This window comes from Choloepus didactylus, chromosome 18 (genome assembly GCF_015220235.1).
Source record: "Choloepus didactylus isolate mChoDid1 chromosome 18, mChoDid1.pri, whole genome shotgun sequence".
Classification (NCBI taxonomy): Eukaryota; Metazoa; Chordata; class Mammalia; order Pilosa; family Megalonychidae; genus Choloepus; species Choloepus didactylus.
In genome coordinates, this window is record NC_051324.1 from 61,794,572 (window position 1) to 62,910,552 (window position 1,115,981).

The 1,115,981-nt window shown below is 41.0% G+C and overlaps 4 protein-coding genes, 1 long non-coding RNA gene and 4 pseudogenes across 10 annotated transcripts; 5 read left to right on the top strand and 4 right to left on the bottom strand.

Moving 5' to 3' along the window:
- The first annotated feature begins 22,823 nt into the window (after positions 1 to 22,823).
- On the top strand, positions 22,824 to 37,593 carry APOH (apolipoprotein H). The gene is made up of 8 exons (XM_037810109.1): positions 22,824 to 22,960; positions 23,761 to 23,937; positions 25,141 to 25,237; positions 26,375 to 26,451; positions 28,275 to 28,463; positions 30,917 to 31,096; positions 35,949 to 36,146; positions 37,438 to 37,593. Exons 1-8 carry the CDS (start codon positions 22,897 to 22,899, stop codon positions 37,491 to 37,493), a joined length of 1,038 nt encoding a protein of 345 aa, XP_037666037.1. The 5' UTR covers positions 22,824 to 22,896; the 3' UTR covers positions 37,494 to 37,593.
- Positions 30,762 to 39,130, bottom strand: LOC119514375. The gene is made up of 5 exons (XR_005212804.1): positions 39,015 to 39,130; positions 38,116 to 38,207; positions 36,456 to 36,533; positions 31,655 to 31,820; positions 30,762 to 31,290 (listed from the first exon to the last, which is right to left on the bottom strand). It is a non-coding gene; the product is annotated as an uncharacterized LOC119514375 (long non-coding RNA).
- Positions 39,131 to 51,666: 12,536 nt separating this feature from the next.
- On the top strand, positions 51,667 to 612,478 carry CEP112 (centrosomal protein 112). Of its 2 annotated transcripts, XM_037809125.1 has the most exons (27): positions 51,667 to 51,773; positions 59,341 to 59,454; positions 65,604 to 65,794; positions 67,513 to 67,688; positions 100,555 to 100,648; positions 102,443 to 102,520; positions 140,621 to 140,668; positions 140,921 to 140,998; positions 174,493 to 174,579; positions 176,957 to 177,056; positions 180,024 to 180,142; positions 182,251 to 182,394; positions 206,704 to 206,858; positions 207,189 to 207,318; positions 208,151 to 208,243; positions 208,987 to 209,046; positions 221,905 to 221,984; positions 278,093 to 278,228; positions 299,433 to 299,540; positions 336,218 to 336,400; positions 398,563 to 398,793; positions 513,143 to 513,205; positions 519,661 to 519,810; positions 570,393 to 570,482; positions 608,229 to 608,330; positions 611,199 to 611,263; positions 612,038 to 612,478. In XM_037809125.1, exons 2-27 carry the CDS (start codon positions 59,349 to 59,351, stop codon positions 612,039 to 612,041), a joined length of 2,871 nt encoding a protein of 956 aa, XP_037665053.1. In that variant the 5' UTR covers positions 51,667 to 51,773; positions 59,341 to 59,348; the 3' UTR covers positions 612,042 to 612,478. The 2 variants fall into 2 exon arrangements, with proteins under 2 accessions (XP_037665053.1, XP_037665054.1); XM_037809126.1 differs by lacking the exons at positions 67,513 to 67,688; positions 100,555 to 100,648; positions 102,443 to 102,520.
- Positions 261,927 to 262,958, top strand: LOC119513794 (annotated as a pseudogene).
- LOC119513795 lies at positions 308,564 to 309,215 on the bottom strand (annotated as a pseudogene).
- A 58,820-nt stretch (positions 612,479 to 671,298) lies between the features above and the next one.
- On the top strand, positions 671,299 to 700,993 carry AXIN2 (axin 2). Of its 4 annotated transcripts, none has more exons than XM_037809881.1 (11): positions 671,299 to 671,416; positions 674,023 to 674,960; positions 682,841 to 682,981; positions 690,289 to 690,391; positions 692,717 to 692,857; positions 692,985 to 693,490; positions 693,713 to 693,907; positions 694,218 to 694,451; positions 694,963 to 695,058; positions 696,091 to 696,258; positions 699,545 to 700,993. In XM_037809881.1, exons 2-11 carry the CDS (start codon positions 674,146 to 674,148, stop codon positions 699,669 to 699,671), a joined length of 2,526 nt encoding a protein of 841 aa, XP_037665809.1. In that variant the 5' UTR covers positions 671,299 to 671,416; positions 674,023 to 674,145; the 3' UTR covers positions 699,672 to 700,993. The 4 variants fall into 4 exon arrangements, with proteins under 4 accessions (XP_037665809.1, XP_037665807.1, XP_037665810.1 ...); XM_037809879.1 differs by lacking the exon at positions 671,299 to 671,416 and adding an exon at positions 671,868 to 672,057; XM_037809880.1 differs by lacking the exon at positions 671,299 to 671,416 and adding an exon at positions 672,491 to 672,847.
- Positions 700,994 to 895,341: 194,348 nt separating this feature from the next.
- Positions 895,342 to 896,265, bottom strand: LOC119513947 (annotated as a pseudogene).
- Positions 896,266 to 989,053: 92,788 nt separating this feature from the next.
- RGS9 (regulator of G protein signaling 9) lies at positions 989,054 to 1,058,449 on the bottom strand. Of its 2 annotated transcripts, none has more exons than XM_037808658.1 (19): positions 1,058,264 to 1,058,449; positions 1,047,358 to 1,047,454; positions 1,042,863 to 1,042,913; positions 1,041,268 to 1,041,374; positions 1,041,022 to 1,041,073; positions 1,040,713 to 1,040,771; positions 1,038,808 to 1,038,884; positions 1,034,156 to 1,034,237; positions 1,026,372 to 1,026,434; positions 1,018,672 to 1,018,701; positions 1,017,359 to 1,017,420; positions 1,015,474 to 1,015,587; positions 1,012,883 to 1,012,998; positions 1,009,921 to 1,010,008; positions 1,007,972 to 1,008,110; positions 1,004,862 to 1,004,947; positions 1,002,007 to 1,002,124; positions 990,880 to 991,334; positions 989,054 to 989,481 (listed from the first exon to the last, which is right to left on the bottom strand). In XM_037808658.1, exons 1-19 carry the CDS (start codon positions 1,058,318 to 1,058,320, stop codon positions 989,328 to 989,330), a joined length of 2,007 nt encoding a protein of 668 aa, XP_037664586.1. In that variant the 5' UTR covers positions 1,058,321 to 1,058,449; the 3' UTR covers positions 989,054 to 989,327. The 2 variants fall into 2 exon arrangements, with proteins under 2 accessions (XP_037664586.1, XP_037664585.1); XM_037808657.1 differs by having other exon boundaries at positions 1,026,363 to 1,026,434.
- Positions 1,058,450 to 1,075,735: 17,286 nt separating this feature from the next.
- Positions 1,075,736 to 1,076,135, top strand: LOC119514809 (annotated as a pseudogene).
- The last annotated feature ends 39,846 nt before the right edge of the window (positions 1,076,136 to 1,115,981 follow it).

Consider the following 1,115,981-nt stretch of genomic DNA (forward strand, 5'->3'; position numbering starts at 1 on the left):
CCACATCACTCAGTAAAATTTGTGCCCTACACCATGTGCTTTCCCTACTCTGCCATTCCCAATCTGACTTCATGTGGGACTTTGCTTGCTCCTCACTCACTCCCCTTCTCCCCTCCAGCCACCCTGGCCTCTTGCTGGCCTCTTCCTTGGACACGCCTGCCACACTCAACACCCGAGTTTTGCCCTGGATGCTTCCTCAGCCTGAACAAGCCATCCCAGGAAACCTCAGGGCTTACTCCTTTTCTTCTTGCAGGTGTCCACTCTAATGTCACCTCCCCAGAGAAGCCTGCCCTGATTGCCCTGTTTAAAACAGCTCCCTCCTTCCATGACTCATCATTCCTTTTACCCTGCTTATTTTTCCTCAAATACCACTAGACACTTTCTATATCTGTTTATTTATTGATTGATTGATTGATTTTGTCTTTCTTCCCCCACAAGAATGTAAACTTCTTAAGGACAGAGATTTTTGTCTGCTTTGTTCACAGCTGTCCTGACACATAGTTGGCCTAGGTTGTAGAATGAACGAATAAATGGATGAAAGAGACGGAGAGCAGAGGGATGTACAAATGCAGTTTGGTAAAGGCCAGATCATGGAGGGCTCTGTCAACCACAGTGAGGATTTTGCATTTTGTTCTGATTTTAATGGGGAGCCATGGAGTGTCTAAGCAGGAGAGTGGCCTCATCTAATTAATTCTTTTGCATGATCACTTTGGCTGTTTTCTAGAGGACAGATAGTTGGGGAGCAGAAAGACAGGAAGAAAGTCTTGGGGACAAGAAGTGATTGGATGTAAGACTTTTTACGGTGGTAGAGCCACTGATGGATTAGAGTGGGATGTGAGGTGAGAAAAGATCCAGTGATGACTGTGTTTGGTCTGAGCTACTGGATGGTTGGCAGTGACACCACTGACATGAGAAGGCTCAAGTGGGAGCTGATCTGGGGCAGGCTTGTAAATGGGAAAACAGTAATTCTGCTTTGGTCATGTTAAGTATGTGATGCCAAGTGAAAATATCAAGTAAGCAGTTGGATCCGTGAGATCAGAGTTCAGGAGAACAATCTCAAAAATTTGAGAGTCACTAGCACAGAGGTTTCCATTTCTGGCTGTTGCACAGGCTCCAACCCCAGACAGTCTGATTTAATTGTCTGGGGTGGGTCCTGGGAACTGTTTTGTTTGTTTGTTTGCATTTTGTTTTGTTTTGTTTGTTTCCCAAGTGATTCTAATGTGCAGCCTGGCTTGGGATCCACTGCATAAGCATATAGAAGGTATTTAAACTATGGGCCTGGGGTGGTCTGCAGATAGAAACCCAAAGGTTTTCTAGCACTTAGGGGTCAGGAAAAGAGAAAAGAGCCAGGGAGGAGACTGGGAATACGAGCAAAAACTAGGAGAGTGTTGCAGCTCAGAATGGAAGTGAATGTGTTCTAGGAAGGAAACAAAGGCAGGGCCCTCAAATGCTGATTGGAGGTCCGGTGAGATGGGAGGGAGGGAATTGACTATTAAGTTGCAGCATGGCGTACATCATCAGCGTCACTAGTAACCTTGACAGGAGCCGTTTCATTAGGGTGGGGTGAGGCGGGAATGAGAGGGAAGGAAATGGAGATAGCAAGTCTGTCTAGACAATTTTTTGGAGGAGTTTGCAGTAAAGGAAAGAAAAGAAGTAGGGTTATAGGGAGAGGGGGATGTGGGGTTCAGGGAGTGTCTGTTTATTTTATTTGTCTGTTTATTGTGGTAAAATACACAAACATAAATTTTACCATTTTAAGCTGTTTTAAAGTGCACAATTCAGTGGCATTTAGTATATTTGCAATTTTGTGAAACCATCACCAATATCTAGTTCCAGAATATCTTCATCACCCCAAAAGGAAACCCAGGACCCATGAAGCAGTCACTCTCCATTCTCCCACCCAACATCCCCACCCCCCAGCCTCTGGTAACCATTAATCTGGTATCTGCTTTTTATGGCTATACCCACTCTGTCTATTTAATATAAATGGAATCTTATAATATGTGGCCTTTTATATTTGGCCTCTTTCCCTTAGCAAAATGTTTTTAAGGTTCATCCATGTTGTAGCATGTATCAACACTTCATTCCTTTTTATTGTTGAACAATATTCTATTTCATGGAAACCCCAAGTTTTGTTTTCCATTCATCAGTTGATGGACATTTGGGTTGTTTCTACCTTTTGGCTATTGTGAAGAGCGCTGCTATGAATATTCATGTACTAGTTTTGTTTGAACACCTGTTTTCAATTCTTCTGGGTATATACCCAGGAGCAAAATCATTGGGTCATATGGTGGTTCTAAGGAGCCACCAAACTGTTTTCTACAGCAGCTGCACCATTTTATATTCCCATCTGCAATAGAAGAGGGTTTACAGTTTCTCCACATCCTTACCAATGCTTGTTATTTTCCATTTGTTTTGATATTGATCATCTTACTGGGTTGGAAGTGTATCTCACTGTGGTATGGATTTGCACTTCCCTTATAGCTAATGATATTGAGCATCTTTTCAAGTGCTTGTTGGCCATTTGTATATATTCTTTGGAGAAATGTCTATTCTTTCTCTCACTTTTTAATTGGGTTGTTTGTCTTTTTGTTGTCGGGTCATAAGTTGTGGGAAACTAAGTCTTCCCTGTTGCCTGAGGCATATCTAGGGTGGTGGCTTAGAATGCTGAGCCGCAGGCCTGCATAGAATGCCATGCAGGCCCACCCTGTAAAGATGTGTGTCTTGTGACTACCATTGTCTTAAACCTAGATTGTATACACCTGATGTAAACCCAGATTGTATGCACCTGATGTAAATACACCTGATGTAAACATAAGTATCTGGTGGGCTCTCCCCCACCTGAGGACCTTTAGCAAATACACCTGATCTTCTGAAATAAATAGCTGGAGCAAGTCTGCATTGTCGTCCACTTAGCACAAGATGCAGTGGGCCCCCTCCTCCCTTAACTCTTAACTTTGTGTCCGTGTTTCATTCCTGTGTCACCCTTTCAGCAATAAGTTATTTATATATTTACTATATATTCAGTAAACGATTTGAAAATATTTTCTCCCATTCTGTGGGTTGTCTTTTCACTTTCTGTATAGTGCCCTTTGATGGACAAAAGTTTTAATTTTGATGAAGTTCAATTTATCCATTTTTCTTTTGTCAATTATTCTTTTGATATCATATCTTAGAAGACTTTGCCTCCATGATTTCTTCTACGAGTTTTATGGTTTTAGCCCTTATAATTAGGTCTTTGATCCATTTTGAGTTAATTTTTATTTATGATGTGAGTTAAGGGTCAAACTTTTAGGTTTTCTTTTTAAATGATAATTATCTACCTATAAGCATGATCTAGGAGAGAGGGGGAAATTAAAGGTGCAGAAGAAAGAGGAATTTTAGGAGAAATCCTTGACTTGGAAAGAGGAAAAGGGAGCTAGTGCAGGAGTGGGGGAGGAATTGACTTTAGATAGGACCATATGAGGTGATCTCTTCATTCTGGGGACTGGTGGGATAGGGATGTTGGAGACTTGAGGAGAGAGATAAAGAAATGAAATAGTTGCCTTAGAGAGGGAAAGAGTGGATTTACTAGCATGTTGAGTCTGATTGACAGTGCTGAGTCCCCACATGAGATTCATGATCATAAATTTAGGTTGAACATCATGGTTGCCTGCTTGCTCCTAGCATCATTCTACTCAGGTGCATACTCAAGGAAGGAGGATAGTTGGGTTTAGCAGTTTGGGGATTTTTCAGGTGAACATGTGGCAGCAAGAGTGAACCAAATTAGTTAAGTAAATTTCAAAGGAGTGTTTATGAGTGAGATGAGAGATAAGGGACTATGGTGAACAAGAAAAAGAATGGGGCCCAATGAATCATTTTTTATTATTATAGGTAATTCTCCCTCTTCTTTGCAAAGAGAATTCACACACTCAGTTAAACCAGAAGGGTCTAGAACCTTGATGTTACCAATGACAGGATGCTTACCATTTATTTTTCTTTTTTGCATTATAAATAAATTTAATTAAGAGAATACCAAACAACAAAAGAGACATTACCCAACCTCTATGTCTACTTCAATTTGATTTTTAGAATCCCAGTGGCTTTATTCAAAACATGTTTAATAGATTTTGTTGGAGCAGTTTCAGATTGACATAAATCTTCTGAAGAAAGTACAGACTTCCCATTATCCCTACACTCACCCCAGTTTCTCCCCATATTAACATCTTGCATTACTGTAGTACACTTGCTACAGTTGATGAACCAATATTGTTACATTATTATTAACCAAAGTCCATAGATTACATTATTCTTTGTTTTGTACAGTTCTATGAATTTTGACAAGTTCACAGTGACATGAATCACACAGAATAGTTTTGCTGCCCTAAAATTGCCCTGTGCTCTACCTATTCAACTCTCCCCACCTCCTCCTGGGCCCCTAGCAACCACTGATCTCTTTTACTGTCTCTACAGTTTTGTCTTTTCCAGATTATCATATATTTGGAATCATACAGTTTGCAGCTTTTTCATACTGTAATATGCCTTTAAGGTTCTTTCATGTCTTTTCATGGCTTGATAGTTCATTTCTTTTTATCACTGAATAACACTCCATTGTTTGTATGTACCCCAGTGTGTTTATCCATTTACCTATTAAAGAACATTTTGGTTGCTTGAAAATTTTGGCAATTGTGAATAAAGCTGCTATAAACATTTGTGTGCAAGTTTTTTTCTCCCAAGGAAAAATTCAAGTTTATTTTGAAGTTTATGTTTAAATACTTAGAAGGCAAGAATAGAAGCTTTAACTTGATTTTCAAACATTTGTCTACTGTTTATCTCCTTAAGAGATTGCCTTGGGACCCTGTTCCAGTTTGCTAATGCTGCCGGAATGCAAAACACCAGAGATGGATTGGCTTTTATAAAAGGGGGTTTATTTGGTTACACAGTAACAGTCTTAAGGCCATAAAGTGTCCAAGGTAATGCACCAACAATTGGGTACCTTCATTGGAGGATGGCCAATGGTGTCCGGAAAACCTCTGTTAGCTGGGAAGGCACATGACTGGCGTCTGCTCCAGAGTTCTAGTTTCAAAATGGCTTTCTCCTAGGATGTTCCTCTCTAGGCGTAGCTCCTCAAAAATGTCACTCTCAGTTGCTCTAGGGGTGTTTGCTCTCTCTTAGCTTCTCTGGAGCAAGAGTCTGCTTTCAACGGCTGTCTTTAAACTGTCTCTCATCTGCATCTACTCTCTCAGCTTCTGTGCATTCTTTAAAGTGTCCCTCTTGGCTGTGGCAAGCTTGCTCCTTCTGTCTGAGCTTATATAGTGCTCCAGTAAACTAATCAAGGCCCACGCTGAATGGGCAGGGCCACACTTCCATGGAAATTATCCAGTGAAAGATCTTGCCCTCAACTGAGTGATCACATCTTCACGGAAACATCCAATCAAAAGTCTCCAACCCAATCAACACCAATTCGTTTCCTGCCCACACAAGGCAGCATCAAAGATAATGGCATTTGGGGGGACATAATACATCCAGACCAGCACAGACGCTAACTGAAAACTCTCCAATCTCTTCCCTGTTTTCCAAACTTGCTCCTGAGCATGGCAATGAAGGTCAAGGCTTTCCCAAAGCCATGGAGTGAGCAGGATACATCTTTCTGGTATCAGTCTTACTTGACAATCTGGAAAAAAACACAACAACTTATGCTGAAAAAAATACTAATATTTTGTTGGTTAGAATGCAAAATTTGCATGAACTCTTTTGGACGGGAGCAGGCTTTGATTATTTTTGTATCTGTATTTCTGACCCTGCCACACACGTAAAATTGATAGTTGAAGGTCTTGAAGAGAATGGTGTGTGCAGAATGGTTTTTATTTGGAAATAAGTTTTAAACTCATTTGGGTAAATACCTAGGAGCATGATTACGGGCTTGTGTGGTAGCCCTATGTTTAGCTTTATAAGAAATTGTCGAACTCTCTTCCAAAGTATCTGTACCATTTTGCGTTCCCACCAGCAATGAACGGGACTGCTTACCATGTCTTGAAGAAACCCATTCCATTGCCGAAAATCTTTGATTATTAAACATTTATTTGACACGTCGAATCTTTCTTCCCTATAGCCAGTACCCATTGATCCAAGTTCTGTACTCAAGAGCAACTCAAAACAAATTTAGGACGGTTCTTGAAATATTTGGAGAAAGCTCTCTTTTAGTCTTCTCCTCTCTGGGGTAAACATCCATGATTCTATTAATTTTATCCTATTAAGTGACTTTGAAACTCTTCATTGTCTTTCAGATAGATGTGGCTTTTCAGTGTGCTCCTTAAGAAGTGCCAAACTTTGTTCTGACCAGCACAGCGTACAAAGAAATGCTTGTGTCCAGTACTGGAGCTGTCTATGTCCATGAATGCAGTCTATTTAAATTAAATTTCAGCCATGTGGTCACTGGGTCAGGATAAACTTGTGGTCAGTGGAAACATCTGGAACTTCTACAAGTTGGAACTGCCTCATCCTCTACTTAATGAACCTACATGCTGAGATTTACATCGACTTTGTGAAATTTATCCTGTGGTTTCTGGTTGATGTGTTAGCTTTTCTGAGAGCAACTCTGCTGCATTCTCTCAGCTGTGCAACATCTGAAAATTTGCAGAATTATCTTCTTAGTCTTTCTCTAATTTGTTGAAAATATTGAATAGAATAGGACTGGGGACAGAATTCTATAGTTTCCTTCTTGAAAGCCTTTCTAAATCATTAGCTTTTCAAATAATGAATTGAGAAGGTAGAGAAGTATATTCTGATGGTCATAGTCCAAGGAGCCTTAGCTCTGGGATATTGGTAGGAAAACGTAAAGAATTTGGAGCAGGGCAAATAGATGAAGGGGACATGCAATGCTGAAGAAAATTAATAAGAGAACATGTATAAACAAAGGAAATTTGTGAATATCCTTGACAGGTTGTGAGTTGGATTAATTTTGATCTAGGGGACAAGGACAGTCATCTATAAATGTCCTCAATGTCTGTGTGTTTGTTCATATGTCCAGATATTTTAGTGTTTCTTAAACCCATGAGCCTCTTGAGGGGATCGGAATAAATCAACATTGTTTAATGTCCATGCTCACTTCCCCAGATTTAGAACAAAAGCCAAGAGACCTTAATCCTTGGAGACTGCACACTTATCTTGTGCTTTCTTAAAAATAGCAAACTATTCTCTAAGCCCTCCTTTGCTTTCATAGAGTCTAGACCTATCAGATATAATAAAAACCCAAGAGTTTGGTTGTTTAATATTATAGCTACTGAGCAGGACTTTCACATACAGTTTGTACAAGCAGCTGCCAATTCAACTAGTAGTATTATATTCTAGTTTGCATTTCAGCACCTCACTTTGAAGGAGATCAGGGGATAATTTCATGAAATGCTTTGCTAAAATGGGGATGCACATTATAGCTAAAACATTTCTCTTTATTCTCTAACCTAATAATTGTGTCAAAAAATGAATTGGGTTGTTTGTTGTAATGTGTTGGAAGAGAACACATGTTTTCTGGGTCATTTCATATTCATCTAAATGCTCATAAGCCATCTGTTTAACAATTAATACCATTGGGCTGTGGATTTATGTCAAATGTACTGAGGTTTGGCTGTCTGAATCTGTTGTTTTTCCTTTGTGTCTTCTTGTTTATCATTTTTAAATACCTTCTTTCCCTCTAATGTAAAGTGATACAAACATGAAACATAAAATTTGGCAATAGAGAAATATAAAAATCTCTTCAACTCAAATACAGTACTCTAAATAATTTGGTAAATTATCTTCTAGCATTTAAAAGCGATATATCTAATTATAACACTATAATAATCATGCAGTACATATATGTTTTCAAAATAAATTTTGCATGTTATCCAGTTGTCTTCCTTACCATCCTATATTGTAAGGATTGCTGACAGTTTTATTGAGGTCTGTGCCAGTTTGAATATATTATGTCCCCCAAAACGCCATTATCTTTGATGTAATCTTGTGCGGGCAGATGTATCAGTGTTGCTTAGATTGTAATTCTTTGAGTGTTTCCGTGGAGATGTGACCCACCCAACTGTGGGTGATTAATCTGATTGGATAGTGTCCATAGAGGTGTGGCCCCGCCCATTCAGCATAGGCCTTGATAATTATTGCTGTATGTGTACAAATACACGTGCACACAGCCAACACATTTATGTATTTTTAGTAGTTTGCATTTACAAAATTGGGAGTATGCTATATATATATTATTCTATAACTTCTTTTAATAAAAATCACATAAATTAATTTTTATGAAATTAAATACTTTAAAGGCCCAAAAACATTTGAATATAGTATAATTTATTTTACCAATTTCTTCCTTGGACATTTAGAATAGCTGCAATTGTTCACTATCATAATTGTAAGAGCATCTGTCATTAAAAAAAAAATCTGACTCAGAGTTTAGGTCTTTTGATTCATATTGCCAAAGTACTTTCCAATATAATTTCCCTGCATAGCTAATAGATATTATATTCTTTACAGTCTTTGCTAGTATCATTAGTGAGGAAAAAAGCCTCTCATTAATAAGTAAATATTTGCTTCTTTGATTACTGATTGAAAAAAATTTTCACACTTTATTGATCATTCACCCTTAATCTTTTGTAAATTGTCAGTTCATGATTTTTCCCTATAAATTAAATTTGGGTGTTTAACTTTTTCCCTTTTATTTGTAGGTCCTGTTCCTTTGCTTATATTTTCCCAGCTTGTTGTTTGCTTCTAATTTTATTTATGTTGTCATATGGAAGTTTTATATTTTTCTGTAGTCATATCCATGCCAGTTTGAATGTATTATGTCCAAATGCCATTATCTTTGATGTAATCTTGTGTGGACAGACCTATCAGTATTAATTAGATTGTAATTATGCACCCCACCCAACTGTGGGTGATGACTCTGATTGCATAATTTCCATGGAGGTGTTGGCCCACCCATTCAGGGTGGGTCTGAATTAAATTACTGGAGCACTATATAAGCTACAGCCAAGAGGGACACTTTGAAGAATGCACAGAAGCTGAGAGAGTAGCTGCAGATGAGAGACAGTTTGAAGATGGCCGTTGAAATCAGACTCTTGCTCCAGAGAAGCTAAGAGAGGACAAACATCCCAAGAGCAACTAAGTGACATTTTCGAGGAACTGCAGCCTAGAGAGGAAAGTCCTGAGAGAAAGCCATTTTGAAACCAGAACTTTGGAGCAGACGCCAGCCACATGCCTTCCCAGCTAACAGAGGTTTTCCGGACACCATTGGCTATCCTCCAGTGAAGTTACCCTACTCTTGATGCATTACTTTGGACATTTTATGGCCTTAAGACTGTAACTGTGTAACCAAATACACCCCCTTTATAAAAGCCGATCCATTTCTGGTGTTTTGCATCCCAGCAATGTTGGCAAACCAGAACTAGGTCACAATTACAAGTTCATGCAACTTGAGTACATTTTCCTAGGTTTATAGTCCTAAATTCATTTAGAACAGCAGAGTACAATTTTCTTTGCTACATAAGCCAAAAGAAAAATGAAAATTAAAAACTTGGGGCTCTCTCTGTTTCATTTTTCAATGTTATTACTATCTTTAGAGCCTTTACACATTGTAAAGCAGAAACATAAATTGGGCTAATGTTTATGGAAGGCAACTAAGCCTTCCCTTAATAGGTTTGTAGCTTTGTCCATGTAATTCCACATCTGGGACTCTATCCTAAGGAAATAATTTATTCAGTGATTTTGTAAAAGGACGTTAACTCTAGTATTTTTCATAATGGTGAAAAATACCACCTAAATGTCCAAAAGTAGGGAAATTGTTAAAGTACAGAATGTCTACATGTTGGAAGATTAGGGAGTCACCAAGGAAATCATGCTTTCAAAAAGCATAAATAATCATCTGGGAAAGTACTTATGAGATGAAAATAAAACACAAAACTGTGTACTGAATATATTCCCAGTTTTGATTTATATAATATAAATATTACTGAAGAGAAATAACTTTAGATGGTGATAAGATCTTAATTTATTTAATGTTTGTTTTCCAGATTGATTAAAATATTGTTTTTATAATGAGAAAAATAAACATTTAATACCCATATATATAAGAATCATTTTACTCCTGAAGCAAAATCTCTCCTTTATGTTCTGTCCCTCATTCTTTGTTGTGTTTGCATATTTTGGAGTCTGCATCTCATTCTGAACTTAGTTTACTTAATGTCTTAGTTTCCCAGTATCTCAGTATTTGCTAACACAAATACTATGCAATGGGTTGGCTTAAACAACAGAAATTTACTGGTCCCCAGTTTTTAGGCCAGGAGAAGACCAAAATCAAGATCGCAGCATGGCAATGTTTTCTCCCTGAAGACTGTGGCATTCTGGGGCTGGCTACTGGTGATCCTTGGCTCCGTGGCTTTCCATCACATGGTGATGCATATGGCGGCATCTTCTCCTTTTCTCTTCCAGGTTCCTTTGATTTCCAGCTTCCACTCCTCCCTACGGCTTTCTCTCCCTGTGTCTGAATTTCATTCTGTTTATAAAGGACTCTAGTACTCTGGATTAAAGCCCAGTCTGATTCAGTTGGCCACATCTTAACTAAAAATAACATCTTCAAGAGGTCCCCTTTACAATGGGTTCACACTATAGGAATGAGATTAAGATTAAGAACATGTTTTTTTCTGGGGTACATAATTCAACCTACCACACTCAGCTTAGTTCCTGACACTTTGCTGACTTGGTCTGTGCTGCACTTTGAATTTATTCCATGCAATATTCTCCTTCTTCTGTCCCTTTTTTAGATGGTCTTTTTATATCTGAGCTCATCAGAGAGCTTTTTGGAAAGGGATATTTGTTTCCATTTTCTTCCACTCATTTTCTTCCCCCCCATTTTCTTCCACTATCAGCATTTTATTCTTAGGCCCTCATTTTTTTTTTTAAATACAGTTTATTGACATGTATTCACACACTCTACAATCATCCATAGTGTATAATCAGTTATTCACAGTACCATCATAGAGTTGTGCATTCATTACCAGAATCAATTTTTGAACATTTTCCTTATTCCAAAAAAATAAAAATAAAAATAAAAGTAAAAAAAAGAACACCTAAAACATTCCATCCCCCCTGTGCTGGTTTGTATATATTAGGTCCCCCAGAAAAAGCCACATTTTTTAATGCAATCCTGTGGGGGCAGATGTATTAGTGTTGATTAGGTTGGAACCTTCTGATTGAGTGTTTCCATGGAGATGTGACCCGCCTAACTGTGACACCTTTGATTAGGGTGTGACCTCTTGATTGAATGTTTCCATGGAAATGTGGCCCCACCTATTCAGAGTGGGTCTTGATTAGTTCACTGGAGTTCTATAAAAAGAGCCCACAAACAGAATGACCTCAGAGCAACTGAGAGTGACATTTAGAAGAGGAACTGCAGCTAAGATAGGACAAAATACCCCAAGAGCAACATTTTGGAGAATGTTATTTTGAAATGCAACCTGGGAGCAAGCAGATGCCAGCCACATGCCTTCTGGGCTAACAGAGGTTTTCCAGACAGCAATGGCCATCCTTCAGTGAAGCTACCCTATTGTTGATGCCTTACATTGGACACTTTATGGTCTTAAGGCTGTAACTTTGTAACCAAATAAATCCCCTTTATAAAAGCCAATCCATTTCTGGTGTTTTGCAAAACAGCAGCATTAGCAAATCGGAACACCACCCAACCCACCCTATTTTTCATTTAGTTTTTGACCCCATTTTTCTACTCATTTGTCCGTACACTGGATAAAGGAGTGTGAGCCATAAGGTTTTCACAATCACACAGTCACACTGTGTAAGCTACATTGTTATACAATTATCTTCAATTCGACAGTTTCAGGTATTTCCTTCTAGCTATTACAATACACTGAAAACTAAAAAGGTATAGCTATATAGCACATAAAAATGTGCTCCAGAGTGACTTCTCTACTCTATTTGAAATCTTTCAGCCACTGAAACTTTATTTTGTTCATTTCTCTTCCCTCTTTTGGTCAAGAAGATCCTCACAATCCCACGATGCTGGGTAAAGGCTCATCCCCAGGAGTCATGTATGCCCTCATCTTTCTATTTTTGTTTTTTTTGGTTTTTTAATACAATTTTATTGGGATATAATCACATTACATACAATCATTCAAAGTGTACACTCAGTTGTTCATGGTATTGTCATACAGTTGTGTTTTCATCACCACAAGCAAACTTGGAACATTTTCGTTTCTCCAAAAAATAAAATAAAAATTAAAATAACAAAGAACATCCAAAACATCCCATTCCTCTCTTCTCCCCGTTGTTCATTTACTTTTTTTAAATACAGTTTTATTGAGATATATTCACATACCCTACAGTCATCCACAGTATACAATCAATTATTCATAGCACCATCACACAGTTGTGCATTCATCACCAGAATCAATTTTTGAACTTTTCCCTTACTCCAAAATAAAAGCAAAAAAGAACCCCTAACTCTTTCCATCCCCTCCATTCCATCCTATTCATCTAATTTTTGTCCCCATTTTCCAACTTATCTGTCCATGCACTGGATAAAGGGAGTGGGAGCCACAAGGTTTCCACAGCCACACAGTCACACTATGCGATCTCCATAGTTATACAATCGTCTTCAAGAATCAACGTCACTGGGTTGCAGTTTGACAGCTTCAGGTATTTCCCTCTAGTCATTCTAACACACTAAAGACTAAAAAGTGATTTCTATATAGCACATAAGAATACCCTCCAGAGTGACCTCTCGACTCCATTTGAAATCTCTTAGCTACTGGAACCTTAGTTTTTTCATCTCTCTTCCCCCTTTCGGTCAAGAAGATCCTCTCAATCCCACAGTGCTGGGTCCAGGCTCATCTCCAGGAGTCACATCCTGCATTGCCAGGGAGATTTACACCCCTGGGAGTCACATCCCACGTAGGGCGGAGGGCAGTGAGTTCACCTACCGAGTGGGCTTGGGGAGGGGGCCACATCTGAGCAACAAAGAGGCTCTCTGGGTGGGTGGGTGGGGGGACTCTTAGGTACAATTATAAGTGGGCTTAGCCTCTCCCTTGCAGCAACTAGCCTCATGGGGGAAAGCCCCCAGATCAAGGGCTCGGCCAACCAAATTGGCAGTTCTCAATGTTTGCAGGAAAATCAGCAATAGCTCAGGTGGAGAAGTCCAACACATCCACATTTCTCCCCAGCTCCTTGGGGAGGCCCTTATCTTTTAAGCCTCATTGCCTTTTTGAAGCTCTAGGATGAGATCATACTTATCTTTCCTTTGGATTTCTTAATATATATTTTTCTAAACAGTTTATGACACCTGTGAGAAAGATCCAGTGTCATCTTTGTGTTCCAAAATCCCATGTCCTTTGTTATGATTTCTGTCCTCCCATAAGACATGTTCAAGGGCTAACCCCGGTTCCAGGCATGTGACCTTATTTGGAAACAGGGCCTTTGAAGATATGACTATTACAATGAGGCCAAACTGGATTAGGCAGGATCCTAATCCAACATGACTGGTGTCCTTGTAAGGAGAGGAAATTCAGACACAGACAGAGAAGGGGGAAACTGCCATGTGAAGGCAGCAGCAGAGCCTGAAGTGCTGGAGCCGGGATGGCAGGAAAACAATGGGAGCTAGAAGCGGCAGGAAGGAGGCTTCCTGGAGGTTTCAGAGGGAGCACGGCCCTGAGGACACCTTGATCTTGGACTTTTAGCCTCTGGGCTGTGAGACGGTAAATTTCTGTTGTTTGAAGCCACTAAGTCTGTGGAATTTTGTGAAGGTGGCCTTAGAAAACTGACAGCCTTTTTGTCGAACCTTGCCAAAACTTGGGATTTCACGTGAGGCAGGAAAAAGGAGGGTGTTGGGACCAACACTGGGTCTGGACAGACAGCTGAGGACATTGAGCCAGCAGAGAGGCTGATGCCCCAGAGTAACCAGTCAGGATGTCTAGTGATCACTGGGTGTTAGTTGGGTGACTATAAAGGGCATCAAAAATGTCCATCACTTCTTACAACCTCAGCTTCTGATACCAGCTGCAAATACTGCAGTAACTCCATTCAATTCTGACTCTACCCAGTTAGGTCAGACTCCATAGTTTAGGGCAATCACTTCAGGCACCACCCACAAGTTCAGGGGCCCCAGTCACCTGCACTTTTGACCATCTTGTTACAAATTTGGGGTTTTCCACCTCCCACCCTCTGGTTCGATAATTCACTAGAATGACTCTCAGAACTCAGTGAAAGCTCTGTGCTTATGATTATAGGTTTATTATAGTAAAAGGATGCAAATAAAAAGCCAAAAGAAGAGACACATAGGGTAGATCTGGGAGAGTCTCGGGTCTCAAATGCAAGCTTTCCTGTCCTCCCCATGTGGAGTCAGGACGTGTCGCCTCCCAGCAGAGAGACGTATCATCCCCTCATGGTAGCTCGTCCAAGCTTTGAGTGTCCCAAATTTATATGGGGTGTCATTATGTACGGATGACTGATCGAGTCAATGCACATGTGGACAAACTCAATCTCTGGTCCCCTCCTCTCCCAGAGGTCGGGGAGGTGGGCTGATGTGGGCGGACATGAACTCACATGACATGGTTCAAGTCCCAACCCACTAATCACCTGGTTGGTCTTTCTGGTGTGGTCAGTCCCCTACCCTACTGCTGCAGGTGTGACTGATCCCATCCTGTAACTATCAGCTATGGTCCTGGGTCCACCATGAAGATCAAAAGACACTCCTATCATGGGAAACTTCAAAGATTCAGAGACGGCTTCCCTAGGAACTAGGGACAAAGACTGGCCAAGTTTTTCCTTATCCTACAGTAATGTAATGACCCTACTAAGTCCCAGGGAAACATACATAGTGTTTTCTATATGAAGATGAGCTCCTGGAGTGGGGGAGTCCTGTGACAGTGCTGCCCTTGGGGAGTAAGGCAGATAAGCAGTACTTTTACAGAATGCTCATTTCACACCAGTGAACTACATGCCCACTTTTGTGTTTGTGGATTTCCATGCAGGCATATCTTATTTTTTTCCCCAAGGTGGAAATAGTTTTCTGTCTTATCTATTGATAATATTTTAAAAAATCAGCAAAAAAAAAAAAAAAAATAAATAAATAAATCTGACAATAAAAAAAAAAAGAAAAGGGAAGAAAGTAAAATACCCATATTCTACTCATAACTATTGCTAACATTTGCAGTAGGATATGGAAATGCACAATGTCTTTTGTTCTTTTGTGTTTTGTGAGTGCCAATTCACCATCTCATTGAACTCAATTAGAGTATATATGATTTTGTGTAGAAATTTCCAGTACTTTGGTATAAGACATCTGAAGCATTTGTATTAATGATTAAGAAAAAAAAGGTTAATGAGAGCCAAGCTTCATCAAGAACTTGCTTTGCTAGGGTACTTGGCTACATATCTGCATGTATTATAATTTAATCCTGACAATGCCTCTTTGAAGTAGGTTTTATTTATTTTATATTTTATTTTTTGAAGTTCATCATTCTTCAGGATTTGGGGACATGGTTTGGGAAATAAAATCCTTCCTTCCAATACATGCTTTAGGAAAGCAGCACATGTTCTGATTCATTGTGTCAGGTGCATGTGTGGCCGGTTTCATATGGCTCATTTCATATAAATGCTAACACTACAGGAGGTGGGCTTAGATTGGAGAGAGGGAATGGAAGATGAGTTCAGTTTGGGACATAGTGAGGTGCTTCTTCTTCCAATCTCTTTCTTTCCCCGTGCTTCTATGCTGCTGTCAATACTCTTTCCAAAATACACACCTGACCTTGTTCCTCCCCTTCACTGCCTTCAGGAGAGTTCAAAGTCCTAAAGATGGCCAGCAAGGGCCTTGTCATCTAATTCCTATCCCCTCTCCAGCCCCTTATCCCACTGTACTTCACCTGAAATATTCTGCTCCAACAATATTCTACTCTTTGCAGTTGTTGGGATACATCATGCTGTTGCATGCCTCCTCACTTTTGCAACTACCTGAATATCCTCAACCTTACTCTTGCAACCCTACCACATTCCCCCCCCCCCCCCCCCCCCCCCAGAATCACTCAGTGTTCTTTAAGACACAATCCAAACACAATCTCTGTGACATTCCTGCAGATGCATTTAAGGAGAATAAGTACCTTACACTTTCTTCTGTTATATTATCTGTAGCCTTGTATCTCAGTCCTAGTAAACTGTGAACTCCTTCAAGGCAATGGTCAAGTCTTATTTATTTCTGAATTTCTGGTATCGGCCACAGTTCAGAAAGGGCTTAGTAAATGTTTGTAAAAGAATGAACGAATGAATTAACAGAAATGGGGAGATAATTCCCAAGAGATCGGGAGTTGTGTGATGCAGAAAGCATAGAAAGTAGTCTCATTTTGGCAAGAGAAAAAGTGTATGTGGAACCCTATCAGTTGAACTTGATTTAGGTAAACATTGACATGCTGGATCAGTGATCATAACTGTGATCATTATTACCTGGGCACTTTAAAAAATTATCAATATCTGGGCCTTGTCCCCCAGAAATTCTGTTTCGATTTTCCTAGACTAGAGCCCCAGTATTGGTATTAAAAAAAAACAAAACAAAACACTCTGGGATATTCTAATGTGCAATCAAGGTTAAGGATCCTGCTCTAGGTAATGATAGTAATTGTAGTATATAAAGATAGTAGCTTTCTCAAAGTAAATGTTATTTATATGTAGGGGATCCCAGTATCCATACAAGGATGTTTCAGTGCTGACTTTGGCTGACTATACATTTCTGGGCAAACTTAATTACTCCCATTAAGCTCTGTGGCATGTTTTCTTTGCTTTGCTTTGCTTTTTTTTTTTTTTAAATTAAATTCAGTTTTATTGAAATATATTCACATGCCATACAATCATCCATGGCATACAATCAACTGTTCACAGTACCATCATATAGTTGTGCATTCATTACCCCAACCTATCTTGGAACATTTTCCCTATACCAGAAAGAATCAGGATAAGAATAAAAATTTAAAGTAAAAAAGAACACCCAAATCATCCCCTCCACCCTATTTTTCATTTAGTTTTTTGTCCCCATTTTTCTACTCATCCATCCATACACTGGATAAAGGGAGTGCGATCCACAGGGTTTTCACAATCACACTGTCACCCCTTGTAAGCTACATTGTTATACAATCGTCTTCAAGAGTCAAGGCTGCAGGGTTGCAATTTGATAATTTCAGGTATTTACTTCTACCTGTTTCAATATATTAAAACCTAAAAAGTGTTATCTATATAGTGCATAAGAATGTCCACCAGAGTGACCTCTCAACTCCATTTGACATCTCTCAGCCATTGAAACTTTATTTTGTCTCATTTCGCATCCCCCGTTTGGTCAAGAAGATGTTCTCAATCCCATGATGCCGGGTCCAGATTCATCCCCGGGAGTCATATCCTGCGTTGCCAGGGAGATTTACACCCCAGGGAGTCAGGTCCCACGTGGTGGGAGGGCAGTGAGTTCACCTGCTAAGTTGGCTTATCTAGAGAGAGAGGCCACATCTTAGCAACAAAGAGCCACTCAGGGGGAGACTCTTAGGCACAATTATATGCAGGTTTAGTGTGACATGTTTTCTTAACCCCTTTGCAAATGTGTGCATAGTTCTTGATGGATTTTGCTAGTATAGGAGCAAAGGCAGTTGCATTTTTCCACTAGGAGTTGGTGGATATTGGCCAGGATCTCAACCCAGATAGATAACATTCAAAGCAGTTTTTTTTTAAAAAAACATCTAAACTGTTGCTAAATGTTTAACGTTATGGTCAAAGTTTATGCTTGTGAAGTAAATAAGAGAATTTTGGAACATGTGTTGAAATGCCGTTCCAGGATACTAAACCTTGGACTTCCAGTTAAGGTCTCTATAGCCTAATTTACAAATTAGGGTAGTAAAGGATATAAAGTGATTATGAATTTCATGCTCGAGTTTCTATGTTTCTTGTGAAACAAATACAGTCATGCATTCTTCAAACTAAGAAGGATACATAGAAGGATCTATGAATTTCTATTCTTGGTCAATAAAACATACTAAAATTAAACATTAAATTCAAGGGTTAGCTGATCTTTAGCGTTGAGTATAGACTCGAACAATAAAAAACACGTACTCAATTTGCCAAAATTCCTTGGATTTTGTCTTAATGGTTTTTCCATTTGCTCTGCCAAATTCAACCTCAAGAGTAAGTTTAACTGTGTCTTTAGAACCTCATTTAACATTGATTATCAGCCAGCTCCTTGGGTTATTATCATAGGTCAGCTGTTGAAGTCAAGTTGACACTCATGGAGAGGAAGACAGATGAGAGGACAGATTAATATATAGTGCTAAAGTTAAAGAGAGCAATGAATCACCAGCTGGAAGAAGAAAATAATTGCACCATTCCACCTCATCTCACCAAAAGGCTTTTCATTAGATCCATGTGATTTTGAAAGAGTTCTGGGAACATCTTGTGGTTCTCAGACATGTTCAAGTGGTAAAGCACTCAGGACTAATAATAATTCTAATTTACCCATTGCACAGATTGCCATTCATTATCTTCATATTTAATTATACAGACAAGGAAAATTTTTTACTAGCAAAAAAATTATAACCACAAGCACATGTGACTTTCCAAATTGAGTCAAATTGAGTTTGATTGATCATTTGCATCATTTTCCAAAGTTCAGTAGCAGCAAATAGGAGCTGGGTGTCAATGATTCAGGAGAAAAATGTAGGGAGACAAACTTAAAATTGAAAAATTCTATACAGTGCATTGATTTTTAGGAGGTGACTAAAATAAAAGTTGAGGCCTCATATGGTACAATTTAAGAATAGTATCTTCATTAAAAATCCTCTCGAAGAAACCACAAAGAGGGCATGCATCATTTTTGCTGTTTTTATATTTTGAAACAATTTCAAACATACAGAAAATAAAACAAAAGACTCCCATATACCCTTCACCAGCAACCCCCATTTAAGTCTCACCAAATATCCTCTCAGGTTGTTACAGCAAAAGGATTCAGTCCGGATCACCTTGGGCACCCACTTGTCACCTCTCTCTAGTGTCCCTTAGTCCTTCTTTGTCTTTCATCTTTTTGAAGATTACAGGGCAGTCCTTTTGCATAATGTCCTTTATGAAGACATCATGGGTGTGTACAATGTTTCCTCATGGCATGACCCAGACTATTGCATTTTTTGACCAGAATATGGCAGAAATGATACTGTGTTCTTCTCGTGCATCCTATTGGGGGTACATGGTACCAATTTTCCCCATTATTTGCAGTATTTACATTTTTTTTGGTCATTTTATTGTTGTTATTTTTTTTAAACTTTTTATTGTGGTAACATATATACAACTCCAAATTTCCCATTTTAACTACTTTCAAGTATACAATTCAGTGATATGAATTACTTTTGCAACGTTTTGCTACCGTCACCACCATCCATTACCAACACTTTCTCATCACCCCAGACAGAAACTCTGTACCCATTAAGCAATAGCTCCCCATTTCCCACCCACACCTCCGCCCCTGGTAACCAGAATCTACTTTCTGTCTTTATGAATTTGCATGTTCTAGTTATTTCATGTGAGACCACATACTGTTTCTTATTTTGTGTCTGGCTTACTTCACTCAACATGATGTCTTGAAGGTTCATCCATGTTGCCACATGTATCAGAGCTTCATTCATTTTAACAGCTAAATAATATTCCATTGTATGTATATACCACATTTTGTTTATCCATTCATCTGTTGATGGGCACTTGGGTTACTTTCACCTTTTGGCAATTGTGAATAATGCTGTTATGAATGTTGGTGTACAAATATCTGTTTGAGTTCCTATTTGCAATTCTTTTGGGCATATACCTAGAAGTGGTATTGCTGGGTCATATGGTGATTCTACATTCAACTTTTTGAGGAACTGCCAAATTTGGTGGATTAATTTTGATTACTTGATTAAGATGGTGTCTGCTAGAATCTTCCACTATAAATTACTCTTTATTCCTCCTTTGTAATAAAAAAGTCTTCTATCTGGAGATACTTTTAAGACTATATGAACTTGCACCCCCTAGTTTATGCATCATTTGATATTTCTTGCCAGAATTAAATATTATTAAAATGTTGTCAAATTGTGATTTTCTTACTCCAGTATTTCTTCTATATTTATTAGGTGGCATTCTATATTTGTTAAGCTGTTTATTGCTATCAGTGCAGCCTCATTGATTACTATTTTATTCAATAGTTTAAAATCTGTGTTATGGATTGCATTGTGTTTCCCAAAAATGATACATTCAAGGCCTAATCTCTCATCCCATGAATGTGACCCTATTTGGAAATATGATCTTTGAAAGTGTTATTAGTTAAATAAGGCCAAACTGGATTAAGGTGGACTCTAATCCAACAAATTTGGTGTTTTTATAAGAAGAAATTGGACACAGAGATACAGATGGGAGAACCACATGACAACTGAGACAGAGAACCCCTGGGTTGGCAAGACACCACCAAGAAGCCAAGAGAGAGGCATGGAATAGATTCTTCCCTACAGACTTTGAAGCAAGCATGGCCCTCCTAAAACCTTGATTTTGGACTTCTGGATTCCAGAACTGTGAAACAATGCATTTCTTTTAATTTATTTTTTTAAAGACACCTAGTTTGTGGTGTTTGTAATGGCAGCCCTGTAAAACTAAGAAACCTGTTATTATCATTGCTTATTTTGATACTCAAATTGTCCAGATTGACCAGCAAGAGCCCTTTCAAATGGCTTCTGAGTCCTTTGACATCTCTCTGTCATTCTCTGGGCTCTTCCTTTACAACGTGATGTTCCAGGTTCATCTTGTACCTTCCCTGCTCCAGTCCTAGAATCAGACAATTTTTCCAAGGAGCTCCATTTTTTTCAGTGGACGGTAGTGTTTAGAAGCCACAATCTGCCTAGTATGTATGCTCTTTGCTAGTGAGCGTATTGCTGTTCCCGGGACAGAAGGAATTAGATGTATGTACGGGCATACATACATACACACATGCACGCATCTTCACAGATGTATTTATTTCTGTATCTATCTACCTATATGCAAAATTTATCTCCAGTTATCTCCAGTTCCAATCCAACACCACAGGATTCATTTGAGCCTTCCCCCTTTCCATACTGCTACCTCTTGTCTCCATCAGGGAGAAACCTGGCTCCCATTATCCCCAACATTTATTTGTTTGCTTAATTGCTTGTATGTAGACAATTTTGAGATGCTGTGGGACTGCTGTCCTCATGCAGATCTCCATGACTGTCCCATTCAGGCCTCCACCATTACTTTTGGACTGAAACGGAAGGAAGGAAGGAAGGAAGGAAGGAAGGAAGGAAGGAAGGAAAGAAGGAAGGAAGGAAGGAAGGAAATGGTGCATTGTTCTATTGTTTTTAAATTGAGGCATAATTAACATGCAATAAAATGCACAGACTATAGTTGTTCGGTTTGATGGGTTTTGATAATTGTATGCACCCAAGTAACCATTACCTAAAATAATATATAGAATATTTCCATCCCTCCAGAAAGTTCCCTGATACGTGGAACTACATCCACCTACAAACATCATTAGAAAACCCCCTCTCCCCATCACTGATCCTTTCAATGGCTATGGATTTGTAACTGCTGCCAAAAACATTCTCTTCTGAATTCCAACCTTCTCTTTCCAAATTTTCTTTGCCTTATGCCCAGCCTGTTTGGTTTCTTGCTCTTTCTCCATCTCCCTCAGATTTCATTAGGTGGAACAACTTGGCCCTTCTAACTCTGTTAGTTTTCTCTCTTCCCCACCATGGAAGGGACTCCCCACAATGAAAGGGAGCCTGGGAGTGATTCAGGAAATGATAATCCTTCCCCTTAGAAGCGGTGTGTGTGTGTGTAGGTATATAAGACTATTATTTAATCACAAAAACAGAAGGACTGCTATCATGCATTACACTCCTCTTCTGACTACGGAACACAATATTCATCAGAAGCTTTGTTTAAGAACTCCTGCCTGACACCAACACTTCTCAAACTGTTGTGTTTCAAGATTAGAGCAAGTGGTGGATATGAACAGAGGTGCCACGGATGGTGCCCCCTGAACTGTCCCAAGCCATCATTGGAGGTGCCCATTCTCTCCTCCTACTCAACTTTTTTTCTTCTTTGAGTCCCAATTTGTAATTTCATATCAACTTTCCAATCCCTGAAAGAGATTTAGAGATCTGTCAAGACAGCCCTAAGAAATATTAAGAATGGATGAACAGGATGTAACGTTGATTTGACATGAGAGAAACTGAAGATTTAAGGATTATTCTAAGGTCATAACTAGACCTACCAGAAGGATCTTGTTACTAACTGCAGGAAAAAGGAGAATTAGGAGGAAGTCATCATTTTTTGAGGGAAGATGAGCTCAATTTGGGGAGCATTAAAGTTTTAGGTGCCTCAGTGAAGATGCTCTTTAATCATGCATCTGGAAACTGGAACATCATTTCAGAGGTGCAGAGGCTGAGGCCCAGAGAGATTAAGTGACAATGTCTCCAAAGCTGTGGGTGAATCAGGGCTTCTCCCCATTGGAGCACTATCCACTACTTTCCCAAACAAAAGACCGAGAAGGGGACATCTGGACTAGAAACCACCAGAAATCACCAGGACTCTGTCAGAGGCAGGAATCTTCTGGGCCATGAACGTAAACATTATGGAGCTAGAGGAAACCATCTACCCAAGATTTCACAAGAGACTCACAGAATGGAAAGTAAATGATTGAAGAAAGCAAGTCTTGGAGTCCCTTTTGAATCATGATACTTTATCTTCTATTTACAGAGATCAAAGTAAACACAAAACAGTTAATATTTAAGCCCTCTTATATTTATCTCTCTTTTTAGTTGAGGAAAGTCACTTGGGTGCTGCCAGTGTGACTCGTCCACAATGACTTCTCTGGGCCTCATCTTGTTGTCAAGTTTTCTTTGCCATGTTGTTATTGCAGGACGGAGTAAGTACTTTTTGCTTTTGAAAAAAATAGTACATATCCACCCCCCTGGTGTATGCCAGGGATTGTCTTAGTTTGCCAGGGTTGTTGGCTTAACCAACAGACATTTATTGTTTCACCATTCCTGAGGCTAAGCATCTGAAATCAGGGTGTTGGAGGGCCGTGCTTCCTCTGGAATCTGTGGGTTTTGGCAGTGGCCTGCTGGCTTTCCATAACTCAATCTCCGTCTCCATCACATAAGGTCTCTCAGCCTTATGAATTGTGTCCAAATTTCCTCTGCTTATAATGACCCAAGTCATATTGGATTCAGTGCCCACCCTAATCCAGCTTAGCTTCATTTGAACTAATCACATCTTCAAAGATCCTATTTGCAAGTATATTCACATTCACAGGACCAGGGATAGAAATTGAACATGTGTTGTTTGTTTGTTTGTTTGTTTTTTTGGGGGTGTGTGCAATTCGATCCGTATCAGGGATCAATAACTATAACTTTAAATTCCCTTTTGGGTGGATGCTGAGAGATTGGATCGATACCTACTCTCTAATCTTTCCATGCGTGAAGCTCCTCCATAAAAGTCTTAGCCAATGTAAGCCTCATGTATGCCTGTAAATGGAGATAACATAAGGCCTACTTCAAAGGGCAGTTAAAGAGATTAGATGATATATTGTATAAAAAGCATTTGGCACGGAACATGACGTACTTATCAGTAGCATTAAAGATTGATTTTTCATGTGTGTGCTAACTGGAATTTTTAAAATGCAAATATAAATTTTGTAACCAATTGCTTTGCCCTCTTTTTCAGCCTGTCCAAAGCCAGATGATCTACCGTTTGCCGTAGTTGTTCCGTTAAAATCGGTCTATGAGCCAGGAGAGCAGATAGTGTACTCTTGCCTGCCCGGCTATGTGTCCCGAGGAGGCATGAGAAGATTTATTTGCCCTCTCTCCGGGATGTGGCCTCCCAATACTCTGAGGTGTCAGCGTAAGTCTGCATCTCTGGCTTTCTCTCCCCTCATTCTTGGGGGATAACCTACTTCATCTGGACATTGTCTGGGGACATCCTACCTCATCATGCTAAGAGTGAGGTTGCAGAGTGGAGGGGCTGCTAAGAAACAGAGGATCTGGGGGGTTCTCCGTGGGAGAAGGGAGTAAAGATAAGTAGTTTCTGGAGAAGAGGAGATCATAGCATGGAACTAGAGGAGGGTTAAAAACAGAGTCCTGGCTACTGTATGATAAAAGGAGAGGGAAACACTGTAGAAATTAACAGAGAAGTAGAGAAAATGTGCAATTTAAACCGATGCCAAAGAGACATGTTGAAAAAGAAAACTTTGGAAATTGTTACATTTTGGGGCTTTGCCTCAAAATGGAAGTCCTGAAATGAACAAAACTGCATCTAAATTATATATGTATATATATTATGTATTACTTTATTGCAAATGGTTGCTTTTATTTATTCCGCAGACCATGGTCCTTTGATATCATGCTTGCACTATTTATTAGTCAAATATTGGGCAATCAACAAGGTAGAATTTCTGGCCATTATATGTAGTGTTAAGCAGTAAAAATTACTATGTGGATCTATCTGAGTGCTGGTTGTTCTGATTACATGGACATGATCTTTGTCAAAACAATACATGTTCATATAAGTGATTTTGATATGTTTTTTATTTTAAAAGGCTAGATCAAATATTTAACGAAAAACCACTATAACAACATTAGGGACAATTTTTCTTTAAATTAGCCATAATTCTGGAACAGTAACTATTTCATTTTTTTCAAATTATTTTCCACATGTATATTTTTGCATCATTGCAAAGGGTATGTACTATTTTGTATTTTTCTATTTTAATTTAGCATATCATAATAATTGACTATATCTGTATAGTCTCGATAATTCATATTTTATTGGCTGCATATTAGTCCAGCTGCTGATGTACTATGATTAATTAAAACAATCCCCTGATTTTAACATTTAGATTATCCCATTTTTTTTATTAGAGGTAAAAATGTAATAGACATAATAGCACATGTATCATTTGATTCATTCTGAATTATTTTCTTAGAATAGTTACTATTCTAAGAGTTATTGGAGTTATTCGATCGAAGAGAGAAAACTAGTTTATATATTTTTATTTCCATGGAGAAGTCTGTAAATAGAAATTAACCTTTTATCTTTAAATCACAGCCAGAGTATGTCCTTTTGCTGGAATCTTGGAAAATGGAGCCGTACGTTATACAACCTTTGAATATCCTAACACGATCAGCTTTGCTTGTAACACTGGGTAAGGATTTTAGGAAGATGGAAGCTAAAATATACAGCACGTCTGTGCCCTTAAGCTAAACATCAAGACTGGTCCATATTTTATTTCAAGCTTTTAGGTTGGACTGGGTGAACACAAATCAATTTTAGTCCTGCTTTCAATGTAAACCACAGTGTTGCTGAGGGTGGGGTTGGGGGGAGGAGTATAGCAACAAAGATGAATCATCACTGTATCTAATTGTTCTGCTTCTGATTAATTACCTGTCTGAGGAGGTACATTGAAATGACTGAAACTGTATGACGATTTCTTTTAGTCTTTGGACCATATTTGGCATAAGAGTTAAAACACTTTAGAAATAAGACTTGGGCTTTAATTATAAGGCAAACTGTAGACTCTAGAAAGAATTCTATGGCGAAGTTTGGGAGTGCGATGATGATAGCGGAGACATGGTATTCTTAATCCTCACAAAATGCAATACAACACCCCCAGGAAAAAAGCACTTGTAGCCAGTCATATATCTTATTTGCTTTATGAGCAAAGACACCACTCTGACATTGCCAATAGCATACCAGCTGTACATCAGGGCAGATTTTTATGGAGGATCCTTGTTTAGAACTGGAGATTAAGAAATACTGTGTGTGAAAGAGAAATTTAGTTTATTCACATGAAACATCAATTTACTGGTGGGATTGATGACCTTGTAAAACTTGGCTTTGAGAGCAGAATGTTACAGTTTCAATGGAAATAGACTCAGTTGTCTTCATACATTCATGTCAGTAGGCTTCTCAGCAAATGAATGGTCAAGATTACTCAGTTTAATTCACTTTTGTGATCCTGAAAAGGAGATGGCACTTTGATTTCTGGTTCATGTAAGAAGCAGTTAACTTGGCCAGCTGGCTGGAGAGGAGGGATTTGAGGGTTTAGCTTCTACACCCACCAGCTATGAAACGCTCCCATTCTTCAGCGATTCACCTGCAGCATTGGGATGGGTGACTCCATTAGCCCCACACGAGTGTTAAAATCCACAAGGAATACAGCATTCTAAGTTGGGGAAGAAGTCAGTGGTTTTAATATGAAACAATGGTCAGTGGGGAAGACATGTTTAATGCTATCGATGGATTGTTTTACTGCCTGTTGGACTAAATTTTCCTTTTGCAGATTTTATCTGAATGGAACTAGTTCTGTTAAATGCACTGAGGAAGGGAAATGGAGTCAGGCGCTTCCTGTCTGTGCTCGTGAGTCTGTGGGCCCCAGTTATGGAGGAGGGTGAGAAACTTGTCCCAGTTGGCCTCAGACTTCCTGGTTTTAGCATTGAAAGTCCCATATCCCAAGAAACTCTTCAGACCCAGCCAATGAGATGGTTGGTGATGCTATGGGCACTATTCATCATGATACCTCTATCTGCTTATGATCACATCCGGTACATCTCATATCCTCCAGCTGATGGAGCCAGTGATTGCTGGGTTTGTAAATGCCAACACTCCCACAGGGTTTGGGCAGGGTCTTGGAAAAGAATGGTATTGGTCTTTCAGGATCTGACACCATCTGAGTAGGAGAACTTCTGGAAACAGTGGGATGACATACCTTCCTCTCACCCTGGGACCTCATTCACATTCATTTATTCAATAAACATGTATTGAGCACCTACAGTGTGCCAGATCCTATTCTCAGCATTAAGGTTTCAAGATCAAAGGAGACTCAAGTCAGTCTTCAGGGAGAAAGTCAAGTGATGAGGGAGACAAGGAAATCAATCTTCACAGTATGCTGGAACCCATCAAAGGTCTCCCATCCTAGAAGCTCACTGGATTACCTCCAAAAGGCACTGATGGTTTATTCAGGTGATGCTCAGCCAGGCATTTAGAGTTAGCTCTGGCTTTGCCCATAATAGGGAGGAACAAAATTTCTTAGGTTCCCTGAATTGTGACTAACACGAGTCTACGCTTGGATGAGGAAGCCCAGACCTTACAACAATAGTTATGGTTCTTTAATGTTTCAGCCAAGTCTGCCCCAGCAAAAAAAAAAAAAAAAAAAAAAGTAAAAACATAAAGTAATTTCAAATGAATAAAAGTTTAAGAAAAATTGAGCTACTCCCTCCCCCCAAATGATTTTAAGTTTACCTTAAGTCGAGTTTTTCACTCAGCAGTAGGAACCACCATGGTTCCTATTAATAGGATCCCTTTTAAGCAGATTTATATCAAATATGTAAATCCACTTTTTATTTTAAGTTACAGGCAGAAAGTCTTTAGCTTCAGTCTAATCCAAATGAGAGTGTCTCATACTTTAATGCACATACCAATCACCTGGGGATCTCATTAAAATGCAGACTGATTCAGCAGATCTGGGGTGGGGTCTGAGCATCCGCTTTTCTAGCAAGCTCTGAGGTGATGCCCATGCTGCTAGTCCATGGACCACACTTGGGTTGCAGGGATCTAGACAATTCAAGCTAAATTACATTTTGGTCAGCATTATCTCCTGTTATGTTAGCATAATGTTCTCTGAACTTGAAACTCCATATTGGTCAGATCGGAATGACAACCCACTATCATGTTTCCATGTCCCTGAGGTACTTGTTGCATAAGCTCCATCTATACAGAGTCCAAAATTAGGAGGTATTCTATAGGAACCAACAGTTCTACTGAACTAGCAAAGGTTTAGTAGGTCAAAAATAACTTTGCACCAAGTTGCTGTCACTAGCAATTATTGCAGGATGGTCTTTCAGCAATGACCTCCACTGATTATGACTTCCAGAAACATTTTCCAAGGTAACATTTGGATCAAAGGCTTTATGGAAACCTAACCACTGCATTATGGTAAAAAGCAAATGAGCAATGGCAAGATTTACATTTACTTCATTTTTTAGTTTTTTGACTAGCTCAGATATTTGGTTTTTAGATTATATTTTCTTATTTGGCACCCATAATTGGCGGTTTCCCCCCCGGCATTAAATCCAAATTTGCATTTTCTCAAGTTCAACTTTCTCCTTTTTTCTTTCTTTCTGGAAAGAGTATGTTTATAACACAACTATTTTTATAGAGACAGTAATTATTTCTTTCTCCAGCTGTAAAATGCCCACCACCACCTGTACCAAAGTTTGCAAAACTTAGAGTTTATGAGACATCATCTGGAAACAACTCCATCTATCGAGATACAGTAGGCTTTGAATGTTTGCCAAACTATGCAATGTTTGGAAATGATACAGTTACCTGCACAGCACATGGAAATTGGACCGAACTACCAGAATGCAGGGGTAAGTGCAATGAAAAGACAAAATAATTTAGTGTAGACTGTCGGTTCTGAATATTATTGAAAGCTCCACTATGATGAAGCATGTCAAATTACTGCGTCTCAACAAATTTTATTGAGCATCCCACACCCCCACCCCCATGTCTTAGGCTGTGTACTAGGCTCTGAAGATACCAGATGAATGAGAACTGCCTTCCGACCTTAGGGGAATTATGTATAATTCAGTTAACTTCCTGGAGCCACTTAGGAAAGCTTTGAACGTCTTTTTGAACTCGGCCTTGGAGGAGGAGTGGCGAGTGAGGGAAAGTCATGCTGGAGGGGACACAGCAAGTGGAAAGTCAGGGAGGCATCAAAAGACAGGACCTGTCTGTCCATAGACAACTGAATATTTCCATGAGGCTGGTGAAGGGAGGCCTAGATTTAACTGGGGAGTGATAAGCTAGGTCACAGTCAGATTGAGATAAGCCTTTACAATATTTACCTAAATTTAAGAACCATAGAAATGTTGGACTTAAAAAAAAAAGATTATGGAAATTTTCCCTCTTACATCATGAACCTATCATTACTGTCATTGGGATTTTGTCAGCTGCATAACACATGGACAAATTATAGAATTTACTATGTGCACAAGGACTTATACTAAGGACTGTTAGCTACTGTTTTGGCTTATATTAAAGACTTCTATCGAGTGATTCAAAACATAAGTGATTTTCAGCATGTGGGAACTGTGATAAATAACAGCTAGCATCTTTTTGGGTACTCAGCTATGGGCCAGGCACCAATCTCGTGCTACATATGAGTCATCTTACATAATTCTCCCAAGTCCTAAGCAGTAGGTTCTATCTTTTCTTTTTTTCCTTTTAAAAACCCTTCACCTAGATGCATCAACTGTAAAAATATTGTGACATCTGCTCTGTCTCTCTTTCTCTCAATCTTGTTGACAGATACTTTTTCCTGAACCATCTGAAAATAAGTTGTAGACATCATGACACTTAACTCATATATACTTTAGCATAAATGTCCTAAGAACAAAGACAGTCTCAGCTATTATCACTGTACGCAAGACATTCAACATGCTCTTAGTTATTAACAATAATTTAATCAATTAAAATAACACTATTAGAAATAGTATCATGTGACATATATTTCATGTGCAGTTTTTCCAATTGACCCAGCAATATTCTTTACACATGTGTTTTATTTTATCCCGGTTCTAATCTGGAACCACACATTGTATTTAGTTGTCATGTCTCTTTAGTGTCCTTTCATCAGGAATGATCCACTGCCTCTTTTTTTCTCTTTTGTTGACATTTTTGAAGAGTCCAGGCTAGTTATCTTATAGAATGTTCCACAAACTGAATTTAATTGATTAGATTCAAGTTAAATATCTTTGTTAAGAATACCATATAGGTGCCATTGGTAATGGTAAGTTTGATTTCTTGGTCAAGCGGTGTGTGCCAGAGCTCCTCTTGGAAAAGGTGTCTCTTTCTCTTTGGAATTAGCAAGCAAATCGTAGCAACTTGTAGGTGACTCTTTGAGATTATATCTGTTCTGTTCTCCAGCAATTCCCTACCTATTTGTTCTCTAGCAATTGTTTTAGCATCTATTGATGAAATTTGATGGTATCAATTATGACATTGGTGGTTGCAAAGTGGTTACTTTCTAGTGCTATCATTCATTCTATATTTACTAGCAGGTATTCTTCTGCAGAGAAGACCTTTCCCTTCAATCACTATTTTTTTTTTTAGTATTATTATGGACTCATGGACCCCTTTTTTAAATTCAATGAACCAAAACTGAGCCAAGCAGTTTGGATCTGGAATTTGCTCTCTCAATCACATCATTAAACTACTTCCCAAGAACCCTGGATCCCTGCTTCAGCTTTATTTTCTTTTACTAGAGTAAATAGGGATATGAGTTTGGGTTTCTACTGCTAGAGGACCTTAAGGAGACTGGAGAGCAGCACCATTTTTCTCCTACATATTTCTTGCTGACTTCTTGCACATTCTGAAAACAATTATAAGAATTAAGTTTAACATTTTAAAACCAAATAATTGTGTGCTGTGTACATGGGGTGAGTCTTTGTGTTTTAATTTTGAGATCTGTCCATTGTAAAAGACAGACTGTTTTTTTCCCTCCTTTCGAATCTACCATCTTAGATTTCTAGGAGATGAAATTTGCAATAAATAACAACTGGTGATTATCTGAAAGCCCAAAGAACTTGGCAGACTGTCATTAACTTCAAAGTTTTGTTTGTTTTTTAATGTTCAGGGACCCATGAGTATAAGAGAAGGGGGACAGAACTAAGCACTAATGTATCCAGAAATTATATCACAGTAACCTGAATACCTAATGATTCAATGTTGTGATGGAGACTTGAATGTAATGACGATTCCGTAACTGCTGGAAATAACTGTTTATGTATTACTAATATGTCTTATTGAATAAACTTTTTAGAAGTAAAGTGCCCATTCCCATCAAGACCAGAAAATGGATTCGTGAACTATCCTGCAAAACCAGCACTTTATTACAAGGATAAAGCCACATTTGGTTGCCATGATACATACGTACTGGATGGCCTTGAAGAAGTAGAATGTAGCAAACTTGGAAACTGGTCTGCACTGCCAAGTTGTAAAGGTATGGAAACATGGGTGAATTCTTACAACGACTGTGAGTTTATGCAGCAAATCACCTTTACTTGCCATTTTCATGTTCCAGTCATTTTCTCCTTGCGGCTAAGTCTTGCTTCACAGCTACTGGCATGTGAGAGACTTTAGGATTTGCAAGTGCTTCGGGAAACCTCATGTTTAGGACTCTTGCTTGAGATTAAACTGCATGAAATAAACAGATCCATTGTAAACCTTGATGCTATGATGGCAGATCACAATTTTCCATAATTGTTTTTTTAAGTACTCGCCTACAAACATCCTATGTGCTTTGTTCTCATCAAGGCTCTTCTCATTACAAAAACCAACCACACATTTAAAGTAGTTCAAGGGAAAGGGGGCTTATTGTAAAACAAAACAAAACAAAACAAAACAAAACAAAACAAAATGCAACAGGCAATCAGGGGGACTTTGAAGATGAGGACATGAAGTATAAGTGGTCCTCCTGGGAATTTAAATGGAAAGTTTTAAAGGAACTATTGCTTCTCTCTTCACATCTCCGTGGGCCCTTGGGCTCTCTGCTCCTCACCTTTCACGTGCCTTGACCGCACACCAAGACCTCTCAGCCAAAGGACCCATCACCAACTGGCATCTCCTCACCGAAAGGCTTCAGTTCCTTTGGAGTCAGGTGTCCACCTTGAAGCAGATCTAGTCTAGGTACTCTAGCTCTGCTCATGTTGCTACGGGCGGGGCAGCTTAAATAGAAAGGGGAAATTGAGCACAGCAAAATGAGTAGGGTCTTGAGTTGGGGTCCCCAGAAGCAGAGCCTGAGATAGGGATTCCAGTGCAGTTGGCTTATTGAGCAAGCGTCTCCGGAGAAAGAGACTGAGCTAGATGAGAGAGGGTAGGGCACTGGTTCTCAAACTTTATGTGCATCAGAACTACCTGGACAGCTTGTTTAAATACAGATTACTGGGCTCCACCCTCAGAGTTTTTGATTCAGTAAATCTGGGATAGGACCTGAGAGTTTGCATTTCTAACAAGTTCCCAGACGATGCAGATACCGCTGATCCGGGGACTACGTTTTTAGCACAGACATGGTCTCAGCCAGCGACTAGGTTCAGCCTGATCCCACAGGGAGTTCTGGAGCATGAATTTTACCCCAGCGTTGATTCCACCAAGAGGCAAGGGGACCTGCTTGCTCCACTCTGATTCTATGTGGCTTCCATAGGGGAAAAGGCCATTTTAAGCAGCAGCTAATGGTTCCATTGATGAAAAACTACTATTAGCCATGATATTGACATTATTCATTATATACATTCTTGGAGTCTTCCTTTCTTGACCAGTTTGTATCAGGTATACTCATCTACTGGTTCAAATGCTACATTCTTTTTTTTGTTTTTGTTTTTGTTTTTTGCTTTTTACAGCATTAAGATTTTATTCTCCAAAAAAAAAAAAAAAAAAAGGAAAACAAACAAAAAAGACAAAAAAAAAAAAGATTTGTGAGAAATTTCAAATATGTGCAAAAGTGGAAAGCATGTTACAAACTAACATTTCCCAACATCTAACTTCAACAGTTTTCCATGTATTGTCAAACTTGTTTCACTGTATCTCCCAACCCTCTACCTACTATTTTTTCTTTGCATTTTATTTTATTTTTATTTTTATTTTTATTTTTATTTTATTTTATTTTATTTTTATTTTGAAATAAACTCAAAGTTATAGGAACAGTTGCAAAAACAATACTGACCCCATACACAGAATTCCATCATACCCTGACCCCCCTCCCCTGATAGCTCAATCCACCAACTTTAACATGCGGCCACATTGCTATTTCTTTCCCTCCCTATCTATCATCCATCATCTATTGCTCTGTCTTCTGAACATATGAGAGCTAGCTGCACACATCCTTGAACATACAGTATAATTCACATATACACTTCCCATGAACCAGAACATTCTTTTATGCAATCCCGTTAAGCGCAGCTAAGAAGTACAAGGGATTCAACAATGATACAAAGCTTACATTCTATATTTCCTTTTCCTTATGTCTTAACTGTGTCCCTTTGAGCCACCTGTCCTTTATCCTCCAATCCCATCCAAGTTCATCCTTGGCATTCAATTATCATCTATTTAGAATGTCTTTTTTTTTTTTTTTTTTTCAGTTGTGGAAACGTATATACAGCCTAAATCTTCCCATTCCACCCCCTCCGTAGCCCCATTTCTCTTAACCCAAACTCTATTTTTCATCTCTATGGTTATATTCTCTGAAAATTTCTTTGTGTTTACTGTGGGGCTTAAAATTAACCTCTTAAATCCATATCAATCTTGTTTTTCTTTGATACCATCTTCACTTCAATAGGGCACATAAACTATGTTCCTATACTCCTTCATTCCCCCACCTTTATATAGTTGTCTAAAATTACATATTTTACATTGAGTTCAAAACCACTGATTTGTCCTTAGACTTTGTGTATTTTATATCATGTAGGAAGTAAATAGTGGAGTTACAGTTCAAAAATTATTGACTTCTATTTGTATTCCATTGTGGTTGGAGAATGTTCTTTGAGTATATTCTATTTTTTTTTTTTTTAATTACTTGAGGCTTCTTTTATGTCCCAGCTTATGGTCAGTAGAGAAAAATGAGTGTCCTGGTGATTTGGGATGTAAGGTACTATATATGTCTGTTAAAATTCGCTATATCTCTTTCTCCTTTCTTTGTTTCTCTGTTGGTAGGGCTCCCCTTAGAATCTGAAGTAGGGCAGGTCTTTTATTGGCAAAGTCTCTCAGCATTTGTTTGTCTGTGAAAAATTTAAGCTCTCCCTCAGATCTGAAGGAGAGTTTTGCTGGATAAAGTATTCTTGGTTGGAAATTTTTCTCTCTCAGAATTTTAAATATGTCATGCCACTGCGTTCTTGCCTCCATGGTGGCCACTGAGTAATCACAACTTAGTCTTATGCTGTTTCCTTTGTATGTGGTGAATTGCTTTTCTCTTGCTGCTTTCAGAACTTGCTCCTTCTCTTCAGTATTTGAGAGTCTGATCAGAATATGTCTCAGAGTGGGTTTATTTGGATTTATTCTATTTGGAGTTTGCTGGGCATTTATGTTTTGTGCACTTATATTGTGTAGAAGGTTTGGGAAGTTTTCCCCAACAATTTCTTCAAATACTCTTTCTAGACCTTTACCCTTCTCTTCCCCTTCTGGGACACCAACAAGTCTTAAGTTTGGATGTTTTATTTTATCTGTCGTATCCCTGAGATCCCTTTTGATTTTTTCGATTTTTTCCTCCATTCTTTCTTTTGTTCTTTCATTTTCTGTTCTGTGGATTTCTAGGACACTGAGCTGTTGTTCCGCTTCCTCTAGTCTTGTATTGTGAATATCCAGAGTCTTTTTAATTTGGCCAACAGTTTCTTTTATTTCTGTAAGATCTTCTATTTTTTTATTTACTCTTGCAATGTCTTCTTTATGCTCTTCTAGGGTCTTCATTATGTCACTCATATTCTGGGCCATGGTCTTCTTGATGTCCTTTAAATCCTTTGCCATGTTTTCGTTCCTCGATTGTAGTTCTTTGATTAATTGTGCGAGGTACTGTGTTTCTTCCGATACCTTGATTTGTGTGTTTGGAGTTGGATTCTCCATATCGTCCGGTTTTATCATATGCATTAAGATTTTCTGTTGTTTTTGGCCTCTTGGCATTTTTTTGCTTGATAGGTTTCTTTCAAGTTGTAAAAAAAAAAAAAAGGGTATCGATCTAATTTTTCAGAAACACAGTTTGTTGACGTACACTTTAACTAACCAGCAGATGGTGTCTGTGAGTCACCTATACCCCTCAAGTCAGTTCTCAGCCTTGTTCCTGCGGTGTGTGGGAGAATGATTCTTGTGGGGTTCAGTTGGAGAACTCAGTTTGGGTATGTTGCTGGAGCCGTCCACCCTGAATGTGGGGCGCGTGTACGGGTGGCCAGGGAGGAAGGCAGTTTTAATATTCAAATCCCCCAGGTTCCCAGAGATTCAAGGCTGCGCAAGAGTCTAAGCCTTCATTTCATTTCAGCCCCAGCCCCTCTCTCTTGCTGTCTCACAAACCACCAGACTTGGCATAGCGTCCCTGGGTTCTCCGAGCGGGTCCCCCCTCCCAGCCGTGATCCTCCAGGAGCTCAGCCGAGGGAATGCTGTGCTACGTCACCAGTGTGTGCCGCCCCTCAAGGGAAGCCCCGGGCCGCCTGAAGCAAAAATGGCCGAACGGGGCATCTCAACCCCCTCCTCCTTGCACAGTTCCTCCTTCCCAGCTCCAGGACAACTGGTGGGGCTCTGGGCTGTGGGCCCGGCCCTGGGCAGGAGTTTATCCAGCCCTCCAGGGAGCCAGCTGCTAGCTGTGGGGTTTCTTTCAGTTTCCGGCTCTCCCCTCCGTTCCCCCGGCCCCGAGGGTATCTGCAGTGGGCTATCTTCCAGGCTAGACACCGAGAGGCCGGCCCAGCCCCCTCTTGTTGTGTTTTACTGCGTGGTTCCCACTATTGCAGCTGCAGCCGCTCCTGGGTTTTTCCCTTTTTTTTTTAAAAGAGCCAGTTGGTCTCCAAACGCCAAATCCTGGCTTCCCCAGACCGCTACGTGGCTGTGGGTCTTCCAGCCAGCTTACTCACTCATTTCAGAATGCAGACTCCCGGTTTCACCAAGTATATGGCCCCTCTGGAACTAGGAGACCTCGTTCAGCTGGCGCATCGCTGTAACCGGTATTCTGGATCACTTTCTGGTTTTTATCTAGTGTTTTTCACAGAGGTGTTTTATCGCTCTGTCTCACCTAGCTGCCATCTTAGTTTCTCCTCTGCTATATTCTTTTTAAGAAGAATTTATGGAACTCTGAAGTCTTGACTACAAATGTTCTCTTTCAGCATCTTGTAAATTATCTGTTAAAAAAGCCACCGTGCTATACAAAGGAGAGAGAGTAAAACTCCAAGAACAATTTAAGAATGGGATGCTTCATGGTGAAAAAGTTTCTTTCTTCTGCAAAAATAAGGAAAAGAAGTGTAGCTATACAGAGGAGGCCCAGTGTATAGATGGCACCATTGAAATCCCCAAGTGCTTCAAGGGTAAGCCGAATTTTGCAGCTTTCAGCTAGACTACTTGCCCCTCATCACAGTCAACTCCTTTAATATAATGGCGGCCCAAAGGTGGCTATGGGATAGAATAGGAAGAACAGCCAGATGAAGCTGTGAGCTGCATTCAGTACCTGCCTTCATGTGCATACACATCTCCCTTTCCAACTCTTTCCCTTAAAACTCAGGTTTGTATTCAATGAATATTATGGTGAATTATATGCTCTTGTATAATTCCAAATTAACCCTGAATAAAATGTGAGATTCTCACCACCACATGGTCCCCAATTATAAAGAACTCACCTCAAAGTACAAAGCAGTGTGGTAATGGTAATTGGTCTGTAGATCTCCTAACAGTTTGTCCCCTTCCTTCAGCAATCCCTGGAGTTTAAAAAAGTATCTGTTAGAGCAAAGTATTCATTAGAGCAAAATATTTTATGGAAAGATGATATGTTTGTGTGAGATAAAGGAAGTGTTGAACAGGCAGCTTTAGAGCTGCTGAACTTTTAAGGTTTCCAGTTTGGGGTTTAAATATCTTTGTTGTTAGGAAGGAAGAGCCAGTCAGAGGCTGAAGCTATTGTTGGCTCTAGATTTAGAAATGCTCCAAGAATTTTGAGAATCCCATATCTTCAGTGGGGAGAAAACAGAGTTGGGAACAAGGATTTGGCCAGTCAGAGGGAGAGAAGGGAATATTGACTGATTAATTAATAATACCTGCTTTATAGGGTTGGTTTGATTACTAGAAATAATATGCATGACATGGAGTAAATACTCAACCCACGGCAGTTATTATAAACATTGCAATTACAAATAGCTAGAAATGCACTGAATACATTGTTACTGTTCAAAAGACAGCAGAATCCTGGTGAAATGTTAAACATTAAAACTGATAAAGCACAATAAGCCTAGTACAAATCAGTAGGAAAAAATTATCAGTAGAGGATAACGAAAAGAAATCGGAGCTTTGTTGATGCATTTCTTTAGGCTATCCCTTAGAGCCTTCAGACAGACGCAGTGCTGTGAGAGTGTTGGAGAATAAATGAAGGGCTGATACAGTTTTTTTTTTTTCCTCTTAATCTTGGTTGCCAAAATTATATAGAACCTTTTATTTTCTCTCTTGGAAAAGAGTGCCTTTAACATTTGCCTGATGTTTTCTTGTGTCACTTAAACCCCATACAAAATGGTTTCATTCATATACTTTGGTTCTACACATTTGTAAAATGTATTTGATTTGGCTTAGTTAATAAATGTAAGAAATTGTTTGTCTTTTTTCTCCCCCTTACAGAACACAGTTCTTTGGCTTTCTGGAAAACGGATGCATCCGACGTAAAGCCATGCTGAAGTGGTTTTCAGATTCAAAATTAAATATCATACTTGCATCTGCTTATTCAAAGATTCTAATGGAAGTGGAAAAAATAAAGTTGCTGAATTTATGACTTCAGTTATTGCAGTGTTGCTTCTCATGGTAGCTTACTCTTAGTTATGTTACCTGGTTAAGAAACCCAGATATTTAGAGCATCATCATTTCATGGCTGCAAGATGGAAAGTGTAAATAATTATCTGGGGAACCCAGTTTCCCTCCTCCCCAATTCTACTTTTTTCACCAAAAACACCTGCAGTACAGTGATTCTCATAGAACAACCCACAGATACCACATCAGTATCCTCTGGGTGCTTATTAGAAATGCAAAATGCTATGTCTGGCCCAGGATGTCTTGAATCAGAATCTCTGAGGATGGACCAGAAATCCACACCTATGAAAAAATCTCCAGATAATTCTAGTCCATCCCCAAATTTGTGAATCATCACCATAAAGGAGTGAGCACAGGCTCCTAGGCCAATAGAATTGGATTTGAATCTTTGATGTTTGGTTTACATAATGACTAAAAAAACGTTTCCTTTCCCACTAAGATTCCATGATCCATCACTGACACCAATCCTTTGCATATAGTCAACTTCTTTACCTTTTTCTCCTTCTGTAGCACATGCCCACAGAACCCAACCCTGGCTCTTATCTTTTTTTCCTAAGACTGCACCACAGCAGCTGAATGGGTTGCTGAAAAATAAAAAAATTAAAAAAAAACACCTCACAATCATGCCACTAGGTCTCACTTGAGATTCTCAATCACAAGCTCTCAGCTGAGCAAGGAAGCTGTATTTTTTAGTTTGTTTACTCTCCCCTTCTCCAAGGAGGCTGCGTCACACCATGTCGTCTCTTCTCAACCCTTCTCATACCACCTCCCTCTCCCTCCATCTCAGCTAATGCTCCTTATTTCACTAAGAAAATGGAAAATACCCTCCTTTCATCCTCCCCCTACCAAATCCATCATCTGGCCATTATCTGTACTGTGTACTCTGCCTACCCTCTTGTTATAATGATGAACTCTTAAGATCCATCTAAGGACAAACCCCCTTTATGCACTGGACCCCATTTTCTCTCTCCTACTTAAGGATTTTGCTCCTGCAAGTAGTGACCTTTCATTTTTTATTTCTGTCCTTTCTATTGAAGCATTTCTATCAGCATACTATTACACTGTAATATCACCCGTTTAAAACACCTTCTCATTTCCTCACATCTTTTTCCAGCTACTACCCCATCTCTTTTTTCCGTTTTCACAACAATCCATGAAAGGGCTTTTTTATCTTTTCCATCTCCATTATACACTACCCATGCTACTCTTAAAAATCTGTCTTCCCCATACATATTTCTTCACCAATTCTTCATCAGGACCTGACCTGCTTCCATGTTGTGGGGTCAGATTTCTTCCCCAAGAAGCTTCTCTGCTCCTCCCCACTTCTACAGGATACAGGCTGCCTTCCCTCCTAGGCAGTCACTCAAAAACTCCAAATTCCCATTACTTACCCTTAAAAAACAATTTAGCTTTCTCTTCCTTAACCCATTCCTTCAAGTCCTTGTGGGTGGGTGTGTGCTCGGTGTGTGTGTGTGTGCGTGTGTGTGTGTGTGTGTGTGTGTGACTGTTGGAGGCAGGGGTTGAGAGAGTGGGGGGCTTCCCATTTCTAAAAAGCCTTGCTTAGATATATTGCTAAACAAAAGAGCTCTCCACCCCGGATTTCCTCCTTTAGCACAAAGCTTTAGAACCATTGTTTCCTTTAACTTAACCACATATTAATTTTAAAACCAACCTCCCCTCACCCCACCCAACAGCTTTGAAAATCGAAAGAGAGCCAGGAAAAATGTTTAGCATCTCCCCGTGCCCCAGACACAATCAATATGAAGTGCTCTGGAAAAGTGGAGAATATGTTTCTCTCTTTCCCCCTTTTACTGCAAATTCTTTCATAATTAATTTTACTATTTTTAAATTTAAAAATACATAGACAACTTTTGTTATGGAGAACTACCCATTTGATCTTTTTTAAACATTTTTTTGGTGTAATATAACATATATACAGAAAAATGATAACTTTCAAAGTACAATTTAATAAGTAGTTAGAGAGCAAATTTCAAAGAATATTATGGGTTACAGTTCCACAATTTCAGTTATTTCCTTATGGTGAAATATAACATATATACAGAGAAGTGATAACTTTCAAAGTGCAATTTAACAAGTAGCTATAGACAAATTTCAAAGAATGTTATAGGTTACAGTTCAATCATTTCCTTCAGTTATTTCCTTCTAGCTATTCTAATACCCTAGCATCTAAAAGTATTTATATAAAGATTCAGTATTTGTAACCCTTTGTTAAATCCTATCTTGTCTGTTGTTATCCCTTCCTCTCTTTTAATCACTTGATCTTCAGGGATGCATAGACAACTTTTTAAGTTGCTCACTTGCTCTTAGCTTACTTGGAATGGAATCAACAAGGCTGCTTCACACTAAGGTAAGTAATGAAAGTTCTCTTTGGCATCTTGGGTGGGAGGTTATTCAGGGGCTCTCTATTAAGACTGAGCTCCAGGCCTTTAATCGAGGGCTTCTTGATTAAAACTCTCAGGATTAGGCTGTGTTCTCCTTTCACAGTTACCCTCCCTACTCAATCAACTAAACTGTATTAATCCGGAATTTTTGAAGTCCTGTAGCTCAGCTACAGGCCTATACTGGATGAGGGATTGTTTACTTATATCTGTATATTGTTTATGATCTATCCCAGGGGTGAAACCAATACAGCATGGGCACTGACCAACCAGAATGGATGGCAGTACTGAACAGGGGTGAGGGAGGGATGGGAGATGGTGGGAGGGGCGGAGCTGGAAGCCCCTGATACGTCAGGCACTACCCTTTAGATGCTAGACTTTGGGAAAGTCTGTGTTGGGAATTAGGGAAGGAGCTGGTGGCCAGTGGTTGGGCTCAGAATGTTCCGGCAATAGTTATTTACCAACTGGTATGGAGGCTTTTCAATGTTTTAACAACTATAGAGTCTTATGGTGTGCCCTTCCATGTCTGCTTTCAAAAAGGATTTGAGGCAGCTAAACAATGTTGAAGGGACTCATACAACATAAAAGTAAAACACACATACAAAAGAAAACAAAAAATATAACTACACAGATACTGTATTTTTATAAAATCAACTTAGAAAACATTAGGAAGAGAAAGCTGTATCCAGCACCTGGAATGAGTTAATTATTTTATTTGGGCTCTATTTAGCTGTGAGCTTTCACACATTGAATGTATGATTTTAAAGTAATGAAAAGAGCAAATGGAGTCAGATTGTGCCTGGTAATGAATTCTGGCTTTTAGGTCAATCCTTATTAAAAGAAGGGGTATTGGATAACTTACTGAACATCATTAGTTTTGCTTACGCAAAAGATACAGAAAAATTCCATAAATGAATGTTTATGATATCAACATTAGAATTAGAATTCGATCAGTTCATTTTACCAAGGAGTCCTTTTCCTGCCACATTTTTGGTTTTAGGTGAATGATCAAGTATTTGAGAGATTGTATTAGATGTGTTTGATGATCTCAGGAGAAAATAAGAAACTAAAAATTTTAAAAATATATGACAGTAAATTTAAGTGAAATAAGTCACCTAGTAATCAGTAGCTATTTATGCTTCCTTGATGCTTCTTACAGAAGTCATACTGTAAGTGAGTGACAAAGTGCCCAAGCATATATTATTGACTCTGTTGGTAGATAGAAAAATCTACTACTGAGTACAATTGGGCTTTGAACTTGAAACATTAGTGTTCCTTTATCCAGGTTCTTTTTTGAGGTACTGATGCACTATGTTTTCAAAATTTTTCCCCCTTTATCCTGCTTGAAGTATCTAAGATATAGGATAGTCAGTGTGTTATTTATCTGTTGCTGCGTATCCGATAACTCTCTAAATGTACTGACTTAAAACAGTACACATTTATTATACAGTTTCTGTGGGTCAGGAATTTGGAAGAGACTTGGCAGCATGCCTCTGGCTCCAGATCTGTCTGAGTTTGCAGTTAGGTTGTTGGCTGGAGCTGCAAATTCACCTGAAGGCCTGATGAGGGGAGGAATTGTGTCTAAGCTCACCCAGGTGGTTGTTATTGGACTGAGGGCCTCCATTCCTTGTTGGCTCTTTACCAGAGGACGCCTTCAGTTCTCTGCCATTGGGAGACTATATCCTTCAGTCCTCAAGGGAAAATCTGGGTGGCACAGCACAGTATCCATGACAGTAAACCCTTTGCATTGCTTGGATCTACTTCATTTATATTCTGAGAATAGCTCCTCCAGGATTCTGGTAGGCCTCTTGTCCTGGGTGAAACTGAGCAGAGTAAGGTTGGTGGAATGAGCTACAACCCAAGTTGTTGCAGCTGTTGAGACTGCATCTGTTAAGACTGCAGCTGATGGTCATCTTCTCCCCCTGCTACTCTCCATTCTATAGACCACTCTCCCTTGACCGTTTCCTCTGCTGACCTCAGTGGCTTTTTATATATACACACATGTGCATATATATACTTGTATACACACACACACACACATGCACACACACACACAAAGAGAGAATATATACAATCACATCTAAATTTCTAGCTATTTACTTATAACTTATATTAATTCATATTAATGCCTCAAATTCCAATCAGCCTCCCCAGGGTTCATTCTAGTCTTCCTCCTTTCCATATTTCTACCTCTTTTCTCTGACACCTAGTTCCATTATCCATAATTTATTTACTTATTTACTCAATTCCAGAGTACGCAGACAATATTTTCAAAGCTGCTAACCCATACCACTAACCCAAACTTATTAAGTAGAATCCAATATTTATTTACGTTTCTTTCTGTCTTAACTTGAGGGTAAATAGTCAAGATGCTATGTTTAAAAGTTACTTGGGTTAGTTCTTTTTCCACTTCTCCTTAGTGTGGTTATGTTAGTTGTTTGAAAACCAATTTTGTTTATCTGTTTCTATTTCATCTAAAGGTGTTTTTTTTTCCCTCCTCAGTGTTGACTTTTTTTGGTATGTAAAATATTAACATGGATCCCAAAGAAAGAACTCTACAAAAAGGCACACTCAGAAAACCGTCACTCTTCCCTATTCTTTCTGCTCCATTCCCAACCCATTCCCACAATTTTTCCATCCTCAATCACCTCTTGTAGAAAACCGGTCTAGTTTTTTTGCTTGTTTGCTTATACTTCCTGTGCTTCTTTTGGCATGAATGAACAGATATATTTTCTTATTTCTCCTTTGTTATTCAGAAGATAGTATGCTATTTTTGCTAGATACTTTTTGCACTTTGCTTTTTACACTTAGAGATGTATTATGGAAGTCATTCCATATCATTTCATGCAGAGCTTCCACATCCTTTTTTGGAGCTGCATAGCACTCCACTGTGCAGATGTACTGTAGTTTATTCAACCATATTCCCATGTATGACCATTTAGACTGTTCCCAATGTTTTTGCAATTTCAAGCAATGCTGCAATCAATGATCTTATGCACGTCTATTTTTGTACTGTTGAAAGCATATCTTCAGGGTAAATCCTGGAACTGGTATTACTAGGTCAAAAGGTAGATGCACATAGAGTTTTGTTAATCTTGCTAAATTCTCCTCCATAAAAGTGTACTAATTTGCATCCCCAGCAGCAATGTATGAGACTACCTCTTTTCCTTTAATCTCACAATCAAAATGTATAGTCATACCTTCCGATTTTTGCCAATTGCATAGGTGAGAAAAGTATCTTAGAATAGTTTTAACTTGGATCTCTCTTATTATGATGAGTGAGGTAGAACATACTTTAATATATTTAAGCACTGCTTTTATATCTTTTGGTTTTTGTAAATTGTTCATATATAATTTGCCCATTTTTATTGGATTTTTGGACTTATTTCCCTCAATTTTTAAGAGTTCTTTACATATTATGGCTATTGGCCCTTTTCCTGTGATGTTTTCTCCGAATTTGTCAGTTGTAGTTTGAGTTTTTATTGGATTTTTAGTCACGCAGAAGTGTTTTTATTTTCAGGTTGCCAAATTGATCAACAGTTTCTTTCAATGCCTTTGGATTTTGTATCTCAGTTATAAAATCTGTCTTAATATTCAGGTTAAAGAGGAAAAGAGGAATTTACTCATGTGTTTTCCTAATACTTATATGATTTTATTTTATTTTATTTAACATTTAGATCTATGATCTTTTTGGAGATTATACCTGAGATTGGTGTGAGGTAATTTAAATTTTGTCTTTTTTCATATACTTTCATGCTATTACAGCATCATTTATTAAAATACTGATCCTTTCCTCTTGATTTTTAATATTGATTTCTAACTTAATTCTATTGTGGTCAGAGAGCATACTTGGTATTTAAATTTAAATTTTATTGAGATGTTTTATTGCCTTTCTTAGAGAATTTTCAATATGCACTGGAAAAAAATGTATATCCTACCATTGTTGGGTATGATGTTTTATACATATCGCTTGTGTCAACTTGGTTGATAGTATTTTTCAGATCTTTCATATGTTGACTGATTTTCCATCTATCTGTTCTATCAATTACTGAGAAAGGAGTGTGTCAGTCTTCAACTATAATTATAATTGTTCCATTTCTGCTTTCAATTCTGTCAGGTCTTACTTCATCTACTTTGAAGCTCTGTTAATTGGTTTGTACACACTTAAGATGGTTACGTAGAAGTTTGCTTTCTAATTGTTGGGTGGTAGTGTTTGGGAGATTGTTCCTTCCATGGAATAAAATATATCTTTGTAACTTCCATTACTGCTCATTGCATTCTGTGGTGCCACAGAAAATGCCACTAATTTTCTATCCCTGGGGTGTTGTGACAACCTGGTAAGAGCCAAAGTCCTGGATTGGATCCTGACTCATTCTTGCAAATTTATCAACTAATTAGAGCACATTTCCTCATTTTTAAAATGGTAAAATGGTACCTATGTTTCAGGGTATGTTGGGGGAATTAAAGACAAACCCTTATCAAAGTGTCCGAAATAGACAATAAATAGTGAACATTGTGCTCTTTTACTAGTAGCTAGCATTTATTGAGAATTGACTATGTGCCAAACATGTGGTAAGCACTTTATATGGATTATTTCACTAAATCTGACAACAACCATATGAAGTGGAGGCTGATATTATGACATCTCTTCTATCATTATAGACCTCTCTTGTCCAGATTCAGAAGCTTCAATTCCTTCCACCTTTTCTTTTGTGAGGTCATTCACCAGCCTATTTCATTGTTAGAATGGTGTTGATCTTATGTTATAAATTATCCATACATTCAGTGAGGAATTACAGAATATAACAGCTCTACAGTCATTGATATTGGGCAAGGCTTGTAAAAAGTTCAGTTCTCAACAGGAAGGGGAAGTAGACGGAATATTCCACTCTTGGAAAGTCTTTCAGCATAGTGGTCCAGCTTTCATTTCTAATGAAAAAGGTCTATGATCAGACTTTGGGAATCTTTCATACTCAGTTTATCTATAACTCATTTGATTCATTCCTAATCAGGACTGCAAGCAGAACCTCTTAACGCAGCTAATCTCTTAGTCAATAATCCTCGATGATTCTTGCCTCTAGGAATTCATGCCCTTGGGTAGTCTCCTCTCTCTTTGAAAAGGGATGCCCTGTGAAATCAGTAAGTTACTGCCTAAATGATGGAGAATGTTTTCCAAGGCTAGACATTGCATCAAGGAAAGACATTGCATCTTTGGCCTTGCTCTCTCTTGGATCACTAGCCCTGGGGGAAGCCCATGGTCATGTCACCAGAACATTCAAGCAACCCTATGAAGTGGTCCATGTGTTGAGGAAGCTTCCTCCCAATAGCCAGAACCAACTTGCTGGCCAGGTGAGTGAGCACTCTACAGGTGAAGTAGATTCTGTTTTGAGGTAATTTGTTACACAACAATAATTAAGTAATATAAACAGGTCCTTTCCAATTGCTTTTTTGTGATTATAAGAACTAACAAGAACTAACAAGACTTTCCAAGAGACAGAAATTATATTCTCTTATATTTTAAAAAAAAGTTTGTTTTGGGGGAAAGGGTTTTAAAAATGTAGAAAAGCACTATGCATCATTTATCTCACAACCATATCCCTACCACTCAGAATTAAGTTACTAACATTTTAAGATTTATCACTTTAAACTTATATAAGAAATAAAACAAAAGGATTTTTGCTCTATTGTCTTGGTTACTCCCGTGTACAATAAATAGATATGTCATTTGGTAACATCAGGTATTCAGAATGCGAAAGACCCACAAGCCCAGGACTCCTATTCTAAAGCCATAGAACCTCCTCCTGTTCTACCAGCCGGTTCCACAAAGAAGTTCACAGAAATGATCATGTTTGCTGGGAATGGCTTTTTGCATTATTTTGTTCACTGGAAGGCATTTCAAGCTGGTGAATGGGCTTGGACCCCTGAAAAAAAATAATCAGTGTAGACTTTAGAGCATAGGCCTTAATACTGATTCCCCTAATTTAATGATATTTTCACAGAATGAAAAAATTGCTATTTTTGCAATTTGAAGAGGCAATTTATATTAGAGGAGCCCATTGGTGGAAACTGCCCAATTGCAGCCCCTCTATTAAATTATTATGTGGTCCATTTAGCCCCATAAGTAGACTCCCATTTCAAAATGTTATTCTTCTTAAATGCTTAGATCACCAGGTTGCCTGCCATCAAAGTTTAGCTCCACCCTCCTAGCCACGGCGTGCAGGGAACTCCCCTGCTGGCTGATGGTCCAGAAAGTACTACCCCTCCACAGGAAGCCCCACGAGGCGAGATCAAACTACAACCACAAAAGCTGATTATCACACTGTAACTTAGCACGGTTGAGTTTGGTCTTACCATTTTGTGTAATAGCACTTAACTAGCAAGTACAGACCCAAAGAACCCTGTGAGCTGCCTGTGGTCAATGAGGCCTTTTTCCAAGACAAGCAAGTCCCTGGAGATGCTTCCCAACAACCACTATTGATCAGCCCCTAATCCTGCCTATGAGCCCACATAAATCCCTAAATAAAATATTTAAAAAAAGAAAAGAATGTGGAATGTGCATGTGTGTGAGAGTATATCTGTGTGGGTGAGAGAATGTGTGTGTGTGAACATGTTTGTTGCCCATGCGTGTGTATAAATGCATGCCTGGTGTGTGTGCATGTGTATGTGAGTAGGTGTGAGAGTGTGTGGTTTTTGTGTTATATGTGTGTGTGTCTGGATGGTGTGTGTGTGTGTGTGTGTGTGTGTGTAATGTTTCTATACAGCATAACTAGTTCTTTCTGTGCTAATGCTGCCTCCTAGTGGCATCTATTGCTTTTCAAAGTGTTCACAAAACAGTGGGAACAGAAAGAAGACTCGGTTGAAGTCGCTTTGTGTCAAACACTGTGCTAAAAGTTTGCCCTCCTTTAATTCAGTCTTCCCGACCATCTCATAGGGAAGATAAAGAAACTGGAGCCCAGGGAGGTTATGTAACTTTATTTACCTGGTTCACAAAGCTAATAAGCGGCAGAACCAGACGTACAAACATCAGAACGATGATTCTTTTGCCGTTCTTTCACTGCTAGCCAATCTATGCATTTTCATGGTGGCTTCCTGGCAGTAACTGAAGTCTGAGGTTGGAATTTCACAACGAGAGAGGAGTGCGGAAACGGGTTGGTAGGAAAGATTTTTGTACAGGTGAGACGATGAGGTGATCTGGTAGGTGGCTGATAGCTTGCATGGATGCCGGCTAGGGTGAGAGGTATGTTGTGGAAGGGGAGTGAAGAATGGCCAGTTTACTTCTGTTAACAGCCTCTAGCATGGCTTGCCCAAGAAGACAGGATAGCGTGAGTAGCAGAAGCAGGGATGGAATGTTGAATGATGCTTAGTTCTGGCACAAGGAAGGGATCCAGAATCATTGTGGGAAGGCAGTGAGTGACTGTTTTTTAGTAGTGAAGGAAGAAAATATGCCTCACCTTCCACTCTCTACATGCTGCATCTATTTGTGGTATAATTAATACTTCTGTGGTCTGTAAACAGAATGTTCTGAATCATTTCCTATCCAATTTAAGGAATTTGCTGGGTAGAGGATTAGTCTGATATTTATCTCTGTGTTTACATAATGATAATTCTTGGTATTTATAAAATGCTTTCCATCTAGATTGCTAAGAGTCATTCATATTCATGTATTTCATTCTAATGATACAGAGTATCTTAATAATGTAAAATGGTGAACCGCTGACTGAAATTTGATTATTTAGAATATCACCTTTGCATAAGTACTATGTCCAGAGCCATACCTAGTTTTGAAACAATAAATACAAAATCTGGAAAATACGTATATTATGTCAAATTCCAGGAATAAAAGGGCAGAGGACAAAAGAGATAGTTTGAAGAAGAATAAAAAGAAAAAACTAATACAGATATTTTTAAATGTCCTCTTTTCTAATAATAAAAAATGCAAATTAAAAGGAGATGCTGTTTTAGTACATACAATTAGTACAAAGAAACATAATTGTTCATATGAGACAGCCACTGTCATACATTGTTGAGTGGGATTAAAAGTTTGCAAACACTTCTAGAAAGTAATTTGGCGGTACTATAATAAGTCTTAATGCTTTTTTTTATACCCAGAGGAATCTCTTTTATGGAGATTGCTGAAACTTCAGCCAAGATGTATATATCCAAAGTTATCTACTGCAGTATTATTTATAAGAGAAAAAAATGCTAATAACTTACATTTCCAACCACAAGAGAATTATTAGGAAACTTATGTTGCAGCCAAATGATGGAATAGTAAGTAGATGTTAAAAATTGTTCTCCTCTCTCTGTCTTCCCCTCTTTTTCTAAGGCCACCTGTCATATTGGATAAGGGGCCTACCGACGCCAGTATGATCTCATCTTAATTTAAGTAATTACAGTTGCAACTACTCTATTTCCAAATAAGGGCACATTCTGAGGTACTGAGGGTAAAAGCTTTGTGCTGGTTTGAATCTATTATGCCCCCCACAAAAGCCATGTTCTTTAATGTAATCTTGTGGGAGCAGACTTAATAGTCTTTTGATTAGGATGGAACTTTTGATTAGACTGTTTCTATGGAGAAGTGACCCACTGTGCTGGTGTGGATATATTATGTCTCCCACAAAAGATATGTTTTTTTAATCCAGTCTTATGGGATATTTGGATTAGGTTGTTTCCATGGAGATGTGACTCACCCAACTGTGGGTGAAATCTTTTGATTAGATTATTTCCATGGAGATGTGGCCCTGCCCATTCAGGGTGGGTCTTAATTAGATCACCGGAGACCTTCAAGAGTCTCAGGAAGAGAGAGAGAGAAGTGGAGCCAGAGTCAACAGAGATGTTTAGATATGCTTGGAGTTGCGGACAGAAGGACATTTGGAGATGGTAAGCTAAGAGATGAAGCCCAGAGTTTGCCCCAGAGAAGCTAAGAGAGGACCACTAGATGCTTAGAGAGAAATGTCCTGGGAGAAAGAAGCAAGGATGCATAGAACCTGAGAGAGTTGCTGAAACACAACCTGGGACCAGCAGACGCCAGCCCTGTGCCTTCCCAGCTGACAGAGGTGTTCCAGATGCCATCAGCCTTTCTTCAGTGAAGATATCCTGTTGTTGATGCCTTAATTTGGACACTTTTATGGCTGTAGAACTGTAAATTTGTAGCCAAATAAACCCCTTTATAACTGAGGTTCTTTTCTCAGAGAAGTGAACTGATGAGTGAGTCACCTCAAATAGTGCCAACTATGTTGGGGAGTAGTGAAGACCACAAAGGTGGATCTCTGTTTTCCAAAAGTTGACAATATAGTAGGAAGTAAGAAGACAAACAACAAATCATATTTGGAATCAGATTATGCAACCTACTTATAAGGTATATAAATAATGTTATGGGAATAGAGGAGAGAAAGAAAACACTATGGTACCATTACAAAGTCAGGTTATGTATATATTTCATATAGTTATAAGGTATATAAATAATGTTATGGGAATAGAGGAGAGAAAGAAAACACTATGGTACAATTACAAAGTCAAGTTATGTATATATTTCATATATACTTTTCATATATATTTCATATATACATATATATATTTTCATATATACTTTATACATGATCTTTATCTTTGAAAATAAAATAAAAGATTGTGAAATTGAAACATATATCTGAACAACTGCAAATGGTTTAAATGTAAGTAGAACGTTTGTTTCAAAAACAAATAATGAAGTTGATAATGACTGTACAAACAGGATCCTAAAAAATAAATTGTTCTTATTTCCTGTGTGGGAAGTTAGTTATGTTATACTTGTCATGTTGAAAGGGATCTGTTTATTTTCAAAATATAAACTTAAAATTAAGAATTAGTCTACATCACACTAAACAATGTGAACTCAATTGTTCTCTATACAAAAAGGGGGGAAATCTGACCTTCTACTGATTACAAAGATGGCAATAATTCATACATAATTTGAAAAGACCTGAGTTTTGTTGCATATTTTAAATGTGATGATAACATTCTTTAATTTCCTTGCCTAGATAATTATTGTTCATATTTGATTCATATTCTTGTAAGTTTTTTTTTCCTGTGTGTGTGTTGCCCGTGTGCACATGTCTATGGTAGGTACGTAAATGGGTATAAAAGTAGATAAACTATTTTGTAACTTGCTTTCTGTATTTATTAGTAAAGATGTATACTTTTGGTATTGATTTCAGGGAAATGAAGGTATCAAAGAATGCCTTTAGGACATATATAAATTTTATATGTATATAATTTAAATTAAGAAAAGTAAGTTACTGTATCAGTTAGGATTACATTTGGCTTTATAAAAGAGATAACCCAAATAACAGTTGTTTAACCAAAATGGAGGTAGCCTCTTGGTCTCTGCTACAGTTACTAAAATATATAATTTTATAGAGCAAGAGTTTCAAATCTACAGATCATCAGATTTAATCATCACATGATATATCCAAAACAGTGCAAATGATCCGAATTGTGGTTCATTCCTTAGCTACAAATATGTTCAAATAACCGTTTGAAAACAAAACAATCTTAAAAGCATTCTGAACTCTTTCTTTTCCTTAGTTTTCATGATTTATCTCTGAAACAACGAAGAACTGTTGGTGAGTTTACTTCCATTGGGATGGGTCAGAAAAAGCACCTTGAAAAGAATATGACTTGCCTCTGGAAGCTTGAAAGTAACTAGTTACAAATGAACCAATCTTCTCTTTTCTTTATGGAAAATTGAAAAGATGCTTCAAGCTGTGCTTAGATTAGATTTAGCATCACAGTGACCATCCTGTGAAGATACTGAAGAAGGAATCCTGTTGTGAAATTAGATGAAAAACAGCGGTAAACCGAATTTCATTTAAGTCAGTGTTTTTACAATTTAAAATTTGTGTTTGCCTTGTATTTTAAAAAATATTGTTCAGAGAATTCCAGAAATGTAATAGAAGACCAAAGGACACCCACATTGGCAATGCAGACAGTCACTGCCATGGATGAAACTGGCTGGGTGAAAACAATTCCTGGGGGCAGCAAAAATCCATTTTCCTCTTGATGTTGCTATTCTACACAGAATTTTATTTTAGGAGACTAGAGAATTTGGGGTCAGTTTTTTCAAACCTTGAATCGTTTCAAATGAAATGAAATTTAAAAAAAAGATACTGCCCCCCCCCCCCTTAATCCAACCTCACTCACCCCTGGGTTTTCACTTCTTTAGACTCATTCACTTCCCAATATCTGTCCAAATAATAGGCACACCCATCTGTGAACATCCGCTAGCACCCCCATCGTCTTTGCCCTTCACTTGTTCTTTCTTCACAGCCCCTAAAGAGTTCACAAGCACCTCGCTGAGGCGGGTACTCAAGGGGCAGCGTCCAGATAACTAGAGGCTGGGTTATCCTGGAAGTCCGGGTCTCCCAAGCGCCAAGAAGCAGCCCGGCTGGAACAGGGACCGCGAAGCCGCGCGACACACCGGAACGTCGCTATGACAACAGGGCCGCGCGCGCACCCGCGCGCACTACCCGCGGCGGGGAGGGCGGGGAAATGCGAGAGCGGAAGTCCCCTCCCCGGGCCTGCTGCGCGGTGGTAGCCTTTAGCCCGGGCCGTAGCCATGGCAACGCGCCGCGGCTGTGAGGGCGGGGAAATGTGAGCGCGGAAGTCCCCGCCCAGGTCTGCTGGGTGGTGGCAGCGGTAGCCGCAGGCAAGGATTTGAAACCGTTTGGCGGCGGCGGCCGAGTGGAGAAGTTGCTTGTAGCGGCGCGCCAGGTTCTTGTTTTGCCTAATTTCCCTCCCCTGCCCCTACACCCAGGTTCTCGAGTGGAATTTTGCGCTGGGCGGAGGTCGCCCGGCCCGTGCAGGCCCGTTCGGGGAGGGGCCTGGCCCGGCAGGCCCGGGGCTGGTTCTCAAGGCCTGGGGGTCGCGCGCCGGGTTTGGGGGACTCCGCGCGACCCGGACCCCCAGCCCAGGCTCGGCGCGGGTGGCGGGGTTCAACTTGCCCAGTGAAATTCAGTCTGGGGACAGATGAGGAAGGCTCTAAATAAAGTTTGATAAGATGATGGAACTGGTCAACGTGAAATCTGACCAGAGGATTGCTGCTTGGGAGAAGAAATCTGTGCCCTGGACAAGGTAGAAGAGCGCACCCGAGTCAGTCGGCCTTGTAGGCCGCCGGGCAAAGGAAGCGACTTCTAACGGTATCGCTTGAGTTTTCAGATTCCTCCCAGAACAGAATCAGAGTCCTCTGGATTTAGGGGAGAACCGGCATGCTGTTTCGTTTGTAGAAACTGACAACGATAATAACAGTAGTCGGCTTTGGGAAGGGCCCTTTCCGGTTATCACGGCACGGTGGAAGTTACGGAGTTTTAAGAGTTAAAGAGAACAACATGAATAAATAAGAACAGCTTTTATTCTGATCGTTATCCAGCTATTTTTATTATTTGTCCTTAATGTTTAAGGATGATTAAAAATGAGATGGAAAAGGCAAGTGTTAGGGCTCCACAGCACAGTAAGGAGACAGCGGGCAGGCTGCTGCAGTGTGGAGTGCAGGAAAATCTGTGCACGGTGTTCAGGTCCGCTGTCACTTTCTGCTGGACCCCAGGTCACTTCCTTAACCCCGTGAAGACTCAGCTTCCTGCTCTGTGAAATGGCTATGAAAGTTGTACCCATCTCGTGTGGTGATCACAAGGATTGGGTGGGGTGTGGTTTGTAAAGCACCGAGCGTTGTGGTGCCTGCTGCAGTCAGGGAGGGCTCAGTCCGTGCTCTGTCATCTGCCAACACTCCAAAGTTGTAAGCCAGTTACAACATGCACCTGTAAAACCTTCTTATTTACTGAAGGACCTATTCCAAGTTTACTTTAATGACCCACAATGTATTTAAAATATGATTTGATTGAACATAATTAATTTCACACACCTTTTAGGGATACTTTTATTGTGTTTGGCAAGGGTGTGATATGTATGAAGTATATCCTTGTTCAGCAGTTGTGGCTGTTTTTTTTCCCAGGGCTTTTTAATATTTGTGGCTTGCTTATGCTTTGCTGACTCCCATGGCAGCTAAGCCTCTTAAGAAAGTCTTAGCCCATTTTGTAGCTAGCTGCAAAGAAACAGGTTAAAAAAATGATGCTAGTGAGTTTAATGAAAGATATGATCCAAGTAAAGATGAGGGATATAAGCAAAAGTTATTCATTTTACTATTTTTTTTTTTTTAATTTTAGAGTAATTTGTATGACTCATAGGCACACTGTAAGAATTTTAAGCCTAAGCCAAGGATATAGGTTTACTTATTTTTCAATTCTAATAATTTAAATCTGCAACTCTAATAAATAGTAATCCAATTTCTGATTAGCTGGAACTAAATAGATTTAATTTGTGTTTAAGATGTAATTTGTGCAGCAAGAATTTCTTGACAGTTTGAAATGTTAACTTAATTTTTTTCTTGCTTTTGACATTTATTTTATTGGAGAATAAATATGGGATAATGAGAAGCGTATTTTTAGGTTTTACCAGCTATCACTTTGACTTTTCGTCTTGAGTTTTGAAAAAATGCTTATTCCGTTATTGCATGTCATCGTAACATTCAGATTGCCTCTCTACTTTTCAGAATACTTCTTAGTTGGAGACATTGCTGACTTATATGTAAATTGGCCAGTGGTCAACTATAATGGATCTGAGAACTAGAGATTTCAGAATTTTAATCTGAGCTTTGTTTTAATTTCATGACTTGGGCAAATCATTTAAATGTTGAGTTTTAGTTTCCTCTAACATTAAACACTAACATCTACCTGTGTCAAAAGGATTTATTGAGAATTAGTGATTATTAGGAATCATTTGCTTTAGCCCTAGCTGTGGGCGCTCTCAGGCAGGATATATTGTTAAGCCAGGGAGTACACTTCTAGGCCAGAACTGTGCATAAAATTCTGGGTTTCTGAGTTTCCGTTTGTTTGTTCATCCATTTGAATAGTTGCTTTTCAACTTTATAATGGAACAGTCAGCAATGGTATCATATAGACTTTGTTTACCAAGTCTGTAGCTGATGGAATATACATTGTAGAAAAGAAAAACAAAACCAACCAAGCAACCAGTCAACCAAACAAAAAACCTATACCAGCGAGCCAGCCAACCAACAAGCCAAAAGACACATTTAACTAAAATTTATTTTGACCATGTTTTAAATTTGAAAATATGTTTCTTTGACTGTCATACAGAAGGTTGCATGACTGTTTTTGGTAAACGGAATCATGGGCATACAGTATTCCGGAAGAGCTATTTGGTATTCAGAACAGAGGCATTTAAAAAAAAGAACTATTGATAACAAGTGGGACATGAGTCTATTAATTTAGCAGTCAGTTTTTTGGCTTCTAATGTGTTGGTTACATTAGGTAATGTTCTGGGCACCTACTGAGACACGTAAGCCATGGTCCCTACCTTTCAGGAGCATTGCACATGTATTGGAAGAGACAAACGTTAAATAAAGAATGCAGTAAATTGAGTGCTGCTCCTCACATGTGAGCAATGGGCGCTGAGAATGGAGCAATACCAGTTTAGAGTAAGTGGGGCCAGTTTCATCCTTTTGAGCTGTGATTATCTGGCTCCAGGCAGAGGAAGCAGCCTGTGCAAAAGTTTGTGGAGATACTTAAGAGTATGGCAAGTCTGAAGAGTGGTGAGAAGTTCATGGTGGCAAAAGTGAAGTATTCATTAGCTGGTTGGTGTTGTTAGGGTGTGTATGTGTGTGTTGTGGGGGTGGTGGTGGTGAGAGATGGGTACAAAATGCAGAGGCACTTGTATGCCTCACTTGGGGTTTGGACAGTATCCTGTTGCAGTTGGCAGTCAAGAAAGATTTTTTAATAGGGAGTTGTTCCGGTTTGCTAATGCTGCCAGGATGCAAAATACTAGAAATGGATTGGCTTTTATAAAGGGAGGTTTATTTGGTTACACAGTTATAGTCTTAAGGCCATAAAGTATCTGAGGTAATGCATCAACAATTGGGTACCTTCACTGGAGGATGGCCAATGGTGTCTGAAAACCTCTGTTAGCTGGGAAGTCACATAGCTGGCATCTGCTCTGGATGTCTGGTTTCAAAATGGCTTTCTCCCAGGACATTTCTCTCTAGGCCGCAGCTTCTCTTCAAAATGTCATTCTCAGTTGCTCTTGGGGCATTTGTCCTCTCTTAGCTTCTCCTGAGCAAAACTCTGCTTTCAAAGGCTATCTCCAAAATGTCTCTGTAAACTGCAGTTCCTCTCTCAGCTCCTGTGCATTCTTCAAAGTGTCCCTCTTGGCTGTACCAAGCTCACTCCTTCTGTCTGAGCTTATATAGTGCTCCAGTAAACTAATCAAGGCCCATGCTGAATGGGCAGGGCCACACCTCCATGGAAATTATCTAATCAGAGTTATTACCTACTGTTGGGTGGGTCACATCTCCATGGAAACACCCAGTCAAAGAATTACAATCTAATCAACACTAATATGTCTGCCCACACAAGATTGCATCAAAGATAATAGCGTTTTGTGGGGACATAATACATTCAAACTGGCATGGAGTGATATGCTTACCTTTGAAATTAGGAAACTTACTTGGGTACCAGTGAGGAAAATGGACTAATGGAGGGAACATTGGCAGTAGGGAGATAGGTTATGAGACTTATAATAGTCTACGTGAGCAGTGGAAAGGGCTGTATCTGAGATAGTGGCAGTGAGAAAAAAAAATAGACAGAGTTTGAGATATTTCCAAGTATTTGTTGATGCATTAGTTTTGGGAGGGGGTGGTTAGTTATCAATGGAAACAGTTGATAACACTTAAATTTCTAGCTTGGAAGATTAAGTGGATGGTGATACCATTAAGCAAAGTATAGCATAGAGTAGGTTTTGGGAGGAAATGATAAAGAATTTGCTTGTGGACATGTAATTTTAAGTAATAAACAGCACATTAGTGAATAGGTCCAGGAGGCTGTTATAAATATAAGTCTGGAGTTGCAGAGAGGCTGGAATAGGAAATAAAATATAAAAATAGTTGAAGTTTTGGTACTGAATGAGATCACCCAGGGAGAGTCTGGAAAGTCAGAATAAAAGAGGACTAAGGAAGGAGCCCTTGGAGAATCCTAATTTAATTGGGCAGAGGGGGAAGAGCCATTGAGAGTCTCTGAGAGCACTGATCTGAGAGGCAGCAGGGGACCCAGGAGTGCATGAACCGCTGAAGTCAAGGCAGAAGAGTGTCGAGGAGTAGGGAGTTGTAGAAGTAGAAGATGCTGGGGAGATGTCAGATAGGATGCAAACTGAAAATAGCCCTTTGGATTTGGCAAGTAGTAGATCATTAGTGAACTTTGAAAGAAAATTTTTAATAGCATGGTGGAGACGGAAGCCATAATTAACACTGTTGAGGTCTTATTGGAAGTTGATGAAGTGAGGAAAGTCAGAGTGGACTTGGTGAATGGAAGGCTAGAGTGAAGGCTGACATGGGTGAGCGGAGTCAGTGGAGATGAAAAGTTTGGCAGTAGTGAAGAGGTAATTGATAAATGATAGGCAGAAGTATTGAAACTAGAGAGAAGAATTAAGGTAAGGCTGTGCTCTTTAAGAGGTAAGGTAAGTGTACTTTAAGAGGTGGAGTGTTTTGGGGTGTTACCACCTGCCTTATTTTCTTCCATGAAGCAGGAGGTAAGATTTTTTCAGTTGAGAGCGAGGGAAGGGTGGAATGGGTTAAGGGGATTGAAGATGGCTGGTAAAAGTTTTGAAAGCTGGCTTGTGGAATAGGAGATGGTGAAAGACTCCTATGGTTCAGGTAAGATTGGAAGTGATCTAAATTCAAGATGGTGTCGTTTTTCTCCAGCAGGCCCTTAGCTGGGGGACGGAGGGCACCAAGGGATTGGCGGTCTTCCTGAGTATAAGGAAAAGGTCCAGTGGAAGAAGAAGGAAAGAGAAAGGGTTTAAGAGCGTTAAGAGGGTGTGGTCAGGTACAGGGATTTCTTTGGGATATGACAGTGATAAGAATGGGGAGAACAAAGTGTAGTCAGATGGTAGGAGGCTCACAAGAGGCTTCCTTCTAAGGATCCCTGGGCCAGGCTGGGTGGAGAGAGTGAAAAACTACAGAGAAAGAGCCTGGGTAAGAGAGATTGAAAAATCTTGCTCCCCCTGTCCAGATAGTGAGGGCAGTAATGTCTGCCGGTGACCCAGGGTTTCCTTATAGAGACAGTGTAGAGAGAACTTTCTGTGAAGAAGCTATGGATAGAGTGGAGGTATCAAAGGATACTCTGATAAATATTAGAAGTTTGGTTAACAGGGGGTGGCCAGAATGTGGAGAAAGTCAGCTTATGAGGCAAAACAGCTTTCCCCCAAAGATATAATTTGTAAATGCAATAAATGACAAATTGGGTACTACACAAAATTATACGAAGTGTAACGGTAGTCCATATTCCTGCCAAGACATTTTACCACTTACAGGAACATGTAAAGTATGGGTATTTTGTCCACATCTAGGTTTCTGGTTTTTTGAGATTCATCCCTTTTATGTTTACTGTGTTTTCTTGCTAATGGGGAAGAAATATGAGGACTGCTACCTTAAGATTTTTGAGGGGAATTACATTTCTAAAATTTGCATACAGTTAATTCACTTTTTTTGGTATACTTTTCTGTGAGAGTTTATACATGTATAGATTCTTGTAACCTCCCCACAGACAGGATGCAGAACAGGTTAAACACCCAGTTGATTTCCCTGTGCCACTGCTTTGTATTCAGAGCTCCCCCTCTACCCATAACCCCTGCCAACCACTGATTTGTTCTCTGTGCCTGTATTTTTTGCCTTTTCTATAATGCCATATAAATGGACTCCTACAGCATGTATCCTTTTGAGACTGGTTTCTTGACTTGCCATAATTCATTTGAATCTATCCATGTTTTATGTATCAGTAGTTCATTCTTGTCTGTTGCTGAGTATGATCTTATTGTGTGTATATACCATAGATTGCTTATCTATTTCCCATTGATGGATAGTTGGATTGTTTCCAATGTTTAGTGATTAGAAAAAGAAAGTTACTGTAGACATCACAGAGGCTTTTGTGTTAATGTGGATTTTCATTTCACTTGGGTAAATACTGAGGAATGATGTTGCTGGGTCAAATGGCAAATGTAGGTCTAGCTTTGTAAGAAACTGCCAAACTGTTTTCCAGAGAGGCTGCATCATTTTGCATCCCTACCAGCAATGCATGAGAGTTCCTGTTGTTCAGCATCCTCATCACCACTTGGTATAGTTTGCATTTTTAATTTTAGCTGTCATAATAGGTGTATAGTGGTAAATTGTGATTTTAATTTACATTTCTCTAATGTCTAATGATATTGAACATCTTTTCATGTGCCTATATGCTTTCTGTATGTGGTTCTTGGTGAAGAGACTAGTTTTTTTTATTTGGTTGGTTGTTTTCTTATGTTTGAGTTTTGAGGGTTCTTTGTACATTATTGATATAAGTCCTTTATGAGGTATATTATTTGCAAATCTTTTCTCCTAGTCTGTGGCTTATCTTTTCATTCTCTTAACGTGTCTTTTGAAGAGCAAACTTTTTTTATTTTGATGAAGTCCAGTATGCCATTTGTTTTCTTTTATTGACAGTGCTTTTAGTGTCATATCTGATAAATCTTTGCCTAACCCCAGGACATGAAAATTTTTTCCTCTGTTTTCTTATAAGAGTTTTATAGTTTGACATTTTATATTTAGATGTATGTTTCATTTTGAGTTAATTTTTGTATATGGTATGAGGCTTAGGTTGCGTTTCGTTCTTTCTTGTGTGTGTGTGTGTGTGTGTGTGTGTGTGTGTGTGTGTGGATGTCCAGTTGTTAACATCATTATTTCTTGTAAAAACTATTCTTTCTTCATGAATTGTACTTTTGTCAAAAATTAGTTGTCTGTGTTTGTGTTGGTCCATTTCTAGGCTTATTCTGTTCCATTGCTTTTATATGTCTTTTCTTTTACCAATACCATGCTGCCGTGACTACTGCAACTTTCTAGTATATCTTAAAATTGGGTAGTGTGAGTCTTACACCTTTGTTTTTCTTTTTCAAAATTGTTTTGGCTATTCCAGTTCCTTTACCTTTCTGTATAAATTTTAGAATCAGTTTGTCATTATTTTCAAAAAATACTGCTGGGCTTTTGATTGGAATTGCATTAAATCTATAGATCAGTTTGGGGAGAATTAACATTTTTAACTCTAATGAGTTTTAACTGTGATGAGCCCTCCAATCCATCAAAATGGTACGTTTCTCCATTTTTTAAGGCCCTCTTTCATCTCTCTCTCAGTAGTGTTTTGTAGTTTTCAGCATACAGATCCTTAATATTTTAATTTTAAATCTTTTACAGCCTGGATTATGGAAACAGGAAGTGAAGAAGAAAAATGGGAGAAACTGGATGCAGAGTTTGATCATTTTGTGGTAGATATGAAGCCCTTTGTTCTAAAATTACCCCATAGATCAGGTAAGATTATGTTACAAAGTTAGATTCTAAAGATTAATATTTTTCCTTTATACAATTTGTTCGAACCAATGAACAATCAAAATGGAAGGAAAGTAAAATTGCTTTAGTAACAATTTCATCTTAAAGCTGATGTAGGATTGTTTACTTTGAACTGTTCAAGGGTAAATAGAAATTTAGTGACAATGTCCTATAGACAAAAGCTGCAGAAAGATCTTATGAGATCACTTCTCGTATATCATGAATTTATGGCACGGACCTCTATTCTTGGCTTAGTTTCTTCCTGCATCCTTTTTTCTCCCTTCTGTGGAAATCTGCTTCTTCAGGAATCTACTGTCCACCTGCTCACTGACTATTCTGTTTATCAAAACAGAAAATCTATGAGTCCACTACCCTGAATAAAATCAAGTGTACATGAATTTTTGTTGCCATCTCATCTCTAATTCTTGGCTTTTAGGCTCCTATCTCTAATTATGGAATGAGAGTCTTTGTTTCAATTTAAGAGAATTTTGAGGTAATTTAAGCCTTCAAAAGTAACTGGAGAGGATTTTGGAAGCAGGAAGATTCTCCAGGTCACACTAGGCATTAGGCTAGCTTTAAAGGAAAATCTAATTTGGTGGCTTTTGAGTGGGGGGTCTTGGTGTAGGGCCTAGAAACTATGGCTTGTACCCTTTCCAAGGTCCCTATGTCCCTGAGGTGTTTGAGCAGATACTGTATTCAAAGTGAGAAATAGACTCAATGTTAGATTTTTATTCTGGGAGCAGTGCTGGGAGAAAGGAGTGTAGTATATGAATTATGTGTTCCACAGTCACCCATTGTTCAGGGTTTGTGATCGTTCCTAGTCCAGGGTGACCTGGCCTGATCTTCCTTTAAAGCCTCTTTCTCTACCCTCTTGTTCTATGTTGTCAGACTGTAAGCTCTTCTTTCTTCCTCTGCTCCTCTTCAAAATCAGTATTTCATGCCCCATGGCTTATTCAAGATTATTCCAGTTGGTATTTAATGATATTTTTATACCGTATCTTCTGATATTCATTACCTTAGATGGATTAGGTATCTAGAATTGGGTTAATTAATATCTTTGATACATGACAAATTGTCACTGTTGGGTCACCCATGACTCTTTTATTTAACTACTTCATAGTGAAGACTTGAGAACTCACAACAATCAGGACATAGAACATTCATAATAACTTTTGTCTTAAGTAGATGTATTCTACTTTTGATAATGTTTTTCCCTATAGTTTGAAGTTGAGGAATATAGTCTTTTCATTAACCAAGTTGTGCTAAATTCTGGGCTTTAGAATATTATATAGATTTCAGTTGCTGCAGGACGTGGAAAATACATAGGCTGGAAAATTGTATACTTGTTTGTCAGTTTCACTTTTGTATTATTTTGCACAAAATCTGTGTAATATTTCATGAAGGTTGGTCTGTGCTTCTGTAATTTCCAAAGCTAAAAATATAAAAGTTCTTTGGAGGCGTAACTCACATGGCCTATAGTGATATTTGCAAAGTGGTTAAGTCTGGCTCCAGTGATTTTTTGGTAGGTAAAACAATAAATGAATATGACCTTTATAAACTAAGAGATTAAAGCAGATTTATGATTTGTGTTAGTTCTATAATCCCTAAATTGAGTTAAGACTGTTAAACGATTAATGTCAAAATAGTTTTTATGAGACCTAAAAACAATGTTGTATCATGGCAAGGTAATATAATCTATAGATCATTATGTGCACTAAATTGTGCTATATTTTTAAGGTAAACTTTTTTTTTTTAAGTTTTATTTTGAAATAAATTGAGACTTACAGGAACAGTTGCAAAAACGATATAAACCCCATACACAGAACTCCAGCATACCCCAACCCCCTCCCTCGTTACCCTGATCCACCAACTTTAACATCCTGTCACACCACCATTTCTTTCTTTCCCTCCCTCCCTCCCTCCCTATCATCCATCGTCTATTGCTCTGTCTTCTGAACATGTGAGAGCAAGCTGCACACATCCTTGAACAAATGATATAATTCACATATACATTTCTCATGAACAAGAACATTCTTTTATGCAATTCCATTATGCATAGCTAAGAAGTTCAAGAAATTCAACATTGATACAAAGCTTACATTCTGTATTTCCTTTTTTTTTCTTATGTCCCAACTGTGTCCCTTTGAGCCTCCTCTCCTCCATCCTCAGATCCCATCCAGGATCATTCTTGGCATTTAATTGTCATATCTATTTAGACTGTCTTTTTTTTTTTTTTTTTCAATTGTGGAAACATATATATAGCCTAAATCTTCCCATTCCAACCCCTCCCTGGTATTCTATTAGTGGGATTAATCACATTTAGAATGTTGTAGTGCTGTCACCTTCCCCCCACCCATTACTAGAAATTTCCCTTCACCCCAAACAGAAACCCTACACTCATTTCTTAGCTCTCTATTGCCCCTTCCCCCACTTCTTATAACCCATTCTCTGCTTTTCATCTCTATGGTCATATTCTCTGGTACTTTGTGTTTACCGTGGGGCTTAAATTTAACCTCTTAAATCTGTAACAATCTTGTTTTTCTTTGATACCAACTTAACTAAAATAGGACACATAAACTATGTTCCTATGCTCCTCCATTCCCCCACCTTTATGTAGTTCTTGCAAAAATTACATATTTTACATTGAGTCCCAAACTACTGATTTATCATTACAGTTTATTATGTATTTTAGATCCTGTAGGAAGTAAATAGTGGAGTTACAAATCAAAAATACAGTAGTATTGGTATTTATATTTACCATGTGATCTTTGCTGGAAATCTTTATTTCTTCATGTGTTTTCAGTCAGTTGTTTAGTGTCCCTTCCTTTCAGCCTGCACAATTCTCTTTAGCATTTCTTATAGGACTAATCTACTGGTTATGAAGTCCCTCAGCTTTTGATTATCTGGGAATGTTTCCCTTTCCCCCTCATTTTTACCTGCCAGGTCTTTGTGAATTTTCTAAGTCTCTGATGGTTATTGACTTCTATTTGTATTCCATTGTGGTCAGATAATGTGCTTTGAATAAATTCAATTAAAAAAAAATTTATTGAGGCTTGTTTTATGTCCCAGCATATGGTGTATTCTGAAGAAAAATATGTGATCACTAGAGACAAATGTGTGTCCTGGTGATTTGGGATATGATGTTCTGTATATGTCTGTTAAAGTTCTCTCTCTCTCTCTCTCTCCTTTCTTTGTTTCTCTGTTGATAGGGCTTCCTTTAGTATCTGAAGTAGGGCAGGTCTTTTATTAGCAAAATCTCTCAGCATTTGTTTGTCTGTGAAAAATTTAAGCTCTCCCTCAGATTTGAAGGAGAGTTTTGCTGGATAAAGTATTCTTGATTGGAAATTTTTCTCTCTCATAATTTTAAATACGTCATGCCACTGCCTTCTCGCCTCCATGGTGGCCGCTGAGTAGTCACTACTTAGTCTTATGTTGTTTCCTTTGTATGTGGTGAATTGCTTTTCTCTTGCTGCTTTCAGAACTTGCTCCTTCTCTTCAGTATTTGACAGTCTGATCAGAATATGTCTTGGAGGGGTTTATTTGGATTTATTCTATTTGGAGTTTGCTGGGCACTTATGCTTTGTGTATTTATATTGTGTAGAGGGTTTGGGAAGTTCTCCCCAACAATTTCTTTGAATACTCTTTCTAGACCTTTACCCTTCTCTTCCCCTTCTGGGACACCAATGAGTCTTAAATTTGGACGCTTTATTTTATTATAATATTCCTGCGATCCGTTTCGATTTTTTCAAATTTTTCCCCATTCTTTCTTTTGTTCTTTCATTTTCTGGTCTGTGGTCCTCAAGGACGCTGAGTCGTTGTTCAACTTCCTCTAATCTTGTATTATGAGTATCCAGTGTTTTTTTAATTTGGCCAACAGTTTCTTTTATTTCCATAAGATCTTCTATTTTTTTATTTACTCTTGCAATTTCTTCTTTATGCTCTTTTAGGGTCTACTTGATGTCCTTTATATCCAGTGCCATGCTCTTCTTCATGTCCTTTCTACCCTGTGCCATGCTCTCATTGTTTGTCTTTAGTTCTTTGATTAATTGCACCAAGTACTGTGTCTCTTCTGGTCTTTTGATTTGGGTGTTTGGGTTTGGGTTCTCCATATCTTCTGGTTTTATATGTTTTAAGATTTTCTGTTGTTTTTGGGCTCTTAGCATTTGATTTACTTGATAGGGTTCTTTCAGATTATAAAAATACGAATCTCTAATTTGTCAGCTCTCCAGCTTGGTGGTGTACGCTTTCTCTAACTAACCAGCAGATGGCCTCCGCGAGTCACCTATTCTCCTCAAGTCAGTTCTCCCCAGCTTTGTCTTTGTGGTGTGTGGGAATCTGATTCTTGTGGGGTTCAATTGGTGCACTAAGTTTGGGTGTGTTGTTGGTGCTGTCCGTCCTGAATGTGGGGTGTGTGCCTGGGCAGTCAGGGAGGCAGGGCAGCTTTAATAATCAAACCTCTCAGGTGTTCCTGGAAATTCAAGGGTGTTGCAAGAGTGTAAGCCTTCATTTCAGTCTTGCCACAGGTTGTCTCTGTTGCTGCCCCACTAGTCCCTGGCACTGGCGTAGGGTCCCTGGGATTTCCGAGCAGGTCCCCCTTCTCAGCTGTGCTCTTCCAGGACCTCTGCTGAGGGAAGGTTGTGCCACATCACAAGTGCGTGCCGGCCCTCCAGGGAAGCCCTGGGCTGCTGGGCTGTGCAGGGGCATCCCCAGCCAGCTGTAAAGATGGCTGAATGGGGTGTGTTCGCCTCCCCCTTTTCACACAGCTCCGCCTTCCCAGCTCTGGGACAATTAGCTGTGGGTGCACTAAAGGCCACTGTCCACAGCCGATATTGTGTGCGCGCGGTGCCGCGGGAAACACTCCCGGTCACACTGGGACCCTTGGCGCGGCTCTGGGCTATAGCTCCAGCCCTGGGCAGGAGCGTCTCCAGCCCGTCGGGGAGATGGCTGCAAGGGGTGCGGTTTCTTTCTCCTTTTGGCTCCCCTCTGCCCCCCGGCCCTGAGACAATCAGCAGCAGGTGTGGGAAGGGCTATCCTGCACGCCAGACACTGAGGCGTTGGCAACAGCCCGCTCCTGCCATGCTTCACTGCATGGTTCTCACTGTCATATCTGCAGCCACTCCCGGGTTTTTTGTTTGTTTGTTTTTTTTTTAAAAAAGAACTAGTCTGTCTCCAAATGCCAACCCATGGTTTCCCCACACTGCAGCCCGGCTGCCAGACTTTCAGCCGGCTCACTCACTCGTTTCAGAATGCAGACTCCCAGTTGTTCTGGGTCATTTTCTGGCTTTTATCTAGTATTTTTCACAGAGGTGTTTTTTTGCCCTGTCTCACCTAGCCGCCATCGTAGGTTCCTTAAGGTAAACTTTTAAAGGAGTAATTATTTGATGAAATTACATGTAGATAGCACTCAATTATTTTTAGAGATTTAAAAAGAAAACCCTAAGTAAATCAGCTACAAATCCCTGGAAATTGTTTGCTTTAATAAATAAAACATTTGAGATTTCATTTTAGAGTCAGTTTAAAATGATTAAATAAATCAGTGATTGCATTTTATCTATCTAGATTTGTATAATTAGAATTATAGAAAGATTCTTCAATACAGCTAGAATTATTTTAGAGATGCTTTTATAGCAAAATTTTATCCCAGGAATTTACTTGATAGTAATCCAGAGATTTTATTTTGTGAAAATATTTCTTTGCATTTGTCTTGTCCTATCACCAGTTAACTGATAAAGTTAGATTCTAGACCACAGGCCAGCAAATTATCGTCCATGGGTTAAATCCAGTTCCCTGCCTTTTTGTAAATAAAGTTTTATTGGAACACAGCTATGCCCATTTCTTTACATATTGTCTGCCACTTTTTTTGTGCTATAATGGCGATTAAGGGTTGCAATAGAGAAATATGGCTTGCAAAGCCTAAAATATTTACTATCTGACCCTTTTTCAGAAAAAAGTTTGCTGACCCCTCTTCTAGACAAAAGCAGGTGCTGTTAATATTTACTATCTGGCCCTTTTATGGAAGAAGTTTGCTGACCCTTCTTCTAGACAAAATCAGGTGCTCTAATTGGTCTTTGTAATTAAATGTTTTATTTTTCTGAAAAATCAAGTTGCTAATAGTTCTTATGCATTTATAGAACGGCAGAGGTGTGCACTTTGGATTAGAAAACTGTGTGAGCCTTCTGGAACAGGTACAGGAATAATGGGCAGGAAGAATCGGAACCTGTATGCAAAACTGTTATTGCATATGCTCAAGCGAGGAGTGCTCGAAGGCCCTTTTACACATCGACCTGAACCCGGGACACTAAAGACTCTACCTTCATACATGGTAGGTGTCATTGTCCAATATGTATTAGTTTCATTTCTTTAAAAGCGAGTGTCAATTTATTACCCCTTTTGGGAATAGTTATTTGTTAAAGTTTTTTTTTTCTTGATTCTGTTTTTTCCACCTTGAATAGAAACAAGTGTTAGCTTATAAGGGAACTGTCCTTATTGGTGAAGTCATCCCTCAGTATTCTATAATACTTCCGAAAAACTGAAAGTGAATTTTTTTTCATATTGAGCCTTAATTTCCCACTAACTTTTACTGGATTATAATAATATTTTATATATTTCAGTAAATATTAGTTTATAAAACTCTTTCATATACATTATTTCAAAATTCATGGGAGGTTGGACTAGGTGACCTCTAAATTTCCTTTCTGTTCTAATAAAATGACCACAGTAAATTGGGGTTTAGAAGTTATACTTCATTATCAAAATCTGCTGTCTTGTAAAGGCAGTTATTATTATCATCACATAGTTATATAACACATGCTTTTTGACAAATTGTTATTGCCTTGCTCCATATAACCATGAGCTCTGCTTTGGTTTGTCTGATATTTCAATACTTGAGGAACCTGACTGGAGTTCGAGGTATGAGTGGCTGCTGTCAGGATTGTTAGCTGCTGTTATGTTCTTTATGAACTGAAAAATTCTGTGTGATATTTTTCAATTTTTTTTTTGTATTTTGTCTGTTTACTTACAGTGAAATTCAGCCAGTTGGCAGGTGACACACTGGAGGATAAGTCCTGTGGTCCCAGAATGCCAGTATTTTAATACTATTACCAATTGTATATCAAAGTAGAGCCATGCATTTTGCTTTCTGTTAGATTAAAGAATCTGTAGTGTTTGGGATAGTAGTCATTTGACTTGATATTTGATTAGACGTTGCAATGACAGGTCTCATTTAAAAAGAAATTGCTGTGCAAGTCTGATGTGGGAAGGAGGGTTGCATCCCTCCGTAGAGAAGAGCCCCTTGGAGAGTTTTCCTTGAGGACCAAGAGAATTGTTGTAGAAGTGTCCAGTTAGTACACTTTTCTTCAGAAATGTGTCATGAAGTCCAGCTCATTTGAAGAGAATAAACAAACTAATGTCATTCTTCTTAATTACTAGAAGATAGATCGTTTTCTGAAACACATTCAGACGTTAAGAGTGTATTGAATCATGTTTTCCCATTCACACTCAGTTTCTTCAAATCAAGGGAAGGGCTTTATTTTACGAATCATAAGAAGGCTTAGAGATCCATCTTGGGTTTACCAGCTGGTGAATGGCATGGTCAGAACTAACTCTGTTGTCTCACCTTATCAAGGTATTCTTAATATTAATTTCTGATTTGTGTTGATTGTGGTTTCTCTGCCAACTCATTTTTTTTGTGTGTGAAAAGTAGTTAATGATTGCAGAAGGGAAGCACATGATTTAAAAAAACTTTCTGTTTAGTTTTTATTTAGTGCACATAATTATTATCAGATTTATCTGTTGTGTAACTCAGTTGTTTATCAAAATTTTCTTGTAGAGTAGACCATAACTAAAATATGAATTATCAATCCATGTTTTATAGTATTTCATAATTCATTATGCATTAATGATACATTTTTATATTTTTGTATGTATTTTTATTTAAGTTGATCATTTGGAAGGCTATTATCAAACTTGAAACTTGATGGAAATTTTAACTGTTTCTTGTAGTACATTTTGAAAGAATTTTTTCTAATTTTTAAAAATCAGTCCATCTATTTTGATGAACCAAATTCAGCACAAGCAAAAGGATCAAGCCCAGAGGGATTACCAGACTGGGTAATGGGTGAGCTGGTGACAAGTGAACACAAATTAAATGAATCATGGAAACTTTCTTCTGGAGAAGCTAGTACTTTGATGGAATTACCAACTGATGATGTTCACAGGTATGCTATGATAATGGGATTTTGAATGTTTCATCATTTAGCCTGTTCCTGGAACTGGTTCATGCATTCCATTGTTCTTTTTTCTTATGGTAAGCAGTGGGTTTACTTTATATTTTTGTTAAAGTTGAAGGCAATGAATGGATTTTGGGCAGGTAAGTTAACAGTTTTACTTTTCCACTTACTATATATTTAAGATTATTTTATATTTTTAGCCACTTTTATGAATATCTGTTATCCTCATACATATATTCTATTGCTTGGAAAGTAATGCTTGAATATCTTTGAATAACCCGAGACTGTGTTTTCCTTTATGTCAAGCATGAATTAAGGACACTATCAATGATTTCAACAAAATATAACATTCTGCATATCCATCTTGAATCTTAGGCTTGAATTTCTCTCTCTCTCCCCTCATTGAAAAATAGTTGTTTTCATTTAGTAAAATACAGGATGTAAACTTAAACCCCATTAAACTGTACTTTCTTACCAGAGTACTAAGCTTAAATAGGATTTTAAGTGCAAAAAAGTAAACTTCTGAGTTTTTGAACCATACAAAAAGACCATTATTGTTGTCGTATAATTTTTGGCTTTTAGGAGGAATACATTTAAATTTGGGCCTTTATCAAATTTTGGTTTTTACCTCTGGCATTGTCTCCTCCAATGTTAAAATATTTGACACTGTCAAGTAACATGTATCATTCTTCATACTTCACTCCTCACTCTTCTCTTGGAAATTTTGCATTAATGATTTGTATTATATTTTATATAATTTTTTTTTCACTTAGTGTAATCTTTCTTGTCCACTGTAAGTTTTTGGGTTTATTCTTTAATCAGGTATGGTAATATTACTAATGATTTGAAACGTCTCCACAGTTGATATTGTCTGGTTATGTGTTTTTCTGACCTCAGATATTATGGTGGGAAAGAACAGATGAGCACAAAGCAAGAGATCTGGTCCATATGAAATTTTTTTATTAGAAAGGGGAAACAGAAATTCAAATGGAGAGGCAAAAAAGGAAGAGGTGATATAATTAAGAACACATTCATAAGAGTAAAAAGAAATGAATAAATGAGTCCGGAGGAGGTAGTGTTAAATACTTATTTTGCATTCATCGGAGAATTAAAATTAGAAGAGGTATAATTGCTAGCCTTACAATTGTTGTTAGCCTTAGAGGTAGGTAAAAGAAGGTAAAGAGATTATGGTTTGTATACAAAGAAACATATAATTTTTCATTTGGCTGCAAAATCTAGAACATTTGTTGAGTTTCCAAAATACTTGCCAAAATATTTGTTGAATGTCCAACTAAATGCTGGATTCCTTTCAAGGTACAATGAATATGGAAGTTGCAGTATAAAGGTGAACTGTAATACTTTCCTATATCTTGGAACTTAGACGAGAGGTTACAAATTGGTGATCTCCTAGAATGAGTGAACCCTGTGGGTTGATTTGTTTTGTTTCACTTACACAGGGTCTTTAAAGATTTTTGAATGAGTTGTCAAAATTAACTGGAGAATTTCATTTATAATCTAAATTTTCCAGCTTTTCCTAAAAATTGAAAGACCTGGCAATCTTTCCAGAAGACAGCCATAGGTTGGAGCTAAGTGATAGTTGTTTTTTTCCTCTTAGTGTAGTATGCCTTCACTACTTCCTGCTAATTCCTGATACAGAGGTTGAGATCAGTTGCATATAATATTGAGCTTTTTTTTTTTTTAAGTAGAGTTATGAAGAAAGGGGCGTATTTTTTCCATTTCATATATTCTATCAAAAGTGGGAAAAAGAAAGACAAAGAGGGATCATATGATTCAAGAAAGGTAGAAAGACTATGTCTTTGTAAAAGTGAAGAATGTTATTATATCCTGTCAGTGTACTGCTCATTTGTTACCAGTTTCATTCCTGCAAACATTTAATTTTTAACCATTGTTGTAGAAGAATGGACGAGAGAGAGAAGGACAGGGGTAATTTCAATACAGTGGTTATGTGTAGTCATGGAGGTACTTGCAAAGATTGAGGTAGGTGTAAGAGTGGGATTCAAGATAGGAAATAGACTTGACCTCTCCAGGGAGTCCAGGTGAATGGACTTTGTCTTTCCTTGTAACTTGGGATAAAGTTTGAGAAAATTCAGTGAGAGAGTATTCTTTAAATATTACTTAGTATCTTTTCTGGAAAATGCAACTATAGTAAAATCCCCACAATTTTAACAAACAACTTATTTCTCTTTGTTTTTTTCTCTTTGCCATAATTAAGTGACATTTTAATGCAAAAAAATTACTTGAGTATGGGCATCAGTTCTGTTATATTATAACTAATTCATGGGAAAAGCAGGCAATTCTGTGGCCCAGCTCAGTCCTCCTCATTCTTGAGATCTCAGCTGAAAGGTTACCTCTTCAAAGAAACCTTGCTTGATGTCCAAGACCAGTTTAAGTGACCCGGTCATAAACTTATATCCTCATCTTTGTTTCTTTGTTGCACTCATCACAAGTGTAAAGGTTCAGTATCTGTCCCCTGTGCTAGATGGTAAGTTTTGTGAGGGCAGGGACCGTGTATTTCCTCTTCAGCACTGTATTTCCAGTGACTAGCGCTGGGGCAGGAACATGGTAGATGCTCCCTAAGTATTTATATTTGGTGAGTGCATCTATGAATGAATGAATGGGTTGTGTTGGCACTGCCATATATTTAATATGATCTGTGCAAAAACCCTTTGAGACAGGCATATTGTGAGTTTTTTTTTTTTTTTTTAACTTTTAGGAAATGTTGAGGTGAGAATAAATTTTGGAAAATGTTAAGGGACAAGTGGATATTGGCTGTGGAGATGCCTTTCATACACTGTAATGAATTTAAAGACAGTGACAGAGCTGGAAAAGACATATCTTTCTGGTCAAGTGTGTTGGAGTATTACTAAAGCTAAAGTTCAGTTAGAGCTATAAAACAAAACTTTTCAGGCTGTCTCTTTATATGTCTCTCTTAATTTAGTAATTTTAATTTGATTTATTAAGCAATTTTAATTAAAATTTTAATCCATGTGTACATTAATTAACAAATAATTAAAAAAAAAACCTAACATTTATTTTAGCTAAAGCCAACAAAGTTGATTTAAAGCCAAATATATAATGTGTGATATTGGGTCAGATAGGGTAGTGAATCGATGATTCTGTCTTCAGATTTCTTTTCTAAAGCTGCTCCTTTATGCTGAGTGGTCATACTGTGCTAATGAAAAAGTTAGTATCTGCTAACATTGACCTAAAACATCTAATCAGTTCTTCCAGAAATTGTTTTTAAAAGTTTTAAGAGGCTTATAATATTTGACACATGTATGTTTTTATAGTGAATAATTTATTGTTACTTAGAACTGAAGTTTAATGTTGCCTCATAAATTTTACAACCACTTCAACTTGTCCTTTGAAAAACCTCTTTAATCTTAAAAGATTTTTCCCCCTTAGTGTTTCTTTTTTGATCACTTTATAAAATCCTGCTTTACTTAGACCTTTTTGTATGTGAAGTATTTCTAATGGCATTTTAGATTATGCTGTTTGTGTGCTAGCCTTTTTATATTATTAAAGATGCCGAGTCCTTTTGAAGCCTCTTTGTTAGGACTCCCTATTCAGCAGAGATGGCACCTTTCTTTTACCTTTATTCTTCCTGTAGGATGTGGTATGCAGCCTTGTTCCAAACACATGTTAGAAGTATTAGGAGGTTATATTCTACCTGGCATATTATCGTGCTTTCTTTTTTTCCACCAAATACACATTATACACTATTAAAATTAGCATTTCACACCAAAAAGCTTCATCATGTAGCTAGTCTTGTCCTGGTTCTATTCTTTGCTTTCCTTTTTTAAATTTCTTGGTTTAAGCCAAATTATTAGCTGTTTAGTTTTCTAGCTGCTAAAACAAATACCGTACAGTGAGTTGGCTTAAACAACAGGGATTTGTTGGCTCACAGTTTTGAGTCTAGGAGAAGCCCCAAATTGAGGTGTCAGCAAGGCAGTGCTTCTGGCTGCTTCCCGTGGCTTCCTCTCTGTCTGAATTTCATTCTGCTTATAAAGGACTCCAGTAATCCAGATCCCAAACTGATTGAGTTGTGCCACACCCTAACTGAGGTAACATCTTGAAGAGATCTTAGTTACAGTGGGTCAACACCCACCAGGATGTGGACCAAGACCAGGAACAAGTCCAACTGGAGCACACTGTTCAGTCTACCACATTAGCCCTAATTTATATTAGAAAAACCATTGTTCCAAGTTGCATTGCTACTTTGTTAGAGATCTGTTATTGTATTTTTAATGTCAAATATCTGCCTGTTTTCATGATAGTGAAATATTTTGGTTGTATTTGGGTTTGGAGTATGGTTTTATAAAATATTACTAAGGAGACCATAAATTTAGATCTCATCCCTGTATAGTTTGGTTAACTTCATTTAGTTCTGCAATCATGGGCCATATTACCTTCTTGGTTATCCTTCAGATGCTTACCTTTGAGATCTGGCAGAGACCTAATGGTCTTTGTGATAGACAGACTTGAAGGTTATTGCCATGATCCCCCATCTGGGTATGTGTATAATCCCCTCCTGTTGAGTGTGGGCAGGACTTGCTTCTAACCAAAAGAATATGGCAACGGTGATGGATGATTATATTCCATTATGTAAAACTATATCTTGCTAGCAGACTCACTCTAGAGTCTTGCTTTCTTTCCCTTGCTGACTTTGAAGGAGCAAGCTACTGTGAATCCTATGGCCGTTTTGATTGCTGGCGACAAATATGCATGTGGGAAAGCGGATCCTTCTGTAGTTGCACCGCCAGATGAGAACCCAGCTAGGGTCAAAACTGTGATTGCAGCCTGTGGGCCCCTAAGCAGAGGACCCAGCTCAGCTGTGTCTGGATTTCTGACCCACAGAAACTAGGAGATAATATATGTGTGTTGTTTAAAGATGCTAAGTTTGTGTTAATTTGTTACAGAGCAGTAGATGAATAATAGTCTTCATTTTAGAAAATTATGCAATCTATATACAATTCATGCTTGTAAAACTTCAACACAGAATATGTAGAGTAAAAAGTCAAAATCTTTCTCTTCATGTCTTCCTAATCCTGCTTTTCTCATGAGAGGTAATTGCCATCAATGATTTCGTGTGTTTTGTCCTACAAGAGAAACACTAACACCCATACATCTGTAATAAAAAATTATAAATTGGCTTATACTATAGTTGCTGTTCTGCGACTTGCTCTCCTTTTACTGAGCTATGTCTTAAACCTCATGTCTTATAGTCTGTGTAGTATTTTTAGTTGCAGATAATATTTCATACTGTGGCTATATGAATTTATGTAGTCTCTGCTGCCTTCAATTCTTTATTGTATAGACAATGCCTTAGTTAACGTCTTAATATATATTATGTGCTTTCATATTATCATTACACACCTGCATATTACTGATTCCTAGAAGAAGAATTGTTATTTCAAAACCAGGCACATTAACAAATTTAATGGACAAACTGTTGGTTGATTATTAGCTGGTTTAACGTTTTGTGCAGTGGTAAAAAGTTCTATATGTGCTAGTCTGGAAAGATCTCTAAAATCTATAAAGTTAAGAAGAAGTGTTTAACAGAATAGTAGGCTTCCATTTGTGTGTGTGTATGTATGTTTTAAAGAGGATATGTGGATACATATGTTTACATGTGCATGGATTATTTCTGGATGCCACACAAGAAACTGTTTAAAATGGTTACCTTTAGGGAGTGGGACTGGTTTGAAGTAGAAAGTTAAAAACATTTTTTTGTCCATATGTCTGTGTTATTTTTTAATGATCACAAACTTATTTTTTGATAGATATTCTGAGATTGCTTTCCAAAATACCATCCTGTTAAAATGTTTGGGCATATACATTGTTACATATACACATATACATACACTTATATATACACATTGTGATACAGATTAATAAATTTACTTATATAACAGGATGCACAAATTTAAATATATGAATGGAAATTTCCCAATAACTGCTCTAAATACTTGTGGATTCCACTTGTATTTCTAATTTATTAAAAACAGAAACCAAGTGAAGCCAGTCCTACCATTTATGGAGCTCTACTGTATACTAGGCTCTATTCTGGAAATGTTTTATAAATTATCTGATTTAATCCTCTTTACAGTCCCATGAGGACATCATTGCCCTGTTGTATTTATAGATGAGGCCACAGTTTCAGGAAGTTCAAGCAACTTGCCTGGTGATGGATCCAGTATTGGAATCCAGGTCTTTATGATTCCAGGCCCCGTGTTCTTTCTACACATACCATTTAGGCCATGACTACCTTGTGTGGCATATAGGGAAACTTCATTTCTATCTCTTTTTTTTCCCACTTGTGCTGCATCAGCAACTCTGGGCAGCTATGCCTTTGTTCTCAGTGATTTCCAGGTACAGCTGAAATGAGACGGTTTGCCTTTGTTCTAATCCTGTATCTGACACTTGGCAACCATGTGTCCTCAGGCAAGTTAATTAATTTCTCTAAACCTCAGTTTTGTCATTTAAATGGCAGTGGTATTAGTACTCGCCTCAGAGTTGTGACAATGAAGTGAAATAAGGCATGTAGAGTCTTTGACACAGGGCCTGTTAACTGTTAGCTGCTTCTACTCCCCTCATCATTGATAATGTTGACTCTTGTTTCATATTTCATCCAGGGGCTTGCTTGTTGGAATGTTTAACCTCTCTTTTGCTTTTCTAATTGTCTAATCCCCCCTCTGGGTTTTATCGTAAAATCCATTGGCTATTCATTATTTCGGTTACTAAAGATTATTTTGTGTTCCTGAGAATAATAAATTAATGACTGTACAGAAAGTTTCTGATTGTAAGAATAGGCAAAGAATGGTAATAGTAGTTTAAAAGAAGCTTTATAGGTCTATTTAGATAACTCAGCAAGTCCCTTTCTCTAGGATGGAAGGAATACAGAGTGGCTGGCCCCATTGTTTTACATTTTTTCACACCATATATTTGATGCTGCCTAAGTAATAGACTTCAGTTCATGTCATGCCTGTGTGTTGTTTTCATGCTTTATTCCCAAGGCAGTGCAAAGGCAGTACAAAATAGAAATAGAAAAATGTTTTGAAGATTCTTTTTATGTATGCATGTGCATGGACTATTTCTGGATGCCACACAAGACATTTCAGTGAAACACAGTGTTATACCTAATAGCATATCACCAAACTGCAGTTAGTTTCTGGGATAGGGAAAGCAGTTATTATTTTTATTTGAAACTGTGGTTAAAAGTTACAAGTTAGGAGAGGGTAAAGAGGAGTAATGCTGGATCAACCCCAGTGTTTTAAATACTTCTTCACAGTGGAAGAAACACATTATTTTTGCTTATTTTGGAGGAATTTATTGATGAAAAAGAAGGCAGTAGTTAAAATTTCTTTAAATACATTTTTGTAAAGAGTCACCATTCAGATTGCTTGAAAGTTCTAAGAATGTGCAAACAGAATTATTGTATATTATTTTTACAGTATTGGATTTGGCTAACTTAAAGGTGTTCATACCTATAAAAAAAGGACTTGAAGAATAATTATCCTATTTTAAATCATTATAGAGGACTATAGTTTTTGCATCTTTGCTGTAATGAGATTTTTCCATGGGTTATTTGGTACCAGATTTTAGTTTGGAATTAAGAGTCTAATTATAGTCTTGCCCTTACAAAAAAATATGATTTTCTTTACAATGATCTTCTTTATGATGTGGTTTTCCAGGAATGCATTGTGGCAAAAAACTTGGACTCTTGAATGGCCTTTAAAAATGTCTCCCAACATAGTAGTATTTCATTTACTTGTGCAGTTTAATAAAATGGCCAGCAGATGGTGATCAAGTGTAATGAAAATGTCCTTAGAGTTGCGAGTGTTGATCTATGTGAAAACATTTTCCACTTTAAAAATATTGATTTAATTTTTTAGTCTGTATATTCAAACTTTGGCTAAAAGGCTCATCAATAGTGTCTTTATCCTTTGTTAAGCTCCATTTTTGTATATAAATGACACTAGCACTTGAAATAGCCTCTGCTCCTGAACTTATTGGATGGATTTATGGGGGAGACAATCAATACCTTTCTTTCCTAGGTATTTTTTATGTCTGTTGGCATAAGTATGTTTAAGATTACACATAGTAAAATGTCCTTAAATATTATTCCTATGTAAAAAATGCATTCATTTTATTTGAGAATAGCTCTGCTGTTTGGACAAGGACGCATTTCAGAGCAGCACTGTCCAGTATACTTTCTGAAATGATGTAAATGTTCTATAGCTGTGCTGTCCAATACAGTAGCCACTTGTCTATCTGACTATTGAGCACTTTCAGTGTGGCTACTGTAATTAAGGAAATGAATTTAAAATTTTAATTAATATAAATAGCCACATGTGATTAATGGCTACTGTATTTGGCCAAGAAGCTCTAGACCATGGGTCTTCTGCTAGGTCATTGGAATAGCCGACCTTCTAGATGGAGGTCTGCTTGTCTCTTCTCTGTCTAGGTTGGGATGGGAACTAGAGGTTGGGCATTGGCGCATATAGATTGGCTTTGCCACAGGGGACACCTTTCTTATGTACTTACTTGGAATTCATGGGTCTGTTCCCTCTTAGACTATGGTCGTCTGTGGTCAGCATGCAGTTGTTCTGCTGTTGGTCAGTCTCAGGTTTCAGGAGAAGAACAGATGAGTTCTCCTAAACAAAAAAGAAACTTAATCATTTTCATCACTTTTCCTTGGTAGAACAGTTAGTGTAGAATAAATGTGATTAATTTGAAAATTTTAGTATAATGGACACTTGTTAGGTAGATGCTTAACCTTGAGCTCCAGAAATAAGGCTGCTACTTAAATGAAGAGTGAAAACTGCTTCTGAAAGTACTCAATAAAATATAACATAATTTCACACGCTCATAAAACCACTTAGCAACTCAATAATGCCCAGTAGTTAATTTGCTAATTAAATATCATTCTTAGATATTTTCCAAGGCAAGGCCAAGTGGCAACCATTTGTAACTAAGACAGAATAGCTTTGAGAATAATGATTTGGCATTTTTTAAGCTTTTTTTCCCCCCATTAAATTGGAGTTTTGACAAATTTAGTCTTGTTTTTCTTTTTTTATTTTTAATGAGTGAGGCTTTGTAATAGCATCTTTTTATTTCACAACCTTCTTTTACACAGAAATTAATATTGAACAGTTTGCTTGTCTTTTTAATAAACAAAACAAAGATGACAGTGACCTTTAAAGTATATTGTAAAACTTGATTTTAAGGGAATTAAAATACTCTCATAGTGTTTTAGTGTTAAACCATATGTATATAAACATTCTTGATTTAAATATGTGAGTTTTAAGGAAGGTTTTTATTTTTAGTTTTTAAAATCAAATGTGTCATTTTAAAGGCAGTGGGAAAAATATGAAGTGTCAAAATGTTTATGAATCAGTGGTCCTTTTCAGTTTTGTTAAGCCTCTCATTTTTTCATTTAATTTTGTTTTCTTTTTATTCCTAGTAAGGTTCCCTTTGAAATTGTTGTGATTCATAGGAAGTTTTCATTTTTCTTCTTTTCACTTTTATTTTGTATTAATTTGCTGCATTATTAATTCTTGCTATTTATTTTTGTGTTTCATTGACATTTAGCAGTACCCAAAGAAGAGTATTCTGCACCTGCTGCTCAGATGAATGCAAAGATATGAAATCTAAAGTTAGTTTCTCATTTTAGTTTTTAATTATTTGTAATGCAGTAGTTGTGTTACTCTTAAAATGTTTTGCAACTGTGAAATATAGCATATATGAAAATGCATAGTTATAGTTCAGAGAGAAATTATAACATAAACATCTCTATTCTTGCCACCCAGCCAAGAAATAGCATACTACAAAACTCCAGGATACCTTTGGGTGCCTTTCCACTCTCCTGAGAGGAAACTACTATTCTGAATTTTTTGTTACTTATTTCTTTGCTTCTTTTTCTTTTTTGTTTTATTCTTTCAAGACTTGCCTCTTTCACTGAACATAGTTTTCAGATTCATCCATGTTAAGGAATATAGCTGCATTTCCTTCGATGTTCCGTGGTAAAGTTTTAAAGTCAAAGTGTAACATACACACGTCAAGATACACCAATCTTAAGTGTAAAATTTGATGAATTTTTACAAAACGAATACATCTGGATAACCACCTTCCAGATCATGATAGAGAACATCACCAGCTCTCCAGAAACATCTCACTTGCTCCCTCCTAGTCATTTGTCCTTACCCTCAAAAGGTAACCCCTATTCTGTATTAGTTTTCATTGTTTTTAAATTGTAATGTTTACTTTTGTTTCTGGCTTCTCTGCTCAACCTTACGTCTGTGAAATAACATGTTGTTGCATTTAGCAGTGAGTTATTCTTTTTTTTATTACTCTGTGAATATATCACAATTTACATATTCATTCTAATATTGTTTGACAGTTGGGTTGTTTCCATGTTTTTGGATATTGCAAATAAGTCTGTGAACATTGTTTTATATGTCGTTTAGTGCATAAGTACACATTCTGTTGGGTGTTAAATTAGAAGTGTAATTGCAGTATATACTGCTATGGAGTTTTTAAAGTGGATGTACCAGTATACATTTCCAGTAATAGGATATGAAAGTTCCTGTGGCTTCCCATCCTTAGTAATACTTGATTTGTCAGCTTCTTGTAATTTTAGCAATTCTAGTATAGTGGGTTTGTAGTTTTAATTTGCATTTTCCCTCATCGCTAATTATATTGAGCACCTTTTTCTATACTTGTTTGGCCATTTGGATATTCTCTTTCATGAAGTTCCTGTTTAATTCTTTGCCCACTGAAAAAAAAACTGTGTTTTCTCTATTGATTCATTATAATTCTTCGTACATACCTGATACAAGTTCTTTGTTGGAAATATGTATTGTATATATCTTCTCCTGTTCTGTGGTTTGTATTTTCACTTTCATTGGTGTTTTCTATTGAACATTCCTAATTATATTGTAGTTTTGTCAGTCTTCTCCTTTGTTGTTTGTGCCTTTTTATGTCTTATCTTGCCTAATCCAAGAACATAGAGATAGTCTCTTGTGTTACCTTCTTGCAGTTTTATTATTTTACTTTTTTCATTTATGTATTTGGTACATCTGGAATTGATTTTTTTTTTATTATTCATTTTATTGAGATATATTCACATACCACGCAGTCATACAAAACAAATTATACATTTGATTGTTCACAGTACCATTACGTAGTTGTACATTCATTACCAAAATCAATCCCTGACACCCTCATTACCACACACACAAAAATAACCAGAATAATAATTAAAGTGAAAAGGAGCAACTAAAGTGAAAAAGAACACTGGGTGCCCTTGTCTGTCTGTTTGTTTGTTTCCTTCCCCCACCTTTCCACTCATCCATCCACAAACTAGACAAAGGGGAGTGTGATCCCCATGGCCCCCCCAATCCCACTGTCCCCCCTCATAAGCCACATTTTTATACAATTGTCTTCAAGATTCATGGGTTCTGGGTTGTAGTTTGATAGTTTCAGGTACACACCACCAGCTACCCCAATTCATTAGAACCTAAAAAGGGTTGTCTATATTGTGCGTAAGAGTGCCCACCAGAGTGACCTCTTGGCTCCTTTTGGAATCTCTCTGCCACTGAAGCTTATTTCATTTCCTTTCACATCCCCCTTTTGGTCAAGGAGATGTTCTCCATCCCACGATGCCAGGTCTACGTTCCTCCCCGGGAGTCATATTCCACGTTGCTAGGGAGATTCACTCCCCTGGGTGTCTGATCCCACGTAGTGGGGAGGGCAGTGATTTCACCTTTCAAGTTGGCTGAGCTAGAGAGAGGGGGCCACATCTGAGCAACAAAGAGGCATTTGGGAGGAGGCTCTTAGGCACAATTATAGGGAGGCCTAGCCTCTCCTTTGCAGCAACAGTCTTCCCTGGAATTGATTTTTATATATAAAATAAGGTAGGGGTCATGATTCACTTTTTTTTCTCATGTATATCCGTTTGATCTAATATCATTTATTTAAAAGCCATCCTTTTTCTACTGCTGCAGTGGCACCTTTATCCTAAACCAGGCAATCTAATTTGGGTGGATTTGTGTCTGGACTCCAGTCTCCTCCACTGGTCTGTGTATCTGTGTGCTAATACCACATTGTCGTAATTCCTGTAGCTTCAAAATAAATCTTGATTTTCAGTAGTGTAGTGTGGGTCCTCCAGATTTGTTTATCAAGATTACTTTGGCTATTTTTGGTCCTTTGCATTTCCATATAAATTTTTGAATTAGTTTGCCTATTTGTACACACACACACACACACACACACACACACACACACACACCTCTCTTGAGATTTTGATTGAGAAAGCATTGAATCTGTAGATCCATTTGGGAAGAGTTGATATCTTTAGAATATGGAATACCACCGTGAACCCCAGGCAACCACATATCTGCTCTCTGTATTTTCTAGAAATATCATATGATTGGAATCATAAAACGTGTATTCTTAAGTGTCTGCTTCTTTCACTTAGTGTATTGTTTGTGATGTTCATCTATGTTGTTGCATGTCTCAGTAGTTTGTTCCTTTTTATTTCTGAATGGCATTCCATAATGGCATTCCATTATCTATCAGTGGATAAACAAAACAGTTGCATTTTGTTTATCCATTCATCAGATACTGGACTTTTGTATTATTTTCATGTTTTGGTTATTAGAAATAATGCTGCTACAGACATTCATTTGTAAGTTTTTGTTTGGGCATATGTTTTTATATCTCTTGTGTAAATATTTAGGAATGGGTTATGTGGCAAATGTATATTTTAAGAAATTATCAAGCTGTTTTCCAAAGTGGGTATATCTTTTTACATTCCCATTAGCAATATATCAGTGTTCATTTTCTTCATATTTTTGTCAGTTCTTGGTATTGTAAATGTTTTTGATTTTGGCCATTTTAATGGGTATGTAGTGGTATCTTTCAGTTTTAATCTGCATTTCCCTAATGGCTAATGATGCTGAGCATCCTTTTATGTGATTTTGGCCATTTGTATATATTTGGAGAAAGGTCTGTTCAAATAGTTATCTGCTTTCCACATACCTAGTGAGTGGATAACTGCTATAGACATTTCTAAAAAGAAGGATAATGGAAGGCACAAAGCGGTCCATGGCAATTCTGAAATCAAGTTGGGCAAATGTTGGAAGTTCCTTAATTAGGTCTTCTCGTAACCTGGGAATCCTGGGAATAATTCTCCATGGCTCTCATTTCCTCCCACTGGGCTCTTTTTTTTTTGAAGCAATGAGAATTTCTCCCCTGGCCTCTTGATTCTACCTTCTAAGTTATCCTTTTTTTCATGAAAGATATCATGTGTTTGTAGTGAGTATTTTTCTCAGCCTGCTTCCTGCCTGTAGCATATTGGGGGTACAAAACCCTTTTCATTTTGTACGCTCTGTTTCTTTAAGTCCAAGATGGCAGTGATTTTGCTGATACAATTTTATCAAAAACTTGTGACCTTCCTGTGAATCTCATTTGGATTCAAAACCATATCCACTTATCTTTTTGAGCTAAGTCTTTCTCTACCTTGAGCTGCTTCTGAAAAGATTGAGGGCCTCTTCCTAGAGGCCCTGTTGTTTGAGAGCATCTATGAGACACTCCCATAATCTTTTTAAAGAGCTCTTTGTGTGAATTAACCAGTCTTCTAATATACCATCTTTGATCTTACTGAGGTCTTAACAGAAAGTTTTACATTTATACCCTTGGCTTTATCTTTACGTAGTGTCCTGTATTTAAACTTTTCTAGGGTGCCGTTAATTAATTTTAGCATCTTTTACTATTTGGAGAGGCTGAAAAATTGTAAAACCATGAAGTCCTGGTTCCTTTTTCTTGAATTGTCCTTTGTTCAATTTTTAATTCTGCTTTCACATTTTATTGTAAGAAGCAAGAAATACTTTGCTTGGAAATCTCCTAGCTGTATCGCCCGATTCATGAGGTACATTTCCTATTTTCCATGTCACTGAAGGTCATATTGTGGCTTTCTGCAACTATATAGAAAGGATCCCACATTCTCCAGTTTTCACTAATGTTTCTCATTTTGCCTGGAGCCCTTAATGGAAATATCATCCAATTTTTGATTTCTACCAACAGTCTGTTCAAGCCAGTTTTGTTCCTCTCTACTATACTGCTCACGATCTTTCTAGCCTCTGCCCATTGTCTGTTTCCATAGAATGCCACATTTTTAGGTAGCACCCACTTCCATGTACCAAAATCTGTATTTGTTATTTACAGATCACTCCAAATTTTAGCAGCTTACAAAAACAAATATTTATTATCTCACAGTTGTACACCTACAGTCAAAGTATTGGCTGGGTATTTGGGTTGCCTGGAGAATCATATTTATTCTCACTCATTTGGTTAATAGGATTCACTTATTTGTGGGCTGTTGGTCTAGGTCCTTAGTCTTTGTGGGTTGTCATCCAGGAATGCCCTTGGTTTCTTGCTACTCGGGCATCTCCATACAGCAGCTTAAAACCTGGTAGTTGGTTTCTATCAGAGTTAGCAAGAAGAAGAGCAAGGGAAAGCAAGCAAGATGGAAGTCAGATCTCTCTGTAAGCTTACCTTGGAAGTGATATCCCATCCCTTTTTGCCAGATTCTATCTATTAGAAACAAGTCACTTGTTCAAGCCTACTTTTCAGGGGGGTGGGATTATGTGAGGATATGAATAACAGGAGATGGAGATCATTGGGATCCATTTTAGATGTTGTTTAGCTCATACCTAGGGCAAGTACTAAAAATACAATATAAAGACATATAGCTAAAAAGACATATAGTTATAGGAATTGAAATGGAATACTGTGAAATATTAAGGGAACACTAAAGAAGGCAAGAAAGGAGGAGGAGAGGAACAAAGAGTAAATGGGACAAATACAAAACCAATAGTAAAACAGCAGACTAAATAGAACCATATCAATTATTACATTAGACATAAATGGACTCAACACTCCAAAAGGCAGTGATTGCTAGATTGGATTAAAAAAGTACATAAGCATATAAACATATAAGAGATATCCTTTAAATACAAAGACAAAAATAAGTTGAAAGTAAAAGTGTAAAAAGAGATATACTGTGCAGACATTAAGCATGAGAGAGGTGGAATGGCTATATTAAATATCAGATAAAATAGGCTTCAAGATAGGAGAACTATCAAACAGAGTTATTTTGCAGTGATAAAAGGATCATTTCTTAAGGATGATGTAACAATTATTAATTTGTATATAACATAATAGAGTTGCAAAATATAGAAGCAAAAACTAACAGAACTAAAGTGAGAAACAGACAAATCCACAATCATTGTTGCAGATTTTAATACTCCTTTCTTAGGAATTGATAAAACACCTTGAACAAAAAAGTCAGTAGAGATATAGAATATTTGAACAATATTATGAACTATTTCAACCTAATTGACATTTATAAAGCACCTATCTAATAACTGCAGAATACATATTGTTTTCAAGTGTACGTGTTTGCTGGTTTGAAGCTTGTTATGTATCCCAGAAAAGGCCATGTTCTTTTAATCCATTCCTGTGGGGGCAGACCTATTGTGGGTGGGACTTTTTGATTAGGTTTGTTTCAACTGAGATGTGACCCACCCAATTCAAGGTGGGTCGTAATTCTTTACTGAAGTCCTTTATGAGGATAAAAGACAGAAATGGAAAGAACCAGAGCCTGAAAGCAATGAAAGCTGGGAGAGAAAGATCAGCAGATGCTGGCCATGTACCTTTCCATGTGACAGAGGAACCCCAGATGCTATTGACCTTTTTTCAGAGAAGCTTTGACAAACTGAAACAGATTTAGAGAATTTACAGAGAAAAGCCCCAGGGGTTGCTGAGAGAGCCACTGAAACCAGAAGCTGAAAGCAGTGGAACCCAGAAAGAAGGACCAGTAGATGCTGGCCATGTGACATATGATAGAGGAACCCTGGATGCCAAAGTCTTTCTTCAGAGAAGAAAGTTCTGTTGATTCCTTAACTGGGACATTGTCACAGCCTTAGAACTGTAAATTTTTAAGCTAACAAATTCCCTTTGTAGAAGTCAACTCATTTCTGGTATATTGCGTTCCGACTGCTTTCGCAAACCAAAACAACATGGAATGTTTGCCCTTATAGTCATAACTAGGCCATAAAAGAAGTCTCAATCAGTTTCAAACAATTGAAATCACACAGAGTATGTTTTCTGACCGCAATAGAATTGAATAAATCAGCAGTAATAGTACAATCAGAAAATCCCTCAAATGTTATAAATTTAAAACTTTACTTTCAGGTAACACTTTGGTCAAAGAAGAAACCACAAAGGAATTTAGAAGATATTTTGAACCAAATGATAAAGAAAATACAATATATTAAAATTTGTGGAATGCAGCTAAATCAGAGCTTACAGGGAAATTTAGAATTTCTATGCTAATATCAGAAAAGAAGAAAGATCTAAAATCAGCAATCAAAGCCTCTACTTTCAGAAGCTGGAAAAGTAAGAGCCATGTGTACCCAGTGTAAGTAGAATGAAGGAAATAAAATAGAGTGGAAACTAATGAAATAGAAATCAGAAATATCACTAGAGAAAAATTAATGGACCCTAACACTGATTTTTTTAGAAGATAAATAAAATGGATAAATTCTGGTTAGACTGATAAAGTAAAGAAGAAAGAAGTCTCAAATTAGCACTCTCAGGAATGAAAGAGGAGACTTCACTACAGATCCTACATTAATTAAGAAAAAAGAGTATTATAAACTACCTCATACCAGTGACTACATTGATGAAAGGGACAAATTCTTTGAAAGACACAAAATACCAATACTGACCCAAGGAAAAACTGGAATCTTTGTAGCCCTATATCCACTGAAGAAATTCAATGTATAATTCCCATAAAGAAATCTTGAAGCCTAGATGGCTTTCTGGTGAATTCTGTCAGGCTTTTGTGGAAGAAATTATATCAATCCTACCAGATTTTTTTTTTTTCTGAAATAGAAGAGGAGGGAATATTTCCCAACTCATTTTGTTAAGTCAGTATTACTCTCTTTACAAAAGCAGACAAAGACATTATAAGAACAGGAAACTACAAACCAATAATCCCTCACGAACACAGATTCAAAAATTTAATTAGCAGTTTGTATCCAGCAAAAATATAGTATATTATGAATAAGTGGGTTGTTTAGTGTGGGATATGAGGTTGTTTAACATTTGAAAATCAATGTATTTCATCATATAAGTTTAAGAAAGAAGTGTGATCATCTCAATAGATGTAGAAAAAGTGTTGGACAAAATGAAACAACCATGTGTTGAAAACTCTCAAATTAGAAATAGAAGGGAACTTCCTCAGACTGATAAAAATTATATATGAAAAACCAAAGCAATTATAAATAAGAAAAGAAAGTTAGGGAATTCACCTTCCCTGATTTTTAGACTTAATAGAGAGTTGCAATTGTGAAGATAACAGTGTTGGTGAAAGGACAGATATATAGATCTTTGATGGTTATTGACTTCTATTTGCATTCCATTGTGGTCAGAGGATGTGCTTTGAATAATTTCAATCTTTTAAAATTTATTGAGGCTTGTTTTATGCCGCAGAATATGATCTATCTTGGAGAAAGTTCCTTGAGTACTGGAGAAGAATGTATGTCCTGGTATTTTGGGATGTCGTGCTCTATGTATGTCTGTTAAGTCAGTCATTTATCACATTGTTTAGGTTCACAATTTCCTTATTGGTCCTCTGGGTGATCTATCTATAGGAGAGGGTGGTGTATTGAAGTCTCCCACAATTATTGTGGAAACATCTATTGCTTCCCTCAGTTTTGCCAATGTTTGTGTCAGTACATTGGGGCACCTTGATTGGGTGCATAGACATTTATGATTGTTATTTCTTCTTGGTGAATGTCTTTTTTATTAGTATATAGTGTCCTTCTTTGTCTCTTATGACATCCTTGCATTTAAAGTTTATTTTATCTGAAATTAGTATTGCTACCCCTGATTTCTTTTGACCATAGCTTGTATGGAATATTTTTTCCATCCTTTCACTTTCATTCTCTTTGTGTTGCTGGGTCTAAGGTGAGTCTCTTGTAAACAGCATATTGATGGTTCATATTTTTAAATCCATTCTGCCAATCTATATCTTTTTTTTAAATATTCATTTTATTGAGATATAGTCACATACCACTCAGTGATACAAAACAAATTGTCCATTCGATTGTTCACAGTACCATTACATAGTTGTACATTCATCACCGCAATCAATCCCCGACACCCTCATTACCACACACACAAAAATAACCAGAATAATAATTAAAGTGAAAAAGAGCAACTAAAGTAAAAAAGAACACTGGGCGCCCTTGTCTGTTTGTTTGTTTGTTTCCTTCCCCCACCTTTCCACTCATCCATCCACAAACTAGACAAAGGGGAGTGTGATCCCCATGGCTCCCCCAATCCCACTGTCCCCCCTCATAAGCCACATTTTTATACAATTGTCTTCAAGATTCATGGGTTCTGGGTTGTAGTTTGATAGTTTCAGGTACACACCACCAGCTACCCCAATTCATTAGAACCTAAAAAGGGTTGTCCATATTGTGCATAAGAGTGCCCACCCGAGTGACCTCTCGGCTCCTTTTGGAATCTCTCTGCCACTGAAGCTTATTTCATTTCCTTTCACATCCCCCTTTTGGTCAAGAAGATGTTCTCCATCCCACGATGCCGGGTCTACATTCCTCCCCGGGAGTCATATTCCACGTTGCCAGGGAGATTCACTCCCCTGGGTGTCTGATCCCACGTAGCGGGGAGGGCAGTGATTTCACCTTTCAAGTTGGCTTAGCTAGAGAGAGAGGGCCACATCTGAGCAACAAAGAGGCACTTGGGAGGAGGCTCTTAGGCACAATTATAGGGAGGCCTAGCCTCTCCTTTGCAGCAACAGTCTTCCCAAGGGGAAATCCCGTGGTAGAGGGCTCAATCCATCAAACCACCAGTCCCCTATGTCTGTGGGCATGTTAGCAACCATCTAGGTAGGGCAGGCCCATACCCCTGCATTTTCCACCAGCTCCTCAAGGGGGCTCTGCATATGTTTTTCCTTGTTTTTTTTTAAACTTTTTTTTTTTTATCTAAATCAACTGAAAAATAAAAAAATAAAAAAAAAATTAAAAAAAAAAAACACATAAAATAAAAGAACATTTCAAAGAGACCATAACAAGGGAGTAAGAAAAAGGCAACTAACCTAAGATAACTACTTTACTTCCAACATGTTCCTACTCTACCCCAAGAAAGTAACCTAATATAGCAACATTTCTGTGAACTTGTTCCTACTATATCCATCAGAAATTAACAGACCATAGTCATTCCTGGGCATTCCCAGAATGGTACATTTACCCATGATCACTTATCTGTTCTTCTTGGATTATTGTTTCCCCTTCCTTAATTGCTCTCTATTGCTAGTTCCCCTACATTCTACATTATAAACCATTTGTTTTACATTTTTCAAAGTTCACATTAGTGGTAGCATATAATATTTCTCCTTTTGTGCCTGGCTTATTTCACTCAGCATTATGTCTTCAAGGTTCATCCATGTTGTCATATGTTTCACGACATCGCTCCTTCTTACTGCCGCATAGTATTCCATTGTGTGTATATACCACATTTTATTTATCCACTCATCTGTTGAAGGACATTTGGGTTGTTTCCATCTCTTAGCAATTGTGAATAATGTTGCTATGAACATTGGCGTGCAGATATCTGTTCTTGTCACTGCTTTCCGATCTTCTGGGTATATACTGAGAAGTGCAATCGCTGGGTCGAATGGTATCTCTATATCTAGTTTTCTAAGGAACTGCCAGACTGACTTCCAGAGTGGCTGAACCATTATACAGTCCCACCAACAATGAGTAAGAGTTCCAATTTCTCCACATCTCCTCCAGCATTTGTAGTTTCCTGTTTGTTTAATGGCAGCCATTCTAATCGGTATGAGATGGTATCTCATTGTGGTCTTAATTTGCATCTCTCTAATAGCTAGTGAAGCTGAACATTTTTTAATATGTTTCTTGGCCATTTGTATTTCCTCTTCAGAGGACTGTCTTTTCATATCTTTTGCCCATTTTATAATTGGGCTGTCTGTACTATTGTCATTGAGTTGTAGGATTTCTTTATATATGCAAGATATCAGTCTTTTGTCAGATACATGGCTTCCAAAAAATTTTCCCATTGAGTTGGCTGCCTCTTTACCTTTTTGACAAATTCCTTTGAGGTACAGAAACTTCTAAGCTTGAGGAGTTCCCATCTATCTATTTTTTCTTTTGTTGCTTGTGCTTTGGGTGTAAAGTCTAGGAAGTGGCCGCCTAATACAAGGTCTTGAAGATGTTTTCCTACATTATCTTCTAGGAGTTTTATGGTACTTTCTTTTATATTGAGATCTTTCGTTCATTTTGAGTTAATTTTTGTGTAGGGTCTGAGGTAGGGGTCCTCGTTTATTCTTTTGGATATGGATATCCAACTCTCCCAGCCTCATTTGTTGAAAAGACCATTATGACCCAGTTCAGTGACTTTGGGGGCCTTATCAAAGATCAGTCGGCCATAGATCTGGGGGTCTATCTCTGAATTCTCAATTCAATTCCATTGATCTATATGTCTGTCTTTGTGCCAGTACCATGCTGTTTTGACAACTGTGGCTTTATAATAAGCTTCAAAGTCAGGGAGTGTAAGTCCTCCCACTTCGTTTTTCTTTTTTAGAGTGTCTTTAGCAATTTGAGGCATCTTCCCTTTCCAAATAAATTTGATAACTAGCTTTTCCAAGTCTGCAAAGTAGGTTGTTGGAATTTTGATTGGGATTGCATTGAATCTGTAGATGAGTTTGGGTAGAATTGACATCTTAATGACATTTAGTCTTCCTATCCACGAACATGGAGTATTTTTCCATCTTTTAAGGTCCCCTTCTATTTCTTTTAGTAGAGTTACGTAGTTTTCTTTGTATAGGTCTTTTACATCTTTGGTTAAGTTTATTCCTAGGTACTTGATTTTTTTAGTTGCTATTGAAAACGGTATCTTTTTCTTGAGTGTCTCTTCAGTTTGTTCATTTCTGGCATATAGAAACATTACTGACTTATGTGCATTAATCTTGTATCCTGCTACTTTGCTAAATTTGTTTATTAGCTCTAGTAGCTGTATCGTCGATTTCTCAGGGTTTTCCAGATATAAGATCATATCATCTGCAAACAATGACAGTTTTACTTCTTCCTTTCCAATTTGGATGCCTTTTATTTGTTTGTCTTGCCGGATTGCCCTGGCTAGCACTTCCAGCACAATGTTGAATAACAGTGGTGATAGTGGGCATCCTTGTCTTGTTCCTGATCTTAGCGGGAAGGCTTTCAGTCTCTCACCATTGAGTACTATGCTGGCTGTGGGTTTTTCATATATGCTCTTTATCATACTGAGGAAGTTTCCTTCAATTCCTACCTTTTGAAGTGTTTTTATCAAAAAGGGATGTTGGATTTTGTCGAATGATTTTTCGGCATTTATTGAGATGATCATTTGATTTTTCCCTTTTGATTTGTTAATGTGTTGTAATACATTGATTGATTTTCTTATGTTGAACCATCCTTGCATGCCTGGAATGAACCCCACTTGGTCATGGTGTATGATTTTTTTAATGTATCTTTGGATTCGATTTGCAAGTATTTTGTTGAGGATTTTTGCATCTGTATTCATTAGGGAGATTGGCTGGTAGTTTTCCTTTTTTGTAGCATCTTTGCCTGGTTTTGGTATTAGATTGATGTTAGCTTCATAAAATGAGTTAGGTAGTGTTCCATTTTCTTCAAAGTTTTGAAAGAGTTTAAGTAAGATTGGTGTCAATTCTTTTTGGAAAGTTTGGTAGAATTCCCCTGTGAAGCCATCTGGCCCTGGGCATTTATTTGTGGGAAGCTTTTTGATGACTGATTGGATCTCTTCGCTTGTGATTGGTTGGTTGAGGTCTTCTGTTTCTTCTCTGGTCAGTCTAGGTTGTTCATATGTTTCCAGGAAATTGTCCATTTCCTCTACATTATCCAGTTTGTTGCCATATAGTTGTTCATAGTATCCTCTTGTAATTTTTTTAATTTCTTCGGATCTGCAGTTATGTCACCTTTTTCATTCATTATTTTGTTTATATGGGTCTTCTCTCTTTTTGATTTTGTCAGTCCAGCTAGGGCTTGTCAATCTTGTTGATCTTCTCAAAGAACCAACTTTTGGTGATATTTATCCTCTCTATTGTTTTTTTGTTCTCTATGTCATTTATTTCTGCTTTAATCCTTGTTATTTCTTTTCTTCTACTTGGTTTAGGATTGGTTTGCTGTTCATTTTCTAGCTTCTTCAGTTGATCCACTAGTTCTTTGATTTTGGCTCTTTCTTCCTTTTTAATATATGCGTTTAGTGCTATAAATTTCCCCCTCAGTACTGCTTTTGCTGCATCCCATAGGTTTTGGTATGTTGTGTTCTCCTTTTCATTCGTCTCTATATATTTAGCAATTTCTCTTGCTATTTCTTCTTTAACCCACTGATTGTTTAGGAGTGTGTTGTTTAACCTCCAGGTATTTGTGAATTTTCTAAGTCTCTGATGGTTATTGACTTCTAATTGTATTCCATTGTGGTCAGAGAATGTGCTTTGAATAATTTCAATCTTTTTAAATTTATTGAGGCTTGTTTTATGTCCCAGCATATGATCTATTCTGGAGAAAGTTCCGTGAGCACTAGAGAAGTATGTGTATCCTGGTGATTTGGGATGTAATGCTCTATATATGTCTGTTAAATCTAATTCATTTATCAGATTGTTTAGGTTTTCAGTTTCCTTGTTGGTCTTCTGTCTGGTTGATCTATCTATAGCAGAGAGTGATGTATTGAAGTCTCGCACAATTATTGTGGAAGCATCAATTGCTTCCTTTAGTTTTGCCAGTGTTTCTCTCATGTATTTTGTCGCACCTTGATTGGGTGCATAAACATTTATGATTGTTATTTCTTCTTGTTGAATTGCCCCTTTTATTAGTATGTAGTGGCCGCCTTTGCCTCTCAAAACATCCCTGCATTTAAAGTCTGTTTTATCTGAGATTAGTATTGCTACACCTGCTTTCTTTTGGCTGTAGCTTGCATGAAATATTTTTTTCCATCCTTTCACTTTCAATTTCTTTGTGTCCCTGTGTCTAAGATGAGTCTCTTGTATGCAGCATATTGATGGTTCATTTTTTTTGATCCATTCTGTGAATCTGTATCTTTTAATTAGTGAGTTTAATCCGTTTACATTCAGCGTTATAACCGTGAAGGCATTTGTTGAATCAGTTGTCTGTTCCTTTGGTTTATGTTTGTCGTATATATTTTTCCCTCTCTCTATTAATATCGTTTAACATACCCATACCGAATCTCTTTACTACTGAACCTTTCTCCATGTCTCTCTCTCCTTTCTTTGTTTCTCTATCTGTAGGGCTCCCTATAGTATCTCCAGTAGGGCAGATCTCTTGTTAGCAAATTCTCTCAGCATTTGTTTGTCTGTGAAAAATTTAAGCTCTCCCTCAAATTTGAAGGAGAGCTTTGCTGGAGAAAGTATTCTTGGTTGGAAATTTTTCTTACTCAGAATTTTAAATATGTCGTGCCACTGCCTTCTTGCCTCCATGGTGGCTGCTGAGTAGTCACTACTTAGTCTTATGCTGTTTCCTTTGTATGTGGTGAATTGCTTTTGTCTTGCTGCTTTCAGAACTTGCTCCTTCTCTTCCGTATTTGACAGTGTGATCAGAATATGTCTCGGAGTGGGTTTATTTGGATTTATTCTATTTGGAGTTCGCTGGGCATTTATGATTTGTGTATTTATGGTGTTAGAAGATTTGGGAAGTTTTCCCCAACAATTTCTTTGAATACTCTTCCTAGACCTTTACCCTTTTCTTCTCCTTCTGGAATACCAATGAGTCTTATATTTGGACTTTTTATATTATCTATCATATCCCTGAGGTCCGTTTCAATCTTTTTGATTTTTTTCCCCATTCTTTCTTCTGTGCTTTCATTTTCCATTCTGTCATCTTCCAGGTCTTTGATTCATTGTTCATCTTCCTCTAGTCTTGTACTATGGGTATCGAGAATCTTTTTAATTTGGTCAGCAGTTTCTTTAATTTCCATAAGATCATCTATTTTTTTCTTTAGTCTTGCAATGTCTTCTTTATGCTCTTCTAGGGTCTTCTTGATGTCCTTTATATCCTGTTCCATGCTCTTCTTGATGTCCTTTATATCCCGTGCCATGGTCTCGTCGTTCATCTTTAGTTCTTTGGTTAATTGCTCTAGGTACTGTGTCTCTTCTGTTCTTTTGATTTGGGTGTTTGGGCTTGGGTTATCCATATTGTCTGTTTTTTTTCATATGCTTTAAAATTTTCTGTTGTTTTTGGCCTCTTGGCATTTGCTGAACTTGATAGGGTTCTTTTAGGATTTGTAGACCAATTGAAATCCTTACTTCTAATTTGTCATATCTGCAGCTTCGTGGAGTACACTTTCTCTGACTAACCAGCAGGTGGTGTCCACGAGCCACCTGTTCCCCTCAAGGCAGTTCTCCCCTGCTTTGCCTCTGTGGTGAGTCGGGGAGTAAGTCTTGTGGGGTCCATTTGGTGTACCAAGCTTGCGTGTATAGTTGGTGTTGCCTGCCCTGTATAAGGGGCATGTGTCTGGGCTGTCAGGGGTGGGGGCGGCTCTAACTATCAAATCTCCCTGGTGTTCCTGGAGTTTTAAAGCTGCTGCAATAGTCTAATCCTTCAGTTCAGTCCTGCCACAGTTTGTCTCTGCCACTGACCCACAAGTCCTTGGTATTGGTGTGTAGCCCGAGACTTGCGAGTTGGTCCCTCTTCCAGGCCTTGCACCCCCTGGTCCTCTGTTGAAGGATGACTGTGCTATGTCACAGGTGAGTGCCGTCCCCCCAGGGCAGTTCTTAGCTGCCGGTCTGTGTAGGGAGGCTTCCAGTCTGCTGAAATGATGTCTGAATGGGGCTTTGTTAATTCACACTGCTCCACCTTCCCAACTCTGGGAGAACCAGCTGAGGGTGCAGGGAAGGCTAATGTCCGCACCCAAGTTTGTGGTGTGTGCTTGTTATTTGAAGCACTTCTGTCACACTGTGTTGTCTGGGGCAGCTCTGGGCTATGGGGCTGGTGATGGGCAGGAGTGTTTCCTGTGCACCAGGATGATGGCTGTGAGCGGACGCTCCCCTTTCCTTGGAAAGTTGTGGTGTTTAGTGAATTTTCTCAGCCACTGGATGATTGCCTTTTGTCTCAGAGCTCTCTTAGTTCTGCTCTTGTCTTGACCTGCCCAAATTGCAAGTCTTTGAGGCTTTCTGTATTGGGCTTCTTAGAGTAATTGTTTTAGAAAAAGAAAAAAAGATAAAAAAAAAAAAAAAAAGAGCCCTCCTGGCAGATGTAATGGGTTATTGGAATGCTAAGAGGCAAAGCAATTAGGGCTATTAAGGAAAGATCCAGGGGGCAGAGAGATCAGTTTTTCTTCAGGATTTGCAAATGAGCCTCGGCCTGAGCTCTGCCCTTCCCCTTTCTATGTTCACCAGAGCTCCAAAAAGCCTCTGCTTTTATTTTTGAGTTTTTCTTGCTGTTTTTTGCTATGCCTATCTCCTCTGTGCTGAACTGGCTGCTCTCAGATTCTCTGGTGTCTGGTCTCAGTCTATCTATGTTTGGAGTTTCGATCAGTAGAATGAGTTTCCGATAAGAGCTGCCACTGCAGTTCTCCCTTCTCCTTCCCAGCGCTGATGGCCCCTCCTCCCATGGGCCTGGGCCTGGCAGGGAAGGGCGCGGGTCCCCTGGCCACAAAAACTTACAGATTTCACTGATCTCAACAGTTCAATGTGTTCATGAGTGTTATATGAAGTATGCCCAAAGTCAGATTGTTCTGCGGTGTCCAGTCCACACAGTTCCTGGCTTTCTACCTACTTCCCTGGGGGAGTAACTAAAACATACCCAATCTATATCTTTTAATTGGGGAGTTTAATCCATTCACATTCAGTATTATTACTGTGAGGGCAGTTCTTGAGCCAGCCATCTTATTTGATTTTTATTTGTTGGATCTATTTTTTCCCTACCTGTTTATTTCCTTTTAGTTACCCTTACTAATACTCTTCAGTTCTCTGTCCTTCTCCAGGCCTTTCTTGCCTTTCTTTTTCTCAGCCAGTAGAGCCCCCTTTAGTATATCTTGTAGGGCAGGTCTCTTGTTAACAAATTCTCTCAGCATTTGTTTGTGAAAATTTCAAACTCTCCTTCAATTTTGAAGGAGAGCTTTGCTGGATAAAGAATTCTTGGCTGGTAATTTTTCTCTTTCAGAATTTTAATTCTTTCGTCTCACTTCCTTCTTGCCTCTATGGTGCCTGTTGAGTAGTCAGTACGTAGTCTTATGTTGTTTCCCTTGTATGTTGTGAATCACTGCTCCCTTGCTGCTTTCAGAGTTTTCTCCTTCTCTTCAGCATTTGACTTTCTGCTCAGAATATATCTCGGAGTGGATTTATTTGGATTTATTCTATTTGGAATTCATTGGGCATCTTTGATTTGCATATTTTTGTCATTTAGAAGGGTTGGGAAGTTTTCCCCAACAGTGTCTTCGAATATACTTCCAAACCCTTGACTCTTGTCTTCGTCTTCTGGAACACCAGTGTTTCTTAATTTGTGTGCTTCATGTTGTCTGTCATTTCCTTGAGATCCATTTCAAATTTTTCAGTTTTTTTCAGCATTCATTTGTTTGTGCTTTCACAATCCATCATCCTATCCTCGAGTTCACTAATTTGTTCCTCTGCCTTTTCAAATCTGCTGTTATGTGTCTCAAGAATATTTTTATTTTGATCAACAGTATCTTTTATTTCCATAAGATCTGCTATTTTTTTAATTTACTCTTGCAGATTCTTCTTTATGCTCTTTTATGGTCTTCTTCATATCCTTTATATCCTGATCCATGACTTTGATGTTTGTACTTCTTTGATTAATTCCAAGTTCTATGTCTCCTCTGGCTTTTTAATTTGGATGTTTGGGTTATCCATATCTTCTGGTTTCTTCAAATGTTTTATAATTTTCTGTTGTTTTTTGCCTCTTGGCATTTGCTTATCCTGATAGGGTTCTTTAGGAAATGCAGGATTATGTGAACATTTATCTATTGTTTTAGCAGATCTAGAGCTTGGTGAATGTGCTTTCCCTGACCTACCAGCATATGGTGCTCTTGAGCCACCTCTTACCTTCAAGCCAGTTCTCCTCCAACTTAGTCTATGCACTGACAGGGGGTCCAAACCATGTGGAAGTCTAATCAGTGCACTGATTTTCTGTGTGCCCTGGAGATGGCCAGCCCTGTGGGTGGGGGGTGGGCCCTATGCAGTTTGGCAGGGAGTCTGCTCTAGGACACAGTGGTCCCGGCCGTTCCTGGGAATGCGGGTGGAGTACTCTGGTGCTGCAGAGCTGTGCTTCTCACCTTCTAGTTCAAATGCTGCCAGTCCCTTTCTGCTGTATGCCCGCGAGTCCCTGGGTTTGGGGGAGGGCTCCCTGTGGTTCCCTTGCCTCTAGGATGTGCACATCATGGGATTCCATGGAGGAAGAGTGGACACCATCACAAGCCTGCTGAATCCCGAATTCCTTCAAGGAAGCTCTCAGCCACGGGGCTGAGAAGGGTCATGTTCCTAGCCAATTGCAAAAATGGCTGCACGGGGCGTGGAAAGCTGCCTCCTTCCGTGCTCATCTGACTGTTCCAACTGCCAGTCCCTGTCACGGGAGTTCTTGGCCAAGAGCTGAGGGGGGTGCTTGGGGCATCGAAGGCTGTTCCCCTCCACTCTTGCCAGCTGTCTCCAATCGCCGGTTCCTCGGCAGCATTCTGTGCTGAACACTCACTGATCATAAAAGCAGTGTCTTGGCTTCTCCGAGCACACACACACTATGGGTGTAGAAGTCCCTGTGCAGCGGTGGAACCCTGAAAATGCTGTTGTGGAACACTTTCTGTCCTTTATCTAGTGTTTTTCATGGAGACGTATTTTTGTGTCTCTCATAATCCGCCATCTTTAGGTCAGGAACTTTTATTGTTTCTTACTTCTCAAGAGTCATACTCTCTGCTTTCTCTAGTTGTTTCTGGAATTAGAGCCTGGCTCATTTTCAGTTTCCATCCTTTTCATTGCATTGCATTTTTTTCTTAGCCAAAAGTGGTGTTGTAAGTTCATTCTTTGAGGCTTTTCTCTAATGTAGCTTTTTTTAATGCAATTTTATTGAGATATAATCACACACCGTATAGTCCATCCAAAGTATGCAATCAGTGGCTCACACTATCATCATATAGTTGTGCATTCATTGCCACTATCAATTTTAGAACATTTTTGTTACTCCAAAATAAAGGCAAAATAAAAATAAAAAAGAACACTGAAAATGTACCATACCCCTTATCCCCCCCTATTATTTGTATACTTTTTGTCTTTATTTTATTACTCATCTGCCCATACACTGGGTAAAGGGAGTGTCAGTCACAAGGTTTTCACCATTACATGTCTCATAATAAAAGCTATATAGTTATACAGTTGCCATCAAGAATCAAGTCTATTGGATTACAGTTCAACAGATTCAGGTATTTCCTTCTAGCTATTGTAATACACTAGAATTTAAAAAGGAATATCTAAAGAATGCATAAGAATAACCTCCAGAATGAACTCTGAAATCTATTTGAAATTTCTTAGCCACTGAAACTTTATTTTGTTTCATTTCTTTTCCCCCTTTTGGTCAAGAAGGCATTCTCAGTTCCACGATATCAGGGCCAGGCTCATCCCTGGGAATCATGTCCGATGTAGAGGGGGAGGGAAGTGAGTTTATTTGCAGAGTTTGCTGAGAGAGGCCACATCTGAGCACAAAAAGGGTTCTCTGGTGTTGACTCTTAGGCATAGTTATAAGTAGGCTCAGCTTCTTCTTTGTTGGAATAAGTTTCATAAGGGCAAACCCCAAGATTGAGGGCTTGACTTATTAAATTGGGAGTCCCTAATACTTGTGAGAATATCTGATGCAATCTTTATTGGCATTGTCACTGCTATTTCTTTATTTGTTATTTCCCCAGTTTCTGGTTTATTTCCTTCTTCTGGAATTCATATTATTTCTGTTAGAGAATTTGAATGTATTGTCCTTATCTCCTGGATTTTTATTTATTATATTCATCCCTTTTTTTTTTCCTTTGTGCTTTTGGAAAATTTCTTGAGCTGGTTTTCTAATTCACTGTTGTGGTTTTCTGTTACATTTTATCTGCTATTGTCTTCTTCCATTGTGGTCGTAAAGTTTGGCAATCATGTTTTTCATTTGCATGCAGATTTTTGTGATTGCAGATTGCCATTCTCTTTTTATGTTTGAGATGTGCATTTCAGCCACTTTCAGAATACAAATTAGATATATATTTTAGAAGTCTCACTTTTTTTTTTGCCTTGTTTCTTTTGTAAGAGGTTATGTGATTGGTTTTCCTTCAGGTTTTTAAATCTTGTTTTATATCTCATGTCTTATCTCTGTTCATCTTACAGGGGCAAGTCTAAAATTCTCTAGTATGTGAAATCAAGGTAGATGCTGCAAGAATGTTTCTGCTTTCCTGTTGAAATGTTTTAGCATTAGGAAAAAGTGAAACTCCTTAACAGGAGTAAAGAGTCATGTCAGGGAAGTTTACTAATATATTGAGGCCTTCTGTTTTTTGTTTTATATGTTATTTTTGTATCCCTGAAGTTACTTGAGCCACAGTCCCCCTTTTCTAATTGGCACAAGTACTACAATCATGAGTTCACTGTGGTCGTACCTCCTTGTACCAATTGCAGGCTGTCTTTATGAGCACCACAGCTTGCTATTCTGTATGGCAGCAAACACATGCTACCCTTCATAAAGAGGTGTATAGGATTGAGCTTTATGTCCTGTCCTCTGCCTCATTATTCACCCTGACTTGTAGCCCCTTCACCCAGAATTTGAGGCTGTTTGTACCTGCTTAGAGTTCCAGTTAATTGTGTTTCCAGCTGGAGATGATTCCATGACAAGAAATGAAACTTCTGTGCCAAATGACCTATGTTTCTTAGCCCATCCAGATTTTAGCAAGGATACTGACCTCCTTCTTTAGTTGGCTCAGCTGCCTTCACAAAGAGCTGGCTTCAGCATTGCTTCTGCTTTACTTGGCCTGCATTGGATGGAACATGGTTTAGGGGCAACATAATGAATTTAGTTTTGGACATGTTGAATTGGAAGTAGGGTTATTCAATTTGTATTCATAATGGATTTGGTGGCCAAGAGAACAATCTGGGCTGGAGATGTAGATGTGGCAATCAGAGCTTCTCCTTATTTGAAAAACCAGTGGTTTATTGGATCACCCCGGGAAAGCATGTAAAATGAAAGTAAAAGATAGAGGCAGAACCCTTGGATTACACTGTGTATGCGGTGGGCAGAGAAAGAAAAGCTAGTGAAGGTTATTGTTAAGGAGATTTCTGAAGGACAAGATGAGAACTAGTGAAGAGTGGTTCTGTGGGGCCAATGAAAGTGGCATGTTTAAAACACTGTGCCTGATATTTTAGGGAGAACAAGTAGGGTAAGGACAGATGATGGCTCAGTTTGCTCTGGCACTAGGAAATCATTGATGACCTTACTTATAGAGGTTTCAGGATGAGTACAATCTGACTTTGTAGTTGACTGAAATACATATGGCAGGTTAGGACGTGAACCCAATGACTTTTTTGAAACTTTATAGTGAAGGGAAAGAAGTTGATTGGTAACAGAAGGACAGCTACAAGTAAATTAAAAGGGTGTGCTGTTTTATATATGCATCTTGTGTAATAAATAATTAAATATTTCAGGCCTCTTTTTTGTTAGTCTTTTCTATGAGAAGAATTGCTTTTAATATGTAAGGATTTTTCAATTTTTAAGTATAGTGCTTTTTATGATTATTTAATCTGTTCTTACAGAAGAAAGGGGCCACTGCTTAGTATCATATATCAGGTTGCCTCCTCCTAATTACTGAGCTTTAAATGCTTTTATCAGCTTAGGCATATTGGCTGATGAAATTATCCTCAAAATATTACTTTGCCTATTTTTCTTATTTGCTTTTAACTATGTGGCCCTCTGGGATGCTGAGTAGGAGTATAAAAAATCAATAGCTTTTTAAATTTAAAATACACATTTTCATGCATTCTAAATTATTTAATAACTAATCTAAGAATGTAATAGTATCAGAGTTACTGGTCCAAAACATTTTTGTTTTAATCTTGACTTTTTGAAGTAGGGTTCTATCTTTTGGAAATACTTAGTATGGCCACAACTTGTGGAGGAAATCCTGATATGATTTGTGGATGAAAATTGGTGACTTTAATTCATTTCATGTATCTTGAAGTCAGAGTGGCAGCTTTTCAGAGAATAGGTATTCATAGTCATTGAACTTTCGTTGAAGTAGCTTGAATAAAAATATATACAAAGACTCCAGGCTAAAGCAGGATGTTTGAGGATGGTATTTTTTTTAAAAACTGCAAGCAAAAACATTTATTGAGAGCTTGTGATGTGTCAATAGCTTTATAGCCAATATCTTGTTTATTCTCACAATAGCCCTTGGAGGTCAGTGTTATTGTTTGCATTTTATAGATGAAGAAAATGAGGCTGTGAGGCGGAAGTATCTTGTCCAAGGTTACACAGCTTGACTTGAGACTTCAGTGCCAGGCTTGACCAGGCCCTGTTGCCTCTTACCTTGGGGTGACGTATCTCCTGGGTCCACAATGCTCTGACTATGATCGACCTGACTCCATAGGTGCCTGATGAATCTTAGAGTATCAACTTTACACCAAGGTGGTTGTTACTAACAACCTTGGTGGTGATGGGAAAACTAGGTCATTCATTTAACCATCATGTTCATATTAAATACTGTTTTAAAACATTGTGTTCATATTAAAACAAACATATTATGGAGAAGAGCACAGAATTTGCCTGAACTTTGAGATAAAACAAGAGATGTCCGCGAAAGTTTGCATTGATGCTGGATGTATGTATCTAAGCCTCTATACCCTGAGGGATATTAGCTGTTAAAATTATGTTTTTCAAAAAAATTAAAAAATTTTTGTGATACCGTACGTACAAAACAATTGTCCCATTTTCGTCACTTTTGTGTGTACTGTTCAGTAATAGTAATTACATTCACAATGTTGTGCTACCATTAACTCCATCTGTTACCAGACTTTTCCTCACCCCAAAGAGCAACTCTGTACCCATGAAGCAATAATGGAGAATGGTATTTTTATATTTATACTGGAGAAGAGTGGGGTTTTTCGTTGTTCAGATCCATTTTCAAACTTAAACTAGTTTCATACTTATGCTATATTTATCATGTTTTACCCAAATTAGCAATTGTGTACTTTTTAATTGAAGACTTAAAATATATGTGGTTTCTGACATAGTTTCTAATTAATTCACACTTTAAACTACATGCAAGTTTTGTTCTTTTTTACATTTTAAGACTTCATTTTGATGTGGAATGTGAGTCCAACAAAACTTAACTTTTTAGGAACAGTTATCTTCTCTGAGAGTATATGCTTCATTTTCTCTCTCCCTACACTTAGGAAACGGGGAAAGAAGGAGAAAGATTTAAATACATTGTTCCACTTAAAAATATCATATATTTGTGAACAAGTATGTGGCATTTCAATATCATTTTTTATAGTTAAATCTTAAATGAAATAAAATGTGGGAAATATAAATGGCTATTATTTGTGTTTCTTTTCTTTGCTATTGATACAACCTTGTTAATGTAAATAATTCAGTCAATTCATTTACAAAAGGAAAAAACTGGTAATCCTAGATTTGTCTACCCTTGTGTCCTCTGAATCCCCTGAATTCTGATTGTTAATATTTTGGTTTGTTAGTAGGGAACAATACCCTGGAAGGCTTCAAATGAGATCGCAGTCTATGAGTCCAACTTACAGAGAAGGTGGACAAAATATTACCCCAAAGATTTGTGTAAGATCAGATTTTATTTTTGTTTGTTGTTTTAAAGTAATTTCACAAAGTTTAGTTTCTTATTGCCAAAGTTCTGATGATTGATTACAGGTAGTGAATAAAGTTGGAAGATTTTGGTGAGCATCCTGATGTCAAAGAAAGTGGTGTGTTTGGTATATTCCACAGAATTCCTTCTGCTTTTTCAAATGATTCTGAAGCACCATGTCAATCAGTCTGTAGTTTCTTGTGTGCGTTGAAGAATAACTTTGAAAAGCTTTGTTTTTTTAGTTGTTTTCCTTTTCCCTTTTATTCCACGTATACATTAAATATGTGATCATAAAATTCGGAAGCAGTCAGTTTAATTTGTAGTGAAGTGGTTCTGCTGCCTTTCTGATGAAGGGGAGCCATTTATGTCTTGCACTGTGAAGGCCTCTCTTGCATCTGACCGCTTAGACCTGGTTTGAACAAGGTGCTGGTGAGCATTTCTGTTAGCTTTGTAAAAAGAACTTTGCTTGCTCACTACAGCCTTTATTGCCTGATTGACTTGTCTGGTGTTACTTATGACCTTTAGTTATAAAAGAGAGAAAATGTGACACGTGGCTGTTGTAGCACGTACTGCTCTAAGCGTCACTTGTTGCATTTTCCCCATTGGTAGTTTGGTACTTAAAAATAAATAATAAAAAGGCAGCATGTTTTAAATAGTTGTGAATTTATTGTCAGTCATGATATTTACTCAAAATAAAACAAGGCAGGTACATTTTCTTCCTTAAGAAGTTCTTTTTTTCACAAAGAAAAACATACAGAAGCAGAATATCACCAGGAGAAGCAATAATGAATCTTAATATCATATGTAAATAATGAAATCCAACATTTTATTAAATAGAAATTTGGAAACTCAGTAAACTGTGCATAACATTTTAGTGTATTTTTCATCATTTCAGATAATTTTAAATGACTCATAGGTAAATGGGTTTATTTATTAGCAATGAGGTTTTCTTAAAGCATGAAACTAATGTTCCAACAAATGTAGTTTCAAAATAGATTTTTTGGTCTGTAGTATAGTCATTGTTTTACACAGATAAACCTTTCTAAGTTTTTAGAGCTTTCAGATCATTGTCCATTTCTGGTTATAGAGCTTTGGCTGTCCTCAGCTAATGATAGTTTTAATCTGGTTTGATAAATGTTTAATATAATAAATTACATGGGATAAAAAAGGATGGATTTTTTATTTTTTAATAAGTAAAGAATCAGCATAATTGTGTTTTTCATGTTGTAAATCCAAAGCTTTTTTCTCTTTTTATTCAGTGTATGAATGAGAATTTAAGAACAAAGAGCTTCTTGGACATCACCACAAAACTTCCCTGTTAACTGATTTTACTTAGAGTAAATAAAACATCTTTTCAAGTGTCCTTCTCCTTCTCCCTCCTTTAAAGCTCCTGTGGTATACCACAATTAAAACTTTTTGTAAAAGAACTTAAAGACCAGAGTGTGGATTAATTTTTAAAATATTCTTTTGATTTTTTTAAAATTAGTTACTGTGTGAATATATTATAAAGGCATCTCAAAGCCCCAAGCGTCTATAATAAACAGTCATTACTCAGAAATGGGAATTTTAGCTCAGTTGTAACATGATCCTTTCCTCTGAGGGCAATATAGCAGTCCTAAAAAAAGCTCACGAAACTCTCATTACTCCAAATGACATGTTTTGTCCTAATTTCTTTCTTTCTTCCTTTTGCTATTTTTTCTTCCTTTTTTCCATTTCTTCTTCCTCCTTTCCTCCCTTTTCCTTCTCTTTCTCTTGTTTTTGTATTTCAGGAAGTTCATTCGAAAAAATCTGCTATTTCTTTGGATGACAGTGACCTTGAAGCTCGCCTTAATAGTTGGAATCTTGGGGTAAAAAATTATTTGTTTTACATATGTATATAAATGTGGTAAGATCATACTGTATTTGGATAACTTCTGAACTAATTAATTCTATTCAGTGAATATTATTAGACATTAAACATTTAGTACTGTGTTAGCACTGAGAAGGATTCTGAGTAACAGAAGTAGCTTTCCAAAGAAGCAAAAATAGTCCTTGCCCTCGAAATGGTTAAATATCAAATTAAGACATTATATGATGAAATACCAAAATTAATTGTACAGAACATAGAGAATTTGGGGGCAGGGAGGAAAGGGAGGGCTCAGGAGCAAGGTCATCTGGGTTAAAAAAACTCAGGGAGATTTCCTGGATAAGTAGCCATTATGGACAGTAGTTTCCATGTACAAAGGCTAAGGGGCACGAAGGTATTTGAGTAGCTGGAGAGGAGGGTAGATAGGGGTTTAAGGAAGAAATAGGCATGGAGAAGGGAATGGGGAGGTAAGGGAACTGTCATGACTGGATCTTTGGGATTTATGTAGGGGTTGAGTGGGCAGTGTTGTCAGGCTGGGCTCTTAGAGCCTTGAATGCTAAATTGAGGCATTTAACTTTTATATTACGGGCAATAGTGAGCCCTGAAGGTTTCTTATTTTCTTTCCCACATTCTACTTTCTATCTGTGCAGCCTAAATGCTTTGAGGAAATGAAAAATGGTTTAAAACAATGTCGTACTTTTTTATTACAAAAATAATTTATAATTTGAAAATTTGAAGAATACAAAAAATCAGAGGAAGAAAATGTTTCAAAATTTTGACACTTAAAAAGTGTTAACATTTTGTTATATATATATCTTTCTATATGTGTTTGTAAAATTGAATAAAATTTTAACAAAATTGAGATATTACTGATATTGTTTTATAGTGTGTTATTTTAAATTTGTATGCTAACTAGAATTTTTTAAACATTAATTTTACTGGTAATGTTTACTGTTCTCTTGGATCGTATTCCATAATTTATTTTCATAATCTGCTCTTTTTTGGGTATTTAGGTTGCTCTCATTGTTTTGCTAATATGAGTAATACTGTAGTAACATTCCTTACAAGAATCTTTTTACATATATTTAGTAGGTTTCTTAGGTAACATTACAGGCTTGGTACGTTGCCCTCTGGAAGGTTTGTACCAATTTATTCTTCAACCAGCGGTATGTAAGATTGTCCATTTCCGACTTCTTCACTGATATCAGGGATTATTATTTTTGAAAACCCAAAACCTTTCTACTAATAATGGTCTTTAATGAAAGCAGTGCTTTAGGAAAATTGTCTTGGTGGAATTATGAAGGTTATGTTGAATGTGGGTAGAAATGGAAAAAGGGAACCAATTAAAGGATGTTTGTAGGAGACCCCTTGTTAGTGATTTCTGGGAAGATGGAAAAGATAAAAAGGACAAACATTTCCAAGAAAGTAAAGAATGCTTAGTGACTGGAGGCTTGACAGAAGAGCACCTAAAGGTTTGGTTCTGGGAAAGGGTAATGTTGGTAGTTAATAGGCTGTCAGATGGGAGTATTAGGAGTTTAAAAGTTTTATTTTGGACTGGCTGAGTTTGATGAGATGGTTAGATTTATAGGGGAGTTCAAAATTAAAAGCTTCATGAAACTCAGGGGCTGGAGGCATATTTCCTAGAGGTGGTAGCTGTAGGCAGAGGCTGAAGCAGTTGCAGTCTTTCAAGAGTGAGGAGGGCTGGTGAAGAGAGAGGCTTGCGGCGTGGAGCAGCCACAATTAGAAGGTTGGAAAAGTGGGTAGGAAATGAAAGCAATGTGTGGCTCTTGTTCATTTTGGTAGTGTGTTAATGAAAGAGAAGAGAGAAATAACATCGATAATGAGAGGGGAAGAGTAAGTCAAAGGGAAAATATTTTCATGTTTGAAGGCATAGGAGAAGTTTCAAGTGGAGGGAAGTCCTGAGTGAGCCGGGGAAGAGCACAGGCAGTCTCTCAGAAAGGCAAATTCCTTTTGCCAGAGAGCAACATCAAAGGAAAAATAAAATTCTGGAGCTTTCCTTTTAAATTTGCCTTTGCCCTTAGCCATTTGAAACTTCTGATGTACATTTCCTAGCACACAGAGTGCTTTTCACATTATTTAACCGTTAGAGGATTAAACGTTTCATTTGTGTGATAAAGTTAAAATAAAACATCTAAAATATTTTGAGGTAATGGCATAAAACTGGGCCTGCCTGGGTTTGGTTTCACATTTTTATTGTTCAAAGAATGTACTAACAGTGTAAAATATAAAAGTCTTGGACTTTTATATATTTATAATATATATGCACTAATCAGGCTGAATTATATCTCTTGATCACAGTTGCATAATTTGTGTTCAGTGTATTAGAAAGCATAGATTTTGCTTTGATTTTAGTTTTGTATGAGGATGAATCACTGGCCTTTTTTTTTCTTTCTTCCTCTGAATAATTGGTTAATGGCTAGAGTTAGTTTTTAAGATCTGTACTAAGGGTACATTTTTTATATTGCTAGCATGATTATCAACACCTTCATTCTGATGCTTTAGATGTTCTAGAATTGGAATTTTCTAGTTTTTTTTAATACATTTTTTTCCAAATAAGTTCTCCACCCCCCCGCCCCGTCCCCCCAGCAGTTTGTGTGTTTATTCTAGAAATAAATTTATTCTAGGAATAAGTGGAGACTTATTTATAAAACCTAGCAATTAAATTCTCCTCCTGTATTATTATTTTTTCTTAATTTTTAACTTTCTCAACCTTTAGTTTTGAGGAATCTTTCTTGCTTTGTTAATATATTACATACATCTGTATATTTCATGCATTATTTTCTAGACCACAGGCATGGCTTTCTGGATTGTAGTGCTATGGATGCTAGCTATTTTTAACCTAATTTGAGTGATTGCATGGATGGAAGGTTTCAATATTCTGCATTTATTCAATGATTCATGTGTTATAGTGAAAACGTTTTATGTGCACACATTTGAGAAAACTTAAAAAATTATATTTTATTTGTTTCTCCCAAGTTATTTTCTATTTTTATTTTGTTATTAGGTTAATACTTCAGGATCTATGTAGGGAATATGGTAGGGTTTTTTTGTTAACTAGGGATTATTTGTAGCTTCATTTATTTTAAAAATTGCTGCAATTTAAGATTGTAGGAAAAAGTCATGAGTATTTTTATCTTGGTGTCTAAAATATTCTTGTGAATTTTCTTTTGGAAATGAGATACATAATATTAATATACAACAAAACTCATAATCGTGACAAAAATTAAGCAGGTGTTTATTTCCTTTCCCCCATTTTACTGATATATAAATAGATGGGGAAAATTAGTTTGCTGACACAATTAAAAACTTCCATTACATGAAGCTTTTGAATTGTAGCATTATAAATGATGGTCAGTGTTGACTGATGGCTTAAAAGAAAAATGACAATGCATAGACCAATTTGAATCTTTAAAAAAATTATGTTATTGTTATGTGTAATTGAGTTGATACTAGTAAATGTTTATTTTGAGATCTAAATTTTGTTGTCTCTTCTTTTCTCATCTTTTCCTTACATCCTTTTCTCTCTTTTGTTCATTTTTCCCTTTTTCTTTTCTTCTCCTTCTTCATGAGTCCCTATTTTAATTTCATTGAAAGTACTGGGAAGGAAGTTGTATGTTGCATTCATTAGTGAAGTGCTTTGAGATGAGATTAGTTGGGATAATTCTCATTAAATCAGTTGCACTGTTTTATACAGTGCTGTTTTAGGCAATTTCATGTTAGAAATCTGACTATTTTAATACTGTGAGTGATCTGAGAGAGCTGAATATCGTGATATACTTTTTGGCTATAGTTTTCCTCATATGATTAAATGTGTCAAATTCTGTGGATAAGGCAAAGCTTTCTCAATGAAAAAGAGTTATAGAGATGGTTTACATAAAAAATTAATATTTTGATAAGAAAAAACTCTCTGTCCCTCCAATAGAAAAATGTCTGGAAATATATACTCAAATATTAGCTTATAATTTATATGTGGTAGAATATGAAAGACTTGTTTTCTTAATATTTTATGTTTTCTAATTTTTTATATTAATCACTTATATAAAAAGACAAATCAAAGTCATCAAACATTGATAGCATTTTCCCAAAACATGCATTTGGGGAGTAAAACTGTATTCAGAGTTTTGTTTGAGAAGTTTGCAATTATTTCTTTTAAAAGTGGATATAAACTTATGTTTCTGGCCATGTTGGAATAAGTCTTTTATAGCCTCTTTCTCCCACTAGTTACAACTAAAAACTGTGAACAGAATGCAAAAAGCAACCTGAGGATGCTGAAAAATAAGGAAGAGCAGGTGAATTGAGGAGGGAAGTCTAAATTTGAAGAATGATCAATATAGTGGCGGTGGAGAGTTTCCTCCTTCATCTCCCAGCTTGATTCCAGGGGGGCCAAATTGAGGAATTGGGTAGCAAGAGTGGATAGCAGCACTACCAGAGAAGCCTGTCTTTCTGGCCTGATGACTGGGAAAAATGTCTGGGAGAGGGTACAGAGAATCTTTTTCCTTTCCTGGTCCTACCCCTAGGCCAGCCTCAAATGAAAAGCTACACTGCTGCGGTACAATAGTGGCAGTTTGGGCCCACTGGATGGGCCCATCCCAACCAGGAAAAGACATCCCTATTATACAAACAGAGTGGGTGTGGGTGGGGGGTAGGATTCTTGTAATTTTTTTCTTTCTTTTCTTTTGCCACTTTGCCCTGAAGGTTGGCCCAGTCACATGGAACTGTGTGACAGTGCAGGAAACTAGAACTCTAAAGTACTCCATCTTTCTGGCCAGCGGTACTGGGAAATGAGCCCTGGAGCCTGAGAGTGTGGGGGAATTCTGGGAGAGAAAAGAGCAGGAGAAGGGGATCCCTAATTTGGAACATCCAAATACGCATAGCAAAGCTTAGAGAACTGAGCTATGATTTAAACTATTGCCCTAGCCCCAGACCAAACCTTGAGTGATGGGAAGACCCAAATGGCATCGTAAAGGCTTCGAACAGGGAACTGACTTTGGAACCACTGCTCATAGGAGAGACAGAACTTGTGGTCTGATTTAAAGTGAATTTATTACCTGCTAAAACAAACAAACAAACAAACAAACAAACATCAATGGTTTCTAGAGCATCACAACATAATACATTCTCTGCTCATAAGGGAATTAAACTAGAATTCAATAACAGAAATTATGAAGAAAATACACAAATTCTTGGAAATTAAACAAACGTACTTGTAAATGATCCATGGGTGAAAGAGGAAGGGAAATTAGTAAGTATTTTTGAATGAATTAAAATGAAAATAGAACATATCGAAATTTGTGGGATACATGTAAAGCAGGTCTTAGAGATTTACAGCATGCCAAAACTATGTGAGAAAAGAAGAAAAGGGAATTCCATTTTCAAGATGGTCTCATTTGGAATTCTACAGATCTACTCCATTCAGTGAAACAAGCATTAACTGGTGAAAACTACAAAAACACGGTTACTTAAAGTTTCTGAAAATTGTCCTAAGGGCATATAGCAAATGAAGAAACATTTATTCAAGAAAATCTACTAAAAACTCAGTAAGAACAGCAGTCTATGGTCTTGAGTCATGACTAACTCCCAACTTCTTCCCCTCCAGCTCAGCTTCCAGCTAGGTGCCGTTCAGGATAGATGTGGCCAAGAAAATGAGGTTCTCTCTCCCTTAAGCTCCCAGTCAAGAGATTCAGAATCTCATTGGGAGGGGCACACTGCCAGCATTCATCATCCCTTCTGAGTTGAAGAGACTAACTTCCTGGTGAGTGCAGCTGAGGGGCTGGAGATTCCCTTCCTCCATGCAGCTCCCACTCATAGGATGGAGGCCTTCCCCGGGTTTAGGAGACCAAGAATACTGAGGCCTTGATTGCTCTCACCCCAGCTTGCTCCTAGGGCACACTGGGAAAAGCAAGCCATGAGGACCAGAGAGTACTGCCCCTGCATAATGCCCAAAGTAGTGGCTTAAGGATTTAGTACCGGGAGAGAGAGAGTCCATAAGAACAGAGCGATCAGAAGCTCTCCCTACAGAAACTGAGTTTATTTGAAACAGAATGTGGGGAAGTTCAAGCCTAAGGGTGCTCTAGAAAACAGTGGAGATTTTGGAGGTAAGCAGATAAAAAGAGGCTGTTCACTCCTCTTCGTTAAGAGCAATGAGCCATATGCTAGCAGGTTCACCAGAGAGAGTCGGGAAGAGACAGCTAAGAGCTCTTGGCTGGGTCAGAACAATCCTCAAAGACCTGCCTCAAAAACTCCCCCTGCCTGAATTTAATTGGATCATACTGTGGAGCAATTTATGTTCCAAGGCATTGCTGAAAACAGTAGAGCAATCAGCCTGCAATTAGTGGATTCTGAAATCTGGGTATGGTGCCACATTCAACCAACAGCTTAAGAGAGAGATCAGGGAAAGAAGCAATCAAAGGGAGCCATGCTCAAAGCACTGTCATCCCCAGGTCACTGTGTGCATGCTCAAGGCTGCATCCTCTGGGGAGTGGCACCAAAGGCTTCACACTGTGGAGTAAACACACTTCACTAAATTAGTCTGGCCAAGTCACTAAAGAAATGAACAGGCAAACAACAGCATTGGGTGGGGGTGGGGGTAGTGGAATCAGTATCCAGAGTTGCTACTATATATTTCCAAAAATTACCAGTTTTCAGCACAAAAAGATTATAAGACATTCAAAGGGAGAAAAAAATCAGGCAACAGAAACTGCCCGTGAGAGGGGCCAGATGTGAAATTACACAAAACTGCAAAGCAGCTATTAGAAATATGATAAAAAAAGACTAAAGGAAAAAAGGCTTAAAGAAGTAAATGAAGCTATGAAGACAATGTCTAATCAAATATAGAATATCAATAAACAGATAGAAATTATAATAAAGAACCAGAAGGGTATTCTGGAGTTAAAAATGCAGTAAGTGAAGTGAAAAATTCACTGGAAGGGCTCAATAGTCTATTTGAACTGTCAGAAGAAAGAATCCAAGAACTTGAAGAGAGACTGAAAGCGATTATGCAATCTGAAGGACAGAGAAAAAGAATGAAGAGAAATGAACAGTGTCTCAGAGAAATTTGGGATACTGTTAACCACACCAACATATGTGTAATGAGAGTGTAAGAAGGAGAGAAGAGAGAAAGGAGCAGAAAAAGTAAGCAAAGAAATAATGTTTCACAGAAAACTTTAAAAATTTGATCAAAAACATGAATCTATACATCCAAGAATTTCAGTGAGTTCCAAATTAGGATAAACACAAAGGGATCCACACTCAGGCACATCATAGTAAAAATGCTGAAAGACAAAGGCAGAAAAGTCTTGAAAGCAGCAAGAGAGAAAAGAAGAAATCTAAATCATTATTTTAAGCCCCATATAAAGAAATTAGCAAGAGCAGAGCAAGACAATGATAAAGAAGAGCAGTCAGTGAAACTGAAAACAAAAAGGCAATAGAGAAAATCATGAAAGCAAAAGCTTTATCTTTGAACTCTGGTGGATATTCTTATGCACTATATAGATAACACCTCTTAGGTTTTAATGTATTGGAATAGCTAGAAGTAAGTACCTGAAACTACTAAACTCCAACCCAGCAGTCTGGACTCCTGAAGACAATTATATAATAATGTAGATTACAAGGGGTGACAGTGTGATTGTGAAGAGCTTGTGGATCACACCCCCTTTATCTAGTGTATGGATGAGTAGAAAAATGGGGATAAAAAGTAAGGGATAAATGGGGTGGGATGGGGTGGATGGTTTGGGTTTTCTTTTTTCACTTTTATTTTTTATTCTTGTTATGGTTCTTTCTGATGTAAGGAAAATGTTCAGAGATAGATTATGGTGTTGAATGCATAACTATGTGATCATACTGTGGACAGTTGATTGTATACCATGGATGATTGTATGGTGTGTGAATGTATTTCAATAAAACTGAATTTAATAAAAAAAAAAAAAAGAAGAAATACATAACCCAAACAGTCCTATATCTATTAAAGAAATTGAATTTGTAGTTAAAAACCTTCTAACAAATAAAACTTAAGGTCCAGATGGTTTCACTGACAAACTCAATCAAACATTTAAGAAAGAAATAGTGCCAAATCTTCACAATCTCTTCCAGAAGATGGAAGAAGAGGGAACACATTTTATAAAGCCTGTTTTTACCTTGATACCAAAACTAGGGATGAGGAAAATATTTTCTGTTCATGTATCCATATTATCCATAATATATAAAGTATTTGCAAAGCTCAACAATAAGGAAATAATCCAATATAAAGATGAGAAGATACCATAATGAGATATCACTGCCAATCTATTAGAATGGCTAAAACAAACAAACCAAAATCTGACCATGCCAGGTTCTGGTGAGGATCAAGAGCAACTGAAACTCTCACCTCCTGCTGGTGGGGATGCAAAATGTTACAGACACTTTGGAAAACTGTAGTTTTTAAAAATGTTAAACATACATACATTTACCATATGACCCAAATATGTTACCTCTAAATATTTATCCAGGGAAAATGAAAGCCTGTATTTAAAAAAAAAAAAACAGTATTTATAGCAGGCCTTTTTTTTGTTTGTTTGTTTTGTTTTTTTTGCATAGTTGCTCCACACTGCAAACAGCCCAAATGTCCCTCATCTGGAGAATGGATAAACAAACTGTGGTACATCCATATAGTAGACTACTTCCCAGTAATAAAAAGACAACTATCGATTCACTCAGTAAAATGGATGACTTTCAAATGCATTATGCTGAGCGAAGGAATCCAGACTAAAAAGTAAAAAAGCCATGTGCTGTTTGATTGCATTTACATGATATTTTAGAAATGGTGAAACTCTAAGGTTGAGAATAGATCAGTAATTTCTAAGGGGTTAAGGGTTAGGGTAGAATTTGTTAGATGGGTGTAAGGAACACCAGTGATTTTTTTTTTTTTTTTAGGTTTCATGGAACTGTTCTCTATTTGTATTATATTTTGGTGGTTAACACCACTATGCATTTGTCAAAGCTCACTGAAGTATATACTAAAAAAAGTGAGTTTTAATTAAAAAAAATTAGAAGCTGACTATGTTCTGTTACTACCCATGAGGAGCCAGCCACGAGGCAATATATTATCCTTTTTTGTACACTGTTTTATTTATTGTTATAAGGGAAAAGGAAGTAATGTTTTCCTTCTAACCTGGAGTAGGAATATATTTTTTGTTTATAATGTACCGTAAGACATATATTTTTCATTTATAACTGTAGCTTAAGATGAGTGAAATATCTGGAAGCTTAGCAGAGCAATTTCAGTTTCTGAATGTAGAGTTTTTCCTGCCTTAAATTATTATTTTCCTTGAATTACTTTTTTGAAAGAACTAAAAAAATGCTTTGAGATGGGAGAAATTGCTATGTTGATGTTTGATTTCTGAAATGATAGCATGGCAGTTTCGAAAAGTGAAAGGAAATATGGTTAGAGAAGAGAGACCAAGTAAAAGAATGGAATATGAATATGTATTCTTTTCACATACCCATGGGGTATTTATAACTGATCTAATTAGGGCATAAAGAAATTCTCAGTAAATGCCTCCATTTTAATAAAACTAGAAATTGACATCAAAAGAGTGGCTTTCCCTCTTTGTTTTCATCTGAAATTAAAAACAAAATACAAAAACACTTCTGAATAACTGTGTGTAAAAAGAGGTAATTAAAATGGAGTGTGGAATGTTTAGCAATGAACAGTGGTGAACATTGATAGAAAATTTTGTGGTGTGACCAAAGCGATGCTGAGGAAAATGGAGTCTTAAAGAGATTTTAATGAAATAAAAAACCAAACCAAGCCAAAGTAGACAAACAAATGAAACAAACAAAAAACACACCCTATCCCCACCTTCCCAAACCAGTGGAGCTGATCAATGAAACAGAAGCTGGAGTTTTTCAAGGAACAGTAAAATAGAGAACTCTGGGTTGCTATCATGTGATCTAGAAACAAGAGACAGGACAAAAAACAGTGTTAAGAATTGAAAAGAGGTCAGGATAACAGATATGGAAATTTAACAATTATAGGCTAATACTGTATTTGCTGGCCTATGAAATGAATTGGTGTGTAAGGAGCCTTACAATTTTCAAGGAATAGTTGGTAACTACTTTTATCACTCACCTTTCCATTGTCTTCTTGCAACTGCATGAAGTTTTTCTTGGTACTCTGTTCCTTTTGTGAGGAACATGGGAAACCTGGCTGTTCTACCCAATATGGCCTTCCTGAGTGCTAATTTAGTCACTCATCTAGGGACAGCTGTCTTGCTGGTATAGCAGATACTTAAGTAAGTTCAGATGAGATAGCCATCCAAGGTACCCAGCCCAAGTTGCTGATCTACAGAATTATGAGCTCAATAACCTGGTTGAAGTTTTAAGTCATGAAGTTTTCGGGTTGATTTGTTATGTAGCAAAAGCTAACCGATACAGTAGATTCTGCCATGTTGCCAGGGAGATTCATTCCCCTGGGAGTAATGTTGTTGTCGGAGGGAGGTCAATGAATTTATTTGCCAAGTTGGGCTTAGAGAGAGAAAGGCCGCATTTGAGCAATGAAAGAAGTTCCCTGGAGGTGCCTCTTAGGCATAATTACGGCCTCCCATTTACAACCCTAAGTTTCACGAGAGCAAGCCTCAAGTTGAGGGCTTGATTTATTAAGTAGTGGGTTCCCGTTTTCACTTAATGTATATTCTATCCCAAGATAAACAAGCAATTTCTTACATTATCTTTACTTAGTTGTATAATCATCATCACTCTCAGCTTTAAACAATTGTCATAACATAATACATCCCAGAGCTATTATCAGCTGCTTACCAGCTACTAATTATTAAAATACCTAGTATTAATGTAGTGTTTGTAAGATATTCCTATTAAATACAGTCTTTAATATGTAATGGGTAGTTTTTCCATATACCACTCTGCACCAGTGTCATACCTTATAAGAATATCACGCTAACACTTGTTTAGATTTGTGGTGCTACTCTGTGGGTTATATGCCTTTAAACAACCATTTACAGACATGTTTGCCTTCATTGCATCACTGATACTTATAATCCCATTAATGAACCATAGTCACACCTGATCATTCCAATACCATTAAGTTCACCCTCATTATCATATCTGTTCCTATTAGATTATCATTCCCCCTTCACTAGCTTCTGTCTATCTCTAGATTCCCTGTATTCTACATTGTAAGACAGTTATTTTACATTTTTCATGGAGTTCACATTAGTGGTAGTATACTCTCCTTTTGTGTCTGGCTTATTTCACTCAGGATTATGTCTTTAGGATTCATCCATATTGTCATATGTTTCATGATCTCATTCCTTCTTACTGCTGTGTAGTATTCCATGGTGTGTATATACCACATTTTGTTTATCCATTCATCTACTGAAGGACATTTGGATTGTTTCCATCTCTTGGCAATTGTGAATAATGGTGCTATAAATGTCAATGTGCAAATATCTCTTTGTGTCACTGCTTTCAGATCTTCTGGGTATATAGCGAGAAGTGAAATTGCTGGATTGTAGGATAGCTCAATATCTGGTTTTCTGAAGAACTGCCAAATTGTCTTCCAGAGTGGCTGTATCATTATATAGTCCAGTCCCACCAGCAGTGAATAAGAGTTCTGATTTCTCGACATCCTCTCCAGCATTTGTAGTTTCCTGTTTGTTTAATGGCAGCCATTCTTATTGGTGTGAGATGATATCCATTGTGCTCTTGATTTGTCTCTCTCTAATAGATAGTGAAGATGAATATTTTTTCATGTGTTTTTTAGCCATTTGTGTTTTCCTTTTCAGAGAACTGTCTTTTCATATCTTTTGCCCATTTTATAATTGGGCTGTTTGTACTATTGTCATTGAGTTGTAGGATTTCATTATAAATGCAAGATGTCATTCTCTTATCAGATACATGTTTTCCAAATATTTTCTCCCATTGCATTGGCTGCCTCTTCACCTTTTTGACAAATTCCTTTGAGGTACAGAAGCTTTTGATTTTGAGGAGTTCCCATTTATCTATTTTTTTCTTTTCATTGCTTGTGCTTTGGGTGTAAGGTCTAAGAAGTGACCTCCTAATACTAAGTCTTAAAGATATTTCCCTACATTATCTTCTAGGAGTTTTATGGTACTGTCTCTTATACTCAAGTCTTTTATCCTTTTGAGTTAGTTTTTGTTTAGGGTGTGAGGTAGGGGTCCTCTTTCATTCTTTTGGATATGGATATCCATTTCTCTCAGCCCCATTTATTGAAAGGACTGTTCTGTCCCAGTTCATTGGATTTGGGGGCCTTATAAAAAAATCAGTCGACTGTATATCTGGGGGTCTGTTTTCAAATTCTCAATTTGATTCCATTTATCAGTATGTCTGTCTTTGTGCCAATAGAATGGTATTTTGACTACTGTGGCTTCAATGTCAGGAAGTATAAGTCCTCCCACTTTCTTTTTCTTTTTTTAGAATTTTTTAGGAATTTGAAGCCCCTTTCCCTTCCAAATAAATTTGATAACTAGCCTGTCCAAGTTTGCAAAGTAGGTTGTTGGAATTTTGATTGGAATTGCATGGACTCTGTAGATTAGTTTGGGTAGATTGACATCTTAATGATATTTAGCCTTCCTATCCATGGAACACAGACTATCTTTCCCTCTCTTTAGGTCTTTTATTTCTTTTAGTAAGGTTATGTAATTTTCTGGGAAGAGGTCTTTTACATCCTTGGTTAAGTTTATTCCTAGGTACTTGGCTTTTTTAGTTCCTTTTGTGAATGGAATCTTTTTCTTGAGTGTCTCTTCAGTTAAGTCATTTCTAGTGTATAGGAACATTACTGACTTATGTGCATTAATCTTGTGTCCCGCCACTTTGCTGAATTTATTAGGTCAAGGAGCTGTGTCATCGATTTCTCAGGGTTTTCCAAATATGAGATCATGTCACCTACAAATAATGAGCTTTAGTTCTTCCTTTCCAGTTTGTATGCCTTCTATTTCTTTGTCTTGCCGGATTGCTCTGGCTAGAACTTCTAACATCATGTTGAATAATAGTGGTGACAGCTGGCATCCTTGTCTTGTTCCTGATCTTAGAGGGAAGGCTTTCAGTCTCCCACCAGTGACTACTATGCTGCCTGTGGGTTTTTCATATATGCTCTTTATCCTACCAAGGAAGTTTCCTTCAATCCCTATGTTTTGAAGTGTTTTTATCAAAAAAGGATGCTGAATTTTGTTGAATGTTTTTTCAGCATCTATTGAGATGATCATTTGATTTTTCCCTTTTGATTTGTTAATGTGTAGTATTACATTGATTTATTTTCTTATGTTGAACCACCACTGCATGCGTGGGATGAACCCCCCTTGGTCATGTTGTATGATTTTTTTTAATGTGTCTTTGGAGACTTTTTGCATCTATATTCATTAGGGAGATTGGCCTGTAGTTTTCTTTTCTTGTAGCATCTTTATCTGGTTTTGGTATTAGAGTGATGTTGGCTTTGTAAAGTGAGTTAGGTAGTGTTCCATTTTCTTCAAATTTCTTGAAAGAGTTTGAGTAGGAATGGTGTCATTTCTTTTTGGAAAGTTTGGTAATATTTCCCTGTGAAGCCCTCTGGCCCTGAGTTTTATTTGTGGGAAGCTTTTTGATGACCAGTTGGATCTCTACTTGTGATTGGTTTATTGAGGTCTTCTTTTTCTTCTCTGGTCAGTCCAGGCTGTTCATGTGTTTCCAGGAAATTATCCATTTCCTCTAAATTGTCTTGTTTGTTGCCATACAGTTGTTCATAGTATCCTTTTAGGATTTTTACAATTTCTTTGGGATCCACAGTAATATGCCCCCTCTCAATTATTATTTTATTTTGGTCTTCTCTCTTTTTGACTTTGTCAGTCTAGCTAAGGGTTTGTCAGTCTTGTTGATCTTCTCAAAGAACCAACTTTTGGTTTTATTTTTTCTCTATATATTTTTTTTTTGTTCTCCATATCATTTATTTCTGCTTTATTCTTTGTGATTTCTTTTCTTCTACTTGCTTTAGGATTAGTTTGCTGATCATTTGCTATCTTCTTCAGTTGTTCCATTAGTTCTTTGATTTTAGCTCTTTCATCCTTTTTAATGTATGCATTTAGAGCTATAAATTTCCCCCTCAATACTGCCTTCACTGTATCCCATAAGTATTGATATGTTGTGTTCTCTTTTTCATTCATCTCTAGACATTTAGCAGTTTTTCTTGGAATTTCTTTTTTGACCTACTGATTGTTTAGGAGTGTGTTGTTTAACCTCCAGATATTTGCGAAAGTTCTGTATCTTTGATGGTTGTTGACTTCTAGTTGCATTCCATTGTGGTCAGAGAATGTGCTTTTAATAATTTCAATCTTTTAAAATTTATTGAGGTTTGTTTTATGCCCTAGCATATGATCTATCTGGGAGAAAGTTCCATGAGCACTAGAGAAGAATGTATATCCTGGTAATTTGGGATGTCATGCTCTATATTTGTCTGTTAAGTCTAATTTGTTTATCTTATTGTTTAGGTTCGCAGTTTCCTTATTGGTCCACTGTCTGGTTGATCTGTCTGTAGGAAAGTGTGGTATCTTGAAGTCTTTCACAGTTATGGTGGAAACATCTGTTGCTTTCTTCAGTTTTGCCAGTGTTTTTCTTATGTACTTTGCAGCACCTTGACTGGGGACATAAACATTTATGAATGCTATTTCTTCCTGGTGTATTGTCCCTTTTATTAGTATATAGTGTCTTTTTCTGACTCTTGTGATATCCTTGCATTTAAAGTCTATTTGATCTGAAATTAGTATTGCTACTCCTCCTTTCTTTTGGCTATAGCTTCTGTGGAATATTTTTTCCATCCTTTTACTTTCAATCTCTTTGTGTCGCTGGGTCTAAGATGAGTCTCTTGTAAACAGCATATTGATGGTTCATATTTTAAAATCCGTTCTGCCAATCTATATATTTTAATTGGGGAATTTAATCAATTCACATTCAATGTTATTGCTTTGAATGCAGTTCTTGAGCCAGCCATCTTATCCTTTGGTTTTTATTTGTCGGATCTATTTTATCCCCTCTTTATTTCCTTTAAGTTACCTTTACAAATACTATTCAGTTCTCTGCCCTTCTCCAGTCCTCTCTTGCTTGGTTTTTTTTCTCAATGGGTAGTGCTCCCTTTAGTGTATCTTGGAAGGAAGGAATCTTGTTAACAAATTCTCTCAGCATTTGTTTGTGAAAATTTTAAGCTCTCCCTCAATTTTGAAGGAGAGCTTTGCTGGATAAAGAATTCTTGGGTGGCAATTTTTCTCTTTCAGAAATTTAAGTATGTTATGTCACTGCCTTCTTGCCTCCATGGTGCCTAATGAGTAGTCAGTCCTTAGTCTCAGGTTGTTTACCTTGTATGTGATGAATTGCTTCTCCCTTGCTACTTTGAGAAATTTCTCCTTCTCTTTAGCATTTGACAGTCTGCTCAGAATATGTCTCTGCATGGGTTTATTTGGATTTATTCTATTTAGAGTTCATTGGGCATCTTCAGTTTGCACATTCATGTTGTTTAGAAGGGTAGGGAAGTTTTCCCCAAAAGTGTCTTCGAATACTCTTCCTAGCCCTTTACTCTTGTCTTCACCTTCTGGTACACCAATGTTCCTTATATTTGTTCGCTTCATGTTATCCATCATTTCCTTGAAATCCATTTGAAATTTTTCAGTTTTTTTCACCATTCATTCTTTTGTGCTTTCACAATCAATCATTCTATCCTTGAGTTCTCTAATTCGTTCCTCTGTGTCTTCAAATCTGCTGTGTCTCAAGTTTATTTTTAATTTGATAAACAGTATTTTTTATTTCCATAAGATCTGCTATTTTTTAAATTTGCTCTTTCACATTCTTCTTTATGCTCTTTTATGATCTTCTTCATGTCCTTTATATCCTGAGCCATGACTTTGATGTTTGTATGTACTTCTTTGATTAATTGCTCCAAGTTCTATGTCTTCTCTAGCTTTTTAATTTGGACATTTTGGTTGTTTATATCTTCTTGTTTCTTCATATGCTTTATAATTTTTTGTTGTTTTTTGGCCTTTTGGTATTTGCTTATCCTAATAGGGTTCTTTTAGGATATGCAGTATTTTTTGAACATTTATCTATCTTTTGGCAGAGGTACAGCTTGGTGGAATGCACTTTCCCTGAGCTGCCAGCAAATGGCGCTCCTGAGCCGCCTATTACCCTCAAGCCAGTTCTCCCCCAACTTCGTCTATCCACTGGGTGGGTGTCCAAACTATGTGGAAGTCCAAACAGTGCACCAATTTTCTGTGCTCACTGGGGACTGCCAGCCATGTGGGTGGGGGGACGTACCCTGTGTAGTTTGGCAGGAGTCTGCTCCAGGACAGAGTGGTCCTGGACATACCTGGGGCTGCAGGTGGAGTACTGTAGGTGCTGCAGAACTGCATGTTTGAATTTTGGCTCAAATGCTCCACAGTCCATGTCTGCCATGCGCCTTCAAGTCCCTGGGATTAGGGAAGGGCACCTGGCATTTCCATGAGGTGCTCTTGTCTTTAGGCTGTGCACACTGCAGGCTTCTGTGGAGGAAGAGTGGGTGTTGTCACAAGACCACAGAATCCCGAATTCCCTTAAGGAAGCTCTCGGCTGCAGGGCTGTTTAGGGTCATCTCCCCAGCCAACTGCAAAGGTGGTTGCATGGGGCATGGAAAGCTGCCTCCTTCTGTGCTTGTCTGCGTGCTCCAACTGCCAGTCCCTGGCTCAGGGCCTCTTGGCTGAGGGTGTGCAAAGGGTTATCACCCAAGCCAAGTGCTGAGGAGAGTGTCTGGGGTGTGGAAGACTGTTCTCCTCCATGCTCATCAGCCGGCTCCATCCTCCCGTTACCCAGTGGTATTCCAAGCCAAACACTCCACCATTTTAAACACAGTCTGTTGGCTTCTCCAAGTACACACTCACTATGGGTGTGGAAGTCCCTGCCCAGCCCGTGGAACCCTGGAACTGCTGTTCTGGAAAGCGTTGTGACCTTTATTTTCTATTTTTCATGGAGGAGAAGTTTACTTCGCTTCTCCTAGTCCACCACCTTCACAGAGCCTGCCATTTTTGTTTTTAATTAGAAAGTTTTTTTTAACCAATCTTGTGATTGTATAGTGGCATTGCAGTGTATGGTTTTAATATGTTTTCCTGTTGACTAATAAAATTGAATGTTTTTCACAGGTTTATTAACAGTTTAGATAGCCTCTAAGAGTGAAGTGCCTATTTAAGGCTTTGCCCTTTTTTCTGTTGGGTTGTCTGCCTTTTTCTTATTGGTATGCAAGAGCTCTTTAGGTGATTATGAGTTCATTTTTTTTTTTTTTTGTACTTTCGATTGTTTACAGTACCATTACATAGTTGTACATTCATCACCTAAATCAATCCCTGACACCTTCATTAGCACACACACAAAAATAACAAGAATAATAATTAGAGTGAAAAAGAGCAATTGAAGTAAAAAAGAACACTGGGTACCTTTATCTGTTTGTTTGCTTCCCCTACTTTTCTACACATCCATCCATAAACTAGACAAAGTGGAGTTTGGTCCTTATGGCATTCCCAATCCCACTGTCACCCCTCATAAGCTACATTTTTATACAACTGTCTTCGAGATTCATGGGTTCTGGGTTGTAGTTTAATAGTTTCAGGTATCCACCACCAGCTACCCCAATTCTTTAGAACCTAAAAAAGGTTGTCTAAAGTGTGCGTAAGAGTGCCCACCAGAGTGATCTCTCGGCTCGTTTTGGAATCTCTCTGCCACTGAAGCTTATTTCATTTCCTTTCACATCCCCCTTTTGGTCAAGAAGATGTTCTCCATCCCACGATGCCGGGTCTACATTCCTCCCCGGGAGTCATATTCCACGTTGCCAGGGAGATTCACTTCCCTGGGTGTCTGATCCCACGTAGGGGGGAGGGCAGTGATTTCACCTTTCAAGTTGGCTTAGCCAGAGAGAGAGGGCCACATCTGAGCAACAAAGAGGCATTCAGGAGGAGACTCTTAGGCACAAATACAGGGAGGCCTAGCCTCTCCTTTGCAGCAACCGTCTTCCCAAGGGTAAAACTTATGGTAGAGGGCTCAACCCATGAAACCACCAGTCCCCTATGTCTGTGGTCATGTTAGCAACCATGGAGGTGGGGTAGGCGAATACCCCTGCATTCTCCACAGGCTCCTCAAGGGGGCACTACATCTTTTTTTTTTTTTTCCTTGTTTGTCTTTTTTCTTTTTTTTTTTTTTTAACTTTCCCTTCTTTTTTAAATCAACTGTATGAAAAAAAAAGTTAAAAAGAAAACAAACATACAATAAAAGAACATTTCAAAGAGACCATAACAAGGGAGTAAGAAAAAGACAACTAACCTAAGATAACTGCTTAACTTCCAACATGTTCCTACTTTACCCCAAGAAAGTTACATAATATAGCAACATTTCAGTGAACTTGTTCCTGCTACATCCATCAGAAATTAACAGACCATAGTCATTTCTGGGCATCCCCAGAACGTTAAATAGCTTATCGGTTCTTCTTGGATTATTGTTCCCCCTTCCTTAATTGCTCTCTACTGCTAGTTCCCCTACATTCTACATTATAAACCATTTGTTTTACATTTTTCAAAGTTCACATTAGTGGTAGCATATAATATTTCTCTTTTTGTGCCTGGCTTATTTCGCTCAGCATTATGTCTTCAAGGTTCATCCATGTTGTCATATGTTTCACGAGATCGTTCCTTCTTACTGCCGCGTAGTATTCCATCGTGTGTATATACCACATTTTATTTATCCACTCATCTATTGAAGGACATTTGGGTTGTTTCCATCTCTTGGCAATTGTGAATAATGCTGCTATGAACATTGGCGTGCAGATATCTGTTCGTGTCACTGCTTTCCGATCTTCCGGGTATATACCGAGAAGTGCAATCGCTGGATCGAATGGTAGCTCTATATCTAGTTTTCTAAGGAACTGCCAGACTGACTTCCAGAGTGGCTGAACCATTATACAGTCCCACCAACAATGAATAAGAGTTCCAATTTCTCCACATCCCCTCCAGCATTTGTAGTTTCCTGTTTGTTTAATGGCAGCCATTCTAATCGGTGTTAGATGGTATCTCATTGTGGTCTTAATTTGCATCTCTCTAATAGCTAGTGAAGCTGAACATTTTTTCATGTGTTTCTTGGCCATTTGTATTTCCTCTTCAGAGAACTGTCTTTTCATATCTTTTGCCCATTTTATAATTGGGCTGTCTGTACTATTGTCATTGAGTTGTAGGATTTCTTTGTATATGCAAGATATCAGTCTTTTGTCAGATACATGGTTTCCAAAAATTTTTTCCCATTGAGTTGGCTGCCTCTTTACCTTTTTGAGAAATTCCTTTGAGGTGCAGAAACTTCTAAGCTTGAGGAGTTCCCATTTATCTATTTTCTCTTTTGTTGCTTGTGCTTTGGGTGTAAAGTCTAGGAAGTGGCCTCCTAATACAAGGTCTTGAAGATGTTTTCCTACATTATCTTCTAGGAGTTTTATGGTACTTTCTTTTATATTGAGATCTTTGGTCCATTTTGAGTTAATTTTTGTGTAGGGGGTGAGGTAGGGGTCCTCTTTCATTCTTTTGGATATGGATATCCAACTCTCCCAGCCCCATTTGTTGAAAAGACCATTATGACTCAGTTCCGTGACTTTGGGGGCCTTATCAAAGATCAGTCGGCCATAGATCTGAGGGTCTATCTCTGAATTCTCAATTCGATTCCATTGATCTATATGTCTATCTTTGTGCCAGTACCATGCTGTTTTGGCAACTGTGGCTTTATAATAAGCTTCAAAGTCAGGGAGTGTAAGTCCTCCCACTTCGTTTTTCTTTTTTAGAGTGTCTTTAGCAATTCGAGGCATCTTCCCTTTCCAAATAAATTTGATAACTAGCTTTTCCAAGTCTGCAAAGTAGGTTGTTGGAATTTTGATTGGGATTGCATTGAATCTGTAGATGAGTTTGGGTAGAATTGACATCTTAATGACATTTAGCCTTCCTATCCATGAACATGGAATATTTTTCCATCTTTTAAGGTCCCCTTCTATTTCTTTTAGTAGAGTTATGTAGTTTTCTTTGTTTAGGTCTTTTACATCTTTGGTTAAGTTTATTCCTAGGTACTTGATTTTTTTAGTTGCTATTGAAAATGGTATCTTTTTCTTGAGTGTCTCTTCAGTTTGTTCATTTCTAGCATATAGAAACATTACTGACTTATGTGCATTAATCTTGTATCCCGCTACTTTGCTAAATTTGTTTATTAGTTCTAGTAGCTGTATCGTTGATTTCTCAGGGTTTTCTAGATATAAGATCATATCATCTGCAAACAATGACAGTTTTAGTTCTTCTTTTCCAATTTGGATGCCTTTTATTTCTTTGTCTTGCCGGATTGCCCTGGCTAGCACTTCCAGCACAATGTTGAATAACAGTGGTGACAGCGGGCATCCTTGTCTTGTTCCTGATCTTAGAGGGAAGGCTTTCAGTCTCTCACCATTGAGTACTATGCTGGCTGTGGGTTTTTCATATATGCTCTTTATCATGTTGAGGAAGTTTCCTTCAATTCCTACCTTTTGAAGTGTTTTTATCAAAAAGGGATGTTGGATTTTGTCAAATGCTTTTTCAGCATCTATTGAGATGATCAATTGATTTTTCCCTTTCGAGTTTTTAATGTGTTGTAATACATTGATTGTTTTTCTTATGTTGAACCATCCTTGCATGCCTGGAATGAACCCCACTTGGTCATGGTGTATAATTTTTTTAATGTGTCTTTGGATTCGATTTGCAAGTATTTTGTTGAGGATTTTTGCATCTATATTCATTAGGGAGACTGGCCGGTAGTTTTCCTTTTTTGTAGCATCTTTGCCTGGTTTTGGTATTAGATTGATGTTAGCGTCATAAAATGAGTTAGGTAGTGTTCCATTTTTTTCAATGTTTTGAAAGAGTTTGAGTAAGATTGGTGTCAGTTCTTTCTGGAAAGTTTGGTAGAATTCCCCTGTGAAGCCATCTGGCCCTGGGCATTTATTTGTGGGAAGATTTTTGATGACTGATTGGATCTCTTTGCTTGTGATGGGTTGGTTGAGGTCTTCTATTTCTTCTCTGGTCAGTCTAGGTTGTTCATATGTTTCCAGGAAATTGTCCATTTCTTCTACATTATCCAGTTTGTTGCCATACAGTTGTTCATAATATCCTCTTATAATTTTTTTAATTTCTTCAGGATCTGCAGTTATGTCACCTTTTTCATTCATTATTTTGTTTATATGGGTCTTCTCTCTTTTTGATTTTGTCAGTCTAGCTAGGGGCTTGTCAATCTTGTTGATCTTCTCAAAGAACCAACTTTTGGTGATATTTATCCTTTCTATTGTTTTTTTGTTCTCTATGTCATTTATTTCTGCTTTAATCCTTGTTATTTCTTTTCTTGTACTTGGTTTAGGATTGGTTTGCTGTTCATTTTCTAGCTTCTTCAGTTGATCCATTAGTTCTTTGATTTTGGCTCTTTCTTCCTTTTTAATATATGCGTTTAGTGCTATAAATTTCCCCCTTAGCACTGCTTTTGCTGCATCCCATAGGTTTTGGTATGTTGTGTTCTCATTTTCATTTGTCTCTATATATTTAGCAATTTCTCTTGCTATTTCTTCTTTAACCCACTGATTGTTTAGGAGTGTGTTGTTTAACCTCCAGGTATTTGTGAATTTTCTAAGTCTCTGATGGTTATTGACTTCTAATTGTATTCCATTGTGGTCAGAGAATGTGCTTTGAATAATTTCAATCTTTTTAAATTTATTGAGGCTTGTTTTATGTCCCAGCATATGATCTATTCTGGAGAAAGTTCCATGAGCACTAGAAAAGTATGTGTATCCTGGTGATTTGGGATGTAATGTCCTGTAGATGTCTGTTAAATCTAATTCATTTATCAGATTGTTTAGGTTTTCAATTTCCTTATTGGTCTTCTGTCTGATTGATCTATCTATAGGAGAGAGTGATGTGTTGAAGTCTCCCACAATTATTGTGGAAACATCAATTGCTTCCTTTAGTTTTGCCAGTGTTTCTTTCATGTATTTTGTGGCACCTTGATTGGGTGCATAGACATTTACGATTGTTATTTCTTCTTGCTGAATTGCCCCTTTTATTAGTATGTAGTGGCCTTCTTTGTCTCTCAAAACATCCCTGCATTTGAAGTCTATTTTATCTGAGATTAATATTGCTACACCTGCTTTCTTTTGGCTGTAGCTTGCATGAAATATTTTTTTCCATCCTTTCACTTTCAGTTTCTTTGTGTCCCTGTGTCTAAGATGAGTCTCTTGTATGCAACATATTGATGGTTCATTTTTTTTGATCCATTCTGCGAATCTATATCTTTTAATTGGGGAGTTTAATCCATTTACATTCAACGTTAAAACCGTGAAGGCATTTCTTGAATCGGCCATCTTATCCTTTGGATTGTGTTTGCCATATTTTTCCCTCTCTCTATTAATATCCTTTATTGTACCCATACCGAATCTCTTTAGTACTGAACCTTTCTCCAAGTCTCTCTGTCCTGTCTTTGTTTCTCTGTCTGTAGGGCTCCCTTTAGTATCTCCAGTAGGGCAGGTCTCTTGTTAGCAAATTCTCTCAGCATTTCTTTTTCTGTGAAAAATTTAAGCTCTCCCTCAAATTTGAAGGAGAGCTTTGCTGGATAAAGTATTCTTGGCTGGAAATTCCTCTCACTCAGAATTTTAAATATATCGTGCCACTGCCTTCTTGCCTCCATGGTGGCTGCTGAGTAGTCACTACTTAGTCTTATGCTGTTTCCTTTGTATGTGGTGAATTGCTTTTCTCTTGCTGCTTTCAGAACTTGCTCCTTCTCTTCTATGTTTGACAGTGTGATCAGTATATGTCTCGGAGTGGGTTTTTTTGGATTTATTCTATTTGGAGTTCGCTGAGCATTTATGATTTGTGTATTTATGTTGTTTAGAAGATTTGGGAAGTTTTCCCCAACAATTTCTTTGAATACTCTTCCTAGACCTTTACCCTTTTCTTCCCCTTCTGGGACACCAATGAGTCTTATATTCGGACGTTTCATATTATCTATCATATCCCTGAGGTCCATTTCGAGTTTTTCAATTTTTTTCCCCATTCTTTCTTTTATGCTTTCATTTTCCATTCTGTCATCTTCCAGGTCACTGATTCGTTGTTCAACTTCCTCTAGTCTTGTACTATGAGTGTCCAGAATCTTTTTAATTTGGTCAACAGTTTCTTTAATTTCCATAAGATCATCCATTTTTTTATTTAGTCTTGCAATGTCTTCTTTATGCTCTTCTAGGGTCTTCTTGATTTCCTTCATATCCCGTACTATGGTCTCATTGTTCATCTTTAGTTCTTTGAGTAGCTGCTCTAGGTGCTGTGTCTCTTCTGGTCTTTTGATTTGGGTGCTTGGGCTTGGGTTATCCATATCGTCTGGTTTTTTCATATGCTTTATAATTTTCTGTTGTTTTTGGCCTCGTGGCATTTGCTGAACTTGATAGGGTTCTTTTAGGGTTTGTAGACCAGTTGAAGTCCTTATCTCTAATTTATCAGATCTACAGCTTCGTGGAGTACACTTTCTCTAACTAACCAGGAGGTGGCGTCCACGAGCCACCTGTTCTCCACAAGCCAGATCTCCCCTGCTTAGCCTTTTTGGTGAATGGGGGAGTGAGTCTTGTGGGGCCCAATTGGTGTACCAAGCTTGCGTGTGTAGTTGGTGTTGCCTGCCCTGTATGTGGGGCGTGTTTCTGGGCACTCGGGGAGGGGGGGTGGCCCTAACAATCAAATCTCCCTGATGATCCTAGAGTTTTAAAGCTGCTGCAATAGTCTAATCCTTCAGTTCAGTCCTGCCACAGTTTGTCTCTGCCACTGACCCACAAGTCTTTGGTATTGGCGTATGGCTCCTGAGACTTGCAAGTGGGCCCCTCTTCCAGGCTGTGCACCCCGGGTCCTCTGTTGAGGGATGACTGTGCTATGTCACAGGTGGGTGCCGTCCCCCCAGGGCAGTTCTGGGCTGCTGGGCTGTGTAGGGAGGCTCCCAGTCTGCTCAAATGATGGCTGAATGGGGCTTTGTTAATTCACACTGCTCCACCTTCCCAGCTCTGGGACATTCAGCTGAGGTTGCAGGGAAGGCTAATGTCCACGCCCAGTTTTGTGGTGTGTGCCTGTTATTTGAAGCACTTCCGTCACACTGTGTTGTCTGGGGCAGCTCTGGGCTATGGGGCTGGCGATGGGCAGGAGTGTTTCCTGTCCACCAGGATGGTGGCTGTGAGCGGACACCCCCCTTTTCTTGGGAAGTTTTGTTGTTTAGTGAATTTTCTCAGCCACTGGATTATTGCCTTTTGTCTCAGAGCTCTCTTAGTTCTGCTCTTGACTTGACGTGCCCAAATTGCAATTCTTTGAAGCTTTCTGTATTGAGCTTCTTAGAGTAATTGTTTTAGAAAAAGCAAAAAGGATTTAAAAAAAAAAAAAAAAAACAAAAAAAAAAACGGCCCTCCTCAGAGATCTAATGGGTTATTGAAATGCTAATAGACAAAGCAACCAGGGCCATTAAGGAAAGGTGCACAGGGCAGAGAGATCAGCTTTGCTTCGGGATTTGCATATGCGCCTCAAGGCCTGAGCTCCGCCCTTCCCCCCTCTGCGTTCACCAGAACTCCAAAAATCCTCCGCTTTTATTTTGGAGTTTTTCGTGTTGTTTTTTTTCTATGCCTGTCTCCTCTCTGCTGGGCTGGCTGCTCTCAGAGTCTCTGGTGTCTGGTCTCAGTCTATCTATGGTTGGAGTTTGAATCAGTAGAATGAGTTTCCGATAAGAGCAGCCACTGCAATTCTCCCTTCTCCTTCCCGGAGCTGACAGCCCCTCCTCCCCCGGGACTGAGCCTGGCAGGGAGGGGCGCGGGTCCCCTGGCCGCAAAAACTTACAGATTTCGCTGATCTCAGCAGTTCCACGTTTTCATGAGTGTTGTATGAAGTATGCCCAAAGACAGATTGCTCTGTGGTGTCCAGTCCACGCAGTTCCTGGCTTTTTACCTACTTTCCTGGAGGAGTAACTAAAACTTACAGCTCACCAGTCTGCCATCTTGCCCCGCCTCCTTATGAGTTCATTTGGAATATAGTAATGTAAATATTTTCTTCCACTTTGTTGTTCTTATTCTCTTATCAGTGTCTTTTGATGAACAGAAGTTTTAATGAAGTTCATTTTATCATTTTTTCACCCTTTATGGTTAGTGCTCTTTTGTGTCCTGTTTAATAAACCTTTGATTCTCTTTATGTCTTGAAAGTGTTCTCCTATATTTTCTTCTAGAAGCTGTATTGTTTTACCCTTCCCTTTCAGATTTACAGACCATCTGTAGGTGATTTTTCTGTATGTTGTGAGGTAGGGAATTAAAATGTATTTTTTGTTTCTTGTGTATTCTCAGGTATCACTACCATTTGTTGAAAAGACCATTCTTTTCCTTTTGTACCACAATGTCATTTCTCACATAAATTGAGTGAAAGTACACGTCTGTTTCTGTTCTGTTCTTTTGACTTATTTGTTTTTCCTATGCCTGTTGATTGTTGTATCTGTATTTTATTTATGCTCATTAAATGTTTGTTGAAAAGCTGTGAATAAATTGAGTGAGCCTCCATTTGCAGTAATATTTTTGTGGAAACACTTTTCCAAGTTCCAAAATATTGACTTAGAAACATACTTTTGGAGAAAAATCAATTTCATGTTGAGAGATTTGTTAGTTCTCCTGACTGATGCTATGACTTGAAAACATTTATTTTAGTTGTTTTCCTGGTAGTATATTGCTTGATAATGTCCTTCCCTCTAAGACAGCTAAATTACAGATAAAATGCCTTTTTATTTTTCTGGAAACTTAGCACTTCTGTAGTTGATCAACATTAGTCTATAAGGGAGTATTTGCTTATGTCAATTTGACCAAATCCTGAATTTGAAAAAAAAAATGAATAAACAAACAGAATTTTTTTGCAACCAAACAAATGTGCTAAACAAAATAAAACATCAAAAGTCAGTTTTCATCAGAGTGCATTCAGATATCTGTATTCACATCTAGTTTAATTTATTATATATTTTATTATTGTGATTCTATTTGCTGCTTAAATAAGAAATTTTCAGTTTGTGTGATTTATTCTTGTTATTTCAACTTAGTTACTTTTGGCTTTACTTTCTATATAATATTTTGTTTGACTTTCATGTTTTGTGTAAGTCCTTTTTTTATCCTCCATTTTGGACATTGTTTATTGTGGCATTCTTTCTTAAGATATTGTGAGAGAACAAGAAGTTTTCAAAAACAGCATGAAAAAAATAAACGTTAAGACTTTTTACAGATTGCTTCAAATCCATGTTAGTTGTGGATTACAAAATGGGTATAATTAACTTCAAAGCACATCTGGCGGCTGTTAACAAAATCAGAAGAGAGATAGCTTATTTTCTCCAAATGGACTCAAGAACATGCTTTACTATGAATAATTCCCATTATATATTAAAAGTAGTTATGAGACAAACTCAATGTTCAATACACAAATAACAATAGAGGATTGGTAGTTGTTTACAGTGTTGCTGTTTTTAAAAAATTAGAATAGACTTCTATTTTTTTGGTCAACTTGATAAGGGAAATTATGGTAATAGAATGAGTCTTTAACTTCTTTATTTAACAGCTTTTAAAGATTAAGATGATGAAATAGCAGTTACTTCTGTATAGTTATTTTGGAATGCTACATTTTAAGTAGGTAAACCTATATTTTATACCCTATGTATAAATGAAGAGCTGGGTAAAAGTGTCACAGGTGGTTTTCTTGGCCTTTAGGTTTAAAATTTAAGCTTAATTAGAGCTTGAGCATCTTTGAAAATTCTGTTTCCTCATCCTTTAATTTTTTTCCCTTATATTTATACTCTGCTTCTTGAGTTAGTTTTATATATTTTCAGATATGCAAGTGTCTTTGAAGATTTTTATGCTGTTTTCTTTCTTCCAAAAATAGATAATAATTACTTACTTTCATATAAATACTTTCAGACAAAAAATATTTGAGTGAACCTTGCTGCCTATAGAAATATTTTTCAAAAATCTGTGTGTATATAGTACTCTGTTGTTTACTAAAGAATATCCCTCTCTCTCTGGTAATATATTTAAATAGATTTTGTTTTTATATTAACTTAAGGTTTAAAGCAGATGTACCAGTTTATACTCTGACTAGCAGTGCCTCACATCTTGAATTCTTGTATTGCCAGATTTTTAATGTATGCTAATCTGGTGGCTATAAAATTTCCTTTCATTGTCATATTACTTTATATATTTTTTTCATGTTGCCAAAGAGATGGGCTTATTTTCATATTTCTATTGGCCTTTCATATTTCCTCATTGGAGAAGTGTGCCTCAGGTTTTCCCTCAATTTTTCTAACAGTCGTTAGTCTTTTTCTCTTTGATTTGTAAATTTTCTCTTTCTCTTCTCCTTCTGGAACTCCCACTATTTATTTATGTGTTAGTATGCTTAAGGGTGTCACACATTTCTCTGATGCTCAGTTCATTTTTCTTCATCTTTTTTCTCTCTGTTCTTCAGGTTGCATAATCTCTATGTTCTGTCTTCAAGTTTGTGAGTTCTTTCTTCTGCCAATTTAAATCTACTGTTGAGCCCCACTGGGTGGATTTTTAAATTTCAGTTATTGTACTTTTCACTCCAGAATTTCCATTTAGTTCTTTTAAAAATTTCTGTCTCTTTATTGATATTCTCTATCTGATGCAACATTCTCATCATACCTTCCTTTACTTCTTTAATCAAGCTTTCCTTTAGTTCTGTGGGCATGTTTATGAAGGCTACTTTGAACTCTTTTCTGTTATATCAGATATCTGATTGCTCTCACAGGCAGTTTTTTTGCCTGCTCTTTTTTTCTGGTGTCCGGGTCAATCTTTCCTGTTAATTTGCATACCTTGTAATTGTTTATTGGAAAGTGGACATTTAGAAAATATATTACAGCATTTCTGGGTACTGGTCCCCCCTTCCAGGGTTTGTTATTTATTTTTTTTAGTGACTGGTTGGGTTATTTTAATGACATCTATTCTCTCACACTCCAACTCCCTTTCTCCCTTGCCCACCAAACATACAGGTTGAGCCCCTCATGTTGCTCCTCAGGCAGGTGCAGCTTTGGATATGCCCAGAGTCACCCTGGGATGACAGTTGTACTGGTAGCTCTCTCACTCCTTCCCTGACTACACCCAGCTGTTAAATTCCACTAACTGACCACCGATTGCTTTTGTTGTTTACAATGATGCCTTGAAGCGTGTATTCCTCTATAAACAAATCTTATCAAATTGTGGTTCCTTAGAGTAGGTAGTTGCTGACGTTAGTGTTAGTTACTTTTCTGACCTAAGGAGGGCTCCTCCCGGTTGTCTTACTTCCCATGTCTTCTCCTGCCAACTAGCCAGCCTACAGTCTAGGCTGTATGTTCATTAGCTTCAGGAATGTTCTCTCAGTTCCCTTTACCACAACTTCCACTGTTTTTGGTAGTGCTGTTAGGTTTCAACAGTGCTATTAGGTTTCAACTTCTCCATCCTTTGTTGCAGATGAAGTCAGGTCCTTAGGAGCTGTCTTTTTTTATGGTCTGCTTCTTCCCTGAGGCAAAATCTTTGTGCCAGTGCTCTGGAACTGCTGCTGGAGAAAATGACAGGATTCTCTTGAGTGGCACCCACCTCTCCAGTTGCTGAGCTTGGTGGAGGGGGTGGGCAGTAGCCCAAGATTCTCTTGGCTTGCCTGTCCTGGCGTGGAACCCCACCTCAAGAGCAAGGAGAAGGGCTATCGGGATCCTGGTAGTCTCAGCATTCCACATCCAAGATAGAGCTCTGTCCCACCAATTGAGGTTATATGGATTAAGGGGGCCCCTGCCTCTTGACTGTACTTGCCCAGGACTTAGTCTCAGCAGCAGGCAGCTCGGGCAGGATGAGGAATGCTGAAGTCCTTTTCCTCCTGGGAAGAAAGCCTTTGGCTGGGAGGTGGAAGGATGGAGCCATATGCTATGTGGCTATAGCAGTCTGGGGTGGGGGTCTCCCCATTGCTTCACTGGGGTGGGGGAGAGAGGGAGTTGTCTTGGTTCAAATATCACAGACTTGCCTTTCTTACTGAATTTTCATAGAAACCATCTGGGCCTGGTGCTTTCTGTTTTGGATGGTTAATAATTGTTGACTCAGTTTGTTTAATAGATAAAAGCTTATTCAGATTATCTAGTTTCCTTGTGTGAGTTTTGGATGATCCTTTCTTTCAAGGAATTTGCCCACTTTCATCTGAGTTATCAAATTTGTGGCCATAGAGTTGTCCATATTATTCCTTTATTATCCTTTTAATGTCTGTGGGATTAATTTTGATGATCCCTTTTTCATTTGTGTTATTAGTATTTTGTGTCTTCTCTTTTTTTCTTGGTTAGCTTGGCTAGAGGTTATACATTTTATTGGTCTTTTCAAAGATCAGTGATCAAACTGACTTCACATAATTTTTCTCTTATGTTCTCTTGTTTTCAATTTCATAGATTTCTCTTTTAATTTTTATAATTTCTTTTCTTTTGCTTACTTTGGATTTAAGTTGCCCTTATTTTTGTAGTTTCTAAGGTGGAAGCTTAGATTATTGATATATGATAGTTATCAGTTTAGATTTTAAAAGATTATTGAGGAAAACTTTTTTTTTCAATTTTCATTATAAAAATATTAAAATAGGAAAAGAATAGTATGGTGATAACTTCTATACCTACCACCTTTTACATTTTGGAACTTTGTTTTAACTGAACCATTTGAAAGTAAGTTACAGATGTTATAATATTTATTCAAGAAATATTTTACTTCTGCCAGTCCCTTGATTTGAACGTACCTTGATTATCTTTTAGTTAAGAGAAAATGTTTATCCTTTAGTAGATTCCACAGGGTAGATCTTGTAATGCCATATTTTCTGAGTTCTTGCATGTTTGAAATGCTGCTTCATGGCCTTAATTCTTGAAGGGAAGCTAGATTGGATGTAAAATACTTGGTTCACATTTTCTTTCCCTGAGCTTATTGTTCCACTGCTGTCATGCTTTGCATGTTGTATGTTACAGTTAAAAAATGTGATGTCTCCCTTACTTTTTTCACTTGTAAGTATCTTGGTCTATTTGAATGGGAGTCTTCTGTATTTTTTTAAAAAAATTATTCTTAAAAATCAATGTGTTTTTATTGATTTTTATTCATTACATTGAATAGGTATCAGAATTGATGGGTCTGGATCATTTTTCTAAAGTAAACATTGGGAATTTTCAATATGATGATTCTGGTATTCTTTATTTCAGAAAAGTTTTCTAGAATCAGTTTTAGATATTTAGTTGTATTTGATTTTTTTCCCCTTTGTGGGTTCCAGTTACATGTTTATTGAACTCTTGTTATACATGTTTTCTTTATTTATCAATTTCTCTCTGATCCCTTTTTAATAACTTTACTTCTGCTTCGTTTTCTTACTTTTAGTACAGTTTCAGTTCTTGCCTTCTGGGTTCTTGCTGTCACTTTGGTTGTATCTTTTGGTTGTATCTTTGACAACTCTTACTTTGGTCTTCATTTCCTATATGATTTTTGTCTTACACTTCCATTTCTTCCCTGAATTTGGTCAGCTCCTATTTAACATTTTTCTGTTTTTGTTTAATCTGATTTGTTGCATTCTTTATACCTAAGTTATTTAAAAATTGCATTAAATACATGTTGCGATGTGAGATGATTTGAAGTGTCACTTTGGCTAGGTTATGGAGTCCAGTTGTTAGGTCAAGGAAGCACTAGCCTGATTGTTACTGTGAGGGTATTTTCTAGATGGATTTAAATCATTAGTCAGTTGATTGCATCTATGGCTGTTTACATCTACAGTCAACAAAGGAGATTGCTTTCAGTAATGGGAGATGTTTCAACCAGTCAGTTGAAGGCATTAAAGGGAGAACTGAGGATTTCAGCAGTCAGAAAGAAGAATTTCTATCCCTACTTCAGCTACCCAGCTTCTCCCAGAGAATCCATTGAAACCTTCATTGGAGTTCCCGTCTTGTGGCCTGCCCTACAAAATTCAGACTTGTTAATCCCCATGGTCATATATATTCCAGTAATAAATCTCATAATATTTACAACACACATACACACACACATCCTGTCATTTCTGTTTCTCTGAAGAACCTTGACTAATACACTGGGTATTGGGGATTGAATCATGTCTCTGACAAAAAGTATGTTTAAGTTCCAACCTTTGTTCCTGTGGATGTGAACCCATTTGTAAACAGGACCTTTGAAGGTGTTACAAGCTAAGGTGTGCCCAAACTGAATGAGGGTGGGCCTTAATCCAATATGGCTGAAGTCCTTATAAACACAAGAAATTGGACACGGAAAGAGGAAGTCACAGGGAGCAGCCAGAAACTGGAAGTGAATGGAACCTGGAAGAGAAAGGAGAAGACACTGCCATTTGCATTGCAATGTGACAGAAAAGCCAAGGAACCCACAAAATTGCCAGCCAGCAGAAGATACCAACCCTGGGAGGAAGTGTTTTAGTTTTCCAGGCTGTTTAAAGCAACTACTATGAAATATTTTGGCTTGAACGATGGGAATTTAATAGTTTACGGTTTTGAGGCTGAGAAAAAGTCCAAATCAAGGCATCATCAAGGTGATACTTTCTTCCCAACGACTGGCTGCTGGCAATTCTTGGCTCCTCTGCCATGTGGCAAGGCACATGGTGACATCTGCTGTTCTCCCTTGTCTTCCAGGTTTCATTGATTTCAGCTTCTTCTTCCCTGGCTCGCACGCTCTGTCTCTCTCTCTCCCTCCCTCCCTCTATCCCTCTCCTTCCCTCCCTCCTTCTCTGTATTCATTCTGTTTATAAAGGACTCCAGGAATAGGATTAAGTCTTGTCCAGAATGAGATGGGGGAATCACACCTTAATTGAAATAGTCTCATCAAAAGATCGTATTTAAAATGGCTTTATATGCACAGGAATGGATTAGATTTAAGAATATGTTTTTCCAGGGTACATACAGCTTCATACTACTACAGGATGTAAGCCTTCTAGTTTCTGAAACTGTGAGCCAATAAATTCCAGTTGTTAAGCTGACCTGTCGTATAGTATATGCTTAACAGCCGGGAAACTAAAATGCTGTGTTTTGATTTTTTTTATGTCTATTAGTTCCTTTTTTAAAATTGAGATTGTTCACATACCATACAATTATCCAAGGATCCAAAGTGTGCAATCAATTTGCCCATGGTACCATCATACAGTTGTGCATCCATCACCACAATTAATTTTTTTCAATTTTTAGAACGTTTTCATTACTCCAGAAAAGAAATAAAGACAAAAAAAAAAAAAAGGAAACTCAAACCCTTCCATACCCCAAACCACCCCCCCGTTACTGATTCATAGTATTGGTATAGTGCATTTGTTACTGTTGATGAAAGAACGTTAAAATACTACTAACTGTAGTATATAGTTTGCAATAGGTATATATTTTTTCCTATATGCCCCTCTATTATTAACTTCAAATTATAGTGTCATACATTTGTTCTAGTTCATGAGAGAGATTTCTAATATTTGTACAATTAGTCACGGACATTGCCTACCACAAGATTCACTGTTTTATACATTCCCATCTTTTAACCTCCAACGTTCCTTCTGGTGACATATGTGACTCTGAACTTACCCTTTCCACCACATTCACACCATTCAGCACTGTTAGTTATTCTCAAAATGTGCTACCATCACCTCTGTCCATTTCCAAACGTTTTAGTTCACCCTAGTTGAACATTCTGCTCATAATAAGCAACCACTCCCCATTCTTTGTTCTCGTTCTATATCCTGGTAACTTATATTTCATGTGTATGAGTTTACATATTATAATTAGTTCATATCAGTGAGACCCTGCAATATTTGTCCTTATGTGTCTGTCTTATTTCACTCAATATAATGCCCTCAAGTTTTCTTTATCAACCCATTTTTTAAAGACAGTTTTGTTCACATACCATACATTCTGTCCCAAGTAAACAATCGATGGTTCCCTGTATAGTCATGTATTTATGTATTCATCACTATTGCCACTATCTATATAAGGACATCTCCATTTCTTCCACCAAGAAGGAGGAAGAGTCAAAGAAGGTAGAGAAACAAAAGAGAAAGAAAAAAGAAAGAGAGAGAGAAAAAAAAAACATAACAGCTGGGAAGCAACAAAAGGAAAGATAGCATTAACCTAAAGTAGAATGAAGAGTTAGACATCACCAATGCAAAGAGTCCCATACCCTTCCCCCATGCCCCCCCCCCCCCCGCAGTATGCATTTAGCTTTGGTATATTTCCTTTGTTATATTAAAGGAAGCCTAATACAATGTTTCTGTTAATTATAGTCTCTAGTTTGCTTTGATTATATTTTCCCCCATCCCACCCTGCTTTTAACACCTTGCAATATTGACATTCATTTGTTCTACCTCATGTAAAAACAGATTTGTACCTTTTATCACAATTGTCTTGCACCCTAGGTTTCACTGAGTTATACAGTCCCTGTCTCTTATTTTTCGTCTTTCCTTCTGGTGTTCCACATTCTCCTAACCTTCCTCCTTCAACTGTATTCACAGTCATCTTTGTTCAGTGTACTTACATTGCTGTGCTACTATCTCCCCAAATTGTGTTCCAAACCTCTCACTCTCATCTTTTCCTTTCTGTCTGTAGTGTTCCCTTTAGTGTTTCCTGTAGAGCAGCTATCTTGTTCACAAACTCTGTCATTGTCTGTCAGAGAATACTTTAAGCTCCCTCATATTTGAAGGACAGTTTTGCTGGATATAGGATTCTTGGTTGGTGGTTTTAGTCTTTCAGTATTTTAAATATACCCCACTTCCTTCGTGCCTCCATGGTTTCTATTGAGAAATCTGCACATAGTCTTATCAAGCTACCTTTGTATGTGATGGATTGCTTTTCTGTTGCTGCTTTCAGGATTCTCTCTTTATCTTTGACATTTGATAATCTGATTATTAAGTGTCTTGGCGTAGGCCTATTCATATCTATTCCGTTTGGAATATGCTGCACTTCTTGGACCTGTCATTTTATGTCTTTCAAAAGAGATGGGAAATTTTCATTGATTATTTCCTCTGTTATTGCTTCTGCCCCTTTTCCCTTCTCTTCTCCTTCTGGGACACCCATGACACGTACATTCCTGTGTTTCATGTAGTCATTCAGTTCCCGGAGACGTTGTTAGTATTTTTCCATTCTTTTCTCTATCTGTTGTGTGTAGGCTTTCAGGTGTCTTGTTCTCCAGTTTCTGAGTGTTTTCTTCTGCCTTTTGAGATCTGTTGTTGTGTGTCTCATTGTATTTTTCATCTCTTGTGTTGTGCCTTTCATTTCCATAGAGTCTGCCAGTTGTATTTTCGATCTTTGGATTTCTACCTTATGTATGCCTAGTGTTTTCATTATATGCTTCATCTCTTTTGCCATCTCTTCCCTAAACTGAATTGATTTAGCATTAGTTGTTTAAATTCCTATATCTCAGTTGAAGTTTAAGTTTATTCCTTTGACTGGGCCATAGCTTTGTTTTTCTTAGTGTAGGTTGTAGTTTTCTGTTGTTTAGGCTTCTGGTTTCCTTGTTTACCCCAATCAGGTTTTCCTAGACCAGAAGAGGCTGGTCTAGAAGGAGGCAATAGTATCCAGTTTACCTGAGGGTATCTTAGATTGGTACACCCTATGAGGCCTGAAGTCACTGTGCTTTTCTGCCCAGCAGGTGGCACCCATCAACCTGTAGCTCCAGACTGGTGTAAGGAGATATGCCCTGTGGCTGTTTTCCCCCAGGCTCTGGGGTCTGGTTCTGAATGGATGGCAGGTAATAGAGCTTGGCACCAATTCTTTCCTCTTAGGGAAGATACACCCCCTAGGAAGAGGTCATTAGCATTTGGATAGTCTCTTACTGTGCTGTCTCCACCCTTGTCTGGTTCAAAGCACTAGGAACAGAAAATGGCTGAGGCTTTCTCCACTGAGCCGAAAGGGACAGAAAGGCCCCTTCAGGGCCAGTTCGCAGCCACCCTCAGTTTCACCCGTTGGCCAGACACAGCATCTGGTCCTCTGGGCTCCCCCACCCTCCTAGAGAGATCCTCTGGCTCTCCAAGGTCAGTTGTCACCAAAAACCTCTGTCTGCTTCTTGGGGATTCGTAGGTTGTATGGAGCAGTCCACGCTTGATAATTAAAACACCAGTTGTTGCTCAGCTGAGCTATATTTGCTTGCTCAGAGAGTGCTGCCCTGTAGCACTGTGAGGCTTTGCAGTTTGGGCTGTGGGGGGAGGGGGCTCTCGGCTCAGTTCCGCAGTTTTTACTTACAGATATTATGCTGCGATCTCAGGCATTCCTCCCAATTTAGGTTATTGTATGATGAGTGGGCAGTCACATTTGTCCCCCTGAAGTTATTCCAGATTGTTTACTAGTTGTTCCTGGTTGTTTATGAGTTGTTCCAGGGGGACTACCTAGTTTCCACTCTTCTCTATGCTGCCGTCTTCTGGAACTCCTTGTGTATTGATTTTCATATTCTACTTTTTGGTATTGAGATTTTTTTTTTAATGGATGTTGGATTTTTTTTTCCCCCTCTGTTCATGATATTTATTTTAGATTTTCTTGAATAAGCAAAAGCAGGTGATTTCTATGGGAGATGGTAGTTTGGGTAGCTTACTTGATTTCTCAGTTCAAGAAGCCCCTCTTCTGCTATTGTGAGTTTAGTTTCTTTAAAAAATGCTACCTTTTGTTGTCAGTTTGGCTTGTCATCTTCTGATTCTTTGATTCTATCTTGTTTCTTTAGGGCTTTACTCTTCAGCTATTTTTTCTTCCCCCTTATCATCAGCAACTACCTTTCAAGGTGCCTCTTTCTTCTCAATAGTGGTTCCTTCCTAAAACTGTCTTTTCTGTCAGTATTTCCAAGCTCCTTCTTTTCCCTCCCTTGTCCTCAGCACTGATTCAGTAGGTCATGGCCTCCCACTTAAGGTGGCCCATTCTCCTTCTGCAAACTCAATATTTGATGAAATATATATACATATATTCTACTATAAGAACTTTGAGGTACTTCCTTTTTTCCGTGTTGTGACTTTGGTTTGGTTCAAGAGCTTACTCTGCTGATTGGAATCCATATTTGACCACTTATATGTTAATCAAGGTTTTTAGTATTCAATTCTATCTAGTTAAGATGTAGGCATGGATGAGGGTTGGTTTTATTTGCCCTCTTTGTTGATTTATATCAATTTTTGGAGGATGGAGAGAGAAATTAAATCCAGGCAGTTGCCGCTACTTCATGGGAACCAGCCTGTAGGTCAAAGAAAATGATTTTGTAAATTTGCTAAAGAACAGTTTTTCTTCAGATCCTACCTGTTGTTATAAGAGGCTCTCTTTCAAAAACAAACAAAACTTGAGTAAGTTCTATTTTTAACTTCATTGCCCTTACATTCTAATCAATTGTTTTATTTATCTTTGCCTTTATTGTCAAATTGGATGTGAATTATGCGAAATCCATGATTATTAACCATAATAAACACTCTGGGGGCTTTTTTTAAACCTTTTTTTAAAAAAAAAATAAAAAAAAAAAAAACATTTCAAACAAAACCAATGGAATTAGAAAAAGAAATAACCTAAAATAACTACATTGCTTCCAACATGTTCTTGCCATACCCCAAGAAAATTAACAAACCATAGTCTTTCCTGAGCATTATCTGGGGGCTTTTTGAAGATACAAGTAGTATATCAGAAGAGCAGAACCCAATAATATATATTTGAAAGAGTTTATCAGTTTATTCTAATGGTATATTCCAGGCTAATGACTACTAGGTTGTAGTCATGGTTAGTGTTATATTTGTATTCCTGTATACTGTGAGATTATCCATGTAGTAATTTGTGTGTTTATGGTGGTGCTGAGATTTGCTAATCCTGGATTTTTAAGATCAATAATACCTGCTTTAAGAAATTAGACTTTCATGATAGTGATTTTAATTATTGCTTCATTTGTGAATTAAATAATTGTACATAGCAATCAGTGTTATGAATTTATCATATATATAAGTTCAACATATGTTTCATTGAAATGTGACTATGTGTTAGTTATTGTGCTAGATAGCAGGGATACAATGCTGTGAAGATATCCTTGTTTTCATTGTGCTCAAAGACAGATGAGGAGACATAATGGTAAACAATTAAAATACTGTATAAGGGTTATGAGGGAGAGGAGCACAGGATACTTTTGGAGCTTATAGGAGGGTGGGATCAAGTAGTTTCCTTCCTTCCTTCCTTCCTTCCTTCCTTCCTTCCTTCCTTCCGTCCATACATCCATACATCCATACATCCATACATCCCTAAATATTTATTGAGCACTGGTAGATGCCAGGCCCTGTGGTGGATGCTAGGGATGGAGCAGTGAACAAGGCTGTTTCAGAGGGCCAGTCTGGTGGAGAAGATGGATGTTGGGTTATAAGGGGGATATTCACAGTACTCCTGGAGTAGTAGGAACTCACCTAAGTTTCCCAGGGGAGACGATTCCTGGACTGGGTCTTGTGTAGGTTAACCACATAAAGAAGTTAGGAAAATGATTTCACAGGTTTCAAAGACTTATCTATGAGACAATGTAGTGCTTTAGGGGTAAAACAAATTGTTCAGTGTCCTCTGAATTTAGAGTATGGTGGGAATAGATAAGCATGAAAAAGTAGGAGGAACTATGAAGGGATTTTGTATACTAGTTGCTATTGTAGAGATAAGTTCAAGGTTTCATCCACCCAATATGGCTGGGAGTGTAGTGATTAAATTAAAATGAAGGGACTTGAGAGGTAGACAGAACCATGTACAAAGGCAGGGAGGACCTATTCTGGTGAAAGAAGTCATTTAGGGTTCTGGGAGTGAGGGGAGGAGTATTGGATGATGAAGACTGGGCATTTAGGCAGTGAGAAGATCGCAGAGGTGCATTTATAGATGGAAAGGGGTTTATGCTTTGTATTTTATTTGTTAGGGAGCCACTGAAAAAGAACTATACAGTATCATTTCTAAAAGCCAAACTGAATATCAAGATATAAAGAAAATGTTTTCATATACCAGCTAATCATTAAAACTTCAAAATTAATAAGACCTTATTTTGTTTTTAAAATTTCAGATAGAAAATCCTCGGTATCTGAGACAGAAGCCTATCCCTGTTTCTCTGGTAGGTGAAAATTCCATTGGACTTTTTCTAGGGACAAGTATTTTATAATAAAATAACCAGTGGCTTTTTTACAGAAAATAATGTAGGTCCACCCTATGAAGCATAATGTCGTATTAATCTTAGTCACTTGGAACTGAATGAATCACTTTTTCCCTTGATGTTGTTATTATTTTGGTCTTGGCTTCATGCGTTTACAAGTTTACTTTTGGGCTGAGGATAAAACATATTAAATAACTCATACTCATTCAACAGATGACTCCCAAATTCAGCCTAAGGAAATCCAGCAGTCTTCTTGATGATCATTTCCTCACTCGAATGCATGAGAAAGAGGTAGGACTGAGATTTTTCTGATGTATCACATTAACGCAATTTTTATGTTTTTGTGCGGTATGAGTTTTCAGGTTCTAGTTGAAATAATGATGCAGGATAGGCAGAATTTCTTTTTTCTGTTTTTTAATGCCTATCTTCCATTTTGTGTATCCCAATTCCACTCCTGTTAGACGGGTTTTCTGAGAGGCTCTTTTCTGAGCGTCTTATTCTGGGGCGTAGTGGAAGTGGCAGTTTTTAAGAGGCAGTATTTTTGACCTCACTGAATCCCTCCACCTTCCCTTTATTTCAGCTTATTTGTAATGTAGTTTTCTAGTCTCACTATTCTTTCTATTCACAATTCTCATTATTCTTACCTTTTACATAGATCTGCTAAATTAAGCTACACTCTAGTTGACAAATGACATAATATATTGCCTTTCTTTGTCATTTTAAAGATTTATTAAAGAGGCAGTATTGCTTATGGGTTAAAAGCACAGGCCACAGAATCAGATATACCTAGGTTTAAATCCAGATTTTTCTTCTTATTAGCTGTGTGGGAAATGGGCAGAGACCTAATCTCTCTGAGTCTCAGTTTCCTCATCTAAGTTGGCGGATACCTGCTTTGCAGGGTTATTACGAGGATTTTGTAGTCTGAAAGCACCTATATGCTTGACATACAGTAGTCACTGAACAAATATCAATTTGCTTTGTTAAATTACTATTTTTATTTTTGCTTATGACACCATTGAAAAACTTTGGTTATCTGTATGGTGTGTTGTAAGCCCTAATAGGAGTTTTTAAGAATTTTTTAAGAATCTGAAAAACTGTGCTCTTAATTTAGCTTTACTATTGTGTAGTCATAGCCCAGGAGAGTCAGGATTATTAGTTTAGTTTTTGCTTTTTTCTTTTGTTTTTCATGTATTAAGTAAAATCTTTACTCTTTATGATGACAACTCGGGACAGCAGTAAACATACCGACATTACCCACATATGTATTGAAAGAAAAAAAATATTTAAAACTATCATATATTGCATCAGATATTAAGTTTAAAATAGATGTGGCTTTATTTTTTTCCACACCCTTAGGTTTTGTTTTTGTTTTTTTTTTTTTCCTTTTTGGCATACTCTAAAAATATTTGTGGCATTGTTAAGAAGTTGCATGTAAACATCAGCCTACTCCTTATTTTAAAATCTACCTAGTGAACCCTTGGGCAGAAATAACTCTGTACAGTTACCTAGTCATTTCTGACTTTTTCTGATGAAATTTTTTTTGACATATTTTTTTCTCCAACATAAAATATTTTGAAGTATATGCTGAGTTTGCTCTAGTTTCATCTTCCTTTTAAATTAGCATTTCTGATTATAAAATATTTATATTTTTATTGTAGAAATTTTAGAAAATATATTCATGTGTAAAGAAGGAAGTAGAATCACCCTATAAATCAACACATAGAAATAAAAATGCTGGTAAATTACTGTTGTATAGCTTTCAGTCTTTTCTCTATGTATAATATAAACACATGTTTTTTTCTTGGATAATAAAGATGATGTATATATTTCATTGTATATATTGAATATCTCTCATGCTATTAAGTAGTGTTCCTAAGTAACTATTTTAAATGGTTGTATCATATTTCATATTATAGAAGTATCCTCAGTTAATTTAGCTGATCTCTATTATTGAATATTAAGATTGTTTACAGTTTTCATTAATATAAATAATTTTGGGAAGGATATTTTTATATCTTTATGTTTGTATGCATTTCCAAATTTTTTTTGGGGGTAATGAATTATATCTTTTAATGATAAAATTGAAGCAGTGGATTTTTATATGCCTAGTATCACAGACATTTTAACTTCTGGAATAAAAATGAATTCTTGGAAGTGGAAGTCTATTGAAAATTGTATATTATTATCAGGCACAGTAGGGAATTTTTTATGTGCAAAAATGAGAATGAAAATAAAAAAGTCAAAGGTAATCAAGAATCGTTTGAAGCCAGAAGAAAGAACAAGCTAGATTGCCTTTGTAAATGCAAAAATACTAATCATGTTTTTAATTTAGAACAAGTATTTTTCTTTAAAATATTTTCAGCTCCAGAACAAAAAACTTTTGAAATAGAAAATAGCAATCATATTGCTTTATTACTTTTTCTCTCTTTTCCAGAGATACTTTTCAAGCTTGTATTTTTTTCTAAATTTAAATGCTTTGTTATGAAATGCAGAGCTCTCCTTTAGAAGGATAATCTTGTGTCTACTTGCTTAAGTCACTTTTCTTAAACTTTTTTTTTGTGGTCATGGGATGAATGTTTTTCTGTGTTGAAGTTCAGTAAAGCCTTGCATGTCCACACTGAAAAACCCTGATGTGTCTTGTGTACATTCTCATCTAAAAATGCTTTTTTGTTGCTGGGTGGTGTTTTCAAAATGATAAATAGCATTGTTTTAAGTGATTCCACTTTGTTTTTAAGTGGAATATTAAATAGAAAATTGTATATTTAATCTTCATTCTCTTAACCCTTATTCAGTATTCTTTAGAGGTAATGATTGCTAAAAATTCAGGATCTAGCCTCCTTGAAATTTTCAAGGAATTTTTTTTTTTTTATATAAATGAGCTCATAGATCATACTCTGTCTACTGTTTTGCATCCTGCTGATCTTTCGATCATTCTTTTTCATGGTTTCGTGTTTGATTTTATTGCTGTACCGCATTTTATGAATAGCTTCCTAAATATTATAAATAACCTATTTCAGCTGACAAAAGTTAATTTACAACTATTTTGCTGAAAAAACTGTTTCATGAACATCATTGTGAGTATCTTTATGGATTATAAATTTAATGTTATAGGATAAATTCTCGGAACTGAAATTGTTCAGTCACCGAGTTGGACATTTAAATTTTGATTGACATCAACAAATTTCCCTAAAATAAGGTTATGTCTGCGGGCTGCAGCTTGCAAGAGAATGGGGAGTGATGGGTATGGGGTTTCCTTTGGGGGTGATGAAAATATTCTAAAATTAGATTGTGGTGATTGCTGCACAACTCTTTGAGTATATTCAGAACAATTGAATCGTTTTCTTTGAGTGGGTGAATATTATGTTATGCAAATGATATCTCAATAAAACTGTTAAAATTAAAAAAAAAAAATATGTCTGTTTACACTTGTACCATGATGTATGAGAATGTCTGTTTTCCCAGTCTGTCATCAGCACTGGATTATAAACTTTTTTGATTTTTATCTGTGAGATGAAAAATAGAATCTTGTTATATTTACATTTCTTCCATTATAAGTCAGAATGTTCATGCTTTTTGTATGTTTATTGCCTTATTTCTCTTTTGTGAGCTTTCTTATCCTTTTCCATATCTTCATTGAAATGTTTGTCTTCATAGTGATTTCTAAAAGCAATTTATATTATGGAATTCAGGTCTTTATCATATATCTATATATATAAAATATTCATGTATTGTTTAACTTTCATTTTGCAATATTTTCAAACTTGCAGGAAAGTTCGAAAAATAATATAAACCCTATACAGAGAACTCCAACAAATACCAGAACCACCAGTTTTAACAGTTTGCCAAGTTTGCTGTTTGTTTCTTTCTGTCTTTCATCATGTATCTGTATCTGTCACTATCTATCAATATCATCCATTTGTCTATCTATTTTAGGCAGTTTTCTGAACACTTGTGGGTAGGTGGTATGTATCATGCTTAATACTTAATACTGCCATGTATGTTTCCCAAGAACAAGGATATTTCACTTACATAATTGCCTGAAGTGCACTTATCAAGTTCAAGAAATTTGACATTGATACAAAGTTTAGAGCCTGTATTCCAATTATTTCATATATCCCAATAATGTCCTTTTGAGCCTTCTCTCCTCCCTTGTTAGATTCCATCCAGGGTCAAGTATTACATTTAATAGTCATTGTCACTTCAATTGATTTTCCTTTATTTTTTCAATTGTGGGAACATGTATGTTTGCATCTCTACTACTCCCAAGCATTTAGTTCAATGGGATTCGTCACATTCACAATGTTGTGGTATCCATAACACCTTCCATTACCAGAACTTTCCATCACCCCAAATGGAAACCTTATACCCATTATGCATTAACTCCCCATTGCCCCTGTCCCCATCCCTGGCAGTCTGTATTTTACTTTCTGTCTCTGTGAGCTTGCATATTCCCTGATATTTTCTTTATAGTTACCATGGGGCTTAAATTTAACATTCTAAATCTGTAACAATCTTGTTTGCTTTGATACCAGCTTAACTTCAATGGTAAATACAGACTATGTTCAGATACCCTTCCTGCCCCTACCTTTATATAGTTCTTTTCACAAATTACGTGTTTATACATTGAGTCGCAAACCACTGATATATCATTACATTCTATGCATTTGCCTTTTATTATTTGTAGGAAACAAAAAGTGGAGTTACAAACCAAAAATACAATAGTGCTGGCATGTATATTTACCCATGTCATTATGTTTACTGGAGATCTTTATTTCTTCATATTGTTTCAATCTATTGTCTATTGTCCTTTCCTTTTAACTGCAGAACTCTCTTTAGCATCTCCTGTAGGGCAGGTCTAATGATGCACTCCTGCAGCTTCTCTTTATCTGGGAGGTCTTAATCTCTCCCTCATTTCTGAAAGACAGTTTTGCTGAACATAGAATCCTTTGTTGGTGATTTTTTTTGCTTTTAGCACTTTAGGTATGTCTTCCCACTGCCATCTTGCCTCCATGGTTTCTAGTGAAAATTGGCACTAAATTTTATTGCAGCTCCTGTGAATGTGACATGTTGCTTTTCTCTTGATACAGCAGTATATCCAGAATTCTCTATCTTTGGCATTTGACGGTTGATTATAATATAGCACAGTATGGGTTTATTTTCATTTACCCTGTTTGGAGTTCATTGAGCATCTCAGATATATATATTCATATCTTTCATAAATTTGGAAAGTTTTCAGCCATTATTCTTTTGAATATTCTTTGTGCCCCTTTCTTTCTTTTACTTCTGGAATTCCCACAATGCCTATATTGGTACACTTAATAGTGTCTCGCAGGTTTCTCCATAACTTTTCTTCATTCTTCTTTCTGCTTCTCAGATGAATATTTCAGTTGTCTTATCTTCACATCCACTGATTCTTTTGTCTGCCATCTCCATTCTGCTATTGAACTTCTCTAGAGAATTTAAAATTTCTGTTACTGTAGTGCTCAGCTATATTTGGTACCTTTTCATAAAGTTCATTTTTCTATTGAAAAATTCTCTTTGTGTTCATCTTTCATTTTCTGATTTCCTTTAGTTCTTTGTCCATGTTTTCCTTCAACTCTTTGAGCATATTAGAACTGTTTTTTAACTTCTTTGATGGTTTCTAATGCTTTAATCTTTTCCTTTTCTTGGACAATCACTTCCTGTTTCTTTGTGTGTTTTTTAATCTTTTGTTGAAATCTGGACATTTTGATAATTTAATGTATTATTGCTGTAATTTAGATTCTAGGGTGTCTGTTCCTTAAACTTGTGTCCAGCTAGTGTTATGCCAGAACTAAAAAAAAAAAAAGAAAAAAAGAAGGAAAAAAACTGAAAACACCTTTCCCAGTTTCTACAGATTGACCTCTGCATGGGCTCTCCTTCAGAGCTTGTCCAAACAGTGAGTTTAGAGAATAGCTCTAGGCTAAAGCATAGGGAGGCCCTTCTGTGCATGCCCCTTGTTTTGGACAAGTGCTTGTGGCTCTAGGGATTCCCCCCATTACACGGATATGAATGTCCCCTCTTCCCTAGGAAACAGTTTCTTCACAGTCTGGCACTGCACCATGTGTCCTGCTAGCCATTCCTTGTTCCATGCAGCACGACTTGACTGCTCACCCACAGCACTCTGTAGGAGAGCTCTAGAACTGTGCCTTCTATGTACAGGCAAGTTCTGAGACAGCGAGTCCTGCGGGCCACACTAGAAAGATTGGGCCAGGCATACATGCTCCCAGTATGTGCATGGGGGTTACTCTGATCTCTTCACAACTAGGTCAAGGGATCCGCATGGATCACATACCATGGAGCACATCGCATGCCGCACGGAGCACATGCCAGCTCCGCGGCAAGATGGGGATGGGTGCAGGAAGTGCCAGCCAGGGCACCAGCAGATCCTACTGCTTTAAAGTTGCCTTTTTCTTGATTCAGCGCTCACCCTTTTACTGCAGTCCTTTACCTGTTTTTTGGAGCTTTGAGAAAGATATTTCTGCCAGTTCTTGCTGGTTATTCAAAGCTTTTGTATGTGGATGTACCCCTGAAGCATCTTACTCTGCCATCTTGATCAGGGTGGGTCTTAAATGTTTTTTAATGTATAGAAGTTTTCTCTTAAAAAATTGAGTCTAACAATATTTTCTGTATGACTTCTGGCTTTTGTATCATGCTTAGAAAAGCCTTTCTTACTCTAAGATTATGAAAAAATTCACCCATGTTTTAGTCTCTTTTTTAAAAGTCTGTTTTTATTTTATCTCATATCCATTTCAAAGGTTTTTACTATAAGTAGTGATAGTATCAAGGTTAGTCATTTCTTAATTAATGTTAAAAACCAAAATTTTTAGGGGGTTGAAATACTTCTGAGACAATGCAATAAGTTGAGAATAAATTGAGTGATATGAAATTTTGTTCAGATTAGAGAGTTCCTCTATTTCATGAATCATTTACTAAAGTATTTAATTCTGTTGACTATTTAGATTGTACTAAAATATTTAATTAGCTGTTATAAATCAATCGTTATAAAGCATGCCTTCCATTTAAAATTTATAATTGTGTGAATAATAATTTAGATGTTCAATGTGTGATATTTGCAATCTTATTTTATTAAAGTTTAAAAATTATAGTGCTTTTCTTTTTTTGCTAAAAATATACCTATAAATATTTTAAGATGTTCTTTAAAATTGTCAGTTTATTTTGGGCATTGTGGGAGAACATATGTTCAGTGACAGTGATGCTTTATGTTAACATTAGCCTGTTATTCACAAACATACTTGGACTTGTTTGCCTTTGTAATTGCTAGCACATTTCCTCTGATATCCACATCACAGAGCTGTATGACAGTGAGCATCATCAAGCAGTGTTTTTTTTTTTTTGTACTCTTAAAAAGTTTCTGACATGGATTAAGACATTTGGAAAACTGTTGTCACTGAAAATGAAAGAAGAGACAACACAACAAGGAGAGATCAATTTTCAGAGAGAACAGATGGTAGAAATTGCTCTTTTTGTGAAATAGAAAATTTCCTTTGAACTTCACCTCTACCCATATTGGGTGTTCCCACCCATTGCCTAAAAAGGTATGTTGCTTCTTTCTTACATGAAATGCCAGTTAGGCTATTTTTATTTCTGTTCAGCTGCTAGTTAGATGTAGAATTTAAATAAACCCAAGATAAAGAAAATTCATGATCATTGACATAATAAATGAGATAATTGCTATTTTTAAATGTTTCTTATTATGAAATGTAGCATGCCAAAACATGCAATCTCCCAAAATTTAGGAAATAATTATACAAGGAAATACCATTGTAAACACCACTCAGGCAGGAATTAGATCATTGCCAATATCTCAGAAGCCTGCCATCTGACCCTTCCCCATTATAATCTCTTCTGTCTTCCCAATACTTAACTGTGATCTTGATTAAAAAAAAAACAACTTTTCATTTTGAAATAATTTCAAACTTACAGGACAGTTGCAAAGATAATACAGACCATACAGGGAACTCCAAAATATCCCCACTTCCCCACTCCCCCAGATACTCAGATCCACCAATTTTAACATTTTGCGTTTGCATTTTCTTTTTTTTCTCCTTCCCTCCATTCTGTTTTGTGAGCAGGTTGCACATTTCATACTCTGAACAAATAATGCTTGCATGTACATTTCCTTCAAACTAGGAATCTCCTTAAGTATAATTATCAAGTTCAAGAAATCTAACATTGGTATAAAGCCTACATTCTATGATTCAGTTTTTTCTTATATCTCAATAATGTTCTTTTGTGCCTTCTCATCCATTCTTAGATCTCACCCAGTATTATGTAGAGCATTGAATTGTCATAATTTCTTTAGCTGCCCTTGCTTTTTTTTAATTGTGGAAACATATACACAACATAAATCTTACCTTCCCAACTCCTCCTGAGCATAACGTTCAGTGGAATTAATCAGATTTACTATGTTGCAGTATCCTCACCATCATCCATTACCAAAACTTTCCCATCAACCCAAATAGAAAATTTACACTCATTTTTCATTAACTCACCATTGCTCCTGCCCCCAATCCCTGGCAACCTATACTCTACTTTCTGTCTCTATGAGCTTGCATATTCCCTGATGTTTTCTTTATAGTTACCATGGGGCTTAAATTTAACATCCTAAATCTCTAACAATCTCATTTTCTTTGATACCAACTTAACCTCAATAGCTTACATAAAGTACACTCCTATACCCTGCTGCCCTCCTACCTTTATGTAGTTCTTGTCACAGATTACATGTTTATACATTATAAGTCCAAAACCACTGATTTATCATTACATTTTACGCATTTGCCTTTTATTTTCTATAGGAAGTAAAAAGTGAAATACAATGCATCTATATTTACCCATGTCATTATCTTTACTGGAGATCTTTATTTCTTCATGTGGCTTCTGTCTATTGTTTATTGCACTTTCCTTTTACCTGCAGAACTCTCTGTAGCATTTCTTGTGGGGCCAGTCTATTGGTGATGATGTTTTCCAGCTTCTCTTTTTCTGGGAATGTCTCAATCTCATCCTCATTTTTGAAAAACAGTTTTGTTGGATGTATAGTCCTTTGTTGGTGATTTCTTGCTGTTTTTCTTTTTTAACAGTTTTTTTCACAATCCATACAATCCATCCAAAGTGTACAGTCAGTAGCTTTTGGTATAATCACAGAGTTATGGATTCACCACTGCAGTTAATGTGAGAATATTTTTGCTTTTAGTACTTTAAATGTTCCTTCCCACTTCCTTCTTGCTTCCGTGGTCTCTGATGAGAAATTGGCATTTAATCTTACAGAGGCTCCCTTGTGTGTGACACATTGCTTCTCTCTTGTGGCTTCCAGAATTCTTTCTTTATCTTTGGCATTTGACACTTGGACTATAGCATGGCATGGTGTTGTGGTTTGCTATAGCTGCCATTATGCAAAATACCAGAAATGGATTGGCTTTTAAACAGGGGATTTATTAGGTTATAAATTTACAGTTCTAAGTCCATAAAAGTGTCCAAACTAAGGCATCAACAAGAGGATGCCTTCACTGAATAAAGGCTTATGGCATCCGGAACACTTCTGTCAGCTGGGAGGGCACTACTGGTCCTTTGTTCCTGGGCTCTGGTTTTGAAATGGCGTTTTCCAAGATGTCTCTGGGCTTCTGTGTCTCTTAGCTTCTCTCTCTCTCAGCTCCTTTGCATCCTTGCTTGTTCTCCCGGGGCATTTCTCTCTAAGCATCTCGGGGTCCTCTCTTAGCTTCTCTGGGGCAAACTCTGGGCTTCATCTATTAGCTTAACATCTCCAAATGTCATTCTGTCTGCATCTCCAACTGTCTCGGTCTGTGTAAACTAATCAAGACCCACCTTGAATTGACCAGGTCACATCTCCATGGAAATAATCTAATCAAAAGGTCTCATCCACAGTTGGGTGAGTCATATCTCCATGGAAACAACCTAATCAAAGGATCTCACCCGTAATAAGCCTGCCTCCACAAAATTGCATTAAAAACGTAGTCTTTCCTGGGGTGCATAAATGTTTCAAACTGGCATACATGATGTGGGTCTATTTGGGTTTATCCTGTTTGGGTTTCTTTGAGCATCTGGAATGTATATATTCATGTCTTTTGTAAATTTGGAATTTGGGAAGTTTTCAGCCATTATTTCTTTGACTATTCTCTGTGCCCCTTTCTCTTTCTTCTCCTTCTGGGGGTCATGCAATGACTATATTTGTATGCTTGATGGTGTCCCACAGGTTCCTCAGGTTCTTTTCATTTCTCTTCATTCTTTCTTCTTTCTGCTTCTCAGAGTGAATATTTCAGTTGTGTCATCTTAAAGTTCATTGATTCTTTCTTCTGTCTGCTCCAATCTGCTGTTAAATCCCTCTAGGGAATTTTAACTTTCTGTTACTGTGGTCTTCAGCTCTGTTTGGTTCCTTTTTGTAATTTTCATTTTGGTATTGATATTCTCTTTTTGTTCATCTATGATTTTCTGATTTCCTTTGATTCTTTGTCCATGTTTTCTTTAACTGTTTGAGCATATTTAGGATTATTTTTTTGCGTTCTTTTCCTGGAATGTACCTGTTCTGAGCCTCCTCATTGATGGTTTCTATTGTTTTAATCTTTGCCTTTTTCTGGGCCATTATTTCCTGTTTCTTTTTATGTTTTAGGGTCTTTTTTTGAAACCTAGACTTTTCGATAATTTAATGTTTTATTGCTGGAATTTATACTCTAAAGTGTGTTCCTTAAGCTTGTATCCAGCTAATGTTATGTCAGAGCTTTCGCTGAATGTGCAGAACTAACAGAAAAAAAAAAAAAAAGAAAAAAGAAAACAATTTTTCATGTCTTTGCATATTCACCTGTGTGGGTGCTCTCCTTCAGAGCTTAACCATACAATGAGTTTAGAGAATAGCTCGAGGCCAAAGTATAGGGACTTCCCCTGGTCCTTGTGGTGCATGCGATGTGTCTTGGGCTTGAGAATTTGTCTCATTTTGGTCATACACAGGTAACCCCATGAATTCCTCCATTTTGATGGATATGAATCAGTCTTCTTCCCTGGTAAGCAGTTTCCTCACCTTCCTGGGCATTGCACCATATATCCTTTATTCCCTGTACATCCTTCGGCCAGGAATCCCTCTACTGCTTATAATCCCTGGAATATCATATTGTAATCCCTGATTGCTGTCTCAAGCATTCTGTAGTAGAGGTTGTGAGCCACCTTCTTCATGCAGGGCATGTTCTAGAATGGTGAGGCCCTTGGGCCATCACCAGATAGATTTGGCCAGACATACATTTTCCCACTATGTACACGAGAGTTACTTTTCTCTCTCCAGAACTGGGGCATTGAATCTATGGCCAATTCCTTATTGAGTCAGTAAAGGGATCAGGAAGGGGCTAGCCAGGGCGCCAGGAGACCTTTTTGTTTTTATTGCAATTTTATTGAGATATATTCACACACGATATAATCATCCAAAATATATAATCAATGTCTCCCAGTATCATCATATAGTTATGTGCATTCATTGCCACAATCAATTTTAGAACATTTTCATTACTCCAAAATAAAGAAAATAAAAGATAAAAAACACCAAAACATCCCATACATCTTATCCCTCTTATTATTTATATATATTTTTGTCTTATTTTATTACTCATCTGCCCATAGACTGGATAAAGGGAGTGTCAGTCACAAGGTTTTCACAATCACACAGTCCCACCATAAAAGCTATATAGGTAGACAGTCTTCTTCAGGAATCAAACCTACTGGATTACAGTTCAACAGATTCGGGTATTACCTTCTAGCTATTCTAGTACACTAGAAACTTAAAATAAATATCTATAATGCATAAGAATAATCTCCAGATGTAATCTCTTATCCACTGAAACATCATTTTGTTTCATTTCTTTTCCCCCTGTTGGTCAAGAAGGCTTTCTCAAACCCACAATACTGGGACCAGGCTCATCCCTGGGAGTCATGTCTCATGTTCCCAGGGAGACTTATTCCCCAGGGAGTCATGTCCCAAGTAGAGGGGAGGGCAGTGAGTTTACCTGCTGAGTTGGCTGAGAGAGAGCTCCAGGAGATCTTAACCACTTTTAAGTGATGTTTTCCTTGTTTTGGCACTCACTCTATTATTGCAGTTCTTTATTTGTTTTCTGGAGTTTTTTTTAAAATGTTTCTGCCAGGAAACTGCTTACTAGGGAAGAGCACAGATTCATATCCATGAAAATTGGGGAATTCCCGGGGTATGACCATGTGTGTGGCCATGTTCAAAGTTTCTCTGGGGGATGCAGCCTGAAGCTTCTCTTATCCTGATTTGTTGTGAACATTTTCCTCGTTGTTTATTTAAAAATTAATATGCCACCAATGCCTGCATTATTAAAAATAAAATATCTTTATATAACCAGATTTGGACTCCATATAAATAGGACTAAAGTATGTATTCTTTTGTGTTTTGCTTCTTTTGCTGAACAGTTACATTGTTGACATTCATCCATGTGGTGGCATAAAGCTATAGTTGGTTCATTTACATTGCTTTCTTGTAAATGAATCTGCTACAATAACTTACCATTCTGTTGATGAATCTATTTTAATTTTTGGTGTTAGCAACAGAAATCTTATGACCAGTTCTGTACATGTATCCTGGTACACATGTGCAAGAGTTTGTCTAGGTTAGTGGTTTTCTAAGTGTGGTCCATGAATCCTGGGGTCCCCGAAACTCTTTCATGAGGTCTGTAAGGTCAATATTATTTTCATTTTTTACTGTATTAACATTTTTACTAATGGTGCAGAAGCAATGCTGGGTAAAACTACGTGTCAGCATGAGTCACAGCATGAGCACCACGTTGTCCTGGTAGTCATTCTATTTTTCACTCCCACACATATGCAGGAAACAAGTACCAGTTTACTTAAGAGTGCCCTTGATGAAGCCAGCACTACAAAAAGTTGGTTTTATTAAGTCCTGTACCTTTAATACACATCTTTTTGATACATGAATGATTAACTGTAAGTATGCATAATGAACTGCTGCATATCAAAGTACAGTGACTGCCTACAGGAAAAGTATTTCTTTGAGCTAAGAGCTGCAATAACTGCTGTTTTTGTGAGACACCATTTTTGTTGGAAAGAATGATTGACTGACAGACTGTGGTTATTCAGACTTGGATAATTATCAGCAATTTTCTCAAATATGAACAGAATAAACAACTGGCAGTATTTGTTGCTAATGATAAAATTTGACTTTTAATGAAGATGAGTATTTTGGTGAACTTGTTTCAATCATTATGAGCTTAATAGCTTTCCAACACTAAGACTTTTCTGATGAGATTGGTTGGTGGTATTATAAAGAAAAGTGAAATTTCTATGTGACGTAATGAAATTTTCAATATCTGGTAATCTACATAACTCACAGAACTAATATTTTCCACATGAGAAGTGCGTGATGTTTTAAAATCATGCATGGATAAAAGATCCATTCAAAGTACAAGATATGCCAATAAATTTTAATGTGGCAGAGTACAAAAGGTTTTAGATTCCATATTGCAACTAACTTAAAAAAAAAAAACAATAACTATCAGTGGTGAGTATTGGTGTACTAAAGAAGAATATCTACCGTTATCTGAAAAGTCTACTAAAATTTTCCTTCATTTTCCAACTGTGTATTTATGTGAAGTCGGTTTTAAGGAAGAACTAATTTAAGTATTATGCAAATTATTTGGGAGCATAGAGGAGGAAGGACTACTTATTAACTCATATTATGAAGCAGGCAGACTCTTGACACCAAAACCCAAAAGGACAGTATAAAGAAAAAAAAACTAAGTACTAGAAAAACTAAAATTTTAATACCAAAGTTTATGTATCAATACATGAGAAAATACTGTTATTTAATAAGTGATATAGGCACACATCATTTTTCTGGAAGGAAATATAATTGGATCCTTATCACATAACAACAAAAACAAGCAAAAACAAATTCTGCATGGGTCAAAGGCTTAACCTAAAAAAAGCCAAATCAGTAACTCTCAAAACAACAAAAATCTTGCAAAAAAAAAAAAAAACAAAACAAAACAAACAAACAAACAAAAAACCTAGAAATTGGAAGAACTTTCTAACCATTCCAAACCCAGAAACTATAAAAGCAATAATAGAAGTATTTGAGGCAAGTGAAAGTAAAGACTTTGTATGGCAACAATACCATTAACAAGGTCAATAGAAAAATAATAGATTTGGAAAAAATGTTTGGGGCAGACTGAGTGTTAATATGTACAGTATACCAAGAAATCTTACTGATTCACAGGAAGCTGGATCAAGATTATGAAAGAGCATGTCACAGAAGAACAAATTCATGTGGCCCCAAACGTCTCAAATGGGAGTAAGCAGTTGTCAAGAAAATGCAAATTATAGTAGCAATGAGATGTCTATTCTTTTGGTGGAAATGTGAATTCTTGTAACCCTTACTGGAGGGCAAAATATATTAAGAAAAATATATTTGCCCATTAACTCATGAGCCTATCTCCTAGGAATCCATCCCATAGAAACTAAACTCTAGTGTGTAGGATTTATGTATGAGAATGTTTTTCGTCGTGTTGTTTATAGTAGAAAAACACTGCAAACAAAGTGAATGTGTGTTAGGGGAATAGTTAAACAAACTTATTAAGGAATAGTAGGTAGCAATTTAAAAAGATGAATCAAAGCTGTAACAGATGATTTTAGGGGGATTTCCAGAGAGATATTGTTCAGAGAGAATGGCAAAAGATGCAAAAAATTTCTTTTCTTTTTTGTGAAACGTGTTAATAGAAAAATCCTGTGTTTCTAAGAATATAGCAGATTAGAAGAGGGAATTTGTTTAGCTCTCCTCTAACAGTCCAGGGTATGTAGGGAATGCTCTGCTCTGTGAAGTCATCAGGGACCCAGGCTGGGAGGAGGCTGTGCCGTCCTCAGCATATGGCTTCAGTGTCTGGGTCTGAAGTGGCAGTTGCTGCATTTATCTGAGTCTTCATGGTAGGTGCCTTATCTTTTAAGTGTCAACCTTCAGAAAGAGAGAAACAGTGTATGTAGAGACAGCCACTTTATTTTTTAGGATGTTAAGTCAAAAGTTGCCTGCATCATTTGTGCCCCATCAATCCCCTTGGCCATACCCGTGTAACATGGCCACATGTAGCTACTTGTGATGCAGCCATGTTCCCTGCACAAACTTGGTGATGGTGTCAGGGACCTGGTAGTGGGGACTCAAAGAAAAAAGAGGAGAATAGATATTTGGGGACAAAATCCATACTGATGTATGCATATATGTTCATGCATATTTGTATATGATTTTGTGAGCATGGGAAGATAGGGAAACATAGTACGTTGTTAATATGAAATACCCAATGCTGGTGTTGATGTAGGGAGAATGGGAAGAAGGATAGTCCAATAAGAAAGTAAAAGAACACCAAGGAATGCAATGTAGCTAAACAAAATAAACAAACTCAGTATGTAATTTTTTTTATGCTTTTTTGTAAAATTAAGTTTGTGTATGTTGTATCAACACATTTTTAACATTAGGAAAAAGAAAAAAAACCAGCACACACAATGTATGTTTAAATATTCCTTTTCTCCTTAGAGCGATGAGTTCTGAGGAGATTAGAAATTATTGTTTAGGAGAATTCCATACATCTCTAACTCCTGGGGATAAGATAACAAGGGACATTCCTTGCTTTTTGTGCTATATTTATAAATAAGCACAGTGAATAACAATTGGCATTATGTCATATTTCAAATTAATATTTTGAAAGTAGGATATGCTGGAGATATTAATTTGGAAGACTCTTAATCCTAACATGATAAGTAATTCTGATTAGTAACTAAGAGAATTCTCTAGAAAGATGGTTTTAACAATTAAGTATCTTTGTAAGTAGAGTGATGACTATTTTATGAATCACTTCTTTTGAAATTTACTGTGATGATTGTTGAAACTTGGAAAGAAGATGTGACTAAACAAATCTATTCAGTTGATGTTGCTGATTATGCTTGGAAATAGCTGGGCAATACAGATGGTTGACATCAGTAAATGTTCTAGATCTTTTAGGCCTTACAATTTAATTACTACATAGGCATGGTAAATAAAGACATTCAAAAAAGAATTATGTTTCAAAAATATTACAATGGCTACATTTTATACTTAGTTGAAAGCTCGTATACCTTGTAGACCTTTTCTGTACTTGAAAATGTATCTTGCTGTTTTTGTACATTTTGTTCCTTTTGACAAGATTGAGGTAGTCGATCAACATTGAAACTTTTAAAATAACATTTAAGGGAGTGTCTCTGTATTTTAAAATGTGTGGATGGTGCCTCTCTAAATTACTTTAATGCATTTTTTTCCTTACAAAGTCATTAATGATTATTGTGCTATTTTTGTTTGGTGTCCTGCTAAGTTCAATATCAAATGTGTAACACAATTTACACATATAAAACTACCGATAGTAGAAAGTAGCATTTTGAATATGAAATCGGCTCTTCTGTAGGAATGAATGTTGAATAGCTGGCTAAATAGACTGGTGTGTTCCTTAATTCAAAGTTTGTATATATTCAGTTGAGTACAAAGAACAAATGACATTGGTAATTGTCCAAAAATTTAACTAGCTATACAGTTAAGTAGGATATTTTTACTCCCAAGGAAATACGTTCATGCTAAATAAGTGAGCATATTCATCAATTTTATTCATTTGATAGTGATGTCCAACCTCAGAGAAATTCTTTGAAGTAAACATTTTAGAGAAAATGGGGCCCTTTATGTTGTAAATAAATTTTCTTAACCTTTTTCTAAACAATTATAGGATTTTCACAAATTCTCTTAAAAAGTAACTTGTTAGGATGCCTCTAGAAAGAGGAGCCATCCAGTTTTAGTTCCTTTGCCTTAGCAGTAAGCTATCCATAGAATGGCTTGGAGTACATGCATCTTACTCTTGTGCAGCCAGTCTCAATCTCTTGATGGTTCTGTTTCTATTCCTAGATGGCTCTCTATTTTTCTCTTAAGCCCTGGGGTGGTTCAAGTATTGTCTGAGGGAATCGTCTGGTCATGTTGTCCAGGGACTTGGTCATATGAGGGGAAGGTTTCCTCTTGTTCCAGTTTATTCACCATAAAATATTTTTAATGGGGGCAATGGTCTAGAGGGTATTTTGGTTGCAAACTAAACCTCTTTAACATTAGGGGATCGATGAGGAGAACAAGTCACACCATGTCTGATTTTAGTAATGGAATAAGTGAATACTCACTTTTTTAATGTACTGCTTTAAGAAAGACCTCCCTGCTCATACTCCTTAGTGGCTCACACTGCCTTAGCCTGACTTTGAAGACTTGATAATTTAGGCTTAGTTATTCACTTGTTTAAAACTTAAAATTTAGTTTTTACTATAGCTTGTACATGTATGCGTACATATTTATTACAAAGGGAATAAAAGGAGTACAAATGTGACGACAATGATAAATTATTTGATTCGACAAACATTCATGAGGAGTCAGAAGTTACATTTTGGTTCCAGGAGAGGAAGTATAATGCAAATCAATAGTAAGGCAATATAGAATGTGAAGCATTGTGAGGCATATTGAGAAGGAAAAATCACTTTTGTGAGAGGAGCTTGAGGACAACTTCATAGAGGAGGTGGCATTTATGCCAGGGACTGGGTCACCTATGGTATTGCAATAGGCAGAGGAGATAAGGAAGCAGGAAAGCAGAGTGCTTGCTCAGCTGGAGCTTACAGACCACTTGGCCACTGCATAGGGAGAAGCAAAGGAAGCGAGTGTGACAGAGCAGGGAGTGTATGTTATTGCCAAGCCAAGGCATTGGTAGCCACTGGAGTTTGACCAGGAGAATGACATTCACCACTGTGCTTTTGGAAAGTGAGTTGCCAGTAGTGTCTCAGATGAATTAGTGGGTGGAAGTTCGGAGGTGGATATCACCAGTGAAGAGGCTATTTTGACAGTCTAGGTGAGGGTCAATACGGAACTCTACCAGATTGGCAGTAGTGGGGCTAGGATGGAAGCATTGCTTGTTGGGTGGGTAAATGATTGGATGTCGAGGGTGGGGGAAAGAATTGGTATATAGTACAGGCATACCTCATTTTACTGTGCTTTACTTTATTGTACTTTGCAGAAACCGTGTTTTTTTACACATTGAAGATTTGTGGCAACTTTGTGTCAAGCAAGTCTTTGGCACCATTTTTCCAACAGCATGTGCTCATTTCATGTCTCTGTATCACATTTTGGTAATTCTCACAATATTTCAAATGTTTTCATTATTATTACATCTGCTATGGTGATCTTTGATGTTACTGTTGTAATTGTTTTGGGGCACTATGAACCATGCCTATAGAAGACAGCAAACTTAATCGATAAATGTTGTCTGTGTTCTGACTGCTTCACCAACCAGCTGTTTCCAACTCTCTCCCTCTCCTCAGGCCTCCCTCTTCCCCGAGACACAATAATATTGAAATTTGGCCAATTAATAACCTCTAAGTGTTCAATTGGAAGAAAGAGTCATACCTCTCTCACTTTAAATCAAAAGCTAGAAATGATTAAGCTTAGTGAGGAAGCCATGTTGAAAGCTGAGAAAGGCCAAAGACTAGACCTCTTGTGCCAAACAATTAGCCAAGTTGTGAAGAATTCAAAGGAAACATTCTTGAAGGAAATGAAAAGTGCTCCTCCAATGAACATATGACTTATAAAAAAGTGAAACAGCCTTACTGATGATATGGAGAAAGTTTCAGTGGTCTGGATAGAAGATCAAACCAGCGACAACATTCCCTTAAGCCAAAGCCTAATCCAGAGCAAAGTACTAACTCTCTCAGTTCTGTGAAGGCTGAGACAGGTGAGGAAGCTGCAGAAGAAAAGTCTGAAGCTAAGAGAGATTGGTTCATGAAGTTAAGGAAAGAAGCTGTCTCTATAATGTAAAAGTGCAAGGTAAAGCAGCAAGTGCTGATGTAGAAGCTGTAGCAAGTTGATGAAGTTGGCTGTACTGAACAACAGATTTTCAGTATAGATAAAACAGCCTTCTATTGGAAGAAGATGCCATCTCAGATTTTCATAGCTAGAGAGGAGTAGTCAATGCCTGGCTTCAAAGCTTCCAAAGGACAGGCTGACTTCCTCATTAGGGCCTAATGCTACTGGTGATTTGAAGTTGAAGCCAATGCCCGTTTTCTGTTCCATCTGGAACCAAACCCACAATATCTTTGAGGTATGCCTGTAGGTAGTTTTCACTGCTTTTCAAATTAGATATATTAGAGGAATGGACAACTGGAGCTATCTAGGAGGCATTTGGAACCTAGGAAAGATTTGAGGCCTAGAGTTGGGGAATTGTGAATCATCTACATGGGAGGTTAGAGTTATATCTGGAGGACATCACCAAACCCAAAGGTTTATACGTAGTCAAGATTGCTGTGGCCTAAATCTAGAAGAATGCCTACCTTTAGGGTGTGGAAGAAGAACTGGACAATGCATAGGAGACAGAAATATTCCCCAAAGTAGGAGGACAGCCAGAATTTAGTGCAGTGTCACAGAAGTCAAGGAAAGCCAAGGAAACATGGAAGGATGATCATGGGGCAAATTGCTGAGGAGAAAAGGATGAATGTCTGCCCTTAGATTTGGTGATCAAAGGACCTTTGGATGAAAACAAAAATGATGTCTTTGTGACCTTTAAGATTACAGTTTTAATATAAGGTGAATAATAAATTATGAAGAGAAGGGAAAAAGTGGAAGTAGAAAATATGGAATACTTAGTAAAGGAGAAAAAAAGAAGAGAAAAAGAAAAAGAATGATGCTTTGTGGTGAAAACTAGAATATTTAAACATAGATAATTTCCTCCTGGACCTCTTAATTGGGATTTTATAGTATCTGTTGAATAAACATCAGTGAAATAAAATGTGGCTTCAGATAATGAGTCTGAAAAAGGTAGGAGCCCTTAATTAAAAAAAAAAAAATTAAAAGAGGACTTCAGGCCACACAGGTTAAACCACAGTATGTTTTAGAAGCATGTAATGCTTATGGGTTGTGTTATTTTTATTATGGCTGCCCCTCCTCCCTCTCCCCTGTCCCAAGGTAGCATTCCTTATTAAACCTTCAGATTATTTCTGTATTTAGATAGTGCATCTTCTAATTCTAGTTTGAGGTCTGTTTATATATTGAGCTGTTTAAAATAGATGGACCTTATTTTAAAAGCTACTCAACAGCAAGAAGCTTTAATTTATTAGCTGGACCCCAGACTCCTGAGCATGAATCCAGGTTTCATGCCTCCCTGCCTGTGTGACATTGAGAAGGTCCCTCTTCATGCCTTAGTTTCCTGATCTGTAAAGTGGGAATACTGATATCTCCTTCAGAGAGTTGTTATGAGCATTGTGCTGATTTGAATCTGTCATGTACCTCATAAAAGCCATGTTCTTTTAATCCAGTCTTGTGGGGGCAGACCTATTGTGGGTGGGACCTTTTTGATTAGATTATTCCCATGCAGATGTGACACCCCCCCCCCCCTTCAAGGTGGGTCTTAATTAGTTTACTGGCATCTTCTATGAGAGGATAAAAGGCAGAGACATTTTGAAGAGAGCTCAGAGATGCTTAGAGAGAAAATGCCCAGAGACATTTTGGAGGCAGTGGTTGAAACCAGAACCAGGAAATAAGCTGGAGATGAAATCCAGAGTTTGCCTTGGAGAGAGAGAAACCTGAGAGAAACAAGGACCCACAGGAGCTGAGACAGAAGCCCAGAGACATTTTGGAGAAAGCTACTGAATCCAGAAGCTAAACCTGGGAGAGAAGGTTCAGCAGAGCCAGCAGTGTGCATTCCCATGTGACAGAGGAATGCTGGATGCATCGGCCCTTCCTCAGAGAAGGTTTCTATTTCATGATGCCTTAATTTATACATTTTCATGGCCGTAGAACTGTAAATTTGCGAGATAATAAACCTCCATTGTAAAAGCCAATCCATTTCTGGTATTTTGCATTCCAACAACTTTAGCAAACCAGAAACAAGCATTAAATGAAACATTGAACAAAAAGTTGCTGGGAACAGTGCTCTGCATGAAGAATGTAATCAACGAAACATTTGTTTTTGTTTTTCCTCTTCCGCAACCTCTTCGTCTTCCTACTCCTTGCCCGAATGCTGCTGCTGCTACAGCTCCTGCTGCTGCTCCTGCTGCTGTTTCAATGGTAACAACAACTACTGCTGCCACCACTTCCTGCTACTACTTTCTTGTATTGGTTAGAGAGGCTGGATTATATTATGGTTTGTCCTTATTGTAATAGCATCTCTTAATTGTTTAGGTAAGGATTTTTAACTATAAATGGCTGTTATTACCATTTGTTTCTATTTTCCATCTGTACTCCTGACTTGCTCCCTAAGTTTTCATTACTATACACTTCACCCAATTTCCTCTTACCCATTCAAAATTTGTCTTCTGTCCCAATCAAATTCCTGCTAACTAATTTTATAGATAATTTAAATCTTGGGGCTAATGGCTGATAATGGCTTAGTGTGTTAACTTTTTTCTAGTTTTTATGTAGATCTCATGACTTTTTATCATTTTCAAGTTCAAGTTAAGAGTATATAAATGTAATTTATTGCCTGTGATGTTTTCAGCCAATTCATATAGCTATCTATACTAAATTTACTCTCTCCAAACTCAAATTAAGTTTTGTAATTATCCGTTTTTTCTCTCATAGCAAAAAGTCTTCAGTATGTTATGTGGTATATATGTATGCTGATTTGTAATATTCTACACTCATTATTGGTCAGAGATAATTGACAAAAATTAGAAAAGCAGGAGAAAAATGAATCAGGATTTGAAGAACTGGAAATAGGGAAATTTAACTAGTTTATTAAATTGTTTAGAAAAAGGATAAATGAAATATAAATGGAATCATACATTATTTACTCTTTTACATCTGATTTCTTTTTCTTGATATAATCAACTTGCAATTCTTCCATGTTGTAGTGTACACCAGCAGTTTGTTCTTTTATTTTTGTTGCAATAATATTCCATTTTATGAATATTCTGTATTTGTTTTATCCGTTAATCTGTTAATCAGCTTATAGTTTGGTTCCAATTTTGGTTGTTGTGACTAAAGCTACTATGAAAATTAGTGTACCCAGTTTTTTTTCTTGACTTTTTTTTTTCATTTTGTTTGGAGAAGACTCCTAAACTGATTTCCAAGTAGCTGTACCATTTTACTCTCCCATCAGCAATGTATGAGAGTTCAAGTTGCTCCATATTCTCACCAACACTTGATATTGTCAGTTGAAAAAATATTTTAATCATTATTGTAGTATAAAGTGGTATGATTGTAGTTTTAATTTGCATTTCCTGATGATGAATGATATTGAATATCTTTTCATGTGCGTATCAGCCATTTGTGTATCTTTTTATATAAAATGTTAAAGTCTTTTAAAAAAAACTTTAGATCGTCATCTCACTGTTGATTGGTAAGAGTTCCTTATATTCTGGATAAAAGTTATGTTTCATATTCTGGATCAAGTTGAAACTTTGTTGTTAGGTATACATTCATATTTAGGACGTCTTCCTGATGAATTCCTCTTTTTATAATTATGAAATATCCCTCTTCATCATTTAAAATACTCCTTTTCTGGATGTTTTCATGGTACATATTTTTGTATGCTTTAATTTTCAAGGTATTTGTGCCTTTAAAATTTAAAATGTGTCATTTGTAGACAACATGTAGTGGGACCATTTAAAAAATATCCGGTCCAACAATATCTCTTTTAATTGGAGTGTTTAGTCTGTTACCATGTAATATAATTATAGATATGCTTGGGTCTAAATCTACCTTTGTGATACTTGTTTTCATTTTTACTTCTGTTTTTCATTACTCTGTTGCTTCTTTCCTGCCTTATTTTTAGTTGATTATTTTTCTTATTATTCTTTTTTAATTTTTCTACTGCCTTCTTAGCTATACTTCCTTTTACGTTTTTTATTGGTTGTTCTAGGGTTAAAAATATGCATCCTTAACTTACTGAAATCTACTTAATGCCAATATTGTACCTTTTCAAATCACTCTAGACCTTTCCCACTTTCTATTTCCCACTTCACAAATATAATAACAACAGTATAGTTCAATTTAATTCCACCCTCATCTTTTGTATTATTATCATAGTTTCACATACATTATAAACCATACCTTTCAGTGTTGATATTTTTGCTTTAAATAATCAATGTTCTTTTGAGGAAGTTATAAGAAGGTAAAAATGTTTTTTTTATACTTATCCTCTAGTTACTTACTGTTTCCATACTCTTTTTTCCTTCATAATTCTGACTTTGCATTGGGTATAATTTCGTTTCAGACTCAAGAACATCCTTTAGTATTCTTTTTTTTTTTTTTTTTATTAAATTCAGTTTTATTGAAATACATTCACACACCATACAATCGTCCATGATATACAATCCATTGTCCACAGTATGATAACATAGTTATGCTTTCATCACCACAGTCTATCTCTGAACATTTTCCTTACATCAGAAAGAACCAGAACAAGATAAAAAATAAAAGTGAAAAAAAACACCCAAATCATCCCGCCATCCCACCCCATTTGTCCTTTAGTTTTTATCCCCATTCCTCCACTCATCCATACACTAGGTAATGGGGGTGTGATCCACACGGTCTTCACAATCACACTGTCACCCCTTGTAATCCACATTATTATATAATTGTCTTCAGGAGTCCAGACTGCTGGGTTGGAGTTTGGTAGTTTCAGGTATTTACTTCTAGCTATTCCAATACATTAAAGCCTAGGAGGTGTTATCTCTATAGTGCATAAGAATGTCCACCAGAGTGACCTCTCGACTCCATTTGGAATCTCTCAGCCACTGAAACTATTTCGTCTCATTTTGCATCCCCCTTTTGGTCAAGAAGATACTCTCAGTCCCACGATGCCGGGTCCACATTCATCCCCGGGAGTCATTTAGTATTCTTTTTTTTTAAAAATTCGTATTTATTGAGGTATGTTCACATACAATGCAGTCATACAAAACAAAGCGTACATTCAGTTGTTTACAGTACCATTATATAGTTGTGCATTAATCACCAAAGTTAATGTTTGACATTTTCAGTACCATACACACAAAAATAATAAGAATAAAAATTAAAGTGAAAAAGAACAATTAAAGTAAAGAATAATACTGGGTGCCTTTTTTTTTTCTCCCCCCATTTTTCTACTCATCCATCCATAAACTAGACAAAGGGGAGTGTGGTCCTTATGGCTTTCCCAATCACATTGTCACCCCTCATAAGCTACATTTTTATACAATTGTCTTCAAGATTCATGGGTTCTGGGTTGTAGTTTGATAGTTTCAGGTATTTACTGCTAGCTATTCCAATTCACTAGAACCTAAAAAGGGTTGTCTATAGCGTGTGTAAGAGTGCCCACCAGAGTGACCTCTCGGCTCCTTTTGGAATCTGCCACTGAAGTGTATTTCATTTCCTTTCACATCCCCCTTTTGGTCAAGAAGTTCTCCATCTGACGATGCCGGGTCCAGATTCCTCCCTGGGAGTCATATTCCATGTTGCCAGGGGGATTTACTCCCCTGGGTGTCAGATCCCATGTAGAGGGGAGGGCAGTGATTTCACCTGCCAATTTGGCTTAGCTAGAGAGAGAGGGCCACATCTGGTCAACAAAGAGGCATTTGGGAGGAGGCTCTTAGGCACAATTATAGGGAGGCCTAGCCTCTCCTTTGCAGCAACAGTCTTCCCAAGGGCAAGTCCTGTGGTAGAAGGCTCAGCCCATCAAACCACCAGTCCCCTATGTCTGTGAGCACATCAGCAACCATCTAGGTGATGAAGCCCAATACCCCTGCTTTCTCCACTGGCTCCTCAGGGGGCTCTGCATTTTTTTTTATTGTTCTTTTTCTTTTTTTTAATTAACTCTTTTTTTTTTAAATCAACTGTATCAAAAAAAAAAAAATTAAAAAACAACATACAATTAAAAAAAAAAAACATTTCAAACCATAACAAGGAAGTCCAACATTTTCCTACTCTACCCCAAGAAAATAACCTAATATAGCAACATTTCTGTTAACTATTTCCTACCATACCCATCAGAAATTAACAAAGCAAGTCATTCCTGGGCATTCCCAGAACATTAAATTTACCCTGATAGCTTATCTGTTCTTATTTGGTTATCTTTCCCCCTTCATTGATTGCTCTCTATCGCTAGTTCCCCTACAGTCTACGTTATAAACCATTTGTTTTAGGAGTGTGTTGTTTAAACTGAAGGTGTTTGTGAATTTTCTAAGTCTCTGATGGTTATTGACTTCTAACTGTATTCCACTGTGGTCAGAGAATGTGCTTTGAATAATTTCAATTTTTTTTTAAAATTTATTGAGGATTGTTTTATGTCCCAGCATATGGTCTATTCTGGAGAAAGTTCCATGATCACTAGAGAAGTATGTGCATCCTGGTGATTTGGGATGTAATGCTCTATATATGGCTGTTAAATCCAATTCATTTATCAGATTGTTTAGGTTTTCAATTTCGTTATTGGTCTTCTGTCTGGTTGATCTATCTATAGGAGAGAGTGACGTGTTGAAGTCTCCCACAATTATTGTGGAAACATCCATTGCTTCCTTTAGTTTTGCCAGTGTTTGTCTCATGTATTTTGTGGCACAAAGATTGTGTGCATAAACATTTATGTTTGTTATTTCTTCTTGTTGAATTGCCCTTTTTATTAGTATGTAGTGGCCTTCTTTGTCTCTCATAACATCCTTGCATTTAAAGTCTATTTTATCTCAGACTAGTATTGCTACTCCTGCTTTCTTTTGGCTGTATCTTGTATGAAATATTTTTTCCATCCTTTCACTTTCAATTTCTTTGTGTCCCTGTGTCTAAGATGAGTCTCTTGTATGCAACATGTTGATGGTTCATATTTTTTGATCCATTCTGTGAATCTATGTCTTTTCATTGGGGAGTTTAATCCATTTACATTCAATGTTATTACTGTGAAGGCATTTCTTGAATTGGCCATCCTATCCTTTGGTTTATGTTTGTCAGATATATTTTTTCCCTCTCTCTCTTACTGTCCCTCAATGAACCAATATTGAATCTCTTTAGTACTGAACTTTTCTCCATATCTCTCTCTCCTTTCTTTGTTTCTCTGTCGGTAGGGCTCCCTTTAGTATCTGAAGTAGAGCAGGTCTTTTATTGGCAAAATCTCTCAGCGTTTGTTTGTGAACAATTTAAGCTCTCCCTCAAATTTGAAGGAGAGCTTTGCTGGAGAAAGTATTCTTGGTTGGAAATTTTTCTCTCTCAGAATTTTAAATATGTCATGCCACTTGCCTTCTCGCCTCCATGGTGGCCGCTGAGTAGTCACTACTTAGTCTTATGTTGTTTCCTTTGTATGTGGTGAATTCCTTTTCTCTTGCTGCTTTCAGAACTTGCTCCTTCTCTTCAGTATTTGAGAGTCTGATCAGAATATGTCTTGAAGTGGGTTTATTTGGATTTATTCTATTTGGAGTTCGCTGGGCATTTATGCTTTGTGTATTTATATTGTGTATAAGGTTTGGAAAGTTTTCCCCAACAATTTCTTCGAGTACTCTTTCTAGACCTTTACTCTTCTCTTCCGCTTCTGGGACACCAGTGAGTCTTATATTTGGATATTTTATCTGTCATATCCCTGAGGTCCATTTCAATTTTTTTGATTTTTTCCCCATTCTTTCTTTTGTTCTTTCATTTTCCATTCTGTTGCCCTTGAGGTCACTGGTACGTTGTTCAGCTTCCTCTAGTCTTGTACTATGAGTATCCAGAATCTTTTTAATTTGGCCAACAGTTTCTTTTATTTCCATAAGATCATCTGTTTTTTAATTTAGTCTTGCAATTTCTTCTTTATGCTCTTCTAGGGTCTTCTTGATGCCCTTTATATCCATGCTCTTCCTGATGTCCTTTATACCCTGTGCCATGCTCTCATCATTTGTCTTTAGTTCTTTGATTAATCGCTCCAAGTACTGTGTCTTCTCTGATCTTTTGATTTGGGTGTTTGGGTTTGGGTTATCCATATCGTCTGTTTTTTTCCTATGCTTTAAAGTTTTCTGTTGTTTTTGGCCTTTTGGCATTTGCTTAATTTGATACGGTTCTTTTAGGATATGTAGATTTATTCAAACACTTGTCTTTAATTTGTCAGATCTACAGCTTGGTGGTGTACACTTTCTCTAACTAACCAGCAGATGGTGTCTATGAGCCACCTATTTCCCTCAAGTCAGTTCTCCCCAACTTTGTCTTTGTGGTGTGTGGGGAATTGATTCTTGTGGGGTTCAATTGGTGCACCAAGTTTGGGTGTGTTGTTGGTGCTGTCTGCCCTGAATGTGGGTCACGTGTCTGAGCGGTTTGGGAGGGAGGGCAGCTTTAATAATCAATCCTCCCAGGTGTTCCAGGAGATTTAAGGCTGTTCCAAGAGTCTAAACCTTCAGTTCAGTCTTGGCACAGATTGTCTCTGCCGCTGACCCACAAGTCCTTTCAAATGAGTCCCTCTTCCAAGCTGTGCCCTTCTAGGGCCTCTGCAGAGGGAAGGTTGTGGTACATCACAAGTGCATGCTGTCCCTCAAGGGAAGTTCTGGGCCACCGGCTGTGTAAGTGCGTTCCCAGCCTGCTGAAAGGATGGCTGTACAGGGTGTGTTAATTTCCCCCTTTTCGCACAGCTCCGTCTTCCCAGCTCTGGGACAATTAGCTGTTGATGTGTGAAAAGCTATTATCCACGCCCGATATTATGGTGTGTGCACGTGATGCTGGAAACACTTCCTGTCACACTGGGTTTTTTTTGGCGCGGCTCTGGGCTGTGGCTCCACTGCTGGGCACACCGCTGGGAAGATGGCTGCAAGGGGCATGGTTATCTTCCCCTTTTGGCTCACCTCTGCCTTCCTCGCTCCGAGACAATTAGCAGCCGGTGCGTGAAAGGCTGTCTTCCACCCCAGATATTGAGGCATTTGCACAGCCTTTTCCTGACACACTTCACTGTGTGGTTCTTGCTGCCTTATCTGCAGCCACTTTTGGGTTTTTTAAAAAAGAACTAGTCCTCCTCCAAACACCAACCCACAGGTTCCCCATGCCCCAGCATGGCTGCCAGATATTCAGCAGGCTTATTCACTTGTTTCATAACGCAGACTCCCAGTTTCACCAAGTGCAGGGTCCCTGTGGATTTAGCAGACCTTGTGCCGCTGGTGCATCACTGGAACTGGTGTTCTGGGTCATTTTCTGGCTTTTATCTAGTATTTTTCTTGGAGGTATTTTTTTGCCCCATCTCTCCTAGCTGCCATCTTAGGTTCTCCCTTTAGAATTCTTGAAGTGCAATTGTGCTATTGACCTGCTTTGTTAGTTTTCCTTTCATCTGCAATGTTTTTTTTCTTTCAGCTCTTTTAGGATCCTATTCCTTTGTCCTCTTATCTCCATTGTTTCTGATGAGGAGTAAGCAATCATTCCTATTATTGTTCCCCTGTATGTAATGTGTCTTTTCTTCTGGCTCCTTTAAAGAGTTTCTCTTTATCTTTGATTTTCAGCAGTTTTAGTATAATGTACCTGAGGGCAGTTTCCTTTGTATTTATCTGGCTTAGGGCTCACTGAACATGTTGAATCTGTAAGTTTGTATTTTTATTTTTGTTAAATTTGGGAAATAATTTTATCATTTCTTTAACTCCAATTTCTCTTTGATTATGTCTCTATTCCTGAAGCTTTTGCTTGTTTTCTTCAATTCCTCAATCTTCTTTTCTCAATTCTTTGGTTTATATTTTCTATTTCTATTGATCTATGTAATAGAAATACATTAATATTAATAAATATAAATATATTAAATTAATATTTATTGAACTTAATATTTAATAAATATTAAATATCTGTCTATTCTAATTGATCTGTTTCTACTGATATGTCATCAAGTTTATAGGTCCTTTTTCTGCCATCTCCAACCTGCTGTTAAGCCCATGCAGTGAATTTCTTCTTTTCAGTTACTGTAATTTTACATTCTAGAATTTCCATTTGTCTCCTTTTTATAAAAGTTTCCATTTCTCTGCTGAGATTCCATATCTATTCTCTCATTTGAATAAAAATTTCCTTTTTTTTGAATATATTTTTCTTTCCTTATTGAAGATATTTATATTAGCTGCTTTAAAGTCTTGTGTACTGAATAGGGCCATCTTGGGGCCTTATTAATCCTTTTATTTATTTACTTTGTTCTTGCTGTGGACAGCTTTTGTTTTTCATGAGTTTGTCAACTTTTGCATAAAAGACATTGTAAATGATACCTCATACAGACTCTGGATTCTGTTATTTTCCTCTGAAGAAAATTTTTTTTTTTTTTTTGGTTCTTGTAGGCTGTGACTTACTGGTTGATCACCTTTAACTTGGGTATGTGGAACCCAGCATACAAACTCTTTCTCCTCTGAGGATCTTACGAAGCCTTGCTTTTAGGCTTTTTTGGCAACAGGCTTCACTAGAGTAGGCCTAGGATATGACCTTTTCTGTGTTTCAGGTGGACGTCTGGGATTTTCAAAGATTTTTAGGAAGGTCTCTCCATTCTGGCCAGACAGGATGTTCAAGGCCCCCAGCACTGTTTAATCTGTGTTATCTGTTATATTCTCTACCTCGTAGCAGCCATGCTCTGTTGTTTTTTCACTTTTGGTCTCACCTAGTCCTCGCACATCCCATCCCGTGGTCAAGGATTAGCGGAGGATCCTGCTGTGTAGCTTTTACTTTGGTGCCCTGTACTTCAGATGCCAGTGCCTTCAGCTACTCTTAACTGATTTTTGCCACCTCAGCTCGTTGTACCCATGGTCCTCTGCCTGACTCCAGTTGTGCTGTGGCTGGATAATGGTTTCCAGGCAGAGAGCTGAAAGATCGTAGGGCTCAGCCAATGCGTTTCCATTCTCTCAGGGGTTGCAGTATTCCCCCACCCATTATCCATTGCCTGAAAACAGTTAACTTATATCTTTTATTCACTTTTATGGTTAACAGTGAGAGGTTAGTTAGTTTAGTACCATTTTCTCCATCATAGCCTGAAGCAGATCTTCAGGCTTCTTAAATTTACAGGTATTCCAAACCCAGGAAAAGGAAACTTAAAAGTTGTTTGGAATCTGGGTTACTTGGAGATCAAACAAATTAGAAGCGTTAAATTCAGTCTTTCAGTTTATTTATTAAACAATGCTGTTCAATATATTTTACATGTACAATGTATGTGTGTATATATATTACATATGTATGTGTTGTGTTTATATATACATATACAAATACATAACAGGCAGTTCTCATTATTCACACTAGTTATGTTCTATAAAGTTACATGAATATTGAATTAGCAAATACTGAACCACTGCTCCTAGGGACATCCAAGTTTAGGTCCCTACAAGTCTCTGGTCACAACATTTTCACCAAGCCATCAATATATAATCTTGTTTTATGTTTGTTTCTGGTTAAAGATGCCTTATTTAACATATATTGTTGAATCATTAACATTGACCTCATGGCAAGTGGCACTATAACTCATACCTGAATCAAGCTTATCTAACACACATTTTCTCCTAAGCTAGAGCACAGCCTTCTTGCTCTTAGGAACACTAGATAGCACTTCAGCACTATGCTTAGAAGCCATTTTAAACAGTGAAATCACAAACAAAGAAGCACAAGAATGTGACACTAAATGTACCACAAAAAGGATACTTGTTTATAGTATTAGAGCTAAAACAAAAAGGCTTGAGTGTTGCCTTGTTCAACCTCAGTTGGAAACATACATGTCGGGCAACTAAAATTTTTCATCTTTTTGTGCTTGTCTGTAAATGACTGTGAAAGTGCCACATATATTGATTTTGAGGTTACAATTTTTTTTTTTTTTTTAGCAAATATGGAATCTGAATAACAAGGATTGACTGTATATACATATCTAAATATATCTTTACCTTGTATTCTGGTATTATTTTATATATTATGCTAATAAGGTAGTTTTGGTATTCTAATTCTGATGATTCATTAGTTTTGCTTTAGAATACAGGGCAGAAATTTAGAGCTAGTTTCAAGTGAAGAATAACTCCCTTTTCTCTCTCTCTCTCTTTTAAGAATGGCAATAGCAAAACTTTCTTTTTATACTGTGCTCATAGTATCTTGGTGTTCACCTCCTCAGCTAGGTCATCAGATCTTTCATTGGTAATACAGGGTCAAACTGACACCCTGTGTTTCAAAAAAAGTGCAGTGAAAAAGAACACATTATCACTCCATTGGTATTCCTGCCAATATCAGATAAATCTAATCATGTGGAAGTATCAGACAAATCTGAATTGAGGAACATTGAATAACTGGCTGTACTCTTCAAAAATTTCAGGGTAAGGAAACACAAAAGCTGAAGAACTGTTGCAGGTTAAAGGAGATACACTTGTCATGACAGCTAAATGCAATGCATGATCTGGAATGGATCCTGGACTAGGAAAAAATAGCTATGAAAGGTGTTATTGTAATAATTGATAAAACTTGACTGTAGACTGAGTGGTAGATAATATTGTGTTAATATATTTCCTGATCTTGATGACTGTTGCTGTGATTATGAAAGACACTGTACTTGTTCTTAGGAAATGCTCACTGAAGTTTTTAGGGGCAAAGAGGCTTGATGTCGCTAACTTACTCAAATAATTCAGAATAATATGGATATGTATGTGTGTATTTATATATATATAGAATATGATAAAATGTCTTGGGCAAAAAGAAAAGAATTTGTGAATCTGGGTAAAGCGTATATGGGAACTCCTTATGCTATTATTGCAACATTTCTTTAAGTTTAACATCATACCAAGGTAAATAGTTACACAAAAAGAGTTTAGGTACATCTCTTTGGTTGCAAGGAACATAGATCCATCAAGCTACCTAACATAAAAAAGGACACACAGATCCTTTGGTGTTGAAGGGTAAACTGGTGTTACAGAGACCACTGGGGCCTAGAGATACTTCATATCTCAGAGGCTGCGTCATTTCTAGTCTTTGCTGTGTTTGTGTATTTGCTTTGGTTTCCTCCGCATACTGGATTCATTTATGTACTCTTGTTTGCTGCCCCTCCAGAATTTGGGTTTAATCCCCAACTAGCTAACTTGCAGTTTTGGTTCATATTCTGGAGAGAGAAAATCTGAATGATTATTTGCTAGCCAATGGATTGCTTATTCCTTTGTCAGTATTTATTCCTAATATGATTAACCAAGACTGACCGGGTGGGAGGTGGTGGGATGGGATAGAAGGGCATAGTTACATTGTAGGTAGAGCTGACCCTCAGAAGTTGAGGGTATGACAAGTTCTTTAGAAGGTATTATGGAAAGATTAGGCAGTGAATCATTTCTAATTTACCTGGCCAGATTTGTCACCTTGTTTTTTGAGTTGATTCTTTTTTAATAGATTCCCAAAATGCTTCTGTCAAAGATCTTCATGTGAACTTAGATTACCCAGCCCCCTGTATGTTAAAATAAAAAGTAATGTGATTTAGAGGTGTGAGAATGAAAACATTCAGATTTCTTCTTCTTTGCATAGTAAGCAGGTAACGGTCTCCTTTCTTCATTCATACATTTTAAAATCATGAATCTACATTATGTTTAATTGTATTTGTAAAATTTTAAAATTTCATTTTGAAATGTTGGTTTGATCCTGCAAGTTTTCTTGTTAAGTTCAAATTCATTATTTATTTTGCATTTGAAACAAATGTTGAAAATTCTAAAGTGTAATTCAAAAATGTTCAAGAAAAATGTTTTGACAATATATGTCTAATATTTTATAAGAAAAATTTCCTGGAAGTTGTTGTCTAGTAGTTTTTGCACACTTACTTCTTGCCATGCATTGGACTGTGCATGGTCATTGATTATACATTTGAGGTAGGTATAATAACCCTTAATTAGCAGAAGAGGCAAGAGAGGCTCAAAGTGGTAACTTGCCCAAATGCAAACCAGTTAACACATGATACGATTAGAATTAAAATTAGAAATGAGGTCTGTTAGATTCCAGTGTACATATTCTTTTAAACAGTAAGGAATCATGTGGTGAAATATTTTCACATTTGAGGTAATCAGTTTTATGTCATTCTTCTTAAAACCTGTCACATAGTCCTAGGCTTTTAATTTTTTCTGTCATGCATCCATTATTGTCAACAAGTATTGGTTGTGTTCTTGCTGTGTTCACAGTGCTGTTGCATGTGGTGGAGCTTTGAGGAGTATAGATGCTGTCAATGAAAGCTCAAAAGATCATTCATTTGACTTGACGGTTTTGGGGTCTGAGAGTTCAGGGTACAGAACTTGAAAGCCTGTTGAGAAAGATGTGGGTTTATCAATAATTTGCCATATTTATGGGCCTTCATTCATACATACGTTAGTATGTAGGTAAATATTTATGAGTATTTTAAAACAAGCACATAGATGTGAGAAAAGGAAAAAGTGCAAAGTTGGAATAGACTTAAATTAAAAATAATACTCAAAGGCTAAGTTACTATGTAGATTTAAATTTAAAAGCAAAAGGTCACTTTAAAATGACTGTATTTTTGGGGGATAAAGGGGTAAATAATTGATGAATCTATACTTACTATTGTCAGTTTGCCTAACAAGTGAAATTTATTTTGAAGATTTTAATTAGGTTGGAAATTATTGAACGAATGTAACCAACATATTGGTGTATTTAATGTGGTTGCTAGAATCTGTGGCTACAAAATAAAAGTGGACCATTCTATATGTTCTTTTTGATATAGGGAGTTATTTTTATTTAATTTGTGTATTTTTGCCAAAAGGGTGAGTAAATTAATAACACCTTTAAAATATTTTCCTTGAAGTTGGGCATGAAAACAAAAATGATGGAAGCTAAATTTCATGAAGAGAAGCTTAAACTGCAGCAGAAACATGATATGGATGTTCAGAAGGTAGGGAATATCACTTACTCTCTTATTTATATTGAATATTTAAAATATTGTAAGTCTTGGGATCTCTTTATCCGTCCACCCATCCATTTATGTATTGTATGATAGTCTTTGTTAAAAACGGAATTTGCTAAAGTAAAATCTCAGCAAGAGTTGATTCTTAAATATTATTTGCTAAACATACGTGTTTATGTAAAGTCGTACAGTTTACATTGCCTATTAGTTTAACCCTTGTTTTAAGGCTGGCCTTATTATAGTATTTACATACTATCATTACCCTTCATTTGAGTTAAGACATCAGCTGTTAAGACTAGAATTTGTTTTGCCCTAATTTTCTTTGTTCTCCAGTAATTAAAAATTCCTTTTTAACTTTGGAAAGAAGTCTTGCACTTAAATTCTGTTTGGTGTAGAATACATGTGTTCTAATGTTAGTGCTGACAATATAGGCTTCTTTCTTAAGTATCTAATTGGGATTTATACCTGCTAATTTTTCAATCTTCATTTTAAATAAATTTTGTTTTTCTTCTTAACTGGTCCAGCACTGTGATATTTTGAAATCATGGTTATTTTACATGGAATTTCAGTTGCTACTGTGTTTTAGAAATGATTAAAACAATTTAGTGGCGATTATTTTGGATTTTCTTTTTTTAAATACTGAAAGTTGTTCCAAATAGAAATTTAGCATTGCTGTATCAAAACTAAGCCTGTGATTCTGCTTCCCAAATCTGAGTCACAGAAACAGAGGCAGGAAAGTGAGGCCATAGTTTATGCATTGAAACTTTCTTAAAAGGATATTAATATTTAGTCAGCTGCATATTTGGCTCATCTTCTTTCAGAGCAATGAGATGGAAACCAGTATCTGACAAAGGAAACAGATAAAATATTTAATGCTTTTCCTTTTTTTCCTCTCTCCCATTCAAATTTTAAAGGGAAATATTTTTTGCTCTTAATAGAATTGTATTTTAAAGTGTTTAAATAAAACAGTTCCTTATCATAAATATTTTGGAGATACAGTAATTATAATTTATGTATAATTTAATATTTGCCCAAAAAATAGAATCTATTGATATGTAGTCATTCTTAATGTAAACGAATATAAATGGTATATTTGGAAAAATCATGGTAACAGAGTTTGAAGTAGCTCCTTAGTATGTCTGTTACAAAAACCTATCCTAAGAAAAATATTTAATAGTAAAATCCTTTCCAGGAATTTCTCTTTTTAAATAAATTTTGTGAGAAGAAAGGAAGCAATGCAAATAGTTTCAAGTGCCAGGTAAAATATAAATAAAATCCTGGACTTGATGCCAGATTTGGAATGTATGTTCATCAGTTTGTTGAATATATGATATTTTTAAGTGTCAGGAATAGGGAAGAAAAAAAATTACGTGTCTTTTCTATTTGCAGACAGTCTTTTCCATTTCATTTCTTTTTTGGACAGCAGAGTCAAATTAGCCCCTTTTCTTATTTACCAATCAATGCTACAGGTGGGACTAAAACAATGAAAGGTAAAGTAAAATGCTGGTATTAAAAGCACTAAGAAATGTTGGTTAGACATTGATAAACAACTGTTTTTTAGCTGACTTCATGTGTAGGAAATATATCCCAACCGGAAGGAAAGTGGATATTCATACTTCTGCATTAATGTGGTTTTCTTTTTTTCCCTTGGTTAGCACATTTTCCCCTGCTTGCTAGCTTTCCTATATTTTGATGTTTTCTTTAGGTTTGTTGATTGTAGATGTATCTAGAAGTACAAATCATAATACAATTTTATTAAGTGATTAAATTTAAAACATTTTAAATTTAAAAACATTTGATACAGTATGAATTAGTGATGTCAAATATTCATACAATTTTTGACACATTTTAAGCTGGTTTTTCTGATTCGCAATAGCAGAGCTAGAGATCAAGGAACCCTAATATGTGTCATATTCCTGTGAATCTGGGAATTCTTGTTATCATGCATTAAAATGATAGAAGGGCCCTTGTGGGAGGATTCAGGCATATATGCTCACCTGAAAAAAATGTTCTGTTCCAATGCAGTGTGCAGGTGAACTTTACAATCCTAACATGTCAAATTTCTGATGGTTTCTTTCTGCTACTTTCTGACAGTTCAACCTCTCAATTATATTTTTGAGAGTCACTTTATTATTTATAGTCCCCTTAAGAATTGATACATGAAAATTCAAAACATATTTCTTTCAAATTATAGAAAATTTAATAATTTTCTCAGTGTACAACTACAGAATTTTTGTGTCTTTTGGGAACCATTTATGGGATTAGCTGAGGTAGATTTGCAAAAACTGTTGTGCTGTGTTTAAAAATTATGTTTTTTATGTTTAAGACAATAAGGTATACTAAAACATTTTAAATTTATTTGCAGATTTTAGAAAGAAAGAATAATGAAATAGAAGAATTGAAAACGTTATACAAAAAAAAACAAAGTGAAACTGAGGAAACTATTAGAAAGCTTGAAAAGAAAGGTGATGTTGGGTTGTCATATAAACCCTTTAATAACATTTTCATGTTATTTTAGTGGCTATAGAAAGAAAAATTCAATTTCTTATTGTTTATAGTATGAGATAGAAAAGTTTATGTGGGCTTCCATCAATGGAAGAGTTTATGTAGGTTTCATGTATTCAAATCAATGTCTGGAGAAAAACTGTGAGTGTACGTGTGTGTGTGTGTGTGTGTGTGTGTGTGTGTGTTAGTGGTGGGGGTGGGTAGTTATTGTTGGTTTGGTTAAGGAATTGGAAGAATCTGTCATTGTTACTCCCTCTACTTAACTGTCTTCCATTGGGCTAGAACTGTCATGGGTCAGTTGAGGACACTCATGGAATTAGGGCTTATTGGCTTTTACAAAGCAGTAAATGGAAATCAGTCCTCTTTGTCTAGTGTAATTCATTGCGTGAAGTACCTACTTTATGCCTAAAAGTATATGCTAGTATTGTGATTGATGGAAAAACCATTTTAAGGATATTCCCCATTTTACACTCTCATTAAGAAGGAAAAGAAAACATGATCAAACGTTAAATCGACTGATCATGGGTAAGAATATTTAAATACAACAGGTGGTCATAAGAGAGAATGTTGAAATGAAAATATGTTTTGGAAATAGATCTTTAAAATATTTGTAAGCTTTGAATAGTTGGAGAGTAGAATTCCAGATACTGTGATAGGAAGGCTTGTCATGGTAAGTTTTGGGAAGGATGCTGCAAAACCATTTAGCTAGAGTGGATATCCTATATAATAAGAAATAGATTTAAAAAGATTAGGAAGATGACTTGGGGCTAGGTTAAGTATGACCTTGAATTTCACATTTAGAAGTTTGAATTTTACCCTGTATATGGTATGGATTGGGGGTGGGGATGGAGGTGGGGGAGTCAGAGAAGAATTTTGAGAGGTGAGTTTTAGGTGCTTGTGTTTTAGGAGAAATATCCCTGGTAATGATGGGTGGGTTCAATGTGGTGAGGCCGGTTCTAAGTCTGTTACCATGGTTGAAGGCAGAATGGAGTGAGAGAGAGCTTTCCATTCTTTAGAAAACAGGCTCTAACCCCAGCTCTGCTGTTCAGGAAGTTTGTGGGCCTTAGCCTACTCGTTATAAAATGGTGAGGTTGAAACAAACAATAAGTAAAGTCCCTTCCAGTTCTAAAATTTTATGCTCCTGTGCTTCCATAATTTTGTGTGGCCAGAATATCTGAGTGATAGCAGTGAGAACAATGAGAATGGAGCTGAAGACATTTTGAAAAGTGAATCAGTAGGATTTGGTGAATAATAAGATATAGGCAATGAATAAGAGGAAAGTGGAGAGGAAAGTTGTCATTAGGGTTTTCCATGTGGGGCTTAAAGGCTCTCTCCCAAATTAACAAATCTGAGTATATCTGAGTGAATCATAATACCTTTACTAATTTAGGATGGCAGTTACATATATAAGTTAACTAATGAAGTAAATACTTTTATGTATTTTTCCAGCCTTTAATGTTGGTGAAAATAATTACCTGTTTGTTCAGGTTCTTTCTCCAAATATTATCAGTGGCTATAAAATAGTCAAAATTTATTTCCAGGTTTTCTTTTCTTACCCTAATTCAAACTAGGCAATTCAAAAATGCCTAAATTTTAAAAATAATGTTCATTAAGGCTTTTTGAATTCCAAACATGTCTTAGTTTTGTTGTAAACTAGGAATTGTAAAGTAAAATGTGTTGTAGTTGCTAAAGACTAATATTAAATTAACTTGGATTCTTCTCCTCTTATTTGTTGAATAGTTGAAATTTAAAAGTAAAAGAAATTTCTATGAAAATGTTAATGAAAATTTTGCTCTCTCAAAGTAAGTGAATGAGAACATACTCAGTAAACTAAGTAAATATTATATTCAATCAAACATACAGCTGAATTTATCTTACCATCCAGGTGACTTGAATATATTAAACAATTTTTCACTTAAATCATAACACTTTAAAGAATTTTAGAAAAAGAAGATAGAAATTTAAATGATTTATAGGAGAAATATTTTGTATAATTTTAAAATATTTCATTTAAGCAACACAAACTTTGGAAGTAATTTTAAAGTACTACAAGTAAAAATATATTGAAATGGTGGGCTGCTTTATTTATTCAATTAATACATATCTTTTTTGAGCACTCTTCTGTGTGGCCCTGTTACACCCTGTGAATAAAATTTTGAAGTATCTCTCTTCTCAGGAAATGTAGTTTTATACAAGACATAGGCATATAAACAGACATGACACATAATGTAATAAGTGACTTAATGGAGAACTAGATGAGGTTCTATAGAGGGGAGAGTTTCTTTCTGTCCAGACAAGCGGAGGAATTGGATTGATGAATGGGTCACAAAGAAGATGATTTCTGAATTGACAGTCCAGGGATGAGTAGGAGTTTTTCAACAAGAGAAGGAAGCACATTCCAGAAAGGTAACTGTTAGACAGTGATGTCTGAAAGACTATATCTTCAGGAATCTGCAGATGGATTGGTGTGTTTACAATACCGATTTAAAATATGTAAGTATCAAGAGATATGACTAGAGAACAGCCAGATCACGAGGAGCTGTTGTCCATGTTAAAGGTTTTTGGCCTGTATCTTTCAGGTGAGGAAAATTTGTGGGGTAATTTTAAGCCCAAGAGTAACATTATTGGATTGTACGGTAGAAAAGCCTCTTTAAAGCAACAGAGGACCATCTGGAGGCAGATGATACTTTTGATGATAACACACTGTTAAAAATGTCTAGGGAAGGAGTAATGATGAATTCAATCAAGGCTGAGATCTTAGGAATGGAAAAAAAGAGAGTAAAGAATAAGAGTTATTTTAGAAGAGAAGATTGAGAAGTTTGATAAAAAACTGAATTATCTATTAACCGATATGCTGTATTTCATATAATCAAACTCTTATGTGCTATCTAGAATTGGTTTAACTATGTTTTTATCATTTTTGACAGTTCAGACCCTTATCCGTGATTGTCAAGTCATCAGAGAGACTAAAGAAAACCAGATTGCAGAGCTAAAAAAGATATGTGAACAAAGTACAGAATCTCTGAATAATGATTGGGAAAAAAAGGTAAGCTGCATAAAAAATATCAAAGCTTATGCTTCAAAGGAACATTTTTATTTATAAAAATAATGGATGTTCACAGTAGAAAATGTAGAAACATGAAAAAACAAAATAAAAATAACTTAAAGTTCTACAATCTAGAAATAGCCACTGTTCATGTTTTGTATATTTTCTTTTAAAAGTCAAGTACTCTATAAAACAGATTTTATTTAGAAAACTGACTTTTGACTAATTCTTGGATTTAATTAATGTTCTAAGTTTTTTTGTCATAGCCAGTAGATTTTAAGCAATATTAATGTGAAAATAGCAGTAGGACACTTTTTAGAAGTTAAACCTTTTAAATTTTGGATTTAGTCCAGTTCATCAATTCTTTCCTAAAATTTCAGGTAACGAAATATCATCCAGACTTTAGAATTTATAGTATAAACTTTTTTTAAAACTTTTAATTTTGATGTAATTTCAGACATACAGAAAAATTTCAAGACTAGTCAAAAGAATTCCCGTATACCCTTCACCCAGATTCCCCACATGATAACATTTTACTACATTTGCTTTTTTCCTTTCATTTTCTTTCTTTTTATACATACATATTTGAATGATTTGAATGAGTTGCCAACATGATGCCCTTTCCCTTAAGTACTTAAATTAGCATAAAATTGGTTTTGATGAAAACGAAATCAGTAGTGGATGGATCGTTCTTGGAGGAGCATTTAATTTAGCAGTGCCAAGATTAATGTAATAAAAATACTCATTATGAATGGGTCTTCTATACTCATTAAAGCTGTACTTTTGTTTCGAAGTTCTTAGCTATTAGTTCAGATTATAATATGTATTTAAAAGAAATTAAATATGCTACTACTTTTGAAGTAGTCTATTGTAAGGATCTTCAGTTAACTCATACTGATATTCTCTTAATTAGTCTGGTTTGAAAATATTTACTTCAAGTTATATGTGCCTTCCAAAGAAGGCACTGTTGGTCTGAAATAGTCCTGGGGATGGTGGCATCAGGACCTATCTGGGAAGAGTGACTGCCAAGGTGTTACTAAGCTGGGAAGAGTTTTCTCTTCTCTAGGGAACTTGGAGACTACTTTAAAATAGTCAAAACTGCACATTGGGCAGGGTCCCAGTAATTACCATAGTTATTGCCTGCATTCTGCACCCAGCTGCCCCATCTCTCAGCGGCTTCCCTGTTCCTCTGCTGTTGTCCTAGTCAAATTTGTCTCTCTCCCCTGTTCATGGATAGAGAATCACATATATCATTTAGACCACTTTGGACTCCTGCTCTCCACTCATTAAGCGATACTGGAGTTGGATGCAGGGGATGGGAATTAGACTCAGATTCCACTGCCACAAAGATAGGGGAGAGGATGGGACTAGAGATCTTCATACCCCTTTGGAAGCTGTCTGTGGAAGTTTGTCTGGACCTCCCTTATTTGTGTCTTTGTTTTCTTTACCTTAGTTTACACATATTAAAACTTTATTCATTTAAGTAGTGTACTCATAATAATCTTTATAAGTAAAGACCTTAGGGCATGAGGACTTACACTGCATTGTTCTTCTTAGTCATCCTCCTTATCCTCTATTTGATTTGTAATGTGATCTTTGCTTCTGTGTCTGTATAGGTTATGGAATGGCTGAAAGTAGTTTCTTGTCAGGGTTTAGGGTAGGGTATAAAGCATTTTTAAAAACATTGCTCGTGTAAAATTTCATACAAATAAGGTGAATAATACAGACAATATTCCTCATCAACAATATTATAAATATTTATTTTCTGACTTAAGACTAGTTACTAGTGCTGTTTAGTAGAGGCATTATATTGTCTGATTTATTTACTGTTTTACTATTTTATGCATTATTTACTGTTTCAACCTGAGGCAGATATTTCCCTTTAATATTTGTTCATCCGTTAAAATTTTGAATTCAAGAAAGTAAAGAAAAAAATTAGGTGTTTCTTAATATGATATCTTTACTTTGGATGCTTATGTGTGGATTTTATATTTTTTGTTGTCCAGGCCACCGTATAAATAGAAGAATGTGGAAAAGCATTTTTTTCTGAATAGCAAAGTAGTTTATTTTATAGTTGTGAAAATGTCATTCTTTATTTCATTGTATAGCTTCACAATGCGGTAGCGGAGATGGAAAAGGAAAAGTTTGATCTTCAAAAGAGACACACTGAAAATATTCAAGAATTGCTTGAGGACACAAATGTACGTCTGAATAAAATGGAAAGTGAATACATGGCACAAACACAGTCCACGGTAAGTCTCTCTTTTCTTGCCATTTTTAGAAACTGTGTTCTCAGTCTCCATGTCCCCATGCCTGACTAATGTGTATAGTGCATGAATAAGTGTGTTGTGGAATTGAAAAAAGGTTTACTTTCCTCCTTGATATTGGTTTATAAGTGAAAATGGACAATTCTTTGAAGTTTGCTGAATGATTTGACTCTAGACTGTCTGATGCCCCTTCCTTCCTCCCTCCCTCCCTCCCTTCCTACCTTCCTTCCTTCTCTCTCTCTCTCCCCTCCTTCTCCTCCTCCTCCTCCTCCCCCTCTCTCTTTCTTTCCTTCTTTACCTCCAGAGGCCTGTATAAATCTTGTTTTTTCATTGATTTTCAATCCAGAGATACTTTCTTTTCTTTATTTTTTTTTTTTTTTTTTTTTTTTTTTTTTTTTTACTTCATTCTTTTAAAACTGAAGACTTGGTTGTTTTTCTGAAAATATTTAATGCTAATGTGAAGGAAATCAAATGGGAAGACAGAGTGACCACTTTAAGAGTTTCATAGTAGATTCATTTTGTCTGAGGCACCATATGCAGACATCACATCGGTAAACCTCCCAAATCCCCTTAACTGAAAGGATGCAGAAGGAGGTCAGCACAGTCAGGCCACACAGCAGAGAGCCCAGTAACATCCTCCAACAAGAGATGGAGGTTCCCCCAAAAGAGCCTCTTTAGAGAGGACATAGTTGCAGAGAATAAGTCTGAGTGAGTGAATATCTGCAGCCTTTTAGAAGCTCAGCTGGCTTCCTAAATACACAGGCCTGGAACATTCTGCAGGTTGGCTAATCTGTGTGTGGACTAGGGCTCATCACAGCTGAGGCAAGTGCATTGCATCCTTCCTGTTACCCACATGTAATAAGCCCTCCTAGAATGGAAGAGTATCATATCCTCAGGCATGAACCCAGTCCTCATTTACCACTCATGGTTCCCCAGACCAGTACTTCCTTGAATTTAAAGCTGTGAAATTGAACAAGAATCAGTTACCCAGACATATCCTAGAGACCCTTAGACTAGCTTTAAGGCTTCTCACAGGGTTAAAGAAATGGGAGTCAGTTTGCACAGTGGTTTGAAGCCTGGACTTTGGGGTCAGATGGTCTTGGGTTCAAATCCCAGTTCCTTAATAGTTTAGGTATCATTAAGCTCTTTAAGTTTTATTTTTTTCTCATTTGTAATTTAGGATAACAGTGATATAATATATCTTGCTGGAAATATTAAATATCCTAATAAACAAATAAGCTAAATTACATAAGCACTCAATAGATAATTGTTATTAACATCTAGAATGTAATATACAAGAATAATAATCAAGACAGAAATATGTGAGAAAAGAAGGACCCAATTTAAGAAGTCAGTCAACTTTTGATTGAAGATGGCAGTTGAACACAGTATTGACCTTCATTCTCTCCTATAAAAATGCTGAAGGAATGAAGAACAAGGCATAAACCCAGAAAGACAAAGAGAATGAGGAAGCAATAACGTTTTTGCATTTGGAAAGGAGAAGGATGAGTTGAAACTGACTAGCTTGTTAAAAAGGCAGGACCCAAAACCAGCAGTAGAGAAAGCTGGAAGCAAGATGAATGACATCCTGGCTCAGAACTTGTCAGCACCAGGAACCTCTGGAAGGCAGGGTGCAAGGGAGGCTTCGACTGATGGATTCTTAAAAAGTCTGTTTAAGAGGCAGTTAGATATTGAACCTGGATGATGGCTAAAGAGAGATTTATTATACTATTCCTTCTACTTTTATGTATTTATATGTTTAGAATTTTCCATAATAAAACTTTTTTTAGTGATTAAAAACACCAAACAACAACCAGATCTTACATTTTCTTCCCCACTTCTTGAAGCCTGGGACTGTCTCTTTCCTACCTCAGCAGAAGAGACAAGTTTATTTTCTGGAGAGAGTAAAAGAGTCTCTTGACTGGGAGATATCAGAAGTTGAGATTTCTTATCACAACAATTTTCAAAGTGTGGTGGCTGACCTCTGGGAGTCCTTGAGGTCCTTTAGAATCCTTTGTGTAACTAGATTCCTCTTCACCCCCTCCATCAAAAGAAAACAACTACAGACCTGTAAAAGATGTTTACTGTGTTTGGTTATTGACTGATCTTGCTCTAACCTTAAAATTTTGTGATTATTGACCTCTGTTGCATTTATTCTAAAACCCCTCCAAAAAATATCTAGCTGTTTTAAATATCAACATTACCCTGGTGTATTCACTGCTGTATGCATTCTTGTTCTTTGTTGCTGTTTTATGCCTTCATATTAGCAAAATACGAAATTCTGTGAAAAAAACCTTTGATCTTAAAAAACAAAACAAAAACCCTTCCTCCCTCTTCTGTCGCAGGAAACAAACTGCTTGTTCTTAAGAACTTTCCCATCAAGAATTTAGTAGAAGCGGGTATACTTCTATCATTGTGCTGTTTCTCTTAATGTTTCCAGTGTACTTTGAAATCAGAATCCCTTCTTATTCGTTTTCATGTAATTGTCCTGATGCTCTTCATCATACATTAGTGATTAGAAAGGAGGTGTAATTCCCCAGTCCCTGCTCACCAGAGCTGAGTAGGATCTTCCTGTAAGTTGAAGGAGTTTTGCCCTAAATCCTGGACTGTGCAAGAATGAACTGCTGTTGGGTTTGATTGATCATAGATGGATTGTGGTGTAGTGTATCTGAAGGCTATTGAATGCAACCTACAATGCTTAATAAAAATCTTTATTCTTAAAAAAAAAAAAAAAAGAAAACAACTATAAAAATCAAGTTACCTCTAAGGGAAAAAATATATTAAGCTGGTCTCAGGTTTCTTCACCTCAGTTTTCGATGCCAAAAGACAATGGCAACACCTAAAAGATATACATTGGAAAAAGTGTAATCTAAAACGGTTTTCAAGTGTAAAGGATACAGACAGTTTTGAACATTGGCAAATATTTTTATATTTGTTAAATGTCACTGTAATGTCTCTAGGTGTGCTTTTTTGAGCATTATTTGAACCTTTTAAATCTGAATTTGCTCATCTCTCTTTAGTGCTGGGAAATGTATTTACATTATTTCTTCAACTGGTTCTTCGTACCCCTTCAGTCTTGTTTTATGCTTTCCATCTCCCTGTATTTACTTCCTATCTTCTGCTTCTAGGATTGTTCCTCATTCTGATCTTACCTCTCATCAATTAATGAATCTTGTGGGACCTGTTGCTTATTGGACCTATTATACTTTCTGTTTCAACTCTTATTGTTTTCAGACCCAGTATTTTCATTTGGTTCTTTTTTTAAAAAATTAGATTCTTCTTGTTTCACGTTATTAATATTATTGTTTACTCCTTAAATATATTTATTAGGCTTATTTAAAAGTCTTGTTCCATTTTTCTAATAATTCTGTTTTATAATATTGTATACATTAACATATTATTTATATACTGACATGTATTTTTGCTGGCTTGCTTTCATAGTAGTTTTTGGCTGGTGTCTAATTTTTTGACTGTGAGCTCATGCCTCATGGATTGTCAGTTACTCCAGTGTGTATTGGGGTAAAGCTGGAAGACCGGGTCCTAATGTGGTTTGCTTAGAGTTTGTTCACGTGGAGAGGAAGGCTGAGTCTCAGGTAGGAGGCCCCATGTAGCATGGGACTACTGTTGTGCTCCCACTGGCAGCCTTGGAGAGGTGGTCTGCCTAGATTGTAATTCATCAGTCCCCCGGATTTAGAGAAAGAGGATCTTTCGATGAAGGAAGTTCTTATTTTAACTTAGCGAAAATTATCAGTTTCGTAACTAGTGCTTATATTCTTCTTAAACAAGTCTTTTCCTATTAAAGGTACAGAAGACTTCACCTAATTATTCTACTAAAAGCTTTAAAGTTTTGCTTTTAACTTTTAGTTTTTGTCTGGAGTTTTTTTTTTTTTTTGTGACTGTGTGAGATAGGGATCTAATTTCCTTAATTTTTTTATATGAATGACCATTTTTTTCCAGCTCTACTTTTGAATAATTCCTCCTTTCTTCATTGATCTGCCATGCCACCTGTCATATATCAAATTTCAATATATTTGAAGGTCTGTATTCTAGTTGATTGGCTAATTGTTCTGCCTCTGCTGGTATCTTGCTGTCATCATTATTATGCCTTCATAATTATTCTTGATTTCTGATACGGAAGTCCTCCTGCCTTGTCCATCAGGCTAGCCTGAGCCCTTTCCTTTTGTATGTATGTTTGGATGTGTAAGTACGCGTGTACACACACACACACACACACACACACACACACACACACACACACACACACACACACACTTAGAATCAGCTTTCCAAGGTAAAGAAGAAAACAAAACCTTGGAGCTCCTTCAAATATCTTTTGTAACATTTATTCCTGAGTCTTTTATATTTTGGGTTTTGTTGTTGTAGTAAGTCTTATATATTTTAACCCCTTACATGTATGGAGCAAATATTTTATTATTTAGTTTATTGTATATTGTCTATAACTTGCAGAAAATGTTAAATAATGGTGGTGCTTGTGGCTTCAAAAAAATAAAATATTTTGTATTTGCAAAAGATATATGTGCTCACTATCAAGTTTAGAAAAAAGATATAGTCAAAAAGAAAAAAATAATGTCTGCATAATAAATTGCTCTCTTATTGGAACTAAATGAGAGTGCCCATTGTTTCACAGTTTTAGACCAAAGTTGGGTGTCTTAATTAAATACAAACAAAAACCTTTGCTAATAAGATAGGTAAGAAATGTTATTTTATTATTGCTTTAATGTGTATCCCTTTTTAAAATGAAAATTGTGAAAAATAAATCATTGGATTTAAAAAGAAAGGCTTACTATACATATATCAGATCCTTACAAGTAATCATATTTTCTGCTTATTACTAAGATGTTCAGGGTCAAATGTGGGATCTGTTCAGGGTCAAATTTGGGATTACTAAGATGTTTAGGGTCAAGATTGGGATAGTTAATGGAACCAAGAAAGTGCTTTTAAATATCAGTCTCATCCCTGAAATTATTTTGTTTTTACTTTACCTTTTTTCTAATATTCTCATCTATTACTAAATTGTATACTTTAACAAAAATGTAGTGTACTGTACAAAAATGAAAAACAATGAATAGATTTTCTGTTAATGGAAGTTCATATTTAAAATTTACATTTATTCATATACAAGAAACGTTTCCTGAGCACCTAAAATGTGCCAGGCACTATTCTAGATGCTAGGGATATAGGGACATAATGGTGAACAAAAAGTCTTTGTCTGTGCCTGCTCACATTTCAGTGGGAGTGAAGGCCAATAAACAAGTGGAAATGCCTGCAGTGATAAGTACAATGAAGAAAAAGAAGTCAGTGTAAGGTCTGCATTGTCACTGGGGGCGATATCTCCCTAAAGAGGTGGAAATTGGTTCTTGGGGTCAAAATATGGATATTACAGTGGTTTGTGGCCCTCCAAAGGTCACAGACTATATACAAATAGGAAGTATATCTATGGTATTAAAATTTCATGAGAGGAGGCAATTAGAAGAAAAATACATAAAAGCCTCTTTAGGTGGGCAATAAGAAAAAAGATTGAGCAACACTGGTGTGAGGAATTAAGAGAGTGGAAGAGAGTGCTGCTTTAGAGAAGCCTATGTGAAGATGAAACATTAAGGTAGAGGCCTGAGGAGGCAGAGGAAACAACCGTGCAAAGAACCTTAAATTTGGATATGCTGAGCCCATTTGGGGAGGCAGTGTGGATGGAGCACTGTGGGAAACAGGGAGAGTGATAGGCAATGTAATCGGTGCAAAAATCAGATAAAGCCTTGTAGGTCATGTTATTTAATTCTTTAAACAACAACAGCAGCTTTATTGAGGTTTAACTTTCATGCCATAAAATTCTCCCATTTTAAAGTGTACAGTTCAGTGATGTTTAGTATATTTGTATTTACTTCTTAATGGGTTGAAAGCATGGAAGTGATGCCATCGGGCTAATATTTTGAAAGAGTCTCTTTGGCTCTGTGTGGAAATCAAACTGTAGGGGGCTAAGAATGGTAGCAGGAGACCAATGAAGAGGCTTTCCTGGTGGTCCAGGCAAGAGAGGATGATGGCATGGGCTTGGGTATTGTTGTAGTTTTGAGGTGTTACGTAACCCAGAAAAAGGCCATGTTCTTTTAATCTGTTCCTGTGGGTGCAGACCTATTGTGGGTGGGGCCTTTTAGTTAGGTTGTTTCAACTGAGATGTGATCAGCCTGTTCATGGTGGGTCTTGATCCTTTTACTGGAGTCCTTTATGAGAGAATAAAAGACAGAAAAAGCCCAGAGAGAGAGTTTAGAGAGAAAAGCCCCGGAGATGCTGAGAGGGCCCACAGAAGCTCGGACAGGAAGCCACTGGAACCAGGAGCTGAAAGTGATGAAACCTGGGAGCAAAGGACCAGAAGACGCTGGTCATGTGCCTTGCTATCTGACAGAGGAACGCCATGTGCCAGCGGCCTTTCTTCAGAAAAGGTGTTGTCCTGTTGATGCCTTAATTGGCACATTTTCATGGCCTTGGAACTGTAAATTTGTAAGCTAATAAATCCCCATTTTAAAAGCCAACCCATTTCTGGTATATTACATTCCGGCAGCTTTAGTAAACTGAAACAGGTATCAGTCTCCAGGTGAGAACTGGGCAGATGATGGTGCTCTTCAGTAACATGGAGAAGGCTGGCGGTGGATCAAATTTATGGGGTTAAATTAAGAATTTATTATCTGGATAATCAGCATAATGATATTCACAGTCATGGATAAAAAACAAATTTGTCTGAAATATATTTTTATCATTTCAACTTTCTGAGTTTTCACAAAGTGAATTAAATATATTAAGCAAATTTAAGGTTAAGATTGTGAAACACTGATTGCCTAAAAAACTTACTGCATTGGTTTGTTTTATTAATTAAATAATATTAAGAGAGAAATATCTTTCACAGTGGAAATTTAATTTTTAAAAATTTGTATTATAAAGAAAAATGATAGTTTGGAGCCAAAAGGTTGCTGTCAGAGAAACTTTATTCTATTTTTAATGAAAGTTGAATTTAAAAATTAGCATTCAGATCTTGTCATAGGTAATAGTAAATATAGAGAAAAATGGACAGAGCCTGTCAGTAGGATTGAATTTAAGAACCATCAAAACTAGACAGATCTTGCCGAGCAGCTCCTGATTTAATAATTAAACAAGGTAGAGTTCAAGGCATGGCTTCAGATGAAAGACGAGACTGTCACTGAGAATTAGTTTCTCTCTTTTGTTCTTCTTTCAGGTTTTTTTTTCCTTTTCTGTTGAGTCTTGTTTTGTTTCAGTGCCATTTATTGTAAGCAGACAGTTGTATAGATTATCAGACTTATGTCTTTTGGTATTGAACTCATAGTAAAAACATGTAAATGACACATTTTTAAAGCAGATATTAGAACTTTTGATTATAAAGTTATAGGAAAATTATTAGATGCTTGGAGAGGTGAAGACTGTAAAATGATAGGTCTTTATTCTTATCAGGGTTAAGTCACACTGAAAGTCTGTGGGTGGCTTTATTGAGAATCTAGGCTTTATAAGTAGAGTTCTGAACCTTTTTGTGTGCCATGGACCCCTTTGGGAATCTGGTGAAGTCTGTGCACTCCCTCTCAGAATATTAGTTTTAAATTTAATAAAATAGATAAGATTATAATATTAATAATAGAAATTGTGATACAGTAATATATATGCTTCTTTATCAGTGCAATAAATATCAAGATTTATTAGTGGACCTAATAATTACTGTAATTGCTAAATAACGATGAGAGTAAACAATATTTAGTGATTGTCCAACACTGTAATAAAAATAAATATCTGTGACTTCTGTTAGTCACAGGTATTGCTAATAGTACTTGATTTGTTGACTACATTCAAAGTTGAAAAGAAATGCTAGAGTATGGTTATGTTAGTGAAAATAAAGATGAAATTTTTTTTTCATTCAAACTCCCTGATACTCTGAATTCCATCCAGGAGCCCCTATGCAGCTTTAGACCCATACCTTGAAGAGTATGAAAAGACCTTACACACTTCATGTTTTTTGTTATCTCTTATTAGTAGTGAGGTAGGATAATTCATAGAGCAATTCATTCAACTCATTGAGATAACTAGAATTTGTCATTTTATGGTCTTTACCAGCATTCCTCTCTCTACCCAACCCCAAAATGATCATAAAGGATAAATCCTAAAATAGCATGAGGTCATCATTTTTAATACGATGACCATTAGAACTGTTTAAGGTTGATAAAAAATTGAAAGACAGTTCCCATATACTCCACACTCAGATTCCCCTGTTGTTAGCATCTTGTATTAGCAGGGCACATTTGTTACAAATAATGAACCATTACTGATACATTATTATTAACTAAAGTCCATAGTTTATTCACATTTCCTTAGATTTTAGCTAATGTTCTTTTTCTTTTCCAGGATCCCACCATCCTGGATCACATTGCATTTATATTCATGTCTCCTTAGGTTCCTCTTGGCTGTGACCTTTTCTCAGACTTACTTTATTTTTCATGACCTTAACAGTTTTGAGGAGTACTGGTCAGGCATATTTTGGTTGCCCCTTTATTAGAGTTTATCTGATGTTTTTCTCATGATTTGACTTGGGTTGTGGGTTTGGGGAGGAAGAACAGAGAGGTAAAGTGCCATTTTTATCAAGGAGACATACTATCCATGTGATTTATTGCTTTTGATGTTGACCTTGATCACCTGGCTGAGATAGGGTTTGTTAGGGTTCATTAGGTTTCTTCACTATGAAATTACTCTTCTCATCAACCTTCCCCCCCTTTCCATTCTGTACTCACTGGAAGGAAGTCATTATGTGCAACCCACATTTAACGAGTGGAAAGTTATGCTTAGATTACTTACTTTAGATCTTCTTTTCTAATGTATGCTTTTTTTTTATTAAATTCAGTTTTATTGAAATACATTCACACACCATACAATCATCCATGGTATACAATCAACTGTCCACAATATGATAACATAGTTATGCATGCGTTCATCACCACAATCTATCTCTGAACATTTTCCTTACATCAGAAAGAACCAGAACAAGAATAAAAAATAAAAGTGAAAAAAGAACACCCAAATCATCCCCCCATCCCACCCCATTTGTCCTTTAGTTTTTATCTTCATTTTTCTACTCATCCATACACTAAAGGGGGTGTGATCCACAAGGTCTTCACAATCACACTGTCACCCCTTGTAATCTACATTATTATATAATTTTCTTCAGGAGTCCAGACTCCTGGGTTGGAGTTTGGTAGTTTCTAGCTATTCTAATACATTAAAACCTAAGAGGTGTTATCTATATAGTGCATAAGAATGTCCACCAGAGTGACCTCTCGACTCCATTTGAAGTCTCTCAGCCACTGAAACTACTTAGTCTCATTTTGCATCCCCCTTTTGGTCAAGAAGATACTCTCAGTCCCATGGTGCTGGGTCCAGATTCATCCCCGGGAGTCATATTCTGCATTGCCAGGGAGATTTACAACCCTGGGAGTCAGGTCCTGTGTAGGGGGGAGGGCAGCGAGTTCACCTGTCAAGGTGGCTCAGTTAGAGAGAGAGAGGGCCACATCTGAGCAACAAAGAGGCATTCGGGAGGAGGCTCTTAGGCACAATTATAGGGAGGCCTAGCCTCTCCTTTGCAGCAACAGTCTTCCCAAGGGTAAATCCTGTGGTAGAGGGCCCAGCCCATCAAACCACCAGTCCCCTATGTCTGTGGTCATGTTAGCAACCATCGAGGTGGGGTAGGTCAATACCCCTGCATTCTCCACAGGCTCCTCAAGGGGACTCTGCATATTTTTTTCCCTTGTTTTTTTTTTAACTTTTTTTTTTTTTTAAATCAACTGTATGAAAAATAAAAAAATTAAAAAAAAATTAAAAAAAAATACAATAAAAGAACATTTCAAAGAAACCATAACAAGGGAGTAAGAAAAAGACAACTAACCTAAGATAACTACTTTACTTCCAACATGTTCCTACTCTACTCCAAGAAAGTTACCTAATATAGCAACATTTCTGTGAACTTGTTCCTACTATACTCATCAGAAATTAACAGACCATAGTCATTCCTGGGTATTCCCAGAACGTTAAATTTACCCATGATCGTTTATCTGTTCTTCTTGGATTATTGTTCCCCCTTCCTTAATTGCTATCGCTAGTTTCCCTACATTCTACATTATAAACCATTTGTTTTACATTTTTGAAAGTTCACATTAGTGGTAGCATGCAGTATTTCTCTTTTTGTGCCTGGCTTATTTCGCTCAGCATTATGTCTTCAAGGTTCATCCATGTTGTCATATGTTTCAAGAGATTGTTCTTTCTTACTGCCGTGTAGTATTCCATCGTGTGTATATACACACATTTTATTTATCCACTCATCTGTTGAAGGACATTTGGGATGTTTCCATCTCTTGGCAATTGTGAATAATGCTGCTATGAACATTGGCGTGCAGATATCTGTTCGTGTCACTGCTTTCCGATCTTCCAGGTATATACCAAGAAGTGCAATCGCTGGGTCGAATGGTAACTCTATATCTAGTTTTCTAAGGAACTGCGAGACTGACTTCAGAGTGGCTGAACCATGATACAGTCCCACCAACAATGAATAAGAGTCCCAATTTCTCCACATCCCCTCCAGCATTTGTAGTTTCCTGTTTGTTTAATGGCAGCCATTCTAATCTGTGTGAGATGGTATCTCATTGTGGTCTTAATTTGCATCTCTCTAATAGCTAGTGAAGCTGAACATTTTTTCATGTGTTTCTTGGCCATTTGTATTTCCTCTTCAGAGAACTGTCTTTTCATATCTTTTGCCCATTTTATAATTGGGCTGCCTGTACTATTGTCATTGAGTTGTAGGATTTCTTTATATATGCAAGATATCAGTCTTTTGTCAGATACATGGTTTCCAAAAATTTTTTCCCATTGAGTTGGCTGCCTCTTTACCTTTTTGAGAAATTCTTTTGAGGTACAGAAACTTCTAAGCTTGAGGAGTTCCCATGTATCTATATTTTCTTTTGTTGCTTGTGCTTTGGGTGTAAAGTCTAGGAAGTGTCCACCTAATACAGGGTCTTGAAGATGTTTTCCTACATTATCTTCTAGGAGTTTTATGGTACTTTCTTTTATATTGAGATCTTTGGTCCATTTTGAGTTAATTTTTGTGTAGGGTGTTAGGTAGGGGTCCTCTTTCATTCTTTTGGATATGGATATCCAATACTGCCAGCCCCATTTCTTGAAAAGACCATTATGACCCAGTTCAGTGACTTTGGGGGCCTTATCAAAGATCAGTCGGCCATAGATCTGAGGGTCTATCTCTGAATTCTCAATTCGATTCCATTGATCTATATGTCTATCTTTGTGCCAGTACCATGCTGTTTTGGCAACTGTGGCTTTATAATAAGCTTCAAAGTCAGGGAGTGTAAGTCCTCCCACTTCGTTTTTCTTTTTTAGAGTGTCTTTAGCAATTCGAGGCATCTTCCCTTTCCCAATAAATTTGATAACTAGCTTTTCCAAGTCTGCAAAGTAGGTTGTTGGAATTTTGATTGGGATTGCATTGAATCTGTAGATGAGTTTGGGTAGAATTGACATCTTAATGACATTTAGCCTTCCTATCCATGAACATGGAATAGTTTTCCATCTTTTAAGGTCCCCTTCTATTTCTTTCAGTAGAGTTATGTAGTTTTCTTTATATAGGTCTTTTACATCTTAGGTTAAGTTTATTCCTAGGTACTTGATTTTTTTAGTTGCTATTGAAAATGGTATCTTTTTCTTGAGTGTCTCTTCAGTTTGTTCATTTCTAGCATATAGAAACATTACTGACTTATGTGCATTAATCTTGTATCCCGCTACTTTGCTAAATTTGTTTATTAGCTCTAGTAGCTGTATCGTCGATTTCTCAGGGTTTCCAGATATAAGATCATATCATCTGCAGACAATGACAGTTTTACTTCTTCTTTTCCAATTTGGATGCCTTTTATTTGTTTGTCTTGCCGAAATGCCCTGGCTAGCACTTCCTGCACAATGTTTAATAACAGTGGTGAAAGCGGGCATCCTTGTCTTGTTCCTGATCTTAGCGGGAAGGATTTCAGTCTCTCACTATTGAGTACTATGCTGGCTGTGGGTTTTTCATATATGCTCTTTGCCATATTGAGGAAGTTTCCTTCAATTCCTACCTTTTGAAGTGTTTTTATCAAAAATGGATGTTGGATTTTGTCAAATGCTTTTTCAGCATCTATTGAGATGATCATTTGATTTTTCCCTTTCGAATTGTTAATGTGTTGTAATACATTGATTGATTTTCTTATGTTGAACTATCCTTGCATGCCTGGAATGAACCCCACTTGGTCATGGTTTATGATTTTTTTAATGTGTCTTTGGATTCGATTTGTAAGTATTTTGTTGAGGATTTTTGCATCTATATTCATTAGGGAGATTGGCTGGTAGTTTTCCTTTTTGTAGCATCTTTGCCTGGTTTTGGTATTAGATTGATGTTAGCTTCATAAAATGAGTTAGGTAGTGTTCCATTTTCTTCAGTATTTTGAAAGAGTTTGAGTAAGATTGGTGTCAGTTCTTTCTGGAAAGTTTGGTAGAATTCCCCTGTGAAGCCATCTGGCCCTGGGCATTTATTTGTGGGAAGCTTTTTGATGACTGATTGGATCTCTTTGCTTGTGATGGGTTGGTTGAGGTCTTCTATTTCTTCTCTGGTCAGTCTGGTTGTTCATACGTTTCCAGGAAATTGTCCATTTCCTCTACATTATCCAGTTTGTTGCCATACAGTTGTTCATAGTATCCTCTTATAATTTTTTTAATTTCTTTGGGATCTGTGGATATGTCACCTTTTTCATTCATTATTTTATTTATTTAGGTCTTCTCTCTTTTTGATTTTGTCAGTCTAGCTAAGGGCTTGTCAATCTTGTTGATCTTCTCAAAGAACCAACTTTTGGTGATATTTATCCTCTATTGTTTTTTTGTTCTCTATGTCATTTATTTGTGCTTTAATCCTTGTTATTTCTTTTCTTCTACTTGGTTTAGGATTGGTTTGCTGTTCATTTTCTAGCTTCTTCAGTTGATCCATTGGTTCTTTGATTTTGGCTCTTTCTTCCTTTTTAATATATGCATTTAGTGCTATAAATTTCCCCCTCAGTACTGCTTTGCTGCATCCCATAGGTTTTGGTATGTTGTGTTCTCATTTTCATTCGTCTCTATATATTTAGCAATTTCTCTTGCTATTTCTTCTTTAACCCACTGATTGTTTAGGAGTGTGTTGTTTAACCTCCAGGTATTTGTGAATTTTCTAAGTCTCTGATGGTTGTTGACTTCTAATTGTATTCCATTGTGGTCAGAGAATGTGCTTTGAATAATTTCAATCTTTTTAAATTTATTGAGCCTTGTTTTATGTCCCAGCATATGATCTATTCTGGAGAAAGTTCCGTGAGCACTAGAGAAGAATGTGTATCCTGGTAATTTGGGATGTAATATTCAATATATGTCTGTTAAATCTAATTCATTTATCAGATTGTTTAGGTTTTCAGTTTTCTTCTTGGTCTTCTGTCTGGTTGATCTATCTGTAGGATAGAGTGATGTGTTGAAGTCTCCCACAATTATTGTGGAAGCATCAATTGCTTCCTTTAATTTTGCCAGTGTTTCTCTCATGTATTTTGTGGCACCTTGATTGGGTGCATAAACATTTATGTTTGTTATTTCTTGTTGAATTGCCCCTTTTATTAGTATGTAGTGGCCTTCTTTGTCTCTCAAAACATCCCTGCATTTAAAGTCTATTTTATCTGAGATTAATACTGCTATACCTGCTTTCTTTTGGCGGTAGCTTGCATGCAATATTTTTTTCCATCTGTTCACTTTCAATTTCTTTGTGTCCCTGTGTGTAAGATGAGTCTCTTGTATGCAACATATTGATGGTTCATTTTTTTTTGATCCATTCTACGAATCTATATCTTTTAATTGGTGAGTTTAATCCATTTACATTCAATGTTATAACCGTGAAGGCATTTCTTGAATCAGCCATCTTATCCTTTGGTTTATGTTTGTCATATGTATTTTTCCCCTGTCTCTATTAATATCCTTTAATGTACCCATACCGAATCTCTTTAGTACTGAACCTTTCTCCATGTCTCTCTCTCCTTTCTTTGTTTCTCTGTCTGTAGGGCTCCCTTTAGTATCTCCTGTAGGGCAGATCTCTTGTTAGCATATTCTCTCAGCATTTGTTTGTTTGTGAAAACTTTAAGCTCTCCCTCAAATTTAAAGGAGAGCTTTGCTGGATAAAGTATTCTTGGTTGGAAATTTTTCTCACTCAGAATTTTAAATATATCGTGCCACTGCCTTCTCGCCTCCGTTGTGACTGCTGAGTAGTCACTACTTAGTCTTATGCTGTTTCGTTTGTATGTGGTGAATTGCTTTTCTCTTGCTGCTTTCAGAACTTGCTCCTTCTCTTCCGTGTTTCACAGTGTGATCAGAATATGTCTCAGAGTGGGTTTATTTGGATTTATTCTATTTGGAGTTCGCTGGGCATTTATGATTTGTGTATTTATGGTGTTTAGAAGATTAGGGAAGTTTTCCCCAACAATTTCTTTGAATACTCCTCCTCTACCTTTACCCTTTTCTTCCCCTTCTGGAACACCAATGAGTCTTATATTCGGACGTTTTATATTATCTATCATATCCCTGAGGTCCATTTCGATTTCTTTGATTTTTTTCCCCATTCTTTCTTTTGTGCTTTCATTTTCTATTCTGTCATCTTCCAGGTCCCTGATTCGTTGTTCAGCTTCTTCTAGTCTTGTACTATGAGTATACAGAATCTTTTTAATTTGGTTAACAGTTTCTTTAATTTCCATAAGATCATCTATTTTTTTATTTAGTCTTGCAATGTCTTCTTTATGCTCTTCTAGGGTCTTCTTGATATCCTTTGTATACCTGTACTATGGTCTCATTGTTCATCTTTAGTTCTTTGATTAGTTGCTGTATGTACTTTGTCTATTCTGATCTTTTGATTTGGGTGCTTGGGCTTGGGTTATCTATATCATCTGGTTTTTTCATATGCTTTATAATTTTCTGTTGTTTTTGGCCTCTTGGCATTTGCTGAATTTGATAGGGTTCTTTTAGGATGTGTAGACCAATTGAAGTCCTTATTTCTAATTTATCAGATCTACAGGGTCGTGGAGTACACTTTCTGTAACTACCCTGTAGGTGGCATCCACGAGTCACCTGTTCTCCACAAGCCAGTTCTCCCCTGCTTTGCCTTTTTGGTGAGTGGGGGAGTGAGTCTTGTGTGGTCCAATTGGTGTACCAAGCTTGCGTGTGTAGTTGGTGTTGCCAGCCCTGTATATGGGGCATGTGTCTGGGTGGTCAGGGAGGGGGGGTGGCTCTAACAATCAAATCTCCCTGGTGTTCCTGGAGTTTTAAAGCTGCTGCAATAGTCTAATCCTTCAGTTCAGTCCTGCCGCAGTTTGTCTCTGCCACTGACCCACAAGTCCTTGGTTTTGGCGTATGGCTCCTGAGACTTGCGAGTGGGTCCCTCTTCCAGGCCGTGCACCCCCTGGTCCTCTGTTGAGGGATGACTGTGCTATGTCACAGGTGAGTGCCATCCCCCCAGGGCGGTTCTGGGCTGCTGGGCTGTGTAGGGAGGCTCACAGTCTGCTGAAATGATGGCTGAGTGGGGCTTTGTTAATTCACACTGCTCCACCTTCAGTGTGTCCTCAGTTGGGACAACCAGCTGAGGGTGCAGGAAAGGCTAATGTCCACGCCCAGTTTTGTGGTGTGTGCATGTTATTTGAAGCACTTCCATCACACTGGGTTGTCTGGGGCAGCTCTGGGCTATGGGGCTGGTGACGGGCAGGAGTGTTTCCTGTGCACCAGGATGATGGCTGTGAACGGACACTCCCCTTTCCTTGGGAAGTTGTGGTGGTTAGTGAATTTTCTCAGCCACTGGATGATTGCCTTTTGTCTCAGAGCTCTCTTAGTTCTGCTCTTGTTTTGACCTGCCCAAATTGCAAGTCTTTGAGGCTTTCTGTATTAGGCTTCTTAGAGTAATTGTTTTAGATACAGAAAAAAAAAGGAAAAAAAAAAAAAAAGAGCCCTCCTTGCAGTTCTAATGGGTTATTGAAATGCTAAGAGGCAAAGCAATTAGGGCCATTAAGGAAGGATCCAGGGGGCAGAGAGATCAGTTTTTCTTCAGGATTTGCAAATGAGCCTCAGGGCCTGAGGTCTGCCCTTCCCCTTTCTATGTTCACCAGAACTCCAAAAAGCCTCCGCTTTTAGTTTGGAGTTTTTCTTTGCTGTTTTTCGCTATGCCTGTCTGGTCTCTGCTGGGCTGGCTGTTCTCAGATTCTCTGGTGTCTGTTCTCAGTGTATCTATGGTTGGAGTTTGGATCAGTAGAATGAGTTTCCGATAAGAGGTGCCACTGCAGTTCTCCCTTCTCCTTCCCAGCGCTGACGGCCCCTCCTCCCACGGGACTGAGCCTGGCCGGGAGGGGCGCAAGTCCCCTGGCCGCAAAAACTTACAAATTTCGCTGATCTCAGCAGTTCGACATGTTCATGAGTGTTGTATGAAGTATGCCCAAAGTCAGATTGCTCTGTGGTGTCCAGTCCACTCAGTTCCTGGCTTTCTACCTACTTTCCTGGAGTAGTAACTAAAACATACAGCTCACCAATTCGCCATCTTGCCCCGCCTCTCCCAGATTCTTTCTTAGAGCCTTCAGAAGGAAGATAGCCCCGCCATCTCATTTTGGATGTTTGAGCTCCAAAACTGTAAGATAATAAATTTGTGTTGTTTTAAGGCAGTAATTAAGTTTGTGGTTATTTGTTACTGCAAGAATAGGAAACTAAGACACAAAGACAGTAGCTGTAAGCAGTTGAATTTGGTAGAGGCTGAGGTAGTGGTGTCAGTAACATCCACTTTCCGGGGGTGACAAGGTTTAGTAGGGCTGTAGCAGCTGTACAAGTTGAGGTCTCTGGTGTTCAAAGATGGTGTCAATGGTGTCGTCCCTGGATTGGTTCTGTGGGGTGATTTTGTCAATGTTTCTGATTACCTGGCTTTTCTTGCACTTTCTCAGTTTTTTTTTGTTTTTTTGTTTTTTTTTTAAACCTGATTTTCTCAGTTACAAAAAGATTCCATGAGCTATCCAGTATTCTTTATTTTTTAATTCAGTATTTAATTTGTAAAGATTTTGATCATCCAGAAAAGAATAGAAAAAATAGCTTTTGCAGGGTTTCAAACAAAGTTTGTATGTAAAACTCCAACATGTATATCTCTGGTCTTGATTTCTTATACTGTCTACAGTAGAGTTGCCCACTGGATGTTTTATATTACCTAAGATTCAACTTCTTGAAAATAATGTTTATGATGTTTCTTAACAAAATAGTAGCCTTACCCAAGTTTTCTCTTATTTCCCATTTGGCATTATCATTCTCTTGGCACATTAGATTTTGAATCTGGAAGATTTTTTCTTTGCCACTTTTCATCTCCCTGATTTAATGTTTTTCTGAGTCATACGATTTACTTCCTTGAAAACTTTCTTGGATCTGTTCTTTCCTCTTCTGTTTCCACAGCGACCAATTGAGTACAGGCCATTGTTGCCTCATTCCTGGACTCCTGCAGTGATTTGCTGGGTGTTTTCATTGTTTCCTCTTGTTCCATAGCCCACAAATGCAAATTGGCCCATTTCCCCATGATCAAGGACTTGAATATCTAATCTAATGTCTGTTATTCCTTCTGCTTCCAAGCTATGTCCATTCAGGAACTCCAACCTAGTCTTTCAAGTGCCATTTCTGAGTTGCCAGTGTGCTCTTTCCTCTGCACTCAAGGTAATCTGCGTATCATTTCCTATACGGTTACTTGTTCTTTCCTTGATCCTGTTGTTATGTACCACTGAATTCCCCTTCTCCACTGTTAGAACCTGTAAGACATGATTCTACACCAGTATTTATTTCCTAAATATTTTTTTAACCCATTTTGAGGTGTCTGCTATTTTGTATTGTCTCTGCTTCTTATATGCAGTTAAAAATTATTTTGGCTAAATATTGTTCTTTAGGTATTTCATATATGTCTACAGTCTTTGCTTTATAGGCTTTAAATTTCTTATATTTGCTTTGTGCCTAAAATTGTGTGTAAAACACTGTGAGGGGTCAGAAAATGCTTTTAATATAATAAAATGAATGACTGACATCACATTTTGCTTCTTGAATCAGAAAGTTGGTATCAATATATACAAAAGTATTTGTTCAATAAAGTGTTTAATTGCAGAAGTTACTTTTTCATCTTTTATTATGCTTACCTGCATAGTAGTTCCACCTTTAATAGTGTCCTTGTACACGATATCACTCCAGCTTCTAATAACAGTTAAGTCTCAGCAGGTGTTCAGTGTTTGAAGAATTTGTATCTGAATCATTTTTTTTAACCTACTCATACCATACCCATTTTCTTCTGCTGCTGCTCTCATCCCTCTTTTAGCTAGTCATTCCAGCTTCATTGACTACCATCTGTTTTTCTACTTCTGAATCCTCTTCTTGACTACCAGGCTTTCCCTTTCCTCTGGTAACTATTCTGTTTTGCACAACTCCAGGAATTCCCAATTGTGTGCTAGTTCCTTACATACAGTACCACTGTGCTATCATTGCTCATTTGGTGGGTCTCAGATATACAATGCTAAAGAATGTATATATATCTGCTTTATATATGAAACCTGAGCTATGCATGTACATTCTTTGGGCAAAGAATGGGTAAGATATATTTTCTATCCATCTGTCTGTCTATCAATCCATTTTCTAAACACCTGAGAGTACGTTGTATACATCATGTCCCTTGAACACTTAATACTGCCATGGATATTTCTTAGGAACAAGGATATTCACTTATGTAACCACCTTAAGTGCAGTCATCAAGCTCAAGAAATTTAACATTGTTATAAAGCTTAGAGTCTATAATCCAAATTTTTCAAATCTATTTTTTTTAAATGTTCCAATAATATTCTTTTGAGCCTTTTTTCTTCCTTTGTTAGATCCAGTCCAGAATCACTGCATTTAATTGTTACTGTCTTTTAGTTGCCCATTCTTTTTTCAAATTCTCAGAAGATATATAAAACATGAACTTTCCCATCTCAACCACTCCTAAGTATATCATTCATTGGGATTACTCATATTTACAATGTTGCTGTACCCTCTTACCTTCCACTACTAAAACTTTCCCAAGTGGAAACCCTATACCCATTATGTATTAAATCCCCATTTCTTCTGCCCCACTCCCTTGAAACCTGTACTCTAATTTCTGTCTCTGTGAGCTTGCATATTCTCCGATATTTTCTTTATAGTTACCATGGGGCTAAAGTTTAACATCCTAAATCTATAACACTCTCTTACTTTGATACCAGTAAATATCAATGGTATGTATAAATTATGTTCCTATAACTCTCCATTCCCTTACTTTTATGTAATTCTTGTCACAAATTGCATGTTTATATATTATGAGTCCAAAACAACTTATTTTTATATTTTATGCATTTGTCTTTTAGATCCTGTAGGAAGGAAAAAGTGGAGTTACAAACAAAAAAAAAATACAATAATATTAGCATTTATATTTTTACCCAAGTCATTATTGTACCAGATATCCTTATTTCTTCATTCAGTTTTGTTATGTTGTCTAATAGCTTTTCCTGTCAACCTAAAGAACCCTCTTCATCATCTTTGTAGGGCCTGTCTAATGGTGATGAACTCCCTCAGCTTCCGTTTATCTGAGAATGTCTTGATCTTCCTTCAGTTTTGATTGGTAGTTTTGCCAGTTATAGAATTCTTCGTTAGTGCTCTTTTTCTTTCTGCACTTTAACTGTGTCGTCCCACTGCCTTCTTGCCTCTATGGTTTCTGATATGAAATCAGCACATAATCGGATTGAGGATCCTTTCCTTGTATGTGACACATTGCTTCTCTCTTTTGGCTTCCAGAATTTTCTTGTTATAATTGGCATTTGACTATTTGATTATAACATGGTGCAGTGTGGGTCTGTTTAGGTTTATCCCGTTTGGAGTCATTGAACACCTTGGTTTTGTATTTTCAGTCTCTCATTAAATTTGGGAAGTTTTTACCCATTATTTCTTTGACTATTCTGGTGCACTTGATGGTGTCCTACAGGTTCCTCAGACTCTGTTCATTTCTCTTCATTCTTTCTTCTTACTGCTCTTCAGACTGGATAATTTCAATTGTCTTACCTTTAAGTTTACTGATTCTTCTGTCTGCTCCAATCTGCCATTGAGCCCTTTTAGGGAATTTTAAGTTTCTGTTACTGGGCTGTTTTAGTTTCCTAGGCTGCTCAAACTAAATACCATATGTCTTGGCATTGCTCATTCTGTGTCAGTTTTATAGTACACCCTTGTGTCTCCTTTTATTGTAAAATTTTCTGGTAGTGTGAGTTTTAATATTTTTCATGCTTTTTACTATTTTAGTTCTTTTCTTCAGTTACAACAATTACGTAAATGTTAGACTCCTTTCTATTTGTTTGCTTTTTTGTGTTATTTTTACTCATTCCACTTTTTATTTTGCTGGCTTTCCACAGGCTTTTCATCATGCTTCTTACTGCTTTTCCCCATATATATAATCTTTTCTTTGAGCTGTTTTCATTGTCACTCTTATTTTCATGATGCTTCTTTTCCCTTTTCCCCTTTTCCTGAGATCCATGTGCTCATGTTTTATTGCCTTCTCTAGCTATGGCTTACCTGAGTTCTTATATATATATTTTTAATGGATTTTTAAATAGAGATAAAGTTTGTTACATTTTCATGGATGTAATAATTTTTAATAAAATTGATTCTCATTATTCACAGATGTTGTGTTCTATAAAGTCACTGCACATACTGAATTAAAGAACACTGAACCATTGCTCCTAGGGGAAATACAGAGTAAGGTTCCCACATAATTTTCACTAACCAATAAATATATAACCTCGTTTTATGTGTATTTCTGTGTAAAGACATCTTATTTAATATATATTGTTGATTCATCAACATTGAACTCACAGCCAACAACATTATAACCATGTGTGAACAAAGCTTACTTAATACATTATTTTCTTCATGAGGGCCCTCACAACCAACTTGTCTTTAGGAACACTAGACTGCACTTCAGCACTACACTTGCAAGTCATTTTAAACAAAGAAATCACCAAGAAAAAAGGACAACGAGACCAAAAAAAAAAAAAATCCATAAATTTACTGCAATAAGGACACTTGTTTACAGTATGAAAGCTGAAAGGAGAAAGCAAGGTGTTGCCTTATTTGACCTTGACGCAGAATGTGTGTGTTGGGTAGCTAAGATTTTCATTGTATGTGCATATTTGTGAATTACCATGAAAGTGCTACAAGTATTGATTTTGGGGTTACAAAAATATTTTAGTGAGTAGACAAATTCCCCAATATTGAATCAATGAATAATGAGGATCAACTATATTTTAAAATATATTCCTTATGATACATTTCATATGGTTTTTAATCTGTCATGTTAGGTTTTTTTGGAAAATGTTCTTAATTTGCATTTTGTTCTTTCTACATCTCCTCCCATTTCCTTACTGTATATTTGTATAGGATGTTGGACTATTTTTTATAATTACTCGTCTTTCAATATGCACATTTCTTTCTGAGCCAGTTATTTGAATAAAGTTTCTGGGTATTTAGGACCAAGGCCAAGTTTCATGTTAGCAGGGAATCGCTTACCATGCAGGAGTGTAAGCAAATGAATTATTTTAGGATTTATTACTCTGTAGCCCACCATTATAGGCCACTGCAAGGCTGCTCATACCATAGTCCTAGACTGCTTCCTGCAAATATGGTTTATATGATGTTTTCATTGAGCGCTGCCTTTCTAGCTTCTTCATGCAAGATTGGTTTCCGAGAAGATATAGAGCATCTGTTATCATAGATCCAAACAAAGGATTGTTTGCCTCTTAGTTTGGATAATTGTTTCTAAGATCTACAGCCATGAGTTATCTTCTTACGGAGTTTTCATGCATATCTATTTTATTGCCATTGAATTTTGCAGACTTTCCTAATATATTGTGGGTCAGAATAACAAATATGTCATAGATTTTAAAATTTCAATATCTGGACTATGTGTGTATCTATTTATACTTTTTTTTTTCCCCCTCCTGGTTCTATTTTTTAGTATGACTTGTGGTTTCTGATTGTGTCAGACATTGGGTATGAAAATAATAAAGGCTTGAGATGATATCTTCCTCCAGAGAGCATCTGCCCTAACCTCTGAGACACAGCTATTGTGGGGACAGTTTACCTTACTAGTCAGGGACTGAAGTGACTGGAGGCTGTGTTTCAGTCTTTGTCAGGCTTGGTCTACATTTTGTTCACCTCCACTCCTAGTTGTAGACCACAACACAAATCCATACTCATAGCCTGCAACATTACCAGGAGCCCACCTCCTTGGAGAATCTCTAATTTTTTAAGTGAAGTGATACTGCTGAAAACCCTGCTCTGCTTTTCAGGTTTTCCCATTGGTTTCTTGGCCTCTGTTGTGGCGCATGTTAAGAATTTGGCAGTGCGTTGAGATAATTGCTTGTATGGAGCTCACTTCTCTGTGCCTCTGTAATCTCAGGAATCTTGGTTCCTGAAGTCCAGGATGCCTTGGCCACTCTCTGCTTTGATTTCTCTACACCACTCTCCTCTTCTAAGATTTGGAAAATGCCTAAAGGGTAAAGGCAGCTTACCGAACGTTGAATCATCTTTCTGAGGTTTCTTGCTCTGACTCCCTTATATTCTGGCTCCTTAAGTCCTGCTGCCTTGGAATGTCTCCATTGCCTTCAAACAGATGTTTTTTTGTGCCTTTTGTTCTCAGTGGGAGTATGGTCTGCTGCAAGCTACTGCATCATAGCCAGAGGTAGAAGTTCCTCTCCTAGGGCTTAAGATGAAGTTTGCATTTCTGTTTCTAGTACTTCTTGTCTCTGTTCAATAATTTTCAAGAGAAGAAGGGATACATATCATCTTTAGTCCACCATTTAAAACTGGAAGGCAAGAGATACACTTTGCTCTCTATTTCTTCCAGTCAGTTACTATTCAGGAAACTAGGAGAGTTTAGGATTTATATTAGAAAATTAATACTACCTTCTGAAAGGAACTTCTAAAGCAGAGGGATCTTTAATAAAGAAACAAAGTGAGTAGGATGCACGGAGAAGAAATCAGAGCATGGGAAAGGTTCGGAGCCAGAAATTGTATGTATTTTAAACAATGAATCTATATACCATGCTTTAAGTTAGGTATAATTATCTTCATTTTACACATTTGGAAGCTGTTGCAGCAAAATTTAAATTATATAATACTGCATATTTTAATGAAAAAAAATGAAATGAAGAAAGGATGTCAGGCTTGTAATATTATTTAATGTTTAAATCTTATTTTTAAAGTTTTATCTTCCAAAGAGCATAAAAGAACAATTAATTGGAACATCTTACTGATATTTTCTAATTATTGACATTTACTGATACGTAATTATTAGAGCCGAAACCAAGTTTTGTCTCTACAGCTAATACTTGCTTACTCTAATTTTAAGTAAAGTGCATAGAAGGTCACGAATACCTTCATCCAAATTTTAAATTGCAGTCCTCTAAAGGTTAAAAATTCAGAATAAATTAAATATTAGCTAATAGAGAAATGATTTAGTAAAGGGATAATTTTGAAGTCTAGAGAATGGAGAAGTGCTCCCTAAAAAATAATAAGAGGAAAAAAGCAGGAATGAAAATTTTGTGTACTAATACTGCAATTATGTAATGAAATATTCCTATGTATTTATGTGATAATAGTTTCTCTGTTAAAATGTTGGGGTTATGCATTTCCTTTTTAAAATATTATATTCCTTTTATAATTAAAAAAATGTAAAACTTCAAATGAAGAGCAAAGAACACTGCTGAGTACTCACCTAACAAATCTAAACTTATACAGATACATAGAATGTAACCTTCTTGAAGATAGGGACTTGATCGCTCTGATTTACTGCTATGTTCCTAAATCCTGGAATAATACTAGATTCAGTAAATATCTGTTGAATGAATGAATGACTGAAAGTATATTACCATAATGGTCTTACTTTTATAGTAGAAAGCATTCTTTATTTTTTTAAGACTTGCTTAATTTAGAAGTTTGATTTAATTTTTGCTAGTGTGGTTTATGCTACGTTTGTTTTTTTTTTTTTTTTTCCATTTCTATCTCTAGGAGGTCATATATTTTCTTCAGTCTGCTTAATGATAAAGAAGTGTTATAGAGCCAGTCAGAGCCTTTCTTAACAATGACCTATTCTTTTAGAACCAGATGGTCAAAGAACTGGAGGCCCGCGTCCAGCAACTGACTGGAGAAGCCGAAAACAGTAATTTACAGAGGCAGAAATTAATTCAAGAAAAATTGGAACTTGAGAGATGTTACCAGCTAACATGTAGTGAATTACAAGAAGTAAAGGCAAGGTATTGTCTGAAGTCAGATATCTCTCAGGTGTGGCTATGATGTACTGATTATTGACTCTGTAAATTACTTGTTAAAATTAATCACACTTTGTGTATTCAGCCTCAGGAGGTTTCCAACTAAATGATGCTGTTTTTTTTTTTTGTTTTGTTTTGTTTTAAAGTCCTTTTTAACATATGAAACAGTGCTTCTAAAAAGTTGACCAAAGTGTAGATACTTTTTGATTTGCTGAAAGAGAGTGTATTTAGATTTAGTTGATATAAAAAATTTTATTTTAGAGATTGATTCTAAAAATAATGAAAGTGGTGTATTTTATTTTTTATTGCTTTTAGGCGCAACGCTCTACATAAAGAGAAAGAGTTTCTTATAAATGATTATGAGCAAAAGATGAAATTATTACAGACCAAATATGATGCTGATATAAACTTTCTGAAACAAGAACATGGTCTTTCAGCTTCTAAGGTATTATATATACTGGTAGATACATCTGCAGAAAGTAGTTTTTTACTTTACTTGGCATATAGCCATAGAGAGTCAGGAGCTAACTATTTGGGATTTGAAATTAGTCTCTACTTTGCTTTATTCTTGAAATAACTGTATCTTCAAGAATTTTTGTTGGCATTGAAAATGCTAAATGCCTAATATAGAGGACAATATAAATATTTAAACTGAATTCTGCTGTAATACACAGAGCATTTTAAGAAGCACTTTAGTCCTTTCAAGTACCATAGTTCTTAATTAAAGGAGGAAACTTATATAAAACTCTGAGAATATAAGCTCAGTTGTGTTAATAATACACTTTGTAGAGTAACTGTATATAGTATTATTGTTTTGAAATCTTGCGTCTGCTTTAGTTTTTGTGTCGTCACCTGCACATATTTGAGCCCATATGCACCCTCTCCTGCACCCACACACTTTTTTGTCAGATAATTGAAACTTTCTGCTAAGAGAATCCTATGCCTCCAATTCTAAGGTTGTCAATTACTTGATATTTTATGAATTAAATTTTCCAGTGGATTTGGTATTAAAATAAAAAAAGTTATCTGTAAATCTAGTATTTTGTATCAGTGTTACATTTTCATAACATTAAATACTATGAAAAATTTGACTTACATTTTTATTTTAATAGGTTAATTTTTGTGCTTTCTTTGAAAACATTTTTCATTCAGATTTATAGATGCTTTTAATTTTGATTGAACTTTCAGGAAAAAAAGGTAAATTTATTCTACCAGAAATTATAGGATGGTACAAAAATTATTATTCTGCTCTTTAATTCTTCTTATAATCCTTCTAGGCATCTGGTGTGATTGAAGAATTAGAACAGAACATCTGTCAATTAAAACAGCAGTTACAAGAATCAGAACATCAAAGGAAGCAACAACTAAGGGTGAGTCCTGTATTTTTACACAGAAGACCAATGATGAAAACTCCCCTTTCCTTTTATTGATTTATATGCATAAATGATTCAACAAACAACTCAGAAATGCAAGTAGCTGTTGATTCTATTCTATTATTGCATTTATAATTTTTCATCTTATTTATTTTAATTAACAAAGGTGGATACTAAAGGGATATAGACCATAAAGAATAGTAATTTTAATTTGAATAATCTTTTTTGAGATTAGTTTAAAATATGAATCTTATAAATCTGTTAATATTTTAGGATAATTTTCCACCTTTTAAATTACTGTTTGCCCATCTTCATAATTTCTTTCTCTTTTTCTCCTTCTCTCTCTATTTCTTTTGCATCTTTTAAATCTCTCCTTTCTTCATGTGGTCAAAAAGTACTAGGGATTGGTATAAAATACAACTTCAGATTTATCATTTCCATATTGATTCAATTGGTCATTTTAAAGTAATCTTCTAATCCTAAAGGGTAGAAAGCTTCTTACTGTAAAGTGTAGGTACTTTTGAGAGTAGCAACATCTTCAGATAAATAAGGTTTTATGCCCTACAGTTTAAAGTTACTTAACTTTTTACCTGTGAGTTAGACAATTGTACAGCTAGGACTCTCTCAATAATATGCAAAATTCTGAAATAAAGTTCATAGTCAAATAGATTGATTTCATTATATTACCAATTTTAGCATTAATTTTAATTGTAATAAAAACAAACATTTATTCTTCACAGGATCAAGAAAATAAGTTACAAATGGAGAAAAGTCATTTAAAACGCACTCATGAAAAAAAGGTAATAAGTTTCATGGGAAGCTATAAAACCTTTAAGATAGCAAATAAGGTGATTCATAATGGGGGCTGATTTTTATAAAGCCACGTGTTCTACCCTTTAAAGAATAATTTGTTTCTAAGTTTATTTCAGCTAGCTTTTTGCATCTTTACTTTTCATGTTTATAAAGAGTGCCCTCAGTTCTATTATTAAGTATATCAACATTAAAAACAACCACTTGAAATCTCACATTTAATTAGTGAGGTGTATTATTATGTTAACCTCTGATTATAACACTTTGAAATTATATTTTCGTTCTTCCAGTTTAAAGATATATAATAGATGGGAGTTATTTTATACTCTGTTATATTGTATGTGCAATAAGAACTTGAAGTACTTAACCAAAAAGCACAAAACAAATAAATAATTGGCTATGACTTAAAAAATTGAATAAGTGTTTCTTGTCATTTAGAAAAATGAGTAATTCAACTGATGTGTTGGTACCTGTTATCAGCAATAATTTGGGCTTTGTTGGCGCTCTGTTAACACCTTAGACAGTAAAGTGCAGAGCTCTATTGATTTGTGATTATGAAAACTTCATTTTTGAAATTGTTTGCTCTAAGACATACAGAAGGTAAAAGAGTAGTTGAAATAGCACAGATTTTGTTGCTGCTTTTGTAATTATTTGCTTTTCTAGATTTACAAACTTAATCTACTCTTAAAATACACTCATCATGGAAAATGAGACAAAGATTAATTCTTTAACCAATTCAATTTGAATAAGTTGAAATTAAATATAGTTCATATCATAAAATTCCTAAAACACTTTCTAATATTACATTTTATCTATCCAAATAGTCATTCAACAGATATTCATTAAATGCCTACATTGAGCCAAGGTATCATGGTACGTAAGAGGGGGGCAGGTTGAGGATGAATTGGACATAGACACTGCCCTCCAGGGGCTTAATGTCTAGGAGGAAGAAAGTTTCTAATCATTTAGAAAAGTGAGTATTTCTCCTGACATGTGTTGACTTGCAAATGTGCTCATTAAAATTATAAGCTCAATGCAAGATCTTAAATATATTTCGCGTCTAAAAAATGATATCCAAACAAGAGAGGGAAATACTGCTTTCATTGAAATAGAGTAAAGAATGTCTTTAGTTTCTACTGTTGAATCATGGAGCTTCATAAATATTTTGCTTACCAGAAGAAGAACATGCATTTCATAAGCCTTGCTCCCCGCCGTGTAAGGCATCTGGATCCTCTGGGTGTACCTGTTAGTCCATTGTTTTTCGGGCTGCTCTCTAGCTTTCCATCCAGTAAGGCACACCTTCCTAGCCACCTGCTCCGTTACACCCTGTGGTCAGCCGTCTTCCTGAGAGATGATATCTGTGTACCTGTGAGATAGAGGGAGTGGGGACAAGGAGAAAGGCAGGCACCAGCTAGCTTTAAAAGAATGTATTCCCATCCCAAACTTATTTATGTCCTACTGAAGACTGTTAGATATATAGAGAGAACTAGAAAGACATTCTTTCTCCTACCATTCTTTTCTTGAGTCATTAGCCATTAAGGAAACTCAATTTCCCTCTCTCAGTCCCTCTCCCTGATGAGTGCCCAAAGAGAGGGGATATTAGAACTCAGTTCATCTTTGTCCAGAAACCTTGGGCCTTCCCTATTCTGTTTCACTTCAGGGAGCAGACCTAATTCCTTTTTGTTAGTCTTTATATCCAACATGAAGTGCCAATTGACCCTGCTTTTTTTTTTTTTTTTTTGGCTTTTCCTCAATTGACCTAGTTTTTGTTTTCAATTTTATTGATATGTTCACATACCACCCAAACCATCCAAAGTATACAATTACTGACATTATCATCACATAGTTGTGCATATATCCCCATGATCAATTTTAGAACATTTTCATTACTCCAGAACAGAAATAAGAATAAAAAATAAAACCCAAACCCTCCTATACCCCTTAAGTCCCCCTATTGTTGACCCATAGTATTGGTGTGGTAAATTTGTTACTGTTGAAAAAAGAATATTAAAATATTACTATTAACTATAGTCCGTAGTTTGTAATAGCTATGTTTTTTCCCATATACTCCTCTATTATTTTATTGACCTAGCTTTTTAATAAAGGTACAGGTTAAAGTATGTTAACTGTTTTGAATGTAAAAATAAGAATTGTTTAAAATAATAGCAATCTTTAAAAGAAAAATAAGTGTATTTGTGCATATTGCATATGTTCCTAACATTATTTATATTGGGAGAAAGTGTTGCTCGGCGTGTCACTTTTTGTTTTACAATTCCATAATGCCCTCCTTTTAAATTGACATCTGTTCTTCTTCCTTTATTAAACCTGCTGTGATCTCAAGCCTTGAAGATTTGCTGTCTTGTACCCCCCTCAGGGAATATCCTTTTTGACTACTCAAAGAGCTGACATAAATCTTCCATACCCCAGGACTGTGTAACTGGAGAGCTAAATGGGATGTATAGGGCTTTTGTTTGTTAGACAGTGTTACAGGTGTGCACATTCAATAACTTTTGGTATAAAACTTAGTTCTGAATATCTGCTCAGGAGGAGGAAATGCCATCTGAATGACATTATTTCCTCAAACCTATAAGAAAGCAGCGCCATGGGGGCATAACATTCTAGCTTGCCTTTGAGGTGAGAGAAACAGCATCAGATGCCCTCCCTAATTTAAGCACACACATTATCTAATGGTCTTTATTGATCTACAGTGGCTGTTGCCTGTTCTTAAGATCTTTGGACATCAAACAAATAATAGGTAGTAAAACTAAATGGCATTGTTTGATGAAGTATCCTAATCTGTTAAATCAGGAAATGGTTAGGCTAAATGATTTTACTAGCAAGGAAACACCTGCCTCCTACAAATAACCTATTGCTTGTTTCCCAAACAGGCACTGGAGACTAAAAGCTGGTACTGTTTACCTAGAGAAGTTTGTGAGACAGATGTTAAGCATGTATATTCTAAAATGTGCTAGAATTGAAATATCTACCTAAAATCATTCTGATGTAAGTCTTTAACAATTGAGATAAGAAGTCTGATGCAGTTCCAAACCACTCAAATGTAATTATTCCAGTGTTTAGCAATCAAATGTAATTCTTTTAATTAGGTTATAATAATTAAAAATTTCCATAGCTTTACACATAATATGTTATTTAATATTTTTCGACTTAATTCATGAAGTGGAGTCTGTTTTTCCTACTGGCATGACTTTTTTAAAGGACATGTGCCTTTAGTGATGTTTTATAAAATGAAATTATACAGTGAAAAGATTTATAGAAGTCATGTTGCCTAACCCCCCATATTTTTCATTTTGGGAAGCAGAGGTTAAAGAGGTTAAGGGTTGTGGTAGAGTCACCCAGCCAGTTGATGTTTTGGTCAGCAACAGTTTTAATTCTCTTTTCTGTGCCATGATATCTGCCCCAGTATATATATTTCCAAATATATAACTGAGTCCCCTTTCTAATTTATATTAGTACTCCCCTCTTGATTACTTAAATCCCTGAGAATGAAGGAGTAAAATATATATTTAATAGTGAATGTTCAATAAATGTGCTTATGGCTGCTGAATCAATTATATATAGCAAATGCTTATATTTAAAAATATATACTGTATCCTTGACTAGCTTCTTTGTATTTTCATTATTTAGTATTATTAAATTCATTTGTAGTATTAACAGTATATACTGGGGAAAGGATTATAAGCACATCAATTTAAGTCTCTTGCCTATTTTCATTTGTACATTAAAAAGGAAAGGTTGACATTATCATCATCTCTTTCTAAGTTCTTTGTTATTTAATTTTATTTTGTGTGAAAAATAAGTAAGGATTTTCTTTAACCCAGAAAGAATATTCAATTTTTAGCCTTATTTTTTGAGATCAGTATGCAGTAATTTCTCATTTACCTGGTGTTCAAGTATCTATTACCGACAGCTATCTAGAATATAGGTAAAAACTAAAAATGTAATCCCCAAAGCCCTTAAAACATACAAAACAAATATACACAATTAAAAAAAAAGATAACAAGCCCCTAACAGCATTTATGGATGAGCCTAGTGTGGGCCAGTTAGTATGCTGGGTGCTAGATAAAAAAATAAATGAGAAACAGCTTCTGGTTTTAAGGACCCCCCAGCTTAAAGTCTGTGCATTGGCACATGCGTGCTAAACTCAGAGGAAAGTCCCTCATTCTCCCACCTAGATAGCTCCGTTTAGAAGTGCTTCTAATAGTTTTAGAAGTAATGAATTACATCAAGGTGCTTGAGTTATCACACTGACATCAAAAAGTAGCAGCTGAAAATTTGGCAGAGGTTAACTTTGAACATTGAGTGATAAATAGGACTTAAAAGAATTCAAAATGATTAGTATTGGGGGCCATTTTTTGAAAGGGCCAATGGTGCATCTAAGAGAGTTATATTGTGGCACATTGTGATTTTTGCTGTGCATAATGATTATGAGTTATCAAGAAAATCTTTGTATACAAAGTGTTTGATTTGAGGAGGTAATAGTAATAATTTTAAACGTTTATTGAGCATTTTTATATTTCCAAAATTATTCTAAGAGCTAAACTCTTCAAAATTCTTTGAAGACAACCCTTTTTAGGTTCTAAAGAATTGGGGTAGCTGGTGGTGGATACCTGAAACTATCAAACTACAACCCAGAACCCATGAATCTCGAAGACAATTGTATAAAAATGTAGCTTATGAGGGGAGACAATGGGATTGGGAAAGCCATAAGGACCACACTCCACTTTGTCTAGTTTATGGATGGATGAGTAGAAAAATAGGGGAAGGAAACAAACAAACAAACAGACAAAGGTACCCAGTGTTCTTTTTTACTTCAATAGCTCTTTTTCACTTTAATTATTATTCTTGTTATTTTTGTGTGTGTGCTAATGAAGGTGTCAGGGATTGATTTAGGTGATGAATGTACAACTACGTAATGGTACTGTGAACAATTGAATGTACGATTTGTTTTGTATGACTGCGTGGTATGTGAATATATCTCAATAAAATGAAGATTAAAAAAAAAAAAAAAAAGGAAGAACTGAAATAAAATGATGGTCCCAACCCAACCCACTCCTTACTTCCCTGTGCATCCTGCTTGCTGCACCAAAATCTGTGGAGCAAGTTGCTACATGGTGTATTGTGGGAACACCAGCACAGGGCACAACAGAAACTTTCAGCAGTTGACCACCTTATTATTTACACAACACAAAGGGTCCAAAGAGCAGGGAAAGAAATCTGTGACTGCTTGTTATTGGTTTCCAGGTTTAAAACTTTGGTTGGTCCTTTTCATTAGACTTAACATCTTCCCCAAAGTAGTGGAATGGAAGCAGACTGAAATACTGTCACAGAATAAGAAGAGGAGGCAGGGATAGGTGTGGGCTGGGAGGTGGCAGCTCTACATGTGTCCATGACTTCTCCAGCAATGTTACATTATGATGAGAAATGTATGATTGAAATTGCATCATGATTTTTTTTTAATCTTGGTTTAACACTTTGATTTAGAAAACTGGTTCTAAGTTCAGATTATTTTACAACTTGGTAAAGTGGTGATAAGAGGTGAATAATATTTGTCACTAAAAATCGTATGTCTGAATAGTAGAAATGCAAATTTTCCTGTACTTACTGAATCATGGGCTCATTTTTCCCACCTTATCTGACAATTATAATTGAAATTTGGTATTAAATTTCTATCTTCATGTAATATGCCATGTTGTGGGTGTTATATTTTTACATTTTTAGCAATAATGTTAAAATACATTGAAGCTCTTTAGAAAAAAATTTGTGTTAAAATTTATAAATTTTAAGTACATTAAGTGCTTAATGTATTTAAGTGTGCTGCTTTGAGTTTTTCTGTGACACGTTTACTTCATTTTCAGCAACAAAATCTTGTAACCATAAAAGCATTTCTAAAATTTTCAAAATACCCTCTCTTTAGGTCATTTTTTGACTTATTTTGTTTGAGAAAGCCCTTGTTTCACACTCAATGTTAAAACATCAAATTTCTCTGCAATCATACAACTGATAGTCAATTTTTGTCATAGAAAGGTAAACAATTTGAAACTTTTTAAAGATAAAAGAAAATGTAATGGTTTTTAAATTCATGTATTTTTCCATGAGATAATGGAAAAACTTTAGTGTGTTTAAAGGATTTCCGTAATTGGTATAGCATTTCTGATTGTTTAAATAAGAGCAAAATTTATAATACGTCTCTATAAAATTATTTTTGAACATGACCTCATATTGTCTGCAAACTGTAATCCATTGCAATTCACTGAAAGTAAAAACAACTATTGAGAAAAAAAAAAATTCTTTGAGATACATACCGGTCCTCATTTCTCAGAGGAGGCAACTGAGGCACAGTTTTAAGTAACTTATGATAGAGTAAGGTTACAAACCCCTTCAGTTTGACTCCAGAGCTTGCACTCATAATCAACACATAATTTTAGATAGATTTTTTTCCCAAAATGGTTAATATTTTGAAAATTTCCACTTAAAATTATAAATTTCAGTTATTTGGAAATTCACTTCTGCAGGAAAATTCATTCCCTGATGATTAAAAGTACATGTTGCATTACTTGAATTTAAGTAGAGATCATTTTTATTAATTTAATTACCTAAGCTGTGTAATTTCTATATAAGTGTTTATTTATGTAATGAGAATAAAAGGCAGTGTCAAAGAAAAATTAAAATATATTTGTAATGAAGTTCTGGTTCAAAATGACATCTGTTGAATATACTAACTGGATACAAGCTTAAGGAAGATGTCTCAGAGTCTCAATTCCAGTGTTCACACATTGAAATATCAAAATGTCCTTGTTTCTAAAAAAGGTTACAAAACATTAAGGAAAAAAAAAAAAAAGAGGAAGCGATGTTCCAGGCAAAGGAGAGGATTAAAGCATTAGAAACCATCAGTGAGGAGGCTCAGACCTGGACATTCCAGAAAAAGACTATAAAAATAATGATGCTAAATATGCTCAAAGAACTAAAGGACTACATGGACAAAAAACTAAAGGAAATCAGGAAAATGATAGACCAACACAAGAGACTATCAATAGAGAGAAGGAAATAATGAAAAGGAATAAAGCAGAACTGAAGACCACAGTAACGAAAATTTAAAATTCCCTAGTAAGGTTCAGTGGCAGATTGGAGCAGACAGAAGAAAGAATCTGTGAACTTTGAAGGTATGACAACTGAGATTGTTCAGTCAGAGAAGCAGAAAGAAGAAAAAATGAAAAAAGGTGTACAGACTCTAAGGAATCTGTGGTGCACCATGAAGTATAATAATGCGTTCATTGTGGTGTCCCAGAAGGAGAAGAAAGAGAAAAGAGAGCCAAGAGAATATTCAAAGAAATAATGGCTGAAAATTTCTCATATTTAACAAAAGACATGAATATGTGTATCCAAGATGTTCAATGAACTCAATAAACTCAAATAGTCCCACACCATGGCATATTATAGGCATATTATAATCAAACTCTCAGATGTCAAAGATAAAGAGAGAATTTTGAAAGCCACAAAAGAAAAGCAGTGTGCCACATACAAGGGAGCCTCAATAAGACTGAGTGGCAATTTCTCATCAGGAACCATGGAGGCAAGAAGGCAATAGGAGGACATATTTAAAGTGTTGAAAACAAAAAAGTGCCAACCAATAATTCTATATCCAGCAAAACTGTCTTTCAAAAATGAGGGCAGGATTAAGACATTCCCAGATAAACAAAAGTTGAGGGAGTTCATCACCATTAGACTAGCCCTACAAGAGATGCTAAAGAGAGTTATGCAGGTTGAAAGGAAAGGACAGTCAGTAGTCAAAAGTTGGAGCCACATGAAGAAATAAAGATCTCTGGTGAGGGTAATGACATGGGTAAATATAAATGCCAAAACTACTGTGTTTTTGATTTGTAACTCCACTTTTTACTTCCTTATAGGATCTGAAAGGGAAATGTGTAAATGTGATCAGTGATATTGAACTCATGATGTAAAGACAAGATGTAATTTGTGACAAGAATTACATAAAAGGGGGGACAGAGAAGCATAGGAATGTAGTTTGCATGCACTATTGAAGTTAAGTTGGTATCAAAGCAAACGTAGATTCAGGATGTTTAATTTAAGACCCGTGGTAACTACAAAGAAGATATCAGAGAATATACAAGCTCATGGAGACAGAAATTAGAGTGCAGGTTACTAGGGATGGGGGGCAGGGGAAATGGGAAGTTAATGCAAAATGGGTGTAGGGTTTTTGTTTGGGGAGATGGATAAATTTTAGTAATGTAAGGTTTAGTTAAGGGTATGACAATATTGTGAATGCGATTAATCCCATTGGATGACAGGCTTGGGAGTGGTTGAGATGGGAAAGTTTACATTGTATGTCTGTTCCCAAAGTTAAAAAAAAAAGAGGCAACTAAAGAGACAATGACAAATAGAATACATGACCCTGGATGGGATCTAGCAAGGGAGGAGGAAAGGCTCAAAGTGCATTATTGGGACATATGAAAAAATTGGACTGTAAGCTTTATATGAACGTTAAGTTTCTTGAACATGATAATTACACTTAAAGTGTTTACATAAGTGAATATCCTTGTTCTTAGGAAATGTACCTGGCAGTATTAAGTTTTCAAGAAGCATGAGGTATGCAACAGATAGATAAATAGAATGATACTGCAAATGTAGCACAATGTTAAAATTGGTGGGTCTGGGTATCTGGGGGTGGAGGAAGAGGTACATGTTGGAGTTCTCTGTATGGGGTCTGAATTATTTTTGTAACTGTCCTGTACATTTGAAAATGTTTCAAAATAAAAAGTAAAAAATAATAAAATTCAGGGAAAAAATGGCATCTGTCTAGGAGTCTCTAATGTACCCTCTACCCTTTGTCAGCTTTTCATTAAAATAAAGACAAAATTTAATTCACAGTGTTGGTGAAAACAAAGACTGCCAAATAACATAAAATTCATCAGCATTTATGTGATGCATGAAGAAGACTTGCGATTGGGGTAAGAGTATGGTAAATTCATAAATCTTCAAGCTGCTAGGTGAATAAAAAAAAACTACTTACACTTAGCACTTAGCATAGCTGTGTTTCCATTAAGACTTCTTAGAAAAATGTAGAAGAATGCTGTGTGCCTCTCCTACCATCTGTCCTTTTTGTTGAGCATCCTGACTTCTCTAACCCTAACATGTTGCACTGTGGAGCAGGCAGAAAACTTGACAAAGCTACCAACTCCCCACTTCTCTTAAGTCACTTCTTTGCCTGCTTTCATAAATATGTTATATTCCACAATAAAAAAATGATTAAAATTTAGGTGGAGATTTGTTTTAATGAAAACCTTCTCATACAAATCTTTAAAATTTCATGTCTTACTGATTTGAAATCTGACCAAAATGCATATTTCACTCACTTTTCTGCATGTCTTCACTTATACAATACTATTTTAATAAAACTTTCTCTTGGAAAACTGTAAATCAGTTATGTTACTTAGTTTTTAACTAATTTTTTATATTTACAAACAAACACTCCACCAGTGCCCCTCCTCCCATTCCCCCAGTAACTTCTGAATCCTATCTCTGCAAATTTTCTGTTTCTATTCATCTCTTATAAGTGATATCATATAATTTTTGTCCTTATGTTCCTTGCTTATTTCACTGAGCATAATATTTGCCTGCAGCATGTCTCATAACTTCATTCTTTTAAGAATGGAATCAAGGAACCTGTATGGTTTTTTTTTTTTTTTTTTTTTTTTTTTTTTTTTTTTTTTTTTTTTTTTTTGTCAAGCTCCGAATCTGGAGAAATAATAAATTGTTCAAATACTAGTGGGGAGAAAAAAGCCAAAATAGGGTCTGTGGGAAAATACTGTAGAAGAAAGTGATGGGAGTATTACACAGAAGATTCAGAGAAAGGATTTTCTTCTGAAATTATATTACTGTGTGATCCAAAAGAAAATATCAGGAAATTCATCAATAGACTACAAAAAGATGTGATGTCTATGAAAGAGGAACAGATAGTCAAAAGGAAAGAAGACGATATGAAAATGGAGGTAGTTATAAGGAAGGCTTTAAGAACATAAAGGCACAGTAGCAGATTTAAAAGTCACATAGGAACTGGCTAAGAATAGAATTTATTTTGTAAAGAATTTAATCAGTGATATGAAGGACAAACATAATTATCTTTCAGGCTGCAAAGGAAAAGAACAGAGGATCAAAAATGTGATAGATAAGGGCAGAAAATAGAAAATCAAAATATAATAATTGATTTTCCTGAAGGAGGGCTTAGAACAAATTAATGCAAAATAAAGGTCCGAGAACTTTTCTGAAGGTCTATGCAAACAAATTTAAGAGATTCACTCTGTATCATACAAATCAATAAAAAGAGATTAAAAACATTTAACTTGAAGTACAAAGAGAAAGATCTTTTAAGTAACCAGTTTGGGGTGGTAAAAGTAAAAGTCAAATGATTTCAGTCTTCCTAGTTGCAAATCTCAATGTCATAAAGCAATAGAGTAATCTTTACCGTGTTTTTAGGCTAAAATGTTGTGACTCAGGAATCTTATACCCATCTTTTTCTTTATGCACGAAGGCACCAGAATGAAATTCTTAGATACGCAAAGTTTTGAAGGGTATACCGCTCAGATAGTCAATTTGAAAAATAAAATTGTTGTATGATGTACTTTTTAATCAACCTAAAGATAAAGAAAAAATCAAGTCAGAATAAGACAAAAAACACACAAAATAGTGAATGAGAGCGATGCATTTAGATATTTAAGCATTTGTAGTACACTGATGAAATTAAAAACTGTCTGTCAGTCTATCAAAACATGCAGGAGATTGGAAGGAAAAAATATATAGAAAAACGAACATAAAAAACCAGGAAGCATAAATCAAAATTGCATAATAAGACCACAATTTTTATTTACAGCAATAAATGCAGTAACTTTCCCTGGTTAAAGAAGAAAGTGTATAATTTTGATAAAAAAACAAATCCAACTGTGAGATATTTACAAGGAGCATACATAAAATTAATCAACAGAAAAAAATTAATAGCAAAGAATGAGCAAATATGTGTAGGTAAACTCCAACAGAAGGTAACAGTTCAATCATTAGTTGTACTACTGGTGGTTTCTTCTACTAACTGCTTTCTTCCCAGCTTTCTTTCTCACCTTCCACTTGTGGAGGTGTCTGCTTTTCTCTGCTTTTTTTTTTTAAGTTGTTATTTTGGACTGACTTTCAAGATTTCATTTGAAGAAAGAATCTTACTATGTTAAAAACATGTATATTTCCAAAATCTTCATATTAGGTCATCATAATTTCATTTTTGGACTTTAATTCTTTGATTATATACATTGAAAAGACCAAACCATTGTTGGAACGGTGCTTCTATTGCTTGAGTAATGTTTTTACTCCAGTTCAACATACCTCCTTTGTGCCAAGCACTGTAATACATACTTGAGGTCTAAGATTAATAAGGCAGCAGTTTCAATCTTGAACCTGGTAAAATTTTGAACAACAGACTTTTCCTTTTTTTCCATGTAAAGTAAAATAAATGCAGTGGCAAACATTTGCAAGGCAAGTTTCTCTTTTTCTTCTTGTAACAAAAATAATTTCCATGAAAGATTTCCAGTTTGCTATTTAAAATGTAGTGGTGGGGGGCTCTTGTCTCCTAATTCTGATATTTTAACCTCTTCACCACCCTGCATTTTCCTCTCTGCCTCTATCAGTTTTTTTTCTCTCTTTGGTGATTGCTACCAAAGCATCCAGTGGAAGCTTTGTGATAGTCTTGTGGAGAATTTCCTCCTTTTAGTTTACAAGCACACTGTTGATTTTAACTTTCTTTAAAAACGAAGACACTAAGGGTAAAAAATACAAGAGAATTACAAAGGAAAAGATCAAAGAACATAGGGTTTTTAGTTAAATAGCCCCCTCCAATGTAATATAAATAGCCAACTACAGGTCTTTTGGGTTAGCACTCCTTTAATGCTTGATATACTGTGGTACTGTGTGTTTGTGTGTGTGTGTGTGTGTGTGTGTGTGTGTGTATTTTGTTCTCATCACCCCTGCCCCCACTCTCCACTCCAGAGGTTGCACCTTGAGCCTCACCTGGGGTTGCCAGTGGGTCTGTGGCTTGATATTCTTACCCCATTAAATAACTTGAGCTTTCTTACGTACCAGCTAGGCTCTGCATCCTTAGTTGCCATCTATGTAGAACCATGGCTGCTGTTTTTCTTCTCCTCTTCTCTCTAGCAGTAGCAAAGCTTCCTTTTCCTATTTTAAGATCCTTATGTCCATGTTGGGTATTCTTATCTGCATATGCATATGAAGAGCTTCCTGTGAAAGTACATTTTCATTTAGTTCCCATCTTTGATGCTGCCATTCCACCAACTCAAAGGATAACTCAGTGGAGAAATTGAAACTCTGGCAGGGGGATTTTTCTCCCCAACTCTGTAAATGGTTAAACATATCATTCCCTGAACTGGAAGACAAAACTATTTCATCATAATTCATATGTGCTTGGGGGAATACAGAAACATGATTTGTCATACTCTCTTGGATCCCTTGGCTCATTTGTATTAAATTTTTTCAAATGTGATTGTTCCCTTTGTTAGTTTCTTACATGTCAGTTTATTTTACAGAGAATTCACATGCAGGTAGATTCAAGGTTTGGCCAGAAAATCAGTCTTGCAAGTATAGGACTGAAATCCTTCTATGATGAATGATTGTGGGTAACCAAGTTTCTATCTTGAAATATCTAAATCTAATTTTATATAAAAATGGGTTTAAGATTACTGTTTCATGGTTTGTATTTCTCCTTTGAGTACATTTTACTTGTCTTTCAGTAAATTTTACATGCCTTTTTCACACAGGTTCATGACTTACAGAATGAACTTGATAAAGAAAAGGAAGATGCTCAAAAGAAAATTCATAAATTTGAGGAGACTTTGAAGTGAGTAAAATTGTAATAGGCTTAAATTTTTTGAAATACTCTTACACTCAACTGTGAGCCAAATTAAGTAACTAGAATATAAACTTCATATTTTTATAAGAGCCTTGCTATGGTTTAGTTTGATTCAGTTTTCCACCATGAGTCTCTGTTTTCAGAACTTTATTACTAGCCAGTAAATGTTTTTAAAAAAGGAAAAATCAGTTCAGCTGTTTTTAAGTGATAGGAATGTAAGAAAATAGAGCTTAGTGGTTTCAGATGCTTTGTTCCTCTTAAGTGAAAACAGGTTTTTTAAATATTTGAGATTTACGTCTTAGGACATTTAGAAGTCCCTCTGCAGATTTTATTCAGAAATTTGGATAATGAAATGTGCCAGTTGTTATATTTGAAAATGGACTACTACAGACATTGTTTAGGAAAGATTTTGTCTTTTGATATAATACTTAAATGTATATAAAGGCATTAGTTTATTTGTCTTCTCCATTTATTTGCTAAGTTGATTTGGCCCTTTCAGTTTTTGGCTGGAGACATTGATTTATTCAGTAAATATTGCGTTCCCACTATGTGCCAGGTAATGTGTAGTCCCTAAGGAAGATACAGATGGTTGGAAAGATATTACAGAAATTTCCCAATCACAGTACAGGGTGATAAGAGCTTTAATAGGATGAAGATCAGCAGAGTACCTGCCCCAAGAAAGTGATGTAGGAAGGGAAGTTTCCTTGAGCTTAATATAACTAGCTAACTCCCAGAGAATCAGCTAACTAAGCAGAGGGAGGGAGAGGAAACCGTTATGCAATCTTCTCGGCAAAATTTGATACTAAGCTTGTTTGATTCTGGGTATTCATTTTGTCCTTTCTGGAAGTTATTCCTGTTTGGAGGTTTGGGGAAGCAAGAAAAATGGTATTGAATTTAACATTGTTTGTACAATGTATTGGCTCAGTTGCTGAATGGAACATCTTAAAAGAATTTATGTTCTGAGCCATCACAAACTATCAATGTTTAAAAAATCTATACAAGGACTTACTGCTTATTTGTTTATATCGCCAAGCATGTCATTAGATGAAATCAAAAGAGAACTTCAATAGTCAATAACTTTTAAGTCAAATGATTGTATCTTATACTCCAACTTCATTAGTGACACAACTGGAGCATTCTTGCTTTACGGATGATGTATTAATCGGGGTTCTCCAGAGAAACAGGATTGATTGGAAATGTGTGTGTGTGTGTGTGTGTGTGTGTGTGTCACAAAGACATTTATTATAGGAATTGGCTCACAAAACCATGGAGATTAGCAAGTCTGAATTCCATAGGGCAGGCCTTAAGTTGGGGACTTGATGGTGATGTTGACTTTCCCTGGAGAGGTTGGAAGCTGGGAACTCCGATGCAGGTGATCATGAATTCCTCAGGAGAAGCTGGCAGGCTAAAGTAGAAATAAATTTTTTTCTTTCTGACTGCTGAAATTCTCCGTTCTTGCTTGGCCTTCACCTGATTGGATGAGGAGTCTCCTTTGTTGATTTTGATGTAGTCAGCTGTAGGTACAATCAATGATTTAAATCCATCTACAAGATACCTTCTTGGTAACATTTGGGCAAGTGATTGCCTAACCAAACAATAGGCAAACTGATACACGAAACTAACCATCACAGTTGATATAATCTCCTTTTATTCCTCATTAATTCACTTTTTCTCTTTAAAATGTTAACAACTTTCTTCTATTCAATTTATCATACTTTCTTCTCTGTTTTGTTCTGCGTTGCCTCTGTTCTGTTGTAATTTCTTTGTATTCTCTTCATTTGTTTGTTGATTTGTATTTTATATTCCTCAAGTGCTATTGCCTTTACATAACAATTATTTTGTCTAGAATCTACAGTGTATGTACCTTGTAGCATCATATTGAAGGAAATAGAAAGTTTATAAGATATATTCCAAGACATAGGGCTGCCCTTAATGATTTTACAGTCAGCTTAACCACTTGAAATAATTAGAATAACTATGGATTAAGTTGTTTGACAGTGCAGTTAGAGTTCAGAAAGATTTTTTTCTGGTGAAATATTGGAAGTTTATTTGTAAAACCATATAGTATCTTTCAGTGTTCAGTGATAATGAAACTTTGATACCTCCATGGTTTCTGTACAGATTCAACATAAGCATTTTCTGGGCCAACATAGGGCCTTTAAAAGACTGCCAAATACTGAATTTTTAATAAAACTCCTCTGTAGATTTTTTTCTCCCATTCCCTATGTAAGTTCTGTCTTCATTTTGACTAAATATCTGGATGATCTTAACAGTATAGCACCCAGAACAACACATAATCTGTTCTGAAAGTAACAGAGTGACTTATTGTGAGGTCTGAACTTCAAAAGAAAGAACAAACTGGCTATTTTCCTAAAGGAAAATATTCTGGGGGCAATTGATTTTGAATCTAAGAATAGTGATAGTTCAGTTGGCCCAGAGACATTTTCATTTGCTAAAAGGCAGTTATATGATATAGAAATTTGTCTTGACTTTTAGCAAAATTTTTTCTTTAATACATATGCACAAAGATGAAAAAATATCACCTGTAGAATGTGATGTTATTCATTCATGCAGTCGTTCTTTCTTTCATTCACTCAATAAGGGATTATTTCTTCTGTGCATGTTGAGTATGTAGTAGAAGGTATTCAGAGGAAATAGGAATATATACATTTAAATTAATATATATATATGAATACATGATAAATGTGGTGTAAGGCAAAAGGTTTTTTTAAAAAAACATGTAAAAAGGGAAAAATTGGTAAGATGGATTAATAATGGGAGGTTTCTTAGAGAAGAAAAAGGTTCAACTGAGTTTTTAAGGAAGAGTGGGGATCTTTGTTGGAGAAAAGATAAACTAGGTTTTTGATCCCACCCTTTTCTCTCCAGAGACTCCACACTCTGAAGGTTGTTTTCCCTTTTCGTTTCTGTTTTAAGGCCTTCTTCCTCAGTCAACTGGTTCCCCTTGTTATATTATCATGTTTGCTCCTTCCATATAATATTTTTCCTCTCCCCCTAATTTGCCTCGAAGCTACCAGCCCATTTCTCTCTTTCTGTCACGGCTGGACTTCTTGAAAGAGGAAATTGGGCTTGTAGACTCTGCTTCCTCATTATCCATTCTTCTGATTCCATTGTTTTTAATGAAGCCTTCTTCCAAGTTAGAATCACTGTAGATATCAAAAACCCATTTTTACCCGAGATTTTAGAGTGAAGTGAATTTAGAGTCAGACAAACCTGGCTTTGAATCCTGGCTCTGCTACTTATTTGCTGTGTGATTTTGGGCAAGTTTCTTAAAATCTCCAGACTTCAGACATCTCCTCTGTTGGAGAAGATGTCCTTCATCCCTATTGGAAAGGGGACAATAATAACCTTTCATATAGGGTCATTGTGTAGATTATGTGAATGTGTATGTGTGTATTCTATGTATCTGTCTGCCTAAAGAACTTAGCACAATGCCCACACATCAATATGCTATTATTATGCTACCTGGAAGATGACCTAATGACAAAAAAAAAAATCATCATACTCTACAATGTCCTAAATAGGCATTATTTAATTAAGATAAAGTAATGACTTGGATGGTTTCTTCTAGTTAAGGAGTTCATCTCTTTTATCTGGGACAGTGATATGTGGTGTTCCTTCAAGCACTAATATAGTTTATTATATTATCTAAATAGAAATATTTGTAAAGGTTATCTGTCTTGTAATTAAAAGTGGAAATTTAGCCTCTTAAGGACAGTTGGACTGTTTCCCCTTACCTTAAAGGGCTTCAAAATGCAATATAGAGTTTTTCTGCGTCCTCTCTTGCAGTAGGTCAAAGTACTAAGATCTAATTGACCTGTTGGTAGCAAATACCTTCCTCATTTATTTCTAATATGTTGTAGGCTAGGAAGACAGGTGCTGAAACTTGTTTCAGTAGGTATAAATTAAGCGATTTCATATCTGTTATCTCTTACCCTCACAGCTACCATTTGAAGTTAGGTAGTGGCTTTTATTATTGTGATCATTTTTTAGATGATGAAATTGAGGCATGATGAGGTTGTCAACAAAAATATATCATGACAGAAAAAGACCTAATGTAGATGATCTGACTCCCAAATCTCAGGTTCTTTGACTCACTTAGATCATAGTGTGGGTGTGTTCTTGTCAATTGAGTGGCTTGTATTGTACTTGAGATGGTAGTGGGAAGAAACTGGGTAACTGAATTCTGACATAATGGTTGTGTCAAAGACTGAGAATGGCTGGGAATTTTTCTGTGAGTAGATGATGCATTTGATATTTATACTCTTTCCATGCAATTGAAACTGCCAACTCAATGTTTGACTGAGCACTCCAGTTGATATTTTAGAATTTATTGTTATTTAAGAGGAACATTTCAGTTGCCATCAGCATTCACTTTAATTGCTAATTTCTTGAAGCTAATTTGCATGTTGCTATTGTTTCTCAGAAATGAAACTATTTTAATGTTGCTGCCTTAATACTATTTCAATTCTTGTTTTATAAATGTACTAAAACTTTTTCCATCCTATTTTTATTGTAGAAAATAATTTTAATCAGTAACTGAGAATTATCTGAAACTATGACTGCAGACATGGTATGAGTTGTAGGCATTCATTTTTCAAACATGCCTAATTATTTAAGAAACTTTGTAGACTAAGGGATGGAAAAATGAGTATCTATATTGTTTTGGTTTGCTAAAGCTGCTGAAATGTAATATACCAGAAATGGGCTGGCTTTTAACAATGGGGATTTATTAGATTACAAGTTACAATTCTAAGGCCATGAAAAAATGGCCAAATCAAGGCATCAACAAGAGGATACCTTCTCTGAAGAAAGGCTGTTGGCATCCTGTGTTCCTCTGTCACATGGGAAGGAGTTGAGAGAGAGCCACTGAAACCAGAACCCAGGAGAGAAGGACATGGCAACATCTGCTGTTCCTTCTCTCCTGGGTTCTGGTTTCAGTGGCTCTCTCTCAACTCCTGTGGGTTCTTCTTGCTTCTCTGGACATTTCTCTCTCTCAGCTCTCACCAAATGTCTCTGCTTTTTATCCTTTCATAACGGACTACAGTAAAGAGTCCTTTATTTGAATGGGCTGGGTCACATCTCAATTGAAACAACGTAATCAAAAGGTCTCACCCACAATAAGTCTGCACCCACAATAATGGATTAAAAGAACATGACCTTTTCTGCAGTACATAATGACTCCAAACCAGCACATGATATATAACAAAATTATTTGATATAGCAATTTGAATGATTAACACAGAAAGAATATAATGCCTTTTTGGTGGAGTTAAAATCTATCAACAAGAGAAGAAAATTGTACAAGTTTGGTTTATTCCTTTTTCATATATCTTTAGCCAATTTGATTTCTGTTTTTGGTACTATAAAAATAAGAAAGTGTTGTGATGAGAATTTATATAGTTTTTAAAAAACTAAAAAAAAGTTTTTTAATTAATAAAAGTTGTAGGTTTACAGAAAATTCAGGTAAAAATATCCAACATTCTTTTTACCCCATATTGTTGACACTTTGCATTACCCTGGTATGTTTGTTACAATTGATGTATAAATATTAAAATTGTACTATTAAGTATAATCTATAGTTCACATTAGTTGTATTTTTTCCCATATAGTACCCTATTATTAACACCTTGCATTAGTGTGGTACATTTGTTATAATTCATGAAAGAAGACTTTTATACTTGTGTTATTAACTATAGTACATCATTTACAATAGAGTTCACTGTGTTAGACAGTCCTATGTTTTCTTTTACTTTTTATTCTAGTAACATATATATGACCTAAAATTTACCTCTTTTAATCACATTCACATATCCAGTTCACTGTTACGCTCGCTAAATTGTGCTACCATCACCACTGTCCATTTCTAAAACTTTAACCTCAACCTAAATAGAAATTCTGTACAAATTGACCATTAACTTGACATTCTTTATCCTCAACCCAGCCCCTGGTAACCTATATTCTAGAGGTATGAGATGAGATTGCTTATTCTAATTATTTCATGTCAGTGAGATAATACAATATTTATCCACTTTTGTCTGGCTTATTTCACTCAGCCTAGTGTCTTCACGGTTCATCCATGTTGTCACATGTATGACTTCATTCCTTTTTATGGCTGAATAATATTCCATTGTATGTATATACCATATTTTGTTTATCCATTCATTGGTTGATGGATACTTGGTTTACGTCCGTTTTTTGGCAAATGTGAATAATGCCACTATGAACTTCAGTTATATATCTCTCCTTGTGCCAGTACCAGGCTATTTTGACCTCTGTAGCTGGGTAATAAGTGATAAAGTCAGGAATTGTGAGTCCTCCAATTTTGTTCTTCTTTTTGGCTATTTGGGGCCCCTTACCCTTCCAAATAAATTTTATAATTGTCTTTTTGATTTATGCAAAGTAGGCTGTTGGAATTTTGAAGGGGATTACATTTAATCTGTGAATCATTTTGGGGGAACTGACATCTTAATGATACTTAATCTTCAAATCCATGAACATGGAATGTCCTTCCATTTATTTAGGTTTTTGATTTCTTTAGCAATGTTTTGTAGTTTTCTGTGTACAAGTCCTTTATGTCCTTGGTTAAATTTATTCCTAGATATTTGATTCTTTTAGTTGCTATTGTAAATGGGTTTTTTCCCTTGGTTTCCTCCTCAGATTACTTATTGCTAGTGTATAGCAACATGACTGATTTTTTTTTTTTAATCTTCATTTTATTGAGATATATTCACATACCACGCAGTCATACAAAACAAATCGTACTTTCGATTGTTTACAGTACCATTACATAGTGGTACATTCATCACCCAAATCAATCCCTGACACCTTCATTAGCACACACACAAAAATAACAAGAATAATAATTAGAGTGAAAAAGAGCAATTGAAGTAAAAAAGAACACTGGGTACCTTTGTCTGTTTGTTTCCTTCCCCTATTTTTCTACTCATCCATCCATAAACTAGACAAAGTAGAGTGTGGTCCTTATGGCTTTCCCAATCCCATTGTCACCCCTCATAAGCTACATTTTTATACAAGTGTCTTCGAGATTCATGGGTTCTGGGTTGTAGTTTGATAGTTTCAGGTATCCACCACCAGCTACCCCAATTCTTTAGAACCTAAAAAGGGTTGTCTAAAGTGTGCATAAGAGTGCCCACCAGAGTGACCTCTCGGCTCCTTTTGGAATCTGTCTGCCACTGAAGCTTATTTCATTTCCTTTCACATCCCCCTTTTGGTCAAGAAGATGTTTTCCGTCCCACGATGCCAGGTCTACATTCCTCCCTGGGAGTCATATTCCACGTTGCCAGGGAGATTCACTCCCCTGGGTGTCTGATCCCACGTAAGGGGGAGGGCAGTGATTTCAACTTTCAAGTTGGCTTAGCCAGAGAGAGAGGGCCACATCTGAGCAACAAAGAGGCATTCGGGAGGAGGCTCTTAGGCACAACCATAGGGAGGCCTAGCCTCTCCTTTGCAGCAACTGTCTTCCCAAGGGTAAAACCTGTGGTAGAGGGCTCAACCCATCAAACCATCAGTCCCCTATGTCTGTGGTCACAACATGACTGATTTTTATGTATTGATCTTATACCAGGACACTTTGCAGAATTAGTTTATTAGCTCTAGTAGCTTTGTTGTAGATTTTTCAGGACACTTTTTATATAGGAAAATACCATGCAAATAGTGAAAGTTTTACTTCTTCCTTTACAATTTAGATGCCCCTTATTTCTTTTTCTGGCATAACTGCTCTGACTAGAACATCTAGTACAATGTAGAAAAACAGTGGTGACAGTGGGCATCCTTGTCTTATTCCAGATCTTAGAGGTAAGGCTTTCAGTCTTTCACCATTACATATGATGTGAGCTGTGGGCTTTTCATATAGGCCCTTTATCATGTTGAGGATGTATCCTTCCATTCCTATTTTTCCAAGTGTTTTTACCAAGAAAGAAAGCTGGATTTTGTCAAATGCCTTTTCTGGGTCAATTAAAATAATCATGTGGCTATTTCCCTTGTTTTGTTAATGTGGTTTATTACATTAACTGCTTTTCTTATGTTGAACCATCCTTGTATACCTGGGATAAAACCCACTTGATCATGGTGTATATTTTTTTTAGTTTGCTGTCGGATTCAATTAGCAAGTATTTTGTTGAGGATTTTTGCATCTGTATTCATAGGATAAACTGGTCTGTAATTTTCTTTTCTTATAGTATCTTTATCTGGCTTTGGTATTAGGATGCTGTTGGCCTCATGAATGAATTAGGGAGTGTCCCCTTCTCTTCAGTTTTTTGGAAGAGTTTGAACAGGATTGGTATTAATCTTGAATCACTGGTAGGATTCCTCTGTGAAGACATCTGGTCCTAGACTTTTCTTTGCTGGGAGATTTTTGACGACTGATTGCATCTCTTTTCTTGTAATTGGTCTGTTGAGATCTTCTGTTTTTTCTAGAGTCAGTGTACGTTGTTCTTGTGTTTCTAGGAAGTTGTCCATTTGATCTAGATTGTCTAATTTGTTGGCATACAGTTCATAGTATCTTCTTACAATCCTTTTTATTTCTGTGAGATCAGTAGTAATGCACCCCCCTTCCCCATTTCTGATTTTATTCATTTGTGTCTTCTATCTATTTTTCTCTGTCTAGTTATTTATTTGTCAATTTTATTGATCTTTTCAAAGAGCCAACTTTTGGTTTTGTTAATTCTCTGTATTGTGTTCTTATTCTCAATTTCATTTATTTCTGCTCTTGTCTGTTATTTCTTTCCTTCTGCTTGTTTTGGAATTAGTTTGCTGTTCTTTTTCTAGTTCCTCCAGGTTTGTAGTTAGGTTTTTGATTGTAGCTCTTTCTTCTTTTTTAATATGTGCTTTTAGGGCTATAAATTTCCCTCTCAGCACTGCCTTTGCTGCATCCCATAAATTTTGATATATTGTATTCTCATTTTCATTCATCTCAAGGTATTTACTTATTTCCCTTGCAATTTCTTCTTTGATCCACCAATTGTTTAAGAGTGTATTATTTAACTTCCATATATTTGTGTATTTTCCAGTTCTCTGCTTGTTATTGATTTCCAGATTCATTTCATTATGGTCAGAGGAGATGCTTTGTATAATTTCAGTATTTTAAAATTTATTGAGACTTGTTTTGTGACTCAATATGTGGTCTATTCTAGAAAATAATACATGTGCACTTGAGAAGAAAGTATAGCTTGCTTTTTTTGGGTGCAGTGTTTTTAATATTGTCTGGTAGGTCTAGTTCATTTATCATGTTAATCAAGTTCTCTGTTTCCTTATTGATCTTCTTTCTTGATATTCTATCTGTTGATGAGGGTTGTGTATTGAAGTCTCCAACTGTTGTTGTAGAGGCATCTATTTCTTCCTTCAGTTTTGCTGCTGTTTGCCTCATATATTTTGGTACACCATGGTTAGGTGCATAAGTATTTATGGTTGTTATTTCTTCTTGGTGGATTGTCCCTTTTATTAATATATAATGTCCTTCTTTGTCTAATTAACAGTTTTATATTTAATGTCTTTTTTTGTCCAATATTAGTATAGCTATCCCAGCTCTTTTATGGTTACTGTTTGTGTAGAATACCTTTTTCCAACCATTCACTTTCAACTTATTTGGGTCTTTGGGTGAGTCTCTTGTAAAACATATAGTTGGATCATGCTATTTTTATCTGTTCTGCCAATATGTGTCTTTCAATTTAGGAGTTTAACCCATTATCATTACTGTATTACTACTGTATAGGCAGTGCTTACTTCAGCCATTTTTTCCTTTGGTTTTTATATATCTGTGCCGGTTTGGATGTATTATGTCCCCCAAAACGCCATTATCTTTGATGCAGTCTTGTGTGGGCAGGAAACATATTGGTGTTGATTGGGTTGGAGACTTTCGATTGGATGTTTCCGTAGAGATGTGGTCATTCAACAGTGGGCGAGATCTTTCACTGGATAATTTCCATGGAGGTGTGGCCCCCACCCATTCAGCATGGGCCTCGATTAGTTTACTGGAGCAATATGAGCTCAAACAGAAGGAGTAAGCTTGCTACAGCGAAGAGGGACACTCTGAAGAAAGCACAGGACCTGCAGATGAGAGACAGTTTGAAGACGGCTGTTGAAAGCAGACTTTTGCTCCAGAGAAGCTAAGAGAGGACAAACACCCCAAGAGCAAGTAAGAGTGACATTTTTGAGGAACTGCAGCCTAGAGAGGAATGTCCTGGGAGAAAGCCATTTTGAAACCAGAACTTTGGAGCAGGTGCTAGTCACATGCTTTCCCAGCTAACCGAGGTTTTCCAGACACCATTGGCCATCCTCCAGTGAAGGTACTCGATTGCTGATGTGTTACCTTGGACACTTTATGGCCTTAAGACTGTAACTGTGTAACCAAACAAACCCCCTTTTATAAAAGCCAATCCACCTCTGGTGTTTTGCATTCCAGCAGCATTAGCAAACTAGAACATATGTCATATCTTTATTTTTTCCCTCTTTTGCTTTACTGTGACCTTTTCTGTATTGCTGATCTCCTGTGATGTATGTGACTGATCTCTTTCTCATTTCTTTCCTAATAGTAGGGAAGTTGGGGCCGCTGTTTCCTCAAATATTCTTTACACCCCTTTTCTCTTCTCTTCTTTTTCTGCAACCCCTGTGACATGTATGTTTGTGCAATTCATGCTATCACTCAAATCCCTGAGGCACTGCTCAAGTTTTTCTATGCTTTTCTCTGTTCTTTTAACTGTATGATTTTGATTTTTCTGTCTTTTAGTTTACTGATTTTTCTGCCCCTTCAAATCTGCTGTACTATGCATCTAGTGTATTTTTATTCTCTATTATTGTGCCTTTCATCCCAATAATTTCTGTTACGTTTCTTTTTTTTTTACTTTCAGTTTCTTCTTTATACTCACACATTGTCTTAATATTCTTTAGCTCTATATCCACATTTTCCTTCATCTCCTTGACTTGATTTAGGAGATTTGTCTATTCTGAAGTTTTAATTTGTTCCCTGACTGAGCCATATCTTCCTGTTTCTTAGTATGTCTTGTAATTTTTTGCTTATATTGGGGCATCTGATTATCTTGATGAGTTAACTCTGAAGGTCAATTTATCCCTCTTTTCTAGTGTGTTATTGTTGGTTGGCTTTGTGTTAAGGTTCTTCTTTGATGCCTGATCCAACTTATGCTGGACCTTTAGAGTAGCCCGTTTGTGCCAGTTTGGATGTTTTATGTCCCCCAAAATGCCATTTCTTTGATGCAGTCTTGTGGGGGCAGATGTATTAGTGTTGATTAGGTTAGAACCTATTGGTTCGGTGTTTCCATGGAGATATGACTCAATCAACCATAGGTGAGACCTTTCATTGGATTATTTCTATAGAGGTGTTATCCCACCCATTCAGGGTGGGTCTTTATTGGATCACTGTAGTACTTTAAAAGAAGCCACACAGGCCCAGATGCAGAGCAACTGAGAGTGACATTTTGGAGCAGCTGCAGCTGATAAACATTTTGAAGACGGCCACTGAAAGTAGACTTTTGCTGAAGTTTGGGGAATGCCATTTTGAAACGCAACCTGGGAGCAAGCAGACACCAACCACGTGCCTTTGCAGCTAACAGAGGTTTTCCAGATGCCAATGACCTTTCTCTAGTGAAGGTACTCTATGGTTGATGCCTTCCCTTGGACATTTTATGGCCTTAAGACCATAACTTTGTAACCAAATAAACCCCCTTAATAAGAGCCAATCCATTTCTGGTGTTTTGCAAAATAGCAGCATTAGCAAAGCAGAATATCGTGTTTAACTGCTCAGATTTTCTCAGCTCTTCTTCATTTGATTCTCGCCCTGGATATGCGGTACAATTTTTAAGATTGCACTTTTTGTGCAGTTGTTTCATCCCCAGGAGAAAGCTTCCTTTCTTTTGTTCCTTCTCTGGGAATTTCATCTGCTTTGTTTGCTTTTGTGCAGAATTTGCTCCCCAGATCCACTGATTTGTGTAAATTCTCTCTCTCCTTTTCACCCACTTTCACACCCTCTCTCACTTTCACCCCCTCTCTCACTTTCAACCCCTTTTCCTTACTCTTTTCAATTCTGGGACCCAACTTGTCTTAACAGTAGTTCAGTTTCCTCACCCCTTTTTTTTCCCTCTGTGATGCTTTTCTGTCTCCAGTTTCTTCTTTGTTAGGTTATCCCATCATGGGGATCCAAGTGGTATCAATATTGAAAGGTTGGTTAATCCACAAAAGTCCATTTTTCATTTAGGTGGTCCAACCAACAGAAACTGGGCTCAGTGTGCACACCTCCTGCCAACAGTTCTGCCATGATCTCTCTTTCTCCCCCCCCCCCCCCCCCCCCCCCCCCGCTGTTTTTCCTGGGGGCCCTTGTGTATGCAGCGTGCAGCACAACTCAGCAGCTTGTTTTCCACCTAGGTCTCTATGGGCTGGGGCTCCTGTGCCTGGATATACATGGGGTTCTAACTCAGTGCTATGATGGCTCTCTAGTCTACATTCGTGGCTGGGGTGACTCGGCCCAGGCTGCCTCTGCACAACTCCCCAGCTATGTGGGAGGAGTATGGACTGGAGGGTCTCAGATGGAAATTTCCTTCCTTTTCTTCTAGATTATTTTTCTTTTTCTTTCATTCAGCATTTGTGGAGTCCTTTTCCAGTTTCTGTCATCCTCAAGAATTCTAAGCAAGGGGGACTTGTCCTTTTATTAGTTGACTCTGAGGGGTGGTTTTTCCTGGGGATGTCTTAGGTTGCCATGTTAATGATGTCCTATACAGTCCTTTTTTTTTTTTTTAAGCAACATTCAGTGAAACATTCCAAAGTCATCTACTGGGATTGAAAAACTTTTCAAACTTCTCTTTTTGCAGCAAAATGTTAAAATACCATGAAATGGTATTATTCTGATTCAATCTTTTATTCCATTGTCAAACAGTAAAAATTATAAATATTTTTAACCCTGATATTAATCTATGCAAACTTTCTGTTTTTCAATTAGTGTTGAGGATATGTAGTAGTAATTTCGCTAGAACACTATATAGGTTTTTATATGATAATGGTTATAAATTGCCCTAAAGGAAGTATGTCCTTATTTAACCAAAACATATTGTTTTGATTGTAGTTTGCTCCATGTACTTACACACGTATATGTGTATGTGTATGTATATGTGTGTGTGTGTGTGTAAGTGTATACAAACTAAATTGGATTTGAAAAAGAAATACAGAGAGATTAAAAAAAACTAAAATCTGGGGTATAGCCTCTGTGGCCAGCGACCTCTTGACACTATTAAAACAGACTGACTAATCATGTATTTTTGTTAAGAGGAGGCAAGTGACTCATGAATACTGGATACTCCATTTGTCTCTATTTTAATCATTGTTTTGAATTTTCTAACAATCACTTTATAATGTGGAAATATATAATATGTTTGACTCTTTACAAAATTATATAATATATAAAAGGTAGGTATAAAAGATGTTTGATTATATAAATCCTTTTCAAATCTGTTAAGTTTTGCATTTGCTTGGACTTACTTAGATAGAAATAAATGGGCTGTAAGTAAAAATGTAGTAGTTAATTGTACAATTTTTAAATGATTTTTTCAGCTGATTAAAAAGAGTCCCACAGTTTAAAATCTGAAAGATACATAAAAGGGTACACAGGGAACACTCCCCTTCATAGGAGCATTGTAGCTATTCATTTTCCTTCCTGGAAGAAGCAGTGTGACTACTTCCTTGTGTCTCCTTTCATATGTAAGCATAAATATACTACCCCGTCATCTCCACTAAAATGATAGCATGATATTCATATGCTGACCTTACTTTTTACTCATGAATATATATTGGAGTTTGTTCCATATAAGGACGTAAAGAACTTCCCCATTCTGTTTTATGTAGGGAATATACTGTAATTCATTTAACCAGTTCTCTATTAGTGAACACATAGTTAAATTTATCAATTTTTTAAATGACTTTAGGTTTTGAGCCATGCTTAAAAATTACTTTCTGACTCTTAGATTTTATTAAAAAATCTGTTTTATTTCTAGTACATGTATAGCTTGATTTTTATATTAAAATCTGCAATCCATTTGGAACTTAATCCAGTGTGGATTTTGAAGTTGTTTTTCTGTTTTTTGTCAAACAGCTACCTAATTACCTCAACATCATTTATTTAATAATTTAGACTTTTCCTCACTAGAGCATTTATTACAGTACCTTATCACTGTACTTATTTCTAGATTTTATGTTCTGCTTCAGATATCTGAATATACTTGCACCAGATTCATACTCTTTTAATTACTGAAGTTTAAAATAAGATTTAATATCTAGTAGGACTTTTTATCCTGCCACAGTGTTCTTTTTTTCAGAATGATTCTCTTTTTTTGCTTATTTATATTTTCTTATTTGAGTTTTATAATTTGCTTGTCTAGTAGCAATAAAAAAACTTGTAGTATTTTTATTGAGGTTGCTGTACATGTATAGTTTACCAAAAGAAGAATCAGATGTCAGTGTTGAATTTTTGTATCCAAGAACATGGTATGCTTTTCCATTTGTTCAGGTCTTCTTTTGTGCCATTCTACTGCTACATCATTTTATGAAATAGACTTTTTTCACAAGGAGTTCGTGTTACTTAAATATCACAAGTGAATTCTTTAATATGAAACAGTCTAGTATTTTGATTATTAGGATATGTGATGGAAAACTAAAAATATGTAGGGAGTTGAACATTTTAGGTTTAAAACTTCATACTGAATTTTGGATGTGGATTTCTAAATTTCTATACTTGTGGATATAGTACATGCTTTTATACGTAAGAATGTAAATGCTTGAGGGCATACGTTGTTTTGTTTATATTTCTCTTGCAGCCATTCAATGCCTAATAAATGATTTCAGTTATCCTAACATGTATTTTATTCTAGGAACTTTATTGGGTTTGGGTGTAAAGTGCTGAACAAAACAGACATGATCTCTCTGGGGCCACTGAACCTGGCTGTACAGTTTATGTCTCATGCAGCTATAGGGGACATCCTGTTGCTTGAACAGTAGCTCAGTGCATCTTGCTGTTCAGTTGACTTTTCCTTTGCTAATCACCACTGGTTACCTTGGCATCTCTTATCTTTATTGGGCAATGCAAAACTGTATCATGTTCCTCTAAACTATAATTTTGGTACTCTGTTCATGTATACGGAATGAAAATCTGTGTTTTTCTTCCAGTGGCAGACCTAATAAAACTTCTCTAAAGCTACCCATTCTTTCTTTTGGAGAAAGGAAATCTTAGGGATTTAAATACTATCCAGAACTCTTTAGTGTGCTCCTTATTTTTCTTCTTGCAGGTCCAGCCAGCACCATGAGTTTGAAATGCTTTCAGGATTATATCATTTAAATAGTGGGTGAATATAGGAAAAGTAAAAATTTTAGTAATTCCTATAAGAATTCATTTTCAGCAAGTAAATAGTTCCTGTGTCTGTAATACATTGATAGAGTAAACTTATTTCAAGCAGTGATGAGTAAAATTTCTGTCTTTATTTCTAAGAAATATTTAAATGACTTAGGTATAAACACATATGTACATATAATTGAAATTAAAGTATAACATAAATTTGAGAAAGGTAAGTATTAATGTACCAGAAATTAACTTATTTCTGTACTTAAATACTGACTTCACTCTGACCTGAACTCTTTCAGGTAGTTTGGGAGATATTTAAGTTTAGTGTGGGTTAAGAGGATGCATTCTGGAGCCAGCTGTCTTGGGTTCAAATTTAGCTCAAAGTGCTAATTTGTGTGACCTTCGTCATGGTACTTAACTTCTCTGTGATTTAGTCCTTACATCTGTAAAGTGAGGATAATAATGAGATTCTCCTCCTAAGATTGTTGGGAGGCTTAAAACAATTAATATAGATCATTTAGAACCATGTCTGTTATAAATGTGTGTTAGTCCATATTATTTCATCTCTCATTGCCTTATAAAAGGATACAGGCAGGCTCTTCGGGAAAAGTTATCTATTCCTGGCACCAGTTTTAATTTTTTAACAGCTTATTTGAGGTATAACAGTCATACCATAAAATTCACTTGTTTCAAGTGAACAGTTCAGTGAATTTTAGTAAATTTACCGAACTTTGCAACCATCACCATAATTCAACTTTAGCGCATTTACATTAATCCTACATGATCCCTTGTGGCACCAAACTTAAGAAGGCAATTATCATGATTTTTTTTTCTTGACCGAAAGGAATTAAGTAATAAGGAACAAGATTCTGATTTGTTGTTATGTAGAAAATACAAACTGACACTTCTTTTGACCCTCAGTAAAAGCTGAAATCATGATATTAAGATATGCTATAAAGGTAGGCATTTTGTGAAGACCTAAGCTAATGTACCCCTAATATGTTGTTGCCTGGTTTTTAAACTTTCTGTTATTCTAACTTTGATATAAAGATGAACTTAGAAAATTGCTTCTGTATGTGTATGTGTATGTTTGTGTGTGTGAATGCATTAAAAAAGACCTTGAAACTTTGGAATATATATACTAAAGTGTTTTGAGTGAGGGTAAGGATGAGCTTTGCGTTTTTTCTCTCTATGTTTGTATGTAGTTTGAATCTTTTACAAATAAGAATATTTGTATATTACTTTTATAAATAGTAAAGGCAAAAGAAACCAATAAATATTTTAGAAGGAAGAATTATAAAATGCTAATAGTGGTTACCCCTAGTTGCTGAGCATATGGGATTTTTAAAAAGGTTCTTTTCATTTTCCATATATTCTGAAATAAATGTGTGCAGAGAATCCTGGGAAACTTTAAGGGGGTCTCTGAGAGCCAAACTATTTCCATAATAATATTAAGTTATTATTTGCCTTTTTCACTAATTCTTTCATACGTGTACAGTTTCCAGAGGCTACAAGATGTGTAATATGGAAAAAGTTTGACTACAGAAGCAGATGAGATTCCAGCTGCCTTCTGTTAGGCCGTACATTAAAGAGATTTACAAAAATATAAAACAATGCCACTTTTCTCATGAAAAGTTTTTTGTTTTGGAAAATACAGATATTTTCCATGAAAATATGTGATGTTAGCAGGTAATGCATTTATTGGTACTTTAAAATTAATAAATATTTTAAAATTTGTTTGAATTTTTAATATTGAGAATATTGATAGATATATTCCACATAGGCAATAGCTCTGTGATGCTCAATTATTATTATTATTATTATTTTTTTTAATCTTCATTTTATTGAGATATATTCATATACCACGCAGTCATACAAAACAAATCGTACTTTCGATTGTTTACAGTACCATTACATAGTGGTACATTCATCACCCAAATCAATCCCTGACACCTTCATTAGCACACACACAAAAATAACAAGAATAATAATTAGAGTGAAAAAGAGCAATTGAAGTAAAAAAGAACACTGGGTACCTTTGTCTGTTTGTTTCCTTCCCCTATTTTTCTACTCATCCATCCATAAACTAGACAAAGTGGAGTGTGGTCCTTATGGCTTTCCCAATCCCATTGTCACCCCTCATAAGCTACATTTTTATACAAGTGTCTTCGAGATTCATGGGTTCTGGGTTGTAGTTTGATAGTTTCAGGTATCCACCACCAGCTACCCCAATTCTTTAGAACCTAAAAAGGGTTGTCTAAAGTGTGCATAAGAGTGCCCACCAGAGTGACCTCTCGGCTCCTTTTGGAATCTGTCTGCCACTGAAGCTTATTTCATTTCCTTTCACATCCCCCTTTTGGTCAAGAAGGTGTTCTCCGTCCCACGATGCCAGGTCTACATTCCTCCCCGGGAGTCATATTTCACGTTGCCAGGGAGATTCACTCCCCTGGGTGTCTGATCCCACGTAGGGGGGAGGGCAGTGATTTCACCTTTCAAGTTGGCTTAGCTAGAGGATGCTCAATTATTTTTAAGAGTGTAAAGGGTTCCTGTGACCCAAAAGTTTGAGAACCTCTGCCTTTGAGTTTTCTTATCTTTTGACACCCGCTAAATAGGTAATATTTTTCAAGAATTTACTACATGCTAGGCACTAAGTATTTTATATGTATTAGGCCTTTTAATTATCAAAACCATTCTATTACGTACTACTTGTTTTAACCTGATATACAGATTAGGAAATTCAGAAAGTTTAAGTAACTTGTCCCATTTCACTTAGCTAGCAAGGTGTAGAGCCAGGCAATCTCTGGAAATATGTGAAGTCTAATTATTTTGTGTTTTTTTTTTTTTTTAAATTGATAAAGCATTCCATGTTTTTTCAGATACTTAGTGGATTGATGACAGGGTCAATATTCTTTTTTTCTTTTAATTTTTATTGTGATAATGTATATACAACATAAAATTTCCCATTTTAACCACTTCCAGGTGTAAATTCAGTGGTAATAATTACAGTCACAGTGTTGTGCTTCCATCACCACCATCCATGACCAAAACTTTCCCACCACCCCAAACAGAAACTCTGTACCCATTAAGCTTTAAGTCCCCATCCCCACCCTCCTTACCCCTGGTAACCTATAGGTTACTTTGTCTCTGAAGTCGCATACTCTAGTTGTTTTATACAATATCTGTCCTCTAGTATCTGGCTTATTTCACTCAACATGATGTCTACACGGTTCATCCATGTTGGCACATATATCAGAACTCCATTCCTTTTTACAGCTGAATAATATTCCACTGTATATGTTTACCACATTTTGCTTATCCATTCATCTGTTGATGAACACTTGGATTGCTTCCATCTTTTGGCTATTGTGATAAATGCTGCTGTGAGCATTGGTGTACAAATAATTCAAGTCCCTGCTTTCTCTTATTTTGGATATATACCTAGGAGTGGAGTGCCAGATCATATGGTAATTCTGTAATTAGCTTTTTGAGGAACTGTCAAACTGTTTTCCACACTGGCTGAACTAGTTTACATTCCCACCACCAATGTACAAGCATTCCTATTTCTCCGCATCCTCTCCAGCACTGGTCATTTTCTGTGTTTTAAAGAATAGCTAGAATAGTTATGCTTTAAACTATACTTTGTACCCTGAAGGAGACAACTTGGTTTTTTAAATCATATAATGTATATTTACAAAGAAAAAAAGATTATGGGAAGGAAAAGATGTATTGAAAATGTAGCAAGATATTAATAACATTTGAGCCATTTTTTAATAAAGTAAAAAATGTTGGTAATTATATCTTTCCATAATAGAATTTATTTCTTGTTATGAAAGATGCTCAACTGATGATCAGGGATTTTTCTTTGTTTTTGTGCTTCTTTTAAAGAAGGCACTCTTTTATTTGTTTAAAAAAAGACTTGTAATAAATCACAGAAGCACTTCTTCAGAATTAGAGATACATGTTTTTATTTTATTATTCTGTATAATTTTAACTTTTTTCAAAATAAAAACATGTTTATGTCTTAAAATTAATGGTGACCTTAATCTTTTATGTCTTGATTTTAGCCAAATGTTTCAAAAGGCAAGTTGGTATTATTTATTGCTAAATTGGTTATGATTGAACCAGTATGCTAAATCTCACCTATATTTGAAAATAACATATTGGTTTTTTATTTTGATAGAAATTTGCTAAGAAACATATTTCTTCTTCTTTGAATTGTTAACTATATCCCAAAGTACTTATTTATTACAGATTATGCGCACAGGTTAAAAGTTTTTAGGAAGCAGTTACTTGAATGACCTTATCATTTTAAAACTAAGATACAGTTCTTTAAAGTTGAGTATTATAAACATATATTAAAACTTAAACATTGAAATTTTAATAATTAATATTTATGGCCAAACATGTGTTAAGACCTTTACAATAAAACTATTTTTGTCCATTTTCATTAATTCACTTATTGCCAGAATAAATGTGCATATTTCTACAATTGGCATTAGTCCACACTGGTACAAGATATAGTCTTCAAAAATTGTTACTTGGTAAAAGAGGTGAAAGTGATATTAAATCTAAGAAGTATCAAGTAAATTAAGTAAAATCAGACTCTATGACTCTATATCACTACTGATGTGAAGATACCATATGCCATACAAATATGATGTGAAACTGATGTCATCTAATTCCCTACAAAGGATCAAAAAAGGATTAAAGCAAAGAAATGTGAAGCAGCAACATGGACATAATATTTATTCTTCAATCCTTTGGAAATTTGAGAGAGAGAACAAATTCAAGAAGGCATTCACCTTGAAGTTTCTTTTACTTTCTTCTTTTTTTGATATCAGAACTGCAATCCATAACGTAAAGATTGAGATGAAGAAACAAGAAGAAATGAAGCTGTACTAACATCATGTATGGAACATGGGAAGTTGAAAGAAATTTCTTTTCTTACAATACTGATTTGCTCTTCCCTCCTACAGGTCAAATCTTGTTATTACAAATTCTTAGGAACCATTCAAAATCTTTTGTTTATTATGGATATTTTTATCATTGATATTGCTTTTAGTTAGTAGATCACTCACTAGAGATTGAACAAACCTTTTTATTGCCATTAAATTTTTTATTCCTTTTCTTTCTCAATAGGCCTTTCTGTTCTGTTAATCCAACTCAATGTTCCTGGGCACCTAAATAATATCTCTGGCAGGAAACTGATTAGTGAAAAGTGTTTTTTTAACTAAAGTTCTACCACTTCTATATTCATACACACTTCCTTTAGATGTGTTTTTGTTTGAAGACAACTTATTTATCCATGTTGTTGCTTTATTGACATTGCATTCACAGCCAACAGCACTATCACTCATGCCTGAATGAAGCTCAACGACCCTGTGAAAAGCCTTCTGATCATGAACCATACGTCTTCTGCTCATAATGTATCTAATACTGACCTATAATACATAATACCCCTTTTCTGTTTCCATCCAGTTTTTATTCATGAACATAACTCTTTTGAGAGTGTTCTTTATTATGCAGTCTCATAATTTTTATAACTTTAAGTGTGATACCCAAAAGTTTACGAAGTGAACATACCCATTAACCAGCTCCTAGACCAAGAAACTGAATATTACTGGCACTCCAGAACCCTTCTCCTAACCGCCCACCGCACCATCCCTGAGAGCAGCCACCATCCTGACTTATAACTCTATATATTGTTGTATCTGTTTTGAACTACACATAAATGGTAGCCTATAAAATATTTTTTTTTGTGCCTGACTCCTTTAGCTCGACATTTAAGTTTGTGACTCATCCAAATGGTTGCTTACCATTGTAGTTTATTCCTTCTCATTTGTTGAATAGTATTTGAAAGTAAGTAGGCCACACTATGTTTCTGTGTATCCATTCTATTGCCAATAACCATTTGGGCTGTTTCTAGTTTGGGGATGTTATTATTATATGTGTCTTTTGGTAAACATGTAGATATTTATTTTGGCTGTATACCTTCAACCAGTTTTTATGCTGTGCCAAATAAGACCCATATCTGGGTAGGATAGACTTATTTGCAGTCCACGGCACAAGTGGAACTTGATACTCTTCAGTGGCATTTTCAAATACCCAACTGAAGTTAGTGGCAACTCAAGTGGGTTTGGGATTAGCAGTTATAATAATCCCATAGTTCTCAGTGGATTTTGAAATCAGGTTTCTTCCTATTTTTGTATCCATCTTTGTTACTTCAGTTGTAGAGATTACACCTTCTTGCGTATAGTGCACTGTCATTCTCTCTTTACTTTGAATCCCAATTAGTGTGATTTTCTGGGACTTGCTGGCTTTGAATGGTTGTGGATAAAGAAGGTTGGAGGAAAATACTTATAGATCTTACTTAGGAAAAAGCATCGTCATATGGAAGACTCACAGCTACCAAAAATTTTGATAGTGTTAGACACAATCTTTGACCCGATGAATGTACAAAGTGTCTTCTTCCCTTGTTTTTTTCTGGTTCTGTTTCCTGAGGCTAATTTTCATTTGCTTTTAGGTGGACATGGGTAAGATTTTTTGCCTGCCTTTCTCCCTTCCTCCTTCCCTCCCTCCCTCCCTTCCTTCCTTCCTTCCTTTTGTAGTTATTGGAGATTCCTTCCAGGTTTTACCATTGGGCTGTCTCTTTATTGCAGCTCTCATTATTGGGATATTTTGCTTTCATTTTCCCCTTTCTCTTTTTAGGAATTTTAGTGAGTACTTGGGAAAGACTAGGAGATGTTAGCCAGATGTCATTTTATATATGAAGTCTAGAACTATTCCTAATTGATTTTTTAAAATAGAAATCTTTCTGATGTAATATATATACTCCTATTCTTTTTATCATTCTATAATAAGCACAGTAATTCAGCCTCATCATTTTTGGAATCCATTAGTGTGATTTGCTGTAGATTTGATTATAGATGAGCTTGTGGGACTAAGATCTAAATATACATTGACCTTTTCCATGACCTTGAAACTTGATTTCTTAGAAAACATCCTTGATCTCAGCTTGCTTTGTGGTCTTTTGCCGCTTTTTCAAGAGGATAGAGTGAGGCATGTGGTGCTGTATGACCTCCTGGACATGCAACATGGTTAGCTTTCTGCAAAATTAATAAGTAAATCAAAGTCTGACTTCAGGTCTCTCAAGTGCTTTTTTTTACTCCAGAAAATCATGATATTCTCTGTTACCATGAGCATTCTTTGATTTTTCATACAACTGAATATGTGCTTTATTAACAATATAAGTTTTGTCTCGTCTTGATGTTTTATTTATTTAACAAATACTTATCAAGCTCCTGTTGTGTGCACATTTTCCTAGGGAATAGAATAGGCAATTCCTTCTGAGCTTTTATCTGTATTTAATTATTCCTGGCACTGTTTGTTCATGGGGCATGTAGAAAAGTCTTTGTCATCACTTTTAGACTGACAAATGGTCCTCCTCCACCTCTGTAGTCATCTGTCACTAATCACATGTAAAGTCATTGCTATTTTCACTATTTGCGGCTCCAGGCCAAAATATTGTTTCTAGTTTCATTAATAGCCTGCTTTTAAACTTTCGCCTTGTCTTCTGTTAATTTATAAGGTGTGTCCCTCATAATGATCCCCCCACCCATTCTCAGCCTCCGTTCACAATTATTCCATCTTTCTCCATCGTGCAGTTTAATTCAGGATTCTCTTAGTATCTCTCAACTGCCTTGGTCCTTTTAGCATTTAAACGTGCATAAGTTTCCATCTCAAAAAACAGTCTCAACCTCACACCTCCCTTTTATATGAGATCCTCTCTCCCTCTTTGCTTTTACAGCCAGCTTTCTTTAAAGAATTGTTTTCCTTATTTACTTACTCCATTTTCTCTCCTTCCACTCTTCAGTCAATTCAGTCTCAGGTTACCAAAACTATTCCTTCCAAGGTTATTAGTGACTTCCAATCTGAACTTTTTTCAGTCTCTCTTCCTTATAGCACTCTCTTCTTGGATTTCTGTGACACACATTCTCCTGATTTTCTTCCTTCCACACAGTCTTCTTTGCATATTCATCCCACTCTCTTCTCACTCTAAATTCTCTCCTTAAGACAATCCAATCTGAGACTACAGTTTTAGTAACCATCATTCTACACCATCCTTACAGCAGTGATTTAAAAATGTTTATCTTCAGTGCATAGCATTCATTTGCTTAATTGTCTTTATGCACTTATTACCATATGATATTTTAATATTTATTTGTCTGTGTATTTTCTGTTTCATCTTACTCCATTAAAGCAGGAATCTTATCACTGCAGAATCCTTATCACCTGGTACATAGAGGGCCTCAATAAATATTTCCTGAATGAAGGAATAAATGTGCTGGACTTCCATCTGCTCCCATATGTTTCCTTTTAGTTGTCTCAAAGGCACTTAATACTTAACTTGTTCTCAATGCCCACAATCTCCCCCCATTCTTCTTTTCCACTGTTCCCAATCTCAGTATCACTTTTTAGCCTATTAATCAATCAAGAAACCCAGGAGTCATCCTTGATACCTACCCCTTCTGCATCCCGCCACATCTAGTCATCACAATATAGTATTTATTTTGTCTCATAGATGTTTTTAAAATCTGTTCACTTCTGATTATGCTGTTGTAGTACATATCTAAGCTATAGCTATTTTTTGCCTGATCTCCTGTAATCACATGTAAATTGTTCTTTATATAATCTGGTACCTTTTTCATTCTTGATATTGGTATTTTGTGTCTTTTACCTTTTATTGTCTTTGAGTGTAGATAGAATTTTATCAACTCGATTGCTATCTTTAAAGAACTAGATTTTGTTTCATTGAGTTTTCTCTGTTGTTTGTTTGTTCTTTATTTCAATTATTTTTTCTCTAATCCTTTTTTCCCCTTCATTTTATTTACTTTGGTTTTAATTTGCTCTTTCTCTTGCTTTTAAAGGGAGATTATATCATTAGTTTTCTTTGTTCTTTTGTAATAGAAGCATGTAAGCCATATGCTCAGTGTGGCTTTTTCTTAGTCCTACAAACTGAGATGTATTTTGCTTTCATTTTCATTCATCTAAAGATATTTTCTAATTGTCCTTGTACTTTCTTCTTTGACTGATTTGTTATTTAGTAGTGTATTGTTTGACTTCCTAATATTTAGGGATTTTCCAGAGCTATTTTTGTTATTGATTGCTAGTTTAATTCTTTTGTGGTCAGAGAACATAATTTGTTTGATTTCAATCTTCTTACATTTTATTGAGACTCATTTTATATCCCAGCCTGTGGTCTGTGTCAATTACGGCAATTGGTTTGCTAATGTTTTTCAAGTCATCAATATTCCTACTGATTTCCTGTCTATTATACTGAGAGGAGAGTGTTGAAATCTCTTACTGTATTGTAGACTTTTCTGTTTCTTTCTTAAGTTCTGTCTGTTTTTGATTCATGTATTTTCAAGCTCTGTTGGCATGTGCATACACATGTAGGATCAGAATGTACTCTTGATTTCAACCCTTCATTTTTATGAAATGTCCCTCTTTGTCCTTGGTATTCCATGTTATAAACTCTTCTTTGTCTAATATTATTATAATGACTTCACTTTCTTTGGATTCTTGTTTGCACGGTAAATCTTCCTCCATGCTTTTACTTTTAACCTGTTTTGTTTCATAAGTGAGTTTCTTATAGATGGCATATATTTAGAGATTGCCATTTTTATCCAATCTGACAATCTCTGATTTTTAATTGGTGTGTTTAGAATGTTTATATATTTTTTATCATTGTTGATGTATTTGGTTTAAATCTACCATTTTGCTTTTTTTTCTTTTTAAGATCACTGGTCTGCAATTTATTTTGATGTAGCTTGATGTGGTTGTATTCATATTTTTCTTTGTGTTTATCTTGTTTTGGGTTTGTCATGTGTTTGGGAGTTCATAATTTACCCAAATTTGGAAAAATTTTGGCCATTATTTCCTTAAATATTTTTTCAGTTTCCCTTTACTCTTTCCTCTTCTGGGATCTTCTTCATGATCCCATTTACTAAACCTTCTGAAGTATGCTCAGAGGTCACTAAAAACTGTTCAGTTTTTTACACAGTCTTTTTATCCTGTGCTTCATTTGTGCTAATTTCTATTTCTGTTCTTCAAGTTCGCTGATGTTTTCATCAGTAGCGTCTATTATTTCTCACTCCTATCCAGTGAATTTTTATTTCATCTTAAAATATTTTTTTAGATGTTTCCTTTGGTCCTTCTTTATATCTTCCATGTACATTTTCATTTTTTTCATGTTTTCTTCTTAATCATTGAACAAATTCATAGTATTTATAATAGCCATTTGCTGGTCCCGTCTGTGAATTCTATTTTTGTCATTTGTAGGTATCTTTAGTAGATTAATTTGTAGGTATCTTTAGTTGATTAATTATCTTCCTGGCTATGCATACCAACTCACTGTTATTTTACATAGCTAGTAATATTTGATTGACTCCCAGATGTTCTGAATGTTAAGTTGCTGATGTGTCAAATGTGTTGTCTTTTAAAGAGTATATAAGTTTGTTTAGTAGGCAATATAGTCACTTGCAGATTTCCTTAAGAAATACAGATTTTTATTTCCTTAGTGGATTGCCTTTATTCTTTCCTAAATCATATTCCCTGAAGTTAGTTGCCATGAAATTTAACAAGGGAATATTTTAATTGGTGACTCTGTTAAAATTTGAATCCTTTCATTTGAAATTATTTGATACACAATTTATTCAGTTTAGGTGTGGAATACAGAAATGTCAAAGAACTTTGAAGAAGCTTTCAGTAATTTGAACCATATATATCTCCATTCTGAGTGAAAAATGAAAACAACCCAAAGGAGGTTTTATGTGAAGAAAATTAGGTCTGGAAATGGTCTAGATTGAAAGACCTAATGGCCTTTTGATGTCTGATTCTTTGATTTGGTCTTTTCTTTTTAAAGGGGTGCTATATGATTATAATTAGAAACATTTCAAGTTCTTTACTTGGGAAGTTCCTTACTTGTTCCTTAGCTTGCTCTATTACGTCTAATCATATAGTTTTGAATGGTAGCAGAGTTTGAAGTTATTACTAAGGAGATTCACTGTTTAATAGAGAACGTTGCAGTTTATATTGAAAGTTTGACCACATCCATAATGTACCTGCATTCATTATGCAGGTTGTGGCTATGCTGTGAACGTCTGTTTATTACATAATAGAGATATATTTTGTTTTAATACTTTTCTAAATAATTACTGGGAAGATGATAAGTCACTTTTCTTGCAACTGTTACCATTATATTTTAAATTGAAAATGATTGCTGAGTTACTAGAATGCACTGCTAAGAGTTTATATTTCTGTTCATCACCATTCTTGGTAGATGATTTTAAAAAGTGTTCAGTTTTACATTTGATACAAACATTTGTGTTATCTTGAAAAAGTTAGCACAATTTAGAAAGTAGTTGAAAACTCAGAATATAATTTCCTTCTTAAAGATAAGTTTCTTAAGTATCAGTGAGGGGGAAAAGCCCAGCTGTTCTCTTTTCTGCAGTCTGCTTGAGCATCTGAAACCATTTTAGAGCCGCAGCAAAGTTTCTAGTTTATTGTAAACATTCCTTAGCTCCAGTGAACCTGCTGACTTAACCCTTCCTCTGAGAAGCATGATGTAAAGCTTGAAGAGAAGACAGAAATATGTGATCTTATTTCAAGTTGAAAAGAGAGACTTTCTTTTCTATTAAATATTTCCCTTTAGATGTGTCTGCATAGAACTCTGCATTTCGTCTCATGAGAACACATTGTTTAAACTAGTGTCCATATAATATGATGGCCAAGAGGCCTGTTATTGACAGAGACATTTGTGACACTATTTCAGACAACAGATTTAATTTGTACCATTACACTTTTAAGTTTGTTGGATGTTTTCTTTAGGAATTGAGTTTGCAGAACATGTTTTTTAGCAGTTTATATTTTTAACTTCAAATTGTACTACAATCAAAATTTTCTTTAGCAGTAAAATGTGGTGAAATAAATATAATTCCAATGGCAAACTGAATAAGCTAATGAAGTAAAGTAATCCTTTATTTAGTGTTTTATAGTTACTCAAATTATTTTAATATGTATTTTTTTTTAATTTATCCTCAGAAGAATCCCAGTGTGTTTGTTTGTTATCTGTGTTTTAAAGGGAAGAAACAGATTCAAAGGAATTAAGTAATTTGACTAGTATTGCATAATTAATGTAGGGCAGAGCTGAGACTTAAACCTAGGACTTGTGATTCTTAATCCAGTCTCTTTTCCTGATAAAATGGTTTTTGTGTCACCATGTAGTTTTCCCTTTGTGTCTTTTTTTAATGACTTGATCCAAATGACTCATAGATGGCAACATATATTAGATATGTCATTACTTATTCCTCCTTTTACCCCAAATGGGAGAGTCTGCCCTACCCACTCTTCTGACGACTGCCCACCGTGTTCTCTGCTGTAGGACCTCCTCCCCTTCTCTGCCATGCTCATTGGATCTGGAGTGGATACCTGATCCAAAGGCAGCCTGTCCATTTTACTCTGAGGGACAAAGAGGTTAAGGTCACACAGCTGGTAAGTGGAGCTGCCAGGATTTGAAATGATGTTTGTTTAACTCTAGAGTCCTTATTCTTAAATCATTATGCTGTAGTGCATTGCCCCTGCTCCCTGATCTTGGGAATTTGGAACTGGAAAACTGAGAGACTTACCCTATCAATAATCAATACAGAAGCTTAAAAAATGGAAAGTAACTATGATGAAGATTGGCTGGGTGGCCACTGTGGGCCATGTACAAGCTAGCATTGTGAGTAATTATGTTGGTATAAGAGGAAAATGAAGCAGTTGCATAGAGAGAAGGAGAGATACTTTAAGAAATGCCAGCCATGAGTAGGAAGGCCTCATCTTTCCAGTTCCATTTCAAGAGAGACACTTCTCTTGGGAGCTTACATCTTCATAGTAAACCATTTGATTTAGCTAATGTGAGTTGTGAAGTATATTGAAAATTTATTTATGCAGTCTTTTGTAAGTTTATTTGAAAAATGTATATATTTAACATGGCATATGTAAGTTTATTACCAAATGTTTTTGTTTTTGAACAGACATTTATTTTAGAACAAATAAGGGTTAACTTTAATGTCCCCCTTCCCCTATCAAAAATTATCACAAACTCTAACTAGCAGTGTCTGAGTTCGTAGAGGAATGGCATACTTTTTATTGTTTTCTTAGGAATTTTAAAGAAGATTATTCATGAAAATAATATTAATGACATTGCTGCTTTATTAAGACACCTAGGATTTTTGCAATAGGAATAAATTCTTATTATAAATTTGTATAAACCTGAAAAATTTGTTAAATTTGTGATTTGCGAGAGATTAGAGACCAATAAATGATACCTGGTTTCCCTTGAATTTAGAACCAATTTGAAAAAAAAAATAGAAGAAAAATCAGATAGAGTTGTGATGTTGGTGTGTGGCCAATGTGAGGCTTGGGAGTCTGCCGCCATGGATTCAGTGTACCCACCCAGGTACAGCCAGACCTGCCATAACTCAGAGATCTTGACAACAGGCCATTGCAGAAGAGAGAGCGCAGGAAGCTGAGTGGTGCATTCGCAAATTCGCAGATGCTTCTCTGGAAGCCAATGGCCATTAGCAGGTGTGGGAGAGAGCAAGATGAAAGAGCAGTTCTCTTCTTGTCTCAAGTGCTGAAGAGCTTACTTTATAAGCCAAGTCAGGGAAGCTGAGTATAACATAACCAGGGCTTAGGTACGCATTTCACACATGGTAACATTTTATAATACATGCTTTGGAGCCTTTTTGTTTAAAGAAAGAAAATGATATAGGTATGGGGCTTTCTCTCCTTCTTTCCCCAGAGATAATCACATCTCTCTTGTCCACATTTTATGCCTTTACCATGTCTTTTCTTTTTTTTTTCCTTCATTTTATTGAGATATATTCACATACCACGCAGTCATACAAAACAAATAGCACTTTCGATTGTTCACAGTACCGTTACATAGTTGTACATTCATCACCTAAATCAATCCCTGACACCTTCATTAGCACACACACAAAAATAACAAGAATAATAATTAGAGTGAAAAAGAGCAATTGAAGTAAAAAAGAACACTGGGTACCTTTGTCTGTTTGTTTCCTTCCCCTATTTTTCTACTCATCCATCCATAAACTAGACAAAGTGGAGTGTGGTCCTTATCGCTTTCCCAATCCCATTGTCACCCCTCATAAGCTACATTTTTATACAAGTGTCTTTGAGATTCATGGGTTCTGGGTTGTAGTTTGATAGTTTCAGGTATCCACCACCAGCTACCCCAATTCTTTAGAACCTAAAAAGGGTTGTCTAAAGTATGCATAAGAGTGTCCACCAGAGTGACCTCTCGGCTCCTTTTGGAATCTCTCTGCCACTGAAGCTTATTTCATTTCCTTTCACATCCCCCTTTTGGTCAAGAAGATGTTCTCCGTCCCACGATGCCAGGTCTACATTCCTCCCCGGGAGTCATATTCCACGTTGCCAGGGAGATTCACTCCCCTGGGTGTCTGATCCCACGTAGGGGGGAGGGCAGTGATTTCACCTTTCAAGTTGGCTTAGCTAGAGAGAGAGGGCCACATCTGAGCAACAAAGAGGCATTCGGGAGGAGGCTCTTAGGCACAATTACAGGCAGGCCTAGCCTCTCCTTTGCAGCAACCATCTTCCCAAGGGTAAAACCTATGGTAGAGGGCTCAACCCATCAAACCACCAGTCCCCTATGTCTGTGGTCATGTTAGCAACCATCGAGGTGGGGTAGGCAAATACCCCTGCATTCTCCACAGGCTCCTCAAGGGGGCACTACATCTTTTTTCCTTGTTTTTCTTTTTTTTTTTTTTTAACTTTCCCTTCTTTTTTAAATCAACTGTATGAAAAAAAAGTTAAAAAGAAGACAAACATACAATAAAAGAACATTTCAAAGAGACCATAACAAGGGAGTAAGAAAAAAACAACTAACCTAAGATAACAACTTTACTTCCAGCATTTTCTTACTCTACCCCAAGAAAGTAACCTAATATAGCAACATTTCTGTGAACTTGTTCCTACTATATCCATCAGAAATTAACAGACCATAGTCATTCCTGGGCATCCCCAGAACGTTAAATAGCTTATCTGTTCTTCTTGGATTATTGTTCCCCCTTCCTTAATTGCTCTCTATTGCTAGTTCCCCTACATTCTACATTATAAACCATTTGTTTTACATTTTTCAAAGTTCACATTAGTGGTAGCATATAATATTTCTCTTTTTGTGCCTGGCTTATTTCGCTCAGCATGATGTCTTCAAGGTTCATCCATGTTGTCATATGTTTCACCAGATCGTTCCTTCTTACTGCCGCGTAGTATTCCATCGTGTGTATATACCACATTTTATTTATCCACTCATCTGTTGAAGGACATTTGGGTTGTTTCCATCTCTTGGCAATTGTGAATAATGCTGCTATGAACATTGGCGTGCAGATATCTGTTCGTGTCACTGCTTTCTGACCTTCCGGGTATATACCGAGAAGTGCAATCGCTGGATCGAATGGTAACTCTATATCTAGTTTTCTAAGGAACTGCCAGACTGACTTCCAGAGTGGCTGAACCATGATACAGTCCCACCAACAATGAATAAGAGTTCCAATTTCTCCAACATCCCCTCCAGCATTTGTAGTTTCCTGTTTGTTTAATGGCAGCCATTCTAACCGGTGTTAGATGGTATCTCATTGTGGTCTTAATTTGCATCTCTCTAATAGCTAGTGAAGCTGAACATTTTTTCATGTGTTTCTTGGCCATTTGTATTTCCTCTTCAGAGAACTGTCTTTTCATATCTTTTGCCCATTTTATAATTGGGCTGTCTGTACTATTGTCATTGAGTTGTAGGATTTCTTGATATATGCAAGATATCAGTCTTTTGTCAGATACATGGTTTCCCAAAATTTTTTCCCATTGAGTTGGCTGCCTCTTCACCTTTTTGAGAAATTCCTTTGAGGTGCAGAAACTTGTAAGCTTGAGGAGTTCCCATTTATCTATTTTCTCTTTTGTTGCTTGTGCTTTGGGTGTAAAGTCTAGGAAGCGGCCGCCTAATACAAGATCTTGAAGATGTTTTCCTACATTATCTTCTAGGAGTTTTATGGTACTTTCTTTTATATTGAGATCTTTCGTCCATTTTGAGTTAATTTTTGTGTAGGGGGTGAGGTAGGGGTCCTCTTTCATTCGTTTGGATATGGATATCCAACTCTCCCAGCCCCATTTGTTGAAAAGACCATTATGACCCAGTTCAGTGACTTTGGGGGCCTTATCAAAGATCAGTCGGCCATAGATCTGAGGGTCTATCTCTGAATTCTCAATTCGATTCCATTGATCTATATGTCTATCTTTGTGCCAGTACCATGCTGTTTTGGCAACTGTGGCTTTATAATAAGCTTCAAAGTCAGGGAGTGTAAGTCCTCCCACTTTGTTTTTCTTTTTTAGAGTGTCTTTAGCAATTCGAGGCATCTTCCCTTTCCAAATAAATTTGATAACTAGCTTTTCCAAGTCTGCAAAGTAGGTTATTGGAATTTTGATTGGGATTGCATTGAATCTGTAGATTAGTTTGGGTAGAATTGACATCTTAATGACATTTAGTCATCCTATCCATGAACATGGAATATTTTTCCATCTTTTAAGGTCCCCTTCTATTTCTTTTAGTAGAGTTATGTAGTTTTCTTTGTATAGGTCTTTTACATCTTTGGTTAAGTTGATTCCTAGGTACTTGATTTTTTTAGTTGCTATTGAAAATGGTATCTTTTTCTTGAGTGTCTCTTCAGTTTGTTCATTTCTAGCATATAGAAACATTACTGACTTATGTGCATTAATCTTGTATCCCGCTACTTTGCTAAATTTGTTTATTAGCTCTACTAGCTGTATCGTCGATTTCTCAGGGTTTTCTAGATATAAGATCATATCATCTGCAAACAATGACAGTTTTAGTTCTTCTTTTCCAATTTGGATGCCTTTTATTTGTTTGTCTTGCCGGATTGCCCTGGCTAGCACTTCCAGCACAATGTTGAATAACAGTGGTGACAGCGGGCATCCTTGTCTTGTTCCTGATCTTAGCGGGAAGGCTTCCAGTCTCTCACCATTGAGTACTATGCTGGCTGTGGGTTTTTCATATATGCTCTTTATCATGTTGAGGAAGTTTCCTTCAATTCCTACCTTTTGAAGTGTTTTTATCAAAAACGGATGTTGGGTTTTGTCAGATGCTTTTTCAGCATCTATTGAGATGATCATTTGATTTTTCCCTTTTGACTTGTTAATGTGTTGTAATACATTGATTGATTTTCTTATGTTGAACCATCCTTGCATGCCTGGAATGAACCCCACTTGGTCATGGTTTATGATTTTTTTAATGTGTCTTTGGATTCGATTTGCAAGTATTTTGTTGAAGATTTTTGCATCTATATTCATTAGGGAGATTGGCCGGTAGTTTTCCTTTTTTGTAGCATCTTTGCCTGGTTTTGGTATTAGATTGATGTTAGCTTCATAAAATGAGTTAGGTAGTGTTCCATTTTCTTCAGTGTTTTGAAAGAGTTTGAGTAAGATTGGTGTCAGTTCTTTCTGGAAAGTTTGGTAGAATTCCCCTGTGAAGCCATCTGGCCCTGGGCATTTATTTATGGGAAGATTTTTGATGACTGATTGGATCTCTTTGCTTGTGATGGGTTGGTTGGGGTCTTCTATTTCTTCTCTGGTCAGTCTAGGTTGTTCATCTGTTTCCAGGAAATTGTCCATTTCCTCTACATTATCCAGTTTGTTGCCATACAGTTGTTCATAGTTTCCTCTTATAATTTTTTTAATTTCTTCAGGATCTGCAGTTATGTCACCTTTTTCATTCATTATTTTGTTTATATGGGTCTTCTCTCTTTTTGATTTTGTCAGTCTAGCCAGGGGCTTGTCAATCTTGTTGATCTTCTCAAAGAACCAACTTTTGGTGACATTTATCCTCTCTATTGTTTTTTTGTTCTCTATGTCATTTATTTCTGCTTTAATCCTTGTTATTTCTTTTCTTGTACTTGGTTTAGGATTGGTTTGCTGTTCATTTTCTAGCTTCTTCAGTTGATCCATTAGTTCTTTGATTTTGGCTCTTTCTTCCTTTTTAATGTATGCATTTAGTGCTATAAATTTCCCCCTCAGTACTGCTTTTGCTGCATCCCATAGGTTTTGGTATGTTGTGTTCTCATGTTCATTCGTCTTTATATATTTAGCAATTTCTCTTGCTATTTCTTCGTTAACCCACTGATTGTTCAGGAGTGTGTTGTTTAACCTCCAGGTATTTGTGAATTTTCTAAGTCTCTGATGGTTATTGACTTCTAATTGTATTCCATTGTGGTCAGAGAATGTGCTTTGAATAATTTCCATCTTTTTAAATTTATTGAGGCTTGTTTTATGTCCCAGCATATGATCTATTCTGGAGAATGTTCCATGAGCACTAGAAAAGTATGTGTATCCTGGTGATTTGGGATGTAATGTCCTGTATATGTCTGTTAAATCTAATTCATTTATCAGATTGTTTATGTTTTCAGTTTCCTTATTGGTCTTCTGTCTGTTTGATCTATCTATAGGAGAGAGTGATGTGTTGAAGTCTCCCACAATTATTGTGAAAACATCAATTGCTTCCTTTAGTTTTGCCAGTGTTTCTCTCATGTATTTTGTGGCACCTTGATTGGGTGCACAGAGATTTACGATTGTTATTTCTTCTTGTTGAATTGCCCCTTTTATTAGTATGTAGTGGCCTTCTGTGTCTCTCAAAACATCCCTGCATTTAAAGTCTATTTTATCTGAGTTTAATATTGCTACACCTGCTTTCTTTTGGCTGTAGCTTGCATGAAATATTTTTTTCCATCCTTTCACTTTCAGTTTCTTTGTGTCCCTGTGTGTAAGATGAGTCTCTTGTATGCAACATATTGATGGTTCATTTTTTTTGATCCATTCTGCGAATCTATATCTTTTAATTGGGGAGTTTAATCCGTTTACATTCAACGTTATAACCGTGAAGGCATTTCTTGAATCAGCCATCTTATCCTTTGGTTTATGTTTGTCATATTTTTCCCCTCTCTCTATTAATATCCTTTATTGCACCCATACCGAATCTCTTTAGTACTGAACCTTTCTCCAAGTCTCTCTGTCCTTTCTTTGTTTCTCTGTTTGTAGGGCTCCTTTTAATATCTCCAGTAGGGCAGGTCTCTTGTTAGCAAATTCTCTCAGCATTTGTTTGTCTGTGAAAAATTTAAGCTCTCCCTGAAATTTGAAGGAGAGCTTTGCTGGATAAAGTATTCTTGGTTGGAAATTTTTCTCACTCAGAATTTTAAATATATCGTACCACTGCCTTCTTGCCTCCATGGTGGCTGCTGAGTAGTCACTACTTAGCCTTATGCTGTTTCCTTTGTATGTGTTGAATTGCTTTTCTCTTGCTGCTTTCAGAACTTGCTCCTTCTCTTCTGTGTTTGACAGTGTGATCAGAATATGTCTCGGAGTGGGTTTATTTGGATTTATTCTATTTGGATTTCGCTGAGCATTTATGATTTGTGTATTTATGTTGTTTAGAAGATTTGGGAAGTTTTCCGCAACAATTTCTTTGAATACTTTTCCTAGACCTTTACCCTTCTCTTCCCCTTCTGGAACACCAATGAGTCTTACATTCGGACGTTTCATATTATCTATCATATCCCTGAGGTCCATTTCGATTTTTTCAATTTTTTTCTCCATTCTTTCTTTTATGCTTTCATTTTCCATTCTGTCATCTTCCAGGTCACTGATTCGTTGTTCAACTTACTCTAGTCGTGTACTATGAGTGTCCAGAATCTTTTTAATTTGGTCAACAGTTTCTTTAATTTCCATAAGATCATCCATTTTTTTATTTAGTCTTGCAATGTCTTCTTTATGCTCGTCTAGGGTCTTCTTGATCTCCTTTGTATCCCGTACTGTGGTCTCATTGTTCATCTTTAGTTCTTTGAGTAGCTGCTCTAGGTGCTGTGTCTCTTCTTATCTTTTGATTTGGGTGCTTGGGCTTGGGTTATCCATATCGTCTGGTTTTTTCATATGCTTTATAATTTTCTGTTGTTTTTGGCCTCTTGGCATTTGCTGAACTTGATAGGGTTCTTTTAGGATTTGTAGACCAATTGAAGTCCTTATCTCTAATTTATCAGATCTACAGCTTCGTGGAGTACACTTTCTCTAACTAACCAGCAGGTGGCGTCCACGAGCCACCTGTTCTCCACAAGCCAGTTCTCCCCTGCTTAGCCTTTTTGGTGAGTGGGGGAGTCAGTCTTGTGGGGTCCAATTGGTGTACCAAGCTTGCGTATGTAGTTGCTGTTGACTGCCCTGTATATGGGGCATGTTTCTGGGCAGTCAGGGAGGGGGGGTGGCTCTAACAATCAAATCTCCCTGGTGATCCTAGAGTTTTAAAGCTGCTGTAATAGTCTAATCCTTCAGTTCAGTCCTGCCACAGTTTGTCTCTGCCACTGACCCACAAGTCCTTGTTATTGGCGTATGGCTCCTGAGACTTGCAAGTAGGCCCCTCTTCCAGGCTGTGCACCCCGGGTCCTCTGTTGAGGGATGACTGTGCTATGTCACAGGTGAGTGCCGTCCCCCCAAAGCAGTTCTGGGCTGCTGGGCTGTGTAGGGAGGCTCCCAGTCTGCTCAAATGATGGCTGAATGGGGCTTTGTTAATTCACACTGCTCCACCTTCCCAACTCTGGGACAATCAGCTGAGGTTGCAGGGAAGGCTAATGTCCACACCCAGTTTTGTGGTGTGTGCCTGTTACTTGAAGCACTTCCGTCACACTGGGTTGTCTGGGGCAGCTCTGGGCTAAGGGGCTGGTGACGGGCAGGAGTGTTTCCTGTCCACCAAGATGATGGCTGTGAGCAGATACCTCCCTTTTCTTGGGAAGTTGTGGTGTTTAGTGAATTTTCTCAGCCACTGGATTATTGCCTTTTGTCTCAGAGCTCTCTTAGTTCTGCTCTTGTCTTGACCTGCCCAAATTGCAATTCTTTGAAGCTTTCTGTATTGGGCTTCTTAGAGTAATTGTTTTAGAAAAAGAAAAAAGGATTAAAAAAAAAGGCCCTCCTCAGAGATCTAATGGGTTATTGAAATGCTAAGAGGCAAAGCAATTAGGGCCATTAAGGAAAGGTCCACAGGGCAGAGAGATCAGCTTTTCTTCGGGATTTGCATATGAGCCTCAGGGCCTGAGCTCTGCCCTTCCCCTTTCTATGTTCACCAGAACTCCAAAAATCCTCTGCTTTTATTTTGGAGTTTTTCGTGTTGTTTTTTTCTATGCCTGTGTCCTCTCTGCTGGGCTGGCTGCTCTCAGATTCTCTGGTGTCTGGTCTCAGTCTATCTATGGTTGGAGTTTGGATCAGTAGAATGAGTTTCCGATAAGGGCTGCCACTGCAGTTCTCCCTTCTCCTTCCCGGAGCTGACAGCCCCTCCTCCCACGGGACTGAGCCTGGCAGGGAGGGGTGCGGGTCCCCTGGCCACAAAAACTTACAGATTTCGCTGATCTCAGCAGTTCGACGTTTTCATGAGTGTTGTATGAAGTATGCCCAAAGTCAGATTTCTCTGTGGTGTCCAGTCCACGCAGTTCCTGGCTTTCTACCTACTTTCCTGGAGGAGTAACTAAAACATACAGCTCACCAGTCTGCCATCTTGCCCCGCCTCCAGCTACCATGTCTTTTCAAGAGTATATTGCTGCCTTGAAAAGTTACTTGATTTTCCTTAGGATGAATTCTCTTCAAGGGGAGTGGTCTGTCCCGTATGCAAAAAGACTTTTGATAGTCACACTTAAGCAATTTACTATACAAGTCAGGGTACACAGGAATCCCACAGCTGAAATCACCAGTTATTCCCTAACTAGGGCTCCCACTTCATGTGCTGTAAGAAATACATCATATTCCAAGGAAGATTTTCAATTACTTTTCCTATTCTAATTTATGCACTTGAGGTTTTAAATGGTTTTAAGGAATGCTTAGCTTATGTTGCATCCCGCAAATTTTTATATATAGTGTTTTCCTTGTGGTTTTGTTCCAAGTATCACAGTTCATTATTTTCAATATAATTTCTTCTTAGGCACATAGAAATTTCCTAAAAGTGTTTTTTTTTTTCCTTTCTGAAGAAATTGATTTTAGTCTTCCTCAGAAGGCTGAGCCAGGAAATATATTAATGTATATATACACACAAACAGATGCATTCATATGTGTATTTATATATTTGGAGGCATGTGTATATATAATGTGTGCTTCCATATGTACAAGTACATTACTCACACACATCTATCTCTATTTCTATATCTAGATAAATATATGAAAACCATGAAATCATACTAATTCTAACTCCAACCCAATACCACAGGGTTTATTCTATTCTTTCCCCTTCCCTTATTTGTTATTCCCTTCACTGACAGGGAGAAACCTGACTTCCATTATATATTTAGTTATTTGCTCAAACCTAGAATACCAGAAAATAGTTTTTGAATTGCTAAACCGTGTCTCTGTGAAAGAGAAAACCAAATTAAGAGGTTAATATTTTGGATTTTATTTTTTTCTTTAGTCTGAGAACATGGGATCTAAAAACTGTTCAAAGGTTAATTTGGTTATTTCTTCTTCCCTTCAGTGTGATTCTGTACTTGATTATTTCAAATACAGTTGGATTATTTGTTTCTGTTTGTGTTTCATTTTGGGATTTTCTCTTCCCCATTCTTCTTTATTTTTTTCTTTTCTTTTCTTTTCTTTTTTTGCCTAAATGGAACATTAACAGGCTTCCAAAAGTCAGACCTACACTAAAGGTATATTCAAAGACGGCCCACCCCACCCCAGTTCCTTCTGTCCTTTCTGCTGTGCTCCCAACCTCCCCTATGGGTAATAGAGTCTCACTAGGCTCTGTTTGATCCTGTGTTTACTTCTGCACAAATAAATACATACTTACCTCATTATTTCCTCTTTTTTTCTTACACAAAAGGTGTGGATACTCCTGTACACTTCGCTTTTTTCATTTACTGTATCCTGGAAGTCATTCCATAGAAGTCAGTAGAGATCTTCCTCTTTCTTCTTTACATCAGCATGCCATACCAATGCGCGTTTATGCAACCACTGTCCTGTGCACGGGCATGCAGGTTGTTTCCAGTACTTGCAATTACAGATGGTGCTGTAGCGAATAACCTACTGGATTTGTGTTTTCATGTAGTTTAAAATATATATTCAGGGTGATTTTCTAGGAGTGGGAATGCTGGGTCAAGAGGGAAACATATATGCAGTTTTGCTAGATATTGCCAAATTCTCCTTCTGAAAGTCATACCAGTGAATTTTTGTTGCTGCATATAAAAATGCCTTTTTACCCACAGCCTCCCAGTAAAATATGCTGTTACTTTTAGAAATCTTATAAGTGAGAATAGTATTTCAATATAGTTTTAATTTTCACTTCTCTTATAATTAGTTCTCTCAATAAAATGTAAGGACCATTTTATTGTTACTGAGCTTTATTGAATTATAATTGACATACAATAAGCTGCACATAAAATTTATAATATCATAGTTTTGATATACATATATACCTGTTTACTATCAAGACAAAGAAGATGTATATGTGAATACATGCATTGGTTTCCATTGTTTCTTTATGTCTGTATGTAATCCCTCCTGCTTGACCCCTCCCACCTTCCCTATGTTCAGGCAACCATACTGATCTCCTTTCCTTCACTGTATTTTAATTTCTAGATTTTAAATGAATGAAAAGTATACAGTATATATACTTTTTGGCCTCACTTCTTTCACTTGGCATAATTATTTTGAGATTATTCCATGGTATACAATAGATCAACAGTTCATCCCTTTTTATTTATTTATTTTAATTTATTTTTAATTTTTTTTATTATTTCATTGTATGGATATACCATATTTGTTGATCCATATACCTGTTGATGGACATTTGGGCTATTTTTGGTTTTTGCTCATTGAAAATAACCCTGCTGTGAACATTAGTGCACAAGCTTTGTGTGGACATTTACAATCAGTTCTCTTTGATATAAACCTGGAAGTAAAATGGTAGGTATATATTTAACTTCTTAAGAAACTGCCAAACTATTCTCCAAAGTGGTTGTGCCATTTTATATTCCCGACAGCAGTGTATGAGTTCTAGATCTTCAATATCCTTGTCAAAATGTGATATGGTCAAAGTTTTTGATTTTAGCAATTATAAGAAGTGTATAGTAGTAACTTATTATGTTAGTTTTCATGTCCCTAACGATGATGAAAATCTTTCCATGTACTTATGTGGCATACATATATCTTCTTTGATGAGTGCCTGTTTGAATTTTAGCCCATTTTATAAATTGGTTTGATTGTTTTATTATTGAGTTTTGAAGGTTTTAAAAATATGTTATGAGCCAGAGCCTGTTTGCATTGACTGACCAGAGTCCATGAATTCTCCACTCTGGGACTGTCTGGACTGCCCCAACTCCAGCTTTCTACCCTTTGAGAACACCAAGAATAGTCTCTGTATCAGTTTTTGCTAGTAGAGCCAATCACCTGTCATGCCTGGATCAGGGATCATACCCAGATTACTCTTACCCCAACAACCACGAAGTTCACACCTGTAAGAAGAACAGGAGCCAGTGGGTGAAAGTGCATCAACTCAAGTTGCACAATGGACACATCTCAGGTGCTGGCTAGGCTCCCAGGAGTGACCGCATCATCACTTGCAGGGCAGATCGCAGTGCCTCTGTCTGGAGTCAGAAAGATGGTATCTGGAAGCCAACCCTGGGGATCCTGAGAATTAATCATGTGGCCACTTTTGTGAAGTGGTCCCCCAGAGAACAAATTTGCTGTGGGAAGTGGAGCACGACTCATTTCTGTTTGTTACTTCAAGTCTGAAAATGACTGGTGGGTAAGCAAGCACATTAAAAGCCTGTTTGTTCCATGGTCCTCAGCTTGGATTGGCACCCCAAACAATGTTTTGCTGGCAGCAGAATCCTGTGACTTCAAATGCAGAGTGTTTTCTGCCTACATTAAAGAAGTGGATGACAGCAGCCAGTTTCTGTGGAGCAGCAAGATGCCTTTTGGCCAGCTAATGTCAGAGTTTGGTGGCAGTGGCACTGGTGGCTGGGTTCAAGGGATCAGCTTCTTTTCCAGTGGGAGCCGCCCTGCCTGGGTCAGCCACGATAGCACCGTGTCTATTACTGATGCCTCAAAAAGTTCCTGCCACTCTTAAGTGTATCGTTTATCTCTGAGAATAGTGTCATGGCTGCTGGCTACAACTGCTGCCCAATGAATGCTCTTTAACTACGATGACTGCAGCTGCTTGACCTTCGTCTCCAAACTAGGCCTCCCAAAGAACAGCATCCAGCATGTGTCGGCCATGGAACGCTTCTACAACATGGATAACGGCCACAACTGAGGACTGCAGTACAGCCTTGGAGACACTGCACCAGAATAGCAGCACTCAAGTGTCTGTTTATGAGTTGGACAAGCAAGACTGTCACAAATTTTGCACTACTGCCATTGATGGAGCCATGATAGTTTGGGATTTCAAGTCTTTAGAGTTTTCTGTTCTCGCACTAACTTAAAGGAAGGGTGGGGAGGTATGTAAATTGTCTGCTAGAAAATTAAATAAAAATAATGAATGTGAAAAGAATATATTAGGATACAAGTCCTTTATCAAATAGATAGATGATTGGTAAATATTTTCTCCTAGTCAGTGGTTTGTCTTTTCATTCTTTTAACAGTGTCTTTCAAAGAAAAGAAATTTGTAATTTTGATGAAGGCCAATTTATTTCTTCTTTTCTAGATTGTGCTTTTGGTGTCCTAAGAAATCTTTCCTTAACCCAAGGTTACAAGGTTTTCTCCTAAAAGTTTTATAATTTTCCTTTTTCTCGTTTCCTCCCTCCCTCCCCACCCCCACTCTGTTTGTGTGTTGTTTTTTTTTTTGCACATGGATATCCAATTGTTCCAACACCATTTGTTGAAAAGGCTACCCTTTCTCCACCGAATTGCCTTTGCACTTCTGTAAAAATAAATTGTTCATTTATTTGTGGATCTATTTCTGAACTCTCTGTTCTGTTTCATTGATCTGTTTGCCTGTCTTTAAGCCAATACCATACTGTGTTGTTTATATTAGCTTTGAAATAAGTCTTGAAATCAGTATTGGTATTGATATTATTTGAAGAAATAATTGGCATTATTTCTTTGATAAATGCAAGATAGGATTCAACATTGAAATCACCATGGCCTGGAGTTATTTTCATGGGAATGATCTTAACTTCAAATTCAATTTATTTGCTAGACATAGGGCTATAGAGGTTATTTATTTATTCTAGAGTGATGAACTTTGGTACTTTGTGTATTTCAGGGAATCTGTTTGTGCCAGTTTGAATATATTGTGTCCCCCAAACGCCATTATCTTTGATGTAATCTTGTGTGGGCAGACATTATCAGTGTTGATTAGATTGTAATTCTTCGAGTGTTTCTTTGGAATGCGCCCCACCCAGTGGTGGGTGATGACTCTGATTGGATAATTTCCATGGAGGTGTTGCTCCGCCCATGTGGGGTATGTCTAAGTTGAGTCACTGGAGCCATATAAATGAGCTGACCGACAGAGGGAACACAGTGCAGCTGTGAGTGATGTTTTGAAGAGGAGCTACAGCCAAGAGGGACACTTTGAAGAACACACTGGAACTGAAAGAGGAGCTTCAGCTTACAGAGAGACATTTTGGAGATGGCCTTTGAAAGCAAACTTTTGCTCTGGAGAAGCGAAGAGAGGACAAATGCCCCAAGAGCAACAAAGAGTGACATTTTGAGGAGCTGAAGCCTAGAGAGCAACATCCTGGGAGAAAGCCATTTTGAAACCAGAACTCTGGAGCAGACACTGGCCACGTGCCTTCCCAGCTAACAGAGGTTTTCCAGATGCCATTGGCCATCCTCCAGTGAAGGTACCTGATTGTTGATACATTACCTTGGACACTTTATGGCCTTAACACTGTAACTGTGTAACCAAATAAACTCCCTTTATAAAAGCCGATCCATTTCTGGCGTTTTGCATTCTGGCAGCATTAGCAAACTAGAACACTGTTCATTTCATGTAAGTTGTTAAATTTATTAGGATAAAAATTGTAGTATTCCCTTCTTGTCATTTTAATACCAGTAGTATCTATAGTGATATCACCTCTCTGATTTTTGTATTGTCAATTTGTATTATCTTCTATTATCATGATCATTGTGGCTAGATGTTTATCAATTTTATTGATCTTTTCAAAGAACCAACTTTGGTTTTATTGATTTTTGACTAATGTTTTTCTTTCTGTTTTGTATTTTATTTATTTATGTTCTGGTTTTTATTATTTCTTTTCTGTTTATTTTGTGTTAATATGCCCTTTTACTTGTTTCTTACAGTGAAAGCTGATGCCACTGATTTGAAATATGTGTAATATTTTTTAATCTGGGTGTTCAATGCTAAAAAATTTTCCCTTAGCAGCATCTCTCAAATTTTGATATGTTTTGTTTTCATGTTCATTAAGTTCAAAATTATAGTTTTTCATTTTAATTCTTTTTTGATCCATGGATTAGTTAGAAGAGTGCTGTTTAGTTTCCAAATACTGAGATATACTTGAGATTTTTCTTATTACCTAATTTAATTCCACTGTAATCAGAAAGTATCTATTGTATGACTTGAATTCTTTTACCTTTATTGAGACTTATTTTATATTCCAATATGTGGTCTATCTTGGTAAATGTTCCATCTACCTTGATAATATGTATTATGCTGTGGTTGGGTAGAGTGATCTATAAGTATCATTTATGTCAGGTTAGTTGATGGTGTTATTCAAATCTTGTCTATTCTTCTGAGATAAACAGATTTTTCTATCAATTACTGATAGAGAAGGATATTGAAATCCCTAACTTTAATGGTGCATGTGTCTTTTCTCCCTGCAGTTCTAGAAGTTTTTCTTCCTCTACTTAGAAGCTCCATGTACTGTTGATAAGTTGACTTACTATGAAATGACCTTCTTTACTGCTGGCAGTATTCTTTGCACTAAAGTCTACATTGTCTAATCTTAATGTAGGCACTCCAGCTTTCCTTTAATTAGTGTTGGCAAGGTATATAATTTTCACCCTTTTATTTTTAGTCTATTTGCATGTTTATTTTAGAAGTATGTTTCTTATTGGCAGCAAATAGTTGGTGTTGCTTTTTCAACCAGTCTGACAATCTCTGCCTTTTATTTGAGATATTTAGACCATTTGCATTTATGTGATTAATGTTATGTTAGTTTTAAGTTTATCATCATGCTATTTGTTTCTGTTTCTTCTATCTGTCCATTTTTCCACTTTTCATCTTTTTCTGCCTTATGTTGGATTAATTGAATATTTTTAATGATTCTTTTTTACCTCTTTTATTTATTTTTTAGCCATAACTCATTGTTTTGTTATTTTAGTGATTGCTTTAGGGTTTATAGCAGACACTTTAAACTTATTACAATATACCCTTAAGTGATACTATGCAGTAGTGTATAAGAATCTTACATTTGCTTGCTGCCATTTCTCCCCTCTTGACCATTGTGTTATTCTTATCCTACATTTTAATTATATATATAAACACACAGTATAATATTATTTTTATTAAACAGTGAATTATTTTGAGAGATTTAAAAACATGAAGAAAGTTATATATTTATATATATTTATATTATATATTTACTCTTATAGTTACCATTTCTAATGATCTTTGTTTCTTTGTACATACCCATATTTCTGTCTGATGTCATTTTCCTTCATCCTAAAGTACTTCCTTTTACAATTTTTTGTGTTGTGAATCTCTTGGTAATGAATTCTTTCAGCATTTGTATGATTGAAAAGTTCTTTATTTTGCTTTTATTTCTCATAGATATTTTTTCCAGTTATAGGATTCTAAGTTGATAGTTTTTTCTTTCAGGAATTTTTAAATGTTGCTTCACTGTCTTCTTACTTGCATTGTTTCCACCAAGAAATCTGCTGCCGTACTCATCCTTGTTCCTCTGTGTCATGTCTGTTTTTCTAGCTATTTTTAAGATTCTTTTCTTTTAATCACTGGTTTTGAGCAATTTGATTATGATGTGCCTCAATTTAGTGTTCTTTATTCTTTTTGTGCTTGGAGTTCATTGAGTTCTTCTATCTTTAGATTTATAATTCTCATTAAATTTGAAAAGCATTTGGACATTATTTCTTCAAATATTTTTTCTATCCCCTCCTCATTTCCTTTGGGCCTCCAGTTAAACATATATTAGGTCGCTGAAAGTGGTCACTGATGTTCTGTTCCTTTTTTATAACTCTCTTTTTTCCTGTTTTATTTTGAATAATTCCTGTGGCTGTGTCTTCAGGTTCAGTAAGCTCTTCTTCAGCAATGTGTAATTTGCCTTTAATCCTATCTGTTGTATTTTTCATCTCACACATTGTAGTTTTCATCTCCAGAATTTCAATTTGGGTCTTTTTTATATCTTTCATGTCTCTAATACCTTTTGTAACATATGGGATACAGTTGTAGTAACTGTTTTATTGTCGGCTCAGTTGCTTCTGTTTGGCTTTAGAACAACCTAAGGCCTCAGTGTAGCCCAGAAGGCCGCATGCTATGATTTCCTGCCTACTTCCCAGTCTGAAACAAGACCCTCTCTCTCTGCTCTCTGCACTTTGGTCACACTGGCCTCTGCTCTCTTTCTTGAATTAACAACAGCCTTTCCATTTCAAGGTTTCTCCATTTGTTATCCTCTATGTTGAAATGCCCTTACCCTGTATGTTCTTTTACCTAATTCTACTCATCCTTCAAATCGTTAGCTTTAACCTCACTTCCTCACATCTTAACTCCTGGCTGAGGTTTTGTCCCGCTTTTTTATAAACCTTTAATGCCCTTTATTTCTTCTTTGTTCAAGGAATTGAACATTTATTCTTCTTATTAGTATTAATTCAATGTCTTTGCTCCCTACTACTCTGAAAGATCCTTTAATACAGCAACTGGGTCTGAATAGTTCATTGATGTTTTTCCTTTTTTTTTTTTCCTTCATTTTATTGAGATATATTCACATACCACGCCGTCATACAAAACAAATCGTACATTCGATTGTTCACAGTACCATTACATAGTTGTACATTCATCACCTAAATCAATCCCTGACACCTTCATTAGCACACACACAAAAATAACAAGAATAATAATTAGAGTGAAAAAGAGCAATTGAAGTAAAAAAGAACACTGGGTACCTTTGTCTGTTTGTTTGTTTCCTTCCCCTATTTTTCTACTCATCCATCCATAAACTAGACAAAGTGGAGTGTGGTCCTTATGGCTTTCCCAATCCCATTGTCACCCCTCATAAGCTACATTTTTATACAATTGTCTTCGAGATTCATGGGTTCTGGGTTATAGTTTGATAGTTTCAGGTATCCACCACCAGCTACCCCAATTCTTTAGAACCTAAAAAGGGTTGTCTAAATTGTGCGTAAGAGTGCCCACCAGAGTGACCTCTCGGCTCCTTTTGGAATCTCTCTGCCACTGAAGCTTATTTCATTTCCTTTCACATCCCCCTTTTGGTCAAGAAGATGTTCTCCGTCCCACGGTGCCGGGTCTACATTCCTCCCTGGGAGTCATATTCCACGTTGCTAGGGAGATTCACTCCCCTGGGTGTCTGATCCCACGTAGAGGGGAGGGCAGTGATTTCACCTTTCAAGTTGGCTTAGCTAGAGAGAGAGGGCCACATCTGCGCAACAAAGAGGCATTCGGGAGGAAGCTCTTAGGCACAATTATAGGGAGGCCTAGCCTCTCCTTTACAGCAACCATCTTCCCAAGGGTAAAACCTATGGTAGAAGGCTCAACCCATCAAACCACCAGTCCCCTATGTCTGTGGTCATGTTAGCAACCATCAACAGTTAGCACAGTGTTGGGCATGAAGTGGTAAATGAATTCTTAAATCCCATGTGGAAGCAGATTAACAGGTGACTGTATTTATTATTAAGCACATTCAAGACAACCTCTGGAACCACTGGAAAAGTATTAGGTGGGAACAAATAGTCATTGAAACATGGATTACATGTATCAACAAATAAAGATTGGTATCTTAAAACCACCATAGAGGAAACATAGACTTTCATGCAAATAGCAGAAGAGTATATGCTTTGATAAGAAGTAAAAATGGTTGCATATTTTATTATCTCTCAAAGAAAATCTTAATCCTATCTCGAGAAATCCTTTGCCCCGACCGTATTCATTTTCCTCTTTAAATAAATAAATAAAAATATTCTGATGAAGATTTTCTTTTTTCATAGAAAGTATAAAGGTCAGGAATAAAAGTAAATATATTTTATAAAAGTATACTAAAATATGGAATAATTCACCATGTTGAAGTGAATATGTAACTCATATGTGTGGATGTATGTGCATGTGTGAAATACCTATTAAGTATTCTGTTATGACCATACCAAAATGCCATGTCCTTTATGAAGCTTTCTCGTTTTACTCTAGACACAATGAATTATTCTGGTTCTTGCTTGCTCAAAGTATTGTATTCATATCATCTAGCTTTTATGACACTGAAAGTATTACAGTTTGTATTGTTTCCTGTAGTGAAAGCAGAGACATCTTAATTGCTTTTATATTTCTAGCACCTAACACAGATCCTGGCAGAAAAAAAGGTGTTAAATAATTGTATGAAGACTTTTGTTTTCATTCTCTTTCTAAAAGTGATTTGATATGCAAGTTTTAACTTTATGTAAGGATAAAGTACAATATGGATTAGGGTATAAGTTCAATTAATTAATATTGGAAATTTAGTAAAAAAAAGTGTACATTTATTTATCAATTTAAAGAATAGTATGATGCAAAAGAATAAGTTTGGACTGTAAAATCAAGAGTGGTTAGTTTACTTTCAAGTTCTGCCATTTACATGTGAACCTGGGAAAATTACTTAACTCTTCTTAACTTCAATATTCTGATTCTTGAAAAGAAAATGTAAATAATAACTATATCTGGGATATTTATAAAAATCAAATTAAATAATATATGAACATAGTAGATAGTCAATAAATGTTTTCTCCACTTTATCAATTGCAAAGATATTTTAAAATTATAGTTAAAGCTATGAATATTACAAATTATAGCAACATCATTCACCAAAAGTACTGAAAAAAATCTAATGTGACTTTAAAATACATTTCATGTTGTTTTGAAATCATTTATAGTAGGCAAAAAACCCTTTCCCTAGTGTGTGTGTGGGAAGGGGTATATATGAACTCTGTATTTTCTGCATGATTTTTCTGTAAACCTACAACTTCTCTAATAAAAACATATAAATAATAAAAGCTTCCCTCACATGATAAATATTACTTTTATATTTGGTAAATAAAGAGAAACTTTGCCTCCTTTAATTTTGATCTATTTGTGCATAGTGATGAATCTAAGTGAGAATACTTTCCAGCTACTTTGAAATATTGAACTGCCCAGGGACAAGGCATGAATGATGTTTTGAAAGAAATAAATATTTCAGCTTCACATTTCAGCCTTTCTTCTTTATTCCTTTGATCTGGCTTTGGTTTACTTATCATTCTGCTTGAGTGACTTCACACTCTTTCTTCCTCTCCCTAGTAACAAGAAGTGGTCTGGTACCTATTTCAAAATAATTAGGCTTTGTCACTTTACAGGATGAACAAAAATTGCCTTATTATTTACTGATATAATACTGCCTCTAAAATAAGATGTCTTGGTAAGTATATATGTAAACTTTGCATATATGATATGTAATTTATATAAGAATCTTTTAATCACTAGTTTCTTAAATATAGGAAACATAAAAAGAAGCATAATTAGATATGGGATTTATTTTGAAGTTTAATAGTTTAAATATTTTAAAGGAATTTTTCTTCACTATTTATACTGTGGCTATTTTATCTTCAAGGATTATTTTCTCAAGATTTTCTTATTTTACCATAGCAATGTTAATTCCTTTTATAGCGTTCCTATTTGCTGAGATAGTGTTCTTTTGATTTAGTTAGAGACCCATATTATAGGTAGAAGGTACTGTAGCACACAATTATTATGTAAAATTTTAAACTGTTAATATTTAAAACTTTCATTAAATTTACCTATAACTTTATTTTCTACTTTATACATAAATTTTCTTATCTTCTGAGATTAGTTTCCTTATCTGACTCTCACTGCCTCTTTCTATTCTGTGTTACTAAAGCACTTAAAATTTGTCACAAAATTTAGTATATTTAATACTGTGCTACTATTTGATTTTTTCCTTGCATTTTGTCTTTCTCCTTAGTCAGATTGTAGTTTCTCCAAGATAACCATTTCTTATACTTCTACAGTATTTGACAGAGTAGATGTCAGAATTTCCTTCCAGGACCCATACAACTTCAAGATCATGACTACATTACTAAGAAAGAAGGCTAGGAGGTTGATGCCAGAATCAATTTTTTTTTGAATTATAATTATCCACTTAGAATATAATCCAGTGGACTTCAAGAGATTTATGGACTACTTAATTGAAATCCATATAGTACAAAGTTTTTGGATAGTTGACGATTCCTCTTTCCTGTTCATAACTAACTTGTTTCAACCAATCATGGTTCTTTAGGACTGGAGTTTGACCCTAGAGGCAAGACTCTTTGGATGATTCTAAATGTTGACAATAAAAGGTTTTTGTCAGAAGAGTGTTCCATCAGATGAACACCTTGGCACTTAACATCTCTTAGGATGGCTACAGTCAAAAAGACAGATAACAGATAATAACAAATATTTTTGTTTGTTTTGTTTTGTTTTCCCTTTATCCTTTTTGGGCTTTGCTGAGCTTTTTCAATCAGTATAATTATATCTTTCATAAAAATTGGGAAATATTCAGGTATTATTTATTCAGATTTTTTTTCCATTGCATATTCTCTTCCCTCTATTCCTGTAACTCCAATTAAACATGTTTTATTCATTTTATTATTGTCCCACAGGCCCCTTTGGCTTAGCTTATTTATTTTCCAATCTATTTTTCTCTTTGCCCTTCAGATTGAATAATTTCTATGCATCTATCTTCCAGTTCAATAAAGTTGATTTTGGTATGTTGATCTTGTATTCTACAACCTCATTGAACCCATTTATGAATGCTAATATTGTGTGCGTGTGTGTATTCCTTACGATTTTCTATGTATAAGACTATGTAGTCTTCACACAGAAACAGTTTTACTTCCTTTCCAATCTGAGTGCCTTTTATTTCATTTTCTTGCCTAATTTCTCTGGCTAGAACCTGCAGAATGATGTTGAATGAAGTGGTAACAGTGGACATCTTTGTCTTGTTCCTTATCTTAGGGGAAAAGGTTTTTTAGTCTTTCATCATTGGATGTGAAGCTAGCTGTAGGTTTTTTATAGGTACCTTTTATCAGATTGAGGACGTTCCTTTTCTATTCCTTGTTTGTTAAGTGTTTATATCATGAAAAGGTGTTGGATTTTGTCAAGTGCTTTTTCTGCATCAATCGAGATGGTCTTATATTTTTTGTCTTTTGTTCTATTTATATGGTTATGACATTGATTAATTTTTGAATATTAAATCAAATGTGCATTCCCACTGGGTCAGGATGCATCGTTCCTGTTATATGTTGCTAGATTTGGTTTCCTAGTGTTTTGTTGAGGATTTTTGCATCTATATTCATAAGAGATATTAGTCTGTAGCTTTCTTTGATGTCTTTGTCTGATTTTTGTTTCAGGACAATCTCAGACTCACAGAATAAATTTGGAAGTGTTCCTTCCTCTGCAGTTATTTTGAAGAATTTGTCAAGGATTGGTATTAATTCTTCCTTAAATATTTGGCAAGAAGGATATTTTATAATAAAGGGGTCAATACCTCTGTAAGAGTTAAAAATTATATATATATATATATATATAATTATATATATATATAATTATATATATATATCTGTACTTAATAACAGAGTTTTAAAATATGAGGTAACAATAGATAGAATAGAGAGAGAGAGAAAAATTCCAGAATCATAGTTATAGATATTAACATTCCCTCTCAACGATTCATAGAAAATCTAGGTTAGTCAGATTCATTCAACACAATCCAGAAAGATTTCACTATAATACTAAATAGTTCCTAATATGATCTTGAATCATGCACAAAAGATGAAATTATGTCTAATATATTTCATTTAAGAAAGAATATATCATACGATTATTGGGAAATCAAAAGTAGGTTGTTTTTTTTAAAAAAAACATTTGCTCACTGAAGTTTGAAGACAATTTTTCAGTTGTGGATTTAGTTCCATGGAATATTTCATTCCCCCAATGATTACAAAATAGTCAATCGTATTTTGATTTGATGTGGATGATCATTTCAGAGAAGTGTTTTGAAAGAAGGAATTTTCCTCAATAGAAAAAATCTATACAATTATGGTTCCTCATTTTAAGAAATGTGATTTAATTTTCCCACCAAATTTCTATGAGAATGGAGTAAAATATAGTCTTTCTGCATGGTTTTTGCATGTAAATCTATCTTAATGTTGTACAGTCAAATGTAGACCAATACTAATTCCAATTTTACTGAGTGTTCCTTTTGACTCTTGAAGCCTCAGTGTTAGCCATTTTTTACAAGAATTTAGCAGAGTCCATAGTCTCAGCAGTCAGATGAAGAAGACACTATATCATTTTTTTCATCTATCATGCTCAGTAAAAGGTATTTTTTTAGTACCCTTTAAGTCATAGTTGTATTTTAATGTTTTGACTGACTCACTCTAATCAACTTGCACCAAGTATAGATGATATTACTGCTTTGAAATCTGTTTTCCAGCCCAGCTGGAAAGGGAATGGAGACTTTTCTAGCTATTTTTCAGACTTGTTTTTTGTGTACTTTTGTTTCTCTTGGAGTTTCCAGGGGAGATGCCAAGCTGGCAGCAAATGAAATATACTCTGTAATGTGAAACCTTATAAATATATGGTGGATCATTGCCATCCTTTATGAAAACTGCTGGTACAGAAATATGCGAAAGGAAGATTTTAAAATTAAAGTTGGCCTGCACGTATAAACTTTAGCTTGTAAAGCTTAAGAAATGCTGACGTGTAGTTCATTAGTTTTGGACATTTTATCGCCTTTTTTGGAATAACCATGTACTTCAGAACATCCTTTAATCTGAATTAGCTTGTGGTTGTGTAAAAATGTAGCTCTCATTTTTCTTTATCCTTTTTATACTCAGATGAGGAAAATTGACTGCAATTTTATAAAGAAATTGGAGCTAAGAAGCAAATTCTCTGCCTACCTGTTTTAGTTTCCTGGCTACTAAAGCAAATACCAAGCAGTGGGTTGGCTTAAATGACAGGAATTTATTGGCTCACAGTTTTGAGGTTAGAAGTCCACAATCAAAGCATCATCAAGGTGATGCTTTCTCCCAGAAAACTGTGGCATTCTGGGGCTGGCTGCCAGTGACCCTTGGCCCTTGGCTTTTCTGTCACATGGCAGTGCCCAAGGTGGCCTCTCCTGGTCTCTCCCTTCTTTTCTGGGTTCTGTTGATGTCCAGCTTCTGGCTGCTTACCTGTGGCTTTCTCTGTCTCTGTGTCCTTCACTATAAGGCCTTCACGGAGGCCCAGCTCTAAGACATTTGAATGGTGCATATGTGCTTGGCTCCACAACTAGTTCTGTTGAAAAAAATCATCTTCAAAGTCAGATTTTTGCAAGTGTATGTGCTTCTTGTAAGACATACTATTAGGAATCATGGTAATAAGGAGTACTGTTCTTATGTCATGAGGAGCCCAGACCTTTGCTTCAAACTCTGTTACCACTTCTACTTCAACACCTTGTAGAAGTCAAGATGGATTCCTCATAAAAATGATTGATTATCGCCTTTATTTGAATTGACAGATATTTTGTTTAAATTAAGATGGAAGAGTCCTACATATTAGTGGAGCTTCATTTATTTGTCACATTTTATCTGGACAAGAACATTCATTTACATTGATTGAGGTGAGGCCTCCTTTGATATTCAGCTTTACTACCAGATTAACTCAGCAGGTGTTGTGGGAGTAGGGGACTGGAAACAAGTAAGGAGACTACACACATTTTCCTGTGCTTGCTATTTAATATAAAACAATATTTGGGCTTTGTAAATTAGGATAGAAATTATCAAGTAACAGCAGTTGCTTTTTGACAGTATTTTAATATGGTCTTTAATACATGGCTAAAGTTTATAACTTTGGTTTACGTGGTCATAAGTTAATTATAAAGTAAACGAGCTAAACTTGGTAGCTAAGAATGAGAAGATATAGTGGATAAGATTTGTTCTATTAAATTGAAAGTATTTACATTGGCTTAATAGCTCATATTAATTATTGTACAGCAAATATAACTTATTCCAATATGCATAGAACAAAGTTGATATTTCAGCTGTAGGTCATGTATTAGTTTAAAATGTATTAGCAAAATTTCCTTTGGGCTAATTAATGGTACCTATTTGAAAATTTTATGATGCATGAACTTTTTTTAAATTCAATTTTATTGAGATATATTCACATACCATACGGTCATCCATGGTGTACAATCAACTGTCCATAGTACCATCTTATCGTTGTGCATTCATCACCCCAATCTATTTTTGAATATTTTCCTTACACCAGAAAGAATCAGAATCAGAATAAAGAATAAAAATAAGAAAAGAACATCCAGATCATCCCCCCCATCCCTCCCTATTTTTCATGTAGGTTTTGTCCCCATTCTTCTACTCATCCATCCATACACTGGATAAAGGGAGTGCGATCCATAGGGTTTTCACAATCACACTGAGTCACCCCTTGTAAGATGCATAAACTTTTAAGATTTTCTAATATAGTCCAGTGTGCTCTCTTCTTTATGTATAGACAGAGAGTCCAAGCAAAGGTAAACTTTAAGTAAATTTTAATAATAGTTACGAAATAGGCTTCACAAGTGGTTTTAGAAGGGACTCAAAATTTAAATACTAACATCAAATGAAATAGTCTTTGCAGTCCTTGGATGGTAGAGAAGCAGCCCTTGTACCATCTTACCCCAAACTCCTGCAGTGGAGACAGATGAATGAATCACTCATCAAGTATAGTAGCCTTTCCCCCGAGCCTCATCTCAGAATCTTCCTAATAGAGGATTCCAGGAAGCCCCTACCAATCAATTGAGGGTGTCACATCAGAGAACATCCATCCTGTTGTCAACCCAGGTCTAGACTAAGGTATCTGATAAAATTTGTCCTGACTTGTAATTGTTCCCTTATGCTGTTTTAATATTCAACTATTGAATATTAAAAGAAAATATTCCGTGTTTTTATGTAACCTCACATATAACCCAATGCTTCCTGCTTGGGCAGTATAATATAGGAAGGGTGAAAATGCACTCTTAAAATTCTCTACAGCCATTGGAGTGCTCAGTCTTTTTTTACGTAGTCCTGCCCCTCGAATCAGTCTTCAGTATGATCACCATCTTCTCTGAACCAGTCTTGATATTAAGTGGCAAAATCAGAGCTAAAAATCTTGACATTGTGTCACAAATATAAAAGCCTTGGAACTTAGCAACCAGTTAAAATTAAAGACATGTTACAACAACATGTAAGAGAAATGGAGGACCACAAGACATTCAGGTTCCCATTAAACAGTCAACTAAAGAAAAGCTTTAAAAAAAACTTGCAGAAGCCTACAGTAACCAGGAGCCACATCTGGCATGCTTCATGATCTGGAATGGCTTAGCTCTCACTGTGGGGCATCACACATCTTGGGGCCTTGTATTAAACACTGTATGCCATAAAAATGGTGGCTATGCCTATATAACAGACACATGGAAGAAAAAGAGATTTCAGTGGGAAATTGCGTTGGTATCATGGAGATGTAATGATTGCTGTCATCTTCGGGTGTGAAGATGTGTGGTGGATATGAAGAGATAAATAGACACAGGTGGTATTTAAAATGAAAAATTAAGGAAAGAGGGATACAGGGTGTGCTCCTCCAGCCTGTACATAGAGAACTCCTTATTTGCAGATAAGCCACGTCCAAACACAGTGGGGAAACCCTAATCTAGATATACATTGCTCCATCTCTTCACAAAGGGACGGAACAGTCCTGCAAAAATGGAAAGTAGGTGGCACTGTTTTTCTCATCAGCCTTTTTACCATCTAAGCGTCAAGAAAGGATTTCAGTTCTTTGGTGTTTTGATACTTGACATACATATATTTTCTTATTGGAAAGCCTAGACATTATTGTCAGAGAAGTTTGTAAACTCAAATCTAAGTAACTCCAAAAAGCTCTTTTTTTTTTTTTTTTTTTTTTTTTGCTGGGGTCTTAGAAGACAGTAGCATCTTGGTTTCGGAAATACTTTTTCCCTCCATTATGATGTTTATCTAAAATTTGATTTGCTTGAGTTAAATAATCTCATGATTCAGCATTCTTCAATATTACAGTTAATGGTAAGATAATTGTTTTCTCTATGTGTTGACTTTCCCATTGAGTGGAGGTGAGCCAAGTTCCTCTTCCTATGGACTCTGGAAAGTTGGGAAAGCCACACAGGATTGTAGAAAAGCACAAGCTCTAGAAGCAGACTGCTGGGAATGGAGTCCTGGCTTGACCTCTTCCCAGGTGTTTTGACTTTGGAAATATTCCCTAGGCCCTGGTTTCCTGTAAAATTAGGGATATAATAATGCCATTATATAGAGTTGCTGTGAGCATAAATGAGAGAAGATATGTAAAAACATGGTACACAGTGCCCAGCGTCTGGTCAAAACTCAAAATTAGCTATTATTAACTTTCTTGGATTTATAAACTAAAACCTTTATTTTTTGTTCTATTCATATGCAAAGATTTTCTCTTGTTTTGTTGAACTCTTTTGACTATACTTTCTGTTTGAGGTGTGAAGAAATGAAATCGTTATTAGTTCTTTTAGGCAAATCTTCTATATCGGCGGTACAATAATTTCCGGCCATCTTGTTGCACTGTTGGATCTACTGCCCTGCAGGTCAGCTGCTGAGTAGACATGACTTTTAGAGATATTTCTCTTGACATCTGGATTCTTTCTTCTTCTTCTTTTTTTTTTTTGATATATGGTTCACATACCATAAATTCATCCTTTTAAAGTATACAATTCCATGGTTTTTAGTATATTCACAAGGTTCTGCAACCATCATCACTATCTAAATCCAGAATATCTTCATCAAACCCAAAAGAAGCCCCATACCCATTAGCATCACTCCCTATTTTCCCCTTGTCCCAGCCCTTGACAGCCACTAATCTACTTTCTGTGTCCATGGATTTGCCTGTTCTGAGTATTTCATCTAATTGGACTCAAGCAGTATGTGGTCTTTTGTGTCTGTTTTCTTTCATTTAGCACACTGTTTTCAGGGTCCATGTTGTGGCATGTATCAGTTCATTCATTCTACACTGGAGGGTAGAATATTAGGCCTACTAATATTCCATTGTCTGGATAGACCACATTGTGTTGAACCACTTATCAGTTGATGACAGTACATGGTTTTGAACAGTTTTGTATTTAAGAAAATCTTTTGAAGTAGTGGTGCTCTCATCAGAGCACATATTTTGTTTTGTTTTGTTTTCTCTTAAGACAAATTATTCTCAACTTTTTAAAGGTAAGTTTTGTAGGAACTGGATCACAAATTGAAATCTGAATTTTATTTTAGAGCAGGTTAAATATTCTTTTATTTTGTATTTGAATTCTGGAGCTTTTCTGAACTTTTCTAGGGAGAAAGAGGAACAGCTAACTCGTGTGACTGAAATTCAGAGGTTGCAGGCCCAGCAGGCAGATGCTGCCCTGGAAGAGTTTAAGCGGCAGGTGGAACTGAACTCAGAGAAAGTCTATGCCGAAATGAAAGAACAGGTAAGACAGCCACCACACCATCCTTTTGGAAAGTCACTTTCTCAGTAGGAAGGTGCATTCTAATCTTAAATATGACAGACCTTATTCTTTTAAAAAAGCTTTATCAAAAGTATTCACACAGTAGGGTCAGAGATTCAAAATGATAAAGGGATAGTACCTTCTTTTTTTTTTTTTTTATCTTCATTTTATTGAGATATATTCGTATACCACGCAGTCATACAAAACAAATCGTACTTTCGATTGTTTACAGTACCATTACATAGTTGTACATTCATCACCTAAATCAATCCCTGACACCTTCATTAGCACACACACAAAAGATAGTACCTTCTTGACTTAACCTTAAAGCGATGCCAGAATGATCATTTTCAAGTTCCACTTACAAATACAGTAATGACAAGAACGTACCTCATGTTGGGGGATGGGATCAGCCTACAGGTGAAACCTCATGACCATTCAGTTTCTGTAACACAAGGGCTGAGATTAATGTGTGTGTTTGTTCATGTTCCATAATTAGAATTTTATCGATATGTTATAGAAATTATTTTCAACTGGCAATTCAGGATGACAGAAGCTATCTCCAGTTCTTGCACAGATTAAGTAGTATCTCTTTTAATTTTGAGAAAAATAAATTTTAAAAAAATAATAGAGAGAAGCACTACAAGCACCTTGGTACTCATCATGAAGAATCAATAATTGTTGATACTTGGTTTAATTCAACTAAAACAGTACAGATGAAGTTTGCTTTGTTATTGTTACACAGTCCTGTTACTCTCTCGTCTCTACCTCTGAGAAAACCACTTTGGTAAATTTGCTGTATATTCTTTCAGTCTATTTCTACTTTTATCTACAGTATATATTATGGCTTTGTGCCTCTGTTTTTAAAAAGATAGATAAATACTAACAGATTTTATATATTGATTGGTCAGATTTGCTCTTTTTATGTTTCTGTGGCCTGTTTTGATGTAGTGCATTCCTTTTAATGCTGAATGTATTTCTTCATGTGAATATTTTATCAACTTCCTTATTCAAAGGTATTTAGTTTATTTTAATTTTTTCCTGATTATAAAGAATGTTGTAATATCTTTTGTGATTTCATTTTCATCTGGAGTTGTCTTCCTTAGGAGTTCCAACCCTACACTGGAGGGTAGAAACATCCTAAGGAAGGTTTCATGTTTGAATCCAGCTGAGCCCTGTAGGATTTATTAGTTTGGAACTGTGTTGTTGTGGTGGTGTTTTCTTGATTTGGATTTCCATTCATCATGAGTTGTGTGAATTTGGGTTCTGAAAATGGGGCTTGAAATTCCATTCTCTCTGTGTTCCTGTTGAAAATTTGTCCTGGAGGGTAGAGACTTTCTGGTTCAAATATGCAAAGAAGATGCATAGGAAGCTCTCTTATAGGCTTCAAGTTTAAAGGAATACAGAAAATATTGAAGGAATGAGCCCTAAGGCAAGGCTTTTTAAGTAAATCATTAAGAAGGCTAAAACTAAGTATTTGAAATTGCTAAAGCTGACAGTACAACTTCCTGAGATAAGCTGAGAATATGATAGGCACCTTTGGGACTTCTTGGAACTGATGATATAAAATTAACAAATCACAGAATTCATGGGTAAGTAAGGAGAACCAAAAAAATGACCTAGGACCTGTGAAAACATTCTGTAAAACAAGAAAAAGCATCAGCATTCAGCAGTCGCAGGATAAAAATAGACTTTTGAAAAGGATCTACTGTAAAATTCAGAAAAAAAATTCAGAAAAGTGATGCTTTTATAAGAAGCCATGAGCTGTATTAAAGAGGCTACATGTTAAGCAAAAGTTAATGCAATGAAATTTTGATACATCTGGGAAGAGAATTGAATCTCAGGAATGAAATGAAAAATCTGCAAATTCCTGGGCAGGATGAAAATGGCAAATAAATTAGAAAAATAAGCCAGTTATGAGTTTTGAAGGAGAAAGGTTGTGACTCAGTTTTGTATACAACCAAGAAGTTTTTCACTTGTGAAATCCATGGAAAGACATTTTCTTATATGTAACATTTCAGAAAATATATACCACTTATTCATCTTCTGAAAAAAATTACATGGACACATCAATCAATTCAGAAATGAGGCAAAAATGCTCAGACATAGGGAAATCATATGGAAGGATGAGTAGAGAACACCAGAATCCAACAAAATAGAGAGAGATTTAAATAATTGTTACATACCTTGTTATAAATAGAATGCTAATGTTAGTTGATTCTTGAAAAGAAATTATATTAAGTAGAAATATGTATAAAAGAAATTATATATATTTTATAACAGCAACTTCAATCTAAATGTCTACATTATATTAACAAAGATCAAGAAGTAGGAGATAGTGAGCATAGGGGGAGCACAGTATGTAAAATACTTTGCCTTGAACTAGGTGAGACTCAGAAGAAAAGGTAAGTTAAAATAATTTTGAAATGTTTAAACATAGTCATTAATAAAATGAACAAGACACTACAGTCTCAAAATTCTTGAGAAGATAAAAGAAAAACTTGAGTGGAGATATTGCAGAAGAAGCAGAAACAGGAACAGAACAAAATGACCAAAATAAGACAGAGTGTATCAGTGACTTAAATCCAAGTGTGTACGTGTGTGTGTGTATTCATATATGTAAGTTGTTTATGAAAGGCATGACTAAAATCAGTTTACCAAAAAATTATATTAAAAGGATAGTGAGAGTATATCACTTACATTCAGACAAAAAGTAGGAATGTTATAGTATCAATAAACGGGACAAAAGGATGTATCTTTACATGCTAAAGCAAGAGTACTCAATCTAAAAAGGAGAAAGTATTAGGAATACTTGGAGAAACTGACAGACAGTCATGGGGTGCATTAGTATACTTTCTGCGTCTTTGACAGATCAAGGAGGCAAAAGCCAAACAAATAAAGGGTCTAAATAACAGTTTATTTAATAGCTGTATTTCTCCTTTTGACAACACATTATTTCAACACACTATATTTCGACAACACATTAAATTCCTGCAATCATGTAACAGTTGTAAAACTCAGTAGACCATGAAGAAACCCTCAGTATATTTCTGAGACTTGACATCACAAAGAACAAATATTTTTGATCACAGTGCAGTAAAACTGAAAATTGAATTTCAATTAAAATTGCTACATTGGACTTCATTGAAATTAAAAACCTTTGCTCTTTGAAAGACACCATTAAGAAACAACAAAAGAAAGTAAGACAAGCCAGGCAATGTGAGAAAAGAGTCACAAAACTTACATTTCAAAGAACTTGCAGCTAAAATATAAAAGAACTTTTACAATTCAGTAAGAAGACAAATCACCTAATTAAAAATGGGCAAAAGATTTGAACAGACACCTTGCACAATAATCTGTATGAATTATTAATAATTACATGTTCAATATCATCATTCATCAGGGATTTGCAAACTAAAACCAAACTGAGATGCCACCACATAGTCATTAGAATGATTAAAATGATTAAGATTAGTCTCCAGTGACAGTGTTGGTGAAGACATGGAGCAACTGGAGCTCTTATACACTGTGGGTGTGTACATAAGATAGTTCAGCCACTTGGGAAAAATTTAAATTTCTTAAAAAGTTAAACGTGCAATGGCTGTGCTAATGAGCCATTCCGTTCCTAGGTATTTAACCCAGAGAAATGAAGACATGTCCAAAGACTTATATACAGATGTTCACAGCAGCGTTATTCCCCAAAGCCCAGAATTGGAAATGACCCACATGTTTCTCAAAAGACGAATGGATAAATAAAATGTTTATAGAATACAACTAGCAAAGAAAAGGAACAAACTACTCATAGCTACAACAATACAGATGAATCTCAAAATTATGCTGAGTGAAAGAAGCTGATCACAAAAGAATATATACTGTATATTGTGTAGGTTTTAAGTCCTGTTAGAATCCCCTGAGTAATGTTGAGTTTTTTTTTTTGTTTTAGTAGCTTATCAACCCAATTGGTTTCAGTGCACAAGTCTTGTCTCATGTTCTGTGGATGGGTTCCAATTTCAGTTAAGTTTTCAAAGTTGGCTTTGTCTGTAAATGTGCCACTCAGAGGTGAGTCTGAGACTTGGGTGATGATTTAAATCACTCTACCCAAAAACTGCAGGCACTGATGAAGCATTCTGCAGGATAGACCATATGCATGGTTATAAGACAAGTCTCAAATTTAAAAGAATTAAAATCACATGAAGTATGTTCTTTGACCCCATTGATAATAAGAAATAAACAACAAAAAGAAATACTGAAAATCATCAAATATTTGGAAATTAAATCAAGCACATTTAACTCACTTGTAAGTCAAAGAAGAAATCACAAGGGAAATTAGAAAATATTTTAACTGAATTAAAGCAAAAAATATGATGTATCAGAATTTATGGTATACAAGTAAAGCAGTGCTTAGAGAAAAAATTATAGTTTTTAATACCTATATCCAAAAAGAAAGTTCTCAAATTAGTAACCTAAACTTCTACCTTAAGAAACTAGAAAAGGAAAAGCAAGCTTCTGCCCAAGAAAGCAGAAGAAAGGAAAATATAAAGATTATAGCAGAAAGCAAAGAAACAGCAAACATAAAAATAGAGAAAATCAATGAAGCGGAAAGTTGGTTTTTGAAAAGGTCAACATATTTGACAGACCTTTGGTTAAATTGAACAAAAGAAAAAAATTAAAAAGAGAGAGAGATACAAATTACCAAAATTAGGAATTAACAAGGGGCATCACTATTGATCATACAGAAAATAAAATGATTATAAGGTGATATTATCCAAAACTTTTTGCCAAAAAATTATGCAACTTAGATGAAAAGAACAAATTCCTAGAAGGCACAAATTAACAAAACTGTCTCAAGTAGTAATAGAAAATTTGAATAAACCTATAACAAGTAAGGAAATGTAATTGGTAATTAAAAGTCTCGTTACAAAGAAAAGCCTAGAACTAGATGACTTCACTGGTGAATTTCATAAAATATTCAAAGAAGAAATAATTCTAATCCTTTGAAAACTCTTCCAGAAAATCAAGGAGGAAGGAAACTTACTTCCGATTTCATTCTGTGAAGCAAGTATTACCTTGATATCAAAGCCAAATAAACACTTTACAAGAAAAGGAAACTGAAGACCAATTTCTCTCATAAACATATACACAAAACCCCTTAACAATATATTAGTAAACTGAATCTGGCAACATATAAAAATGATTATACACCATGATCAGATAGAATTTATGCTAGGTTGTTTTAACATCTGAAAATCAATTAATTAGCATATTAATAGAATAAGCATATTTAGAAGCATATTAAGAGAGTAAAGGACAAAATTCACATGATCTTCTCAAGCGAGGCAAAAAATCCAATACCCATTCATGATGAAAACAAAACAAAACTTCTTGGGAAATAGGACAAGTAGGGAACTTGCACAACCTAATAAAGGAATTCTGTGAAAAACCCACAGCTAATATACTTAATTTTGAAAGACTAAATGTATTTCCTCCTAAGAACAATGCAAGGATGTCTGCTTTTGCCACTTTTACTTAATATTGTATTGGAGGGTCTAGCCAGTGTACTAAGGTTTAAAAAAAAAAAAGGTGTATGGATTGAAAAAAGAAGAAGTACACTTGTCTTCATAAGACAGGATCCTGAATGATGGATATCTATGAAATCCATAAAAGAAATTCTAGAGCCAGTAAGTGTCTTAAGTTTGTAGAATACAACATTAATGTACAAAAGTCAGTTGTATTTCTATATATTAGCAATGAAAAATCTGAAAATTTAATACAATTCTATTAACAGTAACATCAAAAAGAATAAAATATTTATGAGAAATGAAACAAGTTGAAGACTCATGCAATGAGTACTATAAAACATTGCTGAGAGGAATTTTAAAAGATCTGGATAAATGGAGAGATATTCTGTGTTCATGGATTTGAAGACTTAATATATTCAAGATGGCAGTTCTTCCCAAATTGAGCTATAAGTTCAACACAATCCTTGCAAAATCCCAACACTTTTTTGTAGAAATTGGTAAGGTAATTCTATACCATGTATGATTACGCAAAAGACCTAGAACAGCCAAAACAATTTTGAAAAAGATAAACAAAGTTGGAGGATTTATATTACTCTGTTTCAAAACTTAAGATAAACATATAGCAATCAAGATTATGGTCCTAGCTCTTGGATAGACATGCTGATAAATAGGATAAAATTGAGAGTCCAGAAATAAATTCTTGCGTTTATGATCAATTGATTTTTGACAAAATGACAAGGTAATTCAATGGAGAAAGGGTATTCTTTTCAGCAAATGGTGCTGGAACAATTGGGTATCCACAAGAAAATAAATGAACTTAGACCCTAGCCTCACATCCTAAACAAAAATTAACTCAAAATATATCATAGACCTAAATGTGAATTATAATTATAATATTTCTAGAAGAAAACAAAGGAGAAAATCTTTGTGGCCTTGGGCTGGGAAAAAAGGTCTTAATTGTGACGGACAACCAAAAGCATGATTTTTTTCACGTCTTTTGCTAAGTTTGGGAAGTTGTCTGTCATTATGTCTTTGCATAGTCCTTCTTCCCCTTTCTCCCTTTCTTCTCCTTCTGGGACTCCTGTTATGCATATTTTGGTTTACTTGATGGTGTCCTGGGGGTCTCCTTTTCAACGACAGTAGTTTTCTTGGGTTCCTTTTGAAAATTTGTATTTCTTTGCTGAGATTCTCATTTTGTTTATTCATTGTTTTCCTAATATTCTTTAGTTTTTTCTCTGTATTTTCCTTCATCTCCTTGCTCATTTCTTTAAAACCTTTGCCCGTTATGTCTACAGGTTGGTGTTCTTTGTTGATGTTTTCTGGAATTTTATCATGTTCTTTTAGATTCTCCATCATTTTCAGTTTTTTGTTTGTCTAGTAATCTTTTGTTGCATACTATACATTTTAGTATTTTATAATGTTAACTCTGGGATTTATTCACTGAGATGTCTGTTTCTTGAGTTTGTAACCAGCTGGTGATGTGGCAGATTTCCTTGAGTGTCAGTAGCTAGCAAAACCAAGTGCATCTAAGCAAAACACACCTTTCACCATCTTTGCAAAGTGGTTTTACCTTGGCCAATGCTGTATATTAGAGTTCAGCTATCCATCAGGGAGGTCATCCCAAGGCCAATGCAAAGTGCAGAGTCCTCCCTGTCTTTTCTGGGTCTGTGTCTTATCCTGAGCTTGTGCTTGCTAGTGGCTTTAGTTGTTTCCCTGTTTGCAGGAATTTGAATGCCCCCTCTACTTCCTTCTCCTGGGTGTCCCACTGTCAGACTTAAAGCAGGTAAGCCTTTGCTCATGCTATCTGCTTCAGTTGTTCCTTACTCTGCTTTCATTGTCTCAATCTGCTTTTGTTTGGAGGGCAAATTCTGGGAGGGTAGTATGCTGAAGAGGAATTTCCCAAGTCAGTTTTTCCCAGTCCCAAGGCCAGGGATCCACAAATGGAGCACTCATTGGCTCCAAACTGCCCTGGGGAGAGGATAAGAGAGAGGCCAGGAAGGGTGCCAGTAGCTTCTTCCAGGCTCTCCAAAGCTGCACTTTCTTGACTCAGCTCCTGCCCAGCAAATGCAGCCCTGCTGCTCTGAGGAAGCAGCCTGTCTTTAGGGTGGGTGGGAACAATGTCTGCCTTCAGAGCTGGTCCCCTTCCCTCCAAAGAAGCTAATCAAAAGCAGTGATCGGCAATCAGCCTGCACTGCCCCAGATCTTGGGGAATTGGATTTTTATGTCTCTCCCCAGCAGTAGCAAGCTCTGCCTGCGGCCAAGCCCCACTGCTGCCTGCTGTGAGAGTAGGGACTAGGTAACAGTAACCACAGTATGGAGAGAGCAGTTTACTGGTATTTACTGTAATTTACCAGGCTCTTTCTTCCACTCTTCCCTGGATGCTGTACAGTGTTCTCCTGGACTCGAGTTTTGAAATATTTTGAAATAGTTGATTCAGACACTTCCTGCGTGTTTGATAGTTGCTCTGATAGAAGGACTGTTCTGATAGAGGGATTTCTATGAGCTTCCTACTCTTCCACCTGCCCACAATCCTGTCTCCCCTTTCAGAATTTTTTGTGTAAAAGCAGCAGAGCTTTAGGACATCTTTTTTTGTTTGGAAACTGCTGCAGATAACAGACAGTGGGATTTTGAATTAAAAAAAAAAAAGCTTTGGGTTTGTTTTGAAAGAGAATTACAGTTTCATAAATGCGGCCCATGACAGAAATGGCACAGACTCATAGTTTTTTAACTAATTGCTTCACACTATTTCTTTCACGTAAAAGCACTTTACCTTTTTAAAGATCACTTATTAAAAACTTATTAATCCAATTTTTACTCCAGTTGTGAAATCCATTATAAGTGTTAGCTGTCAGCAATTAGATTTGTAAAATGTGCATATCTTAATTGTGAAAATTCATTACTCTGTTAGAATTCTTTCTTCCTCTCTCTATAGTCATATTTTTAAAAGGAATAGTCCTATATTTACCCATTCTCTGTGAAACAAATGAATAACTGGAAAAGACAGCTATACGTTTTGAAGTATTGGCAGCAATTCCTTTTAAAGTGAAGGTTTTTAATCTTGTAAGCTGACTGTATGAATGCCAGCTAACTAGTTTCTCCTGGAGCTTCTTCTAGCCACTTGACTTTTCTAATTTATTTTTCTCCTCTTGAAAATACATCCTCATTAAATGAAATTTGCTGCTAAATAGTATCCTCTGGCTTTAAATTCTGTTCTTTTTCCTTTACAAACAGCAGTTGCCTGGTATTAATTTTATGTCTGGAAACCTCACTGGTTTGCCATGAAAAAAAAATTCTGAAAATCCCTGCCATTGACTAGTGGGGTTGGTTATGGCTCTTACCACAACTGGAGATGCTTAGACAGTTTTTTGCATTTCAAGTGATTATAAATTTAGTCCATCATCCTATTTTTGCTGTTGAATTAATGAACAAAAATGTCAAGTTACAAGCAAGGAAGAATGCAATCTGGATATATTTGTGTCATTATATCTGGATGGATAACAAATAGACGTGAAGAATAAAATCATCATGCAATACATTCATTGTGACTTATACCTTTGTCCTCTTGTTTTTCAAGGTGTGTGCTGGCTCATGTAATGTTGAATAATATTTTTAAACCATTGTAAGATAATAAAAAGGCCAGTATAGGTAGAAGCTTTTTTCCTTCATTGTCTTTTGGTGATACTGGAGATCTCTCCTTACCCTTTTAACATTTAGCATTTTAGTCTTTAAGTGAGATGAAGTAGTAGAGGTAAAATTGTACAAGTATATTTAAGTGGTTTAATGGATACTATCGATGATTAATCATTTCAAAATGACAGAGTCCAAAGAATATATTTAAATATTTGGCATGGAAATACAAAACACAACAACAAACTTCTAGAAAGATGGCGGAGTGGGTGAGATGGAGCAGGCTTCTCTTCTGTGGAAGAAACTAGAGAGGGGCTGGAGGATGCCCTGGACCCTGGTTTTGGGGTGTGACTAGCCATAGAGGGACCCTTAAAATACATGATGGGGATGTGGAAAAAAATGCAGAGAGACGGTGCCTCAAACAACAGGGTGAGTTTTGTTCAGCTGGAACTGCCTCCTGGGGCTGGTGGCAGCCAGACAGCCACCGGGCAAGGAAGTGAGCAGCATGCACCCACCCTAACAGTTAACTAGGGAGGTGATCCTCCATAGCCATATGGCCAGGAGTGCCTGTGAGGGAACCTAAGAGGCAGCATTTACTCTCCCCCCATGGAAGTCTGGAGTGTGCACTGGAAAGAAGCGGGGACAGGAGAGGGCACCATACAGAAGCATCTGTACCCCTCCCACACCGCAGAGGCTCAAGGGCACATGGCAAGCTGGGAGTGGGGCACATTTGAGCTGGAGGGTGCCCTTGAATGGACTCATTGCCGAACTGTCCAGGGCTTGCATTGCACCCCCAGGGCAGGCAGTCCCCAGTGCACATGGAGAACTGGTGCACTGATTGGATGCCTACCTGGTTTAGACTCCACCCAGCACATAGGAGAATTTCAGGGAAGATCGGCTTGAGAGTAAAAGGCAGCTCAAGAGTACCATCTGCTGGTAGGATAGGGAAACTGCTGTCCAGCAAGCTGTAATTCTGCCAAATTATATGTAAATGCTCAAATAATCCTTTATTTCCCAAAATAACCTTCTCAAGGCAAGAAAATGCCTTGAAGCCAACAGAAAATCATAAAGCATTTGAAGAATCTAGAAGATATGGACAAGCCAAGCGAACAAATTAAAAAGCTGGAAGAGACACAAAATTTGGAGCAATGAGTTAAAGAAGTACACACAAATCTCCAAAACAATTTCAACGAGATGGTTAAAGACATAGAGAACATCAAGAAGACTCTAGAAGAGCATAAAGAGGAATTTGAAAGAGTAAATTAAAAAGATAGCAGATTCTTATGGAAATAAAAGACAGTGTGGATCAAATTAAAAATGTACTTGAGACACACAAGAGCATATTTTTAAGGGGCAGAAGAAAGGATAAGTGAACTGGAGGACACACAATGGAATGTGAACACACAAAAGAACAAATGGTGAAAAAAAAATAAAAAAATGTGAAATGAATCTCACGGAAATGATGGTGCGCTAGTTTGGATGCATTATGACCCCCAAACACCATATTCTTTGATGCAGTCTTGTGGGGGCAAATGTATTACTGTTGATTAGATTGGAATTCTTTGAGTGTTTCCATGAAGATGTGACTCAGTCAACTGTGAGTGAAACATTTGATTGGATAATTTCCATGGCGATGTTACCCTGCCCATGCAGGGTGGGTGTTAATTGGATCACTGGAGTGATGTAAAGGAGTTCACAGACAGAAGGAACTCAGAGGAACTGAGAGTGACATTTTGTAGAGGAGCTGCAGCTGAAACAGGCATTTTGAAGATGGATGTTGGAAGCTGACGCAGACGGATGGATAACATGAAGCAAACAAATATAAAAATCATTGGTGTCCCAGAAGGAGAAGAGAAGAGTAAAGATCTAGGAAGAGTGTTTCAAGATATAATTGGGGAAAACTTCCCAACCCTTCTAAACAACATAAATATGCAAATTAAAGATGCCCAACAAACTCCAAATAGAATAAATCTAAATAAACACAACCTGAGACATATACTGATCAGATTGTCAAATGCTGAAGAGAAGGAGAAAGTTCTGAAAGTTGAAAGAGAGAAGCGATTTACCACATACAAGGGAAACAATGTAAGACTAGGTACTGACTACTCATCAGGCACCATGGAGACAATAAAGCAGTGGTATGACATATTTAAGATTCTGAAAGAGAAAACTTGCCAGCCAGAATTCTTTATCCAGCAAAGCTCTCCTTCAAAATTGAGGGAAAGTTTGAAATTTTCACAGACAAACAAATGCTGAGAGAATTTGTTAACAAAGACCTGCCCTGCAAGAAATACTAAAGGGAGCTCTACCAGCTGAGAAAAAAAGAGAGAGAGAGGTCTGGAGAAGGGCACAGAACTGACAAGTATTAGTAGGGGTAAATTAAAGGAAAAAAAGAGAGAGAGGGGAAGAATAGATCTGACAATTAAAAACCAAAATATAAGATGGATGGTTCAAGGACTCCCTTCACAGTAATAAATTTGAATGTGAATGGATTAAACTCTCCAAAATACACAGATTGGTAGAATGGATTAAAAAATATGACCCATTGATATGCTGTTTATAAGAGACTCATCTTAGATCTTGCGATACAAAGAGACTGAAAGTGAAAGGATGGAAAAAAATATTCTACACAAGCTGCAACCAAAAGAAAGCAGGGATAGCTATACTTGTTTCAGATACTATTGACTTTAAATCCAAGGATATCATAAAAGACAAAGAAGAAATTCACCAAGAAGAAATGATGATCATAAATGTTTATGCACCCAATCAAGGAGCTCCAGAATACTTGAGACAAACATTGACTAAACTGAAGAGAGCAATAGACACATCTACAATAATAGTGGGAGAATTCAATACAGCATTCTCTTCTACGGATAGAACAACTAAGACAGAGGACCAATAAGTAAATTGAGAACCTAAACAATATGATAAATGAATTAGACTTAACAGACATTTATAAATCATTACATCCCAAAGTACAAGTCTGAATAAATTTAAAAACAGGAGAATGTTAGGACTTTATACTTATCTATATTGTGATGGAATGAATGTATTTTTGCATTTGGGAAAGCACATGTCTTTTTGGGGCCCAGGGGGTGAAATGTGCTGGTCTGGATATATTATGTCCCCCAAAAAGCCATGTTCTTTAATGCAGTCTTTTGGGGGCAGACTTACTAGTGTTTCGATTAGGGTGGAAACTTTTGATTGAGTGTTTCCACGTAGATGTGACTCCCTCAACTATGGTTGATAATTTTGATTGGATTATTTCCATGGAGGTGTAGTCCCGCCCATTGATTAGTTCACTGAAGTATTTAAAAGAGAAGCTAAGAGCCAACACAGACCCAGATGCTTGCTAATGCTTAGAGATGCTTGGAGATGTGGACAGAAGGATGTTTGGAGATGCTAAGCTAGAAGATACTAGGCCAGAGTTGGCCCAGAGTTGTTCCGGACACCATCAGCCATTCTTCAGTGAAGGTATCCTCTTGTTGTTGCCTTAGTTTGGACACTTTTATGGCCTTCAGACTGTAAATTTGTAACAAAATAAACCCACTTTAAAAAGCCAATCCATTTCTGGTATTTTGCATAATAGCAGCATTAGAAAACCGGAGCAGTTCTATTTTACAATAAGGAAGTAACTGAAACTATGGTACTGTGACTCACAACATTTTTGGAAATTTCCTATATAACTACTTGTTAAATTGTACTTTGAAAGTTATTACCTTTTTGCATATATGTTATGTTTCACAATAAGGAAATAACTGAAACTCTGGAACTGTAACCCATAATATTCTTTGCAATTTGCTCTCTAACTACTTGTTAAATTGCAATTGGAAAGTTATCACTTCTATATAAATATGTTATATTCTACAATAAAAAATATGATTAAGAAAAAAACATAAGAACACAACAAAAAACACATAATTATAAGAAATCTCAATTTGTATCCTTAAAATGCTTCATAATGTAGTAAGTGAAACTTTCTCCTATAATAATCATCAATGATTAATCTCTTTTGCAAAAGCAAAATAAACAAAAAGATATCTACTGAGAACACTGGACTAAAAAACATGACGTTTTGCATTTGGCTGACTTGAAGGGCTAATAATTGTGAAAATAGTAAAATTATTCTTGTTTTAAAAATACTGTGTTTTATTGACTTAATGGCGAGTAGAAGGAATTAAACAGCCTTGATGTTGTCTTTCATTCATTTATAAAAATTAATGAATGCCTACCCTATACCAGCCACTGTTCTGAATCCTGGGAATACAGAGATTATTAAGACATGTTTGTGGCTTGTGTGATAGACCTTGTAATAGACTTGTGTCATAAAGTTATTATTATAATAAGCAGTACAATGAGTGAATAAATAGGTTTTTGGGAAGACCCATAGGAGGGACATCTAAGATAACCTAATGATTTATGCATTTATCTACAATTAGGGCATTTTTGTGTAACCATGGGTTTCTCAAGTGTTTACTTGTTAAAATGTTATTGGTAATTAATTTCCCAAGGCAAATTCTAACTAAATATATACTTATGATACATAAATTAATTTTATTTCTATATGCCAGGAACAAATAGAAAATAAAAATTTAAAAAGCTGTCATTTATAAAAGCACCAAAAAATCACATATCTTAAGAATAAATATTAAAACATGTGCAAGGCTTCTATTCTGAAAACTGGGTAACATTAGAAAAACTAAAGTATATCTACATAAGTAGAGGGATGTCTTTATGTATGGACTCAATATTATGAAAAGTCAGTTCTCAATTCTAAAAATCAAAATCGTAGAGGTGTTATGGGGTGGGGGAGGTATGTTTGGGAACTGACAACCTGATTCTAAAGTGTATATGGAAATGCAAAGGGCTAAGAATACCTAAGGCTTTTGAAGAAGAGCACAACTAGAGATCACTACCAGATAGCAAGACAAGTATTAAGCTATAGTAATTAATACAGTGTGGTATTGGTAAGCGGGACAGAAGAAAGAGACCAAAAACAGAATCTTACACATATGACCAGTTTGTTTGGTGTCAAAAGAGGTAGTGCAGTGCAGTTGGGAAAGAATGATCATTTCAATAAATGGTACTGGGTCAAGTGAAAACCATGTGGAACAATAAAAATCGTACCCCTTACTTTACCCTATTCACAAAAATAATTTCAGAAGGATTGTAGATCTACAAGAGAAAGGTAAAACAATAAGACTTTTAGAAAAAAATGTAGACGTGTTTTTGATAGTTGGGAATAAGCAAAGATTTTCTAAATAGGACACAAAAAATGCTATACATAAAAATCAAAACATTGTTAAATAGAAGTTCATTAAAATTAAAAACTCCTCATCAAAACAGACTAGTAAGAAAGTGAAAAGGCAACCCTAGAGTGGGAGAAGATAATTGCAATTTAGATATCAAACAAAAGACTCATATCCACATTAGGTAAAGAGCTACAAATCGATAAGAATAGGATACACACCAAATAGAAATATGGGCAAAATATTTGAAAAAATATTTCATAAAAATTGATCTCAGAATGACTGATTAACATACAAAAATGTGCTCAACTCTTTTGGTCATTAGGGAAATGCAAAATTAAAACCACAGTGCAACACTACTATACATCCACCAGAATGGCTTAAATGAGAAAGACAGGATACCAGGTGTTGGCAAGTATGTGGAACAATGGGACTTATGTATACTACTGGTGAGGGTGTAAATTGGTATTACCAAACTTTGGAAAGCTATTTGATAACATCCACTAAAATTGAATATGTGCATACCTTATGTCCAGCTAAGTATATGCCCTTCATAGATGCATATATAGTTCACAAAAGATATATACTAAAATATTCATAGCAGCATTATTCATAATAGCCAAAAAAAATGAACAACAGAAACTGGAGACTATCCAGAACCATCATAGTAAAATAGATAAATTGTTGTATATTCATACGTGGAATGCTGCATAACGACCAGAATGAACAGTCAACAAGTACACCTGAGAACTTGGATGAATCTTACAGATGTAATGTTGAGTGAAAGAAGCCAGCCACAAAGAGCACAAGGAGTTCTTACTATAAGATTCTGTTTATATAAACAACAACACACAAAGTTGGTTTGTGCAAGTTGCCCTCGAGTGGCGAGGTAATGACTTCTGAGGTACTGTTGATTGATCTGGGTGCTAGTTACAGGGAGGTGTTCGGTTTGAGAAAATTCATCTATGTTCATTTTTCTGATAGCATGTTATATTTCAATGCAAAGTTTAAAAATGTAATTAGTAATACTTGCCCCAGAGGATTTTACCATTTGAATAAATATTAAAATATTTAAATTTATTTGTGTGATTCCAAAACATTGGTGATGTTGCAATAAGGATGATAATCAAAAAACATTAATAATCATTGATTTGATATCATTTCTTGTCTTATATTAATAAAGAAATAGTCTCCTAAAGAAATATGAAAACTGAATGAACTAAAAGTTGGCAAATGGAATAAGGAAATAAGGGGCTGTGTTCTCAATAGGGAAGAATTCTTAATTCATTACTGGATTTGTTAAGTCTCTTGTGTTTATTTTAGGTAAGCTCTCTTATTGTGCTAGTAAAAATAATGTATTTACATTTTTAGAAATATGTTAAAAAACCCCACAAATTTCAAATCTCTTCCATTTCATAGCAATCATTTCCCATACTAACATGTACAGGACATAGTGTCTTAAATCAATTAATATTTATCTCTCACAAAAAAACTATGGGTAAAATCAATTAGTATGTTAATTGAGTTTCCTGATGAGGCCATAAGTTCCTATTGGGTCCTTAGCCAGCCACAGAAATATTTATTTCTCTCTCTCTCTGCCATTTATATCTATTTACCTGACTGACTGTCTGTCTATCGTCTATGCATCAATCCATCGTCCAGCCATTCATCCATCCATCCATCCCTCATCCATCTATCACCTATCAATCTATATGTATTTCTTATTTTACATACATCTGAAAATATTTGACAGGTAATTTCTTATAGTTTATCAAAACATGTATTTAATGCAATAAAATATGTTTTGAATTATATATGTTGTTACACAAAATATAACAAAACAATGGTACTCTATTAGAGGAAGAGTAATGACCTATTATTACCTTATTTGACAGAGAAGGCCAGATGTTCACCCAATTTACATTCCTACTTTACTTCCTTACTAATAGAACCCTGATTTTATTTAGGGCAACATTAGACCCAATTTTAAAACTACAGTCTCTTACCTTACAGATGGAACTGGCCATTTAACATAATTCTAGAGAATGAAATGCAAATAGCATAATTGATTTGCTATTGACTGGAACTTGCAGGAAAGTCCCTTAAAAGAGAATTCAACTCAGCTAACACATTATCCTTTGCCCTTGTCCCTTTATCCTTTACCCTTTGCCCTTCTATTTCCCTCTGCCAGATGTTCAGAGCTACAGAAGTCATTTTGCAACCATTAGGAGAAGATCCTAACCCTGACATCTTTGAGCTGCTAGGTGGCAGCCTACTTCTTAACTTATATGATAGGAAAATAAGGGCCTATGTTGTTTAAGCTATGGATACTTGAGTTTTCTCTTACAGGTAGCTTAAAGTAATGTCTTAGGCAGCATATAAGGAAAATCCAACACCCTTCTTTGCCTATTTCTTGCTTCTTTAAACGCAGTCACAGAAATATAACCAAGCCCCTTTCTGCTCCTGGTTTTGCCACAAGGTTTACTCTTAGGTTCCTTTGAAGCCAGTTACACAATATAAGAGATTTTTTTTTTTTTAATTAAGTTGAATAGAATATGGAATGATCTGTGACGAAGCAGAATCTTTTGTTTCTGTGGTAACCAGAGAACCTTGTGTTTTTCTACAAATGAACTATTTTAAATTTTTTATTAAATTGTGGAAGGAGAATGGAGTGGGGTCTGGCATTTTCGGTCAGTATAATCTAAAGTAACATGTATTTCATTTTCTTATAGTATCAATTATTAATTACCTTGAGTTTTTCTTAATGTGTACGTATAAAAAGTCTTTTCCTGTACTTTAAATTGTTGACGGTTTTCCATTTTTTATAGAAGCTATTCCTACTTAAAAACCAAATTTGAATATATAGAGCTCTTAATTTTTATTTTTAATATTTAGTATTTTAATATTTCATCCTGTGCTGATTTAAATTAGAACTCAAATCGATTTCATATGAAGTTCTGCCTTAAAAGTATTAATGGAACCACATCCTCCCTCCTTGATTTATCTTTTCTTTTTCCTTTCCCTTTCTCTTTCTCCTACCCTTCTGTGCATCCTGTAAGAATTTAATGAATTTTATTCTGTGTTCCATGACAATTAATTAAAATACAAAATAAAAAATTATGTCCTGCTTCCCTTTATTTAGGAGCTTATGATCTAGATGAAAGAACAAAGCTTGTACCTTTGAAACACTTCCATATCATTGAGAAAAACACTATGTGCTAGGAAAATAATGGCATTAGCTCCTAGACATGGAGAAAAGGAAAACGTGCGTCATTTGGTGGGATTAGAGAACACTTCAGAGAGGAGGGGAGACTTGACTCAACCTTACAGATTGACTTTTCGGATGAGGGGAAAAGGAGAAAAGGGCTTTCCAGATGATGTGAGAAGCAAAAGCTATGGAGTCAAGAATAGCCATGGCTTGTTTGGGAAATGCCAGGCATATTGTTGTGTAGGGAGACGTGGTTAGATTGCCGAGGACAGATGCAAAAGCCTCCTGCTCATGTCTAATGTGAAACACATCGAGGGTGAGAGAGCCTTGAGCCTCTTGAATGCAGCAGACCCTTTACAGTGACACTTTCCCTCTGGTGCTGCAGTACAGATGAAGACAGGTATTGAGAGACATTTCAAAGGAACTGTTGTGACACAGTAATTGCGTTGTTGACTGTAGGGAAAATGAAAGATAATGTCAAAGTTTCAAGTCCAGGTAGCTGGGATGATAGTTGAGCCACTACAGAAACAGGGAGGTGGGGTAGAGGGGTAAAGAAGATGGAGTGTGGCGGTGTGGGCCAAGGTGGGCACAGGAAGGCCATCACTGCAGGTAAGGACATGAGTTCTCCCCAGGTGTTTGGAAACTGAAGACTGGAGCTTGAGTCAGAGGTTGTAACTGTTGAGAGTCACCAGCAGAATTTCCGTCTTAGTATTATGCCTTAAGACAGAACTTTTTTTAATGTAGTCATCCTATTCTGTTAATTATAGTTTTGGGGTACTAAATGGCTCTGTAAGGTGTGTTTCAGGTTATTTCTCTATTAATTTTTGCTCGTTTGTTTACTATGCTACAGTCCCTATCTCGTGTTCTTTCCCCAAACACAACTAATTTTTTAAAAATAAAAATAATTGCTTTCATTTGAAGCCTATGTCATAAGTTAGAAATAAAATAAAGTGGGCTTTAGTTTGCTTCCTTTAATACTGTATTAGTAAATTTTGTTCTTGACCATGATACCAATTATCAATGGATCAATAATCTTAGAACTCTTACCATTGAATTTGGAAGCTGAGAACTTATTGTTTTCAGAGTCATGATCCTTGATATTTACAAAGAAATATTCAGATGCTCGATATTATGCCATAATCGAAATACTTCAAACTTTAGTGTAAGAATCAGTAACTGGAATGTATTCTTGGACAGTAGTAGTGGGTGATAATGTGTATTTTGTTGTTCTTATCCAATGAGACTGACTGCTTTTCACTGATTATCTTTACTCCTAGAATCTTAAAGTTTAATCATGTTTGAAAAAATGCATTTGAATATTCGTATTTCAGTTTAATGTGAAAAACTGTGAAGGAAGCATTTTTCATGGTTCATTTCCCCCAATATTCATGTTTTAACTAATCTTAGCACTTACTGAAAGGTAGCCTGAACGAAGGTGTTGTGTACAGGTTGAAAGGAAGAAATACCTCAATATTTCAGTGAAGCAGAATAATAAGTAATGTAAAGTAGGCAGTGATAGAATGATTCTCACATTAACTGACAGTTGCATCAGAAAAATATTTACTTAAATTATGCTAAAATGTGCAATCTATGGGTTAGAAAGACAAATGAAATACTGTACTACAATGAATAAAAGGTGCCATTTTCATTTTATTGATATGGAGAGCTTTTTCAACATTGTATCTAAGAACATTGTTTTCTGTCATATGTAAAAGAGCATCCAGTGAGAGATAATAAAACATCTATAGAATTTTCTAGATGATAGGAAAAGTTAGATTTAATTTGTTTTATTTTATATGGGTTTTAAAGAAAATAGCACTATTATATATTAAAAGTTGTTCATTTGAAGCCTAGGACCCAGTTGGGTACACAGTGTCTTCTAATTTTTTCATTTGATTAGTGTTTATTGAGCCCCTACTAAGTGCCAGGCACTGTGTTAAATGATTGGGATTCATCGTGAACATGTGGTTACATTCCATCGGGAACACAGGCATTAAATACATCCCTAATGACTAAGTAAATTATACAGTGTACCTGAAGGTGATGGGTGCTTTGGGAACAGGGAGAAGTAGATCAGGGGAAGGGGTTTAGTAGGACAAGAGGGCTGGGCTGCAATTTAAAATAGAGTTGTCAGGGAGGTGTCAGTACAAAGGTGACATTTAAGCAAAACCTTGAGAGTTTGAGAAAGCCACGTGAATATCTAGGAGATGGAGTAGGGGTGGAGTGGAGTAAGGCAGTTCTGGCATGTTCTAGGTCCAGCAAGCAAGCAGGTGGGCTAGAGTGGTGGTGGTGAAGGGCTAGGAAAGTGATTGGATCACACGAGGCCTGTATTTATTGACCTGTAATCCACATAATATACCATACATTCGTTTAAAGCATACAATGTAAAGCATGTATTTAAAGCATACAATTCAATGGTTTTTAGTATATTTACAGAGTTGTGTAACCATCACCACAATCAATTTTAGAACATTTCATCACTCCACAAAGAAATCCCATACCCTTTAGCAGTTACTACCCTCATTTCCTCTGAAGGCCTCCCTCCCTAGGCAACTGCTAATCTTCTTTCTGTCTCTATAGATTTGCTTATTCTGAACATTTTATATAATGGAAACGTGTAACATGTGGCCTTTTGTGACTGGTTTCTTTCAGTTAGCATAAGGTTTTCAAGGTTCTTTTTTCCTTTCTATTGCCAGGTAATATTCTGTTGTATGGCTATACCGTGTTTTGTTTATCCATTCATCAGTGGATGTACACTGGAGTTGTTTCTTCTTGGGAATAATGCTGCTATGAACTTTCTTGTACAAGTTTTTTGTGTGGACATGTATTTTCATTTCTTACCTAGGACTGGAATTACTTGGTCACATGGTAACTCTATGTTTAATCCTTCGAGGAACTGCTAAGATGTTTTCCCAAGTGGCTACCCTATTTTACATTCCCATCAGCATTGTATGCAGGTTGTGATTTCTCCACATCTTCACCAACACTTATGACCTGTGTTCTTAATCCTAGCCACTCTAGGGAGTGTGAAATGGTATCATATTTTGGTTCTGAATTGCACTTTCTTAATGACTAATGATGTTATCTTTTCACATGGTTATTGGCCTTTTGTATGTATTCTTTGGGGACATGTCTGTTCAGATCCTTTACCTATCTTTAAATTGGGTTTAATTGCCTACTTATTATTGAATTGTAAGATTTCTTTATATGTTCTAGATACAAGTCCCTTATTGGATTTATGGTTTACAAATATTTTCTTGCATTCAGCACAGTGTCTTGTAAATTCCAAGGGCTTAATAAAATCTTGTTGGATAAATACTTAAATGCCCAAAATTGTATTTCTGCCACTTGTAATTATAAAATGAGAATTTAGGCAGTTGTATATCAATTTTAATTCCCCTGCCTGAAATTTTTAACAATATTTTAAAATAAATTGATAATTTGCACTATTTTATCATCTTTAAATTCACGATTATGATCAGTGAGATGCCTAAAATCTGCCATTCTGATGAATGATCAAATTACAAAAATGTGGAATGCAATTTTTTTATTTAAAAATTTTAATACTTTTTAAATTTTATAGATGGAAAAAGTAGAAGCAGATCTAAGTAGATCCAAGTCTCTCCGTGAGAAACAATCAAAGGAGTATCTATGGCAGCTGGAAGATGTCAAAAAAAGATATGAACAGCAGGTTGGTCTTTCATTTTGATGATGCCATTTAATTTTTTAATACATGTATAATTCATCATTTAAAAATTTCTTTCTATCACAGAAACCATGCAAATGAAAATATTTCTGAGAAACATTTATTACCAATATATTTGAAATATTTTAAACAGTATTTGTTTAAATAAAGTACTGAAACAGAATTGTAACCCTCCAGTGAAGTCTACTCCAACAGTTAATCTGAATGCTTAATTGAAGGTGTTTATTGTGGATCTTGAGCACTAATTTGATTTATTTATTCATTTATTTGACAAATAGGTTTTGAGCACCTACTTTATGCCAGATACTGTTTCAACCCCGGGGAGAGCAGTGAGCAGGACAGGCAAGGCTCCCGTCTCATGGAGCTTCTGTTTCAGTGGGCATCCAGACCATAAACAGAAAAGGAAATCATTTCAAAGAATGACTTATGAAGAAGGAAAGAGGGCATGTCACAGACTTTGCAGGGTGGAGAGAAGGGAGGGGATTGCCAGCATTTGATAAGTGGTCAGGGAGGCCCCTGAGTAGGGGACATTTGTGCTGAGAGTCCTGAAAAATAGGAAGGAGCCAGCGGTGAGCTCTCTTGAGGATTAGTAGTCCAGGCTGAGGGAACGGCAAGTTCAAATATCCTGAGAGGAGAGCAAGCTGGGAGGGTCTTGGGAATCAAAATGACAGTCAAGACGGGTTGAGCCAGCACGTGAAGAGGAGAGTTCCAGTGGTGGAAGAGGAGAAGGAAGACCATAAATAGGGCCTCACACGGAGTTTAGATTTCACTCTAAGTATTCTGCCTTTTATTTAGTTATAAAAAAGGTTTGTATGCCTTCTTTTAAAAAATATATCCCTGCCTATTCTCCTGGTAATTACAGTGGCTACTAAATATTTCCTTGTTCATCTAATTTGCTTGCCTCTTAACATCTGGAAAAATGTTAATTACCTTGGTCATTCTAGTTAAGAAATTTTTTTTTTTCCCCTAAAAGCAATATTTGAATTTTTCAATCTGGAAACCTGATTTTCTTTTCATAATTACATTCTTAATCCCCTTTTAACTAGGTACTACATTAAGAACTAATTAGTCCATTATTATTTCTGAATTTTATTCTCTAAGTGATAACAATTTGTGATTCACTTGAGTTCATTGAAAAGGAAGTCTGATATGATATGTGTCCTTAAAGTCATTATTGTTTTGTTGTTTTAATCTTAAAATGTTGGTAAAACTACCTCCCTGACTTATTTTTCGTAAGGATTGTGTAAAGGCACAATAATTATAGAGATCAAAACCTGTGAATTGACCCTTCTTTGTAATTTTCATTATTTGGACTGTCTTGCTATATTTTGTCTAGGCAAATCACGTCCATCTTACAAGTCTTACCTCAAGTTCCAGCTCTTCCATCAAACGTTACATGACCTTTTCAGCCCACACTGCTTTCTTTTTTCTCCAAAGTTATAGCATTTATCATCTCACTATTTTGTGCACTTGTGGAATTCTTGTATGAGAATACAGTGTATCATGTGGAATTGTTATCCTGAAAGGAAAATATAATCCATGAGAGAGCAGAAACTTTGTCTTATAATTTCAAAATTTCTGTTACATTATGCTTCTGAGTTTGATTTCATAATAGAAACACTATTCATTGGTTTTGAATTAAGCTTTGATCAATATGTGTCTGTCTGCTATCTCTATATTAGAAGGTAGGAATTTCAGTGTTCTTAATGTGAAATCCATCTTCAGTGAAACATCACCAGATATCACCTGTGTGTATATGTGTATGTGCATGTGTTTTATTTCTTAAAAAAAAATTGGTCTTATATGACTGTATATTATTAATCCTAGGTGGTGAAGTCACTTGCCCAAGGTCATAAGCTCAATAGTTTAGAGCCTTAGGGACAGTTCAAATTTCTGATTCCTCAGTTTGGCATTCTTTCCCTTTTGATTAGGTTTTTAATCGTCATAAAACAACCATACATGTAAAGATACATCCAGTTTTTAGAATTGTTTCTTGGTGCTACTTTAAAATTACTTGATTATGTAGTAAGTATAAAAGTTGCATATCACAAAGGAAATAAGAAAATATCTTGAATTGAATAAAAATGAAAACAAAACACATCAAAATTTATGGGATAGAAAAAGCCTGCAGTAAAAGTGCTTTTAGAGAAGTTTATAACACTGTATTCTTATTCTTATATTAGAAAAGAAGGAAGATTTCAAATCAATGGTTTAAGCGTCTTTTTTTTTTTAATTTAAATTCAGTTTTATTGAAATATATTCACATACCATACACTCATCCATGGTATATAATCAACTGTTCACAGTACTATCATATAGGTATGCATTCATCACCACAATGTATTTCTGAACATTTTCCTTACATCAGAAAGAACCAGAACAAGAATAAAAAATAAAAGTGAAAAAAAAACACCCAAATCATCCCCCCATCCCACCCCATTTGTCCTTTAGTTTTTATCCCCATTCCTCCACTCATCCATACACTAGATAAAGGGGGTGTGATCCACAAGGTCTTCACAATCACACTGTCACCCCTTGTAATCTACATTATTATATAATTGTCTTCAGGAGTCCAGGCTGCTGGGTTGGAGTTTGGTAGTTTCAGCTATTTACTTCTAGCTATTCCAATACATTAAAACCTAAGAGGTGGTATCTATATAGTGCATAAGAATGTCCACCGGAGTGACCTCTCGACTCCACTTGAAATCTCTCAGCCACTGAAAGTATTTTGTCTCATTTTGCATACCCCTTTTGGTCAAGAAGATATTCTCAATCCCACGATGCCGGGTCCAGATTCATCCCCGGAAGTCATATCCTGTGTTGCCAGGGAGATTTACACCCTTGGGAGTCGGGTCCCACATAGGGGGGAGGGCAGTGAGTTCACCTGCCGAGGTGGCTCAGTTAGAGAGAGAGAGAGGGCCACATCTGAGCAACAAAGAGGTACTCAGGGGGAGACTCTTAGTCACAATTATATGCAAGTTCAGCTTCTCTTTTGCAGTAACGAGTTAAGCATCTATCTTAAGAAACTGGAAAAAGATAAGCAAACTAAACCCAGATCAAGCAGAAAGAAGAAAATAATCACTACAAGAGCAAAAATAAATGAGACTAGAAAACAGAAAAGCAATAGAGGTAGTTACTATTATTTTATCCATTTCACATTTGAGGAAACTGAGGCACAGAGACTATAAATGCCCTGCCCAAGTCACACACATCAGTGGCAGAGCCATATTTCCATCCAAAGCTTCTGGACCTCAGTTCTCTGCTCATAAGTGCTCTGCTACACTGCTTTTTAGCCTCATCAAAAACAAAGTGGAGGAGCTCTCCCACAAAACAGTACAAAATGACCCAGAGACAGAGCAGGTAAGATGCTAGTGAATCAACCAGGGAGAATAAATCCCTATCTAGTACAAAGTCTAAGAGAAAATAGAAATAAGAGGAAGAGAAATTATTCAGGAAATAACACAAAAAAGTTTCCCGGAGGTGAAGGAGAAGATACTAAATAACTATATGTGCCAGTTTGAATGTATATGTCCCCCAAACACCATTATCTTCGATGTAATCTTGTGTGGGCACACCTATCAGTGTTAATTAGATTGTAATTCTTTGAGTGTTTCCATGGAGATGCACCCCACCCAACTGTGGGTGATGACTCTGATTGGATAATTTCTGTGGAGGTGTTGGCCCGCCCATTCAAGGTGGGTCTGAATTGAATTACTGGAGCACCATATAAGATCAGACAGAAGGAGCAAGCTGCTACAGCCAAGAGGGACACTTTGAAGAACGACAGGAGCTGCAGATGAGAGACAGTTTGAAGATGGCCATTGAAAGCAGACTCTTGCTCCGGGGAAGCTGAGAGAGGACAAATATCCCAAGTGCAACTAAGAGTGACATTTTTGAGGAACTGCAGCCTAGAGAGGAATGTTTTGAGAGAAAGCCATTTTGAAACCAGAACTTTGAAGCAGACACCAGCCACGTGCCTTCCCAGCTAACAGAGGTTTTCCGGACACCATTGGCCATGCTCCAGTGAAGGTCCCCGATTGCTGATGTGTTACCTTGGACACTTTATGGCCTTAAGACTGTAACTGTGTAACCAAATAAACCCCCTTTTATAAAAGCCAATCCATTTCTGGTGTTTTGCATCCCGGCAGCATTAGCAAACTAGAACACTATACCACTCTAAAATTTTAGAGCACTGAGAATAATGGGAAAATCCTAAATGAAAAGGTGGCGAACTGGCTGATTACAGATGAAGTCCTCTAGCACAGGGTTTCTGAAATCAATTTTTGAATGAGTTGTCAGCATTTAAAATTTACATGATTTTATATAAAAATGCACATTTCAGGCTTCTCTTGAAACATTGGTATATCTGGCAACTGTAGCCTCTTGATAGGTAGCAATCAACTAGCACTGAGAGATAGTTAATTACTTCCTTTATGTGGTGCTTGTACTCCTCAATTCACTGTAAACCTCTTCACTCTCCATATGAATTACAGGCACTGCTTCATATAATCATGTTACTGACCTGTTCTCTGTAGCCATGAGTTTGAAATCCCTACTAAAACTTGCAGAGAGAGAAAATGAGACCACAAAGGAACACGATACAAACCAATTTCAGATTTTTAATCAGCAAAACTGGATGCTGAAAGAGCAAGGTCTTCAAAATTCTGATTGCAAATGATTTTTACCCAAATTATCAACCATATGGGCAGTATAAAGACATTTCCAGACATGGATGAACAAAGTTTACTTCCCATGTGCCCTTTCTTAGGAAGTTACTTAAGGATGTTTTCTAGTGAAACAAGGAGTCAACTGAGAAAAATAAGGCCATTAGAAAGCAGTGGAAGCCAGTTGCCGGATGATAGCTGTTTAGACGCCCACGCAGCAGTCAGTTCATATTAAATCAGGAGAACAGACACCTCTGAGAGTGAAGTCTTGTGGAAAACGGAATACATAAGATATAGATAGATTGGTTTTGCTCTGGCAGACATGAACCCAAATCTCAAAGGCTTAGAACAATGAAGGTTTATTTCTCACTCATGCCACATATCCTTTAAAGGTCAGCTGCAGCTCTGGTCTGTTATGTTATCTTGAGTCCAAGTCTCAGAGTGATGGAGCAGTCTCCATCTAGAACAGTCTGTGGCAAGTGGAAAAGAGATCATGTTGAAACACATGCTGGCTGTTAAGGCTTTCTCAGAAGTGGCACACTTGGGCAAAGCAAGTCATGTGACCTCAAAGGAGCATCACAGAAAAGCATCAAATAAGGGTGAGCATAAAACATTCTACCCCACATACTATGATTGTAAAGCTTAGCTAATGTAAAAAAAGGAGAAAGCATTGGATCTTGATGCTAGGAACACTTTCCACTGAGTAGCACAGATATTAGCACCCTGGGGGAAGGAAATATAGTCTTAGCAAAATAAGGCTCTTCAGAGCATGATATGTAGATGATCATGACAATTAGGTGCCATTTATTGGCATTCAACTTTCAGAACCAATTTATGGTTGCAGACTAGAGCATAAATGTTTTCAACTTCCTAGTGTAATAGTAAAGGTAGAGGTGAATTAGGGGAAGGGGAGAAGAAGGGAAGGTTGGGACCACTGAGGTGTTTTGAGATGATGGCCATGTGATGAAATAAGACCTAGAGATTTCAGTATATTCTTTAAATCTACAGGGTTGGCTAGTGGAGGAACTGAAAGCGGTGATATATTATTTATAGGTGTGGAAAAGAAAAGGTGAATAAGTGTAAATGAGCTTAATTCATATTTATCATAGTCTATAAACAATGTCTAGATTGTAAATTAAGAAAGAGCTATACAGCATATTATGTAGAATAAGTAGAGCATAGTATGGAAGTAACCACCAGAAAACTGAAAACATAAATGGTTAAAAATAGTTACCAGTGGTACGAGAGTAGGGAGGCAAGGACTTTTCATTATAAAATCATCTTTACAGTTTTATTTTTTAAAATCTTTTTAAAAAATAAAATACAAGATTTTTTAAAATCTTGTATATGTATTCTATTGATTTAAAAATGTAATTCACATATTCTTTAATCCAAAAGCTCAATTTCTTGGAACCTATCTTATAGAAATATTTATACATGCGCTAAAATGTTTGCACAGGATTATTTGGCTTATGAAAAAAGTTGAGAATAAAGTGAGTGATTAAATAAATTATGCTTAATCCATACTGTAGAATACTCATACTTACTAAAAAGTTTTCTATAAATCTATATTGTCAACATACATAAATTTCTAAGATATACTGTTAAGGGGAATAAAGCTTGCTCCAAACAATTTGCATATCATAATCCCATTTATATAAAATAAAAACGTTTGTCTATTGTATGATTAGATATATAAATTCAGCAAAAAATTCTGGAAGATTACACATCTATTGAAAGGCATGGAATTATGCATTAGGGGTATGATGAATTGAAACTTTCATTTTATGCTTTTAATAAAATTTTCTATTTGAAATGTCAAAATAAGCATGTATTCATGCATTACTTGGATAAGTTAAAGATTGAAGTTATGAATGCTAAGAAACAATAAAACATAAGTATTTTATAACATTTACATTGTATTTAATAGCAATAATACAATGAATTAGTGAAATAGAAAATAAATTCAAACAACTTATACAGTATAAAACTAATCAAGAAATGAAAAGCCTAAAAGAAAAGAAAACAGATATAGAAGATAGAGCATTTAGTTGAAAATTACAAATAATAAAAACTAATCAAGAAATGAAAAGCCTAAAAGAGAAGAAAACAAGTATAGAAGATAGAGCATTTAGTTGAAAATTACAAATAATAGGAATTAGTGAGTAAGAGTAAAAGAACAAATGAGACAGAACCTAAAAGTGAAATTAATATAGAAATTAGAAAGTTATTGCATCCAAAGTTATATTAATAAAACCAAATAAATCTTGAGTTATTTGTATGGAAATTAAGTTTTCAAAGAGCAAATAGCAGGTTACTTTTAAAGGTGCCAAAGTATGGAATGTCATACTTCTAACTGCAAAAGCCAGTGGAATAGAGCTATTTCTTGAGATCCTTTAAAGAAAAACACTGTAATATAAGAGTGATTTAGCCAGGTTCTGATTAGTATGTGAATGGCACCTGAAAGTCATTTTGAGACATGCCAACTGAAGTTTATTTATTTTCCACTGAAATAAACTTTCTTTAAAGAGACATGGAAGATGTTTACAGTAATGGAAGGAGGTTGCTTGAGAAACTAGCTTTAGAAACTAGGTATAGAAAATTATGTCCAAGTAGAGCCTCGGATTGGAGAGTGGGGTAGGAGATAAAGGGAAACGGAGGTAGTAATCAAGTATAAATGAAAATGTTAAGGAAGGACAAGGAATATTACATATCGTTCCTCTACAGTTGAAAGACATAACCGAGTTATTTTTTGGATTAAAAGTAATATTAGGAGGACTAAAAAACAAAATAAAGTCAGCTCCTCAGATTAAACTGGTGAAGGAATGGGAGAGAGAGGAAAACAAATAAGTTTAAAACTCTTTATGTTACAAAATACTAATCAGAAGTTATTGTATTATAGGGTGAGTATAGGGAGTTGAAGAGTACTCTATGAGTATTTTTAAAGTTATATTTTCATTTTGATGACAATCATTTGATGGCAAATTTATAACCAAGTGTAGCCAAGTGATTTCAGTGCCTGATTTGCATTTATTTTGTGATTGTCTTGGCACAACTCTGACTTTTTAAAGTTGGAAACAATACAGAAATATCACTGAGGAAAATTTAGAGACATTTGACTAAATAAAAATAATTTTAAGTTAAAAAATAACCAAAGAAGAACTAGTAGTTATGGCAAATATGATAGGCAAAGAATGACTCTTGTTATTAAACTAATAATTAGCACAAATCATAAAAAATCATTCAGATTCCAATAAATGACCTGGCAAAGGAAAGAAAAAGATAAGAAAAGAATCAAGTAACAACCATATACAAACATCTTCAGCTTTGATGTTAATAAAAATGCCAGTTAGAATTAACAATTATGTACCATCTAAAATTTGCCAAAATTTAGTGAAATAGTTTCATATATTGCTGGAGGCATTATGAATTACTGAAGCCTTTTGGAAAGGATTTTGGCAGTATCTACCAAGACTCATAAAAATGTTTACACCCTTTGGTCCAATTATCCTTATCCCTGAAATACACTGAATGCCTGAAGATGCTCTTCCCAGAGCTCTATAACTCATAGGGGAATGAATACTATGGAATATTATACAGACCTTTACTATTATTACCATAGAGAATGAGGAAGACCCACTGAAAAGCAATGCAAACTATCCAAATTAGGGTGTTACCATACATGTATATGAAAAGGATCAGGCAGAAATATTCAAACAAGGATGTTATTTTTCAGGTAATGGAATCATGGTTGATTTTTTTCTATACCCCCTATTTCCCACATTGGTGACAGTATCACTTTTTTAATGCAAAAATGCATTCAATAAAAATTCACTTGGAAGTGTGTTAAACTTTTTTCAGAATGATAGATTTAAAAACTACTAACTTTTTGTTGTGTGTATACTTAACCCAGTAAGGGAAATTGAATAATCCTTTAGAGAGTTGATACTATTAATAGAAATCATACATTATCATATCATTTTTTGTATTTTATTTTCATGAAACAGAGGAAGATTATACAAATGTAGCTTTTTTTTTTGAGGATTCCTATTTCCTTGGTTTTATTTTAAATTATTATTAATGAAAGAAAACAAAATATTACATAGTAATTGATAATAACAAGTTAGTCTTTCATAAGAGAAAAATAATAATACAAATTTAGTACAAAGAAGCACCCCAAGCAATGAGTCTCTTTAACGGAAGAAAAAAAAAATCATGTAATTCACCCTTCCTTCAAAAAAAGGAAAGAAACCTAAACCAGTTATGGTAAATTTGGAAAGATAAGTATTTCCCAGGTTTCAGAATATGTGTTTATTTTACTAGATGTGCTTGAACGATTCAAGTCTACAAAGCAGGGATCTGTAGCAATCCAAATTCATCCACCAGCACTCCATCCTTATTCTTTGCATCAGTGGGAACACCTTCTGGAATTGCAGGTGCATATGCTGCTTCATCCAAATATGAACTCTCTTCATCAGCCAGAAGCTCATCACCCAGTGCATCCAATTCTGCTTCTAGATCATCTTCATCTAAGTCTGGGGTGCCATAACTATGACTCAGAGATTCTTGGATTTCATTTGCGTCTTCCATCGTATCCTATAGCTGGTCTTGTAAATCGTCAATCTGATCAATTTTCAATTGCTTGTGTGCTTTCTTCATTTCTTTTACTCCCACTTTCATAGCATCAACCATGGTCGTAGTGTCCTTCAGTGACTGGATGGTGTAATTGGCTTGTTCCGTGTTAAATGACTGTTGAGCAAGATTGTCCCACTGCTGTTCATACATTCGCTTTTGCTTTAAAACCCGCTTTCTGTTTGACCATATTCTTTGCAGGACCCTCTTTCATCTTGATCTGATCCTTACACTTCATTAGCTCAGCATCCAGTTGGGTAATCTTTTTATCAGTGGATTCTGCCCTGCTATCCACCGTGCCAATGCAGTCAGTCAGACTGAGTGATGGGGCCTTGGGTTTCGCTTTCCCAAAAAATCGGTTCATCTTGGGCAGCCCACAAATATAGCTTTTAACAGGAATTTTAAAGACACCCAAAGGATTTCTCAGGTCAGTGCAGATTTTGCCCATTTTCATCCTTTCTGTATCCACAGACCTGTTCATTGTAATCAATATTGAGTATGAAGGCCCCAAGCAGTAACTCACCAAGCAAGGAAGAAAGCAAGCAAGAATATGAGCTAATACATTTTTGAAGAATATTTGTGATGTGATGATATACAAAACTTTTTTTTAGTTAACCGATTTTCAACAGAAAATTTTATTAACTGGAACAATATTGCCCCTGACTACTCCAGATTGTTAAGATTTTTACTGTGAAAATTTATAATGAGAAAAAATAAGTATATAGCAGTGGCCCCTACAAGCTAGCATGGGTTCAGTAAAAATTAGGCCAATTACACTAAGCTCATTTTTTTAAATGGGTTAGCTAGACTGGTAGATGAGGAAAGAGGAGTAGAGGTATAGACTTTATTGAGGTCTCTGACAAGGTCTTTCATGAAGACACTATGGAAGAATATGGCTTGGATACATTTATGTGGTTAAGTGATAGTTCAAAGGACAATCTCTGAATGATTCATGTCAACCTGAAATGAGATTTCTAAGTGTCTGTCAGTCACTGGATGATGATACAGAAATTAATTTTCCTACTTGCTTAGAGTTCAGAGGAATAGTTATTATGTAGGATAAAGGAATCAGTGTCTGAAACTTTAAACAGGTTGAAATGACAAGCCAAAATTAAGTTAAATTTATTAGGGTGAAATATTAAATTCCATGCTTTGGTTTAGAAAATCAGCTTCAAAAGCATGAGGAGACATGAAGGAGGGCAGGAGGGCAAGGAAGACAGAAAGAAACACTGAGAAGGAGTCCAACGCCTGGGACACTGGGACAAGAGGGGTGATAGGCACAGTGCCAGCATGTTGTTTACGTATCAGGTCACATAAGGAATAAGTTGGTCCATATGACCATTTTAAATAAGACACCGACCAACTCGAGCATGTTTAAAGGAGAGTTTCCAGAATACAGAAAGATCTGGAACAGTGTCACCCAGGGAATATTTAAGGGAATAAGGTTGTTTTGCCAGGAGAAGACTAAAGGGAATTGCGTATCTATTTATTTTTCAATTCGAAAGCCTGTCATGCAGGAAGAATTCCTCTTGGTCTTGTGATAATAATCCACATGGCCAGCAGTTATTAGGGCCTGCTTCAGGCCAGGCACTGCTCTACACACTTTACACTTATCCAATATTTGTCATTCCCATTTTCTAGTTGTAGAGACTGAAGCACATGCAGCTAAGTAACCGGCTCAAGGTCCCACCCAGTTGATAGGCAGTAGAACCAGAAACTGTACTGAGTCGTGCTCTTAACCTCCGCTCTAAACTGCCTCCCGTGGAGTTCCAGAGGGCAGCAACTGGACTGGGTGTGGGTGGCCCAGTGAGGAATATTTTGAGTCATTTCAAGGTAGGTCTTCATTAGGGAACTATTCACTTGCGGAAAGGTTTGTCTTAGGAGAAAATAATTTTCTGAGCATGAGGGGGTTGAAGTGTCTGTGGGGTGTTGTGGAGGGACGCGAGTTTGGTGAATGTTTCTACCGCGAAGGTCCCTTCCAAACCCCAGCTTCTGTGGCTTTATGTTCGTTTGCCTGCCTCGAGCCTCAGCCCCCCATGTGTCTCTTGACAGACACAGCCTTCTCCAGGGCCACCACCGGCTCATTTACTTACATCCCTGTCTGGCTGAATTTCCTTGTTTCAGGGCTTCTGCCTACCTTCCCAGTCGCTATTCAAGTGCAAGTGTGACAGTTTTTCTATTACTTTGCCTTACTTTTCTCTAAGTTGTAAAATTTTTGAAGTTATGATTATAGCAGTTAACACTGGCAGGGGATTTAGATGCTGGTCACCCAGGCCCTTGCTTCTCAAACTGGGGGTGGTGGTCCCTGGGGGAGTTAGCAAGTGCCAAGGTGCATGTGAAGCTAGGTTCATATTTCCTGCTGTGTTGGATTTACTTGATGATTTTGTGGGAAAGCAAAGTAATTTTACTGTTGAGTTAATATTTACATTAAAACAACATAGACTTAACTGTTTTGTAAAATGCAAAGTTCTCATGAATTTTTACAATAAAATAGGACATTTCAGAGAAACTTCCAGCTCTCAGAAGCTGCTTCAGGCTATGCCCCTGGATCCCCCCAGGGGAGTGCTATTTGTTTTCAGGCTTCTAGGGGTACTTTGGTGGAAAAGTTTTAGAAGTACTTCTCCAGTACAATCCTCACGTTTTATAATGAGAGAATTGATATCCAGAGGGTATGAATGACTTGTGCCTTCTGGGCCTCAGTTTCCTTATTCAGTTCTAAAGTGCAGCCCCTCCCATATATAAAGCATCGTGTGTGCGGGGAATTGTATTAAGCTGAAAAAAGCAAAGTGGTATTTAAAAATATCTGAGTCAGAATGCAAGCATAAAATGTGCAGATGTGGAAAGGAAAACATCAAACACATGGGATAAATACTCACGCAAATATCCTGTAAAGTCCAGGCTTTCATCAAGATTTCCTGTTTCTTTTCTGTATAACCCATTGGAACAAAAAGACAATCCTAATTGTCCTTTCACAAGTTTCATTCAAGTTGGAAACAAACAACAAACCAGGCATGCTAGGGTTTCCTGAAATATGGAGTTTGTGTATGTGTGTATGTGTATCCCTTCATATCATTCTTTAATTTTATATTTTATATTTTATATCTTTTATTTTCACTACAAAGCCTTTAAAGTGAAATATAGTTTACATAAACTAGTGGCCAAATTCTCCAGAAAGAATAAATTTTTGTAGTCTGTGATTATAATAAAAACTGAAGGGTCGGTCACTTATAAGATACCATTATTTGAAATTTAAAATATTTTGGTGGAGAAACAATAGCAAAGATAACCCAGAAATTATACAAGAGATAAACAAGCTTAGGTTATTTTAGGTAAGATCGGTTGGGATATTTAAAAAGCAGATAGCATGCAACTCACAGTACTTTCCTTTACAGATGTTTAAGTTTTTGTCTAGATTTTTAGATAAAAAAGCCTAGAAACTTGGGCTTCTTTTAAATTAGACTATTTTGGCTATACTGGAAAAGGATCCAGTAGAAAGCAAGAGATGGGGGAAGATATATTAGCACAGGTGTCCTGGGCAGGTAGAGGTGTGCGGGAGGAACCCACGGCACAGGTGGAGATGTGGCCTCGGAGAGGGTGGTAAGCCTCTGTTGGGACTGGTGAGAAGAGAAGGGAAATACAGATGCCCAGAGTTTGTAGATTTGTAGTAGGAAGACAAGGTTGGAGGCTTCCTTCCTTCCTTCCTTCCTTCCTTCCTTCCTTCCTTCCTTTCTTTCTTTCTTTCTTTCTTTCTTTCTTTCTTTCTTTCTTTCTTTCTGTGTTTATTCAGTTTATTCAAAGTAAAACTAGATATGATTATGCTTTCAGAAGATAGAATGTCTTATTCTCTTTTGCAATATAGTTAGGAAAATCAAGGGGAAACGTGTGTGTGAAAATCTCTTTATATACCTATATTTAAAATTTAGGAAAGAATTTCTTGAAATCATTTTACAAAGTGAAACATTAAGGATAGTAAGCAAGCTTGTTTTACTCAAACTGATGTCTGAAAGGTCACATCCAGCAAACTAAACTAGATCAAATCACCATAGGTAGCAGAGTTGGTAAGGTTTGACTGTCTCAATCCAGGATGCCTTTCTTAGGGAGATGGAAAGCAAGATCATTTGTGGAGGTTGGAGCAATTACATGGACAGGAGAGCTGATGAAACTGGAATTGTTTGAAATTATTTTGATGATGGCAGAGTGATATGAGTAGAAGATCTGGGTGAAAAATTTCTCTTCAGTATTGATGTCCCAGATGAAGTTAGTGCTATGAATTTGAGTCTCCCTAAAGTCTCTTCCGGATGGATTTTTTTGTATGATTTGCTGATTTCTAAACACCTGTGTATTTTATTATACATCTCATTGCTGCTATTGTTTTCTTTGTCTTGTTCTTCTTGCTCACTTTATAACACTATTTTTAAAAGTCTTTTTTGACCCCATCCCAATCAAAATGGTCGAGTAAGATGCTTCAAGGTTCCATTCCCCCCACACAAGCTTTGAACAGCTAGCGAGAACTGGCAGAAACATCTTTCTCAAACTCCAGAAAACAGTTAAAGGATTGCAGTAACAGGATGAGTGCCGAATCAAGATAAAAACTATTTAAAAGCTGTACGATCTCATGGTGCCCTGGCTGGCCTTTCCCCCATCTCCTCACTAGCTTGGCCCAGAGCCGGCCTGTGCTCCTAGGAAGTGATGGGCCAGGCAAGGAGAGGGTTAAAGCATTAGAAACCATCAATGAGGAAGAGCGGACCTGGGACCTTCCAGACAAAGATTTTGTAAAACTGGCTCTAAATATGCTCCCAGAGCTAAAGGAAAACATGGGCAAATAACTAAAGGAAATCAGGAAGACAACAGATGAACACGAAGAGAATATCAATAGAGAGTTGGAGGGGCTCAACAGCAGATTGGAGTTGGCAGAAGAAAGAATCAGTGAACTTGAAGATGAGGCAATTGAAATCAGGAGCAGAGAGGAAAGAATGAAGAAAAGGTAACAGAGTTTGAGGAACCTGTGGGACACCATAAAGTGTCCTAATATATGTATTGTGGGAGTCCCAGAAGGAGAAGAGAGAAAGGAATAGAGAGGATATTCATAGAAATAATGGCTCAAAATTTCCCAAATTTGCAGAAGATGTGAATATACACGTCCAAGATGCTCAGTGAACCCCAAACAGGATAAACCCAAATGGACCCACACTGTGCCATTTTATAATCAAACTGTCAGATGCCCAAAGCTCAAGAGAGAATTTTGGAAGCCACAAGGGAGAATCAAAGTGTCACATAAAAGGGAACCTCAATAAGATTAAGTGCCCATTTCTCATCAGAAATCGCGGAGGCAAGAAGGCAGGAGGAAGACATATTTAAAATGCTGAAAGTAAAAAATTGCCTACCAACGATTCTGTATCTCACAAAACTGTCTTTCAAAAATGTGAGAAGGATTATGACATTCCCAGATAAACAAAAGCTGAGGGACTTCGTCACCAGTAGAGTGGCCCTACAAGAAATGCTAAAGGGAGCCCTTCAGGTTGAAAAGAAAGGACACTAGACACTTGACTGAGGCCCTGTGAAAAAAATTAACATCTCTGGTAAAGATAATAACATGGATAAATATAAATACCAGTACTGTTGTAGTTTTGATATGTAACTCCCTGTTTTACTTGCTGCAGAACCTAAAAGGCAAATGTATGAAATGTAATGAAAAAATCAGTGCTGTTGGACTCATAAAGTATAAATAGGTAATTTGTGAGAACTACATAAAAGCGGGGGATCAGAGGGATATAGGAATAAAATTTATATAATTATGTTAAGTTGGTATCAAAGCAAATGAGATTGTTATAGATTTAGCATGTTAAATTTAAGTACCATGGTAACCACAAAGAAAGCATCAGACAATATGCAAACCTGTAGGGACAGAAAGCGGAGTACAGGCTGGTAGGGGTAGGGGCAGGGGCAGTGGGGAGTTAATGCAAAATAACTGTAGAGTTTCTCTTTTGGGTGAGAAGGGAAAGTTGTAGTAAGGATGGTGATGAGGGTACGGCAACATTGTCAATGTGATTGAACCCGCTGAATGGTATGCTTGGGAAGGGTTGGGATGGGAAGGTTTATGTTCAATATATGTTTCCTCAATTAAAAAAAAAAAAAAGAGAAACCAAAAAGATAGTGACAATTAAATGCAATGCTTGATACCCTGTGGGATCTAAGAACGGAGGAGAAACGGCTCAAGAGGCCATAAGAAAATACTGGAATATAGAATGTAAGCTTTATATCAACATTAAATTTCTTGAATTTGTTAACTGTGCTTAAGGTGACTACAATATCCTTGTTCATAGGAAATGTATATAGAAGTACTGTGTGCCATCTGCTTAAATATTCAAAAGATAGGAAAGAAGGAAGGGAGGAGGGAAGGAGGGAGGCAGATTGGGAGGAAGGGAAAGAAATGGCAAAGGTGACAAAATGTTAAAATTGGTGGATCTGGGTATCTGGGAGTTGGGTGGGTGTACGTTAGAGTTCTCTGTGTGGGGTTGTATTGTTTTTGCACCTGTCCTGTAAGTTTGAAATTATTTCAACATAAAACGTTTCTTGAAAAGCCCAAATGAGACACCACTGCACACCTGTTAGAAAGTCTAAAAATGTAAAATACTGAACACAACAGGTATTGGTGAGGATGTGGAACATAGATGGTGGATGTATAAAACAGTACAACCAATTTTGAAAACAGTTTCTTAAAAATTTTAACAGACATCTCATACATGATGCAGGCATTCCACACCTAGATATTTATATAAAACTTCAAAATACAAACTATTCTCTAATGACAAAAAGCATATCAGTGGTTGCTTGGGAATGGGGGTGCAGGAAGCAGCAGTAAGCACGGTTTATGAGGAGAAGAAATTTTGGGGCGTGATGGATATGTTTACTGTTTTGATTGTGGTAATGGTTTCCCCTGTGTATACATGTTGGAACTTCTCAAATTGTATACTTTGTGCAGTTATTGTATTTAAATTAAAACTCAAACCATTAGAAAAATTTTTTAAATTTTTTGCTTGGGTTTCCTTTTTCAGTCCAAGTAATTTTTGGACCCCAACTACACATCACCCTCTTCACTACTCAGTGGTGATCAGGAAATACGCACTGCCTGATCCAGTGATGCTCCCAGCCTTTTCAATTATTTCTTCCCGTAACCATCTAATCCAGGGACTGCAGCTGTGCTGCCAGCCACAAATACACCTCTCAGATAATAGGTCAAGTGCCAGACTCCTAACCATTAGGCTGCCGTAATCAGAGACCCAGGCTGTGAAGCTACAGAGCCTAGGTTCCTGGACCTGGGCGAGTGTCTGGAACCTGGGTTTCATTGGGCATTGACACTTAGTGAAAGGCCACTGGCCACTGAGGCAGGGCCTCCTCTTTTTTGTTTTTGTTCTGCCTTGATTTTTTTCTCAGTTTGTTGAAGACAAGTGGCACCCTTATCTAGAGTGAGAGTTTGGACGGCCAAGATGGAGACAGTTCTTTTCAGTAACTGTAGTATGAAATGTATATGTTTAGTTTTAAGGATATGGCATTTTAAAAATGTTTTCTGTGTAGTGATATGGCTAGCTCATTATTCCCAATCTCTAGATACATTAAAAATCTAAAGTAGAAGTAACCTCTACTCGGTCATCCATTATTTAGCCCATGCTTATGGAGCCACTCCTTTGTGCTAATCAGTGTTCCAGGTGCTTAGGATATGGCAGTGAGCAAAATAGGCCAAGTCCCTGCCCTTCGGGTAGAGGAGACAAGCAGCAACAATGCTACACATGCATGTACACACATACACACACGGTATAGTGTAAGGTAAGGCAATGATAACTCCTGTGAAGGAAAGTCAAGCAGGAAAAGGTATTTTTGGGTGAAGGGGCTATTATATATATGGTTGTTATTTCAGATAAGGTGTTATTTTAGATGAAGTTGTCAGTGAAGGACTATAAAGAAGTGATATTCAAATTAAGACCTGAATTAAGCAAATAAGAAAGCTGTATAAAACCCTGAGGTAAGGAAGAAGCGCCCCGGGCAGAGGAAGGAGCAGGTGCCATGGTGGTGTGGGAATGGGTTTGAATGTGGCTCTAATGGTCTGAGCCAGGGAGAGGGGCAGGAGCAAAGGTTAAGCAGAAGGCAGACCTGGAGACCCTGGCAGGGAGTTTAGTTTTTATTCTGAGTTTGATGAGAAGCCATTGGAGCACTTGAGCAAGTTCTGGTTTGTGTTTTAAAAAGTTCTCTAGCTGCTATGTGGAGCACTGATGGTGGTGGAAGCAGGAGAGGGGGCAGGGAGGCTGGTCAGGAGACCACTGCAGTAGTCCGGTGAGACTACGTGGCTTGGCCTGGGCTGGTAGTGGTGAGGGTGATGGCAAGTGATTAGAGTTGGGATATATTTTCAGGAAAAACTTAGCATTGGATGTGAAATGAAGTGTGAGGGACAGAGAGAAATCAAACATGATTGATAAATTTTCAACCTGAGCTGCAGGTGAATGTTGACAATAAGCCCTGAGATGTGAGTAGACAGCGAAAAGAGTGGAAGTCCTCGGACTGACCCCAGGGGAGGCCAACATTTAGCAATAGGGAAGAGGTGGCGGAAGCAGCAAGGGAGACTGAGAAGGAGCAGACGGTTGAAGTGAATGAAAAACTAGGAAGTGTGGTTTCCCAGAAGCCCGGTGAATTAAGTGTTCCAGGAAGGAGGGGGTGAGTAAGCGATTGTTTCAGGTTCTGCCAAGACGGGAAGTTAGTTGGGAACAGAGATTTGGCAAGAAGGTCATTAGCGACCCCAACAAGACCAGTTTCAGTGGCGCACAGGAGAAAAACCTGAATGATGTGGGTGGAAGAGAGAAGAGAATGGGAACATAACTGAATTTTGAAAGAAAGAGGAGCAAAGAAATGGGATGTAGCTAGGGAGATAGGTGGGGTCAAGGGAAAGTTAAAAAGATGAGATAGAGTGAAAATGTTTGTTTGTTGATGGAAACGATGCAAATGGAGAAGAAAATATTGATGATGCCGAGACCAGTGGAATAATTGTGAGAGCAGTATGCTTCATTCGACAAGAAGCGATGCAATCCAATTCACAGATGGAAGAATTCGCCTTAGATGGCCGCCAAGTCAGTTCATCCATTCCAGCAGTAGGAAAGTCAGAGGCCAGGCAGAGGCCAGGTCAATTTGGTAATGAAGAAGATGGAGTAGTTTTCTTCTATTTCTAATTCTATTTTTTTGATTGCTCCTGAATGCCACATAGTTTCATTCAAAATGATTGGTAAATAATTGTTAAACATTGTGGTTCTTGAGATGAGGAAAGTGAAAAAGAAAGTAAAGTCAGGGTCCACATACTGAAGTAGTTTTTAACCTGATCGATCTGTTTGTCCTTCTAAATTCCATAGTAGTTGACAGACTTTGATGATTTTTATATTTCATATGCATTCAACAGCAGTGATGAACTAGATTAAGACAAATGCAAATTTTCATCAAGAATGGAATGTATTTTAGAGAAACACCTACAGGTAAAATAAACTGAAGTTAAAACATAGGGTTAGGGTATGTTTCTTCCCCAAGAATTTTGAACTCCATTTAAGAGGACGAAGTTTTAGTTTCATGAAATTTCTCAATTTCTGTAGCTTGAGTTGACCATCATGAAACCATGAAAAAAGCTCTTTTGAAGCATTTAACTATCTAAATTCTTCCTGAGTTTTAATTGTGATCTGGCAGATAAAAATACAAAAATTGTAGCTAATTTTTCAAAAAGTTTTAAAAGCTCCTGGTAATTACTGTCACTCATCACCTAGAGGACAAGGTGAGTATTTTGAAATGTTAATGGGAAAGAAACGTGCAGGGGATAGTGCCTGCTTCAGCACATGCATCGTTGATTAGCGTTCCCACTCCGTCCCTGTTGTGCTTCCAGCCTTCAGATCTCAGTGTTTCATGGGCCTGGGGGAGCTGCAGCAGGCTTTTGTCCCTGGCTAGTGCTGTTTGACCAGAGAGGAAAAGAAATGAAGAAGCATTATATGCTGGCAGGCCCTTGTCCCATCTCTAAAAGCAGTTAGCACTGTAATATTAAACTTTTAAATAAAGAGAACTTGAATGACTAAATGAATTGTTGATTGACAGATTTCATGGATGCCTGTTTTTGTAGTAACAAATCTCTAATCCTGGAGCCCTACGGCCACCCACAGATGACACATTCTATCTCTCCTCTTGACACTGCTTGCTTTTTGCTATTTTTTTTTTTTGGTGCCTGTTTCAATCAAGCCGTTGTTCAGTAAGACAGACCATATTGCAATATTTTCTGTGCTAAAATGTATTTTTATTCTAACTCCAAAAATTCTGAGCAGATTGTATGTGCCCTTAAGTTTATTTTTAAGAGAGTTTATTTCATGTTTAATGGAATGTCCAGTAGCACCTTTTACATCATATAGCTGCATTTTTTTTTTCAAGATTCAACATCTTTTAGTAAATGTAGACAAAACCAGTCTAGAGAAACAGTGCTAACTTTACAATAGATTCTGCCCACTGAAGCTTACTAGAGAATCTGGTAACTTAATTTGATAATCCATACATGCTATTTTGCAACTGCAGGTGCAAAACTGCACAGAGCCCTAGCTTGGTGTTATTCTGTATCCCATTAAGTAGAAAATACCGGGGCATGATGCACTAGTATTTTAGTGTGGCTCTTAATGCCATGAATCTTATCAACTATATAAAAAGTATCATAAAATTCCACTACCAAGAAGGAAGTTTTTCATAGGGAGCCCTTGCATAGGATTTGGGATGATAGAAACGTATTACCTGGCAAGCCCAATAGGAAAATCTGTTTTTTAATGGCTAACATTTTAAAGCAACATGCCCCTTGGACTATTAGTCTGATATATATATAATTGTTGATAAGAGTCCACAGTGTTTGAACTGCCCTTCATCTCCCTTTTTAAAAAAGGAGCACGGTTAGAGCAGTTTGTTATTATAGAAGGTAGTGATCAAGTGTTCCAGCCACATTGATCTGAGGTGGAGATGCCAGAACTGCCTTGGCATAGTATTCAGGAAAAAGTTAAACATTTCAGGGAAAGGAGAGTATTAGAATGGTTTTGTTACCTTAGACTCACCACGTGGAAGGGGCTAGAGGACACTCCCTTCACTGAAGAGCTGAGGAAAGCACTGGTGGTGGGGACAGCGACACCACTGGCAGCTCTGTGGTGGCTTCTTCTGTCATGCTACTGGGTGGCCTAATTTCAATAGGATAGTGGAGTCCAAAATAGCAGATACCAGGTGGAGGCACTAACTGTCAGCTGCAGGGTGGAAGTGATTACTATAATGGGCAGCAAGAGTAGAGTGTCAGTCAGGGCGTTTTACCCTGCAGGGATCTGTGGTGATAGTGAACGGAGCAGGGTGTTCTGAGGGGTAAGATAGACAGCCAACCAGGGTGCCGCTTGACTTTAGCCCAACATCTCCATATCTGAGTCCTTTATTTTGATTAATCTTTTGGCTGCTGAGAGTTTATCATTAAGTAGTTTTTTTTCAAGAAGGGCTTACAGGTGTATTCATTGCATTTTTGCATGCTTGATAATTTTTATGTGTTCCCTTATTTCTGAAGTATAGTTTGGCTGGGCATAAAATTTTGGTCATCCTTTCTGTTCTGAAACTTTATGCACACTGTCTTTGGCATTAAGTTTTACTCAGCACAGGTTCTCTAGTCATCTCATGGCTGCCTGAATTTTATCCTCAAATTTTTTTTAATCAAGAGTGGTTTAGTGCTAGGTATATACCCTGAGAAAGTGAAAACAGACACTTGTACATCAGTGTTCGTAGCAGCATTATTTACAATAGCGAAAAGGTGGGGTGGTGGTGGTGGGGGGGGGATGTGTCCTTCTACAACTGAATGGATAACGGAAATGTGGTATATATATACACAATGAAATATTATTCAGCCATAAGAAGGAGTGAAGTTCTGAGACAGGCAGCATAGAAGAACCTTGAAAACATGATGCTCAGTGAAAAAAGCAAGACACATAAGGACCAATATTGTATGATGTCACTTATACGAGATGACTAGATTAGAGGTTACTAGGAAATGAGGGAAGTGGGGAAGGAGAAATGTATCTTTGGTTGATATGGAGAGTGTAAAAAAAAACAAAAGTGGATTAGGGGCTATATTTTTTAGTTACTCAGTATTTGAGCTTAACATAATATCCTTGAGTCATTCTTTTTCTCAGTCTGAATCAATTTTTCTTGGTATATGGTGTCCCTTTTTGATGTATGCATCAAACTCTTCATTTTAGGAAAATTTTCTGATTTCTGATATCATATCTGTATATACATAGATTTATTTTTTCCATTTTGTCTCTATATTATCTTCTCTTTGTCTCCTTCCTGAGCCTTTACTATGATTTACTTGAGCCTTTCATCTATACCACTCTCATTCAGTTTTCAGCTGTGTTTATTCAGCCTATTGTTCTTTTTAATTTAGACTTAATTTCGTGAGGGAATCGTTTTGGCCTAGTTAATTTTTTAATACATTCTATATTGTTTTATCTTCTTGTCTTTGAGTTCTTCTTTCATTGTACTCATGCTCTTATTTAGTTCTGTAACTCTAATCATTTCTGTTTTTTAAGATACTTAAAAATGAGTCTGCCTTCCTTCTTTCCTCCTTCTCTCCTTCCCTCCCTCCCCTTCTTTCCTTTCTTCCTACTTCTTTCTCCTTGTCTTGCTAAGTTCATTTGTTGTATTTTTTTTCCTGATAGAATATTTTTATACTTGTCCAGGATCTTTTTTCCCCCTCATCTTGCTTGGGCTTAAAGTGGTTTGTCTTTAGAAAACTAGATATAGAGTTACCCTTCGATCCAGCGATTGCTCTTCTTGGTATATGCCCGGAAGATCAGAAAGCAGTGACACAAACAGATATCTGCATGCCAGTGTTCATGGCAGCATTATTCACAATTGCCAAGAGATAGAAACAACCCAAATGTCCTTCAAAAGATGAGTGGATAAATGAAATGTGGCATATACACACGATGGAATACTATGGGACTGTAAGAAGGAACAATGGAGGCGGGGCAAGATGGCAGACTGGTGAGCTGTATGTTTTAGTTACTCCTCCAGGAAAGTAGGTAAAAAGCCAGGAACTGCGTGGACTGGACACCACAGAGCAATCTGTCTTTGGGCATACTTCATACAACACTCATGAAAACGTGGAACTGCTGAGATCAGCGAAATCTGTAAGTTTTTGCAGCCAGGGGACCCGCGCCCCTCCCTGCCAGGCTCAGTCCCGGGGGAGGAGGGGCTGTCAGCTCCGGGAAGGAGAAGGGAGAATTGCAGTGGCTGCTCTTATCGGAAACTCATTCTACTGATTCAAACTCCAACCATAGATAGACTGACACCAGACACCAGAGGCTCTGAGAGCAGCCAGCCCAGCAGAGAGGAGACAGGCATAGAAAAAAAACAACACGAAAAACTCCAAAATAAAAGCAGAGGATTTTTGGAGTTCTGGTGAACACAGAAAGGGGAAGGGCGGAGATCAGGCCTTGAGGCGCATATGCAAATCCCGAAGCAAAGCTGATCTCTCTGCCCTGTGCACCTTTCCTTAATGGCCCTGGTTGCTTTGTCTATTAGCATTTCAATAACCCATTAGATCTCTGAGGAGGGCCGTTTTTTTTTTGTTTTTTTTTTTTTTTAAATCCTTTTTGCATTTTCTAAAACAATTACTCTAAGAAGCTCAATACAGAAAGCTTCAAAGAATTGCAATTTGGGCACGTCAAGTCAAGAGCAGAACTAAGAGAGCTCTGAGACAAAAGGCAATAATCCAGTGGCTGAGAAAATTCACTAAACAACACAACTTCCCAAGAAAAGGGGGGTGTCCGCTCACAGCCACCATCCTGGTGGACAGGAAACACTCCTGCCCATCGCCAGCCCCATAGCCCAGAGCTGCCCCAGACAACCCAGTGTGACGGAAGTGCTTCAAATAACAGGCACACACCACAAAACTGGGCGTGGACATTAGCCTTCCCTGCAACCTCAGCTGAATGTCCCAGAGCTGGGAAGGGGGAGCAGTGTGAATTAACAGAGCCCCATTCAGCCATCATTTGAGCAGACTGGGAGCCTCCCAACACAGCCCAGCAGCCCAGAACTGCCCTGGGGGGACGGCACTCACCTGTGACATAGCACAGTCATCCCTCAACAGAGGACCCGGGGTGCACGGCCTGGAAGAGGGGCCCACTTGCAAGTCTCAGGAGCCATACGCCAATACCAAAGACTTGTGGGTCAGTGGCAGAGACAAACTGTGGCAGGACTGAACTGAAGGATTAGACTATTGCAGCAGCTTTAAAACTCTAGGATCATCAGGGAGATTTGATTGTTAGGGCCACCCCCCCTCCCCGACTGCCCAGAAACACGCCCCACATACAGGGCAGGCAACACCAACTACACACGCAAGCTTGGTACACCAATTGGGCCCCACAAGACTCACTCCCCCACTCACCAAAAAGGCTAAGCAGGGGAGATCTGGCTTGTGGAGAACAGGTGGCTCGTGGACGCCACCTGCTGGTTAGTTAGAGAAAGTGTACTCCACGAAGCTGTAGATCTGATAAATTAGAGATAAGGACTTCAACTGGTCTACAAACCCTAAAAGAACCCTATCAAGTTCAGCAAATGCCACGAGGCCAAAAACAACAGAAAATTATAAAGCATATGAAAAAACCAGACGATATGGATAACCCAAGCCCAAGCACCCAAATCAAAAGACCAGAAGAGACACAGCACCTAGAGCAGCTACTCAAAGAACTAAAGATGAACAATGAGACCATAGTATGGGATATGAAGGAAATCAAGAAGACCCTAGAAGAGCATAAAGAAGACATTGCAAGACTAAATAAAAAAATGGATGATCTTATGGAAATTAAAGAAACTGTTGACCAAATTAAAAAGATTCTGGACACTCATAGTACAAGACTAGAGGAAGTTGAACAACGAATCAGTGACCTGGAAGATGACAGAATGGAAAATGAAAGCATAAAAGAAAGAATGGGGAAAAAAATTGAAAAACTCGAAATGGACCTCAGGGATATGATAGATAATATGAAACGTCCGAATATAAGACTCATTGGTGTCCCAGAAGGGGAAGAAAAGGGTAAAGGTCTAGGAAGAGTATTCAAAGAAATTGTTGGGGAAAACTTCCCAAATCTTCTAAACAACATAAATACACAAATCATAAATGCTCAGCGAACTCCAAATAGAATAAATCCAAAAAAAACCCACTCCGAGACATATACTGATCACACTGTCAAACATAGAAGAGAAGGAGCAAGTTCTGAAAGCAGCAAGAGAAAAGCAATTCACCACATACAAAGGAAACAGCATAAGACTAAGTAGTGACTACTCAGGAGCCACCATGGAGGCGAGAAGGCAGTGGCACGATATATTTAAAATTCTGAGTGAGAGGAATTTCCAGCCAAGAATACTTTATCCAACAAAGCTCTCCTTCAAATTTGAGGGGGAGCTTAAATTTTTCACAGACAAAGAAATGCTGAGAGAATTTGCTAACAAGAGACCTGCCCTACTGGAGATACTAAAGGGAGCCCTACAGACAGAGAAACAAAGACAGGACAGAGAGACTTGGAGAAAGGTTCAGTACTAAAGAGATTCGGTATGGGTACAATAAAGGATATTAATAGAGAGAGGGAAAAATATGGCAAACATAATCCAAAGGATAAGATGGCCGATTCAAGAAATGCCTTCACGGTTTTAACGTTGAATGTAAATGGATTAAACTCCCCAATTAAAAGATATAGATTCGCAGAATGGATCAAAAAAAATGAACCATCAATATGTTGCATACAAGAGACTCATCTTAGACACAGGGACACAAAGAAACTGAAAGTGAAAGGATGGAAAAAAATATTTCATGCAAGCTACAGCCAAAAGAAAGCAGGTGTAGCAATATTAATCTCAGATAAAATAGACTTCAAATGCAGGGATGTTTTGAGAGACAAAGAAGGCCACTACATACTAATAAAAGGGGCAATTCAGCAAGAAGAAATAACAATCGTAAATGTCTATGCACCCAATCAAGGTGCCACAAAATACATGAGAGAAACACTGGCAAAACTAAAGGAAGCAATTGATGTTTCCACAATAATTGTGGGAGACTTCAACACATCACTCTCTCCTATAGATAGATCAACCAGACAGAAGACCAATAAGGAAACTGAAAACCTAAACAATCTGATAAATGAATTAGATTTAACAGACATCTACAGGACATTACATCCCAAATCACCAGGATACACATACTTTTCTCGTGCTCACGGAACTTTCTCCAGAATAGATCATATGCTGGGACATAAAACAAGCCTCAATAAATTTAAAAAGATTGAAATTATTCAAAGCACATTCTCTGACCACAATGGAATACAATTAGAAGTCAATAACCATCAGAGACTTAGAAAATTCACAAATACCTGGAGGTTAAACAACACACTCCTAAACAATCAGTGGGTTAAAGAAGAAATAGCAAGAGAAATTGCTAAATATATAGAGACGAATGAAAATGAGAACACAACATACCAAAACCTATGGGATGCAGCAAAAGCAGTGCTAAGGGGGAAATTTATAGCACTAAACGCATATATTAAAAAGGAAGAAAGAGCCAAAATCAAAGAACTAATGGATCAACTGAAGAAGCTAGAAAATGAACAGCAAACCAATCCTAAACCAAGTACAAGAAAAGAAATAACAAGGATTAAAGCAGAAATAAATGACATAGAAAACAAAAAAACAATAGAAAGGATAAATATCACCAAAAGTTGGTTCTTTGAGAAGATCAACAAGATTGACAAGCCCCTAGCTAGACTGACAAAATCAAAAAGAGAGAAGACCCATATAAACAAAATAATGAATGAAAAAGGTGACATAACTGCAGATCCTGAAGAAATTAAAAAAATTATAAGAGGATATTATGAACAACTGTATGGCAACAAACTGGATAATGTAGAAGAAATGGACAATTTCCTGGAAACATATGAACAACCTAGACTGACCAGAGAAGAAATAGAAGACCTCAACCAACCCATCACAAGCAAAGAGATCCAATCAGTCATCAAAAATCTTCCCACAAATAAATGCCCAGGGCCAGATGGCTTCACAGGGGAATTCTACCAAACTTTCCAGAAAGAACTGACACCAATCTTACTCAAACTCTTTCAAAACATTGAAAAAAATGGAACACTACCTAACTCATTTTATGAAGCTAACATCAATCTAATACCAAAACCAGGCAAAGATGCTACAAAAAAGGAAAACTACCGGCCAATCTCCCTAATGAATATAGATGCAAAAATCCTCAACAAAATACTTGCAAATCGAATCCAAAGACACATTAAAAAATCATACACCATGACCAAGTGGGGTTCATTCCAGGCATGCAAGGATGGTTCAACATAAGAAAAACAATCAATGTATTACAACACATTAAAAACTCGAAAGGGAAAAATCAATTGATCATCTCAATAGATGCTTTTTGAAAAAGCATTTGACAAAATCCAACATCCCTTTTTGATAAAAACACTTCAAAAGGTAGGAATTGAAGGAAACTTCCTCAACATGATAAAGAGCATATATGAAAAACCCACAGCCAGCATAGTACTCAATGGTGAGAGACTGAAAGCCTTCCCTCTAAGATCAGGAACAAGACAAGGATGCCCGCTGTCACCACTGTTATTCAACATTGTGCTGGAAGTGCTAGCCAGGGCAATCCGGCAAGACAAAGAAATAAAAGGCATCCAAATTGGAAAAGAAGAAGTAAAACTGTCATTGTTTGCAGATGATATGATCTTATATCTAGAAAACCCTGAGAAATCAACGATACACCTACTAGAGCTAATAAACAAATTTAGCAAAGTAGCGGGATACAAGATTAATGCACATAAGTCAGTAATGTTTCTATATGCTAGAAATGAACAAACTGAAGAGACGCTCAAGAAAAATATACCATTTTCAATAGCAACTAAATAAATCAAGTACCTAGGAATAAACTTAACCAAAGATGTAAAAGACCTATACAAAGAAAACTACATAACTCTACTAAAAGAAATAGAAGGGGACCTTAAAAGATGGAAAAATATTCCATGTTCATGGATAGGAAGGCTAAATGTCATTAAGATGTCAATTCTACCCAAACTCATCTACAGATTCAATGCAATCCCAATCAAAATTCCAACAACCTACTTTGCAGACTTGGAAAAGCTGGTTATCAAATTTATTGGGAAAGGGAAGATGCCTCGAATTGCTAAAGACACTCTAAAAAAGAAAAACGAAGTGGGAGGACTTACACTCCCTGACTTTGAAGCTTATTATAAAGCCACAGTTGCCAAAACAGCATGGTACTGGCACAAAGATAGACATATAGATCAATGGAATCGAATTGAGAATTCAGAGATAGACCCTCAGATCTATGGCCGACTGATCTTTGATAAGGCCCCCAAAGTCACCGAACTGAGCCATAGTGGTCTTTTCAACAAATGGGGCTGGGAGAGTTGGATATCCATATCGAAAAGAATGAAAGAGGACCCCTACCTCACCCCCTACACAAAAATTAACTCAAAATGGACCAAAGATCTGAATATAAAAGAAAGTACCATAAAACTCCTAGAAGATAATGTAGGAAAACATCTTCAAGACCTTGTATTAGGAGGCCACTTCCTAGACTTTACACCCAAAGCACAAGCAACAAAAGAGAAAATAGATAAATGGGAACTCCTCAAGCTTAGAAGTTTCTGCACCTCAAAGGAATTTCTCAAAAAGGTAAAGAGGCAGCCAACTCAATGGGAAAAAATTTTTGGAAACCATGTATCTGACAAAAGACTGATATCTTGCATATACAAAGAAATCCTACAACTCAATGACAATAGTACAGACAGCCCAATTATAAAATGGGCAAAAGATATGAAAAGACAGTTCTCTGAAGAGGAAATACAAATGGCCAAGAAACACATGAAAAAATGTTCAGCTTCACTAGCTATTAGAGAGATGCAAATTAAGACCACAATGAGATACCATCTAACTCCGGTTAGAATGGCTGCCATTAAACAAACAGGAAACTACAAATGCTGGAGGGGATGTGGAGAAATTGGAACTCTTATTCATTGTTGGTGGGACTGTATAATGGTTCAGCCACTCTGGAAGTCAGTCTGGCAGTTCCTTAGAAAACTAGATATAGAGCTACCATTCGATCCAGCGATTGCACTTCTCGGTATATACCCGGAAGATCGGAAAGCAGTGACACGAACAGATATCTGCACGCCAATGTTCATAGCAGCATTATTCACAATTGCCAAGAGATGGAAACAACCCAAATGTCCTTCAACAGATGAGTGGATAAATAAAATGTGGTATATACACACGATGGAATACTACGCGGCAGTAAGAAGGAACGATCTGGTGAAACATATGACAACATGGATGAACCTTGAAGACATAATGCTGAGCGAAATAAGCCAGGCACAAAAAGAGAAATATTATATGCTACCACTAATGTGAACTTTGAAAAATGTAAAACAAATGGTTTATAATGTAGAATGTAGGGGAACTAGCAGTAGAGAGCAATTAAGGAAGGGGGAACAATAATCCAAGAAGAACAGATAAGCTATTTAACGTTCTGGGGATGCCCAGAAATGACTATGGTCTGTTAATTTCTGATGGATGTAGTAGGAACAAGTTCACTGAAATGTTGCTATATTATGTAACTTTCTTGGGGTAAAGTAGGAACATGTTGGAAGTTAAGCAGTTATCTTAGGTTAGTTGTCTTTTTCTTACTCCCTTGTTTTGGTCTCTTTGAAATGTTCTTTTATTGTATGTTTGTTTTCTTTTTAACTTTTTTTTTCATACAGTTGATTTAAAAAAGAAGGGAAAGTTAAAAAAAAAAAAAAAGAAAAAAGACAAACAAGGAAAAAAAAAAAAAAAGATGTAGTGCCCCCTTGAGGAGCCTGTGGAGAATGCAGGGGTATTGGCCTACCCCACCTCCATGGTTGCTAACATGACCACAGACATAGGGGACTGGTGGTTTGATGGGTTGAGCCCTCTACCATAAGTTTTACCCTTGGGAAGACGGTTGCTGCAAAGGAGAGGCTAGGCCTCCCTGTATTTGTGCCTAAGAGTCTCCTCCTGAATGCCTCTTTGTTGCTCAGATGTGGCCCTCTCTCTCTGGCTAAGCCAACTTGAAAGGTGAAATCACTGCCCTCCCCCCTACGTGGGATCAGACACCCAGGGAAGTGAATCTCCCTGGCAACGTGGAATATGACTCCCGGGGAGGAATGTAGACCCGGCATCGTGGGATGGAGAACATCTTCTTGACCAAAAGGGGGATGTGAAAGGAAATGAAATAAGCTTCAGTGGCAGAGAGATTCCAAAACGAGCCGAGAGATCACTCTGGTGGGCACTCTTACGCACACTTTAGACAACCTTTTTTAGGTTCTAAAGAATTGGGGTAGCTGGTGGTGGATACCTGAAACTATTAAACTACAACCCAGAACCCATGAATCTCGAAGACAGTTGTATAAAAATGTAGCTTATGAGGGGTGACAGTGGGATTGGGAATGCCATAAGGACCAAACTCCACTTTGTCTAGTTTATGGATGGATGTGTAGAAAAGTAGGGGAAGCAAACAAACAGACAGGGGTACCCAGTGTTCTTTTTTACTTCAATTGCTCTTTTTCACTCTAATTATTATTCTTGTTATTTTTGTGTGTGTGCTAATGAAGGTGTCAGGGATTGATTTAGGTGATGAATGTACAACTATGTAATGGTACTGTAAACAATCGAAAGTACAATTTGTTTTGTATGACTGCGTGGTATGTGAATATATCTCAATAAAATGATGATTAAAAAAAAAAAAAAAAAAAAAAAAAAAAAAGAAGGAACAATGTCGTGGAACATATGACAACATGGCTGAACCTTGAAGACAATGCTGAGCGAAATAAGCCAGGCACAAAAAAAGAAATGTTATATGCTACCACTAATGTGAACATTGAAAAGTGTAAAACAAATGGTTTATAATGTAGAATGTAGGGAAACTAGTGATAGAGAGCAATTAAGGAAGGGGGGATGATAACCCAATAAGAACAGATAAGCTATCGTGGGTAAACTGAATGTTCTGGGAATGCCCAGGAATGACTATGGTCTGTTAATTTCTGATGGGTATGGTAGGAACAAGTTCACAGAAATGTTGCTATATTAGGTTACTTTCTTGGGGTAGAGTAGGAACATGTTGGAAGTAAAGTAGTTATCTTAGGTTCGTTGTCTTTTTTTTACTCCCTTGTTATGGTTTGTTTGAAATGTTTTTTTAATTGTATGTTTTTTTTAAATTTTTTTTTGATAAAGTTGATTTAAAAAAAAAGTTAATTAAAAAAAAATGAAAAAATTATGCAGAGTCCCCTTGAGGAGCTGGTGGAGAATGCAGGGGTATTGGGCTTCCCCACCTCAGTGGTTGCTGATGTGGTCACAGACATAGGGGACTGGTGGTTTGATGGGCTGAGCCCTCTACCACAGGACTTGCCCTTAGGAAGACTGTTACTGCAAAGGAGAGACTAGGCCTCCCCATAATTGTGCCTAAGAGCCTCCTCCCGAATACCTCTTTGTTCCTCAGATGTGGCTCTCTCTCTCTAGCTAAGCCAACTTGGCAGGTGAAATCACTGCCCTCCCTGCTCTGTGGGATGTGACACCCAGGGGAGTGAATCTCCCTGGCAATGTGGAATATGACTCCTGGGGAGGAATCTAGACCCGCCATTGTGGGATGGAGAACATCTTCTTGACCAAAAGGGGGATGTGAAAGGAAATGAAATAAGCTTCAGTGGCAGAGAGATTCCAAAAGGAGCCGAGAGGTCACTCTGGTGGGCACTCTTACGCACAATATAGACAACCCTTTTTAGGTTCTAATGAATTGGGGTAGCTGGTGGTAGATACCTGAAACTATCAAACTACAACCCAGAACCCATGAATCTTGAAGACGATTGTATAAAAATGTAGCTTATGAGGGGTGACAATGTGATTGGGATAGCCATATGGACCACACTCCCCTTTGTCTAGTTTATGGATGGATACGTAGAAAAATGGGGGAAGGAAAAACAAAAACAACAAAAAAAAGGTACCCAGTGTTCTTTTTTACTTTAATTGCTCTTTTTCACTTTAATTTTTATTCTTATTTTTGTGTGTGTGGTAATGAAAATGTCAAAAATTAATTTTGGTGATGCATGCACAACTATATAATGGTACTATAAACAATTGAATGTACACTTTGTTTTGTATGACTGCATGGTATGTGAAGATATCTCAATAAAATGAATAAAAAAAAGTGGTATGTCTGTTTAATCCTATTTTTTCTGACATAATATGCATGAATTCTCTTTGATTCCTTTTCTGCCTTTATTTTCAACCTGTTTTTCTTCCTCTGAGTTTCAATTTGAGGGCATAGGTATTTTGTTGCATTCACTTTCCTGTAGTCTGAGATGACAGGGGATGTAGGAAGAGAATTTAATTAGAGCTTTGAGCAGCCTTTGTTAGAGAAACTATCTGCTCTGTCTTCTAGCATCTTATTAATGTCTGGCACCAGAGTTTGCTATATGTATTGGAGGTCATTTGCTTTTTTTATGGGAGCTCTGAAATTTATGCTTCTATCAGAGGCAGTGGGCCTCAATTCACTTTTATTCGTTCAGTTTTATTCATCCCAACTGCCATTTCCACTCTATACAATTATCCTTCTCATCCCCCACGCAGAATAAGAGAGAAAAAGTAATGATAGATCTTCAGAAAATTTCTCTACACAATTGGGGTATAAGCAAAAATTCCTCAGCATTATTTCAGTGCACCAGTTCTACTTCTTGGGAACAGGGACACAATAGTCAGTCTCATGGAACTGTGCCAAAATCTTCGCTCTCTTTCTTTCACTGCCACTTGCTGAAAAGTATGGTCATGATATTATTCCTCTCTCCTTGTTTGGTTGCTGTCTCTTGTTTCGTTTTTGACATTTGTTTTTGCCCTTTTCACAGTTTTCAGCTTCCCCTGCTATCTTTGCCCAGAAGATCCAGTGCTGGGTGTGTTCAGGATGAGAAAGGAATAGGTTGCCTTGAAATATAGTCATTCTCCTGTCTGAAAACCATTTGAGCAGCAAATGAATGACATCTTCCTTGGTTTTATACAGAAGATTCTTGGATTAAGAGTAACATTATAGTAGGTGGACTCTAATTCCGTCCAAACTCTTAAGATTTCATATCTCTGCTCACTAATTGGAGCAGTTGCCATTGAGGCTCAATCTGTATCTCTGTGCTTCCTAACTGTAGACTCCCTGGTCTCATCCTCCTTTCCTAGCCAGAGTATAGGAAGTACCTCCTTCCCTACTTTCTATAGCTTTAACCCATTCTTAACACCACAGTTTATAGAATATTTATTCTTTAATTTTACTACCTTTGGATTATGTTAGTATTCTGTACCCTAATTCCTCCTTTTTAGTGCCTTGCAGTGCATCCTATCACTTACATAATTGACATTTCTGAAATTGGAGCCTCAATTGGAATGAGGACTTCATTGCCCTACTGTGAAATGACTTAGTCTGTAGTGGAGGCTTGCTGTTTGGGGGGACTAATTAACTTCACTTTTAAGTTTCAGGTTCAGAGTTAGGCAAGGAGTGGGGAGAAGAGTGGGATGGGATATGGAGAAGACCCTTTATTCAGCTCCTATCTTGACCTACAACAATGGTGATTTCATGTGGGTCTACTTAATACCTCCTAGTTACTAACACTGTTTTCTTGTCTAAACTCCAGCTACCAAGGCATCAAGCCTAATATCTCAGACGACTACTAGGTGTTACCATAAGCTTTTGCATGACAGCTGATCACTTCCATCATCCCTGGAAGACATTCTGATCTGCTTTAATATGTGTAGAGTGGGCACATACTCAGTATAGTTCTGTGGCCCACAGCTCAAAGCCTTTAGAATTAAGGATCTTGAAGACTTCCCTTCTTTTTTTCCGGGAACTCTCTAGCCAGCCTGAATTAAGCAGGGTCCTTTGCTATGGTGCATCGCATTCTTCTGTATAGCACACATTATAGGTTCTTGATCACCTTGACTTAGAGGCTTCAGTGGCCACTCAATATGCATCTTTGTGGATGCTGCCTGCTTTCATATCCTCCTTGTTTCCCAGGATTTATCACCTGCCAGTCACCATTAGTCCCTGTTCCAGTTTGCTAATACTGCTGTTTTGCAAAACACCAGAAATGGATTGGCTTTTATCACGGGGGTTAATTTGGTTACCAAGTTACAGTCTTAAGGCCATAAGGTGTCAAAGTTAAGGCACAAACAATCGGGTGTCTTCACTGGAGGATGGCCAATGGTGTCCAGAAAACCTCTGTTAGCTGGGAAGGCATGTGGCTGGCATCTGCTTGTTCCTAGGTTGTGTTTCAAAACAGTATTCTCCAAATGTTGCTCTTGGGGTGTTTTTTCCTCTTTTAGCTGCAGCTCTTCCAAAATTTCACTGTCAGTTGCTCTCTCTTGGCTGAAGCTTCAAGCTCCTTCTGTCTGAGCTTATATAGTGTTCCAGTAAACTAATCAAGGCCCATGCTGAATGGGCGGGGCCATGTCTCCATGGAAATTATCTAATCAGAGGTATCACCTACAGTTGGGCGGTTCACATCTCCATGGAAACACTCAGTCAAAGAGTTCCAATCTAATCAACACTAATAAGCCTGCCCCCACAGATTGCATCAAAGATTATGGCATTTTGGGGGGCATAGTACATCCAAACTAGCACATTCCCTTAGACATTACTGTTGGTCAACTAAAAGTTTCAAGAAGTCCAAGGTAAAGAGGATCTGCTGTGTCATGTTTACTTACATGAAAGAGCTAGGGACCAGGAAGTCCTTGGGGAGTGCCAGACCCCCTCCATGATGGCATTCATGGTCATGGGTGCCACATAGATGCTCCCAAAATATTGGGGTTTTTCTACACTTTTGCTAGAAGATGCTGACCACGGAGACCTGGCAAAGACCAGAAAGGGCCAGTAACATCTAGAAATTGACCAAGGAATGCTGACAAGCCTTTATGCCTTTCAAAGGCAACAGAAGCTCATTATCCAGCAACCTTGGGATTTGTTAATTAACTAGCAGTACTGAGCAACAGGCCCTGGCAAAATAACAAACTAGTAATAATTTATAAGCATTGGTCTTTAGGCTTGTTGCTCCATTATCACTGTTTCATATTTTTTTTCTTATTTTCAAAAATGAATAAACTGAAATTTGGACATGGGCAGGGTGCTTAAACAATCTATCAGAACTCTTCATATGACTCAGAAGAAGTTCCTATGGAAACACATTTTTACTTGAGCCTAGAATGAGGCGGCATCATTACTAGTGATCACACAGGTTTGTCTAGTCAAGTATCCTAGGGGGAAATTTTTTTTTAATTTTTCTGCCCCAATTATAGGTCAATTTGTTACTTTTCCTTAAGAACATTCTAAAATATTTTGCTTTCTGTCAATTTTAAATCACATCCATTCTCCCAGTATTTCTGAAGCCTTTGAGAAGATCTCAGAACTTTCTACTGCCTTCTACTTTCCTTTATTTTCTTACATGCTTAAATAATTTAAACTAAAATTTATAATTTTATTATAGTGATGCTTGATAGTGTAACACTGAGTAGAAATAAGAATGTCTAAGAAATAAAAATGTTTGAACTCAATAATTCATATACTCAGTGGGATGAAGAAAAATGCCATGATGTCAATAAAATTTTAAGTCCTCTCTTTTGTTGGTATTAATGTTGTAGCTGTGGGGATCACAGAATAAAACATACAACATCTAATAATCCGAGAAAACGTTTTTATTTACTTGGTATAGCATTTTAGGAGAAACTTTTTATACTGACTTTTTTTCTGTATGTTGACAACAGTAGAATAGTGTGGGAGGGGAGAACCCTAAATTTTAAAGAAACATAAATTCGCTAGAATACATTTCTGGTCTCAGATGCAAAATAAATTTTTCCATATTATTTTAGACATTATTTTGTCCTGCTAAGTGTATATATTCAAGAATTAGTATGTTTTTTCATCTAAAATGTAATAAATTTATGAGTGGTCAGAAATTGTTGGTTTTCCAATGCTTTTAGAAAAATCACAATAGGAAAACATCCTGAAACCTACATCCTAAAACTAATTTAATTTGTGTTTTATGATTCTTGGTTTGCAATGAGGACATGAAAGTTCCAGATTTAAAAAGAATATAACTTCTGAAATTGTGTGCAGCGTGCATGCCTGCTGAAATGATTGCTATAGCTTTAAGATAAGGTAGTCTAGTGCTTCACTGCACGAAAGAGGATCGATTTGGAGCAGGCTCCTACTGTTAGCTTCTTTGAAGATGGATTCTCACACTGAAAATAACACTACATATTCTAGATAGCAGCAGTTTTTCCCCCTGAAATCCACCAAAACTGAAGAAAAATCCAAGTGACTGTTCTTAGCAGCTGTGTGGCCTGGAGTTCACTGGGGAAGCTGGCTTCCTGCAGTCCTCTATTCATCACCTGCTTCAAAGACAGCCTGGCTGGCTATAGTTTGCAGGCCAGGTAGGGTGCCATTGTGCGCTGCCTGGGAGGATTAGTATCAAAAGCTGCGGCAACCAGGCCCTTGGTCTCGGGCTGCCATTCAGTCTAGCAGGGAGAGGCTAAGGCTGGCCAAGGTCACAGGCTCCAGTGCGGAGTGGACTGGGAAAGGATCCTCAGAACAGAATGCTTTTTATGAAATCATGGCACAAGCTTGCCGCACAGCAGGTGTCCTTCTGGAACACATAACATCTGTTTATGTTGGTATACCGTAGCTGACAACGAGATAATAGAGCTTTGAAATTTATCATTTTATTTTTAAAAAGACAACTGTATGTACAATAATCCAGATGCGTATTTAGCTTGGCTCTTTTATCTGAAAATCATGAAGAAAACTGACTGATTTAACTGCTTTTTACGTGTATGTATTTAAGCAAAAAACAAAGCGTACAGACTATTAACCGTTTATAACCATTGCTGATCAGTAATACCCGGATTCTTGGCGGGGGTGGGGGAGTGGTGGTGGAATACCTACCATACAGCATAATTGTTTTTCAATGTTCAGACATTTGTGTCCACAGATTGCAGAAAGATTAAATGAATATGCCCAACTTTCTTGAATATTAGGAGGTTTGGATAAAATCTCACCCAAATGACAGTATTTCAGGGGTGAGGTAATAATGACGCAAAAATAAAATTTTCAAGTTGGACAAATTAGAGAAAAATTAAGCTGTACATGAGTTGTCATGACGACAAGGATGTTCTGTTGATGAACTGTCCTCCTCATTGTCCAATCAGATAGTAGAGCTGAAGCTGGAGCATGAACAGGAGAAGACGCACCTATTACAGCAGCATAACGCAGAGAAGGATAGCTTAGTCCGAGACCATGAACGGGAAATTGAAAAACTGGAAAAACAGCTTCGCGCTGCCAATATGGAGCATGAAAATCAAATTCAAGAGTTCAAGAAACGAGATGCACAGGTAATTATCAATAATATTTCATAAAGCGGGTACCTATTTTCACAAAGTCATCAGCGTTTAATGTTTTCTTTTTATTCTTGTTGATGCACGCTGTTTGATCATTTGCAAAACTGACATATAAATGTGATTTTTTTTTCTCTCCCCCTCCCCGTTTTGGGGATGAATAAGGCTTTAACTACAGAAACCACAGGTAGCCAGATTAAAAATCCCATGGCGCGCTATAACTTGGCCTCTTTTTTATAATCTTGTCTCAGTTCCTTTCATGATGGATTTTTTTTTTTCTAAGGTATCTGCCCCTTCCCCCTCCCCTCAGCCTTAGCAAATCCCTATGAAGGGTATCAGGGCCCCCTCCTTGCCTTTTGTTTTAATCTCTGTAGGTAATAAAGCTTTTGTTTTCATATTTGCTTATCCTTCAGAGTGTTGCTTTTTTTCATTAGGCTCTGTATTTGATTAGATCACTCAGATGGTAATTGATAAAAATGACTTCAGAGAAGGGCTCTTTCCCATCAGGTCTGTTGTTTTTTCCTATGTACACATACACTTGCCTCCATCTCTGTAGTCCCTGTTGGAAGCCATTGGGCAGAATAACCCCCAGCTGTGGTAGCATTTGACTCTTCAAACTTATGGATGAAATGTGCACTGTCAGCATGGAAAATTATCTTTATAAATTTCAGATGAAAAAAGTCTTATTGGGTGTCTATCTTTGTGATAACAATACATTCTTTAGGGTATATATAATCAAAGGCCTTTGGTGTATCCTCTTGAGATTACTGTGAAATTTTATTAGAAAAAAAATTAAGAGCAATTGATAACAATAAAAAGACAATTTTCTTTCCCACTAACATCATAACATATAGTGGGTCTCAACACCTCTTTTCCCATTGAAATCTAGCCATACTGTCCATACCACAGATAAGCTTTTTCCCCCGGTTACCTTTCTTTCCCAAGTAGTATAATTTTCAAGCAACGAAATAAACCTTTAGTTTGTTATGATATATGTTTAAACAGTTTTACAATGATCTAAACATAAAATTATTACTAATGAAATAAGATATTAATCTCTCGAGTGGAAGGCGGGAGGCGGTAAGGGAAGGAATAGGAATTATTGATTATTTTAAATTTGACTTTGAGGTGTCTTTTATTTTCTTAGAATAACTGTGGCAATATAAACATGCTCAGTACATTTTTTTTTTTGTCTACAATATATATTTATAGGAAAATTATTTTCCAATTTGTTCTATGGTGGTTTTTAAAAAGGTCGTCATTGTAGTAGCCATGGTACCAGAATAACCAGGTGGTCCCTGTTAAATCAGTGTGCATTATACTTTTGCCACCAATTCCTTGGATCCTTTGTAAAATAGATGGCTCTTTTGATTTCTAACCATGCAATTTATTAAGAATCTTCTCAAACTTACCCTTTCCCTCAAACATGATGTTAAACCTTACCATTGTCTTCTATGACAAGGGGTTTGGGTTCTGAATATGTGTAGGGTCTGTTTGGATAGTAGAATTCAATAATTGGTACACTAAAATACATTAATTTACATAATTTCCTACTATTTTGGTGATGTTGTGGAAAGCCGACAGAAGTGGAGGCCAAATTTAGGGGAAATCTTTGTGATTTTTCATATGTCGTATCTGCCATTTAGGGTGCGGTTCATTCAGTGATAACAAAAGGGAAATTTTAGAACTGTTAACGTATAATTAAACCACAGGGATAGTATAATAAAGTTTCTAATAGATGTTCTTTCTATTGAAATATTAAGTATGAGGACTATATGGCCTCTTGGATGCTGGATCTTAGGTTTATTTTTCTTATATTTTGTGTTTTTCTTGGAATGTTTTTCTAATTGGCTGTGGCTGTCACGGGAATGCCAGTAAGCAATGGAAACTTAGGCTACATTTATTCTTGATCAAAATAAAAATAATTTTCTGTATAAGTTGTACTTTGTTGTTTTCAGGGAATACATTTTAAAAATCCTTTTAGCAATATATACCAAATACTAATAAATTGTATTTATTTTTGGTTATTTATTGAGGGTATTAATTCAGAATTTCCTTCCGGTAAGTCCTAAATTCTGCAAATATATCTTTTCAATATTATGATCTAAATAATCTAATATTTAATGCCTTTTAAGTCCTGAATTCCTTTCCCAAATTTCAGAAAAACAGAGTGGGCAATATGTTTTATAAAATAGAAGATCTTTGTTCAAATCACTGTGTTGTGGTTTAATGCAGAACAAATATATGTATCTTAAATGTTGGGTTGTATAATTTTTGATTTTAGTTCCAGAGAGACATTTGATTTTTCACTTAACATTTGGCTGCTCCATTTTAGCAATGGAGGCCATTTTGAAGAAAGGGCTACTTGAAATATTTAACTGAAACAGTACCATGAAATATGTATTTTGGACACTCTGGTTTTGTTTGCTGCTTTTCTTCCATCAGATTTTTGAATGAAGACAGTATCCTAAAAATCTCCTTTTGGCATCTTCCAAATATATGGTGTATTTTATAATGATTAGAAAATCATTGTTATAAAGTACAGTTGCTACCTTAAGGTCAATCATTCAACTAAGAGCTCAGTTTCGGTGAAAATCCTATATAATTATTACAGGTTAGTTGTTACTAAAATGATTTCTGATTTTTAGGGAAATGATAAGATAGAGTAATACTACTAAGGATAATTAACCGTTTTCCTTATTTTAATTAGTGCATTTAGCTGATTATCCTATTCATGTATTATATTTTTGTCATAATATCTTAGATTTCAGTAGCAGAATATTTATTTTATGTTGCAATACTTACATTTTCTAAATGCATGTTAAATTTTACCACCCTCATACAAGATGCTCATTTCTAGTATCTATGTAAGATCATAATGTTTAAGGAAAAAGCATCCATATCAGTAGAAATCAAAACATATAAAAATTCATAACCTCATTGTCAAATATTTCTCATTTATCAGGTCCCTCTTATTGAAATTATTTTGGAGAGTGATTTGATTGAGTCAATCATGTTTTTTTTTTAATATAAAGGAAATGTATAAAGATCATCTTAGGAAAGCCTCTTCTAACATGACAGTTCTACATGTAAATCTTGTTTTGCTTTTGAACTGCAATATAATGAAAGAATCTCTGCAGTTTATTCTGTTGAATTAGAAGAAAATCAGAACATAGGTTCCTTGATCCCTTAGTTGTTCTTTTAGGACCTGAATCATTGAGAGATTGTTTGATCTTTTATGTGGCCAAAGTGAGTGGCATGTATGAACCCTGTAGAGACTGTTGCATAGGACCTTTGTGATCCACCCCAGAGATGGCGTCACCATCTTAGGATTGTTGTCCATGTGACCTGCTGAGGTACAGAGAGAGCGAGGGCTCAGGGTAACCACAGTAACCACTGTGAACCGCTGTCATAACTGGAGATTACCTGCGGCACACCTGGAGAAGGTTCCCGTCAGAGATACTGGAAAATGTATTAACTTAGTGTCTGTATAGAGTAAAATGGGTCTTGCTTGACATTGACATCTAAATGCCCTTCTTGGTTCCCTAAACTGAGAATCATGATTCTAATTTGAATACTTTTTGCATTATAAATGGACCAATAATCTTGATTTTGTCATATCAATTTACTTCAAGAGGCTGAACCGCTTACTTATCTAAAACATGGAATTTTCAGAATTTCTCTTCTTACTCTCTTCTATGAACAATTACTTTTTCCCTAAAGCTATTTATGGTAAGACCATTTTACTTTTTAAAAATTATATCCTAAAAACATTGCTTTATTTTCCATGAATTTGGTGATCTGGGCACAAGATAAATTCTCCATTTATAAACAGGGTGTGTGCATGCATGCAGTGAATTAAGCCTTGGCTATCATTCTTCAAAGTTACTTAAAGGGCACATTTAACAATATGTGTAGCCTGAACATTATTCTTAAACCCTTTATTTATGGCCTTTGGGCTTTGGTAGCATTTTTCTATTGATAATATTTGATTTTAATTTATTCGTATCCCTACTACTTTCAAAAAAGATTTAAGGCAGCATTTCATGATGAGCACACACTTGAATAATAACTGAAAATGATAATTAAGCAATAAATAATATTTACCCACATCAGATACTGAAAAAAAAAAAAACCTGCTACAATTAGGTACAAGTTTAAACTCTGAGCTTGCCTAGAAGCCACAGCAAAGAGGGAAACATGCTGAATTGTTTAACTAATTATCTAATGAAAGAAATTATACCAGTTCATTTTCTTATGAAGGATATTGACTGATACTGTTCTCTATATGTTAAAACATTTGGAAGTAAAATCTGGTGTGAAAGCCTTAGATTCTTTAAGTACCTCATAAAATGTAATTAGTAGATTTTATTTTAGTGTGCTTAATTTCATTTTAATTTGACGAAGATACATTATTCTGAGATCAAAAACAGAAATTTGCTTTGAGAAACCACATTTTATAAATGTTATGAATGAAAAGAGCTTTTTTTAAGTCATGGGCCTAGAAAATTCTAATTCTCTCATTATATCATTGTTCCAGGAACCCTTGCAAAATATCTTTTCTTTAGGAAGTAAAAATCAGGATCATGGTTGAGATTAGAACTAGTGTGGAATTTAATGCTTGAATATTGAATTCAAAGTATGTTACTCTCTTTCTTATATCTGGTTCTCTTGTCCCCTGAATTTATCACATAAACAACTGTAAGGAATAATAAAATCAAGTAGTAACTGTCCAGGAGTATACGATACATGTACCTATACTAAAATGGTTCATATCCTACCCATAACCAAAATAATATTTCATCATTTGTATTTATTCCTTAACATCATATGCTTGGTTCTGAGGCAGTAAATATTTTGTATTTCTTTGGGTCAAACTGGATTGATTGCTTGGAAAAACCAAACTATTTAAACTGTATTTTGCCCCAACATATTGAGGCTCTTGCTGTTCAGGTAACTTCTTCCTGGTGACACACACTGTCCATTGGCGTGGGGACCTGTGTTCAGCGGTGTACACACAGCACTTTAATACTCATCCCTGATGGACAGCGGGACGCCAGAGTGAGGTGAAGTGTGTTTTAAGTATTAACTGGATTTGCTGCAAAGTTGGACAGCGTTTAACATCAGGCATTAGAAGAGTTGGTGGAAGACATTTTTAACATTTCACGTTTTTATTTTGCCGAAAGAAAACAAGACTTTTTCATTGTACTTGTGGTAAAACCACACTTTACAATGGTCAATTCATGCTCTTTAGATTAAGTTTTATAATATTATCTAAGTGCTGTATTTAAAATAGCCCAAGAATTTTCTGTATACATTTAAAACATAATTAGTGGTTTTCCTAACCAGGCTATTTTTAAAAGCCTGTGGGGATGTACTGTTGTTTTCCAATGCTGAAGGCCTAGCTCATACAGAATTTTCCAAATAATGGGGGTGAAAATCCTTCTCAAATGTTGAGGTAGATTGATTGGTGAGACTATCTTGTTTTATTAGCTTCCAATAGTGGTATGTCTAAAAATATTACATATGAATTTGATATATATTTGTATTATTTATATATTATTATGTATAAGAATACTATTTCTTATGAACTTAAAAAATCTATGAATAAATGCCCTTTCAAATAAAGCTTACATTTTTATAAGTCACCAGCCTTTTTTTTCCACTATTATTCTAAAATTCTGTTTTTATTTCCATCTTACAAGCACAGAATTAACATGTATACCTATTGTTAAACTATCATGATTGACTCACCTTTGTCTTCTTCATGGAAAAAAATTATATTGAGTTTAAAAACATAAAAATACAGGCTGAGGCAGGGAAATTGATTTTTCTCTAAGAATAAACCATTTTTAGAAGTAGTATACAGTGTATCTTCATGCCTGTGCATATTTCTTAAAGATGGCAGTTACCATGGAAACCACATTCCATGGTATGTAGTCCACTTTTAGATAGAGTATTCCTTTAAAAGACAGACCTTCTAAATAACATAAAATGATCCCTTTGAATTAGCAACTTAATGTCATTTAATGATTGCTTTAAAAATCTGTCTTTTGTCCTCATGTACATAATGGATTTCTTTAGAAAGATTAAAATTGCTCTTGAAGAAGCAATAAATAAATGCTGGAGATTTTTTTTTTTTTTTTTTTTGAGTAAGAGTATAATGTGAGCACTCTACAGTGGAGACAATTGGGAGGATTGCAGGGAAACACAAGTCTATGGATACGAGGTGTTTCGCCAGACACAAAGCTTTTAGTCATATCAAGTGTACAAATATCCTGCAATAATACAGTCAGATTAAGTAAACTAAGGAGATGACCAAATCGATTTTTTTTCAATTTACACATAAGGCAGTTGCGGTTCAAGGACATTATCTTGCCCTAGGTCACAGAACTAGCAAACCATGGCTTCTTAATCTTAATTCTGTGCGCTATCTTTAAAGCACAGCCTCCTCCAAGAAAGATTTTAGATTTTTGGAGAGATTTGGACATGGCAGAAGAGAACAGATTTGTATGTGGATCTTTGCCTGGCATGGGAGAAAGACACTGATGCTCTTTGTTCTCCATGCTGAGCTTCCCATAGCAATTTGCATTTCTTTCAGTGATTTGCCATAGTTGATGTTGCTGGGAAGTCATAATTGAATAATGCTATTTGAATTCCAGCTTTAGTAAGCAGGACCTCCTAGAACAACACTGAATTTTTGTGCTTGTGCATGTTTAACAACAGCAGTGGCATCACAACAATGACAACAAATATTTATTGTGTGCTTACCATGTACTAAGCTCTCTGCTAGGTCCTTTACATTGCATTTTCTCATTCAAGTCTTACAGACCCTCTGGGGATTTAATGTCCTATTTGAAAACTGGTTTGACCTTTTTACTTGGGTTAGAAGAAGACTGTATGTATTTCCATTTTGCCAGTGAGAAAAGATTCAGAAAGCACACATAAATTGCCCAAGGTTACGTAACCAATACGTTGTGTAGCTGGTACTCACAGCAAAGTCCCCTGCCCAATATACCTGCTTATGTATGAGCTTATTGTCTCTGAATTTCATTTACAGAATTTAAAAATATTCTGCATAAATCCATAGATTTAAAATACTGATACCCATATCTCTGACTATGTAAATCCAAGTCTAGTCTTAGCCAGTAGTTTCAATCTTTCTTCAGTGTCTCTGTTCTGAGAAATAAGCACTTCTTAATATCATCCTTGGGAATTAATTCCCACAGATTTAAGAATTTTTAGAATGAAAAAATGAATGCATTTTTGAGATTCGTTCACTTTTGGTTTCTACGTTATTACTGAAATAAGAAAGTATGCACAGAGTAGGAATCCACTAGGGTTTTAGGTCAATGGGGCCCACCAATCTCTATCAAAATGGTTTGTTTAGGAAGTTACTTTTAGGACTGGAAGTTACCTTTGTGGCTGTTGTGAATGGTTTATAAGAGATGGATGGCTGTTATATTTGCATACTATTTTAGAATATTGCATATGATCCATTCATTTTATGGAATGAGTTTTTTAATCTCAAAACGTTCAATGGCAGTTATTTTTTTTCCTTAAAGGAACCCAAATGAGCATTTTCTGTTTTAACTTCTCCTATTATAAGACAGCAGCTAATCAAAACTTTTTTAAAAAAAAATGAGGTCAAGATGATTTAGTAAGTTCAAACCTGAAGACTTTCTTTATAGATGCACAAGGTATAATTAGAGAATGCATTTATTTTAAAATCCTCAAAAACAATTTCTGTCAATGAAGTTTTGGCTTAATTGATAAATAATTTGGTTGAAATTAAAAATGTTTAAGAGGACCTTTTTAAAAAATAAAATCCCCCGGAGATAAATTATTACTCCATATGCTAAATGTCAATTTCATTGACACAAGGAAAAATGCTTTTTTAGCATATTCTTCTTCTTTCTCCTTTTCGCCTCTGTGTCAAATGAAATTACTAGAATGTTGGCAGAATATATCTTTGGGAAACATTGAATGCTTAACTCTTCTTCCTTGATGTCTTTAAGAAGTCATTTTTGGATTTCTGACTCATTTCTGTAAGAGGCATCCCTGATATCTTCATTTGTATATCTGAGGTAATTTTTTATGGCAGAGAAGTTGAAGCCGAAGTGCAAGAAATGATTGACAAAATGGTGATATCATCAAATGTTCAAAGAGTTGGCAAATTGAAGCTTATTAAACAGTCGTTTTTTCTTCCATTCTGGACTAATTGGAATCATGCCTAGTTGCAGGATATGAAAGATATTAAACACCTGAGCATTTTCATGACAGAAAATGACAGAGATTGATGTTAGGGAGACCTTAAACTCCTGTTTGAGGAGAAGAGTGAGGCATTACATGGAAATAATAGTCTATTTTCAAGCTACTTTAATATTTATGTACAGAAATATTTGAAGAATATTGCTATTAGGAGGAACCTTTTAGATAATAAAAATTGGCCTAATTATGGCTATTACATCTTAAGGTTAAAAATTTTTTTTTATTGTGCCGCAAAGCATTGAAATTGTCAGGTTGGTATGAAACGTGAGATTATGGTTTCAGTTGAAAAAAATAATAAAATTCAGTGATAAAATTTTTTTCACTTATTTTCACAGTTCTTCTACATTGTTACCTGACCTCCTGAGTACTTTTGGATAGTTGTATTTGTTTTAGTTTCCTTTGGCTGCTCAAGGAAATACCATGCAATGGGTCAGCTTAAACAATGGCTATGAGAAAGTTTTGAGGCTAAAAGAAAGTCCAAATCAAGGTATCAAGGTGATGCTTTTTTCCCCAAAACTGGTGTTCTGGGGCTGGCTGCTGGCCATGGGTCCTTAGCTTGTCGTATGGTAAGGCCCATGGCGGCGTCTCCTGGTCTCTCCCTTCTCTTCCAGCTCCCCTTGATGTTAGCTTCTGGCTGCTTCCTCTGCGGCTTTCTCTCTGTGTCTGAGTTTCATTCTGCTTGTAAAGGACTCCAGTAAGAGGATAAAGACCCGTCCTTTTTGAGCTGGGCCACACCTTAACTAAAGTAACCTCATCAAAAGGTCCTACTTACAAACGGATACATACAGCTCCAAACCATCATCCCATTATACTAGGAGTTTGGGAAAGAGCACAAGCAATCAGGAAAAAACAATACACAGTAAGACTTCCAGGTTTTGAAAATGTGTGTCATTTTTCCAGTTTATTTTGATTTCTTTTGCTTGGATTTGAAGATAGGCCTGAGAGTATTAGTAAAATGTGAAAGTGAGTAAATAGTGTCTTCAGAGAATGAAGTTTGCTGAACCATGTGGCCTGAATCTGGCATCTTCTCTTTTTTTGTCGGCGCACTTTTAATGCAGCATTAGTCTTGAGGAGTGTGTGGGTGGGGGGTGGGGAGGGGGGGACACTCCCTCCCACCGCTGCCTTTGCTCATAGGAGTTTTCAGTGTACAGGGAAGCAATAGTCTGGCCAGGCCCAGCATCTCAGAACAGGGGAATAGTCTAGTGGAAAGAATTAAATATTGCAGATCTTTGAAAAGGTTAAAATTAAACTGGGGATTCATTCATTATAAGTTTGCTCCTTTAGTTAGTATTTATTAATGAAACAAACCTCAGATCCTTAGGTTGGGACCTTGTTTATTTTGTTATTTGCAAATGTATCATTTAATGTACAGAGTGCATGTGTTAACAAATGTTTCCTGAAAAGCTAACTTTCGTAATATAAACTTTTTCCCTGTGTATTGGACAAATTATATGATAACTCTAGATTTAGTAATGTTTTCATGTGCAGCAAGAGAAGTGCAGTGTGAGGGTTGAAAATTTTTTGTTCTCCGATTATTCAAAAGTTACCATCAAAGCTGTTGATAGACAAAAGCCATGAGTTCAAGAAGAACAGTGTGTTTCCTGAAAAATCTGATTGAGCATATGATGGTTCAGACTTCAGGTGAAACTTGAAAATGCACTCCTATACTTTCACCTGTCTAAACCATTTCTAGTGACGTGCAATAAAAATCACTATCACCATAAACTGGGTGCCTCTTAAAAGTAAAAGTCGTTGAATTCAGTAAGAGTAGTAGATGAAGTTTTCTCTCATGAAAATCATAATTATTGTTAACTATTCTGATTGCTCTTTGAAATCTCATTGTCCCAGACTGATTGACAAAATGGAACTGTGTGACTTGAAAATTTTAAATTGTGACTCTTCAGATAATATATAAATGAAATTTATGTCCACTTACGTTTCCCTGTCTATAAAAATCAGGCAGAATTGTGAAATGGACTTTCTTCAACCTGATTCACTCATTCAATAAATATTTTTTAGTGCATAGCTCTGGGAGGTGCCTTCTCTTCCTGGTGTATGTGCATGTTGCCCTGGAGCTGCATAGGACCCAACCTCTAAGGTCACCGGGGGTTCCTGCGCCTGGTACAGTAAAGAACAACACAGACTGTACTCTCCTCTAAAGCAAGTTACTTTGAGTAGGGGAAGACAGGTGATGATTCACAAATAACAAATAAACAAGGTGAGCATCAGATAGCCATCACTGGTAGGTGGAGAATTAAAATTGGGTTTTACGAGACAGTGACCGAGTGACTGTGTTAGCTGGCCTTCACAGAAGGCCTCTCAAGGAAGAAACTTCTAAGCTGAGATCTGCTTGATGAGAAGCCACAAAACTGAGAACGACTGGCACAGAGCCCCTGAGGGAGAAGAAGTTTGGCGTGGTCAAGAAATGAGAAAGGATGCGTGTGTGGCATGAGCATAGCAGTGCGGAAGGGCAATAGGTGAAGAGGTTGGAAAGCAGGCGCAGGGTCTTTTAAGCCCTGGTGAGGAGTTTGGATTCCATCTTAAATGTGAGGGGAAGACAATAAGAAGCTTTCAAGCGGTAAGGTGACATGATTTAATTCATGGTTTTAAGAGATCCCTCTGGCTGTTGTATATAGCCATAGATAGGTTTGTATGACATTTGTACCCGTCAGTAGAACTTGCTGATGGATTAGGTGTGAGAAGTGAGGGAAAGGAGAATTAAAAGTAACTCCTGGAGTTTTGGTTTGTTGCAACTAGATAGTTGATGTCAAATTTGAGGAAGATTGGGAGAGAATGAAATCAAAAGCAAGAATTTTGTTGTCAAGCTTAGTCTGAGTTGCATCTTAAATGTCCAAACGGCAATTTGCCAGTCAAGGAGTTGAATGTGCAGGTCAAGATTCCAGAGATATAAATCTGGGCATCGTTGGCATATAGATAATAATTAAAGCATGGATGCAATTGTCAATTTCTTATTGAACATTAAGACAAAGATGCTGGTTCTGGTTCACTGCCAGTCTCCACCACTTACTAGCTCTATAAACCCAGGTAAATCACTTAATATCCATCATCATTTTCCATATCTGTAATATTCATTCATTGATTTGATGGCATTCATGGAGCTCCTAATATGTTTTAGGCCTTAGGCTAAGGCCTAGGAATGTTCAAAATGGGATGGTCCCTGCCCTCCAGTTCCCCCTATAGGGGAAAAACAGGCACTATGCACCTGTCATAAAAGAATGGTGACATGATTCATACCAACAGATATGAGCAAAGACTGACTTCCTTTAACATAGGCAAAAGATGCATCTCACCACACACAGAAGGCTGCAGAGAGTGGGAGATGCAGTAACACCCTGGTCATCCCTGGTCAGAAGGACAAGCTGTCCAGGCCCTCAAGTTCCCACTGAAGGCACCCTTCTGCTGAGTTTAAGGAACTTCCTTTGCCATTCTCTAGGGTGGGAGAGATTAATACTTTGACTCTTCTCTACTTTCTGGAAATTCTCGCTACATGCCTGTTACCTACCAGGTGAATAAGTAACTGGTAGCAATACCAGCATTTCTCTGAAAACAACAAAGAGTCTATGGAAAGGTTATGTTCTGTGGTCCTCTCTAGCAGGCCCAGCCTTCAGGCCCTCCAGGGTTACCAGTGTATTCACAGCAGAGTGCAATAAAGTGGTAGAGGTGCTTTGTTCCCAAGTAAAGAAGACATGATAATCATGGGGTATAGGGTCAGGGGAGGTGACCAGAAGAGGTTGCATAAAGGAGATGTCATATGTATTGAGTTTTAAAAATGGGTAGAAATTCAGTCTGTAAATTAGAGTGAGAAAAGCATTCTAAGCAGAAGGAGCAGGATCAGTATCTAGAGAACATTTTATACTCTATTGAGGAGTCTTGACTGGCTCCTGTTGACCAGTGGTCTCCAGGGTGGGGTTTATACTGCCTGTCTATGCTTCTATGCTGCCATTTCTATTTACAATGTCTCTTCCATCTCACTTCATTATCCTACTTGTAGTATTGTTTACCCCTTTTGGTAATTATTTAGAACAGTATTCTCCTGTCAACAATCAGAAGTCACTGAAGACTTTTAAGCAGAGGATTAAGCATTATAGGGGAGTAAGATTGGAGGAAGGATGACTAGTTAGGAGTCATCCACATGAGAGATAGTGAAGGCCTCAGCTAAGCATTGGCAGTGGTGAAGGTTGATGTGGCAGTGAGGGAGAGACAGGGGTCCCAGTGTTATGGCTTGATATTCTGAGGGACATTTAGGTATAAATGCCACTTAAGCAACTGGAGATAGAGGGCAAGAGTTCAAAAGAGAGCTCTCCATAGGAAATAAAGATTTGGGAGTCATCAGCATGGATGGTACTGGATGTCAAGGGTGAAGATAAGATCTCCCAATATGGGGGAATAGAATGAGAATCAGAGACACTCAGTGCCTACAGGGAAGATAGGAGAAATAGAGCTGGATAAGAAAACTGAGTACATCAAGTGTACTGAGTCCAGAGAGATAGGAAGGGAACCAAAAGAAAGTGGCAAGAGAAAAAAATAAAAGGCAGTAATACCTCTGACTCCTGGATTATTGTGAGACTTTGAAATGGGCATATAGTTTTCAATAGCCCTGTAAATGTTAGTTTAGTTTTTTCAAATTGTGAACTCTGGCTATACAACATAAATGGACAAATGCACCAAATGAAGAACAGTCCTATGAAGAATGACTCTTCATAGCAAATTCTGTGGCTGCACATAGATTTTGAGATTAGGAAGTCCATTTCAGAGATGGTAAAAATGAGACCCAGATGAATGAAGTGACTTGAGCGGGTTAGTGGCAGAGTCAGCCATAACTTGCAGGCAGCACTAAGCCAAGCTTCCTTAGTGATGTGGGGCAGATCAGTTGCATGCCCAGCCCAGCGTCTCCAGTCTCACAGCTGCTCCTGACAGCAGTTAGGGTTCAGGTCTAGAGAGCTTTCCCAGGTGGGGTATGAAGAAAGTTTTCACATCTCACCTGGAGAAGCAAAATTGATTGCCAGGCTCACCCAGTGAGACAGAAACTTAATTTTAGGAGAAGATGAGAGCAGGTTTTATCTAGGCCTGTGCAAGAGCCAAGCATTTGAGGAGCTGAGACCAAATCCAAAGGGACATAAGGAGATCCAGTAGATCCATAAGCTGCTCGGAAGCTGCTTGAATATGTCCAGATTCTCAGACTGAGTCAAGTGGCTGTGAGAAAGCACCCACTCCAGAATATTCTTTCACACTGCCTGGAATCTATCAGTTAGAGTGCTTGAAATATCTCTGTATGGAATTTGTCTGGGCTGATTAATGTTTTTCTCTTGCTTTCCATTTTCTCTATTTAATACCTTTGCCTTGAGTAGGTAACGCATGCATTTAAAAATTCAAAATGGATAAAAATATAAAGTAAATATAAGTTTGAATAGGTAATTTACAAGCACTTTAAAAGTTCAAATGAACAAAGGTATTTGGTAGAAACAACAAATGATCTCTTTTATGATAAAAATATATTTCCAAAGATTCCTCCATTTATCTCTGTTTTCATTCATCATTTACTGAATACCTTCATATACCAGTCATCATGTAAAGAGGAGGGATACAAAACAAATAAGACCAAGCCCTTCCCTGAAAGAGTTCATGATCTTGCCAGGCAATTTAGCAAGTGGAGAAAGGATTGCAAATGAGATCATTGCTGTTATCTAGTTATCTGCCCCACACCCCCTATTACTCTCATTTAGCCACAATCCATTACACTGAAGAAATGGGAGTTTTGATGATGGAAAGAGTGTAAAAAGGAGCCAGGGAGGAGAGATGTGACAGGAAGATAACTCTCGGGGGGACACCAGAGGGGAGTTGTAGTCAAATTTAGACTTCTTGAGGTAAGGGAGGAGAGATGCCAGGGAAAGGCGTTGGGGAGTGCAGACAAGTGGTAGGAAGGTGCTTAAGACAGACTTCTCCTGCCAATACTGTAATTGCCTAGAGACCTGAAAGAGGAAGCAGCCCCTCCCTTTGGAAAATAGATCCCTAGGTTGCCCCTGTCCTCAAAGAAAACCTGGGCGAGAGGATTGCCACGTCTGCTTCTTCATGGTCAGGTTGCAGCCTCCCACGTACTGGGAGATCCGCTCTCTCTGGATCGGGAGGGCTGCCTGCTCCTCCTCTCTACTTCCCAGGCCTGCTGCCTGATCCTGCTTGAGAACGTTATTCCCTCTCCTTCAGCCCAGTCCCAGTCCTTGTATCCTATTTGCCAAGCTGCCTCCAGATGCCCTTGCAGGGCTGGACTAAAGGGTAGCTGTCGGAAGTGAACAGGTGTGTGCTGAAGGGTCCTCACCATGTAAGATTACACGGAAAGAAGGGAGCAGTACTTAGCTAACTATTGGAAATGGAACCGTGGGAAATTTCAACATCCATTTTTCACTAAAATAGTCATTTTCATTAAAATGTGACTTCATTGTATATAGAAATACAAGCGTTTTCAACTAGAAATGCCTCATTTTCATTTTTCGGTGTGTCATTTAGTTTGCAGAAGGGAATCAAGCACAATATTATTTGCTAGGCACTTTCGTGTGCTTTCTGGGAGTAGGTAGGTATTATCTGAGTTCCTACAGAGATGGAAACAGATGCCAGCTGTGCAGCTCATAAGTGAGCCCAATTCTGTCTCACTCCAAAGCCTGCGACCTCTCTCTCCCCTGCACCTTCAGGGACGTGGATTACAGGCCTCCCTGTTATTGGGAAGCCTCTTCTTGCTGCCACTCACCAGAGACCTGTGGTTAACATCCTTGAAGACAGTGAGGGTAATTTCACAGAACCAATCAAATTGACATGTCAGAACCACTTAGAAGGGCAAAGAGTTTGGAGATACTTCATCCCCCTCCCCCAAATCCCAGCACAGTGTCCCCCAGCATTTTACACACGCTGTTACAGCTTGCTCTTTTTGAGTAGGCGTTAATGTCCTACTGTAGCTATGGCTGCATTTGTTTCCCCTAAGCAACTGCTTCTCTTCTGAGCTCTGTGGCAGCCTATGGTTGTTTAGGTTGAGCTCCAGCATGTTTCTAAACATTAATTTGGTTTGACATGACTTGGTGCACAAATTAATTATTCAGGCACATATTGTTCCATGTACAGAAAAAGAAGGAAACTGTAGTGAATTGCATTCTAACTACCACATGTGAATTGCAGTGTTACCAGCGATCAGACTATTGAAGAACAAAAACTGGCAACATGCAGTAACTCTGAATTTGGTCAGCCCCTCAAAATTAGCATAAATATGTGAAGCAATCAGAATAGTTTTAGGCTTCCTAGGAAAGTGTCCTTATTCTTATCTAGTTCTAAAGGAATGTGCAATAAACTTTTCATTTAACCAAGTATAAAAATATGTCTGCTATGCAGTTATAATCATGTGTCATTAATCAGAAAATACTGCAGAAACACTGACAAATTAAAAACACAAGGATGTGTCTGCAAGGGTTTTTTTCAGCCATTAAAAAGCTGCTTCACCTTTCAGGCAAGCTCTTTTACAGCAACTTTTTACTCAGTGTACTGACATCTTCAAAGACTCTGACATCTGTCGGCCTTTGAACTACCATTAAAAAATATTATCCCATTTCCATTCTTTTATGCCCATTTTTTTAATTATAGCCCTTCTTTCAAGTTGGGAACATGGTTGGTTTAAATGATGCTGTCCTTTCGTTTTCAGCCACCCAGCTGCGGTTTGAATAAATTGATGTAGAATCAAAGGCGGGACTTTAAAGGAAAAAGGTTTGATGGACTTGGACTCCGAACCAGATGAGGTTTTATGATGAAAAGGGTTTAATCCCAGCACAGGCATTGCTTCTATCAGTTGAGCAGTACAAAGCAATTCATATATATAGGTTCACGCGAAATGATCTATTTTTTTTTTTTTTAACAGCACAGATCTCTTCAGGACTTGCAAATGTGGCATTAGCTAATATTCAGACAGCTGATTTTCTTTCATCCACCAGAAGCTTATGATTATAGAACAGTTCTCGAATTGGAAATGAGAGCTGCAACACAGATTTAAAGCTGTGCTGTCTGATTTGTATTCAATATACATGTCACTGCGGGACAGGCTAGTCTGGGCCAAGCTGGTTCAATACAAGGAAAAACAGTTTCATCATCTGAGATTCTTAGTAAAAAATATCACCAGCTAATTAAAACAGCAGTCTCATGACTCTTATCTAGCTGTTTGGTTGATTGGTATCTCGTAAAACTTGACAGGAGGGTTGTGAGGATGCATTCTCTTTCATTATATATTCTTTCAGTCTGAATGTGCTCAAGTGCACTGCAGGGTAATGAAGTGTAATCAGTTTATGCAAACCAATTTTTTAACAAGTAAAACAATTTAAAAACAGTTGTTTATTTTGCATTAAAATAATCCAATTATTGATCTTGGAAAAAAATCATTTATGAAAGCATACTTCAACATTTTGTTTGCTCTGTGTGTTATTGAATGATAAATTTTACCTTGAACCAAACAAATTTAATGTAGAACATAGGTCTAAGGCTGCTTGAAAGTAGAAAGTGATTATTTTTTAATATTCTAATAGTAATTCAGAATAAAGAATAATCTCAATCCATTAGAAATTTTTCTCAAGATAAAGTGCACCTGGTTTATATCAGAAATGTGCTATTTTTCAGAACAAAAAAATGGTTCTTCCATTTACTTGGAAGGTTTGGTACCCTATAATTATACCAATTTGACGATTCTGGTCCTTTGTTTTTCCTGTTGTCCAGATAGAATTTCCATTTGAAACTACAGATTAGTGTCCAAAACACTGATAGAGAAATTCTTACTATATAAATATTTAATTTAGCAAAGCATAAACCCTTTGGAAGAACTTCTACGGACAACAGTAGAGAAGCAAATACTTTAATTCTTATTGAACTGTGTTCTGTGGTCTACCTTATATTCTGGATTATTTCATTTTCTGTCATTTTTTTTCCTTCTTCTTGTCTTCTACCTGGAAGGAAACAGGATGAAAGCACTTTCATACAGGATATAACCAGGAAGCACATTGTGCCTACTCCTTACATATTCATAAGAGTTTACTGAAGAAGTTGAATTTCTCTCAATATAATCAGTTTTTCACTCTGTAGTTCTATTTTAGCTTCCCGTATTTTTTTTTTATTACATTGTGACTAACTAGTCTTTTACTGCTTTTAACCAGGTAGTTTAGTTTTCATCACTGAATATTTCCTTTTCACTTTATGCCATTGAGTTATGTCTGTATCTTCCCAATTAATCTGAGATTCCTCCTACTTCTCTGACTTCTCCATCTTAATTTCTTTTATCTGCACTAGCTCCTCTACCTTACACTAAATACTGCAGTCTGCCCCCCCACCCCTTTTTTTCTCAGCTGCTTCTGTTAAGTGGTCACCTGCATTTCAGTGGCCTTAAATATCAACTATATGCTAATAACCATAAAATTCCCTTCTCTCTCCTGAGCTCTGGACTCAAATACCCAACTGCTTCTTAGTTTCTTCTCTTAGCTAGCTCATGAACACTTTAAACTTTACAAGTCCAGAGCTGAACCCCTGACCCTCATCTTCCCTAAGTCTGTCAATGGCATTGCTATCCCCTCAGTGTTCAGGCTGGAACTTGGAAGCCATCCTTGGGTTTTCCCTTTCTCTCAATCCATCAGTGAATACTGTGGATTTAACCCCTAATATAGGTCTCCAATCCATTCATCTCTTTCCATACTTCATTCACTTCTACCCACTCCTCTAATCCAGGGCACCACCCTTTAATTTATACTTCTGGAATACTCTCCTAACTGATCTTGCTTTTCCTTTTCTTTTGCTAAACAGCTATAATTATCTTTTCCAAAATGTAGATAGAATTAGAAAACTCCCCTACTTAAAATCCTCTATTAGCTTGTCTTTAGAATAAAATCCAAGCTTCTTAACTAGGCCTACAATCCCCATATGATCTGGCCCAATAGTTACTCAATCCCCCAACTTTCTCTCCATCTACTATCCCCCTTTAACTGGACTTGAGCAATGCTGGCCCCTTTCCAGTACTAAAGTGTGTCCTATTCTTTCCTGCCTTCAAATCTTATTGCCTGGAACTGGCAGGCCTTTGCTCCAGCTCTTTCATGCTGGGTTAGGCTCAGGTAAAACAGTTTTCCCCTGAGGGAACCTTGAATATGGAGTGAGATCATGTTCATTTACACAGGTTAGTGTGATGCCCCAATACATCCCAGAGTAGTTTGGGCAGAGAATAAAAAGTATTTGCAAAGCCCTCTTGAGGATTGGGGAAATATGTGGATATATTAAACTTCCCCACCTGGGAGATTCCTGATATTCTCACAAGCACTGGGGACTCCCTATTTAATAGGCCAAGCCCTTGATCTTGGGGCTTGCCCTTATGAAACCTATTCCTGCAAAGGAGAAGCTAAGCCTCCTGATAATTATGCCTCTTTTGTTGCTCAGAAGGGACCTCTCTTTCTAAGCCAACTCTGCTGGTAAACTCACTGCCCTCCCTCCTATGTAGGACATGACTCCCAGGGGTGTAAGTCTCCCTGGCAACATGGGATGTGGCTCCTGGGGACGAGCCTGGACCCAGCATTGTGGGATTGGTAGAGCCTTCTTGGACCAAGGAGAAGGAGGAGAAATGAGGCACAGTAGACTTTCAGTGGCTGAGAGATTTCAAATGGAGTTGACGGGTCATTCTGGAGGTTGTTCTTGTGCATTGTACTTTTGGTTTTTAGTGTATTGGAATAGCTAGAGGGAAGTGCCTGAAACTGTTAAACTGTAATCCAGTGGCCTTGGTTCTTAAAGATGATTGCATAGTTGTATAGCTTTTGCAGTGTGACTATGTGATTGTGAGAGCCTTGCAACTGACTCTCCCTTTGTCCAGTGTATAGACAGATGAATAAGAAAATATGGACAAAAATAAATAAATAATGAGGGGTATGGGGGGTATGGGATGTTTTGGGTGTTCTTTTTTGTTTTCATTTTTATTCTTATTTTTATTTTTTTTGGAGTAATGAAAATGTTCAAGTGTTGAATGTGGTGATGAGTGTGTAACTATATGATGATGCCATGAACAACTGATTGTGCACTTTGGATGATTATCTGTTATGTGAATGTATCTCAATAAAATTGCATTAAAAAAAATGATTGCTTTCCCCCTCCCCCTGCTGGAAGAAAAAGGGAATTTTCTCTAGTCTTCACCATGAGAACCTGGCAGAGCTCTTGGAGGTAAAATTCTGGAAAGAGCTGAGACACCCCCTCCCCATCACAACTGGGCCCCTTGGAGCCTTCTACTTTCAGGCCAGTCTACCTTGAGCCTCCAGCACTTCGCCAGTTACAGTTGAAGCATTCCTACCAGTACTGGATCCGGCAGAGAATTTCCGTTCTTGAGCTGCTTCTCCAGATACGTTGTGGCTTTCATTATCTGTCCCTCTGCTGTTCAGGGGGCATTGGTTTGCCCTCTGACCTCAATTATCTGATGCATGTAAGAAGAGTTTGCTTTTCATTTTGTTCAGCTTTTTTCTTGTTGTTGGGCTGGGAGAGACAATGTCCAAGCTCCATGCATGCCGGTCTGGAAAGAGATCTTTTTTTATGCTTGGCTCCTCATTCTTTAAGTCTGAGCTTGATTGTCAGCTCTGCAAGTGGGCCTTCCCTAATGACTATCTAAAAGGGTTTCCCTGCTAGTCTCTATCAAAGGACCTTTTTGGTTACCTTCACAGCACTTTTTTTCAGTTTATAATTACGTATGTGTTACTTTTTTGTCTATTCCCCCAAATAGACTGCAAAAAGAAACCTTATCCATTTCCTCACCTATATACCCTACACGTACCTAAAGAGGTTCCTCATACAGATATTTGCCAACATCTGGACTAATTAAGACAGATTCACTGATCAGTAAGAGCCACGGGAGTCACGTTGGGACCCATCAGCAGTCTGTAGTGGCTGGAGAGTTGGGCTGGATGACAGGAAAGGGGCTGGCTGGGGGCTGGGCTCTCGGAGAAGCCTCCAAGTCATTTTAAAATTGTTCGGTTTTGTTTGTTCTTTGGTGGAGGGCATTGTCAAGATATTTATCATCCTAATGCTTTGAGCTTTTGAAGAATTTCCATTATGCAGTGACAAAAACAAAGTATGGGATAAGTCCATAAGAACGTCATTAGTTTTTACCTGTTTGTGTCTTCCAGAGGAGAGACTGCATCTTCTTTGTCTCTGTATCCCAAGTACCTTGCAGAGGGCCTGACATAAGTACTGATGTTTAATTAGTGAACGAATGAGTACAAATAAATAAATTTATTCTGCAGAGATGGACCTAAGCCTGGGCTTTGTACATTCCCATAGTGTATTTTTAAAACTTGGATTTCTAAAGGATGCAGAGCATGTTCATTAAATCCCCTATAATGATGACTTCAGAGAACTGGTTACCATTTTGGTAATATGATTAAAATTAAAGAATATTCATCCAACATGTACTGAGTTTCAGAACTCAGCTTCAGGTATTTTGTTAGCTGTTGAAGATGCAAAAATGGGTAAGACTCACTTAATCCCAAGGGGTAAAAGACAAAGGGTCATAATTATAAATTAATGTGCTAAGTGCAATGTTAGAGATGCAACGAAGCCATATGATCTGTGAAGAAGGAGACCTAAGCATTCTGGGAAGTCAATGGGAAGGGTGGAAGTTGGGTCCTTCAGCCATGCATGTTCCTTGCGTGCTGCTTCTGTGGCGTTTTCTTTTAAATTTTTTTTTTTATGAAATGCAAAGTTATTTTACCTGTAAATAATTTCTGCCCTGTAGAGGCTGCATGTCCATGAGCAGCAGCATGAACATAATCAACAAAAATCCTTTTCTAAGTTCTTTGCTGAAAGCCATCACAGTCAACCAAGGAATGAATCATGCTACTGATTCCCTGATGTTAGAGCAGTAACCCTACGTAGTTTGCTGCTCCTCCCCATAATTTATATCAAATTCTTCAAAAAGTGGGGGTCAGCATATAGAATGTCTTTAATTTTGTGGCCTTTTGGTAAAGACCATTTAGATTGATGTGGTTTTGATCTTAGAGACATTCTAGGTGCTTCTGTGGCACATGAACTAAATTCCGTGTATAGAAATCCACTTTTATACCATGGAAGTATTACCACTCAGAGGACAAATGTGGGCCTGTGTCATGGTGCGCTGCCGTGCTGCAGAGTCATCGCCTGTTCTTTTTATCCACGTCCAATGGGTATGATGTTATAATTAAGGATGGCTATTTGGCAACGGGAACATAGTCTGAGATCATCTTCAGAAATGTCTTTAGTGCCTTTCCAGGCAATACATCAACTTTTAAGGGGTAAAATAATAAGATGGTTGTTTGAAGCTATGTTGAATGGCCAAGGCAAAAAACACACACATACCCACATATGCACACAGTCTTCTAGTCTCCGAAATCAATGTGTGAAGTTCACTGCATCTGTTCTCATAAAAATGACACAAAGGGGAAAATACATCAGTTATAATAAAGAGGGGACCATTGCAGTATGTCCCAAAGGGCCACTGACTTTCTTATACATTCAACCTACTCCTATTTTTTTTTTTTATTTCATCATAATCAGAAACTTTATCATCTGACATTGAGAGTTCACTTTGGGATCAACGTGTTGCTCCTTAACTAGGCAAAGATTCTGAGGTTGAACAGTCAGGGGAAAGTTTTATCACTTGAATAAGAAAAGTTACGACGTTATTAATAGGCATCGAGCACTGACCACATATTACCCCCATACTAAAGCCAGAAGTAGGAGACAGCTCTGTTTTCTGAGTACTTCTTCATGCTTCAAAATTACAAGCTTGTTAATTGGCTCTAGGAAGTATGCTTAACTGTAAATTAAGGACTCCAGAGAGCTTAGAACTCTAGCTTCTTAGAAGAGACCACCGGTCTCACTTAGAAAGGTCTTTGACAGTGGGTTTTTGCCACATCACCCAGGAATAAAGCCATGGCTCGCTCCATCAGCTGAATTACTTGAAACTGCCTTCAGAATCTTGTCTGCCTCCATAAGGTAGTCACCCTTTTAAATATTTAATTTTGGTTTTTACATATGATCTATTTTTAATACTTATTTTCTTCAAAATATATATACCCAGTAACAAATAGTACATTAGAGCTTCTGAAAAAAGTCAGTAGTCTACTCCCAGCCCAATCTCTAGAAGAGACCTCTTTTAACCTTTTTCTGTTTTATGTCTTGCATTGATTGCTTCCATAATGGAACAGTATGCTCATATCTCCATATCTTGATTTGTTGAACTTAGACAACATTTATTGACTCCTTGCTACAAAACATGAGGATTTAATTGCCACACGCTACCCTCTTTCCACCCTTCTCTCCTTTTCCTATATTGGATAATGATGATTTATAGTTTTTCTCTTGGTTAAAGTTAATAATTTTAAATAATATACTTGTATGTCTTTTTCTTGTTCCATTAACTTTGCTCATCCTTGACTTTTTTTTCTATTTAAGTTAAGGATAAGAGGCCCTTACTGTCTTTCACTAGCCTTTCCCTTTTCTTCCCTCCTTTTGCCAGGTACACATTTACTTTCAGGGTTAAGGTTGTTAATATTTACATTCTGTTTTGCAGTTACAACCAAGTCACGAGTGATTATAAAAGGTGAAAACAACAAATGTTATTATCTTATGATTTCCAAAAATTTGCCAAGCCATCATTTCCTTCTCTAAGAACTTAGTGTCTAACTATGGGGCCATTTGTAGGAGAGAATTCTAACATCAAGGGCATGAGGTGTGTGCTGGTTTGAATGTATTATGTCCCCCAGAAAAAGCCATATTCTTTGATGAAATCTTGTGGGGCAGACAGAATAGTGGGGATTAAGTTGGAACGTTTGAATTAGGTTGTTTGCATGGAGATGCGCCCCACCCAACTGTAGATGATAACTGATGGGATATTTCTATGGAGGCATGGCCCCACCCATTCGGGGTGGGCCTTGATCGGTGGAGCCATATAAATGAACTGGCTCAAGGAGAGAAAACTCAGTGCAGCTGTGAGTGACGTTTTGAAGAGGAGCAAGCTTGCTAGAGAGGAGCGTCCTGGGAGAAAGCCATTTTGAAACCAGAACTTTGGAGCAGACGCCAGCCATGTGCCTTCCCAGCTAACAGAGGTTTTCCAGACGCCATTGGCCATCCTCCTGTGAAGGTACCCGATTACTGATGTGTTATCTTGGACACTTTATGACCTTAAGACTGTAACTGTGTAGCCAAATAAACCCCCTTTTTATAAAAGCCAGTCCATCTCTGGTGTTTTGCATTCTGCAGCATTAGCAAACTAGAACAAGGTGCTATGACTGTCTGCCTATTTTGATGTTTATTGAATTTCTAATTGTGTCTTTCTTGCAACTAATATATCTGCATCATAGTCTCAGGGTTTTTAATTCTTGCAGTTATTGCATTCACGAAGAGAGGTCTCTGGGTTGTCTTTGACTGGAGCTCACTCTCCACCCTCACACTCCTTATGGGTAGGTTGCCCTGTAGGACTGCTGTATAGCTGTCTCCCTGAGACGTTCTTTCACTGCTCCGCTGGGTTGGAGCTACCATTTCTTGACTTATTTTCTCATTTTGCTAGAGTTCTTTTTAAGTAATGTCTCAAGAAAAAATCGTTGGAGGTAAACTTTTTGAGTCTTTCATTATTGGGAAATTTCATTATTTTTGCCCTCATATTTTATAAGGATATAAAGTTCAAGGTTAAAAAAACCATTTCTGAACTTCCACTCAAAGCAGTGGTATGAATTAAGATACCACATTATACATTCTGGCTACAGCATATTTTTAATGCATTTGTGAGCTCATAGAAAGGAAGGGAAGATGTCAAGGACCAACTACCCCACTCCTAACCTCTCCTAAAATAAAGATGAAACATTGGTGAACAGAATGCAAACCTGAAAGTTAGGATTGCCCCAAGAGCAATAACAGCAGAGTAATCTGGAGACAAACTCTCAGACCCATTACAAGGCAGGGAAGCTGAACTTGGGATTGTCACATTAAGCCTCTGAGGGAAGCAAAAAATGGTCCTAGTTGGTATTGTTCCCTGGCTCCTTCTTAGGAGCAAATGAAGATTCTCTTTGGAGGAAGCCATCCCAGCTGAGGCCCACAAGTATCCCAAAGTTGAGATAAAAGAAAATATGAGCTTGTAAAATCAACAAACATGAGAAAACAAACTAACATGAGTGAGATCAGCAGAAATGACCAATAGATTTTTACTTCCAAGGACTTCATGTAATTTCTAATACAGAATACATGTGAAATGTTTAAAGAAATAAAATGTGAATCATAAAAATGTGAAAGCAAGCCGAGATTACCAAAATTTCCAAGCAGAATGACAAACGACCCAAATAGAGCTTTTCAAAATCAAAGACATAATTGAAATTAAAAACTCATTGGAAAGATTAAAGCAAAAGTTTAGACACAGCAAAAGAATTAGTGAACTGCAAAATAAAATTTGAGATTACCTGAAATGCCACATAAAGTAAAAAAAGATGGAAAATATGAAAGGTTAGGAGCTGTGGAATATAATGTGAGGTGTAATATGTATGTAATCTAAGTTCCAGAAAGAAAGGAGAGCAGGTATGGGGCATTGTGCCACTTGACAAGATAGTGTCTGAGAACTTTCAAGACCTGAAGGAAGATGCCAATACACAGATTCAGGAGGGACAACAAATCCTAATATAGGATCAATAAGTAACAAACTGTACCTAGACACATCACAGTGAAACTGCGGAACACAAAGACAAAAGAAAGAATTTAAGAACAGTCAGAGGAAAAAGGTGGATCATCTGCATAGCAATAATAATCGGGCCACGACGGAAGCCTGACAGAATGGAATAAAATCTTCAAAGCATTGAGAGAAAACTACAGCCAGCCTAGAACTGTATAGTCAGTAATAGACTCTCTCAAGAATTGGTGTGAGAAAAGACATTTTCTTTTCAACACTAGTTAAAGGAGAGACTGTTAGTTTCAATTTTAAAAAGGGAGAAGGAGAGAATTGCCGTTAATAGATTTTTTATTACAAAAATGTCTACAGATGTATTCCAGAAAGAAAGAAGACAACACCGGAAGGGAAATATGAGATGTAAAAGGAGCAGTGAGCAAATACATTAGTAAATATAAAGGTGAATGTATACAGAGTTTATATATTTAAAAAATGATGCTGTCTACTTTGTTTTTTCAAAAAAGGGACAACAGAAGTTTCTGGACAACAACATATGCCGAGAGGGTGTTGCTTGTAGTTAACGTGTCCTGGGACACATATTGACTGGAAAGGGCAGGAGGGGGTTGCACATTTAAGATTTTTGAACTTTAGGTAAATCAAACCTCAGTAAAAAGTAAATCAACTCCAATTTATGATTTTTTAAAAATTATTAGCATAATAGATATCAAAGGAAATGTCCTTATGCTGATAAAAAATATATATTAAATCCACAGTAAATGTCATTCTTTATGATGAAATTTTAGAAGCATTGCCTTTAAAATCATGATGATTTCCATTGTGTTGGCTTCTATCAAATACTTTACATAAGTCTGTATCTCTGTAGTACTATGGGACAAAATAAAAGATGCGAGGACTGGACAGCAAGAAACAAAAACTACCGTCATTATTTACAGATGACATAAATAATAGTTGGGAAAGCCCCAAATCTCTAAATAATTAAGTAGGATGATTAGATATAAAATCAGTACAATATATAAGAATCAACTACATTTTTATACCCTAGCAATAGACATAATTTTTTTAAATGCTTTTACAATTGCAACAAAACACAAAGTTTCCAGAAACAAACAAAAAAATGTGGTTTTCTGAAATTTTGTAATTGATGTAATTTGGCACAAGTCTCTTTCCTGCTCTGGAAAATTCTTTTGTATTATTATGTTTGATAATTTTCTCCTTTCCAGTTTTTGTTATTCTTTTTCTGGGGAGCTCCTTTTAGTTGTATATTGAAGCTCCCTGCTTAGTTTTCATGACCCATTTTTTTCCTCATATTTTCTTTCATTTTTGTCTTTTCACTTAATGCTTCTGGAGATTTCCTTCCCTTAATTTGCAAGAATCATATTTTAAGGCTCTAAGAAATCATTTTGTACTTTTTATGTTTATTTTTTAGAGCATCTTGTTCTCATTTGATAAATGTAATAAATTTTCCTCTTTCCCAGTTTATGAATTAGAATGATTTTTTTAAGGTTCTGGTCCCTGAATTATCTCTTTCCTCAGAGATAGTTTTTCTGTTTATCTTGATATTTGTCTTTTAAATTTATTGGTCTTGGCTTTTCTTAAATGTTTGGTGATTCTTGCTTTCTATTCATTTTTATAAAAGAGGACTAGTGTTTAGTTCTTGTTGCTGCCGTAGCAAATTACCACGCACTTTGTTGCTTAAAACGATAAAAATTTATTATCTTACAGTTCTGGAGGTCAGAAGTCTGAAATGAGCCTTCTGGGACCAAACTCAAGGTGTCAGCAGGACTCGTTCCTTCAGGAGGCTCTAGGGGTGAATCAGTTTCCTGGCTTTTTCTAGCTTCCGTCAGATAAGTTTAGGCGGGGGTCATTTGAACCAGAGGCATGTTAGAATTCAGGCCTCTCAAATGCCAGAATGAGGAGGGCTTTATTCTGGGGTTCTAGACTCCACCGCAGAAGCCATGGGTCCCCGAGTTTGTTCGTTTCTTGTTCACCTCAATTGCCTGCAATCTGCAGGTTGGGGCAGGGCCGACCTCAACTGTGCACAGACCTTCAGGGGCTTGTTTTCATTCTCACTTCTCTCTTGGCCTTCACCTTTGCCCGGAGTCTCTCAAGAGGGTTGTGTTCGTAGATGGGCTCCCAGCTCCACTGAAGTCTCCTCATTAGCTCTGGTTTTCACAGCCTGTTTCATCCTTCAGCATCTCAAGATGGTCATATCTGCTTTCCGTCATCCAGAAATTAGTTGAAAGCTCTTCTCAACTGATGAATGTGCCCCAGACATTCTCTTTGTTTCTATGGTTGGCTTCTTTTTGTACATCTCTACTTTTCTGTACAAAAAGAAGGTTACTTCTTGGCAATTCACTAAATTGGTTAGCAGAATTCTTATTATGTCATAATATTCACTTAAAGTTATCAAAATGTTAGTGCATATAATGATTACTGTATTTAATATATGAATTCTTGGTTAAAGCTCTTGGTTAATTTAAGCCTCATATCACATCAAATAATTTGATGCATATTAGTTTTTAAACTAACAGCTATTGAAATCGACTGTAATAAAGCATAAACCAGACATATTAATCAACTCCGCCTGCCCCTTCCTTTGCAGTTTTGCATAGTTTTTTACAAAGCGCTTCATGAAGAGTTGAATTGTACGTGGTATTATCTTGGTCTGGGTTACTCTGAAAACTGAGGCTGAGAGCAGAATTTGGGTAGAAGTGGTTTATCAAGGAGGAATCTGAAGTGAGGTGGTGGAGACAGTGAGATGGGGAAGGGAGACTAGCCTTATTGAGCTGGTTACTGCTGAGAACCAGGGGACACAGCCCTCGAGGCCCCCCTGGGTAGTCTTCTGAGAACCAGGGACACAGCCCTCGAGGCCCCCCTGGTTAGTCTTCTGAGAACCAGGGGACACAGCCCTCGAGGCCCCCCTGGTTAGTCTTCTGAGAACCAGGGGACACAGCCCTCGAGGCCCCCCTGGGTAGTCTTTTGAAGGCACTGCAGAGTTGTCCCGCCACATAGTGGGCGGCTGGAGCATTTATCCAGGCAATTCTGTCGTCTTTGGTTGAGGGTGCTACCAGAGGGCGTCCGTTCCCTGAACTTCTGGGCCAGCCCTGCACTTGGGTGGAGTGGCCTTCCCTTGTTCAGGGAAAGCCCACGGAGGAAAAGCTGAATCCTACCAGCTAGAATCGTGTCTGAACTTCCTGCCTCAGCTCGGCTGCAGTCAGGCAGGCCAAAGAGATGTGGCCCAGGACACACCGAACATCTAGAATTGAGTGATCTAAAATGGAAACAATTAAAGTGGAACTGAAATATAAATGCATCTTTCTTTGCACCGTAGAGTCCTCCCTATATAACTGCTATACAAAATGTTACTAATAGGAAAAGTGTGGGCAGGGGTTCAGTGTATATGGGAATTCTGTAATTTCTCCATGCTTTTTATGTAAACCCATAACTGCTTTCATTAAAAAAAAATCAAAAATTGTTCAGTGAATAGAATCAAATTCATTTAAAACACACACATAGAAGCCCCAAATAATTGGATCCCATGAATTTCTTTCCTGTCCCTTACTGGGTGCCTTTAAAATGATAGCAATAATGTTTTTAAAAAGCATAAACCCATCATAATGAAGAAAACATAAAGAGTGGCCATCAGCTGACAAAGCACTTGGACACATTTCTGGAAGCAGTGCTGAGAAAGCCACTCTAGCTATACAGGAAGACTGTGGCCTAGGAAGGAACCCGTCTTCCTTTGACCATCCATCCGAGAGGCTCAGGCCTCAGGGATGCTGGGAGGGAGGGCTGCAAAGGGAGATGAGAGGATTCAGTGAAAGCCAGTGAACAGAAGAGGCGCCTCCTCTCTGTCACAGGCCCGAAATTGCCAGCAGCTGGCCCCTTCTTCCCCAAGACGGGAAAACGGAGTGAACTGCCTGTAAAGAACTACTACTGCTCAGTCTAAAGCACAGTGAGCCCCTTAACACACACGCACCAGTCACACACACACACAGAGATGCCAGGCTGCATTTTACTCCCTCCATCTTGAATATAACAGACAGCCAGGGATGTCTGACATTTGAGGCCTGCCTGAGAGGCACGAAAGAGAAAGGCTGAACTAAATGCACAGATGACCCCAGAGGAAATGAGTTACTTTAGGGAGCAAACTTAAAGAAGGCAAAACTCATTTTAGTATTAGAGATTTGAGATGGTATTTATATTCATAAAAGAATAGGCTGCTATGAATACGTAACAATCAAAACAATAAGAAAGGACTCTTAGAAATAAAAAAAAAAATTAAACGTTTGCCAAAATTAATGTCAAGGAAATCTCTCACAAAAGAGAACACAAAGCAAAGAGACAATAACATGAGTATAAAAATGTATTTTAAAAAAGATGAAACATGGATGATTAATCCAGGAAGTTCGACATTTAACTCATGTTCAGGAAACAGAAAACAGAGTGGAGGAATTGTCAGTATAATACTAGCGAGGTTTACAGGGCTGGCGGACACGAGCATTTAGACTGAAAAGGCTGATGAAGTACCAAGCATAATGAATGGAAAAGACCCACATCTATGCATATCATTGTTAGATTTCAAAACAGGTGGCATAAAGGGAGATCCTACAACCTTCCAGAGAAAAATCAAGTCCACTTCACAGGAACAAAGCTAGATTGGCCTCAGAGGTCCAATAATCAATGGTAAAAGATGATAAAACAATACCTTCATTAGAACTACTAAAGGGAAATTAATTTTTCAAGCCAGATGTCTATCCATAAACCAACTTTCAGTCAATCATGAGGTTAAATAGAGACATTGCAAAGATGCAAGGCTTTGGAAAGTTTCTCACAATTCTTTGGACATTACTTGTGGATGCTCTTCAATAAAATAAAGGCATAAACATAAATAAAGACAAAGAAAGGATCCAGGAAACAGTGGGAGGAGGAGGCAGGAGAGGGGTAAAGGGAAGTCCCAGAGGATAGCTGTGCAATGAGTCTAGAGACCATCCAGTCTAGATTGTAGCTGAAGTGGGGAGAAAAAACCTAGATACTATTCATGAGGATCCTCAATAATGTTTGGAAGCAATAAAAGCAGAAAATGCAAAGGAAAAGTAAAAAAAGATAATTAGAAGACTCAGAAACAAAAAAACAAAACAAAAAAAACTACCAGAAGTAAATGTTGTTTTGTAATAGATTACCTGGTTGTGTTTTGAATAATAATTAGTCTGTATATATTGAATTTTATCACTTGGAATCAATTTATGTCCAACACATGGAAAATTTATTTATGGGTACAGACAACATAATTGTTACCAACCTTGACAAAAAAAAATGTTCAGATAACAAAAGTAAAACTCAGACAATAGAAGTTGTGAGGGTGAGTCAGCCAGGTGAAGGTTAGGCATAAACTCATCAAGTGAACTGGATAATTAAAAAATACTACCTATAACTGCTGGAAAAAGCAGAGTTTAATTGATTTGTTGAGGTAACCTATAAAGGAACTAAAAATGGTGATGCAATTGTATTTTGAAGCTAGAGGAGGGGAGATGGTGGATGCAATAAGTAAACTAAATATTTATCTTTCATAGCAATAAATCAGTAGATAGTGAATAAAATTAATAATCATGAAATATATAACGATATGAAAATTATCAGCAGAGCTAAAAACAGACAACTGAAAGAGTTAAATGTGGCTACTTCTGGGGAGTGGATTGGAGATGGCAAGTCATCAGCAGAAAGGTACTGTTACTTTCCATTAAAAGCCCTTCTATCCTGTTTGGTTTGTTTGATTATGTGTTGTTCTGGTTTGCTGATGCTGCCTTATCCAAAATACCAGAAACAGATTGACTTTTATAAAGATGGGTTATTTGGTTACAAAGTTACAGTCATAAGGTCATAAAATGTCCAAGGTAAGTCATCAACAATCGGGTACCTTCACTGGAGGATGGCCAGTGGCATCTGGAAAACCTCTGTTAGCTGGGAAGGCACGTGGCTGGTGTCTGCTTTCAATGGCCATCTTCAAAATATCTCTCTAAATTACAGCTCCTCTCTCAGCTCCTGTGCATTCCTCAAAATGTCCCTCTTGGCTGTAACTCCTCTTCAGAATGTCACTCACAGCTGCACTGAGTTCCCTCTGTTTGTCAGCTCATTTGTATGGCTCCAGTGATTTAATTTAGACCCACCCTGAATGGGTGGGGTAACACCTCCATGGAAATTATTGAATCAAAGTGATCACCCACAGTTGGGTGGGTCACATCTCCATTTAAACATCCAATCAAAAGTTCACACCCAAATCAAAAAGATTAATCAATCTGCCCCACAAGATTGCATCAAAGATAATGGCGTTTTGGGGGCCACAATACATCCAAACTGGCACAGGTGTATTATTATAAAAAAAAATATTTTAAGACACTCAAGTGAATAGTTTTCATAAAGAATACTTTTTTCAGTGCAGTGACCTAATTGTTCTTTCTTTTTCTGTTTTCATCTACTCTCTGTTTTCTGAGGTATTCCTCAGAAATAGATTCACGAGAGGTTTGGATAAATTCCTGACTAGTTAATTCATAATGCATTTTTTTTTTCAGAGAAATTTGGAGATATTCAGGTGTTGTCAATCAGTTGGGTATTGGGATTTGGGTCCAAGTGGAGGTCAGGTGGGATGCAATGGGAGACAAGACAACAGTGCTTGAGAGAAGATAGTTTACTGCTCCCAGGTTTCCAGGGAGAGAAGGACGCCAGGAGGAGCCAATGGGACGTGCGATTGGCTCGGGGGGTGGGGGACCCAGCCAGCGGGTGGGGAGCACTCAAGCAGAGCCAGAGGGACCTGCGAGCTTGTGCCTTTATTGTGGCCCAGGGGTGAGGGTTAGTAAATTTCCTGTGGGAGTTAAGGATTTAGGTTGGTTTTAAGCAAATGCAGGTGAAAGGGGAAAGGGACTGAGGGCCAACAGGTGGTCATTTGGGACTAGCTGTGGGTTTTGGGTGAAGCGTATGGGTGGTGACTGCAGGTGGGGGGTTGAGCTCTGGGGAAATTTTATTCCCCAGGAGTGGAAAGCTGTTTATTAACTAGGCCAAAGGTCAGTGCTGGAGGCAAGTAAGATAGATATTGTCCAAGGCAGCACAAAAAGTTTTGACAGGACAATACAGGACATTTCTGACTTGCATCTTAATTTTGAAAAACGGCTATCTTGGTCCTTTACAACATATTTTGGTACTGTTATATACTATGTTCTTATAAAAATGGCCAGTAAGGTATTTTTATCATTGACTGGACAAAGATATGTACATTTTAGGGTAAGGAAGGCAAGATTAAGTATCAATTGGAGTAATTATTGGGATGAACAGTTAAAGTAGCAGAGGGAAACCTTATCTGTGTTCTACAGTGGTGTTCCTAGATGCTTTAAGAGTGACCCTTTTTTCTGATGCACAGTCATAATTTCATCTATATATGGGGTACATTAGACAATCTGCATGATACAGTGGTCTATGTCAGTAGTGAGTTGAAGACCAAAAATCTAAAGTAGAAGGATCAAGAAGAATGCTTTGGGAAACAGAACAGCATGAGAAAAACTAAAAATTAGTGGGAATCAGTAGAGCAGTAATTGAGTCAAGGTTTTCTTAACAAATCTTGAACACCCTGATGAAATGTAATTAAATGATGCAATAAAATTTGAGAAGAGAAACAAAATCTCAGACTTTAATAAAGTGACATTATTTCAGATAAATAATTCACCATTTTATAGAAAATAAATTTATCTGGGAGAATCTAACATATGCTTTATTCCTCTAATCTGATTTTAGATTGCTTTAGAATTTCTTTAGTAATGCTGTTAGTTGACTCATTTCCATTAATCCAGCAGGCAGTTATTTGTAAAATAAGTAAAATAAATCATTGTTGTTAAAGATTTTAAAATGTGAGAAGGTGTTCCAGTCACACTTGAGCCTAAACCTCTGTGCAAATTTTTTATGAGTTCTAGAGCAAGAAATTTTAGTTGAGTGAAACATAGTGCTTTGTAATAGAGCAGTCAAATGGGGTCAGAGCTCTGGGTTCTAGCCCTGTTTATTACTTGCAAGATTTGTGAACTGAAACAGGTATCTTAATCCAGTTGAGCACCCACTTTCAGATTTCTAATGGAAATGGTAATACCTACACCTTTATTTTAAGGATTTCAAATAAGAGCTGTGAAACTGCTTGTAAATTTTTGAAGCATTATTTTGGAATGCACACACATTTTTTTAAAATATAGAATTGAAATGCAGAGTATTTATTTAAGTGATGTGGATTGTATTATGCATAGCATTTTAGTTAATGACCTCCTCTTTATTATATGCATTCAGTTGTAATCACCCAGATGTGGAAAAATATTTCTTATGACATAGGAAATTGGTGTATGGCTTTTACCCACATTCAAGGTATCTCATGCTGAACAAAACAAACAAAAAAAAACCTTATACAATTTTCTGCTAATAAAAGTAGAGTGATCACATTCTTAGTTAAATTTCTGCCTCTTATTGGCTACTTCTTTGCTGAAGTACTGCATGGAATAAAGATAAGGTCATAAATACAATTCCATATCCATAGCAACAAATATTTCTGCCTCAACATTTTGCAGGTGTATATTTTCATTCTAATGTTTTCTTAGGGTTTGCTGGTTTGATGGCTCAGTCAGGCAGCCGAGCCTGTCAGGACCATGACCACAGCCTATCTTCCAGGCAATACCTGTTTGTCTAGAGTCATCTTGGGTGTGTCCTTCTGTAGCTGGGAATGATCCAGCGAGTAGATGGGCGAGTGCAAGTTTGGGCTTGAGGTTAAATAGAGGAAGAGAAGATGAAAGGAGTTTCTGAACCTTTAGGTTAACAGAAATGAAAAATAATCTCGTAAATTATCTGTCATATATTGTCAGGTGACTTTGTTCTGTGTACTGGGTAAGTACACCAGGCAATTAGCAGTCTACCTATAGTTTAACAAACAGGTGTTGGAAACTTGATGAATACTGACTAGTGGAAATTAGGAGTAGTTATATGAACAGAACTTTTAAATCTCAGAATGGTTTTACAATAGTTCTGCATTAAATTACGTGAAACATTTTTAACACAAATGCCAATATTAAATAGATTTGATGGTTAGTGAAAAACTCATGCCGCATGTTTATCAAAAAATGTTAAGCTAATTGAAACCACATTTAATTTTTTTTTATTCCTCTCTAAGTTTACTTATCAGCATTTTTCTATTGGTTTGAAAATCTGTTGGTATCCATGATTTTGACCTAGGTCTTACCTTCTTAACCTTACTTTGTTTTAAAAAGCATTATAATTAGAATCAGCTTATCTCTAGCTAGTGTTTGAATCTTGAAGAGGCCAAATTTAGTTAAATTTTATAGCTGTCTAGTTTTACCAGATACAAGAGTTTAATGTCAGCAAGTTTAACATTACGTTTAGTAAGATGAATCCTTAAAAGTGGTAGTCTAAATCCTTCTATAAATTAACCTTAAAATCTTTGCATTATATTGTTATAAATCATGTCCTTAATATTGTCTATATGGCAATTTTTATTACAGAACTATTTATAACTTTTTAATATGCACTTGAAGGATATATTTAAGAACAATCTTTTTTATGCTCTTATACAGCCTCAGGTAAAAATAGGCAAAAATATATAATTGAAAGTAATTTTAAAGTGAAAAGGCTAAATTATTAAAAAATTAACAATTATGTGTTCTATATTTAAAGCAGAGGCAAATAGTAAAATAACCCTGAATTTACTCGGTTCACTTTTTTTCTAGTATTTGCATTGACTGTACCCACACAATTTCTTTATATATTAGGTGAATCCATTTTATGAGTAGAGGAACAAAACCAGGAAGTAACAAGATCATGTACAAATTATTATAGTAAAAGAAGTTCTTCTTCCACAAGTTTCATTGGATTGTTGTGTTGCTATAGTAGTCATCCAGGATGCTTTCACAAGTGGGGTTGATTGAGAGCATTTCTCTTTTGTTGTTATACCATAGGCATAGTACAAGGTCTTCTGACACTTAAGATATTTTTGGGAGGCCCACCTGGTCAGTAAAGTTGTTCTCTGAGGACAGTTGACTGGGAAGGAGACTTTGCTGTTGTACTGGGGATATTCACCACCAATGCCTTAATTGCTTCAAAGTGGATTTCCTTTAGCCTGGATACTTACTCTAGCTTCATTCAAAATTCCTAGAAGTACATCTACCCAGAATTAGATTATTTTATAAAATTAGTGAAGGACAGGAATATTACAAGTGACATCTCCTCACTTGTAATCTGGTGCTTTAAAAATAAAAGACTGATGTAATAATCATTTTTCAGATTTGTTCCTTTAGATTAAATTATTGACTTATATGTTTTCAATTGCACACTTAAAAGGGCAGTTCTGGTTTTTTCATGGTACTGGTTTAAAGCATATCATGTGATCCCTCTGTGCTAGTTACTGCATGTATTTGAAGAATTAGTTGCATGAAGTATATACAGTGTGCAAAAAAGTATACGTAATGGGAAGTTAATGATTTTAGGAGTAACAATAATAAGGGTGGACTCACCATGTTGTTTCTGACTGAGGCAATCATTGAGTCAGCTTCAGCTTTTGTAAGAGTTTGGAATCTCCTCCCTTTCATTGATTCTTCACTAAACTTTCCACCGTTTGTGCTTCAGAGTATTCTAGCTTTTCTCATACTTAATTGAGGAACTGAAATTTGGAATACTTTGTTTTAGTAAAGTCCTATGGTTGTTGGCCCAGGAATTGGAGTTTTCTGAATGGCACCACTAGAATGTGTGGGCAGTAGTGACTTCAGTGTGTACAGAATGTTTGGCTGGAGTGTTAATATTAGAACTGGCAGAAAACCTAGGTCAAGTCTTTGCTTTCCTGGAAAGGGAAAGTATAGTAAGTGGAGAGAGTGTTGAAAATCTGCTTTCCAATGACTTGAATGCCATTCTTTATAGAAGAAAATTTCTAGTGAAGAGGTAATTCAGACTGAACGTTATTCTTCCAAAGCCAGATAGGTTACCTGTTACTCCTAGAAACACTGTCAAGAAAATAGCTTTTAATTTTTTCTAGGTGCTGCAGATAACATCTTTCCAACAGAGAGTTCTCCTATTCATTAGTCCTGATGTTGCACTAGAGCGAGTTATGGATAATACAGCTATGCTGGCTTTTTAGTGCTTATCTTTTGAATTTTCAAGATGAGACTATTGGAAGTGCTGTTTGAAGATAGTTTCTTTTGAGACCTCATTCTCAGGTGAAATAGTTCCACGTTTATAATTCCATTTGAATCTAGAAAAAAATATATACACATTTATATTTTGTGTTTCTGTTAACTACTTGTATAATTTAATTTAATAATTTAATATAACAAATGTTCATACATAGTCCTTTTAAGAACAATAGACATTTCACTTGCAATTTCCAAAACAGACCAATGTGTCATGAACCTTCTCTTTATCTTCTAGTTTTAACTTGAACTAAGAGCAAATTACTGTGGGATTTTTACTCACTTTCCTCAAGACCTATTTTCAATTAGGTTTGCTTGGGTGGTTCTTTTAGAATAGAACTTGAAATTTCAACATGAATGATGAATTTTTAGCAGTATTGTTGTTGCTTACAAAAGACAAATACAAGCAAAATGTTTGCCAGTTCCTGTGACTCATTACATGTTGTTCTTCTGTTGAAGTTTCTTTTTTCCCTCCAGATAGGCATGTCAATTAATGAGTGTGTTTCTTTTGTATCTTCATTCTCTTTTTTTTTTCTCTACGTAGAACACTCTTCTTTTGCAGGTAAAAATGTATTTTCATTTTTGACATTAGCCCTTTGTAGTATGTTCCAAAACTTAGTGTTAATTTTATAAAATTTTTAACCAATTGAAGTTTTTCTTGTTGTAAGCTCTGTCCTCTCTTTCATCATGTAATTTAGTAGTGTCATCATGAACAACAGAACCACATTTTAACTTCAGGTATAGAATTCCTTTCAGAGCTAGGCTATTCTTTTGGGATTTGGAGGAATTTAAGCCCCTTCCTCATCTTTACGAGTTGCAGAAGAAATATTTTCACTGAATCACAAGATAAGCTAATAATTTTATTTTTATTTACTAGATTTAATAACTGTAGAAGAAGAGTCTAAAACAAGACACAAATATACCATATGTGCATATTGGATCTCAATGTAATTTTTAAATTACTTTAAAGGCAAATCTGCTGGCTTAGTTCAAAATACCTCTCAGTCATTTAAGGGATTTTAAAAATACATTCCATTTGAAAGAACACAGGCATTATGAGTCAAGAAAGTTCTATGCAGCAGGTTAAAAGTAGAAAATTAGCTTCTTTAGGAATCTGAAGACCTGGTTTCCAGGAATCTGAAGACTTGGTTTCTTGTCCAGACTCTTTAATGTGACTTTACCTTTTTCCCTTTAAGGTCTCTCTTTTCTAGTTATATCAACTCCATCTTTCCTATGGCAAATGGGAACACACTTCAAAAGCTTTAGCCATGTACAAATGCTATTACAAACGTTTGTTTAAAAACTCATAGGAAATGTAAACTGTGGACTATAGTTAATAATATAATAATAATGTCTCATCAATTTTAACAAAGGGCCCCACACTAATGAAAATATTAGTAATAAGGAAAATTCTGTGTGTATGGAAGGGTTATATGGGAACTCTGTACTTTCTGCATGATTTTTCTGTAATCCTACAACTACTCTTAAAAATTAAAAAAAAAAAGCTTGTCACCAAAGACTACATATTATATGACTCCATTTATATGGATTGTCTAGAATAAGCAACTCTATAGAGGCAAAAAAAGTAGATTAGTGGTTGCCTAGGGCTTGGGGGTATGGAGAGAAAAGGGTAGGGACTACTAACGGGTATGGGGTTTCTTTTTGGAGTAGTGAAAATATTCTAAAATTGATTATGGTGATGGTTGTACAATATTGTGAATACTATTAAAAAATTCATTATGAAAAATTGCCTCACATGTAAAATGATTTTATGTAACATGTGGTATGATTCAAAATCATTAATTTCCCCAAGATGTTGAAAGATATATTGTCTGGTGTAGGATATAATCATAAAGTAAAATATGCTTTTTATTTTAACTATTTAGATGAGAATTTCAGTTTTAAAATTATAATAAACATAAGATGCAGTTTTATGCATGGTGCTAATTTAATATATGTAAAATAAATTGACATGTTAAACCTAGCCAAAATATTTTTATTGATAAAACAATATTTTCCTAAAATAGCCTAATATATGTATATACACTCTGTCCTTTGAAATTTGTATATCTACTTTGACATCAATTCTGTATATTTAATAAAACCTTAGAAATCCATACTTCATTAAATGTATTCCTTTCATTAAACAAATAAGACGCGATTTTATTTCGGTGGAGGGAAACTTTTGGTATAGGAGTCTGTAGTTTTGCTTCATTAATAACTTTCACATAAGGACTGATCAATCAATCAAATATAACAGAAAGAAAATCTTTTATCTATATTAGATTTCAGTTTTTAAAATGTATTAGTTAATGCTACTAATATAAAATAATTCAAGCTAATAATCAATTTATTGAATCTTAACATTATATATCATAACTAATAGAAATCCATATTTTCAGATTTGTTAATCAAGGTTTTTCCCTTCTAAACTTAATTGGAAAGAAAAGAGCCATGGGTTGATTTTTTCCCTTTTCCTTCATAAGTTGGCAACTCTGCCAATATTTATCTCCCAATATTTTCTCTTTACAAAAATCTCAGTGATATTTTAGAGACATATAACTGAAGACTGGGTGATTTGCCTAAAAACATTAAAAAAATTTTTTAATGGAATATATAATATATAGTAATAAACAAAGCTAAAGTTATTGCATAATAAACTCCCACTTATCTAAAGCAAAAGGAGGATTATGGAAGATGAATTTAAATGTATGTGCTCCATGAAGAAAATAGCAGATAACAATGATTTCCTTTTTCTAAAGTACTTATAGGATATTCATGTAGTCACCATAGATTAACCTCAATCCCTTAAACCTTATATATTTATATTACTTGATGATGATAATTGATGTTTATAGTAATGATCTTGAATTATTTTATGGTCCTGGAATATTTTCAAAATCTTCAAAGAAATATTAAAGTATTATATGTGCATTTGGAGCAACATGCCCTACGTACTATAATACACTCACTTTTTGCTGTATGTGATACTTATAAGTTAATTGTCTCACTAATACACTAACTGCACTAGTCCTTCTTGTATTAGGTAAAATGAAAGAACTAAGTGAATAAAAGGTGAAAAAACCTAGAAAGGACCCTTAATTGCAGGGATGGATATAGGAGTCCTCCTGACTTTTCTGCATGATGTGACCAGCCAGGAAATGAGAATGATCGGTTCTTCAACCTTCATCCGTGAGGTTTTTCAATTTTGTGACATTTAGGTGTGTCTTCCTTGAAATGATGAAGATGTGGACATTGTTTTACTGTCCTTTCCTGTTCCCCACGGAGACTGGCAGGCACACCCCAACCTTCATACTCTGCATCACCCATAATCCAAGCAGAGCAAATACAAGTGTTTGAATTCTTGATGAAGCCTGTGTGAGGCAGTTACAATCCCTGACCAAGCTTGATGCAATTCCATAGTGTGCATCCTGCTGCTTATAACATCTCATGACAGCTGAAGAATGATGATGGGCAGAGGAGAAAGGTGTCAGGGCCCCTGTTGTGGGGTCCTCGCTCTTTCCCTGTCGGAAGAAACTTCCAGGGAGGAGGAGGTCGGGAGTATGGACCTCTCCTCTTGAAATCCAATCCCAAATGCTTTCCTCTAATTCTGCCTCCTTGGTGAACTTCATGTGTAGACAAAGAACACCACCTTTCAGAAATGGACACTAAGGGATCATCAATAGATAGAAAGTCTACTTCCTTGAAATAGGCTTAGGTGAGCTAATGGGTATTTAGATGGATGTATATACAGATGGAAAGACAAAGCAATGACTGGCACCGCTGACCAGATAGCTTCTTATCAAAAGTCTTGAAAGATCCGAGAGCCCACGTGCAAGCCACAGTTCACCTGGAGGGGCTTACCGTTGTGCCCATCTCTGCTTCAGACCATTCTGATGTCAGACCTACTGATTCTGCCTTTTATCATTTTGTTTCTTTCTTTATGATCATACCAATCCACATTGTCTGGCCCTGCTACTGCCTGAACCGTGGTGTTCATTATATTCCACTTGTCCTGCTCCAGAACAGAGCTTATTGGCAATTCATCTATTTGTTAGAAATAGATTAATCATTGAGAGATAAAAACATTGTTTCTTTCAAGGGTAAATTCTCTTCTATGCTACAGTTCCTATGGGAGTTGTTTATAAAAGAAGAGAAAATTCTATTGTATATGATATTTATAAGATAATTTAGAAGATTAAAGGACCATATATTTAAATAGTGTGCTTTCTTTGCATTTAAGCTTAAATCCAAATATTTATTTTGTGTCCTGTGTAATGAAAATAGGGAAATCATTTTGATCAATCTTATATGATTTAAAATAATAAACATAGTGGCCTTAACGTTAACCGTAAATAATTAAAATGTTAACTAGTACAATTATTGTGTTCTAAAAAATATATTTTTTATTTCTTTTTTTAAAATTTTATTTTGAAATAAGTTCAAAGTTATAGGAACAGTTGCAAAAACAATACAAACCCCATAGACAGAACTCCAGCATACCCTGACCCCCCTCCCCTGATACCCCGATCCACCAACTTTAAATGCTGTCACACTGCCATTTCTCTTTCCCTCCCTCCCTCCCTTTCTCCCTCCCTATCTATCATCCATCATCTATTGCTCTGTCTTCTGAACATATGAGAGCAGGCTGCACACATCCTTGAACAAACACTATAATTCACATAAAAATATATTATTTTTAATAAACTTTGTTACATAATAATCAAAAGTAAAGAATAATGGCAGGTGATTGAAAGCAAGAGTACCTTATGACAAATCCACTATAAAAAAGAAAAATTATCGTAGAATTTCCATATTAAATAGAAAGACAGTATATTAAAAAGAATCATATTAAAATTTAAGAAATTATTCCTTTTGCAAACATTCTAGTTCCTGAGCTTAAAACTTCATCATCTTTGCAAAAAATGTTCTTTATTGTGAAATGACTGCTACGTACAAGAATATATGTCACATATTTAAGCACTAATGCACACAAACAAAATGAACGTCGTGAACTAAACTAACCACTCAAGTTAAGGATTAGAATATTATTAAACTGGTGCCTCTAACCAGTGGGTTCCTTCCTTTCCCATACTCCTGGCTTCCTGAGTAACCATTACCCTTGATTTTGTTTTGATAGTTATCTAACTTTTTTTAAAATATAGCTCTATACCATATGTGTTCTCTAAGCCGTTTATTGTTTAGTTTTGCTTCTTTTTGAACTTTATGAAAATATTTTCATGCAAGTTTCATGCAGGTAAACTTGATTTGCAGTTTCATTCAATGCTTTTTTTCTAGTTTATTTTCCCTTTTAATTTTTTAATCAGTTAATTTTTTTTTATTAAGGAAGTTGTAGGCTTACAGGAAATCATGCAGAAAATACAGAGTTCCCATGAACACCCCCCCAAACCTAGACAGTTTTCCCAATTATTAACATTTTTCTGATTACTAATGAGGTTGGGTAACTTTTCATATGTTAAGATTTGCCTTTTTTGAAGTGCCCGATTGTATCTTTTACTCATTTTTCTATGGGTTGTTTATCTTTTATTTCTTGTGTGCTTTAGAAATCTTGGATACTATTCTTTTGTTAATTACCTATGTTGCAAATCTCATCTTCCAGTTTGTGATTTATTTTTTCATTATCTTTAAGGTGTCTTTTGATATTTTCTTCAAGTTAGTCACCTTTAAGTTATGTTTAAGAAACTTTTTCCTCACCTTGCAGTCATAAAGCCATCCCCCATATATTTTCAATTTTGCCTTTCATATTTGGTTTCTAATATACTGTGAATTGACTTTTTGAAATAACAGCTTTATTGAGATGTAATTCCCATACCATACAATTTGCCCATGTAAAGCATCCTTTTCAGTGGCTTTAGTTATTTTCACAGAACTGTACAACTGTCACCACAGTCAAGTATAGAACTTTATCATCACTCCCTCAAAGAAACTCATGGTCATTAGCAGCCACACCTCATCCCCCCGCCCCCCCCATCACACTCAGCCCTATGCAACTAGTAATCCAAATTCTGTCTGTATTTGCCTGTTCTGGATATTTTATTTGAGTGGAATCATACGATATATGATTTTTTTCTGACTAGCTTGTTTCACTTAGCCTTGTTTTCTATATTCATCCGTGTTGTAGCATGTATTAGTACTCCATTCCTTTTTATTCCACAATAATATACCATTGTATGGATATACCACTCTTTATTTATTCGTTCGTCCCTTGATGGCATTTTAGTAGAAAGGAGAAGAGTAGAACAGAAACGACTCTGGGTATTATGAATGGTGCTGCGATGAACAGTCTTACACAAGTTTTTCTGTGAACATGTTTTTACTTCTCTTAGATAGATACCTAGGAATGGAAAGACTTGATTTTTGTCTGTTTTGTTTTGTAGGGATCCATAAGGATAACTTACAGTCCCAGTACAATTTTAAGAATAGTTCATCCTTTCCTCCCCCACTAAACTGCAGTTTCAGTTCTGTCCAATGTGAATCTGTTTCTAGGCTCTCAATTCTGTTCCATCAATCAATTTTCCTATTTTCCACGATAATATTACACTATCTAACATAGGATTTTAGGTCCTGCTAAGTGCTAGAGCATGTCACACCAGCTATCCTTCTTCAACAGGGTGGTGGTACTGTGTTCATCGCAGCACATTTTAGAATCAGCTTATCAAGTTTCTTGAAAGCTTTTGTTGAAATTTTAATTGGACTTGCGTTGATACTGTAGATCAATTTGGGTAGACTGATGGATAGACTTTCTATCAACATGATATATTTCTCAGTCACCTAAGTCTTCTTTACTGTCTTTCAAAAAGACAAAATATTTTTCTTAGAGTCTTACACATCTTTTGAGAACCTTATATTTATTGATATACTTGTAAGTGTGACGTTTTACAATTAATTATCTTACTGATATATAAAAATTACAGTTGAGTTTTTAACATTGATCTTTTATTCAGCCACCATTCTAAACATTTATTTCTAATAATTTGTAAATAAATTTTGCATTTTATGTATGGACAATCATAACATCTGTGATTAAAAAGTTTTGTTTTCATTTTTTTCTCTTTCTTTTCATACCCTTGAGCATACAAGTAGTGGTATATTTGTGGCACTGTCCTTCTTCCTGGTTTTAAAAGCAGTGTTTTAAAATGTCACCATGAAGAACGGAATTTACTGTGAATTTTTGATAAATACCTTTTATCTGGTTAAGAATGTTCTTTTCTATTCTTATTTTGCCAAGAGCTTCAGTCATTGAATTTTATGAAATGCTTTTCTGTTTATTGAGATAATCATAAAGCTTTTCTCTTTTAATCTATTAATGGAGTAAATTATATTAAATAATATTTTCTAACATTGGCTCAACATTATGTTCCATCTGATTTTGTCATGATGTAGTATCCCTGGATTCAATTTGCTGATAATTTGCTAATAATTGTTAAGAGAGATTTACCTGAGATTTTCCATCCTTGGACTGTCCTTGGCATGTATTTTTAATGTTATGTTAGGCTCATAAATCAAGTTGCTGAATCATCCTCCTTTTTCTGTTATCTGAAATAATTTGTATGAGTGAGTTATTTGTTTCTTAAATATTGGTGGAAGTGGCCAGAGGAGCCATCTGGGCTAGATATTTCCTTTCTGGAAAGATTTTTTGACTAGTATTTTGATTCTTTCCAATGGTTATAGGATGATTCATGTTTTCCAGTTTTTCTAAATTCAGTTTGGGTAAATTTTTTTTAGTTTTAGGAATTTTTTTATGCAACTTGGTGACTGTGTATTATATTTTTATACATTGCTGGACTCGGCTTGCTAATAATTAATTTAGGATTTTTATGCCTGTGTTCTTGAATGAATTGGCTTGTAATTTTTCTTTCTTTTCTTATCCCTGACAACTTTTGGGATCAATTTTATAATGACTTCTAAATTATTTTGAGAGGATTCGTCTCTTTATTCTCTGGAATACTATAAACGACTGGAATGATTACTCCTTGGAAGACAGTTTTTAGAACTCACCTATAAAATTATCTGAGCACAGTGATTTCTTTATGGGAACATTTGTAACTATTCTTTCAATTTCTTTAATTATATTAAATTGTTTAGTCTCTGTTTCTTCTTCTAGCATTTTGTATTTTCCTAGGAATTTGTCCATTTCACCTCAATTCTCCCATATTAGGCAGAATATTTTTTATAGTATTCTTTTATTTTCTTTCATTTCTGATGGCTCTGCAGTCATGTCCTTTCTGAAATTTTAATGTTAGTTATTGCTGTCTCTTTTCTGGATAATATTGCCATAGCTTTTTCACCCCTAATGTTGTTCGTTTGCACCTTCTTTCTTGTTTCTTTGATCAGTCTTGCCATTAATTTTTCTGTCTTGCTAACTTGGTTGCCTACTTCGTTAATAATTAGCCTTTTAAAAATATTTAATATATTAAGGCTAAGAATTTCCTTCACTTTAGCTGCATCCCTCAGGATTTGATAACGAATCTCTTCATTATTGTGTCTAAGTATTTTTACTTAAATGTTACGAATTTATTTTTGAATAGAAAATATGCTAACCTAGACCTGAATTCACAAGTCACAAAATAGATACAGTAAAATATCTCACCTCACCCCTGACTGTCGGCACCTCCCCACCTCCTTCCCATTAAAACAATACCAATGTAATAAGTGTTTTGTGTCTCCTTCCAGGAATCACTTCCAGGTACTTTTAATTTTCATCTTAATTTTGTCTTGAACCGGGAATTATTTAAAGTGTATGTCTTTAATGTCCAAATATGTGGGAAATTGTTGTTATTGTTATTAGTTACTAACATAATTTCAGGGTTGTCAAAGAATATAGTTTCTTGGATATCAGTTTCTTGCAATTTGTTGATGATTCTGTGATCTCTAACTGAGAGCATGTTGTTTTTAAACTGTATTTTTATACCATTTATTTATCTCTTTGAACTAATAATAATTAAAAAGAGGCATGAGTAAATCTGGAATGGTGGATTTGTCCATTTCCTGTATAGTTCCATTAAATTTGTTTTAAATATTTTGAAGTTGTTTTATCTGATGTGTACATGTTTAGATGTGTCTTCCTTATAAATGAAATATTTTAAATCATTTTTAATGATAATGTATTTAGAGAGTACTTTTTGGTTAATATTTGCCTGGTATAACTTTTCCCACCTCTTTAGTTTCAAACACTTCATGTTTCCAGTGTGTCTCTTTTTAAAAAACAGATGAATTTTGATTTGTTACAAATCTAACCATACCACTCTTTTAACTAGTGTTTTAGTCCATTTACATTATTGTGATTATTGATAGAGTTGGACTTGAGTCAACGATCATAATTTTTGATCTTTCCCTTTTTTTTCTATGCTTCTTTCTTGTGCTTAGTTTTTATAAGTAGACTTTATTTTTTTAGAACACTTTTAGATTTACAGAAAAATTGGAAAGATAGAATTTAGAGCTCCCATATACCCCATACCCATCAGCATCTTCTGTTAGTATGGTGCATTGCTTACAATGAATGAACCACTATTGGCTCACTCTCCTGACATACCCCTCACCTTCTCTAGCATTCAACTCATGGTTCTCCAGTGCCATCAAAATAAAATCCAACCCCTGTAGCTTAACATTTGAAGGTCCTTCAATATATGCACCAAATGTTTCTTTTCTAAGTTTCCCCTATTCCTCCTTGATGCTTAGGCTTGATATAGGTCTGAAATGACCTATATCTTTTCCTATCCTCAAATGGTAATCATCTTTTAAGGCTCATCTCAGATACATTCAGTTTTCCAGAATCTTTACTAATAAAGTAAGTAACTGCTGCCTCATCTGAATTCTGATGGCATTTTGTCTCCTCTTATAGTTCTGTATGTGTGTATGTGTGTGTGTGTAGCTTATGTGTTATAGTCTAAACTGTTTAGGGAAATTTTTTTTCCTGAAGCTTCCTATCACAGTGGCTACTGCATCATATATCCTAATAAGTATCTGTTAATGAGTAGTGAATTTGACATAATTTAAAATTAAAAAGTGACACATGGGAATGTTTCGGCTTCTGATGGTGATTGTTCATAAAGTCTCTATGAATGTACAAAGATGACATATCAGTAAGTTGTTTATTTTCTTCTAAGGGTGCCTATAGAATAATTTTTCAATTTTGAAAATAATCCAAATGGTTGTTTTTTAATCATGAACATGTCCTCAAATTAGATAAATTTTGTTTTATGAAGTGCATATCTAATTTTGTTTGGGACTGCTTTGATGGTGGCAATCCATAAAAATTTGTACAGTGTTTTAACCTCCCACTTCTTTTGCCAGAACTTGTCAGATTCAAAGTGGTTTAGGAAGTCATTAGCTTTCTAAGGAAACTGATATATTTGTTTTTAACTACTAAGTAAAAGTTAACCTGATTAAAAGTGTCTAAGCTCTTATAGATACAACCTTTATTAATTTGTAAAACTGTTCTCTAGTTCCTCTTTTATTTTAGTCATATAGATTGTTTTACAGCTTTCCATTTATAATATTAAAGAAAAATGAGTACATCCATTCCAGATGGTTCTTGGTACTTTTATCACCTTCAATATCAACACATGCGAATGACTGAAATATTAAGTACCTAAGGGAAAATTTCAACATTAAGTTCTTTCATTTAATGTTTATTTTTTCTATGGTTAATTGACGCATTTTTCAGTATATTTTTTCTGTTTGAAAATCATCGTTAAATTAAGGTCAGTTCATATCAGTGTTACTAGCAATCAAAAATGTTCTCTTAAGTTACCATCATATACCTAGTCAACTAATAAAATTATACAAAAATGATGAAGTACAACACTTATAGTGATGTGGGGAAACAGGTACACATCTACATTGTTGGACTCAGTGTTTGTGTGGAGCAATTTGACTCTTATCTTTGGACCAAATAATTTTGGTAATGTACTGTAGTAGCTGTGCCGGTTTGAGTGTATTGTGTCCCCCAAATGCCATTATCTTTGTGGTCTTGTGGGACAGACGTTTTTGGTGCTGGTTAGATTTGCTTGGAATGTGCCCCACCCAGCTGTGGGAGATGATTCTGATGAGAGGTTCCCATGGAGGTGTGGCCCCGCCCATTCAGGGTGGGCCTTGATCGGTGGAGCTATATAAATGAGCTGACTCAAAGAGAGGAAACTGAGTGCAGCTGTGAGTGACATTTTGAAGAGGAGCAAGCTTGCTGGAGAGGAACGTCCTGGGAGAAAGCCGTTTTGAGGCCGGAGCTTTGGAGCTTTGGAGCAGACGCCAGCTGCCTTCCTAGCTAGCAGAGGTTTTCCAGACGCCATTGGCCATCCTCCGGTGAAGGTACCCGATTGCTGATGTGTTACTTTGGATGTTTTGTGGCCGTAGGACTGTAACTGGGTAGCGAAGTAAACCCCCGTTTTATAAAAGCCTATCCATCTCTGGTGTTTTGCATTCCGCAGCATTAGCAAACTAGGACAGTAGCCAAAAACAAAAACAAAAATGTAATGTGCCTACAGATGTTTTATATGTAATAATGAATATTTGAAAAAGACAACTATCCAGGTATAAGGATGTGATTAAATTAACTATGATATATTGTAATAATGAAATACCAATTAGCCATTGAAAGTGACAAATATACTAATAAATTGTAATAAAGATGTAAAATTCAGTGTGAGAAAAGGTAGAAAAGTATCTACACAGTGGTTATACTATTAAAATAGTTTTATGTACATTGACAAGGATTGAAATTCAATTTGGGGTTATGTCAGTGCTTTTGGAAAACTATCATTTCTTGTTCATTGTTTATTCTTTATAAAGATACTATGGCTATGGCCTGATGACTTTTGGATATTAACTTTGTACTAATCATGGTAAAAACCAGGGAGTATTCTGTGCACAGTAAGACAAATTAAAGTACAATAAATAGCTACTCCTCGTTGTGAGAAATTCTTACTACTTTGACACAGTCTATAGTATGTGATAAAAAGCAAAGGCTTTCAAATCAGATTGAACTTGAATAACATTTTTCCCTATCTCTTTTGCTCAGACTCAGATTTTTGCACTTCTTCTGTCCTCCCCAAATCCTAACTTTTATATTTTTTATCTCATTTTTTTCTGCTGTCTTCTGGGAGAGTTCTTCAATCTGATCTTCCTTCCAATTTACTAATCTGTTCTTTGGCTGTATCCAACCTGTTTTTTATCCCATAATTTCCACTTTTTTCTTCTTTTATGACATTTTATTATGCTTTTTACAAAATTTATAATCTACCTGTTCTAATTATGGTGCTTCAGGTAGTATATGTCATTTAGTTGTTGTCTTCTTTTGATAGTAGTTTTACTCCTGAGGTCTATTTATTTGGCCTGTATGCCCACATTCCTGTGGGAGCACTAATTAGTCTAACTCTTAAGATCTTCTGGGGAAGAAAAAAGGCCATACTGATGTCTGTGACCCACTGGATGAGCTGAAGTTAGTTATGAAGGAGGTTATGAGTCTTAAGAAAGAGAGCTCCACTGCTACACAACTCCCTTTCATAGCCACTCCATCAGGAAAATCTCTTGTTCCAGAATTCACTTTTAACCCCTTGGAAATAAGTGAAATTGAGAGGAGGCATCTTGTAAGGTTATAAATCATCAGCCCTGGGAATTTGGAAGGGAAAGAGAAGAGTGAATGCCCAAGAAGTTCTGATCACTCTGCACCTGTTTTCTTATGCTCCCATTCCTGCCAGGCTTTAGCTTGCCTTGAAATTATGGCGCTCATACCAACATTGTATTGGATTCTTGCTTCCAACATGGTGAAGGGACAGATAAAATTGTCCCCTTGCAACAGAAGAGAGAGGCAAGGGCAGAAAGTAAAACCAAACCACCATCTGTTGTCCTCCACCTCAGGCTGCAACCCCATCTTTTCCACACACATATATTCTCCAGGTCAGAACAGCTCTTAGTTTCCAAGGACCTTCTCAGAGTTTGTAGTCATTCTTGTGGCTGTTTTTCTTATTGTCATCATTAGTATCTCAGATTCATGCTTCTTCCTATTGTTTCTCCAGGGTAGATGTTGGGGAAGGGAGTCAGCAGCCTTCTTGACATCTTGACGTCACTGAGTTTTTTTAAAGAATATTCTGTCCTCTTAGAAACATAATGGTTGTCACTCTTGTCTATCATAGTGGTTTTTTATTTCTTCTTAGAAGATTTCTCATCTGTTTTAGAGCTCAATTAAATTGACTACCTCTTCTTTTATTATGTACAAGTATTGAGTTCAAAAAAGGAGGAATCATTATGAAAGAAAGAAGGCAAGAGACTTTGTTGTCAAGGACAATTGCTCTACAGCTATATATATCAATACATATATGAAACAAAGGAACAGATAAACTTTAAAACATAGCATATATTTTCTGAGAAAAATGACTCATTTTATTTCAGGTTTATGAAGTAGGCCTTTTTTTTCCTCTTGTATATTCTTTTGGGACTATCTATATCAAATCAGCAGTTTTACAGAGGCAGGATAAAAATGGGGTTCCCTATCACCTCCAGCCCCCAGGGACTCAGGTTTGTTAATATTAAGTCTTTTGCCTCCCTCCAACAGAAAATGTTTTGTCAAGACATATGCAGTGCCTTTCTAGTCCAATCCAGAGTGAGCAGGGTCAATAGCTGAGAAACAGACTTTTAATGTGTATTGACCACAATCCAAAATAAGTGAAAACTTAATATATCAATAATATCTTAGTGGGTTGTTGCAGAGATTAAATAAAATCTATATAAGATGCCTAATGCAAAGTAAACACTCAAAATGCTAGCAATTATTATTTATCATGTAGAAATTATAAAGTTCTTAAAATTCAAAATAGTATGAGTACAAGGTTGTTATGAAATGTGAATTACTCACTTAGCTTTGTATTGCTATTCCCAGCATCCTTATGTTACTTTTGCCATTTACTGCTGTGTTTGGATTTTCTGGTTTCCAGTCAGGGAGATCTCAGCTTATCCAGTGCTTGTTGAAAGCACATCATACATAAAGCATTTATTGTGTTTTAGAAAACATTGCATGCCATTGCACAGCTAATGTATGGGTATTAATAATAGGAGGTTCCCTTAAAACAAACTATTCATTTGGTAGTATGGTAGATAAGGTTCCGTAATCATCTCTCCCTCTAAAAACCCTGGAAAGGCTACATACGGTTTTATAGAAAGAGAACAAAACATCTTTTTGAGTGTATCCATGAGTTAAGTTAGTTAAATGAAAGCAGGAACCTGGTGCAATAAAGGCAGCTCTCACTTTGAAGACCTTTTCTAAACTATGTTAATTTGAGGTTCAGTTTATTTGACCCTCTTGGAACACAGGAGACAAAAAACAAAACCCAGGGCCTGCTTAAGGTGGGGAATCTCATAGGATACCACCATGCATAAAGGTAGAACACCAAAGGGCCGTAGCCACAGTATATGGGCAAATTAGAAACTAATAAACTAGAACTGAGAAAATATCTTTTCACTTGTTGGAACTAAGTGGGGGGCTCACCCCTTTAAGTTTGTATCTATAAGCCAGACTTCATGAAGATTTACTGCCAAAATTCATGTTCTCGGAGAATTTTGAAAAACCTGAGGCTGAGAATTTTTTTAAAGCTATCCAGAGATGCTGATATCTCCAGGTGTCTGTCAGAGTCACATGACTCCAAGAGAACGCACTTTGAATTCTACCAGATAAATTTCTAAGAAATATGAGTTCACAGTTAAAAAGAACAGAAATGCAAAACAACACAAGAAATCAAAGCACCATAAAAAAAGAGCCTTCAGAAATGATGAATAGCAGAATCAGACCTGCAATGACTTTAAATACTGGGATTATCAGTCATAGAACAGACTATAGCCGTATCTAATACATGATATATATTTAAAGAAATTTACAAAGATTTAAAATGGTAAAAAGCAAGGGACTATAACTTTTACCATACATTTTAAAAAGAGTAAAAAAATTCTTAAAGTAAAAACAAAACAATTGAAATTAAGAACCTGGATAGATTTGACAGCAGATTAGACACAGAAGAAAATTTTCAGAATGTAGCCGAGAAAGGAAAAGAGATGAAAAATATGAAAGAGGTTAAGGGAAATGAAAGACAGAATGGGAAAACCTAAATCTAAATGAGTTGCATAATGAATGGAGAGATAATGGAAAAGAGATACTACATAAATAGGTTATGACGAAATTTTGCAGAACTCAAAGACAGATTCAGAGGACTAACATGTCCCAACCAGGTTAAATAAAAGCTGTAATCTAGGGAAAGCATAAAAAATAAAGAACACAAAAGACAAAGGGAGGATCTTAAAAGCAGTCAGAATGATCAAACAAATTATCTTTAAAGAAATTACAGCTGACTCTTCAACAACAAGAGTAATAAAGACATTTCTAGAACAATAAAAACTGAAAGTATTTTCCACTAAATTGCATTAAAAGAATGTAAGGAAAACACTTGAGGTTATTGGGAGGTTACACTTGAAAAAAGGAATAATGAAACAAGACAGTGGCAAATATATGGCTATATCTAAACAGCTATTAACTGAATAAAATAACAACAATAATATTGAGGAAAGACAAGATCTATTTAATATAAATGATTGCTGTAGCATATAAATCTAGAAAGGGCCAACAGAACTTTAAATGCCCCAAGTTTCTTTTATTTTTCAGGAGGATACCAAAAATAATTAACTTTAAAATTTAAGTGAAGCATGGGTGCTGAATTCTGTTACTGTTGCCACTAGAAGAAAATACAGTGTATAATTCTCAAACCAGGAAAGAGAGGAAAATTGAAGATCTATTCATGTAGATCAAAGAAAGGGGAAAAAAGGAGAAAAAGAAACAGAAAAGGTAGGGCAATAAGAATGTAAGAGGAAAAAAGAAAAGCAAATATATTAGCATATACAAACTAATTGGACTAAATGCTCTATTTAAAAGACAGAAGTTGATTCAATTTTTTTTTATTTTTTTTAATTTTGAAATAAATTCAAAGTTACATGAATAGTTGCAAAAGCAATACTAGCCCCATACACAGAATTCCAGGACCCCCCTCCCCCGATAGCTCAATCCACCAACTTTAACATGCTGTCACATCACTATTTCTTTCCCTCCCTCCCTCCCTATCATCCATCATATATTTCTCTGTCTTCTGAACATATGAGAGTTAGTTGCACACATCCTTGAACATACACTATAATTCACGTATGTACTTCCCATGAACAAGAACATTCTTTTATGTAATTCCATTAAGCGCAGCTAAGAAGTATAAGAGATTCAACAATGATACAATGCTTACATTCTATATTTCCTTCTCCTTATGTCTCAACTGTGTCCCTTCGAGCCACCTGTCCTCCACCCTCCAATCCCATCCAAGTTCATCCTTACCATTCAATTGTCGTCTAGTTAGACTTTTTTTTTTTCTTTTTTCAATTGTGGAAACATATATACAGCCTAAATCTTCCCATTCCACCCCCTCCCTACCCTTCCATTAGTGGGATTAATCACATTTAGAATGATCTTATGCTCTTTCCCACCATCCATTACTAGAAATTTCCCTTCACCTCAAACAGTAACCCTACACTCCTTTCTTAACTCCTCATTGCCCCTTCCCCCATTTCTCTTAACCAAAACTCTACTTTTCATCTCTATGGTTATATTCTCTGATAATTTCTTTGTGTTTACTGTGGGGCTTAAAATTAACCTCTTAAATCCCTATCAATCTTTTCTTTGATACCACCTTCACTTCAATAGGACACATAAACTATGTTCCTATACTCCTTCATCCCCCCACCTTTATATAGTTGTCTAAAATTACATATTTTACATTGAGTTCAAAACCACTGATTTGTCCTTAGAGTTTGTGTATTTTTTATCATGTAAGAAGTAAATAGTGGAGTTATAGTTCAAAAATTATTGACTTCTATTTGTATTCCATTGTGTTTGGAGAATGTTCTTTGAGTATATTCATTTTTTTTTTTTTTTTAATTTCTTGAGCTTGTTTTACATCCCAGCTTATGGTCCCTTCTGGAGAAAGATCTGTGATCACTAGAGAAAAATGAGTGTCCTGGTGATTTGGGATGTAAGGTACTATATATGTCTGTTAAAATTCTCTATATCTCTTTCTCCTTTCTTTGTCTCTCTGTTGGTAGGGCTTCCTTTAGAATCTGAAGTAGGGCAGGTCCTTTATTGGCAAAGTCTCTCAGCATTTGTTTGTCTGTGAAAAATTTAAGCTCTCCCTCAAATCTGAAGGAGAGTTTTGCTGGATAAAGTATTCTTGGCTGGAAATTTTTCTCTCTCAGAATTTTAAATATGTCATGCCACTGCCTTCTCGCCTCCATAGTGGCCACTGAGTAGTCACTACTTAGTCTTATGTTGTTTCCTTTGTATGTGGTGAATTGCTTTTCTCTTGCTGCTTTCAGAACTTGCTCCTTCTCTTCAGTATTTGACAGTCTGATCAGAATATGTCTTGGACTGGGTTTATTTGGATTTATTCTGTTTGGAGTTTGCTAGGCATTTATGCTTTGTGTGTTTATATTGTGTAGAAGTTTGGGGAATTTTTCCCCAACAATTTCTTTGAATACTCTTTCTAGACCTGTGCCCTTCTCTTCCCCTTCTGGGACACCAATGAGTCTTAAGTTTGGACGTTTTATTTTATCTATCATATCCCTGAGTCCATTGCAATTTTTAAAATTTTTTTCTTCATTCTTTCTTTTGTTCTTTCATTTTCTGTTCTGTGGATTTCTAGGACACTGAGATGTTGTTCAACTTCCTCTAGTCTTGTATTGTGAATATCCAGAGTCTTTTAAATTTGGCCAACAGCTTCTTTTATTTCCATACGATCTTCTATTTTTTAATTTACTCTTGCAATGTCTTCTTTATGCTCTTCTAGGGTCTTCTTTATGTCCCTTATATCCTGGGCCATGGTCCTCTTGAAGTCCTTTAAATCCTTTGCCATGTTTTTGTTCTTCGATTGTAGTTCTTTGATTAATTTTGCGAGGTACAATATTTCTTCTGAAATCTTGATTTCTGTGTTTGGAGCTGGATTCTCCTTATTGTCTGGTTTTATCATATGCATTAAGATTTTCTGTTGTTTTTGGCCTCTTGGCATTTGTTTTGCTTGATAGGGTTCTTTCAAGTTGTATCAAAAAAAAAAGGATATCGATCTAGTTTTTCAGAGACGCAGTTTGGTGACGTACGCTTTCTCTGACTAACCAGCAGATGGCGTCTGTGAGTCACCTATATCCCTCAAGTCAGTTCTCAACCTTTTTTCAACTGAGTGTGGGGAAATGATTCTTGTGTGTTCAGTTGGAGAACTCAGTTTGGGTGTGTTGCTGGAGCCGTCCACCCTGAATGTGGGGTGTGTGTACGGGTGGCCAGGGAGGAAGGGCAATTCTACTGTTCAAATCTCCCAGGTTCCAGGAGATTCAAGGCCACTGCAAGAGTCTAAGCCTTCATTTCAGTTCAGCCCCAGACCTTCTCTCTCGGTGTCCCACAAACCACCGGACTTGGCGTAGCACCCCTGGGTTCTCCGAGCGGATCCCCCCTCCCAGCCGCGAACCTCCCTCAGCCGAGGGAATGCAGTGCTACATCATCAGTGTGTGCTGCCCCTCAAGGGAAGCCCTGGGCCCCTGGGCTGTGCCGCGGGGCTCTCAGCTCGTTTCAGAATGCAGAATGTCTGAGGCTCTCTTTACTGCAATGCCTTGTTGGCTGAGAACAGCTGAGGCTTTCTCCAGAGAGAGAGAGCCAGGGACAGAAAAACTCCCAGGTTCACCCGTCAGCCAGATATAGCACCTGAACCTCTGGGCTCCCTATCCTGAGACAGACATGTCCCCCGATTCTCCCAAGGTCAGTTGTCACCAAAAGCCTCTGTCTGCTTGTTGAGGATTCGCTGTCTGTATTGAGCAGTTCATATTGAAACCTCACTTGAAGCTGGGCTGAGAAAGTGCACGGCGCGGCTTCCGTGAGGGAGGGGCTCTCGGCTCTAGGTTCTCGGCTATCAGCGCGGGTCCACAGTTTTACTTACAGATTTTATGGTGTGATCTCGGGCATTCCTCCCAATTCATGTCGGTGGGTGTTGAGTGTACAGTCACGTTTGTCTGCCTGCTGTTATTCCAGGTTATTTACTGTTTTTTTGTTCATTTATGAATTGTTCTGGGGGAGACTAAGTCTTCCACTTCTTTCTATGCTGCCATCTTCCCAGAATCCCAGTTGATTCAATTTTAAAAGTAAAATGCAGGAGGGTGGGGCAAGATGGCAGCATAAGGAGGTGTGGAATTCAGTTAGTCCCCTAGAACAACTAGCAAATAGCCAGCAACAACTAGTAAATAATCTGGAACAAATGTTAGAGCAACTTCTGTGACTGGACAACATTGTATACCAGTCTGGAATGGATGGAGTGGCTGAGATCGCAGCTAGAACTCCCCAAACTGCAGAGCTGGCACCCTCCCCCATCCAGCACAGAAGGCTGAGTTGGAACACTTCCCTGTGGGAAAAAGAAGCAGCCTCTGCCACGACCAAGGGAAAGTAGCTCAACCAAGCTCCAACTGAAGTTTTAATTAACAAATTTGGACTACTGAATATCAGCTACAAGCCCAGATGAACCCAGAACAAGCAAGAAAGGAACGCAGAGGTTTCTCCCAGCAGAGAGGAGTCAGCGCTGATGGAAAAAAAAATACATATGTAAATGAAAAAAAGTGGCTTTTGGAGTCAGCTGAACTCAGAATACTGGAAAAGGGCTGTGTGCCAAGAAAAGGGGCACAGAGAACTGGGTACAAACTCTGTTCTTGACTGGTGAACTAAAGGGCTAGAGACTGGCTCTGAAAAGGGGACTTCTTTCCTTTTTCCTTTTTTTTTCCTCTCATTCTAAGTATCTCATTAGAGAAAGCTACAGGCATTTTCTATTGTCAGCACTAACCCAGGCAAGGGTGGAGTTAAGATAGAGAGTCCAAGGAAAAACTCAATTGTAGGAGATAATTCCCTAAAGGGTGTAGCTCAAGTGGCTGCCCTCCCTCAGAGAACTCAGACCCCAGGGCCTGGGGTAAAAAACAAACAAACAAACCAAAACCAAAACACCTTGAGCTTGGCTTCTGACACCTTTGGCCCCTGGCCTGGACAGGGTCAATTGAGGTTTAAAGGCACCACACCTCTTTAAGATGGTGAGAAGCTGCGAGCTGAGAAGCACTGCCTGCTGGGCAGGATAGGAAAGCACAGGGTCTAGAGGCCTCACAGGAAAGTCTGACAATATTCTGGATCTCACCCTCAGGGAAACATGATACTGATTACAACCTCCTCCTGAGACCTGGGCCTGTCTGCTCTGGGAAAATCTAATTAGTATAGTAAAGGAAACCAGATGCCTAGACAACAAAAAAATAATGAATCACACTGGAAAAATGAAGATATGGCCTAGTAAAAGGAACAAACACCTCAAATGAGATACAGGAACCGACACAACTAATTAAAGATCTTAAACAAATATGTTAAATCAATTCAAAAATCAAATCAGTGAGTTGAGGGAAGATATGGCAAAAGAGAGGAAGAGTGTAAAGAAGACATTGGGTAAACATAAGGAAGAACATGAAAGTTTGAAAAAACAATTGACAGAACTTGGAATGAAAAACACAGTAGAAGAATGAAAAACACAATGGAGACAAAAGCAGATTTGAAGGGGCAGAAGAAAAGGTAAGTGAACTAGAGGACAGCACATCTGAAATCCTACACCCAAAAGAACAGATAGGGAAAAGAATGGAAAAAATATGAGCAGGGTCTCAGGGAATTGAATGACAATATGAAGCACATGAATATATGTGTCATGCGTGTCCCAGAAGGAGAAGAGAAGGGAAAGGGGGCAGAAAGAAAGGGGGAAATGGTCACTGAAAATTTCCCTTCTCTTATGAAAGACACAACATTACAGATCCAAGAACCCCAGCATACCCCAAACAGAATAGTTCTGAGTAGATCAACTCCAAGACACTTAATAATCAGATTATCAAATATCCAAGACAAAGAGAGAATTCTGAAAGCAGTAAGAGAAAAGCGGTCCATCACATACAAAGGAAGCTCAAATAAGACCTACTGCATATTTCTCGGTAGAAACTACGGCGGTGAGAAGGTGGTGGTATGATGTATTTAAGATACCAAAAGAGAAAAACTGCCAACCAAGAATTCTATATCTGGCAAAACTGTCCTTCAAAAATGAGGGAGAGTTTAAAATACTTTCAGACAAAATAGACACTGAGAGAGTTTGTGAACAAGATACCTGCTTTATGAGAAATACTAAAAGGAGCACTACAGGCAGTTAGGAAAAGACAGGAGAGAGAGATTTGGAGAAGAGTGCAGAAATGAAGACTATCAGTAAGGGTAAAAAGAGAGAGGAAAAAATTAAAAATAAAATAAGATATGACATACAAAATCCAAAAAACAAAATGGTAGATGGTAGACATTACATGGAGTGAAATTAGCCAGAAAACAAAAAGATGGATACTGTATGGGCTCAAGAATACAGACTAACATTGATGAGTGAAATTTGAGAGTTGAGAACACAGGTTATCATGAGTTAGAAAGAGGTTAGAGATTGGGCATTTGATGCTGAAGGAGTACAGAAGGTTCAACAGGATTGATTGTATGGATCCAGAAGTGGAGTGGATAGCATAATAGTATGTGATGGTAACACAATATTGTAAGTACTCTGATCAAAGATGAGTGTAAGTATAGTAAGGCAATATACCAAAGCTAAAGGTCTATAAGAGGGGGATATAAGGGAGAGATGTGGGATTCTTGGTGGTGGTGGTATTGTCTGACCTTTTCATTGTATTTTATTTGATTTTTAGTTTTCTTCTGTCTCATATTTTTATTCTTCATTTTTTTTCTCCTTTTCCTCTTTCTTTGCAGAAGAAATGGAAATGTCCTCATATAGATTGTGGTGATGAATGCATAACTGTGTGTTTATACCAGGAATCATTGATTGTTTTCTTAGGATGGATTGTGTGGTGTGTGAATAATACTGCTTAAAAATAAACAGAGGGAAGGAAACAAGTGCTGGAGAAAATGTGGAGAGAGGGATATATCTATTACTTTTGGTAGGGAAGTAGAATGGCGCAGACCAGTTGGAGGGAGGTGTGGTGGTTCCACAGGAAGCTAATTATGGGATTGCCATAAGGTCCTGCAACCCCATAATTGGATATATACTTGGAGGAACTGAGAGCAGGGACTGAAAGTACATTGCACACTGGTGTTTATGGCAGCAGTATTCACAATTTGCAATGGATGGAGATGGCCTAAGGGTACATTGACTGATAAATGGAATGGTGAACTGTGGTCGGTACATACAATGGAATACTGAGCAGTGGCAAGAAAAAAATGAAGTTGTGAGGTATGCAACTAGGTGAATGGACCTTGAAGACAGTATGTTGAGTGAAATAAGCCAGAATCGAAATGTTATAATGCTTCACTAATATGAACTTACTATAATGTGCAAACTCTGAGAATGGAATCTGAGAGCACAGGTTATCAGGGGAAGGCTTATGGTAAAGGTTCCTAGATTGTAAGCTCTTGCAGCAGTCACATCTATTCATGAGTGGTAATGGTTATCTCTAAATTCTGAGATGCTAAGTTGTTGGTGTATATCCTGGTCAGTCCCTGGAACTTCGGGTATCTGTGTGACACCTGAAGTCCAGAGCCAGAGTTCAGCAGCTGTAAGTGTCAACATTACCCCCATACAGAAAATGTTAAAGAAGCTGAAAAAGAGTTCAGACTTCAATTAGAGACATGAACGAAATGAACTTGATTAGGACTGAGGTAAACCAGACTAAAGGGAAAAGGATGATACTGATTGTGTTTTAAAACCTCAACTTCCGTATGAGACCAAAGGAAGAGATGTTTATTTGGTGCAAAATCTATATATCCTGTAGCATGCTATATAATTTAATTTGTATGGTCAGTTTATTCAAGCACCATATTTACATGGAAGCTTGACTGGAGGGTGAGATCTGGGTGGTTTGTACAGGTTAGCATGAAACCCCAATACATCCCAGAGTAATTTGAACAGAGAATAAAAAGTATTTGCAAAGCCTCCTTGAGGGCCTGGGGAAAATGTGTAATTATCAAACTTCCCCACCTGGGGAATTCCTGATATTCTGGCAAGCATTGGGGACTACCATTTTAGTAGGCCAAGCCCTCAATCTTGGGGCTTGCCCATATGAAGTTTGTTACTGCAAAGGAGAGGCCAACTACTTATAATTGTGCCTAAGAGTCACCCCCAGAGAACCTCTTTTGTTGCTCAGATGTGGCCTCTCTCTCTAAGCCCACTTGTCAGGTAAACCCACTGCCCTCCCCCCTACATGGAACATGACTCCTAGAGGTTTAAATCTCCCTGGCAATGTGGGATATGACTCTCAGGGATAAGCCTGGACCCAGCATCATGGGATTGAGAAAGACTTCCTGACCAAAAGGGGGAAAAGTAATGAAAGAAAATAAAGTTTCAGTGACTGAGAGATTTCAAATGGAGTTGAGAGGTCATTCCGGAGGTTATTCTTATGTGTTATTTAGATGTCCCATTTTAGTTTTTAGTGTATTAGAATTGCTAGGAGGAAATACCTGAAACTTGTTGAACTGCAATCCAGTATCCTTGATTCTTGAAGATGGTCTTATAACTATATAGCTCATACAGTGTGACCGTGTGATTGTGAAAACCTTGTGGCTCACAGTCTCTTTATCCAGAGTATGGACAGATGAATAGAAAAAAGGGGGACAAAAAGTAAATGAATAATAGGGGGGAAAGGAGAATGAGATGTTTTGGGTATTCTTTTGTACTTTTATTTTTACTTTTATTCTTATTTTTATGTTTATTTTTTGGAGTAATGAAAATGTTAAAAAAATTGATTGTAGTGGTGAATGTACAACTATATGACGATACTGTGAACAACTGTACACTTTGGATGACTGTATGGTATGTGAATATATCTTAATAAAATTGCATTAAAAAACTAAAATGCAAAATCTGTATGCTGTTTACAAGATATATGTCTAAAACTAGAAGATACACAAAGGTTTAAAGTAAAAGGATGGATAAAAATATACCAAGCAAATACTATCACCCCCCCCCCCCCCACAAAATAAAACTACTCTTCAAGTCTGTTAGTTAAACAAAAAAAATGAGTTTAAAGCAAAAATTAATATTAGGAGAAAAGAAAATCACTATTTAATAACAAAAATCCAGTTAACTCACACAGTATAGAACTGATATGGCCCTTATAACATCAAAATATATAAAGGAAAATTTAACAGAGCTACAAAGAAAAATAGAAAAATATACCATTATAGTGGGTGATTTTTTTGTACATCTGTAAGTAAACAGTAGCTCAACAACAACAACAAAAAACTTGCACACAAATGTTTATAATAGCCTTATTTGTAATTACCAAAATTTAGAAGCAACCAGTGTGTCCTTTGTCAAGTGAATGGATTAACAAACTATATTCTATCCATAGAATGGGATACTATTTAGCAATAAGAAGAAATGAGCTATCAAGGCACAAAAAGATAGGAGGAACCTTAAATGCATATTGCTGAGTGAAACAAGCCAGTTTGTAAAGGCTAAATACTGTATGATTTCAACTGTATGACATTCTGGAAAAGGCAAAACTGGAGAGACAGTAAAAAGATCAGTGGTTCATTGGTGGCAAGGAATTCAGGGTGAGGGAGGAAGGGAGGGGTGACTAGGTAGCGCAAATGGGAGTTTTAGGGCAGTGAAACTTGTGTATGATGCTACAATGGTGGATACTGTATGGTGGATACATGGTGTTATGCATTTATCAAAACCTATAGAACTGTACAACACAAAGAGTGAATCCTAATGTAAAGTATGGAGTTTAGTGAACAATAATATATCAATATTGATTCATCAATTATAACAAATGTACCACAGTAGAGCAAGATGTTAATAATAGGGGAAATTGGGGTGGGTGGTTAAAGGAGGAAGTATATGGAAACTCTCGGTATTTTCAGTGCAATTTTTCTGGAAACTTAAAACTGCTCTAAAAAATAGTCATTAATTTTTAAAATCAGTGAGATATAGATTTCAACAGCACAATGAAGAAGTTTGGTCCAGTGGACATATATGAACCACAGAACCCAACTGTGCAAAATAAACAAAATACACGTTCTTGACAAGCACATGTGAAACTTAAAAAAATTACTTATAATTTGTCATCAAGCAAATCACAACAATTTTCAAAGGAGTAGTGTAATATAGACTACTACTTCTAGCCACAATGCAATTAGTAGCCAATAACAGAAGAGATAACCATCAAACCCCATATGATTGGGAATTAAGAGACATGCTTTTAAATTGCTCATAAGTCAAAGACGAAACCATAATGAAAGTTAAAAAATGTTTTGAACTAAATGACAATGAAATTACCATAGTTCTAAACTTAAGAAATTGCACTAAAGTGATAGTTAGAGAGACATTTAGAGTCTAAAGCTTGTAAATCAGAAAAGAAAAAGTTTATAAAATAAGTGAGTTAAGCATCAAAATAAGTTGAGAGGAAATACAATATATACCCAAAGACAGCAGAAAGAAAATAACAGCTGAATATTAATAGTTTTGTTATTACTAACAAAAATACGAGCAGAAATCAATGAATAGTAAAACAAAAATGTAATAGGTACACTGGATGATTCTCAGGAACATAATGTTGAATAATTGAAAAAGCAACATGCAGAAGAACCCATTTAATATTCTATTTCAAAGCTAGTAGAAACAAATAAAATTAATATGTTGTTGAAGGATACAAACACATAGTACAAATGTTCCAAGTTGTCTTTTCCTCTGAGCTGGGAGGGAATGGCAAGAGATTGGGGGATGAGGGAAAGAAGGAAGGAAGGAGTGAACTTTTTTCACGTTTATTTCCTTTTGCATTTCTTCTTTTGTGACTTTCCTATTCATGTCCCCTTCCATTTTTCCATTTTTAAAAACAAGGTTATTGTTGACATGGAGACCCAGGTTCACAAGTTGAAAGAAGAACTGATTAATGTGAACTCACAGCGGAAACAGCAGCTGGTGGAGCTTGGTCTTCTTCGTGAAGAGGAAAAGCAGAGGGCTGCAAGGGACCACGAGACTGCTGTCAGCAGACTGAAGGCTGAATCAGAGAAGATGAAACTGGAACTGAAAAAGTCTCACGCTGCAGAAACAGAGACGACACTGGAAAAGGTAAGAAACCAAGTGGAGTTTTTATAGACGATTGAAATCTTGATTTAAAGTCCACTGCTACCACCTTAATATTTAATCTCTAAAAAGTGGTGGACATTGAATTACTTTTCAAATTTGTAAGTGCTTCTAATGAGTAATTTGAGTATCTTGCCCTGAGCACCACAAAAATAATTTATGGAATGTCCTACCTTTTCCCTTGACTTTCATGGAAGGGATTGTATAGAATAATCCATGCTGTAGTAATTAAATATACATTGTAATAAAATAATATTATAATATCATGAAATAGTATACTGATTAGGAATACTTGGTCTGTAGTCCTAAATTTTCTAAGTCGTCTAATAATCATTTCTGGATTTTTGTTTTTTTATAACAGTATAACATAAATGATGACCTATTTTTCCAGATTGTTGTTTCAGTAGAAATAAGGAAAGTTTCTTTAAAATTACTTGTCATTGGAATGAATGTCAATATAATGTTTACACATACATTTTGAGTTGATATATTCAAGGCACAATTCCATATATTCTTTCTTTTGATGGTCTGATAAGTGTAAGTTATTTTAATCAGGTAGTAAATGTGAATTTCTATTAATCATAACAACTTTAAATTGCCCCTTGAGTTTCTTCAGAGCAGTCAGTATCTTGGGATCAAGAAATGTGAAAAAAGTGATTTAAGACTCTTCTGTTTCTGATTCTGTTTTCTACCTCCTCCTCTTTGTGACTGAATAATGCTGAGCCTTCATAGAGAATACCACACCATTTTAGGCAGTATTCTATTGATTTTACATGGACCCTGATCTTGAGGTTTTTACTTCACAGTACCTGAAGTTATTAAAAAGTCAGAATTTAGCAGACTTGGACCTTGGCAACATAGCTCTGAACCCAGAAGGAAATGGAGAAAGGGCGCTAGAGAGGAGCGAGCCTGGCTTCTTAGAGGGAAAGCAAGGAAACCAGTGTAGCTGGAAGTGAGGAGGAGGGGAAAAGGCTGTGAGGTCAGAGAAGAAACCTCAGGGGAGGGCCCAGGTCATGGAGGTGTGCGCAGGAGGCCACACAAAGGACGTGGCAGTGACTGACTGAGTAGGGGAGCCTTGGCAGGTTTTGAGCAGAGGAGCAAAATGATTTAGCTCCCATTTGAATAGGGTCCCTCTGACTGCTTTGCTGAGAATAGACTGAATTGGGGGCACTGGTGGAAGTAGACCAATTAAAAGGTATTGCACTAATTCAGACAAGAGACGATAAGAGTCTTGGGCTGGGTGGTAGCAGTGACGGTGGTGAGAACTGATGAGACTTGGGATGTGTTCTGCAGGCAGAGCTGGCAGGATTTGCTCTTAGTTCAGATGTGGGGCATGAGAAAAAGAGAGGAGTCGAGGATGGCTCCAGGTTACTCGCCTAAATCGGGGGAAGTAAAGTTCCTCTTGGTTGAAAGGAGGAAGACTGTAAGTGCAACGGGTCGGGCAGGAGTTCCGTTCGGGACATGCTTTGGTAAAGATACCTTTTGTACATCTAAGTGGAGAAGTTAGTGATAATTCCATCTAAGCATGACATAATATTTTGATGCTAAAATATAGAAAGTTTTAGGAATTGGGGCTTATATGGAATAGTCTTAGTTAGTCCTCTGACAATAGCAGATGAGAGACTGATGGAAAGTGAAAGCACTGTTGCCATTTATCTCTTGTGTTAGCTCCCGTTTACATACCTTACCTTGGCTTCAATGACCTTGGCTAAGAGTTCGAAGTATTTCTAAGTAAGTGTTCTAAAATGGCACAAATAGCATTGCACCTTGATTTAAGAAAATTGGACATAGTGAGGCCAGACTCATAAAACATATAATTTAGGCCTTAATTTTCTTGTATTATATACTCACATTTCAAATGTTTCTTTTTAATAGAAGATGAACTTTTTCAAGTACAGGTTTATATGTGTTACCAAGTAGCAGGTTACAGATAGTAAAAAAAAAAAAGATCAGTATTAGTTTTATAAGATTTTCTGTATCCCCGAGAGGCATTGTCCCAAGCACTATGGGGATACAGAAAACAAACAAAGAAAAACCATGGACACTGTCCCCAAGGAGATTACAGAATAACAGTGAATTCAAGACACATACACAAACAACTATAATGTGAGGTAGAGGGTGAATTTGGGGAGAATTATTTTCTGCTGAGAAAATCCAGGAAAATTAACTGGAGGAGATGTACTTTGAACTGGATGTAATATGTAGGATTTTGACTAGTAGATATGGAAGATGGCATTCCAAGTGAAAGGAATAACAAAAGCAAGAGCAAACAAAAAAGTTTACATGGCATATAGGTTAATTGAGGGGAGTGATTAGGGATTAGGCTTCAAGACAGTTTAGGGATTGTGGAAGGTCTTCAAAGCCATGATAAATATTTTAGCTTCATTGGGTAGAGAGAAGCTACTAACGTCTTTTGAGCAATGAAGAGTCAAGATTCAAGTGATTATTGGGAAAAAACATTCTGTCAGTGTTGGCAAGACATCGTAGCAGTAGGAATAATTGGCAGGGACTGGATTAGTCCGGGCAAGAGGTCCTTGGGGGACGTCAGAGGTTCATGAGAGGTGGTGTGCAGCAGTGGCAAGGGGATAGAGGAGACATGTTTGAGAAGAAGCCCAGAGATGGGATTGATTAGACTTAAATATAATTTCAACCCTTAAATTGAGAGCTTAAGGAGAAGTTTCTTATGTGGGGATGAATTTCGTTATGAAGAAGTGGAGTCTCAAGTGTTCCTATATCCAGCTGTGAGCTTCACCTGCCTATTGAAGGGACACTTCTGCAGGCCATTCTAAAAGGCATGTCCTGGCACAAACAGCGTAGGAATCACTCACAGAAAGGGCATGGCCTGTGGTCTTGGGAGCGAGTGAGGCTGTTAAAGAGAGGAACGTAGAAAGAAAAACACAAGAGTTGTGAAGGAAGAACTTAAAGGAACAGCTACATTAAGAAAGTTAAGGAGGACACAGGCAAAGAAGGGTCACCAAGAGAAGAGGAATGTAAGAATATATTTTCACGGAAATCAAGGAAAAGAACATTTTGAAAAGGAGGATAGTCAAGAATGTTACAGGAAATCTGGAAGGTTGGGAGTTGAGGAAAGGTCACTGGATTTGAAACTGAGAAGTCCCTGATGATCTTGGACAAAGCACTGAAAATGATCGTGCAGATAGAAACGTGGTTACAAAAGATAAGTGAGAGAGTAGTGAGGAAGTGGAGATAAGTGAATAGTCTATTGTTTTGGGAAATTTGGTGGTATAAAAGGAAGATGTAGTTCCACAGAGCAGCATTTTAGGCTGAAAAATTCTTGAGAATTTTGAAGTCTATGAGAAAGGATTAATGGAGGGAAAGAGCTTAATTATGCCAAGAATCAGATAATTGGTGGCTTGAGATCTGAAAGATGAGGCCCACCCACACCACTCAGCTCCTAGGCTCCAGCCACATGGGACATTGATCTGTACCTGCAACATGCTGTGCTCTCTCCTGCTTCCAGGTCTTTTCACCTGCCACTTCCTCTGCCAGAAATATTCTTCCCCATTATTACCTATGGCTATCTCCTTCTCATCATTCTGCACTCTGGAGAGAGTTCTTCTCTGACCCCTTGATCTAAAGTCTTGCTTACCATTACCCTTTACCTTGTCCCGTTGTCTTCATAGCATGTCTCGGCATCTGAAGTAATCTTTTAAAGTTGTTTCTTTATTGTCTCTTTCCCTTCATCAGAATGTAAGCTCCATTAGCAGAACCTTTTCTGTCTTTTTTCATTTCTGTACCACCAGTACCTAGAAAACTTGGCACATGGTAGGTGCTCATCTAGTATATATTAAATGACTGATGAAAGGAAGCATGACTTTTGCCAGGGGAGGAAGGAAGAAGAGGATTGGCAAAGACTTTTAATCTGACAAGACTTGATAAGAGCTTATATCTAAGTCACCTGCATTCTTAGTATGAAGAATCACAGTAGTTGGCAGAGTGAGGAGTTTCAAGAATTCAGGCTTCACGGATCTGGTTAAGACTAAGCAAATTAGGCCAGAGGGTAAAGGAAGATATTGACTGTGTTTCAAAACTTCAACCTCTGTGTGAGACCAAGGGAAGAGATGTTTATTTGGTGCAGGATCTATATTTTATGCAGCACACTAAATAATTTAACTTGTATGGTCAGTTTATTCAAATACCGTAATTATATGGAACTATGAATAGGAAGTGAGATCTGGTAGGTTTGTACAAGTTAGGGGGAAATCCTGATATATCCCAAAGTAATTTGGGCAAAGAATAAAAATATGTTTGTGAGCCCCCCCCCACCCTGAGGAACTGAGGAAAAATGCAGAAATGTTCTTCCCCACCTGGGTTATTATATTCTTACAAACTTTGAGGATTAACAGTTTAGTAGGCTAAGCCCTCAATCTTGGGGCTTGCCCTTATGAATCCTTTTACTGCAAGCCTACTTATAATTGTGCCTAAGAGTCTCTCCCCCAGAGAACCTCTTTGTTGCTCAGATGTGGCCTTTTTCTCTAAGCCCACGTGGCAGGTGGACTCTGCCCTCCCCCCTACATGGGACATGACTCCCAGGGTGTAACTCTCCCTGGCAATGTGGAACATGATTCCTGGGGATGAGCCTGGACCTGGCATCATGGGACTGAGACAATCTTCCTGACCAAAAAGGGGAAGAGAAATGGAGCAAAATAAGTTTCGGTGGCTGAAAGATTTCAAATGGAGTCAAGAAGTCACTCTGGAGGGCATTCTTATGCACTATATAGATATCTGTTCCAGTTTGCTAATGCTGCTGTTTTGCAAAACACCAGAAATGGATTGGCTTTTATCAAGGGGGTTTATTTGATTATAAAGTTACAGTCTTAAGGCCATGAAGTGTCCAAGGTAAGGCATCAACAATTGGGTACCTTCACTGGAGGACAGCCAATGGCATCCAGAAAACCCCTGTTAGCTCGAAAGACATGTAGCTGGTGTCTGCTTGCTCCCAGGTTGCGTTTCAAAATGGCATTCTCCAAAATGTTGCTCTTGGGGTATTTTGTCCTCTCTTAGCTGCAGCTTCTCTTCAAAATGTCCACTCTCAGTTGCTCTCCAAAATGTCCCTCACAGCTGCTCTGTGTCTGGGTCTGTGTGGCTCTTTCTAAAATACTACAGTGATCCAATAAAGATCCACCCTGAATGGGTGGGGCAACAACTCCATGGAAATAATCCAATGAAACGTCTCTCCCACAGCTGATTGAGTCATGTCTCCATGGAAACATCCAATCACAAGGTTCCAACCCAGTCAACACTAAATATGTCTGCCCACACAAGATTGCCTTGAAGAATATGGAGTTTTGGGGGACATAATACATACAAACTGGTACAATATCCCTCTTTAGTTTCTAGTGTATTGGAATAGCTAGAAGGAAACACCTGAACTGCAACCCAGTAGCCTTGATTCTTGAAGGTGACTGTATAACTATGCAGCTTACATGGTGTGACTGTGTGATTATGAAAACCTTGTGACTCACACTCCCTTTATCCATTGTATGGACAGATGAGTAGAAAAATGGGGACAAAAAATAAAAGGGTGGGATGGGGGTGGTGGTGGAAAGTTTTAGGTGTTCTTTTTTCTTTTATTTTTATTTCTTTTGGAATAAGGAAACTGTTCAAAAATTGATTCTGGTGATGAATGCACAACTATATGATGGTACTGTGAATAATTGATTGTACATTGTAGATGATTGTAGGGTATGCAAATATAGCTCAGTATATTTAAAAAAAAGAATTAAGACTTCAGACTGAGCAGATGGATGGAATGCCACCAAAAGGAAGAGGATATAAGAATTTACGTAGGTAGAATTGGAGTACTGCAGGTAGAGGGGTGAGCATGGGCACTATGAGTCTGGAAAAGTGAATTGCTGCCGAATTGAACTGAGAACAGAGTAATTCAAGAAAAGAGAAATGGGGTTTTGGCCTAGCAATTTTAGCTCACATGAATCAAGGCTCCAAGGAGGTAGACCAGAATGCAGGAAGTTGTAGGCAAAGATGGAGAGTCTAGAGAAAGGAAAGACAGTAGTATAGGCAAGAGTTAAGTTTGATTTTTGTTGAGGCGGTGGAATCCTCCAACTCTAGTGTTCATTTGGTAAAATACAAGTGTTGGGCTCTTATTATGAGGAGTAATTTGTATTTTTGATAGATAAATGGTTTTTACTTAACTAGTAAAAGGAGTTTAGCACTTCCGGATGCTGTGAAGATGTGGACTGTGAGCTGCCTGAAAGCCATCCTTGTGACATGTTCATTTCTAAGCCTCCAGGGGCATGCATAGTGCCAAGCAGGCATTCATTAAATGCTGAGTGAGCGAAGGAAAGAATGATGATCAGCAGAGAGACAGCATAGCCCCACTGAACAATACGTAATGCGAATAAATAAAATGTTACTGATTTATCCAAATTTGATCAAATACTTGGGTAGGACAGGATACATCTTATGTTCAACTATTCATTCGTGTTATTTTAGTGTTGTATTGACTAACAAACAGCATAAATCTTTTTTTTTGCACATAGTTTTATGTTTTTTCTGATACAAATTAGTAAACATTTGAGTTTTTACTATAAAAGTTTGAATAATGCTACTAATAAGCTGGTAATTCTGTTACTAGCCTGTTGTGTCAATGTGCAAGGTACTTGAATTCTTCTCCCTATTTCTAATAAAAAGCATCTCTAAATAAATCTGGAATGTTAAAATTTTTGCTAGCAGTTCAAAATCCAGTCACAATTGAGGGGTTTAGAGGTTAATTTTCCTATTATTGAATATAAAATTGAGGTTCAAAGAGGAGAGAAAAATAACACAAGGATAATAAATAATCTAAATTTAACATTCCATGTGGGCCTGGGTTGTATCAGTAGCACTTCAAATGTTATGGTTATAAAAGAATTTCTAAGTCCAGATCCTACCTGAATTTCTGTCAGCAGCGATTTAACCTGGAGAGTATCTTCGATGGTTTCACATTAAGAGAGACATGAAATACCTCCACAAGGTCAAAACACTCAAACTAGTGAATCCAAGAGAGGAAATGATTGACATTGTCAAAGCAAAAGCTTCTTCTCAAATCTTTTCAAACCAAATTGAAACAAAGTCCGTAACATATGAACCTTTGAAAAATTAAAGGACATTACTAAGAGATAATAGTAGTTTTCAGAAGAATGTTTAAAACTTTGGTATGTAAAATTTACCATTGTTTCAGAAATCTGTTCAGTTATTTTCAAAAGGACCTTTATTGAAATAGAGGATATTTTAGAAAATGGAGAAGAGTATGACATTCTCTGGTTATTTCCACCACCCAGAGGTACCGAGAGCAATAATTTAATGTGTATGTAAAATAGATTAATTTAGCTGATGGAGATCATCCTGAATAAACAGTTTTGTCTCTTGCTTTTTATACTAAGAATATACCAATGTCTTTTAAAATCCTTTGGAAATATGGTTTTCATTGTTTCATGATATTCCATTTTATGGATATTGTGTAATTTATTGTGATACTCCTCTATTTTGAACATTTAGGCTTTTAAAAAATATTTAAATTAATGCTGAGACTAACATCTATTTATATGTAAATCTTTGCCAACATTTCCAGTTTTTTTCCCTTAAGTTAAAATCCCAGTGTGAAACTGTCCTATATGTTTGAAATTATTTCAAAATTAAAAAAAAAAAAAAAAAAAAAATCTCAGTGTGACTGACTGCACCAATTGCTTTTCAGAAAGTTCTACCAATTCATATTTCCCCAACAGAATATCTGTGTTATCCTGGCCAGAACTTCATATCATTAATATTTTTCTTTAGTTTTTGGTATTTTTTTGCAAAAAGTTTATGTTTTTAATGTGCATTTTTTGAAAGTTGAGAATGAACAATTAAAATATATTTATATGTTATCCATAATTTATTTTCTGGGGATTGCCTGTTCATGTCCATTGCCAGTTTCTCTTCTTTTAGGGTGTTAGTGTTTTTCTCACAACTTATAAAAACTCCTGTTATATTTCAGATGATAAACCCTTATCATCATCGTGGCACATAATGTCGGTATGTGCCTTTTAACTTTATGGTCTTTCTGATACGGAGAATATTTTGGTTTGTAAACAAATCTATTAATCTTTTCCTTTGTGATTTCTCCATTATAAATAGTTATTTTAACCTTCACATTTTGATATTAAAAATGTAACAACACATCAAACATTTTCTACAATGTACTCCACTAAATCAAAAGTTTTTGTGAAATTGACTTAGCATTTACCAGCCTGGGGTTCCTGGTCTGTAACTTTAAATGGGATCTGAAGGATTCTCCTGGAATTCTGCCAGCCTGAAGTCATTAAAAGCCTTTGAGCAACAATTCAGCATCTTTTTCAAATTGAAGAAAAGCTCCATATGGCATAATTATTCAACGCTAAGGTCATAGAAACTACTTAAACCTTTGAAATTTATAATTAAAGGATTAATATTAACTTATGAAGGCATTGTCATTTTGGCTTAAAATGGATTTCGAATCTCAGCTCTGTTCTTTTACTTTGATCTTTCCCCTGACTTTTTCCTTTACTAAAAAATGTGAAGTTTTATATGCTTAAACTTTAAATTAAATATTACCCCCAACACAAACAGTTCAGACTTACAAAAATTGACTGACAAACAGTATCCACTTCAATTTTATTATATCTCACAAGTCTTGCTGAATTAAGGTTGGCATTTTTCTCTGGATGTATAAGCCACAAAGGTGAATGTAATGGAATATGATAGCATCTTTAAATATAACAATTAATACCTTAATTTACAAAAGAAAAACACACAAATGGCATCTTAGAAAACTCAGGGTGTGTATGTAATTTGAATGTGACAAACTGGTGTTCATATATATTAAGATTTAGAACTTTAAAGTGTCGCCAGATGACCTCAATTGTAAACCTTCTGTGCCTAATGAAAGGGGTTATATCTTGTCTAATACAAAAGCTAAGGTGTTTGCTGTCGTTTGACAAAATATATAATCAAATCAGATATTTTCATTATTTTAATTTTTGCATCTCCTTATATAATAAGAGGAATTGCATGTTCCTTAGACTCTTTTTTTCCACCTGCTTCACAGTGATTCCATTCAGTAAATAGGGCAGTAATGTCAGGGTGTTTGTTTAGTAAACAAAAAGAGCAAGGTATCTATAAATCATTCATGTTTGAATAATTACACTGATAAAGGTTCTACTATCCCTACCTGAGTGGAACTGCACAGCTCATTTCCAACATGGGGTTATGGATATAGATGGGAGTGGGCTACCCTCTGATGAAGGGATTACACTGTTTCCCAGAGAATCCTGCTGCTTCACCCTCTGGCTGTGCTGCATGTTGAAAAGCACCCCTGTTTTCTAGCAATCTGGAAGAGCCAATCAATAGTTTAACGTCAAAGTCTTGTTTTCCTAGGCTAGAGAACAATGTTTTGCTTGGAGAAAACTAGAAGACTTAATATTTTAGATTAAGATTATTTGCAAATAAAATCTAGGATTTTAAATGACTTGTTTATTTTTAAGATAAGCATTTATAATTCATAGGACTTATCCTCCCTAGTCAATCCCTACCCTTGTTTTCTAGTATTCTGATACTACCATTAAAAATAGGAGTTCTGTCATTCATCAGAACTTGTTGGTTTTGTCTTTTTGAGTCTTCTTAAGTGAAAAAAATGTTTATCTAGACATTACGTCAGCACAGCCAAAGAATGATTTGACTTGGAAGCTGTGAAAATGAAACAGCTTATTTGCCACCTTCAGGGTTTGATATTGAACCTGAGAGTGTAAAACAAGTAGCTGTTTTTGCACATAAGCTTTTTTTTTCTGTTCATTTTGTTTTCTAGGTTTTTGTTTTGTTTTGTTTTGGATTGTGCATGTGTGTGTGTGTTTAAGATTATAGCTAATAATTGTACAATCCATTTGATCCTTTCAACTTCATACCTAAACTTGTAGGACACTGCATTTTTTTTTCATAAAACTGAAGAAAATGGGATGAAAAGATCATGTGTATAGTATGTGTGTGTATGTATGTATATATGAACACATGTATAATCATATATATGATTAACATCTTATCAGTGTTGAAATGATTATAAAGAAGAACAGATATAGTAATTTATGGCACTATTTTCATAGTTTACCATAAATAGGGTGGCAATACATTCCAGTTTAATCAGAACGGTCGCAGTTTAACCTGTTGTCCCAGTGACCTTTATCATTTGGCATTTGCCCCACCCCCTTTCACTCTGCAGTGTCCCAGCTTGCTGCTAACTTATATGGTCACTCTAATCGTGAGGGCAAACATTAGATAAAGGACATATCTTTTCTTCTTATGTCTCCTGTGACCTAATTATTGAAATTATAGTGCTCAGTGGATATGTTTTAAATATATGAGTTAATGCCTTTTGACAGTATTATTGAACTTAAGTTATAGATAACTAAACTATAATTATTTTAATCTTCCAACCAGCCATTATTGATGGTTTTTCCGCACTACACCAGCATTTCAGTAGCATTTTATGCACTTAGAACAAAAATGGTTTCCATTTATTATGAGGATCAAAGAAGTCGGGGTGTGGGGACAAAGCCTCCCCATTCCACATGGCTGACTCCTTTGTTTAGGTACTTCCTGTGGGGGAAAGGGAAAGGGTAAGCTAAGCTGCTGGGAATTAGGTGTTAGTGTTGAGTGTCTGAGGTTGCAATGTTATCCCGGGGCAGAGTCCAGTGGAAGAGCTCTGGGTAGACAATAAAGTCTGGTTATAACCCTGTTCTTAATAGAAGGGAAGCAATTACCCACTGTGGGCTTGGTCCAGTATTGTGAAAATTGAATAAATTAATAACTGAATGTGACAAATAAATTTAACTACATTGAATACTTTATGGGACACAATAGAAAAACAGAGAAAGTACATGTCTAGAAAAAGTACACTTGGCTTAAAAAAATATGAAAATATTTTTCATCCTCACAAGTAATCAAGAAAATACTAATTAAGGCAAAATAGTATTTTTCAACTCTAGAAGACACAAATTATTTTTAATAATACAAAGTGTAATTTTTAATACCAAATACTAAATCTTGCATCTGATAAGACATTAATATCCATTATATAATGAACTCCAACAACTAAACAACAGAAAGACAACCAACCCAGTTAAAAAATGAGCAAAGGATTTGAATAAATGTTTCTCCAAAGATGACATATGAATGGCCCACAAGCTCATGGAAAGATATACAAATGGCCCACCCATAAGCCCAATTAAAAAATGGGCAAAGACTTGAATAAATGTTTCTCTAAAGAAGATATACAAATGGTCGATAAGCCCATGGAAAGATGCTCAACATCATTAATCATCAAGGAAACGCAAATCAAAACCACAATGAGATACCACTTTACACCTACTAAGGTAGCTATTATTAAAAATGAAAAATAACTAGTATTGGTGAATATATGGAAAAATTGGACCCTTGTGCATTGCTGATGAAAATGTAGAATGGTACAGGCACTATGGGAAACAGTTTGGTAGTTCCTTGAAAAGTTAAACCTAGAAAATGATCCAGCAATTCCACTTCTAGTATATACCCCAAAGAATTAAAAACAGGAACTTAAAGAGATACTTGTACACTAATATTCATGGAAGTATTATTCACAATAGCCAAAAGGTGGCAATGACCCATGTGTCCATCAACAGATGAATGAATAAACAAAATGTGATCTTTCTATACAAAGGAATATTACTAAACCATTAAAAGCAGTAAAGTTTTGATATCTGCTACAACATGGATGAATCTTGAAAACATTATGCTGAGTGAAATATGCCAGACACTAAAGTACAAATACTGTATGATTCGACTTGCATGAAATACTTAGAATAAACAAATTCATAGAAACAGAAAATAGATTAGAGGTTACCCAGGGCCAGGGAGAGGGGACAATTGGGAGATATTGCTTAATGGGTACAGGGTTTCCATTTGAAGTGATGAAAAAGCTTTGGTAATGGATGGTGGTAATGGTTGTACAACATTGAAATTGTAATAAATAACACTGAATTGTACAATTAAAATGGTTAAAATGCAAATTTTATGTTATATATCTGGTACCACAATAAAATTTAAAATAAAAAAGTTTATTAAACACATAATAAATTAAAATAATCATAATACCAAATACTAAGGGTATAGAGAATAAACATTCTAATATGCTGTTGATGGAAATATAAATTGATATAAACTTCCTGATATTATATATTATGATTCTTAAAATACCCATTTCTTTTGATCTATACCTCGGTTAGCATAACATTGACACCAAACCCCAAAAAAGATATCCCTCTAAAAACAGATCAGTCTCACTTATGAATATTGTAAAGAATTCAAAGAAGATGTTAGACAAAAGGAACCAGTAGCATACTTAAAACATAATACGTCATGACCACATGACCACATGAATTTTATTTCAGGAATGCAAAGATGGTTCAATATTATGAATGCTCTTACTATAATTTATCATATTAATCAATCAAAAGAGAAAAATTGTGTGTGGTCCTCTCCATATTAGTTAGGGTGTACCCTGAGCTTTGTAAGAAGGAACTCCAAAATGCAGTGGATAAATGAGATAGAAGTTTATTTCACTCTCATGTAACAGTCCAGAAGTATTAGGGTGGTTCAGGATTGGTAGCAGATGGTTCTATTCCCTTAGGAAGCCACACTGGCTGGTGAGTGCCTCTGTTATCCTCAACATGGGCCTTCTACCTCTGCACTAAAGGTTGTCACCATTTCCCAACCAGCAGGAAGGGGGGAAAGAGGAAGAAGAGGACAAGCAATTTCCTTTTTTGGGAAGTGCCGTGGAAGTTGCACACATCATTTCCACTAATATTTCACTGGCAAAATGTGAAACAGGACATGTGCAGTGCTAAAAGTTGGGGGGAGAGTATTATTTAGACTGAAAATATAACAAGGGATGCTAGGTGTTCTGGTATGCTAATGCTCCCGAATGCAAAACACCAGAAATGGATTGGCTTTTATAAAAGGGAGTTTATTTGGTTACACAGTTACAGTCTTAAGGCCCTAAAGTGTCCAAGGTAACGCATCAACAATCGGGTACCTTCACTGGAGGATGGCCAGTGGTGTCCGGAAAACCTCTGTTAGCGGGGAAAGCACGTGGCTGGTGTCTGCTCCAAAATTCTGGTTTCAACAGGCTTTCTCCCAGGATGTTCCTGTCTAGGCTGCAGCTCCTCTTCAGAATTTCACTTTCAGCTGCTCTTGGGGCATTTGTCCTCTCTTAGCTTCTCCAGAGCAAGAGTCTGCTTTCAACAGCCGTCTTCAAACTGTCTCTCATGTGCAGCTTCTCTCTCAGCTCCTGTGCATTCTTCAAAGTGTCCCTCTTGGTTGTAGCAAGCTTGTTCCTTCTGTCTGAGCTTTTATAGGGCCCCAGTGAACTAATCAAGGCCCATACTGAATGGGTGGGGCCACAACTCCATGGAAATTATCCAGAGTTATCACCTCCAGTTGGGTGGGTCATATCTCCATGGAAACATTCAATCAAAGAATTACAGTCTAATCAACACGAGTATGTCTGCCCACACAAGATTGCATCAAAGATAATGGCATTTTGGGGGACATAATACATTAAAACTGGCACACTGGGGGACAATTAGCAAGAAATGGCACACTCCCCTTCAATGCTGAAAGGCATTTGATGTGTACAGCAGTCCTATGGACTTGTGAAATAGCATTAAACAAACAAATTAGGTATTCCTGTCCTCTCAGAGCTCACATTCCAGCAGGGGAGACAGATAGTAAGCAGTGAACATACTTCATAAGTAACCTACATAGTATTTTAAAAAGGGATCCAAGCACTACTGAAAAAATATAAAAAATGCAGTGTAAGGGAGACTCTGGAGTATCAGGATCAGGGTGCTAGAGAAGAGAGCAGGAAATCCTGGAGTTAGTGGCTAGAAAGTGGGATGCCTGAAATGGAGACATGGAGGGCATGCCGCATTGATAATGACCGTTTATTCTGTGAGCATGAGATAGCTTAGAAGTTTGCAGGATGGGGCTCCACAGAACAGAGAAACAGTGTTAGAAGGACCACCCAAGGCTTCCTGAAATCACCAAGAATGAAATTCATGTACAGTTGGAGAGAGTGATAGTGAGCCAGGAAAAGGACCATGGCCTAGGAGATGGGCAGCACCCACAAGAAGTCAAGTATTTAAGGGGACCCTGCCCGCCCACCAGTCACCAAAGGATATTGTGTAACTTGGTGAGAAGAGTCCAAAGATTATATAAAAAAATAAGCAAGCAAGATTATTTAGGAGAGTTTTGACAAATAGACTAGAGAAGAGAAACTATCCCTACCAGATTTTCAAAAATCTCATTACATACAATAATCAAAACACTGAGGCAATGACACATGACTGGCAGAGCAATATGATAGAACAGAAAATACAGAAATAGATCCATACATATATTGGAACTGATATCAAAATGATAGTATTTCAAATTCTGTGGAGAAAAATAAATTGTTCAGTAAATAATGTTATTACAACTTGATTGCTATCTGGAAAAAATTAAAATTTGTATCCCTTCCTCATTTCTACACCTAAATAAACTTCTTAAACATTTTTTAAAAGTACTAGATGAAAGCAAAGGAGAATCATTTTTTCGTCTTGGAATGGGGAAGGCCTTTCAAAACATGACATTAAAACCCAGAAGTAATGAAGGAAATATTGATAAATGTGACCACATGGGAGGTTAAAAAAAAAATCGCATATCATAAAACAAACTATGAACAAAGTAAAAAGAAAAGACAAGGAAAAAATATTACATACACACACAGAGGTGACTAATTTCTTTCTATGCATAGTTTCCATAAATCAATAAAAACATCAACTCAATAGAAAAAGAAGCAAAGAACATGAACAGAGAATTCACAGAAAAGGAAATACAAATGACTTTTAAGCATGTGGAAAAAATAACTTCATTCATTCAATTTAAAAGAGTTTGTAAACTGTTGAAAAGAGTATGGGCGAAACTCACACTCCCATACATTGTTCCTAAGTGTGTAAATTGAAGCAATCTCAGTGAAGATCTATTTGACTATATTCATTAAAATTAAAGGTGCACATTCTATTTGACTTAGCAAGCCCTGTCTTTGAATATATTCTGAAAATTTTCAGTCATTCATTCCAAATACATTTATTGGAGAAGCCCTGTTCTAGGTGCTAACTATATTGCCGTGAATAAAACAGACAAAATCCCTCCCTGCCTGGAGCTTCCATTCTAGAGGACATAATCAAGCATTTGTGAAGTGGACTGATGTACAGGAATATTCTTGGCAGCATTATTTGTAATGAAAAAGATAGAAACAACCTGAAGAGTCATCATTAAGGGACTGGTTAAATAAATGATACATTCAAAGAAGGCAAAACTAACAACAGCAGGTTTAATATGTATATTTAAAAAAAAATAAGTTATATGGTTGTATTTATGCTGGATATTTCTGGAAGGAAACACAAGCAGCTAGTTAAAATGGTAGGAATACGCCTAGGAAAACCCATAAGCCCTGGGGAATAGGGGAAGAATGGTGAATTAGATTATCTATTCAGAAAATCTGGATAATTCTTAGACAGTTTTCCACTAATGTAGGCACTTTTATGTATAGGAATTGTTCTTTATATGCCACATATAATAGTAAAAAAATTGAAAGCAACATAAATGCCCAATAATATGGGAAATTTTGAATAAATTATACTTTACCAAGTATTTATTCTGTTGTAGAATAATATTTAACAACATGAGAAAATACAGTAAAATGCTAAAAGGAAAAAAGAATAGCATAAAACTATATGGTTTGATCTATTGTTAGTTAGCCATAAATATGATTACACTCTGCAAAAAAAATGGACAGAGTTGTATCAGTTCATTACTCTGCGAGATGGGATTATATGTGGGTTTTTAAATTTATTTTTCAGTATTTTCTAAATGTTCTATAGTTTAAATACTCTGTAAGTTGAACAGTGATATACAGAGGTCACCATCTAGCTGTGTCATTGCCCTGCCCCTAAGCCCTAGGGCATTTTCAGCCTTCTTCACCTTTTCTGCCCCTTTTCTGCCTCTGGGGCATCAGAGTCATGAAAGAAAGGATGTGCTGGCCCTTCAGCCCTGGCATCACATTAGGTTAACTTAGCAGTCTGATTGTGATATCACCATCCCTGCCTGAGAGCCTGGGGGGCCCCAGTACTGTAACCCAGGCCCAAGTCACCCTTCTGTCAGGGCTGGGAGACTAGACCCTCATTTCCATCAAAGACAAGAAGCAGAAGCCTGACCCTTCTGCTCTTGGGGCTTTCACCCTTGCTTCTGGGACCTCGATGGGAGCCACAGGAAATGTGGGCTTCTAGGACTTTAAACTACTCATGTCTCCAGGAAATCCAAGCCCTGGGTCTGATCAGGAGGAAAGAGGAGACTGGTCATATCCTCGAGAGCAAGCAGACTGGTAGTCTGAGGCCCCCGAGGGATGTGGGACCACCCGGCCTCAGGGAGTGCACGGTAAGGCTGATGCCCTTGGAGTTCCTGCCAGAAAGATCTTTCCAAAAACCAAATCTCGTTGCTGGGCTAGATTAAGCCCTGGCAATACAAGCACAGCTTCTCCCCTCAAGGACATTCATTTTAATGGGGTGCAGGTAATGGAATAAATGAAACTGTGATTACAGTTAACTGAAACCAGGGCCATCATCTAGAACTGTTGAACAGGGTGTCCTGAGAAGCACCCAGGAAGGTGTCTAGAAGTTGGGGTGGGGGCAGGTGGCAGGGGGTGTGGTTGGGTGAAATCAGGCAGAACACTCTGGAGGGGGTAGAATGTAAGCTAATGGCATTTCCCTCCGTTGCTTAAAACCTACAAAGTGCCATTGCCCACCACAAAGTGAAGTTGCCACATCTCCTCAGCTTTTCTTTCAAGAACTTGCATAATCCCATTTCTGCTCTTCTACCTTAACTGTCTCCCCCACCACAGAAACAGTCTGTGCTGGGCCCACACCAGACAATTCCCCGTTCCACAAATAGGCTGGAAACTTTCTCCGTTCACAGCCTCGCACATGTTGTTCCCTCTGCCTGGAAGCCTTGGTGATATTATCATCCTCGTTCAAGGATGTCACCGGTTCCCACCTCCCTCCTTCCCACACCGAGGAAGAAGAAATTGGACTCTTCCCTGTGCCCCTGTGACTCTTCATTCATTCCTCTTTAAAATTAAAAAAAACCAAGATATAGTTTACATACTGGAAAATCCACCTTTTCTTTACAATTCTGCAACTTTTGACAATCTTGTAATCACCACCACAATCAAAGAACATTTCCATGACCTCAAATATTCCCCCAGACCCTTTGTCATCAAACTACCCCCTGTCCTACCTGTCACCTCTCAACAACCACTGATCTATTTTCGGTGACTATTAATTTATCTTTTCTGGAATTTCATGTAAATAAATCATGCAATATGTAGCCTTTTGAGTCTGGCTTCTTTCACTTAGCATAATGCATGTGGGGCTTCTCCTATGTTGTTGCATGTAGCAGTAGTCCATTCCCTTATATTGCTTAGTGACATTTCATTGTATGGATGTATCAAAGTTCGTTCACCCTTCCTCCAGTTGAGAAATATATGGGTTGTTAAATATTCATTATAGGTTTTGTGTGAACATAAGTTTTAATTTCTCTAGGATGGGTAGGTTGTGTGTTAAGTGCATTTTTAACTTTGTTAGAAACTGTCAAACTGCTTTCCAAAGTGGGTACACTATTTTGCATTCCCACCAGCAATGTATGAGAGTTCCATTTCCTCTGCATCCTCACCAGCACGTGGTATTGTCAGTTTTTAAATATTATTTTAGCCATTCAAATAGGTGTATCTCATTGCATGTGTATTTCACTAATGACTAATGAAGATGAACATCTTTCCATGTGTGTGTTTGTCATCTGAATCTCTTCCTTGGTAAAGTGTCTATATAAAAATCTTTTTCCCATTTTATATTTGCTTGTTTATTTTCTTAGTACTGAATTTTAAGAGTTCTTTAAATATTCTGGATACAAGTCCTTTATAAAATATGTGATTTGCATTCCCTGTGTCAATGGCTTGACTTTACATTCTTTTAACAGATATTCTTTCAAAAAGCAGATATTCTTAATTCTTACCCAGTTTATCAATTTGTTCTTTCATGGGACCATACTTTTGGTGTGTATCTGAGAAATCTTTGCCTAACCTAAGGTTGCAGAGATTTTCTCCTATGTTTTCTTCTAGAAGTTTTATAGCTTTAGTTTTTATACTTAGGTCTGTGGTCCATTTCAAGTCAATTTTTGTGAATAGTGGAAGGTATAGATTAAGGTTCATTTTCTTGCATATGAATAACTAGTTGTTTTAGCACCGTTTGTTGAGAAGATTATTCTTTCTCCACTGGAATGCCTTTGTACCTTTGTTGAAAACCGATTGGCCGTATATGTATGGGTCAACTTCTGGACTCTCTAATTCTGTTCCTTTGATCTGTATATCTGTCCTTTCTTCAATACTACACCATCTCAATTACTGTAGCTTTTATTGTGAAAGTCTTGAAAACAATTAGTCTGACTCATCCAACTTGGTTCTTTCTCAAATCGTTTTGCCTATGATAGTTTCTTTGCTTTTCTTAGAACCAGCATGATGCATTCTACACATAATCTTGCTGGGATTGTTTTTTTTTTGTTTGTTTTTTGTTTTTGTTTTTAATTTTTATTTTGAAATAAATTCAAGCTTACAGTAACAGTTGCAAAAATAATACAAACCCCATACACAGAACTCTAGCATACCCCAACCCCCTCCAGCGATACCCTGATCTACCAACTTTAATATTTTGTCACTTTACTGTTTCTTTCCCTCCCTCCCTCCCTCCCTCCGTCTATCATCCATCATCTATTGCTCTGTCTTCTGAACATATGAGAGCAAGTTGCACACATCCTTGAACAAATAATATAATTCACATATACATTTCCTATGAACAAGAATATTCATTTATGTATCACATTAAGTGTAGTTAAGAAGTTCAAGAAATTTAACATTGATATAAAGCTTACATTCTATATTTCATTTTTTTCTTATGTCCCAATTGTGTCCTTTTGAGCCTTTTCTCCTCTATTCTTAGCTCTCATCCAGGATCATCTATGGCATTTAATTGTCATTATCTATTTAGACTGTCTTTTTTTCAATTGTGGGAACATATATACAGCATAAATCTTCCCATTCCAACCCCTCCCGAGCATTCCATTTAGTGGGATTAATCACATTCACAATGTTGCAATGCCATCACCTTCCCACCATTCATTACTAGAAATTTCTCTTCACCCCAAACAGAAACCCTACACTCATTTCTTGTTAACTCCCCATTGCCCCTTCCTCCACCTCTCATAACCCAACTCTGCTTTTCATCTCTATGGTCATATTCTCTGATACTTTCTTTGTGTTTACCGTGGGGCTTAAATTTAACATCTTAAGTCTATAACAATCTTGTTTTCTTTGATACCAACTTCAATAGGGCACATAAACTATGTTCCTATACTCCTCCGTTCCCCCACCTTTATGTAGTTCTTGTCAAAAATAACATATTTTACATTGAGTCCAAAACCACTGATTTATCATTACACTTCATGTATTTTAGATCCTGTAAGAAGTAAATAGTGGAGTTACAAATCAAAAATACAGTAGTATTGGTATTCATATTTACCATGTGATCTTTACTGAAAATCTTTATTTCTTCATGTGGTTTCAGTCAGTTGTTTAGTGTCCCTTCCTTTCAGCCTACACAGTTCCCTTTAGCATTTCTTATAGGGCTGATCTACTGGTGATGAAGTCCCTCAGCTTTTGATTATCTGGGAATGTTTTCATCTCCCCCTCATTTTTAACCTCCAGGTGTTTGTGAATTTTCTGAGTCTCTGATGATTATTGACTTCTATTTGTATTCCACTGTGGTCAGAGAATGTGCTTTGAATAATTTCAATTTTTTAAAATTTATTGAGGCTTGTTTTATGTCCCAGCCTATGGTCTATTCTGGAGGAAGTTCCATGATCACTAGAGAAAAATGTGTATCCTGGTGATTTGGGATGTAATGTTCTATATATGTCTGTTAAATTTCTCTCTATCTCTCTCTCCTTTCTTTGTTTCTCTGTCGGTAGGGCTTCCTTTAGTATCTGAAGTAGGGCAGGTCTTTTATTAGCAAAATCTCTCAGCATTTGTTTGTCTGAGAAAAATTTAAGCTCTCCCTCAAACTTGAAGGAGAGTTTTGCTGGATAAAGTATTCTTGGTTGGAAATTTTTCTCTCTCAAAATTTTAAATATGTCATGCCACTGCCTTCTCACCTCTGTGGTGGCCGCTGAGTAGTCACTACTTAGTCTTATGTTGTTTCCTTTGTATGTGGTGAATTGCTTTTCCCTTGCTGCTTTCAGAACTTGCTCTTTCTCTTCGGTATTTGACAATCTGATCAGAATATGTCTTGGAGTGGGTTTATTTGGATTTATTCTATTTGGAGTTCGCTGGGCATTTATGCTTTGTGTATTTATATTGTATAGAAGGTTTGGGAAGTTTTCCCCAACAATTTCTTTGAATACTCTTTCTAGAACTTTACCCTTCTCTTCCCCTTCTGGAACACCAATGACTCTTAAATTTGGATGTTTTATTTTATCTATCATATCTCTGAGATCCATTTCGATTTTTTTGATTTTTTCCCCATTCTTTCTTCTGTTCTTTCATTTTCTGTTCTGTGGTTCTTGAGGTTGCTGACTCATTGTTCAGCTTCCTCTAGTCTTGTACTATGAGTATCCAGACTCTTTTTAATTTGGTCAACAGTTTCTTGTATTTCCATAAGATCACCTATTTTTTTTTTATTTACTCTTGCAATTTCTTCTATATGCTCTTCTAGGGTCTTCTTGATGTCCTTTATAACCTGCACCATGCTCTTCTTCATGTCCTTTATTTCCTGTGCCATGCTCTCATTGTTTGTCTTTAGTTATTTGATTAATTGCTCCAAGTACTGTGTCTCTTCTGGTCTTTTGATTTGGGTGTTTGGGTTTGGGTTCTCCATATCATCTGGTTTTTTCATAAGCTTTAAAATTTTCTGTTGTTTTTGGGCTCTTGGCATTTGCTTTACTTGATAAGGTTCTTTAAGGATATGAAGGCTCATTCAGACACCAATCTCTAATTTGTCAGATCTATAACTTGGTGGTGTACACTTTCTCTAACTAACCAGCAGATGGCATCCATGAGTCACCTATTCCCCTCAAGTCAGCTCTCCCCAACTTTGTCTTTGTGATGTGTGGGGGTCTGGTTCTTGTGGGGTCCAATTGGTGCACCAAGTTTGTATGTGTTGTTGGTGCTGTCTGCCCTGAATGTGGGGCGTGTATCTGAGTGGTTAGGGAGGTGGGGCAGCTTTAATAATCAAACCTCCCAGGTGTTCCTGGAGATTTAATGCTGTTGCAAGAGTCTAAACCTTCATTTTAGTCTCACCCCAGATTGTCTCTGCCACTGACCCACAAGTTCTTGGTATTGGCGTAGGGTCCCTGGGATTTCTGGGTGGGTTCCTCTTCCCAGCCATGCCCTTCTAGGGCCTTTGCTGAGGGAAGGCTGTGCTACATCACAAGTGCATGCCGTCCCTAAAGGGAAGCCCTGGGCCGCCAGGCCATGCTGCTCTGTTCCCAGCCTGCTGTAAAGGTGGCTGAATGGGGCGTGTTAATTTCCCCCTTTTCACACAGCTCTCCCTTGCTGGGATTGCTTTTAATTGCATCGAATCTATATCTCTCTTCGGAGAGAAATGAAATCTTAACGACATGGAGTCTTCCAGTTCATGAACATGGAATATCTTGACATTTATTTAGGTCTTTTTTTTTTATTTCCTTCATTAATGATTGTAGTGTTCAGCATACAGATCTTGCATATATTTTGTTAGATTTATACTTAATAATTTCATGGTTTTCCCTTCAATTACCAATTGTTCATGTGCTAATATATAGATAGAAATATACTCTATTTTTGCATAATGACCTTGTATCCTGTAACTTTCTTGAACTCACTGTCTTAGTTTGCCGGGAGTGCTATCCCAAATACCACAAACTGATTTTGACTTAAACAATAGGAATTCATTGGCTCATGGTTTTGAGGCTCAAAGAAGTCCAAATCAAGATATCCGCATGGCTTGCCTTTCCCCCCAAAGATTGTAGCACTTTCATGCTGGCTATCAGCAGTCATTGGGGTTTCTTGGCTTGTATCTCCGCTTCCTTTCACATGGTGATGTCCTCTCCTTTCTGACTTCTGTGACTCTGGTATCCTCTCTTTATAAGGCCTCCTGGAATATGATTAAGACCCATCCTTATGCAGTTGGGCTTCACCAAACTAAGAATAACACCTTTAAAAGGTCCTATTTACAGTGGGTTCACACCCACAGGAAGGCAGATTAAAATTAAGAACATGCTTTTTTCTAGGGTACCTAACTCAGTCTACCACACTCACTTATTAATTTTATTTACTTTTTTTTTTTGTAGATTCTTTGGCATTTTCTATGTAGGTAATCGTATCAGTACCTGTTATTTAATAGGTTTCCCTGTGAGGGATTAATTTTATTTTAATGAAGCAATATATATCAACACTTTATTTGTCACAATAACATATTTTATTACTAACCTGATGAATTTTAGAAAATGAATTCTCAAAGCTTACCTAACATACGAAGAATCAAATGAGATCATACCAACCAGGGAAAATGCATGTAGACTATGGAAGGAGGAGCATTTGTAATTTCCTAGTTTGTTGGGTCCAATGACAAACATACAGGATTTTTTAAATTTAATATCATATATACAAACATATGGTAGACAAAGCTGTAGATATTTTTAAATGTCTATTTTTAACACCCAATTTATTCTTGGTCTTGACCCTCCACATTCTTTTTAAAAATCAAGATGATATACATTTTTTAAATAATATACTTTCATGCATACATTATTGATATTCCACTGGATTAGAGTCTCTACTACTTAAATATTAGAGAATTTTTGGAAATACACAATATAGAAATCAGGCCCAAAGTGTATTACTCCTCCACACATATTAAACAGTTGTTTAAAACAAACAAACATTGCAATATCCATTATTCTCAATGAATTAGTGATCTTTTATAAGTTTTTTAAACACTATTAGTCAACGGGTTAATTTTTTTACATATCGAATCCCTAGATTGCTAAGAAAATCTCTCTTTAACTCCCATATTTTAAATTATATTTCCTTTAGAAAAATATTTTACTGCTTTTAATTGCTTGGTTCCATCATTAGAGTATGTTTTGAACTTTATATTTGCAGTCACACCCAACTATATATATATATATAAGCTACATGCACACACACTCATTTACAAATATCCATAATTCGACTATACTGATAATCAATTTCAGTTATAGTACAGGCTGTAGCAACTGCACTTGTGGCTAAAACACTAGTTCACCAGCCAGGTGTAGAGGAGTGTACAACATTTTTGTGTTTTTCAGAATATATTACAAATTAGTATTGAAAAAGAAAAGCTACATTTTTAAGTGTGTCCAGATGTGAATTTTGGCTAACAGAACTGTTTTTAATATTCATCTATGGTATTTTCTTGGCAAAGAAAATGGACATTTGTTCCCACTGCATGATTTTAACAGATCAGTAGACATCCTAGAAATACTCTAAGGAAGCAACCCTGGGTCATGGAAAATATCTCATAAAATGTCGGTATCTTTGAATCTTATTTTTGAATGTTGCTTATGTAATTATATATTTCATATTATTATTCAGTGAGGAATTTTAACAGATTTTTAAGTGAGCTTTTAACATATTTAGGTCTATGTTTCTATTGATTATTGCAATTCCTTTTCTCTAATATGGATTATGGTGTTTATTTAACCCAGAGTACTTTATTAAATTGAAGGAAGTATCATACATTTTAGGAACTTACTGAGAATAGGAAATTATTGGAATTGCCATACTTGGATCATAACTGATGGTCCATTCAGTCCTATATTTGGTGACTAATAGCATTATGAGCTAGTAAATGGATGATGGGAACTTCCAAATCTCTATAGTTTCCTTAATAATTTTACAGGTGAATGAGTCAACATATTTAACAAGTATTTACTGTCTACTTAGCTCAGTGTTGGGGAAGATTGCAAAAAGGTGTGTATTTCTGTCCCTGCTTTCTGTATCTTTTATTATTATTGTGACGAGAAATACAAACATAAAACAACTAAAAATCTATATAACCATAGTAATCAAATTCTAGGTTAGGATCCAGTGCTGGGAATTCTGAGAATGTCTTTAGTAATCAGAAGGTGTTTTATGGAGGAGGTGGTCCTTGAAGTACAATATTTGAATTGGCAGTAAATATGGAGAATTTTCTGAGGCCGTCAAAGGATACAAAATAGGAAGCTATGCGCTAATGACAGTTAGGTAGAATGTCATGCAGTAATTGTTTATGAAAACCTCACTCTAAAAACGATTGAAGGTGACTTTTTTAAAACTTTTTATTTTACATTTACTGAAAATTTGCAAATGTTGTACAGAGAATTCCTATACACTCTTCATTGAGCTTCCCCTAATGTTAACATCTTATTTACCCATAATACATTTATTCAAACCAGGAAGTTAACGTTGGTATAATACCATTAAATAACTACAGACTTTATTTGAATTTCCCCAGCTTTTCCACTAATAAACCTTCTGTAGTTGTTCCAGAATCTGATCCAGGATTTCACATTGCATTTAGTTGTCATCAGTCTCCTCCTATTTGACAGGTCCTCAGTTTTTCCTTATCTTTCATTTCCTTGACACTTTGATGAGAACTAGTCAGTTATTTTGTAGAACTCTTCTCACTTTGTATTTGTTGAATGCTTTTTTCATGATTAAAACAAGATTATGCCAGGTTGAATTTAAATGTTTGGAAATGGGTAGAGGTGATGGTAGCATGTTATGTGAGTATAATTAACTGTGCTGAATTGTGTGTGAATGTGGTTAAAAGGGGAAGTTTAGAGTCATGTATGTCCCCAGAAGAAAAGCTAAAGGTTAAAACTTGGGATTGTATAACACAATGAATCTTCTGGTAGACAATGACTGTGATTAACAGTACAAATATAAAATAATTCTTTCACGAACAAGAACAAATGTATGGCACTATTACAAGGAGTTAATAATAGAGTGCTTTATGGGGAAAAATATACCTATCACAAACAACAGTAATATCTTAATATTCTTTTATCGACAGTAACAAATGTACCACACCAACACTAGGGGTCAATAATAGGGAAGATAAGGGGTATGGGATGTTTTGGGTTACCTTTTTTTTGAGTAATGAAAATGTTCTAAAATTGATTGTGGTGATGAATGCACAACTATGTGATGATACTGTGAGCCATTAATTGTACACTTTGGATGGATTCTATGGTATGTGAATATATCTCAAAGTTTCATTTGAAAAATGAGGTTATGCATTTTTGGCAAGAAGACAACAGAAGTAAGATACTGTGTCCTTCTCAAGACATTACGTCAAGGGATACATGAAAACAACATGTCTTATTACTTAGTGGTGTTATCATTGATTGCTTGGTTAAGGTGATGTCTGCCAGGTTAACCACTGTAACCTGTAAAGTTTACTAAGTTAACTGTTTGTTAACTGTAAAGCTAAGCTAAGTAAAGTTATACTTCTCCTTTTGTAATTAATAAATATCTTAGGGATAATACTTTGAAACTCTGCAAATATCCTGTTTCTTCTTAGCCTTTTGTCCACTACTTTTAGTATCCATCAGTGGATCTTGCCTGCAACAATGATCTCATTTTTTACTCATGGTTACTTTGAAGTTTTGACATTCTCTGGCTTCAGGTGATGCTTGAGGGTGTGCTTTTTGTTTAGAACTTTCCCATTTTTGTTGTTTCATATCATTAGGGGAGAAAATATTGGAAGCTGAAGGTGACTTTTTAAATGCAAGACTTTTTTAAAGTAAGGAATCAGATCTAAGGGGAAGATTAAGCTGAAACTAAGAGTAGGTTTCAAGAAAAAACAATGCATGCTACTAAGGGTGTGTATACCTCCTAGTAATGGGGCTCGACTTGGCTCTACATTTCCAGTATCAAATGTAAAGAGAGCGTCACAATTAGAACAAGATTCAGTGCAGTAAAATTTTAAAAGTCATTAGTTCATATTAAACTACAACCCAGAACCCATGAATCTCGAAGACAGTTGTATAAAAATGTAGCTTATGAGGGGTGACAGTGGGATTGGGAATGCCATAAGGACCAAACTCCACTTTGTCTAGTTTATGGATCGATGTGTAGAAAAGTAGGGGAAGCAAACAAACAGACAAAGGTACCTAGTGTTCTTTTTTACTTCAATTGCTCTTTTTCACTCTAATTATTATTCTTGTTATTTTTGTGTGTGTGCTAATGAAGGTGTCAGGGATTGATTTAGGTGATGAATGTACAACTATGTAATGGTACTGTAAACAATCGAAAGTACAATTTGTTTTGTATGACTGCGTGGTATGTGAATATATCTCAATAAAATGATGATAAAAAAAAAAAAAAAAAAAAATAAAAGTCATTAGTTCAAAGTCCTAGAACCAAAAATCTTCAGAGAAAATTTACTAGGGGGTTCTCACGAAGAGGATATTGTATATTGCAGTTAACATCCTCAACAACATCCCCATGGAACTTAAAATTCTTATAGGGCATTTTCTTGGAATGGAGTAGTAGTATTTTGCCTGTAACTTTTCTAAAAATAGAGCATCTGTTAGAGTGAAATTTTATGTGTTGGAAGTCAATCTGAACTCCAGAAGTCATTGAAGATCTTACATATGATTAAAAGGTTTGTGAAATATTTTAGAATTTAAAAAATTAAGGACAGATATTATTTACTTCAGCAAATATTGAATCCCTGCTATATGACTGTGACCAAAACCTGATTAAAATAGTATTTTCTCTGGAGTCTCAAACCATCTAAAAGGGATTTAAACAGGAATGCGTCAAAAGAGCCATGCTACTAGGTAGTCCCGGAACATTAGCCTAGAGAAGCAAGTTATAATGAAATTGAGATTTGCCAACCCTCTGTCTTATTTGTTGTAATTCTTGAGATTTTTTTTTAGCTTGTGGTTTTGCTTCTGATGATAATGATATCTGCTGAACTGAATACTGAGAAAGGATGTTAGAGAAGTGGTATGGAAGTGAACGAGGTTATCTCTTGTGAATTTTCTGTTCAAAAAAGCTAAGAATTTAAGATTTTGACGTTATCTTGAAATATGTGACTGTCGATGTTTTGCAGTGACGGTTTTGCTATTTTTAACAGAGCTTAAAAAAAAACCCTTTCACAATATTTAAATGAATGGCTGCCTAAATAAATTATGTACATTTGGAACCACTTCTAATGAAGGAAAAAGAAATGTTTTTACTTCTTTCACTATATATCACACTGATGTCTGACTCTCTGGATTACTTTGCATATTGCCATGTTACCAGTATAATTCAGTTAAACTTCATATTCGAGTTAAGAAGCATTTATTGAATACCTATGATGTGAGCTAGGCAATGTTTTAAGTACTGAAGAGACAAAGAAGAAAAGACATCATCATTGGTCAGGACTTAAAGGATCAAAATGTATTTTCTCATGGCTTTTTAAAAATTACAAATTAGTTCATTTCCCATAAAATATAGCTGAGAATAAAATAGCCCCCAACGTAGTATCAGTTCTTCTGGATAAACGGCTCACCCAGACATAAGTAGGATACATTTGGCCATGTTTTAGACCCTGAGGGGCTGTAGAATTTCCATGGTATCTGCATTTATTAAGTTATAAGTTGAAAATAAAATACTATAAAAGTTGTCTGAAATTGGCAACCGTACCGTTTGCCAGTTAGAGTATTGTTTTGGCATCACTTTTAACTCCCCTCTGCCATCCTTTTACAATGTGCCTTATTTGGCCAAGGAATTAAACAGCATTTTGACCAAAAATCCAGATGTTCAGATTGATGTTTGCTTTTGAAATGCCCGTGAGACCTCAGGAATAGAACCAAGTCAAAATTGCCCAAAGTTACAAATCCAATCTTGACTGTTCAGAGGCTAGAAATAGCACAGTTTTTCATGGACAATTCTTGGAGAAGTCTTTTATTTTTTAAAAATCAGATGAGCAGGGACTCTAATTACAAGGAGTCTGATTTTTGTTTTGATCAACTCTCTGAAGAAGGAAAGCAGAAGGTTATTTAGGAAACTGTTTTGTAATCTTTTACAGTTAAATAGCTTCACACATCTTTACATCAAGTATTTCAGCCACTATTTTGTAATATTTTAATTAAGTAATATTTCAGTTTTGCTCTCATATCTTAGGTGGTTTCATTAACCCCCTAATTAAATGAACAGTATTAGTCAATGGGCTTAATATTCATAGATGTTCTAGTTTGCTAATGCTGCTAGAATGCAAAACACCAGAGTTGGATTGGCTTTTATAAAAAGGGGGTTTATTTGGTTACACAGTTACAGTCTTAAGGTCATAAAGTGTCCAAGGTAACACATCAGCAATCGGGGACCTTCACTGGAGGATGGCCAATGGTGTCCGGAAAACCTCTGTTAACTGGGAAGGCATGTGGCTGGCATCTGCTCCAAAGTTCTGGATTTACAATGGCTTTCTCCCAGGACATTCCTCTCTAGGCTGCAGTTCCTCAAAAATGTCACTCTTAGTTGCACTTGGGATATCTGTCCTCTCTCAGCTTCTCTGGAGCAAGAGTCTGCTTTCAACGGCCGTCTTCAAACTGTCTCTCATCTGAATCTCCTGTGCTTTCTTCAAATGTCTCTCTTGGCTGTAGCTCCTCTTCAAAATGTAACTCTCAGTGCACTGAGTTCCTTCTGCTTGTCAGTTCATTTATATGGCTCCACTGATCAAGGCCCACCCTAAATGGGTGGGGCCACGCCACCATGGAAATATCCAATCAGAGTCATCACCCACAGTTGGGTGGGGCGCATCTCCAAAGAAACACTCAAAGAAATCTAATCAAAACTGATAACGTCTGCCCACACAAGATTACATCAAAGATAATGGTATTTGGGGGACACAATATATTCAAACTGGCACAATAGGTAATCATTAACATGTAATGATCCCTTTATATTTGTGTTTATAAAATTGCCTTTGATTATATTATATGCAGAATTAATTATATCTTATATATTGTCGGTTCATGAACAATAAAATATATTTTAAGTGAGGTAAGAAAATAACATAAACCAGGTAACATTTTATTTTTTGCTTTCACAAACACTTAATTTGGTATTCTCTATATACAAGTTACTGTGATAGTATTCTCTACAGAAAACAATCATATAACAACTACTTCTACAATATCTTTTTGGAATTAGCCTAGCAATAATGAATGAATAAATAGGTTAACAAGAACATTTTAAACCAAATGGCTACATTACTGAATCCTACCAAACATTTAAGCAAGAATTGCAGTTTGACACAAACTCTTTCAAAAAATAGAAGAGAAATCCTTCCCAAATACCTTATGAATTTAGGATTACCCTAGTACCAAAACTGAACAAAGATATTACAAAAAAAGGAAGCTATAGACTACACACATAAAAATCCTTAACAAAATATTAGCCAATCAAACCCAACAAAAGGATAACACAGCATGGTTTATAATGGGCTTCATTCAGGAATAAAGTGGGGTTTATTCTAGGAATACGAGATTGATTCAACATTTGAAAATTAATGTAATTCACTATATTAACAGATGAAGAAAAGAAATATTGTGATATCATTTGAGTACATACAGAAAAGGCATTTGACAAAGTTTAGCACCCATCAATAATAACTCTCAGAATACAGGAATGGAAGGAAATTGCCTCAACCTGATCAAGAGTGCATACCAAAAAGAAAAGGAAAAACATCTACAGCTAACATTATATTTAATGGTGACAGATTATATAATTTCCTCTAAGCTTGGGAACAAAACAAAGATATTCCCACTCACCCCTTTTATTGCACATTGTACTGGAGGTCCTAGCCAGTGCAACAAGGAGAGAAATAGAAATAAAAGGTAAAGAAGTCAGTAAAACTGTCTTTATTTGCAGAAATGTTGTCTACATGATAAAAAAGTCAAGAAATCTATAAAGAGAGCTATTAGAAATAATAAGTAAATTTAGCAAGGTCAAGGGTTCCAGGTCAATTGTATTTCTATATGCTAGCAATGAATGATTGGAAATTGAAATTTTTAAAATCAGTATCATTTCAATGACATTACAAGTATGAAATATTTAAGAGATAAGTTTAACAAAATATGTGCAATATCTGTTCGTTGACAACTACAAAACATAGCTGGCATAAATTAAAGAAGACCTAAATAAGTAGCAAGAAATACCAGGTTCATGGGTAGAAAGACAATATTATTAGAATGTCAGTTCTTCCCCAATTAATCTATAGATTAAGTGCAATCCCAATCAAAATTTCCGCAGTCTTTTGTGCTGTCATTGACAAGAGGATTCTAAATTTCATTTGACAATTGAAAGGATCTAGAATAACCAAAGCAATTTTGAAAGAGAATACAGTTAGAGGACTTAACACTTCCTGGTTTCATGACTAACTGTAAAGCAATAGAAATCAAGTGTGTATGTTATTGGTGGAAGGATAGACATATAACTCAATGGAACAAAATTAATAGCCCTGATATAGACCCACCAATTTAAAACAAATTTATTTTTTGCAAAAAAATGTGACAAAATAAGGGGAGAAAGTAGTTCTTCCACAGTTGGTTCTGGAACAATTTGGATAGCTATATGGAGGAAAAAAATCCTCAACTTTTACCCCACATACGAAAGTTGACATTAAATGAATCATAGACTGTTGGGGATTGAATCCTATCCCCCATGAAAAGCATGTTCAAGTCCCAATCCCTGGTTCTGTGGATGTGAACCCATTTGTAAACAGGACCTTGGAAGACGTTGTTAGTTAAGGTGTGTCCACGTGAATGAGGGTGGGCTTTAGTCCAGTATGGCTGAAGTCCTTATAAACAAAGGAAGTTGGACATGGAAAAGAAGCCATGGGGAGCAGCCAAGAGCTGGAAATCAATGGAACCAGAGAGAGAAAGGAAAAGACACCTCCATGTGCATTGCCACCTGACAGAAAGCCCAGGAACCCCCAAAATTGCCAGCCAGCCAGAAAATACCAACCCCAGGAGGAAGCGTGCCTTCCAGCCTCTGAAACTGTGAGCCAATAAATTCCCATGGTTTAAGCCAACCCTTTGCATGGTATGTTTTATCAGCTGGGAAACCAAAACTTAGACCTAAATATAAAAGCTAAAAGTACAAAACCCTATGACAAAGCATAGGAGAAAATCTTTGTGATGTTGGATTAGCCAAAGATTTCTTAGATTAGACTCAAAAAACCATGAACCATGAAAGAAAAGAACTGATAAATTGGACTTCATCAAAATTAAAACTTTTGCCCTCCAAAAAGACACTGAAGAAAACAAAAAGGCAAGCCACAGCTGGGAGAAAATATTTTCAATGTATGTATCTAATAATGGATTTTTATCCAGCACATATAAAGAACTCTTAATAAGATAATAATAATACAACAAGCAGCACAGTTTTTTAAAATCAGAAAATGATTTAACATTCACCACAGGAAATATACCATGGTAACTGAAAGTTGAACTGTGTTGCTGGGCCACTGTTGTTATTTAACTAAAACTTGACAACTGAAATCCGTGCAGATTGAAACTGTAGAAAGGGAGGACTGCCTGTATTTAAAAGAAGTAATCATAGCAATTTTCAAGGTATATTAATTTTACAGATTTGTTATTCCACTAATTTTCCAGTAAGGGACACATCCTAGGTTATTTTTTTAGAAGCACCATGCTGGGCTATGTGTTAGATATCTGTATTGGTAAACACTCTTGCCTTAATTCCCCTTATTTACTACTAGTAAAAGTGAACAACATTTATTGCATAAAGGGTCAAGCATTGATGTAAAAATTTATCTCATTTTCTCTTCATAACTTCTCTATAAAGTAAGTGCTATTATCCTCTTAGTCATGGCTTAGATGAGTTCAGTATTTTGGAGAGGTGAGATTCCAACTTAGGCAGTTAAGAACCCGTGCTCTTATACACATGGAACACTAGCTATGATGTCATGTTATGAAGGGGAAACCAGGAAGCTGTAAGAACAAAACAGAGCAGACAAGTTAGTCTAGAGACAAAGGAAGGCCTCCCTAAAGAAATGATGCTTCAACTACTCCTTTGAAGAGAAAGAGCATTTAACATGCAATGGAAAGACGGGATCTTACAAAGCCTTTGTCAAAACCTAGCTTAGCTGTCCCAAACAAGTAACCCCTCTGAATACGATTCTGCCCTTTTCTTTCTTGGATACTGTCCTTTTAAGGTTTATCTTTTCATGCTTTCTCACCTCTTTTCTATAATGAGAAAAGGGCACCTTTAGTAGATAAAGAGATTATCTGAGTTTAACTGTATTTATACTTACTTTGTTTACTACCCTCTTTTCTATTCTCATTTCCACCTCAACAATTTGGCAAAGAAATACCAGATTTTTTAAATAGAATTATTCTTGTTAAAAGTTGCCATTGTCAATGTCATGAAACAAATTAACTGTCTTCTCTGTAGCTTCCCAAGGTCAGATAACACAGAACCTCAGTTTCCCACATCCTTGTACTAAATATATTCTTGAAAATAATTGAAGTTAAAACAACTGATATGTGCCAGGTACTTTCATATGCCTTATCTGCTAAATTAATTCTCACAACCCTTTGAAGTTATTATTCACCTTCGAATAGTTGGAGATACTGCAGCTCAGAGAAATTAAACAGCTTGTTCAGAGTTATACAGCTGCAAGTTGCAGAACCAAGACTCTAATTCCAGTATATTATCTAGCTGTCTTCAAAATCTATGTCAGAAATTGCTTGCGTCCCACCCCTTTACCCAGCTAAGCTAGCCATCTTTTGGTGGGTCACTGTGAGCAAAACTTATAAGAAGCACCTGCTTCACAAGATACTTGGTTTTATGAACCAAATCATGCCTCTGGCTCCATTCCTTGTCCCCAACTAGACTCTGGTTTGGATTCCTGACCCCTTGTAACCCACACCTAATAGTCACAAGCCTTCTCTTCTGTGTTTCTGGTTTTTACCTTGATTGGTGTTCTTGAATATTTGGTGCTTAATAGATCTTTGAACTCTTATTTGATCTCATTGGAACCACTTAATAGTTGGATACATTCTCATTGGAACATATTGAATCCTCTTATTGGATCTTTTCTAAAAGAATTATTGGTCTAGGTCGCTGGACAAAAAACCAGACCTTTCCTGTTTTTTCCGTATTGGATCATCAGTAGTGTAATCCTCCTGTAGTGTCCTGCTCTCTGGGTTCTGTGCTCACCCATGCATTATCTTATTATTTGAAGTTGGTGTTCTAGAGTTGTGCTTTAATTTGTACCCTAGATGTTTATTTCTATTTGAAAAGTTCTTTCTGTCAAAAATGGCTTTAGAAAAGCAATGTCGGCTTTTGTTTTCAACATTACAAATGTTTTTTTAAAAAAACAAGCTTTCTCCCCCTACTTAAATTCTAAAGTTTTCTACTTTTATTTTTAAAAGTATTAGTTCTTTTTTTTTTTTAAATTTTACACTGACAACCTTAAAATTTTTCTGACAGTTGAAATAGCGATGCTTGAAAGTCACTTTGACTTTAAAAGCTGCCAGATTGCCTTATCGTTGTCTTTGAGAGATTAGGGATGCTTGTTTGGAAAGTTGCCTTTTTTCCAAATAGAAGTTTTGTTGTTCCATTGTAATATTTTGTTTTAATATGTTGAGTCTTATGGAGATAATGTATAACGGGAACCAAAAACAGTTCCATAAAAATGTTCAATTATAAATGAGTTGACTATTGTTTGATCGCTGTAGATATCCTTGTCAGCTGCATCAGACTGCTACTTTTGATAGATTTGAAAAAGTTTTCTCTGAGTCCAGGGTCTGTGTCGGAGCAATGGAGTCGAGACAAATTTTGTTCCTTTCTCAACTGTGAATCATCTATTTGGGGGAAAAAGCCATTTCCTGTGTAAATACCCTGAAAAACATTTAATAAAAATTGAGGGAGCTTCTGGTATTTTCAACCATAAAAAAAGTGCTTTAGTAAATATGATTATGATTGAAAAACAGCAATGGCAAAAAAATTACATATTAACAGTGGAAAGAAAACAAGGATAAATTTACATGTATTTTAGTAATAAAGTATCATTTCAGTTTAAAGTAGTAGATCAAAAATGTGGCACTCTATTATGGCAGAAATGCATGGCTATTTGTTTAGTGTTCATTTGTAAGTAGGAGATTGATAAAGTTCAAAGGAGTAATTTTAAATTATTTCTCATTTAATTAAATAACACTTATGAAATTTAGATATTGCTTCATCTCATTCATATGGCTTTACTTTCGTGGCTGTAACTGTTACATGATAATATTGGTACGGAAAGAGCAAAGCTTGTCCTACCCCAAATCCTAATGGACCATAGTCCAGATGACTTTGGATGGATTGTCCCATCCATGAGAATCATTACAACCCACTGGCCTCTTGGCTACTTAAGCCCCTCCCTTCAACAATCTTTCCTCTTCCCCACCTTAGCCGCTTACTCCTATGGTTTTGACCTAGAGCCCTTGCTGATTCCAATAATTGCACCACCTCCAAAATCTTGGTTTCTGGCATTCCACTCTCTCTAGCCACTACCAGTCTTTCTCTGTTTAAAGTCCTTATCCAACAGTTTTGCCCCATGGGGACTTCTAATCCATTAACCTTATCACTTTTCTATCAGTTTATGTTTTCACTTCTCAGCTTAGATGTGATGGTCCATCAATGTACTCATTCCCTTGAATATATCCCCAATTTCCTTACCCCCTTTTTCCTCCACCTTTTTCACTGGCAAATCACCAATTCTGGTTAAACCATGTATCTGTACCTTATACCAGTATTTAAGCAGTTGAACATGGTGCAAGAGAAGAGACACTTGTGCTAACTGGTTTCACTTAAACTTACAGCCAAAAATCCTAAGCAGGCCGTCAGCATTGCTATAGTTAATTCATTTTCCTGCTATGTAGGAAACTTTCATACCTGTCTTTTTTCCTTAAACCTCCAACATTGCCCTTCCATTCCTCACTCTCAGATGATAAACACAAATTCACTGGAACAGTGGAAACAAACAGAAGAGAACCTTCTCATTAGAAGGAACTGTCTATCCTTCTAATGTCTATCATCTGTATCCATATATTCTGCCATCTCTCCTTTAGAGTAGATGGATACCTTACTTAAGGAAATGTGTGCCTCTATCTAAGACCTTCACTGGTGCATTGTGCCCCTATCTTGTAATTATCCACCCTTTCTCTTATTTCAACATTTTTTTTTCATTCTGCTGTATTATTTCAAAAAGCTTAGAAAACATACTGTATATTTAAAAAACCCATGCCAAACTATGCTCTTAAACTGAGGCAACAAATTGAACCCCAAATCTCAGTGGCTTAACACACCAAAGAAATTGTAGGCTTAAACCAGTTAATTATCAATGAATCCAGGTGATTAATACTTTCCCAGATTTTAGGTCCAATGTTGGTTGACAGGGAGGCTCCACTGTCTGCAACATCTGGCCACCCATGGCTGGAGGAGAAGGGCCATGAGGAACTCACACCCAAACCTAGGAAACGTGGGCTAGAGCAAATGGATATTCAATGAACAGTAGATGTCTCTGCTGCAGTCCACACCCCCCTCTAACCACCACACTATTTCTGTTTTCTTTATAGCCAACTCCTCAAAACTTGGCTACTTCACTTTTTCATATTCTCCTTTCTCTTTTATCCATGCCAGTAGGGATCTTAGCACCTCCAGTCCACTGAAACACTCTTGCCCAGTCGACAATCTCTTCACTAAATGCAGTGTTTCATCCTCAGTCTTCATCTCCATTGACCTCCCAGCAGTTTTTGACACTGTTGACTGCACCCACCTTGATATACTTTAATCAGTTAGGAGGAATATCACACTCTCCAGGGTTTCTCCTATTTGGCTAGCTGCTCCTACTCTACTCCTCTTCTGGCCCCACCTTATCTTCACGCCCTCTTAATGGTTGGGTGTCTCAGTCTCTGCTCCTCTTTCTTTCTTTACTCAGTCCCTAACCCATGTTGTCCAGTCCAGCTTTAAACACCCACTACATGCTGAGGACTTCCAAATTTATATCTAGTCCTAGTCTCCTCCCTGAGCTACAGCCTTGTATGCCCAACTACTTGCTAGACATCTGCCCTGAAATTCTAATAAGCATCTAACCCTTATTAGAGCACTCCCAATCACTTTCTATCATTGTACTATATCTTTTTTCTTCCCACTTCTCACTTCTTAGATGATATTATATTATTTGTTTACTTGTTTATTATTCACTGTTATTTCTTCCATGCCCAGAACATTGCCTGGCATACAGTAGTCATCCAGTGTTTTTGAATGGATAAATGGATCTTTAATTTTTTTTTTTTAAGCTATAACACTCCAGTTGAGACTTGAAATATTTTATAAGAGATATTTTTTGATTCCTGATTTCACCAACCAGTAAACTTGACAGATTCTTCTGGCTCTCTGGAAATAATATAGAACAAAACAATAAAACATTTTTCTGCTTTTGTATAAACTATCATCTGAATGTATCCACTGTGCAGCTTAGAATTCTGAAAGCAACACAGAACTGGTAAACATTTGAAACAGGATTACTAAACCGATAAAAGGAATGAAGCAGTTTGCATATGAAGATTTTTTAAAAGTTTTCATCTTGGGTAGAAAATTGAGAGTCTATGATTGGATTCTCTAATATTTTTTCAGCAACGCACTGTTAAGATGAATTTGAAAGAGGTAGTTTCAGGACAAATAAAAGGAAATAAGGAATACCTCATTTATCAGCTATTGTCCAGGAATAAAATGTTCCAATAACTAAAATGTAATCCCTTTTATGTGCCAAAACTTACCATTTTGAAGGACATTTCTCCAACATGCTCTACGTACTCCCCTATTCTCTTAAACAAAACCTCTTGAAGACATCAGCAACCCTTCCTGACAAATCAGAGTCGTCATTGTGAACATTTTGGCACCACATAAGAGATCTCCAACAATAGATGTGCCCATGTTGTCCTTCTAGTTCTCTCTCCTTTTTATATGTCTAACTCCTCCCCCTCCTTCAGTTGTCACTTTGTTCTGATGGCAGCTGCTTTCAATTTATTGACTGATTTTATATACCCAATAGCATGGGCAAAGGCTAAGGGCTGCTCCTAAATAATGTACCTGACTATGTTGCTGGGACTCTGACCACTGGGGCAAGTGAGGTACTACGGTGATAGTAGAAATAGTAGGGAAATAATTTTTTAAAACACGTTAAAATGATGACATTCATGGGGAAATTTATGACCCTTGATGGCACTATAAAGATTACTTCGACAGTATCTATCCTTGGCTAGATGGAATGTGGACCTTACCTAACATGGTGACATTTAATGTTATTCTGATAATGGCATGTTGAAGATATGATATTTACGGTGACCATAAGTCCCAGTTTCAATACCTGCTTTCTCAGTTTAATTCTTAACACCCCATTCACTCTCCAAAATGATCCAGTTTTGATAATAACATATGTTCACCTGATACAAAATGCATTTTAAATAATTCACAAAGTACCACTAATTCATTCAGCCCAGAATGTAACTGCCTGAAATTGGGAATTAAAATTAAATTCGAATAAGGAATTTTTAAATTATGGCATCAGAATATAGTTAATGAAGAATTATGCTTAAGGCATTAAGCAAAAATAAATGAAACATGGTTTGGGGAAAATTTTCCTAATATTTCACTGTAAACTATCTCGTACAGGGGAAATTTTGGCAGTTGATAGAGTACTACAAATGTGTTCAGGGAATAAATACATTTATTCACCTTTGATATGAAGTGGAAAATTTGTTTTTTAAATAACACTTTATATAGACTTCGAATGCAAAACAACATCATGAGCATAGATTGCAATCCAATTTTAATAATTCAGAGAAAATTTATTTTCTGTTTATGAATCAAAATGTGTTGAGGATTGACTCATTACCTGCCCCCCCACCCCCCCACCCCCCCCCACACACACAAAAGGCAAGTTTAGGTCCCAACTCCTAGTCCTGTGGGTGTGAACCCATTTGTAAATACCATACTATGGTATTAGCTAAAGGGTTCCCAAACTGAATGTGGATGGACCTTAATACAATACAGCTGGAGTTCTTATAAGCATAAGAAACTGGACACAGAGGAAGCCACAGGGAGCGGCTGGGAAACTAAAGCAAATTGAAGAGATTTACTTGTGTTTACTTAACATTTCTTTTCACTTAGTTAAACCAGACAAAACACCTTTTGAGAAATTATGGGTAATTAATCCCAACTCCTTTAAAACATGCTGAGAAGTTATTGAAAGGTGGCAAATTCTTTTGGATGAGGGTTTGTTTAATGTTGAATTTCTTTTATCTGTGTTAAGTAAGCATCTGCTCTAAAGAAATATCATCTGAAGATATTAACAGCTATTAGCTTGAGGTTAAATGTGTTAAAAACAAAATCATTTCTGTCATTGTAGATTTGTCTACATCTAGGGTATACTAAATAATATATAATTACAGAGTACTTTTAAATTTATTAAGTATCACTAAATGTGTGGAAATTCATATTTAACTGAATTGCTCAATGACTTATAAAAGGATTCCTTTGACTATGAAATTACAAAACATATTAAGACATTTCATTTAGCAAAATTTTACTTAAGAACTTAATGCACAAAGCATGATATACTTAAATATTACAATGCTAGATAGTTTTAATCTGGATCATATAGAAGTTATCTTATGAAATTTTCTATTTGTGGGAAGGAGAGGACAAAGGTTTTACCTTTTAAGGTACTATGTAGTGCTTGATTTAATGGTACAATAAATTATATTTAGAGAAAACAACTCAACCCCAAAGGTATTCTGGGAAAGGACTTACTTTATAGACACAAGTTCATTCTGTGTCTACATTGATTACATCCTGAAATTTCTTTGACACAAATATGAGCTATTTCTGGTTTAATTGCATATTTACCACTTTTTCCATTTAAAATGTAGGGAAAAGAAAGGCAATATTACGTAAACACCGCAATTCTCTATCATCGTTATTCCTTCATTTACAATTGTTACAGTTATCTAATGCTGTGTAACAAATCATCCCAAAATGGAGTAGCTTGAAATAACATTTATTGTCTCTTACTGTTTCTGTGTGAAGAAATTTGGAAGCTGATTAACAGAGTGCTCTGGCTCAGGGTTTGCATGTGGTTGCAGTCAGACAGTAACTGGGGCTGAAGTCATCTTGAAGACTTCTTCACTCCATTGTCTGGTTCTTGGGCAGGGAGGACTCAAACAGTTAGGGCTCCTCTGGCATGTATGTGTGGTCTCTTCCTGTGATCTCCCTACCTGGCAGCTTCAGGGTAGCTAGGATTATCACATGTTGAATAACTCCCAAGGCTCATGTCCTGAGATAGAGAACCAGATGGAATGCATGCCACTTTTTGACCTAGTCTTAGAAGTCGAGCAGTATCGTTTCTATCATAGTATTGTGATTAAAGCAGTTAAAAAGTTCTCTCCAGGTTCAAGAGGAGAGAATATAGACCTCAGCTCTCAATGGAGGTGTTGCAACATCACATTGTGAGAAGAGCATATGGGAAGGGATATATATTGGTTTGGCCAACTTTGGAAAATACAATGTATTTTAGGCACAGTGATGAGTTCTGGAAATAAAAAGATAAATAACATAATTTCTGCTCCCCAAGAGCTATTAGTCTAGTTACAGGAATTTCTCTGTAAATTTTATACAAGGGGAGAAAGTTAATAAGATAAGAAAATTATTAGCTTTAGGAAAAATAGGATGACAGAAGACTTGACAAAGGAGGTTTTTTGTGAAGACTTGAAGATAAAGGAAAGGGTGTGGTCTAGGATGCCTCCTAGTTTTCTAGTGGTGACCAAATGAATGGGTGGTTTAAGACTTGTTGAGCTGGGGGCACCTGTAAAATATCCACACAGAAATGTCCAGTGGTCATTTATAAATAAGGTTTACTGAGAAAAATGTTGTGTTAAAGATGTAGATTTGGTAATGAATGACTTTAGGGTAGAATATGAAGGCCGAATCATGGATTATATTACCCTAGGAAGTTTCATGGAATGGGAAGAGAAGGGAAAGGATGGAACTCTGAAGAAAACACTTAAAGAGTAAGTTGGGGAAGTTACTAAGGAAAACAGCAGAGTAATGCCCTTTGAAAATACTCTCCTTCATAAAAGCAATGCAAAAACTAAAAAGAATCAAAAATTTCAAACTCTGGAAATTACCCAAAGGCTTGTGCCAATATGGGAAGTCTTTTTTCCAGAAAAACGGCAAATGTTAATAAAAACCAGCAAGCTTTGTGGCATTTCAACTTGCCCTATTCCTATCCCCTTTCCCCTCCCCTGCTCTGCAGTAGCCTTGAAAACCAATATTTGGCAATCACGGTAAAAACCAGTATACTGGTAGCCACCAAAGGGGAAAGAACAGAGTTGGTGCTCCTTCAAAGCCCCCTTTCTGGAGAACTGTCATTATTTCACCTGTCTGGGGGTTCCCAGGAAGACCCCCCCTTCACAAGGTTGTCTTTATTTCACCTGACTCAGAGCTTGCCTGAAGTGTTCAAGTCTTTTCCCTAGGAGCAGCTGTCAAAAACAATTAGAGGTAACTATTTAAGATCACAGCTGCCCAGGGTGAGGTGGATATCAGGACAATTAATAGACTTCAAAGGAGAAGTGGGAATGACATGGTGATTGGATCTTTGATATTCTCTGATATATTCCTGGAAATCAAGAATGCAAAATGCATGCCCAGGCCTATGTGCATGTTGAGGAATGACCTGAGAAGGTCCTAAACTCTTACCTCATGCTGACCTTGAGGGTCTGCACAAGTAGCAATTGAAGGCTAAGGCATAGTTGTAATCTGCTTGGCTGAATGTTGAAGGCATACTCAAATGCACACACAGCCCCCTCAGTTAAGACTGTGAGACTTTTTGATTCCAGGCATTTAGGGAAACCTCTCTCTGATCATTAGCTGACCATTAAGCTAACCAAGCAGCCACACATGACAAGGAATGCAGACTTGACAGAATTAGTTCATGAAAGTCACTAAACAACAGCAACAAATAACTAGCAACAAAAACAGGGATGAAGGGCAGAGAGTCTGATTTCCGGAGTTGCCATATTATATTATTTAAAATGCCCAGCTTTCAACAACAAAAAATATAATACAGGAAAGAATCAAGAAAATATGGCCCATACAGAGGGGACAAAAGCAACTCATAGAAACTTTCCTTGGGGAATCCCAGTTGTTGGACTTACTAGACAAAGAATTTAAATCGGCTTTTTCAAATATATTCAAAGAACTGAAGGAAACCATGTTTAAAGAACTAAAGTTAAGTTTGAGAATGATGTCTCACAAAATACAGAGTATCAATAGATAGAAATATTTTTTTTAAGAAACAGCCAAATGGAAATTCTGGTGTTGAAAGGTACTATAATTGAAATGAAAAGTACACCAGAGGGGCTCAACATCAGATTTGAGCAGGCAGAAAGAATCCATGAATTTGGAAGATAGGACAAATAACTTTATCCAGTCTGATGGAAATAAGAATTAAACAAAGCATCTGAGACCTATAGGACATCATCAAGAATACCTAGAAGGAGAGGAGAGAGAGAAAGGAGCAGAAAGTATACTAAAGAAATAATGTGTGAAAACATCACAAAATTGATTAAAAAAATAATCTGTATATCCAAGAAGTTCGATGGATTCCAAGCACAGTGAACTCAAAGATATCCACACCTAGAAACATCATCATCAAACTGTTGAAAATCTAGACAATGAGTGAATCTTGGAAGCATCAAGAAAAAGATACACATATCATATACAAGGGATTCTCAATAAGATTAAAAGCTGCTTTCTCATCAGAAACCATGTAGACCCAGGAAGAAGTGGAGTGAAATATTAAAAGTGCTGAAAGAAAAAAAAAAAAAAACTGTCAACCAAGAATTCTGAATCAAGAAAAATCATCCTTCAAAAATGAAGGAGAGAGAGCAAGATGGCGGCATAGAGAGGAGTGGAAGCTAAGTAGTCCCCCTGGAACAACTACAAAAAACCAGAAACAACTAGTAAATAATCCAGAATAACTGCGGGGGGACAAACGAGACCATCCACTCATCATACACCAACCTGAATTGGAAGGAATGCCCGAGAACACAGCATAAAATCTGTAAGTAAAACCTGCGGAACCAGGTCGGGAGACCCCCTCCCCCATAGCCTGAGCTGCAGAGCCGCGTGGTGCCACAGAGAAGCTCTCTCCCAGCAAGCGAATACAGCTCAGCTGAGCTCCAACTGGGGTTTTAAGTAGCGAGTGGGAACTGCTCACTACAGGTACGCAGCCCCAAAAAACAGACAGAGGCTTTGGGTGACGACTGACCTGGGAGAGCCGGAGGGTTGCCTCAGACTGGGTCTGAAGGGGACTATCTGTTTCTTTTTTGGCTCAGTGGAGAAAGCCCCAGTCATTTTCAGTTTCCAGGGCTGTGACCGTGGGAAGGGTGGAGACACCAGAAGCAGAGAGCGAGACCATTGAAATGCTAATGACCTCCACCTGGGGGCTCTGTCTTCTCTAGGAGGAAAGGGGTGGGGCCCTTTCCATTCAGAACCAGACCCCAGAGCCTGGGGAAACATGGCCATACCTCCTCACACCAGTCAAGAATTATAGGCTAACAGGCGTCACCTGCTGGGCAGAAAAGCACAGTGACCTGAGGCATCAAAGGGTGGAGCAATTTTCTAAGACACACCCGCAGGGAAACCAGATACTGAGTATTTCTTCCCTCTGGGACCTGAGCCTGTTCTGGTCTGAGAAAACCCGATTTGGATAACCAAGGAAACCATGCCTAGACAACAGAAAATTACAACCTACACTAAGAAAAACAAAGTTATGGCCCAGTCAAAGGAACAAACGTACACTTCAACTGAGATACAGGAATTTAAACAACTAATGCTAAATCAATTCAAAAAGTTTAGAGAAGATATTGCAAAAGAGATAGAGGCTGTAAAGGAAGAACTGGACATGTATATGGCAGAAATCAAAAGTTCAAAAAACCTACTAGTAGAATCTATGGAAATGAAAGGCACAACACAAGAGATGAAAGACACAATGGAAACATACAACAGCAGATCTCAAGAGGCAGAAGAAAACACTCATGAACTGGAGAACAAAACACCTGAAAGCATACACGCAAAGGAGCAGATGGAGAAAAGAATGAAAAAATATGAGCAATGTCTCCGGGATCTCAAGGATGAAACAAAGTACAATAATGTACGTATCATTGGTGTCCCAGAAGGAGAAGAGAAGGGAAAGGGGGCAGAAGCAATAATAGAGGAAATAATTAATGAAAATTTCCCATCTCTTATGAAAGACATAAAATTACAGATCCAAGAAGCGCAGCGTACTCCAAACAGAAGAGATATGTATAGGCCTATGCCAAGACACTTAATAATCAGATTATCAAATGTCAAAGACAAAGAGAGAATCCTGAAAGCAGCAAGAGAAAAGCAATCCATTACATACAAAGGAAGCTTCATAAGACTATGTGCGGATCTCTCAGCAGAAACCATGGAGGCAAGAAGGAAGTGGTGTGATATATTTAAGATACTGAAAGAGAAAAACCACCAACCAAGAATCCTGTATCCAGCAAGGCTGTCCTTCAAATATGAGGGAAAGCTCAAAATATTTTCTGACAAACAGACAATGAGAGACTTTGTGAACAAGACACCTGCCCTACAGGAAATACTAAAGGGAGCACTACAGGGTGATAGAAGACAGGAGTGTGTGGTTTGGAACACAATTTTGGGAGATGGTAGCACAACAATGTAAGTACACAGAACAAAGGTAACTATGAATACGGTTGAGAGAGAAAGATGGGGAGCATGTGAGACACCACAAGAAAGGAGGAAAGATAATGACTGGGACTGTGTAACTTGGTGACATCTAGAGTATTCAACAATTGTGATAAAATGTACAAATATGTTCTTTTACGAGGGAGAACAAGCAAATGTCAACCTTGCAAGGTGTTAAAAATGGGGAGGCATTGGGGGAGGGATGCAATCAGCATAAACTAGAAACTGTAACTAATAGAATCATTGTATTATGCTTCCTTTAATGTAACAAAGGTGATATACCAAGGTGAATGCAGATAAGAGGGGGGATAGGGGAGGCATGTTAGACACTTGACATTGGTGGTATTGTCTGATTCTTTACTCTACTTTGATTTAAGGTTATTTTTCCTTTTGCTGCTTCCTAGCTATCATTTTTTTTTGTTTCCTCTTTCTTTTGCCTCTCTACCTTCTTTGACTCTCCCTCCTGCCTTGTGGAAGAAATGTAGATGCTCTTGCTTAGTATGAGCAGAATGTGCAATTCGGATGAACTTAAATGTTTGGAAATGAACAGGGGTGTTGGTAGCAAGATGTGAGAATAACTAACAGTGCTGAATGGTGTGTGAATGAGGTGGAAAGGGGAAGCTCAGAGTCATATATGTCACCAGAAGGAAAGTTGGAGGTCAAAAGATGGAAATGTATAAAACTGAATCCTATAGTGGGCAATGTCCGTGATCAACTGTACAAATACTAGAAATCACTTCATGAACCAGAACAAATGTATGACAATACAATTAGAAGTTAATAATAGAGGGGCATATAGGGAAGAACTATATACCTATTACAAACTATGTACTACAGTTAGTAGTATTTCAACATTTTTTCATAAACAGTAACAAATGTACTATATCAATACTAGGAGTCAACAATTGAGGGGGGTTGGTTAGGGATAGGGGAGGTTTAGAGTTTCCTTTTCTGTTTTTCTTTTTTCATCTTTCACTGTATTTCTTGTCTGGAGTAATGAAAAGTTTCTAAAAATTGAACAAAAATTAAGTGTGATGGATGCACAGCTGTATGAGGGTACCCAGGGGCAAGTGATTGTACACTTTGGATCTTTGGATAATTGTATGGTATCTGAACAATCTCAATAAAAATGAAAAAAAAAAAAAAAAAAAGAAAGAAACTACCACTAGTCTAGTTTTGGTGTAGTATCAAGAAAGAATATCTGTAATTATCTGAAAAAGCTAATAAAATACTCCTCCCTTTTCTAAAAAAAAAAAAAAACAAAAAAAAAAACGGAGTAACTCAAGAAGAAATAGATGACCTCAACAAACCAATCACAAGTAAAGAGATTGAGTCAGTCATCAAAAAGTTCCCAAAAAGGAAAAGCCCAGGACCAGATGGTTTCACATGTGAATCTACCAAGCATTCAAGAACGAATTAGTACCAATCCTGCTCAATCTCTTCAAGAAAATTGAAGAAGAGGGAAAGCTACTTAACTCTTTCTATGAAGCCATCATCACCCTAATACCCAAACCAGGCAAAGATACTACAAAAAAAGAAAAATGAAGGAGAAAGAAAAACATTTCCAGAAAAACAAAAACTGAAAATATTGTTAATAAGAACCATGTCCTGTAAGAAATATTAAAGGGGATCCTTCAGGCTGAAATAAAAAGAAAGGAAAATCCACATTGAGAAATAAAGAGCACCAGTAAAAGATAATTATATAGATAAACATAAATAGTATACTGTACTTTTGTAACTTTTTTCTCTTATCTTATTTAAAAGACAACTTTGCATAAAGTAGTAATTACAAATCTGTGTTGATGAGTACACAATGAATAAAGATGTTATTTGTATGACAAAAACAGCATAAAGATGTGGGGAAGGAATTGAGCTATTTAGAAGCAATACTTTTTATACTATTGAACTTAAGGTGGTGTTAATCCAAAGTAGGTTGTTATAAATAATGATATTAATTCCAATACCCATGAAGAAAACATTCAAAACTTATATAATCAAACAAATGACCAGAGAATAAAAATGGTACACTAGAAAATATTTAACACAAAAGTAGGCAGCAGTGAAGGAATGGAGAAACAACAGGAAAAAAAGACATAAGTATAGAAAACAGAAATCTTAATGACAGATGTATATTATCCCTTATCAGTAATTACATTAAATGTAAAAAGAATAAATACTTGAATTAAAAGACTGAGAATGGTGGAAGAGATATTTTTTTAAAAAAAAACATGATCTGACTAGATTCTGTTATATTATTTTCTATTGCTGCTGGAACAAATTACCACATTGGGGTTTAAACCAACACAAATTCATTATCTTAAAGTTCTAGAGGTCAGAGTCTGAGATGAGTCTCACTGAGCTAAGATCATGTTGTTGGCAGGGCTGCATTCCTTCAGAAGGCTCAGGGGAGAATCTGTTTCCTTGTCTTTTCTGGCTTCTAGAAACCACTGACATTCCTTGGCTCAGGACCTCATTTCTCTGTTTTCAAAGCCAGCAACATTGGGTTGAGTGTTTATCACACTGCCATCTCTCTGGCTCTCTCTCTTCTGTCTCCCTATTCACTTATAAAGACTATTGTGATTACCTTGGGACCAGCCAAATAATTCAGTTTAATCTCCCCATTTCAAGGTCAGTTGATTATAAACCTTAATTCAATCTGCAACCTTAGTTCCCCAGTTGATTATAAACCTTAATTCAATCTGCAACCTTAGTTCCCTTTTTTCTTGTAACCTAACATATTTATAAGTCCTGGATATTAGGTGAACATCTTTGGGAGTCATTATTCAGCCTACCACAACTATCTCCAAGAGATACTCATAAGAGTCAAAGAAACAAATAGGTTGAAAGTAAAAGGAATATAACACATAAATAATAACTGAAGGAGAGCTGAAGTGGCAATGCTAATATCAGACAAATTACAATTTAGGCCAAAATAATTACTAGTGAAACAAGGGCATCTGTAATGATAAAAGTGTCAACCCATCAAGAAGATGTAAAAATTATAAACATATATACACTTAAAAATAATGTCCCACTTTTCCTTATGAAGCTCATTACTGCAAAGGAGAGGCTAAACCTGCATATAATTGTGCCTACGAGTCTCCCCCGAGTACCTCTTTGTTGCTCAGATGTGGCCCTCTCTCTCTAGCTAAGCCACCTTGGCAGGTGAACTCACTGCCCTCCCCCTTACGTGGGACCTGACTCCCAGGAGTCTAAACCTCCCTGGTAACACAGCATATGACTCCTGGGGATGAATCTGGACCTGGCAGCGTGGAACTGAAAACATCTTCTTGTTCACAAGAAGACGAGAACAAGAAGGGGGATGCGAAATGAAACGAAATAGTTTCATTGGCTGAGAGATTTCAGATGGAGTCGAGAGGTCGCTCTGGTGGATATACTTATGCACTATATAGATAACACTTTTTAGGTTTTAACGTATTGGAATAGCTAGAAGTAAATACCAGAAACTATCAAACTCCAACCCAGTAGCCTGGACTCTTGAAGACTATTGTATAACAATGTAGCTTACAAGAGGTGACAGTGTGATTGTGAAAACCTTGTGGATCATACTCCCTTTATCCAGTATATGGATGGATGAGTAGAAAAATGGGGACAAAAAACTAAATGAAAAATAGGGTGGGATGGGGGGGGGATGATTTGGGTGTTCTTTTTTATTTTTATTTTTTACTCTTATTCTGATTCTTTCTGGTGTAAGAAAAATGTTCAAAAATAGATTGGGGTGATGAATGCATAACTATATGATGGTACTTGAACAGTTGATTGTACACCATAGATGATTGTATGGTATGTGAATATATTTCAATAAAAATGAATTTCATTTAAAATAAAAACACAAAAAACCTGAGGTCAAATTGGTAGGTGTCTTTGGTCCAGCTTCCAACCAAAGATATACCCAGCAGCAATTTACTGAAAAGAAATAAGAAACTTTCTCTTCTGCCAAACTCCCTTATGCCTGATTCTCAAGAAAGTTATTTCTACAGGAGAAAAAATATTCTGTAAACACAGATATAAGGAGCAACAGCTGCCTTTGTTCAAGTTCCCTTCACATGTGACCTGATTTTTCAATCTTCTGTGATGTCTGGACCCTTGTTTCCCAGCCAGAACCAAAGCAAACTGCTTTCAAGAGTTTTCATCTCTGTCTATTTGCCATCCATACCCAGTGTGCCCATTTGGGAGACATGTGGCATGGGGACCACAGCACAGCTTCCTCATAGAGCCTCAGTCTGAGTCAGGGGCCAAGCTGTACTCTATCAGAACTCATCTGAAGATGCAGAGGTCAATGTTGAGTAGGATAAATGGACTTGTTTCTGACACCAGGACTAGAGAAAACATTTGGGGACAATGGGTGTCCTGAGCTGATACTGTTTTCTGGAAAAGAAGATCAAAGAGTGCAGTACTCTATCAACTGCCCTTGGAAAGACTTGCAAGGGGGAAGAGTGACTGTATGTGTATGTGCTGGAGAGACAGAGAATATGAGTATATAATTGATAACTGAATGTTATAGACTATTGCCGAATCCTTCTACAATAATCCCTGTACTCCTCCGAATCTCTCTAAAACCTTCCTAAAAGAGCTATGTTGGCAAGAAATAAGACGGAATTCCAGTCTGTTTTTGCCATCATTACTATCTGCTCTTTGTTGTAGTTTATCGAAGTTACTCCCTAATATTTTGGACAAAACCAATGCTTTCAGAGCCAAATTAAAAATTTTTGTGTAAGGATGCTTCTGTACTCTGGAAAAGAAAATTGTGCAAATCTCCTGTGTGTTTGGGACAATTATGAATCCTGGATGTACTTAAACTTAAGATAAGTTCCTTGATAATTTAAACACACTAATAAATTATTACCTGAAAAAAAAATAATGTCTCAAATCACATGAAGCAAAAACTGACAGAATTGAATGGAGAAATAGAAAATTCAGCAATAATAGTTGAAGACCTCAGTAGTCCACTCTCAATAATGGACAGAACTAGGCAGGATATCTAGGAAATGGAAGACTTCGACAATAGCACTATAAACCACCCAGACCTAACAGATGCATTCAGAACTCTCCACCCCAAAGCAGAAGAATACACTTTCTTCTTTATTGCACATGGAAAATTCCCTAGGCGACACCATATGTTGGAACATAAAACAATTCTCAATAAGTTTAAAAGGACTGAAATCATAAAAGCATATTGTCTCACCATGATGTAATGAAATTAGAAGTCAAAACAAAGGAAATTTTAGAAATTCACAAATATGTAGAAAGTAAACAACACACTTAAATAATCAATGGGTTAAAGAAGAAATCACAAAGAAATGATAAAATACTTTGAGACTAATGAAAATAAAGAGAGAACATACCAAAACTTAAGGGATACAGCAAAAGCAGTTCTTAGATGAAAATTTAGAGGTATAGATGCATATATTAAAAAAAAGAAAAGATCTCAATAATGTGCTACTATTACCACCGTCCATTTCCAAACCTTTACAATCTACTTAAATAGAAATTCTGTATAAATTAAGCATCCACTCCCCATTCTCTAACCCCATTCTAACCCCTGGTAACCTATATTCTAGATTCTAGGTCTATGAATTTGCTTATTGTAATTAGTTCATATCAGTGATCATACAATTGTTGCATGTATCAGGACTTCATTCCTTTTTACAGCTGAGTAATATTCCATTGTATGTATATACTACATATTATTTATCTATTCATTACTTGTTGGACACTTGGGTTGCTTCAGTCTTTTGGCAATTATGAATAATGCCACTGTGAACATCAGTATGCAAATATCTGTTCAAGTCCCTGCTTTCAATTCTTTTGTGTATATACCTAGTATTGGGAATGCTGGGTCATATGGTAATTCTATACTTAGCTTTTTATTATTGTGAGTATAATTAACAGCACTGAATTATATAGGTGAATGTGGTTAAATGGGGGAACCTGAGTTATATAGGTGAATGTCGTTAAAAGGGCAAATCTGAATTATATAGGTGAATGTCATTAAAGGGGGAACCTTGATAGCATCAAAAAGAATAAACTCTACTAGACTAAAACTTAAAAGAGAAAACATAGCACTGTAAAACACAGTGAACCCTATTGTAGACAATGGACTATAGTTACTAGTACAAGTATAAGACTTTCATGAATTATAACAAATGTACAACACTAATGCAAGGGTAGTATCTAGGAAAAAATACACCTAATGTAAACTATAGATTATAGTTAATAGTACTATTTTAGTACTCTTTCATCAATTTTAACAAAGATAACTACTGTTAAAAAAAATAGTATAATTACCAAAAAGTGCTGTCATCAATTGTAACAAAAGTTCCACAACAATGCAAGGTGGTGGTGGTGGGGTAGTATATGGGAATCCTGTATTTTATGCATGATTGTTCTGTAAAACCACAACTTTGCTAATAAAAAAATTTATTTAAAGAAAAGATCTCAATAACCTAAACTTCTACCTTAAGAAACTATTAAAAGAAGAGCAAATTAAACTCAAACCAAGCAGAAGGTAGGGAATAACATAGATCAGAATAGAAATAAATGAAACAAATAATAGAAAAACAATATTTAAAAATCAATGAAACCAAAACTTCATTCTTTGTAAAGATAAAAAAAATTGACAAAGCTTTCCCTAGACTAAGAAAAAAGAGACGAGACTTAAATTATTAAAATCGGGAATGACAGAATGTATTACTACCAAACTTACAGAAATAAAAAGGATTATAAGTAATACTATGAAGGAACAACTATATGCCAACAGATTAGATAACCTTGGTGAAATGGTCAAATTCCTAGAAAGACACAAGCTGCCTCAACTGACTCAGTACAAAATAGAAAATCTTAATACACTAATAACAAGTAAAGAGATTGAATTAGTAATAAAATAATTAACACAAAGAAAATCCAAAAGCAGGTAGCTTCACTGATGAAGTTTACCGAACATTTAAAGAAAAATTATTATCAATCCTTCATGAACTCTTTCAAAAAATAGAAGAGGAGGAACATTTCCCAACTCATTGTATGAGCCTAGTCTTACCCTGATACCAAACCAGACAAAGAAATCACAGGAATCAAATTACAGACCAGTATGTCTTATGAAGATAGATGCAAAACTCCTCAACAAAATACCAGTTAACAGAATCCAGCCATATATAAAAAGGATTATACATTATGACCCCACAGGACTTATCCCAGAATGTAATGTTGGTTCATTGTGAAAAGTCATGGAGTGTAATACACCATAACCATAGAATTAAGGGGGAAAAACCACACTATCATCTCAGTAGATGCAGAAAAATCATTTGACAAAATCCAACTCTCTTTCATGATAGAAACATTAACAACTAAGAATACAAGGGAACTTTTTCAACATGATAAAGGAGAGCTACGAAAAACCCACATGTAACATCATACATAATGGTGAAAGACTGAAAGCTTTTCCCCAAGACCAGGAAGAAGACAAAGAATATCTTCCCACGCTACTTCTTTTGAACATTGTACTGGAGGTTCTAGCCAGGGAGGTTAGACCAGAAAAAGAAATAAAAGGCACCTAGATTGGAAAGGAAGTAAAACCATCTCTATTTGCAGATGACATGATCTTCTATGTAGAAAATCCAAAGCAATCCACAAAAAAAAGTGTGACAGCAGTTAAATGAGTTCAACAAGGTTGTAGGATACAAGATAAATATACAAAAAACAATTTTATTTCTATACACTTGCAATTAACAACCCAAAAATGAAATTAAGGAAATAATTCCATTAACTATAGCATCAAAAAGAATAAAATACTGGACTATAGTTAATTGTACTATTTTAGTACTCCTTAATTGTAACAAAAGGTACCATGCTAATGCATAGTGTCTACAATAGAGGGGTATATGGGAACACTGTAGTTTTTACATTATTTTAATGTAAATCTACAACTTCTCTAATTAAAAAAATAAAAATAATTTAAAAAAATGTTATGCTAAGTGAAAGAAACTAGATACAAAGTACTACATATCATATGATTGCATTTGTATGAAGTGTAAATATAAATAAATCTATAGAGACAGAAATAGATTAGTGTCTATGTAGGGATGGGGAAGGATAGAGGGATTGAGAGGTGACTGCTAAGGGGCATGGGGTTTTTCTTTGTGGAGTAATGAAAATGTTCTAAATTGATTGTGGTTACAAATGCAGAACTCTGTGAATATACTAAAGGCTGTTGATTGTACACTTTGGATGGATTGTATGGTATGTGAATATATCTCAATAAAACTGCTTTTAAAAAAAGAATAAAATAAGAAAGTTTTAACAAAAATAGTGTAAGGCTTAAACTCTGAAAATAGCAAAATACTGTTAAAAAGAAACTAAATAAGATCTATATAAGTAGAAACACATCCCATATTCATGAAGAGGAAGACATAATATTCTTAAGATAGCAATATTCCCCAAACTGATCTACAGATTCAAAACAGTTCCTGTCAAAATTTCAGTTGCCTTTTTTACAGAAATAGAACCTAAAGTTCATATGGAAACTCAAGTGACCCTGAATATGCAAAACAATCTTTAAAAAGAGTAAGTTGGAGCACTCATGTATCCCATTATAATAGTGTGCTACTAACATAACAATAGACACTATAGGTCAATGTAATAAACTTGAGAGTCCAGATATAAACCTTTACATTTATGGTCAGTTGATTTTTGACAAGGGTATAAACAACAATTCAATGGGGAAGAATAGACTTTTCAACAAATAGTGCTGGGAAAACTGTATATGTATACCTAAAAGAATGAAGTTGGTCCCCTACCTCACACTGTGCATAAAAATTAACTAAAAATAATCGTGGGATGGAGAACATCTTCTTGACCAAAAGGGGGATGTGAAAGGAAATGAAATAAGCTTCAGTGGCAGAGAGATTCCAAAACGAGCCGAGAGATCACTCTGGTGGGCACTCTTACGCACACTTTAGACAACCTTTTTTAGGTTCTAAAGAATTGGGGTAGCTGGTGGTGGATACCTGAAACTATTAAACTACAACCCAGAACCCATGAATCTCGAAGACAGTTGTATAAAAATGTAGCTTATGAGGGGTGACAGTGGGATTGGGAATGCCATAAGGACCAAACTCCACTTTGTCTAGTTTATGGATCGATGTGTAGAAAAGTAGGGGAAGCAAACAAACAGACAAAGGTACCTAGTGTTCTTTTTTACTTCAATTGCTCTTTTTCACTCTAATTATTATTCTTGTTATTTTTGTGTGTGTGCTAATGAAGGTGTCAGGGATTGATTTAGGTGGTGAATGTACAACTATGTAATGGTACTGTAAACAATCGAAAGTACAATTTGTTTTGTATGACTGCGTGGTATGTGAATGTATCTCAATAAAATGATGATTAAAAAAAAAAATTAACTAAAAATAGATCATAACATTAGCACAACATTGCAAATATAATTAACACCACTGAATTGTATATTTGCAACTAGTTAAAATGGGAAATTTTAGGTTGGATATATTTTACCAGAATAAAAATTATTTATAAAACCATAGAATTATACTACTCAAAAAGAGAACCTTAATGTAAGCTATGAACTGTAGTTAATAGTATTATTATAATAAAATTGTTTCATCAATTGTAACTAAGTTACCACACTAACATGAAATGTTAGTAATAAGGAAAACCATGTGTGCAGGGTGGGGGGAGTATATGGCAACTCTGTGCTTTTTGTCTGATTTTTCTGTAACCCTACAATTCTCTATTAAAAACAAATAAAAAAAGATCTGAAGCAAAAAATAAAATAAAATACATGGTGTACCTGATAGAAAGTGATGTCTTTCAAGATGAAAAAAATCAAATAGGCTTTTACTTCTGTATTTCTAGAATTAATAGCCAACATATCAGTTTCCACTTAGCTCTTGTTACTGTGGATTTGGATGGGAAAAGAACCTGAGCACTTAATTACACCTAATAGAAAAACAGGGGGTTATATATAGATTAATTATAGGTTAAAATAAGTGTTTATTTGTAGTATGCTTAACATTTTTATACTTGTGTTTGTATTGTTTTTGCCTTGTATGTAAACAGTGTACAGCATTTTATTTTTATTAAAAACCAAAAATCTCTCCTCAAAAAAAAGATCATAGACCTAAATGTAAGAGCTAAAGCTATAAAACTCAGAAGTAAACATAGGCATAAATTGTTGCAACTTTGGATTAGGTAATGGTTTCTAAGGTATGACACCCAAAAGCAAAGCAGCATAAGAAAAATTGATATATTAGACTTCATCAAAATTTGAAACTTTTATTTTCAAAGAACTTCATTAAGAATGTTAGAAAGACAGCCCAAAGAATGGAAGAAAATATTTGCCTGAAAAGGGTCTAGTGTCCATAATATATAAAGAACTTTTGCAACACAACAATTAAAAAATAACTCAATTTAAGTTTCATTGGCTGAGAGATTTCAAATGGAGTCGAGAGGTCACTCTGGTGGACATTCTTATGCACTATATAGATAACACCTCTTAGGTTTTAATGTATTGGAATAGCTAGAAGTAAATACCTGAAACTACCAAACTCCAACCCAGCAGTTTGGACTCCTGAAGACAATTATATAATAATGTAGATTACAAGGGGTGACAGTGTGATTGTGCAGACCTTGTGGATCACACCCCCTTTATCTAGTGTATGGATGAGTAGAAAAATGGGGATAAAAACTAAAGGACAAATGGGGTGGGATGGGGGGATGATTTGGGTGTTCTTTTTTCACTTTTATTTTTTATTCTTGTTCTGGTTCTTTCTAATGTAAGGAAAATGTTCAGATAGATTGTGGTAATGAACGCATAACTATGTTATCATACTGTGGACAGTGGATTGTATACCATGGATGATTGTATGGTGTGTGAATGTATTTCAGTAAAACTGAATTTAATTAAAAAAAAAAACAAAAAAAAACAAAAACAAAAAAACTCAGTTTAAAATAAGCAAAGGATTTGTATAGACATTTCTCCAAAGAAAATATGCAACTGAACAATGAGAACATGAAAAGATGTTCAACATCATTAGTCTTTAGGAAAATGGAAATTAAAACTACTTTGCGATACCTGTCTTCACACCCATTAGGATGAATAATAAAAAAATGGACAATAGCAAATGTTGATAAGGATGCGAAGAAAATGGAAACCTCATACATTGTTGGTAGGATTGTAAAACAATGCAGCCATTTTGGAAGGCTGTCTGTAGCAGTTCCTTAAAAAGTTAAACATAGAGTTTACCATATTATTACAATTCCACTCCTGGTTATATACCCAAAATAACTGAAAACAGGTGATCAAACAAAAGCTTGTTCACAAATATGCATAGCAATACCATTCACAAAAGCCAAAACGTGGAAACAAACTAAATGGCCACTAATTGAGGAATAAACAGATTTTATATATACCAAGGAATATCATTCAGCAGTAAAAAGAAACAAAGCGCAGATACTTGCTACAACATGGATGAATTTGAAATATTATGCAAGTTAAAGAAGCCAGGGGACTTACAGTTGACCAAGATGGAGATGTTAGAAGTTCCAAGGTGCTGTTCTCCACAGAATCTTTGAAAAATTAGCAAAAACTGGCAGAGCCATTTCCTCAAAACTTCAGAAAACATTTAAAGGGTTGTAATAACTGGGCAAGTACCAAATCAAGAAAATGCAGTTTTAAAGATGGCAGGAGGAGCATGTGGCCCCCTTGCTGGCCCCTTGCGCACCCTGCCTGGTACCATGTGGGCCAGCCTGTGCTCCCATTGTAAGTCCCTCGTTCTGTTTCAGAAGGAGCAGAGTAACCTCTATGCATGTTCTGGGATACCTGAATGTTGGTGCCAGCCTATTGTGAGGCAGCATAAAAATCTGATCCAGGAAACTCCTCTCTGGCTTGCCCTCCCTAAACTTGTGGTGCAGGCAGAAGCAGCTTGAGGGCAACTAAAGCAGTATATGAAACAATTCAGTCAAAGCAGCCTGGGGCAAAGGATTACTGGCTTTAAGACATAAAATAGAGCACCCAGGGTTAGGGGTGGGGTTTGGTCTGTTTCATCAGAATAAAGGTGATACTCACATTCCTGTAAATGGGAGAGTTCCTAATGCCAAGAGTGAGGATAAGACTCAGTCTCAGAAAAGACAGACAGGACCCTGCACTTCACTTTTTCCCTGGGCTGATCTTGGCAAGATGGCTAAACCATGAAGGAAAGCAACAGTTATCCCAGAGCCAACTTTTTAAGGACTGTGAAAGTTGCATTGATTTCTGCATTTTTGATAGCTCCTAGCAAACAAGGAAATTTCTCTCAGATCATTAGCTGAATACAAATTTAAGGAACAAATAGCTCAGGGACTAAATCCCAGAGTTAACACATTAAAATATTAAAATGTACAGTGTGTAACAAAAAGATTACAGGACAGAAAAAGAAACAGGAAATGATGGCCTATCCAAGGAAAAAGATAAAAATTCAGAAACCATCAATGAGAAAAACCAGACTTTAGACATCCCAGATAAATTCTTTTAAAAATGAGCTCAATATACACAAGATGATAAAGAAAAACAAGGAGAAAAGAATATAAGATATCAGGAAAATGACATGAGCTTCTCAATGAAGGGATAATTTTTAAAGGGAACCAAAAAGAAATACTGGAATTGATTACCACAATATCTGAAATGGAAAATTCCCTAGAGGGTTTCAATAGCAGATCAGGTCCTGGCAGAAGAATCCCAGTCAACTCAAAGGCAGAATAAGTGAAATGATTCAGGCTAAGAAGCACAAAGGAAAAAAGAAAAAAAAAAAAAAAGAAAAGAAAAGTTAACAGCTTAAGAGAACTGTGGGACAACATTAAGAGTACTGATATATGCAGTATATGAGTCCCAGAAGTAGGAGAAAGAGAGAAAGGGGCAGAAGAAATATTCAAAGAAATAGTGGCAGAAAACTTCCCAAATTTAATAAAAGACAGGAATATACACATTCAAGAAGCCTACAAACCCCAAACAGGCTAAACTCAAAGAGAACCATGCCCAGACATACCAAACTTTTGAATGCCAAGGACAAGAAGAGAGTTTTGAGAGCTGCAAGAGAAAAGCATCGTGCTATGTACAAGGGATTCTCAGTGCTGATTTCTCATCAGAAGCCACGGAGGCCAGAAGGCAGTGAAGAAAAATATTTAAAGTGCTAAAAGAAAATAATTGCCAACCATGAATTTTATATCCAACAAGACTGTGTTTCAAACATGAGGATGAAATTAAGACATTCCCAAATAAGCAAAAGCTGAGGGAGTTCATTACCATGAGATCAACTCTACAAGAAATGCTAAAGGGGTTCTTCAGACCGAAAGGAAAGGAAGTAAGACAGTGTTTCAAATGGTATACAGAAATAAAGATCTCCAATAAAGGTAACCATATAGTTAATTGTAAATGTCAGTACTATTGTATTCTATTTTTGGGTACGTAACTCCACATTTTACTTCTTACAGGTTCTAAAATACAAATGTACAAAAAGTAATGATAAATCTATGGTTTGGGACATAAACTATAAGAAGATATACTTTTTTTTGTATACACAAAAAGTTGAGGGGCAGAAGTATAGGGACAGTATCAAATACAACAAGATTGTCAGATTTAGGATGTTAAACTTAAGCCCATGGTAACCACAAAGAAAATATCTGAAATGAGAAAGGACACAAAAAGTTACTCTACAAGAAATAAAATAAAATGAAAGTAGGCATTAATGGAAGAATTGAGGAACAAAAAGGGTATAAGACTTACAAAGACCAAATAGCAAATGGCAGAAGAAAGTCCTGGATTATCTGTAGTTACTTGAAAGGTAAATGGATGAAACTCTGCAGTCAAAAGGCACAGACTGACAGAATGGATAAAAAGGCATGATCCAACTTATGTTGTTTACTAGAGACTCAACTTAAATTCAAAGAAAAAGTAGGTTGAAAGTGAAAGGATGGAAAAAAGATATGCCATGCAACTTGTACCAGAAGAGAGCTGGGGGTAGCTATACTAATATCAAGTAAAACAGATTTTGCCAAAAACTGTTACTAGGGACAAAGAAGGCCACTATATACTGATAAGGGGATCAATTCAACAAGAAGACATACCTACTATAAATATATATGCAACTAACAGCAGAGCCCCAAAATATATGAAGCAAATATTGACAGCTCTTAGGACAGAAATAAATAGTTCTACACTAGTAGGAGACTTTAATACACCACTTTCAATAATGGATAGAACAACTAGGCTGAAGATCAGTAAGGAAGTAGAAGACTTGAATGATAATATAAACCAAGTAGACCTAAGAGGCTGATATGAAACACTTGATCCGCCAGCAGCAGAATGTACATTCTCCTCTAGTGCATATGGGTCATTCTCTAGGACAGACTGTATCAAGTGTCTATAAAATATTGAAAGTATACAGTGTATCTTCTCCAATCACAATGGACTGAAGCTAGAAATCAGTAAGAGATGGAGAAATGGAAAATTTACAAGTATGTGGAAATTAAACATCATACTCTTCAACAGCCAATGGATATGAGAAAAAAAATCACAAGGAAAACTAGGAAATATCTTGAGGTGAATGAACACAAAAACATGATATAGCTAAAGTTTATGGAATGCAGCAAAGGCAGTGCTGAGAGGGAAATTTATAGCTCTAAATTCTTACATTAAAAAAGAATCAGACACCTAACCTCACAACTGGAAGGTCTAGAGAAGAAGAGCAAACTAAATCCAAAGCTAGCAGAAGGAAGGAAATAACAAAGATTAGAGCAGAGATAAATGATATAGAGAATAAGAAAAAAACAACAGTAGAATCAATGAGACCAAAAGCTGGTTCTTCAAAAAGATCAATACAATTGACAAGCCTTTAGTTAAACTGTCAAAGGAAAAAGAGGGAAGACGTATCTGACTAAAATCAGAAGTGAAATGGGATTTTGATTCTCACCACTGCTATTCAACATTGTATTGGAGGTTCTAGACAGAGCAGTTAGACAAGAAAAGAGAATAAAAGGCATATGAATGGGAAAGGAAGAAGTGAAACTTTCCCTATTTGAAGATAGCATGATTTTATACAGAGAAAATCCTGAAAAACCCACAACAAAGTTACCAGAGCCAATAAACAAATTTAGCCAAGTTGCAGCATACAAGGTTAACAAGAAAAATCATGGTATTCACATATACCAGTAATGAAAAATCTGAAGAGGAAATCAAAGAAAAAATCCATTTACAATAGCAACTGAAAGAATCAAATATCTAGGAATTAATTTAACCAAGGATGTAAAGGACTTACACTTGGCAAACTACAAAATATTACTAAAAGAAATCAAAGAAGACCTAAATGAATGTTCATGGATTGGAAGACAAATTATTGTTAACATATCAATTCTACCCAAAGCACTTTACAGATAAAACACAATCCCAATCAAAATTCCAACAGCCTTCTTTACAGAAATGGAAAAGCCAATCATCAAATTTATATGGATGGGTAAGGGGACCTAAGTAGTCAAAACCATCTTGAAAATGAAGAATAAAGCTGGAGAACCCAGACTTCCCAAGTTTAAAACTTATTACAAAGCTACAGTAATCAAAACAGCATGATACTGACATAAGGACACTCATATAAACCAATGTAATTGAACTGAGAGTTCACAAATAAATCCTCTTATCTATGGCAAATTGATTTTTGACAAGAGAACCAAGTCCACTCATTGAGGAAAGAATACTTTTCAACAAATGGTGCTGGGAAACCTGGATATCCATACGCAAAAGAATGAAGGTGGACTTCTACTTCACACCATATAGAAACATTAACTCAAAATGGATCAAAGACCTAAACAATGAGAACCGTGAAACTCCTAGAAAGAAACATAAGGAAACATCTACAGGACCTTGGTTAGGCAATGATTTCTTAGACCTTACTCCCAAAGCACAAGCAAGAAAAGACAAAATAGATAAATGGGATTTCATCAAAATTTAAAAGTTTTGTGTGTCATCATGAAAGTAAAAAAAGAAAAAAAATCCAACAGAATGGGAGAAAATATTTGGAAACCACATATTTGATAAGAGTTTGATATCTAGCATATATAAAGAAATCTTACAACTCAACAATAAAAAGACAACTCATTTTATTTATTTATTTATTTTTTGCTGTTTATCTTGTTCTTTTATTTCTTGTTTTTTTTAATAAGAAATTTTATTTTGAGATAAATTCAAACTTACAGGAACAGTTGCAAAAACAGTACAAACCCCATACACAGAACTCCAGCATACCCCGACCCTCCTCCCCCGATACCCTGATCCACCACCTTTAACATCCTGTCACACCACCATTTCTTTCTTTCTTTCCCTGCCTCTCTCCCTCCCTCTCTCCCTCCCTCTCTATCATCCATCATCTATTCACATATACATTTCCCATGAACAAGAACATTCTTTTATGCAATCCCATTAAACGCAGCTAAGAAGTTCAAGAAATTCAACCTTGATACAAAGCTTACATTCTATATTTCCTTTTTTTTTTTTCCTTATGTCCCATCTGTGTCCCTTTGAGCCTCCTCTCCTCCATCCTCAGATCCCATCCAGGATCATCCTTGGCATTTAATTGTCATCTATTTAGACTGTCTTTTTTTTTTTTCAGTTGTGGAAATATATATACAAGCCTAAATCTTCCCATTCCACCCCCTCCCTAGCATTCCATTAGTGGGATTAATCACATTTAGAATGTTGCAATGCTATCACCTTCCCACCATCCCTTTCTAGAAGTTTCCCTGCACCCCAAACAGAAAACCTACACTCATTTCTTAACTCCCCATTGCCCCTTCCCCCACTTCTCGGAACCCCTACTCTACTTTTCATCCCTATGGTCATATTCTCTGATAACTTTCTTTGTGTTTACTGTGGGGCTTAAATTTAACATCTTAAATTTATAACAATCTTGTTTTTCTTTGATACCAACTTAACTTCAATATGACACATAAACTATTTTCCTATACTCCCTCATTCCCCCACTTTTATGTAGTTCTTGTCAAAAATTACATATTTTACACTGAGTCCAAAACCACCAATTTATCATTACAGTTTATGTATTTTAGATCCTGTAGGAGTTACAAATCAAAAATATAGTAGTATTGGTATTTGTATTTACCATGTGATCTTTAGTGGTACCCTTTATTTCTTTATGTAGTTTCAGTCAATTGTTTAGTGTCCCTTCCTTTCAGCCTGCTCAACTCCCTTTAGCATTTCTTATAGGACTGATCTGGTGGTGAAGTCCCTCAGCTTTTTTCTCTGTTGGTAGGGCTCCCTTTAGTATCTGAAGTAGGGCAGGTCTTTTTTTTTTTTTTTTTTTTTAATTCAGTTTTATTGAAATATATTCACAAACCATACAGTCATCCATGGTATACAATCAACTGTTCACAGTATGATCATATAGTTATGCGTTCATCACCACAATCTATTTCTGAACATTTTCCTTACATCAGAAAGAATCAGAATAAGAATAAAAAATAAAAGTGAAAAGAGAATACCCAAACCATCCCCCCATCCCACCCTATTTGTCATTTAGTTTTTACTCCCATTTTTCTACTGATTTTTTTTTAATTTTTTAACTTTGTTTATCAAAAAATTAAAAACAAACAGGCAAACAACAACCAAAAAAACCCCACAACATTTCAAACAAAGCAATGGATTAAGGAAAACAAATAACCTAAAATAACTACTTTGCTTCCAATATGTTCCTACCATACCCCAAGAAAATTAATAAACCATGTCCAAACAGAGGAGTAAGAAAAACAAATAATCTAAAATAACTACATTGCTTCCAACATGTTCCTAACATACCCCAAGAAAATTAACAACCCCTAAGAAAACAAAGGAATAAGAGAAAAACAAAAACCTAAAATAACTCTATTGCTTCCAACATGATCTTACTATATCCAAGAAAGTTTACAAACCATAATCATTCCTGAGCATTCCCCTAACATTGAGATTACCCTCCATAGTTTATCTGTTCTTATTAGATTATCATTCCCCCTCCACTAATTGGTATCTCTAGGTCCCCTACATTCTACAGTATAAAACATTGTACATTTTTCACAGAACTCACATTAGTGGTAACATACAATATCTCTCTTTTTGTGCCTGGCTTATTTTGCTCAGCATTATGTCTTTTTTTTTTTTTTTTTAATCTTCATTTTATTGAGATATATTCATATACCACGCAGTCATACAAAACAAATCGTACTTTCGATTGTTCACAGTACCATTACATAGTTGTACATTCATCACCCAAATCAATCCCTGACACCTTCATTAGCACACACACAAGAATAACAAGAATAATAATTAGAGTGAAAAAGAGCAATTGAAGTAAAAAAGAACACTGGGTACCTTTGTCTGTTTGTTTCCTTCCCCTATTTTTCTACTCATCCATCCATAAACTAGACAAAGTGGAGTGTGGTCCTTATGGCTTTCCCAATCCCCTTGTAACCCCTCATAATCTACATTTTTATACAACTGTCTTCGAGATTCATGGGTTCTGGGTTGTAGTTTGATAGTTTCAGGTATCCACCACCAGCTACCCCAATTCTTTAGAACCTAAAAAGGGTTGTCTAAAGTGTGCGTAAGAGTGCCCACCAGAGTGATCTCTCGGCTCCTTTTGGATTCTCTCTGCCACTGAAGCTTATTTCATTTCCTTTCACATCCCCCTTTTGGTCAAGAAGATGTTCTCCGTCCCACGATGCCAGGTCTACATTCCTCCCCGGGAGTCATATTAAACGTTGCCAGGGAGATTCACTCCCCTGGCTGTCTGATCCCACGTAGAGGGGAGGGCATTGATTTCACCTTTCAAGTTGGCTTAGCTAGAGAGAGAGGGCCACATCTGAGCAACAAAGAGGCATTCGGGAGGAGGCTCTTAGGCACAACCATAGGGAGGCCTAGCCTCTCCTTTGCAGCAACCGTCTTCCCAAGGGTAAAACCTGTGGTAGAGGGCTCAACCCATCAAACCACCAGTCCCCTATGTCTGTGGTCATGTTAGCAACCATGGAGGTGGGGTAGGCGAATACCCCTGCATTCTCCACAGGCTCCTCAAGGGGGCACTGCATCTTTTTTTTTTCCTTTTTTTTTTTTTTTAAACTTTCCCTTCTTTTTTAAATCAACTGTATGAAAAAAAAGTTAAAAAGAAAACAAACATACAATAAAAGAACATTTCAAAGAGACCATAACAAGGGAGTAAGAAAAAGACAACTAACCTAAGATAACTGCTTAACTTCCAACATGTTCCTACTTTACCCCAAGAAAGTTACCTAATATAGCAACATTTCTGTGAACTTGCTCCTACTATATCCATCAGAAATTAACAGACCATAGTCATTCCTGGGCATCCCCAGAACGTTAAATAGCTTATCTGTTCTTCTTGGATTATTGTTCCCCCTTCCTTAATTCCTCTCTATTGCTAGTTCCCCTACATTCTACATTATAAACCATTTGTTTTACATTTTTCAAAGTTCACATTAGTGGTAGCATATAATATTTCTCTTTTTGTGCCTGGCTTATTTCGCTCAGCATTATGTCTTCAAGGTTCATCCATGTTGTCATATGTTTCACGAGATCGTTCCTTCTTACTGCCGCGTAGTATTCCATCGTGTGTATATACCACATTTTATTTATCCACTCATCTGTTGAAGGACATTTGGGTTGTTTCCATCTTTTGGCAATTGTGAATAATGCTGCTATGAACATTGGCGTGCAGATATCTGTTCGTGTCACTGCTTTCCGATCTTCCGGGTATATACCGAGAAGTGCAATCGCTGGATCGAATGGTAACTCTATATCTAGTTTTCTAAGGAACTGCCAGACTGACTTCCAGAGTGGCTGAACCATTATACAGTCCCACCAACAGTGAATAAGAGTTCCAATTTCTCCACATCCCCTCCAGCATTTGTAGTTTCCTGTTTGTTTAATGGCAGCCATTCTAATCGATGTTAGATGGTATCTCATTGTGGTCTTAATTTGCATCTCTCTAATAGCTAGTGAAGCTGAACATTTTTTCATGTGTTTCTTGGCCATTTGTATTTCCTCTTCAGAGAACTGTCTTTTCATATCTTTTGCCCATTTTATAATTGGGCCGACTGCACTATTGTCATTGAGTTGTAGGATTTCTTTGTATATGCAAGATATCAGTCTTTTGTCAGATACATGGTTTCCAAAAATTTTTTCCCATTGAGTTGGCTGCCTCTTTACCTTTTTAAGAAATTCCTTTGAGGTGCAGAAACTTGTAAGCTTGAGGAGTTCCCATTTATCTATTTTCTCTTTTGTTGCTTGTGCTTTGGGTGTAAAGTCTAGGAAGTCGCCACCTAATACAAGGTCTTGAAGATGTTTTCCTACATTATCTTCTAGGAGTTTTATGGTACTTTCTTTTATATTGAGATCTTTGGTCCATTTTGAGTTAATTTTTGTCTAGGGGGTGAGGCAGGGGTCCTCTTTCATTCTTTTGTATATGGATATCCAACTCTCCCAGCCCCATTTGTTGAAAAGACCATTATGACTCAGTTCAGTGACTTTGGGGGCCTTATCAAAGATCAGTCGGCCATAGATCTAAGGGTCTATCTCCGAATTCTCAATTCGATTCCATTGATCTATATGTCTATCTTTGTGCCAGTACCATGCTGTTTTGGCAACTGTGGCTTTATAATAAGCTTCAAAGTCAGGGAGTGTAAGTCCTCCCACTTCGTTTTTCTTTTTTAGAGTGTCTTTAGCAATTCGAGGCATCTTCCCTTTCCAAATAATTTTGATAACTAGCTTTTCCAAGTCTGCAAAGTAGGTTGTTGGAATTTTGATTGGGATTGCATTGAATCTGTAGATGAGTTTGGGTAGAATTGACATCTTAATGACATTTAGTCTTCCTATCCATGAACATGAAATATTTTTCCATCTTTTAAGGTCCCTTTCTTTTAGTAGAGTTATGTAGTTTTCTTTGTATAGGTCTTTTACATCTTTGGTTAAGTTTATTCCTAGGTACTTGATTTTTTTAGTTGCTATTGAAAATGGTATCTTTTTCTTGAGTGTCTCTTCAGTTTGTTCATTTCTAGCATATAGAAACATTACTGACTTATGTGCATTAACCTTGTATCCCGCTACTTTGCTAAATTTGTTTATTAGCTCTAGTAGCTGTATCGTCAATTTCTCAGGATTTTCTAGATATAAGATCATATCATCTGCAAACAATGACAGTTTTACTTCTTCTTTTCCAATTTGGATGCCTTTTATTTCTTTGTCTTGCCGGATTGCCCTGGCTAGCACTTCCAGCACAATGTTGAATAACAGTGGTGACAGCGGGCATCCTTGTTTTGTTCCTGATCTTAGAGGGAAGGCTTTCAGTCTCTCACCATTGAGTACTATGCTGGCTGTGGGTTTTTCATATATGCTCTTTATCATGTTGAGGAAGTTTCCTTCAATTCCTGCCTTTTGAAGTGTTTTTATCAAAAACGGATGTTGGATTTTGTCAAATGCTTTTTCAGCATCTATTGAAATGATCAATTGATTTTTCCCTTTTGACTTGTTAATGTGTTGTAATACATTGATTGATTTTCTTATGTTGAACCATCCTTGCATGCCTGGAATAAACCCCACTTGGTCATGGTGTATGATTTTTTTAATGTGTCTTTGGATTCGATTTGCAAGTATTTTGTTGAGGATTTTTGCATCTATATTCATTAGGGAGATTGGCCGGTAGTTTTCCTTTTTTGTAACATCTTTGCCTGGTTTTGGTATTAGATTGATGTTAGCTTCATAAAATGAGTTAGGTAGTGTTCCATTTTCTTCAATGTTTTGAAAGAGTTTTAGTAAGATTGGTGTCAGTTCTTTCTGGAAAGTTTGGTAGAATTCCCCTGTGAAGCCATCTGGCCCTGGGCATTTATTTGTGGGGAGATTTTTGATGACTGATTGGATCTCTTTGCTTGTGATGGGTTGGTTGAGGTCTTCTATTTCTTCTCTGGTCAGTCTAGGTTGTTCATATGTTTCCAGGAAATTGTCCATTTCCTCTACATTATCCAGTTTGTTGCCATACAGTTGTTCATAGTATCCTCTTATAATTTTTTTAATTTCTTCAGGATCTGCAGTTATGTCACCTTTTTCATTCATTATTTTGTTTATATGGGTCTTCTCTCTTTTTGATTTTGTCAGTCTAGCTAGGGGCTTGTCAATCTTGTTGATCTTCTCAAAGAACCAACTTTTGGTGATATTTATCCTCTCTATTGTTTTTTTGTTCTCTATGTCATTTATTTCTGCTTTAATCCTTGTTATTTCTTTTCTTCTACTTGGTTTAGGATTGGTTTGCTGTTCATTTTCTAGCTTCTTCAGTTGATCCATTAGTTCTTTGATTTTGGCTCTTTCTTCCTTTTTAATATATGCGTTTAGTGCTATAAATTTCCCCCTTAGCACTGCTTTTGCTGCATCCCATAGGTTTGGTATGTTGTGTTCTCATTTTCATTCGTCTCTATATATTTAGCAATTTCTCTTGCTATTTCTTCTTTAGCCCACTGATTGTTTAGGAGTGTGTTGTTTAACCTCCAGGTATTTGTGAATTTTCTAAGTCTCTGATGGTTATTGACTTCTAATTGTATTCCATTGTGGTCAGAGAATGTGCTTTGAATAATTTCAATCTTTTTAAATTTATTGAGGCTTGTTTTATGTCCCAGCATATGATCTATTCTGGAGAAAGTTCCATGAGCACTAGAAAAGTATGTGTATCCTGGTGATTTGGGATGTAATGTCCTGTATATGTCTGTTAAATCTAATTCATTTATCAGATTGTTTAGGTTTTCAATTTCCTTATTGGTCTTCTGTCTGGTTGATCTATCTATAGGAGAGAGTGATGTGTTGAAGTCTCCCACAATTATTGTGGAAACATCAATTGCTTCCTTTAATTTTGCCAGTGTTTCTCTCATGTATTTTGTGGCACCTTGGTTGGGTGCATAGACATTTACGATTGTTATTTCTTCTTGCTGAATTGCCCCTTTTATTAGTACGTAGTGGCCTTCTTTGTCTCTCAAAACATCCCTGCATTTGAAGTCTATTTTATCTGAGATTAATATTGCTACACCTGCTTTCTTTTGGCTGTAGCTTGCATGAAATATTTTTTTCCATCCTTTCACTTTCAGTTTCTTTGTGTCCCTGTGTCTAAGGTGAGTCTCTTGTATGCAACATATTGATGGTTCATTTTTTTTGATCCATTCTGCGAATGTATATCTTTTAATTGGGGAGTTTAATCCATTTACATCCTACGTTATAACCGTGAAGGCATTTCTTGTATCAGCCATCTTATCCTTTGGTTTATGTTTGTCATATTTTTCCCCTCTGTCTATTAATATCCTTTATTGTACCCATACCGAATCTCTTTAGTACTGAACCTTTCTCCAAGTCTCTCTGTCCTTTCTTTGTTTCTCTGTCTGTAGGGCTCCCTTTAGTATCTCCAGTAGGGCAGGTCTCTTGTTAGCAAATTCTCTCAGCATTTGTTTGTTTGTGAAAAATTTAAGCTGTCCCTCAAATTTGAAGGAGAGCTTTGCTGGATAAAGTATTCTTGGCTGGAAATTTTTCTCACTCAGAATTTTAAATATATCATGCCACTGCCTTCTTGCCTCCATGGTGGCTGCTGAGTAGTCACTACTTAGTCTTATGCTGTTTCCTTTGTATGTGTTGAATTGCTTTTCTCTTGCTGCTTTCAGAACTTGCTCCTTCTCTTCTGTGTTTGATAGTGTGATCAGTATATGTCTCGGAGTGGGTTTATTTGGATTTATTCTATTTGGAGTTCGCTGAGCATTTATGATTTGTGTATTTATGTTGTTTAGAAGATTTGGGAAGTTTTCCCCAACAATTTCTTTGAATACTCTTCCTAGACCTTTACCCTTTTCTTCCCCTTCTGGGACACCAATGAGTCTTATATTTGGACGTTTCATATTATCTATCATATCCCTGAGGTCCATTTCGATTTTTTCAATTTTTTTCCCCATTCTTTCTTTTATGCTTTCATTTTCCATTGTGTCATCTTCGAGGTCACTGATTCGTTGTTCAACTTCCTCTAGTCTTGTACTATGAGTGTCCAGAATCTTTTTAATTTGGTCAACAGTTTCTTTAATTTCCATAAGATCATCCATTTTTTTATTTAGTCTTGCAATGTCTTCTTTATGCTCTTCTAGGGTCTTCTTGATTTCCTTTATCTCCCGTACTATGGTTTCATTGTTCATCTTTAGTTCTTTGAGTAGCTGCTCTAGGTGCTGTGTCTCTTCTGGTCTTTTGATTTGGGTGCTTGGGCTTGGGTTATCCATATCGTCTGGTTTTTTCATATGCTTTATAATTTTCTGTTGTTTTTGGCCTCGTGGCATTTGCTGAACTTGATAGGGTTCTTTTAGGATTTGTAGACCAATTGAAGTCCTTATCTCTAATTTATCAGATCTACAGCTTCGTGGAGTACACTTTCTCTAACTAACCAGCAGGTGGCGTCCACGAGCCACCTGTTCTCCACAAGCCAGTTCTCCCCTGCTTAGCCTTTTTGGTGAGTGGGGGAGTGAGTCTTGTGGGGTCCAATTGGTGTACCAAGCTTGCGTGTGTAGTTGCTGTTGACTGCCCTGTATATGGGGCGTGTTTCTGGGCAGTCAGGGAGGGGGGGGGTGGCTCTAACAATCAAATCTTCCTGGTGATCCTAGAGTTTTAAAGCTGCTGCAATAGTCTAATCCTTCAGTTCAGTCCTGCCACAGTTTGTCTCTGCCACTGACCCACAAGTCCTTGGTATTGGCGTATGGCTCCTGAGACTTGCAAGTGGGCCCCTCTTCCAGGCCGTGCACCCCGGGTCCTCTGTTGAGGGATGACTGTGCTATGTCACAGGTGAGTGCCCCCAGGGTAGTTCTGGGCTGCTGGGCTGTGTAGGGAGGCTCCCAGTCTGCTGAAATGATGGCTGAATGGGGCTTTGTTAATTCACACTGCTCTACCTTCCCAACTCTGGGACAATCAGCTGAGGTTGCAGGGAAGGCTAATGTCCACGCCCAGTTTTGTGTTGTGGGCCTGTTATTTGAAGCACTTCCGTCACACTGGGTTGTCTGGGGCAGTTCTGGGCTATGGGGCTGGCGATGGGCAGGAGTGTTTCCTGTCCACCAGGATGATGGCTGTGAGCGGACACCCCCCTTTTCTTGGGAAGTTGTGGTGTTTAGTGAATTTTCTCAGCCACTGGATTATTGCGTTTTGTCTCAGAGCTCTCCTAGTTCTGCTCTTGACTTGACCTGCCCAAATAGTAAGTCTTTGAAGCTTTCTGTATTGGGCTTCTTAGAGTAATTGTTTTAGAAAAAGAAAAAAGGATTAAAAAAAAAAAAAAAAAAAAAAAAACGGGCCCTCCTCAGAGATCTAATGGGTTATTGAAATGCTAAGAGACAAAGCAACCAGGGCCATTAAGGAAAGGTCCACAGGGCAGAGAGATCAGCTTTTCTTCGGGATTTGCATATGCGCCTCAGGGCCCTTCCCCTTTCTATGTTCACCAGAACTCCAAAAATCCTCCGCTTTTATTTTGGAGTTTTTCGTGTTGTTTTTTTTCTATGCCTGTCTCCTCTCTTCTGGGCTGGCTGCTCTCAGATTCTCTGGTGTCTGGTCTCAGTCTATCTATGGTTGGATTTTGGATCAGTAGAATGAGTTTCCGATAAGGGCTGCCACTGCAGTTCTCCCTTCTCCTTCCCGGAGCTGACAGCCCCTCCTCCCCCGGGACTGAGCCTGGCAGGGAGGGGCGCGGGTCCCCTGGCCGCAAAAACTTACAGATTTCGCTGATCTCAGCAGTTCCACGTTTTCATGAGTGTTGTATGAAGTATGCCCAAAGTCAGATTGCTCTGTGGTGTCCAGTCCACGCAGTTCCTGGCTTTCTACCTACTTTCCTGGAGGAGTAACCAAAACATACAGCTCACCAGTCTGCCATCTTGCCATGCCTCCTCAGGGCAGGTCCAAGACAACTCATTTTAAAAAGGGCAAAAGATTTGAATAGATATTTCTCCAAAGAGTATATACAATGACCAAAACGCAAACGAAAAGATGGTCAACCTCATTTTCTCTGAGGGAAATGAAATAAAAACCACAATGAGATACTATTTCACACCCACTAGAATAGCTACATTAAAAATACAGAAAATTACAAATGTTGGGGAAGATGTAGCGAAAAGGGAACAATCTTTTATTGCTGGTGGGAATGTAAAGTGGTGCAGCCACTGAGGAAGACAGTTTGGGAGTTCCTTGGAAAGTTAGGTATAGAATTACCATATTACCTGGCAATCCCACTTCTAGGTATTTACCCAAAAGATTTGAAAGCAGGACTCAGATATTTGCACACCAACGGTCATGGTGGTATTATTCACAATTGCTAAAAAGTGGAAGCAACCCAAATGTCCATCAACCAATGAATGGATAAACAGAATGTGGTATATACATGCAATGGAATATAGTTCAGCCATAAAAAGGAATGATGTTCTGATACATGCAACAATATGAATGAACCTTGAAGACATCATGTTAAGTGAAATAAAGTAGTGAAACAAAGGACAAATCTATTGTATGATCTCACTAATATGAAATAATTAGAATATTCAATTTCATAGAGTTGAAACCAGAATACAGTTACCAGGTATTGGGGTAGGGGTAGGGAATGGGGAGTTAATGCTTAAATTGTATATAGTTTGTTTTGGATGATGGAAAAATTTTGTTAATGGATGGTGTTGATGGTAGTATAGCATTGTGAATGTAATTAACACAATTATATATTTGAATGTGGTTAAAAGTAGAAAGTTTAGGTTCTAAGTGTTATTGCAATAAAAAAATTTTAAAAACTCTAGCACTGTACAAGGCACACAGTGAACTCTAATGTAAACTATGATGTATAGTTAATGGTATAATTATATTGTTTCATCAATTGGAACAAAGGTACCATACTAATGCAAAGTGTTAATAATAGGGAAAACCGTATGGGGGCTGGCAGCATATGGAAACTCTATTTTCTGTATGATATTTTTGTAAACCTATAACTTCTTTAATAAAATATAAAAAATTAAATTTCAAAAAAGAAGCCAGATAAAAAAGGTCACATATTGTATAAGTCTTATTTATATGAAATATCCAGAATTCACAAATCCATAGAGACACAAAGTTGCCAGGGCCTGAGGGGCAGGGAGATGCAGAGTGACTGCTAAATGGATATGGGGTTTCTTTTGGGGATGATAAAATATTCTGGAATTAGATAGTAGTGATAGTTGCACAACTTTATGAGTGTCCCAAACCCACTACATTGTTCACTTAAAAAGAACAAATTTGATGGTAAATGAATTATATGTCAATTACAAAAAAAAAAAAAAAAAAAGCCTGGGGAAGTAGAGGTGACTAAGAATATTGAGGAGTGACTCAAGAGGTGCGAGAGCTTGTGAGAGATTGGTTTCATCTTCAGGAGAGGGCAAGATTTTTTACCCACTTTCTGAGGACTTGTGTATGATTCAGCCATTGTTAACTAGATGTCTCAGTACAACTCCTTTCATTTGTTCCCCCACTTGCACTCTGAATACTATACCAAATCTTTAAACAAGGAATGACTATAAAAATTCCATTTGTGAATGTGCCAGTATGTTGGTGCCAATGTGTTTTTGATAGAAAGGTAGGTAATGTATAACAAGTTCAAGTTCTTTCTTTTTTTTTTGTTTCTTCTTTGTCCTAAATTGGCTTTCTTCTTCAATAAGAGGTTCAAGTCCAGGATAGCCCCATTTCACCTCTTGGTTCTCCTCTGTTATTGTAGTTGCATTGGGACTTGAAACAAAGGCCCTTATCACCGACAGCAGTTCTCTGTGATATATTGCCCCAGTTACCTGCTTTGCCCTTCTGGTTCATTCTCCACGCTGCCATGGGAGTCATCTTCCCAACCATAGCTCTAATCGTGTCACTCCCTGAACAAAAACCTATATTAGACCACCATCCATTGAGAATAAAATCCAAATTCTTTGATTTGACACAAACCCAGAATTTTTGGCCCTGAATCTGGAGTTGAATGGGAGGCAGACAACAGAATAGATATATAAATGACTGAGTAAGGTAGAGGGGTTAGTGCCAGTTTACAGTCTCATCTCCCTACCCTGGTATTGGGAGCTTGTTGTTGAAGCTAAGAAAGATAAAGTGTTTTCAATAGGTCGATATTCCAATGGATCTTCTGTTGGCAGCCACGGATTTTGTTTCAGAAATGGGGGTGAGGTGGGAAAGAAAACAGCCTATTGAGGAAATTGTGCATATAAAGCATTTTCTTTCTGTTTAACTTGAAAACAAAAGGGAAGCAACACTGAATAATTATATGCTACATTATCTTATATTTAATCTTTGTAAACCAAGTGGAGGAGAACAGCTCTTGAGTCTATTTTGGGATAAAACATTTGTGTTATACCTTTGACACATCAAAGAAAGTCAAACATTTAGTCATTGCCTGTTTGGCTAGTAAATTATTTAGTACTCATCTTTTGTTTACTCTATTTACATTTTCTGAAGACTTATGACCATTAATAAAGATTAAGCCTACATTAAAATACTACAGGACAAATTCTGATTCATAATTTGCATGTAGAATTTTATTTGATCTTTATTTTTTGTGAATTGAAACCCATAGTCATACACTTCATCAGAAAAGTACTTCAAGGATTTTGTAGCTTTAGATTTTAAAGCAATTAACTATAACCTTTTCAAATTAGAGACAGTAAAAATTCTTGGAATTTTTCCAAGTTCTGTTCTGAGATTACAGTGCTAGAGATGAGAGCTTATGACAAATGACAGGTATTAAGGATGTCAAGAGGCTGGTTTAGAATGTGAGCAAGGTTATGTATAAATCTAAATGAAATTTAATCATGGGTAGAACATAGGATAATAGTGCCTTCAAGAACCTGGGTCTACTATGGGTTACCCTGTGTGAGTTATTCTTTTCAAATAACCCACACAGGGGCATGGGCATTATTGAGTTTCTGGACCTGCAAGGCTCAGGATCAGAGTGCGATGCATAATGGATTCAACAAGTGAGATGCCACCTCATGGATGACATCACAAGAGGAGCCTGAGTAATTTTGGAAGCCAGCTGGCCAGCCAACCTTTCCCAGCAATACTCTAACCTAAATAAGAATCTTTCATTCAAATGTCAATAAGAAGACATCAAATTTTAAATTTTTGAATAGAAGTTATGAATATATAATTTGTCCTTTAAAACAAAATATCCTGGGGAGATGGTAAGGAGGTGACTCTCCATTGATTGGGGTCATATGCCAACCACTTCCTACAGATCTGGGGGATAGGGAATAGGGGGCATTTTATAGAGACATTCAGTGCTGCAAAACTAGTGAGATACCAGAGGATATCTGGAGGCCCTCAGACCCAGCCAGACCATATTGCTGAAGAAGCACATTCAGACATCACCCAGTCATCTCCACGGATGCAGACAGGAGTGAGCTATAAGCATCTTCCACTTTAGCCAGGAGCATGAGAGCCTTCGGACCCAACTGCAGCCTCCTCCTGCCTCCAGAACCACCACATCCTTCTTCAACAGGGGTCTTTCCTCTAGGCTCTCAGGTTAAGAACAAGATTGCTTTCAGTTTGATCATCAGGCAAAAGATCTGTACAATTGGATAGAAAAGGTAACCAATATGAGCACTGGGACCACCTTTTAGTTGGGCTTGAAAGACAATCCCTTTCAAACTTCACTGGATTCAGTGAATATTTGAGTCTTCCTTCAACTCACTATTTCTAATATGAATCCGTTGTGCATTTTTTAAACAAATGATATTTTGGAGATGGGAAACATGGCCCAAGTTGACACTAGACCGCCACTGGAGTCAAGTTTGCAGAAACAAAGAAGACATTTTGATGAAAGAAAATCATAAGCTGAACAAGTGTAATGTACTTTCTGATGGATAAGCAAATATGCCAGCTGGGTGGTTGTGACAGCCTATAAGGTCAGAGGCATCATTACCATCCCAAGACAAGAATAAGATGGCAGACAGGCATTAACAAATGGACTAGCCAGGCTTGGATCGAAGGAGACATCTATGTTCAGAAACTAACATAAAAATCAATGGATATCTTAGTAATCTTTCTGCAGATGATTATCAACAAAGTTGTGTATGGGCTTTGGGTGACAAGTATATGATCCCAAATGTTCTGCTGCTCCAGCAGAACCATTCACTCAAAATAGAAGCCAAGGATCAGGAACATGAAATGATGGCTGGAATCATCAGGCATAATATCCAGTTGAATATCATGGTGGATACCAAGATGACTATCCAAGAGATTATCAAGATGGCAACCGAGAATCCCATATTAATGAGATCCACACATGTCTACAGTATTCTACTTTAACTGGTATTATCAAACTATGTAAAGTCTTGGATTTGTTTCTGTACAGTTAAGTATCTGATTTCTACATGGAGGAAACTTAAATATCAATGTTTTTACAATCTTGTCTGCTAATTTTTAAAGTAATGATGAATGCGGGCATGATAAAAAAAAAATCTAATAGCTAGTGGTGGTGTATTATCCTACCCGAGATAGGCAAGCTCCTGGTCATTCTCTCTGTTCAGCTCTGCAAACTGCAGTACTTGCTTTTGCACAAAGCACTGTGCTAAACTCTTTATAAGGGATTCAAAGAAAGTTCCTGTATTCTGAGAACTCATAGTCTAATAAAAGAAGACAGACATAGGTACATACAAGGCAAACTTTTAGAGATGCCGTCAAAGAAGCAAACAGCACTTTAGGAATCAAAGGAAAGGCAGAATTAATGATTTTCAGTAGTGAGATGTGGAAAAGCTTCTTGGAAAAGATGTGATTTAAACTGATTCTTCTAGGATGGGTTGGAACAATTGACGACCGCATTGTAACTAGTGGGAGCAACTTGAGCAAAGGATGTTTTAGAGGTGCAGAACAGATTTAGAACATGGACCTAGTACAACTTGGGCACATTCTCTAGGAAATCAGGAAATAGGAGCTTACTGCTCTGACTCAGGAGTTTAGACCCTTATTCTTTGTGCACTGGGAACCATTGAAGTCGAATAAAATGGTAGGTTCTAGGGAAATAATTCTGGTGTAGTAGTTGTAGGGAACCAAAAGTAAAATGATTTTTTGGCGTTTGAATCCTTTCTTCATAGCCTACTAATTTTTTAAAAGTTCCTTAAACTTTCTGAGCTCGTCTTTGTAAAATGGGGGTAATACCTCTCTTGCAGTGTTGTGATTAAATGAGATAATTATATAAAGTACTGGGCACATAGTGAGAATTTATTAAATAGTCGAGTAACCAACTTGAAGGTTCTGAGAAGTTTAGGAGGCAGTCATAAGGTGATTAGGAGCTTATGCTTCGGAGTGAGACTGATCTAGCTTCAAATCCCAGCTGCCGCCTTACTAGCTTGTGACTAGAGCATATTCCCAAGTCACAGTGTCTTCCTGTTTAAAATAAGGATGATAGTTCCTACCTTATAGGTTGTGTGCAGATTAAATGAAAGAGTATGTATAAAATGGCTTTGTGTGCCTGGCACGTGTAGGGGTTACTGAATGAATTCATTCATTCTTTCAACAGATGTTTGCTAAGTACCTGCCTTGTGCCCAATTCTGTTCCATGCACTTGGAGTGTATCAGTGAACAAAACAGAATGAAGTCCCTTCCCTTGTGGACCTCACATTCTAAATGATTATTGTTTAAAGGGAACACCAATTAGAAGGTATGTCTATGGAAGACATACAGAGGTTTGGGCAGTGGTAGTAGAAGGGGAGATGGAGGTATAAACCGCATGGTATGATACCTGACTGTGTTGGCAGAAAGGAAAGGAGACAACTAGAGACGATGCCCAAGGTCCACATGCCATCACCTAAGAGAAGGGGAACACAGAGAAAAAGCGCATTTGAAGGAGGATATGATGGACTCAGTCTAAAATTTTCAATACAAGCGGGGTATCCATCTGGAACATTCTAGCAGGCAGTGAGAAATGTTTTTTCTGAATGTTAGACAGGTTGAGGGTCCTGAAGCACTTTGGGAGTTGCCTATAGGTAATTGGTGACTCATAAACCAATTTCAGTCGAGTGGTGGAGTGCAGAGGAGCTAGAGGAAAGAGTAGAAATGGTAGGTACAGACTACTCTTTCAAAACACTACAGTATACAGTGAAGGAAAGGGAAGACAGAAAAGAAACTTGAGAAGATGGTGTCCTCAGATATATGTGTACAGGGCAAAGGGAAGGAGCCAGTGGAGGGAGAAAGACTGATTTATCTGTACTTTTAATGAATATTTATCCTTTTCCTACTGAATGCAAAATACTTTATCTGTCACAGGGATGGGTACAAAAATAGAATAATAAACAGATGCAGCCTTAAGGGAATTTACTTTTCAGTAGATAGAAGTTGTATACTCTAATAGAAATAGTGGGCCATTCTCCACTAGAATGTTTCTGTTATTCTGTTATTTCTGTTATTTTCCACTAGAATTCTATGAGCAGGGATTTTTGCCTGTTACATTTACTGCTGTATCCCCAGGACCTAGAAGAGTCCATAGCTATAGCAGGCATTCAACAAACATTGAATAGATGATTTAAAAGTTTCAGCGGAATGATACTGGAATTATTTAAGAAAACTACAGTTCTTTTTGATTCAAAAGAATAGTTGCATAACCATTGCTCTAAACTATGGCAAGTAGGGTAGGGGGTTACTTACAGAAAATTGAGATATAGTTCAAGGGAAAGGAAGAGAAAGAGAGTAATAAAGTTTAAAGGATTATTGATTATTGAGTCAAAGGATTATCCTTTCCAGCAAAACTTTTCTAGAAATGCTGTTTTTGTCTCAAACAATTGTGAGAACTTAAGAGTATATTAACAAACCTGGAGGGTAGAAATTTTTCTCAGTTTTGGATCCAATTTCCATGAATGGTGTACTTACAGTGAGAAAACATAGGAAAATGTTTCTACATTTCAAAATACTAGCAAATCAGATTCAGATGAGTTTGCCACCTGTTGCTCCAAGGACAAAAAAAAAAAAAAATGAATGAAGATATAAGATAGAGTGTAAGTTCTTGCAAGAATTGGAAGAACTAATAAAAAAAAAAATCACCTGGGGTGCAAAATTCATATGATAAAGCCAAAAATTGTATTTTTCTGCCTAGTTACAAAAATGCATATAGTAGGTAGATCATCAATATTTCTCTCATCAACACCTATCCATTCTAAAGGATTTAAATATATGATAAAAACTGCAACAAAAGCTGAAGGATATTTTAGAACAGAGGTTCCAAAACCTGATTAAGCATCAGGATTGCCTGGAGTGATTATTTAAAACAGAAACAAAAAGTCCCTAGCCCAGACCTGTTGACTATGAGGTGGGGAGTTCTGGTGCACAGATAGGTTTGGAAGCCACTGTTCTAAAGTATGTGTTAGGGGCTCAATACATGCATATATTTATTTATATTTACTGATAAATAAATAATGTTTAAGTAATAAAATAATATTTATTAATATTTATTAACTTCAACTTGAAATTTAGAAATCAGTTTTTCATGAAATAAAAGCAGATACAATTTGGGTCTACATAAAAGGCAATTTGGGTTACCCAACTGCCAACTCTTCCTTCTGTGGAGGAGCTGTACGTACAGGTAGGTTGAGGGAATGGGCGGGCCATCTCTACTGAGAACCCATTCTATTTTCATTCTGGCTCCTTTGTAAAAGTCATGGACTTTAATTAATGGTACAGTTGTAACAATGTGTATCATCACTTGTAACAAATGTTCCACACCAATGCAAAGTGTCGATGGTGGGGTGGTATATAGGAATCCTATATTTTATGCATGATTGTTCTGTAAACCTCCAACTTCTCCAATGAAAAAAATTTAATGCATGTCAGTTATTTTCTAATAGTGTGTTCTCTAGATTTAGACTGAGTTTAAAGACTTTCTTTTGTATACTTCATATCAGCCACAAACATTAAATTACCCTTATTTATTCATTGAGAAGAAAACTGCTAAAATTCCTACAGCGGTCTCAAGGATGGTGGAAATTTCGTGTTGAAAGAGACCTGAAGGGCCATTAGTCCAACATTTCCTGCCATATATACAGACTCTTACATTCAGGAGGAGGGAATTTTAGGGAAACTTCACCTCTAGCAATTCCAAAGATAGGTTTTGATTCCTCTTGATTTTGATTATTACATATACAATGCTTAATTTTCTAATCTGTGCTTTTTATTTATCATAACCAAATGTAAATTTACTTTTTAAGAGTCTCCTGAGGTTCCCATGTTTGGCATTTCCTTATTTGAGATTAAATTATGAAATTTACTTTTCTTTGAGAAAGGAACCATGAGTATGTGACTAGCACTGCATTGTTTTGATGAGAACAAAAGCAAAGTGTTCCAAAATTATTTGCTTGTAGCTACAAAGCATGTTTCAGGAATAAAAATCTCCTTCATTAAATGCATAAGGGAAAAAAAAAAGAATTGTTTTGAGGTTCTTATGATCAGCTTGTATAGGCTTCATTGTAAACTGATACTAAAGAGCCACTATTACGATCTGTATATTTTGGTGCCAGAAGGTTTTTTTCCTTATGCTAAATTATTAAGTTCTTTCAGCTGCTGGGCTGTCATACAGAGATATAGTAAATCACATTATATTTTGTCATGGATTACAAAGAGCAATAAATTTGGGAATAAAGATCAAAGCAATTCGATAGACATATCTGAGTGTTGGAGGGATGTTTAACTTGTAGAAAAACTGATTTAAGTGAAGCTCTTGCTGTTCTTGTGTGAATTTGAAATGAAGTTGGATATTTGGTTGAAAATGAATGAGAAGCAAATCCCAAAATGAGTTTCCATTTTTTTATTTAGTAAAGAGAAGTAGATTCTAACACCTAGCTGTATGACTTGAGTTAGATAATTACATGCTGAGAGTGGTGGTAAACTCTGTTAAAATTTTATTAATGTCTTTTAATTGCCCTCATGATTAAACAATGTATTCCATTCTACTTTTATTTGGAATTATTTGGGACCACATAATTAGTTAAATGCTCTTGTAGTAATGCTGTCTGACTCCTTGGAGCTGAACTGTTTGCTTTTATTACATTTAAAGCTATTATAAGAAAACCAGTTTAAGCTCACTAAGCACCCACGATTATTTAGATTTTGATAGTTATTATCTTTGTTCTTTGTTGCCATAGAAACTCTTGGGGTTATCAAAGCTGATGATATTCATTTATTTAGAAGAACAGATCTCAACTTGTTGGGCTCTTTTCAGAAGGAATTCATAGTAAAAGAGAGATAATATTGCAGAAGTGGCTATCGGAAATCATGTGCTTTGCATAAATTATTTCCCTAATATTTTTATTTAAGGAAGTGTCCTCTGTCAATTGGCTTGAGAAGTGGTTTCCAAAGTTGACAGATTATCAGAAGCATCTGGGGATTTTTTGCTTCTTTCACTCTGGTATAGTTTCTCCTACTTTTTTCCTTCATTCTAATCCTTTTCGGGGAAATATTTCTAAATCCTGTAGCCTGTTAGCAGACATTAAAGCTGTGCAAAATTTTTCTCAAGATTTTGGTTCCCTTTTATTTTTTGTCTTCTAGTGTCATCCTTTCATTGATCTTTTTTTCCTCTCTTAAAATTTGGAAGGTTTATTTTAATGCTGTAATAAATCAATCTGACATTAACATTATAACAAACAAATCTCCCCCCCCAAGAACCACATGAAGATTAAGAACCTGTCCCTGTACGCTGAATGGATCAGAATAACATGTAATCACGATATAGATAGGATGCCCATGGTGCTGATTTTGTTCTGAAAGGAAGGCCAGCTGGTGGTGAGTGAGTGAGTGTGTGTGTGTGTGTGTGTGTGTGTGTGTGTGTGTGTGAGAGAGAGAGAGAGAGAGAGAGAAGAGAGAGAGGAGAGAGAATATCCCCAAGGGAGGGTGTCAGACAAGATGGAAGATTTAGCAGTGATGCTGCAAAAACCTAGCTGGAAAGGAACTGCAGACAGTTTAAGGACCTAAACATCTGTAATGGGGATAGGGGCACAGTTTAACAGAAGATCACAGAGATTAAATCTGCAGGCCCCAAGCACTTCTAACAGGCTTTTTCTCGTGTCCTCTGATAATGCTGCTATGGTGCCTCATAAGTCCAAGGCTCTCAGGCTAGAGCCACTATTTTAGAGCATCCCTGTGAAAAAACAAATGCAAGTAGAGGTTTCAGAGCAGAGAATCTTCAAAGGAATGACCTGAACCCATATGCCTAAAAAACAGGGGCCTAATTCAGGCTACTTCTGTGCAAGGAATGAAAGGAGCCAAGGGTAGGAGCAGGTACTATGGTGGATAGTTCTCACCATGTGCCCCTATCACTCAGGCTTCCACCAGATCCCTGGACCCCCTAGTTCTCATAACATATCAGTATTACAACTTGAATCAGGCCCTAAACCCTAATCTGGTTTATTGGACACCCTGATCCCTCACTAAGTTCCTGCTTCTAATTCCTCTTACAAAGCTGAAAGTGGCTCTCCCTACTTCAGGACATAAATGCCGAGAACGAGTCCTATCTAGACGCCCTGCCTCCCAGGTGCCATATTGTCTTCTCAGATTAGGCTCCTTAGGAAGCACACTTTCATCTTTTGTTGCGTGGGATTCCTGGGCTTCAGGCTTCCAGCCCTTCAATAGGCAGGGAAGAAGTAGCGCCACCCATTTTGATACCCTCAGCATCTTTGGCCCATTTCCTAGCCACTTCCTTCCGGTGGAGCACACTGAGCCTGCTCTGCCACAGTTGTGACATGGATTTGGAACCCAAGGGTAGACTTCAATTCAAATCCTTCAAAAGAAGGAAATTTTTTGCATCCTACTATCTGTTGGGTGCTGGGAGTTAAGATATCTAGTAAATTGAAAATTAAGGAGTTGTCAGTCTAGCTGTAGATCTATGCAAATAAATACGTGGTTTCAATATAATTTCACAAGCAATAAAATGGTTATGAGCACAGACTGATACAGAAATGTGATTTGGTCCAGATGATGTCTTGAGGGAGACTTCCTAGAGGAGATGATGCCAACTGAAGTTTTTTTTGTTTTTTTTTTTTTTACATTAGGGTTCAGCGTTTGTGTAGTACAGTCCTATGCTATTTTTTTTTTAATTTTTATTCTAGTAATATACATACAACCTAAAATTTCCCCTTTTAACCCACATTCACATAGATAATTCAGTGGTGTTAATTACAGTCACAATGTTGTACTGTCATCACCACCATCCATTACCAAAACTTTCCATTACCTCAAATAGAAATTTGTACTAATTAAGCATTAATTCCCTGTGATGGTTGGATTCATGTGTCAGCTTGGCCAGGTGATGGTACCCAGCTGTCTGGTCAAGCAAGCACTGGCCTAACCGTTGCTGCCAGGATGTTTGTGGCTGGTTAATAAACCAACAGGCTGCTTTATTAAATCATCAGTCAATTGGCTGCAGCTGTGACTGATGACATCAATGAAGGGCGTGTCTTCCACAATGCAATAATGCAGTTGGCTGGATTTAATCTAATTAATCAGTTGAAGACTTTTAAGTGAGACAGATAGAGGACCTTCACTTCTTCTTTGGCTGACCAGCGAAGCGTTTCCTAAGGAGTTCATCAAAGTTGCCAGTTTGTTTCCTGAGGAGTTCATCAAACATCTTCATTGGAGTTGCCAGTTTGCTGCCTTCCCTATGGAATTTGGACTTGTGCATACCCACAGTTGCATGAGTCACTTTTATAAATCTTATATTCATTGATATCTCTCATTGATTCTGTTTCCCTAGAGAACCCTAACTAAACACTCTCCATTCCTTACCCCCACCTTAGTCCCTGATAACTTGTGTTCTAGTTTCAACTCTATAAAATTGAATATTCTAATTATTTCATTTCAGTAAAATATTATGTTATTTCATTTGTCCAAATTTTGTATCTGACTTATTTCACTCAACACTTTATCTTCAAGATTCATCCATCATGACTTCATTCTTTTTTACAGCTGAATAATACTCCATTGTGTGTTTACACCACCTTTTATTTATCCATTCAGCAGTTGATGGACATTTGTGTTGCTTCCATCTTTTGTCAATTGTGAATAATGCCACAATGAACATTAGAGAGCAAATATCTGAGTCCCTGTTTTCAATTCTTTGGGACATATACCTAGAAGTGGGATTGCTAAGTAATATGGTAAATCTATACCTAACTTTCCAAGGAACCACCAAACTGTTATCCACAACAGCTATGCTTTACATTTTACATTCCCACCAACAGTGAGTGAGTGTCCCTGTTTCTCCATATCCTCTCCAGCACTTATTTTCCATTTTTTAAGTAGTAGCCATTCTAGAGGGTGTGAATGGTATCTCATTGTGCTTTTAATTTGTATTTCCTTAATGGATAATGATGTATCTTTTCCCCAACTGAGTCTTTAGAAATAATTAAGATCCAACAGGGGAAGAAAAGATATTTATGAATAAAATAGATTGGACAAAAAAATGTAGGGTGTGACATGTATGTTGAGAGAATCACACACAGTGTGGTATTAGCAGAAACAAAAAGGGTGATGTATGGAGTAGAGAAACTGAGGCTGCAGAGATAGAGGCCTGGCAGTTAATGGCATTGTATGCCTCATTAAGGGACTTGGACTTGATTAGTAAGAAGCAATGGAGGGGAGACAGAAGAAGATAGCAGCATAGAGAGGAGTGGAAGCTAGTTTGTCCCCCTGGAACAACTAATAAACAACCAGGAACAACTAGTAAATAATCTGGAATAACTGCTGGGGGACAAACGTAACTGTACAGTCATCATACACCAACCTGAATTGGGAGGAATGCCCGAGATAGCAACATAAAATCTGTAATTAAAAACTGAGGACCCAAGCCGGGAGCCCCCTCCCCCCATGACCCGAACTGCAAAGCCTCATGGTGCTAGAGAACAACGCTCCCTGAGCAAGTGAATATAGCTCAGCTGAGCTCTAACTGAGGTTTTAATTAACAAACGTGGACTGCTCAATACAAGATAAAAATCCCCAACAAGCAAACAGAGGCTGACCTTGGAGAACCAGAGGGTGGCCACAAACTGGCCTTGAAGGGGGCTTTCTGTCCCTTTTCTGGCTCAGTGGAGAAAGCCTCAGCCATTTTCAGTTCCCAGCACTCTGACCAGACAAGGGTGGAGATAGCACAGGCAGAGTCTATTAAAATGTAAATGACCCCACCCTAGGGGGTGTATTTTCCCTAAAAGGAAGAAAGTGGTGCCAAGCTCTACTACCTGCCTTCCATTCAGAACCAGATCCCAGAGCCTGGGGGAAAAACAGCCATGGGCCACACCTCTTTACACCAATCTGGAGCTACAGGCTGAGAGGCACCACCTGCTGGGTGGAAAAGCACAGTGACTTGAGGCCTCACAGGGTGTACCAATCTTCTAACACAAACCCTCAGGGAGACTTGACACTATTGCTTCCTGTTGAGACCTGAGTCCGTTCTGATCTGGGAAAACCTGATTGGGGTACCAAGGAAACCAGATGCCTGCACAACAGAAAACTACAACCTACAGTAAGAAAAGTGAAGTTATGGTCCAGTTAAAGGAAAAAACTTACACTTCAACTGAGATACAGGAATTTAAACAACTAATACTAAATCAATTCAAAAAGTTTAGGGAAGATATGGCAAAAGAGATAAAGTGTATAATGAATGAAAACACTGGGTGTACATAAGGAAGAAACTGAAAGTTTGAAAAAACAACTGGTAGAATCTATGGAAATGAAAGGCACAACACAAGAGATGAAAGACACAATGGAAACATACAACAACAGATCTCAAGAGGCAGCAGAAAACACTCAGGAACTGGAGAACAATGCACCTGAAAGCCTACACACAAAAGAACAGATAGAGAAAAGAATGGAAAAATATGAGCAATGTCTCCGAGAACTTAAGGACAAAATGAAATGCAGGAATGTACATGTCATTGTTGTCCCAGAAGGAGAAGAGAAAGGAAAAGGGGCAGAAGCAATAACAGAGGAAATAATCAACAAAAATTTCCCATTTCTTATGAAAGACATAAAATTATGGGTCCAAGAAGCGCAGCATACCCCCAAACAGAATAGATCTGAATAGGCCTATGCCAAGACACTTAATAATCAGATTATCAAACATCAAAGATAAAGAGAGAATCCTGAAAGCAGCAAGAGAAAAGCAATCCATCACATATAAAGGAAACTTGATAAGACTGTGAGGATTTCTTAGTAGAAACCATGGAGGCAAGAAGGAAGTGGGGTGATATATTTAAGATACTGAAAGAGAAAAACCACCAACCAAGAATCCTATATCTGGCAAAACTGTCAAATATAAGGGAGAGCTTAAAATATTCTCTGATAGACAATGACAGAGTTTGTGAACAAGATACCTGCTCTACAGGAAACACTAAAGAAAGCACTGCACACAGAAAGGAAAAGACAGGAGTGAGAGGTTTGGAAAACAATTTTGGGAGACAGTAGCACAGCACTGTAAGTACACTGAAAAAAGATGACTGTGAATATGGTTGAAAGAGGAAGGTTAGAATATGTGGGGGGAGAAACTAAGATGGTGGCTAGGTGAGACAAGGCGAAAAAACACCTCCGTGAAAAACACTAAATAAAAACCAGAAAGTCACCCAGAATACCGGTTACAGCGATGCACCAGCTGGACGAGGTCTCCTAGTTCCAGAGGGGCTGTATACTTGGTGAAACCAGGAGTCTGCATTCTGAAACGAGTGAGTAAGCTGGCTGGAAGACCCACAGCTGCGCGGCAGTCTGGGGAAGCCAGGGTTCGGCGTTTGGAGACCAACTGGCTCTTTTTTTTTTTTTTTTTTTTTAAAGGGGGGGGCGGGAAACTCAGGAGCGGCTACAGCTGCGATAGTGGGAACCACGCAGTAAAACACAGCAAGAGGGGGCTGGGCCGGCCTCTTGATGTCTGGCCGGGAAGATAGCCCACTGCAGATACCCTCGGGGCCGAGGGAACGGAGGGGAGAGCCGGAAGCAGAAAGAAACCCCACGGCTAGCAGCTGGTTCCCCGGAGGGCTGGATAAACTCCTGCCCGGGACCGTGCCCACAGCCCAGAGCCCCGCCAGTTGTCCCGGAGCTGAGAAGAAGGAACTGCGTGAGGAGGGAGGAGTTGAGGTCCCCTGTTCAGCCATCTTTGCATCAGGCTGGAAGCATCCCGGCACGGCCGGTGGCCTGAGGCTTCCCTTGAGAGATGGCACACACTGATGATGTAGCACAGCATTCCCTCAGCAGAGGTCTTGGAGGATCACGGCTGGGAGGGGGGACTCGCTCGGAGAACCCAGGGACATTACACCAAGTCTGGTGGTTTGTGGGACAGTGAGAGAGAGTGTCTGGGGCTGAAATGAAATGAAGGCTTAGACTCTTGCGGCGGCCTTGAATCTCCGGGAACTTGGGGGATTTGAATATTAAAGCTTCCTCCCTGGCCACCCGTACACACGCCCCACATTGAGGGTGGACAGCACCAGCAACACACCCAAACTGAGTTCTCCAACTGAACTCCACAAGAATCATTTCCCCACACACCGTGGGGACAAGGTGGAGAACTGACTTGAGGGGTATAGGTGACTCACAGACGCCATCTGCTGGTTAGTTAGAGAAAGTGTACGTCACCAAACTGTGTTTCTGAAAAATTAGATAGGAATTTTGTTTTACAACTTGAAAGAACCCTATCAAGCAAAGCAAATGCCAAGAGGCCAAAAACAACAGAAAATCTTAATGCATGTGATAAAACCAGACATATGGAGACTCCAACTCCAAACACACAAATCAAGATATCGGAAGAAACACAGTACCTCGCACAATTAATCAAGGAACTACAATCGAGGAACGAAAACATGGCAAAGGATTTAAAGGACATCAAGAAGACCATGGCCCAGGATATAAGGGACATAAAGAAGACCCTAGAAGAGCATAAAGAAGACATTGCAAGAGTAAATAAAAAAGTAGAAGATCTTATGCAAATAAAAGAAACTGTTGGCCAAATTAAAAAGACTCTGGATATTCACAATACAAGACTAGAGGAAGCTGAACAACATCTCAGTGTCCTAGAAGTCCACAGAACAGAAAATGAAAGAACAAAAGAAAGAATGGAGAAAAAAATCAAAAAAATCGAAACGGATTTCAGGGATACGCTAGATAAAATAAAACATCCAAACTTAAGACTCATTGGTGTCCCAGAAGGGGAAGAGAAGGGTAAAGGTCTAGAAAGAGTATTCAAAGAAATTGTTGGGGAAAACTTCCTAAACCTTCTACACAATATAAATACAGAAAGCATAAATGCCCAGCGAACTCCAAATAGAATAAATCCAAATAAACTCTGAGACATATTCTGATCAGACTCTCAAATACTGAAGAGAAGGAGCAAGTTCTGAAAGCAGCAAGAGAAAAGCAATTTACCACATACAAAGGAAACAACATAAGACTAACTTGTGACTACTCAGTGGCCACCATGGAGGCGAGAAGGCAGTGGCATGACATATTTAAAATCCTGAGAGAGAAAAATTTCCAACTAAGAATACTTCATCCAGCAAAACTCTCCTTCAAATTTGAGGGAGAGCTTAAATTTTTCACAGACAAACAAATGCTGAGAGACTCTGCCAATAAAAGACTTGCCCTACTTCAGATTCTAAAGGAAGCCCTACCGACAGAGAAACAAAGAAAGGAGAAAGAGATACAGAGAATTTTAACAGACATATGTAGTACCTTACATCCCAAATCACCAGGACACTCATTTTTCTCTAGTGATCACAGATCTTTCTCCAGAAGGGACCATAAGCTGGTACATAAAACAAGCTTCAATAAATTAAAAAAAAAATTTTTGAATATACTCAAAGCACATTCTCCAACCACAATGGAATACAAATAGAAGTCAATAATTTTTGAACTGTAACTCCACTATTTACTTTCTACTTGATATAAAATACACAAACTCTAATGACAAATCAGTGGTTTTGAACTCAATGTAAAAAATGTAATTTTAGACAACTGTATAAAGTGTATGTTCAAGGATGTGTGCAGCTAGCTCTCGTATGTTCAGAAGACAGAGCAATAGATGATGGATGATAGGGAGGGAAAGAAATAGCAATGTGACAGCATGTTTAAGTTGGTGGATTGAGCTATCGGGGGAGGGGGGTCAGGGTATGATGGAATTCTGTGTATGAGGTCAGTATTGTTTTTGAAACTGTTCCTATAACTTTGAATTTATTTCAAAATTAAAAAAAAAAAAAGAAGCATGTGGGACACCAGAATGAAAGATGAAAGATAAAGACTGTGAATGTATAACTCTGTGAAACCTAGGGTAATCAATGATTGTAATAAAAGGTACAACTATGTTTTTACATGAGGTAGAACAAATGAATGTCACCATTGCAAGGTATTAAAAATAGGGTGGGATTGGGGGGGGAAATACAATCAATGCAAACTAGAGACTATAATTAACAGAAATATTGTATTATGCTTCCTTTAATATAACAAAGGCAATATACCAAAGCTAAATGCATATGGGGAGTAGGGTGGGGAGATAGGGGAAGTGTGTGGGACTCCTGGCATTGGTGATGTTGTATGACTCTTTATTCTACTTTAGTTCAATGTATCTTTCCTTTTGTTGCTTTTTAGCTGTCATATTTTTTCTCTATTTTTTTCTTTTTCTGTTGTCTCCCTACCTTCTTTCACTCTTCTTCCTTCTTTGAGGAAGAAATGGGGATGTCCTTATATAGATAGTGGCGATGGTGCTGAATACATAAATACGTGACTGAACAGGAAACCAATGATTGTTTACTTAGAATAGAATGTATGGTGTGTGAACAAAACCGTCTTAAAAAAAAATGGGTTGATGAAGAAACCTTGAGGGCACTATATTGAGTGAGATAAGACACATAGGACAAATATTGCAGGGTCTAACTTATATGAACTAATTATGATATGTAAACTCATAGACATGAAATATAAGTTACTAGAATATAGAATGAGGCTAAAGAATGGGGAGTGGTTGCTTATTATGAGCAGAATATTTAACTAGGGTGAACTTAAATGTTTGAAAATGAACAGAGATGATGGTAGCACGTTGTGAGAGTAACTAACAGTGCTGAATGGTGTGGGAAGGTGGTGGAAAGGGTAAGCTCAGAGTCATCTATGTCACCAGAAGGAAAGTTGGAGGTTAAAAGATGGGAATGTATAAAACAGTGAATCTTGTGGTGGACAATGTCTGTGATTAACTGTACAAATCTTAGAAATCTCTGTCATGAACTAGAACAAAGGTATGACACTATAACTAGAAGATAATAATAGAGGGGCATATAGGAAAAAAATATATACCTATTGCAAACTATATACTACAGTTAGTAGTATTTTAACATTCTTTCGTCAACAGTACCAAATGTACTATACCAAAACTATAGATTAATAATGGAGGGGGGGGAGATTAGGAGTTTGGAAGGATTGGAGTTTCCTTTTTTTGTCTTTATTTCTTTTCTGGAGTACTGAAATGTTCTAAAAATGAAAAAAATTAATTATGGTGATGAATACACAGCTGTATGATGGTACCGTGGGCAATTGATTGTACACTTTGAATCTTTGGATAGTTGTATGGTATATGAACAATCTCAATAAAAACTAAAAAAAAATTAAAAAAAAAAAAGAAGCAATGGAGGGCTTTGAATTACAAAATGAGATGGTCAGTAGTACATTTTAACTAGATAACCAGCTGAAAGATGATTGGTGGTTCTATATCAGACAGCAAAAATTAAGTAGCTAGGGGGAATAACAGGTCAACCCATTAGAAGGCTTTTATGAAAATTCAGGAGAGACAAGGTAAGGGTCTTGAAATAAAAAGTGGCAGGATTGTCAAGAGTGAAGGAGAAGGATTAGTCTCAGTTTCCGATATGAGTGACTAAATGAATGTGCCATTAATTAAGACGAGGAAGAACAGATTCAGGAAAGAAATGATTGAGTTCAGTTTGGGGCAAGCTGAGTGTCCCAAACTGTGGAGCAGCTAAGAGAGGGCAAGTCCAGCCTGCAGCTGGATGTGAGTCTGGACCTGGGTAGAAGTGTTGTAGAGGCCAAAGGCAGAGTTGGAAGTCATGTCAACAAAAAGATTATTGAAAATCATATGGATGGATTTTTTTAAAAAACAGGTATAGAAAGGGAGGAGCGGATGGCATTTAAAATCAACTAGAGATCAATACACAACTATCAGAGAGGTACTGGAGAACCAGGAGGGGATAATGTCGTGGATACCCAGGGAGTAGAAAGTTTTAATGAAACGTGAGTGATTCAATTAAAGCAAAATTTGATGCTTTGAAGAGAACAGTAAAGTATGTATTTTCTGGACAATTGCTTAGAAAGTTAGGGAAACGCACCAAGAGACAATATCAGGGATAAAATGGGGGAAATGACTACTGAGCCCGCAGTTTTTAAAAGATAATATAATGAACAATTTTATGCCAATAAATGGACAAATTTATTTGTAAAACAGACAAATTTCAAGAGAAAATTTACTAAAGAAATGGAAAACTCCAGTGTTTTTATAGATATTAAATAGAATACTTAGTTTTTCTTCAAAGAAAACATCAGGCCCACATGATTTTGGAGACAAGTTCTACCAAACTTGCAAAGAACAGACCACTCCACTAATATATAAAATCTATCAGAGGGGAAAAATAAAGGTAATATTCCCCAGTGTATTCCAAGAAGCCAGTATAGTTTTCATCAATATTAAAATCAGACAGTGACAATAAAAGGAAAATTACAAAACCAAACTCACATTTAATTTTAGGTATAAAATTCCTAGCAAAAAATTAAAAACAGAATCTATCAAGTATGTAAAAATGATTATACATTGTGACCAAGCTGGCTCAATGCAGGAAAGCAAGAGTAATTTAACGTTAGAAATCCATGAATATAATTCGCCACTTTAACAATATTATGCAAGTCAAAGAAGCCAGACGTAAGAGGCTACATATTATGATTTCATTTCTATGAAATAGGCAAATGCCTAGAGACAGAAAGTAGATTGATGGTTGCCAGGGACTCAGCAGAGGGTAGATTGGGGAGTAGCTGCTAATGGATATGAGGTTTATTTTGGGGATGATAAAATTGTTCTGGAATTTGATAATGGTGTTGGGTGTACAACTGTATGAATATACTAAAAACCACTGAATTGTACACTTTAAAAAGGTGAATTTTACAGGTGAATTTTATCTCTCTAAAGCTGTTATTAAAAAAAAATAAGATGTCTGACAATGATAAGTGAGGTTGAAGATGTGGAACAGAAAGAACTTGTGTACTGCTGGTGAGAATGTAAAGTGTTGCTTCGGAAGTCAGTTTGGCATTATCTTATGAAGTTTAACATATGGTTTATGAACCATCAATTCAACTCCTTAGTTATATGCCCTAGAGACTCACAGATGAGTACCAGAACATGTACAGAAATGTTCATAGCAGCATGGCTCATGAAAGAGAAAACTGGAAAGAGTCCAGATGTCCATTAACAGAGGAATGAATGATTTTGATCTGGTCACACTATAGAATAATATAAAGCAGTGAAAATGATGGAAATACATCTTTGAAAGAAACATCATGAATGAATCTTAAAAACAATATGCAAAAAGCAACAAATTGTAGGAGACTACAATAGCTCATGAATATATTTGTATAAAGCTCAAAAATAGTAAAATTAATAATATATTAATTAGTGATATGATCTTCCACATGATAATTTTACCCATATCATGTTTTTTTAAGCAAATCAATAAATAAAATTCAGGAGATAGTCCTCTCTGGAGGATTCAGGGGATGGGCTGGGGAAGGGGGGAGGGCACACAGTAAATACAGGGGCATTTGTAAGGCTAGATATTAAATTTTGTGGTTGTTTTAGGAATGTTCTATATCATGTTTCATAAATTTACAAAATACTATGCTCCTTTGTATTATCAATTATTATATCATTTGAACATTTACAAATAAGAAGAGTAAATGATCAGCAATGTCAAAAGCATCAGAGCGCACCACTTTTGGGGATGTATCAGGAAGAAAATTGCTTCCCCAGGAAAAAAGATGAGGCAAATAGTTCTATTCATGGACTTGAAGTGTAAGGATGAATAAGAAGGAGTAACTGGGACTGACTGTGAAAGATTAATTTTGATAGCTGACTTTCCTAACAGTATGGCCTTATAGTTTCTTAACCTCAGCTATAGTAAAACATCTTCTCTTTTAGTTCTATTTAATCCATCAAAAAATGCAGCTATACCTTAGACCTCGGCATCATTCAGCTAGTTCATGACTCTCAGTCTATCAAATCCCCTGCTGATCCCTCTTGCCTTCCCTTCTACTTCTCCCATTTCCTCCACATGAACCTGGTCCTTGTCCTTTTTCCAGTGCTCCCTCACCACTCTCCAATGCTGGCCATCCTGAATTTCCACCATTCCTACATTGCTGAGCCTAGCCCTCTTTAATCTTTACTGTCCTCTTTATTTGCAGGTTATAAAAATAAATAATTTGCCCATGTTCACACCTCCCAGGTCAGTTTAATTTCAGAGCCCATGCTCTTTACTCCCATGCTCTAGTCTTACCATTTAGCAACAGCTATTGATCAATCAAAGCAACCTGAGTTGATGAAAATGGTTGTTGGAGCAGCTTTGGGGGGTCTGGTGATGGGAGATTCACCTAGACAGCAGCAAAACTAAATGGAGGTCTGATGTTTGTAGACTGAACAGGGGGTATGTTTTGTATAGGCATCCTACTCATTGCTGACAAACTTTTAAATTTTATTTTTAAAGGAATTGGTTTGATAATTCTGTCTTAATATAGATGATCCTGGAGAAATAGATAAGCCTCTCATTTTTAATTAGCAGTAGCTAATGACTAAATTTCAAGAATGTCCTCTCAGTACCTATTCCAAACTTCCAAATTATCCAGTGGAGGATATAGAGCGTTTGAAGTGTATTGAGAACACTGTTTTATATTGAACTGCCTATAAATGTAATAAAGCAACTTCCTGTACATATATTATTTCATAAACTTTCCATTTAATATTTACTACATTCTTTTTTCCTATCCAAATGAGCCAAAAGTTAAAAAATTTTCCAAAACAATACATAAAATATGTAATGGGATTTATGAGTGTACCCGATTGTGATATCTAACTTCTAGACTCAAAGCTTATTTGAAATAATTTATTACTTCACTGATAATTCAGTTAACATCGTTTGATCGTTGAACAACGTCAATGTTCTTTGATCTCTGAAATCATGTATTTGAGATAGTGCTTGACTATGCACTTCAAAAAATCAGAATGTGCCACTCATATGAAAATATAAATATATTTAAATGTATGTATGTTAAAATTTGTTGAATACAGTAGTCATTTGCCTTTGACATTTGTCAAATCATGCAACATTTTATTTTGGTGTAAAGTATAGCAGTGTAAAAGACTTACAAAAGTCTTACAGAAGGTAGAGTTTCTTAAGAAAAGTAATTGGCTCCATTTACATTTGGTCTTTGATGATAAATTCCTTTTTGCACATCAGAGAATAGTTGCTTCTTCCCTGGAGCAAATTAAAGTGGTTTTTTTCCCCCCTCATTCTCTTAAAGTTTGTGTTTCTGCCCAACTAATAAATGAGTTTCAGTTTCTGTGGCCATTGCTTCAGAGAGCTTCTCTGAGGTTGAGCTTTAGAAATGTGATTAGATCTTAATTCTTTATTTCCATAAGCTTGTTTCGTAGTTTGCTTTCTTATTCAGTGAGTAGGGTGGGAAATGCATGTAACTCTTATGTGATCATTTGTGGGTGTTAGCCTTGTAAGTGTATGTTGCGATAGTGGGAAAATTAGTCCTGCTGAATTACAGTGAGAGAAGGAAATCAAGGTCCCACTGTTACTCTTTAGGTTCTCTGCCATTAAATACTCATTATCATAGTCCGCAGTATTGACTGCAGCTACTGACGCCGTGTGGGCAGAAAATCTATGCAGAAATAGGGCCAAATTCAGGAAGCTGGGCGCTTTTCCTGAGAATGCACCCATCAATATTTATTATCAATGCTCAGTAAATAGTGATCTTGTTACTGATACCAGAGACCTTTTCAAAAACTGTCCAGTTCCTTCCTTCTTTAACAGAGACCCTGGCTTCTCCCTGGTATTCTTATAAAATGAAGAGGCAGTGACAAAAACTAACACTTGGAGTTCCTAGTTATTAGCTTCTGGGTCTGTGTAAAGCAACTCTCAAAGATAATTGAATCAGTTTTCTAGAAACTAATTAAAACTAAGGGGTCACTAAGTGTGGAGCAGTGACACTTGCAGATGTTTTGCTATTTAAACTAGTTTGCAGTTTGCTCAATCTCATATGTGGGATTTATATGTCACAGAAAAATGAAAATGATTTTTTAAAGTAACCTTTCTTGTAACAGTTGTATTGAACTGAGAACTTAGCCTTGCCTCAGAGTAAGACTGAAAAGTTTTGGAACTTTATTTTATTATTTGTATCCTCGCCTGGCATGTAATAGGTACTCAACAAATGTTTGTTTGCTTCCTGCCACTCTTCTGTCCTGATTACTTGTTTCAGGAATGGGCTTTGAAGTTGCAAATGTGGTAATCAGAAGTCTTGTAAATGGCATTCTTCCTACTAATCCTTAATTAAGTAGTTGATCATGGAGAATGTTATAAACAAATTAGTATGACCAAGTCATGGATGGATTAAACCTTTTTTCAACATTCAGTTCAATAAACATTAAGTGTCTGCTGAATACAAAGCACTATGAAGGCATCATTAAATGAACAACCAATAGAAATCTTTTATTTATTCCATTAATTTTTTTATTCTGAAAACTAAAGAATATGGAAGTAAAAGTAAAAATAGTTCCTCAATACCATTGATACTCATATCATAATTTCTGACTTAGTTTTTGTGTTTTTAACTAAGTTTGTAAAATTTTATCACTTAGTACATTATCTGGAGAAACTAAATAACTGCAATGTGAGACAAGTAAATTTTTCCATTGAAATGATTTTAAAATAAGCCTTTAAAAAGTTATTTGTCTCATAAACAGCATCCTTGGAATATTTGAATTATCTTAAAATGTCTTAAAATATTTTTTTCCCAAAAATATCTTTAATCTCCTCCTAGATTAGGTACTAAAGTATGGTAAATCATAATTTTTAAATGTTCATAAACTTTCTACTTCTACTTTTCTCTCTACCTCACCTTTTCTATCTTTTGCTCAGAGAGCTGCTAAAAATCTTACCAGTTCACCTGTATTTATGTTTTTCATTTATTCATTAAAACACATTTCCAAGCAGCTGTTAAAAACAAAACAGTGATGCTAGAGCTACAAACTCTGCACAATCTCTGCTTTTCAGGAGTCCATAATCTTTTAGGAAAGATAAGGCATGTTTTCAAAAGATTATAGAGCAGTTATAAATATTACCAGAACTATGAATGTAAAAGGAAAAAAAAACAAATCACTTTTAAAGAAAACAATATTAGGATTTGAAATGATTTGGAAGAATGGGGCAGGCCTTAGGGAATAGCATTACGGCAGAAGGAAAGTGACTGCAAAGCAAAGCAGGGGTCTGGAAAACCCTATTAATCCACATTAGAAAATTTTTATACATTTACCAGGTAGTTATTGATTGAGCACCCATGTGCTAGTCTTGGGCTATCTCAATGAATAGACTACACAAAGATTACTGCCTTTGAGAAGCTTATATCCTAAAAGGATAAAGTGAATATTTGGGGGTGCTGAAGCAGAAAAGAGAGTTGATCTGTGTATCACTGAGGGCCCTGAATTGCAGGCCAAGGAGCTTGGACTTAGTAAGCAAGATTCTAAAGCAAAGGAATTATCAACAGGGATTCAGGGATGGTTAGAGGTTGGCTAAGTATGGAGGCTGGGAAACAAGTCAGGGGAATATATGAAGTTGAGAAAGACCTGAACTGGGTAAAACCACAGAAGTGTTAAGGACCAATGGACTGAAGAAAAAGCAGTTGTAAGCCCCCTCAGTGGGTAGAATGGTATAAACATAGGGAAGCATAGTGGAACCATACGGACAGTGCTTTTTTGGGCCATAGACTCCTTAGAAAATCTATTGAAATATTTGGATCCTCTTCCAGAAAAATACAGTATATCTAAAACTTTGCATAAAATTTTAGAGGGTTCATGGACTCTTAAAGCCAATCAGTGGACCCCAGATAAAGAATCTGCATGAAGGGGAGAAACACTTCTATCACCAAATACTTATTGAATGCCTGCTATTTAAAAAGACACTTGGCTTTGGCCTTGGTGTGGGATTGGGGGAGAATAAAGACTACATTACAGCTCCCACCCTCAAAGAATATAGAATCACAGATTTTTTTGATTTTGAGTTTGCCAGTGGGTCACTTTAGATGGAAACGGCTAATAGGAAGTTGGGAAATCAGGAGAGGAACTCAGGAAATATGGCCTTTTGTTAGGATTAGAATCATCAGTGAGTGACAAATGATAATGGCTTACCCAAGATTGTTTTTTCTCTCTCACTACAAGACCAGCTTGGCAGTTCAGTGATGCCAGGCTGACCTGTGGTACCCTCATCTTTGTGTCCCAAATTGGATTCTAAGGCTGAGGCATGGGGATGGGAAACAGACAAAGAAGAATCAAAGGTCACATATGCACTGTCTCTTAAGGAAATGTCCCAGAAACCACTGTACAACACCCCCACTTACATGCCACTGGGCAAGACTTGGTCACACGGCCAAATACAGCTGCAAAGGAGGCTGGAAAATGTGTTTATTCTGGGCAGCAAGTGCCCAGCCAGAACTTTTATTACTGTGGAAGAATATGGAAACAAATTTCATATTTCATTCTCACAAATAAAGACATACAAGTTAAAGTAAACTATTTTTCCTATTACAGTGGCAAAGATTGTTATAAAATTAAAATATTTAATCCTTGCAAGCATATAGTATAATGGGTACCTCAGACACTGATGTATGAGAGTAAACCAGTAATAACCTTTCTAGAAAGCAATTTGACAATATAAAGAGCTTTAGAAATGTTTCTATACTTTGACTTAGTAATTCCATTTCTAGAAGTTTATCTTAGAAATATAATCAGTGCTGCAGTGAAACATTTATGTGTGGGGATACATAATACAGTGTTATTTATAACAGTAAAGTATTGAGAATAATCTAAATATCCAGCAATAGAGAAATGGCTCAACAAGTCATGCTGGATGCTATCAAAGGATGACAAGTCCTCCACTAGTATCTGAAATACAAGACAAAGCTGTAGTGCAAGAAAGCAGTGCTGGTCAGGGACAATGTCTCTGATACAGAGACAGTCTGATACAGTGTCTCTTACATGCAACTGATCATCATAAGTAAAGTTTGGGGGCTGAGTAGACTTCAGTGATTGGGGACTCTCAGAGGCATGGCTTAACATCATCTGTAGACGTGGGGTGACTTGGGGGAAACTGTTGCTACTTGGTTGGCTCTCAGAAGCGTGCTTGTTGGAGGGAGTTTGTCTCTGATTAACTTTCACAAGTGAGGGGCTGACACTGGCTGGCTGCAAAATGTATTGACTGAGGAAAGTTGTCATTGGCCATTTGAAGAGGTTTGAAACCAGTTCTGAAGTCTACTCTACCCATGGCTATAGAACAGTCAGTCCTTGCCTAGATTGATAGGAATCATTTTTTATACTCAATCCATATAATGAAATAATTAAGCTTTTAAAAATTAGGTTTGGAAATCATTTTAACACATGGAAAATGCTTATGATATCATGCAAAGTGGCCAATACTGTGAGAGAAAATGCTTTTGCTCTCCTGCCCATCTCTTTTTTTGTGCTCCCCCTTGCTCCTCATGCAGAAGAAACACTGATGCGAATGAGCACATTTTTTGGGCCAAGCTTGCTGGTAAGCAGGATCCTCGTGTGGCATTCTTGCACGGCTCTGTCTTCTTGTGCTTCCCCATCCGTGCTGGGGCAGTAGGGTGGGGACGAGAGGGCTGCAGCCTGCTTAGGGAAGGCCCAGTTATCTTGCTGTCTCTCCTGTGCCTTTGCAGGCTGCCATTGCTTCAAGTTCCTATACCATATGGCTTGCCAAAGGATGGTTAAAGGTTCATTCTGACTTGGGAGAGAGAGGTTTGAACCCACAAAGCCCAGAGACTCAGTCTCAGGCTCCAGCCCACTCACCACAGCTCAGCCACAAGGGTATTGGGCACAGAACCATCCATAATAAAGCAGCTCAACTGTTTCCCAAATGCTAGCATTCCTTTCATGCGTTTTCCTCCATCGAAAGGAAGGGGATAGCAAGCCAAGGGCTGAGCTCCATACCACCAAAATCTCACCCTAACCTAACCCTAATAGTGGAATATTGGAAAGGGTACAGATCTCAGGCTATAGACTCAGATGTGCATATTTTGCCATAATCTCAATTTCTGTTTTGAATCCCCATTTGACTGTGTGGCAGAACTTGATACTTGACTTTGGTTACCTCACCTCAGACCTCAGTCACTCCCCCACTTCCCCAGGACAGCATCAAGGCCCCAGGGGCTGTATCGTGCCATGGTGTGGACACTCTGCTCTCAGGCATCCCCTGTCCACCCAGCATCCCCTGAGAGAGCCGTCTTCCCAACTGATCTCTGGTTTTCAGTATGTACCTGTCACTTCCCTGTCATTCCTCCCTCCTCTTTGACAGCCCCTTCTCTTTGCCATGTCCGTGCTCCTCCCAGGCACCCAAGACATTTTCTATTCTCCTGCCCATGGCCAGCTAGAAGCATGAGCCCCCAGGACACTAGCTGGGTTCAGCGGCTTGCTGGTCTGCCTACACACCCCGGCCAAACCAGACCATTTCAGCTTGTGGCTCCGATATACAAACTGCTGTGCCTCCAAAGTGTAGGTTTTATTGTCTCTGGCCAGCATCTGGCACGTGAGTGCAGGTCCTCCCCTCTGCTCTGAGAATAGCCCCCACCTACACACAGCTTCTATTTTTCCCCATCTTCCAGGCTTGGGCAAGAAATAGGGCCTTTTCTCAGGGACAGACCAACAGGTAAGCATTTTCCACTTCACTTCATGCTGTTTTCCAAACCCCAGCCTGGAGATTCTTTTGTAGTCTGGGGATGGGAAGCGAGTGGGGGAAGCAGGCAGAGTAAAACTGTCTTGGGCTGATATACTTTTAGGCCCTGAGTCCAATTGGCCCAGATTAAGACACTAAAAAGCCAAAAATTTGTTCCTTTGTTCTCTCTATGCTTCTGTGTCATCTCCTTCTGGAAGGAGGTGCCAAGATGGGAAGGGCTGGGGAGAAAAAGAAAATCCCAGGTTTAAGACTTCAGAAATATCCTGCTACATACAAATATATTGCACAGGAAAATCATTAAAGTGTCAACATTGTTGGTCTGGGTAAGAAATTACGGGAGATTTTAAATATATATAGATATGCAGATATATGTAGATGTGTATGTATATGTATGTATACTTTTTGATTGCTTGGATTTTCTAAGTGAGCATGTATTTCTTTCAACAGCTTTATTGATGTATAATTTACATAGCATAAAATTCTTCTCTTTTAAGTGTACAGTTCATTGATTTTTTTTATTTTATTTTGAAATAAATTCAAAGTTATAGGAACAGTTGCAAAAACAATATAAACCCCATACACAGAACTCTAGCATACCCTGACCCTCCTCCCCTGATACCCCAATCCACCAACTTTAATATGCTGTCACACCACTATTTCTTCCCCTCCCTATCTATCATCCATCATCTGTTGCTCTGTCTTCTGAACATATGAGAGCTAGCTGCACACATCCTTGAACAAACACTATAATTCACATATACAATACCCATGAACAAGAACATTCTTTTATGCAGTCCCATTAAACACAGCTAAGAAGTACAAGAAATTCAACATTGATACAAAGCTTACATTCTATATTTCCTTTTTTTTTTTTCCATTATGTCTCAACTGTGTCCCTTTGAGCCTCCTGCCCTCCATCCTCAGATCCCATCCAGAATCTAATTCAGTTGTCATCTATTTAGACTTTTTTTTTTCTCAATTGTGGAACCATATATACAGCCTAAATCTTCCCATTCCACCCCCTCCCTAGCATTCCATTAGTGGGATTAATCACATTTAGAATGTTGTAATGCTATCACCTTCCCACCATCCATTACTAGAAATTTCCCTTCACCTCAAACAGCAACCCTACACTCATTTCTTAACTCCCCATTGCCCCTTCCCCCATTTCTCTTAACCCATACTCTACTTTTCATCTCTATGGTCATATTCTGTCACAATTTCTTTGTGTTTACTGTGGGGCTTAAAATTAACCTCTTAAATCCATAACAATCTTGTTTTTCTTTGATACCAACTTAACTTCAATAGGACACATAAACTATGTTCCTATACTCTTCCATTCCCCCACCTTTATATAGTTCTTGTCAAAAATTACATATTTTACATTGAGTTCAAAACCACTGATTTGTCATTAGAGTTTGTGTATTTTTTATCATGTAGGAAGTAAACAGCGGAGTTACAATTCAAAAATTATTGACTTCTATTTGTATTCCATTGTGGTCAGAGAATGTGCTTTGAATATATTCAATTTTTTTTTTTAATTTATTGAGGCTTGTTTTATGTCCCAGCATATGGTCCATTCTGGAGAAAGATCCGTGATCTCTAGAGAAAAATGAGTGTCCTGGTGATCTGGGATGTAAGGTACTATATATGTCTGTTAAAATTCTCTATATCTCTTTCTCCTTTCTTTGTTTCTCTGTCGGTAGGGCTCCCTTTAGTATCTGAAGTAGGGCAGGTCTTTTATTGGCAAAGTCTCTCAGCTTTTGTCTGTGAAAAATTTAAGCTCTTCCTCAAATTTGAAGGAGAGTTTTGCTGGATAAAGTATTCTTGATTGGAAATTTTTCTCTCTCAGGATTTTAAATACATCATGCCACTGCCTTGTCACCTCCATGGTGGCCGCTGAGTAGTCACAACTTAGTCTTATGTTGTTTCCTTTGTATGTGGTGAATTGCTTTTCTCTTGCTGCTTTCAGAACCTGCTCCTTCTCTTAAGTATTTGAGAGTCTGATCAGAATATGTCTCGGAGTGGGTTTATTTGGATTTATTCTATTTGGAGTTTGCTGGGCATTTATGCTTTGTGTATTTATATTGTGTAGAAGGTTTGGGAAGTTTTCCCCAACAATTTCTTTGATTACTCTTTCTAGACCTTTATTCTTCTCTTCCCCTTGTGGGACAACAATGAGTCTTAAATTTGGACATTTTATTTTATGTATCATATCCCTGAGATCTATTTTGATTTTTTCGATTTTTTTCTCCATTCTTTCTTTTATTCTTTCATTTTCTGTTCTGTGGACTTCTAGGACACTGAGTTGTTGTTCAGCTTCCTCTAATCTTGTATTATGAGTATGCAGAGTCTTTTTAATTTGGCCAACACTTTCTTTTATTTCCATAAGATCTTCTATTTTTTTTATTTACTCTTGAAATGTCTTCTTTATGCTCTTCTAGGGTCTTCTTTATGTCCCTTATATCCTGTGCCATGGTCTTCTTCATGTCCTTTATATCCTTTGCCATGTTTTCATTCCTCGATTGTAGTTCTTTGATTAATTGTGCCAAGTACTGTGTCTCTTCTGATATTTTGATTTGGGTGTTTGGAATTGGGTTCTCCACATCGTCTGGTTTTATCATATGCATTAAAATTTTCTGTTGTTTTTGGCCTCTTGGCATTTGCTTTGCTTGATAGGGTTCTTTCAAGTTGTAAAAAAAAAAATACCAGTCTAATTTTTCAGAAATACAAGTTGGTGGCATACACTTTCTCTAACTAACCAGCAGATGGCATCTGTGAGTCACCTATACTCCTCAAGTCAGTTCTCCTCAACTTTGTCCTTGTGGTATGTGGGGAAATGATTCTTGTGGGGTTCAGTTGGTGAACTTAGTTTGGGTGTGTTATTGGAGCCGTCCACCCTGAATGTGGGGCATGTGTCTGGGTGATTAGGGAGGCAGGGCAGCTTTAATATTCAAACCCCACAGGTGTTCCTGGAGTTTCAAGGCTGCTGCAAGAGTCTAAGCCTTCATTTCAGTTCTGCCCCAGACCCTCTGTCGCTGACCCACAAACCACCAGCATTGACATAGCATCCCTGGGTTTTCCGAGTGGGCCCCCCTTCTCAGCTGTGATCTTCCAGGACCTTTGCTGAGGGAAGGCTGTGCTACGTCACAAGTGTGTGCCATCTCTCAAGGGAAGCCCCAGGTCGCCAGGCCGTGCAGGGGTGCTCTCAGCCTGATGCAAAGATGGCTGAACAGGGCATCTCAACCCCACCCCCACCCCCGCACAGTTTCTCCTTCTCAGCTCCGGGAGACCTGGTAGGGCTCTGGGCTGTGGGCATGGCCCTGGGCAGGAGTGTCTCCAGCCCACCTGGGAGCCAGCTGCAAGCAGCGGGGTTTCTTTCTCCTTCCAGCTCTCCCCTCCGCTCCCCTGGCCCTGAGGGAATCTGCAGCGGGCTATCCTCCACGCCAGACACTGAGAGGCTGACTCAGCCGCTCCTGCCATGCTTCACTGCACGGTTCCCACCGTCACAACTGCAGCTGCTCTTGGGTTTTTCCCTTTTTTTTTTTTAAAAAGAACCAGTCCATCTCCAAACGCCAACCCCCGACTTCCCCACACCACAGCATGGCCGCGGGTCTTTCAGCCAGCTTACTCACTCGTTTCAGAATGCAAACTCCCGGTTTCACCAAGTGTATGGCCCCTGTGTTTCTAGCAGAACTTATCCAGCTGGTGCATCACTGAAACCGGTTTTCTGGGTCACCTTCTGGTTTTTATCTAGTATTTTTCACGGAGGTCTTTTTTTGCCCTGTCTCACCTAGCCCTCACTGATTTTTAATAAGTTTACAGAATTGTACACCCATCACCAGAGTCTGTATTTATTTTCATAATAAGAAAAAAAATGGCCTCTTCTAGCAGTAAGAAGGTCATTGGTGAGTTGCATAGAGGAGACAAGAGATCAAATTTCAGGCCATTAAGGAAAGAATGAGTAGTCACCAAGGAGCTCCGTAAATATTTCTTGGACAAATGAATAAATGAAAGTGGAGGCAGAAGGTAGAGATTACCTTTGCAAAAAATGTGGCTGAGAAGGAAGAAAAGAAAGCATGGTGCCTCAAATATACCATGCACCTTCATCTAAAATTTCCTTCTCTCTCTTTTTCAATTGGTTGGTTCCTACTCATTCCTAATCATATAACCTTTCTTTATTTCAGTTTCATTATATGTAAAGTGAAGATATCAATAGTGCCTACCTCACCGAGTTTGGAGGAGGGTTAGATATGTTACTATGTGTAAAGCTTTTAAGCAACATGTGTCAATAGAGTAAGAGCAAAATAAATATTTGTTGTTGTTGCTATCATCATCATCATCATCATCCTTTAATATTCACCTCCTCACAGAAGCCTTCTCTGACGTTAGGTATCTCATATTTTTTCCGTAGTAACAACTTATGCATATCTCTTTCATGACACATGCTGTATTTTATTAATTCATTTATCTGTCTCCTCCCCAACTGCATTAAAACTTTTACCTCTGAAAAAAAAAACAGTGCCCAACACAGAGGAGGATACTGGAAGTAAATGTTTATGAAGTCAACACAGTGCACAGGGTGACATCAAGATTTCAAGGGAGAGGAAAAAGCCTTTTTATAGTCACATGAAAATCAATATAGAAGAAAATATTGGTGTGAAAGGAAGGCAGACTGGGGAGGCTTTAGGTAGTGGTTAGAGATGTAGAATCCATGTCTTGGTGGAGGAACATTGTTCCTTCTTAACCAGTTGTCATGATGTAATTTCTGCCTACTCTATTTTCTGAAAGAGTTTGTGTAGAGTTGGTATTATTTCTTCTTTAGATGTTTGATAGAAATTACTAGTTGAGTTACTTGGGCCTGGAGTTAGGTTCGTATGTGTGTGTGTAAGATTTTAATTAGAGACTTGATTTCTTTAATAGATATAAAGTTCATTGAGTTTTCTATTTCTTCTTGAGTCAGTTTTGGTAATTTGTATCTTCTAAGAAATTTATCCATTTCATTTAAGTTGTCAAATTTTTTGGAAGTATGTTGTTTGTAATATTCCTTTATTATCCTATCAATGTCTATAGGATCTAATAGCGATATCCTCTCTCATGCTTTCCTGATGTTGGTAATTTGATTCTTTTCTATCTTTTTTCTGATCGGTCTTTCTAGAGGATTATCAATTTTATTGATCTTCTCAAAGAACCAGCTTTTGGTTTTATAATTTTCTCTATTGTTCTTCTGTTTTCTATTTAATTGATTTCTGCTCTGCATTATTTTCTTCTTCTGATTTTGTGTTTAATTTGCTATTCTTTTTCAAGATTCTTCAGGTGGAGGCTTCTATCATTTATTTTAGACTTTTCTTCATTGCTAATGAAAGAATTCAAAGCTAAAAATTTCTTCTATACACTGATTTAGCTCCATTCCACAAATATTGGGCTTTCATTTTTGTTCATTTAAAAATATTTTCTAATTTTCCTTGTGTTTTCTTATTTAATTCACAGATTATTAGAGTGTATTTTTTATTTTACATGTATTTGGGAATATCAGATATATTTCTCTTATGTATTTCTAATTTAAATCCTTTGTGGTCAGGCAACATACTCTGTATGATTTCAATCCTTTAAAAATTTATTGAAATTTGTTTTATGGCCCAGCATATGTTCTGTTTTGATTAGTGATCAAGGTAGTTGATAGTGTTTTCCAGTTATCTATATCCTCACTGGTTTTCTGTGTACTTGTTCTATAAATTCCTAAGAGTGTTGAAATAGCCTTAATTATAATCTATGGACTTGCCTATTTCTCCTTTCAGTTCTGTCTTCACTTACGTATTGTCAAGCTCTGAAATTAGGTACATATGCATTTAAGATTGCTGTATCATTTTTATGAATTAATTTTTTAATCATGATGAAATGTACCTCTTTATCTCTGGTAAGCTTCTTTCTTCTGAAATCTACTTTGATATTAGTATAGCCACTCTTTTCTTACATTACTGTTTGCATGGTACATCTCTCTTCATACTTGTGATTTTATATGTGTGTGTGTGTTTTAAGTGTTTTTCTTGAAAACATGTTAAATCCTGTGTTATAAAAATCTGATCTGAAAATGTCATTTAATTGGCATTTTATAACATTTATATTTAATGCAATTATAGATTTTTTTCTTTTAATCATTGTTTTACTATGTTTCTATTTCCCATCTTTTCTTTGTTTCTTTTTCCTCTTTTCCTGCCTTTTGTTGGATTTATTGAGTACTTTCTATATTCTATTTTACTTCTATTGGCTTATTAGATTTACCCCTCTGATTTTTTGTTATTGCTCTGGGTTTTACAGTCTACCTTTACATACCATTATACCAGTTTACATAAAATGTCAGTCCCTTAATAACAGTATGCCTCCATTTAATCTTCCTATCCTATACTCTAATTCTACATTTATTATGAGTCCCACAATATACTTTTATTATTTTTGTATTTAGCATTCAATTATCTTGTAAAGAAATTTTACAATGAGAATAAAAAGTAATTTATATTTATACACGTATTTTCTCTGTCCAATGATCTTTATTCCTTTGAATTGATTCGGGTTTCTCTTTGGTATCATTTTCCTTCTGCCAGAACAACTTCCTTTAACTTTTTTTATAGTACACATCTGCTAGCAACAAATTCTTTCAGATTTTTGTTCAAAAATGTCTGTATTTTACCTTCAGTTTTGAAGGCTGTTTTCACTGGATATGCAATTTTAGATTGACAGCTTTTTTTTCAGCACTTTAAAGATTCATTATGTTGTCTTTTGGCTTGCGGTTTCAGACAAGAAATCTCCCTCATTCTTGTCTTTGTTGCTCTGTTTGTAATGTATCTGTTTTCTCTGGCTACTTTCCAGATTTCATCTTTATTTCTGTTCTTTGCAATTTGATTATCATGTGTCTTGATGTGGTTTTCTTGGATTTCATTAATATTCTTGGGTTTCGTTGATAGTCTTGGATTTTCAGATTTATGGTTTTCATTTTGGAAAAAATTTAAGCCATTATGTCTTCAAATATTTTTCTGGAACTTCTTCCTTCTGGGATATAACATGATTGTGTATGTTTAGACAATGTGATATCATCTCACAGATTACTGAGACTGTTCATTTAATTCAGTCTGTTTTCTATCTGGGAATCATTTATATAGTTAAAATGCTATTTCTTCATGTTTACTGATCTGCCTAATCTTTAGTTAGTCCTATCCAGTTAAATTCTTTCAGCTATTATCTGATTCTGCTGTAGAGGTTCCATTTAGTTCTTTTTATATCTTCAATTTCTGTCTTTGTTAAGTTCATGTTTTTGTTAATATCTTTGCATATGTTGATAGTAGCTGTCTTACAAAGTTCTGGTCTGTGAATTCCATCATCTCTATTATTTCTACAATTGACTTAAAGATCGATTTTTCTCCTGCCTATCTGTCACATATCCCTGCTTCTTCTCCTGTCTAGTTTTTTATTGGATCCTGGACATTGTGATTTTATGTTGTTGAATTCTGGGTTTTCTTGCCTTCTTTAAAGACTATTTGACTTTTGGGAACAGATAAGTTCCTTGTGGATGATACATTTGATCCATTTTAGCTGTTTTTAACCTTTTTAAGAGCAGATTTAAAGTTGACTTTATTCTCAGACTGGTTTGGCCCCACTACTAAAATGTGTCCAGTGAGGACTCTCCATTCTGGCTAGTTAGAACACAAAACATCTCCCAGCTTGTCTGAGCCTTGGGAGTTGTTTAACTTAAAGCTTACTAGTCACTTCTGCTTGGTCTTACAGAAATTAACTGTACCACATGCACAGTAATAGACTCAATGGGACCCCATGTAAATGTCTGGAACTCTCCAGTGTTCTGCCCCATAAATTCCAACTGCCTCAGCCTTCCTAAACTCCAGTCTTTTTCTCCTCAGCCCACAAAACTGCTCTTTGCTCTGCTTCAATTCCCTATCCCTATATTGAGGCCCAGAAAATGCTTCCAGGCAGAAAGTAGAGGCTATCGTAGGGCTTCCCTCATTTGCTTCCCTTCTGGTAGGGATCACAGTCCTCTGTTGCCCGTTGCCCAATATACTAAAACCGTTTTGCCGATATTTTGTCCAGTTTTCTAGTTGCTTACTGTGGCAGATTAAGTCTGGCCCCAATTATTCCATCAAGCCCAGATTGGAAGTCATTAATTTTATTTAAGGCTCACAAAATTGTAACTTTATTTTAAGGTATATCGTAGAGATTTAAATGTTCTTTAAATATCTTTAAATTCAATGAAAGTAAATATAAATCAGCATTTGTTACAAATTCTCTGGATATGTTTATTGGTAAGATGGTGAAGTTAAAAGTAAACATTTGTCACCAGAATGACCACAGTTGTATTCACAGTTCTCCAAGAAGCTTCAAATGAATTAATCCAAAGCTTTTGAGTAGAAAATGCTGCATAATAATCTGAGCTTTATGTTAAGCTTCACGGATCTTGGAAGTATCTTTTGTTTTGTTTTGTTTTGTTTTCAGCCTAAAAACAAACATTCTATTCTGAAACATATGCTATAATATTTTAAAGAAATTTTGTTTTATAAGATCTGGAATTCTCTTATGCATAAGTGCTATAGAAGAGCCTCCTAATATTATTCTCTTCTGATAGCCTTCCAGGAAATCATGAATGCCTGAACTTTCACCCTTCATAGTCAAAAGTGAAATATAAAGGACTGAAGGACTTTTTTGAGTTAAGGCATAATGTGAAGTACCCTGCAAGAAGAGAGCAGCACATTAAATGGTTACCAACTGTGCCAGTTTGAATGTATTATGTCCCCCAGAAAAAGCCATATTCTTTGATGCAATCTTGTGAGGCAGACATATTAGTGGGGATTAAGTTGGAACATTTGGACTAGGTTGTTTGCATGGAAAGGCACCCCACCCAACTGTAGGTGATAACTCTGATGAGATAATTTCCATGGAGGCGTGGGCCCACCCATTTAGGGTGGGCCTTGATCAGTGGAGCCATATAAATGAGCTGACAAACAGAAGGAACTCAGTGCAGCTGAGAGTGACATTTTGAAGAGGAGCTACAGCCAAGAGGGACACTGTGAAGAACGCCCAGGAGCTGAGAGAGGAGCTGCAGATGAGAGACAGTTTGAAGACAGCCGTTGAAAGCAGACTCTTGCTCTGGAGAAGGTAAGAGAGGACAAATGCCCCAAGAGCAACTGAGAGATTTTTGAGGAGCTACAGCCTAGAGAGGAACATCCTGGGAGAAAGCCATTTTGAAGCCAGAACTTTGGAGCAGACACCAGCCACGTGCCTTCCCAGCTAACAGAGGTTTTCCGGACGCCATTGGCCATCCTCCAGTGAAGGTACCTGACTGTTGATGCATTACCTTGGACACCTTATGGACTTAAGACTGCAACTGTGAAACCAAATAAACCCCCTTTTATAAAAGCCAATCCGTTTCTGGTGTTTTACATTCTGACAGCATTAGCAAACTAGAACACCAACCATTGACACCTTTTTGAAAATTGGCTGGTTTCTTCCATTTCAATAGAGTTTTAAACACAAGAGTTTGATAGGAATTACAGAGAAGTGGACCAAGACTTTGGGCTCTTTAACAAGGGGAATGACCTGAGGAAGAAGCTCTAGAAAGGCAGAGAGGAACTGCGAGATGGTGGAGAGGTGGAAGGCACGACCAAGCATAAATGGGAGTAGTGAGGAGACATTTGAAAACAACAACAACAACAAAAAAAAACCTGCTTAGGTCCTATTATTCTACATCTTTTCAGGCCATGCTGCAGGTGATTGTTTGACAATTATGTTTCTATATTGAAATGATAGCTGTAAAAATAAGGGTTAAATTAAAATAAATAAACCTGACTTTATGTATGGAAATTGAATGTACAGTCACTACCATTGGTAGAGTAAAATGATTCAAAAAATGTTTTCGGGAGTTTGCATGAAAATTCGTTATAAATTTTTGACCATGCCAAACCAGAGTTTTTTAGATTTATTAAAGAGGCACTCAGAAATTTAGGCAACTAAATTAGGTTCAAATAAATAGTAAAATACTTGAAGGTTGATAATTTTATTTCTTCAGTTACTCTCACTATTCTCCCATGTTAATTCTGTTCTGTTTAGCCATTAGCAAATTCTAGAGGTGTTTATATACTACAAATTTGTCTCACTTTAAATTCAACCTTCCTAATTTCAAGCAGGCTCTAGTGTTTCCTAGAATCTTAGGAATCATACTATATTCCTCTGTCCCTGCCATTTTCCACTTAACTAGATATCTTTTTCACACTTTCCCTCGCTCCTTAAACCTTCCAAAACCTCTTCTACCATCCTCATGGTCAGGTGATGAATCTTTCCTCGTACCCTCATGGAAAAAAACAGTAGCAATCCGAAACTTCCGCCACTGCTGCTATGGGTGGCTTGTCTGCATTCCTATTAAAGACTGTTTCCCCACTTTGTGTTCTAGAGCCCACCCCCACCCCCCCATCAATCAAGGACGTATCTCCAGTAAATCAACTGCATACCTATTTTTCCCCTCTGCTGACAGATATTTTTTTCCCAAAACATGCTCTTATTTCTCCCATCTTTCAAAAAAACAAACAAATCAGCCCCTTCTTCACCGACTTCCCCTGCAGTCTCCACCCCATTTCTCTCTTTCCCTTTTGTAACAAATTGTCTGTATTCTGCTCCAGTTCCTCTCTAATCCCTGCCACTGTGCCAGAACTGCTCTTAACTATATCGCCAGTGACCTCCATGTTGCTAGACCCATGTGTGTGTTTCTTAGTTCTCACTTTAATGATACATGTACAGCATCTGACACAATTCACCAGTCCCTGAAACACTTCCATGACTTGGCTTCCAGGATTCAGTATTATCCTGGTTTCCTCTTCTCTCTGGCCATCACTTTTCAGTCGGCTTTCCTGCTCTTCTCCCCAGCTTCTTACATTTACAGGCTCTTGACTCAGGGTATGTAGACCTCTTCTCTTTTTATATACACTTGAGATCTCATCCAATATCATGTTTTTATATATCATGCATATACTTATGAGTTCTGAATGTGTACTTCTAATCTAGACCTCTCCCTTGAACTCAAGACTTATATATCCAAATAGTCAACTTAACATTGGATGTCTGCTAGGCATCTCCAAGCTTATGAAGCCAAAACTGATCTCTTGACCTTTCCCCAAAACCTGCCCCACCCGCAGTTGTTCCCATGCCAGATAATGACAGCCCCCTTCTTCCAGTTGCTTGCAACGGGATCTTGAAGTCATCCTTGACTCATCGCTTTCTGTCATACAGCATCTTCATTGGTTCTACTTCTCACCACCTCCTCTTTTACCATCCTGGATTATTTGCAAGAACCTTTCAACTGGTTTCGATGCTTGATTCTTGTCCCCATACTAGAGTGATCTTCTGAATACTTACATTAAATCATGGCACTCCTCTAATGCAAGTCCTTCACTGGTTCCTCATTTCACTCATATGAAAAGCCAGATTCCTCACAGTTGCCTGCAAGCCATGCAGAATCAGGCCCCTTGCTATCTCTTGGCCCTTGTCTTGTCTGGGGGAGATGCCACTTACTGATCCAACCACACTGGGCCTTGGACATGCCAGGCATGCTCCTTCCTCAGGGCCTTTGCATTGACTCTTCCCTTTACAGGGACACGCCCCTAGAGTCCACCCTGGCTCCCCCAGGTCTCGTCGAATACCACCCTCTCAGCGAGGCCTTCCCTGACTTCCATTTTGTTAAAATTGTAAATCATCCACTAGCCTTCAGCACATCCCATCTCCCTTTCTGGTTTTATCCTTCACCATAATACTTGGCACCCTCTAAACTATTATATAACTTTTATTAGTTATTTTGTTTACTCTCTTACAGGGAATAAAATGAAGGGAGGGAAGAATTTTTGTCTCTTTTCTTCACTGCTGTGTTCCAGGATGCCTGGAGTGGATGCATGAATTGGTCCTGGAGTTGTATGGAGCTTTGCTTGGGACTGTGAGCTCCAGGGCTGGCATGTGCGTCCTGTAGCCGCAGGCTCATGAAGGGCGGCTGCCGCCAAGGCATGGCCTCCCCTGCATTGACCAGCTACTCTGACCCCAACTTTTTTAGGGAACAGAAACTTATTCTTTATGACACTTTAATAAAATTTTAAATTTTCTACTGGATAAATACTTTTAAAGCACTTAGGACGGCACCTGGCACTTGGTAAGAGCTAACAGAAGTGCTTATTAAATAAATGACACTTTATCAAGCATTTTGTGATAAATAGCATTGGCAGAATGTGAACCAAGACAAATAAACCTCAAGAGGTTCAGAGTGGCTTTAATTCTGTAATGACGAATGGCTTTATTAATTATGGAGCTGGGACAGTCTGATGGCTTACTACAAAAAGCAATATTCACGTTCACTCTCTACTCTGGAGAAAACAAAACTACTTGTGTACTTGAAGGGATTATAGATGCAAAGAAATTTGTGGAATAAGTTCCAAAGAATGCTTTTGAATCAAGTCCATAAAACACATGATTGTGACAGGATAGTGTCAGAGGTATGAACTGAGGTTATAGAACAGGAAAAGGGTTTGTATGGAATACATTCATTCATTAGGTAAACATTTGTGCGCCAAGCACTATGTTAGGAGCTGGGAGCTGCCTTCTGGGGTCTCACAATCTTGCGCAAGAGAAAGACAAGTTAGTCAACAACTATTTCACCCTTAGTGTTCCAGTGGAGGTGTGCCCGGAGTGGGTTAAGAGCCCAAAATTACTTCCTAGTCTCATTTGTGATATCAAAATAAAGAAAATATTTATGGCTAGTTGAATCTGTGGACAGACCTCACCTGTTTATCTTCACCCCCCTCAGGAAACCCCACCAAAATGAAAGGAATCAAACTGAAAAAGGCATGAACCCAGTGGTTTTGGCTGAGGAGATTTTTTTTTTAAATCCTAGTGCCTGGTCTGTATCCCCCAACCAATTAAATAAAAACCTCTGGGGATAACAGTAGCCTTGATTCTTGAAAACGATTGTACAACTATACAGTTTACACGGTGTGACTGTGTGGTTGTGAAAACCTAGATCACACTCCCTTTATCCAGTGTATGGACAGATAAGTAGAACAGTAGAACAACAGGAACAAAAATTAAATGAATAATAGGGGCGGATGGGGGGATGGGATGTTTTGGGTGTTCTTTTTACTTTTATTTTTTTTATTTTCTTGGAGTAATGAAAATGTTCAATAATTGATTGTAGTGATGAATGCACAACTATATGATGGTACTGTGAATGACTGATTGTACACTTTGGATGATTGTATGGTATATGAATATATCTCAATAAAATTGAATAAAAAAGGTAAAAATAAAAAAACCCTCTGGGGATAAGACCTGGGCATCAATATTTTTATGCTAACACTTTTCAAAGTGAACAAAGAGGGGAGATAACAGTGGATATAAATCAACAGCATTTTAGAATCTCAAAAGGGGCTGGACAAGTAAAATGGACAGGTGAAATGGACAATACTGACAACTGAACAATCTCTGGGGAGAAAAGAGTTTGGGGGGTAGGGGGCATGGGAAGGGCTGCCAGTTAGAGGCTGCAAGCTCTTTCCTAAAGGCTCAAGATGGGGTATAGCGGAGAAGAGGATTGGCTGAAAATATTTACAGGGGACAGGCAGGTGACCCAGATCAGATGACCCAGATGTGTCCTGAGCCTGCACCTACCCCCAGCCCTGGTTTACTCTCCCGAGAGATGGAATGAGAGAAGGGACCCAAGTATAGCGGAGGGTAAAGAGAGCCTCTATTCTGAACACCTAGGCACCTGTGCCAGTTTGTATAGATATCATATCTCCCAGAAAAAGCCATATTCTTTGATGCAATCTTGTGGGGGGCAGATTGATTAATCTTTTTTGATTAGGGTGTGACATCTTGATTGGATGTTTCCATGGAAATGTGACCCACCCAACTGGGGTAATACCTTTGATTAGATGATTTCCATGGAGATAGGGTCTCTGCCCATTCAGGGTGAGTCTTGATTTAATCACTGGAGTCCAAAGAGCTCACAATCGGAAGGAGCTAAAAGCAGTGACATTTTGGAGAGCAGCTGAGAGTGACATTTTGGAGAGCAGCTGAGAGTGACATTTTGGAGAGCAGCTCAGAAAGACGTTTTGGAGACCACTGCTGAAAAGCAGACTTTTGCCAATGCCTTGGAGATGCTAACCCAGTGTTTGCTCCGGAGAAGCTAAGAGAGCGCAAAACGCCTCAAGAGCAACATTTTGAAGAAAGCACGGTTGCTGTGAGAAGAGCTGAAATACAACCCGGGATCAGCAGATACCAGCCACGTGCCTTCCCAGCTAACAGAGGTTTCCTGGACGCCATTGGCCTTCCTTCGGTGAAGGTATACTTGTGTTGATGCCTTAGCTTGGACGTTTTTATGGCCTTCAGACTGTAACTTTATAACCAAATAAACCTCCTTTATAAAAGCCAATCCATTACTGGTATTTTGCATAACAGCAGCATTAGCAAACCGGAACAGCACCCTTCCAGGAACACAGCCAGATCTGTGCTGCCAGGCAGTAAACTGGAGGATGCAGCACTGGGCAGACAGGTCTAAGAGGGAAGCCCAGGTGGATACTGACATGGCAGAGTCTGGATCCCTTTCTGAGTGCCCCTCATGCTGTCCACTCATCCACAGCGTGCCTGTAAACAGCTCAGCTTTTGAGGGCCTCGCTTTAAGAAAGAGCGAGCCCCAAAGATCACCAGACATTTGAAGAAAGTATCTAAAGTGAAAGACAGAGACCAAAACAGTCTGGATAAAGTACATAAATAAAAAGAACTCAGGAAAAACACAGATTCTGTAAGGAATAGGAAAAAACATTGTGTGTGTATGTGTGCATGTGTGTGTCCTCAGGAGGAACGGAATTTGTTGAGAGACATTATGCAATGTGCTCTAGCTGGTGAAACCTCCATGCTCTGCAGCCCAACTGCGTGGGATCAAGACCTAGCTCCATCACTCCCTAGCTGTGTGATGCTGGGCAAGTTATGTAGCCTCTCTGTGCCTCAGTTTCCTCATCTGTGAAGAGGGATTAATGACGATGTTCAGAGAATAAGAAAGATCCCTTGGAAATTACAAATATGATAGCAATTTTAAAAAAATTCAATAGGAAGTTTTTTTAAGGTAAAAAAGAGAAAGAAATGGAAAACAGAAATAATAAGAAAAAAGAGATGATAAATCTGAGAGGTCCAACAATCAGAGTTGCAGAGAGAGAGAGATGGACAGAAAAGAGAGAGAGAGAGGGACCAGGGATAAAAGAGGGGAGAAAATAATCAAAGTAATGACCAAAACCTTTCCCAGAAATGAAGGACAGAGGCTCAGATTGGAAGAGTCTATTCAGTGCCCCCATGATGGAAGAAAAAAGGCCCCAGACTAAGGGCATGTCACTGTGACATTTCCGAACACTAAAGATAGAGCACTGTTCCCAAACACTTCCAGAGAGGGGAAAGAAGGTCACATACAAAGGATCAGAACTTGAATGGCAAAGTAATAATCAAGTAATAATTAATGTGAAATTATTCTGGAAAGGCCACTGTAGGTCTAGAACATAAAAATTGTTTGATTTAAATTTATTTGTCACTTAAAAAAATACCTCCTGTATGTTAGACAGAGTAGGGGCTCAGTAACCCTTTGCTCAGTGAAGCTAAAAATGTATCTGCCTTTCTCTCAGGGCATCAATTTTTTATCTTTAAACTAAGGTGAAATATATTTAGTTTATCTTCTCTTCCTCCTCCAATTCTTTCTCCCCTCTTCTTTTTCATTCCCCTTTGTTTCTTCTCTCATCCCCTTACTTTATCTTCTGAGTCTTCACACTTGAGCTGTGTCTATTTCTCTACTTCTCCCTTTGTCTTTCTCTCCGCCAGAGTTTTGTGTTTGTCAAACAATTGGTAGGAGAGATTCCCCACTTTCTTTCTCTTTCTTTCTCCTTTTTGGTTTTTAAGTAATGAATAGTTGGCATTAGATCAAAGACAAGCCCTGTGGTTTTCTGGCCGCCCCCGAAGGGCGGTGCAGCTGGCAGCCAGCCCAGCTGCCTGGTGACAGGCATGTGGAAGAGATACCAAGCTGACAGGTCACCGCGCGTGTGCTCATGTGTGTGTGTTTTTCAGGCCAACAGCAGACTGAAGCAGATTGAGAAGGACTATGCTCAGAAGCTTGCCAAATCTTCACAGGTAAGCAACGTTAAAACAGGCAAAGAAGCCCACTCAGAAAAAAATAATAATAAAAGCTCTCGTACTTTAGAGTTAAACTTAATTCTCTTTAGTTTTTCATGGATTAGCATATTTTTCATGGGTTTATAAATAAGTAAAATATGCTTTTAATATTTATGTCTTATTAAAAATCAAGAAAAATTAGGCATATTGAACCATTTGAATCAGCACATGCGCATGCGCGCACACACACACACACACACACACTCTCTCTCTCTCTCTCTCTCTCTGTCTCAGATCTTGTAAAACCAGCCTGTGCACTCGAACAAGCCCAGGCTGAAACATATTTCACAAGGGTGGGAGATACACACCTACATCTATGATGTAAGCAGTTTGATACCATCTGCGCTTTTTTGTAGTATTCCACTTTGCTGCACCTAAAGGCTGCTTATCAACAAAATTCAAATTGGCATATAATTCTGAGTTAACTCAGCAGCTCAAGTGTTGACTCCTTTTAGGAGAAAGAAGAATTATCAGTCCCTACATGCATGTCTTGCTGTTTGTTGTTACTGTAGTAGTTTTAATAGAAGAAAGGCCAAAAATTGAATGCTTGTATCTACTTGAAATATGGTGCAGAAGTACTTTTTCTGCATAAATTGTTGTAATGGTATGCTACAGCATCTTTCAGGGAAATTCCAGGTATTCCTTGGTTGTCCGAGTAATTCTAAAATAATTAAATATTACTTGTCTTCATTTTGCAGACAGATAAATTAAGCCAACAAATTTTGTGGACATTGTATCTAAAGACTTTTGAAATCAACTTTTCTTAATGTTTTGCGTGTATATAGTGACATGTAGTAAATTGGATTTTATGTACCATTTTGTCAGTTACTAACTAGTGAGAACAACACAAAACATTATCTCACGTTTATGGGGCACTTAATCATATTGCCTCTTTCGGTCTTCATTCACACTAACTCTGGGGTTAGGAACTACTGTTGGCCCCATTTTTTCTAGTTGAGGAAACAGAAACTAAACTAGGATCAAACCTGGATCTGACCTAAAGCAGAAGCTCTTAACCTTGACACCAACTTGGCCCAATCCCTTACAGTTTTTTGCTCTTATACCAGCAAAATGTCAGTGATAGTTACTATGAATTTTCTTAGAATCTATAATTATTTCTAAAATGTGCATATATATTGTATAATACACATTTCATTAGGAAAACAGTATGTTTTTTTCTAAATGAAAATACACACGCACGCACACACACACACACACACACACATATAAAAGATGATGATTTTGTCTTGATTGCCATTATTCTAGCCCTTCCTTGAGGGAGGATCATAGGGAAATATCCTTTTCAATCCAGTGAGAAGAAGGATTCTTATAAAAAAAGAAATCTTATTAATCCAAAAATTAAAGTTCAAATGAAACCATGAAAAATCCCCAACTGACATGCCCTTATATCCTGTGTACTTTGCTTGATGTTAAATGGGGGAGGCAGCCTGGGAGTGAGATATAAGATCGCTAATAAAAATGCTTAAATAATGAGTCTGCAAAAAGGAGTATTTAAGGTTATCTAAAGGAATGTAGGAAGAAGCCCGATAAGTTGATACTAAAGCAAATTACATGTAAGTTAGTGTGGAAGGAAGCCTGAGCTTTGGAGACTAATCGACCTGAATTTGAATACCAACCCGACCACTTACATGACCTTCCACGAGTTACCTGTGCTCTCTGGAATTCAGTTTCCTCATTTGTGTAATGGGGGTGTAGTACTTACCTCATAAGGTTGTCTAAGTATTAGATCAAGCAATGCCAAAAAATGCTTAGTACGGTACCTAGTACATAATAAGACATTTAATAACTGTTAGCTATTATAGTAGCAGTATGAAAAGTATAATAGAGAAAGGAAAGGAGGAAGGGACGAATGAGAAAAGGTCAGTAAGGAGGGAGAAATTATTTATGCAGACCCTGTATGTCTCCTGTAATTATTTAATTTAGACCTCCACCACCATTTGGGTAGGTATTATTATTCCCATTTCATAGATCACAGCAAGGGTGGCAGTTTCCCCCCCCAAATCAGAAAGATATATTGTTCAGCAAGGCTCAAACCCTTGCCTTGTGACTCCAAGCCCAGTTTCTTTTCTTTATACATCTCTGGCAAAACTATTCTTCCATTTTAATCCTCCATCTAGTTTTGAGAGTGATCTAGTCAGTAGTTACCAAATTTTGGGTGTTGAATAGTTGATAAAATCTCACTCCAAAATTTGAAAGCGCATAGGGTTGCTAACTGTTTTCCCCAGGAAAGAATGAAGAAGGAGGAAAAAAACAACTAGTAACAATTATCATGAACTATAACCATCATTTCATAACTGAAAGGTCAGTAAAACACCAAAAAGAAGAAATCCTAGAGAGTGTGTAATAAAAGATAATCCATCTTTCCCGTAAAAAGTAGGATTGTAATCTTTCATTGATAATATTTTCTTTGTGCACCTCTAAATACATGTAAATAAAAATATAAGTGTGTGTGTGTGTGAACTGGCATTTGAGAAACATTGGTTCAGAGTGCCAGTCATTTTGGAGAAGCATATAAGATTATTTGAAAGTGAACATTATAACACAAAACTGTGGACTGGCTTTTTCTGTTTTCAAGTGATAGTTTACTGGAATCTCTAACTCATATCTAAGCCAATGAGAATGCCAGAAACAAAGTTGCTTTACTCTGTTGATCAGGTTTTAAAAAATCTCTCTTTCAAAAACAAAACAAACAAAAGCCATAATAAAATTAATGCATTGGTAGTGGATGCATTGGTACCCGAGAGATCATCAGGTTAAGTTGGAAAATATTTTAAATATTTTCCTCCTTTAAAGGAATTTACTAAATATTTAAGATTTAATCAGGCTTTTAGGGCCCAATGGACCGTATAGACTAAACCCTTGACTGTACCCCCTTCTGTGATCCCCAGCGTTCATATGATGGAAATGTTTGAATCACCACTGGGCACACTCCCAAATATTTCCATCAGAATCATTTATTTGTTCTTTATATCTTAATATCATACATTAACCTTGCCTTTTCAATTTTAATACAGTTTCTCGCCCCCCTGCCCCCACCCCCTCAAGTGATGCACCTTGTGGCCATTTTTCCAAGAAAGGTATTGCCATTTTGCTAGAATATATGTAGGTAGAAGAGTGGAGAATACTAGAGCTGGGTTGCCAGCTGAGCCTGTCCACTGTAAGAGACCACTGCCCTGCGCTAGCTTTTACCCACTTGATGCATATCAGTGCCTGGGAATATTTCCACTTGTCCCTCACGTCCCCAGCCTTCATGTCACTCTGTCCAGAGTGACAACGCAGAATACAAAAGTTGTGAAGGACCCACTTTTCCACTTATTTTATGAGGGACCCTCAACATTCACCTATCCTTCCTAAGTGTGGCTTGTCTTGTTATTGTATTTTAAGAAAGAGCTTTATAAAGATCTCAAACTACATATACTAAAATCTGCAAAAGCAATAAGATGAGGAAAAGATGAAATCTTAACCTCTTGTTAGAATCCTGTTATTTTTAAGACCTTAAATAAGGCCACTAATATTTATGCCAAGTGTTAATTGCTTAATAATAAGTATAAATTATTATAGCTTTCATAAGTTAGATTGCTAATAGCATTCACCCAAAATAACTATCCTTTTGCTTCCTGAAATACTAACTTTTAGTATCCATATGAAAAAACACTTCTTTCTCTGAAACTAACACAGGGTACTAACAGTTAGCTAAGTGGTAGCATTTTGTTTCTTGATTTTTAATTATGATTCAAAATTGGATAGTTTTGATTACAATTGTATGGATTAATTTTCATTTTGTCAGAAACTTTTTATATTATTACTCTATGAAAAGTCTACATTAGCTCAATATAATTTGCCAGGTGATGAGTTTTTTCTTATTTACTATGATCATTAATTATATTCCCACTACTTAAAAATTTATCAAGTGCCAATTATAATTAAGCACTGAGCTAAGGATAAAATAGTTCATTGTCTTACACTCTAGATCTGCCAGTAGAGTTTTGTTCCTTACCTAAAGCATATTAAACAGGTTATTATGTTTATTGCTCAATCTTAAAGTAAGTCTTAAATCCCGATTTCTAAAAAATACCATATATTAGCTGCCCCTCTATATCCATCTTATGTATCAGTCTATCAACCAAGCAATCTATTTGTCCATCTATGTTGTTTCACCTGTAGTGTTTTGACAGTCTCTCCCTTTTATCATCTTTGTAATTTTTAAAATAACTTTCCAGAAACAATTTCATTGTTGAGAAACAATCTCCCAAAGGAATCTCATTTTTCCCCCAAAGAATGTTAGGTTTCATATTCCACACAAAAGCAAGTGTGTCCTTCTCAGAACATCCTGAACTTTGCTCACCATCCCTTCCAAAACCTGCATTTATCTCTTTTTGATGTACTCATGTCATAAGTTTGAAAATGGGAGGTGTCCCTGATTCATGCCCTGTGGTCATTTGAAGTACCCAAAGATATTTTTATCATCTTTGGTCAGTTCAAAGCTATTCTAAATCTTAGTATTAAAAAAACAATAACAACAAAATTACTTTTCACTTTAAAAATATATAACTGTGGTGGTGGATACGCAAATCTATGCATGTGATAAAATTGCACAGAACTACACAAATACACACACACATTATAGAATTAAACCCAGCACTCCTACAATGTTGTAGTTTACTTAACTTGAAACACTGAAATAGTATAGCTATTTTTACTATTTGGCTCCATGTTCTTATAAAATACCAATCTTAAGTCTCACATTGGGCCTAGGAAATCTGGCTCTTTCTTATCTCTGGCTTCTCTTACTCTGTGACTGTGAGTTGATCATTACGTGCCTCAGTTCTTTACACATACTACAGGAATTTAACCTTCCCTGTTTCACAGCAGTGCTATGATAATTAATTGAATGGATGCCAAAATGGAAATAACATTTAATCAAAATTCAGAAAATAGATGAAAACATCATCATTCTCAGTAAATGAATTCTTCCACTCATAGCAGAAGGTTCAAGTTTGCATCTCATACTACTAATATACTACTATTTTATCATTTCTTTTTGGAATATTTATGAATTCTAAGTGTTAAACTTTGTTACAGTGAGGTTACTTGCTTTTAAAAGTAGAAATACTCCATATTTTATTGTAAAGACTTTATTATTTAGGTCATTAGTAACAACTAAGATTTCTGTAGGACTTGGCATCTGGGTGACTCCAGACAGTTCCTATTTATGGCCTTATAATGCTGTAATCTAGTTTTGTCATCAAATAATAGTCGGGAGAAATGAGCTCCACTGAAGATAACTAATTTGTCCAGTGTTTCTTACCAACTGCCCCTTCCCCATAGAACTGACAGAATTATATTCTAACCTAGCACCAATCTTGTTTCTTGTAGTAGAAGAAACAACCATTTCCTGCTTTAAAAAAAGTCATCACCATTGAATCTGAAAGGAAATGGATCCATCTAGTCTGAAGAGAGGGCAATGCTTTCATCAAGCCCAGCTCCCTCCATTAAATGTAGAAGATTCCTCATCACATGGTTACTTGGAGGGTGCCTGATCCCAACCACTCCTCTGTTGTCAAGAATACTTCCAGGAGTCTCTGAAATGCACTATTTGAACCAAAGTAAACTTCAGTGGATATATATGATTTAGGAAGAGAACTACCTATTTAGAAGTATATAAAAATAAACTTTTCTCCAATACTAAAATTTTGTTTAAAAGAAAAACAAAGTAGGCTAGTTGGAAGAACCAATTACTGCAGTGTTTGATCTGACTGCATGGTTTAGTTCCTCCTGCTCTCCTCAGTTGGATGTCATCTTTAGAGTTTAAAATATCTGACCTCTTCCTTTGCTTCTGTTTCCTCACTTATAAAAAAAATAGGCAGTAGTAATGTTTGTCTCATGGTAGTGAATGACGTAAGGATTTAAAGTTCTTAGCACAATATAATGATAATTAGTAAATACTCAAAAATGGTTGCATAGAATTAAGTGACTATGAAGAATGAACTCTGTTCATTTTCTTTGATTATCACAATTCAAAATGTTATTAAAGGCAGAACATCTTTTCTCATTCAAGTAAGTGTGTATTTCAGGAAAATAAAATCTGATTGCCTTCATATTTTTAAGATCACAGATGTTCTTTCTTCTGATGAGTAAATATTGTGGAATGTTATAGTGGAAATGTCTTCCAAATATATTTGGTTCAGCAGTTGTTCACCATTCACAGTTTTATTATAGGCTTTTTATTGTGTGGAATTTCGTGCATTATATTGTGTGACATGTTAATTGAAAATATTTAGTTGGTGAAGTAGAATTTTGTCAAATTCATTCTTTTGTCAAGCATAAATACGTATAAACTTGATGCCTCTCATTGAAGAATTTGCAGTTATAGCATGCTGTTTTCATTTTAGATCATAGCTGAACTTCAGACAACCATTTCCTCTCTGAAAGAGGAGAACAGCCGGCAGCAGCTTGCTGCAGAGAGGCGGCTCCAGGATGTTATACAAAAGTTTGAAGATGAGAAGCAGCAGCTGATTAGAGATAATGACCGAGCAATCAAGGTAATCTGAAGACTTCAGTAACCAGTGGTACCAGCTGCTTTAATGTAATTAAAAGGAGGGCTGAAATCCCAGCAGCGGCAGGGGAACGCAGGTATCTGGCTTGTGCACACAGCCGCAGTAATTCCAGGCACTGGACTCGGCGTTTGATGTGTCCGGTGACTCAGGCTGACTTCCCTCAAAGAGATCGCATGCCAGCGTGAAAACTCACTTTTGGCAAGACCCATCCATTCATATTGAACAAATATTTTTAAATACCCTGTCCTTTCTCTTGAGAACCACTTTGGAATTGTCTCTTGAAATTAGAATGACTATGTTAGCCCAGTACTGCTGTCTAACAAATTCAAAAGTCAGCTTCCAATTTACATTCTATTTTTTACCCACATCCTTTCCATTATGTATTTGCGTAATCAGAAAGAGCCTGTTCATGGTTTAGAAAGCCAGCCATTTGATGTGCTTTGACATAGTACAGGGTAAATGTGCTGCTGCTGAGAAGCCAGGTTGTTTCCAAGTGACTTCAGACAATCACACCTCTAACAGCAACAGAAAATTCCCTGGACTCTGGTTCTTCAGCTGATAGGCAGTTAAATCTCAAAGTAGTTTCTCCCTGGCTTCAGAGCAGTGAATATTATTGTACATGTCTGCATCATGCTGTGTTTAATCTGTGAGGATAAGCATCTGGAAACCTTTATAAATAAGGTTTAAAAGAGAACAAAACCTTTTTTTAAGAATTCCCAGCAAAAGATTATTTTTCCATGATTTTACTTTGTTACAGCAAAACTTAAAACATGTAGCATAATCATACAAAGCAAAGAAAAAGAAACAAGACATTTGGGTTTTATCACTATCCTTTTCTACCTGACCTCTCTGTAAGTTGCATTTTTATATACACCCTTTAAGCTGGGAAAACACTGACTAGAATAAAAAACCTTTTGAGATGGACAAAACCTCAGAGGCCATTACATCCAGCCTCCTCAGTTTAGAGGTGAGGACTACATTTTTGGTGTTAATGACATTTTCCTTATTTATTTCCTTCTGTGAGTTTTATTCCCCTACATGTGTAATGAGAAGAAACAGATGTTTCTTTTTCATTGTCTGGTAATTTTTTTAAATCTTTCAAGCTTTTTTCATCTATAAATGTACATAAAATGCCCTTGAATCTGTATAGCAGTTTTGCCTTGCATGAACTGAGTGGCACACTCTGTTTAAATTGTTTTTGTTGTATAAAAACTTATTCCAAGAGAATTTCTTTCCAAGTTTGTCCAAATATGGTCCATAGTGGAATCTTTCAAATTGTAAATAAATGATTGAATCCCAAATAAGTAAAAAGAGAAAGCATAAATTGTTAGTCCATGATAATAATATAATTCTGGTATCATTTCCTATAAATTAAAAAAGAGCTTAGACTTGGAAGAATTATAATTAGTATAACTGCCCATTTCTAATCATTTTTTTTTCATTTTAATCCATTTACCTGTTAATAGGGAAAAACATTCTGATCTTCATCTCCAACAAAGTGTCAATCATAAGGACTGAATTAAAGAGATGGCAATTTATATGTATATGTTAAATTTATGACCTCCAAAGCAATGTAGATACCTGAAAATAAATAATTAAAATTACAATGTAGATAGGACATGGTTCAGTTTTGGTTCATACCCTTAAATTATGTGTAAAGTGAAAAACATTTTTTTTACTAACTTAGATTGCAGTTGTTAAAATAATTGACTCATTTACACTCAGTGCCTTGGCTCTTTTTTTCCCAGGCTTTGTCACACACATAAGAATTATGTTTATAGCTGATGTTTATTCAACATGTACTATGTGCCAGGCTCTCTGCCAAACATGTTCATTCATCTCATGTTCATTGTCTCATTTAAGCCTTACAGTAATCTCTGTGAGGAAGGTATTTCTATCATCCCCATCTTACAAATGGCAAAACTGAGGCTCCAAGGTTAAATAACCAGCCCAAAGGTCATACTGCTAAACAACTAGCAGAGCCAGGTTCAAGTCAGGCTGTTTAAGGGCCTCACTTATTAGCTGTTTCACCATACCTCCATCTCCTACATTATGTATATGAAAGTGAGTCTGTGACCAAGGGCTCTCTTCTTGCCTGGATCTCTGGATGATGCAACATGTTTGCAACAGTCATTTGATGTAGACGTTCTAATTATATTTGAGTGTTTTATGCAATAGATATAGATTTATAGATACTCAGAGAGAAGCACAGTCACCATGAGACTTGATTTTCTGAAATAAAATGCATTTGCCTGCCAGCATATTAAATTCCACTATAAAAAAAATGTGCGTGCTAATGGTGAAAGGTACTTCACCCTGCTTCTTGGGTCAGTGATGAGCTGAGGTCTCTCAAGTTTATGATCAAGAATAGAGATAAAAAGTAAAGCTAGTACTTACTCTGCCAAAGCTTACAATAATCTTTCTGTGGATAAATAGCACCTTTCATTAAAGTAATTCTTTAGAGGAAAGCTTGAGGTATAAACTAGTCTACTAAAGTCCATGTAAAATGCTACTAGCCTGGTGCAGTGTAAGTTGACAAAACACTTCTGGAGGATAATTTGGTAATACATATCATTATTAAATTGCCTGAGAGCCATGCTTAGCCTTTGACCCATTTTCAGAATTTGCCCTATGGGGGCAACTAAAGAACGGCCCTAAGATTTAGTTGTCAAAAACAAGCTCATTATAATATTCAGTCATTTATTCAGTAACTATTTATTGAGGTCCTATTATGTGCCAGACAGTCCCAGCCCTAGCATTCTCTATCCCCTTTCCATACTTTATTTTTCATCATAGCACATAAACTGAAAGTGATGTGGCATTGAAAATGATGTTGGAGAATATTTAAGGATATTCAAAATGTTCACAGATCTTTTTAAATGAAGAATGCAGGTTTACAAAACATTATGTAGACTTGAGCTCAATTTTGCAAATAAACAATACATATGAAAGGAAAAAAGACTGGAATCAGATATCAGTATTTTACTACTGGTTATCTCTGAGTGGTAGAAGTTGTGGTGATTTTTCTTCTTTTATCTTAGCTCTATATTGTAAATTTTCTGTATCACCACATTTGCAATAAGAAGTAATACAAATTGCTTGGTCAAAAAGGAAGAGCCACCAGCGTGAAGGAATTCACTAAGGGAAGTGGTAGCTAGCACAGCACAAGGCGTGATCCTTGCTCTTTAAGAAACAGCAAAGCAAGGTCTTCCACAGAGCCTAATTCTTTTATGGTAAAAAGAAACAAATTTATAAAAAGAGATCTTTCATGCTGCAATATACCCCATCTTTACAAATTGAGAACAAAAATCTTCTTTATCATTTATTTACTGCTTTAGCTCACTTGTTATATTCAAAGTCAAACTTCTAAAAAGAGTTAGCTCCATTATATGACAAACTAGCTCAAACCGAGCAGCTTAAAGCAACAATTATGTTATATGCAGACAATCCTTTGGGTCAGGAATTCAGGTGGTTCTTCTGCTCAATGTGGCATCCACTGGGCCCACTCGTTACCTTCAGCAAGAAATCATCTAAGATGTTTCCAGGCCCTCTCCATATGGCTTCTCTTTCCAACTGAGCAGCCAGACTTTTTACATGGCAGCTGGTTTCTAAGAGGAAGCATTCAAAGAGGTGAAGGCAAAACCTGCACTTCTCTTAATGCCTACGCTAGGAAGTTTTGGTGTCACTTTCACCATATTCTGTTGGTCAAAACAGGTTACAGGACCAACCCAGAATCAAGTGGACTAGCAGCAGCAGGTTTTGAGACCATCTGAAAAGCACTACAGTAGTCTCTCCTACAGGTCATCTTTCATCTCCTATTCATTCCCCAACTGTATAAAATAGTACAAAGAAGAAAATATCCATATCCCTACTACCCAGAATTTACATCATGCCTTCCTTTAAAGAAAATCCACTCTGTTGCTTTTATTTTTAAAAAATAGAAAATGACATACCCTCGTTATAAATAATTCAAAAGGCAGGGGAAAAGCAAAAGTAACCATTGTTAAAGTCACCCCAAATCCTACCACCCAGAAATAAACATCATAGCATCAAGTGAACATCATTTCAGCTATCCTGCTATGAGTAAGGAAAAAAACGAAGGAAGGCCAAATAGATTTATAAAATGGGATAATTCTCTAGATACTATATTTTTATTTTTAAAGAGCTTTTAATTCTATTTAAATTCAACGTAAGAAAGAACCTAGAGTAAAAGGAAGGAATTATTGAACGCTTAGACAGAATATATTGATTTTTCTGCTGAAAGATGAGTATATTAGCACCCTCCTACTTTGTCTAATCACCCCTTCTTACCATCTTCTGCTCTGGGTGGTATTTTTACTTTCACATTGTCCAGGTTTATGGAGGTCACAATTTGTTTTTAACTATATCCTTTAATTTAACACTCATTCTATATTTACGTGGATGCAGTGCTCACCACTAGTCCTTTTTCCACAGCATGCCCACTCCCAAAGTTTTTACTTTTGATTCCTTTCTTCTTTGGGTAAAATTTCATGGTCAAAGAGTTTTCTTCCAGACTCATAGGTGCTCTCTCCTCTTGAGTTTTTTTGTTTGTTTGTTTGTTTGTTTTTGTTTTTGTTTTTTTAATCTTCATTTTATTGAGATTATTCACATACCACACAGGCATACAAAACAAATCGTACATTCGATTGTTCACAGTACCATTACATAGTTGTACATTCATCACCTAAATCAGTCCCTGACACCTTCATTAGCACACACACAAAAATAACAAGAATAATAATTAAAGTGAAAAAGAGCAATTGAAGTAAAAAAGAACACTGGGTTACCTTTGTCTGTTTGTTTGTTTGTTTTCTTCCCCTATTTTTCTACTCATCCATCCATAAACTAGACAAAGGGGAGTGTGGTCCTTATGGCTTTCCCAATCCCATTGTCACCCCTCATAAGCTACATTTTTATACAATTGTCTTCGAGATTCATGGGTTCTGGGTTGTAGTTTGATAGTTTCAGGTATCCACCACCAGCTACCCCAATTCTTCAGAACCTAAAAAGGGTTGACTAAAGTGTGCGTAAGAGTGCCCACCAGAGTGACCTCTCGGCTCCTTTTGGAATCTCTCTGCCACTGAAGCTTATTTCATTTCCTTTCACATCCCCCTTTTGGTCACGAAGATGTTCTCCGTCCCACGATGCCAGGTCTACATTCCTCCCCAGGAGTCATATTCCACGTTGCCAGGGAGATTCACTCCCCTGGGTGTCTGATCCCACGTAGAGGGGAGGGCAGTGATTTCACCTTTCAAGTTGGCTTAGCTAGAGAGAGAGGGCCACATCTGAGCAACAAAGAGGCATTCGGGAGGAGGCTCTTAGGCACAATTATAGGCAGGCCTAGCCTCTCCTTTGCAGCAACCGTCTTCCCAAGGGTAAAACCTATGGTAGAGGGCTCAACCCATCAAACCACCAGTCCCCTATGTCTGTGGTCATGTTAGCAACCATGGAGGTGGGGTAGGCGAATACCCCTGCATTCTCCACAGGCTCCTCAAGGGGACACTACATATTTTTTTCCTTGTTTTTCTTTTTTTTTTTTTTAACTTTCCTTTCTTTTTTAAATCAACTGTATGAAAAAAAAAATTAGAAAAAAAAAAAAAAACATACAATAAAAGAACATTTCAAAGAGACCATAACAAGGGAGTAAGAAAAAGACAAGTAACCTAAGATAACTGCTTTACTTCCAACCTGTTCCTACTTTACCCCAAGAAAGTTACCTAATATAGCAACATTTCTGTTTAAGAATGTCTGCTGACTAACCTTTATGTTTGAATAACACATTGCATGGGCACAGTGTTCTCATTCACATTTTCTTCCCGTGAGAACTTTGTAGACATTGCTCACTTGGCATTTACCTTCACTGTGGAGAAGGCTGGGCAGCCTGGGTTTCCCACCATGTAGGCAATTTGCTTTTCCTGAGGTATTCCTCAGGAAGCCTGCTGTAATCATTTAAGTTTGGTAGATGAGTCAGGATAAATTCAGTAGTTAACCAGAATATGTCTAGATGTTAAGCGTTCAATATCAAATTTTTCTGAAGCATACTGATTTTCTTCTCTCTGTACCTAAAATTGATTTGTAGTGTCTGTTTTAGTTTCCTGGCTGCTAAAACAAATACCAATGGGTTGAGTTAAATAACAGGGGTATGTTTGGCTCACGGTTTTGAGGTGAGAAGTCCAAAATCAAGATATCATCAAGGCAGTGCTTTCTCCAGAAGACTATGGCGCTCTGGGGCTGGCTGCTTGCGATCCTTGGTCTTTGGATTTTCTGCCACAAGGCAATGCACTTGGCAGCCTCTCCTGACTTCTCTGAGTTCTGTTGACTTCTGGATTTTTCCTATGGCTTTCTATGTGTCTGAATTTCATTCTGCTTATAAAGGCCTCCAGTAACAGGATTAAGACATCCTGCTTCAGTTGGGCCTCAACTTAACTGAAGTCGCCTCATCAAAAGTCCTGTTTACAGTGGGTTCACACCCAGAGGAAGGGGTTAAGATTAATAACATGTTTTTCTGGGGTATATAGCTCTCCATTTTCTCTAGCCTGAAGGAAGGGAAAGGGTAAGGAAAGTAAAAGCTGGTGTAGAGGCATCCACGCAGTCTTGTTAGGCTGACTTTTCTCTCTCTGAGATTTTGTTAAATGTTTTTCAGGGTTCACACTACCTAAATGAGGGGAGGGGCATCTTCTGGGTCCTTGGATTTTGAATTGTTTTCCCAGTTTGGTGTGTAGCCCTGAAGTCCTGAAGCCTCCCTCCACTTCCTTCAGAGATAGACAGGTCCTGATATTTACCTATTTCTACACCATATCCATCTCTGTCACTCCCAGTGAGAAGAGGAAGAAGATAAAGCTAACCACACAGTTTTATTCTGAAAATTTGGTGATATTAATGAGAATTCTCAGGATTTTGTTCACTAATAACAAAATAATGCTTCTGGGGGCCATTGGCAGATTTTAAAGTTGAGCCAATCTGCAACTCTCCAGTGTACTCTAGAACCATATTTCTTTCCTTGACCACAGGTTTTTGAGGGTTTTTGTATTACGTCTACCTTTTCCCTTATTTGTTTGCTATTAATGCATTTTTTGCTAGTTTTTTTCTCTTATTATCTACTCATTTCATTGGCTATTAGGGGAAAAAATTCAATCTGCTATCTGCTTCTAGAAGCCTGTTAGACTTCTTTATAACATTTTACAAGAAATTTGTGTTATTCAGCTTTTGCAATAAAATACAACATAACAGTCCTCCAAACTCAATAACTTATAATAACACACTTTTATTTTTCTTGTAATCTGCCTGTAGGTTGATGGGTGGCTCTGAATCAGGCTTTGGTTTGAGTGGGTTTGACTCCAGGAGTTAAGACTGGGTTCAGTCCAACTCTCCATGTCTCCATACTCTCCTTGGAGTGGAAGCTTCCTGGAGTGTCTTCCTCATTGTGTATCACTGACGTATTAGAAAATGAGCTAAAATAAAATTCTTGAGGCCTCAACTCTGTTTCTATCCATGTCAATGGGATGGGGAAATGTACACCCACTCTAATAGGAGATCATGAAGAACTGTGAATATTAATTAATCTACCACATAAACAGTCATTAAAATATCCCTTTGCTCCATGGCCTCACTTTTCCAGTTCATCTACCTTTCCAAAACCCTCTTTCTCATTTCCACCCCTTGTCTCCTCTTTTCTGCACTCAAATATTGGTGTAACTCGGGGCCTCTTCCACTTTCTCTGTGTAAACTGTCATTGGAAATCTCCTCCCTTCATGAAAGTTTTCATGCAAATAAACTAAATTTTTGCTTCTACCCAGACCGCTGTCCTGAGCTCTCAATCCATATTTCTAACCATCATTGGACATTTTCACTTGGATGGCCGATAGCCCCAAAGTTGATATGCCATAAACTAAATTTATAGTCTTCTCACTCTTCTCCAACCTCCAATCTGCTTCTTGTATTGATTTATATGAACTGAAGTACCACCATCATCTACCTCATCACTCAAGTCAGATTCCTATGAGTCCCCATAATGGAGTTCTTCCCCTCCCTCGCCTTTCACAAATTCCTAGAGATAACTCCTGAATGTCTCCAAACTCACACCTCACCCCGCAATCACAAGTTCCTACTTTCTTAGACCTTTGTCATCTTTGACCTGGCCTATCACAGCCTCTCCTATCTGGAATCTCTGCCAGGAGCTTAGCCCTCTCAAAATCCATTCCTCGCGCTGTGGGAGAGTCACCTTTCCAAAACACAAATTTGGGCATGTTGTTTGCTGTTTAAAATTAATCAGCGGCTCTCCATATTTTTCAGTATGCCACATGAAACACTTTATGATCTAAACCAGCAGTTTTCAAGGTGATATCCTCAGATCCCTTGGGGTCCCTGAGATATTTTCAGGGGCTCCATGAGGTCAAAACTATTTCCATATCACTAAGACATTATTTGCCTCTTTCATTGTCTTAACATCTGTGCTGATGGTACAAAAGCAATGGTGGGCAAAACTCTTGCCACCTTAGCACAAACCGAAGGATTGGCCTGAAACTGTATTACTGGTCATTATTTGCTTCACCACCATTTACTTGTAGTTGAAAACAGAATTTAAGCAATAAAATGTATTAATTTTATTATATCTCAATCCTTGAGAACACATCTTTTTCATATTAACAGGCAGTATACATAAAGCACTTTGGCTGCATACTGAGGTAGGATGGTTGTCTCGAGAAAGAACAGTTCAGCTTTTGAGTATGAGCTGAACTCTAGTCACTTTGAACAAACGACTGACAAACTGCTTATTCAGACTTGAATATTTGGCAGGTGTTCTCTGGAAAATGAACGAAATGAGCCTGTCACTTCAATGAAAACAACTGACTATATTGCTGCTAATGATAAAATTTGAGCTTTCAAGCAAAACTTAGAATTTTGAAAAGCTTATATCCACCACTGTAAGCTTGACAGCTTCCCAATTCTTAAAGACTTTTCTAATGGTATCAGTGGTGATATTAATGATGTGATAGAGGGAAGAGGAGTATAATGAAGTATATTGATATTTAATATCAATATTTAGAAGATCTGCATAACTCACTGGGCCAGTATTTTCCAGACGACCAAATGCATGAAGTGTCAAAATCATGCCTGGGTAAAAGAGCCATTCAAAGTACGCAGGCAGAACAATGGATTTTAATATAACAGTACAGAAAGTTCACTGATAGAGTTTCAGATTCCACATTGCAACTCACCTTTAAGAAACAACCACTTGTCAAGTTTTGGTGTAGTAACAGGGAACATCCACAGTCATCTTAAAGGGCTATTAAAATACTCCTCCCTTTTCCAGATACTTATCTTCCTATACTTCAGCCAAAACAAAACTTTGCAAGAGAGTGAATACAGAAGCAGTTATCAGAATCCAGCTGTCTTCTCTTAGTACAGACATTTAAAAGATTTGCAAAAATGTAAAACACTGCCAGTCTTCTCACTAATTTTTTTTTTTTTTTTTTTGGCTTTGGAAAATTATTCTTCATTTTAAAACTATTTTAACACATAAGGGGTTTATTACTGTTATTTAAAAATGAATTAGTTAACAAACATTTTGAATATTTCTCAGTTTTAATTTTTAATGTGGTAAACGTCAGTAGATATAATCCACATAAACAAAGCTTCTTTGGGGTGGTCAATTCTTAGGCGTGTAAAGGGATCCCAAGACCAAAATCTTTGAGAAGTGCTTGTCTAGATGGGGCCCTCCTCTCCACCTCATCATCCGCCAGTCCTCTCTCTCTCATCCCATGCCTCTGTGGGAAATGTCCACAATCTCTTTGTAAAACATCCTTTCCCTTTAAGACTTAATTTGTTCATTCCTTTACTAAAGTGTTTGCTGCATTATAATTCTGGTCCACAGTCCCATATCCAAAATTGTGAGGTTAGATGTGTTTTGCAAATCACAATCTTCAGATTCTAGGAAGGTACTTCAATGCTCATACTGTATCCCCAGAGGGGTCTGAGGCAGCCCACTGTACTCAAACACTTAAATGTGCAGAGAAGCTTATGAGTATCCCTAATAAATTATAAATAGCCTCACAATATCAGGTTTTGTTGCCCCAACTTGTTTGGCATGTTAGAGTTTGGAAAGAACTTGTGGTTTTCAGAAGATTTTTAGATTTCAGGATTACAGACAGGAGATTGTGAACTTGTATTTTGATTACCAACTAGTCTCTAAACTTCTAGAAAACAAGCACTTAACAAAATGCTATGGTTAAATGGAAGTGTATATATATATATAGACAGAGATATAAATATAGATATGTTGAATAAATGAATAATGTCACATCATAAACCAAAGCTCTAATGACTAGTGATGTCACTTGAATCTCATTTTATTGGCAGCAGCAAGTTTGTAAATATTTTGTGATGGTATAGCAGATATTGGAAATTCAGAGCCTATATAACAGCGATATATTTTGCCAGATTAGGTGGAATCTAATAAAATGTCCTACTTTGTATATTTATCAGAGCATCATCTGTATGCTCCAGGGAAAGAGCCCTCAAAAAGTTGTACATCAAAGCCAGATTATCTAAAAGTTAGTCAGCAAGCACTCTCTACTGAACTCACAGAACTCCGTTTGGGGAAATTGTTAAAAATAGCTCAATTGAAAGACTGGGAACATTCTTCTGGCATCACTGCACCACCAGTGCGAAGTCCTTTCTTTGAAGCTAGTGTATCTAAAGTCCCTCACTGTGAAGCCAGATGTCCAAGCAGAGATTTCATATCAAGGAGAAATGCTGTAAATTTTTTGCTTGTAGGCACAGAAAAGAGATTTTAAAGCATCGATGCTTCTCTCCCTTGGCCACTGACTTGAGTTCACGAGAAAAGGTCGGCTGCCAGTAGGACATCTAGAAATCTGGTCTGTGTTACCAGAAGGACTGGAGCGGGGGGGGGGGGGGGAAGAATATTTCATAGGATTGGGCAATTCTCACTGTGCTAAAAGCTTACAGGAATCCATTTTCCAAAGAATAAAATTACAGACCTCATTGAGGGGTTTTGGTAGCATTGAGAAACAGAAAGAAATCTCAGTGCCTAGCATCAGTTGCCTTTGTTTGGGACCTGTTCATTATTTAATTCTTGTCTCCCCTGCGTGCACGTCCTAAGGGCACAGAGGGAAGTAGCATTTTCTTTGTGCCCTCCTGAATTAGAATTAATAATGCTAAGAATAGAAATGTATTTTCCATCCCACCCAAGAAGGCTTGCCTGTTCACTTAGAAAGGAAGACAGAGCAATTCAGTCATAGCTGCGTAAACCATAAGTGCCATTTTCCAGGAAGAATGCTCTGAAAGATAAGCTTGGATACAGTGTGGCAGTGAATTGTGACCTTGCTTCCTAGAGCAAGGAAAAGCAATGACAATAAACAAGCAGAGAAGAAACGAACCATTCTCCTCCAAATGCATTTCCCCCCATCCCTTCCCTCCAGTTCTATTCTCTGGCAAATTTTTATTTTGTTTAAAAACTAATTAAAGGAGATTCTTTGTTTAGTCAACAAAATACTTCAAGTACTGTGAGAAATATTTTTAGCCCTTGGAACACTGCCTTCTATATATTAAGAAATCAGTTAAGGTTTGATGAGTGAATGCATGAATGCATGAGAGAGTAAAGAATGCAGGTGAAAATATATTCTCCTTTAACAAAGAAAGGCTAGGTAAATTTAACTCTTTGGAAGTCACTAAGTGATTATATGTAGTAAACTTGATTATTGCATGGTTGAAAAAATGAATTGGTTTTGTTAATTAACTGTTGGAATATATATGGATCATTTAAATTTTTAATATTTAAAAAATTCAACAAAAAACTATTTGGGAATTTTTTTATTAGAGAAATTGTGGTTTACAGAACAACTATGCATAAAATACAGAATCTCCGTATACCACACTATTATTAACACCTTGCATATACATTTGTTACAACTGATGAAAACACATTTTTGTAATTGTACTAATTGCTATAGCCCATGGTTTAACTTAGGATTCACTGTTGTGTAGTTCCATGGATTTTTAAATAATTTTTATTCTAGTACCATATATATAACCTAACATATTGCCTTGTAACCACATAAAAATATACAATTCAGTGCTGTTAATTGTGTTCACAATGTTATGTGACCATCACCACCATCCATTACCAAAACTTTTCCATCATCCCATATAGAAACTCTGTACATTTTAAGCCTTTTCTCCCTCTTCCCCTCCCCTACCCAATCTCCTGGTAACCTGTATTCTAGATTCTGACTCGATGAGTTTGCTTATTCCGATTAGTTCCTATCAGTAAGATCATACAACATTTGCCCTTTTGTGTCTGACTTATTTCACGCAACATGATGTTTTCAAGGTTTATCCATATTTTCGCATGTATCAGAACTTTGTTCCTTTTTATGGCTGAATAATATTCCATTGTGATTATATACCACATTTTGTTTATCCATTCATCGGTTGATGAACACCTGAATTGCTTCCACGTTTTGGCTATTGTGAATAATTCTGCTATAAACATCAGTGTGCAAATATCTGTTCAAGTCCCTGCTTTCAATACCTTTGGGTATATACCCAGAACTGGAATTGCTCAGTCATATGGTAATTCTATACTTAACTTTCTGAGGAACTGTCAAACTGACTACCACAGACTTCACCATTTTACATTCCTACCAGCAATAAATGAGTGTTCCTATTTCTCCACATCTTCTCCAAAATTTGTAATTTTCCGTTTTTTTAATAATAGCCATTCTAGTGGGTGTAAAATGGTATCTCATTGTGGTTTTGATTTGAATTTCCCTATTGGCTAATGATGTTGAGGATATTTTCATGTGCTTTCTAGCCATTTGTATATCTTCTTAGGAGAAATGTCTTCTCAAGTCTTTTGCCCATTTTTTTATTGGATTGTTTGTCTTTCAGTTGTTGAGTTGATTTCTTTATATAGTCTGGATATTAAACTCTTATCAGATATGGGGTTTCTATATATTTTCTCCAATTGCCTGGGTTGTGATTTTACTTTCATGATAAAGTCCTTTGATGCACAAAAGTTTTTAATTTTTATTTAGTTCCATTTATCTATTATTTCTTTTGTTGCTTGTGCTTTGAGTGTAAAGTCTAAGAAACCATTGCCTACCACAAAGTCGAGACGATGCTTCCCTACATTTTCTTCTAGGAATTTTGTAGTTCTGTCTCTTATATTTAGATGTTTGATCCACTTTGAGTTGATTTTTTATGTGGCATTCTTTTGTAAATGGAGATACAATTTTCCCAGCCCCATTTGTTGAAGAGACTCTTCTTTCCCGATTGAGTGGTCTTTGCCCCCTTGTCAAAGATCAGTTGACTACAAATGTAAGGGTTTGTTTCTGAACTCTCAATTTGATTCCATTTGTCTCTATATCTGTCCTTGTGCCAGTACCATGCTGTTTTGACTGCCGTGGCTTTGTAATAAGGTTTAAGATGGGAAATTGTGAGTCCTCCAACTTTATACTTCTTTTTCAAGATGTCTTTGGTCACTTGAAGCCCCTTACCCTTCCATATAAATTTCATATTGGCATTTCCATTTCTTCAAAGAAAGTTGTTAGAATTTTTGATTGGGATTGTGTTGAATCTGTTAATTGCTTTCAGTAGAGTCAACATATTAACAATATTTAGTCTTTCAATCCATGAACATGGAATGTCCTCCCATTTATTTAGGTCTTCTTTGATTTGTTTTAGCAATGTTTTGTGATTTTCTGTGTACAGTCCTTTACATCCTTAGTTAGATTTATCTCTAGATATTTGATTCTTTTAGTTACTATTATAAATGGAATTTTTTTTCTTGAATTCTTCTTCTGATTGTTCATTGCTAGTGTTGAGAAACATTACTACTTTGGGGGTGTTGGTCTTGTACTCCACCACATATCTGAATTCATTTATTAGCTCTAAGAGCTTTGTTGTGGATTTTTCAGGATTTTTCTGTATATAGGATCATGTCATCTGCAATAGAGTGTATTATGTCTTCTTTTTTAATATCAATGTCTTTTATTTCTTTTTCTTGCCTAATTGCTCTGGCTAGAACATCCAGGACAGTGTTGAATAACAGTGGTGACAGTGGCCAATCTTGTCTTGTCCCTAATGTTAGAGGGAAAGCTTTCAGTCTTTCACTGTTAAGAATGATGTTAGCTATGCACTTTTCATATACGCCCTTTGTAATGATGTTTTCTTCTATTCCTGGTTGTGTAAGCGTTTTTATCAAGAAGGTATGCTGGATTTTGTCAAATGCCTTTTCTGTGCCAACTGAGATGATCATATTGTTTTTTCCTTCATTCTATTAAAATGGTGTATTACATTAATTGGTTTTCTAATGTTGAACCACCCTTGCATAACTGGTTTAAATCCCACTTGATCATGGTGTATAATTCTTTTAACATGCTGCTGGATTCGATTTGCAAGTATTTTGTTGAGGGTTTTTGCATCTTTATTTGTAAGTGATATCGGTCTATAATTTTCTTTTCTTGTGGTATCTTTATCTGGCTTTGGTATGAGAGTGATATTGGCTTTGAAGAATGAATTAGGGAGTATTCTCTCCTCTTCAATTTTTTTGGAAGGGTTTAAGGAGGATTAGTGTTAATTCTTCTTGGAATGTTTGGTAAAATTCCCTCTGTGAAACCGTCTGGTCATGGTCTTTCCTTCGTTAAGAGGTTTTTGATTACTGATTCAATCTCTTTATTAATTATTGGCTTGTTGAGATCTTCTATTACTTCCAGAGTCAATGTAGGTAGTTTTTGTGTTTCTAGGAATTTGTCCATTTCATCTAGGTTATATAACTTGTCAGCATATGGTTGTTTATAGTATCCTATTATGGTACTTTTTATTTCAGTGGACCAGTAGTAATGCCCCCCTTTTTCATTTCTGATTTTAATCATTTGTGTCCTCTCTCTTTTTTCTGTGTTAGTCTAGGTAAATGTTTGTCAATTTTACTGATCTTTCCAAAGAACAACTTTTGGTTGTGTTGAGTCTCTCTTGTTTTTTATTCTCTATGTCATTTGTCTCTGTTCTAATATTTTATTTCCTTCCTTCTCCTCACTTTGATTTTAGTTTGCTCTTCTTTTTCTAGTTCTTCCAGTTTTGAGGTTTGGTCTATGATTTGAAATCTTTCTTCTTTTTTATGTAAGCATTTAAAGCTATAAATTTCCCTCTCAGCGCTGCCTTTGCTACTTCTCATGCGTTTTCATTTTTGTTTTCATTCATTTCAAAATATTTCCTAATTTCCCACGTGCTTTGCTCTTTAACCCATTCATTGTTTAAGGGTACATTATTTAATTTCCACATGTTTTTGGAATTTTCCACATCTACCTCTGTTGTTGATTTGTACCTTCATTCCTTTATGGTCGGAGAAGATACATTGATTTTAATATTTTTGAACTTATTGGGACTTGTTTTGTGACATAAGTTTTGGTCTGCCCTGGAAAACGATCCATGTGCACTTGAGAAGAAAGGCTATTCTTTTGTCGTTGAGTGAAGTGTTCTATCTATGTCTGTTAGGTCTAGTTGGTTTAGATTATTTCCATATTGTTCTATCCATTATTGAAAATGGTATATTAAAGTATCCTACTATAAAGGTAGAACTTTCAATTTCTCCCTTCAGATTTGTCAGTATTTGTTTCATATATTTTGGGGTTCTGCTGTCAGGTGCATATATGTTTATATAATTATGATTTCTTATTGAATTGACCCCCTTTATCAGTATATAATGACCATCTTTGTCCCTTGTAGCAGTTTTTGACTTAAAGTCTATTTTATATGCTATTAGTATAGCTACCCAAGCTCTCTTTGCTGTTGTTGTTGTTGTTACTACTTGCATGGTATGTATTTTTCCATGCTTTCACTTTGAAACTACTTATGTCTTTGAATTTAAGGTGAGTCTCTGGTAGACAGCATAGAGTTGGGTCATGGTTTGTTGTTTTTTGTTAAACCATTCTGCCAATATTTGCCTTCTGACTGGAGAGTTTAATCCATTTACATTTAATAATGTAAATGTAATGCAAAACTTTCTTCTGCCATTTCACTATCCAGTCTTTGTAAGTTGTTTACCTTTTTTATCCCTCAATTCTTCCATTAATGCTTACGTTCCTATTTATTTGATTTTCTGCATTGTACCATATTGAATCCCTTCTCATTTCTATCTGGATGTATTTTTCATTTGTTTTCCTTGTGGTTACCAGGGGGTTAAATGTTAATATCTTAAATATGTAACAATAATATTTGATTGGATGCCAACTTGACTTCACTATTTACATACACTGTTCCTTTACCCCTTAACCTCCCACCTCTTTTAGTACTTGTTACAAATAAAACATTGTACAGTGTATGTCCAAAACCATAAATTTATCATTACTTTTTATGTATTTGCATTTAACCACCTGTAGGAAGTAAGAAGTGGAGTTATGCACCAAAAATACAATACAATAGTACTACCATTTATATTTACCCAAATGGTTACCTTTACTAGAGACTTTATTTCTTTATAATGCTTCAGACCACAGTCTAGGATCCTTTCCTTTCAATCTGAAGAACTCTCTTTAGCATTGCATGTAGGGCAGGTCTAGTGGTGATGAACTCCCTCAGCTTCTGTTTATCTGAGAATGTCTTAATCTTCCTTCAGTTTTGAAAGAAAGACTCACCAGATATAAAATTCTTGGTTGGCCGTTGTTTTCTTTCAGCACTTTAAGTGTTTCAATCCACTGCCTTCTTGCCTCCATGGTTTCTGATGAGAAATTGGCATTTAATCTAATTGGGACTGCTTCATACATAACATGTTGTTTTACTCTTGCAGTTTTCAGAACTCTCTCCTTGTCCTTTCCAGTCAAAGTGTAATCAGTATGTGATGGGGCATATATTTCTTCAAGTTTATACTGTTTGGTGTTCTTTGGGCTTCTTGGATGTGCATATTCATGTCTTTTGATAAGTTTGGGAAATTTTCTGTCATCATTTCTTTGAATTTTTCTTCTTCCCCTTTCTCTCTGTCTTCTCCTTCTGAGACTTCTGTAACCCATATATTGGTATGCTTGGTGGTGTCCCAGAGGTCTCAGGCTATTTTTGCATTTTATAATTCTTTTTTCTTTCTGCTCCTCAACCTGACTCATTTCCATTGTCTTGTCATCAGGTTCACTGATTCTTTCTTGGGCCAGCTCCAATCTTCTGTTGGAACCCTCCTGGGAATTTTTCATTTTAGTTATGTGGTCTTCAACTCCAGAAGTTCTGTTTGGTTTCTTTTTAAAATTTCTATCTCTTTATTAATATTATCATATTGTTCATTCGTTGTTTTCCTGATATCCTTTAGTTCTTTCTCTGTATTTTCCTTCCTCTCCTTGAGCATATTGAAGATTCTTTTTTAAAGTCTTTGTCTGGTATATCCACAGTCTGGTCTTCTTCACTGGTATTTTCTGTATTTTTATCCTCTTCCCTTGTATGGGCCTTCATCTCCTGTTTCTTTGTTTATCTTGCAATAGTTTGTTGTGCACTTGTACATTTTAATATTCTAAAGTGTTAACTCTGGGACTTACTCCCTGAGATGTCTGTTTCTTGAGTTTGTAACTCGGTGATAAGACAGAGATTTTCTGGAGTGTCAGTCCTGCTATCAGGAAGGTCTGCCCAAGGTGAGTGCAAAGGACAAGGTCCTTCTTGTCTTTTCTGGGCCTTGTCTTGTCCTGGGCTTGTGCTTGATAGTGGCTTAGGAGTTCCCCTGTTTAAAGAAGTTTGAATGCACCTTCTGCTTCCCAGGAGCTAGACCCTCCCCCTCTCCCAGGTGTTCCACTGCCAGGCTTGAAGCAGGTAAGCCTTTGCCCCCGGCCATCCACCTCAGCTATTTCTTACACTGCTTTCTTTGTCTCAAGCTGCTTTTGCTTGGAGAGAAAATTTAAGGAGCAGGAGTGTGCCAGAGAGGAGTTTCCCACATCAGTCTTTCCTAACCAGAACAAGGCCAAGGACCCTCAAAGGAGAGCCAGCCAGAAAGGAGATGAGGAAGGGACCAGGAAATGCACCAGGAGCTTCTTCCAGGGCTCCCCAAAGCAGCACTTTCTTGACCTGCCCAGCAAATGCAGCTCTTCAGCTGTCCACAGCTCTGAGGAAGAGGAAGCACACTGTCTTTAAGTCTCCTCTGCTGCCTTTATCTGGGGCAGGTTGGAACAATGGCTGCCCTTAGAGCCAGGTCTCCAGCGATCTGAAGTAGTTAATCAAAAGCCAGGATCAACGATCAGCCCATGCCCTCCCTCCCGACCTCCAGATCTTGGGGAAGTGGTTTTTATGTCCCTTTCCAGCACCAGCAAGCTATGCCAGGGGCCAGACTCCACCACGGCCTTCTGCAAGAGGGAGGGCCGGCCAACAGTAACCACCATGTGGAGAGGGCAATTTATTGGTATGTACCAGACCACTCCTTCAGCTCTTCCCTGGATGCTGTACAGTGTTCTGCTAGACTCCAGAGTCTCAAAATAGTTGATTCAGACAGGTCCTGCTTGTTTGATAGTTGTTCTGGTGGAGGGACTGATTCCTGGAGCTTCCTACTCTGCCGTCTTCCCACCCTTTTTCCTCTGGAAATATTTACTCTTTAATAATTCTGATCTGTTTCAGAGACTGTTTCAAAGTCAGTATGATAAGCTTAATGATCATTGAGATATATAAATCAGCAGTTATTGAATGAATACTATGCCTGTGCATGTGTATATTCACATAAATGTATATATTTACATGTGCATATATATTCAGAAGTGCTGGGTTATATAGAGTCTAGTTAATAGAAGACTTAAGGATTTAATATATTAAATTATTTGTATTAGTTTTATGAATTTCTTGATTTAATTGGCTGTGACCTGAATGAAGGTGACCTTTTGCCCATTCCCTCTAACCAAATTTGGGCACTTCTAGGCATTCATGGACAATCTGTCTTTCACTATTTATCAATATTGAAGTTTTTTGCTCTTCCTTATATTTATTACTTTATTGTCTCTTGCTTTCAGGATTTATTCCTAGGAGAAGTCAACACCTTGAGCTTGTCACTTCATCATTAGTAATTTCAACATACAAGTTTACTCCTACAGTCAGTGATGGGCTAGAGTCAGCTCTAGGGACTTGTTTGCAGCTTGGGCAGTTGTTACATTGCCAGGAATTCTGTGAGCTAGATGTTAAACCATTGGTAGCATAAAACATAGAAATTGGCGCACATGCCTATAAATCAGGGCTCCTTTGTGTGTGCATGTGTGTCAGCCGATTATTAAACATTTATCAGTGTACCACTGCCTACAACTGATCCCTTTCTCCACTTCTTTCATTCCACTGACTTCCAGTCCCCATGGACATGGTGACACTTAACCTTCTCATCACAGGGGAGTGGATGGACAGGTTCGCACTGTCCCTCTAGCTATCCCTTCTAATATTGAGCAATCACTTGCTCTGCTTTTTCTGATGTTTATATTTAGATGATCCATTCTTCCATCCATTCTCCTAAAGGCCTTTTCCTAATCCCAACATAATTCAAAAAGTCTACTTTACAAAGTAACCTATTACCTCTTCTCCAGATTCAATAGCTCTTTACCAGTTCCAATCACCCTCTAACCCCAAGCAGCATTTGACTACACTGACCACCAATTTTCCTTCCGGAACAGGGGTTGGCAAATTTTTTCTATAAAGGGTCAGACAGTAAATATTTTAGGCTTTACAAGCCATATGTTCTCTATCACAGCTACTCAGCTATTGCGACTGTGGTATGGAAGCAGCCATCAACAATCTGTCAACAAATGGGTATGGCTAATATTCCAATAAAACTTTATTTACAAAACAGGTAAGCTGCCAGATTTGGCCTGTTGGCCATAGTTTGCTGACCCCTGCTCTAGAAACTCACTTTTCTCTTGGCTTACATGATACTCTTTTTACTTGTCTCATTCGCTGGGGTCTCTTCTGCTTCATGGATGTTCCTGAAGGCTCTGCCCTGGCCTTCAGCTTCCCCTTTCCCTCTCCATGTGAGCTCATCTCCTCTGTGACTTCAGCTGTCATTTCTGTAGAGATGATTCCCAGAAGCCCAGGCCTGATTTCTGCTTTGGTCCTATATCTTACACTGCCTATAAATCAAATTCTTTTGGAGGATACACTACTATTTCAGACCAACAAACTACAACATCGAATTATTATCTTCCCTTCCAAATTGGCTCTTCTTTCCAGTCTATCAGGGTTACCCCCAGTCTTTCTGTTTCCTGTTAGGAACTTTGTGTTCATCTTTCTCTTCTCTTTATCCCAACTTATCTCAAGTCTATCACCAGAATCCTTCAATGTATTTCTTATTTCTCTGGTATGACCCCATTTGGAGCTCTTCTCATCTTGCAGTTGATTTAAAACAGCCTCCTCTCAGCTGATGTCCCTGCCAAAATCCTCTCCGTTCCAGTCTGGTATGAAGAACAGTGCCAGGGAAATCTTAGATCACCATGGTTCCCCTGCCTTACAAAGAGTGCTTAGAAATCAATAGGAAAAGACTAACAACCCAGTAAACAAAAAAGAGCAAAGGAGGTGAACACAGAATTCACAGACAAAGAATTAATATCCAGTAAACAGGGAAAATGTTCATTCCCATTCATAATGAGAGAAATGTAAATCAGAACTACAAAGGTGTCACCTTTGAAGGCCTGACTGCCACCTGACTTGCAAAAATTCTGAAATTGAAAAAATAGTGGCTTATGGGGAAGGTTTGGGGAAACAAGCAGTCTCATGCACTATTGCTGGGTGTATAAATTGGTGCAACTCTCGGGAAGTCAGTGTGGCAGTATCTACCAAAACTTTAAATGCACATAACCTTTAACAGCAGTTCCACTGACAGGAATTTATCCCATGGATATACTTGAAAGGATTTACCATATATTTGCAGCATTATTTGAGCAAAAAGCCAGGAAAAAATCCTAAATTACGGTACATCCATAAAATGAAACATTATGCAGTCATCTTTAAAGAGTGAAGTAGCTCTCTGAAAAATGAGGAAAGATTGCCAAATGTAGTAAGTGAAAAGAGTTCAGACTATTGTATACGTTTAAATTTTCCTGAAAGGGTCTTCAGAAATGGGTCAGTGGTTATTTAGGAGGAATGGGGTTTTTTATTTTTCATTTTCTTGCCATGATATTTTACTTTCTTACAATGTCATATTACTAAATTAATATATTCTTTTAGAGGTTTGCTTGTAGCATCAAGACCAAACTCTTCTGCCCGGCTCTCAAAGCCTGTCCAGATTCCTCAGTGCTCCTCAGCTTGCACATTCTGTTCCAGTCATGCTCTTCGTCTCTCTGTCCACGAGCCCCAGGCCCAGTCCCACATCCTGGGTTCGCCCATGTTGTATATCTTCCTCCCGGCCACCGCCGCTTATTCACTCCTCAGACTTGCCAAGTATTAACCAGGCCCTCTCAGGGGCCAACCAACCTCCCCTACAAAGCTCTTCTGACTGCCCCAGTCCCTGGGGGCCTTATGCTCTCACGAAGTCCTATTAGTGTTGAATGATTCCCTTTATTACTTCATGTCTCAGACTTCCGGATTCTGCATAGGACCCACAGTCATGGGCATCTAAAAAGAAACATTTAATTGATTTAAAGAATAAAATCACGTAGTTGTTAAAGGCTAAATTTTATCTCTGTCACTGCTTGTTTTTAAGCCAGCTTTAAGCACATTATACCAACCTTCCAGTTGGAGGATTAGGGACCCACCACCACCAAAATAAAAATCTAAGCCTTTAGGTTAGCAAACTTTTCTTTTAAAATGCTGACTTCCCTTGATATCTTAACATATTAAACCACCTGGCATAATTCACACTGTCACATGAAATTGTTTAATCAGAGATTTTCTAGTTAAATGAGATCATCTTCACTTGAAGGACCAGGAAGTATATCTGGAGGGGAAAGGGGGATGGAGAGTCAGAGGGTAGTTTAGGAGCCTGAGGACAAGAGTTTGAAGGTGTCTTCCCAGGTGGGGTGGGGTGGGCAGCCTGGAGGACAGCAGGAGAAGCTGAGCAGGGGCAGGGGAGGCCTGGAAGGGGCAGACGGAGACAGGAGGAGGTGCCTTTGGTCAGGGCTGCACTGAGAGCCAGCCTCTGGGGGACTTGGTTTCAGATCATCTTTGTTGCTCCAGAAGTTTAACACCTGACTTCCTAAGTATTTCTACCCCTATTTTACATGATTCTATGCTTACATTCTTGTTTAGGTTGAGATGTATGTATAATTTTAAAAGAGGAAATGGAATGTATGTGTGTATATTTTTCCAAAAATATAGAATGAATATGCATATCCATATACATATATGTATACTTTCCAATGGTTATTATACTTTCGTAGTGAGAAAAAGTGAACCTATGAATAAGCAGTTGTATTTTCATAACCAGTTCTGCACAAATGTGCCTTATCAATCAAGGAAAAATTTTGAGACAGTTCTAGCTCATTCTGTATTACTTGATACTATACTGTTATTTTTAGGAAATTTGTTGCTTAATGAAATATATAAAGTAGGGAGTTAACTTATATAGCTTTACACAGCAATTCAAAGGAAACAAAATAATAAATTAAGCAAAATAGACATGATTTTATAAATGCATTGTGTTTTCCAATGCATATAATTGGAAAAAATTAATATGATGCTGCCATGCTATCAATAAAGACCGAAATGTTATTTCCAGGATTGTCAATAGGAGGCTATTGCTATCATAACAGCAGGAGAAGCAGCTGAAATGAAAGATTTGGAGTGAAAGAAAGCTGGGGTGGTTAGTGGGTTGCAGGAATGCTTTAATGTTGGAAGCACACAGGAAAAAGTGGAATTAAAAACAAAGAAACTGCCCCCATTTTTTCAAGAGAAGCAGAACCCTTTTGCTTTTATGTCTCTGTCACTTGCTCCAGGATTCTTCATGAAGCCCTCTAACCACCTAAATAAATATTCATACGGCTGCTCAAAATCTCATTAATAAAACAAGATTTGGTAGTAAAATATTTCAGGGTGACATAAGATTTGCATCTCCCTTGTTTAACTTTAAATTTCAAGCAATTAATAAATTAGACTCTAGAGATTTTTAAGAAGTAACATCTTACTTGCACCACAAATTGCATTATTTTTATGTGTAAATAATGATGAAAGGGGAGATTGTTCCTTTGATGTCTATAAACTACACTCTAAAATATGCAGAAACATTCTTGAGCTTAGTTGGAGCCAAAACAAATAGACTATTTCATAAAACAAAGCAGCAACATTCTCAGAAACATGAATTATATTTTTTCTTCCCAATTACACTTTTTTCCATATTTTATGTTTTCCACATTTTATGTTCTTGCCATTCCTAACAGCAGATTCATTCCACATTCAAACGCTATGTTAACCTATATTTCTTCATCTGGAGAACTGGGCTTTTCTCTGGTTCCTCCCAATAAACTACTTTCCTGCACAACTCTTACCAGACCTCAAGTGGACTGCCAGCTTTTATGCAGTGAATCATTTTTGTCAGTAATATTTCATTGTTGCTAAAAAATTATTTCAGATTTTAGGAAATACCGCTGTTCCTCAGAGAGATGAACTTTCTTTCTTCTCTATTTTCCAAGCTGCCTTATCTAATTTCATTTTGTTTTTAAATAGTGTCAGCAAATCTTTATTCCCAAAGATCTTGAGTTTGGCCGGATTTTTTTCTTTGGTATAGTTAATAAGCAGCACCTTGTTGTAAGTTACATTTGTCTTGGGAAGTATGGAGAAACATTTTTGGACTCCTATTAGAATACACAAGTACATTATAAAATCACAAGACAGTTTACATTCTATATCTGACTGCACAATTATTCCTCTTTGAACACATTGTATAATGGTACATTAAATGCTATCTAGATCTGCCAGCTTGAAAAGGCCAAAGATGTATGCTTGACCCAAAATGCTTCCCACACTAGTCGATGGGTATTTCCATGTGATCAACTGTCCTGGCCCCGGTTCAGGCTTGCTGCCAACAGGTCTACCAATTCACTTTTTGGCCTCATGCTTTTTCATTAAAACTGATCCTGAGCTCTGATCACTTCAGATCTCAGCCTTGTCTTTCAGATCCTGTGTCACGTTTCCTCTAGCTGGTTTTTATTCTGACTTCTCTTCTTCTCAGTGGTGATTTTCCACTTGAACTCACCATCTCTCTGTTCTCAAACATGATGTTCTCATACACTCTTCCTTTATTCTTCAAAAAGTTTAATGAGCAGAGTGTTAAATATAGTGGATTGATATGAATTCCGTTTCCTTTCATACCAGTTGAAATCATATCCCCAGCTTATTTTGTTGATTAATATAATTTTAACCCTAAAAGGAATCTGAAAGAACTGGCCCCAAGGACCTCCCACTCTCCTTCTACCTCCCCCCATTTTTTTCACAAATAAAAATCTTGAGCCTACTTGAGGGGAAATGCCTGGTCCTTTTCATGTAGCTATTGGCTACACCTAGCCTTGAACCCAGGACTTCAAGTTCTTTCTCTCTCTCTCATACACCATGTATTCAAATACATATGAAAATGGAAGTGCTATTTTTAACTTTAAAATATGTATGAAGTTCTGAAATGGATGGAGCATCTTTTCACAGGCTACTGTGGTTCCTTGTGACTCAAGCAGAATGTCCCCTTGGCTTTTGGAGTGGGGCTTAGTAAAGCCATTTCTCATTCAGACTATCCACAGAAATATAGCTGGCTTTGTTGTTTGCTGTGATCTACTTTTTTTAAAATTATCATTAGTTGTCCTTAGGTACAAAATGTTCAAAGGCCAATTTAGAAAAGGCACCATGATTTTATAAGGCAACTTTCTCAACACTTTACCTGATTTAAAGAGCATTCCAGAGAAAGGAAGTGCTGGAGGGTACGGATCTCTTGCAGCCTCCTAGATCAAGAGGTTCAGCAAAGACACTTATGCCTAGATTGATTTGCAGGAAGCCTTAGGAATTTGTTTTCCAAAAGGAAGCCAATTATTTTGAGAATCCATTTAGTTCAAATGACTTTATTTGTCTGATGTCAAATGATCAATGAATAAATAAAAGGGGTCAATACAGTAGCGTTCTTTCTTTTCATAAGGATGCTAGCACAATGGAATGAAACTGGTAGGCTCTGTATTGAATCGTTTTTCAAACTTTGCCAAACTGCAGTGTTCCATGAAACCTGATATTTTTACTGTATCGCTGTTTCATTTTTCTTGAGGCTTAAAGTATCCTCTTAGATTATCTTGCACATGTTGCTTCAAAGAGAGGTATAGAGCTTAAAAACATGGATTCTGGAGCCAGAGTGCCTGGATTCAAATCCTGGCTCCACCTCTTAGAAACCGTGTGGCCTCAAGCAAGTCACTTAACCTCTCTGTGCATCAATTTCCTCCCTTCTTAAAAGGGAGTAATAAGAATGATCTTATAGGAATTGTGAGAATTCTGTGAATTAAATATTTGAAAAGCATTTAAAACAATGCCTGCTGCTTATTAAGTCCTAAAGATATGTAATTACTGAATTACAATAAAAGGGGGGGGGCTTCCAGCAGGGAGTTGAGGTATGTTCAAATGTAACCATATTAAAGAAGTCTCTCTTGACTCCACTCCACATCTAGCTACTGTCCATACTGCGCACAGTACTCCATCCCTACAGTACCCCATTCCTGCTCCTGTCTCATGACTTTACAGTCTGGCTTTTGCCCTCCTCATTCCACAGAATCTGCTCTTTGGGTTGCCAATGGCATTCTTATTGCTCCATCCACTGGGCATTCTGTGTTTATCCTCTTGACCCCCCTGAAACCTCTGACACAGCGGAAGGCTCTCTCCTTCCTCTTGCCTCTTTGGCAGCTCCCTCCTAGTCTCCTTTAGGGGCCCTGCCCCCCTCGCTTTCCCTCCAGGGGACGGTCTGGGCTGCCTTTCTCCTTGGCTCTTGGATCTCCCTAGGCAAGCTCATCCACCCCATCTATATTCCGACCACAGGCAACTTTCTATCTCTAACCCAGATCTCTCAGCTCTTACTCCCTTCCATATCTTTTCTGGAAGCTTCCTGGATATCTACGGAGATCTCAACGTGTCTTACAGAAACCTGAAGCTCACCATATTGAAAACTGAAACTATCATCAGAAACCCCTCCAATTTTCTGCTGTTCCTGTGTTCCCAAATGCGGTTAATGGCTTCTTTCTCCCATTTGACCCAACTGAAATGCTAGGCCTCACCGTTGCTTTCTTCCTCTCTTTCATTTCCCACAGGCAGTCAGTCACCCAGTCCTCTGATTCTCACTCAGCAGCTTCTCTTCTCTGCATCCACCCACAGGGCCCTTCTAGTTCCTGGAAGCACCTGGTTCTCCTGATTCCTGAACAGGCTCCTGCCCCCAGCTCTTCTCCACACCACAGCCAGAGGGATCGTTCACTTCCCGGGGTCCAGATGCTCCCACTGGGCTTCCAAGGCCCCTCCGGATTGCCTCACATGTCTCAGCATGTCTCAGCCGCCTCTCGTCTCTTCCCTCCTTGCACTTCATGGTCCCACCATTACTGACCTCCTTTTAAGTCTTCGAATATCATAAGCCCATCCTGCTTCTTCTCTCCTTCACCCTCTCCCTCTCTAACTTCTACTCATCCTACAGGTCTTATCTTAGGTGTTACTGTCTCCAGAAAGTTGCAGCCTCCCAGACTGGCTTATGAGCCAAACTTTAGGCTCCTCTTGGACCCTCTGATTTTCCCCCAGTAGCACTGATCCGGCCCCATGGAGTGGGAGCTGATACTTCCCTGCTGCTCCCAGTGGCCTCGAAGCTCCCGGAGAGCAGGACCACAAGCAGGAAGTTTGCTGCTGAGCCCCAGCTCCCTGGACAGCGTGGTCACTCAGCGGTGTGTCCACTTTTCACCTTGCCTGGTAGCACTGACCAATCAACCCCAGTTCAGCGTCCACTGTCACGTGAAATGTAGAAAGCACTCAAAATACGGTTTCTTTAAAAAAACACTTTCTTTTTTATATGATCTGGCAACACATGCCAAAACAAAAAACAAAAAAAAACAAGTGGTTTACCTCCTTAAGCACCCCTGAATCCTTGTATTTTCCATGTCCTCTTTTGGGGTGAGTCCTCAGACATATCTTTCCACACCCCCTTTCTCTTCCTTTCACTCTACAACTCTCTGACACAAGTTATTGCGGAGAATGCCTCTGAAATTGTCACATGTGAACACCTGACAAAGTTTTTAGGGCTAAGAGAAGAATCATACCCCAAGATAAGAACTTTGCCTGGCCTGGCCCTCTCAGCCATTAGTCCTTAAACTGTCCTGCAGCCCTGATAAGTTGGATTTCCCTTCCTATGATGTTTATCCAAGTATCTGTTTCATCATGTTGAGGTTATAGTATTTCATGACATAAAAATTCCTTTCATTTTATCCAGAGCATATTCAATGTGTCAAAAAATAAATAAATAAAAGAAAGCTAAACTAAATCCTCCCAGAATAAAACCAGAAGAATTTAATACTGGTCAAGTGGACACTAAAGTTGAAGGGGGCACTTTGCAAAAATTTAGTCATTGATTATATTCTATGGAAAAAATAGTAAATATTTAATTGAAGTTAAAAATGGTAAGTGCAACTTTCAATTAAAACCTGGCAAAATATCACATTTATACCCCAACACTTTTGCTTAGTCATGTATGGATAGTTGAAGAGCTGAGCCAAACTTTCTGTTAATAGAGAAAACTTGTCAGAAAAAAATATTAACAGGCAAAAAAAATTTTTTTTCCTCCCTGTGGTTTTTAAAGAGTGAGATTGCTAAGACCTCGTCCCCAAGGACAAACCTTAATGACCATCAGTGGGCTTCAGAGAAGTGGAGCCATCTCTGTGGATCTGCTTCCCTGCTTTGATTTCTCTTATTTCTTCCTGGTCAAGAAGTCAGGGACCCTTTTAAACATTTTCACCTGCAGCCACACATGCCTTTACTTGGACACAAATTCTCTAGCTGCTAGCTTTCCAAGAAATGGTGTGCAGGAAAATGAAAACTCAAAACCTGAAAGAATCTGGAAAAAAGGATTTGAGAAAAAAGAAAATATTTCAAAGGAATTCTTTGTATTTATGGTATACCATTTATAAAACATACCTACTACACTGGGGGTCACTGAATTAGAATATTTACTTTCAAATATCTGTCTTTAAGTTAAGCCCCGCAGCCAGGAGAAAGAGCCAGGATTCAAAAGCTAGAGAGGAAAAATGCTAATCAAAAGAAAAGATACAAATTAAGTATAGTTGTCAAAGGTGGCATTTCTGGAAATCATCAAATAAATTTCAAGATCTTATTCTTTGTTCTATTTCTAGTGTCTTTTTGGAATTCTTCTCTCTCTCCTGGGACTAACTTGTTCTAGTGTCTGTGAGATCATTATGGATTAAAGAGAGTATGTGTGAGATGGATACTATCCATCGAGCCATTTGCCTGGGGCACGTGACATCCTTAAAAAGCCTGCTTTAGAGGGCATGGCAAGGTGTTACATTCGTAGTAAAGACAATTTTAAGTCTGTGAAGTTACAGATCCTGAAACATACAGAGTTAATTCAGCTTAGCAAATTTATATTTCCCAATGAGAGCCCAGTCATAAAGGTTGGCATTTTTCTTGGATTTGAATACAATGGAACATGTAAATATAAATTTCATCGCAGCTGAGTGTCTTCAGGCTTAACTTTTTAGGTTCAAAATGCAATTTTTTATTTAAAGATTATGACAATAAATAATTTCTAGAATCCAGACGTTGCACTCATAGCACATGACTCCCAGTCTTCCGTTTCCTGTAACTTTCCTGCCCCAGCAAAGCCCTCAGAACCACCTCATCCTCTGAAGTGCCCCTTTGCGGCATCAGGGCCTCAAACATTTTTTCCCCTCACAGTCTCCTAATTCCTTCCTTCATTTTTATCATTACCACCACCCCCCCCCCAAATTTAAATCAGTTACACTGCCAGGACTGTTGCAGGGAAAGCTGTGTTCCTGGCTTTCCAAATGGAAACTCTGAGCGCATTTTCCAACAGAAACATTATTATAAATGGTGGTTGTGTCTCACAATACAAATAGCATAATGTAATACTTCAGACACATAGGGTTAAATAATCTTGCTTGACTTTGGTTCTTCCCTTAAATACACACTTTGACTTGACTCTGACTAGCGTCCCCCACCTAGATAATTTCCTGTGTCAACCTCTCTCAGCCAACTAATTCTTCAAAGAGTAGGCTAATGCCTGTCCCCTCTACTTTCTCATCATGCATTCATTTCCTGTTCTTTGCTTTATACCCAGTGCCCAGTTCAATATTTGGCAAATAGTAAGCACCCAACAGATTTTTGTTGAATGAAGAATGAATTTGGCTTTTACATCTACCAGCCAATAAAATCACATTCTTAGAAGTGATCAACAACCTCTTACTTATTTTTAGTATTAGCAATAGTAGCAGAAGTAATAATAGTAGTAGTCATTGTAGTAGTAATCTTCGTGGTGGTGGAGGTAGTAATTATAGTAGTAGTAATAGTGGTCGTGGTAGTAATAGTAGTAGTAATGGTAGTAGTAGTAGTGGTAATGGTAGTAGTAGTAATAGCAGTGGTAGTAGTAGGAATAGAAGGAGGAGTTGTAGTAGTAGCAGTAGTAGTGGTAGTAGTAGTTATAGTATATAGTAGTGGTAGTAGTAATAATGGTAGTAGTAGTAATAGTAGTGGTAGTAGTAGGAATAGGAGGAGGAGGAGAAAAGGAGGAAGAGTGGTAGTGGTAGGAGGAGGAGGAGGAACAGTGGTGATGGTAGTAGTAGTAATTGCAGTATTATTACTCCTACAATTTCTACTCTAATCACTGTAGAAGTATCACCGCTTTGAACCCATGAACCCTAGTTTCCCCTCAAGTTCCAGACTGAGTAGACACCTTTGTATGTGTGATCTCTTGGCCTTTGGAACTCAACATATTTCCTCCCACACTCACTACTCCTGACTTAAATTGTGCTACACAGAATTGCTTGCTTCTCTGCCTTAAATTAATCCTTTCCTTTCTATTACCATTGTCTCAATCCAGTTTATGCTCATTACTCCTCTCCTGGACTCCTCCCAGATTTCCTTGCTCCCTCTCACTCACCTCCTTCATGTATTACAAATGCAGACAAACAGCCATATTTTCATACAGATCTAAGGATATTGCTCCCCTACTCAAAAGCTTTTAATTTCCCCACTGCCCAGTGAAATGTAAAGCAAATAGCTCAACTAGCCCCCCCCGCCTTCCACTGTATCCTATATGTACCCTAAGCATCACCTACAGTGAAATATTTTTATTGCCTAAATATACTCACAGTTTTCTTATATATTAGTCTTTGATGATATTGTTCCTTTTACCAAGTCAGGGTGTAGGATTGCTTAATTTAAGATTTCAGACATGTACCAATTCCAAGTAAAAATAGAGTGCAAGATATGGCAGTAAAATGTGTTGCCAAAATGAAGGTGAAGTTAAGGTTTTCAGAGGAGGGGAAACAAAGAAATAAAGAAGATGACTAGAGAAATGGATGGCTGATTAATGAATATACTGTGGTCACCTCATTGTAGGAGTTGGGAGAAAACTAGGCCTGGTCTCACATTCTAAATTGACACAGATAGAAGGACAAGAGTAAATCAAGAGATGGATATACTCTTGGGTAATGCTCATCTTCATCTAAATGTCCAGTAATTCTCAAGTCAGTGATAAAGATTTGTCATCATTTAGATCAAAATAAAATAATAATTAAAACATAAAATAACTGGTTTGTTGACTTCTTCACAATTTGATCAGTTGTATTATCACAACCCCAAATAAATTCAATATAACAAGTAGAATTAACTAAAAATGTTAAATATTTACATTGTGTGCAGGATTTTAGATAGATAGATAAATAGAAAGAAATTGATTATGTGTGGATATCAAGGGGACACATTCTCTTATAAAATATTTCAAATCCCTTTTGAAAGGGAAAAAGTAGAGGAGTCTTCCATAATTTAAGTGAGGGGCATAGTCAAGGTTGTGGCGGTTTGGAACAGTATGTTCCCCAGAAAAACATGTTCTTAAATCTAATCCATTCCTGTGGGTGTGAACCCATTGTAAGCAGGATCTTTTGATGAGGCTCCTTCAGTCAAGGCGTGATCCACCTCATTCAGGATGGGACTAAATCCTATTACTGGAGTCCTTTATAAGTAGAATGAATGCAGAGAGAGAGAAGGCTGTGGAAGCAAGATGCTGAAATCAGTGAACCCTGGAGCAGGGAGAGACCAGCCATGTCTGGAATCACTGGCAGCCAGTCTTTGGAAAGAAAGCATCGCCTTGATGAAGGCTTGATTTGGACATTCTCATGGCCTCAAACTGTAAGCTAACAAATTCCCATTGTTTAAGCCAATCCATTTCATGGTATCTGCTTTCAGCAGCCTAGGAAACTAAAACAAAGATTTACAGAACTTTAACTTTGACATTAGAAGGCCACTTTAGGAGAGAAGCCAAGAAGCTGGTATGCACAAATGAAGAGTGGCCAGAAATAGAGAGAAGTAGTAGCTTGGGTATTCTTCAGCTCCTTGGAGAGGAATTAGGGAAGAAGGAAAGTAAATTGACTTGATGTAGAAGGAAATAATAGCTGTTGAATTTGAAGGACAGAAACAGACAATATTGGTGGAATACGTGAATTTTTGCCATCATCTGTGTGTGGCCCATTTGTAGGAACTGATGTGTAGCACAACAATTTGGTATAGCTTCTTAAAATAAGGTCTATTTGTCTAAGTTGTTCTTTAGATAGTCTAGGTGTTCCTTAAATAGCTATATTTAGATTTTCCTATGTTTTTGTTTCTAAAGTTAATGTAATTTGCATCCTTTGCAGATTTGGACTTGCAGATCCCCAAAATAAAAACAGCAATTCCAGAAAGCTATGTAATCATTTGAATTGTGTCATCAGGTTCTAACTGTCTTCATACCTAGTAACTAACACCCTAGACAACTACTATCTGATAGAAAGCCATACTCTACTCACATCTTACATTAGGCATTTCCGTAAAGCTACCAGAATACCCAGTTGCCACATATCATCTGCCTGCCTTACTATAAAACTCAGAAACCAGAAAAACACACAGGAAAAGTGGGAATGATTGATGTGTGACGATTATAGTGTTGTTTGGGTTATCAGTGTTAACAATACTGTAGTTTGGATGTGTTCCCCACTTACTTTGTACCTTATATCTGTCTTTTCATATTTTTATGCCCAGTTTTTAATTCCTTCCTAACCCAGCATTAGCGAGCTCCTCTTGGCAGGGGTGATTTTGGGCATGAGTGCAGATTTCATCATAGTTCCGTGCTACTGACAGCACAGCTTCTGTGCCCCCTCCAGCCCTTCCTTTGAATGTCACCCACAGCGGCCACCTACACAGAGGAGACTTCCTCACATCTCCTCTTCAAAAGGGAAAGTTAGAGCAGGGCCCAGACAATCCTGACCCAGCTTACTTTCTAGGACTATTTTGGTCACTATTTACATTTGCTGGTGAGAAAGCAGAAGGCTTTTTCTGTTGCTCAAAACCCTTTTGAAAGCCCCACGGCATGGCAAAAATTATATGTTTGTCTCTGCTTTTTTGGGGAGGGATAGTGATGTGGATGGCCTTGTCCTGGTTTGTGTTATTCTTGCAAGCATTTTTAATAGGCCACATTTCAAAAGTCTTTGGAGTTACTCCTGCCTGAGTTATAGGAAGGATTAGACATCATTTTCCCCAGGCTACTTTCCACCTGCCATATGAATACAGAGGACTTCAGTTTCCTCAGAGAGCTCAAAGAAGCGGGTAAGGAGGTATTTGTTCCTTGTCCTACTACTCATCTTCTGTATGCAGCGAATATGCACACATGATGGAAAATGTGTCCTAATTACCTTGAGAGGTAATCTGGGAGGGCCAGAACCATTCATTTTGCCCCCTTATTTCCCTCACAGCAGCTCAGAAACTGTCCCCTTGAACACGGTGGCATTTGGCACCTATGCGTTAAGTGAGCTGAGGCGGTAACGAAACGCCCTCTCGGGGGCTGACTCGGCTGCTGGTGTGAGGGCAGCTTTGTCAGCGTGAAGAGGTGAAGTGGCAGGTACGGCCTGCTGGGCACGTGGCACCAAGCCGTGGCTCCCTGATGCAGGTTCCACCAAGCAGTGAGTGTCTCTGGGCTGCGGAGGTGGGGGAAGTGGTAGTGGTATTTTAGTTTTGTTTTAATTCCATCCCTGTACTTTGCCAGAATTTGTTCAGTGAGCACATATTAATTACTTTGGTGTAATCAGGGGCTAAAGTGAAGCATTCAGTCATGCAGTTACTTGATAATGGACGCGATAAATGAAACCTAAGTTGAATCTGTTGGCATCCCAAAAATCTCAGGAATGAATTCCCAGCTCCCTTAAAATTCTAATAATTTATTACAGCTTGTCTTTTTTTTTTTTTTTACTATTTCATTACCAACACTCTAGGGGGGAAAGTGAGGGATTAAAAGTATGTTGAAAAATTCCAGCTATTATTATTTTGTCACAATTGAGCAATAAGAAATGGTTAACCATGTTTACCAATTTGATTATATAATCCATTTTTGGTTAAGTTTTTATAATTTTTCTTAGGGAATTCTGTGTTAAGAGTATCTTACTGTCATCATTCTGACCGAGCTAGGTCTGTCAAGCTTTTTGGATATTCAATAGGGATTTATCAAATATATGAGCGAGTTTTGTGAAGTCAAAACATTTTTCATTGAGCTCCTTATATCTGTACTATGCATCATCCTTTTGTGTATTAATTCAGTTAATCCTCATAACGACCTTATGGCATGGGTACTATTATCATCCCCTCTATTTACAAATGAGCAAACTGAGGCACAGAGAAATTTAAGTAACTTGCCCTAGGTCAAGAGATGGAGCACAGATTCAACCCCAGGTAGCCAGACTTGAAGACTTAAAAGCTTAATTGTCATACCACACATTCGAATGCCTCACCACTAGACTAAACTGCCTCTCTAATATTAGAAACCCCAATTTCTCACATAGCAATTGGATTTAGATTAGGAAGATGACTTGAGGACCATTTCTCCAAATGGCTCACTGTGACGTAGATGGAAACACAGTTCAGAGTCAAGCTGCTAGTGAGTGATGAGGCAGGGCCCCAGGGTCCCACCCCACTCTTCTTTCTACCAAGTCCTGCTTTATACTAATGCCGTCATTGCAAGCAGGTGCACGTCATTAAGGTACCTACTCCACCTCGTTCCAAAAAACATTTCAAGTGGCTTAGGGAGATGCATGTGGTACACCAGGATAAAACTTTAGTAAAGAGAAAATCAGGGTAAAGCAAAAACAAGATGGGTGAATACAATGAAACCAAGAGTAGGATTAGTAAACAAAATGCATGCTACAAAGTCCAATAAAACTGTTAAAATAGAGCTGTGTGTTTGGTCTGAGCTCCACAGCAGATAAAGAAATGAAGAAAGCAAAGAAAGAAAGAAAGTATCCTTAACAGAAATCAAGTGCTTAGGAGAAGCACAGCTTTTCCCAGCACTGAGACCCAAGAGGAACTTCAGCTGTGAGACCCTCACTGCGGTGTGCTGGAAAGTGCTTCTCATGCTGGAATGTGCCTGCAGCTCACCCGGGGATTTGGTTAAAATGAAGACCCTGATTCGGAAGGTCTGGGGAAGGGCGTAAGATCCTGCAATTCTAAGAAGCGTCCAGTGATGTCAGTGCCGCTGGTCCACAGACCACACTTTGAGTGGCAAGGATGCCTGCTAGGTTTGAGAGTTTGAAATTAGGCTGCATGTCGTGAAGAACTACCTTCATTTCTTCTTTTTTAGCAGAAGAGGGACAAGGTCAGATTCGTATTTTGGAAAGATCATTGGCAGAAGGGGTAGAAGGTGGACCGCAAAGCAGAGTGAAATGAGTAGAAGAGCATTTATACCATGTAGCTCATTATGTTCTCAGCAACATTCTTACAAGAAAATCAGCAAATTTCTCAGGGCTATTTCTTTCTTGTAGTCCTCCTCATCTTGGACTGAAGGCACATACTCAAAGCACAAAGTTCTACAAGGAGTCAGAATGGTGGATTTATCCATGAATTACAATTTGAACATCCAGCAATTGTTGTCTATATCCTTAGGCAAATCTTTACAAATAGTATTATTTCATTAAAGTAATCTTTTGATAAGAATTAAGCTGCAGAAGATTGAAGATGCCTTACTCCAGCAAGAACCAGGGGTTCGGACATTCCCTGTTCCCTCTTCAGGGGAGAGTCAGCCGAAGAAGGGAGAGGGGAGCACAAGGACCATCCCACCCTGCAGGCAAAGAGCAAAGTGCAAAGGGAACTGCAGCAAAGAGCTGAAGCCCAGGCAGACAGGGTGAAGACAGATGGGGAGGGATATTCCCGGAGAATAAGATATAACAACCAGGAGTGCAAGGCGAGAGAACACCCAAGCATCCATTCTTATCTCGTGTTGGCGTGTGGGTGCCAGTCCCCTGGCCACCAGCTGGTGTTCTGGGCCCCAGCTCAAAGACCAACAGGAAGTAAAGTGCCTTAATAAGTCACAGGATGGTGCTCTGGGGTCCCTTAAATATGTCCTGCCTAAGTTTAATGTGTTAATAGCAGTCATATCTCAAGTGCAAGGATTATGGAAATTTTATTTTCTTTATATTTTCCTGTTTTTCTTCAGTAGCAACAGTGAACTGGAATGGGGAGATTACTGAGTGAGGTCACCATCCAGATGAGAGATAAGAGCAGTGGCAGTAGGGCCACTGGGGAGAAATATTTAGAAGACAGGTAAATAATTGGATGGGAGGTTAAGGGGTCAGGAAAGCTCAGGGGTATCCTCAGGATCCCTGATTTGGATAACAGGTTGTATTAGTCAGGGTTCTCCATGGAAACAGAGCCAACAGGAGGTAAATTTACATATTATGTAAATATGATGAGATTTATTATAGTAATTGGCCCACATGACTTGTGGGGATTGGCTAGTATGAATTCCGTAGGGCAGACCACAAGCAGGGAAATCCAGTGAAGGTTTCGATGAATTCCCCAGGAGAAACTAGCTTGGCTGAAGTAGAGATAGAAGCTCTTCTTTCTGACTGCTGAAATCATCAGTTTTCCCTTTAAGGTCTTCAGCAGATTGGGTGAAGCTTCTCTCCTCTCCTTTGTTGACTGTAGATGTAATCAGCCACAGATGCAATCAATTGAGTGATGATTTAAATCCATGAAATAGCCTCACAGTAACAATCAGGCCACTGCTTGCATGACCAAACAACATGGACACCATAACCTAGCCAAGTTGACACATGAACTCAACCATCACACTGCTGAAAAAGGTTTCCTTTAATCTCGAGTTGAATATATAGGAGGAGAAATAGGTTTAGGCAGAAGGGTGGGTAGGAGGATAGAGGAAGAAAGTGGGAGAAACTGATGATATATCCAGTTTTGAACCTGTGAAACCCGGGACATGTTTGAGATGTCTAGGATGCAGCTCTGTATATCTTTTCTGAGTTTAGGTATTGCACAAAAGCCCCTCTCCTCTTCACCAAATTAAGAGTAAGTTCAGCCTGGCCCTTGAGGCCTCCATGCTCTGGCCTCTTCTCCCTTTTCAGCATTACGTCCCCTTCACTTATTCCAGGAGCTGCCCAACTGGACTGCACGGTCGTTCCTAAGCACACCCCCATTTTTCTCTTCTTTACCTTTGCAAATGCTGTTTCTTTGGCAGGCAGTTCCTCCCCCTCTCCCACCTCCTGCCTGTCAAAATTGTGGCTATTATTCAAGGCTTTTGGGTGATGTACCAGGTTGATGTGCCCTGTGTATTCCAGAGTGCCTCTCAGAAAACGGACATTGTCTTATATAATCACAATGTCACTGTCATTCTAACAAACTTAGTTAATTTTTAGTGTCATCTACTACCTGGTTCATACTAGATTCCCTCAGGTGACTCAAAAATACCATTTTACAGTTTGTTTGTTTGAATGAGGATCCAAACAAGATCCACTTGTTACATTTCATTGTTATATCCCTTATGTCTTTTTTAATCTACGGCAGACCCCTCCTCACTTTTCCCCCTTGCCATTGAATTCTTGCAGAAAACAGGTCAGTTGTCCCAGAGAATGTCCCACATTCCAGATTTATCTGTTTGCTTCTTTTCAGTGTCATTGCCCTTCTTCTTCTGTCCTTCCCTTTTCCTTTTGTTCTCTCAAGTGAATGCTTAAGACACTTACTGTGCTCTCCTGCTTTTTGTCCTTATCACTTACTTCCTATTATAGTGTAATCTCAAAAGGTGAGAGACTATGTCTTACCCAACTTTGTGCTTTCTGTATGACATCTAACATATTATATGCACTCAAAAATATTATTCAACTGTACTATCTAGAGAGAGTTTTGGTTCGTCTTTCAAAATATGTACTGGAGCTTATTCCCAATCTAAAAAAATTTACGTTAGCAATAAAGTTGCCAGAGAGGTCCTCAATGATGTCAGTCACTCTTTCCTCATTTACACTGAGAGAATTACAATCTTAACTTAAAATGGCATATTTTTAATACCTAAAGAGTCCTACAATTTGGGGCATTGTAAAACACTTGAATGAAATTTCCAAGTCCCCTACATTCTCTCTAGGTCCATATAGAGGTGATTTCAGAAATTAATCTGTATGCATTCAGCATGAAAACTGGTTTGCTAGCCATTTTTCTGATCAGGAGAATTTAATTTTGCTTGGTAGCTCAGAAATAAAACTGAAAGACTGACTATAAAAACACCATCATGTGTAGGCTTTGTTGTTGATAACTAATTGCACTCCAAGCTTTAATAACTAGAAGGGAGTGGAAGAAACTTCAAAAGGTTGGATGATAAATGTTTTTGACAATGTGTCAGCTGAACATTAAGCAGGATCTTTGTAAATCCTCTCATTCTAAGTGGTTTAAATGGAAAGTTTTAAACTTCTTCCTTCCTAAGTATTGGCTCCAGATATCACAGTATCCTAAGGGTTTAAAAAAAAAAACAAAAAACACCATATCTGGTATATATGATTTCCATCCCCCATATGAATGTAAGGTTCAGGAAACAACCTCACCTAAGAATCTCTCTCTACACTTCTTGACCATTTTCTCTTTCATCATCTAGGAATGCACCATCATTCTATTGGAATTGCTTCCTTTATAATCTGAAATGACTGTATACACAATTATAGAAATACAAATATAATACTAGTAATATTCCCCTAATGCCACTTTCTAGGTTGTCTCATGATGATAATATTGTTGGTCCTTACCTGGACTTAAAAAGGTCTGCTCAAACAGCGTAGTATGAAAGGAGTGTGTATTTGTGTGTGTATTTTAGTGTTTCAGAGAGAAAATGTATAAAACAAGAGAGGTTTCTTCCCTTGTAAATACCCTTCCTTTTCAGCACCATGGTCTAACAGGCAAGCCATGGGACATCACTATTACTGTTGAATCTGTGCCAGACCAGAACTTAATTTTTCCTCTTGCTTTTCATACATTCTAATCCATAAGATTAAGGACTTAATATCTTAATGCCAAACCCAGAGCATTTGGGGTCACTGAAGGCTTGAAGGAAGATAGCATCGACTTAGGCGGAAGAGAAAGCATTCTAGATCCGAGGAACAAAAGAACAGTGAACCATGGTAGGTAGCAAAAGGTGGAGGTTGCGAGGCAGGAAAGGTACGTGCTCAGGCAGCTTGGCTCTCCCCAGGGTCACGCTGACCAGGGATCATTTCCACTCTGAGTGACTTTCCAGCTGGACAGCCTTGGGCAGCCTTGGGAGCCTCCTCTTCCTCTTACAAATTGCGGGCTCTACCTCAGAGGATTGTTGTGAAAGGAGGTGGAGTATTGAACACCCCTAGCACAGTGCCTGACACAAGGGCATTAGCATGTTAGCTCTGAGCTGACACAGTAAGAAAGAAGCCCAAATGGATGAATGAGGCGGTTGATAAAGGGATTTAAAGCTAGGTGGAAGGATTTTAGTCTTGACGTGGTAAGAGATGGGCAGGCATTTGAGTTTTGGGAGATGGAGAATGACACAAAAAGGCAATCTTTAAGTAAATTTCGTCTTCACTGGTATGCAGACAATTGGGAAAAGTCTGGAATCCAGATGTGCAGTAATCCTGGTATGAATAAACGAGGAACGACCTAGATAAGAGCCATTTCAAAGAAAAATTGAAGGAACTTGGGCCAACTAACTGGTTGTGAGAACTGAGAGAGGGGACTCACGGGTGCTGTGGGATTGAAAGGCGGGTGACTGTGTCATTGGTGGGCAGGCAGCACAGGAGGGACGGAGCTGGAGTGGGGAGGGGACAGAACCAGGAGTTTGGTTTTGGACTTGATTGAGGCAACATGTGCACACGTAGAAGAGCCAAATTAGAGGACTTGTGAGCTAACGAGTGTGGAGATGAGCTTTAGGAGTCATCAGCAGGAAAGTGTGAGTTAGAACTAGTGTTTCCCTTTTGTGTTGGACAGGGGAAGCTGGGTACCATGATACGCGTTCAAACTCAATGGCTCTAAACTGAACTCGTGGTCTTTTTGCCCCAAAACTGTTTCCTCCACTGTTTTTTGTGTATTGTTTTTTTGTTTTTTTGTTTTTGGCACCACACTCTAAGGATCAAAGTCACTGGCCTCATTTTTACTGTTGAATCTGGGTCACATGGAAACTTATTTTTCCTCTTCCTTTCCATACACTGTAATTCTGCTGTGTTCCTTGCCTTGCCTGACGACTGCACCCAGTTCACCATGCTGGAAACCTTGTAGCTGTTTGAACCTCCCTCTCTCACAGCAAAGTACATTCATTCCTCCCACTGCCATGCTCCATCAGACCTTCTGGCTCCGGTGCCGACCTTGTGTGCATGCCCCTGGGCTGATCACTTCTCACCATCTCTAATCCATCCTTCTTCTCTCGCAGGTCTGTTGCAGTAGTCTCCTAATGGTCCCCAGCCAGGGCAGAATGAACTCATGATTCTCCTATACATTTTATGTTACTTAGAGCTGTAAAATTGTAACTTTTTAAAAATATTGTTTTTGTTTTTTTGAGTTTCCAAACCATTTCTCGCTGACTTGGCATTTAATGGATTTTGTAATTTTATTCTGCCTCACTCTGTGTTCCCAAACCTTAGCAAAATGCTTGTGTGTCTCATCTTTTCACACATAATCATGACGTTTACAGGCACGTTTTTCTGATCCTGGTTTTCTACCATGCATTGAGAGGACACAGTGTAAACAGATCCTTTCCTATATTTTGTCCCATGGATTTGTCCATGAATCTCGCCAAGACTCTTAATAGCCTTCAGCAGGCCTCACTGCCACCATTCTCCACTTTTTCACCTGAATGTTCTCCCTATATTATAAATCTGATCATCTTAGGCCAATTTATGGTCTCTTATTACTACCAGATAAATTCCAGTGACGTCCTGGCCCACAAGGCCAGTAACCCCGGCCAGCCTTTCCAAGTTTGGTGCCCACCCTCTGCCCACCAGGCCTTCTGCACAGCCAGCACATCCGGCCATTTCATGTAGCCCTGCCTTCTCTGCAGTTGTATTGCGTGGCCCACTCCTCTACTCTCTTCTCTTGGCAGACAGTCCCCAGCTCCCACATTACATCCTCTAGAAAGCCTTCTCTGTCCAACCCTCCCCAGCATATGCTGCTTTCCTTCTGTTTTCAATCCTAATGCTTGGCAAGTCTTCTCTTTAGCACTGTTTACATGGTATTATAATCATCCTTTTACAAGTCTGTTACATACATTAGATGCTTTTTTGAAGGTAATGTTTAACACAGTGCCTAGCACACAGTATCTGCCCAGATTATGGACATACTTTTATTAAGTTATGGAACTGATTAAGTAATTAATTGTCCAAAGAAGACAAGGTGTAGAAAGAAGAGTGGAGAGAGAAGAACCAAGTTTGGGAAATATTCACAGTAGAAAGGGAAGAAGAGGAGCAGGAGGAGGAGGAGAGAAAGGCCTGCTGTAGGAGGGGGAGCATCCCCTGGATTTCTAAAGGGAAGGATTTCTAGGAGCGGTATCTAACTGTTCAGTCCAGTAGACAGGTCAAGGTAATTAAAGCTATGGAAAAGGCCATTGGGTTGACAATGAAAGGGTCATTGTCCCCTTGCAGAGAAAGTGTTTAATAAAGTGAGGGAATCCAAACTCAAGTCACAGATTAGAAGGGAGTTAGCTGAGGAGAAATATGAGCAGGTAGTAAAATACCTGTTTGAGAAATGTGGCCGTCACAAATGAAAGCATGTCAGGGTTGAAGGAACCATGGAGGTGACTCAACAGATCACCTCTACAATGTGTGGAAAGCAAGGAGACCGGGTTTCAGAGGGCAGCAGAGGCCAGACCAGTGTGCAGGTTAGATGCTGAGAGGGGGTCAGCGGAAAGGGAGACATCAGCATGGGACCGACTCCTTAGAATTTGGGAAGAGATAGAAATGAGGACACTGGTAGATGCATTATCTTGAGACAACAAGAAGGGTCACCACTTCTGACACTTGAGGGAGCAGACTGGTAAAGCTATTTTTATCTAGGGACAGAGTGAGAGGACTGAAATATAGTTTGAGAGGGGAAAAAAACAATCTGGAGAAACTTCAGTAAGAATACTGTTTTAAGTGAAAGGCAACTTGATCTTTATTTATATAATTGGCTAATGTTACTATGAAATTCTTAGTGCCATAGTAGAAATAACACTTTGCTAAGCATTTCAGAGATCACTTTAAAAACATGGGAAAAAAACCCATCACCTTTATGGGTTTCATTGTCTAAAACGAGAGGAAAAAAGAATTCATACTACAAAGAGATAAATAACTATGCTATCATATAAAGGACTTAATGACTTACTGAGGAATACAAGTTGTCTCCAGTCTAGGTTTGAAATGTTTCATGGAAGAAATGAATCTGGACTTCAGTATTAATAGAGGAGAAATTCACGGCTTGTTGGGGAAGAATTGGAAGGATGCTGCAGATTCAAGGGTTTGCATGTGTGAATGATTAGCATTGTAAGAAAATCAAAATATAAATGAAATGATTTATGGGTCTTCCCTCTTCCCTGGGCTGCTCAGAAGAAGGGGTGGTCTGTCAGGATTTAACAGTTACAATCTGTTCTGCAGAGAATGGACTGGAGTTTGAGTGATTATCATGCTGGCCAAATGAGGAAATTCCTCTATGATCCTGAGAAATCTAGCTGCGATCCTTGAACCCAGTCCTAGACTTCTACCACCCGAGATAAGAACTTGTTCACAAGCGAAGCTGTCTGGAGTGACAGGGGAAAAACTGTGCTTTGAACTTCCTGAGGAGCATTATACTGGCCACTTTAAAAGAAGGAGGTAATGCCAGGAACGTCTCTGGTGTGACTCAGGAAACATTCATGAGGTGCATTCAGAGATTCTAGCTTCCTTAGATCATCAAAGTCTTGGAATGACATGATTTCTTTTTCTGGAATTTCTGGTAAGACCAGGAAACACTAACTCCTTTTAAGAATGCATTCATAGGACATTTAAAGGAAGTTTTTTGGAATTTTAAAGGATTGAAAACTTTCTTATTTGGGGGGAAAAACACTACTCTCATTTTGATGATGTCCACAACATTTTTGCCTTTTATGTTGAATCAGTGGCCTAATAAGTGCAATAACAATAGCTCACATCCAAGGGCAATTTCTCATATAGGTGCTCTGTCGCAAAAACTGAAACGTTTCCACCTGAAAGGAATATTACCTTATTTACCTTATGTGAAGAATAGCATATGTATTGCGTTAAAATCCCAAAGGATCTCCTTTTCTTCATAGCAATATCCCAGGCGAGAGAGAGAGACTGAATTATGAGTGGTTATTTTGTTTGTTTAAAAAAAGAAAAAGAAGGTGCTTACTTGGAATGTTAAAAAATTTAAAACCTAAATGTAGGCAATAAAGAAAAAAAATTACACTCTTGTGCTGTGAATACATTAGTGGTTTCTGTAATAAACTGTGATTCTTGTTTTCTTTAGGTCTGTAGTATGAACCCATTCTCTATTACCATAGCATCACTAATAAAGCTTTTTTTAATAGTTTGTTATTCATCCTGGTAGGTCTCAAGGAAGAAACCTTGAGTGGCATTCCAGTTGAAGAAGACTTGTTACTTTTGTTTGTAGCTTTGGCCTATTTTTAGAAAATAAAATAAAATAGCAGCTCCAGCAGCCTCTGTAAACAGCCAGTGAGACCACCCAGTAGAAATATCACTCCCTACCCTGGTGTAATCTTCAGTAGTACCAGATTTGTATCTCGTTATGCAGATGACAGGGCTTGGCCTTCTTGCTTTGTCCCAGTCATTTAAGAGGTGATAAAAATAAATCTGTAGATGTGACATGAAAAAGATTATTTTGTTGCTTTTGTTTGTATTTTATCTCAGCTTTCAGTTAGCAGTAGTAGAAAGAAAAACATTTGAGTCTCTCTGTGTTGATTTGCACGTCAGAGAACACCTACTCAGAAATATCGTCAGCACCATTTGTAGACTGAATTAGAGAAATGCCACTTAAACAAATGTGGCCCTTATTAAAAAGGTAATTAAGGTTTAAATTAGAGTCACCCTTGTTTTGCCTTTATAATTTGTGTCTCTTCACTGTACTAACAGATCAGGGCTCATTTCTGTTTGATGTGCAAACCAAGCACTGGAAGGGAGGTGTATGCCCAGATTTCATCATCTTAACAGAAATTATATGACACACATTTTTAAATCAAATTACAGGTTTTAAATGCAAGTTTTAAAAATTGCATGTTTTAAAAACAGGCCATCACTATTAACAAATAAACCTTGAATTTTACTCCAAATAAATTGTACCTCAGTAAAAATGTAAATAAACCTTCCCTTTTCAGTTATCTTCTCCTTAGCTCAAAATATGAACATCCCACTCCCTGCTCCCTTCACTTTATGTCCAGAATATACATGGGGGAATTCTCCTTGATCACGCCCTACCCGTTGAATGATGACGAATCATCTGTTTCCTACTGAGTAAGGTAGTAAATTTGAACCTTATGAAAAGAAGAGAATGGTGACTTCATTGTTTTCAGTGGGAAAGCTTATCTTTTTTAATGTTTTATTATTGAAAAATTTCAAGCATACGCTAAAGTAGGGAAGAACCGTAATCAGAGCCCCCATGTATCTTTCAGTGTCCACAAGTTTCAACAGTTTGCCTGGGTGACTTCTTTCTGGAAGTATCTTTAACACAAATACTGTGATTTTTTTTTTGTTCCTTTTCTTTTTAAACTCCTCCGTCGTGCAGTTTGAGGCTAATGAGTCCCAGTCAGAATTTCACCCAGTAGGGGCTTGTCTGCCTCCCTCTGTTTCATGACCCCACACTTTAGCCAAAGCCCGCAAAAACCCCAACTTTGCCGATTCCAGTTTTATATTTGTATGGGGCAGAATTTAAATCCACAATCTTTTTTGCTTACACGTGATTTAATCCTGCCCCTCACAACACTCTCACTTGCAGAACCCTAACATTCACATCCCCACTTGCCAGAGGCCATGTGGGCAGATCTATGGAACAGCACAGAGGGGAGGATCTGTCTACACTCTGCCCTCTCAATATATGGTAGGAAATCAGAAAAAAAATGCACCCCTATGCCTCATGGCCATTGTGAAAAGGCCAGGCACAAGCACATTGCCAGGACTTGGGAACACAGAATGTGGCAGAATATAAATGCAAGTTACATTACATTTCAAGTCAGTGAGAACTGGTTTGAAAACTCTTTTTTTTTTTTTTTTTTAAAAAGGCACATTTTACAGCCTGTGTAACCTAAACATGTAAGAAAATCTGCTTCCAGTGTTCACTGTGCCATTACAAAGTTTCCAGAACAGCTGATTCCAGAGAAAGGTGGCCTTTCTACTGTCAATGATTCTGTGTTGATTTTGGAAGTGGATTTTTCCTAATTTAAGTTTCTCACAACTGAGATTTTGACAAAGATGAGACGATGGGAAAGTAGAGAGTTTAAGATTGTACTCACTGGTGAGAACCTGAATTCTGGGTTGTGAACTAATGACAAATTCGTGTGTTTAGACAACTTACTGTGTAAAGGGTGGTGAGGTCACAGTTCTCTCACACACACACACACACACACACACACACACACACACACCCAGTCTTACCTAATACATGGCTGAGAGGTTGGCCAAAGGCAAGTTCAGAAATCTCTGGAAAGACTTCTGTCCATGCTAAAATGCTAAATCTGAAAGCCATTCTCTGTTACATGCCTGTACACTGGGAACATTTTGATTATACTCTTATCATCACAGAAACCTAACGTTTCTCCCTTCCAGTGAGTTTCCTTTATTAAATAACTTTTTACCTACTTTATAATTGAAATGAACTTTTGTTTTCATTTATTCGTTATTAAATTACATGTAACTCCCATCACTTCATACTTGTTTAATTGATTCAGAACTATGAGAGAAAACTTAGGTTTCTGTAAAAAGTTTTAGGTTCTATACATAATTCCTTAAAGCACAGTTTTACAAGTTAAGGAGTGGCATGCTTTGAATTATGCTTATAAATTTTATATTCTTTCCAAACCAACAGAAAAGCCCTAGTTTGGATGCAGGTGGCATGCAGTCCCATTAGCTAGCAGGGCCTTCCACTAAACCTGAAGAGTCCATTAACGTGTAAAATCTTTTGCACTTTAATTTACCATTTTTAAACAAATCAGATTATCCTGTAACCTTCTCTCTTTTTACCAGTGTGGTATACCCTCATTGTTCTTGTAAAGCTCATTGCGTCATTTAAATTTTTCTTTTGGAAAGTGTCCTTTGTTCCCACCAACACAAAGCACTCTTACAGTCAAACACAGTGTAGCTTCCTATAGCAAGATGACTTACGTGGTATTTGAAGGCAAATTTTAATTAGGATGAAAGGACTGTCTTCTCAGTAATGATGCAAGTTAACACAGTAGAGCCGAGACACAAGGAATAATTTTGCAGAATAAACAGTTTAACTGTTCAAGTTGGGTTTTATTTTGTATTTTTGATCCAGTGTTGGACGTTCCATTCTTTAATTATCTTGGGCTTTTCTTGGGAATAAACTAAAGGTTGTGATTTTTTTTTTCTGCCAAGTGTCAAACTTTGAAAGTTTTTTAATAAAGAAGCCACAACTGAAGAGAAATTTCCCCAGTTGTCCTTATTGAGTAATTGTGGTCATTTCACATAGTCCTTGTGCCAAGTAGCCTAATAATTTCTTAAACTATAAGACTGGGAACAGCTGCCAATGTAAACTGTCCTTTTTCTTTCATCTAGTGCATTTTAACTTTTTTGAAAGTAGAATATTATTTGGTTACTTTTCAATTTTTTTAAACTGATTTTTCAGTAAATGATAAAAGTGATTTCTAGACATAGCTTTCTCTGATTAACCTTAGGTCACATTTTACATTGCTAGTTAAACTATGAGCAAATTTTTAAAGTGGTCCCTTTGAAAATCAAGCATAATTTGAATTCTATCTTGATTAAGTTGATAAAACATGGTAGACCTAATAGTTTCTTCACTGTGTTAAGAAAGGGGAAAGGATCAGATCTAATTATGTTACACCATCCTCTTTGAAACTCTGCTCTGGCTAGATTTCCATAGTACTAACTTCTCCACCCACCTCCTACCATATGAATTCTCATCAGCTTTCATGGCCTCCTCATGCCTGTTTCTAAGTTTGGGTATCACCCAAAAGGTCAGGTTTAGCACCTCTTCTCTTTTGACTTGCTTCCCTGGGAAGTTTCCCCATCTGCACTTCTATCCAGGACCTCTGTCCACCATCCAGACCCATCTTTCCAATGTCATGTACTAGATAGCTCCTCCTGGAAGTCCCACCTGCACCTCAAACTCAACACGTTCAAAGCCATACTGCCCCACCGCTTCTGACTTGCTCCTTGTCCTTTCGTCACAGGATGTAGCGATTCTCTGACATTCGGTGACAAAGCCTTATGGTATCCTTGAGCTCCTCTTTTGCCAGATCCCACCGCATCCATCCCCTTCTCCACACCCACTGCTCTGTTTCAGGCCCTTCTCCTGCCTGGCCTTCGCTTGGCAGCAGCCCCTGGACTTAATCTCTTGACTTCACTCTGAAGAACCATTTCCTCAAAACTGAAGGGGAAAAAACCTTCAGGGCATGAACAGGACCAAGTGCTGCTGTGGAATGAGGAAGAAAATTGGCTTCTGGCTTTGGCACTTGGGAGGTAACAAGTGGGCCCACTGACGTCAGGTTATAATGAGGTGCGAGAGAATGGGAGGGGGACTCGGGACCCTGAGGGTGGCACCTTCACGAGTTTACTGGTGAAGGGAGGAGGCAGAAGGTGGAGGAGGTAGGGAACAACTTTCTGTTTAGGACAAGGGAGATGCTTGTCTCCTTTAATTGTTTTCAGTAAAATAATGAAAACAAAAAAAGTCAATGGAGTGTTTTTTTTTTAAATTGTGGCAGAAAACAGACAATATGTTATTGCAAAAAATAATGATATGATGTGCATGTGTGTATAGATAGATAGCTGTATGGCTATTTGGAAGATATATTTTGTATATTCTCTGTCTTGAGGAACATAACCCTTAGTTTTGTATGCCATTTTAAGGACAGTAGGTAACCCTGGTGACTAAAATAAATTTCCTCAGGGAGTAGAATTCAAATATTTATTAGTTTCTTCCACAAACATGAATTCAGTGTCAACTGTGTGCCAGGCATTGTGTTGGCTAGGCACTAGGCTTGCAGAGAAAAAGAGGGGAGAACCCTGAGCGTCAGTTGCTCTCAGTCATACCCAGTCATGTAAAGTAATTCTGTTAAACACTAGATGGTATGAAAGCCCAGAAAGGTCCATGCTTAGCTCTCTGGGTAGGTCAGGGACATTGCACCATTGAACAGAGCAGGTAAGGCAGGGGCTTCCAGGCAAAGAAATGAGAAAAGAGGTACGGAGCAAAAAAGAGGCAGCATGGAATAGTGCAAAGGTATTGAATTTGAAGTTAGAGAAAAATGTCTTAAAATTCCAAGCCAATGTCTTCCGGCTGGCCACGTTGACTTGAGCAAGCTGTTTAACCACTCTGAGCCTCAATTATGTCCTCCCTAACATAGATGAAATAATACCTGCCACACAGGATTGTAGTGAGAGTGAAAAATAAATTCCTCCCAACTTACTGTTATTGGTAGAAACATCATCAGCCTGATATTCGGAGGCTTCACATGACTCAGCTTGGCCGGAGCACAAGCCGGATGATGAAGGTCCTTGTATTCCTGCTAAGGAGTTCAGATTCTATCCCAGGCATGTGTAGAGCTGCTTACGCATTTCACTGGGGGAATGACATAATTAGATTTGGGTTTACGAAGATCACTCTGAAGCAATATGAAGACAGGTCAGAGAGCAGGAAAGAGTGGGAGCTGCTTCTTCCTAATAACAGTGATCATTACACTTCCCTATGATGCCACAAGGGAAACTGATAATATTCTAAGTATTGGTAACTATCAAAAGGAAAAAAATGCTGCTTTATCAATAAGGATAGTCACAATTGCATTCCCTAATTGTTTGGAAACAAACCATAAGAATACAATTATATAAAAAGTAAGGGATTGGGAACATTTCAGTCTCATTCTCAGATCTAGTTGAATTTGGATTTATAATCAAGTATAGTATCCAGGACTCTAAAGCCTTTAACCTCGTTCTCAAACTGTGTTATCTTTTAAACTGGAGTTTCTTGGTCTGGGGCCCATCCATGGATGGACTGCAGGCAACCTATGGGCTCCCTGAACTCAGAGGCAAGATTGTAAGAATACGTTTTGTTTGTTTTTTTTCCTTTCTGGGAATTGGCCACATTGCTGTCCTTGGGTTCTCAAAGGAGAGGGGTCTATAACCCCCCAAAAGGTTAAGAACCCTGCCCATAGCTAGTTAGAAAATACCAGCATGGCATTGAAAGAATTTTTAATGGACACTAACTTAGACCTTCTGTCGGAACTCCAGACCCTTACACCCAGTGGCTACCAGCATCTCCACTTGGATATGGAACAGTTATTTCCAACATATCATATCCCAGGCTAATCTCCAGATCTTCCCCAACACCTGCCCCTCCCTCAATCTTCTCCATCTCAGTAAATGGCAACTGCACTCAGACCAAAGTTGTCCACGTCGATGCCTCTCGTTCTCTTGCCCTGCATCTGCTCCATCAGGGCTGTATCTCTACCTTCGGAATACATCCAGAACCGGACACTTCCCTCCCCACCTGATCCAGTGCTCCTTTGTCCTCTGTCCACATCACGTTGGCCTCTCACCTGCCTCCCTGCTTCTGCCCCTGCCCCTCTTCAGCCTGTTCTTCAGACAGGAACCAAAGCACCACCTGCTCCTGACCCTCCAGGAGCTGCCCACCTCGCTCAGAATAAAATCTACTGTCCCTAACTGACGTAGGAGGCTCTAGAGGACTCAACCCCCGGTTATGGCCCTGACCTTATTTCTCCCCCTTTGCTCACTCTCTACACGGGCCTTTGTGCCACCTCAGGGTCTTCGTGCTTACAGTTTCCGCTGCTTGGAAGGCAATTCCTGTGTAGCTTCCTCTCTCTTTTCCTTCAGGTCTTTGCTCAATTAGGCCTTCCTGGGCCATCTGTTTAAAATTGCCGTACCCCTCCATCCTGCTCCAGAACTTCCTATGCCCCTTCCTGGCTTTATCTTTCTTCTGCAGTGATCACTGACATATATTATACTTGTTTGCTTATTGTCTCCCCACATTACAATGTAAGCTTCATGAATACAGGGATTTTTTTGTCTGTTTTCTTTCACTGCCATATTTATAGTGCTTAGCACAGTTCCTGACATATTGCAGAAACTCAGTAGTACTGATTGAATGAATTTTGTTTGTGAGAATTTACTGGGTATCTTTGCTTTTCCCATACCATGTGTTCTGCTCACTGTAACTTTCCACCTATTATACCTATATTACATTGGATAGTTTGAGTGTATCCTGTTTCTTCTCTAGTTCACCTCTTTACTTAAAATAGTAATTGATACAAGGAAATTGTTGAGCTTTGTGTTTTCTGTGGTCCTCATATCAACCTGAGTTCTATCTCCAGCAGCTATTTGGCAACTGAAAGAGTTCATCTCTGTCCACTTCTTACAAGTTCCTCAAATTCCTTGTCATCTCCCTTGACTTAACATGTTGAATGGGTTCATTTACAGTGTCTAAAATTTTCTCAAATTACCATAATATAGTTTTTGAAAAATGTCATGTTGGTCAGATATTACAATCCTATATGTCACAACACTTTTCAGAAAGTAAGAGTACTGATGGGGCTATTTTAACTATCAGTAGCTTTATGCCTTAGTAGATGCTTGTGGTTCTGTGCTGGGACTCTGAGACAATTTAATAAAATGAACTGACACCTGCTCATTTGTCTACTTTATAAATTTAGAATTTTTTTATGCTAGGTATACTTAAAGCAGAAAACATCCGGGCCTGACTTATAGAAGTTTGATCTCGTTTGCCTGAACTCTTTAGAATCAACAGTAGTAGACTGGAGAGCCGATGCCTTTTTAATGCCAGCTTATTTAGTAAAACTTTTTTTCAAGCGAACTGATTCTGAATGGCCATGTGTTTACTTTGCATTCTTTCAGATTTTACAAGATGAACTAGACAACTGCTCGAATCAGGTGCGAAGTGCAGAGAAAAAATTACAGCACAGAGAACTGGAGTCGCAAGAACAGGTAACCTCTCCTTTCCTGCTCAACTTCTTGGTTTGTTGACTTTCTCTAGGTCAATGAGCTTATGAATTACCTGTTTCAGCTAGGGTGCTTTGGTTGCAAGTGACAGAAAGCTCCACTTCCAGCTGGCATAAACAATAAGGGAGTTGATTGCTTGATAAAACAAGAGGTACAGGGGAGGGCAGGCTGTGGGCAGAGAGTCTTGGGGCTCTGGCCCTGCTTCTCAGACATTCCCGTGGCTCTGCTCCCACGTTGCCTTCATTCTCAAAGTGACTCCAAGAGGTCTGTGTCCCATCCGGTTCTGACTTCCCATCCAGACTGGGCAATATCCAGAAGTAGGAAGGGACCGTCTGTTTCTGAGGTCTCCTTCTGAAGAGTAAGTACATCTTTCCCAGAAGCCCCACCACCACCCCACCTCCCTTTGCATCTCATTAGCTAGAACAGGTCCCTGGCCAGTCCCTGGCAGGAGGACTCAGGGTGTTAAAATTAGCCTAGACCAGTCAGATCTGCCTGTTGGTGATGGACTTAGGAGAAGAAGGATAACTTAAGTAGGGAAGGGGGGAATAAGATGTTGGGTATGCAGCCAATAGTATCTGCCAAGTCATCCTTTAAAATTAAGTGGATATTATTTTACTTAGAGATGTAAATCATGTTTTCTTTTGAATTTTGACTACCCTCTTCTTTTCCATTATATTGATAAAATAAAATAAAATAAATCTAATATAAACCAGAAGTATCTGGCTATGACAATAGCTAATGACGTTTTCTTTTCAAATGACAGAATTGTTTTCATCCAATTCTTGTGGTTATAACAAATTATTCTTAATGGTAATGGTGACAATTTAAAATAAAAAAATCAATAATGTATCAATAAAGATCACGATTCTTAATGAGACCTTTTGTAAATGCATTGTTCCCAGCCATTGGGTATAGCATCCCTAGCATTCTTCTAAGTGCCACTAATCCATTATGTGCAGAATCTTCCATATGTATATGAGACTTTTATCCTTGAGTTGTCTCATAGTAAAACTCAGTACAGGAATATTAGTTTAGGTCATTTTGATTTTGTGGGAAGAGCAAGCACTGAAGTAAGGCTGGTAGGGAAGCTTTTTTCATCTCTGGAGATGTTTACAAATAGAATCCTGAGGCAAGGCGCATTGTACAAAATGGCAAAGGTAAGCACCTAATAGCTGGTGCATATCACCACTTACTGAATTGAATTGACCACCTATAATCCCTGTAATCCCTTCCTACTCTCTAATATATACCCTGCATGATATGTACATATCATGTATTTATGAATGTCTATATATCATGTATATATGTTATGCATGAATATGTATATATGCATATATACAGGTATATGTATATATAGATATCATACAAGGTCTATGTCATACATGTGATAATACTAGGATAAAAGTAGAATGAAATACTATGATAAATTATTAATTACGATTTATCAAATGCCTACAGTGACATACTATACAAGAAGCATTACACACATTAGTTCCTTTAATCCTCACAATAACCATGCAAGGTCAATATTATTATCCCCATTTTACAGATGACATACTGAAACCCAGAGAGGTTGAGTAACTTGACAAAGTTCACACAGCTAGTAAGTAGCAGAGGTTCACTCACACCCAGGTACCCAGGTTTATCTGAATTCCAAACCTCTGCTCCTTTCATGGCAACTTTAAAGTACAACATTTCAAGTTAATAAAAAAGAATGCTTAATAGCAGTAATAGGGGACCCACGTCTTCATTTTGATCATAAGCAGATTGGATTGAGTTGAGCCGAATTTAGTGAGGATGGCAGGAAAACAAACATACTGTTCCAGAGACCTGGTACAGTAGCAAAATGCTATTAACCCTCCATGGGCCGAGAAAAGCAAAGGAAGCAAATACACAGCAGATTTGGCCACCTTGGATGGGTTGGTGGTGCTCAGTCTAATCAGCTTAGGTCTAATTGCCACTAAGGGTCAGCCGAGCCCCCTCCTCTGGCTAGGAGTCTTGTAACTAGAGGAAGGGGAAAAGACAACTTCTTACAAGCAGGTAACGGTGCTCCCAGGAGAACTGAGGCTTCTCCAGTTTGTGATAAAATATCACTTAAGGTGAAATCTTGTTGACATCACTCTAATTCATGGCAAAACTTCACACAGAAAATTCCATAATATATTGAGAGTAGGGAAATTAAGAAATCCCAAATGAACAATAGGGAAGGATTCAGGAACTACTTTCAGTCTTTTTTTTATTGACTTCTTTTTGATCATCAAAGTTGCTTTCATCTTGTAGTGACAATAGATTTTTAGAATATTTCTTACACGGATTCCTGATATCTTCTATTAGGCCACGGTTTACCAAAGAAATGTCAGGAAATGCCCATGGGAAGAGCTGGATGTTTCATAATCTTTGCAGCCATTAGATAGATGCTGGGTTCTTTTCCACAAGGTCCTAGGGTGTAACCAGAAAAAAATATCAGTTGTTTCAACAAAACTGGAGAGCAAATCATTACTCTATTTTTTAATTTAATCTGCTATTCTATCCAAATTTTACCTATTGCCTTCTTTCAATTTGTGCTGCTAACAGAAGTAATCATACATAAGTAGAATTGTCGTCATGTATATTTTTTAGGGTCTGCTTATAGGTGACCTTACTTGGGATATGTAAAATGTTGAAATGGTTGTCTTACGATTTTCCTTTTACTTTCAAAGTAACTGCAATGACAGTAGCTAACCTCACATCAGCCAAACAACTGAAATGTATGCAAAATAGCTCCTTGGAACTTTCTTCTCTTTCTTTTTAACCAAATATTATTATCTTGATACTAGTCACATAAAGACTCAAAACTGAAACTGGCAGAATTACAAAGGACAATTTCCTGGGCTTCTTTTTTTAACTTGCTTTCTTTAAAAAGTTTAAACTCTTTCTGCTTCTCATTTAAGAAAAATTCCTGTTTTGATGCTATAAAAACAAAAAATGAATGAGGCATTTTTAAAGTTGTGTTTTTAATTAAAAACCAAAAGCTGCTTCTCATCAGGCCTTTTTGGGTGGTATCCTTGCAGCCTGCCCTTGCTTTGGTGCCACAACTCTCCTCTAACTCCTTACTCTTGGTAGGTCAGTAAGCAGAGTCCCTGGAGAGGGCTTGTTCATCAGAAGTCACAAAGGGTGAATTTGCCCCTTATGCAGATTCAAGGGAAACCGTGAAAAATTAGAAAAAAACTTAACTTTCTTGCTAAGTCAGACTTCCAGAAACCTACTTTTCCTTTAATCCATAAATTATAAAGGAATTGAAAATCACCATTATTTTTATCCATACCAGGAGTGAATAATTTCTAATTCCAGATAAGATCTGAGTAAAAACCCCATCATTTCAGCAAAGGAGGGGAGATCGGAGCTCTGATCAAACTTCCTCATGGTACAAGGAAACTGAGTCATTGGGAAAGGATGTGGATTACCTGATGTTGTGCAACCCAGGGCAGGACTGTACACAGACTCCTCACTTGAAGGATATTCTTTTCCATTAGATGGAACACCATGTAAAATGCTCTGTGCTCTGTATCACTAGAGTCAGGTACAGATAAAAATATTATGTATGAAAAGAAAATCCACTTTCATGAGCAAACAGTGTTTTCATTATTCACAATGAGACTAATTTACTAGCCCTTGTGAGATAGTTTGGTCTGAGAAATGATAGGGGAAAAAAGGGAAGAAATAATTTAAAAATTTATTTGGTGTTCTTATCACAAAGACACTAAACCATGCCCGTTTCTAATCTCATATGATGTAGAGATTAACATACTCATACCAAAAGCTTTGCTTCAATTAGGGATCTTAAATTTTGAAAATATGAATGGCTTTGATTACATTGGTCACTCAGTTTCCCAAAATATTATTTTAAATAAATTAGTGAGGAAAAAAATACTTCAGAAATCTCCTAATAAAAAAAAAACACAATGCTGAGCATTTCACAGGAAAGTCAGTCATTTTTTTTTTACTCACCATTTCATTCTTCTGCCAGGCATGTTGTGCTAGACACTGCTAGATACTGAGAAGAAACAAAAATGAATGTTACAGTTCTTGCCCTAAAGGAGTTTCCAGTCTGGTAGAGCAGAGGAGACATGTACAAGGTGAAGACTCCAGGCACGGAATTCAAAGGCCCATGTAACCCAGGAATTGTTTTAAAATATGTAGTTAAAAGCCAATCATGCTTTAACATTTCAGTCACAGCTCTGTGGCAACCAACTTTATATTAAGGCCTAGACTCATCAGGAGAGAATCTGGAGACCAGAAAGACAGTCATAAGTGGCGATTGTCTGGGGGGTTGTCCCAGAGACCCTTCCCGGACACATGAGGGGAAACGGAGGGGCTTCAGGGTCTAGCTTACGCAGTGGGAAAAGCACTGCTGGTTCTAACTCCAGCTTTGTCACTGTCAGTTACATGATGTTGGGTAAGTCCCTTAACCTCTCTGGACCTCAGGTTCCTGATCAGTAAAGGTCAGTAATAATACCTTCCCGTGGGGCTGTTGTAAACATCAAAATGAGACAATGTGTCTAAAAATACTTCACAACTGTACAACACTATGCAGCTGCCATGTGTTGCTATGATTATTTGTAGGGAGAAGGGGGCATGTGAGCTAGACATCATGAGGCAGAGAGGAAGGACTTTCTAGATGGGGAACTGAATGAGGGAAGGCATGAAGGAAAACAGGTTCAGGAGTGTTCAGTGCATAGTGAGTAATAGCTTGGCCAGAGGGTAATGAGTGAAGAGGAAAGTAAGACCAGAAAGTTAGCATCATTCATGTCATCCATTTTTAAAAGGCGGGAAAAGCCCTTTTGTTGCTGTTTATTTACTCTGCACCTACGCTGTGCTGTGTGTTAGGACCACTGGTGGACAGTCTTGGATGTGATGCTAAGAAGTTGGGCAGAAAGCAGTTGACAGCCGTTGAGAATTTTTTCTCTTAACTGGGTGATGTTACATGATTATGGTTGTACTTTAGAACAATTAATCTGACAGCAGTAGATAAAATGAACGGGAGATGAAAAGAGACCAATTCAGAAGTTGCAATACTAGCATTCATGTCCCTAGTCAGAAGGGATGTTTTCAGAACTGGATGTTTTCAAAGCGACTGGAAAGGAAAGGGTAGATGTGAAGACTCAGTTAAAAGGAAAAAAAATCATAGAACATAGAGATTTGGAGGGTAGAAAAAAGGAACATGTCTAAGACACTAAAAAGGTTTTGAACTGATAAGATGGTGTACAGAGGACAGTGATACTGCCATTTTTTTAGTTGTTGAATTTGAGACGCTAGCAGGAGGACATTAATTGGTAGGCATACAGCTGAAACTCTGAATCTAGAAGTCAAGAAAGAACCCTAAAAATGTAAATTTATCAGAATCCCCTTTGCTGGGGGATGTAGCAGAAGCCCACAAGGTGTGGATGATATTGACAGGGCCATGGGCAGAGCCAGGGGTGTGACCAGATTCAAGAGGCCAGAGACAGTAGAGGAAGATACAAAGAAAGTTTAAAAGGAATAGTCAGAGGGATAAGAGCAAAACCAGGAGACTGTGATGTGATGAAGGGCAAAGTGAGAGAGAGTTTCCTACCAGACTTCAAGCTCCTTCAGGGTGAGGACCCTGTCTGTCATCTCCGTGGCATCCGTCAGTGCTTGTGGTTAATTCAGTTGCTCTCTGAAGCCTTTGCTTCCCTGAGTCCCACCTTCAAAGCCACCTTGCCCGTCCCATGTCCCTCTTTCGTCTGGGCTCTGTTAACACCCTGTATAGACCTTCATTAAAGTTTTTTCATCAGGCTTCCCCAAGAGGCAGTGTACTCTTTGAGGATGGAACTCTGAGCCAGGACTGGGTCATATTTATCTCAGCATTTAGCCCAGTGCCTGGGCAACATGGTGCTCAGTGAATTAATGAAAGAAAGAAAGGAAGGAGAGAAGGAGGAAGGAAATGAGGGAAGAAAGAGAGGGAGGGAGAGAAGGAAGAAGGAGTCACAGCATCAAAAACTACAACCAGTTTGGGGATGGAGAGTTTCAAAATGCCCCTGAACTTGGGTAGTGGTTATGGGTCCTTAGTAATAGGCCTCTTCTGAAACATATTCTAAACATATTCTTGTCTCAAATTTTGTTAAAATAATTATCACAGATACTCATTTATAATTTTCATCAGGGGTTAGTAGAACATTGAGCCTTCTTTTGGCTTCTCTGTGTTCCTCAGCTAATCACCAAACATCACAGCACCAAAAGGCTTGGTAGGCCAAGGAAAACTAAGAGAAAGCAAAATGCAAGTACCCTGCCCAGGCAGCCAACCTTTCTGCTCTCTTCTAAAACAGGGCAGAATTTCTTTCCAAATCTCTTCCACAAGATGCCTTCAGGCCAATGCAGAGAGGACACCAAAAAAAAGTCCGTCCTTTTCTCCATATAATAAACTTAACATTCTGCTGATTTCCTCAGGTTCCTGGGTTTTTTTTAAGAGTGAAATTTGGTTCCTTTAGTATCAGTAGCTTTCTGATAACGTTAACATCTCTGGACATGTCTGTTATACCATTACGGCTACCATCATTTGGATTCCCAAAGAGTTTATTTGCCTCCACCAGTGCCCAGGGTTCTCCTGGAGAGTTTCATGGGTATTAGGAGAACTAAATTCAATACATGTAAAGCTTTCATTGTAGAGCACTGCTTATCTTTAAACCACCTCAGTCATCATCAAGGGCAACCAGCAAATCACAGCCTTAAAGAAGAAGATGCTTTGGAGACAGAAAATCAATTAAGCAATGATTGTGACAATTGTTAAAAGCACAAATTTATCTTTTACAGATTTCCAAGCCTTTAATTTCCATTTCCCATAATGGATTGTAAAACTTCACAATCTTAGCTGCTGTTGGCCAACTCATCTGTAGTGAAATTTATTTAAAAGTACTAACAGCAGAAAGCTATGTTTCATCCCAATGCACATTATGGAAACGGGAATAATAATTGCAACAGAAATATAATTCAAAGGCTTTTATTGACTTTTCATGTTTAATGGTTATTATTCTGGCTTGTTTCAAGTAATTTTAATAACCACAGTTTATTTACAAAATTCAGGCTAATTCTTTTGTTCTCATGCCAACAAAATCCATTTGTTCCCAGACAGCTGGTATGATGCATCATTCTAAAATTTGCGTTGTTATGAGAGATAGAACCACATTTAATTTTGGCCACATCTTGTTCTCAATGAGAGTTTGAACATTTGCTTCTGTTCTCTGAAAAAAAAAAAAAAAAAAAAAAAAAAAAAAACACTTGAAGCCCAGTGTCAGGGACATGAGTATTTTTATTAAAACATACATCTCATCAAAACATGTTCCTCGTAAATCAGTTATTCTAGTAAATTTTAATAGCAAAGCAGGTCAAACACTTGTACCCCAAACCACCACTTAAAGCTCTCCATGATGGGTCACAATGCCCTTCTTGAAAGATGGCTTAGAGCAGCTCTTCTGCAGGGAATGTGCTCTGCCAGCTGAGATTCCTTTTGTTTTTAACCTCCCTGGGCTTACTGTGCTGGGGAGGGGAAAGGAGGCGGGGTCCCTGAGGTGCCTGCTTGTGGTCTGTCATTCTGCGCTTTGCTGACATGCCGCACCCAAGTGCCAGCGAAGCACCCTCTGCCTCTCTGCAGCTGTTTTTCCGTAGAGCATTTTCCGCATCATTGAAGCGGCTCTTCGTCCACACAGTGAACGCTGGGGGACAATGAAGCCCCGGGCGCGACTGCACTCTTCAATTTGCTGGGTGCCAAAGCCTGGCTGTGCCTGCCCAGGGCTGGGGCTCAGCTTTCACGCCTGTAATGAAGTAATGTGATAATGTATTCTCATTTTTTTAAATCAAATCAGTAAATCGTGAAATGCGCTTAAAGAAAAAAGTGCAAACAAAAATGTGAAGCTAAATTGTGGTCAATACCATAGCCCTTTCAAAATGGTTGGACAAGAATTCTCAAGCATTAACGTGGGTAATCGCATGTGGTCTCACAGGAAGATAAAAAGGAGACTATATCCCTGAGCGCTGGCCTGTCCAGGCTTTCTTCTCTGGCACGAAACACTGAATTCATGGACTAAACAGCTGGAAAGAGGAAGTAAAAGAAGAGATAAACACAGAGATGTGAAAGAGGGCGGGAGTGAGTCAGCATGGTTAGGAGGAAGAAATATTTGATGACTATTTATTGTGCTTGTCACGTTCAGAAAAGAATAGCCAACATTCTAAGATGCCACTTACTTGCAATTCCTTTTCTGCTATAGTCCAGCCAGAAAAGATCTTTTCCTGTTGAGAGAGGGCTATTTTGAGGTAGAATCAATTGAAATGTTTTATTGTCAAACAAATGGCAGAGCAGAGTAATTTTAGAGGCCACACATGTATATCAGGTTCAACTGGAAATAAGGAAAGCAAAGTGATTTTTGAATACCAAGGAAAATTCAGAAGTGAAAAGGCCTATTTGAATATATTTTCCATATAGATAACCTGTTGGAATTCTATGCAGAATTAGAGGACCTATTTCCAGTAGGAAAAAACATGCTAAAAAATGTTCAAATGAAAACAGTAACTTATTGAATCAAATGAAAAACTTAGGATCTAGTGAAGAAGGTAACATAATCGACATCATTAATATTTTATGGCATAAGAGGCCTATTTTGAATCAGACAATGTAGTACTTCCTCAGTTGTCGGTTTATAGACATGACATGGAAAACTTGATTGTCCTCCAGGAGCTTCTGTTATAAATGAGAACAGAATCTTTAAAGGTCCGTTTTTGGTTTTGTAAGGGAAGTTTGCACTCAGGCTTTTTCAGAAGGGGTATGGAGAAGTAGGAAGTAGAGGACACTCTGACAAGAGGTTTTATAATTTTTGACTATTAAGAAGTTATGAAGGCATTCTGGGGGTTATTCTTATGCATTATATAGATAACCCTTTTTAGTCTTCAGTGTATTAGAACAGGTAGGAGGAAATATCTGAAACTGTTGAACTGCAATCCAGTAGCCTTGATTCTTGAAGGTGACTGTATAACTATATAGCTTATATGGTGTGACTGTGTAATTGTAAAAACCTGTGGCTCACACTCCCTTTAACCATGTATGGACAGATGAGTAGAAAAATGGGGACAAAAAGTAAATGAATAATGGGGGAGATGGGGGAGATGTGATGTTTTGGGTGTTCATTTTTACTTTTATTTTTTTTCTTTTTTTGTTTTTGTTTTTGAGTGGTGAATGTGTTCGAGGGCTCATTGTGGTGATGAATGCACAACTATATGATCATACTGTGAATGAGTGATTGTACACTGTGGATGATTGTATGGTATGTGAATATATCTCAATAAAATTGCAGGGAGCAAGGGGGAGGAGAGAGTCTAACTATGAAAAAAAAAATGTTCGGAAGGCATTTGCAGCTGTTAGTTTGGCCCTGACAAACATGTGGGTGATTCTTCCTGGCTCTGGTGTGCCAGCCAGGCATGGTGGAAAGGGCCCAGATCTTGTCCTGGTTCTTACATCAGCAGCAGCAGAAAGGAATCAGTGGTCTCGTGTGGTGTGCCGGGCCTGGTACCCCCAGTGAAACCAGAGCAGCAATTGATCTTATTTTTCTACCCTTCAGCCTACGGTTTTATTTGAATAAATGCCTCTGTAGGAATAGTAAAAACATGATGGAAAACTAGACTGAATGGTCCCAGATGTCCCATTCAGCCCATAAAAGTTTGAGTTTTTGCGTGACTTTTGATAAACGGAGGAAGGTAAATGAGAACATGAGTACCAGCTTAGCATGAACCCTTTTGTAACCCTTAAAATGATCCTTAAAACATTTGATTCAATTCTGCAAGTATTTACTGAGTACCTCCTATATGTCAGGCCTTTTCTAGGCCCTGGACATGCACATCTGAACAAAACAAACAAAAAACTTTACCCTTGTGAAGCATTTAGTGCTTTGGTGGTAGGTTCTTTGTGGCTCTTTGCATTTCTATATAAGTTTTAGACCTGATTTGTGAATTTCTATTTTGTCTTCCAGTCCATGAACATGGTATATCCATCCATATTTTATTTAAGCGTTGTGTGTTTTTCACAGTTGCATTTTATAGTTTTCTGTGAAGATACCTTGCACATCTTTTCTTACATTTATTCCTGGGTATTAGACATACTATGATACTATGGTGTCTTTTTTTAAAATTTTATTTTCTTACAGTTTATTGCTGGTATATAGAAATACAACTGGCTTTTGTACAGATTCTCTTTCTTATGTGAAGGAAGTTCCCAACTACTCTCACTAAGTCTTTTTTCTTGTTGAAATCATAAATTGATACTGAATTTTCTTAAATGCCTTTTCTCCATCTTTTGAAGTAATCATGAATTTTTACATAGTCTCATACTCAGCAACTTGGTTAAATTAAATTCACTTATTAATTCTAATACTGTATCTGTATATATCCTTTTGGATTTTCTATGTACAAAGTCCTGTCATTCATAAGTAATGACAATTGCCTTTCATTCTTTCTGATCTATGTACCTTTTAATTCTTTTTCTTGTCATAATTTGCTGATTATAACCTCCAGTACAATACTGATTAGAAGTGGTAACAGCAGACATCCTTGACTTGTTCTCCAATTTCAGAGAAAAGTTTTTTTTTTTTTAGCATTTTCCCATTAAATACAATGTTTGTTGTAGAGGGATTGCATAGATTCCCACTATCATATAATAGTCCATTCTATTCTTATTAAGTTTTTTTTTTCTCTTTTAAAGCATAAATGGATGTTGAATTTTCTTAAATATATTTTCTCCATCTTTTGAGATAATCATGTGGATTTCTCCTTTGTTGTGTTATTGAATTTTATAAACTGATTCTCTAATGTTAAGCCAACTTGGCATTCCCAGAATAAAGCCTATTTGATTATAATGACTTATATTTTTTATCTTTTTCTGGATTTTGGTTTGCTAACATTTTGTTTAGAGTTTTTACATCTGTGTTTATGAGTGAGAGTGGCCTGTAATTTTCCTTTATTGTAATGTTCTCATCTGGTGTTGGTATCAAAATTTACTGACCTCATAAAACAAATTGGAGTGTTTCCTCAATCTATTGTCTGGGAGAGTTTGTATAATATTAGATATTATTTCTTCCATAAATGTTTGGTAGAATTCACTAATGAAGTCATCTGGACCTAGAGTTTTCTTTGTTGAAAGATTTTCAATTAATTAATTCTTAAGGATATTTCTGTGAAGTATAAAATTCTAAGTTACCATTTTTTTCTTTCATCATTTTGAAGCTATCTGCCTTCAAAATGTTGTTTTCTGGCTTCCATTATCTCCTTTTAGAAGTCAGCTTTCAGTCTAGCTATTACTCTTTTGAAGGTACTCTGTCTTTTCTCTGTGGCATATTTTAAAGTTTTCTTCTTGTCTTTGGTTTTCAGCCCTTTTGCTAGAAGAAATCTAAGATTATATATATATATCCTGCATAGGGTTCTTGGCACTTTCCTAACTCTGTGACTTGATATGTTTTGTTAGTTTTAGAAAATTATCAGTCATTTTCTCTTCATTATTTCCTACTGCCTAATCTCCTCTCGTCTCCTTTTAGGATGATAATCATATTGCATTAGACCTTCCAACTTTGTTCTCTATGTCTCTGTATTTATTCTGGATGTCTTCCTTTTACCCAGCTTCCAGGTCTTAATTCTCTGTTTGCAGCATCTAATCTGCTTTTAAACCTACTCTTAATTTTGGTTATTATATTTTCCAGAGATAGAATTTCTACTTAATTCTTTTTTTAGAGTTTCCCATTCTGGGCCAACATTGGCAATCATTTTCCTCATTTTGTTGAACATATTTATCTCAGTTCTTTTAAAATCTGTGTCTGATAGTCATTATCCAGAGCTCGCTTGGGTCTTACTTCGTTGTCTTCTGTTCCTCTTGGCTTTGGTCATATTGTCTTGCTTTCTTTTGAGCCCGGCTGTTTTGATTGAGCGCTAGAAATTGTATATGAAAATTTATAGAAATGATTTCAGACATAAGATGATGTTAATTTCTTCAAAAAAAAAATTGCTTCTGGATAAGATAGCTATTAGCACTAGCAATCTTGGATAACCTTAATCCATTTTGAGGGATTGAGATGGTTTGGAGGACTGGTCTATTTCCATTTTGCTCCTACTCCTAGGGTATAGCCCTTTAGAATACACCCAGAGCATGAGGATTTTAGCAGACATTTCCCCTTAATAAGACCTGGACTGCACTTTGTGTTTCCCTGACTTTTTTGTGAGGTTGTCATAAAAGATCTGTTTAGCTTCTCAGCCTCTCGCCCACCACTTCTGGAATTGGCAAAGGCATCTATGTAAAAATGACCACATATGCCAAGCTCACAATACCTCCTGGTTTCTGTCATCTCCAGGATCTTGGCCCCATAATGCTTTCCTGCCTCATTAGCTTCCTACTACTTTGAAGCAGATTTGGGAAAAAATTATCTAAGCTCCTGTCACTAGAAATGGAAATTGAGCACTTGCATTTTTGTGAATTGCTTGATCACATTCATTGCTAATTTTTACTATTGGTTTTTCTAAATTGATCTATAGAAGTATATTTTTAGATATCCCATATAATAGTTGTTTGTAGTTAAGTTGCAATTATTTCCTCCAAGGTTCCCAACTTTTAATTTTTTATTCAGTACTTTAATTTTTTGAGAATGTCATCTTCCATCTTTTTCTTTATGGTTTCTAAGCTCTCTTAGGAAGTTCCTCCCTACCCCAAGATTATTAAACATATTCTCCTTTATTTTCTTATAGTACTTTTAAGAGTTTTGTGATATACATTCAACTCCTTAATCTACCCCAAGTTTATTTTTATATACTGTGTGGGATACGGATTATGGTTGCTAGAATGGCCTCCAAAGAGGTCTACACTCTAATCCCTGGAATCTTCCAATGTTACGTTATAAAGCAAAACACTTTACATATGTAATTAATATTACCAATCAGTGACTTTAAAATAGGAAGAGTATACTGTATCCAAGTGGTGAGCCCAGACTGAATCCTTTGAACCCTTAAAGACAGAGAACTTTCTCAAGGTGGAGGGAGAAGAGATAGGGCAGAAGGGGAGGTCAGAGAAGTTCCAAGCGTGAGGATTCACCCCACCGTTCCTGGTGTGAGTGAGGAGAGGCAACGTGAGGAGGAATGCAGCTGGCCTTGAGGCTCCTGGCTGACAGTCAGCAAGGAAACAGGGACTTCGGCCCTGCGGCTGCAAGGAACCGGAGTCACCAACAGTCTAAATGAGCTCAGAAGTGGATTCTTCCTTTGAGCCTCCAGCCGAGAGCCCAAGCTGGCCAACACCTTGATTTTGGCTGGGCACCCTAGGGCTTCAGACCTACAAAACTGAGATAATTAATTTGTGTGGTTTAAACATGATATATTAGTGGTGATTTGTTTCTGCAACAATAAAAAACTAATACAGGGTTCTTACTTTATTCGTTTTTTTTTTCCCCCAAATAGATAGCCAGTTATTGGCACCATATATTGATTATGATATACTTTGCCCATTTTATTTGAAATGCTACCTTGTCAAAAATCAAATTCTCTGGATGTACATGAATATACATGAATCTGTTTGGAACTGACAAGAATAGGGGGTCCTATTCTTTCCTTCTCATCCATTTCCTGTGCCAGTGCCAGTCAGATAGTGTGGTGGTGACGAGCATGAACTTTGGAGCCACATTGCTTGGGTTCAAATCCCAGATCTGCCACTTCCACTTACTTGCCATGGGTCCTGGGGTGAGTCACTTCCCTTATCTTGCTTCAGTGTCCCTATCTTTAAAATGGGTTCACAGTAGTCCCTACCTCCCAAAGTCGACTTGAATATTAAATTAATTATTACAAATAAAGCCTTTAGAAGAGTGCTAGTGCATAGGAAATATTATCTGCAGGGGAAAGGTACCTACCTCTCATCTTCTTTTTCTAGGATGGTCTTAGTTATTTGTAAGCATTTTCTCTTCTATAGGAATCTAGAATAAGCTCCTCAAGTTTCATTTTTTTAAAATCCAGTTTAACTTCTGGTTGGAATTGCATTGAATTTGTGAATTAGTCGGGAGATAATTGGCATCTTTGCAATATTGAGTGCCCCCAGTGGCCTGTCTCTCCATTTAATTAGGTCTTCTTTTGCGTCCTTCAGTACAATTGAAAGTTATCTTTCTATGGATGTTGCACATTTCTTAAATTTACCTTTTTCCTTTTGTGGGTTTTTCCCTCATACCTCATATTTTTTTTTTTATCAGTTATTGCTGGTGTTTAGGAAAGCAGTCATATTTTTAACATATGTACAGCCAACCAGCACTCTTACAATATTAGTTCTGATGGCTTTTCAGTTGATTTCTTAAGTTTTCTAAGTAGACAACTGTATCATTCCTAAATAGCAATAATTTTGTGTCTTCCTTTCTACCTTACATCTCATATTTGTTTGTTTATTGCCCGAGCTAGGGCTATAGTTCAGTATTGAGTTGTAACAAGGATAGCAGATGTCCTTGTCTTTTACCCATCTTTAATGGAAATGCCTTTTATGTTTTACTTGTGTATTACTTTCTGTTGCTCTCTAACAGCCACGCTTTGTTGGGTTTAGACACATCACTTTCATTATAATTACTTATGTACTTGTCTTATCATTCCCACTAGACTAAGGTTCCCTGAAGGCAGAGAATATATTACCGTAGAAATATATATTTACCCCATAGTCAACTTTCACCCCATAGGGCACGAACAAATTTTATCTCTAGTTGGTGCAAGGAGGACACAGAGTCCCAGAGTTCTCTTATACACATGAGATCGACGCACTGTGCCCTGCAGCCCCTTCATCGGTGACCACGTGGCATCTTGGCCCACTCCTGTTATACCCGTCATGGAACCTCTTAGACACTGTGCAGGATCCTCGTCTCCAACGTACAGGATTCCCTCTATCTAGGGGATCAGAGGGTGTCTCCCCCGTTACTGCATGTAGTCACACTCCCTCCCAATTTCCTCTTCTGGACCTCTCAGACTATGTAGCCAAGGGGTCTCTTTTCTGTGATGTCCCTCTGTGGTCTGACCACCAGATTCCTGAGCCCGTATGTGGTGAAAGTTGACTGTGGGGCAAATATATACTTCTACTGTTTTTCTTTTGCCATCTGCTTATAGTATTTCCATTTTCAACCATGAAACCTTTGTTTTACCTAACCCCTCCACAGGCAAACAACTCAAACTGAAAGCTGAGAAATGCATTTCCCTTTAGAAATAGTAGTTTGTTCTTCCTTAGTGTGAGCTGATTCAATCATTTGCAGTGAGCTTAATCTTGATATCCTCCCACAGCGTCCACGCAGTGCTTTGGACAGAGAAAGCATTTAATGACTGTTTGATCAATAAATACATGCATAATAAATTACATAGGGTGTTGGACCCTGAGTGGACTAACAATCAGATTTATAATTCTGTAGTGCCTTGTTAGTCTTCATTAATCTTTAAACAGCTAAATTTTTGCTTATGCATATGCTGATCTTTTTAGTGAGGTTTGCCAAAAATTGATTGCAGCATGTTTGAAAAGTAAGTTGTTTAATTGTTGCTGATTTCACTTCTTTGTGAGCTGTGGCATTTAGGAGTATCTGAATCGGAGGGAAAGCTGGGTTAGGTTGAAGCTTGAAGAACACATGATATGTTTTAAAGTTGATGTTTTCTGATATTTGGTTTTTAAACAGGTGACAAAAATGATGAAAGTGTTTGCATTTGTGTGTGCAAAGATATCGCCAGCAACAGGAAACTTCCTGAGAATTTCAATTACGAATTTTCCCCAAAATTCCAACTGACTATAACAACATACAGAATGTAGCAGAACAGAAACAGTGAGTTGAAATCCTGCTCATTAGGAAATCTAGCTACGATATCAGTGCAACTATAAGAGTTTATTTTGGAAATGACAGAATGCAAGTTTTCAACCCTCTTTTAATCATCAATAAACCTCAAAGAAGATATGCCTTACTGAAGGGAGAAATGTCTTATTTTTGACAGGAGAGGACACTTATTCATTAAGCAAACATTTACTGAACACTTACTATGTGACAGGCAATAGCCCTGGAGTGTAAGATAGGTAGGATAATAACCTTCCCTGAAGGAGCTCATAGCTTAGTGGAAGGGATTCTTGAAGTTAACTTGTATTGGCTTCTTGACCCAATATAATCCTATTTTTCTTCTCCTTTTTTTAGTCCCCACCTTTTCAATCTCCTTTCCTGACTTCTTGTCTTTGGCTTTTCCCCTTTTTGTAGGTAGCCTCTGTTTTCTGGTCTCTACTCCCTACTTCTGCCAGCTATCCATCTTCTCTTCCTTGGGGATATCATCTATTCCCATCAGCATCTGCTCTCACTTCCTTGCATTGATTCCCAAAGTTCTCCTCTCAGGCCATACTTCTTTCTCATACTCAAGCCCTACACTGATATCTGTGTGGCAACAAACACATCTCCATCTGGCACTTCAGATTTAAAGAGTGGAAAACCAAAGAGTCTCTAGAAAGGAATTTCCAACTACTAAATGTAGGTTTTATAATTGACCTAACGATTGGGGCTCAATGTCATAATGTCTTTTGAAAAGAAAGAGAAATGAGCCAATAATAATAGGCCATATAGTGAGAGAGTTAGTCTTAACACCAGGGACAGCCAAACTAGCTGCATAAATTCAGTGAAAAGACAAGGGGCTGCTGCCCTTCTCCCGAAATGCTTCCCCTGTCTACTTGCTGAAAACTGAAATCTTGGAGGCAAAATTTCAAGGTATTAGGGACCTGAACTTTATTTTTCAATTAGAGGCTAATTAATGCAGGTGATCCCTCGAAGTGGTCACACAGAGTCTTTCCCAAAAGAAAGTTTGGTAGGAGAAAGTGGGTACAAAATGTGAAAATAGTGAACAACAGGACGGGGTGGGGGCAGGTTTCTGTAAGTGGGGAAAGGGACAGAGAAAGGAGAGACCAGAGGCAGGAAAAAAGCGTCACTTGACAGTTTTGCCAAATGTGGCCTGGCAGTCAAAAGTACCTGTCCCTACCTGTCCTTGGCTAAAAGGGCAGAACCAGCTCTTGCACTGAATCACTAATGCTAAGTTGCGAAAATAGAAACCAGGTGACTTTTAACGCAAATGAAGAGGAAAAGAAACCCTCCTTGTGCCGGTTTGAGTGTATTGTGTCCCCCAAATGCCATTATCTTTGTGGTCTTGTGTGAGGCAAACGTTTTTGGTGCTGGTTGGATTTGCTTGGAATGTGCCCCACCCAGCTGTCGGTGATGATTCTGATGAGATGTTCCCATGGCGGTGTGGCCCCGCCCATTCAGGGTGGGCCTTGATCGGTGGAGCTATATAAATGAGCTGACTCAAAGAAAAAAACGAGTGCAGCTGGAAGTGATGTTTTGAAGAGAAGCAAGCTTGCTAGAAAGGAACGTCCTGGGAGAAAGCCGTTTTGAGGCCGGAGCTTTGGAGCAGATGCCAGCTGCCTTCCTAGCTAGCAGAGGTTTTCCGGACACCACTGGCCATCCTCCGGTGAAATACCCGATTGCTGAGGTGTTACCTTGGATGCTTTGTGGCCTTAAGACTGTAACTGTGTAGTGAAATAAACCCCCGTTTTATAAAAGCCTGTCCATCTCTGGTGTTTTGCATTCTGCAGCATTAGCAAACTAGGACACTCCTTAAAAGGAGGGAAAGTAAGCCTAATTTGGGGTTGTGGTTAGAGAGCACTTTTATTCCTTTTCAGTTTGTGTAATCGCAGGGATGCTGCTCCCAAAAGCCACCTGCAGTCAGGTGGCGGTGCAGGTGTAACTGACTCCCCTGCCCTTGTGCTTATGAATTATGTAAACTGTTGGGGCTTAACTACAAACAGAGGATTTTCCAGGTGGAGGATCTAACTTATGAAAGAGAAATGCTGAAGTATAAGGCACTGGGGTAACAAGGTCTCTTGGATGTGGGTTGAAAGTTCCTGACTTAGAACCAAAGATTTAACATACGTATATTGAACAGCTCAGAGTGCCTGGAGAGCCCTGAGGATCAAAAAACGAGGCAAAAAAATTAAAAATTGGCCCTGTCAGCAACTTCTAGTTTTTTGAAATGGGGTGAGTCCCCTAAGAATAGTGATACGGGAGTGTCCAGGGCATTGGGCACTCTCTGAAGGGCAGGGGGAGCTGCTGCCCAGCAAACCTTCCCTGGCCTGGGGACATTGGCCATGTTAGCCCCTAGGATTCCATGGATTCTATGATGGTAACATTATCATATATTTTGTTTTGTGATTCTACAAGTTAAGCGTAACCTCCATATTCAAATATTATAAACTGACCTTAATCATGTTTCCATTTTTGTCTAACGAAATGTGAGAAATTTAAAACAAACCAGTATCCTAAAGTTAAATACCATGCTAAAGTACCATGATACTGCTGAGTTTTAGCCTCTGTGAGACTCCTTTCAACAGGCATTTTTTTAAAACAAGGGAATAGGAGTGTTTTTTTAAAAACATATCCTTAATATAATAAATGAAGGAGGTAATATAGGATTGTGTTCTTTTTTTCCTTCTAGTACATTATAGTGGAGCCACAGTTTTAGTTGATACTTTAACAGATACCACTTCAGAAAATGTCCTTTTAGACCCCCACTCCATTGCCCTGAATTGAGATGATTTTCTGAGATTCATTGGGCTTCTACATTTGGGTCCCTGGACATTTTCCCAAGCTTGTTCAACCATTAGCCTTCTGGACTTCTGGGTGTAAGTCCTGTCAGATCAGATTGAAATCATGTGTTAAGGCTTGGTGGGTCCATCATTGTCCTCAGTTTAAGAAGCATTACAGAGGTCACGACATTGCTACAAAGAAGGTGGCACTAATCCCTCCCTTTATAAAAGGGAAGGCTGCGGTGCGTGTGACACCAGTGGCACCGGCCCCACCAGCACCAGCACTGGGGAGCCAACAGTGTGCTTATTTCCTCCGCTCTCGCTGTGTCCTTCCCGAGATGGGGAGTACAAAACCAGATGTAAACTATTTTTCAAGTTCTCCTCTGACTTAGCATTAAATTTCCCGAGACCAGATGCCATTGTTTAAATAATATCCAGAAGGATCCAAAGAGAAGGAATTACTCATTGTGTTTCATTCATATAAAATCTGAAATAAAGGGGAAAAAAGTATAAAGAAACCAAAGTATCTTGAATATGCCTTGCCAGACTAATAATTTGAACAGAGTATTGCCTCACTTATGAAAACTTTTTTTTCTTCAATTATCAATTGAACTTCCCATTATTTGTTATTAGTGCTTTTTTAGTAAAAACAAAGGCAAACTATTATGATTTGTCTTGCAAAGTAGTTTGGTTAAGGTTTTAGAAGATTGCACAACACTTGCTTTAAAGTGGCTTTCTCCTTTAATCACTTCCATTTATTTGTTTTATTGATTTATACCTTGGTCTCTGCAATTATTACTTTGATGGCCTGCATCAGTTAAGACACACAGCAAATAACTAAACATCTTTATATTACATTATTTTCGGTGGTGCTCACTAGGTATTACCAAAAGCTTCACCAAGCACAGGTGTCATTGGCAGATCACCAGCAATAATGACTGCTAGGTGACTAGGTCTCCCGTAAGATAGAAGCTGTATGAAAAAGACCCCCACACAATGTGATGACAGAGGCCAGCAAAAGGTTTGCCAGCAGTGGAGAAGTTCCATTGGGATTAAAATAGCATGAATTTGTAAGTGATCCTACCAAAATAACAATGTGTGTGTTTTGTTGTTTTCTTCAGCAGCATAAGGTAGTGTAGGGATGAAGGAAGCAAGTGATGGGAAATACCAAGAGCTGGCATTTGGCCCAGAGGAATGTCTTCAGAAAGTCCCTTCAGAAAGTCAAGCAAAGTAAGATTTTAGGGTATAAAGTCTTGGTTAATTCAGCAAGAAAGTAAGTGAGGAAACTAACTCATTAATTTGGAAATGGGAAGGCTCTGACCAGAGAGTGAGTAGGTAGGAAACGTCAAGGGATGGAAAATTCAAACTTTAAGATGTAGAAGTTGGTTTGGGGGTTGGGGCAGCTGTCAGTACCTGAAGCAATCCAGTCCAGTCAGTAGGGTGTGGCAGAGTTTAAATCAGGTGGCCGTCAGTATATCTCTGGGTGATTGGTTGGGCCTGCCCATTGGGTGCAAAATCTAGGCCCTTGGCAGGGAAATCTAGGCTCTGGTCAAATAACCTATTAGAAATAATGGTTTGAATTCAAAACTGCCTTAAACAATAAGGAGAATTGTTTAGTTCATGTAACTAAGAAAGAGTAGTGGTTTCAAAGGAAGCTTAATCCAATAGCTCAAATTATGCAACCAAAAGTGAGTTTTTCTCTCTCCGTGTGTTTTATAGCTCTGTTTATTTGGCATTGGCTTCATTCCTTGCAAGCTATCCCCCTCATGGTTTCAAGACCATATTGAACCTATGTTCTCAGGTTCAAATCAGCCAAAAAGAGTTTCCTTCTACAACTGCTCTTACAGAGGCCCCAGGTTCCTATCTTGTTGGCCCAGAGTTCCAATTCTAGAAGGGACCTGGAGTGGTAAGCAGGAGGAAAGACAAGTTCATTCCTCTCAACTGGGTTTACAAAGCAAGCCCATGCGTGGTCCTGAGGCTATGAGATACTGGGTCTAGATCCTCTGCCCTCCCCACCAGTCCACTTCATAACCACTTCATCACCAAATCACATCACTTCAGTCCTATTCATTGTCGCCATTCTCTCCGCTTGCCATCTTTGTTCTGTCCTAATCACCTCAGTGTTTGGATGATCTGATCTCTTCCTCGTTGGTCTCCCAGCCTCTCATCTCTGAGTAAGCATCCTTACAACCACCTTCATCCTAGTATTCTCCTGCTCAAAAACCTATCAGCTCCTGGTCCCTTGTCAGACTTCTCTGCCTGACATTTAAGGTTCTCTGCAGCCTGGATTAATTGATTGTCCAGTATTATTTCTAAGCATTCCCCAACATCCCCAATCAGACCCTTAGTTTCCATACCAACTACACTGATTTTTGTCCTGGATCTTGCTTTTTCCCTGTCTTGGAACGTCCTGTCACCTACTTCCTGCCCGTCCAAGTGTTGCTCACCTTTGGGAGTACAGTTCACCTCACCACCTCTGTCAGAAATTCCCAAATCGTTCTGTCCCACAAAGATCTTTTTCTTCCCCAAATTTCTCAGTTCCCCATTGTTGAATGTATAATATTTGTAGGGTAACTCTGTTCCCCAACAAAATTGTCAACTCCTTGAAAGCAGGCTTTTATTCTTCTTTTATATTCCCCACAGAGCATAAACTGGTAAGCAATTAGGGGTTCCGCAAATGCTGATGAATCGGAGAGGTACAGAGGAGAACACTGTGCGTGCTGTGGGCTGGGCTTCTTGAGGCAGCTCCATCAGTCCTAGCAGTTTCCCACCTCACCACCCATCAGTCTCTACCATCCCCTTGGCCTGGAATAGTTTAAATTAAGAAGTAAAGGTTCTCCAGAAGTCCCGAGATGATCATTTAAAGGCTTCTACATCTAAGATGAGCCCCTCTTCCATACCTTGCACCTAATTCTTAGTGCAATCACGCTGGTTACCCTCTTTTCTCCCTCAGATTTCTTATGGTCACCATGTGTGATCCAGAAATGAAGGTGAGCTACAGCATGTATAGACTAAATAAAAAATTTCACATGAATCCTCCCAAGGTTCCCATTCCACTGAACATTTACTTTGTCTTATGGGACATTTATAGAGTATGTTAATCTAAGTTCACAATATGACAACCATTACATCCCCAAGATCGGTGGACATGTCAAAGATCATGTGAGCCACTCGTATTACAGGAACTTGTGCTCACCCATCTTAGTATGAAAAAATCTTCCCAAGACCAGGAAGCAAGATTAACTTAGCTTACTTATCAAAGTGAAGGAGAAAAAAAGATTTTTTCAAAGCTGGGGGAAAAAAATTAGCATCATCCAAGATAAAATAGTATCTTTATCCCAAAAATCTTAGACTTTTCTGCTGCCAGTGTCAGTTTTAAATTCATATGCAAGATAAAAGGGGGGAAAGAAATCACTATGAAGTGCAAAGTAACCAACTTGGGCACTCGAGCAATGGAGAAAGAACTTTCTGGTAACAGCCTTCTATGGTTGGAAATAAAGCAAAAACAAACCCTCCAGAATTCTGTCTAATGAGAAAAGATACCCTGTTTGTTTTCCCTTAGTTGAAATTTTCACCATAATCTGTTTTATCTTATGTACCAGTTAACGTGAGGAAGGAGCTTGGTCATAATATCAGCACACAATGTTTAGGATTTTACTCTCTAATTTTAAATAATGGATTTTCTCTGCCATTGAAGTAAAGAAAAAAGCTATCCAGATGAGTATCACACAGCCCTTCAGCCACCAGTGACTGTTGAAAGCTTTTTCCTTTTTCTTCTTACTCTCTAGCATGAATTCTTTTCAGACATCATCATAATATGTTTCTAGATTTCAGTACATTTTTAATAGTAAAGAAATGTCTTCAACTAAAAGAACAAAATATTCCTGCTCTTTATTTGACCTTTGTTGGTTTGATGTATTTTAAAAATATCTGAGCACCAATTTTATAAAGAATGCACCAAGACATTCCTGAAAGAGCACACTCGTGAAAATAATAATGAAAAAAAGATTAGAAGACAAAGCCTCCTGCTCCGTCTTACACAGCCACTGCTCTCCGCACACAGTTCTTAAGATGGCCTTGGTTTTATCTAAGTCAGGAAGAGTGCACTGATCTTTAAAGGTGATATTTTCACATGACTGTTTCTATCAGAAATTTTACTTTCATGAATGTCTAAATGGACCAAATCAAGTTAATATTCACTAACAACTTATCTTATTTGCAAAAATATAAGCCCCAGTCCCTCTTTAAAAACTGCAAGTGAACCACTCACTGGCCACTGTTTCACCTACAGCAGGTGTCCTGCTGGTTAAAAAGCCCAGGTTTATGTAGTTGGGTTTGTTCTAATTCAAGTGAACTCCAGCCTATATGAGAGATTGGCAAAAATGTACATATGTTGGCAAAAATAATCCATATGATGTTGTCAGAACTTCAAAGAAATAGCAATTTAACCTTATGTATTTTTTAAATAGCATTGATCACTAGTAAAACACAGAACCTACCCTCAGGGAACCCACCATCTAATGAGAAAAGCAGTATAAATAAATAATTACAATGTGGTGATATATGACATAAAAGCAGAGGCTTGGGGGTAAGGAAGTCCTAGACATGGGTTCTGGCTCAGCTACTAATTAGCCCTGTGACCATGGATAAGACAGTAACCACTCTAAACCTGTTTCTTCAGCTGGAAATGGCCATAAAAGAATCTGCCACATAGGATTCATGAGAAGATTAAGTGAAGTTAAATGTGCCAAGGAGAGCAATGTGGCTCTGGTACATAGTAAATACTCAGTAAATGGTAGTCACTGATGGTGATGATGTTGATGACAGTCGTAACCATAATAACTGTTAGACGCAAAAGGAGGGAAAATGGCCTGGAGAAGCACCACGTGAGGTGAGGGGTGAGTAGGCGAGTTCTCCAGCTAGTCAGGTGGAGGGAAGGGCATCAAAGGGGCACAGAATGGTACACGCAAGGCAAGAGGCACAAAATGGCATGGGGCTGTAGGGGGAAATGCCATGTTGTTCCTCAAGCTCAATGTCCTGGCAAGTTAAGCGAAGATCAGATGAGAAGTTTCTTAGGTGATCCATGCCAAGGAGTTTGTCTTTCATCCATGGATAGAATAAATCACTGAAGTGTCACTACATGGGGGGGTGAGGAGAGACGATCAGATCTGCATTTTAGAGAAATAGGCAGCAGTGTGGAGAATCAATTGAAAAAGAAAACAAACTAGAAGCAGGACAGCTATGTAAGAAGGTTTCTCTTCCTGTAATGAAAGTCAGGATATGTTAGTCTCCAATCAAAAGCCTTGGGTTTCCCATTGTCTTCAGAATAAAGCCCAGAAGCCTTGGCATGACCTTCAAAGCCCTAACCACAAAGTCTCCACCTGTCTCTCCCTCATCCCCTGCCCACCCCTGCGCTCCACCCACACCCGACCACTTGATAGTCCCTAAGCAAGCCACATACGTTCATCCACCGTGCTTCCTGCTCTTCCCTCAGTTGGCAGGATCTTTTCCCTCTCATCCGTCTTGAAAGTTCCTACACATTCTTCCAAGTCCAAGTCAAATATCGTGGCCTCTATAAAGACTTCCATTATCCCACTGAGAAGTAATCAGTCTCTCCTGTTCCCTTCCTTGGCCTGTTCTACCTCAATTGTGCATTTACGTAGCTCCTTTTCATGTCCCATGTGACATGTGTAAGCTTCTTGATGACAAGAACCATTTATTTCATCCTCACTTTGCTACTCCACACGGAACTGTGCATGAAGTAGTCACTCATACACGTTGGCTGGATACAGATGCGGACCACTTACCTTGCAGAACTTCACATTCCCTAACTTTTAATTGAATTAAAATTCCTTAAATATGTGCTTCGTGCAGGTGACCAACTCATAGACTTAGTGATTGTTTGCAAAGGGGTTTTGAAATTTTCTGCCATGAGGTCGTGGGGTTTCTATTCCCATTAGCTGGGAGGAAAGGGAATTCACAAAACTCTCATTAGTGTTCACTGGAACTACCTAAATAAACCCCTGGTGCACCAGGGGGGACAATAACTATCTTTGTATTCCTTTTTGGCAATTTGTATAGAATGCCATATCTGGCAAGAAGTGCCTTCTCAAACATAAGGAGATAATTGGTACTTCGAGGGGGAGAGTTAACTTATTTATAATTGTCAAGAGTTCAAATATGCAGAGAAGAACTAGCAATCCTAGCTTGCTTCTTTTGAAAAAATGAGTCAAAAACCTCTGACCAAATCAGATATTTTGAATGATAGTGAACCAAATGTTAGATGTACCCGTCTCTTGTAATTTGTGTTTTAAAAATAGGAAACATTGTATTTATCCACAAACTAATTTCTTAAACTCCCTTTGTTTGTACCAATGCTGTTCACCAAAAATCTCTTTTATGGCTAATATGCTGATCTGGATTGTTCTGTTTCACATATGGTGATGATATGAGAGGCAAATGACAGCAATGTTCTTTTCTTTGTACTCGTTTTCCTTGACCTCTCTGCAGCATCTGGCACCTCACTGCTCCCCTTCCTTTGTGAAACCCAAGACCATGCCCCTCACTCTCCTTTCAGCCCACCTCTGGCCAATCCTCTGCTTTTCCTGGTTCCACTTCCCTCTCCTCTGAATATCGGAGCCAGGCATGGATCAATCTTTGTCCTTGAGCAATCCCCAATCTCCCCTTCCCATTCCCAAGGCTTCAACTTCCTCTTCTGGCCCGTGATCCTTACGTTTCCAGTCCTGGCTTTACTCAGAAGCTCCACTCCCATATTTCCACATGAATGTGGAAGGGAATGTCTCCCCAGCACCTCAAACTAAGTACATGCAAACCCAAATGTATCTCCTCTCCTAGGCACACCCAGGCCAACTCCCTCTCCCCACTGCCCTGCCTTTTAGTAACCTCACATGGCCAAAGGCATAAATTCTTTTTAAACTCATCTGTTGCCTTTATTCTACAAGCCAGTTAATCGTCAGCTTCTATTTTATGATCTTACCATAGTGTCTCCCTCAAACCAGAACTCCTCACTCTCCTAGATTGCTCTGGCTGCTCCCGTATGGCCTCCTGAATCCCAGGCTATTTCCTCTCCTGACATTCCCTTAATCTCTCCCGTCCCCCTACCTCCTGCCCCGCAGTAATAAGTGGGCAGACACAGTATGGTTTGGGATGTTGGGTTTCAGTCCTGGTTCTAGCACTCACCCACTGTGAGCCTGCTACCTCATCTACAAAATACGTGTGATCATATTTACTCCCAAATGCCATGTAAGCATTCACTAGAATCTTCACAATATGTAAATGATTGTATATAAATTATTTAATCCAGTAGCTGAATATATCAGGTGTTCCTAAGTGTTGGTTTCTCTTTACTTTCCCTATTTTCTACTACATTAAATCTAAACTTGTTGGCATGACTTTCCTGCCCTCCATAATTTCAGGGTCCCACCTACCTAATCAGCCATAACCTTGTTCAGTCATTTACTCATTGAAACGATGTTTGCTGAGCATTTACTTTGTGCCAAATGCTCCAACTTCACTTTGATGTTCAAAGGGTAAATCTCAGACTCTAAAACTCCCATCAGGCTTACTAAATATCAACCTCTCTTTAAGTCCCCTGGAGTCTTTTTTTAACAAAGTCAATCAAAATCTCAGGTATTTTTGAGACTTTTTTTCCCCATTGGCTGGGGCTTTTGGTTGTCCCATTGATAGAAAGTACCTTTTCAGGAAGTCTGTCCCCAACTGAAAAGGATTAGTCCACTCTCCTTCTGAGAGGATGGCCAGGCAGTGTAAATGTAAATAGGTGCAAAAATCACCCTGTCCTTCTGTATTAGTTTCTAGGTCTGCCTTAAATTACCTCGAACCGGGTGGCTTAAAGCAATAGAAATGATTCTTCCCCAGTTCTGAGGGCCAGAAGTCTGAGATCAAGGTGTTGGCAGGGTGGGTTCCTTCTGGAAAGTCTGAGGGAGAATCTGTTCCATGCCTCTCTCCTGACTTCTGCTGCCTGCTGGCAGTTATTGTCGTCTCTCCGCTTGCAGACGCATCACTTCAATCTCTGCCTCCATCTTCATGTCACCTTCTCCTCTGTGTGTCTTCTTCCCTTTTCTTTCCTTCTAAGGAAGGCTTGTCACTGGATTCAGGGCCATCCCTAATCCAGGATGCTCTCATCTTGAGATCTTTAACTTAATTAAGGTGGGCATATCTTTTGGGGAGCCACCGTCAACCCATTATACCTGGCCTCAGGTTTTATTTTCTCCAAACCCTTTCAGAGACATACCTAGCAAAGTAGAGAGGTTGCTTCCCACTAATTCATAGAAGCTTGGCTCTCCACGTGGCCATGTTCTTCCACATGGACCTCCCCAGGCTTTCCCTGTCCTCCTCTCTCGTTCCGTGCCTCTAGTCATGGTGCTGAGCATAATCATCAAACATAAGACCCATATCAACCTTTCTTTGAAGGTTCATAGTATGTATCAACCTAAGTGAAGAAAGATATTAGTAATGTAATTCTTAGGAAGAAAAACCTATCTATATTCCAGGGAGAAAAGAGCTGGCATTTAATTTCAGAAGAAAGAGATGCATGGGTCATTAAATATAGCAACCCTATAAAAAATCTGGTTGTGAGAAAAGGCAAAGAAACATAGAGGAGGGAACAAAGCGTGGATGAAACAAACTCCCCTCCTTGGGGATGAATCTCTAGGATCCCTTTTGATCTCAGCAGCCCTTTAGGCCCTGGTGTTTGCCTGTGACTTTCTCAGCTTTGAAGCTAGGCGTACTTATTAATATCCCCAGTACTGATTAAGAACTGCAATACTGTGATGACAATCTGCCCTTTGTATTTAGGGAAAGGTTTCTGGGATTAGTTTGCCCTAGACATTCTGAGATCCTGTCATCTTAAGACAAAGACTGATTTAACACCAACAGTTGTTTGCTCTGAAGCTTGGGTTCATTCATTCACTCAGCAAATATTTATTGAGCTGCTATCACATGCCAGGCCCCGTGCTCAATACTGGAGCTGAAAGAGCGAGCAACACTAACACATCCTTACCTTGTGGAGCTCACGGTCTAGTGCAGAGGTCGGCCAGCTTGCTGTAAAGGGCCAGATAGCAAATGGTTTAGGCTCTGCTGGCCATACGGTCTCTGTTACAACTATTCAGCTCTGTCATTGTCGTGCAAAAGCAGCCATAGACAATATGTAAACCAATGAGCATGGCTGTGTTCCAATAAAACTTTATCTGCAAAAAACAGGCAGCACTGCTGTGAAAAAGTTTGGTGAAACACAGAATTACCATATGTCTCGGCAATTCCACTTTTAGGTATATACCCAAAGAATTGAAAACAGGGATTCAAACAGGTATTTATACACCAATGTTCATGGCAGCCTTATTCACAACAGCTGAAAGATGGAAACAACCCAAGTGTCCATCAGCAGATGAATGGATAAACAAAATGTAGTATGTGCATATGATAGAATATTATTGAGCCATAAAAAGAAGTGATGTTCTGATACATGCTATGACATGGATGAACCTTGAAGACATCATTTTGAGTGAAATAAGCCAGACCCAAAAGGACAGATATTATATGATTTCACTTATTTGAAATACATAGAATAAACAAATTCATAGAGACAGAGAATAGATTACAGGTGACCAGAAGTAGGGCAAGGGAGGAGGGCAAGGGGAATTTTTGCTTAATGAATGCAGAGTTTATTTGGGTTAAAAAGTTTTGGTAATGGATGTTGGTGAGGACAGCACGAAATTGTGACTGTAATTAATATCACTGGATTGTACAAATGAAAGTGGTTTAAAAATGGAAAATTTTGCATTGTATGTCTGTTACCATAATAAAAATTTGAAAACAAAACAAAATAGGCAGCAGCAAAATTTGGTCCATGGGCTGAAGTTTGCTGACCTCTGTTCTAATAGATGTAACAGACACAAATGCAAGATAATATTTTGTTTGTTCTATGTTTTTTTTGGTTAGGACTCTTTGGGTTGCAAGTGACAGAAAATCCAACCCAAACTGAAAAATGAGGTGCCGCTTGATACAGGGCCCAGTTCCTGTCTCTCCTTTTCTAAGTTTGCTTCCTTCAGATTGGCCCCACTCTCTCTCAGACCTGCTTGTACTCTGTGGTACCAAGATGATTGTGAGAACTCCAGAAATGACATCCCAGGGGTGAAGTCCAGTGAATGAGGGTCTACATCTCTTGACTCTTAGTGATTCTGGTTAGCGGACTTGGACCAATAACCCAGGCACCAGGGAATGTTGTGTGGGGATTAGCCTGGGCATCTGTCATCTACTCTACCCATGACCCTTGGTGAGACAGAGAGTGGGGGAATTAGTGCTTTCCAGTCACCAGAAGACTAGTAAATGAACGCTGAAGGGCAAAAACCACAACTGCACACTAAAGGAGTACCTGCTAAGGCCACTTTTTTTTCTGTAACATGGTTTTAACTTTTTCATCTCCATTAGCAGGTAAAACATATGACTTATATGCAAAAAACTGTCCAAAATTTTAGTATTCACATGTTATTTTATAGCACAACTTCAATCTTATTAGATATTTAAATCTTTGATTCATGAACAAATTTAGGTAAATTTCTGGCCTTTGACCATCTGTTCTACTTTGCTAATGCTCCCGTTATGCAAAATACCAGAAATGGATTGGCTCTTATAAAGGCGGTTACAAAGTTACAGTCTTAAGGCCATGAAAATATCCAAATGAAGGCACCACCACAGGTGTACCCTCACCAAAGGAAAGCCAATGATATCCGGAAAACCTGTTAGCTGGGAAGGCACGTGGCTAGTATTTGCTGATCCCAGGTTGTGTTCTACTCTCAGCTCCTCTGTGTTCTTCTGTGTGTCTCTTGGCTGCAGCTGCTCTGGGCCTGTGTGGCTCTATTTAAAGTACTCCAGTGATCCAATTAAGACCCACCCTAAATGGGTGGGGCAACACCTCCATGGAAATAATCCAATGAAAGGTCTCACCCACAGTTGACCAAGTCACATCTCCATGGAAACATTGAATCAATAGGTTCCAACCTAATCAACACAAATACATCTGCCCCCACAAGATTGCATCAAAGAACATGGCGTTTGGGGAATATAACACATCCAAACTGGCACTCCATCTTACACACTTCCCACCTTTCCTCTGGGTGTTAATCCTCATTAGAGACAAGGTTTCCTTTCTGTGTTGGGGAATCTTTTAAACTACATGGAGCTGGATTTAGAGCATCCAACCCTAATTAAAGTGCTTAGTTTGTGCCATTCTCTTCATTCTGATGCCCGATTTTCTCTAGTCCCATAAAACTGTTTCTTCTTCCTAAAATATTACCTTTCCCAGAAACTGGTTTATGCTACCCTAGAGATCTGCAGCTGCTTCCCACCAGCCACCCCCTTTCCTTAGAGGCCCAGGCCCATTATGGAATAGTCTAGACCTCCTTTTGGGGGAAACTGGTTCCGTGAGCGGGGAACAGAGGACACCCGTTGCGCTGCGTACCCAGTTTGAGAGGACACCAGTTAGAATAAAGAACCAAAGATAAAGCCACACTGAAGAAAAAGGGAAAATGAGCATTTCAAAGGTTGCTAAGAAAATCATGGTTATTTTTACATTTTCACTTTATATTTTAGAATCAAAGCACACAAGCTATGCTGCAGAGCACCACTCTTAAAACACATTAGTTTTGGCAGTTGCTGTGGCAACACATTATTCCTTAACCCCAATAAAAATGGAATTTCTTAGAAGAATGGAGTGCATTTTTTCTCAACTGCACTAGGGCAGAAATAATTTCTGCCATCTTTTGCTACTACTTCTTTGATTCTATTTCTTCAAACCACACTGGAATTCTGTATCAAACATAAGTTTTAAATATTCACTTTCCTCAAAAGCCCACACAAAAACTTTTCACTGCACAAAGACTCATCCCTCAGAAACGTCCTCCATGCTTGTGTTTGCGTTAGTCACAAGTCCCTCCCAGAAAACTGCGCTTTCTGTCCTCCTCCCTCCACCTCTTACCTGCTCTTCACCACTCTTTAGAAGCCCAGTGTCTTTTCAGTGCTGTCTGCTCACTGTCAGGCCACCTCCCTCAGGTGAACACCACACTCCAAGGTTACCTCTTGCTCTCCCCCCACCCCTTCCAACTTACCCGCCATCAACTCCATGCTTTGTGACATTCAGCCAAGCCAGGTGTTGAAAGGACAGGATTCTGAATGAACTCATCCACATTGAGCAGAAATATCTGATAATGTCCCTTAACTCTCCCATATGTTTCTAACTGGTAGAAATCCAGGCTGAATGGGGAGATAATTTTGAGCTGAGATCCTGCTTCCCCAACATGTGGGCTGGAGTTGTGGGGAATGGTCTGAGAAAATCCAAATATTGCAATATCATGTGGTTCGACTTGACATAATTTCTGGCTGAGGTGGGTGCTCTAACAGAGAGGAACCTCGTGTTGTGGAGAGTATGACAGACGTGTCATGAGGGTGCACCAAAAATATCTAAAGACCTGTATGGCGCAGGAGTTGACAGTAAGCACACAGCGTAGCAGTGCAAGTGCCCAGCAGCTGAACCTTGGCCCTGAGGAAGGGATGGGCGAGTTGGGAACTAAAGGAAGGGCAGGCTCTAAAGAGGCACAGGAATTGCCCCAAGGAGGTAGCAAAGGGGGTTGTTGGGAAGGGATTTCAGTGCCTGTAAATGCCCTGCTATGAGAAAAAGCATGGGGCATTTGGTGAGCAAATGGAAAGAAAGGTAACATGTCTGGTGTTCTGGAAGCCAGGGGGATCTCCTTGGGGTGGGGGTAAATAGAGGCTGGACTGTGCTGGATTTCATTGGTCACGTAAAGGATTTCGATTTTGGTTTTGAAGGTTGAGTCAAAAAAAAAAAAGTTTGCTTCAAAAAGCAAAACCGACATACCACTGTGCAGGGTCCAGGGCAAGGTGAAGACAGTTTTGGACTGGGGTGGTCCCAGTGGCTATGGAGGGATGGGGAGAGGCTGGAGAGTTAGTAACATCAGTAGGATTCTAACTTAGTTCCCTTTTTCCTCTGCTGAACTGACCCTAAAAGTGTTTGGTTGGACTTTGTAAAGTAATACTGGGCACACTTGTTTTCCTGAACTGCTTCACCCTTACTGCAAAACACAGTTGATACTCATTATTCACAGATTCCATATTTGTGAATTTGCCTACTCACTAAAATTTATTTATGACCCCTAAATCAATATCTGGGGTAGTTTCACGATCATTTACGGACACAAAGCAGCAAAATATTTGAACTGGCTGACACGCTCGTTCCCTTCTGAGATGGAACAAGGTGATACCTGCCTTCTTGTTTCAGCTCTCGTACCATAAACCAGTGTCCTTCTGTGGTATATTTAGTGCCACGGTTGACGCATGTTTGTGCTTTCTGTTGGTGATTTCACTGTTTGAAACGGCCCCCAAGCGTAGTGCTGAAGTGCTGTCTAGTTTCCTAAGTACAAGAAGACTGTGATATGCCTTATGGAGAGAACTCCTGTGTTAGAGAAGCTTCTTTCAGGCATGAGCTGCAGTGCTGTTGCCCACCAGCTCCAGTTACACCCCTCCCCAATTTAAACTTGCTTAAATTTATGTTCTGAGGTTTTCTTTAAATATTGCCTCTAAAATGTTTAGAAGGCAATGATATTGTTTCTAAATGAGGTTAAATGGAGGCAGCTTCTAAAAGGCTATTGAAACAAAGAACTTCCTAGATAATCATTGTATGCAATTTAAGGAGAAAGAAAAAGATACAGGGTGTCTCTCATCAAAAGCACACATAAAGCAAGGTTATGTATTGATGGGTTGGGGAAGGGCTGTGACCAGCAGGAACCTCACTCTGTAGTTCCGCTAGGAGCAATAGTTCAGTATTCGCTAATTCAGAGTTCATGATGCATCATAGAACATAACTACTTCGAATAATGAGAGTCAACTATACAATAATAAATGACTATTCTTTAAAGTGTAAAAGCCATCACAAGATGGACCAGTAGCAATTCTATAAGTGGCCTCCCCTTGTCTTAGCTCTTCAAAAGTGAATTCGATGTTAGGTACGTTGAAGCTTGAAATATAATAACTTGTGTTTGAGGCACTGTCCCTAAGTTGTTTGTACAAAGTTGCACAGTTTCTTCTTGATTTTTTAAGTTATACAACAGGTGGTTGACATATTGAAATAGTTTTGATAATACTGACATGGCTAATTGACATAGTTATTGTGTTTTTCAAATAAAAACATCGCTAAATATATTTCAGTTCTCCCTCCCGTATTTTTGATGAAATTATAAATTTCCAAGGTTCACTTTTTTTGGCATCGATTTAAATTTTTATTTCTAGAGATCTTCCTGGTTCAAGTCAATGACAGTTTCTTTGTAGACTCCCATTTATGCAAGTGAATATTTGTCTGATTACCCATGGTATGGTTTGCTTAATTCGAACACTAAACTCTAGTTATAGATGCTCTTCATCTTCACTGTCTGTTTTTAAAATTGGAGGACATATCGCCTATGCCGTGCCTTTGGGGGAAAGGTGGACAGTTTCTCGCCATGAAGCAGAGCACAGCTATCTAGGCTTCCCCTTTGGAGAAAGCCTTGACTTTGATCACATGGGTACCATGTTATAAATACACCATTTCTACTCAGCTCCCAGGGGCCTTGGTATGTTACAAAAATATCATTGTTTCTCCTGATGTCTTGTGTTTCCTAATTCCACTGTGCTAAAGGAAGTAATATGAGGAAAAGTGGAGAGAAGTGGTAAGCAGGTGGAGAGAAGGGTGGCTTATGTCTCTGTAGTGTGATGTTGCTGAGGAATCTGGGAGAGCAGATCATTATGCAGTTTTTTGAGGGTGGTGGGAATGGATAGGTGAGTTGGATGTTAGGCAGCCGCATCCTGGAAACCCTTTTCCAAAAATGCTCAAGCCAGAACTGCCTTTGAATACTTTTGTATTTAACAAACACAAGTCACTGATAAAATTGGATACTATACCCTAATGAAATTTAATGTTCAAATCTAATAATAAAATACATTTATGTATATGTTTTGCATCTTCCTACGTAATAAGAGGAATTGTATGCCCATCAAACCCTTTGTTTAGATCAATTTAATTTCCTCTTGTTTCTCCTTGGTCTGTTGTGAGTCCAATTATTTCATAGTCAACCACTAGGGAAATGTGGGAAAGCAGAAAGAAGACAGGGGACACGGCATATTGAGCAGTAATAGTTTGTGATTAACCTATAGATATATTTGTCACTCCCTCATTATGTCTCCTCAAACACATCCTGAGTTAGAGGTGGGATAGAAAACAGCAGAAGTCAAGAGTCACCTGAAGGAATGTAAGTTAATTCTTTCCTTCCTCTTTATCATCTTGCCACGTGATAAATTGAGTATATCCTTCACTTGGTGGATTTTAAAATGGGTACTTATTGGAAGAATTTGTGGAACTCTTATTTTAGATCAGTGTGTGCATTGTATTTGGATAGACTTTTTTATTAGGCTTATATATAAGTCCTTAATTAAAATTTTTAAACCAGTGAGAAAGCATAGAGAATGCTCTGGAACCAATTGACGTTGTCATTGTTGTTGTTAATGTTGTCATTTTTAAAAGAACAGAGCACAAACTTGGTGGATATCTGGAAGGAGAGTAGCAGTGCTTCTCATGCCCGTTTCCCGTCCCCTATATGCCAGGAGACCTCTAGTGTGTGATGGACAAAACTACTCTAACCAGTTGTGTCTGCGAGATCCTTTTCCTTTTGGGTTGTAAGAAACATTATAACATTTGGAAGAGTTGTATGAGGTACAGGGGACCGTAGCATACATACTTGAAAGTCAGACTACTTGAATTTGAATCATGACTTACCTCTCTGTGCTTATCTTTCACAGTTACTTTACCCTTAAAAGGCAGATAATAAACACACCTGTGTCATTGGGTCATTGGAAGGATTAAATGCATGTAAAAAATTTAGAATTTTATCTGGGATATAGAAAGTGCTCAATAAATGTTTGCCATTATTAATATTTTAACTTCACATATAGAGTAAAACACATTGGTTAAAATTTTCCATGACTTTATTCAAGTAACAGGATTCTCTTTGATGTAATGATTTTTAAATTCAGGATTTGGGTTTAAAGATTCAGGATGGTAATATTTTCCAGTCTTACTCATTGGTGAGGTGATTTCAGATGTGCCAGGGGCTCATTTTAATTTTACTCAAGATTTACTGAAATCATAAAAACAAAGAAGAAAGGAGCAGACAGGAAGTAGAACTGCATGAATCCTCAATACAAGTTGTATAATGTAGCATACTGAATAAAAAGTGGCAGAAGGGATAATGGTGATCAAATAGCAACCTTGCTGACACACCATTTTCTGCTGTCTGTGGCTCAGCTTCCTGGTGAGGGAGACCATCAGGCATAAAGCTGGGGGCAAGAGGATCTTGGAGAAGCCATGAGCATTAAACTGAAGAGCTTGTGTGCTTGGCCGTGACCTCCAGAGTACTTGGAAACTGAGGGGTGATGGGCCCCAGAACAAATGAAATAATAGATTTGGCCAAAAGATCTTGAAGACAACAAAATCAATTCATAGCCATGGCCTGCTCCAGCCTGCTCTCCCCAACAAATACCTGGTTCCATTCAAAAATAAAATTTATTCTTTAAAAAAGGAACTAGCATAAGATCTTTGTAGCTTAAAAGAGGGAACAAAAGAGGGAGAGAAAGGGGAAGAGAGAATGTAAGCAAAAAAGCAAATAATGAACATATATCAAATGAGAAATTACTCAAGAAACAGAGGGAAGGTTCACACAAATTACGGTTCTTTATAACAAACAGTTCTCCACAGTGTCAAAGCATTTACAATACACAGTGATGTATCTCTTGCTTTCTCTCAAGGAAAAAAAGGAGGATAGAGAAGAAGAAGAAAGAGGAGTATGTTTAAAGATGATATAAGTCAACAGACAGATGAAAGGTGATCTCTCAGAGCTTAAGAAAAATGGTAGACAAAAATGAAAAGATTGCAGAAATTGAAACCTGTTAGGAGAAACAAAAATAGTAAAATCATAACTGAAAACATCCAAGAAAATATGTTATAAGTCTAGAGGGAACACACAAAATGAAATGAAAGATATAAAATAGACATGAAATGATAAAAAAGTAAAAATAATAGTAGAGAAAACTGTAATTTTGGAAGATTGTAAAAGAAGAGCCAAAACATGCTCTTTCATTCCTGAAAATGAGTAAAGAACAAATATAACCCCAAAATCTTATTTGAAGCCTAATACAAGAATATAAATAATTCTTCTAACAGATGAAACTTTTCTTCGAATACTTGAATCTAAAGATGAATAGGCACACACATTGTGTGTTGGGAAAATTGTTATTAACATCAATACATATCCCAGTAAAGTTACTGAATTAAGGAAAAAGAAATAATATAAGCATCTAAGCAGAAAAAGTTAACATTTGAAATGGAAAAAAAAAAAAAATCAGACCAGTTTCAGCCCTCACCTTAGCAATACTTTATGCCAGAAGGTATTGGGGGAAAAGTCTCCAAAGTTCTGAGAGAAAGTGTGAGCAAAGAAATTTTATACCCAGCCAAGTTATCTTTCAAATAACCAGTCAGTGGGCATTCTAAAGAGACAAGAATGCAAGAAATAAAGCAAACAGGAGTCCTTTCTGAAGACAGCAGCTCAAAATTTCAAAGCCAGTGTTAGGGGCAGAAAAAAGTCACTGTGGCCTGTGAACCCTCAGTAAATGTTGCCCTTAGAGTCTGGTGTCTGTAGCATGTATTTTGCTTTTCATTTACATTTCATTTGAGCCCCCTGGCAGATGTAACTTTTGGAATCCAAGAAGAGAAAGTGGGGAAAAAATCAGCATATATGAGCACCAACAAATATTTGATCCACAAAGATTTTGCTTCAGTGGGAGAGAGAATTTTTCATTGTTTCTTCCTTTCCTTTAGGGATAGATTATAAGATTAGAGCATATCTTTAAAAAAAAAAAAAAAAAAAAACTTTGCCAAAAATTGAGAACTTATATTCTAAAACAGTTGCCATGGGATTTTAGTAGATAATGAAATGATTTATTAGAACACATTTCTTCCTTAAGTCAGTTTAATATAAGAGAAGTTGGAGCTTAAAGGCTAGTAATTTTACATTTTCTTCAGTAAATCCAAGGGCTGTCTAACTGCACTCAGTGGCACACATTGTCATAATCTATTACCCTATTTCCAGTTACATCAAATGAATCATTTATGGGATACAGTGCAATTCAGTTTTAATATTCAGCTGTCGCATATGACACAGGCAACAGATTTGTAAAGTAATTCATTCCATCACATCTCTGATTAGGAAAAATGTAGAAATATAGCTGGAAAAAGTCACCAACACATACAAAATGATACTTGTGTTCACACTCATGCACTTCGTCCTGCTCAGTCATATTCTTCCACCTCCCTCACTTCTGCCTTTAGCTTTTCAAGAGATGAATGCAGCGAGCTATCAACCCTTCCTCGAGTAGCCCAGTGCCATCAGTTCTGAGCACATCCTGTTCAGGAGGCAGAGGGAAACCCGTGAACCAGGGAAGCTCACTATGACACGGGCACGCTCATCTACCTGTGTTGAGGAGGCTTGGAGACACAGCTGGGCAGATGCCCCTGCCTTCCTGCCTTCATAGTCACAGGGAATCTCTCGCATACCCCAGGTTCAGGGTTCAGCCAGTTCAGGACATGCTTTAATCAAATCAAGGATGCACCATGCATTGTCCTCAAATCACAACCTGCTATGTCCCTATCCTGATGGAGAAAAGGAAACAGGTGGCACATCAAGAGTGGAGAGGAAAGAACGTGTATTTTCCGTATTTATGAGATGCTGAAAATTGGATTAACAAGGATCTTAGAGTAAAGTCACAGGGACGGTCTCTCCCAGAGTCACAAGGTCAAGCCAGGAGACTTTTTCAGTTTGAAGTTCTTTTTCTTATTTCATCTTTATCATGTGGTTTCTGGCCACGTGTAACAATTGATTCTTTGTGATGAATAGATATTATTCTGGGATTTCTTCAATTCAAAGCATTCACTTCCATGGTAGAAAAGATAAGCTTTCATTTGCTTTCTGTTTCAGATAACTTACATACGACAGGAATATGAAACTAAATTCAAAGGGCTGATGCCAGCATCACTAAGACAAGAACTTGAAGACACCATTTCTTCCCTGAAATCCCAGGTAATTCCTAGAGTCGGGCATTTTCCAAAGAATTAGGTGATGTGCATGAAAAGGAGACTTGCAAATAAGTTCAATTCTGAATTGGTGCTGGCAATCAATGTGATGCTGCAGCATGGCCCACCACCCATGATGAACATTCTCCTTTAGAATTATTTTTCTTATGTTCTAAGAATTCATTTCCTTGATAAGATTTCCTTAAAAACACCCATGAAATTGAGAAGTTCAGCATGGTAGCTTTTTTCCTTTTACAGTCAACATTCCCATACAGCCTCACCCCTTTATTCTTGGTATCAGGCCCAAAATGTCATTACCAGGCACATTGCTAATTTTTCACCATGTTAAAGCACGAAAAGGTTGAAAACACGGTTAAGTTAGAAGCATTTATTCTGGTGTTTTTGTTTGGGATAGCAAAACATTTTAAATTCAAGGAAAAATAATGTCAGTGTATGCAGACAATTAGATTAAATATTTCTTGCCAAAATCTAGAATTCTTAGTATTATTCACAAAATATAACATGAGAAATAGCAATGCTTTAAATTTAGATACTTATTTTAAAATTCTGACATGAGTTTTTCATATATACTTCTGTGTTGTTTGAAGGTTTTCTGTATCATTGGTCTAATAAATTTTTTACTCTAATATTCCCATTCCTAATACAGTTAAAAATTTAAAACATTCTTTTTTCTGCAAAAGTTCCACCAGGGAAAGGATTTCTTTACCCTCTAGAACAGAGCTTCGCACATAGTAGGTGCTCATTAAATATTTTTACACATAAAATAAATGATATAGTTTGGTGATACTCACATGAACTACTTATAATATATAAGACAAAACATGGAGCAAATTTTAGCTGTTCTTTATATATTTTCCTCAGTGAAAAGTCTCTTACCTAAAAATGAAATTTTTATGATGTCAATCCTGATATTACTGTTTGTTGTTGCTTCTGTAGGCTAAGAAGAAGTTTAGCTATCCTCTCTGGCGCATATAAAAATAAGTGCTAGAGTAGAGTGTTAACGCTGAAAGGGTTAAGTAATCTTTATTTACATGAAAAGCTCTCTTCAAGGTGTGTTTTATCCATTAACTTAGCAGGAAAGCCTCCGTAGGGTCAGCTATGTGGCACTTGGCACCTTCAGAGGAGGTTTTTTTAGGGAGAAAAAATCGGAAACCTGATACCCACCTGCAGGGCTTCTGTTATCATTCATATCATTTCACTGTAATAAAAGCCACTTCAGCCCCCGAAAACTGGTTGTTGACCCGGAGAGTGCTGCCAGCTGCACCGGTGCCGCAGAATTGGCAGCTGCATCGACTAGTCACAGGCTGTACAGGGAGCAAATTTAGTTTGAAAGCACAGGTGTCTGTGTTTTTTGAAAATTGTCGGAATTCCTATTGCAGAGCTTGGTGGGGTGAAGGGAGGTTCAACCAGTGTAATCCTTGCATCTGTCAAATTATTGATTTTCCTATGGGTCATTTGAGCAATTGGGTAAAATTAAGACCAGGGTGATATTACAAATAAGCAAAAGTGAGGGGACATTTTGATATGCACCCTTTTAGAAAGAGTGTGCTTTCTTCTCTTTCAAGCACATTTTATATTCTGCCAGCTGTACTCTCTTGCATAACTATGTTTCAGAATCACCCGTTGCCATGGTTTCAGTTCAGACCAAAGCGGCAAGAGTAAACAATTCTGAAACGATCAAATACCACTGACTCTTGATTACATTAAGCCCTAGTATGCATTATCCAAAAATCATTCTTATTTGGTGGTGGAAGGTGCTTTTGAATTTATGCCTGACATAGGTAGCCTTAATATTATGAAAATTCACACTTCAGAATAATCCAACCCCATTTTTAAAGGTTTGATTTGAGCAAATCTGCTAACAAGCCGGTTTCTTCCATCCCCCAGCTCCCCACGAATGGGGGTTCTGGGGTCACCCCTGCTCTGAGCTCAGCACTAGGTGGTTTCTATCAATCATTCACATCATCCTCATAACCTTGGGGAGTAGCTGTCATTACCCCCATTTCACAGATGAGACAACAAAAGCTTAAGGAACTTTCCTGCAGCAGTAAAAGCCAAGACAGGAACTGAACCCTGCTTGGCCTGACTCCAGACAAAGCTCAGGCTCTTTCCACTAGGAAACATTGTCTCTCCAACCTCAGGGAATCCCCAGGATAGATTGCGGTTTCCAGAAAGCAGTAATTTTCTCTTTACTCATTCGTTCATTCAGCATCTAGTGACTATGAGCTACATGCCCAGCCTTGTAAATGGCACTGGGGACACAGACGAATAACCAGCATCCCTGCCCAGAAGGTCTCTTGGTTAGGGGAGAGATAGGAAAACAAATAACCACAAGACAGTGTGGGGAGTGCTGGTGGCTGAGAACAAGTATACAGAGGAGGGAGCCACTGACTCTGCCTGGGGGTGAGAGGGGATGGGCAGCTGGGGAGGAGTCGAAGACTTCAATAGAGGAGGTGAGGATTGAACTGAATCTTAGAGGATGAATAGGAGTTAGTGAGCCTAGCTTTGCAAACAGGGAAAATCCATGAGCCAAAGGGCAACAGAGGGGTGGAAGACATGGTGTGGGGTGGTGCTGGTGCGGAGGGGGTGATGAGATGAAGCTGTAGAGGCAGGCTGGGGCCAGATCAAAATGGCCTCCCAACAAGGAGTTTGGATTTTATTCTGTAGTCTCTGATGGACTTTCAGTAGGAGTGGGACCTGATCAAATGTAAAAACACAACATTGACATTTCAGCAGATCTTCTGAGGCTTATCTAGGGAATTGTCCAACTTTAGATAAAATCCTACCAGACCATCTGCGCAACACTGACATCCAGGCCACATTCACCTCTTCTAATACAAGGTGTCTTTTCTAGGTTAACTTTCTGCAGAAGAGAGCAACCATCCTCCAAGAAGAACTGACTCTATACCAAGGCAGAAGGTACATCTTGGGATCAGGAATACCTTCTGATTTGTTTGTGTTGTTTGCCCCTGTGAGACTGCTGGCTTGAAGTTTAAGTCTTTATTAAAATGCTTAGATACAATGTCGGTGTTTAGAAAAGAAAGGCTTATTTTAGTAAATAGCCATCTTTATTTGATCACAGAGCTTAGTCAGCACTATTAGAACAGAACCAGAGTCTGCGGTGCTCGCAAGCCCAGGCCTCACCTCGGTGGTCATGACAAGTCGTAGTCTTGAAGCCCAGGAAACACCGTCTTCCTTTAAGATAGGAAGATGATGCAATTCTTAATATTATAGGTCCCCTCTTCAAAGTCCTGTAGCCCCAGGGGGTTCCACGCTGTTGCAGGTGTTCTCCAGAACAGAATAAACGGCTCAGTTATGTCGCAACACACAGGAACTTGAGTATGGCCTTCTCAGATGCACCGGCCTTTGTAGTCAAAGGTGTGCATGACATCACTGACATAGCTTCTGTTTATCTACTGCTCTAGAGCAGTCAGTTTTCCTTCTAGTGGAATGAAAGTCTGAACCACTGACTTGGCATCAGAAGTAAAGAGCTTGTGCATCTCATTTTTCAAAAAAAAAATTGTTTGCTTGGGGTAGATCTGATTTGATCTCTTATAGGCATAAATGATGAAATTTTGGTAGCAAACATCCTGTTCAATCTCTATCCAACTTCTCCTAATTGGAATATATTTTATAATTGGCAGCCTTTAAATAAACCGAGAAAAAGAAATAACTAAGATTTTTTATTATCAGGTAACTGCATGAGTGCAATGGAGGCAATTGTCTGGGCTGCGTTGTGGACTTCTTCCAGCAGGTTTGAAGATTTGGATATTGTGAAGTAAACTGTGAGATCAATGCCATTTTTTAATACTTAAAAGTATGTAATTAAGATCATAAAAACATGCATCATTCATATATTGGTGGGGTGGTTTTCTTTGTGTCTGCCTAAGTTATTTTTTTAACATTCTTTTACTCCTGATTTCCATATTTGCATGCATCTGAGGGTGTGCTGAGAATGGCTTATTTTGAGAAAAGAAATGATTTCTTATGCTATGCCTTGTTAATGCTTTTGCATAGAATGTTACCAGTTGCGTATGATCAAAATCACGTTTGTAATATCACACCAAAACATTTCAACACATTTACATTGTTTTCATGGCCATATGTTATTAAAAGATTATTTTGTACTTTTAATCATTATTTCTTACTTTTTATTGCACCTCATTTGCTAAAATAAGTGTGACATATACTTGGTATTTTTCCCTAGAAAATACTGACAATCTCATTTGGCCCTAAAGGGGAAAATACCATGTGTAAATGTTGAAGATCAAATCCGTAATTAGTGCATGAAGTTGCTGCTTAGAATAAAATCACCGGGTCATCTCATATCAGTCTAAGTACTTGTCATCTTGCTCTCCAATCGGATCCTGGGACTCCAGGGACAGAGTAGTGGAAGAATTTCATAGAGCAGCTATGGTTCTAGTGTGACTTTATTAATCTCTTCTTTTATGGTTGTTGTTTTAATTATAATGGCAATCGACACTTTTTAAGAAAACCTAAAAATGTAGAGACATGTTATGAGGATACTCAACACGTTGGCAAGTGATTGCAAAATATGCTGCAGTTAGCCCTGTTTTCAGGAGGGTGCTTCCTGCTTGAGAGATGAGGTTGCTCTGGTGAATGGGTATTTGAGTTCCAGGCCTCTCTCCCCACCTGCATGGGCGATAAGCAGTTCTGTGTTGATTGGTTGACCCTGATTTGGCAAGGAAAGTTTGAATTGCAGTAAGTGGACCAGCAACCAGGAAACAACCGATGCTCCAAATTCTTTTGACTGCATTGTGGTGCGTGCCACTGGCCCTTTGAGACACTCAAAAAGTCTGGCCCCTGGGAGGGGCTGTAAATCATCTAGTTTACTGTAAAAGTACAAGGGCAGAAAGTTTATTTACACTTCTTCAAAATTCTTTTCTCTTTCCCACGCCCATCTCTGTTGTTTGCTGCACTCGGATTAATTACCCCTTTTTGTCCTGTAACTAAGACATGGAGATGATAAGGAAGTAACAGATTTTAAGGCCACTTCCAGCGCCAGGGCTAGGATCAGCCTAAACGCGGCTTTACTGGGCAGCCATCTAGGAGGCCTGGCATTCATTCCTGCACTAAATCCTCCCTGCTGGGCCCACTCACTCTGCCTGGTAGACATGCGGATGCTCATCCCCACCCCTTCTCCGGGAATGTCAGGCTCTGTCTTTAAAGATCAGGTTTTTCTTGTATGTGCAATAAATTATAGCATTGGCTTCTTAAAGAATATTCAGGAAGAAACAAAATCATTGCAGATGCCTTTGAAAGCACCTAACAAAGGAGTACAGTCGATACTCAGACTCTAATTTAGCACTTGGAAGGGAAAGATTAAGGATACTTCTGTATAGACCATGAAAAAGAGGTTGACTCTCAACAGATTTCGTTAGTAGGGTTAGTAGCTGCTGGAAGTGAGAATGCATTAGTGAATTGGATCATGTGCTGGAATTGGAGCTCCCACTCAAGAATATTTGTTTTCCATGAGTAAATATCAGTAGGTGTTTTGGAACGTTGCCTGCTATTCTTTCTTTGCCTTATTTTGAGGGTTATGAAATTACAGACACCAGTGAACCTTTGACATTACCCAGATCCTGTTTCCTTCTGCAGCGTGTCACATATTTCTGAGTGTAAATGAAATTTTAGGTCAGTTTGACTGTACATGAATAGGAATAGGTGGCCGACACTAATGTTTTTGTGAAAGTTCTCTGATAAAGGAAGAGAAGGAAAAATTGCGTTTGGCATGTTTGAAATGCCTTACTGAATTGAGCACTGAGAAGATAAATCGCTACTGGGAGAGAAAGCAAGTGCTTGGGCAATAAATTATAAATATCACACTTTATTATAAAATCATCTAAGAGTTCATCCTTCCTTTTATCTGGTGGAAGATCAATTGTTTGTCACAAGTACCTGATTTAGTTACATCTCAAGTTATTATTCTTGGCCGACCGTACCTGAATCATCCACCTGCACTTTTTACATTTCAACATATAGTTGTCAACAGGTAGTAGCTGGAAAAGCATTTGCAACCAGCTGAGCAGAGGAAGAGTTCTGGGATCACAGTGCTCTTGGTGTGTGTAACTCTCCAGTTTTGGGGTCAGGGAGGAGAGGGGTGAACATGAAAGTTAATTGTTCGGTTTCTGCATGTGTCGAGGTATTGTCAGAGTCCGCCATTTCTGCGTCACCAAGCGGCTCACCCTTTCGGGGCCTGACCTCTGAACTGGCAACCTCCCCACTCAACAATGAACCCCTCAGAGGGCAGCCCTCCACGGGCCAGAATGAAGAAGAAAGGAAGACTAAGATAGAGGGAAGGGAGAACGGATAGGCTTGCTTCATAGTTTGTTCAAAATAATTGACTGTGACCCAAGGGAAATAGGTCAGATTCGAACATCACCCTGTAATGTCACATATTAAAGGTGTTTTCTTCAGAAACAGGCATATGTTTATGGGGGGAGGAGACTTATTAAAGGAATCGGCAGAGAAAGTGCAGAAAGAAGAAACTGTGCGGTTGAATTGACAATTAACATCTCTCTTATTGAAGGGCCTTACTGTCCATAGAAGGTAGTGATGTTTCAGCTTTCTTTCTAAGAGTAGAAAGGAAAGGTAAAACATCAAAAATAGTGGGAGAAAAGTTTCAGAACACAAGGTCATTTTAATTCATAGTTTCCTTAAAAGAACTATGTCTTCTCAGCTTTCATATTTTGTTCAGGAAGGTCGTTTCTTTCAAGCCTTGGCACTAAAGAAGGTTTGCTCTTTAAAGTGAATTATGAAAGGAGGTAGAAATTGCAAGTTACTGAAACTAAAATGCATGGTCAATTTTAAGTCTGCTAACTAAAGCCTTCTTAAAACTGGATATGCTTTTGTCCAGGCAGCTCCTTTGATGAAACCAGAAAAAGATGTGTGGTTGGTCAATTCAAAGTGGGAGAAGAAGATAATTAGATGAAACTTTTTTTCAACAGTTGAAGTGGTTCAGGATTTGGAGACTTGATTAGGAAGCTGTGGCTTAAGCTGTAACGGTATTGGAATAGTAAAATAGAAAAAACTACATTGTTTTCAAAACTGAAAAAACTTCAGATCATTTTATTTACGTCTCACACAGAGGAAGAGAAATAAAATATGTAACATAAGACTAAAGGAATTTTGAAATCTGGATCCCTCAACAATATCTAGTTCAGTTGAAAATTCATTCTTCCCGACATTTCAGTGTTAAGCAAGGATTTCCATCAGGCAAGTGTCTTAAAACCAAAGGTCCAAGAAGTTGCTATTGATTCTGGTGCTTTTTACAGCTGCAGCTTAATCTAATAAATACTTAAGGCTAATAAATACTCTTATATGCTCTTTGGGAATCTACCATTTTAGAAAGGGCCTCTTGGAAAATGGCTAGTTGGACACATAGACTTCATCATGGAACGGATAGAGAGGGCTGCCCAGGCAGAAGCCTGACGTATTTTATTAGCTAGCAAGGAGTTACGTGAGTGAAACCATTTTGTCCATGGTCCTTCACATGGGCTAGAAAAAGAAATTAGTTCCTAGATGGAGTCTACCAATTAATTGTTTCCTTAGGCAATTTTCTGCCTGTATCTGGCCTCACTTTTCTAAGCTATAACATAAAGGAGTACAACTAGACTAGTCCTCCCAAACAGGACCATTTCAGTCCTCCGAGTCACTGTCAACATGGGGTTCTGTCAAGCCAGTGCTATATGAATTGCCTCGAAATGTTCAAATGTCAAATACACTTAGAAATGTGGCATGCTCTATCCCCCTCTTGAAGATTCACATTATATCACTCATCATTCAATAAATATTTGGTTGCTACTGTGTGCTAGACAATGCAGTAACTGCCCCCAAACTTATTTATTGGTGCTGGGGGCTGGGCGGGCTCAGCGTGCCTGTTCTCGCTTGGGTCTTCTGCAGGGACAGGCGGACGTTGGCTGGGGCTGGCCAGGGGAGGCTCGGGGGGGTTCAAGCCCGCGGTGGCTCAGTTACTGCCGCCCGGTGCTGCTGGTGGGTGGCGCACAGTGGCTGCAGGGGCTCAAGAGCGAGCCAGTCCCAGAGAGTGGCCAGCGTCACGTTGGCCATATTCTTAGATCAGAGCCGCGGCACAGGCCACCCACAGTCCAGGGGAGGGTCCTAGACCCCGGGAATGCCCAAGGATTAACCTGCTGCAGCCTTTGGTAAAGAAACCTATTTAACTTTCTTTAGTCTAGAATCTCCTAAAAGGATTTGAGCATGGAATCGTTTGCTGGGTTTTGGGTTTTTCTCTGGCCCACTTATTGTATTATACAGGGTTCTGCAAACTACCAGTTCAGGGAGCTCAAATTGGGGTGATTACTAAAATGTTCCTTCCTGTTCAAAAATTCTTAGTGTCTGTTGAATTTCTACTGCAGGTTAAATTAGGGATTTGGAAACATCATTTGGGAAGCCCTGACTTAGCAGGAATGTTCAACGAGGCAAGGCCATGTCTTCTTCTGTGTGAGTCTTTCAAAAGATAGCAACCCTTGTTGAATATCCCTTTCGACTCCTCCTTGCTTGGAGCTTGGTATACACCCTTTATCTTAATTATCTTAGCAAGTGTGTTATTATAAAGGTCCACCAAAACCTATACCCTGTGCTTGCAGTGGCTTTTCCCTCTTTTGTGGAACTGGGAGGCACATGGAAGGATGTGGACTTGAGCCTGCGAGGGAAAATTTCCTGAACCACAGAACACTTAAAAACTACTCAACTAAATAGAGCATGATCATCTAGATATACAAATGAATCAGCCTCCCTAATTGCCCCATTAGCTTTCTCACCAAGACAGGGCTGACTTATCTCTGTTTATGCCACTCATCCCGTCTCCTGAATCACTCCTCTCTGCCTGAGCCTGGGTCAGGGAGTGAAAATAAGTTAACTGAAGCCAAGTAGGAAGAGAGAGGCTGCCCTTCCACCGACTCCAGCTCTCTGCATCTCGCTGCACAGTGCCGGTCGCTGGACGATTGATTCAACCTAGTGATCATAGCGTGTGCTTTGAAAACGTGGAAGTGACTAGGTGGTCTAGGGTTCAAATCTGTTCAGTCAGCAGAGCCTGAGAGTTTAAGGATGAAAGGCAAATAGAAAAGACCCCATTTCCTTAGGAAGAGGAAATATGTTCCTACCTAGCTGGTGGAGGGTCCTGAGAATCTTGCAGCTTTTGCAGCAACATCTTGACATCAGCTGAGATTTCTAAACTAGTTTGCATTTCCCGGTTTTGCTGGATGAGGGTTGACCAGAGCTGTCATCTACCTGACCTTGGCCCTGATGTTGCTCCTCAGGTAGGCGTGAACTTGGGTTCTAGTCCCGTTTCCTTGAACACTTTGGTTTTTCCCAGCTGCAGGAATGTCACAATCCTGTGTGAAATCCTTTTCTGAACTGATTATTTGGCCCGTTACATACTATTGTGTTTGGGATAAAAACATTTACCCAAGCCCTGCTGCGGTGGTTACTCCAAGAAGCCTGGGTTCCTGCCTCGTCTTGTCCCCACCTGCTCCTTCTCCAAGTTAAGGATCTGGGAGCAGTTTTCTGCTTAGAGTGATATTTCCTACAGTGTTAGGGAACCTTTCTCTGACTGAGTTCTCACTTGCGTTATCTGATTTTGTTCTTCAGCATTTCTATTTATGCATTTGGGCATGTGAATTTGGAAGCTGCTGGAATGCAAATCGGGTAAATTAAGGGGATGATTTTTTTCCTTTAAAATCCTTTCTACAATCTTATTTGGAGTGTGAGTGTGGGATGGTAAATCCATACCTTCAAAAGGTAAATCCATACCTCTTTTCTTATAATGCTGAAAATTTTAATTTTTTAAAATAGGCGAATTAGTATGGCAAATCTAAGTAAACTCAAACCTTCTACTCCTGGCCCCTGCTATTAGGTACTTTGACTAAAACAATAAAATGTTCACTCTCTTACTTTTTTATTGGTAGAGAAGAAAGATTCATTGGCTCCATCTCTGTCTCAAATTATAATTATTGTGTTCTCTGTGGTGTCACTTTTAACATCTAAGGAGCATTTCTACTTCATGCAAACTGTTGATTGAGCCAAACTCTTCAAAACTTACTTGAATTTGCTCAAAAATAACTAGGATTTATTTATTCATTAAATATCCTACAGACCTTTGCTGTGTGCCTCATCTGATCAAGGGACTGAGCTAGGGGTTAGGCATACAAAGGTGGATGAGACCTACTTCTGGCATTTAAAGAGCTTATGGCCCATGAGGAAAGATAAGACATATTCAGGAAAAAAAAAGATAATATGAGAGAGAATATGATATTTGTAAATGAGAAATGCCAAATATTATGGAGATTCCAAGGAATCAGAAACACTTCAAAATAAGGTCTTAGAGGAAGAGGTGACATTTAAGCTGCACTTTGGTATAGAGAAGGATTTTGGCATAGAGAAATGTAGAGAAGGGCATTCCAGATGGAATCATGACCAGACTAAGTCATTCAGATCATCTATATCAGAAATTGCTGGAAGAAATGTAGTCTGAGATAATATGTAAAGGTCATATTGGAGTCAGATTATGGAAGTCAAAGGGGACATTTATTGAGTACCTACAGTGTGTGGCAAGTGCCACAGTGTGTTGGGCTCAGCCCCAGCACATGTTGATTAAGAGCTTTGGAGTCTGACAGACGTGGATTTGGCCAGGTTTGCGTAGCATCTCTGAGTCTAGGTTTCCTCATCTTCGAAAAGGGAGGAAATAGTACAGAATGGTTATGAACATTAGATGACATGCTGCATTAAAAAGGTCTAATGTACAATACACATTCAGTAAATGAAAGGCTATTTTTATTTTATGACAATCCTCAATAACTGTATGAGATAAGTATTATTTATACAAGAGGAAACTGAAGCAAAGATGTTTGGAAACTTGCCTAGGACCACATAGCTACTATGTGGTGAAAGCAGAAGCTGGAACTCATGTTTCTCCAAGTCGTTCAGTTTTACTCCTTCTGCTATATTCCACTGCCTCCATAGAGAAGTTTGGACTTTATTTTATAAGCAACAAGGAACAATGAAAGAGTATTGTGAGAAATTTCTATATCAGTGTTTTTCTGGCAGCAGCACGAGGCAGGATGGATTAGAGGAGATCAGAGACTGAAGGCAGAGAAAAACTTAGGAAATTGTTGTCATATTTTCCCACAAGTAGGACCAGTGCCCCATAAGAGAGGCCCATCTTTGTGAGTGGAAAGTAGGTCACAGATTCAGTGGCCACCAGGGCAGCTGAATGAATGAGATGATTGTAAAAGAAAAAGAAACAATGTGGGGTTGAGGTTTCTAGCCTAAAGAGATGCATGGCACAGACTGGGGGAGGGGGACAGAGGGTGGTAGGGTGGGTGATGAATTTGGGTTTAGACATAATGAGCTCCATCAGGTAACTGGAAACCTGGGTCAGGGCCCAGAGGTTGGTCAATCAGGATCTCCTGTGTGACAGTCAGTGCTGCGAGAACTGAGACCCCACCAGGATGGAAGAGACAAACAAAAAGATGTGGAGGGATAGAAGAAAACCAAGAGGAAGTGCACCTTTAGAGAAGCCAAGGAAAAGGAGTTTATAAATGAGAAACAGGGGTAAGGTCAAGGAGGACCTTGAGGAAGACGTCAGGAGGGCAGTGGATCAGAGGAGAGTCTGAACTAAAGGGTGCAGTATCTCCCAGACATCCACTGTAGTGAGACAAGTGGCGGAGAGCCAGGTGTCATGTTTCGAGAGCTCCTTAGGGTTTAGAGGCAGGGTTCCCTCCTTTTATTCTAAATAACAGTTTGGTTACGGTTCCAACTGACACTAAACCCACAAACAGGAGCTTACTTGGGCCCCGCCAGGTGACTTGGTCCTGGATTCTTTATGAAAACGTTTTTGAAAGTTCAGTTCTCTCATCAGCCATGTAGGCACCAAGTTGTAAATTTTTATAGAGTAACAAAACGAAGCTAGCCATTTTGCAAACTTGCCCTTGGGATAAATCATGATGCTAAAACTGATCTTCCATGAAGGAAGTTCCCCTACATTCAGTCATCTAGTTTTGTGTCTGATCCTCATGAGATACTGGAATGATCATTGGTTTCTGGGCATTTTTATTCTTACTGATAACAACAATGAAGAGTCCACTTTAACTTGAATTGATACTTACATAGAACTTACCTAAGTTAGTATACTTGATCACCAAACTTAAAATTCTTTTTAATGTCCAACTCTCCCAAAAGCAATAGTTAAAGAGTTTCTGTTTGGGGTGATGGAAAAGTTTTGGTGATGGATGGTGGTGATGGTAGCAGAACATTGTAAATGTAATTAACAGCACTGAATTATATATTTGAGTGTGCTTAAAAGGGGAAATTTTAGGTTGTACACATTACTAGAATAAAAATGTTTTGAAAAGCCATAGGACTAGACAACACAAACAGTGAATCCTAATGTAAACCATAGACTGTAGTTAATAGTACAATTATAATAATATTATTTCATCAATTGTAATGACTGTGCCACACTAATGGAAGGTGTTAGTAGAGGGGTGTGCCGGTTTGTATATATTATGACCCCCAGAAAAAGCCCTATTCTTTAATGCAGTCTTGCAGGGGCAGATGTATTAGTGTTGACTAGACTGTAATTCTTTGAGTGTTTCCATGGAGACGCGTGGGACCCACCCAACTGCAGGTGATAACTCTGATTGGATAATTTCCACGGAGATGTGGCCCCACCCATTCAGCGTGGGCCTTGATTAGTTTACTGGAGCACTACATAAGCTCAGACAGAAGGAGCGAGCTTGTTACAGCCACAGGGGACACTTGGAAGAACACACAGAGCTGAGAGCAATTGAAAGTGACATTTTGAAGAGGAGCTGCAGTTAAGAGAGGACGAAATGCCCAAGAGCAACATTTTGGAGAACGCCATTTTGAAACGTAACCTGGGAGCAAGCAGACGCCAGCCACGAGCCTTCCAAGTGAACAGACGTTTTCCAGACACCAATGGCCATCCTTCAGTGAAGATACCCCCTTACCTTGGACACTTTATGGCCTTAATTCTTTAACTCTGTAACCAAATAAACCCCCTTTATAAATGCCAATCCATTTCTGGTGTTTTGCGAAAAGGCAGCATTAGCAAACTGGAACAAGGCAGGGAGAGCATATATGGGAACTTCGTATTTTCTGCATGATTTTTCTGTAAACCTATACCTCAAATTTAAAAAAAAAGAAAGAAAGAAAAATGGGTTATGAACACGTTTTGGAGGCAGAGAAGAGTGCACTAAAAACAGCAATGTACGGGCCTGTGTAAAGACACTAGTAGTCAACGCCAGAAGATGAAACAAGTTTTTAAAAAAGGAAATTAAACTTACTAAAATTCTGGAACTATAGGTAAGACTTCCTAATACGTAAAAGCATCACGATACCCTAAATTTCTTTAATGGATTTTGTAAGTGCTTACCACAATGTCTGGAAGCCGTAAATGTCTTCCTGTCCTTACTTTTTTTTTTTAAGTGGGCATCAAAATTTCTTTCATCTAACACTGAAAGTTATTAATAGAGACTTAGAAAGAAAATAAGGCAAGGCATTACAATTCTATCAAAATAGCTTAGATTATGGTCTTGTTTTAGAGAAAGAGAGAAAAAAAACTTTTTTTCTACTAAGGATAACAGAGAACAGGACCGTTGGGCACTTAGGATCTCCAGCCTGGCGAGGATACTATGGAGATACTTTAGATTTGCTGGCTGTCTTCCAAAGATGTGAAAAAAGAAGCCCAGCTTTGCCAGGTGCCTTTGAGCTGTTGGGAGAATCCAGTCAGGTCAAGCTGGCCCGACTGTGACTTCCCAGGTATCTGAGGGTAGGGTTTCCCACCGGGACTGTCTGTAGGGATGACTGTCGTGATAAATGTGCCAAGAGTTGAAGGGCTGGACTGCCACTAATTTAACTCTGGATTTCTTTTTTCAGTAACAGAATGTGCCCCTCACAGCAGCAAAAAGAGAAGTTGGGACCCAGTAGTAATTTTAAAGCATGTCAATATTTGGCTTGTCCATTGCAGTATAGACGTTGAGAAGGGAGCTTTTTAGACATAGACTAGGATTTTTACATTGTTGGTGTTCCTGAGATGGTGCCAGTCTTCTGCCAGATGGCATTGGCTACAAGCAAGCTAAGAAACGCCATGGGTAATTATGAGCTTGATTTCAGAATACTCACCACTCTACTGTTGCATAGGATGTGCTTTTCATCCAGGTACTTCAGGGACAAATGAAGAGAATCCCAATCAGGAGAATTGTAGTATTGTGGAGAAATCCTGAAGGTGGTTCCTAAAAATGTATGTAAAACTCAAAATAGCATTTGTCTTCATCTGAAAGGAGCACTTGGACCCAAAAGGAGTAGAGTCTTATTTTACATTAACTTCACCTAATACAATTTAAATAATTCCATTTTGTATACTTTGATTATACTATAATTCCTACTTGGTCCTTATGGTTCTATCTGTATTAATAGAGTAATTATGCCCCTAAGGGTAGCTGAATTTTACATTATGCCTTCTGACCATAAAGAAGAGGAAAGTATAATTCTACTGTATCTTCAGCAAGATGGTAGATATTTTATTGTGAAAGTATAGTTCCCAATACTTTATTTAAAGCAAGAGCTTGTGTTGATAACCCAGGTCCCATTTCTAACACTTTAGTTAAAGTGGCTTTAGGCTAGCCATTTAAACTCTGTATTCACCATGCGGATAAATAGACCACAAATGTAGGACTATCAAATTAGTGACATGTTTAAGATACAGAAGTCATAATGTAGAAATCACCTAGGTAGTGCCACCTGCAGCTGATATTAAGTATAGAAAACCCTTGACATTCAACCGTTTGCCTTGCCACCCCTTCCCTGGTTTAAGGCTTTTTCTTAACCTTAAGAGCCCTACTAATCCCCAAAACGTGTATTTTCCATGGCCTTTATCAGTTGGATTATACAGGCTACCCATTCAAGGTCAGGGTTAGTGGTAATTCATCTGACTCCACCTACGGCTTAGAAAGAATTAGAACTTTTTTGCAACACTTCGTTTCTTAAAAATTCTTCAAATATTAAGAAATTTTCATGCTTCATTGTATCTAAGAAAAGGAAATATAATGCACATTTTCTTGAATCAACAACAGGATCAAGAAAGGCCGTCATTTTAGAAATAAAGCATTTAGTTAAAAGGAAGGAATCTCATTTGACTGTGAGCACAATTTTGAACAAGGACACAAAATAGAAGGATATAAAGAGCCAATTCCTTTATGATAAGAGTGGTAGCCTCATTTAGGAGGTGGAAAAAGTTCTGATAGCACTATAGAAACCTAATCATGTGCAATGAATCCATATGCCCCAGAATCAAGCTGTAATTTAGGTAAAAGAATCAATTCTCTGCTAAACACATAAGAACAAGAAGACATTTTTCGTACCAGCAAAGCAGTGTTTCATCACTTCTGGGAATGAGCTACTTGGTTTGATATGAAAGTACCAGGAAAGCTATAAGAACCTATTTGGAAGCATCAAAACTCTATAGAAAAGTCAATGAAATGGAGCAAGGGAACTTCTTTTACCCAGCACTTACCATACAAATGTATTTCTAGAGAATTTTGAACACATTTTCAAGCTTTCTGGAACAAGGAAAAATGTAATAAGATGATGTTATTTTTCTGTCCAATATCATTGGCCTCATATTTTAAGAAAACTCAGGCAGCCCAGCCCAGAAAAACAAAAGTCTTCAAAAAAGGAGCATTTCTCTCCTTGTTTTTGCATTGATTGTTATTTTGACATATTTGCCAAGTGTTTATGTAAGAAAATGTTTGCTTTTTTATTTATTTTTGAAACCGCTTTTGGTGTTCCCAATGTTACGACACAGGTTCTTACAAACGGAATCTCAATTTATAAGAGGGTGCCTGTGAAAAATGAGAATAATTGAACTTGGTACCACCTGGATAACCATTAGATTGTGGAGGATCACTTTCTTCGGTTAGAATTGTCATATATACCTCTTCCAACTTTTATACACACTGAATATGTAGAAACTTTAATCCTAATAACTTAATCCAAAGTTAAGTTTTACCCAGAAGGATAGAGAGGAGCTGTGGAGTAGTCAGAGCAAATAGCTTTTGCTGAATCAGTGACTTTCCAAGAACATAACTGAAATGTTTCTTTCCTAAGATTAGTATAGTGAGTGACCCACGTGTCTGCTTCTTAGCTTTCCAGAGTAAAGAATGACCAATATCAGGTGGCTTGTTTGAGTGTCACTTAAATTGCCCTATAACATCAAAGGCAAGGACGGGACTATAAGCCATCCACAGCAGCAGGGAAGACAAATATTTAAACTTTTACAAGAAGTAGCACCACCCCCCCCACACACACACACACACCCCATGACCGAGGAGGGGCCCAAAACCCTTCATCTACTGTCCCTAGCACCACTCCTAGGAGGGAGCTGCCTAAGAAGTAACTTGGGCTGTCTAGAAGTCACTTGACAACTGGACCATCTACCCCACCAGAGTGCACAGCCGCCTTCCCCCAACCAGCCATGTGAGCTGAATTTTCTATTTTCCATTGCTTACTTTTCCCATCTGCTCAGGCCATCACCAGTTCCCTTCCTCCTTCACCAACTCGGGGAACATTTTCCAGCCTGCTTAAGTTCACGCTCTTTTTTCCTCTCATTCCCTTCCTTTGCCCTGTAAGAATACCTGCCCTATTTAATTTTTCATCCAAGAGTCATCCTGCAGACTGATGAATACAGAGACCATGTCTAGTGTTGCCAAATTGACCAGTCACAAATTGGGGCCCAGTCATAATCATCTAATGGAAAGGGTTTCTCTCTCCCAGCTCCCCTGAGGAATGATTGACTCTAGTTGGAATGAGGCCATTTTTTCCCTTTGGTAGCCTAACCAGGCAACCACACTTAGCAGGCTTTTAGATTCACTGATTCATTCCGTATATATTTGAGACATACCCACTATGTGTCAGGTACTGGGCTAGAAAGAATGACTCAAAGATGAATCAGGCACAAGTCCCATGCCTAAGGAGGTCACAATCTAGTAGAAAAAAGAAGGTAGGTACTTAAATACCTGTAGTATTCAGTATTGGGTAGTAAGTTCCCTAAGAGAGTTCTAAATAAGCATCCAGGAGAGAGGTCTCTCCCAGCCTGAGAATTCAGGAGAAGGCAGCAGGGATGCTCCAGGTTTGGGGATAAATGGACACTTGTACCTTTTATGTGTGTTCCGTTGGGCAAGCTCTGGGTGTAGGCAAGGTTGGCTGCCCCTTCCTTCCCAGCCATTGCATGAATGCAACCCTATTTGAATAGTTGCAAGTTCAGGTTCATTTTCTAATGTAAATGGAGCATGGACTTTAATGGGACATGATGGAAGTAAATGGAAGGCCATTTTCTGTTAAAGCAGCCAACCTGAATGTTACAGAGAAGAAAAAACTTGGGTCAGAGAGGCAGTGACTTACTGTTTGTACACACCCTCCAGAAACCTGTGGCTGAGCAAACTAACCCTTAGGTTGCATTGAAGGACAAATCCTTGACACTGTGCAAGAACTTTTACCCGCTTCACTGAGTAGAACACGGGAAGAAGTATTATTTGAATTCTGAGATAACTCCATTCCATCAAGTCCGACCCAGGTTTGGGTGGTCTACAAAGCCCCTTCATCTGGAGAAGGCTGCCAGGCTCCCTTGACTACTTTCACTGTTTCCATTTTAGGAGTTTGCAGCCTTTGCCCATGCCTGATTTTGGTTTGTAACCCCGCCTGGACCTAACAGAATCTGTACCTGCAGCTGTGTTTGTTAAACAACTCCATGTTTGAGTCCCTACTTGGCTCTTTATTTTCCATCTGCAAATTCAAATTCCTAAAGATTTATACCCAATCTAAGATAAACTAGAGAAATCTCAATTAGTAGTGTTCCAATTTGCTAATGCCATTTTGCAAAACACCAGAAATGGATTGGCTTTTATAAAGGCGGTTTATTTGGTTACAAAGTTAGTCTTTAGACCATAAAGTGTCCAAGGTAAGGCATCAACAAAGGGTACCTTCCCTGGAGAAAGGCCATTGGCATCTGGAAAACCTCTGTTAGCTGGGAAGGCACGTGGCTGGCCTCTGCTTGCTCCCAAGTTGCATTTCAAAATGGTGTTCTCTACAATGTCAGCTTTCAACAGCTGTCTTCCAAAATGTCTGTCTCAGCTGCAGCTCTTCCAAAATGTCACTCTTAGTTGCTCTGACCAACTTCTGTCTGTGAACTCTTTTTATAGGACTCTAGTGATTTAATAAAGACCCAACCTGAATGGGTGGGGTAACACCTCCCTGGAAATGATCTAATCAAAAGTCTCACCCAGTTGATTGAATCACATCTCCATGGAAACACCCAGTCAATAAGTTCCATCCTAATCAACACTAATATGTCTGCCCCTACAAGACTGCATTAAAGAACGTGGCTTTTTCTGGGGGACATAATATACCCAAACTGGCACAAGTAGTAAAGCTTGGGAAAATGGGAAACCATTTTCCAAAAATGTGCTCAATCATTCTGTCTCATGAGAGTAGAGCTGGGGTCAGCAAACTTTTTCTATAAAGGTCCAGCTGATAAGTATTTTCAGCATCTGGCCATGCAGTCTCTGTTGCAACTATTCCATTCTGCCCATATAGTGAGAAAGCAGCCATAGAATGGATGCATCTACATTCCAATGAATATTTATTCACCAAAATAGGCAGCAGGCTGAATTTGGCCTACAGGGTATAGTTGCAGCTGATTGATTTCCCTCTTTGCATGCCCTTAATTTGAAACTTTTTAGGCTTCTGGAATCTCCAGGTTGCCTGGCTCACATCCCTTGTAGAATAAAGCCAGGTGGATGGATAGATGTATGGATGGGTGGATGGATGGATGGATGGATGGATGGATGAGGACATCCTAGTCCAGCTGCCTATATTTGACTCCCCTGTATTGCCATGTGCTAGTCTTGACTCAGTTAAATACTTCTGATGACAACATAAAATTTTTATCTCCCAAGGCAATCCATGCCATTATAGGAAGCTCTTCCTATTTGAAGTTGTTTTTCATATTGACTCAAAATTGTTCTTCCTGTAACTTCTACCTATTAGTCCTAATTCTGATTTTTAGGTCTACCCAGAGCAAAACTAATTTTCTCCCTTGTAACAGACATTTAGATAGTAGAAGATGGCTGTCAGGTACCCTCTCAACCTTCACCTGTAGCGAAAAATCCTGTTCTTTCAGCGGTTCCTATGTGACATGGTTTCCAGACCCTTCATCAACATACTGGGACTCATTGGCCCCACTTCAATTTGTTGCTCGCCCTCTTAAAATGTGGTACCCACTGAATATAATCCCCCAGATGTGGTCTTGGGTGCTCCCCTTCCCTTCAACCAAGCTTTTCAAAATAGTGGATCTACAGGTATGTCTCCACCTTCTCACCTGCTGGTTTCCAATGCTGATAATTGCCTTGAGACTGCCCTTGCAAAGATTACATATTTGTCAAATCCAAAGTTTTACCACCACCCCACCCACCCCCGCCTCTCTTCCAATCTAACTCTATAAGCCACCCTCTACTTTCTTAATCTCTTCTCCCTTGGCTGGTTTCTCTGCCATTTGCAGTCTCCTTTATGGGCTTCTCTTCTACTTCTCTCTAAATGTTTGTATTCCCAGACCTCAAACTCCATATAATCATTTCCACATCCAAGGCTTCAGCTCCAAGGCATAAACTTATTACACTCACCAGTCCTGTCTCCAGAACTTGAGCCCCATCTAGTCCAACTGTTGGATGTCTCCACCTTCATGTCCAATGAGCAGCCAAGATTCAGAATGTCCAGGACTGAACCTATCATCTTTCCCAGCCACCCAATTAGGAGCTAAGCACACCTCTGAATTCTGTTGCTTCCTCTATATGTACGTCTAACTCATCAACCCTTCTGCAAATTTTCCTTTCTAAATAGCTTTCTGGTTTATCATCTCTTCTCCATCATCTCTGTTGGTTCCACAGCTCAAGCCTTTGTTATTTCTCAACTATTGTGAAAGTTTAACTAGCCTCCCACACTGCTGTCCATTGTCCCCACTACCTCTAGCCTATCTTCTGGGAACCCACCTCTGCCTACATTCCTTAATTTCATCCTAAATGTACAAACCACTCTCCTTCCCTTAGTACTCACTGTCCTTTGCAATCTGGAGACTCCTCCCGTGGGCCCATAGTGAGGGATGAGCACATCTATGGTCACACAGTTTTGCACTTGTCATAAGATCTCCCCTGATAGATTGTAAACTCCCTAAGGGCGGGATGGTGTTATTTTCATCTTAATATTCACAGACTAGTACCTAGTAGGTACTAATTTCACTATTACCTGAGTGAAGGAATCTGCGTCACTTGCACAGGCCACACAGCCATCCTACATGACTTGAGGCTTTCTGGTTGGACCATATGACCTCAAGCCTCCTGGCGTTGTCACACGCCGTGCCCTCTGTCCGGAACACCCTTCTCCAGGCCATCTCCTAGCTAATGCCTACCCATTCCTCACAACTCAGCTTGCGTCAACCCTTCTGACCTCCCTCCTGCCTCTGCTCTCCATTCCTATTATCTCTCTAACAGCTATTAATGCTGTATGGTGATAACTGGTTTATTTGTATACGTTCCTTGAAAGCAAGGATACAGAATTTGAATTGGCATATTGGAGACTTTCAATAAATGTGGGGCTTTTTGTGTTGTTGTGTTTTTTTTGAGGAATGAATAAATGGTTGAATGAGTATTATCTCCCTTGATCTGGATGCTGTACACCTATTACTGCAGCTTGAGACTGTGTATACTTTTTTGGGAACCATTATCAAGTCAAAATTCACCTTGCCTGCCACACTTAAAGTTCCCTTTTGAGGGGACCTGCCCTCCCTGACAGTGCCTGCTCCAACTACAGGAATCCCACCCTGCCTCCTTTCTGATGATCAGTCAGTGACCTCTGGCTGGCGTAAGAAGATTCCCTTTAGCAGGAACTGGAACTAGGAACCACCAAGAGAACAGGGCTGTTAGCAGTAGGAGCTGAAGGTGCAAGAGAGCCAGGAGACAGGCAAAAGACCGTGGGGCACTTCGGGAAACTGGGGTTATGAGAAAGCAAAAGCTCAGTGGCCAAGAAAGGTTATGTGGAGAAGTGAGCAAACCAGAGAGAAGAGATGTGGCAACGTAATGAAAGAGAGAAAGAAGGCAGTCCCTCGAGCCTCCTCCATGGCCCGGGTGTTGGACACTGCACCCCCCTTTGTCTTGAGCTGACAGAGGAGTTTCTGCTCCTTGTAACCCAGAAAGCCCATGTGTTCTCAGCTGTGTCATTGTCTTGACTTCCACTGACCTTGTGACTAACCAGAAGTATTTGCCTCCCAAATGTAGGACACCACTTTTATCTATTTAAGAAAACTTGGCTTATTACTTTGACCCAAGGTCTTTAATTTTCTCCAGAATTGGGCCTTAATGCCTCATTGTTATAAGTAATTTCTTGGTGTCTTAAGTATTAGAAAAACACATGACTTCCCCTTTCATTTCACTGTTATTTACTTTTTCTGAAAATGTTTTTCCATCCATTAACTCACATGATTTTCTCCCAATGGTGTGGCTAAACCCTCACAGTTGTTATTATTCACTCCCCCCCCCCTTTTTTTGAACAGAATGGAGATTGAGAATCTCTAAGGTAAAGTGACTTTTTTGAGATTAAAGATCAGCTACTTGGTGGCCAAATTAGGCCTAGAACCCAAGTTTTTTGTTTCAAAGCCCATACTGTTTCCCCTCTTGCTTGTTCCCTCCCTCCCTCAGCACACTCTGAGTTATTAGACACATTAATTTAATTTTGTGGTGGTGGGATGAGCCAATCCTTTTTTTTTTTTTTTTTTTTTTTGACAATGGTCACACTTGGGCCAGTGTCCATAATGGTTTCTTCATCACTGTATGTATCTTGTGACCAAGAAAGGTCAAAAGGTCTAGCCCTTAGCAGTCCTGGGAACAGTGTCTGTTTGGAAATGTGCTAAAAGGCAACAAAGCTTAATTTCATAAGCCATCTGATAACAAATTTTATAGGAGAGCAGCACTTGGCTAAAGGCCCAAAGAGTAGTATGGGTAAGAGTCTACTCTTGGGCAAGAGTTTGAGAAATGGACTGGGAATTGCCAGGGTGGGTGGGGACGGTTCTGGCACTGCTTTCAAATGGCTTTTCTCTCCGGTAGTGAGCAATACTGCGTCCATTCCTGGGGCCTTGGTTTCTTCTCTCTTTGCTGGAGAGATGTTCCCTTGGGCAGTGAGGAAAGAGTCCATGAGGAAGTTTCTACCTTCCAATGTCAGCTGCTGCTGGCACTGAGGAAGAAAATTTTTCTTTGGAACGTCATTTCTTTTCACATTATCTGCAAGATTATAGTAACTGTCCAAGGTAGGTCTTTTCTTTGAAGGTAGTGGGACTCATTCCTGCAAGTATCCAAGCAGTGGTGTCAGAGAAGTCATAAGAAGATGAGAGATTGCACTGTGTAAACCCTTGATCTGTATCTCTCAGATCCTTTGTAACTCCAGGATTCTATGACAGAATCTTAGGATGCAGATAAGTAGCTACTCTTGGGCAATAGGAGGGAAAAGCATGAAGCAATCAGATCCTTGATATCCAGCCAGATGTCCTCACTTGGGGACATCATTAAAACTGAATGCCTTCAGAAAGACTTAGACACACAAGGATTTAGCTTCCCCGTTGCTGATGCTTCTGATTTTCTGTACAGAGATGATGGAAAAACAAACTGAGAGACATGAAAGGAGGAAAGTGGCAGGTTCCCATGACAATCCAAGATGTAACTCAAGATGGAGAAAAGCAGAGCCTCCAGCTTTCCAAGTTTGATTCCTGCATTATCAGTAGTCACCTTAAATAAATGGTTTAAACCTTCCAGTCAAAAAGCAGAGATTGACAGAATGAATATAAAAGCATGATCCGACTATAGGCTGTCTGCAAGAGACCCACCTTAAAGTCAAAGACACAAGTACGTTGAGAATGAGGAATGGAAAAAATATATACTATGCGAGTAGGAGCCAAAAGAGAGTTGACTTAAAATAGACTTTAAGTAAAAAACAGTAATGAGGGACAAAGGTGGTCATTTTATACTGATAAAGGGACAATTCAACTGCTATAACAATTATAAATATATATGCACCTAACAGCAGAGTACCAAAATAAGTAAAGCAAATACAGATTTGAAGGGAGAAATTGATGGGTCTACGTTACTAGTAGGAGACTTTAACATACTACTCCCAATAATGCATAGAACATCTAGTCAGAAGATAAATAAGGAAATACAGGACTTGAATGATACACTAAACCAACTAGACCTAACAGACATAAATAGAACACTGAACCCAACAAAAACAGAAAACAGATTCTTCTCAAATGCATGTGGTTTATTCTCCAGGATAGACCATAAGCTGGGTCACAAAACAAGTCTCAATAAATTCAAAAATATTGAAAAATACAATGTATAATCTCCACAATGCAATGAAGCTAGAAATCAATAAGAGGGAGAAAGGGAAAATTCACAAATCCATGGGAATTAAACAACATACTCTTAAACAACTAATGGATTAAAAAGGAAATCAGAAGTGAAATTAGGAAATATCTTGAGGTGAATGAAAATGAAAAACAATAAACCAAAACTTATGGGATGCAGTAAAGGCAGTGCCAAGAGGGAGATTTATAGCTCTAAGTGCTTACATTAAAAAAGAAGAAAGACTTCAAATCAGAGAGCTACCTCAAAACCAGAAGAACTAGAAAAAGAAGAGCAAACTAAACCCAAAGTGAGCAGAAGGATGGAAATAACAATGTTTAAAGCAGAGATAAAGGAAATAGAAAAAAAAATCAACAAAGCCAAAAGTTCTTCAAAAAGATCAATAAAATGGACAAAACTTTAAGTAGACTGACAAAAAAGAGAAAGAATAGAAATAATGAAAATCAGAAATGAAAAGGGGGACATTACTAGTGACCCCACTCAAATAAAAAGGACTATAAGTGAATACTATGAACAACTGTATGCCTGTAAATTAAATAAGCTAGATGAAATAGACAAATCCTTAGAAACACACAAACTACCTACATTGACTCAAGAAGGAATAGAAGATCTCAAAAAACCAACTATTAGTGAAGGGATTGAATCAGTCATCAAAAACTTCCAACAAAGAAAAACCCAGGACCAGATGGCTTCACAGGGGAATTCTACCAAACATTCCAAGAAGACTTAACTCCAATTCTGCACAAAAGCATTCCAAAAAATTGAAGAGGAAGGAACACTCCTTAATTCATTCTACAAAGCCAATATCACCCTCACAACAAAGCCAGATAAAAACACCACAAGAAAAGAAAACTACAGACCAATATATCTTATTAATATAAATGCAAAACTTCTAAACAAAATACTAGCAAACCAAATCCAACAGCACATTAAAAGCATTAATACACCGTGATCAAGTGGGATTTATCCCTGGTATGCAAGATTGATTCAACATAAGAAAATTAATTAATGTAACAGACCACATTAACAGAATGAAGGAAAAAATCTACATGGTCATCTCAATTGATGCAGGAAGGCATTTGACAAAATATAGCACCCTTTCTTGATTAAAAAAAAGAAAACCACTTAGACTACTAGTAATAGAAGGAAACTCCCTCAACATGATTAAGGACATATATGAAAATCCCACAGGCTGACATCCTACTTAATGGGGAAAGCCTGAAAGTTTTCTCTCTAAGGTCAGGAACGAGAAAAGGATACCCACTGTCACCACTGTTATTCAGTATTGTACTGGAAGTTCTTACTAGAGCAATTAGGCAAGAAAAAAAAAAATAAAAGGCATCCAAATTGGATAGGAAAAACTAAAGCAGATGACATCATTCTATGTACAGAAAACACTGAAAAATCCACAACAAATCTTCTAGAGCTAGTAAAAGAATTCAGCAAAGAGATGGGGTACACAATTGACACCCAAACGTCAGTAGTGTTTCTATACACAAGGAATGAACAAGCAGAAAAGAAATCAAGAAAAAATTCCATCCACAATAGCAAGTAAACGAATCAAATGTCTAGGAATAAATCTAACCAAGGATGTAAAGGACTTGTACACAGAAAACTGCAAAACATTGATAAAAGAAATTAAAGAAGACCTAAAAAAATGGGAGGATATTCTGTGTTCATGGATTGGAAGATGAAATATCGTTAAGATGTTGATACTACCCAAAGCAATTTATAGACTCAATACAATCTCAATCAAAATTCCAACAACTTTCTTTGCACAAATAGAAAAGCCAATCATGAAATTTGTATGCAAGGAGAAGGAGCCCCGAATAGCTCAAGTCAGCTTGAAAAGAAGAATGAAGTTGGAAAACCCACAAAGCCACCATAATCAGAACAGCATGGGACTGGCACAAGGGCAGAAATATAGACCAATGGAACAGAACTGAAAGCTCAGACATCAACCCTCACATTTACGGAAAACTGATTTTTTGACAAGGTGGCAAAGACTACTCAATTAAGAAAGAACAGTCTCTTCAACAAATGGTGCTGCAAAAACTGAATCTTCATTTGCAAAAAAAAATAGGAACACACCTACCTCACACCATTTACAAAAATCAACTGAAAATGGATCAAAGACCTTAATATAAGAGGTAGAACCACTAAGCTCCGAGAAGAAAATATAGGGAAGCATCTTCAGGACTTTGTGTTAGGCAATGGTTTCTTAGACTTTATACCCAAAGCACAAGCAACAAAAGAAAAAAAATAGATAAATGGGACCTCATCAAAATTTAAAACTTTTGTTCCTCAAAGGACTTTATGATGAAAGTAAAATGACAACCTATACAGTGGGAGAGAATACTTGGAAACCACATACCCAATAAAGCATTAATATCCAGAATATATAAAGAAATCATTCAACTTAACAAATAACCCAATTTGGGTTAAAGACAAATAACCCAATTTGGGTTAAAGAAGATTTAAAAATGTCCAGAAAGCACATGAAAAGATGCTCAACATCATCAGCCATCAGGAAAATACAAATCAAAACCACAATGAGATAGCATTCACACCCATTAGAATGGCTGGTATTGACAATAACAAATGTTGGCAATGTTTATGGTGCCGCCACTGTGGAAGACAGGTTGACGGCTCCTCAGAAAGCTAAGTATAGAGCTACCATATGACCCGGAAATCCCACTACTAAGTATATACCCAAAAGAATTGAAAGCAGGGATGCGAACAGATATTTGCACACCAGTGTTCTTAAGGACATTATTCACAGTTGCCAAAAGATGGAAGCAACCCAGTGTCCATCAACTGATGAATGGTTAAATAAAATGTGACAAATACATACGATGGAATATTAGCCTTAAAAAGCATTGAAGTCCTGATACATGTGATGACATAGATGAACCCTGAAGACATAATGTTGAGTGAAATAAGCCAGACACAAAAGGACAAATAGTATATGATCTCACTGTTTTGAAACAATTAGAATAAGCAAACTCATCGAGTCAGAATTTAGAATATAGGCTACCAGGGGATTGGGTGGGAATAGGGAATGGGAAGTTAAGGTTTAAAATATACTGGGTTCCTATCTGGAATGATGGAAATATTTTGCTAATAGATGGTGGTGATGGTAGCACAACATTGTGAATGCAATTAACAGCACTGAAATATATATCTGAATATGATTAAAAGGGGAAATGTTAGATTGTATATATGGTACAAGAAAACAAAAAGACATTACACCCAGAAACATTTTTAAAAGAAATCCATAGACCTACACTGTACAAATAATGCACCCTAAGTTAAACTATTTTAATTAATAGTATAATTATAAAGATGTGCTATCATCAAACGTTACAAATGCTCCACAACAATGCAAGATGTTGATGGTAGAGTTGTATATGGGAATCCCGTATTTTATTCATGATTGTTGTGTATACTCACAACTTCTCTAATTAAAAAAAAAGAAAAAAAGAATAATCAAATGGATTTCACTGGCCCCCTCATCATTCTTGTAGTGCTAGGCTGCTTCTCCTCATGAATATCCACCCAGCAGGCTCACTACTCAGAGGGAAGCCCAGGCTCACCAGCTTCCGACCACCTGGAAGCTTTCCTGTGCCAGGACCCTCGTGTGACAGAGCTGACTCAGACCAAGGTTACACTGCAGCTTTGTACTTTCAAGGCCCCAAAGCTGAAATGTCAGCAAGGAAAGGACCCCTTTGCTTTCTGTGAATCCCAAACACATCCATTCTCTTCATAGAGATAGAGCTAATGAAAGGGATCTTGGTCATCCAAATTAGACCAAATTAGAGGAAGATGACCCAAGGTCACATAGACAGTTAATGGTGGATCTAAGTTAAGATGCAAAGTGCTTAATTCCCATTCAGCTACCACACAGCTGTTTTCAGCTGGGGCTGAATCATTTGCCATAGGTTGCTATGTTTCTGGGTGTAATGTCTTTTTGTTTTTTGTGTAAGCATGTAGTCTATCTGGCAAGGTATAGCTCTTGAAAGTATAACTGTCAGAATTCAGTTCAGTTCAGGTCAACATTTGCTGCCCCTTGATTCTGTGCAAGGTGCTTTCTTGACCCTGATGCCTCAGAAGTATAGATGGTGTGGTTTCTACCCTGGAGGATCTCCAGTGTTTGGCCCACTGCTCTGCCCCCACAGATGTTGAGTAGAATTTCAAATGGGAGAATACCCAGCCATCTCCTTGTATATCATTCTCCTTGCCACTGCCACCCCCCCACCCCCCACCCCACACACACACAGAAACAAACACATATACCACATGTTCCGAGATAGGAACTGTGTTGAGTTCCAGTTCCAATAATTTCTTGTATTGAACTAGCCCTTTGTAGATAACAATTATAAGCTTTTGACAAAACGGTTTTTGGAAAAAAACAAACAAACAACTATTTGGAGGCACTGGAGAGTGGCCAAAAACAGGCATAAACTGGATGGTATTCAATCTTTGAAAGACAGCAACTATACTGAAACGAACATTTATATAGTTTTCCTCTGAGGGCAGTCTCCAGTCTCCATGATGTGGGGAAACTAGAACTCAAGCTACAGTTTTATTGTTTTTATGTATCAGAAGACAGAGTAGTGGTCAGCCAGAGTAACTAGAAATTAAAGGGGGGAGGCGGGTACAGGAAAGGAGGAGCTAGAGGGGGTGCCCAAAAATCTGCCTATGAACTTCCATCAGATCCCTGGCTGCCCCCTGAACTGTGAATGTGCCAGAGAGAACCCCTGCCATGGGGCCACAGAAAGCAATAGGTGGAAGGTTTAAATTACAGAGCAGACATTTCAGCTACTGCTACCACAGAGGAAATAGTTAAGAGTTTGAGCCCCATCAAGTTAACTGCCTGTCTAAAATAAAACCTGTAATCTTCAAAGGAAGATAGAATCCAGTCTCTACAACATTTAAAACCCAGTGTCCATTATACAATTTTAAAAAGTTATTGTTCATGCAAAGAAACAGAAAATATGATCCACAGTGTTTTGATTTGCTAAAGCTGCAGAATGCAATATACCAGAAATGGGTTGGCTTTTTCAATGGAAATTTATTAGGTTACTAATTTATAGTTTAAGGCCATGAAAATGACCAAATGAAGGCATCAAGCGGAAGATATCTTCTCTGAGGAAAGGCTGCTGGCATCCAGGGCTCCTCTGTCACATGGGAAGGCACATGGCAATGTCTGCTGGTCCTTTTCTCCTGGGTTCTGGTTTCAGTGGCTCTCTCCAAATGTCTCTGGGCATTTCTCTCTCAGCTCCTGTGGTTTATTGGTTGTTTCTCCTGGGGTGTTTCTTTCTCGGCTCTCTGTGCTTTTACTATATTTTATCCTCTTCAAAAAGAACTCCAGTAAAGGATTAAGACCCACCTTGAATGAGCTGGGTCACATCTCAGCTGAAATAGCCTAACCCAAAGATCTCACCCACCATAAATCTGCCCCCACAAGAATGTCTTTTCTGGGGCACATAACAGATTCAAACCAACACACATAATAAAAAGGGGAAAAAAAAAGCAATCAAGAGAAGCAGACACTAACATGACTCAGGTGTATGAATTAGCAGACAAGGACTTTAAGGCAGCTTTTATAAATACATTCAAAGAGTTTAGGAAAATATGGTCATAATGAGGTAAATGGAGAATCTGAGAAGAGATTAAAATTTTAACAAAGAAATTCTAGAACTGAAATGAAAAATTGACTAGATGAGCTTGATAACAGATTGGAGATAGTGAAGAAAGATCAGAAAACTTGCAAATAGGTCAATAAGAAAGCATCCAATTTGAAGAAAAGAGAAAAAAGATTGCCAAAAAAACCAACCAACCAAACAGAACCTCACTGATTTCTGGGGCAATAACATTGGCTCTAACATATGTATAATTAAAATCCCAGAAGGACAGGTGATAAGAAAGAAAATATATTTGAAGAAAAATGGCCAAAAATTTTCTGAATTTGTTGAAAACCATCAACATAGATCAAAGAAGTTCAGTGAACCCCAAGCAGAATAAATACAAAGAAAATCACACTAGGTACATCATAGACTGCTGAAAACCAAATAGTATTAAGAAAAAATCTAAAAAGCTGCCATAGAAAAAAGACATTATATCCAGGATAGCAATGTTAAGAATTAATGCTGACAGCTCATCAGAAACGATGGAGGCCAGAAGACAGTGGATCAGCATCTAGAAAGTGCTGAAAGAAAAAATGTCAGTGTATTTTCAGATTTTTTCAGAAATAGTGTTTTATCCCATTCTCCCCTCCCTGTCTGCATGACTGCCTGGAGAATACTGTGTGTGTGTGTGTGTGTGTGTGTGTGTGTGTGTGTGTGTGTGTGTGTGTGTGTGTGTGTGTGTGTGTGTGTGTGTGTGTGTGTGTGTGTTAGTTCCATGCAATTTCATCACATGTGGGTTTATTTTATTTTTTACTAATATATATTTATTAGTATAAGGCTATTCTGCTTTGAAGAACTTAGTCTGGTTCAGGAAGACCAAGGAAACAAATGAGAAAAGTTAAAATATACATTTAGAGAATTTTGTTTTGTTTTGTTTATTTTTCCTATTGAGGTATAATTTACATACACTACAGTGGACACATTTTATTTGTACAGGTTAATGAATTTTTAAGCATATATACCTATGTAACATGACCTACATTAAGGTGTAAAATATTTCCATCACCCCAGAAGGTTTTCTTGTGCCCCTTCCCAATCGGTGCCCACAACCAGAGGTAACCATTAGTATGACTTCTATCACCAAATCAATTCTTTCTATTCTTATACTTCATATAAATGGAATCATATACTATGTTCTCTTGTGCCTGGTTCTTTCATTCAAGATAACATCTGTGAGTTTTATCTACATTATTGCTTATATTAGCAGTTCACTCCTTTTTACTGTTGTGTAGTGTTTCATTTTGTAAATATCCCACAATGTATCTGTCCATTCATCCACTGGTGGACATTTGGGTTGTTTCCAATGTTTGGGACTATTATGAATAAAGCTGCTATGAATATTATTGTCCACATCCTTTGGTAGATGTGTGAAGTCATTTCCCTAGATATAAATTAGAAATAAAATTCCTAGGACATAGGATAGACATTATTTAGCTTTATTAGATATTGCCAAACAATTTTCCAAAGTGGTTTGAATAAGTTTTCACTCCTATTTATGAGAGCTCCCATGGTTCACATCCTTTTTCAACCCTTAGTACTATCAGCCTGTTTAATTTTAGCCGTTTTGGTCAATGTATGGTGTTAGCTCGTTGTAATTTTAATTTGCATTCCCTTGGTAAGTGATGACCTTCTGCATGTTGTATCATTCCAGCACCTGGCACGGACTGGAACATATAGTAGATACTCAGTGTCTGTTGGCTTAAATTGAGTCAACTCACTCCCTGTGCAGCTCTTTACCAACCTCCATTCTACCTCAATTTTGCAGAGAAACTCTGGAACAGATTTTCTAGGAATCAGAATGGGAAATTGAAGGGAGATACAACTACCTCCTGTCTTAAGCCCTGACTTTGAAATAGGGACAGTATGTGTCTCTTCCAAGGGACCTGGGATTGAGCATTATCCTAGAATTCCCCCCACCTTCCTGTATGGAGAACAGAGGTTTCTCAGGACCACCCCTATAAAATGGCTCCAAGAAGGAAAGTGGCTGTGCAAGGCCACACATCAAAATGGTAGAGCTGCTAAGATGAGAACTCAGGTCCCCTGGCTGAATCCAAACCTGTGACTGATCCCCTTAGATACTGAGTCCAAAACAAGCTGCACCCTGGTGCCTTCAAGAGACTGTCAGTTCTGGGACCATCAGGTTTTAGGACAGTAGCCTGTTGCCAGGTGGCAGACACATGGAAAGCAGCTGCCTGTGCCTTGGGCCCCAGATTGGAACGACTGCTTTTCATCCCCACCTAGATAGTAATCACTTCGCAAACCACCAGCCTGTTGCCAGCTGCATTCCTTGACGGCCCATGTTTTAATAAGGCCTGAGCACTCCTGGCTGGCTGGAGTACAATGTGTGGATTCACCAGACAGGATTACAGAAGGGGCTTTTCTTTGCTGCTCCAGGGCTGGGAGTTTGTGTGCATTTCTGCTCCAACACAGCATCTCCAAGGAGGCTTTCACTTTCTAAGAAGGATGCTACCCACTGAGCTATTCAGAGTGGGTAAATGAGAAAATGGGTTAATAAAATACATGCTAGAGAAAAAGAAAACAAGATTAGGGGGCTCATATTTGGGCTGAGTGCTTTGCGGGCCTCCGGGAAAAACAGAACAAGATGATTTTTTTTTCAGTCCCAAGGACGGCATGTCCAGAACTCCACCACTAATCCAATTTTCCTGTTCTAACAAGTATTTTATCAACACCTTTTAAAAAATTCAATTCTAATACTGACTAGCCACTAGCTCCATTTTACACCTATATTTTCCATTTCTTTGGCAGACCTTGACTCTACAATGCTTATTTGCCCTGTCACAGAGGTAGCGGGGTACTGGATTTGATGTCATGTTTCTATTATAACCAGAATTTGGGGGCTTCTCACCTTTAATGGCCCAAAAACCTATGAGTTCTTGCTTTAAAAGACACTGGGACTTGATTAAGAGTCATTCAGGTTTGTGGACATTAAAAGTCAGCAGCCAGCACTGAATACTTGGCACTTTCCCAACCTGATTAGAGTTACCCTTGTTCGCTGAACAGACAGGCATGATTTTTCTCTTTAACCAAAGGAGGGGGAAGGGAAGGTACAGGGAAGCTAAGAACTGAGGGTTTCATCAGTTAAGACTCTTTCCCAAACTTTCAAGCTGAAAAGGTTTTTGAAGAGTTTCAAGCATGTTTTTGCAAGACGTTAAAAAAGAAGAAAGGTTAAATATAAAAATTGAAGCTTGGCAGGCAGTATTCCCTGAACTCATTGCATTGCTTGTGGTATTTTGAAAAGAGAAAAGAATTTTGCTTTGAAAATGTCACACTGCAAAGAAGTTTTTGTAAGTTATTTCTAGGGGAGTTGACTCCTATTTAGTTGAATGGATGATTTGACTGTTGCTTTAAAGATACTTCAAACTGTTCCAAACAGTCTCTCCTTTTTGAACAACAGAAGACCTACCCTGCACAGCATTCTGGTGAAACAAGGTAGGAGGGAAGACATTTGCATTTCAGTGGAGAAATAACAATTACAAAAATGTTAAGCTGTTAAGGCTCATGCCTGATAATCTTCTCAAAAGATATGGAAACCTACACCATTCAGCTGGCTCTGGAAACTCCCCAGCTGTTAGGCAAAGAATCGGGGGACCATTGGGAGCTCTGCAAAGGCGAGGAAATTCAGGGAAGGGTTGCCACAAGACTGTCCATACAGCTGCTGTAGTGAAAGGACTCTCCTCCTTTACTCTTCCACCTCAAACAGTCTGCCTTCAGCCTGCCCTCCAGGAGGTGCCCGGGAAAAGTGGATGTGCTCTCGCGGATCTGACTCATTTCCCTCGGTGTCGGGGGACAAGCATGGCATCCAGGCACTACTGCTTTGGAAGTTCTAATAAGGAACCTGCCGGAAATAGATGGCATCAACGTTGGCGAGGCACTCAGAAGGAAGGGAGCAGGCTTCTGATAGGGGAATAAAAAGAAAAAAAAAAAAAAAAAAACAGAAAACATCTGTGTGTGTGAAGGGAGCGGATGTGGCAGAACATAGTTATGACAGACAGTGAGAAAATTTATTACCAGCCTTTAGCAATACTGTGTTTATACAGAGTGATAGCAATTACCTATTCTTTTCCGCATGGGTCATAATTCTTAGAATATTTTTGCTGAAAGGGATATTGGAGATGATCTAGTCAAACACCCTCACTTTACAGAAGAAGGAACTAAGAGAGAATTTAAATGACTTAGCCAAGACCCTAAGTCTAGCCAGTGATAAGCATTGCTAAACTGTTCAAACAGCCTGACACAAAGAGAGCACTCTAATGGATGTCACCTGGAACTCTCCCTATGATCTGCTTCAGGGGGGCTTCAGTGCCAGCACCTAACACATAGAAGGTGTTCAAGGAAGGTTAGTGGAAACAAATAGTGGACAGCCTCATCAGATTATCTGCACAATCATTCCTCCCGAGAGCAAAGGCTAAGGCAAGTTCAAGAAACAAATGGGTTCCAGTAAAGATCACCATAAAGTGAATCACTTTCCTCTTGACTTCTGTTGCAAGATCAGTGCTGTACTGTCTTCTGATTGGGGGAGGGAAACCTCTCTAATTAATTAATTCAGTCTATTAGCACTGTTGGGGATCATTATGTACCTCAGAAAACATATCCTTAACCTTGGTCTGCCTTCTGGTGGATGTGGACCCCTTGTAAATAGGATCTGTTGAATGTGTTGCTTCAGTTAAGGGGTCGCCCAACTGAATTAGGTTGGGCTTTAATCTGGATTACTGGAGTCCTTTATAAGTAGAATGAAATTCAGGCAGAAAGAGGAAGCCACAGGGAGTGGCCAGAAGCTGGAAGTCAACAGAAGAAAAAGAAGCCACTGCCATGTGCGTTACCAGGTGATGGAAAAGCCAAGGAACCCCAAGATTGCCGGCCAGCCAGAAGATACCAACCCCAGGAGAAAGCAAGCCTTCTGGTCTCTGAAACTGTGAGCCGATAAATTCCAGTTGTTAAGCCAACCTATTGTATCTTATTTTTTTAGCATCTGAGAAACTAAGACAAGTACCTACATCAGGGCCATGGTTTTGATCCTCTCTTGGCCTATCCCATTTTCCAATGTTAATTATGCTCTAGTCAGACATTTTACATGTTTATGATGGGTTATGGAGCCAAGACAAGACAGATGCATCCTAACTGCTAGACAAGCCACGTCATTTTGTAGAATCAGATTCCCTTGGGATAGGAAGATCTGCCTCATGTTGGGTGTGCTTAGCCTGCCAGGTGTAGTAGCATTTCATTCCTTCATAAGTTAGGAGTGTCTCCTTCACTTCATCTCCTCTTCTGTTGATTCTAAGACCAAGCAAGATCCTCCATCTCTGAACTTCCTTCTCCTCTTCCTCTTTCTTTGGGCTAGTTGCTGGCAATGTCTAATAGAATTGGGTTGCATTTCCAAGATTTACCAGTAGGTGTCACTGTTGAACTCATGATGGACTCCAGCATGTACCTGAATTTTGATGCCTCCATTCGATAAAACTAATCGATGTCTCATTGTAACAATCCTTTTGTAAAGCAAAATCTATAGTAGTTCTCATTCCCCCACCTTCTCCTGACCAGCAGCAATTCTTTAATGGTGAGTGACAGCAACCACAACAGGTACTGGTGCCCGTCATGTCCAGGCTGCACATAGGACCTGAAGATGCAAAGTGAGATGTGGCTCCGACTCTCAAGGAGCTTGCGGTCTAGGGGGCTAGTGGAATCTGTTCTCTGTGGGTGACACAAAAGAATTACTGGGAAAATAGTAACGAGAATGTGCTCAGCACCTGCTGCAATATGCCAGAGACATTGCACCACCTGTGCAATGTCTTCCTCAGCCAGGAAACTGAGGCTGGTAAACTTGAGACAGGAAACTTCTCTTCTGCCGTATGTGGCAGAGCGAGGTGTAGACTCATGACAGCTAAACCTCTGCCCTTACCCCAAGCCTGTGCCAAGAAGCCTGGGTTGCTGCAGTGGTGGGTGTGGGTTTGAAGTTCATTTTTTACTTCCACGAGAGTGAAAAACATTCTGGAGTGTCCCAGCCTCAGTCTTTCTCCCTCTATCTCACAGACACACTCTCTCACACACACGCACACAGATTCTCCCTCTCTCTCTCTCACATACACACACACAGACACACAGACACGCTCTCTCTCACACACACACTATCCTTCACACACACATACAATCTCACACACACAATCTCTCTCCCTCTCACAGACACACACTCTCTCTCACGCACACACTCTCCACACAAATCACACACAATCTCTCACACACACACACATACACACAATCTCTCTCTCTCTCTCTCTCTCCCCTGCCCCACTCCATCTCTCCTTCAGTAGGACACAGGGCTCATCCATCCTGTGAGTGCTGACCTGGGGCCTGTTTCTGCTTTGAGACCAGAGACTCACGGAAGCTTGTTCAAAGGAATATCGCTGGCGCTGGGCCCCTCATGCCTCCAGCAAGGCCACCTTTAATAGGGGCCTGTTCCTGACACCCATTCTCATCACAGGAAGTCTTCCTCTCAGGAAGAAACATGAAAGGAAAGCCTGCTACCCGGTTCCTAAAGTAAGACTTCTCGCTATGGCCTGTGGCCTCTTTCTGAGAAACCTCTTGACAAATTCGGTTTAGCTTCACTTGGTAATTAACATCCATTTTCTCCTGCTGCAGAAATGTTTGTTCCATTTTTTAAAAAAGAAATAGGTTTAAAGAAGAAGTATACCCCAAAGGAAAATATGGAGAAGTGACACCAAAGAATCAAGCCAACTCCTGACCCCAACTTCCCCAAAGTTTTCAAGGTGGCCAAACTGCACTCCCAGGGTCTCCGTGCCAGCCCAGAGTCCCCTCCCCACATCCCTTCCTTCCCAGCTCCATTCAGGATAATCCCATATCCAAAACTGGGATTAGAGCTTCCCCACAACCAATAATTAAAAACAACATTTTGTATCATATCTTCGTTTAGTAAGGACAAAGTTAATTAAAAACAACATTTTGTATCATATCTTCGTTTAGTAAGGACAAAGTACTAAAGAAACATCTTCAAAAGTACTTTAGAATAACTCGTCATTTTAAAGCTCTTTAAAAACTCTGGGCTCTCCATAAGTCCCCCACCCCACCCCACGCTCCTATAAACATCCCCAAACATCTTACTTTGCAATGTGCAAAGATTAGAAAATCACTATAAAATGGAAAATCCTGAAGTGAGGAGGAGCGTTTACAATCATGTCTTCATGTGGGCCGATTTAGGATAATGGCGCCTTTTAAATCTTTTATTTCTTTACAATAGAAATGTTGAGCAGTTGTCGATCTGGCAAAAATGCAAATGAAACCCTCCAATTCAAGTAGAAGTTCCTGCATACATCTTATTATAAAGCAGCTTTTACGTATCTAGAATAATTACCCTTGATTTGAAGAAGTTTGTTTTCTGTTAAGCTGACTTTAGCGTGGACTTGAATTGGGAGCAGCAGAATTGCAGCATCTTCTACTCCTCAGCCCCTTTTGCTCACTTCGGAATTAATGTTGGAGATCACCACCACCCAGGACATCCGCCACCACTCAGGGTTACTCCCGGGATCCTCAATTCCTGTGGCTTCTCATTGTCTGGGCCGGGGTCACATGCCCCCCTCAAATGGAACGTCCTGTGGTGCATTCTGCACCCTTGTCCCCAAGAAGCCCCAAGGCCCAAGCCCCGTGGCTTCTTTTGGGTGATGTGCCAACATGGGTGACCCCTCTGGTTCCTTTAAATCTCAGAAATGGAAAAGGGACCTACAAGAAATGAGGGCTAGTCTTTAAAGGATTACTCTCTCAGAGAAAAAGTCCAGAATCTGGGGGGAAGAGCCTTAGGCCTTTGGAGAAAGTATGAGAAACATCTTCATCTTTTCACCTAGACCCCTCTACTTTCCAAAAACCTGCTTGTTTTGTTTTCTTCTTCTTCTTCTTCCCAGAGTGCTAGCTAGTGTGTGTATAAATAAGAGAGAAAAAGTAAAAACCCAAGACAGGGGCATTTTGAAATGAAAACCCAAGACAAGCTCATTTCAAAGCCAATCAGAAACATAAACATTGGGGTCTCAAAGCCACGTGTCCCTCCTCCCGGTGCTGGCAGGGGTCCTGACTCAAGTTCTTGCTAGGAACACGAGAATCTGCAGCCATCACTTCCTGTCTGAACAGACTCAGGGCCACCAGCTGCCTCCCTTAAACTCAAAGCACCATGAAGGCCAGGCCCCAGAACCCAGCCCGAGATCCAGCGGGCCAAGGGCAGACCTGCTTGTCGGAACCCCCTGCCAAGGCTTCCAAGCCCCCAGCTCCATGACACATTGCAGGAGGAGCCGTGGGCCTTGTGGTTAAAAACACTGTCAGGGCCTAGCAGATGGAGAGGGCAGCTTTCCAGATGTGCACAATAAAGAGGGTTTTTATTTTATTCTTTTTTTTAATTTTTTTAATGAGGAGGGGGTTGTTGTAACAAGGGCAAAACGTGGGCTTTCAAATCCTCAGTTGGTGGTGTGTGTGCACGTGTGCGTCAGGCAGAGAGCAGGGTGCGGGCTGCATGGCTGCGGGGGCAGGTGCGGGAAATGTCACATTTAGAAGCAGCGCAGGGCTTGTTACAAAGAACAGCGCAACTGGGAGACTGCAGAGCCAAGCGCTTCCCCTCTGGGTTTTCATCTTTTCTGTGTAGACAAGCACTCCAAATGGGATTAAATGAAAAGGAGAAATGAAACACACATTTCCAACCTTAGTTAGCCCCCACACACTTCTTTTTTCCTCTCTCTTTCCCTCTCTCTCTTTTTAAACAGGGACAGACAGGCAGCATAATGTTCCCGAAAAAGTTTCTGCCTCTGGGTACCCAGAAAGACTTTTGCAAAAAAAAAAAAAAAAAAGTTACGATTTTTTTTTTCCTCCCTCCTAATGATGAGGATCCTTGTGAGATTGACTTTCCTCTTTGGTTGGAGACGCCCGGGATGAAAGTTTCCTTCTCTCCGACCGTCTCTTTGGGGGACAGATCTTTTTAACAAGCCATTTCCTGGCGCATGAATAGTCGGTCCCCTTCCCCCTTAACAGTGTCATGCACCATGTCAGACATCAAAGCCCTAATTAAGCCCATTCTTTAATTGTGTCTTTTTGCTTCATTACTTTCTCTTCCCCTTTGATGAGGGCTGCACCTCTCTGATCGCCCCCAAATGATCACTTTCCCCTTATTTTCTAGAAGTTCTGAAAATTGCTTGCTGGATTGTTATTGGTGGCTCCCCCCCTTTCCTTTTTCTTCTGTCAGTTGGGGACACAGGCCAGCCTCTGCCCCTCCCCCAGCCTCCCCGAGTCGTCCCACGGTTAAAGGGATAGTCACACCTTTTCCCTCCCGGCTCTGCTCTTCTTATGAAGTTTCCATTGATTCTCGTCCTGAAATTCCTTGGTCCAGTCATAGATAAAAGGATAATGACTTCAAAGGGAAGAGTTAAGAGTTTATCCCCAAGCTAAGAGAGTGGACAACTAGGTAATTGAGGGTAATAACCCACCACAGACTTGCTTTCAAAGGCGCTCCAAGCTGAACTCTCAGGTGGCTTTAATTTTATTAACATTTGTAGCCGCTCACTTGAGAAGACGGTCTGGAGTCATTAGGAGCTTCAAAGCTCCAGGTAACGCTGCGCCCGGCCGGGAACCTGACATCAATTTGGGCCCAAGCGCTCCCCTCTCGCGGATGGCATCCATTGCTGCTAACCCAAAACTTCTTTGCCAAACTTCAGACCCCCGAAATGCTGGGGAGGCAAGAAGATCAAAGGTCCTCCTGGGCCCCCAACCCCTTCACAATGGCAATTAAGTATTCAAAGCAAATGAAGACACACAAAAAGCACACGGGTTTCCAGAGGGAAGGGAAGCCTTGCTCCGCCAGACCCAGGTCTTTGCCTGCTCCCCAGGGCAGGCTCTTCAGGGCAGGTTAGGAATACTGATATTGGGGCCCAAACCCACCCAGCGATGGTTCGGTTGGGGTGGGGTGGGGGAAAGGCGGTCCTGGAGCCAGAGGTGGACTTGAACTCTCAGGGGCCTCTGAGAGTCAGATGGGCCCCCCTCTGGGCGCTGGCCACCCCTCCCTGCTGCTGCCTTCCCAACTCCCTCAGCCCAGAAAGATGTGCACAAAAATAAATAAATAAAAGTTGCCTCCTCTGAGATGCCCTCGGCACCCATTGGAGAGAAGCAGGAAGCCTGGCAGCCAGCCAAGCCTTTTTTTATGACTGAGAAATAAGAGTTTCCAAAAGGTGAGGCGACTTGACCTGAAATCAAGTGAATTGTGGTAGCAGAACCACAACCAGAAGCAGAGTCTCAAAACCTGGGGAAAAGATGAAGGAAGTCGCCAGAACACTAGGAAAATGCCCAAAGGGGATCCAAGGCTGGGTGCAGACGCTTGCAAACATCCCTTGCTAATATCCTTCCCAAACCTCCCCAGCTGCCTTCCAGCTCCTGACACCTGCGTGGCCAGTCAGTAAATCCCACAGGCAGGAGGGAGCCGCCTCTGAACCGTATAGCCCCTGCGGACCCATCCCCTGATTTATTGCGCTGATTGCCCATTCTCCCGGGTGGAGGGCAGCCCAGAGAGCCTTCCAGGTCACCGGAATTGCCAGCCCTTCCCAGCGCCTGGCTTCAGGCTGGCCTTTTGGCCGTTAGAAGTTTAACAAAAGGCCTTTGAAATGGATCGACACTTGAACAGCTGCCAGGGCAGCCAGTGCCTCTCTGGAGAGACTGTGGCACGGGGCGCTCTGGCCACATTCCTGGGCCAGACCTGATGGGGGCGTAGGGGTGGGGGACTGGGGAAGATCTCTAGAAACCTTCAGCAATGCCACCATTGCCAGCAGGCCTCAGCCCCATCAGCTCTTCTCCTCCGGGGCTTCTACAGAGGGCCACCTGCATCCCCAGATGACCAGGAAATGCACTCCTGGCCACCCAGGGCCAGCACAGGACCTTGCACAGTGCAGACAGCTCTGCCCAGCTCTCAGGGTGCAACGGCCACCGGCAGGCCTGAGAAGACCCCCTGACTGCCGTCCCCTCCACCTGCAGGCCTCACTTCCATTTCTTCAAAAGCCTTCTCTCAGGAAGCATAAATGACAGCTCCCCTAGCAAAAGGGTCTGCAGCATCGCAAGCTGCAGCCCCAACTTCTAGAGCGCCAGGTCATGCTTGGGCCTCAGGTGGAAGAATCAGGGCAGGGCAGAAGAGAGCTGGGGGCACAACTGGCACCTCCTCAGCCCCACTTCTGCCTACTAACTGCAGCTGCCAGCCATGTACAGAATGACTGTGCTGGGGAGGAGAGAGGGTGGGAGGAGGGAAGGGAGATGACTGGCCGTGGAGTGAGCAGGTCCTTAGGTTGTTTTAGCACCTTTTAACACCCATGATCTAATTAGTTGAATCAACCCTCACTTCCAGCATTTTTTTTTTTCGTTAAGTTCAGAAACGAGCACTTAGACCAACCGTGCCTGGACTACCAGAGACTCAAAGAGTCCCAGGAATAAGCACATGTAATGTACATCTTTGCGTACTCAACTGAAATAGACTCTTCTTCATCATGAATAGGTCACACACCCTTCAGGTTATGTTTTTGAGAATTGCAATTCTTTGCATTTGGTTTGTTCTTGGAAAATTATGACTAATTTCCAGCATTTCTTGTGCTTAGATAAATCTGATACGAGGGAATGCTATGGCTTGTTCCAGAATCCAATCTTCAAATTTTTTAAATTCTCTAATTTGGATATTTATGCACTGTGGCCTACATACTCCTGCCGAAGAGATAACCTGAAGGTGACTTAGAAAGATGCTTCACGTGACCTGTCCTCCCAGCCAGGGACACGGGCCTCCTTCACACTCTTATCCAGAGCCCTCATCATCACAGATGTGCCTGTGGGCAGGGCCATGAAGCCTCAGCTCTGGGACAGCACTGACCCACGTGGGGACTGGACGCTGGGGAATTGGGGATCGTCAACCTTTGATTTTTATGATGTAACCCAGACGTCTTAGTTCAGACACATCTGTGCTGTATTGGAATGAGCCCAAACTGAAAGCAGGCAGACACGTGTTCAAATCCAGACTCTGCCATTTACTGACCAGCAGAACTTGGGCAAGTCCCATAGCCTCTCTGATCCTCAATTTCCCCAGTGGTGCGTGATGAAATGCAGCTGCTCATTTACTGTCAATCTTCAAGGGCACATACACCTGCCAGGCACCTGCCCACATGAGCCCTGGGAATGTAAAGGCAAATGACTCCTGTCCTTGCCCTTTGAAGGTCTTATGGTCTAGAGACAGTAAATGGACAGAGGTGCCCTTGGCCTCCAGAAGATGGGGATCCCCACCCCCTCACCCTCAACCCCTCCTCTGGGGCACCAGGCTTCCCATAGTGAGATCAGGCACCAACACTGACCTCGTTGCCAGCAGAGGTTATAGAGGAGTTCCTTGACTGGTCAGTTTTACAGCCATAGTTTTCACTTTTTCTTGCAACCTTGAGGACCCAGGACAAGCAGGTTTTGTGAAAGGGTCTGGAACACAGATTCTCAGGTCTTGGAGGGAGCTACTCTGCTTGTGGGTCTGTCAGGGAGAGGATGTGGAGGGGCTGCCAAGGGGAAGAAGGGAAAGAGGTGAGGCCCTCCAGGCCACCTCATCCAGAGAAAGGGTTTTCCAGAGAGTGGCGATGGCTTCCCCACCCCATCATAAGTGGAAGCGGTTAGTGCTGGGGCTGAATGGCTCTGGAGCACCAGGGAAGGCTGGCCTGGCCCTGGAGGGTGGAGATCAGGACTGGGATGGACAGGGGCAGGCTGTGTGTGTGCACCTGGGAGGATGGTGAGCTGGCTCTGAGCCTGCTTACAGGCTTTTTGAAATCTGATCTCTTACCAGTCTGAAGCTGTAACTTAAATATACAGTGATTCATTGCCTTTCGGGTGGACATCACATGCCGTAGTGCTATCTGTGAAGGCAGTGACAAACCAAGGTCTCTGTCAGTGTCTGGCGTTGAGGGTCAAAGTTCCACCCTGTGTACCTTCCCACATTTGCATGAAGCCTGGGAAGGCAGCCCTCCGCCTGTGGGGGGTGTGCAGTTGTTATTCTTTTCCTCCCTAGCATTACTCATCATTTCATAAGTGGAGTAAACTGCATTTACAGCACGCCTTGAACATTTTTGGACAACTTTTCCTAGGCTGGAATCCCACTTTTATCCTCATTACAACCCTAGGAGGCGGATAGGGCAGGAAGAGCCATCCCAATTGTGGATGAGAGCCCTGAGTCACAGGTGGGGCCTTGAACTTGCCCCGTCCTTGCAGAGCCAGCCAGTGGCAGCCAGGCCTGGAGCTCCCGGCCCCAGATTTTTGCTGAAGCCCCTGTTGTAGCCCTTGATGTGTTCAGAGTCAGCACATGAGGCCAGTCTTGGGCCAGCATTCCTTTCTGTGCCATCCTTTGCCCCTTCACAGCTGGTGGAAACTTCCAGAGCCATTAGGCCCCCCATAATCCTGGAAATGGAGCACAAGCAGCCCTGCTTGGGGCTTCCCTGGACATTCTAGATGTGAGCCATGAGTTCTTCCCAAGAACTGATTCCTGGCCGGTTCTGGCTGAGACCAGTGCTCATGGGACATGCTGGGGGGCTTGGAAGCTGCTGCCCTCCGAACCGCACCCCCTCAGGCACCGGCCTCCACCAGCTTTCCCTCCCAGCTTTCCTCCTGCAGGCTCAGGGCAGAAAGTGTCTGCCTCCCCCATCTTCCCCCCCAGCTCTGACTGGCAAACGCTGGGGTATAAATATCCCAGACTTCTTGCCCCAAGCCAGGCCGGCCTCGAGGTGTGACCTGCACTGCCCGAGAGTTGAACCAAAGTCACCCTCTGTGGGACGTTGCTTGGTATCACACCCTTACTTGGCTTCCTTCCCTTTTCTGTACCCCTTCCCCACTCCCCTACTGGTTTTCCCTGAGAACATTCCCTAATAATTCACATGAATTCCCATCTCAGAGTCAGCTTCTGCGGAGCTCAACCTAAGATGATTACTGGAATGAAATGTAAATATCTCAACTACAATCTCTTGGGTGAGTGTACAGACTCCCATCCAGTCTCCCTGCTTCCTGTTCCCCCATTGAAGGCCACCCCTCATTATCCAGCCACCGTACTCCCACCAGGAGCTTTCTAAAACACAGCAGGGATTGCCTCGCTCCCTGGCCACTGGGTTTTAAATGATTTCTCTACAAAGTCAAGGCCATGCTCCAGCAGAGCCGTGAGTTTCTCCTTGATCTGGCCATGCCAACCTCCACTCCAGACCCCCCTTGCCTGCTATGTGCTAGAACCATGCAGTTCTCTAGGTAGCTGCCGCCACTTCCAAGGCCTTTTCTGGTTCCTGAGCGTTTGCTCACACTGTTCCATCTCCCGGGATTGCCCTTCTTGGTGTCCTTGGATGGCTTCTGCTGCTTTGTCATCTCACCTGGGGTGGGCTCGGTGGCCCCCTGGCTCCCCTAGCACCTGTGGACATGTCCACCTTGGCTCTCCCCTTATCATTGGCTCAGTGTCGGTTTATATGCTGATCTTTTGACAGTGAGGCCTCTGGGAAGACAAAGCCTGTGTCTGACCATCGCTGGACTCTGTCTCTGAGACTAGCACAGTGTGTGGCACATGACCGGCACCTATAGATGTGGGTCCCAGGGGCCTGGTGATGTTCCTTCAAGAGACGTGAACACAGATACAGTATACCCAAGTACGTACGTTTCTGCTTGAAGACCAAAGCACCTGTGCTGGAATCCAGTGTTGAGACCTGCCAAAAATTAAAAAAAAAAAAAGGCATGAGAGAAGAAATTGAGGCCTTTCTGGCCACTGATTTTACCTGCACGTAATGACAATGCTACCGTCAGTGGGTTTTTGGGACATCTTGATCCAACCCTGGCCTCATGAGCCTCTGGAGCACAGTTCTGGAATCTGCAGTTTTTAGAACCACTCCCCCAAGGACGTAGATAGCAGGAGCAGACCCCAGCGGCTTTCTGGGCACCACTGGGCCCGGGAGCCCCAAGTCCAGGTCTGAAATGGGAATGATGAATGGGCTCACTTGGTGCCTCCCAGCACTTTTATCTGTTTTATTTTTCCATTTTTATATTGCTTGCAAGTGATACATTGGGTGGCCAGTGACATGAGTATTCCTAAAGCCAAACATAAGTCTTCCCTCAGAGATAAAAGCAGGAAGACTCGGCCTGGAGGAGCTGGTCTGACCATCATCAAGGTGCATGGACATTAGCCTCACCTTCCCAGGGCCAAAGTCACGGTTCCTCCTGCATTCTCTGGAGCCAGGGAGACAGGCTGGTGCACCCTCTCTTTATTCTGTCTTGGGCAGAGGGATTGGGTAAGCTCTCCCAGGCCTGGCCCGCTCCCCTCTGCACCCCAGCCCGAGTAGCATTCAGCACCGGGTCCCTGGTGGTGCTGCCCACCTTTCCAGCGCCAGCCCATCGGCCTTGCCATGGCCACCTCTGCCAGCAGCCGGACTGCCCTTGCCAGGAACTCTTAACTGTGGTTGCACAGCCAGGGCTTTGTAGACGCCTCATGGAGAGCGAGGCTCTGAGGCTTCCTCTTCAGCCACTCCAAGGCTCAGTGGGGTGCCCTTCCCTCCAAGGCCATCATCTTTTAAGAAACAAAGAAAGTCCTTCTCTGGGGCTCCTGATCCCTGCCAGGGGTTCCCCAGGGCCAAAGGGGCAGGTTTGGAGGGACAGAGACCCAATGTAGAGGAAACTTCCTCCGTCTTCAATGCAGAAAGCCTTTGGGACTGGGGCACCAGAAGAGTTAAGTTCTGGGCTGAGGCTCCAGTGTTCAATTTCTTTATTTCCTGTTGATGACACTATTGCCTTTCTACAACCATTGACACATGTTGCTTTCATCTGTTTCATTTCAAGACATGAGTACACTCACTGGAAACTATGCTTAATAGCTAAACTCAAAACATTTGGATTTCCTTTCCTTCTGTGACTCTTTGCTGGTATGCTGCATTCTCTGGTGGGTTGGGTTTGGAGCAGAGGGGGGGGTGGCATATTTCTTTTTTCAGCCACCACTTTTAACCCAGCAAAGGGCAGTGGCCAAGTGCCTCAGGCCCATCTGCTCCATATGGGAAGGCTGGTGGTGGTGGAACAGCCCTCTTAGCCCTCTTCCCCTTGCCCAGCGCCGCCTTCTGCCTGTCAGCAAGAGGCCTGGCCTTGTGGAACTCCCGGGCAGGCACCCATCCTTCCTTCTTGTCCCTGGTGGCACTCAGCTGCAGGACTCATGGCTTGGACCTTCCAAATGGAGCCTCTGGAATGGAGAGGTGAGCTTGCCAATCTGGGACCAAGGACTCTTGGGAACAAACAGGCTTGGCTGCTTGTGGAGGCAATCTGGCCAGGCTCATCTGGTTGGAGTTGGGTTGGACACGTGTTTCCAGACCTGCTTGCAGAGCCGTGGCCGCAGACACCTGTTCCTCCCTAGGCCAGGATGGCACGGCCCGTTGACACAGTCTGCAAAGGGAACAGTCAGTCTGCTCAGAGAAGAGATCTTGGGAGGCCAGAGAGGGCAGGAGAAGGCAGCTACAGCCTGGCTCCCTAAAATGAAGGGAGGCGGACACCTATAGGGATTTACTGTACCAATGCACCTTCATGTACATTTTCTCGTTCCGTCCTCCCCTTTTCACCAGTAAGGACACTGAAGCTCAGGAAGAATGAAAAATTTACCCAAACTCACACAGCTTCAAAGTGGTGACATTGGGATAGGAGCCTCAGTTTAAGGTCTCCAAAGCCAGTGTTTTTCTGTCCCTTCCCAGCAGCCTGGGGGTGCACTACTGTGGGGGTGGGTGGTTGCAACTAGCCTGGGGGTGCAACTACTGTGGTTGCCTGGTGGCTTTGAGGAAGCGTCACGTGACCTCTGCCCCTCCCCCACTCTCTCCACCCTGGGCCTCCTCGGCAATCCCTATTTCAAGCTGGTAGGAAGAGAGTTCTCAAAAGCTAATAGATAGGGGAGTGTGGTCGTGTGGATTTTATCCATGCAGTAAGAACATCTGAGGCTGCTCTGCCATCCCTTTCAATTCCACAGATCTGGCCAAGTGTCGAAGATAGCAGGACGTGTGGAGAACAAAAACTTCAAGGGGAGAAGCCTGTGTGGGGATAGAAATGCTAAAGGGATTATAGGGCCAGGAAATTCATCTCTCTTGTCTGTTTAGACTTGGTAACAAAAGTCTGCTGCCTAAGGAAATGAACTTCAATCTACAACTAATTATATATTTTCTTCTGTTTTCTTGTTCGGTATTTGCAGACCACTTGTTCTCTGGTGTGTGTGTGTGTGTGTGTGTGTGTGTGTGTGTGTGCACACATGCATGCTCACTTGCAAGTCTGTGCAAGGCAGTTGGAGACCCATATATAAATGCAGATTTACCTACCATTGTTTAAGAAGATGATCAGCCTGAAACAAATGAGGCCAAACTGCCTTTCAAAGATGACATTTCTGAGAAGGACAAAGCCCTGTTGGCTTGTCAGGTTGTCTCCAACAGGCCCTGCTTGGGAGTCTCTGAAGCCCCCAAATGGACGTTCCAGGTTTTACGGTGTCCAAACTGCCTTCAACTGCGGCTCTTCTGCAGCCCTGGCAACAAGATGCAAGACCAAACTTACTTGCAGTGTGTAACTGGGTATAAGAAAGCATTCCAAACTGATAGGGGCACCGTCTCTTCGGTGGAAAAAGCCACATATTAAAGGTAATATGAAAACATTGCACAAATTTTGAAAAGTACAAGAAAATACTGTTGAGTTGCAACGACTCGAGAAAACGGGAGTGTGTCGCCGGAATATAAGTGGCTCGGTGGGGAGCTGGAAACCCACGCGGCTGAGGTGGCTGCCCGTCGTGTATCTCCCTCTCGGCCTGGCTCTCCTCCCACTGCTGGCCCGTTTTCTTTGCTTGCTTTTGCTTCCACAGATGCTGGCCCATGCCGGCCGTTCCTCGTCTGGTCCTCTTCTGCAGCACGGACTCCCGTAGAGCAGAACGTTTGTTTCTCGGTTCAAATTTCGGGAGAGCAAGAAAAAAGCCGAATAAACCAGCTCATCTTTCTAGGCCAGAGGACGCAAGCCACGTGGTGCTGGCGAGCCTATGATTGGCTGCCGTCGAGTGTCATGGGTGAATTTAGTCCAATCAGCTCCAACATGCCCAGGGAGGAGGCGGGGTCACATGGAACAGAATACAGCTATCCTAGCCTGCCCGTCACGGAGGGGCTGGACATGGCCATAGCAGGCTAACACAAGAATAAAAAGCCAGAAAAACTTATCCATACTCCCGCCATCTACCAGTCAAGTGTTTTTCTATACATTTTACCTGCATATTCTTTACAACTTTGCATCTTGCTTTTTGAAGTTATCCCATATCATAAGCATTTCTAATATCATTCACAAGTGTATTACCTTTTAAATGACTGTGTAATATTCCTATGCATTGCTTATATATTCAGGTGATTCACTTAGTCAACACTGTAAGGACATGGATGTCATTTCCAATTTCCTCCTATTACAAATAATCTGAATGATTGAAATAGATGTCCTAGACCCACTGTTAACTGCAGAAGTGTTGGGGAAACTTGGTCCTTTCTTCTGAGGCAGAAGCATGATGGCTCTTTGGAAGAGGCCACAGGAACAGATGAAAAAGTGGGTTCCATCTCTTAGCATCTGCCAACATCCACGCCATCATTCTAGAATGGTTTGAGGTCTAGACAAAGGCACCAGCCAGCTCCTCACCCCTCCCTGTCATCCTCCAATAAGGTCACGGGATACGTGGCTCTAATCAGGCTGCAACATGGGAAGAGTGAGTGGGTGACAGCCTGCTGCCTTCTGAAGTCTTTGCTCCTCCCACTGAGGCTGAGTCATCTCCCTTGGATGGGATCTGCAGTGAGGAGGGAAAATGGGGGCATAAGAGTCGTTAATGTAAGAGTCACAGAGGCAGAGACACTTGTATCCAGGCCCCTCCGAATGTAGGTGAGGGCCTCCAGCAGCCCAGAGGGGCCTGGGCCACAGAACTAGTTGGAGCCAGAGCCAGAAATGGGATTCAGGTCTCTGGGCTCAGTCTGGATGCTGACCACTATCCCCCACCCCCACCCCGATTGTGTACTCAATTGATAAGAATGCATCACTGTTCATGTAGTCAGCTGAAAAATCTGTGAAACTTGATGGTTCTGGTCTTCAAAAATAGTGGCTCAGATCAAAAGCCTTCAGGTATTTAGGTCTGTGAGCACTGACTCCTGTCATTCAGAGAGAGGGACGCTAACTCTGGAGCAGAGCTTCTGTACAACTCCCGTCAGCTAGAGAAGGCCTTCACATCCGCCAGTAGGGACCTTAGGTGGTGTCATTTCCTTCCGGCCCCAACCGCTTCCACTGGCCCAGAAGGATGTTGAAACACGTGGAGGTTGACATCCTCCAAGTCAGCAGCCCACCTTGACTTCCCTTCCCCTCAAGATTGAATCCATCTGTCAGGGCACAGGGCCGTGTCTGGAGGGAGTCAAGGCCAACCCCAGAGCCCTGTTCTTTCTTCTCCACCACACTGTGTTCACACCTTCCCAACTACCTCCTGCCCTGTGACCTGGTCAAGTGCCTCAGCTCCTGGGCGGGGCGGCTTCCTGGCCTGAGACCCGCGCAGGCACACACCGAGCACCAGGGGCCTTGCGCTTGCTTTAAGGCTCTGCTGTCGCTGTTGTGAAATTCCCAATAATTGTTGAACAAGGGGCTTTCCGCACCAGGCCTGGCAAATTATGCAGTGGGACCTGCCTCTGGGCCTCAATTTCCTGTAAAATAGGTTGACAGTAGCAGCGCCTGCTTCAAGGAAGGGTAAGTGGGATGATCTGTTAAAGCCGCTTGGCAGAAGCCCAGGCCCCCAGGAAGGACTGGGGAGGACTCTGCGTGTTGGCCGTTAGTGTCTTTATTATCCTTATGGCCTGATACCCCCTGCAGCTGACTCTTGCCCTGGGTGAGATGTGCCCTCCTGTTCTTTCCTGTCTCTCTGCTTCTCCTCCCTGATCTTCTCCTTTCCCTGGACTCTGAACCAAATTCAAACATCGAGGGCACAGGGACCCAGCCATGGAAATCGGAGGCAATCAGAGCAGTGTCCTCGGAACCCTTGAAGGCCTTATCGGAAAGGAAACTGCTAATGACTCTGTCTCTGGTTTATGGTGACTCTGCTTTATTTTATGGCCCTTTTACTGCTCCTTGGCCCTGGGGGCGCAGACAGCACTGTTCTTTGTAAGGGAAGAAGGCGCCAGGGCCGGGAGCTCTCCTGGTGGATGTCGCCCTGAGCCCCAGAACTGCCTTCCCCTGGGAACGGGCTTCCAGCCCTGGGAAGGGTGTGTGTCAGGAGCATCCCGCCTCGCTTGGCCCAGTAGCCACAGTCATATGGTGGCATTTGATCACCCTGCCCAGGGCTCCGTGGCTCCGTGGTTGGGTCGGCTTTGCAGATCCGCTGTACCCCTGAGGAGGATGACAATAAGGAGAGTAGTAGCCATCACTGCCTCTCCTCTCTCCCTGCCGGCAACTGTGGGAGGCATCTATTATCTTCATGCTCTCTGTTATGGGCCCAGGACTGGAATGTAGGAAACAGATACGAAAGGGTAGCTGAGAAATCACTTCAGTCATAAACTCTTAAAAAGTTGTCATTTACATTATGCTAAGGGAAAGATACAAAGGGCCACATATTCTATGATTCTATTTGTAGGAAATATCCTGAATAGGCAAATCCATAGAGACAGAAAGCAAATTAGTGGTTGCCTAGGGGTTGGGGTGCAGTGTAAATGGGAAGTGAAGACTTAATGGGTACGAGGTTTCTTTGGGGGTGATGAAAATGCTCTGGAACTAGATAGTGGTGATGGTTGCACAGCCTTGTGAATGTACTAAATGCCGCTGAATTGTACACTGTAAAATGGTTAAAAGAGTTAATTTTATTGTATTTCATCACAATTTTTCAAAAGTAGTTATCTATCCTTAGTTCCATTTTGTGGATGAGGTCATTAAGGCTTAAGGAGGGTACACGGCTTACTCAAGGTCACAGTGGGTGGGCAGTGGGTCAGAATGTGAAACTTGATTTGTCTTTCTGACTCCAAAGTTGCTTCTCATTCGTCAATTCCTTCACTTGTTCCTTCAATACACTATGCCGGATACAAAAGAAAAGCAAGGCTTGGTCTTGGCAACTTTGAAGCCTTACATATGCGACAGGGACAGCTCAGCCCAGGCTGCCTGCAGAGGAGGGGGAGGCAATACTTCTGGGATGGAGCAAGCACAGCTTCCTGCCTGTGTGGCCCTTCTGTGCACGGCAATAATTGATAATAATTGGCTTTGTAAAGCTGGATCTAAATGATAGACATGCTTAGTTACTTTTCACTGGTTTAGAGGGACAAACTTGAATCTTCCCAACGGGGCCTGTCATGTGAAACTTAGGGTTCGGAGGAGCAGAAGAGAAGGCCTTGCAGACCAACATGAATGAGGGAAGGGCAGAGCTATGCACATCCTCTTTATTCTGGGAAACTCAACAATCAAAATGATCCTTCTTCTCTTCTGAAGTCCCTCTCCCACATGGAAGCTAGAGGAGGGGAAGGTAAGCCTGCCTCCATCTGGGGCGAGGGAGGGAGGACACAGGTGCCCAGGCTGACCCTCTAGGATGGAGTAGGTCTGCTTCCATGAAGGGTGGTAGGAAGATGCTGCAGCGCAGTGTCCATGGCACTCCATCCCAGTAGGCCTTGAGAGGACTGGAGACTCTTGTCTCCTTTATTGAAGTGGGCAATGTCAAGCATGGAGAGTCCAACTAGAAAACATTCATCCAGCTTTAGGAAAATAGGGCCAAGAATCCCTATGCTTCATCCACAGCGCCTAGGAGGGAAATTAAGTCTCCCTAACATGCCAACTGACCCCATCAGAGAGGGAAATGAAATCTGAAAACTGAAGGCTTGATGGCCTGAGAGGTTTACTTGACATATCTATTAGTCCCTGGAAGTACAGACAAACTTGTGGTTAAATACAGCCAGAATGAACAGACTCATCTTCCTGCCTCCTTCCATCTCCATTCAACACTGAGTGCCTGGCGCTGGGCTGTCTTCAAGGACAGCAGGAGACACAGATGGACCCACATACTCCTTCAGTCCTTTGATGAGGTTCTGCCAAAAGGGTCCTGTCCCCAGGATGTGTTGACCCAAGCCAGGCAGACAGAGTAAGAGGACAGCCCAGGCAGGGATAAGGGACACAGAAGCTGGAAGACGAGCAAGGTGTTGAAAGAATGTGAGTCAGCAGTGCAATGTGCAGAGGACCAGAGAGCCTGGAGAGCCTGGGTCCAGCGGCCAGGCGCTCGTCGTCCTCTTTGAAACCTCCGCTCCATCCGGGAGGGCCACTCTTTTGCCACTGCCAGTACCAACATATTACAACCAGCTGCTCTGAAAGCACTCCAAGAAGCTGGGACACGAGCAGATCCTTGTGCACCACTGTCACAGCAACACTATTCACAATAGCCAGAAGGTAGAGGCAACCCAAGTGTCCGTCCAGGACAGACGGATAAACAAAATGTGGTCTATCCTTTAAGTAGCCACACAGAGGAATGAAGTTCTGATACTTGCTTCAACATGGATGAAACTCAAAGAATCATGCTGAGTAAAATCAGCTAGGCACAAAATGACAAATATAGTATAAGTCTACGTATATGAAATATGTAGAAAGGCAAATTCAGAGAGGCAGAACGTAGGGTACAGGTTACCAGGGGCCGGGAGTGGGGAATGAAGAGTTGAGGCTTAGGGTGCAGTTTCCCCTTGGGGCGATGGAAAGGTTTCGGTGATAGATGGTGGTGACAGTAGCACAACATTGTGAATGTGATTAATCCCACTGAATTGTGTACTTGAAAAGTTTAAAATGGAAAATTGTGTGTCATATATATGTTACCACAATAAAAACTTTTTTTAAAAAATCGCTCAAAAGCCTCGGTCACGGTCACGGGTGAGACACCGCAACCTTTGGGAAAACCGCCTGCCCGTGCACTCCTGGTCAGTAAAAAAAACTGCGCCCTGGTGGGAGGTTTGAACTGTCCGTGGCCATCGCAACATCCGCCCCGAGGAGTCTCTTTGAACCAGCCTTTCTCCGACACAGAATATGAATGAGTAATGGAATCTATATATTGAAAAGAATCGATAAAACACAGCATCTGGCAGGATTTACAAAGAGAGGAACAAATGGGCAGGAAGAAGTCCACATAAACTTTGTAATCACACTTCGATCATTAAAAAAAATGTTACAAGAGCCAACATGCTGCCCATGAGGCAAAGCACTGTGGAAGATGGGGAGGGGGCGGGTGCTGCCAGGAGGCTTCAGGGCAAGGGGGACCCCCGGGATGGAACCTCACCCCCAGGGGCCATCTCACAGCAACTTGGGAGAACAACAAGGATTATAAAACGCATCTATGCTGCTCACAGTGGAGCAGGGGGCACGCCTGGGAGAGGTGGTGATGTTGGAGGGAGCCAGCACGGATGGGAGAGGGGTACGGATACTGTACACAGGTTCAGGGGTCTTAAAAACAAAGACCAGTTGACCATCTGCAAGTCTCTCAGAGTCTTTGCAGCAAGACTTGTGTGTGTGGTGGTGTGGGTGGGTGGGGTGGGAGGGGGGTGCATTCTGAGGAAGACTCACAACCAGGTCAGGCTAGCTGCAGCCCCCCCCCCCCAAAGTGGAAGACTGGTGGCCAGGAACCGGAAGATTAAATGTAGGCCAAGACCTTGGCTGGCCTTGGGAAACCCTTTGCATCAGATTGCCATGCATTTAACATCTTTCAGAGATTAGATTCACCGGCTAAAACGTTTTTATCAGTTCTGAGGCAGGTACTGCCATTCCTCTCATTTTGCAATTGGGGAAACTGAGGCAGAGAACAGTAGCAGACTCTCCATAGGGGGCCAGGTCCAGCCTCTGTTTCTGGAGCTTCCACATTTAACCACTGGGCCACACTCCCCTCACCCCCAAATAGGCTGTAGGATAAAGAAGAATCCTCCTTCCCATGGCCCACAAGGCTCTGCTAAGCCTGCGGCAGCCAGTCTCACTCCCCCACCCTTCTTTCTCCCTGCCTCTCAGTTTCTCTGGGTTTCTGGAAAAGGCAGAGCCTCCCCCAGCCTAGGGCCTTTGCAGTTCCTGTTGCCACATGCCTCCAGGCTAGGTCACACCCCATCCAGGGCAGAGCAGCAATTCTAGACAATTCTAGGCTCGTCCTCCAGCCAAGGCTCTTCCTGGTCCAGGCTGCCCTTGCCCCAGTCATCAGGGCCCCCATACTGTGCTCTCCTCGTCCAGCCACTTGTCCTTCTCAGCCTTGGGTGCAAAAAAATCTTTCAGTAGCCATAGGGTTGGTTGATGTCCTCCAGCCAACCTAGTTCAGATAGGAAGCTGACTGAGGGCAAGGACTCTGCCTTCCTATCCCAATCCAAGAACTGGCACAGAGTGTGTTGCAAGGAGGTTGCCAGTCAGTGGCATTCCGATGCCCACTGCTCAGGAAAAGCTTCCTTGGGGAAAAACCTAGGTCCTGTCTCCTGTGTCATAGCTGTTGCCAAGAGTACAGGGACCCTAGAGTTTGTGGTTGACACCTTTTCACAGGGAAATTCAGAGCAGAGGACCCCCTGGGGATGGCTCCAGAAGGGGAAGGAAGGCAGCCTTGGTGGGGGTAGAAAGGTCAAAGCTCAAGGGTGGGGGGTGGGAAGGGTCAAGTCTGTTAAGGGTGAGCCAAGTTCAGGTGAAACAGCTGCTTGACCCCTAAGCAAGGTGAGTAGCTGCTTAAGAAAGGGGAAAACAGGCAAAAGGCCTCACTGCCACCCCAGGCCCTTGCCACCTTCTTGGTCTTGACTTCTAGAAGCTGCTCTGCAGCTGGGGCTTCCCCAAGGAGCTCTCCCAGCATCCACCGTGGAGACCCTCATGCCACCCTGCCCCCTCTCCACTGGGCCCCTCCCACTTTTCTCTTGCAAGTTGTTCAGGTTCCTGAGCCAACCTTCTGATGGAGAAGGGGAAGACATCCCTTACTCACCACACTCTGCTTTTTGTGACCAAAGTTTCCAGGTCTTGATCATTTTCTGATTTGTGAATTAATTGATCCATGTGAAAATTTTTACAAAGGTAGACAGATTTAAACAGATTGGACAAATGGATCTTTTTGGAAAAAAAAAATCAATTTTGCAAAAAGAAATACTCAGTTCAGGGGAAGGGGGCCAGTATTATCAGCTCAAAGATTTGCCTTCTTGGCCTTGTCACCTGTTGCAGTTGGTGGCATCTGGCTCCTGTCTTCCTTGGCTGATAGCTCAGCCGGCTCAATGACTGTTTATTCCACTTAATTTTTTTCTAACACCCCTTAAGTGTTTGAATGATTCATTGAGATTATCAAGACAGATTTCACAGTTCCAAGGGTTATCTTTTTCTATGGTCAAAAGTTATTGGCAAGAAGTGTTCATCAAGAGCCTTAGTTCCAGGAGATGAGGCTCAATCTATACAGTTCAATCTATGTTTGGGGTACTATTGCTTTTGCTACAAAGTGATTAAGCATGTTCCACCATATCTGATCTGCAGACAATTTCTCCATGTCCACTCAGAGACAATGGTCATTAAAACGGTCAGCAAATAAAACGAGAGAAGAATCCTTCCCCAGAGTCTTTCTGTGTCATCCCATTCAGGAATTTTTTTTCCCTTCCATTTAAGTTAATTGACAGAGACTTGCTTTCCCAAAGACCATCATCATTTAAAGAATGAGCCCTTGTTATTTTTGGCACCACATCTAAATCATGATACTCTCACTGGCATCTTTCTTCCAGGTTCCCCATCACTCCAAAGGAAAGATTAATTTCCCTTTTCTAAATCTGAATGCAAGAGCTAACAAATAACATTGACATTTACCTTCTAGATTGATAGGCTCTTGTCTCTCCTCATCTCCTGGAACTAAGGCTCTTGATAAACACTTTTTGCCAATAACTTTTGACCATAGAAAAAGATAACCGTTGGAACTGTGAAATCTGTCTTGATAATCTCAATGAATCATTCAAACACTTAAGGGTTGTTAGAAAAAAATTAAGTGGAATAAACAGTCATTGAGCCGGCTGAGCTATCAGCCAAGGAAGACAGGAGCAAGATGTGACTAACTTCAACAGGAAAGGTGGCAACGGAACAAATATTATTTTTGAGTGTGATCAGCTGTCTCATGCAATTTAGTAAAATCTCAAAATGATTTTGCTTTTCCTTTCATAATCTATTTGGAGAAATTCGATATGTTTTAATAGAAACTTCCAGCAACACTTGAAAAGCTCAATGTTGTAATTATTGCCAGTTCATGCCTGCCACCATTCCCCGTCAAGTGCTGTTCTTTAATAAAGGGCATAAAAAAATTCCTACAGCCCCTATGTCTTGCAACTTGCCTGTCAGCATTAGCAATATTAGCCAACAGGGCAAAAGTCTTATCAGAAAGTCTTTTTAGCCACTGGTCTCCCTGAAGGATGCATCCTGACCTGTGGGTCCAGAATCTGGGGAGGGCTTGGCTGGGTGCCTTTAGCTTAAGGTCTCTTCCCAATGTTGCGGGAAAACTATTAGCAGGATCTGCAGGCATTTCAAGACTCGAGTGAATGGATGGGCATCAGTGTCCACGATCTCTTGCCACGAGGGCTTCTGCACAGGGCTGCCTCGCAAGGGTGCTAGAGAAAGTGCCATCTTTTTATAACCCAATCCTGTCTGCCATACTCAGTTCATTAGAGGTAGATAGTAAGTCCTGCTCTGACTCAAGGTGATGGCATGAATGCCAGGCAGTGGGGATGGCTGGGGGTTGACTGCTGACCACAGCTCCCCAGGACCCAGCAACTAGAGGCTTGACTCTGGCAGGGTCCTCCAAGATCCTGCACCATGACAGAGGCTGCATCTGTTCTGATGGGCCAGTTGTTAAATATTTCAACTATCACCCTTATCCCCAACACAGTTCAACCATTTATGGAGTCCCTGCCTTGTACCAGGGACACGTTACAAATGATACAGGATCATGAAGCAGGATCCCTGTCCTCAGAGAGGTCGTGGTTGAATGGGTGGGTCTGAGAAGTAGATCAAGCTAAAAGTTTTGCTAGAGGTAAGGCCTGGGTGCTGGGGACGTAGGGAGGAGAGTCACCTTCCCAGTCCAGAGGGGAGGGGGCAGGCTTCACCCAGGGGTGCAGGAAGCCACGGGAGAGAGAGCTGAGGAGGGCAGCCAGCCAGCCAGGAGAGTCTTGAGAGTAGCACTATTTGGGAGGCACCTATGGAACTGTGCCTAGCAGGGATGAGAGAGAGCTGGGGATCAACCCTGGCAGACCTTCCTGTAGGACATGCTAAGGGCTTTGGGCCTCCCTGTGCAGCCAGGGAAGGATTTGAAGCAGGGAGATACACAGCCAGCTTTGGATTGTGGGGCGCTCGCCCAGCCAGCCCTGCGTAGGGGAGACCCCGGGGCCGGGGGCTGGAAGAGGCAGGTCTGGAGAACAGTTAGAACATTTCTCTCTTCTTGGAAAGAGATAAGAATCTGAGCCGTGATGGTGATTGTGGAGCTGGCAGAAGGGAGTGATTTTAAGACTTCTAGAAGACAGAATCAGCCGGGCTTGGTGATCGATCGGAGGGTGGGGGAGCAAGGGAGAGAAGTCTAAATATTAACTTTGGCATCTAGGGATGGTGATGTCACTGGTTAACAGTAAGATGGCTGGTTTAGGTGAGGACAAAATAGGTTCAGTTTTAAAGATATTGAAGCCCTCAATCTTGGGGCTTGCCCTTATGAAACTTGTTACTGCAAAGGAGAGGCTAAGCCTACTTATAAGGGTGCCTAAGGGTCACCCCCAGAGAACCTCTTTCGTTTTCAGATGTGGCCTCTCTCTCTCTAAGCCAACTCTGCAGGTGAACTCACCACCCTCCCCGCTATGTAGGACATGACTCCCAGGGGTGTAAATCTCCCTGGCAACGTGAGACATCACTGCCGGGAATGAGCCTAGACCGGGCATCGTGGGACTGAGAAAATCTTCTTGACCAAAAAGGGGGAAGAGAAATGAAACAAAGTAGAGCTTCAGTGGCTGAGAGATTTCAAAATGGAGGCGAGAGGTCACTCTGGAGGTTATTCTTATGCACTTTACAGCTATCCCTTTTTAATTTTGTGTATTATAATAGCTGGAAGGAAATACCTGAAACTGTTGAACTGCAATCTAGCATCCTTGATTCTTGAAGAAAATCATATAACTATAGAGCTTATACAGTGTAACGGTGTGATTGTGAAAACGTTGTGGCTCATTCATGAGTAGAAAAAAGGGGAACAAAAAGTAAATCAATAATAGGGGGGAAGGAGTATGACACGTTTTGGGTGTTCTTTTGTATTTTATTTTTTATTCTTATTTTCATTTTTATTTCTTGGAGTAATGAAAATGTTCAAAAAATTCATTGTGGTGATGAATGTACAACTATATTATGATACTGTGAACAACTGATTGTACAGTTTGGATTAAAAAAAAAAAAAATCAGAGGGCTTGTGGCCAGCCTATCAAAGTGTGAAAACAATGAAGGACAGTCATTAAAGAGGCCGGGGCTGTGACTTTGGAAGGACCTGGTCTCTAGAAGATGGAGTCTGTACTTAAGGGTGGAGTGAGGAGACTGTCCAGAAACAGTTTAGGGGGAAGGAACCCAGGGAAAGAGCAACACGTGAAGGATGAGGGGAGGAAAAGCAGCTGGAGAAGCCAGGCAGTAATGGGGGAAAGTCCTGTAGATAAGCGAGGGGGGCTAGGAGGAGAGAGAGATGCAGATAAACCAAGCAATACAAAGATTAAAATGGACCCATTTGACCTATCCATCAGGATGCCTTTTACCTGGCTGAGAACGGTTTCCATGGAGTTGTGAGAGAGGAAGAGACTATAATGGGTTGAAGAGCAGAAGGAGAGATAAGAAACCATAGAGAACCAGTGTAGACTCCTCTCGAAAGAGGTTTGCTAGCCACTCTACCCTACCTGACTGTTTTGAAGCCCCTCAGGTTAAGGGAAGAGTCATCGCTACAACATCGGAAGGTTATATAATAAAGCAGAAACTTGAAGACATGATGTACGGAAGGTTCTGCAACATGGAGCAAAATCCAGAACCTCGCCAGTGTTCTGGGGGTAGCCTGGGATTCCAGCAAGCAGCTTGCCTTATTGTGGCAATCCCTTTGGGGCCTGGGAAGGCAATGTCAGTGTGTAGAGATGTTCGAAGCATGTCAAGAGACAAACTGACATGAAAAAACGGAGAAACTTATTTCAAGCTCAGCAAAACTTCACTTTCCAGAAGTTGTTTAAAATGAACAAACTGAAACATCAGGAGCAGAAAAAAATATCTTTGGGGATGGCTCAGGAATACAGACCTATTTATATTAGCAACGTTTCATGTGGCACCAGTTTGAGTAATGCCTTCAGAGATTTTTTTTTTCTCCTGTTTTTTAGTTCCTTTTCTGAAAATGACCTTTTTTGGGTCTGCTTGACATTACAGAGAAGACAATTGCAGAAAACAGAGTCTCTTTCTAGATTTGCTTTAATATTAATGTTCTTGTCTGGTTGTAAAGCTCAGGCCAACTCCTAAACTAGCCAAGATGAAGATGAGTTTCCAAAATATCCAGCAGTTTGTAGCACCATTTATAATAATATTAAAAACACTTGAAAGTAAATAAAATTAGGAAGTTTAAGATTTTTGTTTAAATTAACTAACTTAAAGTTAATATAGTAAAGATGTTAATTTTGCTAACAAAAGACGTTTCCCCCAACATTTCTATGGATAGGAATTCTTGGCGAAACTTCACATTTCCCTTGTGGACTCAAAATTTCCTTGTTGGCATCCCCAATCCCTCTCTGCAAAGGGGAAAGGAAGTAGGCAGAAGAGAGTGGGTGGAAGTTGACTCCTGCCTTTTATTCCTTCTCCTCCTGCCTTTTATTCCTTCTCCTCCTCTTAAGCTGCTTCAACCTCACTGGGATGTCCAGGGAAACATCTCCCACCGGAACAGACTTGGTGGGACAGCCCAGGATCCGGCTACAGGTAGCCCAGTTCCTGAGGCCAAGGCTGGTCATGGCTGTAAGCAGGGGCTGAAGGAAGCATGCTTCAGAGGAATTTCAGGCTGCATTGCTGCTGCAATATTTTGAAGAAACCGTCCCAAAGCTTATTAATTAGCCTTCCCATGAGAGCCAAAGAATCAAAATGCTTAGCTCTCTTAGCCAGCCCTGCCCTGGGTCTTCTTACCATGGTGTGGAGGGAAAAGAAGAGGATGGACCAGAAGTCAGGAGGGCTAGAAGGTTCTAGCTCAGTTCTGACACGGGTGAAGTGACGGAAAAATCCCTTCACCTTCTCTTTGCTTAATTTTCCTCCTCGCTTAAACGATGGGGATGGATTAAACAAGATATTAAGGGCACCTGGGGCTGAAAAGTTCTGATATACCTTATTAGGAACAGGAAAGGAGTCTCTTTGAAAGAAGGCAGAAAGGCACAGCTCCCTTTGTCTCCCCAGCCCGGGCCCCTCTGCAGAGTTGGCAGCTGGGCTGGCTCAGCTTTAAAGGACCTTCCTGATCAGGTTCCAGGCCCCCACCCCCAGGAGTGTGGCTGCTGATTGGAGGGTGTCTTACTCTGAAGAGGGGCAGTTCCTCCCTAGAACAAGTGGCAGGTTTTTGACTGCATACAAATAATCACCGTGTCTTGAGTACCTAGTACGTGTCAAGCACTTACTATGCTTACCTTATGGCTCATTTCACAACAGCCTTTGGAGAGACATTTCCTCCTCTCCAGGGGTGAACAAATGGAGACTTGGAGCAGTTAGGTAACCAAGAGTCTCAGGCAAGGTTACCTGTGTATCTTTCCACCTCTCTCCCCAAACAAAGGTACATTGTCTAAGGCAGGACTTTTCCCAAGAAATAAAAGACCAAGTTACTGAATCTTAGAGGGCAATGTTCTGGGTCTGACCTCCTTTGGAGTCCCAGCTGGTGTGACTTCCCCTCCAGAGTGGTTTTCGTGGGGCTGACAAAAGGTCACAGATCTGGCCAGATGCCTCTCAGGGAGCCCTGAGCTCTGGTTGTCTGGGATTCCAGAATTTCAGCCCAGTACATAATTCCAGAAAAGAATCACTCCCTGCTTTATTAAACTTGTCTGCACTTAGGCAAAGTGGGCTGTTTAGTCTCTGTAGGGTTTTTCTTTAAAGAGCAAGCTCGGGCTGGGGGTGGGGGTGGGGGGAGTGAGCATGTGCAGAAATCCATCACCTTGCTTTCCAGTTTCTAGGCAACCGTGCAGGATTACAACCAGTCACATGATAGCCCTGCTGCCAGCGAGAAGGGGAAAATGGAAAACTGTGCTATCTTGAGAAAGGGGCTGGGTATAAGCAAAGGACTTTGGATTTTCCTCTTAGAAATATTATCAACAAGTGGTCAAAGAAACCCAGAGGCTAGAGAGGGCTTCTGGCAGCTCAGCACTTTGCCCGGGCCTCCTGCTGGATGGGGAATGCACTACCAGATATGAAGGCGGTTGGGGGGGAGGGCAGGGGTGACAAGGGCGAGGCGGGGGTGGGGGGGGTGGTCATTGGCCTGAGGTGACCGAGCACCTGTTCTAGAAACCAGGCACACAGAGGGATTATTACTGAGTAGATGCAAATCAAACCAGGCCTTGCTTGGCTTCCCCATCTCCAGTCCCTCCTGCTGCAGCCTGGGATGACAGGGGAGCCCAAGGGGTGTCCTCTGGTTAGAGCTGATCCTTTGATGCTTCGGGCTGGTTGGGGGGCAGTGGAGGGTCAGTGGGGACAGCTGGGAGGGGAGGAAAACCACCCATGAAGACCAAGTTTCCACTTCCTTTTGAAAATCCCCCTGTTTTTGAACATTGTTTATTTTGATTTTGGATGTTTTGATTTTTCACTCCCCTCTCCCCCACATTGCGTGTGTGTGAGTGCTGCTGCTGTTTACACCATAGACGCGTCTTTGGCAATTCAGGCCCCACTGTATACACTTTTGTTCCTGTAATAACACCCTCTGTGGCCTAAAGACTCCCTGGAACCACAGGTTCTAACCCAAGGGACAGCTTTGCTCTTCGCTCTCCTGGGGTGGCCGGATGGGTGTGCCATGGGCCCTGGGTCCCATCCAGTAGCTCCAAGCTCACACGCACAGACTGGCAGCTGAGGGGGGCTGTGGGCCACTCACCCTCTGGGCTTCCGGAAGGCTGGTCTGTTGGAGGACACCAGCCTGAACCAGACCTGCTTCCAGCTTCCTCACAGCCTGCCATTGTCTCAAGGCAAAGATGAGTCAGTGGGCCAACACTCTTGCTCTGGTCTTCGTATTTGGTCCTGCAGTGGCCACATTCCGTAGCCTGGACTGCTGGCTTTATGCCAGCCCTGTGCCTGGGGAGGTGTGCCCACAGGGGCCAACCTCGGCCACAGAGGTAGGTCTCGGGGAGGGAGAACCCAGCATCCCGGGCTGCAGGAGCTCCTCATACCCCCATTCTAGGCTGAGGCTGGAGGGAACGTAGACCCTCCGTTTGCCCCTTTCCAGCATGTCACAGATGGTGTACCGCCCTCATCGTTTCCTATGGAAACCTGAATGGACAGACAAGTTTCTTGAATTTTTTGAGTTTTTGAAGGCCTAATGCCAGGTTAGGGGCACTTCTGCATTTAAAAGGGCTCATAATACATTAAGTTCAACAAGAAAGTAAGTAAAGAAAAAATGAGCAGGGCTGGAGAGCCAAAGCCTTGCACAGCTCTCATGACGCTGTCAGCTCTGCCATGCAGTCCTTGGCTCTCTGGCTCACACCCTTGTATTTCCTAAGAGGAAGAAAAGTTAACTATGACATCATCACATGAGGGATCGATCATTCTATAGCGATGGATGACTACTAAATAGTACTCTGGGTTTTGTGGCATATTTCTTATTATTTTGAGTGAAGTTCTGTCCCATAAACATTATTGGGAAAAGGCAAGGAGGAATTGGACGGTGGCGGTGGAGTGAGGAGTTTTCAGTACATTAAAACAGCATGTCTCGGTGGGGGGGTTGGGGGAGGCATGGGAGGATGGTGGGGGGGTGGGGGGCGCTTGGGAGAGCGTGGAGGTTATGCAGTTGTTGCAGAGAGGCGGTCTGACCCGCCAGGAAAAGGCTGGGAAGTTGGGGTTAAATCTCCAGGAAACTGGTGTCAGGACTGGTCCCCAGCACTCAGGCCTGTGGGATTAGATTCACACCCCCATCTTCACACATCCACAGACGCACCTTGGTCCTGTATTTGCCCAAAGTCAGACACAGGCGCTCAAGCACGCACACGCCTTACGTGTCCCGGCCCGCGGGCGCCCTCTGACACTTGGCCAGTCCAGCCTAGGGCTAGAAATCCCTTTTTAAAGTCCCCCAAGCCCCAATTCCCAGGGAAACTTTAATAGAGGTAAAAAGTATTTGATGATTAAAAAAAAAAAATCTGCTTGCTTGCAGTTCTTGCGACGGCCTGAATGCTACAATAAACTGTTGCATTCCAGAGCTGGGGAGGGCGGGGGAAGGCAGAGGGAGAAGACGAGAGCGAAGAGGCCGGAGAACTTGAAAGAGAAAATTAGAAACTCAGGCTGAGAAAGCCACTGGGGCCGCGGGAGGCTGGCAGGGGGCGGAGGAGGGCCGGAGAAGGGTTAACGCGGGAGCAGAGCGTGCGGCGGGGGCGGGCCGGGGCGCGGTCCCTTTAAGGCGGGCGGCGCGGGCCGGCCGAGCGTGGCGGTGATTGGCGCGGCGGGATCAGTGGCTCCCGAAGCCCGGCCCGGGGGGAGTCGGCTGGAGCCGGCTGCGCTTTGATAAGGTCCTGGCAACTCAGTAACGACCCGAGAGTCTGGAAATAAAAATAACCCCGAAAAGCCGGGGATCTGGGGGCCGCCGGGCGAGCGAGCCGTCCGCCTCCCCCGCAGAAGCCCTGATGTAAAAGGTGGGGGCGGAGGCCTGGCCCTAGGAGGGCCGCTTCAAAGAAATCCCCCCGGGGACTGGGGAGAGGTCGCGCCGAGCCCCGGCGCGGGCCTGGAGGAGCCGGAGAGGGCACGGCGGGGCCCAGGCCGGGCCGGGTCGGGGGGTGGGGGTGGAGGCACGGGCGGGGCAGCCCGGAGGAGGGGCGCGGAGGTTCCCGGGGGCGGCGGGGGCGCGGCCTGCGCGTACCTCCCTTTCAGGACCGTGCGCTCGGCTCGCGCCTTTGAAGTGCACAGTTAAATCCACAGCGCAGTTTTTGTTGGAAGCGCCCGGAGGATATTTGGTGCGCCGAGCGCCTGCTGGAAGCGGGACCTGTGTGGAGTGCCGGGCCGGCGGGGGCTGGAGGGGCCGGGGGCGGCCTCGGCGGGGGCGGTGGCCGGGGCGGGTCTTTTGCAGAAAAGGGGTGGTGGAGCGCGCCGCGCGGCCCCTCCCTCGCCGCTGGCTTTCGCTCTAATCCCGAGATTGTTGTTCCTCCGCCTCCCCCAGCCCTCCCACTCCCGCCGCGCGACTCCCCATGTGCCCCGACGCCGGGGCCGGCCCGGGGGGGCCCGGGGCCCTGCGGGGGGAGCCTTGGAGGTTTGGTCGCGGAGCGCGCGTGGATCAACGGTGAGTGCCCGGGCAGCGTCGGCGGGGCGGCCCTTTGAAGTTTCCCGGAGAGCTATTTCGGGGCGCGCTCCGGCCCGGCGCAGAGGGGAGCCGCGGGCCGGGCGCCGAGCGCTCCAGGGGGCTGGGCCTGGCCGCGCCGGAGCCCCCCTCCCCAGAGCCGGGGCTAGGGTGGCTGTGGGGGCGGAGAGGGGGGCAGATCCCCCGCCCCGGGGGTCGCGGCGCTGTCGTCGTGAGGGCTGTGAGTCGGCGTGCGACTGCGCGCGGGAGCGCATTGGGGAAGGTGGGATGAAAGGGTGGCGGCGCCCTCCAGGCCCTCCCCTCCGCCCCCTCCCTCCCCAGCTCTTCCCCCCCGCCCCATCCTCTCCTCCCGCCTCTCTCCTCCCTCCCCTCTCCCCTCCCAGCCGCGGGTCCGCGCGCTAAGGGGCCCCGAGCGCCGGCCGAGGCTCAGTCCGCACGGAGGACCGGCCCGAGCCTGGGGCGCTCGCGTCCCCTGCGTCCCTCCTGCCCGCCCGGGTCCCGCGCCCCTGGCCGCCTCGCCGCCGCGGCTCCTTTTGCCGAGAGCCAGAGTCTCCGCGCGCGTCGCCATTTCTGGACTTGGCCGCCGCTTTCCGTGCTTTTTCTGCGGGCGCCTCTGCGAGCGGTGGAGCCGGGGTACTGACCGGGCTCCGGCCCCGCGCTCGGCGGGGCTCCCGAGGCGCTCGGCTTGATTTGGGTTGGGGGGTGGGGAGGGCCGGTCCGGAGGGTGTCAGTCGAGATGAGAGCCCGGCTTCAGGCCGCCTTCGTCTTCCAGGTAACGCGGCCGCCCCATCTCCCCAGCGCTTGGGTAACCGGGTGCTGCCCCGCCGCTCCGCCCGCGGTGCTGCTGGGCTCGGGGTCCCCGGCGCCTCGCCTGGGGTCGTGCCCCATTCCACCCGCGCGACCCTGCTCTGTTTAGCTTGATCCTTCCCGTGCTAAGGAGAGCGGTTTGTTTATTGGCTAGATAAGACTTTTTTTTTTTTCTTTTGGAAAAAAAAGATAGGCTTGAGATCAGTAGAATATGGGAATCTTGGCACATACAGCGGTAGCGTGAGACAGCTTCTGATCCGGTTTTGTAGGGTTCGCGGCTTCAGGAGGTGGGTTGAGGGGGGACGGGGGCGGTAGGTCTCAAGGCTTCTCTAGTCTCTCGGAAAGTTTGAAGATCAAAGTCTGGGCTGTGTGAGTTGTTTTTTGGTTTGGGGGGATGGAGGAGACCGAGATGGAGACACTTAAACTGAACCGGATTCCTGGCGGGAGTCGGGAGGGGGGACGCAGCGAACATGTATATCTGGGTTGAGGGGCGTTTGCCTGTCGAATCTGGGAGTCGGGAGCCCGTTCCGCCTTCTGTTGGGCGGGCTTCTTTCGGGAGAGGATCTTCTGAATTTTTAAGGAGTGGGAAGGGGGAGTGCAGAGGAAAGGGGGTGGCTGGGGGAATGGGAACCAGATGCCGAGGAAGGGCACGTTTGGAGCTCGAGTTATCTGTGCAGAGAGCGGAGTTAGGAAATTTACCGAAATTGGTTTCACCTGCACGCAGGCCGGCGGCTGAGAGTGTCTTTGGAGTTGATGCTATTGGGGGGCGTGGGGGGAGGGGGCGCGGCCCGGGTCGCCCTACCTGTGCCGGGGCCAAAGCTGGTTTTTTCAAGGCTATGTCTTTCACCTCCCCTGTCTCCCTACACCCCCCCATCTTCTTTCGCTCCCACCTCCTTCCCGTCCCTTCCCCACTCCCCCACTCCCCCCGGAAAAGTGTGCCGGGAGCTCAGATTTCGCCTTTGAAAAAGCAGCGTCTTATACTTTAGATGAGCACCTCGCAGATAGCTGGGTTGCTTGATTTGAATTTGGGGAGTTGAAAAGCCTGTTTACTTTTTTGCTTTGATGTTGGGTAGATCTGGTTTTGATTAGATCAATACCCTTTTCTCTCTCTCCACCTCCCCCCCTTCCTTTTCTTTCTAGAGAGGAGGCTCAGATGAGCTCCTGCTGACTTGAGAGGGAAAGAGACCACGCTGATTGCTGTGAGGAACTGGAAGAAGGGAAAAAAAAAAAACCGCTAAACTCAGTGAGAACTCCTCCCCCACCATGAGCACCACCGTGTTGGTGACCTGCCTCCCGGACCCCAGCAGCAGCTTCCGCGAGGATGCCCCACGGCCCCCGGTTCCAGGGGAGGAAGGGGAGACCCCACCTTGCCAGCCCGGGGTGGGCAAGGGCCAGGTCACCAAACCCATGCCGGTCTCCTCCAACGCCAGGCGGAACGAGGGAGGGTTGGGAGAGCCTGAAGGGCGGGCATCCCCGGACTCCCCTCTGACCAGGTGGAGCAAGTCCTTGCATTCCTTGTTGGGCGATCAGGACGGGGCTTACCTCTTCCGGACTTTCCTGGAGAGGGGGAAATGCGTGGATATCCTAGACTTCTGGTTTGCCTGCAGTGGATTCAGGCAGATGAACCTGAAGGATGCCAAAACTTTACGAGTAGCCAAAGCGATCTATAAAAGGTACATCGAGAACAACAGCATCGTCTCCAAGCAGCTGAAACCTGCCACCAAAACCTACATAAGAGATGGCATTAAGAAGCAGCAGATTGATTCCATCATGTTTGACCAGGCGCAGACTGAGATCCAGTCGGTGATGGAGGAGAATGCCTACCAGACGTTTTTGACTTCTGACATATACCTCGAATACGTGAGGAGTGGGGGAGAAAACACAGCTTACATGAGTAACGGGGGACTGGGGAGCCTAAAGGTCGTGTGTGGCTATCTCCCTACCTTGAATGAGGAAGAGGAGTGGACTTGTGCTGACTTCAAATGCAAACTGTCACCCACTGTGGTTGGCCTGTCCAGCAAAACTCTGAGGGCTACAGCCAGTATGAGGTCCACGGAAACTGTTGAAAATGCTTACAGGTAAGAGTTTGGTAGGGGCCGCTGGGGGGTGAACAAAGTGGACTTTGCAGATGTTTCGAGTTAAGCAGGGTGGCTGGCCTGATGTGCTGCTGAGACTGACATAGGTCTTTTGAGAGCTGGGACTGCTGGCTGTGAACCCTTTGATCTTGCGTTTCGTTGTTTAAAGGTGGGGGAGAAGTGATGCACACAGCTAAATACCTGCAGTTCTCCAGTGCTCACTTCAAACAGTGGCAAGCAGTATTCATTAATGTGGGTTACTTATTATCCTGGGCTCTGTCTTAGAAGGGGTTGAGAGAGAGAGAGGACAGCAGCTTTTGATGCTTGTGAGTCACCAGATCCACTAAGCACCGTTTTTGGAAGGGGTCATTTCCCCACTAATCAGTAGAGTAGAATTCATGTGTCCAGAGAGGCAGCTGGGTTGTGATGAGGCCCAGGAAATAAATTGCTTGTGCACTCACTGAATGAGGGGGTAAGTGGGATCTTTTGAACTTTTGCATTAAGATAAGTGCTAATTTGACTTAACAGCTGAGTTTGTGGTTCTCTTTGTAGAGTTAGATATCTACCCAGCAAGAAAAGCTTCTGACTAGAGAAGGACCTGTGACTTTCTCAAATGAAGGACTCCTTGCTTTCTATTCTGCTGGTATATTAATAATCCAGGTGTTAAGTCCTGGGTCAGACCTCCGGTTGATTGTTTTTGTTGCTTAGTGCTGATGGAGAAGAGATCTTGGGTCTCAGAGGGCTGGGACCCTGAAGTACTTTCTCTTTTTATAAAGCTTCGAAGACAGTCCTTTACGGAATGGTCAAGTCTTAAGATTCTTGACCTTTGTAGGCAACTTCAGACCTCCTGTAGAATGAGGTTTTCTGTTTCCCCTCTCCATCTCCCCTACTGAATATCCAAAAAGAAAAGGACCTCTTAATTCTAGGTTGTTGCTTATTACAGGAAGGGGAAGGGAGGTGGGCGTGGTGGTGGGGCACCCCATTGCTGTTTGAATGTCCTATCTAGCAAACCCTTGTGGACCTTTCCCTGTATGTTGGGGACCTAGGATGCAATGGCGATTGCCCCCTCTCTGTAGGGTGTGGCCTGCAGTGCAGGAGGAGGAGCGGGCACCAGATGTTGATCTTGAACATCCCGCAGCCCAGTCAGCTGGTCTCAGGGAGAGGAAAGGTTTGCTCTCCGGCCACCAGGGGGCACTCTTGCAGCCTTGGGAGCCAGTGCACCCACACTCAGACATCGGGTCTACACCTTAGTGGAGACAGAGGTCAAGGGTTGGCTTTCGCAAGGAATTCACGTGAGGGGGTTGTTTCAGTGTCTTTATGCTGTGGTTTCAGTTAGTTTGGGAAGAAGATGGAGTCTGCTCTAAGGCAAGGCCTCGGGGGCAGGGCAGTCACTGGGCAGGTGAGAGCAACCCCCCCCCCCCCCGGCTCTGTTCTGTGAACATGTGGGTCTACTGCATGCTCACCTGCCCTCACCTGTCTTCACCTGCCCTCACCTGCCCTCCGGCTCTATGCCAGGTCAGGCTGCTTCTCCGGGGCCTTCCGTGGGTGGGGTTTCTGTGGCTCCTGGTGTCAGAGCCCACGCATCACCTTTGTAAATAGCACAGTGAGTGGTTTGGGGTGTCATCAGTAAGAAAGAACACCCCAGGCGGGACCCTGCGGGGACCCCTCCCCCTTGAGAGGCCTCATCTGTTTTCCAGGTTTAAACTTGGCGGTTACTCGAGTGATGGTTTTGAAGTCCTGGAGGCCGCCTTCTTCATTGTGAACTATGGGCACCTCTCCATTGGCCTCTTAAGTTTCCATGCTGGATTGTGTCTGCTTTCTCCCACCGTGGGGTTGAAATGAAGCATTTTACCTGGATGAAGTGAAGCCCCTGTCTTAACCCTGAGCACAAAGAGAGGTTAAGATGTATTCAAATGATCTAATTTCATTTTAATATGCAGATATTGAAGTGTATATGTACAGTGTATTGGGAGGTGTCCGAGAGTCAGAGGCCTGTTTTCCAGCCCAGTCCACCACTGACAACCTGGGTTCCTGCCTTTCTGAGCTCCATGTACCATCTGTAAAATGGGTGGGTACATCCCCTCTGCCTGTGTCATAGGGTTGTTTATTAGGTTGAAAATAACAAACATGAAAGCCCTTTGGAAATGGAAACATTTTGAACTTATGTAAAACATTATAATTAGTATGCTTGGTTATGATAATAGTTGGGTCATCCGGGTTAGGATGTCACTTCCAAAGGATGACCCTTTGGTTTCAGTTCATATTTCATTGTAAGGTTTTAGAGTATCCCCCCTTCCCACGCCTCAGTTTTCTGTACTCTTCAGACTTACACAAGCCTGCCTTTTGAGCCAGACTGCTGGTTCTTGGGATGTAGGGATCCTAACTCACTTCCCCCACTCCCTCATAGTGCAGAGTACCTGACATATGGGAACTAACGGGTTGAGTAAGTTAGTGGGATGAATGAAACAGAACCCAGGAGCCCGGGCAGGGCCTCCCTTCACCAACCCCTGAGGCAGGGGCTTGGTTGGCCTTCTGAGTGCGTGTTTATCTTGGGCACTCAGCGGAGCCTCGTTTTTAACAACTTGTTTGTGTCCTTACTGATTTGGTGTCAGATTTAATATAAACAGTTGGAACGGAAGAGCAGGAATTATCCTTGGAGGGAATGACTCTGGTTGGAGCGTGGTTGAGTGGGATGCCTGGGCTTTTTGATGGTCTCTATAAATAACCCGGGGCAGACGTGACCTGCTGGTGGAGGCACTGTGAAAACTCCAGCACACGTGCATGCGTGTGTAGACACACGTACGGTGCCAAGGTGTGGAGGTGTGTGTTAAGGGGCTTGTGGGATTAGGAGCTCAGCCAGCATTTATTTGGGGAAAGAGAATACAGCATGGGATGCAGTGGGCACTCCCCATGTCCCTCCCTGACCACACCGGCCCTGTGTGCTCCTGCCCAAGGCGGGTCTCATCTGCCTCGCTTAAAATAAGTCGGGCCCACCACATGGCCCTCTGCTGGCCCCAAGTGCTTCCTGTCTGCTGAAGAGAACTCTCGCTGATGAGATTCGTTTTTGTGCAAAGCCATCGGAATCAAGCTTGGCTTCCATTATCAGAGGAAAGGATGCCATAGGAAAGATGCTGGAATCAGTCATCGGCAATTAGAGGATGGAAGCGCTGATGAGCAGTTTGCTAAAATATACTTGTAACATTTGCTTGTTTTCAAAAGCCCCAGTCCCCCAATGCCGTTTGAGTTCCAGATCCCTTGTTGCAAGCTGCTTGGGTCTTCCCTTAGAAAATGCTTGCTGAAGAGTACTTCCTTTTATGCAGTGAGGTTGTGAGTGAATTGTCAGAGGGCCCTTGGAAAGCCCGAAACACAAGCCCTTAGAAGCAAATCCTTTTTAAGTTGCACTGTTTTGAGGGGGATGGGGACACCCAGAAAGAGGCCCCCAAAGGTCAGTTCTATTGTGCTTTCTGTGTGGAGGCTTTGCCCTGCTGCATGGGGAGGGAGCAGGGCCACTGGCATCTCATCAAGATAAGAGATAAGAATAGTCTAGGGGAAGAAAGCAGCAGACATTTCCCTTCCCTTAAGGTCCCTGGAGCCTCTGCTACCTGTCAGCTGAAAACCCTCTGCCTATTGATGTTAGAAACTGGGTCTGTGGATGCATGCCCAATACAAAATCCGTACTGTAGGCCTCTGCTCTCTGTAGGAATTAAAAATCCTTGCAGCAACTGGGAGCACACCAGCAATGAAGAAATAATCAGGGCATCTGGGTACAATTTCTTCAGCAGGATCCAGTTCCTCCCCCACCCCCCCTTTTTAAGTAATAACAAGAAAACAGCTTTAATCTGTTTTCTTAAAATTATGCGGCCATTTGATAAAGTTATGGGTTCTTAGAAGTTGAGTCCCTGTCTCCCCACAACCCTGCCTCCTTCCTCTGCCTCATCTTGTTATGTGATTGTAGAAAAACCCAATACTCTATTGCAGTCAACTGAGTTGAGAGCGGTATATTCCATTTTTAATTGCTGGCCACACACTAGTCCTCTATTTTAGAAGTGAAGGGAGTCGAGTTTATTTTTGGTTCCATGTGTAAAAAAAATAAGCGCAAAGCTGTGTGAGCACACACAAGGTTTGCGTTAGATGTCTTTTCTGTTGAGGAGGAAGGAATTTCTATTGAGTCATTCTCTCCTTGTAGAGGGTGAAACATAACTCTTGAATTTGGGACATTGTTGATGTGTTAATATGACAAAGATAGCAAGACTGAAGGGCTGGAAAGAGTGAATGCTATTTAAGGGAATTTTTTGTTTTTTGTTTTTTGTTTTTATTTTGTACTTTGTCTCTTAAATTAAAAAAAAAAAAAGCACTTTTCAGTAACCCACTCGATGGTCCTAGGTCTTTTAAGGTCGTTAAGAAAGCTGAGCTCCTGCCACTTGCTACAGACTGCTTTTAGCACAGGGGATGCACCTGTGAAGAAGACAGATGTGGTCCTTGCCCTCATGGAGCTTACAGTCTAGTAGCTCGAGATAGGCATGCAACATGTCACCATCCAAAGGATATGTTATTAGAAGTCATGTTAAATGCTACGGAAGAAATTAGGAGGATATGTGGCAGAACAGGAGCTTTCTGTTTTTATCGGCAGTTGGTTTTTCAGGTTATTACTGGGACTCCTTGTAGGGTCCTTCAGAGCATGTGAGAACTTCATGCCGAGGGTCATGCTTGAGCTGCTGATTTTCCGGTGGGTACTCCAAGTCCAGTGAAGTTGTGGCTCAGCTGTGGTCACCCAGCTCCCAGCCTCTTGATTTCTGGTCCCTATCAAGTACTTACAGATTTACTTTTCACTGGGTTCTTTTGGATAGGAAGGGACCCTGAAGAAGTCATCTTGTCCACCCTGCGTTGAGGCAGGGGCCCTGTCCGAGTACCCCAGACAACTAGGAACTTTGGGCTATTTTAAAGACTTGGGTGATTCCAAAACTTTCCCCCATCTACTGCATGAGTCCACGCAGACCATTCAAAAGTGCTTTCTTCTTTCTGACTTAAAGACTGTTTCCTCGTGTTGTGCCTTTAGTATTGATGCTGAACCAAGAACAATCTTCCTTGTAAGTTCCCCTGATCAACTGGGAGACCATCTTACCCATCCTGCAGCCTTCTCTTCTCCAGGAGAGTCAGTTCTCTTTCCTCTGCACTCACTGCTCTTCTCCATCTTTTGTGTCTGAGAATTCCAGATTGAAGACTTGGGGACCAGTTCTCCATCATGGAATATCTTACCATTCTCATTTTACCTTTTTGTTTTTCTTTCTCTTTTTTTTTTGGGGGGGGGGGGGTCCTTCCATAATAGAGTTTATTACCTAAACTAGTTGTGAAAAGTTCTCATTTAATCTTCATAAAAAATCCAGGTCTTCTCACCCTCTATAGATACAGATACCAGAACAGTTCCAGAAGACCAAGGGACACTTCACGGTCCTGTGATCGAAGGTGTTTAGTGCACGTGGATTTGAGTGAGATGCTTCTGATTTGCATCTTCAGTCAATTTTGTACCTACGTAACACTGCTAAGATCTGTCTTCACTTCTCAGCCTGTGCAGTGGAGCAGAATCAAGGTTGAGCTCCTCTAGGGTTTGAGGTGTGGGCTCCATCCAGCCGAGCCACCAGCATGGCAGCCTCCAACAAGTCTCTTGATCCCAGTAGGCCTCGGTTACTTGCTTGGGTTGTTGTGAAGATTAAAGGAGATAACCCAGTGGCAGCTGTGCCCCGAGCACCTGTGGTATGCAGCACTCTTCCCTGTGCAGGTGGGATGGGGGTGGGGTACAGCAGTGAAGAAAACAGAGGCCGCGCCCCGTGGCATTGATGTAGTCGTCATGGTGGAAGTAGAAGGCTGCCAGCACATAGTAAGTCTCTCAGTCGATGGTAGCTCTTGGTTTTTGTCAACATTTCTAAACTGAGTGTGTTGGCTCAGATCATTTCTAAGGTTCACTCTGGCTCCAACAGTTTATGACTCTGAATGTAACTTTGCACATTAAGTTTTGTCATTCTGACTAGAGTGCAAGCTCCTCAAAGACAGGAACTGTCTCTTCCTTCTTTTCCAGCCCCCCCTGGGCTCCCTACCTGGTCCCACCCATCTCTGGCTGACCCCAGTGGCTCACTTGGATCCTACAAGGCCCCCTCTGCCCCCCACTGTGGGCTGAGGCAGACTCTGTCCCTGCTTCCTCGTCTTCTCCAGGCCTTCCTAACCTGCCTAGTTAGAGCCCCTCTTCCCCCAGCCTGGGGAGGCTTTTCACTGGCTTTCCCTTTCTCCTTCCCCAGTCTGGGATGTCGTCTCCTTGAAGTCCTGCTCATTCATCAAGGCACACCTTCCTTCCACCTCTTCCAGGAGCCATCCCCAACAGTCCCATCCCCGTGATCTGGGTACCTATACTGGGACCTCATCCTACCTCTTTTTCTAGAAGCACGTGTCTAAAATGATGAGGGTAGTCTTTGCATTAGGAGACAGACAGAGAGCTTGAGTGAGAGCCAGATGAATCAACCCCACGTTCACCAGCTCCAGCAGAGATGCTGGTGATGGATGGCAGCCTGCCATCCTTTTGGGTCCATCAAGCGCCTCATCTGTAAAATGGGCACAGTGCTCCTCCTCCCCCGGTGGCTGTGAGCGTTACACAGAGGAGTGTATAAAGGCGTGTCCTCCTTGTGGGCTGCGACACTCTCTGCATTCTTTCCTCCTGTCGTCTCACCACCACCCCACTCCGTGGGCGCTGGAAGACCAGAGACTGGCTGGAAACACCCAGAGCCCAGTGCTGGACACATAGTGAGTCAATAGGACCTCAGCAGATGTGTGTAGAGTACTGATGGGTGACCTTTCATGGTGGCTTTCATTTGCCAACCCCAGGGCCATCTTTATAAAGTCCTTCTTCTCCAACTGATGTCTTTGCTGTTGGCTCAGGCTTGGTGGGCCCAGTGGAGAAGGCCAGGGTCTTTGTACACGGGGCCTCCTCATGCAGCACGCTGACCGCAGTGGCCCCTTCCTCTTAAAGAGGTCACATCCCCCTCTCCCCTTAAGTCCCTGGCTGGAGACAGGAGAGAAATGTGGCCCAGCAGGAGATGGGCACTGTGTTCTGGGAGGATGTCAGGAGCCAAAAGTGGGTAGCTAGAGGCAGCCTCAATGAAGGGCCGACACTCAGGAGGAGCCAGGACCTTCCTCTGGAGCTGGTGTGCTGCTTGGTGTAATCCGTTTGCCTTCACCAGGCCTAGTGGGAGGAAGCCCTGTGGGAGGGGGTCGTTTCGAGCTCACTGCGATGGGAGTTTCAAACATGGGCCTGGACATCCAACTCACTGTGGGCCCCAGGCTGAGGTGGGAATGCCAAACCAGGCCTCTAGTTTGTTTGTAGCTCTGAACTGTACTAACAGACCCCCAGTGGGGAGTTTGGGGGGGGGGATGTTTGGATGCTTAGGATGTCTCACAGTCCCGATATTGTTTTCCTCTAGTGCCAGCTTAGATGGGGGTGGGTGGGAAGGGGAAAGACATTTCATCTCCACTGACTTCTCCCCCTCTGTCAAGCCTAAGCCTCCCCTCCTGGAACAGAGTCCTGCTCCTCTGTGTAAATCTGTGTTGAGAATAGTATAACGTCCCCCAGGATGCCTCTGGGATACTCTGTCCCCTGGCAAGCCCACCTTTGAGGACAGAGGGACAGGCCTGCTTTTGTCCCCTAGCCTCCATATGGGCGAGTCAGTGGCTCAATAGGCTTTACTTTGGGGCCCTTACTCTCTGCCCAGAAGAACAGCAGTAGCAGGTTGGCATTGAGCAGAGTGTGGGTTGGTGCCCCAGGCTGTCCTGGGGTCTCCTGGTTGCCTGGGTTTCTGATGAGGATCCATGACCACACTGCTCTTTCACTTGTCCTGTAGGTCCTTCAAGAGGAGTGATCCCGTTAATCCATACCACGTAGGCTCCGGCTACGTCTTTGCACCTGCCACCAGCGCCAATGACAGCGAGATATCCAGTGATGCACTGACTGATGATTCCATGTCCATGACGGACAGCAGCGTGTAAGTGCTCTGGGGTCCCTGCCACGCACGGGCACACCCACCAAGCCAGCTGAGCAGAATCCTCAGCCATTCTCTCCTGGCCTTGCAAACCCCAGCTGTGTGTATATACATTTTTTGGGTGGAAGGGGAGAGTGCTCTGGTGTGCGGGTGGCTAAGGAGGGGGTGAGATGGTAGTCTGGATTGTGTTAGGCTTAAGAGCCTTCCTCAACAGAAGGAAACTAAACTGAAGTAGAAGGTTAAGGTGAATATCTCTATATTCCTTGTTTAAAAAACCCTCGTAGGTTGCCACTTTACTTGCCTTCCCTATGGACAGAATTGCTTGTCTGGTCTTTGAAAGCCAGGCCTTCCATCTGTGCAGAACCAACATGTCGGGAGACAGGGTGGCTTTAGAAGGGTTTGTGTTGAAATGTTCATTGTTTTTGGAGAAAAACACATTGAAAGTGGGAGTCAGAACACCAGAGCTCCCAAAAGGGGTGACTGTGTGTGATGTTCCCACATTCAAACGGACGTCGTGCAATTCATTAAGCATTGGTGGGGTGCCTACAATGTCAGGTATTGGGGACCCAACATAGGGTTCCAGGTTGTTGTTCACTCACTGTCCCACCTCTCCAAAGTAGTGTTTGCCCTTGGACACTTTACAGAAGGATGGCTTTCATTTTTTCAAGCAAACTAAGTCACTGTGGTGGCCTGAAAAGGTCCACAGGCCATTGAACGGGGCCACGCTCTGAGTTTCAGGTCTCCTGAAGGCATGTGTGCCACTCTCCTCGTGGATGGGGTGCATCGGTTTTCTGGGGGTCTCGCGGGGGCATGTGCGGGTGGGCTGCGTCTCCTCCCTCCTGCATCCTTGGAGATTTGATTCAGGAGACATGGGGTGGGGCCCGGGCATCCACAGAACTCCCCGGGGGCTTCAGCCACACCAGTTCAGAACCACTGCTCTAGAAATGCTCTTTGAAGGCTTTTTCCACAAATGTTTTGGGGAATTGTTAGTCTTCTTGGAGAAGGTATTTTGCCTCCCAAGGGAACAATTTTGAAAGGCAAACACATGGGGCTGGGGTTCTTATTTAGCATTTATTCCCTTTATTTTCCTAAAACTGGACCATCTATTCTTCTAGTTTGTTTGAAACTGTCTGGTTTCTATTGGCCATTGGCCTGGGGCGTAGAACCAGTAGGAAGGACATTCGATGAGGTTAGTTTGGAACTTTACCATCACTTTTCCTGGTGACCTCTATTGTCTCCTATCAAGTCCCCTGTTAGGGGAGAGTGAGCCTTCGGGTGGAAGGTTCAGTTTTAATAAAGGAATAACATTTTGGCATCAGCAAAAACGAAGTAAGAGTAGACATCTTTCATCTCGGACAGAGAAAGGGGGGTTCCACAGAAGTGAGTTTTCCACACTGAGCTCTATTGAAATATCCATACTTGAAAAAAGTTATCCTTTGAACTTATTTCTTAAAATAATATGTTTTGCTCTGTGGAACAGCATTGGACAAGGCATATTTTCCCTTGAGATCCAAATAATGCCAAGATCTGTTTTCATATTGTGTTGTAGAATCACCTCATAGACTATAAGGCTATGGAGGACTCACTGCCCCTATAACTATTAGTGTTCCCTGTCCCTTTTTTTTCCCAATAGTTTTTCTTTTCTTCTCTCATTCTGTCTACTGTTTTCTTCTAGCAGCATGGCCTTTTCGGGTTTTATTGGCAGATAACGTGGAAGTCTTACCGTTACCTGTAAAATAAGAGTAAGTTGAATTTGAATGAGGGCATTGAGTGACTCTCCTAAGTAAGACATGGTTTACTTAAGACTCTCAGTCCTTCTGTTCAGTTTTCCTAGAGACTGTTTTTGGCTCTCTTCCTGGCCCTTGGCTGCATTTCAGGACCCATCGTGGGTTCACCATGAGAGAACTTGGGTGTAGTCCCCGTGCATGTTTTTGTTTGATGCTCACATGGACCTAATTAGAAAAGTAGGCAGTTGTCGTGATCTTTACAGATGAGAAGTAAGACCCAGTGATCCCATCCCTGTTCATGCCAGAGACAGATCCCAAATCCAAGTCCTCTGCGTTCTAGTTCTGGCCAGATGTGGGCCCCGCCCTTTGCCTGCCGTGCCTCATAAGCATGGAAATTTCAACCTGGGTCTGTTAATAGGACCAGTTGGTAAAAGGGCCTTGGAGCTGCGTTGTTTTTTTTTTTACATTTTATATATCAGTGATCAGACTGCTTTCTTGCTCTAATGGGTTAAGGGAAGAGTAGGAGGGAGCAAGTTCCAAGTTCTCCCCCATGTTCCTCCCATTCAGAAGAAATACTTCTTAATTTTATTTAGTGGTGAGTATAAAGCTCCCCTGACCCCTTTAGCTGAAGCCCTTTGTGGACTTAGAGCATTGGGGAGCCACTTAACCGTAAACAAGTCACCTTTGCAAGTTGCCTGATATAGCAGAAGGAATTAGAGTGTGGGCCAGTAAATTCCACTATGGTGCAGACAGATCCCTCCCCCAGCAGCCTTGTCTTTGGGACAGAAAGACACACTTGGGTCCTGAGGTGGCAGAACCCCAGGGTGCTGTAAACCGCCCGGTGGTGCAGCTGCTTTGGACTGGTGTGGAACGAGACCACGATGTTGTGGGAAAGTTCCAGTGCAGCTCAGAGACCTGGCTGACTGCTATGGTTTGTTCTGACCCTCCGCCACAGCTGGCCTTCCTTATGGCATTGGGGGTGCTGTGCCTTCGTGGGGCAGGGTACATCTTTCTCACCCGAGCACAGTCATCCTCTGCTGGGAGTGGTCACCTCGCGGAGGACCAGCATCTCCAGAACGAGGGCCCATTGGATGGGCCATGCGTTTGTGCTGATACTTCCCTGTGGGTCCCAGGCTGCCAGTGGGCGCTGGTGTGGGGAGCCTGCAGGGCCTCCCCCCTCGCTCATCGAGGAGACTTGGCATGAACTGAAAGCCAGAGTTGCACGAGGCACTTTCTGGCTGGCTGGCCTGGGTGTGGGTGACCTGCCCAGTGTTGGACACATCGCCTGGGATTCCCAGGGCTGGGTTAGACCCTCTGCAGAGCACAGCCAGCTGTGGGCCCTGCCCAGACGAGAGCACCGAGCGGGAAAGCAAGTGTGTGGGGGATGAAAAGCTGAACTGAATCGCTTTCAGCCCATTGTTCATCCGGGGAAGCTTAGAGGGGATAAGAGGGTAGCAGGCCCCTTTGAAATTTCCTTGAACAAGTGAATGGGAGTGCCCCATAAAGCATGAAAAGAGCCCTGGCTGTTTCTCCTGCTGCCACAATGGCCTCACAATGGCCGGTGCAGGCTGGGAGGGGCCGGGGAGCCCTGGGAAGGGGGTGCGGGCTGGAGAAGGGGGTCCCAGGCGGCCTTCAATAGACTCCAGAAGGCTTGAGTTCATTAGACACAAGCCCAGGGAAGCCATCGTCTCATTCGCGACAGAACCAATTAAGTCTCGCCTGGATGTGCAGAGCAGGCAGGGCCTTGGAAATCATTTCCTTCTCCCCAAGCCCACTGCTGACTTCTGTTTTCCCATTAAGCAGAAAGCCCTGTTAACATGGTTGGGGATTGGGGTCTCCACCTCGCAGGCCTCTGAGAAGGCGGTTTTACGAGCCTGTTACTCCAAAACCTACATTCTTGAAAGAAATGGCTTCTTAATTTTCTTTTCTTTTTTTTTTAAGTTAACTGCCAGACTCCCAGCAAGTCCCTAAACCTCAGTCCTTGGAGCATTGGGGGCTGAAGGACTGCAGGAGCGGGCCAGGGCATCAGGCTTGTGGGGGATAAAGCGAGGGGACCAGAGAGAACAGCAGCAGCAGGCTCTTTGCCCCCCAAGGGTATCTCCGCCAGTGTAAGGGGGGCAGGAGTTGCGAAATCAGGTCGACCCCGTGGACGCGTCTCCCCATCTCTCCTCTTTGTGCAGCGTGGCTCTTCCAAGCAGGATCAGCTTGGAGAATGTCCCCAAATCGGCATAAGATTAATGCCTCGCGTTTCACACGGGGGATAGTGACATAGGTCATTTTACTTATTTAACTTTATTTCCTTATATCTTATTTATGGATTTACTTTGGACACCAGGGGATGCATCCAAGTTGAACTTCAAATATCACCTTATCGTACAAACCAGGCTTGTGATGTTGGCGCGATCAGTGGCACCCTCAGAGTGGCTGCCAAACGGCGACAGCCGCCTTGCGCGTGCGCACGGCCCCGATTTCAAAGCCATGGTCAGGTCAGGGTGGGCGCGGCGGAGTCAAAAGGCTAAGCTAATTGGCTCGGCTTAAATGGCAGCTAACTGGAGTCCGCACTTCAAAACTAGTGCTCCCCAAAACAGCTGGGCCGGCAGCGGGCTCGTTAGCTGAAATGTTTATAATTAAAGGAGACTGTGCGGGACCGGAGCTGTGGCGTGCTTCAGCCCACAGTTCTGAGCAGCCAAGAAACTGATCACAGACTGTTAGAGCGCAAATAAAAGGAGAGAGGCCCCCTCTGGAATGAGGGGCTGTTCTGGAAGAAGATTCCTGGCTTGGGGGGGAATTAGAGCCACATTTCTTTGAAGACATCTTGCAAAGCCTTTTTGAGCCTCAGTAAGTTGAAGTCTCCTTTCTCTGCTCCGGTCACAAGTTTCCTGCAGTTTGGTCCTTTACCTGCCCCAGGTGTGGTTGTGGGTGTGGTGGAGGGGGAGGGGTGTTTATAAAATCATTCCTTTCTCTTGCCTTTAATCTGGCAGTGACCTGCTGCCTCCTCCCCCAGCCCCATTCTCTTTTCTTTCTTCTGCCTTACTTGGAGAAAGAAGTGGAATAAAAGCCTTCACCGTTGGTTTCTATCTGGGAGGAAAGAAAGGGGGAATGGGGTGGAAACCGCAGGATGGAGTCTTGGAGGGGATGGATGGGGGACTCTTCCTGGGACTCTTGAAGCTCTGCTTGTTTCACAGTGGGGGTGCGTGGGGTGTTTGACTTCTGCTCCCCCGAGACTGTCAAGGACAGGCCTGGGAGAAGGGCCGTCCATCCTCTTGTGAAGCCCCAGAAGGGGAGCCAGCCAGGATAGGGGACTGGGTTAGACCAGCAGGAGACCCAGTTGGTGAGCCACCCCGCCTCACCCCCAAGGATTCTAGGTGAGAGAAGGGGGGACATGTATCGCACCTCGGGAATCCCGGGGCACGCCGTAAAGCCAGTGAGTGCCAGAGAGTACGGAAGGATTGTGAGTGCAGGGTGTTGATTTCAGGGCACGACTTCTGTAGTCCAGTGGGAGCGTGGATTTGCATCCTGGAGCCACCCTCCACTGACTGTGACGTCCAGCAAGCGATGGAGCATCTCCGGTCATCTGTGAAACGTGGCTGACTAGGGTTCTTGTAAGGATTAAGTCGGATTAGACGTCCGGTGTCTAGGCCAGGTCTCCCCCACGTAGGAACCCGGTGCATGGGTGCTGGCAGCTCCTTGCGGTCGTTCACCTAGGCTGGGACCCGTTGCTGCTCGTGCCTGGGAGAGCCCCGTGGAGCCGTCTTCTGCCATGACTGATGACTGTCTCCAGATGGAAACACTGAGTTTTGATAAATAAACTTGACATGGCTCAGCTGGTTCCTAGGACCCTAGAACCTTCTCTCCTGCCGTGCCTTCAAGAACCAGGGCACGTGCCGGTTCTCAGTGACTGGGAGAATAACTCCTCCGTGCACTGGACAGCCGGCTAACCCTTCCGCTTCCCGCTCGGACTTTGGGGCCAACACTTGGTCTCTAAGTTCTTGGCTGTAGATTTGACCTGTCCTCTCCCCTGCTCCCCTCTGTGTGATTGGCCTTCAGATGCTTCCTAGTCAAGGTTTGGCCCCTGCAGAGGGGCTTGCGATCCTCCGTGATCTCCTTGTCGCCGCCACGGCCCTGGGCCCAGGTCTGCAGGCTTCTGGAAAGTGCATCGCTCAGAACTCCGGAGCATCATGGAGTACCCTGGGCTGCTCCCTGCTGCTTTTCACCCACTGATGAGCCAGAGCTGCTTACTCCTTCCTCTGTTTCCAGACATATCCTACCCAATGGTGAACAAAAAACCAAGGAAGGGGAACTATCCAAACACTTAATTTCAGTATTTGTGGCCTCAGAGTATAATTCATTATGGAAATGGTATGACCATGATGATTCTTCCAACCCTGCGGTTTTAGTAAACGAGTGACCTCTGGAAGGGACATTGATGGGAGAATAGTTACACCGTGAGCACTCAACTGCTTTCAAGAATGAAATTCTTAAAAAAAAAAAAAAAAATCATGGCAACTCCAGGTCATGTTTTAGTGAAGACTAGATGAAGTGAAGGCTTTATTTTTTTTTCCAGCCTCTTTTCCTTTCCTTGCTAATTTTTTTTTTTTTTTAAAGAGTGATGAAGGGCACAGGGTTCCACACTTCCCTGAGGTCTTTGCTCACCTGTCACCTCACTGGGAGCCCTAGGAGCACCCTGTTTAAAATTGCAGCCCCTGCCCCTGGCCATCCTGTCTCCCCTGTTTCTGCGGTGTGTTTCATCTCTGCAGTTGCCTCCTCCTAACACTCTGGGTATCTTCGTGCCTGTGTCCCCAGTATAAGCTGCGTACGGGCACCTGTTTGCTCCTTCCCCCCTTTATTCGCTGCTCACTCACCCAGAGCCTAGAACAGAGCCTGGCACATACTCAGTGCTCGAGAGAAATACTTGAATGAATGAATGACAGGACTGCACGTGGCGGGGCGCCTCTCTGGGTGCCCATTTGGTCATGTGCCTGAGAAGCCACTGGTTGGGGGTGGTGGGGTGTGGAGCTGAGAGAAGAAAGGAGCCGGGGAGAGCCTTGTGGCAACTTATAAAAGGATGCAATTTGGAAAGGATTCAGGCTGCCTATTGGAGAATTAGACATGCCTTCACCAATGCCTGGTTTAGCCCTCTGTGGGTTAAGCCCTACAACCTTTTGCCCTTGTTCTCTTGGGAAGTCCCTGGTTCCCTGATTTGGGATATTGGTGGTGGTAGCAGACTGTTGGGAGGACCGTTCGGAGAACCTGTGAGATACGGGAGCCTCTTTACTCCGTCTGGGCTGGTTGGGTGGTAACGTAGTTCTAAGAGGTAACCCAGAGATGAGCTTCCCAAGCTCCTTCTGAGTCGCTGCTCCTGCATCCAAGAGGGAGCCCAGTCTCCAAGGTGATTGGTGGGTAGCCTGGCCCCAGACTGACCGCTCCCCATGGGCACAGTGCTGGCACCTGCTGATGCGCGGCCCACTCCCGGGGAAGCGGGGGGCCCTGTCCATTGGTGGCACCACAGGATGGCGTGTGTGAGTCAGCCCTGTGCTGAGAGCATCCTGGTGAGCCTGTGGGTCCTGTCTTCCTTTCCCTCAGGGATGGAATCCCTCCTTACCGCATGGGGAGTAAGAAACAGCTCCAGAGAGAAATGCATCGCAGCGTGAAGGCCAATGGCCAAGTGTCTCTACCTCATTTCCCGGTGAGTGCTAAGCTGTGGAGGCAGCTGTGTTCAGCCATGTCGAGTCCTGAAGGAAAAGGGTGGGAGACGGGGTGTGGGGGGTGGAATCGGGAAGCTGTGAGGAGCAGGAGGGGCAGGAAGAGCTGGGCAAGAGGGGTCAGTGGGCGGCGGTTGGGTGCAAGATTGAGCAGACTGTTGCAGTCCTCATGTTCTAGATGACCCATTTGAACCTTTACATTTTCTTAATTCAAAAAAGAAAATTCTCTATAAGAAAGAAACCAAGAAATGTGGGGAAATGATCCATGCTTCTGTCCACTCATACAGCACTTGCTAGGACGAAGCCCCATGAGGGCAGGGCTTTCTGTCTCTTCTGTTAATTTCTGAATCCACAGAATCTAGAACAGTGCCTGGCACATAATAGATGCTCAGTAAACACTTACTAATTGAACAAATGATTGAATGATGAGCCTGAAGGAATTCCAGCCTCCTTGGGAAGGAAAAGCACGTCCTGGGAGACCCTGCTGCTGCTTGTGCTTGCTGCACAGCTCTGTCACTTCAGTCATTCACTCTTCTCTTGACCTGGCCATTTTTCCTGCTGATCTCCAGAGCCTGGGAGGGCAGCTGCTCCGTCTTGTCCATTTCCAGCCTCAGAACTTGGCATAGTACCCACTATTGAGGTAAAGCGAGTGACCATGTGCAGCTCCGTCCTGTGATGGAGAGGAGGGCAGGCTTGCTGGCAAAGGGCTTTGCTGGGACTTCCCTTTTTACTTCATGTCCTTGAGAGCAGGTAGCATGCGTACCTCTGGTCTTGGGAGCCTCACCCCCTGCACTCCCCTTTCAGGAGCCGGGCTTCTTGTGTACACACCCTGAGAGCCAGGTTGCAAGGAAGACACCACACGGCTGCAAGCAGGCATCTGTTTAAAACCCTTTCTGCCAGCTTCGGAGAATTCAGTTGGTCCGTCCAGTTAGGTTGCATTTAGAAAATTAACACATCAAATTGCTAATTCCGTGTTGCATTAGTGTGTGGATTGTCGCCAGAGGAACGCCTCTCTGAAAGCTCCTTGCACAGACAAGGACAGACTTACCTTGTCTTAAAATTAACATATGAAGGTTGCTTTCCTGAGGATCTCCAGTCTCCAGACACACCCCTCACCCCCGTAAAAACACCTCCCCACAATACAACAGTATTGGTGATGTGTTGTTTTTCTTTGACGGCAGTGTGTGTGTGTTTTTATGAAGAGACATTCTCTCATCCAAGCTTGTAAATTAGATGATTTTGTCCCGGGGTGTGCAAATCAACTTTCTCCATAAGGCAGAGCTTTGATCAGGGGCTGCATCGAGCCGGCCTGGGTGAGAACACAGTTCCTTACAGAGGGGCTCGTTTCTCCAGTTTAGCGGTTGCAGGGGCCAGGCCTGCCTCATCTGGTGGGGGGAGTGGCAGCCTTCGCAGGTGGTACCTGCCTGCCCCCCGGTAAAGGGCAAAAGAGAGGGGAATGAGGAAGACGGAGGTGGAGCAGCCGAGGAGGTGGGGGGCGTGGGCAGGAGGCAGAGATGACAGGAGAGGGACGGAAAGCTGGGCGGCAGGGGTCTTCTCTGTTTGCTGCTTTTGGCAGGCGTTCTCGGTGCCTTTTTATATTCTGTACTTGATTTGGAGATGTTCCCTTTTCCCTTGATAGATCGGCTTCGGGCAGCCGAGCGCAGCAGTGTTCTGCTACTAGCCGGCAGCAGCTTTCTTCATTTTCTGTACAAAGAGATAGGGAGGAGGGGCGGGGACAGCGCGGGGACGTCGCCAGCCTCCTCAAAGGTGCGCAGTGTGCGGCCAGGAAATAAATTACCACTTCGGCTCTGATCCGGCTGCTTGACTTTTTTTTTTTCCCTCTCCCCCCACCCCCACTTCCCTTCCAATCTTTTTTTTTTTTTTTAATTTCCAACTCCCTTTCTGTTTAGACTCTACTTTTTATTCCTTGAGTTGGTCTCTCTCCCCTCCCCACCTCGAGGGCTGCTTTTTTTTTTTTTTGATGTTCGACAACAGTCTTTGAAGATTTCCTACTTCAGAGTAGCTACTGATGGGCTGGTTGTACTACAGAGAGAACAAGCAGGGCCTCTCGGAGTGCGACCAACTGCTCCTGCCCAAGGCAAATGCTGGTGGGCACCGAGGCGCTCCATGTGGCCCCAGCACTGGCGCATAAAGGCCCGGGCAGCCCCGGCTGCCTCGCCATGCACCCGCCGTCCAGGCAGAAGGCGCCGAGCAGTGCCCAGCCCGGGCAGCCCTGCGGAAGCCGCCGGCCCACACCCGGCACCGGGTCCGCTAAACCCAGCTCGCCCCTGTCCTCCCCGCGCCTGTAGAGAACCCACCGCCTGCCCAAGGAGATGACCCCCGTGGAACCCACCACCTTCGCCGCCGAGCTGATCTCCAGGCTGGAGAAGCTGAAGCTGGAGCTGGAGAGCCGCCATAGCCTGGAGGAGAGGCTGCAGCAGATGAGAGAGGTGGTGCTGGGTGGACCCGCCTCCCTGCCTCCCTTTTACCCCCTGCGGGCTGCTGGGTGAAGGTTTGTCTCCTGGGGGCCCCTCCCACTCATTGGGTCACTTTCCCCTCTGCTGCCTTCCTGTCCAGGATGAAGAGAAGGAGGGCTCTGAGCTAGCGCCAAGCTCCCGGGAGGGTGCCCTCCCCCAGCACCCCATCTCCCTCCTGCCCTCCGGCGGCAGCTATGAGGACGACCCGCAGACGATTCTCGACGACCACCTGTCGAGGGTCCTCAAGACCCCTGGCTGCCAGTCTCCGGGCGTGGGCCGCTACAGCCCCCGCTCCCGCTCCCCTGACCGCTCCCTCCACCAGCACCACTCCCTCCTCCTGCCCGGGAGCAAGCCGCCCCCCTCGGCCGCCCCACCAGCCGGCTGCCCCCTGCTCGGGGGCAAGGGCTTCGTGACCAAGCAGACGACGAAGCACATCCACCACCACTACATCCACCACCACGCCGGCCCCAGGACCAAGGAGCAGATCGAGGCAGAGGCCGCGCAGAGGGCTCACTGCTTCTGCGCGGGAGGCCTCGCCTATTACTGCTACTCTAAGTGCAAGAGCCATCCCCGGGCCCCCGATCCTGGGCCGGGGGAGCAGTTTGGGTGAGTGTCAGGCAGACCGCGCTGCCCCAGCTCGGGCTTCTCCCTTTCGTAGCCCTGGGCTGGCAGGAGGTGGGGTCCTCCAGGTGGGAGGGGGCGGGGTGGGGGGCTGGCAGGTGCACGGGGCCTCCCAGCATCCCCTCCCGCTCGCTGAACCGTCCGATTCGAGGAGTCCCGAAGCCCTAACAGGGTCTCGGGGTTGGTGTGGTTTCTGGTTCCCCGCAGCGGCAGCCGAGGCAGTACCTTGCCCAGACGGAGTGGGAAGGGCACCGAGTCAGGCCTGGCTCTGCCCGCCAGGGAAGGAGGGGCCCCAGGTGGAGCTGGGGCGCTGCAGCTTCCCGGGGAGGAAGGAGACAGGTCGCAGGATGTCTGGCAGTGGATGCTGGAGAGCGAGCGGGAAAGCAAGCCCAAGCCCCATAGGTAAACACCCGCTGCCCGCCCGCGAGTGGCCGGGTGGTCAATACCGAGGTATTCCGGGGATGGCTATTTTTGCAGTTGGTCAAAAACAAATGCGCCTGTTTGCTTCTGCTGTTCTAGTATTAAACTTTGGACCTAGCAGACCGCAAAAATGTCTTGTGTTGGCACCAGCCCCTATTCGTGTTATGGTGGAATTATTTTTTCTCTCTGTCTCTCTGACGGCAGAATAGAGATGTTTCTATTGAAGTCACATTTTCCAATTTTTCTAACCTAATTTCTTCCCTTCTGCTTTCTCTCCTCATTCTGCATCCAGTGCCCAAAGCACCAAGAAAGCACACCCCGGGGAGCCTGCCCGGGCAGCCCCAGGCGAGCGAGCCAGCCGACACCACCTGTGGGGGGTTGGCAACGGGCACCCCCGCACCTTCTCCCGGGCCCACCCCTTCACCCAGGACCCTGCCATGCCTCCCCTGACCCCACCCAACACCCTGGCGCAGCTGGAGGAGGCCTGTCGCCGGCTGGCTGAAGTCTCAAAGCCCCCAAAGCAGCGGTAAGTGGAAAGGGGGGATTTGCACGCAGGTGGTGATCAGGCGTGGAGGTTGCACCTGGGTCTATTCCTTCTGCCTGGGCCCCAAACCTCTGCCAGGGAAGGGGAATTGCTGCTGGACACAGAGGTTCTCCTTTACAACTTCTAGAACCTCTAGAAAGTTCTCTACAGTTGTGTTCGTCCTGCTGGAGCTAACCAGGATCTGTTAGGCAAATGATGTCTAGAGATAGGGGAAAGGATTTCAATTTCCTTCCTGGCCCCATGGTTCACAGCTGGTTGAATGAGCAGGGGGAGCGAGGAGCCTTCAGCCCTTTGCCTGGGCAGGGCGTGTCCTGCCCTGGCCTCCCAGGGGACTTGGGTGGGTGGGAGCTGTCCCCAGGACGACTTCCTGGCCTCCAAGACCCAGTGTTTGCCCAGGCTGGGTCCCCACGGCTGAAAGTCGGGTCCGTGGGACTTTAGGAAGCCCCGGGAGCAGGGGGCACCACTAAATCCCTCGCCCCGGCTGTGTCCTCAGGTGCTGTGCAGCCGGTCAGCAGAGGGACAGGAGCCACTCGGCCACCGGCCAGGCAGGAGCCACACCCTTCTCCAGCCCGAGCCTGGCTCTGGAAGAGTGAGTGTCCTTACCTGGCATGGCTGAGATCCCTGCAGCGGCTTACCCAGGGGTTGCGTTTTTTGAAACCTTTCTTAGTATGTAAAATCATCTCTTGATTTTAACATTAATGATCAGGAACAGCCATAAATCAGGCTCCTTAGAGACCTCCTACTCTTAGAAATGCACCGTGGCTGTGCCCACCGGTTCCTTCCTGCTGGGACGGAGAGGCCCAGGTTTCCTGGGCACCCAGCAAGGCAGAGCCATTAGCATGTAGGGGAAAGCCACCCCCATTCGGCTTGCAAGTTAGCGGTGCCAGAAACATCTTTTTGTCACACCTGAGCTGGAAGATGTTCCTCCATCATTGTAGAGATGGAGGGGGAGATCTTGGATTTTTGTTTGGAGGAAAAGGAATACTTGCCCCAATTATGCATGTTTCTTTTCGTAAATTTACACTCTTGCACAGTGGACAGAGAAGCCTGGCTTTGTTTAATTACAGGATGGTGTGTTTAAAGAGGAATCTGCAGCAGAGATCTAAAATGGCCTAAATAATTAAAGTTTTCTTTTTTAGCCTCTTCATCCTGAGCAATGAGCAATGTTTGAAGTCTTGACTAAGCCACCTCCCTGGACCTTTTCCTTTTAATTGGTTGACCTTAAGTCTTCCAGCTGTCCTGGCCAGCAGCTTCCTTTCTTGAAGCTCCTCTCCAAAAACTCAGAACAAATGGGGAAATCAAAATGACCAGGGACTCTCCCCCAGTGGGCTCTGGGCATTCAGGGTCAGATTGTCCCAGGAGGGGCTCTGGGTTTGTCTCCACAGCATGTTCCCTGTTGGGGTGAGTGTCCCTGTGGCTCTGTGATCCTCTGTGCTCCCCCACCTTCACTGGCAAGCACCCCATTTGTATTAACCTCAGAGAGGCTGCCCCTGAGGTGTGGGGGTCCCACCCTGAGTTGACTGCTGCAGCCTGAGTCCTGTGCTGTTACCCCTTCCTCTCACGTGCCTGCTCGCTTGCTACTTTGAAATGCTGAACTCGTCACGTTCCATCTTATTTTCAGCCACAAAGAGCCAAAGAAACTGGCAGGTGTCCACCCGCTCCAGGCCAGCGAGCTGGTTGTCACTTACTTTTTCTGTGGAGAAGAAATTCCGTACAGGAGGATGCTGAAGGCTCAGAGCCTGACCCTGGGACACTTTAAAGAGCAGCTCAGCAAAAAGGGAAATTATAGGTAAGAGCCCAGTGTCCTCTTTTGTCTCCAGAGTGTGTGTGCTCAGAACCAAGAGCCTGAGTCGGCACAGCCTCCCTGACCGGCCCAGACCTGGGAGGGGTCCCGGAGAGAGGGCGGCTTAGGAGGGGCTTCAGGAGGCTGTCGGTGGGGGCTGCCGGATGTTTGGGTTCTGTTGCATTTCCGCTCCTCTCACTGCTGACAGAAATAACACAGCAGCAAGGCAGGGGGGGCTCCCGTAGGGACCAGGGAGGGACATTTTCCAGCAGGTGAACAAGACTTTGAGGAGAAAGGGGGTGGTTTGCTTTGCCAGGAGGCTTGGCCTGAAAGGAAGGAACTGGTAGGAGAGAAAGAGGGTGGACAGACGGACGGACTGGGGAGGAGACAGGAGCCGAGAAGATTGCCCTCCTCCCGCCTTGGATGGAGGAGACCCTCTCCACGTTTCAGGTTCTGAGGAGGGCAGAGCCGTTCCTGGGGAACCTGGGTCCCGCTGTCCCGCCTCGGCCTTCTTCCGGAGAACTGCCTCACTGTGAAGCTGAGATGCTTTTGTCCATAGCCAACAAGGGGCAGGCTCCGTGGTGGGTCGCAGGTGAAGAGGACTGGCCCCCGGGCCCAGGCTCTCGGCTTTCTCTCTGCTGGGGCCTCGGGAGGGCCATGGGGAGGACTGGAGAGCTGAGAGGTGGGCGCTAGCCCCGCCCCGGGTCATTTCTCAGCTTCCAGTGAGGTCTCGGTGCAGGGTGCAAGGCTGGGGTGGGGTGAGACCAGCCACTCACGCCTCCAGAGCCGGGCTGCGAGTGGAGAGCTCCGGACAACACTCAGCAAGCCACCAGGTGGGCACTGGCTCCGGGTGCAGGGGAGCCCACCAACAGGGCCAGGGCCGGCCCTTTGCAGCTCCCCCAGCTGCCTTCAGCCCAGAGTTCATCCGGGCAGGGGCCCAAACTAGTTCCTTTGGGGAGGGCGGGGAGCGGACTGGGGGACTGGGGCTCTGCTGGTGATGGTCAGGGAGGGTGGAGTTGGGCTTTGGTCTTTCCCTTTCACACCTGGGCAGAGACAGTTCTGCAAATGCATCAAAGGGATTGGGGAACAGGCCTGGCTGTTTTGTTTTTTTTTTTAATCTCCAACAGGCACAAGGTGAAACTAATTACACAAGTGTGCCCTTCCAGGGCTTCATTTTGATCTCGGCTCTGACTTGGCTGGGCTTGGGGTGGAACTGCAGGTGCCCCGCAGGGGTGGCGAGCACCGAGCGGGGCGGCTGCAGGCTCCTCTCCCGGCAGCTCCGGTCACATCTGGCTCTGATTTTGTTTTTTTTTTTCCTAAGGCACATTTAATAAGCCTGGCTTTGAAGCTCCGGCCTCCCATTTAATGCACAAAGACTTGCACAAATGGCCGGCTCTTGAATTCTTTCCTGATTGGATCAGGCTGTGGCCGGGGCCCTCAGGCAGCCTTATCTCTGCTCTCTGGGTACCTCCTGGGGACAGGGAGCACGAGGTCCCAAGCCTTGCCTCTCTGAGGCAGACATCTCGAGGTGCAACCCCCCTCCCCCCATAAAAATCCCAGTGAGAGGAAGGGGCTGGGGCATGGGGGCCAGGGGCTGCGTTGGGTAACCTCAACATGGCAAAGGTTCAAAAAGAGAACAGTCACTCCGGGCGTGCCAGATGCTATTGGTGCCAGATGTCAGAAGAAAGCAGCGTTTGCCACAGCCAGCATGTTGTAGTGGAAAAGCCCGTTTCTTGGAGAAACCCAAGGCCAGGGCAGCGCCTTTGAAGTTTGGGGGTGGGCTGGGGAATGCAGCCTCTCCTGTCCTGAAAGGAGGTTGCAATTATGTAAAAGGTCATCGGGTGTTTGCTCAGAGATGCTGTAAAAGCCCCAGTTGGTAAACCCCAGAGGGACTGGAGTTGGGGGCCCGGGACAGGACTCAGAGCAGGGCTGGGATTCGAGCCTCTTGTTTGGAAAAGTGACTTTTCTTCCACCCAGGCCAGATCTCCCGGCACCCCGTTATTCACCATCTCTTCTCGGGCACGCCCCCCCACCCCAAGTTTTTCGATCCCCTGAATAGGGAACATTTTCATCTCTGATCCATTAGAGCTGTGATATGGTTCAAACCCACCCCCACCCCCCATGCCTAAGTTCAGCCGGGAATGCTAAAAACAAAGTACCTTGACTAAACCCAGCTGTTTTGCTTTATTTAGCCTTATCTCCTATGAAAGTATTTGGCTTGCCTTCATTAAAGCGGAAAAAATTCAACTCTAACCAAAGGGAATTAATTTTTTTTTTTAAGACAAAAGTCAAAAACAAAAAACTGTTACCCTGAGACACAGTTAAATTTCTTAGAGCCCCTTGGCCCCTCCCCAGGGGACTGAGACCTTTTCCCCCATGAGTGGCCTTACTGGCAGAAAATGACAGCTTGCAGGGGCGAGTTCAGTCCACCTGAGGGGTCCCCCTTGCTGGGGACTGAGGAGGTGAAGGCCCTCGCTTAACTCCCTCTGAAGGAGATTGGGGGTGGGTCTGGCCGGAGGGACAGCAGTTGTTTCCCAGTTTTCTGTCCGGAGGGAGGCTGGTCGTTTGCACCCGTGCAATTAAACAGTCTTAGAAGAAAGAATGCTGGGGTGGGATAAAAGGACCCTTTAATCAATAGGCAGAACAGAAGGGCCTTTAGGGTTCGGCCCTGGGGGGGTAGGGTGGGAGAGGAGGGTGGAGAACAGCAGTGGCCACAAAGGCAGCCTGTTCCCTGGCCATGCCAGAGACCTCTGGGATGTGTTGTCACTCGGGCACTGGTGGGTAGAAAGGACCAGAAGGTGTCAGCCTCCAGACTGACCAACTGGCTTGAAGCCGGCCGTGCCTCTTCACAGGGTGGCTGCACCTGAAGCCAAGTCCGGGCTCTCACTGAATCTCTCTCCCCTTTGGGGCCACTGCAAGTGACTTAGGAGGATGCTTTGCTCCTCCTCTCCCGTGTGCGCCCCACCCCACCCAAAGAGAAAGTAATAGCTCCGCCCTGCACTGTGTGTGGCAAACTCGCTGCCTCAGGGCTCTTGGTAGGTGCGAGGCCACGGGTGACAGCTGCCTCTCCCAGTGCGCCTCGCTGTTCTCCCAGGCACCACCAGCCGTCCCTGCCACGGACCGTTATGCCAACCCCAGTGGCCATCAGAAATCAGATACAGGCAAGGGTTTCCATGCACACTCACTGTAGCAGATTCTTAAGATGTCTCCGTTCTCGATGTTGGCATACCTTTGTTTTAAACAGAGCAGAAAATGCAATTTTATTGAGCAGCTCCTTTGGTTTTCTTTTTAGGTTTTACTTCAAAAAAGCCAGCGATGAGTTTGCCTGCGGAGCGGTCTTTGAGGAGATCTGGGACGACGATGCCGTGCTCCCCATGTACGAGGGGAGGATCCTGGGGAAGGTGGAGCGGATCGACTGACCCCTTCGGGCCTGGCCTGGGTGAACTGTGGCGCCAAAGCCCACGCAGCCCGTCTGTTTTGGGCACAGGCAACGGTGACAAAACACTTTGAAGGAAAATTAAACCAATGAAGATGACAAAGTCGAGGGAAGAATTGGCCACAGGGCCTTTGGGAGGGTGGGGGGAGGTTGGATTTCATTATTCACGAGCTGGGTACTGAGATAAGAAAAGCCTGAACTATTTATTAAAAACATGACCACTCTTGGCTATTGACGATGCTGACTGTATTTGAGAGACTTCCGTACATAATATATGACTTCCTAGGGATCTGAAATCCATAAACTAAGAGAAACTGTGCATAGCTTACCTGAACAGGAATCCTTACTGATATTTATTGAACAATTAATTCCCCTCACCCCCAGTTTATGGATATGCTGCTTTTAAACACAGAAGGGGGAGAGAGGAAGTTCTAATCACTCTGTCTAAACTTGGGAGTAGAGCTAGGAGCACACGTTAAATAATTTCTTCATTGAAAGAGGAACTGTGCTTTGCCTTGCATTTGTCCAGGTGAAGATAGACTTTTTAAAATGGTGCCCTACCATTCACATACACAGAAATTGGTGCATTGTTTTTCTTTGCTGCTCTATTTTGCCATAAAGGTCTTGAGGGTCGACTGTCGCAACATCACTCGTCATGTTTGGGATGACCCATGGCGGGGTGGGGCGGCTGATAGCGAAGGACCCAGGTTCACCCTGTGACAGCGGCCCGAGGTCCTGCAGCCCGCCCAGGGCCCAGTGGCTGAGGCCCATGGGATCATCACCTTGTGGTTCAAGTTTATGCTTTTATTGAAATGCCAGTTCCTTGGTTGGGTTTGTTGTTTTTTTTTTTTTTTTAAGTCTTTGGACCACAGCCATTCCGGAACAGTTGTGAGAGGCTTCGCAGCACCCGTTCCCCCAGAACCCCTTCGTTCCAATGTTTGGGTTTGTGTGTTAAGATAACCTGTACATTCTGTTTGCCATTGTGACCTTGTGCTTTACGTCTGTATATATTGAACGGCAAAGGCGTATTAATCCACTATCTCTAGTGCTTGACTTCGAATCAGTACAGTACCTGTACCGCACGGCACTCCTGTCGTGTGTCGCCCTGTGTTGAGGGCTCCAGCTTTCCCTTGTTTTTTCAAAGGGGTTTATGTATAAATATATTTTATGCCTTTTTATTACAAGTCTTGTACTCAATGACTTTTGCCATGGCATTTTGTTCTACTTATACTGTAAATTATGCATTATAAAGAGTTCATTTAAGGAAAACTACTTGGTACAATAATTATTGTAATTAAGAGATGTAGCCTTTATTAAAATTTTATATTTTTCAAAAAACACGCCAGCCTCGTCTTTGAATCCAGGGGGTGAGAGCCAGGCCAGGGGACCCTTTGTACGGGATTTTGGCAATTGACTTCCCACCGTGTCTGAGCCCATCTAACTGACCTTGAACTCTCATCTGATCGGGGCCTGCCCTGAGGTTTCCTGAAACTGTAAAATCACCTTTATGCTGGTTGAGGCTTTTCTTGCTGTGGAGCAGGCTCAAGGTACCTAGACAATGTTTCCTTCCGTGTCCTCTTCCATCTACCACCTGCTTTTAGCCTCTTCCTGCCAGAAGAAGGTGTCCGAGCAGGCCAGGTGGGCTGCCAGGTGAGAAGGGCTGGCAGGGGCCTCCCAGGAGTACTTGGACCTCAACAGGTGTCTCAGGTGAGCAGCTTCTTGGGAAATGGGTTTGTAGACCTGGTGTGTCCAGGTGAGCGGGCATTGGGGCATCTCCCTTGAGGTCCGTGCTAACCAGCCAGTCTGTGTTTTGGGATCTGATTAACTTCATCTTGTCTTTGTATTCCGGGGTGAGGAGCTGGGCTGGTCGGGCGGGAACAAACAACAGGTGGTTCCAGAAGAGGCAAGAAGGGCAGTCCACCAAGTTCAGTGGACAGGTGAGTTCCCTGTGGCCGTGGACGTTGCTAGGTGTGTGGAGTAGCCTTCAATTGTCCTCTGGACAGGTGTGTGCTTTCGGGTCTATTTAAAGGAGTCCTGTGATGAGTGCTTTTTAAAAAACAGTCTGCGGGGGCCATTGGGCTTAGTTGTCACAAGGAGGGGTGGGGGATTCTGCTCTGCATCTGCTTGGCTTTTTGTTCCTGCTGCAAAACGGCTTTCAGGCTGGCAGGTAGAGTAAGGCTGGGTCCTTGCCTGCTTTTGGAAATGCCCTATCCTGGCAGGTGGGGCTAGAGGTGGATGGGAACTGAGCGACTTCAGTGTGGTGGCAGCATTGTGAGGTTGCCATGGCTGGGGGGCTTCTAAGCTTTCCCCCAACAAGACTGTGTGGGCATGAGGGAATCTGCCACGAGGCAGGGGAGCTGTACTTACTTGATTCTGGTCCAAACATCACGGGTGGCTGAAGTGGGGGCTCACCACAGGGGCGTCCCGAACCCACTTTAAGAATCCAAAGGCTTCTTTCCAAACCAAAAAAGTGAAGCAGTGCAACCTGTTGTGCACTGGGGATGGGATGGGGGAATGGGGGTTTGTTTGGGGGTGGCTTTTTAATCTTCTGACCTGATTCACCCAGTGAGGATAATAGTGAAGCAAAGTGCCTGCTTTGTGCTTAGACAAACCTGGGCTCAGGTCCCAACACCACCACTTTCTGGATGAGTGTGGGCGAAGACTTGGCACCTTCTGAGCTGCATCTGCAAGGCAGAGCTGGGTTAGTTGATCACTCAGGTTTCCACCTCTTCTGAGAGCCTGTTTCTCTGCTTCTCATTGTAGGAACCAGGAGTTCTTAACTCGGTGGGGGTGGACCTCTGCCATTGGTGACCTCCTGCCTTTGTTTGCAGAATCACCTGTGCTTTCCACCAGCTTGGGGGTTTAAGGCTTTACTAGACTCTTAAAGGGATGTGTGCCCCCAAAACTGGCTAAAACCAGTGCGTGGACTGTCATCCCTTTCCTCCTCTCCCCAAGTCATTTTGAGACCCAGCTCTTCCAGAAATCCTCCCTTGCTTCTCCAACCCTTGCTGGTTTGTTCTGAGGACCTGAGGCTTCAGCCTTACCTGAGAGCTTGCGAGAGCTGCAGGTGCACCACCCGGAGCCCCAGGTGTGTGTGGCAGTGTTGCCCTGCTCCAGCAGTCTTTGATCCTTGTTGCTTTCTGAACTCCACTGGCTTCAAATCAGATTCACGTCATTTAGTCCTAACTGCCTAGGCAGGCAGACCTAGGTCGGAGTCCACTTAGAGCTGATGTAAATCCCCAAAGCCACAGCTTCCTCATTTGTCAAATGGGGATCTTATGAAGGTGTCTGCCTTCTGAAATTGTCCTGACAGCGAAGGGAGGTGGCCTGGGGTCACTGGCTTGCCTCTGGCCTCACACATAGGTACAGCTACATCCTCTACCTGTTATCATGAGCATCTCTGGTGGAAATCCCACCCATCAGGCCCTTCCTGCTGCGGCATCTGGGGTCTCTGGTCCTGCTCCCTTGCCCCTGGCACAGACCCAAGGAGGTGGTGGGAAGATGGATTTGCAGGTTGCTTGATTTGGAAACAGATTTCCAGTTGGAGCCAATACAGGCTTGGGAATTCCATGTGGACTTGCACCCAGGGTGACGGTTTGTGGAGAGGAGTTCAGAATGTGGGGTTTTGGAAATCGGATCCTGATTTATTCTCTCCCCTACCCCGGAATATGTTGGAACCATAATCATGCTGTCGAAAAGAAGGATATTCCAGTCTACTTGAATAATTGGGTAAGATTGTTTTGTTTTGGTCAAGAAGAATGCTGCTTTTTTTTTTTTTAACCTTTAGTAAATAATTTGGTTGTACAGAAACTCCCCAAATTACATTGAAGTTTCACAAGTGTGATTTATATCTTCCTTAGCAATCCCTATTTCACTTTATCAACCATATTTTCTGGAAACTGTACATGAGAATGAGCTTCTACTGTATTCCAAGACACGTCCCAGGAAGTGAGCAGGACTGACTTGGTTTAAAAAAAAAAAAAAGGCATTTTGCTAAATGTCGGCTGGTATCAGAATTATTCCAGGGATCGGTCAGCCTGTTGGACACAGAGTCTCTGGCCCAAACATGTAGAATTTGGACAGGACCCTGAGTAGGTCTGGCAGCTCAGGGGGAGCCTGTATGTACATTTGGTATTACTTAAAAAGGGATCAGTCACAAGAACTGCCCCCTGATCAGGGGCTCCTCCACCTCACCTTGTGCCCAGTTCTAAAAACACAAACCCCTGTGCTCCAGCAACACTGACCTCCTTTACTCCCCCACGCGCTCTGCCCTTTCCCATCTCAGGGCCTTGCATGTGCCGTTGCCTCTGCTAGGCCTACCCATTCTCTCAGCCTTCCCTAAGGTTGCCTCCTTTTCAGACCCAAATGTCAGGGGTCCTCCTTGACCATCAGATCCATGTGCATTGGCATCTGATCCTCTCCATCACAGAATTCCTTTCATTTCCTCACTACACGTTCTAATTTGTAACTTTAAATATTTAATTGCTTACTTCTTCACCTGCAAGGGAGTAAGAATGTCTTTATTCACCAGTGTGTGTGCAGCTCAGGAAATATGGAATACAAGCCAAAGAAGAAAATTAAGATCGGCTATGGTTACATCACAGATAACCACTAGTTATTCTTTCAGATAATTAGTAAAATATGTACACACACACACACACAAATATATGTATGTATATGTGTGTGTGTATTCATTTCCTAGGGATGCTGTAACAAATTACAACAAACTAAGTGGCTTAAAAAAACAGGAATTTATTGTCTCACGGTTCTGGAGGCCAAAAGTCCAAATGAAGGTGTCAGCAGGGCCAGGCTCCTCCAAGAGGAGAAGGGAGAAGGCTTCCTGGCCTCTTCTGGTGGCCCAAGGTGTTCCCTGGCCTGTAGCTCTACTCACTGGCTCTGTTTTCTTCCTCTGTTTCTTTGTGTCCAAATCAAAGACCCCAGTCATTGGATTGAGGGGCCAGCCTTCTCCAGCTTGATCTCGTCCTAACTTCTCAGCTACATCTGCCAAGACCCTAATTCCAAATAAGGTCACCAGTAAGGGGTGAGAACTGGAACATGCCTTTTCAGGGGACACAGTTCAACCCACGACAATAAATAGATAAAACCAAGATGGCACCAGATTGTACATACTATTTTATAATCTGCATTTTTCACTCAATATGTCATTGGCACTTTTCCTTATCAATAAATGTTCTTCCACAATGTGACTTAAATGTATGGCTGGATTGTAATTTACTTAACCATTTATGGTTGCATTTCTATATTATATGTATACAATAATAATACAGTTTATATTATATATTTATATAGTTTCAAAATTCCACAATTAGTATAAGCACCATTGGAATGACATCTTCAAAACTAAACACTCCCTTAATAGTCATAGCTAAATATTCTATAATCATTGGGATGAAGGTTTTTAACATAGAATTGCTGGACAAAAGTCCATTTTAGGGCTTTGGCCTCATCCTGCCAGACTGAGGTGGTGGCTTGTCTTTGAGTCCCCAGGGCTGTGCCCGTGGTTGACACTCAGTCGACATTTGTGCCATCGATTTAGGTGGAAGCCTAGATCTTTGAGGTTCTCACTTTAAACGAAACTGGCCTTTTTAGTAGTAGTATTTCCACTTCCTGGCTGCTGGTAGCCTTGAGCATTGAAATTCTCTCTACCTCAGTTTCCCTCTTTGTAAAAGGAGGATAGTCATCAACATCCTTCACAGAACAGGTGAAAGGAGCTCAGGTGTGCACAGTCCTTGGAAGAGGGTCTGGCTCATCATAGGCACCATGGACATGCAGCGGCCATCATCGGTTGATCCCCTCACGTGGTCCACGGGCCTGACGTGGCACCCCCTTTTGTCCTCTCTTACCTGCCTTATGGGAGGCCTGACCCCTGCCCAACCTCCCTGGCTCCCACCGAGAACGCCTGTGGCCTCTAGCATTTGGGGCGAGCTCAGCCTATGCACGTATCTACAGCTACTTTTTTCCTTTTTGTCTCTCCTGAGATGTAAACCCCTTTGAGAGCAAGGCCTGTCACTCAGACATCAATGTACAAGAGCTTTTACAGAGACACAAACTCAGCCTGAGCAACATGGAAAGTGCCAGATAAAATGCATCCGGCCTCCTTATCCTGACTTCCCTCCACTTTCCCAAGCTCTACTTGAGCCCGAATGACGATGTTGGGAGCCCTTGTGTGAACACCTCCTGAGCCTCTCCTGCTCATGTCAGGCATGGTCCCCGGGGTTGAAGGCTGGCCCTCTCCTACCCTCACTCAATGATTCCAGTGAGAGAAAACTGAAATACAGGTACCAGTTAAATCTGAATGTCAGAAAAACAGTGAATACTTTTGGTACTGTAAGTATGTCCCATACAATAGTTGAGACAAACTCACACTTTTAAACAAAGCTGTTGTTTTTCTGAAATTCAGATTTAACTGGGCATCTGGTACTTAATCTAGCTTCCTAGTTGTGGATGCTGTGAATTACCTACTCAACCTTCATCCCTTATTTCTAATGTGCTTCTCTGTACTATAGAAATTGGAAAGCTGAAAATTACGCTTTCCAGACTCCCTTGTATCTAGAAGTGAATTGGATCCCAATCCTTTTCACTCAGTGGGAGGCAAAGGCATCTTCTGCCCCTTTGGCTCTTGTCTAGGGCATCAAGTTCATGGAGACACAAGGGCTTTATCACAGCTACATCCCGGCATCCGCTCCCAGTTCCCTGTGTGCTGCGGGGCTGCGGGGCAGGAGGTGGTAGCTAGTGCCCACACCATGGTGTCCAGTCCCTAGCTTGTGGGTGTGTGGTGGCCGTGGCAGCTTTCTGATAACCAGGTGGTGCCTATGGCACCATCTTCACAAATGGTCCCCAGGCAGGTGAGCTCTGTACGGTTCTGGAAGTCATGACTGAAGGCTCAACCTGGAGCCTACTCTTTTAACTCTTTTAAGCACATTTCTAAGCCCCTAAATCCGTGTTAATTTACTTTCTGCTTAAAATAACTAGAATGGTATCTGTTTCCTGACTGATAAAATTGTGAAACCTATAATTTTTTGTCCTGACATAAAAGAAAAAAAGCAAAAGAAAAACTTTGAGCATCACTTCAAGGAGAAACTTACCATTACCATGTGCCTGACATCTGTACCCTCCCTGACAACCATTTCCATAATTCCATCTTGCACCTCCCTGCCCACCTCCCTTCACATAGCCCAGCAGACTAAGCTAGTTTTTCTTGGGCACACTCTATCCTGAATACTACCCACAACTCTAGTTTTCATTTCTACCCAACCTGGGTCAAACCAGAAAATCCAGGTTGTCTAAGCCTTTACCCAACTGAAGATGAAGCCAGAATGTGAGCCTTTATGCTTGTGGAAGGCAAAACAGGATGAAAAACAGGAGACAATTGTCACTCTGAAGTGTATCTTGGCTAGCAGGATATAAAACACTGGAATAGTCATTGGGAGAAATTATGGAATTTCCATCTCCAAAGAATTCCAGGAAGCGAATACAAAGCATGGTTCTCTTCCATGGTTTTTAAACCTCTTCTGGCCTGGAAGCTGCATCCTAGACATGAAGAATTGTCCAAATCTCTTCTCTGGGATTCTGAGTTCTGCCATATTTTCCCAGGGGAAGGGATCAACCATCCTGGCGGGGACTTTCATTCATGAACTGAACCTCAGCTCCCCATCCCCAATAAGCTAAGGGGTGCCTGAGTGTCTGTTTCCACTGGGGTGAGATCATTTGTGACCATCAGTTGTATAGATGACTTGTGAATCATTGTGGAGCACTTGGCAGGCTGAAGACAGCAAGAAGCACTTAGTCTTCTGATCAACATAATTTGTCAACATAAAAGGTTTGGGCTGAAGCAGCCTCCAGATGACACCCGCTTCTTGGCATGGCTAAGACGGCAACAAGGCCTTTGTTGTTTATTCATTCTGCCTGAAGGGGCCCAAGGGCAGGGGGAGGAGGGGAAGGAGACAAGTGTGGGGAGGGTCACAGCTGCAGCACATCTGAGCCCTGTTCCCTCAGCAGCCAGCCTGGCTCGGTGGGAACCACGGCCTGGGCTTCCAGGGCCAACCTGGCCCTCCTGAAGCCGAGACCCTTCCCCACCCCACTTCAGGAGGCTGGACTGCACCAGCCACCTGCGTCCCAGCCAGCCAGAGGCCAATTATCCAGACTGAGGGCAGTTGGGTCCCTGGGGTGAGGGACAGAGAGATGGTGAGAAAATGAAGTAAATGCAAAAGTGCATTATGATAGTGAAAGATTGGTTTATAGAGTGCTAAGGACCTGAGCAGGTTAGGGAATTTCTCCTTCAATTATTTTTTCTGACCACAAAAATAAGTACTCATGGTATAAAACTTGAAAACTACATGTAAAAAAAGAAAAAGAAACCCATCTATATTCCTCCCACCTGAATAACATTTTAGTATCATTACTTCCACTGTTTCACAGTCACTCATTCAATAAAGTGTTCTGAGCCTCTTATAATTCTTCAGGATACATTTCTATGTGTGTGAAGACTTTCTTTGGTTTGAGCAGACTCTGGCCTTTTCTGCGCACCGTTTTGGTCCAGATCTGCCTTAATTCCTCCCCTTGTGTGTACTTTCGTGAAAAGCGGCCCAGCATAGCTTTCCTGCGTGGAGGGGGGAGGCACACCACACCCAGGATTGGTCCTGACTCCCCAGGAATTGTATAATCCACTTCTGGACGGGGACGGGAAGCGCCTTGGAGCTCCTGCCTGCCTCACCCAGGGAGGTCCTGCTCCTTGCTCACCTGTGTGACCTTCAGACCACCCATCCGTGGGAACTTCTGGGTGCCGGTCTGCAGCTTGCCGAGCTCCATGGTTCTTCACCTCCATTTGTACAAGATCTGATGAGTTCTCGTTTCAGGTCCTGGTTTACCATCATCATTTTGCCCCCAACACGCAGGGTCTTCCCAGCCCCCTCCCTCTGAGACTCCCCGTAAATGACACCAGTGAGATGTATTCTTGCAGTGGTCATCCTTTATTTTAGCCCGCCCAGCATCCTGCTTTTGTCTCATTGTAAGAGGTCTTGCTTTTCCTGTGGGAAACTCCCCTCAGCTACAAAGATGGGCACAGCATCTGGCCAATCAGTGTATTTCATCACCTTGGCTACAGTGATTGGTTCAGGGATGGACATGTGATTTAAATTGGTCCAATGAGAGTCAGCCCTGGGACTTAGGCCTTGAATTCAGAGAAGAGGTCTCTCTGCTGGGGCTTTCTAAAATGGTGAGAGAGAAACCCAGAACTTCTGGGGGCCATGGTGTGGAGAGAGCATTCCCAAGATGACACCAGCAAAGAGGAAATCAGAGCCGCAAAATGGAGAGAGAAGGTGTGGGATATTGGAGCCAGAAAGAGCTCACCCAAGTCTCGACTGTATCACTTGAGACCTCCGATTCAAGCTGCTTTAATAAAGCCTGTCTGGGGAGGAGGAGGAGGGGGCACCTCCGCTGGCTCTCCCCCAAGGAAAATTGCTCCAAAGCTGAGACTTAAAGGGTCCTAGGAAGTGGTCAGGAGAATAATGGAAAGGTAACCCTGGAAAAAGGTGGGAAACAGAGGTGATAATCAAGGCCATAAAAGCGGAGCAGCCTTGGGCTCTTCCAGCTGGGGCTCTACCCAGAGGGTGGGAGTCAGATTTGCTCTGGGAGAAGCTAACCCTGGTAGAGAAGGGTCCTGGAAGACTAAAAACCGTTGGCAACAGCAGCAGCCGCCTAAACACTCCGCCTCCCTCACTTCCCTTCCCCCCCACTCCCCTCCCCTCTGCCTTCTCCTCCTTTCCCTCCCCCCTTGCCTCTTTCTCCCCCCTCTTCCTCCTTCCACCCCCTTCCCCATCCCTCTTCTCACTTTCAGTCGCTTCCTCTTCACTCTCTCCTTCCCTTTCTTTCCCCTTCCTCCCACCCCTTTTTCTCCCTTTTCTCTCCCCCCTCCTCCCCCTGCCCCCTCCTCCTGCCTCATTAGGGGAGAGGGGCCGGGCGGGGGTCCCTGCCCTCCGGCGGCTACAAGCTCTGGCTGCCTTATTTTGGCCAGAGATGCCTCCTGCCCACAACCCCGGCCACGCCCCCCTCCACCTCCCCAAGAAGGGGCCTTTCGGTGGGGATCCTGCCCCGCACGCCCCCCCACTCCTAGGAAGGGAGGTCCTGAGGCCGGAGAGCCGCGGGCACAGGGAAGCTGCCAGCGCAAGAAGGGAAGTGAGGACCGAGCTGGCTTTCTTGTTATTATTTTTCTCCCCTGGGGGCTGCGAGCAAAGACTTCTGGGCTTGAAGTCTTTATAGATTCTCACTCCCTTGGCAACCCAGCGCTCCTGTCCAACCTGGAGTGTTTAATTACCAAGGAAAAGAATGATTTTTTTTTTCCCTGAGAATCCATTTAATTATTTGATTGCACAGTAACCAAAGAGTGTGAGAGGCCTGTAGCCAGAAGGGACTTCAAAGCAATACCTTGATGTTGCTGAGTGAGGCATTAATGGGTTCTGAAGGCAGGAGATTGCTAAAGAGGGGGAAAGTATTCAAAGCGCCTCGTGATCCTGCCAGCAATCTCAAAAAAATGCATAAACACTGGAATGCTCTGCCGAGAGGGAAGGAAAGTTCAAAGGGACTGGGAGAGTTTTCATGTAAAGTTTAGAGTTTAAGGCGTGACTGTTGGCTACGGAGCCCCAGTGTTTGAACTCTTGTTTATTAAAAACAGTTTCCCAGCCATTCAGCGGGTTCCCAAAGACAACAGAAAAACACAGACTTTTTCAGTGTGGAAGGTTTAAAGGCTCCATTGATTTCTACCTAGGGTTTTCCCCTCCCTGCTCTTTTGTGCTTTCTGTTTTTTCTTTTCTTTTATTATAATTTTTTTTTTAAATCAAGTTTGTTAAATCCCACTATCAGAGAGTGACAGTTGTAGAGAAAGAGAGAGAGAGAGAGAGAGAGAGAGAGAGGTAGTCCCCTCTGCTACCAACTAGGGTTGTCTTTTCACACACCGTGTGGAATTTATCCAGGCTACCTGCCCCCCTCCCTCTTGCTTTCTTTTTACAGTAATACAGATCTTCAGGGCAGTTTGCAAGTGTCTTTATGACATAAGAGGAAAGCTCATAAATTCCAGAGCACAACATTCGTGTTCACACCCACATGCATTCACTCTTGTGTATCAATTTCATTGCTTTCCAAATCAGAGGCAGCACGGTGCTGGCAAAGGCTTAACAACCAGCTCTCCAAGGGAGCAAGGCCAGGCTCATAGATTTTGCCAGTTTCCATGGTGTAAATACTCCCACTGTGGCTGATTTCAAACCACCAATCGGAGATCAGTGCACTGGCACTTGGGAAGAGATGGAAGAGATGTGCACGCTCAGGTCTTGCAAGCCGGTAGGAGCTGGCTTCAGCATGAACCTGGAAAGGGCTCCAAAACTGTTGAGTTTCTGAAAAGATTCTCATAGAAGCTGCCTTCTGTTCACAATTCCTCCCCTTGAAGAAACCGCATCCTCGCTAAAAGGTTAAAGAGTTTTGTTTTGATTAAAACATTGATGGATGTAGAGATAAAAGCATACAGAATGCGGCATTAGGGGCAAAGGTTATTAACACTTACTATGTGCTTTCTTTGTGTTGGGCACTGTGGAAATGGCACATGTGCAAATGGCCATGTGAGGGTGTCCATATACACACAGATGTAGGTGTGCAATAATATGATATGCTAATGCTATTGATTGACCAGAGGATTTCTTTGTTCTTGCTCAGATGCTCCCCTCCTGGTTCCACCCTTTGCAAACTGTAATTATACAGCGTGGATTCAATGCGGTGGGATGGGAAGGATTTCCAAATTGCTATCTCACGGGTCCCATCCAGTACCTCTGAGGTTTGCTCAGAGACATTTAGAAGTTAGAACCATTCCCTTTTAGTTATCTGATGGATGGGAATGACCAAAAAGTATTTCAAGGTAGCATTCGGAGTCATTTTTATAAAAATCAATTTTATTGTGGTAAAATTTGCATAAAATAAAATGCTCCCTTTTTAAGTAATTCATTGGGTTTTGATAAATATATAGCCTGTGTAACCAATTACCACAATCAAGATATAAAACATTTCTTCACTCTTGTCCCCTCTGCAGTTAAAATCCTCCTGCTCCCACCCCTGGCCTGAGGCAATCACGATGTGCTTTCTGTCACTGTAGATTGGTTTAGCCCAGAGTTTCTCAACTGGCATACCTACATATTGGGCTGGATAATTCTTTGCTCTGGGGACCGTCCAGTGCCTTATAGGATGTTGAGCAGCATCCCTGGCCTCTCCCCTCTAGACGCCATGAGCATTTCTGCGGTCATAACAAGCAAAGTGTCCCCAGACATTGCCAAATGTCCCTGGATGGCAAAATTGTCTCCATTTGAGAATTCTACAATTTCATATCAATGGAATCATGCAGTAAGTACTTTTTTTTTTGTCTGGTTTCCTTCTCTCAGCATAGTTTTGTTTGTTGGTTGGTTGGTTGATTGGTTGGTGGATTCCTCCCTGTTATTGTATGTATAAATAGTTTGTTCCTCTTGATTGCTGAGGAGTTTTCCATTTTATGGATAGACCATTAGATTAGTTATCTGTTCACCTGTTGATGGACATTTTGGTGACTACCAATTTGGGGATATCATGAATAATTCTGCTATGAACGTCCATTTACAAGTCTGTGTGGATTTACAGTTTTCATTTCTCTTAAGTAAGGAGTGAAATTGTTGGGTTGTATGTAATGGTATATTTAACTATATACCAAACTGGCAGACTTTTCCAAAGTTGTACAATTTTATATTTCCACTAGAAAGGTAAGAGAATGTACAAGAGTTCCAGCTGCTCCATATTCCCATCAGCTGTTTGAATGAACAGTCTTTTTTAACTTGACGCATTCTGATAGCTAAAGACATTTGAGCATCTTTTTATGTTATCAAACATTAATATATCTTCTTTTGGGAAGCACCTGAACACATCTTTTGCCTATTTTTAAAATTGGACTGTTTGTCTTTTTATTATTGAGTTATAAGAATTCTTTATTTAGTCTGGATACAAATCCTTTGTCAGACATTTGTATTTCAAATGTTTTCTCTCAGTCTGTGGCTCTCCTTTTCAATTCCCTAATGGTGTCTTTGAAGAGCAGACATTTTTAATTTTGATGAAGCCCAATTTATCAATGTTTAAAAAATTTTATGATAGTGCTTTTTGTTTCCTATCTAAAAAAAAAAAAAATCTTTGCCTATGCCATGGACATAAAGAATTTTTCCCCCAATTTTTATGGTGTTAACTTTATAAAGTTTAGCACCATGATTGATATTGGGTTAATTTTCATTTATGACGTGAGATCAGAATCAAGGTTCATTTTTTCCCCATACGGATGTCCAATTGTTCTAACACTATTTTTTTTTTATTAAATTCAGTTTTATTGAAATACATTCACACACCATACAATCATCCATGGTATACAATCCACTGTCCACAGTATGATAACATAGTTATGCGTTCATCACCACAATCTATCTCTGAACATTTTCCTTACATCAGAAAGAACCAGAACAAGAATAAAAAATAAAAGTGAAAAAAGAACACCCAAATCATCCCCCCATCCCACCCCATTTGTCCTTTAGTTTTTATCCCCATTTTTTCTACTCATCCATACACTAGATACAGGGGGTGTGATCCACAAGGTCTTCACAATCACACTGTCACCCCTTGTAATCTACATTATTATATAATTGTCTTCAGGAGTCCAGACTGCTGGGTTGGAGTTTGGTAGTTTCAGGTCTTTACTTCTAGCTATTCCAATACATTAAAACCTAAGAGGTGTTATCTATATAGTGCATAAGAATGTCCACCAGAGTGACCTCTCGACTCCATTTGAAATCTCTCAGCCACTGAAACTATTTCGTCTCATTTTGCATCCCCCTTTTGGTCAAGAAGATACTCTCAGTCCCACGATGCCGGGTCCACATTCATCCTGGGGAGTCATATTTTGCATTGCCAGGGAGATTTACACCCCTGGGAGTCGGGTCCCACGTAGAGGGGAGGGCAGTGAGTTCACCTGTCGAGATGGTCTGACACTATTTTTTAAAAGGCTGTCTTTCCCTGTTGAATTACTTTGTCACCTTTGTTGAAAATCAGTTGACCATATATGCATGAGGCTGTTTCTGGATTCTCTAGTCTAATTTACTAATATATTTATATAGCATATATAAACATATTTATATATATTTATGCCAATACAATTACTGTAGCTTTAAAATAAATCTTTTTTTAAAATACAGTTTTATTCAGATATATTTACATACCCTACAGGCATCCACAGTGTGTAATCAGTTATTCACAGCACCTTCATATAGTTGTGCATTCATCATCAGATCAATTTTTGAACATTTTCCTTACTCCAAAATAAATAAATAAATAAATAAAAGTAAAAAAGACACCTAAAATATTCCATCTCCCCCATCCCATCCTATTTTTCATTTAGTTTTTGTCCCCATTTTTCTACTCATCTGTCCATACACTGGATAAAGGGAGTGTGAGCCAAGAGGTTTTCACAATCACACGGTCACACCATGTAAGCTACATAGTTATGCAATCACTTTCAAGAATCAAGGCTACTGGGTTGCAGTTTGACAGTTTCAGGTATTTCCTTCTGTCTATTCCTATACATGAAAAACTAAAAAGGGGTATCTATATAGAGCATAAGAATGCCCTCCAGAGTGACCACTCAACTCCATTTGAAATCTCTCAGCCACTGAAACTTTATTTTGTTTCATTTCACTTCCCCTTTTTGGTCAAGATTTTCTCAATCCTGCGATGCTGGATCCAGGCTCATCCCTGGAGTCATGTCCCATGTTGCAGGGAGATTTACACCCCTGGGAGTCATGACCCACATAGCGGGGAGGGCGGTGAGTTTACCTGCCCAGTGGGCTTAAAGAGAAAGAGGCCACATATGAGCAACAAAAGAGGTTCTCTGGGAGAGACTCTTAGACACAATTTTAAGTAGGCTTAGCCTCTCCTTTGCAGTAACAGGCTTCATAAGGGCAAGCCCCAAAATCGAGGGCTCATCCTACTAATTCGTTAGCCCTCAATGTTTGTGTAATAACCCAGGTGGGGAAGTCCAACATTTCTGCATTTTTCCCCAGTTCCTCAGGCAGGCCTTGCAAATATATTTTTATTCTCTGCCCAAATTACTTTGGGATGTATTAGGGGTTCACACTAACCTGTACAAACCTACCAGATCTCACTTCGTGTTCAAAGTTCCATGTAATTATGATGTTTGAATAAACTGACCATACAAGTCCCCCCCCCCAACTATTGTTAATGGTATTTTTAAAATGCCATTTTCCAATTGTTCTTTGCTAGTATATAAACATATAATTGATTTTTATATTGACCTTGCATCATGTGTGGGGTGGAAGATATAGATCCTGCACAAAATAAACATCTCTTCCCTTGGTCTCTCACAGAAGTTGAAGTCTTAAAACACAGTCAATATCATCCTTTACCCTTTGGCCTGATTTGCCTTACTTCTAACCAGATCCACTACATTCATATCTCTAATTGAGGTCTGAACTCTTTTTCAACAGTTGCTGCATGAGGTAATACTGACATTCATAGCTGCTAGACTCTTGCTCTGAGTTTCAGATGTCACACAGATACCCAAAGTTCCAGGGACCAATCAGGTTATACACAAAGAGCTCAACATCTCAGAATTTAGAAATAGCTATTACAACCCAGGAATAGATATGACTGCTTTAAGAGCTTACAGTTTAGGGACCATTCCAATAAGCCTTCCTCTGATAAGCTATGCTCTAAGATTCAGTTCTCAGAGTTTACACATTATAGTTAGTCCATATTAGTGAGGCATTTTATAATAAATCTTGAAATCAGATAGTGTAAGTCTTTCAACTGTGTTTTTCTTTTTAAAACTTGTTTTGGTTATTTTAGGTCCTTTGCATGTCTATATAAATTTTATAATCATATTTTCAATTAAAAAATCAACTTTTGAGGATTTTTATTGGAACCAAGTTGAATCTATAGATCAATAGATCAATCTTAACAGCACTGAATCTTCCAACCCATGAACACAGCATATCTTACCATTTATTTAAGTATTCTTTAATTTCTTTCAGTGATGTTTTGTGGTTCTCAGTATACAAATTTTGGATATAACTTGTTAAATTTATCCCTAAGTAGTTCATGCTTGTTTGACACTATTGTTAATGGTATTTTTAAAATGCTATTTTCCAATTGTTCTTTGCTAGTATATAAATATATAATTGATTTTTATATTGAACTTGCATCATGTGAACTTGCTGAATTCACTTATTATTTCTACTAGTTTTTTAAATAGTTTCTTAAAGATTTTCTAGGTGCACAATCCTTGTCTCCATTGACTAGGGCCTGCTATAAAATGTTAAATGAAACTTATGAGGTCAGATACCTTTGCTCGTTTCTGATCTTAGGTGGAAAGTGTTGCTACTCATAGTTAAATATGTTGTTAGTGATAGGTTTTTGTAGATACTCTATGTCAGGTTAAAGAACTTCCCTTCTAGTTCTAGCTTTCTGAGAGTTTTTATTATGAATGTAGGTTGAAATATTTCAAATCTTTCTACATTGATTTAGTTGATCATGTAACTTTTCTCCTTTGTTCTGTTTAATATTGTAAAACTGATTTATAAAGGTTGATTTTCAAATGTTTAACTGTCCTAGTATTCCTGGCATGAACCCCACTATGTCCATGAGATATTGGTGTGTAGTTTTCTTCTCTTGTAATGTCTTTGGTGTCAGGGTGATGCTGGGGAAGTTTCCCCTTTTCCACTTTCTGTTCTCTGAAAGAGTTTGTGAAAGATTGGCATTATCTCTTCTTAAACTTTCAATTGAATTTACCAGTACAGTCATTTGACCTAAAATTTCCTTTTGTTTAAGGTTTCCCCCCCCCCAAGGTTATCTATTTATTTTTATTAGAGAAGTTGTAGGTTTACAGAAAAATTATGCAGAAAATACAGGGTTCCCGCTTACCCAGCCCCTCACACACATAGCTTTCCTTATTATTAACTCTGAATTTATGTGGTATCTTTGCTACAATTGATGAAACAATATTATTATAATTATGCCAATAACAATAGTCCATAGTTTATATTACAGTTCACTGTTTGTGTTGTACAGACTTATTTTTAAAACACTTTTATTCTAGTAACCTATATGCAACCTAACATTTCCCCTTTTAGCCACATTCAAACATATAATCCAGTGGTGATAATTACCATCACCACCGTCCATTACCAAAGCTTTTCCAAACAGGAACTCTACTCATTAAGCATTAATTCCCCATTCCCTATCCTCATCTGGCCCCAGGTAACCTGTATTCTATGAATTTGCTTATTCTGTTTATTTCTTATCAGTGCAATCATATAGTAATTGTCCTTTTGTGTCTGCCTTATTTCACTCAACATGATATCTCCAAGATTCATCCATGTTGTCACATGTATCAGAACTTCATTCCTTTTTATATTGAAAAATATTACATTGTATGTATATATCACATTGTTTTTAATCCATTCATCTATTGATGGACACTTGAGTTGCTTCCATCTTTTGGCAATTGTGAACAATGTCACTGTGATCATCAGCATGCAAATATCTGTTGGATATTTAATTACAAATTCAATTTCTTTAACAGATTAGGCTATTTCTGATTTCTTGTTTATTCTTGGGTCAGTTTTGGTAACTTTTGTCCCTCACATAATTTTCTCACTTTATCTAAGCTGTCAAATTCACTTGCATGAAGTTGTTCACGATATTTCCTTATCCTTTTATTATCTACAAGATTTGTAATGATGTCCTCTCTTTCATTCCTGATAATGAAAATTTGTGTATTCCCTTTTTTCCTTGACTGGTCTAGCTAGAGATGTACAATTTTATTGATCTTTTCTAAGAACTAGCTTTCAGTTTCATTGAGTCTTTCTACTGTGTAAACATTTTCTATTTCTTTGATTTCTGCTCTTATTTTTATTATTTCCTCCTTTCTATTTACTTTGGATTTAATTTGCTCTTCTTTGGCCAGTTTCTTAAGCCGGAAGCCTAGGTAGTTCATTTTAGATCTTCTTTTCTCATTAAGCATTTAAATCTATAAATTTCCCTCCGAATTTTGTTGGGTTTTCTTTATCATTCAGTTCAAAATATTTTCTAATTTCCCTTGGAATTTCTTTTTTGATCCATGGGCTAATTAGAAGTATGTTGTTTAGTTTCCCAATATTTCAGGATTTTCCATATTTTTTTCTATTATTCATTCTCAATTTAATTCCTTAATGGTCAGTGAATATAATCTGTGATCTCAGTCCATTTACATGGATTGATCATTGTTTTGTGTTGTAGCAAATAGTCTGTCTACCCCCCCTCGGTGGGGCAGGGTGACTCTCAGGTACAATTATGAATAGGCTTAGCCTCTCCTTTGCAGTAACAAGCTTCATATGGGCAAGCCCCAAAATCAAGGGCTCAGCCTACTAAGCTGGGAGTCCCCAATGCTTGTGAGAATATCAGGAATTCCCCAGCTGGGGAAGTTTAATATTTCCACATTTTTCCCCAGTACCTCAAGGGGACTTTGCAAATACTTTTTATTCTCTGTGAAAATTACTCTGAGTTGTACTGGGGCTTCATGCTAACCTGTACAAACCAACAAGATCTCACTCCTTAGTCAAGGTACTATGTAATTATGGTATACAAGTAAATTTACCATTCAAGTTAAATTATATAGTGTGCTACAGAAAATATAGATTTTGCACCAAATAAACATCTTGGTCTATCTTAATGAATGCTCCATGTTCACTTGAAAAGAATGTGTATTCTACTGATGCTGGATGGGGTGTGCTATTAATATCAATTATGTCTATTTGGTTGATGGTGTTGTTCAAGTCTTCTAAACCTTTACTGCTTTTCTGTTTATTTGCTCTGTTAATTACTGAGAAAAATGTTTTGGACTCTCTGGTATAATTGTGGGTTTGTTTATTTCTCCTTTTAGTTCTATCAGTTTTTGCTTCATGTATTTTGAACCTCTGAGATGCATACATATTTCACATTGATATGTCTTCTTGATGAATTGACCCTATCATCTCATTTTGTACTTGACAATATTCTTTGCCCTGAAGCTGATTTTGTCCAATATTAATATAGCTTGCTTTCTTATGCATGTTGTATCTTTTTCTATCCTTTTACTTCTACCCTAGCTATATCTTTAGATTTAAAGTATATTTCTTATACATAGCATAGAGTTGGGTCTTGCTTTTTTTTTTAAAAAAAAAATCAAGATTCATGATAATCTCTGCCTTTTAATTAGAAGATTTAGACCATTTGTAATTTCATGTAATTATCAAAATGATTGAGTTTAAGTCTAATATCTTGCTGTTTTTTCCTTTGCCACATTATTCTTTTTCCCTTTTTTCCTCTTTAACTTTTCACAGACTACTTTAAAAGAATTTTAGGGTCTTGTTTTAAAATCACCACTTTTGCTGATTTGCTAGATGTGAGGGTGAATGGGAGAGGAGGGAGAGAAGGATGGTTCTAAGATTTGAGGGCAGTGATGGGGGAAATGGCTGACACATCTCTTCCCAACTCCATGTTCAGCAACATCATGTTAGAAGCTTGAAATCAGCCATGGTGGGGTTACTTGCACCATGGAGTTTGGCAAAAGCTATAAATCAGGACTTTCTCTTTAGGAGAGCCAGTTTACCAGCACACTCCTTAGGTTAGGGGCCTGCACCTGGGAACTCATAGCACACTGTCAGGCAACACGTGTTTATTGAGTTCCACGGAATTAAATGGAAAAATAATGAGTTTCTTTTGAGGACTTAGGTTTCAGAAATCAGAAATGCATGGTTGGAAATTTAGAGAGAAATCAGTGCTGGAGATTTAGTTTTGGGTGTTCTCTGAACTTGAGGTAGACTTATAATTGAGGGATAGAATGAAGAACTGGAATCAAGGCAACAGGTCCGAGAGGTGGGAAGGAATCAGGACAAGCCAGGGCCAAAATTTTATGCTAAGCCGTGTGGAGTTTGGTCAACGACATCTAGGGGGGCACAAGGTCAAGGAAAAAGTGGATCAAGAAAAGAGCAATAAACAGAATTGTTAGGAAGTTGGTGACTATTGAAAAGCTAGTCAGCAGAGAGAAATAGAGAGAGAGAGAGAGATCTGACACAAAAGCTAATCGCTTGGGAGGGGATGGTAAAGAAGAGGGACCAACAAATATCATGAGTCTTCTGGAAATCTTTCAGTGAAGAGGTTCTAGGCCTGGTGAGAGGGGAGGAGCCCACTGGGGGAACCAGGTAGTGGAACAGAGGGGAGGCCCAGGAGCACTGGGCCGGAGGGACTGAGCCCTGTTCCCTCAGGGGACAGGGAAGGAGGCTTGCTGCTTCAAAGTGAGGAGGAAAACAGAGCAGATGTCGTAGAACTTTGTTTCTCAGCGTCTGATCCATGGACCAGCAGCTTTAGGATCATCTGGGATCTAGTTAGAAACACAGAATCTCAGGCAGCTTTTCAGATCTGCTGAATCAGGATCTGCAGTTTAACAAGATCTCAGTGCTTCTCCAATGAGAATGTGCATATGAACCAGCTGGGGATTTGTGATGCTGACCCTGCTGATCCTTGGGCCGCCCCTTGGGAACCCGACTAGCCTGTATAGGGCTTTTAGGCTCTGGCATCTGACTATGGCATTCGAACCCCATCTCTGCTATTAACTGTGACCTCTATCTAGCAGGCTAACCTCTGCACCTCTGCTTGCTCACCCGCTGAAAATAAGGATCACAATAGAGCCTTGCTTTCCTGATAGTGGGGATATTGAGTGAGAGATAATAAAGCTCCCCCAATAAAAGTCTCAATAGGCACTTCCAATTGAATTGATATTGCAGGTACTCCAAGTTAGAGAGAATAGGCAAAGAGGGTTTGAAATAGGAAATAACTAGAAGAGTTTTGGTGGAGACCATGAGAGAGCAGCTATTGGAGATGAGTATTGCTGAAAGGAAGTGCCCCCCAGAGACCCTGGTTGTGCCCCTTTCTCCAGCCAGGGGTAGGGCTGTACTGTAATGGGGGCACAGCCAAAGCTGATCACCCTTTCCTTTGCTTTCTGGTCATTTGTGCATCTTCCTTGGAGAGATGTCTGTTTAAGTCTTTTGTCTATTTTTAATTGGATTGTTTGTCTTTTTGTTGTTAGGTTGAAGTATTTCTTTATATATTCTGGATATTAGTCCTTTATCAGTTATGTGGCTTCTAAATAATTTCTACCTTTGTGTAGGTTGTCATTGTACATTCATAATGAAGTCCTTTGGGGAACAAAAGTTTTTAATTTTGATGAGGTACCATTTATCAATTTTTTCTTTTGTTGCTTGTGCTTTGCTTGTAAAGTCTAAGTAACCATTGCCTAACACAAAGTCCTGAAGATGCTTCCCTACATTTTCTTCAAGGAGTTTGATAGTTCTAGCTCTTAAATTAAGGTCTTTGGTCCATTTTGAGTTGATTTTTGTATGTGGTGTGAAGTAAGGGTCCTCCTCCTTCTCCTCCTTCTTTTTTTTTCTGCAAATGGAGATCCAGTTTTCCCAGCACCATTTGTTGAAGAGACTGTTCTTTCCCAATTGAGTGGTCTTGTCCCCCTTGTCAAAAATAAGTTGGGCATAAATGTGAGGCTTGATTTCTGAGCTTTTAGTTCTGTTCCATTGGTCTATATTTCGGTCCTTGTGCCAGTACCATGCTGTTTTCATTACTGTGGTTTTGTATGCCCTCCAATTTCATTCTTCTTTTTCTGGATGGCTTTAACTATTCAGGGCCCTTTACCTTTCCATATGAATTTGCTGATTGTCTTTTCCATTTCTGCAAAGAAGGTTGTTGGAATTTTGATTGGGATTGCATTGAATCTATAAATTGTTTTGGGTAGCATTGACCTCTAATGATATTTAGTCTTCCAATCCATGAACACGGAATACCCTTCCATTTATTTAGGTCTTCTTTAGTTTCTTTTAGCAATGTTTTGTAGTTCTCTGTGTACGACTCCTTTACATACTTGGTTAGATTTATTCCTAGATATTTGATTCTTTTACTTGCTATTGGGAATGGATTTTTTTTCTTGATTTCTTCTTTTAATTGTTGATTGCTTGTGTATAGAAACACTGCTGATTTTTGGGTGTTAATATTGCACCACACCACTTTGTCCGTATCCTCTAATTTATTGAATTCATTTATTAGCACTAGGAGTTTTGTTTGTATTTTTCAGGGTTTCCTGTATATAGGATCATGTCATCTACAAATAGGGAAAATTTTACTTCTTCCTTTCCAATTTGGATGATTTTTTTTTATTTTTTTGTCTAATTGCAGTGGCAAGAACTTCCAGTACCAAGTTGAGTAACAGCAGCGACAGTGAGCATCCTTGGCTTGTTCCTGGTCTTCAAGGGAAAACTTTCAGTCTTTCACCATTAAGTGAGATGTTAACTGTGGGCTTTTAATATATGCCTTTATCATGTTGAGAAAGTTCCCTTCTATTCTTAGTGTTCTAATTGTTTTTATCAAGAAAGGGTGTTGTATTTCATCAGATGCCTTTTCTGCATCAATTGAGATGATCATGTGCACTTTTTTTCCTTCATTCTTTTAATGTGGTATTATTACATTAACTGATTTTCTTATGTTGAAACTACCTTGCATACTAGGGATAAATCCCACTAGACCATGGTGTTTACTTCTTTTCATATGCTGTTGGATTTGGTTTGCTAGTATATTTTGTGGAGGATTTTTGCATCTATATTCATAAGGGATATAGATGTGTAGTTTTCTTTTCTTATGGTGTCTTTATATGGCTTTGGTATGAGGGAAATGTTGGCCTCATAGAATGAATTAGGGAGTGTCCCCTCCTCTTCAATTTTTTGGGAGCATTTGAGCAGAAATTGTTTAAATCTTCTTGGAATGTTTTGCAGAATTCCTCTATTAAGTCATCTTGTCTGGGCTTTCTTTGTTGGGAGGTTTTGGATGACTGATTCAATCTCTTTAGACTAATTGGTTTGTTGAGATCTATTTCTTCTTGAGTCAATTGTATGTAATTTGTGTATTTCTAGGAATTTGTCCATTTCCTCTAATTTGTTGGCATACAGTTGTTCATAGTATCCTGTTATAGTCCTTTTTATTCCAGCATGATCAGTAGTAAAGTCTCTCTTTTCATTTCTGATTTTCGTTATTTGTATCCTCTTTTTTCCTTTGTTGGTCTAGCTAAAGGTTTGTAGATTTTATTGATTTTTTCAAAGAATCAACTTTTGATTTTGTTGATTCTATTTTTTTTTCTGTTTCATTTAGCTCCATTCTAATCTTGGCTATTTCCTCCCTTCTGCTTGCTTTGGGTTTAGTTTGCTCTTCTTTTTCTAGTTCTTCCAGTTTTAAGTTGGGATCTCTGATTTGAAGTGTTTCTTCTTTTTCATTGTAAGCATTTAGAGCTACAAATTTCCCTCTCAGCACTGCCTTCACTGCATCCCATAAGTTTTGGTATGTTGTATTTTCATTTTCATTCACCCCAAGATATTTCCTAATTTTCCTTCTGATTTTTCTCTTTAACCCATTGGTTGTTTAAAAGTATGTTGTTTAATATCTGCATATTTGTGAATTTCCATTTCTCCCTGTTAATGATTTCTAGCTTTGTTCCATCATGGTTGTATGATTTCAATATTTTTAATTTATTGAGGTTTGTTTTGTGACCCAACATATGGTCAATCCTGAAGAATGATCCATGTCCACTGAAGAAGACGGTGTATTTTGTATTTGTTGGATGCAGTGCTCTATGTATGTCTGTTAGGTCTAGTTGGTTTAGTGTATCATTCATGTCCTGTGTTCACTTAACTAGTCTTCTGATTAGATGTTCTCTCCATTATTGAAAGTAGTGTGTTAAATTCTCCTACTTTTTATGTAGAATGGTCATTTTTTCCTTTCAAATCTCTCAATATTTGCTTTGTATATTTTGGGACTCTGCTGTTAGGTTCATATATATATATATATATATATTTTTTTTTTAATTTTTATTTTTTATTTTTTATTTTTTTTATTTTTTATTTTTTTTTAATCATCATTTTATTGAGATATATTCACATACCACGCAGTCATACAAAACAAATTGTACTTTCGATTGTTTACAGTACCATTACATAGTTGTACATTCATCACCTAAATCAATCCCTGACACCTTCATTAGCACACACACAAAAATAACAAGAATAATAATTAGAGTGAAAAAGAGCAATTGAAGTAAAAAAGAACACTGGGTACCTTTGTCTGTTTGTTTCCTTCCCCTGCTTTTCTACACATCCATCCATAAACTAGACAAAGTGGAGTTTGGTCCTTATGGCATTCCCAATCCCATTGTCACCCCTCATAAGCTACATTTTTATACAACTGTCTTCGAGATTCATGGGTTCTGGGTTGTAGTTTGATAGTTTCAGGTATCCACCACCAGCTACCCCAATTCTTTAGAACCTAAAAAGGGTTGTCTAAAGTGTGCGTAAGAGTGCCCACCAGAGTGACCTCTCGGCTCCTTTTGGAATCTCTCTGCCACTGAAGCTTATTTCATTTCCTTTCACATCCCCTTTTTGGTCAAGAAGATGTTCTCTGTCCCACGATGCCGGGTCTACATTCCTCCCCGGGAGTCATATTCCACGTTGCCAGGGAGATTCACTCCCCTGGGTGTCTGATCCCATGTAGGGGGGAGGGCAGTGATTTCACCTTTCAAGTTGGCTTAGCCAGAGAGAGAGGGCCACATCTGAGCAACAAAGAGGCATTCAGGAGGAGACTCTTAGGCACAAATATAGGGAGGCCTAGCCTCTGCTTTGCAGCAACCGTCTTCCCAAGGGTAAAACTTATGGTAGAGGGCTCAACCCATCAAACCACCAGTCCCCTATGTCTGTGGTCATGTTAGCAACCATGCAGGTGGGGTAGGCGAATACCCCTGCATTCTCCACAGGCTCCTCAAGGGGGCACTACATCTTTTTTTTTTCCTTGTTTTTCTTTTTTTTTTTTTTTTTTTTTAACTTTCCCTTCTTTTTTAAATCAACTGTATGAAAAAAAAAGTTAAAAAGAAAACAAACATACAATAAAAGAACATTTCAAAGAGACCATAACAAGGGGGTAAGAAAAAGACAACAACCTAAGATAACTGCTTAACTTCCAACATGTTCCTACTTTACCCCAAGAAAGTTACATAATATAGCAACATTTCTGTGAACTTGTTCCTACTATATCCATCAGAAATTAACAGACCATAGTCATTTCTGGGCATCCCCAGAACGTTAAATAGCTTATCTGTTCTTCTTGGATTATTGTTCCCCCTTCCTTAAGTGCTCTCTACTGCTAGTTCCCCTACATTCTACATTATAAACCATTTGTTTTACATTTTTCAAAGTTCACATTAGTGGTAGCATATAATATTTCTCTTTTTGTGCCTGGCTTATTTCGCTCAGCATTATGTCTTCAAGGTTCATCCATGTTGTTATATGTTTCACCAGATTGTTCCTTCTTACTGCCACGTAGTATTCCATCGTGTGTATATACCACATTTTATTTATCCACTCATCTGTTGAAGGACATTTGGGTTGTTTCCATCTCTTGGCAATTGTGAATAATGCTGCTATGAACATTGGCGTGCAGATATCTGTTCGTGTCACTGCTTTCCGATCTTCCGGGTATATACCGAGAAGTACAATCGCTGGATCGAATGGTAGCTCTAAATCTAGTTTTCTAAGGAACTGCCAGACTGACTTCCAGAGTGGCTGAACCATTATACAGTCCCACCAACAATGAATAAGAGTCCCAATTTCTCCACATCCCCTCCAGCATTTGTAGTTTCCTGTTTGTTTAATGGCAGCCATTCTAACCGGTGTTAGATGGTATCTCATTGTGGTCTTAATTTGCATCTCTCTAATAGCTAGTGAAGCTGAACATTTTTTCATGTGTTTCTTGGCCATTTGTATTTCCTCTTCAGAGAACTGTCTTTTCATATCTTTTGCCCATTTTATAATTGGGCTGTCTGTACTATTGTCATTGAGTTGTAGGATTTCTTTGTATATGCAAGATATCAGTCTTTTGTCAGATACATGGTTTCCAAAAATTTTTTCCCATTGAGTTGGCTGCCTCTTTACCTTTTCGAGAAATTCCTTTGAGGTGCAGAAACTTCTAAGCTTGAGGAGTTCCCATTTATCTATTTTCTCTTTTGTTGCTTGTGCTTTGGGTGTAAAGTCTAGGAAGTGGCCGCCTAATACAAGGTCTTGAAGATGTTTTCCTACATTATCTTCTAGGAGTTTTATGGTACTTTCTTTTATATTGAGATCTTTCGTCCATTTTGAGTTAATTTTTGTGTAGGGGGTGAGGTAGGGGTCCTCTTTCATTCTTTTGGATATGGATATCCAACTCTCCCAGCCCCATTTGTTGAAAAGACCATTATGGCTCAGTTCAGTGACTTTGGGGGCCTTATCAAAGATCAGTCGGCCATAGATCTGAGGGTCTATCTCTGAATTCTCAATTCGATTCCATTGATCTATATGTCTATCTTTGTGCCAGTACCATGCTGTTTTGGCAACTGTAGCTTTATAATAAGCTTCAAAGTCAGGGAGTGTAAGTCCTCCCACTTCGTTTTTCTTTTTTAGAGTGTCTTTAGCAATTCGAGGCATCTTCCCTTTCCAAATAAATTTGATAACTAGCTTTTCCAAGTCTGCAAAGTAGGTTGTTGGAATTTTGATTGGGATTGCATTGAATCTGTAGATGAGTTTGGGTAGAATTGACATCTTAATGACATTTAGCCTTCCTATCCATGAACATGGAATACTTTTCCATCTTTTAAGGTCCCCTTCTATTTCTTTTAGTAGAGTTATGTAGTTTTCTTTGTATAGGTCTTTTACATCTTTGGATAAGTTGATTCCTAGGTACTTGATTTTTTTAGTTGCTATTGAAAATGGTATCTTTTTCTTGAGTGTCTCTTCAGTTTGTTCATTTCTAGCATATAGAAACATGACTGACTTATGTGCATTAATCTTGTATCCTGCTACTTTGCTAAATTTGTTTATTAGCTCTAGTAGCTGTATCGTCGATTTCTCAGGGTTTTCTAGATATAAGATCATATCATCTGCAAACAATGACAGTTTTACTTCTTCTTTTCCAATTTGGATGCCTTTTATTTCTTTGTCTTGCCGGATTGCCCTGGCTAGCACTTCCAGCACAATGTTGAATAACAGTGGTGACAGCAGGGCATCCTTGTCTTGTTCCTGATCTTAGAGGGAAGGCTTTCAGTCTCTCACCATTGAGTACTATGCTGGCTGTGGGTTTTTCATATATGCTCTTTATCATGTTGAGGAAGTTTCCTTCAATTCCTACCTTTTGAAGTGTTTTTATCAAAAACGGATGTTGGATTTTGTCAAATGCTTTTTCAGCATCTATTGAGATGATCAATTGATTTTTCCCTTTCGAGTTTTTAATGTGTTGTAATACATTGATTGTTTTTCTTATGTTGAACCATCCTTGCATGCCTGGAATGAACCCCACTTGGTCATGGTGTATGATTTTTTTAATGTGTCTTTGGATTCGATTTGCAAGTATTTTGTTGAGGATTTTTGCATCTATATTCATTAGGGAGACTGGCCGGTAGTTTTCCTTTTTTGTAGCATCTTTGCCTGGTTTTGGTATTAGATTGATGTTAGCTTCATAAAATGAGTTAGGTAGTGTTCCATTTTTTTCAATGTTTTGAAAGAGTTTGAGTAATATTGGTGTCAGTTCTTTCTGGAAAGTTTGGTAGAATTCCACTGTGAAGCCATCTGGCCCTGGGCATTTATTTGTGGGAAGATTTTTGATGACTGATTGGATCTCTTTGCTTGTGATGGGTTGGTTGAGGTCTTCTATTTCTTCTCTGGTCAGTCTAGGTTGTTCATATGTTTCCAGGAAATTGTCCATTTCTTCTACATTATCCAGTTTGTTGCCATACAATTGTTCATAATATCCTCTTATAATTTTTTTAATTTCTTCAGGATCTGCAGTTATGTCACCTTTTTCATTCATTATTTTGTTTATATGGGTCTTCTCTCCTTTTGATTTTGTCAGTCTAGCTAGGGGCTTGTCAGTCTTGTTGATCTTCTCAAAGAACCAACTTTTGGTGATATTTATCCTCTCTATTGTTTTTTTGTTCTCTATGTCATTTATTTCTGCTTTAATCCTTGTTATTTCTTTTCTTCTACTTGGTTTAGGAATGGTTTGCTGTTCATTTTCTAGCTTCTTCAGTTGATCCATTAGTTCTTTGATTTTGGCTCTTTCTTCCTTTTTAATATATGCGTTGAGTGCTATAAATTTCCCCCTTAGCACTGCTTTTGCTGCATCCCATAGGTTTTGGTATGTTGTGTTCTCATTTTCATTCGTCTCTATATATTTAGCAATTTCTCTTGCTATTTCTTCTTCAACCCACTGATTGTTTAGGAGTGTGTTGTTTAACCTCCAGGTATTTGTGAATTTTCTAAGTCTCTGATGGTTATTGACTTCTAATTGTATTCCATTGTGGTCAGAGAATGTGCTTTGAATAATTTCAATCTTTTTAAATTTATTGAGGCTTGTTTTATGTCCCAGCATATGATCTATTCTGGAGAAAGTTCCATGAGCACTAGAAAAGTATGTGTATCCTGGTGATTTGGGATGTAATGTCCTGTATATGTCTGTTAAATCTAATTCATTGATCAGATTGTTTAGGTTTTCAATTTCCTTATTGGTCTTCTGTGTGGTTGATCTATCTATAGGAGAGAGTGATGTGTTGAAGTCTCCCACAATTATTGTGGAAACATCAATTGCTTCCTTTAGTTTTTCCAGTGTTTCTCTCATGTATTTTGTGGCACCTTGATTGGGTGCATAGACATTTACAATTGTTATTTCTTCTTGCTGAATTGCCCCTTTTATTAGTATGTAGTGGCCTTCTTTGTCTCTCAAAACATCCCTGCATTTGAAGTCTATTTTATCTGAGATTAATATTGCTACACCTGCTTTCTTTTGGCTGTGGGTTGCATGAAATATTTTTTTCCATCCTTTCACTTTCAGTTTCTTTGTGTCCCTGTGTCTAAGATGAGTCTCTTGTATGCAACATATTGATGGTTCATTTTTTTTTATCCATTCTGCAAATCTATATCTTTTAATTGGGGAGTTGAATCCATTTACATTCAACGTTAAAACCGTGAAGGCATTTCTTGAATCGGCCATCTTATCCTTTGGTTTATGTTTGCCATATTTTTCCCTCTCTCTATTAATATCCTTTATTGTACCCATACCGAATCTCTTTAGTACTGAACCTTTCTCCAAGTCTCTCTGTCCTGTCTTTGTTTCTCTGTCTGTAGGGCTCCCTTGAGTATCTCCAGTAGGGCAGGTCTCTTGTTAGCAAATTCTCTCAGCATTTGTTTGTCTGTGGAAAATTTAAGCTCTCCCTCAAATTTGAAGGAGAGCTTTGCTGGATAAAGTATTCTTGGTTGGAAATTTTTCTCACTCAGAATTTTAAATATATCGTGCCACTGCCTCTTGCCTCCATGGTGGCTGCTGAGTAGTCACTACTTAGTCTTATGCTGTTTCCTTTGTATGTGGTGAATTGCTTTTCTCTTGCTGCTTTCAGAACTTGCTCCTTCTCTTCTGTGTTTAACAGTGTGATCAGTATATGTCTCAGAGTGGGTTTATTTGGATTTATTCTATTTGGAGTTCGCTGAGCATTTATGATTTGTGTATTTATGTTGTTTTGAAGATTTGAGAAGTTTTCCCCAACAATTTCTTTGAATACTCTTCCTAGACCTTTACCCTTTTCTTCCCCTTCTGGGACACCAATGAGTCTTATATTTGGACGTTTCATATTATCTATCATATCCCTGAGGTCCATTTCGATTTTTTCAATTTTTTTCCCCATTCTTTCTTTTATGCTTTCATTTTCCATTCTGTCATCTTCCAGGTCACTGATTCGTTGTTCAACTTCCTCTAGTCTTGTACTATGAGTGTCCAGAATCTTTTTAATTTGGTCAACAGTTTCTTTAATTTCCATAAGATCATCCATTTTTTTATTTAGTCTTGCAATGTCTTCTTTATGCTCTTCTAGAGTCTTCTTGATTTCCTTCATATCCCGTACTGTGGTCTCATTGTTCATCTTTAGTTCTTTGAGTAGCTGCTCTAGGTGCTGTGTCTCTTCTGGTCTTTTGATTTGGGTTCTTGGGCTTGGGTTATCCATATCGTCTGGTTTTTTCATATGCTTTATAATTTTCTGTTGTTTTTGGCCTCTTGGCATTTGCTGAACTTGATAGGGTTCTTTTAGGATTTGTAGACCTATTGAAGTCCTTATCTCTAATTTATCAGATCTACAGCTTCATGGAGTACACTTTCTCTAACTAACCAGCAGGTGGCGTCCACGAGCCACCTGTTCTCCACAAGCCAGCTCTCCCCTGCTTAGCCTTTTTTTTGGTGAGTGGGGGAGTGAGTCTTGTGGGGCCCAATTGGTGTACCAAGCTTGCGTGTGTAGTTGGTGTTGCCTGCCCTGTATGTGGGGTGTGTTTCTGGGCAGTCGGGGAGGGGGGGGTGGCCCTAACAATCAAATGTCCCTGATGATCCTAGAGTTTTAAAGCTGCTGCAATAGTCTAATCCTTCAGTTCAGTCCTGCCACAGTTTGTCTCTGCCACTGACCCACAAGTCTTTGGTATTGGTGTATGGCTCCTGCGACTTGCAAGTGGGCCCCTCTTCCAGGCCGTGCACCCCGGGTCCTCTGTTGAGGGATGACTGTGCTATGTCACAGGTGAGTGCCGTCCCCCCAGGGCAGTTCTGGGCTGCTGGGCTGTGTAGGGAGGCTCCCAGTCTGCTCAAATGATGGCTGAATGGGGCTTTGTTAATTCACACTGCTCCACCTTCCCAGCTCTGGGACAATCGGCTGAGGTTGCAGGGAAGGCTAATGTCCACGCCCAGTTTTGTGGTGTGTGCCTGTTATTTGAAGCACTTCCGTCACACTGGGTTGTCTGGGGCAGCTCTGGGCTATGGGGCTGGCGATGGGCAGGAGTGTTTCCTGTCCACCAGGATGGTGGCTGTGAGCGGACACCCCCCTTTTCTTGGGAAGTTGTGGTGTTTAGTGAATTTTCTCAGCCACTGGATTATTGCCTTTTGTCTCAGAGCTCTCTTAGTTCTGCTCTTGACTTGACGTGCCCAAATTGCAATTCTTTGAAGCTTTCTGTATTGGACTTCTTAGAGTAATTGTTTTAGAAAAAGAAAAAAGGATTAAAAAAAAAAAAAAAAAAAAAAAAGGGCCCTCCTCAGAGATCTAATGGGTTATTGAAATGCTAATAGACAAAGCAACCAGGGCCATTAAGGAAAGGTCCACAGGGCAGAGAGATCAGGTTTTCTTCGGGATTTGCATATGTGCCTCAAGGCCTGAGCTCCGCCCTTCCCCTTTCTGTGTTCACCAGAACTCCATAAATCCTCTGCTTTTATTTTGGAGTTTTTCGTGTTATTTTTTTTTTTCTATGCCTGTCTCCTCTCTGCTGGGCTGGCAGCTCTCAGATTCTCTGGTGTCTGGTCTCAGTCTATCTATGGTTGGAATTTGAATCAGTAGAATGAGTTTCCGAGAAGGGCTACCACTGCAGTTCTCCCTTCTCCTTCCCGGAGCTGGCAGCCCCTCCTCCCACGGGACTGAGCCTGGCAGGGAGGGGTGCAGGTCCCCTGGCCGCAAAAACTTACAGATTTCGCTGATCTCAGCAGTTTGACATTTTCATGAGTGTTGTATATAGTATGCCCAAAGACAGATTGCTCTGTGGTGTCCAGTCCACGCAGTTCCTGGCTTTTTACCTACTTTCCTGGAGGAGTAACTAAAACTTACAGCTCACCAGTCTGCCATCTTGCCCCGCCTCCTCATATATATTTATAATTGTCACATCTTCCTGTTGAATTGTCCCCTTTATCAGTGTATAATGACAGTGTCCCTTGCAACTGTTTTTAACTGAAAGTCTGTTTTAACTGATATGAGTATAGCAACCCCAGCTGTCTTTTGGTTACTACTTGCATGGTATATTTTTTCCATCCTTTCACCCATGACCTACATATACCTTTGACATGGAAATGAGTTTTGCAGACAGCACATAGTTGGTTCATGCTTTCTTTTAATCCATTCTGCTAATCTCTGCCTTTTGATTAGAAACTTTAATCCATTTATATTTAAAGTCACTACTGATAATACAGGACTTTCTTCTGCCATTTTGTTATTTAGCCCATGTAAGTCTTATACATTTTTTCCCCTCACTTCTGTTAAAGCCTACCTTTATATTTATTTGCTTTTTGTGTTGTACCATTTTGAGTTTCTTCTCATTTCCATTTGGATATATTTTTCATCTGTTTTCCTTGTGGTTATCATGGGGTTAAAATGTAACATCCTAAATATATAACAATCATATTTGGCTTCATATCAATTTAACTTCAGTAGCATGCACATATACTTTTCCTATTCCCCTCTGTCCCCCCATTTTTTGTGTGTTGGTTACCACTTATATCTTTGTACATTGTATGTCCAAAAATCTAGGTTTATCATTACTTTTTATGCATTTGCATTTTGGCACCCGTAGGAAGTAAGTGGAGTTACATACCAAATAATACGGTACAATAATACTGGCATTTACAATTACCCAAACGATTACCTTTTCCACAGGTCTTAATTTTTTCATGCTGCTTTGAACCACCTTCTAGTGTCCTTTCCTTTTAGTCTGAAGAACTCCCTTTAGCATTGCTTGTAGGGCAGGTCTATTGGTGATGAACTCCCTCAGCTTTTGTTTATCTGAGAATCTCTTAAGCTCCCCCTCATTTTTGAAAGAGAGTCTTGCATGATATAAAAGTCTTGGCTGCCAGTAGTTTTCCTTCAGCACTTTGAATATTTCAACCCACTGCCTTCTTGCCTTCATGGTTTCTGATGAGAAATTGGCCTCAATCTTATTGGAATTCCCTTGTATGTAATACATTGCTTTTCTCTTGCAGTTTTCAGAACTCTCTCCTTGTCCTTTGCTTTTGATAATATAATCAATATATGATGGGGTGTATTTTTCTTCATGTTCATCCTGTTTGATGTTCTCTGAGCTTCCTGAATATGCATATTCATGTCTTTTGCTAGGTTTGGGAAGTCTTCTGTCATTATTTATTTGACTATGCCTTCTGCCCCTTTCTTTCTTGTCTTTCTGGGATTCCCATGTTGCATATATTGGTGTGCTTGATGGAGTCCCATAGCTGTCTGAGGCAATTTTGCTTTTAATATTTCTTTTTCTTTTTGCTCCTCAGCTTGACTCATTTCAAGTATCTCGTTGTTTTCAAGTTATCTGATTCTTTTACCAGGTCAATCTGCTCTTGAAACTTCCTGGACATTCTTCATTTCAGTTTTGTTGTCTTCAATTTCAGTAATTCTGTTTGGTTCCTTTTTAACATCTCTGTCTCTTTACTTATGCCCTCATATTCTCCATTCATTGTTTTCCTGATTTCCTTTAGTTCTTCCTCTGTACTTTCATTCATCTCCTTGAGCATTTTTAAGATGATTTTTTTTGAAGTCTTTGTTCGGTGTGTCCACATTCTCATCTTCTTCATTGGTGTTTTCTGTATTTTTATCCTCTTCCTTTGGATGGGCCATCATTTCCAGTCTCTTTGTCTTGCACTCTTGTTGCCCACTGTCCATTTAATTATTTTAAAACAGTAACTCTGGGATTTATTCCCTGGAATGTCTATTTTTTTGGTTTTGTAAACAGCTGGTGATAACTAGGAGATTTTCTTGAGCTTCAGTCTCCTATCAGGAGGTCTGCCCAAGGCGAATGCAGTGGGCAGGGTTTTCCCTGTCTTTCTGGGCCTCTGTCTTGTCCTGGGCTTTTGCTTGTTAGTTGTTTTGGAGTCCCTCTGTTTACAGTTGTTTGCTTGTCCCCTCTCCTTTCCAGGAGACAGACCTCCCTCTCCAGGGTATTTGAAGTCAGCAGGTCTTTGACCCAGATTGTCTTCCTCTATAGTTTTTTACATTCCTTTCGTTGTAAGTTTTGTACATGCTGCTTTTGCCTGGAGGGCAAATTCACCCCATAGAGGACTTCCCCCAAGACAGTCTTTCCAAGCCAGAATATGGCCAGGGACCCATGAATGGGGCTAAGACCTGCTCCAAAGTGCCCTGGGGAGGGCATCAGGAAGGACTCCAAAAGCTTTTGCGATGGCTCCTCAAAGTTGAGCTCCCCTGGCCTGCCCAGCAAATGCAGCCTTTCAGCTGACTGTCCCCTGCAGCCCTGAAAAAGGGCTGTGTCTTTAAATCTCCACCACTCCATCCTGTCAGGTGAGGGTAGAAACAATGGCTGCAAATGCATTTCTTAGGGTGGGGTTGAAAAAATAGTGGCCCTTAGAGCCGTAACCAGGGATTCTAATTTGCTCATCAGGAGCTATGATGAGCAGTCAGCAGTGCCCACCCCTGTTCTTGAGGAAGAGGATTTTCAGGTCCCTTTTTGTCACCAGCAGCTAGCCAGGGGCTGGACCCCGTGGTGCCTGCTATGAGAGTGGGGAGCGGTTGCTGGTAGCCACTGTGAGGAGAGAGCAATTTACAGCTCTTTATTGTGATTTATCTGCTGCTTCCTTCTACTCTTCCATGGATGCTGTACAGCGTTCTTCTGGCCTCTGTTGTTTCAAAACGGTTGTTTCAGACAGCACCTGCCTGTTTAATAGCTGTTTTGATGGGAAGATTAAGTCCTGGAACTCCCTAGTCTGGCATCTTCCCTGGAAGTCTCTCCCATACCCTTGCCACCACTGAACATTAATTTTTAATGGTCGTCAAATATGAATAACGGAATTTTACTGTTGTTTTAATCTGCATTTTTTAGTAATTGTGAAGCTATACTTTTTACATTTGTGAGTCTTCATTTGTAAATTCCTTCTTCATGTTCGTCGAACTTTTTTTTTTAACTGGGATTGTCCATTCTTTTTTCTTATTGATTTGTAACTGCTCTTTATGTATTAAGGATATTAATTTTATCATGTTGCAAATATTTTTTCATGATATATTTTTAATTATAAATTTTTGTTTTTTAATGTATAGAATTGTTTGTTTTTAACACAGAGAAATTATACATTTAAAAAATATAGTTCATCTATTCCTTCTTATTTTATATGTTCTTAATATGTTTATGCTTAGAAATGATTTCCCTATCTGAGCTCATAACTATTCATAAATATTTTTCCCTTGTTCTTACCAGATTTTTAAAAAAATATGCATTTAGCCTTTTCTTTTCTTTCCTTTGTCTGCCTTTCCCAAGTGCCCCATTTCCTCATGGGTGTCTACCTCCAGGGCTATACCATCCTTGAAACTTAAATAACAATGAAGATACCCACGCCTTTGTAAATTGAACTAAACTCTTCAAAGGAAAACAGGTAAGGAAAGATTGCCTCCTAATCAAAGCAGCCACTGGGGAAGCTGGGGCATCCCAAGTCACTTCTATTTAAGTCCCAGAGATCCCACTTAGGTTCAATTGTGCTTCTTCTATGGAAAGATGAAGAGTGGATGTTGTACCCCTCTTTTTCTCTCCACCACAGAGATGATGTTCTTTAAAGGTATCCCAAGAAGGGTGGGGGTGGCCACTTCTGTTAGGTCTCAAACCAATATGTGGAAACTGATTCTTCCTCCCTGGAATCCCACCTCCCCTCCCACCCTCCCTCGCACCATCCCCAGGCAATGCTAAACCACTTAGCACCCGGCTCCCAGCTGCACCTTATCGTCTCCATAGGGTAGCAGGGGTTGGAGGAGAACTGACATTTTTTGAGCACTATGTGCCAGATCTCAAATACAAATTTTGCTTCATTTTAGCCCTACAGCCTCCCTATGACTACACCTACACCATGTGGTCACCAATGTCCAAGGCTGCTGAGACATTGGGTAAAAGGAGTGGGAATGTTCATGGAATCTGGGATTAGGAAGTCATTGGACAGAGCCATTCTAGTGAAGGGACCTGGTGTGAGCAGGAGGGGAGGACTTGGAAAGAGAAAGTGGGGTGGGAGGAGATGTAGGGTCAAGGGAGTTTGAGCCTGAAGAGAAATGAGGAGGCCTAAAGGCAAATGCAAAGCACCCAGTTAGTTGTGAACCGTTAAAACCACAGGAATGAGAAGAGGCAGTTGGCAGTTTCCCAACTAAGGCCACTCAACATCTGCTGTGCTGAGGCCAGAGAGAGTGAAGAGGGTGCAGAAAATCCCCACCCACAGCTCATCCAGTAACCCACGTGCCTTTCAAGGACTCACTCCCTATCCCTCCAACCCCCCAACATGTGGAGAGTTCACCCACCTCAGGAAAGCTAAGCTGCGGTCTGCTTGGAAGAGTGCCACAAGGAACAGGTTTGGGTGCAGGAGACTCGGGACACCTTGACAGTGCCAACGTGATGGGTTCCCATTACTTGGTTGACTTTAAGCTGGTTTCCCTCCAGTGAAGGAAGGGTGAGGTGGAGGACGCGGTTTACTGCCTGCCATCCTAGCGCCATAGAGGGGTACTGTGAGGTGAGCTGCTGGCTTTTGCTTCCTGCACCCTTTCAAGCATTGGAATGAGGGGGAAAGAGGTGGCAAGGGCGGCGGCGTTTGGAGTACACCAGCACATCAGCCTTGCTTGGAGGCTGTCTCCATCCTCATGGGGCAGCCCAGGCTCTGCCTTTAGATCTGAGTAGTCCAAGGACCCGAGAGCTGAGCAGCCTCTTGTTAAACCTCAAAGAGCTTTCTGTTCTCTAGCTGAGGACCACACATTCAGGGCAGCCGCCTCTTGGATCTTGATGCCTGCCAGGGTAAGGAGGTTGCTGGGAGAATCCCTCAGTGAGAGAAAAAGAGGTTTGGACCCAGATCACAAAGAGGAGCCAGTTCTTTTCTGCTTTCTATTCCTTGCTTGGAGAGAGGCTCAGGCCTCTTCCTTTTTTTTTTTTTTTTAAAGTGAAGAAACAGAGCTCCGAGCTTACTCTCAGTGCTCCCCAGCAGCAGAACAGCCCTGGGAGGTTTTAAAGCATACCGAAGCCTGGGTCCCAATCCCCAGAGATTTGTATTTAATTGGGGCGGCTTGTGACCACGGTATTCTTCACATGCTCATCTGTAACAATCACCGTGGTGAGATGGATACCTTTTTTCTAGCCTGACGATATATACATGTACAATCTCGTTTGGAGATCAAACATCTACTTTTGGGGCCCTTGATGAATGGGGAGGCTGGGAGATAAAGGCTTTCCCGTGACCCTCTCTGGCCCAGAGCAGGTTTTTTCCAGGTCATCAGTACCAACCAGTGCGGGGCCAGAGGGGCGGGCGCGCGGCCGGAACAAAAGCACCGCCTGCTCCTGAGCTGCTGCTGGCTCTCTCTCCCTGTCTAATCATTGATCCTGATTAGAACTTTCAAAGCTCACTTCCTCCACTGATCTCTGCCCTTTGGACTTGGAAAGTCTTTACAGGGGCTTGGATTCACTAGCCCAACTAGAATGTCAGCTGCTGCCGGACAGGGTGGGCCTTAGCTGCCTCTGAATCCCCATCTTGTACACAGTAGGTGCTCCGTAAACATTATTTGCTTACCCAATTGAGCAAGGCTGATTTTGCAGCTGGGATGGCCTTGCTCAAGTTCTTTTAGACTTACAGTTTCCTCATCTGTAAAATGAGGATAATAATGTTCACTTTGAAGAGCAAACACGAGGATTAAATAAAGCATATGGGACGCTATACATGTGCCAGGCCTGCTGGTGGCTGCTCTGGGCCTGCTCCTAACTGTTGCTCGCAGTTCCCATCGAGGCCCCACCCTTTTTCCTTGGCCGAATTCTCCCTCTCCCTACTGTCTCCCAAAGAACCACTGAACAAAAGTTACTGAAGGTTGGAGTTGTGGAGAAGACTATAAATTCAACGTCAGACATCACTGCTCTAGAAATGCACTTGCAAGCCCCCTTCACAGATGGGGCCCCTCCAGGGACTCTCTCTCCCCATCCCCCCACTTCTTCCCATTTCCTGGGCCTTGGCCTCATTCCCTGCCTTTCTGGATTATGCCCTAGGGCTCTTGCAAGAAGGCCTATCCAGGCATATCTAAGTGTTTTCTTCAGAGTCTCTCCTCAGGGGCCAGACATGTCCTCCTCCCTCCCCACCTGAGAGACCAAGGTGGCTGTGGTCATTGTTGGATTTGAACACCCCTGGCTGCTTTCTTCAAAGCACTGAAGGACCTTGGCACAGAGATGATGCTCAGTAAATACTCATTTCCTTCCTTGGTACCCCGACCTGCCCCTGGGAGGGAGGGGTCCAAATCCTCCATCCTTTCTGCTCTCCATCCTTGTCCCTCTCTTGCATTTGGAGATGTTGACTGAGAAACTTTGACCTGTGGGACGCTGACCATGAATCTGCCCTGGGGAGCTCACGACCATATCTCACGGGACTAACACACCCAACACGGTCAGTGGGGAGCAGAGGTGCTGCAAACACAATGGAACAAATCAGAAATTCCAGGAAGACTTCATTGAGGGGTCACATTATGTTAGGGGTTGAATTATGTCACCCCCAAAAGACTCATTCAAGTCCTGACTCCAAGCTTTATGAATGTGGCCTCATTTGGAAATAGGAACTTTGAAGATGTGATTAACCAAGATGAAGCCAAACTGCATTAGTCCAGTACTACCGTTATTTTATAAGGGGAGAACTGGATGCAGACAGAAGGGAGAACGGCATAGATCACCAGCAAATCACCACCAGAAGCTTGTGTTAAATAATGCATGTGGGCCCAAGATATATTAGCAAAACAAAATTTGACCCAGCTCCTGTTTCTTGTAGCACTGGGCTCCCCCAGAACCCGAAATCAAAGGCCAACCAATGACAGTCCGCCCACTCTAGATGAGCTTGTGTGTCCCAGCTCCTCTAGTGTGGTGTTCGCTAAATAAAGATAAACATCTTGATGTAGCCAGTGGAGTCAATTTTACCTCTGGCCTCTTGTTTGACATGAAAGCCTGTCCATATAACCCTGCCCTTTCTGCCTCTTGGCGGAGCTCCCCTCTAATTCCCAGATCCATGAATCGCTTGACAAAGCCTGGAGATCTTAAATTTCATGTTATTAAAAGTTTTTCTATTTTCACTAGGAAGAAGCGAGAAAAGATTCTCCCCTACAGATTTTACACTTCTGGGCTCCAGAAGAGTGAGATGACAAATTTCTGTTGTTTTAAGCCACCCAGTTTGTGATACTTTGTTACGGCAGCCCAGGAAAAGAAGACTTACTGGAAGTGAGAGCAGGCAGCAGAGGAACAGGCTTCTGAGCAAAATGCATGTGCAAAGCCTGGTGGAAGAAGTAGAGCCATTCAAGAATGGAATGGAGGAGAAGGGAGGTGGGGGGACCTGGCCAGCCTACACCTCCATCCTACAGCCTCAAAATCCATCAGTGGGTCCTGGAATTAATGTAGAAGGCTGCAATCAGCAGTGAAACAACAGACGAGAAAATAAGAATGCATCGCACTTTATAGCAGTAAGATCTTTCGGAGTGTGTGGATGTAGACTGTCTCCCCCTGAGGGTGATGGTGGAGATGGCCCTGTTGGGGGGGTTGGGGGGGTAGTGGTGGTGCAGGGGGCGTTCTGCAGCTTCTTGGTCCACCTTGTGACTGTGGGGCTGGGTGTGGGTGCGGGAGGGACCCCACGCCCGGCACCTGTGGGCTGCTGGCATTTCACGAGGCTGCTGCTTGTTTGAAGCCTTAACTGCAACCTGCTGCGCGGTGGTTCTTGCTGATTGCAAAGCATTTTTGAGGGAGTGGGGGTGGGTGTGTGGACTTGCTGCTTAATTAAAACAGGGAGAGGTTGGCATGAGGGAACTTTCGTGATTTTTGATCTCTCTCTCTGCCTGGCTTTCTAACTTGAGGGCGGGGGTGGGGGTGGGGAGCTTTCTCCTGCTCTTTCTTCTTCAGCTTCTTCCATCTTCCAGGAACCCGGTAGAGACCACTGGGTGTTTTGTCCTCCCCGTGGCCCTTCCCCCTCTATCTTGAAAGGGCTGAATTCTGGGGGCAGTTTATATACAGGGCTTTATTTGTTGGTGGGATTAACCATTCACTCACTTAAATGACTTTAGTTTTGACCTTCCTTTTAAAGGAGCTTTGAAAATATGTCTGGTTGCTCTACAAAACAGCATAAGAATATGTCATTGCAAATTGGGAGAATCTCAGCATAATTAATACAAATGGAAGAAACATAAGCTTTGGGACAAGCAGGCCTAAGTTCATGTGTGGGCCCAGCCATTCAATTAGTTGTGTGACCTGGGGAAAGTTAACCTCTCCGAACCTCTCTTTTCACATCATCTGTCACACAGGTGGTTGTGAGGGTGTGAGACGAGCAGGCACCCGGCCGAGTGCGTAATCAAATTGTGCTCAGACTGTGGCGTGGTTCATGTCTCTCGAAAATCAAATGTCTATCAGTAGCCACAGAGTGTTGGAGCCAAGAAGGAGCTCATCCCTCCAACCCCTTTATTTTACAAGTGGGAAAACTGGGGTTTGGAGACATTAAGGAATTTGCCAGCATCATGTAATGAAGGGATAGATTTTCCTATATTGTGGCCTTGTTGAGTTTAGAACTCATCTCTCCTGGTGAGTGGCTTTTAGAATATCAGCAGATGCCTTCTTCCCCACAGTCCCCTTCATCCTTGGGAACACACCAGTTGTGCAGGCTCAGCAGGCCATCTGGTAATGATGGTTTGGGGGCTGAGCCAGACCGTCCACAAAACCTTCCATTTCTATACCTCGAATCTCATCCCAGTAAACCAGCAGCAGGCAGGGCTGGTACAGTGTCAGCACTGTACCTATTTTTCAGAAGGGGAAATTGAGGCTCAGAGGGCTAAGTAATCAGTTCAGGTTCATTTAGCTAATAAGTGGTATCTATGAGGTCCCATTCTGGTGCTTCCTACTGAAAACTACTGATGGGGTGGGTGCTTCACCACAAGAGAGGCAGCAGCCATCAGCTAAACAGGGGATCCAGCAGCCATCAACTAAACAGGGGAGCCAGCAGCCATCAACTAAACAGGGGATCCAGCAGCCATCAACTAAACGGGAGCCAGTAGCCATCAGTGAAACTCTTAAGTTGAGAACAAAGGTATCAGAAGTGGTACAACCTAGGAACCCACTGGCTGGTGTTAAGAATCAAAGTGCCCAATGAAAAGCAGCTCTTGGTGATACAGACCCTCCATAGACCCCAGTACAAGCCACCTAAATAAGCCACCCCAGTGAGGCACCATCTTGGATAGAGTGAGACCAGCAAATTCACTGGATATTTTGTCACATTCCTATGGATCACAGTAAGACCCATTAAGTCAATCTCATTAATCACCCCTGTCTAAAGGAGACACAGAGCTAGGACCTCAGCAAGTCCTCCACTTGGTGGGTGTGTGTTCAGGGCTTGCTCATGCATGGAGCTGTGTTTGCACAGTTCACACTTAAGTGTGAACTATTCTTTGTGCCTGTGTGAATGGAAGACTGGAAACCCACGGCCTCCAGGAATCATTGAGCTGTGTCGTTGTCCCCCGATCTTCCTCCCTGAAACCCATTTCTATTCAAATATTGTGTTTTATGAATTTGTCCTCAGCTCCAAGGATGAGTACTGAGCAGGTTAAGCCAAACCCAGTGTCAATGATTGCTTTAGACATAGACACGTCTGAAGTTTGCTGGGAGCTTCTGGGATGGTTTTTCTTGCTCACAAAAACAGTAGTAACTTAGGGACTCAACCCTTCCTACCTTTGGATATGGTTATGGGAGGATGCAATACCCGGAGCTGCAGCAATAGTATTGTGATCATGAGGGAAAAACCAGCAGAATCACCGAAGCGCTGACCAGGGTGATCTACATTCCTAACTATGTTAGTGCCTATGTTAGTGCTGAAACAAATGACCACAGACATAGTGATTTAAAACAACAAATCTGTTTTCTTACAGTTTTGAAGATCAGAAGTCCAAAATCAGTTTGGCTGGGCTAAAGTCAAGGTGTTAGCAGGCTGGCTCCTTCTGGAAGTTCTGAGGGAAGAGTTCATTTCCTTGCCCTTTTCAGCTTCGAGAGGCCGCCTGCATTCTTTGGCTTGTGGACCGACATTTCCTCCATCATTAAAGTGCAATCTCTGCTTCTGGCATCACGTCTTCTGCTCTTGTGACTTGCATCCCTCCTGTAAGGACAATTCTGATGACACTGGGTCTACTCAGATAATCCAGGTTAAGCTCCGTATCTCAAGCTCCTTCACTTAATTGCATCTGCAAAGTCCCTTTTGCCATATAAGGTAACATTTTCTGGTTCCAGGTTTTGGGAATTGCTGCCATAGACCTTAAGACCCAGGCTTGCCTCTAGGGAACCTCACAAATGAGAGGCCAGGGGCAGCTTCAGGAGAATGAGAAATCCCCCTCCCTCTACCCCCTCTCAAGCCTAACCCTTCACATCGCCCTTCTTTCCCACTGTTTGTCACCTTGACTTTTACTCCTGTCTGAGGAGGCCCCTTGCTGCCGGGGCTTATCTACTCATCCATTCCAATGTCAGCCTCCCCCAGAGCCCCCTCTCTTCTTCCACATCCCCCCCCAGAAGTCTGTCCCAGCATTTCCAGCCATTCCTGATTTCTACTTGCCTTGAACTCCCACTGGAAATAGTAAGTGGCTTTCAAACATTTTTTTAGTCACAGATCCCTTTGTTCAAAGGAAATCATACCCAGAAATACACACAAATAAACCCGATAAAGGCAGAGCTGCTCAGATTAAAGTTAAGGTGGGGCAGACATGTGGCTGGAACCCTCCCCACTTGGGCTTCCTCCTTTATACACACTCCCTCGCCCCCTCTCTGCCCCCACCTGTGTCTGAGGGGCTCTGGGAAACCCCTGGGCCATCAAAACTGCTGGCCTGGACAGTGCACTGAACATTTAACAAGCTATAAATGTTTCAGTCTTGGCTTCTCTAAAATTTCCTCTCATATGTCTTTCTTGCCCAGGCAGCAGAGGTTCTCTCACCATTGAGCTATCATCTCACTCACGACTGCCCTGTCTCCTTCCTCAGGGTAACAGCTCACAAACTTGGGTTGCTCAGTGCCAGGGAGTATTACCTGCCAATCACTCACTTTGAGGGGCTGCAAAGGTGAGGGTGGGGCCAGGCATCAGGAGGCTTTTATCCCCTTCCTGGCTGCATTGATAAGTGGCTGCATGACACTGGACTAGGCCCATAGCCCACAAGGTCTTTGTTTCCCCCTCCTCTACCATGAGGGACTCGCTGGGGGGTATTTATAAGCACACATTTCATGTTTAACAAACATGTGTTGGGTTCCTGCTGGTACAAAGCACCATGCTAGTTTTGGAGCGGGAATGGGAAGATGTAAGATGCGGTTCTTGCCACAGAGGAGCTTGTTGGAGAAGAGAAAAGATGGGCAAGGGGGTGAGCAGGGGGGAAATATGCGATGCTCCCATGGGCTGGAGATGGCAGCTGCTGAGCTCCAAGACCCCATCAGAATGTGGGTGACACGATGAGGCGATGGAGTATCACAGTCTCATTTCAGCGGCTGGGTTGATGGCAGGGCCTCCCTCTGCATTCGTGGGGGTGGGGGGAGTAGGTCGGGGGGTGGGTACCTCCTCTCGCCAACTGCATTGTAGGTCCGTGATGGTAGACACTCACGTTCCCACTTTTCCTTTCCTTTGGAGTAGCTAACATGAAACTGTGCTTAATAATAACAATAATGGCTAATATTTATTAAGTGCTTACTCTGTGCTAAGCAGTGGAAATTTGTTCTTAATCCTCATAATTACCCTAAGCAGACAGTACTATTATTAGCCCATTTTCAGATGAGAAAACTGAGTCTTAACATGGTTAAGTAACTTAACTAAGGTCCACAGTTATGAGCAGTAGAGTTGGCATTTGAGCCTCCTGCGGGTTTGCTCCCAGAACTCACATTCTAACCCCTTTGCTGCACTTGCTGGTATGTGGACTCATTTAATCAGGGGTCAGGTTTCTGGGCAAAGGAAAAGATCTCTTTTCTGACCACTGTTCATTCCTGGTGATAGCTGGGTCTCTCGACCACCTCCCCATCTCAGTAGAGGGGAACCAGCCTGACGGGATGTTTTAAGCAGCTACGACCTGCCTAAGAACACGTGTTCCAACTCAGGGGAGAGACTAGACTTTACATTTTTCCTACGATGAATCAAAGTCAATTGTTTGTCACATGGCAGCAAGTTCCCTGCACAATCATCCCCATCCTTATTATCCTCAAGGTTATTTATTATTTCTTCGCAATTTCTTTACACGTGTGGAAAACCCAGCCCGGCTCACAGACAGCTGGAGGAAAAGAGGCCAAAGGAAGTAATGAAGGAGGGAAGAGATATAAAAAGGTATTTTGACTCTCTCTTATCCAGGAACCCTGGTTAAAACCTAAAACCATAGGACAAATACAGCATTTGTCCCACGTCCGTCCTCTGGCCTTGCGTGCTCCGCTCTGATGGCCTGGCTGTGGGACACCAAGAACTGAGGAGAGCGTGGTGCCTGGGAGAGCATGACCGCGTTGCTTCTAGGTCATGAGCTGAGGCAAAATGGGCCTTTCCAGTGGGAAGAGACAGATGCAATAGACAAAATAGGCAAACAATAGACAAAATAAACGAGTAAATATATAGTATGTAAGAAAGTGCTGAGTGCTCTGGAAAACAGTACAAGTGGAGCAGAATGGAGAAGTGGGGGTGCAGTGGGGTGGGGGTGGGACTCCACATGGGTTACCATATTAACTCAGGTGTTCAATAATAAGGTTACCGTATTAACTGTGGTAGATGTCATGGAGAAGGTATCATCTGAACACACTTGAGGGAGACAAAGGATATATGTGGGAAGAACTTTCCAGACAGGGAAGAGCCAGGACAAAGGCCTCAGGGACAGCTTCTTCCTGATACAATGTCAGTGCCCTGAGGGCAGAGACCACATTGGTTTTGTTCATTGCTGTAACTCAGTACTGAGCTTGGCACAGGGTGGGCAGTAAAGCATCTGCTGAAGGAATGAACCTTTAGTTTCCTGGTGCTGAAGCCAAGGCTAGCTGGCATGGAGAGGGCATGTTTTAGATTTCTGGTAGTGGTCCCCAACTCCACTGGAAAGTTTTAGATCTCTAGAATGGGCCTCCCCATGGAAAGCTGCCCTTGACTCCAGGAACTGTTTTACAACCTAGATGCCACATTCCCCTCCATCCCCTTTTTGCCTCCTCTTTCCATCCTTCCCAGCCAGTCCCCTGCACAGTTCTCCTAACTCCTTGCTGCCTTCCTCCAGCTTGGAGCCCTTATCACATCCCCCCTTTGTGCTGGAGCCAAGCTAAACATATTCCAGGGACTGCTGGGCTTTTTTTTTTCTCATATTTCCACATGAGTCAGTCTCCCCAGCTTTTTAATCATTTCTCCCCTGTGAGTGGTTGGCACGGAGCAGGGGCCTGGGTCTCAGTTACCTTCACACCCAGGCGCAGGATGCCCAGATGTCCTCATCACCCACCTATCCAGGAGCCCCCGGGGGAGCCGGGGCTGGGGCAGCCCTGACCAGCTTTCCCCTGGGCCTCCCCACCCTCAGGTTATGGAGCTTCTCTCAGGGAGGCTCCTGCCAAGGTAGAAAGAAGGTAAAATCAGACTCAGACTGAGTTTAGAGCCAGATGCTGCACTGGGTGGGGGGACAAAGAAACTCAGCCCTGCAAACATCTGTTGGGCACCTACTTCGTGCCAGGCATTGCTTAAGGGCTGGAGATTCAAAGACTCGGAAGACAAACATGTGAGCAGATAACTGTGATCACAGTGTTAGAGGTGCTGAGAAAGAGAAAGGAGTGGAGGACATGAATGGGAATGGCTTATGGGACATGTCTGTGTCAGGTCAAGAGCAAGGAATTTGGAGACAGATCTGGGCTATCTGGGATCAAATCTTGGCTCTGCCACTTACTAAACATTGACCTTAGGCAGTTCACGGAGGCCAAACCTAGTTGTTTTACTTATAAAATGGGGCTAATCAAGCCAGCCTTAACAGGTTGCTGCGGGAGATCAAATATGCATATTGTTAGTGCTATCTGTCTTCACGATGGAAGGAATCATCATCATGCACTGAGCCCCCAGACTCAAAGTGTGGTCTAGGTCCCAGCCCCATTAGCCTCAGCTGGGGTCTTGTTGGAAATGCAGCATCTCAGGCCCACCCCAGACCCACTGCATCTGAATCTACATCTGCATTTTAACGAGATCCCCAGGTGATTTGTATGCACTTTAAAGTTGGGGAAGCCTTGTCCTGGGGGTCCTGGGAGCTTGTGAAACTCTTGAAATTCTGAGTGAAATTGTGTGCTCTGTGCCTGTGTGCATTTTTCTGAAGTTGAGGGTTCTTAGCTTCAAGTGATTCCCAGAGGGATTTGGGAAGTGCCCTGGACAAATGCATTTGAGATGGTTCCAGTAGCAGAGTAGTGGATGGACAGGAATTTTCCATGGTGGCCCAGGTGCAAAAGACCCATTGGAGGCAGAAATGAGAGGGAGAGGAGGGGAGGCGGCAGGTGTGAGCTGGAGCACGCAGGGGATTGTGTGTCTTTTAGGATTGGGGTGGAGTAAGTGGGGGGACATGAGCTGTTGAGAATGCTCTCAAGTTTTTGGCATGAGTGATTTCTGAACATATGGTTGCACCATTCACCAGTATAGAGTGGACTGTGGGAGAAGGGGCAGTTTGTGAAGGGTATAGAGAATTCAGGAAATGTTGAGAGAGAATTTTCTGGGGGAACTGGAGGCAGCAGATCCTGCTTATATGAAGTCTACCTTCTGCCTAGCTGAACTTGTTACTGGACAACATGATTGCTGGCCAACATGACCAAGGAATACAGTGTAGAGTGGGTTGAATAGTGTTCCCCCAAATCCACGCCCACGGGATCCTCAGAATTTGGCCTTTATTGGAAATAGGGCCTTTGCTGATGTAACTCATTAAGATGAGGTCATACTGGATTAGGGTGGGCTCTAAATCCAATGACTGTTGGTTATCCTCATAAGAAGAGGGAACACAAAAGCTACATGGAGAGAAGAGGACCATGTGGTGCTTTACAAGCTGAAGAATGCGAAGAATTGCCAGGAGTCACCAGAAACTGAAAGAGGCAACGAAGGGTTCTTCCCTAGGCTTCCGAAGGGATGGACTTGTTGACTCCTTGATTTCGGACTTTAAGCCTCCAGAACCATGAGACAATAAAGTTCTGTTGTTTTAAGCTCCCAACACCCCCTAGCACTGAGTGTTTGTGTTTAGTTCCAGTTTCTGCTGAGATACGTTCTCTCTCGGTTGACAGTCCTAGGAAGGGAGCCTGATTGGCCCAGCTTGGGTCAGGTGTCTATTCCTGGACCAATCGGCCGTGCCCAGGGACATTGTCCCGAAGCAGAAAGGATGGTTTCTTAGGAGCCTCTCTGTGGAGAGGGCAGACGTTTTCATGAATGTCTACTTCAGGGTCTTGCAGCAGGACACGCAACAGGCTCTTTGGATAGTCTGATGACCCCAGATGACCAGAAAACCAGTGGCTTGACGTGGTTGGAGCAGGAATGAAGGGTTTTTAAGAGCAGAGCTGGTGTGGTGGTTCTCTATCCTTGGACGATCAAGCAGGAAGAAATAGGCTAAATTGTGATAGATGAATCATTGACTAGAATTTTATGGATTGAGATGAAACCATCTGGTCTATTCTTCTGCCTACAGTCAGGTGAAATAGTTATATTTCAAGATGTGAAGCTTGAGGAAGTATAATTGGCCAGTGACTGAAAAGGGGGACTGACAACTAGCTCTCTTGCCTTTTGGTACAATTCTTATTTATTATGGCCAACGTCCTGCATGTCTTGAGGGGCTGATGGTATAAAGCAGGAGATGGTAGCAGCTAACTGAGATTGCATGCTGGCTTTCTGCTGAACGCTTTGCCTACTTTACTTATTTTAATGCTATTATCAACTCAGTAAAGTAGGTATTATTATTACAGTATTTTACAGATAAGAGTTTAAATAAATTGCAGTCAACTATAGGTCACAGTTAAGGAACAGAAGAACTAAAATTTGAACCCAGTCTGGCCTCACAGCCTGCACACTTACTTTTGATATAATTGATGCCTTCCTAACACTAGGCATCTGGAATGACAGCTCTGTCCACAGTATTTGCTGAGAGATCAGCTTTGCCACTGTTCTGATATCATGTGGCCCCTCCCAGCTCAGCAGACCTGAGAACAGCCAGTTCATCAGTGGGCTGGCAGCCTGTGTGGAGTTCTGGGCTGGAGCTTTTCTCAGTCTGGTCAGATTCTCTTTCTCTCAAATTTAAACTGGAAATATAGGAATGGAGAGTCAAAGAATTAGTTGTGGGGATAGAATCACATTAAGGATCAAGTGCTGCAGAGGATGCAGGAGAACTTGTTTGCTGAAGCTGTCCTGGGTCTTGGTTGCCCTTCCATTCTCTGCACCACATTCAGTCTCTGGAAAGCCTGGGTTGGGGGCTGTTCTGGGTTCTTGTGGGAATTCTCTCTTTCTCACTGACCCAAGTTCCCTAAAATAAGTCCCTTTCATCTGAGGAAGCCCAGAGGAGCCTCAGATCCTTGCTGGAGTATCTTTCAAAGGCAGTTAGGATTTTGTTGTACAAATAGGAACAACGTGATTGTCAGTGAGAATGAAGAGCATGAAAGTAGGGGAGATACAAGATCACGGTTCCAGGTGATCTTCATGAGAGAGAAAGAAAGAGGGACCCATTAGTGCCTGGATGAAAGGGTGAGCTCTCTGCCGGCTGAAGTGAGAGGCTGAACTACTTGATCCCACTAGGTCTGGTATTCTATGGTCCTCTGACGAGGGCTTGTCTAGAAACAGAAAGATTCTGTCAATAAACCGAAGCAAAAATGAGCCCATCTGGATGAGCTTCAGCACCCGTGGGTGCTTAGTGAATTAGTTCTATACTAATCGGTCAAGACCATTCAGTTTCCATGTGATAGAAACTCAACTAACAAACTCAAGCAAAAAGAAAAATAAAAGGAAAGAAATAAATCTACTGGGATCTGTTGCGTTTTAGGTATGATGGAATTTAGATCAGTGATGTCTAATAGAACTTTCTATGATAGTGGGACTATTCTGTATCTGTGCTCTACAGTGCAGTAGCCACTAGTCTCATGTAGCTACTGAACACTTGCTAGCATGAATGAGGAAAAGGATTTTTACCTTTATTTAATTTTAATTAATTTAAATTTAAATTTAAAAATCTACATGTGGCTAGTGGCTACCGTGTTGGACAGCACAGAGCTAGATGCTCAAATGGGGCCACCAGGGCTCCCTCTTGCCCTCTTGGAGGTGCTCTGATTGGCTCTTCTTAGCTCACGGGTCCATCCCTGAACCAACCGTGTTCACAGGGATTGGGATCTCTGCCCAGGTTGGGGTCTACCTTCTGACCCCATGAGCCAGGTTCATCTCTTCTGAACCAACCAATTGAAATGGGCGCCATTGGCAAGAGGACCATAAGGTCCTCTGCTCCAGAACAGGGAAGAGAGGGCAGCAGGGCTGGCAGAATCTCTGCCCCCTGCAGTCCGCTCCCCATGGGGCATGCACCTGCTTAAGGGGAGGTGGGGGAGGAACGAGCATTCACTTGACATTTATGGATCCCAATTTGTGCCCCACACTGTTATATGCTGGGGACACTAATAAGGAAATCATGACAAGAGCAAGAGAGAAAGACCCTGCTCCTTCTCTGGGGGGCTTCCCCATCTGATAGGGGAGACGGACTCCTAAGAGACAATCACAAAGCAGGGTGGCGAGTCCCAGCATAGAGAAGGATGAGTGCATGGCTATCAGGAAACTAATTTTGCATTAATTTAGCAAAAAAAGCAAACCCTAATTTTCCATAGCTGGCAAGCTGCTGATAAGCTGACAAGTGACCTCTGAAGGCAGCATTAAGAAATTGCTTCAGTTCTCATTTAAAAAAAAAAAAAAAGATGGCTTAAAAAAATCAGAAAACAGAGTCCAGTCTTGGAGATTGGCCAGAGTCTCACCAACAGCTAGGCAGGGACCGTCTAAAAATAAATAGAGAGGAAGCCTAGTAATGAATGTCTTTAAAACAGAGATCAGATGCGAGGCTGTAACGACACAGCTACACAGGCTCCTTTGGGACTTTGCACCCACCTTAGAGAATTGCTCAAAATCTGGTTACCAAAGAGCTTGGCTCACCTGCCTGCTGCTTGGCTTGGGTAGAAAGCAGGACTTCTCAGCGGGTGGGGGTGGACCCCTGGCCCCAGGCCCCAGGCCCCTTGGTCTCCCTTCCCAGTCCTGGTCCTGACGGTTCAGCGCCGAGCAGTGCCCAGTCCTCTCTGGGGTCGGGCTGTGGATCGCTCTGCAGCCAGCTCCTTCTGTCCTGCTAGAAGCCACCTCCGTGAGCTCAGACCTCTCTAGCCTGGGCACACCCGGCAGCAGGGTGTCAGAACAGTAGCTCTGCTTGTTGAGGGACGGTGATTGAATATTGACCCATTTAATCCTCCCAACAAGCCCAGGAGGTAGATCCTTAGTAGCTCCACTTTACCGATGGGAGAACGGAGCACCTAAATGTTGATAATTTACCCAAGGTCACAACTCTCATAAACGGAGAATTCGGATTTGAACTCAGGCAATTGGTTCCCTAGTCCACAGGCTACACTGCTACCCTCCACTGCTCCTGTGGGTTCCTACAGAGACCCTGTGGGACAGGTACTATCTACAGCCCATTTTACAGATGAGGGTGGGAGATGTCTAGCTGGTTTAGAGAAATAAGTAGCAAGGTGGGTGGGAATCAACCTCAGCTCCTGGTCTGGGCTCTGCATCCAGTGTGCTTTGTGATCTTGGGATTGTCACCCACCCTCTCTGGGCCTCAATGTTTTTGGTCTGTGAAGCGTGGGTAGCAGCCTCACCCTGCCTAATCACAGACACCCTTTCTGAGCTTCTATCACATGCTGGGCTGGCAGTAGTCACTCTACACACTTATCACCTTTAATCCACACACAGAAACCTAAGGCCAGGGGCACCAAAGACTCGCCCAGGGTCATCCAGAGGGTCCCAAGAGGTAGTGATGGAAGCAGAGTGTGAGCCACGTCCCAGGGCTGTTGAGAGCTTGAAATAGGGACCCTGAAGCCACCAGTCAGCCGCAGAAGCCCAAGGAGCTCAACTCATGTTTGTTTGGGACCAAACTCTTTCACCATCTCACCTTTTGTCGGTAACAAAACCTGCCCTCTGGGGCCATGGCACTATTTCCCCAGGACACTCGGGGACAGGGATGAGATGATGGGGACTCAGTTCACTCTTTGCTTAGGACCCACAGCTTGACCTTGGGTCAAACTGATGGGGCTGGACGGGCGACTGGCTGTGGGGGAGGGGAGGCAACTGCTTGAGAGTTTCTAAAAACCGGGGGTGACCCGTGGATGGTGGTCCCCTACTGAGCCAGAGGACAAGATGGGGATAGTTGGAGGTGGGGTCCCCTAAACCCTGTGGAGGCCTCTCCTGCTAGGAAGCATTTGTGCCCCCCTGGGCTGCAAGCTGGGGACCCACCTTGTTGAGCCAAGTTCCCTCTCCTCAGCCCCCTGCTCTCCCCTCAGATGGATGCAGGCTATGAACCTCGGCTCGGGGGTCAGACCGGGGGATCCAGGGAAACACCTCTAACCTGGTCACCTGACCAGCCGAACGAGGCTATGAAGCAGCCTCACCTTGCACAGTATTGTGGAGACATTTTCGGGGAAGTGCTCACTCAGCACAGTGCTGGGCCCTGGATGGCGCTCAATGGATGTGAACTAATAATAATGATGATGATGATAGATGTTACTGAATGAGCAAGTGGGTTCTGCTGGGTGTCCCGCGTGTCGGTCAGGAAGCAAAGGGAAAGAGTCCGGCAGCCTCAGGCTTGCACGTCCTGCTCCTTCCTGCTCCTTCTCCATCTCCAGCCCCAGAATATCAAACACAAAGTGTCCCTTTCTTCGGTTAGAGAGCCAGTTGCTCAGGCCTCAGCCAGGGCATCCGCCCGCAGGCCTCCCAGCAGGAATCCTCCTAGTAGACAAGGACTTGCTCTGACATTTGACCTTTGGCCTCTAGGTGAAGGACCATTAACCAAACTGCCTGCCCCAGTCTTTTGCGGAGGAGATGCCTTTGTCTAGCTGTCCTCTAAAAAGAAAACATGTGGAGTGATGGCTTCCATCCCCAGGTTGCATCTGCGTGCCAGTGTCGCCATCTTTGTTTGGCCAGCTCCTTACAATTGATAAAATTCTTTCATGTGTGCTTTCTCATTAGGTCTTGAGAGAGGTTATTTTTCTTGCCCAAGGTTACCCAGCCACAGGACTAGCTGCAGCTCATCTTGATCCATTCTACTAGGCTGATGTGCAAGAAACGGGAAGGGCTTGGGGTTGGATTGTGTTCCCCCAAAAGATACATTCAAGTTCTAACTTTTGGTATCTGTGAATGTGGCCTTATTTGGAAACAGGGTCTTTGCAAATGCAATCCAGTTAAGATTAAGATAAATTAAGTAACTGGGTTACTGCAGGCCCTAAATCCAATGGCTGGTGTCTTTGGAGATGACAAAGGAGAGGGAAATTTGGACACAGAGACATAGACATGGGAGAAGCCCATGTGAGGATGGAGGCAGAGCCTGCAGTGATGCAGCCACAAGCCAAGGAAAGCCTGGGGCCAGGAAGGATTCTCCCCTAGAGCCTTCGGAGGGAGGGTGGCCCTACTGCCACCTTAATTTGGGACTCCTGGCCTCCAGAACTGTGAGACAATACATTTCTGTTGTTTCAAGTCACCCCATTTGTGGTACTTTGCTACAGCAAACCTAGGAAATGAATACAGATGGATAATTTCGATTTGTCCCACTTCTGTCCTCACATTCCTTACCAGGCAGAATTTCTAGATAAAATCAAAGGGAAGTAAGTTACTAGTTTTAGTGACTGAGCTCCTTCTCTTGCTGGATACTTTATGTAAATCATCACGGGATTCCAATTTAGTTGTCATGGGGAACCCTTGAGATGGGTGTTCTTACTGCATCTACAGAGGAAGAGATAAATATAGAGAGCCCAAAGGATGTCCCCAAGGTCACACAGCTGCTGAGTGGGCGGCAGGACCTGCCCCTTAATCTACCTGACTTTCCGTAACCGAGAAAGTGCTATTTCTACTGCAGCATGTGCTGTGGATCGAGACGGGCTCCTGTATGCATGGCAACTCAGAACAATTGGAGTATAGGCCTGGGATTGCACAGTTACCCCAACAACAAAGTGGAGTCAGGTCTTTGGGGGAGTTGATGGGGTTGGGGAGGACTCAGTCTTTGGAACCTTGCAGAGCTGAACTCAAATCCTGGCTCTATGGCTCCGTGGCTGTGAGTCTTGGGCAAACCATGCTACACCACCTGCCAAATGGGAGCAGTGTCCCCTGGCTTGCAGGATTGCTAGTCATGTGTATAAACTGAGTTCAGGCAATAGCAGCCCCTTTATTCCTGGGAGATTGGGAGAGAAATCAGAGTGATCAGGAGCTCAGGGACGTGCTTTGCTTTATCTCTACTCCCTTTCCCTCCGTACTTCTCACCTACCCTCAATGTGCTACAATAGAACAAACTGCCTCAAAGGTCTTCAGTAACGTGTCCCTTCTGCTCTGAGGGTCACAAGAGCTTTTATTCTGAGGATGCTTTTATTTGCAGGCTTGCCACTGCCTACACAGTGATGTGGGTCCAAGGAAGGGGTGCCAGCTCCTCCGCCATCTTCCAGCAGAACACTCAACCCTGAAAGCCGGGATGGGTCTGAAAATTAAAGCATGTGACTATCAATGCCTTAGGATGTCCAGTGACACCACAGATACAGTACAACTCAATAACCATGTAACAGTCACTTATTCTGAGTTAGGGAAGGAAACTAAATTTATCCATTAGGATTAAGTTCAGCCGCAAGTACTAGAGACCCCAAGCAACAGTGGCTTGAACAAGATTCCAATTTATTTCTTTCTCCCATAAAATTTCAGAAGCAGGTGGTCCAGGGCTGGTAAGAGGGCTCTGCTCTAGTTAGTCCTGATGGACCCAGGCTCCTTCTATCTTGGGGGTCCACCAAGCATGGTATCCATTCTGAGCGTCACCTTATGGTCTAGCATGGCAGCTCCAGCTCCAGCTCTAGTCATCATGTCCAGGACTAGCAGGAAGATGGACTAGTCAGAGAAGAAAGGGAAAGAGTGCACATCAGCTTTCTCTTAAGCAGGATTCCTGGAAGAGGATACATGATGTTTATGCTTAGATCCCATCAGCCGGAACCTGGTCACATGAACACAACTTAGTGGCAAGGGGAAGTTGGGTGGGCTTTGGCCTCTTTTACTACGGCCGTATTCCAGTTTACTAATGCTGTCCTTTTGCAAAACACCAGAAATGGATTGGCTTTTATAAAGGGGGTTTATTTGGTTCAAAGTTACAGTCTTAAGGCCATAAAGTGTCCAAGGTAAGGCGTCAACAAAGGGTACCTTCACCGGAGAAAGGCCATTGGCATCCAAAAAACCTCTACTAGCTGGGAAGGCACGTGGCTGGCATCTGCTTGCTCCCAAGTTACGTTTCAAAATGGCGTTCTCCAAAGTGTTGCTCTTGGGGCGTTTTGTTCTCTCTTAGCTGCAGCTGTTCTTCAAAATGTCCACTATCAGTTGCTCTGCATCTGGGCCTGTGTGATCCAATAACGACCCACCCTGAGTGGGTAGGGCAACACCTCTATGGAGATAATCCAATGAAAGGTCTCACCCACAGTTGATTGAGTGACATCTCCATGGAAACACTGAACCAATAGGTTCCAACCAAATCAACACTAATACATTTGCCCCCACAAGATTGCATCAAAGAATATGACTTTTTCTGGGGGACATAATACATACAAACTGGGACAGGCCCCAATAATCATGCTTTTATCATGGAGTAGGCACTATATTTTACCTTCTTTGTCTCAACAACTCTGCGAGATCATTGCTTTCATCCCCATTATATAAATGAGAAAACTGATCAGCAGAGAGATTAAGTTACAAGTTCTAGGCCACCCAGTAAGAAACAGTGAAGCTGGGCTTTAAGGCAAAGCCTCTCTGACTCTCAATCCTGGGCTGCTACCTTCTTTTCTGGAAGGCATGGGCTGGGAGCTGGGATAGCTAAGATGAATAGACTACCTTCTCTCCCCACTATTATTTAAGAGACAGTACAGCTGCTATATTGTGGCTTTTCAGGGTGTAAGGAGGTGACTGACATAGGTTTGGACACAATGTGCTGCCAACTGCTTCACCACAGAACCTATTTCAGACTTGTGTGGAGCTGAGTCGCATTCTCAGCAAAAGGGGGTGCCTTGATTTCCCTTGATAAATAAAGGAAGAGGGGTCACTTTTCTGTGGGCTGTTCCCAGGCTTCACCTGGGGCCACCAAGTTCAATGCCATGTTTATTGAGCCCCTTCTGAGTTCTAGGCACCGTGCTAGATGCCAAAAGAAACCAGCCTAGACTAGAAAAAATCAGGGTCTACACTTAACACAAAAGGAAAATCTCGATCTAGGCATTGGGACGTCTCTCTTTTACACCTCAGACATTTCTGGCCATCAGATTCCTCGTTGCTTTGGCTCTGGGCTGGGTGAGGAGGGCAGGGACCAGTTTGTTTGGCTTCTCTGACAGCTGAGATCAGTGGGCCCAAGGGAAAGGCTGGTGTGCAAAGACCAGGTCCTCTCCTGCTGGGTGGCGAGCCACTGTGTCTAGGTGTTTGAGTTGCTTCATCAGTGGCCACTGACCGCAGGCTCAGCAGGCTGTGCTCACCCCCAGGTGCTGCCAGCCAGTCATGGGCAGGAGTGTGATCCACACTCCTGACCCAAGTGGCTGCTTTCCAGACCCGCCTGTGCCCTGCCGTGGCACCACCTCACCCTGTGCTTCAGGGATCTGTCCCATTGCCCCACCTTCATCCTCATTACCTGGAGAGAGAGTGTGTGTGTGTGTGTGTCTGTGTGTGTCTGTGTGTGCTGGGAGGGCACAGATAGCTTGCCTCTTCCTTAGAACAGCTGGTGCTAATATCTACCACTTACTGGCTGCTTATTATAGGTCATTCCACAGGCAGAGATTTTTTTTTTTTTTAAATCACATTTTTTAAAAATTATGATTGTTCACAAACCATACAATTATCCAAAGATCCAAAGTATACAATCAATTGCCCATGGTACCATCATACAGCTGTGTATCCATCACCACAATTAATTTTTTTTTCAATTTTTAGAACATTTTCATTACTCCAGAAAATAACTAAAGACTAAAAAAGGAAACTCAAATCCTCCCATACCCTTAACCATGCCCCCCTCCATTATTGATTCATAGTTTTGGTATAGTACATTTGTTACTGTTGATGAAAGAATGTTAAAATACCGCTAACTGTAGTATATCATTTGCAATAGGTATATTTTTTCCTATATGCCTCTCTATTATTAACTTCTAGTTGTAGTGTCATACATTTGTTCTGGTTCATGAGAGAGATTTCTAATATTTGTACAGTTAATCATAGACATGGCCGGGCAGGGATTTTAACACGCAGTAGCTCCCTGAGGGATGCATTGCTATTCGTGCTGCATTTTCATGATATGAAAACTAAGGCTTGGAGAGGCACAGTCCTCAGCCCAGTCCTCTGACTAACAGTACTAGGCGCATCTAAGCCCAGACCTGCTTGGCTCCCGGGCTCAGCTCCTGCCCACCTGGCTGCACAGCCTCCTTGCTCTGTAGTCACATCTCTGACATTGCCTCCAACACAGTAGACACCTGTCTGCTTCCAGCCACTGGTGGAGGGAGAGACCAGGACAGGCAACGGGAGCTCACCAGCCCGTGACTGGGTCAACGCCATCTTTATTGCTCACAGGTATCAAGTGTAACTTTCAGTTAAAAACATGAGCCAGACAACTGTAGTGAGCATGGGTCCAGGGTTGCGGCTTGGTGAGGCCAAGGAGCCCCCTAGATGCCCTCTTGCCTCCCCTTGGCACTGGCCCTGCGTGGGGCAGAGATTTAGTTAACCTGGGAATGAGGGAACCAGAGGGTTGGTGAAGCTGGTTGTTCCAGTTTGCTAATGCTGCCAGAATGCAAAACACCAGAGATGGATTGGCTTTTATAAAAGGGGGTTTATTTGGTCACACAGTTACAGTCTTAAGGGCATAAAGTGTCCAAGGTAACACACTGACAATCAGGTACCTTCACTGGAGGATCGCCAATGGTGTCCGGAAAACGTCTGTTAGCTGGGAAGGCACGTGGCTGGCATCTGCTTGCTCCCAGGTTGCGTTTCAGAATGGCGCTCTCCAAAATGTCTGCATCAGCTTCCAACGGCTAGCTGTGAGCTCCTTCTGTCTGAGCTTTCATAGAGCTCCAGTGAGCCAATCAAGGCCCACGCTGAATGGGCAGGGCCACGCCTCCATGGAAATTATCTAATCAGAGTTATCACCTACAGTTGGGTGGGTCACATCTCCGTGGAAACAACCTAATCCAAAGGTTTCAACTTAATCAACACTCATATGTCTGCCTCTACAAGAATGCATTAAAGAATATGGCTTTTTCTGGGGGACATAATATATACAAACCAGTGCACTGGTTCACAGGAGTGTCCCAGAGGCTAAAGTCATTGAAAGAAAGGATGCTGAAAATGACTTCAAGTTCATTCAAAACTGGCTAAGGTCTACAGGGCAATGCCCCTGTAAACTTGAGGGCTGTCATTCTTCCTAGACAGGAATTGTTTGCATCTCTATGGAACAAAAATCATTTGCAACTCACAAATTTTCTTTAAATTAGCATCTAACCTCAAGGATCCATAGGAGATAAGAGTCAGTTACCTGCGTTTAGCATAACGTGACTCTCAGGTGTTCCCTTGAACTTCCCTTCAGGTCAACGCCCTGTCCCCTAGCTGCTGGGAACACCAGCGGGCTCCTGGCTCACAGTTCTCACTAGGAATTGCCAGGGGTCGAAGGGAACTGCGTCCCCCAGATTTACACCCCACCCTCCCAGGAGTGGTCCTGAGCTATGCATACAAAGCCGAGCCCCTTTGCCTCAGTTCCAGACGCCTGTAAAGGCCATTCCAGCTCCAGACTTCTTCGTCCTCACTTCCTTACAGGTGTACCCCCTGAGTGCACTGCCTCCCCACCCCTCTTTACCCCAGAACCTTCTGCTTGCTCCTCTTTGTCTAGAAGTCCTTTTCCAGGGAGCTCAATCTAAGACAGGAGGGCTTGTTAAACAATGCTCTAGTATGACTTTGAGAGGTCACGAAGTTACCTTTTTGCCTTATTTCTAAATTTTTGAATAATTTTTCTCAACAGAAGTTAGTAAAAATCTGTGGAATGAATAGACAAGAGTGGGTGGGAAATGCTCAGTGGAGACCCTCCCCCACACCTGCAAAAACAACTCGGGGCCTCTGAGTCAGCCTGCAGGCCCCGGGGTGCTGGGAATTCAAAGGGGCTGCTCTCTGGCGAAGGTGAGAAATCTGACAGCGGGCACTTGGTGCCTGAGATCAAATGAGCTTCTCCACCTCCAGCAAGGAGGAGCCAAGAAAGCGAGAAAGCGAGAGAGAAAGCGTGGGTGAATCCTCGGCTGTTTGTTTTTAGTGGAATAAAACAGCCTGACAGGGAAGACAGCAGGGTTTGGGTGCAAAGCCACTGTCTCCTCTGCTTGGAGCACCCCCCCCCCTCCCCGGCTGAGAGCCCCGATACAGCCAACAGTGAATGGGAAGACAGCTTCTGCCACTGCCTTTCAGGGACAGAAATAAGGATCTGGAAGGTGCAACTTAAAATAGACCTTCCATAAAAGATTCCCTCCTGAACAAGGATGTCACAAAAACCTGAAATGTGAACTGGATTCCATTTGAAGTACTTGGCCATAATTATTTTTAAAATTCCCCCACAAAAGGCACTTTTCAATTACAGGCGAGCAAAAAAGACGAGTGGGGATCAATGCCAGCTAATTTCTTCTTTGGAGAAAAAACTAGATTCAAGTTTTAAGGTACTGATTTAAAGCATTTTGCAGAATAAGCGTGAGTATTAAATGGATTTAGCTATTTAAAAAAAAAAAAAAAAAAAAGAATGCTGCAAACCATTGCAGACTGTGCCTGCAAAACAGAGGTTCAAATGAGTTGTGAGTGACCCCTAGGCAGAGCCCAAGAAGCTTTGCACCAACACTTTTAGAACAATTGTGTCCTTTGAACTCTTGTGAGACTGGGGTGGGGGGAGGGGGCAAGGGGCAGGACCGTTGTCTGGAGACGTCTCTGCATTTGGGACCTGGCTCCAGAGCTTATTCTTTAGGGATCCCTTAGACTTGTTTCCGATCAGCACTGCATTCACCTGCGAACAAATCCAAGTTGATAAAAGTAGCAGTTTCTGGGCAGCCTCTCTGCTCCCATTTGGCTACCCCCGCCCCTCCTCCTTTTTCCTCCCGGATCATTTTTCCATGGAGACTACAAGGGGGGCGGGGTGGCCTTCTCATTCCTGTTCCCCGGAAGTTGGCAGACATTAAAGTTCTAGGCAGATGTTCAAGTAGCAGACGTTAAAGTTCTGGGCTCACTACCTTTTCTGCAGAGGGTCCCCCTCCACTTGTGTCCCCTCACCTCTTTCCTCACCTCCACGGGCAGCTTAGGCATCCTTCCCATCTGTGTCCCCACCCTAAATGGGTTCTGGAGGGGCCAGTTTTAGAGCTGTATGTCCTCGCAGTGGGTCCAGGTTTTCCACCTCTAGAAAAAGGATGTGGAAGCATAGATTTGAAAAGTGGCACAGTCGTCCACGGGGCTCCTCTCCACCCCTGCTCCAGGCAAAGGAGTGTAAACCCCCAGACTCTCGAAGTGGTTCCAGCCGGCAGGATTCACAGCAGCCATTGGGTTTTACTTTTGATCTTTTATGAGTGATAGCATTCATTGCAACTGTCATCCACAGGTGTGCTTTCGCCAAGGTTTGGAAGGAGGGGAAAGAGGGCTAAGTCACTAAGGTTCAGGATCAGCGATTCTTTTGATGACAGAGAGAGGCCCAGCATTGGGGCGCCAGGTAGGCGGAAGAAGCTCATGTGAGCAAAGCACACGGGGAGGATGCACAGGTGCCAGGTGACCCAGGCACAGGTAAGGGGCAGGAAGGGCCTGCGCTGGCTGCCGGGGGTGGGGCTGGCCAGGGGCCCCTCAGGGAAAGGCCCTGGGCCCAATACTGCCACTGCCAGACCCCAAGAAGCCAGGAAAGGGCATGGCAGGAGCCGGGCATGGCGTCCCCATCCCCGGGTGGGGCACCACCCTGGAGAAACCAGAGGAGCAGGAGCTTGCCTTGGGTGGAGTCAGGGGCATGGCAGGGACGGGTCTCAGTCTCCCACTTCATGAACCCTCGGGAATAAGGTTTCTGACAATGAAGAATCACCCTGGCAGGCAGGCTCTGCTGCAGCCAGGAGTCTTAATAGATTCTTAGACTCTCAGCTAGGGTCCCCAACTCATCCTGGCTGGTTCAGGACTCTCCAGGTTGTAGCACTGAAAGCTCTGCCTTTCAGGAAACCCCTCAGTCCTGGGAAAACCCCACTTACTGTCAGGCACCCCCACCTCACCTCCAACCCACCGCCTTCCCCCAAGGAGCATGTGGAAAGCAGATCAGAGACTTACAGGAACCCAAGGCCAACATCTCCAGGTAGGTGGAGTTGGCCAGTTTACAGCAGGACCCAGATCCAAGATAGTCTCACTAACTCACTCCATTAATTGTTCCTGACTGAGTTTTTGTTCTTTTGTAGTGAAAAGAAAAAGAGAAGAGAAGAGAATAGAAGAGAAGAGAAGAGAAGAGAAGGAGGGAGGGAAGGAAGGAAGGAGGAAAATACCCCATAGTTTTTGGAGGCCAGTGCCCAGTTGCCGATCTTGAACACATGCACGCACCACCCGGGCTCACGCGCAGGGTGAGCAGGATTGTTTTGGTTTCTCACACCTGCCCGTGTCGTTGGTGGTCCCAGCACCAGTGCCTGCTAGTCAGGGCTCAGTACTTCTTGGGTGCCTGCCACTGTCTCAGGGGCCTTTGGTGCATTAACACGTGGGATTTCCTAAACAACCCCATGAGATCAATACATTGATGATCCCCATTGCACAGCCGTGGAAACCCAAGCACAGAGAGGTTAAGAAATTCGCCTGGTGGCAGGTGGCGCAACCACAAAGAGAGGCAAGACCCCGAGGGGTGGGGTGGTGGGGACAGAGGTGCCCTGGCTGTATTTGCAGCGCAGTGAGACCAGGGTGCCAGCGAGGGGCCAAAGGAAGGAGTTACTAAGGCTGGGCAGGGTGGGAGCTACAATTCATTTATTTAATTAACAGTTCTATAGGCTCAGCCTGCTGGGCTCTGAGTGTGTTAACTGTGATGAACGCATTAATCCTCACTTCCAGCCTGTAGACTAATCTACTAAGAGGCCATCGACAAGGGCTTCTCAACTGGAGGCAATTTGCCCCCCAGGAGACATTTGGCAAAGTCTAGAGACATTGTTGGGTGGTCCCAACCGCTGGGGGTGGGAGTGGGGGGCATGACATTGGGGTTTGGGGCAACTGGCATCTGGTAGGTAGAGACCAGGGATGCTAAACACCCTACAGTGCACACGACAGTCCCCACGACAAAGAATTATCTACTCCCAAATGTCAATAGTGCTGAGGTTGAGAAACCCCGCCATTAGTGAGGGGAATGGGGGACGGGGTTTCCTGGGGAGCACAGCCTGGACAGGTGGTCTCCATTGCCCCTCCCCACCTTCATGATGAGGCTAGGGCAGTTGGGCCTTTGGTCGGCTCCTGACTGTCATTTCCAAGGTTCACCCCAAGTTTCTCATCCTCCTCCTGTGCACTGGGAAAGCAGCTGCATGCCTCCGGCAACACTACCTGGCTTTGTTCTGCTTGTTAAGATGCTGAACTGGATTTTATAGTTATTGCCCTTGAAAGCCCAGTACACGGCATTCCCAGCCTTTAGCAGGGCTGGGGGTTGCCAGATCAGTAGGTTGAACTTCCCAGGATGGCTCACACTCAAATGCCCTCTAGGGTTCATCCAGCTGCTCGGCTGCCCAAGCCTCTGCCAGGCTGCGGAACTTTTGGCCAAGGACAAAACCAGAGTTCACAAGGCTCAGGGTAGCCCCGAGGAGCAGCACTGGGCTTGGGCTGGCCGGTGCCTCCTATAGGCCGGCACCTGCTCGGAGCAGGGCGGGGGGGTAATGCAGTATGGGCTGTTATTTTTAACTCCAGGGAATTGGAAACAGCTGGGGTTAATACTGGACCTTTCTCCTCAGGGGGTCCAAAGCTTAGCTCCCTAGGGCTGAAGGAGTTTCCGAGGTGGCGCCATCTCTCCCTGATGCCCCAAACAATTCTCCCAAGCAGGACCAGCTTTTTAATCTGCAGTGCCCCTCATTAAAAAATTATTAAGAATTTCAAGATGGTGACAGCAGAGCATTAAAGCAAGCACAGGGCCCTCTAAGAGCTGGGTCCTGGGTGACCACACAGGCCATACGGCATGTACCTGGCCCTGCTCCCAAGTCATCTCGTGGTCCAAGACCAGGTGACCGTGGGCCTGGGTTTGCCCTGGACGTTCCCGGTTTACACCTGTTGTTGCCGTGTAATTATTAACAGTTCCCTTTCACTCTCAACACTGTCCCGGTTTGGACAACAAATTATATGATCACTTTATAATTATATGACTACCTCCCAGGTAATTGTTCTTGCATCCTATTTATGTTGTAAGGTCATGCGATGTCTAGCCAATGCGTAATTTTATTTTTGAGACAAAGCAGTAATTTTGTGGCAACTGCCATTGCGTCGACTGTTTACTAAGCACACGTTCATAGGCTACGTTCACGTCTTCCTCCAACCAGAACTGTAGAACAGGGAGTTGTTATTTTGTGGTAGAACTAAGCGAGGCTGAGAGAAGGTAGCTGGTTTACTTGAGGGTGCCCAGGCAGCCAGTAAGGAGCAGATCCAGGATCCAAACCAAGATACTCTGATTTGCAGTTAGGGTGACCAGCTGTCCCAGTAGGTGTGGGACTGAGGGGCTTCCCAGGATGTGAGCCTTTCACTTTTAAAACTGGCAAAGTCCTGGAAAAGCTGGAACGAGTGGCCACCCTTATCCCAGTCTACCCTACTAAGCAGCCTTCGTGAAGAGTTTTTTTTTTTAATTGAATAGCCTGTTTCTTTATTTTCATATTTCTCAATGTGACATTTCACTTTGCATTTTTCCATGCCATTGCATATTTTTCATAATCATCACTTTTATTTATATTCCATTTTAATCCATGTGTGTTCCATACTTTTTTTGGCTGATAACCCTGTTGTGGTAGAAAGAACAAGGGCTCCTAAAGATCTCCACATCCTAATCCCTTGAACATGAATAGTTTTTGAATGTATAATTTTATATTAAACATTTTATGACCATCCTTTCTGAGTTAGCCTTCCTTTTAATAGTAAAGAGGATTTTTTTTGCCATGACTGGTGGGTGGGATATGGAGTGACTCTTAGATCATTTCCTTGTATATCCTTCCGGAGTTTTTCTATGTATATGTATATACATATATGTATAATACATTTTTGGAATTCTACTTGGTAATTTTTTTTTTCATTTATAGGAGGGATTAGGAGGCTTTTCCTGTAAAGGACCAGATAGTAAATATTTTTGGCTCTGTGGGTCATACAGACCCTGTTGTCACCACTCAATTCTGTTGCAGCCACAGATAACACATAAACGAATGGGCATGTCTATGTTTCAGTAAAACTTTATTTATAAAAACAAGTGCCTATCTAGATTTGGCCCACTAGCCATAGTTTACTGATACTTGATCTATACAGCATAAAAACCTTTCCATGCTGTGCTGGTTTATATATATCCCCCAGAAAAAACCATATTCTTTAATGTAATCTTGTAGGGGCAGACATATTAGTGTTGATTAGGTTGGAACCTGTTGATTGTTTCCATGGAGATGTGATTCAATTAACTGTGGGCAAGACCTTTGATTGGATAATTTCCATGGAGGTGTTACCCCACCGACTCAGGGTGGGTCTGAATTAAATCACTGGAGCCATATAAAATTGCTGACAAACAGAAGGAACTCAGAGAGAGCAGCTGCAGCTAGGCAAGGACAAAATGCCTGAAGAGCAACATTTTGGCAAATGCCATTTTGAAACTCAACCTGGGAGCAAGCAGACACCAGCCACGTGCCTTCCAAGCTAACAGAGGTTTTCTGGATGCCAATGGCCTTTCTTCAGTGAAGGTACCCTGTTGTTGATGCCTTACCTTGGACCCTTTATGGCCTTAAGACTATAACTTTGTAACCAAATAAACCCCCTTTATAAAAGCCAATCAATTTCTGGTGTTTTGCAAAATGGCAGCATTAGCAAACCTGAACACATGCTATTAAAGGATAACTTTCAAAAAGGTAAAATCATGACAGTCATGCAAATATAAAATCAACACGTTTCAAAGATTTATTTCAACTCACTAATTAAGGGGAATCCCTGCTCAAAGGAGAATCCAAAGAACCAACACATATATAAGCAATCAGAAATGCTGAAAAGAATTTACTAATAGATGCAAAACAGGTTAATATATTTATTGCAAGAAAATGTAATATTTGGAATTATCTTTTCTGCAGGGTGGACACCAGTTAGGGCAAAATTGATTGTATTTCTATAGATCAGAATCTTTTCTTTTCTACAATTTATGCAGTAGCAAAATAGTCATATCAAAGACAATGAAAGGTGCGGAGTCCTACAGCATCAGATTTCCCCAGAGGGTCTGCTGGATCTGTGCAGCATTCCATCCAAAGGACACCTGGTACTCCTTTGCCCACTTCAAAGTCTCACAATTTCCCCTGACACACCAGTAACATTTTTACATCATTTTAAATGGTTACATAGTATATCACTGTCTTGAGCTACTCTTTATTTTTCAATACTTTGCTAAGGAAACTACAGCGAGCACATACATGCATACAGACATATTTGGGCACATATTTTTTTCCTTCTTTAATCCCTAGAACTGTAATTTCTGGGGTTAAAGATACTTATCTTGAAGGCTGTGTGTGAGACAGTGCCCATTTTCCCACATCTTTGCCAAAACTGAGAATCTGAGACTTGTCATTCTTTGTCACCTTAGCTAATCTGAAGGGGGTGGGGGCTGTATTTTTTGACTGACTGATTGAGTGACTGATTGATTTTTAACCAGTGACTTTCTTTCTACACCTCATTCTGCAGGATTTCATCCAGGCCTGTGCACTTAAGGAGTATTTTTATGCTGGTGACTCACGATCCATCCAAGTGAGTAGGTGATACAGATTGGAATTGCATCCCGCAAAAAGATATGTTCAAGTCCTAAACCCCAGTCCTGTGAATGTGATCCTATTTGGAAACAGGATCTTGGAAGATGTTATTAGTTAAGATGAGGCCAAACCAGGTTAGGGTGGGTCTTTAATCCAATAAGACTGGTGTCTTCATAAGAACAAGAAAGGTGGAGAAACACAGAGCCAGGGGGAGAACGCCATGTGACATTGAAGGCAGAGAACACCATGGATGGCCGGCAAGCCACCGCCAAAAGCCAGGAGAGAGGTGTGGGGTAGATGCTTCCAACAGACTTCAAAGAGAGCACAGTCCTGCTGACACCTTCCTATGGGGCTTCCGGCTTCCACAACCAAGACACCACACTTCTGTTGTTTGAAGTCCCCCAGTTTGTGGAACTTTGTTATGGCAGCCCCAGGAACTGGACAGCTGGCATCTTCCCTTAGGTGTCTCATGGGCACTGCAACTCAACCGACTCTAAATGGAACTGTGCATTTCTCCCCACCGAGCACCACTGCCCCCACTGTGGGCCCTCTTGGCTCCCACCCATCTCAGGGCGAGGCCCTGCCACCTTCCAGTCCTGGGAGTCGTTCTTGGTCTCTCCTCTTCCATGTCCAACACTTCAGGGGTGGGATCAGGTCCAAGCCTGCCCACGTCTCTCTCCCACCAATGGGACCCCTTGAAGTGGCAGGAGCACTGCCATCTCTCACCAGACCCCTAACATGGTCTCCTCATTTCCATTCCTGCCCCTCGTCAATCCTGCCACCAGAGAGATTAAAAAAAATAAAGCAGATGATGTAATGTCCTTGCAGCCGCCGCCTGCCCCATCTAGCTCCCACGAGCTCTTGGGCCTCACGTTGAGCCCCCTCCCCTTGCTCACGCAGCACCCACACTGGCCTCCTTCTGTTCCTCAATGTGCCCAAATGGATTCCCTGCTGGATGTGGCACTGACTGTTGGCCCCATCTGGATATGACTGGCTCCTTCTCCTTGTCTTGTTTTAGCTGAAATGCCAGTCTCTTCTTCCTTGAGACCTTCTCTGCCCACCTACTTGTCACCCCACCCAATTATTCTACTCTCTGTCCTGATTCATTTCCTTCATAGTATCATTTAACACTTTGGATCTATTTTCTTTGCTGGCTCCTATGTTGTTTGCCTTCCCTGGTGTATTAGTTTAGGGCTCTCTAGGGAAACAGAATCAACAAGAGATATCTAAATATAAGATGTTATAAAAGTGTCTCACGCAACTGTGAGGATGCATGAGTCCAAATTCCATAGGGCAGGGAGCAAACTGGCAACTCCAATAAAGGTGTATGTTGAACTCCTCAGGAAACATTTCGCTGGCTAGCTGAAGAAGTGAAGGTTCTCTATCTGTCTCGCTTAAAAGTCTTCAATTGATTGGATTAAATCCAGCTGATTGAATTCTCTCATTGTGGAAGACACACCCTTCATTGATATAATCAGTCCACAGCTGCAGCCAATTGACTGATGATTTAATAAACCAGCTTTCAGGTTTATTAACCAGCCACAAATGTCCTTGAAAAGTGGTTAGGCCAGTGCTTACTTGACCAGACACCTGGGTACCAACACCTTCATTGGAGTTGCCAGTTTGCTACCTGCCCCACGGAATTTGGACTCGTGCATCTCACAGTTGCATGAGACACTTTTATAACATCTTATATTTAGATGTCTCTTGTTGACTCTGTTTCCCTAGAGAACCCTAAACTAATACACCAGAGAAGGCAAACGACATAGGAGCCAGCAAAGAAAATGAACTCAACCATCACAGTCCACCCCTTGTCAACTTGGCAGTTATACACATCACCTTAAACCATACTTTATCTCTAAGTAGAGAACAACAACAGACATAGGTTTTGCCTAATAATACTTCGCTGTCCTGTGTACAACTGGAAACCCACTAAATCTCTCCAGAATAGGATGCAAGTCCTTGGGTGACATTAACTCTCAAAATTGATTTCCTTTAAATTAAATACTGCAAAATGAATAATAAAACTTATGTCATATGTATGATAAGGAGATAAGATAGAGAAGAAAACAAAGATATTTGCTTTACAGACAAATACAAAACATACTCATAACAAAACAAGGAGGAAATATTCATGCCATCATAGTCCTCATTTCTGTAACTGGGCACATGGCTGTAGTTCATATTTATCACTAACATCTTCCACTGTCCGTTCTATGTTCCCTTTACCCTCAGCAAGCACTTCAGCTGATCGTGGTTCTTTCCTGGTGGGGTGACCCAAAACTTCATTCCTGAAGTTTCTTGGCCATTGGTAGTCCTGCCTGGATTGGATTGTTGCAGTTTTCCATTGACTTTAATCACAGGCCATGGTAGTACTAAGAGATGCCCTAGGGGATCTCCTATATTCCAGGAAAATTCTTCTTTACCTCCATTGTGTAGTTGCAGTGGTATTTCTCCTTGATAGTCAGGATCAATCACCCCAGCCAGTACAGTAATCCCCTTCCTTGCCTGTTGATTCAGAGGCATAAGAAGCCCAAAGTGGCCAGGTGGCAGTCTTAACTTCCAGTTCAATGGGATTATTATTGTGTTTCCTGGTGGAAGCACTTCCCCTTTTGGAACTAAGACTTGTAGACCAGCAGAGCTTAAGCTTGCAGGGACAGGAAGCAAAAATTTTCCTAGTGGATGGAGAACATCTTCTTGACCAAAAGGGGGATGTGAAAGGAAATGAAATAAGCTTCAGTGGCAGAGAGATTCCAAAAGAAGTCGAGAGGTCACTCTGGTGGGCACTCTTATGCACAATATAGACAACCCTTTTCAGGTTCTAATGAATTGGAATAGCTAGCAGTAAATACCTGAAACTATCAAACTTCAACCCAAAACCCATGAAACTTGAAGACAATTGTATAAAAATGTAGCTTATGAGGGGTGACAATGTGATTGGGATAGCCATATGGACCACACTCCCCTTTGTCTAGTTTATGGATGGATGAGTAGAAAAATGGGGGAAGGGGAAAAAAAAAGGCACCCAGTGTTCTTTTTTTACTTTAATTGCTCTTTTTCACTTTAATTTTTATTCTTATTATTTTTGTGTGTGTGGTAATGAAAATGTCAGAATTTAATTTTGGTGATGAATGCACAACTATATAATGGTACTGTAAACAATTGAGTATAAGTTTTGTTTTGTATGACTGCATGGTATGTGAATATATCTCAATGAAATGAATAACAACAAAAAATTTCCTAGTGGATTACTAGGAGTGATAGTGAGTGGTGCCACTCCTGTTCACCCCCTTGATTCCTGGACCTGTGAATCCTGGCTCTAGAAGAAACAGTACCATAGAGAGGACACTGATTCAGAGCATACACAGCCTCCTGGAGACACTGCCCCAGACCTGCAAGGTATTGCTACCTAATTGAGTCTTCAACAGGCCATTCCATCATTCTATCAACCCAGCTGCCTCTGGATGATGGGGAACATGGTAAGACCAGAGAATTCCATGAGTATGTGACCATTCCCTCACTTCATTTGCTGTGAAGTGGGTTCCTTGGTCAGAAGCATTGCTGTGTGTGGAATACCCCACTCCTGGTACCAAAATCTGTTTCAGTTCGCTAATGCTGCCAATTTGCAAAACACGAGAAAAGCATTGGCTTTTATAAAGGGGATTTATTTGGTTACAAAGTTACAGTGTTAATGCCATAAAGTGTCTAAGGTAAGGCCTCAACAATAGGGTACCTTCACTGAAGGAAGGCCATTGGCATCCGGAAAACCTCTGTTAGCTTGAAAGGCATGTGGCTGGCATCCGCTCAATCCCAGGTTGTGTTTCAAAATGGCGCTCTCCAAAGTGTTGCTCTTGGGGCATTTTGTCCTCTCTTAGCTTCAGCTCCTCTTCAAAATGTCACTCTCAGTTGTTCTGAGGTCCTTCTCTCTGTGAACTCCTTTATATGACTCCAGTGATCCAATTAGCACCCACCCTGAATGGGTGGGGCAACACCTTCATGGAAATTATCCAATCAAACTTTTCACTCACAGTCGACTGAGTCACATCTCCATGGAAACACTCGATCAATAGGTTCCAACCTAATCAACACTAATACGTCTGCTCCCACAAGATTGCATCAAAGATAATGCCATTTTGGGGGGTATGATATATCCAAACTGGCACACGTGGTTAGAAAACTTCCTAAGAGCAGGGACCTTGTCTTCTTTGTTCTTGGCCTTATTCCCAGTGGTAATAGTGCTGGGCCAAAAGAGAAGGCTCAATCAGTGTTTGTGAATGGATGGATGGGTGGATGAATTGGGTGAAATCTCTCTTTGGCTCCTCCTTTGAATGCTTTGTTTCATGCCTCTTCCACTTCTTCAGTCTTTGTCCAGTCATTCAGCAACATATGAGTTGATTCTCTGTGCCAGGCACAGTCTGGGCTCAGGGGATACAGCCAGGACCAAAACTGAGGAAACCCCTGCCTCAGTGTCCCTTTGCTTAGGCAAATTCTTGTGGCCCTCCCTGGGAGTCCTTTGTATGCAGCTCATCCACTTCTTCCTTTGCCCTCCCTGCTCTGTCTTTATGTGTTCTTCTCTTCTCTCCTATTCTCTGCCTCCCTCCTCCCTCCCTGAGGCAGCCCTCCACCCAAAGCCCTTCTCTGTTTGTGGCCCTCTTCTTACATCTCTAGTTCATTTCTAGCTTCTGGCTCTATATTTTCCATGACTCTTTTATTTGCAAGCACTCCATGAAGCCCAGCATCTTCATTTCCTCTGTTTCTTCCAGAAGCCCTTTTCTGTCCCAACTGCTCTCCCAGCCCAAGGTAACTTCTCAGTCTCCTGGGCAGCTCTTACTAGCTAACTTGTTTAATTTCCTCTTTCTTTCTGGGTTGGCCAGCCAGATCTGCCCCCTGTACTCTTAGACATGACCATGAGCACTTAGCATAAGTAGCTTCTCTCTCCTCAGAGGTTATGCAGAACCTGCCTGCAGTTTAGATGGAAGGCTGTTCTGGAGTCAGCAAACTACCCCAACATTGCCCTCAGTTTAGCTAACTGCACATTTTGCACAGCTGGGGCTCTCCCCCTTGCCAAAGGAAAGGTGAGATCATTTTCTGAACCCCAAATCAAGGAACATAGTGTGATAAAAAAATGTTTCTTGTTTGCAATTTTTTCATCATGAAAAGTACTATACTGGTATAAAAATTAAAACGCAAATGATGCCTTTTTCAATCATTTGCTGTGAATTTAAAAGATTACTTTCATTTTAAAAATAGAAACAGCACACGAACCCTGGGCTGTTTAAGAAAGTTTGTGAAGTGGACTCACTATGGACAACAGACTGGACTTTGTGTGAAAGGCGGAGCCCGGTGGCTAAAGTTTAAGAAACACTGCATAGAGATGTCATCTTCTGGGAAGCCTCTTCTGACCCTGTAGTACTCCTCTATTGTTCTATAACATTACCACAACATAGCAGCTTAAAACAAATGCACTTCCTGTCTCAAAGTTTCTGTGAGTTGAGAGTTTGGGTGTCATTTAGCAGGGCCCTCTACTCAGGGTCTCACAAGGTGGAAATCAAGGTGTCGGCTGGGGCTGTGGTCTCATCTCAGGCTCAACCGGGGAAGGATCCACTTCCAAGTTCACATGTTTGTTGGCAGAATTTGGTTCCTTGCAGACTGCTGGGCCTTGGGCCTCAGTTCCTTGCTGGCTGCTGGCTGGAGGCCACTGTCCACTCCTTCAAAGCCAGCCTGGTGGAGAGAGCCCCCCACAGATGAGCATGACAACTGTGTGATAACAGAACCACATACCTCCCATGACCTTTGCCATACTCTGTTGGCCAGAAATGAGTCCCAGGCCCTGCCCACACTCAAGGGGGAGGAGGCCAGATAAGGGCATAAGCACCAGGAGGTGGGGATCACCGGGGGCCCCTCAGAGTCTGTCAGCCACAACCCATCACCTCTGAGCAAAACTCCTTCCTCTTCCACTTACCCTTCAGCATCTGGAGCATCCTTCACTGTGACATCACCAAACTGTGTTATACACATGGGTCCTTGCTTGGCCCTCCTGCTGGGCTGTCAGCCCTGAGGGCAGGCACAGTCCCCTCCCCCTACCACGCCATTGCCGAGAAAAGAATCTGGCATCTGTTTGGAACTGGGTAAGTGCTCACAGAGAGAAGACATCAGTGATCTCAAACTCAGTAGCTAGGAAGCTTCCTGGCCTTTTCCTGTTCTGCCAAAGTTGCTTCCCTTTTCTCACCATTATTACTGAGTGCCCGCTCTGTGCTGAGCACGTAATCTCATGGAAACGCCCTTCCTCAAATCTTGCTGCACACTGACTGGGGGAGATGATGCTTGGGGCAGAAGAAACACCCTTTCCATCGAAAGCCTGGGCACTAGGTGACCCTGCCACTGCTATGCTGATATTTGTGCTCAGAGTCTCATGGGGTGGGCTGTGGGTGCTTAGAACTCTGTGATGACCAAAAACCTGGGTGGTTGTGACGTCATGTACAAACAGAAGCAACAAAGCATGTGGTTAAAAGCACCAGCCTCGAGTCAGACAAACCTGGGCCCCCTCCTTGGCTCTGCCCCTCACTTGGACTGGCTGCCACCCCTCAATGCCTCTCAGTTTCCTCATTTCCAGAATGGTAATGATGATGAGGGCACCTGTCCAGGTCACCTGAGAGAGCCCATGGAAAGCCCTTGGTACAATGTCAGTCCAGGCTGAGGAAATGTGAGCTTTTGTTATTGCCAACCAGGGTGCCGGCTGCTGAACCCAGTCCCTCTCGGTGGTCTCCATCCTTCCCCGCACCGTCCCATGCCCCGTCAGCAGAATATACCACTCCTAAAGGAGAATGGACCCTGGACTAACCACGCTCCTCCCCACTCCGCCCTGCAGTGGATCTGTCTTCGCTGTAGAGCTGCATGGACAAAGACATTGTCGCTCCAAGATGAAGGCACAAGCCCAAAGTGTGCTCATGTCCCTTGCATTACCTGGCTTTTCCAACGTGCTTGTATTTTAGGTCTTAGCACTCATTTTTTGGGGTGGGGGTAGGGGTGGGGAGCTGAGGCCCAGGGGGGTAAAGGAGCCTGTCTGTAAGTGGCAGAGCCAGGCTGAGGATCCCGTGCCAGAATGCCTGCCTCTATGTGCTTACTTTTTATGTGTGTTTTTTTGTTGTTGTTAGATAAGTTGTGGGTTATAGATCAATCATACATAAAATACATATTCCCATATCCACCCTATTGTTAACACCTTGCATTGGTGTGGTGCATTTGTTACACTCAATGATAGCACATTTTTATAATTGTACTATTAACTACAGTCCCTGGGTTAACTTAGTGTTCATTGTGTTGTGCAGGTCTGTGGATTTTCATTCTAGTACCATATATGCAACCTAAAATTTCCCCTTAGCATTAATTTTTAAAAATGTAGAATTTCATAAAAATGCAAAATAACTTTTTTTTTTTTCACCAATTTCCATCACCCAGTTTGAATAATCAAAAAACTAGAAATTAGGGCACATTTGGGAAGGTTTTACTTTCAAGCACTTTTGGTAAAGCCACCAATCTAAGAGGTGGTGTCAAGTAGAAATTCTGCAGACCTACCTCAGTGGATGGATCAGTGTCTTTTTATATAATCCCATCACTCAGGCTGTAGACGGGTCCTGCTAAGATGCTTGAAAAGTGTGTTCCCTCCAGTGGATTAAACATTTATCCTTCTATGTTATTTTATTGCCTGTATTGGTTCAGCTGAGTCTTTCCTCATAATTAAAATATTTCAGCCCAGCCCCTGTTGGCCTTTCCACAAATTCCAAATCGGAAGAGCTGAAATCTTACAGTCAGGCTGTCCTGGGCCCCTAGAACCTTCCAGCCTCTAAACTCAGTGACCCAGCCGTGCCCAGCCACCTCTCTCTTCCCTTCCAGCACTGCTCGGAACCTTCACCGCTGTCCTCAAGCCCAGCTGGGACCACCCCAGGACTGGGCCCTTACTTGTGGCAGACACTCCTGTCTCCTAATTCTTTGAGAAAATCCAGGTTATCTGGTTGACCTCTCTCCACTCCTTGCCATCACACTGACGCATTTATCTAACTCTTGACTCTCCCACCTCTTGCTTCCAGCCTCTGAGGAAGAAGCTAATCCTCTCCTCCAGGCTCTGACTCTATCCCTGCCCCCCTGCTGGGGTCCTCAGGTATCATATAAACACCTGCAAGCTTTTTATCATCTTAAAATAACAATAACCTAACCCCCCAAGCCCCCAGACCCTCTCTCCACCCTGCGGCCCTATCTCTCTCTATCCCTCCCCGCCAAGCTTCTTGAAGGAGCTGTCCCCAGTCGCTGTGGCCATGTCATCACTGTGTGTTCATTTCTTCAACAACTGCAGGCTGGCTTCTGGCCCTGCCATTGCTCTCTAGTGCTCTTCAAGGAGCCCAAGGACTTCTTTGTTGAGAAATCCAATACACACTTTTTAGCCCTTCTCTCACCACATCGCTCTGTGAACTTTGACTAACAACCTCTCCTTAAAAACTTTTCCCTCCTCTTGGCTCCAATGTTCCCCATCTCTATTGGTTTTCTTTGCGCCCCTTAGGTGTTGTCTTCTGTAGTTTATCCTTGGTCAATTTTTCACTCTACAAACTCTGCTTCCAGGACATCCACACCCACCAGCTTTGCTCCTCTGGTTACTCGCTGAACATTCCTGAATCTATCTCCCCATCCAAATGGCTGGAGCAGCCCCATCCCCACGCAGCCTGTGGCCCATCAGACTCCTCCCAGTTCGTTCCTGCGGGCACCACAGTCTCAACACAGCTCAAACACCTCGGCCTCCTCTCTGCTCAGAGCCAGTCCTCCTCCCGTGAGTCCCATGTCCCTCTCACTGACCTGGGACCCCAGTGCCATCTCCACTCTCCACTCTCCTTCATCCCTACTCCAGCCCTCCCCATCTTGTTGCAGCCCTACCTGAATCCATCTCAAACCCAAGGATTTCTCTGTCTCCTCCAGCACCACCTTAGCTCTGATAGCCACCATTTCTCTCACCTGGAGGACTCCAACAGCTTCCCAACAGCTCTCTCTGCCTGCCGACATGTCCATGTCCCATCTCCCACTGCACTGAAGCCAGGTAGACTGAAAATAAAAACTTGTGTGTCACTTTAAAGTTCCCCAGCCCCAAACTTGCCCAGCTCTTGTGGCCTCTGGGGTTCAGTTGGTCAAGCTCCTTGGCATTCATTTCAGAATTGTATCTTCTGATGCCTCCAGCCTTGTCTCCCCCACTCCCCTCCTTGCCCATCACTTCAGGCTCACCGGAATATTCTCTTATTCCCAACACTGACACCTGACAGACCCACCTTCTCTATCCCGAGCTTCCTTTTCCTGAAAGTCTTCCCAGTATGAGCAGGTGTCCTTCACCCCAGCCTCTTCAATTTTGCATTGATTCTGTGGTTTGGTCAATACCTATTTTCTCCCCCTTGCCCAGCATGTATATTCCTGTAAGGCAGGGGCCCATCTTATCTCAGTAACCTCAAGGTTTAGCCCAGGGCCTGGCATCTAGTGGACAGGCCAAACAAACAAGCAAAGAAAAAAACACAACAAAAAACCTGTTAGTTGAATGAATTCAGCTGTAGGAAGGGCTTACAATTTTATACATGTAGCTGAGTAGCACAGAACATGAACTAATAACATGGGCCTTGTTCTAGTTTGCTAATGCTCCCAGAATGCAAAACACCAGAAATGTATTGGCTTTATAAAGGGGGTTTATTTGGTTACAAAGTTACAGTCTTAAGGCCATAAAGTGTCCAAGATAAGTCATTAACAATCAGGTACCTTCACTGGAGGATGGCCAATGGTATCTGGAAAACTTCTGTTAGCTGGGAAGGCACATGGCTGGCGTCTGCTCCAAAGTGCTGGTTTCAAAATGGCTTTCTTCCAGGACGTTCCTCTCTAGGCTGCAGTTCCTCAAAAATGTCACTCTTAGTTGCTCTTTGGGGTGTTTGTCCTCTCTTAGCTTCTCCGGAGCAAGAGTCTGCTTTCAACAGCCATCTTCAAACTGTCTCTCATCTGCAGCTACTCTCTCAGTTTCTGTGTATTCTTCAAAGTGTCCCTCTTGGCTGTAGCAAGCTCGCTCCTTCTGTCTGAGCTTATATAGTGCTCCAGTAAACTAATTAAGGCCCATGCTGAATGGGTGGGTCCACACCTCCACGGAAACTATTCAGTCAGAGTCATCACCCACAGTTGAGTGGGGTGCATCTCCATGGAAACACTCAAAGAATTACAATCTAATTAACACTGATATGTCTGCCCACACAAGATAACATAAAAAATAATGGTGTTTGGGGGGACATAATATATTCAAACCAGCACAGGCCTCAAATATCTTCTGGACTCTTCTTTCCGGAGACAACCTCTTGGGTTTCTGGCCTCCTGTGTATCCAGCATGAGCCACAAAGTTTTCGACTTCCAGCAGTTTCATGTGGTTTGATGTGGGGGTGGAGCAGGGAGCAGTCTTTGAAGTTTGGGAAAAATCACCTATTAACTGTGGGACTTCATGGAAGTCACTCAACCTCTCTGAGCTTCTCTGCTTCCTTATCTATAGTATTCTGATAAAAATTTGCATCAGTCTCCTAGGGATATTTGAAGTCTCGGATACAAAAATAAATGCAATAATGTTCTGTCAAATTGTCAAGGTTTTTAAAATTTGGGGTGAGTGATGGGGTCAGGTCAGTTCACTTCCCAAGAGACTTAACTAAAGAACCAAGGAGTTTCATGAGAAATTTCAGGTTAATATTTTTCGAATGGATTATTTATTTTGTAATAATGCGGGAATATTTTCACCATTTTACCACATCCCTATAAAATCGAAAAATCCTTTCCCAATTTTCCCCTACACTTTACTAGAGTATGGGTTTCTCAATGAAAGGGACCAAGTCTTATAGTGACTTTGTATATACCCCATTGCCTAGGACATTGCATGGTCAAAATAGGGGTCATGGGTGGTGGTTTTTGAGGGGATGATATGTGACAGCGATATTTAGGGTCTAGGTAAAAATGCTGTTACTTTCTACTTTGTTGTCTGGGGAGAAAATGACAAAGGGGAGTCATATTCAGGGGACAGAGCTGGGATGGGCAATAGTGGCCACCCATTGTTGCTGTCTTCCAGGATCTATTTACCTTCTCCTAATGATGGGACCCCACTTTTTCTCAGAAGGACCACCCTCCTCCTACTCTCAGTTCTCAATTTGAGGATGGAATTGATCCTATCCTTAGCTCTAGGTGCAGGCATGTGACTCTTCCCTGGCCAATCGGTGAACCATGTTCCTCTGGTCACCGGGTGGGTGTATGACTTGTTTAAAGCCAATGAGCCTGGATGAGTCTCCTGTTGGGGCTTCTGGGAGAGAGACACATCCTTTTTCTTTTGTATTCTAACCTGGGAATTTTGAAGTTTTCCATCTTGCTACCATGTGGAGCTTGAGAATAAAGCAAATATGGAGTGGAACAGAGAGACTGAGTCCTGGTGACTTCATTTGAACTCCTGGATCAAACCAAACCTGAAGGTAGATGTCCTTCAGCGTTTTGGTTATCTGAGTCAACAAATTCCATCTTTTTGCTTAAGTCAGTGTAGGTTGGGTCTCTATTATCTGAACTGAGAGTGTTCTGACTCATGGAGCAATGCAACTCTTCTGGGACTCTGACCAGGGGGATTGTAACACCTCATCTTCAGTCCTCTAGTCCTCTTATACTTTGCTGACTTCCTGGTATTTATAGAAGAGCTGAAAAGGAGAGAGTCTGCGCAGACCCAGGCACTGAGCCCCCAGGACTGCTTAAAAGGGGGAGGGGTGAGCCTAAGAGACCCCTGGGGAGCTTTTTTAACCCTGAGGTTCCTGAGGTCTACAGAAGTGTGCAAGGTTGCCTTTTTTCTTTCATACTTCCAATAATGTTGCAAAAAATCTCATCTGGATATGGGTCAACTTCCAGCAAAACCTTAAACACTGGCTCCTCTTTGGTGTCAAATTGTAATTCTCTTTCATCTTCCCCTCCAGTTCCTTCTGGTTTTCATTTCTCCTGATTTCTTTCTTTGGGCTTTTGATCTGTTTTCTATTGTTATCGTTCAGGCATTTCAGGCTGGAACTTTCCAAGTCCATGTAATCCAACTGTAACAACATCTGGGATCGGAGGTCGTGCATTAGTGTTAGCTCCTCTTGATACATCGGGACTGGGTGCTTTGATGAATTATTTTATACCTTTGTTCCATGAAGCTGATGTTCCTATGAGCCTCAGACCCAGGATTCTCCGAGAAACAGCGGTGTCAGGAGGTGAGAAGATGTCCGGGGAATCTGCTTTGCTATCTTGGATTGCTTTTTTGCCACCACCAGTGGTCTTCACACTCCTTTGCCTGTCACTCCTGGCTCCTGGGGGTCATGCTTCCAGGCCGGGACTGGAGAGGGTCACTCGGGCCCCGCTGAAGAACAGCTCTATTCCTTAGCGGCTGTTTAGCCCTGGGCAAGTCACTTAACCTCTCTGAATTCTCTTAAGTAAAAGAGGAATGATAATACCTAAAGTATGGGAGTATTGTGAGGATCACCTGGAATTCAATAAATAATTTATATAAAACATCTGACACAATATAAAGCAGCTACCGTTTGCTAGGTACCTTAGGAAACCACATTAAGCAGGATGCTCGTGTTTTCCCTTTTAGCCCCGGGACCACCCTACAAAGGAGATATTGTTATTCCCATTTTACAGATGTGCAAACTGAGGCTCAAGGAAGTCAATGCTAAAGTTTTCCTCTCTTCTCTCCTCCATGCTGTCTGACCCTTAGGGGAAGCACACAGCTAACTCTTCCGGGACAGGAGCTGCCATGTCCCCCCTTCTCTCCACCAAACTTACTGTGGCTTTTTAGACTGTGGTGTCACCACCTGGCACAAGGAAATAGTAGCTGTTCACTAAGCCCTAAGGCCACATTTCGTTCTTGTGTTTGTCAAAGCTCTTTTGTTGTCAGGGATGGAAACCAAATTCAAATTAGAATTTTTTTTTACAAAAGCAGAAAAGGAAAGAGAAAGACGTCTTGCTGCAGGCAACCGAAAGGTTCAGGGGTTGATCTGGCCAGAGCCTCAGATGATGCCACCAAAGCTCCCCCTCTCCCCGTCTCCAGGCCCTCTGTGCATCTGTCTCAGCTTTGTCCTTTCCGGGTGGTGGCGAGATGGTCGCCAGCAGTGGTGGGCGGGGAGTAAAAAGCCCCAGGGAGGCCTCAGGTTCCATGTCCACCTCCAGGACACTGTGGCCAGGCCTCAGTCACAAGTCCACCTGGGGGTGGGAGAACGGAGAACCCCATCCACAAGGACTCAAGTTTGGGGGGAACACACGAGAGGTGAGGGCCCACATTTTCAGCTTTGTGATTCTGTATTTATTTGCTTAACCTGGTCCCGAACCACGATGCTTTTACCCACTTGGTCTCATCCCCAGGACTACTCTCAGTAATATCCAGGGTCAGAGCATTTTATTTAATAAATAAATAAACTAATTAATTAATTAATTAATTTTTGGATTGACATGAAAATAAATATATAACTGTCAAACATGTTTATTCATATATCGCCTAGACTAACCTTTCATGCCACCAGTCATTACATCACACTTTGGGAAACACTCATTTAATCCAATGTCATCCTTTTGCAGGTGAGGAAACTGGGACCCAGGGAAGCTAAGCCATCTACACAAGGGCAAAATGAAGGTGACAGAGATCAGACTTGAAACCTGATTCCAGATTTCCACCTGCTTGATTTTAATTCCCCACAGTAATGTGGTGTAGTGGCTCTGCCCCTCCCCAGCTGTGCATCCTTAGATAAGTTACCTAACTTCTCTGTGCTTCTGTGTTCCCACTTATAAAATGGGGACAATGATCGTATCTACCTCAAAAAATTGTTATGAGGATGAAGCGCATTCATATTTATGAGGCACTTAGAAGAGTGCCTGATGCATGGTAAGCATTATATGTGTTTGTTTAATTAAACAAGTAGGGCATGACTTGTATGGATGGGAAATGTAAGCTCATGGTCCATATTATAAATACCCTGGGGAGGAGTTTGGAGTCTTCCGGTTTGGGTCAGATGTCCATCCCTGGACCAATCAACTATGGCCAGAGGGGCGGGGTCACGTGATTGGAACACGGCTCCTCCCACTGCAGCCCCAGGAATGGGGCTGGGGAGGCACCGGAAAGGGAGGAAGGAGGGAGGGGGCTGCAGTGGCTGCCAATCCAGGCTTGCGAGAGAATCCACACTCGGTGCCGCTGGGAGCGTCTTCCATGCAGCTAATTTTAAAGCTTGAATTTTTGGGTGCTTGAAGGCATTTGGTAACCTGGTTAAATGTCTTATTCTTTCCCTCTTTGGAAAGAGAATTACACCTGGAGTGGAGCAAATCCTGCTGGATGGGAGGAATGGAAGGAGAAGAGAGAAAAGATGGAAGGCTGCTTCTCTCGCATTCTGTGTCACCAGAGGAAGTCTGAACTTCCTCTCTCTTGAAGGGGCAAGGATCTGGAGAGAACAGGCTTTGCTCTGGAGTTTGGGCAGCAGGAAGAAAGAGGAAGATGCCTGGAGAACCCAGAAGGTGCAAGATGTCATCAAAGCTGGGATGGGATGTCCAAAGAGAGCCAACAATCTGGGTTTGGGTATTGTTCCAGCAAGCCCTCTGCTCCTGCAGAGTGTGGGGGAGACCCTCGGCTGATCCATGGGTCTTCCCAGAAAATCTGACCCCAAGCCCACCTCTTCCAGGGAGTCTCCTTTGATTTAGTTCACCTCTTTGTAGGATTGCAGTGCTCTGTGACATCAAGAAGAGTAGAGTCCATACGTTGCCTGATTTGTATTCTGCACTTGGTTAAAAAGTATAGATTCTGCTTCTCCAAACATTCCTGTGCGCCTCTTTTATTGTTACCATCTAGAGTCCAGCTCAGGACTAGCTAACCTTGATTGAGCAAATCCGTGAAATGAGCACTTGAAACATCAGCACTGGACTCTGAACCTCATTTTCACCAATGGGTGTAGCTGAAAAAGCCACAGGTAAAACAATTAGGGTAAATAGCACTTTACACAAAACTGGCTTACATAAGAATATCAGAAATGCTTTCTTCGTTTCTGATTAATCTTTGAGAGCTTCCCTGCAGCTCAGACCATCTGCCAAATTAATAAAGCCAAAGACAGCTGGAAATGTTGTAAGGGGGTTCACTTCAAGGAGCCATTGTTTTCTTACACAACAATTTGTCCTTATTTTGTTTGTCGTTTAAGTTTGTAAGCATGCCTGCCCACCAGGGCCATTTTAAAAGCAGGAGCATTTAGGTTGTGCCCCCTGACCAGCAGTGACAGCCAGTCTTTTTTGGTGCATTGGCCTTTCCCAGGGTTATAGCACTAGAAGCTCTCTCTCTATGGGTTCCAGCCGAAAGCACAGCAACCTCCCGCTCCTTAAGATTTGTCTCTTTATCAAGAAGTGATGAGATGTGCTGGAGCTGGGTTGGATTTCTCTTTGGATTAGCAAACCTCCTCCCCTCAACCTCTCCTTCTCCCTAAATCAGTTATCAGAGTTGGAGGCGGACTCTCAAAGGGGGACATCTGGCAATGCCTGGAGATGGTTTTTTGGTTGTCCCAGCTGAGGAGGGTGATCCTGGCATCTCGTAGGGCCAGAGATGCTGCTAAATATCTCACAATGCATGGGACAGCTCCCGAACAAAGGATGCTCCAGCCCAAGTGTCAACAGCACCAAGACTGAGAAACCCCATCCTAAATCAACAACAACAACGATGAAATGCTGCCAAGTATAAGAAGAGGGAAAGCGGAATATTTACAACAACTTTCCATTTCTAAACACCCTCAGGAAACTAAGTGGATCAGCGTACAACTGCTATGCTGAAAACACATAGTTTTCCTATGTCCCCTGAACCAGATTCTTTACTAGTCTAGCCGGGATTAGCCTGATTTGATTTACCTTTGGACTTGAAAGTGATGAGTGCATTTCTTAGGAAAATGCTGTTTATTGCAATATCTTCTCTCGCTAATTAATTCTGGCTCCCCCCCCCCCCCCAGTTCTTCTGTGAGTGGGATTTATCCATCTTCTCATGGACCCAGAGGATGCCAGCCAAGAGAGGAGAGGCTAGGGGCAATCACTGAGGCTCCGAGTTACCCAGTTGTAAACTCCTTTGAGTCCAGTGCCAGCCTTGGCAAAAACCACGGTCCCATGGACAAGCGCTGTTTAAAACTCCGAAGGCAGCTGCTTGGGAGCGACGTCCAAGATGGCAGAGAGGGACAACGGAGCTCCTGCTGGCTGTCTGCCCACTGCGTTTTGATCAGCCAAAGCCTTAATTCTCCGTCCCTGGTGTGTGGAGCCAGAGGACAGCTGGGGTGGGCAAGCGTCCCGCGGGTGATGGAGTGGTGGTCACCCTCAGCTGGCACCATGGAGAGTCGCTCCTTACCTCCAGCAAGTGGACAGATCTGGAATCACTCGGTGGGGATGAGATGGATGAATCCAAGACAGCATCTGCGAGGACCCAACCTCAGGATTCAACCATGTTTAGCATCGCGTGTCATTGACAGGCCTGGGGCCAAGGAGGGAAGAAAAGAGAAGGATAAAGAGGTGGAAAAGAGAGAAAAAAGAGGGTCATGCTATGCAGGATGGCTGAGGGGGCTCAGCCGAGCAGCAGACGAGCTGGGAGGACATGGGATGGTGATATGGTCACTTGGGCAGCGCCACTGACGGAGGGCAGGCTCCATGCCCTCTGGGGTTTGGATCTCGTCCCTGGGAGCTTCACAACCTCTCTGGTCCCCTGCCTGCCTTCTCCCAGGCTCCTGACCCATTCGTCACCTGAGCTGGGAGGCCTCACTGTGCTTCTGCTTGCAGCTTGGACCTTGGACAAGCTTCTGTCCTCAGGGGAGGGTCAGAGCCCTCCCCCTGACCTTGGGAAAATGATGACCTGGGGCTGGTCTGGGTGACCCGGAACCCAGGGCTGCCGGCCTAAGGGCGACAAGGAGTTGGCCCCATGGCGACCCTCCTAACAGGCTGCCGGCCCAGTACAAGGAGGCCTCAGAGGGTCCCGCCAAGGCCCTGCCTCACGGGTCTGGGGCTGGAGCCCCCTCTCACAGTCACACCCACTCCCTCGTGGGGCGCTTCAAGGGGGCTGTAAAACATTTTCATGCAGCTCGAAAGCATCAGAGAGCCAGTTCCATAATCCCACTAATCAACCATACACACTATTTACATTTCTCCATGATCCCTTCCATTTTTCATCTGTAAAATACGTGCTTTTATGTATTTGCAATTGTGGAGTGTACATATTTCATTCAGCATTACTCCCTGTGTATTTTTCCAAGGTTCTACCTAGTACGTGTATTTATTATTTTTGCAACTACCTAGTAGGCCTTTGAGTCAATTACACTGAACCTTACTTCGCTATTCCACCATGATTTGGCATATTTTTTGCTTTTAGATTCTTGCTATTACAAAGAGGTAATGAACCTCTGTATATAACTAGCTCTTTTTTTTTTCTCCTTATTTTGAATTTTTTCCTTCCAATAAATTCCTGGGATTACTGGGTCAAAGGGGATGAATATTTTTATGGCTTTTGATATACAGGTATACAGTCAAATTATTTTCCAAAAAGGTTGTATCGATTTTCATTGCCACAAGAGATGTAGGAGTATGTTTCAATGGGGATGGGGGGAGCAAGATAAATTTTTCCAAATAGAGGTTATTAGTTTGTGGAGTTTTTTTTTGGTCCCCTTCTGCCTGTAATGGGAACTTTTAAATCTGTGGCAATCCAAATGGTTTTCTTTTACAAATACTACGTTGACATCTCTTATGCTCCCTTAGGCGGTTTCTTTAAATTCCTCCAGTCTGTTATTAGAAGATCCAAACCAAGGCATCAAAAGGAAGAGGAAGGGACACATGTGAGAAATAATGGAATTGCAATCCATTGAATTCGGCAGCTGTATGGATATGGTGGCGCTGAGTGGTGAAGAGGCAAGAATGACTCTTCGATTTCTCAGCAGTCGCCTGGGTGGTGGTGCTTCCACAAGAGGGGACTAGAGCCTCCCCCAGCTGGGGACGAAGTGGGGCTCTGCAGCTGCAGTCACAGTAGCAAAGAGCATATGTTTTGGAAAGACATGGGTTCAAATCCCAACTCTGGCACTTGGAAACTGCATGAACTCGGCACATCTCTGATTCTCTCATCTCACATCTCTGGCTTCTTTTTCCTTTTCTGAAAAATGGGATAAAAATATATACCTCATGGAGCTGTTGTGAGGATTAGAAGGCATAATGTCTGTAAAAAGAAGTGGCAAAGCAGGTGAAACCCTTTGGGAAAAAACCACCTGGGTACCATCCTTGTAAACAAAATCAATGTCTACACAAATCTAGTGCTGATAATAAGAACTAATTCTTTGTATTAAATAGTAGAGACAAGAACCTTCCGGGCTGCTATTCTTGATTCCTACATGCATGCCAACTGAAGGAGCTCAGTGCCTGTCATTTAGCTAGTGCCCCAAATAGGGTAAATACATTACGTTACGGTTATCAATATGTTGCATCATATAACAATATGTTTTACTCTTAATGCTTTTCCAAGACATGAAGTGTACAGGTGTAAACTTGTTCTGTTTAAAATTTGGACTATTATTTGCTTCTAACATAGACATGCTGCCTTCATCACTGATTCAATCTACTGTAGCAGACCAACTTAAATAAGGGGGCAAGTTGGCTACTTTTTTTTTTATGCAGAGGTTTATTTTCAAGGTCTGAGTGAGGTCAAACACTCTAGAGTCATCTACAATTCTGCTCCCCTCCCAGCTGGTATGGTCATTGGACTCTCCATTTCTGGAGCAGGGTGGCAGGTGGTTGACAATATGGCCTGGGGCAGGGGGTGTGGTCAGACAGCCTGGGTTCAAGTCTTGGCTCTGCTACTCACTGGCTGAGTGACTATGCACAATCATTTAGCTTCTCTGGTCTCAGTTTTCTCATCTATAAAATGGGAATAATAAAGTGCCTTCTTCCCCAGGCTGTTATAGCATTAAATGGCGTATTGCACATAAAGCACACAGTTCAGTGCCTGAATTAGTAGCAGCTAAGCAAGTTCTAGTCATTAATAATATTATTGCTACTATCAGTGAAGAAGTGGTGAAAAAAAACAGGAATAGCTTAAATGGAATAAGGTTTAAAATGTGTTTCTACAGTCTTTTTGGAATTAATTCACCTTCCTGGTTACATTTGAATTAGGTGAATACTAAAAATCATTTTGTATTTGTGGAATCCATTTCAACAGATTGCCCACAGTTGCATCTCTGACCATTTATTTTCATCTGCAATGACTACTTTAGGAGAGTATAGTTGGCTAAGTTTTTCAACTTCCTGCTCCTTAAGTTGGCATGCATGTAGGAATAAAGGACAGCAGTCTGGAAGGTTCTTGTCTCTAAGATTTAATACAGAGAATTAGTTCTTATTATCAGTACTAGATTCGTGCAGACATTGATTTTGTTTACAAGGGTCCTGTCCAGGTGGTTTTTTCCCAAAGGGTTTCACCTGCTTTGCCACATCTGCTCAACAGTGGTCACTACCCAGTCAGGCATGGGTGGAGGGAGAATGGAAACTCACTGGAATATCCATTTTAAGATGAAGACAATATGAGACTCGGTCAAAGCTTACATAAAACATTTTTGTTACTTCACCTGCACTATTTCCAGCTCTATTTCTCCCAAGCTCTCATCCCAGATCCCAATGAGAAGAACAGATTTAATGGTCCTAGGCCAGTTAAAATTTCTGGGCGGGAGAATCTTCTGCAGAACAAGGATGGAGCCATCGCCTTTCATTTCTCCCCTGGATGGTGCTGATATTGGGGGCTTGAAGGTTTCAAGAAGAAAAGATTATCAGCCAAATGCCTGTGCAGCCATTATAACGTTATTCATTGTATTCCTAATTAATCCCTCAGAATCTCAGGCATTTTTCCTTCTGTCCTCAGCTCAATTCAAGGTGCATTAACAACTCCCGGCCTCCAAGTTCCTAAATGAGCCCCATACCCTCTGCCAGCGCTGCTATTATTTTATCGGAACAGAACCTGCTCCCTTTGATCTCCTCTGGTTCTTAAATCCGGCAGTTGTGTGTTCGAACATCAATAGAAATGGGGTTTCAAGCTTCCTCTTTCATTATCTTCCTCAAAGATAAAAAAGAGCAAGAGGGAAAAAAATGTCCTGAGCTTTGTAGATGAGGCAATATTTTTACAGTAATGTCTTTATCTGATTTCATCCTGTTTATCAAAATTGTTGTTTGGAAATATGTCTCCACTCGCTTCTTCGCATCCTAAAGGTGGCTTTTCTTAAAAATAAATAAAAATACAATACATCCAAGGCCACCCTAACCTCCCACTAGTTCCAACAAGAGGGGCCTCCTGCTGTTTTCCATTGTTGTGGCTGAGAGGAGGTGTCTGGGGATCTTCACGCTTTGAGGGTCCTGGTGTGTATGCAACGGCCTTGTGGTTCCAGGAGGAGATTCAACCCTTCAAATGAACTACCCTATTTTTCAAAAAGGAACTCTCTGTTCTTGGCAGTGTGGGGAGAATAGACTTCTAGATTAGAATAATTAAATATCTGACCCACGACTTTCCAGATGCCTGTGGCTTCTTGGGCTTTGATGTGGCTTGCTTACTGTAGAACGGAAAAGTACAGCTTCTTCTCAAGGCCCTCAGCATTTGGGAGTGAGGAAGTCAAACAGTGAAGAAATCCAGGGCCTCTGGCTTTAAAACAAGCAGACAGGACCCCACTGGAGTATCTGGCTGGAGAGACCGTGAGCCAGGACACATCTTGGAGACACAACTGCTTCACTTGGCCGCGAGTTAGCTCGCACGGTCTAGCCTCCGCCCACCTCCGCAGCCTCATCTTGACCCCTGCTGCCTCTCGTGCTGTCCACCCTCCCTGGCCTCTGCCAATTCCTCCTTCTTGCCCTTCTCCCTCCCATCGCAAAGACCTGGCCCAGTGCCCTTCTCTCTGCCTCTGTCCTCTCTTTATGTATTTAACTCCTAGTCAGTCTCCAGCTTTGTTGCTCAACTGTGCATTAAATTAGGGTAGGAAAGGCTAAGCTGAAGTTAAAAAAGACTCATGAAATATCAGTGTCTTAACACAATGGAAGTCCATTTCCCACTAACAATGAAGGGCAATGTGGGTCCGTCAGCTCTCTCTGGTGGCTCCTTGAAGTGGTGATTCAGGGATCCAGAACCTTCCACTGCACAGCTCTGCCGTCTTGGAGTTGGGCAAGTGAGACTGTGGAAGATTGCATAGATGTTTGACGGCCAGGCCAGGAAGTGCCATACCTCATTTCTGCCTTATTCCATGGGCCAAAACTTAGTCACATGGGCCCACCTAGATGCAAGGCAAGCTGGAACAGGGAGTCCTCCCACATGCCCAGAAGGAAAAGGAAAATTTGATGACAGAGCATCATTCCCATCACGAAGTATCATTTCTTAAAGTAAGGCTTTTGTTACCTCCATGATGGGGTCAAACCTCCTAATTTAAGGCCCCTGGTACTCATGTTTTTCTCTCCTTCAGAGTATTCATCAAGCCACTGCTTTAAATTCATTTGTATGATTATTAGGCTCATGTCTGTCTCCCAGACTACACTGTGAGCCCCTTTGGGCAGGGACTTGTGTGATTTTAGTCATCATGGCATCTGGGACCTAGCAGGTGCTCAATTAATACTTCCAAATGAAGGAATAGGTCCATCAATAAAGTTTCCAAAGCCTCCAAATTCAGAGGCTTCTCTGGATGAGACTAGACAGAAGGGGAGAAGAGAGTCTTGGGAAAAATGAACCCCACAGCATATGAGGTGTTCCAGTTTGCTAAAGCTGCTGTTACGCAAAATACCAGAAATAGATTGGCTTTTATAAAGGGGGTTTATTAGGTTACAAATGTACAGTCCTAAGGCCGAAAAGTGTCCAAACTAAGGCATCAACAATAGGGTACTTTCAGTGAAGAAAGGCTGATGGCATCTGAAATACCTCTGTCAGCTGGGAAGGCATGTGGCTGGCGGCTGCTGGTCCTTTGCCCCGGTTTGTGTTTCAAAATAGCCTTCTCCAAAATATCTCTGGGTTTCTGTCTTCACTCCTGTCTCTCAGCTCCTGTGCAGCCTTGTTTTTTTCTCCCAGGGCATTTGTCTCTAAGTGTCTGGGGGTCCTCTCTTAGCTTCTCCGGGGCAAACTCTGGGCTTCATTCATCTCTTACCCTAGCATCTCCAAATGTCCTTTTGTTCACATTTCCAAGCATCTCTAAACGTCAGTGTTAGCAAGCATCTGGGTCTGTGTCAGATCTCAGCTTCTCTCTTAAATGCTCCAGTGAACTAATCAAGACCCACCCTGAATGTGCAGGGTCCACACCACCACGGAAATGATCTAATCCAAAGTTCTCACCCACAGTTGTGCGAGTCACATCTCCATGGAAACACTCAATCAAAAGTTTCCACCCAAGAAGACTAGATTAAAAGATCATGGTTCTTCTGGGGTCCATAACAGTTTCAAACTGGCTCAGGAGACAACACACATCTGGATGCTGAGGGTGCTGTGTTAGCCATCATATTTGTCAGAGTTTATCACTGCAAACAAAAGAACTCGCCCTGGAGTGTTTAAACAGAGAACAGTTTAATAAAAACTGAAGAGAGCTTGGAGGCTCTGCAGCCAAGAGACACCCAGGCCACTCTTTGGGAGGCAAAGCCCAGGACCCCATTGCTGCTACAGTCCCTGCCTCTGGAAGCTGGATGTCCACACTGGGAGCCTGACATTTACACACCTATCCTTACCAATTGGATTTTGTGGCACACCCAATTCTCAGTGTCACTCTTCAACTGAGGCCCCATGAGGGTGCTTCTGATTGGCTGAGCCAAGATCACATGACCATGCCCTTGCTGCTGAGAAGGATGGAAAAGTGAGTTTCCAGCTTCCTATCTTGGGGAAATGTAGACCATTAAAGTGGAAATAACCCAAATATAGGCAGTGTGCTTGAAAAGCTGGTGGGTGGCTGAAAAGCTACTGTCCTTACAGGAAGCTTCAGGTCTGTCTGCAGCCTGGGGTGGGGTATGGGCTGATGTCAGGGGGTGGCTGGGGATCTAAATGGAGACACCTAGAGCAACAGCAAGTGTGCTAAAAGCATGCCATAACTGTTTGTGTTTTTTTTTTTCTTCAAAGTTTGATGAAAAACATAAGACTATAAAGTTAAAGATGGTGAAAAGATGCAATTTTTTGGTGATGGTTGGGGGCGGTCAGGCTCAAAATGTAAATTGTTTCAACCCTTCACATTTTTTTAAACCAATTTGCTTTGTTTTTCCCCTTGAACTTATTTTTTAAAAAATCAGACACGTGGCAATAGAAACCCTGAGGGACGGGTGGTAGGGTGGGGTGGGGGTGCCTGGGATAGCTCCCGCACACCCCTGCCCTCCATTCTTGGACCCCAGCCGCTTCTGCTGGAACTCTGCCCCTCTATTCCATCAGGCAAGGCAGTGGTCTGAACCAGGCCCCTTGGTCGTTGGTGGGATGCTGGAAACCCAGCAGCACAAATATCCTCCTTCTTCCCACTTGGCAGGATTATTTCAGGAATGTCATGGATGCGGGCTCCCATCAGCCTGGGATGCTTGGAAAGTAGGTGGTGGGGGAAACCCTGCATGGACTGCATTGACAAAGCCTTAGCATCTTCGCCAGCCCGCAGAAGACAGAGTATGTGGCTGAGCAACAAAGAGAAGGGAGTTGTTAAGAATCTCAGTCTTGAATCTGATTATATTGATGTTGGATTGAAGTTATCCTTTAGTCAAGATCAGTGTGAGAGGGAACATAGCTGGCTGAAACATGATTAAAGCAAAGTGGCGGGAGTGTAGAATAACAGGAAGTATTGCCCAAATTCACTTAGATAAGCCTGCAAAATCTGGAAGAGAATGCTGGTACAAGATACTCATTTGCTGTTCCCAACCAGTCTTATTGTGGTCCATTCATAATGCTCCTTGGAGAGATGCCTGGATGTTCCTTCTCTCTCGTCTCCTGTATCAGGTAGGATAGGTTAGCCTATGCTGCAGTAATAAACATCCCCTCCAATCTCGGTGGCTTAAAATAGCAAATGTTTGTTTCTCATTCACTCTACATGCCCATCATGGATTGGCAGGTGTTCTGCCCCAGATGATACAGCAGCCACAGTCATGAACATTACCAGGCACATGACAGAGGAAAAAGAGAGCACTCAAGGATCTTTAATTGGCACTTCAGTGTTCTCGCATGGAAGCAACACCAATCACCTCTCTCAGACAAATTAGCAAGATCTAGCTATCTTGTCCCTCTCAACCACAAGGGGGCCAGGAAATGCAACCTTACATGTTCAAGAAGAAATATTGGATAAAAAGCACTCAAGACTACTTAATACCCCGTCCTCTTCTCCTCTCCCAGGATTCTCACCTCCCTTTTGTGCCCTCCGACCTCTTCAAGGCATCCCACTTCATGACGGAGGCTCAGAGTCAGGTCCTTTCAGTTTTAGGCACGTATCTTGTCTGACCTGAAGAAGAGGACAAAAGTATTTTTGGCTTTTTGGAGTGAAACATCTCCAAATTAAATACATCTTTCTTTTGCTAATATTGATATCCTCTCATAGCATATCTTTGGTAGGTTATTATGCTGCTGAAGTCTAGGTCCTTTTACATTGTTTTACTGAAAACCTCCAAGAGAAGTGGATTAGGGATAAAGAAAATCTTTTCTTGCTGCAAAGGTAAGGTTTTCTCTTGGAATTAAAGACATGGTGCTTTTAAGTCATTTCCATTTTGCTGATCCTGGTTAAGGGATCTCATCAATACTCATCACGCAAGCTGTAATATGAGAAGTTCACGTGCGTATGGACTCAATATTGCCAGTAGTTCTCAAGGTAGGGTCCCTGGACTAGCAGCATTAACATCATCTGGCAACCTGTTAGAGATGCAAATTCTTGGGCTCCACCCCAGATTTACCGAATCAGGAACTCTGGGGTTGGGGCCAAACCATCTATGTTTTAAAAAACCCTCCAGGGGATTCTGAAGTTTGAGTACCACTGAGGTTGGAGCACACTGGAATACACCATCACATTCTGTATGACTTTGGGCAAGTACCTGAAATTTTTTGAGCCTTAGTTTTCTCACCTGTAAAATCAGAATAGGGATTCCCATGTGGAAAGGCCAGTGGGATTTTTGGCCCTGAATTTCCTCCCTGCGGCATAGTATTTTTCCCAGCTATGGCCACAGCAGTATCTCCTATCCTGTGGGCTTGTCTTATATTGTGAAACTCCTACTGAGTAGTCGTGTCTGTGCCCCTTCCCTTAAACCTGGGCAGACCTTTGTTTTTGCCTCAACCAAGAGAGAATGACAGAAGTGACACTATGTGGCTTCCAAGATTAGAGCATAAAAATGCCATGGATTTCCGCATTGGTCTCTTGGAAAACTCATTCTTTGGGCTTTTGAGACCCAGCCGCCATACTGTGAGGAAGCCCAAACTAGCCTACATCGAGTGGCCATGTGCAGGCAACAGCCCAGCGGAGGTCCCAGCTGATAGCTGGTATCCACCAGCAGACACGTGAGTGGTGACACCTCCAGATGATTCCAGTCCCCAGCGGCCAGGTCACCCTCAGTTTTCCAGTCCTGCCAGCTGAGACAGCAGACATCATGGAACAGAGGTAAGCTGTCCTCACCGTGCCATGTCAGAATCACTGCCCATGTAAGCTGTCAGCATAATGTAAGAGTTGTTTTATGCCAGTTAAGTTTTGGGATTGCAGCAAAAGAAAATTGATATGCTCCTCACATGGTGACCTGGGAATTCAACCATGCTGGCCTCTGGCATCCAAGAGGGCAGGGACAGAAGGTGGTGGCAGTGGGATGGATACATGAACAAAAGACACCACTCTGTCTTCAGGAAACAGGAGGCAATAGAACCCCAAAGAGAAAACAGTAAGAGGCTGAGATGAAAAGGAAATTTTAACTGCTGTTCACCATCAGGCCCACTTCTAACATTTGCAGGACTCTGGGCAAGAGTACAAATAGAGGCCCACATACCACGTGTCTAAATAGTTGCAAGTAATAAATCAAATGATCATGCTGTTAAATATGTTCCATCTCCCTAGCTTGACATATGTAACTTCAGAATGATACTGGAAAGCCAGGTTCAAATTCTTGGACTCTTCGGAATTCTTTCCCAGAATTTTAAGGCCCCCTCTCTTCCCACCCCCCAGCTCCACCCCACTCTGTCTCAGTGTCCTCATTTGTAAAACAAAGCTCAGGATGTTATCTTCTTCTAAGCATGTGATGAGGATTAAGAGTGACAAAACATGTGCTGGCATGTAGTAGTTTCTCGATAAATGGGAATGCTATTACTAATAATAGTATGTTGACTTTAAATATTTCAAGTGCTATCATGTGGAAGACTTTGATTTATTTTATGTAGCTTCAGGGCATATAATTAAGACTAGTTACAGGAAAGCAGAATTTGATTCAACATAGAAAGACCCTTTTATAAGACACCGAAAATGGGTTGAAATCCTTTGGGAAGTAGAAACGTTGCAGAGGCGTTTCATGTGCCAGAGGGGAGTTGAGTTAGGTGGCCTTGAAAACTCACTTCTAATTCTGATTCTGTGTGGATCTATCTTTTTACATTGGGTTTGAACTTGGTTTTCATTCACTTGTCTGTTTTTGGGCTGCACGTATCAACGTGTTCTGTGTCTCAGATGGTTAACCCCTGGTTTCAGGGATTGTGTGCTCATAATTTATTTACATCACACCATGCATTTAGGCAGCAGCCTGATAAAGCTTTTTGAAAGAATCAACCTAGCATCCCAGGTGATTATAATAGTTAGGACTATTCTAATTCTACTGACACCCAACTAGCTTAGCAAAAAGGAGACTTCACTGGCAGGGTCCTGTGGGATAATATGGAATCCAAAGAAGGGTTGCACTCCAAGAGGAAGGAAAGCAGCTGGGGCTCAGGGCGCCCTGGAACCAGAAATGAAAACATTGTTGTTATGGGCTGAATTGTGTTCCCCAAAAATGATATGCTCAGGTGCTGCCCCTCAGTCCTGGGACTGTGACCCTGTTTGGAAATGGGGTCTTTGAAGTTTTGGTTAGTTAAGATGAGGCCAAACCGGACTGATGTAGGGCCTGATTCAATATGGTGGTGCCCAGAGAAGAGTGAGGGGAGGGGAGATTTGACACAGAAGCAGGGAAAGATGTCACATGCGGTGAGAGGAAGAGATTGAAACGCTGCAGCTGCAAGCTACAGAAACGCTGGGCCAGAGGCTGAGAAGCAGCGGAGGAAAGATTCTTCCCTGCAGGTGTCAGAGGGAGCAGAGCTCTGCCCACACCTTGATTTTGAACTTCTGGCCCCCAGAACTGTAAGGCCCTAAATTTCAGTTGGTTTGAGCCTCGCGGTTTGCGGTCCTTCGTTACGGCAGCCCTGGGAGACTAAGAAAATTGTGGAGATGCCCCTTACCTGCATCTTTCAGCCTTAAATTACCATTCAAATGGCTTACTTTATTTTACAAAAACATGCGCTGACCATGTGAACACAGTGCTCCCGCCCCTCCCAAGGCCTTGGAAGGGTCCAGGTAAGCGATGGTTCCCGGAGCTTAACTAAGTGTGATTCGTTTCACACTAAAGCTCCTGTGACCACATTGTAGCCTTCCACCTGGAAATTACCTGTTTACTTGTTGACTCCCTCAGGACAGGAAATGTTCCTTTCCCATCCATGGATCCCTCCAGTGGTGTGCTGTGAAATGCTAACAGCAGGCTCTCTGGGGGGAAAATGAATGTATGCATGTAAAAGTGTTATAAATTGTACTTTTGTAATGGAGATATAAGACCCAATTTACAAATTAAAATAAAGTACACAATTCTTTTCACTGTAAATTCCGTAGGGCCAAATGATTCTCATAGAATGCTCTCAGTGACTTTTGCCAAACTCTTGTATCTGAGGCGACTGATGGTTGCAACTGCAGCAAGTAGAGCTCTGACATGGATATTGGCAAATATTTTCATTTATGTAATAAGAGAAAAGTGAAACAATGAAGACGTGTGTTGGAACTTCACTCATTTGTCAATGATGTGAGTGAATTCTTTGCTGAATTGGGGAATTCTTCTTGAATGCTGGAAGAATATCTCCTCAATTTTTTGGTGCTATTAATGTAACAGTTACAGACATGACACACTTCTGACCTTAACCTGCATTAACATTTTTCCATTACTTTCTTAAGTCTACACAATCAAGAAAACAATGATTCAAGTCCTGATCTGCAGCATTTGCCCATGCCCATGGTGCAAACACTCTCCCTGTGGATGATTTGCAGCTACCAGCACGACGTTGTTGAACGCGGAATTGGGGGGATGCCCAATAGCACACCATTATATGCTCTTTCCAACACAGATGTGAATAACCTCAAGTTCATAGATAACAGTGAAATGAGTTAAATAATTAGTAAGTGACGAGTTTGGAGTTTTTATCACCTTTGTTTTTAATATAATTAAACTGTAAGTTTATATGATTTAATTTTTAATGTTGACTATTTCACAAGTGGTTTGCAAAATATCTGCACATTTAATCCTTGGCACTTGCAAGGTGGTACTATCTTGCACACCAGGGTGGTCTCTAGCCCTTAGCATAAGGCCTGGCATGGAGGAGGCCACTAACTCACGCTTGTCCAAAGAGAGACGGATGCCTGTCTTGACTCTGACTTCTCCAAGGGCTTGAGCAAATCACGTATCCTCTGTCTCTCCATCTAAGGTAAGAAGTTATTAATGCCTAGTTCATAGAGGTGCTGGGAGAGTTAATTAATGTTCGTTAAGTGCTTTGAGATCCACGGATGAAAGGCCCAGCGGGGGAGAACTTTATTATTATTCCCATGTATCATCCTTAGAAGTGTAGGGTGATGATACCTGCCTGGCATTTTTCATCTTCAAAGCAGTCTCCAGATATTAGCCAATTAAATGTTACAGTTCCTCACCCAGTCACTGGGACTCCCCTAGGCAAGGACCCACGCAGCGAGTGGGTGACCCCTTCCCCCTTTGGCCACTAGGGAGTGGGGGTGAGAGCTGGGATCCCAGCTCCTCTAGCTTGGAGATTTCCACTCAGGCTCTGTTTTTACAGGCCCAGTTCTTGGTCCTCTCAGCTGCAGTGTGGAGTGAGAGCTGCACAGGCCCCGGGACTTTGAACCCACATTGCTTCTTTTATAAAGTGCATGATGCTACCCACTGAATGTCATCATTTTGAAAATGCATTTTTTTTTTTCTGGCACAATTGAACATCTCCAATTAGTCATAGTTCAGCTGGTGACGCGCCATACAATTATTGTCATATGTCAGTGATTGTTGAATTCTGGTATGGCCACTCATTCTATGAGTTATGGCTTTATGGTTTATTTCCTGCTAATGTTTTAGAATATCTCTCTTCTCCCCCTGAGACTAGGACATTAACATATGGTCACTATCCTATATGGAAAATGCAGATAATTAATATGAATAAAAGGCAGCAATAATCTAAATTCTCACAACTCAGAGATCACAGCTAACAGCATATTACTGTAATTCCTTCCAGGATTCAACAGATTGCCATGTTTCTTTATAGAAGCATTTCCCTCCTCTGATTATAAAAGGAACTCATGCCTTCTGTAGAAAAATCAGAAAATACAGAAACAGTTGTAATATAAAATACTAGTTGCTGATAATCCCAATGTACAGAATGACCACTATTAAAATTATAACAGCTATTATATTTCTGTAATAAGTAAGTAAGCCATGATCACTACAAGAAATAGGTGAAGAAGAAGAAAAACATCTACATTTAACTTTCTGATGAATTTCCTTCTATCACATATCTATATTTGTCTCCATTTCTGTCTGGAAATGTCTATATCTATGTTTATATCTATACACATAAAACTGGAAGCATAGAGTATATATACATTTTTTTCCTGATTTTTAAATTTAACTTGTGTGCAGTTCAGTAATATCAACCAGAGCTAAATATACATGTATTCTCTAACTCAGTGATTCCATTCCTGCGTATGTACCCAAGTGCTCATTTCTACTAAAAGAATGCCCTTAGCAGCTATAGTCATAATAACCAAAATTTGGAAATTACCCAAGCGTCCATCAATAGTAGAAAGGTTAAAAAAAAAGTACAGCATGTTCCTACAATGGAATATGATATAGCAATAAAAAGGAACAAGCACTATACGCAATGACATGAATGGATCTCACAGGCATAAAGCCACACGAGAGGAGCCAAACACAAGAGTTTGATTCCATTTATATGGAGTTCAAGAATAGGCAAAATAAGTCTATGGTGATAGAGGGCAGAATAGTGTTTCCCTCTTGGGTGAGTGTTGACTGCTAAAGGGAGCCTGTGGGATTCTGGAAGTGTTCTATATTCTAATATGAGTGGTAATTGCATGGGACAATATATATGTAAAAACTCAGTGCAAGTTCAAATAAAGATTTGTGTACTTTATGTCAGTTATACCTCAGTTAAAAAAAAAAAGAAAAAAATTAATGTGTGCAAATTTCCATGCATCAGTAAGTATTTTTCTGAAACATGCGTTTAGTGGCTGCACAATATTCTGTCTTCATTTTAATACCTAAAACTTATGAACACTTCTGCTATAAGGACTTGACCTGATTTAGTGAGGACTAAATCCAATCAGTTTTGTTGATGAGGAAGACAAGGCATAAAAAGCTAAGTTCCTAAGGTTACACCACTGGTAGGTGTCAGGGCCAGGGTTAGAGCTGCAGCGATCTGATGGGAAGGCCACAGGCTCAACCACTCTGCGATGTTACCTTTCCAGTGAGGTATCAGGAGTGCCTTCCAAGCAAATAATTGTGATCGAGTGGATTTAAGCAGCTGCCTCCCTGTTGTTGGACATTTGTGTCTGTACCTTTCTTCTTCTATTAGAAATAAAGCAGGCAGGGCAAGATGGCAGCATAGAGAGGTGTGGAATTTAGTTAGTCCTCTAGAGCAACTACTAAATAGCCAGGAACAACTAGTAAATAATCTGGAATAACTGCTGGGGGACATCCGTGACTGGATATGCATTGCACACCAGCCTGGAATGGGTGGAATGGATAAGATCACAGTATAGAACTGTAAGTAAAGCTTCCCCACTGGCATGGCAGGCTGAGTTTTAACCCTTCCCTGTGGAAAAAAGAAGCAGGTTACCTGGAGTGAGAGAAAGTAACTCAACCAAGCTACAACTGCAGTTTTAATTAACAAATTTGGACTACTAAATACAAGCTACAAGCATAGATAAACTTGGAGCAAGCAGTAAAGGAATCCTGAGGTCTCTCCCAGCAGAGAGGAGGCAGGGCTGATAGAAAAAAAAAGTGGAGGCTTTTGGAGATAGCTGAGCTCAGAATACTGGAAAATGGCTGTGTCCCAAGAAAAGAGGCACAGAGAGCTGGGTACCAACACTGGTCAACTGATGAAACTGGGAGATTGGGGACTGGCTCTGGAAAAGGGCTTTCTCTTTTTTCTTTCTTTTTTTTTTTTTCTCCCATTCTAAGTAGCTCATTAGAGAAAGCCTCAGGCATTTTCAATTGTCAGTGCTAACCCAGGCAATGGTGGAATTAAGAGAGTCAGAGAGACAAAGGAGGAATTCAAGGGTAGGAGATAACTCCCTAAAGGGTGTATCTTCCCTAAGAAAAGGGGGGGTAGGACCCATCTCAGGTGGCTGCCCTCCCTTGGATAGTTTGGATCCTGGGGCCTGGGGGTGAAAAAAAAAGAAAAATCAGAAGCGACTTGGGCTTGGCTTCTGACACCTTAACCCCTAGCCAGGACAGGGTCTGCTAAGAATTAAAGGGACCACTCCTCTTTACACCAGTGGGGAGCTCTAGGCTGACAAGCACCACCTGCTGGACAGGAAAGGAAAAGCACACAATCTAGAGGCCTCACATGAGTCTGACTACCTTCTGGGTTTCATCCCCAGGGAAATGTGAAATTGATTACATCTTCCTCCTGAGACCTGGGCCCATCTTGTCTGGAAAAATCTGATTGGGGTAAACAAGGAAACCAGATGCTTAGACAACAAAAATTATGAGTCACATTAGGAAAAATGAAGATATGGCCCAGTCAAAGGAACAAACTTACACATCAAATGAGAACAACTAGTTAAAGATCTTTAAACAAATATGCTAAATCAATTCAAAAATCAAATCAATGAGTTGAGGGAAGATATGGTAAAAGAGATGAAGGATATAAAGAAGACATTTGGTGGGCACAAGGAAGAACTTGAAAGGTTAAAAAAACAATTGGTAGAACTTATGGGAATGAAAGGCACAATAGAAGTGATGAAAAACACAATGGAGGCATACAACAGCAGATTTGAAGAGACAGAAGAAAGAATTCATGAACTGGAGAACAGGACATCTGAACTCCTAGAAATAAAAGAATAGATAGGGAAAAGAATGCAAAAATATGAACAGCATCTCAGGGAATTGAATGACAACATGAAGTACTTGAATGCATGTGTCATGGATGTCCCAGAAGAAGAAGAGAAGGGAAAAGGGACAGAAACAATAATGGAGGAAATAATCACTGAAAATTTCCCATCTCTTTTGAAAGACATAAAATTACAGAGCCAAGAAGTGTTGTGTACCCCAAACAGAATAGATCTGAATAGACCTACTCAAGACACTTAATAATCAGATTAACAAATATCAGAGACAAAGAGAGAATCCTGAATGCAACAAAAGAAAAGTGATCAATCACATACAAAGGAAGCTTGATAAGACTATGTGCAGATTTCTCAGTAGAAACCATGGAGGCGAGAAGGCAGTGGTGTGATATATTTAAGATTCTAAAAGAGAAAAACCACTAACCAATAATTCTATATCTGGCAAAACTGTCCTTCAAAAATCAGGGGGAGTTTAAAATATTCTCAGACCAACAGACACTGAGAGAGTTTGTAAACAAGATACCTGCTCTATAGGAAAGACTAAAGGAAGCACTACAGGCAGATAGGAGAAGACAGTAGAGAGAGGTTTGGAGCACAATATTGGGTGATGGTAGCACACTATTGTAAGTACATTGAACAAAGAAGACTGTGAGTACAGTTGAAAGAGGAAGTTTAGGGGCATGTAAGACACCAGAATGAAAAATAGAAGATGACAACTGGGACTGTATAACTTAGTGAAACCTAGAGTGGTCAATGATTGCAATTAAATGTACAAATATAAGAATATTTTTATATGAGGGGGAACAAATGAATGTCAACTTTGCAAGGTGTTAAAAATGGGTTGATATTGGGGAAAAAATACAGTCAATGCAAACTAGAGTCTATAGTTAACAGTAACACTGTAAGATGCTTCCATTAATTCTAGCAAAGGCAATATACCAAAGCTAAATGTCTATAAGAGGGGGATATAAGGAAAGGGTATGGGATTCTTGGCATTAGTGTTGTATTTAATTTTAATTTTATTTTTTCTTTTGTTGTTTTTTAATTGTTATTTTTTCCTTTCTTTTTTTCACTTCTTCCTCTTTCTTTATGGAATAAATGGAAATGTTCTTATGTAGATAGTGGTGGTGATGCATAACAACGTGATTATACAGGGAACCATTGATTGTTTACTTAGGATAGAATGTATGGTGTATGAATAAAACTGTCTAAAAGATAAACAGAGGGATACAATTTCTGGAGAAAATGTGAAGAAAGGGATGTACCTAATCACTGTTGGTGGAGAAGTAGAATGGTGCAGCCCATCTGGAGGGCAGTGTGGTGGTTCCACAGGAAGCTAAGCATGGGGTGGCCATATGGTCCTGCAACTTGGTTATTGGGTATATACTTGGAAGAACTGAAGAGAGGGACATTTGCACAGTTGCGGTCGCAGTTGACTCGTCTGGGGGGGGGAGGTGGCGGCCGGTTACCAAATCCTAGGCTCTCAGGATTGCTTGGAGGGTACCGGCGGCGGGGGCTCTTTCCCGGAGGCGAGGGCGAGGCGGGGGACTGGGCCCGGTCCCCGGCGTAGGCGTGCAAAGTATGGAGGGCGGCGAGAAAGGAACAAGCGGGACACGGTTCTTTTAGGGTGAAGAAGCCAAGAGAGTTTATTAGGGGAGAGTACAAGCTTATATCGGGCGTTTAGAGGGCGGGGTAGCTGTAGAGGTTAAAGGCTTGGATTGGTTCTGAGAGGGCGCGGAGGTTGATTGAAAAGGGGCGAGAGTTGCTCCGGTAACGGTGTCTGGCAACAATGTATGCGCACTGGTGGTAATGGGAGTTGCACTGGTAACGGGGAGTGTCCGGGCAAGATAAGGGGGTGGGGAAAAGGCGGTTCCCTTCGGCAAGCCTCCCCTAACAGTGTTATTTTGGGTGAGGAAATGGGGCCTGCCTCCGGCCTCACTTTCCCAGGCCCGGGGGGCTGCGGAGGGCGCTGTCGCCCGTGCCCACCACCCTCCCCAGGGGCTGATCAGGTCCCCCAGCCCAGGCCCGCCAAGTTGAAGCACGTAATCAGTGTCCCGCACACAGTGGGGTTTATGGGGTCGGTATTCATGATTTGCAGTGGATGGAGGTGGCCTAAGGGTACACTGACTGACGAATGGAATGGTGAACTGTGATGTATACATACAATGGAATATTGAGCTCCTACAAAAAGGAGTGAAGTTGTGAGGTGAATGGACATTGAGGACAATATGTTGAGTGAAATAAACCAGAAATGAAAAGAAAAATATTATAATGCCTCACTAATATGGACTAACTATAGTGGGCAAAGCTCCGAGAACTGAGTCTGAGAGCACAGGTCAGGGGAAGGCTTTTTGTAAAGTTTCCTCGATTGTAACCTCCTCCAGCAGTCACATCTATTCCTGAGTTGTGATGGCTATTGCTAAATTCTGAGATGCTGAGCTCTTTGTGTATAACCTGGTCAGTCCCTGGAACTTTGGGTATCTGTGTGGCACCTGAGACTCAGAGCCAGAGTCCAGCAGCTATGAATGTCAGCATCACCCCACACAGCAAACATTAAAGAAGATGAAAAAAGAGATCAGACTTTAAGTAGAGAGATGAACAAAATGGACTTGGTTAGGGTTGAGGTAAATCAGACTAAAGGGTAAAGGACGATATTGACAGTGTTTTTAAAACTTCAACTTCTGTGTGAAACCAAAGAAAGAGATGTTTATTAGGCAAAAAATCTATACTTTTTGTAACACATTATAAATATTTAACTTGTAGGGTCAGTTTATTCAAACATAATTTCATGAAACATTGAATAGGGAGTGAAATCTGGTTGGTTTGTATAGGTTAGTGTGAAACCCCACTATATCCCAGAGTAATTTGGGCAGAGAATAAAAAATGTATTTTCAAAGCCCCCCTGAAGGACTGGGGGAAAATGTGGAAATATTGAACTTCCCCACCTGGGGAATTACTGATATTCTCACAAGCACTGGGAACTACCAATTTGAAGGCTGAGCCCTCAGTCTTGGGGCTTGCCCTTATGAAGTTTGTTACTGCAAAGTAGAGGCTAAGCCTACTTAAAATTGTGCCTAGGAGTCACCCCCAGAGAACCCCTTTTGTTGCTCAGATGTGCCCTCGCTCTCCAAGCCAACTCTGCAGGTAAACTCCCTGCCTTCCCCCCTACGTGGGACATGATGCCCAGGGGTCATGACAACGTGGGACATGACTCGTGGGGATGAACTTGGTCCTGGCATTGTGGGATTGAGAAAGCCTCCTTGGACCAAAAAGGGGAAGAGAAAGGAAACAAAATAAAGTTTCGGTGGCTGAGAGATTTCAAATGGAGTCAAGAGGTCATTCTGGAGGTTATTCTTATGCATTGTATGGATATCCCTTTTCAGTCTTTAGTGTATTGGAACAGCTAGAAGGAAACACCTGAAATTGTTGAATTGCAACCCAGTAGCCTTTACTCTTGAAGACAATTATATAACTACATAGCTTACACGGTGTGAATGTGTGATTGTGAAAACTTTGAGGCTCCTGCTCCCTTTATACACTGACTGGACAGAAGAATAGAAAAATGGGAACAAAAAGTAAATGAATAATAGGGAGGGATGGGGGATATGGGATGTTTTTGGTGTTCTTTTTTACTTTAACTTTTATTCTTATTCTTTTTTGTGTGTGGTAATGAAACTGTTCAAAAATTGATTGAGGTGATGAATGCACAACTATATAATGGTACTGTGAACAATTGATTGCACACTGTGGATGGTTGTAGGGTATGTGAACGTATCTCAACAAAATTGAATTAAAAAAAAGAAATAAAGCAGCAAAGAACATCTTTGCATGTAAATCATTTCCTACATCACTGATTCTTTCCTTGGTGTTGAGTCCTAGAGATAGTACTATCGGATCAAAGCATTTGAACATATTAAAATCTTTTGATACATGCTGCTAATTTGTTCTCCTGATAGATTAAACTAGTGCATACACCTGCAATTAGTTGTTAATTTACATATCTCCATAACACTTCTCACTTTGTATATATATATGAATGCATATATGCATGTGTGTGTGTGTTACCTTTCGAATAGATATTCTAACTCTGTCTACTTCCAATTCATCTTAGAATGAGAGGCCAGAAGAAATAACTTTTTGAATGATGTCTTCCAGAGTTCCCATGACTTCTCACAGATTCTTAGAGCTTTAACTGTTTGATTCAAAGTGAAGACTGACCTTTAGTAGCAAGAGAGAGTAATTTATAAGGAACATGTAGGATTTTTAAGGTATCTTTTATTTTCTAGTTTTCTACCTTCCTGCCTGTCCTTTGAGACAATGTGCTCTTAGTTTCTGGATGGTGGGACCTGGGAGACTGTCCTTTCTTAGCATAAATATTTGATTAAAGGATACGCAGTAGTATATACATTGGGGTTCAAATCACCTGTAACAAACGTCTGGTACATAATCCACTTAAGAGGTTATATATAGTAGCCTGTATCCACAATATGCCACATTATTTTCTGGCGTTTTGTTGAATCATTTATTTCATATATTAAACACACACTCACCGATCATCTACTGACTCCTGGGTGGAGGGGTGGCTCCCGGTGAACTGGGTTTCTTTTCCTGCCATGGAAGCCAGTGGCTCCTAGAACAGGGCCAGCCTCCAGTGAGAAGAGGAATTGATTGACATTTGAGTGGGGAAAATCGAAATTTCCAAATTTGTGACTTCAGCTAGAGCAGATAATTTCCCTCTAACATCACAATTGCTTCAAAGAAATAAGAGCTTTTTCCCTCTTCCAAGTTCCAGAGAGAAAAGAGAGAGACGGACATATAACTGGAGATGAAATATATCAGCTTTAGTTTTTATCAGTGACCAAGGCTGGATTGGGAGGCGTGGCTTAGGCATGTGGCCAGAATGGGCTTCCCTCTCCTGCCAGGGCCATCAGCTTTCTACGAGCAGAGAAGGGATGGGAACTCACTGCGGCTGGCACTCCTGGAGCCCAGAGGGGACAGATCTGAGCATACCCACTTCCTCCTGCCAAACTCCCTGCTCCTGGGGAGAGGAGCGGGAGAAGGGCGCCCAGGTGGAGGCTCGCGGGACAGATGCGAGATCACGTTTCCTACAAAAGTCTGGAGTCCTGGGCTGGGTCTCACACACCTCAGCAACCCTTCCATGCATTCACGTGGTCTCAGCCATTGGATGCACAACTTTTGTGCTCCAGGGAGCAGTCTCTGAAAGTGCATCACAAGTCACGTTTTCTTGTGTCCATAGGTGTGTGTGTGTGTGTGTGTGTGTGTGTGTGTTTGTGTATGTTGATCCTGTCCACTGTTATAGTCACTGTTCTACTGTTTCTTGAACATTTCTGTTTACTTGTAAGAACCTTCACATTCTAAGACCTCTTAACGCCCCTTAATTCCTCTTTCCTTTCAGGGCTATTTCCCACAAAGAGAAGTTTGGGTTGTTGGTGAGTAGGTGGTGGTGGTGGGTTTTCTCTTTCTCATCATCTCATGGGAATAACTCATAGAGGATGAGGTAAGCTGCAGCTGCTGGGGTCTGCACCCCCAGATCCGCCTTACTCACTCGGGCTTCGGATGTGTGTCTCAGAAAAGCTACTAAACTACTACTGCTCAGACTGCTGGATATCTCATGAATACTTGAAACAAGAAATGTGACATCTGCAAATGTCAAGGGTCTACAGTAGAGGCCAGCTAACTTTTCTATAAATGGTCAGATAGTAAATATTTTGGCTTTGCGGGCTAGATGGTGTCTGTCACAATGCAACGCTGCCACTGTAGCGAGGGCAGCCATAGATGATATGTAAAGGAAGGAACATAGCTGTGTTCCAATAAAAATTTATTTATAAAAACAAATGGCTTGTTTGGGCTGTAGTTTGCTGACCCCTGTCTGGCACACTGAGTTGAGTTTTTCCTGAGCTTGATTGATCATAAAGGATAATGGACAGCAACAGTGAGACATGGGTTCCAGTCCCAGCCCTGCCATTGACCAGCTATGTGACTTTGAGTAAGTCACTAACCCTCTCTGGACCAGTTCAGTACACCCTTCAGTACACCCTTCTGTAAATTCTGGGGATGTCTGCATCCCAAGTTACAAACTGACAAGCCAAGGTTGTGTCTGGCCCACAGATGTGTGTCATTTGGCCCACAGTATCCACAACATTTGAATTTGTTTCCAACATTTCAGATGGGGAGAGTTCATATAAAAATACAGACTTCTGGCTGCTCTTGAAATATCAGAAAATCTGGCACCTCTGGGCCCACATTTTCTCATGGCAGCCCTTGGCAGCCAGAGCAGAGAGCTGGGGCTGGTTGTTCAGGAAGGTGCCCTGGGGACCCAGCAGGATCTCCCTGGCCTGTTTCACCCACTTGTGCTGCTGCCTGACCCCGAGCATTTTAGTTTGTGATCTCTGTAGGTGACCTCTGGCACCTTTGAGTTGAAAAATCTGGGAATTGCTAATTGTGCAGAGAATGCCTGCATTCTCCTGTTCCCCCTCTCCCTTCCCCAAAATAACATCCCAAATAAACCACTTATACTAGAATCCTGGTCTCAGGGTCTGCTTCTGGGGACACCCAAACCAACAAATTAGAAAGGGCAGAGAAAGCGATGGAGTCTTTATGACACTTTCAATACCTGGATCAAACCACTCCTGAAGTCCAGTTCACCATTGCACTTTTCATTACGTGAACCAACAAATTCCTTTGAGGTTTAGGCTGGTTTGATGTGAGTTTTTTGTTACTTGTATCCAAAAACATCCTAACTACCATACAGGGATCTATCTTCCATATAAATGTGTGAGTGTGTGTGTGTGTGTGTGTGTGTGTGTGTGTTTTGCATTAACTTCCAGACTAATGAACTAATGCATACAAATTTCCGGGCCAGCAACACCTTTTTCAAGTGGAACTTTCTGAGCCTGCCTGACTAAGATGACCCTGGGCTGTCTGAGACACTGTGTAACCAGAGTAACACACACAGGGGCACCAGGGAGGATGCCAGCAACCTTCATCCATGATACCCCATGTTACAAGGTACACGTTTTTACTCATAGTCCAATGAATAGAACACAGGCTGATTATCATCATCTGAGGGTTTCATTTGCCGGTTTGGAGATAGTGCCTGGAACTCACATGCACAGAAACCACATGATTTTGCCCGGGATGGGGTGGCTGATCCAGTGGGGAAACCTGTGCCCTCCTTCCTCTGCTTCACAAAGCTGCGGGGGGGAGGAGGGGGTCCTGCTGACTCCCTGGTGGGGGGCATCTTACCTCTGAGTCCCCAGCTGTCTCAGTTTGCCAGGGTCGCTGTAACCAAGTATCGCAGACTAGTTTGCTTAAACAGCAGAAATGTACTGTCTCGCAATTTTGGAGGCTCCAAGTGGAAAATCAAGATGTCAGCAGGACTGTGCTTTCTGTGAAGGTCTCCAGGGTCCTGGTGGTGGCTGCCAGCAACCCATATGTCCATCTCTGCCTTTGTCCCGTGGCCGCCTCTGTCCCCGGCTGTCTCCCACTGATTTCCTCTGCTCATAGGCCTTCAGTCTCATGGGGTTAAGGCCCACCCTGATCCAGTCTGGCCTCACCTTAACTAATACCATGTCCAAAGACCCCATATACAAATGGGTTCACACCCACAGGACCAGCAGTTGGGCCTTGAACATGTCTTTGTAGGGGACATGATCCAATCCATACCGCCCGGCTTCAGGGTCTGTCAGGAGAGACCCTGCCTGGGTTGCAAGGGCCTCACGGAGTCCAGCCCACCCACCCCTTTAAGAGATGGTGCCGGTTTACAGTGGTGAAGAGATTCTCCAGGCTCACCAGCCCGCCTGCGGCAGCAGTTGGAACTAGAACCGAGATGCTGCATGGTCTTGTCTTTCTCCTGAACCAGCTGTCTCTGGTGAGCAAGTCTGCCCCCCTCTAGGGGCAAACCCAAGTTTTGTGGGACCTGACACACACACAATTTGTTGGGGGAAGGGGTTCCTCTTTAAGAGAAAGAACTCAAAGCCATAAAAACAAAACTAGGTACTGAAGTGAAGCTTTATGGGTACTTTAAAATGAGAAAATAAATCACGGCAAATGACTGGGCTTTGGTGATCCTGACCTTTTCTTAGGAGAACTCTTTAGGCAAAATTATCAGAAATACTTTCGTAGAAACGCTTTCACAGAAATGGCAACCTGACTTCTTTTTGCTAGAAGACTCTAGAACTCTTAGCCCCTGCCAGCACTCAGAGGGGTTCACGCAAGTGAGAGGCTGAAGCTTAAACTTCATTAGCATTAGTCAATCCTCCTCTCCCCACAAGAGGAAAAATAGGGAGCTGGGGGCTGGGGAGGTCCTGCATGTTCCAGATCATTCCAGCCCCACTTGGAAAACTTCTACTCCACAACTCAGCTCCAGCCAAAGGTGACTCAGAACGAGGCCAGCATCCTGAGTCTCTCTCACAGGTTGCCTTGGTTACCTGGAGTCTTTTATCTCATCCTTGAGAGCAGGGTTCTTTACCAGGAAGCTGTTCCTTGATGCACAAAGGATATCTCTGTAACCTCAGGTGAAAGAACATTAGGGAGAGGGGCTGATGCAGAGCCAATTGCTGGGAAGACATAACTGTTGCCAGATCTTAGACAGACCCCAAGTTTCTGTGCTACTAAAATGAGGAGACCAGGAGTCGTCTGCGAGCTATCCACCCATCTTCTCGAACACCAGGACCCCCTCAGAGGCAGAGAGTTCTATCTCTTTTGTTAACTGTGGAATCCCCAGAGCAACAAACAGTGCCCAGCACATTTTACATTACCAATAGATAGTTGTGAAATAAATGAATGAATTTGTCACATATTCACTGTGTGCCAGGAGCTGTGCTAAGAACTTTATATGTTGGTCTCTCATTTAATTCCAGCATTTAATCCCTCTCAGTTAATCCCTCCCAAGCAGGGGCGGTTACTGTCCTCCTTGAAGGCAAAGCAATTTTAAGTCACTTACCAGGGTCACAGAGCTGACAAGTGACGGCGGGAATCCCTGAGCCTGGGACTCTGCTTGTAGCTGTCTCATTTCCTAATGGGACGTGTGTGACTCGCAGGATGGGAGATGATTTAAACGCAGAGGAATACAGCCTAAGTAGCGTTAAGTCACACAGCGACACAGGTCCTCCTCCTTGCCACTTTCTCTCGATCGTCTTCATCGAGAGCAAGCAGAAAGCCTCCCTTCAACCTCTCTCTCACCTGCGCACCTTTCCCTATACCTTATAAACGGACTGAGCTTGGGACCCAGGCTCAGACCCTCAGCCGAGACAGTTGAGCATTGCTTTGCACCTGTTTTATATATCTTGGTTCTTTAACTTGTATGCACATCATCCCTGCTTGTTTTCCATTTAAGGGACTAATGTGAAGTTTCCTTTTAAAATAAATGCATTCGAATAAAGTTCATGGGTCTTGGAAATGGCAGAAGTTGTGAAGGTCATACAGTGATGCACATCGAATCAAGCTTCTCCGACTCCCGAGAGTCCATGAAGATGTAAATTTTGTGGGGGGAAACCCTGAGAACTCCCCTTCTCAGGCCAGTTCTGCTTGTTTTCTGGGACTGGTTCCCGGGCACCGGTCTGCAGGAGAGGCCGTGCAGCTGGGCCAGGCGTGGGGGACGGGGCAGAGCAGCTGGAGGCCAGGAGAGCGTGGGCATGAAAGTGGAGTTGTGGGGCTGCAGAACGGGAAGGAGTCGGCCACATGACGGGAGGGTTGCGAGATAACCAAAAAGGTCCCAGGGTCCAGTGAAACCACTGCCCTCATGGTGCTCACTTGCAGCTCTCTCCACTAAGCTGATGACAACCCCCCTTGGCCCCCAGGCCCCCACTGGTCAACCCTTTTCAATGTGAGACTCAACAGCTACCAGGACTTCGTCCAGCTTGACTCTGCAAGGTCTGTATTATGAAAATAATATCCTCTTTCCCAATTCTGATATGCAGCCCCCCACCTCCATCTTTCTACTTTTTGAGAATTACTGTTTAACAATTATTAAGAACAAATCCCAACCCTTTCCCTTTGCATATGGATATTCCAGTGGAGTATATGTGAGTGGTTGTGGGTTCCCCCCAAAATTCAATTTCAATGGAAAAAAAAATGGGTCTTGAAAGTTGTAACCAAAACCAACAGCTGTACTTATGGATGATATGTACCATATTGTAACACATCAGAGGCCATTAAAGTCTTAACTTATTGTCTCTGTGCCTGTACTTGAACTTCCTGTCAATGTGTCATCCATTAGGGAGGCTGCATGGGCTCTTTCCAAATTCAGGCTTTGCATGTGGGCTCACAGAAAAATTGTGCATGGCCGCAGCTAATGTGGGCTGAACTCCATTAACAGCCAGACAGAACTGAGTCGTGTGTGCTCATCGCCTGCTCTGGACATTGCCTTATTGTCAGTTGCACAACCACAGTACACTTACAACAAGTCACAGCCTGGCAGTCTTGTTGTATCAATTTTTTTGCACTTAATTCTAAGTTATGGGTCCTTCCTCTCTGACTTTTATATGTGCAACAGAGAATGCACACCAAGGTGTGTGTGTTGCAACTTGGAAATAAAATTTCAAGCTGTTTCTCTTTTGCATCTCCAGATAAGTTTAATAAAGTATTCTGAGATTGCAAGGTGAGTTGTTAAAAAAAAAAAAACACAACAAAAAACCATTTTCAACCTGATATCTGTGTGAATCGTTAAGTTTCTTGTTACTGTACAATCAAAATAAAAATATGGGAATAATTTACAAATTGGATGCTGAGACTGGGGTAAAGTGCCAGACAGTAAATATTTTTGGCTCTGGAGGCCACACAGTCTCTGCTGCAACTACCCGGCTCTGCCATGGTAGCAAGACAGCAGTTGTAGACGAAATGTCAAAGAACGGGCCTGGCTTCGCTCCAGTAGAGCTTTATTTGTTGACCCTGAAATTTGAATTTCATATAATTTTCACATGATGAAATATTAGTTTTTCTTTTGATTTTTTTCACCATTTAAAAATTAAGAAAAAAAAAGTTCTTAACTCATGACCTGTAGTTTGCTGTGCTCAGATCTATAATCCCTAACTGAACATTGACTTCATCAATCAAGTCATCTTCATGGTGGCGGTTAGCTCTGGGGGATGGAAGGGGATGTGAGCAGGAGAGCCTGAGTGGGAGAGAGGGAGCAGGAGGGCATCCCAAATCCCGGCAGTGTTCAAGCTTTTGATGGGGTGATGGTTACATAGTGTCTACATTATAATTATTGGTTGAACTCTCCATTTAACTTCCATGCTTTTTTGTGCTTATGTACTATTTCACAATGCAAAATTTGAAAATAAATAATGTAGTAATTAACATATACAAAAACATCATGGTTCTTAATGATTGTGTCATTAGCAAACGCTATTAATTTGACTTTGTAAAATAAATTAGCACTAATTAAAGTGACACTTTCATTTCCTCTGATACATTGAGGTTCCAGGTAAGATTTTATTTGAGAAAATAATTCCACTGCTAAAAATGTCTGACAACTACTGTTTAATCACTTTTTGCAATGAATGTGGGTTCTGTGTCTCTGCAGTTTACATGTGGCTTGTGGCTACCATCTGGAACTGCACAGGGTTAGATTATTTACTTGGTTTTGTCCACTGTAACTTTTTTTTTAATAAGTTGATTTTTTAATTTTAATCATATTTTTTATTGTGGAATATAACATATATACATAGAAGTGATAACTCTCCAAGTACAATTTAACAAGTAATTAGCAAATTTCAAAGAATGTTACGGGTTACAGTTCCACAGTTTCAGCCATTTCTTTATTGTGAAATATAACACGTGCAAAAAGGTAAAAACTTTCAGAGAATGATTTAACAAGTAGTTATATAGAAAATTTCCAAAAACATTATGAGTTACAGCAACATAGTTTCAGTTATTTCCTTATTATTAGATATAACATATACAAAAAGGTGAAAACTTTCAAATTACAATTTAACAAGTAGCTATAGAGCAAATTTCAAAGAATGCTCTGAGTTACAGTTCCTCCATGTCAGTTCTTTCCTTCTAGCTATTCTAATACCCTAGCAACTAAGGAAAAGAAAAATATATAGAGATTTAGTATTCATAATCCTTTGTTAAATTCTGTCTTGTCTGTTGCTACCCCTTCCTCTAGTTTAATCACTTTCCCGATCTTTAGGGATGTCTAGGCAGTGACCACCCTAACTTGTTCATGTTGAAAAGGGGTGTCGACATTATGGGAAAAAGGGACACATCTGGTTGATGTTCTTGAAGAGGTTATTGCCTCTGGGTGTTGGGACTTAGCTGTCATAGAAGTTCTCTGGAGGATTTGTGTTTCTGAAGAATAAACTTAGTGAGTGAAACTTTTATAGATCTCAGATAGGGATCCAGGTGTTCTTTAGGGTTTTTGGGACTGTCCTAGTTTGCTAATGCTGCTGGAATGCAAAACACCAGAAATGGATCAGCTTTATAAAGGGAGTTTATTTGGTTACACAGTTACAGTCTTAAGGCCATAAGTGTCCAAGGTAACACATCGACAAGGGGTACCTTCACTGGAGGATGGCCAAGGGCGTCCGGAAAACCTCTGTTAGCTGGGAAGGCACGTGGCTGGCATCTGCTCCAAAGTTCTGGTTTCAAAATGGCTTCCTCCCAGGACATTCCTCTCTAGGCTGCAGTTTCTCACAAATGTCACTCTTAGTTGCTCTTGGGGTATTTGTCCTCTCTTAGCTTCTCCAGAGCAAGAGTCTGCTTTCAACGGCTGTCTTCAAACTGTCTCTCATCTACAGCTACTCTCTCAGCTTCTGTGCATTCTTCAAACTGTCCCTCTTGGCTGTAGCAAGCTCACTTCTTCTGTCTGAGCTTATATAGTGCTCCAGTAAACTCATCAAGGCCCATGCTGAATGGGCAGGGCCACACCTCCATGGAAACTATCCAGAGTTATCACCCACAGTTGGGTGGGGTGCATCTCCATGGAAACACTCAAAGAATTACAATCTAATCAACACTGATATGTCTGCCCACACAAGATTACATCAAAGATAATGGCATTTTGGGGGACATAATACATTCAAACTGGCACAGGAACTACTGTTGATTTGGGCTTATCATACTGTGGTCATTTGGCATATCTAGCTGAAGCCTCCATAGGAGTAACGTCCATGACAGCCTCTTGACACTATTTAAATTCTCTTAGCCACTAAAATCTTATTTTGTTGACTTTCTTTTCCCCTTTTGGTCAAAAAGGCATTCTCAACCCCTCGATGCCAGGGTCAGGCTCATTCCCAGAATCCATGTCCCACATTGCCAGGGAGACTCATTCACCTGGGGGGTCCTGTCCCCCATTGAGGGGAGGGTGATGAGTTTATTTGTGGAGTTGGGAGTTTGAGGCCAAGAAAAGGTCCAAATCAAGGCATCATCAGGGTGATGCTTTGTTTCCAAAGACCAGCTGCCGGTGCCCTTTGGCTCCTCTGTCAAATGGCAAGGCAAAATGGTGATATCTGCTGGTCTCTCCCTTCTCTTTCAGGTTTCTTTGCTTTCAGCTTCTTGCTTCCATGGCTTTCTCTCCCCATTGTGATTTTATATCTGTGCATGTTTGTCAAGGTTCACATCCCTGCTGCCCTTTAGGTAGCTAGCTGTGTGACCTTGGGCAACTTACTTGACCTCTCTGTGCTTTAATTTCTTCATCTGTAAAATGTAAACTATGATAGCACCTACCTAATAGTGTTGGGAGATTAAATAAAAAAAGTTTATGTGCCAAGTACCCTGCCTGGTCTGTACTAAGTTTTCAATGACTTTGTGATTGTAATTATAGAGCAATCCTATGAGGTTTATAGAAGAGGCCATCAAGGCTCTCACAGTTAATAAATGGCAGAGCTTGACTGAAATCCTTGTCCATCCAAGTTCTCATGGGTGACTTTGACTCCCCAAATAAACTCACATGGCAACATTGCCTAGAGCTGTCAATCGCCATGACAACACTTTAAGGAGCTGAATATTATATTTCTATAAAACTGAGCAGGTTCTGACCTCTACTAGGTGAACCTCCCGGCTTGTGTGAAAAGAAACCCCCTCCACAAATACTTTGTTGAACAAATGAAATTAAAAAGAATAGCAATAGACTGTTGCCTGTGGTCTCAACCCTCACAGACTCGCCCATTAGCCAGACAAGCCTCACTTTCGGAGAACAGTTAAGTCTCAAGGAAGAAAAAACCTAAACCCTTAACTCCAGTTCGATGCAAGCCTTTACAAATCGACTCTGACAAGCTTGTTTTTCCTTGAACGTTTCCCACGGCCGGCTTTCACAGACAGAAATTACATGTGTCCTGAAATCCATCCCAGAGTCTCCAAACTATATCTGCACTCGCACGTTTCCAATGGGTGGGGTGAAGATCCAGGGATAAAGGTCTTGGGGTTGGAGACTGATGTTTATGCCTCCGCCTGTCCCCTGTGCCTTTGATCTGTTACCCTGAATGGATGGCGCTGCCATTGTTTGCGGCAGTGATTGAGTCTTTGTTTTATCAGATTCTTACACACAGAATATAATGGTGGAGAGATTACAGTGCAGGTTTGGAATTCGGATGGGTTGGGTTGCTTGGGTTGTGGGAATCTGTCAAGCTTGAGATTTTCTGGTGGGGCCTGGGTGGGGGGCGCGGGGGGCGCGGGGCTCGCTGGTGACCCTGCGCCGTGGACGTTCCTCTCACGGAGCGCGCCCGCGGCCATGTGGCGCGCTGGGGTCGGGCATCGTTAGGCCTCGGTCGGGGGCCGGAGGGCTGGGGAAGAGAAGATAAAGGCAGGATATCTCCCAGCAAAGCAGAAACGCCGCCCCGCGTCCCCCAGCTGCTTCAACAATGAGCTGGAGGGGCCTCGGTGCTCGGCTGCCTGGAGTCGGCCCCGGGCATATGGCACCGGCTGGGCCGCGGCACTGACCCTCCCTGCCCTGGCCGCCAGCGTCCGTATGGCCGGGACCCTCCACCGCGCAGAGGCCATGGCAGTGCCCGGGGTGGGGTGATGGGGTGGTGGGGGGTGGGGTGGTAGCGTGATGGGGGGGGGTGAGACGTGGCCCCGCCCCGTCTGGCTGGCTGAGATGGATGGGCTGCAGGCAGTGTGCCAGGGGTCCCCCACCTCCCTCTCCCTACCCTTCCCCATGGGGTCTGAGGCAAGACCTGGTGAAACACTTGGGGAAAAGCAGGGAGGCCTCCCTGGACGGATTGAGAGCTGGGAGGCCGGGATATTGTGCCTTGTCGGGGAGACTAGTCAAAACTGCCGGGTTCCCACCCAGAAACTCTCCTCTCTCCCTCCCCAGCCCCACAGTCCCCATTCCTTCAGGGAGCAGAATAAAGAAACTGGCCATGGGGTACTGAATTTTGTTGGAAATGCCTCTAAGGGGTGGAGTTATCCTAAGTAGACCCTTGGACCCCAGCCAAGCCCGGCCCCATTGCTGGGCAGATGACCCTTCCCCTCCACAGCCACCTCCCTCCCCTGGAGCCGGAGGGGCAGGCAGCTCACAGATGGCCCATCTGTCCCCTGGCACCTCCACAGTCATCAGCTGGGAGGAACTGAGTGGGGAATATTTGACTTGCAAATGCTGGGAACTGTCCCTTCTCAGCTGGGAAATGAGGGACGAGGAGGAGCCAGCGCCAGTTAGGAGGTGGATGGCATGGCCCAGCTGCAGCACCCCGTCATGGGATGGGTCCCATCAGGGGACCAGGAGTGACGTGGAAGCACCCACCAGATATCGTCTGTGCCTTTCCAGGCTGATGACTGTCAAAGATGTCTTGTGTGTAATGGAGAGAAGAGTGGATTCATTTTCTTGGTCATCTGCCTAGGGCAGTTTTGGGCACATAAATCAGAACCTCAAAAGGGTGTACCACTTCATGATAAGTAGAAAAAGAGCCATTTCTCCTTGCTGCTCCCAAATTCATGCTCTGGTGGAAAGCCACGAATCGATGCTGTGCTAGACTTAAATTTATGCTTCTGCAATGGAAAACATCAAGGTTTTTTTTTTTTTTTTTTTTTTTTTTTAAAGGACGGGTTAAGAACTTATAACCTGCCTTTGGCTGCTCAGCTGTGGCTCTGAATATAATTGCTGGGTGCCTTTCCAAAGAGCCTTCTCTTGGAGTACATACTCTTTTCTATTTTTTGATTCATTTGTTCCTACATATATGTTTAAAATCAAGGCACGCATAAAGGTAGGCCAACTTCTGATAAGCTGATCACCTCAAAATTAGAATCACCTAAAAATTAGGACATTAGAACAGGCTTGCAACTGATGAAGGCAAGGAGGTGTAAGGATTCAGCAAGAGTCATAAGATTTGTTGGGATCTCTTTGTTAGAGAACCTTAAATGGAAATTATCAAATGGCTCTTTAAAACATGCACCCTTTTGTTTGATTAGCCTACTGCAGATAACCTTTATTAAACCTGATCTGAAATTACAGCCATGGCCTGATGCTTCTTTGATGCTGGGGCTGTTTCGTTTCCTGTTTATACTATGATACACGTTGCACTACGAGATAAAGCACTTCTGAGGGATATTAAGACATAAAAGTCCCTTGGCTATTTGCTGGCACTGTTTTGATGTTTTCTTGCTCCCTAGAAATTAGCATATCTTTTTCAAAGGCTGCCTGTGATGAGAGTAATCCTTTGCCATGATGTATTTGCTAAAAGTCATCAATGATAGTATATTGTGTAAAGAAATGACACATAAAAGGCCCGATGCTAGATTATTGATAATGAGGCAACTTGTGTAACAGTTGCTCTTGGCTTTTCTAAAACATATTTTGACACCATAAATACACTGGGCTTACATTAATGAGAATTTAATGCTTCTGAGATTTTAAAGAAACTTGCACAGAGCAACTTTTCAAAGGAAAGCCCTGGTAGGGGGCAAGTTTAACATTTTTACCAATTTTACTAAGTTATGTTCTATCAAACATTTTATTGACTTAGAAATATGAAACAATTGCAAGCTTTTTGTTTTCCTTTGTTTTCAGAGCATGGAGTTAATGAATAAGTACTAAATAGAGCCAATTTGGGAAAAGAGTTTTTCCCATAGACCTAGAGGTTTGTTTTGTTTTTGTTTTAAATTAAGTAAAGAAGGAGAGAAAAGAGAGAATGAAAGAAAGAAAGTTAGGAAGAAAAAGAAAAGAGTGTAGAAGGAAGCAAAGGGAGATATCAAGGGAGGTGATAAAGAAAGAAGGATTAAAAAGGGTAAGACAGGAAGGAGAGAAAGGAAGAAGAGAAAAGGAAAGAAAGAAAGCAAAGAGAGAAGGAAGGAAGAAGGAAGGAAGAGTTAAGGAAAGGAGGAACAAAGGAAAGGTAGGAAGCAAATACAGGGAAAAGAAAGAAAGATGAAAAGAAGAAAGGGTGAAGGGAAGGAAGGTGGGAAAGAAAGAAGAGAGAAAAAGAAGGAAAAGATGGGAGGCAGGAAGAAAGGGGAGCAAACAAAAGAAGAGGGAAAGAAAAAAGAAATATATAGAGAAAGAAAAGAAACAAGAAGGAAAGGAGGAAAGAAAGAAGAGAAGGAAAGAAAAAGAAGGAGGAAGGAAATTGGAAGGGAGGGAGGGAGGAAGTCTCTGCTGGCAAATGTGCTGGTAGTTTATTCACAAAAAAGGCTCTGGCAAAGCTCAAGTTCAAAGGACGGTTAAGAAAAGCATTTTTAATTACTCTTAATCAATCACTAACCTTATCCTTATCTCTGGGACTTAAACATTTGAAAGAAACTGAGCTATTACCTACTGGGCCATCCCCATTTCCAGACAGAACTATACCCAAACTTAAGCCTATAAAATAATTCTTGGATTTTTTTTTCCTTTCCATTAGCATTCAACACTAAGAGATACTTAACAGTTCTTTTGTGATTACTGAAAAGTATTCAGGAGCAAAGCAAAGTGTGGCACTCTGTCCGAGAAATGTTCTTCAGACCATTTTCCTAACTCTGCCATGACTGTCAGTGAACATTAAGCAAACATTTAAGATACCCACAGTGGGGACATTTTCTTAGAAATCTGCATACTTTAAAAAATGAAACGTTTCAAGTGTTCAGCTTTCTTTTTCTGGCTCTCCATGCATATAACATGTATTGGGTTGTCTGTTTTAAGGATCAAAAATCTTTTCTTAATTACAGACACACTGTTCTTGAACTGTGGTTACGATATTTTTCTCTTGGATGTTTGATTCCATCTTGGCTATTAGAAGGCTCGGGGGAGGGGGCTGAGGAGGTGGTGTGAGAATGGCCTGGGAACTGAACCTCCAGCCAACAGAAGTTTCTGGAGATCATTTTGTGGCGTGTCCACTGAATGACCATATTGGCACAAACTCATCTTTACAAACTGAAAATTTAAACCTAGGAAGTGATCAAAGGAGTCCTAAAATGGGGATCAGGAAGAATTATCCCTATTCCTGTGCTCAACACCACTACATTTATTCACTGTTAAGCACCTCTGACGCCTGTCCTAGATGACAAAACCTGTCATGTGTTTTCAAGTCACTACACGACAAAATTGCCGACAGGATGGTCTCTTGTATCAAATATTGTGCCTAAAAAAGAGACTTGTAAAGGGAGAGGCTTTAGCCTTGCATTAAAAATTCTGGAAGTAGAAATCTGGGGATATGGATGCAGCTGTGGAACTAGACGATTTGTTGGCTTTAGAGTTGAGTCCATGTAATAGATCCTACCCAGGTTCTGTTTACTGATCTGACAATCTCCAGGACGAACATCAAAACATCTCCAAACCAACACCAATTCCTTCTCAAATGTCTATTTCCCAGCTTGGAAGGACATGTTCCCCCAAGGGGGCTTTCTAAATAGGAATTCAAATTCCTACACTCAACTCTGTCCAGCTGTAAGATGTTCAACTGTATAGAGGATAAATAGCTGGGACTGGTCCCACCCCTAAGTACTAGAACAGTGCTTCTCTAACTCTATGTGGTGAAGGACTGGTTCTGTTATTATTATTATTTTTGTCTTTTTCATATGCTTTACCTTTCAGTCCATCACAGACCAGTATGTGGCTCTACTGCACATGACTACTATTCAGCTGTCACCAGCATGAGTTGTCATGGAGCTCCAGAACTGGTCTAGACAGTGCAGTGAGACAAGTCAACTGACGATGTGCTTGGATGTCATGGCAAAGTCCATTTCCAGAGGCTCCCTCTCAATTTCTGTACTTACCTCATCAGGACCAGTAACAGCTCATGGGCCAACATCAGTCAGACCCCACTTTGGGTAGCACTGGTCTAGAGGAGGTATTGTCAATGGAAGGTGTAAGTTTCACAGGTTACTTTGTTACTTACAATTAAACAGATGCTCGGTGTTGTTGATGACGGCGGTAGTATGGAAGGCAGGACAGCCAGAGTTCATTGTCTTGGATTTGGTGTAGATTCCAGTTAGTGCTATAAAAGTGCTAAGCTAGTCACGAACTACAAGTCCTGATGTATCATTGAGAGTTGGGAATTATTACAGTGTTTGTGGGTGTGACTTTGATAGTTATATGTTTGTATTTTTAAAATTTTTCTCATGAATAATTTTTTTGTTAGGAAGAGGGCAAGGAGAGATGAAAAAAGTGTGAGTAAGAATGAATTTATTTGTATTAATATCACATTGAAAATGAATAAATTCTATGTATTGTTTTAAACCATAACTACAGGTTTATCTTTGCTCATTCTTCAATAACGCACATTCTTGCCTTCCTGAAATTATCTGTGGCATAGAGATATGGAAAAAAACCCACACTCATTAAAAAAAATGTTCATTATTCTGAAAAATTACATTAACCTACTTTATTCATTTTATCTTCAAATATGGCCAATTTCGGTATGTTTAACTTGAATATTTCATTATTTATAGCCTTGTAAAATGTTTTGTGACTGTCATCCCCACCTTTCCTTTTTCCCAGTGCTACAACAATTACACTGCACAGAAGGATGATACCATTTCAGCGTACCCCGTGGTAGTATGTTACATGCTATAAATGTCATCTGTCACGATTTACAGCAAGAGCCACCACTGAATTTTTTTGGCAGTTGTTTTCCCAACTGTCTGTAGCCATGAGAGGGGTGCAAATAGCTTGATCGCTCTTTCTCCACCTATTCTATTTCAGAGAACTTGGGAGGGACCTCTGGGAATGATCTTGGTCCTTCAAAATGGGCACTTCTTTGGGGACGCAGGACAAAGCTGGATGCTTGCTGGGCCTGGCAACAGTGTTTTGTGGATCTCTAGGTTAGATACCCCCTGGAGGAGATAGATGCAGTAGGTTCTACTCTGAAAGTAACTTGTATCAGACTCCAAGAGAGAGTCCACCATAGGAGTTGGGGAAGAGGGTCCCAGCTGAGCCTTCCAAAGGTTTGGGCAACAGGCTGGAGTTTAACAATCTTTACTCTCGCCTTAGGTGAGCCACTCAGTCTCTTCATGCATTTCTTTTAGCTGGAGGAAGCTCTTTCCCTCCTCCACATGCCTCCTGTTCTCTCCTCCACATATGCAACAAGTTTTCAGATGTTGGAATAATATTAATGAGTTCAGGATCCACAAAGGATTTAGGGATGCTTGGATGTGAGTACAAAGTACACTTCCTTACCTAGCTCTTAGGCTCTTTTTGCGTGGATGTGCTAATTAATGAACAGGGATGCTTTGAAAATGGAAAACACTATATTATAGTAATTGGCAAGCTCTTTCATGTTTCGGCTTCCTCATCCGTGGAATGGGGATAATAACACACATCTCACTGGGGTGTTGGGAAGATTAATGTTAACTCTGACCTGCTTTGTGCTTTTGTATTCAGGAATGATTTTTACAGTATGGTACAATCACACATCAAGATGAATCCTGTGGTTCAGACTTTTCATTTATGTCTCCTTTTGCTGTGTAGATAAAGGGAAGGTGATATTTTAGCTTAAAAACTGACAAAGGAGAAAGAGGAGTGCCTTCTTGAAATTTTTGTCCCTTTTTTTAATTCTGCAAGAATACATCTGTTAGTTTTAGCCTCTGGAGAGAGGAAAATCATAAAAATATGGCCACAGTCCCTCTAGAACCACAGTGATAGTGCACTGTTTAGGATTAGACCCCAAATAGCAGTGGTTTCAACAAGGGAGAAGTCTAATTGCATTTTTCTCACACAAAGAGGCTGGAGTCAAAGTAGGCTTTGTGGTCACTCATTCTGTAAACTCCAAGATTTAGGCACCTTTTGGTTCACTGCTTTCCATCCCTTGGGTGTCCACAAGATCCTTTCAGGAGATCTATGAGGTCCAAACTATTTTTATATAATACCTTGATGCTATTTGATTTCCAGTCTTATTCTCCCTAGGGTGAGTATACGTGTAGTGGAGTCTTCTGGAGGCTTCATGAAGTATGATGATATCATTGCTGTGAAGGCTAATGGAGTATGTGCTGGAGTATTCCTTGTGTTGAAATTTTTCTTAATTTCAGATACCATAAATATCAAGAAATGTAACCTTCACAAACAAAAGGTTATGTTGATCCTTAAGAATGTTTAAGAGACAGAACCCAAGATGGCGGCTAGGTGAGACAGGGCAAAAAAACACCTCCATGAAAAATACTAGATAAAAGCCAGAAAGTGACCCAGAACACCAGTTGCAGAGATGCACCAGCTGGACAAGGTCTGCTAAATCCACAGGGACCGTGCATTTGGTGAAACAGGGAGTCTGTGTTCTGAAACGAGTGAGTGAGCCAGCTGAAAGTCCTACAGCCGCACTGCAGTGTGGGGAAATCGTGGGTTGGCATTTGGAGATGGACTAGTTCTTTTTAAAAAAAAAACCTGGGACCAACTGTGGATACAACAGTGAGAACCGCGCAGTGAAGCACAGCAGGAGCGGGCTGTACCAATGCCTTGGTGTCTGGCATGGAGGATAGCCCTTCCCACACCCACTGTTGATTGTCTCGGGGCCAGGGTGGCAGAGGGAAGCCCAAAGGAGAAAGAAACCTTTGCAACCATCTCCCTGACGGGCTGGGGATTCTCCTGCCCAGAGCTGTGCCAAGGGTCCCAGTGTGGCAGAAAGTGTTTCCCGCAGCACTGTGTACATGCCACAGTATCGGCCATGGACAGTGGCCTTTAGTGCACTCACAGCTAACTGTCCCGGAGCTGGGAAGGCAGAGCTGTGCGATGAGGGGGAAATTAACCCACCCCATTCAACCATCGTTACAGCAGGCTGGGAAGGCCCCTGCACGGCCCGGTGCCCCAGGGCTTCCCTGGAGGGCCGGTGCACACTTGTGACATGGGGCAGCCTTCCCTCCGCAGGGGTCCTGGAAGAGCATGTCTGAGAAGGGGGTCCCGCTCGGCAATCCCAGGGACCCTATGCCAGTGCCAGGGACTTGTGGGTCAGTGACAGAGATGATCTCTGGCAGGACTGAGGTGAAGGCTTGGACTCTTGCAACAGCCTTAATTCTCCGGGAACACCTAGGAGGTTTGATTATTAAAGCTGCCCTGCCTCCCTAACTGCTCAGACACATGCCCCACATTCAGGGCGGACACCACCACCAACACACCCAAACTTAGTGCACCAATTGAACCCCACAAGAATCAGATCCCCACATACCACAAAGACAAATTTGGGGAGAACTGACTTGAGGGGAATAGGTGACTTGCAGATGCCATCTGCTGGTTAGTTAGAGAAAGTGTATGCCACCAAGCTGTAGATCTGACAAATTAGAGATTGGTATATTTAGACCCTGAAAGAACTCTATCAAGTAAAGCAAATGCCAAGAGGCCAAAAACAACAGAAAATCTTGAAGTATATGATAAAACCAGACAATATGGAGAACCCAAACCAAAACACCCAAATCAAAAGATCAGAAGAGACACAGTACTTGGCACAATTAATCAAAGAACTAAAGATAAACAATGACAGCATGGCACAGGATATAAAGGACATGAAGAAGACCATGGCACAGGATATAAAGGACATAAAGAAGACCCTAGAAGAGCACAAAGAAGAAATTGCAAGAGTAAATAAAAAAATAAGTGATTTTATGGAAATAAAAGAAACTGTTGGCCAAATTAAAAAGACACTGGATACTCATAATACAAGATTAGAAGAAGTTGAACAATGACTCACAGCCTCAAGGACCACAGAATGGAAAATGAAAAAACAAAAGAAAGAATGGGGAAAAAAATAAATAAAATCAAAATGGATCTCAAGGATATGATAGATAAAATGTCCAAATTTAAGACTCATTGGTGTCCCAGAAAGGGAAGAGAAGCGTATAGGTCTAGAAAGAGTATTCAAAGAAATTGTTGGGGAAAACTTCCCAAACCTTCTACACAATATAAATACACACAGCATAAATGCCCAGCAAACTCCAAATAGAATAAATCCAAATAAACCCACTCCAAGACATATTCTGATCAGACTGTCAATTACTGAAGAGAAGGAGCAAGTTCTGAAAGCAGGAAGAGAAAAGAAATTCACCACGTACAAAGGAAACAACATAAGACTAAGTAGTAACTACTCAGCGGCCACCATGGAGGCAAGAAGGCAGTGGCATGACATATTTAAAATTCTGAGAGAGAGAAATTTCCAACCCAGAATGCTTCATCCAGCAAAACTCTCCTTCAAATTTGAGAGAGAGCTCAAATATTTCACAGACAAACAAATGCTGAGAGATTTTGCTAATAAAAGACCTGCCCTACTTCAGATACTAAAGGGAGCCCTACCAACAGAGACACAAAGAAAGGAGAGAGAGATATAGAGAAATTTAACAGACATGTATGGAACATTACATCCCAAATCACCAGGACACACATTCTTCTCTAGTGATCATGGAACTTTCTCCAGAATAGACCATATGCTGGGACATAAAACAAACCTCAATAAATTTAAAAAAAACAATTGAATTTATTCAAAGCACATTCTCTGACCACAATGGAATACAAATAGAAGTCAATAACCATCAGAGACTTAGAAAATTCACAAACACCTGGAGGGTAAAAATGAGGGGGAGATGAAAACATTCCCAGATAATCAAAAGCTGAGGGACTTCATCACCAATAGATCGGTCCTATAAGAAATGCCAAAGGGAATTGAGCAGGCTGAAAGGAAGGGACACTAAACAATTGACTGAAACTACATGAAGAAATAAAGATTTCCAGTAAAGATCACATGGTAAATAAAAATACCAATACTACTGTATTTTTGATTTGTAGCTCCACTATTTACTTCCTACAGGATTTAAAATGCGTAAACTGTAATGATAAATCAGTGGTTTTGGACTCAATGTAAAATATGTAATTTTTGACAAAAACTACACAAAGGTGGGGGAATGGAGGATTATAGGAACACAGTTTATGTGTCCTATTGAAGTTAAGTTGGTGTATCAAAGAAAAACAAGATTGTTATAGACTTAAGAGGTTAAATTTAAGCCCCATGGTAAACACAAAGAAAGTATCAGAGAATATGACCATAGAGATGAAAAGTAGAGTATGGGTTACGAGAAGTGGGGGAAGGGGCAATGGGGAGTTAAGAAATGAGTGTAGGGTTTTTGTTTGGGGTGAAGGGAAATTTCTAGTAATGCATGGTGGGAAGGTGATACCATTGAAACATTCTAAATGTGATTAATCCCACTAACGGAATGCTAGGGAGGGGTTGGAATGGGAAGATTTAGGCTGTATATATGTTTCCGCAAGTGAAAAAAAAAAAAGAGACAGTCTAAATAGATAATGACAATTAAATGCCAAGGATGATCCTGGATGGGATCTGAGGATGGAGGAGGGGAGGGTCAAAGGGACACAGTTGAGACATAAGAAAAAAAAAGGAAATATAGAATGTAAGCTTTGTATCAATGTTGAATTTCTTGAACTTCTTAGCTGCGCTTAATGGGATTGCATAAAAGAATGTCCTTGTTCATGGGAAATGTATATGTGAATTATAGTGTTTGTTCAAGGATGTGTGCAGCTTGCTCTCATATGTTCAGAAGACAGAGCAATAGATGATGGATGATAGGCAGGGAGGGAGGGAGGGAAAGAAAGAAATGGTGGTGTGACAGGGTGTTAAAGTTGGTGGAGCAGGGTATCGGGGGAGGGGGGTCGGGGTATGCTGGAGTTCTGTGTATGGGGTTTGTATTGTTTTTGCAACTGTTCCTGTAAGTTTGAATTTGTTTCAAAATAAAATTAAAAAAAAAAAATGTTTAAGAGTGTCAACGGGGTCACAAGACCAAAAAGTCTGAGGACCACCCCAGGGTGTGGCCCATGTCTTCATGAGCCAAAATGTTGCTTTAGTTCCGGCCGTCATATCTGCATTCCAGTCAGCAGGAAGTAGAAAAGGGGGAAGAGACAAGCACGTTCCCTTCCTTTAAGGGTGTCCCCAGCGTTAGCACATGCCACCCATTCACAGACCTTGGCTAGTGTATAATCAACTGCAAGGGAGGCTGGGCAGTGTGGTCTTTTTTCAAGGCCTGCCCAAGTGAAAAGTGGGGATGGGGTGGGATAGAAAGGGCTTTCTTCCTGAGGAAGAAGCTGAGAACAGCTATTAGTAGCCTCTGCTGTAGGTGAAAAAACACTGTCCCTGCTCCTGACCTGTGAATCCAGGATCTGCAGAGGACAGATGACTGTCCTTCCAGTCCAGGTAGGTGACCTTGCGGACTCTAGGGAATCACAGAGCCTTGGCTCCACATGTTGTTCTGATTTTCATTCATTCCCCAAACTTGGCTTGACCTGTGCAGTGTCTGGAAAGCTGAGTGCAAGGGACCCACCTACCGTCATGACTTAGTACAGATCCCTGAGTGTCTCCAGCTAAGTAAGGGATGAAAAGGAGTTATTTTCCAGAAGGGAATCATGATGCCGTTTAGTGAGAACTGGAAGGGAAAATTCTTTTGTGTTGGAAGAAACCTAGAAGAAAGAAAGCAGTGAGTTAACCAGCACCTGAGCTGGTTAACAAGTGAGAACAGGGTTAAGGAGGCCAAGATTGAAGGGTTACACTCACCTGGAAGAATCAAATAGTTTTGCACTGACTAAATCTGTAACTTTCGTAGTCCATCTTGCAAGTACCTGCTGTTTATCACAAGAGAAACTGGGTGGAGAACCTTGGGTGGTTCAACTCAACCCATCCCCATATTGGATTGATGGTGGGTCTGTATTATCACCTTTATCTCAGACTATTCCAGCTAACTGGATAGTTTACCTCCAGAGGTCACAGGAGGCAACAAAGTCCTTTGGCCTGGAAAAATAACCCAGTTTTCCATTTGTTTTCTCTCTTTTGCTAATGTTGTTTCTTGGGGTTCTCATGAAAACTGTCTAAAACGGGTTTGGTTCTCCACATTATTTAGCCCACTTCCCGGCACGTTATAAACACTCAAAGAGTATTTATGGATGTGAATTCATTTTTCTTACTTTGCAATCCCACCATTTTCCTCTACTTTCTTTTCTACCTAAGATGAATTACCTCCCCTGAAAGACAGCCATAGCCTCTGATCTCTGCTATGAGACAATTCTTCTAGGAATGTTCCCTGGGGATGCAGAGACATTCTTTGCCATGCATCCAGGTAATGTGTTTTCTTCCCCACCAACCTGTCCTAGCGTTGTCAGGCCCTCTTTGGTGATTTTGAGACGGTTCTTTTGCAAGGCTGGATGAAGCTTGAGCATCAGTGAAATTTGAGGGAAGCATGTATTGAGCTTGACCTTATGGAAGCAAAACCCCAAACACTTTTAGAAAATCCAAGCTCAAAGTCAAACTTGCAGAACAGAGGATATAGGCTGCAAGAAACAAAAAGCAAGACAAAAGAAAGAGGTTTCCTTTCAGCCTTTATGGCAATTATACAACCTCTCCCCGTGCCTCCCAACCACCCGTTGAAAGAGCTGAGCATCTTGCTCAGTAACAGACATTTCTCAATACAAGCCAACCCCCAACTGGAGTTCTCTAACCTGTTTCAAAACTATTCTTTTAAGTTGGGCCATTCAATTCTGTCTTTATTCCTTGGCTTTTATCCATGTAACTGTGGCAGTGCTCTCTGGAGAAGAGAGGAAAATCAGTGGCTGACCTGACTATAAGCCAGACTTGGTTAGCCTGGCTTGAAAGGGAAGTGCTTATTTCTCACAGCCTCCCCTTGGCTGTCATGAACGCTTTGCTTCTCTCCCAAAGAATACACGCCAGGACTCTGCAGCATGGAGGGAAAAACCTGGGACCCACTTGACAAAAGAACATTCCCAAGAGTCTCGGCTGCTTTCAGAAACGTTCTCTCTGGTACATTGTGGAAAATGAGGCCATGTTATTTTCTGGATAATCGTAATCTTCATAGCCATAAATGGCTTCACAATTGGCAAACGAATCCTAGAGCTGTGGGCTCAGCTTAACTAAAGTAACTCCTTGTCTGCGGTCTCTTTGAAGTAAGTGACATCTCTTGGAAACAGTATAATATAGTGACTAAGGATGTGGGTTTTAAATTCAGACGGGCTGGGTTGAATTCCCAGCTTTACTATTCTGTTGCCATGTGACTATGGAGAAATAATTTAACTTCCCGAAGCCTCAGTTTACCCATCTGTAAAAGGGGATAATAGTCCCTTGCTTACCGTTTTGCTGTGCTATGTAAAGTACCTACCATAAAGCCTGGACCTGATAGGGGCTCTATCAACTTGATTAGAGATCCAGGTAGGTTAGGTGGGTTAGAGTTTTGATTTGGGCTTCCATGTGGCAGGAGGAGTATACAGATGGGGTGAGTCTCCTCTTCTTAATTCCTTTTACTGAGATGTCTGCTGGGAAGGTCACAAGTCTTCCTACCACCTTTTCTTTTTCTATTTACCATTGTAAGTTAAAAAACAACAACACAAACTGAACTTTTCTAAAGGGAAACCCTTACAGCCCTGCTGAGTTCTCCTCATCAGGTTGGTGCAAAGCCTGCAACTAACTGTTCACAGGCCTTTCCACACAGCCCCCCTCCCCTCCCCTCCCCTGCCTCAGCTTCTGTGCAGTAAATGCCTCAGTCTCCCCATCCCACTTCTACTCCCAGGGCCTCTGTTAGGGCATGCCATTGTGCTGGAGTGACAGTATTCCCATAGCAGCTCCTGGATGCCCATTCCTCCAGGGAGCCTGCTTGGATTGACCAGAGGAGGCACCTGCCCTCCCTGTTTTCCCTTACCTGGAGTTGGGACTCCCTGTGCCTCCTGTCTACTTCCCCCCATCTTGGTTCTTTGTTTATATCTTACTCCTTTGAGTTTCCATCTCTGACTGTGAACTCCCGGCTCTATAATTCTCTGGGTTTACCTTTGAGTTTGGTGTTGAGGTGCTATAGCCTGAAGGGATGCTTTGCTTTTGATGTGCAAAAATGAAACGCTCTTGCAGCTTGGATCAGCAGGACTTTCCCCACCCATGCTTATTTCTCTGCGGGGCACCTCTGTCCTGAGCTGTCGTGACTTCTGCGCTCTCATTTCTTCCAGATCACACACCGTGAAGCCCAGGCTCACTGAATCCACCTGACCCCCTCACTTGTACATGTACCCATTTCCTGGAACAAGCACCTGTCTCAGATCCATCTTAATTACCATTCAGTGCCAGGTTCATGGCCGGGCTATATAAGGAACCACTCTATCCCTGCATCCTGGGCTTGAAGCTCAGCCCCTGCCCCCTGTTATCAACCCATCTGGGCCAAGCAGTTGGCTGTGGGCTGGGGAAGGCTGGCTTGAGGACATTAAAGGAACATCAGCCTAGTATGGGTCATCACAACAAATGTGCTTTGACACTATCCCTGCCCATTGCCTGGGGCAGAGATGGTATGGCAGATGGAATGCTTGGTCACAGTTCTCTGTCCTTGCCTTGGCCTTAGAGTGGGTGGAGCATTCTTCCCACCTCTTGATTTTGGGCTTGGCCATATCACTTGCTTAGGCCAATGGTATGTCAGTGGACGTGACATATGCAGAGACTAAAAATGTGCTTGTGTGGCTGGGCTTGCCCTTTTGTGTCCTGGCTGTCACCATGAGGAGAGTTTCCCTGGCTGGCTGTGGACCCTGCAGCCCAGGCCCCAGAATGGACATAACTTGAGCCCACCTGAGCCCAGTCCACAGCGAGGAGCTGAGGCCCGCCAGACCGTAGCTTGAATCAGAGCCTTCCTGGCCGAGTTCAGCCAAACCCCAGCTGCTCCAAAGACAGGGAGACAAGAATAAATGCTGCTTTCATTAAGCCATTGAGTTTTGGGGTGGTGTGTTTGGCGGTGTTCTTGTGTCAGTGACAGATGGCAAATAGGTTTCCTTTTGTATGCCAATCGTGTTCCATTAGTAGATTGCAGAGTACTCCACTGAGTGGGAAAGGGTTGTGAGACCAATTTGGGCTCAGTGGGAAAGAATTCAAGGATTGATTAGTAATGTCTGCCACAGGAGCAGTGGTGGCACAAGTGTCATATAGCTATGGTCCCAGGTTTAAAGCCTCTCCTGATGCCTTACCCTGGGACCTCCCAAGACAGGTCAGAATACAGAAGTGTGACCTGTTGGAAAATATTAATGTAAGCAGGTAAGAGAGTAGGAACATATTTTCTGGTGCTTGCATATTCATATCTCAGTCTATTGTCAGTAGCATGTATAGCTTCTTAGAAATACATACCACTTCTGGGAAGATACAGCCTCAGGGATATCAGCTTGGTGAGCAGATAGTGATTTGGGGTAGAGGTGGGGGGGATGGGCGGAAGTGCCTCTTCCTTTTCCTCCAGGCAGATGCACCCCCTGCCAGAGAACATAGTTTGGCAAGCACAGTATGGGCTGGATTTCAGGTTCCGACTCACTCTCTTGGCTGGGCACTTTTGAAGAGTATACAAACTATACCACTGTACATGGCAGGCCTGCCAGCACAAGTTGAGATGGAGGGGAAAAAAAAGGAAATAAGATGAAAAGAGAAAAGTCTGCCCTTCTTTGATGTCAGTCCTGACCAACTCTTTTGTTTTGAATTTTTGGATGAGTCACCTCAGCAGTTTGACCTTGGGCTTCAGGCCCAAAGTGCTTGTGTATTTTGGGCAGTTGGAAGAATGGTTTATTTATTATTATTATTATTATTTTTTGTAGTTCTGTCTTTTTTTTTTTTTAATTAAATTCAGTTTTATTGAAATATATTCACACACCATACAATCATCCATGGTATACAATCCACTGTCCACAATATGATAACATAGTTATGCGTTCATCACCACAATCTATCTCTGAACATTTTCCTTACATCAGAAAGAACCAGAACAAGAATAAAAAATAAAAGTGAAAAAAGAACACCCAAATCATCCCCCCATCCCACCCCATTTGTCCTTTAGTTTTTATCCCCATTTTTCTACTCATCCATACACTAGATAAAGGGGGTGTGATCCACAAGGTCTTCACAATCACACTGTCGCCCCTTGTAATCTACATTATTATATAATTGTCTTCAGGAGTCCAGACTGCTGGGTTGGGGTTTGGTAGTTTCAGGTATTTACTTCTAGCTATTCCAATACATTAAAGCCTAAGAGGTGTTATCTATATAGTGCATAAGAATGTCCACCAGAGTGACCTCTCAACTCCATTTGAAATCTCTCAGCCACTGAAACTATTTCGTCTCATTTTGCATCCCCCTTTTGGTCAAGAAGATACTCTCAGTCCCACGATGCCAGGTCCACATTCATCCCCGGGAGTCATATTCTGCACTGCCAGGGAGATTTACACCCCTGGGAGTCGGGTCCCATGTAGGGGGGAGGGCAGTGAGTTCACCTATCAAGATGGCTCAGTTAGAGAGAGAGAGGGCCACATCTGAGCAACAAAGATGTACACAGGGGGAGACTCTTAGGCACCATTACATGCAAGTTTAGACTCTCCTTTGTGGTAATGAGCTTCATAAGGGCAAGTCCCATGCTTGAGGGCTCAGCACATCAAACCGCCAGTCCCAATGTTTGTGACAACATCAACACCAGTCCAGGTGAGGATGTCCAACACATCCGCACCTTCCCCCAGACCCTTGGGGCTGGGGAGGGGGAGGCTGTAAATATATTTTTTATTATCTGCCCAAATTACTCTGGGATGTGTCAATATTTCACTCCAGCCTATACTAAGCTACCGTATCTCACTTCCTATTCAAAGTTCCATGCCATTGTGGTGTTTGAACAAATCGACTGTAGAGTTGTACCGTTTAGAGAATTTAGATCCTGTACCAAATAGATATCTAAAGAATGGTTTATTTGATGGTGGGAAAAGTCTACTTCTGGACTGACATGTTCTACTCCAAAGGAGGAAACTTCTACCTCATTGAATCTCCAAGCCTGGAAATGATGGAAAGTTCTAAGCTAGGAACCAACTTTCTAACATCTTTGCCCACTCCTGCTTGCCAGTTACCTTGGAAAAGCAAACACTGCAATGTAAAAGGATCCTCTTTGACAAGGTAACCCAAAACCCAAGTGAAGACTGACCCTGGGAATTAGATTGCTTGGGTTTGAAGAGCCAAATAAAAAGGAGTCACATCTGGTTCCATTTTTCTTGTGAAATTATCTCACACTGACCAAGCAGGTCCTTTCCTGAGTATATAAATAAAGAAGACACACACATGGTTGTTATCAAACAGTAATGTGCAAAATTAAATTGGCTACTTTATGGTGAAATAGAGAATGGCAGGCATTTCAAACACATGAGTTTCTCTTCATTGGGTCTGGAAGCAATCACTCATGAAGACGGCTACTTTATCTCCTAGAGTGAGGATCATTCTAAAAGGGGCATCAGGTTAGGTTAAAACCAGTGACATGGGCAAACCCTCAATGGACTAGAGGTGCATGGAGCCCTGATTACCCAATAATTTGGGAGAAGACAGCCTGTCTGAATGACAGAAATCACTCCTACCCCATGTTCTAAGCTGGTCTTTTGGATAAGGTCTCCAATGTGCTGGCCATATGTGAACTCCCAGAAAAAGGGAATGGATTTATTGGGATTTTAAAATTACCTTTTGGTCTCAAGAGACTTCCTGCATTGTAGCTACCTAGCTCCCATCCACAGACTGCTCCTGGGGAATGCACAGTAGATGAGAAGCAGGAATCAAGGAAAGACCCCAACACTTAGCTGTGGAGAACCCTGAAATTTCTCCATGTTGAGCCAGAAGGAGGGAATGTTGAGGGGGTGGTGATATTCTCAGTCAGGCAGTTGTTTGAAAGTATCATCATCCAAAAGAACATGAATCCTTCTCCAGATTCAGTTTCCTAAAGGATGTGTGTAAGTAAAAGAATGATGGTGGGAGGTATAGGACAGAGTGAGACAATGAACTGTGAAGCAGTAAAAGATAACAGAGGTTGGGAGAGGGAGAGTGGCAAAATGAAATCCTTTCCCCTACTGCCCCACCTTGGAATTCCCAGATGTTCTTTTTTTCATAGGTTGGGTTGAAGGATACGAAGCTTGAACTAAATTAGGATCCATGAATGGCAGGTAAGTTGGCCAGACTAGAAGGGTTGTGTGAATTCCCCCAGGGATAAGAGTTGGGTCCTTATCCACAATTCATTCATCTCTTTTATCTTCTGTTTCCAAACTTAATTGCCAGGAGAGACCTGGATCCCAAACTCTCCAAATCCAATTCTCCACACAACAAAAAACAGCATCAGGCTCTTGCTAATGGTGTCATTCAATGAAGACTGCAGTTAAGGATGTGTATTCAGGGGTTGAATTCAGTTGTTGGAAGGGTATTTCTGGCCTATATGCTCTTTGTATCATTCAAGAAGACTGTGTCTAACAGGGAAAAGAATTGGAGAGGAGGGTCTTTGCATCTTTCCCCATCCAAAGGTTTCAGACGCTAAATAGGGCCTCTTTTGAAATGGTATGTAAAAAAATAGAAATGAGTCTTATATAAACCCTGGAGAAATCATAATGTGTTCCACTCTCTTGTAATTGGGAGGTGGGAGATGTGGAAATTGATTCATTATATTTTAAAGTTCTCTGAAAGGATTCTGGCAGGGCATTTGAAAGAAATGTTTTATAGGGTGGAGTTTTCCATTTCCGAGGGCAGGTTGTAAGTGGGGCAGTGGGAACAGAGTGTGTTTCTTTAGGTAAAGTGGTGTGCACTTGAAATCTAATAGTGCAGCTCTCTTAGCAAGCTGGCATGGGGTGATTTGAAAGTCCGTGGCTGAAGAACCTATAGAGAATTGTTCAATCATCCGATTTGAACCTATGACTTTGGGTCCCCAGTGGTCCACAGATGTACATAAACATCACTCACTCAGCTTCTAAGTTCTAGACTTTGTCTATCACTCAGCAAGAGTTTCCCCTCTCATGGGCCAAGAGCGTGAGTTTAGTTAGGACTGGCCCTACTTGTGACTAAGTGCATTGTTATTTTTCCTCACTCATCTTCCACATCTTATTTTAGGGAGAGCTCTGAGATTCTTTGCATTTGTTATTTTTCCCCATTGAAAAATGGAAATGGCAATGCAGATCTTGCTTTTCTGAATGTGAACTAGCACTTAAATATTTGCTATTTGTCAAGAGCTGGCAGCCTCCTCAGTCCCAAATGCCCTGTGCAGTCATCAGCACCCTATAGGTTCCACAGGAAAAAGAAAGGGAACCGGCAGAGAAGAATGGCAGAATAGAGGAAGGGTCTGAGAAAAAGGCCTGTGTGTGAGGGGAGGAGGTGAAGGGGTGGAGAATGGAGCATCTAGTAAACACATCAGCCCTTGGCCAGCCCTTCCTGGCCTCAGCAATGGCACCTGTCCTTACCTTTCCCTCACACTTACTTCCATGAGGTGTGTCCAGGGTGGTCACCCCACACCACCTGAGATCAAGTAAAGCAGGCAGCTATGCCCGACAAGCTTCCAGAAGGCCTTGAGAACTTGAAGCTACTCTAAGACTGAGAGGAATTAACATTTGGAAAACCTCAGCATGGGGAAAAAAAGGTGAGTTATTCCACCTCACTTCTTCAGCCTCTTGGTATGAGCTACAGAATACTAACTTGGTGGAACGGCAGGTATGTAAGAAGAACTTTGATTTTTCTAACCATTTACAATTCTCTTTTATGTATTCAGTCAGAAATTGGGCGAGGAAATCAAAAATGTAAATCTTTAAGCAAGGCTGAGAGTCAGGGAGATGCCAGACTCTCTTCAGAGGTGCAGATCATCATGAAAGATGCCCAGAGAGGAAAAAACCGAAAACAGGATATCCAAGCAGCACTGGAGCATCACAACAGGAAGTGGACCTCGGCAGGAAGGGGTGGGCTTATCCTGAGAGCCAATAGGACATTTAGCTGGTGGTGGGCTGTGGCAGGAAGGGGCGGGGCCTGCCCAGAGAGCCAATGGGATACGGAGCACAGATGAAGGGCATGTCTGAGGAGAGGCCCCGCGGTCTTTTGCTCTAGGCTTCCTATTATCTGAGAAACAGTCAATTAGAATGGGGAGGAGGGTTGTGTCTGGTTCGTCTGTTTCTCAGATCTGGAGACCTATGTCCCCGAACCCGTGATTTTTCCTTTAGGGGCATCACCATAAAGAACTGAACCTTCCCTGAAATCTAGGAAGATAGACTTGAGGAAAACTATGAAATTGTTAAGATTTGTCTTTATCTCTCTTTCCTTTTCTGCTTCTCTTCTCTTCTTCCCTTTTACTAACATACGCACATACAAACAATAATCAAGTAGAAAATACAATGAGTATAAAAGGAAAATAAAAATGGTAGGAATAAATCAAATAAGAATTTGCAGAACTTATATGAAGAAAGAGCATACCCTCTGCTGAGGGACTTAAAGACGGTGAATTAATGGAGAGACATCCTTTGTTCCTGGATAGACAGACACAGTATTGTTAAGGGGTCTTTTCTCCCTGATTTACTTTGAAAAAATTGGGATACTTGATACAATAGTTATAAAATTCATCTGAAAGAATAGAAAGGTGAGAATACTCAGGAACTCTTAAAGAAGGAAAACAAGGGTGAATTGGCTTTACCTGATAATAAAAACATATTATAAAATTACTGTGATTTAAACAGTGTCATACCAGCCAAAGAAAAATAGATTCCACTAATCTATAGGATTAGTGGAACAAATTAGAACCCAGAAACATACCCATGTAGACATGGGAATTCAGTATATGATAAAGAGCATTTTCAAATGAGTGAGGAAAAGATAGATAATTCAATAAATGCTGTTGGGACAACTGGCTAGCCATTTGGGAAAAAAAAAAAAAAGCCATCATCTGCTCAAATGAATTCCAGATGCTTTGTATGTAAAAAATAAAGCCACAAAAAAGTACTAGAAGAAAGCATGGGTGAATATTTTATAATCTTTGGATGGAAACTCCTAGGCATGACACAAATTCCATAAACCATAAAGAAAAAGATTGGAAAATGTGACAACATAAAAATTAAAAACTTCTGTTCAACAAACACCATAAACAAAGTAAAAAATAAGACACAAATAGGAAAAAATATTTAAGACATATGTCAGAGGGTTAATATCCGTAATAAAGAAAATCTTCTTACTAATCAGAAGCCCAAACAACCAATAAAACTGTACATGTGTACAGCCTTCATGGTTGAAAAAAATGGTTTCAAACTTGGGATGTTAGAGAAAACAATATTTGGGGCACACTTTTATAAAAATTATTCTATTCGTTGTTTATCTAAAATTCAAATTTAATTGGGATTTTTATTTGCTAAAGCTGGCAACCCCATTTCAGACACATGTATACTCATTTTAATCATGCAATAACTTGATAAGGTAGAGAGAGAGTTTAACTTCTAACAGCAGTTTCCTCATCTGTCAAGTAGAGCGTGAGAATGAAATTGGAGAGCATATGCATGTGTTCTGGACCTTGTACGGTGCCAGCCATATAAGGAGTATTCAATACATGTTAGTTTCCTTTCCCTTCTCTCTAACAGGGCTCATTTTACTGAGGTTCAGAAAGGGAAAGTGATTATCTCAAGTCCACACAGCTAAAAGGATAAAATGAGCCCTTGAACTGCAGACCACACTCCCTCATTCCCAGCCCACCCTGTGTTCACTGCCTTTCCTGGGTCCTCTCAGGTCCCGGGGTAGCTCTTACTTTCAGTCCTTAGGTCCTATTGGACCTGATCTCCTTTGCTGTCCCACGTGCCTGACCTTAGACCTCTACCTCAATCTATCAGTGCTCTACCAAGTTATGAGTCAACCTGAGAAACTAATCTGTGCTGAAGCAATTGTGCCCACCTTTGGCTGCATATTAGAATCACTTGGGGACTTAAACATCCAGATGTTCAGGCCATGTCAGACTCATTAAATCAGAACTCTGGGGATGGGACCTGGGCATCGGAATTTTTTTCAAGTTCCTCAGGAGCTGTCACAGTGCTGCCAGGATTTGGTATCATAGTGCTGGGGTATTGATGGCTGATCTTGACCTTGTAAAATGTTTGCAAATGAAATAATTTGATCCAAACCTCTTGTTTTGGAGAAGAAAAAATCAGGGCCCAGAGAGATAAAATGGCTTGGTTTATGTGGCCTAGCAGATTAGAGAGACAAAAATTAGAATAGAACCCAAGTCTTCTAATTCCTTGCCTGTTCTTCTCTTCTGGCTTATTCAGACAATTTTTGGTTCTCCAAATGCCTATAACTTATGTTCCCCCCCAGACACCTTCAGTCACAGAAAGAATCTAGGGCTTGGGTTTCAGTAACAGAGGTATTTGGCTGTAGCCCTTGCCTCATGCATTCTGTTCCTGTGAATTTAATTCCATCTACCCCCCACGCCCTCATTTTCTTTCTCCTCAATCCTCAGCTTGATCTCCAGTGCCCATTTAGACTTTCGCCTCCAGTGGGCAGGCATGGAGCCCACTGGTAGATGTTTCTCCCTTAGCTCTGGCAGCACTTCCGATGCCCGCCTGCTCTGAGGACAGCTTGCTCCCCTCTGCAGGTGGTAGGCCAAAGCTCCTCTTGTTTCCTGACTCAGCATCCTCTGCCAACTTCAAGTTCTCTGTCAAAACCGACCTCTCCTGTTTACACTCAAACCTCCATGGTGCCAAAAACTAAGCTGATAAACTAATTTACCTTGAGTATTAATCATTGTCCATTGCTGCCCACAAAAGACATGTTCGAGTCCTAACCCCTGGTCCTGTGGGTGTGAACTCATTCGTAAATAGGAACTTGGAAGATGTTAAAATTAGTAAGGTGTGAATAGGATCATTGGTGAATAGAATGTTGGAAGATTCTATTCAGATGAGGCCAAATTGAATCAGGATGGGCCTTAATCCATATAGCTGAAGTTCTTATGAGGAAGGAAATTGAGACAGAGACCCAGATGACTGACCAGGAGAAGAAGCCAAGTGATGGAGGCAGGGATGCAAGCCAAGGAACAACCAGGATTGTGACAAGCCTTGTAGAACGCTATAGTCTCCAGGAGAAACCACGGCCTGGTGAGACCTTGGTGTTGGCTGTCTAACCCTCCAGAACCATGAGACAAGTTCCCATTATTTAAGCTAACCCATTGTATGGTATTTGTCATAGCAGCCCTAGTTAACTAAGACAATTGCTTAGCCTTGGAATAATCAACTATATCTGCTTCCTCTTTACTAGCTTTTTTATTTTCTGCTCAGAAAATCAATTTGTGTTTTGTCTGAGGCCCGGTGGCCAAAGCCTCTTAATCTGTGGCTAAGGCATCATAGAATTCAAAGTGTCTATGAACTTGGCTGGGGAGAAGAGATGTGTTCATTTCCATTAATGATAAAATATTTATTTATTTTTCTAAATGTTAAAGTATGTCTTTATTTTCACTAACGTTTAATGGAAATTTAGCACATCCTTCAAGTGTGAATGGAGGCAGCAAACCATAGTTGTATGAGCAGTATCTATAACTTTGTTCCCAGTAAAATGAATAGATATTTTCGTATCATGTTATAGTTATTGCAAATATTTCAAAAGGCTACTTACGCTCATTGCTACTTTGAAGTTATGGTAGGTAGTAAACCTGTCACTAGAACTTCTTAATGGACCAATTAAAAATACACGTATTATTATGTCTCAGTAAAAAACTATTTTGACAACTGTTACTTCAATGTAATTGTCTCTTTTGTAATCCTATGTATTTTAGTTTCTGTGTTTAAACATATATAAACCATTTAAAAACATTACTTTGAGAAGGGCTCCATGGCACAAAAGCAGTTCACAACCAACCCTGTGTCAGCATCTTTGGGATGTTGGGGTGACAAGTGGATGTAGAGGTCTTTCTGAGCCTCTTAAATTACATCAATGTCTGGGCCCCAGTATGAGCCAGTTAGTTGTGTTAAGTCAGGGCTGTTTGAAATGTGGGCTCTTCTAAAAAGCTCCCCCTAGGAGATTTGTCATCTTTGAGGCAGCTCCATTAGTTTGAGAGTCCCTCTTCCTTCCATAACCCGACATCCTAACAGGGAATTACATACTAAAGAAGCAACTGGAAGCGTAAGTCAAAGCTCTTTTGGTAGCAAGGAACACAAATCCATTCACACTGGCTCAGAGCGGGGCTTTGGTGTGCTGACCTAGTGATTGCAGGTGAACAAAGCCCGGCAGGGGCTGCTTGGGGAGCAGAAAGCTGCCTAAGATGGGGGCACCTACTTTTTATGTCCTTCAGGACCCATGTGCCCGCTGCTTCTTTCTGCACATCTGTCCCATCATCTCTTTCCCGACTAGCATCCTGTTTCCTCCTGGGATCTGCTCTCCTTCAACTTCAGCTTTGGTTTGTTTGAATGCCCACTCCAGCTCTGACACCACCTGACCTTGCAGCCCAGCTTCTCACAGCTAACTGGCTCACACATGCCTGGTTCTCCTCTTCTTCTGAGCGCTTGGGAAAATGGCACCTTCCTCCCAAAACTTGCGGTCAGGTAAGGCCATGCGACTAGTTCTGGCCAATGGGCAAGAGAGGAAGGGGGCGTGTGTCAGTTCCCAGGCAAAGCTTTCAAAAGCAGCGCAAGCCCCTTCAGAAGTTTCTTTCCCTTCTTGGCAAACCCTGAAGCCTCATGTTGAGAAGACGGTATCAGGAGATGGGTGATTATGTGGAAAAGAGAAACTGCCAACCCACCCACCTCTGACAACCTGCATTGGTATGTAATATGAAGAAGAAATAAACATTTTTCTAATCCACTAACATTTTAGGGTTATTCACTACCATAGTACATCATATCCTTTCTTGACTAATAGAATGTCCCCTATTTTGTTTTTTTTTTTTTTTTGGATTTGTAGTGGTTTATTAATGTCAGTCAGTATATATATATTTTTACATTTTTTTAAATAAATTCGAAGTTATAGGAACAGTTGCAAAAACAATACCAACCCCATACACAGAATTCCATCACACCCTGACCCCCCTCCCCCGATAGCCCAATCCACCAACTCTAACATGCTGTCACATCACTATTTCTTTCCCTCCCCCCCTCCCTCCCTATCTATCATCCATCATCTATTGCTCTGTCTTCTGAACCTATGAGAGCTAGCTGCTCACACCCCTGAACAAACATATAATTCACATACACACTTCCCATGAACAAGAACATTCTTTTATGCAATCCCATTAAGCACAGCAAGAAGTACAAGAGATTCAACAATGATACAAAGCTTACATTCTATATTTCCTTTTCCTTATGTCTCAACTGTGTCCCTTTGAGCCTCCTGTCCTCCATCCTCTAATCCCATCCAGGTTCATCCTTGGCATTCAATTGTCATCTATTTAGCCTTTTTTTTTTTTTTTCCAGTTGTGGAAACATATATACAGCCTAAATCTCCCCATTCCACCCCCTCCCTAGCCTTCCATGAGTGGGATTAATCACATTTAGAATGTTGTAATGCTATCACCTTCCCACCATCCATTACTAGAAATTTCCCTTCACCTCAAACAGCAACCCTACACTCCTTTCTTAACTCCCCATTGCCCCTTCCCCCATTTCTCTTAACCCATACTCTACTTTTTGTCTCTATGGTTATATTCTCTGATCATTTCTTTGTGTTTACTGTGGGGCTTAAAATTAACCTCTTAAATCCATAACAATCTTGTTTTCCTTTGATACCACCTTCACTTCAATAGGACACATAAACTATGTTTCTATACTCCTCCATTCCCCCACCTTTATGTAGTTGTCTAAAATTACATATTTTACATTGAGTTCAAAACCACTGATTTGTCCTTAGAGTTTGTGTATTTTATATCATGTAGGAAGTAAATAGTGGAGTTACAGTTCAAAAATTATTGACTTCTATTTGTATTCCATTGTGGTTGGAGAATGTGCTTTGAGTATATTCGATTTTTTTTTTTTTTAAATTTCTTGAGGCTTGTTTTATGTCCCAGCTTATGGTCCCTTCTGGAGAAAGATCCGTGATCACTAGAGAAAAATGAGTGTCCTGGTGATTTGGGATGTAAGGTACTATATATGTCTGTTAAAATTCTCTATATATCTCTCTCCTTTCTTTGTTTCTCTGTCAGTAGGGCTCCCTTTAGAATCTGAAGTAGGGCAGGTCTTTTATTGGCAAAGTCTCTCAGCATTTGTTTGTGAAAAATTTAAACTCTCCCTCAAATTTGAAGGAGAGTTTTGCTGGATAAAGTATTCTTGGTTGAAAATTTTTCTCTCTCAGAATTTTAAATATGTCATGCCACTGCCTTCTCACCTCCATGGTGGCTGCTGAGTAGTCACAACTTAGTCTTATGTTGTTTCCTTTGTATGTGGTGAATTGCTTTTCTCTTGCTGCTTTCAGAACTTGCTCCTTCTCTTCAGTATTTGAGAGTCTGATCAGAATATGTCTCAGAGTGGGTTTATTAGGATTCATTCTATTTGGAGTTCACTGGGCATTTATGCTTTGTATATTTACATTGTGTAGAAGGTTGGGGAAGTTTTCCGCAACAGTTTCTTTGAATACTCTTTCTAGATCTTTACCCTTGTCTTCCCCTTCTGGGACACCAATGAGTCTCAGGTTTGGACGTTTTATTTTATCTAGCGTATCCCTGAGATCCATTTTGATTTTTTCAATTTTTTTCTCCATTCTTACTTTTGTTCTTTCATTTTCTGTTCTGGACTTCTAGGACACTGAGACGTTGTTCAGCTTCCTCTAATCTTGTATTGTGAATATCCAGAGTCTTTTTAATTTGGCCAACAGTTTCTTTTATTTCCATAAGATCTTCTATTTTTTTATTTAGCCTTGCAATGTCTTCTTTATGCTCTTCTAGGGTCTTCTTTATGTTGCTTATATCCTGGGCCATGGTCTTCTTGATGTCTTTTAAATCCTTTGCCATGTTTTTATTCCTCAATTGTAGTTCTTTGATTAATTCTGCCAAGTACTGAGTCTCTTCTGATATCTTGATTTGTGTGTTTGGAGTTGGATTCTCCATATCATCTGGTTTTATCATATGCATTAAGATTTTCTGTTGTTTTTGGCCTCTTGGCATTTGCTTTGCTTGATAGGGTTCTTTCAAGTTGTAAAAAAAAAGATACCAGTCTAATTTTTCAGAAACACAGTTTGGTGACCATACACTTTCTCTAACTAACCAGCAGATGGCATCTGTGAGTCACCTATACCCCTCAAGTCAGTTCTCCACCTTGTTCTGCGGTGTGTGGGGAAATGATTCTTGTGGGGTTCAGTTGGAAAACTCAGTTTGGGTGTGTTGCTGGAGCTGTCCGCCCTGAATGTGGGGTGTGTGTACGGGTGGCCAGGGAGGAAGGGCAGCTTTAATATTCAAATCCCCCTGGTTCCCAGAGATTCAAGGCCACCGCAAGAGTCTAAGCCTTCATTTCATTTCAGCCCCATACCCTCTCTCTCTCGCTGTCCCACAAACCACCGGACTTGGCGTAGTGTCCCTGGGTTCTCTGAGCAGGTCCCCCCTCCTAGCCACAATCCTCCAGGAGCTCTGCCGAGGGAATGTCATGCTGTGTCTCAAATGCGTGCCGTCCCTCAAGGAAAGCCCTGGGCTGCCGGGCCGTGCAGTGGAGCTCTCAGCCTGATGCAAAGATGGCCGAGCGGGGCATCTCAACCCCCTCCTCCTCGCACAGTTCCTCCTTCCCAGCTCCGGGACAGCTGGCGGGGCTCTGGGCTGTGGGCACGGCCCTGGGCAGGAATTTATCCAGCCCTCTGAGGAGCCAGCTGTGGGCTGTGGGTTTTCTTTCAGCTTCCAGCTCTCCCCTCCGTTTCCCTGGCCCTGAGGGTATCTGCAGCGGACTATCCTCCAGGCCAGACACTGAGAGGCCAGCCCAGTCCCCTCTTGCTGTGTTTTACTGTGTGGTTCCCACAATCACAGCTGCAGCCGCTCCTAGGTTTTTCCCTTTTTTTAAAAAAGAGCCAGTTGGTCTCCAAATGCCAAGCCCTGGCTTCCCCAGCCCGCCGCATGGTCTTCCAGCCAGCTTACTCACTCATTTCAGAATGCAGACTCCTGATTTCACCAAGTATACAGCCCCTGTGATACTAGCAGATGTCATTCAGCTGGCACATCACTGTAACTGGTATTCTGGGTTACTTTCTGGTTTTTATCTAGTGTTTTTCATGGAGGCGTTTTTTTGCCGTCTCACCTAGCCGCCATGTTAGTTTCTCGAATGTCCCCTATTTAACTATAAAACATTATGAGAAGAATCTGATTGGCCTGGGTTGGGCCAGTTGTCCTACTCTGGTCTGGTAAAATCTAGCCATGTGGAGGTGAATCGTAATTGAAATGCACCTGCCTTCATCACTTCATGAAGGAGAGTTTGTAGGGGGAACTCAACTATTCACATCTAAGATCTTTAGTAGGAAAAGTGCTAATACCTGGTGGAAGGCAAATATGCTGCCTAGGGATGCTTATGGTGGGTTTGCAAATTGTAGAAACTATAATAAGCATTTCTTACCAGCAGCATTATGGACACTTAGGATGGAATAAATGTTTTGGGAGCTTGTCCTCAGGTCATGTTTAGTTGTCCCGCCTCCTCTGGTCATGACAATCAAAAATGGCTCTAGGCATTGCCAAATACCCTCTGGGGACCAGCATTGCCCCCCGTTGAGAACCACTACCCTATAAGTTCTGGTACGGTCAAACTTCAGGCATTCTATCCCACAACTCCCGTGTATCCTCCTTGTCATAAGACCACTTGTCCCCAACTAAGGGTTGAACTTAAGGTTATGATTATGAGTTTTTTAACTTTGCCTGGGATTGAGCACCATCAACTCCTTGTTCCCCACTATTTTTGTCCCTTTTGTCCTATTCCTTAGAAAAACGTCCTACTTACTGAAATGAATGACCCCTGCCACCTGTTTGTTTTCCTAGCATCCACTTTAAGCTACCTTCATTGAGTATCATGCATGTGGGTTTTCAAGCCTACACACTGCTCCATCAGGAGCTCCACAGGTGACCACGAACAGGTTGGAAATTTACTGTTTTTTCCTGAAGGAAGCCAATGGCTCACCCTCATTCCACGTGCTCTCTCTCTCTCATTTGGTTTTTCCTTTAGAGGAATAACAACAATCAAATATGGTTTCTCCATTAGCCTTCTCACTGTTGAAACTTGCCAGAAGAAAATGTGACCTCCCTTCCCCCGTTTCTTTGTTGCTGCCTTAATCAGAGGTGCCTCCTCTCTGTTGCACCTCCAGTGAGAGAGAAGGAACCCATTACCATGTGTAAACATGATAGGCAATAGATGAAAACAGGCACCTAGCAACAAGATCTTTGGAGGGCCTTTAGTGTTTGACCAGTTCAAAGCAGCTGCTTGCTGACCAGTAATTAGCTCAGTCAGAGTCTATAGAGCAGACCCGGCTAACTACAAAAGGTAACTTCTGGAAAGAGGTTTCTTTTGTGAAGGAGATGTGAGGAACCTTTCTAAGAGGTACTACCCAAGTCTCTCCTGTGACGTTGCACAGTGGAGCCGAAAAGTGGATTAAGGCAGGAAATAGTAAGCTACGTGTGTGCTTATGCACAGTAAGCTACACGTGAGCTCACGTGCTCCTGCACAGCGTTGCTCATTTATTTTGTATTAAAGAGCCTGCTGACCTCAGTGATTTCTTCTACCTCAAATTCAGAAGCAATGAATAGGATGCATTCTGACTTTAAATGCAATGCAGAGCTTTGAAAAGATGGAAAATTAGCAACATATGGGCCGAGAAACCCAAAGAGACCTGTACTGGGAAGGAAACACCTACAAGAAGTTTCAGATGTCGTTGTGATCCTGTGGCCAGGGTTTAGATATATAGGTGGCTTCGTGTGGTTATGAAAAGGATCAGGGCCCCCTTGCCCTCCCCTGACTTGGATCCCTGTCTGACTCTTTTATTTTTGTTCTGTTCTCCATGATTTGGCAAACAGAAATGAACCTCCTGCTTGCAAATGGCCCCATTGGATCTTTTGGACATGAAGATGGATCTTTTGCTATGAAGATAAAGGAGACCCACTTCTCAAGCATATTTATTTCTCATCTTTTCTTCAAAATATAGCAACACTGACCCTGGATCTTGTCCTTAAACATCTCCTGAAATGGAAAAGATGCAAATAATGTGTTGAGGCTTGTTTCCAAGTGCTCCTCAGCCTGGAGGACATGGCGGTTCTACTTACAAGCCCCTTGTGTTGGGCTGGGCAGCTCTGTGTGTTGCCAGGGCCAGCACCCAACTCAAGCTAGCCTGGCTCAGAACATTAAGGCTCATGTAATGCTGCATAGGAACGGTGGAGCTGGCATCAGGAGTCCGTCACTCTCTGACTTGGCCTCTTGCTTGTTACCTTTTGCACATTGGCTGACAGCACGTGAACTTTCTCCACACAGCAGGAATATGCATCCTGGGGCCCTGGATTCCTGCTCTAATTTAACAGTCCCAAAGGAAAGAGAGAAGGCTTCTCTCTTATCACTTTAGTTATACAAAAATCTAAGGAAGGACCTGATTGGACTAGCTTGGGTCACGAGTCACCCTGGATCAATCACTGTGGTTGGGGAATTGGGGTTCTCCAATTTGCAAGGTGGCATGGGATGGGATAAGCCACCAGAATCATATGGCAGGAAGTTGCAGGGGAAGCAGTTCTCTAAAGAAAGGCAGGAATTAGAACCTGAGAAAAGGAAAAGGGGAAGATGGACAGATATACACAGCAATGCCATTTTATCAGTATTATCAATAAAGCATTGTCCAGTGTGTACATTTCCTGTGGCTGCTGTAACAAATTTTCACAAACTGGGTGGCTTACAACAATCAAAATTTCTTCTCTCACAGCCCTGGAAGCCAGAAGTCTGAAATCAAAGTGTCAGCAGGGTTGTGTACCCCCAGAGGCTCTTGGGAAAATTCTGTTCCTTGCCTCTTCCAGCTTCTAGTGGCTATTGGCGTTCCTTGGCTGGTGGTGGCATCCCTCCAAACTCTGCCTCCAGCTCCAATGGTCTTCTCCTCTCTGTGCCTTCTCTTCTTCTGTCTCTTATAAAGACACTTGTCATTGGATTTAGAACCCACCCAGGTAATCTGGGATGATCTAACCTTGAGATCCTAAGGCCATCACAGCTACAAGGCCCCTTTATCCAAATAAGGTGACAGTCACAGGTCCCAGGGATTTGGATGTGGACGAATCTTTTTTTTCAAGCCCCTATGCCCAATGCGAGATGCCCTCCCAAGTGGCAGGGAAGCATTTGGAGTGGCTTTGCTGCTCATCCACACACTGTGCCAAAGTCCATTCTCAAACTTGCCAAGTCCCCGATGGGTTTCTCTAATCCCAGCTCATGCAGGCAGGAGGCACACTGGGATCGGGAGACAGCTTGTGTCATGACAGCTTTCGGCAGTGTCTCTTTTCTGGTTCTTTCTTCTTTCTCAAGATCCTGGCCTATTTCTCTACAGGGCGGTTGGGGTAGCAAGGTACTTACAACTCTTTCCTAGTTATGACTCTTACTATCTAGGTGACTTCAGGCCAATCATTTTAATTCTCTAAGCCTCAATCCCCTCATCTGTAAAATGGGGATAATAACACCTCAGAGGGTGGTCCTGGGGCTCAAATATGTTAATATAAAGGATAGAAAGCACTTAGAATAGTATCCCACACACATGGACACTCTGAAAATTTAGCTGTCATTTTAATATTGATGCCAGTCATATTTTCCAGCTTTCTTCTTCTTTTATCCTTCTGTTTTTCTGGTTACTTCTTTCTTTTTCCTTTAGGTTTTCTCTCTCCAAGTCCCTCTTGACTGAGCGCAGAGGCCCACAATGTCCCACGTGCACCAGAATCTTCTGGGGGAGACTTAAAGCTGCTCATGGGGATTTTGATTCAGTAGGTCTGTGGAGAGTCCTGGCCAGGCCTCTGTCTTTACCAAGTGCCCTGAGTGGTTCAGATTCAGTGGATCTTTGAGAAACCCCTGGTGTGGGCGGGGTACTAGGTGAGGCAGTTGCCATCCCATGATTCCGTAATCTACTGCATCAGGTTGCTTAACCTCACCTTTCCCATCTTTAAGATGGGCTACTGAGACCTATAGTCAGGGTGTGATGGGAGCACACTTAGGTCTACAATACGCTGTGAGTGAAGGGACAGGATGATGAGACCCGATACTTCTGAAGCATTTAAGGCCATTGGAGACTTCTGCAAATGTTACCACACTTAACTCTTTCAAACAACCTGTGAGGTTGGCACTTGGTTTCCACCCAGTGGAGTCCATTGGGTGATTAGGAGGCTCCAGTGAGTTAAGGACTATAAAGAACAGGGCCTGACACACAATGAGATGTTTTGTTTTGTTTTTTCTTGATTATAACCCTTGGCCTTTTCCTTCTCAGTCGCAACTACCTTTGTGCAAAGGGTGTTTTGCATGTGAGAGCGACATTGGCTCAGGCCTCCAGCTCTTCCTTTTCTCTGACGGAAACTAGAAATCTCAAGATCAGCTTCTGGTCCAGTACACAGGTCTTCCTGTCCCCAGTTTACAATTTAGTTCAAGGACTAACATACCCCCAAATTACAGGGGTCAAAATCCATAAAGCAAATCATTCCTCACAAAACCATCGAGGTAACCTGAGGGTTTCACCTCCCTCTTCCTATGTCAGCAATCCAAGGATAAGAGCAGCCAGCCAGGTGGCCGGAAAACTGGGGCACAGAGAGTGACCCCAGAGCAGGCAGCCACTCGGTGGAGCAAGTCCAGGCCAAGAAGATGGGTCAGCACAGCTCAAGTGAGAAGAAAATCCAGCCCCCTCAGTTGCAACCTCCAGTTTTTTCTGAGCATTTGCTCCTTTCCTGCCCAGTTTCCTTGCACCTGACTTAGTGGCTAGTGCAGGAGGACAGCCCTGTCTGCTGCCTCGGGCTGCGCCTGCCCTCCCTGCCAGCTTGGACTTCTCGGCCTGCCTCTCTGGGCTCATGAGCCGGATGTTTGCGCTCCATGTGGATTGCGGGCCTGGCTGCCTGGCAGCTGTGCTCAACCTTGAATTCCTCCCAGGCCCCAGGCTCAGGGCTGCTGTACAACCTGTGTGTGTATATTTGAATATGTGTGATTGATTTGTGAATAAAGTAGCTAAAGCTTTTTTTAAAAAAGCTTTATTGAAATTAATTCAGATACCATACCATTCACCTATGTAAAGTGTACAATTCAATGGTTTTTAGTATATTTGCATTCATGCCACATCACCATGATCATTTTAGAACACATCATTACCTTGAAAAGAAACTCCTTACCCTGAGTTATCCCCATCCCCATCCCCTGGCCTTAAGCAACCACTCCTCTGCTTTCTGTCTCTATAGATCTCCCTATTCTGGACATTTCATACCAGTGGGATCATATAACATGTGGTCTTCTGTGACTGGCTTCTTTCACTTAGCGTGATGTTTGCAAGATTCACTCATGTTGTAGCATGTATCAGTACTTCCTCACTTTTTATGGCTGAATAATCCATTGCATGGCTATCTCACCATTTTGTTTATTTTTTTGTTAGCTAATGGGCATCTGGGTTGTTTCCACTTTTTGTCTATTATGAATAATGCTCTATGAGCACTGGTGTACGTGTTTTTGTTTGGACATATGTTTTCATTTCTCTTGGGTACATACCTAGGAGTGGAATTGCTGGTTCATAAGGAAACTCTATGTTTAAAGTAGCTAAAGCTTTTAATGTGTTAAAGGCATGTAAAACAGAGCTTTTGCAGAGAATTGAAGGTTAGAACTTCTACTGCACTGAGCTGTCCCTGAGCAGGGTCCTCTTGACAGGCCCCAGTTCTGGAGGAATTTATTTTTAATCTGAGGTTATTTTATATTTGGGTTGGGGGGATAGGGGGTGGGGACAGACAAGTGAGCCAGAGACAGACTTGGAAGCTCTTGTTCAAGTTTCAAGGTAACACACAGGAGGCCTGGTCCAGTCCCCATTTTCTCACCATCTAGCTGAGTTGGAGGCCAATGGGATTTGGCTTTCCCATAGGACCCTGTCTCTGTGGGGACAGGAGGGAACCAGAAGCTCTTTAAGGAAGCACTGGAGGAGCCCAAAGCTGGGATCCCCACAGGAGGTCCTGGGGATGATGCAGGAACCTGCCCTCCAGGGAGAAAGGTTTTCCGTCTGGGGACCCTGCCTGTAAGGGGATAGCCCACTCTGTTCTCCACCCATGAAGGAAGATGACAATTAACCTGCTTTTCAGTATCTTTAAAAATTGGGTTAATATTTTATTAGTATAAAATTACCCTATCTGCATTATAGTACATTTCAAAATTGAAGAAAAGTAGATGGGGGCTGGGGCTAGGTTTTGTCCCACCAACCTGACAACCATGGTTAATATTTAGAGTATTTCCATAGAGTCTTTTTTGTTTTTAATGCATAGTTTATTTTTCTCTTCTATAGGGAAATAGACTTCAATGCTTGTGAGGTGGCTCCCACATTTCCACATGGAAGGAAATTAGGGGCTTCATTCTGGTGGAAGGCGAAGCTAGAGAATGGCTCGAAACTGTGTTTGCAAAATAAGTTGTGTGTTCACCAGGTGGTACAGCTCTGATAGTTTTCCAGAGGAGCTGCTGGAGATACGGGGGTGGGGATATTGATTTCACACCTATCATCAAGGGTTGTTCAGGCAGTCCCAGGCCCACATTCCTACTAAATCTACAACCTCCAGACCCAGAGCTTGCATTCTGCTTTTCCCTTCGTGTTCAGCTTCACTTCTGAACACACGGAGGGTGCTCCTGTCCCCAAACCCCCAGTTTAAGGCCACTCTCTACTCTCTCTGGCACTAAAGAAGCCAGTGGGCAGCTTGCTCCTGGCTGCAGCTTCTTTAGGACTTAGCCAAGGCTGATTAACTCCTTAAGAGCCTCCACGACTACGTGGGCTAACGTATCCCAGCCATGGCTGATTAACTACCCAAGAGCCCTCTCGTGGTTACTTGGTCTGACCTGATATCAGAAACCAGAAATGGAAGAAGACAGGGAAGCCACACATTTTTGCTTTAGTTTTGTTTTAAATAGGCATCTTTAAAGTCTCTTCTAACCCTGAAGCTCTGGCCATCCTGCCTAGCCAATTCATTAGGAAGGCTGAGTGGGTAGGGCTACGAATAACCATCCTAGTAAAATAAAAGGCACAACAAAGTCTATCTGACCCTCTTGAAGTCCTGAATCTGTGTAGTAATGAGATGCAGGTGACAGCTTTCTGCCTAATCAATTCTAAGTAGAGATGGTGTAACTTAACTGGTACCTTCCTTTTTTTTTTCTGTTCTTGTTTTATTAGTTCCCCTGGGCAGAACTCATAATCAGCATGAACGACGAGGAGTTTTCCTAAGGTCCTGCGTTCCCAGTGGCTGGGATTCCTGCCCCTTTTCTCACCTCCACTTTCATCTCACTCTTTCTTTCCTGTACCCATCCTTTCTGTCTCCTGGATGGCAGGAGTCCTCTAGTTTCTCCACCTTCCCTCTTCAGAAGGTTCTAGCAGCTAGAAGGACCAGAGAGACAGACTAATGGGCTGTTGTGGGTCGAATTGTGTCTCCCCAGAAAGAAACATGTTGAAATTCTAACTCCCTGCCCTGTAGATGTCAACTTATTTGTAAATATGATCGTTAAAGATGTTATTAGTTAAGATGGAGTCAAACTGTATTACTATGAGCTGTAATCCAATATGACTGGTGTCTTTATAGGGAGAGGAAATGTGGACACAAGGAGGGACCCAGGGACAGAGAGAGAGAGAGAGAGACGGCCAAGTGACAGAGGCAGGGACTGAGTATGATTCTACAAACTGGGGGACGTGGTGGATGGCTGGCCGCCCCCCAGGAGCCAGGGGAGAGGTGTGGAGCAAATCCTTCCCCAGAAGAGGAAGCACGGCCCTGCCCACACCTTGCTTTTGCACTTCCAGCCTCCAGGGCCACGAGAGAATAAATTTGTGTGGTTTAAGCCAACTGGTCTGGGGTACTTTGTTACAGCAGCTCAGGCAGATGAACACATGGGCCAGGAGACCAAGGATTGCCTGGCCAGCCTGGTCACTCCGTCAGGGAAGAAAGGCAGGAGAAGACTCAGGCACTGAGTGTCAGTAGCTCATATCCATAGTTTGGACCCCAGCATCAGGGAATCTGGGAGCAGAGGGAAGTTCTGGGAAGGGGCTGAGTTGGGACCAGCCCAATTGCCTCATCCAAACTTGGCCACCAACTCATTAAATAACTTCAGGGAGCCACTTCCCTCTTGGGGGTTTAGTTTCCTCATGAGGCAGTGGGATGTGGCTGCACACTGAGGAACTTTTCAGCTCTAATAGTTTGTGATACGAATGGTGAAATGGAAAAGGACCCAAAATTGGATGAGGTATTTCTGAGATGGTCATAAAATAGGAAACACCTTAGCTTAAGAATCAAGAGTGTTGGCTTCTCTCAACCAGTAACTGATAATAGCTTTAAACAAACCTGTATCTTAGTTTCTTAATCCATAAATTGGAAATAAAAAATACTTACCTATGTACGTCTCAGGTTGGTGATAAGACATCGATGGCAGGTAGGAAAACATCAGGAAAAGACCTTCAGGTTATTCAGAGGTGGTGAGGGCCCTGGTGGCCATGGGATGGCAGCCAGGCCTCCTGAAGGGTCTGGGAGGACCATCTCTCCTGGGAGAGGTGACGGAGTGTATTGACATTTGCAGGCAGCCCCTAGGCTCGGGCAAGGCAGAGGGGGACATGACCCACTTCCTAGGCCTTGGGCAGTGACCTCTGCACACAGAGAATTCAACCTGAGCAGGGGGCTCTGGAAAGACGCTTGCAGTGAGGGGGCAGCGTGTGACATTTACTGGCATTGATTTTAACTCAGTCGAGGGAGGAGAAGGTAAGAAAGAAAATGATGTCGTTTTCTAGAGTTCCAAGAAATGAAAGGAGAAAACCAGGCCACCAATCAGGCTGTCTTAGAAGAGTAACGTTTAAGCAAACATGTGGGTAAGACCACAAGCTGTGGAGCACAAACGGCCACCAGGGCCGCCTGGTCTACCGAGGAGGATGCCTGACCGCCTGGGCACCAGGCCAGGGGCAGGGAGGGACTCGAAACCCTGGGGTTCCCATGACTCTGCTGGTGCAGGTTCGGCTTCACAGACAGTCATTGTTCTTGACACCCCTTTGTTGTTCTTTCCCAGGCGCCAGGCGGGTGGAAACTGGGGAGGCATGGGTTACCCAGAGATAAGGTCTTTTTATGAGCTTCCTGATTCAGCCAAGAGAGGAACTCAGCCAACTGGCACGGATGATAGACAATCCCCTCTTCCAGAGCCACTGGTTTCTCTGGAGAGAGAGAAGCTCTCCCCAGTTCAGGCGGGAGGACACTGACACCCTCTGGGGAGGCCCGGGCTGGGATGTATGGCACACAGGTCCAACCCAGCAGGACATCGGGAAGGAAGAGAAGAAACTTCTGTTCATCCTGCTGTGATCAATCCAACATTTCAGCAAACGCATGCGCCAAAGAATAAGTCCAGCCGTTGCTTTTGGGGGTTTTACAGACTAGGAGATCATTTCCCAAGATTCTTCCAGGAATTTCTCTTATTTCCTCCAGGGAAAAGGAAGGTAAAGGGTCAAAAACAGAATATTCAAGAAAATGTCCATGTATTTTGTCTAAATTCCAAATACACAGGTGAGGCTTGGAAGTGAACCATTGAAACAAGTATCAGTCAGAAGGCCCAAGGGTCTTTAAATGGCAGCAGTTTGAAATACTCATTCTGGGTAATTAGGAGAGAGAGAGATTTAATTTAAATAAAGTTTTAGTATAGGAAATAAATATGAAATAGGCAAATAATACAAAAATGTACCATAAAAAGTTTGTCTTTTGAGCTCTGTCTCTCAATTCTTTAGTTCCCCTTCTCAGAGGCAACAGCTATTATCAATATTGTGTATCTCCTGCCTTGGTAACTAAAGAAGTTATTTCTTACACCTCTGTGTGAGATAGAAGTGTTGGATATCTGAATATTATTCTCATGTGGGGAACCATCAAAGGATGCTTCTCTGATTAATTCAAAGTTGAAGGCAGTGAAGCTTACATCCCACTGGCAGGGATCGGGGTGGGGAGAGGAGACCAGCGACAAATGGTGTACACACGAACACACACGAACAGATCATAAAAATGTGAAATGCAGTTAAGGGCTATGTGGAGAACCAAAATAAAGCAATGATGGACTGGTGATGATTGGTCAGTTCCAATTTCTCTGTGAGGAGATGACTTTTAAGGTGAATAACGTGAATAACTGGTAAATCTCTTTCTTCGTTAGCTTCCTGGTACCTCACAGTCCTTTATGTTGAGCATGGCCTTAGAGTCATGAATGGCTTCCTCTCTCACTGTCCCAAACACCCAAAGGCAGACCGTCCCCCCATTTAGGGTTTCCTGTTGTTCCTTCCCACCCTTCTTCCTTGTATCAGAAATAAGACCCTCCCTGAGACTCTCCACAGATCCCTACCACCACCCATCTGAGGAATTCGTGAGCTACATGCGGAAGACATAAAGTGGGTGACACTAACTGGAGCTCCTAAAGGGGCAGGAGACCAAACCAGACTTCTGCAACCCTAGACCATCTTCCGGATGCTGTTTGCTTTTGATACATTCCTGGTGTGATGCCTTTGTCTTTTTTGGTTTCTCCAGACAGAAGATGGTAGAAGGAACTCTGCCAATTATGTGAGCATTCTGGTTCGTGAACTCTTGGTACCCATTAACCATATGTCTAAGTATTGAGTGCTTGTGTTAATCAAGAAACTCCAAGATCATGGTTAATCCTCACATCCTTTTCCCCAACCCAACACATTAACTCAATGAATCTAATCATGCTAGGAGGACACCCCACCCCCAGAAGTGAGAGCATCCCTTCTCTCCTTCCCTCTCTTTTTCCCTCCCTCCCTCACTCCCTCCCTTCCATTGAATTAATGGAGGTGACTTCCACTAGATTTTTTAAAATGCAATAGAATCATCAGAGTGCATCAGACATAATAGGGCTCGGACTTGTTTATGAAAATAATTTTTTTCAGTCACATGTGTGTGTGAGATGTGTTTTGTCATGTGAGTCATGGTTAAAAAAATTTGAAAAATACTGCTCTAAAGCTTGCTGGGGGAGGGAGGGTGGGGGGTGGTGGTATTTCACAAATATCACCAGGAATATCTACCCTTTTTAGTATTCAGTTCTGCAAGTTTTGACAAATGTATACAGTCGTGTAACCACCACCACAATCAAGATATAAACAGATCCCTTCCCTCCTCAAAATTCCATGTGCCCATTTATTGTCAGCCCCTCCCCCTAGCCACTGGCAGTCACTGATCTGATTTCTTATTTCCAGGGTTTGGGCTTTGCAAGAATGTTAAATCTTTTACCCATTTTTAAAGTTGGTTTGCTTGCTTTTTGATTATTGTGTTTTGAGATGTCTTCATATATTCTAGATACATGGCCTTTATCGGATAGGTGATTTGCAAATACTTTCTCCCAGTTTGTGACTTGTTTTCTCCATTCTCTTAAAAGTGTCTTTCAAAGAAGCTTGTTGTTTTGAACTTTCTTTTCTTGGAAAACGTATCAGACGTGCAACAGATAGACTGTGTAAATTGTATTCATTATACACAATATAAATTCAGAGTAGTCATAAAATGAATAGCTGTGTACTCTTTCCCCAGCTTAAGAAATAGAATATCACCAGCCTTTAGGAAGCCCTCACTTGCCTTCCCCATCCCCCACCCTCAACCCGGAAGAAACCAAGATCTTAAATTTTGTGTCAGTCATTCCCATGCTTCTTTTTATAGTTTCACCTCTCCATGTGTCTCCAAATCAATACATTGTTTAGTTCTGCCTGTTTTTGCACTTCCTGTTAAAGAAATCATACTTCGCCTCACCTTCTGAGACTTGGATGTGTCTGCTCATCCTTTGGTGTGTTTTGAGGCATTCGTGTTCATGTCCATAGCTGCAGCTCAGTCATTTCTCTCATCACTAGCATGTCTTTGTATTAAAGTGCCACGATTTGTTTGACCCTTCTGCTGCTGATGGACATTTAGTGGGGGGTTCCATTTTTTCACTATTGTGTAATGAAATTTCCTGGCCTGGCCTCCTGGTGTCCGTGTGGGATGGTCCCCAGCATATGTGCCGAGGAGTGGAATTGCTGGTTACGAGTTGATGTGACATTATTAGATAAGGCCAAGCTCTTTTCCATAAGAGATTTCATTTAAAGAGAGGAATTGGTAGCTGGTGGGAGAGGAGCACAGGTGTAGATGAACTCAGAATTTCCTTCTATAATCATTACAAAGGAAAGTATCTGTGTTTTAAAAAGTAACTGTAATTTTAAGGAATAAGAGTCAACATCAGATGGATGCACTGGAGCATACAGTGAAGGAACCCATTCTGCGCGATGCGTTTATTAATATGTGGTGCTTCCCCTGTCACAGAATGGAATATCCTAAATAGGATAAACTGCACTGCATGTAAAATTGCCATGTGTTGGAGAGAATGTCAAAAAGAGGACGAGGTGGTGTGGATCTAGGAGTCAAAAAATAATGACTTGTCACAGGGGCTGCCCAGAGCACCGCCCAAGAGGGGGAGGTGCCCATCAGATCCCAGCATTCAAGATGGAATTATCTCCATGTGAAGGACACACTGGCTCCTCAATCTGCAGCTCATGAATTTGCGTGGAGAATCTCCCCTGAGCAAGGCGACAACATCTCACTCTGGAACCCACCAAACTAAGACCCAGCCATAGGGCCCACGGCATGCGATAGGTGCCACCCCCACACCCACTCACCCTCACCCTCTCATTGGCAGCATGGCTTACCTTGCCAATTCCTTCATTTTTTTTTTTTTTTCATTTTTATTGAGATTGTTCAGATACCATACAACTATCCAAAGATCCAAAGTGTACAATCACCTGCCCCTGGGTACCCTCATACAGCTGTGCATCCATCACACTTAATTTTTGTTCAATTTTTAGAAACTTCTCATTACTCCAGACAAGAAATAAAGTGAAAGATGAAAAAAGAAAAAAAGAAAAGGAAACTCTAATCCTCCCCTATCCCTAACCAACCCCGCTCAATTGTTGACTCGTAGTATTGATACAGTACATTTGTTACTGTTTATGAAAAAATGTTGAAATGCTACTAACTGTAGTATATAGTTTGTAATAAGTATATAGTTCTTCCCTATATGCCCCTCTATTATTAACTTCTAATTGTATTGTCATACATTTGTTCTGGTTCATGGAAGTGATTTCTAGTATTTGTACAGTTGATCATGGACATTGCCCACCATAGGATTCAGTTTTATACATTCCCATCTTTTGACCGCCAACTTTCCTTCTGGTGACATATATGACTCTGAGCTTCCCCTCTCCACGTCATTCACACACCATTCGGCGCTGTTAGTTATTCTCACATCTTGCTACCAACACCCCTGTTCATTTCCAAACATTTAAGTTCATCTTAATTGAACATTCTGCTCATACTAAGCAACCACTCCCCATTCTTAAGCCTCGTCCTATATCTTGGTGCCAATTCCTTCATTTTAATTCTTAGCAGTAAAAATGGAATCTTCTGTGATTTTTATTTATTTATTTTTTGTTTTTGCTCATAGGACTGTAAATAGGAATACAAGGATTCATACCTACACACAAAGGAAAATCAAGGTCATTGTTCATCCCCACATGGATTCTATTTGCAACACAGACCAAAGTGAAGGTCAATGAAAATGCTTCTGGAGATGTAAAACTGTCACGTGGTGCTCACAGGTGGGTGTTTCCCTTACCCACGTCAAAATACGTGTGGGAAAAGGCTTCATGCCACTCTTCAATTTTCTGATGGATTAGCACAATGCCCAAGAATGTATGAAATAGTTCCACCAGCATTGTTTTGGATTTTCTCGACCATGTGACCTAGGAGTAAGCGATTCTTTCTAATTACGTGGAATGAAGAAGCTGAGGCCCGGAGAGGTTAACCGCCTTGCTCGGGCTCACACAGCATCGCCCGCCGCGGCTCCAAGCCTCCCGGGCGCAGTCGCCCGGTGTTGACCGCGACACACCCACTTCAGGAGTCCACGCCTGATAGCAGCACTGGGGCTCCTCGGGGAGTGGGGCTCCCTCCCGCTCAGAATCACTGGGATAAAACCAAGAGTGGGAAGGCCGTCCGAGGGGGCTCAGTCCCTTCCGCGTAGGAAACTCTGGACCCCGCGGTGGCAACAGCGTCGGGAGCACTACCAGCTTTCAGGTTCCCACCTGCCTCTGATTTCCAAGCCTCCATTCTGTTGGTGGAGGTAAAAATCCTGAGAAAAACAGGCCTGGACCGCAGCTGTCTTTGGCGATTTGTGTACTTTCGAGATAAGGCGAGTTGCCCAAATCATTTTATGATACTAATTATAGGGGAGCAGGATATTCACTTGCAAACACATTAGTGACCCTCCCAGCCTCCGTCTGGCTGATTAAAATGACGCCGTTGCCTTATTAAGCCCCCAGAACTGTAGTGCTTGAAGTCACTGCATTTTCCCCTCTCGAAAAACCTAATTTCCAGACAGTGCGCTCGCCACAGCAGGCCCCTGCCCGGCTTAGACAAATAATGCAAAACCTCCAACACCTCCTGCAAAGAACCTGTCCTGATGCACAGGCTGCCCTCTTTTATTTTATTTCTATTTATTTTATATTATTTTATTTTGAACCCGAGTGAGCAATCTGGGCTGTGTTTTGTCTTACACTCCACCCCCCACCCCCACCTTCAGATGTGCACAGAGTAATTCTAAACTGTAAGCTACTCCTGACTTAACAACTTATTAAAAACACTAATATGCCCGGCCGCTTTGATGTCTGCCGCACAACAAAGGCAGAGAGTCACTCTGGGCCCCTGTAATCCCTGATTTGTCACTAAGTTATGACACCCAGCAGAGCTGTGTGACAGTGCAAATCAATCATCCCGTGAGCGCGGCGGGGCCTTGCCTGCCTCCCGCCGAGCCTCTGCAGTTTAATTAGCTTTTTTTTTTTTTTTCCACACCACCATAATGTACATCTGCAGCTTCAGCGAGAAAAAGAAGCGAAGGAGAGTTCCCTAGAAAGTGGGGGCCTAAAAAAAAAAAGTTCATATCGTGGGAAAAATAAAAAAGTCTGAAGGAACAAACATCAGAGACCTTTGTAGTTTTTGCTTCAGAGACGTCAATGCCTGAGCGACAGAAGTCTGGGCTACTCAGCTTTGTTAAATGCAGACTTTTCCAAAAGTGCCATGAAACCCTTTCTAGAGGACATCAGCGGTTGTTCTCTTCCTTTTGGAGAGCCGGGGTCTTGTATTTCTCCACACACAAACACACTCCACCTCCCTTAGTTGATCAGGCAGAAATTATTCGAGCCCACTCCTGTCCCAAGCCACCAAGACGAAGGGGGCAAGGCTTTGATTCTGGCCAAGTTTTGCAAAACTTCGGACAACTTCTTCCTGCTGCGCGGTGCGCCCGGGGCCAAGCCTGCGCCTCCGCTGTGTCTGTGGTGGGAAACGGCGCCCGCCAGGGGATGGCACCCGGGGGAGGCGCGGGCGGCAGAGGGAGAGCCGCTCAGGTTCTGGTGTCCGCCACAGTGACACTCGTTCTGGCCCAGAAGGAAGTTAGACCTACGGGAGGCTGTTCAGAGCACCATCTGGACAATGTCTCCCGGTGGGTAAAGCGGGCCGGAGACCCCGTTGGCTTTTCCTGCCTCCATGCTAAGGGGCAGCCATTACAAGCTCAGAGCTGGGTGACGCTGGCTTAAGGTGGGTTGGGGGGTTGATTTTCTCCTTCCAGAATTCTCTTTCCTTGCCTGGATGGGGGTGGGGAGGGGTCACTTTATCACCATCCGGCAACCCTCATTCAGCTCCGGCTTGCGCGTACCTGTGGGGAGGGGAGAGAGGTATCCCGGGAACCCTGGGACCCAAGGAAACGGCTCTCCCGGGAGCTCTTCATGCCCATTTTGTGTTTGGGGTCCTTGCAATAAACCTTTTGCAACAGTCGGACTCCCCTTTCCTCTGCAACTGTCCCTAACGTCTGAGAACATTCTGCTGATGGAGACATTCTTCCGCTGTGTGCAGCTGTTCTGAGACTGAAATGACAGGTATTGGGGGTGGGGGGCTCCCCAGAAGGCAGGGCCCAACCTGCAGGATCTTCTGCCCCACATCAAAAGGTCACAGGGACAAAAGCCACAAAAGCAGGAGGAAGAGGAGAGGTAAGTGAAGGGAGGCCCCCCCACCCGGGTGGTGTTTATTTTGCAGTTAATTGCACAGCTACCCCTGCCTGGTGATGTTTATTTTGTAGTTAATTGCCACAGGGTATTTGAGGAGACCTGTGTTTGCCTGCAAAAAACGTCCTTTCCTTCAGTGGCAGTCTGGCTCCTGACCTTGCTTGGAGCACCCAAGCGCCACTCACCTCCGGGTTGGTGACACATGAAACCTGACTCTCACCCCCATTGCCTGCTGACGTCCAGGGAAACCCCAGTGCCTCCTTGCTTGTCATGGACGGATGGAAATAGTATTTTGGTAAGTCCAATCACCTTTTAAAATAGACCAAGAAAACATTCTCCAGTGAATGATTTTGGAGAGAGAAGAGACACATGTCAGAGCAGAAGGAGTTCTCAGAGACCGTGTGGTCCAGCCCCAGAAGGGTTATGGGATCAGACCCAGGTCACATGGCCAGGCGTGGACAGAACGGAAACCCGATTTCAGGATTCCTGACTCCCCATCCTGTCCAGTATCCTTTCACTGGGCCAGGCTGCGAAGTGGCCCCCAAAAGGGTAAGGTGGCCTGCCCCCCATTCATAGGGGGCTGTGTCGCTCATAACCTCCCCGTGCCTCAGTTTATCAATCTGTAAGCCTCTCCCTACCTGAGCCAGATGAATTTCCTGGTCTTCTAAAATGGCAACACCCATAATTATTGACTCTCCCCAGCAGTAGCAAGGATTGAAGCATTTTGTAAACTGGAAGGCTATTGTCCTGCACCAGTTAACACCACCACTGATTACTCTACTCCCTGCTGCAGTTTTGTTCCAGAAGGGGATTGGGTATTCTTTGCAGACCAGGGCAAAGGAGTTACTGATTCTTTGCTCCCGCAGAGCAGCGCTTCTCAAACATAAAGAGTGACGGAATCACTCAGCATCCGGTTCAGCCGCTCTGGGTTGTGGTCCGAGGTGCGGTTGAGGCCGCGGGCGCCTGGTCCACACTCTGGGTGGCAGGTCTCTGGAGGGCCGTGGCACCAGTGGGGGGCTTTAGGGTGATAATCCCACCAGTGGCTTTCCCTTTCACGGGAGAAAGCGATGCTCGGTGCTGGGCTGGCTGCTTTTGTCTGGGTCAGGAGGCCCACAGGGCAGGCCCCCATCCTTGTCCCTTAGAGGAGCAGGGTCCGCAGCTGCTGGGACCCAGGGACCCCCAGGGTCTGGGGCTCAGCCCCTGGGGTCTATAGCCACTGGGCCAGGGCAAGGAGCCTTGTTTATTTCGGCTCCTGTTCAATTTCAGACCTGTGGCTGTCGGTTTCTCCTTCCACCCCCTCCCCATCCCCACCTGAGGGGAGGTCTCCCCCGCGTGTCTGACACTGGACTTTCAGCTGCTCAGGAGCTGGGCCTCCAGTCACTTCAGACTCTCCACCAAGGGACGGGGGCGTCCAGCCAAGCCCTTGCAGCACTGGGGGCTGTTGGCCTCAAAGATGGCATGTAACCGGGAGCTGTTGCCCCTTCAGAGAGGCCTTATCATTTTGGAGGAGGATCCCCTTAGGAAGGGTTTTCTCATCACGGAGGGGAGAGACGTCCTCTTTGAAGGAAAGGCCTTGTTTCCTTCTTCTGCCCCTTCCCCCCCATCAACCCTGTGCCAAGCTCCCTCCCTCTCCCCCACCGAGTCTGCATTTCATCTTCGCCAGGGTTAGACGGGGCAGGGTGGGGTGCTCGCCAGGAGAGGAGGGAGTTGGGGCCAAGCCGGTTGCTTGGTTTTTCTGGGGTGGGCTTACCCGGGTCTGTTCTCGCTTGCACCTGGAGAGTGCTAACCAGGTGGTCGACTCACTGAAGATGGCTTTTGCACAAGTATCTTGCTGCTGATTTAGCTTGGTTTATGAAGATGTCACAGGTCCCGTTTTTTTATGCCCACGTAGATCTGCAGACTTGTTGTAGAGGAAGTAGGATAAGCCAAGAAAGGAAAATAGGAACTACTCTATGTGCATCTCTCTCTTAGGGACTATGGAACACTTGACCAATTATTTTGATTTTAGGAAAGATTTCTCATCCTGAGTATGATTTTTGCCTCCACTGTCTAAAAATTGTACCGTATCCTTGGAAGATATCTGTGTTCTGTCTATGGTGTAGAACTAGGGGGCAGATCTTCCCTTATGCTGATGGTGAGATTTTGAGAGATGTACCTGGAGTGCCAATACCCTCCACGGATCGCCCCGCTGAACCCCCATTGGGGTTACTCCAGACTGAGGAACTCGGGGACTGGGCTCTGTACCAGGCAGCATCACGTCCGACGGGTTGCCCTGGTGGGTGGTGAAACCGCTCCTACGTGAGTCACACATTTGGGGTGGGAGGAAATGGTTTTCCTAAAGAAGGACAGATAAAAGGATCAAGGAAGTGGCTCAGTGTCTGAGGAAGGGAGGTGGGGAGGCAGCCTTCAGGCAACGACACGCAGCGAGGAGGGGCTTGTCCTATTTTATCTTTCCTCCATTCCCTTCAGTTCTGGAAACATCCACGGTTGGTATTCAGTTCTAAAATGCCTTTTCCTGCATCAGTGTTTTCCCCTATCTATCCGCATCCCCTAAGGACTGCCTGTTGTTGGTGTCGTGTGGGGACTGGGGGAAGGGAGGCAACTGGCAGTAGCGGGGAGTAAGGTCTTTCCTGCATCCCCCTCCCTGAGGCTGGCCTAGTAGCAGCATCTCCGTGTCGGGGAGGACAGCACTCCTGGTGCCACACAATGACCAGCAGCCAAACTCACGAGCCCCGACCTTCATCCATCTCCTCGGCGCCCGCGTATTTGAAGAAGATGCTCTTTGAAGATGGGAAGCAGATGCTTGCGCTCCGCTGAATGCCTACTCGGAAACAGCTACGTTGATTGAACATTTATTGGAGACAAGGGAGGGAGGACCTGACTGGGCCAGGATTAGGGTGAGGCAACTGCTTTGAGTCATGCAAGGGCCTGGTCCCAGCCTGTCTTAATTTAAAATTTTTATTTTTTTCATGATGGGTTTTTGGCATCAGTTTTGAGTTTTTAGAACTCAACTTTTATTTATCATTAGAGCCTTTTTTGGTGCTCCCTTAAATTTTGTGCCCAAGGCACGTGCCTCTCTTGCTTCACTCTAGTCCTAGCCCTGCACCACTCACACAACACACACACACACACACACAAATACACACTTACACATGTGTACACACATGCATGCAAACACATGCACACAAGGGCGCACACATGTGCACACACCCCCCTTGTACTCTATACTCCATCTCTCTAAAACCCATCACAGTTCCTTGAGCTTGCCTCCATGCTTTGGCAACAAGTGCCTCCCTCTGCCATTTTCTCTTTCTCCCTCATCTCCCTGTCAAGCTCCTGAGTTGTATTTCAAGACTTAAATGTCAACTTTAATGACTTCCCCAGAAAGAAATAATCACCACTTCCCCCACGTTATTCCCTCACCCTGTATATTCCCCCCTCACTGTAGTCACTACACTGGATTTTAATTATTGGTTCACTTGCCATCTCCCCAATTGAGGGGTCTTTCAGGGCAGGCATCTTGCCATCTTGATGTCTTTCTATTTCCACAGCTGATATAGAGCAGCTGCTCAAGAAAACACATGTTCAGGACTGAATAAAGGCAAGTCAGGGAATGTCCCCATTTTACAGAAAAGGAAAGTAAAGCTTGGAGGGGTGGTTGGCTTGTTCAAGGCCACCCTGCTGGTGGGGGGCACCTAGTGTTGAAACCAGGTCTTCTGAGCCCAAGTCCAGTGCTGCTTGCACTACTCAGAACAAGCAGCACCCCCTGTGGAGGGCCAGCCCCACGCACTTTGTGGAGAGCCCACGCCCCTGGGACCACAGCAGCTCCCTGCTCAGAACTCTCCTGGCCCACCCCTGGCAGCAATCCAGGGGTCCTCTCCCCTCCTTCCTCCCTCCAAGGGGGCTGACTTATCCGCACCCCCTGCAAGATTCCGGACCCACGTCCTGTTGGAGCTGATCACCAATGCCCCTCTGATGACCGAGTCACCCTTTGCTGAGATAAAAGGCATCTCCCATTTCCAGAATGCAGAGTTGAGTGTCGCCAGCGGCTCTGGGAACAAATGCCTGAGGCACCCCACGGTGTTGCCCTCCACAGGAAGAATTCGCTGCATGCAATGCTCTGTTCTTCACAGAACATTTTTCTGGAAAGCCTCAGGTCTGAAAGGGAGCCACTTAGGCAGTCAAGAGAGAAGGTTTGGGTTTCTCCCCCCCCCTTCTTTTCTTTTCTTTTCTAACCTTCTGTTTCTGACCCCACTGATCTGGGTCTCTCTCGCGCCCCTGGAGCTTTCTTTTCAACACTGGTCATTCGCAGAGTTGGCTCTGCCCTCTCTGCCTGGAACTGGTGGGAGAGCAGAGCCGCCTCCCTCTAATGAGGGGCCCTCCAGGCCCCACGGCCCTCGTTTTTGATACCTGGGGAGAGGATGCTCAGGCGAGGGCCAATTGGATCAGAAAGGCCCCGCTGAACAGACATCACAGCCAAGCTCAAAGAGTGCAGGAAGTAGAACAAAGCACAAAAACATTTACAGAAGTGCTCCGGTGTAAGGGGAAAAAGTACTAGCAGCTTGAACAAGGTCAACGGTGAGGGAAAAAAATTTTTTTTTTGAAAGGATTTGCTGATGGGGAAAAAAAAAAGGAGAAACCTCAAAAAGGGGCCGAGGACTCAGAGTAGAGCCTGCTGGTTGGCTCCTGGGACACTTTCCTTGATATCTTCCCATGAAGCACTATTTCTAACAAGACTTCAATACATCGGAAAAGTTTATGCAACTGGTTAGGAGGAGGGTTAGAAGTTGTGAGTCACCATCATGAGCTCTGTGTTTGCTTTCAACACGGGCTTCCCGTGGGTCCACATCAATGGAGTCTTTTAGGTCCTTTGGCATGTGCTGGGTGGGATGGGGTGGGGGTGCCGGGCCAGCCTAGTTCAAGGGAGTGTGGAGTCCTGGGCCTCTGTGGTTACAAAGAACAGAATGGACTGACATTGTCTCCTGCTTCGGGCCCTGATGTCAAAGAACAGCAGGAGGGAGCTGAATGGCAGTGATGCTGCGCTGTGTGGCTGGGGCAGGTTTCTGAAGCACTCTGAGCCTCGGTCTCTTTACCTGTAAAACGGGTGTCATAAAGGCTCCTTTGCAGGATCATTCTGAGGATAATGGGCTCAGCCTGCATGCTGAAGAGACACCATCAGTAGTTATTCTTTTTGTTGTAATAGCAATGTTAAAATAGAACTTCTGAACTCGTGGACTTGTGAGCTAACAGAAAGGGCTCTTAGAAAACTTCTTTACCAGGAAAACAAATTCCCCTCTCTCAATCTCTCTCTCCCTCTCTCTCTCTCTCTCTCTCTGTCGCCTTACCTTACATTTATTTATTTATTTATTTATTTATTTATTTATTTATTTATTTTTAAAGAAGTTGTAGGTCTTCAGAAAAACCATACATAAAATGTGGGATCCCCTTTTCCCACCCTATCATTAACGCCTTGGTGTGGTACATTTGTTACAATTGATGAAAGCACAATTTTTATAACTGTACTGTTAGCTATAGTCTGTGGCTTACATTAGGGTTTACTGTTTGGGTTGTCCAGGAGATTTTTAATGGGATAGTCAAGCATTGGTCTTGATTGTGTGCTCAAAAGTCCACATCCCCATTTTGTAGATTATCTGCGGCAAATATTTTAACCTTGCTCTGGTGTCCCCTTCTAATCCGGTGAGCATTAGGGTTGGTTCTCCATGCTCTTGGCTTATGTGTACTTTGAATAATGCAATTTTTTTTACTTTATCCTAACAACAACATTCGGAAGGTGAGGCCACCACATGCATGATTATAAAATGGGAAGGTTGAGCACCTTACTATGTAACAGCCCTATGCAAGCCCTGCAAGTGCTTTAGCTCAATTTAAGATGTATCCTTACAGCACTCACCCCTGCCTGTCCCCTCCCTCCCTTACCCTCCTCTCTTTTACTCATGACTTTTATTTTCTTCAAACCTACCACATAATTTACTTAATTATTATTTATTTATTGTTGGTTGTCCCCCCACCAGAATATAAGTATTTGAGGTCACGATATTTTTTAAATTAAAATTTTTCTTTTAGAACCATTTTAGATTTACAGAAAAGATGCAAAGATAGTACAAAGAGTTCATGTACACCACATACCCATTTTTCCCTAGTGTACCAATAACATGGTACACCCCCATGGTGGATTTGTCACAACTAAGGAACAAGCCTTGGTACATTACTATTCATTCAACTCCACACTTCATTCTGACATCCCTTTTCTGTTCCAGGATCCCATCCAGGATGCCAGCTTACATTTAGTCATCATGTCCCCTTAGGCTCCTCTGCTCTGTCACAGTTTCTCAGACTTTCCTTGTTTCTTATGACCTTGATAGTTTTGAGGAGGTGTTTTGTAGGACATCCCTCGTTTCAGGTTTGTCTGGTGTTTCCATCAAGATTAGACTGGATTTTGGGTTTGGGGGAGGAAGACCACAGATGTGAAGTGCCACCTTCATCAACATGTCAGGGGGATACCCCCAAAAAGGCATGTTCTGGTCCCGACTCCTGGCCTTGTGTGTGTGAACCCATTTGTAAATAGGACCCTTGAAGATTTTATTAGTTCGGGGGTGCCCAAACTGAATGAGGGTGGGCCCTAATCCAATATGGCTGAAGTCCTTATAAACAAGGACAGAGATGGAAGCCACAGGCGCAGCCAGAAGCTGGAAGTCAACAAAACAAGGAAGAGAGAGGAGAAGATGCCACCATGTGCATTCCCAAGAGATGGAAAAGAATCTCCAACAACCAGCCCAAGAATGCCATAGTCTTCAGAGAGAAAGCGTCACCTCACTGATGCCTCGATTTTGGACTATGAGTCCATAAATTCCCATTGTTTAAGCCAGCCCATTATATGGCATTTGTTTTAGCTGGGAAACTGAGGCATCTGGTATCCATGGGACTATCACTTTTGCAATTGAACATGATCACCTGGCCAAGGTGGTATTTGCCAGGTATCTCCCCAGTAAAGTTGCTTTTCTTCCCCTCCTTTCTATACGCTACTTTTTGGAAGCAAACCATTAACCACAGCCCCCACTCCCTGAAGGTGGAATAGTCTACTTAAATTATTCATATGGGTGTTTTGTCTCTTTTCCCTCATTTATTTATTCAGCCGCTTTTTATATCAGTACAGACTCATGGACATTTATATTACACTTCTGATTATAATAAACTGTTCTTATTTATTTTGTTACTCAAACTGTCCCAGCTTTTGGCCATTATGAGCTCTTCCAAGTTGGCTTCTATGTTCCTTGACACACCTCCATTGTTTTGTTTTTTGAGCCTTCCTTAGTTGCTGGCACTTCAAGATGCTCTAGGCTCATTTTGTATATTCTCTGTCCAAACCCTAGATACAGCCATTTCTCCAAGGAGTCCTGTTTCCTTTTAGTGGAGAATGGTATTCACAACCAATATCTGGGTGCTGGGTAGGCTCATTGCTGCTAGGGTGTCATTGCTTATGGGTCCCACGAAAGCAGGATTTTTGCCTTGTTTTTTCATTGATGAATCCCAAGCTCATAGCGGGTGCCGAACAAGTATTTGTTGAAAAAACTGAGTGAAAAATCTTCAGACAAGTTTGTACAATTGGTATTATTGTTATTTTATAAGTAAACTAACAGGAATAGAGAGATTAAGAAACTTGCTAAAGTCATATAGGTAGAAAATGGCAGAGCAGGGATTCAAATCTCTTCTGACTCCAAATCCACTGATTTTTAATTGCCTGCCAATTTGAATTACCTGCCTAACTGTTCTGTTTATGTAATATGGCAATCTGAAGGTCTTTAAAGACAGTATAACTCCTCATCTCTTTGGCAGGATGGAAAGAGCTTGGGTAATGGAATCCGACAAACCTGGATCGAACCTGAGCTCCATCCCTTAGTAGCTGTGGGAACTTGGGCACATTGACTTAACCTTTCTGTGCCTCAGTTTCTTTAACTTTAATGTAGATAATAACAGTACCTGCCTGTGCCGGTTTGAATGTATTATGTCCCCAAGAAAAAGCCATGTTTTTTTGATGCAATCTTGTGGGGCAGACATTTTAGCGCTGATTAGATTGTAATTCTTTGAGTGTTTCTGTGGAGATGCGCCCCACCCAACTGTGGATGATGACTCTGATTGGATAATTTCCATGGAGGTGTTGGCCTGCCCATTCAGGGTGGGTCTGATTTAAATTACTGGAGCACTATGTAAGCTCAGACAGAAGGAGCAAGCTTGCTACAGCCAAGAGGGACACTTTGAAGAATGCACTGGAACTGAGAGAGGAGCTTCAGCTTACAGAGACAGTTTGAAGACAGCCATTGAAAGCAGACTGTTGTTCCGGAGAAGCTAAGAGAGGACAAATACCCCAAGTGCAACTAAGAGTGACATTTTTGAGGAACTGCAGCCTAGAGAGGAACGTCCTGGGAGAAAGCCATTTTGAAACCAGAATTTTGGAGCAGATGCCAGCCACGTGCCTTCTGAGCTAACAGAGGTTTTCCGGACACCATTGGCCATCCTCCAGTGAAGGTACCCGACTGCTGATGTGTTACCTTGGACACTTTAGGGTCTTAAGACTGTAACTGTGTAACCAAATAAACCCCCTTTTATAAAAGCCAATCTATTTCTGGTGTTTTGCATTCTGGCAGCATTAGCAAACTAGAACACTGCCTCAGAAAATTGTTGTGAATATGAAAATCTACAGACTCTGCCTCTCCCCCCACTAATGCATTTTGCCACTTGCTTCATACCTCTTCCAACAGATAAGCATTGTGGCTTCCTTAAGTCTAAAGAAAGCTTTTGCTTTCCCTCTACTGGATGCAAGGAAAGAAGGCATGCTGCTACAAGAAAAAATGTTCCAGAGTAAAATGCTTGGCCTAGCTAATATAATCCTCTATAGTACTGGATCCCAACCTGTTAGCTGCAAGAAACTATGGGATGATGGAGTTATTTCAACATCTGAAAATTTACATGAGCTCTAGGCACCACGTAATAAATACCATGTCTTGCACCGATATATTCCTACTGCTAAAGTAGGTAGATACTAAAAAATAGTTAAGTGTAGAATTCTTGGTGTGGTACACTCTTAATAAATAGTAGCTATTATTGTTACTATTATTTTAGTAAGTGGCAGAGAAATTTACTAGATTTATTTCTCAGAGTCCCTTTTAATCTGGGAAGCTTGATTCTGGCCTAAGATGCAACTTCCACCTGAATAATTCACTTGTATTCAGCAACTTTAAAAAATTCTCTTAATAATTCAAATAGTTTTTCTGTAGCCCCTTTAAGACTTTTCTATGTGGACAGTCATGCCTTTGCCAATTAACTGTTTATTCTCTTCCAAACTTTACCTCTCATTTATTTTTCTTGTCTTATTGCATTGGCTAGCATTGCATATGTAATGTTAATTAGATACATGAAGCAGTGAAAGGAACCATCTTTATATTATTTCTGACTTTAAAGGAAATGCTCATGTTTCTAAATTAGATATGAAGGTTGTTGAGGTTATCAGATGAGGGATTTCATTTACATTACTGGTTTGCTAAGGTGTTTAATTTGTGGAATTTTTTTTCTGCATATACCAAGATGATAATAAAATTGTTCTTTTTAATTACGTTAATGTGTTTAATCACATGCCTTGGTTTTCTAATGTTAATTATAAACATTTTCCTGGGATGCTCACTGTGCCAAGTAAATTTTACTAACTTAAATATATATATATATATTGATAGGTTTGACATTCTAGTAATTTTTTGGCTATCCATAGCAAGTCTTCTCTCTTATTATAATAAAATACTATAGATACTTATAGCATAAATATTATATGCTAGAACTTTTCAGGTTTGTTAAGATATAATTGAAATATAATAAATTGCATATATTTAAAGTGTATAACTTATGTGTGTTTTTTATAAGTTTTGACATATGTATACACCCATGAAGCCATCACCACAATCAGGATAGTGAACATATTTATCACCCCAAAAGGTTTTCTCATGCCTCTGTATTTTTTCCTTGCCCCTCTGTCTCCAGAAAATCACTGATTTGCTTTCTGTCATTATACATTAGTTTGAATTTTCAAAAATTTTAGATAAATGAGATCATACAGTATATACTCTCTTTTTTAATCTGGCTTCTTACAGTCAAGAACTACTTTGATATTCTATGTTGTAATGTAGTGTATCTAGTTCATTCTTTTTATTACTGAGTAATATTCCATTTTATGCATACACCACAGTTGATGGACATTTACGTTGGGGTTATTACAAATAAAGCAACTGTGAACATTCATATCTTTACATGGGCAATGGTATGCTGTCATTTCTGTTTGATAAATACCTAGGTGTGGAATGGCTAGATGATATGGGAGGTATATATTTAAATTTATAAAAAAACAACCAAAATGATTTCCAAAGTGATATTCTGGTGTACCATCTTACATTCCCACCAGAATTTGGGAAACCGGAAGTCCCAGTTTCTCCACATCCTTGCCAATACTTGGCATGGTCAGTCTTAAATTTTAGCCATTCTAATAGGTATGTAGCTGTATCTCATTATGGTTTTAATTTGCATTCCTCTAATATATAATGATATTGAGCACTTCTCATGTGTCTATTTGCTATCCATATATCTTCATTGGTGAAATGTCTTTTCAAATCTTTTGTCTAGCTTTTAATAGATTGTTTGATTTTTCAGTTCTTTATATATACTGAATACAAGTCCTTTATCAGATATATGTTTTGCAAATATTTTATCCAAATCTGTGGCTTATTTTTTTGTCTTAGTGTCTTTTGAAGAGCAAAAGTTTTAAATTCTGATGCAGTACAATTTAACAATTTGTTCTTTTATGGATTATGCAAGGAAGAGGGGAAGGAAAGAGGAAACTCCACCAGAGACAATTAGTTGTCCCCCATATTTGGTATATTACTTCTACAATAGTAGGAACACACAATTTTTAGTTGTGTACATGGCTGTCTAGGATGAAAACCATATTTCCCAGCCTCCTTTGTAGCTGGATGAGGTCATGTGACTAAATGTTGGCCAATAGAATGTGGGTGGAAGTGCTGTGTGCAACTTCCAGTGTCTTTCCAGGAACGGATGTGCCTTTCACCTTCTTTTTTTTAACTTTCTGTTGGCTGAATGTGGACGTGATTACTGAAACTGAGCAGCCATCTTAGCCATGAGGTAGAAGCTGTATGTTGAGAATGGTGGAACAACAAGGATAGACGAAAGCCTAGTTCCTTGATTGTCTTGTAACCACCAGACTGGCTTTGGACCACCTTCCCAGGCTTTAGGCGAGATAAATAAACTCCTATCTCATTTAACTCACTTTTATATGGGGTCTCTCTATAAAGCTGAATCTAATCCTAATTTACATGAACTGTCAGCACAAAATCCCCATAGTGAGGGAGCACCACACATACAAGGAATTGAAAGAGGTCAATATGACTGAAGTGCAGAGTCTAGATGCTTCCATTTTACAGACAAAGCAATCGAGAGCCAGGGAAGTTAAGTAAGCTGAGACTAGGATCATGCTGACTGATTGTTACGGAGTGCCTACCGCATGCCTGTGCTTAATGGTTATTATCTCCTTGAATCCTCTTGACAATCCTGGAATATTAGTATTATCCCTTTTGATGAATGAGAATACGGTGGCTCAGTGAGACTAACAGCCTTGCCCAAAGTCACACAGCTGGCTGGTGGCTGAGCAGGGATTTTGAACCTAGATCTGCTTGATTTCAAAGCTCCTCCCTTTTCTTTTGCCCCAATTTCAGGTGACTTTCCACTCCTCTGCAGGTCCTCAGGATAAACCCAGATCCTTGTGTTTAGTGAGTCTCAGGGGAAAAAGAGAATTTTTTTTTAATTATTTGCCAGTCCAACCCTGAAGAGCAGCAATAGACAAGGACAGCCTTTTTGCTTTTGTCTTCTGGATTTCTTTCTTAAAAACAGTTGTAATGATATGCATTTGAAAACAAGATACCAGCCTCCTGGATCTAAATGGATCCATCTTTGGTATGTAGGTGTGTTGGGGAAGAGGGGAATTGGGGTACAAATTCAATAACAGATTTCGGAGCATGATAATCACACAAGAAGGAAGATGTAGGGGACAATTAACCCCAAGCAATGATTTGCCCCCACTCGCTGTGGGAAAATGCCAGAATGTCAGAGGGAGCTGCGCTGGCCAGCACCAGCTGCTCTGAACACCGAGCAAAGCCAGGCGGGCGCGAGGGTCTGGGCCACCGGAACCAGACTGCAGGCTGGGGTGGGAATCAGCTCTGTCTGGGCAAGTGGTTCCGCCCCTTCCGGAATAACTCACCCCTCACGCATGCGCGGTGTAGAGGTGGATGCCCGCTGCCCTCCGCTAGGCCCTGAGGATACAGAAACATGAAGGAGAGTTTCAACTTCTTTTTCCTTTTTTACCCTGGGGACAATAGGTAGAGGTGGGGTGGGATGGGGTCTTCGGCCCATTTCCCGGCATCAGAGCCCAGGCCCCTTCCCAGATTGTCAAAGGGGAGGGGATGGGGTCCACACAGGGACGGGCAGCCTGGGGGTAACTCACAACTGCCCCTCCTGTCCTCACTCTCGGGCCAGGTCGTCCTTCAGGGATGGGCTGCAGCGTCTGCCTGTGTAGACACATCCAGACGATGCCAAGATTGCCTCCCAGGCTCCCAGGTGGAAACGCTTTAGCGGTCACCTCAAAACCATCCAAGCAAGGGCAGCTCAGGGTCCCTCAGTGCCACGTGGGGTACCTCGGGTGGGAAGGGAGGGCTGGACCTCCCATGCCTGATCTGAGGGATTGGTCCGCGTCTTTTTAAAAAGTATGACTTTCATTTTTAAAATTCCAAAATTTACAGACAGTATACACCCACCAGGTGACAACATCCTTCCCTGCTCCACCCATCCTCTGGTAACCTGTTACCAACTTGCTGGCTTTGCAAATCTGCTATTCCTAGATACCTCCTATAAGTAGCATCATACAGTATCATACAGGGGAGAATCGGTTTCCTGGCCTTTTCCAGCTTCTAGAGGCCACCCACAGTCCTTGGCTCAGGACCCCTTCTTTGCATCACCCTGACCCCTGCTTCCAGCATCACATCGCATTCTCTGATTCTGACCTCCCTGTCCCCCTCCTCTAAGGACCCTTGTGAGTCTGTTGGGTCCACTAGATCATCCTGGAAAATCTCCCCATCTCAAGAGCCTAAACTTAATCATACCTGCAAAGTTTGCCATGTAAGCTAATGCATTCACAGGCTCCAGGGATCAGGATGGGGATGAATTTGTAGGGGCTTTAGTCTGTCTACACAGCAAGTGCTCAACAGAGGCAAAAACTATAGAGAATTATTTTCTTTTTCAGATTGAGGCAAGGTACAAGCCTAGGAGTGGCCCTTCTAGAAACTTCTCTGGAGCAAGGGTCAAGTTGGTTTCCAAAGGCTCCTCTACGGAAAAGCAGCCAATATCCCAAGTATGAGTAGATACAGATTGTTGATATCAATAAAACCAGTAATTCAGCTAATGGTGGGTGCTGGATGTCAACAAATTCAGAGGTAAGATTGCTGCAGTCAAAGCATAACAGAGTTGAACGAACTTTTAAAGAAAAGCAATCCAGGTGGAGGATTCGGCATGTGCAAAAGTGGGTGTCAGGTGTGGGGATCATTAAGAGTTCTGTATGGCCAGATAGAGGAGGAATGGCATGCCATTGCCGGTGGCCTACTGCAGAGCTATAAGAGGTGGCAGAGGAAAAGGGGTGGGAGGGTGGCCGGTGGGTTAACAACTGGGTCCTTTCCAGCTGTGTAGTTCTAAGATTCTGACTGTGTCGGCCAGCGGTGTGCCGAGGATGTCACAGTAACCTGGTTCTCTTCCCAGGGTCAGTCCTTCCCATTCCCACCCCAGGATCAAAGCAAGCCTCCCCCTCACAGGAACCCTTTATTTATTTCCTCGATTTCCTGCTGACCTAGTTTCATGGCCCTGCTCTTTACTCCTTTTCTCCCAGTGACTCTTCCATCCCATTCCTGCTGTGTTGGAAGGAAAAGACTCTGACCTTCCATCCCAGATGGTGGCTGCTGGGCCGCTCCCAGCCCCCCAGGCCAGTGGGAGCCTGGCCAGGCCTGAGCTCCCTGTCAGTCCTTGCCTGTGTGCCAGGAGGTCCACCAGACTGTTGGGCACTGGTGTCCCTTTGCTCTTCCAGACCCACGCGTAGGAGCTGCCCCAGAGCTGGAGATGTCAGCCCTGTGAAAGGTGGCCCCTCTTGTCGTATCCTTCCAAAAGAAAACCAAAAAAAAAAAAAAAACAGAAACTTGTTTTTTTCTAATTATAAACAATGTACACATACTCAGTGTAGAAATTTGAATAATACAGGACATTTTTAAATGAAATAAAAAATTACCCATAGTACCCCACCCAAGTAGAACTATTAACATTTATGTATTTTCTCTTCTCTCTCTCTCTCTCTCAATCTGTTTATATAATACTATTTTATTATTCATGTATACAACAATGTAATATTAACTAATGCTTGTTAAATAATATAATAAGCAATACTTATTGCATAATATATTTACTCAAGTGTGCATGCTGTTTGTAAACCACTTTCTTTTTTCAGTTCACAGTATATTATAAATATCTCTCCTTGCTAGGAGTTGCTCCTCTACAACATCTCCCTTTCAGTGGCTTTATAATATTCTGTTACATTGTCCTTCCATTTTCCAGGGTTTGTTCATGAACCACTGAGGATTCACAGGGTTCCATGTGTTCTCCCTGAGAATTTTACACTTGTATTCTCGTTTTATGAGAATGCTTTCAAAATGACTGTATACTCCATACTTTGCATCATCTGGATATCCATCTGCTCAGTGGTTTCAAGGCTCAGGTTTGTGTTTGTGTTCATAATCCCATAAGCCCTGATATGGTTCATTGTTTGAGGTCTAAAATGAAAAGAAAAGACATTAACTTGCTCCTCTCAAGCAAAGGCGAAATGAAAGAACAGCTACTATATGAATGGAAGTTCCAAGAGTAGTTCAGATGGGGAGATATGGTGGGAACTTGAGTCACCCTATTGCATCCTATCCAGGTATGCCTACCTCAAAAGAGCATGGACCGTGGCATTGGACCACGTTGTGAACAGCAGTTTAGTTTCAACAAAACTAAATAAAAGCTTCCAAAAAAAAAAAAAAAAAAAGGCAGAGCTATCTTCCTCAAATCTCCAGCAAACAGTTAAAGGGCTGCAATAGATGAGCAAGTGCCAAATCAAGAAAATATAGTTTTCAAAATGGTAGAAGAAGCTCGTGGCACCCTTGCAGGCCTCTACCCCTATCCCTTCCCTAGAACACTGTGGAGCTAAACTGCTCTCCTATTTTGGGTCCCTGACCCTGTTCCAGAAAGTGCAAAGTGAATCCTATGTGCATTCTAGGGTGCCTATATTTTGGTGCCAATCTATTGGGTGACAACCTGAAAGACTGCTCCAAGAAACAACTCTCTGGCTTACCCATCCAGACTTGCCCTAGGGCAGAAGCAGCTTGCAGACAGCTAAAGCAGTGTACAAAAAAATTAAGTTGAGGCATCCTACATCAAAGCATTACCTGTTTTAAGTCATATGATAGAGCACCCAGGAAGAGGAGAAAGTCGATTTCATGGGGAGTAGTGGGGGCATTCGCATTCCTGTAAATGGGAGAATTCCTAAGATTACAAGTCCGGTACAATACTTGGGCTCAAAAAGGACCTGGACTTCACAAGCACCTCTGGCAGATCTTCTTGATGGGAAGGCTAAACTCTGAAGGAGAGCACCAGTCAATGCAGAGCCCATTTGCAAAAATGGTGAAAGGTGCTTTTGCCTTGGTTTGTTTGTTTTTATTAGCTCCTGACACACAAGGAAATATCTGTCATATCAATAGCTAGATAAAAACTTAAGGAAGAGACAGCTCAGGGACTAAATGCCAGAGTTAACACTTTAAAATATTAAAATGTACAGTGTGCAACAAAAGATTACAAGACAAACAAAGACACATGAAATGATGGCCCATCCAAAGGAACAGCATACCAATCCAGAAACCATCAATGAAGGACCAGAATTTGGACATACAGGAAAAAGACTTTAAAGAAATTGTCCTTAATATGCTCAAGAAGGTAAAGGAAAGCATGGAGAAAGCAGAAAAACAATGAATGAACAATATGAGAATTTAATAAAAAGACAGAAAATTTAAAAAGGAACAAAGCAGAAATACTGGAGTTAAAGACCACAATAATTGAAGTGAAAAATTCCCTGGAGAGCTTCAACAGCAGAATGGAGCTAGTGGAAGAAATAATATGTGAACTTGAATGATTCAGGCTGAGGAACAGAAAGAAAAAGGATGAAAACAAGCAAACAGAGCATAAGAGACAAGTGGGACACTATCAAGAGTACTGATATATGCATTAATGGGATCCCCCAGAAGGGGAAGAAAGAGAGAAAGGGGAAGATGGGATATTCAAAGAAATAATGGCAGAAGACTTCAAAATTTAATGAAAGAAACAAATGTGCTCATTCAAGAATCTCAGTGAACTCCAAACTAGATAAACTCACAGAGACCCATGCCCAGACATTTAGTAGTTTAACTGTCATATGCCAAAGACAAGGAGAGAGTTCTGAAAGCTGTAAGAGAAAACCAACGTATTATGTACAAAGGAGTTCCAATAAGATTAAGTGCCAATTTCTCAAAAGAAATTACGGAGACAAGAAAGCAGTGGGATAAAATATTTAAAGTGCTGAAAGGAAACAATTGGCGACCAAGAATTTTAAATCTAGCTGCACAGCCTTTCAAAATGAGGGTGAGATTAAGACATTCCCAGATTTAAAAAAAAAAAAAAAAGCTAAGGGAGTTTGTCCCAACTAGATCTTCACTGCAAGCAATACTGAAAGGAGTTCTCACTGAAAGGAAAGGATACTAGACAGTGGATTGAAGCAGTGTAAAGAAATAAAGATTTCTGGTAATGGTAACCATATGGATAATTATAAAAGCCAATACTATTGTATTTTTTACTTCTTAAAGGTTCTAAAATGCAAATGCATAAAAATAATGATGTATCTATTGTTTTAGACATACAATGTATACAGGTATAATTTGTAATAAGTACAACAAAAAGATGGGGGGACAGAGAGGTATAGGAACATTGCGTGTATATGCTAATTAAGTTGGTATCAAATCAAACATGATTGTGAGAGATTTGAGATGGTAAATGTAAGCCTCATGGTAAACAAAGAAAATACCTGAAAAATAGTTACAGGAAGAAATGAGAAGGGACTCAAAATGGTACACAATTAAAAAAAAAATGAAAATAAGCATTAATGGAAGAATTGAGGTCAAAAAACATATAAAATTTACCAAGTCTGAAAAGCAAAATGACATAAGAAATCTTGCATAATCAGCAGTTAATGTCAATGTAAATGGATTAAATTCTCTAACCAAAAGAGAAAAAAAAAATGGCAGAATGGATAAAAAAGCATGATCCAATTGTATGCTGTCTACAAGAGACTCACCTTAAATTCAGAAACACAAGTAGGCTGAAGGTGAAAGAATGGAAAAAAATATACCATGCAAGTAGTAACCAAACGATAGCTGAGGTAGCTATGCTAATGTCACATAAAATAGACTTCAAGTCAAAAATGGTCACCATATACTGACAAAGTGACCAATTCAAGAAGACATAACAATAATAAATATATATATATGTACCTAATGGCAGAGCCCCAAAATATATGAAGCAAATATTGACAGATCTTAAGGGAGAAACAAGCAGTTCTATGTTAATAGTAGGAAACTTCAAAGCACCACTTTCAATAATGGATAGAATATCTAGACAGAAGATCAATAAGAAACAGAAGACTTGAATAATACTATAAACCAACTAGACTTAACAGACAGACATATATAGAACACCCAACAGCAGAATACACATACATCTCTAGTGCACATGGGTCATTCTCCAGGATAGACCATGTTGTCACAAAACAAGTCTCAATGAATTAAAAAATATTGAAATCATACAATGTATTGTTTTACCTTAGTTGAATGAAGCTAGAAATCAGTAACAGAGAGAGAACTGGAAAATTCATAAATATGTGGAAATTAACACACTTTTAAACAACCAATAGGTTAAAGAAGAAATCACAAGGGAAATTTGGAAACATCTTCAGGCAAATGACAATGAAGACACAACATACCAAAACTTATGAGAAGCAGCAAAAGCAGTGCTGAGAGGGAAATTTATAGTTCTAAATGCTTACATTAAAAAGAAGAAAGTCTCAAATAAGAGACCTAACCTTATAACTGGAGGATCTAGAACAGAAGTGCAAACTAAACCCAAAGTGAGCAGATGGAAGGAAATAACAAAGATCTGAGCAGATATAAATGAAAAGTGAATTAAAAAAAAAAAACAATAGAGAGAATCAATGAAACCAAAAGTTGGTTCCTTGAAAAGATCAATAAAATCAACAAATCATTGGAAGGGTGGGGGTGGGGAGGCAATACTACTGATCCTGCAGAAATAAAAGGATTACAAATAGATAACATAGATGAAATAGACACATTCCTAGATACCCACAGACTACCTATGCTAATTCAAGAAGAAATAGATCTCACCAGACCAATAACATATAAAGAGATTGAATCAGTAATCAAACACCTCACAACAAAGAAAAGCTCAGGACCAGATGGCTTTATAGGGGAATTACAAACATTCCAGGAAGTAACACCAATCCTGCCCAAACTCTTCCAAAAAAATTGAAGAGGAGGGAATACTACCTAAATAATTCTATGAGGCCAACACCACCTTAATATCAGAGCCAGATAAAGATAACACAAGAAAAGAACATTACAGACTACTATCCCTTATAGATATAGAGCAAAAATCCTCAACAAAATACTTGCAAATCAAATCCAACAGCACATTAAAAATATTATATCCTATGATCAAGTGGGATTTATCCCAGGTATGCAAAGTTGGTTCAGCATAAGAAAATCAATTAATGTAATATACCACATTATACAAATTGAAAGGAAAAAACCTCATGATCATCTCGATTAATGCAGAAAAGGCATTTGACAAAATCCAGCATCCTTTCTTGGTAAAACACTTCAAAAGATAGGAATAGAGGGAAACTTCCTCAACATGATAAAGGGCTTATATGAAAAACCCACAGCTAGCATTGTATTCAAGGGTGAAAGACTAAAAGCTTTCCCTCTAAGATCTGGAATAAAACAAGGATGCCCACCATCACCACTGTTTTTCAACGGTATACTAGAAGTTCTAGCCAGAGCAATCAGGCAAGAAAAAAAAATAAAAGACATCCAAATTTAAAAAGTAAAAGTAAGTAATAACCTCTTTATTTGCAGATGACATGACCCTATATATAGAAAATCCTGAAAAATTTGCTAATAAGCAAATTCATTAAAGTGGCTGTACAAATCAACATGCAACAATCAGTAGTGTTTCAATACATTAATAATGAACAATCTGAAGAAGAATTCAAGAAAACAATCCATTTGTAATAACAACTAAAAGAATCCAATAACTGAGAATAAGTTAAATCAAAGTTGTAAAGGAGTTATACCCTGAAAACTACAAAACATTGCTAAAAGAAATCAGAGAAGACCTAATAAATGGATGGACATTCAGTATTCATGGATTGGAAGATAAATATTGTTAAGATATCATTTCTAGCCAAAGTGATTTACAGATTCAAAAACATTCTGATCAAAATTCTAACAGCCTTCTTTGCAGACATGGAAAAGCCAAACATCAAATTTACATGGAAGGGTAAGGGGACCAAATAGCCAAAACCACCTTGAAAAAGAACAAAATTGGAGGACTCACGGCTCCCATGTTTAAAACTTATTACAAGGCTACAGTAATCAAAACATGGTCCTGGCACAAGAACAGATAATATAGACAAGTGTAATCAAATTGAGAGTTCAGAAATAAACACTCATATTTATGGCCAATTGATTTTTGACAAGGGCGCCAAATCCACTCAATGGGGAAAGAACAGTGTCTTCAACAAAAGGTACCGGGAGAACTGGGTATTCGTATGCAAAAGAACAAAGATTGATGCCTACCTCACATCATATACAAAAATTAACTCAAAATGGATCAGAGACCTACATACAAGAACCAAAATATAAAATTTCTAGCAGTAAATAGGGGAGCTTCTTTAGGTCCTTGTTTAGGTAATGCTTTCTTAGACTTTACAACCATGAGCAACAAAATAAAAAAATAGATGGGGCCTCATCAAAATTAAAAATCTTTGTGCATCACAGGACATCATCATGAAAGTACACAGACCACCTAATGAATTGGAAAAATATTTGTATACAGGATATTTAAAGAAACCCTGCAACTCAACAATTTAAAAAAACCCAATTAAAAATGGACAAAAGACTTGAAGGACATTTCTTCAAAGAAGATAGACAAATGGCCAAAAAACACATAGAAAGACACACCACATGATTAGCCGTTAGAGAACTGGAACTCAAAACCATAACGAGATGCTATTTCACATCCGCTAGTATGGATATTATTTTTAAAATGGAAAAAAACAAGTGTTGGAGAGGATATGGGATAACAGGAACACCCGTTCACTGTTGGTGGAAATGTAAAATGGTGCACCCACTGTGGAAAATAGTCTACATGTTCTTTAGAAAGTTAAGTATAAAATTACCATCTGACCAGTCAATCCCACTTCTAGGTATGTACCAAAAGGAACTGAAAGCAGGGACTCAAACAGATATTTGCACACTGATGTTCACAGTGGCATTATTCGCAATGTCCAAAAGGTGGAAGCAACCCAGGCATCCATCAACAGATAAATGGATAAACAAAATATTGTAAATGCATACAATGTAACATCATTCTGCCATAAAAAAGCAATGAAGTGAACCCAAAGTTAAACCATGGACTATAAATACTAGTATAATTATAAAAAATGTAATTGTAACAAATGTTCCAGACCAATGAAAAGTGTTAGTAACAACGTGGTATATGGGAATCCTATATTTTATGCATGATTGTTCTGTCAACTCACAACTTCTCTAATAAAGAAACAAAATTAAAACAAACAAAAAAAAATGAACTTCTGATACATGGAACAACATGGATGAACCTTGAAGACATCATGATGATGAAATAAGGCAGACACAAAAGGACAAATATTGTATGATCTCACTGTGATGAAATAATTAGAAAAGCAAATTCAGAAACTAGAATACAGGTTACCAGGCACCAGGGTGGGGGTAGGAAATGGGGAGTTAATGTTTAATCGGCAGAGAATTTCTGTGGGATGATGGGAACATTTTGGTGATGAATGATGGTGATGGTAACACAACACTGAACGTAATTTACACCACTGAATTATATCTTGAATGTGGCTAAAAGGATTAAAAGGGTATATATATTACTGGAATAAAAATTTTAAAAAAACCATAGGACTGTACAACACAAAAACAGAACCCTAATGTAAACTATGAAGTATAGTTAATAGTACAATTATAATATTATTTCATCAATTGTAACAGTTATCACACTAATGAAAAGTGTTAAGAATACAGAAAATTGTGTGTTTTGGGGGGGGGTTGGAGAGGGTGTATGGGAACTCTGTGTTTTCTGCATGATTTTTCTGTAAACCTACAACTTCTCTAATTAAAAAAAAATTATTCAAAAAATGCCAATCCAGCAATGCAGCAAAGAAAAATAAACTAAACTAAATCAACTATCACACTAAATTAATTAATGTTGCTGGCTTGAATTTTATTGGTTTTGGCATTTTATTGTATTTAATTTATACATTTCTTGGTGTTACGGTTGCATAAGAACTTATAATGAGTTTCCACCTGGGTTGTGTTGTTTTTTTAAACTAGATATTCCAGGCACTCATTCTCAAATTCATCAGCAATTTGTCACATAACGAATCCTGATATTCTTAAGCTCTGATCCTCAATGATGGAAAAATATACCTTTCAAGTGGCAGCCTCTGATCTTAGAGACGGCAGAAATGATCTTTTTTTTTTATTATTCATTTTATTGAGATATATTCACATACCACGCAGTCATACAAAACAAATCGTACATTCGATTGTTCACAGTACCATTACGTAGTTGTACATTCATTACCAAAATCAATCCCCAACACCCTAATTACCACACACACAAAAATAACCAGAATAATAATTAAAGTGAAAAAGAGCAACTAAAGTAAAAAAGAACACTGGGCGCCCTTGTCTGTTTGTTTGTTTGTTTCCTTCCCCCACCTTTCCACTCATCCATCCACAAACTAGACAAACGGGAGTGTGATCCCCATGGCCCCCCCAAATCCCACTGTCCCCCCTCATAAGCCACATTTTTATACAATTGTCTTCAAGATTCATGGGTTCTGGGTTGTAGTTTGATAGTTTCAGGTATCCACCACCAGCTACCCCAATTCAGAAATGATCATTTATATTTAACGTATCCATGGTCTCTTTGCCAGAATGAGCTATGTAGGAGGGTCTTTGTTTTGTATGGTCTTTATTAGAACAGGTGACAAGCCAGTGTAGGAGCTCTAAAGCTATCAAGGCACTAGGGAGGATCTGATTCAAAGATGGGTCATTCATTCACATGTTGGCAGGAGGCCTCCATTCCTTGCCCTTTGGACCTCTCCGTAGGGCTGCTTGAGTGTCCTCACATCATGGCAACCACTCATCCCTAGAGTGAGTGATCTAAAAAAGAATAAGGAGGAAGTGGCAATGTCTTTCTGATCAGCCTTAGTAGTCATACTTGGTCATTTCCACAATATTCTGTTAACCAATAGGTCAGCCCTATTCAATGTGGGAAGGAACTACACATGGATGTGAATTCAGAATGTGAGGATAATTGGGGGTCCTCTCAGAAGCTGCCTATCACAGGGTGACGAGCCAGGCCAGTTGCTAAGGAAAGCAAACTGACTTAGATATCCTTACATCCAGAACAATTACTGTACTGTAGATGACAACCAAGCTGTGGCTGAAGATCACTTGAAAGATGTGACCAAAGGAGATTGGGCTCAGCCCGGAGACACCCTTTGTTCACTGTGAGCCAACATTACTGAACTGCTAGCCAAGGCTGTCCCTAGATGGGCAGAACCAAGGTCCACTGTGTCCTACCTGCAACACAGTTGGTATGAAGTGATACAAAGCAACAGAGTATCAGAAGACTGGTCTCCAGCTCAGGTTCCCTGCCTCATCTAGAGGCCATCTCACTTCTCACTCTGGTAGGTGTTTGTAACGCTTACTAGAGCAGCCTTAGACCTATAGGAGGAAGGGAATGACTCTGGGATCCAGGGATTCTCATCCCTCTTTGGCAACAATGAAATGTGCATTTCTTCCAGTCATTGGAAGAAAGTTGATCCTTGATGTTTGTGTGTTTGTTTGTTTGGCTTAGGCTTGCCTAGTGTCCCCAAGGCCTATGGTGTCCATAGGGGAAGGAGGAGATTTCCTATATTCCAGAATTTGGGAATGGAGAGTTTTCCTCTCTTAAGAACATGTTGAGAAAATCACAACTACCAAAGCATGAAATCACTGAGCTGAATGAGACAGAAGGGAAAAGCCACTGAAGAAAATGAGGCCTCAGCTAATGTGCTAGGAGAAGAACCCCGTGCATGCCAGCTACTTGAAGACAATTCAGCTCTGTACTCAGGAAGCCTCACCTCAGGGGAATAACAGCTGAAGCCCCAGGAGAAGGGTTTTATTTGGTGGATCTTGGTTTGATGGCATGTAGACTCTCCAGAGGGGCATTGCTTCATCGCCTTCTATGGCCATGGTGGGCAGAAGCTGAGGGGAAATTGTTGAGCTGTGAAAGTACGTCTTAGTACAGAGTGAGCCTATACCACAGGAGGTCCCCCTCTGTGTGTGTCACTCAGTAGGCAGCCCGGAGGTGTTTCTGAGGAGATCAAGCAATGTGACTGGCTCAGTGACGAATTCAGGCAGAGTCTGTGCCAGTGGAATGTGTTCAAGCACAATGTGGTGGATGGGCCTTGGCACCTCCTCCTGCCTCGTCAAGCAGCTGAACTTCGGGGAAGAGGAAGCAGTGTGAAAGGGATTTGGGAACTGGCCTCCATGGATGGACTACGAGGGCTCCAGTTTTTTGACCTGGCTGCACCTGACTTTTTTTTAATGCAATTTTATTGAGATATATTTACATAATATGTAGTCATTCGAAGTGTACAATCAGTAGTTCACAGTATTGTCATATAGTTGTGCTTTCATCACCATGGTCAAACTCTGAACATTTTCTTTACTCCAAAAACTAAAATGTAAATTAAAATAAAGAATATCCAAAACATCCCATTCTCCTCCCCTCATTGTTCATTTACTTTTTTAAATACAGTTTTATTGAGATATATTCACGCACCCTATAGTCATCCACATTGTACAGTTATTCACAGCACCATCATACAGGTGTGTGTTCAACACCAGAATCAATTTTTGAACCTTTTCCTTACTCCAAAATAAAAATAAAAGCAAAAAAGAACCCATAACTCTTTCCATCCCCTCCATCCCACCCTATTCTTCATCTAATTTTTGTACCCATTTTTCTACTCGTCTATGCCATACACTGGATAAAGGGAGTGCGAGCCACAAGATTTCACAGTCACACAGACACACTATCAATTTACATGGTTATACAATCGTCTTCAAGAATCAAGATCACTGGGTTGCAGTTTGACAGCTTCAGGTATTTCCCTCTAGCCATTCCAACACACTCAAGACTAAAAGGTACTATCTACATAGTGTATAGGAATACCCTCCAGAGTGACCTCTCGACTCTACTTGAAATCTTTCAGCCACTGGAACCTTATTTTGCTTCATCTCTTCCCTCTTTTGCTCAAGAAGATCCTCTCAATCCCACAATGCTGGATCCAGGCTCATCTCCAGGAGTCATTTCCTGCTTTGCGGGGGGATTCACATCCCTGGGAATCACGTCCCATGTAGTGGGGAGAGTAGTGAGTTCACCTGCCCAGTGGGCTTAGAGTGTGGGGGAGGGGCACATCTGAGCAACAAAGAGGCTCTTGGGGGCTCCTAGGCACAATTATAAGTGGGCTTAGCCTCTGCCTTGCAGCAACTAGCCTCACAGGGGAAGGCCGCCAGATCGAGGGCTCTTGGGCCTGATTCTGATCAGAGGATGTCAAAGGAACCACAAATAGGAGAGATCTATGATACAGAAAGAATATGATGGAATGTGAGTCTTAGAACCAATCTACCTAAGGAGAAAATAAATGAGAACAGAATGGATGTGTCCCAAGACCTATCTCTCAGGCTCTTGAAGGCACCAAGTCTTGAGTCCATTACACTTACTACCAAGACATTTCTTAAGTCACCAAAATAAGGTGATTCTGAGGATAAAGTTGATGATTCTGAGGTAAAGTTTTCTATGGAAGGTCCAAACTGAGGCATGATGACCTTGGAAACAGCCTGGGTCAGGGCCCTGGTTTAGGTTCCAATTCTGTCATTCACCAGCTATGTGACCTTATACAAGTCATTTCCCCTTTGTGAGATTCGATTTCCTAATTTGTAAAGCAAAGGAGCCACACCACCTCATCCAGGGGGGTTCTGGCTTAAGAATTCAGTGAGATTTTGTTCTAGAAGGGTGGCTCAATTGGTGATACCCAAATCCCATAGAGAAGGGAACCATGGTTTTTACAACCCATTACTAAAAATTCACCTTAACATTCAGTCCCTTCATCCCCCTACAGGACTGATAAGCCACCTTCACCCACCACCGCCTACCATGATTTATCCTTTTGAGACATCACTTGTAAAGACTCTGATACTTTAATTTCTCACTCAATCACCATTATTGTTGCCTCCCCTCCCGCTCCTCTTTGATGTGCTATTTCCTGCCATCCCTACCTGTCAGAGGTTGATGGTGTGGCTTTATTTTTTCCCAACTGGAAACATTCTCATTCCATCTCAGATGCCCCATCACTGTTCTAACAAGGCCAACATTTAACCATTGAATCCTCACTACACCATCCCTGCCCAAGTTTGCCACCCTCTGCTTCCACATTTCCGCCTTTAGGGATGGAGTGGGGTGGGGCAGGGGGGTTGGCACGGCTAGCTTCCTTTCTTGGTAGCCCTTCCCCTCCTCAGAGACATGTTTGAAAGTTGTCTGAATGTTGAGCTGAACTCTGACTTCCCGTCCCCTTTCCTTCTTACCACTAGTCTAGCCATAAGAAAAATGTCTAATTCCTCATCCACATGACTACTCCCCAGATGTTTAAACCCAGCAGTTAGATATCTCCAAGTCTTCCCTTCTCCAAGCCAAGTAGCCCTAACATCTTTCGCCAATCTTCATTTGAATTGTTTCCAATCCTTTCACTGACATCCTCTAAATGTGCTCCAGTTTCTCCACGTCCCTCCTCTAGTGTTTCCCAGAACTGAGGGTGAAGCTCCAGACGCACTCAAATGGAGCAGTATAGGATTTGTTTCTTTTGATGCAGTCTAAGAGTGTCTTTGCTTTTTTGGCAACCACATCACACCGTTGCATTGTGTTAATTTACAGGCAACTAAAACCTCTACAGTTTCCTTCTTTCTTTCTGTGTTTTCTTAGCATGTGCTCTTCTGAAGCATTCTGTCCTTGTACAGCTAGTTTTTTTGGATCCAAGTACATGACCTTACAGTTGTCTTTCCAAAATCTCCTTCTTGCGCAGTCCCAGTCTGCTGAAGTTGTTCAGAATCCCTAGTTGGTCTTCCAGCTATCCCTCTGGCTTTGTGTCAGCAGCCAATTTGATCCACATGCCTTCTGGAGCTTAATCCAAGTCATTGATAAAAATGCCGAATAGAACTGGACCGACACAGCTCTCTGCTACTAGAAATCTTTCTTTGGGTCAGAGGTTACACTGGTGATTTGATTGCCGAGAGCTTGTTTGGCCAGCACAGTGGATTTTCGTTTCCTGGTTGTTGTTGTTTTTTTTCTTTTAACTTTGAATTAGTGTCCAACATCTGGATTTCTATGTTCTCCTGAAAGTCTGAAGATGTCTCAACACTGTCCACAATCCAACATGCCCACAACCAGCTGGTGCAGCCAGAGCAGCTGTATATGGTTGTGCAGGTTGTGCATGGCACATCCCATGTGGCTGTGTGTGGTGACCCTGGGTGTCGTCCCTGATTGGCAAGACATGGGCTCTCCACTTTACCTCTGTCCCTACCACTCCCTGTAGTCAAACACCTGGCCCAATCTTACTCTTTGATGATACCTCATTCCTGAAGGCACTGATCTAGCAGCCCCCACTCCCTGTTTATTTATTGGCACCTTTTGGGCATGACAACTATTCAAACATCCATAATTGTACCATCTCCCAAGTCCAGTGTCCCTGGATTTTATGACATATCTTGTCAAATGCTTTCTAAAAGTCATCAGGATTCACTATATCTCCTCATGTACCATATTATTAATCCTGTGCAACATGAAGTTGTGATCAGCCTGGCCTGTCTCAGGAAGCTGTGCTGACACCTGACTATGATTTACCTTCCTTAGGGTATCAACTTTTTTTAAAACATTGTTTCTAGGCCTTTACCTGGTATTGGTAGTAAATACATAAAGCAATCACTCTTGATGAAATCTTCTTCTGCCTAATGGCAATTAGGAGTGCATCTTTAGTTTTCTGGAACTTTTACTGTTATTCATGATGTCTGGTTTGGCATCATTTCACAAGTCCCCTTGAGATCTCTGGATCCAGGCCAGGAGAGTTCACCATCCAGAGTGGGTAGATGTTCCAGAAGGGCTTCCATTCCTTCTGGCCAATGTCCATTCTATTCTATGCAGTCTGATTATTCTCCTCTGAGACAGAAAAATCAGAAGCAAGAGGAGATGGGGAACTTCATATTTCCTTTTTCATCATAAAGCACTGCACCAATAGCCTTAAGAAGTAGGCCCACCTCTCTCTTGATCATGTTCTTACTTTAACTATAAGGTTAAAAAAAAGTGCTTTATAGTATTGTAGCAGAGGCAGCTAGTGTCCACCAATGATTTATGCTTTCCCTTTCATAGTGTAGGGTTGTTTCTGGGAAGGGCTGTGCTGCCCAGGACTACATTCCAGCTCTCTTTGCATCTAGATGGGGCCATGTGACTGTTCCATCTGATGGAACGTTGGAAGAACTGATGAACATCACTGCTGGGCTTAAGAGTTTACCTTGTGAGTGAGTCTTATCCACCCCTTTTCTACCCTCCACTAGCTGACACCAGGTGGAAGGAGCAGGGATCCCTCCATCACCACCTGGAATCCACCTGTTGATCAGGACCCCTCATTGAATGGTTACATGGGTGAGAAACCAGCTTTAATTACGTGACACTACTGAAATATTATGCTTTGTTGGTTTCATTGGCTGACATTGCCCTAATACAGTCATCATAAGTATTGTTCAGAAGTTTCAGCCTCCCAATGTTATTCTTCTAATTCTGGTCTACCAAGGTATCTTTGTCCTTGGTTGTGTGACCTTCCTTTTGTCTTTTGTATGTGCCCTTTTAGAGTCTGAACTGTCTTGAAATCCCCTTTGCAGTTAGTCTCTTCAGGTATATCCTCCTTTGCTTCCTCATTGGGACCATTTGAAATTGCAGGGTGTCTTAGTTTGCCAGGGCTGCTACGACAATACGTTGGCTTAAACAATGGGAATTTATTGTTTCACGGTTTTGGAAGCTATAAGTCCAAAATCAAGGTCTTGACAGGCTGTGCCTTCTCCTAGAGTCTGTTGCATTCTGCTGCTAGTTTGCTGCCATCCTTGGGGTCCCCTGGCTTGCATCTCTGCTTCTGTTACACCGCTGCTCCTTCTGGCTTCCGTTGACTTCTGGCTTCTTCTGATTGACAGCATCCACATTTCTTCAAACTTGTAAGGACTCAAGTCATGTGGGGTAAGGCCCATCCTGATTCAATCTGGCCTCATCCAGATAAGATCTTGGAAGATCTTATTCACAAATGAATCCACACCTTAACTAATAATGACACTTTCAAAGGTCCTATTTACACCCACAGGGACACAGATTAAGACTTGAGCCTGTCTTTTGTGGGGGACTTGACTCAATCCCCAGCAGATGGTCAGAACTACATTTTTAAGAGTTTCCAACTCTCTTGAGGCTTATTTCTGTTATAGTCGCTGCCATACAATTGAGTCTAAGACTCCAGAACCGTGTGCCTGGCTCTCTCCTCAATGTCACTTGGCCTCTAGGAATCTCTCAGATAGACAGTATGAATGATGCCATGACTGTATAACACTTAAAACAGCTTGAGAAGCTAAATAAACTCCCAAAATGTGCAATGGCACAAAAATTAAAAATAAACACAAAAGGTGTTGATTATTTACTTACATAAAGTCAAAATAGATTTGCTTAAGTGGTGTCGGCCTTTCCTCCTAGTTGAGATTCAGGGACTCAGTCCCCTTGTATCTTATACACAGCCATCTTCAACACCTCGCTTCCCAGGTGTTTTTATGGCCAAGCTTAGTGCTCATTGCCTCTGCTTAGCTTCCAGCCACACACGTGCTTTGTTACAAAAACGTCTGGGAAATGCAGTCTAGCTGGGAGCCCAGGGAAGAAGAGGCTTGGGTTCCAGCTCGTCAGTCTCTGCCACCACCGGTGTGGTTCCTGATCCCTGGAACACCACTTACATGGAGACTAGCTCATGGTTTTCTTTATTCAGTCACTCAAAATATTTTTATTGAGCACTATTCTGTACCAGGTACTATGCAAGCCATGAGGAAGGGATAAAATGGTAAGCAACAGAAACACCGTGTTCAAAATAACCCTGTAGGTAGGCAGAGCACGTGTTTTTCTTTCCATTTGCAAGCCAAGTCAACCAAAACCGGAGAGGTAAACATCTTAGTCACAACAACTCAATTATTAGCAAAAGAGGGCTAGACCCGGGTCTCCAGACTCAGAACATACATTCCGCTGCAGTGACAGTGGCCAGTACACACCTGAGTTTGCTTTTAAGCTTCCTGCTCATTGTGCCGATTAGTCCAGCTCCACAGACCTGACGTGACAAGGTAATTACTTTTGGAGGAAGAAAAACTTTAATAAGCATTGAAAACCCAGATCTTGTCCCTTGATACTGTTTTAGGTTGTTAGGAAACTGACCCTCTTCACTTCCCTGATTGAGGTGGTGGAGACGCTTAATCACACCTCACGCGTTGGCCCCAAAGCTCAGGCTCTTCCAGTCTGATGAGTTTCTCCTCCCAGACATTCACGCTGTGGATTCATTGGCGTCTTTCTGAACAAATGTTTGGGCTTTGTTTCGCAAGTTACCACCTTACCTAATGTGATTTGGCTCTGCTTCTAAGTAACAGGGTTGCAAAAAGGAGCCCCATGTAGGAAGGCCCCAGCCACCATGTCACCCTTGCCAGGTTCTGCCCCGTCCGACAATGCCAGCCGCACCCAGGGCCTGCTTGAGAGCCAGCCACGTGAGGTGCTCTGATCTAGAACTTTCTCGAACTGCTCCAGGGCGCAGTGAGTCTGGGCTACGTGTCATCATAAAATAACCTCTAGACGTGGAGGGATCCTGCAAACTGGTTTACTCAAACAGAGGACTCATCTGTATGGAATGCATTAAAATCACCTTGGACCAAAAATCTGAAGTGTATAATACCCTTTTTTTTTTCCCTTGTTACATCAAGTAACTTATGTTTATTGTAGAACTTTTTTTTAAAAGAAAGGAACTAAAAATCACTTCTATTGTCATCACTTGGCTATAATTACTCTTAATATTTGGTCTCTATACCATTCTTGTTATGTGAATGCTTGCTTTTATTTGCTAAAATATGAACTCTTTATATGTACATATATTTCTTTCTGAATTGTTTTTTTCTTATTGATAAGTATGAATAACAATCCTATGTCATTTATTATTCTTTCACATGTCATGTGTAATGGTTGTACCATGTTTAATAGAGTATTCTTTGGTGTGGATCTGCTACAAATTATTTATTTAAACAATACTGTATTTTTCAGAAATATAGATGGTATCAGAATTTTTGGCTTTTATAGATAGTACTATAAGGAACATTCTTATACTTAAATCTGAGTGTGTAATTTTCTTTTTGGATAAATTTCTAGAGTGTGCACCATTCTAAGGCTTTTTTTATTATTCAAATTGTTTAGGCAGTACCAATTTCCACTCCTCTCTCCAGCGTAGGAGAGAGTGCCTATTTTCCCACACCTGTGCCCACCCTTATCTTTTCAGAATAGCCTGAATAGCACACACAGGTGCTTCTCGGCCCACGTGTTTGTCCTAAGGAGGCGACAGCCTGGGCTGACGAGAGCTTGCTCCTGCTCCACTCCCCACACAGCGACTTAACCCATCTCTTGGGCAGTGGTTCCAACTTCTGAATCACTGTGGATTCTTTCCTCACAAATTTATTCTGTGCCCTTATTCATGGCTTCTTGGGAGACTTTCTGGAGCATTCTTCATCTGGATACCCACCAGCCACATGGCCTCCCCCTAAGGTTCTAGGTCCCCTGCAAAGGACCTCATGGAGGTGAACTGTAAGTTTTCAGAGGTCCTTCTTGTGTTTCTAGTAAGGTCTTCAGAAAGGGATCTAAGATGGATTCACGGTTTTCCACATGGTCATGATACATGCAGCTCTAGGATACGTATATCCTGACTCTGCCATTTACGAGCTGTATGACCTCAGCCACATTACCTAATCGTTCTGGGCCTCAATTTCCCCATTATAATAATAGCAAAACCTCACACGGTCGGTGTGAGCATTAAATGCATTAATATACATAAAGTGCTTAGAACGGTACCTGACACATAATAAGCACTTGATAAATGGAGGCTGCTGTTATTGTTCTTCTAATTATAAAAACTATAAAGATTATGTCTTTCTGGATGTTATATCAAAACAATTAGAATCTTTAGCAAATAAATATCAGCTTCCAAGGGAAATTTTCTTTTAAAAAAGCAACACTCCCCCTTGAGGAGCCTGTGGAGAATGCAGGGGTATTCGCCTACCCCACCTCGATGGTTGCTAACATGACCACAGACATAGGGACTGGTGGTTTGATGGGTTGAGCCCTCTACCATAGGTTTTACCCTTGGGAAGACGGTTGCTGCAAAGGAGAGGCTAGGCCTCCCTATAATTGTGTCTAAGAGCCTCCTCCCGAATGCCTCTTTGTTGCTCAGATGTGGCCCTCTCTCTCTGGCTAAGCCAACTTGAAAGGTGAAATCACTGCCCTCCCCCCTACGTGGGATCAGACACCCAGGGGAGTGACTCTCCCTGGCAACGTGGAATATGACTCCCGGGGAGGAATGTAGACCCGGCATCGTGGGATGGAGAACATCTTCGTGACCAAAAGGGGGATGTGAAAGGAAATGAAATAAGCTTCAGTGGCAAAGAGATTCCAAAAGGAGCCCAAAGGTCACTCTGGTGGGCGCTCTTACGCACAATTTAGACAACCCTTTTTAGGTTCTAAAGAATTGGGGTAGCTGGTGGTGGATACCTGAAACTATCAAACCACAACCCAGAACCCATGAATCTCAAAGACAATTGTATAAAAATGTAGCTTATGAGGGGTGACAATGGGATTGGGAAAGCCATAAGGACCACACTCCACTTTGTCTAGTTTATGGATGGATGAGTAGAAAAATAGGGGAAGGAAACAAACAAACAAACAGACAAAGGTACCCAGTGTTCTTTTTTACTTTAATTGCTCTTTTTCACTTTAATTATTATTCTTGTTATTTTTGGGTGTGTGCTAATGAAGGTGTCAGGGATTGATTTAGGTGATGAATGTACAACTATGTAATGGTACTGTGAACAATCGAATGTATGATTTGTTTTGTATGCATGGTATGTGAATATATCTCAATAAAATGAAGATTAAAAAAAAAAAGCAACACTCAAGAGGAAATATTGCCTTCATTTCCACTTGGACAATAAAGCATTTAAATATGGCAATTTTATAGGGAGCTGAAGAAAAGTATAAAGTGTCCAGGCACTAAATAGTTGTTTGTGGGCAAAAAGGAATCTAGGAATAGGCAGAATCCCATTACTCCAAACAATGAGTAGCCTGATGATGTCATTAAGGCTTTTCCCCAAGGTAAGGCCCCTTGGGCATTCTCCCCAGGGCAGAGTTGGGTGTGCATTGAGTATTTTATCTCATCTCACTTCCTGTATCTGGTCACCTCCAGTGGCCAGGGCTGGTGGAGCTGGGGCGAGGAGTCCATTTTGTGAACCTGGAACAGAACTAAGCTAATTCTATCTCTTGAAACTCTGGGTTTTGCAGCCGAGTCAGCCCCTGGCCTTGGTCAATGAGAATGACCTCCCTCCACTTGGAAGGGCATGGCTCTTAGAACCAGACTGCCTAGTCTCAAATCCTGGCTCTGCCATGTGCTAGCTCTGAGTCTCAGCTCCTTCACGTGTGAAATGGGAGTAATAACAGAACCTGCCACCTAGAATTGTTGTGACGATTCATTGTGTTAACACCTCCAAAGCACTCAGAGTAGAGACCAGCACAGAATAAATGCTCAGTAAATGTGGAGTGGATTACATGTTATCTTGAGGCGAAGGGATGGATTTCGTGGCCTCCCAAGGCCCTTGCAATCCAGGTTGGCTGTGCTGTGTCTTCTATGGAAAACATGGCAGCCACATCTCTTCCAAGCCTCCTCCTCTCCCTCTTTTCTGCCCATAGTAAGTGCAAGTCCCACTCAACTCTCGTGAAACATCAGCGTGAAGGAGCTGCTACCCAAGGACCACTGAAAGCCATGGAATTGAGTGCAGCAAGCTTCTCTGCCCTACTGTGTTCTCAATCAAATATTAGATTCTTGAGAAAGAAAAACTGGCTGTCCCCAGTGAGGAGGAAAAAACAAAAACCGATCTGTCGTTAGTATCAGAAGAAATTTAACCTAAGGGCGCTGAGCAAGTAAGTGTTCTCCCTGTCCTACAGACCCCAGTGGGAGAGGCTGGGATCCCAGGTAAGCTCTATTTTCCCCTCTATCATCAATGGAAGTCCCGTCTCTGCCAAAAGAGAGGAGGAGGGGGAAGAAAAGACACCAGTGGCTTCACTCCCTCAAAGCGAAAAGAATTCAGATTTCAAAACACCCAGATTTATTTCTCTTTCAGTAGGCAACTTCAGAACCCTGTCTCCACCTCCATCAAAGAGTGGAGCTGTTGGAAGCTACCCCCTCCCCAAGCCTACCTGCTGATTATTCATGAAAATATTATATTGACATGACTCTTTTGAATATAAAGACTTTGCAGTGTTTAGGTGCAACCCAGTGACCATCTTGCACCCACACATGATTAAAAATTTAGATGGCTAACTTTGAAACAATCAAATGCATAAGAAGCTTCCTAATGAGCCGCTCTCTGAACTAAAGCACAGCAAACTTCAGAAAAGTGTCTCTGTGGAAATTCCACTGTCTTTGATCCCATAAAGTCATGGCAGGGTGGATTTATTTCAAGTTTATTTTTTTGGCATACTGGTCCTCCCGAAATATTGGGAGATATCTTTCTTAGCAAGATGTGGGAGAAAACAATGGTGCCGTCTCTTTCATTTATCTGCACTTTGACAGGAGTGCAGTTTATTAACTTGAAAAGAGGCAGAGACATTATCCGGAGCCCGGAGACTCTAGTGGGGATCGCCCCCCTTTTGTGCCAGTGGGAGTTGGCGACATTTTGAACCTGCTCACCATTAAATGCCTCCCTGAGTGGTGGAAGAGCCTTTAAAAAAGAAAAGCCGACACATTTATGATGTAAATTCATTATTTTGACAGTCTTTGAAATCTGTCATATTCACATCCAGTTTAATGCTTTGCAAAAAAAAAAAAAATCTCTTTTCTTTTATAGCACTTTTAAGATTTTCAAAGCCATTTTCATGTAGCAAACTATTGTTATACCTAATATTTCCTGGAAGTATTTTAGCAAAGGAACTTACAGGATTCTGTTTTAAGCCATGTCGAGTTTTAAAACATGGCAGTCTTCAAATAAGCTTTGACCAGGATATCTCTTTCTGATTAGTTAAAAGCTAAAGCTGTTCTTGATTTCCATGTACACTATTAGCCAGCACAGATGCACTTATCAGTTTAGACAATCGTTTAGCATAACAGAAGTTGGCCTTAGGCTCCACTGCATATGTTATATATTCTGGGCAACTGAATCTTCTAGACCACTGAATAGAGAGGCCTCCCATCAGCTATCTCAGCTTTCTGGAACACAGCTGAAACCCAAGAGTGGTGGTTCTCAACTGGGGACAACTCGGGAGACATTTTTGGTTTTCACAACTGGGTGCGAGGAAGAGAGAGTGCTATGGCACCTAAAGAGTGGGGGTCACAGGTGCTGCCAAACACCCTACAATGCACAGGCCGGCCTCTCACAGCAAGGAATCATCTATCCCCAAATGTCCACTGTGCTGAGGTTGAGAACACTGTCCTTAGAACTTCTCTGAAGGTCTCTAATCGGTATCCCCCTGCCTCTGCACGAAGGTAGTGGTAACCTAACTTGTAAGCCATGATGCCAGTCCAGGCTGCTTTGGCCGGCTAGAGATTCCCAGAGCTCACTCCAGACTTACTGAAACAGGCCTCCAGGGAGTGCATTGTAGCAATCTGTATTGTTCAGATGTTCCCCAGGTAATTCTGACATAGCAAAGCCACAACTGAGCTTTTGGGAACTATTGCACTAAATGAACGATAGGCCTGGGATTTTTCTAAAAGAATCTTTGCCTTGGCTCAGAATCATTAACTTTTCTTTGTACACAGTTCAACTAAGCCTGCCTATCACTTTCCTAGTTCAGGACATACTAAGAATAGGATAGCTGGCAGAGATAGGAACCCTGCATGCAGCAAAACGTGACCATGGATGGCTGAATTAAAAGGGAGTTGAAAAAGCTATAACAGGCAGAAGCAAATTCCCAAAGTAGGGCACTCTGGGGCTAACACTCTCATCAGAGAGTATAAACCAACAAATGGACAAATAAATGATTAAAACGTTCGGTAGTGCTGAGTACTTTGCAGAGAATTAAAATGGGGTGTTAGAGAGGAACTGGGTAGCTGCTTTAGTTTGTAAGATCTATTTAAGCTGAGCTCTGAAGGACAAGAAGCCAGCTGCAGGGAATCAGTGTTCCAGGCCAAGAGAACATCTAGTGCAAAGGCCCTGGGGCAGGAGTAAGCGTGGAATGTTCTGAACACCGGAAGGAAGGCCACAGAGGCTGGATGGTGGTGGGTGAGAGGGAGAGTGCGGGAAGTGAGGCTGGGGTACTCCGCGGCAGGAACTCTGTATGCCATGGGAAGGAATTTGGGGCTTACTCTAAGCACAAGAGGACACCTTCGGAGAGTTTTAAGCAGGGCACTGCTGTGGTCTGATCATGTTTTCGTTTGTTTTTTACAATAGAAAATATTGTTCACTGGTTTATTTTTCCAAATGAGCAATAGACTATTTACAAATAAGCAGATTTCCAATGATGTGTAATCCTGGCATTGTTTGAAATCTAAATGAAAAAATAATTCATTAAGACACATTTGATCTGTGAGTTTAAAACATACTTTCTGATGCAGTGAGAGATCCATTTTACTTTTGACCCCCCCCCCAACACAGGAATACCAAAATTGTCAAAGAACACTTAATATTTGGTAAAAAGGTAAGGAATGTAAAAATTAAGGAGGGGAACGTTTTCCAAAGGAAATCTTTGGAGATCAGTTTACTGCAAGTAAAACAAACAGTGACTGTATACTCCTAATACACATAAATACTAGTAACTACAGGTACTGCAGAAAGCAGAGCTCGAAACAATGGATATTAAATAAATTAAAGGTACTACAGATACAAAGGAGAAAACAAAACAGTAATTAAAGAAGGAAATAACCATCTCCATCAACATAACACGAACAGGAGGGATGAAGCAAACAAAACCAATGTTTTCATCACAGTGTTTTTTCTGTTTTTCTCTTTAAGTTTCCATACATTAGATTTATGACAATAATTCTTCTTTGCCATTCTAAATATTAATATTTTACCCTTTAAAGAGAAGAATCGGTGTTCCAGTTTGCTAATGCTGCCAGAATGCAAAATACCAGAAATGGATTAGCTTTTATAAAGAGGCTTCATTTGGTTACAAAGTTACAGTCTTAAGGCCACACAGTATCCAAGGTAAGTCATCAACAATCAGGGACCTTCACTGGAGGTTGGCCAATGGCATCTGGAAAACCTCTGTTAACTGGGAAGGCACGTGGCTGGCGACTGCTTGCTCCCAGGTTGTGTTTCAAAATGGTGTTCTCCAAAATCTCAGTGTCAGCTTCCAACGGCTGTCTTCAAAATGTGTCTCTCAGTTACAGTTACTCTCTCAGCTCCTGTACATTCTTCAAAGTGTCCCTCTTGGCCGTAGCAAGCTCGCTCCTTCTGTCTGAGCTTATATAGTGCTCTACTAAACTAATCAAGGCCCATGCTGAACAGGCAGGGCCACACCTCCACGGAAACTATCCAATCAGAGTCATCACCCACAGTTGCATGGGGTGCATCTCCATGGAAACACTCAATCAAAGAATTATAATCTAATCAACACTAATATGTCTGTCCACACAAAACTGTGTCAAAGATAACTGCATTTTGGGGGACACAATACATTTAAACTGGCACAGTTGGGAAGAGAGAGAATGCCAAATCCTTTTTGAAATTTACTGCCAGGTCCATTTAGGCCAACCCAGTGACACAGTGACACCTCATCTGTACAACTAGAAGAAGGGCACAGTTTGGGAGAAACGATCAACTTTGGAAAGCTCTCCTAAGATGACAATACAACTAGGACCACATTTCCTTAAGTTACAACTAAAACATGAAATGTTTTTTTTAAAAAATAAAAATCATTGTAAAAAAGGCAAAAGCTAGAATCTGTGCAATGGAACATTTGCCAGATGGACAGAGTTATGTTACGGTAATACTTTGCAGGCGCATCCATGTTTTCTGCCATGGGACTGTAGCAAAAGGAGTTTGAAAAGGAAATATAAAAAATAAAGTTCTGTTCATCAGGTACATTTCAAGTCATGACTAAGCAGGTTTGCTACATAACATTCAGCAAGAAGATGTGTTCAAAGGCAAACAATCACATTTTTGTTCAAAAAGCTCAATCTTAATCTTAAAGGGCTCCTTTGTAAGAAAATCATGTGTAAATTATATCCTTGTACGGACTTCAAAAACTGATCATACAAAAATTTTGTAAAAATAAATTAGATCATTAAAAGTGTCTTTTCCAGCAGAGATGGACATCTGGCTTTCCTCATTGCTACTTTTACTGTAACTTGGATCATTTTTTTCCAGCCACAATTCAGCCAACTGCAGATCTTCTTTATGAGTCTCGGTGTTACTGTATTTGTTAATGAGGAAACACAGTAGGTGTGGACCCCTGTGTGGCTGCTTTGGACCCCAAGCACATTTTGTGCTCTTTGGGGTCAAGATTGGGGTCATAGAAGACAGGGTGGTGGACGTGGATGACCCCTACTTCTTGGCTTCTGAACATCTGCAAGCCTGCCTGAACAGCTGTGTGGAAAAGGTCCACATCCTCAAGCCCCCAGCCTTGAATGGAACTATCGAAGCCCCGTACTCAGACAACATCCCCCTTATAAATACAAGTGATGCCAACCCATAGTTTCTCCAGAAGCCAGTTTTTTGAGTAAAGGCAAAATGCTTGTCACTGGGAAATTTCCCACTATAAACAATCTTTGGACCGTACTGGCTAAAGATGATTGGAAAATATATTTGCTGGTCCAGAACCGTATTTGCTCAACATTGCAGAAGGAATTCTGTAGTAAACATGAGGTCAACATCACAAAAGAAGAGTAAGGGCTCATTTATTAAACTGGGAAGATCCTACTTAAAGGACTAGTGCTTTAGAAAATTCTCCAGACACAGGCAAAATCTGCATGTCAGCTTTAGGATACTTTTTGTGATAATCTCTCATTAGTTCAACTTGCTTAGCCTTGTCAGGGTTGGAGGCAGAACTGAAAAGCAGTGTAACAAGCTTGACATTCTGATTTGGAATAAAACACGTCTTTTCAAAGTTTCCCACGAATCTCACAAACAGATCAAAACATCCAGACAAAGGAATCAATATCTTTTATCTTTGGGTTCTGTCCTAGTTTGCTAATGCTGCCAGGATGCAAAACACCAGAAATGGATTGGCTTCTATAAAGGGGGGTTTATTTGATTACACAGTTACAGTCTTCAGCCCATAAAGTGTCCAAGGTAACACATCAGCAATTGGGTACCTTCACTGGAGGATGGTCAGTGGTATCCAGAAAACCTCTGTTAGCTGGGAAGGCACGTGGCTGGCATCTGCTCCAAAATTCTGGTTTCAAAATGGCTTTCTCCCAGGACGTTCCTCTCTAGGTTTCAGTTCCTCCAAAATGTCACTCTTAGTTGCTCTTGGGGCATTTTTCCTCTCTTGGCTTCTCTGGAGCAAAAGTCTGCTTTCAATGGCCATCTTCAAACTGTCTCTCAGCTGCAGCTACTCTCTCAGCATCTGTGCATTCTTTAAAGTGCCCCTCTTGGCTGTAGCGCCTCTTCAAAATGTCATTCTCATCTGCACTGAGTTCCTTCTGTTTACCAGCTCATTTATATGGCTCCACTGATCAAGGCCCACCCTGAATGGGTGGGCCCATGCCTCCATGGAAATAGCTCATCAGAGTTATCACCTATAGTTGAGTGGGGCACATTTCCATGTAAACAACCTAATCCAAACATTCTAACTTAATCCCCACTAATATGTCTGCCCCACAAGATTGCATCAAAGAATATGGCTTTTCCTGGGGGTCATAATACAAATTCTTCAGGGAATTTGAGAGAAAGGCTAAGATTCTTGGTTAATTTGTTGGCCAGCCTCTTGGCATCCAGCTCCTCGAGCTCCACAAACTGGATCTTGCTGAAGGTCTGCTGTGGATGCGCATGTCTCATCTCAGGAACCATTATCTTCTTTCCTTTGTCCTTATTACAGAGGAGTAGCAGGTCCACTGTGTAATCAGCCCCGTACATGGGGTTGACGCAATGCTAGCCATACTGTATCTCCTTAAAATCAATGATGCTCTCTGGCCTTGGAGTTGGCATTGGTCATCTCCATGACCGGCATGACAACTTCATCTAGAGCTTCTCTCTGGGCAGGGTCCATCCTTTTTTGAAGGGACTGGCCATCAGCAGCTGAATACAAATATTTTCCAGTAATAAACTCCCATTCCAAAATACCCTCTCATTGGCAAGGCTGAAACCTCATAAAAGAGGGAAGAATTCCAAGCTGCAGATCTTCTTTATGAATCTCAGTGCTACTGTATTTGCTCATCAGGACAATATCTTGAGAAGCGTTACTGTGCGATGGCGAAGTTCAGCTATTTTGCAACTAAGCATATAGCTGTGAAGTCGGTACTGGTAGAGTGGGTTTTCGTTGGGGTGTCATGTGATGGCTCACTGAATCATACTGTTATGGAGCTCTCTAATGTAACCCTTTTTGTTCTGTTCATAATTCTCATTAAAAAAAGCTGCTGCACAGATTAGCACTACAAATATAAATAAATTCTTGCATGATCTACTTAAAAGGTATGACTTGTACAAAGAATTAACAAAAGATAGGTATATGGGAAAGACTACTTATTGCATGTATGGACAATATTTAATAGGAATACTTTAATAGTACCACACCAATACTAGGGGTAAATAATTGGGACGGGGGATACAAGTTATGAGGTGTTTTGGGTTATGTTAATTGTCTAAAATTGAGAGTGATGATTATGCAACAGAGTGAAGATAATGTGAGACATTGCTTATTTTGGATAGAATATTTGCTATGTGAAACTAGGGACCCACTACTTAATAAGTAAAGCCCTTGATCTTGAGGCTTGCTCTTATGAAACTTCCTTCTGTAAAGGAGGGCTAAGCCTACCTATAATTATGCCTAAGAGTCAACCCCGGAGAACCTCTTTGGTGGCTCAGATGTGGCATCTCTCTCTAAGCCCAACTCTGCAAATAAATTTATTATCCTCCCCGCTACGTGGGACATGATTCTCAGGGATGAGCCTGGCCCTGGCATTGTGGGATTGAGAATGCCTTCTTGACCTAAAAAGGGAAAAGAAATGTAACAAAATAAGGTTTCGGTGGCTAAGAGATTTCAAAGAGAGACAAGTGGCTATTCTGGAGAGTACTTTTACGCAAGCTTCAGCTAGACATTGCAAATTGCCACAGTACGCCAAGCCCCAACCAACAGTATTCCCCCAAACCCTAAATAATATGCAGGTCTCTATCTGAGACTCTATAAAAGTTTCACTTACTAAGTTTATTTTTCAGAAACTTAAAACCTCCAGATTGTTCCTAAACCAGATAAGCCCCAAAACCCAGAGGCACCAGTCTCTTCAAGAACATCAACCGGATGCATCCCATTTCCTCATAATGTCAACACTCCTTTTCAGTATGAAAAAGTTAGGGTGGTCACTGCCCAGATACCCCTGAAGATCGAGACAGTGATCAAACGAGAGGCAGGAGTAGCAACAGAGAAGATAGGATGTAACAAACGATTACAAATGCTGAATCATTATATTGATATTTCTTTTTAGTCTCTAGTGTATTAGAACATCTAGGAGGAACTAACTGAAATTGTGGAACTGTAACCCATACCATACTTTGAAATTTGCTCTATAACTACTTGTTAACCCGTACTTTGAAAGTTATCACTTTTCTGTATATGCTATATTTCACAATAAAAAATGTCACCAAAAAAAAAAAAAAGCTGCTGCATCTCATAAGATCAGACACGCTGCACCCCTGCAAACCTCTGGCGGCATCTTCCCTCCTCCACATCCTCGTGGGTGCTGTACATTTCTCCCGGACATCTTCCAGTGTGCGGCACCATCCTCGGAAGCACCTCCGGCTCATGGTCACAGCGGGGCCCCCCATGCAGAAGTTCTCGCCGGGCTCGGGTGCCAGTTTCCCCATTTCTTCTGTAGTTACCCAGTCCCGTCTGCCCAAGAAAGAGGGGCTCTGTGCTATTCAAACTCCTCAGGATATTTTCCAGACCTTCTCCGTCTGTTTTCATAAACCATTCGTGCGTGTCCAGGTAGTGGTCATGCACGTACTGGAGCATCCTAAGGGACTTCTGGGGCGGGTGGGAGCCGTCCACGCCCGGAGCGGCAGCGTGGGGGTTGGTATGGAGGTGTCTGCGCCCCCACTGGAGAAGAATTCAACTCATCCATAAGTCTTGGACCCCGCTCGGCAGGCGGCCAGCGCGCGGCTCTGCAGGTATTTTGGAGCGGTCGTGACTCCACCAAGAGAAGGTTTCCGCCGCGCGGGCCACCGTTCCGGGCCGGGCCCTGCGCGCCGCGGACCTGGAAGCCGTCCCTGGCCGGGCCAGCAGCCCGAGGCGCGGGCAGGACGAGCCCGAGGCCCGCAGGAAGCCCAGCCCGAGTTGGGCCCGCGCCGCTCCGCCCGCCGCGCCGCCGCCACCGCCCTGCCGCCCCGCGCGCCCCAGCCGGAGTCCCTGCTAGGGAGGCCGACCCGACCAAGCGCGCCAGGCCCCCAGCCGCCCGCGCGCCCCGCGCCCCGCGCCCGCGTCGTTCCCCGCGCCCGACCTGCGCCTTTAAGAGGGGGTCCCGCCCCGCGCGCGCCAGCAGAGGCCTGATTGTTTTAATAAGACCATGTTGGCAGCTCATAGAGAATGGATTGCAGGACCGCAAGAGTGAGGGAAGGGTGGTCGTTAGGAGAGTCAGGAGATGATGGTGGATTCGGTGGTAGTGGTGGAGGTGGAGCGAGGCAGGCGGATTCTGGATGGATTGGCAGAACTTGATGGATTGGATGAGGTGGTGAGGAAAGAGAGGGATCAAGGACAAACTCTGTAAAGAGCTGTGACTACAGATCGGCAGCCGCTGCCGCTTAGATGGTATATTAGGTTGAAATGTGTCCCCCAGGCCCAAAGATATGTTCAAGTCCTCACCTCTAGTACATGGGAACATGACATTATTTGGAAATAGGATCTTTGCAGATGTAACCAATTTAAGATGAGGCTAGACTGGAGTAGGGTGGGCCCTAAATCCAGTGATGGGTGTCCTTATAGAAAGAGGGAAACCTGGACACACAGACACACAGGGAGAATGCCATGTGACGCTGGAGGCAGACTGGCGTGCTGTAGCTCCAAGCCCTGGGTTGTGAGGAAACCACCAGAAGCAAGAGAGAGGGGCATGGAACCGATTACTCCCTTGGAGCCTCCAGAAGGAATCAACTTTGCCGATGCCTTGATTTTGGACTTTCAGCCTCCAGAACTGAGAAAATAAATGCCTGTTGTTTCAAGCCACCTGGCTTGTAGTACTTCGTCACGCAGCCCTGGGAAATGAATGCAGATGGCTCTTAAAGTCATCACTTAGGATGAGTGTGGCTGGAGAAGAGAAGGAACCTAGGATGGAGAACCTATAAAGGCTGGGGAAGAGCAAAGGGGAAGGAGCAGGTAGAAGTCAGGGGTAAGAGGACAACCAAGAAAGGAGTAGAAGAAGGCACTGCAAGTGGGAGAGAGCAGTTCATGATGTGGTCAACCAAGAGAAGCTGAGTCGGGCACGGTCGTGCCATATAACGTGTGTGTGCAGAGGGGTAGTGAAGATACTTAGTGATTGATAAGACACTGTCAGCGAGAGCAGACACTGGGCCTTCATTCTCCTTGGCATCTGAGCTGTAGGGAAGTCCAGGAGGGAGGTCCTGGGGGAGGGGGGAGGGCATTTGGGGCAGCAGGTGGCACTCAGAGGGCACTCGGAGCCTCTGGGGCTGTTTAACAACCACTGTCTGGGTATTTCAATATTTTCGCCACTAGTGCTAGCACCTCCCACCAGACCATAGCCCTGCTTAGGTGGTATTGTCCACGTGTCAGCTAGTTCTAGAACAGTGTTTCTAAAAGGCTGCTCTTGATCATCTGCATTAGAAGCCCCTGGGGTCTTACTAAAACTGCAGTTGGTTGGGTCCCACCTTAGACTATGCCAAGAAAACTCTATGGCAGAGGAACCCTGGAATCTGCAGTTTAACCAGCTCTTCAGGTGATTTGTGCACCTGATAACACTGGAGACCCAGAATGTTATCAAGTGCACAAAAGGAAAAGTTAAATGAGTCTTTTATGGAATTGAAGGACTTTCTGAATTTGAAGCTGGGTGCACAGTGTCCCCTGAGCACCCCCAATCTGGGAATGCAGGGGAGAGATTTATGTTTGGGTTCTTTTTGATTGAATCCAAACCTCATATTTTTCAACTCGGTCTTCAATCCAAACAAACCCTCTCAGGTTCCCTAATCCCTATTACCCAGTGGATTTTAGCTGGATCCGCACTTCTTTATCAGTTGGCAAGACATTTTCATCTTGAACGGATGTCTTCCTGTAGTTTGACTTCAAAGTGGCAAACCCAAGAAGGCTGGGGAAAGAGTTTCAGAGAGTGTTTACAGATGCCTTATCGCTTTGAGGGCAGGGCGGGGGTGGTGCTGGGGAAAGGAACACATTTCTCCAAAGCAGTTCAGAGCTAGCCTAATCTGTTGAGGCAATCGAACAGTAGCTTAAAAGATCTCACCTACAAAGAGGGAAATTAAGTTTTCTGGCTTGTCAGTCGCCCAGGATCTAGGCTAGTGTTTTCTAATACATAGATCTGTCCTTTATGAGGTGCTAATTATAGGCTTCTGGAAGCAGATGTGTGAGGCTGTGCAAAACACACGTGCACATCTCCTGCGTGGTGTTATTTAGGTCCGTGCGTGGGTGTATGTGTAATTAGCGGAATGAACGGTCGCTTCCTCTTGCTGAACTGGAGCGGGAAAACGGGCACGTTGGTAACCATTATCTCTATTTCAGAGTTGAATTGGGTATGAGCAGGGGACAAGGGGAGGGCAGGGGGGTGGTTTCACCAAGCCACCCTCCATTCCCTTGAATTCCCTGTCACAATCAAGGGACGCCCATATCTTCTTTTCCTTCCTCACCTAGGAAACTTTTTCTCTTCTTTCCAACACTCCTTCCTGGAACAGGGCAATCAGATGTCTCCGGGACCCAGCAGGGCTAACAGGGAGGTCACCGCTTCTTAGAGACTGAGAGTGGGTGTGTGGCCTTCAGGGTTTGTGCACCTGCAACCCCAAGCCATGAGTGTGGCTGGGTGACGGCTCTTGCACGCCTCAGCCTTCCACGTGGTCCAAGTGAGGCCGGGGCTGCTGGAAAGAAAATTTGGAATGTGGCTTGAGACCTGGACTGGATTCAGAACTTGTCTTCCACATAAACCGCCACAACAGCACTTCGGAGAGGGAGGGTGCCCCCCATTTGTCTAAAGCAGGGGGGTACTTCCTTGGCAGAGAGCATGTTTAATCACGTGTAAGTACAGGCTTGTCATGGTGGGGGGATAGTCACTGCCATCACCGATTTTCCCACAGAGAACCTGGCTCTCCCCATGCCAGCTGCTGAGCACCAGGGGTTCCTCCCAAGCTGGGCTAGAGCAGCCTTTCTCCTTTCCACAGAAACAAGGGTGCAGCCCGGCCCGTCAGGGGTGTCTCTTTATTTCTAGAGCTGGATTGCACATTATGGTTTCTCTGAATGCTCATCCCTCTCCTTCTCTCTTTGCAGTCTCTTAATTTCCTGATCAACTTAGTTTTCTGGGTGACTCACCCCCCTGGGCTCCTATTAAAGAGGCCTGGATGGCTGTAAACGGATGCGAAAGCTTAGCACTTGAAGGATGTGTGAGTTCTTGGAAACATTTTGAGGGGGCAGGGTGGGATAGGAGCCAAGAACATGAACTGCACAGCCAGACAGCATGGGTTTGAACCCTGACTGGACCCCTGGCTCCCTGTAACCTGGGGGAAGCTTCCAAACCACTCTGAGCCTCAGTTTCCTCCTTGTAAAGTAGGGATGATGACAGCACCCGCCTCCCAGAGTCATTTGAGGATGAAACAAGAGTGAACACGCATGAGGGGCTGAGAACAGTGCCTGGGCATGCAGTCAACTCTCAATAGCCGCTAGCTGCCATCATGGCTCTGCCTCTGGGTGGTGACCCTGATACCTCTGTGTAAGGGGCTGGATCATCTTCTGAACTGGCCCATCGCATCATGTCGGGCAGGAGCTGCCCACAGGCCTCCAGCCCAGGGGCCCAAGTGAGAGCTGAAACAGGAGCAGCCACTCTGGGATCCCTGGCAGGAGGGGGTGCCATTTGGGAATTTGTTTGCCCAGAGGGTACACCTTTTTGTACTTCACCCAATGGTGCCTTATGTGCTAGGGGAGAGGGTGATTCTGGAGGTGAGACTCTGGGGTGGGCAAAGTCTGCACTGACCCCTTTGGATGGTGATCTATCCAAGTAGGATGAGCCCCCATCCTGGTAGACCTCCTGTGGTCCATCTGTCCTCTACGTCAGCTGTCTCCAGGCCCCAGTAAAGTGCCAGCATGGGTGCTGGGGTTTTACTGATCTATTTTTCCATAAGTCTGTGACAGACTTTTCTCCCTGGTATAAGATGCACTGGCCTCCTCCCTAATGCTTCAAAGGCATCTGCTGGCTCCCGTCCTGACCCCGTGCAGTCCCTCCTTCAGCTGGAGCCAGCTCTTTAGAGCATGAATCAGGTCATTCCACTCCCCTACGAAAATCCCTCCAGTAAAATAAAGCTCAGATGCTTTCCACAGCCCCCAGAGGCTCGCTTGCGGTGGCCCCATCCACCTCTGGCCTGAGCTTATTCCCCTCTGGCCACACCTGGCTGCTTTTGGATTCTGGAACTTGCCAGGCTCATTCCTGCCTCCGGATTCTTCTTCTTACCCTTCAGCTCTCAGTCACCTCCTCAGAGAAGGCTGCCCAGACTACCTGCTCTAAGGCAGCCCCTGCCCCACCAGGTAACGCCCCCCACTCTCTACATCTCCTCGCTGCATTCACTCCAACCCCTGAGGACCTCGGCCACACTAGGCTGTAGAATCTGCACACCCATGTCCCTGCCTTATACATCACTTTCCCCCATTGTCTATGACAGCACATTTACACATCGGCACATGTAAGTAAATATACATTTTTAAGTTATGGATAAGATGCAGTCCCCACACACGGGGGCCTGTTGAAGTGCTCTTGACTGAGGACGGAGGGTTTGGGAGATGCGGGGCCCAAGGCATCCAGTCCTGCTCCACTACTGACCGGCGATGCAGCCTTGAGCAAGCTCCTCCAACGTCCCGGGCCTCGGAGTCCTCATCCACAAAATGGGGCACTACCCACCTATCTTAAATGGTTTGGGGGAAAATCACATGGTGCCCGGCCGGAATCAGTGTTCCGGAAACAGAAAGTGCTCCGGTGGTCACTGTTGCCGTCTTCATTATTACAGGGTGGGTTGGAGGGGCAGAGCGCCCCAATACATCCCTCAACCCTCTTCCCAAATGCCAGTTGCCATTCACATACCCCTTTGCATACTTCCACAAGGTCTGAATTAAATGCAATTTAATTAAATGCGAGCATTTTCCATCTATGTTAGCATTTTCCCTGAAAAGGGTGGCACAGTCACCCATTTGATTACATCAGTTCCATCTATGTTAGTTTGTAGACTGAGGGCAAAAGGGCTCCAAAGAAAGTAATTACAAAGAAAGTAAATACTCTTAAATACGTGTTTAAGAGAAAGAGAGTTTTGGGGTGATGATGATTTTAGAAATAGATAGTGGTGATGATTGTACAACATTTGAATGTAATCAATGCCACTGAATTGTCCATTCAAAATAAAAATGCTTAATTGACAAATTTTATGTTACGGATCTTTTATCATAATTAAAATGAAAAATTAATGAGAAAAAGAAACAGAGTAAGAGAAGGATGAAATTGCCTGGATCAAGGATGGGCCACCACGCAAAGATTAGACAGTTATCTTCCCAGAGACGCCAGATTGTGCCCAAGTTTGCCCAGGTGGCAGGTGGTGGGACAGGACTTGAACCCGGGCCTCTGACTCTGCCGGTCTGTGCCTCCTGGGAAGGCCTGGGAGGTTTGAGAGCTCCGTGAGGGCCCAGGGGCAAGGTAGGTGAGAAGGGAGCAGAGCCTGGGGCTGGGCCAGGAGGTGGAGCAGAGTTCAAGGTGAAGGGCTTGACCTTGGCTCACAGCCATCACTCACCCCTGGCTGAAGAGTCCAGGGACCCCCTGGAGGCCCAGGAGCCCAGCTTTCCAGGCCTCCATCTGAGTCCCCAGGGGACAGCCGGCAGGAATGCTGAGGCTGATTTGAGGGTCTCCTGGGCTAAACCCCCTTGTTCTGCCAGGGCTTGGCTTCTCTCGCTGCCAGGCCAATCCCTGTCATCATCTGCTATGTCGCATGGTCATTGCTGGGATGAAAGAGCTCAAGTTCGAAAAGCACTTTGTACTGTGTGAATGAAAGGGTTTGAAGAAGAGCAAAATAATGGACTACGGGAATAAATTGCCACTTCTGGGATTTGCAAGGAAGTCACTTTCTACTTTCTGAACTGGAAGCCCGTCTGCAATTGCCATGTTCTTTTCTCACCCTCTTTCTGTACATACATATCGAATGGTTTGACTCCTCCATTGGCCCCCCACATGTGGGAGGTCCTTTGGATGCAACAAGTCAGGTTCAAATAGCCTTTTCCATGACTCATTGAATCAGAGAGCATCCCCTTGCTCACTTGGCAAGCGCAAACGAGCAGGACGCCTGTAGGAGGAGGGCACCAGTGGGAATAGGAAGGCAAACAAATAAGAAGGCCACCAAGTCTTTGCTAAGGAGAGAGGCAGCTTGATAAATTTCGCTTGCTGGGCACAACCCAAAGTCCTCTCAACATCCTTGAACCAGCCCAGAAGGCAGTGGGGTGTATGCCACTGTGCTCTGAGGACAGTTTGGTGAACACTAGCCAGAATCAAAGCCTCTGCCAGGTAGCACAGGAGCCAGGGCTTGCATATACCTCACCTTCTTAGGAAGGTTTTTTTCCCTTGGTTTGCAGTCTTGAGACCTTAGCAATAAGAGCAGAGCGGGGAGAAAGGAAATCTGAAGCACCACGCTTGAGTTTTCTTGAACAACGGTTACTGCTTGGAGCTCCCCATTTCTTTTCAAAGCTTTCCAGCCAAGCCCCCTTGAAGGCGGGGTGGGAAGTCAGATGTGTGGGAGAGAGAGGAGAGCAGAGCTGCAGGTGACTTCCGGCCAAGCAGAGGCTGCAGCTGAGCCGGTGGAAAGTGCTTATTTCCGATTCTAGAAAGTCTGCGATTAGCCTGCTGGCACGTGCTCTTTCCCTTCTTCTGAAGCCTAAAGCAGCTGGATTGTAGTGACAAGAAGTCAGGGCTGGGAGGCAAATGTTGAGGTGTTTCTCCAGTGGACTAATAAACCTCCAAAAGAAAATGTTTAAAAGCTTTAACACTTGCTGGTGACCTAGCTGGGGACTGTCATACCTACGCCAATGCTGGAGGCAAACGAGGGCCACGCCTGATGATCTGAAAGCAGTTATTCCTGGAATCCCTCCGAAATTCAGTCTTCTTTTAGCATTGGGATGTTGGTGGGGGGAGGGGGGCAGTTAGAGTCCTAGGGGAGAGGGCAGGAGGGGGAGTCGTAGGCCAGAAGAAGAAGATGGTTTTTCAGACTCCCTTTAAACAGGGCCTCCATTGTAATTAAAACTGCCAAGCAAATTCACCTGCATACACAAGGTCTTTCATATTTCAAGTATGATATTGTGGTCTTTTTTCTTTCCTTATTTTCTCTCTCTCATATTTTATATGTGTTACCATATATATATATATATATATATATATATATATATATATTCCCCTCTTCCTGACCATGTGAGAGTAGTTTGCATATATCATACCCTCCACCCTTTAATATTCTAGTGTGCCTTTCCTAAACACAAAGACATTATTTTACACAGCTAAAGTAAATTATCAAGTTCAGGAAATTTCCATTGAGACAATGCTTCTTTCTAATGAGCAGTCCATATTCCAATTTCACCAATTGTCCCTAAACTGCCCTTTACAGAAATTTGTTTTCCCGGTTTACAATCCACCTAGAATCACATAATGCAAGGATGCTTTTTAGGCTTTAATTGCACCCCATCAATGTCTATATTTGTTTTGTTGATCTATTTCTCCACGGGTTTCAGGAAGGCTTTAAAACAGTATATGAAAAATAAACAAATATATAATAAGATAAAACACAAATAAAAATTAGCAATGAAAAATAAACAAATATATAATAAGATAAAACACAAATAAAAATTAGCAATAAAGGAAATGAAACAGAGTGAACTTGAAAGCAGGAAAGAAAAGCTAAAACTGGGGATTAAGTTACATCACAGACATACCATGAAGACCGTGTTTGTTGCTGGAGGCAAACCATAATGCTTCTGCCTCTGAGCTTCCTGGTGACCAACAAAAAGAAGGAAATAAGATCACAGAGACCTGGCAGCAGGATGGGGTCTCTATCTTGAGAGGTAGCTTGTTTTTTATTTGTTTGTTTGTTTGTTTTTGTTTTTGTTTTGTTCTGTTTTGTTTTGTTTTAGTATGTTGTCTTGGTTTGCCAGGGCTGCTGTACCAAAGTACTACAGCCTAGTTGACTAAAGCAACAAAAATGTGTTGTCTAACAGTTCTGGAGGTTATAAGTCTGAAATCAAGGAGTGGGCAGGGCCAGGCTTTAAGGTTCTGTTGGTGGCAGGCATTCCATGATGTTCCTTGGCTTCTGGCATAACTCAGATTCTGCTCTGTCAATGGCCCTCTCTCTCTCTCTCTGTCTCTGTCTCTCTGTGTCAAAATCTCCTCTGCTTATAAGGACAATAATCATACTGGATTGATGGCCCACCCTACTTCAGTGTTGCCTCTTAACTAATAACATCTTTAAAAATTTTATTTCCAAATGGGTCATGACTGTGGGACTGAGGGTTAGAGCTTGAATATGTCTTCTTAGGGGACACAATTTAATCCATGTCATATATTAATGTGCATAGTCCATTTGTTGGGTAACATAATCTCTTTCTGGCTTCTTCTCCAGACTCATGCCTCCCTGGGCCCCGGGGGGTGAAAGGAGACAGAAGCTAAGAGAATTCTTCAAGGCCCAGACCGGGCCACTAACCAGACCCTCCCCGTGTGGCCCTTGTGGTTCTCTAGTGTTTTCTCCCATAGCCCTGTCACACTTCGTCCTTTTGTATTAGTTAATTTAAATTGGTGTTAGTTTACACATACTTGCATGTGTGTATTTGGGACTACTGCCTCTCTCCCACCCTGGAGTGTAAGCTCGCGGAGGGCAGGGATCTTGTCTGTTTTGTTCCCTGGTGCTTCTCTAGGCCCTAGAACAATCCCAAGCCCCTTGGGAATGCTCAACAGGTTTTGCTGAAGGAATGAGTGTCCCCAGGGACCGGCCTTTCCTCTTCCATCCACATCTGGAATCATCTGTCTCTGCCCATCGCATGTCACCCTTTTCTCCCCTGAGGAATCTACATGTCCGGAAGGAGCCAGGAAACGGCTCTAATGTGGAATCTAAACTCCCAGAGGACAGCTGTGCAGCCGGTGGACACTTGCTAGCACTTGTTGACAGATGGCCATTCGTACTGGCCAAGCTGGCCGGGGCTGGGGGCTGGTGTGGGCCCGGGGAGGTGAGGACACCCGCCCGCCTCCTCTGTGAGTTGCAGCTGCACAAAGGAGCCATCTGGGCCACACCCGGCTGGAAGGGGGGCCCCCGTGGCGCCAGCATTCCTGGTGAGTGCTGGGCAACTCTCTGCCTGCCCCGAGAGGCGCCACGTGGCATTAGGGCTACAGCCCCCAACCAGATGTCAGACTGCCAAGGGCACCCCGGCACCCTCGCCGTCCACTGGCACCTAGTGGTCACTTGGGGAGCGGTTGGCTCAGCCCCACGTGCCTGTTCTTTGTCTGCCACCACCCCTGGCTGTCCTGCCCTTCCTGCTCTGCCTCTACCTCTCCTTCCCCCACCCACACGTGAGGCTGGCCCTGCTTCCTTGGGATTCAGTTAGAGCCTCCAACACATCTTTTATTAATATTAATTCTAAAAAAAATTTTTTTTTCAGTGCTATTTGCCATTTGTTTTGTCCCTTGGCTGAAAATAATTGGAGATGAAAAGCCTGCTGCTCGGGTCTCCTGCATAGTCTCAGAAGGAACAATGGAGACAGACAATGACTGCATTTTTTCCCCCAAGCAAAACAAGCTCAAGTAGACTCTCCTTGCTGGGCTTCAGAAGTTGCACTAAATCAAATAGTTCTCACAACACAGCATTTCTTATCATCTACTTTCTCGGGTCCTGCACATCTTGGGTCCAGAAAGCCTTCTCCAGGGGCTCTTTGATTCCTATTAGCCAAGTTCACTAATTTCCCTCCATCCGACCAACATCTGGCTCATTTGATGTTCCACTGCAGTTTGCACCATCTGTAAGTATAAATAGCCTGGTCTTGTTTCTATTAGCAGCCCGCGAATGGGACAGACTTGCCAAGAGGCCATGGCTTACAGGATTGGGCTCCTGCTTTGGGGAAAGGAAGGAGATTCTTCAGATGGAACAGACCTCTTAGCTTCCTGAATGAGTGAGTGGCTCTAAGCTTCCCTTGGGGTCCTTGAGAATTGACCCTCTCTTCTTCCTCCCTCTCGCCTTTCTTTTTCTCTTTCCTCTCAATTTCTAGAAAAAAAAAAGTAGGATCCTTTTCAACCTAGTCCTCATGTCCATCTCTCAGCTTCAGGGAGAAACAGCTCTTGCCAAAATTACCTGAAGTTTGACCTAAGAAGGCTCCTGCACTCCGACTGTGTTTTTCCAGCCGAGCCTGGTCTTGCAGCTACTGTTTCCCCATCTTCCAGAGCCCCGGCCAGCTCCTAGGCTCTATGGGATTTCCTCGCTAAACCCCGAGCTCAGTCACCGCTCTACCTCCAGTTTCTCCACTGAGAGACTTTCCGAAACCTGTCACAGTGGGAACTCACCTCCACAGCACGGATGTCTGTGGGTCCCTTGTCAGACAATGTTAACGCAGACCAGCCTTTCTGGCAGGACGTCTCCCGGAGCACCACACTGTGGTGGGGTCCAACAAAAGGGAGACTGGTGGATAAAGTTAGAGATACTGGGTTAAACCAAGCCAGCAGGGTTCAATACAATTGTCATGCATTTGCTCACTCATTTGATCAATAAATATTTGCCGGGGTCAGATGCTGGGCTGGGTGCTGGGGAAGAATGAGGAACGGTAGCAACCCTCTGTGCCTTTTACACACTAAAGCACTTTGTGGTCAGGGTCATATATGTCTGGTCCCCCCTCCTATCTGACCACAGAACACTTCTTTGAGGAGTAGCACATCACAACAGACACTCTGAATAATACTCAATTGTATTTTGGTCTGATGGAGAGATGGATTCTTTGGTTTATGTTTTACCATGGCTTTAAATTTGATCAGCAGGATCAAGCATCTGCAATGGATACAGAGAATCAGGTTCAGTACTGGGAAGGTTGGAAAGAAAAGGGAAAGCAAGGATTTGAGGGAAAACACAAATGCATTGGAGAGGATGGGGGCTTTTGAAGAAGGCAGGTATGGGTTCCCGACTTGGGTTTGCCACTTACGAGATGCAAGTTCTCTGGTTCATTATTTGACCTCCCTGTGCTTATGTTTCTTCCATGTAAAATGAGGATATCTTGGAATGCGGTGAAGACTCAAAAATAATATCACTATAACACACATGGGACCCAGAGCACGTGCCATAGATGGTAGCCATTGACACATCATACACTCAGGGGCAGAAATCGGAGGATGTTCAACTGCTCTGGCCCAGGATCCAACAGCAAACTCCCCAGTTTCCTCCTGCTGCTGCTTCTCCATCCAGAAACCACTTTTCTCCCAACAAAGCCAGATCCTAATTGTCTTCGGGTGCCCCTGAGAGCCCCCAGTGCTGTAGGCCACTCTTTCCTACAAGAACCCTCTCCTGCCTTGGCCCCAGGAGACAGCGATGGGGCCCATGGATCTTAATCCTCTTTTCTATTAATTCAGTGGTAATCACTTTCCTTCACTAAAGGGGAGGGCTAATTACAAAGGCCCAGTTCCACGTTTTCCCTTGCGTGATGATAGCCGGCATGTTCTTCTTTGATCTGTAAGAATTTTACTCTAGTTCAAGATGGGCTAGATTTGTGTTTTCACACTCTGATCCATTTTATTATCCCCCTGAGGAGCGGGTTAAGCTTTTTCAGACTTGCATTTGAAGAGCAACCTGCCACGCCCTTTTGCCCCTGTTTCTCTACAAAGACCAGACCTCCTGTTTAATAGCTTCGCTATTAATACTCTTTGCATCTCCGTGTTAGTGGGTGCAAAGGCCTGTGCTTGCTGAGCTGTAGGAATGAAATACAGCCTATGTCAGTCAGGGTTTGACCTCCCTGGTATTTAGTATCCAATATTTATGGATGTTCTCTCTCTCCAATGTGTTTCTTTCTGGGGACTATTAGGAAGAGCACTGGCTTCAGAGTTGCATGAATAGGATTCGAATCTATTTCTACCACTAGTTCTCTGTGTGATGACACTAAAAACCCTCCAACTCCCAGTTTCCTCTTCTAAAAAGAGGGTTAGTGACAGGCAATGTTGAGGATTACACAATATAACATAGGGGAAATTAGTTATTTTACATTGTGTAAGACACATTGCTGAAACCAAATGCAGTGGCAGCATAATGCTTTCAGTCATTTAACAAGTTTTTGCTGTTAACAATCGTCCACAAGTTTCATGCTCTACAATATGAGATGTGGCTGCTCTTTTGAAGGGGACTGGGAAAGAACATTTCCTGTTGGAAATACACTGGGGAAGTGCTTCTGGGCTCGAGTCCAGTGTCCACCACTCACCAGCGAGAGGAACTCTCTCTGCTGGGCCTCAGCTTCCTCCCCTGAAAGGGAGGGATAACCATAGGACTGCCTGAGGGTGAAATGAGATAATCCAGGCAAGGCACAGAGCACAAGCCAAGTGTAGGGTAAATGCACAAGAAATGTGAGCCATTGGTTATTGCTTCCGGTTGAGCCTTCGGATGAAGGCTGTGGTTGGGAAGTGAGTCGACTAAAGCGAGGTTTGTGTGGTTCCTCTCTGGATTTTGGTTATTCAGACTCTCACTGGTTTTTTCCAGGCAAAATAATTCCAATTCCTTTAACCTTTCTTCACAGGGCCTAGTTTCCATCCCTTTGATCATTTCTGTGGTTCTTGCCTGGACACCTTCCAGCCTCCCCAAGCCCTTTTCGGAGTGTGGTGACACAAACTCGACTCAGCAGTCTAATGAGAAGCTGACTAATGCGGGACTGGAGAGGGGGAAGACTCTGGGCTGTGGCACGTCACAGGCCTTTTATGTGTGCAGAATTAAGTCGGCTTTGAAGAAGGCAAAGCGCTCTGTTGACTACCACCAGCTGCCCAGGCTTTTCTAGGATGGGCTTTCCAGAGATGGCTCAGATTTCAAATATTCAATTTGATTGTCCCCATAAACCAGTAAAACGTCCCAGAAGTTCTAACTCTTCTGTCTCCTCTCTGCAGGCCCCAGGGTGCCTCTTACACATGGACATGACACCAAAATGTTCCCGGAGGCTGGCAGGGGACAGATGACAGCCTGCTGTGCTGAGTGATGACAATCCTTGATTTGGAGGGTTGTCCTGATTTCAAAATCCTTCTCTTTTATGAACCAGGAGTCATAACTCCTGGTCAGACCAATGTACTAGGATTTTGTGTTCAGCTGATATGACCACAGGATGGTCTTGCTCATTTGTCCTCAGCCTGTGGACATCACCAGGTCTTTTTCTCCTAATCCTGGGTCTGGCGCCAACCCATCGACCATGACCTAGCACGTAGTAGGGACGCACCTGGTAGCTGCTGACCATTCAGAAGATGGTTCTGTCTTCATCCTAAACATATGGTAGTTGTTTTTAGCCCTAAATATATCACCTTATAATTGTCCTATTGACTTTCATCCAGTTTTTACAGGGCCATGTTTTCAATTTGTCACAGTGTTTTGAATTTTATTCTTGGCCATCTGAGCGGGAGCCTCCCCACCAAATTTAGTACTGTGTGAAGATTTGATGAGCACAACCTCCATCCTTTTGTTTACATTATTGCTAGAGATAGGTCCTGCAGTTATTCCCCAGAGGATGGCTTCTTTCAAGTAGATGCCACATCACTGATTTTGCAAGAAAAAATGGCCTTTCTTTTTGGCCATAGAAATATAGGTTCATTGCAGAACACTTATGAAGTGTAGATGAGCATAAAGAAGGAAATAAAAATAACAAAAATAACTTGTCACACCACTCTGCAGACGTAAGTGCTGTCATTTGGTGCGGAGCCTTCTTGTTAACTATATACATTAATCAGCATGGATTAAGCAGTATACATTGCATTATTACATGCTGATTTGTAGACGTGATGATATAGCGTGCCTGGGGAGTTGATTATTCACGTTGAACTATTGAACATCCCCCATAGACACTTCCAAATCAAAAGCTTTTATGTAGAATGTATATATTGGTAGCCCAAATTATATTTTGTGAATACTCACTCCATGAGATGTTCCAAGAAAACAAGCATAGCATGGTTAATTTCTTTGAGAAATGGTGTACCCTACCCTGGCCCTTTGGAAAGTCACAATGTGTCTAGACATATTGAAAGGCTCTGAGAAGTCCTGCAGTAAAAAAAATCCTATGTGATTTTCTCTAACCCAGTGCTCCCCAAATTCAAATTTTCCGTAAGACCCTGTTTCTAGAAGCACCTATTATTATTCATGGAGACATACTATTATAGGTTATATCCTGATATCGGGATGAAGAGAAATAATTTTTAAAAACACTTTAAGTGACCAGGTTCCTCCTTTGCCCTTAATGAGCCTGACCTTGGATAAGTCACTTTTGTCTGGGCCTTGGTTTAGCAAAATGGTCACCTTGTAGCCCTGACTTGCCATGTTCTCCCCCTAAAGTGAAGATTAATTAAAATTAAATTGGTCTGAGATAAGGTATTCTTGATATCACTCTTTACGTTGGATGATTTCCTCCTGTCTCACATTAGGAACTTGCTTTCTTAGCCCTTCACACATGTTAATTCATTGGATCCTTGCAACATCCTCGTGGGTGTGGTAGGCACTGCAGTTAAAGTCATTTGCCCTGAGGCCACATAACCTGTGAGTGAGGATGTTAGGATTCCAAGCCCACCTCCGCTCTTACCACTAAAACACCCCACCCCCATGTTCCCCCGGGGCTGATGATCAGCTCTAGAGTCTTCCCCACAGGGCTGAGCCTGCTGGTCATCGGGTGACGAGGCTGCTTTGCTCCTTTCTCTTTCTTCAGAGTGAGTGATCACTTGTCACTTCCCATCCTTGGGGTTCCCTTTTTCCACTGTGATGCCACCAAGACAGGAGTTCTGACTGACGTCCCGACAAGTCCTCAAGGCCCCGGGGTGCCAGTCCCCGCCTCCTGCTGGTTTGAGTAGAACTGGCCTTCCAACTGCTTCTGTCCCTTTCTGGGTGAAGCTTCCTCGCCACTGAGACTTGATCTAATCAAAGCTGATGTGAATCTTCTCTGTGCCGAAGGAAAGAGGGCTTTCCTGTCCCCTGTCTATTTATTGGCGTCCTCTTCCTGCCATTAATTAGGGTGGGAGCCACGTAAGCCGTGGAGGGACTGTACAAGTTCTCCCCAACCTCTCCTACCTGCCTGGTCTACTTAATAGGAAACCGGCTAAGATTTAGTGAGTGCTTGCCCATGTGGCAGGCCCTGTTTATCTGGACTGTCATTTAAATATCCCAACAACCCTAGGAGGCATTGTCTTCAATTTATTGATGAATACAGGGAAACAGAGAAATTGAGTAATTGGCCTAAAGCTTGCAAGAGGTAGGATGCAAATCATGATGACCCAGCCCTTCCTTCGGGGCTGTGTACTTACTTAACCCCCCTGTAATACTCCCTGCCTGCCCCTCTCCCCCTGGGCGTTCTCCCTCCCTTCTATCCCTTCACACTGTCTCGACTTGCTGGTCTCTCCGGACCCCTGAGATGCCTCCCCCTGCTCTCTCCCATGAAGACAGGAACCAAGGAACCCCCCAAATCACCCCTGGGCCCACCCTGCACACAATCTGGGGACGGAAGGAGGGAGACTTTCTGTATCTACTTTCTGCGTGAACCCCTGCAGGGAACAAGGGGGTGCAAACAGTGTGTAACAGAGACATCTGCTGGCTGTTCTGACCGCAGGGCCCCGGAAAGGCCCAGAAAGCCCTGGAAAGCCCCGGAAAGCCCCAGAACCTGCTCCTGTCCCTCGACCCTCCGCAGCCAGGTGGACACAGCTATTTGGTAGAGCTCCCCATTGGTTCTTCCCCATCTCCAGCCAGGCTGGGCTGGTCCTGGGAAGCCCTTGAGAGGACCCTTGTCTTCTTGGATCTGCCCTGCTCTGAGGACAAAAGCCAAAGGGAAGGGGCAGCTTTTATTGCAAAGCTTCAGCCTGAGGCGGATCAAAGGTCGGTGGGGTTGCCAGGAAGGTCAGGTGGAAAGCCATTTATAGCCACATAAACAAGAGTGGCTTTTCTGTAATGCAAATGAGGGGAAAATAACAGCTTCCCTGAGCTGATTTGATGTGGAGTGTGCTGTTCAGGAAGGACCACCCCCTTGCCCTGCTGTCTCCCTTCCTCCCTTTGCATCAGGGTTTACAGCCCTTCAAGAAGGGCCCGGCACTATTTGATGCAGAGAAATAAGGCCCACCATTCTGGTTAATTGCCATAATTTGCCAGTTCAAATATTGAATTATAAGGTGGATGAAGAAGAGAGGATGGGCACTTCCTAGGAAATCACTGGCAGCAAAGATTGTTCTTCAGATGTTCTGCCAAAGGTGGGGGACGTGGGTGGATTTCACTCCAGAGATTCCCTGTCACCTCCTGCCCCCTCTCGGAGAAGGACCCCAGAGTTAGGGTAGATTACACATAGGAATGGCTCACATCTGTTTCCGTAACAAAGCACTACAAAACTGGGTAGCTCAAAACAACAGACGGTTATTCTCTCACAGTTCTAGAGGCTAAGAAATCTGGAATCAAGGTGACAGCAGGGGCATGCTTCCTCCAAAGACTCTAGGAAGACTCCTCCTGACCTCCTCCAGCTTCTGGTGGCCTCAGGTGTCCCTTAGCTTGTGGCTGCACAGTCTGCCTCCACCTCCACATGGCCATCTGCTCCTCGTGTCTCATCTCTTCTCCTCTCCTTACAAGGACACCAATCATCTCAAGATCCATAACTAATTACATCTGCAAAGACCCTATTTCCAAATAAGGTCACGTTCTGAAGTTCCAGGTACATCTGAATGGGGGAGGGCACCATTCAACCATTGCACAAGTCTTAGCCAAACTGTGCCTTACTCTGCCTAAACCACTCCCCCACCATTTGATTTATTCTTCTGAATCAGGGACTCATTCCCCATTAAACCAATCAACAATCATTTATGGATATCATGATCTGCCACATACAGTGCTGGGAGTTTAGGAAACAACACAAGGCCCAAACAAACATGAGCACCATCTGTCTCCAATTTGAGAGGGAGAGCCCTCCTTTTAAAATACATTGTCTAGTTATTCTCATGAGTACATTCATATAAGGCAAATTGAAGGAATTTACAAACTCGAGAAAAGAAGACATAAATGCATGAAAAGCTAAGGAGTGATACAGTAGGTGAAGAATAGTTTGAGTAATTGGCCTCAAGACCATCAGATGAATATTCTCAATTAATTGGAGCAGACTTGTCCTGATGATTAGAAAGGTCACCATGGAGAGCATAATGTCCAAAAGCTTCTTGGGGAGGAGGGATTTAAAAGCATCTTTAAGGATGACTAGGTTTTGACAGACAGAAATGAAGTGGCAAGAAGGACAAGCAAAGAGGCCAATGCAAGGAAAGCTATCCAATGGATTGGAACAGGAAGGAAAACTGGTAATGATAAGGCCCCCAAAAGTGGATTGCGGTGGTCTCGCAATGGTTTTGAATGTCCAGCTCAGAAGTCTGGGCTACCTCTGGTCGTCAAGAGGGAGCCATTGAAGTGCTTACATGGGGGAGTAATAGGATCACGGCATGTGTTTGGAATATTGCAGAAGGAAGAGGAGAGGGTCAGGAACAGGGGTTAAGAAACCAATGGAGTGGTTCTAGCATGGCAAAAACAGTAAGACACAAATGCAGCTGCCCATGGAGGTGGGCTTGTCTGAAGGAGGAGGCTTATTGGCTCTTTCCTTCCTGGTGTTTTTGATAGGGTAAAGCCTCAAGCAGGGGATATTTTTTAAAGGGGCAGACCTGAGAATGATCTTTGGGTGCTGAGAAGCAACAGAAGGTTCTGGGGATGGGGGTGGACGACTGGAGTAACACAGAGGCCAGCCTGACAAACTAACTTCATTACGTCGCCTAAAGGAGTGAAAGCAAGCAGGGACAAGCAGGGATGGAGGCTCTCTAACCTAGGGCTGTTAGAGAGAAATATAATGTGAGACATATGCAGTTTTAATTTTCTCATGGCCACATTGAAAAAGTAAAAAGATACAGGTGAGATTAATGCTATAATCTATTTTACTTAGTCCAATCTACCCCAAATATTATCAATGTTTTAAAAATTATCAATGAGACATTTTACATTTTTTTCCATACTAACACTTCAACATTAGGTGGATAGTTTACACTTACAGCAGATCTTAATTTGGGCCAGCCACATTTCAGATGCTCAAGAGCCACCCGTGACTAGCTGCTACCATGTTCAATGACACAGCTCTGATCTCTAGAGCAGGGGTTCTCAACCGGGGGTGATTTTGGCCCCCAGGGGACATTTGGCAAAGGCGGAAGACATTTCTGGTCGTCACAATTGGGACTGGGGGAGCGAATGGCATCTTGTGGGTAGAGACCGAGGATGCTGCGAAACACCCTACAATGCACAGGATGATGCACCCCCCTCCCAACAAAGTATGATCTGACCCGAGATGTTGATAACACAGACAGTCCCCAACAATGAAGAATAACCTGCCCCAAAATACCAATTGTGCCACAATAGAGAAACTCTGCTTAGAGGGAAGTCAGGGTGTCCTCAGAGCTCTGCACACAAAGCTGGGAGGGAGTGGGTGCTCAATGCCATGTTGTCAGGGTGATGCCACTGCAGACACTCCCACTAAAACCCAGGCCTCGCCTCAGACAGGGCAGGTTTCCAGGCGCCAGTGTCAGAACTTCCTGGTGCTTTGTGATATGGCACGGACTACACCCTGAGCCACACAGATAAGCCAGATTGTGTTTGTAATGATTATGGTCCTGCAATTACCCTCACTCCACCCCATCCAAACCTCAGCATTGTGGTTGCTGTGCCATGTGGTTCCCATGCAAGGCAACTGTGCAATGGACAGTGATGGGAACAGCACCCCCTGCAGTTGTGCAGTGTACAACCTGTGCAGTTATACATGGCGGCTCCACCCCCAGAAGCCAGGAACCATGTGTCATCATCACAGCAGCCTCTTCTAGTTTTCTTCTTGGCCATCCCCGGGTTTAGAAACCACAAAGAGTAGAGCAACTGATGACCATGCATAGATTTGAAGAAGTTTCTCACTGTCTACTGGGGAGCCAGAAACAGGAACTGAAAGCACCACTGAATTTCCACCCAGATGGCTCCTCTTGAGACGGGGTCCCTGGTGTTTTTAAGAGGACAACCTTCCCTTTTTTCCTCCTTTCTTTCTTTCCTAAAAATATTTATTGTAGTGCAAATTGTGAGCTAATGGAGGGTTGTGCTTGGCCTCTGAGCACATGCGGGTGGAAAGATCACTGCTGGCTCCATTGCGATCACCATGGGAAATCAAGATAAATTTACAGCAAACTGTTTTCAGTGGCACTAGTTCAGTTGATGCTAACAAATGACATGATAAAAAAAAGTTCCATCATCGGAAATGTCAGGACAATTCTGAGTTATAGCAGAGGGTATCTGTAGCACTGTTGTTATGGGCGTGCAGGTAGGAGGGAGACTACCTGGAGAGAAGCCAAGCTTTTGAACTTGTTGAGTGTGTTAAGTTAAACAATTTACTTAAATGCTCATGCCTCAGTTTCCCTGTTTGTAAAACAGGATAATAACAAGACCACTCAGAGGACTGTAGGGGAATTTTAACAAGTTAGAATTGTGTTTCGCATATAGTAAGTGGTCAGTAAATGTTAGTGTGTATGTTGAACAGATTTCTTTACTGCAGGACTTCTCAGAGCCTTTTGAGACACCATGATTCTCAAAAATTTGGAGCTGGGTAAAGTATGTAGTATTTCCTAATCTTATTTGACCTGGGACTGGGCCTGTTTTGGTTTGCTAAAGTTGACGAAATATGATATACCAGAAATAGGTTGGGTTTTACAGTGAGTATTTATTAACATATAAACGTATAGTTCTTAGGCTGTGAAAATGCCCAACTCAAGGCATCAACAGGCAATGCTTTCTCCCTGAAGACCAGCTACCTGTGAGCTTAGGCTCCTCTGTCAGATAGGAAGGTACTTGGCGATGTCTGCTGGTCCTTCTCTCCTGGGTTTTGTTGCTTTCAGCTTCTGGCTTCAGTGGCTTCATCTCTCGGCTTCTCTGGGGCTTTTTTTCTGTGTCTTCTCTTAATTTTATCCTCTTTCAAAGGACTCTAGTAGGAGGGTTAAGGCCCACCTTGAAGGAGGTGGGTCACATCTCCATGGAAACAACCTAATCAAAAGGTCCCACCCACAATAGGTCCACACCCACAGGAATGGATTAAAAGAACATGATCTTTTCTGGGGTACATACAGCTTCAAACCAGCACAGGACTCTTTAGAAAGTGGGGCCTGAAGCAAAGATTAAAGTGGCTGAAACTTATTTGCCAAGTACAAGCCCAGGGCAGCAAGAGTGAGAGAAGGAGAAAGGTGGCAAGGAGAGATGCAAAATGATGCAGAGGGCTGGTTAGTACTCTACAAGGAGACCCAGCAGGTTCTCAGCACACATGCTTGCTGGGAGTACAGGATTTCTCTAATACACCTAGTAGTATGCCCCTAAAGAGAGAAAGAGGGAGAATTTATCCCCTAGCTCCCTCCCCTCTGCCGTGGTCCACTTTCCCTCCACGAGTAGCTAGCTCCACCAGTTGTATCATCTGGCCCCTTGGCAACCACTCAGGGTGCCAGATTCCACACCCAGAGGGGTGAGGTCCCTCTAAATCTGAAAAAGGACAAGTGACCAGCAAGGGTGGGACAGACGCCAACCCACAGACACCAACCCAGAGGGCGGAAGAAGTTCGAGGGGATCTGAGAAGCCACTGAGGTTCCTCTCAAAGACCACCACGAAACCCATCTTCTCATAGCAGACACCCTGTAAATCTCTGCTTAGATCTACAAGGAATGGCTCAGAGAGCTACACCCCAAGTCCTTGCCCTCAAGAAACTTGCAGTTGGGGAAAGAGGGAGACGAGCAAACAGGAAATCACCACAACATGAACAGATGTGATGTGGTTGGGGAGAACCCCACATGACTTGGGGATGTCAGAGAGTGGTGGCTGCTGGGGTGAGGGTGAGGACCAGTGGGACGTGGTGCTCAGAGGGAGGTGGGGTGGACTCGGGATTAGGGAGCAGAGGCAGCGTCCCCAGCAGGCCAAAGGCCTAGAAGAAGAAAGATAAAGTGTGACCAAGGAAGGGGGTCACAGTGGCTGGAGTGGCTCTTGAGCTTGGCTCATCCTGCGTCCTTTAGCAGGGGGGTGCGTTCATTAAATTTGTGTTCCAGAGAGACCCCCAGCCCACCCCCCACCAGCTGCTGCATGAAGTCTGGTTTGGAGGGGTCTGAGTTGGGCGGGTTGACCTGAGAGGGCTTCAGGATGGATTCGAGAGCTGAGCTAGGTCTTGACCAGACAATGGACTGGCTTGGAAGGTGAAATGGACATGGCGGGTGAGCACCCAGGCCTGTGCAGAGGGCCCAGAGCCAGGAACGGTTGTATGTGGGCTTCTCACTTTTGACTTGATTCTATCAGAGGTGCAGGGCGTGGTGGTTGTTTGTCTGAGCTCAGACCCTCCCACAGTGGGAAGGTGATGGATCCCCTCTGCTGGCCTGCCAGGTGGGCCAATTGCCTCTGAAGCTGGACCTAGTGCATATTGAGCCACAAACTGTGGCTCCTGACTCCAGGGACCCCTTAATGGCCCCAACCCCTCTGGGCCAACTTCTGGAACCTTTCCTGGAGATGGACTTTCTGAAACAAATTTGCAAAGAAGCTGCTGTCCTTTATCCCCAGTGCATTGGCCAAAGTCTTTCTTCCTGCTCCTTCTCCAAATGCTCAAGAAATCGTGGAGGTAGGAACACAAAAGGAAGCTTTGCTGGAGAACTCTGGGGCCAGGAATTCTGGGAAAGAATGTCAAATATGAGAGGGTTCCGCTGACACTGTTTTAGATGTGGGTGGTTGGAAGCTGCAGGGGATTTTAGATTAAAAGCCTTTCTGAAGACACTTCTTCAGGGTCAGTGACAGGAGGGTCTGAGCATATCTCACGCCTCCTGCCAAGAATTCGAGAGGCCAGAACCCTCTTCTGGGAGCTAGGGTCTGACAGCTTCCCATGGAGCCCCCCGATGAGGGAAACTTCCATCTTTACAAGTATTTTTCTCTTTAAGACTTCAAAGCTGAAAAAAATTCCACCTTGGTGTGGGGGGAAGCATAGAGGCTCTGAGACTGGCGGACGCAGGTTTGAATTCTAGCTCCCACCTTACTGTGTGACCTTGGACAACATACTGAGACTTTCTGAGCCTGTTTCTCCACCAATAAAAGTAGATGTAAAGATTAATTAAGGCCCTGAATACAGAGCCCAGCTGGGGGGGCAGCCAGCAACGCTGCCCTCGCCGTTACATTTCACTGACCTCCTGTTGAACCATCTCTTCAAAAAATGGCTAAAGGGGCAGGATCATAGGCTTGGACCTCACTACCAAGGGTGGAAAACCAGTCAGTTCCCATTCATTCATTCATTCATTCATTGTATTTGTTCTTTCATACAACAAACAGTTATTGAAAACTACTGTGAGCTGGTCACTGTCCCGGTTTCAGAATCTCTGCTCCCCCGGAGCTTGCAGACTGCTGGAGGGAGACAGAAATAAAGGTGTAGTTAAGCAAATACAGAATGTGCCAATTAGCGATAAATGTGAAGGAAAAATAAAGCAGCCTGCAGAGGCAGCGGTGCTGGGAGGGGGGGTGGCATTTTGAATAGGGATGGCAGGAAAGGCCTCAAATCAGATGACTCTCAAGCGAGGCCAAATGAAGTGAGCAGCAGACTGGGCAGAGACTGGGGGGCGAGGGCGAGCAGAGGAACTAAGCAGGGAGGGTCTGCACTCGAGCAGGGGCGGCCAGGAGGTGAGGGCAGCCAAAACGCCCAGAACAGAGGGGAGAGAGGCAGTGAGAGCAAAAAGATGTAGGCCCCCTTCACAGAGGGTCTTGTCACCACGGCGTGGACTTTGGATTTTGTTCACAGTGAGATGGAAACAATCTTTGCAATCTCTTTTTTTCATGATAACTAATATTAATTGGACTCTTATCAGGTATTAGACATTTACATACATTTAATCCTTCCAAGAACCCCATGAGGTGCCTACCCTTATGATCTCCATCTTACGGATGAGCAAGCTTAGGCTCGGAAAGGCTGAGTGACTTGCCCAGGACTCAGCCAAAGAGTCCCTGATGCCAAAGCATCTTTCCTCTTTTGCATGGTGCCTCCAATGCACCAACTCATTTCATTGTTTCCAGAAGAGTAGTGTGGAGGAATGGGACAAGCTCTGTATTTGGTGTTGGACAATTCGAGTTTGAGCCCCAGTTCTGCCGTGCACCCCCACAGCTCCTTTCCTTCACCCAGCCCTTGGTGTCTTCCTCTGCAGAATGAGTACAGTAGCACCTGACTTCCAGGGTTGCAGTGAGAACAAAGAGGCATTTTGAGACAACACAGGAAAGCATCTGGCCGAGTTGGCAGAGCTCCTAGCATGCAGAGGGTGGGCTTATGAGGGGATGAGATGATGAGCTGGAGTCCCTAGTGTTCAAGACAGGGGTTGGAGGAGCAACTCCTGGGCTTTTGCTTCCAAATACTCCAGCATGTTGCTGGGAAAGCGGCTTCTGTCTGACGTCACTTCCTGAGAGGGAGAGTCCAGCTCCCGGGCCAGAAGTAACCCTTTGGAGAATGAGTCAAGGAACCCTGGCACTTGAATATTGAGTCATTACTTCCTGCCAAGAGTCTGGGTGTGTGGGGGGGGAGTGGGGGGTGGGAGTGGGGAATCCCTGTGCCAGGGATGTCTTTGGGCTTCAAAGCCAAATAAAAGGCAATTAAGTTTATGGTGGAATTAGTCAGGAACCCATAAATCTAGGACATTGCTCCTGTACAGTAGATCCTTTTAGCACCACCTCAGAAGACACTGAATAGCATGAGCCCTGGTTCCAACAAAATTGTCTCTTAAAAATGCATTTTGAGTTTTGTATGAGGTCACCATGTCTCCCTGCCATCCTTATATCCCCAGGTTGGGCTGTACTCAGTGAAAACCCAAAATCTTCCGAGTCCTGGAACCACCCTACCTCTGATTTACTTTCTATTAAGCCCTTCCCATTGGAGAATCAGGAGGAGGAAACTGGAGGAGGAGCATTTCACAGCCAGTCGGAGTGGATCAGGCACAAGCAGGACTTGGCCTCTCACAGTGGATTAAACTTACCCTGGTCCCCATGGTCTTAACTGGTGAAACTCAGTTAAAGCCACCAAAATGTTGCCTTGAGGGCCAGGGAAGAAACCAAGTCATTTCATAATGGTAAAAGGATCAATTAATCAAGAGGACACAATCTTAAGCATTTATGCTCCTAACAGACCTTCAAAATACATGAAACAAAATCTGATAGAACTGCAAAGAGAAATAGACAAATCTACACTTCAATACTCCTCTCTCAATAATTGATATATCATGTGGACAGAAAAACAGCAAAGGTATAGTTGACTTGATTGATGCTATCAACCATCTTGACCTAAGTCACCAGAAATGGCTGAAATATCCATCAACAGGTGGTTGGGGTATATGCATACAGTGGAGTACTACTCAGCAGTAAGAAAGAATGAACTTACTACTAACACTTTAGAAATTTATTGGTATATTGTTTGATTGCAACCCAACACTTATCAAAAGTTCCACTAAGGAAAAATGATATTTTTTCAATGGCAGGCTAAAAGAGACAGTAACTACTCATTCATTTATTTCAAGGGTTGGCAACCTCGACATCACGTTGCTATAATACGAGAGCTTTAAAAATTGCCTGGGGCTCTCACCAGAGATCCTGATTTAATTGGTCCCCTATGTGCTGTGGGCGCCGTGATTTTCAAAGCTCCCCAGTGATTCCAATGCATGACTAGGGTAGAGAATCACTGCTCTGTGTTTTCCAAACTTCACCCCTTAGTTAAGTTAGCAGTGTAAGCTTAAACAAAGTAAGTGGCCCATATTTCCTAAGATTCACATAAAAATGCTTTTAGAGAATAAATATGCAATATTATGCCCTTGGTTTTAACGGAGAGTAAATGAAAATATCCAGTCACAATATGTATTGTGGGTATTTTGTTATGCATTGAAGATATGAAATTGCAAATGCGATAAATTTTTCCTTAAATTAAGTCTTAGGAAAAATAAGTTAATTTTTTCCCAGACAAATAGTATACTTTGTTAATTAGATGATATAAAATGGCATTTTCATTCCAGGTTCCTAAAATAAACTATATTTTTGCTTCTTAAAAAAAAAAAAAAAAAAAAAAAAAAAGAATGAACTGTTGATCACGCAAGGATATGGATGAAACTCAGACTAAATGTGCTTGGACAAAGAAGCAAGACCAAAAACTACCTACTTTATGAATTCATTTATATGAAACTGAGAAAATACAAACTAGTCACTAGTGAGAGAAAGCAGATCAGTGGTCTCCTGGGGAGGGGGATGAAGAGAAAAGCAAGACAGAGAGAGTACAAAGGGGCACAAGAAAGCTTGATAGATAGATATATTATTCACTATCTTGATTGTGGTGATACATGTATTCAGTTATATACAAATGTCAAACCTTGTCAAATTGTACCCTTTAAATATGTGCAGTTTATTATGTCAGTTATACCTCATTAAAGCTGTTTTTAACAAATGTCCCAAGACCTTCCAGAAGGCAGGGGAGAAGCTCTCCCCTCAAGCTAAGGGCTTGGGAGCCTTGGTTTGGAGGTTGTACAATTTCCCTGGTACCCAGGCTCAGGTACTGACAGAGGCATCAGACACGTGGCTCAACGTTCTGGGTTTTCGGTGATGTTCTAGTTTGCTAATGCTGCAGAATGCAAAACACCAGAGAAGGATTGGCTTCTATAAAAAAGGGGTTTATTTGGCTACACAGTTACAGTCTTAAGGCCATAAAGTGTCCAAGGTTAACACATCAGTAATCGGGTAGCTTCACTGGAGAATGGCCAATGGCATCCGGAAAACCTCTGTTAGCTGGGAAGGCACATGGCTGGCGTCTGCTCCAAAGTTCTGATTTCAAAATGGCTTTCTCCCAGGACGTTCCTCTCTAGCAAGCTTCCTCCTCTTCAAAACGTCACTCACAGCTGCACTTGGGATATTTGTCCTCTCTCAGCTTCTCCAGAGCAACAGTCTGCTTTCAACAGCCGTCTTCAAAATGTCTCTCATCTGCAGCTCCTGTGCTTTCTTCAAGTGTCCCTCTTGGCTGTAGCTCCTCTTCAAAACATCACTCACAGCTGCACTGAGTTCCTTCTCTTTGAGTCAGCTCATTTATATGGCTCCACTGATCAAGGCCCACCCTGAATGGGTGGGGCCATGCCTCCATGGAAATATCCCATCAGTTATCATCTACAGTTGGGTGGGGTGCATCTCCATGCAAACAACCTAATCCAAACGTTCCAACTTAATCCCCACTATTATGACTGCCCCACAAGATTGCATCAAAGAACATGGCTTTTTCTGGGGGACATAATACATTCAAACCGGCACAGGTGATCATTTCTGGGAGCCCAAGATAAACAGCCAAATGTCCCAGGTAAAAGTCCCCTCCAAGAAGGAAAACTGGAAATGGATACCTTGCAAGGAAAAAAGATTTGACTGGGGGAGGGTGACATGGAGGTCTTATATGGGCTGGGGCTGGGCTTTGGCATCTGGAGTTGCAAACACCCCATTCTCTTAGTGTCTTTTTCCATTGGTGTCTCTGTCAGGACTGAGGACCTCCTGGGAGGAAGCTTCCTGCACCCCACTATCTTTCAGTCACTCATGGGCATGATTGGCAAACTTTGGGTGGTATTGCTGGGGGGGGGGGTTCAGATTTGGGGAAGGGTCATTGGCTCACCTGAGAGAGTCAGTTGTGTTGGAGGAAGGAGTTGGTCCGGACTGTACCAGGTCAGTCACAGGAATTGAGTATCAGGAGTGAGAGTGGTTTTCCGTAGAGCATTCCAGCTTGGACTTGACCCTAGAGCACATCTGAGCCTTGGGGAGAAAAAATGTTTTTTTGTGTGAACCAAACCATCCCATTCAACCCTCTCTTGCCCCAAAACCTATGTTCTTAATGATAATACACCATATTGACCCCTTAGATCAAGGGTCAGCCAACCACTGACACCAGAGCAAATCAGCCCACTGTCTGTTTTTGTAAATAAAGTTTTATTGGAACATATAGCTGCATCCACTCATTTACATATTTATTGTCTGTGGCTGCTGGAGTGCCACAGCAAAGTAGCTGAGTAATTGCAATAGAAACCTTATAGCCCAGAAAGCCTAAAATATTTGCTATCTGGTCCTTTAAGGAAAAGTTTGCCCAACTTCTGCCTAACGTCAGGCCTTATTATAGCATGAATAATCCATTTAGCTAGGAAGTAATTTCAAACAATGAATGTTTAATGAAACAGATATGTGACAAAGCAGAAAGTAATTTTTCCATGCCTTTTTTTTTTTTTAGATAAAGTATAACACTTCAAAGAATTTTTAGACCTCTTCATGCTCCCCTGCTAAGGACCCGTGGGTGGAAGAGGTTGAGAAACCTCACAATCTAGCTCCAAGTAGCAGCCTTCCCAGTCACTCTAGAGAGGGGCTCTGTCACCTTCCCCTTCGCTGCAGATGAGTCACAGTGCGGGGTTCACGCTGCAGATGAAGGCGAGTAAGCTCAGGTGGGCGATGAGGAGAGGGTGGCTGCCGGACTCCGCAGATGGGGACCCTTGGGGGAGAGTCCAGCAGGGAGGAGAGACCAGCCCCAGGTCTCAAATGTCCCCCCACCACCCCAGCAAAGGTCTGTCAGGAGAAGCAAACGAAATAACCAGGTGGTGCCACGCTGCAAGCATGGGCCGAGGGCTCGCACGGCCTCTGTGCAGGTCCCAGCTCTGTGACCTATTGTTTCTGTGACCTTTGGCAAAGCACTTTGTTGACCTGAGTCTGATTTCTCACATATGGGTGTCGTTGGCATTCTCCAGAGAAACAGAACCAATAGGAGATGTACATACACAAATACATGTGTACACACATATGTACACAAATCACATGCATATATACAGACAGATTGATGATAATGATAGATGGATAGATAGATAGGTAGATAGATAGATAGAAAGATAGTAGATTGATAGATTTTAAGAAATTGGCTTATGAGATTATGGGTGCTGGCAAGTCCAAAATCCTTAGGGCAAGCTGACAGTCTAGAAATTCTCAGGCAGAAGCTGAAGCTACCGTCTTGGGGCAGAATTACTTCTTCCTCAGGGAAACTTCAGGTGTGTTTAAGGCCTTCCAACTGATTGGACGAGGCCCACTCACGCAATCAAGAATAACCTCCTTTACTTAAAGTCAATTGATTATAGATGTGAACCACTTCTACAAAATACCTTCACAGCAATATCTAGATTGGTGTTCGACTGAATGGCTGGGAACTCCAGCCTTGACAAGTCGACACATAAGATGAGCCATCATGCAGTGGCCGCGAAGAATCAGTGAAGCTTTCTGCAAGGCACTGACGCGCTCTGCCACCCCTGGTGCCCACGTCCTCCAACGTCCGCTCATGTCCTCGGGCACCAGGCGTGGCAGTAAGCCTGTAGTTGAGTCCCCACTGAAGGCCACTCCAAATTCTGGCCTCTCACGCCCCAAACCCATGGGGGACTCTTTCCAGTGAGGGAGGTCGGCAGACACCTGCTCGAGGGCCAGAGACGTGAGCATCTGTGTAAACCTGCCCCCACCCTGGCCCCCAGGCCTGCTGAAGTGCTGACTGACATCCTTGCAGGAAATCCCACTGTTCAGCCGACTTCTAAGTACAACAGAGCTGGGTCATGCGACACTGATTATTGTGTCAAGCTGAGTCGTGGAGTGAAGGCCTCACAGTTGTCGAGATGGAGCCTTCTATGAGTGAGGGGGAGAAGGAGCACAAGAAGTTAAATGATGAGGGACCGAGCCCGGAGATGGGGCTTTGGAGGCACAAGACACCCTCCTCCTGGCTGCCGGGGTTCTGTGCCTGTCACAGCAGCCCCGGGGCTCCCTCCAGGGCAGGGATGTCTGGGGGTGACCTGCTCCTGCCTGGCGGGAGCCGACCCCCGCTGGGAGGGCATTTGGAAGGTGACTTCCCTGTGGTTGGGGCAGCTGTGGAAAGAGCAGAATCAGCTGCATTCTTGTGGGGCTCATGGGAAGCTGCCCTCAGACAAATCTCGATTCCTTTTCTGCTGGAGCTGGGGTGGGGGGCGCATGAGGGACGCTGGGTTGGGTGTGAGAGACGGAGAGAAACAGAAAACAAATAGTCTTGATGCTTTTGTAGCAAGAAATGAAGACCTCTCCGTTTTTTCAAGAAGGCTCCATTTGACCCTCTTAACCAAAACAGGAGTTAAAACCTGGAAATGAAAATACTAGCGTCTCTGTGGAGATTAAAATATTAAATAAAGGGTGAAAACAAAAGATAAAATAAAGTAGTTGACTGTGGGCTAAATCTTCTCATCACTGACGCTCCATTCAGTCCACACGTATATGAAAGGACATCCTCTTTCCTTCTCTTTCTGAATGTGGTTGAATTGTCAAATGACACTTTGTTGAAACTATTAAAACCTAGAGGTCACGCCAAACCCGGCTTGAAAGCAAGAAGACATTCTTTGGTCTTGGTGAAAGTGCATATTTGGAATTGTAAATGCAAATTCTTTGGAGACAGACTTGCCTTCCTGGCCGGCAAGTACAGACAGAACATTTGAAAGTAGGTCTCACTGTAATTTTTGACAAGTGTTAGGAAGATACCATCTTTGCAGTGAGAGAGAGAGCAAGGAGAGTGAAGAGAGTGGGGCTGGCTTCGGGGAGGAATCATCTGAGTCACTTTCCACTTCTGCGGAGGGCTCTCTGGTTTATCAGAGACGGGATAGCAGGGAGGTCACTTAAGGTGAAGCCAGGTGACACCTTGGTGGACAGTGCAAGGGGGCAGGTGCCTAGGAGCCAGGTAAGCAATCTGAAATTTTTTAAGGGAGAAGAGGAAGCAGCAGAAGATTGGGTATCTGGAAACTCATCGGTTTGGGAAATTCATCCAGCACTGTAACTTAACGGTTCTGCTGAATTCCTGTAGGGCTAATGGGAAGTAGCCTTCAGACAAAATCTAGACTTGGGGGATTTGGCTGTGGCAGATTCCCTTCCTGTTGGAGCTGGGGTGGGGGGTGTTGCTCAGGGAGGGGTGCAGCTGACTGTTCCCTCTTCATGCTCTCTCATGGATAAGCAGTTAGCACTGAGCTCTCACCCCACTGGGAAGATGAGCAGAAGGGAAAAGCAAGTCATCAGCATTGGCTGGGCGTGCCCCATATGTTTTAGTATATTCACAGAGTTGAGTGACCAGCACTACTACAAAATTCCAGAATATTTTCATCACCCCTAAAAGAAATGCCACACCCATTAGCATGCGTTCCCCACCCCCACCCCTACCCCCAGTCCCTGGCCACCACTAATCTACTTTCTGTCTCTGTGGAATAGCATATAAATGGACTCACATGATATGTAGCCTTTTATGCTTGGCTTCTTCACTTAGCATAATGTTTTCAAGGTTCATCCACATTGCGGCATGTATCAATCAGTACTTCATTCCTTTTTATGGCTAGATAACAGTCCATTGTATGGCGATACCACATTTTGTTCATCCATTCATCAGCTATGCATTCATCAGATGGACATTTGGGTTGTTTCAACTTTTTGACTATTACAAATAGTGCTGATATGAACATTCAGGTACAAATTTTTGCATAGATGTATGTTTCCATTTCTCTTGAATATATGCCTAGGAATGAAATTGCTGGGTCATATGGTAACTCTATGTTAACTTTTTGAGGAATGGCCACACCATTTTTCAAAGCAGCTACATCATTTTACATTCCCACCAGCAATGTGTGAGGGTTCCAATTTTTCCACATCCTTGTCAGCACTTGTTGTAGCCTACCTTTTTTAGTACAGCCATCCTAGTGATTGTGAACTTATATTTCATTGTAGTTTTGATTTGCATTTCCCTCATGACTCATGATCTTGCTTATCTTTGCATGTGCTTGTTGACCATTTGTTTATCTTCTTTGGAGCAACGTCTATTCAAATCCTTTGCCACTTTTTAAATTGGGTTGTTTGTCTTTTTACTGTTGAGTTGTGTTTTTATTTATCCTGGACACTATTTCCTATCAGATATATGATTTGCAAATATTTTCTCCCATGCTATGTGTTGTCTTTTTACTTCCTTGAGAGTATCCTTTGAAGTACAAAAGTTTTAGTCTTGATGAAGTCCACTGTATCTATTTTTTTCTCTGGTTACTTTTACTTTAGGTGTCATGTGTAAAAAATCATTGCCTAATCAAAGATTGTGAAGATTTACTCCTATGTTTTCTTCTAAGAATTTTGTAGTTTTAGCTCTTACACTTAAGTCCTTGATCCATTTTAAGTTAATTTTGTATATGGTATGAAGTAGGAGTCCAAATTTATTCTTTTGCATGTGACTATCCAGTTTTCTTTGTACCATTTGGTGAATAGATTATTCTTTCCCCATTGAATTGCCTTGACATCCTTGTCAAAAGTCAACTGACGATAAATGTAAGGGTTGATTTTTGGACTCTCGGATCTATCCATTGATCTTTATGTCTATCCTTAAGCCATTACCACACAGTCTTGAGTAAAGTAGCTACATAATCGGAAAGTGGGAGTCTTCCGACTTTGTTCTTTTTCTTCAGTAAGATTGTTTTAGTTATTCTGGTTCCTTGTACTTCCATAAGAGCTTTGGGAGTAGCTTGTCAAATTCTGCAAAAATCTCAGCTGGGATTTTGACCCTATGGCCTTTTATCTTTAAAAGCTGTGGGTAGGTGAGAGGACATCCTTAGTCCACTGATAATGGGAACCAGATGACGTCTGTCCACCAGGATAATAAAAGCTGATATGGGATCTGACTCCATGATAGCTGAATGCCATGGGATGTCTAAGTCAGGGCAAGGGGAGAGAATTTTACTCCATCCATTATTTTGTCTATCCATTATTCCAGGGCCACATTCAAAGGAATGAACAGATTTTCATCCGCTTTAGTCTATGACTAAGAGTGTCAAGATGCACAGGCGTTTGATTTGGAGTTTAGCATACCTTCTTTTTTTTTTTCAGTCATAGAATATTTTTAGATGCAATTTTATTGAAATAAATTCACATAACCTACATTATCCAAAGTGTACAGTTGTTCACAGTATCATCATATAATTGTGCATTCATCACCAGAATCAATTTTTGAACATTTTCATTACTCCAAAAAGTAACAATAAAAATAAGAATAAATATAAAAGAAAAAAGAGCACCCAAAACACCCCACATCTCTCCTCCCCCACTATTGTTCATTTACTTTTTGTTCCGTTTTTCTACTCAACTGTCCATTTACTGGATAAAGGGAGTGTGGGCCACAAGGTTTTCACAATCACGTGGTCACATCGTATAAGCTATATAGTTATACACTCATCTTCAAGAATCAAGGATACTGGGTTGCAGTTCAGCAGTTTCAGATATTTCCTTCTAGCTATACTAATAAACTAAAAACTAAAAAGGGATATCTATATAATGCATAAAAATAATCTCTAGAATGACCTCTTGACTCCATTTGAAATCTCCCGGCCACTGAAAACTTAATTTTGTCTCATGTCTCATCCCCCTTTGTTCCAGAAGTCTTTCTCAATCTTACGATGCTGGGTCCAGTTTCATGCCTGGGAATCATGCCCCAAATTGCCAGGGAGATTTACACTCCTGAAAGTCATGTCCCATACAGGGGAGAGGGCAGCAAGTCCACCTGTCAAGTTGGCTTAAAGAGAGAGGCCACATCTGAGCAAGAAAAGAGGTTCTCTGGGGGTGATTCTGCGGCACAATTATAACTAGGCTTAGCCTGTCCTTTGCAGTAACAAGCTTCATAAGGGAAAGCCCCAAGATCAAAGGTTCAGCCTACTAAACTGGTATTACCCAATGCTTGCAAGACTATCAGGAATTCCCCATGTGGGATAGTTTAATATTTCCACATTTTTCCCCAGCCCATCAAGGGGACTTTGTAAATACTTTTTATCCTCTGCCTAAATTACTCTGGGATGCATCAGGGCTTCACACTAACCTATACAAACCAACCCAATCTCACTCCCTATTCAAAGTTCCATGTAATTATAGTATTTGAGAAAACTAACCATACAAGTTAAATTATAATAGTGTGCTACAGAAAATATAGATTTTGCACTGAATAAACATCTCTTCATTTGGTCCCACACAGAAGTGAAGTTTTAAAACATGGTCAATATCATCCTCGACCTTTTAGTCTGAGCTACCCCAGTCTCAACCAAGTCCATTTCATTCATATCTCCAATCAAAGCCTGATCTCCTTTTCAGCCTCTTTGACGGCTGCTTCATGGGGCAATGGCAACACATGCTGTTGACATCTGGCTCCGAGTCCCAGGCACCAGACAGACATTTGAAGCTCCAGGGACCAACCAGGTCGCACACAAACAGCTCAGCATCTCAGAATTTAGAAATGACCATTACAACTCATGAATAGATGTGACTTTTGTAAGAGCTTACAATCTAGGAACCTTTACAATAAGCCTTCCCCTGATAGCCCATGCTCCCAGACTCAATTCTCAGAGTTTGCTCATTATTGTTAGTCCATGTTAGTGAGGTGTTATAATGTTTGTCTTTTCGTTTCTGGCTTATTTCACTCAACATACTGTCCTCAAGGTCCATTCACCTAGTTGCATGCCTTTACAACCTCATTCCTTCTTGCCACTGCCCAATATTCCTTTGTATGTATACACCACAAGTTCACCATTCCATTTGTCAGTCAATGTACCCTTAGGCTACCTCCATCCATTGCAGAGTGTAAATACTGCTGCCATAAACACCAGTGTGCAATGCCCATTCATGTCCCGGCTCTTAGTTCTTCCAAGTGTATATCCAATAACGGGGTTGCAGAACCTCATGGCAACCCATAGTTAGCTTCCTGTGGAACTACCACACTGCCCTCCAGCTAGGCTGTGCCATTCTATTTCCCTATCAAAAGAGAATAGGTATATTTCTCTCTCTGCATTTTCTCCAGCACTTGTATCCTTCTGTTTATTTTTTAAGCAGTTTTATTCGCACACCATACATTCCATCCTAAGTAAACAATTAATAATTCCCAGTATAATCACATAGTTTTGCATTTACCACCACAATCTATATAAGGACATTTCCATTTCTACCACAAAGAAACAGGAAGAGGAGGAAAAAAAAGAGGAATAAAAAAATAAAAGAAGAAAAAATTAAAATAAAATAAAATACAATGAAAAGGTCATATAACAACACCACCACCAAGAATCCCATACCACTCCCTTATATCCCCCTCTTATAGACATTTAGCTTTAGTATATTGCCTTTGTTACAATTAATGGAATCATATTACAATGTTACTGTTAACTGTAGACTAGTTTGCATTGATTGTATTTCTCCCCTATACCATCCAATTTTCAACACCTTGCAGTATTGACATTCATTTATTCTCCCTCATGTAAAAACATTCTCATATTAGTACATTTAATCACCATCATTGAACACTCAAGGTTTCACTAAGTTATACAGTCCCAGTCTTTATCTTCTACCTTTCCTTCTGGTGTCATACATGCCCCTAACCTTCCAAATCTCTCTCTCCTGTCTTTTCCTTTCTGCCTGTAGTGTTCCCTTTAGTGTTTCTTATATAGCAGGTATCTTATTCACAAACTCTCTCAGTGTCTGTTTGTCTGAAAATATTTTAAACTCTCCCTCATTTTTGAAGGACAGTTTTGCCAGATATAGAATTATTGATTGGCAGTTTTTCTCTTTCAGTGTCTTAATTAAACTACTGCTTTCTTGCATCCATGGTTTCTACTGAGAAATCCACACATACTGTTATTGAGCTTCCTTTGTATGTGATGGATTGCTTTTCTCTTGCTGCTTTCAGAATTCTCTCTTTGTCTTTGGCATTTGATAACCTGATTAGTAAGTGTCTTGGCCTAGGCCTATTCAGATCTATTTTGTTTGGGGTATGCAGTGCTTCTTGGATCTGAAATTTTAAGTCTTTCATAAGAGATGGGAAATTTTCAGTTAATATTTCCTCTGTTATTGCTTCTGCCCCTTTTCCCATCTCTTCTCCTTCTGGGACACCCATGACATGTACATTCATGCACTTCATGCTTGTCATTCAATTCCCTGAGACTCTGCTCATATTTTTCCATTCTTTTCCCTATCTGTTCTTTTATGTGTAGGATTTCAGATGTCCTGTCCTCTAGTTCATGAACACTTTCTTCTGCCTCTTCAAATCTGCTGTTGTATGTCTCCATTGTGTTTTTCATCTCTTCTATTGTGCCTTTCATTCCCATAATTTCTACCATTTGTTCTTTCAATCTTTCTTCTTATTTATAGTCACCAAGTGTCTTCTTTATATCCTTCATCTCTTTTGCCACAGCTCATTGATTTGATTTAGCATATTTGCTTGAACAACTTTAATTAGTTGTTTCAACTCCTGTATTTCATTTGAAGTATAAATTTGTTCTTTTGACTTGGCCATATCTTTGCTTTTCCTAGTGTGACTCATAGTTTTTTGTTGTCTAGACAATCTGGTTTCCTCGATTACCCCAATCAGATTTTCCCAGACCAGGTGGGCCCAGGCCTCAGGAGGAGGGTGTAATCAGTGTCAAGTTTCTTTGACGATGAGACCCAGCAGATTGTCAGACTTTCCTCTGAGGCCTCTAGACTGTGCTTTTCCTGTCCTGACCAGCAGGTGGTGCTTGTCAGCCCGCAGCTCCCCACTGGTGTAAAGAGGTGCTGTGCCTTTAGTTCTCAGCAGACCCTGTCCCTGCATAGGACAAGCATAGTCAGAAGCCAAGCTTAAGCTGTTTCTGTTTTTCTGTTTTTTTTTTTTACCTCCAGTCCCTGGGATCTGAATTCTCTGGGGGAGGGCAGCCACTTGAGTTGGGCTCTGCCCCACCTTTCTTAGGGGTGATATGCCCTTTAGGGACTTATGTCCTTCACTTGACGTCTTCTTTTGTCTCTCTGATTGTCTTAACTCCATCCTTGCCTGGGTCAGTGCTGACAATTGAAAATGCCTGAGTTTTCGCTAATGAGGTGCTTAGAATGAGAGAAAAAAAATAAAAATAAATATGAATCCCCTTTTCAGAGCCAGTCCCCAGCCCCCCAGTTTCTCTAGTCAAGAGCCGAGTTGGTACCTGATTTTATGGGCCCCTTTTCTTGGGACACAGCTGTTTTCCAGTAGTCTGAGCTCAGCTGTCTCCAAAAGCCTCTGTTTTTATTTATTTTTTTTTTCCATCAGCCCTGCATCCTCTCTGCCAGGAGAGACCTCAGGGCTCCTTTCCTGCTTGCTCTGGGTTTGTCTGTGCTCATAGCTTGTATTCAGTAGTCCAAATTTGCTAATTAAAACCACAATTGGAGCTTGGTTGAGTTACCTTCCCTTGCTCCCAACAGAGATCACTTCTTATTCCCACAGGGAAGTGTTCCAACTCAGCCTGCCATGCCAGTGGGGGAGGGTAACTGCCTCCACAGTTTTGGGGGCTTTACTTACAGTTCTATGCTGTGGTCTTGGTCCTTTCACCCATTCCAGACTGGTGTACAATGGGTGTCCAGTGACAGATATCCCCCAAACAGTTGTTCCAGACTATTTGCTTGTTGTTCCTGGCTATTTACTAGCTTACTAACTAAATTCCACACCTCCGTACGCCACCATTTTGCCCCATCTCCTTAGCATACCTTCTTAATTAAATGGCATATCCTCTGTGATTTTTAACAAAAGTTACTGAAACTTAACAAAAGTTATGGAAGTATGATTGTACCAGATTAGATCGCTGACTGATGGAATAGTTAATTATGTTTGAACACTCTTTGATCTGGGCCTCAGTTCCCTCATCTGTTAACTGAGAGGATTCTTGGGTGTCTTTCAGCCCTGAAGTTCTACGGTTTCAGTAAATGACCATGTTACAGTGAGTGACCCCTTCATATTGTGAGTCTTTTCTCAGTGTATGAGCTACCACTTCTGTCAGTGTCCCTCATTAAAAGGGACTCCTTCATGCTCTTCTTTGCTAAACACAGTGATGAAAGGGGATGGGGTATGTGCTGTTTGAGCATACTCTGTTGCTTTATGAGGTAGTCTAAGTCAGGAGAGCAAATGTCTTCAAGAGGGGTTGAGACCTCACATTAGGGACTCTTGGGCTGCTTTTCTCATACATCTTTAGTTTAATAATTTCAAGTTAGGGGAAGGTACATGTTATGGGGTCACTAATACTGAGCTTTCTCAGTGTTTCTTTAGTCCATCCGCATGGAGGGCCTGATCACCCACTAGCCTGATTAAACCAGGCCCGTGCGAATCCATCCCAGGTTCTAGAGGTCTTTCGTTATTGTCTTTAGGCTGACAACAATGGCAAGCAAACAGCCTCTGACCCCTAACCTCTAGAAACGTACAGTCTATACTGAGGTAGTAAATGAGTTTATCTCATGTGCCAACTCCCATAGATTGGTAGTGGTTTGTTTAAGTATTATGTTAGGAAGTATTCTGAGGCTGAATTTCAGGAAACAGATGGCATGATACAGTAGGCCTAGGAGATGAGCCTGCAGGCACACATTCTGCATATTTTCCTTAGTTCCCCAATCTGTGGACTCTGGAGTAATTGTAAAGACTAGAGCAATTTGTCTTTAAGCTGAGCATTATTTATAGAATGAATGAATAACATCTTGCAAATAAATGTGCAATGATTTTTCATATACAAGTAGATGCAGTAATAAAATGCAAGGTTATTTCAATGAATTATTAAATTCAGAGTGGACTTTTTTATTATGTATGTTCTGTCTTCACAGATAAAGAGGTCCAGCTACTATTATTTGGGGGCAGGAGGAGGGGAGCGGGGAGGTACAGAAAATTTTGATATTTAAAAGTGGTCCTCATCCTGAGCTATGTGGAGAATCTCTGCTTTATCACTTTCCCACAGGCAAAGGCTAAAGAAGATACAGACTCAAAGTCATCAGATGTAAAGACGTGACTCAACTATGCTGAATGTGTTGCATATATCGCGTCCTTCGCCAACATGGTTGTTCCAACAGCTATTAAGACTACTGTCTTGAAAAGAGAGGTTCTGATGCACTGAATTAACTCTATCCCATACCAATGTGTCTCTAGGAGTGAGCAAATTACTCCACTCCAATATCTCCCCCACTTTTTATTTCATAAAATGTCAAAAACAAGGATCCTCCAAGATTGTCCACTTCAGTGGTTCTCCAACAGTGTTGTTAGTGGCAGATTTCTTTGTGCCACAAAATATTACCCCAAACTACAGATAAATGAGTTGCTGTTACAGTTGAGGGGAGGACAAGGTACCCAGACTTCTCCTTGTTGGGCCCCCCCGACAGCGGACCCAGGGCATCCTCGCAGACTCCCAGAGCTTGTTGCTGATGGCATCAAACCCCTGTCCTGGCCGTCTTCACCGCTGGGAGTGAGGAAACACACCTACATCCTCAGCTTCAAACCCGAATCAAATCCTATCCCACTGCCTTGACAAAGCCCAGGCGAGTCAGGTGTGGTTGTCCTTTTTCCAGACCAGTAGGCCAAACACAGCTGCTGCGTGCTGCGTTCACGTTGGAATCATCGTGACAAATGAGGGTGCCCAGGCAAAATCTTGAAGCTCCCCTGCTTCGCCTGACTTTGAATACTTCCATGCTTTGAATCTGTCTTTATCTTTAATAATAATAACAATTTTTAAAAAAGCAGATGCAGGTGTCCTGTGTCTCACTTACAGCTTGTAAAAAAAAAAAAAAAAAAAAACGCCCAGAAAATCCTCCTCCACCCAGTTTCCTACCTTTCTCTCCCTCCCTCCCCCATTTCTCTCTTTCCCACCACTTTTATTTGGGCCAGGTCGGTGTCTCCTGGCTGGGTCCCGCCCCTGTGGTCTCCAGCCTGCAGCAGCCTGCAGAGCAGTGCAGCCCGATTCCATTCCGCGCCACCCCCTGGGCAGTTCCTTGGCAGAGATTTGAAACGTTTCTATTTAAATGACATTTGAACAAACGCAGAGGGGTTCAGTTGCACTTCAATCAAATTCCGTCGGATCCAGTTGGGAGCCGGGTCCCTGTGGACAGTGCTCATGAGATCCCTCTGTTTTCTGATTTGAATTGCTTTGTTCTCATTCCAGCAAGGGGGAAAGAAGGGGATGCATTTTGCCTAAAATGAAACATTTCCCTTTTAAGTCAAAAGCTTGAACATGGCTTGGAGGAGAGTTTAAGCTCCATAATCCTCAGTCTTGAGCAAAGTAGGAACATGCCTGCAATTTCCTTTTTGGAGATGTTGGGGGAATAGCTATTGGGCAGAGCAGCCTGGCGCCCTCCATGAGCCTGAGTGTTGCACGAGTTCCTGGAGCCCCACTCAGAAACCACGTCCTACAAGGCAGCTGGCCTCCTTCCTTTCCCAGTCAATGCAGATACGCACTGTTTTCATTGTTGGGGTGGGGGGGGGGCGTTGCCCACAGAGGCAGCTCTTCTGGGGCTCTCAGCTCTCTTTTCCACTTTCTGTCATCACCACTCCTGCCATTCTGGTTCTTAACTGGAACTGCTACCCCATAACAGGTGTGTTCTACCTGTAGTGTCTTCTCTACTCACCCACCAGCCATCTGGGGGTGGAACCCACAGCCACCTAAAGAGATGGAGTCACCAGGAGGTGAAGTAGACATACGGCCTTTGCACAAATCTCTCAAAACAGCCCCCCAACACCCAAATTTTTGTTTCCTCATCCCAGACATGAAAAAATTGAACCAGATACACTCTAATTTATCATACGTTTTGAAAATTATTTGGATCAAGTAATAGAGCTTGAAGGGATATGAGCAAGTATCTAGCCAGATTTTCTCATTTTGCAGATGAGAAAGAGGGTGTCTAGTTGGACCCTGGCCTCCAGGAAGGGGAGTGTCCTGCTAATTTGACCTTGACCTAGTGCTTCAAACCCTCTCTCTCAGAAGGGCCTGTGCCTAGCACAGTCATTTATTTTCAATAGATCTTTGTTTAATTCATGGGCAAATGTAGGGATGGATGGACAGATGAATGGAAACTTCATTAGACTAATAAATGTTTTCTATGCTGCCCCTATTTCCATATCACAAGAGGGTTGAGTGTCAGAAACATATCAGAACCAACCCAGTGTGCCCAGCTTTCTTCAACACAATTCTCACTCAGCCATAGAGTCGCTTCTTTCAGAAACAGCCTTGCTTCTAGGTTGGCTCTTCTGGAGGAGGAGGAGATATTTTATGTGGTGATTTCATGTCCTTGGAACCTTGGGTCTTTTTTCCAAGGAGAATATTGCAAACTTCTGATTCAATTTCTCCATGCTAATATTTATGTAGGAAGCTCACCATTTTAATCAGAACACTTTTGATTGCAAGTGCCAGAAATTCAGCCCAACCTGGCTCAAGTCCCAAAGGGAATTTATTGGTTTATATAAACCCAAAAGTCCAGAGGTAGATTTGCCACGGAATATAGCTAAAACCAGGTCTGTAAACAATGTGGTCAGAAATGGTTCTCTGTCTTCATCTGTCTGCTTTGCTTTCCTCAATGTTGGCCTCATTCTCAGGCAGGCTCTGAGGCATGGTCGAAAAGATGCCCCTCACCAAGTAGCTCCAAGCTTGCATAGTCTTTGTAGACAATGGCCACAGGGAAAAAGTGGGAACTCTTTCCTGGTAGTTCCAGCTAAAGCTCCAGGGCTGACTCCTATAGGCCTAACTTGTTTCGGTGCCAATTCCTAGACCTATGGGTGTGATTGGAGAAATGGAATACTCTGATTGGTCAGGTCAGGTTTATGGTGGCAGCTGACTGAGAATGAGCAAGGGAAGGTTTCAAAATGGAAATGGAGAGTACTGTGTCCAGAGGAGGAGAAATGGAGGCCTCATCCCATCATAGCTGCCTCTTCCCTGAACGTCAAGCTCATACACAACCCTTCTCAACCAGGAAGAAGGTGCCAGGTCTCTGCCCAGAAGACTTCCCCTAATGCCTCATTGGACAGATCTGGGTCACATGTCCACCCCTAAACCAATGCCTAGGAGTGGGTCACGGGATGACTATGCCTGGTTTGGACCAATCATGGCTTATCCTTTGGGACTGGGGAGGGGCCCATCTGCCCTGAGCATCTGATCACCTAAAAAAATTCTGGATTCTATAAACAAAGAAATAATTGGTAACAGTTGTTGGTTCTTTTATTTATCATAAATATGATTGTTTGCTGTATATGATTGTATTCCCAGCTGGACCGAGTTATTCAAGGAGAGGAACTATATTTTATTTATCCCTGTGTTCATAGCACCATTCCAGAGTCTAACACTTCAAAAGAACTCAGTGAATATTGCCTGAATGGGGCACAGTTTTGTTCTGCAGTCATCCCATCTCCCTCTTTCCCACACATCCCTTAGGAGTCCAGTCCTCCTTACTTACTTCTGGCTACTCAGGGGGTAACTGTAGTTTTTGTCATCTCAGCATTGCTTCCTCCTCACTTCTGGTAAAGGACCTCAAATTCCTGATTGCTGAGGTGGACACATTTTCTATGTCCAGTCACAGAGCCCCATCCCATGTAAGCAATTGGATCCCAGAGCTGCTGGAAGTCATGTTGTCTGCTGAGAGAAGGGAGCTGATATCCAGAGAGAAGGAGAAGTGGGAGCTGGAGCAAGCAAAGCCCTTGGGCTCCATACTCGGAGTTTTTCAGAGCCTCCTTGCTATTTGCCCAGCATCTGTCCAATAAAGACCCCTTTCCACGTACGCTGCTTCAAGTTGGGTTCGGTCACTGGCAGCCAAGAGTCCTGATTAGTACGGCTCCCTGCCAGGCTTGGCCTCCTCAGCTGGGTTCTCTGAAAGCTGTTTAAGTCTGTTTTGGTCACTGACGTATACCCAGGGCCTAGGACAGTGCCTGAAACATGCAGGCATCATAAGCATTCAATAAATATTTATGGAATGAATTAATCAATGAGTGGATAAGACATAGGTGGCTTCAAATCTCAGCCTCACCATTTGCAGGTTAAATTGCAGGAGCCACTGAAGTGTCCGGGTATTCAATATCCCCCTCTATAAAAAGAAAAAAAAATTCTCTATTTCCCTTTTATGATTATTAGAAATGAGATAAATATATATAAAATTTCTCCAAGCTGACAACTGCCTCACAAAATTTTTTCTGCCCCTGTCTGTTCTCTCCTTAGGCCCAGCTAATCTGACTAATTGGAACTGAAGTATTAATGGCCAATGGTGGCCTGGCATACTGGAGAGGCATTGCTGTGTCCCTAAGGTTCTATCATCCCCACTGCCCCCTTTCAAACAAAGTGACCAGAAGTAGTCCTTGTGAGTGTGGGTGGCTGTTTTGACCATCTGATGATGATACAGCTGACTGACCCGAAGCCGCCATCTTTGCTGATCAGTGGCCCATGTGGTGGTTTGAGGCAAGGGTTTTGCTCACCAAGAGTGCCCTTTAGTGGCCATCCAGTGGGAGTGTCTCTCTCCAGGGTTGGGGAGCAATGGAAAGATGCCCAGAGAGAAGATTTTATGTACAAGCCACAGATCAGTAGAAGCTCTAGGATGTAGAATCCTTAACGTGGCAGAATCCGTGAAATGGGGAAAAAGAGAGTCTGGTGTCACTTTGTTAATAGCAGCAGGAGCCTGCTGGCCAAGCAGCTGAGAACTGATCCTACTGCTCAGCACCAAGAAGGAAACAGAAATCACTCAGGGAAAACCACCAAATCATAATTTTGTGGTATGTCCTTTTACTCTCTTCCTGTACAGAAGTGGTGGGCATGAATCCCAGTCCACAGCTTCAGATGGGCAGGAAATAGACCTTTATTTACTCTAGCTCAAATTGATTTCTGTTTTGAGGTCATGTTCCACTCAGGCAGGAGCTCAACCTCATCAGTTTACTCTACCTTCTTTCCCTGGAGCTGTGTCCAAATTTGCGTGGACGTGGAAAAGAATAGGACGGGGGTGGGAGTTTGGGGCAAGGGGAGCTGGTCCGAGATCTAGGCATCCATCTAAACGGTGTGCTGCCCATCACCCCTCATTCTCCTCTGCAGCCCTTTGGGTTCAGAGACTGTCTCAAGGGTGTCCCTGGAGCCCAGGGGAATACTCTGATGCTTCTCTGCAAGTGGGGGTGTCTGAGAAAGGAGCCCCTCCACACAGCATTCCTTCTCTTGGGTCAAAGGCCCCCGAGGAATTGGCCCAAGATCCCCTCAGCTCTTGGAGGCCTTATTCCGACCCAGAGGTCTCTGTGTTCCCCCTCCACCTCTGCACACACTCACCTCTGCGTACACACGCACACACACACACAGCCACGTGACAGGCGGGACAGTGGACTCTTCCTCAGGAATCCCACAGGAACCCTACAGCTTCTAAGCTGTCAACCCACCCCCACCTCCCACCCCCACCCCAGTTTACCCCAACCCTTCCCCCTCAACCCCAGTGGATCTTTATCCAGGGTGGGATCCAGGAAATGTTTGCCCATCCCGCCTTCACCCAGATCTGCTCTCTCTGTCCTGAGTTTTCTGTCTGTAAGCCTCAGACCCCGACAAAAAAGTTCCTTTTCCACTGCTTTCTGTTTCATATCTCTTCCCCGAGGCAATGAGCACCAAAGAGCTGAACTTTAATTGGCTAGAGGGTAGGAGGAGGCTCACCAAAGAGAAAGGAAATCCAGGAACAAATATATCCCTTGATGTTTAAAAAATATTGTCTGCACACACACATGCACACACACTCACATCAGCATAATGCATATTTATAGCCTAATTGTTCCACTTAGCAATGTCTTATGGACCCATCCCTACATCATCATCTCATTTTTGCTGGCTGCACACTCTACCCTTATGTGCAGGTACCGTAATTTACCTTACTCTACCCAGTGTTGGCACAAGTAGGTTATTGCCAAATCTTCACTACTGTCAACTGCACTGGAGTGAAAATCCCATAGACCTACCACTCTCAAGCAGTGGGGCCTACGGCAAGGGTCTTAAGCTCTCTGAGCCTCGGTTTCTTGATTTATCAAACATCTGCAATGCACTACAGAACTGTTGAAAGAAGCTTGGCAAATAGGTGTTCGACAAATGATGATGAAGATGACAATGCTGATGATGATCATGATGTTGTGATGATAACACAACTTCTTACAAATCCATGGCATCTTCGTTGGGTTAAAAACCAAAAATTAAAACTGCTGGGTTAAATCATATGCACATTTTCTAAAGTCTTCCGACACATAAAAGATTGTTTCCTTGACCCTCCATAGTATCCCTCCCGGAGCCTCTTGGCCAGGTGTGTGCACCTATCGCCCAGCTGCTGTGAGTGCTGGCTGCAAAGGGCTCCTCACAGCTGCACCTCATGCGGAGAATTGTGCTTGGCCCGTGGGAGCCTCCTAGCACGGAAGTGCCTGGGAAGTCAGCCTGCAGCCAAGGGCTGACCAATATGGGGGACAAAGGCCAGCCCCCTTGCTCACGGTGGAACAGCCCTGTGGCACCTTTCATACTCCAGCGCTCCTTAAGCCACATCTTTGTTTGGCTTCTTCCTCTCACTTCTCTTGCCTCCTTTACTTCTTACAGGTTTTCCTCCGAGAGCCTCCCTCAGTTGGTCTCCTGCCTGAGAACACCTGCTTCCAGCAAACCCAGTCTAAGACACCCTCCGTGACAGCAGGCGAGGGTGGTCAGGGCGTCGCCTCTGCTTTGCAGAGTGTCACTCTTGGAAACTACCAGACAACTTAGCCTTCCAGGATGGGAGTGGGTGATGGCCGAGGGGGTTCTCCATCCCAGAACACGCTTGCGCAGGATGGTGGCATCTCCCCAAACACACGTGCAGATGTCCTCCCAGCAATCCACCGAAGTCTCAGAGGCAAAACGGAGGCAGATGAACTGGACCAGGACACACGAGCCAGTGCTGAGAGATGGAGAGAAAGAGGTCACTGCTCTTCACAAAGGGAGGCAGAGGAAACCGGGAAAACAGAACCAGGGGAGAACAGGGTTGGCAAGAGGGGTGGGCAGGCTGAAGGCAAACAGAAAGTTGGGTATAACGAAGTTCAAACCGGGGCTGGGGCGAAAAGTGAACGGTCAGATCTGGTTCATGAATATCCATCGAACAAGGACCTTCATTGATAAGCAAACCACCTGATGCTTGCATAGTAAGAAAAAAAAATAATAAAACACCTGGTATTGCCTTTAGGTTGATAAGCCAATATCTTTAATCTTTCTCTTTTCTTTCTGCTTTTTTTTTTCCTTGATGACTAAAGTACCCACTCTGTGCGGCCTTCTGCTCAATCCGTGCTGGTAATAGTGACAAGACTTTGATGTCCCCTCATTCAACAGAATGTTGTTTAGTTCAAAGTGAAGAACAGAAGCAATTCTTTGCTTTTAAATTATTAGCTCCCTAAGTCTTCTGTAATGATATAGTTTGACTGAAGTGTGCAGTTTATTAACTACATAAAGACGACATTATCAGAGCAGAGAAAGGCCGCTGTGAGTTTTGCCTTTCAGCCTAGCAGCAGGGGTTGCTGATACTTTGATCTCAATCAATGCTAAATGTCTTTGTGAGATAGAGAGAGAGCTGAAATTATCTTTGGCATGGTGGCAACATCAATTATTCAAGTCCTTTTCCTTATGAATTAAAGTGTTTTTCATCTTCTACCCCACTAGTGTTATGGGGTTTGGGTGTTGTTTTTTCCTTTCTTTTATTGTTATTTTTCCAGTCAGGAAAGGCACTTGGACTAAATCTCTAAGCGTTTGCTAATCTTCCTCCAGCTGACCTTTGAAAATCCACATCTACTTCTCCTCCTCTTTCCTAATTGCTCTCCCCACCCTCACTTCTAGCAATGGTCTTCTCTGAGGTGACCCAGAGAAAAGGGGGGCATTGTTTTTAATTTGGCTCCTTGCCCAAATGGTCAGCAGAGGCCAAGGAAGTAGCCCCTTAACAAGAAGTGTCAGTTTGACCCTCTGCCCAATGAGACGGAGGCGCCCACGGGCTGCTAGAAACCTTCCCCGCTGACCTAAGGTGCTCTCTGTGCCTCCCAAGATGCATTTCCACCATCAAGTTGCCTTTATGGTCAAGACCCAGTTCTCCTTAATGCCCCCACACTCTGGGATGGTTTTCAAACTGCAGGCTGAGGTCCATGAGTGGGTCATCGAATCAGTTTAGCAGGTCGTAACCAGCAGAACAGAATAGAAAAGAAAACATGAGTGCATTTGATGGATCAGGGGTTAATGTTTCTTAAAACATTTGTTTCAGATATGAGTGCACTTGTCGCTATGTGTCTTCACTTCACCGTTACCCCTCCAACCCTAAGACAAGGATTTGACAGCATGTAGATTATTTGGGGGGCAATTTCAGAGAGTGCTGTGAGAATAGGGGAAAGGAGACCAAAAAGGGAGCAAAGCCAATGAAGACTTTGTTAATAACTGGGCTACCACGGTGAGCCACTGGAGCTCAGTCCCCCTGGGGACACTTTGAGAGACTCCAAGGAACATACCCCCAAGTTGTCCTGCCAAAGGTGCAGAATCTGGAGAAAGTATCCACAAACACCCACCCCCCACCCCCACCCCCCGTTGGTTAGGATCTCATCTGGGCATTGGCTCCCTGGCACTTCACACAGACCAAGTATGCCCCCTTAGACAGAAAACGCTCTCAGGCAGAGAGTTGGGGTGGCCATCAGTTCGCAGAGGAACTGTCTGTGGCAACCTCTGAGCAGACCAAAGCTATACGAATGGAGCACCCACAGTGTCTGCTCCTCCATGTAAAATGTGTTTCTTACTCCAGAGGCAGTCAAAAGAGTTTGAAAGTCCCTGCCTGGGGACCCAAAAATAGGAGATGTGCCACCCACACTGCTACAATATCCTTTACGCCTTCTAGACTTTTTCTTGAAAACCCCTTATTAACTACCCATATTAACTTATTGCATTTACTCTACAAATTAGAAATGTTGGCCCAACATAAGACCATGCAGGCATTGACTGGCTGCTCATTTAAATGTTATATGAATTTGCAGCCATGGTTTATGAGCCACAGGTGATCTTGAGCACCTACTGTGGGCTTAACACTGTGTTTAGTGCCATGAGGAATAAAGTTCCTGAGGTGCTGATGATCTGGTTGGGAGATGGATGTTTGTGTATCAAATGACCTTTTTACTTTCAACATTTCATGATTTAACAGTTCTATCACTGAAATACCACTTCTTGAGGAATACTCCTTAAGACTAGTTCATTTCACACTTGTCATTTTCCAGGCTGTCACTTCCTGATGACACTTTAAAGTCATACATTAATAATCCAGTTCATATGTTCAGCAATGTAGCAATTCCTACCTTCACTCATTAAGAACTGCAGTGTATGTGATGGTGAAGAGAATAGATTCTAGTCCCACATAGCTGAGTATGAGTGTGTCTAGCTCTCTCACTTACAAGCTATGTGATCGTGAACAAGTTATTTAATCTCCTTAAGCCTAGATTCCTTTATTGCAAAAATGGGAATCACACCAGTACCTAACTCATAGGGTTCGGTCAGATGTTTCCAGGTAAAGCACTGAGCACATGTCAGCAGGAGAGCCAAGTTAATTAGTCAACAGCTATTTCTTAAATGTCTCCTCTGTGCTGGACATGGAATTCAGTGATGAGCAAACTAGACCCAGTCTCCTCTTAGAGCCTCTGGGCTGGTGGATGAAGCAAATAAATCGGCAATTACATTAATATGAGCTGAGTATTACGGGAGAGGAAATAGAGGATGCCCTTGGACGGTAGAGCAAGGAATTCCTAACCTGGCCTATGGGGTCAGAAAAAGAGATGTTTAGATGGAAACCTGAAGGAGGCTGCAGGGAGAGGGGACAGGCAGAGCATTCAGACCTGAGAAGAGCTCAAAAGTACAGCCACGGCTTGAAGGGGACAGATGATGCTGAAGGTGTGTTTGTGGACCAGATCCTGGGAGGCCTTGTAATTACAATGACATGTTTATGGAATAGTTACTATGGGCTGAGCTTATGCTGAGCACTTTACATCATTTAACTCATCTAATACCTGCAGTGGCTCTATGCAATGGGTAATATTATTACCACAATTTATAGTAATGAACCAAAAGTTATACCAATGCTGAGTGACAGAGGCAAGGCTGCAACTCAAGTCTACTCAACTCTAGAGCTGGTTTTGTTTTTGTTTCTTTTAAGTAGTTTTATTGAGATATATTCACATACCATACAATCCATCCAAAGTGTACAATCAATGGCTTTTATTGTAATCAGAGTTGTGTATTCATCATCACAATCAATTTCAGAACATTTTAAATCCAAAAAGAAAAGCCCCATGCCCCTTAGCAGTCACCTCTTAATCTCTCTATCTTTTCCCAGCCCTACATAATCACTAATCTAATTCTCTCTATATAGATTTATTTATATTTACATTTTATATAAATGGAATCATACAATATGTAGTATTTTGTAGGTTTACAGAAAAGTCATGCAAAAAATACAATGTTCCCATATACCCCCTTGTTGTTGACACTTAGCATTAGTATGGTAGCTCTGTTACACCTGATGAAAGAATATTAAAATATAGTCTATAATTTACATTAGGTATATTGTTTCCTATATACCACCCTATTATTAATACCTTGTAATGGTGTAATAGATTTGTTATAATTCATGAAAGAACATTCTTATATTTATGCTGTTAATCAAAGTCCATCATCCACAAAAGTGTTTACTGTGTTATACAGCACCTTGTTCTAGCTTCTAGCTTGCCTTCTAGTGATATGCACAACCCAAAACTTCCTCTTTCAACCACATTCACACACATAATTCAGCACTAATTATTAATTATACTCACAATAATATGCTACCATCACCACTATCTATTTCCAAATATTTACAATCAATTTAAATAGAAATTATGCACAAATTAAGCATCAGTTCCCCATTCTCTACCCCCATCCTATTTTCTCCCATTGAGCAGGTAACCTATAGTCTAGATCTTAACTTATGAGTTTGCTTATTATAATTAGACAGCATCAGTGAAAAAAAAAACAGTATTTGTCCATTTGTGTCTGGCTTATTTCACTCAACATAATGCCCTCAAGTTTCATCCATTTTGTCACATAATCAGGACTTCATCATTCCTTCTTACAGCTGAACAATAATCCATCATATGTATATATTACATTTTGTTTATCCATTCATCGGATGATGGACACTTGGGTGGCTTCCATCTTTTGGCAGTTGTGAATAATGCCATGGTAAACATCGATGTGCAAATGTCTGTTTGAGACCCTGCTTTCAGTTCTTCTGGTTATATACATACCCAGTAGCAGGATTGCCAGGTCCTATGGTCATTCTATACTTCGCTTCCTGAGGAACCGCCAAACTGTCTTCCACAGCAGCTGTGCCATTTTGCATTCCCACCAGCGGTGAATGAGTGTTCCTACTTCCCCACATCCTCTCCAACATTTATAGTTTCCTTTTTTTTTTCTTTTTTAGTAGTGGCCATTCTAGTAAGTGTGAAATGATATCTCATTGTGGTTTTGATTTGCATTCCCCTAAAATGTTGAGGAATGATGCAATGTTGAGCATCTTTTCAATGCTTTTTAGCTATTTGTATTTCCTCTTTGGAAAAATGTCTAATGAAGTCTTTTGCACATTTTTTTTCATGCATGTCTTTATTTTATTACTCATCTACCCATACACTGGATAAAGAAGGTGTGAGTCCCAAGGTTTATACAATCACATGGTCACAAGATAAAAGCTTTATAGTTGTACAATCATTATCAAAGATCAAGGCTACTGGATTACAGTTCAACATTTTCAGGACTTTCCTCTGGCTACTGTAATATACTGGACACTAAAAAGAAATATCTGTATAATGAGTCAGTAGTCATAATCATTTGTTAAATCCTAACTTCTGTGTTACAACTCTTCCCTCTTATTTGATCATTCTCTCAATCTTCAGGGATATCTGGGCCATGACCATTCTAACTCCTTCATGCTGAAAAGGTTTTGCCTATTTTTTAATTGGGTTTTTGTCTTTATATTGTTGAATTGTATGATTTCTTTGTATATTCTGCATATTAACCTGTTATCAGATATGTGGTTTCCAAATATTTTCTCCCATTGAGTAGGCTGTCTTTTTACTTTCTTGACAAAGTCCTTCAATGCACAGAAGTTGTCAGTTTTGAGGAGGTCCCATTTATCTGCTTTTTCTTTCATTGCTTGTGCTTTGGGTATAAAGTCTAAGAAACCATTGCCTATCACAGGATCTTGAAGGTGCTTCCCTATATTTTCTAGGAATTTTATGGTCCTGGCTCTTATATTTAGGTCTTTGATCCATTTTCAGTTAATTTTTGTAAAGGGTGTGAGATAGGAGTCATCTTTCACTCTTTTGCATGTGGATATCCAGTTCTCCCAGAACCATTTGTTGAAGAGCCTATTCTGTTCCAGTTGACCATAGACCTTGGCAGCCTTGTCAAACATCAATTCGCCACAGATGTGAGGGTCTATTTCTGAACTCTCAATTTGATTCCATTGGTCAGTATATCTATCTTTATGAGAGTGACCTCTCGACTCCATTTGACATCTCTCAGCCACTGGAACCTTATTTGTTCCATCTCTCTTCCACCTTTTGATTAAGAAAATCCTTTCAGTCTCACAGTGCTGAACCCAGGCTCATCTCTAGGAGTCATTCCTCACATTGCCAGGGGGATTCACACCCCTGGAAGTCACGCCCCACATAGAGGGGAGAGCAGCGAGTTCACCCACCGAGTGGACTTGGTGAGAGAGGGGGCAGGGCCCATTACTTTTTCAAATAAATTTGATAATTGTCTTTAACATTTCTGCAAAGTAAGCTGTAGGAATTTTGTTTGGGGTTGTATTGAGTCTGTATAAATCATTTTAAGTAGAATTGACATCTTATTGATATTTAGCCTTCCAATTCATGAATACACTGTCCTTCCATTTATTTAAGTCTTCTCTGATTTCTTTTAGCAATGTTTTGTAGTTTTCTGTGTGCAAGTCCTTTACATCCTTGGTTAGATTTGTTCCTAGATATTTGATTCTTTTAGTTGCTATCATAAATGAATTTTTACTTGATTTTCTCCCCAGATTGCTTATTGCTACTGAATGGAAACACTACTGATTTTTGCATGTTGATCTTGTGTCCCACCACTTTTCTGAACTGTTTATTAGCTCTAGTAGCTTGGTTGTAGATTTTTTGGGACTTTATATATTTATAGGATCATGTCTTCTGCAAATAGTGAAAGTTTTACTTCTTCCTTTCCAGTCTGGATACGTTTTATTTCTTTTTCTTGCCTAACTGCTCTAGCTAGCACTTCTAGCGCAATGTTGAATAACAGTGATGATACTGGGCATTCTTGTCTTTTTCCAGATCTTTTTGGGAAAGCTTTGAGTCTTTCACCATTGCATATGATGTTAGCTGTGGGTGTTTTGTATATGCCCTTTATCATGTTGAGGAAGTTTGCCTGTATTTCTAGCTTTCAAGGTGTTTTATCAAGAAAGGATGCTGGATTTTGTCATATGCCTTTTCTGTGTCAATCAAGATTATCACATGCTTTTCTCACTTCAATTTGTTAATGTGGTGAATTGTATTAATTGGTTTTCTTGTGTTGAACTTCCTTTGCATACCTGGGATAAAAACCTACTTGATCATGGTGTATAATTATTTTAATCTGCTGTTTGAGTTGATTTGCAAGTATTTTGTTTATGATTTTTGTATCTATGTTAAGAAGATGTATTTGTCTGTTGTTTTCTTTTCTTGTGGTGTCTTTATTTGGCTTTAGAATAGGGATGATGTTGGCCTTATAGAATGAGTTAGAGAGTTATCTTCAATTTTGTGCAAGAGTTTGAGCAGAATTGGAGTTAAGTCTTCTTGGTACATTTGGTAGAATTTCCCTGTGAAGCCATCTGGTCCTGGGCTTTTCCTTTTTTTGGAGGTTTTGATGACTGATTCAAACTCTTTACTTGCAATTGGTCTATTGAGGGCTTCTATTTCTTCTAGCATCAGTGTATGTTGCTCATGTGTTTCTAAGAATTTGTCTATTTCATTTAAGTTGTCTAATTTGTTGGCATACAGTTGCTTATAGTACCCTCTTATTATCCTTTTTTATTTTTGTGGGGTCAATAGAAACGTCCCCCTTCTCATTTCTGATTTTATTTACTTGCACGTTCTCTCTTTTTTTCTTTATCAGTCTAGCTAAGGGTTTGTCAATGTTATTAATCTTCTCAAAGAACCAATTTTTGGTCTTGTTTCTATAGTTTTTTATTCTCTGTTTCATTTATTTCTGCTCTAATCTGTTATTACCTTTCTTCTACTTGCTCTGGGATTAGTTTGCTACTACTCTTTTACTAGTTCCTCCAAGTGTGCAGATAGGTCTTTGATTTTACCTCTTTCTTCTTTTTTACTGTAGGCATTTAGGGCTATGAATTTCCTCTCAGCACTGCTTTCACTGCATCCCATAAGTTTTGATATGTTGTGTTCTTGTTTTCATTTGTCTCAAGATATTTACTGATTTCTCTTGCAATTTTTTCTTTGACCCCCTGATTGTTTAAGAATGTGTTGTTTAACTTTCATATATTTATGAATTTTCCAGTTCTGTGCCTTTTATTGATTTCCAGCTTCATTCCATTATGGTCAGAGAAAGTGTGTTGTATAATTTCAACATTTTTAAAATTAATTGAGACTTGTTCATGACCCAACATTTGGTCTATCCTGGAGAATGATCCATGAACACTTCAGAAGAATGTATATACTGCTGTTTTTGGGGTGCAAAACCTGTCTATTAGGTCTAGTTCATTTATCATATTATTCAAGTTCTCTGTTTCCTTATTGATCCTCTGCCTAGATGTTCAATCTATTGATGAGAATGGTGTATTGAAGTCTCCAACTATTAATGTAGAGATGTCTACTCCTCCCCTTCTGTTTTGCCAGTGTTTGCCTCATGTATTTTGGGGAACCATGGCTAGGTGCATAAATATTTATGATTGTTATTTCTTCTTGATGGATTGTCCCTTTTATTAATATATAGTGTCTTTCTTTGTCTCTTATAACAGTTTTGCATTTAAAGTCTATTTTGCCCAATACTTGTATAGCTACCCCAGTTTTTTGTTTGTTTTTTTTTTGTTGTTGTTGTTTTTTACTATTTGTGTAGAATATCTTTTTCCAACCTTTCACTTTCAACCTATTTGTGTCTTTGGGGCTAAGGCAAATCTCTTGTAGACAACGTGTAGTTGGATCATACTTTTGTATCCATTCTGCTAATCTTTGTTTTTTGATTGGGGAGTTTAATCTATTAACATGTTATTACTGTAAAAGCAGTTCTTACTTCAACCATTTTGTCCTTTGGTTTTTATAGTCATCTTTTGTCTCTCTTTTTACCCTTTTAGTTACTCTTACTGATAATCTTCATTTCTACACTCTACTCCAAGCCCCTCTCTCCTGTCTTTTCAGCCTGCAATATTTCTTGTAGGGCAGGTCTCCTGTTGACAGACTCTCTGTTACTGTTTATCTGGGACTATTTTAAATTCTCCCTCATTTTAAAGGACAGTTTTGCCAGATAAAGAATTCTTGGCTGGCAGTTTTTCTCTTTCGATACCTTAAATATATCATTTCACTGCCTTCTCACCTCCATGGTGTCTGATGAGAAATCAGCACTTAGTCTTATTGCAGTTCCCTTGTATGTGATGAATCATTTTTCTCTTGCTGCTTTCAGGATTCTCTATTTTTGGCATTTAACATTCTGATTAGTATGTGTCTCAGAGTAGGTCTATTAGAATTTATTCTGTTTGGAGTATGTTGAGCTTCTTAGATGTGTCTATTTATGTCTTTCATAAAAGTTGGGAAACTTTTGGCCATTATTTCCTCAGATATTCTTTCTGCCCCTTTTCCCTTCTCTTCTCCTTTTGGGACACCCATGATGTGTATGTTTGGGTGCTTTTTGCTGTCATTCAGATCCTTGAGACCCTGCTCAATTTTTTCCTTTCTTTCCTCCATCCATTCTTCTGTCTGTAAGATTTTGATTGTCCTATATTCTAGTTCATTGATTCTTTCTTCTGCCTGTTCAAATCTACTTTTGTATGTCTCTAGTGTATTTTTAATCTCTTCTATTGTGATTTCATTCCCATAATTTATGTTATGTTTCTTTTTATACTTTCAGATTCTTCTTTATGCTCACCCAGTGTCTTCTTAATATCCTTTATCTTTTTTGGCCGTATTTCCCTTCATCTCATTGAATTGATTTAGGAGATTTGTTTGAACATGTTTGATTAGTTGTTCCAAATTCTGTGTCTCCTCCAAAGTTTTAATTTTTTCCTTTGACTAGGCCTTATCTTCCTGTTTCTTAGTATGACTTGTAATTTTTTGTTTATTCCGAGGCATCTGATTGTCTTGATAAGTTTACTCTGAAGGTCTGTTTATCTCTCTTGCCTAAGATTTTATTGTTCATTGGCTTTGTGTTAAGACTATTCTCTGACACTTTATTCATCTTATTCTAGACTTTAGAATTGCCTGTGTTTAACTGATTAGATTTTTCCAGCTCTTCCTCATCTAATTCTAGATGTGGATAGGTAGCCCAATTTTTAAGATTGCAGTATTTGTGCAATGCTTTCCTTCCTAGGAGAGAGCTTCCTTTCCTCTGTTCCTTCTCTGGGAATCTTGATCTTGTTTGTTTTTCTTTTGCCTCTCTAGTTTTTTTTGTTTGTTTGTTTTTGTTTTTGTTTTTTTAACACTCCTTTCATTGCCTCTAGCTGCTTTTGTCTGGAGAGTAAATTCTGAGAAGAAGGTCACCCTGGAAAGCACTTTCCCTTGTCAGGGCCAGGGAACCTTGAAGGTGGCACAGACCAGCTCCAAAGAGTGCTGGGAGGAGGTTCAGAAAAGACACCAAAACCCTTTTTGCCAACTCCCCAGAGCTGCACTTTTCTGGCCTCCCCAGCAGATGGTGCCCTTCAGCAAACTGTTCCCTGCAGCCCTAGGGAGGCACTGTGCCTTTAACCTCCATCACCTATGCCCCCATCTGGAGTGGGGTTGAAACAATGACCATGGCCATTCCTGTCTGGGGCTGCCTGAAATAGCAGCTCAGAACCAGTACCCAGTGATCCAAATTTGCCAATCAAAAGTCATAATCAGTGCTCAGCCAGCCCCCCATCCCCAGTCTTAGGAAGCAGGACTTCCACATCCCTCTCCATCTGCAGCAGCCAGCCAGGGACCAGGCCCCAAGGGGGCCTGCCTTGAGAGTAGGGGGAGGGTGCTGACAGCTGCCTTAGAGAAAGCTATCCACAGTTTTTCCTGCAGTTTCTCAGCTCCTCCTCCACTCTTCCCTGGATGCTGTACAGTGCTCCCCTGGCCTCTGGAGCCCCAGGACAGTTGTTTCAGTCACTTCCTGCCTGTCTACTAGCTGTTATAGAAGAGGAGTGAGTCCTTGAGCTTCCTACTCCACCACAATCCCCAGAAGCTCCTAAAGCTTGTATTTTTGGCTACCACACTGTTCTACCATATGAGGGAATTTGATATTTATCTTAAGAGAAATGGAGATCCACTGAAGGTCTTAAGCAAAAGATAAAATGCTTGGGTCTGTCTTTCCATAGCTCATTGGAAGCAGTGAGGAGATGGGTTGAAAGCAGCGGGACTGGGGGTGAGGAGCCCAGAGAGGAGAAAATGCTATAAGTTCTGCCAGAGATGATAATGAGGGTTTAGACAAAGATCATGGCAGTGGGGTTAAAAAGAATGCTTTTTCCTAAACTGTGATATCTAGAGTAGGTAATACCTAGAGTAGGTGCTGTCATATTCTGCTGGTGGAAGTGTTAATTGCTACAAAGTTCCTGGGAGGCAAATGATCAACAGTTATCAAGAGCCTTAAAATTTTTCCTCCCATTTGACCAAGCAACTCTACCTATAGGAAATTTTCCTAAGGACAAACCTATAAAGGTGAAAAGTAGAACTGTCACAAATTGGCCAAGTAAATTATGGCATATCCATACAACTGAAAGTGGTCCTGCTATTGCAAATGAAGTTGAGATGAATATTTATTGGCATGGAAAGTTCATGACAGGCTAAGTGAAAAAAGCAGGTAATAAACTGTAATATAAAGGAACTCTCTGTACTGTCTTTGCAATGCTTCTGTAAATCTAAAACTATTCTAAAATTTGAAAGTTTATTTAAAAACCACGTATTTACCGTATTACCTCATTTGTATTTGGCACACACGTACACCTGGGAGACTATACCTCAAGGTATTCACAGTTCCTCTCTATAAGCATTTGGATTAAGGGTGTTTTGTTTTCTACTTTTTACCTATCTGTATTTTCTCTCTCTTTTTTACAAGGAATATGTGTTGCTTTTGTAATAAGAAAAGAAATAAATAAAATTTATCTTAAATTTTCTTTTAAGAGAAGCTTAGCAAAGAAGGGAAGAACTAAGAGGAATAACTAAAGGAAGATACAGGGTCAGCAGATGGCTTAGCATTTTATTTAATCATCTTTATTCTGTTTGTAAAATCATATATTCCTATTATGTAGAAAATATGGGCAACATAAAAACATATAGAAAGTATACTAATCATATATAACTCTACTTCTTAGAAATAGTCACTGGGGACCCTGGTGCGCCCCTGAAATCCCTCAGCAAACTTTTGCCTTTTCTGGAGCCTCTCGCTGGCGTCAGTGTAGTTTTGCTTCTGACAACCATCACCTGTGATGGTCTTTGAAGACCTGCCCTCGGCCACTGGAGCCGCTTCACCTAAATATGCAGCGAGCTGGCAGTGACTGGACAGTTATGCGAGAAGGAGCATGAAATTCTGTGAGGCGTAACTGACCTTCCAGGGCTCCCCTGTGAGAGGAGACTGAAGCGACTCTCTGTGGCATTTTCCCCCACTTCAATGGGTAATGGGTCTTCTATTATTGAATTGTTGTGATTCTTTATATATTCTGGAATCAAGTTCTTGTATACAGAAAATGTATTACGAGTATTTTTTCCCCTTATATGGCTTTCCTATTTATTTTCTGGATGTTATTTTTTGATGAGCCAAAGTTTTAAATTTTGCTGGAGTACAACTTATCATTGTTTTCTTTTATAGTTTGTGTTTTCTTTGTATTCTCCAAGAAATCTTCATCTACCTCAAGGTCATGAAGATATTCTCCTGTATTTTCTTCTAGGAGCTTTATTGTTTTAGCATTTATGTTTGAGTCTTTGATCCATCTTGAACTGATTTCATGCATGGTGTGAGGTAAGAATTAAGAGCTTTTTCCCCCCTATATATAACCACTTGTTCTAACACCGTAATTTTAACCATAAAATGTTCTTTCGTATCCTGAGATTTTTTTTTAAATTATCTTCTTCCATTTTATTATGACTTATTGAACTCCTTAATTAGTCTGAAATTTAATCTATTTGATGTGAGATGAATATTTAGAGTGTTTTCCAAAAGGACCTGATTATTTCAGTTCCATTTATTGAATAATCCTTCCTCTGATGTATTTTGTAAGTATTTTTATTATGTATTCTTACCTATTCCAGTAACTATAGTTTGTCTATTTATTATGCCATTCTATTTGCACAAGTACCACAGTGTTTTTAACATTGTCATTTTATAGCATGTTATAATATCTGGAAGCACAAACCCCTGCACACTGCCATTCATTCTTTTCAAAATATTTTAACAATCCTTACATATTTATTCTTATAGCAAGAGTTTAAAACATTTGGTTAATATGCATTCAACATAAAAAATTAACTTTGGAAGAATTAATCATCATTGTGACAATGTTCTCTCCATCCAGAAATATGATAAAGCATTCAATTTATTCAAGTCTTCTTTTAAATTTCTCAGTGAAGTTTGGTGGCATTTTCTATTTAAGTCAAATGCACTTTTTGTTATAGTTACTCCTAAGAATTGGGGTTGGGAAGCTTTTATAAATGTGATTGATTCTCTCATTACATTTTCTAACTGCTGATTGCTGGTCATATTAATCAATTATTTTGTTGTGATTATTCTGCACAAACCAAAAAAAAAACCTCTAAAAATCACAATGGCTTGCAACAGTAAACATTTATTTCACTGTCCATAAACCAGCTGCAGTTTATCTGATGTTGCCTAGATTAGCCGAGCTGGGTGGACTTTCCGTTGTGTTCAGGTCTACTCCATGTCCTACTTCCGGGACATTGTCTGAGAGCATAGTGGCTGCCTGGAATTTGCTCCTCTAGTGATGGGTGGCAGACGGTCCAAGAGAGCTTGCTGGAAACTTGGCATGCCTCTTACTAAAAGGGCCTCAGCTACGATCTGGCACATTTTTGTCACTTTCTCTCATTGACCAAAGCAAGTCATGTGGCCCACAGACTGAAAGTATATGCTACTCTCCATGAAGCCAGATGGGAAAGAAGGCTTTTAGGCAAGTAATAAATCTACTACACTGGTAGAACAGAAAATTACAGATATTTTTTATTATTTGTTTTATGTAACCCTCTTACTAAACTCTCTGATTAATTGAAAACATTTTTAGGTTATTCTTTTAGGTTTTCTTTATTTACAATCATATTATCTACAAATAATTCTTCACCTTTTTCTAACTACTGTCTCAAGTCTTAATGCATTGTTGAAATTTCAAGACAGAGTAAAATTATAGAGGTGATAGTAAAGTTAGTTATGCTAAACAAAATACCATGGTATTGGTATAAGGACAGAAACACCTAGTAAAAATTTCAAGAAAGTAGTGTATATGCAGCAAATACGACTTGAAGGAAACATACCAAAATGAACTTTATATATACTTTTATTATAATAGACTGTATTGCCATTTATTTATTTACATGTTGCTATGGATTGAATTGTATCCTTCAAAAAGATACATTTGACTCTAACCTGGTCATATGCATGCAACCTCATTTGCAAATAGGATCTTTGAAGATTAAGGCTGGGCCCTTAAACCAGTATGACCAGTGCCCTGAGAAGCAGGGAGAACTTGGACATAGTCAGTAGGAGAGAAACAAAGAGATGGCCATGGGAGAGGGGCGGAGATTGAGTTATGCGGCTACAAGCCAAGGAAGGCCATGGGTTTCTGGCCACCCACCAGAAACCAGGAGAGGGGCATGAAGCAGATTCTCTCCTCATAAGAGGAAGACTGGCCCTGCTGACACCTTGATTTTGTCTTCCAGCCTCCAGAGACACTCAGTTCTTCAAGAGAAGGGGTGGTTTCTTACATAGCTAGTGTTCAATCGATGTTTATGGCACTGATATTTGAATGAATAAATGAATGAACGAACGTAACCCTAGCTTGTAAATTTCCCCACAGACATGCATTCCTTCTGTCACATCGTGGGTGACTTGTGGGTGACTGTTTCTTTGGAATCAGTCTTTGGGATGAACTTACTTCGCTAGATTCTAAGCCTGAATTTAACCTTTTCTACTTCTCCTTGACCTTTGCTCTCTTGTATCCAAATGGTCCCCAAGTCCTGTTATTTCTACCACCTACATATCTCACAAATCTCAAATCTGCTTCTTGCCATCTTCACTGCCACTTCCTTGGTTCAGCCAATCCATTTTCCACTTTGCGGTCACAGAGAGCTTTCAAACATACAGATGATATCTTGTCCTTCCTTGGTTGAAATCTTTTGATAGCTTTCCACTCTCTTCATAGAAAATCTAAAATTTATCATAGTACTCATAATCCAGCTAAGCCCTCTAGCTTTATCCACGGCCCCTGTAACCCTCACACCAGGCTAAGAACAGATGAATGACTTGCAGTGTCCTGAAAAAGTTGGAGGAGCTAAGGATCAGGAAAACTGACTGGAGGCTGTGTAATTTTTAATTGATAAAATGAGAAAATACATGAATACCAAATAAACCCCATTTCTTAATTCCTTTTAAACCTGATATACATGAGTGTAATGGAATAAGAAAAAGATCTTTCATGGTGCAAAGCTTAGGAATAACTGAGATGGAGATGAAACATAAACAATCATGAACATGTATCAGAGAAGGGAAAATAATACTTTTTGCTCTTATGCCCCTCATCATACATGGTGGGTTGGGGAGGGTGAGGAGAAACATGAAAGAAAAAGTTGTTTAAGGATAAAGTATTTTCCTATATAGTAAGTAAGAGTGATGTTTGGAGGGAATTTCAATTATACCTTGCAAGAGGAGAAGGGGTTGAAAGTCACCCAAAACATGACTTGTGAGGGCAAATATTTAGAGCCAACCTGCATGAAGAATGGATTGAAGGATGTATTTTTGGACATATATGTTAGTAGTGGGGCACAGGCACTTGCCTATGAAAATTCTGTTGTGACGTTGAGCAGTCAGTCATGCAGCACATAAACCCCCGAGCAAACTCAGTGCAATCTCATGCTTTAACCATAAGTCAGTCCTCAATGCTATTGGGAACACTGCACAACCCCCTTGCCCATTCCCGCTCCCACTGTCCTCCATGACCATTCCTCATCTTCTCTCCCCAAACTGCCAATAACTCCCCTACCCACACTCTCACTGAGAAAATGGAGGCCATCAGAAGAGAATGCTCACGTGCTCCCATGGCCACATCCACCCACTCCACTACATCTGTGCCTGGGAAGGCTGCCTTCTCCCCTGTTACAAGGAATACTCTGGGCTCCCAGTAGAAACACGTCCTTCCTTTTGGAGATTCCATCTCATCACCTTCACCCACCCAAAGAATACCACTCTGGAGTCCAAACCTCTTTCTTCTGTATCTTCATTTTCCCCTTAACTATTGGATCTTTTCCGTCAACCTATATGCATGCTAGAATTATTTCTCCCACCTTAGAGAAAAGAATTTAAAGTCTTTTAACCCCGCTCTCCCTTCCAGCTACTGTCCCAGTTTTTCTCTTCTCTTTACAAGAAATCTTCTTGAAAGAGAGTTCTCATTACTCACTGTCTCCCAGTCCTCTCTTTACCTACTCTCTGGAACCCCAAAGTCTGTAGGGTCTCAGCCCCTCCACTCCATTGAAACTGCTGTTGTCAGGGTCACCAGCGTCCTCTGTCACTAAAGCCACGGTGAACACATCTTTACCTTATTTGACTCATCAGCAGCATTTGACACAGCCAGTCACTTGCTCCTCCCAAAACACTTTTCCCCCTTGCTTCCAGGACATAATACATTCCCGGTGTGCCGGTTTGAATGCATTTTGTCCCCCAAACGCCATTATCTTTGTGGTCTTGTGGGACAGACATTTTGGTGCTGGTTAGATTTGCTTGGAATGTGCCCCACCCAGCTGTGGGTGGTGACTTTGGTGGGATACTCCCATGGAGGTGTGACCCCACCCATTCAGGGTGGGCCTTGATCAGTGGAGCCATATAAAACATGCTGACTCAAAGAGACTGAACGGAGTGCAGCTGTGGGTAATGTTTTGAAGAGGAGCAAGCTTGCTAGAGAGGAACGTCCTGGGAGAAAGCCGTTTTGAGGCCGGAGCTTTGGAGCAGACGCCAGCTGCCTTCCCAGATAACAGAGGTTTTCCAGACGCCATTGGCCGTCCTCCGGTGAAGGTACCCGATTGCTGATGTGTTACCTTGGATGTTTTGTGGCCTTAAGACTGTAACTGTGTAGCGAAATAAACCCCCGTTTTATAAAAGCCTATCCATCTCTGGTGTTTTGCATTCCGCAGCATTAGCAAACTAGGACACCCGGTTTTCTTCCTTCTTTGATTGTGCCTTCCCATTATTCTTTGTTGGTTCTTTCTCATCAAACCGGCCTCCAAGTGTAGCATGCCTCAGGACTACTCTTGACCTTTTCTCTTTTCAGTTAACACTGCCTCCCTTGACGATCTCAGCTACGTGGTGGAGACTCCCAGATATAAAACCACAGCCCAGAATGCTCCCCTGAACTCTGGACTCATATGATAGCTCCCTGCTTTATGTGCACTCGGATGTCTGGTAGATGTCCACACTCAACGCATCCAAAAAGGGAATTCCTGATCTCCCTTCCTGAAGTTTCCATATCCCAGTAAAGGCCATGCCATCCTCCCAGTTTCTGTGACCAAAAAATCTGCAATCACCCTTGACCCTCCCTTTTGCTTGCATCCCGTATCCAATCCAGTAGGGAGTCCCGTCAGCTTTACCTTCAGAATATATTCAGAAACTCACCCCTTCTCATCACCTCCACTGCCACCACTCTGCTCTAAGACACCATCGCCTCATACTCTGGTGACTGTGAGAGCCTCTCAAATGGCCCCCTGCTTCTCCTCCTGCCCCCAAAGCCTGTCGCAGCCGGAGGGACTCTGAAAACCTCAGTTCACACCCGTGCCAGCATCCCAGTGGCTTCTCTCCCCTCCCACTAGAAGCCCAAGTCCTCGTGGTGGCCAAGAAGGCCTTTCACAATCTGGCCTTTGCCTCTTGGACCTCACACCTACCATGTTCCCCGGCTCCCCCTGCCCGGACAACCCGTCCCATGCAACCTCACAAGTACACCAGGCAGGCACGTCTCGGGGTGTGTCTAGGCTGTCCCCTCTGCCTGGAACATTCTTCCCCAGACACCACCGTGACGCCCCCCTTGGGTCTGAATGTCTGAAAAATGTCATCTTCTCGGAGGTGCTTTACCTGACCCCGATGCAGACGGCACTCCCCACCCACCCCCACTCCCTGTTTCCCTTCCTGGTGTATTGCTTGGCACTCGCTGCCATTAAATGCACTGTACATGTGACTGATTTGTCTTCCTGTAGAAGAGTGCAGGCTCAATAAAGGCGGGGATTTTTATCTGTTTCTCTAACTGCTATATTCCCAGTTCCCGCAGATAGCAGCAGTAAGTGCTCAATAAATATGTATTGAACTAATTAATTAATATTAATGCTGATGGGAGAAATGTTGAATGAGGAGCACAATGAAACCAAAAGTGCCAACAGTGATGCCAAAAAAATGAGGAAGAAGAATTCAGCACCAGGAGGCCATAGGCATTTCATACCCGTTAGGAGATTTCTGACAAATTCCTCTTGCCAACGATCAGTTCACCTCACTGTCCTCATCACTTAACTTCCCTCCTCCTCCCCGGGCCCCTGCTAGCCCTCCCAGCACCTTTGTGCAAATTAGAAAAAAAGGTGCCCCCTCCAGGCAGCCCCAGTCCTTCTGGCGCCCAGCCCGGACGAGCAAACAGCTCCTTTCTGCAAATTCCAAAAGATGCCATTTTTCCTACCACCCAGCTTGTGGAGAGGAACAAGGGCTGGTCTCAGGCCCCTTCGGCCTGGCAGCTGGGGACACAACCTCCACCCGTCCGTCTTCTCTCCTGAGGACCAGTTCCGCGTTTTCAAACTCAACATTGTGCATCTGTCTCCCGGCCAGTTCCTCCACCAGACTTCCTGGTCCACGGAATTTCCCGGATGCACCGTTCCCTAGAGCTTCCCTTTTGGTGCCTTCGACATCACCCTCTCCCTTCCCAGATGTCCGTCCCAGGTCCTGTCCAGCTGCCCGACCCCATTGCTGTCACCCTAGCATGGCTTCCCTGACCCTCTTCAGTCTGGCAGAAATTTCAGAAACTTTCTCTGCTGTCTCCTGCCAATCCTCCTCTCAGCCCACCCCACCCACTGCCCCCAGATTCACTTTTTCAATGTGCATCTCTGGTCAGCCACTGTCAGCCTCAAAATCCTCCTGGGACCCCACTGCCTGGGAAATCAAGTCGAAGCTCCTCCCCCAGCTCAGCCTAACTTTACAAGAGCGCCTGCTCTCCTTTCCATAGACTAGACTCCTGGTTCCTTGAGGACACCCTCTCTCTAGCCTCTGGCCACTGCCCTCCACCTGGAATGTGTCCCTTTCCTCTCCCCTCCCTTTACATTTCAGCCCAAATTCTGTGGATACCCGGATTGCACCAGGGGCTGCGTCTTCCTGCTGAGACTTCGTGTTCTCTGGGCGATCGGTGACATTCTGCTTTGCTGCAAGACCCCAGCAGCTGGGAAAGTCCTCGAGGGCTGAAACCCAGTGACCATCCTTGTAGCCCTCAGCTCCCACCACACAGCATGCCCTAGTAGACGTGCGTTGAATGAATGTTTGCATTACTAATGTTGCTGAGACTTGCTGAGCTAGACCACATCTATTTGTAAACCACCCTGCTTCCTTAGCTCTGCTGCTAAAAACACACACACACTCCATCACGCTTGCTCTTTTCTCCCAAGTCAAGCAGCATGAACACATCTTATTACACTCCCAGCAGACCCCTCTCTCTTCCCCCTGAGATCTCTTGCCTGAAGGGTTTCCTGCCAGCTCCCTCAGACTAGAATTGCATTCTCCAGGTTAAGCAGACTTCTAAGGGTCCCATTCTCTGTCTTACTGATCCCAACTTTCTGCTTCTGGGACAATCCTCGGACCCAGGAGCAAAGCCCAAGCTTGATCCCAAGGCAGTGTCCCCTCAGAGTCAGCTAAAGAGGAAGGGAGCCCTGCCTTCCCCGAGAGCAAAGCTTCGTGCAGCAGGGTGGCTGCTATGGCAACGGGAATTTTAAGCAGCCACAGAACCTGCCTCTTCTACTTCAACAATCCTACAGCCCCACCCTAAGTGACAGGGGTGTGCCTGAGGGGCTTGGGTCATTTTCTGGGGTCAGGATGGCCAACCTGGTAGGTGACATTCTCAGCCTGATTTGGGGCTGGGGGGAGCATACCTGTGCCTGCAGAGACAGATTGCACTGCTGGGGAAGAGGTGGGGGCCCCAGCCCCCAACAAGGAGGCTGAAAATAACTCTCCTCTCTCTGCCCCTCCAGGAACCCAGGTTCTTTTGTATCCCAGGCATGCAACGATGACTAACGTCATCCCCAATCCCAAGGATCTCCCAATCTGTCCAGGAGATTAATCACATATTAAAATGATACAAAGTGCAATGTAACTGATAGAGAATAAAGACTTGCTGTTAAGCTTTTCACCAGGACCACTGATGATGGTGGCACCAGTCAAACAAAGACAAACTCAAGGCTGGGTCACCTTTGCCAGTTGGGAAGCCCCAGCGGGCAGGTAAGGAGGCACGTGCCCAGTGGTCTCTGCCATCATCCCCCGTCCTCGTTCTCCCAGGGCCGGGAGTTTGCAGGGGACCTAAGCCCCAGACTGTGTGGCCTCCTGTCCTGGCCTCTAGGAGGATGCCCCCAATCCCAGGGGGTTTCACTGTTGCAGCAAACACCAGCATAGAAAAATGCCGATATGTTAATATCAGTCTGCCTGGCATGTTAGGAAACGATTACTCTCATACCTTCATAGTTGTTAGCAACCCAAATTAGTAAGGCCTTTTTATTTTTATTCATTTTTATTTTTTTAATTTTTTTAAATTCAATTTTATTGAGATATATTCACACACCATGCAGTCATAGAAAGCATACATTCAGTTGTTCACAGCACCATTATATAGTTGTGTGTTCATCACCAAAATTAATTTTTGAACATTTTCATTACCACACACACAAAAGTAATAAGAATAAAAATTAAAGTGAAAAAGAACAATTAAAGTAAAAAGAACACTGGGTGCCTTTCCCCCCCTTCCCCCCCCTCCCTTATTTTTCTACTCATCCATCCATACACTGGACAAAGGGGAGTGTGGTCCTTATGGCTTTCCCAATCCCATTGTCACCCCTCATAAGCTACATTGTTATACAATCGTCTTCAAGATTCAGGGGTTCTGGCTTGTAGTTTGATTGGTTCAGGTATTTACTGCCAACTATTTCAAGTCATTAGAACCTAAGAAGGGTTGTCTATATTGTGCGTAAGAGTGCCCAGCAGAGTGACCTCTCGGCTCCTTTTGGAATCTCTCTGCCACTGAAGCTTATTTCATTTCCTTTCACATCCCCCTTTTGGTCAAGAAGGTGTTCTCCGTCCCACGATGCCGGGTCTAGATTCCTCCCTGGGAGTCACATTCCACATTGTAAGGCCTTTTTAGAAAGGGCAATTTGGTAGGTGTATTAGGTTGGTGCCTTTCCTGGAGAGATACCTGGACATGTGCACAAAGAGGAATGTAGAAGGATGTTCATTACAGCACTGTTTTTGTGAAAGAATTAGAAACAACATAGTGTTCATCTATAAAAGAATAATAAAAGGCATGCCCTGGAATACTATGCAGTTAAAAAGAAGAAGGGGGACCTATTCATACCAAAATGAAAGGATCCTTAAGACATTGTATGTGAAAAAAAAAAACACAGGTTGAAGCACAATATATATGGTATGAGTTCTCTCTTTATAAATATTTATAACAATATATTTCCTTTTGTACTGAGATACTTGTAGATTAATTACATTTATAAAAACCCAGAGCAAAAACTTCTAATCATATAATTCTCTTGCTTAAACTGCCGGGAAACTCCCCAGTGCCTGCAGGGTCAAATTTGAACTCCTTGGCAGAGCACAGAAGTTTCTTCGTCGCCCAACCGTGTCTACCATTCCCACCTGATTTTCTATCACCCTCTATATCACCTCTACATTCTAGCCTCATCAAACTACTTATCTTTTCTTGAAAACCTTATGTCCTTTAATGCTTGCATATCAGCATTTCCCAAACCTTTATCCATGGAACACTAATTTAGCAAGGTATTAGTAGATGTTCTGGCCCAGAAGGTTTTATGGCAAAACTGTTTGGGAAGTGTTGGGCTAAAGAGAATTAAATGGGTTTCTTTATCTCAGGACATGTCACAGGCTTTACGGATTCATTGTGCAACTCTAAGAGATAGAAATAGAAGACAGCGCATGCCAAATTTTTTGACCATTGATGTAACCAGGGATCATTTGATTTCAGAGTTACCAAGTTTAATACTTATAGTCACAATTGTTGATGAAGATTCTGGAGTGCAGATATCAAACTCTTTTCCACTATAGCTGAATATAACCTGAAAGCCCGATTTCTACTAGTGAGATGTGGAAGTTAGGAACTAGGTTAAACAATTATAACAAAGAAATCCCAAAAATAGAGTGTCTTAAATAGACATTTATTTGTCTTTTATGGAATAGTCCAGAGGCAAGCAATCTAGGCATAGCAGGTGGCCCTGTTGTCATCAACAGGTGGTTTTTCAGCTCTAGGTTTGTTTTCAGGAAGGTAGAGAGTGGGGGTAAGGAAACCCCACCTCCTTTGAAAGATGTGTTCTGGACACTGGATCTATCTCCTCCTTTCATGTCTCATTGGCAAACCTGGAGAGGAGGAATTCTACAGTCAGGATAAGCTCAAGTGTGCTGCAACAACAAACAACTCCAAAATTTCAGAGGCTTACCATCCCAAAAGTATTTCTTGCTCACAACACCCATTCTCAGGTAGACAGTGGCTTTGCTCTCTGTGGCCTTCACTCCAGAGCTTCTACCTGGAACACCCAAATAATGACAGCCAAGCAGACTAGCTCCAGAGCCAAGCCATGCACAACCGTAGAATCTGATTTTTAATATGTCAGGTAACTAGTGCTCTCCGTGATGCAGTTTGGGAAGCACAGCTCTTTACCTTTTGAGGGGCGTTTCTTTGCTTGGACTGCCCTGCTGAATTGTTACTCATCTTTCAAAGTCCATTTCAAGTGTAACCTTAGGGTGAATCCTCCCTCACTTTTTCTGAAATAGAATGAATCGATCCTTCATGCATCCCAGGAATTTGGTGCTTATTTCCTGGGTAACACATGCACTGTGTGCTTGCTCACATGCCTGACTCTTTCTAAATCTTAGTTGTTCAATACAGCAGCCACCAGCCATGTGCAGCTACTTACACTTAAATTAATTAAAATCAAATGAAATTTAAAATTCCTTTCCTCAATCATATAGCCATCTTACAAGGGCTCACTGCCACTTTTGCCTTATAGCTACTGTATCAGACAGTCCAGGACAGGAAAGGGGGCTCAGAAACATTAGAGGGTCAGGGAGACAGAGGTGCCCTTCATAAACACTGACCTTCTCAAGGACACATCCTGGTGATGGTTTTCCACGAGCATTGTGGCCTCCAAGTTCACTCCGAATTACTGTTGCATTGGGGTGTATGATCACCCTGTGCCCAGATCCACAGCCTCTCATAAATGCACCACCCAGACACACCAAACACACATGTAGTCCTGCTTGCTTGCACAAGCACACACACAGACACACACACCTCTCGGCACTCGGGCAGGTTCCTACCCCTCCTCAGACACGCGGCCCCACTCCAGCTGTCCCTAAGATTCTCCTACCTGCAGAGGCCTTCGAATACTCTAGCTCTGTTCTCCCTTGAAGAAAATAAGCCGTCTCCTACCTCAACCTCCTGTTTTCTGACACCATTTATTCCACATGTGTCTCTCCCCACCCCTGTCTCCTCCACAGGCCCGGCCCCCAAGCCTCAGCAACTCAGAACACTTACTGAGAAATCACCCGCGCCAGGGAAGGAAAGATGAATGAGGCTTAATTGGCTTCCATTCCCAGGAGCCAGAGCTGCATACACAGAGGTGACTCTCGAAGGGTGGATTCCACTGGCAGCAGAGAACAGGAGAAGGCGGGAGCTTCCTTTCAGCAGGAGCTTTCCCGCAGTCTCAACCCTTCACCTGCGCCTAAAGCCCCTAGGAACAGAGCGTCGACCTCCCCTCGCGTCCCCACCGGGACGCAGCAGCCAGGGGAACCCTGAAGGGGGCCCCCAGGCGCCAAGGGCAGCACAGAAGGAGGAAGGGGCTTCCCTGCTCCTCGGTCGCCCCTTGGCCAGCTCCAGGCACAAAGCTTGCAGGGGAGCCCAGTCCCCACGCCGCTCCCCCTCTCCCCGCTGCCTTTCCAACAAGGGACATCCCTGGCTTCACACCCCTCTCCCCTCTTCTCCAACACGGGTCACTGCCCAGAAGCCTCTCTTCGGGGATCCGTGAGCCTCGGACTCCCTCTTCTGGTGAAGTGTGAGGAGGGAAGGTGGCCCGGAGCCGAGGGCTGGGCATCCGAGGCCGGGGTGCGGGGCCCAGGGTGCCACTGTCTCCCCAGCTCACCCTCTGAGCGCCCTGGGGCTCTCTGAGTAATCGGCCGGTCCAGGCTCTTAGTGGCCCCCTCTCCTCTTCTTTCCTGGCAAACAAGCGAAGGGAAACAACCGCCTCCTCCCAGGCTCAATGAATTCACCTCTTTACGTGGGTCACTGGGTCCCCACCCCACAGGGCAAGGGGCCAGCTGCCCTGGGACTGCTGCAGACACTTGCTCTGCTTGTGCACTTTCCACAGCAGGAAAAGAACCACGTCCCTGGAACTTGGAAAAATGTCAGGGGATATTACCATAGGATTCTTTCTGCTTCCACTTCTACAGTTGCCCCAAAGCCTGGGAAGAAACAGCAAGCAGCGGGCGCTCGCCACCTGCCCCGTTCCCAGGGAGGGGCTGGCGCTGGGAGCAGGAGCGGTGAAGGTGGTGGTCAGAACGCCATTTCTGAAAACCCACCCGTCTCAGGTGGCCAGGGCTGCCGTGGCAAATAGCACAGTCTGGTTGGCTCACACAACAGGAATTTGTCTGACAGTTCTAGGGGCTTAAAGTCCAAAATCAAGGGGTCGGCAGGCCGTGCTTTCTCCAAAGCCTGTGGCATCCTGGTGGTGGCCTGCCGGCGACCCACAGCTCCATCTCAGCCTCTGACACGTGGCCGTCCGTCTCCTACTGACTGTGTCCAAAGTTCCTCTGCCCTTAGGCCTCCAGCCTTATGGGGTCACGGCCCACCCTGACTCCGTCTGGCCTCACTTAACTAATAACATCCTCAAAGGTCCTATTTACAAATGTTAGTGTAAAGGCACAGCCACAGGACCGGGGGTCAGGGCTTGAACATGTCTTTTTGGGGACATGATCCAATCCATAACACCACCCACAGGGAAAGGGGTTGTGTTCCCCTCCCTGAAGCTAAGTGAGGGGGCTTTGCAAGGTCACCCAGAGGACTTGGCTTGTTCTCCCAGAGCGTGAGCGTGAACGAGCCGAGAGGTAAGACTGAGGTCGGATGAGAACCCAGAGCTGCCCCAGGCTCAGCTGCCCACCCCTGGCCAGTGGGGCAAGGATGCTGGAGTCTGACAGGGCTGCAGGGGAGGGAGCCAGCCACGGACACTCTGACTCCTGCCCCAGAGGACCAGGGATGTGACCCCAGCCAGGGTGTGGGTGGGACGCTCAGGGGATCAGCCAGCGGGGCAGGGCCGGACTCCCTTCTGACGAGGGCGCTGAGGCCAGAAGGCCCAAGGGCCCAGGTAAGGACCGGCCAGGGAATCCCAGAGAGCCCCATCACGGGTGGCTTCCGCGTTGGTCGAATAAGAACTTTCTCCCACCTCCACCCCTCCAGGAGCCAGAAGCTACATAATGAATGGGGAAGGAAGAAAAGAGAAGCAAGGCAGGAAAAGAGAGAAAAGGCTGCCTTCCCTCACTCCCACCCTCACCGTTGCAGGTGTCCCTGCCTGGAGCAGTCCGAGCTGGAGGAGGGAAAAGGCTTTACCTTCAAATGGAGTCCCTGAGTTTGGCTTATGACACTAATATTCAGCTTGCATTCACAGCTAAACTGAGCCTGACAGGGCCTGGAGGATTTTCTGTTACTTGAGAGTGACCAGAAAAGTTATGGGATGGCCAGAGCTTTCTTCCAGGATTAGGAAAAGGAGCCATTCACAGTGTAGGTTTAAAGGGAGACTTGGAAAAAATAAACCTGTTTTCTTCTTGCACCCTACAAAGTTCTGGGCAAGCAATAAAACAGTTACATATGTAATACCTCATTTGATAAATCTCCAAATAACCGGGTGTAAGTGTCACCCCCAGTTCACAGGTGAGGAAAATGGAGGTGCCCCAAGCTGGACAGGGGCAGGAAAGGACTTTCTCGTCTCCCAGCCGTGCACTCTGCCCATGAGCCATTCATCCTGGTATGAGGTCCAGGGGGCAGCTCCTTCTCCAGCTTTATCCCCAGTACCTTGTTTGGTGCTTAGTACATAAAAGGTATTCGTTTGAATGAATGAGAAGCCATCCAACCTTGGAATAGAGTGTAAATTCATTTTATAGGCATTTACCAAATATTTGGCCAAATAGAATACCAAGTCTGTCTTCTCTTTCCCCACCTCCCACACTCTCCCCTTCTTCATCAAATCTTCCTTTCCCTGCTCCCCACCACCACCAAGACTGTGTCATAGTCCCAGCATGGCAGAGCCTAAGTGTCCACTATCCATTCTCCCCATCTTCCTTCCTTCTATTAGAAACTCCAGAAGGTTAGCTGTTCACACTTTGGCCTAACCTGAGACTACGTTTCCCAGCCTCCTTTGCACCTAGGTGTGGCCATGTGGCCAGGTGCCGACCAATGAGATGTGAGTGGAAATGATGCCTGCTACTTCCAGGTTATGGACTCAGAGCAGCACTGCCTTCCCATTACTTCCTCTTTTCCCTGACCCCTGGGCATGAACATGGATGTGGGCGTGGTGAACTAGCTTCAGGCACTTTCAAGAACAGTGATTCTCAACTGCATCTAGACGTGGAACTGAATGGGAGGGGCTCCAAACTCCCCTGATGCCTGGACCCATCCCTGGAGGTGCTGGTGCGATTGGAATGGGGCGTGGCCTGTGCAAGGGAACCTTTTGCTGTTTCCCAGAGGATTCTAACCTCCCAAAAAGGTGGAGAATCATTGTACCAGTCCCCAGTGACTAGGGGATGGGCAGAGCACAAAATAAAAATATTGGTCCCTGATTTCCTCTATTCCTCGGACTCCATTTAACCTGGACTATCAAGAAACTTCCTTCATGTTTGAACCACTTCCTTCTTTCTGGAGTTTCTTTGTTACTGCACTTTCACCTCTTTAGCCTGTACCTTAAGGAACGCAACCAGTGAAAGTTCTAAAGCCTTCTGTCGGTGATGCTGGACTTAATTTCTCTTTAAAACCTTGGGGCATAGAAGTGGAGCCCTATAAGTACTAGTATCCAAGTTCAGGGTTGAGATTCTCCAATTTCTTAACATACCAGCTGGTACTAAGCTAAGGTATGGGTTGCTTCACCTTAATTTCATTTTAGACCCACTTTGGAAAAAAAAAAAAGATATGGAATGAATCAGCCAACTCACTTTCTAGAAAAGACCCCCATCTATTTCACTTACTCCCTGGAAGAAAAGTTTCCTTATCCCTAGGTGAGTGACTCTTGTAAGCCCAGTGGAGTAGATTCTGCAAAATTTAAATGAGTGACTCTCTTTGGGCATTGAAGTGTCTGGTTTCCCTTCAAGTCCAGGTCTCTACCACACACCTACCCGCCACTCATCTTTAGATGGGTGCAGACAGATGGACTGAGTAAGATAGGTTGGCAGAGGTTCAAAGCAACAGAGGGACTTTGATCCACTAATTGAATCCACTGTTAAAGTGGATGGGCATAGTGAGTGCTTTGGACTTCGGGGGACTTTTTTCTTTTTCTATAAGGACTTTCATGGAACTTGCAAGAATTGTTTTATTACCCATTTATCCCCTTACCTCAACACACTGTCCAAACCACTTACAACCCCTTGTAAGACCCTTTGGGGAGACACTTCAGGGTGGTAGGCAGAAACCAAAGCCAAGGGGCACAGATTCTGCAGCACGGGGTTAATCTGTAACCTCTAGAAAAGATTTCTCAAGAGTGGACTATTGATATTGTTGACTGGATAATCCTTTGTTGTCCTGTACATCAAAGGATGTTTAGTGACATTCCTGGCCTCTACCCACTAGATGTCATTGGCACCTCTCCCCCAAGTTATAACAACCAACAATGTCTCCAGATATTGCCAAATGCCCCCCAAGGCATAAAATTGCCCCCGGTGAGGAACACTTGCTCTAGATAAATTTCATGAGGCAAAGAGCTGGACCTCTTCCTCACGGTTGCACCCACGGGGACTGGCATAGTGCCTTACACACAGTAGGGGTTCAATAGATACCTGTTGGATGAATAAATGATAGAAGAGGTGGGAGGACACCCAAACCTCCAGGAAATGTCCACTAGCCCCATGCACACTCAGCCCTCAACAGCAGGGAGCAGATGGACCGATGGCGGTTGCTGCCCCATGGGTGCACCAGCATGGCCATGCTGAGGCCCAGCTTCCCACAGGCACCCCCAGCCAATGATCCATCATGGTGGGGCTGTGAATGCAGGACCATTCCACAAGAGGCAGGGGTCCTCCAATGGTGGCTTTGACTCAAAGATGCTCCAGCAACCTAGTCAACATTTACTGCGCTGCCATCTGAGACCCTTCCCACCCAATCTTCCTCCCGCAGAGGTCAGACCTACACCGTGATCTGAAGGTTCTCCCCTCTTTTCCAACTCCCAGCCCTTCTCCTTCAAAGGTGTTTCCAATAATAAATCTCCTGCCCCTCTAATGCTGCCTTGGTGCCTGCTTCTCAGAGGATCTGAACCAACACACTTGGCTCTGCTTGTACGGGGTTGAATGTCCCACAGGACTTGGGAAGACGGAGGAGTAGGAAACTCCAGGACTCAGTCCTTCCGCCAAAACAACTACTAAACAGGCAGGATCTGTCTGAAACAGATATTTTTGGAACCCCAGAGGCCAGAAGAACATTGTACAGCATCCAGGGAAGAGCAGGAGCAAGAGGCAGATAAATCATGGTAAAGAACTGTACATTGCTCTCTCTGTATAGCAGCTACAGGTACCTGTTCCTCACTCCCATGGCAGGCGACCGCGGAGTCCAGTCCCTGGCTAGCTGCTGTGACAGAAAGGAACATAAAAATCCTCTTCCCAAGAACAGGGTGGACACAGCTGATCACGGAGCACAGCTTTTGATTAGCAAATTCAGATCACTGGGTTCCAGCTCTGAAGGCAGCCATTGTTTCAACCCTCCATGGACAGGGGCATAGGCAGTAGAGATTTAAAGATGCAGCACTTCTTCAGGGCTGTGGGGGACAGTTAGCTGAAGGGCTGCATTTGCTGGGCAGACCAAGAAAGCTCAACATTGGGAAGCCATCGGAGAAGCTTTTGGCACCCTTCCTGACCCCCTCCACAGGGCACTATGGGTTTGTACCCACTTTCTGGGTCCCTGATCCTGTTTTGGCTGGGAAAGACCAACTTTGAAAAACCTCCCCAGGGTGACCTGCCTCCCAGAATTTGCCCTCCAGGCAAAAGCGGTATGAGACAATGGGAAAAGGAGTATAAAAAATTAGAGAGGTGGACAGTCTGGGACAAAGATCTGCCAGCTTTAGATACCCAGGAGAGGTAGGTTTGCCCCCTGGGAAACAAAGGGGCCAACCAAACTCGTGTAAAAAGAGGACCTCCAAAACAGCTAACAAGCAAAAACCCAGGGCAAGACAGAAGCCCAGGAAGACAGGAAAACTCTGCACACTGAATTGCCTTGGGCAGACCTTCCTGATAAGAGGACTGAAGCTCAAGAAAAACCCTATCTTATTACCAGCTAGTTACAAAAACAAGAAACAGACATCCCAGGGGGTAAATCTCAAAGTTAACATTTTAAAATATTAGAATGTAGAGTGTACAACAAAAGAGTACAAAACAAATAAACAGGAAATGATGGCTCATCCAAAGAAAGAAGATAAAAATACAGAAACACCAATGAAAAAGACTAGAATCTGGACATACTGAACAAAGCCTTTTTAAAAATGATCTTAAAAATGATCAAGGAGATAAAGGACAGTAGAGAAAGAACCCGTGGATATCAGGAAAATACTGAATGAACACTATGAGTGTCTAAGTAAAGAGGCAGAAATTTAAAAATGGAACCAAGCACAACTATTGGAGCTGATGACCACAGTAACTGAAATGAAAAATGCCCAGGAGGGTTTCAAGAGCAGGTTGAAACTGGCAGAAGAAAGAATCAGTGAACTTGAGACAAGACACTTGGAATGAGTGAGGCTGAGGAATGGAAAGAAAAAAGAAATATTAAAGGCAAAAATAGCCTAAGACAGTGATGGGGCGACATCAAATGTACCAATATACACATTATGGGAGCCCCAGAGGGAGAAAGAAAGAGGGAGCAGCATGAATAGTCAAAGAAATAATGAGAAAGAACTTCCCAAACTTAGCAAAAGACATGAATATGTACATCCAAGAAACTCAAAGAACACCAAACAGGATAAACATGAAGAAAAATAACCCTGTCATATATTGAATACACTATCAAATTTAAAGGACGAGGAGAGGGTTCTGACAACTGCAGGAGAAAAGCAACATGTTATGTACAAGTGAATCCCAGTAAGATTGAGTTCCAATTTCTCATCAGAAACCAAGGAGGCAAGAAAGCAATGGGTTGAAATACTTAAAGTGCTGACGGAAAACAACTGTCAGCCAAGAATCTTATGTCTGGTGAGACTCACTTTCAAAAATGAGGGCGAGATTAAGACATTCTCAGATAAACAAAAGCTGAGGGAGTTCATCACCACTAGACCTGCCCTACAAGCAATGCTAAAGAGAGTTCTTCAGACTGAAAGGAAAGGACATTAGACAGTGGTTCAAAGCAGTATAAAGAAATAAAGACCTGCAGTAAAGGTAACTATTTGGGTAATTATAAATGCCAGTATTATTGTATTGCATTTTTTGGTATGTAATTCTACTTCTTACTTCCTACAGGTGCTAAAATTCAAATGCATAAAAAGTAATGATAAGTCTAGGTTTTTGGACATACAATATACAAAAGATACAAGTGGTAACAAGCACAAAAAAAAATGGTAGGGACACATAGGGGTATCGGAAATATATATGTGTATGCTATTGAAGTTAAGTTGGTATCAAACCAAATATAATTGCTATGTATTTGGGATATTAAATTTTAACCCTCTGGTAACCACAAGGAAAACAGATTAAAAATATATCCAGATAGAAATGAGAAGGCACCCAGTATGGTACAACACAAAATAGCAAATAAATATAGAAGTAAGCTTTAATGGAAGTGATGGACAGAAAAGGTATAAGACTTACAAAGGCTAAATAACAAAATGGCAAAAGGAAGTCCTGTATTACCAGTAGTGAGTTTAAATGTAAATGGATTAAACTCTCAGTCAAAAGGCAGAGGTTGGCATGATGGATGAAAAAGCATGATCCAACTATATGCTGTCTGCAAGAGACTCGCCTTAAAGCCAAAGATACAATTAGGTTGAGGGTGAAAGGATGGGAAAAATATATACCACACAAGTAGTAACCAAAAGAGAGCTGGAGTGGCTATATTAATATCAGGTAAAATAGACTTTAAGTGAAAAACAGTAATGAAGGACAAAGATGGTCATTACATACTAATAATGGAGACAATTCAACAGGGAGATGTAATAATTATAAACACATATGCACCTAACAGCAGAGCCCCAAAATATATGAAGCAAATACTGACAGATTTGAAGGGAGAAATTGATCATTCTACATTAATAGTAGGAGCCTTAAACATACCACTCACTCTCAATAATGGATAGAACATCCAGTCAGGCAATCAATAAGAAGAGCAAGACTTGAATGGTACACTAAACCAACCAGATCTAACAGACATATATAGAATACTGCACCCAATGAAAAGAGAATACACATTCTTCTTGAATACAAATGGGTCATTCTTCCAGATAGACTATATATGTTGAGTCATAAAACAATAAATTCAAAAATATTGGTCATACAATGTACATTTTCCAACCACAATGGAATGAAACTAGAAATAACAGAGGTGAAAATGGAAAACTCATAAATAGTGGAAATTAAACATCATACTCTTGAATAACCAATGGGTTAAAGAAGAAATCAGAAATGAAATTAGGGAATATCTTGAGGCAAATGAAAATGAAAATGCAACATACCAAAACTTATGGGATGCCGCAAAGGCAGTGCTGAAAGGGACGTTTATAGTTCTAAATGCTTAAAGACTTCAAGTCAGAGACCCAACCTCAAAACTGAAAGAACTAGAGAAAGAAGAGCAAACAAATCCAAAGCAAGTAGAAGGAAGGAAATAACAAAGACTAGAGTGGAGATAAATGAAATAGAAAAAAAAATGTAGAAAGGATCAACAAAACCAAAAGTTTCAGAAGATCAATAAAAATGACAAAACTTTAGCTACACTGACAACAAAAAAAGAGAAGATACAAAAAATTAAAAATCAGAAATGAAAAGAGAGACATTAATACCAACCTGCTGAAGTACGAAGGACGATATAAGGATACTGTGAACAACTGGATGCCAGTAAATTAGACAACCTAGATGAAATGGACAAATCCTTAGAAACACACAAGCTACCTACATTGACTCAAGAAATAAAAAACTAATTGCTAGTAAAGTGACTGAATTAATAAAAAACCTACCCACCCCATCCCCAAAAAAAGCCCAGGACTAGATGGCTTCACAGGAGAATTCTACCACATATTCCAAGAAGACTTACCTCCAATTCTGCTCAAACTCTTCCAAAACATTGAAGAGGAAGGAACCTTCCCTAACTCATGCTGGATAAAGATACCACAAGAAAGGCAAACTACAGACCAATGTCTGTTATGAATGTAGATGCAAAACTCCTCATGAAAATATACTAGCAAAGCAAATCCAACAGCATATTAAAATAATTATACATTGCGCCAGTTTGGATGTATTATGTCCCCCAAAATGCCATTATCTTTGATGTAACCTTGTGTGGGCAGATGTGTCAGTGTTAATTAGATTGTAATTCTTTGTTTCCATGGAGATGCAACCCACCCAACTGTGGGTGATGACTCTGATTGGATAGTTTCCAGGGAGTTGTGGCCCTGCCCATTCAGCATGGACCTTCATTAGTTTACTAGGGCACTATATAAGCTCAGACAGAAGGAGTGAACTTGCTACAGACAAGAGGGACACTGAAGAATGCACAGGAGCTGAGACAGGAACTGCAGTTTACAGAGACATTTTGGAGATGGCCTTTGAAAGCAGACTTTTGCTCCGGAGAAGCTAAGAGAAGACAAACACCCCAAGAACAACTGTGAGTGACATTTTGAAGAGAAGCTGAAGCCTAGAGAGGAACGTCCTGGGAGAAAGCCATTTTGAGACCAGAACTCTGCAGCAGATGCCAGCCACGTGCCTTCCCAGCTAACAGAGGTTTTTCTGGACACCATTGACCATCATCCAGTGAAGATACCTGATTGTTGATGTATTACCTTGGACACTTTATGGCCTTAAGACTGTAACTGTGTAACCAAATAAACCCCCTTTTATAAAAGCCAATCCGGAGGCGGGGCAAGATGGCAGACTGGTGAGCTGTAAGTTTTAGTTACTCCTCCAGGAAAGTAGGTAAAAAGCCAGGAACTGCGTGGACTGGACACCACAGAGCAATCTGTCTTTGGGCATACTTCATACAACACTCATGAAAACGTGGAACTGCTGAGATCAGCGAAATCTGTAAGTTTTTGTGGCCAGGGGACCCGCGCCCCTCCCTGCCAGGCTCAGTCCCCGGGGAGGAGGGGCTGTCAGCTCCGGGAAGGAGAAGGGAGAACTGCAGTGGCTGCTCTTATCGGAAACTCATTCTACTGATTCAAACTCCAACCATAGATAGACTGAGACCAGACACCAGAGACTCTGAGAGCAGGCAGCCCAGCAGAGAGGAGACAGGCATAGAAAAAAAACAACACGAAAAACTCCAAAATAAAAGCAGAGGATTTTTGGAGTTCTGGTGAACACAGAAAGGGGAAGGGCGGAGCTCAGGCCTTGAGGCGCATATGCAAATCCCGAAGCAAAGCTGATCTCTCTGCCCTGTGGACCTTTCCTTAATGGCCCTGGTTGCTTTGTCTATTAGCATTTCAATAACCCATTAGATCTCTGAGGAGGGCCGGTTTTTTTTTTGTTTTTTTTTTTTGTTTTTTTAAATCCTTTTTTCTTTTTCTAAAACAATTACTCTAAGAAGCCCAATACAGAAAGCTTCAAAGAATTGCAATTTGGGCACGTCAAGTCAAGAGCAGAACTAAGAGAGCTCTGAGACAAAATTCAATAATCCAGTGGCTGAGAAAATTCACTAAACACCACAACTTCCCAAGAAAAGGGGGGTGTCCGCTCACAGCCACCATCCCGGTGGACAGGAAACACTCCTGCCCATCGCCAGCCCCATAGCCCAGAGCTGCCCCAGACAACCCAGTGTGACGGAAGTGCTTCAAATAACAGGCACACACCACAAAACTGGGCGTGGACATTAGCCTTCCCTGCAACCTCAGGTGAATGTCCCAGAGCTGGGAAGGTGAAGCAGTGTGAATTAACAAAGCCCCATTCAGCCATCATTTGAGCAGATTGGGAGCCTCCCTACACAGCCCAGCAGCCCAGAACTGCCCTGGGGGGACGGCACTCACCTCGGACATAGCACAGTCATCCCTCAACAGAGGACCCGGGGTGCACAGCCTGGAAGAGGGGCCCACTTGCAAGTCCCAGGAGCCATACGCCAATACCAAAGACTTGTGGGTCAGTGGCAGAGACAAACTGTGGCAGGACTGAACTGAAGGATTAGACTATTGCAGCAGCTTTAAAACTCTAGGATCATCAGGGAGATTTGATTGTTAGGGCCACCCCCCCTCCCCGACTACCCAGAAACACGCCCCACATACAGGGCAGGCAACACCAACTACACACGCAAGCTTGGTACACCAATTGGGCCCCACAAGACTCACTCCCCCACTCACCAAAAAGGCTAAGCAGGGGAGAACTGGCTTGTGGAGAACAGGTGGCTCGTGGACGCCACCTGCTGGTTAGTTAGAGAAAGTGTACTCCACGAAGCTGTAGATCTGATAAATTAGAGATAAGGACTTCAATAGGTCTACAAACCCTAAAAGAACCCTATCAAGTTCAGCAAATGCCACGAGGCCAAAAACAACAGAAAATTATAAAGCATATGAAAAAACCAGACGATATGGATAACCCAAGCCCAAGCACCCAAATCAAAAGACCAGAAGAGACACAGCACCTAGAGCAGCTACTCAAAGAACTAAAGATGAACAATGAGACCATAGTACGGGATATGAAGGAAATCAAGAAGACCCTAGAAGAGCATAAAGAAGACATTGCAAGACTAAATAAAAAAATGGATGATCTTATGGAAATTAAAGAAACTGTTGACCAAATTAAAAAGATTCTGGACACTCATAGTACAAGACTAGAGGAAGTTGAACAACGAATCAGTGACCTGGAAGATGACAGAATGGAAAATGAAAGCATAAAAGAAAGAATGGGGAAAAAAATTGAAAAACTCGAAATGGACCTCAGGGATATGATAGATAATATGAAACGTCCGAATATAAGACTCATTGGTGTCCCAGAAGGGGAAGAAAAGGGTAAAGGTCTAGGAAGAGTATTCAAAGAAATTGTTGGGGAAAACTTCCCAAATCTTCTAAACAACATAAATACACAAATCATAAATGCTCAGCGAACTCCAAATAGAATAAATCCAAAAAAACCCACTCCGAGACATATACTGATCACACTGTCAAACATAGAAGAGAAGGAGCAAGTTCTGAAAGCAGCAAGAGAAAAGCAATTCACCACATACAAAGGAAACAGCATAAGACTAAGTAGTGACTACTCAGCAGCCACCATGGAGGCAAGAAGGCAGTGGCACGATATATTTAAAATTCTGAGTGAGAGGAATTTCCAGCCAAGAATACTTTATCCAGCAAAGCTCTCCTTCAAATTTGAGGGAGAGCTTAAATTTTTCACAGACAAAGAAATGCTGAGAGAATTTGCTAACAAGAGACCTGCCCTACTGGAGATACTAAAGGGAGCCCTACAGACAGAGAAACAAAGACAGGACAGAGAGACTTGGACAAAGGTTCAGTACTAAAGAGATTCGGTATGGGTACAATAAAGGATATTAATAGAGAGAGGGAAAAATATGGCAAACATAATCCAAAGGATAAGATGGCCGATTCAAGAAATGCCTTCACGGTTTTAACGTTGAATGTAAATGGATTAAACTCCCCAATTAAAAGATATAGATTCGCAGAATGGATCAAAAAAAATGAACCATCAATATGTTGCATACAAGAGACTCATCTTAGACACAGGGACACAAAGAAACTGAAAGTGAAAGGATGGAAAAAAATATTTCATGCAAGCTACAGCCAAAAGAAAGCAGGTGTAGCAATATTAATCTCAGATAAAATAGACTTCAAATGCAGGGATGTTTTGAGAGACAAAGAAGGCCACTACATACTAATAAAAGGGGCAATTCAGCAAGAAGAAATAACAATCGTAAATGTCTATGCACCCAATCAAGGTGCCACAAAATACATGAGAGAAACACTGGCAAAACTAAAGGAAGCAATTGATGTTTCCACAATAATTGTGGGAGACTTCAACACATCACTCTCTCCTATAGATAGATCAACCAGACAGAAGACCAATAAGGAAATTGAAAACCTAAACAATCTGATAAATGAATTAGATTTAACAGACATCTACAGGACATTACATCCCAAATCACCAGGATACACATACTTTTCTAGTGCTCACGGAACTTTCTCCAGAATAGATCGTATGCTGGGACATAAAACAAGCCTCAATAAATTTAAAAAGATTGAAATTATTCAAAGCACATTCTCTGACCACAATGGAATACAATTAGAAGTCAATAACCATCAGAGACTTAGAAAATTCACAAATACCTGGAGGTTAAACAACACACTCCTAAACAATCAGTGGGTTAAAGAAGAAATAGAAAGAGAAATTGCTAAATATATAGAGACGAATGAAAATGAGAACACAACATACCAAAACCTATGGGATGCAGCAAAAGCAGTGCTAAGGGGGAAATTTATAGCACTAAACGCGTATATTAAAAAGGAAGAAAGAGCCAAAATCAAAGAACTAATGGATCAACTGAAGAAGCTAGAAAATGAACAGCAAACCAATCCTAAACCAAGTACAAGAAAAGAAATAACAAGGATTAAAGCAGAAATAAATGACATAGAGAACAAAAAAACAATAGAGAGGATAAATATCACCAAAAGTTGGTTCTTTGAGAAGATCAACAAGATTGACAAGCCCCTAGCTAGACTGACAAAATCAAAAAGAGAGAAGACCCATATCAACAAAATAATGAATGAAAAAGGTGACATAACTGCAGATCCTGAAGAAATTAAAAAAATTATAAGAGGATATTATGAACAACTGTATGGCAACAAACTGGATAATGTAGAAGAAATGGACAATTTCCTGGAAACATATGAACAACCTAGACTGACCAGAGAAGAAATAGAAGACCTCAACCAACCCATCACAAGCAAAGAGATCCAATCAGTCATCAAAAATCTTCCCACAAATAAATGCCCAGGGCCAGATGGCTTCACAGGGGAATTCTACCAAACTTTCCAGAAAGAACTGACACCAATCTTACTCAAACTCTTTCAAAACATTGAAAAAAATGGAACACTACCTAACTCATTTTATGAAGCTAACATCAATCTAATACCAAAACCAGGCAAAGATGCTACAAAAAAGGAAAACTACCGGCCAATCTCCCTAATGAATATAGATGCAAAAATCCTCAACAAAATACTTGCAAATCGAATCCAAAGACACATTAAAAAAATCATACACCATGACCAAGTGGGGTTCATTCCAGGCATGCAAGGATGGTTCAACATAAGAAAAACAATCAATGTATTACAACACATTAAAAACTCAAAAGGGAAAAATCAATTGATCATCTCAATAGATGCTGAAAAAGCATTTGACAAAATCCAACATCCGTTTTTGATAAAAACACTTCAAAAGGTAGGAATTGAAGGAAACTTCCTCAACATGATAAAGAGCATATATGAAAAACCCACAGCCAGCATAGTACTCAATGGTGAGAGACTGAAAGCCTTCCCTCTAAGATCAGGAACAAGACAAGGATGCCCGCTGTCACCACTGTTATTCAACATTGTGCTGGAAGTGCTAGCCAGGGCGATCCGGCAAGACAAAGAAATAAAAGGCATCCAAATTGGAAAAGAAGAAGTAAAACTGTCATTGTTTGCAGATGATATGATCTTATATCTAGAAAACCCTGAGAAATCAACGATACACCTACTAGAGCTAATAAACAAATTTAGCAAAGTAGCGGGATACAAGATTAATGCACATAAGTCAGTAATGTTTCTATATGCTAGAAATGAACAAACTGAAGAGACACTCAAGAAAAAGATACCATTTTCAATAGCAACTAAAAAAATCAAGTACCTAGGAATAAACTTAACCAAAGATGTAAAAGACCTATACAAAGAAAACTACATAACTCTACTAAAAGAAATAGAAGGGGACCTTAAAAGATGGAAAAATATTCCATGTTCATGGATAGGAAGGCTAAATGTCATTAAGATGTCAATTCTACCCAAACTCATCTACAGATTCAATGCAATCCCAATCAAAATTCCAACAACCTACTTTGCAGACTTGGAAAAGCTAGTTATCAAATTTATTTGGAAAGGGAAGATGCCTCGAATTGCTAAAGACACTCTAAAACAGAAAAACGAAGTGGGAGGACTTACACTCCCTGACTTTGAAGCTTATTATAAAGCCACAGTTGCCAAAACAGCATGGTACTGGCACAAAGATAGACATATAGATCAATGGAATCGAATTGAGAATTCAGAGATAGACCCTCAGATCTATGGCCGACTGATCTTTGATAAGGCCCCCAAAGTCACCGAACTGAGCCATAATGGTCTTTTCAACAAATGGGGCTGGGAGAGTTGGATATCCATATCCAAAAGAATGAAAGAGGACCCCTACCTCACCCCCTACAAAAAAATTAACTCAAAATGGACCAAAGATCTCAATATAAAAGAAAGTACCATAAAACTCCTAGAAGATAATGTAGGAAAACATCTTCAAGACCTTGTATTAGGAGGCCACTTCCTAGACTTTACACCCAAAGCACAAGCAACAAAAGAGAAAATAGATAAATGGGAACTCCTCAAGCTTAGAAGTTTCTGCACCTCAAAGGAATTTCTCAAAAAGGTACAGAGGCAGCCAACTCAATTGGAAAAAATTTTTGGAAACCATGTATCTGACAAAGACTGATATCTTGCATATACAAAGAAATCCTACAACTCAATGACAATAGTACAGACAGCCCAATTATAAAATGGGCAAAAGATATGAAAAGACAGTTCTCTGAAGAGGAAATACAAATGGCCAAGAAACACATGAAAAAATGTTCAGCTTCACTAGCTATTAGAGAGATGCAAATTAAGACCACAATGAGATACCATCTAACACCGGTTAGAATGGCTGCCATTAAACAAACAGGAAACTACAAATGCTGGAGGGGATGTGGAGAAATTGGAACTCTTATTCATTGTTGGTGGGACTGTATAATGGTTCAGCCACTCTGGAAGTCAGTCTGGCAGTTCCTTAGAAAACTAGATATAGAGCTACCATTCGATCCAGCGATTGCACTTCTCGGTATATACCCGGAAGATCGGAAAGCAGTGACACGAACAGATATCTGCACGCCAATGTTCATAGCAGCATTATTCACAATTGCCAAGAGATGGAAACAACCCAAATGTCCTTCAACAGATGAGTGGATAAATAAAATGTGGTATATACACACGATGGAATACTACGCGGCAGTAAGAAGGAACGATCTGGTGAAACATATGACAACATGGATGAACCTTGAAGACATAATGCTGAGCGAAATAAGCCAGGCACAAAAAGAGAAATATTATATGCTACCACTAATGTGAACTTTGAAAAATGTAAAACAAATGGTTTATAATGTAGAATGTAGGGGAACTAGCAGTAGAGAGCAATTAAGGAAGGGGGAACAATAATCCAAGAAGAACAGATAAGCTATTTAACGTTCTGGGGATGCCCAGAAATGACTATGGTCTGTTAATTTCTGATGGATGTAGTAGGAACAAGTTCACTGAAATGTTGCTATATTATGTAACTTTCTTGGGGTAAAGTAGGAACATGTTGGAAGTTAAGCAGTTATCTTAGGTTAGTTGTCTTTTTCTTACTCCCCTGTTATGGTCTCTTTGAAATGTTCTTTTATTGTATGTTTGTTTTCTTTTTAACTTTTTTTTTCATACAGTTGATTTAAAAAAGAAGGGAAAGTTAAAAAAAAAAGAAAAAGAAAAAGAAAAAAGACAAACAAGGAAAAAAAAAAAAAAAGATGTAGTGCCCCCTTGAGGAGCCTGTGGAGAATGCAGGGGTATTCGCCTACCCCACCTCCATGGTTGCTAACATGACCACAGACATAGGGGACTGGTGGTTTGATGGGTTGAGCCCTCTACCATAAGTTTTACCCTTGGGAAGACGGTTGCTGCAAAGGAGAGGCTAGGCCTCCCTGTATTTGTGCCTAAGAGTCTCCTCCTGAATGCCTCTTTGTTGCTCAGATGTGGCCCTCTCTCTCTGGCTAAGCCAACTTGAAAGGTGAAGTCACTGCCCTCCCCCCTACGTGGGATCAGACACCCGGGGAAGTGAATCTCCCTGGCAACTTGGAATATGACTCCCGGGGAGGAATCTGGACCTGGCATCGTGGGACAGGGAGCATCTTCTTGACCAAAGGGGGGATGTGAAAGGAAATGAAATAAGCTTCAGTGGCAGAGAGATTCCAAAACGAGCCGGGGGGTCACTCTGGTGGGCACTCTTACGCACACTTTAGACAACCTTTTTTAGGTTCTAAAGAATTGGGGTAGCTGGTGGTGGATACCTGAAACTATTAAACTACAACCCAGAACCCATGAATCTCGAAGACAGTTGTATAAAAATGTAGCTTATGAGGGGTGACAGTGGGATTGGGAAAGCCATAAGGACCACACTCCACTTTGTCTAGTTTATGGATGGATGTGTAGAAAAGTAGGGGAAGGAAACAAACAGACAAAGGTACCCAGTGTTCTTTTTTACTTCAATTGCTCTTTTTCACTCTAATTATTATTCTTGTTATTTTTGTGTGTGTGCTAATGAAGGTGTCAGGGATTGATTTAGGTGATGAATGTACAACTATGTAATGGTACTGTAAACAATCGAAAGTACAATTTGTTTTGTATGACTGCGTGGTATGTGAATATATCTCAATAAAATGATGATTAAAAAAAAAAAAAAAAAAGCCAATCCATTTCTGGTGTTTTGCATTCTGGCAGCATTAGCAAACTAGAACAGATTTTGGTACCAAAAGTGGGGTGCTGGTGCTGCTGTGTTTACAAATACCAAACATGTTGGAACTGCTTTTTAAATGTATAAAGGGAAGGTTCTGGAAGAATTATGAGGAGCTTGGAAAAGGCCTAAACTGCATAGAAGAGACTGTTTGTGAAAATATGGACTCTAAAGATACTTCTGATTGAGTCCTGATGTTGTATGGAAGGAGAATTTAAAGTGACAACATGGAATATTTAGCTGATGAGCTCTCCAAGCAAAATATAGAAGTAGCCTGGCTTTTACTTGCAGCTTATAATAAAATGCGAGAGGACAGAGATAAACTGAGAAATGAACTCTTGGTTACAAAGAAACCAGAAATTGATGGCCTGAAAAACTCTGGGCTTCCCAGGGGTGAAACCCCAGAATCTACAGCCCAACATAAGAATGTAACCAAACATGGAACCCAGCCACCATTTCGGTACAAGCCAAGATTGGAGAAGGAATTAAGCAGAAAGGATTTGTGGAAAGTCCTATTGTCTGCTAGCTTTGACCCCTGTGCATTTCATGTGAAGCCAACAGAATTTTTGCAAGCTCTTTACAGACAGAGCCACTGCCACTGGGAACTGGAGGAGACAAGGAAAAAATTGAAGGAAAATTTTCTTCAAAGAAAGAACCATGGAGGTTGAGGTCTGGAGTCAAGAGATCTCAGGCTGGGAGAGCAGAGTGGCCCACATGTATGGAAAGGGTGAGTTTGATCCAGAGGTTGAAGGTGGGCCTTCCACCTTGATGTTCAGGAAAGATGTTGCCACCTCAGTCCTCAAAGAGGGTGGAGCACCTTCCCAGGGGACTGGAAAGAGCCTGGCCACACCCCACTGTTCTGAAGGGGTTGAGCATGTGCCCCAGAAATAGAAGGGAATCCGGATGCTGCCCTGATGTTTGAGGAGGGTGGGGCTAAGAAGGTGGTCTCCCCAATGTGTGGATATGTTGGAGCACTTGCCCCAGCATTTGGAGAGGAAAGGGCTGCTGCAAAGGCCCTTAGAAAGGGTTAGACAACCGCTCTCCCAAGCCCTAAGGATGCAACATCATTCTGTAAATGGCTCTCAGACTTTGAAATCTAATGGAGTTTGCCCTGCAGGTTTTAGGAACTGTTTTGGTCCCTTAAACCCTGTTTTCCTTTCAGTTTATCCTTATGGCAGTGGGAGTGTTTGTTTATCCTGTGAATGTCCCTCCTTTGTATATTGGAAGTACATAACTTGTTCTAAATTTCACAGGTCCACAGCTAGAGGGGAATTATGCCTTAGGACAGACCACACCTATAACTGATTCTGATGGGATCTTGTACTTAACTATTGTTGCTAAAATGATTTAAGTTTTTGTGATATTGTGATAGAATGAATCTATTTTGTATATGGAAAGATGATGTCATTTTGGGGTCCAGGGGGTGGAGTGTGCCAGTTCGGATGTATTATGTCTCCTAAAACGCCATTATCTTTGATGTAATCTTTTGTGGGCAGACGTGTCAGTGTTAATTAGATTGTAATTCTTTGAGTGTTTCCATGGAGATGCAACCTGCCAAACTGAATGGATAGTTTCCATGGAGGTGTGGCCCCACCCATTCAGCATGGGCCTTCATTAGTTTACTGGAGCACTATATAAGCTCAGACAGAAGGACTGAACTTGCTACAGCAAAGAGGGACACTTTGAAGAATGCACAGAAGCTGAGAGAGTAGCTGCAGATGAGAGATGTTTGAAGATGGCCATTGAAAGCAGACTCTTGCTCTGGAGAAGCTAAGAGAGGACAAACACCCCAAGAGCAACTGAGAGTGACATTTTTGAGGAACTGCAGCCTAGAGAGGAACATCCTGGGAGAAAGTCATTTTGAAACCAGAACTTTGGGGTAGATGCCAGCCACATGCCTTCCCAGCTAACAGAGATTTTCCCAACACCATTGGCCATCCTCCAGTGAAGGTACCCTTTGTTGATGGATATTTTATGGCCTTGAGACTGTGACTTTGTGACCAAACAAACCCCCTTTTACAAAAGCCAATCCATTTCTGTTTTTTTTTGCATTCTGGTAGCATTAGCAAACTGGAACATACACCATGATCAAGTGGGATCTGTCCCTGGTATGCAGGGTTGGTTCAACATAAGAAAATCAATTAATGTAATACAGCACATTAACAAAATGAAGGAAAAAAACACATGATCATCTCAATTGATGCAGAAAAGGCATTTGACAAAATACAGCACTGTTTCTTGATGAAAACACTTAGAACACTAGGAATAGAAGGAAAGTTCTTCAACATCAAAGGGCCTATATTAAAAGCCCACAGTTAACATTCTACATAATGGTGAAAGACTGAAAGCCTTCCCTCTAAGATCAGGAACAAGACAAGGATGCCCACTGTCACCACTGTTATTCAACATTGTACTGAAAGTTCTTGCCATAGCAATTAGGCAAGAAAATGAAATGAAAGGCATCCAAATTGGAAAGGAAGAAGTAAACTTTCCCTATTTGCAGATGATATGATCCTATATACTGAGAATCCTGGAAAATCTACAACAAAGCTCCTACAGCTAATAAATGAATTCAGCAAAGTGATGGGGTACAAGATCAACATCCCCAAATCAGTAGTGTTTTATACACAAGCAATGAACAATTGGAAGAAGAAATTCCATTCAAAATAGCAATTAAAAGAACCAAATATCTAGGAATAAATCTAACCAAAGGTATAAAGGACCTGTACACAGAAAACTACAGATATTGCTAAAAGAAACTAAAAAGACCTATATAAATGGAAGGGTATTCCATGTTCATGGATTGGAAAACTAAATATCATTAAGATGTCAAACTACCCAAAGCAATTTATAGATTCAATGCAATTCCAATCAAAATTCCAACAACCTTTTTGCAAAAATGGAAAAGCCAATCATCAAATTTATATGGAAAGGTAAAGTGCCCCAAATAGCCAAAGCCATCTGGAAAAAGAAGAATGAAGTTGGAGGACTTACACTTTCCAATCTTAAAACTTATTACAAAGCCACAGTAATCAAAACAGTACGATCCTGGCAAAGGACAGACATATAGACCAATGGAATAGAATTGAGAGCTCAGAAATCAACCCTCACATTTATGGCCAATAATTTTTGACAAGGTGGCAAAAACCACTCAATTGGGGAAGAAAAGTCTTTTCATCAAATGGTGCTGGGTAAACTGGATACCCATACCTCACACCATATACAAAAATCAACTCAAAATGGGTCAAAGATCTAAATATAAGAGCTAGCACTATCAAACTCCTTGGAGAAAACGTAGGGAAGCATCATCTGTCAGGACCTCATGTTAGGCAACAGCTTCATTGACTTTACACCAAAAGCACAAGCGAGAAAAGAAACGATAGTTGGGACCTCATCAAAATTAAAAACTTTTGTTCCTCAAAGGGTTTCATCGTGAAAATAAAAGACAACCTGCATGATGGGAGAAAATATTTGGAAACCTCATATCCAATAAAGGATTAACATCCAGTATATATAAAGAAATCCTGCAACTTAACAACAAAAAGACAAACAACTCAATTTAAAAATTGGCAAAAGACCTAACAGTCATCTCTCCAAATAAGATACACAAACGGCCAGAAAGCATATGAAAAGATGATCCACATCATTAGCCATCAGGGAAATGCAAATCAAAACCACAATGAGATACCGTTTCACAGCCATTAGAATGATTGCTATTTTAAAAAAATGGAAAATAACAAGTGCTGGAGGGGACGTGGAGAAATAGGAACATTCATTCATTGCTGGTGGCAATGTAAAAGGGTGCAGTTTCTGTGAAAGACAGTTTGGCAGTTCCTCAGAAAGCTAAGTTTAGAATTACCACAGACCAGCCAAGCCCAGGTCTAGGTATATACCCCGAAGAATTGAAAACAGAGACTCAAACATATATTTGCACACCTAGGCTCCCAGAGGCATTATTCACAATTGCCAAAAGATGGAAGCAACCCAAGTGTCCATCAACCCATGAATGGATAAATAAAATGTGATATGTATATACAATGGAATATTACTCAGCTGGAAAAAGTAATGGATTCCCGATCCAAGTGACAAGATGGATGAACATTTAAGTATCATGTTGAGTGAAATAAGACACAAAAGGACAAATATTGTATGATCTCACTGATGTGAAATAATTAGAATAAGCAAATTCATAATGAGTCATAATCTAGAATGTAGATTACTTGCGGACAGAGTGGGGATAGGGGATGGGAAGTTAATGCTTAAAATGTACAAGATTCCTATTTGGAATGATGGAATGTTCTGGTAATGGATGGTGGTAACGGTAGCACAACACTGTGAATGCAATTAACAGCACTGAAATGTATATCCGAATATGAACAAAAGGAGAAATGTTAGATTGTATATATGGTAACAGAATAAAAATTAAAAAAAAATCCATGGAACTACACGACACCATCAGTGAACCCCAAGTTACACCTTGGACTTTGAATAATAGTGCAATTATTAAAATGTGTTACCATCAACTAAAACAAATATTTCACACCAATGCCAGCTTAAGTTTTGGACCTCAAGGCAAGATCATCCTGGATTACCCAGGTGGGACCTAAATCCAATGCCAAGTGTCATTATAAGATATGGAAGAGGAGAAGCTGTTTGAAGATGGGGGCAGAGACTGAAGTGATGCAGCCACAAGCCAAAGAGCACCTGGAGCCACAAGAAGCTGGAAGAGGTAAGGAAGGACCCTGCCCTAGAGGCTTCAGGGGGAGCAGACCCTGCTGACACCTTGATTTCAGACCCTGGCCTATAGGACTGTGAGAAGATAGATGTCATCTGTTTATTGTCTGCCTCATGCCACCAGGTTTGCATCATTTATTGTGCAGCTTGAGGCTACAGAGCCTTCTCCCCAGGCTGCCCCGCCCTCACCCCTTCCTGTGAGAAGCCAAATGTTGGAGCATCAGCCTGGGAAGTTCGGTTGATGAAAGCATCGTGCACAAACCACCTTAGAGAGGGAGGGAGTTCTTGGAAGGAACTCAATGTCCCTTCTATCCAGAACACTATACACATTTAACTTAATAAAACCAGACACACATTAGCACTCCAGTCAAAGAGGCTCTTACATGTCAACCTTTTATTGATATTAAGGCAGCAAGTAAAGTCTTCAGGTTTGCTTGTCTTTCTTCTGCCCACGGAGGGGAGGTCAGGAGGAAGGGACAGTGGTGGCCGTCGGGGGCCCAAGCCGGAGCCTGCTTCCCCACTATCCACTGCACCTTGTCTTTCTGACCCCAATAGGATAGTAATGCACTTTGGTTCAAGAGCAAGCATGTCCCGTGGCCCCTCCAGCCTCGGGGGAGCTGGAGTCTGCAGCGAGCACCTTCCTGGCCCGGCTCAGCCTGCTTTCCCCTCAGCCAGGCTCTCCCAGGGACAGACCACCTCCTTGTCTGCGGTGCGGTCGCCTGGCTCTCCCGTCCTGGCGTCCTCCTCTGAGTCCATCAAGCAGGTCCCGCTCTCCGTGGGCACATCCATTTTGATCTGGAAAAAGCTTCAGGTGCAAGGAGAAAGCAAGTAGCATAGAGCAGGAAGGACAACAAATCCCCAACCTTATCCTGACATCCCTGGAGAAGATTCACACAATAGGTGCATTTACCAAAATTTCATGCGCAACAATTTACCAGAAGTTGTGTGTGCAGTGATTGGTGCAGTGGATCCCTTTCTTGGGGGGAGGGAGGGAGAGGTTGGGGTGATGTGTATTTCTTGTTGAATTAATGGTAATTCCAAAGATGCATCATTTTCATTTTCAAAAGGCTTGAACTTTTATGGTTTTGATAGATTCAGGATGTCCCTGTAGGTCATGCCAGTTCTTAATTCTCATCCCCTTTTGAAACACCTTCCAGTGAAGTGCAGGCCCCTGGGGAAAGCTCCTGCTAAAAGTCCCGAGCCCACGTGCGAGCCGGCAGGGATCACAAAGGCAGAGCATTCCTGCAGCAGGATCGGCTGGGAAAAATCAAGACTCACTCACGTTGGATCCTGCCCTCTCTCCTGCAGCCACCAGCGTCACTCTCCCCTGCCACTCCCCAGCAGGCGGCAGAGGGGGTGGTGATGACCCCTGCTTTCCAGGGACAGCAGAGCTTGGGGGAGCCCCCACCCCACCCCGTTCCTCAGGTATCCATGGCAACCGAGGGCATTTGGATGGAGTCTTCCTCCTCCAAAACCTCTCAGGGAGCATTTTGCTTGGTGCAGCTTTTCTTTCTGCCATGGGGCAGAGATTATCACACTCCCATCAGAGCCACTGGACTCTGCACCCAACACAGGGCACCTGAGGGTCCTCAAATGTCAGGCTCACAGGACACCGCAGATGGAGTTTGGGGGGCTCCTCTCAGGCAGATCGGGGCACTTCCCCTTCCAGAGACTCATCTGCAGCGTCCCTGCAAGCTCTTCTGAGACTGTGTGTGCGTGTGTGTGTGCATGTGTGTGTGTGCAGGGGGCATGGGCAGGTCTCCAAGGGGCACCTAAGGTGGGGAAGGGGGCTGGAGCCCTGCAACCACACCCCGTGCAACTTAGCATTTTTGGTTCCTACTGCTGCCACTAACCTTTCCTGCCCTCTAAAAAATGCCATGAATTTATTGAACTAATATTCTTAGGATGGGGCCGGGGGAAAAAAGAGGGAAAAGAAGCACATCTGTTCCCCCCCCCCCCCGGGGGAGATGAGAGAGTTAAAAACCAAGTTTCTGGGAACTTGCTGGGGCCAAGGGATTTGAACAGCCTGTTTGTGGAATCTGCTCTCTCAGAACCCTCCCCATTACATGCTCCCCTATCCCAGCTCAAGTCCATGCTCACATGTCTTGGTGCACACCCACAGGCACTGTCCTACACACACACACGCATGCACACACACACACACTCACCCTCACACAGAGCACAATCCCCTTCTGGTTCTTACTTTGGTATTTTCCTGGATTTCAAGCGTGGCAGCTGCTGGCCGCCGTCCCCCAGGGGCTGCACCTTCCCATGGGGCACAGCGGGGCACTTGGGTGAGAGCCTGGCAAAGAGCGACGAGCTTAAACAGCCACGTCTCAGAAACCCACCGAGGGCCAGGGCCGGGCGTGCCTTGGGAGGGGCCCTGGGCTGGGCAGGGGGCAGGGGGCATCCCAGGCTCAGCTCCAGGTCAGTGGAGGCTCCGCGGGGGTCCTCTGGCTGCTGGGAGCCCGAGGAGCCCCCCAGGGCCGCTCTGCTGGGCGAGGGGCAGACGGTGCTGCTGGGCCAGATGAAGCGGCTGGGCGAGAGGCTTGGCCTCCGCGGGGAGCGGCAGGACAGGAAGGGGCTGCCCGGAGAGGGGGGCACGCAGGTCCCGGTGTACACAGCCAGGTGGGGGCTGGGGGCGGCATGCTGGCCCCGCTGTAGGGAAGGAAAGGAGAGAGCTCAGCGGTGGGCCAGGGGGCCCTGGCCAGTGACTGGAGGCTGCCCTCTGCTAACTTAGCCCCCTCCCCATGCTCGGGGTGCAGGCCACGGTGCCACGGCTGCCTCTGGGGGGCAGGACTCTGGGGCAGTTGGATCAACGTTGCCTCCAAGAGAGAAGCAGAAATGACTTCAGTGAAGAACAAACGCTCTTTGAAACTGCCACTGCCACGCGGCTGTGCTCCGAGGGACCCACCTGCCCCCGGACATGGGCACTGCTCCGGGGCGGGAGGAGGGCAGCCCGGGGCAGGAGCAGGGGCTTGCTTCTGTGGAGCGTGGCTGGATCCCAGGTCACCCAAGGGTGCTGGCTGCAACCTGAGTGGGAAGGGCAGACGCACCCAAGAACCGCTTTGGAGGAAAAGAAAGGCTGGGAGGCAGCAGAGGGCAGCAACTCCTTGAACTTCTGGAAGATTCTGTTCTGCAACAGCAGCTCAGAGCCACTGATCTGCTCCTCTGCTCAGAAGCTCACAGGCAGGCGAGCCAGGGCCCAGGCTGAGGCCCGGGGCCACTGGGCTATTATGATAATAATTAACATTTTTGTTAACACCCAGTGAGACATTAGCAAACGTGATGCCTTGGACCGAGCACTTTACATGGATTAATGCATCTAACCCTCAGAGCCACTCGGTGACGCAGCTACCTATTATCACCCCCACTTTAGAAACGGGGATTCTAACGCTTGGAGAGGCCAAGGGGCTCCCCAGGTGATGGTCCCAGGGCACAGTGGGGCAGGATTGAAGCCAGCTGGATTCCTCAGTGTGGCCTGAGATCACCCACCTAGAGGCACGGGACACTCCTTACACACACAGATGCCAGCTCCCCCCAGGCCCACTGAAGGGGAGTCAGAGGTGAGACTGGGGAAAGCATTTCTAAACAAAGCCCAAGGTCATTGTTAAGCCTGGGAAGGCTGAGCAGCCCTGCGCTGTGCTTCTAACTGCTTCCCGGAGGAGTGCAGTGCTGTGGGTTCAGTCGAGTCCTCTCATAAATATGATGAAGTCTCAACCCCCCGTACCTAGAAGGTGAGCTTATTTGGAAATGGGATCGTTACAGGTGGAATGGGCAAGAGGTCGTTCTGGGGTAGGCTGGGCCCTGATCCAAAGTGAGAGGTGTCCTTCTAGGAAAAGGAGAAGAGGTGCAGGTAGAGAGAGAGCCCACGTGACCACTGGGGCAGAGAAGCCACGGATCACCTGCAGGCTGCGGCCCAAAGCCAGGAGAGGAACCAGAGGAAACAGAGGAACCCTAACCCTAACCCTAACCCTAAATCTAACCCTAACCCTAACCCTCCCTATAGACTCCAGAGCAAGCAGGCTCTGCTGACACATTGATTTTGGACCTCCAGCCTTCAGAGCTATGACGTGTTTGTTGTTTGAAGCCACCCATTGTGTGGTATTCGTAACTGTAGCCCTAGGAAACCTGGATAGAAGGAGTGTCTCCATTTAGGACACCGTCTGCAAAGAATAATTTCTAGTATTGATAGGGGAGAAGGCCAGGCTCTGATAAAGGATTTGAGAGAATGTTTCACTGTCAAGTGCAAGAGGATGGCCCTTGAACTTACTAAGCATCTGCCGTATGCTGGGCACTCTGCAAACCCTCTCAGCCACCTGTTTAGGGAAGAGGACATCAAGGCCCAGAAGGGGGTCATTACCTTCCCCAGGTTCTCAAAAACAGAAGTGACTGTGGTGGGCAGAATTCTAAAGTGGACCCCGAGATTCCTTGCCCCACCTGTAAATGCAGTGGGATGGTCACATCCCATGTGGGGACCACACGGCAAGGAATGTGGGCAGCTTCTCAGAGCTGAGACCAGTCCCTGGTTGACAGCCAGCAAGGAAATGGGGGCCTCAGTTCTACAACCACAAGGAGCTTAATCTTGCTAATAAGGTGAATGACTTGGAAGTGGGATCCTCCCAAGGGCCTCCAGATAGGAACATGGAGAGCATGGCCAACACCTTGAGTGTGAGACCCTGTGCTGAGGACCCAGCCAAGTCACCCCTGGACAGCTGTGACCTGGAAAATGGGTGTTGCTTTAAGCTGCTAAATTCATGGTATGTGCTTGCAGCAATAGACAACTCTGCAACCAAACGGGAATCCAAGCCAAGTCTGCGCAACCAAAAGCCTCTGCTTTTTCTATGACCCACGCTACCATCCCATTGCCCCTGAGGGTGGGGAAAGGACTTGGGGTCCCGGAGAGTGGGTCAGAATACCAAAATTGGGAAATAAGATTTGTCAAGAGAGATAGGGAAGGCATGGACATCTCCCTCCTTCAACAAATTGACAGAAGAACCCCTGGTTCGTTAAATTGAATTCCACTTATTCCGAATTTGTGATAATCTTCTCTTATAATCCCCAATTTACAGATAAGAAAAGCAAAGCTCATGGAGATGCTGCAACTTGCCCAAGATCACACAGCTAATGACTAGACAAGCCACTCCACATACCCCACCCCAAAATTCTATGCCTTTCTCCACCTTCCTTCCTAACTCTCCTTGTCCCACCCCAGCTGTCTCCTCCCCCAGCATCGTCTCCTTCCCAGACTGTCATTTCCAGGATGAATGACAGGTAAGGAAGGTTCTCACTATTCTGCTTCACTTACCTGGATGAGACGGTCCTTTCTTCTGGTCAAATAGCCATTAGCACAGTTGGCCCTGGAGGCTCTGCCCACTCCCACCGGGGAACCATGAACCCCCCACCGCAGCCTCTCCCACAGAGGCCCCTAGTCCTTGCCCTTGCAGACCGAGCCCCACCAGCCCATTGGTGTGAAGCAGCAAGACCGTGGTATGCAAGACACATGGAAAAGAAATGTGGCACGACAAAGACACAGCGAAGATAGGCTTGATTTTTGTGTGTGCTGCTGCTTTATTATGCAAGGGAGTCAAGAGAAGGGGGGAGCACGAAATGGAGAGGGTACATTGCCTTGAGAACACAATCACAGCCTTTTTAATGGAAGGCAAAGCAGATGGGCATAGAGATGTGATCCATTTTCTGTCCTCAGAAAACCAGCTATGAATTTGGAGAAGACCTTGTGGCCACCTGAATTCCTACTTCTTGGGAGCAGCAGGGTGAGGAGAGGGACACATTCAGGGTTAGCATGCAGTGTACAGGGTCCCCTCGTCCAGTTCCTTCCCACCCTACCTTTCCCCTACTGCCCCGAAAGCAAATGAGTAAGCTTGGCCCCACGGAGATAAATCCGTGTGAGTGAACACTTTGTTTCTCCTACCAGTTCTCCCACTTGACAGAGTCCAGCACAAGACCTTCCCAGTTAGAACAAACCCTGACTTCAGCCATGAAACTGGGAGCCATGGGACTGACCAGTTCCTACCCTGTTGTGGGCCATCCCTCTCCCAGGAGCTGCACACATGGGACATGACATCAACTCCCTACCATATCCCCCTCAAATATATCCTAACATGGTCCTGGAGAGCTGGAGGACCACAGTGCAAGATTCTGAGAGAGCAGAGAAGTAAGATGGCTTGGGGCAACAATATTTTAAACACACCTCAGGAAATGCCTTAAATAATAAAGAATAAGGAGTCACTGCATTGGACAACGCTGACAAAGAGAAGACAGCACAAGCTCACTGTAAGACCACGAAGCCAGCAGGGATAATGATGGCGTTAATGGTGGTGGTGAAAGTGATGGTGATGATAGTGATAATTACAGTGATAAAGATGGGGAAGGTGATGATGATGATGGTGATGATGATGATGATGGGCAGTGATGATGGTGGTGATGGTGGTGGTGACAATGACGACAATGATAACGATTATAATAGCAGATAGCATTTATTGAGCACTTACCTTGTGCCAGACATGGTCCTAAGTACTTTACTTGTATTTTCTCACTTAATCTTCACAACAAAAGCAGTCTTTTCTCTAAATTCAAAATGGAAAATTCTACAAAGGAAATTCTGGTACCTTATGGAATAACTTTTATTCTAGAATAATAATATCGGCCATATGGGCAGAAGAGCTTATTAAGTTGTCTCAGTTATGGCATTAGGGAGTTAACATGGTGCCTAAAGGCACAGCACACTAGAGATCACTACAGAGACTGGTTCATTCAGCGATGCTTAAGGAACTACCCTGTGCTGGTGCTTGTCTGACTAAGAGCCAGGAAGTGGGTTTCTCAAGTTCATCATGAAAAGTAGTCAAGGATACCTGGGGGTCAACCCCTCTCATTCCTGTGGACATGCCACAGCATTTTCCAGTGAAAGAGTTGGTGGGAATTCTATCAATTTCCCACACTCACTGCCTGGTTGACCAAAGAGCATCATAGAATGTAGATCTCTCTCACTGTATCTGACCCTCAAACATACAGAAGCTTCTGGATAAACAGATGGGACTCTTCTTCCCTCTCACAGCTTGTCAACTTTCCACGCACTCTACATGGCCTCCCCCATCACATCTTCACTGTCTCACAGTGATTGTCACAAAAATTTTCTCCTGCAATTACACAACCTCCATCCTCTAAGAAAATGTCTCAAATTCTACTTTACTACGAAACTGACCCCATTCCAACCAAGCACCTTCAGGTTCCCTTGGTACCACCTCAAAATCTCTCTGAGCTGCAACATCAGAAAATGAACTCTTATGCCCCCTTCTACCTGGCCCTTGGGTGTGATCCCCTTCAGATTTCTCCAGGCATTCTGTTACCAATTTTGCCTTTTCTCTTCTCCCTAACTCCTCAGGATCATCCCCTCATTTAGGAAACACATCTGCATTGCTCTTTTAAAAAGGTCTCCTCTGGATCCTCCATTTTCTATTATCCCTACATCTCCAGCCTTCACCCCAAACTTCTAGAAATGGTCACTTACACTTGCTGCCTCCCCTCTTTGATTCCAATATAATCTCCCCTATCCCCGTGAAATCTGGCTTCTACCCTCACTATTCCATGGAAATGGCCCACTCAAATGTCCCCTGTGATTTCCTAACTGCTCATTTCAGTGGCCACTCCTTCATCCTCAACACACTCAACTTCTACGGACTTGACATTGAGCAGTCAGGACAGAACGGGCTATGCTGCAGTAACTCCAAAGTCCCAGGGACTTCATATGATAAGGGTCCACTTTTTGTTCACATAAAGTCCGACGTAGGTAAGGTGGCCTCCTGTGCCTCGTGGCTGTGCTATGTGGAAGCCAATGAGGTGGACTTCAAGGTTGCCACATGCTGTGGAGAGAGATGGAGGTGGAAGATGGTCTCTCAGCCTCAGCACAGGCCATTGGCCAGAACCAGTCACATGACCCTAACCTAACCACACGGGAGGCTGGGAAATGGACAAGTACACTTGAAATATTTAGTGAGCACTAACTGTCTCCACCACAACACTGTTGCAACCTGCTCATGCCCTCCGTTTGCCTCCTCAGCGATCGTTCAAACAACTCTCCCTCTCCACCCTCAGTTCTCTTTCTTCTCTTGCACATTTAAAAAGAGTCCTTCTCCAAATTCTCTCTTCACCTTTCTTCTTTCCCTGTCCCTCCTCTCTCCTTTGAGTTCTCATCCACTCCTCCAGCATCCACAGTCACTTCTGTGTGAATGAATCCATCTAAAATTGCTCGCCTTCCATAATTCAAATCCCTCAAACCTGCTTTATTTTCAAAACACTTGTTATCTCCTGTCGGTCATCCCTCCATTAGAACATGAAATTAGAACTCCATGAAAGGAGACTTTGTTTTATTCGGTTCTTTATCACCCATGCCTATGACAGGAATGGTTTGGAAATCTCTCCAGAATCACACTGTCCACTTCCTATTAGGGGGTGAGGGTAAGAAGATGGCTCTAAGTCAAGGAGAACTTGAATGCTCTGTTTCACCATACCATAGAATTCTAAAACCAATCTGTTTCTCTTTTGCTCGGTGGTTGTCAGAAAGCTCAGAGCAAAATTTAATGTTAAAAAAAAAAATTCAGCATTCAGTTGTAATAACTCTGTCATCCTAGGTACACTGTGCACAGAAATACTTTTTAAACTAGTTTTCAATCTATTTGGAGGTTCCATCATGTAGTACTTTAATGTTACAAGCTGCCTCAAATCCTTTACAGAAGTAGGTAGCCTATAAATATTGACCACAATTCTCTGCCTTCCATCTGGCAAATTCTACTCCATCTTTTAGGTCCAGTTTGCCAACACCTCCAAATAGGTTGACCACTCCCTCCTTGACACCCTCCTTCCATGTTGTACTGCTCATGGAACACTGATACCCACTGGATTATAGTGTGTTTGTCTTATTTCTAGCCTGGAGCTCCTTGAGGGTCCTTCGCTCCTAGCAATGTCTGGAACATAAGAAATCTCAGTAAACATTTATTGCATGAATGGTATACACATTTTCAACCGGGGGTCCAAAACCTTCCCCATGCATTCCCATGGGTACCACAAAATCCAGTCTTCTTTCCATATTCCATATTTTTCTTACCTTCCCCCTATCCTTGGACACTCAAACCCTCGGGCTCATCTTCAATTCCTCCTCCTGCATAATCCCATCGGTGATCAGTCCTACCCATTCTGCCTCCAGCACCTCTCCTCTTTTTTCTGAGCCCACTCTCCCAGTTCAGACCCTCCTCTTCATTGAGACCAGAGTCCCAGCCCTCATGTCTAGACTCCCCATCTTCCAGTCTGCTGAAGCCCACCAAACACGCAGAGAACCAACACATGTCCACACTGCAGCTGGCCCTGAGGGCTCACAGCCTCTCCTATTCGGGATTTGACAGCCCAACGGGGAAAAAAAGACACATAAGGTGATTGTTTCAATACAGTGCAGACAGAGGCATGAGCAGGGTGCAAGGAAAGCCAGAGAAGAGGTGTCTGAACCAGCTAGGGGCAAGATGGGTGTGGTACTTAAGGATTATGAGGCTGCCAGGATCCACTTCCTAAAGCACAGCTTTGAACTCAAGACCAAGCCCACATTCCATGCGTGGCCTTCCATGACACAACTCCAACCCACCTTTCCAGCTTTGTTTCTCACTCACCCCTTCCATGGACACTGGGTTCAGGGCCACCACACAGTTCTCCAAGCCATGCCCTGCTCAGGGGCACCTGGCTAAGGGGTGCCTGGCTTGGAATCCAGCCAGATGCCATAGGGCTATCCATCTGGTGCCATAGGACTGTCCGCCTTTCTCTAACCCCCACAAGCTCTGATAAGGCGATCAGTAGCTCCCTCTGGGCATTACCTACACTCTGCCAGGGCCACTCCCTAATCCCTCTGGTGAAACCCTCCTCTCCTTCAAGACCCACCTCAAACATGCCTCCTTCCCAAAGCTTGTCTTGAGCTCTTTGGCAAAACAATTCTCTCCATCTTTGTGCTCCTTCAGCATGTTGTAAACCTCACACCTGATCACATGCTGCCTCGTGCTACAGCTTTCTGCACTGGGCATTCCTGTCAGCCCCTCGAGGGCAGAGACCATCTTGTTCAATTTTGTATCCCCATAGCACCCACCACGCATTCTTACCCAAAGCAGGTGTTTAAAATACCCTTGTGGAACTTAACTGCTGCCCTCCAGGAACAAAGTCATTTATCGTCTACATTCCTACAGATGTCTAAGGTTGACATGCTCATTTAGTCATTCTTCCAATAAAGAATGATCACCTACTTTGTATGCTTGTGTCTCTCATTAGCATGTGCGACCCGTGTGTCTGACACCGAGCAGGTGTGTTATCGATGCTTGTGGAGAGTCTATCATGTTCTGCCATAGAGCTAGGAACCTTTGGGATGGGATGGTGGATGGTTGAGCCAAAGATGAACAAGACATAGTCTGTGCCCTGAAGAATTCAGGATGTATTTGATACCCCCAATGACCCTCACCACCATTTTGCCAGGTACGTCATCTCAGCTCATAAGGGGGTAGCTAGAAGGGACAGCAAATATTCTCTGGCTCTGTGCTTCTCTAACTTTCCCACCAAAGTAGGCCAAACAGCAGGAGAGCTGAGTACACGTGATCCCCAGGAGTCTGAGGGCATAACCTGGACCTGCCACAGCTAAGCATGAAATGTCTTTGATGTCTCCAATTTTATCTTAAAAATTTCATGTACATTTTGCATTCTATTTCATAATATATTCATGATTATTTTAATATGAAATTTTTAAAATACCTAACTTTCCTCCCATTCCAAATCTTCAAATAAAATTGCTGCCGCCCCAGGCTGGGTACCCTGGAGTTCACAAAGCCCATTTTGAGACATGTGGATCTGGTCCCAACCCCTCATTTCACAAAGAAGGAAGCAGAGGGATTAAGTGGCTTGATTAAGCCCACGTGGCTGGTGTAGACCCATGACCAGAGCCCAGGAGGCCTTCTCCAAACTGAAGCCTCTTCCATTCATTCATTCATCCATTCACTCTTTCATTCATTCATTCATCATGTGACACATGTTTATGGAGAACCCACTAGGCCTTAAGCATTAGACTCCAAGTGGTAAATGAGATTGATATGGGCCCTCTCCTATCTCACTCAGTTTACAATGGTCTATTACTTGAAATTTCTGCTTAAGGTACTTTCCCCAGGGTTGGAGGACTCCAACCTTGTTGAAAATGAACGAAGCATATATACCTCTTGGTGCTTTTTCAGAGTGTAAACTAGTCTCTGACTGCAGTAAAAGTGGGGGGAATAAGCTCCCCTTTTGGGGTTGGAATAATTTTGCTAACATGAAACCAATAGCCATAAATTTCTTAGAATGGCCTACTAGGTCCTCAATGACCAGGCCCCTGCCCATCTCTCTATCTTCATCTTATACCTCATCTTACACCTCCTCCTCCAGTCAGTTCACTCCAGGCCACTTCCCCACCTCTAGGTCTCTGCCCATGCAGCCCCTCTGGGGCAGTTCTCCCTGCCCAGCCCACATTCTTTCTGCCACCAACTCTCTGTCATCCTTCGCTTATCTGTCTTAATCTACACACTCCCATCTCACCTATCACAGCGCCATACCCAGTGCCTTTATAATTCATTCTACAAGTTTTATCATAGATTTGTTTGTGTTGCTGATTGCAATGATGACCCCAATTCTTCACCTCTCCCTGTATCCATGTCCTTTGCAATGAGACTTTGCAATTTCTCTCACCAAAAGGTTGAGTCTATTTCCCCACCTCTTCAATTTGGCTGGCTTTGTGACTTGCTTTGGCCAATAAAATGAGGAGGAATAGACCAAGCCTATGCCTCAAGAAGCCTGATGTGTTGCCACTCACTCCTTTTCAATTGTGCCATCACTAGGGGACCATGCCCAGGCTAGCCTGTGTCAGGATGGGAGACGTGAAGCAGAGCAGAGCCACCGCGCTCTTGCCAGCCTAGGCCACAACAGATCAACCAGCAGGGGCCAAACCCAGACATGCGAGTGAGACCAGCCAAGATCAACGGAGCCACCTAGATGACCTTAAAAGAATGAACAATAAACACTGACTGTTGTACGCCACTGTAGTTTCATGGTTGGTTGTTATACAGCAATAGCTAACTGATACTGTTTATTTATAGACAGTCCTAGTCTATAAGCTCCACAAGGACAGGGACCTGTTTTACTCACCAATGCCTGGCACATAGTAGGTGTTCGATAAATGTGTTGAATGAATGAGTCTTCCTGCTGCGCAAGGTTGTTCTCTTGCGCACCCTCTTGCTCTGTCTCCTTTGGATGCTTACCCAGGTGTGCAGGGTAAGCCTAACTTTGAGAATGATCTTCCAGGACTCCCAAGGTCAGACCTTGAACTCTCTTTTCCTTCCACTCCTGACCACAGGGCTGGCCCTAGGCTATAGCTGTAGAAGAAGAAAGCCCCATTATCTAGAAAACATACCTGAAGAGCATTATCTTTGACTCCGAGTCACTTTGAAAATTTCACAGATATCTACCATCCCTCCTAACCATGAATGAAGATATCAGCACCTTTGTCTTTTAGCCTAAAAGATGCCATTTTGCTCTGACTGCTCTGGAAGCCTCAAGCCTGAATCATCCTTCATTCCTATAAGCTGCTTACTCTCCCAGCATGGATAAAGAAATGGGGAGATGAAAGGGAAGGAGAGGGCTCACCAACCATTAAGAAATTGTGCCTAAGAATCAGCTCAATAAGAAAAATGTCTAAGCAGGGTCTTTCTAAGCAGGTGTAACAGAGGAATCCAGGGGAAGCACAACTACAGGATAACCCTGCAACTTGCCCCTTGGCAGGATCTCAAATCCTGCTGTAGAAGCAGAGTCTAAATTGGAGAGATAGATGAAGAGCTTCATAAATTAATATGCCTAAAAGAATTATGTCTTGGGGGTGGGGGATGCCTTTTCTTCAATTTTTTTCTAATCAAATGGTGGTGCACAAACCAGCCTGTTTCCCTTTATGGTTCTCAGAAGTAAGAGAGGCCATCACACAGCCACCAAGTCAGGTGAGCCTCCCCGTCACCAACCCAACCCTGTAGCTTGATGAGGTGGAGTGCGAGAACCATCTCTAGTTGCTCTGGCAGTGGAGGTCAGAGGAATCTGGGGTGACCGGGGCTACCTCACTGTCACACAGAGGGGAACGGAATGCCCTAAGACTCTGATTTCATTTTTTCTTTCTTTGCTTCTCTCAAGTGCATGCCCCAAACCTCCGGAAACGGTAGATTTATTTAGGAGGCAACTCCCTTTTGAGTTGGCTCCTACGGTCCAGCTTGCTCATGACCTGCGTGATGTCCACGGTGTTGGCTGCCTCTCGAGCCTTGGCTTCTTCTTCCAGCTGCCTCAGGATGACAGGGCTCGGGCTGGAGCGGAGGTGACGCCGCATAAACGGGAGGCTGGAGCTGGAACCAAGGACAGGATTGGCACTGGCAGAAGGTCACACTGCTTGCCCAACAATGACACTGCAACGCCTGATGGGGGGTGGGGCTGGAAGGCCAGCACCTGGACTCACTCCCTCATCCTCCCGGTGGACCTCAGTGGGGTCCTCAGAAGACAGGTTCAACTTTAGCTCTTTCCGTGGGAAGATTTTAGGTCAGGCAGAAGGAAGACTCTTCTGATGAGGAAGATTACAGAATACCTTCCACAGTGTTTAGAAATCAACGTGTTATAATGCTGAGTGAAATAATCCACGCACAAAAAGAGAGATATTGTATGTTACCAGTAATGTGAACTCTGTGAAAAATGTAAAATAAACGTTTTATATTGTAGAATGTAGGGGACCTAGCGATAGACAGCAAATAGTGAAGGGGGAACGATAATCTAATAAGAACAGATAAGTTATAGAGGGTAATCTTAATGTTATAGGAGTACTCGAACGACTATGGTTTGTTAATTTTGGGGGGGTATGGTAGGAACATGTTGGAAGCAAAGTAGTTATTTTAGCTTATTTGTTTTTATTTCTTTGTTCGGTTATGGTTTGTTAATTTTCTTGGGGTAGAATAGGAACATGTTGGAAGCAATGTAGATATTTTAGATTATTTGTTTTTCTTATTTCTTTGTTTTGGTTTTGTTTGAAATGTTGCTTTTTTTATTTGTTTGTTTTTTTAATTTTTTGATAAATAAAGTTTAAAAAAAAAAAGAAACCAACGTGTTTTCTTAACTTCCTGTGGGCTCCTCAGGAAAGAAGAGGGCAAGGAGGGCTGGTACTGGAAGCCTAGAGTTCCTGCCTCAGGCTCAGAGCTTTTATTTTCAAAGCCACGGCTCAGGAAGGAAAGCAAGAGCTAGACAATCCAAGAGGGCTCAGCCCCCACAGGCAGAGAAAGAGGGAAGGAGCCTAAGAGGAGGGGTGCATTCGATTGCATGCTGCTTGTGTGCACCACCTCGCGAGGTGGCAGAACCTCTTTTGTGAGCCCAACGTGGATGCCTGGAACCAACTCTCTCTACCACAACCTCAGCAAGGCTCTCGGAGTCCAGGTAGCCCCGGAGACAGAATAGCTGAGTCACCCGCCTGCGAGGGCCCCCCAGGCTCAGGAGAAGGCATTTCAGCAGCACTAGTGGCCTGAAGACCTAGGGCTCATCCCCAGATTTCCAGGCTCCTAAGCCTCCTAGAATCGTGCGTCTGCCCTAGGGAGGGGCGGCTCCCCTACCAGTAACGTCTGGTATTGGGTCTCCTGCCAGCCCTGCCAAGGGGGAGACTTGGAGCTTAATTTAACTTTTCCTAAAAAGAAAAAAAAATTGTTTTAAACATTGTCTTACACCTGAGGGCCATGGAACAGATTCCCACCCTCTGCAATCCCTGCACGTATGTCTGCCGAGCTTCACACTTTGCAGAAGCACTGGTGTGGATATTCTCACTCCCAGGAGTGATTGCAACTTTATCAGCCGTGAGAGCCCCGGCCAGACTCGGCCAGTGGCCTTGGGCCGTCCTGGGGACTCGAAGTACCCGGTGTGCCGCAGGAAAGATGCCAGCTGAACTCTCACGTCTGCCCCAACATAAAAAATATCTGGAGAGAGAAGTGTGGGGTTCCCCTTCCCTCCCCACTCCTTGCTGGCAGAATGTCTGGGGCTGTTCAGGCCGTTTCTTGTGGCTTAAAGGAGACGCTTTCAAGTCCCCAGGGACACTGAACTCCCTTCCTTACCGGGTGACCTCGTAGAAAGCGACACAAAGGCCTCCTTTCTCCTCTTTTCATAGCAGGGCCATTATCCTCAAGAATGAAACAAAGTTGAGTTTCTCTCTTTTTTAAGCTCCTTTGATAAAGACTCTGGTCCAACCACCCCCCTTTTGAATGGACGGAAGATGCTGGAAAAGAGCCCAGCGTGGGCCGGAGCAGGCAAGCAGGAGAGCACTTGCTAACCATGGGACCCACGGCCGGCGCTGGGAAAAGCTCTGCCCAAGTCCCCTGTCTTTGTTCAAGCTGTCATTTGGTTACTCTTCTGACTCTTCAATCCCTTTAGAGGTTTCCCCCACCCCCACCCCAAAAGTGTTCAAACTGCCCCTCAGAGCATTATTTCACCCACTGTCCCATTGGCTCTACCAGATGAGATGATCCATATCTCCAAGGAGAGGGAGACAGAAGTTAACAGACTTGCTACGAGGCACCCAGCAGAGGCAGCAAGAAGTCTCGGGATGTTGCTGCTCTTTTTCCCTAACAGTCTACCATTTTCTCTTGGGGTGCAATCTGCTATTTGAAAATAAAAGCTCTGAGCCTGAGGCAGGAACTCTAGGCCTCCAATATCAGCCCTCCTTGCCCTCTTCTGGGACATTACAAGGAAACACAGATGAAGCTAAATCAATTCCCATGCATTGGTTTGGAGGCCGAGAGGTGTAGCAATGAAAAGCCAATGAGAAGATTCTATTTGTGATGAGGGTAATTATCAGTCTGACAATGATAATCAAAACTCTTCTGAACCCGCATTAGGGAAACAAAACTCACTGGCAGTAATTACTAAGGAAATCTTGCTAGAGTGATTTCAGGGCATTATGAAGCAAATGAGGCAATCACTCCCGAAGCAATGCTTCCAGCCCTCAATATTTTCATCAAAGAAACATCTCAATAGTGGTCATTTGGCTGAAAGAGACCCTCACGTCTCTGTAAACTAAACAGCAGGCAACCAGCAATTACAGACAATTCTACTTGCCTTCTCTTGGTGGTTTCCTGAGGCTCAATCGCTTTGGCCAGCATTTCCTTATAGATTGGAGACTTTAAATAGCGAGCATAAGAATCCTAGTGAGAATAAAAGAAAAAAACAGTAATTACAAGAGGGTAAGTGTCAAATCAAACAAATGTGCTTGCCATTTTCAAACCCTCCCTCGGCAGTAAGAAAACAAGTGAAGAGAATTTGTCTTCTCATTTGAAAGGCCTTTAGATAGCTGGCTAGAGCAGGTTCTCAAATGTGGTCCTGGGAACTTGGAAGAGATGGACATTGTTGGGTCTCACTGAGATTTACTGAATCAGAAGCTCTGGGGGTGGGGCCCAGCCAGCCTCCAGGTGATTGTGCTGCACTGTCAAGTTGGCAAACCACTGGTCTACCAGCCCCCACATGGAATCCACCTGGTGGGTCTTCGGTGAAGCAACCATGGGACAAGAGGGCACCTGCATCCAAGCTTTCCAGTCCACCACCTTCTTCCAAGAAAAACGAGCAGAAATGCATATGGTTCTTCTAAGCTCCCAAGTATCCTTCTGCCCTGTGTCTTGGGTAGAAAGGCTACAGACTACAGAAAAAGATAGAGGCTCAGACTCCCTTTGTGTGGATGTTCCCTGCAACCAGGGCAGGTTCAGAGAAGGTGCTTCATGAATGCTTGCCAGCTGAAATCTCTAGACATAACAAATATGGGACAAAGCCCATTGCAACAGCCCAGGGATTAAGTATTTTTAAAAAAATCTACTCTAACAGCACCACTCCAAAGTCTATGGGGTAGCAGTAAAAGTTATTTCAGAAAGTTTTAAGAAGTAGAATAGGGATTATACAGTCCCTTGGGTTGCACTGAGTTTATCATCACAAGACAGGGACCATGGTGACATCAAGTCCAACAAGTAGTTGCCATTATATTTTCCAGTTACCCGTGATCCAGCTTCCTTCTGGCTAGCAGCTGGATTCCTGGGCATCTTCCCAAAAAGCTGTATGAAAACTACATTTTTAAGAATCAGAACATTTTTAAATACATTACGGAAGAATATTATTAAAGAAACCCTGGTGTGAATCCTCTTGCAAGGTAAACGCAGGGACATCTGACTGACAAAAAATAGTGAAAAATGGCTACTCTGGTTTGTTGAAAATTCTGAGTTATTAAAGATTTTAAAAATGATGCACAATACAAACGTGACCCCTAAGTTAACCATGGACTAGAGTTAATAGTACAACTATAAAAATGTGCTTTCATCAATTGTAACAAATGTTCCACCCCAATGCAACATATTGAGCAACGAGTGTTGCATTCTACGAGTGTTGATTCTACGGGAATCCTGTATTTTATGCATGTTTGTTCTGTATACTCACAACATCTCTAATGAAAAAAAAAACTTTTTAAATAAATACATTTCTCCAAATTACAATACACATAAGAAACTAAAACACATCATTAGTCATTAGGGAAGTGCAAATTAAAACCACAATAATGGTTGACTTAATGTACCACCTCACATCCACTAGGGTGACTGTAATGAAAAAAAAAAACAGAAAATAACAAGTGTTGGCAAGGAGGTAGAGGAACTGGAACCCTTATACGTTGCTGGCACAAGGTAAGATTGTTGAGCTGTTGTGGAAAACAGTTTGGCAGTTCCTCAAAAAACTGAACATAGAACTACCATATGACTCTGTAATTCCATTCCTGGGTACACACCCAAAATAACTGAAAACAGGTATGCAGACAAGTACACGGACACACGTGTTTTTGGCAGCACTATTCACAATAGCCAAAAGATGGAAACAGCCCAAATGTCTGTCCCTGATGAACAGATAAACAAATTGTGGTCTAGCCATGCAATGGAATATTACTCAGCCATAAAAAGAAATGAAATACTGATAAATGCTACAACATGGATGAACCTAAAAAACCTTATATTAAGTAAAAGAAGCCAGACACAAAAGGACACATAATGTATGGATCTGTTTGTATGAACTATCTAGAATAGGTAAGTCCACAGCAGCTGAAAGCCTGGGGTTGGTTGCCAGGGTCTGGGAGGAGGACGGAATGGGGAGAAACTGCTTAACCTGTAAGGAGGTTTACTTAAAGTGATGGAAATGTTTTGCAACCAGAGAGAAGCAGTGGTTGCACAACATTGTAAACATATCGAATGCCACTGAACCATTCACTTTAAAATGGTTATTTTTATATTATGTGAATTTCACCTCAATAAATTATTTTTAAAAGACTAAGTAAAACAAATATGAATAAGGGAAGCTATTAAAAATTTACCATTCACACCGACCTACATCCTATCGCAAAGTTTATAGAGATACTTTGCCGTCAAAGGAGCAATTTATGAGAAACTGAAGTTCCTGAAGAGTCTTGTAAGGGATGCCACCAAAGTAGGAGCCCAATAAGGCATCGTCTCTAAGGCTAACTCTGAACCCCAGATTCTGATTTCTTAAGAACTCAACTGACTTTCTCTCAGGTTCCCTTTATTTCTCAACAACCCCCTAAAAATTCCCACTGTTTCAACCTTTTATTAATAATCCAGAAGTCTATCTGAGTTCTCTGGGGTTTTCACTCTAATCACAACTGATCTGTCTGTTTCAAACACTAAACCTTCCACGTGTGATACTTTCTTAGATCTCGGGCCACTGGAACTTCTCAACATTCCACCGTGGAGACTGAGAGCTCAGCCTTGGACTGGGGCAGCCACGAGTTTGAATCCCAGCTCCACCTCTGGTGAGCTCTTGGGCAAGCTACTCAACTCTGGTGGAGCAATGCCTCCTTAGCCGGGTTGTCTTGGAGTCCGGAGGTCCACACTTACACAGCAACAACACCTCGTGAGCCCTCCATAAACATCGGCTATTCTAATCATACTATGTTATTACTGTCATTATCCCACCCATACCGTGGCTGTAGGGTGGGAGAATGCACACAGCTGCCCCAGGAGGTCCTCTCCAGCCCAGTGGACAAGAGGGCGAGACTCTATCTCAACACAGGCAAAGCCACAGCCAGACATCACCTCCCTTCTCTGCCAATCCAAAGGCCCTCCCAAGTGCCTGGGAAGGGAAGGGGCTCCAGGCCCACACGTGTCCTCAGCCCAGACCCCACCTACCTTCTTCATGAGCATGTAGATGTGGGTTTGCGCGGCATCCAGCACATAGCGGTGCGGATGCTTCAGCCCTTTGACGGTGACGTCCATGGTTTTGCCGTCTATGTTTATCCACCGCCTTGCCCCTGGGGCCAGGAACAGCCTGGGGGACGGGGAGGGAAGTGTTAGGCCAAGTAGCTGGAGCCCTGGAGGTTAACAAATTCCACAGCTGCTTGAAAATTTCACATTTGGTGAAAAATCTCCAGTGCAGAGCTGGGAGGCAGCCCAAGAGCCAACACCCAGAGGCCTGGTGATGTGGGCATCCAGGCCCCTGCCCCCAGCTGGAACCCCAATCCGCCACATTTCTGAGCCCGAGGCTCTGGCTGGGACTTCAGGCACTCAGAGCCCTCCCAGGGCGTCCAGTGCTGAGCTGGTGCAGCCTTAGAAATACACACACAGATACTTTCCCAGCCTCCAAGGATGTACCACACAATTTTTGGAATTCACAAGATTTGACTCAATGGGCAGCCCAAGGAGAAAGGAGAGATGGAGGCAGACGCTTCCCTGGCAGTGGGTTTCTGGAATTAGGAGTTGTGCAGGTGTCTGTGTGCGAGGCAGTCTGGGGAAGGATGTGCTGGGGCCTTCCGGAGAGACAACCTGAGGGCTGTTTCTCTCGGTGTGCAGAGCCCGTCCCCGCGTGAGGAGGTGGGCGAGTTTGCAGCGGCATACAGGAGGGTGCTGTTAGGGGACGGGGATGTCCAACCTGAATCCGCTGCCTCACAAGTCAGGAAGATTAAGTCATCAGGAGGGGAGGAGGCCGCAGGAGGGCTGGTTCTGGTGGGACCTGGTGGGTGGGCTTTGGGGACCGCAGCTGAACATGTGGGTGTGAACCCTGGAGTCCAAGCCTGGGTGCCCGCGACGGCCTGTGCAGACGGACGGACCAGCCCGGGCATGACGGCCGCAGGACAGGAGCACCCAGTAGGCCGGTGGGGCAGGGCTCCCAGGCGGCCTCCACACACCTGGCCCCTAGCAGCAGGGCTGACCCTTTCGAACTGGAACCCTCGGGTTCTGGGTGATTTGGAGGAGAGACTTTCTGCTGAACTGAACATATGGGGGCTAGAGCCACTAACTGAAAAAATAAGTAAGGGATGGGCCCACATTCGTACCCCAAGCTTGGATAACTGCCCCAGACAGTGGGGAGCCTCCTTCTGCTCTGACCCTTCCCTCCTCTGAGACTGCTTGGAGACAGGGTCTTCCCCTGGCTCACCTCCTCACCACTTCTCTCTCTCTCTCTCTCTCTCTCTCTCTCTCCCCCTCTCTCTCCCCCCATCTCTCTCTCTCATCTCTCCCTCCCTCTATCTCTCCTTCTCTTTCTCATCTTTCTCATCTCTCATCTCTCTCATCTCTCTCTCTCATATCTGTCTCTCACTCCCTCTCTCTCTCATCTCTCTCCCATCTCTCTCATATCTCTCTCTCTCTCTCTCACCCACCATCTCTCTCTCTCTCTCTCTCACCCCCATCTCTCTAATCTCTCTCTCTCATCTCTGTCTCATCTCTCTCTCATCTCTCTCATCTCTCTCTCTCATATCTCTCTCTCTCTCACCCCCCATCTCTCTCTCTCTCATATCTCTCTATCTATCTCTATCTCTATCTCTATCTCTATCTCTCTGCTGTTTGCATCTCTCTTAGGAGACCTCAGGGGTTCAGTCAAGGACAAAGCTCTCTGCACTGTAAATCAGGGCAGCTTGCTTTTTTAACTCCCAAACACTCCCACTGAAGCAGGGAAACGTCATGCGTCTCAGCTTTCCTCAGGGGACCCCGGGACCTTCCAAGGCAGTGCCAAGGTATTTATAGCCCAGCGGGTGTGACACTGACACTGAACGGGTGCCCCGTTCTATCTCCAACTGCAAAGGCAAGCCAGGTGGTCAGCGGGAGGACATGGGGCACTCTCCCAACAATCTGCTCATCCTCACTTGTAAATCTCCTCTGCTTTCTCCTTGACCTTGGACTGATCGCCATACTTGAGATCCTCACAGGCTTCCCAGAATCCCAGGTTCTCTCCTGCGCAGGGAGCAGGGCATCCACGCAGACAAACGCCAGAGAGGAAGCAAGCAGGGAGAAGAAAAGAGGAAAGAAAAGGAATGGTTCAGCTGGGGTAGATTCAGTTCCCTGGCCTGGCCAACATCCTTCCTTCTGCAAAACAGCCCATCCTGCACTGTGAGGTCAGACAAAACCCTCCTCGAGGGAAGGAGCTGCACCTGGCTTCCAGAGCCTGGGACAGCAGCACGAAACTGGATTGGCACGCTCATGTTTGCAGAAATACATTTACACATGGGTCCTGCTCTTTCCTCCAACAATATACAGGTCAGATCTCATAATAAACTCCCAGGGGCTGCTATGTTCTTTTTTGTACAGGAATTTGGCTATTAGCAAAGACAGCTCGAACACGTAACATAAGATTAAGCTTGTAAACATGCATTGCTATGCTATACAGATTGCCTCTGTAAAGAAACCGGTTTTACTTTGCTCATGCCCCAGTGAGTGTGCTCGACTTCTGCCTCCTTGGTCTGACAGTGCATAGACAGCCTGTCTTTTGTAGCCCCTCACAGGGCACTGCAGCCCAAAGGTCCTTACACAGTGGCTGCCCCAGCTGAGATGCTGATGGATGGGCTCTCAGGGAAGGCCTGGCCCTCCCAGGGGACTTAACTGAAGGTCACTGAGCCAGAAAGTCTCTGCTCCTCTTGGCCTGAAAAGCAAAGCCAGACTCCTGGCAAAGTTCTCCAACTGGGTCTCCACTGCACCTGGAAATATGTGAATATGTTGGTGCAGACATACCAGGGGGTCAGTTTTTGCCTGGGAAAATAAAGATGATCACACCAATGGGATATAAGAACTGTGTGTGAGTATAAACCATGGGTGCCGTCGTATGGGGAAAAGGGCAGGACAGAATCCTCTCCTCCCCATCCACAGGCTGTCTCAGGCTCTCAGGTGTTTCACACTGGAAAAGGCTGGGCAAGTCATTCCAAGCCAGTTGGTCCCACAGCTCCAGAGAGGCCCTTCTTCCTCAGCGTGAACTTGAGGGTGTTCTCAGGCCTGAGATCACAGGCATGACCAACAGACCAGCTGTGCTCTTAAGGGGCACCAATCAATCTTACACCAAGTTCAATGCAGATATCTTGCCAGTAGCAAAAGACTTAATTGCGTAGGGTGGAAATTAAATGAGCACACAAAAACATGTAAATGAATGTTCATGGCAGAATTATTCAAAATAGCCAAAAAAGTGGAGATGTCCATCAACTGATGTATGGGTTAATAAACTGGTGTAGCCATGCAATGGAATATTATTCAGCCATGAAAAGGAATGCTGTACTGATGCATGGTACAACATAGAGGAACCTTAAAAACATGCCAAGTGAAATAAGACATATACAAAAGGCCACATATTGTATGATTTCATTTGCATGAAATGTCCATAATAGGACAGAAAGTAGATTAGCAGTTGCCTAGGGCTGGGGGCATGGGGCGTGGGTTAGAGGGGGGAAATGGAGACTGACTGCTAATGGATACATTGTTTCTTCCGGAGGGTGATGGAAATGTTCTGGAATTAGATAGTGATGATGGTTGCACAACTTTGTGAATATACTACAAACCACTGAACTGTACAATTTGAAAGGATGAATTTTACGGCATTTTAAATTATATCTCAATTAAAAAAATTTTTTTTTGTTAAATGAGCAAGCTAATGCTCCATCTGCGCTGCTCATACTTGAAGGTTCGGGAGTCTCATGAAAAGGTCGCCAATAGTATGGTTTTAATAATGTAGGAAAATCTTTTCCGTGGATTCTCACTGCTATTAAAGAATGTGTGGGTGCAGTTTGTCAAGTTGCCACTAGGTGGAGCCCTAGTCACTTATTTGCCAGTTGCTTCCCGCCCATGCTAAGAGCACTTTTCTGGGTTTTATTATATCATGGCAATTAGCCTTGATTAGGGACAAGGATTTTCAACAATCCATATCATAATGTAATATTCTGCAACAAGCAGGCAAACAGACTAATGGCATGTCAAGTAGAATTAGTGTCAGAAGCAACCGCACAACAAATGCGTCTTAGGTAGTGATCAGCTTGAGTATCTGGGCTCCAATGCGGACTTCCTCCAGGTGGGGATGCGGTAAGGATGTAAATGCATCCCATAAAAGGAACTATTCAATGTACATCCTAATGAAATTGGTTCTGCTCTAGCCTCTTGGTTTCCGCAGATGTTTCTCGGAGCTGTACCCAGCCTGAGGAGACCTCCAGAGACAGGATATTTGGGATGGCCCCACCCAATCCATTAAAATGTGCACCTTCCCAAGGCCCTGAAGACATCAGGCCACGAGTTAAGGCTGTGGTTTTCAATCATGGTTACAAATTAGAATTACCTGGGGAGTTTTCAGAGCTTTGCTGCTCCCACCCCAAATCAATTAAATAAAAACTCTGGGGAGGGGATCCAGGCAAACATGTGTTTTAAAATATTCCCAGGTGAATCCTATATGCAGCTAGGTTAGAGAGCTGCTGAGCTAAAGAAAATCAGGCTGAGAGACAAAAGGGGAAAGCTTGCCTATGTCTCTTCCCTTCCTTTCTGGTATCCCTGAGAAGCTGTACTTAGGAACCACCAAGTGCTCTGTGGCTGGTGATCCAAGGAGCAAATGGATGCAGTGAGGACAGCAAAGGGGAGATGGAGCCTGTGGTTTGGTGAGCAGATGGTGGGGCCTCCCCCCACCTATGGAAAGAATGGGCCCTGGATTCTAAATGATGCTTAAAGCTGTAAAAGGAAGCACCTGTTTAAGAGCACAAGCAAAGCTATGAAAAACATCTGCTGAGAAATCCCCCAATACCCGATACTAGCCATTAAAGGAGTGCTTCTTTTTTAAAAAAAGTATTAAAGCCAAGGACCCACCACTGAATTCTTTCTTGAGAAAGTACTGAAAGCTCTGTCGGCCTTTGGGGTCTCGGATCAGCTCACTGAAGTTGAAGGCCCATCGTTCCACTCGCATCTTGGTTGGGATTTCAACCCTGCAAGGACGATGATGTATAAATGCAAATGCTTCAGGAACTCCACGCAGGGGCAGGGGCCATGCTGGGCAGTGCCTGGGTGGGAGTGAAGGACTTTAATCCTCCCGACTTCCAATGGGCCCAGGGTCCAGGGCTCAACCCACCCTATCCCCCTCCAATCCCTCCCTAAACATACAATCCAAGTAATCACTTGCTAGGAAAGCATAGCCTCAAAGAGGTCCCCTGGACATCCTGTCTAGGAGACTGCCATCCCAAAGGTGGGGAGAATGCCCTGCTCCTTTAGCTCTCAAGGCAAAAGAACGTGAGTGGCTCCCCCAGTGCCTGGAAACAGGCCTGGTGACTGCCGCGATCAGGAGAGAATTCTAGAGCAGCCCCAGTTATGGGCACTGTGGTCAGTGCCCGTCATCACCCATGGCAGAACTGCCCCTTCACTATGGGACACACTGGCATCGGGTAGGGATTGACCGTTCTCGGTTGACGTTGTACTCGGTGATGGAGAGCCACGATGAAAGCAGCCTGAGTGCCTGCTCTTGAAGCCCTGCCTGTCTTGCCAACAGTTCTACCTGTGTGCCTTCAGGCCTCGTGCCTTGGCACAGACCCCAGTTATCATCCAAGCACTCTCTCCAGAGCTTTCTCTCAGACACTGCCTCACTTTTGTGTTTTGAAAGGTCTCCCCGATCCCAGGTAGGACATTTGAGCCCACCAGCTAGGCGAGGACTAACATTCCAGAGAATCAGGAAAATAGTTGGTTTTCTCTCCTGTTCCTTATGGAATTCTCAACTCAACACAGCCCCTTTGAAACAAGGCTTCAAAGTCCATTTTACCACATTTCCTACTGGGGTCTGGATACAATTCACGCCAATGGGATCTAAAACAGAGTAAGCCAAGCAAGCTTGCAAACAAGTGTAAAAACAATTATAATATAATTACATTAACAGCCACCATTAATGGCAGGTCACCATAGGTGGGGCACAGTGCTTTAAAAACATATCACTGAAACCTTAAGAGAACACTGTGAGTTGAGTATTGTTATCCCCATTTGATTGCTGCAAAGACTGAGGCTCAGTAGGTAAATCTTGCCCAGCCTCACAAGGTTGGTAAGAAGCAGAGCCAGGATTAAGACAGTGGTTTGCAAACTTCACTGTACATCAGAATCACTTGGAAGATGCATTAAAACTCAGATTGCTGGGAGCCATCCCCAGAGTTTCTGATCCAGTAGGGGTGGTTGGGGCGAGGCTCAAGCATGGGCATTTCTAACAAGCTCCCTGGTGATGCTGCAGCTGCTGCTCCTGGAACCCCACTTTGGGAACCAATGCTGTAAATGAGTCTTGTGTCCTGGCTGCTCCTTACAATCATTGGGGAGCTCTTAGGAAATACTAGGGGTGAGGAGGCTACCCAGGCCATAGGGATAGAGGCTCTGGGAGGGAAGGGCTGGTGGACATTGGTATGTTTTAAATGACCTTCCCAGGTAGTTTTAATACTGCTCTAAAATCTAAACCTTCAAGAGCAAGGTTTCCAATTTCAATGGGGCATTCCCTGTGGCATCTCACATTCCAGAGGCATCAGCGGCTCCAACACAAAACATCTCATCCCTTGTCCCTTCACCCGCAAATCTCTACCTCGGCCTTTAAAACCCTACTCTCCCTTCCATTTAAAATTCAGCTGCCATCCAAGCCCTCCTGGGACAACCTTTTCCTGGCCAGGTTGCCCCACCTTTTCCTCCACGGGGAGCCAAATTCTGCACATTCTTTTCCAAAAGTGGGTTTGGGTCACCTCCCCTTTTTGATCTGCTGGGAGAGATATAGACTCCACAAAACCAGATTAATAGCTGGAGACTATAAAGAGTGAGGGAAGCATCCCAGAAGGTGGTTGTAGGGTCTTTGGCTCTGTGGTCCACTCTAAGATCAGTTGCCTACAGCAGGCTACATGTGGTAGGTGAAAGGGCTGCTCTAACTTCAGAACTGAGCCCTTCTCCCCAGGCTATGCCTGCAACTCTCCAAGCTGCTTACCTGGCTGGATCTGTGTTACCTGTTTGTTCCTCCCTGCCTTGGGTAATGATGACCCTGGTTTTGACCTAGAACATGGCAAGTACCTGGCAATGTCTAGCTGGTTGGTCAGCTCGCTCCCTTTCCCGTCATCTCATCCCCCTTATATAACCCTACCAGTCCCTCTCCCCTCTTCCCCTCCACATTTCTCTCTGACTTGACTCTTGTGCCCTTCTCTTAATCCTTCCCTTTTTATCTTGGACTCTCCTTCTGAATTTCTGCCTTTGCCCCCTCTTCCAAAGATATATGCCGGCACACGGAGCAACAATATTTCAAAATTAACAGAGCAAAGGAGCTAATGGTATAATTTAGAAAGGCAGATTTAGGGCTCTGCCCTCCAGTATCTTATTTTAACCCTAATTAGATACCAAATACACAAAGCTAAAAAGACGACTTTTCTCTTTTCACAAACCATCTATTGAATACATACAACTTGGCATTTAAATCCCAGAACTGGGTATCATCTGTTATCCAAGGATTGCTGGGGAGGCAGCCGGACATGATGGCATCATTGGAAGAGAACTGTTCGCTGTACTTGACGATCCTAAAAGGCAAATCGAAAATGTTGTCCTGGAAGTCCAACACCCAAGAAACCAAACCAATACTCTGGTCAATTGTCCTCCTTTTCCTTTATCAATTTAGTTATTACTGTGTAATTAGAAAAATGTTCTAATAGCCCTTGGGTTTGGATGGTATTTGACAAGAGCTGTCCCCATTCTACTTCTAGAAAAAAAGTGGTCTCCCAATCCCATTTCTTTGTAATTTCTCTGTATCTATTTCACATTTTACATTTTATCATGAGGTTTTAAAATTCAAGGCAGATTTCATTTACATGTATTCAAATAGAGATGACACTGGCATCCCGACACCCGCTGAGATTCGGTTCTCATGTTGGACCCCACCCATTAGCAGGATAATGCCTAGGTTTTAGAATTTAGACCAATTATTCAAAATCTGTGGTCTAATTGACATGTGTACTCCAAACACGAATTCTGGGCAAGAGCTAATTCCCCCTGGTTGAGTCAGAACTTCTGAGTCAACACTTATCCTGGGATCGGGGCAGTTTGTAAATTTAAAAAAAAAAGAAGAACAAAACCTGCTGGGCCTCCAACCCACAGTTGGGGATTATACCATGGATTTTGACAGAAGAGGTTCCATGCTCTGGACACACACCAGAGGACTGGGTTTGTTTCTCCCAAGTCCCTCTTATTTGTCCATCAGACTTTTATCAGTAGAGCAACTGGAAAAAAATAACTGGTCCACAGGTCCAATCACTAATGATGTTGAAATTACAGTACTAAGGCACCAAGACAAATTGGGCAGCACACCTAAGAAATATCCAATAGCCTGTGTCTCCTTCAACTCCATTTCTGTTTAGTTTCATGGAAACTAAGATGATTTTGACTTTATCAAAGAACAATGATTATCATCAAAACCCCAAGTGAGTCCCTACAGAGCATGCTTTTCTACTCCTCGTCTGTGATTAGCGGTCAGCAGCAGCAGACAGCGGTCACTGAAAAATGTGGGTGGGCGCAGGGCACATTTTCTCGGGCAGGCAGCATTTCTGCAAACTAGGGAACTTGGAAAACTTAAAGATTTTTGGAGATTTCTACAAAAGCCGGATTCTTAGCCATATTGGAAGAAGGGACTAAACAAAACATAGCATCTTGAGTCCCAATCAATGCCACATTCATAACAGATGATTTGTCACATTGGGCCTCCACAGTAATAAGCCAAAGCCATTTCCACATGTGCAGAAAAAGCCCCGAGTTAGTGAGATGGGCCTAAAATGAGGTTCACATTTCAAAAGAATTGCTTTTGTTTGAGAGGCACGAAACCCTTTGGTGTCTCCTAAATAATATCCTGGAGTGGCTGGATCAAGGGAGCTTGAAAGTTCAACGAATTAAATATAAATTTCCAACTTATTATACTTGGATTTCAAATCAAAGATTAACAATGGACATTTAGCAGTACCACGAACCAGGAAATAATAAATTTGAGTGGTTAACGATAGGGACACAGGCCGTGTTGGATCCATGTAGGGCCCAGACTGTGGGCTTTTCACCTCTTCCACCTTTCCCATCCAATAAAGACGGCAGGCTCGCACAGAACTTCACTCACCCTTGATTTTGCCTAACATGTAAGACCTGGAGGCTTATTCCGAGTGAAGAACTGAGATACGAAGCCCCTAAGAGACTGGTTGGCCCTTCACAGTTCTTAAGTTCATGACTTGTCAGGCTCATCTTAAAGCAAATGTTCTCCTCTTTCCTACCTATTGTCCAAACCACAGAATGACCAACAAATCAGGGACATACCCTCCAAGGGACACCGAAGACTTCACCGTGGACCTCATTAAGGCCTGTTGGTAATACATGATCTGGAAGAGAAACAGGTGTTAGAAGATGTCCAAATTCCCCACCCTTGAGGGTTGCTGATGCTGATATTTACACATGGCCTCCAAATTTGGAGGCCAAGTATCCATCCCAGCAGCCATCTCATGCCCTCGAGCCAGCCACCAGTAGGGCTCAGACCCACCATGGAGAGATGGACCCCAACTTCAAGTTAGTGGCCCCCTTAATCCATCATGTGATGGTCTGAGAAAAGGCACCAGATGAAAGAAAAGGTTCTAAGGAGCAGGAAACGGAGACCCGGGGACAGATGCTCGGCTTTTCTCTCACAGGTCTCTGGCTGACAGAAGCAGAGTGAGCCTTCCTGGTTCTTCAGCTTCGGCAGGAGCGAGCCATCCATCTCCTCAACCACCTTCTTCCCTGATCAGATGTCCACTGACGTATCCCACCTCAATGGCCAGTACTTTCTGTGGTAGGTTGAATTATGCATCCCAACAAACACAATGTTCTTAATCTTAATCCATGTCCGTGTGGGTGTGAACCCATGTAAATAGGACCTCCTGAAGATATTATTTTTAGTTAAGCTGGGCCCAACTGAATGATAGTAAGTCTAAATCCAGATTACTGGAGCCCTTATAAAGAGAATCAGAGAACCCAGCAGTAGAGAAGAAAGGAAAGGACATCGCCATGTGACAGGAGGCAGAAATACAAGCCAAGGAATCCCAAGGATTGCTAACAGCCAGCACCAGAACACTACAGATTTTCACAAGAAAACGAGCCTCGCCGATGCCTTGATTTTGGCTTCTCCTAGCCTCAAAACCGTGAGCCAATAAATTCCCATTGTTTAAAAACCACCTCCACTGTGTGGTATTTGTGACAGCTGCTCTGACAAACTAAGACATTTCCCAAAGCTCTATCTTGGGCTCCAGATCCAAGACTTTCCAAAATGGGTCATTTTCCACCCTGGACAGATTGTGACAGGCCCAGTAACTGTAGGCGGTGGATGCAGACACTGAAGTGCCCGCCCCCATGGGCCCCCTGGTCATCCCTCAGAGCTGTGACCTGCGGGGCCATCTCCTACCCTGTGTCTCAGCATCAGCCCGACTCACGTCTTACAAAAGCTGCTGTCATTCTGTGCTGTCCGTTAGTTTGGAAACAACTGTTTGCACATTACACATGGTCTTCATTTCATTACCAAATGTAGAGCATAAAGCCAAAGTATATGTAATTTGTTAGGGGTTTCAAAGTCACACTTTGCAGGAACTTGAGAGACAAATTACCTCTTTTCTGACAGCAGTGATTGTTTGTTTCTGTAAAACAAAGAAACAGAAATCATTAAACAGGTATCATTACATCATTACAGTTCAAATACCCATTCAAAATATAAAAATCCCTCCCCATGATAAAACTGTCCATCTTTTCTTACTTCAAAGGTAGTTCATCACCTCCACCCTACATTACCCAACGACTGGAGAATTACACCAACTAAGAGAGTTGGTGAGGGAGGGGCTGCGATTTATCACCAAAGCTTTACCCTGTTCTCCTATAAGCCAAGATGAATTACAGATTACATTTGGGGTTTGCCCCCTTCTTCCATAGTACTTACAGGACCACCTTCCAGGGAATGAGAGATAAATCTGGGAAACTAGCGTGGAGCTGGATTTTTTGTGTCCTTTCTCACGAGGGAGCGATCTGAATGAATGGGTCATTCCTCATGTATTCATAACACTTGACCAATACCACAAGTTGGAATAAAAAAGCCAGGTTGTCAAAAAATAAACCTCACAATTAAAACCCCTGAGACCAGCCTCTGCTGCAAGCAGAGTCCGTGAGCTGGGCTGCAATGTGAAAGACCACCCGGGCCCCAGCCCCTCACCGAAACAGCTGGAGCAAGTGCCAGGGTGAGCTGCAGGGAGTTCTCTCTCTGGGCCCTTTGAGCTATGGCAGAATAAAGGATGATTCCAGGAGGGGCTCCAAGTTTAGGCCCTTAGAAATTCCTGGCAACCATTCAGACCCGTCTCCTTCTAAAATACACAGTTCTTCTACAATCCAAGAGGGGCTTCCATGGCACCGTTTGCCCCACACAGCTCTTCAAGGACAGGTGCAGCAGCGAGCCTAGTCTCAGTTTTTCCAGGTGGGGTTGTGAGCAAGAGCCAATCCTCATGCTCCAAGCTGAGCATCTTAATCCCTGGCTGCTAATATCCAAGACATTTAACCCAACCAGACAAGCTGGATTAGAGTCAGAGGCCCGAGGAGGACACTACTTCCCACAGCCAGTTAGGAAAACAAGCATTGGCCCTGGAGCCCATGGACAAGAAACCGACAGCCCAGTTGGGAAAGTCACATACTTGCCTCTCCTAAGCCACACTGGATTTCAGTTTTGTTGTTTTTCTTTTCCCCCATTGGATTGCTTTTATGTCATTGCTTTTCACAGGAAAGCTTTTTCTAGAGTGGGGAGTAGGGACAGTTATCTCAGACGGGTAACGTTCAGACAGGTCTGCTGTTTGGGACTCACACACTCTGCCTTCCTCCTGATCAGCACCTAATACAGTTGTAACCACATATATACTTGCACGAATCTTTGCTTAATGTAAGTAACACCCACTCAGCATCATGGAAGGCAGGGAGACCACCGCATCTTGCTGGCTGCCGTATCCCCTAGTACAGGGCCTGCTGCAGAGTCAAGGCTCAACAAATATTGAATAGATTACAACTGCAATGTGCTTGGAGCCTGGAAAAATGGGGACATTTTCCAAGCATAATCGAATCTTTTTCCACTTAAAAAAAATGAAAATGCTACATAAATGATCCAAATATTTTGGCAACCACCGTGATCATTTGTTTCCATTTTTCTCCCAACATGAGGCTCTGCTTTAGCCGACACATGATTCAGGTAGAGAAGGACCCTAGGGCCAGAGTGGATTTGCATTCAAAGCTACTATGATCAGATCCATCTGTCGGCATCCTGCTGGGGTGGATTCCGGAGGAGAGCATCTACTAGTCAGCGCCTCTGCTCCTAAAAGAAGCTGGATTTCAGGGCAATCTTAACTGCACAGTGACTAGTGCCAAGAAATTGACTCCTCTTTGAACCCTCCCAAGACTTAAGGAAAGGTGGTCTTATTATTCTGATTTTTAGTGGAGGAAACTGAGGCTCTGAGATGTCATGGGCAATTTTCCCAGCATCTCCTGGTTAGTAACTGGCTGTGCCAGGATTCAAGCCCAGCTCTGCCAGATGTCAGTGCCCTTGCATTTGAACCAAATGACCCAGCCTCCTCGCAAAGCTGAGGATTAATCCACGAGAAACATAAAATAGTTGACTAGGTCAACTTTCTCCAATCTTGGCTGCTCTCTTTACCAAATCCTTCTGTGCTCTGAAGCTGAGAAGGCTGCAGAAGGGGATGACTCTGTCCAGTCATTTAATTTCAAAAAACAAAAAGAGGCCTGAGCCTCAATCCCGAGATGAAACACAAACACAGGACATACTCTTTAATTATCACTAATGATGGTAAAGATTGCAATCAAGCTAGGCACATGCTCAGCAGCTGACACCCCTCCATTCTGTGGCCTGCATCTGCGGCCAGGGGACTCCTGGGTGGCCAAAACCAGATGAAATGAGGGGAACATTTAGTCTATCTGGTGTTCTGGGGGTTTCATGGGGAGCTGCACTCACAAGCCACAGCCTCAGGCTTACTCATTTCTATTCTACCTTTTGCGGTTTTCCTTTGGCCTAGTTTGTTTGCTCCTGGAGCCATGGCCCTGGTATTCAGTCTTCTTTAAAAATATATATTTTAATTCACTTCATTTGATTTTATTACCTTATTAGGGCTGTGTATCTGGTGTGACTTGCTTTTTGTTTTCTGATGCTCAGAATTAGCAGCTGTCTTCTGGGAACCAGTCCTGCCACATGTTCTCTAATAATAGGGTTTGGTTGAGACAGAGGCTTCCCCACCTCTATCTTGGATTGGCTGCGGGAATTTCAGTTTTTATTTCCGGTCTTAAAAATAACTGTCCATGGTGTCAGCTTCCTCTAGATTGGGGTACAGGGTTCCTCTGTCCTTCTAGGGGTGTGTGTGTGTGTGTATATACGTGTGTGTGTGTGTGTGTATGTGTGTGTTGTGGCAGTGGAAGGAGAGGGTTCTGGACTTTTCTAAAGGACAGAGAGACAATCTGATCTCACAGAGGAAGACTGGTTTAGGAAAGAGTGTGGGCTCAAGGGTTCAGGCCAAGGTCAAAATCCTGGTTCTGTCCTAACCGGTCATGGGACCCTGGATGACTTGTTCAGCATCTCAGAGCCTCTGTGTCTTCATTTCTAAAACAGGAGATTAAATGAGATAATGGACATAAGGGGACTCACCGAGAGCAGAGACCCAACATACAGCGGCTATTAACTAGGGTTGATAGTCGGTTGCTGAGCACAGGCCTCGGATGCTAATTACCAGATAAAATAGAAGAAGCCCATGCAACATCTGGGACATACACTAAAAAAATTTCATTGTTTATCTGAAATTCACATTTAACTGGGTGTCCATTATTTTTATTTGCTAAATCTGTCACCCTTATTAATATTATTGTTACTCAGCCAAAGGCCATAAGAAGCATTGTTTTAAAGTAAAGTTATTTAAAAAAAAAACACACACACACTTCCAAAGATTTCAAAGAAAATCACCTAATGATAAAATAAGAAGAAATAAGCATGTTTTCCACCCTGGAATTCACACATATAAATCCTCTCCTTTCTCATTTGCTGGCCTTCCTGGAGGGAAGTCCATTTCTTTATTCCTCGCCAGTGACACACTTTGCTAAATTCTGAATTCCCTGCGTAAGGAATCTTTGAACGCTCTGTATGCTGGAATTCTAACTTAGTACCCTTCGCTTGCAGAGCTGCCCATCTAGGGACACATCTAGGGCCTGTTTAGAGAGCTTGGTGGCTGTCTTGTGGACCCCCAAACCAGACGGGGGCTGCAGGCAAATGTTGAGGCAGGACCGGTCAAGCGTGAGACCCCTGAGAGGCCCTGGGGCCATATCCAGGCAGGAGGGGGGAGCCCAGGGAAGACATGAGCAAGGGCTCTGACACCAGGCAGCCAGCCACGGAGCGAAACCCCAGATGGGGAACCAAGAATGGGGCAGCACAGACACTGGGGCTGGAGAGAGGGCTGGAAATCAGAAACCAGAAAATCTAGAAACAGAAGAGGTTAATGTAAAGCAGACAAGGGCACACCTGTCCAAGGAGACCAGAATGCTAAGGGCCTGATCATCCGAAGTAAGTATCTGTCCTGACAGAAACCCCATTTGCTGAGCCCAGTGCAAAAATGAAAATGCAGGGCCCCGTGTTCAGAAAAGTACTGACAACGTTCAGACAGCAACAGCAGAACATTAAACCAAGCAAGGGCCCTTCCAGGCACGGGGCCCTGTGTGACTGTCCAGATCACCTGCCCCTGAGGCCGCCCTGGGTGCAGGAACTAAGGGCTGGAGGGCGATTACATGACGAAAGAGCATGAGCTGTAGGACTGGAAAGACCTAAGTTTGAATCCTGGCCGGGCCACCTTGGGCAGGCCACTAAATCCCTCTGTTTCAGGCGTATGAAAAATGGAAATGATATTACCTTGCTTACCAAGTTGCTGTGAGCATTTAGTGAAATCCCTCGAGCTTCTAAAAGCTGCATAATGTACATTAGAACACACCAGGCGGGAACAGAGTGGGCTCTGAGGCCCACCAGCTGAGGTTCATATTTTGGCTTTACTGTTCTGAGCTGTGTGCCCTTGGATGAGTTTTTTACTCTCTCTCTTGGCCTGTTTCCTCAACTATAAAATAAGGATGCTAGCAGTACTATTTACTCCCAAGGTTATCGTGAGCCTTAGCTGAGCTGTCAGCAGGTGGGAGGCGCTTGGCCCAATGCCTGGCACACGGTGAGCTTCCAGCACTGGGCAGCCATTAGGGCCGTCCCTCCCCCCGGCAGCACTGCTCACCCAGAGCCCCGAGAAGAAAGTCAAGTAGCTTGTCTCCAACAGGTGGGAGTATATGGGAGGCTTTCATTCACCGAGGCTCCGGGCTGAGGGCTCTGCAGAGCACAGTGTTTCATACTCTGGAGTGATATTTTTGGCTTTTACTCAAAGACCAGTGTGCACACTCGGCAGCTATTCATTGGACTAGGCAGAGAAGTCAAGATCATTGTGCGTCTTCTTCTCCCCACCCCCAACCAGGCTAAAAGTATAAGAAGGACGAAGGAAAGATGAGGAAATTGGCTAGATACAGCTCCCCCAAATGGGGGCTAGGGCCAAAGAGTCCCCCATAAGTTATCTCTCTCACAAAACGGAAAAACATTATAGTAAAAGCTACTGGCTTTGAAGTGACTCTACATTTTGGATGCCATTCTAGACATTTTACATAAATGAACTTGTTTAATCCTGTACGGAAGGGACTATTGGTATTCCTGTTTTATAGCTGAGAGCGCTGAGAATCTGAATAGCTCAAGAGGTTGTCCAAGATCACACAGCCAGTGAGTGGCTGAGCTGGGATTCATTCCGATATCAAAGCTCTCTTCGGCGCACTGCCCTGCCCCTCATCTCTAGATGGAAATGAGACCCCTGCCACGAGCAGCCCCCTGCCCCTCCATCACGTCCTGGGCCCCCCAGGCATGCCACTGCTCCCACCCAGGCCAGTGAGAAGACTCAACCCAGTCTCTTCTCTGCAGAGCCAAATAGTCTTTGTGATCTGATATAGGGAAGATGGGGGGCTGTGCACCCATGGCACCCTGCACACGCTCCCTGGGTGTGCCCCTGGCCTGTGGCTGGTTCCCCCTGAGGTGGGGCAGCTCTGCTGACCCTGGGCCAGCAGCCTAAGGAAACGCTCACCCAGTGGCCCCAGACACCTGCCTACCAAACAGCCTCCTTTCTTACACTTGAGTGGTATTTATTTCTTCTGGGTCATTTGCCTCCATTTAAGCAAAACAGATATCTTTTCAAGATTTCACTGATTCTCAGAGGTGACCCCTTTCTGCAAACCAGCTCATGCACTGTGAGTCTTCTCTGCACTGAGACAAAAACCCAAAACCTCTGCCCTCCTCAGGATTTATAATATTCTTGGCATTCTCGGTGACCCTCTCTTATCAGCACAGATCAATGTGGAAAAACAGGGGACATAAAGCCTCAACCCTCAGCCAAATGGTGGGAAATGTTACGAATGGATCAAACACGGTGCCATGCCAGCCTCCAGTCCCATGAACCGCTGGGGTGGGCCGAGGGGAGGGGGCTGGGAGAGGGCACTGGCAGGAGAATCACGGTCCTTTATTCTTCTGAATTCTCCACAGCAGCCAGGGCACACAGACAGGAGAAAGAGAGCTGGTGGAGAAGAGAGAGAGAGACAGAAGCTGATGGGTAAAGCAGGGCAAGTCACCACTGGAACGAAGCCCAGTCCTGGGTGGCCTCGGACGGGGCCTGGGGCACGGACGGCCGCCCCTCCACCCTCAAACCACCCCCCTGTCCGAGTGGGTGATGTGCGTTCTGCCCCCACCCTTCCCCTCCTCCACATGAGAGAGGTCCCCGGAGATGCCAGTTATCCATAAAAAAGCAAATCACCCGCCCGGGTTCAGTATTTTACGCCATGATTCTGTTCCCACGGCAACCAAGCCTACGAGGCCTCAGCAACTCTCTGCTGTCTGACGAGGGGGACATGGAAAAGGCCACCCTGGGAACGGCGGCCGGAGGCAACAGCACCCATGCTTGTCAAGGAACGGCCGCTCTGAGCGGAGAAGGGACCTGATGATCCACTCCGGGGATGCTCGACGTCCCTCTCCACCTGGACTTTGTCCCGAATCCCCTAATGCGCAGGTGGAGCCCCCCCCCCCCACAGTCATGCTGAGTTTCAGGCTCTTGTCACCATCTCAGAGCGGCCCCTCCACCTCTCCCTGCTGCCTTTCCTTTCCCCATCACCTTCCTTCTGCCTCTTCTCCCCTCCCCAGCACGTCCCTCCCGACCCACACTGCTGTGTTAAGGCCCTGCCGAGTCTCACAGACGATCGGCCAAGCCAAAGAGGTTACTGACCCCTTTGTGGACAAAGATGACGTTAGACACAAAGCAGTCAAGCCATTTAATCCGTTTTAGGCTGGTTTATCTGGATCACTAGTTCTTAACTGGGGTATCATTTGCTGCCCCCACCCCACCCAGGAGACACCGGGCAATGTCTGGAGACATTTTTGGTTGTCAGGACAGGGGGCGGGGAGGGGTGCAGAGCTACTGGCATCAAGGAAGCTGCTAAACATCCTCTGAAGCCCGGGACGGCCTCCCCCACTAACCAAGAATGACCCGGCTCAAATGTCAATAGCACCAGGGTGGACGGACCCTGACCTAGATGTCCACTGTGGCAACAGCTTATGAACGTCATCTCTGCAAGTAAACAAAGACTATAGGAAATTGGCCATCCATCCAATAAGAAGGGGGCTTATTTGGGGAAAGTCTCCTCTAAAACAGAGAGTGTGGGAGAATCTTTGCAAAGACAGGTGAGGTTTTATCCCACTGGGACACCAACCAAGTGTGGCATTCCTGGCCCTGTCATGTCAGTTAAGGTTTAAATCAAAGTTGATTGAGCAGAAGTTTTGTTGGCTGAAATTGTGTGCAAAATGTCTGTGCATTTGGGGGCAGAATAGGTTTATAACTTTCACGGATTTTCACAGGGGGAGGTGACTCAGAAAAGCCTGAAAACCAACAATCTAGGTTCCATTTGCTCTGACCTGCATGTTCCACTCTTGTCTCAGTCCAATTATAATCTCTCCTTACCCAGGACCCCAGCCACGGCCTTCCCCCTGCCCCCAAATCACAGAGCCCACAGCCCTCCTCTCTTTGTTAGTCTCAGAGGGGGAACATCATTGCCCCCAGAGACATGAATAGATGTGTGGACACCTTCCGAGCCTCAGACTCTGACCCAGCCCTGCCCAAAGTGCGCAGCTCCCGGTGAGCACCTCCGAGTGCGGACATACCTGGTTTACCTTCGTTTCATTTGGATTGGTGACTCGGTCCAGGCCATAGTCCAGTACGTTGTTCACTCCTGGCTGGACAGAATAAACGCAGCATAAGCACCACGACAGAGCAAGTCTCCAGTTTCAGATTGACTTTGGGTCTTGGCCAAGCTGCCAGTTGTGAGGGTGAGCTAAAGGGGCTTGGGGAGTCAAGAGGATGTGTGACACCCACTGGGGAAGCCAGGGAGCTCCATGGGGACTGTTCTGCCACCACAGCATCTCCAGAACCTAACATAGCAGGATGGTGGATGGAAGGATGGATGGATGGATGGATGGATGGATGGATAGAAGAAAGAAGGATGGTGAATAACATTCAAGCTCAAAAGGAGTTCACTGGGATTGGTAGGTGGGACTCTCGGCTCCTCTGCCACTCTGCACCACGTCTGTCTGGGCTGGCAGGGAAGCAGAGGAAAGAATTAGCATTGTGGTGCTTTGGGGGAGCCCCAGCTTCAGTCGGGCACCTCTGGGTTCCAATCCTGACTCTGCTGCTTCCCGGCTATGCAAAAGACCTTAGGAAACCACTTCCCCTCTCTACACTCACTTCCCCTTCTATGAAATGGAGAAGATTCCTTCTTATGAGTAAGGATTTGAACAAAAAGGGGTATGACACTCTCAATGGTGGGTAGCTATTATTGAACAAAGGAACATGCATTCTGGGGTCATGCATGTAAAGGGCTGATTCTGCCATCTTTGTCGGCCCCTTCTCCATTGGGCAGCACAACTCTCCAGCCAATCTTACTCTTTCTCAACTCCTTGAGGCCAGAAACTTGGGTCTTTCACTTCCTCCTATGCTGGTTTGGCACTGGGCACACATCAAATACTCAAGACATGTCACTAACCAAGCTGGTTGAAGGAAAGAATGGAGGAGCAACTGGGCTTTCTTCCACCAGATTCAGCCTCACCAGTAGGGTCAGCTGTCTTTGTAGTTCAGAGGTAGGGTTGCCAAATAAAATATAGGACACTCAGGTAAATTTTAAACGTCAGATAAACAACGAATAATTTATGCACTAATATTTGTATACTTATTTTATTTTTATACCAAAAAATATATCTAAAATATGTTTTACATAAAATGATACATTAAAAATTATTCAAAATTCCAATTTAACTGGGCATCTTGTATTTTATTTGTTAAATCTGGCAACTCTAACTTAGGCTATCACTGGGTCAAGTATTAGGCATACAGCCTGGGCAAGCAAGAGAGAGCAGAAGGAAACAGAAAACGGGCAGGGGCAAGGGGGGCAGTGAAATGGAGACACCACCCTTACTGTCATTGTTACATGAGGAATTCAGTCATCAGCTATTTATGAAGCACTTATTATGTGCTGGCCACTGTGCTGAGTGCTGGGGAGCCCATGGTGAACACATCCTGAGATGCCTGCTCTTTAGGCCCTTCCAAATTTGTGGGGGAGGCAGCCATTCAGCAATTAATCACACAAATGGTGAATTACTCTGCACCTATGAAGGGATGATGCAGAGGTGTGTGTGTGTGCATGTGTGTGTGTGTGTGTGTGTGTGTGTGTGTGTGTGTTGGTATTGGGCTGTTGTGTTAGCATAAAAATCAATGCCTCTGTCTAAGGTGAGTTCCAGGTTCTAGGAGTTTCTCCCTCCATCTGGTATGAAGAGTCCCTCCTCCAGTGTGATCAAAGCCAGACTTCACAAACATACACACGCATATGCATGCACACACTCACACCCACTCACACCCACATTCACACATCCAGCCCGTGTCTCTGCAGTCACAGCCTTGGCAGCTTCAAAGTGTGATCATCTGTTCAATGTGAATCAGTCAGCCAGCTCTTTGCTTTGAACTTCCCGCCCTGGAGCAGACGCGGAACTGGAATCCTCATCAGCCCAGGAGGGGTCCTCCCCGCCCAGACTCTCAGAGCCAGCAGCCCCCCACCGGGCTGTCCTGCTCCACCTGCGGGTCCTGCTGCAGCCCCTGCCTGGCTCCGGTCTGCTCCTGCATCACTGGGGCAGCAGCCGGCTAAGTCTCGATGGTTCCACACCCAGCGGGGACACATGGAGGTGGTCCCATCCCGGCACTCCTGCCTTCAAAACTCCCCAGGGGCTGCCCTGCTGCCTTGGCTGGTTCGGGAGAATCAGGATCCATTCATTCGTTCAGCAAGTAGCATGAAGCCTGCGCCTCCACGGGGACATCACCAGAGCCACGGCTGACGCAGCTGCTGGCGCACAAGAAGATGCTCGAATGAGATAAGCCAGCACCGCCTCTCGGTGCACAGGAAAGACGGGCCACAGCGCATTCCTGCGGGGGCTGCCGGGAGATCAGGAGGCCTTACCCAGGAAACCCCACGGGGAAGGCCCAGCCTCCCCCCACTCAGCCAGAGGAGCCCTGAAGGCCGGGGAGCAACCAGCCCTCAGGCATCAGCCAAAGGTGCAATTTTTAAACTGCTTCATACTTCAGGTTAAGAAGGGACCTCGTGTGCTCCTGATCATTGCTCCACAGGGAGCGACATTCTCTGGGCTCAGCATTGCAGAGCAGGGCCGGGCAGGAGCTGGTGGCACCCCTTCTTGGTGGCTCTCACCAGGCCCTCCTGTCCCTTCTCCTGTTCTTATCACCACTCTCTTCCCTGGAGCATTAGTTAAGACCCTTTCGATGCAGGGGGCAGGAAACAAATAAAATAAAATACCAAATACTTGCATGAAAAAAATAAATAAATAAAACAGGATAAAGAGATAGAGAGAGATGAGGCTGAACCAGGGGAGCAGGTTTTAGATTCAGGGGTTAGAGAAGTCTGCTGCTCCGAGCAGAACTCGGCTGGAGGGCCACTTTCACACAGATGTGTTCCCTGGCCCCGGATCTGATCAGGTCCCCAGCCCCTTACCAGCTCTCCTGGCATTCTGTAGATTTCACACTTATTTGTGTATAATTGCTGGTCTTTGTTTTTCTACCAGACTGTAAGCTCCTTGAAAGTGTATGCCCACATCTGCCTTGGCTCAGCATCCAAATCCAAATATCCCCCGTTGTCTACAAAGTGCCTGGCAGAGAGGGAGCAGTTACAAAATGTTTGTTGAATATGTTGTTTAAGAAAATTTGGACCACGGAGTAGAGGGAATTTTTCATCCTGGTTTTATGACATAATGTTCTATGTCAGACCATTTTCCCAGGTCATTAAATGGCCTTTAAAAGAATTAACGTTCATTCAATAGCTTCACAATGTTCCATCACTGTGGAAGGCCAGAGGAAAGTGCCTGGGTGTTCTGTGATGAGAGAAACCAGCAAATCCTTTAATTTATTTTGCCCTTCTCCATTGTTGGACATTTAGCCCAACCTCAACAGGAAATGGAGGGCAGGCATCTTCTCTGGTGGAGTGTTTGTGTAGGAGGTTGAAACATGGGCCATTTAGTTTGACATTCAATCAAGTGACCTCTTGATTCAGAGCAGACACTGCCAAAGGCAGCCTCTGTCCACAGAGGGGTCCCAAGCAGTGGGCTGCAGCCTCAGGAGACACAGGAGCTGAGATGCATGGAATGCCCCAAAAGTGGCATCTCTAAAGGAGCCATTTCTCCGTCTGCTCATGTACACAACGGACTGACTGTTGTTTCATTATGCTTGGGCCAGTACTTTGTCCCCTTTGGGAGCAGAACATAATTTTCCTTCATTACAGGATGCTAAATCATGGCTGGCACTTGGGCTCGGGACCCACGGGGAATGGGGTCAGATCACTCAGCCACTGCCACCCATGTCTGATCTTGGCCTCTGCCGGTGACGACATCCCTGATACAGCACCTGGCTCAACATACCCCTGTACTCCCTCAGCACTGGGGTCTCAGCTCTGGGAGAGCACTGCTCACCTGGGGGACATTAATTTGGATTTTGAGCTCCTTGAGGTGACAGAAGGGCACCACATGTGGGTCCTCCATGCACAGCAGCAGTGATGTCAAGCTTTGGAGTCAGACATGGATTCACATCCTAGCAGTGAACAAGCTGCTTAACTTCTCTGAGCTTTGATTTCTCCACCTGAATAATGGGAACGATGATACTCCCTACTTCATAGGGTCACTGCCAGGGTCTGAATGAGATAATCTACCCTAGAGCGTAATACAGGCACGTGGGATGTGCTCAATAACTTCTAGCTGTGTTATTCCCAGCACCTGACTCCTTACCTGGCATAGAGTCAGGGCTCAATAAAGGATCCACAGAAGAACGAATAGACAAATGAACAAATGAATGCATTGACTCGGTAACATATGCTACAACAGTTGGTGAGCGTCAGTCCACACACTGGCTGCTTTCCACCCCGCAGTGCCAAATGCTTTGTTTGCGTTGGCTGACTTTTTCCCCATGAACTGGCAGTTTGTTTGGGTCTCCTGGAGACAGTCTGACAGTCCACAAGCTCCTGGGTTTCCTTGGATTGTCATCCAGATTGCTCACTTTCTAGGCTGAGATACTCTTCAAACAGAAGCTCTCCAAACAGAACACCTTCCACCCGCTCAGGTCAACAAGGGGCCAAGGGCGTTCATAAAAAGTGTGGGAGAACAGGGTCCAGATGCACTGTGCTTCCTCTCTGACTACTGGCCCAGTTTTGATTTAGGGGAGCAGAGGTGAGAGAGATTAGATGTGAAGAGCAGTTTCGTGCACTAGGAGTTTTACAGCTGCTCAGAGAACATCCAAGCCTGATTCTGAACGTTGGTCCCCAGTGCTATCAAAAGAGGGACCGGCCGCAGGCACTAGTGACTTGTGCAATGTGCTATAATTGAGGAGATTACAAAAAAGCCTCAAACGCACTAAGACATCACATGACATTGTCATGGGAGATAAAAGAGCACAACAGTCAAGAGGGAGGGTCCTGCAGTCAGCTGTATGTGGGTTCAAATCCTCTGTCACTTGCTAGGTTTGTAACTTTGGGCAAATTGTCAACATTTCTGAGCTTCAACCCACTTATCACTAAAGAGGGGATCATAATACTGCCTTTCACACAGGGCTGCAAAGATTAAATAAGATATAAACACAAAATGCTTAGCACAGTGTCCAGCACATTGTAAACTCTCTATTTCTCTTGTGGTGATGATGATGTTTATGATAACAGTGACAATGACAATAGCAATGGTGATGGTGGCATTGGCGGCAGAGGCAGTGGAGGTTGTAGAGGTGGAGATGGAGGTGGCAGAGGTGGTGGAGGTGGTGGAGACGGAGGTAGTGGAGGTGGAGGTGACTGTGGTGGAGGTGGAGGAGGTGGCAGAGGTAGAGATGGAGGTGGCAGAGGTGGTAGAGGTGGTGGAGGTGGAGGTGATTGTAGTGAAGGGGGTAGAGGTAGTGGAACTGACTGGTGGAGGTGGTGGAAGTGGAGATGGAGGTGGTGGAGACGGTAGAGGTGGTGGAAATGGTAGAGGTGGTGGAGATGGAGGTGGTGGTGATGGTAGAGGTGGTGGAGATGGAGGTGGTGGAGACGGTAGAGGTGGTGGAGATGGAGGTGGTGGAGACGGTAGAGGTGGTGGAGATGGAGGTGGTGGAGACGGTAGAGGTGGTGGAGACGGTAGAGGTGGTGGAGATGGAGGTGGTGGAGACGGTAGAGGTGGTGGAGATGGAGGTGGTGGAGACGGTAGAGGTGGTGGAGATGGAGGTGGTGGAGACGGTAGAGGTGGTGGAGATGGAGGTGGTGGAGACGGTAGAGGTGGTGGAGATGGAGGTGGTGGAGACGGTAGAGGTGGTGGAGATGGAGGTGGTGGAGACGGTAGAGGTGGTGGAGATGGAGGTGGTGGAGGTGGAGATGACTGTGGTGGAGGTGGAGGAGGTGGTAGAGATGCAGGTGGTGGAGACGGTAGAGGTGGTGGAGATGGAGATGGTGGAGATGGTAGAGGTGGTGGAGACGGTAGAGGTGGTGGAGATGGAGGTGGTGGAGACGGTAGAGGTGGTGGAGATGGAGGTGGTGGAGATGGTAGAGGTGGTGGAGATGGAGGTGGTGGAGACGGTAGAGGTGGTGGAGATGGAGGTGGTGGAGACAGTAGAAGTGGTGGAGATGGAGGTGGTGGAGGTGACTGTGATGGAGGTGGTGGAGGTGACTGTGGTGGACATGGTAGACGTGGAGATGGAGGTGGTGGAGATCGGTGAAGGTGGTGGAGGTGGTGAAGGTGGAGGTGACTGTGGTGATGGTGATGATGGATTTGATGGTAATGGTGGTGGGTGGAGATTGGGGAGGTGGTGGTGGCAGACACACATTGTGAAGTTTATGTACTTCAACGTCATCTGATGAAGAGCCACTTGACCACTTGCCTGAGGTGGGGGCTGAGAGCACACCCCAGAAGAACAGAGGAGATCTCGGATAACACGTTTTTCAGCTGGGACTCCCGGTGGCAGGATCATGGAGGGGAAGGAAGCATTACACAGCCAGAGTGTGGGGCTTTGTACGGAATGCAGTCACACTGCCGTTCCCACACTGTGGATTCTTTACATTCTCCATCCTCCTTGGTTATGGGTGCTGCTGGACACCAGGCATCTTGCCAAATGAGTGGCTTATCTGTCATTTTCCCTTATCCTTAGTAAGGCTCCCTTCTTGTGGAATATCTGACCAGGTACAGGCTGAACAACATGCTGCTTCCTTCTCATACAAAGATCTCCCTCCTGAGCTACCAGTGGGAGGCATGCGCTTGGCACTGTTTCTCCAGGACCCGATGCTCAATCATCCACACTTTCACAGCCCCCCAAGGACCTGGGTTGGGCATTTTCAAACTGGTGTAACTAGAGGAGGAAGGTGAAACAAAGCAAAACCAAACAAGCTGCTTGCGGATCAACCCCAGCACCTTAACCTCCGTAATAAGGTCTCCAAACAGATGCCTGCACAGATGGAATGCCTTAGGGGAATCGTTTTGAATGAAGAAAGAAGATTAACAAAATGGCCAAAATCTGATGATCTAGAAGTTCCAAAGTCCATGAACTTTGGCACTATGATTGACTCAGTTCACTTTCTGGTTCTGAGAATTCCAGACACCTTGGCAGGCAAGGAAACTAAAGGAGGAGGAGGAGGAGTGTTTGTTTTGAACACTTCACTTTCTGGAATCCCTTTCACGTATCCCACTTCTCATGATCAGCAGGTAGCACTTGGGTCTGACACAGAAGGAAACCGAGGCACAAGAGTTAGCCACAGTGGGCAGCAGCCACTGTCTGGCTCTCTGTGCTCAGGGATGAGCCTTCCATTTCCCAGCGATGAGCTGTGACAATTTACACTGTTGTGTGCCCCTTGTGTCCCTGGACCATTAAAAGTGCCAAAGCCAGAGGTGCGATGTGCTCGAGCAATGAAAAGCTTAACACACACTTATCCTTCTCACCTCCCCGCATCTCATCTTGGCTCCTAGGGAATGGATCTGGGAGAGGAAAAGGGGAGGGAGCAAGAGACACGAAGGATGGCTTTGGCTACAGAGAGTTTCAGTTCTCTACAATATTCTGTTTTTCTACCCTGAGTTCTGATTTTTTTTTCTTCTTAAATTCTTTTTCTAAGGCATGATATCCTCTCCCCACCCCCCAAACATTCCAGCCCTCATAATAGAAAAACACATTCACATCCTTTCCTTAGGTAACCCTAACTCCAACAGATGGCCATAAGTAGACTCCATCCAGACAGTGTGTCTCCTCTTCCAACCACGAGGCACTGGGATGCTACCCCCTCATTGAGCAGCTCCTCCTGCTGATCCCATTCTCACCCCAGGAGATGAGCTGGCAAAGGGGTGGCGAGCACAAGGAGGGGTTGGGGGGTCACAAGGAGAAATGGGTTAAAGCCTGGGAGGCTGATACTCACAGGGCATCGATGCACCAGCCAATATGCCTTCTCTTGGCAATCCAGTGCATACCTATCTGCTTTGTTCCTTTCCTTTCCAGTCCTGAAAAGCCAAGAGCCACAGTTAAGGCCAGTCAGGAATACTTTGCATCTTTGGGTCAGTGGTGGCCTCCACTCCTGTGCACTTCGGCCACTCTTCCCCAGCCTGCCAAATAACCCAGGTTGGCCATAAAAATAATAATGGCAAAAGCAAATATTGCACTTAGGTGCCAGGTACCCTCCCAAATACTTCTGCAAACTGTATGAGCTAGTTCAATCCGCCCAGTGACCCTTCTTCACTTCACAGATCAGGGAACTGGAGCAGAGAGAGGTTGGATGCCCCGCCCAGGGTCACGCTATAAGTGAGTGGCAGAAGTAGGACTTGCACCCAGGCAGCCTGGCCCAGTCCACGCTCCTGCTGACAACGCACTGCTGAAATGCAACCAGGCCGCCACGACTAGCCCCAGACTCCAATCAACCTCACCCCTGCAGTGAGACCCGGATGACATCCCGGGCTGGCATTTGATCACCTGGCTTCTTAATTTCCCCTGCACTGGTGAACAGCACAATCACCATCAGAACAAGCAGGCAGTGGTCACTGCTGAGGACGTGACGGGAAAACGTCAGGGCATCCCTTCCTGTTAGTTCCACCATGTCACTCCAGAGTTCCTTTCAAGTCAGGGGCTTTTCTGAGGCGAACTTATTATTGAAAAAGGCTATTTCCCCTCTCATCTCTTAGTCTCCCCCCTTCTGTTAGGGATAGGAGATGATGCTGGGCTTTCCTTCTACAGGAGCAAGGAACAAAAACTGTCCTGCTGCAGGCCCCAGCCAGCACCATTTCCACGGCGACCCGAGCTGAGGCTCAGTAATGCTTGCTTTCCCAGGCAACGCGGGATGACGCACGAGCCCTCAGCAAGGCAGAGTCGGTGGATTTATTTCCCAGCTGATGTATTGTGAACAACACCAGGGAGCCAGATGGGGTGAACAGTGCCATCCCAGCGGGATGTTTCACCAGACTCTTCTGGAAAATTAAATGTATTCACTGTCGCTCCCACTTCCCCTTGCCAACCCAGTTGGGTTTTCTACCAGGTTAACCAGCCTGTGTGTCCTGGGGAGGAGGGGCCTGCAAGCAGCTGACCACCCTGATGTCGCCATGCTGTGAGGAGGCCACACTGGACCAGGTGCAGGGGCACAAGGAGAGGCACGGAGAGACGTGGAGAGATGAGGAGAGATGTGGAGACACATGGAGAAACATGGAGAGACAAGGAGAGATGAGGAGAGATGAGGAGAGATGTGAAGATACGAGACCTGAGGAGTGACGTGAAGAGATGAGGAGAGACAAGGAGAGACCTGAGGAGATACGTGGAGAAATAAGGAGAGACGTGGAGACACATGGAGAGACACGTGGACAGACATGGAGAGACATGAAGAGATGTAGAGAGATGAGGAGAGATGCAGAGAGATGAGGAGAGACATGAGGAGATAAGTGGAGGGACATGGAAAGACATGGAGACACATGGAGAGACACAAGGAGAGACATGGAGAGACATGGAGAGAGAAGGAGAGATGAGGAGAGATGTGGAGAAAGATGGAGAGATGAGGAGAGACCTGAGGGGAGACATGAAGAGATGAGGAGAGACATGAGGAGACACATGAAGGGATGAGGAGAGACGTGGAGACACATGGAGAGACACGAGGAGAGACATGGAGAGACATGAAGAGATATAGAGAGATGAGGAGACATGAGGAGAAACCTGAGGAGAGAAGTAAGGAGAGATATGAAAAGATGAGGAGAGATGAGGAGAGACATGTAGAGAGATGTGGAGAGATGTAGAGAGACACAAAGAGGGACACAAGGAGAGATGGGGAGTGATGAGGAGACACATGTGGAGGGACGTGGAGAGACACATGGAGACAAAAAGGTGACAAGAAGAGGTGTGAGAGCCCAGCCAGCACCCATTGCCCCAGGCCCCTCGCTCTAGCCATCTGACCACAACCACCTGAGAGACAATGAGCCAGAACTGCCCTGCTGGCCCTTCCAAATTCCCAACCCACAGAAACCCTAAGAGATAATAAAATAATTGTCAGTTTTGAGTCCCTAGGTTTTTGGATGACCTGTGAGCAGCAATGGCTCATCAGAACAGCCTCTTGGAGGAAGCAACATTCGAACTGAGAGCTCTCAGATATTATCTGAAAGGAGTGACATGATCCTATTTGTCTTTCCAAACTGGAGAAAAATGGGAGCAGAGAAGCCAGTTGGGAGGATGATGCCATGGCCCAGGCGAGAGTGAGGTTGGCTCGACCAGTGTAGGGACAATGCAGACAGACAGATTTAGTTCCAGAAGGGGTCACCAGCCTGGATGACTGAGTGGACCTGAGGGGTAAGGAGGGTGGTGGATGGTGCTTCTTTGTACGGATATGGGTGATACTGGAGGAAAAGAAGGTTTGGGGACTGAGGGGAACATGTTCAAATATGGACAAGTTAAGTTTGAGATGTCCATGGGACATCAACAAGGAGATGTTGAGTAAGTAGCTGGAGTCTGAGCCTGGAACTCAGAAGAGGCGTCTGGGTTGAAGGACTCGGTGTGATAAAGTGGCTACCTCATGGGCAACCTACATGGCCAGCCTCACTTTGTGATGAGACCCTACATCTAAAAGTAGAGCCCTTTTGAGTCAAGCAACGGAATGAGTGGAGAAATGCCAGCATCTCAAAAGGAGAAAGGCTTTCAGGAATTGCTCATCCCAAGACACCTGGAAGTGAAGTGGGGGATATGGGGCAGGGAAGAGGGCCATGGGGTGGAGCCAAAGACTTCAGGGAAAGGAACACCCATGAAATGGGCAGCACAGAGCCTTGGCCAGGCTGAGGTCAAGGTCTGAGTGGTAGGGCCTCCGGGGCCACTGAGAATAGCTCTGAGCTGCGGGAGAAGATAGAGCATCCTGGACAGCATATGTCAGGGTTCATGGTCCTCGCTGGACTCGACCTGCTCAGAGAAGGGGGAAGGAGGGCAGGGAGGGCTGGGGGTTGGGCACATCTCTTCCATCTCTGTGTCCCTGGTGCCCTGCCCTGTGCTAGAACCTAAGTAGGAATCAAACCATTGCACTGAATGGAATGAAGCAATACTGGTCTGAGCTCTGCCACTACCTCACTGACTGACCTTGGCCAAGTAAGTTTAACCTCTCCAAGACTCAGTTTCCCCATCAATAAAAGTGAGAGGTGATAATAATTACTACTCTGGCATCTATACCCACTCTCCCTAACAAAAAATGAGATGGTCTACAACTCACCAAATGAAGCCTAAAAATAAGTGATAAAGATTCTGAAGCTACCCCCATGTTGCTTTGTCTCAGGTAGAAATGTGCTGGGGGCTAAAAAGCAGTGCCAGCTCTCATTAGTGCTCTTCTCTTTGAATCTAAACTACAAGAATATATTTTCCCCCCAGAGAAGGCAAAAAAGCCATCTCCCGCGAGAATTTTTTATTCTTCCTAAACCACCACTCTTGCATAACGGAGCTAAGCACTTGCTCAACTCCAAGGCTGCTTCTCAAGCTCCTTCTCCACTGTCCAGCCCAAGCGTGCACCAAGCAAGTCTAGACACTTTGGGAGCTGGACCTGTCAGGGTGAGTGAGGCTGGGCCTCACAGATAGTTGTAGCTCTCCCACGTTTCAGGCAGAAAGTAGGACTGTATGTCCTCATTTATTCCCCTTTGAAGGCGGGCACAACCAAGGGGCCTACTTTGGCTAATGAACTGTGAGCAGAAGTGACAAGAGTCAACTGTGATCCACCCAGGTGCTCTCTCTTTCTCCCTCTGCTTTAGATGGTGCTACTCCATCACCATGGGTCTGAAAGTGTGAACAACATGGGGCAGAGCCCCCAGATGACCCACCACAGGGGACATGTAAGATGAGAGAGAAATGAACCTTGTGGTTTCAAGCTCCTGAGATTGGGGTTGTTTGTTACAATAGCTTACCCCTGTCCTGACTGATACACTCTCCCCACAACTCACCTTCCCCAACATTTACATGTGGCTCTCACTGACAAGGTAGAGCTCTTGAGGGGACTTTTCAGCTCTGGTTCTGATGTAGACAGCAGACAAACGAGAGTGAGCAAATCTCATGATATTCCTACCCTGCTTAAAATCTTTCCATGGCTCCCCGTGGCCCTCAGGACAAAGCCCTTTCATAATCTGCTCCTGTGGAAGCTTCCAGCCTTCTACTAGTGTCATCCTTCAAGTTCTCTTCTCCAGCTATAAGGAACTGCTTGCAGTTGGCACTCTCTTGCCTCCCAGCTCTGGTTCTATCTGCTTAGAACACCCCTTGCCCGACCCCACCTCTCCTCTCCAACCACCATCACCATCCTTCTCCTGGCTACCTCCTATGCAGCCGTCGGAACCCAGGCATCAGGTGAGTGGTCATTTCTATAGCTGCCTATGCAAAGCCCCACCGTGGGGTCCTCATCCCAGAGTAGCATCGTGGCCTATGGCCCATCTGCCTGACCCACTGTGTCCTTTTAGACCCTATGCCCAGCCCAGTGTTTGGCACATCAATGCCCAACAGAGGTTTGTTTTAATAAAGGAAGCACAGAAGGAAGGGAAGGAGGCAGAACTAAAAGGAAGACTGCCATCTCCTTTTACTCACCTGTACTGCTCTTTGGCCTGCATAATGACAAAGTCCCACTTGTAGTTGATTTTTTTGTTCAAGAAGTTGTAATTTTCCTAGAGAAAGAAAACATAATAAGAACGCTGAGTCCCATGACATGTGTGGTATGCAGCAGAGCAGAGCCCCCTAAGTTAGCCTGGGAACCCCAGACCCAGCCAAATGTTCTCCACCTGGGCTTGGCCATGGTGTTCATTCAAGTGGTAGCAGAGAATTTGCAAAAGGCCATTATGATAAGCCCTACTTGGCTTGCATTTTTTTTAAAAAATAAATATATCCTAGATCCAATTAAGAAGAGAGCACTGGGGTTGGGGAAGAACATGGAAACTCAATATCCAACAACATAAAATGCCACAAATCTGCAAAGATAAACCCTCAGAGAGATGTGATGCTGGTCCTTCTAAAAACATGCTTGTAAAGAAGAAAAACAGCGAGATTGTCATCCTCTGCTCAGAAATGCTAGCCCCTTGAGGGTTAAGAAGTGTCCTTGGGGAAATCTGACTCATTCAGCTAAAGTCCAACATATTGTTTTCCTACCACTCACTCAAGCAGGAATCTGTTAACCATGGGTTGTTGACTATTGTGCTGATTAACTGTCATACTGTTTGGGAACAGCAAAAGGAAGCTGGTAAACAGTGTGTGCCCAGCAGCCAGTGAGGCCAGGGCTTAAGTTACAGCATGGGAAACCAAAGCTAGACACGGGGAAGAATTTAGTTCAGCGAGTTGTTTCAAAATAAATAAACAAAAAACCAGGACAAAGTGCTCTTCTCAGCAAGGGAGGAGAGCTCAGTCACATCAAAGTGTGAATGACTCATGACAGTTAAGAGTGAGTGGCCTTTGAATGAGGTTGCCTGGGGAGATAATGCCTTATCATCTAAAGCAAGTGGTTCCCAAAGCAACATCCCAGCTCTACTGAATCAGAAACAGGTGGGGTGGAGCCGGCAGCCTGTGCTTTAACTGGCTCTGCAGGTGAGGCCGATGAGGTGCAGGTCCAGAGCCACTGCTTTAGATCGCAGGTTCTCACCCATCCCTAAACCAAAGCAAAGGTTCCCAAACCTGGCAGAGTTTCAGCATCACCTGGACAAAGTTTTTAAAACACAGTATCCCACTCCCCCACCCCAACCCCCACCCAGATCTGCAGAATCTCCCAGGCCAGAGTCCAAGAATGTCAAGTTTTCAAAATACTGCCCAGGAGAGTCCCTAGAAACCAGTGAAGGATGAGTAAGAAGGCAGGAGAAAATGGGGACTGGGGGTGGGTGGTGGTTATGGTGCAGAGAAACCACTGCAGCTCCTCTCAAAATGCTTCAGAAGGTTTCCCACCTAATCCAGGGGTCCCCAGAAATTTTTCAAAATTTGGAGGACCAATTGTTTTATTTTGCCAAGTATGGGCATTGAAAAAAAATCCATACAATCTATTATTGCCATTATTTCAAACAAGAAGGAAATTTTAGCACAAAAATGGCAAATCATAGAACAAAGGACAACCCTACCCAAGAAATAATATAAGCTGGGTGGCATCTTAGATCTCAGACCCAGGCATATATAACATAGTTCTCATTTGTCTGTCTTTTTTCCTGGACCACTGAAACCAGCCCAGACTGCAGAAGGCCATTCTAGAAGCTGCGTCAGACCCACCAATCCCAAAGACTCGACAGAGGGGATGTTAATACACATGGGATAGTGGACAGTAAACACCCACTTTCTTTCCCAGAGCCGCATCACAACCTACAGAGCCCTGGGTGATGGGTTGAGCACTATAGGAGCTTCTGTTCTGAAAATGAAAGAGGAAAGACATATGAAAGTAGAAACAGGGGTAGAGGGAAATAACAGCCCAAGACTATACTCCACTCAATCACAATGATCTCGTCTTTGAAAGCATCTCCATACCTTTTCATATTCTTCTAAAATCCCTTTCTTCTTAATATTTCGCTTGGCCAGATAGATGGCTGGAAAAGAAAAAAAAAAAAAATCACTTGCCACCATCATCATAATTCAACATCATGTATACAGCTCTATGCATGAGGCCGCCATGCTGGGCTCAGCAGACCTGTCCCTTCCCCAGGGAACATTCCCAACGCAGACGTGAACTGACATAAGGTCATGATGACAGCAAGACAAATGTCGCCAAAGCACAGCAAGTAAATAAATAGCATGTTACGCACTACCAAAAGCATGTGTGTGGGGTAGGGTGTTTACCATAGTCCGTATCTTCGGCCGGCCACTGCTGGGTGGGCCAGAAATATGGAGTCTATAAAAGAAACCAAGGAAAGCATGCGTGGATACAGGGTTGTGACTCCACAGACCCCCAGCCCTGTGACACCTTAGCCCTCTCCACTGTTTCTAAAGTGCTGATCTGTGAGGATATGGACTCAATCGTTGGTCTTTCCAAATAAGATGAACATGAGAGCAAGAGCCAGACCCAAGGTCAAGGCTAAGGCTCACCTGGAATCGGTAGAGGCTGCTGTCAGGCTTCAGAACGAGATTCTTGGGATCTTGCAGGGGGTAAATGTAGCCATACTTGACAAAAAAGTTGCCCAAGTTCTGTGCCTCTGGGAAGAAGTAGTTCAGACATGGAAGTTAAGAGCAGGAGCCCAAAGGCAGAAGCTCACTGCCCAGACCCCCAAAGACCACCCCAAAGTCCAGGACATGCACCCCCATCCTAACAGCACTGCACCTAGGAGCAAAGAAAGCAGTTCCTGAACTTCACCATGGAGAAGTGTCAGCTGGGGAGCAGGCTAAAAGGAGGATTCCCCAGCCCTACCCCAGGACAGCTCAAGAAGTCTCAAATGGAGCCTGGGACCCTGAGTTTTAACAGATGTCACAGGTGGTCCTATGTAGATGGTTTGGGGATGACACTCAGACCTTTGGGTGTGTAGAAGGCCACGGAGTGGGGAATGTCTCTGGCTGTGGGGTACTTCCACACTCAAAGAGAAAAGGGAAAAGGACGCCATTTTCATCTGTCAACTTCTATCCCAATCTCAACTCTGCCTGCATCCCAGGTTCAGATTCTCCCACTAACCTGCTCCCCACCTCCTCCAATTCATAGCCTTGTCTCAGGATCTGCATCAATTAAAGGAAAACCTTCCTGGTTTTTTCTGTTCTTTCTGTTCCCAAAACACCAATGAAAGCTGTGTCTCTCCATGCCAGGGAAGGGATTTGATCCCCCCAGTCCTCCAGGCCCACCATGCCCACTCACCCAGCCCTACCTCCCATCCCACAGCTGAGCCCCCATGGCTTTGGAAGACTTCCTCCCCACCTCTCCCTCTTAAAGTCCACTCTGTCCACCATAAGCCAGATGCTCATGTTTTATGCCTCATTATAACAACACCCTTTGTTCTGGTGGGAAGTCTGGTCCCCAGATTCTCTCTGCTCCAATCTCTCCTTCTAATTGCTGCCAAACATCCTAACTTAAATATGATCATCATACACACCGTCATGCTCAAAAATTTCCCTTGGCTTCCTATTGCTTATCTCTCAGATGGAACTTAGAATCCAAGTACATACCCCCCAACACCCACTCTCCATACCCAGCTGAAGTCATTACTCCCAATTTCCCCTCATTACCACCCCATTTCTTGTTCATTCCATTTCTGCGCCATTGCTCTTTTTAGTTTTTCAGGAATATCCTCTGAGCTCCCCTGCACCAATTCACAAGCATTACGTCTTTCCAGATCTCCCCTGTATACATCTAATCTTTGCCTCTCTTGTGGAACTTATTTTCTGCTTGGCAATAAGTTGTGCATGGACCATCACCCATCAACTAGAAAGTAAGCACATCTCCAAGAAATCTTTCCTGACTGACTCCTCTCCAACTACCCCTATCATTTACCTGTTCTCAGTAGTTTGTATAAAATAACCATTTTGTCCCCAAATGATCATGCCTTGGCTTTTGATTCTGATTGTTTCACATGTGAAGGCTTTGCCTTCCCAATTAAAATGTAAATTCCTTGAAGTCACTGACTAATCCTTCATTGGCTTCTACCCTCCAAAGATCCTTGTATGGTGCTGTGCACACAGCAGTGCTGATGAACTCTCACCCAGACTGGAGATCCAAAGCCGCTGGATGATCCACTGCAGAACATCGTTTCCTGCACAACCAGAAACATGGGACCATTGTCATCGCCTCCAAACATGTCTCACAACCTCCTAACACATCTCTGTGACCGTGTCCTTCCCCTGCTCACAATTTCATTCTGTCCAAACTCTGCAGCTTGTAATTTAGGGCCACCTGTGATCTGGCTCTCACCAGATTTCCAGCTTAATCTCCCTGACACAAACTAATCTTTACCTCTCTTATGGAGCTTATTTTTTTGCCTTATAATGATTTGTGCATGGACTATCTTTCATGAACTAGAAAGTAAATAGACTAAGTCTTACCACTAGGGGAGAAAAAAAACCAGGTAGGAGGCAGTTGTCTGGATGGAGCATGGACTCATGGGAGAATTTGTTTGGGATGATGAAAAAAGTTTGGTAATGAATGGTGGTGATGGTAGCACAACACTGTGAATGTAATTAACACCACTGAATAACACATCAGAAAGTGGTTAAAGGGAAAATTTCTAGGTGGTAAATCTGTCACTAGAATAATTTTTTTTAAATCAACTATGGGACTGTACAACCCAAACAGTGAACCCTAATGCAATCTATGGACAATAATGTACAATTATAGTAATATTCTCTCATCTGATGTAACACAGGTACTGCACTATTGCAAAATGTTAATAGTGGGGGCAGGTATATGGGAACTCCATATTTTCTGCCATGGTTTTTCTGTAAACCTACAACTTCTCAGAGCCCAGAGTGGGAAGAGATGGGGGTGGGCTGAGGGTGAAGGGCCCATGTTCCCAAGCAAAACTCTGAGGAGTCAGGGAATTCTAAATTCAAACCTGGCCTTCCAGCTCGTTACAAAGGTACTTTTGTCAAGATAGGAGGACGAGACATATTTTCGTAACAATCTGCAGATTGGTTCATAACTTCAGACGTACGGTCTGCAGGCCACCATTTGTACTCTTGCCCCAGGTCCTGCAAATCATAGGGGCCAGCCTGGGAATAATGTACAGTGGGGAGTGACACAAGAGACATGGGGAGAGGCAGGCAGGGACAAGACCTGGAGAGAACTCACATCCCCTTACCCCCTCCTCAAGGACTCAGATTTTATCTAAGGGTTAAGGCAAGCCAAGTTCTGCCAACAAGACTAGAGCTGCTGTAGGAGGCCACGGAGGCTCTGAATCTCCTCCTCAGCCTGGAGCCCTGAGCCCAGAAACAGAACATGGTCCTTGCAGGTGGACAGCATCATCTCAGAAGAAAGACCAGGCCCCCTGGAATGAAGCACCCCAACTCAGAGGCCCCCTGGCAAATGCCCATGACCACACTTTCTGGTCTCCAAGGTTTCCGAGCTGGGTCTCCTGCCTGCATGGGAACCAGCCCACAGAAGACACCAGTGAGGAGTGGCAGCCCCAGCGCAGGGTCAGGGTCTGAGACCCCGATGCCTGTGTCCTTGGAGCTGGACATTGCAAAGGATACTTCCCTCCTCAGTGGTGGCAAAGGACATTTCTTCTGTGCCCTCCAAAGAGGGCCGTAGTCCTGCTCTCACACTGCCTAGCAGCTATCACTGTGCGTGGTCAGCCTGTACCTCTTCCTTCCTACCCACCCCCTGGGGCACAATTATCCGCCATTCTTCCTGTCACCTCCCACACGGCCACCATTACTGCTTTCAACAGGTTCTCCTGATGCTCTCAGCGTCAGCTTTAATCACTCCAGTTTGGTTGTTCAGAAGTAGAATTCATCATCTAAAATCTACTTAAAATCCTCAGGCTGGGTGTTTTAGATTTTCTGCTACAAGTCTTGAGACCCTACTTAGTGGTGTGCAGACAAAAAGAGAGATCCCTGCAGACAGGAGTGTGTTTATCTCTCTCCACCAAGGAGCTGAGGGTTTTTTCATCCACTTAACTGCTTCCTGAAATAGAGCAGATAGGATTATGGTGCCACCACCCTCTGTATGCCATGGTCTGTGACAACAGCCCGGCAGGCTGCTCAGGCTCCCACATCCCCAAGCCCCAGGTCCCCTGCCACCTGAGGAGGGGGACAGCCGGTTACCCAATTTGCTTTGATTAGTGCAAAGGGCAGGTGCGGGGCTTCTGCTTGTGTTCTGCTCCTACATCCGCTGGAATTCACCTGGGCTCAGGAGGAGAAAGGGAGAACATGGCAGCATGGGCAGCCTTGCCCAAGTCCAGGAACTGTAGGCATCCATTGTGCAAGGAAGAAAAGCAGCTCACACACGCTGACAGCAGAAAAGAGTATGGACTCTGGAATCATGTAACTGGGCTCAAATCCAAGCTTAGTCATCTATTAGCTTAGTGACATGAGCAACCTGCTGAGCCTTTTTGTGTCTCAATTGCTCTACCTGGAAAAGGGGATGGTCATATCTACCCCGTAACTTTATCATAAATGTTAACAGATACACATGGAAAGTGCTAGATATGGCCACCCATTGAGCATCCACCATAGGCTGAGCACTAGCACAGCATTCTCTCTTCTAATTTCTGCAATGATTCTCTTAGCAGGGACTCCTGTTCCTGCTTTACAGATAAGAGAACAGACTGGGGCCATACAGCTAGAAAAAGGCACACCAGGGATTCAATCTCAGGGTGCTTCATTCAACATCCAGAACTCTTTGCACAAAGCTAGATCAGGACTGTTTCACACATTTGAGAAATTTTTATTGAACATCTACTATGAACCAGGGCTTTGCTAAGCTCTGGGGATACCCAGATGAGTATGACAAGCTATTTTCCCCTGGAGGCTCTCCCCAGTCCACTGGAAAATTCAGGCCCCAGTGAAGGACTATCAGGGGCAGGGATGCCTTCAGGAAAAATTGTCACAGCTAAATCTTAAATAATGGAGGAGAGCAGAGACACCTGCAAAGTCTGTCTACCAGTCTCTGCTCTTTGGATGCCCAGAGCTACTCTAGTTCCTAACCTTTCCCAAGTCTAGCCTGTCAGTGTTTCCTTTACTTTTGTGAGCTGCCCTACAGCATTCCAAACAATTCCTCTTTTGCTTTAACTAGCCAGAGTTGGTCTTCTGTTGCTTGCACTCCAGGAGCCCCAAGTGATAACTTGCGGGTGGGGTGCCCCTTCTTCTAAGCAGTCAGAAAAGGGAACAGGGGGTCATTAGCCAGGCTTGCCTCTGCAAAAGACATGGGCACTGTGCCAGTTTGGATATATTATGTCCCCCAAGAAAAAGCCATGATCTTTTAATCCCATCTTGTGGGATATTGGGGTTAGGTTGTTTCCATGGAGATGTGACCTACCCAACTGTGAGTGACACCTTGGGTTAGGGTGTGAGCTCTGATTGAATATTTCAATGGAGTTGTGGCCCCACCCATTCAGCATGGGTCTTGATTAGTTCACTGGAGTCTTATAAAGAGCTCACAAACAGAAGGACCTCAGAGCTGCAGCTGAGGGACACATTCTGAAGATGGCCACTGAAAGCTGACACATTTTGGAGAACGCCATTTTGAAACGCAACCTGGGAGCAAGCAGACGCCAGCCACGTGCCTTCCCAGCTAACAGAGGTTTTCCGGATGCCAATGGCCTTTCTCCAGTGAAGAAGGTACCCAATTGCTGATGCCTTACCTTGGACACTTAAGACTGTAACTCTGTAACCAAATAAACCCCCTTTATAAAAACCAATCCATTTCTGGTGTTGTGCAAAACGACTGGCTGCATTAGCAAACCAGAACAGGCAACTTGAGTAAAAACTAAATAGTCAGGTCATGGGTGGGGCAGAGAGTGAGAGCTCACTAGCATGGCTCAGTGCAAGTTCCAGATCCTGGCTTTGAAAAGCTGTTTCTGTAGGCAATATGCCTCAGTACAAAACATGCTTTTTACTACAAATCCAAGATCATAAAACATATGCAACACATTAATCAAAATGCATTCTTCTTATGGCATCTAGCCCCTTCTGCCAATACCCTCCAATGCTGCTGTGCAGTCCTCTACCCCATGCAGAAAGTAGCCATGACATGGTCCCCAGGGGGCAGTTATGAAGGGGCTGGATATAAATTAGAAGGTAGGGATGAGTGGAACAAGACAAGGGCCAGTTATTTTCTTCTGCCCAATGTTTGTTTTTCTTTTCTGCTATTTGATTTCATAAAAACAAAACAAATAAAAAACCAATAGCAACAATACAAGTTTTTAAATGATGACTTAAATGATGACCACCTGAGAGAAGTGCCTTCAGGAAAAACTTGAGTCCTTTTCTTCTTCCTCCCTGACCTCTCCCCCAGAAGGAAATGGAGTGAGCAAACTTACTCTGTAAAGCACCAGACAGTAAATATTTTCAGCTTTGTGGGTTATAAGGTCTCTGCCATGACTACTCAATTCTGCTGTTGCAGTGTAAAAGCAGCCACAGACAATACATAAATGAAAGGGTGTGGCCGGGTCCCAATAAAGCTTTATTGACAAATATAGACGTGGGCCATAGTTTGCCAGGCCCTGGCCAAGTTCCAGGATACGCTGCAGGATACATCACCTGTCATGGCGTGAGGGACACTGGTGACCAGGGCTCTCTGACTCTGCACTCGGACCCCCGTCTCGGGGTTCTGCATGTCCTTCACGAGCGCTTCAATCTACAAGATGAACAGAAAAAGCAGGCTGATGGGAACCACTTCAAAAATTAATTGAGTGAGGCCCTATGCTTGGCACTGGAAGATCAAAAGTCACAAAAATGGGCAGCATCCCTGTTCCCAAGGAGCTTCCAACCTGGTGCAGGAGACAGATGGGCCTTGAATAAGTATGGTACAAGCAGAAATAAATGTGTACTTTGTAGACATAAAGAAGCCCTCATACACAAAACTCAACAAGATTAATTCTGACTTTGAGATTCTGGGAAAGCTTTTAAGAGAAGATGGGAGTTAACAAAAATGGATTTTGCTGGATGGAAAGGGAGAGAATGAGCAAAGGCATGGAAAGATGATAGTGCACAGTATGTGAAAAGAACAGAAAATAATGGGAGATTGTGCTGGTTTGGAGCAATGTACCCCTGAAAAACCTGTTCTTAACCTCAATCCATCCCTGTGGGTGTGAACTCTTGTAAACAGGACCTTTTGTTGAATTTTCTCCAGTTCAGGTGTGGCCCAGTGGAATCAAGGTGTGTCTTAATCTAATTACTGACGGCCTTATAGGGAAGGTCGCAGAGAGAGAGAAAGCCACAGGTGAGCAGCTGGAAGTCAATGGAACCAAAAAGCCAGGAGAGGCCACCATGTGATAGGAAAACTAAGGACCAAAGATAGCTGTCAGCCAGCCCCAGAACACCACAGTCTTCTGGGAGAAAGCATCGCCTTGAATGACATCTTGATTTGGACTTCTAGCCTCAAAACTATGAGCCAATAAATCCCTGTTGTTTAAGCCAACCCATTGCATGGTATTTACTTCAGCAGCCAGGAAAATTAAAATGAAGATGAAACTGGGAAGGCGGTTGGAGGCCGGATCACAATGGACTTCCAATGCCACTCCCAGAGTTTGGATTTTATTCTAGAGACTACTGCTGGAGAACACTATAACCTAGCCTGGGTTTTGGAAATGTGGCCAATGCTAGAAAGAAGAACATTGAGATGTGAAGAAATTAGCTGTATTAAAAAAAAATAGGGAGATCCACACAAAGCTACTGCAATAGTCCAGGAAAGAGATGGTGGGGCTCCCTCTCGGGCCAACCCCTGCCCTCAGTCTCTTCTCGAAAGTGCAACCACAGTGAGTCTTTCAATTAATTTAAGATATGTCACTCCTCCACTCAAAATCCTGCAACGGTCATTTTGCTTTGAATAAATGGCAAAGTTTCCCTCCAGGTCGATGCGGTCTGGGACACCCTGCCTCTCTCTTCTCCTACGTTCCTGTACCCGGCCGGCTCCCATCCAGCCACACTGGCCGCCTGGTGGCTCCCCACCAGGCCACACACACTCCCAGGCTCCTGCCTCCGGGTCCTGGCTCTGGCCATTCCCTCCGTCTGGCCCACTCTTCCCAAGAGAGCTCCTTGGCTCACTTCCCTCACCCCCATCCTCTTCTGCTGTTCTCACCAGGCCCTCCCTGGCCATCCTATTTAATGCTGCAACCCCGAACTCCACTCCTGACGTTCCTGCTCTCCCACTCACCTCCTAACATACCAAATAATTTACCTAGTTATTAGAGTTTACTGGTGCATTGTGTGTCTCCCCTGCTCCTAGAAGGTAAGCTCCCCAGGGCGGGTCTTTGTTGTGGTCACTGCTGAATTCCAAATGCCTAGACAGTGCCTGGCACATAGGGGTATACAACAAATAGTTGTTGCATGAATTAATAAATAAAAGAAGGCAGCAACAGGGAACGATGGTTTTTAAAGCCTTGATGACATTGGGATTAACTGTCCTTGCAATGATTGGGTGGTGCAGTGAGGGTGGCAGGGAATAATGCCAAGATTTATAACCCATAAGACCAGAACCACCAGCTACCAAAAGAGAAAAGAGAAAAGAAGGAGCACCCTCTGGAAGCCAATGCTTCTGCTTTGGAGTGCTGTCTTTGAAGAGCTGCTGACATAGCCTCAGGCAATGTCTCCAGGCTATTGGAAATGACTGCCCGAGGTTCAGAACAGTTAAGGGTCAGTGACAGAAATGAACATAGAAGAGAGAGATGAAGCCAAAGAGAGCCAATGAGCTGTCCAAGGAATACCAAACTGCAGGCAAACAGCCAAGACAGTCCTGATTGTCTTTGGAGTATTTAATAATTTTTATTATTAAAAAAATTATTTTTTGACTTGAAAAAATTTAAATGGAAGTAAAATCAACTGAGGGATATTTTTTAATGAACTGGATGTTTGGCACTCTTCAAAAAAGATAACCAGGGTTTCTCTTGCCATTCAATGTCTCTAATGTGATGTCAACAAAGCCTTCCACGAAGAGGTTTAGAACTTCACATTCCACGAGGAAACCCTTCACTGATGGGGAAACCATCCACTCTCCCTGACCCAGATGTGCTTGCAGATGGTCAGTCAGTCAGTCAACAACCAGAGAGTCAGGGTAAACTCTGGGAAATCAAAGATGAGAAGACGTGGCCCCCAGGTCCCAGAAGCTCGCTGGATAGTCCAAGGATATTATGGAATAAGTACAGCTACAAAGGTGAGTCCACGGTTTGATAAGAATGTAAGAGTGCCTGGAAGGGGTCAGGTGAGGCTTCCTGGAGAGTGTGACTCAAAGTGAATCTTAAAAAGGTGAGTAGGAATTAGGCAGTGGAAAGGTGAAGGAGGGAGGGTGAGAGCATTACGGGCTGAAGGGGCCGCAGTGAGCAGAAGGACAAGAAGGAACAAAGGGTTCTCCTGTCTTCCCCCTGACCCTCAACTTTCTCCTGAGGCTCGGGCAGCCCTGCCCAGCTGGACAGACACGTCCTTGCGGAGGACAGTTCCACCGCAAACCCATCCTGACCGAAATTCTAGCCACACCCAAACTAAACACTCACCAATCCACCTGCTTCCCTCAGTTCACCTCACATGGTTATGTAATCATTATTCTCCTGCCATTTAATAAAAAGAACACTCCCCAACACTGTACGGCCCTTTACAATTTACAATGGCCTTGTGCAGCTTGAATGTGTTTGTGTTCCAAAGAAAAAGAATCCTGGGTTCTCACCGCCTTCATAGGATTTCCTTTTTCTACTAATTGTAAGGTCTTGGGCAACTCATTTAACATCTCATCTACCATCGATTGAGCACAAGGATAATATGTGCTCTGTTCTTCAGCACAGCTCCTCTTATTATCTAATTAAAGAATTGCGTAAACATGGCTTTGTAGGGAGAGACACCAATGTTCATGGTTATGGTTGGAATCATTAACATCGGTAGCATTCACACAATTAATACACCTGAAACTCTACTCGCAGGGCTGTGTTTAGATGCCTGAGGATTAAAAACCCAGCTCTGCTAACTAAGGGAGGTAACGATTGAGCACCGTGGGAGACTCAAAAAGGGAAAAGCCCGAGTCCCAGTCCTCAGAGACTTAGGAGACAAACTGTACGAAAATGCAGTCAAGTAATATAAAAGTGAGGGCTCGGAGTCAGAAACAGCTCCGTCCAAATCCCCATTCCAATTTATAAGGTTAGAGGCCTTAGGAAAATTACTAAATTGCACAAAAAATCACTCCTCCGTAAAATAGAGATTATAATAGTACCTAACTTATGGCAGGGATGTCAAGAAAATTAAATAAGATTAGCATTTAAAGCGCTCAGTAAAGAGCAATGCACAGAGAAAGGAGTTGTTGGAGAACATTCGCAGACGGAATTAAGCACCAGGAAGACAGGGAAGATGCTAATGGCAAAGAGTCAGGAGGTGGGAGGCTGGCTGACAGGTGAAGAAGGGGCGCCCAGTGAGGAAGCAGCTTTCCCTGGATGGTGAGGAGGGGGCTCCCCTGCAAAGGGAGGGATGACGTGAGAAGACCCCGGCCTCCCCTCGCAGGACAGGGAAGGGACAGAGCTGGCTGCACTGGAGGTGAAGGAGCACGCACACAGGGGACTCAGAGATGTGGCCCTTGGCCCTGTAAGGAGTCGGGGTCTAGTGGGTCTTGGGTGGCTGGGCCAGCTGAATGGCAGCAGCAGGAGGGGAGCAAAGAGCACCCCCAAGGAGGGCATTAGCCGGCCCTGCCTCTCCTTGGGGGTGGCCAGGGGACTCGGGGGCCCATGGGCTGTAGGAGTCTCTCCTTCTAGAGTTTTCAACTAACCATGATTTGTGGCACCCCAAAAAGTGCATGACTTTCTAATGATAGAGCCCATTCCCACATCAGCTGCCGGATGAAAGGCTACATGGATTCAAAATACCTTACAAGATGAAACAACAGTGTTTCACCAACACAGGAGGACCCACATATTGGAGGAGAAAAAGAAACCTGTGGGAAACTTGCGTTTCTCTGATAAAAAGTTACCAGGTTTAATTCCTTCTCTTTGCATTAAAAAAAAAATCAACTTATAAAGGGTTTGAAAATAACCTTCAGAGGAGGAATAATGAGAGTTATTTTAGAAACACAATGAGGGGAGTCAGATTTCTTTCTAGCAGGTGTATCATCCCTCACAGAAAGGAAGGATGGGGTGGGAGGAAGGAGTGTTACATGTGCCTCAGGAACTTTTTAGGGAGTTCGGTCCATGAGTATTCCAATAAATTTTCCTCGGACCTTTCCTCATATAAATAGCTCTGAAGGGGTCTCCCCAAGCACCCAACAAAGAAATGACAAGAGGTCAGCTTGTGACACTGTCTCTGACAGACCCAACCAGAAAAAACCCCTTGCCCATCACAGAGAGAGGAGAATCTGAATTGCTTTCCAAGTTCCCCAGGAAAACGCCTGCCTCTCGGCTCCAAACTGCTCCAAACCCTTGCCCCTTTCTCCTTGTACCCTGAGAGGGTCCCTCTGAAAAGTGACCGCCACCCCCAGCCAACGTTTCCAGCCTCTCCCAAGACGAATCAGCCAGATCTTGTTCCCAGGCAACAGATAAATGCTGCCTCCCAGGCCATCGCTGTGTGACCCCCGGCTGGGGGAGGGCTCCAGGGTGTCAGCCTCACGTTCCCCCCTCAGATGCCAAAGTGCTGGGATGTGACCGCAGCCATGTCAGGGAAGCCCGCCACCACTGAAGGATCAGAAGTGACGGCTCTGATGGCTTCAGTGTCCCACCCACCCACCCCCACGCTGCTCCTCGTATTAAGGAGCTGTCACTCACTGCTAAGATCTTCGGGGCTGGAATTTTCCTTGAAGCCAGATAAGGCTCCCAGGGGGACAATAATCATCAGTACTTTTCTGTACGAAGACGGGGAATGTGACCCAGAAGCGGTGAGCTGTTTGTGTAGAGAGGAGAACGTGCTCGTGCTGATAAGGCTGACCACGTGGAGCCCTGCCGGCCGCCCCTCGTCTGCACCCTGACGTCGCACAGGCTCAGGGGGGCCGTGCCCTTTCTCCCCAACTGGACCTTCCCACCCTGGCCAAAAGCCCAGGAAGCATCCAGAGGATCCCGCCGAGCAGTGGCCAGCTTCTTCTGATTCTATTTTTTGTGTCTTAATTTCTAAAATTTACAAATCTTCTGTACCCACCAAGCAAGAACGCCCCCTTCCTCCACTTTCCCCACACCTAAGAAACCTCCAATCCACCTCTGTCTCTATGCATTTGCCTATTCCAGATACCTCACATAAGTGGAATCATGCTAGTATTTGTTTTTTGGGTCCTGCTTGTTTCATTCAGCACAGTGTTTCTGAGGTTCATCCATGTTGTTGTAGCATGGATCATAACTTCATTCATTGCCATAGCTGTATAATATTCCATTGTGTGTATATGCCACATTTGATTTATCCATCCTTCTGTTGAAGGACACTTGGGTTGTCCCCACCTTTTGGCGATTGTGAGTAATGCTGATACGAACACTGGTGTGCAAGTCTCTGTTTGAGTCCCCTGTTTTCAATTCCTTTGGGTATATACCTAGGAGTGGAATTGCTCGGCCACGTGGTAATTCCATATTTAACTTTTTGAGGAATTCTATGCTGCGTCCCACAGTGGATGCACCATCTTACATTCCCATCTACTTTTGAGTTTTGACAACTCTCTTATCTACCCACTAACTCCTGCCTCAGTGGAATGTCTTCTAACCTCCCTTTCGGATTCTCAAATTCTGTTCCATCTGGTATCTGCCCTTTGCCAAAGATCTGTCTCAGCCTCCAGGGCCTCCTCTAGCCCAAGGGGTGTCAACTGCTATACTGTCAACATGCAGGGCTACATAATTCTTTCTTGTTGAGAGCTGTCCTGTGCATTGTGGGACGATTAGCAGCATCCCTGGACTCTACCCACTAGATGCCAGTAGCACCCCCAGTTGTGACAACCAAAAATGCCTCCAGATATTGCCAAACGTCCCCAAGGACTTTCATTTCGGCTGCACATTCAAATCACCTTTAAAAAGACCAATGCTTGGGCCCCACACCAAGCCAAATAAATCACAAACACTAAGAGTTTCAGATCAGTATCTTTTAAAAGGACAGCCAAGCAATGTGGGACATGTCTTACATGGATGAGCTTGGCCCTGGCATTGTGGGACTGAGAAAGCCTTCTTGGACCAAAAGGGTGAAGAGAAAGGAAACAAAGTTTCAGAGGCTGAGAGATCTCAAATGGAGTTGAGAGGTCATTCTGGAGGTTATTCTTATGCATTATATAGCTATCCCTTTTTAGTCTTTAGTGTATTGGAATAGCTAGAAGGAAATTCCGAAAACTGTTGAACTGCAACCCAGTAGCCTTGATTCTTGAAAACGATTGTATAACTATATAGCCTACACTGTGTGACCGTGTGATGGTGAAAACCTTGTGGCTCCCACACCCTTTATCCAGTGTATGGACAGATGAATAGAAAAATGGGGACAAAATTAAATTAATAATAGGGAGAGATGGGCGATATGGGATGTTTTGGATGTTCTTTTTTCCTTTAACTTTTATTCTTATTCTTTTTTGTGTGTGGTAATGAACATGTTCAAAAATTGATTGAGGTGATGAATGCACAACTATATAATGTTACTGTGAACAACTGACTACACTGTAGATGACTGTATGGTATGTGAATATATCTCAATAAAATTGAATTTTAAAAAAAAGGGGGTGACCAAGGTTGAGAACAACTGATGCCCTCTAATCAGAATCATCTTTTAGTGTATAAACCAAACCAACTCATTTTATTTGTACCAGATTTTAAAACTTCCCATGGCTTCCCAAGAGTCCCAGGAAGCTTCAAACTCCTCAGCATAATATAAAAAGCCTCTAATTCTGGGCTCTGCTTCCCTACTAGCCTTTCTATCCATGAATCCCCAATCCATCTGCTGTCTACTCTGGGCATCACAACCACTTATGAGTCCCCCAAACTACAGGGCTTTTCATATGTTTGTGCTTTATATTTGCCTAAAATGTCACTTGTTATCCCACCCTCCTGGCAAAAAAAAAAAAACTACTAATTTTTCATACCCCTACTCAGTTGCAAACCCCCCTTATGAAACCTGCTCTGATCGCCCCTCTACCCCCGGAAGAACTGACCGCTCCCTCCTTTGCATCTTATATATATACACATCCTCTACAAATGCCTGCCACCGCATATGCAATACCTTTTCCTTGCTTATATGCTAGGCTCTAAGCTCTGGGAGGATGGGGCTGTGTCTCAACCCCGTGTTGCCCCCAGCGCCTGGCACAGCCCTAGCCTATAGGTGCTCAATTATACATGTGCATTGAGTGAAAGAATGATAAAAGCAAAAGACACCACCCTCTGCCCAGGACCCCTAATGTTTCTGGTTTGGCACCCCCTTCTGAGCAGAGGCCAGAAGCATGTCAATCTAAAGGATTCCTCCCCAGCTGGCACCAAGAAAGTCAAAGCCATGGGAAATCCCAAGGGCAGTAGCCGGTGAACTGGCTGAGACGGTGACTGGGAATCTCAGAGGGGGTGGGCCAGAACTGGAACCAGCAGCCCCCACCCCGCCCCGCCCCAGTGCTGGAGCCCCCACAGGCTGACACCCAGCTCTTCCCTCCACTGCGTGTCATCAACGTCCCCAGCAGAGCCCCTGGACGGGTGGGCTCCCACCTCTCTCCACCACCCCTTCCACCGGCCCAGGAGCCTCCCAGTGGGGGTGCCCAGCGCCAGGCTGCCAAAAGAAACCAGAGACGGGGGGCAGCCTGGTGGCCCAGCATCTTATCCTGCAGCTTGCATGGAGCCGGAGGAGGAGGCTGTGGGTGTGAAAGCCTTGGGGAGCCGCAGGAAAAAGCAGGGCCTGTGAGGAGCCAACCCCCAGGTGCCAGGGGATGTGGGGGGCACAGGAGGACCCAGGGAACAGAAGAAATCCCAGCCAGTTCCCCTGGCTCCCAAGAGAGCACTTTTTTAACCACAACACTCACCCCCTCCATAGTTCTCAATGGCTCCCTATGGCATAAAAGTTTACCTCCAAAAGGTTCGAAAGGCCTGTTACCTTTCCAGACTCCTACTCCCCTGTACTTCAGACTATTCACACAGAACATGTCCTCAAACCCACCAGATCCCCATGCCTCTGTGCCTTGCACATGCCGTCTCCTCAGCCTTCTCTCTGCTTGGAATTCCCTGTTCACCTTCAGCTCTCAGACCCACATCCCTCAGGCACGTTCAGCCAGGCCGTCCTGCAGCCTCCACGGTGCCCGACATCATACCCGAATTCATAGGGTTGTATCACATTGGATGGCAGACAATGACTAGCCCTGGATTTGTTCCTGGCTCCACCACTCAGTGGCTGTGGGGTTAGGGCATGGCACTTAGTCTCTCTGAGCATCAGTTTCCTTCTCTGTAAAATGGTGACAGTAGCCAGTGGCTTACGGAAGAGATGCGATAAAGCACGTGAGGTGAGCTGCATGGGGCCCCGCTGAGGACATGGCACCCCTCAGGAACAACCACTGAACCAGCAGGGAAGTGCAGCTGCACCATGTCCATCTTCCCATGGCCCAGGCCCTTCTCCAGAAGCCTGGACGGCTGGTTCAGCTGCTTCATCTCTAAGGCACCCCGGCACCAGGCTCCTGAGACCCGCTCTGCAGACTTTGATTCTATTCCTAGCCTTGCTCTACGGAGCTCTGGGACCCGGCAAAGGACCTCTGAATATAAAGACGAGATCCCAGCCCAGAGAAGCAAAGGAAAAGGAGCCATGCTGGAGCAGTTGTGCTTAGGGTGCGGGTGGGGGTGGGGGTGTCCAGAGAATCGGCCTTCACAGAGCAGGGACCTTGAGCTAGGCCTGGAAGGAGGAGTGGGAGCTTGGCAGGGGAGAAGGGGAGAAGGGGTATAGAGTTTGCTGGAATGATGAGAAAGTCAGAAGCAAGAACCCAGATGAGTGCTTGTGGCTGGTTCATTTTGTTTCCCTGGAAGGCAGGTGTAAAAGAAGGATGGGAGGTAAAGCCAGGGAGATGGTTTGGGAGCAGGGCTTCAGCCAGGCTGAGAAAGCTTTCTCCTGTGAGCCGGGGGAAGCTAATGGAGGGTTTCAGGTTGAGGAGATCAATAACGGTTTGGGAAAAAAAAACCAGCATGAAGGAGGCCAGAAGGAAGGAGAGAAGGCTGGGTAGAGGCAGGGAGGCTGGTGACCAAGACACCAGTCATCTGAGTGGCTGAAGTAGAGAGGAAAATAGGAGATAACAGTCACGATGGAAAAGAATGTCTGAGATTCAGAAAACAAACAGAAAGTCTCCAGACGATTTCTCTCTGAGCCTCTAAGCCAGAGCTGTTCTGCCTGGGAGAAGGCAGTTCTGGGAAAATCCTGAAAGATGATTGACGGCTTTCTGATACCAGACTTAGGCGGTTTCTGCTGCTTTTAAGAACCAGTGTCTGCAGTATCGGATCTTGGGGTTCTTTCTGAGACAATGTTCTTTCAGCCCCTCTGGTTCACAGATGTCCCTTGCACCTCTACTACACGGTGGATGAGCACAAGCTTCTCAAAGCAAGTGGACTCAGGGTGACGTGCCATCCTGGGGTGGACAGTCCTGGGATGTCCCAGTTTTAGTTCTGCAAGTCCCAACTCCCGGGAAACCCCTCGGCCCTGGGCCAAGGAGGACAGCTGGTCACTGACCAATTTGCTGAGCTCCAGGGGCTCAGGGCAGGGCCCCGCACATCACAAAGCATTCAGCTAATTCTACTCAACAAGATAAGCCGAAAAGACGGGCTTTGCAGTGCAAAGTGGCTCTAGAGGGAACAAGGGACAGAGGCTTGACCCGAAGCTCTTCCAACACCGGTTATCTCAAAAGCCCTGAACAACATGAGCCACTTCACCCCCAAACACATCACCCAGGACGGGCCCCCTGTGCCTGGCCACTTGGTCTGGAAAGCATTTGCAACCAAAGGGAAGGAGTTCCGAGCCTGGCACCAGCACAGAGAAACAGATACCCACACACGGACAGATCTACAGACACACACTCAGATGAGGGATCTCGGGGCACTGGAAGCGGAGTGGCCCTTTATCCCACGAATCACACCGTGTTCATTGTATACACTCTCCCACACACAGTTACTTTAAAACACTACACTTCTGGATCAGAAAAATGACAACAATGGAGGAGCTCATTAATTTAACATCTGGGTTCCTCAAGCGCATCAGGAGACCGTCGTCTCCAACCCGACACAGGCTCGGCTGAGCTGAGTAACAGGTTGTTTCCACCCTCCAGCAGACCACCCAGGGGAGCCTCTGGCTTCAGCTTCTCCACTATAAATAGGTCACGTGGCAATCTAATCATTAGAGTCTTTAAAAGACACACACACAGCAAATAAGTCATTTAATAAAAGCCAAACACTAATGCGCCACCGGGCTGCCCTTTACCCCCGGCCCCACGCTCCGGGTCGCCCCAGGTCTCCCCGACGCCCCCCAGAGCCGGCTTCCTCGCCCACCGCCCGGGGCCCCGGGGGGCTGGGGCCGGGGTTACCTTTTGGAGAAATGCCATCCTCGGCCTGTACTGCTGGCCTTGGTGGCGGATTGTCATCCTGGACCCTGGGTGAATTCGGAGCCAGAACCCAAATGGAAGCGAGAGAAAATAAAAAAGACCCCAAAAGAGGACGCGGGCTGGGCCCCCGCGACCCCGCGGCGTCGGAAGGCGGCTGGCGGGGCGGGCGGGGCGGGCGGGGCGCGCGGCTGCTGCTGGCGGCGCCCCGGCCCCGCACGAGCGGACTTGGGGAGCAGCTGGAACCCGCGCCCGCCAATCAGCGAGCGGCGCCGCGGGCTCATCAGCATGCGCTGCGCTGGCGCCAACCTGCCACCAGGGGGCGGCGTGCGACGTCGCCGGGACCCCGCGGAGCCGCAGGCGAGACCCGCGTTCCGGGGACCCGCGAGTAGGTCTGTGCAGGGAGTGAGCCTCTGACCCAGGGAGCGGTTATGTGCAGGCGCGAGACAAGGCTAAAACGTGGTGGGGAAGCCGGGCTTTCCCATTCCTTAGGGCAAGTGCCTTAAAATCTCTAGGTCTGAATTTCCTTATCTGAAAAGGTAAAAATATTAAAAATGGGATAACAATAGATATCCGTAGGGCTGCTATAACATTTAATGGGGAAATGTGTTACACGGTGCTTGGCCTTCAATAAATGTTTAGAAAAATAGGCGGTGCCCTATTGTGTGAATAGCTGAGGAATTGGTGAGGTGTTGGTTGAAGAAAGAAAGGAAGTCAGTAAGGAAGAGCCGAATGCTGTAGTCCCTCCTGAGCCAGCTGTCTGGTCTTGGGCAAGTTATCGGTTACTTCTCTACTTCTCAGTGTTACCATCTCTTAAAAAATGAAAGAATGAATCCCCTGAGTAATCACCAAGACCCCTCCAACTGTGTCATATAAAGTACCTTCTCCCATTTGTACAGGTTGGATGGCCATCTCGAGTAGAAGATAAAGTTTAAAGTGGGAAGAGAACTAAGAGGGCTTTGCCTCAAGAAGGCATAGTCAATTGATGCCTCTTTAAAGCAAGTGTTCTAGTCCATATTTTTGGTCATATATACTTGTAAGAATCTGAAGAAAGCTATGGACACTCAGGAAGCATGCTTGTGTGTGTGCATGTGCACACACACGCACAACACTGACTCAAGTTTGCAAATAATGTCAACAGATTCGTGGTTGGTCCCTCCTGGAGACTTTCCTGGACTCCACGTTCAGAGCTTCCACTTTAGAGAATCTGGTTTCCATCCCTGCAGACCAGAGATCCTGCCAAGCAAACCAGGCCACTGAGAAGTGTGTTTCCTGTGAGCTGAGGCCTGAGGAAACAGGCTGGAACATGCTGCCCTTTTTTCATGGAGCATCTTTGGCCTCTTGTTCTACAGAACACACACTGGGTTGTTCCAGAGCAGATGAGCTATGAGAGCCCTTCTAGCATCAACATTTCTTGATTCTATAAATCTGAAGCAGAGAAGAGATAAGGGCTTTCCTAAGATCAAGGATGAGAAACTTTAAATTACTCAAGGGAAAAGAGGGGCAAACTTCAAGGATCTTTGCTCGGTAATGGGACAGGAGAGGCCTCTGAATGCCTTCTTCCATCAGGCCCTGCTCTCCAAGAAACCACGATTTGTGGGACGCACTCTAAGTTCCTTGGACCAGAGATGCTGGAAGTGTGACCACACAATGTCAGATGAGTTTGCCAGATTATTCCCTCCCAAAATGTCAACTTGAGCCACAGCCAGAGGAAGTGAGTCCAGATGCAAGCTGAAGTTATGAGGAAGCAGAAACTAGGAGTGAGCAGAGGAAGCCATCAGAAAAGGGAAGAAAAACAAACTAAACAAGCAGAGAACAGCAGAGAGGCCCCAGCTCAGTGGCTTTCCAAGGGCATGTGCATCTTTACAAATCATCCTACATGTCTTGATCTTTGTTTCTCGCAACCAAGAGGACCTGATTAAAGCAGGGATGGGCAGACAGCTTTATATTCTTGAGATGAGCAGGGAAGCACTGCAGAGAAGGTTAAATCAGGTGTGGGGAACCTGCAGTCTTTAAGAAGTAAGAAGACCTTTAGTTTCAAACTAAATTAGGCCTTTACTTTCAAACATGTAATGCGGTGTTAAAATTTTAGTGGTTGAATTAGTCAGGGTTCTACAGAGAAACAGAACCTACAGAATATGTACATTTATGTAAATATCAAGAGATTTATTATAGGAATTGGCTCACGCACGCATAGGGATTAGTAAAGCCAAATTCTGTAGGGCAGGCCACGAGTTGGAAACTCTAACAAAGCTGAAGTTGAATTCTGCAGGAGAAGCTGGCTGACTGAAGTAGAAACAGAAATTCTTCTTTCTGACTTCTGAAATCCTCAGTTCTGGCTTTCAGACCTCTAACTGATTAGATGAAGATACTCTTCTCATTGCTGGGGACAATCTCCTTTGTTGATTGTAGAAACAATGTTATAGATGCAATCAACTGACTATAGATGCAAATCCATCTATGAAATACCCTTACAGTGACAATTAGGCCAGAGCTTGCTTGGCCAAAGAACTGGACACCATAACCTAGTTAAGTTGACATATGAAATTTACCATCAAAGTGGTAGTGTTCTAAAAAATAAAAAATCATTTAATTCATCCATTCATTTAAACAACACATTGCATGCCAGGCATTGTGCGAGAGGCTGAAATTCAAGGCAGACTATGACCCACTGGGAGAGAAGAATACTTGAACAAAAATGGGATAAAACAAAATCTATATATGATGGAGACACATTCAATGTAATACAGAACTTTGTGGAAGGACACCAAATCCAGGCTGAAGAGAAGAAAAATCAGGGGAAACTTCCTGGAGGAGGAGTCTTAAAAGAAGCAGAGGAGATAACTAGGTGCAAAGGGGCAAATACTGGTACATCACAGAGAACCTCACCAGAAAGCCACAGGTGCAAGGATCAGGTTGGTTTGGGAGTAGCAGCAAAGAGTTAGCTGGGTAGGAGTTTGCAGTAGACTGAGGTGAGAGAGGTGGGCAAGGATCAGCTGTGGAGCACCCACATTACGCTGTTGGTGAGAGGGGCCGTTGAGATGTTTCAAGCTGGTTGGCTCTGTTCCTCATTCTCCTCCTTCCCTGCTTCCTGTAGCTCGTAACTTCGGCTTTTACGTGGTTTGTCCTGGCCCTGAGTCCAATCCAGATTCTGGCAACTTTGCAGCTCAACTCTCCTCTGCTCTCCTCCTACCCAAGTCCACCTTCCCTAAAGAAGAAAATCTGATTGGACCAACCCAGCTGTGTCATGTGTCTGCAGCTCAATCAGCTGTGGCCCCTGGGCAGATCACATGACAGAAACATGGCCATCCAGTGTACTGGTCAAAAGGGACTTTGGGTAGGGGTGAATTCAATAACTAGCACCTCTAGACCAAAATTGAGTCACCTTTGGGTCCCTGCTCTTCTTCAATCCCCATTCTGAGCAAATATCTTGTCCACGTAATCCTTGCCACACAGCATTTCCTGCAAGCATTTGTGTCCATTCCCATTGCCCCATTCAATTCAGACCTTCCATCTCTTCTCCCTGGATTCTACAAAAGCCTTCTCCCTAGTCTCCCAGCTCTCATGCCCTCTCTCTCCAAGCCACCCTGTACCAAATGGTGTTTTGTACATAGTAAGTGTATTGCTTTCCTATTTTGGCATTAACAAATTACCGCAAAATTAGTGACTTATCACAAATTTATTATCTTACAGTTCTGAAGGTCAGAAGTCTAAAATCTGTCAGCAAGGCTCTGTCCCTTCTGGAGGCTCTAGGAGAGAATCCCTGACCTTTTCCAGCTTCTAGAGGCGCCTGCCTTCCTTGGCTCATGGCCCCTCCTCCATCTTCAACACCAGCTGCATAGCCTCTCCTCTCCTCTCTGATCTCTGCTTCCATCCTTGTATCCTTTTTCCATCCTTGTAACAAAGTAATGATAGACACACAACATGGATGAATCTCAAAAACATTGTGTTAGCAAAAGAAGCCAAAAACAAAAGAACACTTATTGTGTGATTCAATTATATGACATTCTAGAAGGCACAAAACTAAACGATGACAAAAGAAATCAGAACAGTGGTTGCCTTTGGTAGCAGGGGTTTATAGGGTGTGGGTCAGGGATTGGATGTAAAGAGGCATAAAGGAACTTTTTAGAGTGTTAGAAATGTTCTATATTTTTATTGAATTGATGATTACAGTGGTAAATAAGTTTTTCATGAGTTGGAAAAGTTTCATCCAACTGTACACATAAAACACGGGCATTTGGTTGTATAAATATTGGCTAAAAAAAGCAAATATCTTGCAATAAGGCAGAGAGACATAACTACTGAGATGAAGCCTCCTGTGACTTGCTCTTGGAAGTAGACATTCCATCATCATCATTACTATCATCATCATCATCATCATCACTACTATTGTCATCAGTAAAAGGTTGTGACTCAGGGCCTAAATTGGAGTCATGCTGCCCTGGATATTATATAATGTGATTTATGTAAACTTGGACCTTGTCCCCTGTAGCATAAAACCTCCTCCTGGCACAATGATGCAGTCATTACACAGCACATACAAGCAGCAGATACTCTTTAAAACCCAGGTCATGTTACCTGCTCAGGAGAATATCCCAAAACCCCAATAAACACAATAAGTCAGTTCATTTCAGTCACCATGCTAAGTGCTGGAGATATAATGCTTAAAAAGACATGGTCCCAGAAGGAAACATAAGTGTAAATCTTCGTGACCTTGAAGCTTTTTGAAGCACAAGCAACAACAATGACAATAAAAAATGGGTAAGTGAACTTCATCAAAATTTAAGATTTTCTGCATCAAAAGACACTGTCAAGAAAGTGAAAAGACACCCCACAGAATGGGAGAAAATGTATGCCAATCATATATTGGATAAAAATCAAAGATCTAGAATATATAAAGAACTCTTACAACTCAACAAAAAAATCAAACAGCCCAACTAAAAAATGGACAAAGAAGATATACGAATGGCCAACATATGAAAATATGTGCAACATCATTAAGCATTAGGTGTGCCGGTTTGAATGTATTGTACCCCAAAACGCAATTATCTTTGATGTAATCTTGTGTGGGTAGATATATCAGTGCTAATTAGATTGTAATTCTTTGAGTGTTTTCATGGAGATGTGCCCCACCCAACTGTAGGAGATGACTTTGGTTGGATAATTTCCATGAAGGTGCTGCCCCTCCCATTCAGGGTGGGTCCAAATTAAATCACTGGAGCCATATAAATGAGCTGACAAACAGAAGGAACTCAGTGCAGATGAGAGTGACATTTTGAAGAGGAGCTACAGCCAAGAGGGACACTTTGAAGAATGCACAGAAGCTGAGAGAGTAGCTGCTGATGAGAGACAGTTTGAAGATGGCTGTTGAAAGCAGACTCTTACTCCGGAGAAGCAAGAGAGGAAAAACACCCCAAGAGCAACTAAGAGTGACATTTTTGAGGAATTGCAGCCTAGAGAGGAACATCCTGGGAGAAAGCCATTTTGAAACCAGAACTTTGAAGCAGACACCAGCCACATGCCTTCCCAGCTAACAGAGGTTTTCTGGATGCTATTGGCCATCCTCCAGTGGGGTACCCAATTGTTGATGACTTACCTTGGACATTTTATGGCCTTAAGACTGTAAATGTGTAACCAAATAAACCCCCTCTATAAAAGCCAATCCATTTCTGGTGTTTTGCATCCCAGCAGCATTAGCAAACTAGAACATTAGGAAAATGCAAATCAAGACCACTATGAAATAACACTTCATTCCCACTAGGATGGCTATAATTCAAAAAAAAAGGGGGGGGGTGTAACAGGTGTTGGCAAAGATGTGTAGAAATCAGAACCTTTGTATATTGCTAGTGGGAATGTGCAATGCAGTAGGCTCTGTGGAACAGTTTGGTGGTTCCTCACAAAGTTAAACACAGAATTACATATGACATAGCAATTTTAGTCCTGTTGTACACTCAAGAAAATTAAAAACCTATTTCCATGTAAAAACTTGCAAATGAATTTTCATAGCAGCATTATTCATAACGGCCAAAACAGTGGAAACAACTTAACTGTCCATCAAGAGCTGAATGGATAAACAAATTGTGGTATAGCCACACAATGGCATATTATTCGACCATAAAAAGGAATGGAGTACTGATACACACTACAGCATGGATGAGTCTTGAAAACATTATGCTACGTGAAAGAAGCCTGCCAGAAAAGACCACATATTCTATGATTCCATTTTTATGAAATGCCCAGAATAGGCAAATTCATAGAGACAGAAAGTAAAATAGTAGTTGCCAAGGGCCAGGGGTCAGGAGTGACTTCTAGGGTATGGGGTTTCATGTTGGGGTGATGACAATGTTCTGGAATCAAAAAGTGGTATTAGTTGCCCAACATTGTGAATATGCTAACAATTACTCAATTGTACATTTCAAAAGGTAAAAATGATGAATTTTAGGTTATGTGAATTTTATCTCAATTAAGGAAAAAAAAAAAGACACGGTCCCTGCGCTCGGACCCCTCCCCCAGCCTAGGAGGGGAGACAGCATCTTAAACAGTGCATTGCAACCTGAAGGATGTAGGCCACTACTTTTGGGCAGAGCCAACCACACGAAGGGATTCTCACAGAGGTGGGGCCTGGTGGAGGGAACCACCCAGAGAATAGCAGACTCCAGAAGCCTTTACCATCCCTAGGGCTGAAGGGAGGGGGCAGGAAGCCCTTATTGGAGCCCTGGGGGAGGGGGCTGCATCTTGGAGGGACACCACCATTGCCAGAGAGGTAGCCAGGGGGATTACTAGCCCCTCCTGCCCTCAGTCTCCTCTTGGTGCTTCCCATAGTTCAGACCTGCCCAGAAGCCAGAGGGCCCGGGAGGCTGTGTGCTGCAGCATGGTACAGCCTGTTAGGGGTTAGCCTCCTGGAGCACGAGGCAGGGCAGAGAAGGGCAAAGGATTTTTTTTTTTTTTTTTTGGGGGGGGGAGGTGGTACAAGGTACGCAAACCGATTAGAAGCGGCAGAATGGGTTAAATGTTTATGACAGTAGGGACACCCAGAGGAGAGGTCTGGGAGTTCATCCTGTTTCCCCAAGCACATGGTACAGCTTGGTCCTGGTGCCTCCCACAACTGCTGGATGTCTTCCTGATAAGGACAGAAATTATGTCAGATTCCTCTGACTGCCCAAGCCACTGTCCATGCTTCTAACCCTGGTTTGCATTTCACATAATTCTCTTATTTGAATTGGTAACAAGTGTGTATTACCTTTGCAATTAAAGAAAAAATTATATGGGGGGGGAGGACCTAAATGCATTTTTCGATCTGCTGGAGAGGCCATGGCTGCTAAAACAAATACCATACAGTGGGTTGGCTTAACATCATGAATTTATTGGCTCACAGTTTTGAGGCTAGAAGTCCAAAATCGAGGTGTCAGCAAGGCGGTGCTTTTTCCTTGAAATCTATGGCATTCTGGGGCTGGCTGACAACGATCCTTGGTCCTTGGCTTTTTCATCACATGGTGGCACACATGGCAGCATCTGCTTTCTCTTCTGGGTTCTGTTGGCTTCCAGCGTCCGGCTGCTCCTCATGCCTTCCTCTCTGTGTCTAATTTCCTTCGCTCATAAGGACTCCAGCCATGTTGGATGAAGGCCCCCCTCATTCAGTTTGGGCACACCTTAGCCTATAACATCTTCAAAGGTCCTATTGACAAATGGGCTCACACCCACAGGAGGACCAGGGTTTGGGACCTCAACATACCTTTTTTGTGGGACATGATTCCATCTCCAACAAATGGCATCTGCTACTTTGTTTTATAAGAGTGTTACTTTTAATTACAGAAAATTTGGAATCACAGAGTTTTAAAAGCAACATTATGGGAAAAGGCACTTTAGGACTTGAATAGGCTTTGACTTAAAAAGAAAACGCCGGGCTTAAGGGGAAGCAAGAATGTCTCAAGGCACAAGGTGTGTGTTCTGGTCCTTGCTCTGTCTCTAACTGAATTGGTGACTTTTTAAAACAGCTTTATCCAAGTATAAGTGACATACAATAGACTGCAAGTGTATAAAGTGTGTAATCTGGTAAGTTTTGATATGTGTATCTACCCATGAAACCATCCCCACAATCAAGAGAGTGAGCATACTATTATTATCCCCAGAAGTTTCCTTGTGCCCCTTTGTGATTCTCCACAGCACACCCCCGCCCCCCCCCCCCAAGCTCTGTCCCCAGGCAACCACTGGTCTGCTTTCTGTCTCTACACATTAGTTGGTTGGGTGACTTTGATCAAGTCACCTACCCTCTCTTTTCCCCAAATTTCTCACCAGCAAAAAGAGAGAATCAGATCTGATGAACTCAGAAGTCCCCTCCAATTGCAAAACCATATGGCTTTGGTATTCTAAGTAGAACAAAAAGTTCACCCAACCCTGAAGGGTGCATTGTTGGCCATCTGGGCGGTAGAGTGGGATTTAGAGCTCTTTACAGAGCTAGCCCCTCTGGACTCAGACCAGCATCATCAAAATGGGATTCCATGTGATGGATATTCGAAGGAGCTGGGCACCACCATCGACACATCCCAACCACTGCTGCTACAAGTGAACAGAGAGAGGGGGGGAAAAGATGGATCCACATTTGGAGAAGAGACCCAGGGAACTGTACCACCTGGTGGACCCCATTTGTACTAGTCTTACTGAAGCCATACTTTCTTTTGCCACACATGCCTATACTTGCAAAGGATGCTTAAACAGAATGCCTGCTGGCTGAGGGTCCACAGTGGATGCTGACCACCAAGATCATCCTTGGATGTTGTGGTACCACCCTGCCCAACTGTGATGGGGTGGCTCAGACACCACAGCCCCAGATTCCCAGGCCTCCTCCTGCTACTGACAGCCATTTGGGAGGAGCCAAGAGGGAGCAAGGATCTTTCCTGAGGCATTTCAAAGCAAGGGATTTTTCCAAAGTTCCTGCCCCTTCCACGGTTTCCCCTTGGTTTCCCCAGGAATGGCAGTGTCTAGAACGGTGCAGGAAGATGGCTGACACAGGGTCAGCAATGAAGAAAAAGTTAACCCCTGCAAGAATTTTTCTTAATATCTGTACCTTCCACTTTATTCAGATGTTGCATTTTAAGATCCACTTCCCACATGTTCCTTGCTTTTGCTCCCACGTGGATCTAATATTGCTCTTTTTCTCTCTCTCTGTCTCTTCAGTTACACTGGCTAGACCTTGGAAAGGTTAGTTCTGCTCTTTGCCCTTCTCTCTTTGTTCTTTGGTAGACAGCCCCTTTGGGGTTCAAAATTCAAACCACCCTGCAGACACCAAACATGGTATTTTGTAAAAAGTGCAAACTCCTTGTGGGAGGAAGGAATGGGAAGGACTGTTAATGATACTGGATTTCTGTTGGGCATGATAAAAATGTTCTGGAATTCAATAGTGATAATGACTGCACAGCCTTGTGAATAAACCAAAAGCTACTCAATTCTGTCTTTTTAAAGGGTGAGTTTAATGTGTGTGAATTATATCTCAACTTTTGAAAGTACAAAACCAGAGAATTAATTTTCCCAAGGTATTATTATAATGCCCCTATCGTACTCAAAAATCTTCAGTGACTCCCAAATAAAGGTCATTCTTTCATTGTCTGGCCCAGTCTGACTTTCCAGCCGTAATTTCACTGCTCCCCAACATCAGCTCTCTTCTCTAGCCAGGCCTGAAATTGCTTTTTCACCAGCACCTGTTGGACTTTCCCACCCTCACATCTTTTCGCTTGCCAGTTGCTCTGCTGAAAATCCCCTCCTCCACATTTTTGACAAACGAAATCCTATTTCTGCTGCCCCCACTTCAGATATCGGGTCAAGTTGCACAATCTGAGAAGATGCTACCCTCCTCCTCACTCCTCCGGCTTTGAGTTTGTGCCACACATGTGTCATTTTCCACTCAACAACCCTGGGTTGTTGATATATGGGACATATCTTACCTCCCTTCCTAGTCAATGAGTTTCACCAAGGGTATGACCAGTCAGTGGCTTGTAGACAGTGGTTTCGGTTTGTGTTTTGTTTTGTTTTTTGTGGGGGGAGGGGGCTGAGGAGAGATATGATTTGTAGCAGTTTCCATGCCAGTTTCCATGGTATAATATCCTACCGATGGGGCATCGCTGAGCATGGAGCCACTGGACTAGAATTGGGAAGAGATGCACACAGTCAGCTCTCATGAGTAGGCATCAGCCATCTCCAGCAGTCCACTGTGTGTCTGACTTTTGTCACAACCTCTCAACCCAACACTACTCATCTCCCCACCCACCCATCCTCCCACTGCTGCCTTCCCTTCTTCCGCAATGTCTCAAGGGTGCCTCTCAGTCTCCTAGAATGTTCTACCAGACTTTTGCCCCAGGCGCAACTGGGCTCTTCCCTGAGGATTCTACCCCCATCACAGGGGAGGTTGAGTTGATCCTTTGTTGTCATCCAGGAGTTGGGGTTGTCCAAGTTTCCCACTGCCACTTCCAAGCAATTACTCTTCCACTTTTGTGCTAAGTGCTAAACCCTCATCCTCTGAGGCTCATACACCCAACCCTTCCACCCTGAGTCCTTGTTTTTCTCTCATTTGTCTTCCTCCAGGTGGAAGTTCCCCCTAGAACTTGAGTATCTTACTGTGCCAGTTTGAATGTATAGTGTCTCCCAAAACACCGTTATCTTCGATGCAACCTTGTGTGGGCAGACGTATTAGTGTTGATTAGACTGTAATTCTTTGATTGTTCCCATGGAGATGCGACCCACCCAACTGTAGGTGATAACTCTGATTAGATAATTTCCATGGAGGCATGGCCCCGCCCATTCAGATGGGCCTTGATTAGTTTACTAGAGCCCTATATAAGCTCAGACAGAAGGAATAAGCTTGCTTCAGCCAAGACGGACACTTTGAAGAAAGCACAGGAGCTGAGAGAAGAGCTGCAACTTACAGAGACATTTCGAAGACAGCCATTGAAAGCAGAGTTTTGCTGATGCTTTGGAGGTATCAGCCCAGAGTTTGCCCTGAGAAGCTGCAGCCTAGAGAGGAACATCCTGGGAGAAAGCCATTTTGAAACCAGAACTCTGGAGTAGACACCAGCCACGTGCCTTCCCTGCTAACAGAGGTTTTCTGGACGCCATTGGCCATCCTCCAGTGAAGGTACCCGATCGTTGATGCGTTACCTTGGACACTTTATGGCCTTAAGACTGTAACTGTGTAACCAAATAAACCCTATTTATAAAAGCCAATCCATCTCTGCTGTTTTGCATTCCAGCAGAAGCATTAGCAAACTAGAACACTTACCCATTTCCTCCTCTTTCCCTCATCTTGGGTGATTTCAAGATCCCAGTGGATAACCCACCAAAGTCCTGAGTCTCACAGCCCTTGACCTCCTCCTTTCCAGTGACCTTTGCTCTACTTCACTTCAGCCACCCAGTTCCATGGCCATATCCTGGAACTTGTCCTTACCCCAAACCGGGCCATCTTTGAAAGCCTGACTCCTGTATCTTGCTCTCTAAATTCAGTGTACCATCGTCCCATTTCTCCCACCCCCTCACACTCCTCTTACCTATTGTCCATCTACCTGGGGACACCCAGGCCCCTGAGCCGTCTGCTTTCTACAAGTTTCCCAGGATGATAGATTAAGTTTTATACCCCAGCAAAAACATGTTCTCAATCTTACTCCGCATTCCTGTGGGTGTGAAACTGTTTGTAAATAGGACCTTTGGAAGATGTTATTTTTAGTTAAGGTGTGGCCAAAAGAAAAAGGATAAGTCTTAATCCATACTACCAGAGACCATAAAAAGAGAAAAAAAATGGAAGCCAGAGTTGGAGAAGGCCATACAGGAAGAAGCTAGAAGTTGGCACAAACTGAAAAAGCTGACAAAAGGAAAGGACATCCCCAAGTGATGGGAGGCAGAAATACAAGCCAGGGAACCCCAAGGATTGCTGGCAGCCAGCACAAGACCACTACAGACTCTGGGAGAAAGCAAACCTTGCCGATATCTAGATGTGGACTTCTAGCCTCAACACCATAAGCCAATAAATTTCCTGTGTTTAAGCCAACTCACAGTGTGGTGCTTGTCATAGCCTGGCAAGCTAAGACACTTTCTTGTTCCTCTCAGCACTAACTGTCACATGCACTAACTTCATAAGAGCCCCTCAATATCCCTCATACCTTTGTCTCTTTAATGGACTTATCCTAAAATTCCCCAGTCATGGATCAATCCTATTCCCAGGTAGACAGCCAGAGTCTATTTTATTGAATTTATGTCACTGTTATCTGTGAGTTTAGGGAGGCAAAGCACCGTGGTCATGGAAAAAGCACAGGATTTGGAGCCAAAAGACCTGTGTCTGAGTCTCTAGCATGTGCATGCCTGGGAAAGTCAATAAAACATTCTGAGCCTCAACTTCCTAATAATTCATTTGTTTGCTATGGGAAATCAAATGTTAATTATTAAATTGTAGTAAATATATTAAAATGTTTGATAAATTACAGAATCTGGCAGTGGGAGAAGTTAGCTAAGACAAGAAGTCCCTCTACATCTGTTGGATTTATGTTGCAGCACCAAAGATCACTAAGGATTAGCAAATCTGAACTAGGACTTAGTTACAGGAAGATCAATAAGGACTGAGTGGAAAAAAATTCTAGCAACTAGAATTGTCCCACAAAATAAACAGTTTGCTTCATGGACCAGATAGCTGGGTGTCATTGGAGTGTTCAGAGCTTTTGTGGACATTGTCCAAAGTTTTGTAGATGACGTCTATACTCCACTCAATGGTAGATTAGAAATACCTGTCTTTTCCTTCCAACTCTAAAAATTTTTGAGATTCAGATGGATGTGGCTCCAGGGGAATCTCTCATGGCAGAAAAATAGATACTGATATCACTTACCCATATGTATTATCCACTGAGGCTAGGCAATCATCCATCAGAAAGTGTTCCCTGGCTACCCCAAGGCACCTCTCCATGCGCTTACAGGAGCCTGCTCCATCCATAGTGTCTTTCTGTATATTAAGCCCTGTCTCCACCTGCATTGCATGTGTGATTTTTTTTTTTTTTGTACATGAATATTGGGCTTGTAGGGTGGTATCTGACATATCCTGAGGGTAGATTTGACCTCTCTTTAGGGAATGGTCATTTCTTGCCAATTCCCATGGGAGGAGATGGATTCCAAGACAGAAAAAGGAAGCAGTAATTCAGAAAGCGGGCCTTAGGTACTATTCTCTTCATGGAACTCAGCTGCCCACCATGTAAGAGCAAGTCCTGGGCTAAGAAGAAATAGGGTCTGCAATCCCCAGGGATCAAGCCATGTTTTGTAAGAAAATTGTTCTCTCTTCATGTGGTCCTCTTTATTTCCCTTTTGTTTATCCTCTAGGATTTATTACAGTTTCCTTAATTGTTCCATCTTTGTCTACTCTGTGTTAGGGAGTATTCATTTTTGTTCAAGAAACCATTGTTGAAAACCATTTCTGGGGCAGGAACTATGTTAGGCACCCAAGGTACAAAGGTGAATAAAACCCTGTCCTACCTCAGGGGAAAGTCCAGTAGGAAAGAAAGATATACAATATAATTTCCAGGATAATGCAATAGATATTGGAGTATGTAGAAAGAAAAAAGGAAAAATAAACAAAGGTAAGAGGCTGTCAGCCATGGGAAATATGGATCAGAGGCATGGAGGTAGGAGACGATAGCAGTTATACAACCAGGACTATTACACATGCTTCATTCAGACAATCCTCCCTACAACCCTGTGAGATAGGTATCTGTTATTAGCATCCCCATTCCGCTATACACCAAGACTCACAGAGGCTAAATAATCAGCCAAAGGACACGCTGGATTAAGCAGCAGATCTAGGATTGGGACTAGACAGTCTGGCTCCTAACTTCATGGTCTCCCATGCTGGGATATTCGATCAGCAAGGCCCAGGTCATACCCCCCAAGCCTGGAAATGGATTGAGAGTTAGCTAGTTTCACACACACACACACACACACACACACACACAAAATCATAGTGTTATAACCAGAAAAAGGGAAACTGGATGTTGAGCAAGCAAAAACAACAGGTGTCTGTTATAGAATAGCTTCAGAAACACAGCTTTTCCTTTCTCTTGGATTATTTACTTGGGGCAGATTTTCCACAAATGTCAACCCAGTGACTTTTGATATAGAATGCCGATGGTTTTTCAACAGGCAGTACATTTATGCACTGACCAGAATGACCAATTTCACCACACCTATTTGTGTCGGATGCTATTACTTTTTTTTTTTGAACACAGACAATTCTAATTTTACCCAAATTTTACTAGATTCTACAGTTATGTATATTTGCATAGTTTCCCCCCTTTCTCATTTTAGAGTGGAAAATCCAAATAAGAAACTATGAAAGTTGACTGACATGAACCTGAGAATCAACAAGCAGAGGAGCTAGTTGGGGCCCCTGGGGGTGAGTGGAAGGGCAGGTGTGCCCACTCATGCCTGCAACATTAGAGACGGGGGCCAGACCTGGGAGGACAGACAAGGCCAGCAGCCCCAGCCCCAGCCCCAGCCCCAGCCCCAGCCTAGGGTTCTAATTCAGAAGGGACATCAAATGTAAAACCTTTCTCTTTTTGTAATTATTTAGGATGATTTCAGTTGTTTTACAGCATGAAAGTTATAGACTTCATCTATATATATTATATATAATATATATATATGCATGCATTTGCACATACACTAGGGAAAAACCGTCAGGAAACCATCGAGAAATTTTGGGATGCCCTATTGTGTTCCTGTTTCCTCATTTTTAAAAATCGTGTTGAGAGCAATTTCCGACCGTCTGCGCTGGTGCTGCTAGGTGTGCATGGGTGTGGAAGGATAGGAAAGTGCTCCCAAAGTGACTGACCCGCTCTTCCCCGCCCGGCTTCGGGGGCTCCTTCTCTCGCCCCGCTGTTCCCTTCCCTCCTGATTGCAGCTCGGCGCGGGGGCCAGACCACAGAGGTGTGGGAACCTCCACACTCCTAGAGGGGAAAGGCGGGCTCTCGGGAGGCGGGCTTCCGGCGGCTCACCCTGACGGCGGCTCACTTCCTGCTCCTCGGAGTCCCAGGTTAGAGTTCACGCTGCCTTGGTGGAGGTTTCCTGCCTGCTGTTCTGTTCCCCTTTTCCAGGCTTTCGGGAGGGCCAGCGGGGCGGCCGTGGTCGCCCAAACAGCGACGTGACTGCGGGCGGCACCCCCCGGGGCGCACATGACGCAGAATTGTTGGGGAGAGGAGCAGGGAGGAAGGGTGGCGGGAGACCAGGCACAGCTGTCTTGGAGCCCAGGGGTCGGCCCCTCCAATAGCCGGAGTTGTGGGCTTTTTTTTCTCTATGTGTAACTTCTCGAGGCCAACTATCTCACAGAAAATAATGAAAATGACACCTGACCTCCTTTCACCCAGGCCCTTGCAAAACGCGGATGCGGATGGAACGTGTCCCAGCTGGCCTTAACAGCAAACTCGGAAGATAACTCCATACCGTGGACCCACCCCGCTGCCTAACCTCCCCCTAATGTCCTCTAGTACTTTTCCACGCATGAAAACCCTTCTGTCCTTTGCCTCGGCGGAGTTGAATTCAGAATTAGTTCTGGCCTTTTTACCTTGTTGCATTCGCCTTGAATAAAGTCATTCTCGCCTGTTTAACATTGTGCAATTCTCTTTCACCCACCCCAAATTAAAAATAGGTAATTTAGGATCCGTTTGTGTGTGTGTATCTATCTGAGACAGAGAACATCCAAAATGCCCATTTTTAAAACTGAAACAAAAAATATAAGTTACTAATTATTTGTGGCCAGGTTAAGTGAGAGGCATTAAGTAAAACAATGAGGAACTGCAGGTCTGGAAGAAGGATTTGGAGAAAATGGGAATGAGCGGACCAACTGCAATCTGGAAGGAGGAAGAGAGGTAAAGGGTGGAAGATGTAGGTGGCCCTCCTGGTGGGAAAGGAGGTTGAAGGCTTAGAATCAGGTTCTCTTAGCCAGGAGGAATGGGACTCTGCGCAATTTTGGGTACCCTGCAGAATACTGGCTTATCCCTAGTCAGCCATTTGCGGAAGGCGCTAGCTGCCTAAACATTTTGAACACGTGTCCTCAATTTAAAAATGAGGGTAATGTCTGCCATCATATCCAACTTGAAATTATTGTAAAGTGCTGTATGTTCACTTAGGAAACTGATATCCTTTATCTGACTCTATCTTAGGAGCTTCTGTTGGAAATGTTTCATATAAAGATTATTTGCCATGCATTCCCGAGGGAAAAATAAAAGACTGACAAGTAAGTTTGGGATTTGAACTCTTAATGACTAGCTGTTAATGACGGACTATTCAGTTGTTCTGAGAAGCCCTGCTGTAATGGAACTTGCTTAACTTTGTTTAGCCTGGTGTTTCTCAAAGCATTTTGATCACAGAAACTTGCGTAACACCCTATTAATATCTCTCTAATGTGGTTTTTCCCAGAACCCATTTTTGGAAATGCTAACATAAAAAAAAGCATTCATCTGGGTACGGACTGCTCAAAAGGCACTCTCACTTCTCAAGAGACATTTTAGATCTATATTTTGAAAATCATCTGATTGGATTTCAGTAAGGATAATATCAGTTTTATAAAGCATTCAGAAAATGGTCCATAATCAATAAAGTAACACAAGCCACGTAACATTCAGAAAAGGAAATGAACAGATATTTTCCCCTCCTTGCCCTTCTTCCTGCGACATAGCTCATACACAGTAGATAACACCTCTCAACATTACTGAGCAAATATTATCAATATATAATTATAAAATAATGGAAAAATTATTTATAAAAATGAATTGTTTGAAGTGGCAATTCTACAATTCATCAAATTCAGAGCTTCTTAGTGACAAGCCTGGGAAATTTGTTCATGGGCTCCTTAGTGAGAGCTGAGTAATATTTTCTCATCGTATACATAGAAAGTAGCTAAAAAACATTTTGGGCCCAGAAATTTTGGGATGCCCTATTGTGTTCCTGTTTCCTCATTTTTAAAAATCATGTTGAGAACAATTTCCGACCATCTGCCGTTGGTGCTGCTAGGTGTGCATGGATATGGAAGGATAGGAAAGTGCTCCCAAAGTGATTGACCTGCTCTCTGTATACATTAAGTAACATTCACTGGGATCCTGCTTTGACATTATAGGATAAAGTTTAGTATAAGGATGGATTGACTTGAACTTCATTCAGTATAGTTTAATTACTGAAGCACCAATAGAAGCCCTTCATGAGGTAGTTTCACATGTTTGGCACAAACCTCTGTCAAGGAGAGTTTGAAGTGTCCTACTAGTAGGTTACTAAACTTGCAATTTCAAATGAGACTTACCTGAGGATGACTAGGTAACGATACCTTGGAATACCCTTGTTCTGGTGTCTGGTCCACTCTCTAGGGCCAGAAAACTAGTTTTATTAGTCCGCAGAGAGGTAAGCACAGCAGGAGACACAGTAATGCTACCCACACTCAAGAGATTGATGGCTTCCTTTCCAACCTGGTCCCAGCCAAATAGCTTCTGGAGTGGCAAGAAAAAGGGTCATTCTGCCATCAACAAGGTTGTGTCCAGGGCATACACCATCAGCATTCACAAAGCACATCAATGGAGTGGGCTTGAAGATGAATAGCCCTTGGGCACTCAAAGAAATCTAGAAATTTGCCATGAAGGAAATCAGAACACCAGATGTACACATTGACACCAAGCTCAACAAAGCTGCTGGGATCAAAGGAATAAGGAATATCCCATACTGTATCTATGTACAGTTATCCAGAAAACATAATGAGAATGAAGGTTTATCAAACAACCTTCATACATTGATTACCTATGTACTTGTCACTACTTTCAAAGACCAACAGATAGTCAATATGGATGAAAACTAACAGCTGAGTATCAAATGAAATTATAAATTAATATAAAATAACTGCAAAAAAAAGAGATTGATGTATAAACCTGGAGTATGAATTAATTCCTTTCTAGTGAAACATATAATTATCATTCAGACTGGATAACCTCATTTGCCAAAAATGTGCTCCTCCCCTGTAGGAAGATCTATAGAGGGGACCAGATTCTTATACTATGGTATATTATATTGGAGACACATAGTGAGCACTGAATCAGGTCAAGGAGAATGAAATCCAAGTTTAATGGCATAAGGTATTCTCACTATAGGGGTGTACCTGTCAGTCTGGCTAGATCTTCATTTTCATGGTTAAATAGTACTTTCTCCCATGGTGTTAGAGGCACAATGAGTCATTTTGTCTCTCTGAACATCCCTTTCAGAGATGATCTCCCCAAACCTATTCTTTCACAAGCTAGAGTGTGATACAATTGATTTACTTTAAGCTTTTCTGTTTACAGCCCTTATCCAGCTGTGCCTCCCTGAAGTTTCACCCAGGTCACCCAGTTTGGATTTGGGCACTTCATAGACACTCTGTTAGGTCCTTCTAAAGATGATTGATTTTATTCTATAGATATTCAGATTCCATAAAATGTAACTATCCGTGGGCCCCATATAATCTCTCCAACAGCTAAGCCATGAATTTATCTATTTAGTAACCTCCTTTCCCTGTGATATTATACTTGCTGTTAAGACTAACTACATATCATTTTCTAACCAAATAATACCCTGCAATTCCATGGGACAGATAGTCAAAATCACTTTTGTCCATTGTTGATATATCATAGCTATCATCTATGGTAGCTCATAAATATTTTCTGCTTTTAATTAATAAGTTCCAGTAGTAACTGGCTTTGTATATCTTTTATGTGTGCTCCCAACAACAGTTGTCATTTATCTGCATTGATAATAATTTGTTATGCTTAAGGAGTGGCCCTAAAGAGGAATCATCCAGAATTTGCAGAGTTCTTGGAGTTTGCAGAACCCATCTGTGACAAGTGAATAATGACTTCCACATTAAAAGATCCAAAAACCTAGGATTCCCATGCTCCACTTGAGCAAGAGGAATCTGGGATAGAGAAGGTAGAAAAAGCAGAAAATTGGGGCCAGAACTGCCGCCAAGAGATCTTATGCCAGCACTTTAGGAAATTCTTGTACCAGATGATTCCAATATCCAGTGAGATTCTGAGAAGGCCCCAAGAGCTTTGCCATGAAAGGCTTAGTCCAGACATTTATTTGGAAGGGGAGATCCTGGAGCTGCTCATTTTGCAGCACTTTCTGACCATTCTTTTGGAGGACACCCAGACCTGTGTGGAAAAATCATCCAGCAAATGCACAGGAGAGGAAGCTAGGAGCATGTTGGAAGTTCTGGAGAGGGAGCCTAAGGAAGCAGGACAGAGGGTAAGAAGCAGGAGGTTTGGGCATGTGGAGAGTTGGGAGGTGAGGGAGGAGAGTGGGCTCAGACCCAGGGTGCATGGGCTGGCAGTGAGAGGAGAGATGCTAAATTTAGTGTCTGCCAGGCCAGGACTCAAAGTATTCGTCTTGCTCTGATCTAACTCTCAAAGCTTGCCCTATAGCTTATGGTCCTTGGAAATTAATGAAGACTTGGTTTCTTTACTCTTTTTTTTCTTGTATCCTTGGAGATGTATTCTTCTGTCCTTGGAGATACTGTGTTTTCTTCTAGAATTTTCACTCTGATTCTGTGCTGATTTCTTTAAAAGCCCAAATTGCCTACCTGTATACAGGTCTCCTTCCACATATACATGGATGAAGTGCTTCTGCAAGAGGCTTATGTAGTCACCAGGTATGTGTCTCCAACTAATGGAAACTTGGCCCAGACAGAAATTTCAGGAGCCCCCTGCTCTATCTAAGTATTATGGGCAAGAAGCAAAGATTGCTTTGAGTGGAGAGTTAAGGTGAGAGGCTCTCAAATATGAATACAGAGAACTCCATGAGGTTGAAAAGGGAAGTAAGGATCAAAATTCTCTCTAGGGCAGAGGGTTCCCCAGACCCCAGTCACAGCATGCATCTTTGATTTATTATCATTCCAGTTTCCCCAGAGGTTTGTCTGCGTGTTTCCTGCTCCTTATGAGAGATGCCATCTCATTACCCAAATGCAGATTTTTATCATGGAATGAAACTTATTATTTTCTTATCTTACCATTCAAAGCATGCTGAAACTGTGCTGCCTTTTACCCCCAACAGCCGAAATCATCCATTTTGTTTATGGCAGCCTCCACTTCATATTCAACTATCAGAGTTTTAAAGTTCAGCAACATCCTTCTCTTTCTTCAGGACTTAGAACAACTCCCATCACCACTGCCCCTTTGTAAGGGACCTCAGGCTTATCAAATTGGGTTCATCATAATTCTCGGGCTGTTACACACTAGCATCATTTTTCCATGCACAGCCCTTTCTATTTATTTCATTTATTATTTATTTCATAGTATCAGGAATACCCATGAATTAATATTCCCAATAACTTACATTTACCAATATGCTCCTCTCCAACCAATCACCTGCATCCCTGTTCTCAGGTGAATGTCGGGTTATGAGGATGTGAGCCCTGCCCACATCAGGGAGAAAGAACAGGGACGGCCACCACCATAAACTTTGTACCTAATCATTTCCTCGCCTTTTGTTTTATCACATATGTTTACTGATGTATTAGATAAACAATACATTGTTTAGTTTTACTTTTTTTTAAACTTTATCAAAAGGGTGTCTCACTGTGTTTTGTCTTCTGGGACATGCTTTTTTCACTCAACATCATACTACTAATATTAATCCATGTAATTGCAATTAGCTGTAGCTCATTCATTTTCACTACTTGTATATAATTCCAATCATCCTTTCCTGATTTTACATGATTTTAATTACAGACTCTTCCCTCATACAACAAAAAACAAAAATTTCTTGTCTACTTTTGTGCTCATCTTCTTTTTTCATTCGTCGAGTATTTAACAAGCGAACCAGAGTGAGCGAAGGATTAAGACATGGCCCCTCCCTTTGTGGAGTGCACAGTGTATGACAATGTGAGTGAGGGATATGCAAACCAGAGCATTGACGTGTTCAAGGTGTTAAGGCAAGAAATCTGTGTACCCAAAGGTTGCCTGGAAGACATGGGCAGGAATGGTTGGTTCTAGGTGGGGAAGATCAGGAGAGACTTCCAAGGGAAGTGATGCTTGGAGTGCACCTGGAAAGCTGAAGAGATCATTAACAGCTTGAAAAGAGGAGAAAGGGGGTTCCAGCAGAGGAAGCCAAGCAGAGCTGTGGGGACAGCTGATACTTTCAGAGAAGTGCGAGCAGTTTGGAGTGGCTGGCGCGGGGGTATGAAGGAGAGGTAGTGAGAGAGAAGGTTAGTAAGGCAGATCACGGAAGGCAGAGTGAGCTGGGCAGGACTGAGTAGAGGTTAGCTGGGTGACTGGAGGCAGAAAGGATTCCAGGCAAAGGGCACAGCATATACAAAGGCAAATGGCACATTCAGGGAACTGCAAAGCTTGCAGTAAAGAGTACCTGTGGGGACTTGCCGAGGCCCCCGGGTGTATACCCTAAAGAATTGAAAACAGGGACTCAAACAGAGACACCCACTGATATTCACAGAAGCATCATTCACAACAGCCTAAAGGTGGATGGATAAACAAAATGTGGAATATACAGAGAGGAATATTATTCAGCCATAAAAAGTAATGAGATTCTGATGCATGCTACAACACGGATGAACCTCAAAAATACTGTGCTATGTGAAATAAGCCAGACACAAAAGGACAAATATTGTATGATTCCACTTATATGAGGCATCTAGAATAGACGAATGCATACGGAATGAAAAAAGAATAGTGGTCACCAGGAGCTGGAGGTAGATGGAATGGGAAGTCATTGCTTAATGAGTACAGAGTTTCTGTTTGGGATGATGAAAATGTTCTGGAAATAGATAGTGGTGACGATTACACAACATTGTGAATGTACTTAACGCCACTGAACTGTACAGTTAGAAATGGTTACAGTGGTAAATTTTATGTTATGTATATTTTAGAAAAACAAAGGAAAAAAAGATGACTTGTAAGCCAATAGCTGCAAGAAGTAACATCAGATTCATGGCTCCTTCCTCCTCTGAGTCTGTCCCTCCAGTTTGACATAATCAATTAGTTGGAGGAGACTATAGCCTGTTCCAGGCCATCTCTGAGCCATGGAACATATCACCTGTATCATGGTGCATACCCCTGAGGGCCAGGGCCCTCTGATCCGCATCTCTGTATGTATTTTCCTGATGCTTCAATCTGAAAGATGAAATAGAATGAGGGTGGAAAACGGTTACTATTTAACAGACCTCTGATAGGTACTAGAGGACTAAATATGAACTGACGCTCTGGGAGGTTAAGTAATTAATCCAAATGTCCATTGCTAATAAGTGGCAGGGCTGAAATGTTATCTCCGGCAGTCTGGCTCCAGAATTCATACTCTTAATCATTCTCCCTCACTAATGCTACAACCACAGACCACAAACCAAGCGTCAAATACATGAAAGCACAAAGGAAAGGGATTAATTTTGATCAGTGATGGGTTGGTTCTGGAAGGCTTTTAAAGAAAAAGGTAGCATTTAAGCTGGGACTTAAAAGGTGAAGATTTTAACTGGCAGAAAAGGGAGCATATCAGTCAGGCTAGACAAGGTTTTGCTGCAGTAACAAAGTTTAACACAACAAAGATTTACTTCTCTCTTGCGCCAACTCCAATTCAAGTCAGGTGATGTCCAGAGCACTCCTTCAATGTGGTGACTCAGTGATCCAGGCCATGGCTCCTTCATCCTGTATTTCACGATCAATATGCAGAGAAAGAGAGAAAAGCACAGAGAACTTGCACCTGCCCGCCAGTGCCTCAACATGGAAGCCACGCACGTCACCTCTGCTCATGGGCCGTTAGTTCTAAGAGAACACATGGAATGGTGAGGATGAAAACTGCCTCTGCCACAGAGAAAAAGGGCATTCCAGGCTGAGGAACTAGCCTGAGCAAAGGCTTGAAGGGATAAAAATGCCTGGTATGCATCAAGCAGAGAAAATGGATCAAGGGCACAATAGACCTCAAATGTCATTCCATAGGCATCTGGAAGCTCTCGGGGAGGAGCCGCATCATTTGCCTTGTATTACAAAATTATAGATTGTAGCAAAAAGGAGGGCGTGCAGGGGTGAGAGAATGCAGCTGGGAGGTGGTTATTGCAACAAGCCGAGCGAAAGGTGAAGACCTGAACCAGGCAGAAGCCGTGAGGGCGAGGAGAGAGTATGGGAAACAGCAGCTCCGGAGATGTGGACTCTCTTGAACTTGGCAACTGGATTCCACCTGGGGAAGGAAAGAGAACACGATCCCAAGGTTTCTAGCCTCCTTGCCAAGCAAACAGGAGGAGAAAAACTTCAATTTGTGCCATGCTGCAGTAACACGTACTCAGAAACATTCAGAGACAACTGGAAATAATAGCCTCAAGCTCTGGTGCAAAAGGGAAGCGAGTCTCAGGACCAGAGCACAGCAGAAGCCGAGGCACGGAGGTAAGAAATGTCAGGGTATGGGACGAGAACAAAGGTCTTCCCGTGCTCGGTCAGTCAGTCCTCCCCTCCTGTTTCCAGCTGCTGCTACGCATCTCCACCTGAAGGACCCCTTCGAATGCTACCAACACTCTTTCTTCTATCAACAAATCCAGAGCCATCCAAACAGATGCTCACTCTTGAGTTAACTCTTTCAATCTCTCAGTAATTATTTTTCTGCAATTCATCATAATTCTATATAACCCGGTATGACCCTCAGTTCACAAAGTCCTTTTCCATGCACGAATGTACTTGTCATCTGAATAAGACCATGGGGCTCTCCCAGCCTCGCTGAGACTTTCTCTCTCGGCTCTCTGAGCCCTAGGCCAGTCATTTAACCTCTCCAAACCTCAGTATTTCCATCCACTGGGGAAAAGAAAAAAGCAGCATCTGCCCCAGCTGCTTAAAAAGGTGGTTGTGAAGATCAAATGAAAATATTGATGTGAAACTGTTACATAATCTTGAAGACAATATAGGAACGGTGAGAGCTGGGGCGGGGGTGGTAGTGACAGAGGTGACTGTTGTCACCAAGTTTCTTCCTAACTGCCTGGTCTTTAGGGACCAGCCAGTAGGGCTACATCAGAAAAATTCAGCTAGACAACACAATCCAAAGAGAGGTTTATTAAATGCTTCTTATGGACCCAATACTGTGATTGATAAAATAAGTAAAAGGCATAGTCTTTGTCCTTGGGGAGCTGGGGTAGCAAAGTCTATAGACAGAGTGACTAACCCACAACGCAGGGTAAAGGTTGCCCCATGTGGGCCACACAGATTCTCATTGCACAGGAGCTCAGAGGGAACCGAGATCAGCGGGATAGTCCAGGAACACTTCTCAGAGGAACTGGACTTGGAAGGGAGCCCATGATGTGGCCAGGTGGAGAGGGAGAAGGTCACAGGTTTAAATGGAGGAATGATGAGAGCAAAGGTAGACAGGTGGGGCCTCATTGAAGCACAGTCAGGGGACAGTGGGTGGACAGACATGGCCACACTGGGGGTGAAGGGCCACGCAGGGGAGTCCTGAATTGGAAAACTCCTACCTGCCACCTCCCACTCAGCCAGCTGCTCCTAAGCTGAAAACCTCCCACCTTCCCAAGAGCCCAGGGAGGGCCCCACATTCCCAAGAAGGGAAGCAGCAGGGGACAAAGTCCTAACTCAGCGCTCAGGGGTGGGATTTACTGGTTCAGCCCTGGTTACTGAACCAGCCTTTGCAGCTGATACACAACCTGGAGAGATGGGCTGAGATCAGGTGGTACAGCTCGGGCTCCGGGGCCCAGTGCCAGCCTGTTGGAAAGTTCACGGGCCGCAGCCCTGCCCCGGTGGTGCCCGAGGCTCCTCTGCAAGACCACAGTGCTTGATTTCCTTCCACAGGCATTTCCTTGGCCCTCAGACTTGTTCTGGAACAAACACTCTTCATTTTGGCTCCACTGGCGCTCTGCAGAGTTGGGGCCTGGTGGGTCTCGGGTGTGCTGGGCCAGCTGACAGCAGCAGCAGGAGGGAAGCAGAGAGCACCCCTAGAAGGGCTTTGGAGGGTACACTGGGTGCAGCCCTCTCTCTGTTGGGGGATACCAGGGGCCCGGGCCTGGGCTGCAGCAGTCACCTCCTCCCCCAGCACACACCCTGACATGCTTGTTTCTGAACACAGGGCAAGGTGGCCTCCTCCTTTCCCTGATAACTTTCAGGCTAGAAATAACTTTTACTCAAAATGCTGTATGTCAGTGGACGAAACATCTTCTCTGTACTGAAGCCGGGGAGCTCAAGAGCGTATGGGATGGTTGTACTTGTTTTGCCAGCAAGAAGTTTAAACTTTTCTGAAAGTTCATTCCTTTTCCTTTTGTTCAAAACCCAGTTATGAAGAATTTGAAACTAACCTTTGAAGGGGATTAATAAGAGCTATTTTTAACACATAGGAGAGAAAGATTCTTCTCCAGTAGGGAGGTCATTTCCGGACTTCCATAAAAAAAATAATAATGAATCTTTAGTGCAAAAATATATGGCTAGCGCTCCCAGGGTCTGGACTGGTCTCTGAGAGGTGGTCTTTGCAGCTCCTTGTCTCCAGCAGAAACCCCGCCCACAAACAACAGTGAAGCCACCCTGATTTTCATGTACTCCTGAGAGGGGGCTGCTGGGGCCTCTCCCTGAGCCCCCTTATCTCAGTATCCTGTGTGCCTCCCTCAGGAGGAATCTCCTTTCCTCAGTCACAATGAAGACCCCCAGCCCTTCCTCATACTGTCAACAGCCCCCCATTGACCAGCCCACAGCTTCCCAGCTCTCCCAGAATCCTGACTTCTCCACAACTGTTTCCTGAGGAAAGAAATAAAGGCTGGCAAAAGAAGGTGGCATTGGACTCTGCCTGACCCACCACGGCCCAGGGTGTCCCCGCTTAGATTCCAGCCGACTGAGGTGTGACATCAAGCACTGAAAGAACCACGGTAGTCACCAAAAGTGCCAGAAGGTGGTGACTTCACTATCCCATCCACCCACACTCAAGCTTTCTGCTCACATTGCGTGGCTGTCACTCTACAGGGCCTCAGGGACTGCGGTTTTTCTATAAGCCAGAGAGGACCCCCGGGGGACAATAATAACCATGTGCTTTGCTGTACAAAGACATAAATATGACCCCAAACCACCACCTTCTCTTCCTGGCAGGGAGATTGAGCCCCGGTCACAATGCAGCTTCCACAGTCCAAATGCCCCCATCCTGAGGCCCCGTTAGCTGTGCCTGGCCTCAGAAATGGGCCCCATTCTGTTGTGTCCTCAGTGGCCAGCTTGGTCTATGCATCATCACTCAGGTCTTCTTCTCAAGGCCAGAGCCTCCCTCTAGAAACAATTTCCCACGGCACACCACCAGCCAGCTCCCACCAGCACTCAGCATGCAACAGTCCCTGCTGGGTCCAGCCTCTCCTCCTGCACCCCTCTGCCTGCACAACACCCTCCCACCCTTGGAGACCCAGTAGGTCTCCACCGAATCCTTCAGGAGCCCTTCACGATCTTCCAGGGTAAAGTCAGTGCCCAGATGCTGGTGTTTCTTTCACTCTCCGGGTGTCCATCACAGCACCTGGGACATGGGACTGTAAGCCCCTTGAGGACAGACGGTGTCTTCATTGTCTGTGCTATCGCTGTATCTAATGATGTGCCCAATCAATGTTAAATGGAGGAAACGTATAAATGATACAAACAATTCTCAATTCTGTCCAAGCCACGTGAAGATCCCCATTCCTTGTAGTCCTCACCCAAGCCCAACTGTTTCCCAAAGTCAAAGAGGGAAGCATTTGGGAGGACCGGAAGAACTTTCTTTTTGCCTCACTCCCAGATGGTCAAGGCTGCGGGACATAACCTTCTCAGTTAACCCAGAACCGGAACAAGGGCCCCGCGGTGCCGGGGCCCCCCCAGGTGCCTGAGGGTGTGGGGGGCACAAGAGGACCCAGGGAACAGAAGAAATCCCAGCCAGTCCCCCTGGCTCCCAAGAGAGCAGTCTTTTAAGCACAACACTCACCACCTCCATGGTCCTCAAGGGCTCCCTATAGGATAAAATCAAACTACCCTTATACAGCATGACCCATGCTGTTCCTGTTTGCTAATGCTGCCAGAATGCAAAGCACCAGAAATGGATTGGCTTTTATGAAGGGGGTTTATTTGGTTACAGTTATAGTCTTAAGGCCATAAATAAAGTGTCCAAGGTAAGGCATTTACAATAGGGTACTTTCACTGGAGAAAGGCCATTGGCATCCGGAGAACCTCTGTTAGCTGGGAAGGCACCTGTCTAGCATTGCTTGCTCTCAAGTTGAGTTTCAAAATGGCATTCTAGAAAATGTTGCTCTTGGGGCATTTTGTCCTCTCTTAGCTGCGGCTCCTCTTCAAAATGTCACGATCAATTGCTCTGAGGTCCCTCTGTTTGTAAACTCCTTTATAGGACTCCAGTGATCCAATTAACACCCACCCTGAATGGGCGGGGTAACACCTCCATGCAAATTATCCAATCAAACATTTCACTCACAGTTGATTGAATCACGTCTCCATGGAAACAATCAAAGGATTCCAATCTAATCAACACTAATGTCTGCCTCCACAAAGACTGCATCAAAGATAATGGAGTTTTGGGGGCCATAATACATCCAAACTGGCACACATGCCCAGCCTGCGTGTCCCTGGGTACCACACGCTCCAACGACAGAGACCAACTTGCCCTCAAACACATCCGACTCTGAGCGGACTTGGGGAGCCACTGGAACCCGGCCAGCCAATCAGCAGCGGCGCCGCGGGCTCCTCGGCATGCGCTGCGCTGGCGCCAACCTGCCACCAGGGGGCGGCGTGCGACGCCGCCGGGACCCCGCGGGGCCGCGGTTGAGATCCGCATTTCAGGGAAGGAGCAGTAGGAGCAGCAGGGAGGGACCCAGCTCTAAAGCCTGGGGAAGTGAAAACAGCCCGACGGGTTTTGGATCCCAGCCCAGTCTGCCGCCAAATCACTGAATGCCGTTAGCAAGTTACTAAACTTTCTAAAGTGTCAGGTTCCTCATCTCTCCCTAGAAAAACAAGTGGGAGGCTGGGTAATAACACCTGTCTGTCAGGTACTGTGAGGACCGGATGAATGAGCTAAGGCGTGGCAGAGATCGTGGTCCGAGGTGAAGAATGCCGCTGGCCTGCCAGATGGGCTGGTTTGGAACCGGGCTTTGCAACTTTGCTGGAGTATCTCAAGAGAGTGAGGGAAACTCTCTGGGGTTTAATTTCACCATCTAATCAATTAAGTTAACAGCGTCTACCCATGGGTATTTTTGTTTTTGCTTGTTTGCTTTGAAATTACTGAGCTAATGAACATAAAAGCACTTAGAACAGTGCCCCACATGTGGTGAGTACCCAGTAAACGATAGTTTATTTTATGTCACTTGAGACTTTTTGTTTTTTAATAATGTACCTATTGTTCCATTATAGATACATACATGCATACAAACATGTATCTATCATACACATATACTCATGTATACATATATACATGTGCACACATACAGTATTACAATATTCTGAGATATATATAGTATCAGAATAATATGAGCATTGTTGGATTAGTAAATGGAGGTAAGAGGATAGGCTCTGGAGTCATTAATTGGTAAAAGGCAAAGATTTATACAATCTGAAGAGAAGCGAGAGTGTGGAGCCACATTAACTGGGATCTAATCTCTGCTATTTCCTAGCTGTGTGACTTTGGAAAAGCTACTTAACCACTCTGTGCTTCAGTTGCTGTAAAATGATAATGATGCAATGAAAGTGCCTACCTCATAGGGTTGTTAAGTAATGGGAGAAACGAAAATAGTCTCAGCTTGACAGTTACTTCCTCTTCCTCATTCTCAATTTCTTCATTTATAAAATGAGGGACTAGAATTAGGTTATCTCCGACAGGATGAACCTCCCATGTCTAACATTCAGGATTCTCGGGGCCAGGGATGTGCCTTTGTCCCAGCCATAGACGTGGTGGCCAGAGTGTGGCAGATAAAACCAATGAATGTAGCAAATAAAATTGACTTCACAAGAGGGCAGGTGGGAGCTCTCTGTAAGAGACACACTCAGTGGACGCCCTTCAGATAATCTGTTCCCATCCAGTGAAAGAGCCCAGCTCCTGCCAAGCCACCCAGACATCCTAACTCCCAGTTAAAGGGCTGCGGTAACAGTCTCTGAAACCAGACTCTAAAGGGTGATTGTTTCATAGGGATCTGAGTTGGCAGGAAGCCCTGGGATGTAACTTCTTTTCCCAGCTCGGCCACTGCAATGGTTATGACAGGGGAAACCACTCATTTCATCCAAGTTTTCAAATTTATTTGAATGAGGTTAAGCAAAGTAATTTCAAAACCACTTGAAATTTGTATCTGTGATTGTTTCCCCATTCTCTTGTTTTGCTGATTTGAGCTTTCTCCCTTTTTTCTTTATTACTTTAGATATGCGATTTGTCTATGATAATGAGATGCATTTTGTGTTATTGTTTTACTTGAGAACTGGGTTTTATGTAAAAGTTAGAAAGAACTTTAGAGTACATCTGCTTATTGGATATTTTTTTAAATTCCATTTTATTGAGATATATTCACATACCATGCAGTCATACAAGGCATACAATCAATTGTTCACAGTACCACCGTATAGTTGTACATCCATCATCAAAATTAATTTTTGAACATTTTCATTACCACACGCACAAAAGTAATAATAAAAATTAAAGTGAAAAAGAAAAATTAAAGTAAAAAAAAACACTGGGTGCTTTTTTTTTTTTGCCCCCGTTTTTCTACTCTTCCATCCATACACGGACAAAGGCGAGTGCGATCCACATGGCTTGCCCGATCACATTGTCACCCCTTGTAAGCTACTTTGTTATACAGTCATCTTCAGGACTCAAGAGTTCTGGGTTGTAGTTTGATAGTTTCAGATATTTACTGCTAGCTATTCCAAGTCATTAGAACCTAAAAAGGGTTATCTATATTGTGCCTAAGAGTGCACACCAGAGTGATCTCTCAGCTCCTTTTGGAATCTCTCAGCCACTGAAACTTATTTCATTTCTTTTCACATCTCCCTTTTGGTCAAGCAGATGTTCTCCATCCCACGATGCTGGGTCCAGATTCCTCCCCAGGAGTCATATTCCACATTGCCAGGGGGATTTACACCCCAGGGTGTCAGATCCCACGTAGGGGGTAGGGCAGTGATTTCATCTGCCAAGCTGGCTTAGCTAGAGAGAGAGAGGGCCACATCTGAGCAACAAAGAGGCATTCAGGAGTACTCATTGGATATTTATGCTGTTTAAATTAGCTAACAGATGTGAGTGGGTTCGGTGAACTGGAAAGTGGGTTCCATAAGTGACAGTTTGTACCTGTCACCCTGCAGGAGTTAATGGCGTCTCAGAAGTGACTATATTTGGGCAATAAATCATACAGTCATCCAAACACAAGGCAATTTCCTATGCTACAGTGATCTAATCAAGCTTCCTCATTTTATAGAAGAGGGAGATGTCTTGGGGGGTGGAAAGAGAATGGGACTGGGACCCAGAACACTTGGATTCTGATTCCAAATCTACTATTGCCTCGTTGTTGGGCTTCAAACAAGGCAAGTCACCTCTCAGAGCCTCAGTCACTAGGTCAGAGTTGTCCATCATTTCCCAGACTTTGCTCCCCAAGCAGCACTTCTCAAGCTTTAGTGCACATATGAGTCCCCTAGGGATCTTGTTACTGTGCAGATTTGGTTCCATAGGTCTGGGGTGAGGCTGAGAGTCTATATTTCCAGTAGAGTCCCAGGGGAAGCCCATGCTGGCCTCATTCTGAGTAGCAAGGTTCGAAAGAATACTTGTTCCAGACTATAAATCAATATTACATGTGAAAAAAAAAAGTGTGTGTGTTGGGGGGGAGGGGTGGTTATGGTCAAATATGTTCAGACATCCACAGGCTAAATACATTTAAAAAGGTTTCCTGCAGAATTTCCAAAGCCTTTAACATACTTCCAAGAAGGAGGACTTAAGTAACTCAGAAGAAAAGTTTTACAGAAAGACAAGGGTCTTTATTTTGTAAACTGGTACTACAGAAGTATTTATAAACTGGTACTACAGAAGTACGAGGGTAGCTAGTTTTCCCACACTCATGCCCAGTCTCTCGCCAAAATGAACAGATGATGTCCTCGATTGCTTGTCATATTAAAACTTTGTTCCTCAGAAGATTGCTTCACTCGTGGCTCTCTCCACATCCCCTACACCACCCTCTGGCTCATATTCTGAACCATTTGACTTGGCTAAATGGACCAAGGATATTGGATACCTGATTCAAACAACCAGTCTGGCCAACAACCTGTAAGACGGCCTGACGAAAAAGGAGAAACTGGACAGAGCAGATCATCACTCTTGGAAATAGCCCCTTGAGCCAGCAGCCACTTGGAAATAGCCAGAGAAAGCCACATTTGAAAAGAAGCCCCAAGGTGGAATCGAGCCCACATGGCAAAGCCCTACATCAGCTAATGTGGTGAGGAAGACAAACTGAGCAAGTAGCAGAAGCTTGGAGTAGAAAAGAGAATGGAACACAGCCCAGCACAATGCAGAGATACCCCAAGAGCTCTTAGAAATGGAAGTGGAAGCCTCTGAGGCTATTGTTGGGTCACAAAGAGCAAATTATATCATCCTTAGTTTTTTGTGATGGTAATGGACTACAGATTGGGGGAATGATAGCAGGATAGTATAGTTGTGTTTCAGCAAGACATTTGTGGACCAGAGGGGAAAAAATGAACTCCCCCTCACCCCCGCCAGGAAGCCCAAAGACAATTTGCAGCCAATTTGTGGCCATAGGGATTTTATTGCCGTCATATCTTCATTCTGTCCAAACTCCCACTATACCTTCCCTGGTCCTGACTCCATATTTAGTGTTTCCCTTGGTCCAGATTTTTAATTCATATTTTCTCATTTTATTTTAGGCATCTCCTGTATGCCTTACTGAATCACTTGTGGAAAGAGAAACATGGTTTAAATAAATAGATCAGATGAGAACTAACATAAATAGATTTGTGGCTGAATGATGATACCCCAATTCCTCATGAATGTGTCACTGGCAGTATAGAGGTATGTATGTCTCTATTTGCATGCCACAGAAGTCCTCCAATACTGTAACCTGTTAAAAACCATAAAAAAATAATAAATCAATAAAAATCATTAGCAGTGACTGGGATGACAACATTGATGACAACCATGTCCATGTTTTCAAACAAAATTGCAAAGGAGTGGCTAATCCCTTAGAAAAAAGCATTCACATCCAAAAGTTTTTGCCTATCAGAGCTTAACGGGTGCTTTCGAGAACTGATCAAACGCCAGCACTGAATCAGAATCTCTGGATAAACTCCAGTGTTGGAATTTTCAACCGTTACCAGAAGTTATTATAAGAACTAGCATGTGAATTTCTCTTTGAAAAAATTCTGATTTGATCCAAAACTGTTGTCAAGTATTATCCATTCTGCCTGTGTATCATGAGCCATAGGAGAAGTTTCTTTCAATGTTTAATACCAAGAAAAGCTTAGTCTTCCTTTAAAAAAAAAAAAAAAAAATTGGCAATGCTTTCTTTCTCCTGATCAAGCGAGATAAGAGAGATGTATCATGTTTGCTCTTCATCTTGGCCACCAGAACAGTTTGAATGTGTTCTGCAGCCTTCAGTTGCTGGAATGAAAGATTTGATTTCTATTTTTTCCCCATTCTGTTTTCCTGTTTGAATTCATATATCGTGGGTTTTATTGTGCACAGTTTTTAATCTGGGTGAGCCACAACGCCTTCTTTGGAATGACTTGGGATATAAATAAATTATATTTGAATGGTGAGTGGGAGAAGACATGATGGGTTGGACAAGACTGGGGAGAGAGGGGAAAAAAATGGGCAGTACCAAGAGTGTTCAAGACAAGTAACTACATTGATAAGAAATAATTTCTTAAGCCAACATTGTCTTATTTTTAGCCCAAGAAACCTGCCAGAGAGAGAATAGTCTTGTGACATTGTGTTCACAGAGTCTGATGCATTTCATCTTGCAATCCTTACAAGAAATTGCTCAGAGCACCTCTGGCCGTGTAAATCGATAGTCTCAGCTCAGCAGGAAAGGTTATCTCCTTCCCGAAAGCCAGGCTTTCTGCTCTCCTCCCTGTGCCTCCATCATTTCCAGGAAGTAACTCTTCTGCCTCCCTGGGGAGAGCGAGTAAGTCAGGGAGCCGGGAAGGGAGTGGGGAGGAAAGTGGATGGGTGCCAGGACTTTGGGGATATCTCATAGAATGACCTGACTTAAGACGTCCTGGTCCCCACCTAGAGGCTGACGTACAAGAAGGGGTGTTTCCCCCTCATCCTTTCCATCCTGAGGAGTGGAGTTCCTGCAATGAGTCCAGGGCAGAAATCTCCCAGAAAAACTTGCAAGAAATACGATAATTCTGTCCCTTCTTCTGACCCTCCTCTTCTGACCCAGTATCCCTCCCTTAAACCAGAGGCAGGTGAGCTCTGCTTAATAACATTGATGCCTCTGCTTTACACGTTTGTTTTCTCTGCTATGAAAGTAATTACATGACTGAAAATATAGAAAAGCAAATTTTTAAAAAAATTTTATAATACCTAATTCTGGGAAAAGAAGTCTGAAAGATAGGAAATTAAATGTAGGAAGCTAAAGGGACATACTGGGAAGCAGAGATTCTGCTTTGGGTCCCAATTCTGCCATAGCTAGCTGGGGTGGCCTTGGACAAGTCACTTATCCTAGATGATTTTTTATCTTCACGTGTAAAAGAAAAAGGTTGGGTCCGGCACACATACTCTTCTAGCACTCTGGGATCCTGGAATGTTAAATAGGTGATGCTACAGCCAGAGTGCCTGGGTTCATGTCCCAGTGCTGTCATTTATGAGTCAAATGACCCCAGAGGACACCGACTTGTGCTTCAGTGTCCTCATCTATAAATGAAGATAAGGACGATATTTCTCACATCTTAGGATTCGGTGAATGCAAGCTACCATTTTTCTTCTACACCTGGCCCAGCCTGCCTTTCCAGCCATGTCACATTGGATGTCTCCCTTCATGTCATTGTGACGCTCCAGACTAATGGCCAAATGCCCTCTGCGTCTTTGCCTCCACGACTCCTTACCACTAGTCTGTCCTCCTCACACCCCTCTCTGGTGTTGAAATCCACCTGCCAAGCCCAGTCCCATTGCCTTCTCCTCCTCCATGAAACCTCTGCATTCTCCAAGCTTAGAACACCCATAGCCCTTAGTTTGTGCTTTTCGTGACATAGGTCACGTTCTTGATATCTGCGCCCACATTTGTGTAGAAATGCCTCTTGTTGCTTTCCTGTCTAGAAAACCTTGTAAGGGAATCAGCCAGACCACAGTCCTTATTAAGGAAACTGTTTGTACTAGAGAATCCCACCACCTGCACAAGGATTATTGAGACAATCAATCAGGCTCTTAAGAATTTGAACTAAGAAATGCTGAGAAGCTAAGTAAGTTATCTGTGGGAAGCTGCAGTACAAGGTCAACCCGGATTTGGCAGCAAAACAAACCAAGCTACATAGAAGCAAAGTTTTGAAGGAGGCAAGAAAACCTCAGTAAGATAGATGTCTCAACATCTTCCACTGACCTTTCTCCTCTTAAATCACTCCAATCTGGTTTTTGCTTCCAGCTCACCAACAAAACTCTTCCCTCATTCATCAGTGACCTCCATGTTGCATAATCCAATGGAGACCTTATTCTTTATTTTACTTGATTCTCAGGGGTCTTTGACTCAATCCACTTGACCTCCCCTTCTTGGCATCCACTCTTTCTTGAGACTCCATAACACTTCATGCTACTCATTTCCCTCCCACCTCTTTGGCCATTTGTTTTCAGTCTCTGTGGCCAGCTGCTCTCCTCCCCCTGACTTTTAAGTGCTGGAGTTCCTCAAGACTCAATTCTTGGCTCCATGTTCACTTCTCTCTCTATCCCCTTTAACCCTATCTCTATCCCCTTTAACCCTATATTTAGTTGCTAATCACTTTAATATGTATCTTTAACCCAGATCTCTCTTTAGAGAGCCACACATCCGACATTGTCTACTCAGCATCACCCTGACATCTCATGTCATTCGGGTTCTCAATTTGCTGGTGTCCAAAACTGAATCAATAAGCCCTCGGTTCCTGCAACCTGTGTCTCCTTCACTCTCTTCCTATCTCAGTAAATAATACGAACACCCACTTCCTCAACCCACAAACCTGAGAATCATCCAGATACAGCTTTCTCCCTTACTCCAGAGATCTAATCAGTTATCAAGTTATGCTGACTGTGTCTTCTTGACGTTTCTTTAATACATCTACCTCTGCCCATCTCCACAGCCACCAGCTAAATCCAAGCTACTTGCACATCTTGCCTGGCAGCTACGATGGTTCCTAACTGATCCTCCTGCATCCATTCCTGCCCCCCCCCACCCCTTCCAGCTTCCAATTCATTCTTGCCCCTGCAGCCAGAGTGACTTTGTTTTTAACTCTATATTGGAATAGTTTGCTTTTCTACTTAAAGGTCTCCAGTGGTCTACCACAGCTCTTAGGAAAAGGTCCATTTGTAATGCATCCTACAAGGCCCCTAAGTCTGGACACTGTCCACCCACAAGACCATCCCATGCCCACCCTGTCTTGATTTCTATGACCCTGATACGCTGACTCCTTTCCATTCTGTAATAGCCCAAGCCTCTTTCTCCCTCCAGGATGTCACTTGGGACCAACACTAGTCTTCATTTATCCATTACCTGGCCAGCCCTCCCCCTGTGGGTTCCAGCTGAAATGTCTGTTCCCTGACTCCCTCCCCAGTAGGCTAGGTCTTTCTATTGTGCATTTCCTTTCTATTGTGCTCCGCTTTCCTTGATCTTTTAACTCTTATGTGATTCTCTCTGTGCTGTCTGTCTTTCTGTCTTCCTTGAGGGCAAGGGCTTGAGCCTCTCATTCACAGCCTATTCTAAGCACTGGGCACCATGCTTGGGGCACAGCAGGCCTTTAGTAAATATACGCTGAATGCAGGAAAGAAGAAGGAGACTCCAAAAGACATGCAGTGGGGGCAGAAATGAGGGAGCAGAAATGAAGGAGCAGATGGCCCAGAAACCTCACTGTCTGCCTGTTCAGCTCCAGCCCCATAGAGGCCCAGCAGCCTGTTGTTTTTGTTTGCCTGTCCATGCATGCACAGCAATTTAATGAAAATCCCTTTATCTGACATAGTGAGGGCCTTTCGGTTCCTGCAAAGCTGGAACCATGGCTGCCACTTCTTCAAACCTCCCACAGAGCTTTCAAATAATAATAATGATAGCAATAACAAATGCTCATGAGTCAGGCACTCTTTTAAGTTTTGAAGGCCACCCATTTCATCTTAGCAACCCCCAGAGGCAGGTGCCACGATTGTCCCCGAGGCCTGGTGGGGAGCTAGCACAGGACTAAGAAGTAACAGAGGTGGGCTTTCCAAAGTCCACATGCTTAACCATGACCCTGCATTGCACCTCCACACACAATAAGTGGACTAAATAAAGAAATAAGAGGGGTGGCGATAGGGGGTGTCGGCAACGTCAGGGGAAGGCTTACTCTTCCTTGAGCTGCTCTACTGAGTGTGACCCTCCCAGTCTCGTTCTGCCCATTTACTCGCTCCGCCCAGGAGGACGCACTGCAGGGACTCAGTGAAGCACAGATTTAGAAAGAACAACCCCCTTTCTTCTTGGGCATCAAGCTTTCTGCAGGCACATCTGTTCTGCATTGCCCCACCCTAGGAAGCCCCGGCCTGGCCCAGCAGGGCTGTGACCTCATGGAGGTTCTGCCTAGTTTTGGCTCCAACTTAGCTTTTATCAGCAACACAAGTGCTATTTCTACCCCCAGTTTATCCAATTCAAGCAGGAATGCCACAGTGAGCCCTTGGTGGTCTGGGTGGGGAAGCAAGACCACTCTGAACTTAGCCTAGATACCCTAAGCTGAGTTCCCAGTGGCAGGCATTCAATGAAGACAGGTATCCCCTCCCCTCTGGTACCCCCCCTTCAGGACACCCTGCCCCAGCCTCCTGCAGTGCCCATGTTCCAAATCAAGAGGGCCAGGAGGTACCCCTCCAAGATGGGAGGTCCAAGGTGCCCTCCCTCCACACCACGGAACCCAGGCCTGTACAGCCACCTCATCCTGGGGATGGCGGAGCTCCCTGCTTTGTCAGGTCCTGCAGGCTGTGACCTGGTGGGAGATTCTTCCAGCGTTTGCCTGGTGTCTACGAGGCGCTGGGCCCTAAACGTCTTTCAGCTCATTTAATCCTCACAACCTCCCTCTGATTCCCATTTTACACATGGAGAAACTGAGTCACACAGGCTTTGCTGGGCGTTGATCCCAAGCAGTCTGTCACTGGGCTGCTTCAGTAAAACTGACAACAGCCGGTGGTCCCCTAGGGACAGTGGCCACCAGGATCTCCCTTGGAGTTCTGCCCTCCCTGGCGTTTCCATGACAGGACATGGGGTGGCTCAGGGTCAGCCTTCCCCGAACTCCAGCCCCTCCTTCTGCTGCCAGCGGACCCCACCTGCCAGAGCAGGGGAAGGGACAGCGCGGGCAGCAGGTGTATCCAACTGTGACTTTCCAGAGCCAGGGACTTTCCAAAGTTCCTGCCCCCTCTGCCTTCTGCCCCTGATTTTCCCAAGAATATGACATCGGGAAGGGTGCCGGAAGATGACTGATCCAGGACACTCAAAGGAAGTAAAAACTTGAGCACCTGTGAGAATTCTAACATCCACAAGTTCCACTTTCTTTATTAGATGGGGAGTTTCAAATTCCAACTCCCTTGCTCTCATTTCTCTTTGCTCTCAAGTGAGTCTAATGCTACTTCTTTCCCTCCCTCCCCGCCACTTCTCCACTCCCCCCTTCATCTTTCTGACCATCTGTCTCTCCTCTCTTCTCCCCGGTAACATTAGCTGGCACCTTCACCTTGGCAACAGCACTTCTGCTTATTTGCCTCCTCTCTCTCTATTCTTTGGTAGGAGCACTTTCAGGTTCAAAGCCAAGGCCTTCCTGCAGACACCAAATCTTTTTTTTTTAAATCCAAAGAGAATCCAGGAGAATTTCCTTGCTCAAGGACTGCTAGCATCTTATGCATCCCTTCCCCAAAGGTCTTCTTTGACACCCGGGTTCCTCCCCTATGAAGGCCATGTCCCTCACCCCGCCATTCTAAGCTGGCCTAGACCCGCCATCACCTCTCCCCATCCCAGACCTCCTCTTCTTTAGTCATTTCAAGCGACCTGCCTTTTCCTGGGCACATGTTGAATCTCCTACCTCTTGCCTTTCCCTTTGCCTAGACTCCCCTCCTCCACATCTTTGACGGTTGATGTAGCCCCCAAACCCCCGCTTCTGGAACCTTCTCCCTGCACCCTAGTCAGCACCCTGCTTCCTTCCTCTTACCTTCTTTAGCCTCAACTCTGTGCCTTGCATGTGATACTCAGCACTCCCGTGGGGCTCTGTATCACCCCCCTGGACTGTGATTGTCCCCAGGGGTAGGGCCAGGGGCTCTGACAACTTCCTCAAAGCCCGTGTCTTGTCCCTACACTGCTTTCCTCTCCACCCACGCACCCTCCCTGTTCTGTCTGTGGTGCCCCAGGAGACCCCTTCCTAAACAGACTCCCCTCTGTGTCCTCACAGAATCTTCCCTGCAGAACATTGCCCCCAATCAGTTGAGCAGCCCAGCTTTTCCCCACCTCCCCACTTCCCCCTGACACAAGGTGACTGTGAGCAGTGGCTTCCCCACACCTGCCCAGTACACCCTCATTTTGATGCAAGACCCCTCCTCTTGTGAGACGCACACCATCCAGCTTGGACTCCCCTCCACCCATCCGGGGATCTGCCTCCAGGGTTCTCTCCTATATTCAGTCGCTGTGCCTCATTACGGGTGATTTCAGGGCCCCACGGGTGACCTATCCAACTTCCCCATCTCATGGATCCTCGATTTCTGCAGCATCCAGGACCTCTGCTGCCCCTTTACTTCAGCTGCCCAAACCCAAAGCCACACCCTGGACCTGTCTTCACCCAGAAATTGCCACCTTCAAATTCTGACTGCAGCTCCTTGCCCTTGGCGCCAGCATCCCACCCTCCAGCTGGCGCTCTCCCCCTCACCCCTCCCCACAGCTCTTCACTGCCAGGGCCCCAACCCCGCAGTCCCAACTGGGCTATCACTTCCCGTAGGCCACACTTCCTATCCCACAAAGCCTGGACTCCAGGCCAGTGGCAGGAACAAACTCCTCAACAGCCTTTTGTTGTTCTGCTGGACTCACCCTCAAACCTGCCAGGCCTGGGTCAACCCCATGTGCAGGTGAATAAGAGAATCTGGAGGAAAACACAACTGCAAAAGTACAGCAGGGTTACCAAGGCCTTCTGTCTGATTTGGGTCCCCAACTACACATCTCCTCCTTCCACCATCCCCTCAGCAGCTATTCTGTGTGTTAGACCCTCTTCCAAGTCCCCAGCCAAACCCCCACTTCCTCCATTCTCTGCAGACAAATGGCAACCAGCCTGGCTAAGCAGCTGTCCTACCCACCCTAATTCCTACCCTCCCCCACCGCAGACCCAGCTTCCAGGGCCCCATTCTTCTCTCCGGTGTCAGAAGATGAGGTATCCTTTTCCCCCATTCAAGGCCACCCCTCCAGCTGTGTGTGCTCTTGAGTCTGTTTTCTCCTATCTCCTCCTTGACCTTGCTCCGTTTCATTATTCTCCTCTCTTTCCGGTATCCTCCAGTATCTTTTCTCTCTCTCTCTCTGCCTGTCTGTCTCTGTCTGTCTCTCTGTTGCCTTCTTCACCCTTGGCCTATAAACATGCTAAAGCCATTCTTATCTTTAAAAAAAGAGAGAGAAAAAAAGTGACCCCACCCTCCCTGCCATCTTTCCCAGCTACTGCTCTATCTCTTTCACGTCTAAGCTTTCCGGGAGGATGATCCTCACTTGCTATCTCCACTTCCTCTCCTATTTGCTCCCTAACCTGGTGCAAGCTAGATTCTGTCCCCACTGTTCCACTTACACTGCTCTCTCCACAAATGACTTCTCAGATATCAGATACCTTTCATTCCTTTTCTTGCACTGTCTGCAACATTCCACACCACCCACCCCGTCCTTCTTGAGGTTTTCTCTTGATTCCTGGGACATGACTCTGTGACTCTGTTCTAGTTCTTCTACATCTGAAAACTGCTTCTTGGTCTTCTTTGCTAGGTCTCAAGCCACCTATTCAATGTTTATGTTTTGTAAAAGCCCCCCCTTAGCCCACTTCTCTTCTTACTTCCTTTACTCTCCAATACAAACTCACACATCCCACAATAGTTAACCACCCGTTTTACATCGATGGCCCCAAAGGCTCTATGTCCAGCCCTAACTTCTCCCCGGTTTTCTAGACCAGTGCTGTCCAGGAGTACTTTCTGTGATGATGAAAACATTCCATAAACTGTGCTGTCCATGTGTGGTTCTTGAGCACTTGAAATGTGGCTGGAACAACTGAGGAACTGAATTTTAAATGCTATTTAATTTTAATTAATTTAAATGTGAGTCACCACATGTAGCTAGTGGCTGCTGTGTTGCACGGTGCATTGCTAGACCCAGCCCCCAACGGCCTGTAGACATCTTGATGAAGATGCCTGCCCAGTCCTTCAACATGTCCAAAGGTGAGCTCATTAGCACTGTGCTCTCCGTCCCCCAGGCCCTCAAGCAAAATGAAAACTTGATCTTCGTCTTGTTTTCCTTCCTGAACCGACAGGAATGACAGTCATGCAGTTCCCCAAATGAAATCTTGCCAGACTCTTCCTCCTCCCTCTTCTTCCCCAACTGTGGTTACCAAGTGTGGCCAATTCTCCCTCCAAAATGCCTGTCCATGCCTTCTATAAGGCTAAAGTTCAGGTTCAAATCATAGCCCAGGCTATGACCATTTCCTTGCCCCCCATCTCATCCTCCTTCTAGCCATCAGCTGATCTTCTGGCTTCTTCTGGAAAGATCCTACTGAATGGCTTTCATTAACTTCTCCAGATCCACTTTCCACCCTCTTCTACCAGCTGTGCCTTTTGGGGGCTGGCTTCACAGACTGCATCACCTGGGCCTCCTTAGCCTCTGGCTTCCAATTAGATAAGCAGATTAGTAGCTGGGAGGAAAGTGGGGCAGTTGATTACTTAGCAATATGAGCTCCCAGTGGCTGCCTCACTCTATCAAAGCCCATGCCCTTGTCAGGTGGCCTCTCCTGTCGTTACCAGGGCTCTGGCTGTCACTCGTTCCCCTTGCTGCTTCCAGCCTAGATGCACTAACAATTTCCTGCCATTGTTAGTGCTGCGCTATTGCTCCACTCTTTGTTGGTTTCCCTAAACCCTTCTCAAACCTTTATAAATAGTCCCTTTAGTAAGCGCTCCTTCATTACCTGGTTTGTGCCATCTCTTTTCTCTGGGACTTGATTGATACCCCAAATCTTGCAATGTTTCCCCATCACCCACAGGAGATAAATAAGGTCCATGTTTCTCTGGAGAGCACATGACGTCCCTCACGACCTGTTCCCTGCCTGCCTTTTCTTCCTCACCTCCCATCCGTCCTCCCCTGCACTTTCCACCCCTGCAATACCAGGTTGTTCGGTATGAATGGAACCCACTGGTCCACACCTCCATGCTCATGCCTATCAAACTCTTAATCAACCTTTCAAATTCTGCTCTGGGTGTCAATTCCTCTGTGAAGCTTCCCAGGCCTTCCTCTCCACGACCGCTATACCTTGTACATACTCTGTTTCTGGGATCGCACTGTATTATAATTATATGTTGAGATGCATCTCATCTTTCCCACCCATGAGACTGCCTCTCAAGGCCAAGGACTATGTGTATATTTTTAAATTTAGCAAAATACTTATTGATCCAGGCATTCTAGATGCTAAATCTATCAGCAGTGATTCCTTTCTACAGATATTGAGCAGTAAGTATTATTATCCTTGTTTAAGAGGGGAGGAAATTAACACTCACATGTTTTGTGCCACATTCAGGGAACTGATAAGAGCTTTGGACTAGCTCCACAATTCATACTTTTGACCCCAACTTTATGCTGCTGTAGGTCTTGCCAAGAATAGTCTGGTAAGGCCAGGGAAGCTGGCCCAGAGAATGGCTCAAATGCCCTGAAACTGGGGGTCTGGGAATACCACCTGAATGCAGACCCTCCCTGGGGCTCTGCTGGGTACTGAGTAGATCCCTGGCAGTCACAGAATTGAAATTTGCACTTCCAGTTCTGCTTCAGTGACCCACAGTCTGTGACTTGCAGTAATTTATAGACCTGAGGCATCCCAATGTCTGTATCCTAAATCTTCAGCTCCCAGTACAGGGCCTAACACCCCATAGGCCTCCAGCACTGTTTTTTGAATCAGTGGTTTCTGGTCAGCTAAGGGAGCATGTGGAGAGTCTAGGGCTTCAGGAGGTGTCCCCAAGCTGATTGCTTTTTCATGCATTCTCAAGCCAGCCCCTAGGACATATTTATGCCATGGTCAAAACAACCAAGTAATGCTTTGGATTGTTCTAGTGGGTTCTGCTGACTATTTCTCAAGGGTGACTCACACCTCTTTGGAGAGAAGCAAGCTGGGGCCCAAGAGCCTGTGCTTTCTTTTCCTTTCTTCTGTCCTTCCAGGAAATCCCTGGAACAGGATGTAAAAGCAACACTTTCCATCCAACTTGCTGTCTTGCTTCCAGATACAGAAGATGAGCAGGCCACCAGGATGATATTTAAGTGGCCATAACCACAATGTTCCAGTTTGAAAACTGGAGTCCCAGCAACTTCCATACTTGCCCATCACTTGGCTCTCTCCCTCCCCTGTCCAAGCCCCTAAAATGATTGGAATAGTATGATATACTTTGTTCAGTCTTCCTCAATAGATGTCAGCACTTTAACAGTCAGGGACTCTGTCTTCTAAGTCTGGGATTCTGCTCCTAGTAGATGCTCAATGAATGTTTGGTAAAATGAATTTTTAAAGCCAACTGTTGTGTTGTCAGGTCAACGGTGGAGAAAATTATACAAAAGAACCTACCCAGCTCAAGGTTTGCCACAGGCTCCTTCTAGCACTGCCCTGACCCAGGGTCATTCTGAACAAGGACTTCACATTCTGCAGAGTCCACACCCTCTTTTCTTTCAGCATCTCAAAGTTCCAACTCCTAAACCAGGAGGCAAGAGCTGAAGCTAGCTGGTGGGTTTATGTGGATTGTGCTTTTAAGTGAAATAGATGCCAGAGGTTCATGTGAGTCTCTGGCTGATAGAGGGAAGGTATTTTTAATGTCCCCAGAGACCATAGCGGGAGCTTGGTACCCCAAAATAATCAGGATATGTTCAGTTTTGCTAATGCTGCCAGAATGCAAAACACCAGAAATGGATTGGCTTTCATAAAAGGGGATTTATTTGGTTACAAAGTCACAGTCTTAAGGCCATTGAGTGTCCAAGATAAGGCATCAAAAAAGGGTACCTTCACTGGAGAAAGGCCATTGGCATCTGGAAAACCTCTGTTAGCTGGGAAGGCACGTGACTGGCATCTGCTTGCTTCTAGGTTGCGTTTCAAAATGACACTCTCCAAAATGTCTGCATCAGCTTCCAATGGCCGTCTTCAAAATGCCTTTCTCAGCTCCAGCTAGCTATGAGCTCCTTCTGTCTGAGCTTATATAGTGCTCCAGTAAACTAATCAAGGCCCACGCTGAATGGGCAGGGCCACACCTCCATGGAAATTATCCAATCAGAGTCATCACCTACAGTTGGGTGGGTCACATCTCCATGGACACTGAACCAATAGTTTCCAACCCCATCCATGCTAATGTGTCTGCCCCCACAAGAAAGCCTTAAAGAATATGGCTTTTTCTCGGGGACATACATATATAAACCGGCACAATCAGGCTAGGATCAAAGAACATGGGTGGCCACAGAACAATCCCAGCCTCATATTTGGATAAACCTGTTTGGATAAAATATGGGGCGATCTAAAAAATAATAATAAAAATATTTCTTCATGCAGTGCTGTCACCTTGGTCTCTTTGTGGGGCAGCAATTCTGCTCAAACCTGGGAAGAGTTTTACTATATTTACATTTGATAAGTGCCACATTGACTGGGAGAATGATCAGGTTCTGGGCTATGGGAGACAGCATACCTACCAGAATTTATGGAACCCTTTTTATGTGCATATCATGGGTGGGAATCAAAAGCAAAGGCATTGTCTCCAGAAAATGAGAGTCTAATTGTACTGTGGAGTCGAGACCTGCACACATGGGAGAGCGAAAAGAACATGGAGAATAGTGGTCAAGGGCACAGGCTGGGTTTGGTTCCCAGCACTGACACGTCCAAACTGTGTGTCCTGGACACATCACTCAACTTCTCGCTGTCTCAATCTCCTTATATGTAAAATAAGAAATGATGATAATAGTATCTATTTCATTGGATCATTATGAGGATTGAAGGGATTCATAAAAGGATGTGAAACCATTAGAACAGTTTCTGGCACATTATGAGTGTTAATTATTGTTATTGTTATTGTTATTATTGACTCTACTGCTAAATGAGGTATTACATTAAAATGCTAAGCAGTTCCTGGCACTTGCCAAGCCTTCAGCAGTGTTACCTGCTATTATTATTATCATTGTTATTTTTCAGCACTGAACTGGTTACCTATTGCTGCATTAGAAAAAAATTATCCCCAAACCTAACAGTTTAAAACCACAAGAAACATGATCTCACATAATTTCATGGGTCAGGAATTTGGATTGTTCCAGCTGGGTGGTTCTGGCTTAGGGTCATGTGAGGTTGCAGACAAGCTGTTGACCAGGCTCGACTGGGATCTGCTCCCAAGATGGCTCACTCACGTGGCCCGCAAGGCGGGGCTGGCTCTCGGGAGGACACCTCAGTTCTTCGCCAACTGGACCCCTCCGTAAGGCTGCTTGAATGTCCCCACAACATGGCGGCTGGCTCCTCCCCCAGTGAGTGATCCAAGAGAGCAAGGCCGAAGCCACCGTGTCTTTGGTGACCTACCCCTGGAAGTAACACTTTGTGACACAATATCCTGCTGGGGATTCAGGTCAGTCCTGTTCAGTTTGAAAGGGGGCTACACAAGGGCATGGCCACCTGGAGCCGAGACTCGCGGGGGCCATCTTGGAGGTGGGCTACCACAGCACTAATTCACGTGACAGAGGAGTGTTCGGATTTTTTAATCTATAGCTTGAGGGACATACATTCATCACCAGTTCTTTTTCCTCCCACTCCTTACTTCAGTAGGACTTTCACAGTGGGGGGCATGAGAGGAAAGCAGGGGAAGGGGCACAGTAGGAGGAAAAGTTTAAAAGAGGTGAGCAGATTTAGTGGGCAGAGCCCTCGATCTGAGGGCTTTCCCTTTTGAGAAAGCCAGAGAGCCTCTTTGTTGCTCAGATGCGGCCCCCTCTCTCTAAGCCCACTCAGCAAGTGAACTCACTACACTCCCCACTACGTGGGACATGACACCCAGGGGTGTGAATCCCCCTGGCAATGCAGAAAATGACTCCTGGAGACGAGCTTGAGCCCAGCACTGTGGGATTGAGAGGATCTTCTTGACCAAAAGAGGGAAGAGAGATGAAACAAAATAAGGTTCCAGTGGCTGAGAGATTTCAAATGGGGTCAAGAGGTCACTCTGGAGGGTATTCTCATGCGCTATATAGATATCACTTTTTAGTCTTTAGTGTGTTGGGATGGCTAGAGGGAAATACCTGAAGCTCTCAAACTGCAACCCAGTGACCTTGATTCTTGAAGACGATTGTATAACCATGTAGCTTGCACAGTGTGCTGTGTGATTGTGAAAACTTTGTGGCTCCCACTCCCTTTATCCAGTGTATGGACAGATGAGTGGAAAAATGGGGACAAAACTTATATAAAGAATAGGATGGGATGGAGGGGATGGAAAATTTTGTGTGTTCTTTTTTGCTTTTATTTTTATTTTGGAGTTCAAAAATTGAATCTGGTGATGAACGCACACATGTATGATGGTGCTGTGAATAATTGATTGTACACTGTAGATGACTGTAGGTTGTTTGAATATATCTCAATTAAACTGTACTTTAAAAAGTAAATGAACAATTGCTGGGAGGAGGGGAATGGGATGTTTTGGATGTTTTTTTTAAATTTTAATTTTATTTTTTAGAGTAATGAAAATGCTCAAAGTTTGACTGTGGTGATGAATACATAACTATATAATGATACTGCGAACAACTGATTGTACACTTTGAATGATTGTATGTCATGTGATTACATCTCAATAAAATCACATAAAAAATAAAAGAGGTGAGCAGGATCTGTTTGAGGGACAGTAAAGGAGAGACTGACACTGGGAAGGAAAAAAAGAGTCCAGAAATAAGATGAAGGAGGCAGCCTGAGTCTGCTTAAGGAAGGCCCGGAAAGCCAAGTAAATAAATTTAAATCACTGAAATGAAAAGTAAAAACTTGAAGGACTCAAGACCTTGACTAAAAACATTTTCAAAATTCCTGCAGGTTGTTTGATATGGGGGGGGTTGAGATGGGGTAATGGACTCTTGGAGTGCAGAAAAAAAATTCCCCTCTAACAGACGTTCGCTTCAAGTGAGCTTTGATGGGGTCAAGGCAATGCCAGGAAACGGACTTTAATAGCTTCCTTATATCAGCGTAGGAAGCTCAAGTTGATAAGAATGTTGGATTCAAGTTTCCCAGTTGGAGGAGGAGCCTCCCCAACGGAAACATTGGACTGGGAGATAGACCGTGTTTACCCAGCGCGCTGGCAATGGCTGCAGTTTACACGAACTGCATCCTCATCTTCCTCGGGACAGGCTTGAAGCTAGATCAGCCTGGCCTAGAGGTGCCTGCAGCTCGGCCCAGGGCCCACTGTCAGGAGGAAGCGCAGGCCCAGACCCACCCAGCCAGAGGGGCTCGGAGCCCCTTGGAAACATCAGGGGCAGCGGCCACTGCACATTGCTGACCTGACACTGGACAGTAAGTACCAAGATGGTCACTTAAGGATCCCCTTCACGTCCTGTACAGAACTAATTGTACAACTCTTCTAGTTATTCCAATCAGCAAAAGGGAGTACCTCGTGAAGCCCTAAGTAAATGGCTTTGGTCGAGTCATCAAAACAATAATCAAACCACTTGCAGATGAGTTTGGGTTCCCCAAGTGCTCCCAGTGTGATGCCGAATGGCTTCCAGATGTGCTGCAAAAAGCAGAGGCACGAGTCAGGCATTTCTGGGTTTGAATCAGTACCAGTAAAGGTCATTTGAGTGTGTCCTTGGGCAAGTACATTTCACGGCTTCACGCTTCATTTCCCTCCTGGGAACCGGAGAAGCCTGATGGATGGGAAGCCCTTGACCCACTGCCTAGCATGTAGCAAGAGCACAGCAGATGACGACCACCATCATCTCGTCATTCTTCCATTGTCATTCCTTGCCTGCTTGCCTTCGCCCTGATGGTATTCCCCCAGCCCAGAATGCCCTCTTTCCCGTTGCCCCTCATCCCCTCCTCTTCTTTCCACTCAAATGCCACTGCCCTCTTTTCAAGAAGCCCCACAGAGCTCCCAAGCTGGTAGAGATGCTGTGACTTCCATTGCCCTGGCAGCCATCCTTGCTCCCCTCCCATCGTAGCACAGAGCAATGTCTGGCTGATGATTTGCCTTGACCACCCTAAAATCCTAGTAAACCCAGTCCCCTTTGTACTCCCCAGCCCCTCACATGGTGCTGGCACATGGCAGGCACTCCTCTCACGTCCAGGCAATGCGGGATTGGGCTTGCTGCCGTAATAGAAGGCACAGAGCCTAGGCCAATCCCTAACTGTGGTCTGGGCCCGTCTGCGGGTATACCAGCAGCTCCAGGAGGCTTTCTTTTGACCCAGACCACCTGCAGGTAGAGACTGGAGATTACAGGGACTCGGGGCAGTGGAAGATTAGAGGAGCTGAGGGCGAAGGGATGAGCCATGTCTCTGCAACACCTTTTCTCCAAATCATGACAGCAAAGCCCGAATTCACAGTAAAAGTAATGAGTTTCCCAGGGGAGATGCAGGGGTGTGAGAAAGCTTGACAGAGAGCAGAGGGGCTGTGGCCCAGACCCCTCCCTTGGCGTCTGAGAATAGGGGGTGGGGGCCCTTAACCTACCTGCAGTCTGGACCCAGCACCCCAATGAGTTCCTTTGATCGTGAGCTTTTCACAATCTCAGAGACTCTGGGCAAAGTCCAGGGTCGCCGTGTGATTCACAGGGTGGGGTGGGTGTTGTAAACTACACATTTGCTTTGTTAAAAAAAATTCCGTAGAAAATACACAAGGCTTCTGGGCCTGGGATCGTCTCTGTGTCTTAGAGGAGCCCCTTCCTGACCAGCAGAGGTACCCTGGTGCCTGAAACCTTTCAGTGGCAACCCCAAGCCTCCTTCCATCTCTGCCCCTCTCCTCATCCTCCCTCTGAAGAGGCTGATCAGTTTCTAAGTCCTATGGAGTCTGTCTTTGGAAAGTTTCCGGAAGGTTCCGTTCCATTCTCACGCTAGGCCATGTGCTATCACTGTACACCTGAGTTCCCACAGCCATCTCCAAACTGGGCTCCCTGGCTGCTGGGTCTCCACTCTCCACCCCAACATGAGCCCCGGTGCCACATGAATAGTCCTAAAACTGTGCACATGTCGCTCACTTCCTGCTCAGAAAGATTCCGGTGGTTTCCATTTAATGACAGAATAAAATGTCAGCGTAACTTGGTATTGAAGCCCTTCCTAATCTGACTTCATCTGCCTCTTTCACCTCAACCTGCTGGGTCTGATCAGACTGGCTTCCACCTTGTCCCAGGCCCATGCCAGCTGCCCCCTGCTTCCGGGCTTTTCCACTGGTCTGGAGTCCTTCTCCCCACTCCTCTCCTGGAGTCTCACCCTCCTGTCCCCCATCCCAGGAAAGAGCCACCAGAGCAGTGTGGCTAGTGAGCACTTGAAATGTGGCTAGTGACACGCAGGCACTGAATTTCTTATTACCTCTCAAGTTAAAGACTGACACTCAATTCAGTTACTGGAAAACTTTTAAGCATGTTTGTAACAACTTGGGTGTGCAAATCTACTTTTTCAACTCTAAGTTTTTTGAAATCTAAATACAGATCAAGTATCGCTGCTGAAAATTTAGCATCCAAGTTGAGGTGTGCCATAAGTAGAATACACACTGGATTTTGAAGACTGCACATACACACTCACACACAAATGTAAAATATCTCATTAATAAGCTTTATACTGATTACCTGTTGAAATGGTATTTTGGATACATTGGTTTTAATAAAATATATTATTAAAATCAATTTCACTTTTTTTACCTTTTACTTCTTGAATGTGGCTACTAGAGAATTTAAAATGATGTATGTGGCCTGTGTTATATTTCTATTAGACAACCAGGCACTAGCTCCTAGAATCCTGAAGCAATTGTCAGCATAGCTCCTATAAGACTTAGCATATGTGGCTCTGTATTGACTTTTTAATCTTTAGATGTATAGGCCTTGTCTTGATAACTAAATCATTTTAAACACTTTTAATTCCCAATGCCGAGCAACAAATGCTACCGTTTCAGGACACCTATTATGGGTGAAGCACTTTGCTAGATGCTTTGCATATATTATTGCACATAACACTCTCAACAACACTTTGAGGTGTGGGTGTAATTGGCTCCCTTTTTCCGAAAGGGAAAATGAAGCTCGGAGAATACAAGTGGCTTATGCCAGGGGACGGATAGGCATCTGAGGTGGTGGAGCTGGGATTTGAACCCATATTTGCCTGCCTCTTACCAGTGCTCTTTCTGACCCCACTTCATGCTAGATAGGAGCGGACATTCACCAAGCGTTTGTGTTGATAAGGATGGCTCATGTTCTAGTTTATCCTGCCCCACACGTAGGAACTTGACTGTTCTGCTTGCCCCACTGTGGGCAGACTACTTGATGTCTGTTTCCTAACCCCTCACCCCCCCCACACACACACACCACCCAGCTGGTTCGAGTCACCTAATAACCCCTAGTTAGTACTATCTAGCCACTCCAAGTTAGAATAGTGTGCATCAAGGTCCATTCTTGCCCCACTTCATCTAGGACCCCAGCACTAACGAGTGGGGCTGAGCCAATGGCCTCCCCCTGGTCACTGCAGAGGGTGCCCACAGTCCCAGGAGGCCTAACCCCAGCTCTTACCCCTAGAAATGCAGGAAAGTAAGTTTGGCAGTGGGCAGATGGTGCCTGTTCATTTAAATTACCTACATTTATTAAGCCTCTACCATATGCCATGCTAGATGCTGCGGAACCACAGATAAGTTGGCTGTGTCTCTTGCCCCAAACAGCCCAGGTTCTGGAGTGGTGGGTGCAGGTGAGGACAATTACAATCTAACGTGACAAGGGCCATGATGGAGGGAAGCAGGATGCTATAGGACCTTGGAGTCCAGACTGGGAAGGGAGACAGGGGTGGGGGTGTGGGGGTGAGGCTGGGAGGCATGAGGAAGGAAGGGATGCAGCAGGGGATGGAAGGGCTGAGGGAGGTGAGCAAGGAAAGAGGATGGGAGAGGAAGGGGTAGAGAGTTGGGGACGATGGACCGGAAACCAAAACCAAGAGACCTTTAGGTGTTTTCTCCCACTGCCGGCCAAACTAGAAAAATACCTGGCACTGTTGGGATGGACATAAAATTAATCTAAAGCAATTGTTCAAAAGAACATTCACCTATGAAAGGACTACATGCTTGGGAGGGGAAGGCTTTTCAGAAATACCCCCTAGTTCCCAACTATTGACAAAGTGCCCACTACTATTATTGTTCCCCTATTTATAGAGAAGATTAGATAATTAAGAAGAGGGCCAAGGAGATGCAAATCTTTCAGGGACCCAAGATATAAATTATAGCTATAGTGGTTTGTTTAGAGTTTCTACCAATTAAATAGCACCCCCATCTTCATTCTTTTATACTACAAAAGTTAACCAAGATGGTAGCACATTGTGAATGTAATTAATACCACTGAATTGCATGCTGGCAAGTGGTTAAAATGGAAAGTGTTATGCTGTATATAGGTTACCACAATAAAATTTTTAAAAAACAAAAGCAAAAAGAAAAAAAAAAAACCTAACTGATTCTATAATTGGATTTAAAGAGAAAACCATCTAAGGCATTGGTTTTTAATCTTAAAATCTGAGCACCTCTTGCCTTCTGCCCCTTCTAAAGCACATGCATAGCTCAAAAGTCACAGGGCAGGAGTTTGCCTGTGGTTTTAGGGGCTTCACACACTGCCTGTGGCTGCCCCCACAGAACTCGCCCCCTTCTCTCCAAGCGGTGTTTAACTCCTTGGGGGTAACTGCACCTTATTCTTTCTCGAGGTCCTTAGCAGAAATCCAGTGTGGACGGAAACTGATGATTAATCTAAAGACACATTTATGCATCTGCTGTTCTATAAAGGGCTCTTTGGCTCCTTGCCCAGAGTGGCCACGGGGAGGGCAGTGCTGCCCTGGAGCCTCAGCAGCTCCCACCACAGTGGCCCAAACAGTCCCCCACCAGGCGCTGGCTAATGAATGACTTAAATGCCACGTTTTGACCAAGCATTCAAGAGTTTCTCTTCTGGGATTTACTTCCAGAGTCTGGGGATTTGGAAGCTTCTGAGGTCTAGTTCAGCCTCATGTCTGTAAACTGTAGGCAGTCTAGAGGCTGGCACCACCTTCAGCTCCCATAGCCCCTGCCCCCGGCCTGTGCTTTATTAGGTCCTGCTCTTGCAAACCCGGTGCTGCTCCTTACCCATGGGGCAAGGCCAAGGGGCACTCTCAGAGCTGTCCTTCCCTCCCCCTCCTCCCCACCCACACACAGACCAAATTCCAGGTACCCAGGACTCCAAAGTTCCTTATTCAAGCAGGCCCAGGCTGCTCCCCTGGATGTGGGGACCACACCATGGTGTGCCACCTGTAGGTCTGGGGGCTGTCTAGTGGTGGATGTTGAAGGGGGAGGGATGGACAGAGCCCAGGTTGTGGGCTGCGGGATCCACCTGCATGCCGATGAGGTACCCCACACCACCACCATCATTGCCCACGACCTCACTGGTATAGATACCAGTTCATCGATTGGACAGCTAAACACTTTGACAGAAGGAAATGTGACAACATTGACAGAAGGTCTGCTATGTCTTTTCACAATGTCCCCACAAAAGTGGTCTGAAATTATTATAGCCATTTTACAGATTAGAAAACAAAGCCCATGCTCTTAATTCACCATGCCGATATCTCCACATGGACCTCTGCCTTCTCTTTGAGAAGGTGATTCCTTAGGCTCCTGGAGCTGCCGGGTGAGAACAAATAAAACCCAACGCTCTTCAGAGCAGGGATTTGGGGGCATCCCCTAATAGTCATTTATTTTTCTTGTTATTCTATCAGGCCCTGTTGGGTGACGCTTCAGCCACTGTGAGTGAACCTGAGCATAGGAAAGAGAAGAAATATGTTTAAATCATAGGAGAGGGCTTAAGAAAGACACAGGGAGAACTTTCTGATAAAGACAGTACTGCTTTGCTAAACTGTCAAAGGGATTTTAAATAAGTTTGGTTGTTCCTTTCTCAAGTAGTCTAAAACTCAATCTCCCATTTATGGACAGACCCCAAGTGCAATTTTTTCTATAATTTAATCCTCACAGCAAATCTTTCCATATAATTATCCCTGTTTTACAGATAAGAAAGCCAAGGCTCAGATAGGGAGCCTCTCACCCAAGCCCTTGCCATTGTATTACACTCCCTTTCTGGGCAACGAGATACCATTCCTATCCTATAGTTTAGACAGAACAGCTGGCTACCTCGCTATTAAATAAACCTTTCCCTATTACAGTTCTATTTATTAGCACAAGAAAGGGAAAAACAATCACAAGCAAAAATTGCTCGACACACACTGTAGCAGCTTCCTCTTGCTTTTATTTCCTCCCCTCATCAGCTTCTCATGTTCAGACCTGGCCTAACCCTCCTGGCCCAGGAGAAAGCTCTAATAACTCAAGCAGAGTGGGACCTGGGGCTCCAGGGCCTCATCTTCTAGAATCAATCATCTCCAGTTCAATCATTCTGACTCAGCAACTACTGCCTTTCCCTGAATCCTACTGTGAGCTAGCCTTTCTATTCCATGGCAGCTGACTCAGGAGTTTGGAGACTAATGAGTTGACAACATTATTTGCTCAGGAGCCAGGCTGCCACAGGGGCCATCTTCTCGGTGCATCTTGGTGAATCGTTACTGCTTGCTGATAAACTCAACCAGCTGGCATTCCCTGGCATTTTATACCGAGGAAAGGGTAGATGTACAGGCCATCACGTGTGATGCTACCTATGGACTCAGACAACTAGCCAAGAGTGTGGTTTCTGGAAGCAGCAGGTCTGAGCCTGTTAATCCTGTGTTCTAGGGAAGAGAAAACTGCTGCTATCATGGAGCAGAGGACTTCCAGGCACAGGAATAAATCCAGATTCTGAAGACTTGAACTTCCCTGGAGAAACAGAACTTGCATTAAAGAAACTTTACCTGTTTCTGACAATAGAGCTGCCCATTTATAAGCAATAAAAGATAAAAAGTATGCCTCATCTTTCAAAGCTTTAAGGGGAATTAAGAGAGGGAATGAGTGGGATGTTTGGCGTTTCTCAAAAAGAATCTCAGATTTACAGGCAAAGCCTTGTGTCAGTGTTTTGTAAATAGATTGCCCATAAATGAGTCCAATGCGGTAAGCAGGGCATAAGGGCTTATATGAGCTGTGGCATGTGTCTTAAACACAGCCCAGAGGCTTCTGACTTCAGATGAGTTGAGGTCACAGCTGGTCAACAGCAATTCATAGATCTTTTTCAGAGGCTGAGAAAAATACAACCAATAATTAAAGTCATGTTTTCCATTATTAACAACAAAAAAACCCATCAACAATTCAATTCCACATGTCTAGTTTCATATGAAATCTTCCACATGAAAGACTTATTCTAGAAGAGCACCACCAGATTTCACTGCAAAAAAGTTTGTCTTTTCAAACTCAAGTCACATTAAAGAGAACATATGGGACGTGCATATCATGTAAATATTGCCAGAAGCGTGGTTCCTCTTCTCAGTTTTATATTAGCCACCTGGGAACATTTTACAAACCAGAGGCTGAGCTCTAAGTACTCAGTGTCTTCCCAGCATCAGCCTAGAAACTGGCGAACTCCAAGATGGTGGTCAGCCTGAAAGGGGCTGGGACAGCCGACAGACAAAGAAGCAGACACAACTGCTGGACTTCATGGTGCCTTGTGGTTCTGTAGGGTTAGCTACTTGCTTCACAAGTTTGAACTTCATACACCTGAACATTCTGGTACTTCTGGTGTGTCAGAAAGAGCACTGGACTCAGAGTCAAGTGTCGGGAGTGCCCATCCTCACCCTGCAGTTGGTCAGAGTAAGGCTTTGAGTAAGATGTTTAAACTCCTCCTCATCTTCCTCATGTGTCAAATGGGAATGATTCCTCATGGGGCTGTTGTGAGCAGAGACTGAGAAAAGCAGGCCAAAATGCTTTGACGTCCATACAAAATTACACAAATGTAGGGGATTATATTATAGGAGAGCCAGGGAATTCCCTTCCTTTCCTAGTAGGGGAAGGAAGGTATGAGGTCCATGCCTATTTTATCAGTAAAAAAGGACTAGAATCCACCTATTTTATGTTGACGGTGAGACAGAAGAGAATCGTGTAGTAAGAATGCTGGATGTGTCATTATTTCTTTAAAAAATTAACACAAGGTTTAACCATCAAATAATGTGACTGCTTTTTAAATAAACATACCTAAATGGGTGTTGTCGCTTTCCAAGTAGTCACCTTGGCAAGTGAAATGCTTATTTAAATATTTCTCATCATTCAAAAAAATTTTTAACTCCTCTTTTGGAATCCTTCCTAGAGCCTCTGGCACATTATTTTGAATATGTCTGAGGGTGACAAATTTTTGTCTTTCATGGATAATCCTGATTTTTGTAAACAGTCCAAAGTTATTTGGCACAAGGGTTGGTAAATAAGTTCCATAATGCCATTTTTTAGAAGTGAAAATAAGCTGTGATTATATGGTAGAGAGGCTATTTTTCTTTCAGTTGCATCAAAAGATTGACCAATGGGTTTCAAGAATTGAAGGCATTGTTGGAGAGGGCTTGTTCCTTCCTAAGGTGACCCCATTAAAGGAGAAAGTTGCATGGAAATTAATTTTTTAGTCATACCTTTCAATATTTCTCTTGCAAAACTGAATGCCACCAGGCTTTGTGTTTCCAGAAAGAAGAGCCTTGCATTTACCAACCATTCCAGAAGGAATATTTTCACACCTCCACAGGGCATCTGAATATCTCATTTGCATATAAATTAACTGACTAGCAACAATATAGATGTTTCCAATGCATTAACATCTGGGTCTATTGGAAACATGGTGCCCAGCAGATTCAAATATAACCCATAGACTCTACCCGCCCTTAAAAATATCTGGATTTTTCTTCAGTGATTAAACAAATCTATCTGAAAAAAAAAGTCACTAATATTATTACAGTGCAACTTGCAGTGACTGCTACAGTAGATTTCTTCTGGTGCAAATAATTAAAATCATTAGTTTTATTTTAAAATAAAAATAATGGGACTTTCACTCCTTCAATACTGCACATAGTGGGAACTCCAATGTTAAATGATGCTGATGACTTTTCTTTAATGGAAAATATTTGTTCTCAAACTTATTTTTTATTGGGGTAAAATTCCCATCACATAAAATTCACCATTTTAACCATTTAAAAGTGTACAATTCAGTGGCATTTAGTACATTCACAATGTTGTGCAACCATCATCACTGTCTAGTTTCAGAACATTCTCATCACCTCAAAAGGAAATTCTGTCCCCTTTGAGCAGTCACCTCCCACTCTACCCTCAACCCCAGCCCCTGGCAATTGCTAATTTGCCTTATGTCTCTACGGATTTGCCTATTCTGGACAATTCATATAAATGGAATCATACGATATGTGGCCTTTTGTGTCTGGCTGCTTTCACTTAGCATAATGTCTTCAAGGTTCATCCATGTGGCAGCATGTATCAGAACTTCATCCCTTTTTTACGGCTGAAAAATATTCTAGTGTATGGGTAGACCATAATTTGTTTATCTGTTCATCAATTCATTTACAGACAGTTGGGTTGTTTCTACCTTTTGGCTACTGCGAATGTGCTGCTACAAACATTTGTATACACGTTTCTGTTTGAATACCTGTTTTCAATTCTTTGGGGTTTACACCTAGAAATGGAATTGTGGGACCCTATAGTAATTCTATGTTTAACTTTCTGATGAACTGCCAAGCCCCTAACTCACTTTTATTTTCAAAATTTGCAAGGTGTCTTGATCACCAGTTAGAGGCAATGGACAGCTGAAGCCAAACCCCAGGCTGGGCCCAAAGAGGTCTCTTTTCCAGAAACACCCATTAGGGCAGTGAGGCTTGTTCCAAGGGAAGGTTACAATCAGGGCTTTGCAAAGCTTTCTTTGCCACTCTACATGTCACAACCTGAACTGGCTGGCCAGGAATACCTCCTGCCTTCCAGGCATCCTTGGCTCTCCATTCCATAGCACACACTTTTGTTAAAAAAAAAAAAAAAAAAAAAAAAGGATAAAAAGATGTTTACTTAACATCTAGGCTTCCCTCCTTCTGTCTTAACTGAAGACAACTCCAGATTTGCACCTGCACTCCACGTAGGAATGGTGCCTGGGGGGCGATGTGCCCGTCCCAGGTAGAGAGAGAATTTACTTAGGCTTTCCTTGTTGGAGAAAAAGGCCTGGAGCCTAGAAACAGACCCTCCACCCAGTGTAGGTTTTTGCACCCACCAGTGATTAAGACCCTATCAACCCACAGACGCAGGAGATGAGCCTACTCTACTTTGTATATTGCAGACTGTCCACCCTGTGGGCTTGCTCAGGACAACCAGAGATAATCCTACTACCAGCATTGTTTACTGTAACTAATTTACTGAGTCATGAGGCTTCTCAGTCATTAACTCAACCACAACAGTAACTGATTAGCACCGATTTCTTAATTTAAACCTGCTCAGGAGCCTCACTGAGTGCTGATATCTCACCCCACCTCCCTAACACACAGGGAGTTTCCGTGCCACAGGAGTTCAACCAAGGAACATTATGTTGCACTACCAAAAAACAGAGACAGAGTAAAAAGGCTTTTTCCACTTGAAGGAAATAGTAAAAATGAAGACGCCGTCTTCCGGGGTCCTTGCTGGCGAGTCTCTCTCCTAACCCTGCTGTCACTTCTCGGGCTCGTTCACTCACAGTCCTTTTCATTCAGGTGTCCTGCTCCGAATCTGCTGGGGCAGAAAAGTCCCCTGGGTGGTCATATCCTCTGTAATGTGGCAGGAAACCTACAATGTGCCTGCTCCTGTCCTCGGTATGTCTGCTTATCTGCTTCCTCATCGGAAGAGTCTGCATCATAGTGTCCGGTTTGGGGGGATTTTCACCATGACCTCACCCTCCTGCCGCCGCCGTTCAGATTTCAACGCGGCGGGCATTACTGAGGCCATAGAGCAGCTTGAATGGGAATCCACATCAGTGAGACGTTATCAAGCCCTCGGAGCGTATCTCAGATTAACATCAACTCCAGTTCTTTCTCGGCAAAGAAGAGCGAGCACCTACAGGGGTCTGAGAATTCCAAAAAGAGCTGCGGGGGTGGGGGACGGGGTAGAGAGAAGGGAATAAATACGGCTTCTGGTTATCGTTCTGGGCTTGGGAGGGCAGGTTGTCAACTGAGCCACCGTAAGCAAATGTATCCCCAAAACCTTCCAGGTTTGCGCCCGC

Bases quoted from the DNA above. Each gene is read 5' to 3' on its own strand.
- APOH (XM_037810109.1), top strand. From the start codon at position 22,897: ATGACTTCTCTGGGCCTCATCTTGTTGTCAAGTTTTCTTTGCCATGTT. The intron at 26,452-28,274 runs GTGAGTCTGTGG...TTCTTTCTCCAG, and splicing joins GGCGCTTCCTGTCTGTGCTC to CTGTAAAATGCCCACCACCA. The intron at 28,464-30,916 runs GTAAGTGCAATG...TAAACTTTTTAG, and splicing joins CGAACTACCAGAATGCAGGG to AAGTAAAGTGCCCATTCCCA.
- CEP112 (XM_037809125.1), top strand. From the start codon at position 59,349: ATGGAAACAGGAAGTGAAGAAGAAAAATGGGAGAAACTGGATGCAGAG. The intron at 182,395-206,703 runs GTAAGTCTCTCT...CTATTCTTTTAG, and splicing joins TGGCACAAACACAGTCCACG to AACCAGATGGTCAAAGAACT. The intron at 513,206-519,660 runs GTAAGCAACGTT...TTTTCATTTTAG, and splicing joins AGCTTGCCAAATCTTCACAG to ATCATAGCTGAACTTCAGAC.
- AXIN2 (XM_037809881.1), top strand. From the start codon at position 674,146: ATGAGCACCACCGTGTTGGTGACCTGCCTCCCGGACCCCAGCAGCAGC. The intron at 682,982-690,288 runs GTAAGTGCTCTG...CCTTTCCCTCAG, and splicing joins TCCATGACGGACAGCAGCGT to GGATGGAATCCCTCCTTACC. The intron at 690,392-692,716 runs GTGAGTGCTAAG...CCGCGCCTGTAG, and splicing joins TGTCTCTACCTCATTTCCCG to AGAACCCACCGCCTGCCCAA.
- RGS9 (XM_037808657.1), bottom strand. From the start codon at position 1,058,320: ATGACAATCCGCCACCAAGGCCAGCAGTACAGGCCGAGGATGGCATTT. The intron at 1,010,009-1,012,882 runs GTGGGTCCTTGG...CTCCCTGCGCAG, and splicing joins TCTCAAGAAAGAATTCAGTG to GAGAGAACCTGGGATTCTGG. The intron at 1,002,125-1,004,861 runs GCAAGTAGAATT...CCTTGGTTCCAG, and splicing joins CAGGAAACCACCAAGAGAAG to CTCCAGCCTCCCGTTTATGC.